Source organism: Balaenoptera musculus, chromosome 14 (genome assembly GCF_009873245.2).
Source record: "Balaenoptera musculus isolate JJ_BM4_2016_0621 chromosome 14, mBalMus1.pri.v3, whole genome shotgun sequence".
Taxonomy (NCBI): Eukaryota; Metazoa; Chordata; class Mammalia; order Artiodactyla; family Balaenopteridae; genus Balaenoptera; species Balaenoptera musculus.
Window position 1 is genome coordinate 51,463,376 of NC_045798.1, and position 1,127,226 is coordinate 52,590,601.

General features: G+C 41.0%; 6 protein-coding genes, 1 non-coding gene and 1 pseudogene across 26 annotated transcripts; 5 read left to right on the top strand and 3 right to left on the bottom strand.

Annotated features, from left to right (window-relative positions):
• Positions 1–24,722: 24,722 nt before the first annotated feature.
• On the bottom strand, positions 24,723–50,119 carry SLC39A6 (solute carrier family 39 member 6). Of its 5 annotated transcripts, XM_036874315.1 has the most exons (10): positions 49,836–50,119; positions 47,469–48,182; positions 45,804–45,987; positions 44,782–44,951; positions 43,839–44,057; positions 32,859–32,964; positions 30,066–30,443; positions 28,897–28,977; positions 26,758–26,948; positions 24,723–25,979 (listed from the first exon to the last, which is right to left on the bottom strand). In XM_036874315.1, the coding sequence occupies exons 2-10, from the start codon at positions 48,171–48,173 to the stop codon at positions 25,827–25,829; spliced, it is 2,187 nt and encodes a 728-aa protein (XP_036730210.1). In that variant the 5' UTR covers positions 48,174–48,182; positions 49,836–50,119; the 3' UTR covers positions 24,723–25,826. The 5 variants fall into 5 exon arrangements, with proteins under 5 accessions (XP_036730210.1, XP_036730213.1, XP_036730214.1 ...); XM_036874318.1 differs by lacking the exon at positions 47,469–48,182 and having other exon boundaries at positions 49,836–49,971; XM_036874319.1 differs by lacking the exons at positions 47,469–48,182; positions 49,836–50,119 and adding an exon at positions 46,147–46,285.
• Positions 50,120–50,196: 77 nt separating this feature from the next.
• ELP2 (elongator acetyltransferase complex subunit 2) lies at positions 50,197–95,524 on the top strand. Of its 3 annotated transcripts, XM_036874314.1 has the most exons (23): positions 50,679–50,840; positions 53,872–53,950; positions 57,313–57,383; positions 61,103–61,259; positions 61,654–61,731; positions 62,331–62,528; positions 63,135–63,199; positions 63,944–64,010; positions 64,715–64,855; positions 66,106–66,201; positions 67,267–67,367; positions 67,554–67,685; positions 71,131–71,280; positions 74,389–74,577; positions 76,704–76,773; positions 77,308–77,403; positions 77,559–77,616; positions 78,253–78,325; positions 86,992–87,184; positions 88,581–88,702; positions 90,237–90,370; positions 91,118–91,231; positions 94,962–95,524. In XM_036874314.1, exons 1-23 carry the CDS (start codon positions 50,703–50,705, stop codon positions 95,116–95,118), a joined length of 2,679 nt encoding a protein of 892 aa, XP_036730209.1. In that variant the 5' UTR covers positions 50,679–50,702; the 3' UTR covers positions 95,119–95,524. The 3 variants fall into 3 exon arrangements, 2 of the variants coding, with proteins under 2 accessions (XP_036730208.1, XP_036730209.1); XM_036874313.1 differs by lacking the exon at positions 62,331–62,528 and having other exon boundaries at positions 50,197–50,840; XR_005022582.1 differs by lacking the exons at positions 62,331–62,528; positions 90,237–90,370 and having other exon boundaries at positions 94,962–95,012.
• A 10,241-nt stretch (positions 95,525–105,765) lies between these two features.
• On the top strand, positions 105,766–161,449 carry MOCOS (molybdenum cofactor sulfurase). 4 transcript variants are annotated; one of them, XR_005016162.1, is made up of 15 exons: positions 105,766–105,957; positions 111,980–112,069; positions 113,232–113,298; positions 114,188–114,832; positions 117,813–117,889; positions 120,848–121,047; positions 127,295–127,411; positions 129,391–129,852; positions 134,074–134,236; positions 143,124–143,202; positions 145,787–145,911; positions 150,472–150,577; positions 154,185–154,323; positions 155,653–155,901; positions 157,854–157,957. XR_005016162.1 is itself a non-coding variant. In XM_036822945.1 (15 exons), exons 1-15 carry the CDS (start codon positions 105,816–105,818, stop codon positions 161,406–161,408), a joined length of 2,670 nt encoding a protein of 889 aa, XP_036678840.1. In that variant the 5' UTR covers positions 105,767–105,815; the 3' UTR covers positions 161,409–161,449. The 4 variants fall into 4 exon arrangements, 2 of the variants coding, with proteins under 2 accessions (XP_036678840.1, XP_036678841.1); XM_036822945.1 differs by lacking the exon at positions 155,653–155,901 and adding an exon at positions 161,256–161,449 and having other exon boundaries at positions 105,767–105,957; positions 157,854–157,958; XM_036822946.1 differs by lacking the exons at positions 105,766–105,957; positions 155,653–155,901 and adding exons at positions 107,256–107,391; positions 161,256–161,449 and having other exon boundaries at positions 157,854–157,958.
• Positions 119,703–119,832, top strand: LOC118880462. The gene has a single exon (XR_005016325.1). It is a non-coding gene; the product is annotated as a small nucleolar RNA SNORA20 (small nucleolar RNA).
• A 28,934-nt stretch (positions 161,450–190,383) lies between the features above and the next one.
• FHOD3 (formin homology 2 domain containing 3) lies at positions 190,384–682,150 on the top strand. Of its 5 annotated transcripts, none has more exons than XM_036822949.1 (29): positions 190,390–190,671; positions 249,994–250,100; positions 263,333–263,397; positions 395,643–395,710; positions 402,567–402,672; positions 470,812–470,906; positions 487,583–487,694; positions 495,298–495,392; positions 502,615–502,758; positions 513,308–513,546; positions 536,200–536,304; positions 539,074–539,427; positions 539,838–539,912; positions 543,571–543,684; positions 568,066–568,164; positions 572,499–572,549; positions 578,652–578,866; positions 600,712–601,008; positions 608,945–609,825; positions 627,365–627,523; positions 637,145–637,327; positions 639,005–639,124; positions 639,871–640,032; positions 645,447–645,637; positions 651,380–651,572; positions 661,643–661,666; positions 663,025–663,199; positions 669,934–670,095; positions 681,534–682,150. In XM_036822949.1, exons 1-29 carry the CDS (start codon positions 190,507–190,509, stop codon positions 681,614–681,616), a joined length of 4,839 nt encoding a protein of 1,612 aa, XP_036678844.1. In that variant the 5' UTR covers positions 190,390–190,506; the 3' UTR covers positions 681,617–682,150. The 5 variants fall into 5 exon arrangements, with proteins under 5 accessions (XP_036678846.1, XP_036678844.1, XP_036678845.1 ...); XM_036822950.1 differs by lacking the exon at positions 536,200–536,304 and adding an exon at positions 528,754–528,756 and having other exon boundaries at positions 568,030–568,164; positions 681,534–682,149; XM_036822947.1 differs by having other exon boundaries at positions 568,030–568,164; positions 681,534–682,149.
• Positions 682,151–697,546: 15,396 nt separating this feature from the next.
• TPGS2 (tubulin polyglutamylase complex subunit 2) lies at positions 697,547–753,714 on the bottom strand. 2 transcript variants are annotated; one of them, XM_036822922.1, is made up of 8 exons: positions 753,366–753,714; positions 736,896–736,975; positions 719,479–719,535; positions 712,011–712,098; positions 709,798–709,926; positions 701,504–701,617; positions 699,571–699,731; positions 697,547–698,249 (listed from the first exon to the last, which is right to left on the bottom strand). In XM_036822922.1, exons 1-8 carry the CDS (start codon positions 753,445–753,447, stop codon positions 698,019–698,021), a joined length of 942 nt encoding a protein of 313 aa, XP_036678817.1. In that variant the 5' UTR covers positions 753,448–753,714; the 3' UTR covers positions 697,547–698,018. The 2 variants fall into 2 exon arrangements, with proteins under 2 accessions (XP_036678817.1, XP_036678818.1); XM_036822923.1 differs by lacking the exon at positions 719,479–719,535.
• Positions 753,715–753,734: 20 nt separating this feature from the next.
• KIAA1328 (KIAA1328 ortholog) lies at positions 753,735–1,121,221 on the top strand. 6 transcript variants are annotated; one of them, XM_036822916.1, is made up of 11 exons: positions 753,735–753,910; positions 759,987–760,022; positions 760,748–760,890; positions 768,117–768,211; positions 818,269–818,384; positions 887,090–887,217; positions 982,203–982,876; positions 1,045,922–1,046,103; positions 1,067,187–1,067,295; positions 1,111,515–1,111,763; positions 1,120,815–1,121,221. In XM_036822916.1, exons 1-10 carry the CDS (start codon positions 753,853–753,855, stop codon positions 1,111,723–1,111,725), a joined length of 1,752 nt encoding a protein of 583 aa, XP_036678811.1. In that variant the 5' UTR covers positions 753,735–753,852; the 3' UTR covers positions 1,111,726–1,111,763; positions 1,120,815–1,121,221. The 6 variants fall into 6 exon arrangements, with proteins under 6 accessions (XP_036678811.1, XP_036678810.1, XP_036678815.1 ...); XM_036822915.1 differs by lacking the exon at positions 1,120,815–1,121,221 and having other exon boundaries at positions 1,111,515–1,116,852; XM_036822920.1 differs by lacking the exons at positions 1,111,515–1,111,763; positions 1,120,815–1,121,221 and adding an exon at positions 1,100,111–1,100,198.
• On the bottom strand, positions 946,279–947,646 carry LOC118879840 (annotated as a pseudogene).
• Positions 1,121,222–1,127,226: the final 6,005 nt, after the last annotated feature.

A 1,127,226-nucleotide genomic window follows, 5' to 3' on the forward strand; every position in this document is an offset into this window, starting at 1 on the left:
CGCACCTAGAGCCCATGCTCTGCAACAAGAGAAGCCACTGCAATGAGAAGCCCGTGCACCGCAATGAAGAGTAGCCACTGCTCACTGCAACTAAAGGAAGCCCGCGCGCAACAGCGAAGACCCAACGCAGCCAAAAATAAATAAATAAAATAAATAAATTTATTAAAAAATCTGGGAAATTAACTGAGCTCAGCTAGGCAGTTAGCATTTAGAGTCTCATATGAGGTCACAGCCAGATTGTGGCTAGTGTCATCTCAAATGCTTCTTCACTCATGTTTGGTGCCTGGGCTGGGAAGACTCAAACAACTGGGAGTTGAAAGAGCTAGGACCCTCAGACCCATCTCTTCTCCCCTCCCCTTCTGTGTCGTCCCCTCCCCTCCCCTTTCTTTCCTTCCCCTCTCATCTCTCCCCCTCCTCCCCCTCCCATTCTTCTTCTCCTTCTTCTTTTTCTCCTCCTCCTCCTCCTCCTTCTTCTTCTTTTCCTCATCTCTCTCTCTCCTCCCCTCCTTCCCTCCCTCTCATCTTCACATGATCTCTCCACATGGCAGCCCCAGGATAAGCAGATTCCTTAGAGAACTGCAGAAGTCTCCTAGAGTGAGTGCCCCAGGGACAACTGGAAGTCATACAACATTGCTTCTATCTTATTCTATTAGACAAGATAGTCAAAGCCCACCCCAGTTCATGGGTGTAGGGACATAGTCCCCACCTCTTGATGGAAGGAGTGCCAACAACTCACAGACATGTTTTGGAACCACCACACTGGAAGACTGTTACAGGCAAAGACCTTCATCTGAGGAGTCTTAGGAATCCGCAGAAGTAGAAAACTCCAGATAGGAGAAACATCCACCCAAGCCCTTCAGATCAAGTTAAAAACTGCATGAAGTAAACAGCTCCTACTCAAGACCCACAGAACTAGACCCAAATACCAAGAACCACAGATTATGATGCTTTAATATGTATGCTCTTGTTCTTTATTTTTCTAGTTATTTTTCTTCTTCTCTTTTGGTTTAAGACTCTGAGTACTTCTTGACCACAATACTTGTAAGGCCCCATTCTTAATATTGCTCTTTTTATCTTCAGTTAGTCCTTGGTATGAGTCTAATACCTAATGAGATTTTTCTTGTGATTTAGCTAAAACATATAATAAAACTAACTGTTGGGTTTGTAGCCACTTTCCTTTGAGTGCTACCCAGTTCCCTGTAGTAGCTTTCCCTTGTAAAAAATCAGTTAATTCCCTGGTTAATTAGATTCAATTCTAACAACTTTTTTTGTTTGTTTTTGGCTGCACCTTGTGGCTTGCAGAATGTAAGTTCCCCAACCAGGGACTGAACCCATGCCCCCTGCAGTGGAAGTGCAGAGTCCTAACCACTGGACCGCCAGGGAATGCCACACTAACAACTTTTTATATGGCTTACACCACAGCAGTCAAGACATTCAAAAGTCTAAAATCCCTATCATTTCACACCTAGGAAGGGATGTTTCTGTCTCCACCAAAAAGTAGGACGGGGGATGCTATGTGTTAGTGTAGGGAAGCAACAGGAAAGGTAAATGAATACCACCAGTCATAGAACCCCTCTCTCAAAATTTCATAAGCTTGGATAGGCAGTGATCAAAATAGAGTTGCTCTAGATATGACATTGACCCCTCAAGGTGGCATATATGTTATCTTAAAAGAAAAATGTACTTACATTCCTACAGACTTCTCTGGAATCTTTAATAGTACCAAAATGTTTCAGGAAACAAGAAATTAGGTCAGGTACTTTGGCTGATTTTCCCATATATGTAGATACTGCCATGCAGCCATTGTCACCTCAGATGATTCAACAGCTCATCTTCTAACAAAATATGAAGTACTGACTTTAATTCAACAACAGATAGTGTCTCCTAAACAACCTTTTGATGAATGGAATCTTGACAGTGGATCTGAATTTCACAGAATAAAATATCCTGCAGGCTGACTTCATCCGCCCTTGATTAAAACAGGGAACTGAGAGAGGAACCAAGATGGCGGAGTAGAAGGACGTGCTCTCACTCCCTCTTGCAAGAACACCAGAATCACAACTAGCTGCTGGACAATCATCGACAGGAAGACACTGGAACTCACCAAAAAAGATACCCCACATCCAAAGACAAAGGAGAAGCCACAATGAGACGGTAGGAGGGGTGCAATCACAGTAAACACAAATCCCATAACTGCTAGGTGGGTGACTCACAGACTGGAGAACACTTATACCACAGAAGTTCACCCACTGGAGTGAAGGTTCTGAGCACCATGTCAGGCTTCCCAACTTGGGGGTCCGGCAACAGGAGGAGGAATTCCTAGAGAATCAGACTTTGAAGCTTAGTGGGATTTGATTGCAGGACTTTGACAGGACTGGGGGAAACAGAGACTCCACTCTTGGAGGGCACACACAAAGTAGTGTGTGCATCGGGACCCAGGGGAAGGAGCAGTGACCCCAGATGAGACTGAACCAGACCTACCTGTTAGTGTTGGAGGGTCTCCTGCAGACACTGGGGGTGGCTGTGCTTCACCGTGGGGACAAGGACACTGGCAGCAGAAGTTCTGGGAAGTACTCCTTAGCGTGAGCCATCCCAGAGTCTGCCATTAGCCCCACCAAAGAGCCCAGGTAGGCTCCAGTGTTGGGTCACCTGAGGCCAAACAACCAAGAGGGAGGGAACCCAGCCACACCCATCAGCAGTCAAGCGGATTAAAGTTTTACTGAGCTCTGCCTACCAGAGCAACAGTCAGCTCTACCCACCACCAGTCCCTCCTATCAGGAAACTTACACAAGCCTCTTAGATAGCCTTATCCACCAGAGGGCAGACAGCAGAAGCAAGAAGAACTACAATCCTGCAGCCTGTGGAAAAAAACCACATTCACAGAAAGATAGACAAGATGAAAAGGCAGAGGGCTATGTACCAGATGAAGGAACAAGATAAAACCAAAGAAAAACAACTAAATGAAGTGGAGATAGGCAACCTTCCAGAAAAAGAATTCAGAATAATGAGAGTGAAGATGATCCAGGACCTCGGAAAAAGAATGGAGGCAAAGATCGAGAAGATGCAAGAAATGTTTAACAAAGACCTAGAAGAATTAAAGAACAAAGAAACAGAGATGAACAATACAATAACTGAAATGAAAACTACACTAGAAGGAATCAATAACAGAATAAATGAGGCAGAAGAACGGATAAGTGACCTGGAAGACAGAATGGTGGAATTCACTGCTGCAGAACAGAATAAACAAAAAAGAATGAAAAGAAATGAAGACAGCCTAAGAGACCTCTGGGACAACATTAAATGCAACAACATTCGCATTATAGGGGTCCCAGAAGGAGAAGAGAGAGAGAAAGGACCCGAGAAAATATTGAAGAGATTGTATTTGAAAACTTCCCTAACATGGGAAAGGAAATAGCCACCCAAGTCCAGGAAGCGCAGCGACTCCCATACAGGATAAACCCAAGGAGAAACACGCTGAGACACATAGTAATCAAATTGGCAAAAACTAAACACAAAGAAAAATTATTGAAAGCAGCAACAGAAAAATGACAAATAACATACAAGGGAACTCCCATAAGGTTAACAGCTGATTTCTCAGCAGAAACTCTACAAGCCAGAAGGGAGTGGCATGATATACTTAAAGTGATGACAGGGAAGAACCTACAACCAAGATTACTCTACCCGGCAAGGATCTCATTCAGATTCGATGGAGAAATCAAAAGCTTTACAGACAAGCAAAAGCTAAGAGAATTCAGCACCACCAAACCAGCTCTACAACAAATGCTAAAGGAACTTCTCTAAGTGGGAAACACAAGAGAAGAAAACGACCTACAAAACCAAACCCAAAACAATTAAGAAAATGGTCATAGGAACATACATATCGATAATTACCTTAAACGTGAATGGATTAAATGCTCCAACCAAAAGACACAGGCTTGCTGAATGGATACAAAAACAAGACCCATATATATGCTGTTGACAAGAGACCCACTTCAGACCTAGGGACACATACAGACTGAGAGTGAGGGGATGGAAAAAGATATTCCATGCAAATGGAAATCAAAAGAAAGCTGGAGTAGCTATACTCATATCAGATAAAATAGACTTTAAAATAAAGAATGTTACAAGAGACAAGGAAGGACACTACATAATGATCAAGGGATCAATCCAAGGAGAAGATATAACAATTATAAATATATATGCACCCAACATAGAAGCACCTCAATACATAAGGCAACTGCTAACAGCTATAAAAGAGGAAATTGATAGTAACACAATAATAATGGGGGACTGTAACACCTCACTTACACAAATGGACAGATCATCCAAAATGAAAATAAATAAGGAAACAGAAGCTTTAAATGACACAATAGACCAGATAGATTTAACTGATATTTATAGGACATTCCATCCAAAAACAGCACTTTACACTTTCTTCTCAAGTGCGCACGGAACATTCTCCAGGATAGATCACTTCTTTGGTCACAAATCAAGCCTCAGTAAATTTAAGAAAATTGAAATTATATCAAGCATCTTTTCTGACTACAACGCTATGAGATTAGAAATGAATTACAGGGAAAAAAACGTGAAAAACACAAACACATGGAGGCTAAACAATACATTACTAAATAACCAAGAGATCACTGAAGAAATCAAAGGGGTAATCAAAAAATACCTAGAGACAAATGACAATGAAAACACGACGATCCAAAATGTATGGGATGCAGCAAAAGAAGTTCTAAGAGGGAAGTTTATAGCTATACAAGCCTACCTAAAGAAACAAGAAAAATCTCAAATAAACAATCTAACCTTACCACTAAAGGAACTAGAGAAAGAAGAACAAACAAAACCCAAAGTTAGCAGAAGGAAAGAAATCATAAAGATCACAGCAGAAATAAATGAAATAGACACAAAGAAAACAATAGCAAACATCAATAAAACTAAAAGCTGGTTCTTTGAGAAGATAAACAAAATGGATAAACCATTAGCCAGACTCATCAAGAAAAAGAGGGAGAGGACTCAAATCAATAAAATTAGAAATGAAAAAGGAGAAGTTACAACAGACACCGCAGAAATACAAAGCATCCTAAGAGACTACTACAAGCAACACTGTGCCAATAAAATGGACAACCTGGAAGAAATGGACAAATTCTTACAAAGGTATAACCTTCCAAGACTGAACCAGGAAGAAACAGAAAATATGAACAGACCAATCACAAGTAATGAAATTGAAACTGTGATTAAAAATCTTCCAACAAACAGAAGTCCAGGACCAGATGGCTTCACAGGTGAATTCTATCAAACATTTAGAGAAGAGCTAACACCCATCCTTCTCAAACTCTTCCAAAACATTGCAGAGGAAGGAACACTCCCAAACTCATTCTATGAGGCCACCATCATCCTGATAGCAAAACCAGACAAAGATACTACAAAAAAAGAAAATTACAGACCAATATCACTGATGAATATAGATGCAAAAATTCTCAACAAAACACTAGCAAACAGAATCCAACAACACATTAAAAGGATCATACACCACGATCAAGTGGGATTTACCCCAGGGATGCAAGGATTCTTCAATATACGCAAATCAATCAATGTGATACACCATAATAACAAATTGAAGAATAAAAACCATATGATCATCTCAATAGATGCAGAAAAACCATTTGACAAAATTCAACACCAATTTATGATAAAAACTCTCCAGAAAGTGGGCATAGGGGGAACCTACTTCAACATAATAAAGGCCATATATGACAAACCCACAGCAAACATCATTCTCAATGGTGAATAACTGAAAGCATTTCCTCTAAGATCAGGAACGAGACAAGGATGTCCACTCTCACCACTATTATTCAACATAGTTTTGGAAGTCCTAGCCATGGCAATCAGAGAAGAAAAAGAAATAAAAGGAATACAAATTGGAAAAGAAGTAAAACTATTGCTGTTTGCAGATGACATGATCCTATACATAGAGAATCCTAAAAATGCCACCAGAAAACTATTAGAGCTAATCAATGAATTTGGTAAAGTTGCACGATACAAAATTAATGCACAGAAATCTCTTGCATTCCTATACACTAATGATGAAAAATCTGAAAGAGAAATTAAGGAAACACTCCCATTTACCATTGCAACAACAAGAATAAAATACCTAGGAATAAACCTACCTAGGGAGACAAAAGACCTGTATGCAGAAAACTATAAGACACTGATGAAAGAAATTAAAGATGATACCAACAGATGGAGAGATATACCATGTTCTTGGATTGGAAGAATCAATATTGTGAAAATGTCTATACTACCCAAAGCAATCTACAGATTCAATGCAATCCCGATCAAATTACCAATGGCATTTTTTACGGAACTAGAACAAAAAATCTTAAAATTTGTATGGAGACACAAACGACCCCGAATAACCAAAGCAGTCTTGAGGGAAAAAAACGAAGCTGGAGGAATCAGACTCCCTGACTTCAGACTATACTATAAAGCTACAGTAATCAAGACAATATGGTACTGGCACAAAAACAGAAACAGATCGATGGAACAAGATAGAAAGCCCAGAGATAAATCCACGCACCTATGGTCAACTAATCTAAGACAAAGGAGACAAGGATATACAATGGAGAAAAAGCAGTCTCTTCAATAAGTGGTGCTGGGGAAACCAGACAGCTACATGTAAAAGAATGAAATTAGAACACTCCCTAACACCATACACAAAAATAAACTCAAAATGGATTAGAGACCTAAATATAAGACTGGACACTATAAAACTCTTAGAGGAAAACTTAGGAAGAAAACTCTTTGACATAAATCACAGCAAGATCTTTTTTGATCCACCTCCTAGAGTAATGGAAATAAAAACAAAAATAAACAAATGAGACCTAATGAAACTTCAAAGCTTTTGCACAGCAAAGGAAACCATAAACAAGATCAAAAGACAACCCTCAGAATGGGAGAAAATATTTGCAAACGAATCAACGGACAAAGGATTAATCTCTAAAATATATAAACAGCTCATGCAGCTCAATATTAAAGAAACAAACACCCCAATCCAAAACTGGGCAGAAGACCTAAATAGACATTTCTCCAAAGAAGACATACAGATGGCCAAGAAGCACATGAAAAGCTGCTCAACATCACTAATTATTAGAGAAATGCAAATCACAACTACAATGAGGTATCACCTCACACCAGTTAGAATGGGCATCATCAGAATATATAGAAACAAATGCTGGAGAAGGTGTGGAGAAAAGGGAACCTTCTTGCACTGTTGGTGGGAATATAAATTGATACAGTCACTATGGAGAACAGTATGGAGGTTCCTTAAAAAACTAAAAATTGAATTACCATATGACCCAGCAATCCCACTACTGGGCATATACCCAGAGAAAACCATAATTCAAAAAGACACATGCACCCCAATGTTCATTGCAGCACTATTTACAATAGCCAGGTCATGGAAGCAACCTAAATGCCCATCGACAGACCAATGGATAAAGAAGAAGTGGTACATATATACAATGGAATATTACTCAGCCATAAAAAGGAATGAAATTGAGTCATTTGTTGAGACGTGGATGGATCTAGAGACTGTCATACAGAGTGAATTAAGTCAGAAAGAGAAAAACAAATATCGTATATTAACGTATGTATGTGGAACCTAGAGAAATTGTACAGATGAACCAGTTTGCAGGGCAGAAGTTGAGACACAGATGTAGAGAACAAACATATGGATACCAAGGGGGGAATACCGTGGCGGGGTGGGGATGGTGGTGCGCTGAATTGGGCGATTGGGATTGACATGTATACACTGATGTATATAAAATTGATGACTAATAAGAACCTGCAGTATAAAAAAACAAACAAAAAAACAAAACAAACAAACAAAAAAAACGGAACTGAGAAAGTAAAAAGATAATCCTGGAAGCTGATAGCTAGTGTTGACTTAAAACTATAAAACGTCCAGTTATTCTTAGTGGCAAAATGAGTTTATTTGGGAACAGCAGAGAAGTGCAATTCAGGACATGCGACTATAGCAAACCACAGGCAAGCCCAATAAAACAAAAGAGAGAAAACTCTTTTATAGAGGAGAAGGAGAAGTTGGGAGGGGCTGTTAGAAACAAGAAGTCCATTGGAGGAAACTGAGAGTTTGAAGTATAGTGGCTTTTTCATTGGCTGGGCTGTTGCCAGGCAAGGAGAAGTTATTTTTTTTTGCTGGTGGTAGTAGTGTCACTTCTGCTGGAGTGATAGGGTTTGTCTCTTCCTTTTGGGATCTGTATTGAGCTCTAGTGGTAAGTATGTGAGAGCTCCCCCTTTTGACTTCCCAACTCCATTTTAGTGACTTTTCCCTTTATTAATTTTCATACTAAGCTGTAATGTTCCTAACAAAACACCAGCTAGGCCTCACAAGATATAAACAATAATCAGAAAAGGCTATTCTTAGACTGTCATGGAACAACACAGAGTTAAGGCCACCCTGTAACCATGAAAATGGCTAATATCTTTTTCTTATATTGTAAATACATAAATAATTACAGCTCCTTTACCAGTGATATCTCTAGCCCAATCTTAATCCTTTGGCATTTCAGATAAAAATTACCAAAGATCTACTCAGTCACCAAACTGCCCCTGCTTCCTGCAGCACCCAATCCAGAACAGGATCCTGCTTTCCCTAAAACCTCCTTAAGATCAGCACAAGATCAAATCTTGTAATAAACCCTTCCTAATTCCTTTTTTTTTTTTTTTTTTTTGGCCATGCCACGAGGCTTGCAGGATCTTAGTTCCCAAACCAGGGATTGAATCCGGGCCCCACGGCAGTGAAACTGCCAGGGAATTCCCCCCAATTCCTTCTTAATGATCCATCCCCACAGTTTCTCTGGTGTGTGTGCTCTTCCTTGCTGCAGCAAGCTAAATAAACCTAACTTTAACTTTAGGTGGTTCTTGTGGTCTTCAGCTGGTGAGTTTTGGTATGGAATATACATCAAGCTTTTAATAGTGGTTAGCTGTATGGGTAAGAAAATAGTGATTTCTTCTTTCCAATGTTTATATCTCAGTATGGTTTGAATTTTTGACCACAAGCGTGTATTAGTTGTATAATGAGAAAAAATAATAAATATATTTTGATTGGGGCAGGGGAGGGCCCTCCATTGATTCTCCCTTGCCTATAAGAAAAAAGTCATAGCCTTAGTATGGCATACAAGACTCATATTAACTCAGTTCTAGCATTCTCAGCAGCCCCATCAGCCACAGTTCCCCTCTCTGTGTTCTTGAGTCCCCAGCACTGACAAACTTCTCTATTTCCCCAATCCTATACAATTCCATTTTCCACTGCTTTTAAAAAATATATTTATTTATTTTCTTTACTTATTTACTTTATTTTTTTTTTGGCTGTGTCGGGTCTTAGGTGCAGCACGAGGGATCATTATTGAGGCATGTGGGATCTTTCATTGCAGCATTCAGTCTTCGCTCTAGCTGTGGCATGTGGATTTTCTTTCTCTAGTTGTAGTGAGTGGGCTCCAGGGCACGTGGGCTCTGTAGTTTGCGGCACATGAGCTCAGTAGTTGTGGGGCGCGGGCTTAGTTGCCCTGCGGCATGTGGGATCTTATTTCCCTGACCAGGGATCGAACCTGCGTCCCCTGCATTGGGAGGCAGATTCTTTAGCACTGGACCACCAGGGAAGTCCCTCCATTGCTTTCTATCCGTTTAAACATGCAAACAATATCCTTCCTGCAACCACCTGCCCCCACCTCCCCCAGATAAATAATTTCCTTTTAAAATTGGTTTGAATCAACAGATGAATGGACAAACAAAATGTAGTATATGCATACAATGTGATATTGTTCAGCCATAAAAGGGAATAAAATTCTGATACGTGTTACAACATGGGTAAACTTTGAAAACACGCTTAGTGAAATAAGCCTGACACAAAAGGACAAATATATGATTTCAACTATATGAAGTACCTAGAATAGGCAAATCCATAGAGACATAAAGTAGAACAGAGGTTACCGAAGTTGGGGGGAGGAGAGAATGGGGAGTTATTGTTTAATGGGTACAGAATTTCTGTTTGGGATGGTGAGAAAGTTTTGGAAATAGATAGTGGTGATGGTTGTTCAACATTGTGAATGTATTTAATGCCACTGAATTGTACACTAAAAAAAATGGTTCAAATGGTAAATCTTATGCTATGTATATTTTATCACAATAAAAAAAGAAAAAACTTGATTGGAATTTTTGTTACGGAAAATTTCAAGAACATAAAAAAATGAAGAATATTATGAACCTCCACGTATCCGTCAACAGTTACAACAATTATCAACTCCTGGCCAAACTTCTACTCTTTCTCACACCACCCCTACACCCACACTAGATTATTTGCAATGAATTCCACATTTTTTTTTTTTTTTTTGCCAAGCTGCTTGCAGGATCTTAGTTCCCCAACCAGGGATTGAACCCAGGCCCTTGGCAGTGAAAGTGTGGAGTCCTAACCACTGGACTGCCAAGGAATTCCCAGACATCATATCATTTATCAATAAATATTTCAGATTGTTTCTCTAAAATAATTAGGCACTTTTTTTTTTAACCAAGGAATTCCTATCCCATCTTCAAAACCCAGCTCGGATATGACCTCCTCTGTAAAACCTTTCCTTATGTTCCCTAGAGCTAGCATGACCCATTCCTCCCTCTATGTATCTTTCACTTTTTTCCCCTCCCTCTAGAACAGGGTTTCTCAACACTGGCACTGTTGACATTCTGAGACGAATGACAGATCCTTTGATGTGGGGCTGACCTGTGCATTGTAGGATGCTTAGCAACGTCCATGGCTTCTACCAACTAGATGTAAGTAGCACTGCCCCACCCCCCCCACCTTGGTGACAATCAGAAATGTCTCCAGACATTGCCAGATGTCCCATGGGGGGTGAAATTGCCTCCAGTGAGAACTATTCTTCAGAACTGCCCTTAAGAACTACACTGCAGATGTTTGCTTCCATGTCTGTCTCCACTTCTAGACTGTGAAATCCTAAAAGGCCCTAGAAAGATTTTTCTTCATCTTAGTGGAGCCAGTGTCTGATTCTTACTGGGAACTCCATAAGAAGAATGCTGGAAGGCCAAGCAGGTTTTGGGAGATCGTCACAGAACTGCACAAAAATCTGAGGCTATTAGTCCAGCCTTCCATTCAGTGTCTTAGTCACGTCTATAATATCCCAATCCATTAACTCTCCAGTCACCACTGAGAAGTCAAATCACTGGAATTCATCTTGCTGTTGAGGGACTCATTTTGTTAAAGCTTTTACGGTGAGTGGAAGCTTGCTCACTCTGTGACTTTCCCCATTGCCCCAACTCTACCCTCTGAATTCTTATAAAATGAGCCTATTTCATGGGACAGCCCTTCAGGTATATGAAGACCACCATTATATTCATTCATTAAATCATTAAAAAATATATACTTGAACAAGAGAAAAGCAACCACTGACCTTGGGAACTAGCCTGGTCCTATCAGGCAGGTCTAGGTGGCTTTAGCCTCTGGCCTGGCATTCACAGATAGGCATGTATTTTCCCTAGTGGACATAAACAATTTCACAGAACACCTACATCAATCAAGACCACTCTATGACCTTGATAAAGTAGGATAAAACAAAGCAAAAAGAAGACCACTTCATAAATCTTATCTAAGCAGAGATAAAAAACGAGGTCACTGTGTAAACCACAAAAATACTGAACATCCCCTTCTCCCCGCTAATATAACTGCTGCTGCTTTACCGACAGTCTTTAGCCTTGCACTCTTCCCTCTATCCAGAAAATTCATTAAGATACCCAACCAGCGAATTATTACTGTTTCCTGGCAGCATCCAATCCAGAGCAAAGTCCCACTTCCTTGAAACCTCCCCCCAAATCACCTAATATTCACAAGCCTTGCTGCTCTAAGTCAGTGCGAACATCTGCTGAGTCACTCCATGGTTCCCCTTGGTGTGCGTTCTCCCTCATTGCAACAAGCCAACAACCCAACAACCCAACTGTTCACCAGTGGGTGTGTGACTGGTGTTCTGGCTGGTGGATGTTGACATACTGAACACCTAATATGAGCCAGGCCCTAGGGATACAGCGATGAATAAAGCGGACAAAAATCCCTGCCCCTCATAGAACTTACAGAGAGGTGAAGAATGAATCATGTATGTAAATGTTATATGGTGTTAGGTTAAGTGCCATCAGGAAAAGTAAAGGGCGGGAGGGGGGGAGGTGATGTGACTTGGAAGTTTTAAATTGGTTAGCCAGGGAAAGCCTCACCGAGATGACACTTTAGAATCTGAAGGAGGGGAAGCATGAGTCAAGCAGTTACTTCAGGGTGAACCGAGCAGAGGAAAGAGCAAATGCAAAGGTCCTAAGACAGGATTGTGTCTGTTGTGGCTCAAGAAACAGCAAGGAGAACTCATGTGGCTGGAGTGGGGTGATCAGAGAGGAGAGAAATAGGAGACAGTCAGAGAGTAAGACAGGGCCGGGGAGGGAAGAAGGATCATATAGAGCCTTACGGACCACTGCGAGGACTTGGGCTTGGCTTTTACTCTGAGATAGAAAGTTGTTGAGAGGTGTTGAACAGAAAAAGGACATGATCTTATTTACATTTTAATTTAAAAAGCAAACACTCTAACTGCCATGTTAAGAAAAGATTGAGGGAGCGGGGACGAAGGTGTTAGGAGGGAGACCAGGTACAGGTTTGCCCCGCTATCCGAAAGCAGAGCGATCCTATGAAACTTTTTCTAAGCCGAAATGGCAGAAGGCGAAAAAGCAATTGCCTTAGGACACATCTTGCTAACAGATGAACAAAATAAATCGAGATAAAGCGCAGATGCTCACAGACACAGTGCAAAGCTCTGGCGGCTTGATGCTGAGATGCTGAGTGTATTTCCGGGGGAAGGAGCTTGGCGGCGTCATGCTCCGAGCTTCGGGTGCAGCCTCTATAACCAGCTAGCTGCAAAACAAACTTGAACACTATTTTCACTTTTTGTGTGTGTGTGTGTGTGTGAAAGCGAAAATCCTCTTTGGATTTTTTTCAGTTAGCGAAAATAGGGACTAATGTAGGTTTTTCCGAGAAGTGAAGTGGCAAAACTCGAACTTTTTGAAAAGCAGAGGAAACCTGTACTTGTGATAACCCAGTAAGGGATGATGGTAATTTGAACTAGGCTGGAAATATCGAAGGTGAGAAGCTGGCAGATTCTGGATATATTTGGCAAGTACAACAGGCCAGATTTACTGGTAAGAAGGCAAGGGTGAAAGAGGAAAGTCAAGGAAGACATTAGGGTTTGCAGCCCGAGCTGAAACTGGAAGGCTGACAGTTGCCATTAACTGTGGGAGGACAGTGGGGAGGGCAGGTTTCTTAGGAGGAGAGAACAGAAATTCATATTAAATCTGCAATTACAAGTGGAGATATTGGGTAAGCAAATGAATAGCTTACAATTCAGAGGAGGGGTCTGGGCTGTAGTTATAATTTTGGAGTTTGGCAATATACAGTATTTAAATCATGGGACTGGATGAGATCACCAAGCAAGGGAGTGCAGACTGACAGAGAAGGTCTCAGGGCACTACTATGTTTAGAGGTTGGGGAAATGAGAAGAAATTACCTAAAAACAGCCAAAGGATATTAGCCACTGAGATAGGAGGAAAGCAGCAGTGCGGAATCCTGGAACCCAGAATGCATTTGAAGAAGAGAATGATCAACTATGTCAAATGCTGCTAATTGACCAAGATGAGGATGAGAATTGACTAGCAATTTTATGTTATGTTGACTAGCAAGATTTAGCAACATTTTCCTTTGGCCTTTTCTTTTCAGGAGAAACATGTGATTCTGTAATCCTTTTTTAAAAATATCACTTTCCAATGCATGCCATAATTTACCTATTTATCTTATTGTCTGCCTATTCTTACTAGAATGAAAGCTCTATTAGGGCAGGGATTTTTGTCTGTTCTGATACTTAACAAAATATTACATAGAACAGTCATAGTAGGAGCTCAGTAAGTATTTGTTGACTGTATGGTTTTCCGATCCATAGCTATGTTGGCCTGACATCTATGAACATGCCCATTTGGCAATGTTTCTCTAAAACTATTAGAGTATGTTCTAGCCAAGTCCTGGAATACTAGGATGGTGCCCCTTTGTTCAAAGCCTGGCATTTTATGGTGCAGCCCAGCAAGCTCAGCCTGTTTGGCAGGCAGCCACCCTGCTACATCACGCCTCCCCGTTCAACACCACATACTTTCCTGTGAACCGGGGAAAATAATCCACAACGAGCCAGCCCCGCAGAGCTCGGGATGTGAGCCACATCTCTAATGTGGAACCATGTGTTTCAAAGGAAATGGAGAAAAAGGACATCAGACAACAGATTGGGAAATCCCTTTTAAGGTGGGGTGCCCAATGGGAACTCCCCAGTGTTTCAGCTTTGGAAACTGACAGGACTTTAAGCCCTTTCTGTGGCATGAAGTGGTGCTGAGACTTTTGTCATACCAATGAATTTTACTGAGCTTCATTTTCCTCATCTGCAATATGTAACTAATCAGGTCTATATTGCAAGGTTGTTATGAGGATTGAGAGAACTATGTTCAGGCCTACAAAAGACTTTAATAAATGCTATTATTCTTACTTCATAACTCCTTCCCATTTGCTAAATGTTTTCAGCTAAGATAAAGTGGAAGTAAAGAGCTTATTTATTTATTTTTAAAATTTTTATTTATTTATTTATTTTTGGCTGCATTCCGTCTTCGTTGCTGCACGCGGGCTTTCTCTAGTTGCGGCGAGCGGGGGCTACTCTTCGTTGAGGTGCGCAGGCTTTTCATTGCGGTGGCTTCTCTTGTTGCGGAGCACGGGCTCTAGGCGTGTGGGCTTCAGTAGTTGTGGTTCGCGGGCTATAGAATGCAGGCTCAGTAGTTGTGGCGCACGGGATTAGTTGCTCCGCGGCATGTGGGATTCTCCCAGACCAGGGCTCGAACCCGTGTCCCCTGCATTGGCAGACGGAGTCTTAACCATTGCGCCCCCAGGGAAGCCCAAGAGCTTATTTTGTAATGGTAACTCCATACAATAACAAAGGACAAATACAATATTTGTCCTTTTGTGTCTGGCTTATTTCACTTTAGCATAATGTTTTCAAGATTCATACAAGTTGTAAACAATTTTATTTTATTTTATTTATTTTTATTTTTATTTTTTTTTAAATAATTATTTATTTATTTATTATTATTTTGGCTGTGTTGGGTCTTCGTTTCTGTGCGAGGGCTTCCTCCAGTTGCGGCGAGCAGGGGCCACTCTTCATCGCGGTGCGCGGGCCTCTCACTATTGCGGCCTCTCTTGTTGCGGAGCACAGGCTCCAGATGCGCAGGCTCAGTAGTTGTGGCTCACAGGCCCAGCTGCTCCGTGGCATGCGGGATCTTCCCAGACCAGGGATCGAACCCGTGTCCCCTGCATTAGCAGGCAGATTCTCAACCACTGCGCCACCAGGGAAGCCCAACAATTTTATTTTTAAATTGCATTTTTTCTTAAGAGTGAGAAGTTTTGCAATATGCAATCTTTTATATGAGAAAAAGCGATTTGAATCTTTTTCCATGACCACTCAATGCATGTGTTTTGTGTATTCCTCCTAGACAAGAACATAAAATACCCTTACATTTATTCAAATATTTGTGTCCATTAGCAACACTTTAAGTTATCCTCATATAGATCTTGCATAGATATGTTAAATAAAACTGGTTCTTTAAAATGACGCTGGAAAAAAACCTAATGGTTGAACACAAGTGGCATCATTTCTAAATTACAGCCATCCTCTCAATTTGTAAAATTGGAAGTTGCATTAAAATTCCACAAGGCGGCAGACTGGTTCCATTAAATCAGGTTTACTGCACTGATTTAAATACAGTCTAGATATTTATACTTGGCATCCCCAAGTATAAAAAAACTTTCTAAGCCAACACAAGGAATCTATGAAGGCATTTTCTCCCAGAAACAACTTTACAAATGATGGTTAATTTTGTAAATCAGTTCACAAATCGTACTTACCATTAAATTAGTTGTAAAAGAATCACAGAATTTTACACTTAAACTTAAAAATAATTTAATTATATAATTCTTGCCCCAATGCAAATATACTTATTCTTGGCTTAAAAAAAAAAAACATGGCAGTTCTATTGTATAGCACAGGGAACTCCACTCAATATTCTGTAATAACCTAAATGGGAAAAGAATCTGAAAAAAGAATGGATACATGTTTATGTATAACTGAATCCCTTTGCTGTACACCTGAAACTAATGCAACATTGTAAATCAACTATACTCCAATATAAAAGTTTTAAAAAAAGGACCCTTAGATTTACCTTTCCTCTAAAAAAATAAAAAATAAAAAAAAAACCACACAAAGAAACATGGCATTGGAAGTTTAAAATTGTACGGTTTGCTGTGGAAAACGGTATAGCAGGTCCTCAAAATATTAAACATATAATTATGATTCAGCAATTCCACTTCTGGGTATATACCCAAAAGAATGGAAGCAGAGACTCAAACAGATATCAATGTTTGTGCACCTATGTTCATAGCAGCATTGTTCACAATAGCCCAAATGTGGAAGCAATCCTACATCACTGGATGAATGGATAAATACAGTATGGTACATAGATATAGTGGATATTATTCAGCCTTAAAAAGGAAGGACATTCTGACACATGCTACAACATGGGTGAACCTTAAAACATTATACTAAGTAAAATAAGCCAGACTCAAAATGACAGATATTGTACGATTCCATTTATATGGTGTACCTAGAATAGTTAAATACATGGAAAGAGAAAGTAGGACCATGGTTTCCAAGGGCTGGGGGTAGGGAGAATAGGGAATTATTCTTTAATGGATACAGAGTTCCCCAGAATAGGATGGTGAAAATGTTCTGGAGATGGGTGGTGATGATGCTTTCACAACAATATAAATGTATTTAATGCCAGTGAACTGTCCACTTAAAAATGGTTGAACAGTACCATTTATGAGATGTATATTTCACCACAAAAAAAAAGGCATGGTAAAGAAAATAAAATTCAAGTAGAGAAAATTTATAAAGAATACTAAATGGGAGTTCCCTGCACAGCCAAAAAAAAAAAAAAAAGAATACTAAACTCCCCCACTTTACTGTATATACTTCCAAAATCTATAAGCACACATCCACACTCTTGCATAAATAAATAACTTGATATTATTCACTGTATAACTAAATCAACAAAAGTTTTACAGGAAAATTACTTTTTAAATTTTCAGTAGAGTTCTATAAGTTTTATTACATGTATAGATTTGTGTAATCGTCATCAGAATCAGGATACAGACTGGTTCCATCACCTCAAAAAAAAAAAAACTCCGTGTGTTAACACTTTATGGTCACACCTTCCTCACAACACTAACCCTGGGAAACTACTGGTTCTCCCTCTGTTTTTTTTTAAATTTTTATTTATTTATTTATTTTTGGCTGCATTTGGTCTTCGTTGCTGTGTGCAGGGTTTCTCTAGTTGCGGCGAGCGGGGGCTACTCCTCGTTGCAGTCCATGGGCTTCTCATTGAGGTGGCTTCTCTTGTTGCAGAGCTTGGGCTCTAGGTGCATGGGCTTCAGTAGTTGTGGCATGCGGGCTCAGTAGTTGTGGCACACGGGCTTAGTTGCTCCGCGGCATGTGGGATCTTCCCAGACCAGGGCTCGAACCCATGTTCCCTATATTGGCAGGCCGATTCTTAACCATTGCGCCACCAGGGAAGTCCCTCCCTCTCATATTATCTCCTCCAGAATGTCGTATAAATGGAAATATCTAATATGTAACCTTTTGTATCTCTTTTTCCACTTAGCACAATGCCTTTGATATTGATGGAAGTTGCTATATATATCAATTGTCCATTCCTTTTAATACTGAATAGTATTGCATTGAGCAAATACACCAGAGTATGATGTATCCATTCAACTGTTGAGGATATTTGGGTAGTTTCCAGTTTCTGGCAATTACGTATAGAACTGTTATACAGGTTTTTGTGTAAATGTAAGTTTTAATTAGGGTACATACACAGAGAGGGATTACTGGGTCATAATGTAGGTGTATGTTTACTTTTATAAGAAATTGCCAAATAGTTTTTCATAGTGGCTGTACCATTTTGCATACCTGCCAGCAGTGTATGAAAGTCCCAGTTGTTCTACATCCTTGCCATTAATTGGTATTGTCAGTGTTTTTTATTTTAGCCATTCTAGTAGGTGAGTAGTGATATCTTATCATGGTTTGAATTTGTATTTTCCTAATGGTTAATGACGTTGAACATCTTTTCATGTGCTTATTTACCACCATGTGCCCTATTTGGTGACATATCTGTTCAAGTTTTTTGCCCATTTAAAAAAATTGGGTTGTTTTATTAGTGTTTGAGTTCTTTATATGTTCTAGATATAAGACCGTCGTTGAACATGTGATTTGCAAATATTTTTCTTCCAGTCTGTAGCATCTCTTGCATCCTCAAAGAACAAAAATTTTCAATTTTGATGAAGTTCAAATTATCAATTTGTTCTTTTATAGACTGTGTTTTTGGTGTCATGTCTAAAAACTCTTTGCCTAACTCCAGGTCCTGAAGATTTTCTCCTGTGTTTTTTTCCTAAAAGTTTTATGGTTTTACACTTACATTTATTATCTATTTTGGGTAAAATTTTGTACAAGTTGTAAGGTTTAGGTAGATAATGTTCAATTGTCCCTACACCATTTGCTGGAAACTACTGAGTTCTCCATTGAATTACCTTTTCACATTTGGAAAAAAATAAGTTAGCCAGGACTTCCCTGGTGGTCCAGTGGTTAAGAGTCCACACTCCCAATGCAGGGGGCGTGGGTTTGATCCCTGGTTGGGGAACTAAGATCCCACATGCAGTGCAGCCAAAAAAAAAGAAAAAAGAAAACAAAAGTTGGCCATATTTGTGTATATCTATTTCTGGACTCTCTGTTCTGCTCCATTTAATTTATATATTAATTCCTTGGCCAATACCACAGATTCTGGATTATAGTAGGTTTATAGTTAGCCTTAAAGTCAGATAGTATGATTCAATCAACTTTACTCATCTTCAAATTTGTTTCGGTTATTTTAGTTCCTTTGCCTTTCTATACAACTTTTATAATCAGTTTTTCTATCTAAAATGATCCTGCTGGGATTTTGATTGAAATGGACATATTTACTATATTGAGCTTTCCAATCCATGAACATGGTATGGCTCTCATTTAGCTTTCCTTCCTCCCTCCCTCCCTCCCTTCCTCCCTTCCTTCCTTCATTTCTATCAGCATTTTGTAACTTTCAGCATAAAAATTCTGTACATGTTTTGTTAGATTTATACCTAAAGGTTGCATTTTGGTGGGAGTTACTGTAAACAGAATTTTATTTTAAAATTTCAGTTTCCAATTGTCCACTGCCAAAAAATAGAATCACTATTGACTTGTGTTGTTGACATACACTGTAACCTTGCTAAAATCACTTATTAGTGCTAGGAGGGTTTTTTTTTGTAGATTCCTTGGGATTTTATATGTAGACAATCATGTCATACGTGATTAGGAACAATTTTATATTTTCTTTTCCAATCTTTATGCATTTTAATTAAGTTTTCTCCCCTTATTGTACTGGCTAGGATTTCCAGTAAGCTGTTGAAAATGAGTAGTAAGAGTGGAAATCCTTGCTTTATATCTGATTTTAGGGGAATGCATTTGATCTTTCACCAGTAAGTATGATGTAAGGCATAGTCTGCTGAATTGTTTTTTCTTAATCATAAATGGCTAATATTTGTCAAATATTTTTTCTGCATCAATTGATATGATCATGTGATTTTTCTTGTACTGACCTTTTTTTTTTTTTTTTAACTTTGGCTGCGCCACATGGTTTGTGGGATGGTAGTTCCCCAACCAGGGATTGAACCTGGGTCCACAGCACTGAAAGCACTGCGCCCTAACCACTGGACCACTAGGGAATTCCCTGACATGTCTGTTTGATATCAGTAATATTGGTCTCATAAAATGAGTTGGGAAGTGTTCCCTCCTATTTTCTAAGAGACATCATTTACTACTGGTATTATTCTTCTTTATATATTTGGTAGAATTCACCAGTGAAACCATCTCAGCCTGTAAATCTCTTTTTCAGAAGGTTTTAACTACAAATTCAATTTCTTTAATCATTACGATACTATTTAGGTTGCTTATTTATCTTGGGTGAGTTTTGGTAATTTGTGGTTTTTGAGGAATTGATCCATTTGATCTAAGTTGCCAAATTTATGTCAGTATGGTATTCTTTTATCCTTTTATTTTTAATTGAAAAAAAATGAAAATGCAACATATCAAAATTTGTAGGATGCAGTTAAAGCAATATCTAGAGGGAAATTTATAGCATTAAATGTTTATATTAGAAAAGAAGAAAGATTTCAAATCAATGATCTAAGCTTGCACTTTAATAAGTTAGGAAACAAAAAAACAAAATAAACTGGATACACGGAGAATGAAGGAAATAATAAAGTATAGAAATTAATGCAATTGAAAACAGATAAACAATAGAGAAAATCAATGAAACCAAAAGTTTATTTTTTGAGAAAATCACTAAGATTGACAAACGTGTAGTCTGACTGATCAAGAAAAAAGAAGACACACATTACCAATAGTAGGAATGATATCATTACAGACCTACTGTTGTTGTTAAGAGGATAAATGAATACTATAAACAACTTTATGTCTATAAATATGGCAACTTAGATAAAATGGACCAATTTCTTGAAAGACATAAATAAATTACCAAAACTCATTCAAGATGAAATAGATGACCTGAATATTCCTATATCTATTAAAGGAATTGAATAGATAGATTAAAAACCTTGAAAGAAAACTCGAGGCCCAGATTGTTTCAGTGGTGAGTTCTAACAAAAATTTAAGGAAGAAATAATACCAATTCTACACACAATCATTTCCAGAAAATAAAAAAGGAGGAAACACTTCCCTATTCATTTTATGCAGTCAGCATTATTCTGACACTAACATCAGACAAGGGCAGTGCAAAAAGCTGCAGACCAATATCCATCATGAACATAACAGAAACAAAAATACTCAACAAAATATTTGTACACTGAATCCAGCAATATACAAAAAGGATAACATATCATGTACAATGAGATTTATCCTCGGAAGGCAAGGTTAGTTCATCATTTGAAAATTAATTAATGTAGTCTACCATATTAGAACCACACAGATCATATTAATTGATACCAAGAAAGCATTTGACAAAATTCAACATTCATTCATGACAAAAATTCTCAGCAAACTATGAGTGGAAGAGAATTTCCTCAAGCTGATAAAAGGGATCTACAAAAAACTTACAGCTAACACTACCCAGTGGTGAAAAACTGACTGCCTCTCCTACTAAGATCAGAACAAAGCAAAGATGTCCACTTTCACCATTCCTATTCAACATCATACAGAAAGTCTTAGCCAGTGTAATAATAAAAGGAAAAGAAATAAAAGGCATAGAAGACAATACTACATAGAAAATCCCAAACTATCTACAAAAATCTCGTAGAATAAATGAGTTTAGGAAGGTTGTAGGATATAAGGTTAACACACAGAAATCAATTGCATTTCTACATACTAAAAAAGAAATTAGAAATTGAAACAAGAATGACTTATAATGGCACCAAAACCACGAAATACTTAAGTATAATTCCAACAAAATGTGTGCAGAATTTGCATGCTGAACACTATACACCAATGAAAGAAAATTGTAAAGAACTAAATAAATGGGCAGATATACTGTTGTTCATTGATCTGAAGAATAAATATTGCTAAGCTGTCAATTCTTCCCCAATTTATCTATATTTTTAACCTAATTCCAGTAAAAATCCAAGCACAATACTTTTGGAGATTGAAATACTGACTCTAAAATTTACATAGGAAAGGAAGGAAATAGTATAGCTTAAACATTTTTGAAGAAAAGTAAGCAAACTTGAAGAAGTCATAATTTCAAGATTTACTGATTTCAAGGATTATTATAAAGCTACAGTAATCAAGACAGAATAGAAACTTTAGTAGAATAGTCAAATAAATATGGTCAGAAAGCTATAGTAATCAATAGTGTGACACTGGCCTTAGAACAGATACACAGACCAATGGAATAGAATAGAGAGCCCAGAAATAAACCCTTGCAAATATGGTTAAATGACTTTCAACAAGGGTGCCAAGACTATTCAGTGGAGGAAAGGATAACAACAAATGGTGCTGGGAAAACTGGATCCACATGCAAAAGAATGAAGTTGGACCCTTATGTAATACCATATGGAAAAATTAACTCAAAATGGATCAAAGAGCTAAAACCACAAGGCTCTTAGAAGAAAACATAGGGAAAAGTCTTTATGATATTGGATGTGGCAATGATTTCTTAGACGTGACACCAAAGGTACAGGCAACTAAAGAAAAAATAGACAAATTGGACTTAAATTTTTTTGTGCACTGAAGGACAGTATGAACAGAGTAACAAAGCAACTCACAAAATGGGAGAAAATATTTGCAAATTACATATCTCATAAGGGATTAATATTCCAAATATGTAAAGAACTCCTACAACTCAACAACAAAAAACAACTCAGTTTAAGAATGGGCAAAGAATTTGAATAAATTCTCCAAAGAACATATACAAATGGCCAACAAGCACATGAAAATATTCTCAACATCATTAGTCATTATGGAAATGCAAATCAAAACCACAATAAGACATGACTTAACCCCCCCATAAGGATGGCTATTATCTAAAAGCAACAAACAAACAAAACAGAAAACAAATGTTGGTGAGGATGTGGAAAAATTGGAACCCTTGTGCTAGTGGGAATGTGAAATTGTGCAGTCACTGTGGGAAATGTTATGGCGGCTCTTCAAAAAATTAAACATAGAATTACCATATGATCCACCAATTCCACTTCTGTGTATATACCTCCCAATGAACTGAAAGCAGGGAAACAGATATTTGTACTTACGTTCATAGTAGCAAATCTGCAACTAAAGCCAAATGCTTAGCCAGATGCTGTTCCATCTTCCCAGCATGGTTTTGTATCAAGATTACACTAACCGGGCTTCCCTGGTGGTGCAGTGGTTGAGAATCTGCCTGCCGATGCAGGGGACACGGGTTCGAGCCCTGGTCTGGGAAGATCCCACATGCCGCGGAGCAACTAGGCCCGTGAGCCACAACTACTGAGCCTGCGCGTCTGGAGCCTGTGCTCCGCAACAAGAGAGGCCACGATAGTGAGAGGCCCACGCACCGCGATGAAGAGTGGCCCCCGCTTGCCGCAACTGGAGAAAGCCCTCACACAGAAACGAAGACCCAACACAGCCAAAAATAAATAAATAAATAAATAATTAAAAAAAAAAAAACGATTACACTAACCTCAATTAACATGATGAACATTCTTTTTTTCTTACCCCAGAATCTACTTGGATAAACGTGTTACTTGAAGTTTTGGTAAAACTCACAGCAAAAGGGTGTTATTTTGAGGGAGGTTGGAGACAACTGTGATGTGGTGAGCATTTTCTTTTAACAGTTACTGATTCTCAATTTTTCCTTGAGTGGACATTTATTTTTCCAGAAAAAATCCATAAAAATTTCAAATAGTTTGTTTTAATGATTTCTTGAATCTACCATATATCTATTTGTCTCCTTTTTCATTCAAGATATTATTTGTGCCTTTTCATTTTCTATCAGTCTGATAAGTTTCTCCCCCCACAAAGGATCAGCCTTTGGTTCATATTCTACAGTTCCTGCATTTTCCTCTAATCTCCGTTCTCTCCCACAGGGAGCCATGGGAACCAACTACTTAAATCTTCTACATACTCACTAGTGAGCTCAAACTGGAGTTGGGAAGTAAGGCTGCTATCATCCTGTTTTGTGGGCTGGTCCAGCACACCTTCCACCTTCAGAATCCGTGTGAAAGAAGTAGGTACAAGTCTGTGTTTCCAAAACTCCTGGAGGAACATTCCAATGATTCCAGAACTTCATCTTGCAGTGATCCAGCAGTGGCATAAGGGTAGGTCTGTGGGTTTCTGAAGCACAGTAATCATTCAGCCCGAGAAGGAGATGCCTCATCTCATCCTTTCAGGCACCCCTGAATCCAAGTAATTCTCATTGCTCATTCCTCTTTCACTTGGTTTGGGGAATAGAAATGCTGGTCCAATTGTCTTTCAGTAGGTGGGCTGTATAGTCTTGTCCAGTTGTTCTTGATTCTCCTTAGAATGTAGGGCGTTAGTGTGACTTTTCAAGCTTAGGCTCTGGCGTTTGTTTTTTGGTTTTTTTTTTTTTCAAGTTAGGGACAGCTTGGAACAAACTATGGACCAATATTTTCTGAAGTGCCCTTTGTGATAAACAATTTAAAAATTGAATAAGGCCACCCAATACAATAATATAAATGTGTTGATAAGTATATATAATCTGGATTATACTTAAGAAAATCAGACATCTCAAATTCATAGAAATAGAAAGTAGAATGGTGGTCACCAGGGGTTGTGGGGAGAAGGAAACAAAGAGTTGTTTAGTGGGTATAGTTTCAGTTTTGCAAGGTGAAGAAGTTTTGGAGATCAATTGCATAACAATGTGAATATATGTAAAACTATTGAGCTGTATGCTTAAAAATGGTTAAGATGGTAAAAAAAAAAGAAAAGAAAATCAGATATCTGATATCAAGCTGACACAGGGAATTTATTTTGTAGAAAAGCAACATCTAGAGAATGCCATATAACCCTAGTACATCTAAAGTACTACACATAAAAATGACAATTGCTCATAACAACAACATTGAAGCACTGAAAGATACCAAAGTACTTTCTGAATCCAAGAAGTCAAATTATAACCAGTATGGTTTTAATGTCCTAATATATATCAAAATTCTAATATGCTGACATGTGGTAAACCAGATAACCAGAACATCCAGTAATGTAACTTGGGTGACACATAAGTTAACCTGGGATATCCAAGTCTTTTGACGATACATAAACTTGCTCATACTCATCTGGTGTACATCCACACAAATATTTTAAAATTCCAATTTCTTGGTCAAGTGATATATTTTGCTTGAGTTTATTAAATACATTTAGATGTCTTTATTATACAAAGTTAAATGTACAACTAAATTAGTAAAAAGTGCTGAGATTTTATGGGAACATTAATACTCTGACAAAAATGTTTATCAATGTACTCTATACTCAATATTGCTTTTTTTCATTTAAATCTAAATTTTTCCCTTCTATCTTTAAACCAGTTTTGTGATTTTTTTAATATGAAACCTATGCCTTCTCAATTTATACAGTTTCTTCTCTTTTTTCCCTTATTTCTTAGCTTAAATTCAGTTTAAGCTTTATTGGTATCTTAGGCTTCATGTGTATTCTTACTCCTAAACACCAGCAGTTCTTCAGAGGCCTAAAATCCAGCATGGGAACTACTATATTAAATTAGTTCTAGAAAAAGCATTAAAGACATTTTTTTCTGAAATATACAGAACATGTCATGCCAAATCTCTTGTTTATACCATAAACCGGTAATATTGGTAAATTGCACATATAGCTTACATTCCCCAAATAGAATAACTTAAATATTAAACGTACCTTTATGTTACCACCATAACTGACCTTATAAGCATAACAAATGGCAATATTCAATACAAAAATCACAAAATCCACTAACCGTAAATGCTACATATCACAGCATAATAACTCATCTCCCTATGACCTACTCAAACTATAGACAGCAAACTATAGCTTTAAGCTACTCTAGCATTTATACCCTAATTAGAAATTTATACGAAACACAATTTTATGTTCAAATATGGAAATAAGCAACATAATTCCAAATCCCAAAAGTATCCCAGCATTCTGTAAAAAGAAATATCCCCAGCGGCTACATCCATGGTCACTAGCATCATTGTGCAGCATCTCAGGTACCTTAAAAAAAAAAAGAGCAACCTTTAATAAGTTTCCAGAACCACAGATTAGTTTTTAGAAGAATTTGCAGGACAGCTTTATATGTAGCTGGATATATTATGAGTCAATTCTCTAAAACATGACCACATATACATACTGACTCTAGCTAATAATAATGTCACACAGCATTTTCTAACAGTTTAATTAACAATGATTATTCATGGTCTGCTCAGCAAGTCAAAATTTTTATTGGTCCAGTTTGCTCCACTGTAAAATGGAGCGCTACATTGATTATCCTGCTTACTGTCTGTATCTGTACATAACATGTGGCTCGCTTGAAATTCAGAGATATGGAAGCCTTACATCATATAAAATATAATTTTAGCAATAAGATTGGCTGAGATTGTTAGGTGGACTTTGGTGACAAAAAGATGACTCCTTTGTCCATTAATAAGAAACCTTTAAGCATTCTGAAGTATACACAGTTCGCCAACAGTATGTGGCTTGTGCTAGGTTTCCTACATGTCTATAGACAATTCAATGCCTAATTACTGAAACTCTCCTCTCAAAAAGACACATCAGAAGGGGGTAGATACTTTTGTGTATCCTGATACACATTAGGCAGGACAAAGATGTGCTTGTGAGCAACAATCCAAAAAGATAAAACCATCAAGGACTTATAGTTTATATGCTACTTTGTCGAGCATAGAATCACTTCTCACTGCAACCATATTTAACCTAAACCCTTTTAAAAATGGTTTCATTGAACATTTTCTCTACTGACTTCTTAAAAACTTACCATATCAACCAGAGCAACATACATGAATAAGCCTGCAGTAAGTGCAAATATCCACATAGAAACATTTTCAGCATAATGACCAATGAAAATTCCTGTTGCCATTCCGAGATACGCCAGCATGGCTGACAGAGCATTATAAAGAACAGCCTGCTTAACAGTCATGCCAGCCTTTAGTAACACAGCAAAGTCACCTTTAACAGAAAACAAAAAAAGGAGATAAGGTAATTAAAAAATCATTTTTAAGACACATACGCAAAATACTTTCCAGATTTAAGAAATTCTCCAGGGCTCCCCTGGTGGCGCAGTGGTTGAGAATCCGCCTCCCAACACAGGGGACATGGGTTCGATCCCTGGTCCAGGAAGATCTCACATGCTGCAGAGCAGCTAAGCCCATGTGCCACAACTACTGAGCCTGTGCTCCAGAGCCTGCAAGCTGCAACTACTGAGCCCATGTGCCACAACTACTGAGCCTGCGTGCTGCAACTACTGAAGTCTGTGTGCTTAGAGCCTGTGCTCCACAACAAGAGAAGCCACCGCAATGAGAAGCCCACGCACCACAACGAAGAGTAGCCCCTGCTCGCTGCAACTAGAGAAAGCCCGAGCACAGCAACGAATACCCAACACAGCCAAAAAAATCAATTAATTAATTAACTTAAAAAAAAAAAAGTATTACTCAGGGCTAACAGTGTTAATCGGTGTAAATCACCCTAACAGCTTTATAAACTAAGATATCTTTTATCCAAAGTATTTCTTAAGGCTTCCACTTTGTCAATGAATGTCAATACTACAAATGTCAATAAGTACCAACTATTGTGCTCTTCCACTGTCTTCAAGGAGCTTTTAGCTGGCCACAAGGAGGAAGAGGGAGTAGAGAACACAAATGAAATGATCAGCAAATGATTAAGGAAATATATAATTAAGAGCTAAAGAGTCTAATGTTCTGGTTATAAAAGGAGAAAAAAAGGGCTTCCCTGGTGGCGCAGTGGTTGAGAATCTGCCTGCCAATGCAGGGGACATGGGTTCAAGCCCTGGTCTGGGAAGATCCCACATGCCGCGGAGCGACTAGGCCCGTGAGCCACAATTGCTGAGCCTGCGCGTATGGAGCCTGTGCTCCGCAACAAGAGAGGCCACGATAGTGAGATGCCCGCACACTGAGATGAAGAGTGGCCCCCACTTGCCGCAACTAGAGGAAGCCCTCGCACAGAAACAAAGACCGAACACAGCCATAAATAAATAAATAAATAAAATTAAAAAAAAAAAAAAAAAGGAGAAAAAAAGAAATTAAGATAAGAATAGCTGAGAGAGGCTTCATGGAGCATGAAGGATCTAGAATGTGGAACATAGGGAATTCCCTGGCAGTCCAGTGGTTAGGACTCTGCATTTCCACTGCAGGGGGCCCGGGTTCGATCCCTGGTCGGGGAACTAAGATCCCACAAGCCGCGTGGTGTGGCCAAAAATAAATAAATAAATAAGTAAACAAAAATAAAAATAGAATGCATAACACAGACCAGATGTTGAGGATTACAAGTATTGAGCATGAAGACAGGAGGCCGTCTAAATGGCAGAACACAGGCCAAGGAACAAAAGTGAAAATGGCATTACAGGTGTGTGCGAATATGCATCTATACGAAGAAAAACAAGGACACGAACTGGGAACCAGGACAACTCTGGGAAGGTTTTAAGTCCCAGTGACAGAGAAAAAGAATTCAAAACACTATTCATCAACTTCTCATTTCTTTAGCTCTAGTGAGTGAAATACTCTCTGTCAACTTCTGTCTGTTAATGGAAGATGATTCTTTAGATTCCTGTGGTCTTATTCATATTGTGCATATGAAGAAAACGATCACTGATGTCAGCAGTATGCTGGTATAGGAAGATATCTGGTAGGGGAAGAGGAAAAGAGAGGGGACCCAGGTATCTCTTTGGCAACCCCACACAGGCAATTGTGTAATTGTAATCACAGGGTTAGAATTCTGGCTGGAAACAAACTTGTCCTCAGTAAGAAAGAAAGCTGGCTAGGTTAGTAGACTTAGGAGAAGGCATAAATGAGGAAGCTTGCTGGAATCTATCATTAGCAAAAGCCAGAGACACTAAGACACTTTACCCACCTGGAAAATACCATTTGTAGGGTTCTCTTACCTAATTCATGAGGCAACTCATGACAAAACACAGCAACAGAAGTACTTAAGCCACTCGATAAACCTTCAGTAAAAGCAGCACCTGTGTAAAAATCATTGCATTATTTTGTGGGTGTGTATTTTTAAAATCTTAACAGCATACACAATGAGGTAAAAGAAATAAAATATATTCTGGTTGTGAATAAACAGAACTTTCTCAACTGCACTCTGTACCTTCTTCATAAGTAATCTTAGATTACATTCAATTAGGTTTAAATTTCCCAAAGGAGCACAACGATTGAGAAGGGAAGGTTCCACTATGCCTTAGAGTGATTAAATGATCTTACACAAACCTGAGAAGTAAATTGCTACCACATAAAACACTTACTTAAAAATATGAAACAAACTGATTTAAAAGGTTTAGGAAAACACCCTCAGCAGTCAAGAGTACAAATATGTTTCCTGGCCTCAGAGGAATTCACTATATGATTAGACCACCATGTCCGAGCGTTTGCACATCCTCCTTTGTCGCTTATGCTGTGCACAGTGCAGAGAAGGTAGAGCACCAAGCTCCCAGGGAGCCAGGCTGGGCTACAAAACAACACTGCCTCCTTGGCAAGTGGTTCACCTTGCCAGGCCTTGGCTACCTAATCTGTACTTATTTCCACGGTTCCTCCCACCACTAAGTTACTACAATTTTTAAGTATTTCTATTACCTCTCAGTTGTAGCACAACAATTTAATAGCAAAAAAATCTATAATTCTTCTTTGGGTAGAGATTAGTAATTAAACTTATCAGATATATGAAGATTCCTTTAGCATAAAAGAAAAGATGGTGGAAGTAGTTTACTTTAATAAATACTGTTTATATTGCAGATAAGGGAACTCAAATGTATTTGGGAAAAAAAAAAATCCTCACATGTGCTCCAAACACCTTAGAGCCTGAGCCTGCAAATTAAAACAATTTTTGGTAGTTACAATTTAGATAAAGGGCCAAGCACAGTTTCTAGCACTTAAACTAACATTTATCGAGTACTTCATTGTCAAAGCAGCCAAAAAATAAGTAACAGTTTGATAATCTTAGAAGTCAATAGCCTTATCAAACCAACCTATTCCTTGTTAAAATAAGACTGGTACTTTCATGTGACATTTTCAGAGTCAACCAACAAGGGACAGATATGTAGATATATACCAATTGCTAGGCCATCGCTGAAATTGTGCAGGCCGTCCCCCATGATCACCATCCACGCCAGTGTGGCAATGCCGGCATCCTTCAGCTCCTCCCGAGAGTAGCGCTGACTGTGACTGTGTGGGTGGTGGTTTTGGTGGTGGTGGTGATGGAGAATATGATGGTAGTCATGATGGTGGTGAACGAGGTCATCTGACTGGCCAAGCGTATCATGGAAATGCGAATGGCATTTATTCTTGCACCCTCTGGGTACGTATTCATTGTAAACTTCCTGTGGATGAGCATGAGCTATCATGACTTCCTCTTCTTCCAAGATTGCTGGCTGTTGAGAATCAAAGTGGGAGGGCTCTTGTGAGTCAGCTCGCAAATAGCCTTCAGGTCCTAGGTGTAAACAGAAAGGACATTGGGACAAAGTCAAATGGCTTTGTTAATGTGCATGGACACATTTCAAATATCTCCACTGACAAAGTCAACAAAAGATCTTAAAGCATGGCAACTCTCTCACACAGACCTGGCAGAACTAGACATTAGAGTATTGTTGATGAAAAACATCAGTAGGTAAATGATCTCACGTACTAAGAATGGATTTTAAATGTTAACCTTCAGTAACTACCCCCAGATCCTCCCTTAATTTCTTCTGCCTCCTTATGTTTTTAAAGATGATTTTTTTCCAATTATAAAAGAAGTACATGCTTACTTTATAAAAATATTTCATTTTTGATATTTAAAATATTTAAGAAAAATATTCCAGAAAAATACTGAAAATTGGAAATAAAAAACATGCATAATTCTGTCATCTGAGTTCCTCTCTTTCAAAATTCAAGGAAAAACAGAAGAGGGGAATTCCCTGGCAGTCCAGTAGTTAGAACTCGGTGCTTTCACTGCCGAGGGCCTGGGTTCAATACCTGGTCGGAGAACTAAGATCCCTGCAAGCCGCGTGGCATGGTCAAAAAAAAAAAAAAAAAGAAAACACAGAAGAATCTGAAATACCATCATCACCAAGAAACAGTTGTTATCTATCTGTGTAAGATAAATTGCAACAATAAGGTTTTGTTTTTTCTTTTTTATACATTGGTATCAACTTTCTTGGGAGCATTCCCGATACTGTGGCCCAATTCTAGAATAGCTGTTTCCTCTCATCATTATAAATTTCACTGGAGCCCATTACAAAGGTTGAAGACAGAATAGATGCAGGAAGACGAATGAGAGTATTCACCTGCTCTTTAGAGAAAAGCAACATGCTGGAAAATAAAGGGTGGACAGGAAATCTTACAAATAACTTGGTAGCAACAATAAAGTTCTTCTTCCTCCTTAGTCAGCAACTATATATTGAGTATCTGCTCTGGGCCAGGCACCTGCCCAGATACTGGGACAAAGTGGGTCAGCACAAAGTCTCTGCCTTCGAGAAGCTTATGTTCTTGTGGGGAGATAGCCACTTAACAAAGAAATACATGTATAAATAAGGTAATCTAAGGCATGGGAAGAAAATAGAAAAGGGTAACCTGAAGGAGAGTGACTGGGAGACCTTTGTATTCAGGTGATCAGGGAAGACCTCTGAGGACGAGATGTCTGAGTTGAGATTGGAATGATAGGGGGAATTTATATGAAGACCTGGGAGAACAGTACTCCGAACTGAAGAAACACTGAGTGCCAGGCCCTGAGACAGACCTGGTGTGCTCACAGGATGAAAAGGAGGCCAGTGAGGCTGGACAGGACAAACCATCGGAGAGAGTGGAGGGCAGGGCAGGAGCTCGAAGGTCGTTGTAAAGCGTTTCGTTTAAAATTTTAATTTTAACTGAGTCTGTCCAACAAGAAATGCCAAGCTAACAAGTTACAGGAAACAGTAACTTTACAGTGGAGAAACATGGTAGACACAACGTTAGCCAAGTGATCAAAATTAACACCACCTGTGTGTGACAGAGAGCATCCTGTCGGGTGGCACACCATGTCACTGAAAAGGATGCAATACCACTTCGTGGTATTCCTGCCCAAACTGATCAGCCTAATGTGAAAACATTAGACAAACCCAAAATGAGGGGCAATGAGATGCAACATTTGATCCTGAATTGTACTCTGGGCCATTTCTTTTCCTTTTAGGGGTTGGGGGAGTATAAAGAAATTATTAAGACAATTGGAAAAACACGAAAAAGGTCTATAGACTAGAAAATGGCATTGTATCAGCTTTAATTTCCTGATTTTGATCACTGAACTGTGATTACAAGGGAATGAATGTCCTTTTTCTTAGGAAACATAAACTTAAGTATTTTGAGGTAAAGAAGCATCATGTTTGTAACTTATTCTCAAACGGTTTAGAAAAAAAATGTGTATGTATATATACAGAGAGAAAGAGAGAAAGAATGATAAATGTAGGTAAAATAACTGGGGAATATAAGAAAGGGGTACAGGAATTCTTTGTACTATTCTTGGAACATTTCTCTAAGTCTGAATTTACCTCAAAATAAAAAATTAGAGAAAAAGGAGATGTAAATATATATAGAAATAACCAACTCACTGGCAATTAAAAGAAAGTATGAGTTTAAAAATAAAGAGCGGGTGGGGGGTGGTGGTGGTGGAGGAATTCCCTGGCGGTCCAGTGGTTAGGGCTCAGCACTTTCACTGCTGGGGCCTAGGTTCGATCCCTAGCCGGGGAACTAAGATCCCATAAGCCACGTGGTGCAGCCAAAAAAAAAAGGGGGTGGGGGTGGAATATGGTTCCCCCTCTTCCAGACAGTCCAGGTTGCCTGCAAATCACAGAGCACTGAATTCCCTCCAGCTCTCAGATTTATAAGGACTTACGATCATCTGCGTCTACTTTCTCCTCATTTGTTGACAGTTGAGATTCATACTGGGACAACTGCTTCTTAATCTCCACATCATCATCATTTTCAGGTTTTTTCTGATTCTACAATAGCAAGGAAAAGCAATACTTTAAAATAGGTGGTTTGCTTATACATACATCTTTAGGTAAACAGTTAAGCAAAAGATTTCATCGAAAAAGACAGCAGAGTAACAGACTTCTAATGGAATAAACCCCATCTAAAGGCAGGGCCTGTACTTAACTTGCATAGCACCTAGTAGTTTGTTTTAGGCATAAACTGTTCGGAAAGGTAAAGAATTAATGCTTCAGTAATATGAAAGAAAAATTACACACTCATCTTTCTGAATGTCCCCCTAGGTCACACAGTCTAAATTTGGTCTTATGCAAACAGCACTGCATCCCCTGGGAGCTTGTTAGAAATGCACAGTCTCAGGCAACACCCCAGACCTAATGGATTAGAATGGGGATTTTAACTAGATCTCCAGGTGACTCATACACCCATTAAAGCTGAGCTCTGCCTCAGGCCATTGATTTAGAACCAGCTAGAGGCATGTCCTCCAGGAATTTAGTGATCTGCTAACCAATTGCTTAGTTTCCTCCAATGCCTCTTTTGGACACTGAAACCCCATACTTTCCATACTTTTTATAAATTAAAACTATACTGTGATATCGATATGCATTTGTTATAAAACTAAAATACTTTTCGGGTAGTAAAACACCATTAACAAGCTTTTCTCTTTTTAAACAAATCTCTATTAGTTAGCCTTGAATTTATCACTAGGTTTTTTAACCAACTGAATACTATACTTGAGATATTGTCCATATCTCAGAGCCCAAGAATAAAGGTCACTGTTTGAACAACGGTGCCTGTTTATTACTACTTACATAGAATATTCAAGATAATAAAAACTGTCACAAAAATAATAGATTTCTTATTTGCAGTATCTTTTGAATATGACTTAATAATCACCATACCTGAGATTTCATTCTAGCTCTAACAGTATATAAAATATCTGTACCTTCTTAGGTTATAAGTTTTTAAAGGGAAGCACAGACAAATCTTTATACCTACCTCTAGCAAAATGCCTCAAACACAGAGAAAGTACTTAAATATTTGTGAAAATAAGTGAATTCATGATATTTTAAATTACTTCAGTTGATGCTTTATTTGTTTGCCAATGATTATCTGTAGGACATAGACTTTTTAAGCAATTCTTTCATTCCCTAAGTATTAAGAGCCTGTAATGTTCCCTGCGCTGAATGGTGGCAATACATCAATATATCGTAAAACAAGATACACATAGTCCTTGTTCCCAAGGAAGCTTATCACCCACAGGGAGGGAGGCTTTACACAGGTAATGATTATACAATTCACTGACTGAAATTTTTGATATATTTTACAAAGGAAAAATATACAGTGTTATGAGAGCATATATATATAAGAGCATTTAACAAACATTTAAACAAATCCCTCTGCCTGCTCTCCTCTGCATTAGGACAACAAAATAATGTAAACAGGCCAGTTAGGAGGCAACTACTATCACCCAGGGAAGTCTGGCATGGACCAGAATGACAGCAAGGAAGATGGAGAGAAATGAATAATTTCATTTCTGGATACATTTAATAAAACTAGGTTGGATATAAGGATGAGGGAGACAGAGATGATTCTCTGGTTTCCAGCATGAGCAAGAAACCTGAGAATCCAGTAGAAAGAAAGTTTGACATGGAACTATTATAACCATCTAACTACACCAAGTATGCGATTTAACCCTAATCTGAATGTAGAGATTTCAGAGCGACATATATGGAAGGTAACCTAAAACTATGACATATAGAATTTTCCAGGAGTGCAGGATGGATGTCTTAAGGGAAATCTTAGGTAAAATGTTCTGTTATGGGTCTGAAGAGCTCCCAATACTTGCCATATAATGAATAGTTTTTTTCTTTTTGAGAGAAACAAACGAGATTAAAAGCTGTTATGTAAGTTCCACTAAGATCTGGATGCCCTTGAAAAAAGAGAAACTAAATATTTTCTAAAAAGGAAGAGGGGAGGAACCAAGATAGCAGAGAAGAAGGACGTGCTCTCACTCCCTCTTGTGAGAACACCAGAATAAAAACTAGCTGCTGGACAATCATCAACAGGAAGACACTGGAACTCACCAAAAAAGATACCCCACATCCAAAGACAAAGGAGAAGCCACAATGAGACAGTAAGAGGGGCGCAATCACAGTAAACTCAACTCCCATAACTGCTGGGTGGGTGACTCACAGACTGGAGAACACTTATACCATAGAAGTCCACACACTGGAGTGAAGGTTCTGAGCCCCACATCAGGCTTCCCAACCTGGGGATCCGGCAATGGGAGGAGGAATTCCTAGAGAATCAGACTTTGAAGCTTAGTGGGATTTGATTGCAGGACTTTGACAGGACTGGGAGAAACAGAGACTCCACTCTTGGAAGGCACACACAAAGTAGTGTGCACATCGGGACCAAGGGGAACGAGCAGTGACCTCACAGGAGACTGAACCAGACCTACCTGCTAGTGTTGGAGGGTCTCCTGCAGAGGCGGCAGGTGGCTGTGGCTCACCTTGGGGACAAGGACACTGGCAGCAGAAGTTGTGGGAAATACTCCTTGGCGTGAGCCCTCCCAGAGTCTGTCATTAGCCCCACCAAAGAGCCCAGGCAGGCTACAGTGTTGGGTTGCCTCAGGCCAAACAACCAACAGGGAGGGAACCCAGCCCCACCCATCAGCAGTCAAGCGGATTAAAGTTTTACTGAGCTCTGCCCACCAGAGCAACAGTCAGCTCTACCCACCACCAGTCCCTCCCATCAGGAAACTTACACAAGCCTATTAGATAGCCTCATCCACCAGAGGGCAGATAGCAGAAGCAAGAAGAACTACAATCCTGCAGCCTGTGGAATGAAAACCACATTCACAGAAAGATAGACAAGATGAAAAGGCAGAGGGCTATGTATCAGATGAAGGAACAAGATAAAACCAAAGAAAAACAACTAAATGAAGTGGAGATAGGCAACCTTCCAGAAAAAGAATTCAGAATAATGAGAGTGAAGATGATCCAGGACCTCGGAAAAAGAATGGAGGCAAAGATCGAGAAGATGCAAGAAATGTTTAACAAAGACCTAGAAGAATTAAAGAACAAAGAAACAGAGATGAACAATACAATAACTGAAATGAAAACTACACAAGAAGGAATCAATAACAGAATAAATGAGGCAGAAGAACGGATAAGTGACCTGGAAGACAGAATGGTGGAATTCACTGCTGCAGAACAGATTAAACAAAAAAGAATGAAAAGAAATGAAGACAGCCTAAGAGACCTCTGGGACAACATTAAACGCAACAACATTCACATTATAGGGGTCCCAGAAGGAGAAGAGAGAGAGAAAGGACCTGAGAAAATACTGAAGAGATTGTATTTGAAAACTTCTCTAACATGGGAAAGGAAATAGCCACCCAAGTCCAGGAAGCGCAGCGACTCCCATACAGGATAAACCCAAGGAGAAACACGCTGAGACACATAGTAATCAAATTGGCAAAAACTAAACACAAAGAAAAATTATTGAAAGCAGCAAGGGAAAAACGACAAATAACATACAAGGGAACTCCCATAAGGTTAACAGCTGATTTCTCAGCAGAAACTCTACAAGCCAGAAGGGAGTAGCATGATATACTTAAAGTGATGAAAGGGAAGAACCTACAACCAAGATTACTCTACCCGGCAAGGATCTCATTCAGATTCGATGGAGAAATCAAAAGCTTTACAGACAAGCAAAAGCTAAGAGAATTCAGCACCACCAAACCAGCTCTACAACAAATGCTAAAGGAACTTCTCTAAGTGGGAAACACAAGAGAAGAAAAGGACCTACAAAAACAAACCCAAAACAATTAAGAAAATGGTCATAGGAACATACATATCGATAATTACCTTAAACGTGAATGGATTAAATGCTCCAACCAAAGACACAGGCTTGCTGAATGGATACAAAAACAAGACCCATATATATGCTGTTGACAAGAGACCCACTTCAGACCTAGGGACACATATAGACTGAAAGTGAGGGGATGGAAAAAGATATTCCATGCAAATGGAAATCAAAAGAAAGCTGGAGTAGCAATACTCATATCAGATAAAATAGACTTTAAAATAAAGAATGTTACAAGAGACAAGGAAGGACACTACATAATGATCAAGGGATCAATCCAAGGAGAAGATATAACAATTATAAATATATATGCACCCAACATAGGAGCACCTCAATATATAAGGCAACTTCTAACAGCTATAAAAGAGGAAATTGACAGTAACACAATAATAGTGAGGGACTTTAACACCTCACTTACACAAATGGACAGATCATCCAAAATGAAAATAAATAAGGAAACAGAAGCTTTAAATGACACAATAGACCAGATAGATTTAATTGATATTTATAGGACATTCCATCCAAAAACAGCACTTTACACTTTCTTCTCAAGTGCGCACAGAACATTCTCCAGGATAGATCACATCTTGGGTCACAAATCAAGCCTCACTAAACTTAAGAAAATTGAAATCATATCAAGCATCTTTTCTGACCACAATGCTATGAGATTAGAAATGAATTGCACGGAAAAAAACATAAAAAACACAAACACATGGAGGCTAAACAATACGTTACTAAATAACCAAGAGATCACTGAAGAAATCAAAGGGGAAATCAAAAAATACCTAGAGACAAATGACAATGAAAACACGACAATCCAAAACGTATGGGATGCAGCAAAAGTAGTTCTAAGAGGGAAGTTTATAGCTATACAAGTCTACCTCAAGAAACAAGAAAAATCTCAAATAAACAATCTAACCTTACACCTAAAGGAACTACAGAAAGAAGAACAAACAAAACCCAAAGTTATCAGAAGGAAAGAATTCATAAGGATCAGAGCAGAAATAAATGAAATAGAAACAAAGAAAACAATAGCAAACATCAATAAAACTAAACGCTGGTTCTTTGAGAAGATAAACAAAATTGATAAACCATCAGCCAGACTCATCAAGGAAAAGAGGGAGAGGACTCAAATCAATAAAATTAGAAATGAAAAAGGAGAAGTTACAACAGACACCACAGAAATACAAAGCATCCTAAGAGACTACTACAAGCAACTCTATGCCAATAAAATGGACAACCTGGAAGAAATGGACAAATCCTTAGAAACGTATAAACTTCCAAGACTGAACCAGGAAGAAATAGAAAATATGAACAGACCAATCACAAGTAATGAAATTGAAACTGTGATTAAAAATCTTCCAACAAACAGAAGTCCAGGACCAGATGGCTTCACAGGTGAATTCTATCACACATTTAGAGAAGAGCTAACACCTATCCTTCTCAAACTCTTCCAAAACATTGCAGAGGAAGGAACACTCCCAAACTCATTCTATGAGGCCACCATCACCCTGATACCAAAACCAGACAAAGATACTACAAAAAAAGAAAATTACAGACCAATATCACGGATGAATATAGATGCAAAAATCCTCAACAAAACACTAGCAAACAGAATCCAACAACACATTAAAAGGATCATACACCGTGATCAAGTGGGATTTATCACAGGGATGCAAGGATTCTTCAATATATGCAAATTAATCAATGTGATACACCATATTAACAAACTGAAGTATAAAAGCCATATGATGATCTCAATAGATGCAGAAAAAGCTTTTGACAAAATTCAACATCCATTTATGATAAAAACTCTCCAGAAAGTGGGCATAGGGGGAACCTACCTCAACATAATAAAGGCCATATATGACAAACCCACAGCAAACATCATTCTCAATGGTGAAAAACTGGAAGCATTTCCTCTAAGATCAGGAACGAGACAAGGATGTCGACTCTCACCACTATTATTCAACATAGTTTTGGAAGTTCTAGCCACAGCAATCAGAGAGGAAAAAGAAATAAAAGGAATACAAATTGGAAAAGAAGAAGTAAAACTGTCACTGTTTGCAGATGACATGACACTATACATAGAGAATCCTAAAAATGCCACCAGAAAACTATTAGAGCTAATCAATGAATTTGGTAAAGTTGTAGGATACAAAATTAATGCACAGAAATCTCTTGCATTCCTATACACTAATGATGAAAAATCTGAAAGAGAAATTAAGGAAACACTCCCATTTACCATTGTAACAAAAAGCATAAAATACCTAGGAATAAACCTACCTAGGGAGACAAAAGACCTGTATGCAGAAAACTATAAGACACTGATGAAAGAAATCAAAGATGATACCAACAGATGGAGAGATATACCATGTTCTTGGATAGGAAGAATGAATATTGTGAAAATGACTATACTACCCAAAGCAACCTACAGATTCAATGCAATCCCGATCAAATTACCAATGGCATTTTGTACGGAACTAGAACAAAAAATCTTAAAATTTGTATGGAGACACAAAAGACCCCGAATAACCAAAGCAGTCTTGAGGGAAAAAATCGGAGCGGGAGGAATCAGACTCCCTGACTTCAGACTATACTACAAAGCTACAGTAATCAAGACAATATGGTACTGCACAAAAACAGAAACATAGATCAATGGAACAAGATAGAAAGCCCAGAGATAAACCCACGCACCTATGGTCAACTAATCTATGAAAAAGGAGGCAAGGATATACAATGGAGAAAAAGCAGTCTCTTCAATAAGTGGTGCTGGGAAAACTGGACAGCTATATGTAAAAGAATGAAATTAGAACACTCTCTAACACCATACACAAAAATAAACTCAAAATGGATTCGAGACCTAAATGTAAGACCGGACACTATAAAACTCTTAGAGGAGGGCTTCCCTGGTGGCGCAGTGGTTGAGAATCTGCCTGCCAATGCAGGGGACACGGGTTCGAGCCCTGGTCTGGGAAGATCCCACATGCCGCGGAGCAACTGGGCCCGTGAGCCACAACTACTGAGCTCTGCGCGTCTGGAGCCTGTGCTCCGCACAAGAGAGGCCGCGATAGTGAGAGGCCCGCGCACCGCGATGAAGAGTGGCCCCCGCTCACCGCAACTAGAGAAAGCCCTCGCACAGAAACGAAGACCCAACACAGCTAAAAATAACTAAATAATAAAAATAAAGGAATTCCTTTAAAAAAAAAAGCAAAGGGGTCTAGGTAAGGTCCTCTTGATAAGTAAAAAAAAAAAAAAAAAAAACTCTTAGAGGAAAACATAGGAAGAACACTCTTTGACATTAATCACAGCAAGATCTTTTTTGATCCACCTCCTAGAGTAATGGAAATAAAACCAAAAATAAACAAATGGGACCTAATGAAACTTCAAAGCTTTTGCACAGCAAAGGAAACCATAAACAAGACGAAAAGACAACCCTCAGAATGGGAGGAAATATTTGCAAACGAATCAATGGACAAAGGAATAAGCTCCAAAATATATAGACAGCTCATGCAGCTCAATATTAAAGAAACAAACAACCCAATTGAAAAATGGGCAGAAGACCTAACTAGACCTTTCTCCAAAGAAGACATACACATAGCCAAGAAGCACATGAAAAGCTGCTCAACATCACTAATTATTAGAGAAATGCAAATCAAAACTAAAATGAGGTATCACCCACCTTACACCAGTTAGAATGGGCATCATCAGAAAATCTAGAAATAACAAATGCTGGAGAGGGTGTGGAGAAAAGGGAACCTTCTTGCACTGTTGGTGGGAATGTAAATTGATACAGCCACTATGGAGAACAGTATGGAGGTTCCTTAAAAAACTAAAAATTGAATTACCATATGACCCAGCAATCCAACCACTGGGCATATACCCAGAGAAAACCATAATTCAAAGACACATGCACCCCAATGTTCATTGCAGCACTATTTACAATAGTCAGGTGATGGAAGCAACCTAAATGTCCATCGACAGACGAATGGAGAAAGAAGTTGTGGTACATATATACAATGGAATATTACTCAGCCATAAAAAGGAACGAAATTGAGTCATTTGTTGAGACATGGATGGACCTAGAGACTGTCATACAGAGTGAAGTAAGTCAGAAAGAGAAAAACAAATATCGTATATTAACGCATGTATGTGGAACCTAGAAAAATGGTACAGATGAACCGGTTTGCAGGGCAGAAGTTGAGACACAGATGTAGATAACAAACGTATGGACACCAAGGGGGGAAAGCCGCGGGGGTGTGGGGGTGGTGGTGTGCTGAACTGGGCGATTGGGATTGACATGTATACACTGATGTGTATAAAATTGATGACTAATAAGAGCCTGCTGTATAAAAAAATAAATAAAATTTAAAAACTAAAAAAAAATAAATAAAAATTAAAAAAAATAAAAAGGAAGAGAACATGTAATGTTTGCAAAACTCCTGTGGGAAGTCTTTGTCTAGAAATTATGCTTATTTGCCATTTAATGTTTCTTATACATGTAACAAACATTTACCAATCATCTATTATGTGCCAGACACTATTCTAGGCACTGGAGATACAGCAGTAAAGAAGACAGAGAGGTCCTGGCTCTTAAGAACTTACATTTTAGTAGAAACTATTTTAGAACAGAGATTATCAAACTTCTTTGACTACAGTTCACAGTAATATATGTAATAAACACAGAGTAATATATGGAATATACTGTAATATCACGGTTGCATTTAAAAACATTGGTCGTGACACAAGATTTATTTCACAATTCACAAATGATTAATTTGAGTCTAAAAAATACTGTTCTGTATTAAACAACAGAGAGCCTACCTCTTAGAGTCCCATGTTAGAGTGCCAGATGAATATAAGGCAATCTTTAGGTAAAACTTGAAAATTAAATTGAAATTAGAATGCTAAATAAATTATGGCATTTGAAATAGAAACACAATAACACAAATAAACACAAACAACCCCTCCCAAAAAAAACCCCTAAAAATGATCTTTTTTTTTTTTTAAGGTGAGAATAATCCCAGAGAATGCAAAGAAGTTTGGATATAGTCTCAAACCCATCCAAGTGAAGCAACAGGGACAACAGGAACACAGAAGATGACTTCCTGGATTAAGAACGAGTAAGCTATTGTTATTTCACTTCTTCCCTGTAAACTGAGGTTCAGTAAAGGTTCAAAATTTGCAATTTGAGATTTTAGTGAACGTAAAATCCATAAGGGCAAATATTCACAGGATGGAGGAGGCCACTCTTCTCTTCACACATGCACTTGATTCCCAAAGTGAGCTCTGTGCTCAGCAAGAATCAACTATGTTGGTTTTCAAGCCTCTTCATGCCAGCTATACCTGTTATTGCAATTGCACAATTTAATTACATATTACTCAAACTATGAAATGATGGTGAGAATAGTTACTTCCATGAAAACTTAAGTTGAAAGCTTCTGAAAGATTCAAAGGCAAGTTGTTAAAAAAGAAAAAAAGGCTATTAAATTACATAAGGCACTAAAAATAGAATTACCATATGACCCAGCAATCCTATTCCTGGGCATATACCCAGAGAAAATCATAATTCAAAAAGACATATGCACCCCAACGTTCACTGCAGCACTTCACAATAGCCAGGTCATGGAAGCAACCTAAATGCCCATTGATAGACGAATGGATAAAGAAGATGTGGCACATATATACAATGGAATATTACTCAGCCGTAAAAAGGAACGAAACTGGGTCATTTGTAGAGGTGTGGATGGACCTAGAGACTGTCATACAGAGTGAAGAAAGTCAGAAACAGAAAAACAAATATCATATATTAATGCCTATATGTGGAATCTAGCAAAATGGTACAGATGAACCAGTTAACAAGGCAGAAACAGAGACAGATGTAGAGAACAAACATATGGACAGTAAGAGGGGAAAGAGGGGGTGCGGGGGGGTGGGATGAACTGGGAGATTGGGCTTGACATATATACACTAATATGTATAAAATAGATAACTAATGAGAATGTGCTGTGTAAGAAAAATAAATAGATAACTAATGAGAATGTGCTGTGTAAGAAAAATAAATAAAATTCAAAAATAAATAAAATTCAAAAAAAATGTTATGCCTTACATAAGGCAATCACTGTATAAAATTGTTTATATTTCCAAAAATCTAGATTCTACACTTAAAATAGCTTTACAAGTATGTAACCTCTTGCTCAATTTTAGAGAAACCAAAATTGGAAATTTAGATGAAGCAGCATGGCGGTAGAGAAAAAATGATCATACAGAACTCCAACTCAAAGAAAAGTTTGGTCAACATCAAATGACAAGAATATGAGTACACAAACATCCAAGATGTGTACATGTCATTTTTCAGAGTCCCCATGAGGACAGTCTTTTGACTCATTTGCCCAGTCACATCAGATAGGAAGAGGCAGATAACCACAGGCAACTCCAAAGATATTTTTACCAGAACTAGAGAGCCTACTGTTCAGCTTCACACTGTCTTCTGGTGGCAATTTGCAAAGGGCAAGTCTGTGAAAGTCACATAGTCTTTCAAACAAAACGTAATATTCAGCTACTGCATGAGTAATTTAAAAGTTAATCCATGATACTTTTTGCTTAAGCCACTTTATTGAGGTATAATTGACATATAACAAGCTGTACATATTTAATGTACACGACTCAGTGAGTTTCGGGATAAGTATATACCCATGAAACCATCGCCACCATCAATGCCATAATCACGATGCTTCTCATCTTCAAGGCCCTGTGTGTGCCTTGTTTGGTGATTTGTATAGATATTTACCCTTGCCTTTCTTATGGTCTTGTGACTTTGAAGGGAGTACTGAAGATAGAGAACTCCAGGGTTATAAAGATACAGAACTGCTCTCCATGAGTGCTTCTGGGAACAAAAAGGTACTGAACCCCCTCACAAATGAAGATCATACACCCTGGACAAGCCCAGTTTAGTTCAAGTACTGCTCTAAATAAATGTCCAATGCATAGTAAGTATTCAGAATACTTTTACCTTTTTCTTCTTATCTTTAAATTGCTTGATCAACGTGAGGACATGTTCAACAAGAAACATGAAATACAAGCCTCCCAGAGCTGTCAGACCTTTCCACGTGGAATCAAAATAAGTACTTTCTTCTATGTTTTGAGAAGAGAGATGGCTGAAAAGCGGTCCTCTCTTCATTTCCATTGCTGGTTCTTCATGGCTGTGACTATGGTGATGACTTGCATGAGACTAAAGGCAAAATAATATGGATTTTATAAATTCAGTAGTTTCACACGTCAGAAAAATTGGCTAAGATAATTAACATCAAATTTGAAATTATTCAGAATTAGGCAATTAATGCGATACTTCGGAATGAGGGGAAGTTTAGGATATTAAAAATAAAATGACCAACAAGCAGCAGCGATCTAGAGCTTAAGGTATGTAATGTACGATTGGCACTTAGTAGAGTGGATCTGTTCAATGTAAAGACAGACACATTCCCCAATGACCCTCACAACATACAGGTAGTGGGTATTTCCAGTGTTTTCCCATGGCCACAAATAAGAGGGAACTGCAAAACTTAATAGGCATATAGTGTCTATTGCTTATACTCCCAGCTGAAAAGCCCCTACCACAGTCGTCAGTGTGCTTATAAGAAGCCCAGTCTGGGTAATGGGCCCTGGCAGGTACCCGAGATCCAGGTGCACTGCCCCAGTGGCTTGCAGCTGAGTGCAATAGGAACTTCTGCCACTGGGTGTGAGGGAACCAGGTGTGGCGCACACTAACAGAGGTGAGACGGGGGGTCACAGGGTATGCCCCACGCACGTGCTCCTAGAAACCAAATTTCCAGCCTTTTATAAATATCAATACAAAGCACAAACCAAAAGTACACACACACACACACACACATATATATATACACACACATATATTTAATGTTGAATACACTAATGGGATAAATTACTGTACTTACATGTGGAAGAAGGTGTAAAAAAGCATCACCACTCAGTGTCCCAACAGCCAATGCCACAAGGAAACTCAGAAGAAACTTGAAAAACACCCGATTCATGAGAGGCACTAAGATAACACCCAGCAAAGACAGGAAACTGATGACAGAAATGGCTATAAAGCCACCAACCCAGGCTGTCAAACAAAACAGAGCAAAGGAAAAAGTAAACAATTGATAACCTTTAAAAGAGAGACTGTGGAGCGGCTTAAGGCAACTTGTAAAAGCAGGGGAGCTAAAAAAGTACAAACTCAGTGGAATAGGACTGTGGTAACAGAGCAATAACCAAGAAATTCGATCAAATGAACAATGTGACTGAACCCTCCAGGTAAAGGGCATATACCTAGTGGAAAATTCTTCAGCTAGGGGTGAAGGGAGGGGAAGACATGGTTACCAAGGATGAACTCTAGCTCACTTGGGAACTGAGCTTTCAGACTCCCATAACAGTTAAATTATGAGAGAGAAGAGGAAAAAGTTAGGAATGGAAGGAAGGAAGGAAAGAAGGAGGAAAGAAAGGAGTAAGAAAAGGAAACTGGGAATTCAATAATTTCCTCAGTGAACAAAGCAATTAACTCTTCATTATAGTTTCTGAGCAATGCAACTTACACTATAGCAGAGCATATCCTGATTTCATCTATTAATAAGAATGTATGAGAATTAGTCTCCTAAACAGCAGAGATGAACTCTGACCATCCTCCAAACGGTATGACAACATATAAAGATCCCAAACTTTGAATGACCCTGACCTATCCTGTGGGAGGACCTCAGACAAGTTATGATCTAAATTTTATTTTCTCGTTTTTGTTTGTTTTGTTTGTTTTAAGGGTAAGGCTTACACACTTGCTTTCTTCACATTCAAGGCAGAGAACAGTTAAGATGATATATTTGTAATTACGCTGAAAAATGAATAGGTTGATGTAAATATAAGGAAAAGTACAACATAAATGTATCTATTGGAAATGATTTTTACACAAAAAAGGCAATTTTACCTATTTGTAAAGAATACGTCTTTGGAGGGATTTCAGCTTTCTTTTCATTCGTTGTATGAATCAGACATGATCTAGTATCAATCTGATTGATGATGGCTGGGCAGAGATAGTTGAACTCGGTGGCATTCAGTGGAACCTGGATGCCCATGCCATGAGATGTAAGCAGCTTTGATGCATTGAAACACTGAAGAAAAGGAAACAGTGAAATCACCAAAAGGTATTCCCATTAGAGAATCCAAAAAAGCTGTTTGATGACACAACCTTCTTACTGAAGGTACCTACTTCTTTATTTAAGTTAAGGTAAATCAAAATCAACTTTAGTTTTAAGTACTTTGGAACTTGCCTCAAGCTACCTGGAGATACTACATCACAGGGGTGATTTCCCATCTCTTCCACCTATTTCTTCTTGGGAGAAGCAGTCACATCACCAATCACCTTGGGAGAAAGCCTCAAGGGGAAAAAACTTGAGGATAAATGGACATTCACAAGCCTGTTAACTCATTGTATAACCTATTAAGGAAATGAGCTTTAATTTCGAGACAGGTTCACTAGAGATTGAGAAATATGTTGTTCTAGTACTAACGCTACCCTACCTGGTCTAAACAAGCCCAAGACATGTCACTCTTCCAGCAACAACTGTAATTGCAAAACTTAGCTCAGTTCTGTCTACATACTTGGCAAAGTAATGCTCCACAATGAGAGAATATTAAATTATGTCGATTACTCTTGCGAAGGACAAGGCTGGTTAATAAAATAAACCTGTACGGAGGCTGTTGTTTCAAAAATTTAATTAGATGACAAGCTTAGTTTGAAGAGACTCTCCTCTGGGGAATGTAAGCTCCCCCTTCTCACCAAGAAAACTGGTGGTAGCACCTGTTTCTCATCTTCTCTAAAGGTATTTTAAACTCCCACAAATCTTGGCCAATACTACTCAGAACAAACTTTATCACTAGTGTCGCTATGGGAATGACCATTAGTAGGATTATCCCAGAATTAGTAAATCATGTGACGGTTTGAATGAAGTACTTAAGTTTTGCCTATTAATGTATACCAACTAACTCCTTGTTGTTGACATCTCTCAGCCAAAGCAAATTGTGTACAGTCTGGAAGTCTAGTCTAGGAAAAAACCACATGAACTCAGAAGGTCACTGCCCAGACTTCTCACGTGTCCAGCATATCGCTGCTATTCCAGTCACTCCACAGGTCACTGTGATCCCTCTGCCAAGGAGGCGAAGCTGCCCTTCCCGCACTCTTCAGCCCTTCCAACCACACCTTTTCCTAAAACAGGGATTCTAACTCCTGCTCTTTCGACCTTCCGGTTTCTGTGTTTCAATTAATAGGATTCTCCTTTAAAGATTTTCTCCAGATATAATTTTGATATCTGCTTTCTACACTTACTTTAAATTCTATATTAGAAAATGGTTTCAGCAGGCAGCACTATTCTTACCAAAGAACTACCCCCCCCCCCAAGTTTTGTATCAGGGATGTTTACAACATAGTAGGGACACTTTGAGCTAAGTGCCTTGCTGAGAGAGTAGAAATTCCCCTTTCAATGAACTCACCATTTTATTTTTATTTTAAACTCCTTACAACTGAGATAGAATGGCAATGACAGGACAGACAAGCAGGCATATCGATTAAAATAATGAACAGCACTCATCTTACCTCCTGAGTATTTTCATTTGTGCTTCTGGAATACATAAAGCCTTTTCTGGGTTCACTCACAGATTCATTTGTTTTCCTACTAGCCAGCCAGGTCGCCCAGCTCTTTTCTGTGACACTGGGTAGAGTGGAACTGCTCACACCTTTGGGGAGAAGTTTTCCATGTTTTGGAGTTTCTATGGTCTCTAGAAAGTGAGTTCCTTCAGAGACAGCATTATACACAGTTGAGGTCACTTCACTAGCACCAGCGCCATCCTTGATTAAAACATTCCTTCTACCATTGGCATGTTCTGATCGATGAGGTCCTTTCCCCTGGCTGTTTCTAGGCTCTTTACTTGAACTATCAGAGTCATGGTCTGGGCAAAGAGCTTTTCGATTTTTACTGGAAGCAGCGTGACTATGGTGAGAGTGATGCTCGTGGTCATGGTGTATATGGATTCTCTTAATCTTATCTATGCCTATATTCTGAAGCAATTTTCTGAACCCTTCAATTGACAAGGAATTATTTTCTCCATAGCGATGGAAAAGCTGCTGTAGATGATGCTGCCGTGTGGTAACTGCCAAGTCAACATTAATGCCAGATTCCCAATTCGGAATAATTTTCTCAGTGGTCTGAGGGAAAGCAGTGGCTGGTCCTACTTCATGAAGGGGATTTGTGACTGACAGAACGAAGGTCAGGATCAAGATCACTGATAAATTCCTCGCCATTGCACCTTCCTAAAGAAGACAGAAAAAAAAAAATCCTTGCCTTCGCTTCCAAAAAATTTGAATTAAGAAATCCTATGCTGAAAACTGATGTCTAATCAAATAATCAAGTTTTACAGAGCATCATCTAGTGTGATCAGTGTAGTAAAACAAAAGAAAAAAAAAACTGGAGTCCTAGGCTCTACCCCTGCATTGCTAAAGCATGGGAAACAACTGGAGAGCAGCTGAGTGCTAAGACTGTAATTAGCACTGTAAATGCAACAGTAATTCAGAGACTGGAGGGGTCCAGGTGGCCACAGCCACACTGGCAACTTCTTATTGCTTCGAACAACGATTTAAAACAAAAGAAAACCCAACTAACTACCTCCACCACCACCACCGTCATTTCATAGAACAATCTTTCAACATCAAAAAAAGCAGAAATGGCAATCTCAGAGTAAGTCGCATTTAAAAATTTTTTCTTAAACTATATGCAAATCACTTTAAGGCTTCTCTCCTGAAATCCCACTCTTCAAGGGCACCCAATTCTGCCAGTTTCTTGTGAATCCTTCATGCATACTCAGGCAGATGTGTGCCTTAACCACACAAACAGGATCTTTTTTTTTTCCGCCTCAACAAATGACATCTTTCCATGTCAGTACATATAAAGGGATCACATTCTATTGAATGACTGCAGTTTTTAAGTAAATTAAACTTCATAAAAAACTATGTTGCTCTTATATTGCTATAAACCAGTGAAAATTTTGTCAGACTATTACTCATCCATACAGTAGTGTTTGGAACCAAAGCCCTATGCTCCAAAGAGGAGTTAGGAATCCAGTTGAGCATTGAATTCAGTTAAGGAGAGGAAGGTATAGTCCAGATAAGCGGATAGACTAATATCTCAGGACCCAGCCAGCAGATGTCCAGCACCAATGATGGGTAGTGATCATGACCAAATTCATCTGCCTCCAGTGAAAGACGCAGATGTCGGGCTCTGGAGTGAGACAGCAAGGGCGAGAGAGGCAACCTAGCTCTACCACTTTCAGCTGTTCTTCCTTGGACCCACTGGTAATACCCATTTTATAGGGTGACTGAGAAAACCACATGAATGGATGTATGTGGAAGTGCTCCAAACACTGTCAGCAGTGTTGCACAACTGCTGCTTACCATACTGTGGAAAATGGAAGTACGCACTACCACGGGGCTAGACTCCTGAAAGAACAATCCCTGGGGCCTGAAGTTTTAATAGGCAGAAGAGAACCATTAAGAAATCATTCGCCGAAGAGAGGAGAGGAGCGAGATGCGTGGGGACAACACAGACGAATGGCTCAAGGGCAGCCCCGTGCCTTTCTCCACGGAGGATGCTTAGGGCGGTCCCGGACCTGCCGGCGGATCTCCGTCCCCGCAAGTCCGCGGGTGTTGGAGAAAAGAAAGCAGAAGGAAAGGGCCTGGAGAAACGGGTGAGTGGAGAAAACGGGAAAGAGGGCACAAAACTGTTTCTAAGGGCTATTTTTAAACACGACAGTACCTTTTTCGAAAATGAGATGAACAGGACAAACCGTTTCCTTACCGCGTTGGACCCCGAAGCCCATCTGTGGGATGGGAAGCCCAACTGGAAGTCCGGCCTCGTCGGCCCGCGGGGTACCCCTCTCCGCCCGCCTCTCCCGGACCTGCGGGACTCACCTCTCCGCGGCCTCGCCGTCCCACGGCCCGGTCCCGCGCCCCGCTTCAGTTCCCGCCGGCGGTCCGGAGGGCTCGGAACCGGCCCGTGCTTCTCTCCCTAAAAACCTCTACACGGCACGGAGAAGCGGCGGTCTCATCGGCCCAGCCACCCCTCGGTCGGGGTACCGCCGCGCAGACACCGGGAAGCAGCGCCCCACGCGCCGTAGCCTCCCGGGAGCAGGAGGACAATTACTAATTACCGCCGCGCGCAGCGCGCGGCCGGGAACCACCGCCCCCGCCGGCCATGACTGCGGGGCATGCGCAGTGCGGCTCCACCCCGTCCCTGGCAGGCGAATCCGCGCGTCCGCCGGTTTGCCGGCTCCGTGGGGCTCGCAAGGGCGGGAGGGGGCGGAGACGCGGTCCGGGTGGGCTCTGAGCGCCGAGATCAGTCGGGGGCTCTTTCCTCAAGGCCCTCTGCGCCTTCGCCTCTCTGAGGCCGGAGACTCTCTCGCCAAGGCTCCCACCGAGCCAGCCTCGTCTGCTGCTGGGAGCCCGACCGTGAGGGGCAGTGGGACGTTCCTACCGCCACCCCGGCACACGAGCCCCGGGTCTTTCTGGAGGGTCCTGAGCTGTTCCGGTTGGGTCTTCCCTCCTGGGACGAAGGCCGTGCTTGTTCCCTGGGCTAAGACCCAGGAGACAGGCGCTGGTAGAGGCAACCGGGCACTGAGGACCACTGGCAGGGGAGGGGGGTGGGGTCGCCCCCGTCCCGCCCCCGGCCGCCTTGGAAACGCGGTGCGGATAACGCCAGCGGGAGACGCGGCGGCCGAGCAGTTCCGCTCCGAGGGCGGAAGTGCGTGCCCAGCTTTCGGCCGTTGACCAGGCAGCAACATGGTGGCACCCGTGCTGGAGACCTCTCACGTGTTTTGCTGCCCGAACCGGGTGCGGGGAGCCCTGAGCTGGAGCTCCGGGCCCGGAGGACTTCTGGCCTTCGGCACGTCCTGTTCCGTGGTGCTCTATGACCCTCAGGTAAGAGAAGTGGCCATACGCCCGACCCCGTGTGCTTCTGGGGCCAAATATGCTGGGTGCGCTTGGGGCGGACTGTAGACGCTGCTCCAGAGCGTGGAGACCGGGTGTGCTGTCCTGTCCGCTTCGGGGAGGGTGTCTGGGCGAGGAGTTTGGCTCTGGCGAGCGGGACTCGCCCCTCGCCCTCTCGTGCGCTGCGTCAGCCTGGGGTCACCATGTCCTACCAGTGGCCTGTTAGCCCCAGGTAGAGTCTCAAATGATGACAACCTTTTCCGAAGCCGCCTGTGGGAACTGTAGTACTGTTAAAGAATCGGTTTGAGCTTTAAAAGATGTGCAATTTAGGTATGGGTTGAAGGCATCACACAGATGCTATCTCATTTCTGTGTTTCCCTTAGTGTTATCTAATAAACTTTTGTTTTCTTGAATTTCAAAGACATATCACTTGTGTTTTAGTTTTGAGAATGGACATTTTAAAGAAAAGTGCTGTTGGGGTAAAGGTCATAGGGGATGGGGACCCTAAGCACTAGGCATAAGGCAGGACTTACCCGTTCCCTGAACTGCACCCTTGGCCCTTTCCCTGTCACACTTCTCAAGTGACTAGTTTCTGCATTCTTCCCAGAGTTCATCATGACCTCATTCCCCCTGGCTAATTTTGGACAATGCAGTTAGTGTTGCTTCTCAAAAGGAGCATCAGTATAAAAAGTAAAGTGCTGGAAATTAAAATGCAGTGCAGGAGATATATATTTTTCTTACCTCACTGCTTTATTAATTTGATTAAAAATTCCATCATCCTAGACATACAGATGGCCAGCAGGCACATGAAAAGATGCTCAACATCGCTAATTATTGGAGAAATGCAAATCAAAACTACAATGAGGTTTCTCCTCACACAGGTCAGAGTGACCATTATCAAAAAGTCTACAAACAATAAATGCTGGAGAGGGTGTGGAGAAAAGGGAACCCTCCTCCTACAATGTTGGGAGAAATGTAAATTAGTGTAGCCACTATGGAGAACAGTGTAGAGGTTCCTTAAAAACCTAAAAATAGAGTTACCGTATGATCCAGCAATCCCACTCCTGGGCATATATCTGGAAAAGACAAAAACTCTAATTCGAAAAGATATGTGCACCCCATTGTTCATAGCAGTGCTGTTTACAGTAGCCAAGACATAGAAGCAACGTAAGTTTCCATCAACAGATGAATGGATAAAGAAGACATGGTATATATATACAATGGAATATTACTCAGCCGTAAAAAAGAACGAGGTAATGCCATTTGCAGCAACATGGATGGACCTAGAGATTATCATACTAAGTGAAGTAAATCAAAGACAAATATCGTATGGTATTGCTTATGGGTGGCATCTAAATTATGATACAAATGAACTTATTTACCAAACAGAAATAGACTCACAGACATAGAAAACAAACTTACGGTTACCAAAGGGGAAGAGGGGGAGGGATAAATTAGGAGTTTGGGATTAACAGATACACACTACTGTATATAAAATAGATCAACAACAAAGACCTACTGTATAGCACAGGGAACTATATTCAATATGTTGTAATAACCTACAATGGAAAAGAATCTGAAAAAGAATATATATATATACATATAAATATATGTATATATATATATATATATATATATGACTGAACCACTTTGTTGTGCACCTGAAATGTTGTAAATCAAGTATACTTCAATTAAAAAAAATTCTGTCATCCTCACATCCGTTGCAGATTTGAACTTATAAATGAAATAGTTGTATTCATTTTTCTTATCTTGCGCTTGCTCATCTCCTCCCAGTTTTTGTTTTGTTATTACCATGCACTGTTAACTGGCAAGATAAAGCACTTAGAACCAAGGGTAAACTTTACAGTGGCTATTAACCAAGGCTTTGGAAGCCTGTCTCTCTGCACCTGTTTAATGGGTTTGTGCCCCATGCCCTCTATCACATTTTTATTTTTAATGATAATCTGCTGGCCATGTTAGGGGATTTTAACATCAAAAAAAAGTGTATGGAGCCTAAAAAATACTTATTTTGTTTTGTTAAATATTTGTTGGCTGGGTATTTAATGAAATATAAGAATAAGAACACGTCAGATGCTAAAGTAAAGTTTTGGGGATGATGTTCATTCAACAAACTTTTGAAGACCCTTTATGGACTAATCTTGAACTGAGTGGTGATGACACAAAGATAATGGGTAATAACTCCTGCCCATCAAGGAATACTGATTCTAGTGAGAAAGACAATGAAATGCTTTAAATTGTTTCCTAACCTCAACCCATATGTGAAATATGTTATTTTATGCACATTTACCCCTGTAAACCTTTTTCTCAGCCATGAGAATTCCAGTTGACGTACAAGTAGGTATCAAGCCAGTGCTCTAGGCAATCAGTAGAGAAAGGGGCTATAAAGTGGAGGGTTCAGTAGGCATAGAGTCTTCAGCAGTGGGGGAAGAAAAGAAAGCCCAAGTGTGGAGTGACATTGGTGAAAGCAGCAATCTGAGGGTCTTCAGGGAACCTGGCTGTAGGCCCTGAAGGGATCTGATGTTTGAGGACCTTAGTAGTTGTGGCCTGGTGACCTTGGGTCATTAAGGCCGAAGAACCCAACACCAGATCAGCCAAGGCATACAAAGTGAGCCACGAATTTGTATCCATTAATCACGAATTCCTCTCTTGAAGGGTTTTTTGGTCAACCAAATTCTCAAATTGGTGCGAGCTTGGTAGAAGTAGGCCCTAAGACATGTGGGAACGCAGGTCCTTATCTGGTCTGGGATTTCAAGACAGGCTTCCCAGACAAGAAGAGTACAGAGGTGAGTGAATGTGGAGTGGGGAGAAAGGCAGGAATGAATTAAAAAGTGAATGGATGATTTAAGCCATGGTTAATAGTTCATAAAGGAAGGTGATTCTGTTTGAAGTAATACTGAACCTTTTATTAGCATCAAAAACACTGAAATCTGATTTTTATTAATTTATTAATTCCTCTGTAGGATAAATTCTAATTTACTAACAAGTGTTTTCTTCTCTAAAGAAAAGTGTTGTTATTACCAACCTGAATGGTCACACTGCTCGAGTCAACTGCATACAGTGGATTTGTAAACAGGATGGTTGTAAGTATTAATCTGACTTTTCTTAATTTAGCATTAGCTTATCTGATATTATGCAATTGGAAAATAGAAGAAAAATGGTATGCCCAGTGAACTGTCTGACCTGTACTTTTACTTTATAGCAATTGAAGCATGGATAACACAGCGGTGCTTAGGATCAAGGTAGAGGCAGCCCATTACTGAGGCAAGACCCCACCATTGCTTTTGATCCAAAGCCTGTAATCAGGGCCTGTGTTGAGGCCCAGGTTGGGATTCAAAAGATTTGGCTTGTAGGTCTCTTTCTACCACAGACAAGCTATTGTTTTTTTAGGCAGGGCATTGCATCTCTGTTGACCTCAGTTTCATCTTAGTAACATATGAAAAGTAAATGTTTGGACTGAATCAGGGGACCCTGAGTGATTCTTGACACCTGTGAGGTCAAAATTATTTTCAGAGTAATAATAAGTTATTCGTAGTTTTCATTCTCATTCCGTCACAAGTACGCAGTGCCATTTTCCAGTGGCTGCATGGTGTGGGATAGTACAACAGGTTAAATACAGAAGCAGATATGAAAATCCAGCTGTATTCTAATAAAGTCAGACATTAAAGAGATTTGCTGAAATATAAAACAGTGCCTTTCTTCTTATTAATTTTTTGTTTTGGAAAATACAAGGTTCCCCCCATAAAAATGTTATTTATGTAATGGGGTTCATCGTTATTTTTTTTTTTTAACTTTGGATTTATTTATTCATTTATTTATTTATTTATTTATTTATTTATGGCTGTGTTGGGTCTTCGTTTCTGTGTGAGGGCTTTCTCTAGTTGTGGCAAGTGGGGGCCACTCTTCATGGCGGTGCGCGGGCCTCTCACCATCGCGGCCTCTCTTGTTGCGGAGCACATGCTCCAGACGCGCAGGCTCAGTAGTTGTGGCTCACGGGCCCAGTTGCTCCGTGGCATGTGGGACCTTCCCAGACCAGGGCTCAAACCCGTGTCCCCTGCATTGGCAGGCAGATTCTCAACCACTGCGCCACCAGGGAAGCCCCGTTCATCGTTATTTTTAAGTAAACTAATAAACAAGTATTTTTCATATTTCTCAGTTTTAATTTCTAATGTGGTTAATATTGGTACATATAGCCTATATAAACAAACGGTCTTTGGGGTCCTGAAAAAATTTTAAGAGTGTAAAGGAATCCTGATATCAAAAAGTCTGAGAATTGCTGGACTAGATTATCTCCAGGTCTCTTCCATCTCTAAGATTCCATAGCTCCAGAATTTTTAATTAAGAATGCTTTTAGGTGGGCTTCTAAAATCCTATGGAATTTCCTCAGATGTCTTAAATATACCTCCAGTAGTATTCTTATGGATTCTCAATTAATTTTATTATTCCGTTTATTAAATATGTATTGAGAGCATTCTGAGCCAGGCACAAATGCAGCATTTCCTGAATTAGTGAGACTTGGCTATGATTTTTATCTGTGACATTAAAAAAAATGTTTAATAAATTACTTACCTCAGTTGATGATGCAGTATTAGTCGCAGTAGGTCAGTAAAAACCATTAAATCTTAGAAAGAGTGGCTGTTAGCGCAGATACTAAAACACAGTTGTAATTATATTAATTGCCACCAGATGACATTAAAGACTACTTGAATCTCAGTATAGGGATTTGTTATAAAATATTAATTTGGGCTTGTATATTTTATTTTCCCTTTAAAAGTTAGGTTACATAAAATGAACTGCTTGTTGTATCACTGTAATCTCTATTATGATTGGTTTTCTCAGATTTGGCTCCACTGTCAGATAACTCATGTATTCTTTCTAACCCATGTATCAGTGACGTATAAAATTTTAATAATACCATTTCATATTTTTAAAGTGTCTGATTTTTAACACATACCTTCATGTACCTTATAGTAATTATCAAAATCATATAGTTAGATAAATGGCTTAATTTCTGTGACACATGAAGAAATTAAAGTCCAAGATCACAGCTGGCTGGCAGCAGGGTTAGGACATGAACCTGGGACTTCTGAGTATAAATGTAATGTTCTTTAGACAATCCCCCAGCTTCTTAACCTAACTATCTAGACATAAGCCAGAAGAAACAAATGGATGCAAAATCCAAACCAAAATTATGTTAGATTATTTCCCCCTTTTTTGGTTCTTACTCCCTTTTTTTTCTGTCTTCAACAAAAAGTTGTAAATGTTTAAAAGAGCTATTTTGAAATGTGTCTGATCTCAAAAATATGTCATGTACTACTTGATAGCAGCAGTTGACTGTAATGTCTCATATATGTTATTTCTGCCAAAAGTGTTTAGCCTGAATCTTATGAGGAAACAACCAGACATATCCAGATTGAGGGACATTCTGCAAAACAACTGGCCTGGACTCTCACTGTCACAAAAAAGGAGGGAACTGGGAAACTATTCAAGAGTAAAGGAGACTAAAAAGATGTGACAACCAAACGCGCAATGTGTGGTCCTTAGATTCTAACTTTAAAAAAAAAAAGCTATAAAAGACATTACTGGGACAATTTGGGGAAATTTTAATATGGATTATGTATTACGTAACAATATTGTATCAGTGTTAAAATTCTTGAATGTGATAATTGTATTGTGGTAATGCAGGAGAATGTTCCAGTTCTTGGGAAAAATGGTAAAATATTTAAGGATCAGAGGTCATCATGTCTCCAACTTATTTTTTTTTTAATAATGTTGAACATCTTTTTTGTTTGTTTGTTTGTAAATTTATTTATTTTATCTATTTATTTTTGGCTGCATTGGGTTTTGGTTGCTGCACGCGGGCTTTCTCTAGTTGCGGCGAGCGGGGGCTACTCTACGTTGCGGTGCGTGGGCTTCTCACTGTGGTGGCTTCTCTTGTCACGGAGCATGGGCTCCAGGCGCGTGGGCTTCAGTAGTTGTGGCATGCAGGCTTCAGTAGTTGTGGCACGTGGGCTCAGTAGTTGTGGCACGTGGGCTCAGTAGTTGTGGCTCGCAGGCTCTAGAGCACAGGCTCAGTAGTTGTGGCTCGCAGGCTCTAGAGCACAAGCTCAGTAGTTGTGACGCACTGGCTTAGTTGCTCCGTGGCATGTGGGATCTTCCTGGACCAGGACTCGAACCCACGTCCCACGCGTTGGCAGGCAGATTCTTAACCACTGCGCCACCAGGGAAGTCTCTCCAACTTATTTTTAAATCGTTTGTCAAAAACAAAAAAGGGTGTGTGTGTGTACATAGAGCAAGATAATTGAGCAAATATGGCAAAATCTAAACAGTTGGTGAAGCTAGGTAAAGGTATATGAGTTTTCTTTTGTCTTTTCTGTAGCTTTGAAATTTTTCAAAATAGCTGGAAAAGAATTAAAATGTTTACTGAGGTATGATTTTTTTTCAGCTCCTTCTACTGAATTAGTTTCTGGAGGATCTGATAATCAAGTGATTCACTGGGAAATAGAGAATAATCAGGTGGGTAGACATGTTTATGGTTATAAGAAATGACTGTTATATCTATATTTATTTTCAGTCTTCTCCCTCATTTCTGCTGTGTTCTTCCTTTATGAAGTTTCCTCATTCTTGCTTATCAGTAATCCAGATCCTGTATCTTCCATACTTCACAGGCCTTGTACCCTTTCCTGTAATCTGCTTCTGTATTCATATGCTGTCAGTCATTTCTGTGAATTTCTCATCATTTGGAATAATTTTCAAACTGCTCTTACAGGGGATGTTTGTCTTGTTTTCATTGGTAGCAAAAATTAATACTGCTCTGTGCATAGGACAGCAGTTATCACGTGGATATAGATTTACATAATTCTGAGTGATGTTATAATATGCAATACTGGGTGTGTATGGACCTCTACTGATAGACATTTAGGTTGTTTCTAGTCACAAGCAAAGATTAAAAATGTAAAATTAGTGCATCAGATGTTTGAACATCTGCCATGCGGAAGGTGTAGTAGATGAGGCAGAATCCTATTCATGAATCGTGTACATAGTTTTGAAGGCAAAATGTGCTTGAATAACTGAAGTACAAAGGTGGCTCTGTGGGTGCGTGATTTCACTTGCTGTACCACAACCATGCTGCTGTGGAAGTTCACTAGAGATTTAAGAGGCGGCCTTTGGGTTGCGTCTGATAGTGTGAGGTGATTTCCTTAGGAAACATTAAAGTGGTGAGGGTTCCAGGTAGGGAAAATGCGTGAATCAAAGTGCAGGTAAGAAAGGAGACCATTTGCTCAGAAGTATCCAGTGTTAACCAAAGCCTAAGATGTTTTAAGGGCAGGGCTTTCCAGAGCTTGTTCAGGGAATTATTCATCTCTCAGTTATTGATGTGGCCAGTCAAGTTTGGGAAACAATGCATATCATATACTTCTCTTAGAGAATCACAGTGCCCGTGAGCATAGTGAAGACTCTGAAAAGTTCTGATATGGAAAAACCTGCTTATCTCTGTTTAACTAATATTTCCTAAACTTACTTCAAGTCTGATTTTTTTTTTTTTTTTCCCTTCAGATCTTTTAGTATCCCTTGTAACTTTGAGGAACACAGTTTTGGAAATGTTTCTAGACAACACTTATGGGCTGTAATACTAGAGAAGTAGAGAAGGAGAAGATCTCGTGAGAATTTGAATACTTGCTTCAAGAGTTTGTTTTTTATTGGCAGGCATTTGGAAGTCATTGAGGATTTCTAACCAGTGGAGTATGAATACCAAAGAAGATGAATCTGACAGGAGCGTGCCAAATTAGGACAGGAAAAAAATACGAAGGAAGAGCTATGGGATATATTTTTGAAGGAAAATGATTTTGGTATTGACTAGATAGTTGTCAAAGGAGTAGGGAGCTATTGGGTAGAGGAGTGAGAAATCAAAAAGAGTGGGATTCTGGCTCGGGGCTCTGGAAGAAAGATACTTGTACAAAGCAAAATCGGCAAGTTAGAGGGAAGATGTGGAATTCAGTTGTTAATATGTTACTTGTATTGCCGGCCAGAGACGGGACAGGTGTGGAGGAGGGGATTGTGGAATCACTTAGACTTGAATGAGAGTTCTAATGGTTGTGTAGCAAAGCAGCTCCTGTTTGGATTTACCTTGGCAGAGGAATCCAGAGAGAGCCATTTGAGCACTCATTTTTGAGACCTTGAGTTGAGACTTGCAAGACTCTTTCCTCAGTGCTGCCCTACGCTTCTGTCAGTAGAGAGGATTGCAGGCTGAGTATCTGATGGCAGACAACGAACTTAGAGACGGACCGGAAAGTAGAATGTGAGGCCAAACAAGGAGGAAGATGAAGGGCATAAAAGAGGGATGAAGGGAATAAGAGGACTTGGGGGAAGAAGTCACATATTATAACCATAGAGGCTTAAAGGTTCCTTCTGGTATGCATTTCCATGCACACAGGTGTTCACTACATCTTGACTTCTGATAAAAGGAAATAATTCTAAGCTGGTATAATGAGAGATTTGAGTCTCTGAACAGTGGGCATCATTTTTTTAAAAGCCGGTGAACTTGAGAGATTTGTTTTGTTTGAGGTTTTAAGGTTCTCTAATGGTTGAAATACAACCCTGCTTAAAAGATGTGAAGTGACATAGAAAACAAACTTATGGTTACTAAAGGGGAAAGGAGGTGGGAGTGGGGATAAATTAGGAGTTTGGGATTAGCAGATACAAACTACTATATATAAAACAGATAAACAACAACGTCCTACTGCGTAGCGCAGGGAACTATATTCAATATCCTGTAATAAACTATAATGAAAAAGAATACGTATGTGTGTATATACATATATATATGTATATATATTATAAAACTGTACACCAGAAACTAACACAATGCAACATTGTAAATCAACTATACTTCAATTTTTAAAAAAATAAATAAAATAGAAAAAAAAAGCATGTGAAGTGAGTTTTTCCATAGATTTAATGTTTCAGGGGGTAATGATACAGACTCATGTAAAGTTTAAATACAGAAAGATAGGAAGGAGGAAAAAGATACAAAATTTCAACAGTTAACATTTTAATGAACATTGTGCCAGATCTCTGGTTATGTGTGTATAATTATACATGAAAGTGACTTTATTCTACTTGAGTTTTAAAAAGTGTTTTTTTCAGAGAAGCCAAAGGTTAATGATTACAGGAAGTTAGTGTACAGACCCTTATACATAACTATCAATTACCTTCTTGAGTGGCAGAATTCTGCTTAACTAAATGAGAAAATAATTGAGGAGACATTTAAGAGACACCTCTGTTTCAGCAGACAACAGTTTACAAAAGGTACCTCTCAAAGGAAGTGGTAGAATCTCACATATTTGGAACTCTAAAAAATAGATCCAAAATAGAAATGATGCCGCAGGGAATAATCTTGCGTGGCAAGCTAGAAGACTTGATAAACAGATGGGATTTCCCAGTTCTTTTTGTCATTTATCCATTTTGTAACTCTGCTTGATACAGGTAAGTATTATGAGTGGATGCTAAAAATACCTGGTAAAAGTTTGATGGAAAATAGAGTATTTACTCCATCCCAAAGTAAAATCTCACATATTACCACCCAAAAAAAAATTAATTTCACAGTGAAAAAACATGGCAGACACTACCTCTACTAAAATATCACGGTTAATTTTACTAGAAGTGGGACAAACTGACATTGTGTGCCTCCTGATGTGATGCACTTACGTAGTGGTGACTTCAAAATGTACACCCTGAGTCTGTTCGTGAGGAAATATCAGACTAATCCAAGAGGAGGGACAGTCCACAAAGCTGGCCTATATTCTTCAAAAATGTCAACGTCATGCATGTCTTTCCATGGTAATAAGCATGCATTATCCTTTTTGTTGGCTTAGAATATGTGTCTACAATTATTTAATCAGTTTCCTATTAATACTTATAGGTTGATTGAAGTTTTCCTAAAGAGTGTGTGATGAATGTCCTTCTGCATTTGTCTTTTATTACTTGTTAAACTAGTACTGCTCTCTCAGAGTAGATTCTCAGATGTGAGATTGCTGTGTCAAAGGGTATGCACATTTTGTGTATAGTTAATATGATCAGGCAGGATTCTCACACGTTTACATTCTTCTCAGTTGAGAGGACTTATTTCTTTATCAGGCATTTTAACAGTACCTTTAGTCCTCTGATTCTAGTTAAATGCAGGTTAAACTGATAATTCCTTTTTTATCATAATGTTTTTGTTATTCTTTGTGATTCAGCTTTTAAAAGCAGTCCACCTCCATGGCCATGAAGGACCTGTTTATGCAGTGCATGCTGTTCACCAGAGGAGGGCATCGGACGTTGCATTACCTGCACTGATGGTGTCCGCAGCTTCTGATTCTACTGTTCGAGTCTGGTCTAAACAGGGTTCTGAAGGTAAGTTTACAGACATTGTGATCCAAACAAATGAAATTAAGTAATTTAATTATCAGATGAAGGACAACTTAGAAGAGCATTCATGTAATTTTTCAGTCTTTCAAGCTGTTTTAAAAATGTTAGAATTCTAATCTACATGTTTGTTTCTTTTGCACTTTTCCATAATTCCTCTTTACCAAACTGTTTGATAATGTAAATTCCTTCAAAGTCTTTTCATATAAGTCTTTTTGTTCTCTGTAACCTTGTTAGAAATTGGCCATTTAAATTCCCGTCATCACTGGTGGCTCAGGACTGACTTCTCTCATCTCCCTGCTGACATCTGATGATGCTACCCAACCTCTAAGGTGGATACACTCAGAGTTAGTTGTTCATGATGTGTTTTATTATTTCTTAGTGACATGCCTTCAGACCTTGGACTTTGGAAATGGATTCACTCTGGCTCTCTGCTTGTCTTTTTTGCCTAATACTGATGGTGAGTATCCTGCTAAGTGTATATTAAAAGAGGAATGTATTTTTATATCCCCATACAACCAGAACCTAAAAGAAACATACTGGATCTCAATTTTGTGTCTAAATGTTTTCAGGAAACAAGTTGAGACATGGATAACATACTTCTGTTCTCAGTATTCAAATGATCTGTGTATAAAACATAAGGTCAAGGGGGATTAAGGGGGGGTGGCTATTAGAAACTTTAGTAGCAGTTAAAAATTTAAGTGACTCAATATGTACTCAAGATTGGTACTGCTATTTATCAAATATGCTGTCGATGTATATAGATGTAATTTGGGAAAATTACCTAGCTCTATAGAAGGTGAAGGTCTGGGATAAGTTGAGAAAGTACTGAACATGGATCATGTGAGTATTTCTCTCAAGGTGACAGCCCCTGCACCTGCATAATGACAGCATCCTTCATGATGACAGCACCCTGCGTAATGACAGTTTGCCTAAGACCACTTAAAATCGCCAAAGAAAAAACTCCCCTTTTGCTGTGAAACCCATCTGTACCTATCTTTGATGATCCTCCACAAAGATGATGGCCAGTGCAAGTCAGACAGTCTCGTGCCCCCTCAGTTACCTGGAGGACAGACCTGGTGGGGAGAGGCCGGGCCTGGAAGCCTCCAGGCTCTTTTGCCCTTTGCAGCAGGAGCTGCGACTCTGTGGTCTCACGTGACGTTCCACTTTGTGCGAGGGCTCCCCAGGAGGAGGAACTACGCACATTCTGGTTTCATTACATAGATTTTGATTTCTTCGCATCTACGTTGAGGCCAAGTGACTGGAGTTTTTGGCTTTTTTTTTTTTTTTTTTTAAGTTGATTTAAAGAAAACTAATTTTACAGTCACACCTTTCATAACTTTTTATCCACATAGTTAATTATATGCTCTTTTATTTTCTTTAATTACTTCATGGATTTTGTTTTACTATCAAATTCTCAAAATGTAGTGTCCTCAAAGTAACAAACATACCCTTAAATCTTTGTGCAGTAGCCCTGATGCTGGGCTCATAGTAGCTCTCCCGGAAATTTTATTATTCACTTGGGCTGACAACATTTCCTGTTAGTCTTCTGGCTGACATAGTTAAATGCTCCCAGCTTGCTCTCGAGCTTCTCTATTTACTGCTCCTTCTATTGTAAATGAAACAGAATAAAGGAAAGGATTCTCAGTTAATAATCATTCTTTGCCGAGTAACCATTTAATGGAACATTTTAGAATATTCATTTTATTCCTAAAGACGTTTATTGAGTACTTTCAATTTATTTGTTCAGTGGTGTGGGAAGCAGAAGTCAGGATTCTTTACCTAGAGCTTAGGATCCAGCATAGGTGATAGTCATAACATACAATGGAATACTTACAGCGATGCCTCTTTTCCCCCCACCAGTACCAATATTAGCATGTGGCGATGATGACTGCAAAATTCACTTATTTGTTCAACAGAACGATCAGGTAATTAATGATGTTTCTTAAGAGGCTAGAATTAGGTTCTGCTTAATTACATATCTTAATACAGATTATTTCTAGATTATAGAATTTTGGGAATGTTCCAATCTAAATAATCCAATAGGAGAATCTTTTCTGGCAGTCTTCCATTAAACAGTTTTTCACTCTTTGAACACCAGGTATACTGCTGCTTTGGCTACCAGGTCCAGAGTCGTTGGGGGAAACAGGTCGTTAGGTGGAGAAGAAGAGAAGGAAGATGCTGTAGTAGTGTTAGTAGTGTTTTGTCCTCCCTAGCAGTGGTTATTTGTCCTTCTGGGCTTTACCTATTCTTTGAGTGGTTAAACTAGAGGGAAGTTTCAGAAAGAGGGTTGGTTAACTCTAGGCTCGTTTAGTTAATAACAGAGGTATTTGTTTCTTTGCATTTTATAAGAAAGTTAAAAATTACTGAATGTTCAACCACCCAGCTTTTTTCTATATTGTGTCCACAGCATATGTCATTTTACCTTGTGAATGTTGAGTGTATTTGAGAACTACAGATATTATCTGCTCAGGATTGCTCAGTTAAATTTGGATGATTATGAGATTTTTCATTCCCAAATGAGAGCTCTATCTGATGTCTGATCAGATAGTGTTCCCAGTAAAAAAAAAAAAGCAATGCAGTCAGACTGGCTGAGACCAAATGAAGTCACTGATATACATGAAAATATTAAATTCTTACATCAAGTCCTATGATTTTTGTTATCTTACTAGTTTCAGAAAGTGCTTTTTCTATCTGGACATGAGGATTGGATAAGAGGCGTGGAATGGGCAGCCTTTGGTCAGTATGAAATTTTGCTAAAGTACATATAATGGGGACAAGTATGTGTAATTTCAAAGCAGCCTCTTATTTTTTTTTTTAATATTTATTTATTTATTTATTTGGTGGTGCTGGGTCTTAGTTGCAGCAGGCGAGCTCCTTAGTTGTGGCTTGCTGGCTCCTTAGTTGTGGCATGTGAACTCTTAGTTGTGGCATGCATGTGGGATCTAGTTCCCTGACAAGGGATTGAACCTGGGCCCCCTGCATTGGGAGCATGGAGTCTTAACCACTGTACCACCAGGGAAGTCCCCCGTGTATGTTTTAATTTAAAATTTTCTTTGTATGTAACATTCTCCTATTGGCCCAATTAGAAAAGAGGATACTTATCCCTTGTATTAACTATTAGTTGGGTTGGTAGAGGATGAAGCAAGTTGATATTTATAAGAGGACACTAGTTGTTACACATGCAGACATTCTTGAGAAGTTCTTTGTAGAAATTAGTAGATTGTATAGGAATACCACATATTATAACCATTTATTATCATTGTCTGTATATTTGTCAGTGTTATTGAAAATGAATATAGGTCAAATGAATGAAGGATAAGGAAGCAAAGTCTAATTTTTTCAGGAAATCGATAAATGTGTATATTGTAGAAGAAGAACTCTTATATTTAAATTTAAGAATAGGATGTTTTAAAAGTAATAAAATTTGTTTTTTTACTTAGGTAGAGATCTTTTCCTAGCAAGCTGTTCACAAGATTGCCTGATACGCATATGGAGGCTGTATATAAAATCGACATTTTTAGAAGCTCAGGAAGATGATAATATAAGACTGAAAGAAAATACTTTTAATATAGAAAGTGAAAGTGAGTAATAATGAAAATATTTGATTTAACAATACTCAGGTTTCCTAGCTGATTTACGTATGTTTCACTACACACATATGTGAAGGTTAGGTTTTCAGAAGTATCAGATCCCTAGCTAAAACTGATATATGTATTTTTCCTTTTTTATTTTTATGTGAGGGTAAGTCATTTTTCATATATGAAACTTACTTTCTAAACCATGTTAGTGAGATTTTTTTAAATTGCTGGAAATAATGTTATTTTCTCAATAAATTAGTTTGTAAAATATTACTTAATTTGCAGTTTTAGCATAGGAAGATGTAAAGGGTTAATGTGAATTATTCATACCATTTTTGGAGGATATTCATCAGAGACAACTAAATCCCTACATTTGAGTAGTATATATAATTCTGATTTTCTTACTGTCTGGCATCGGAACAATAACCCTCCATGGTAGATCCTGTTGGAATGTTGTATTTGAAGGAGATATTTTTGGATGTGTATCTAAATTATAAAGTTAGTCCTCAGTAAACACTTCATCCAGGAATACTCTTCTTTGTTATTACTCTTCTTGGTTGTAAAGCCCATTGGAGTTGAGATTTGGTAACAGATTTATGAACCAAGAAATACTATAACCAGCATATTGTGAGTAGCTATTTCCAAATATGAACATTTTTGTGATATTTTCATTAATTATTTTGTTTGAAAGGTCACAGTACTGATTTGACTTCCTTTATTTCTGCATTTATCTTAGGTTTTTTTTTTTTAATGGTACTTTATTACACAAAATGAGTGAGGATAGCAAGGAGGCTGGCATGTCTGTTTTTGTTTTTTTGAGTTTTTTTTTTTTTGGCCATACTGTGTGGCTTGCAGGATCTTAGCTCCCTAACCAGGAACTGAACCCAGGCCCTTGGCAGTGAAAGTGCGGAGTCCCACTGACTGGACCGCCAGGGAATTCCCTGTTTTTGTTTTTTAATTGCAGTGTAAGAGTAGCTATCCTTGAAAATTTTAAATAAAACATATTCCTTAATTTTTATTATGACTAGGTAGCGAAAATGTAAAAAAAATTTATATATCTTTAGAACTTTTTTCTCCTGTAGTTTTGAACAATGGGTAAAGTTAATGAAATTTAGAATGAACGCTTTTTGTTGAAAATAAATCATGTTCTGTTCAGTTTTTTTTTTTTGGACATAATTGTACAACCGAGCTGGTTTTGAAAATGTTCTTTTTAGAAGAGCTTTGTGGAGAGAATCCTTTTTTTGTTGTTGCAGGTATTAAAATAGCATTTGCGGTTACTCTGGAGACTGTGCTGGCTGGTCACGAAAACTGGGTAAATGCAGTTCATTGGCAGCCTTCATTTTACAAAGGTAGGAAGAAAAACATACACAAAGCTGTCATTTCAGTACAATCTCACTTACAGAATTTTAAGCTGAACAAATGAAGTAGAGGATATTTTTTGAGTGTAATTAGAAATCTCAACTATAAGACAGTTTCAAGTTGGGAAAGTGTAATACTGCAGCCCTGTTCTGCTAGATACTCAATTCCATTGAAAATTGTATCTCTAAGAGAGGAAAAGTATGATTCCTGCCATGATGCCAAAACTGCCATATGCCTTTTAACTTTTTTTCTTTAAAGTTTTTACCTAGTCCTTATGGGATTTAAGAGAAGTTGACTTTCAAGCCAACTTCACTGGAACCTTTACCCTTGGAAATACAAAGTTGGTAATACCAAGATACATCATTTATGAAAAAGTAAAGACTTCCCACTCTTTCATTTGCCCTTAACTTCTGTTTATGGAGTGACGGCTGATGCTGGGGTGTAGAGGTGCGCACGGCGGCAGCCTCGTGTTCTTCCCCCAGCCCCTTCCCCAAGACAAGAGTAGAGCATAGCAATAATTAATGCTCAGGTAACACCATCCAGCTTTTATTATATTATGCCATATTTGCTGCAGTTAAAAAAAGATAAATTAGATACTATAGATACTGGGGATCCCTGTATAGTTTTTCCTGAAGCTTTTCCCCTTCATCCTTCCCTTGAGGCTGAATTCAGTGTATATTATTCCCATGCATATTTTTATACTTTTACTGCACATTTATGTAACCATAAACAGTATTGTTTTACAGCTATTAAAACTTGATCTCAATATGCATTTGTCCTCTTATGACCTGCCTTTTTAGCTTAACATGGTTTGGATTAATGTAACTCTAATTTACTTATTTTTATTGCAGTATAATATTTCATTGTCTAAATATTACCACAAGTTGTTTATCTGGTCTTCTACTGATAGACTTTTGTGTTGTTTCCAATGTTTTGCTATTGCAGTGCAACAGTGAATGTTCTTATAGTACCCATGTTGTGTTTTTCTGGTAATCTACAAACAGGATGCCTGTTGATCACCCAAAGGCATTAGTTGTTTTGTTTTTCTTCTTTAGATGGTGTTCTGCAACAGCCAATGAGATTGTTGTCTGCCTCAATGGATAAAACCATGATTCTTTGGGCTCCAGATGAAGAGTCAGGAGTTTGGCTAGAACAGGTAAAATGTGAATACTTAAGGAACAGAAAACTGGGTTTATTAGACAATAAATCCCAAGTCTGTATTCCTAGAGCTGCAAATATTTGCCTTTGTGTACGTTAAATAAGTGAGAACATAATCTCTGGAATGAGTGATTTCTGTTTTGAGAAATTGGTTATGAATTGTTTTCCATCTATTGTTGAATAGGTTCGAGTAGGAGAAGTAGGTGGCAATACCCTGGGATTTTATGATTGCCAGTTCAGTGAAGATGGCTCCATGATCATTGCTCATGCTTTCCACGGGGCACTGCACCTTTGGAAACAGAATGCCACTAACCCGGTAAGAAAAGTGCTTTTAAATTACTTCTGATTAGATAGAGTGAATTCTACATGAAACCTAGGAAAACTGTTGTTTTATGTATAACACTCTACAGAAACATAGTAGAGGCATTTAAGTTAAGATGACATCACTTCTTTATGTAGATTTATTCTGTAGTTATAATAGGTAAGACACTCATGCTTTTCTAAGAATAAAATTCAGTTGTCCAGCATTGTTGAGATATTGAAATTTGCATGTAGGTAAACTTACATAAGAGAAGTTTAAGCTGTATAAATTTTAAGCTCTCCCTTAAAGCTATATACATTTTGTGGTAGGAGTTTTTCCTAAAATGTATAATTTCTTTGTCTTTTTTTAAAATTAATTTTCTTCTTTCTTTTTTAATTTATTTCTTTTCGGCTGCGTTGGGTCTTCATTGCTGCACGTGGGCTTTCTCTAGTTGTGGCGAGCGGGGGCTACTCTTCATTGCGGTGCACGGGCTTCTCATTGCGGCGGCTTCTCTTGTTGTGGAGCATGGGCTCTAGGCGCACTGGCTTCAGTAGTTGTGGCACGCGGGCTCAGTAGTTGTGGCTCACGGGCTCTAGAGTGCAGGCTCAGTAGTTGTGGCACACGTGCTTAGTTGCTCCGCGGCATGTGGGATCTTCCTGGACCAGGGCTCGAACCCTTGTCCCCTGCATTGGCAGGTAGATTCTTAACCACTGCACCACCCGGGAAGTCCCTCTTTGTCTTCTTAAAAATAACATAATTTGATATTTTCCTGTTGGATAGCTAGGTACTCCACTGATAATTATTGAATGAATGACTGATACAAGGGCATTAGAAGCACCTGTTATTTTATGGCAGAATATATTAATTCTCTCAGGGACTCTTGATATGTGTAATTCTAAATGGTCCTCCAAATATTGGGCTCTTCTAGATCTTTCTTATAGTTTTTAGTCTCTTCTCAGAGAGGGGTGATCTTCCTCTAATCATGTAGCTGCCTCTCAGCATTATTCCAATCTTTTCTTTCTAATTTGCTTCTGATCTGCTTTTTTGGGTTTGGGGAAATGAGATAGCAGGAAAAGTGGCCAGGAGCACACGGATCTTGGCCCCAGCACTTACTAGCTGTGTTTCTGAGGTCATTACTGAACTTTTGTCTCAGGTTCCTCATCAGTAAAATGTGGACAGTAATAGCACCTACTCAGAGGATTTTTATGATACTAAAATGAATTAATATTGGTGTAGTATGAGAAGTAGGGCCTGGTACATACTGGATACTATATATTTTAAATAAATAAATCAAAGAAGTCAGAACATAGAGCAAAATGTGAGTTAGCAGATTTTGAATGTGCATCTAATGGCTTCGCTTACAAAGTAAAAATTCATGGAGCCCCAGTGGTGCAGTCGGTTAGTGTGTGGTACTTAAGTACAAATTCATGGATTTGCATGACCTTTAGTTTGTGGGCTTTGTAATAGTTGTGTCAGGTAGGAGGATTTGAATTCAGTATATGGAGTGATTTACTTTTCCCTTGTATCTTCGATTTGGAGTTGATCTTTAAGATTGTTTTTACTGTTAAATGAACCAGGGAACCATTAGCTATGACACTTGTAAATAAGATATTTTTTAGGATAAATGTAATTTTGTTCTTTTCTTTTTTTTTACTTTATTTTTGGCTGTGTTGGGTCTTCGTTGCTGCGTGCGGGCTTTCTCTAGTTGTGGCGAGTGGGGGCTACTCTTCATTGCAGTGTGCAGGCCTTCTCACTGCGGTGGCTTCTCTTGTTGCAGAACATGGGCCCTAGAGTGCAGGCTTCAGTAGTTGTGGCACGCGGGCTTAGTAGCTGTGGCTCGCGGGCTCTAGAGCGCAGGCTCAGTAGTTGTGGTGCACGGGCTTAGTTGCTCCGTGGCATGTGGGATCTTCCTGGACCAGGGTTTGAACCCATGTCCCCTGCATTGGCAGGCGAATTCTCAACCACTGCACCACCAGGGAAGTCCCTTAATTTTGTTCAGAGCTCCTTTGAGCCGTATTTCAGCTGGTCTTCAGAGGGCCTTCATAGAAAAAAGCATCAGTTGAGTAGGGAGAAACTCAAACCAGAGGACAGAATTTCACTGTACTTTTGCTTATAACTTGACTTCATATTTATAATAGCTATTTACCAAGTATTTAGGGTGATTTTTTTTATAGACTTTTATTTGTTTATTTTAAAGATTTTTTTTTTTTTGATGTGGACCGATTTTAAAGTCTTTTATTGAATTTGTTACAATACTGCTTCTGTTTTATGGTTTGGTTTTTTGGCTGAGAGGCATGTGGGATCTTAGCTCCCCGACCGGGGATCAAACCTGCACTCCCTGCATTGGAAGGTGAAGTCTTAACCACTGGACCGCCAGGGAAGTCCCTAGACTTTATTTTTTAGAGAACTTTTAGGTTTACAGAAAAATCGAGCAGAAAATACAGAGTTCCCATTTTCCCCTGCCCCCCACACATGCACAGCCTCCTCCATTGTCAGCATCCCACACCAGAGTGGAAATTTATGACAATCAGGGGTGATTTCTAAAAACAAACACTGCCCTTGAGGACTGTACCCATAGTCAAAAGTGCTGCACTTTGTTCAGAACTTTTTGGAACCTCCCATTAGTGCTAACTTTAGAATCAATTTTTATGTCACAGAAGAAATTAACAGCATTTCTTTGTTCCAGCCTATTTATGTTTTTGACCAGAAAATAATATAGCTTAGCTGACCATATTCATCACACTTGGCTTTGAATGACCTTTTAGCTATTTATACAAATTTAACTTTCCTCTAAAGTTCAAGTTTTACCACCACTTGAGTTGTTGAAAAAGGTGCTCTGTGGACCAGGCATATGACGTTTTCTGCATTTCATTTCACTCTTTGTTTATGTGGTTGCTGATGCAGGTTCCCTCAGGAGGTGGACTAACTGTGTTTGATTTAACCTCTGTCCTCTACACCTGCAGCTCTTTTCACTTAATAAAGACAGTTGGTCAGGCACACAGAATCTACAGACTCACATTACACAGTGCTCTACTATTTAGTTTGACAGGTAAATACTCACATAGTATCTAGAATGGGCCAGCCTTGTACAAATATAGATTCATCTAATTCTTGTAACAAACGTATGATGTAGGTAGCTCTTTTACAGAAGGGTTAATTGAGGCACAAAAAGGTTAGGCAGTGTTCTAGGAGGCAGTCATAAATGATGAATGGAGGGGACTTTCCCAAGGTTACTGCTTTAGAGGACACAACGCATGTTTGAATGTTTAAGTTCTAATATATTGATACTTGACTGGAAAACAGATCCTATTAAGTTCCCATCTTGTTTACTTAGCTCTTCACCTTGCTTGGGAGCTAAGGTCTTTCTCATATCAGACCTGAGGGATGAAGGCATTATCAGGTTTAATTTTGAGTGATGGTCTTTGATTATTTTGATGTGTCATGAGCACTTTCATTGCAGAGAGAGTGGACTCCAGAGATTGTTATTTCAGGACACTTTGATGGTGTCCAAGACCTAACATGGGATCCAGAAGGAGAATTTATCGTCACTGTTGGTACTGACCAGACAACTCGACTTTTTGCTCCATGGAAGAGAGAAGACCAATCACAGGTAAAATGTCTTCCTACTTGACTGATCACTTTACAAAGCATCCATGAGCACATGAAAAGTGGGGCAGCATCATTAGCCATTAGGGAAATGCAGATTAAAACCATGATGAGATGCCACTACACACCCTCTAGAATGGCTAAGGTATAAAATACAATAGCAAGTAGTTGTAAGGATGCCGAGTGACCAGATCTTTCTTACATTGCTAATGGGAATGCAAAATGGTATAGCCACTCTGGAAAACAGTTTCGTATTTTCTTAAAAACTGAAGCATTCTAAAGAAGACATACAGATGGCCAACAGACCCATGAAAAGATGCTCAGCATCACTAATCATCAGGGAAATGCAAATCAAAACCACAATGAGTTACCACCTCACACCTTTCAGAATGGCCATCATCAAATAGATAACAAATAATGAATGTTGGCCAGGAGGTGGAGGAGAGGAGCCCTCCTGCACTGTTGGTGGGAATGTAAGTTTGGTGCAGCCACTGTGGAAAGTGGTATTGAGGTTCCTCAGAATATTAAAAGTAGAACCACCCCATGATCTAGCAGTCTCACTTCTGGGTATTTACTTGAAGAAAATAAAAACACTAATTCGAAAAGATGTATTCACCTCTATGTTTATTGAAGCATTATTTATAATAGCCAAGATACGGAAGCAGCTAAGTGTCCATTGATGAATAGATAAAGAAGATGTGGTATATAGGCAATGGAATATTACTCAGCTGTTAAAAAAATGAAGTCTGAAATATATGCACAACTGAGTCACTTTGCTGTACAGCAGAAATTAACACAACATTGTAGATCAACTATACTTCAATAAAGTTAAAAAATAAAAAATTTTTAAAAAAGGAAAAAAAATGAAGTCTTGCCATTTATCACAACATGGATCTAGAGGATATTGTGCTGAGTGAAGTAAGTCAGACAGAGAAAGACAAATACCTTATGATCTCATATGTGGAATTTAAAAAACAAAACAAATGAACAAAGTGAAAACAGACTTATAGATACAAAGAAAAAAACGGGTGTTTGCCAGAGGTTTGAAGCCGGGTGAAATAGGTGAAGGGATTAAGAGGCACAAACTTCCAGTTATAAATAAGTCACAGGAGTGTGATATACAGCATAAGGAATATGGTCAATAATACTGTAATAACTTTGTATGGGGACAGGTGGTTACTAGACTTACCATGGTGACAATTTTGTAATGTATTTAAATGTCGAATCACTATGTTATACACCTGAAACTAACATAACATTACTTTTTTTTTTTTTAATTTATTTTATTTATTTATTTATGGCTGTGTTGGGTCCTCGTTTCTGTGTGAGGGCTTTCTCTAGTTGTGGCAAGCGGGGGCCACTCTTCATCGCGGTGCGCGGGCCTCTCACCACCGCGGCTTCACTTGTTGCGGACCACAGGCTCCAGACGCGCAGGCTCAGTAACTGTGGCTCACGAGCCCAGCTGCTCTGCGGCATGTGGGATCTTCCCAGACCAGGGCTCGAACCTGTGTCCCCTGCATTGGCAGGCAGACTCTCAACCACTGCGCCACCAGGGAAGCCCATAGCATTACATTTTATTTCAACTATATTTCAGTTAAAGGAAACTTAAGCATACACATATTCTTTATAATTCAAACAATTAAAATGTTAGTTGTCAAAATGTGTTTACTTCAGTTCCACATAAAAGTTCTCATAATACCTTGTAATTTTAGGTTTAATTCATTAGGAAACACTAACAAGGGAATTCCCTGACAGTCCAGTGGCTGAGACTCTGTGTTTTCGCTGCCGAGGGCTCGGGTTCGGTCCCTGGTCAAGGAGCTAGGATTCCACAGACAGCGTGGCGCAGCCAAAAAAAGAAAGAAACACTGTCAAGTCTGTAGTAAAAGCTAATTTCTAACATCATATAGTGTTACATAATAGTAGTCGAGGCCAGTTTTTGTTCAGGAAACTTTTCAGGCTTGGCCCTGAGCTTTAAAAAACTGCAATAAAACTTTACCACTGATAAACCATTGAACTGTATACTCAGAGAAAGTATAGTCAGCTTCAGTTTCTGATAAAAATTCATGGGACTGACTCTGGGTCAGTCCACGAAGCTAATGAAATTGGCCACTGACATTTCTGCGTCAGCAGCATGTGGTAGATTAAAATTGATAGAGTTGAGGACATTGGGAGCAACGCTATAGTCAAGTAAAAAAACAAGGCAGATAATTTTGGAGTGGTTTTCTGTGGCTCTTGGCAATTTGTTATCAGTATAACTCAGTTGTTTATTCATGATCCTTTTTAAAAAAATCAATAAATCAGAGTTAACTAAAATGTGAAATTCTACTCTTTGAAAGACATTGTCAGGAAAATGAAAAGTCACAAACTGGGAGAAAGTATTTACAAAACACATACCTGATAAAGATTTTTATCTAGAGTATATAAAGAACTTTTTGGAACTCAGTAATAAGAAAACAATACATTTTTTTAAAAAAGGGGACAAAAGATGTTTATCCAAAGAAGATGTATGGGTGGAAAATAAGAACAGGAAAAGATTCTCAACACCATTAGTCATTAGGGAAATGCAAATTAAAGCTACAATGAGATACCGTGACACCCCTATTAGAATGATTACAGTTGAAAGGCTGACTGCACAAGTGTTGATGAGGGAGGGTATGGGCAGGTGGATCTCTCATACACTGCTGGTGGAATTGTAAAATGTACAGCCACTTTGGGAAATCATTTGGCAGTTTCTTAAAAATGTAAATATACATCCACATCATCCAGTTATTATACCCATAGGTAGTATTTACCCAAGAGAAATGCATTCATGCAAAGACTTATACACAAAAATTTGTGACTGTTTTTCCAGTAAGACAAAAACTGGAAAACAACCCAAATGTCTATAAGTAGGTGAATAGATCAACAAGTTGTGGTATAGCCATACAAGGGAATACTACTCAGCAGTAAAAAGTATTGATCTGTTGATAAACAGAACAACATGGATGAATCTGCCCCATGGTCACATTTCCATGGCATAATGAATAATTTCGTGTCTGATAGTTTGCTTGTTGGAAAGAATTCAGTTTTTGAAACACGTGATCATTTTTGTTTACCTTATTTTGATACCCAGGTGACCTGGCATGAAATTGCAAGGCCTCAGATACATGGATATGACCTGAAGTGTTTGGCAATGATCAGTAGGTTTCAGTTTGTATCTGGAGCGGATGAAAAAGTTCTTCGAGTATTTTCTGCACCTCGAAATTTTGTGGAAAATTTTTGTGCCATTACGGGCCAATCACTGAATCACGCGCTTTGTAATGTGAGTATTCCTCTAAATGTTTTAACTAGATCTAGCCACTTCATATAAAATTATAGGAAGTTTCACTTAAGGCTGTAAATGGAGTATATGGGTAGAAAGAAAGTCAAATCATTTTATTATTGGCTTGACAAACTTTTGTGTGCACTGTGGCAGGCAGTAATTTAAATATTAATTTAAGAAATTTTGTAACAGTTAAGCCCAAGAGACTGTAAAGAATTAAAATGTTAAATTAAGGCACGAATACTATGCGTTTTCACTGTGCTTGGTAACTACGATAAAGCATAATAGATGGGTCATATTTTCAAGGAGATTACCATCTCGATGTAGATTAGGGGTAGTGAACAATGGAACTAATGTACCTGTAATTATTAGATGAAACCAGTTAATTGCTAAATCTTGTGGCTAAAGTAATTTTCATAGGAGGAAGTGGTAGCTATAGTAGAGTAATGAGAAAATGGGGCTTCATTTGAGTTTTGAAAGGGTAAGTTTTTATTAATGTTTGTTTATACCCCCTTTCTACGAAAGATTTGAGCACTTACAAAAATACATAGGTTGTAAACATTATAAAGTAACCAGTTTTGAAGGAAGGGAAAGTAAGTAGGAAGGTAGTTGTGTTACACAGAAGTGCATGTCATACAGTCCGTTGCAGTACTTAGAGTTGGGTCATGAATTTGCTTCTGAGCTTGAAAAGGATGAGTACACTTTTGATAGGCAGATGGAAGGACAGAGAGCAGTGGGGTGGCCAGAGCTGCTTGAATGAAGAGTATATAGAGGGAAATGGAGGTGCTGGGGGAAAGTCAAATGGTGGAGGACCTTGGGAGGCAGGCATAGTTCAGACTCTGGTACCAGTGGAGGTCCCTAAACAAAGAAAGTGATGAAAAGCACTTTGGGGTGAAGAGTTATGTGGGAGCAGGATACCTTTGAGCCCAGAGACTTTGAAGGCAGGGACACTAGCACCAGTCTGGGTAAGACTGGAGAAGAAAGTAAGAGTCATTTTAAAAGAAATGTCCAACTGTGTTTCCTGGAGTGTATCATGGGCGCCTCAGGCCACAGGCTCTCTTGATTAGGTAAAGGAGATGAAAGATTCTGTTATGCTGTTTCTACTGCTAATGGACAGTGGAACAAGATCAAAAGGGAGGCCTCGACTGGTTATTATACCGAGCTAAGCATATGGTGGTGGAGGGCAAGTTGGTTTGAGGATCTGACAATTCTAGGGATTGAAATGTGGTTTTAGGATTCCATAAGAGGCTAATCCCAGGTGTATATTCAATTCTGTGTCCTAAGATACAGGAATCCTGTAGACTGCAAAGTCTCTTGCTGCTCTTTGGGTTTGTTCCCATACTAAATGTTGGGATATATAGGAGTGCCTCTTATTGCTCTTTTCCATGGTGTTTTATTTTTCCTGTTTTCTAAAATAAAGCATCCTGTGTCTCAGGTAGCTATTCTTGGTGATGGTTTAAATTCCCATTGCTCATGTTTGTGTTCAGTTCCAGCCCCTGTATTAAAATTTAAATTCTAAGAAATGCTCTTAGCTTATGGACATGTGCCAATTTTGATGGTTAACATTTGTTTCATATGTAATAATTTAATTGATATTGCAGGGTATAAGCAGATTATTGCCACTTCAAAGGGCACTCTGTTAGAAGGTTTTAAAATATTCAAAATTTTAAATATGTTTAATGAAAATACTATGACTGTGCCTTCCTGGGAAACATGTGTGTTTGTATGAGCATCACCAGGGATGTGCCTGTGAGACTCTCTTGGAAATAAAGCTCCAGGCCTTCCATTCTCAGCCCGTTCTTTGCTAGAAGCCAGCGCAGTGCTTTCCTTGTCACACCCTGAAACCCATTGAGCTGTCAGGGTTCGATGAGCTCATGGATGAGAGGATGCCCGACTTTATGGATTGGGTGGGGGCTGGGGATTAGCTGGAGCCTGTCTGCTGGAGAGTGATTGCTTAGTATTGCATCTCTCGGTTCAGGAAATGGAAGTGTGGGCAGATATCTCACAAAATGGTGAAATGGTCTTTACACTGCTTCTCAGCATTTATGAGCATAACATTTTTTTACAGTGCCTGAGGTAACAGTAACTTTTAGCATTTAAAAGTTGTATCATACTTTTTATTCCAGCAAGACGGTGATCTTCCAGAAGGAGCTACCGTCCCTGCTTTGGGATTATCAAATAAAGCTGTCTTTCAGGGTAAGGCTTTCGTCTCCAAAATTACTGAACCTATAGTGGTGCTTAAAACCTAGTTACACATTTGTATATTATGTACCTAATGTTCATTACAGGTGATTTATTATTTTTAAAAATCACAATACATGCATCTCTCTTCTATCAGCTATTTCATGGTAGCTACTCTGTGTACACATGCAGACCCTGAAATAGGTGCTGCTTTTACAAAGTGTATTTCATGGAGCACTCACAACCACAGATGCTAATGTGGATAGCTTGAAAAATGTGTTCCACAGTTTAAAAAGTTTGGGAAACATTAGGTCAAAGGAAAAGGAAGGAATCTTTATGGAATTGACCAGTGCTCTAAGGAGCGCATTTGGAAAATACTGGAGTAGTGGAAATACCCTTGGCTTTGCCATCACGCGGATGCAGCGTTGAATTACATACACTGCCTTCAGGTACCACTATTTTCTAACTAGTGGCCTTAATATTGGGACATGTGCAGGAGACATAAAGATAGTGACTACATTCATGCTGTTGATGTTTGTTTTAAACTAGGAGATATAGCTTCTCAGCCTTCTGATGAAGAGGAGCTGTTGACTAGTACTGGTTTCGAATATCACCAGGTGGCCTTTCAACCGTCCATACTTACTGGTAAGAAAAGGCAAAAAGGTGGTTCGCTAGAATCATTAGTACAGTACACATAGTATGGGGTCTGTCACCACTGACCTAAATAAGTGCTGCAGAATTCACTTGTTTATCTGCATGAAAGTGGAAAAATTAATTGCAATGCTATAAATTTATTGTAGAACCTCCCACTGAGGATCATCTTCTGCAAAATACTTTGTGGCCTGAAGTTCAAAAACTGTAAGTTAAATTGGACTTAGCTCTTTAGTCTGATTTGATCGTAACTTGTGATCCCCCCTTCCCAACCAATTTGATTTTCTCCTTTGCTTTCCTCTTACCTACATTTTCCCCCCTGCTGTAAACATCTCTTGATGGCCTTCATAAGGGGTCAGAATCAAACTTCACAAAGATATTTATATTGCTATGTATTATATTTACTAGATTTATTGGTCTTGATTTTTAAAGTAGAGAGGCATAACACTATTTTTTTTTCCTTTTTAGAAAAGTTTTAAGTTCTGTTATTCTCTTGGTCTTTTTTTTTCCTACAGTGTTTCCCTATCAGGACCTTTCTATGGTTTGTTATTTATGGTACTGGCTGGCTGGGGGTGAAAACATGTATTTTAATCTAGTTGTTTGAGTAAGTTTTATTACTACTAGGAAGTTGGCATTTTTCTCCAGTCTCTGCTTTTACCCCAAATATTTGCCTAGACAAAAGTACAATGTTTCTTAAAAGAACTGTGTGTTAGCTGGAGAGATTGATTTCTTCTCTCATTTAAAAACTTTGCAGCACATTTAAAAGTTTTGCAGCACAAGAATAGGTACATTTACTAATTACCTATTTACAGGGGTCATCCATTTTCTCTTTTTAAATTTTAGATACGGACATGGTTATGAAATATTTTGTGTTGCTTGTAGCAATTCAAAGACACTGCTTGCCTCAGCTTGTAAGGTAGGGCATTTTACTTTTTTATTCTACTTGGTCACAGGTTATTTGAGTCATCAGGCTCCTGCAAGCTTAGTAGTGATGGAGGCAGAATTTGACACGAAAGGCCACAGGTGCCTGATTTTTCTGAATCTTGCTTTCTCAGTCTCTTTTCCATTCTGTCCCATCAGAAGCTTGCAGTTGCCTTTTAAATCTGTTTCAGCTGCACATTTTTGTTCTTATATACTTGGTTTGAGCTGATTTATGCCCCTACTCAGAAACTATTTAATCAGATACCTTAAAATGAGAGCTAAAAATGTGGTAACATAAATTTTTAGTAATGGGAGTCCTGGAGACACAGGGAAATGAGAAGGTGAAACCCCGCACCATGCACTCCATCTGACCATCTCTTGAGGACACTGTGGGTGCTGACCTAAGTGAGTAGAGTCCCTTGGCCCTTGCCACAGTGAGGCAGGGTGGTGGCCAGCTCAGTGAGCCACCAGCACGTGACACTGCAGAATAGTGCATCTCAGACATCTGCCTGGGAGAATGATCTTGAACTTCCTATTCAGTATTTATCTATATACTGTGGAGGATTGTGTGAAAGGTCTGAGACCTACACATTCCCCTAAATTTCCTATAATTTATTTACTTGTTTTAACCAAGAAGATTATTTATTTGTTTTAAGCATGATGAGAGCTGCCCACCTGGATGGGCACCTATGGGGTTTTTTGTTTTTTGTCCCTGCTCTTGCTGTGGTTTCTTGCTACTGGCCTGTATTGAGGGACACCCTAAGAAATAATTGTTGTGCTCCTTCTGCCCCACCCCCCTTGTTTGTTGTCCTCTTTGTGAGGGTGGTACTGAGAGGGTGGTACTTCCTTCTGTTAATACAAGGGCCTTTGGAAAGAATAGGGTATAAGTAGCAAGAATAACTGTGCTTCTACTGAGCAGCTAATTTGTGTCTTAGGGCACTGTCAATCACATAATTGATTACTTTCTCCTTTTCAAGTTGGCTCACTTGTAGCAAGTATGTGCGTTTCTTTTTTAAACTAACATTATTAGCTGCTTTATGTAGGTGTCATTAGCGTGCCGTCAACTGCATGTTGAAAGTGAACAATCTGATAAATTTTGACATATGTTTATACCTGTGAAATCATCACTACAATCAAGATAGTGAACATACCATCAGCCCCCCAGATTTCCTCTTCCCCATTCCTAGTAAACCACTAATCTGCTTTTTATCATGATAGAGTAGTTTACATTTTCTAAATTTTTGTATAAATGGAATCATATAGTATGCACTCTTTTTCATCTGGCTTTTTGCATTTAGCATAATAATTTGAGATTCATCTATGTTGTTGCATGTATCAGTTGCTTATTTTTTTTTCTGAATAGTCTTCCCTTTTACAGATATACTACAATTTGTTGATCCATTCACTTATTAATGGACATTTGGGTGATTTCCAGTTTTTGGCTTTTATTAATAAAGCAGTTATGAACATTTGTGTACAAGTCTTTGCATGGATATATGCTTTCATTTCTCTTGAGTAAATACATATGAGTGGAATTGCTGGGTATATGGTAGATGTATATTTAAATTTTTAAGAAATTGACAAACTATTTTCCAAAGTGGTTGTACCATTTTACAATCCCACTAGCAACATATGAGAGTTCCAGTTGCTCCACGCCCTCACCAGTGTGTGGTATTGTCAATCTTTTTAACATTAGCCATTCTGATAGGTTTGTAATATCTCACTGTGCTTGTAATTTGCATTTCCCTAATGATTAATGATGTTGAACAACTTTTCATGTGCTAATTTTCCAACTGCATGTCTTCTTTGATGAAGTATCTGTTCAAATCTTTTGCCCAGTTCTTTATTGTATTGTTTTCTTATTACTGAATTTTGAAAAGTTCTTTATATACACTGGATACTACTTTATCAGATATATGCTATGTAGATAGTTTTCCCCAGTGACTTTTCCTTTCATTTTCCTAACAATGTTTTTCAAAGAGTATAAGTTGTATGTTTTGGTGAAGTCTAATTTATCAATTTTTTTCTGTATTGGGTTTGTGCTTCTAATGTAGTATCTAAGAAATCTTTGCCTGGGACTTCCCTGGTGGTCCAGTGGTTAAGACTCCACACTCCCACTACAGGGAGCACGGGTTCGATCCCTGGTCAGGGAACTAAGATCCCGCATGCTGTGCAGAGTGGCCGAAAAAGAAAAAGGAAAGAAAGAAATCTTTGCCTGATTCAAGATCTTCTGCTGCATTTTGTTCTAGGAGTTTTATAGATTTTAAGTTTTATATTTAGACCTATGATACATCTTTTATTAATTCTTCCTGTTGTATGGAGTATATATTACAGTTGATTTTTTTTGCATGTGGATATCCAGTTGTTCCATCATCATTTGTTGAAAAGACTATCCCTTCACCTCTTACCTTTTGCATCTTTGTCAAAATTAGCTGTCCATATATGTTTGGGTCTATTTCTAGACTTTATTTTGTCCTACTCATCTTTCTGTTTTCTTTCCTGTTTTGATGCCAATGCCACAGTCTCTTTAACAACTATAGCTTCTTATACTGTGTCTTGAAACCAGGAAGTAATTGTCTTTTCTCTTCTCACTTTTCAAATGTATTTTGGCTATTCTAGGTTCTTTACTTTTCCACATGAATTTTATAATCAGCTTGACAGTTTCTATAAAAGTATGTGCTGGAATTTTGATGGGGATTGCATTGAATCTATAGATTAATTGTGGAAGAATTTTAACAATATTGAGTCTTGACACATGAATGCAGTATGCCTCTCATTTATTTAGATCTTTAATTTCTCAGGGATTTTTTTTTTTTTTTTAGTAAGCCTTTTATTTTGGAATAATTTTATATTTAACGAAAGTTGCAGAGATAGTACCTAGAATACCATTATACCTCCTACCCAATTTTCCCCAATGTTAACATCTTAATATTATCCGGAATATTTTGTACTTTTCAGTGTCAGGTCTTACACATATTTTGTCAGATTTATCCTTATTTCATATATTTTATGTCTGATTGTTCATTGCTCACATAAGGAAATGCAGTTGCTTTTTGTATATCAGTCTTTTATCCTGCAACTTGCTAAACTTATTACTTCTTATAGCTTTATGGTAGATATTGGATTTTCCACATAGATGCTTATGTTGCCTGTGAATAAAGAAAATTTTACTTCTTCCTTTCCCATATGGACGTCTTAATGTTGACTAGATGTTGTAACATCAGAAGTCCTCACCTTATTCCTCATCTCAGGAACAAAATATTTAGTTTTTGTCCATTAAGCATTATGTTTGCTGTGGATTTCTTTTTATGACTCTTCTTTATCAGGTTGCAAAATCTCCCTACGGTTCCGAGTTTGCAGAGAGTTTTTATCAGGAATGGATGTTAGATTTTGTCAGATGTTTTTTCTTTATCTCTTAACATGATCATATGTTTTTCCCATTTTAGTTTATTAATATGGTGAATTACATTGATTGATTTTTCAAATGATGAACTAACTTTGTATTCCTGGAACTAAACCCCAAATGCTTATATTATATGTATATATGTGTGTGTGTGTGTATATATATATATATTTTTTCAGTTCTTTTTATTGAGGTATAACTAACATATATAACATTATATTAGTTTCAGGTGTACAACCTAATGATTCGATATTTGTATACATTGTGAAGTGATCACCACAATAAGTCTAGCTAATATCCATCATCATACATAGTTACAAGAAATATTTTTTTCTTGTGCTGAGGACTTTTAAGATTTCAGCAACTTTCAGATATGCAGTGCAATATTAACTATAATCACCATGCTGTATGTTACATCCCCCTGACTTAGTTATTTATAGCTGGACGTTTGTACTTTTTGACTCCCTTCACCCATTTCACCTTACCCCCCAATGTTGGCTTCTGGCATCTCCCAATCCATTCTCTATATGTCTATGAGCTTGGTGGGTTTTTTTATTGTTGCTGTTTTTAGATTCTGCTTATAAGTGAGATCGTACAGTATTTGTCTTTGTCTGACTTATTTCACTTAGCATAATGCCCACAAGGTCTATCCATGTTGTCACAAATGGAAATATTTCATTCTTTTTTATGGCTGAATACTCTTCCACCATTGTGTGTGTGTCTGTCTGTTTTCTTTATCCATTGATCCATTTTCTTCATCCATTTGATGGACACTTAGGTTGTTTCCATATGTTGGCTATCATAAATAATGCTGCAGTGAACATGGGGGTACACGTATCTTTTCAAGTCAGTGTTTTTATTTTCTTTGGGTAAATACCCAGAAGTGGAATTGCTGGATCATATGTTAATTCCAGTTTTAATTTTTTGAGGAACCTCCATACTGTTTTTCATAGTGGCTGCACCAGTTTACATTTCCACCAGCAAGGCACAAGGTTCCCTTTTCCCCATATCCTCTCCAGCACTTATTCCTTGTCTTTTTGATGATAGCCATTCTAATGGGTGTAAGGTGATATCTCATTGTGGTTTTGATTTGCATTACCCTTATGATTAGTGATGTTGAGCATCTTTTCATGTTTCTGTTGGCCATGTATATATCTTCTTTGGAAAAATGTCTATTCAGATCCTTTGCCTATTTTTTATTTATTTATTTAATTTTATTTTATATTTTGCTATTCAGACATATGTGTTCTTTATATAGTTTTTATATTAACCCCTTATCAGATGATTTGCAAACATTTTCTCCCATTCAGTAGGTTGCCTTTTCATTTTGTTGATGATTTCTTGTATTTTTATATATTGGATTCAATTTGCTAAAATTTTGTTTAAAACTTTCATATATAGTGCGTGAGAGACATTGCTATGTAGTTTTCTTTCCTTATAATGGCTTCATCTGGTTTTGGTATCACAGTAATACTAGCCTCATAGAAATATTTCCTCCTTTGCAATTTTCTGGAAGAGTTTGTGAAGAATTGGTATTTCCTTTTTTAAATATTTGGTAGTGTTTCCCAGTGAAGCAAACTGACCTTGATGAGTTATCTTTGTGGGAAGGTTTTTAACTGCCTATAATTTTTAAAGTAGATACAGGGCTGTTTCATTCAAGGTATCTAATTTTTCGTGGGTGTACTTTGATGGTTTGTGTCTTTCAGGAAATTTGTCCCTTTTATCTGATTTGTCATATTTATTGGCATAAAGTTGTTCATAGTATTCCCTTTTGATCCTTTTATTACCTGAAGAATCCCTAGTGATGTTACCTTTCTTATTCCTGCTATTGGCAATTTGTCTCTTCTCTCTCATACCCTCTATTTTTTTTTTTTTTTTTTTTTTGGTGGGAGAGAATTCTGGGAATTGACCAGGAAATTAATGAGTTTATGATTTTATTAATATTTTCAGAGAACAAACTTTTGGTTAATTTATTTTATTTATTTTGATTTACTTTTGGCTGCTTTGGGTCTTCGTTGCTGTGTGCAGGCTTTCTCTATTTGCGACAAGCAGGAGCTACACTTCATTGTGGTGCACTGCCTTCTCACTGTGGTGGCTTCTTTTGTTGCAGGGCACAGGCTCTAGGTGCACAGGCTTCAGTAGTTGTGGCACGTGGGCTCAGTAGTTGTGGCTCACAGGCTGTAGAGCACAGGCTCAGTAGTTGTGGCACACGGTTTTAGTTGCTCCGCGGCATGTGGGATCTTCCCGGACCAGGGCTTGAACCCTGTCCCCTGCATTGGCAGGCAGACTCTTAACCACTGCACTACCAGGGAAGTCCTCATTTCTTTTTCTGTCTCTAATAAGGTTAAAACTGAGGTCATTGATTCTAGATCTTTCTTTCTAATATAGGTGTTAAGTGCTATAAGTTTTCCTCTAAGTATTGCTTCTGAGGCATTCTGCAAATTTTGGTATGTTGTGTTTTTATTTTCATTCAATTAAAAATACTTTCTAATTTCCCTTTGATTTTATTTTTTAACTTAGGTTATTTTGAAATGTATTAGTTTCCATATACTGAGTGTTTTTCAGATATCTTTCTGTTATTGATTTCTAATTTAATTTATTTTGTTCAGAAAACATAGTATGACTTCAATCCTTTGAAATTTAATCTTGGTAAATTTCCATGTTCTTTTGAGAAGAATTTGGATTCTGTTTCTTTTGGGTCGAGTGTTCTGAGAATATGAATTACATTGGTTGACAGTATTGTCTTCCTTATTCTTTTGGTTCTATCGTGAATGGCATTTTGAAATCTCTGACCATAATTGTGGACTTGTCTTTTAATCCTTATAGTTCCTTCAGTTTGTACTTTATGTATTTTGAAGTTCTGTTGTTAGATCCTAAACATTTATGATTGTTATTTTCTCTTGATTAACTGACTAGTTTATTATTATGCAATGAACCTCTTTACTTCTGATAGTATTTTCTGCTCTTAAGTCTACTTTCTCTGATGTTAGTATAGCCACTCCAGCTTTCTTTTGAGTTGTGTTTGAATTATGTCTCTTTTTCCATCATTTTACTTTAAGCTGTTTGTTTCCTTTTATTTCAAGTGGGTTTCTTGGAGACAGCATATAATTGGGTCTTGCTGATTTTCTCATCTTGATAATCTTTCATTTTAATAGGGTTGCTTATTAGATCATTTGCATTTGATGTAATAATTGATATGATAGATTAACTCCTATCGTCTTGCTATTTGTTTTCTATTTGATCTATCTGTTCTTTGATCCACTATACTTATTTTGGATTACGTGATTCCTTTTTATGATTCCATTTTATTTCTTTTGTTTTGTTTTGTTTAGTAGATATAACTCTTTGTTATTTTATTGGTTGTTTCACATTTTATACTATATATCTTTAATTTACCACAGTTTACCATCAAGTAATATTGCACTATTTGCATACGAGAACGTAAGTATACTTTCATTTCCTTCTACTTTGTGGTATTGTTTTTGTACATTTTACTTCTTCACAGAAATCCCACAATATTATTTATGCTTTAACAGTCAATTATCCCTAAAGAGATTTAAATAATAAAAAAATTTTTCCATCAGATATTATTTTCCTGCTGCCTACAGGATGTTCTTAACATTCCTCATAATGCAGTTCTGCTGGTCAGGAATTTTTTCACCTTTTGCCTGTCTGAAAAGGATCTATTTCCCTTCATTTTTTAACAGTATTAGTGGTGGCTAAAGAATTGTTGGTTTTCCCTTAGGTACTTTAAAAATGTTGCTCCATTTTCCTCTGATTTGCATTGTTTTGGATGAGAAGCCCACTGTCATTTTTCTTTGTTACTTAGTAATGTTGTTTTTTCCTCCAACTGCAATTTTATATTTTTCACTGGTTTTAAACAATTTGATTACTGTTGGTATAGTTTTCTTCGTGTTTCTTGTGCTTGGGTTTTATTGAACGTCTTAGATCTGTAGGTTTATTGTTTTCATTGAATTTGGAAATTTTTTTGGCCATTATCTTTTTAAGTATTTTTTTCTTATCCTTTTGCAGACCATAGTTATACCTATATTTGGCTGCTTGACGTTATAGAGTTCAGTGATTGTTTTTTTCTTTTTTCTTTTTCTTTTTTTCCTACTCTGTGATTCGTTTTGTCTTTTAGGTATCAGTGTTCTTTGTTGCCAGATATCTAATATTTTGGAGTGCCATTATTTCGTGTATTCTGTCTGATCTTTTAGTTTTTTTCACACAAGAGAGTAAATCTGGTCCCTGTTACTCCATATTGACCAGAAGTGAAAGTTTCTAAACTACTAATTACACAGTTAATACACAGATGTATTCTTCTTGTAAAATATTAAAGTAGTATGGAGGTTCCTCAAAAAATTAAAAATAGAACTATACCATATGAGCCAGCAATTCTTCTTTTGGCTATTTATCCAAAGGAAATGAAAACATTAATTTATAAAGATATATGTACCTCTATGTTCATTATAGCATTATTTACAATAGCCAAGATATGGAAGCAACCTAAGTGCCCATTGATAGAGGAATGGATAAGGAAGGGGTGGTGTGTGTGTGTGTGATGGAATATTACTCAGCCATAAAAAAAAAGAATGAAATCTTGCCATTTGTGGCAACATGGATGGACCTGGAGGGTATTATGCTAAGTGAAATGAGTAAATAAGTTAGAGAAAGACAAACACCAAATGATTTCATTTATATGTGTAATCTAAAAAACAAAACAAATGAACAAACAAAACAGAAACAGATTCATAGGTACAGGAAATAGATAGGGTGTTTTCGGTGGGGTGGAGGGATGACCGAAGTAGGGGTTTAAGAGGTATAAACTTTCAGTTATAAAATAAATAAGTCACAGGGACGTAAGGTACCCATAGGGGATATAGTCAATAATATGGTAACAACTTTGTATGATGATGGATAGTAACTAGACTTAATGTGGTGATCATTTCATAATGTCTAAAAATATTGAACCTGAAATTTTGTCGTACACCTGAAACTAATATAATATTGTATGTTAAATATAACTCAATTTTTAAAATTCTGATTTCAGTGCCAGTCTCTAATTAGTCATCATTTCTAATTCCAGTCTGTCTCTTCTCAGAGGTTACACCTGGTTATAGTATTTTCTCAGAAGTTGTGTTTTGTTTTTTTTTTTACATGGATACATAAAAAATACCATAGAAACAATATATTATTTTGAAAAATGTTTTCAGTTTATTTCACTTTAATTGCTTTATTGTTTCATCTCTGTCCTATAGGCAGCTAAGAAAGAGCATGCAGCTATCATTCTTTGGAACACTGCATCTTGGAAACAGGTGCAGAATTTAATTTTCCACAGTTTGACTGTCACGCAGATGGCCTTCTCTCCTGATGACAAGTTCTTACTAGCTGTTTCCAGAGATCGGACCTGGTCACTGTGGAAAAGGCAGGACACAATCTCACCTGAGTTAGGTAAAACAGCTCCTGGTTGGGAAGATTATTAGTGAAACAGTTATGTCCATTTACCTACTTTGAGCAGCTATTGTGTAAAGAGAAATAGAAATGATAACAGGGTGAAGGGCAGAGTCTGGTTGTTGTGAGTCTTTCAAAGTTTTGTGATAACTGAGGAAGACCTGACCTTCCTTGTAAGGATGATATGTATTCAGACATCTCAGATAAAGAAACATAAAAATCTACATGTAGAAAATTTGGATTTCGCAGATGGTTACAGAATGCCACCATAAAACCAAATAGATGATATATACTGAGGGTTTTATGGGACAGGAATAATGAATATACAGTTAAATTATGAAACTCAGAAGGACCATTGTCTTTACCGTTCACCTACCCACCTCTGTCACAGTGATAATTGGGAGGGGTGTTTTAGGCATCCATTTGTGAATAACATGACCCCTGGGCAAGATGTTAACACACCTACCTGCATTCTACTTTGGATCTGGCATAAATTGAAAAAAAAAAAAAAATGAAAAGGAAAAAAGGCTTCGTGTGATTGCAGCAGTAGCCTATTCTTATTCTTCCAGTTTCACTGAGTAGGTAAAATCTAGAGAGCGTTTAAAGTACTTTGTGTTGTTTAATCCTGTTTTTAATTTTTCCATTGATAAAACCTACTGCAGTTTGATCTTATGATATTTTTAGTCCTTTGGGTTTTTTGTGTTTTAGAGAATACCAGGGACTATGACACATACTGAGCAGTATATGTTGTAACAGACTGATTTCATTTGCAACTACTGATTTCCTAACATGCAGCTTTTCCTTTTTTTAAAAAGTTAAAGTGATATTATACTAATAAATCCTTTAATTTGTTATATCTTTATGGATTGTGGATTAATAGATACATTAGTCTACCCTCCATACACAGTTATGTCTTTTAGGTTTAGTCCCTATGAGGGCTAGAAGTTAGTTACCCTACACTTAAAATATTGCAAGGGAAGAGATTTTTTTTAAGTTCATTTTTTTTTTTTTTTTTTACATTATTTAAGGGTTCATTAGTCTTTTTTTCCATAGCTTAATACACAGATCTGGCTACTTCCTGAGTAAGTTTAAATTTCATCAGGCTTCTTCCATAAGCATGAATTGAACTTTTAGTTAAGTGTCCAGAAGATGTTTGTCATCAGTCACTAGAGAGTGACTAGTCAGTATAAAAGCATTGCCTACTAGAAAAATAACTGTATGCACATAGCCTTCTGGTGAGGGATCAGCTGTCTGGCCTTGGTCGGTTGCAAAAGTCTGTGTATATAAATTGATTGTTAAATTACATGCTGTATATGGCATTTAAACATAGCTTTCTAACAGGTAAAAAAAAACAGCTTTCTCCACTTTGTGACTAGTGCATATGTGTTTCTTTCAGACCCAGTTTTCAGTCTCTTTGCCTTCACTAACAAAATCACTGCTGTGCACAGTAGAATTATTTGGTCTTGTGATTGGAGTCCTGATGGCAAGTATTTCTTCACTGGAAGTCGGGACAAAAAGGTAATTTTTTTTAACTTAATATTTTTTCAAATGTAAAATAGTCATATTACAGGTGTGTTTGGATAAAAAACACATAATCCTAATTTTCTGATACATCTTTTAAAAATCAGTTTATGTATTTCCTTCTGTGTTTTTCATATGCATACATAAAAAGGCTTTTCTTACTTGTTAAATTCTATAAATACATGTCTCTGAAATATCAAATAAGAGAGGAAGGCCCTTCAGACACATGACTATCAGATGGCCCCAGTAGGAGAAAAGTAGTAAATGAAATGGGTCAAGACTAAGAAAGTAGGAGAGCAGGAGTGGATGGAGGGACATTGGGAAAGACAGTTTCTGCTTTTCTTTTTCGTACTTTTGTGAATTTAAAATTCTTTCTATAATGAATGATTATTGCTTTTTCATTCAGCGGAGGAGGCGGGGTGTGTGCCTGTGTGTGTCACGAGCTGTGAATAAAATCAGAACAAGTTAGCTAGTAGTAGGTTCTTGACCATGACCCTCGCCCTTGTTCTCTGGGAAATGTTCCCCTGGCCTCTGGTCTTTCCTGTGTTTTCATGCTCTTTAAAGCATCCTTTCCTTTTTCTGCACTTCCTGCAGACCAGAGGTGCTGAGGCACTTGAGCGTTTCCTTTCCTCTCCCGCCCTCTCCAGTCACAGTCATGGTACAAGTTACAGAAGCAGAGGACTAACACAGCATGTTGTCACTCAGTGAAACACTGAAATTTTAGCCTCTGAAGTACTTTCTCTCAGACCTTTACTTCTGTCATTTGCCTATTCATTTCTTCCCCGGCATTTGTCTTCCTGCTCTCTCCCAGCTGCTCAGGCAGCAGGACTGCTGCTGCCTTCCACAGTCAGGCCCGGTAGCAGATGGTCCAGCTGTGGCTGTCACAGTTCGGTCAAGGCTGAAACGGACAAAGCATCATCCACCATGCAGTCTCAGGAATGCACTCCTGCTTGCTTGGGCGGAGCCCTCTGCTCAGAATCTTGCTCTGGTCCTGCGTTTTCACTTCCCTCTCCATTTCTTTGTGACCATTCACACCCTTTTGAGGCGTGAGCTTCCAGGAAAGCCTCATTTCTTATGCGGTGTATCATCAAGGTTAGGGCCTCCCGAGTGAGCTGAGCTGATTCCATGAGCAGTGGGTGGTGTGGAAGAAGAGCCAGGGACTTGGCTGGTTTCATGCATTTTGTGGTAATTTCTTGGGGTGGTGCACGAGCACCTTGAGGACGTGGTGGACAGAATCTCACCGGATCAGAGCTGGTTTCCTGAGTGTAAAGAGCAGGCTGAACACCCCTGGCCTCTGGGCGGGACAGTCATCTTTGGACCAGCGCAGTTGGATAGTTGAGGTCTCAGAGACATGTATCTGCCACGTGGTGGCTTCTCTGTGATGCTTGAAATGCTCAGAAGTCCTGGAACACACATGAAAATGATGCATTTTTTTAAATGTCAGTGTCCTCTATGCCATTGAAACGCTCTAATGCCTTGCTAGAAACCTTGCAAAGAGAAAGTTTTACAGAGTTTGATGTGTCTGTGTTAGGTGGTTGCCTGGGGTGAGTGCGACTCCAGCGAGGACCCCGCTGAGCACAGCATCGGCCCCTGCTCCTCCGTTCTGGACGTGGGCGGGGCTGCCACTGCCGTCAGTGTCTGCCCAGCGCTTAACCTTTCCCAACGGTCAGTCTCTGCGTGGGGCTTCGTCTGATGTTTTCTTTAAGAAGACCACTTAGTTTCTCAATGTGTAGCCCTCTTATACTTTTATCTTTGGGTTCTCTTAGGTTCCAAGTTAACTATTTTTTTTATAATGCTTATGTTTCTCATAGGATTTCTTTTTTGTTTTTAACACCATTTTATTTTATCTTATCTTTCTGATCAACCCCTATTTATTTATTTATTTGTTTGTTTGTTTGGCTGCGCCACGTGGCTTGTGGGATCCTAGTTCCCAGACCAGGGATCGAACCCAGGCCCCCCACAGTGGAAGCTCAGAGCCCCAAACACTGGACCACCAGGGAACTCCCCTCATAAGAATTGCTAAATTGATAGAGCTTGATGATATTCAGCGTGGTGAAATAGAGATCGGGAGTGTGGCTCAGAGGTTCTTGTTTCACCAAATTTAGGACTGTGCTGCTTTCTCTGTAACAAGTATCTTCGGTAGAACAAGGGTCTCTGCTGCCAGCCAGGGAAATACTGGCTCATAGGCCTTGCCAGCAGAGGGCAGAGGTAAAACTGTGAGCATCCTCGATGGAGAGGAGCCTCTGCGAGCACACAGTAGAGCAGCGCACTGGATCCTGGGCCCAGATTTTAAACAGAGTCCTTTGTAAGCCAGAGACAGTGGGAGCACTGAAGAACGACTTTAGATTGGTGATGGAGATAACAGTAGTTCATGCTAAATTAATCACTGTCTTTCCCTTCCCTTAAAAACAGATATGTTGTTGCAGTAGGATTAGAGTGTGGAAAGATTTGTCTATATTCTTGGAAAAAGACTGATCAAGTTCCGGAAATAAATGACTGGATGCACTGTGTAGAAACAAGTCAAAGGTATTTCCTTCCTATTTTTGCTTCCATCAGATTAGATAGAAATCATGGAGTCTTTAGCAGCAAATCTTATGTCACATTTGCATGGAGAGAAACACAAATCTGTTCATGGTGCTTACTGCTAATTTGTACCTCTGTGTTTTGTGACAGTCTTTTGAAATTGATGTTTGTTACTATATTGCACTTGTTTTTTAAAAGTTTATTTGACCAAATTGCTTGTTTGCATGATACTGTGTTTACAGACAACGCATTGGAGATGAAAGTGATTTTCATAATGATGAGTTTCAGAATTTGACTAAGTAGAATCTTAGTAAAATTTAATTCAGAATGTTGGTGGTTTTTTGGAAATATTATAGATTGTGTTTGGTAGCCGAATCTCGTGTTTGAACACTTCAGCTCACATCCTGAAATGGAGTAAACCGTCAAGTGCCCCTCAAGGCCCTGTGACCAGCCTTCAGGCAGAGTAAGTGCTCCTGAGCCTTGTGCCCTGGGCGTGGGCCTTTGCCACCTGAGCTGGCTCAGAGCACCTGCTGTTTACAGCCTCCTCCTCATCCACCTGCTTAGACAGCAGGGAACACTTTTTAATCTGCTTCTTTACCCATTTCATTCATTAAAAATGACTAAACTTTCAAAAAGTCATTAATGTCATTCTGTGTTAGATTTTTTTAGGATTCTTCAACCTTCATATATTTAAACTATCCAAAATATAACTTCAAATACAATTCCAAACGACAGCATCATGAGGAAGGCCATTGGCTTGATGCCGAGAGACGTATTTTACAAGATATACCTTCCAGGGGAGTTTGTCTCCTTACCGGCAAAGCATGTTAATGCTCATGATAATTGTATTTATATAAATGTATTTAAAATGAGATCTGCTTTATTACTGCTGTCCTCATGGGTTCTCTCCCACCTCTCTGATGCTGGGTTTAGCTGTTGAAACAGTTCATGCTGTTTTGGCTTACTAAAGAGAGAGGTATCCAATGAAATTCCATGTTTCAGGCATTTGAAATTTCCTCTCTTCCTGGCCTCCCCTCCCCTGCTTTTCCTTCCTTTCACTTTGCCCTACCCATGATGCTTGCTCTGCCTCTGCCCAATACCCAGACCACTTCTGTGGCCCGAATGTGGAACAGTGGCAAGAAGCCCCTCAGAAAGTATGGGCAGGGGACATGCACAGAATTTGAGTTTTTCATTTAAAATTTTTTTAGTCATCATGGTGACTTTGGATTTGCAAGAACTAATTCCTGGCTTACCTTATATTATTTGGATTGCTAATATTACACTTATCAGATTACAAATACTTTTCAAATGAAAGGTTTTGCTGATAATGAAATATAAATGAAGGTAATATAAGCAAACACTGCCTTCTAGGTTGGCTCCCCAAACTCCCTGTCTTCTAAATGTCATCTGTTAACATGCTGGATTTAAAGAACATTACCAAAAAAGAAAAGAAATGAAACATACCTTCTCAAAGCATATATAGCCAAATAAGTACTGTCCCTCAAAGTAACTTCTCTGGGATGCAAAGTACTATATATATACTAGTCTATATATATACTTGTTTCAGTGATGTCACTACTTCAAATCATTCTTTTAATGAAATGAGAGAACTTTAATATTAATCCAGAACAAATGAGATCCCAGTGATATTGCTGTTACTTAAAATATTTTTGAACTTCTCTTTAGGAACTGTGTTCAAAACTAGCTTACTAGTGATGCAAGAAAACCAATTATGATACCTTTTACATAAAGTTTTCCTCATTTTGACCATTCACTTTTTTTTTTTTTTTTAGCTTAACCTTCATCTTATTTATAAGCTCCTATCCAGATGACTTTTGACTTCTTTCAGTAATCAAATTCATCCTCAAAGGAAGATGAGCTCTCATTGAGAATACTCAGGTCGTAGTCTGTGTGGAAGTATTTCCTTTAGGAGAACTTCAGGAAACACTGAGGCACAGCAGCATTGTTGGAATGTGTGGACCCTTCTAGAGTGGCCACTTGCAAGGGCTCACAGTCATTTGGTGACTTAGGTTCTGGTGTGCTGATTTTTTTTTTTTTTTTTAAATTTTTATTTATTATTTATTTATTATGTTTATTTTTGGCTGTGTTGGGTCTTCGTTTCTGTGCGAGGGCCCTCTCCAGTTGCGGCGAGTGGGGGCCACTCTTCATCGCGGTGCGCGGGCCTGTCACTATCGCGGCCTCTCCCGTTGCGGAGCAGAGGCTCCAGACGCTCAGGCTCAGTAGTTGTGGCTCACGGGCCCAGCCGCTCCGCGGCATGTGGAATCCTCCCAGACCAGGGCTCGAACCCGTGTCCCCTGCACCGGCAGGCAGACTCCCAACCACTGCGCCACCAGGGAAGCCCTGTGCTGATTTTTTTAAACGTGTTTCATCACTTCGAGGCTGTGCTTCATTCTTTTGATCCTGAGAGTGCGTTGGCGACAGGGACTCTCAGAGTCTGCAAGTATGATTTGTGAGCTCAGGCATTATTTTCAGTGTTTACTGCTTTACAACTTGCTTAAGCTTTTCACCTTATTCCGTTTTGGTTTGGAGGACTAGTTTGCAGGTTAAATTTATAGAGGATAGTGTATTTCATAGAGATTTATTAATAATCTATGTTTGGTAGCATCCTAGGTCAGCCATGGGGGCTGGGGGAGTGCGTTAATATGAACCTCTTGCCCAGGGTCGTGCAGTTACAGGTCACATTGGAGACCAAGGTTCTTTCACTGGGTAGTTTATTAAATCTTTCACTCTTTCCTTACCCAGCAGTAAATAATGAGAGTAAGCGTCCATTCAAGTTACAGGGATGTCAGAAGATCAAATAATGTAGAATATGTTGCAAAGTTGGAATTCTTTAGAAAAGGAACACATTTAGTAATGTTGCCTGAAAGACTGATTTTAATAGTTAAAATTGATGGTTAAAGCAAAATTTGACAGAAACGCATTGTCTATTTTTTGCTCTTTTTGGTGGTGTCCTTGGTCAGTAAGTAAAATGTTTTCGAGGCTAACATAAAATTGCTAAAATATTAGTGATGGTATTTTAAAACCTGTACTTTTTTTTTTTCAAAAGAGACAAAAACGTGTTTATTTCATAAGTGCTTTAGATACATATTTTATACATATTTTGGATCATAAAGTATATCTAAACAAAATCAATGGATGAGATTGTAAAGTATATATAGACAAAATTCAGGATATTTTCTGACTGTAGCAAAATAAATAACAAAAAGATGATTAGAAACTCTCCAACTGTTAGAAATTAAGCAACATACTTTCAAACAACACATGGGTCAAAGAAAAAATTACAATAGAAATTAGAAGATATTTTAAACAGAAAGAAAATGAAGACACAGCATATGAACCTTTGTGGAAAATAGATATTTAACTAGATATATTAGAAAAGAACTAGATATATTAGAAAAGAACAAAGACTGAAAATCTATAATCTAAGCATCCATCCCAAGATGCTGGGAAATGTATAGTAAAGCATACAAAGTAAATAGAAGAAAATAATTAAGATAAGAGAACTCAATGAAAGATAAATACACACAGAGGAATACATTAACACAAGAGGTGAAAACCTGTACATTTAGATGTTCAGGTTTTGACTTCTATTTATGTTAACAACACTAATAGGAAGAGCATACTAATTGAATTAATATGCAGGTGAGCACCAGAAAAATATTTCATAGTCATAGCATACATTCATTTCATGATTTCTCTGTCTTTGTTTTAGCCAAAGTCATACACTTGCTATCAAAAAATTATGCTGGAAGAACTGTAATGGGAAAACTGAACAGAATGAAGCAGAAGGCACTGAATGGTTACACTTTGCAAGTTGTGGTGAAGATCACACTGTGAAGATACACAGAGTTAACAGATGTGCACTGTAATGGACTTAATGGCTGCAAGCATATACTCGTTGGTGTCTTAAAAATATTTATCATGTAAATAGATAACCTTTCTTTACCTCATAATTTCATTGCATTTCATGCTTAAGCCCTATGGCAGTAGTCCTTATGTGAGTCTCAGACCCTTTGAAATATGATGAAAGCTACAGACTCTTCTCTCAAAATGTTTATATACACACAGTCTCAGAACCTTGCCCATACTTTCAGGGATTCAGACCTGCATCTGTGTGTCCCAGATTGAGAGCCTCTATTCTTTCTTTCTTCATGACCAAATTTGCCTAGTTTTGTGTCATTTCGGGCCTTCTCTTTTCAAATGTTTGGGACGTTTCATTATTTACTACCCTCCTCTGAGGGAGAGCCTAGAAAATAAAAAGAGATAAAACCCAGATTACTCAATTTTTATTTTAACAGTTTTTGTAAATAAGCAGACCACACGAAGTGTGGTCTTGACCCCTCCCTCCCGGTACACACCAGCCATTCTAGGAATTTGGCAGGTTGTGAGTTTGAACTGTAGTCGGTCTCTTCTCTTATTCTTTAAAAGTACATAGATGCTTCCTTCAGAGTTTGACTTAAAGTGCTTAAAGTAACTGAGAGACATAGGGGCTGGAAAGTAGCGTCTGAATCACCTGAATTTCTGTGAAGTTGCAAGGATGAGTCACAAGAGGAAGGATGAAGTTATGAGCATGAAGGATGCCCCCCAGGGAGAGGGAGCGGTGGGAGCAGAGGGCAGAAGAACACACCAGAAAGAGTGTTGGGTGTGCCTGCTGAGGTTTGGGAGGCTGCCCACCAGAGCTGAGCACTTGGGAGTTGGGTGGAGAGAGGTTAAGAGAGGGTGTGGGAGAGCCTGCGAAGACTGGTGGGAGAGCCAGGCCTCTCCTGACCCTGTGGGAACATGAGCCACCTGGCAGATTGCCACTTTGCACACTGTACGTAGTAAATAGCTGGAAGGAGGGAGGCGAGGATTTTCTTGCTGGGCGTTTATGCTATTATCTAACATGACATTTTACTTCCAAAGAAGTTAAGTGATACTTAGTCCAAAGAAGTTAAGTGATACTTAGTCTAAATGAAGGTTTTTAGACCAGAACTATCCAGTATTTCTAGTCCAACAGAAATATACTGTGAGCTACCTATGTACTTTAAACTTTTCTGGTAGCCACATAAAGTAAAAAGAAAGAGGTGTAATTTATTTTAATGACACATTTGTTCAAACCCAGTATATCCCAAATAGTATCATTTTAATATAGTCAATATAAAAAATTATGTAGCTATTTTACCCTTTCTTCTGTATGAAATCTTTGTACACTACAAATTGCATTTTACACTTAGAGCTCATCTCAATTCATAACTAGCCACATTTCAAATGCTCACTAGCCACCTGTGGCTAGTGGCTGTATCCATATTTGGACAGTGCAGTTCTAGACCACTGAATCTGTATAAACTTGTCTTACACCCTTAGGGGTGTGTGTGTGCATGTGAGCATGCATGCACCAAGGCAGTGAGCACCTGAGCTTCTTAACCTCAGAATCCAGGATGCTCTGAAGGATGATTTCTTTGCTTATCTGCTGAAGGATCTGAATCTTCCCGTTGGCACACAGCAATTTGTTCAGATCCTGCGCACATGGGGTTCCAGAGCAGACTCAGTGGACTAACAGTCCTTTAGAGCCTTTTCCAGCACGGAACTCAACCCCCTGAGGTCTCCTGAAAGCAGGCCTAGTCTTGGAGAGACCAAGTTCATGGTTAGTTGTTGTTTTGCCAGTTGTAAATAGACAGTTTTCCCAAGTTGTCCTGAAGCATCTTCCTCAGTAATCACCTGTGTAATTAATTCAGTTCAGTAAGTGTTTCCAGGACTTGGTGTACATTTGGGCAGTATAGTGAACTCCATACACATACATTGTACTTTTACCATGATAGTCTTCATCTGCTAAAGGAGAACACTTTGAACCATACTGTAGTAGTTCATAACATCTAAAGCAAAAAGGCAGTCTTGCAGCTTTGCTCTGGAGTTGCTGAGGAGTATTTCAGAATCCCTGACCTGCCCTTCCTTGTCTTCCCTGATAATTTCATTTTTCTGCCTGAGTCACAGCATCAAAGCTCAGACTGACGCCAAGTGCCAACCTAAGCAGTTGCTATCTTCTGACCTACATGACTTTCCTAGATGGAGGAGAGGTGATTGGGTTGTGTTCCCAGCACATGTTTACCTTGGGCAACAAGGAGCCAAATCACTATCTTCCCAGTAGCCTCAGGGGGAGCAGCCATGGTTATTGGTCCCAAAGACAGACTGGGGGAATTTGAGGGAGACTGTGCCAATTCAGGAATAAAAGGAAAGCCAGAATCATTCCCTGTCTTAAGTTATCCTCGCCACCGTAGAAAATCTTGGGTTGTCTGTAAGAAAAATGCAAGGCCTTCTACCCACTTCTGTACAAATCCTATGTACTTCTCAAGGCAATCTGGGTGAGGGTTGGAACCCCGATGTAAGGAATCAGAAGTGCGTTTGAATCCTGGCTTACACTGGCTATAACTGGGTAAGCTTTCCCCCTCATCTCTGTAAATGGAGATAATATTAATGGATCAGTCTGACCTTGATTCAGCTCTGTGTGAAAGAAAATGCAAAATGTTCTTTCTGGCTTATTGCGAGAGAGAAGTTTTCTCTCTCAAAAGCAGTCAAGGTAGGCAGACCAGGTTGGGCAGGGAGCCTTCTCAACATGGTCAGGGGACCCAGGCTCTTTGCTACCATGCTCAACGTGTGGCTTCCTCACTATCCAGGATGGCTGCTTGGCCTCCTGCCATGACCTTTGCATCCCAGCCAGGAGAAAGCGGGAAGGCATAAGAGGCTTGCCCCTAACTTTAAGAAAACTTGGAAGTCCATACCGTTGTGCTTAACCTCTGTGGCCTGAATTTTGTCTTGTAGCCGTACCTCAAGAGAGGCTGGGAAATGAAATCTTTATTGCAGGTGGTCATGTGCTTAGCTGGGAATTGAAGTGCTTTATTCTGGAAGAAAGAACAAATGTTAGTCTCATTTCATAAAAAATAACCACTTCATAGGGTTGTTCTGAGGATTAAATGAGCCAATGCATGAAAAATGCTAGCCCAAGGCCTGGATATAGTAAGACACCAATAATTGGTAACTGTTACAATTAAATAAAGCTCAGCTCATGTCACCTCCATAGAGCCTTTATTAATCCCCTTGTTTCAAGTATTCTTTCACTGAATTCATAGTATTTTCTTGTCATTTTCTCTTATGGCATTTGTTACTTCCTGTGTTTTATTAATGTATGTCTTAAGCAGTATCAATTAGCTGCTTTCTATGGTGAGAAAAGTTTGTCTCAAAAAGATACAGGGAATTAATTAGCTCACATAACTGGAAACAGTCCAGTGGTAGGACAAAGCCCATGTATGGTTTGACCAGGACACTGTTTCCCTTTCTCTGATTCTCTCAGCTCTGCCCTCTCCATGTGTCAGTCGTCTTCTAAGGCTGTCCTTCCTCATGGCTATGAGATGGATGAAAGCAGCCCCTGAGGTTACAGATTCCCTTGCTCATTCATATCAAAAAGAATAAACTTTTGGGAGCTCCCTGGCGGTCCAGTGGTTAGGACTCGGCACTTTCACTGCCGTGGGCCCAGATTCGATCCCTTGTCGGGAAACTAATATCCTGCAAGCCATGTGGTGAAGCCAAAAAAAAAAAAGAATTAACCTTTAAACATGAAGTCCCTAGCTTTACTCTGAGTGGACCATCCTGAATTAATCACTGGGGTCAGAGGTAACCACACATTGAGTGGCTGGAGCCTGCCCATGTAGCAAGAGCATGAGATTACCTATTCTGGAGCTGGAGGCAGGGTCGGTCCCATTAAGACCGTGTGGTTGCTCTACATGGGGTGGTTTTCCAAAGCAAAATCGGAGGGGCAGTGGGTGCTGGATAGGTAACCAATGAAAGCCAAGCGTACAAGCCTACTAAAGCCTAAACATCAGGGCATCAGATTTGTTTTCTTGTTTTCCATAGCACCTAGCACAATGTAGCTGGCCCTGTGTACTGTCAGATATTTGCTGAATTCAAGAATAAGTTTGATCGCACAGATGGCTGGCTGGTGGAGGAAGCATTCTCCAGTGTAATCCACTGGTCAGTAAATAGGAAAATTGGCATCAGATCCTTTCCCTGTCTTGGTGGCATAAAGAGGTAGGGAACAAAGAGCAGGAAGGAGATGTCAACCCAGAAGGGAACAAGAAGGGCGTGGTTTGGCCCAGTCCACCCACCCTTGAATGAACAGGGAGAAGCTGGGCCCCGAGGAAAAGGGCCTCAGCTGTGGGTCCACCCACCCTCTCACTCCTGTGGTCCGCCTAGTACTCGGGGCGGAGGGCCGGGTGTTGTTTTGAACATGAGTCTGGATATAACGGAGCCTTGTTCCCAAACATGGTGATTTTGAGCTGCCCTTTTAGCTTCTGTTCACAAAAAAGTTCTCCTATCACTCCAGGGGAGGGAGCTTCCTGGGGTTTTCTGATCTTTTTTTCCACTGCTCTCAGGTTGTTTCTGCCAGAGCTTCCAACCTCCAGGCTCTGGAGAGAAACCTGCCTCCACTGCTGTCTCTCTTCCTGCTCTTCAGGCCTTCTTCTGATTTCTCTGGTATCAGGATATCTAGGTCAGCAGGTTCTCATTGTTAGGGAGGTATGCATTTCACTTCTGGCAGGAAGCACCAATTTCATTATCCAAACTAAATTCAGCCTCCTCTGAAACACCGACCCCATCTCAACTACTTGGCAGAAAATATGATCCATCACAATTGGCAACCCCCAACTACCTCTATGATCAAGAGGCCTCGGGGGTTTTAGCCAGTGGAAAACCTCTACCCTTCCTTACCATTTAAGACTGGACCGTTATAATGGAGCTTCCATCCCCACCAGGATAACAGAAATGCTCACTTAGGTCACTGCATATCACCGAACCAAGCAAGTTGAATAATCTGATCAGTCCTTGTCCTAACTGGCTTTTCAGCCTTAGTTACCACCAAGGCGCTCTCCTCTAGCTCTCCTCCCATCTCTCTTGACTACCTTCTCATTAGTCAGTGGCATGGAGGCAGGTGATCCTTAAATGTCACTGGCCTCAGACACACCTCTTCCCGTCCCTCCTGGACCCCAGCCATGCTCCTCTGCACCGTAGGGTCTGCCCCGCTCTCTTGCCTCAATCCCCATCCCTACCCCTCATCCCCTACCACAGGCTGTGCTCCAGCCTCACTGAAGTTCCTGCTTTGGGAATTTTCTGAGCCTTTTGCACCTCCAGACCATTGTACATGGAATGCTACCGCCCCACCCAGGACCCTCTGGAGTCCTAGGTGGAGGAGGCTCAACCTTTTGAAGGAAGGCCCCTTCTTGGGCTCTGCAGCACGGAGAGGCGACCTGGCTGTAGAGCCATCTTCTTCACTGTCCTGGGGGCCTCTCAGCCCAGAGGCTGCCTCATGGACTGTTGTCTTCCCAGCGCCTACCATGTTCCTAGCAGGGAGCAGCTTCCCGATGAACATTGAATGAGTGTCCCTGCCAAAGCACGTTTTCATCTGCAGTAATTCAGCCTGGACAGTTCCAAGAGGTTGTAGCTGGTTTCCCTGCCCCCAGTTCCACCACCCCATCCGGCCTGGGCACAGTCATTAGACAGTTTGGTCGAAATCACCTCTTGGGGACACTTTCTTGCTCAAAAATCTTCAGAATGAAATTCTATTCCCTTAGACTGACTTAAACCTGCCTTTCAAAACCTGCCTCCAAACCTGCCCCACCTCCTTCCTCAATCCCCACAGACTCTAACTCTGAGAGGCACTCACTGAACTGTTGCCAAGTGAGTGAATGAATGAATAGTACATGAATGAATGTCTCCTGTATTGTGGAGATTCTCAAGAATGGAGTCCATTGCCAGGGAACACATCATCCTGAGTACAGAACCAGGCTGAGTGGGATGGCCCAGGGGCAGAGCCTCACCAAGGGGGAAAGATTTTAAGACAAAATTGGGGCTGTCTACCCAATCTGGCTATAGACATACTTTTCACAGTTCTTGGTGAGAGAGGGGTGTCCGGAGGAGCTGAAGGGCTGTTTCACTACAAAGCTATGAACTTTGGGTGCAGAGGCTGGTGGCTGCCTGGGGCCTCAGCATGGACCAGCCCAGGCTATTCCAAGGTCCCAGGGCCAGCAGATGGACCAGGGGAGATGAAGCAGTGGTAGGCCTATAGCACAGGAGTTCACTGAACGATGAACACGTGTAAGACGTTCACTGATGGGGACTGGAGGTTCTGCTTCAGGCAGGGTAAGAGCGAGCGCTCCGATTTCTGACAGTCTCTTTCTGGCAGGAGAGGCCCAGGGAGTCTTGGTGAAATGCACTTGAAGGTGCCAACTAGAGACTGAGGCTCCCGACGTCCCCACCCACCCCACCCTCTCTTCTTTACTGTGGCCCAGATCACAGGCTTCCTCCTTTGGGGTGCCTTCCCTGGACTCCCTGGCAGGAAGGAGCTCCTTTCTCTCTTCTCTCCTGCCATTCCACACTTGCATCCTGAAGCGAAGCCACAGGGCACTCAGCCCCCATTGTCTGTGTCATTTCCCTACGTGGATGTAGGCACAATATCTTCACATCCTCCTGAGCACACGGTCCCCTGGGCAGAGCCAGGGGCTTAAAGATACTTCTTGACTAAGTGGTAATTCAGTGGTTTTTAATGACCTTAAGGGTTCTGCACTGTACATCAAAGGACACAGTCAACAGAGTGAAAAGGCAACTACAGAATGGGAGAAAATATTGCAAATGATAGATCTGATGAAGGGTTAATATCCAGTCTATATAAAGAACTCCTACAACTCAACAATAAAAAAACAACCAAGTTGGGGGCAGAGCAGGGGGGAGCAAAGGACTTGAACAGACAATTCTCCAAAGATGATATATAAATGGCCAATAAGCACGTGAAAAGATACTCAACACCACTAATCATTAGGGAAATGCAAATCAACAACACAATGAGAGGCCACCTCACACCCAGTAGGATGGCTACTGTAACAATAACAAAAACCTAACCAAACAAAACAAAACCAGAAAATAACTATTGGTGAGAATATGGAGGAATTGGAGCCCTTGTGCACCATTGGTGAGAATGTAAAATGGTGTAGCCGCTATGGGCAACACTATGGCAATTCCTCAAAACTTAAAAATAGAACTACCATATGATCCAGCAATCCCACTTCTGACTATATATATCCAAAAGAATTGGAAGTAAATTCTCAAAGAGATACTCATACACCCATGTTCCTAGCATATTTGCAATAGCCAAGAGGTGGAAGTATTCCAAGTGTTCATCAATAGATGAATGGGTCAAAAAATATGGTATATACATACAGTGAAACACTATTCAGCCTTAAAAAGGAAGGAAATTCTGAACACATGCTGCCACATGGACATTATGCTGAGTGAAATAAGCTAGTCACAGAAAGACAAATACTATATGATTCCACTTATATGAGGTATCTAGAGTAACCAAATTTGTAGATACAGAAAATAGAATGGTGATTGCCAGAGGCTGGGGGAGGGGGAAAGGGGAGTTCTTATTTAATGGGTATAGAGTTTAAGTTCTGCAAGATGAAAAGAGTTCTGGAGATTGTTTGCACAACAAGGTGGATATACCTGATATTACTGAACTGTGCACTTAAAAATGGCTAAGGGGTAAATTTTATGTTATGTATATTTTAACACAATTAAAAAAAATGTTTTTTAAAGGAGTTCTGACTTGGCCCATTCAGATTGTTCCCTAGCAAGTTTGTCCTAATGTAACACCCTTGTGGATTTGTGATTTGTTACTTGGCCACATAACACCTTGAGGAGAGGTACTCCTTACATTCCCAGGGAAGTAACCTAGGCCCTCACTGCTCAGGGTGCCGTCCAAGGACTCTAGTGTCCGCATCGCCCAGGCGAGTCAGAAACACAGAACCTTAACCACCACGCCCCCCAACTTAATCAGAATCTGCATTTTCATAGGCTTCCAGATGATTCTTGCAGGTTAATTCCTGAGAGGGCTGGCCTCAAGGAGATCCTCAGGGAGAAGTAGTGCATTAAAAGGAGGGGTGAGAGGAGCATCAACCCCCAGCACTCTCCCCAACTTAGAGGTGGGGAGGCGGAGGCCCTGAGGACCACCGTGGCTTACACCGGAGAGATTGTTGAACACATTTAACTGGTTGGGCTCTGGAGACTGACTTCCCAGGCGCTAGCTTGTCCACCTTCTTCTAGCTGTGTGCCCTTGAGCAAGTTACTCTACCTCTCTCTGCCACAGCCACCCAACCTGTAAGAGCCACCTCATGGATCTGTTTATTTAACTGTTGAATAATTAGTACAGATAAGAGTATACATGTGCCCAGTGCAGTGCCTGCTCCTGTTGGTACTGTTGCCAGAAGTCACATTTAGAGGTTAGAGTGCAATGGAGTGAGGCCAAGATGCCCAAGGTTCCTGCTCCAAGTATGGCCAACAGGTACGCTGCAGGGAGGTGGCTGGATGGTGATGCTAAGGAGCAAACTCGGGCATCCATCCATCGATACCATCCATTCCTTCCAGAGTAAGATCCTGGGGATAATTTTTAAAAAATATTTATTTATATATTTGGCTGCGCCGGGTCTTAGTTGCGGCATGCGGGATCGTTTTTCGTTGCAGCATGCAGAATCGGGGATCTTTAGTTGCAGCATGTGAACTCTTAGTTGCGGCATGCAGGATCTAGTTCCCTGACCAGGGATCAAACCCAGTCCCCTGCGTTGGGAGCGCGGAGTCTTAGCCACTGGACCACCAGGGAAGTCCTGATCCTGGGGATTCTGCAGTGAGTGAGACTAGCCAGGGCGGTCTTCAGGCAGGGGCCACCTAGGCAAGGGGAAGCCTGGGCACCGGCTCTAGCACTGCAGCCCGGTACCCAATGGCTCTGGCCTGGGCCACAACCCGCCTCCCCCACCCCCAGGGTCTTTCTCAGATCTGGTGTTGGGGGCTGAGCCAGGAGGGGCTGGTGGGCCACCAGGCAGCAGAACCCTTGCTTTTTATACAAGCAGAGGCTGGACCAGGGAGTCTGCTCCACGCATTGTCACGCATCCCAAGGTGCCTGCAGCGCACACACAGGGTGACTGAGGGCCTGGCTGCAGCACAGGCAGTGAACCTGTGGCCTGGGTGCCCTTCCCACCTTGTCCCACTGCAGCATACTTTGAGAGCTGAGACAGAAAGGAAGGGGGCAGAGCGCAACCATTAAAGGAATGACACAACCATTAAGAAGAACAGGAAGTGACAAAAGCTGGTTAGAACCTACTAGGCCCAAGATGGCGGAAGATTCAACTTCCAGTAGGCCTTGAGCCTCATTATACTCTCATTGTAATACATTAGCATCTGCTAAACGACACACCCGTGCCATGACAGTTCCATAAAAGACCAAAAGCGGGTGCTGCCCCAATTCCTGAAAATCCCTGCCCCTTCTCTAAGATAGCTAGAATATTCCTCCCACTCATTAGCCTATGAAATTACCCAGCCCATAAAAACTAAACACCCCATATTTCCCTGGCACCTCTCTCGCCTTCTGAGACCAACCACACTGTATACGGAGTGTGTATCTGTCTAAATAAACCTTTCACTTTACTATGGCTAGCGCTTGAATTCTTATCTGCACCGTCTGCCCCAGGAATATGACTTGGGATATGACCAAGATCATCCTCTCACGCCCCATTTTTCCTACAACAGAGCCAGTGGTCCATTCCTGGGGCCCCACCTTGGGTTCCCAAGGACCCGAATCTGAGTCCTCACTTAAGCCTCCAGACTTTGCCGCCCTCCGATGCGGGTTCTGCACAGCTCTCCTCTCACCTCGGGCACCTTTCCTGGGCCTCCAGTACCTTTCACTCCATCCCCGGAAGCCGGCCCCCACCTGCCCACCCGCTTCCACACTCACACTGGGCCCGGCAATTCCCGCCCGTGGGTTTGGCCCGCCTCTCCACACTTGAGGCAATGGTGTCCTGGGATGCAGGACCCTGGCGGAGCGGAGGAGGTGCTTTTGCTTGGGTCGCACTGGAGCTACCGGGTCCCGACGGTGCCCACCTGCCGCGACCTTATTAACCAAACTCATCGGTCCCTAATCTTTTTCCTCTTCCACCTTTTGCTCAGCCACATTCTCAGAAACGCCGAGCACACGCCCCACTGGGGAACAGCACCTGGGGAAGTCTCCTTGCAAACGCCCCGCCCCGCACACTGGGGTTCCTCCACGGAGAGTGAGGCTCCCGGGCGCTGCGCTGGGCTCGGGCCAGGGAGAGTCGGCGGGGAGGATCGCCAGGTTCCAGGATGCCCAGCAGCAAAAAGCAATTCATTGCATCTTGCATCAGCCTCTCCGTGGTACCGTAAACGAGAACTTTGTGTTCCAAGGGTCTGGGGGCGTCTCCGTGGACTCCGTTGGAAAGCGGTTAAAAGAGGCAACCACGGGCACTCCCTCCCCCTGCCCCCAGGTGGGAAAAGGGCAGAAAGCAGTGAAACTCCGTGAGTCAGGGCGCCCGGGGCAAGCCCGGCCTGAAGGGAGAGGCGCCGCCCCTCGGCGGGGGCGCGGTGCCACTGGCTGGCCGGGAGGCGCGGCCGGGGCGCGGCGGGGCGGAGTCGCGGCGGGTGGGCCTCGGCGCTTCCCCGGCGCAGCCCGTTTGGACTGCGCGGCGCGCAGGCCTGGGTCATGGCTGGCGGCGCCGGGCAGTCGGGGGCCGAGCTGCTGGCCTTTGCACAGTTCCTGGACTCGAGCCCGCAGCCTCTCGTCTACGGGTACGGCCGGCGCAACCTGCACGAGCTCCGGGCGCGCGAGTTCGGCCGCCTGGCAGGTGAGACCGATGGGGGTAGCTGCGTCGGGCCTGCCGGGAGGCCGTGGGGGACACGCGGTTTCTAGAACCGACGTGGAAGGAACTTTTGCTCCCGGCGGGAGCGGCGTTACCTCATTAGGGACCCATTTTGAATCGAAAGACCTGGAGGGATGTGTCCACGAGCTCTCTTCGTGGACGCGGCTCCCTGAGGTCCCATCTGCAACCCCAAGACTTCTTGCTCCTTAGACGTTCCAGGGAGGTAGGACCAAAGTGGTCCTTTGCCACCTGTCTCCGCCCTCTGCGAATAGGGCTGAGGATTCTTTTTGCCTTCGCTTGCCACGAGACTCCCGGCTCTAAAGTTCCAACTGGAGCCGGGGTTGCAAAATGCAGGAATGCCCGGCGGCCGTGACTGTTCGGGTGATTGCCCGGGGACGGGAGCGGTGCACGGGCGGCCAGCGCGCGGGGTTGGGACCGCGACTCTGCGGGCGCGCGGGTTGGGGACCGAGGGACTGCGGCCGCCGTGCAGGAGCTTCCCGAGGCTGCGCTCCAGACTCCGCTGGGATGGCTCCCAGCAGTTTGTATTTTCGAAGTCTCATTTTTCTCACTAGTGTAGGCAGAACAATGCCTCGGAAGTCCAGCTCGCTGGGGGACCTGAAGAATTAGCAAACCGTGCAATTTGAACTTTAAGTACAGGACGAGCCAGTACATTGGACGTGAGGACCGGGATCTCATCGTGCCTTCGAGTTCCGCAAGGCGGAACAGGCAGGTTAAATTGGAAGACAAGCTTGATCTGTCCAGTGGTCCTCCCAGCCCACTGCTGCAGGGCGGGAGGACGTTCCGCACCGGGTCGGGACTCATCCTTTTCCAGCAACCTTCTGTGAGGGGCTTCACCAAGCCTTAGAAGGGCGTGCTGTTTGAACTGGGAGGGGTGCCGGTAAGTGGGCAGGTCGTGGCGCCGGGCACTGGGATTTGAGGTGTATTTATTCTGTTGTGGTGAACAGTTGGTACCACTTGCCTGCTTATGGCAGAACAACAACCATGATTTATGTTTCAGTTATCAGGTAGCTGACTTCAGCTCTCTGGGTCATTTTCTCATGTTCCGGAACGTGATTGTTTCCCCCCCCCCCCCACCACCCACTTTGGGAGCTTTAAGGGCTGTGCCCTCCTCCTTGAGTCTGTACTTAAGTAGGGAAGCTCAAGGGAGGAGACAGTGGCCCTCTGGCGGCCTCTCTTCACTCCCTCTTCCCAGTTGCCCATTCACCTGCTGGAGACAGTGCCTCTTCTCTCTCTCTCTCTCTCTCTCTCTCTCTCTCTCTCTCAACTTTTTTGGTTATAGAAACTTCCTACCCACAGAAGTAGAGGCACCTATAGAATGAATATCCACAGGTGCAGAGGACTTGAGAAAGTCTCCCCATTCTTTTGAAGCAAATCCCAGAAGCTGTTATCGTACAGTAGGTAATTATTTCAGCATCACTCCTCCTTAATCCCCTAACCCCCTCCAGCTCTGATCCCTCACACCCATCACTGGCTGACCTCTCCCCTCAACACTACCCTGGGAAAGTAGAAAGTAGATCCCTCCTTGTTTCATTCTTGTGCCTCAGAGAACAGCACCCTTTTCCTCAAATGTAAAGTTTAGATGTGATAGCCAGGATCCCAGGCTGGCCTTCAGTGCCCTTTTAACATCTACTGTAATTGTGATAGTGTTTTGTGATTATCTATCTACCTACCTAACTATCTATCTATCTATCTATCTATCTATCTATCTATCTATCTAGTACAATTTCCCAGCATTTCCTCTATATTATGGTTGAAGCAGACTTTGTGGACTATAAACTCACCCTTCCCGCTGCTGGGAGTCTAGGAACATATCCCCCTCTTTTTTCACACAGAAACAAACGAACCAGAAAGAGGGCAGGGAAAAACAAGCAAACCAAACCACAATAGCGTAAGATTCACCTCCTCTTTCTATCCCTGACCCCTACCCACCCCCCCCAAAGTTTTCTTGCAGGTTTGAGAATTTGTCTGGTTAAGTGGTTGCTCTGGATAATTAAATGCTTAACCTTTAAGTGCTGAAATATTTTGCATAACCCATTGGATGGGAATGTCCTTGTTTTGGTGAAGGGAGCATATTGATTACACAGTTGTGGTTCAAGTGGTTCTTAAAGCCTCTGGGTGCTGACTGATGGTCACTCACCCTGCATGGAACCAAGAACTGAAGGTGCATGAGCCAGAAGAGACCCTGGAATTCCTTTTCTTGAAGACCTAATGCCGATTGGTTTGGGGGTCGTTTGCCTACTTCTTCTAATAATAGCGACAGGGCACTAATGCTCCCCATGAGCGTCTCCCTAATGCTGGGTGGACAAAAGCCTTTCTTTTGGTGTGGTACCTTTCTATTTCTGAATCTTTAGTAAATGAGAACATTATTTTAAAACTAATTTTTTTGGCTAGGTAATACATTTAACATGGTACCAAACTCAAAAGGTGTCAAAAGAGGATGAAGAATGGCCAGGGAGCACCCCCAACTCCAGTTGCTGCCACTGTGGCCACCCCGGAGTCAACTGCTGCCATTTGTGTCTTGTTTGCCTTTCCAGTGCTTGTCTATATTTATATGTGTGTGTACATGGGTTTTTTTTTTTTTTTACATAGTTGAGCCATAACATTTCTTACCACCTGACATAGTTTATATTTATTTGTTTATGGTCTTTCTCTGTCACTATCATACCAGCTTCTATTTTGTCTGCTGTTATGTCCCCAGCACTTAGAACAGTGCCTGGAACACAGTAAGTGCTCAGTAAATATTTCTTGAATATAAAAACACTCAATAAACTAGGAATAAAAGGAAATTTAATCAACCTGATAAAGGCCATCTACAAAAAAACCACAGCTAACATCATACTTAAAGGTGAAAGAATGAAAATTTTACCATTAAGATCAGGAACAAGGCAAGGACGTCTCTTCTCACCACTTCTATTCAGTATTGTGCTAGAAGTTCTAGCCAGGACAATTAGGCAAGAAAATGAAATAAAAGACATCCAGATTGGAAAGGAAGAAGTAAAACATCTCTACTTGCTGAGACTATAATCTTGTATACAGAAGATCCTAAAAAATCCACACGCAAAGCTATTAGTACTAAAAAAACAAGTTCAGCAAAGTTGTAGGATAGACGGTCAGTATACAAACATCAATTCAATTTCTATACAGTATCAATGAACACTATGAAAGTGAAATAAAGGAAACAGTTCCCAAAGCATCAAAAAGAATAACATACACAGCAATAAATTTATCAAAAGAAGTACAAGACATACACTGAAAACTACAAAATATCATTGAAATAAAAGAAGACCTAAATAAATGGAAAGACATCCTGTATTCATGGATTGGAAGACTTAATATTGTTAAGATGGCAATACTCCCAAAACTACCTACAGATTCAATGCAATTCCTATCAAAATCCCAGGCAGTTTTTTGACAAGTTGATCCTAAAATTCATATAGAAATGCAAAGGATCCAGAATACCCAAAGCAATCTTGAAAAAGAACAAAGTTGAGGGACTTCCCTGGTGGCACAGTGGTTGGGAATCCGCCTGTCAATGCAGGGGACATGGGTTCGAGCCCTGGTCCAGGAAGATCCCACATGCCACGGAGCAACTAAGCCTGTGCGCCACAACTACTGAGCCTGTGCTCTAGAGCCTGCGAGTCACAACTATTGAGCCCGCATGCTGCAACTACTGAAGCCTGTGTGCCTAGAGCCGGTGCTCCGCAACAAGAGAAGCCACCACAATGAGAAGCCCGTGCACCGCAACAAATAGTAGCCCCTGCTCACCGTAACTAGAGAAAGCCCGTGTGCAGCAACGAAGACCCAATGCAGCCAAAAAATAAAATTAAAAAAAAATTACTGAAAATAAAAGAGAACAAAGTGGAAGGACTTACACTGCCATAAAAGTAAAGGTAAGTAAGATTTACATAAAGTTATAGTAATCAAAACAATGAACAATGTGATATTGGCATAAGGATAGATACATAGACCAATGGAGTAGAGTTGTAAGACCAGAAATAAACCCATACATCTATGGTCAATTTATTTTCAACAGGATGCCAAGACTATTAAACAGGAGAAAGAATAGTCTCTTAAATGGTGTATCCACATGCCAAAGACTGAAGTTGGACCCCTCTTCAACACTGTATTAAAAAATTAACTCAAAATGGGCCAAAGACCTAAATATAAGAGCTAAAAGAATAAAACTCTTAGAAGAAAGCATAAGTATAAATCATCAGGACCTTGGATTAGGCAGTGGTTTCTTATGACACCAAAATTGCAAGCAACAAAAATAGACAAATTGGACTTAATCAAAATTTAAAAAAAATTTTTTTTCAATGGCTATCATCAAGAAAGTGAAAGGGGCTTCCCTGGTGGCGCAGTGGTTGAGAATCTGCCTGCCAATGCAGGGGACACGGGTTCGAGCCCTGGTCTGGGAAGATCCCACATGCCACGGAGCAACTAGGCCCATGAGCCACAGCTACTGAGCCTGCGCATCTGGAGCCTGTGCTCCGCAACAAGAGAGGCCACAACAGTGAAAGGCCTGCGCACCGCGATGAAGAGTGGCCCCCGCTCGCCACAACTAGAGAAAGCCCTCACACAGAAACGAAGACCCAACACAGCCAAAAATAAATAAATAAATAAATAAATTTATTAAAAAAAAAAAAAAAAAAGAAAGTGAAAGAACAACCAACCAAATGGGAGAAAACATATGTCCACACAAAAACTTGTACACAAAGATCCATAACAGCATTATTTATAATAGGCAAAATTGGAAACAACCCAAATATTCATCAGCAGATGAATAGATAAACAAAATATGTGGCATATCCGTACAATGGAATACTATTCAGTCACAAAAAAGGAATGAAGTTCTGATACATGCTACAGTATGGATGCACTTGAAATTATTATGCTAAGTGAAAGAAGCTAGACACAAAAGACCACATGTTGTATGATTCCATTTATATGCAATGTCCAGAGTAGACAGATCTATAGAGGCAGAAAATAGGTTGGTGATTGCCAGGGGCTAGGGCTGGGGGATCTGGGGAGTGAGTGATGATGGGTATGGGGTCTCTTTTTGGGATGAATGAAGTGTTCTAAAATTAGATAGCAGCCATGGTTGCACAACTTTACGAATATACTAAAACCACTAAATCATACACTTTAAAAGGGCAAATTTTACGGTATGTGAATTAATCTCAGTAAAGCTGTTATAAAATAAATGAAAAATCCATCCTGCACAAAACAAAAAATATTTGTTAAGTGCATGAAAGAATGAATGAATCTATTCACATTGTATGTTCTTGAAAACATATCTTGGAGTTTGTTCCATGTCAGTACTAGATGGGTGTATTCAAATTCTTTATTTTAAATACATGTTGATAGATATTTAAGTCATTTCCAACCCTTTGCTCTTACAGACAGTGCTGCACTGAATGTCCTCACTGACAGGCCATTTCACAATTTATAAGATAGATTCCTGGAAGACAAATTGCTAGGTCAAGGGAGTTTGCATTTTTAAAGCATGAGTGATATTGCTAAATTTCTGTCCATAAAGAAGTTGCACCCATTTACCCTCCTACCAGCCATGTAACAGCGGGCCTGTTTCCCCACACCCTCACCCATACAGTGAGTTATCCTTTTGATCTGGGGCAATCTGATTGGTAACGCCTGGTATCTCACTGTCATCTAAATTTGCCTTTCTCTGTTTATGAGAGAGACTGGAAAGACCACAGCCATTCCCAGTCATCTCCGAAGCTGTCACAGCTGTTCTAGGGTTGAGGATTTTGGAAGTCACTATGGGAACGTAGAATCAGGGCTTGACAGCCTGGGAAGCTGCGCGGAAACTCCAGAATAGGGTGTGTGTCATAACAAGAAATAGCTTTGCCATCCTGAATCATGAATGTCCGCTGGGCTTCTCCTCTGTGTGAAATAATCCTCCTCTGTGAAATGAGTGGAATACCTCTGAAAAATAATCACAGCTTTATTTTGTGTTTTCTTTCAGGAACCGTCTATCTTGACCATGCAGGAGCCACGTTGTTCCCCCAGAGCCAGCTTACAAGCTTCACTAAAGATCTCATGGAAAATGTTTATGGTAAAGAAAAACACAGCACAACTGATTTTTTATTGAACATTAGCCAACTACATTCAGCTAATATATCTATGCTTAATAAAATGTCACATTAACAGGCGGGACAGTGCTGAACACGCAAAGCTGAGTAAGCCCCGTGAGAGAGGGGGTCAGGCAAGCAAGCACCCAGGGTCAGTCCCTGTAGCACATGTGCTGCTGGGTGGGAGGGACTGCCTCAGGGACACAAAGATTACTTCCAGAAGAAGGGGTCAGTGTCAGGAAGGGCACGGGGTGCTGTGTTTGGTGGTGGGATGACCCTGTGGGACCAGCACAGTGCAGAGGGTGGGACAGCAGGAGGAACATTCATTCATTCATTCATTCATTCACTCTGTAAATGTTGATTAAGCCACTCTGGTGTTGGGAGCATGGTGCTGTAATGGGAACAAAGTAAATACAGTCCCTGCCTTCATGGACTATGGTCTAGTAAAGACAAGACCTCAATCAAGTGATTGCCAAATAAATGTTAAAAAAAAATAAAGTAAAGTGGTGTGAAATGTAAATAAAGTAAATTATCAATTGAGCAAAGGGCTGTGACCAAAAGGCCCCGGGCGCTATGGGGGTCTGTATCTGCAGAGTGACGGTGAGCTGGCAGCGTGAGTGTCACAGAAAGCTTCTACAGGAGTGGGGCGGATGCTAGAGGAGAAGGAGGAATTCACTCGGAAAAGAGGAGAGGGCATGTTAGGCAGAAGGAACAGCATGAGCCAAGACCCTGCGGTGGTTTCAGGAACCAGCCCAGAAACAGGGAGGGGAGGAGAGCGGTGGAGAACTGGGTAGGGGCAGCATACAGTTAACTTCTTCCACCTGGTATGCGTTTTAGTATCTATAAAATAGCTCAAAGGATATGGCCCAGAATATTATCTATAGCCCTTGAGGAGGAACTAAATAAAGGTCCTTGACTTTGTTTAATGGCTAAACCATTATTATTTTGTCTTGCTTGACTTTTCCTTTCTTTCTGCATTTTCTCACTTCCCTGATTAAATTTACTGTTTGGAACTTGGGGAAGCCTGGGTCATATGATAATTTTTTTTGCTTAAATTTTGAGAAACTGAGGGAGGGGATTTTGGAGGAATACAAAAGGAGAGACTATAAGTAGTGACCCAATGGCTTTGTCTCTGTAACCTGCCAGGTAATCCTCACAGCCAGAACATCAGCAGCAAGCTCACCCATGACACGGTGGAGCAGGTGCGCTACAGGTGAGCAGCAGGGGCGCCAACTTGTGTGGGCACCTGTGGGTGGATGGACTTCCTACCACCTACCCACATCCCACAGAGCTTCTGAGTTGGTTTCAGGAAGATCACGTTCAGCTAAATGGCCACACATGCATGCTGATAGCCGTCAGGGTCAGAGGACAGGAAGGTGAGCTTGAGCAGGTGCAGAGTGGGGCCGACCAGAAGCACAGGTGGGCACCTCTGAGGTGCCCAAGCTGTCGTGTGCGGCTCTGGGCTGGTGCCAGAGTTCCTGGGGGCCAGAGTGACAAGGAGTGACCCAGGTTCCTAAGTCTTGTTTTCAGGGAGAAAAAAAATGCTTTCTCTGTTTTTTTTTTCTTTTCGTATTTCAGATTTAGACATCTTGTTTTTTCAGTTTTCCCCCCTTCACTAATATTTGCACATAACAAATCAATTAGTTTTTGGCAAAATAATTTAGGTGGTACCTAAAGATATTTGAATCTATACAATTTCAAATTATTTCCAATTTGAAAATGATACTCTTTTGCTATAGGGTTGCCCGTATTAAAAGCAATGTGAAACAAGTTGATGATTGAAAACTTGTTATGATAGAGCCAGACAGTAGACCAAGAAGGGGTGTTTTCAACTGAGTTTAAGGTAGCTGTGGATTTTTGTCTTCTCCATTTGGGGGTGGGGATTTGGGAGGCTGGGTGATTTTGCCAGTTTGCACCCATTTGCCATCTCTTCCCACAACTTCCTCTGCCCCTGCCCTAACTTCACAATGTGGCAAAGCCTATCTGGCTTTTTCCTAGCTCTTAAGGCAGAGAGATGTCGTATTTAGTTGAAATACAACTAGCTCCAAACATGTAACACTGGAGGGAAACCAAGGAGTTCCCCGATGCTGTGCTTCTTCCAGGATCCTGGCACACTTCCACACCTCCCCAGAGGACTACACTGTGATTTTCACGGCCGGGAGCACAGCTGCTCTTAAGCTGGTGGCAGAGGCTTTCCCGTGGGTGTCCCCAGGCCCACAGAGCAGCGGGAGTCGCTTCTGTTACCTCACTGACAGCCACACGTCTGTGGTGGGCATGAGGGAGGTCACCGCGGCCATGAACATCACTTCCATCCCAGTCAGGCCAGAGGACATGTGGCTGGCGGAAGAAGAGGATGCTGCCGCTGCCAGCGACCCCAACGGCCAGCCTCTGCATCTCTTCTGCTACCCAGCTCAGAGTAACTTTTCCGGGACCAGGTACCCCCTGTCCTGGATAGAAGAGGTCAAGTCCGGGCGGATGCGCCCCGTGAGCGGGCCTGGGAAGTGGTTCGTGCTGCTGGATGCGGCTGCCTACGTGGGCACCTCGCCTCTGGACCTGTCGGTTCACCGGGCCGACTTTGTCCCCCTCTCCTTCTATAAGATCTTTGGCTTCCCCACCGGCCTGGGCGCCCTGCTGGTGAATAGCCGCTCAGCTCCTCTGCTGAGGAAAACCTACTTTGGAGGAGGCACGGCCGCTGCATACCTTGCAGAAGAAGACTTCTATATCCCCAGAGAGTCGGTGGCTGAAAGGTAACCCGGCGATGGGAGTGGCCGCTGGAGCTCAGCAAGGCTGGGGTCTGGCCTATGCCACCTGTAGGGTTGTGCAAGGGAGGTGCTGGGTGGCAGGGCCCGGATCCGCGAGTCAGAGGTCAGCTGGAGCTGCCACAGGGGGCTGTGAACTCTGCCCTGTGTGTGGGCTTCTCCACAGCTGTGGGAGGATGAGGGCCTGCAGGGAAGAGCTGCGAGCAGAAGAGATGAAGGCCTTCCAGGGAGTAAGGAGGATGGGCCCCAGGCCTTTGCCACAGCACAGACATGAGGGGGCAGCAATTGAAGCAGTGATTTAAAAGGATGGTGCCATTTGGAACAAGTGTGCATACATGTTGACAGCATAGCTGTATTTCAGCAGCTAGTATCATCTCAGCTTGGTGTCTAGTCAGCAAGAGGAACCAGTTAAATCAGAGGCCACCAGACTCGGGGGCACAGCTAACAGCAGCCTCTGTGAGCCTCCCGGGGGTTACCAAGGAAGTTGAGGGCAGGCAGCTCCTTGCCTGGGTTTGCTGGTCTATGTGTCATTCTCAGGGTGCAGGGGCAGGCGGTGTGGCTCGTGCCCAGGAATCCCCCAGATGCCAATGGCTGGGGCCCATAAGGTTGAAGGTATGAGAGGGTGAAAATGGCAGCTGACCCAGGGTTCTGCTGGGTCCAACAGTGGGAGATACCATGAGGTGGGGGCCAGGAGCTGGTCACTCTGCTGGTGCCTGAGAAGGCCCTGGGGCCTGGATGGGAAGGTGGCTCAGATCCCCCGCAGACCCGGGTGCAGACTCAAGGGTCCTGCAGGTCGGGGCATGGCCTCGGCAGTAGAGCCATAGTCCAGAGTGTAGGTTCTGGAGCTGGACCACTGGGGAGTGAATCCGGGCTCCACTGCACACTGTGGGAATAGGAGCCTGTGACTTGATCTCTGCGCCTCATGTTTTTCCTATAAAGTGCATCCCTAAAAGGACACAATTCTTTAGAGCTACTATAGGTGAAGCACCAAGGTTGAGTTGGCGTCAGTAGCTATGAGGCTATCTGATGTCTCTTTCGTTTAGGACTTCTCCATAGTTGCGCGATTCTAAGACAGGAAAGCTAATGTAAAACCTTTTGAATCCAAGTGTGATAACGTAGCATATAATATAACCAAGTGAGAAAAGAATGACAGGCACAACATCATGTAAATTAAAGGCAGAACAAAATGACAACCCAAACTTTATTTAGTCAGTAGGGGCACCTGAAGACCTAGAGGAGTGGGGCAGCTCATTACAGGCACGGCATGAGTGCGCTGGGCTGGACCAGACCTCTTGCCTTCAATTTGGGTGAATCGCCTTATAGCAGGTGCTGCACCAAGATTCCCAGAAAGCTGAATGTATTTATTTACCATTAGAAGCCTCATATTTTTCTTGTGAACCTAGGACTAGAGCTTGAGATTTAATACCCAACTCAAATGTTTCTTGAACATGCATCTGAACCATGTTCTTAATCTTTTCTATTTTATAACCCAGTGAGAAACAACCTCTGATGGAAACAAAAAAACCTCCCTTTTCTCCTTAGAGTCTGTTAATTATTGATCAATCAATAATCATTTATTATTGATCAATTAGTAACAGAAGCCATTATTGCCTAATCATGTTTAATGAGTCATTAGTTACTAACTTATTAATGGTCAATTAATTATCAACTGATTCATTATTACTTCTATATATCTATTAATTACCATTAGTTTTATAAGGATATTAACATTCTGGTAATGATATTGTGAGCAACTCTTATCCCTAGAGTGTTAAAATACAAAACACGGTATTTCCATTGAAAGCTTCAGCTTGCATAAGACTGCTGTTTGTCACCACCCTTTATGGGATGCTTGCTGGAAACTCCTCACTGTGCCCCAGGCTTCCCCGTCGCTAATGAAGCAGCCAGAGGCGTTTTATCAAAACCTAGGCCCCATCCCGTCGTCACCCCTCTCTGCTCGGTGCCCTCCGGCCACTCGTCTCATCCAGGGTGAAGTCCTCTGACTTGCTCTCCTACCACCCTCCGCCTTGCTCTCTTGCGCCTGGCCTCACTGACCTCCTTGCTGTTCTGGCTCCACCTGCCCAGGGCCTTTGCTGCACCCTCTCCCTGGAACTCTGTTTCCCTCCAAAACTGTTTCAAAAATGAGCAGTTTCCCTCGCTCCCTTAATTCCACTCGGTCTCTGCTCGAATGAGCTCCCTCGGAGAGGACTTCCCCTGACCATCTTGTCTAAAGCAGCCGCCAGCCCTCCTGCTTAGGCAACTTCATTGCACTTGTCACCCCCTGGCTTGGTGCTTATTTTGGCTTCCCTGCGTGTTTGCTGTTTGTTATTCCTTGTTTCTGTGCCCTGTGAAGGCAGGGATCCTATGTGTCACGTTAACTGCTGTATCCTTAGCACCTACAACGGTGCCCGGCATGCAGTACATGGATAATAAAGATTTGATGAGGATTTTGTCTAAATGAATAACTATAAAATGCAAATATAATTATAATGATGATCAGGAAGTTTATTGAGAGCCTTAGAATAGCTGTGGTCCTATAGACTTCGGAATCATAGACTCTTGTTAAGAACCTCATGGCTGCACAATTGATCTGACTGGATTGATGGCCTGTCAGTGGTGCTCTCTTGGGGTCAAGGGCAGCATTTCAAGAGCCCACAGCACTTGAGGTTTTGTCAAGTCCGAAGTCTTCCAAGGTGGTGACTGTCTTTCAGGGCCCTTTATCACCACTGCCAGCCCATCCCAAGTAAGCTGCAGACCAGGTCAGGGCCAGAGGCAGCCCGCATGTCTTGGTGTGCATGGCCCTCTGTCTTGAGGAGGAGAGGGGAGAGCAGCATTGTATAAGGCAGCAGAGGCAAGGTCTCCATAGATCACGGCTAAGGCTAGAGTCAAAGCCCCGTTGTCACATACACGAAATGCACACGGAGGAGCTAGCCACAGCTTGACCTCATCCCCCTCACCACCATTACAGGTTTGAAGATGGCACCATCTCCTTCCTTGACGTGATAGCGCTAAAACATGGATTCGATGTCTTAGAGCGCCTCACAGGTCAGTGGACCTCTTTATCTGTGTGGAATTTGCTTCCTGTTGCCCGTGTCCTTGAGGGAGCCCTGGCCTGGGTGGGATTCAGATAAGGAGAGAGTCTGTGCAGGTGACCGGCACATGGCAGCTCTGCACTGATGCAGATGAAGCTGATTCTAAAGAACTTCCAGACATGACTTCTGAGGCAAGAGCAAGAAACTGGACCTTTTTTTGGTCAGTTAAAAGAACATTTTAACAAGTGAGAGACATTCCAAATCCAGAGATTAATAACCTCACAGACGCAGAGGAGCCCTCCTTGGTCCCTGCACTGGGAATGCTTACAGATCCTGAGACCTTATTTAGCTCTTACCTCGCTGGGTCTTCCCACAGGGGAGCTTTATGACGAGCCCACTTTGCCCACGAAGGAGCTTATGCTCAGAGAGGTTGGATGCCTTCCCCAGGACCAGGGAGCTGGAACCCGGGAGGGCTAGGGTTTAAACCCAGGCAGTGCTAACGCCTAACCCTGAGCCCCCAAACACTGTCTCTTCTGCTGGCCTTTGCAATGATACATGTTTTCTTTCCTGACAAGTGCTTGGGGTGTGTGAGCAGGTGGGGGACATTCCCCACAGGCTAACACACAGATGGATGCCACTTCCCATCTTATGGGGCTTGGCACAAGGCACAAGGCTGGAAGAACCTCTGTCTGGTGATCCATGACTCCCCACTCCTGCTGCGCTCTGGGCGCTCCTTTCAGAGGCTAAGCTTCTAGAACGGGGTGACACTGCTTGTACCGTCCACATGGGTATGGGGTTATGGTGAACCAGGGACGTGGCTTAGCAGTTAGGCAGCCCTTCCTCTCTCTCTCTCTCTCTCTCTCTCTCTCTCTCGTCATAATAAGGAGACCCTTAGGTCCTCAGCCTAAGCCTAAAACTGCGGGCAGACAGAATTCATAGGAGGGCTGTCATGACAGTAATGCAGGGAGGTGAGTGGGCATCATCTAGCCAAAGAGGAGATAATCAAGATAGACATTGAGAAATGAGCACTTTCTCAAGGACAGATACTAGCAAGGTATCCAAACCACAAGTGAGAGGGTCTGACAGAGCCAGGGGCACCTCTGAAGGCAGATTGACAATATCAGCCCCACAGTAAGGCAAACCCTGATTTTTCCTACTTAATTAGGCTCTTTTTTAGAAAAAATTGTGGTGAAATCCATATAACATAAAATGTACCAGTTTAGCCATTTTTAAATATTCAATTCAGTGGCATTAAGTATATTCACATCGTTGAGCAACCATCGCCACTATCCTTCTCCAGGACTTTCATCATCCCAAACTGAAAAAACAGTAACTCCCCATTTCCCCTCCCCCAGCCCCTAGTAAACTCTATTCTCCTTTCTGTTTCTATGAATTTGCCTATTCTAGGCACCTTATGTAAGAGGAATAATACAATATTTGTCCTTTTGTGTCTGGCTTGTTTCACTTCGCATAATGTTTTCAGGGTTCATCCATGTTATAGCAAGTATCCTTAACTGCTTTGTATAATATTAAAATGATTTAGGGGACTTCCCTGGCACTCCAGTGGTTGGGGCACCGAGCTTCCACTGCAGGGGGCGCAGGATCGATCCCTGGTCGGGGAACTAGGATCCCGCATGCTGTGCGGTGTGGCCAAGAAACTAAAAAAAAAAAAAAAAAATAGATTTAAACATTAACGAAAACAAACAGCAACAGCAAAAAAGAGATACATGTAAAGACAAAATTGTACATTTTTGCAATCTGTTACCAAAGGGTCTAAATTATCTGAATGCTTAAGTAACTTTTTTTTTTTTTAAAAAGGAAGATGACTTCCCATTTATTGGCTGCTATAGCCTTTCAATGATATAAGCAGTTATACGCATGGGATAAAATAATGTTGGGCCATTGTAAATTGAGGTGAAGTAACCATTTCATCTCTTCTCCATGGTCTAGACATTGCTTCTATGTCTAAATGTCCTGTGTAAGCAGGATTTCATCAAGGCACTTAGAGTGAATTTCTGCATGGACTTATTAAAGCATTGATTTAAGAATTTCACTGTTTTTAAAATAGCACTAAGGCTCGTACCTCTGCGTCAGTCATCCTACGTGGGGCAAATGATTTCATGTGTGACGAGGTCGAGAGCTCTTTACATGATGCTCTTTGTGTAGTGAAGAGTTTTGGAGTCAAAATCTGTGGTTCCAGGTTGGGGTGCTGTATAAGCAGCCCTTTCTATACACCTCAAAAACTATGCACCAGCATGGGCTCCCGGGAACAGCTTGCTATTGCCGAGTTTGCAAGATCTCTTCTTGTTATTCCTAATACTCTTGCAGTTAATGCTGCCCAAGACTCCACAGATCTGGTTGCAAAATTAAGAGCTTTTCATAATGAGGTTCAAGTTAACCCAGAACGCAAAAATCTAAAATGGATTGGCCTTGACTTGGTCAATGGTAAACCCCGAGACAACAAACAAGCAGGGGTGTTTGAACCAACCATAGTTAAAGTTTGAAAGTTGCAACTGAAGCTGCAATCACCATTCTTTGAACTGATGATCTTATTAAATTATACCCAGAAAGCAAAGACGATAAGCATGGAGGTTATGAAGATGCTGTTCACTCTGGAGCCCTTGATGACTGATCTGATTTCTTTGATTTATGACATTGTTAGATGCAGTTTTCTTGTACCTCGAGTATTACACATTAAAGTGCAAAAAGCTGGAAAAAAAAAAAAAAAGAAACATGACAACAACAATTCCTATGGAAAAATTCCACAGAAGCAGCAGTGGTAAACTGTCGTTCAGTACCAATGACCTAAACATTTATCATGTGGGCAGTACCATGCACCATTTACAAGTATTTAAAATCATTAATATGAGGTCCAAGTTTGCCAGTTATAATGATCTCATTTTCTTAAAAATGAGATAGTGAATTTTACATTAAGTTCATGATCCCCTTTTGTTTTCGTAACTGTTTTGAGGTGGAATGGAGAACATCAGGCAGCACACCTTTACCCTGGCTCAGTACACCTACGCTGCCCTGTCCACCCTTCGGTACCCCAACGGAGCCCCTGTCGTGCAGATTTACAGCGACTCTGAGTTCAGCAGCCCAGAGGTTCAGGGTCCGGTCATCAGCTTCAACGTGCTCGATGACAATGGGAACATCATTGGTTACTCCCAGGTGGGTTTTCTTTTCATCTTGCTGACCTGTTCACAACAGAATCACTCTTGTCTGGAATTCTGAAGCCTTTCTGAGCCCTGAAATTTGCAGTCAAGGCCTCTGGGCCCTTGCAATAGCCATGATGAATCCTGTGCACTGTTGGAGAGGCCACTGGTCCTTCCTTAGAGGCTCTTTACTCTTGTTCTAACAGGCACGGCTATTTAGTTCTTCAGGCCTCCTTATTTAGCCACAGGTGATCAATTTCAAATGGGAAGAGAGAGGTCGAGTCTGTGATGGCAGTGGGAGGGGACAGCTGAAGCTTGCCAGCAAGGGAAGACACCCTAATATAGTGTAGACAGAGCAGCCTGTCTGATGTCGTTTCATGTACAAACAGCTTGGTAGCCCCACTGATACATCAGACCATATCTAGTGTTACAGAAAATTCTGGGCCTCTTACCACCATTTGTTTGCATGTTGCTTGGAACTCATAACTCTTTTTTTTTTTTAATGAAGTAGGAATGATGTCCTTAGTAGCACAAAAGCCCTTATGTCTACCATAGTTCATCCCTGTTATGAGTTCAAAGGATTTGGTAGATTGGTTATAAAATAGTTTCTGTAGATATACCCTTTGTATGTATTTTCCCATGAAAACACTGCAGGTTTGGGAACTGCTTGGATCCTTACCACAGTTGAGTAAGCTGGTCACTGCCCAGTACATTAAAAAATCTAGAGTCACACTGAGCACTCAGACATGGCAGTAGGTGGTCAGCAGATGGGCTGTCACACACTGGGCATGGGGAGCCCAAGGCCCTTCTCAGAGCCCGGGTTTCTAGAACTGCTGTGAGGAGCAGATGTGATCATCACATAAGTTTGGAAGATAGTGGCTCGTCTTCCCTTGAAAGCTACTATCTCCGTACACTTTGTCAAACCCAGAATTTCTCAAACAAAATCCATTTCTCAAGGAATCCTGTCCCCCCTTCTGAATAGCCATAAACTTTCTGAGGAACCAACTTGAGAAATACTCTCTGGGGGAAATGTTGGTTCTCACTGGTGTCCAGGGGCCAACACTCTACAACCATAAGTTGTCTCTTTGGTGAGTTGACTGTGAAGACCCCAGCCCACACTGCCCCTCACTTACACAGCCCAGCGCCACTCAGAAGCAGGCAATTTTATATGCTTCTGAGGGGTGGTGGAAAATGCATCGGGGCCAAAGGTTTGCCTTCTCAAATATGCTATTCTAGGTTATTGGTACAATAAGTTTCATTCTCGAACCTAAAATAAGTGTATTTTTTGAGGGGTGTGGAGGAGAGCAGACAAGCGACCATGAAGTGTGCTGTGGCAGGCATGTTACCGAACTCAGGATGGGCTGCTCACCGCTCAAAAGCCAATAATCGAGGGGCAAGTGTCAGTAGAAAGGAAAGGTGCTTTATTCAGAAAAACTGGCAATCTGGGGAGAAAGTGGACTCATGTCCGGAGACCAACTCCGAAGATTCTGCTCAGCCATGACAATTTTTAAAGGGAAAAAGGGGAAACAGTCTCAGTTAATCATTAAGGTAGGAGATCAGATTCTTCATCATTTTTCCATTGCGTGCAGACCCACTGACTTCTTTTTTTTTTTTTTTTAAAGAAGGCTGTTTACTTTTTTTTTTTTTTTTTTTTAATTTTTATTTTTTATTTTTTATTTATTTATTTATTTTTGGCTGTGCTGGGTCCTCGGTTCGTGCGAGGGCTTTCTCCAGTTGCGGCAAGCGGGGGCCACTCTTCGTCGCGGTGCGGGGACCGCTCTTCATCGCGGTGCGCGGGCCTTTCACCATCGCGGCCCCTCCCGCTGCGGGGCACAGGCTCCAGACGCGCAGGCTCAGCAGCCGTGGCCCACGGGCCCAGCCGCTCCGCGGCACGCGGGATCCCCCCAGACCAGGGCTCGAACCCGTGTCCCCCGCACCAGCAGGCAGACTCCCAACCACTGCGCCACCAGGGAAGCCCCCCACTGACTTCTGATCTTCGTTTGGTACTGTCTTGCCCTCATGGTCCACCTGCAATTGGATGTTCTCTTGCCCCTGTTGTCCACCTGCAAATTTGCTAACAGGGAAGCTGTTATTCTTTAACTACTTAATTCTTCATTCTTACTCCTTTTAATCCAGGAAAGGAATCAACCGGTTAAGCAAGGCATTGTGTACATTCAGTAGAGCAGAAGTCCGGAGTTAGGTTAAATGTTACCTAGTGATCTCATTTTTACAATTAAGGTCTGTCTGAGGAAAACAGAAATGAACAAACAGAAAAGGGGCAAAAGAGCTGCTTACAAATCCCCACTATCAGACATCATTACATTTCTATGGGAATAGGAGTGAAGGTCCATCTTCTGTAACTGCTTCATGCTGAGAGAGGGTGTCGAGATCTTAGAGTGAAAGATATCGACATGGGTCTGTAGCTCTCTTTGCTGACAATTTTAGTTGCCCGCTCACATATATGGGCAGAGCAAGCTACAGTTATTCCTTTGCCCACAAAGATATAGATTATTACGAGCAATAGCATTAATCCCATTCTTTCATCAGACACGGAGTCTGTGACTCTCTTGTCCTAATCATGAACTGCTCAAGCCTTTTCTTTTGTGACTCTGGGAGGCCTGGGAGACTTCAGCTTTTCTACAAATAAGAGGCAGCCTTTGTACTTGGCGGGGGGGTGGTGGGCCCACAGCGTTCTGCTTGGTCCAAGCAGCGGTGAAAGAACCACCCCCCCACCATTTGCCCAGAGAAGCCTCAAGAGGAAGAATCCCCCTCCCCCTCAGGGAGCGTATCTGGGTGCCTGGTTGACTTCACCAGGACCTTCATTCTCCGAGGCATCACACAGGATGAGTTTCTCCCTCTGTGCCTTTGTAGAGGAAGCTCATCCTATGAGTGGAGGCCGAGGCTGAGCCATGGCCCGCTGTGCCGGCCCAGGAGAATCTTGGGTTTTCCTGGGCTCCTTCACATGTGGGAATTCCACAGGGATTTGGGGGGCCTTTGGAAAGATCAGATGGCGTCATGGCTGGGTCTGGCTGTCTCTTTTTCAAGGGATGCATGAAAGAATTGAGCCTTCTGTGAGAAGATTTGGGTTCTTGTTTTTGACATCCGGATCTCCGAATTTCATTCTCCCCTCTGTTGGAAGACAGTCTACCCAGTGGTTAAGAGGGTGGGTTCAGATTTGGACTGCCTCTTGCTGGCTCTGGGAGCTTGGGTGAGTTAATGTAAGCTCCCCAAGTCTCCGTGAAATGGAGGTAACAATGTTCCCTGCTGATAGGTTGTCACGAGGATTAAATGAGTTACAATGCACAGCCCCTTAGCACTGAGCTGGTATGAAGCAAGTGCTCCATTGCACTGTGGTCAGGCCGCTTTCTCACCCTCCCGGGATGCAGCGCTCATCCTGCCCCAGCAGCCAACTCCTTCACCTGGCTGGGCACTGGCCGAGCCTGTGTGGGATTCCAAAGGTCTCAGGGTGAGAGGAGATGAAGTTGTGATGAGAAATTAGTACGAAGGGTAAGCGTGGCCGAAACAGCCTCTTGCACCCACATGCTCTTCTAGGTGGGGTCCCTGTCTCTTCCCCTTAGAATCTTGGCAGGTCTGTGACGCACTCATAACCAACAGAATGCTACAGAATGTGACACTGCTTGGCTTTGGAGGCTGGGTCAGAAAAGGCCACGCGACATCAGCATTGCTCCCCGGGGCATTCACTTTTGGAGCCTCGAGTTACTGCGTAAGGAGTTTTACACTGAGTGGCCATGCTGTGAGGAAGCCAAAAGCAGGCATGATGGTGACTGTCTGCTTTGAGCCCTTCTGGCTTGGAGGCCAGACACATACATGAGAAACTGAGTCTCCAGGTGATTCCAACCCCAGACGTCGTGTCGCTCCCAGCCTTCTAGTCTTCCCAGCTCAGACACGCCATCTCCTCTGGGGCCTTTCTGAACTCCTGACCCCCCCTGTAGCCGTGAGCGCAATAAAATGGTTATTGTTTTAGGCCGCCAAGTTTGGGTGGCTTGTTTTGTGGCTGTGGTAGCTGGAATAGTGGATACGGGGTGGGTGGGGGAGACTTCTCATTCAGCTTGGCGGGAGTTGGGGTCGGGGAGTGAGGGGCTTTCCTAGGGGCTGCCCCTTGAATGGAGACCACCTGATCCTGGAGGTGGAGTAGGCTAGACCCCGTGGTGCCGCCAGGTCTCAGCTCAGAGAGCAGGGAACTCCTGGATTTCACCAGCAGAGGTGGCTTCTTTTCACTCTGACCGTCCAGGGGAGACGGCTAAAGGGAAGACAGTGTGGTCCCCATAAGGGTGTGTGGGAGGTAACAGCGCTGTGCCTGCCTAGCGGGGAGGCCAGGCTGACCACGTAGTGACCTGTGTCTGTGTCCCCCACCTGTACTTCCCAGGGAGAAAAGTTTCAAAGGCTTCTCTGACTGGGCAAGATGTGTTTGTTTCCTTGAATGCATTTAGGGCACTCCCCCAAGTTTAACCTGAGTCACCAGGGCTGAGGACCCTCACTGGGCCCCCAGGCCCTTGGGGGAATGGAGCTCTGGACCCACAAACAGAAGAGCTGGGATAAACATCCCTCGTGCCAGCTCACCTTTGAGCCTTGTGACTACGAATCACCTGTCTAGCTTCCAGGGGACAGGAAAGAGCCTGGGAACTTCTGGATTGAATAGCAGTTAGTTCTGTGATTCAACCCAAAGTCTGAGACATTATGAAAAGCAAATCGATAACACACAGTGTCAACACAGTAATGTTTGCAGCCTGGGCTGGGAGCTGAGGCAGAGCTGCTCTGACTGGTAGCTCTGCTAAGTCCTGCTCTGGGAATCTACCTGGTGGCAGAGGATGCCAAGGAGCTGCCCCACGTCCCAGCCGCCCTCAGATTTTATTTTTGTGAATCTCCCTTGAAACATTTGGGCTCTTTTTTCAAAGATTAATTTATTAAAAAAAATTTTTAACAATTGAGATATAACTGATGTATAAAATTGTATTAGTTTTAGGTGTACAGTGCAGTGATTCGATATATATGTATATTGCAAAATGATTACTACAGGTTTAGTTAACACCCATCACCACACATAGTTACAAATTTTTTTTCTTGTGATGACAACTTTCAGGACTTACTCTCTCAGCAACTGTTACATGTGCGATACAGTGTTATTAACTATAGTCACCATGCTGTACATTACATCCCCAGGACTTATTTATCTTATACCTAGAAGTTTGTATCTTTTGACCACCTTCACGACCCCCATCCCTTGCATCTGGCAGTCACCAATCTGCTCTCAGTATCTATGAATTTTGATTTGATTCCACATGTAGGTGAGATCATACAGTATTTGTCTTTGTCTGACTTATTTCTTAGCAGTTTTCATTATGACTTAGCATATTTCATTATGACTTAGCATAATGCCCTCAGGGTCCATCCATGTTGTCACAGATGGCAGGATTTCCTTTTTTATAGCTGAATAATAATATTTATAAATCACATATTTTTTATCCATTCATCCTTTGATGGATACTTAGGTTGTTTCCATGTCTTGGCTAGTGCAAATACTGTAATGAACATGGGGGTGCAGATATCTTTTCAAGACAGTGATTTCATTTCCTTCGGATAAATACCCAGAGGTAGAGTTGCTGGATCAAAGTTCCAGCAATTAGTTCTATTTTAAATTTTTTAAGGAACCTCCATACTGTTTTCCATAGTTCCTCACCAGTTTACATTCCCACCAGCAGTGCACGAGGGTTCCCTTTTCTCCACATTCTCTCCACCTCCTGTTATTTGTTGTCTTTCTGATAATAGCTGTTCTAACAGGTGTGATATTAGATGCTAGCTATTAGATATTTGAGAGCTGATGTCATTGCGGTTTTCACTTACATTTTCCTAACAATTAGTGATGTTGAGTACCTTTTCATGTACCTGCTGGGCATTTGTATGTTTTCTTTGGAAAAATGTCTGCTCATTTAAGAAATCAGATTGTTTGTTTTACATGTGAGCTCTTAACTTGGAGTTTGGTGTGAATTTGATATCTTTCACTTTTCTCAGGCATATGTTTATAACCCAACTGGATAAGATTTAATTATCAGTAACATTTTATAAAATGTGTTTAGTAAACCCACGATAGATCATGGCACTTTAGAGCAAAATTCCAAGCTCATATTTTCATTTTACTGTTAAAAAAGAGAGGTCCAAGTATGGATCTGAAACTCTTTCCCAGGCAATCAGAGTAAAACTGGACACTCCTAACACTGGTTCCATGTCATATATTAAACCCGCAGGTGGATAAAATGGCCAGTCTTCACAACATCCACGTGCGAACCGGCTGCTTCTGTAACACTGGGGCCTGCCAGAGGCACCTGGGGATAAGTGATGAGATGATCAAGAAGCATCTTCAGGTTGGTACTGGACCGTGTGGTCCAAACGCTGGCCAGCAAGCCCCAATGGCGGTGCCTCTAACTTCATTAGAGGCTGGTCGTGTGTCTGGGGTCGGGGCTGGATCTGCGAGCTCACTTCTCTGAGCCCACCCTGTGAATGTGTAAAGAAAAAGGGGTCAACAAAATAGAAAACACTTCAAGATAGTACCTCTCTGGCAGTCATTTTTTAGTTTGAGGGCAACCATTTAGAGGCAGAAGAGGGTTTTGTGTTTTTTTTTTCCAGAAGAGGGCTTTTAACAGGGGGCAAGCAAATGTGAAAATGTGCTCGTACATGCAGAGGGCCCTTAGCTAGTTCAGTCCTGCCAGAGTGAAATCTCCAAGCAGGAGGTAGCTCATGTCTGGGTTGGGTGAGGAGAGGAACTCTTCTACGGGGCATTCTGCATTTCTCGGGTCCCCTCTCTTCCTGCCGCTCCTCTGGGCTGAGGTTTGTCACTTCAAGGTATAGCCTGTTTTGAACCATTTCATAAGAATGGTTTGAGTGGCAAAGAGCCCTTATTTATATCAGAATAGTTTCTAACTTAAGTTTCTTTTGGTTGCCACTAAATATTGAATATATTAAATCCCAACCAACTGTGAACAATGTTTTATTTAAAAAGGAGGGGGGGACTTCCCTGGTGGTCCAGTGGTAAAGAATCCACCTTACAATGCAGGGGACGCAGGTTCGATCCCTTGTCAGGAAACTAAGATCCCACGCGCTGCAGGGCAACTAAACCCACACGCCACAACTACTGAGCTTGCGCGCCTCAACTAGAGCCCACGTGCTGCAAACTACAGAGCCCATGCGCTCTGGAGCCCACGCGCAACAACTAGAGAGAGAAAACCCGCACGCCACAACTAGAGAGAAGCCCACGTGCCACAATGAAAGATCCCGCATGCCTCAATGAAGATCCTGCGTGCCACAACTAAGACCTGACGCAGCCAAAAAAAAAAAAAAAAAAAGATAAATCTTTAAAAAAAAAGAGAGAGAAGGGGTAATTCCCTGGCGGTCCAGTGGTTAAGACTCGGTGCTTCCACTACACGGGGCGTGGGTTTGATGCCTGGTCGGGGAACTAAGATCCCTCACACCACATGGTGCGGTTAAAAAATAATAATAATAAAATAAAATAAATAGAAAGAGAGAGAAGGAGTCTCAGAACACAAACGAATGCAGTTCCAGATGTAATATTGATCGTGTGGAATGCCGTGGCCTCATCTCCTTGGGTGACTGACTTGGGTTCAGCTCTGGGGGAGGTAGGCAGCTGGAGCAGCGCCCAACACCAGGCTGCCAGGCTTGGAGAGGCTTGGGGACGTCTTGCCTTTCTTTCACCACCTCCCGACCAGGCGCTCATGCTGCCTTTGGCTTTCGTCCTGGCCTTGGGCCGGTTATTCATAGGGGCAGCGCCTCTGTCTTGCCCTCTTGTCAAAGGGCAGCTGTCAGGGATGCAGACCTCCCTTTGGTTCTGAGAGAGGCTAAAAGGCATGGCCAGCAGGTGCTCCTCTCACTTAAGCCCTAGGTAGACCAAGGAGCTGACCCATCTGTGCTTCTGAAACTTTGGTCTGTCTTTTGATACCTCTGTGGGTGGGCACTGTGTGCATGTTTCTGGTAAGTGCTTTCCATGAATGATTTCTTTTAAACTTTAAAAAAAAATTTATTTATTTATTTATTTATTTATTTTTATTGAAGTATAGTTGATTTACAATGTTGTGTCTTTTAAACTTTTTAGTGGCCCCCTGAGATTGCTATAGATCCCAATTCACAGTTGAGCAAAGAGTGACGTCCAGAGAGTGAGTCCCTGTGCTTCTGGAACTATGCCTCAGGCACACGACTCCTATTAGTGTTGCAGTTCTTTTTTCCTGGGTTAATTTTATCTTATAAAATTAACAAAACTTGTTTTACAAAATGGTTTCCACTTTATCCATGAGGAATGAGTCACTCTGGCTGACTTATTTCTTTATTCTAGGCTGGTCATGTCTGCGGTGACGATGTGGACCTCATAGATGGGCAGCCGACGGGATCTGTGAGGATTTCGTTTGGATACATGTCTACGCTTGAGGATGCCCAGGCCTTTCTCAGGTTCATCATAGCAACCCGACTGCGCCCGTCTCATGGCCAGCCTCTCCCTCTGGCCACTCCTGGGGAGGCTGGAGCCCTGCCAGCAGAGAGCAAGGCTCAGCACGCCGTGCCTGCCACCAGGGCCAGACGTAGTCCCTCACCTCAGGAAGATGCTTCCCCAGACTCCAGGGTTTGGGACAACTCACCCACCACTGTGGATGCTGTGAGTTTGCGCCCACCTCTGCTGGAGACCACCAGAACCCAGCAGACCCCTTCAGAGAAAGCTGCAGGCATCCCGGATGGGGGCCTTGGGTCACACATCGTCACCAACCTTTTCCTCTACCCAATCAAATCCTGTGCCGCATTTGAGGTAAGGGTTTTAGTGGCAGCTAAAGAGATTGCTTCTTTTTTGTTTACTTTATAATGTTGTTTGATAAAGCAAAGAAAAAAGTTCAGGAAGTGAAGGAAAGCATGCAGAAAATCAAAATCATAGTAGCCACTCTCATTCTGCCTTTCTTGGTTTGGGCTGACTTTTGACCACGGCTCTGCTTATGGGGACCCCTGAGAGGATCCTGTTTCTGGGTGTGACCACCTAGTTACTGCTGATAGTTAAGGATGTAACTTTCACTGAATGCGTGTGTGCTGGCTCCCTGCTGAAGCATCGTACGTGCTTTGTTTCATTTGATCCTCAAAACAATAATATGAGGTGCTGGGTAATATCATCCCCACTTATAGATATGGAGCCTGGGGGCTATTGAGGTTAAGCACTTTGCCCAGGTCATGACCCCCTAAAAAGTGATAGAGCAAGGATTTGAATCCAGGTCTGCTGACTCCTTGGATCCCTGCTCTCATGCATCTGTTCCGCTCAGCTCTCCCCATGGAGGTGAACTACATAATGTCTGTAAACATCCTGGCCTGGTAGTCACCGGAGCTGGGAGCTGGAGACCAAGTCCCAGGGACACACATAGATCATAGAAAGACAGCCTCATAGACAGTTCCCAGCCTCCTGAGCCTCTGAGGAGGTCCCAGCCTCCTGAGCCCCTGGGATGACAGGCTCCCTGGCTCCTGGTTGGACATACCATGGTCAAGGCTGTTTGTCACCTGCATTTCGGGCTGGTCACACAGGAGCTTGTCCTCCAATCTGAGACCATAAATAAGCAAGTTCACCTCCACTTCTGAATGGAGGCAGGTGAGGAGTGTCAGGACTCTATTTTCACAGATGAGTCATGTCCCATAGAAGAGCCGCGTTGCACAGATAGCGTAGCAGGAATTAGTGTTCCATTTTACAGTCGAGGACACTGAAACTCAGTAAGGTTTCCTTTTTTGCTAAAGGTCTTCTATCCATCTGCTCTTTCAGAAACTATACACTGAACACCTGCTACCTGCTGGGCCCTGGGCCTGCACTTGCTGTGCAGTGATGAGCAAAATGGAAATGGTTCCTTCTCTCAGGGTGTGCAGTATCTCAGAAGGGAAACAGACACTTTATGACACACACACACATATCTATGTATCTATCTATCTGTCATCTATCCATCCATCTCCATCATCTATCCATAGGCCATGATTTCGTACTAATACCTCCAATTCCAATCCAACACCACATAGTTTATTTAGCTGTCCCCCTTTCTGCACTTGTAAATCCTGTGAGAAACCTGGCTCCCACTGTCCTCAATGAATACTTATTTGCCCAACTCCTTCCATAACCCAAAGCCCAGCTGCACCAGCTGAAAGCTCACCCCTCACATGCCAACACAGACACACTGGCTGAAAACTTGGCCCAGACAAAGAAGAAGAAGGAAGGAGGAAGGCAGTAAGTGATAGACATGTTCCAACAGATGGGTGTGAAGAACCGTGAAGGGTCTGAGAAACAGCCTGCCACAGTTCCATGGATGCTGACAGAAGACATGAGATTCCTGGGTCAGAGATAAAGGACTTAACTCACCACCCAGCACGCAGCATGAGCTTCATGGTGTGTTGTTCTCTTTGTCCCCCAGGTCCCAAGACAGGGTCCAGAGGGGCCCAGGTGGATGCTGTGCTCATGTTCAGGAACCTCTAACTCAGGAAACCTGACTCTTTCATAATAGGATGCCAGCCAACCTGTGTAGTCTTCGATCAGGGAGAAGCCATTACCTTTATAATATTGGACTGTGAACAAACCTGCCCTCTGCTCCAGAGGGTTGTAGAGCTGTTCACTATACAAGCATCCTTGAAAAGGTAGTCTGGAACAAAAGGGCAGTTAGTGCTTCTGCCTGTTAAAACAAGCATGCAGAAATGAGAAATCCATGGAGAAATGCCTCCCAATAATAGACTGTCTTCTCAAAAGTTATTTGTAATTCAAAACATGTTCTCCTATAGAAATAATGATTTAATGGTGGTTTCTGGACCTAGCTACAATTATGTAGACTATAGTATTGCTGAACTTGAGTGCTGTACTAGCAGAAGCAGCCATAGTCTATGGGGAGAGGTCTGATACACAAGACAAGTGAAGGGCAGAGGTAAAGGGATTAACAGCTGTGGATCATCTGATATATTTCAGTTGCTTTACATTTTATGCTTTGTTTTAGTTTTCACTTAGTCCTATGAGAAATGAGAATAATGTCCATTTTACACATGACAAAGCCAAGGTTCAGGAAGGTTAGCTGTCCAAAGCTAATAACTAGCTGAGGTGAGATTTAAGCCCAGGTTTGTCAGTCCTCAAAGTACCCTCCCCACTCCCACCCCACTGCACCACATTTCTGCATCTTGGATACAGGGCTTACCTTGCTTGAGGTTCAGTTTGCCTTGACACTGTTTCTTCTTGAGTTCTGCACCCTCCCCCTGGGGCCCGCAGCTCCTCTCCTTCACTTTCCCTGATGCCTCAGTATTCCCTCAGGTCCCTCCCAGCAGGACCCACCCCAAAGTGCCCCTAGACTAAAAATTGCTTTCCTTTCTTCATTACCCCCAATTGAAGTTTTCAGATTCCTTTGAGAAGTTGATTTGAGTGCTCAGAGGAAAATGACGGGATGAAATTGATTCACAATTAGTGCGCGAATGTTGGTCTCTTAATCGTAATACTATTTCAAAAGCATTGCTTGACCTACACCCTTCTTTAACAGACAGCTGGCTCCAGAAGGGCCCTCATGCATGGAACTACTGCACCTGCCGCGCTGTAAGCAACTTGTGTAACTTGTGGACAAAACTCCTGCAAAGACCTGGTCCCATGTTATTGAGATTTCATTAGTTTTCCCCTAATGTTCTTTCTCTGTTCCAGATCCCATCCAGGACACCATATGACATTTAGTTCTTGTGTCTCCTTAGGCTCCTCTGGGCTGCACCAGTCTCTCAGACTTTCCTTGTTTTTATAACCTTGATAGTTTTGAGGAGTATCCGTCAGGTATTTTTTAGAATATCCATCAGTTTGGGTTTGTCTGATGTCTTTCTGAGGATTAGACTGGGGTTATGGTTTGTTTTGGAAGTAGGACCACAGAAGTAAAGGGCTATTCTCATCATATCATATTAGGGTACTGTCAGCATGACTTACCACTATTGATGTTAACCTGGATCACCTGGTATTTGCCAGGTTTCTTTGTTGTAAAATTTCCCCTCCACTCTGTTCCCATACTGTTCTCTTCGGAAGCAAGTCACTAAGTGTAGCCCACACTTAAGGGGTAAGGAGTTTTATGCTCCACCTTCTTGAGGAGGGAACACCTACATCAATTATTTGGGATTCTTCTGTATGAGGGATTTGACTTTTTCTATTTATTTATTTATTTATTTATTTGGACTCATGGGTATTTATTTTATACTTTGGGTTATAATTCAGTACTACATTATTATTATTATTACTATTCAATATTTTCCAGTTTTGGCCATTGGGCATGCTTTCATGTCTCCTGCGTCCCTTTGACATACCCCCATCAGTTTGTTTTTTGAGCACTTCCTTACTTTTCTAGCACTACAGGGTGCTCCTGGCTCATCTTGTATATTCCCTGACCCAGCCCTAGAATAGACCATTTCTCCAAGGAGTCCTGGTTCTTTTTATTGGAGAATGGTATTAAATGCAAGATCTGGGCACTGGGCATAATTTGTATTTTAATTTTGTAGAAATATGAAGAATTGAGGAAAACTTACACACTTAAAGTGGATCAACTCAGGGACCATTCCAGTGTAGCCACAATTTGTACAATAAGTCTGTAGTACCAGGATGTGCCTGTTCAGGCATCTACCACTGTGGAAGGATGCACAGAAAGCAGGTGCAGTGGAGGCCTGTGGGGAGGGGAGTGGGACACAGGCTGGGGCAGAGACCTACTTTTCAAGTACACTCTTGTGCTCCCAGAATGTTGTACTGTGCACGCGCATTACCTACTTAAAAAGCAGGTTGAAGTGGAGAAGGGTGCAAACTGGATCTGGAGGGTGAATGGAAGGTATCTCAATCCCAAAGTCTCCTTTGCATTGTCTTCTTTGTTTTACTTCCTTCTCTTCATCCCTTTTTTCCTTCAAGAGTCTGTGCTGAATTTCTGAAGTCCTCTGCTTTTGTACAGCCACTGTGCAATAAACGCGAAGATGATTTTTGAGGAGCACTGGCTTAAAATACACTGACCTTTTTGTTTAGGTGACCAGGTGGCCTCTAGGAAATCAAGGGCTGCTGTATGACCGGAGCTGGATGGTTGTGAATCACAACGGTATTTGCCTGAGTCAGAAGCAGGAACCCCGGCTCTGCCTGATCCAGCCCTTCATTGACCTGCAGCAAAGGATCATGGTCATCAAAGCCCAAGGTCTGAAAACTGGGTTCATTTTTACAAAGCAGCTGTCAAGAGTAGCTTTTCTTCTCATAGGAAAGTAAAGTCATGGCTTTTCCTTTACCAAATATTAAAATAATCCAGAAGGAAGTGAAATGATGTCTAGAAGAGACAACGGAAAGTTTGTTCCTTTTGTGTTTTTGGGATTTCTTTGGGGGCAGATTTTTGGGAAGAGGTAAAGATCTGACAGTCCAATCAGAAAGTAAAGAGATACAGATATTGAAATTATATGTTGTCCTTTTACTTGCATTCCTTTTAATTCCTTCACTCATCATAGGTTCTGCAAGCTTTGATTCTTCCTTGTGGATTTTTTTTTTTTTTTGGCGGCGCGGCTTGCGGGGTCTTAGTTCTCAGACCAGGATAGAACCTGGGTCCTCAGCAGTGAAAGCGTGGAGTCCTAACCACTGGACTGCCAGGGAATTCCCCCTTGTGGATTTTTATTAGGAACTAACACATATAAATTCATAGGCCAGCTCTGTCCAGTGGACGCTTATGTGATGATGGAAATGTTCAACATCTACCTTGTCCAGTTTGGTAGCCACCAATCAGATGTGGCTACTGAGTGCATGAAATGTGACTAGCAGGACACTGGAACTACATTTTAATTTTATGTGAGTCTAATTAATTTAAATTACCAAATGTGGCTAGTGGCTACAGTGTTGGACAGCACAAGTATAGAGAATACTATAATACATACTTACAGCATCCAGTTTTAACAAACCTTCACATTTGGCCACATTTGCTTCAATTTCTCCTCCTCCTCTCCCTACTCCTCCCCACTTCTCTTACCTCCTACTACCCCCCTCCTTTCTCCCTTCTCCGCTACCTCTTCCTCCTCCTCCTTCTTTTAAGACATAAAAACATTACAGATATAGCTGAAGTTCCCTAGGTACTTCTCCTTGGTCTCATTCCTTCTCCTTCCACACCCCACCTACCATTTATAGAATATTCCAATTTCCCTCCTAACTTAGAGCTGTACTTTTGTGATATATCCCATTTCCATATATTCAGTGATTATGTTTCTTGGCTGTAGGTGTTCTATTCTGTTCCAGTGGTTTATTTTTTCTTGAACCAATAAGCCAATGTTAATAACTATAGAATGAATTTTGATATCTGGTAGGGCATGTCCTTCTACCTCATGCTTCCAGATTGTCTTGGCTATTCTTGGCCTTTTGTTCCCTCTATGAATTTTAACACATGCACAGATTTGTGTAGTCACTCCCATCATCAAGGTACAAAACAGTTCCATCACCCCAGAAAACTCCCTCATGCTATCCCTTTATAGTCTCTCTTCTCCCCACCCTTAACACCTGGCAATCAGAGATCTGTTCTCTATCACTATAGTTTTATTTTTTTGAGAATGTTATATAAATAGAATATACAATATGTGACCTTCTGACATTGGCTTCTTTCACTCGGCATGATGCCTTTAAGTCCCATCTAAGTTACTGCATGAATCGGTAGTTTATTCTTTTTTTTATTGTTGAGTAGTATTCCATTGTATGGCTATACTAGGGTGTGTTCATCCATTCATCTGTTAAAGGACATTTGGATTGTTTCCAGTTTTGAGCAATTATGAATAGAGCTGCTCTAAACATTCATGTGCAGGTTTTTGGTTGATCACATGTTTTCATTTCTCTAGAATAAATACTAGGCGTTGATTGCTGAGTCATATGGTAAGGATATGTTTACCTTTAAAAGAAACTGCCAAACCATTTTCTAGAATGACTGTATCTTTTTTCTTTCCCACCAGCAATGTATGAGAGTTCCAGTTGTTCCACATTCTGTCAGCTTTTGGTATTGTCAGTATTTTTGTTTTATTTATTTTAATAGGTGTGTAATGTCATCTCATCATGATTTTTTTTTTTTTTTTTTGGCCATACCATGTGGCTCACGGGATCTCAGTTCCTTGACCAGGGATTGAACCCAGGCCACAACAGTCAAAGCCTGGAATCCTAACTACTAGGCCACCAGGGAACTCCCATCTCGTCATGATTTTAATTTTCATTTCCCTACTGGCTAATGATATTAAGCATCTTTTTATGTCCTTACTTGTTCTCTTTATATTCATTTTGACCCATGGATTACAGAAGTGTGTTAATTTCTATATATTTGGAGATGTTTCTGTTTTCATTCTGCTATTGATTTTCAGTTTAATTCCATTAAACTCTCCAAAAGAGAGAACATACTTTATAGATTTTAAATTCATTAAAGTTTGTTAAGGTTTGGTTTATGACCAAGGATATGATTTATTGCCGTGAGTGTTCCATATACACTTGAAAAGAATGTGTATCCTGTTTTTGGGTGGAGTGTTCTATAGATGTCAGTTCTATACCAGTTGGTTGATGGTATTGCTGTTTTTCTCTATACTTGCTGAATTTTTATGTACTCGCTACCAGTTCTGTTGATTACTGAAAGAAGAGTGTTGAAGTCCCCAACTGTAATTGTGGATTTGTCTATTTTTCCCTTAGTTCTCTTAGTTTTTGCTTCACTTAGTATTATTATGTCTCCTTGGTGAATTGTTCCCTAAGTAATGCTCCTCTTTATACATGGTCATTTTCTTTGTTCCAAAGTATGAAGTGTGAAATTCTTTGTCTGATATGAGTATAGCCATTCAGCTCTCTTTTGGTTAGTGTTTGCATGGTGTATCATTTTCCACCTTTTTATTTATTTCTTCTAGCTTTATCGATATTTATGTAACATCCCATAAAATGTATTCATTTAAAGTGTACCATTCAATGATATTTTTGGTATATTCACAAGGTTGTACAACCATCACCACAATCAATTTTAGAACATTTTCATCACCCTCAAAGAGAAACCCCATACATATTAGCAGTCACTCCCCATTCCCAACCTTATCCCCGGCTTCTGGCAACCACTAATCTACTATCTGTTTCTATGGAGTTGCCTATTCTGGATGTTTCATATAAATGGAAACAATATATGACTGGCTTCTTTCACTTAGTGTAATGTTTTTAAGGGTCATCCATATTGTTGAATAATATTCCATTGTATAGATATACCATATTTTTTTTAACCATTCATCAGTTGATGTATATTTGGATTGTTTCCATTTGTGGTTATTATGAATAACGTTGCTGTGAACATTTATGTATAAATTTTTGTGTGGACATATGTTTTCAATTCTGTTGGATATATACCTAGGAGTGGAATTGCTGGGTCATATGGTAACTCTGTGTTTAGCAATTCCAAAGTGACTCCATCACCATTTTACATTCCCACCAGCAACATATGAGGCTTCCAATTTCTCCACATCTTCCCCAACACTTGTTATTTTCTGTTGTTGTTGTTTGTTTAATAGCCATCCTAATGGGTGTGTAGCAGTACCTCACATGGTTTTGATTTGCATTTCCCTAATGACTAATGATATTGACCATCTTTTCATGTGTTTATTGTCCATGTGTATATCTTCTTCAGAAAAATATCTATTTAAATTCTTTGCTTACTTATTTTTTAATTATTGAGTTGTAAGAATTCTTTATATATTTGAATATGTCACTTTTTAGATCAGATTTGCAAATATTTTCTCCCATTGTGTAGACTTCCTTTTCATTTTCTTTATGGCTCCATTTTACATTTAATCTGCCTATATCATATTTGAAGTGAGTTTCTTGTATCCAGCATACAGTTGGCTCATGGTTTTTATCCATTCTGACATTCTCTATTATTTTCATTGGTGTGTCCTACTGGATTTTGATTGCAAAATTACATATTTTGTAATCATATTTTGATTGCAATATCATAAATTAATTTCAGGAGAATTTATATCATATAATATTGAGTCCTCTATATATAAATAGTATCTCTCTCCATGAAGATTTCTTTACTCCAAAATTTTAATAGTATTTTCCAGAAAATTTTTGCACATTTTTTGTTATATAATTGTTTATTTGAGTATTTTGAGCACTATCTTTTTTTTCTATTAAATGTTTTAATTGGTTATTTTTGTAGTTTAGAAACACTATTGACTTTCATATATCAGTGTTTTACCCAGTACTTTTTCTGAATTCCTGTTAGTTTTATTAGTTGGTCTGAAGATTTTCTCGCATGTTCTATATAAATAGGCATATCATCTTCTAATAATGACAGTTTCATATCTTCCTTTTCAATTTTTATCCACTCCTTCTTTTTTTCTCTTTTCTTATTGCATAGAGCAGTGATGGAAAATATCCTTTTTTTATTACTGACTTGAATAAAATGCTTCTAAAGTTTCAAAAATAAGAGTTGTATTTACTGTACATTTTTAATAGATTTGTTTTACCAGGCTAAAGTAGTTTTTTTTAATTTAGCCAAAAGTTTTATCATGACTAATAGTTCTTACTAAATGCTCTTTCTGCATCGGTTGGTTATATTTTTTCCCTATAGTCTATTAGTGTGATGTCTTAACATTAGTAGATTGTCTAGTATGGAACTATCCTTGCATTCTTGGAGAAAAGAAAAACACTATTTGGCAATGATTTTTTGATACATTAATGGATTTAGTTTGCTAACATTTTATTGGTATTTTTGTACCTATTCTTATTAGTGAGATTGAGAAGTTATCTTCTTTAAAAAAATTTTTTTTTATTGAAGTATAGTTGATTTACAATGTTGTTAGTTTCTGGTATAAGCAAAATGATTCAGTTATAAATATGTATATATATATAGTATAGTATATATGTATAGTATATATATATATACTTTTTCAGCTTCTTTTCCATTATAGTTTGTTACAAGATACTGAATATAGTTCCCTATGCTATGCAGTAGGACCTTGTTGTTTATGTATTTTATATATAATTGTTTGTATCTACTAATCTCAAACTCCTAATTTATCCCCCCCTTTAACCATAAGTGTGTTTTCTATGTCTGTGAGTCTGCTTCTGTTTTGTAAATAAGTTCATTTGTATCATTATTTAGATTCCACACATAAGTGATATTGTATGATATTTGTCTTTTGCTGTCTGACTTACTTCACTTAGTATGATAATCTCTAGGCCCATCCATGTTGCTGCAAATAGCATTATATCATTCTTTTTTTATGGCTGAGTAATATTGCATTGCATATATATACACCACATCTTCTTTATCCACTCATCTGTTGATGAACATTTAGGTTGCTTCCATGTTTTGGCTATTGTAAATAGTGCTGCAGTGAACGTTGGGGTGCATGTATCTTTTTGAATTATTGTTTTTTCTGGATATATTCCCAGGAGTGGGATTGCTGGATCATATGGTAATTCTATTTTTAGTTTTTTAAGGAACCTCCATAGTGGCTGCACCAGTTTACATTCCCATCAACAGTGTAGGAGGTTTCCCTTTCCTCCACACCCTCTCCAGCATTTGTTATTTATAGATTTTTAAGTGATGGCCATTCTGACTGGTGTGAGGTGGTACCTCATTGTAGTTTTGATTTGCAATTCTCTAATAATTAATTGCTGTTGAGCATCTTTTCATGCACCTATTGCTGATCTGTGTGTCTTCTCTAGAGAAATGTCTATTTAGGTCTTCTGCCCATTTTTTGACTGAGTTGTTTGCTTTTTTGTTATTGAGCTATATGAGCTGTTTGTATATTTTGGAAATGAAACCCTGTTGGTCACATCATTTGCAAATATTTTCTCCCAGTCTGTAGGTAGTTGTTTCATTTTGTTTATGGTTTCCTTTGCTGTGCAAAAGCTTGTAAGTTTGATTAGGTCCCATTTGTTTATTTTTGCTTTTATTTCTATTGCCTTGGGAGACTGACTTATGAAAACATTGGTATGATTTATGTTAGAGAATGTTTTGCCTATGTTCTCTTCTAGGAGTTTTATGGTGTCATGTCTTATGCTTAAGTCTTTAAGCCATTTTGAGTTTATTTTTGTGTATGGTGTGAGGGTGTGTTCTAACATCATTAATTTACATGTGGCTGTCCAGCTTTCCCAACACCACTTGCTGAAGAGACTGTTTTTCTCCATTGTATATTCTTGCCTCCTTTGTTGAAGTTTAATTGACCGTAGGTGTGTGGGTTTACTTCTGGGCTCTTTATTCTGTTCCATTGATCCATATGTCTGTTTTGGTGTCAATGCCATGCTGTTTTGATTACTGTAGCTTTGTAGTATTGTCTGAAGTCTGGGAGGGTTATGTCTCCAGCTTTGTTCTTTTTTTAAAAAATCAATTAATTAATTTATTTATTTATTTATTTATTTATTTTTGGCTGTGTTGGGTCTTTGTTGCTGTGCACGGGCTTTTCTCTAGTCGTAGCGAGCAGGGGCTACTCTTTGTTGCAGTGTGTGGGCCTCTCATTGCGGTGGCTTCTCTTGTTGTGGAGCACGGGCTCTAGGTGTGTGGGATTCAGTAGTTGTGGCACGCGGGCTCAGTAATTGTGGCTCACAGGCTCCAGAGTGCAGGCTCAGCAGCTGTGGCACATGGGCTCAGTTGCTCTGTGGCATGTGGCATCTTCCTGGACCAAGGATCAAACCCATGTCCCCTGCATTGGCAATGGGATTCCTAACCACTGCATCACAAGGGAAGTCCCTCCAGCTTTGTTCTTTTTCCTCAGAATTTCTTTGGCAATTCTGGGTCTTTTGTGGTTCCATATAAATTTTAGGATTATTTGTTCTAGTTTTGTGAAAAATGTCATGGGTAATTTGATGGGGATCATATTACATTTTTAGATTACTTTGGGTAGTATGGCCATTTTAACAATATTAATTCTTCCAATTCAAGAGCATGGGATATCTTTCCATTTCTTTGAATTGAGATGTTACCCTCTTTTATTATACTTTTCTTGTTTAAGTTTGGATACCCAGGATATTAACATACAAAAAGAGTTGAATGGGTTACTCTTCTTTCTATTCTCTGAAGAATAAAAATGTATATCATGACTAAATAGGATTTATCCCAGAATATAAGGAATAAGAGAGAGAGAAAACAAATACCCACATATCTTCCACTCCAAATCAGCAGCACTTTGTGAGCTGGTGTGGTATATCAGATGTTCTGCTCACTTGTAGGGACTTCCAGCACTGTGGGTGGGGGAAGGGCATCCTTTGCAGGACACGTATGGTAGGACAAACTTTTGGCCCTAAATAATAAACATTAAAACAAAGCATTATAATTGTTTTATGTAAATGACTTGTCACTCCAAAAGATTTCAGGTATCTTGAGTCCAGAGGTTGGAATCTTTTATTTCTCTGTATCTCTGAGCTGTACGAGCACAGGGCTTAGTATATCCGGAATGAACTCAATCCCCATGAACTTTGTTGGGGGCGGCCCTTGAGCTCAATCCATATGGGGACCCCAGATTAGGTTGCCTGTTTAACAAGAGGCCTGCGATGACCTTTATAAGCCAGCTGAGCGCCATATTTATGATTATATATGATTTGTGCAGAGTCTTGGGTAAGGGTAGAAAGAGGCTGAGTGCAGGCCTCCTGCTGGCAGCCCGGGGGTGCATTTCCGCCGTGCACTTGTACACGTGCTGTCCCCCTGCTGTGGTTACTTCCTCATAACCAGTGTTCCAGGACTCACTTTACCGTTCTCCCCTGTGGGTGCACACCTGGTGCAATCCCATCCTCCCATGAACAGCCTTTTGACACAGCAGCATCTCTAATCACTCAGCACAGCAGTCTCCAAACTTCTGGAGCTTTCTGGATGAGGCCTCTTCTGGCCTTCCCCACACAGGGACAGGAGTGTGGAACTGGTCGTGCTTGCATAAGACATGGACAAGCAGGGGACAGAGCTGATGAAATACCTCTTACGCATATTGTTACTTCTCTGTCTTTGTTGTGGTGAAAGGCTTGTCGTGATTGGCGTGGGTCTGGGTAGCAGTCATGATCTGAAGCTCGTGAGTAGGAATGGATGTACCCGTTTGCTGTGCTGTGTGTGATGAAGCAGGACCAGCATGAGCAGGGATACAGGTGTGCTTGATGTGTGCTTGCTGGGGGCAGGTTGGGTCATGCCGGTGAGCAGTGTGACTGGCGGCCATGCTGAGAGGGTGCAGGGCGCGGGTGGGCCACACAGGAAGAGTCCACAGAGCAGGAGCCGCCACAAGTTCCACTCAGGTGTCTTGGCTTCATGCAGTTCCCTATATTTTTAATGACTCACGAAGGATGAGAAGGAGTGCAGAGTGGCAGAGGCCCTCAGCCGTTCCAGCCTTTAGCAAAGGTCTTTCACTCATCAGTGGCCATGGATCAGTTTCCTCTAGTTTCTTCCACATATTTTATTCTAAATCTATTGAAAGAATGAATACCACTTTAGCTGAGTGCTGGGTATATGAGTGTTTATTATTCTTTAGACCACTATGTATATATGTTAAACACTCCTTTGTATGTATGATGTATGTAACAATTTTTTGGAAAAGAATGGCTTCCCAACCCCACTGACATACTAACAGTTTTTTGGGTTTTTTTTTCTTGGTGATAATGGTGATTGATGCAGGAATCCAATCTGATGCTGATTCCTAGGGGCTACCGAGAATTGACACTATGCTGACATCCTTACGGAGTGAGCCTTCATGTCTGCCTGCCTATTTCTAAAGGATCTAAGGTAGCTTAGTGAGCAATGATGTCAGGATGTGGAGTCATGAAGAGGTAGAGAAAGCTTTCAGAGGAATTTGTAGTATTCCAGGGACTGTGGATGTGACTGCCCCAGTGCAGAGGCTTCCATGACAAAGCTGCTCAATGCACACGCTGTTGGTGGTACCGATAATGATGAAGAGAATCTCTGTGTTATAAAGAGCTTTCCAAGACTCAGCCACTTACTTGATTCAACCAATTTCCAGGGTCATTAAAATTCTTGTATATTTCAGGATAATGGACTTTTTTTGGACATACTTGGTTTTTTTTCCATGATGATAAATTTGTCTCTAACCTTTATTCGATAGGGATGGAGCCTATAGCGGTGCCACTTGAGGAGAACAGCAAACCAGCTCAGATTTGCCAAAGCAAGGTCTGTGCGGACAGGTGAGGCTGCAGCAGGTGAAACTCGCAGGTCTAGCTGCAGGGCGGCTCAGAGGGGGGGAGAGAGCAATGCCCTGTGCCATCAGTCCTCGGCTGCATCCTCTGTCCAGTCTGCTGCCGCTTCCCCCTCGCACACTCCACTCCCACCACGCTGGCTCCTAGCTCTTCTTCACACCTACTAAGCATGCTCCCTCCTTAGGACTTTGCACTTGCTGTTCCCTCTGCCTGGAATGCTCTTTCCCTGTTTACACCCCCGCAGGGTTCACTTCCTCACCTCCATGGGGTCTCTGCTGAAAAGCCTCCTTCTCAGAGGGGCCACCTGACCTCCCCTAGGAGCCAGCCCCTCCCTCTCCACTTGCTCTGCTGAATTCTTCTCCTTCTCATTAATCTTTTCCCCAACATATACGTGCAGTCCCTCCTGCTAGAATGCCGACCCCGAGAGAGCAGGACTGTCTGTGTTGCTTCCTGCAGACCCTGGAACAGTGTGGTGTGGAGGGAGGTGAGGTGAGGCAGGGGACAGTTTGGAGGAGGCATGGTGGAGCTCAGAGGGGTGGCCGCAGGGGAGTGGTGAGTCAAGGGACCCGATTCACAGCTTGAAAAGATTGGCTGGTGGGTGTAGAAAAGTTGGAAGATGCTAAAGGTGCAAGTGGGAAGGCCAGCTGAGCATCTGTGTTAGTAACACAGGTGAGATGAGATGGAGGCTTGGATCAGGGTCAGAGAGGAAATCAGGTGGGCGTCAGATATAATATATTCTGGAGGTAGAATAACCTGAACTCGCCGATGAATTGGATGTGGAAGCTGAGGGGGGTGTCAAGGTGTCCCTCAGGTTGTAGAACTTCCAGGTGATAATTCAACAATTATATTCCATATAGTTGTGGATTATTACCTACTCTGAGTTATTGATGATAAATCATCTGCTAAATTCTAGGAAACGTAGAAAATGAGGTTGAGTGTTATAGGATTTCATTTTATTTCTTGATCGTAAATATTTACAAATCAATTTATTGAATACATCAAATTTCTGCATCCCTTTTAACCTAAATCTAATTTCAACCTGAAAACATGTGGAATACAAATTTTCTGATTGTGGGCCCCTATCTGATGGGTTCCCAGCGCATCTAATACCCCAACTAGTTTACCCCCCCAAATACTAAAATGGTTAACTCTAACAGTTCAGTAGGGATTTATATACAGTAGAAGTCTTTTAAAATGCGAATTGCCTATTAGTTAACACAATAAAGTAGTTGGTGGGTATGTTTGTGCTCAGTAGTTGGTGATATGCATAGTACTGGGTCAGAGTACATTTCCTTCTGCACTGCAAACAAGTAAGTCATGAAATGATATGTCAAATACTCAAGCTACATCCAAATTGGACTCAAGTTTTTAGTGCCCCAGGTCACGCTGGGATGATGAAGGGCTATGTGCTCAGGAAAGGTGGGAAGGTGATAGCATGAAGATCGTGCTCTATACAATTGAGCATCATGGGCCCTGGCCCATCCTGGAGCCCAAGGGGTGAGCACACTCTGCATCCTCTTGCTAGTTCTTGTGCAGATTTAAACACTCATCATACCACATTTTCAATTAGGGCAATGAATTTTGGGTAAACATTTCTGCATGTCACTATAACAAATCTTCTCATAGAGAGAAATATAGCCATCTAGGGGTACCTGCAATTATTTATCAGGCTCTTCCCTGGTTGTAGATTTCATTTAGCTGCATCTGAGAGGAATGGCATTTTCTGGTTAATAAAGCTTTTCGATAGCTAGAGGTCAGGCTTCTTATACTCAGAACCACAAGTACTCAATATAATGAAAAATGGACTTAGGTGCATCTCTCAAATCACCAGAGAGAATGTCTACAAAGCAATGTTTCATTCTTCCCTTTCCTTTCTAGATCCTAAAGGCAACTATTTTTCCCAGTAAAAATTAAGGATAAGTTTTCAATAATATCTATCTTGTAATCCCAATGTAAGTTATTAGCAATTTTGCATTATTAGTTCTGGTGATGTGTAGATTATAATTTTTTAAAAATTTAAAATTCTATTTAAAAATTCTAGAAGTTTGAAGAGTTTTAGAAAACCAGATCAAAAAATGTACTTATATTGGTGACTTATGGCCGTAGTGTTCTTTTCAGAAACCAAACACGTCAGTCCCTACAGCGTGGCCGTGAGAGAAGATTTTCCAGTCAGGCCTATAGTAAAAAAACCAGGACACGGGTCTGGGTTCCAGAGCTTCTTAAAGCAAAATAATGCTCTGGAAGCTCTTAAATTCCAAGCTTTGTGGTTCTCAGTGGTTGTACGTAATATAAACAAAGTCTTTCAAGAGAAATTTCTAAAGCTTTTAATTTGATCTGAAAGCTTTGCATAAGCTCCAGATCCCAGGCCTTCCCGTGCCTTGGAAATCTCATTGTGACTACCTAAGCACACTTGTCACTTTAGATTTCTGTCTTGTTGGGGGCTTCATGTTTTTATATTATATATTATATTATATTATATTAATTATATAATATTATATTACATAACTTTTTGCTATTTCAATTATTTAAAGGAATACTATATAACATCTTTCCTTTTTTTTTTTTCTGCCAGGGTAAATACTTACGATTGTGGAGAAAAAATTTCAAGCTGGTTGTCAAAGTTTTTTGGCCGTCCATGTCATTTGATCAAACAAAGTTCAGACTTTCAAAGAAATGCAAGGAGGAAACGAGGCAAAGGTATCACATTTCGGATTGCTTCTTAGGGGACAGGCACTTGGATTTACCCTTGCAGACGCGAAAATAGGCCCACAAAATGGATTGACAGGGCAACGTGCTCACGAACAGAAAGTAGGGGTGGTCAGCCTCTGGCAGAAAGGTGCTGTGGTGGACCCCAGGTCAGCAGGACCCATGTGCGGTCTCCAGGATGAGCCCGAGGAGGCCGAGGGGGGCTTGCAGCCTCTGCTCAGGCTCTCTGCCTCAGTTTAGAAGCACAATTAAGTTTTGTTAAAGAAAAACATTGGTAGCTTGCTGTATCCTAAGAAAATCTGGATTTCTAGTCTTGGCCCTGACACCAAGTAGTTGTTGAGACCTTGGCAAATCCTTGAACCTCATGGTGTTGAACTTCTGTAGAACTCAACTACTTAGATTTAAGGGTTTTGACAGTTTTTCCTGCCATAAGCTGTTGTGAGCATAAAATGAGACAGCAGAGAAGAAAGTACTTTGAGCTAACAGTACCATATAGGAAGATGGAGTTTTCAGGTGTCTGCTCAAATGTCGCCTTCTCGGGAGAGCCTTGCCTGGCTGCCCTCCTTAGAACCAGGGCCCCTACCTGAACCTTCAGCTCATTCCCTGTTTTATTTTTCTCTGTGGCACTTTTCACATCCTATAGGCCATGCATTTGACTCAGTTATCCTGTTTATGTTCTGTCTTCCCTCTGTTAGATCATAAGCTCTGTGAGGGAGGGATTTTTCTCTGCTTTATTCAGGGTTTAGAACAGACCTGGCACATAGTAGTTGCTCAGTAAATACCAGATGAATAAATGAATGGACTGGAGAGTTGCCACATTACTGGTTTGTGCAGGAATGACCTGGCTTAGTCACTAGCTCCCTGGGAGACTGGCTTGTAAATCTACACCTGGAGTGAGTCATGGAGGGCTTCAGGGAAGAGGTGAGTTTGGAGCTGCATCTTAACAGGAGAGTAGAAGGTTCCAGGCAGAGAGAGGCAAGAAGATTACTGAGGAGCAGCATGGCAGAGCTTGGCATTTCATGGGTTCAGAGAAGGCTTTAGGAGGGTCGGACATGGGTAGGGGAGTGATGGGGCAGAGCTGGGGAGAAGAGATGAATGTGCTGCTGAGGAGTAAGTAAGCACTGTCTTCAGGTTGAAGAACTGAAGAATTCTACCCTGGGGAGTTTCATGATGCAGCTTGCATTAGAAAGGCACCCCTGGTGAGGTGTGGAGGCTGCAAGGGAGAGGGAAGTGAAGGAAGCAAAGAGGCCAGGCAGGAGGCGGCAGTGACTGTCCTAGTGGGAGATGGGGCCTGGGTAGGCAAAGGTGGGAGCAGAGTGAATCTGTTGGCTGCTCGATACAGAATCAGGAGTGTCAGCTTGTGAATATTATACTTCAAGGATGCCATTTATGGTGGAGAGGTCTCTGATGGTCTAGGTCTAGGCCTTTGAACATTTTTGTGTTGGTACACCTTAGAAGAAATTTTTTAAAGCTACACTACCTCTTTACGTTGTCATCTAAATTAAAAAAAAAAAAAAGTTGCAAAGGATGTGATTTCCAGCATATTGCAAATATACAGGCTTACTTTGGAGATATTGAGGGTTCGGTTCCAGACCATTACAATAAAGCAAGTCACACAAATTTTTTGGTTTCCCAGTGCGTATAAAAGTTATGTTTACACTCTATTGTAATCTATTAAGTATGTAATAGCATTATGTCTAAAAATCAGTGTGCATAACTTAATTAAAAATACTTTCTTGCTAAAAAACTCTAACCATCATCTGAGCCTTTAGCAAGTCATAGTAACATCAAAGATCGCTGATCACAGATCACCATAACAAATATAATAATGAAAAAGTTTGAAATATTGTGAGAACTACCAAAATGCAACACAGAGATATGAAGTGAGCAAATGCAGTTGGAACAATGGTGCAATAGACTTGCTCAATGCAGGGTTGCCACAAACATTCAATTTGTAAAAATCTTAATACCTGTGAGGTAATACGTGCGAGGCACGATAAAGTGAAATGCAATAAAGCAACGTATGCCTGTAGTCATTTAAAATTAAAACTTGTACATTGCCCTTTTAAATATAAGCCAGTGGAGTCTCAATACCATAGTGATTTGAGTCTTATGAGTATTAATTTAAAAATATGTGTATAAACAAACTGTTTTTTAATGTACAGAAATTTTCTTTCTTTCATTTTCTTTCTTCAACTTGTATTTCCATTCCACTTCCTTGAAGGAATTTTATCTTAGTGTTATATATTTTATGCTTGAAAATCTTTCCTTGATCACCCTATCATATTTATCTGAAACTAAAATTACATATAAATTGAAATGTATAAAAGTTTTTAAAGTTTCCTGTGATTGTAGAGTCTCAGTGTTAGGAAATTTTTCCTAGGTTGAGTTCTTATCATAGTTTTTAATAGTACACAGTTGATCAAAGCAACAAAAGTATATTATAAATTTCGAAAAATAGTTATTAAACATAAAGAGAAAAAAATAGTGGAAAAGGAATCTCTTAATGAGATGGCTGGCCACCTGTGATTAATTCCCATGTCCATGAATGACTGTCACCTATGATCAGAATAGCTGGTGTTCAGCACTGGTTCTCTTCTGAAGAATCTTATTTAAGTCAATAAAGAGCTGGGGATGAAGGTGTTGGTTAACGTGCTGTCACTCAAACCTTTCTTCTGAGGCACAGGGATCTAACATCAAGATGACTTTAATCATCTGTCACTTGACAACTTAATTAGTTCCGGCAGTTTTGTGGTTAGCAAAGAATTGGAACCCATCTGACCTACAGGAGGATCAGTCACCCAAGCCTGAGAGACTTTTATTTTCTCAGCACAGACCCCAGGGTTTTGAACTGGTCTTTTGTTTTCCACCCTGGAGATTTTTAGGCCCCAGGGGCAATGTGCCATAGGAGAGGTGCGGCCTTTGCCCTGTGAAGGGTGAGAAGGGCCTTTTGTGGAAGGGCCTGGGATTGCACCTCACTGCTCTGACAGAGCCATTTTAGCAAAGAAGACATGGAAGTAGAGAATCTGTAAGCGATTCTCTTGGAAGTGTTCATTCTCGGGTACTCTGGGGTCCACAGGCCTAGTTCAGAGACAGCTCACTAGGTTTAGGCCCGCCAAGCCTTTATTATCAACATCTTGTATAAAGACAGCTTTGGCATGCCCAAAAAGTGGGAGCTGGAAGCTGGGTGATGGGCTGCAGTAGTTCTGGAGGCCCTTGATATTTTCTTCCACTCTTTTTTTTTTTTCTTTCTTTTCAGTAGTTTTAAAACTTGTATTATTTATTTCTAAAGTCAATATTACACACTTGCCCAAGGGCAGAACCCAGCTTCTCCCTGACTAGATTCACTGACCAGATTCAGAAGATCTCACCGGGCCTGTGACCCTCATCAAGGCCCTTCTTCTTGCTTGGGGAAGGGCCCCCCGCCCACTTCCCCACCTCCACCCTGCAGCCTCATCTCTCCTCCTCTAAGTGTTGCCTCCAAGTTTCCTTTGCTGGAACAATTTAACTTCAGCATTTTATTATTTTTTTCCAGATTATCAACACAATATTCTAGGAGCTTATGTTCTTTCTGTTTTTGAGAAGCTTGAGCCATGCTTAGAACATTTTTTATTTCCAGGGCACCATTTTCTTCCTTTTAGAAACAGTCCCTAATATTTAAAAATGCAAGTCTTCCATCCAAGTACTAACCAGGCCAGGAATTCTACTCAATATTCTGTAATAACCTATATGGGAAAAGAATCTGAAAGAGAATGAATATATGTATATGTATAGCTGAATCACTTTGCTTACACCTGAAACTAACACAACATTGTAAATCAACTACACTCTACTATAAGATAAAAATTAAATTAAAAAAATGCAAGTCAATGGAAGCGTGATTCATTTGCATTCCAAGAAAGCAACTCTTCTTTTCTAAGTTATTTTATCTTAATTTTTAAATTTAGGTATAATTGACATACAACATTATATTAGTTTCAGGCATAAAACATAATAATTTGACATTTGTATATATTGCAAAATGATCATCACAATAAATCTAGTTAATATCCATCATCACACAGTTATAAATTTTTTTCTTATGATGAGAACTTTCAAATATGCAATACAGTATTATTAACTGTAGTCACCACACTAGACATTACATCCCCAGGATTTATTTATTTTATAACTGGAAGTTCGTACCTTTTGACCTTCACCCATTTCGCCAATGCCTGCCCCCCGCCCCCCCCACCCCCCCCACCCCACCACCGCGCCTCTGGCAACCACCAATCTGTTCTCTGGATCTATGAGCTTGTTTTTTTTTGTTTTAGATTCCGTATCTAAGTGAGATTATACAGTATATGTCTTTCTCCGTCTGGCTTTTCACTTAGCATTATACCCTCAAGGTCCATCCATCTTGTCGTTAAATGGCGAGATTTCATTTTTTATGGCTGAATAATATTCCACTGTGTATGTATACCACACTTCCTTACCCATTTATCTATCAGTGGACACTTAGGTTGTTTCCCTCTCCAGCAACTCTCCTTTTAAATACTCCATCACTTTTAGATCAATCTGCTTGTACAACAGCCACCCTCTCTCTGGTGAATGAGGCACAGTATCTGCTGATAAACAGATCCAGTGTTTTGGAACTTCAGCAGCAATTAAGCACCAGGTAAGATCCCTGTACTATTTGCTATTTACCTTGGGAATAGCAGACAGGTGTAACTACTTGCCCCTGGGAGTGAGCTGGTCACCTCTTTGGGGAGAAAAGATCTGAGAATCATGAGTCCAGACCCTTCATTGAGAAACTGAGGCCCAGAGAAGTCACAAAACTTTTTAGGCCAGTTTTCCTTAATCTTTTAGAGGGTTCTCTTTTATCTTCCAATGTCCTTCTTGATGCCCTCAAGATGCTTAGTGGAGAATCCCAACTCTCATTTTTAATCATTTCAATTCTTAAACATTTAGTTGAATGTAATTGCCAGCAATTGGACCCACTTTTTTGCCCACTCTCCCACTGTCCCCTGGCCCCTAGGAGCCTTGCATTACTTCCACAGTCATTTTGAGTGAAAAGAAGAGTGGTTATGAAAGCTTTTAAAGTTGTAATTGTAGATACTATTTGTTTGTATCATCAGACAGAACTAGCACCCTTGCCTGCTCACTCCCACCCAGGGATCTCCCAAGGGTCCTGGAAAGGTCAGCTCTAGAAAGGGTCTTGGTTGGTTCAAGCCCCCTCATTGTCCTTCAGAGGAAATTGAAGTCCCAAGGTAATCAGACAATTTTGGCAAAAAAGAAAAATCACCCAGCTCTTACGTAAGAGTTGGGACCGGCAGATCATTCGTGGTCCACACCTGTCAACACCATGAGCCGGGGCTCCTGTGACGCTCACATGCCCTGTGGTCCTGGGCACATGTGTGCACATGCACAAATATGTACACGTATAGCTTAATAAAAACTACAAAAATGGACTGTTTGTAGTAATTCCTGTTTATAGTCATTGGCAAAAACACACAACAGTGTTCCCTTGCCGAGGTCCAGGCTGCCCTCTTTAGGAGCTGAAGTGTGATGCCTGGTCCCTGAGGGTTCACTGAGTTTTCCCCGTACTGAGTGACCCGCTTGCTCAGGTACCCTGGGCCCTGGATGGAGCAGGTCTGCAGTTTTCTGGGATTCTTGGTGTGGAAAGAGAGGAGGTGGGGACAGGCTTGCTGCAGCCCTGGTTCCTGCAGTCCTGGTTTAGTGCAGGGCTGACAAGCAGGAGGTAGGAAGGCCAGGTGGTCAGAGGTAAGAGAAACAGCCTGTGGTTAGTACATAGTGAGCGTCCCTGGTTCTGTTTTCAAATTTGATGGATGATACTGTCTCCATGCTGGCCATGGTAGCTTTTGGACATAAAACTTTCCCTATTACAAAGCACAAAGGGAGTTTTTTTGTTTGTTTGTTTGTTTATAACCTGGAGGGTAAATCCAGAATCAAAGGATTTTAGGACTGGAAAGTGCTAACCCTCTCATTTCCCACAAGGACCCTGCAGTCCTCATCGATTGTGGGTGTTGCACATAGTTAGTGGCAAAGCTGGACTTGGGTATCCTGGTCCCTGGCTTTTCACATGCCAGGGGCTTTGAGATACAGACATGGGACCCCTTACTCTCCCCCAGCGTCTTTCAGTTCTGTCTCCAGGGCAAATTCCAGTCATGCTCAAGGATTTCCCTCCCTCCAAACTTCAAAAATTTTTATTAAAGTACAACAAAGTGCAAAAATCATAAGTACATAGTTTAGTGAATGTCTACAGATGTATATACCCACGTAACCACCATCCAGATCAAGTAGAGAACATTTCTAGAACCCTAGACCCCTTCCTCATATCCCTTCTTAGTCAACCACACTGAAGGTTGCCACTATTATGCCTTCTTTCACCCTAGAGAGTTCACCTTTTCTTAAACTCAATTTAATGGGATCATACAGTGTGTTCCTCTGTTGAAGTTTTCAGATGCTTTTTCAGTGCTTTTTTACCTTAGGGGAGGGGGTGCATGGAGGTGCAAGGAGCTGTTTTATGGTAACTTGTGCTAATAAACAAAAATTTTAAACAAGAATTACAAAAATAACATATGCTTAGTTAAAACTGCAAACGGGATGGAAGCTAGGAAATAAAATTTTTAATCGAGGGGACTTCCCTGGTGGCGCAGTGGTTAAGAGTCCGCCTGGTGATGCAGTGGACACAGGTTCGAGCCCTGGTCCAGGAAGATCCCACATGCTGCAGAGCAGCTAAGCCCGTGCGCCACAACTACTGAGCCTGCACTCTAGAGCCTGCGAGCCACAACTACTGAGCCCACGTGCTACAACTACTGAAGCCCTCGTGCCTAGAGCTCATGCTCTGCAACAAGAGAAGCCACCACAATGAGAAGCCTGCGCACTGCAACGAAGAGTAGCCCCCGCTCACCGCAACTAGAGAAAGCCCGCACGCAGCAATGAAGACCCAATGCAGCCAAACGTAAATAAATAAATAAATTTTAAAAAAAAAGAATATAAGGCTTTAAAAAAATTTTTTTAATCGAGATACAATTGACATGCAACATTATATTAGTTTCAGGTGTACAACATGATTCTATATTTGTATATACTGAGAAATGATCACAGTAAGTCTAGTAAACATCTGTCATCACACATAGCTGGAAATTTTTTTTTTAAGATTGTTTATTTCTTTTTCTTTTTTTAATAAATTTATTTATTTATTTATTTATTTATTTTTGTCTGTGTTGGGTGTTCATTGCTATGTGCAGGCTTTCTCTAGTTGCGGAGAGCGGGGGCTACTCTGTTATGGTGCTCAGGCTTCTCATTGCAGTGGCGTGTCTTTGTTGTGGAGCACGGGCTCTAGTCACGTGGGCTTCAGTAGTTGTGGCATGTGGGCTCAGTAGTTGTGACTCGCGGGCTCTAGAGTGCAGGCTCAGTAGTTGTGGCGCACGGGCTTAGTTGCTCCGTGGCATGTGGGATCTTCCCGGACCAGGGATTGAACCCGCGTCCCCCGCGCTGGCAGGTGGATTCTTAACCACTGCACCACCAGGGAAGTCCCGCAAAATTTTTTTCTTGTGATGAGTACTTAAGATTTATTCTCTTAGCACCTTTTAAATATGCAATACAGTAGTTTTTTAGACAATACAGTATTATTAACTATAGTTGCCATGCTATACATTACATCCCCATGACTTGTTTATTTTATAACTGGAAGATTGTACCTTTTGACCCCTTTCACCCATTTTGCCCACCCTTCCCCCAACCCCTGGCAACCACCAATCGGTTCTCTATAGGAAATAAATATTAAAACCTCCCATGTATACTCTATGTTGCTTTATGATGTTCTAATATCCAAAAAGAGTGTGAGCTCTTGATACTTTTTAGGTCCTTGACAATTAAGCCTGTTGACGGTCTTTAAATGCCTTGTCCTGACTCTGTAGAATTGATATTTTCTCATAAGTTTATTCACTCGATCCCAGTTCACTTGGTTTCCAAAGTTCTTCATCTCTTCAGCAAAGATCTGCTCACCCATTGCACTGCCTCTTGTGGGCTTCTCCATGGAGATGGGACAATATTCCAGGGAGATCATGGAGGCCTGTCCGACAGATGTGTGTCTCTTGGCCTTGCACTCATGATAAAAGCTTGTTCTGATCATCTAGGCCTCAGGCCAGAGTACAATTGCTGAACTCAGGCATCGAGTGGTAGGAATGTTGAATTATTACAGTAGTGCAGTTATCCACCCTTCCCCACCTTTTCTCTCTTTGGTACGTCTTAAACAGTGATGAGAATGGAAAGGAAGAATTATTCCCAGTGAACAATCTCATCTCACGTTTCCGTGCCAATATTATTACCAATGGAACAAGGGCTTTTGAAGAAGAGAAATGGGATGAAATTTCAGTTGGTTCCTTGCATTTCCAGGTAAGTTCCCAGAAGTTCTATTATCCTTCCTCAAGGGTTGCCAGTGGGGATTGACCTCAGTCCTAGGCCGGGATGGTAGCAGGTAGCAGGGAATCCCATGCCCCATCACGTGCCCCCCCTCCCCCGCCAAGCGTTGACTCTTACCCACAAAATCTCAGCAGGAGGGTATGTAACATCTGCATCCTGGGGTGCCCCTTGGAATGATCCATCCCTCCTTCCTCCGAGGAGGGCAGCAGTTTCACGTGGGGAAGAGAGAACGTACAGGTGATGAAGGTACAGACCTTGTCGCCGTGTCTAGGCTTCAACTCTGTTTCTTGGAATACTTGTGTCTATGAGAACGTCCTACTCCTTAAACGTGCTGGATTTTCTCGCTGTCTGGAGCTTGTGGAGGAGGACCCAGATGCCTCATGGTCCCTCAGCGCCCGTCGTGGCTGTACCTTCTCCCCATGCTCTCTCGCTTCTGGCCTCGTTGGCAGCTGGGGAGGAGCTTGCAGTTAGAGGCAAAGCCTCCAGGATGCCCTCCCTCCCCAGGCTTTGGGCTCCCCAAACCTGAAGTCTTCAGCTAACATCTACATTCCTCCTTAGGGCGGATAAGGCCCCCGAGATCTGACCCCCCGGCCTCTCCCATCTCCCCGAGCTCATCACCCCTCCCGCTCTGCCTGTCCTGCAGACCTTCTCTCCATTCCCTAAACAAGCCAACCTTCCTGCCTTAGCACCTTAGCCCTGCTGTCCATTCCACCTGGAGCACTTTTCCTGCAGCTCCTACAGGGTCTCAGCTCGGATGTTACCTCCTTGGAAAGGCTGTTCCTGACCCACCACAAGGTCACACTCTGCACAGTGTCTCCTTATTTCTTCAGAGCATACGAGGGTAGGGACCAAGTCTGTTTAGTCCCTGCTGTTCCTCTGGGGTCTAGGACAGTCCTTACCCAGAGTAAGTGCTCCAAACTGCTGATGGAATGAATGGGCAGGAAAGCTATGGAATAGCTGGGGACAGAAGGATGGGTCATCTGCACAGAATGTGCCCAGTTCTTCAGTGGGGAATGAAATTATCTTAATAACAGTAATTAGCCAGTTGTATAAACTGATTGTAATAGGGCTACTGCACTCAAATGGAACATCACTCTAACTTCGAGGAAAGCAGTAAACAATAATTTAACCCTTTAATGAAGGATTTCAGAGGTCTGGGGTTTGGGGTAGGGATAAACTGCGTGGCACCAAAAGAAAAAAAAAATGTCCGAAAGATCTTTGTTATCCATTTAACTCTCCAAACTTCCTCTTATCCTGGAAGCTGCTCCCCCTTGAAAGAATCATCTCTTTTCTCTTCCACAGACCTCTCTGGCACCAGCCTTCTGTCGTTCCACTCATTCCTCCATCCCGGCTGACTCTTCTTCATTTTCTGTTGCTGTGTCCCTGCCATGCTGTAAAAGCACCTGCTCTTACACATCCTGCCTGGTACAGAGTAGGCACTAAATATATGATAGATGAAGAGAGAGAGGGAGAAATAAAGGAAGAAAAGAAGGAAAAGAGAAAGCACTACAACTAGACTAGGATCACTGTCAGAAACTTACCTTGTAACAAGTAAGTTGTAAGGTACCTGGGTACATGAATACAAGAAGGACTCTACAAAAACCTTTCTGAGATGCTTTGCTTTCTTCAGGTCATGACACTTAATAAACATCAATTAATGAAAGTTAAAATATGCATGCCCTTTGACCCAATAATTTCACTCATAGAAATCTATCCCATAAAAAATACTCTTACAAGTATGCAAAGATATATTACAAAATTACTCATTGCAATACTTTATAAATATGAAACATTGGAGAACATCCTAAATATCCATAAAAGGGAAGTTTTTTAAAATTAATTTTTATTGAAGTATAGTTGCTTTACAGTATTATGTTAGTTTCTACTGTACAGCAAAATGAATCAGCTATACATACACATATATCCCCTCTTTTTTGGATTTCCTTCCCATTTAGGTCACCACAGTGCATTAAGTCGAGTTCCCTGTGCTGTATAGTTCCCTGTGCTGTATGTTCTCATTAGTTATCTATTTTATACATAGTACCAATAGTGAATATAGGTCAATCCCAAACTCCCAATTCCTCCCGCCCACCCCCTTCCCCCTTGGTATCCATATGTTTGTTTTCTACATCTGTGTCTCCATAAAAGGGAAGTTGATTAAATAAAGTACACTACATCCATACAATGTCGTCCTGTGCAGGCATTAAAAAGTATAAGCTATAGTTAATACTGTGCCTTTCAAAAAGTAAATGCTAAATTAGGAATCTGGGATTAATAGATACATGCTAATATATATAAAATAGATAAACAACAAGGACTTACTGTATAGCACAGGGAACTATACTTGATATCTTGCAATAACCTATAATGGAAAAGAATCTGAAAAAAGAATATATTTATATTATATATTTATATTCTTATTATATTATATATAAATATATAACATAAATATAAATATTATATTTATATAAATTATAAATATGTATTATATTATATAAATATAAATATTATATATATATTTATATAATTCATATTCTTTTTTCAGATCACTTTGCTGTGTACCTGAGACATTGTAAATCAACTATACTTCAATTAAAAATTTTTTTTTAAGTAAATGCTTAAGAGATGTTTGTTGGTGATAATACTCAGTGCTGAAGCAGTTGCAATGCAGAAAGATCTAACACATCTCTTTTGGAAAGCAATTTTTCACTGGATATCATCAAGTCATAAAAGGTTTATACCTGTTGACTTTATAATCTCCTTTTGGGAGATTTAGCCTGAAGAAAAATTCAAACAGGAAAGAGAGTTATGTGAATTAAGACCTTTATTGCAAAATTATTGATTACAGCAAAGCATTAGAAATTATGCACATGGCTTCAAAGGAGAAGAGCTAAGCGCGTCAACCCATGGGAATGCCAGGCCTTGGTGAAAACTGCAGAATCCGGGGATGAGGTAGCTGTCTGTGAACGGACACCGAACAATGTCCGTTATGTATTGTGGAGTAATTAAAAAAGAGAAAGAAAGCCAGCGGCTCTCAGCTCTCAGCCAGTGGCTCTCAGCTCTCAGCCAGTGTGTTTCACAGGGGCGCATGTGGTTGCGTGAGCTACTTGCTGCCGTCTCGCAGTCTCGAGCGATCTGTGGCCACGAAAGCAGCTCAGGGTGTGTGGCTGTTGATCTTCTCCCAGTGTGCCCTCCAATCAGTTCTTTTCTTCCCTGGAGGAAGCCCAGCATTCCCTGATAACCACCTGTGAGTCACAACCACTCTTCGTTTTCTTCAAAGCCCTGATGCAGTAGCCTTTAAGCTGATAAACGAATGTGGGTGATTCCCTAGTGGGCATTGGGAAGAGGTGGCACTTCCTGGCTCCTTGCAGTTTGAGTATTTCTCTGTGAGTCTGATATTGGCTGTTTACAACGATTCCTCCTGGACCCAGATTCCTCCCTGCAGAGTGTGACAGTCTGGTCACTTTCATGGCAGCACTGTCTTTTCCCTTCTCACCTCCCAGGTTGTGGGACCTTGTCACAGATGCCAGATGATTTGCATCGATCAGCAAACTGGGCAGCGAAACCGAAATGTTTTCCAAAAGCTTTCTGAGAGGCGAGAGAGAAAGGTAAGCATGACTGCTAAAAATGACACCCCATTTTAAGTTCTTGATGCATTGTCTACACCAGAACTAATCCTTAATAGTGCTGAGTAATTTTTAGAAGTGGGAGAACATTGTAAGGCTGACGGGCTACCATCAAGGTTCAGACCTTATCGGCAACACAGTCTTATTTTTCCTTTCCATTCATTTCCTCACTATTTTTATTACATGTATTTTTGATGCTTTCAAATCTTGTTGAAGAGATATGGGGTATAGATAAGAAATAGTTAAAAAAAAAAAGGGGGGGACTTCCCTGGTAGTCCAGTGGTTAAGACTCCATGCTTGCACTGCAGGGGGCACGGGTTCCACCCCTGGTCTACGAACTAAGATACTGCATGCTGGGCGGTGCGGCCAAGGGGAAAAAAAAGAGAGAAATAGTAAATAAGTAAAGTAATTCTATTGTCTCAATCATTATTTTCTTTGCCACAGAAATCTCATGAAGAATAAAAATGCCTTATGGTGAATAGGGTAGCTGCATAGAAAATAAATTTCACTATACTAAGTTTGTAAGTCATCTTCTTGAGGGCTAAAATGACTAAGTGTTGTTGTGGATCCCAGATTATAAAAGCTGAACTTCTAAGAGATTGATTCATTAGGAACATCCATTTATTTCTGGGCTTGCACTTTCTGTCAGGACTTTTGGTTTGAGAAGAATTCCAGGAAACCAAATAAGCAATCAGGCTGCATGGAACAATTCTTGAAAATTAACAGAAATAATGCAAGCATTTCATCTCTTCCCAGTAATAAACTGGCAAGTTAACTCATGGTAAAATGTTCTGCATTGTTTCCTGTGTTTCTCCAAAACCAGAGTTTTGTTTCACAGTATTTGATTGACAAAACTCTCCTTACGGATATGGATAGGTATGGTCTGCAGAGCTGTTGCGCTTGAGTATTATACCAACAAGTCTGTTTGCTCAGCTGTGGCAGGCCGTGCCAACTGGGGGAGTGGGGACCTGGAGCCTGCCCCATGCAGGTTGCCAAGAGAGAGGATGTGTGGGCACAATACTATGGTACCTGGAAGTGGTATTTCTCAGCATCACAATAATTCTTGTGCACAAATCTTTTTATTTTTTAAATTTGGAATAATTTTAGATTTACAGAAAAATTGCAAAGATAGTACAGAGAGTTCCTGTGTACTCTTCACCTATATGTACACAAATATTAAGGAATTAATTTATCCCCAGTCCCTAGCTTGGGGCCTGGAACGTGGTGGTGGCCAACTGATGTTATCACAGATCTGGGAGCACATCACATACTCCGAAGTGTTGTTAGTGGCTCACTTGCATTGATGGCAAACTTTTTTTTTTTTAATTTAACTTTTATTTTATATTGGTGCAGAGTTGACTTACAATGTTGTGTTTGTTTGAGGTGGACAGCAACTTGATTCACTTATACATATCCATATATCTATTCTTTTTCTGATTCTTTCCCCATTTGGGTTATTACAGAGTGCCAAGTAGAGTTCCCTGTGCTGTAGAGCAGGTCCTTGTTGATGATCTGTTTTATATATATGTTAGTGTGTATATGTTAATCCCAACCTCCTAATTTATCCCTCCCCCCCGCTTCCCCCCACCCCAACCATAAGTTTTTTTTGTAAGTCTGCGAGTCTGTTTCTGTTTTGTCAAGTAGTTCATTTGTATCAATTTTTAGATTCCATCTATAAGTGATATCCTATGATATTTGTCTTTCCCTGTCTGACTTGGTTCAGTTAGTATGATCATCTCTAGGTCCGTCAGTGTTGCTGCAGATGGCGTTATCTCATTCCTTTTTATGGCTGAGTAATACTCCATTGTCTATATGGACCACATCTCCTTTATCCATTCATGTGTTGATGGACATTTTGGTTGCTTCCATGTCTTGGCTATTGCAAATAGGGCTGCAATGAACCTTGGGGTGCATGTGTCCTTTTGAATCATGGCTTTCTCTGGATATACGCCCAGGAGTGGGACCGCTTGATCATACTGGTAGCTCTATTTTTAGTTTTTTAAGGAACCTCTATACTGTTCTCCACAGTGGCTATTATCAATTTCCATTCTCACCAACAGCATAGGAGGGTTCCCTTTCTCCACGCCCTCTCCAGCTCTCACTGTTTGTAGGTTTTTGTTTTTTTTTTGTAGGTTTTTTTTTTAATTAATTTTTTTTGGAGTATAGTTTCTTTACAATATTGTGTTAGTTTCTACTGTACAGCAAAATGAATCAGCTATACATATACATATATCCCCTATTTTTTGGATTTCCTTCGCATTTAGGTCACCACAGTGCATTAAGTAGAGTTCCCTGTGCTATATACCGTATGTCCTCATTAGTTCTCTATTTTATACATAGTATCAATAGTATATATGTATCAATCGCAATCTCCCAATTCCTCCCACCCCACCCCCTTTCCCCCTTGGTATCCATACATTTATTTTCTACGTCTATGTCTCTCTCTCTACTTTGCAAATAAGATCATTTATACCAGCAGTCCCCAACCTTTTTGGCACCAGGGACCGGTTTCGTGGAAGACAGTTTTTCCATGGACGGGGATGGGAGGCGCCGGGATGGTTCAGGCAGTAATGCGAGCGGGAGCGATGGGGAGCGATGGGGAGTGGCAGATGCAGCTTTGCTCGCTCGCCCGCTGCTCACCTCCGGCTGTGCGGCCCTGTTCCTAACAGACCGCGGACCGCTAGTGGTCCGCAGCCCAGGGGTTGTGGACCTCTGATCTATACCATTTTTCTAGATTCCACATATATGTGTTCATATATGATATTTGTTTTTCTCTCTCTGATGATGGCAAACCTTGCGTAGACTTACACAACTCTTCATTTTCGACCTCCCATCCTTATTCTGGAGAATTTGGAGAACTTAGTTTACGTCACGCATTCTTATAGAAAATGCTGAGTTTTGCCCTTATTTTCACAAAATGGTTTTTACATCAGGGAACAGAGCAGAAATCGGCCTGACAGTGGTCAGAGGCCCAGAGGAGGAAGAAGCCCTCCTGTGGGAAACTCAGGGTATACAGGAAGGAGAAAATAATAGGTCCAGCAATAAAGAGGTATAGGCTGACTATTGGGAAAGAACACTTTAAAATGAGAATCTGTGTGGTCTAGGATATTAGGATTCTCCTTGTTTCTCACTACCTTCTACTAAATGGCAGATAGGACATATCAAGTCCCAGTACATGTTTTTAAAGATCTGACTTAATTTTAGTGGAACATTATTATTTACAAAATTATTTTAGCTGCTAAAATAACCTAACTTCTGTTGGTACTGTTTTGTTCACAGGTGAACTTTGGGCTGTACCTGATGCATACCTCTTTGGATTTATCTTCTCCATGTTACCTGTCTGTAGGATCTCAGGTGCTCCCTGTGTTGAAAGAAAACATAGAACACTATGATTTACCTGCTTCTGAGAAACATCAGGAAGTTATCTCCTAAAGTTTTTTTCAGCATATATTAAAATTTCTCTTTTACAACTATCTCCATTCTTTTTTTTCTTCCAGTTTTGTTGAGATATAATTGAAATGCAGCTCTGTGTAAGTTTAAGGTGTACAGCATAATGATTTGACTTATATACATCATGAAATGATTACCCTAGTAAGTTTAGTGAATCGTCTCAGATAGATATAAAATTAAAGAAATAGAAAACAATATATAATTTTTCCTTGTGAAGGGAACTCTTAGGATTTACTCTCCTAAATTTCATATATAACATACAGCAGTGTTCATTGTATTGATCATGTTGTACATTACATCCCTGCTACTTATTTATCTAATAACTGGAAGTTTGTACCTTTTGACTTCCTTCATCCAATCCCCCACCCACCTCCCCCCTCTGGTAACCACAAATCTGATCTCTTTTTCTATGAGTTTGTTTGTTTGTTCTGAAGTATAATTGACCTACAACATTATGTTAGCCCCTGGTACACAACATAGTGATTCAATATTTCTATACCTTTCAAAATGATCATCAGGATAAGTCTAGATATGATATGTCATCATACAAAGATATTACATAATTATTAACTATATTCCCCATGCTGTACATTTCATAACCTTGACTCATTTATTTTGCAACTGAAAGTTTGTACCTCTTAATTTCCCTCACCTGTTTCTCTCCTCCTCCCACCCCCGCCCCCACCCCCTTCTGGCAACTACCTGTTTGTTCTCTGTATCTATGACTCTGTTTCTGTTTAGTTATGTTTGCTCATTTGTTTTGTTTTTCAGATTCCACATATAAGTAAAATCATACAGTATTTGTCTTTCTCTGTCCGATTTACTTCACAATTACCATAATATCCTAAGTCCATCCATGTTGTCAAAAATGGCAAGATTTCATTCTTTTTTATGTCTGAGTAATATTCCATTGTATATATGTACCATATCTCTTTATCCATTCAACTTAGGTTGCTTCCATATCTTGGCTATTGTAAATACGCTGCAATGAACATTGGGATACAAATATCTTTTTGAATTAGTGTTTTCATTTTCTTTAGATAACAACTCAGGAGTAGAATTGCTGGATCATATGGTAGTTCTATTTATAATTTTTTGAGGAACCTCTATATTGTTTTCCATTGTGGTTGCACCAATTTACATTCCCATCAACAGTGCACAAGGGTTGCCTTTTCTCCACATCTTCATCAGCACTTGTAATTTGTTTGCCCTTTTGATGATAGCCATTCTGACAGATATGAGGTGATATCTCATTGTGGTTTTGATTTGCATTTCCCTGATGATTAGTGATGTTGAGCATCTTTTCTTTTTTTCTCTTCTTTTTCTTTCTCTGTTTTCTTTTTTTGGCTTATAAACAACAGATATTTATTTCTCACAGTTCTGGAGACTGGGAGTCCAAGGTCAAGGTGCTTGCAGATTCAGTGTCTGGTCAGGCCCCTCTTCCTTGTTCACAGCCAGCTCCTTCTTCCTGTGTCCTCACCTCATAGAAGGGGTGAGGGAGCTCTCTGAGGTCTCCTTTATAAGGGCACCAATTCCACTGATAGGGACGGAGCATCTTTTCATGTGCCTGTTGGCCATCTATGTCTTCTTTGGAAAAGTGTCTATTCAGGTGCTCTGCCCATTTTTTAATCAAGGGCTTTTGTTTGTTTGTTTGTTTATGTTACATTGTATGAATTCTTTGTATACTTTGGATGTTAACCCCTTATTGGATACATCATTTGCAAATATCCTCTCCCATTCAGTAGGTGTCCTATTTGTTGTTGATAGTTTCCTTTGTTGTGCAAAAGCTTTTTAGTTTGACATAGTCCCATTTGTTTATTTTTGCTTTTGCTTCCCTTGCCCTGAGGAGACATATCCAAAAAATATTGCTAAGAGTGATGTCAAAGAGACTACTGCCTATGTTTTCTTCTAGAAGTTTTATGGTTTCAGTCTTACATTTAAGTCTTTAATCCATTTTGAATTTATCTTTGTACATGATGTGAAAGAGTAGTCCATTTTGATTCTTTTGCATGTAACTATCCAGTTTTCCCAACATCATTTATTGAAGAAGTTGTCTTCTCCCCATTGTATATCTTGCTTCCTCTGTCATAGATTAATTGCCCAGGGACTTCCCTGTGGTCCAGTGGTTAAGACTCCGTGCTTCCACTGCAGGGGGCATGCGTTTGATCCCTGGTCAAGGAGCTAATATACTATATCCTGCATGCCACGTAGTGTGGCCAAAATATATATATATGTATATACACACACACACATATATATACATATACATACATACATACATATATAAATTGCCCATATAGGGACTTCCCTGGTGGCACAGTGGTTAAGAATCCGCCTGCCAATGCAGGGGACATGGGTTCAAGCCCTGGTCCAGGAAGATCCCACATGCCACGGAGCAACTAAGCCCGTGCACCACAACTACTGAGCCTGTGCTCTAGAGCCCATGAACCACAACTACTGAAGCCTGCATGCCTAGAGCCCGTGCTCCGCAACAAGAGAAGAGACCGCAATGAGAAGCCTGCACACCGCAACGAAGAGTAGCCCCCCACTCGCTGCAACTAGAGAAAGCCCATGCGCAGCAACAAAGACCCATAGGAATTCATCCATTTCTTCTAGGTTGTTCGTTTTATTGGTGTAGAGTTGCAGTAATCTCTGATGATTTGTGTTTCATTGGTGTTGGTTGTAACTTCTCCTTTTTCTTTTCCAATTTTATTTCTTTGGGCCCTCTCAGTTTTTTTCCTTGAGGAGTCTGGCTAAAGGTTTATCAATTTTGTTCATTTTTTCAAAGATCCAGTTTAGTTTCATTGATATTTTCTATTGTTTTTTAGTCTCTATTTCATTTATTTCTGCTCTGATCTTTATTATTTCTTCCCTTCTACTAACTTTGGGTTTTGTTTGTTCAACTGTCTCTGCCCTCATTAAGATCAACAACGTGTTCAGTAGAACTTGGTCTTTCGAACACAGAGAGTTCTTTTCCTCTTGAAGGTAGAGAGTGCCTTCACTAGCTTCCTTCTTCCTCTAACTCCACACTCTCCTTGTGTGCACAGCTCCACTCAGGAGGGCAGTTCTGAGGCTTCTGTGCTTTCCATGAGGCAAATTTAGCACAAGTGCTGCATCCACACCCAGCAAGGCTCCCACATGTGTTAGAAGTATGATTATTTTTAATTAGATGAGATTTTTAGTGAATCTCACTGGGAATATTTAACCTCCTCTATTTTGCCATTTTACCATGCTCCTACTTTGCCTTTAGAAAGACACTTTAGGCTGTCTTCTTGCACTGAGGAAGGTAGTCTGTGCCCAGTGATCTTGAGGGAATGAGAATGTGCCTCCCTTCCCTCATGTACACAGAGGAGCTGGGTTTATGCTCAGGGCCTAGTGTGACTTGTGTCCACATTCCTTAGGAGAGGCTTGACCAGGATGTGTTGATCAAGGCATGGGCCAGCACCCCCCTTCCTCCTACTTCCTACTCCTGCCCATCATTCCTCTCCCCCTCTGAGTTGCTGCCCTGTGGATTGCTAGCAAGCTTGAAGTCACACTCAGTGATTTGGTGTTATATGAGCAATTGTGCTCCCATCCACAAGCCCATCAGACAGTGTTGGTCCATCCACTCAGAGCCTCCAAATCCTAGTCAAGAGGGGAACTTTGGACTCGGAAATTTTTTCAAGATGGGGGAGTAGAAGGACATGCACTCACTCCCTCTTGCGAGAGCACCAGAATCACAACTAACTGCTGAACAGTCATCGACAGGAAGACACTGGAACTCACCAAAAAAGATACCCCACATCCAAAGACAAAGGAGAAACCACAATGAGATGGTAGGAGGGGCACAATCACAATAAAATCAAATCCCATAATTGCTGGGTGGGTGACTCACAAATTGGAGAACCATTATACCACAGAAGTCCACCCACTGGAGTGAAGGTTCTGAGCCCCACGTCAGGCTTCCCAACCTGGTGGTCTGGCAACAGGAAGAGGAATTCCCAGAGAATCAGACTTTGAAGGCTAGTGGGATTTGATTGCAGGACTTTGACAGGACTGTGGGAAACAGAGACCACTCTTGGAGGGCACATGCAAAGTAGTGTGCGCATCAGGACCCAGGGGGAAGGAGAAGTGACCCCATAGGATACTGAGCCAGACCTACCTGCTAGTGTTGGATGGTCTCCTGTAGAGGCGAGGGGTGGCTGTGGCTCACTGTGAGGATAAGGACACTGGCAGTAGAAGTTCTGGGAAGTACTCCTTGGCATGAGCCCTCCCGGAGTCTGCCACTAGCCCCACCAAAGAGGCTGGGTAGGCTCCAGTGCTGGGTTGCCTCAGACCAAACAACAAACAGGGAGGGAACTCAGCCCCACCCATCAGCAGACAAGCAGATTAAAGTTTTACTGAGCTCTGCCCACCCGAGCAACACTCAGCTCTACCCACCACCAGTCCCTCTCATCAGGAAACTTGCACAAACCTCTTAGATAGCCTCATCCACAAGAGGGCAGACAGCAGAAGCAAGAAGAACTACAATCCTGCAGCCTGTGGAATGAAAACCACATTCACAGATAGACAAAATGAAAAGGCAGAGGACTATGTACCAGTTGAAGGAACAAGATAAAACCCCAGAAAAACAACTAAATGAAGTGGAGATAGGCAACCTTCCAGAAAAAGAATTCAGAATAATGATAGTAAAGATGGTACAGGACCTCAGAAAAAGAATGGAAGCAAAGATCGAGAAGATGCAAGGAATGTTTAACAAAGATCTAGAAGAATTAAAGAACAAACAAATAGAGATGAACAATACAATAACTGAAATGAAAAATACACTAGAAGGAATCAATAGCAGAATAACTGAGGCAGAAGAAGGGATAAGAGACCTGGAAGACAGAATGGTGGAATTCACTGCTGCAGAACAGAATAAAGAAAAAAAAAATGAAAAGAAATGAGGACAGCCTAAGAGACCTCTGGGACAACATTAAATGCAATAACATTCGTGTTATAGGGGTCCCAGAAGGAGAAGAGAGAGAGAAAGGGCCTGAGAAAATATTTGAAGAGATTATAGTCAAAAACCTCCCTAACATGGGAAAGGAAATAGCCACCCAAGTCCAGGAAGCACAAAGAGTCCCATACAGGATAAACCCAAGGAGAAACAGGCCGAGACACACAGTAATCAAATTGTCAAAAATGAAAGACAATGAAAAATTATTGAAAGCAGCAAGGGAAAAATGACAAATAACATACAAGAGAACTCCCATAAGGTTAACTGCTGATTTCTCAGCAGAAACTCTACAAGCCAGAAGGGAGTGGCATGACATATTTAAAGTGATGAAAGGGAAGAACCTACAACCAAGATTACCCGGCAAGTATCTCATTCAGATTCGATGGAGAAATCAAAAGCTTTACAGACAAGCAAAAGCTAAGAGAACTCAGCACCACCAAACCAGCTCTACAACAAATGCTAAAGGAACTTCTCTAAGTGGGAAACACAAGAGAAGAAAAGGACCTACAAAAACAAACCCAAAATAATTAAAATGGAAATAGGAACATACATATCGATAATTACCTTAAACGTGAATGGATTAAATGCTCCAAACAAAAGACACAGGCTCACTGAATGGATACAAAAAACAAGACCTATATATATGCTGTCTACAGGAGACCCATTTTAGACCTAGGGACATATACAGACTGAAAGTGAGGGGATGGAAAAAGATATTCCATGCAAATGGAAATCAAAAGAAAGCTGGAGTAGCTATACTCATATCAGATAAAATAGACTTTAAAATAAAGAATGTTACAAGAAACAAGGAAGGGCACTACATAATGATCAAGGGATCAACCCAAGAAGAAGATATAACAATTATAAATATATATGTACCCAACATAGGAGCACCTCAATACATGAGGCAACTGCTAACAGCTATAAAAGAGTAAATCGACAGTAACACAATAATAGTGGGGGACTTTAACACCTCACTTACACCAATGGACAGATCATCCAGACAGAAAATTAATAAGGAAACACAAGCTTTAAATGACACAGTAGACCAGATAGATTTAATTGATATTTATAGGACATTCCATCTGAAAACAGCAGATTACACTTTCTTCTCAAGTGTTCACAGAACATTCTCCAGGATAGATCACATCTTGGGTCACAAATCAAGCCTCGGTAAATTGAAGAAAACTGAAATCATATCAAGCATCTTTTCCAACCACGACGCTATGAGACTACATATCAATTACAGGGAAAAAAACGTAAAAAACACAAACACATGAGCCCATGTGCGAAAAGTACTGAAGCCCATGCACCTAGAGCCCAAGCTCTGAAACAAGAGAAGCCACTGCAATGAGAAACCCATGCACTGCAACAAAGAGTAGCCCCCACTCGCAGCAACTAGAGAAAGACCGAGCGCAGCAATGAAGACCCAACAATGAAGGCCAGACACAGCCAAAAAAAAAAAAACCCACTACAATCAAGTATCACCTCACACTGGTTAGAATGGGCATCATCAGAAAATCTACAAACAACAAATGCTGGAGAGGGTGTGGAGAAAAGGGAACCCTCCTGCACTGTTGGTGGGAATGTAAATTGATACAGCCAGTATGGAGAACAGTATGGAGTTTCCTTAAGAAACTAAAAATAGAATTACCATATGACCCAGCAACCCCACTACTGGGCATATACCCAGAGAAAACCATAATTCAAAAAGACACATGCACCACAATGTTTATTGTAGCCCTATTTACAATAGCCGGGTCATGGAAGCAACCTTTAACAGACAAATGGATCAAGAAGGTATGGTACATATATACAATGGAATATTACTCAGCCATAAAAAGGAACAAAACTGGGTCATTTGTAGAGCTGTGGATGGACCTAGAGACTGTCATACAGAGTGAAGTAAGTCAGAAAGAGAAAAACAAATATAGTGTATTAATGCATATATGTGGAATCTCGAAAAATGGTACAGATGAACCGGTTTGCAGGGCAGAAATAGAGACACAGATGTAGAGAACAAACGTATGGACACCAAGGGGGGAAAGCGGGGGTGGTGGTGGTGGGATGAATTGGGAGATTAGTATTGACATGTATACACTAATATGTATAAAATAGATAACTAATAAGAACCTGCTGTATAAAAAAAATTTTTTTTAAAAATAAAGGTTATACTCTATAGTTATTATAAAAAAAAAAAAAAAGAGAGGAACTTTGGAGGTTGAGGTATCCCATCTATACCCTCTCTGATGAGTCCTCCGGTGGCTTCCAGTTGAATATGTCCAGTGATGGAAAGCTCACTCTCTAAAGAAGTTATCCATTCCATTGAGTTGCTCAAAGGTTCCTTCCTGTACTGAGCTTATATCTGCCTCCTGTGATTTCCAGCCATGGGTCTTGCCCTGTCGTCTGCAGCACCCCAGATTATGTACCCTCTGCATCCATCCTGCCAAGTCCTTCTGAAGCATGGAGTCCACGTGGGAACCCCAGGTCATTGGCCAGACCTTCAGTACCTTCCACCTGGATTGCTCATTTGTCCAATCACTTCTTTTCCCTAAACCCCTGCCCACCACTGCCCACAGCAGCTTCCTAAAGCCGGTCTTACCTACTGCTCAGTTGTTTAACACAGCAGGCTCAGGCTTCCCTGCCTGATCTAGTCAGAGGCCTTGGAAATAGGAGCCAATCTATTTCCTTACCTTATCTGTAGGACTTTGTGTTTTTCCCAGCATAATGTGGGATTTTAAAGATAAGAAATGCCTCTGTTGAGGTTGTTGAGATGGAATTTTGTGCTTGCACTTTTATTTGGTGTCAGGATTAAGTGTAAAAAGTGGCCTCTGATTCAGTAGTTTCTGAGGTGAGTGAAAGGGGAGGAAAATGAGGTTAGATGGTTTATTATTTCAAACTATTTATTATAAATTCAGCCTCTTTGAAGACCCATCAATACTGTATTATGTATCTGGGCCTGTCCTCATCAGCTAACCAATGGCAGAAAAACGTACTCAGCTGATGGCCCTCATTCAGGCCAGTTCCATACATGAGGAAACTCTTCCCAGACAGCATGCTGAAGCATTTTCCAAGAATTTGCATTCCATCAAATATGACTGGAGCCAAGTAAGAAGGCATGTTCTTCAAGAATTTGGTCACCTATGTCATCAACATATTTTCAGATACAAAGGATGATTCATTTTGTTCTTATCCATACCCATGTCACTTTTTTTCAGTCAATAATTTTGGGAATGATTTCAGACATTTTAATGAACAAGTGTTTTATTAATTACTTATAATTGTTGATTTCACATCTATCTGTCTCCATCAGACTGTGAGCTCCATGAGGACAGGGCCTGTGCCTGTCTGGCTCACCAGTGTATTTCCAGTGCTGGCAGATAAGAGGTGCTCAATAAAATCTGTTGACTGACTGGCTTTATTAAAGCTGGTCCTGTTTTTAAAATTGATTGATTTCAAATGTAAATTGTCTTTTTGGCCTAATTTCAAGATTTCCCATATGCGATTTTAGCTAAAAGTATATTTTGTAGACTCTGTGGAGTGGTTTCATATTCAGATTTCTTGGGCATTTATGATTCTGTGTCCCTTCCTTGGTTCCCACCTCCTGAACTTCAGCCCTATGTGCTTCTAGAAGAATATGAAAATCAAGGGCAATGTCACGTCCCTTGAATTTAATTCTAACACCAAATCTCAGAAAGTCACAGAAAGTCAAACTGTATTTTTTATATGTCCTGAGTATAGGCAACATCATGTGTTCCCTTCATGGTTCTTGTAGCCAGGGGAAAGGTTCTCTTCTACATGCTTTAGAGTGACTCCTTTGAGAAGGGAGGTGGTGCTGAATTCTTCCCACTGAGATGCATCCTCATCCCCTCCTCAACCTTATGGGACAGAAAAGAGAGCCAGTGATTCCGTCCTCTTACTGAAAGATGTCCATTCATTTTCTTTTCATTCAAAATGTGCTGAACAGGTTCTAGGGCTACAGAAATGAAAGAAACAGAATGTGTATTCAAAGATCTTACCATAGGGCTTCCCTGGTGGCGCAGTGGTTGAGAATCTGCCTGCCAATGCAGGGGACACGGGTTCGAGCCCTGGTCTGGGAAGATCCCACATGCCACGGAGCAATTAGGCCCGTGAGCCACAACTACTGAGCCTGCGCGTCTGGAGCCTGTGCTCCGCAACAAGAGAGGCCACGATAGTGAGAGGCCCGCACACCGCAATGAAGAGTGGCCCCCGCTTGCCGCAACTAGAGAAAGCCGTAGCACAGAAACGAAGACCCAACACAGCCCCCAAAAATTAATTAATTAATTAATTAAAAAAAAAAAAAGATCTCACCATAGAGACAACACCAAGAGAGGAAAGACAGACCAATAAATCATCAAGTATGATATGGAGTGCTTCAAAAATATGCTAAACTCCAATGCACTCATTTGTCATTTGGGATTTACTTAAAATGTCCAGATGTTCTTTGGTGAGAAAATTCTAGAGGGGTCAAAAATACAGTCAGATATTCCCGGATATTCGTCTCTGATGTTATGGTTTGACTTCTAGGCTGAGATAGATGAGCCTGCATTCCAGGTCACACAGGCAAAAAACTCATTTAAAACTTGGCCCTCCATACACATTCCATATTCTTATCTATGTGAAAACAGAATAGAGTGTTTATAACAGTATTTCTAATAGCCAGAGTTGGAAAGGACCTAAGTGTCTGTTAACAGGAGAATGGAAAAAAAGTGATAGTGAAAATGAAGGGACAAGAACACAATGTTGAGAGAAAGAAGCAAGTTTCAGAACATGTGCAGTAAGATTGCAAAAAAAAAAAATCAAGCAAAACACTACCATGCATTGCTTTAGGGATACATACGTAAGTAGTATGTAGTAAAAGAATAAAGAAATGGATGGAATGATAAGTTATACATTTTGGGGGTGGAGAACTAGAAACAGGGAGGGCACATGGGGCTTTGGCTCTATTGGGAATGTTTTATTCCTCTTAAGTTCTCTTTCTCTTGCTCAAAGAGCACAACATTGATCAAGAGAAGGTGCCCAGCCTGCTAAGGTGTCATATGTGTCCCTGAAACTAATCCAAAGGCAGGTTCATGAAAGCAGGGACTTGCACTTAGGCTAATAGATTTGCTATGTTGGTAGCAGGTGGTAGCAGGTATATGAAACTTACGAATAGAATTTTTAAGAAAGATTTTATTTTACTGTGGTAAGAACTGTTAACATGGGATCTACCCTCTTAAATTTTTAAGTGTACATACATCATTGTTGACTATAGGTACAATGTTGTACAGCAGGTTTCTAGAGCGTATTCATCCTGTTTAACTGAAACTTTATGCCCTTTAATTAGTAACTCCTATTTCCTCCTTCCCCCAACCCCTGGCAATCACCATTATACACTCTGATTCTATGAATTTGACTATTTTAGATACCTCATGTAAGTGGGGTATCCTCATATAAGTGGAATCATACAGTATTTGTCTTCCTGTGACTGGCTTATATTTCATTTAGCATGAAGGTCCTCAAGGTTCATCCATGTTGTCACATGTTTTTCTTTCTCAGGGTTCCTTCTTTTTTTAATTAAGGCTGAATAGTATTTCATTGCATGTATGTATCACATTTTTTAATCCATTCATTTGTCCATGGACATTTAGGTTGTTTCCACCTTTTGACTATTGCGTATAGTGCTGCAATGAACATGAGAGTGCTACTATCTCTTCGAGGTCTTGATTTCAATTCTTTTGGATAAATACCTAGAAGTGGGATTGCTGGATCATATGGTAATTCTATCCTTAAGTTTTTGAGGAGTTTTCATACTGTTTTCCATAGTAGCTATACCATTTTGCATTCCTACCAGCAAGCATGCAAGCGTTCAATTTTCTCCACATCCTCACCAACACTTGCTGACTTTTGTCTTTTTTCATAATAGTGGATGTGAGATGATATCTCACTGTGGTTTTGATTCACATTTTCCTGATAATTAGTGACATTGAGCATTTCTTCATATACCTGTTGGCCATTTGTATGTCTTCTTTGGAGAAATGTCTATTCAATCACTAAGCCCATTTTAAAAAATTGGGTTATTTGTGCGTGTGTGTGTGTGTGTGTGTGTGTGCATGCATGCATGTGTGTGTTTTGCTATTGAGTTGTAGGAACTCCTTATATATTTTGGAGATTAACCCATGATCAAATATATGGTTTGCAACTATTTTCTCCTATTCAGTAGATTGCCTTTCACTCTGTTGATTGCTTCCTTTGCTGTTCAGAAGTTTTTTAGTTTGATGTAGTTTCACTTATTTACTTTTATTTTTGTTGCCTGCAGCTTTGATTTCATATCCATGAAATCATTGCCGGACGAGTGTCATGAGGCTTTTCCCCTATGCTTTCTTTTAGGAGTTTTACAGTTTCACGTGTTATGTTTAAGTCTTTAATCCATTTTGAGTTGATTTTTGTGTATGGTGTAAAATCAGGGTCCAATTTTATTCTTTTGCATTTGGATATCCAATTTTCTCAACATCATTTGTTGAAGAGACTATCCTTTCCCCATTGTGTATTATTGGCACCCATGCTGAAGACCAGTTGACTGCATATGTGTGGGTTTATTTCTGTGCTCTCTGTTCTGTTGTATCAGCCTATATGTCTGTCTTTATTCCAGTGCCATATTGTTTTGATTACTATAGCTTTGTAATACACTTTGAAACAGAAAGTGTCATGCCTCCAGATTTGTTTTTCTTTCTCAGGATTGCTTTAGCTATTTGTAGTGTTTCATGATTCCATATGAATTGTAGAATTTTTTTTTTCTATTTCTATAAAAAATGCCATTGAGATTTGATAGAGTTTGCATTGACTCTGTAGATTGCTTTGGGTATTTGGACATCTTAACAATAATAAGTCTTCCAATCCATGAACATGGAATGTCTTTCCATTTTTTGATGTTTTCTTTAATTTCTTTCATCACACTGTACTTCCAGTACTATGTTGAATAGAAGTGGCAAGAATAGGCATCCTTGCCTTATTCCTGAACTTAGAGGAAAAGCTTTCAGTTTTTCCCCTTTGAGCATGATTTTATGTGTGGGCTTTTCATATGTAGCCTTTATTATGTTGAGTTACTTTCCTTCTATTCCTAGTTTGCTGAGAGAGTTTTTATCATGAAAGGGTGTTGAGTTTTGTCAAATATTTTATCTGCATCTATTTAGATGATAATGTGATTTTTATCCTTTATTCTGTTAATGTATCACATTAATTGAGTTTCATATGTTGAACCATTCTTGCGTCCAAGGGATTCATCCCACTTGGTCATGGTGTATGATTCTTTTAGTGTGCTCTTGGATTTGTTTTGCTGGTATTTTGTTGAGGATTTTTACACCTATATTCATCAGGGATATTGGCCTGTAGTTTTCTTTTCTTGTGGTGTCTTTGTCTAGCTTGGTAAGAGTAATACTGGCATCATAAAATGAGTTTGGAAGCATTCCCTCATCTTCATTTTTGGAGAATAGTTTGAGAAGGATTGGCTTTAATTCTTCTTTAAATGTTTCACCAGTGAAGCCATCTGATCCAGGGCTTTTCTTTGTTGGAAAATTTTTTGATTATTGATTTAATCTCCATACCTGTTGTAGGTCTGTTCAGACTTTCTATTCCTTCATGATTTATTCTTGATAGGTTGTAGGTTACTAGGAATTTATTTATTTATTTTTTTAAAGATTATTCAGTTCGTTGGAATATAATTGTTTTTGTTTGTTTGTTTTGTTTTTTTGGGCTGTGCTGTGTGGCTTTCAGGATCTTAGTTCCCCAACCAGGGATTGAACCCATGCCCCCTGCAGTGGAAACGCAGAGTCTTAACCACTGGACTGCCTGGCAAGTCCTTGTTCATAGTAGTCTCTTATGATCCTTTTTACTTCTGTGTCATCAGAGTTGTAATGTCTCTTCTTTCATTTCTGATTTTATTTATGAGTTCTCTCTTTTTTGTTCATTTAGCTAAGGTTTGTAAATTTTATCTTTTCAAAAAACCCAACACAATTTTTGTTGATTTCTCCTATTGTTTTTCTGTTTTCTATTTTTCTTACTTCTGCTCTGATCTGTTATTTCCTTCCTTCTGCTAACATTGGGTTTAGTTCATTCCTGTTTTTCCAGCTCCCTGTGGTGTAAAGTTAGGAAAGCCATATTGTTTATTAAACAAATTGCTTTGCTTTTGATTTAAGTAAAAACACTATGAAAATAAACATTGTTCAAAATCTGTGGTGGGTACTGTGTGCCTCCCATTGTACTGGATGGTGGTCTTGAGAAAACGAAAAGCCCCAGTTTCTGTATTCAGTGAGCTTGGTGGCTCCTATCAGGCAATCACCAGACCATGGTGCTTTGATGGAGGTCCAGGGGGCAAGGGCACATCTAGGAGTGAGGAGGTTGGCCCTGGGGAGAGGAGGGGAAAGCCCTGCAAAGATGGTCAGTGCAGTGCCATCTCTTCTGAGTGACAGAAAGCTGTCCAAGCTAATGCTGCCTGGTCCACTTCCACCCACAAATATCTCTGACTTCCAGGGTCTTCAGTAAGGGAAGAGGTGAAAATACCATTTAGGACTATGTCCCAAACTTCCAGCTGTGGTAAGAGAAGTTAAGCACTGCAAGGCCAGCTGCAGTGAGTAGCATTTGCTCTTTAGATTGACCCTGTCCTGATTAGAAGCCGCCACTGGGACCAAATGTTCCCCATCTTTCTCAGGTTCCTTTATCTAGCCAGTAAGCAGCCGAGGAGAGCACAGACTGCAGGGATCCAGTGGATCCAGAGATACACTGCTAGAACTGAATGCCGGCGGGCACTTGAGGAGTGTTCTGATTGATGCAAGTGGCCTGCCGGGGACCCTGACAGTGGATGAAAGCTTCACTGGATGGGCAGTGTTTGGAGCCCCTGATTTCTCCGAGAAAGGCTGAGGCTCATCTCACTGCAAGGAGAGTTCAGGGTGTAACTGGAAGCAGAAAGAAACCTAGGCTCCAGCTGACAGACACTTTCAGCCTGTTTTTTTCCAATTCTTTTTTTTGGGGGGCGGGGTGCTGACAGAATTAACTTCTATGTATCTCACTTTGCAGATCCCCAAATTAAAATCACGGCAAGCATCATCCCACGTGGGCAAGTTATTGAACATCTCTAAACCTCATTTGAAAAGTGAGAAAAACCACAGTACTTTCCTCATAAAATTGTTTGACAATTAAATGGGACATTTTGTGTTTAGCACAGTACCGCAAAATAATTATGCCTGAGTAAGCCACGTCTGCCACCTGGTGGCAATATTAGGTAAGTGCAGATTTTGTTCCTTCAAGAAGCTGAAAAATTGTTCAGATTGCGTCAGCAAATCCTAAACAGAAGGAAGGCAAACATTACGGCACTTCTTTTTTTTTTTTTTTTTTCACACATACACACTGTATTTTATTTTTACAAGAGAAAAACAGACTGACACCAAGCATTGTAAATGGATGATCACAACAAAAGCAACAATGATTGCAATTACCAAACATGAAACACACTCATACTATGTCATAATATTGACATTCAGTCCAGTAATCCTCCACTGTAACAGCTCCTTTACTTTGCAGTGAAAATTGATTTGTATATTCTTTGCCTCTGAGTCCTTGTGGGATTTTTTTTTTTTTAATTCAAACAGAGAGTCACAAAAATTATAATCATCCTCATCAGTTCACTCAGTCCCATGTAATTAATTTTTTTTTATCTGATCTTTTGTTAGCACTTTTAAGAGTTCATCAGTTTTTCATTAGAGTTCTGAAAATGCTTATTCATTCAGATCAGCAGTACAGTCAGTTACCAGAAAGCTGTACTTGTCAGAGTCTTCACCATGATTCCTTGAAGATGAAACCCTTTTATAGGAACATATTTGCAAAAGCATCAGAGTACACCCAGAACTGTCTGTAAATGACAAAAGACTTAAAAATTACCACGGTTAAAGATTTGATGAAAGTTCATAATAATGCAATTGACAAGGAAATTTAGTTATTTCTGAGATATAAATTTTAAAGTAATAACTAGAATTATGACTTATACCATTATACCAGAACATATGATTTTTAGAAATTTCATGTAATGTCTGAAACATTTATATTAACATATTTCCATACAAATAACCCAATGAAAGTTTAGTATTAGTTGTTTTGTTTGTTTGTATTTTTATACTGCAGGTTCTTATTAGTCATCAATTTTATACACATCAGTGTACACATGTCAATCCCAATCGCCCAATTCAACACACCACCATCCCCACCCCACCGCAGTTTTCCCCCCTTGGTGTCCATATGTCTGTTCTCTACATCTGTGTCTCAACTTCTGCCCTGCAAACCGGCTCATCTGTACCATTTTTTCTAGGTTCCACATACATGCGTTAATATACGATATTTGTTTTTCTCTTTCTGACTTACTTCACTCTGTATGACAGTCTCTAGATCCATCCACGTCTCAACAAATGACTCAATTTCATTCCTTTTTATGGCTGAGTAATATTCCATTGTATATATGTACCACAACTTCTTTATCCATTTGTCTGTCGATGGGCATTTAGGTTGCTTCCATGACCTGGCTATTGTAAATAGTGCTGCAGTGAACATTCGGGTGCATGTGTCTTTTTGAATTACGGTTTTCTCTGGGTATACGCCCAGTAGTGGGATTCCTGGATCATAGGGTAAATCTATTTTTAGTTTTTTAGGGAACTTCCATACTGTTCTCCATAGTGGCTGTATCAATTTACATTCCCACCAACAGTGCAAGAGGGTTCCCTTTTCTCCACAACCTCTCCAGCATTTGTTGTTTGTAGATTTTCTGATGATGGCCATTCTAACTGGTGTGAGGTGATACCTCATTGTAGTTTTGATTTGCATTTCTCTAATAATTAGTGATGTTGAGCATCTTTTCATATGCTTCTTGGCCATGTGTATGTCTTCTTTGGAGAAATGTCTGTTTAGGTCTTCTGCCTATTTTTGTATTGGGTTGTTTGTTTCTTTAATATTGAGCTGAATGAGCTGTTTATATATTTTGGAGATTAATCCCTTGTCTGTTGATTCGTTTGCAAATATTTTCTCCCATTCTGAGGGTTGTCTTTTCGTCTTGTTTATGGTTTCCTTTGCTGTGCAAAAGCTTTGAAGTTTCATTAGGTCCCATTTGTTTATTTTTGTTTTCATTTCCATTACTCTAGGAGGTGGATCAAAAAAGATCTTGCTGTGATTTATGTCAAAGAGTGTTCTTCCTAAGTTTTCCTCTAAGAGTTTTATAGTGTCCGGTCTTACATTTAGGTCTCAAATCCATTTTGAGTTTATTTTTGTGTATGGTGTTAGGGAGTGTTCTAATTTCATTCTTTTACATGTAGCTGTCCAGTTTTCCCAGCACCACTTATTGAAGTGACTGTCTTTTTCCCATTGTATATCTTTGCCTCCTTTGTCATAGATTAGTTGACCATAGGTGCGTGGGTTTATCTCTGGGCTTTCTATCTTGTTCCATTGATCTATGTTTCTGTTTTTGTGCCAGTACCATATTGTCTTGATTACTGTAGCTTTGTATTATAGTCTGAAGTCAGGGTGTCTGATTCCTCCTGCTCCGTTTTTTTCCCTCAATACTGCTTTGGCTATTTGGGGTCTTTTGTATCTCCATACAAATTTTAAGATGATTTGTTCTAGCTCCGTAAAAAATGCCATTGGTAATTTGATAGGGATTGCATTGAATCTGTAGATTGCTTTGGGTAGTATAGTCATTTTCACCATATTGATTCTTCCAATCCAAGAACATGGTATATCTCTCCATCTGTTGGTATCATCTTTAATTTCTTTCGTCAGTGTCTTATAGTTTTCTGCATACAGGTCTTTTGCCTCCTTAGGTAGGTTTATTCTTGGTATTTTATTCTTTTTGTTGCAATGGTAAATGGGAGTGTTTCCATAATTTCTCTTTCAGATTTTTCATCATTAGTGTATAGGAATGCGAGAGATTTCTGTGCATTAATTTTGTATCCTGCAACTTTACCAAATTCATTGATTAGCTCTAGTAGTTTTCTGGTGGCATCTTTAGGATTCTCTACGTATAGTATCATGTCATCCGCAAACAGTGACAGTTTTACTTCTTCTTTTCCAATTTGTATTCCTTTTATTTCTTTTTCTTCTCTGAATGCTGTGGCTAGGACTTCCAAAACTATGTTGAATAATAGTGGTGAGAGTGGACATCCTTGTCTCATTCCTGATCTTAGAGGAAATGCTTCCAGTTTATCACCATTGAGAATGATGTTTGCTGTGGGTTTGTCGTATATGGCCTTTATTATGTTGAGGTAGGTTCCCTCTATGTCCACTTTCTGGAGAGCTTTTATCATAAATGGGTGTTGAATTTTGTCAAAAGCTTTTTCTGCATCTATTGAGATGATCATATGGTTTTTATTCTTCAATTTGTTAATATGGTGTATCACATTGATTGATTTGCGTATATTGAAGAATCCTTGCATCCCTGGGATAAATCCCACTTGATCGTGGTGTATGATCCTTTTAATGTGCTGTTGGATTCTGTTGGCTAGTATTTTGTTGAGGATTTTTGCATCTATATTCATCAGTGATATTGGTCTGTAATTTTCTTTTTTTGTAGTATCTTTGTCTGGTTTTGGTATCAGGGTGATGGTGGCCTCATAGAATGCGGTTGGGAGTGTTCCTTCCTCTGCAATGTTTTGGAAGAGTTTGAGAAGGATGGGTGTTAGCTCTTCTCTAAATGTTTGATAGAATTCACCTGTGAAGCCATCTGGTCCTGGACTTTTCTCTGTTGGAAGATTTTGATCACAGTTTCAATTTCATTACTTGTGATTGGTCTGTTCATATTTTCTGTTTCTTCCTGGTTCAGTCTTGGAAGGTTATACCTTTGTAAGAATTTGTCCATTTCTTCCAGGTTGTCCCTTTTATTGGCATAGAGTTGCTTGTAGTAGTCTCTTAGGATGCTTTGTATTTCTGCGGTGTCTGTTGTAACTTCTCCTTTTTCATTTCTAATTTTATTGATTAGAGTCCTCTCCCTCCTTTTCTTGATGAGTCTGGCTAATGGCTTATCAATTTTGTTTATCTTCTCAAATAACCAGCTTTTAGTTTTATTATCTTTGCTATTGTTTTCTTTGTTTCTATTTCATTTATTTCTGCTGTGATCTTTATGATTTCTTTCCTTCTGCTAACTTTGGGTTTTGTTTGTTCTTCTTTCTGTAGTTCCTTTAGGTGTAAGGTTAGATTGTTTATTTGAGATTTTTCTTGTTTCTTTAGGTAGGCTTGTATAGCTATAAACTTTCCTCTTAGAACTGCTTTTGCTGCATCCCATAGGTTTTGGATCATCGTGTTTTCATTGTCCTTTGTCTCTAGGTATTTTTTGATTTCCTCTTTGATTTCTTCAGTGATTTCTTGATTATTTAGTAATGTATTATTTAGCCTCCATGTGTTTGTGTTTTTTACGTTTTTTTCCCTGTAATTCATTTCTAATCTCATAGCGTTGTGGTCAGAAAAGATGCTTGATATGATTTCAATTTTCTTAAATTTACTGAGGCTTGATTTGTGACCCAAGATGTGATCCATCCTGGAGAATGTTCTGTGCGCACTTGAGAAGAAAGTGTAATCTGCCGTTTTTGGATAGAATGTCCTATAAATATCAATTAAATCTATCTGGTCTATTGTGTCATTTAAAGCTTCTGTTTCCTTATTTATTTTCATTTTGGATGATCTGTCCATTGGTGTAAGTGAGGTGTTAAAGCCCCCAACTATTATTGTGTTACTGTCGATTTCTCTTTTATAGCTGTTAGCAGTTGCCTTATGTATTGAGGTGCTCCTATGTTGGGTGCATATATATTTATAACTGTTATATCTTCTTCTTGGATTGATCCCTTGATCATTATGTAGTTTCCTTCCTTGTCTCTTGTAACATTCTTTATTTTAAAGTCTATTTTTTCTGATATGAGTATAGCTACTCCAGCTTTCTTTTGATTTCCATTTGCATGGAATACCTTTTTCCATCCCCTCACTTTCAGTCTGTATGTGTCCCTAAGTCTGAAGTGGGTCTCTTGTAGACAGCATATATATGGGTCTTGTTTTTGTATCCATTCAGCAAGCCTGTGTCTTTTGGTTGGAGCATTTAATCCATTCACGTTTAAGGTAATTATCGATATGTATGTTCCTATGACCATTTTCTTAATTGTTTTGGGTTTGGTTTTGTAGGTCGTTTTCTTCTCTTGTGTTTCCCATTTAGAGAAGTTCCTATAGCATTTGTTGTAGAGCTGGTTTGGTGGTGCTGAATTCTCTTAGCTTTTGCTTGTCTGTAAAGCTTTTGATTTCTCCATCAAATCTGAATGAGATCCTTGCCGGGTAGAGTAATCTTGGTTGTAGGTTCTTCCCTGTCATCACTTTAAGTATATCATGCCACTCCCTTCTGGCTTGTAGAGTTTCTGCTGAGAAATCAGCTGTTAACCTTCTGGGAGTTCCCTTGTATGTTATTTGTCATTTTTCCCTTGCTGCTTTCAATAATTTTTCTTTGTCTTTAATTTTTGCCAATTTGATTACTATGTGTCTTGGTATGTTTCTCCTTGGGTTTATCCTGTATGGGACTCGCTGCGCTTCCTGGACTTGGGTGGCTATTTCCTTTCCCATGTTAGGGAAGTTTTCGACTATAATCTCTTCAAATATTTTTTTGGGTCCTTTCTCTCTCTCTTCTCCTTCTGGGACCCCTATAATGTGAATGTTGTTGCGTTTAATGTTGTCCCAGAGGTCTCTTAGGCTGTCTTCATTTCTTTTCATTCTTTTTTCTTTATTCTGTTCTGCAGCAGTGAATTCCACCATTCTGTCTTCCAGGTCACTTATCCGTTCTTCTGCCTCAGTTATTCTGCTATTGATTCCTTCTAGTGTAGTTTTCATTTCAGTTATTGTATTGTTCATCTCTGTTTGTTTGTTCTTTAATTCTTCTAGGTCTTTGTTAAACATTTCTTGCATCTTCTCAATCTTTGCCTCCATTCTTATTCCGAGGTCCTGAATCACCTCCACTATCATTATTCTGAATTCTTTTTCTGGAATGTTGCCTATCTCCACTTTATTTAGTTGTTTTTCTCGGGTTTTATCTTGTTCCTTCATCTGGTATATAGCCCTCTGCCTTTTCATCTTGTCTATCTTTCCGTGAATGTGGTTTTTGTTCCACAGGCTACAGGATTATAGTTTTTCTTGCTTCTGCTGTCTGCCCTCTGGTGGTTGAGGCTATCCAAGAGGCTTGATGGGAGGTTCTGGTGGTGGGTAGAGCTGACTGTTGCTGTGGTGGTCAGAGCTCAGTAAAACTTTAATCCACTTGACTGTTGATGGGTGGGGCTGGGTTCCCTCCCTGTTGGTTGTTTTGCCTGAGGCAACCCAACACTGGAGCCTACCTGGGCTCTTTGGTGGGGCTAATGACACACCCTGGGAGGGCTCACGCCAAGGAATACTTCCCAGAACTTCTGCTGTCAGTGTCCTTGTCCCCACGGTGAAACAAAGCCACCCCCCGCCTCTGCAGGAGACCTTCCAACACTAGCAGGTAGGTCTGGTTCAGTCTCCCTTTGGGTCACTGCTCCTTCCTTGGGTCCCGATGCACACACTATTTTGTGTGTGCCCTCCAAGAGTGGGGTCTCTCTTTCCCCCAGTCCTGTCGAAGTCCTGCAATCAATTCCCACTAGGCTTCAAAGTCTGATTTTCTATGAATTCCTCCTCCCGTTGCCGGACCCCCAGGTTGGGAAGCCTGATGTGGGGCTCAGAACCTTCACTCCAGTGGTTAGACTTCTGTGGTATAAGTGTTCGCCAGTCTGTGAGTCACGCACCCACCAGTTATGGGATTTGATTTTACTCTGATTGCGCCCCTCCTACCATCTCATTGTGGCTTCTGCTTTGTCTTTGGATGTGGGGTATCTTTTTTGGTGAGTTCCAGTGTCTTCCTGTCGATGATTGTCCAGCAGCTAGCTGTGATTCTGGTGTTCTCACAAGAGGGAGTGAGAGCACGTTTTCTACTCCGCCATCTTGGTTCCTCCTCTGCCTTACGGCACTTCTGACTCCCTGCCTGCCTTCCTTAATGGACCAGCTCTGAGAAAAATTTCTATGCTGATGCTAGAGTCCTTTAAAAAGTTGGTTCTTAAAAAAAGTTGGTTCATGAATTATTTCTTGGTCAGATGAACTTTGAACTTATATTACATCAACCATTTTTTTGAGGTTCCCTATTTTTCTTAGGATTTTAAAGGATGCTGATTTGAATTGGCAGTTCTATCCCTGTCTCTCTCTCTCTCTCCCCCTCTTTTTAATATATGGTACCTTCTGTCAGCAACAGATCCAGGTTTTGTGGTCCCGAAGTTTGTACAGTTTTAAAGTCATCTTGAAGGAAAAGGATACAAATAAAAATTGGGCACAGAAGCTAACCTTTACTTGCATGAGAAAAGACGAGGCTTTGGAAGAGGTCTGTTCAAGTGAGCTGCCCTGAGCTTGAGCTTCGTTACTTTTGCAATGACCTCACCTTTGCTTGGTTTTCTGGCTGCTCTTCTTTCCTGGTGCAACTAAGCACCACTCAACCCCTCAAGGATTACTTTGTTCTTTTGCAGTTTACAGAATAAACCACATTGTATTCACTTTCTAAGGTAAACAGCCACATGAAGACCTGTCCTGGTCTTTTCTCTCCCACCTGTGGGTGGAAAGTAATTTTTTTGTCATCACTCTGAAATAGTGACTTATGCTGGACACTGCTTGCTCCAGTTGGGACTGAGACCTGAGATCTTGATGGGTATGTTAAATGAATGCATGGTTGTATTTATGTATTGTAAGTAATTAAAACATACCCGTATGGACAGACATATAAGTTTCTAGTTTTAAATTTTATAAGTGAGGGTGCAGTTAACCTTGTTTTTGAACATGGCTATTTATATATTTACTTATTCATTTATTTTTGCTTCTTTCAAATGATTTCCTAGGAACATGCGTGGGATTCCAGGATAATAGCTATGAGGGTATTGCTAGGTATTGTTATAATGTTTTCCAGTAGAAATGTACTGACTTATAACTGTAGTGTTTCAATAGCATGCTTGACCAGGCATTTCAGGTTCCCTGGACTGGGGGTCCTGGATGTATTGTAAGAAAAATACACTCCATTTCTTCCTTGGTTTAGCCCATTTTTTTGTGGCAGGCAACTTGTTAGCTCCAAGGAGGCAGCAGGCATAGTCTGAAGAAATGAGCCAGAGTGGCCTCAGGATTTGGAGAAGGTAGGAGTGTGCCTGGCAATGGGAGATGGGGGAGGGTAAGTGAAACTGCAGAGTGGATGGAGTGATCCCACCCCTCCCCCCGACCCAGTTCCAGTGAGGCTAATGAGGCCCCCTCCCAACATATGTGTGGCCCAAGGCAAAAGTTCAAATGGAGGCCCATATGCATACATCTAAATATATTTAAAATTCATAAATCAAACAAAATGTTAAGTAAAATATGCTCTTCCTACGTTGACAAATATACCTTCATAACGACTTGGAAGGACAGACCTGAATTTAGAATTCTGACTCCTTGGCACTCCACACAGGGAAAGGATGGCATGAGGAGAGCTGGCCCAGCCCCTGGTTGCCACCATAGCCTGTACCCTTTCTACTCTCACCCCTGAGACATGAACTCCAGAAGTGTGGCCACCAGACCCTGCACGTCCAAACTCTGCCCATACCCCATTGCAAACAACCACTCCATAGCCTCTTCTTAGGCCAGGAAGCAGCAGGGGCCACCCTTAAGGGGATCACCCAGGGAAGAGACACACGTAGGCATTGGAAATATGTTCAAGGTCATTTGGGCAGAGGGTTCTGTGGTTCCAGGTACCTGGAGACCAATCTCAAGAGAGAGCAGCTTGGGTGCCAGGTGGGCATGAACACTTGGACCTATGCACTCCTTGCCCTTTAGGGAGGGGTGGGCAGAGTGAGGCTCTCTAATGCATGGAGCCTAAGGCAGGGGCCCCTCTTGCTCTGGGCTAAGAGAAGCACTGGTAAGAACTTTCCTGGATAAAGTAAATTACCCCAGAGAGAGGACCTAAAGATACTCAAGGAAAAAGCCATCTGTCCACCAGTTTGTCTGCAGTGAAGCCCACCAGGCAAAGTGCCTCTGTTATACCCCAAATCTTCCAATCAGTTTTTAATATGAACTAACAGCCAAGGATCACAGGAATTTGAGGATAAATTCTACTATAAAAGAGAAAGGCTGAAGGAAAGAGAAGGGAAAAAACCCCTCAGAGAACATAGAAACAGTACAATGAAATGAAAACTTTAAAGAAAATGTAATCAATAATATCAGGGAAATCCTGAAAACAAGAATAACATACGAAAAATCAGAGAACAAGAAAAAAGTTCTTGAAAATTATAAACGTGAATGTTGAAATTAAAAATTCAGGGGACTTCCCTGGTGGTCCAGTGGTTAAGACTCTGCGTTTTCAGTGCAGTGGGTGCGGGTTCCATCCCTGGTCAGGGAACTAAGATCCCACATGCCGTGTTATGCAGCCAAAAAAAAAAAAAAGTAAAAAAATAAAAATTCAGTAAAAGAGAAGGAACATATAGTTGAGAAAAATCTCACAAAAATTAGAACAAAATAATCAAAGAGATGAACAGGGTGGAAAAGTTAAGAAAATTAGAAGGTCTGTTTAGTGTCCGATATCCAAATAATAGGAGTTCCAGAAAGAGCAAGCAGAGAAAACTGTGGAGAGGAAATTATCAAAGACATGATACAAGTACATTCCCACAAATCAAAGAACAGGATCCCTAGGCTAGAAATAGCAATGGAGTCTCAATATGATGAATGAAACTGAACTCACTCCAGGGTAATTTATCATGCAATTTCAATATATTGGGAATAATGAAAAGGTTCAAAATATTCCAGAGAGAGGGAAAAGAAAATGTTACATATACAAAGTAGGTAATCACCAGACCACACATCTTCTCAATGGTAATAATGAAGCAATGCCTCAAAATTGAGTGAAAATCATTTTCAACCTAGAATTATGTGTTGCAAAGATGACTGCAAGAGTCACTCATATGTGGGTAGTGATGCCTTTTTGCAATGTGACTTTGTTTCTCCTCCCATCAGGGAGTGGACTCTATTTCCCTGCTCTTTGAATCTAGGCTGGCCTTGACTTACTTTGATTAAAAAAAACAGTGGCAAATGTGACATAGCATAAACTCTGAGCTCAAGGTTCAAGAGACCCTGCAGGTTTTGCTGTTGAACACTTAGCATGCTAGCCTAAGACTGCCAATGGGAAAAAGCCAGGTCTAACTTACTGGATGGAGGAGGAGAGATCTCCTTAGTCAAGTCTACAAGTTCATTAGATACATTTTCTATCTTCCAAATTACTGAGTGCAATTGTTTTCTCAATTGTTTTATTGCTACATAACACAGGTAACCATATTCCCAGTCTTCAGTAGTAATTTTCTTACCACTTTTCCTAGGACCTGGCTTCTTCACATGGTAGTTTCAAGTCCATATGCCAAGACGGTGAGAGCAGATGCTGTAAGGATTCTTGAGGCCTAGTTTCAGAAGCCACACGATTCCACCTCCAACATATTCTGTCAAGGTAAGTCACACAGCCATCCCCATTCAAGCGGTGGGGAAATAGACTCCGCCTTTTGATGGGAAAAGTGGCAAAGTCATATTGCAAAATGGTGGGGGGAAAAGGGGTGGGAAGGGATGTGGCCATCTTTGGTAACAAAACAACCACACCAAGGCAAGAGTGAGGATAGAGAATAAAAATACTTTCAGACATAAAATTTCTCAAAAACTTATGTTTTCTCAGGAAGTTACTGGGCTATGTATTTACAAAAATTGAGAGTGTAAACCAAAAAACAATATGACATGTGACCTGGGAACCAGGGGTTCCCACAAAAGAGAGAGATGACAAGGAAATTTCGAGTAGGATAGGGCTGAGAGCCACATTCCAAATCAGAGCAGGAGGATGGAGGACTGCCAGAGGAATGCTTCTGGGAGGGATGTCTTAGGGGGAAAATATAGCATGGAGAAATTATTTGACATTATTAAAAGAGGTGTTTTCAGAGCTGTTGCAGGATATGAGATCTAACCATCTGCTCAAGAAAAAAATAAGCAACTGAAAAAAATTGAGGCAAATATTAACTTCAGATAAAAACAAAAAGTTGTACTAGAAAGGCCATGTAATCATGTGCACTACTTGACATAAAAGTGAACAATAGTAACATAATCATGCGGAAGTGGTCTGTAATTTTAGCATGTAAGAAAGTCAGTGTATTCTCTAAAATTCCTTGATCAAAGTAGAGCAATGTCCTTATTATTTAGAAGTGAGTGCCTCTGGGAAGTGGGGTGGGATGTGGCTGGCGATTATAAAACAGGGGCTGATAGTTTTTGTTATAACTTTTTATTACTCTTGACCTTTTAAACTAAGAGAAAGTATTACATTACTAAAACAGAATGATTTCAAAAAATACGCTGAGAAAAAAATTGGCTGTTAATCAGAGGAAAAATTTATTGCTAGGAGAAGTTTCAAGGGAGTTGTCAGGGCAGAAATCCTCAAAAGAATTGAGGATGACCTGTAAGATTAAATTTTTAAAAGGTTTCATTTTAGGTGCCAGTCACTATTTGAAGTTTTAAAACTAAAATTGAGTAAGACAAATTCCAATCCTAAAAGTCTTATGGTTTGGTAGAGTAGGCATATGGGTAAGCAAGTATTTCAGTGCAACATTGAAAGAGCTACAATAGCGACATGTAGAAAGTAATCTGAGACCACAGAGGAAAGAGAGACCGTCCTTGTCTGGGGTGAAGTTGGAGATGGCTCTCTAGAAGAGCTGATCTTAGAAATGTGCATTGGAGGATAAGTGGATTCAGCTGGCCAACTAGATAGGTATCAATAAAAGCATTTCAGGTTGAGAAGCTCACCATGAAAAATCTCAGCATGTTTGGGAAAGGGTAATAAGTTCAACGTGGCCAGGATGTGAAGTGGGGACTGACCAGAGGTGAGCCTGGAGCCTAAGACTGGGGCAGATCTTAGATGGTCTTGTGGGTCACGCTAAGGGGTTTGGCATGTAAGGATTTTACCCTAAGATATGACACATCTAATGCACATTTAAGAATGATCACTGGTTCTGGGGAAACCAGTAGAAGATCAAATGCAGGTTGCAAGACTGGGGAAGAGAGACTCATTAGAAGCCTAGCATAGGAAGTGAGGGCTAGACAGGGGGAGAGTTGAGAAATATTTCAAAAGCTGATTCAGTGACAGGTCATAGTGACCAACAGTAAGATCCAGCACGCAAGTTGACTCTGACGTTCACTCATTCATCAGACATTTACTGTGTTCCTTTTCTGTGCTAGGCACTCTGCCAGGCACTGGGCGGGGGCGTTTAGGGTTGAATACCACATGGTCCCTGCCCTAGAGGAGCTTTCAGTTTAGTGGGAGCAGAGAGATATATTAACAGTAACTGTAGCTGTGATGCTCTATTCTTAAGAGCAGAGCCCAGAGGGACTGAGAAGAAGCTGCCAAAGAGTGAGAAGGTAACCCAGAGTGGGTAGAACTAATGAAGCTGAGAGGAAGAGAGTTTGGGAAAGGAGTGGTCCATAGTGACAGATGCTGCCGAGAAGGTGGGTAGCAGGGCTGAGGTGTTCCCCAGACAAGGCAATTAGGATGGTATTGATGATCTCAGAACAGCAGGGAGGGTTGCCCGCCAGATGGTGAGATGGTGATCCTCACCAGCAAAGAGGTGGTGAGGATGCTGAGAAATGAATATAGCTCTTTCTTTCAGAAGCTGGTCAGGAAGTGAAGAAGAGATAAGCTACTGAGAGGCAAGCTTCATAAAGATGTAGCTTTTAAGATGGAAAACACTTGAGTATTTATTCTCATCAGGACCAGTTACATGACTTGTGGATCCCAGTGCACAATGAAAATTCGGGTCCTCTTGTTAAATCATTAAGAATTTTAAGACAGCAACAGCAGAGTGTGAAACCAGTGTGGGGCTCTTCTAAGTGTGGGGATCTATGTGACTGCCCAGGTTTCATGCCAGGAAGCCAGTCCTGATTCTCAGGGGAAGGAGCCCAGGAAGGAAGGAAGAAGGAGCCTAGATCAATGACAGAGCAACTGGGAAGAGAGGGACTCAGTGTCCAGATGGAGGTAGAGCCTTGAGCAAGAGGAAAATCAGGGCTTTGGTCAGAAGATGTTCTGAGATGGAGGAGGTGTAGGCTGGAGATGGAAGATGGAGAGGAGGGAGTGCTGGAAGGGCAGGACTTCATACTGGAGACATGATTTTCTTTACTGAATGATCTGTAGGTAGAGGAAAGAGGCAGAAGTTTGTGGCAGCCTGAGAGGAGTGGGAGGGCACACTGAGCAGTGCTGAGGAACCTGGGGTGTATAGGTCGTTGAGAGTGGCCGCTGCCAGCAGGCACTTGGCGGATGGGGAGGGAGCAACCTAGGGACTGATAGGTGAGGCCAGGAAAGTGGTACAGTAAGGAGGCCTCTGAGCTGATGGGGTGGCATTCATGTTGGGACAGAGATGAGAAATGGGGCGGCCAGAAAGATTGGAGGGCTCCCTCACTGAGGAGGGGTGAACGTGGTGATGAAAATGGGAGGGTAGGAAGTGGGGGTCAAAGGAATGGGATTTTCAGGTTTAGTGTTCTGGCCAAGAGCCGATGGTGAAGTTGGTGTACTGGCCTGCCTAAAGGACTCATGCAGAGAGTTGATTAGCAAATGCAAGGAGAACTAGAAGGTCTGCTGGAATGAGCAGGTGTCATGGATCATTGTTATTTTAAGAACAGGCCTAAGCCTCAGGAGTGACTAGTGACGAGCGAAGGGGAGGTTCCATAGACAGAGAAGGTTAAAGGTGCGGGTGAAGAGGCTAAGTATGGGACGAGTGTTTCTTGCCTTGAAGCCAGAAGAAAAGGAGAGATACATGTTTTAGAGCCGCCTTGTGTGAAGACGCGGATGTGAGAGCGATTGGGTATATTCCATAAGGCCTACTTAAGATACAGGGAGAACCGCGACCTTGGCCACAGCCTGGTAATGGAGAAAACCGGGAGTTCTTATTGGAAACGAAGGGGGTCACCCTCGAGCAGCGAGGAGTCTCGAGGCTCAGGCAGGCCAAGGCGGGCAGGCTGCAAACCTTCCCTGCAAGTCCCTCGGTTGCCAGCGGGTCCCTAGCTCTCTGCCGGCTCCGTGCAATTCGGTGACCTCGCCGGAAGCGCCCCCCGCGGCCCCACTAGCTCCGTTTAGGGCTTTCGGAGACGTAACTGGCTAAGAGGCCGCGGTCATGCAGAGGGTCAACCAGGGCGTCAGGCCTGGCGCTGGGGTGTCGGAGCGGAGCCTCGCAGTTCTCAGTTCTCCAGGCCTCCCGCCTGGCGCCCCCGGGCTTGTCTCTTAAGAACAGCTACCAGGGTTCGCCGGTTCACCCTCCTCCTTTGTAGCTTCCTTCTCCCCAAGGGAAACCTCCCCCGGAACCTCGCCAGGGCTCCAGGTGCCTGCCACCACCCCGCTTGCTTGCCGGGGGCCGGCTTCCTCGCCTCCTGGTGCCCAGCTGCGGTTTTCCGAGTCCAGGCAGCGGGAGCCCGGCCGCCGCCGCCTTCATCTGGAAAGAGTTAAGCCCTCTCCCAGATGGATAAGAAGCCAGGGGACGGCTATGCCCCCGCCCCGCCCCCATACCCCGGTTCCCCGAGCCCCGAGCGGTGCAGCTCGGCCGGGGCTCCCTCGGTCTCGGGGCGCACGTGCAGCCGGCGGCCCAGGCGGTGTCCGCGCTGCTGGGGTCTGCCCGCCGGTGGTCGGGGGGTTCTCCGCCCCGCCGCCGCCGCCAGCGGACTTGGCGCAGGGCAGCGGATACTGCACGAGCCGTTCTCCCTTTCCTGTTCCACGCGGCGGGTCGCGTGGGTAGCGGCGGCAGCCGGGCGGGCACAAGGGGGACGCCGGAGGGGAGGAGCCAGAGAGCTAGAGGAAGGAGGGGGCCCGCCGGCCCCGCCCCCGCCCCGCCCCCCGCGGCCGGAGCCTGTGAGCCCGCGAGCCAGCGAGCTGCGGCCGCGGCCTCCACTGCTCGCGGTGACCCCGGCGTCCCGGTCCGCGGCCCCGCAGATCCCGGGGCCCGCGCCCCCCCGGGGCAGGGATGCATCATGGCCACGCTGGCTTGCCGGGTGCAGTTCTTGGACGATACGGACCCTTTCAACAGCACCAACTTCCCCGAGCCCAGCCGGCCGCCGCTGTTCACGTTCCGCGAGGACCTCGCGCTCGGTACCCAGCTGGCCGGGGTCCACCGGCTGCTGAGGGCGCCACACAAGGTACGGCCCGGCGCGGGCGGGCTGGGCCCCCGGGACGCAGCCCCTGCTCCGGGGCGCGCCGGGGTAGGGGCGCCGCGGGCAAGCTGGGCTGGGCGCAGCCGGGAGACAAGCGCCCAAGGGCAGACCTCCCCCTTCCCCGTTAGGCAGAGGGGTCTGGGCGCCCGCCGGCTGGCTCGGGATCTCCTAGGCCAGCGAGGAGGACAGTCCCGCGTTCCGGCCCGGAGCGGGGGAGGGGGTGGGGGCGGACGGGGCCGAACAGGTGCGGCGCCGGCCGGAGGCGGGATGGAGAAGGTTCCCCGCGCCGCGCCGTTCGCTCGGCCGGGTGGGCGGGGTGGGGCTCGGAAGCCGGCAGTCGGTCCCCGCACCCGGGCGGGCGCCGAGCGGCGCGCGGAAAGAACCCGGGCCCCGGGGGGCTCTGGTCCTTCGCAGGGGAGACCCGAGCGACGCGCGGGACAAAACCTCTCAGGCCTCTGGGGCCGCTGCGGGCGGCCGCGCGACCCTCGCGACAAAGCACGCTTCTCGGGGACACTTCTCCTTCCTCCCCTGCGGGGCACCACGGAGGGCGCCGCCCGAGCGCTACGATAGTGCTCGGAGCAGCCCCTTTTCCTTATAAGAAGCAGGTGGCCTGGGGGACCTTGGAGGAGCAGTGGCTGTGGGAGGAGGGGCGGGGGCGCGGAGGGGCGGCGCGCGCACAGAGCCCCAAATGAGTGTCCCCTGGGAAGAATGGCTTCTCAGTCCACCCCATAGTTCTTTTTTTTTAACCCTTTTCAGGGCAGGCATCTTGCAAAGTGTGTGCTGCAAAGAGCTGGGCGTTGAAAGCCAAGCATTTAGTTACCCAGGAGAGCCCTTCCTCCCACTTAGTGACTGCACCTTGAAGAATTACTTCCCCGGTACATTTTTTTTTTTTTGGCTTAGGGTTCATATCAGAGCTTGTAGATGATTTATTCTTTGAGGATCAACACTGATAAATATTTGGAAGAGATAACCCTTGATGCCAAAAAGAACAAAATCGATTTAAAATTTTTTTTTTAGACTTCTGTATGATGTTCACCTGCCTTGGAAGTAGAGGGAGGTTGGTATGGATACTGGTGAACATTGGCAGTGGTGTCTGTTATATCATTGCTCCCCGCCCCCCCCCCCCCCCCCCAGACGCCACCTCTTAATGAGTAACCTGTCTTCAGGAATGAGGAATGGGGCAGTTCTATCTCCTTTTCTCTGTGCTGGTGCAGGATGGATACAGTCACTGCTCCTGGGAACCTCTCTGGCCATAAAAGGTTGGATTGGGAGAATGATGTTTTTATTGCGGATTCAGCTTATCAGAATCACTTTTGTCAGTTATTTGGTTCTTCTCAACCAGTGGATTCAGTTAAGAGTTTTCGAAGGGCTTCTACAGCATCATGGTTATTTCATTCATTATGGTCTCTGATTACAGTGATCTTTTGTTGAAACTACAGAAGACTCATAATTGTGGCCCTGTGACCTTGAAGTGCTTTCCTTGGATTTCAAGCCCTATGTACACCGGCTGACCTTTCAAGCTGGAAGCTGAAGTACATTTTTATGTTTCCATGGAATAGCCCCCTAGCCTTGATCCAGTGTTCCTGGTCTCATAGGAGATCCTGATGCTCCAGCACTATAGCACCCCCTCCACTCCCCCGACCTGCTAGAAGCCACAGTACAGCAGTTGCACTGGCTCACAGGACTTTCTGAGATGGCCCCTGTAGAATAAATGGAACCCGAATACGTCCCACAGAGACCCTTGACTCCTTGTCCTGGGGGGGGGTCCAGCCAGCCTCAATCTGAGTCTTGCCTGCAGACCCCTGCAGTATAGTCAGATGTTTGGCATTGTTTTTCACATCTAGAGCCGACTGAGTGGCTGGTTCTATTAGCCAGGGTTCTTTAAAGCAGAATTCAGGGCATTTATGTGCCTAGGTGCACATTAATATTGTAAAATGCTAGTTAATTTCCAGCAGGGAATCTGCTGGATTGGATGATGCATCTGTGATAGAAAGAGCTGATGAGTTCTGAGCACTTGGTATGTAGGTTTGTACTCTATTAGGGATATCAATGCAGGATCTCATTTAATATTACACTCGTCTGTGAAGTGCAGACTTTTACTATACCTATTTTACAGATGAGGAAACTGAGGCAGAGAGCAATTAAATAACCTAGTTTCTCTGTTAGGAGCAGGGAGCTGAGATTCAAACCCTGTCTGTGCGGCTTGAGACTCCACTGCTGTTCTGCTCCCTGGACCAGCTGTTTGGCTGTGGGCAGAAGCCGCATCTCCTCGGGCTTCCATTCCATTAACTTGGGGAGTTTCCCGAATCAGCTTCCTAGGCCAGGTACTTTTTGGCCTGGAGCAGGTGAATGTTACAAGCATGAGTAAGAGCCTTGAGACAGAATTCCAGCCTGGTAGAGTTCACAGTCAGAGGTGGGAACAAATAGTTACGAACCCTGCTGTGAATTAGCTAACAGTGAGGGAATGGGCAAGCCCCTGCCATGGATAAGGTTTCCACGTCCCATGGAGCCCAGCCTGGCAAGAGGAGGAGTTCCTGGGGCAGGGGGCGTTCTGGGTGGTGAGAGGGGAGAAGCGTGACTGTGAAACATGCAGACACCCTCAGCATCCTGAGCCATCCTGCCTGGGGGTGTAGACTTTTGCTTGAAGTGGATGGCACACGCAGCAAAGCGTGCAGGGCCTAAGTGAGCAGCTGGATGAATTTTCACTAAGTGAACACACCTGTGTAACAAGCCCCCTCAAAGGCCCCTGCAGAGGGTCTTAATTTGTAAAGCTCCCCTAGGGATTCTCCTGTGCTGGGAACCTTTGAACTGGTTAACCTCTTAGGTCCTTTCCAGCCCAAACTTGAGTCTATGCATCTTCTCCTAACCTGATGAAATATGTATACATTTATCTCATGTTTGCTGACGCAATTTGAAGTTAGTTGTTAATTTAAACCATTGTTTTGGACGAAAACAACATGTTGTGCTTATAATGCTTTATCTTTTTTTTCCCAGGCTGCTAGACTGAAAAATAAAAAACCACCCCAGCTTTTTATAGTAGTTTTAAGAGGATAATTAAATAAATGATTAGTCTGATAACAAAAAGGTCAGAACAGGTACCGTATTCTCACTGAGGGAGATGTTTATTTTGGTGGTTATATGTTTTATCTGGACTATGTGAGGCCTTTTGTTTTCAAATGCTGCATAAACAGGTGTTTATTTCTGGTTCAGTGTCTTAAGAAGAAAAATAATGGTAGTTACAGGACTTATAATTTAGAAAAAACTGTGCAGTAGAATTAATAGAATCCTAGACCTTTCAAAGCTTAGATGTCTTTGGATTGTTTGACACTAAAAGTGAAGGCTCCAAGGATTCTTGTTTCTTTTTGATAGGCAAAACTGGAATTGTAGAATGTTACAAAAAAGTGGTAACTAGCTTGCGTGTCAAAACAGCAATTATGACCTAGTAATTTAATTCAGGGAATGTTTCCGTGGCTGCTGCGGACCAGAGAGTAGAGTAATAACAGCTCCCAGGTCCTGGCCACGTGCCCGAGCCAAGCACGCATCATCTTGCCAAGCCCGCGGCCACCCCGTGGGTCAGCACTGGTACTGTTGCATCTCACAGCAGAAGAGCCCAAAGCATAAAAAAAAGTCAGTGGGCCATGTGAGTGGGACGTTCCAGAGTTGGCATTTGGCACCAGGTCTGAGCCCTTAATGACTCTACTACTTTCGTGTCTTGAGTTTCTTCCTTCCAGGCAGCCTGCCCACATTTCAGAGTTCCATGCTGTCATTGGATTAGCCTTGACCGTGCCCTGTTCATTCCTTTCTCACTACCTTTGTCTTTGTGGTTCCCTTGCTGCCTCAGCTATCCCACCTGTAAAATAGCCAGTTGCTGTGAGAATTAGAACCTTGGTCCTCTGAGTGTGGGCTGGGCATCACCTGGGCTCTTAGAAATGCACTCTCAGGCCTCCCCAGACCTGCTGAAGCAGAATGTGCATTTCCCCGAGATGCCTTGGTGATTCCTGTACACACTGCAGTCTGAGCAGCATGGATTAGAGGTCATTTAGGTCAGACTCAGTCCGGGGCTAGGAGGGTCCTCTCTCTCTCCCCTGTTCACAGATAACTTCCTTGAGGGTAAAGACCTGGGCTGTCCAGTTCTCCAGGGTTCTCCTGGAAGCTGAGCAGTGCTAAGATGGAGTGTGCACTAAGTTGATTGATGGGCGTTAGTTTTAGAACACAAATCCACTGGTATTATTGCTCTAATGAATTTCCACCTTAATCCTCTTAAGGGACACATCTGTTTGCTACATTACATTAAGATTTTTTAAAGATGAGATCATTAGTAAAGTTGGTAAGTGTGTTGTGTCGCATAGCATCTTAGGACAAAACTGTTTAAGAATGTTGTATGAACAGCTAAGAGTGTCTCCGTGCAAGCTGCGTTGAATCCGACTCTACCGTAATTAGCTCAGTTGGTTGGAGCCGTGCTATTGAGATCAGGATCATGGGATTGAACCCTTTATGGGTCAGTTGGCTTTGCTTCATGCATGGCCACAGACCGCATCGGTAACGCAGCTAGACATCCAGCAGGTGCTGTCCTGGCTCCCTGCAAGGGTTTGGGTTGGGGTGGCCTGGTAGAAATCTTTGGGGGCAAAGGGCTAACATATAATGAGCTTGTGCTGGGCACTGTACTGTGGGCCTCGGCGTATAACTTCATTGACCCTCACAAGAGTTCTAGCAGACAGACAGTGGTATCCCCAGTTAACAGATGAGGAAACTGAGGCACACGGAGGTTAGGCAGGTTATCTAAGGTCACACTGCTTTTAAGTGGAGGAGCTGGGATTTAAGGTCAAGTCTTTTTTTACTCCAGGGCTTGTAGCCAACTGTGTCCCATTATTAGAAAACCAGCAGAGCACATGCCTTCTGTGCAGGGGGAGGGGTGGGGGGAGGGGGCTGACTGCATTGCCTTTGCACGCGGCTGCCTGTCACAGTTTGTGACTTACATGGTTGTGCTCTGGTTGTCCTTCCAGTGTAGAAGCTCTGGGAGTCTGTGCCTCTTGTCCTCAGAGTCCAACCTGCTTCCCTCTGGAAAACAACAGGACTGCCTTTGCCCTCCTCTGGACTCTGAAATGTTAGTTTTTAGTGGTGGCAGATTTAAAACTGATTAACATGCTGAGGCCAACTCAGGAGCACCCCTCCCCCAGCCTCCTTTCCCCTCCATGGTTTATTTCTCTCTGAAGATGAAACTTCTGAACCTTGGAAACCTTTCTGTCCTCAGACAGAAAACAGTCACCATTCCTGCAGCCTCCACACTGTGTCACCTGCAGGTGATGCCCCTGTTGCCTGTGGCCAGCTCAGGAATGTCCCCGATTTAAACCTGGCTTTCTACTCCATGTAGCTGGTTCCACGTCTGTGGGGCATTTTCAGTCTTGGGTTTGTCAGCATCTGGTCCTTTCCAGAGACAATCGGACTGCTTTTTGTTTTGTTTTGTTGTTTTAGCTATTTTATTGGGATGTGTTTCTGTGCCTTGTTCTGAACTAAGTAAGAAAGAATGGGGGAAATTAAGTTATAGTGAATGTTAAGCCTCACCACAGGGATGTAATCAGCAAAATTCAGATTGTGGGAAATTATAGTTTTACCAACAAATACATTGTAAAGGAAAAAAAGATGGAGATGGAAGGAAACCTTAGATTAAAAGAGATTTAAGAGATATATCAACCAATTGCAATGTGTGGCTCTAACTGGACACTGATTCAAACAAATACATTGTAGGGAATTCCCTGGTGGTCCAGTGGTTAGGACTCCGTGCTTTCGCTGCTGAGGGGGTGGGTTCAATCCCTGGTCGGGGATCCCTGTAAGCTGTGCGGCCAAAAAAAAAATTGTAAATAAATATGTGAGACCATTGGGGAAACCTGAATAGTGACTTTTTGTTGTTGTTGTTTGTTTGTTTGTTTTTTTATACTGCAGGTTCTTATTAGTCATCAATTTTATACACATCAGTGTATACATGTCAATCCCAATCGCCCAATTCAGCACACCACCATCCCCCCCCCACTGAGGTTTTCCCCCCTTGGTGTCCATATGTTTGTTCTCTACATCTGTGTCTCAACTTCTGCCCTGCAAAACCGGTTCATCTGTACCATTTTTCTAGGTTCCACATACATGCGTTAATATATGATATTTGTTTTTCTCTTTCTGACTTACTTCACTCTGTATGACAGTCTCTAGGTCCATCCACGTCTCAACAAATGACTCAATTTCGTTCCTTTTTATGGCTGAGTAATATTCCATTGTATATATGTACCACAACTTCTTTATCCATTTGTCTGTCGATGGGCATTTAGGTTGCTTCCATGACCTGGCTATTGTAAATAGTGCTGCAGTGAACATTGGGGTGCATGTGTCTTTTTGAATTATGGTTTTCTCTGGGTATATGCCCAGTAGTGGGATTGCTGGATCATATGGTAATTCAATTTTTAGTTTTTTAAGGAACCTCCATACTGTTCTCCATAGTGGCTGTATCAATTTACATTCCCACCAACAGTGCAAGAGGGTTCCCTTTTCTCCACACCCTCTCCAGCATTTGTTGTTTGTAGATTTTCTGATGATGGCCATTCTAACTGGTGTGAGGTGATACCTCATTGTAGTTGTGATTTGCATTTCTCTAATAATTAGTGATGTTGAGCATCTTTTCATGTGCTTCTTGGCCATCTGTATGTCTTCTTTGGAGAAATGTCTATTTAGGTCTTCTGCCCATTTTTGGATTAGGTTGTTTGTTTCTTTAATATTGAGCTGCATGAGCTGTTTATATATTTTGGAGATTAATTTTTGATATTAAAATTGTTGAAGTTAAATTAATAAAAAAATAAAAAATTAAAACAAGATTAATAAAGATATTTAACATTAAAATTATTAAAGTGTGATAATACTACTGTGTTATGTTTAAGGAAAAGTCTGTATCTTTCAGAGATACATACTGAAATATTTACGGATGAAGTTATATAATGTCTAGAATTTGCTTCAAAATAATCTTGGTTGAGGGGCAAGTAAGTAGGTGGGTGAGTGTGTAGAGGGAACAAGATAGAATTTGAGTTAAAGCTGGATTATAGGTCTGTGGGGGAGTCATTATACTATTTTCTGTACTTTTGCATATGTTGAACTTTTTTTTTTTTAATAGAAGTGCTAAAAAAATTAGGTTATGAGTTCTGATGTTCCCTTTGGGATCAACGTCCTTTCATTAAGTGTCACCGTGTGTCCTTAGTGTGTTTGCTGTGGCTGAGATGGCCAATCAGTAAATTTTTTGTAGTGCCTCCACTGTTACCTTCCTTCCCACCCTGATAGTCGTGTTCTCCTTAGGATCTTTGAAAAACAAACGTAGGGCATCAGTCTTTCAGTGTTCAGAGTATCTTTCTCGGCTCAGTCAATTCCAATGATGAACTCAGTCATCAGTTACATAAACTGTTAGTTTAGTAAAGAAGTGTTAGGGTAGAGATATTATACATAGAGCACATGCATCTAAATTTTTATCACTAAACTGAGAAGTTGCTAAGGCTGTAATTAACGATATCAGTAGAAAAGTGCTCAGTTTCCCAGTGGCTCTTGGAGGCTGTGACATGCTTGCTTGGCCACACCGGGGTCTTGCCCCATTCCTAGTGAGCCAGCTCGGCCTCCATCTTCAGTATGCCTCAAGAGAGTATCTCAGAATGCAGTGAATGCAGTGATGCTGTAATGCATATGAAAATGTAAGTTGATTGTATACCTTGGCACTCAGCATCACGGACAACTTTTGATTTCTATGGACAGATTAACCCATTTGTGCATTAGCTTTTGGGGAGGGGGAAGATTTTAGCTCATTCAAAAAATTAAGTTACCACACATCAGCAAAGTATCTGTACACCCAGAAGTTTGTCTATTTTTAGACCCACCTAGTGACAAACAGAATCTGCACTGTATCTATATACAACTTGGAAACATACCTTCTCTTCTCCACTTAGATTTGGAACCTAGAAATTAAAAAGTTGGACTCCAAGGGAAAATGTTTAGAACTTAATGTTAGAAAAAAAGAAATCTCAAAATTGTTGAAGACGTTGAGAAGAGGGAAAATGTTAAAGAACTTGCAATTCAATACAGACTAATACTCCTAGGTTTGGCAAGAATGACACAGAAAAATTAGTTTGTGGGTCACCTCATCAAATATTTTTAGCATTCTTGGAAAGAGGAAAACCCAGAAGAAGACGTTTTTGTTATTGATTAGGCTACTTGGACTCTTCATACACTGGTATTACAGCAGGGAATGAAATGCCAGGGTCTTAACCAGAGTGCACAGGACAAGCCAAAGATTACTGTGAAGTTCTCAGAATAGAAGGTAACTAACTGATGCATCTTCTGACTGGTTCGTCAGATCCCAAGAGTGGCTTGGGGTTCATAGCAAATGCAGATGGGCAAACACTCTTGAGTGGCCAGATGCTGACGTGTTTAGAGCAGGCTGGAGACAGAGCAGTGGGTCCTCAGAGAGGACATGAGAAGGAGGTCCCTCTGGCTCAACCAGGGTCACACACAGCGCTGCAGCCATTCACCAGGTTGCCTAAAACTGGCCACAGTTTTGACTAAAGAAGTTTATACCAATGACACTTTATACCACTTTAGGGGGAGTTTTGTTTTATCTGTGATTTGAAGTCACCTTCTCCGACCCTCCCCTGGTTATAATTGATTAATCCAGAGTTGATGGTAACATCCCTCACAACTCATGAAAGCATGAATGAGCGGTGATACTGGGGTTGAGACAGCTGGTTTAAGCAGTGCTTCCCCCCGCCCCCATATCTGTAGTTTTGTTAAATGAAAACAAAATTTACTATTAATTGTGCTACAGCCTGGGAACCTAGCTTTTAACCCTTATGACCGTTGTGAGGGCACTTCCGTCTGGTCCTCTGATTTCATCACGGAGGCTGCAGGAAGCTGGGGGGTGCAGGTGCCGGACCCCCGGGGAAGCAGCCGACTGAAGACTGGGTATTGAGTCACTCGGAGCACAGTCTCCACTGCCTCCCCGACTTCCGTTGCATCCACAGCCTCGAGGGGGTGTTTCTGGCCTCCCTGCTCCCCTATCTAGCAGTGTGTTCTTGGGCTAACCCCCCTCTCACTGTCTCACTCTAGTTTACAGCAAGTCTTGATGGGGCGGGGTGGAGGTTCCCTCCTTGCCTTGGAACATGGCCATTAATAGGAAAAAAGTAAAAGGTTAGAGATAGGGTGCATTCAGTGGGTTTTAATGTGAGGGAACAGCCTAGGGATCAGGCCTGTGTGATTGGCTAAAGAGGAAAGAGAGAGCATGTCACTCCTCTGCTCTAAAACCTCCCTCAGGCCCCCTGCCATTCAGGGTTACTCTGAAGCCCTTGAGTGGCTGGCCTGGTGCTCCATGAGAGTTGGTTGCTTTGTTTGTTTTATGGTCTGTTTGGTTTACTGGTGTAGCCCTAGAGCCTGGAACGGTGCTTGGTACATCATGAGTATACAGTAAATAGGTGTTGAATGAGTGAATTATCATACACTTTAGAGTTGGAGGGAAAAAAGAGCGATCTCCTTACCCCAGCTGTCTCCATGCAGAAGTCCCTTCTGTAAAGCCTCTGGTCAAACACATTCTAGCTGCTTCTTCATGTATGATAGAGAGCAGTTGGTCCCCTCCTTTCAAGTGTGGCGTTTCTCCATTTTTGAACTTTATTTGCTAGACTTTATTCTTTATTTGTCCCTGATTTTCACCTGGAAAGGTGAATCCTCATATCCCCACAGATGGGGATGGAAGTGGGTCTGGACCATCAACTGGCTGACTGAGCCCAAGAGGATGGAAATAGGATGGATAAGCCAGAAGAGCCATGACCTCAGGGTTTGCTAAGTAGAGTGACCTGTGACCTGGGACCTGCAGATAGTGCCTGGAGGGAGTTGCAGGAAGTTTGTGTACTTTTCCCTGGGGTGGCAGAAGTAAAAAGCTGCTTTCTTTTCATGTTGAAGCTGAGTCATATGGATTGTTTTTATTACTCAAATCAGTGTATGTATCTTGATATGTTTATGTCTGGTACCCTAAGGCATCTTCACACTTGCAGTTCCATTTTACTGTGAACTTAAACTGTTCGTGTGGAATCAGGGAGACATTGCTGGGGAGAGATCACGGCTAACAAAACTAGGTTCAATGAGAGAAAGGCCAGGAAGCAAGGAGTCTACCCTTATAAAACAAACAAAGCATCTGTTCCCATCATAGAATGAGCATGTGTATAAATTTTGAGACTACAGAAAAGCACACTGAAGAAATAGAAATCATTTTCTTATTACCCAGAGGGAACCACTCTTAACACTTTTGCGTCTTACCAGAATTAAAATATATAATGTTTTTAAACATTTATGGTGTTTTAAATGTTTGATAAAAATATAAATATCTGAATACTTTCCCGAGTCATTAAATATTCTTGGAGTGTATCATCTTTAACGACAGCATGGTAATCCAGCCTGTGCCTGTACCGTGGCCCAGATGTAAGCATTGCTCCCATGCTCTGTGAGGGAAAGGGCTCTGTCTTCTTCAATGTTTATTTCTCCTGTGCTTGGTCCTTTTTTTTTTTTTTTAACATCTTTATTGGAGTATAATTGCTTTACAATGGTGTGTTCGTTTCTGCTTTATAACTAAGTGAATCAGCTATACATATACATATATCTCCATATCTCTTCCCTCTTGCGTCTCCCTCCCTCCCACCCTTCCTATCTGTGGTTGGTCCTTAATAAATCTTCATTAAATGAATGTATGAATGAATGAACCATTGGATGTTTAGGCAGTTGCCAATAAAAAAAATGCAGATAATGCTGTTTTATATATATACTTGCAGAAAAAATAATCTTTATGCTTTGATTGCTTCCTTAAGATGAATTCCTAGATGTTTAGTTGCTGAGTAGAAGGGTAAAGAACTCATCTTAGATGGGAGCAGTTTCCCCCATTTTAAGCATTGGTGGTGGTTGGGAAGATGGTCCCTAAGTCCGTATAGGGCTGTTGAAGACCTGGGCCAGGATGGGAAGCCCAGCTCCAGTCCGACCTCCTTCTTGCAGGTGCAGCTGGTGTCACAGCAGAGAGTGACATTTGAATTCTGGGAAGATAACCCGGTGGTGCTCAGAGAAGATTGTTAAAACCTTGAATAAATTATGTGTATGTATCCCATTGCCTCTCCCTATTTTGAGGGACAAAATCATGACCATACTTTAATAGTCCATGCTAAAGTTAGATCGATTACATTTCATGAATGCAAGTATTCAATATTCAATGTTCAGTATAACAATATTATATTAGTAAGACAAAAATACATCTCATTAGTTGTTAATTCTTTGAGAAAACAGAGGCACTTATATCCTGTGGGTAGTGTAGTCAATGACTCTGTCTCTTTCTAGAGACTTGGCAATATACACAAGTCATAAAAATGATTGTTTTTGACCCAGTGACCCTACTTACAGGAATTATTTGAAGAGATATATAAAAATGATGAAAGTACTATATGTATAAAGATATTTGAGGATCGTTTTAATAATGAAAAGCTAAAAAATGTCCAACAACAAGGGAGATGTTAAGTCATTATGTTTTATTATGGATAGAATATTGGGTAGCTATTAAAATAACTCATACCTTAGTCAGCTCAGGCTGCCGTAACAAAATACCATAGACTGAGGGGGCTTCAACGACAGACGTTTATTTCTCACAGTTCTGGAGGCTGGGATGTCCAAGGGTAAGCTGCTGGCAGATTTGGTTCTTGGTGAAGCCCTTCTTTCTGGCTTGCACGTGGCCACCTCCTTGCTGTGACCTCACATGGCAGAGAGGAAGCTCTGGTGTCTCTTATTTTTCTTATAAGGGCACTAATCCCGTCATGGAGGTCCTACCCTCATGACCTCATGTAAACCTAGTTACCGCTCAAAGGCCCCACCTCCTCATACCATCATATTGAGGGGTAGGGCCTCAACGTATGAATTTCGGGGAGACACATTCAATTCATAACACCCTACATGAGTCATAAAATTGTGCATGTGGACATGTAGGTAAGAAATGTTAAAGATGGGACCAGTAACTTCCTTCTCCCAGACCTGCTCACCACGCCCCTTCTGCATCTCATTCATTGGAAACACCATGAGAACGGCTTGTCAGCCTTGGTTCCTGTGCACCCATCCAGTCCCCACCCTTCCACTGCCGAGTCATCCGGGCTCACATTTGGACTCCCGGCTCCGGATAAAAGTGATCCATCCCCCAACCTACTTTCCCTACTTCCTCCTCCTTTACTCTGGTGCTTCCCCATTATTGACAAGGTAAAATCACAACTCGTCATAAGGACACCCAGGGCTCTCTGGGACCTGGCCTCTTGTCTGCCACTCCCACGTTGCCCCGACTGTCCTTCCCCCCAGCACGCCCCTCCCGAGCCCTGGCCGTGCTAAAATGCTTGCAGTTTCGCTAAGAGGCTGCCCTGGATGGTAGTTTAAGGTCTTACCTCTCCCTGGACTGCCCCTCCATCCTCCAGCCTGGGGTGAGACCATGTCTGAGGCCCAGTTCTGCTGGGCTTTGCCAGCCCTCCCCCTTGGTCTGTGCAGGCTGTGCTCCTAGCCCCCTCCCACTTGTGACACTCTGGTTCTTATTTCATCCCATGTCACCATCTTCCCACCAGCTGTAAACCCTCAGTAGCAGGAAGTACATTTCAACTCCCCGTTCAGTTGAGAGTTCCTAGAATAGTGCCTGATACACAATAAACCCTAATAAATAGTTTTTGACTATCTGAAAGAAGGTTAAGTGAAAAAAGTGAAGTATATGTTTGTATACATGGTGATCGCAACACTATCAAAGGTAAAATCGATAGCTAGTGGGAAGCAGCCGCATAGCACAGGGAGATCAGCTCTGTGCTTTGTGACCACCTAGAGGGGTGGGATAGGGAGGGTGGGAGGGAGATGCAAGAGGGAGGAGATATGGGGATATATGTATATGTATAGCTGATTCACTTTGTTATAAAGCAGAAACTAACACAGCATTGTAAAGCAATTATACTCCAATAAAGATGTTAAAAAAAAAAAGATATCCTCAAACCTTTGTCAGATCCCTAATCCATAAACATGATTTGCGTGTTATAATTTCCCTCACAAACTGCGGGTGAGTGAGGCATAACCAGCTCTTCAGAGTCTCAAATCCTTGTATTCTGGCCTCTTCCACACTAGGCCCAGGCTAGGTCCTCGGACAGGAATCCTCAGGTTGGCAGAAGGAGGCCCGCCATCCGTCAGGGTCATTTCCTGTTGCGTTTGGAGGGGCGGGCACGAGCCTGGGGCTCTTCTGGGTGGGGGCCATGAGGTCTGCTCCGTGGGGCCAGGCTTGAGGGCTGCAGTGCAAGATGGGGAAGCGCTGCCTTCTCCCACTTTCCTGGTCGTTCCTGAGCCTTCCGCAGGCCTCCTTCACTGTTCCTGCCCAGGCTGAGTGTGGCAGTTACGTGGTGAAGAGAGCTGTGAGCTTGTGCGGGGGGCAGAGGTGGCCACAGCAGCTGGGAGCGGTGGGAAGTTCTGAGCAGGGGGTGGATCTGGGAGACTGGCGTGGTGCCCGCAGAGTCCAACCGCCCTTCTCTCCACTGGGGAGATTCAGCCCTTTGCCAACCTTGGAGGCTCTGGGGAGATTTTATTTCAGGTGATGGCACTCACCTAAGAGGGATCTGTTACCCCTCTGCTGTATCAGGTCCCAGCTGCAGGCCACAGGAGTGCTCGGGCTGGCTCCTGATCACAGCTTCCATAAATCACCAGCCCTCTGGCTTCTGCAGGACTTGGTAGGTCCCGAGTGGCTAGCGTCTGAAAGACCAGTGCCCGGAGGTAGAAGAGGCTGTCCAGTCTTCCTGGGGTCCTCCATTCAAGTTCAACAGTACCATGTGTCTGTCTGGGGGCAGGGAAAAGAGAGCTGTTGGGCATCCTGTCCAGAACAATAGTCAAGGATATGAGCGGTTTTTTGTTCCCAGAACTGGGTGCATTTTTGTGGACGGTGATTCATCACCGAATACGCCAGGAACAGAACCCCGGCGTGTCTGTGCAGTTCACGAGGCACTGGGACATAGGTTCGCCTGGCGGATCCTCACACAACCCTGCAGGAGAGGGAGATGGGGCATTTAGGCCCTGTCTCCAAGTTCAGAAAACGAAAATTATGTTGCTTTCAGGACTGAGGCACAAAGGTGGCAGGGCTAAAACTCAGGTACACATCTTCTGACCTCAGGCCCAACAGTCTCCCACAAGGACTCCCTGCCTCAGTCTGTCAGAGGTAAGTGTGAGGAACATATGTTGGCGCCCAGGGAAGTTTGTATTGCTAGATGAGCACAGTCGGGGAAATTTCACCTGAGTTCATACACATCACATGTAACCACCTGGTGATTATTTTTTACAAGGGAGCAGGCTTGGCTAAATGGGAAGCTTTATTTCTGTCAATGTCAGTGATCCCAGGACATGATAATTAACTCTTTTATTGTCATGACTGGTTGGGGAAATAAGTCAGAAACATAACAGAAAGTGGAGTAACCTCTGAAGGCAGCATATGACTCATGTCTAAGTGTGATGTAAGCAGCCTGGGCTATAGAAATGTCAGAAGTGGAAGAAATCCACATGGACTGCACAGTCCAGAAAGCCTCCTGGAGAGAGCGGGTGGGGTGTGAGTGGGTGAAAGGAAGGGAGAAGGGTGTTCCATGCAGGTGAGAAGCAGATGGGATGGGCGTTGGGATCAGGTACGGATGACTCTGGGCGAGTGAGAGCGGCTGGCCGGAAGGTGGTGACCTACAGCTGTGGGCCACGGGGCTGGGCTGGTACAAACAGTGAGCACAAAACTGTTTCAGAAGTTACTTCCATTCCATGTAGTGGAAACAAAGGAGAAGGAAGGGAAGAGGAGATAAATAACAAATTTGGGAAGAAAATGATTACAGAGAAAAATCGAGGGAAGGAGAACCAGGGGAAAGAAGAGAGGAGAGGGATGGACAGTCAGTAACTTCAAAGCCACCTGTGACCAATGCGTGGGAGGAAGAAGAGCATCAGAAACAAGCCGCACGGGGGGGCCTGGCCTGGGCCCGGGGGGCAGACTGTCCCGAAGCCCAGGGCCCCCGTTGCTGCTGATTCCTGGTGGGCTGAGGTGTTAGCCAATGAGGGTTTAAGATGTGACCCTTTCTCCCTCCTTCCTCTCTTTCATGGGGTGTCTGCTCAGTGTCAGACTCTGTTAGGGCCAACACAGGAACCCAAATGAGTGAAACCGAGGGTGGGTGAAATGGGGTGGAGCCCCAGCCCCGGCCCAGCCCGCGCGCGCCGCACGCCCTCTCCTCAAAGCTTTGAACACAGCATCTCCCTTACGGGGCTGTCGGGGACGAAACCAAAACAGGATCCTACTCTTGCATGTTGGCACCACTTGGCTTTCGCGGTCTCCAGTCCCGCTGCCCGGTGGGCACCGGCAGGCCGTGCTCCTGTTTCCCTGGACTCCCTCTCCCTGCCTTCCCCGCCACTGCAGAGACAAAGCAGAACCTTCAGACGCAGCTCCTGCCCCCACCTGCCTGTCTCTCTGCCCCCATGTGCCCGCCCTCCTTCCTAACAGGGGAGCTGTGTCCCCTCTCCTGGCCCGGCCAGGCCCCTTTCCGCTGGACCTTCAACCACGGCTTCCCTCTGGGATCCCTCGTTTAGCCTTCAGATAGGCTAATGCCTCCTTTATCCAGAAATCCCCTCCTCCCTGCATCTATCTTTCTTCTACGTTCACCCCTCTGCGCACCCCGAGTCTTAGACCTTGTCTGAGCCCTACTCTCTGCCTCACTTTCCCTCCTGCTGCATCCGGCACCCTCCCTGCCAGCACAGCGACACTGCTCTTGCTGAGGCACTTGTCATTCACGGCGTGGACACTTCCCAGTCTTTATCTTATTGAATCTCTTAGCAACACTTGCCGTTTCTGGTCATCTCCTCCCAGGAATGCTCGCTGTTCTAAGTCTGATGGTGAGAGATCCACCTTCCCCTCTGTTCCAGGACCAGGCCTTCTCCGCGCAGTCGAGCTCCTTTCCTGGGCGGCTTCCAGGGCTTTCTGACAACCCCCTGGTTGGCACCAGGGGCCCAGCGCTCTCTCTGGTCCTGAGGCCAACTATCCAGCTGCCCCCTGGACCGCTCCTCTTGGGGGTCCCGCAGATGTTGAAGGGGCACTGTGTCTAGATGGAAGGCATCGTGTTGTCTTCCCGCAGACCCGTCCTGCCTCAGGGTGCAACGTCACCATCCAGCCAGCTGCCCAAACCAAGAATCACCCCCTGGCTTTGACCCCATCTCTCAGCCCTCACAGTCTGGTGATTCTGGCACTTCTCTCCCCATTCCATAGATAGTCCTTAGCATATAGAAAGTGCTTGGTAAATGAAATGAATGAAAAATAGACACGATAATATATGAGAAAGTGTCTGTCGCATGGCAGTTGCTCAAAAAATGTGCCTATATTAGTTATCCATGGCTGTGAACAAGTCACTCTAAAGCATAGTTGCTTAAAACATTTTTATTATCACTCACAGTTTCCTTGGGCCAGGAATTTGGGAGCAGCTCTGAGCAGTTCTGGCTCAGAGTCTCTCTTGAGTTTGCAGCCAGATGATGGACTCAGAGGCTCTTCAGTCACAAGTCTGGTGTCTGGGCTGGGAAGTTGCAAATAACTGGGAGCTCCTTGGGCGTCTCTCTTTATGTCTCTGTGGTCTCTACATCAGGACTCTCTAGCATGGTGGCTTCCGGGTAGCTAGGCTTCTTATGTGGCTGCTCAGGGCTCCAAAGAGTGAGGCCCAGGGCCGGGGGATGTCATATCACTTTTTTAAACCATCTCTCTCCTTGTATTGTACTCCTTAGAAGGGAGTCGCCAAGCCTGGCCCACATTCAAGGGCAGGGGAATTAGACACCATTGTTTCCTGGGAAAAGTGTCAAAGAATTTGTGAACTTTTAAAAAAGAAATCTAGGGGCTTCCCTGGTGGTCCAGTGGTTAAGACTCTGTGCTTCCGCTGCAGCAGGTGCGGATTTGATCCCTGATCAGGGAACTAAGGTCCCACATGCCACACGATACAGCCAAAAAAAAAAAGTTAACAAAAAATAAATCTATATATGTAAAATTCACTTTTTTTTTTTGGTGTTCAATCCTTTGAGTTTTAACATATGTTTAGGCTTTTAAAAAATTGAAGTACAATTGACTTATAATATTATAATAGTTTCAGGAGTACAATATTGTGATTCGATATTTTTGTAGATTATGTACCATTGCATGCCTAGATTCTTGTAACTACCACAGGATACAGAACAATTCCAGCAACCTGAAGAATTCTCTAGGGCTTCCCCTTTGTAGTTAGTCATCCCCTCACCCCAATCCCTGGCAACCACGAATCTGTTCTCTCTCCCTATAGCTTTTCTTTTTCCCAGAATGCCATCCATATAAATAGAATCATTTAGTATGTAACCTTTAGAGACTTGCTTCTTTCACTCTGCGTAATGCCCCTGAGATCCATCTAAGGGTGCATCCATGGTTCATTCCTTTTTAATGCGGAGTGGTATTCCATTGTATGGATGTACCATTTTGTTTATTCATTCGCTTGTTGAAGGGCATTTGTGTTGTTTCCAGTTTTCAGTGCTTACAAATAAAGCGGCTATAGACATTTGATCCGGAGGCTGATCTCTTTGCTACTACGCCATACCACCTTTCCTGCTCTACACATTTGTGTAGAGATTTTATGGAACGTAAGTTTTCATTTTGCTAGAATAAATTCCTAGAAGTGGGAAGGCTTTTTGGCAGAGGATTACCTGCCCCTCTCCTTAGCAGGACTGTCAGGAGGTTTTTACTTATTAGGCAAATTACCCTTTGTCACAAGAATTTGTTATTTGAGTCTTTGGACTTCAGAGTGTAATTACTTTTGAAAACACTGCCCACAGAAAGGACCATTCATTTAAAAGTCATTGTTTGTAGTTATTTGACTGTTCTTTATTCTCGAGCCTTCGAGGCTCTGTTGGGGAGGAATCCCGGTGTCCCCCCCCCCTCAGCCTCATTGCCCTGATGTCACCCAGCACTTGCTCCGTACTCTCATCTGGCAGCTTTACAAAGGGACGATGACCCCATGGAGCACAAATCACCAGAAATTCTACCAGTTGGCAAAATACCATAAATAAACGAAGAGCAGCCTTGGAGAATGTTAGCATATGAAAACTGCCCTTGGATGGTGGAGCATAGAGATGAAGTAAGCAGAAATCGGGGGGCGTAGAGGGCTAAGGATGTGGTTCTCTTCCTCTGCCAAGTCAGAGACCAGATCTGAAGTGAGGGAGGCGGCAGGAACAATGGGAGGGGTGACATATTTAAGTTCTGGGGCTATAATATAAAAGGTCCAGTTCCTGAATAACTTCGACCTTTTTACCAAGGGAAAGCTCCATGTCCAGAAGGTTGCCAAGGCCTCAAGGTGGCCCTCAGTGGAGGACCCCATCCTTCATCTGGGCTTCCTACTCATCCCATTTGTGCTTGGCTGGATGAAACTCCCTGCCTAGGGGCCTGCCTGAAATACACACACAGAGCCCCCCTTTCAGCTCCGTTTCCATTCTGCAGGGTTACCTGGGAATACCTACCTTCCTGAGGGTATTAGAGTACGTAAATTAGGTCAAGGACCTAACGAGGGGAGTTCTGTGCAATTCTCCAAGTACCTTTAGAAAGTGAAGATGTCACCACGTGCATCCTTTGGGAAAAGGAAGTTCAATACGAAATTGTGCCTGACCTGCGCGGGAGTCCTTCACTCACCCTGCGCAGATGGGAGTTCTTGTCCTTTGTCAGGTTCTCTGTGGTGCACTTGGAAATCAAAGAAGAATAAAGAACTCATAGGCCATGATGGTGACAAGCTGGCCTGATATCCTAACCATAGGTATCACTTTATTCCTATGGAAAATGCGTTCAGAGCTCCAGACAGCCAAGCCATAGTGGACTTGTGAATGCCACCTTGGTGTAAGTTGGGGACTGTGCTTATGCAGGCAATTGTGATTGGCCTTTATTTAGGTGAGTTTCATTTGCCCTTTGGTTGTGCCAGGATGTTTGGGACAGTGCCTCTTAGCTGCGTCCCTGAGAAGTCAGCCCCCCTCAATCTCCCCCTCCCTCCCGGGCTTTTCCTGGTCTCTGCCCACTTCCTTGGATACTCAGGAGCTCTGTATTCCAGATTCCGCCTCTCATGACCCAAGTCTTTCCCCTCTAACGCATCTTCCTAACCCCGAGCCTCTTGGTTCCCTCATTCACCCAGCGTGCAGAAACTTTCACCAGGTTCCCTTACAGATGAAAGTGGGGGGCTTCTTCGGAGGGGATGTAGGGCTTAAGGTGGACCCGGGGGCCTCTGGCACATCCCGAGATTCTGAACTTTGCTTGTAACAGTAGAGTTTGTGAACAGCCCTTCGGTTAGAGGCCCGGCCTCGTGGCAGCAGTGCGGAGGTGGGGCACTGAGATGAAAACCCAAAACCTGCGGGTGCCCACACGTGCGCCTCATTAGTTCCTGCCCTGCGCCTGCCGGTGGGGAGGCCCCCCTGCTCTGCGCTCTCCCTGTGAACACCAGCAGTGCTCAGCCAGGCAAAGTCCCTGTCGCTTCTGTCATCACCGTGATTTTTGGAAGCATGATTTTGGTGTCCTGATTTGGCGTGTATGTCCCCTGTCTTCCCCTTGGTGAGCTGCCCCCAGCGGCTGTGACCTGCCAGGCCAGGAAGTGGTAGCTCCCTGCCTGCCGTGGCTGTACATGCCGGATGCCGGTGAGACAGGAGTGAGATGAGAGCTAATCCCCTGGGCCGAGGAGCGGGAAGGCAGGGGAGGCTCTTTGTGTCTCGGGCTCTGGGGTCTGTAAGCTTCTTTTCTCCCCTAACCCTTTCTTGGAGAGCCGTTGCTTTCATTTCACCAAAGCTCCTCGGCCTGCCCGGTCCCTGAAGCGGAACATGCCAGCTCCATTAAATCAATGTACCCAATTCTGCAAAGTCTAAACAGTTTAAATTTCATTATTCTGGGCACTGTTTTTCTGGTGACGAGAGTTCGCCGAAGCAGGGGGAATCGGCGAGGGTCGAGGAGAGGTTTTGCCCACCGCACACCCAGGACCCTGCTCTGCTTCTGTCTTCTCGAGCGGGTGGGAGGGGATTGGGCTCTGCCACATTTAAGTTGTTCTCGGGCAAAAATGGGATTGCTCTAATTCTACTGCCAGGGTCACTGGGGCTAAACATCCATCGGATGCGGGAGAGGCTCAGCTCTTTGACCTTATGGCGCTGTCTGTGCATATTCCACAGTGTATCTTGGTCACATGGATCAGTCATTGTTGATGGAAGGGCCTTAGGTGTCATTAGTATCTTAATAATTTCCAATCACTTTCCAATCAGTGGATTGAGGGCTGAACCCTGACGGCAAACTGCACTGCCCGCCTGCGCCCCGCCTGCTGCAAGGCGTGGGCCTCACGCACGGTTTTAGGCGAGGCTACTGCTTATCCTGCTGGGATCAGTGCTAACTGGCAGCGTGTTGAGGAGCCTTGTGATGCCCCCACAGCACGGTGCTCGTGAACCCCGGTCATCACCGTGTTACTCACTTATCCCTTCACTCACCACATTTTTCTTGAACAAAAAATGTGCCAGGCTCCGTTTTAAACACTGGAGAAACAACAGTGGACAAAACAGGCATGAGTCCTAATCTTCTTGGAGTTTATATTCTAGTGGGAGAGATGCAGGGAGAGATAATAAAAAAAGCAAAATAGCAAGTTAACCAGGTGTTAGAAGGTGATCGGTGCAGGTCTGTAAAATAAGAAACGTGGGCCTCACCCTAGCGTTCCTCCCTGCCAGCCCTTCTCTAGGTTTCCTTACGTGTTTTCTGCATTGCTTCACAAGGAGATCCAGCAGGCTTTCTTACCCGCAGGTATTCTTCCTAAAAACACAGAAGCGTTTCCAAAGGTGTCATTGTTCCTTTGGGTGACACTGGGTGTGTGGCTCTCCAGGTGTCCAGCGGGGAGTGGTGAGACTCTGTCATCCCTGCAAGATGAGGCTAGAACCCACCCCTGCTACCGTGGGTTTCGCTGAGCCCCGTGCTCCCACGTGTGGACTGTGGGAAGGCCTTCTGGTGAACAGGAATGGGCGCTCCCCTCCCTGGGGGTGTGTGGGGTGGCTGCAGAGGCCCGAGAGGATGGAGGGACCAGGTCTTCTCAGCTCAGCCTCCACAGCTGCTGGATGATGGGGCTGAGGAGTCATTTGTCTTTTCTCTCCTGGCTCAGGGCTTTCTGAGAATGGAACTGCTGCTGATCTTCATCAATAAGTATTGCACTTCTGCGATATATAGAACCGTTGCTTTCCCCTCAGTTTAAATCAAACAGTTATGGCCAGTCCCTGGGCCAGGCGCAAGGAGTGAGAAGGTGAGGAGTAGCCAGCACATCTTCGGGGGACAGCTGGGAGCCCAGGAAGGGAGTGAGTTTGCGTGGTTGGTAACCAGGACCCAGTGTGTGTGTGTGTCTCCTCCACTTCTTTCTTGCTGAGGAACCGGGTGCTAGGCCGTTGAGGTCGGGGGGAGGGGCAGGGCCGTCCAAGAGGGTGGCAGAAATTGGGGCGGAGGGTGCCAGGGCCCTGAGGTCAGGTATGAAAAGGGATGGTGGCGCTGGGTGGCTCCACCCTTGAAAGTGAAAGAGCAGTGGGTGACCGGAAACCGCCCACCTTCTAGTACAGTCCCAGGGTGTACTGGGCCAGGAGAATGGTCAAGGGGACACACTGCTTCCTCTTGAGAGGGTGACGGGAGGGGGGACATCCTTGGGGAATCTCCAGGAGGGCAGATATTGTGTCTGTTCTCTTCACTGCTGAATCCCAGGTTGGCCCCCTTGCAGCTGGGTGGGGGATGGATGCAGGGGCAAGACGGGAGCAAAGGCACCCGAGGGAGCTGGGGCGGCCCTGGAGCCTGCGGAGCTGCAAGGAAGGGCAAGCTTCACGGGGCAGTTGGAAGGTTTGGTGTTGGGCACGTAGAGTTGGAACTGCGGGGTCCAGCCGGCCACCCCCTTTTGTTACGGCTCATCACCAACACCTGGAGGCCTGGGTGCTGCCTCCAGTGACCTGGCAGGGTCCCCGCTGTCCAGTCTTGTCCCTTTCCATTTTCCATCTCATGCTTTATGCTTCGGTAGCCCAACTGCCTTAGTTCCTCACCTTCCTCGCTGCTTCGTGCTTGCCTGCCCTTGCTTTGCGTTCCCTCGGCCTCCCGCCCCCTCCCCCTTCTCCTGGCTGGGTCATCCTCATCTTCTTAAATAGACGGCTCTGGTACAGACTCCCTCATTCATTCCACGAACACTTATTGCTGCCTGTTAAGTGTCAGATGTGGCTGCTGGGTGCTGCCACCTGCCACCACCCCCCGCCCTCGAGGCCACGTGGGTGCCCCTTGTGAGTGCGCCTTTGGCCTTCTGTTTAGTCCAGCGTAATGGTTTAAAGCACAGGCCTTGTATCCCACAGACATGCTTCCCATCTCTCTGACCTTCAATTTGTGCATCTGCAAAATGGGAACAATAGTAACTTCCTTAGAGGGTGGTTGCAAGCCTTAAATGGAATTGCACCTGGAAAGCATTTAGCACAGCGCTTGGCCCACTCAGAGAAAGGGAGGTGTCCTGAGGCTGCTTGTCTTTCTTGTATCATCACAGGGTTGGGATTCCCTGACTGGGTCCCTTCCCCTGTGGGAGTCAGACTGATGTAGTCCGGGGTGGCCTCAAGAAGGAGGTAGGATTTAGCCAAGTCTGGAGAGCAGAGGTGGCTTTAGGTGCATGGGAAAGGGGGGAGTGGGTTAGAGGCTTGGAGAGCGGGGAGTGTGAGATGAGTAGAGGCCAGTTTATGAAGGGCCTGGGATGCCAGGCCCAAGTTTTGGCCTTTGTAACCAGGATTTGGTCCATCCATAGTGAGTCCTCATGATCAGCAAATCTGGGGTCAAGTTCCAAGGCTTTCAAGCAAATTGAAAAATGAAGCCAATGTATTGTGAGTGTCAGATATGGACTAAATATCCAGGGAGGTATTAGATAGTTCATATCTGCCAATTACTTATAATCTAGAAAAACAGTTAAACTGGCAATTAGGATCTTGTGTGATATTGTGATGATTGAGGGGTGAACGTATTTGGGGAGAAGTAGTTATAGCACCCTCAGAATACTCCACCGAGAGGACCTGGGGCTGGAGTGGAGGGCAGAAGGGGTCCATCCAGGTGCCTCAGTGCTGGGAACCTGGATGCAGGTCCTCTGTTACAGGGATCAAAAGCTTCACTTTGTCTGGTAACAATGAAACTCTGGGGGGTGCTAGAAGGGGCGGGTAGAGGCATTGTGATATGCCTGGGCTGTGACCCCCAAGCCAGCAAGGGCTGCATTTTATGACTAATAAAACATGCTAGTTGATGTCTCTCTTTATCTGCAATCTTGCCTCACAGACAATCCCATCCAGTGCAGTTTTTTAAAGTGTCTTCTTTGTCATAGTGTTATGTGGAAGAATTTGCTGGTGCGCCCCATTGCAGGACTTTGTGTTCTAAATTTTCCTTACCATCTGCTTTGCCTGCTCCTGCCAACTCCCCATCTTTTGTGGCCTGGGTGAATGGTGCCCAGAGAGAACTGTGTTGAGCTGAGTTGAGAGAAGAAAGATGGTTTGGTTAGAACAGTTTTGCTTTGGATCCTGTGGCCAGAAGCCAAAGTAATTTGATGTTCTTAATTTGATATTCATGGCTCACCACAACCTGAATTCAGCCTGTCTTTGTCCTACTATTCCCTGACACATTGATCACAAGCTGTTTCTTGCCCCTTTGCAGGCTGCCTCTTTCAATAACTATATTACTGCATAAGCGGAGGTCCCTGGCAGGAGAGAGGGAAGATCATTTTGGGACTTTGTGTCCTAGTGTGTTTTCCAGACTGTATACATTAGTGAAGGTAGGTTTGGGGATGCAGGAAATAACTTGGTTTCAGGCAGCTGCACCTCCCTCCTGAGTTGTTCTCTGACTGAGCCACACTCTACCCCCCCATACCAGTGATCAGCTACCCCAAAACCTTCCTATCTTTCAGGGTCTGGCTCTAACAGATGCTGTGGCCTCCATGGAGTCTGCTCTGCTGAGTCTGGCCAGAAGTAACCATCCTCCTGCTTGCCCTCCCAGTCTCCACCTTTTTCAGGTTTTCCTTACCCTTTAGATTATGATAATGTTTTTGAATTTCTTCTGCCTCGGGAGAGGAGGGATGCTCATTGGATAGGATCCTGCTCTTAATCATCTTTGTATCCCCCAACGTGATTGCCACTGCCTCCTCCAACACTTTCTCAGCCATTTATTTTCTTTCCTTCAGATTTATGGTATTAATTTTTAAATTTTTTTGGATGAGCTCTCCGTCCTGGTTCTAGGTTTCTGGTGTGTATTTTAGAAAGTGACTGAAGATGAAATCTGTAAAGATCAGTTCCATTTCAAATTTAATTCCTCATATGTTACTGGCTGGTCTCTAAGGTCCCCTATCCAAAAAAAAAAAAAAGTTGATTCTTAAGCAGCACAGGCTGAGAAGTTGAAAGGCTGAGTAGAACTACAAATAGTCTTATGATGCTTAGGAGATAAAAATGACAGGTAAGGGCTTACAAAGGTGGAGAGATCCTGGAAATACCTCATGCTTATAAATACCCTCTTGCTTCATTTAGGAGCCCTGAAAGACTGTATCCTAGAAGAACTGGCTTACTAAAACAGTCAACTTTAATAAGAGCTGAAACCCAATCTCAAATTAGCTGACCAGAATAGACCAAGTTTATAAGAATGAAATGAAGCCTTGAATCAGCTCAACCCCTGATTGGAATAAGATAATCTGTTCCTGATCTAGTTGCCTGCCACCAACTAAAGAAATCAGAAAATCATGTAAACAACATCTAGATCCTTTGTAGTTTTAAATATATATATAAAACATCCATCATTCAGGTAAAGAAATGCAGGCATATGAAGCGGCAGGATCAAGAGATGAAAAGACACTCAAAATAGGCCCCACAGTGAGACAGATACTGTAATTATCTGATAGACTTTAATATCAGTGATTAATAGGTTCAAGAACGGAATGACAAGATGGAGAGTTTTACCAGAGACTGGAATCTATTTATATACATAAAAAATAGAAATTCTAGAACTGAAATAGAATCAGTGATATTAATCGTAAGTAGGTGGATTTAACAGTGACTTAGACACAGCTGAAGAGAGATTTAGTGATCTAGAAGATAGGTGAGTAGAAATATCCTGCCTAAAACAGGAGAGAAAAAAGATGAAAATAAGGAAATAGTCACCAAAGATATACGATACATATGAAAAGGTCTAATACACCTGCCATTGGAATCCAGAAAAATAATGGAAGAAGCAATATTCCAAGAGATTCAGAGAATTTTCCAAAACCAATGAAATACACCAAGCCACAGGACTGAAGAAGTACTATAAACACAAGCAGGATAAAAAAAAAACAGAGATTGTCAGTAATAACTTCTGCAGACCAAAGACAAAAAGGAAATTTAAAAGCAGCCTGAGAAAAAAGACATATTACCTTCAAGGAAGAACAGGAGGACTAATGACTGACTCCTCAACTGAAATGATGAAATCCAGAAGACAATGAAATATATCTTTAAACTGTTGAAGAAAAATAATGCCAAAGTAGAATTTTATATCTAGATTTTCCTCAGAGGTAAAGATGAAATAAAATCGTTTCCAGACAAGTAAAGACTGAATTTATTGTCAGCAGACACACCCCAAAAATACTAACAGGAGTTCTTCAGAAAGAGGCATATGCTCCCAGATATAAGCATGGAAACGTAGAAGGGAATGAAGATCAATGGATAAGGTAAATATATGAGTAAATCTAAATGAACTACTGATTCTACAAATGTCTCACGGGATTAAAGTACGTGTAAAATTGAAATATACAACAAGGAACAGTACCAAAGAATAAGAGGGGTAAATAGGATTGAAGCCCTTTTATTTTCTGGAGAATGGAAAAGTGCTAGTCAATTGTAAGTCAAGGATGTTGTTTACGTGATAACCCTTAAAATAGTAGTAAAAGAATATATAATTAACAACCTAATAGAGAAGGGAATATTTTAAAATACATGATTAATCCAGAAGAAGGTGAAAATTGAGGTAATTGAGAGAAAAAGGAACATTGAACATGTAGGACAAATAGAAGACAAATAGAATGTAGATTTAAATCCAGATCTATCAGTAACTACATTAAATGAAAATGGGCTAAATATTCCAATTAAAACTCTGAAATTGTGAAATTTAATTAAAAACCCCCCTGCAAAATCCAATTAAATGCTGCTTACAAATATTTCCTAAATATAGGAACACAGGAAGACTGATAGTAAATGAATGCAAAAAAGATATACCAGGGACTTCCCTGGTGACACAGTGGTTAAGAATCCACCTGCCAATGTAGGGGACATGGGTTCGAGCCCTGGTCTGGGAAGGTCCCACATGTCACAGAGCAACTGAGTCCATGCACCACAACTACTGAGCCTGCGCTCTAGAGCCCGTGAGCCACAACTACTGAGCCCGTGCCCCTAGAACCTGTACTCCACAACAAGAGAAGCCACCGCAATGAGAAGCCCGTGCACCACAATGAAGAGTAGCCCCCGCTCGCCGCAACTAGAGAAAGCCTGCGCACAGCGACGAAGACCCAATGCACCCAAAAAAATAAAAAATAAAAATAAATAAATAAAAATAACTTAAAAAAAGAAAGATATACCAAGAAAATAAGGTGATATTGCAAATGAGACAAAGTAGACCTTAAGACAGAAAACACTGCTAGATACAAAGAGGGACAATTCGTCAGGGAGATACCAGAAACCCTAAATTTGTTTGCATCTAACAGAATGTATAAAACAAATTTTGACAGAATTGTAAGGAGAGATAAACAAATTTATAATGAAAGTGGGTTTTTAGGATACTTTTTTAGTAACTGATAGCAGAAGCGGACAGAAAATCTGTATGGCTACAGAAGATTTGAATACTAATAACCATATCCTAACTGACATATATAGACCACTACACCCAACAGTTGTGGAATACACATTCTTTACAAGTTCACATGGCACATTTACCAAAATTTAGCATATTCGGGTCTTAAAGAAATTGAATCTGTAAATAAAAACCTTCCTATAAAGAAATCTCAGGCTCACATGTCTTTACTAGTGAATTTGCCAAATATTTAGGGAAGAAATAGCACCAATCTTATATCAAATCCTCTAGAGAATGGAAGAAGAGTTGAACATTCTGCAGCTCATTTTATGAGGCTAGCATAACCTTGAACCCCAAACCTGACAAGGACATTACAAGAAAGGAAAACTGCCTAGGTCAATCTCTTTCATAAGTGAAGATATAAATCTAAACAAAATATTGGCAAAATAAGTTCAACAATGTATTCAAAGGATAGGACAGAGCACCAAGTTGGATTCATTCCAGAAATGAAAATTTGGTTTAATATTAAAAATTCAGTGTTACCCAATATACTAACAGGCTGAAAGAGAAAAATCGTATGTTCACAATACAGAAAAAGCATTTGCCAAGTGTGTAACCCATTTGTGATAAAAAAACAATCTTAGAAAACTTGGATCTCAGTGAACTGCAGATATTCTTTTAAAAAATAGAGCAAATATCATATTTCATTGTAAAATTTTGAAAGCCCTGAAAACTGAGACAAGGAGGTCAAGCTATAATCACTTCTTTTCAACATGTCGCAGGAAGTCCTGGCAGGTACAACCAAGGCAAGGAAAGAAATAAAAAGTCTAAGGATTTGAAAGAAAGAATGAAATTGTCATTTGTAGGCATCATGATTAAATACAGAGATTATTCAAAATGATCTATAGTTAAACAATTAGAATTAACAAACAAATTTAGCAAAGTCACTGGATACAAAGTCAGTATGCAAGAATAAAACTTTATTCTGTATCACAGTGACAAAAATTAGAAAATAAAAATGACAGGAGTCAAATCATCAGATATCTAGGAATACATTTGACCAAAGATATTCAAGACCTCTACTTAGATATGGTGGATATTTTAAAAAACTGAATTAAATGGAGAGATATAAAATGTTCATAAATTGGAACCCTCAATATTGTAAAGATGTCACTTGATGTATATAATCCCAGTTAAAAATCCCAGGAGATTTTTTTTGGTAGAAATTGACAAATGTGTTCTAAAATGTGTATGAAAATACAAAAAGGCCCAAAATGGCCAAGATAGTCTTGAAAAGAGCCAAGTTGGAGCACTTACACTACCAGAGATCAAGACTTCTTTTAAAGTTACAGTAAGTAAAACATTGTGGTATTGGTTCAGGGACGGATAACTAGAGTGTTGGAACAGCATAGAGTCCAGAAACATAGCCACACACTCATTGGTGATGACAGAGGTAATGCTGCAGTGTAGTGGGAAGAGTTTGTTCTTTGAGTAAACAGTGCTAGGTCAATTGGATATCCACATGGAAGCAAATGAATGTTGACCCTTACCTTGCACCGTATTCAAAATTCAATTCCAGTTGGATCACAGATCTAATGGTGAAAGGTATAACAATAAAGGCCTTAGAAAATAACAAAGAAAGATATATTCGCAACTTTGGGTAGGCAAAGATTTTTAGATAAGATAAAAAAGCACCAGCCATAAGGAATAAATGTGATAATTTGGAGTACATTAAAGTTAAGATCTTGTTCATTAAAAGACATCAATACACGTGAAAGGGCAAGTCACAAAATGGGAGGAGATAATTTTGTGCTCTCTATCTGTATATATGTATGTATTCAACAAAGGACTCACATTCAAAACTTATAAAGAGCTTCTACTTCCACTAAATAAATAAGAAAAGACACAATCTAATAGAAGAATAGGCAGAAGTCTTAAACAGGCACTTCAAGGTGATATCCAAATGGCCCATAGACTTTGTTCATCAGGGAAATGCAAATTAAAACCAAGTCGCGGACTTCCCTGGTGGCACAGTGGTTAAGAATCCGCCTGCCAATGCAGGGGACACGGGTTCGAGCCCGGGTCCTGGAAGATCCCACATGCCGTGGAGCAACTAAGCCCGTGCGCCACAACTACTGAGTCTGTGCTCTAGAGCCCGCAAGCCACAACTACTGAGCCCTCGCACCACAACTACTGAAGTCCGCACGCCTAGAACCCGTGCTCCGCAGCAAGAGAAGCCACCGCAATGAGAAGCCTGCACACCGCAACAAAGTAGCTCCCGCTCGCCGCAACTAGAGAAAACCCGCACGCAGCAACCAAGACCCAATGCAGCCAAAATTAAATAAGTAAATAAATAAATTTATTAAAAAAAAAAAAGCAAGTTGCTACTGCACACCTACCAAAATGGTTAAAATTTAAAAGCATGATAATACTAATAGTTAGCAAAGATGTGGAATCAAAGGAACACTCACATACTGACTCTTCAATACTCTTTTATAGTTACAAAGCTGAATATCTGCATGCTCCATGACCCAGCAATTTTACTCCTAGAGGCCCAACAGATATATATACATATATGTCCCAAAAGATATACAGATATATACACATGCATATGTATATATATGTATGTGTGTATATATCTATATCTAGCTATCTAGCTATCTAGCTATCTATATATCTGAATGTCCACAGTAGCAATCTCTGTGGTAGCAAAACAGAACTGAAATAATGCAAAGTTTATCAACAGTGGAATGGATAATTATACTCATACAATAGAATACTAAACAGCACAGAAGATGTACTGTTATATCCATGTAACAACATGGTTGAATCTCACAAACATATAGTTGAGTGAGAGAAGTAAAAGAAGACACAGGAGATTACCTACTGTAATTTATATCCAGTTCAAGTACAGGGAAACTAGTTCATGATTTTATAAGTTAAGAAAGCAGTTACCATTGGTGATAAGGAGGTTTCAGTGGCTGGTTGGGCTCCTGGGGTACCAGTAACGTTCTGTTTTTTTTATCCGAGTGTTGGTTACATGGGTGTGTTCACTGTGAAAATTCATTGATTTGTATCCTTTTCTAAATGTGACACTTACATAATAATTTTTAAAAACTTGCTTAAAAAAACACAGAGGATGGAAGAGGCTGGTGTAGAATCTCTTGGCTTTTGCCATTTGAGGACTGGCTATCTGGAAAAGAGGGAGGTGATGATAAAGTTCCAGACTTCTGCTCATCCCTGAGCACAGTGAGTGCTTCAGCACTGTGGTCCCTGCAGAGCCCGAGGACCAGGAAGTAGTGAAGTATCCCATTTCTGTGGCCCTCTGTCTTCCTTGGAGACACTAGAGCTCCGTCATCTCCGCTTTATCCATAATAGATGATGCTGGCAGTGTGTGGAGTGCAGTGTGCACGAGGCAGGAAACCAGAGATGCCGGTTCCTCTCTCCTTCCCCTCCTCTCTCCCCACTCCTGCCCCCTCCTCTTCTCTTACTCTGCTGCAGAGAGTCAGGATTCTTGCTAGGGAGCCCACACCCACAGATGAAAGAGACAGAAGGACATTTATTTTGAAAAAGGACAGATGTAAATTAGTATTTTGTAGATGAGACACAAATGCTAAGACTTCAGAATGTGGTGGAACTTCGACCCAGTGGGCAGTAGAGAGAACCGCTTTGAGAAGGCAAGAATTCCATTTTCAGAAGCTGAATGAAAAGACGTTAAACATTTTATTCAGAGAATGTTATGGGCTGAATGTTTTTGTCCCCTTCCCCCAATTCAGGACGAGGACCCTCACCAAGAACTGAATCTCCTAGATCATTTTTTTTTTTTACAAGCCAACCACAAAAAGACAAATACTGTATGATCCCATTTAATTAATTAATTAATTAATATTTATTTTTGGCTGTGTTGGGTCTTCGTTTCTGTGCGAGGGCTTTCTCCAGTTGCGGAGAGCGGGGGCCACTCTTCATCGCGGTGCGCGGGCCTCTCCCGTTGCGGAGCACAGGCTCCAGACGCGCAGGCACAGTAGTTGTGGCTCGTGGGCTTTGTTGCTCCGCGGCATGTGGGATCTTCCCAGACCAGGGCTCGAACCGGTGCCCCCTGCATTGGCAGGCAGACTCTTAACCACTGCGCCACCAGGGAAGCCCTCTCCTAGATCATTAATCTTGGACTTCCTAGCCTCTGTGAGAAGTGAATTTCTGTTAATTAAGTCATGTAGTCTACGGTGTTTTGTTATAGCAGACCGAGTTGACTAAGACAGGGAAATAAAACTTAATTTGGTTTATCGGCTCTGATTCCTGCAAGCTGGGGCAGTTGCCTCTTCCCTGCGGATATTTATCTGCAGAGTAGTGTTGGCTGGGACCACTTGGCAGCCCAACCATGTCCATCTTTTGTGAGCATGGTGGTCACATTGAAATAAAAAAATGCCCTTTGTAAGCACTAAGGTTTCCAGCCTGTCCCCATCTTGGTATTGAGAAAAGTCAAGGAAAGAAATGAGAAACAATTGAGTTTCTGGGAACAGAAAGATTCAAATATGCATGCCAGTACCATAATTAGGTTGACCTCCAAATCAGGGTTTCCCTTTAAATTTTGCTTGTTTTCAGTCTAACCAAATAAATTAAAACGTCTTATTTACTCCTAAACAAAGTGATCATAAAAGAATTTGCTCTCAGTCTTAATTAGTGCTGCTTCTCATATATCCAGTGGGAGCTGAAACTTCTTTTCTCTGATTTAACAGACAATGTGTTTCAATGGTGTAGAATTTTCTCCACAGATTTCACACTAATAATTGTAGTTTAAATTGCTCTACTTCTTCAGAAAATAATACTGAGCTTATTTGGTTTGTGAAAAAGTCAAAAGAACGTCAGTGGTTCAGGACACAGACTTAGCAGGAGCAGGTGCCTAGCTGAGTTGCCTTCACCACACCCCACCGTTTCTCTGTGCTGAGTCTGGCATTTTAATCCAGTGATTCAAGAGTCTGCAACCACCAGTTATCTGGACCAGCCAAAAATAGGCACAAAATCTGTTGCTTTGCGTGGTATCTCTGCAAAGTGTGTCACGAGGTTTCTTTGAATTGGGAGATTTTCCTGCTAATTTGGGAAGCAGCTGAGGAGACGGACAGAGGTTCCGAGTGTCCCTGGGATCCACACTGCTCCCCAAGGCAGCTCAGGTCTTTCCCTGGTTCCCCAGAGTCAGCCTTTCCCCACAACAATGCTGAAACCATGGACTTCATCACCTTTATTTACAAAAAGTTTTTAAAAAATTGTATTTGTCAAAGATAAGTAAAATCCACTGGGTGTTGGCATAGCCCAGTTAGATTTTCGTGAGGATTAGATGTTGGTACATGTGTAGCATCTAGACTGTGCTTGGAATATAGTAAATTCTCAAAAAATGATTAGTCGTGTAGGTGTACCGTGTGCTAGCCACGGCTAGATGCTTTATCTTCAGAATCTCCACTCCTCACAATAGTTCTGCAAGATGGTTGGTAGTAGTTCTTATTTTATTGATAAGAAAGAAGAGCTTCAGAGCAGTTAAGTAATTTATATAAGGTCACACAGCTGCTGAGTGGCAGTGCTGGGGACTGAATCCAAGTCTGTCTTCTCTTCTTCCTTCACCACCACCACCACCACCATAGTCTCTCTAAAACTAATTCTCAATTGGGGTCTGGGCCTCCTGGAAGGTTTGTGGAAGTTTTCTTAGAAGGGTTGCCTATGAGTTTATAGTTTGAAAAACACTGCATTGTGCAAGAGGTTGACAAGTGTTTTCTATAAAGAACCAGCTAGTATTTTATGCTTTTGAGGCCATACGGTCTGTGTTGCAACTACTTAATTCTTCTGCTGCAGCTCACACCATGGGCAATATTTAAACAAATGGGTATGTCTATGTTTGGATAAAACTTTATTTATGGACACAGGTGATGGGCTGGATTTGGCCTGCAGGCTGTTGTTTGCTGACCCCTGCTTTATTTCATGCTCCCTTCTGTTTTCTTCAAACCCTCACATCCTTGGGTGCTCCAGCTTCTCTGTCTGTCTTCTTGGAAGCTTCTACTCTATCTGCTCAGTTGTCAAAGTCCTCATGGAACTGACAGTCTGGTGGGGAGACAGACAAATGTATGTCAGGTGGTGAAGGGTAAGAAGAAGAGGGCAAAGGGTTAGAGAGTGACAGGGCTACTGTTTTATATGGAACAGTGAAGGAAGGACTCTGAAAAGGTGACACTGGAACAGAGGCCTACCGGAAGGGAGGCGTAAACTACGTGGCTGTCTTGGGAGGAGTGTTCCCGACAGAGAGAACAGCAAGTGCAAAGGCCCTGAAGCAGCAGTGTGCTTGGCATGTCTGAGAAACAAACGGGAATCCAGAGTAGCTGGTGTGCAGTGAATGAGGGGAAGAGTGGTGGGAGAGAGGCAGACAGATAAGGGGCAGTTCACGTAGGGCCTTGTAGGTCACAGCAGGGCTTTATAATGAGTGGCCCTTGCAGGGGGGCATTCGAGCAGCAGAGTGTCATGATCTGACTCATGGAACAGAGGATCCCTTGGAACTGCTGGGTGGAGAGAGTCTGTAGGGTGAGAAGAGGTGAGTGCTGGGAGCCATTTAGGAGGAGGATGGTGGGAGAAGCCCATAATTCTAAATATATTCTGAGGTCAGAGCCAATGCTTTCCCAACAGATTGAGTAGGATGTGGGAGGTACAGAGGGGTCGAGGCTGACTTGAGGTTTTGGCCAGAGCAGGTGGAAAGTCAGAGCTGCCCTTTGCTGAGATGGGAGGACTATGGGAGCAGGTTTATGGGGAAGGTGAGGAGATCAGTTTGGATGTGTTAAGTTGGGGCTGTCAGTTCATACCCAAGTGCAGATGTCAAGTAGGCAGTGGATTTGCAAGTTTGGAGTTTAAGCCGGGGCTCTACAGAAGGGAGTCAGCAAGGGATGGGTGGTCTTCAAAGCCAGGGGTGGGCTGGAATTGCCTAGGGTGTGAGTGCAGAGAAACGGTGGGCTAAGCTGGAGGCCATCGCCCCCTCCTGCCCCATCCCTGGCCCTTGCCAATTTCACACCTCAAGGCTCTTACCTAAAAGCACTTTGATAGCTTCCTTCCTAGTCTGTTATCTACGGCAGGGGTCCCCAACCCCTGGGCCACGGACCCCTACCAGTCCCTGGCCTGTTAGGAACCGGGCCGCACAGCAGGAGGTGAGCAGCGGGTGAGCGAGCAAAGCTTCATCTGTATTTACAGCCGCTCCCCGTCGCTCACATTACCACCTGAGCTCCGCCTCCTGTCAGCATTATGGTGAGTTGTATAATTCTTTCATTATATATTACAATGTAATAATAATAGAAATAAAGTGCACAATAAATGTAGTGTGCTTGAATCATCCTGAAACCACCACCGCACCTTCCCCGCTCCGCCCACCCTGGTCCATGGACAAATTGTCTTCCGTGAAACTGGTCCCTGGTGCCAAAATGGTTGGGGACCGCTGATCTACGGAACTACCAAGGATTCCTGGAGCTTAACACCAGCCATGTCCCTCCGCTCTGAAACCTTTGGTGTGTGTGTGTGCAGCTTGCAAGAGAGCGTGTGGGTGCCAGCCTCTCTCCTGTCCTCCCACACTGTTGGCCCACAGTCTGCCTGTGGGCCAAGCAAAGTGAAGTCTGCTGCTGTCCTCACCTGTCCTCAGTCTCCATGTTTCTTCCCAGCAGGAAGTACAACACTCCCTTCCCCATCGTTATTTCATAAATACATAGCCGTTGTGCTGAAGACATAAAAAGGTTCTAGAGAGATGTAAATCATTGTGTGTGAAGACTGACATCTTTAAAAAATACTCCCTCGCGATGATGAAGAAGGTGTTGGAGATGTTTCCATATTAGGGAGACGTAGAAAAGAGAGTGGATGAGTTGAGTTTTAGCCGTGAAGGAGGGGAAGGGGCCTGAAGAAGGGGTGAGGCCAGCTGGCACTGTGGTCTTGTCCAAAGGTTAGCAGGTTCCCAGCAACGCTACAGATGTCTTGGGATGCCTGCAGGGACCCATGAGCCACATCCCAATCGGAGAGGGAATCCCAGGGAATAATTTAAGCAGGGAGCCCAGGGCGCTGCTGGGCCTGCCCCCAGCCGCCTGAGGCTGAGGAAGGGCAAATAGCTTTCTCTTGCTTCTGCCAAGTGACATCAACTGATAATGCCTGCCTGGGGTGCAATCTTGAGGTCAGGTCTCAGGACGATGAATGTGGTGATTGATTAGTCATGTCTACCAGGAGTTCGTGGGGCTGCCTTTGCCTCTCTGGTCCTGAGGGTGTTTCTGAACTTGACAGAGCTGCCCTGAGTGCAGGAGTGCTGGCGCTCCCCCTCCACCTGTGGGGAATCATGCAGTGTGAACTGGGCACCCACCAAGTTAGATCTGGCTTGAAATTAACCAACTGAAGTGCAAAGTAACCAAATGTATTAGCTTTTAAAAAGTCATAAGGTTTTCTCCTCATGCTTTGGAGGTGACCCTTAGTGTTGTTGCGGTCTGTGTTTTACATCATGGAGTGAATTACACAGAAGCTTCTGAACAGGTGAAAACAAAGCATTTGAGAGAAAAAAAAATATCTCAAGTAGCAGGAGATTTCCTTCACCAAAAGGAAATGACGTTTGTGAAGGTATTTCGAGTGCTGTAAAGTGCTCTATAAATGTAAGGATTTATCATTATGCGTTGCTGGAGGAAAACCAGCTAAGCCATGATGCTGACAATTATAGAACAGACTTCCTTATTACTCTTGCTTCCTACAATTAAGTTCCTCCTCTTGGAACTTGAAGAGAACCTCTGAGGATGGGCTTTGCCTGACTTGGATAAGGTCCTTGCTGGTGAGGGCAGGCTGAAGGTGGTGACCAGTGGCCCATTGGGGCTGGTGGTCCACCCTGTTGGTGGGCAGTTTGTCCAGTAGGGATCCAGCCTGCGAAAAGTTGGCTGTTGCCTCCAGTGCTTGTGTGAGCTGGCTTCATATGGGGAGGCAAGCTAGTCACTGAAAAATGATTGTCTGCTGGGAACACTCTGGAGCTGGCCTGATGTTACCCCTGCCCTCAAGAGGAGCTATTCCCTGCTTCCTCCTGAGCTGTTTCCCTGCCCTTTTAATACCTGTTACATCCAGATCACAAATTCTGAGTACTAATTTCTTTGTAAGACTCTGCTTCTTCTGATTTCCTCCAAAGAGGTGTATATCCAATTATTTCCTATTTTCTTTTGTAAAAGGGTGAAAAATTATAAACAATAAGGTACAAATGACTTTCCCTGCTGGTGTTTGATAGAAATAAGGCTGCGAAATACCCTTTGTCAGTAAGCATCCAAGAAACTTTTGAATTGGTGGATAATTTAAGAATCTTCAAGAAGAGGGTCTGAGCCACTCTTATTGGCTTCCGTAGGTACTCAATTGACAAAGACACAGGACTGATTGTCACAAACTACACTAGCAGTTAGGCTCTCTCTAGGGGGTCCCTTGTCCCTCTGAGTACATCGATGTCAGCAGATGAATGACGCAAGGTTTGCTGGCCTGGGTGATGCCCTCTATTACTGTATAGCTTCTGTGGGGTGTGTGTCAGGGACAGTTCTCCTGTTGTAGTGGTCTGGATCCAGTTAGGAGGTAGAAACCACACAGTGATTTAAACAGGGGAAGTTTAATACAAGGATTTGCTAAACTATGATGAAAGAGTAACTATAAGATAAATGAAAACTCTGTGGTACCCCAGGGCTGAGGGAGAGCATCCAAGGAAGGACAGATCTGGAAAGGGTTCAGACCTTGTTGGAGAAGGTGTAGTTGAGCACGCTGGATGGCAGACAAGTTCGCTGGTTTCACTGGTCTTCAGTCACTGGGCAAACAGGAAGCGAGCCTCCAGGGTTCAGGCAGGGTGGGTGAGCTGCTGTGGTGCTGGTGCGGGTGTGCAGTGGGAGGGGGCACTCAGTGAGGGAGGCCTGGAACACAGGTGTCTGTCTGGAAGGCCATGTTGTCAGGAGGGCCACAGGAGATGAGACTGGGGGGACGCAACGAGTGAGCAGAGGGAATGAGGATGCTCATGTGGGCAGGAGGCCTGGAGGGCCCGAGGCCTGTACTGGGAGGGCTGTGCAGGGGCTGTGAGGATGCTGGGAGACAGCACGTTTTGGCTAGGGGGCTGGGCAGAGCCTCACTGGCTGTCCTCATCCCCTTACCATCAACTCTCTCTCCCTGCAGCCCCTTCCTCCTGCAGCGTCCCTCCAGCACCCTCTGCTGAGAAAGCTTACCATTGTGCTGCTGTAAAGGAGAAATGCTTGAAGGGAGTCCTTCCATTATTGCAGAGCAGGTATTGAAGGGTGAATCTGGAGCTGAGAGGGAAACACATGGATAACTGGCTTCCTTGGGTCCCCTTTCCTGCAGCACCTGTGGCCCCAAGACATCTGTGAGGATGTAGGGTACCCCTTCTTCTGGGCTCCCCCACTTCCTCCTCAAGACTGGCTCACCCAGGGGCTGGCTCTGCTTATAAGACTGCAGCTTCTCCTCTGGCAGCTGGGGCAGCGGTAGGGGAGGATCATGACTGTCTCACAGGCCTGCGGCAGAGCTCGGGGTGAAAGGATGTGTGTGTGTCAGGAACCGAGCTGCTTCAGCCCAGCGCTCCTACCTGCTGGAGTGTGTGGTTTAGGACTTTAACTTGACCTTGTGGTGGGGGCAGTGGCGTCTCTGACAGCTCACAGAGGGCGTCTTCCTCTCCCCCCTCTGTCTTCAAGCCAACTGGAGGGGCAAAACACTTGAAGGACGTGTGTCTCTGCAGTCCTGGACCACCATTCCCATCATAGCTCGGGCAGTTCCTGGAAGGAATGTTTCTTTATTGGTGCAGGTCAGGCACGAGAGCATGTTCTGTGCCTGTCACCACGAGAGCTGGATCCAGCTCTTGGCCTGTGGGGTAAGGGGCCAGATTTAGGTTTGGAAGGGCTTAGGCCTTCAGTATCCCTCTGCCTGGGCCCCAGCTCCTGGAGATTCTGACTTCATTGATCTGAGGTGGGCCTCTGGCATTGTGACGCTTTAACAGCACCGCCAGCTCTGCCGTGTGGCTTGAAGGTGCAGCCAAGGAGAGGACCCTTGGTTTGAATCAGTCTCTGCCCCCTGGGCTCACGCTCTCCTCCATTTACTTGTTTGTGCGTCTCACTCAGCTGTTGCCTGGGAGCGTCTTGAAGGCAGAGGTTTGTCATCCCCTCTGTGCATCTGTCCCCCACTCTGTCCCTGGCCGGTGGCAGCCTCTGCCTGACTCACCCTGCACTGACCAGCCCTTGGTTCCCGGATGTCAGTGGAGTTGCCGGTGCCCCCAGGTTTATCTCAGACTCAGCTCCAGAAGCGCACCGTCTCCACCTGTGAGATCTGACTTTTCTAGACTTTTTCAGGGTCCTATTTTTACTTGCTGAAGGAGGGACTGAGGAAATCACTCTTGGAGAGGATGGCTGTAGGGCCAAGACCGCTGCCACTGGCTGACGTGGTCTTGGAACACTTGACCTACTGATGTGTAGGGGTGGTCATTTGTCAACCTGAATTCTTCTCCAGGAGTTCATTTACAGACAAAGGATTCCATGTAGTCCCCACTTAATTGGATGGGATGGATTAAAGCCAGTCCAGAGGAATGTACGATGTTGCCCTTTTGAGTTTATAGCCATTTTTGCCTTGGCAGCCTCTGACGTGAGCTGTCATGGTCATTCCCAGATATGAACAGTCCACCTCTTTTGGGCAATCCACTTGTCCTCCCTGGAATGTCTGGGGTTTGGGGTGGAGCATCTTTTTTTTTTTTTTTAATTTTTTAATTTAATTTAATTTATTTTTTTATATAGCAGGTTCTTATTAGTCATCAATTTTATACACATCAGTGTATACATGTCAGTCCCAAAGGGCTGGAGCATCTTCTGTCTTTGTTTGACAAACCTCATCCTAGCAGTTCTCAAAGTGTGGTCCCTGGGTGGCAGCTTCAGTATCGCCTGGGTATTTGTTAGAAGTGCAAATCCCTCCCCGCCATTGATCCTGGAACTTTGGGAGTGCGGCCTGCATTCTGTATTTTAAGAAGCCCCCAGATGACTGATACATGCTCATGTTTGGGAACTGCTGCCCTACCCAGTAGTCAGACTGGATGCCTTAGTGCACCACGAGTCCAGCAAGTACTTTCTCTTCTTTTCTTTCTTTTTGACTTCTGAGACTTTGTCCCTACCCATCCCTCCATTCTTCACAAGGGCCTTTTGAAATCACATCCATATTCCTGGCCAGAGTCAGGTGTCACTTTGTTCGTGAGGCCTTGCCTGACTCCCCCTCTCGCAACAGGTGTGTGCTTGCCCTTCCTCCTCCCACCCCCACAGTCCCCTCCTGGCAACACCAGCGTCACTGGGCTCTCCTTAGAAATGCAGAATCCCGGCTCTGCCCCACTGACTGAGTCAGAAGCTGCATTGCACAAGATCTGCAGGCGATTCCTATCCGCTTTAAAGGCCAGGAAGCACGGATCAGACCACCCTGAGTGTACTAAAAGAAATAATTTTTTCTTTTTTTTTTTTTACTGATTACATTTTAATAATACTTATTCATCAAGGAAAAAAATGGGAAATATGGAAAGTCCAGAAATTGACACTTACATGAGTAGACTTTCAGGGGTCAGTATGAACGTCCCACCTTTGTTCTAGGAGGAACTATATTCAGATGACCTGTTTTAGAGACAGGAATCACGCTTTAAACAACAGCTAACACCATGTCTTGCATAAACCAGGTGTTCAATAACTCTTAAAAAACATAAAAGAGGGAATTTAAGAATTCTCTACCACTATAAAGGTATTGTCTCCTTTCTAGAAGTTGGAGTCCTCAGCCTATTAAAGAGGTAGATCAAGGCTGTTTTTGGCTGAGTGTTTTATGGCTGTTAAATCCTGGTGCAGTGACCAGAATGTCTCAGTCTGAAACCTCCATGGCTGGCTTTCCTGAGGGACAGAGAAGCTTGGTGAAAGCTCTGCAGGCCGCTCTCAGTCATGGTCAGGATGCTCTGTACCAGGAAACCCACTTTCTGACTTGCCCTGAGAACTAAAACTGATAAGGCGATTGTACGTTTAACTAGAATTCTCCAGTGTGAATGGGGAGAGAGAAGGAATCGTCCTGCCTGCCACTCCGGCTCAGTCAGAGCTTCCGGGCTAATTTAATCAATCCTGTAAGGGGCCCGACAGCTGGGGAGAGGCTTTCTGAAGCATTCCAGAGTCACCTTCAGCACATTCAGCCCAGCATGCCTGGCCGTGTGCCCCTGTCTTTCAGTAGCTGTGCCTGAGGCCTGTCCCTACCCTCCTTGGCCTTGGGAGCAGCTGTGAGTCTCCAGGACCCCTTCTGGGCTCATGGGAGTCACCCAGCAGAAAAAGCTCTGCACTCGGAGTCCTCATGTCAAGGTTTCCAGCATTTCTCAGCTCTGAGCCCTTTGTCACTTTTGCTCCAGCCCTTTCCTGCCCGGGAAGAGCCAGAGTTGGCTGCCTCGGGGTGTGTGTGGGGTGCCCAGCTTGCCCCACGGGGATGTCGCCGCACACATCACTGTTCCCAGCCTCCAGGTGGGCAGAAACGTGGGTGCTCCTGGCAGTCCTCCGTTGCTAGGGAGCGGCGGCTCTGCAGGGTCAGCACAGGGCGCCTGAAGCACGAATGGCTCCCACCTGCTGGCCATTACCCTCCGTGAGGGTGCCTGAAGGTGTGTGAGAAGCAGGTGCGCCTGTGCACGTGACGGTGGTCTGGGCCTCTTGCTGCAAGAATAGCACGCGGGTTGGTGGCAAGCGTACAGGACGGAGGACGTGTTCATATACCAGACGCATCTGGTGCTGCAGTGTCAGCCTGGCCAGAGTGTTCCTCTTAAACACCTGGGAACGATTACTCTCTGCCTAACCAAACCGTGTGGCGGCCACGAGCAACTCCATGTTTAGGTGAATTACAAAAACAAGCAGGCAGTCGTGTTCACGTGTGCGCCTCTGTGCAAGTGGCAGGTATGAATTGTTTTCCAGAAACACCTGCATCCTTTTACCTTGAGTGCCCAACCAGAAAGGGACCCGAGCCAAGGCCTGTCACAGACGTGCCACTGCTTCTGGCCGAAGCCGCTGCAACCGCTTCTGGGACCTGAAGAAGATTTTGATTTTGATTTTTTAAAAAGCCAACATTGGGGCTTCCCTGGTGGCGCAGTGGTTGAGAGTCTGCCTGCCAATGCAGGGGACACGGGTTCGAGCCCTGCTCTGGGAGGATCCCACATGCTGCGGAGCGGCTGGGCCTGTGAGCCACAATTGCTGAGCCTGCGCGTCTGGAGCCTGTGCTCCGCAACAAGAGAGGCCGCGATAGTGAGAGGCCCGTGCACCGCGATGAAGAGTGGCCCCCACTTGCCGCAACTGGAGAAAGCCCTCGCACAGAAACGAAGACCCAACAGAGCCATAAATTAAAAATCTCCCTCCCAGGTTTAAAAAAAAAAAAAAAGCCAACATTGGAGTATGCTTTTTAGCTGTAAAGTTTCTCTAGATCCCCAAAGATGACTGAAGCCTGATTTGAATCTCACAGGCAATAGTCTATAAATTCAAAATTTCACACTGGATTTTCACTCACCAGAAAATGTGCTATGTTTAAAATTTTCATTGATTCCAAAACTTGATCATCAACAATCTTAGATTCAAAGTTATTTTTATATTGAAGGTCTGAGACTTTCAAATGAGCTCAGAACATACTGAGAGTCATGTGCTGATAATTTTGATTTTTGGTTCCAGAAATGTGTATCCTGCATAATGAACGGGATGCCCGAATATTCCAGACCTGGTTATAGAGCTAGCTCTGCTCCTGCTGCTGTATAATGTGAATAACTTCAGAGGAGCTGATGACTTTTTCTCTTCAAACATTTATCGAACACTAATTAAAGATGACAATATGGAGGTTTTTCAGGGACTGTTTACTTGGAGCATATGGCGTCACAAATGGAAGTTTTCCATTTTTGCCGTCCCCTGCATGTGGCTGTTTGGAAGGTTGTCCATCAGTGCCTGGGAGCCCCAGGAGAGATCTGTCCAAAGGATGTGTGGTCTTCTGCTCAGGGCAGTGGGTTTTTTTCTTTTTTTCAATTAAAAATGGACAAGTTGTAATGTAGAAAAACATGGATGCTTGCGGATTTTAAAGTTGGATTTAAAAAATTGTGGCAAAGCGTACAGGCACCAGTCTTTAATTACAGTTCTCACCAGCCCTACACTTCGTCATACCAGGTGTGGCGAGGCATCGCCGCTGAGCAAGGCCCCCCTAACCAGGGCTTCAGGCATCTTGATGGGGCTTTCTGTTTGCTATGGTGACAGGAAGGAGGAAACAGTGGGGCAGTGGATGCTGACTTGGGTACCTGGGTTGCTGAAGATCTTAAAGACGGCACAGACCTCAGTGAGCTACTAAGGAGTGGAGTGTTTGGATGAGGGGTTCCAGCTGATCGCTAAACTAGAGTTGTCTGGTCACCTTGTTAATGAATTACTAAGGGAATGAAGGAGAGTAAAATACCCTGCTGATTTCACGCTGCTGATTTTTGAAATTCTCTGGTTATTGAGAAGAACATTGGTGTTATGTATGGTTGAAACTAAATGAAGAAACTGGACATTTAATCCTAGAGTGTTTGAGGGTAAAGGACTTTTGAGTCACCTGAGCCAGGGTTGTCCAGATGAGTAATGGAAATGAGCCAGGTGGGCAGGTGGCCCGGGGAACTGGGATGGCACTGCCCCAAATAAAGGGAGGGTGCCGCTTCAGCCCGGCTTCCCTGGGCCTGGAAGTGATGGCCCCCTGGTTTCCAGATCCTCCCATTGTTTAAGAGATGCTGGAAACCTGAATTTTATGTAAATCTCTTTTAACTATTGGCAACTAAACATATATACTTTAAAATGCCACGTGGGCCAAAATGAGCACAGCAGCGAGCTGCAGTTTGCACTCTTATGTCCCCGGTCTCCCTTGACAGATGCCATAACTGGCTGGCCCCATGTTCCACCGCTGGTTTGGTGGCAGCCCCAGGCCTGGAGACCCAGCCTTTTGTCTCTGAGGCTGATATTCTTTTCCCCCCAAGGCCGATTTCTGGGGACGCCCTGGAGTGACTAGGGCGTTCTGGCTTTCCTGGCTAGTGGGCAGCTCACCTCTAGTGTTCTTGAAATCTCTTCCTAGAAGTCCACAGTCATGGCCAGCTGGACTTCCCTGAGGTGTGGCTTCTGTTCCTGGGTGTTCATGTCACACATGCCAGATGGAGCTGGATTCTTGGCCCGTTTGTGTGTTTTCCTAGGATATTAGTCAGTGGACCTTCCCTGGGGCATTGGGTTAATACCCACACGCTTGGACCCCGAGACATACTTTTTCAGTATGAAAAACACTACACACAAATATGGCAGAGCAGGACTGGGGACTGGGTGAAGAGAGAGAAGTTCCAAAGAGATCGGGACCACCCCCCGCCTCCACCCCCTTGCAGTTTCTGCTCTTGGTGCTGAACCTAATCTGAGACTTCTGCCCTCCCCCAGGGGAGCTAAAGTTAGGTGTCCTTGGCACCTGTTCTCGGAGTGGAGCCCCAGGCCCCTGCATCAGATCACCTGGGGATGGTGGGAAATGAGGAGTGTCCTGAGCCCTGCCCACCCGGACCCTCAGAATTAGAATATTGGGGCGTGACCTCGGAAGCTCCCTTACACACTGCCCCCCAGGAGGTTAGTGTGCACACAGAAGGTTAAGAACCGTTGTTCTAGGGACGGCAGAGGCACTGGGCAGTAGGGCTTGTGATTCCAAGTTATGTTCTAAGGCCCCACCACGCAGGGATGGGAGTAGATCAGAGGAGCAGGTGTTCAACTAGCCGGTTCTAGCTCACAACCTAGAACCCAGGGGGCGGTGGTAAGTGGTGACCCCAGGACTGGTTTCACGGGTGTGTGACACTGTTGTCCGCACGGAGCCCTGCACTTGGGGTTTCATGCTCTACGGTCACAGTTTTGAAATTCTTAATTTTACTACTGATTTTGTGTCTTTTAAGAAAAGTCTGATGGGACAAGGGAGCATGCGCTGGGGGCTTGAGGCCTCTGCTCATGCGCGGTTTTGCTTGCCTCTGCCTCCCCAGCACCTGGTCTCTGATGCGGGCTTCGCCATCTGCCCCCCACCCCCCGCCCGGTGACTTCCGCTGGACTGTGCCCCAGCAGGGGCCTGGTGCAGGTGGGCACGTGCCCGCGTGCTGAGTTGTGCAGGTGGGTTGTGGGCACCGGTGAGGGTCTACACAAGCCCGGTGAATATCCCTGAGCTCAAGGAAGCACAGTAATAAATCGCAGGTTAAAATACCACCTCTACAGGTGGAAAGAGAGACTGCTGAGAAAGGAAAAAGAGTTTTTGCTGCTTTTTGAACATGGGGCCCTGCAGTTTGCATTGGGTCTTGCAAATTATATAGAGGGCATAGGTGACCCTGTGCGTAAGTCCTATTCTTAGTGGGTCTATTTTATTAGTGGCTCATGTGAGTGAAGTAAGGTGCTCCTTCCCCTAGAGCTTCTCTTTCTCCCCGTTTCACCGACTCTTCGTTCTGGTCGTAATATACAAAGTCTTCATATGTTGACAACTTTCTTTACATTTTCCATTGCAGTCTTTCTCTTTCAATGACTGTGAATAATGGGGATTTTTGAAGCAAGAAGCAATAATATAAAGTCCCTTGTAAATTTTAGGTAAACGTTTTGAAGACTTCACAGAGCATCAGTGAGAGCTGTCACATTTGCATGGTTTCTCTAATTGTGAAGTGTTCCATTTTCAGTGAATGAATTTGCTTCTGTGGTTTAGCTCTCTAGGAGTGCTTTTGCCCAACCTCACCTTGGCAGGCCAGATGAGCAGGATACACTGGGGACACAGCGTGTGATCTGTGACCATTTGCAGAAGGGTGGGATGTGAGGACTGGATATGCCAGTGTCTCTGCAAAGGGTTTAATTTTTGTTGTGTGAAGGCATGAGCAGCTGATACCACTAGGCCCGGTTATTTTCAAATGATAATTGTAACAGTCTCAGTTTACCATGTTCTCCTTAGAATACTCTCCTCCCTCGGCTTATAGGACAGCCTTCTCCTGGTTTTCCTCTGGTCCCTCTGGCTGATCCTCTTCAGTTTCCTTTTCTTTGATGCAATCTCTAAATGTTTGAATTGCAGAGGGCTTACTTCTCTGCCTTTTCCCTCTTACTTGATATACTTTTGTAGCTAACAGCACAGTTTCAGGAGCCAGGTTGTCTGGGTTGAGTTGCTACTAATTGTGGTGACCTTTGGCAAGTTGTTTGGCCAATTACAGTTTTCTGTGAGTTTGTGCTCCACAGTTTTACATTGATTAGAAGAGGAGAATAATAGTAGTACCTTCCTTATACCTTGTGTGAGGATTAAATAATTAATGTTAATTCATGTCAAATGAAGAGTAAATGTTTTTAGCTATTAAGTAGATGTTTGGGCTTCTTCTGTTACCGATGGGAAGCTTGTGTGCCTGATGCACAGTGAGGCCAAACAAACTGAAATGTCGGAGTTTGGAGCAGAGAAAGGTTTATTGCTGGGCCAAGCAAGGAGAACGGCTGGCTCGTGCCCCCCAAACCTTGAAGTTCCTGAAGGGTTTCAGCAAAGCTTTTTTAAAGGCAAGGTGAGGGAGGTCGTCCCAGGATATGTGATCAGCTCGTGCACAGTTCTCTGTGATGCTGAGATAACAGGGCAGTGAACATTATCAATCCTTAGGTGCCAGGAGATCAGGGGGTATGTGCTCATGATCATCAAGTAGTTAATTTCTTCCATTTGGTGGTGGTTTTTAGCATCTGAAAAACTCTCAGGAAATATGCATGAGATACTATTATCTGGGTACTTCAGAGAGGAGACACAGCAGAGGATATGTGGAAGGGGTCGGTCCCAGGAAGGCCCCATAGGGTCCTGCTTGGTTACACTTCTGGCTATAATGAACTAGCTTGTAGCAGACCAATACTTCTACCCAGAACACCCAGAAAAGGTAGACAAAGGACCAAAAAACATCTCTTTGAAGGCACTAGAGAGCTCCCAGGCAGCCAGGACTTGGGAAGCCAAGATCCCAGAGTGGAGGGAGACTTACGGAGGTCATACTCAATGAGTCTGACATTCTTAGTTCTTTTCACCTTGATGCATATACCAGTTCATCAATGGCAGGTGCAGAGACTACGAAGGTAAGTAGAAAGTGACTGTGAGGAGGCTGAGAAGTTAAGCAAAGCTACTCTCAGTTTCATAGTGCTGGGGAGAAAAAAACAGAGATCAGAGTTCACCAAGATAGATGGATCCCAATAAACACTCCATGCATTCAGTTGGGACCCCCTAAAGATTACACCCTAGAAGTCAGTGTTAACTGAAAACAGGCCAGGCATACAAAGACTGAAACCTAGTTTTGAATGAGCTCAGTCCTTAATTGGATAAAGGTGATCTACAGTTTGCTAGAAGCTAAAGGAAAATCCTCTCTGGAAGGAAGCTATTACCCAGAGCCTTGAAAATTTTTCTTATAAACAATGATTGTATTCAATAAAATGTGCCTGGTATATCCAGAGATATGACCAAGGATTGGGGGAAACCATAGAAATATCTATAGGTGATCCAGATACTAGAGTTACCAGATATAATCTCTAAAACTGTTATGAGAAATACATTCAACAAAAGAGGCAAGATGGAGAATTTAAACAAAACAAAATAGGGATGGAGATATATATATAAATAAAATAAAGAAGCAAATGGAAATGTAGAAATGAAAAATACAAAAATTAAGAATGGAATAGGTAGGTTCACTCTGAAGATTAGACGCAGGAAGAGAAAATTAATGATGTGGAATGTAGGTCAGTAGAAGATATTAAGATATATGGAGAGTAAAAAAATGGAAAATGCAGAAAAGAGCATGATAGGCATATGGGTCATGGTCTAAAACATATGTATTGGAACCCTAGAATGGGAGAAAAAGGAGAATGGGGCAGAAGCAATATTTGAAGTGATAATGGCCAAGATTTTCTAAAATTAACAAATGACATCAGCCACAAGTTCAAGAAGTGCTATAAACCCCAGGCAGGATAAATACAGGTAAACCACACATAAGCATTTCATAGTAATTGGATGGAAATTAAAGACAAAATATTAAATGAAGCCTGAGAAAAATAGATTATCTTCAAAAGAACAACAATAATACTGGCAGCTGATGTTTCAGCTGAAATGATGTAGGCTAGAAGACAGTGGAGTTACAGTTCGTGAGTATAGGCATACATCATTTTTTTGCACTTCATCTTATTGTGCCTCACAGATACTGTGTTGGTTTTTTTTTTTTAATATTTATTTACTTTCCTCATTTTTCTTGTCTGTGTCGGGTCTTAGTTGTGGCACACGGGATCTTTGTTGAGGCATGAGGGATCTTTTCGTTACGGCGCGGTCTGCTTGGGTTTCTCTCTAATTGTGGCATGCAGGCTTCTCTCCAGTTGTGGCGTGCGGGTTTTCTCTCTCTAGTTGTGGCGCGCAGGCTCCAGGGCACGTGAGCTCTGTAGTTTGCGGCATGTGGGCTTTCTCGTTGAGGCGTGCGAGCTCAGTAGTTGTGGCGTTTGGGCTTAGTTCCCCCGTGGCATGTGGGATCTTAGTTCCCCGACCAGGGATCGAACCCGCATCCCCTACATTGGAAGGAGGATTCTTTACCACTGGACCACCGGTGAAGTCCCGATACTGTGGTTTTTTTACAAATTGAAGGTTTGTGACAACCTTGCATTGTCCCATGATCGTTAGTAGTTTTTTAGCAATAAAGTATTTTTTAAATAAGGTGTGCACATTTTTTTTTCAGACGTAATGCTATTGCACACTTAATAGACTATGGTATAGTATAAACATAAGTTTTACATGCACTGAGAAACCAAAAAATTCATGTGACTTACTTTATTGCAATATTCACTTTATTGTAGTGGTCTGGAACCTAACCTGCAATGTCTCCAAGGTATGCCTGTACTCCAAGCAAATAACTGCTAATTTAGAATTCTGTATCCTTCAAAAATATCCTTTAAAGTAAAGGGGATATGATACCGAAAGCACAAACAACAAAAGGAAAAATAGATAAATTGTACTTCATCAAAATTAAAAACTTTTGTGCTTCAAAGGACACCACTGAGAAAGTGAAAGGACAACTCATAGATTGGGAGAATATTTTTGCAAGTCATATAACCAATAAAGGGCTTGTATCTGCAATATGTAAGGGATTCTTATAACTCAACAACAAAATGACAAATCACCCAATTTAAAAACGGACACAGAATTTATGTAGCAATTTCTCCACAGAAGGTACAGAAATGACCAATAAATACATGAAAAGATGCTCACAATCATTAGCCATCAGGTAAATGCAAATTGAAACCATGAAATACCAACTCAAATTTGTTAAGATGGCTATAATAAAAAAAAAAGAAACAAGCACTGGTGAAGTTTTGGAAAAATTGGAACCCTCATGCATTGCTGGTGGGAATGTAAAATGGTGTAGCCTCTTTGGAAAACAGTCTGGCAGTTTCTTAAAATATTAAATATAGAGGTCATGTGACCCAGCAGTTCTTCTCCTAGGTACACACCCAAGAGAAATGAAAATATATGTCTATGTAAAAACTTGTACACAAATGTTCATAGTAGTATTATTCATAATAGCCCCGAAGTGGAAGCAACCCAATGTCCCTCAGCTGATAAATGGATAAATCAAATGTGGTATATCCATGTAATGGAATATTATTTAGCAATAAAGGGAATGAAGTACTGATAAATGCTATAGTATGGAAGAACCTTGACAACTTTAGACTAAGTGAAAGAAGCTAGTCACAAAAGACTATTATGTGATTCCATTTATATAAAATGTTTTGAATAGGCAAATCTGTAGAGACAGAAAGTAGATTAGTGCTTTCTGGGTATAGAGGGGATGTGTTTGTGGGAATGAAGAGTTACTATCAATGGGTACATGGTTTCTTTTTGAGGTGGTGGAACCATTCTAAAATTTATTGTGGTGATGGATGGGCAACTCTGAATATATAAGCTAGGGAATTGTACACTCTAAATGGGTGAATTATATGGTATGTGAATTATATCTCAATAAAGCTGTTACAAAAAAAAAAAAGGACGTGAAACAAACAAGTTTCTAGAAAATAGGAACTGAGGAAATTTGTTGCCAGTGGACTCTCACTAAAGAAACACTAAAGAGAGTTCTTCGGGCAGAAGGAAATTATCACAGAAGCACAGAAACACAGGAAGGAATGAAGTACAGAGACCAAAGTAAATATGTGCGTAAATTTAAATGAATATTGACTGCCAGAACAATACTATGTCATAGGGTCCAGAATACATTTCTCAATATGTCAAAAGGTATATAGGCCATATTAAAGTGGTCTAGTGCCCTTACCTTTTCTGGGAAGTGATAACATTCATTTGTAGTAGGTTCTGCTGAGTCAGGAAGCCATGTGATTATCTCAAGGGTGAATTACTGAAAGAATTAATAAAAGAATATGTACTAGGAATAAATAGAATAACATAAAGAAATAGATAGGAAATATGGAATAATAAAGAATAGCAGATTAAACCAAAAGATGCCAAGAAAGGAGAAAAAAGGAAATTAGAATGTAGGTCAAATGTAGGTCAAATATTGAACATGTAGATTTGCACCCAAACAATAGCAATCACTTTAGAGTTAACAGACTTCGTTAAATACTTTTATTAAAAAACTAAGATTGTCAAGATTGGATAAAAAAACGAAATTCTAATTACAAGAGATACATCTTAAATATATGGGTACCAAATATTATAAGTAAAAGACTGGAAGAAGATAAGCCATGCAGCTCTAACCCAGTGGTGTGGCCATACTAGTAACAGATGACATAATCTTTAAGGCAAGAAACATTACTAGAGATAGGAAGAAATCCTGTGGTGCTAAAAGACTAGGAAATTATATTTTCAGTAAGAAGTATAAATCAATCAGTCAATCAAATATTGACAGAATTAAAAGGAAAAATAGAAAAATGTACAGTTGTAGTGGGAGATTAATATACTTCTCTATAGAATAAGCAGATTAAGAGCAATACGGAGAGAGGAGATTTGAGAATCTCACTTAACAAACACTGAAGCTGTTGAGTACACATCCTTGGCATTTACTGGGCCATAAAATAAGTTTCAAGAAATTTCAAGTTCCTACTGTATAGCACAGGGAACTGTATTCAGTATCCTGTGATAAACCAAAATGGAAAAGACTATGAAAAGAATATATATATGTATAGCTGAGTCACTTTGCTGTACAGCAGAAAGTAAACACAACACTGTAAATCAATTATACTTCAAGAAAATTAAAAAAAAGAAATTTTAAAGGATTGAAATCATACAGAGTATATTTTCTGACCATAGTGAAATTAAGCTAGAATTCAACATTAAAAAAGATGCTAGAAAATTCCTAAATATTTGGAAATTATGTAATACACTTGTAAATAACCCATGGGTCAAAGAAGAAATCCCAGTGGAATTTAGAAAATATTTTGGACTGAAGATAATGAAAATATGGCATATCAGATCTTGTGGTCTGTAGCTAAACCTTACTTAGAGGAAAATTATAGTCTTAAATGCACATGACTGAAAAGAAGAAAGACTAAAAATCTTAAGATTTTATACAGTAGAAGAAACCAGCATATTAAACACAAAGAATGTGGAAGGAAGGAAATAGCAAAGATAACAGAAACTAATGAGATAGAAAGCAAACTTAAAATAGTGGAAAAGCAATGCAATCAAAAGTTGGTTCTTTGAAAAGACTGATCAGTGAATAAAGGACCTCTATTAGAGAAAAAAAAAGGGAAAGCACAAATTACCACTATTAGGAATGAAAAAGGGGGCACCGCTACAGATCCTCAAGCCACAAAAAGTTAGCTGTTGTCTTTAGGTTCACCAGTGCACTTGTGGGACTTCAACCGCCATGTTTTTATTCATGCCCAAACCCCCAACTCTGTTTCTCTATTCAACACCTCCACTTGTTTTAGACATAACATCTTAAAAACAAAAATCCCAATTTTATCTTATCTCCCTGCCGCCAACAGCTTTTTGTATAATGTTTCCCATGTTGGTAAATGGTAGCACCATTTATTAATTTGCTCAAGCAAGACACTCTCAAGCAAGGATGCTTCCACATCTTATCAATCACCAAGTCATTCTGACTTTTCCTTCTTCCCTTCCCCTCTTTCCCTGTATTACCCTTCTCTCTTCTTTTCTCTCCATTTCCACCGCTTCCACTATTGTCCAAGCCACCTTCAAATCGCCCCCCCCCCCATTCTTGCAGTGGCCTCTTCATTTGTCTTCCCCCTTCTATCCTCATACTGCAAAGCTGATCCTGCATGCGTCTGTTTACAACCAATTTCACGACTTCTCGTTGCCTTAGAATCAAGTCTAAAATCTGCTGTGGCCAGGAAGACTCCCTCTCCAGAGCCCTTGCCCTGCCTTCTTCTAGTATCTCAACTACTCATACTCCTTCTGTGTCAGGGCTTTTATATCCATAATACTTCAGCTCCCTGATCCCTGCACTCCTTCCACAGTGAAAATAAGAACAGAAATAACAAAGGTGACTAACTCCTTGTCCTCCTTATTTCCCTGTTTGGTGGTTGGTCCTGTCCACAGCCCTGAAGCCTGGTCTGTCATGCTAGGACATAGCACAGTGCCTGGCACAGAGAAGGTGCACAGGAAAGCATTATTCATCTGAATGAGTGAATGATAATAGATTAATAATAACACTGAAACTTGGTGCTGACACTGTTTTTCAACTTGACTGAAAAGAAACAGAAAATGGAAAAAGGTACCTGTAAACACAAGGAAATATAGTCCAGGCTTTTCAAGAGAGAAGTTTAATGCATTTTTGGTTATTTATTTAATGATAGAAAGGCCCTTTAAAATAATCCAAATATTTCCCAGATTATCACACCCACTCAGCTTAAGCTCTTAATGGGAGGAACCTTGCCTTTTGTCTTTCTTGTAGAACTTGGCAGAGGTCCTTGCCTTTGGTTGGTGAGCTGTGCAATTTTGTTGACTTAAATAGAAGTCTGGGGCTTGATTTGGAAACTGCCTAAATCAATTTCAGGACATTGCTTCTCTCACTGAGGTTGCCGGCCATAAACAACATAACTTGTTAAAGGTTCCTGAGGAAGTAAAATCCAACCGCTTTCAAAGTAAATACATTCATATTTTTTCATAACCCGTATATGCTAGATCTTCAAAAATATCCTTGTACGTGACCCTAAAACATTTATTAAGTACCCACGATATATTTGTTGTTCCGAAGAGGCTAAATGGGCCCCTAGAGATTTAGAAGTTTAAATATGATTTGTTGAGGTTAGCCAACAGGACCGATTTCTTCTGATATCATGTGAGTCAGTTTCATTCGGCCTTTTTCTTAAGAAAACTGACCAAGAGTTATTTTTATTTTTAAAATATGTAAAATCACACCTTTGTAAGAAACTGTTCATTTTTTATTGTGAAGTGCGTTTACGTATGAAGGGGATGAATGTGGATGGTGTGTATAGTTTGAAGGATGATGAAACGAGCGCCATGTCCTCACTGCCCATCTTAGGAAACGGCAGAGGGCATCCCCGGCGTGTGCGCCCTCCACCTCGTCCCTTTGCAGTGGCACTTATGGGATAGGGGGGCAACCGAAGCCCACAAAATCTTGAATGGCTGAGCCAGGGTTTTGTGAAGGTTTTATTAAGAATTGTGAAAGGGACGTGCGGCCCTGCTTGTTGGAAAGCTCTCTTTCCTGACTCACTTTGCTTGTCAGCTAAGTCCAGTCTGTAGTCCTGCTGCCTTTAGAAGGAACCACCAAGTTGAGGGAAGCCATAAGCTTCATGACTGCCTGGCGACCAGAGCACGATTGGAGGAGGATATGGTGTAGCTCTCTTAGAACTGACCGTCTGACGCGCCGATGACCTGTGTGCTGCTCTGCGAGTGGGATGAGCCTGGATTGGGGGTGCTCAGGGTGCCCACAGTGAACCCGGCGCTGGAGGAAGATGGGGCCCACAGCAGGGCTTCACTTCTGAGCCAGGAGCGGGGCCAGTGCGGTCAGAAGGGCCCTGCACTTGCAGGTGCTATTTTGAAAGTCTTCATACTTTTTTAACCTGTGAATGTGCATTTTGTATGATGGGACAATGGAACATGCTCCGAGGGCTTGGAGCCACAACTCATGCGGGGTTTCACCTCCTGCTGCCTCCTCGCCTCCCTGGGAGGGCTTTGCAGCTGACTGCTCCCCAACTCCCTGGGGCTCCAGGCCTTTCTACCCAGCAACTGCTGCTGGCCTCTGTCCCTGGTGGGGCTTGGGCTCTGGCAGGGGCAGGGCCAGGCATGTATGCTCTGTGGCGTCTGAGGGCTGGGCATGGTGCTGGCATTCCTGCCCTGAGCTGGCAGTGTCATAGTGTGTTCAGCGGCACCTTGGTGGGTGAGCCTCTCACCCACCGCTGATCCAGGCACGGAGCACTTTGAGTGTGAAATTGCAACCCCTGGGGGGCCGCCTGTCTGCTGTGGGTGGGGGAGGCAGGCTCAGGGGAAGTGGAGATTGACTTCAAGCACCAACCATGAAAAGTGGCCCACAAATCTGTGGGTCTGCTGGGCAGTTCTGCTTGGGGCCCATTTGGCCCATAACTGCTGGCTCCCTCCTGTGTCTGTCGTCAGCTGGTGGCTCATCTGGAGGCTTGGTGATCCACATTGGCCTCGCTCAGCGTGTGGCGGTTGGCAGGCTGTCGGCAGGGGCAGTGGGCGCGACCAGGTACCCCGGAGTCTGGCTAACCCAGGCTTCTTCGTGTGGTGACAGAGTTCCAAGAGCAACAGGAGAGCCCAGCCCTAGTGAGGAAGTGCCTCTCAAGTCTCTGCTGTGTCACATTTGCTACCATGTTGGCCAGAGCTAGACACAGGCCAGCCCAGATTCCAGGAGCAGAGAAAGAATCCACCTCTTGATGGAGGGAGCTGCAAAAATTACATGCAAGGGATGTGGATGGAGGGATGGAAGGAACCCATGAAATGACATAAGCAAATGGCATTTATTTTAGTTTTTTTCTTTTAAAAATCAGCATATATTTCCCCACTTCTGAACTCTTACCAGAATGAGCTTAACGGATAGACCTCATGTATATTTATAGAACAGTTCCATGCAAATCTATTTCAGAGTTCCACAGAACTTTATTGCCTAGACTAAGGATTACTTTAGACCTGCTGCCAAACCCAGATAATCATTAAACCACCCCAGTAACACGCCACTTCACTGGATTAAGGAAAGAAAAGAATGTATAAGTTGAGACGTGACATCAGCCTTGTTTTAGATATTTTTCCTCTCCAGGATGATGAGTCTGCCATTTCCTTTTGAATGCACTGTCTTTGTAGGAACTGTCAGGAAAACGAGTGACCTTGTGCAGGCTGTCTGCAAGGAGTGGAGGGCTCTTTCCATGTCCCCAGAGATCGAGGGCCCGTTTAATGGTTTGTTTTGACCCGGAGGAGTGGCACAAAATAGCAGAGTATTTGGAAGGGTCCCTCATGTGGCTCTGTGACTGACCTCCTCCCCAGCACCCCGCCCCCACCCCCCCCCCCACCAGATTCCTGGGTACAGGTTCAGAGCCTGCAACCTGGTCCTCCAGCCACACCACTCTCACTGCCCCTCACCTACCCTAACCGCTCTCCTGTGATCGCCCTGCCATGTTATCTTCCGCAGGGCTTCTGGCTTTGTCTTATGTCCTGAAGTGCCTGGCAATGTCCTGGCCACCGAACCCAGGGCCAAGAAAGGAGTGCAGGGGACATGCTCCCAGGGTATGAGGGTTGACACGAAAATCACTGGAGTCAGGAAATTCCAGGGCCCTTAAGTCATTCGGCAAGACATTTGACATGAAAGGCCCAGGGAGGGGATCAGGTTGCCTCCGTGTCCGTAGGAATTGAGGTTCCTGTCAGGAACTGGTCTGGCAGGGAGGTGTCTGAGTCCTTCACGCTGTAGGCGGCGTCTGGATAGTTCCATCCAAACCTTTCTAATGAACAGATTGGAATGAACCGCCACTCGCTGCCTGTTCACATTGTTGTTGCGTTCTTTCATAACTGTTACTTAGTTGTCCCTGACAAGATTGAAGACTGCACTTGGCGTGTACCTATCAATTTGTTTCTAACAATGATACCTAAAGCCGAACCCCAAAGTGCTGAGGGAATTTTACGCTTTGTGTGTCAGTCCAGCCAAATAGCCCTGTATTCCTACCCTTTGGCTCATGTGATGGTTTAAATATTAATCGTGTGTGTCTGGGGTGTAACGATGGCAGGACTCATGTTGTGGAACGGAGCGGGCAGTGTGTGTTTGTTCGTTTGGTGTCTTTACGGGCTGCCCGGGTTGCTGGGACCCCTTCGTGCCCACGTGCCCCGGCTCGCTAAGGGGGTCAGTGTCTGACCTTGCCCCCTTCCTATAGGCATACTGTGAGGATCCCCCCACACCTCCTGAGGGGTTAAAAGGCACAGAGTCATCGTTTCTCTTTTAGTTGAAGGACTTGTACAAATTGCCCGACTGTTAATTAGGGAGGTAGGGTTGTGACACCTGGCTTAGGAAGTCAGGGCAGCCTTTCTCCTGGCAGGGGAATGGGGCCGTTTTATGGAGGATGCTTGGGTCTCAGGAGGCTGTGGCTGCTAATTGTAGCAGAAGGAATATACCTGAGGATGAACTTTCACACATTTTGACGGTTGGCTTAAATGACTTTTTATTCTCTTGTGTTCTATTGGCGTGTCATACTTCCTTGACAAAACGATCTTTGAGGGAAGGAAGCGTCTATGTGTTCCTTGGTGCCCAGCCCGGGCCTGACATATAATTTTGTTAAAATTGAACTATGGAAGTGGCATAGTTAATGATGCCCTGACTATGAGGAGAGGGACGATGAGAACAGGCAGTTCTGCTAAGGTTTTGGGATTCTGTGGTCAGGAGGCTGGGGACACGGTAGGGCTTCCTGCTGTGATTTGGGGCCGCCGGTGGCATGTGGAGGCAGATGCTTGGTGCGCCAGGGTGAGCGGTGAGGCAAACCAGATATTCGCCCCAGCGGCTGGGGATCAAATCAGAAGGTATGGGTGGAGATGGTGTGGAAAATAAACACGGCTGCCAGTAAGGATGGGGCTGCATCTACTGGCCCCAGTGATCCACCTCTGCCCCAACTGAGGAGAAGAGCGTAGGGCAGGGGGGTGGTGAGGGCTGAAAGCCCGGGACAGGGTAGCTCAGGCTTCCGTCTATTCCCTGCTAGTCTCCCCTTGAGGCGCCTCAAGTTCATGACCCAGGAGGGCCAGAAGCAGCGTTTGCTGGGGCTGGCCTGGGTGGCTCGAGAGTGCTGATCAATAAATCTCAGGAATTTTATTCAATATAGCCATCATTAAAAATTAAATTATCCTGTATAAATGTATAACGAATAAAAGTTACATTAGAAACAAAGGTAAAGGAGGTATATGTATATGTATAGCTGATTCACTTTGTTATACAGCAGAAACTAACACACCATTGTAAAGCAATTATACTCCAATAAAGATGTTAAAAAAAAACAGATATTTATAAAAATAAATAATTAAAAATTAAAAAAACCCCAAAAACAGATATTTATAAAAATAAACAGTTAAAAAAAAAGAAACAAAGGTAAAAAATATTCAAATATATATACATATATATGTATAACTGAATCACTTTGCTCTACACCTGAAGCTAACACAACATTGTAAGTCAGCGGTACTTCAATAAAAAAAAAATACTCAAAACATGTCACTGCCTAATTGTTTCATTACATTTTACTGCTACGTATGCTTGGGAGGTTACTTACATCTCCTGGATCTGTATGATAAAAATACTATATGCTGGTGAGCTGCTGTGTAACGTTTTTTAGCTCCACGCTCAGTGACTTCATGGCGGTAGCTTGAAACTGGCCATGGTGGAATATTTATACCACATACACATGCACATCCTGCCTCTCTATACCACAGCAGTACTTCCTCTCGGACTCGGTTCTCTCTGTCTGGCCTGAGTGTGGACCACAGCCTCAGAATGCCTTCGACCCCCTAGAGGGGAAGCAGAAACTTTTTATCCAAAAGCTTCTTTCTTTGGACTTTCTTTGGACTCACACATTTCCAGGGATGGAGACAAAAGAAATTGTTATGGCTTAAAGGGCTTTCATCCCCATCTGCTAGTCTGTTGATTATATGTGGGATTAAAAATGAGCAGAAGTGTTGATACTATCAACAGAACGGACCACGTAAGCTTTATTATTCGAAAATGTCAATAGGAGTTAAAAGCAAGAATGAACTGCAGTGATTACAGCTGTACTGACACGTGGTCCAGTGTACATGGTAACGGGTTCCGTTTCCAATGGAATTTTCCACCTAGGAATGATAAAAGTCAGATTTCAGTCCGCAGGAGACCCTTAGCCCAGGAGACGCCTTCTGCAGGAAATCCTTCCTGTCTGCTGCTTCCGCAGGCAGGGAAGCCAGCTCCCCCGTGTGTTCCCCCCAAACCCTGGGCACACCTCTGGTATCACAGCGCAGTGAGTTTGGCCAGTTTGGTCTCTGCTTTCTCAGATCGGATGATCCATCTGTAAAATGCCAGTCAAGAATGCTGACCCTCACCAGCATGCCTTTAATAGTTTGTTATTAGAGAAATAAAACAGGTGAATCAAATAGGATTAACCCCTTCAAGTGATTTAACTATTTCTTACAAATAATAAAGAACACATTCCTTTCATTCTGTTGAGGATAACCAGAAACACGGAACTGCGGGGTTCCTGCAAGAATTAGCAGCTTGTTATAGATGCTGATTCTGGACAAGTTGACAGTCTGCGTTTCTCTTGTTGAGGATAATAAGCAAAGCTTTTCTATCAAAGGAGACTAATTCCTTGTTTGAAATCTCACTTACACCAGGAGGATTATCAGGCCTTCACCTAGATGTTTTGAAGTAGCCACGTATTTGCCTCCACTTTTCCTCAATCTCCTGGCATTTTGGAATAAGAGCCTTAACTCACCCAAGTGGATGAATAATCAGAGCCATCCTTGCAGCCTGAGAAATGAAGCATGAAGTTATACACTTGGATTTCCTCCTAATGTTAATCTTTGGTACAATTACTTTCCTGTAGTTCTAAGTGTATTGGTTATTCTAAATGTCATGTAATGCCACAAAGGCTCGTGTCTTGCCCTTGTGCCTGTCCAGGATGGGTCAGTGGAGGCGAGGCAGCAGGATGCTCTCTTCCATGCGGTGATTCAGGAACCTGAGCTGTTTCTCTCCAGGGTCTGTCGGTTTCCAGACTTGGGAGTCTTCTCTGGCTCCTCTGCATCTAGCCACAGGCACGAGAAGAAAGGTGGATGGTTGTGCAGGGGTGTTATGGCCAGGCTGGTTGGGACCTTTCTTCCCTTTCACCAATATTCCAGTTACATGGTGGTAGTAGCCCAACTATAGGCCTGGGATATGTGGTCTCTGTTCCCAGGGGGAAAAGGGAACGGGGTTGGTAAATACGTGGCGTTACCTTGGCCACACCAGAACACTCAGATGACATAAGTTGTGTTTTGCAAGCATATTTTCAAGTCCTTAGAAGGTCTCTGGCCATAGAGAAGATGCAGAGCATAGTGGTCAAGAGCATGACCTGGACTCAAATCACCTCTATCCAGATCCCAGCTCCACCATTTATCAGATGTGACATTGGGCAAGTAACTTAGTCTCTCTCTGTGCCTCAGTTTCCTCATTGTAAAATGGGGATAACAAAAGAAATGAATAGAGTTTGTGTGCGAATCAAATGACGTAACATATGTAAAGTGCTTAGAATTATGAATGGGATGTAATTAACAATATAAAAGTATTTGTTAAATAAGTTTTCAAAAAATGAGGCTAGTAACAAAGAGACCTAAGGTCCTCTTTGGTGTGTTGTAATTTGGATATATTGTCATTCAGATGGAGAATGTTTCTTTTTGTTCAATTGTAAAAATGTTTATTGAGCGACTATTAATTATAATGGCCCAGGTATGACCATAGGCGCTGAATAAGTAGGCTTCTCACTGAGTCAAAGGAAACAGCATGTTTTCTCCACCAGATTTGCCTTTTAAACTCTGTGTCTGTCAATCAGTGGTCCCATCGGCATCTTGGTTTCCACTCCCCAAATCCATGGCTTCCCCTGGGCCCCTCAGAGTGGAAAGTGGCATTAGCCCAGTGCCTGGTACTTCTCTTCCCTGCCCACGTATTGGGCGCCCTGTCAATATCACTCCCTTAGTAGGTGCCATTTCTGTCTACCTGTTATGCAGTTTGCTTCCAATCTATTTGTACGAACATGCTACTTCTTCCAGTTAGGATCCAAATTTCAGAATAATGCTGGATGTTAAAAAATACATGAGGGCAACCTGAAGTGATTTCCCTGTACAGATCCCCATCCCAGGAGCAGGCTGGGCATAACAGACTCTTTCTCTTGCAGCTGGATGACTGCACGCTGCAGCTCTCCCACAACGGCACCTACCTGGACTTGGAGGCCACCCTGGCCGAGCAACGGGACGAGCTAGAAGGCTTCCAGGATGACGCTGGGTAAGAGCGACAACTGTCCCTCCCAGCTGGTCCCAACTTTCCATGAAATGGGGGCTCATAGAGGCCTTAAAATATCTTGGAGAAACCACCATAGCTTTGACCTTGTCTTCACTCACAGTTACACAGAAAGAAGGGAGATGCAAGTGATTCACAAGTAGTAACTGCAGACCCTTTTGAATTTGAGTAGCTCTTCTTGATAAGGCTACTCAGGAGTAGGAAAATTTCTGGTGTAGTTTAATTAAGCACATGGTATTTAATAGTCTGGTTTTTTTTTAAACCAAATATACTTAAATTAGTACTTTCCAGATTTTAGTGAATTGACAGCTGTTTTATATATTGTTTTTAACAATAAATTACTGGATATTAAGTTTTCTTGGCAGATGCCTCTGCAGATCATTTTATACTGTATCATCTTTTGAACTCACTACTGTGGAGAAAATAATTCTTAATTATGTTAATTAACATCAAGTTACTTTTAGCTTACATATAGGATTGCTTAATATTTCTGATTGCTGTGAGTCTGAATAAAGCAGTCCACATAAAAAATCAGAGATGTGTACAGAAAGCAAAACCACTGTAGGAATATTGTCATACAATTAGCCATTCCCCTATTTATTAGATTATTTTTTCTAGTAATTGTTTTATCCTTTTCCAGATTTTTTAAACTTTTCATGTTGAAATGATTTTTAACTTCCAGAAAAGTTGAAAATAAAGCACTGATATTTCCCAAATACACTTTACCCAGCTTCCCATAATGTTAACATATTATATAACCATGGCAAACCAAGACATTAATATTTGTAAGATACTGTTATGTATTTACTAGATTATTGAAATACTGTTTGGATGGGGTCCCCCACCTCCCTTTCTATTCCTCATTCATCTAGAGCCAAGTTTATCTCTGATTTCATCGCCTTCCTCCTTAGAAACCTTCAGAGGCTCCCTGTTCTTTTCCAAATAATGCCCAGCCATCTTCATCGGTGTCCAAGGACCTCCCCAAAATTTGTTTTGAAGCTACCTTGCCTGACTTAAAAATATATTACAGTCAGATGAATATTATCTGAGAGTGCTGATTTTTCATGAATGGCTCAAAAAAATGAGGAAAAATGGGAAGCTTCTTAGTGTTTGTTTCCTACCTGACACCAGTGTGTACCGATGACTTCCTGAGTTTCCCCTGCTTTAACACCCATCACAACTTACGGTCCTTTCTCCCTTAATTGTCCCTCTTTTCTGCTGCTAAAACTCTGCTAGGTCAGAACTGTGCCTGTCTGAATATCCAGCCTAGTGTTTTCTCAGCATGTTATAGGCACTTAGTGAGCACTGGTGGCCAGGTGAATGGCAGGATCCCAGAATGTATTCCTGAATGGCATGAACTTGAGCACCAAGACCAGGGTCCTTGGTAGGAACTAGGCAGGTTCTCTGAGGATGCCCTTCCTGTCTCCTGAGTGGTTCCAAGGGCCCCGAAAGACCCTGGAAACTGCCATAGGCTGTACACATGTGAAGCGTATCATTATTAAGTCACATCAGATTCTACTCATCATCATTTAAAAAATTGACATTATAAGACTGATAGATTTGAGGAAATCCATTGCTGTAGTTTTTACAAAGTATTTGACAATGACATCCTTTTATTTAACATGTCAGCATTCAGGCTGGATGACAGTCTAATGGGATGACTTCATGTCTCATTGATCAAACAGATCCCAGGAGTGTTATGAGTAGATCACTGCCAATTTGAAAAATGTCTCTAGTGCTGTTGTGCTTGAAGACCATGACCTGTTTGATATTTTTTCTTTCTTATCAAAACTTGACTGGTTTGGAGATGGCAGCTTAGGAAAAAAGTGTTAATATATTAGATAACAATATCAAGAGTTAAGAGTGGAAGAAAATAAAGCTTTATGGAGCACCTGCTATGCCACCCACTGTGTTAGGCACCTTATTTCACAGTATGTTTGTTTAATAGTTCATTCTGTTAATATCACAAACATGGAATTGGATTTTATTGTCTCCATTTTTCATTTGAAACTACCGAGGGCCCGGAGTTAAATCACATGTCCAGGGAGGCAGAGCCGGTAGATGGTAGAGCCGCGTTTGAACACAGATGTGACTGGTTCCCAAGTCTGTGATCCTCCTCCATCCCAGGAGCTTCTGGGAAATGGCATTTCAGGTTCTCCTGAAGATGTACAGTTGTACCGGTGGGGACATATGGTTGGTTCCTGCAAGGACATCCTCAGTTCCGGGCTAACACACTGGCTGTAGCTGGAGCCACACCCACTGCAGGGTTGCTCCGTCACCTGGCCCTGACGCTACAGCTCGCACTGTCATCAACTCCAGTGTCCAGATGCTGGAAGTCCCTTTGCAGCCGTTCCTGAAGAGCCAGGGAGCCCGCTGCAAGCTCCCCGGAGTAGATCCTGGGGCATTCCTTCTCACTTTGTGCCCTTATGAACTGTCACCTGGCCATGGGTTCATCTGAAAGTTGCAGCCTTGACCACATCTCTGCACCACATTTCCAACAGCACGGGATGCTGGGGAAACGAATTACGGCAAAATGAGAAGGCAGGACTCACGATGTGGGAAACTGCAAACAGGGGAAGGTGACCCAAACGATGTCGGGTAGCCGCACATTTGACTGCTGTGTCCCAAACTCACCCCAGACTTTGAAATAGTCTTCATTTGTGGGACCCACCCTTTGTCGTCTGGAACGTACTCAGGGTGATATTCTTCTGTGTCCGGAAGAATGTGAAGAATCTACCTCCACTGATCTCTGGTGGGGAGATCCCCTGTCCCTGGCCTGGGTTGCAGAAGACATGCCAGGATGGTGCTGTCCCGGCATTGCCGGGTCACCCTCGCGATCCCCAGGTCATTTACCAGCACTGAGCACTGGTGGCACAGGGCACGTTACTGGGAGCTGGCTGGAAGCAGCCTGCAGATGGAGGTTTCCTGCACAGGTGGCAGGTGTCTGGGCACATCTGCAGTGTCACTTGCACTGAGTGTCCCTCCTAGGTCCTCTCCTAGAAGCGTGGCACTTGGCACAGTCTGTGTGCTTGAGAACTCATGTCTCCCTCGAATGGAAGTTAAAATATAATTTCTTCCTAGTTAAGAACTGCCCTGTCGAGGAATGAAAAGGGCAAATGAAACCGTTCTTTCTCTTGATGTTTTTGTGTAAATTATAGGAAAATGCCTGCTCATGTTGTGGCCATCTCATGAAGATGGGTGGCAGGCTGTATGGAGATGGTGGTGGTGTTGGTACAGTGTGTTCTGAGTCAGTTTTCCTTGTGGAGGAGTTGGTTTCTTTGTTCTTGTCCAGTACGCTGCTCTTTTACGCCGGACTAAAATGTAACTTACCCCTTGTTTAGAATGATCACTCAGACTATAGCTAGTTGGAGAAGAGGAGAAAGACCTGCAAAAGTAGAAGGACAAAGCAATTATTATGCTAGCAGAGTAGAGCCAGGTCTGTTTATTGCCTTCCAACGCCAGCGAAGTTAGCAAGCACAGCAGGGTACAGCGGAAGCCGAAGCCCCTGGGTTATTATTCCCGACCCTGCCACTGTGGGACATTGGGCAAGCCACTTCACCTCTGATGGGAGTTTATAAAATTTATTTATAAAATGAGGACAATATTAACCAATCCCATTTTCCTCCTTGTATGAACAGGGATCCCAACAGGGTATCTGTTGCCCAAGCAGAGCATAGCAGAGAGCAACTGCACAGTGGTTAGGGACATGGGCTTTGCAGTTAGTCTTATGGCTGTGCGGCCACGGGGATGTTACTTCACCTCTCCAAACCTCAATTTCCTTGTAAGTGGGGTAATATAATCACAATACTGCCTCCTTGGGTGGTTGCAAGGTAAAATGTGATGATTTTATCTAAATGTAAGTAGGTAAAATGTATTTAAAACATTAAGCTGGTTCCCGGCATGTAATACAAACCCCAAACTCGTAGCTCTTACTATAATTACGGTCAGAATTTGAGATGATACACTGAAATGGGAATCACCGGATTTTAGACCTGGGATGGGGTCTATGCAGGTCCATCACTGGGAGATCTCATTGTTTTAGTTGAGAAAACCAAGGCTCGAGACTTACCCACAGGGCAGAGCTGGGCCAGATTCCACCTCCCCAACCCCCCACCCCTGACCTTTTTGCTTAGTCCCACCCTCACTGCCTTTGAAAGGAAACCGACGCACAGGGAACTGTCACAGAGAAGTGGGGTTAGAGGTTAGCCCTGAAGGCGACAGAGTGGGGCTTCGCAAAGGTAGCGAGGACAGTAGGTTGGGGCGTGGTAGAGCTCAGAGTGGGCCTGAGAAGCACGGGGCGTCAGGGATGCTGTGGACCAGTGTGGTCGTTGGACGGACTGTACGCATCCCCAGGTGCCCCTGACCTGGAGTACCTCAGGGCGCTCACCCGTTCCTCGGCTTGACTCCCCTCGGGCCTGCGCGAGAGGGTCAGCGCTGAGACAGTGCTTATCTCTGATTTCCCTCATCCCGCCACCCCCATTCCTGTCCCCACTGCGTTATGTAGAGGTGGGGAAAGTCAGGTGAAAACCTGTGGAGTGGGGTGGGTGTAGCCACAGTGGGAGGCTTGTGGCTCAGGGATGAAGGATGTGAAGCCTGGACGTGGGAAGGGCTGTGAGGAAGCCCATTCGCAGGGGCAAGTGGGCCCCGACCCCGCCAGCCTTGCAGTGGATGTGCTTGGAGGGACGAAAGGGTTTCGGGAGAGCTCTGGTTTGATTCTTAGACACCTAACTTCTCAGCCTGCAGCTCATGAGCGCCAAGGATCCATGTGTGTGTGTCGGGGGGCAAGAACCCCTGAGATTTCTGCAGTCTGTGGGTATGCAGGGTTTTGGGGTGGAGAGGGGTTTCATAGCCTTTCATCAGATTCTCAAAGAGTTCTCTACATTCCAGATGTCAAGTTTGAAGGAATAAGAAGTCGTTTTCCCTTCTGACTGTCTGATACAAAAGTTAACCTCATCCAGTCACATCTCTGTCTGGGTTTCCTCTGCATCTGGACCTGGTAGAATGGGAAATCACCTAAAATACATTTTAAACCTAAACCTAAAAACCAAGTGAACTCGAAAAACCAAACCGAACAACAAACAAAAAACCTCGACAAAAGAGAGATTCTGGTTAGGGTGTGGATGGGACGCAGGGAAGGGTTTCCCCCCACTTTTCCTCGTAAGTGATTATCTGCAGCTGAGAGCGCAGGTGTGTTGTTGTCTGAGGCTCTTTTGACAAATCATCGAAGGATTAAGGGTCTCCCATCTTCTCAGTGCAAGGCTCACACTGCCCGACCACCAAGCCCTGCTCTGGTCACGGTGGATGAGAGAACTGGTCCTTTGCAGACAAAAGGTGCCCTGGGGGGTAGGGGGGTGGTTCAGTGCTGAGCTGAGCAGAGCAGCCCAGAGGCCCCTGCACACCTGCTCTGGGTCAGTGCTAGGCCACTGCCTTCAAATACCCTGGGGGAAAGCCGCTTAGGAATGCTCAGACAAGACAGATGAGCTTCCGTGCTGAGTGGACAGTGGAATTGGTGTGGCTCTAAGTTCCTTCAAATGCCAGATTGTATGACAGGACAAAGATGGAGTCAAGTAGGAGTGGTGGAGCCCACGTGGGTGCTGGGCTTTATGGTATGGGTAGGAGTCAGAAGAGGACTGGCCTGCAGAGAAGGAGCCCTCACAGAACCCCTTCAGTAACAGGGAGGGCGGGGTGAGGGGACAGAACCTTGAACAGGGAGGCTGCAGTCAGTGTGGCCCACTGTGATGGGGGAAGGGAGTGACCTAATGGGTCTGAACCTGGTGGCTGAGGAAGGTGGATGGACTGGGGCCTGGACCATTGGGGAAATCTGGAGATGTGGTACTAGTTGAGCAGAGAGAAACAGGAGGATAAAATGGACACATGCCATTAGGTGGATAGTGTGTGGACGGTGGACTACTTAGAGAAGTAGTGAGGTTATGGGGGGCAGTTTGGGGAGGGGGAGAAGAGGTTTATACATGTTATTCTGAGGTTATGTCAAGCCACGCTCAAGGTGCAAGGTGGCCAGGTGAGAAATATGGGCCTGGCACTCAGGTGAGAAACATCAAGGACCAGAGAGACTGGGGGTGACCCCTTGGAGGAAGGGAGTTGAAAACCTAAAACTTCTCTGAAAAAATGAAGTCTACTTAAAAGAAGAGGTGGATAATTAGGCCGTTTTGAAGACAATATGTTGATTACAAGATGCTCTTAGGAACCCAGCCTTCTTTGACCTTTCTACTCTGCCATCCTGATGATGTAGCTTTCATCTTTCGTGCTTCATCATAGTTACAGTGTGGCTGCTCTCCCTCCAGCATCTCATCAGGGCAGGAAGTCATGTATTGGTTAGGGTATAGTTTTCTCTGATGTAAGTGATAGATTCCAAACTGTGGAGTTTAAATACAAAGGTAAAAATTTCTTTGTTGTGTAAGAGTCGAAATATAGACAGCTTTCCTTAGACTGGTAGAGCAGCCATACTGTTCTGCAAATGAAAATTCCATCTCTGTGTCCAGAGGGATTGCTTTACCTTTTCCCTTCTCATCTGCATCCCAGCTGCCAGGAAGAAGGAAATGGACAGAGGGGGTGAATGTCCATTCTGTGTGCACATAGCTTTCAGTCACATGCCATTGCCCAGAACTTAGGTCCATGATTATACCGTGAATTTTGGGCTTGTGTCCAGCCAACCCTCTACCTTTATTACTAAGGGTATGAAGTCCCTGTCTTAGACGGGAAGAGTGAAGAACAAATGTTGGTGCCAGCTGGGTCTGCCTCCTTTAGAGAGTTTTTCCAGAACCTCCACCAGCAATTTCCATCTGCTGTTCACTGAAGAGAACTGTGTCATGTGGCCACCCTTGGTAGCCGGGGAGACTGGAAAATATAGTTTTAGGTGGGTACACTGTCACCTCAAACAAAATCAGGTTCTCTTTATAAGACAAAAGGGGGAAATGCATATCGGGTGGGTAACTGGCAATGTCTGCCTCAGCAAGGAGAAAATTTCAAAGAAGGGGCAGTTAAGAACACTGTGCCATGGAGAAATCAAGTTGTGACAGTACCCAGGCAAGGCCAGGGGTGTAGTAAGGAGGAGATTGTGGTGTCCTTGGGGAGAGAGGAAGCAGAAGAGTAGTGGGGTGGAGGCAGGTGGAGACAGGTCAAGGGGAGAATGTGGGGCTGAGGAGGAGAGACAGCAGGATTGCGTAGGAGCTGGGAGTTGTGAATGGGTTGAACAGAGGCTTCATTCCCACCAGGAGAGACCTGAGGGGGAAAAGCTAAAACTGTAAAACTCTTAGAAGAAAATAGGAGTAAGTCTTCGTTTCTTAGATATGACACCACAAGCATAATATTATCCTATGTTGCAGACAAGGAAGCTGAGGCTCATAGAGGCTAAGTAACTTGTCCAGGATCACATAGCTGGCTTCAGAGTTTAGCTTTTCACCACTACCATCTCCTAAGGGAGACCGGAATGCATCTGGAGACGAATGTAGTGGCAACTAGCTCTCTTGGACTTTGAGCTTCTGAGCAAATTAATCTTCACTAGTACTCTCCTTTTACTAGCTGATGACTGGTCCAAATCCTCTTCATTCCTCAGGCAGAGCGTGGGCTGAGTCTCACAGTTTCAGAAGCTTACTAAGAGGAAGCTTATCCTGGGGCAGCTGCTGGGGGGGCCCTAATCTCTGCTTCTGCTGCATTGTCCAGTGTATGTTTTCTACTCTTGACTGAAATCATAGTTTAGTTCTAATTTGAATGGAGGAATATTTGGGGGCATCGATTCTGCTGTTGATTGCAAGAAAAAGTCTTCAAGCCTTTGGCTCCATGCCACTCAATAAAATAATGTAAGCACTTGGTCTTACATTACAAAGACTTTATATGTTATTTTTATAAAAAATTTTCTTGAGAGACAGGGATAGGGCTGAAACACACGGGTTCAGAACCAACAGACTTGGTTCTGTGGTATTTGGTTACACCAGATCTTTTTCCCAAGGCCATAGACATTATTTCAGGAGAAGCTCAGGTATTCTGAGAAACCGGGAAGTTTCAGGAAATTCCTTCAGCGATAGTGCCATCAAATCCCTGGCATGTGTGCCTCGGCTGGAGTCTCCTTGAATTGTGAGCATCTATTTTAGTTCTCTCATCACTTGGGTAGCATTGACCTTGGGTATGGGCAGCATTGACCTTGGGTATGGGCAGCCGGTTGGCTGTGGCTAGTCTCTGAGGCCTGTGATATTTTTCTGGCAGTGGCTGTGCTGATAAGAATGGAATGTGAATCTCCCTGGGGAGCTTTAGGTCAAACTAAACTGCCTTTGCCTCTGGGTCACCAGATTCTAGTAACTGATGCACCCCCATTTCACTCTGCTGCAAACAGGCAGACTTGGAAGGAGTGGCTGCTATGATACTGATACAGCAAGCCAATATCGGGGAGAAAAGGACCATTAAAGTGCTTATGGTGAACACACATTGACAGCCTCCCACTGGTTTCAGTTTTAGAACATGGACGCTCCATGAAGGCAAATATCAATGTTTGTATTAGGGTTCTTCAGAGAAATACAACCAATAAGATATGTCTTATCCATCTAGTCTAATCTAGTTTAATCTATCTAATCCATCTAGTCTGTCTAGAGAGACTTATTTCAAGCAACTGGCTCACACCATTTTGGGGGCTGGCAAGTCTGAAATCTGTAGAGTGGACCAGCAGGCTGGAAATTCAGGTGAGAATTGATGTTGCAGTCTTCAGTCCAAAATCTGCCCGGCAGGCTAGCAGGCAGGATTTCTGGGTTGCTGTCTTGAGGCAGACGATCCTTTGTGGATCTAACATAGAGTCCAACACACACTAGTCACCAGTGAACATGTGTGGAATGAGGGAATGGATGAAGGGACACCCATCTGGGAGGCAGCTTCAGGGAGGTGCTAGGCGTACAGGCTCTGGGGTCAGACTGCCTGGGTTGGGTCCGAGCTCTGTCACTTTCTGTGTGACTTCAGCTACGTTGCGTAACTCTTCTGGGCCTCAATTTCCTTACTTTAAAAATGGCAATAATATTACCTACTTCATAGGAGTTTTCTGAAGACTAAATCTGTATAAAGTACTTAGAACCTCATCTGGCACATGATAAGCATTCCATAAATGTTAACAACTATTATGATTATTATTTTCTGAACCCAGACTGACATAGTATCCCACTGGGGGCAGGGGAAAGTATATCCATGATTATTTAATTTTCCTCTGAAAGTTTTAGCCAGGAAACAGAAGACAAGGGCATATTTACTAGAAAAGTGGGGATAAAGTGATTATTTTAAAACGTATGAAATGATTATTTCCCTGAAAGAAGCCAAGAGAATCAGCCAAAAGATTTTTAGAATCCATAATAGCAGCAAGATGGCATATATAAAAGAAATACATAACAATCAGCATTACCCAATTACAAAATATTGTGGTGGAGGGAGGGAAGCTATCAAATTTAAAGGACCTTATGATGGGTGTCGTCTATACATTGATATTTGATATAGTTAAATAAAACATGGACATCTTGTAATTCTTGAATTCTTAGAATAAACCTTATTTGGTCCTATTTTATTATATTCACATATTTCTTATTTTGGTTTGCTAATATTTTCTTAGATATTTTCATCTTAATTTTTTGTGTCCTTTTTTTGTTAGATTTTAGTATTGAGATCAAATCAGTTCCTTAAAAAACCTGGGACACTTTTTATCCTTAGAAAGTGCTGGAGAAGGTGATATAGTGAGACACTTACACAGCAAAAGGCAGGATGGTGCGGGTGACGGTGGAGTCAGACACTCTGCTTTCAGCCCTGGTCTGTTTCCATCAGCTATGTGACTTTATGCAGGTTATGTCATTACTACAAGCTTTGCTTCCCTCATCTGCAAAGTGGGCACAACAGTGGTACCTGTGTCAAAGATGAGAGAAAGTAGGGGTTGCAGGGGGAGGTGAAGGACAACTTCTGTGGACCCGGCTGCACTCACCACTCCCTGGTCTCTGCTTTGGAAGGCCCCCTCCTTTGCCAGGGACTCCAGGGCTCTGGACCCTCATCCCCTGTTGAGGGACTCCCACAGCCTTTGGTCCCCAATTCCACTCAGGTTTCTTTCATTGTAGGATTTTGTGTACAGGGGCAGGCAGGGAAGGAGGTGAATATATTGAAGCAGAGGAATTATAAGTGATAAAACTACTTAAAAATAGGCCTTTTTTGTTCTATGCTCTCTTAAATTCTATTAGGGTTTAACTTAACCAGTCTGATTGCCTGGTTTCTCAATGTACAAGCATTGAAAAATGCAGAAAAGATGATACCTCCAGAGTGGTGTGCTGATGGCTTCCTCAGAAACACTGTCCTAGTTCTCATGCAGGTGCCTGGATCCCTTGTGACCATGGGACTGGAGAATTCTGTGGGAAAACTGAAGCACTTCCTCAAAATGCAACTTGGCAGTTGTTTGAAGATAAAAGCGGGGGCTATCAATGGGCCCTTCTGAACTTCTCTAGAACTTCTGAGGTATTCTGAAATATTTTCTCCTGCCATCCCGTGCTTCTTCCCCTCTGGGCATCTAAAGCATGTATTTTGTCTACTGTCCGTTTGGTATTCATTTTTGATTCATAACTGCTGATAACATGAGCTACAAAAAAATCTTCCAGATTAAAGAACTTTGGGTTTGCTCTTTCTAATAGTTAGGGTCTGACCATCATCAGGGGTTCACTGGTTTCTGCTCCCGGCTGAGCCCCTGGCTCAGCTCTGGGTGAGGCTGCAAGCCCCTGGTGCCTGCTGCCCCCACCCCAGAATACCTCTCCTGGGAATTCACACAAAAGGCTGTTCAGCAGCTCAGTTCAGTGCACTCATGGGAACTTTCTTCCTAGTAGGATCACAAGAATTGAAGGAATGTCAACATCAGGACCGTCTAGAGAAATTTAATCAAAATGAGATGGCAAAGGAATACGTCCCAGATGAAGGAACAAGGTAAAACCCCAGAAGAACAACCAAGTGAAGTGGAGGTAGGCAATCTACCTGAGAAAGAGTTCAGAGTAATGATCGTAAAGATGATCCAAGAACTCGGGAAGAGAATGGACGCACAGAGCGAGAAGTTACAAGAAGATTTTAACAGAGTTAGAAAATATAAAGAACAACCAAATAGAGTTGAAGAATACAATAACTGAAATGAAAAGTACACTAGAAGGAATCAATAGCAGAATAAAAGAGGCCAAAAAAAAAAAAAGGAATAAATGAGGCAGAAGAACGAATCATTGAGCTGGAAGACAGAGTGGTGGAAGTCACTGCCAAGGAACAGAATAAAGAATGAAAAGAAATGAGGACAGTTTAAGAGACCTCTGGGACAACATCAAGTGCACCAACATTCACATTATAGGGGTCCCAGAAGGAGAAGAGAGAGAGACAAAGGGCCTGAGAAAATATTTGAAGAGATAATAGCTGAAAACTTCCCTAACATGGGAAAGGAAACAGTAACCCAACTTCTGGAGGCACAGAGATTCCCATACAGGGTTAACCCAAGGAGGAACATGCTGAGACACATAATAATCAAACTGACAAAAATTAAAGGTAAGGAGAAAATATTAAAGGCAACAAGGGAAAAGCAACAAATAACACACAAGGGAATCCCCATAAAGTTATCAGCTGACTTTTCAGCAGAAACTCTGCAGGCCAGAAGGGAGTGGCACAATATATTTAAAGTGATGAGAGGGAAAAACCTACAACCAAGAATACTCTACCCAGCAGGGTTCTCATTCAGATTTGATGGAGAAGTCAAAAGCTTTACAGACAAGCAAAAGCTAAAAGGATTCAGCGCCACCAAACCAGCTTTACAACAAATGCTAAAGGAACTTCTCTAGACAGAAAAGAGAAGGCCACAACCAGAAACAAGAAAATTACAAAATGGGAAAGCTCACCTGTAAAGGACTGTCAAGAGAGAAAAAGATTTTTTCTGTGTGAGGAAGAAAGTTTTGAAGAAGTCTGTGTTTATAGGAATCTCAAACTTGTCTTCTGAAGATGGGTTGAGTGTTGTGTATTTGTGTAAACGCGAGGCTAGTACCTTGCACATAGCTTAACTAAAAAGGAGGGTCTTGTCGGCATTTGAAGGGACTGTGAATGCAGATTCTCTGCCCGTGAGGAGCAGTCGGGTTGGAGGCTGCTGCATGTTTTTGTAGGACCATGCAAGTGGTTTTCTTTTCTCCTTTAAAAGAATCAAAAAAAAAAATTTTTTTTAAACCATACTTTCCCCTCTTATTTGGTCTCAAGAATAAAAAATATGATTGTTTCAGTGCTATAATATAATTCCTGTGACTTCATATCACAATATTAAGTGTGCCCTGGTGAGATTTCTGTCCTCTTCTCCTCCAGCACAACCACAAAACCAGGAAGCGGGAAAGTACTGCGAGCCTGGTATACATGAAGCCCTGATGGGGAGGGAACTCAGCCACTGAGCTGGTTACCCGCTCCTGTGCTGGTTCCTGGCTCCATTTTACCTTTGTCCACTGGCTTCCCCCTTTCTCCAAACCTCAAAGCCTTTGCTACCCTAGGTAGCCAGGACTCACGTTCTCCCCATTTATCTTCTCTCATCTGCTCTGGGCTTCGGTCCTTCTCTGTAAAAGCGGGCTGAGCCCTCATGGGAGGAGAACTGGGGAGGGGCCCATCCTTTTCCTTCCTTTATAAGAAATGAAGTGAAAGGAAGCAAAGATGAGACAAAGTGTGGTGTACCTTGACATTCTGATGACAGATAGCCTACACGCCCCCTTTGCTGGACTCCCATCTTCAGGGAAAAACTATGTCTTGAATTGATAGACAGCAAAACAGCTCTTTCTGATTACCCCACTATGTGTGTCCTTTCCTGATATGCAAAAACATGTAAAAATAGCCATGGGAATGATCAAGCAGATTTGTGCTGTTACATTCCAGGGATTTCACTTCATGGGCACAGATTTTAAAAATTTCCCAACATGGTCAGGCATGAGTACACGGAACTCTGTGGAGTGGACCGGGTTTGGCAGTGAAATGTGTGTGCCAGTCCAACAGAGTCAGACTTCATTATTTTATTTCCCGTAAAGCCCTGTGACGTCACAGCGTTTCAGGACAGATTGTTGTTCTGTGTAGGTTCCTGCTTATCTAGAGCCTCTTCCAGGTGTGGGTGTCCGAAACGAACCGTCAAGTTGATTGCCAGCAGGTAGGGTCACCTTGTTGCCTTCTCTGATGCCCGTGAATGTTTTGTCTCCTGTCTCCGTTAGGCGGGGCAAGAAGCACAGCATCATCCTAAGGACACAGCTGTCCGTGAGGGTCCATGCCTGCATCGGTGAGTGACATCTGCCGAAGGGGATGCTTGCCATCTGCCCTCAGTGATTAAGCATGATGATTAATGCCACTTACGGGAATAAAATGCAATATTCACTATTATGCTACCTATGCTGGGGTTAGCTCCTGTCATATATTGTTAGAGCTTTTAGGGAAGCAATTTCTGGCAGTAGTTTTTGAAGCCCTGTTTCATTCTGGCTGCCTTTGCTGTTTGGTTCGTGAACAGAGCTCGAGGTAAGACAAACACACTGGTGCTGAGGTTCTTTCTGGCGATGCTGGGAGAGATGGGGTTCTTCCTGGGGCTGTGCCAGTGTGAACCTCCAGCCAGTTGAAGTGACCTTTTTTTTTTTAAATTTATTTTTTTATACAGCAGGTTCTTGTTAGTCATCCATTTTATACACATCAGTGTATACATGTCAATCCCAATCTGAAGTGACCTTTACGTGCCTTCTGGTGGCTCTCTGCAGCTCCCTGTGGGGAAGTGGGGCCTGAAGCTCCAGGCTGTGGTCTCAGGAGATTGAAGGGAAGTCTCAGGTCAGTGCAGGACAGGGCACACGTGGATACAGAGCAATACGGTGTTGAGCGGACGTATCTGTGGTTCAGATGGCTTGCCTGCGGTCACACAGGAAACCCCACTGACGCCCATTCCTGCAGCCATTGATTTTCCCGGACCCATTGCTTTCCCCAGTATACACGTGGGCTGGATGGCAACAAAAGCAGTAATTTATGCTAAGTAGACAGTCTCCATGGGAAGGTTTCCTCCTGGCATTCGGCCGAGTTGAGGCAAGTATGTAATATAAAAAGGAAAAAGAAAGGAACTAAATTTCATTTTATGCATAGAAGTTTTCCATATCTGAGTCATTTTGTGTTTATTTAATATATGTTGTGGTCTTAATTCAGGTCTGTAATTAGCAGAGCATCAATCATCCTGTCGAGGCCCAGTCTGCACCTGGAGTGTGGTATGCATGGGTGGAGTGGAGAGAATCGTTTCTGGTTCCTCTTCTTTCTCCCTGCTTTCCTGTTGGAGACCCAGGGATGGGGTGAGGGAACAGCTGGATGTGGAGGGGAAGCTGTGTAATTTTACTTCATTTGGTGTGAAGTGGGTGAGGCTGCAGGTGTCCCGAGGGACAGTGTTTGTCTTACTCTGTGGTTGGCGAGTAATTGTGTAGCCGACATGTAAACCTCAGGGGCTGGAGGGTCAGGGCCTCAGGAGGTTCGTGATCTTGTTGGAGACAAAGCGAGATCTGTAGGACCTTCATTACTGACCCTGTTCCTCAACTGCCTGTAGCACTGAGTGACCTTAAAATATGCACCAAAATAGGCTTTCTTTATTACTTGCTTTATATTTTTCAAATTATTTTATGTGTATAAATCATGTCTGCCTGAAGAAAAAGCCTGTGACCTATGACTTTAGTTAAATTCCCTTCTGACCCTCATCCTGGATCTAGGACAAATCCAGGCACATACTATGTGCTGAATACAACCAATACTGAATATTGGTTGAAATATAGCTGATAACCAGTTGAGATTTGGGACATGAGTATGAATTGGTATTTCCCAGGAACAGTAAGGCTGTGGAAAGCAGATTTACACTAAAACTGGCTAGATCAAAATCCTAATGAGCTAACTACCTTTTAACAAAATTCATTCTTTTGCAGTATACACTTAAAATGTTTCAAGTACAGGATTTTTCTAACCAGCTTCCACGTTATTGACTCACTGCATTAACTGGTGTATTGTTGTGTAGTCCCATGTCATACACGTAAACACACATCTCGTCTCCATGGCACCTGAGCCCCAGCAGCCAGTCCAGCCCACTCTCTCTCAGGACGCCCAGGTCTTCCTATTTGAAGGGTTAAACTGGGTGCTGACAGGATCAGTGTGTTTATTCTCAAACCTGCTTATGCCAGTTGCACTTGCTATTGGAATTATGTAATTTAATGAAATGGGATGTGAACGTTTTATAAACTGATTAAATACAAGGATACAAAGTCATTGCTGTGAGTATATTGGAAAAGATTCAAAATTAGTTACTACAAAAGTATTTCTGTCAACATGAGTGGGTTGTGATAACTACAAAAGGTGGGGGAATGTTGTAAAAATCCAGAAGGATTCTAGTCTTTGTAAGTTCTTGCTTGACTTCAAAGACACTGAGATTGGGAATCATAGACTATATTATGTGAGTGGTTCATGAAAGGAGGTCCACGGGGAGTCCCATTAGACCTTTATTCAAAGAAAGGTCATGCCCCAAATGATGTGAGGGTGTATCTCCTGTGCTGTGTGCCTGGCAACCAACTGTGTCTCATCCCAGAGAAACAGGACGGTCAGTCACCATGGCTGCAAGTTAAAGTCTTAAGGTGTGTATGTGTCATTTTTAAAAGATTTCTGCTTTAATCAGTTTTCACCATTAATTACCTCAGGCCTGAGTGTGTTAGATGAGAGGATTTGACTGTGTGAATTAACATCAATGCCCAAGAAGGCGAAGTTCTTCCTTTGTATTAAAAAACCCTCTTTCCCCTTCCATTTCCTGTTATTGGCAAGCTCTGGAATAGATTTATTATAATAGCATTAAATATTATCCTTTGGTTTATGTGTAGACAAAGGAATGTATGCATCATGTATGTGATGTACCAGCCCCCGTTGTGACATATTCTTTCCCTTTCCAAATGGCAATATTAGATGAGATTTCTTTTTTTAAAAAAAATTAATTAATTAATTAATTAATTGGCTGTGTTGGGTTTCATTTCTGTGCGAGGGCTTTCTCCAGTTGCGGCGAGCAGGGGCCACTCTTCATCGTGGTGTGCGGGCCTCTCACTGTCGCGGCCTCTCCCGTTGCGGAGCACAGGCTCCAGACGCGCAGGCTCAGTAGTTGTGGCTCACGGGCCTAGCCACTCTGCGGCATGTGGGATCTTCCCGGACCGGGGCATGAACCCGTGTCCCCTGCATTGGCAGGCGGATTCTTAACTACTGCGCCACCAGGGAAGCCCTAGATGAGATTTCTGTGGGATTAAAAAAAAAAAAAACCAAACCGGGAACAATCTTCCGTTGAAATGGCAAAAGAAAGCATGACGGGGGGAGAAAACCTTTTTCACATCAGTTGGTTGGGTCCTTGTTTCCTTTCAAGATATTTCCCCTCTTCACCATCTAAGAAATGATTGAGTGATTATAGGCGTGGGACAGTGACTGCTGGCTTAGGCCTAGCACCGTACACAGCTCCCCCAAAGACCTACCTTCCCACTGCACGATTGGACCGGAAGGATCCAGGATCACCTTAGGCTCATGGGCTTAAAATGCTATCAAGTAAATTTCTCCAAAATAATGTTTTCTTCACCCTATATTCTCTTCTCCTTTGTCCCTGTTTTAATTAAGTATAGAATGTTTAGAATCCAGGACTGCGTGTTGATGAATTGGAGGAGACATGCCTTTGGAATTCTCCAGTGTTAACTTTAGAACTCTGTACCCATTGGGATGAGAGTGGAGTGGAGCCTTCATGGTTAGCAACCAAGCAAACCTCATGAGAAATGAAGGCCACGGGGCACTGCTTTGATGGTCCCAGCAAGCAGCCGAGACAGGTCTTTGCTGATAGTAGGAAGCTGGAATGAGATTTTGGTACCGAGAGAGGCCCCAAACTTTTTGTACCTCTGTGCTCCTCTCCACTGTATTACTTTGCACATTTTTAGTATGACTACTTTTTTTTTTAAACCTGATTTTTTTTTTTTTTTAATTTTTTGGCTGTGTTGGGTCTTCATTGCTGTGTGCGGGCTTTCTCTAGTTGCGGCGAGTGGGGGCTACTCTTTGCTGCGGTGCGTGGGCTTCTCATTGCGGTGGCTTCTCCTGTTGTGGAGCGTGGGCTCTAGGTATGCGGACTTCAGTAGTTGCAGCACTCGGGCTCAGTGGTTGCGGCACCTGGGCTCTAGGGTGCACGGGCTTCAGTAGTTGTGGCATACGGGCTCAGTAGTTGTGGCTCGTGGGCTCTAGAGCGCAGGCTCAGTAGTTGTGGTGCATGGGCTTAGTTGCTCTGCGGCATGTGGAATCTTCCCGGACCAGGGATCGAACCCGTGTCCCCTGCATTGGCAGGCGGATTCTTAACCACTGAGTCAGCAGGGAAGTCCCTAGTATGACCACTTGATGTAACATAAGGTAGCAAACAATGCATACCTTGCCTTCTTAATCTAGCTTCAGCCCCTGAAAAAAACAATGGTCATATTGTGGGCATGAACTTAACAGATATAAATAACAAAATCTATGCCCGGCATGTGAAGTCTGCATTTAATGAAGTTAGCTAGAGAAAATAAATTTTTTGGTCCTAGCAAGTGATCCTGTTGCCAGACACCAGAAATATGTTCAGAGGGCCAACTGGCTCTGATGACTAAGTCTCATAATGAAGAGAAAAGGAGTGGAAGAATTGTGGAGTAAGGAATGGAATTGAGAATTTAAAAAAAAATAAGGTTTGAAGTCATTAGAATCCTAAAGTTAATATCTGAGTGTTTTCTACCAGCTGACTTCAAAGGCATTTCGTTCGGCTTAAAACCTCTGTGCTTCAGTTTTCTGAAGCAAACCCTGTCTTCTCATCAAGAAAATAAACCCTGTTGATTGATTCTCTGGGACTCATAACGCTGGCACTTTCAAGTATCCAGCATTGAGTTAAACAAAAGGATAAAAAATTGGCTGAAGATTCCCAAGTGTCACTGGTGCTTGTAGTCAGGAAGAACAGCCCAGGGCAAAGGGTCTTTAGACTTTTTAGAGGCATTTCCCCCAAACCTCTGAGATGACGAGGTCTGCCCGTAAGGTAGAGGTGAGCTCGGCAGAAGCTGGCAAGGTGGCCGAAGGGATTAAGCTCTCCACGAGATGAGTCTCATCTCTCGTTAAAGGTCAGATCACAGGGATAAAGACATTTTTAAAGGCAAGAAAACCACGTAGGAGAAGACTGCTTCATCCACTGATCAGAAACGTAGTCATTTTCCAGCAACAGAAACATCAACAGAGTGAGGCATCAATATATCATTTTTTTTTTTTAAACTTTTGGGTTTATTTATTTATTTATTTATTTATTTATTTGGCTGTGTTGGGTCTTCGTTTCTGTGCAAGGGCTTTCTCTAGTTGCGGCAAGTGGGGGCCACTCTTCATCACGGTGCGCGGGCCTCTCATTATCGCGGCCTCTCTTGTTGCGGAGCACAGGCTCCAGACGCGCAGGCTCAGTAATTGTGGCTCACGGGCCTAGTTGCTCCGCGGCATGTGGGATCCTCACCGACCAGGGCTCGAACCCATGTCCCCCGCACCGGCAGGCAGATTCTCAACCACTGTGCCACCAGGGAAGCCCTCAATATATCATTTGCAAAGCATTTTCCTCTCACAAGGAAAGTCATGCAGCTATGTGCTTTCCACTACTCTGTCACAGCAAAGAGCCGAATGACAAACAGTGGAGCATTTCTTCAGGATCCTTCTAGTACAAGAGTGACTGCGGGGATTCAGCTCGTGTGCCAGCCAGTGTAGAGAAGGTGGCTCCCTGGGCACAGTGTTGAGAAGGATCCTGAGGCTAGTGTGGTCTAGTGGGGAAGGAGCCTGTCTCAGTGCCGGCTTTCACTGGCGGTGATGGAGGTGGTGTGTGAGTGTGTGGGGTGCAGACAGCAGCTCAGGGGCTCCTGGTGAGGTACAGATTCTGTCCAGTGTCTGAACCCCCTCTAGCTATGGTGTAGAGGGCCCTGGGCTTCTGCATGCAGAGGGTGGGGAATGGAGCCGTGATCCCTGAACCCTGCCACCGACGCCCCTTGTTCCCCAGTCCCTCTCTCAGGTTCTGCCTTTCTTCTTATGCCTGTGAATACGAGCAGGGCTTCTCCGTCCTCTCCACCTTGCTGAGCTTTCTGACCGACTGTCTTTCCCTCTCTGCTCAGTGCGAGCTGGGCCCTCCAGGCTCCCCTCCAGCTACCTTTTCCCGTGTTACCCTCACCCCTCAGGCGGGTTGCTGAGTGTTACCTGGATTCCCATGTGGTCCTTACTGCTTCTTGATTTGGACTGTTTTGGGGCTCCCATGAAAACTAGGCCTTCTGGTAACATCAGAATGCCTTTTTGACGCTCTTGGGCCTAGTAGCACCCGGGTGGTGCTTCTGTATTAGCTAATGAAGACGAGGAGCCCCTGGTACCGTGGGTGCTGAGGCACCATGGCCTGTGCAGTGACACGCATTAGCTTGGATGACCAGCCCGTCTGGGTGCTGGGGTGGAGACCCCCACAGGTGCTGCTGGCTCCCTGTTGTCCGAGGTGGCAGGGCCCCCACTGTCCACTGTGTATCTGCAGGAACAGAGTAGAACAGTCTGTTCTCTGACCAGGAGACACCTCTAGAGTCATTCCTTCCCCTCTTGGGCCCCCGGCCCGTCTCCCTCTGACTCTAGGTCTTGGACCTGGGCTTCTTGCCGACTCTGTCCCCCATCCCACAGGAGGCCGGTTCTGTTCTTGTCCTGCCTCTGCAGCCTTGGGTTAGGGGTGGGGTTCCCTCCTGCCCTGTTTGTGGATGTCACAGTGGCCAGACTCACAGTGTCCTGACCAAACTATTCCCTAGTGGGTTTAGGTGCAGTGGGTCACATTTCCTGTTTTCTGTCCTTTGATGTAGGGATCCAGTGATCCTCCGTAAACCCTGGAGCCCATTCCCATTCCTGCTGTCTTTCTGCGGAGCCCTGAGTGGCTGGCTGTGGTCTTGGCACAAGACGGGCTTGGGTTTGAAATCCTGAGTCTGCCTTTGCAGAAGGAGACTGGTGCCTGTATTTTTAAAAAAAATCTCCTCCCTTTTATACCCCAGCAAGTCTGTGACCCTATTTTGCCCAGAGTTCTGCACTCTAGGTAAAAACAAGCTGTCTGGATTAATCAGATTAAACACTTCTTATCATCTGTTTCCTATTAATCTGTCTCAGCTCCCAGATGACAGACCCCACAGGATGTCCATGTGTCTAGAAGGCCGTTGGGTCTGGGCTGGGGGAGGTCGGCTTCTCAGCCTCTCCCCACTCTGTGTGTGGGGTGGCTCCTCTAAGGTGCCTTACGGTCTAACAGTGATTGACAGATGTGCCCCCTCCCCGACAAAAAAGGAAGAAAGGATATGGGAAGGATGTAAAACATACCACTAGATTGTCAAACATATCTGTCACAAATGCTATAGAGTAGATAGATAGCTCAGGAAGGATTTGTTGCCAAAAATTAAAGAACAGCTGGAGAATGAATTTAAAGAATTGCTCTACCATCTGCAGACATGCAGGTAAACATAAATATGGGGGTGAATAAAGAAAAGGAGACAAAAACGTATGAGAGAGCACGAGAATCTTCCAGGTACAGCTGGAAACTCAGGTCAGCTACGGAAATTAAGAGGCATCAATAAAAGGGAATATGGACACGAGCAAATGTGAGTTGCACAGGCAAGAAAAGCAGGTGTATCAGGGTCCCTTTCGGCAGGTTTATTTCGTGTTTGTGCTCTCCACCCCTGACCCAAGATTTTTACCTTATTTAAATGATTTATTCATTGTCCCTATAGGACTTTGTTACCTCTCCTCTCTAAGGATCTCTAGATGTTGAATGATAGAATTTGAATGTTGCCTTGGAACCATTATCATTGTGTTTGCTTTGCATTGTCCTAGTGAAATTCTAGCCAACAAAAAAATTGACACTGGAGAATGTAGTCGTATTGGTGGAGACACCTGTAGCAGATGTTATAAGACAAGTTTAAACCACGTGCTGGCAATTAGACTCCAAAGTTGCTGTCCAGCAGAACCTTAGTTCTATCTAGAAAACAACCCCTGGTAAAGAAACCACCATGCTTTTGATTTCTTCAAGAGTGTCCTGGGACTTCCCTGGTGGTACAGTGGTTAAGAATACGCCTACCAATGCAGGGGACACGGTTCGATCCCTGGTCTGGGAAGATCCCACATGTTGCGGAGCAACTAAGCCGGTGAGCCACAACTACTGAACCTGTGCTCTAGAACCCGCAAGCTACAACTACTGAGCCCGCGTGCCACAGCTACTGAAACCCACGTGCCTAGAGCCCATGCTCTGCAACAAGAGAAGCCACCACGATGAGAAGCTCACGCACCACAATGAAGAATAGCCCCTGCTCGCCGCAACTAGAGAAAGCCCGCGTGCAGTAACGAAGACCCAACGTAGCCCAAAATTAATTAATTATTAAAAAAAAGAGTGTCTTTCCTATAATGCTTTCCACTCACAGGTCTGCCCTGCATGTGGGGTGCAGTGCAAGCTCTTGTGCCTGGCTCTCTGCGCTTGTGCCGATCCCCATGAAGAGACAGCCTCATTCTTACCACGGATCAATAAAAGTGTATGTCAGGAAACAAATGCTTTGTCTCATTACTAGAGACATTGATATCCAGAGGGCTTGGGAGCTGAAAATTAGGATGGATGGCTTGCAAACGTCCTGCTACATGGAGATTCTCCAAGGATTGGGTGTACACTCATGTACTTTTCAGGTCTTTCTGAGACACTTGGAGAAAACAGATTTTTGGGAAGATGGATTCTTTGGGCATTTTACCAATTTCTGTTGTGTTAGAAATACCTAATGGGAAGTATTTTAACTTGGAAAAAAACACATGGAAAGCATTAGTAGTTCAGCAAAACATGCAGCCAGTTGAAGATTTAATTTAAAGGAGAAAAAATGGTGTTGGAGGATTTGTTAAAGTGCTGTTGGTCTCCAGTTCACATAATAGAGTAATAGCGATGAAATGGCAAAGGAGAAAATTAAGGTTAGTATAATTGAAATCTTGTTAGCATCACTGAAAAGAACAAATTCTGTTGTTTATTATACCCAGAGGTGATATGATTTATCTGTATCCGAGTAACTTCGCTGTGATAGTGTGGGCAGGAAGGGGGTCCACTTTACAAGGATGTAGGGGAATCTTTGTGGGACGAAGTATAGTGCTAGGTGTGCATTTAACACTTCAGTCATTTCCTAGTCTTTTAGAAAGGCTCCACTTTAGATTCAATGGTCAACTTAATAACAATCTTAAAAATTAGATAATGTAGCTACCAGTATTTCAAAGTTGTAAAATGCTACAGAGATTAGTCTGAGAACTAACCCTAACCCTAAACTGTAGATTGTTTATGTCAGCCATTTAAAAAGGTCATGTGAACCATGTCACTGAATAACACCTTTGCAGTTTTTCCTTTCTCACCCACGTTTCACGGACCCTCACTACCCCTCCTGAGCCTCGGGAGGGGCTGAGAAAGGTGGGCATTTTCTCAAGGCCACGTGCTTGGGAGGTGCAGGGACTAAGGCTTGATGCTCTCGATTCCCTGACTGGTGGTCTTTGCCCTAGCCTGCTGCTTCTCTTTTTAGGCCATTTTATATAGTCTTTAGCCCTTTTCTAGATATGTGATTGCAGATACCAGTGCAACTTTCTGGTTTGAAAAGTCTGAGAAAGGTTGCCGAAACATCTAATATAACATTTTCCCTAAGTGAAGTTTCACCAGGCTTCAAAGGACGGTCTTCCAGTCGAGTTCCTGTGTGCTTCACAGATTGTCTTAGGGAAAAGGAAACAGCCCAGAGAAATGGATTTCACCCTTCAAGAGCTGACTACGTTTAGTAATGCAGTTAAAATCCCTTCTTCTGAGCTGGGCTGCTGACTCCTGGAGATGGAGTTGGAGCTTCCGGGTCGCTTCCAGGCTACATCCTGACCCACTGGACACACGGCCTCTCATTTTGGGCTTCGTGTTGGGAAGTCCCTGGAAATCGTTGCCTCTGGCTTTAGGAGCTGCCCAAAAGGAACAGAAGGGTTGTGGGCTGGAAGCCATGAGTCCTCCTGTTCCTGGTTTGGAGATCTGGTTCTTATCTGGGAAGATCTATGAGGTAGGGATTCTGTGCCAGGTAGAGGCTACCTCTTGAGTATTGAAGGTGGACTGCTTTGTGTCCAGCCTACAGAAGCTGATCTCAAATTATTTGTTGAGTAAATAAAGCCTCTTGTGATATTGTGGTTTGTATTAAGAAATGTGTATTTGGTCTTCATCCTGTTTCTGGCACAGAGCTCCGAAAGCCCTTGGAATTTCCTAAGTGATGAGAGCAACAAAGGTGTTTTTTGTTATATTAACAAGGTGACTTTTGGACCCCCATCTAGGGATGGGGGCTGGTTGCCAGTGGAGCCAACCATGTGATTAGAGGGTTGGAACTTTCCGATTTACCCCCTGACCTTTGGGGAGATAAGAGAGGCTAGAGGTTGAATGAATCACCAGTGGGCAATGATCTAATCAGTCATGACCATATAATGAAGGCTCCATTAAAAACCCCAAAAGGATGGGGTTCGGAGAACTTCTGGGTTGGCGAACCCATGGAGATTCAGGGAGAGTGGCAGGTGTGAAGAGGGCATGGAAAATCCTTGCCCTTTCTCTTTACTTTGCCCTGTGCATCTTTTCCATGTGGCTGTTCCTGAGTTACATCCTTCTATAATGAACTGGTGACCTAGTGAGTAAAATGTTCCTCTAAGTTCTGTGAGCCGCTCTAGCAAATTAAACAAACCCAAGGAGGGGTTCATTGGAACCTCTGATCTATTGCTGGTTGATCAGAAGCATGGGTGACAACCTGGACCTGGGATTGGCCTCTGAAGCGGGGTGGGGGCAGTCTTGTGGGACCACTTGTGGGACAACTACTGAGCCAGGTAGATAGTGTCAGCATTGAGGTGAATTGTAGGACACCCAGCTGGTGGGCTGAGGATTGCTTGCTTGTGTGGGGAACACACACACACACACACACACACACACACACACACATTGGAATTGGGTCCAGGAACCCAAAAGAGCCACTGAGAAGGCTGTGGAACTGACGTGTATTTAAGTTTAATTCGTTTGCTTCAGAAATGAATTTCTTTGGTATTTTCTCAGAAAGAAGAATAAAAGGCAGTAAATAGAATGTGAAAGTAAATAGAAAGTAACAAAGCTGTGAAAATGGGTAGAATGTCATTTAAAGAGTGTTTCCAGGAAGACTGTCAGTTCTGTGAGGTCTTGTGTGAAGCTGGAGAGACACAGTCCGTGGTTGCTCGTGGCCTGGGTGCCAGGCAGAGCGATGTGAGTGGGGCCTGGGGGGCCACTTGCTCCCTCTACCCTGGGTGGTCTGGGCCCCCCATGGAGCTGTGACCTTTAAATCTGGGTCCTGAGGTTGGAGATAAGATGGTGGTGATTTGGGCTAACGACCTGATATGAGACTGCTCTGCGGAACAGAACCTGCATCACTTCTGTTAAGGAATGGGGTGGCATGCTCCTGGCCCCAAATGTAACAAGCTGATGACAGACCATTGAAGAACAAATGAAGGAGACGGTGAAGCGTCATGAAGGGTGATTGTGGACGTTCCTATGACTGGTGGTCGTGCTGGTTCTGATTGTTCAGAGTGGGTGTAGCCAAGGCCTGGCGGGTGACCCGTGCAGGCGGCATATGACGACTTTTGAGAGCCCTTCTAGCCCGACTGTCCCCTGTTCTTTGGCAGTCTCCTTCCTGGGTGGGTGAGGTGTGTGCCCTAGATGTCACCTAGGGATGGATGGATGGATGGATGGATGGATGGAAAGAGCACAGGGATTTAGGTCTGAATTTTGTCTGAAAGCAGATTCAATGTCATTATGAGTCACGATGCTCTCCCTGCCACGGCGCCGTTGTCCAGGGAAGGAGGACAAACGCTGGCTTCGCCTGGGGTGTTCTGGGGGGCATTGTGCTGCATCTGAGTCATCCCCAGGCCCTGTCAGCTGCCACTATTGAGCACCTGCTTTGTGCAGGGTGCTTGACATAGGTTATGCCATTTATCTTCCTGACACATTCGTTATCCTTACTTCACAGAAGAAGAAAGTGAGTTTCAGAGAGGTTTGGTAGCTTGCCCAGCGACAGAGAGCTGGACAGCAGAGCTGGATTCAAATCCACATCTGTCCACTGTTGAATGGAAAAGTACAGTTTTGTTACTTTTTACCAAGTTTTTCTTTTATAAAAGCAGAAAGGGCAATTTCCACTGCATTCCCTTCCCACCAGACACTGAGTGAAGTGCTCTGTAGAGATTATCTCCTTTAATCCTCACAACAACCTCTGAGGGGGATTACTGTTCCCATTTAACAGAGAAGGAGACTGAGGCACTCGTGGTCTGATTGCTTGGCCAAGGTCCTGAGGGGAGTGCATGGAAGAGCTGAGATACTCACCGGGTCTTCCTGACTCCAGGGGCTGCCCTCGCACTAGCTGGCCTTGACTGGGTGCTCACCATGCTCCAGGCCTCTGCTGAGCCCTTCGAGAGAACACAGGCTCTAGAGTCAGACCTGCCTCTCAGGAGCTGTGTGACCTTCAGCAAGTAACCTCACCTCTCTGAGCCTCCATGCCCTCATTTATCAAGAGGGAATGATACTATCTCCTTAAAGCATCATTATGAGGATTAAATATTTCATTGGTGCTGGATCCAGTTTTTAAAAACAAAGCTTATATCGCATGTTGATTTGTGGGCTCAGAGAACGGGTATGTTTTTTAGAATCAGACAAATTGGGGTTTGAATGCCAGCCCTGCCTCTGTGTGTCCATGAGCAAGTTACTCAACCCTTTGAGGTCTATCTGCTTATTTGTGACAGAGGGGACAAGGGGGTCCTGGTGCCTGCCCCCTGGCAGTGATGTAACTATTTATGGAGATAGTGTGTGTACAGGCCCAAGCATGGTTTCAAGCATGGTGCCCGACACATGCTACCTGGGGTAAATGGTGGTGAATATCATCATCATTTTCACAAAGTTTGTGTTTTGTTGCTTTACAGCTTGTTAGAGCAAAATTGAAATGTAATTATCCAGTGGTTCTTAAAGGAAATTACCTTTAGAGTGTCTGATTTATTCTCAGACAGAACTGACTTGTATGAAATGCATGTCTTCTCTCCAATTCTTGAATGACCCTATGTTCCTTATCCAGAACTGGATCTCAGGGTTGTATTAAATGTTAAACTGCAACAATGAATTGTAGAACTCTTAAATATGAAACGCAACTAATACCGAACTAATGTATTCAAAGTATGTTTTACCTGCTGCCCTTTGCTGATTGGCAGATTTGAGACTATAGGTCAGTAAATTTCCATTAACATTCTCTTTGCTATTACACAATGGAGTTGGCCAACCCAAGAAATGAAGGGCCATTCTGAGTCTTATTTAGCTAGTGACATTGGGGTCATTTTTGTGGTTCTCTTCTCTTTAATTATCCTGGTTTTGATACATTTTAGAATGCTTCAGTCCTGGCAAACATCAAATAGCATGTTTACTGAAAAACTCTCACCTTCATTGAAATGAAGTGGGTTTTGTGTTAGTGAAGGCAGCTTTTCTCCCCCATTCTTTGTGTTCCCAGATCGTGTTCTCCAGAAGGGACTGCTGAAATGGAGGATAAAGCTTCTCAGAAACCAAACAAGACAGTCAAATGTATGAAAAGAAATAAAAACACCATAACATAACGCCTAGTGCTAGTTACACTGTATCATAATTTTAGGGTTGAAAAATGATGCTCTAAGCACCATAAAAGTAGTAAAGAAAATTCTATATGAGTTGACATTTACAAAATGCTCAGAGACGAGCTGTTCCAATTGTATCTAAAAATACAATCAATATGTTTGTTAACAACTGTACTAGAGATGGTAAACTTTCAGTACACATATAACAGTAATATTGTCAACTGACTCAGTGTCCTGGGGATTTTTTTTTTTTTAATTAAAAAAAAAATTAATTAATTAATTAATTAATTTTTGGCTGTGTTGGGTCTTCGTTTCTGTGCGAGGGCTTTCTCTAGTTGCGGCGAGCGGGGGCCACTCTTCATCGCGGTGCGCGGGCCTCTCACTACTGCGGCCTCTCTTGTTGCGGGGCACAGGCTCCAGACGCGCAGGCTCAGTAGTTGTGGCTCACGGGCCCAGCTGCTCTGCGGCATGTGGGATCTTCCCAGACCAGGGCTCGAACCCGTGTCCCCTGCATTGGCAGGCAGATTCTCAACCGCTGCGCCACCAGGGAAGCCCGATCCTGGGGATTTTTAAAAAATGACTTGTTTGGCCAGGGTTCCTTAAACAGCTGTCCCATGATGTCATGTGCTGGCCTCTCCTGCCCCTAATTTCCCTGCAGTGAGCTGGTGGCTCAGGGCGCCTGGGTGTGGGGAGTGGGTGCTGGGGTTGGTGAGGGTGATATGGGTGGCCTTTGTCCCCTTGTCCCCCTGTCCCCTTCACCAGGCGTTGGCTCCGAGGCCACTAGGAAGCAGTGCAGAGTGCCACGGAGTGCTTTGCACTTCATCAGAAAGCCAGAAAAACAATTACCAGCCCATTAGGGACTCTACAGAGGAGCTCACAAAGCTGCCTGGCTAGGGGTTGCCAAGGCTGGGTGAATCACTGATGTAATTTGTGCTGTAGATTTTTTTTTTTTGTATGGAAGATAGTGAAATCTGGAAGAGAAGTGTGTCTGTTGAGATGGCCTCCCAGAATGCCTGAAGCAGCTCCGGCCAGGCTTCTTGAGGGCAGAGTGCTGGTATGTGCCCACTGCAGGTATCTGGATGGTGGGACTCAGGGGCAGCTTGGCCTTGGGGTTCTAGTTGCAGCCCTGCCTCCCCTCGACTCTCCTCCAAGGTTTGGGGTTCAGTCCTTTCCAGGGTGTGACTTGAGTCCTGGCCTTTGTCAGGACTCTTAGGGGGCTCCAGGCTGTGGCATCTTGCTTGGGGAGCTTAGGGAATGTGGGGTTCTCACTCATGGGCAGGGCAGTCGGGCCTTGTGGGAAGGACTTGTGATGTCACCTGCCTAGACTCCAAGATTAAATATTTAAAACATACCAGTTTTTATTTTATATAATCCTCCTTTGGCATGTCTTCATTTTTCTTAAACAAATGGCTTAGAAGACAAAATAAGAAATTAAAAAAAAAACAAAAAAACAGGTGTCCTGGAGAGGTCGTGCTCAGGTCTGGGGGCCCAGACTGTGGCTGAGGGTGTTGGTCCCTCTTCAGGGGTGTCCTAGTTGAGGGGAGCTGGCAGGTAAGGGTGGAGCCCTGGGAGACAGGATTCTGATTCCAGCACCAGCATCGTCAGGCGGCCAGGCCCGGGACATGACACTGACTTCTTCAAAAATGGAGACCCTTGCGTTTCCCTTCGGAGCTGCTGAAAGGACTGCTGAGCCTGGAGGCTGTCTTAGCTCAAGAACCCGGCATCCAGCTGCCCCGCAGGATTTCCATGAACAGGAGCTTTGTTGCTGCTGCTGTCAAGATTAAGCAGTAACTTATGGGTGGGATTTAAAATATCACTATCATTTATATTACTGTAATGTGAGAAATATTCAGCTTTCCATCTGACTTAGAAAATAACTCATCAACATTTATGAAATGCTTCCTGGGGGCCAGCACTGTGTGAAGTGCTATAAAGGAAATAAATAGGTACATAGTAAATGCAGTACAAATATGAACCAATTCCCTCTACTTTAAAAAAAATTTTTTTTAATTGAAGTATAGTTGATTTACATGTTGTGTGAGTTTCTGGTGTACAGCAAAGTGATTCAGCTATATCTATCTATCTATCTATCTATCTATCTATCTATCTATCTGTCTATCTATACACACACACATATATATATACACGTGTGTGTATATATATATATATATATATATTCTTTTTCAGATTCTTTTCCATTATAGTTTATTACGAGATATTGAATATAGTTCCCTGTGCTATACAGTAGGACCTTGTTGTTTATCTATTATTTATTTATTTATTTTTAATTATTTATTTATTTATTTATTTTTGGCTGTGTTGGGTCTTTGTTTCTGTGCGAGGGCTTTCTCTAGTTGTGGCAAGCGGGGGCCACTCTTCATCGCGGTGTGCGGGCCTCTCACTATTGCGACCTCTCTTGTTGCAGAGCACAGGCTCCAGACGCGCAGGCTCAGTAGTTGTGGCTCACGGGCCTAGTTGCTCCGCGGCATGTGGGATCTTCCCAGACCAGGGCTCGAACCCGGGTCCCCTGCATTGGCAGGCAGATTCTCAACCACTGCGCCACCAGGGAAGCCCGTTTATCTATTTTATATTATAAAATAGTTTATATCTGCTCATCTCAAACTCCTAATTTATCCCTCCCACCTTTCCCCTTTGGTAACCGTAAGTTTGTTTTCTATGTCTGTGAGTCTGTTTCTGTTTTGTAAATAAATTCATTTGTATCATTTTTAGATTCCACATATAAGTGATATATGATATTTATCTTTCTCTGTTTGACTTACTTTACTTAGTATGATAATCTCTAGTTCATATATATATACATACACCACATCTTTATCCATTCATCTATTGGTGGACATTTAGGTTGCTTCCATGTCTTGGCTGCTGTAAATAGTGCTGCTATGAACACTGGGATACATGTATCTTTTTGAATTAGTTTTCATCTTTTCTGGATATATGCCCAGGAGTGGGATTGCTGGATCATATGGTGGTTCTATTTTTAGTTTTTTAAGGAACCTCCATACTGTTCTCCATAGTGGCTGCACCAATTTACGTTCCCACCAACAGCGTTAGCAGGGTTCCCTTTTCTCTACACCCTCTCCAGCATTTATCATTTGCAGACTTTTTGATGATGGCCATTCTGACCGGCGTGAGGTGATACCTCATGGTAGTTTTGATTTGCATTTCTCTAACACTTAGCGATTTTGAGCATCTTTTCATGTGCCTATTGGCCATCTGTATGTCTTCTTTGAAGCGTTGTCTATTGAGGTCTTCTGCCCAGTTTTTGACTGGGTTGTTTGTCTTTTTGTTATTGAGCTGTATGAGCTGTTTGTATATTGTAGAAATTAAGGCCTTATTTGTTGCATTGTTTGCAAATATTTTCTCCCAGTCTGTAGGTTGTCTTTTCATTTTGTTTATGGTTTCCTTTATAAGCTGTGCAAAAGCTTATAAGTTTGGTTAAGTCCCATTTGTTTATTTCTGCTTTTATTTCTATTGCCTTGGGAGACTGACCTAAGGAAACATTGGTACGATTGAGGTTAGAGAATGTTTTGGCTATGTTCTCTTCTAGGAGTTTTATGGTGTCATGTCTTATATTGAAGTCTGTAAGCCATTTTGAGTTTATTTTTGTATATGGTGTGATGAGGGAGTGTTCTAACTTCATTGATTTACATGCAGCTGTCCAGCTTTCCCAACATCACTTGCTTGAAGAGACTGTCTTTTATCCATTGTATATTCTTGCCTCCCTTGTCATAGATTAATTGGCCGTAGGTATGTGGGTTTATTTCTGGGCTCTCTAATCTGTTCCATTGATCCATATGTCTGTTTTTGTGCTGATACCATGTGCTGTTTTGATTACTGTACCTTAATAGTATTGTCTGAAGTCTGAGAGCAGTTCCCTCTACTCTTGATTCTAACTGGAAGCTGTGTGCTTGAAGTTTCCAACTCTTTCCTGAGTTCTGGATCTACTGTTGAGATGTGTGCTGTGTCCACTGGATACCTGAACTTCATCCCATGTCCGTCTCCCATCCCCCATTCGAAGGGCTCCAGCCCACCCACCTTCTTTCCCCGGTGCTTTCAGCACAGTACATTCACCATTCACCTCTTGCTTCTCCAGGTGTGTGATCTGTCCATGTCCTGTTTCCCCGCGATGCTGTGTGACCCTTAAGGGCAGGGATGGAGGATCTTCTTCTCTCTGGGGGCAGAGGAGTAAAGGGGCCTCGGAGGAGGAAGGAGTTTGGGGTTTCTAGAAGCCAATCATAGAACTGCCCTGAGCCTCAATTTTCCCACCTGAACTTGGGGACATGGTTCATTTAAATATTGGAAAATTCTCTGTATACATTAAAAAGTATTTGGGGGTTCTTTTTAATAGTTTGGTTACGCTGGGCTTTCTCTTAAATCTTTGTCTTTTGTTGTGTTTTTCTCCAAGGATATTTGCTCATAAAATTTTAATTATACTCTTCATTTCTCTGCTCCTGATTCTGTAGCATACCATGTCTTTCCGACTTTTCCGTGATTCTTCAACTAGACATGAGGCCCAACCTAAGCAGAGAAAACCAAATAAAACTTCTGGAGTCCCCACATGCCTCCCTTGGTCCGTTGTCTCCCAGATAGAAACAGAAAACGGACACAGTATGTTTTTGAGTCTGTAGCTCAGCTCCATGAAGGCCCAGGACGTCAGATGGGGTAGGCAGCCCTCTATTCCTACCTGATCCTGCAAGGTGCATTTCTTTTTTTCCTTCCTTATTCCTTAGGAGGGCAACACTCCCAGACCCAAGAATTGAAGAAATCACCTCCTTATTCCCAAGTGAACTTACCTAGTTACCGTTATTGCCCTTTCCTGGAGGATTGAATGCTAAAAATGTGCTCCCTATAAACATAGCCCCTAGGATGATGTGGCATGTGTTTTCATTTTCTTCTGATGTGAGTACGTCTCAGGGAAGCCTTATGTCCCACTCTTCCTGCTTCTAGAGAGAGCAGGGAATTCTACTCCGCTTCCCAAGAGGACACTGTGGCCTCCCCTGGACCCCTTCACTCCTGCCCCAGGAGAGATGGGTGGGTATGGGAGAAAGCAGTGAGCGGGTGAGGCCCAGGCTCTCCCTCTTCTTCGTGTGTCCTGTTTGAGGACCCTCAAGGTCTTTTGCTCTGCCACGAGCGAGCAGCCTGCCCCTGTGGGGAGCCAGGTGGTCATTCCCTGAGCTGCTAGGAAGCCCTGTGGCCCCAGGTGCAAGGCCAGTTCTCTTCTGAGCTGTGTCAGTGGTCTTCTGGCTCCGTTAGTCTGCCTGGTGTGCCTCTTTTCCCACGTGCTCTGAATTCAGGAGGGAAGTCCACAGTGTTAACCCTAGAACCCCGTTAGCCCCACAGAGAAGGTCTCTGCAGACGGGACTCAGGAGTTGGGGACGTGAGTACTTTTAGCTCTAGCCCTTCTCCTGAAGGCATGGAGCTGCATCGTCAAGCAGCTTAGAGAGATGAGCTGCGTACATGGAAGAAAGGGTGATGTGTCCAGAGCTGGGATGACAGGCAGCTGCTCCTGCCTTTCTTTCCTCTGCAGGGATCGCGGCTTGGAGCAGGGTGTCTGTGCCAGGCTAAATTAAAACTGGAGATGCCCTGAGTTTTGTTCTTCTTAAGGCTAAAGTATTTGAGGTTTAAAGGGAGGGAGTGAGTCTAAATAAAATGTGACTCTGTCGGGGGCATGCAGCCAGATGTCCTCCTGGCGCTCGCTGCTGTACAGGAGGACGATGGAGCTTGTTCCAGGGCTGGGGTCCTGCTCTGTGTGCAACATGGCCACTGTGCCGAGTTCTGCCTGTTTTTATTTTCTGGGAGCACATCCTATACCCTTGATACTTTCTGTTAACACTTGTCTGAATAATGTAAAAAAGCAGTTTAGCCCATCACACTCTGGCCTCTACAGCTTGGCGTATCAAGGCATGAACAAGACATGGTTTTGAGATTTGCAGCATACTTGCTTGAGAATAGTCCCTTTGTGAGTGACTGATGTAGCAGAGGACACACGTTCACTGGTGACAGTGGTTCTGTTACGCCTGGCATGACTCTCCACTCAGAGCATTCTGAGGGGGAAGAAGGAAGTTATTAAACTAATAAACCCTGAGACCTGGCGTAATTGTGTAATAGAATTTATGGAGAGATTGCAAAATTTGGGGGGAAATAACCACTGGACCACATGGACCAATCATGTGTCATTCATGAATGAAACCAACGTGGAAAGATCAAGAGTCCACATCTGTGGAGAGGGAATGGCACTGCCTTAGCTTTCTTTCCTCTTGGGCATGAACGAAGGTCCATGAATGTTCACCTGTAACTAATTGTTGCCTGTGCATTGGGAACTTAGGAATTTGAGGGCAGAGAGCACGGAACTTGTAGTCATCAGTCAGGGCTCTGTTTCTGATGTCGGAGCATCTTTCCATGAGCCTAAGGCCTGGTTTCACACGGTGATGCCAGCGCTTCCGGGAGGGGATGCTTCACTGTCTCCAGGTGTAGGCCTGCAGTGTGCCGAGGTTCAGGGCCTTTCTGTGGTGTAGGTTTTGAGGACCATAGAGGCACTGGGTACATGAGGGCAGCGTGTACCCACTTTTAAGGGGGAAGACTCATGGACAGGTGAAGAGAAGCCATTTGGCCAAAGATTGGGCCTCATCCTACACAAGGGCTGCACCTGACGGAGTGCTCGTGGGTACCTGGGCATTATCCTGGAGTCCACATGGGGTTCCCTCAACCAGGTCAGGGCGGCCTTGCCCAGGAAGCTTCTTTACAACAGAAGGTTCTAAAGGAGGTGCTGTGGACACTGGCAAACTCAGGGAATTGGAGTTCAGGCAAGTTCAGGGCCTCAGCCACAGGGGAGTGCCCCGGGGTGGCCTGTCCTGGGTCTTTGGAAGTTCTGAGAGCAAGAGCTGTGGAGCAGACGTGCCCAGGTTGAGGTCTGCTTCCACCACTCAGCAGTGTGACCTTGGGCAGGTCATTTCAACTCCCCAGGCCTCAGGTGAGTGTCTTGTAGGGGAGTGGTCGTCCCTGCGTGCACCTACCTGACAGGTGGGTTGGGGGGTCTGGGCTCCACAGGAGAACTGGCCGCGGGGCTTCCCAGGCAGGCCCTGTGGCCCACCACTCCAGGTCTGTGTCTGCCTTTGTTGACTCCTACTCAGACTTTCCGGCTCTGCTCACGTGTCCCGCCACAGGGAAGATGACGCTTGGCCCTCCGTGTCCCCGACAGGTGAGATGGGGCACGTCAGTACTGTCATGGCCCCTGGCCTGTGGTGAGTGCTGGTCGTCCTGCTGCGGGGATGCTGGATGCTGTGTGGGAGGGTGGACTTGCCCTAGTTCACCTGGTTCACTCCCTGGCTCCACCACTAAAAGGCTGTGTGACCTTGAACAAGTGACTTCTCTCTGCCCCTTTTCTCACCTGTTAAAATGAGACCGTCATAGGGTTGTTGGCGGTTAGGCGAGTTGATCCACATCAGGGGTTTAGAACCCCATCTGGCACACAGTTGGCGCTTTGTCAGCACGACGGGGCAGCTGTGATCAGCTTCCCCAGCACAACGCACGGCCGCAGGGCACACGGTGGTCTTCAGCTAGCCGTATGAATAATAAGGGAGTGGAGTCTGGGATCATGGTGAGAGTTCAGCTGAAATATCAGGCCATGGAGTCATCTGCCTTTTCTTCCCGAGTCCCCCTGGAGTTTCCCTGAAGTGCTGATAAGATGCAGTGACCAGGCAGGATGCATCTCTTGCTTCTCTTTGTCTGGCTTTGTCTGCGTTTCGTGCTCTGGCAGCTAATTTGTACCTCACTTTGAAGCCGATTCTTTCTCTTTTGGCTACTGTAATGGCAGATGGGAAGGGAGGTTTTAGTGAATTACTGTTTCTTTTGGAGATTAAGCTTTCATTATAAATATGATTATGGACACATAGCTTTCTGGCACTTACGTATCATTTGCCAATTAGGATAGTGGACTAAAAAAAGTCCCTTGGAGAGTGACGGGGACAGAGTTAAGCCTGTAACTCAGCTCGGGGTGCTGGCAAATGAAGTGCTTTGCCAACTGGAAGCAGCATAGATCAAGTCTGCCCACAATATGCGTGTGCTGAGAGGTCCGAAAATATTCGTGACCTTTGAGAAAGAGAGATTAAAATTAGTAGGCAGAGACGCGGCAGGCAGCTCCTGTACTTTGCGATGTGGTCATTCTGGAGTGTCTGCCATGCCCACCACATGCTTCTGGGATGGCTGCAGGGCAGAAGACTGCGCTGCCTAATTTTAACTAATGCAATGTCATGTTGAAAGCATTTATGATGGATCTGGATCTGGCAACTAATGTGATGTTTCCATCAGTTCTTCTAGAGGGCCCAGGTCTTTTGGGCACTCCCTCTTTCAGTGTTTTGTTCCCTCTGTAGCAGGATTTCTCCACCTCGGTAGTGTTGACATTTTGAGCCAGATACTTATTTGTTATGGGTCATCCTGTGCGTTATAGGATGTTTACTGGTATCTCTGGCCTTTACCCAGTAGATGCCAGTAGCAACCCCCCTAGTTGTGACAGCAAAAAAATGACTGCAGACATTGCCAAATGTCCCTTGGGGGGGGGCAGAATTGGCTCCAATTGAGAACCACTGCTCAGGAGGCGCCCCCAGGAGAGCCACCGAGGGACTCAGGAGCCTCGGTCATGCCCACCGCAACTGGTGTTGAGAGGAGTCTGATTAGACTGATCCACGCCAGGACAATTGGTGACTCGTTCCTTCAGGAAGCTAGTAAGTCAGGAGCCCAAGTTGTGTGCCTGGTACTGTGTTAGACCCAGAGAATGCAAAGGTGAGTGAAGATGACCCTTGCTTTCTAAGAAGTTTCAGAAAAATGGGTGTTTTGATGGGGCCAGAAGGCTTCCTCATAAATTGTACTAACTGGGCCTACTCCTCGCTCCCAACTGGGTTGATGTTATGGCCCTCACCATTGGGAAAATCTGGGTTCTGATGGTATCCCACGTGAGGGCAGAGAGCTAATCCATCTGGATTCACAGGCCTGGGGTCTACAGAGAAATTGGTCATAGGAGATTGGTCCTATGGTCCAGTTAGTCAAGTAATTGGTCTTGGGAGGTGAGTGGCTTGATCAACGCCTGGAAGGGTTTAAGTAGGTAACATGGAGGGGCTGAGGGAGCACCTGGAGAAAAGACACGCAGCTGGGCATGAGCAGGAGCAGAGTGAATTTGGCAGCAGAGAGAACCCTTACCTACCTGGACAGAAGACCAAGGCAGGAAACAACGTGGGTGTGGCTGTGGTGGGTATGAAATACCTGGGTTTTCTGAGCTGTCAACTAGGGAGGGTGCCACCTGCTTCATGGGTTCATTGTTAGTTTCAAACACGATAATAACAATTTAAATATTGTGCTGCCCAGATAAAGATTATTAATAAAGTCTTTGTGTGGACAGTCTTTACAAAGAGACAATGAGATTTTTACTTTACTAAGTAGAAAATAAGAGAATCACTGAAATCACATTTTGAACTGGGGAGTAATATGATGGGAATAGGATTTGAAGAAGAATATTCTGGAAATGGTACATAGGATGAATTGGATGGGGAGGAGCCAAGAGGTCAGGGTGGAGGAGAGGAGGCTGGTATCGCTGACCAGCTTCCCCCACTACCACAGCACTGGAGGGGGGCTTGGTGGTGGAGAGGGGCTCTGGGTTATAATTGTGTGTGAAGTGTGATTGGCGGAAGCAGTGGTTGGCCCTGACCCCATGATTAAGTGACTATCGTTGGACATTTTCCTGTTTCCCAAAATGATTGGAAGTGGCGTATAGTATTAAAACGACACAAAACAGTATATCAAATAAATATGGATCATGAAAGATTGTAAGGAACAAAGAAATAGATGGTCCCAGGCATCTGGGATGAGTTAGGTACTGCAGCTGGTCATTAAACCTCCTGGTGATTTAGTTGTAAAGGGAGACCACTGCCTTAGAACCTAGATGTTTCTCTTTGTTTGGGGTATCCCTTTGAGATAGTCTGGAGGAAGAAACCAATATTTTGGCTCTGATTTCTTTAGATCGTCATACAAAGGCACAGACTATGTTTGTAGCTATAGGTTTTAAAAACCCACCCAAATTTTATTAAAATGGGTATTTCTTATGTTGAGCCTCCTTGGAAAAATGGAGGCCCCTTTTAAAATCCTGCCTCACTGATGCCTGAATGATATCATTTCTGTTTTTACCAAACCCTTTCTGAGGCTCAGCTGGTGCCCATGGAGCATGGCAGGTCTGGGTTCTGGTTTCTTCCAGGGTCCCTAAGAGCTGTAGGGGATATTATACTGGCACACGGATGTATTTCGGTGACGTTTATGTAGGCTGAATTCTGCAGAGAACCATGCTCACACTTTGGTTTGAAGAGACCCAAGCAGGGCTCAGAGAAGCAAGAGGAGGAGTGAATACATGTGACCAACTGTCCATCCGTCTCCGGCATGGGATATGGCAGGGGATTTTTATCAGGCGAGAATTACTGCCTTTCTGGGCAGGTGGCTGGCTTGGGGTTTTGATGAAGAGGAATCCATGTACTTTGTTTTTTCCAGCTACTAAAAGCTGGTTCTGTCTTTTAATTGGTTTGTATTTATAAACTGAGTTTCCCTAGAATTATCAACTAAGTCTTTATCTGTACAGGGTCATTCGCATTTAATAAATTGGCTTGATTTAGCAATTAAAGTGTAATTTTATCCTTTTGAATAGGTAATAAAACAATTTGAAAATTAAAAGACACAAAGAGTGAACGGTCCCCTCCCAACCCTGCCTGGTCACCCTGGCTTGGCTTGTCAGTGTCATCAGTTTCTTGTATATCTTTCCAGGGATGGTCTAAGTGTGAGTGAGCAAGTATGAGCACACCTACAGAGGCACATGTAGTGCTCGACTGGTGATACAGTGATTTATTTAACTGGCCCCTCCCCAGTCCATGCACTGATAGTGAATTGTTGAGTGAGAGGACCCATAAACTTTGAATGGCTGTCTGAAGGCGGTTCAGACAATGTCTTTATGAGTATTTTTGCTGACCTGGAGAGAAAGCCAGTCAGGGGAAATCCAGCAGTTTCCAGCCCCATACGGTGGGAGGACAACTAACCCTAAAAGAAATGTAGGAACTGGGAAGAGTGGCTGATTTGGAGAAATGGTCTGTGTATTCAGTTTTGGGCATGTTCAGACTAGAATAAGGACAAGATACCTTGCTTAGATAGAAGGTACTAGAGGCGTGTGAGATGGAAGAGTTGGGTTATGAGTGCAGGGTTGCTGCTGATGCTGCACTCAAACATAGGAGTGGATAGAATAGCCCGTTTTTACCCATTTACTTTATGTCACACTTGCATAAGTATCAGAATAACAAGACTCAGCAGTATAATTACTGAGAAGACTTAAGATTTTCTTTTTGCATTTGTTCTCTTCATTTTTTATATCAGTATCTAAAGTGTCAGAATGTTTAGCTCCCCTCTTCATTTCAGCCCTCGTTTACTCTACAGGTACCTTCATGTTTAAAGTTCACCATCAATCCTTATATTCATTTTGTGTCATTTTGTATGTTTGCAACTCATTCTCCAGTTAGGGAGTCCTTGAGGTCAAAACTGTTTTCATGATAATTCTAAGATGTTATTTCCCCCTTTTTCCACCACTCTCTGTCTCTCACGAGTGCAGAGTGGAGTTATCTAGAAGCTATGTGATTTGTGATATCATAACAGATTGAATGCATCAACAGACAGGTGAGTCAGGCTGTTTTGTATTAGGAGAGATAGTAAAGAGATTTACAAAAATGAAAACAATGCTACTCTTCTCTAAATTATTTTTATTTAGGAAGACAGTTATTTTTCCTAAAATATGTTATTTATGTTAGCATTTAGTGGGTTTGTTATTTTTGACTAATTAATAAAACCCTTAAAAATTTCTGTTTTAATTTCTAAAAGGTAAATTATGTGGCTATCACCCACATAAACAAAGCTCCTTGGGCGCCTCAATAATTTGAAGAGTGTAAGGAGTTGGAGATAAAAAATTTGAGGACCCTCATTCTAGTAGATTCTTTAGAAAAAGCTTTGGGGTTTTGCATGCTGTTAACAGTTTATTGGTTATTTATACTTAAATTTTTTGGTGTATATAATGTCCTCGGCTCACATTTTCTTTCCTTGTTACTCCATTTCCTTCTGTATAAGGTGTTGCTTTTGAAAAGTCTGGTGATGATCCACTTTTCTTTCCCTTACACGTCACTTTTTTTGCTTAGACTCCCAAAGGACTTTTTTTTCTTTCTTCGGTAAAGTTCAATAATTAGACTGTGTCTTGGGGTAGGTCATTCTGGGCCAGTATTCTCAGGTACATTGTGTGTTCTTTCAATATGTATTTCCAAATACATATACTTTTTTAATTTTAGGAAAGTTTTCTTGTATTATAGTTTTTAATATTAGTTCTGTTCCCTTGTTTTGCTTGTCTTCTTCAGGGACTCCTATTCTCTGTGTGTTAGAGCTTCTTTGCCTACCTTTAGTCATTTACTTTCTTTTGAATCATTTTCTTCTTTTCTTCTTGAATTAAAAAAATCTCCATTTAACTTTCCACATATCTTAAAGGATTAGCTGTTGTATTTATTTGCTCTTGTGTTTCTTCTAGTTTAATAGCCACTTCTGAATATTAGTGATTTTCTTTTCTTTCAAGTACCTGAGTTCTACAATTTCATTTCTAAGTTTTCCTAATTCTGATTTATATTGTTCTTTCTTATCTTATATCATTTCTCTACATCTTTTATCCCATTTTTTAAGAAGTAGGTCACAACTTTGATTTGTTCTTTAGATATGTCTTTCTGGCACGCTTTCATTGTCTATAAAGATGTTATTCAGCTCCTTATTCACTTTTTCCCTATAATAACTCTGCATGTAATTTGACCTTTATACATTTATGTTGCTCATTTTTATGTGAAATTAGTTTTCCTGAACTCTTAGAAGGAGGTTTGGTTCAGACGTGTTTTTCTAACTTCACAGAGCTTCCTCATCTATTTTAATATAGTGTTCAGAAACATGGCTGGTTACATTCTGAGATTTCTGGGCTCTGTTTCTATATCTCATTTTTAATTGGACCACCACCTTCCTTTGTATTATTGTTCCTATCTTGCTCAGTTTTGATTCCATTCCCAGCAGTTACTCCTATCCTGGAAGGATGCCCTGGGGGACCAATTTTAAGTGTTCGTAGGGACTAGACTGCTGCAGTCTCTGAGTCCAACAGTGGGCTCATGACTTGCCTTGGGTTGGATTGGTCAATAGCCCTCTCAGTTTCAGCCGCTGTTCTCAAATCAGCCTGCCATACTTTCCAGTGAATACCTGTTAGCTATTTTGGGTTCTTCTGATCTCATGTCTGTTAGATGCCTCATCGCTTCCCTCCATTTTCTGCCGAACAGATGACAATACCACGCAGTTGGTGGTTTGTCCTCATCCACCTATGTTTTAGTGTTTGTGCAATTTTTTCTCACCTAGTTGTACTTGACATTTGTCATTTTATTGTAAATGCTGTTTATGAGGTTTTTGTTTTGTTATCTGGTTGATTTTTTTTTAAGAGAGTACTTAGAAATTAAAAATATTTTGAGATAACTATAGATTCGCATGCAGTTATAAGGAGTCATACAGAGAGAGCCTGTATATCCATAGCTCATTAGTTTCTCTATTTTTATGTGGAATTTTTGAAGATTCAAAAAGTATGCCTCTGCTACTACCTCCATCTTCATGGAATCCTCTCTCCATTGGTGATTTTTTTTAAAAAATTCCTTAAAATTGTTACTTAAAATTCAGTTTTACGTTGTATAACCAACCCCCCAAAACAATAGTGAATGGTTTAAAGATAGCAGATCCTTTCCTATTGTGTAAAAGAAATCTGGGGGTTGCATTCCAGGGCTAGTATGGTAGTTCCAAGGTCATCAGGGATGTGGTTCCCTGTCTCTTGTTGCTGTGTCATTCTTAGCACATCCCTTCCTGTTCAGGATGACTGCTTGAGCTCTAGGCATCACTTCTGTATTCTAGGCAGCAGAGAGGAGGGAGTCTGAGGAGATTTTCTGGAAGTTTCTGCTTACATTGGATTACCCTGAATTTAGTTCTGTAGCTACAATAGCTGCTAAAGAGTCATGGAAATGAATTCTTTTAGCTGGTTGCAGGGCCACCCTAAGTAAAACTGGGGTTCTTTTCCTGAGAAAGAATGGGAAAGTGAATGGTGGGGTAGGCAACTCAGAAACAAATAGAGTTTTCCTTCTATTTGCTTGAACACAGACTTACAGAAAGTGAATAAATATGTCAGAAGTTAAAAGGACATTTTGAGTGCGATTTTAATCCTCACATATTTTTTGGATTAAATTTATGCTGTTTTGCAAATTAAAACAATTCAGTGCTATGAATTGAACTTTTTGCAGAAATCTCAGGGTGCTAATGGACTGTCAGTCAGTGCAGATCTTTCATCTCTTGGCAGCCGTGGTGGGAGGGGAGAGATGGCTCTCCTTTCTGCCTTTCTGGCCGTACTTACTGAGTCACTGTCTTTTTTTCTTTTTTTTTTTTTTAATTCCATTTTTAAAACAAATTTTCGTAATTCCATCTTCCCAAAACTTTTTTATCTTTTTGAGTAAAGAACTGTTCCAGGTGCCTTTTAGAGTTCACTGTCTTTTAAATGTGGTAATAATGCTGACCCCTGAGAATATCCAAGCTGTGATGACTGTGGATTTAAAGGGTTCCTTGGCTTCCTAACTTTGTCTATTTAGACTGGTAAACATCCATATAACCTTTAAAACATAAGTACCATGGGGAGAAGTGAGGGACGACTTTTCCATTTTCATACCGAAGCTGGGATGTCCTCATGGGAGTTTTTGAAGTTCACTGACATACTAGAGTCAAAGAATTTGACAGAATCCAAGTCTGATGTTGAGTTGGGAAAAGTTGTATCGGGCTCACCGTTGTACGAAGTGTGACGAGCCAACATGGTCTCTGGTGACTTGGGTAATAAACAGGCTCACCTTCTCATTGCTATCATGTGTGTGTTGGCTGTTGTGAATAACGCTACTGTGAACATTGGTGAACACATATGTCTTTGAGATCCTGCTTTCGGTTGTTCTGGTTATATATTCAGAAGTGTTGTCGCTGGATCATATGGTACTTCTATTTTTAATTTCTTGAGGAAACACCATACTATTTTCCATTGTGGCTGCACCACTTTACATTCTCACCAACAGTGCAAGAGGTTCCAATTTCTCTAGATCCTCACCAACAATTGTTATTTTTTATTTTCGTTTGATAGCAGTAACTCCAGTGGGTGCGAGGTGATATCTCTTGGAGGTTTTGATTTGAATTTCCACAACTGTATTTTTGAATCCTTACTTTCATTATCTTTAAATGGAGAAATCCTAGGATATTCTTTATGTGTTAAACGGGTATTTGTTTTGGAGTCAGATTTCCATGTGGTCCAGGTGCTGCCACGTGGACTGAAAGAAGCCTCCTCTGCACTTCATGGAGTTGTGTGTCCACCTCCTGTAATGAAACTGTTACCTCTTTGTAGTTGTGCTGCGGGGCCATATGCCTTTTGCACAAAGAAAGTAAAGTGAAGTCACTGAGGCTAAAGTTAATTGCCTTTTAGTAAAATCTTCAGACTCATAGGAGACATTTTTTGGTTTCTTACTTTATTTTTGAAGCAGGTCTTGTCATTGCTTGTTTCAAAATTATTTGCTGCTTTCCAAAAGGTTATAAAAATAAACGTTCTGCTTAATTGCGAGAGATGCTAATCTCTGCATACTGTCATTACTCATATCTGATTTTCTCCCAGCTAAAGCTGCGCTGTAACTAAGGTCCTGTTAACATTTGAGCAGGGGGCCTTTATTCAGGCCCTTCAGTGGCAACATGTAGCCCTTTGGTCAGAAACACCCAGAATCTTCAAGAGAAAATTTGGCGTTTTTTTTTCTTAAGAAGACAACTTACCTCTAATAAAATAATACATCATCTTGGCTCTCAGTTTCTCCATTGTTTCTGCTGTTTTGTCATTTTCCCTTGTGCCCTGTCTTTCCTCCTCTTTCCCTTCGCTTGTTCAGAATTTCAGTATTTTGAAATACCACCCTCCACTTCAAGCCATGCTTGTTTGCAAGCTGGTTTCAAGTCACACATGTTTGTAAGCAAGTTATTGACTCTTTCTCCCTTTAATCACTGCTTTTTAAAAAAACTGTGGCAAAATACACCCACATAAGATTTACCATCTTGACCATTTTTAAGTGTACAGTTCAGTGGTATTAGATACATTCACATTGTTGTGCACCTATCACCACCATCCATCCTTAGAACGATTCTCACCTTGCAAATCTGAAACCGCATACAAATGAAACAATAACTCCCCATTTCTCCCTCCCCTCCCCCCAGTCCCTGGAAACCATCATTATCCTTTCTTTTTTTTTTAATAGAAGACTAATTTTTATTTTATTTTATTTTTTTAACATCTTTATTGGAGTATAATTGCTTTACCATGGTGTGTTAGTTTCTGTTTTATAACAAAGTGAATCAGTTATATATCCTTTCTGTCTCTATGAATTTGATGACTCTTAGGTTTCTCATAGAAGTGGAATTATACAAAGAAGAGATAGAAACTCAGTTCCTGCCCACTTCCCTTCTAAATGGGAGGGACAATTTTCTTTTAAATCCGGTTGGTTGCTTTCTCTCTCCTCCAGCCCCAATTCTTTAGTGGGGACCCCAGGACCTTGCTACTCAAAGTGTGGTCTCCGGGCCGGCAGCATCAGTGCCACGTGGTTAGAATGCAGCATCTCAGGCCCCACCCAGATCGCTGGGTGAATGGTGAGCACATTCGAGTCGGAGAAGTGTCGCTCTGGCTGATTTGAGAGGGAGGCCTCTGTGAGACTGAGGCAGTGGGCCTGCAGCCTGGGGAAGCAGCAGGCATGGGGAGGTGCTCTTCTCACTCAGTTCGTCCACAGAGATGAGAACAGCACCGGCCCTGGGACAGCGAGGGTGGCTGGGCGGCAGGGGATTCACCAGATGTGCCCAGGAAGTGGGTGCCTACGGCCATCTCTTTTGAGATGGAGTCCTTCTCTTTTCTTCATGGACAGAGGAGGAGAGGACAGAGCCCAGAAGCAGACGGCCAGAAAAGAACAGGGACTGTGAAGACGTTTTAGGGAGGAAAGCCAGAGGGAACTGTCAGGGCCACAAGCTTCCGTCTCTGTGTCTCAGATGTGAAGGTGGCAGTTTGGCTGGCCTCTTGCTCTGGGGGGACAGCTGGGTGACTCTTCACTCCAGAGGTGAGCCACTGAGTACTAGTTATGGAAACAGGACGTTTCGGACGATGTGATGCACGGTTTTTCTCAACGTGGGAAGGAGGGGCAGGCAGGTGTCTTCAAGAGAGCGTGGGACCAGGAGCTGGATGCCATGTTCTTGCCCTGGGCACTGTTTCCTACTAGTGTGTGACTTTGGTTGGGTCACTGCATCTCTCTGATTCCTGGTTTCATAGTCTATAAAATGGACACAACAACATCCCGTGCTCTCTGGGCTTTTGTGAGGATCAGATGCAATTAAGGAAGTAAAAGTACTGGAAACCTGTGAGCGCGGAGCTTTACCTGGCCTCAACTTTTATGCATGAGGCATCTGTGCAGGAAACCTCACCTGGGGTGCACCACGGGTTGGCCATAGTTGGCTAAACAAACCTGAACGCCCATTTTGCCAGTTCATTGATTTACATGTAGAAATGTGTTAGTCACCCAGGAGAGGATGGTCACAGAGATGTGGCCGGCTTCTCTCCCCTCACAGGTCTGCTGGCTGGGAGCTGGGGTGCAGATGGGTGTGAGGGGGGAGGTTCATTAGCTACACGACCCAGGTGTTTGATGGCGTTGGCTCGGGGAGCCCAGTGTGATCAGCCTGTCTCATAGGGACTGGGGGCTGTGGGACAGGGCAGGTTTCCCTCAGTGATGCTACCAGCAGACTCGTGAAGATTTTTACACGAGCATCCCACATAACTAGGTACATATGTTCGATGTTTTACAAGTTTATTGAAATATAATACACATACCATAAAACTCCCCCCTCCTGTAAAAAGCATTTAGTATTCTCCCTGTTTTTTCAGTATATTCACAGAATTGTGCAACCATCACCACTATCTAATTCCAGAACATTTTTATCAACTCCCTAAATACCCAGTAGCAGTTACTCTCCATTCCCCTCTCTGGGTCCTTGGCAACCACTAACCTACTTGTTGTCTCTAGGATTTGCCGCTTCTGGAAATTTCATATAAATGGAATCATATGATATGTGGCCTTTTGTGTCTGGTTTCTTCCATTTAGCATACTGTTTTCAAGCTTCATCCACGCTACAGCATGGATCAGTACTTGATTTCTTTTTGTGGTTGAACACTATTCCGTTGTCTGGATCTAGCACATTTTGCTTATCTATCCCTCAGTTGATGGACATTTGAGTTGTTTCTACCTTTGTGGTTATTAGGACTAATGCTGCTATGAACATTCATGTACAGGTGTTTAGGTGAACATACATATGTTTTCAATTCTCTTGGATATATTCTTTTAACATTCATTAAAAAAAATCTATTGGTTTCTTTACATGGGAATCTTTTACATGGTGCTTTTGAAGTTGTGATTGTTCATTTTAGCTCTGAGCAGAGGAGAAGATGGACCAGGGGCCTCTGGGGCAGGCACAGGGTAGGAGAAAAGAACCGAGTTGGCAGGGCTTTGCCTTTTAGTTTTTCAAAGCAGAAAACCTGACAGAGCTCCAGGGGTGAAGAAGGCCAGTCATCTCTTGCTCTTCCTTTCATCATGGCGGCCAAGAGGCCTTTCTGAGTAAAGATCCATAAACTTTGATGACCGCAAAGAACCTGAGTGCTCCTCTTGATCATATATGAAAGTACCCCAGAGAGGAGGGGTGACTTGTCCAGGGTCACACAGCTAGCAACCAGCAAGACCTAGACTAGAGTCCACTTTTCTGTAACTTTGATCCATCCTCTTTCCCTGACATTCACTGCTTCTCCTTTGAGGTGACATTATGAAACTCCTTCCTTTATGTCTGAAGGGGAAATGGCTATGTGCAGAGTGGAATTTCATATCTCTCTGAATTTTAAGGCCTTACCAAATATGTTCCACTTTTCGGAGTATCTAAACTGGAACCACAGTGAGTTTTCATCAGCTGCAGAAAACCCACCGTTTACACATGGCAGCGTCTTTTGTTTCACATCTGCTGAGAGGCATGTTGGCCTGGCCTGAAGCTGTGGCCAACAGTGACGCAAGTCAGAAACTCACGCTGGCAAGGCGGTAGGAAAGTTCTCCTTGGTTAGACTTTGCTAAGTCATGACAGTGAAGTGAAAATCTGTGAGGACAGTTTTGTTGGGAAGAGGCTGTGGTGGTGCAGGGTGGAGGCTCCTGAGTTCCTCACAAACTGCTGGGTGATGCCCTCCAAGGCCAGAGCTGGAGCAGGCCTCAGCCCAGTGGAAAGCCCTGGGCAGGTGGAGGGTGCTGGGAGCCATCTCTGCGACTGCCCTCCTCCTGTTTCCTCTGGGGGCTGGCCAGGGTTGTGTTCTGTCCTCCGCAGCCTCTCTGCAACCCACCCTTTGGAACAAGACTGGCAGAATAGAGTAGGACATCACTGAAGGTAACACTTACCCAAGAGTGTGTCAGTGTAGAAAGAAGAATCCTGATTCATTCACGAGACCCCCTGAGTCTCTTCCCACCTTAAAAGAAGACATCTCAGGTCATCTACAAGATGAGTGACACATCTTCCTTTTGTGCTGCCTACTGAGATTGGAACATTAGCAGCCCTCATGTGTGCCAGGGCATTTTTACAAATTCATGCTCTCAGAGTGGGAATTATCGTTCATGGGCCTTACTATTCATCTTTATAATAAAAGATACACCCCAGAGTTTTCACACTTAGTTATATAAAACACTGGAGCGTTTAGTTAAAAAACACAAAAATAATAAATCATAATAAGATATTAGCAAAATAATCAGAGATTTCATTAAAATAATTCACTTTGTAAATTGTTCCAGAGTTTTCCCAGTGTCTGTCTGTCAGACACTTCAATTTAAGGTAGGAATAGTCACTGGATTGGGATACCCGAGCAATTTCTAGAAAGAACTGGTGCCTGGACCCCACTGCAGGCCAGTGGGGTCTGACTTCCTGGGGCTCAGTCTGGGCTTCGGTGTCCCTTAAAAGCTTCCCCAGGTGATTCTCAGTGCCCTCAGGGTAACTGCAGGCGAACCCTTGCCCTGTGTTCCACCTGCACTAAGTGCTTGACTTATGGGATCACATTTCTGCCTCATTAGAGGGAGGTTTTATTATCCCCTCCATACAGAGGCAGAAACTGAGCTTCCCTGGTTAAGTAACTTAAGGCTCCCAACCTCCAGGCTGTCTCTTGAAAGTTTGGGCAGTGCTGGACCCCAGCCCAGGCCTCCCTCACCTCCTGAGCTGTCCTGTATCCTGCTGAGCCCCCTGGAGAGCCAGCTCCAAGTCAGGCAGGTGCTAAGGGGTTGTCTGCTGGGAGTGTTGGTGACATACCTCCTGGATGGAAGCAGCAGGCTCTGGGGCTGACGTTGGTTCATGGCCCTGGCCTCTTGCTGCTCTGTGACCTCACTTAACCTCTCCAGGTCTCCACTTCCTCATCTGTAAATCAGGGATCATAGTGCCCACCTTATAGCGTGGATGGGGGGATTAAATGCGATAGAAGCGTGAAGGACTTGGCAAGGCAGCTGACACGTCAAAAGGACGAGGGTTGTGTATAATGTGGCCCTACCCCTCCAGGTCCCAAATGCCTGAGGGGCAGTTTCTCAGCCTTCAGTGTGCTTGTGCATCACCCTGGGACATGGATTTGGTAGGCCTGGGGTGGGGCCTGAGATCCAGCATCTCTGCCAAGTTTCTAGGTGATGCCAAGGCCTAAGTCGTCAGCTCCTGGGATTCTCATGCACCCGTCACAGTAGCCAGCAGGGTGCCAATGGCGTGACCACAGGGCGAGCTGAGTCCTTGATGTCTTCACAGTGCCGTCCCTTCCATTCCCAGACCTGAGGGTGCCATCCTTGCTGTTCTAGTGTGGTTATGAGTGCTTCTAGCTTTTGTGTAGAATTTCTTTGGTCCTTCCAGTTACCAATCACTAGAAGAATTATAAAAGCAATTATATATTAATACTGTGATGTGAAATCAATGCACTATTGAATGATAATGCATTGATACTCTTTTTCATTTTCTTGCTTTTGTGAAGTCATTGCTGTTTATTATTTATAACATATCAGCTCCCATCGAGTAGATCAAGAAGTGGACATGGGGTTGGAAGTTTAGGGTTTAATTCCTGACGCTCCCATTTAGTAGCTGTTTCTCCAGCCCTTCATTTGTGCATCTGTGAAATGGGCCGAACAGTACCCGCAGCACTGGGTTGTTAAATGGAAATGATCCGGAGGCTCAGATTCCACCATTTTGTCTAATTATATTTTAAGGAAAAAAGTTTTAATTTGCAGAGGAATTTAGTTCAAAGATCAAAACATATCTTTAAAGCTCTGGAGACGTTCCTCTCTCTTGCCCTCTCTGCTTGCTTTGGTGGTGGTGGTGGTGGGGTGTGATGCTAGGAGCAAAATTGTTAAGCATGACATGCAGGGCTCCCAGGATGCCATTTAAATTTTAAAGTTTTAATTGTTTTGCCTACATTATTTGGATGTGTGACATCTTAATTAAGTATTTTTGAATATATAAAGTGCAGGTGAAAATAGGGTAGTCAAAAACCAAAGAGGAATAAAGCCCAGGACCAATATTTATAGAACTCAGGATGAGCACAGATTACATCTTTGTAAGGTTCCCAAGGAGCCAGCTGTGAGGACATTTTTATACGACTGTGAACGTGTCAAAATACGGAACAGATGTGCTTCTCCACATGGAGGAATAACTCCTGTTTGTGGCTGTAAGGTTCATGGATGCTGGGAATTGCATAATAATTATTTTCCCTTTTCTCTCCCCTTTGTTGGTTAAATGAAGCGAGGCTATTTCAAACATGGTGTGTCAGATTTGCCTGTGGGTTCCAGAAGTTGAATCAGCTGTGCAGGGGTCTGTGCCCAGCATCGCTAACTAAGCGCATAGTAGGTTCTTGATAATGGCCAAATGGCAAATTCATTTCAGAAGTGGGGACTTTGATGGACTTTGATCTGCTCTAAGTTCATATTGTGGCCTCTTGTCTGGATTTTAAAGCAAGATGGCACCTGCAAACACATTTAGAGGCAATGGGAAAGGAATGCCGCCTTGCATGGAACGCTTATGGGCTGGTGCAGGGTCGCACGTCCTCTGTACGTGGCATTTAGTGGGCGTCAGCACTGTAGATGGGCTTGCTGACAGGTGGCCTTCTGCGGAGATGTGGTTCTAGGCTCTCTTAGTGGGGCAGCTCACAAACCCACCAGTCCTGCTGCCTCGTTTATTATTCCCATTTTTTGGGGAGCTAAACGTTACACCTTTGTAAGGGTTTTCCTTTCAGAGAGTTCCTACATGTGCCTGAAAACACAGCCTTGGACACGTGTGAGGACGAGAGTGGCGTGTCTGTGTCGGGACCCTCGGGCATAGGATTCGGAGTGGATGGGAGGTAAGAGAAGGATACAGATACCTCTTACATGTGACGTTGAGAGGAGGTACATTCAGATTAGCAAACTCTTCTTTTTGAAAGTCTGCCCTGTCTAGTCTATCAGTCATTCTCACCGTGGAATGAATGAGTTTGATCTGATTATCTTTGACCTGAGATCGGCTGCCCACTGGGACTGGGTGCTCTTATTTTTGGAGTGATATTAAGGAATTTTGGAGTTCATGATGCGTATTCTGTCTGGGAGCTCAAAAGTCCGAATAGTCTATAAATCACTTTCATGGGTTCATAAAAAGGAAGGGCTGTTGGCAGTAGGCTGTATGTTAATGGTGGTCCCCCCGGAGCCCTCACTGGGTGTGCTCAGACCACCCGCGGGTTCTCATCCGGGTTTGTCACATCATCCACGCATCTACCCACCACCCACTCACCTGTAAACATTTACTAAGCACACGTGCTTCTGTCCTGCTGAGGGATGAGGTCACGTATGAGTCCAGGGCTTTGCACATAGTGGGGCCTCAAGGGGCATTGATATGAATGTAAATGCCTGGTCTGACTGCATCACACAGCAATAAGGATAGTCTGCTGTCCTCTGGTTTCCCTCTCCCTCTCTACCCATCCCTCGTCTTCCTCCTCCCAGGGCTGTTCTTGTTCCCCTTTCCCGATTGTGCAGGAGCGTGGTCCAGAGTCACCTGTGGAGGCTTTTGAAAAAGCAGATGTAGGGCAGGCCTGAGCCGCTTTTGTAAGGCTTTCTGGGTGATTCCAGTGTGTAGCCAAATTAAGAATTACTGCTTTACAGATTCTCCTTTTGCTCCAAATCTCTACCAGTCCATTGATCCTCCCTAATTTTGCATTTCCCCACTACTGTTCTCTCTGTTGTCTGAGCTCATGAGCGATAATGATGCTTTAGTCACTCATCTGCACTGTGATAGGAACTTCACGCTCATTATTTCAGTCTAATTCAAGTCTATCAGGCTCGCAAAATAGGTGTTATCAGCCTCATTTTACACATAAGAAAACTGAGGCTTAAAAAGATTCATGGACTGCCAAAGACACGGGTTTAAGTGGGAGAGCAGGAATTTGAATCGAGGTCTGTTGGACTCCAAAGGCATGTTATTTCCATCAGTTAGGCTGCTTCACTAAATTCTGCTTTGAGCTTTGCAGACACCCTACATTAATTCACATCCAAAGAAGAATAGGATTCAGAGCATGGACTCTGCACTCAAATGGGCTTGATTTGAAACCTCGCTCTGCCACTTTTTGGCTGGGAGCTTGAACATCCTACTTACCTTCTGTCCCTCAGGATCCTCATCTGCGAACTGGTGATAATAGTACTTATCTTGTAGGGTTGTTGCATGCTGAGTGGAAGCTGGTATATGATCAGTGATTGTCAAATATACATTTTTTTATTGAAGTATAGTTGATTTACAATGTTGTGTTAGTGTCAGGTGTACAGCAAAGTGATTTAGTTATTTTTATGTATAGGGCTGGCCAAAAAGTTCGTTTGGGTTTCCCCGTAAGTGGTGGAAAAACCCGAACGAACTTTTTGGCCAACCCAATATATTCTTTTTCCAATTCTTTACCATTATAGGTTATTACAAGATACTGAGTATAGTTCCCTGGGATATATAAGTCAGCCCTTGTTGTTTATCTATTTTATATATAGTACAGAGTGTGTATCTGTTAATCCCAAACTCCTAATTTATCCCCTTGGTGTAAATTTACTCCCTTCCCCTTTGGTTTCTATGTCTATGAGTCTATTTTTGTTTTGTAAATAAGTTCCTTTGTGTCATTTTTTTAGATCCCACATTTAAGTGACATCGTATGATATTTGTCTTTCTCTGTCTGACTTCACGTAGGTCAGTATTTTTTTAAGCAGCACAGTCCTGTCTCTAGATATCTTATTAGGGAACAAAGACGTAAGGCAGATGATGTTGGGACTGGAGAAGGGTGGGCAGCTTGAGGCCTTGGCTGCTGGTATTCCTGTGGAGAGGGGCCCCTGTGGCCCTGAGGACTGCCTTTTGTGGAGCCCTTGGGGCTGCACTCGATGACCTCTTCTCCAGCGTGATTCTCTGCCCTGTCCATTTACTAACCTTTAAAATCAATAACAGGGGGACTTCCCTGGCGGTCCAGCGGTTAAGACTCCGCACTCCCCATGCAGGGGACCTGGGTTCCATCCCTGGTTGGGGAACTAAGAACCCACATACCGCAACTAAGCCCGCGCGCCGCAACTACTGAGCCTGCGCTCTAGAGCCCGCATGCCGCAACTAGAGAAGCCCGCATGCCACAGTGAAGACCCAGCCCAGCCAAAATAAATAAATAAGTAAAAATTAAAAAAAAAAATCAATAACAGGGAATTTACTTGTTTATTATTATGGTCCTCTGTAGAGGAGAAGAAAAAGCTGAATGGTGTACAAAAATTGGGGCATGTAAATGTGGCATCTTAAAGATGGTCTTGATCACTAAGAAGAATGTCCACATCAGCCTGGTGAAACTCAGTCTCCGTTGGCAGGATGTGCAGGGCAGAACGTGCACCAGTGGGTGGTCCTGCATGCCCAAAGAAGGTTGTTTGAGAAGGTAAGAGCCTAATGCTTCTAGGTGGGTGTGCTGTGGGCAGGGCTGACAGGTGTTACAAGGCAGCTGAGAGTTGCTGAGAAAGAGGAGTGAGGGGCATAAAGGGCACCGGGCAAGGGAGCTCTGTTGACACCGAGTGGGAAGATACCTTCCAGAGACTTCTTGGCAGACAGAGGTGGCGGCATCACCAGAGAATGGAGCTCAAGACCAACACGAGTTGGCTCACCCAGGATACAGTGCCAGTGTTTACCTGGAGTGAGGGCTGGATAGCCAGGGATGGGCACCAACACAGCCAAGGAGTTGTCAGGAAGGAGCCAAGGGTAGAGATATAGTGATCTGGCCGGGGCTGGGGTTGTCCATCATGAGGAAGACCGAGGCCGTCCAGAGCCCAGGAGCCAAGCCCACAGTGTGTGGTGGATCATGTCTTTGGAAAGGACAGGCTGCCGTTAAAGGGACTCACTAATCGGCTGTCTAAGTAAAAAGGGTACAAGACATGACTGAGGCAAGTGGTCACAATGCAGGTAAGTTGACCGGTCATTGTTGTTGCTGGGAGGGGCTCCTGGGACTCTGCTTACTGCCTCTTGCTGGGCAGCCAGGTCAGAGCTTCAGGGACGGAGTAACCCCTCCTCGAGTGTGGCTGAGGGGTAAGCTCATCTCCTTTAGCCCCTGCTTTCTAAGGCGTGGAGGAATGAAGTCTGAAGGATGCAGGCTTGATATGCTAGACAGGCAGGAGGAGTGCTGACAACAGAGATTACAAACCCTCTTCATCTGTGCCATTGGCATCACGTCTGCTCCCCTCCTTCCTCAGTGGTTCGCTGCACTTGTCTTCCACTGTTCAGCTCAGTGCTTGCTCATCCAGCAGACCTTCTTCATTTCGTCTGTCTGGTCTGGGTGCCCCACATGTGTGTCCCAGCTACCCTCATGTGTTATTCTGGACTTGCTTTCTCTTCTACTGTGCTCAGTGCTCCTTGAACTTGTCTTTCACCTTTGCGCTCTTAATGCCAAGCACTGTGTCCATTTCAGGGCCCAGTATGCAGTAGGTGCTCAATAAATGTTGATTGAGTGACTGATTAAAGATGACATAGTTTGTATTCAGTCTCCAGCATTGAGTGTTAAACATAGACTTTTGGCCGCTGGAAAAAGCCAAAACTTTGGTATTTGTCCCAGAGCTCTGCTGGTGTGGCCAGCTGGGGCTGCTCCAGCAGTTGTGGTGGCAGCTTGAGGAAGAGGCACCACTCACCGCTTGGAAGGTGGATCATCCCATTCTTACCCAAACTTCAAAATGGAATGCCCTCTCTGCCCAGAAGGCCTCTGTCAGTTCAACTCGTTGCTGTTGGAGAAAGCAGTCAGAGCAACAATGCTCAAGAGAAAAGGCACCGTCAGAGGGAAGGGACATTACCCAGGGGGCTGCACCCCCTACCACCCCGGCCATGGTGCTGTGAACCTACCAGAAGTATGACCTCTTACATTCTTTTTTTAAAAAGGGGCTTATGAGCTATAACCCACATACTATACAATTCACTCAAAGTGTCTCAGTAGTTTTTAGTTACAGTGACAGATTGTGCAACCATTACCACAATTTAACGACATTTCATCACCAAAAGAGACTTCACACCCATTAATAGTCCCCCTCCATTTCCCCCCAACCTCCCCAGCCCTGGCAACCAATCATCTACTTTCTGTCTTGATGGATTTGCCTATTCTAGTGACTTCATTATAAATAGAATCGTACAATATGTGGCCTTTGTATCTGGTTTCTTTCACTTAGCATAATGCTTTCAAGGTTTATTCAGCACTTCGTTCCTTTTTGTGGTTGACTAATTTTCCATTGTATAGTTATACTACATTTTGTTTATCCATTCTTCAGCTGATGTACATTTGAGCTGTTTCCACTTTTTGGCTCTTATGAATAATGCTGCTATGAACATTCATGTACAGGTTTTTGTGTGGACATGTGTTTTCATTTCTCATGGGTATATATCCAGACTGGAATTGTTAGATCATATGGTAAGTCCATGTTTAACATTTTAAGAAACTGCCAGACTGTTTTCCGAAGCAGCTGTACCATTTTACATTCCCACCAGCAATGTATGAGGGTTGCAGTTTTTCCACATTCTTGTTAACATTTGTTATTGTCTGTCTCTGATTATAGCCATTTTAGCGGTGTGAATGATCCCTCGTTGTGATTTTGATTTGTATTTCCCTTGTGGTTAATAATGTTGAGCATCTGTTCATGTGCCTATTGGACATTATTGTTTTTGAAGAAAAGTTTTTCAAATCCATAGCCATTTAAAAAATTGGGTTATTAGGCTTTTTTATCCTTGTATTGTAAGAGTTCTTTATATATCCTGGATACAAGTCCCTTATCAGTTATGATTTGCAAATATTTCCCTCTCTGTGGGTTGCCTTTTCACTTTCTTGATGACCATTTAAGTACCACATTTCAAGTTTTAATGAAGTCCAATTTACCTGTTTTTTTTTTTTTCCTTGTGATTTTGGTGTCATATGTAAGGTATCATTGCCTAAACCCAAACTCATGAAGGTTTACACCTAGGTTTTCCTCTGCGAGTTTTATCATTCTACCTCTCGTATTTAGGTCTTTGATCCATTTTTGAGTTAGTCTTTGTATATGGTGTGAGGTAGGGGTTCAGCTTAATTTTTTGTTTGTTGATATGCAGTTACAGCACCATGTCCTCATACATTTTGATGAATTAATATGTTTTAAATTTCACTTCTGTATCTTAAGTGCTTTTGATAATTTAGGATCTGTTTTAAAGGAAGTTATTAAAATAATGTAATTCATCAAAGTGCAACATTTACTTATTGTTATGTGATCCTGAGTGAGGAATCAATTGATTTCATATCTCTGTATATTTGAAACTAACCTAAACGATATTTAATCACTGAATTCTAGTTCTTAAAACACACCAAGATCTTGCCTTCTTGTTCTTATTTTTCAGTGGTTTTTCATCTTATTCCCTGTTTGTTTCCTATATTTATTTGCTTTTTTTGCTTTTGCTTTTTATGGTATGATATAGAGTGCCTACAGTTAAAATGTTTGGAGCATAAAATAGAGTAGTTATCCCTGTGGATTTATCTTCATAACCTGGCCTGAGTGGCCCAGTAGAATGCTGCAGTTGTTAGTTTTTAAAAGGAGAAAGGAACCAAGATTTTGGTTCCTCTTCTCAAAATGAGAGCGCGCTTATTCCAGTGCTATTTGGCACTCTCCTCCCTCTGATCCTAAAAACATGGCCACCATTTTGGGCCTGGAAGTTTGGCCTGCCTGCTGACCTTCTCCTTTTGAGTAGCCCCTGCTCCAGGCAGTGGCTGCTCCTTTGTCCTCTCCTCTCTCACCCCCATCCACACACTCCTAAAATAGAGACTTCCCTGGTGAGCCATCTGCAGGGCGACCGGTGGATCACTGGAGCTTGTGGAGTAGGAGTTGAGTCCTTTGTATAAAGTGTCCTCTGTGCCTGCCTAATTATAACCAGGATAGTCCTGCCACCCCTACCTTACGTGTGTGGCAAGGGGGTATTATTAGTAGTGCTTAGAGCCACTGCCTAAGGGGGATGGTGGGGGAGGGGCAGAAAAGCTATTCCAACCCAGTGGCCTTTCTTTAGTACTTTTAGAACAACTGTGATAAGGGAATCTGTACAAGGGCAAGGGCTTTATCTTCATAACCTGGCCTGAGTGGTCCAGTAGAATGCTGCAGTTGTTAGTTTTTAAAAGGAGAAAGGAACCAAGGGCTGTACAAGGGCAAGGGCTTTCGTGTGTATGTTCACATATACATTGAAGAGCAATGTGAGATAAAGCTACTTACCAAGAAATGAAAAACTACTTTAGTTCTAGTATTTAAAATTAAACTCGAATTTATAGAAATGTGGCTAAGGGGAAAGGGTGATACCATTCTTAAAACAAAAACAAAAATGTTGCTTAAATGCACATAATTTAAACTCAGGGTGATTGACAGGTGACAAGGAGTAAAATCAGACTTATTCTTAAGCAGCCGGGAAAGCTATCAATATGTCTTAGGTTATCATGACATTTTTCCCGTGTGAAAGTCAGTGTGATTCTGGAGAAGAGTTACCCAGGTGAATTTATTCCCCCTAAAGCAAGACTTAAGGTAGAGAGAAGAATTTGCACTTAAAATAGTTTTATGAAGGTCAGAATACCTTTTGCCACAATCATTTCGGGTTTTTTGTTTTGATTAGAAAAAAATCACTGTTGTATAACATTAGGGTTAAAAAATATTGGTGAAGTTTGGAAGTCTGTGAAAAGATCGTAGAAAGCTAATATGTAAAAAAGAAAGTGTGATATGAGCATTTTCTCATCTTCCTGGTGGCACATCGTCATGGGATGCGTGTCCCAGACGTGTCGCTGGTGAGGTGTTACTGGAGCCTGGCCGGGTCACTGCCTATCCTGGGCACGTGGTGAACCTTGTTCAGTGAGATGCACGATGGACGAGCCAGCAACGGGCAGGGCCGGAGCCAGAGGCCTGCACGTCTCCTAGAAACACAGTCACATAACTTAGACACCCTAGTTTTCAGCAGTATTCATCAGAAACTCGTCAAAAAGGCTGACTCTTCTCATGTTTTCTAACATAAGTCAAAAGTTGTCATCAAGTTGTGTTTGGAGAAGGAGACCTTAGGAAAAGGTGTCGGTGTCTTGGGGATGAGTGGCCTGCGATGTCCTACCCGCCCAGAGGGAAGGGTGCTGATTTCCCAGGACCACACATGTTCAGATCCACCGCTGGAGCACATGCTTGGAGACCCTGTGAGACGGTGGTCCCTCTAGAAGCTTCTTTAATGTCTCCCCTGACAAAACCAGTAGAAAGTGTGACACATTCTAACTGGGAACCTCAGAACGTGGCCCCAGGTGTTCTGTGGGCTGTGCTCTGAGGCCAGGCCTGCTGACCAGAGCCTCGAGCCCTTACGCTTGGCTCTGGGATGACCAGGGCTGCTTTCCTTGGGGATGGTGTGTTGCTTTTGGAGTCAAGTCCTACACCAGGCCTTCATCTGTCAAGCAGAGCCACACCCATAACGTTAGGCAGCTGGATTTATATATTTGATCCATGGCCAAGATATATGCTCCCTTCTCCAGAGCTCACCACATCCTACATATAATTAAAATTTTTTACTGTGGTAAAATACATATAACATAAAATTTACCATTTTAACCATTTGAAGTGTACAATTCAGAAGCAGTAGTTACCTTCAAAATTTGGGGCAACCACCACTGCTACTTCCAAAACTTTTTCATCTTTCCAAACAGAGACTCTGTAACCATGGAGCAATGCCTTCCCATTCTCCCCTTCACCTCGAATCTTCTTTTCTGTCTCTGTGAATTTGCTTATATCGTTTTAAGATTTAATTTTAAAAAATTATCTTAAACTGGTCTGAGAAGCAAAGTTTAGAGAAGAGTTCGAAGTTTCAAAAGAGTGCTTCAGGTTTTATAGTTTTTTTAGTGGAGCAAAACCAGCAGGTCTGCTTCACTTTGCACGTAGTTGCTGGGAGAGACAAACAGGAGATGGGAGCAGGGTGACTGAGTCCTTGAGGAGTTTTCGTAGGTCACGCACAGGAGTAGCTGCACGGAGGTCCACGATCTCAGCAGCTGCACACGGTGCCCTAAGTGAGACAGCCATTCCTGTTTCAAGACAAAGAAAGTGCTTTTCATTGAGAAACTGACATACAAGTTGTGTTACTAGTGGAGATTGAAAACCAAATCCTTCTGATCTCAAGACGCCCATCTCTTTCTATTACTCTCCTCTGTCTTCTGGAGTGTGCAAAGGGCATTCTGTAAGGGCGGGACCATGCATTTCTAAATATTATTATATTTAGCTGAGTGAGTTTCAGAGCCAAAGGTGGAAGCAGTACTGACAAGGGGTAAAGCCACACCAGGAAAGTGCGAGGGGAGCCCCTCCTTACCTGAAGCCACCAAACACTTGTCTACCCATGTCAACTCATCCCCAGTCAGTCACTGGTGCCAGCCACATGCTGGGCTGTGGGGGGATGAGCCAGGGGCCCCAGCTGGCTGCCTGTGATGATGACAACGAGGGTGACAGTAGCCGCCCCGCCTACCCCTGATGTTTATTGAGCACATACTATGGGCTGGGCTTGGGTGGGGTGTTCTTGAGCATTCTCTTTAACTCGCACACTCCACCAGAGAGGTGGGTTTAGCATGGGAAGAAGGAAGCTCCCAGAGGTCAAGTTGAAGCTTTCAGGAGAGCACTTGGCTGGCGGTGGCAGCACCGGGCTTGGAGGACCGTGTTGGGGGGCTGCCTGACTTCTGGGCAGTGCAGTCCTGCCTCATGCTCTGGTCGGGGTGGGGCAGGGAGCCTACTCCCAGGCCGCTCCCCTGGGCAAGACAGAAGCCTGCGTAGCCAAGGGACCTGGGCATCAGGAGAGGGGGGTTGGGGGCCCGGGGAGCAGGGCCTGCAGGGGAGGGATGTTGAGGGTCTCCATTTCTGGGCCTCCTGGCTGGGAGATCTTCACAGTGTTTCAGGGAGGTGCGGGGCCTCTCCTGAGTGTGGCCTCTCTCATGTGAGCACAGGCGGAGGTGGGGACAGGCCCTGATGACCAGGGCAATCGGAGAATAAAAGTCAGCTGTTGAAATTCTGTGTGTTAGTGCTAATTCACTTTCACAGAGGAAAGGCCCTCACGTGGCACTTGTTTATTCTTATTTTGCCTATACAGTTGACCCTTGAACAACGTGGGGATTAGGGGCACCAGTCCTCTGCTTAGTCGGAAATCCGAGTGTCATTTATAGTCAGCCCTCTGTGTCCTTGGTTCCTCCGTTTGCAAGGTGGCTCTGCATCAGTGGATTCAACCAACGGTGAATCCTGTAGTACCGTAGGGTTTACTGTTGACAAAAATCTACGTATAAGTGGACCTTCACAGTTCAAACCTGTGAGGTTCCAGGGTCAGTTGTATTTCTGTCAGCTTTATGACCTCATTTCTTAGTTCTCAACAAATCAGCAAAGTCAAATCAGAAGGGAGCAGTGAGGCTCCTTTGATACACAGGCACGGCAGCAAGAAGTGCAGCGTAGGATGAGAACTGGTTCAGCAAGTGAAAGGGGAAGAAAAGATTAAGAAGAAAAGTTGACCTTTAACAATCTTCTTGGTGTGCTAGGATTTATTCATATACCATTAAAACTTATGATTCAGTCTGTCACTGAGGACAAGTGGTTCCTTTTAGGCTTCATTTCATTTGAACTGTTTTATCCAGGCAATAAATATTTAATTGGTTGATGTTTTAAAAGTTTACCAGGCTGCAGTATATCTATATTTAGCATAAGCCCCAGTAACATTGTAAGTCATTTCCAACAGGATTAAAATGATCAGCATGCTTCTTCAGTCCTAAAAGAAATACGAAGCACTGGGGCACATTCAGTTGTACATTCTTAATTTCAGACGGATGTTCTTGTCTCACTAACAAGTTTTTCCAAGACTGCATAATAAGGCTGGTCTTTCTCCTTTCTGTGTCATAGCATCCCCACAAGAGAAGGAGAAAGGGATCTGGTCTCTTTGAAGTTTGATCCAACCGAACGATCATCAAGTGATCTCTTTGCTTCTATACTGTTTTACTTGGAAATAAATTTGCTTTTCAAACAGATCTCAAACACATAAATATCTGAGTGTCATATATATAGGTTGATACCATCTGTCATTACTCTGAAACATGAAAAGGTGGGTTGGATGTCACTTAGGAAGCGTGACGAGTCCTTGACCCCTGTCCTGGGCATTTTCGTCTACATCTTTGTTCACCTGACACAGGTGACTGAGTGAGCCGTAATTTACTCATTAATATACCCTCCTTGCACAACTATTTGGTTAATGGCACTTATTTTGTTTGATCTTTAATTTCTACTTACTAAGAATATATAATTTGGGGGACTTCCCTGGTGGTCCAGTGGTTAAGACTCTGTGCTTCCATTGCAGGGGGCACGGGTTCAATTCCTGGTCAGGGAACTAAGATCCCACATGCTGTGTAGCGTGGCCAAAAAAAAAAAAAGAAGATATAATTTTGATTCATAAAGTTGTTCCCATGAGCCCTCTCTCTCCACTGGATAGCACCATAATTTGGGGTTCTCGACACCTCTGTTTTGGATGGTTGTGGCACTCTCCCTGGGGTCCCTCTCCTCCAGTGGGATTCTCTGCCAGCCCTTCACACACTTTGCAGGGTGATCTCCCTGAAATGCAGCCCTGACCAGGACATTCTGCTGCTTAAAGCCTTTCTAAGTGAACCCCTCAGCCTTACCTTCAGGCCACCTCTGTGCCCTCAGACTGGTGTACAGTACAGGCTCATTCTCTTGCCGGCCAGGGTCCTCGCTCCACTCCCCCTGCCCGCAGTGGCCACTCCACCTCCTGTCTCCTGTGCTGCCCAGGTTTCTCATCTCGGTCAAGAAGCAATTCAAAACGGAGAGGTCTACTTCTTTAACTCTATTTCAGTTTCTCCGAACCCCTTGGGTGAGAGGTACTGGAGGAACCAGAATATATATACACACGCCTTTGTTTCCTGAGATTATATACCTTAGAAACCTCTTTCCATAACCACATGCTTTGTCTTTTATTGCTGTGGTGTATATTTCTGAGCCAGCAAGGGATTGTCGAGAGAGGAAGAAGACAAATGTGAAACTTCCAGTGACATTCCCTCCCCAGATATTTGGAAAAATATAAAGTCACTCAGCAGATGAACTGCCTTAGAGAAGATTATAATGTTGGCCTTAACTTCTTTTACCAACTTTCCATTTCCTTGACATGCATCCAAGCAACTGCTATTAACTGTCTTGGAAAATTTTTTTGTTTGCAGAGCTTTTTAAAAAAAATAAAAATTACCACCAAATTGAAGAAATTTAGGCTGAAAAATGTTACTTTTAATGAAAAAGGAAAAGCATTGGGCATATTGACACATATAATTATATGAATTGTAAGATGCGATCATTTTCTTTGGCTTTCTCACCAAAAATGAGACTCCTTAGTTTTCACCTCAGTGACACTTTGGAGGTGGGTGGTCATTTGGTATTTGGAAATGCCGCACCTTCAATCCATTTAGACAAATGTACCCATTTCTGATGAGGCTCAGAGTGGTGGTGGCTTTCTCAAGAGTTTAGATGTTCACAACGGCTCCACATTTTCATGTATTCTGAAGAGGAATTGCACAGAGATTAACATTCAGAATGTCTGTCAAAGTCCAAGTAAAGACTTTTGGGGTAGAAAGATTGAATAAAGTGCTTTATCCTCTGCTGCAGTTTTTTAGAAAGCATCCATGTTGCTTTTGTAAAAGCAATTTAAAGATATTCCATGTGAGTTCGGATGCTTTGTCCTCAAGAACTAGACACTTTGGGGCTTGGGAATATTACCGCGGACCTGAATTGACAGAAGAGTTTACGTTTATGTCGAAAAAAGTGTGCAGGAAAGGCATGTGACGTGTTTACTTCTGCTGCCTGGCTCTTACGGTGTGACACAGTCAGACCCTTTTGTCAGAATCCACATACTCTTGCTAAATGGGAATTTCATTTTGATAAAGAGACCTGAAACAGTGGTCTGGGAAGTAATTCTCAGTGTCAGAGGGAGGAGAATGGTAGAAAAAGTATAGAGCTGGAGGAAGAACTTATAATGTTAAAATTACGGTTTATTCGTTTTACAATAGGTCTGGCCATACACATATTAAATTCTTACCAGTATCAAATTCAAGGAAAATGTTGTGAAACAGCACTGGATGCAGTAAAAGGAATTTTAAAATAATTCTCCTTTGCTGTCTTCTCCGTAGTCAACAGGACTTTGGACTCTGGCTCTCTGGCTGTGCAGTCATCAGAAACTCTTACTCTTTTCTCTGTGTATTTGGCTGTGCTCTGTTGTTGACTGTCTCCCGTTCGGTTCAAGTGGAGGCCTCCTGGGCAGTTGGTGGCCAGGGCAGCTGTGGTGGCCCGAGTCAAGTGTGCCCCTCCCATGGATGCGGCTCCCAATTTAGCTGTTGGGTTTGTGCATAAAATGCCACAGTCCGGCAATCTGAGCTCTTGCTTTCTGTTTAAATAAAAAGGCAGATGCTTCACACATGTTTTCCTGAATTGACATAAACCATGGAAGGACAGAATGCTGATATTCCATAGTCACCCTGTAGCAGCTCGTTACTTTTAATGTTTAGGTTTCCTGTAAGAGCACAGGCTAAAGGCAAAGCAGCATCTGTGCTGCCCCCGGATTAGGAGTCATATGCTCTTTTAAGTGCCTGAGTAACGGGTGAACGGGGCGGCTGTAAATAGCCAGTTGGTGCGTTTGATGGACGTCAGTGTCGGGAGGGCTTCCTTGGGCCAGCGCTGTCCTGGGTGGCCAGGGAGGAACACAGCCGAGGGGAGGAAGGCGCATTCTGTCTTGCCTTCCTTTCCATATCAAGAAGAGCAGATGCTCGACTCACAGAATTAGCCTGCTCGGGGAGTGTTCGCTCTGGAGCACAGGCTACTGGGAAGGTCTAAAAATAGGACTGAGAAAGGGTTTGCCCCTTTTCTTGAAGAAGACATTGGCCTACATGACTTTCGGAGGCGTCAGACGGCTCCCAGCAGACTCTCGTGTCAAGTTCCACTTGGTTCACTCTTCTGTCTCTTCCGGGGCTCAGCTCTTACCGAGGCTGGTCCTGCAGAGGCTGGGAAGGGAGGATGTGGCCCTGGACATTCCTTACAGTTGTTGTGGGTTTATACTGATCTGTCCGCACCCCCTTGGTCCGCCACGGCGGTGCCAGGCTCACGTCAGAGCTGAATTAATTGACGGTGCGTACTCGAAAGCAGACGGGCCGCAATTTGGGGGTGTCTGTGGCCGTCAAGGACAGTCAGGTGTCACGCAGACTGAGCCTTACGGCCTGTGAATCATGGACCAGCTGCAAACACTCAGGGAATGTCGTGCGCCCACCTGGGATCGCATCTCCCGCTGGCCACCTGGGCAGTGTTGCCCCCTCCAGCGTGACCTCACTCTTGTAAATGCCTCTCTGCCCACACGTGGCGGAGGCCAGTGCCTTTGTGTGCCGTCCCAGGACGGTGGCCCTGAGGGATCTGAGGTGGGCCTGGGAACGGGTCTGTTAAATAAAGAAGCTCAGAGACAGTTTTACCTGTGGCGGACCCTCGTGAGCGCGGGACAGCTGGTTTTATCAACGAGACTTTAGATAACCACAGAATTTGGTGTTAAATATTTCTCCCCACCCCCCGCACACTTAGGGTTTTTTAAACGCAGTGTTGGCGTAAAGTAAGAACCAGCTTCTGGGAACGGGTCAGGCAGGAGCCCTAGTATTTGGCTAGTGTCCTTTAGCTTATCTGTGATTAGCTGAGATGCTTGATAAATTCTTTTCCCATTCCAGCAGCTTTATGACTGTCGGGGTCTGAGGTCTGGTGGCAGTTCAGGACAGTATGTAGTTGGCGTGGTATAAATAGTAAGTGGGGACATGTCTTACTAGCCTTTCATTTCAGCTGATGACGCCAGTAGTGCTGGAGTTTTGATGTTTATCACTGTCTCTTTCACCCCCATCCTTTTCTTACCCAGAAGACAAATGGTGAGGTTAAATATGGCCATGACTCAGCCACGGCTCAGCCCCAGCCCAGTAGTGGCCTTCAGGAGTGTCACCATCACAGGTTCTGCTGGAACTGGCATGCAGGCCTTTCAACTGTCTTAGTTTTCACTAAGGTTTAATAGCTTATTATCAAAATGTATTCTGATAATAAGCTAATAAAGTATTCCTGAGCATGTTTCAAAAACTAAAACAGTTTTTTAAAATGAAAATATAGATTAGGTTGATTTGCCAAGTGACATTCGTGTGTGAGGAAATGCACACAATTCAACTAAATCTAACTTTTATGCTTAGATAACAAAAGAGAGATGCCTTCAAATTTTCAAATATCAATACTTATTCAACAGTACATGATGAGGAAGTTGGATAGCTTCTTTTGTGAGACTTTTCTCATTTTGATAAAGTTAGTTGGCCCTGAAAACTTAACTTCAGTTGAACCAAGAGTTTGTGGAGCTAACCTTGTAAGGATCTTAAAGCCTAAAACAAGACCGAGATTGTATATCATGAATTTTTTGTATGGGTTAAATGTTAGAACGGAGAACAGAAGTGGAGTGGTGACTGGCTTCAGTGTTTTCCCTTGAGAAGATGTTTCAGGGCAATAAAGGTGATATGTACTGTTGAGCACACGAGTGTGGGTCTGAGTCCAGTGGGAGTTGCTGGCGGATTTTCTGGAATAATTTTCCAGAATCAGTAGTCAACAAGAAGACAGTAGTGACATGCAACATTGATATCTGGCCAGGGCTGCTGTGAATGTTGATGGTGGTTTGGGGCCACGTGCCAGTTCTAGGGGACAGCCGGGCCATGCTGGTTTCTGGGTGGCAGTACCTGTGCGGATAAGCACAGAGGGGGCGGGTAATAGGAGGAGGGAGCGTGCTACCTGAAGAAGGAGAACTCTGAAGGGGTCAGCATAGGAATCGGTGGGGAGACCGTAGGCCAGGGTAGAGCCAGGAAGAGAAGAGCAGGGCTCTCATGGATCCCAGGACACCCCAAGCCTCACTCCTAGATCAGTGTATAGCTGTCAGTTTTGGAGCGGGGTGGCATTTCAACAAGGTGTGGGATTTTTATTTTAATTTTTAAAAGTTCTTTAATTAAACTCTAAATTTAACTTTTTGGGAAAAAGTGGCACACATCCACATGGCTGCACCTTTGAAAAGTATAGAATGATGTGTAATAAAATATCCTGCCCTCTTACCCCAGCCATGTCCTCTACTCCCACTCCCAAAGCTCACCAATTTGCCACCTCATGTAGTCAGTGTTATTAATTCCCTGTGTTTTTAATGCATGAATGAAAAATACATAATTTATCCCCCTTTTTAAAATAAAAAAGGTAACATGTCATATGCATTTTTTTTTTCACTTAGTATTTTTTGAGGGTCTTATCCTGCTAGTAAATAAAGAGCTGCCCATTTCTTTTTTGACAGCTGCATAATATTCCATTACATGTATGTAGGAACCTTTATTTAATCCATCTCCTTGGTTTGTTGCCTATTCTTGGCCATAAGAAGCAATGCTGCAGTAAATAACTGTATGTGTGCCATTTTGCACATGTACAAGTTTATCTGTCGGATAAATTCCAGGAGGTGGGATTGCTGGGTCAGATGGTTTGTGCACTTATAATTTTGATAGATTTTGCCCAGTTGCCTTCCACAGGACTTGTTCTCATTTCCCACCAACCATTTGAGGTTTTGAGGTTGGTCAATTCAAATGTGTTGGAATATGTCTTCATGCATCAAATAGTGATGCAAAAAACATATTCTATGTGTGGGTCTGAAAGCACCGTCAGAAATGTGACAGCAGTGCTTCCCAAGAGTGCAGGGGACCCGCTGAGTCCTGGTTTCCTGTAAGACAGCCCCGCCCCGTGACAGCAGTGCTTGTAGATCCTGCCCAATGGCATGTGATTGGCCTGGGATCCAGGTCGCCCTCCAGGCTGCCCAGAGGGGTGCATTGCTTTAATCCCCCAGCAGCAGCCCTGGCTGAAAAAGCCTTTTGAGAAACAAAGAGGATCCAATTCAAATTAGAAAACATAGAATCCCTGAGTAAGCCCTTGGTGAATTAGATCTGATTACATTAAACACTGACGGAAGCTGTCTTTATCAGACGTGTAGGAAGGATGTATCAGGGAGATGAGCAATCAGCTTACATCTTTTAGTATTTTTAACACTGAACATAGAAGAATGAACATTGCCATCATTTTAACATGAGACACGAAACCACCAAGCTGGGGTTGGTAGGTTGGTAAATCAGCCCAGGGAGCCTTCCTGGGTCTCCCACTGCCCCAGCTTCCCTGCCATTCCCAGCCTCCTGGGGGTTTACAGTGCATCTCTGCCCCACAGGCCCACCCCTCTGCCTGCTTCGCCACCTCCTGAAGCGTGGTGTCCAAATCCCCATTCTGCTATGAACTTTAAAATTTAAGTAATGAAATTTTTTTTTCTAGTAGTAAGAGCAATTCACATTGATGATAGAAAATTTGCAATATTTATGACTTAAAGCTGTGATTCCAGTTTTGGAATTTGTTAGAGATTAGATTGGGTTAGAAAGAAGGAATGAGCAGGCATGGGAAAGGAGGTTGGAAATGGGCTGAGTTCAATTTGGGTGAAGTTCTCAAAGTATGTGGAGCAGCTGAAATCATCTCACCACATTTTTGACCACTGGGAAAGTGTAAAGAAAAGGCAGCATAACAGCATTTTGCCAGGGTGAATCTGATGAGAATCCCTGAATACACAGTGAGAATTAGAATGATGATGGATGCAAAGAATGTATTCGGGGTCACTAATCACACAGAGGGGCTGATTTGGAAATACTCTGCTGTCTTTTCAATGCATTGAATCATATTGCTTTATAATAGTGAATAATAGTAGAAAGTTCTTCGAGACCCCATAGAAGGGCTTTAGGCGGTGGGCACAGTGTCTGAGGCCATGTGACAAAAGCATGTGCTTCTGAAGGTAGAAGTAGTCCCAGAATGATCACAGGCTCACGTATAAATGCAGTGCACATGCGTTTTTTATGAACAGTTGGTATAGAATGAATACAGTGGTATTGAATAATACAGCAAAAATTTAAACAAAATCCCCACTCTGAGTTTCCCTTATCCTGCTGTAGTTTTTCACAGCAATTATCTCTTTCTGTTATACACTCAGTTCTGTATAACACTTGTTTTTAAAACATACATTTGTTCTAACATGATTGACATATTAGGGAATAATTTGAGTGTAATGTGAGTTTCAGATTTGCTTATGGGAAATTGTCTTTGCAAAAGCACCAGATAAGCTCAGAAAACTGCACTGAGCTGAGCCAAGCCACGTGGGAATACACAAAATGCACACATGCACACGCCTCAGACATCTCCCAGCTGTCTCAGTTCATGTCCTGTTGTCTGAGGCACACTCTGCCTACATGTGGTTACAGCTTTCGTCTGATTTCTGATCTTCTTCCTTGACACCCCACAATGACTCCCGAGCTGCAGCCCCTCTGGTGCCCACTTCCACCAGCACCCTTCAGATTTTTTCCCTCAGTAAAATGCCACAGTGATTGTAGTGCTTATGTATTTCTTAGCCATTCAGCATGTATAAAATTGTGCTACAGCGTTTATTAGGTTCCTGTCTTTTTCCCCCCTTATGTCCTTTGGTTTTTGGTAAGTGATCTTTGCATAGCATGGTGATTTGCAGGAACGCCTGTGTGGTGTTATAGCAGAACTGACAGCATGAGTACCGTGACCTTATTGTGTTTGTTGTCTATTGTCTTGTGTCTCCATGCACCTCCCCCCCATATCAGTTCATGGGGGGCAGGGCCTTCTGATCATTTGCTCACTCTTGCATCCCCAGCATCTTCTCAGTGTCTGGCACAGAGCAGGAGCTCAACAAATATTTGTTGAATGAATGAATCACCAGATTTTTTTTTTTTTTTTTTTTTTTTTTTACTGCAAATGGCATACTCTGTTGCAAATGAATGGTTCTGTTAAAAAAGAGATTATTAAAGTTAAGGGATAAAGTATTGCATTTGAGTTTGGCAAACACATCTGGCTCTTTGGCTGACATAGCTGATCAAGGGAGGCAGGGATGGAAATTTGGGGTAAAGGTCACAGAGCTTTTTAAAATTTGGATTCGAGAAGAAACATTCTAATAATGTATTCAAAGTCAATTAAAGTAAGAACAATCAGGATAATAGCCAAAGTGGTCAGACCTACAAAAGGGTTATGTTCATTTAGTAAAAATAGTGAAAAAGAAGAGATCCTAATGATGGTGTTTGACTCCAAAATAATTTAATAAATGAAAAAGAAACTTTTTTTTTTAAATCCAGAAAGATATTTTCGATCAGTTGTTAGGAAGGACCCAAGTTTTTTTTTTTTTAAACTGAAATTTCGAAGTCAGTGCATCATTGCTTCAGCACCTGTCATGTATGTTTAAAATATGTATATGGTTAGTACTCAGTAAATGAAGGCATGGATTGAGTATGCATGTAAAACTCTTAGCTAGAACTATAGAAATAGACGTATGTGTGTGTACACACATATCCATATACATGGAACTTTGTGATGCAATCATGGGAAGCAGTCTATGCATATTATTTCATTTCATCCCGACAACAACCCTATAGGGTAGGAGCTATTACTCTCAACTTTTGGATGAAGAAACTAAGGCCCCGAGAGGGTAACTTCGTGACAGTTGTGCAGCTGGTGAGTGGCAGACCTCAGATTTTGGAGCCAAAGCCCATGCTTCCGTGCATTGAGAGCATTACGCTAGGTTCTGGTGATTCCAATGAAGAAAACTTGTCTCCTGCCCTTCAGGAGGGGGTGATGGAGATGTAAGGAAGAAAGAACAGGGCGGTTGGCACCCAGGTGAGGAGAGCATGAGGAACTGTGGTGGAGCAGGTGCTTGACTGCTTCATGTAGTGGGCTCCTCAGCCATCGGCTAGGCCCTTTGGAAGGTGCCTTCTACATCGAAAGGAGAGACCACACACCCAAAGGAGCAGAAAGCATAGACACTGCGTGAAGGAACGAACTACCATTTATTTAATTCTTAACTTCATTCTAAGTGCTGGACCAAAAGCTTTTTATACATTGTACTGGTAACTAATGATTTTGGATCTGGGCTTTGTGGTAAGTGCTTTTACTTGTTCTGTCTCATTTAATCTTTACAGTACCCCTGAGGTTGGTTCTCATATTACCTTCCTTTTCCATAAAACTCAAAGAATGTGCACACAAAGTCACACAGTCAGTAAGTGGCTTTGTTTAGTCCTCACCCACCAACCAATGGTGGGAATTATTTTTAGAATGAGGAGACACAGCGAGGAAGTAGCGAAGTTAGGATCTGAACTCAGATCTGTCTTCACAGTCTTTGCTTTTCCCATTATAAATAAGGCACACGTTGAGGTGTGCTTCTAGAAAAAATATGGGAGGAGATTTGAGACCGAAATATTTAAGTTCCTACAAAGCTTAATAAAAATACATGTGTACTTAGAATCATGGAGATCTTCTACTTAGAAAAAAAACAATTATCAAGTTGCCACAATTTACAGAGACATGATTTAAAATATAACTGTGAGACAAGGGCAATCACATCGCCAGCAGAGGGATTTTTCTCAAAACCAGATCTGATCCTGTCTCTGTTCCACCAAAAAATAATCCTTCCTGATTCCTGTTGTCTTCAGAGTATGATTCTTGGCATGTCTGCTGTTGTGGTCAGTCTCCTGCCACCTCCACAGGCAACTCAACAAGAGCTTCTCTCTCCAATGCTGAATACCCCTTGTGTTTTCATATAATAATGCAGTTAATGCTCTTCTCTCTTCCCAAAGGCACCACCCCTTTCTTTCTTGCAAAATCTAGTTCAGTCTTATTACCTTGGGGAAGACTTTTCCAAATCCCTCAGGAAAAATTTAGTTGTCTCATTTTCTGTTACCCAGATCTTTGCTGATCTTACTCTCATGAATTCAGTACGCTGGTTCGCAGCCATTGGCAGACTCTCCACATAGTTCAAGGATTGTCATGGGTTGAGGCTATCCTTTCTCCACATTCATGCTCCTGGTGCCTGGCCCAGAGTCTGGTACACTCAGTCAAGTGTTTGTGCAATGGGTAGGTGGATGGATGGATGAATGAATGGATAAAATGTTTGAATTATCCCATAAAAATATGATACCTGGTTAATAAGTTATTCTGAATTATTGCAGCCACAGTCACTGGATGAATTGTTTATCCACAGTGAATGTAATTACTAATTTTTTCATTGTTTCTGAAAAGTAATCGTTTTCAGATATTAGGATGCAAAATAGGTGTTGAACAAGAGATGTTACAGGTATGTATCTTCCAGTGGATCACAATTAGGGAGTGTGCAATTTTGCGCATTTGCTTTCCTGCCTCTCCAAAACCTAGTCATCCGTCTTGGTCCCAGATGAACTGTCAACCTGTGAGCAACTCCCCGCTCACCTGCTCTGGACCCTCTTGACAAGCCTCTTCAGGGAGCATCCATAGCTGTGGTTGTCAGTTATTGTGAAATTCATTTCTAAGGTATATATCATGACTTTATTTTTCATTAATTCTGTCTTGGGTTACTACTGGTTGCCCAACCAGATGATAAATAGTTAGGGGGCAGGGGTCACATTTATCCTTTCCCCCCGCCCCTCAGCATGTGTAAAGGGGTAAGCATGTCTGTGTAGTGAGCATGGAGGAAATTTTTGTTGAGTCCATCACTCTCTTTCTTTGTCTTGGCAAGTTGAAAATGCCCTTCTTCCATTCTTGGCTCACACTTGTGAGGAACAGAGCCCCACTCAGGGCTGCTTCCGTAGAGGGGGTTTGCTGTGAGGGTGCAGGGGTGTCTCATGGAACAGAAGAGCCGGGCACTCGTGGGAGAGGGTGTGGCACTGGGACATCCTCGGCTAACAGGTCTGTCTGCCTGTTTTGTCAGATGGTCTCTCGTCCCTCCTTCTCCTGGGGCCAGTGCCCCACCCTAGTTGTCTCTGTCGACTGGACCTGTTTGCTCTTTGAACATGGCATCAGAATGGCCACTCAGGGAACCATACTACACTTTCTGACTCTCAATAAGAAATTTTCACACTTTCTGGCTTTCAGAATCAATTTTTAGGAGGAGGAACATGACTGGTTCCCTTAGGTCAGGTGTTCTTCCCTGGTCCTGTCAGCTGTGGCCAGATAGATGGGGTCACCAGGTGTCAACATTTTCAAGCAAGGTAGTGAGATTACATCATCAAAAGATGGTGTGGTCTGAGTAGGCATCCCAAGCTTGTCTAGTGAAATTTAAAATATGTTTCAGCAGGAGTCAGTTGAGATGAGAATGTTAAATTAATTAAGGGGCCAAGTGCCAACGTTGCTTGGAATAAAGAGAGAGACATGCCATGCTGCTGCGTGAAGGTTTGGCCTAGGAAGTGGCGCCTCATGAAGGGTTTTGAGGTCCAATTAGAAATTAGAGATTGTTTTTCCCAGAAGCCCCTGCCACCAGGAACTCTGACGAAGTAGCATGGCAAGCAGTGGCTGGAGTGTCATGTAGGTAGCTTATTCTGCTGTGAGAAGCAGTGCTGTGAGGCGTAGGCTTTTCAGGGTGTTATGTGCACCTGATGTGTCTGTTTAGAGGAGGTGGGTGGGAGTGACACCTTGCACAGTACTAATTGCTACCAATCTGAAAAAATTAGCAAACTTCAGGGGGAAATAGGAGCTGAAGAACCAGATAGATGTACACCTAATGAGATTCAGAGCCCCAGCCAAAATGGGTGAAGAAAATACCCAGTTTTGTATGGCAGGTCCCAGCAGGAGCCACACAGGATGCACTTCTTACAAGCAACCAAAATACTGCGGAGGGGCCTCCATATTTATTGCCTTTGTGCTTTGAAAGCAGCATCAGTTACATCTGTTACAGATGAAGCTCATTCCTTTGCTATGGGGAAGGAGAATGGCTTTCAAGAATGTCTCTCTGCTTTTTGCCTTTTTTTCCTTAACACAGATTAAGGAATTCTTAGGATTGGAGAAATAATCAGGAGTCAACGTGAAAAGGAGTCTGAGGCTCTGACAGGAGACAAACGCCATGCAGGGCAAGAAGGGGGCCATGCACAATAGAACTGAGGGCGGAGCTGCAGGAAGAAATGAGGGGCTTCTTAGGGGAGAGGCCTCCCCTGTTCCCTGGAGCATCCAGAAGGTAGCATGCCATTGCCAGCACTGGAGAGGAACCTTGTGGCTTAGCAGCAAGAAGAGTAGAGAAGCAGCCATGTGAAGAGCTGACCTGCTGGCAGACCTGTGTATCTTCCTCTGGGGCTTGTTCTCGTGATGGAGCAGAGCCTGACCAGACCTCAGAGCTACCAAAGAGCTTGCTGATGCCAGTGGGTGCTGTTGCCTTGTGTAGGCCCTAAACCTCAGGGTCCAGAGACCTTGAGATTCTGGGTGTGAAGGTGAAAGACCTTAGGACACAGGAGAAGCTTTCGTCTCTTTTTACTACTGAAGGATCTTGATTTGAAAGAGAACAAAGATACAGCACTTTGACTGCTCATTGGTGTTGATCTAAGTTACAGGTTATTTCATTGTGCATGGTCTCCATTTGCCGGAAGAGTAGGGTTGGGCAAAGAAGCCAGTTTCTGAAAATAGAAAATAAGCAAGTTTATTTTAATCATAGAAGCTTGACAGTAATCTCTAGTGAAGTCTATTCCACCCAGTACATGGTTGATAATCAGTAGCTTTATTTTTTTATTAAATCAGAAGTGAAAATGGGGGGCAAGTTGATAAGCATATTGTTAGAATCTCTAAATGACTGCAGAATTACAAGGAACCAATGTCATGGGTTAGCTAAGAGTGAATGGAGGTGACATTGGGCTGGTAGATCTTATTTTAGGAATACGCCCGATAGGGATTCTTATAATGTCCTTGTGGGCTAGATGTTAGTAAGATGAACTCACCATTTATTTAAAAACAATCTGGTTGATGTTTTTGCTTTGAGTCATCAGAAAGGGACAGGCAGACTCGCTGGATGTCATAATGCTGTCATGTCTTCACCTAAAAAAAAAAAAGATCGGTGTCCTATATCTGGGAGGGCTTCCTCAAAACAACTGAAAGTGACAGAAAGCTGATAGGAATACCTAACGTTACATGACAAAGTTGAGATGTTAATAGGTTGGAACCAACTAAAAAGAGGAAACATAATTGAAATAAATGTCCTACCTCTTGGGTAAAATTTTATTACATGAGTATAGAAAGATACTGGAAAAACAGCATTTTTATAAAAGATGACCTGTATGTTTTACTCGACTACATTTACAGAAAATAAAGCTATATGGATGAGATGGCCTGTAAAGCTTTATATTCTTTCAAAGGGATATAAAGGCTTTGGCTGCAGTGCTCTGTGAGCAGTATCTTAGGAGGGCCCATGACTCTTTGAAGGGTGTCCTGAACAGCGTGCAGGAGAATTTGGGGCGGCCAGAGGGCTTAGGGAGGCCTGGTGTAGAAACCTGGCAGGGTTGTGAAGAGCCTCTTCCTAATTTTCATGACTGTCTTAGGGAAGGAGCGGGCCTGTTCTGGGTGGCTCCCTGGGGTAGCACTACCTCTGTGGGTAGAGGTTACTGGTGGACAGACTGGGATCAGGTTTGAACAAGCCTAAAGGCTGAGTTAGGGTGCGTCTTCAGTGGGTGGAGAGTAGAATTTGGTGCCCTCTGAGGTCCCTTCCAAATCTTAGATTCTGCAGTACTGGACAATCTACATTTTGTTTTAATTTCAGAGTCACTAACATATGGTTTAGAGATGAGTTTATCATTATAATTTGGATTGTGTAATACTATAAAAGGAAACTGTGATAGGACTGTCCTTTAAGTGGGAAGGCCCAAGGAAGTTTCCAGAGAAGCAAGAGAAACCAGGACCGTTTTGCAGAGGGTGAGTTTTGTTGAATGTAATTGTGATAATAAAATAAACTTGTTATTTGAAAAACATGCAGTAACTTCAGGGAGTGCCTAGGAAATGTGTGGCATGGGGAACGTGTCCCCAAAATGCGTTTTGCCTTTAGTCACTAGAGGTTGACTCCATTTGGTAAATCTGAAGATTGAAAAAAATCTTTTTTTCCTTTGGTGATTCTTTTTGAGCATTTCTGCTTTCCAGTAATCATAGCTTTGTTTTACCAAGAAAGCTGTGCCTCTCAGGGAGCTGTGATTTTCAGAGCAATTACAGCTGGCATGGGCGGCCGAAGCCCGTCAGGACCATGGTTGTCCTGGAGATTTTCTTCAGAAAGAGACCCTGATTACTCTTTATTTTTGCTCCTGTTGTTTTACTCTAATTTGTAATTTAAAATCCACTATACAAAGAGCCTACAGAGCGCCAGCTGGTTGCTAGTTTAAAGACTTTCTTTTCTTTCTCTATTTTTTAAATTTTAAATTGGACTGTCAATTTTGGTGGTTGGTGTTTTGAAATCGGTGCAATGTATCTTTCTGTTTCCTTAACTTCAGTGGATGGGGAGGTTGCAAACAAAATCACCAGTTTAAGATTTACGTTAAACGTCTTTTCCTAGAAGAGGGGGTAGGGCTACCTCCTTCAGCTTCATCTTCTGTAGATGAGGGAAGGAACGGTGGGTCCCTGGAATTAGTTCTCTGATTACAACCTGGGAAGTTGTCATCTCGGGAGACCTTTGAGTGTGTGCTGTGTGCCCTGCTCTACTGGTCCTTTTCTGGGCAAGTCGGGATCACACGTGGAAGGGAGGAAGGCAGGCAGGTGGGACCGACCAAGACGGTACTTTCACTCGTGGGTCGTGGTCAACCGCAGAGGGCAGTAAATGGCACCTTCTTGTTGCTTTTGAAAAGCAGATGCTTAACTCCTATTTAATAATGGCTGTGTCTTGACTTTTGCTCAGTGTTCTTTATCATATGTTTAGACTGTATTTTTTGGAGGGAATGGCTTTTCTTTTTGGTACTATGATTCTCTGCCTTTGCAGTTTAGATTAAAGCCTTATCTTTGTTTTCTTTTCCCGTTAATTGTTCAAACGTCTTAATGTCTTAGGCTTACACATTGACTCTTTTTTTTTTAATAAATTTATTAATTTATTTATTTATATTTGGCTGTGTTGGGTCTTCGTTTCTGTGCGAGGGCTTTCTCTAGTTGTGGCGAGCGAGGGCCACTCTTCATCGTGGTGTGCAGGCCTTTCACTGTCGCGGCCTCTCTTGTTGCAGGGCACAGGCTCCAGACGTGCAGGCTCAGTAATTGTGGCTCACGGGCCCAGTTGCTCCGCCGCATGTGGGATCTTCCCAGACCAGGGCTCGAACCCGTGTCCCCTGCATTGGCAGGCAGATTCTCAACCACTGCACCACCAGGGAAGCCCCACATTGACTCTTGAATGAAATCACTCATATAACCCAAACTTAATAGGACACTGTGAAGTGGACGTTCTTAAACTGCTCTTGCTTTGGAAGTACAGTCCTTTGGGAAAGCAATTAAGCAACATGTATTTAGCTATTACTTTTATTATTATTAGGAAAGACCTTTACAAATTTATTCTCTTTGTCCCAGTAATTTAATTTCTAGGACTCAATCCTAAGGAAGTCTTATGAAATACAAAACATAGACATAAAGCGTTATTTATAAGAATGAATTCTAATAATAAATATTGTAAACAAACTATATGTCTAATAGTAGCAAGATTGGTGTTGTTTCTTCTTTAATTATCTGCATTTTCAGCACCTTTTAAAAGTGTGTTCATTTGACTTGTTCCAGCAGCTAGTAGGTCACACCTTTTATGGGTGAGAGGCTAGACTAAATGGAATTTATTTTTCTTGCATAGCTAGCGTAAGGGAAAAAAAATGCTTGGTTTAGGATATCTCATACTTATTGACTGTACACCCTGGGACTTCTGTTCCTGGAAGTATGGTAGATGAAATATCTTGAAAACCCTGCTCTTACAGAACGCTTGGTACTGCTGGCTGTAAAACATTGATGTTTTAAATGCATGGCAGAGATGACAAGAAATCATAGGATATCCAGTGTCCAAAAACCTTTTCATGAGTGAGAACTGTGTGAGCTGATGCTAGAGCAGCCTCGGGAAAGTGGGCCAGTCTTGGTGACCGCAGGGCACTTAGGGGGCTGTGGAGGTAGATGATGAGACCTTAGGTCCGAGGAGGGTGGGGATTCCTGTTTAAAGCCAGGCTGCTCAGGACCATATTCTTGGTGAAAGAATAGACCACAGAAAATATGCCCACCAGACTGGGGAGATTAGCAGGAAGTTTACCCCCTCTGGCTTGGGGCTGGGTGTGGTGGGATTTGTAATCTCAGGTGTACCCTTACTTGGGTTTGGGGTTTGAATGATATTATTTGTGTAAGAATCCTCACTCTGATTAATTAGCATAAGAGGGGTCCCAAGGTGGTGATGCTTTTCTTGAGGGACACACTATACTCAGGCTGCACAGAATTCCCACATATCAAGTATTTCTGAAGATGGGCTCACAATCCGAAATTAAAGACCCCCTGAGGGAACCATCTACCACACCCGAAGCTTAGTACACATGGCCAGCAGTGGGGTTAGACTGCTATAAAGTTATATAAGAGACTGCTGGATGGAGAATATTAAATAAGTATGTTTCAAACTATTGGAGACATGAAAGAAGGTATTTAAAGCATAAGAATAAAAAGATGTTATGAAAAAAGAAAAGGTAGACTTAAATCAAAACCAAAGTAATTAATTTAAATACTCAGTGTACAAGTTAAAATTGAAGAAAAACTTGTGTATTGGAAGATGGATGAAAGAAATCTACTGAAATTGTACAGCGCTGCATATTTCATTTAGAATATATATTGGGAATTTTGGAAGAACACAGAAACCAGGGCCCAAAAGATAACCCGCAAATTATAGAAGCTAATAAGTATTGTCTAGCAGCGTATAGCTTTAATGTGTAGTTGGATTGTGTTTCCAAATATATTTTATGAGACATTGACAAATTGGGTGAGACTAGTCATTGCTGCTATTTTGAGCACTTGCCATGTGTAAAGTCTTGTTTTCATGAATTCCATTCCATGAGGAGGTGTGGGGGTGTCTGCTGTTTCCACCTGTCCAGTTCTTTTCCCAACTTCTCTGGTAGCAGCGCGTGCTTCTCCTTTGGGGGACCACCCTTCCCCCAGGGCGTGCTGTTGTGGGGTGGTCCTGGTGGAGGCTTGCCTGTGAATCAAGTTACACCAGACCTCCCTGGCTCTGGGTCCCCGCTGGGCATCTCCCTCCTTGGAATCCTGATCTTGAGGGGAGCGCCGCAAGGATGGAGCCGATACAGTGCAACAGCAGCGGCCCCTGAAAAGACTGTTTATAATTTGTTACCCACATCCCCAGGGCTGTTCTGCTTCCAGCCCTTCCCAAGGCCCAGCCATTAGCTTTTCTTTGGATTCTGAGAGCTGCTCTTATACTATTAATGCATTTTTCTTTCTTTCTTTCTTTTTTAAGCCAGTTACTTTCTGGCTTGCAGTCACAGAAACTTAACTGATTTAGTAGGTGTTTAACTTTTCTGTCTTTCAGATGCTAAAAATGAGGTGTAGAAAAATTACGTTATTTCCCACAGGTCATAGGGTCAATAAGGAGTAGAGGCTGAATTTGAAACCAGATCTGGTCTGTTCCAGAGACTCCTCTCACCCTGTTTCCAAAGGGGCTCTAAAGGGGCTCTTCTATCTATTGAGAAAAATTTTTCCAGGTCACATCTGCTTTCCTTTCAGGACAATATCTCCATACACTTGCATGTCATTGGGGTGGAACCTTGTCAAAAGTTGACTGTATGTACAAATAAACTCTATTTTTGGATTCTGCCTTTATTAGTTTTCTATCATTGCACAGTAAATTACCACAGACTTAGGCCTTAAAACAATGCTTATTTTTAACAACTTATTTTTAACACTTAAATCAACAACTTATTTTCTCACAGTTTACATAGATCCCAGCTTTGCTTACATGGGTCCTCTGCTCAGGGTCTCACTAGGCTGAAATAAAAGTGTCAGCAGGGCTGTGTTCTCATCTGAGGCTTAGGTTCTTCTTCTAAGCTCGCTGGTTGTTGGCAGAATTTAAGTCCTTGAGGTTGTAGGACTGAGGTCCTCAGCTTCTACAGGCTGCCTGCCCTTCCCTGTCATGTGGTCTTCTCTTCAACATGGCAGTTGCTAATTCAAGGTCAACAGAAAAGCTCCTCTGCAGCTACTTACCTCTTACCTCTAGACCCTTTATTAAAGGGCTCGCCTGATTAGGTCAGGCCTCCCTAGGAAATCTCCCCTTTGATGAACTCAAACCGATATGGGACTTGAATAACATCTGCAAAATTCTGCCATCTTTGTCATATAGTGTATCTAATCATGGCAGGGATAGCCTATCATATTCACTGGTCTCACCCACATTCAAGGGAAGGGGATTATACAGACTTTGTGTACCAGGAAAGGGAATCTTGGCACCATCTCAGAATTCTGTCCATTACACTCCTTTAAACATTTGTTCACTTAAGCCTCAAAGAATTGCACAGGATTAGTAACAATTTTTCCTTACATTCCTTTCCTCCTCAAGTTCACTCATTAGTAATTTATTATGAATTTCACCAAACTCCCTGTATGGGAATGAGCTCCAGTACTACTTTTAGCATAAGTGAAGAGGTTAGGAAATTTACTCAGCCTTAAAGTAGGTTGGAATTTTACTGAATCTAGAATATTCTGGGCATGTGATTTAGTACAAGGCCACTCAGCGTGTCATCTATAGATTACGGCTAGTTTGTGAACTGTTTGTTTTATCAGTTCACGGTGAGTTAAGTACAGGACCTAAGAGTAAGCATTTAGAAACATTTATAATAATTTAACATTGTTAGAGTATCCAAGCAAGTGATCAGTAGACAAACCGTGTTGACCAGAGTATAGAACAGGTTGGGTGTTGTTGGACTCACGTGGTAAGTTACGTATGGCATAGGTGGTGTGTCAGTCATGTGTTTTAGAACTATGTTGTAAGGTGTGATTTTGTTTTTAATCAACTTTATTGAGTTATACCTTACATTTCAGAAAAATGTACCCATTTAAGTGACAATCTGATAAGTTTTGACAAATGTATACATCCATGTAATGGCCACTAGCACAGTCAAGCTATAGAACATGGCTATGTTCCTAAAAAGCTTTCTTGTGCCCCTTCTCAGTCATTCTATGCTTTGTCCCCTTTCCACCCTTTACCTTCAAGCCACTGGTAATCACTGATGCGCTTTTTGTCACTATGGATTAAGCTCGTCTTTTCTAGAGCTTCACAAAAATGGACTTACTTATTCACTATGTACTTTTTTTGTCTGGCTTCTTTTATTCACCATAATGATTTTAAGATCCATTCATGTTGTTGTGTGTTATTGATAGTATATTACATTTTATTGCTGATGACTAATCCATTGTATGGATGTACCACAGTTTGTTTATCTATTTATCAAATGTCAAATATTGATTGACACTTGGGTTGTTTCCAGTTTTGGTCATTATGAATAGAGCTGCTGTAAACATACATGTACAAGCTTTATATATTTTTCATTTCTCTTGTGTAAATATCTAGAAGTGGAATTGATGAGTAATATGGTAAGTGTATGTTTAACTTAATGGAAAACTGACAAAGTTTTTTCCAAAATGATTATGCTATTTTACATTAATACCAGCAGTGCATGGGAGTTCCAGTTGCTCCATATCCTTGCGAACACTTGGTATTCCAGTCTTTTAAGTATTAGCCATTCTAATAGGTTTGTCATTGTATCTCATTTGGGATTTGATTTGTTTTTCTCTGATGACAAATTGTGTTGAACGTCATTTCATGTGCTTATTGGCCATCCAAATATCTTCTTTGCGAAGTATCTGTCCAAAGCCTTGCGTGTTCTTTTTTATTGGATTGTTTGTCTTTTTTGAGTTATGAGTTCTTCACGTGTTCAGTTTCTTCATAGCTTAATATTATTAGCTAAATGTTATTTGTCAGTAAATGTGTATTAATTATTCTTAACCTTAATTTAATACTGGCAAAGCAAATGTCACTGGACGTTTTTTCTTTTTGTCAAGAAAAGACTTCTTTTCTCAATGCACAGTAGTAGTAAACTAAAAGGTGACAATGGAAGTCACTTCAAAGCAAAAGATTTGATATTAGTTTTAGTTAACTGTATGAACCTTCATACATTCAGTTCAGTTTTGCAACCATAAGTAGCCAAATAAACTGCTAAACACAGTGTGCTATTTTCTGAGGAAGTACTGGCTGATGAAGAGATAAGACCATCAATTCTTAAAAAGCATTTACAGATAAACTAAAGAAATACAGTGAAAAACAAAAAGAATTCTTTGAAAGAAAGTATTCAATTAAAAGAGCTGACAGATGCAAGTGTTCACTGTTTCATATATCAACATGAGTATTCTGTTGCCTTCTTATTAAATAACAATTTGATTTACTAGGAATAAAAAGACAATATATATTTGTCCAGACAGTGGTGAAGGACTGCATCAAAAATGCTGATGTGGAAATGTTCAGTGACTCTATGGCCAAGAAGATGGCTCAAGTACCACTTTCTAATGATGTATTCAGAAACTGGCTATTGATATAGAAAGCCAAGGCACAGAACGAGTAGTAGAGAATTTTTCATTATAGTTTAAAGAATGCACAGATTTACTAATTGGCAATTCTAGTAAATGTGTAATTTGAATATGATGTTGATATAGGAAGAATTCTTTTTAGCTTCATTGCTGATAAACACAACTAACTCTGAACTACTATATAAAACTATGAAAAATTACACTGTCAACAAGTTTAGTTTGAAATTTGAGTTTTGCATAAGGGAGTGTGTTCTGACAGCACAGGAGAATATTCTAGAACAGCCACATGGATTAAGGAGCTTGCATCAGTGTAAATCACTCCACTCCTTCCTCCATTAAAGAAGTTGTGGTTCAGAAAAATGTCATCTGAACTAAACAGTGTGCTTAGTGATGATGTAAAATTGTAAATTATATAAAGGCAAAGGCATTAAAGATTATCCTCCCTTATATGTGATAATATGGAAGCTAATTGTTACAAACTGTTATTGCATCCTGAGGTATCGTGGTTGTCTATGGAAAATGAACTGTAAAATAAGCTGTCGTATTTCTTGAAGACAGGAAACCAGCTTGTTCTCAATTCTTTAAAGATATGAGTTAGCCAGACTTGCTTAGTTGTTTGACATCTTAGGTATTAAAACTTCCATGCAACAAAGGAATGCAACATATTTTTAAATGACAGATAAAATCAAAGGACAAAAACAAAAGTTAGAAGTTTGGAAGAACAGAGTTTGCAGATTACTCTGTTACGTTCCATGATTTAGCTACAGCTATCAGTGAAGCGGGTAATGATCTTCACATTGAACCCCTAGGAAACATTATCACTGAATACTTTATGATTTTATAGAGCATTTTGAATTTTATTTTCTATCAAAAAAGCGCCAAGCTTGGGAAATTTATGGATCTCATTTCTACTTATTTCATTGAAAGATAATTTAATTTTAACAGAAACTGCACAGGATAGATTGGGGAATTGGCAACTACTGAAGGATTGAAGATGCGTTTTGAAAATACAGCATCATTTGCTTTCATTTTGGATAAAAGTTAAAAATTAATGTTCTGAGCTTGTCAAAATTATGCTAAAATCTCTTCCCCCATTTCCATCAACATACCTCTGCAAGACTGGTTTCTATGATGAGTGTTATTAAAACAAAATAGAGAAACAACTTAGCTATATATTATTCCCTGAGAGTAGCTTGGTAGATCTGTCCTAGAATAGATAAGTTAACAAGCAAAAACTAGAGTAGTTTTTCTCATTTAAAGACTTTGAATACAGATAACACGTAGCTTTTATTCATTGTGTGTGTATTAGGTTTTAGTATGGCAAATCAATTTCACTTGCAACTTTTTTTTTTTTTAATTTTATTTATTTATTTATTTACTTATGGCTGTGTTGGGTCTTCGTTTCTGTGCGAGGGCTTTCTCTAGTTGTGGCAAGCGGGGGCCACTCTTCATCGCGGTGCGCGGGCCTCTCACTGTCGCAGCCTCTCTTGTTGCGGAGCACAGGCTCCAGACGCGCAGGCTCAGTATTTGTGGCTCAAGGGCCTAGTTGCTCCGCGGCATGTGGGATCTTCCCAGACCAGGGCTTGAACCCGTGTCCCCTGCATTGGCAGGCAGATTCTCAACCACTGTGCCACCAGGGAAGCCCTCACTTGCAACTTTTTGTTTGCACTGCAACAAAGTTGTGAGAGTGATTGTAACTTTCTATATTAATTGCCTGTATGTTTTCTTTTATATGCTATATTGTGTAACTCTTCTCTTTTTCTGAGTTACGTTTTTTTAGATTATATTAAGACAGAATTTTGTGTATTGAGTGTAATGATAAAGTATTTGGCATGTATTTGTATGTCCTGTTTTATGTCCTTTACTAGTTGTTCATTTTTGTTGTAATTTACCAAGGCATTGGTCAACAATGGATTGGAAATTGCAACCTGACAAACTATTACGTCAACCTGGGTAGTTTGAGAAGCACTGAAGTTAATGTTTGGTTTCTCCTCGGGAGCATTTATTTTCGGTGGCATCTCCCCTGGGCTGCCCTCCGCCTCCCACCTCTGCAGAGGTGGCTTGGATGGCCTGTTACAAGCAGTTTCCACCACAGGGCTGTGGGGAGCCTTGGTGAAGACCTTAAGTAGCTCCACAAGGAAAATTTGACAGTAGAAGGCATTATCCGGAAATATTATTTATCTTAGGTTTATCAAGCAGACCAGCATGGCAGGTGTTGTCAGCAACTGCTGTTGCCTCAGCTCTGAGGACACGCCAGACCCCAGCCCTCTGTCTGCGTTTCCTCACTGATGCCATCAGCCAGGGAATGTGTTTCCAGGTCACCAGTGATTTAGGACCTTTTATCTTTGGTCCTCCCCTTCTCCCAAGCACTGGAAGCTATCTGCCATCTGTGATTTTTAAATTGTCCTCTCTCACTGGCTCCGCTGACAACAGGCTGCCCTGCTTTCTCCCTCTTTCTTTCTGGCAGCATCTCCGAGTCCTTTTCTGGCTCCTGGTATGACATCCCCCTTTGACCCTTTCCTCTGGTCTCACTCTGTCCGCTCTCCTCCAGCTGTGGCTTCAGTAGCCTTTCTGCACAAACCCCAGCTCCTCCCCTCTGACCTGCACCTCTGTCAGTTCATGGGATGTCACGCAGCCCCTCAGACTCAGCAAATTCACCATTCAGTGTTCACCATTCAGTAGATATCTTATCTGCTGACGGCCCCCAACCCTGAGGCCCAGCCAGCTCCCTCCCGCTGCCCACTCACCTGGGCTTAGAGACCTTGCCTGGCATCCACTGCCTGAAACCTTCCAGCCTCATCCTCTGCACTCCATCCTCTCTCTGCCTTGGCTCAGGCCCTCACTCTCATCTGCTCCGCATTCTTGCCTCCAGGCTCTCTCCTCCAGCTTCTCCCCCACACGGGGATCTGAGTTTTCTCTTAAAAACCTTGTTCTGATCCTGATCTGACCTCTCTGTGGGCTCGGGGTGAGGCCCGGATCCTTTGCAGCCTGGCCTGAGTGTGTCTGGGCTCACCTTAGACCACTCTGTTCACCTTGAACTCCAAGTCATGCTGAACACAGTCAATGCTGATGCAGGCTGTTTAGGATCAGTGTTATCTGCAACACAACAAAGTTAATCTACTAGCATCTCACAGAAACTGTGGGCAAGAGAGAATGTGAAAGCTTCTAGCCAGCAGAGGATGTAAAGTGGAAAGCAACAGTACAGCACCTTACTGATGGAAGTTGTGTAAAAGGCCCTTGATGGTTTTTTATCAAGGGTGCTCTTTCATTGTATTTAATGTATAAGTTTTCTAAAGACTTTTATTGATCCATCCCAAACCTTGGACTCTCTGGCTTCTTTCTCAAAAGATCTTAAGTGGTTCAGCCATGGATTTCCTCTCCCTGGGGCTGCAGAAGGGCAGCTGCATCACCCACTCACCTGGCTCTCTCTCCTGCTGGACTTTGTGGGTGCCTTGTCAGATCTTTGGATCTGCCCAGGATTTAGCAGAGAAGTCAGTGAACGTTTGAGGAATGAGTAAATGAATCCTCCTGCGCTCTAGGACTGAATCAGTGCTTCTCAGACCTTAATGTGCATGTGACTATTTTGGGGATCTTTAGTAAAGTCGCAGGATATAAAATTAATACACAGAAATCTCTTGCATTCCTATACACTAACAACGAAAGATCAGAAAGAGAAATTAAGGAAACAGTTCCATTTACCATTGCAACAGAAAGAATAAAATATCTAGGAATAAATCTACCTAAGGAGACAAAAGACCCATAGGCAGAAAACTATCAGATACTGTTGAAAGAAATCAAAGATGAGACAAACAGAAGGAGAGATATACCCTGTTCTTGGATTGGAAGAATCAGTATTGTGAAAATGACTACACTACCCAAAGCAATCTACAGATTCAGTGCAATCCCTATCAAATTACCAATGGCAGTTTTCACAGAACTAGAACAAAAAATTTTACAATTTGTATGGAAACACAAAAGACCTCGAATAGCAAAAACAATCTTGAGAAACAAAAATGGAGCTGGAGGAATCAGTCTCCCTGACTTCAGACTCTACTACAAAGCTACAGTAATCAAGACAGTATGGTACTGGCACAAAAACAGAAATACAGATCAATAGAACAGGATAGAGAGCCCAGAGATAAACCCATGCACCCATGGTCACCTAATCTATGACAAAGGAGGCCAGAATATACAATGGAACAAAGATACCCTCTTCAATAAGTGGTGCTGGGAAAACTGCACCACTTATTGAAAACTGTTCTAATTTCATTCTTTTACAACTACATGTAAAAGAATGAAATTAGAACACTCCCTAACACCATACTCAAAAATAAACTCAAAATAGATTAAAGACCTAAATGTAAGGCCAGACACTATAAAACTTTTAGAGGAAAACATGGGCAGAACACTCTTTGACATAAATCGCAGCAAGATCTTTTTTGACCCACTTCTTAAAGTAATGAGAATAAAAACAGAAATAAACAAATGGGACCTAATGAAACTTAAAAGCTTTTGCACAGCAAAGGAAACCATAAACAAGACGAGAAGACAACCCTCAGAATGAGAGAAAATATTTGCAAATGAAGCAACAGACAAAGGATTCATCTCCAAAATATACAAACAGCTCATGCAACTCAATATCAAAAAAACAAACAACCCAATCCAAAAACAGGCAGAAGACCTAAATAGACATTTCTCCAAAGAAGACATACAGATGGCCAAGAAACACATGAAAAGCTGCTCAACATCACTAATTATTAGAGAAATGCAAATCAAAACTACAATGAGGTATCACCTCACACCAGTAAAAATAGCCATCATCAAAAAATCTACAAACGATAAATGCTGGAGAGAGTGTGGAGAAAAGGGAACCCTCATGCATTGTTGGTGGGAATGTAAATTGATACAACCACTGTGGAGGATGGTAAGGAGATCCCTTAAAAAACTAAAAATAGAACTACCATATGGCCCAGCAATCCCACTACCAGGCATGTACCCAGAGAAAACCATAATTCAAAAAGATACATGCACCCCAGTGTTTATTGCAGCACTCTTTGCTATAGCCAGGACATGGAAGCAACCTAAATGTCCATCAACAGAGGAATGGATAAGGAAGATGTGGTACATATATACAATGGAATATTACTGACCCATAAAAAGGAACAAAATTGGGTCATTTGTAGAGACATGGATGGATCTAGAGACTGTCATACAGAGTGAAGTAAGTCAGAAAGAGAAAAACAAATATCGTATATTAACGCATATATGTGGAATCTGAAAAAATTGGTATAGATGATCTTATTTATAAAGCACAAATAGAGACACAGATGTAGAGAACAAATGTATGGATACCAAGGGGCGGGGGTGGGATGAATTGGGTGATTGGGATTGACATATATACACTACTGATACTATGTATAAAATAGATAACTACTGAGAACCTACTGTATAGCACAGGGAACTCTACTCAGTGCTCTGTGGTGATCTAAATGAGAAGGAAATCCAAAAAAGAGGGGCTGTATGTATGTGTATAGCTGATTCACTTTGCCGTACAGTATAAACTAACACAATATTGTAAAGCAACTGTATGCCAATAAAATAATAAATAAATAAAAAATAGAGAAAAAATGCAGATGATGTTTCAGTAGGTCTGGGTGGGACCAAGGTTCTGTGTTTCTAACAAGCTCCCAGGTGGGACTTCCCTGGTGGTGCAGTGGTTAAGAATCCGCCTGCCAATGAAGGGGACACGGGTTTGATCCCTGGTCCGGGAAGATCCCACATGCCGCGGAGCAACTAACCCCGTGCGCCACAACTACTGAGCCCGCATGCCACAATTACTGAAGCCTGTGTGCCTAGAGCCCGTGCTCCACAACAAGAGAAGCCACTGCAGTGAGAAGCCCGTACACTGCAATGAGGAGTAGCCCCCGCTGTCTGCAACTAGAGAAAGCCCGTGAGCATCAACGAAGACCCAACACAGCCATGAATAAATAAATAAATAAATAAATAAATGTATTAAAAAAGAAAAACAAAAACACAAGCCCCCGGGTGATGCTGGTGCCGCTGGTCCAGACTCTATGCTTTCAATAGCTAAGGATTGAACCCCTTACCTTTAAAAAATGTAGGGTTCATTCAGGTTCAGCTAGCCACCTGCTGTGAGGACTGGCCAGCTGTCATTTTCCGTAGTAAGAGCAAGCTCCAGGGTATTTCAGGAAGCCTTTCCACATCCGCCTGGGAGAAAGCCTTTTCTTCCTGACGCAGGATGTGGTTACTCGCCTGATCTCCAGCCTCCCTTCCTTATTTGAGGAGCCCCTTGAAAACACCGCACGTGGGATGGGAGGGGAGTGAAGCACTTTCCCAGGTGGGCGCTCTGACCAGCTGACTCTGAGTCTGCATCTGGAAAATGACAGCTCCACTGGAGGACCTCCCCAGCCCTCCTGGTGCTCCTGTTCTGCCCCAAGACCTTGAGGGCCCCCAGAGTGTAGAGATTATCTTGACAGGATTGGCTGAGGCTGAGTTCCAAAATTTTTGTTAATGAACCTAAGCACCTTTATGGTTGAAAAAAATCCAATCCATAATAAACTCTATTAATATCTTCCCGCACATCAACATAGTTCACATACTTGTCATTTTTAAATGGCTCAGTAGTTGCATTCCCTCAGGTTGCCTGGGTAAGGCCGTGTGTAGCCGTTCCCTTGAGGCTGGCAGCTGGCTCATCTCCAGGATTTTTCCTCGAATTTTAAATAGTGAAGTTGTGACTGTCTGCTGAGTTTATTCCCCTCTCCCCTGCCCCCATCCTCCCCAACCTCCATTATTGCCTTGGGTAAGCTTTTAAAATTCATACCTCATGTGGTCAGGTTATCTAGTTACATGATCTTATAGCCCTGCTATACTTTTGCTTTTTGACTGTGTTTTTCCCAATTGTAATTACATAATTATTTGCATGGCTGTGTGTTTAAAGTCAGTCTCCTCCACTCGATTCTCAATTCCAGAGGCTGGCCCCTCCTCCACCTTTGTCATCCCAGTGTTCTCACCAGCTAGAACACGGCTGGCTTGCAGGGGTCCGTGAAGTAAGTTACGTGAATAACCACGTGCTGCGTGGCTGGACTGCATGCACATCAGGCGTGCCTTACACACGTGCCACCTGCCTGCCAGCACGTGTCAGGTGCCTGTACGGGCCAAGCATTGTGTCAGACGCTGGGGATGTACCGAAGGTGTGCGTGGACCCTGCCTTCAGGTAGCTGAAATCCAGCTGGGAGAGAGGGAAGGAAAATGGCCAATTATACTTCATTGTTTGAAGTTCCAGCAAGTGTGGAAGCACAGGGTTCTTTGGAGACATAGAGGAAGAGGACCAGACTGAGGCTGGGGTCTAAAGAAAGTCCACCTGGAGACAGGGAGGCCTGAATTGGGGTCCAGAAGGCTTCAACATGTGTCTGACAGCTATGCTGCAGGCTGGATGTCTGATGGCTGATGTAGTGGGTGGAGCCCTGGCTGGCAGGATCCTTCTAGGCTTTGTGTTTGGTGGTGGCTCTTTTATTTTGATTTCTAAGGTCATTGTAGAGATGTTACATTGGAGAACCACACATTACAGGGGAAGCATGACTCAAACAGCTGGGCTGTGCAGTTGGCTTTATGTGCCTTAGTTATAGACAGCACAGTCAAGTGGCCTCTCTCCAACACATTTTAGATGAAGTGCCTGCCTGTGGAACAAAATGTACCTACTCATAGAGTCGTGGACTCACTGAATTTGTTTGGTAGCTCTAGAAGGGACCTTGATTAACTAACAGTGACACATTGCATGTTGGGAAATAAAGTGTCCCCTCCCCCCCATCAGAAAGGCCAAGTTAGGTTCCGCTAAGTGAGGATTTTTCACTTCGGTTTGTGAAAGTCAGTGAGTAAAGCTGAGGAATAGAATAATAAATTACTGATTACAGAGTGTTTCCTCTGTGAGTCATGGTGTGTTAATGTCATTATTTTTCACAATTTAGAAATGTCATTGCCAGCAACTGGAATACTCAGAAACTTCCAGACACTGGACGTCTCATGTGTTCTTGAAACACCCCCTTCCTGATCCCATTCCCCGCCCAGCTCCCTTCCTCTTTGTGCTGTTTCATGTAATATGTTTGCATGATTGTGGTTCAAACAGTCCTCTGAGTATGTGGCATTTTTCGAGCAGAAAGTAGTCTGCGGAGGCCAACAGTTTTTTTTCTTTTCTTTTCTTTGAAGGTGTATTCATGATATTATGTTTATCATACACACAAATGTATTTCCACATATAGCTCAAAAGTAGTGAATTCTATTCCCCAGGTCTTTATAAATGGATTTCCTCTACTGGGGTTTTTTTATCATGTGACTTTCTTACCTTGGCATGTGGACTTCGTACACGGATCTGCTTATTTTTCATTCCGTCTGTTTCCTTGTCTCACCTTATGTGGTTGCATAGGGAAAAGGCAACTTCCCAAGAAATGAGAATTTGATGGAAAATTTTGTTTTTTACATTTACTTTTATATTTTAACTTTGCATCTGAAATAATTGCAGACCTCCTCCCCACTCCCCAAATTACAAAAATAATACATAGCTACACAGACTTTTTGTCTGTGCTTCCCCCAGCTTCCCCAGATACTATCATCTGACAAACCATAGTACAGACATAAAAACCAGGAAATTAATATTGCTACGATACTATTAACTCTTCTAAGATGCCCTGTTCAAATTTTGTCAGTTGTCCCACTGTTGCCTTTTTTACAGTTCCAGCGTCTAATTTGGCATCCAATTTAGGATCACACATTTCATTTTAGTTGTCATGTCTCCTTAGTATCTTCTGGTTTGTGGCCATTCCTCAGTCTCTTTCTTTCACAACCTTGACACTTCTGAAGAGCACTGGCCAGTTACTTTGTAGACTGTCCCTCAAAATGGGTTTGTTTGATGCTTCCTCATGACTGAATTTAAGTTACGCATTTTTGAAAAAATACCACAGAAAGGTTGTGTCCGTCTCAGTTAATCATGTGAGGAGGTGCGTGATACTGATAGGTTTCATCGCTGCTGATGGTAACTTTGGTCACTTGGGTAGGGTGCTGTCTGTAAGCTTTCTCCACTAAAAAGTTACTGTTTCCCCCTTTGCAATTAGTAAACATCTTGTCAGGAAGTGCTTTGAGATTACATAAATATCTTTCTTCTCATCATACTTTGAAATCCCTTGATAATTCTTGCCTGTGATGATCATTACTATGATGCTTGCCAAATGGTAATTTTCTGTTTCTATCATCCCATATGCATTTGTGCATTGGAATTCTACTGTAAGAAACAGCTTCCCTTCTGTATTTATTTATTCATTTACTTGTTAATATCAGTATGGACTCAGGGATATTTGTTTTATTCCATTACTATCATCATTTATTTTGTTGCTCAAATTGTTCCAGATTTGACCATCAGGAGATCTTTCAAGTTGATTCCTGTGTTCTTTAGATAGTCCCACATCATATTTTTTTGGACTTTTTCATTTATGGTATCTCAAGATGTTTTTGCTCGTTTTGTACTTGCCCTGCCCAGTCCTGGAAGCAGTCATTTCTCTAAGGAGCTCTGTTTCCTTTAGTGGAGAATGGTGCTTAGAAACCAAGATTTTAGAGGCTAGACGTACTCATTCACACTGGGGTGTCATGAGTTTTATACCTTCTCAGAGCACATAGGTAGAAAAAGTATATATACACACACACTTCCCTCTATCTGACTATGTATCTATGTATCTGTCTATCAAAAATCTTTGAATTTCTACTGATATGACTGATTCTAAACTACCTGCACGGGGCTTATTTTAGTCGTCCTTTATACTCTAGTATCTAGTCAAGAAAGTAACTATTTTCCAAAGTTACTCCCTTTCTTTCCCCACCCCCTTCAGTGTTGTTATATTATTCATTTGTAGTACAGTTAGATTCATTTGTTTCTTTTTATACTCCATTTTGGGTTCCCGTCATATCCTGGTTGATTTTAGTTGTTTATTTTTGAATGTGTCAGAAACATAAGCAAGATTTTAAAAATCAAAACAATTCAAAAAGGCTTGCTCAGAGAAGTGTTACTTCCTCCTTATCCTCCTCTCAATTTCCCATTTCCCTCTTCTTTCCACCTTGTTCCCACCCACCCCCTGTAGATAACCCATCTCCTTAGTTTCTTGTTTCTCGTACTGTATTTCTCGTTGCACAAATGAGAAGATACATGAATATTTTATCTCCTCTTTCTTACGTGACAGGTAGTATGCTATAGATACTCTTTTGCATGTTGCGGTTTTTGCTTAACAGAATGTCCTGCAAGTCACTTCATATCAGTTCATAGAGATCTTCCTCAATTCTTTTTTGCAGCTGTGTTGTATTCCATTGTGTGGATGTACCATAGTTTATTCAACAATGCTCTGATGTGTAGGCATTTGGCTTGTTTTCAGTGTGTTGCAATTATGAACAATGCTGCAATAAATAGCCTCATGCATGTGTATTTTCACGTTGTGGGAGGTGTATTGTCAGGGTAAATCCCTAGAAATAAAAGATAAGTCAAAAGATAAAGTGCCTTGGGACTTCCCTGGTGATGCAGTGGTTAAGAATCCACCTGCCAGTGTAGGGGACACGGGTTCGAGCCCTGGTCCGGGAAGATCCCACATGCCATGGAGCAACTAAGCGCGTGCACCACAACTACTGAAGCCCGCGCACCTAGAGCCCCTGCTCCACAACAAGAGAAGCCACTGCAATGAGAAACCCATGTACCACAACAAAAGAGTAGCCCCTGCTTGCTGCAACAAGAGAAAGCCCGTGCGCAGCAATGAAGACCCAACGCAGCCATAAATAAATACATAAATAAATAAATAAGTAAATTAATTAATTAAAAAAAAAAGATAAAGTACCTCTACAGTTAGGATGTTTCCAAATTCCCCTTGAAAGATTGTGGTAGGATAATTTGAATAGGACAGGCTTATTAACAAACTGTATTTGCCAAAGGTGGCAGCTGTGATGGCATTTACTTGTTGTAGAGATGGGCACAAGTGGTTCCCTTGGAGGGTAGGAGCTTGACCCATTGCCCTGTTCCCTCATCCTGTCTTCTAGGGCAACAAGACAGTACAGTGGAAAGAGGGTAGAGGCCAGCTTGGGATTTAGATAATCCATGCTTTTCCAGGCTACCTGGGGGACATACGGGCTGCTGTTTATGGTGGTGAATGAAATGACCTTTATTTTAGGGAAGGAGCATGAGGTGGGGGTGGGAGGTGGGTTAAAGACTGCTGGATCTGAGTCCTGCCTTGAGTTTTAGTGGTATGACTCCTAAGCAGGCATTTTATTTAACTTCCCTGGAAAATTAGAATAATAAATACTAATGTATGGAAAGTGCATTTCATGGCGTCTGGTAGGGTTGATATGGTTGGTCTGAAGAATAAATAAATCATCAATGGAGTGTCACACAGTGAACGTTACTTCCCCTCTCCACTTCCCAATCCTGTCCAATTTATTTGCAGTAAGAAGAGGGATTCTAAATTATTTCACTGACTGACAGTGAGACTGTTTAAAATCTCTATAAAAATAATCTTTGTTTTACTTCAGTATTTGACAGCCTGGCTAAGGGTGTGATTATGAAGGTTTGGGCCTCTGCCTCATCTCGGGTTTCCTCTTTCTGGTTGAGGATGCCCTGCTGGCGGGTTCCAGGAATAATGGGCGTTTCCAGACAGTACCACTGAGGCTTGATCTGGTTAGCCACAGCAATCATGATTGTAGTCTCCTGGATCTTAATACAAGTCAGGTTGAAAATGAAGTCACACATTTCTTCTAAGTCAATTAATGAAGAGTTCTTGACCCTCTTCCAGGGTTCTCCAGTGCTTTTTGTTGCATTCAAAGCAGTGAAGCCTTCCTCCAGGCTTCTGCTGATGAACTGATGCCCTGGCTCCTGTACTGGGTGAGGCTTCAAGGACTGGAACACATTGCTAGGACAACAGGTATTTTAAAGGGTTTAGAATTGCTGAAGAATCGTCAACAGTTAATTCTGCTGCAAATCCAGGACTGATCCATGTGGGGTAAGCAAAGTGTTTGAAAACCAGACTTCAAAATGTGGTGTTGGACTTCCCTGGTGGCGCAGTGGTTGAGAATCTGCCTGCCAATGCAGGGGACATGGGTTCGATCCCTGGTCCAGGGAGATCCCACATGCTGCAAAGCAACTAAGCCCATGTGCCACAACTACTGAGCCTGCGCTCTAGAGCCTGCGAGCCACAACTGCTGAGCCTGCGAGCCACAACTGCTGAGACCTGTGCGCCTAGAGCCTGTGCTCCGCAGAGGGAGAGGCCACCGCGGTGAGAGGCCCTCACACTGCAACGAAGAGTAGCCCCTGCTCACCGCAACTAGAGAAAGCCCACGCGCAGCAACGAAGACCCAATGCAGCCAAAAATAAATAAGAAATAAATTAATTTAAAAAAAATGTGATGTTGTCACCCAAGACTGGCACTTGGGGATCCAGAATTCTGGGGACCTAGTCTTCCTGCAGTGCAGAAGGGCCCTGGGGGTTTTCAGAATGATGGATCATTATTAGCAAAAGCCTGAAATCACCAGCAACACTAGAAGCCAGCAACAGAGTCAGGCTGTCTTTTAACAGCTTTAGACCTACGTATTGATTTCTCCTATTCAGCAGCATCAACGTCTGTGGGCATTTTCCTTTTCCAGCACGCTGTCTCATCAGCATTGGAGACTGCTCCCCCGGGGAGGTCAGGGGATAATTCTTCATTGGCAAGTTTCGTCTCACTTTAATCCACACGTCCCAGATTGAACCCTTTTGAATGGAAAGGCTTTGTAAGTCAGTAGGGATTTGCAAGTAAGTAGAGAGAATTGAGGTAGGCGCCCGGTTGGGGAGGTTATGAATTCACATCCTGTCCAAGGTCGGTCCTAAAGGAAAGCTGCCTGTGTGCCGTGGCCAGTTCATACACAAACTCAATTCACATTCCTGTTGCTCACCACCCCCCCCGCCTTGGTGTGAACTGGTGCTTAATAGTTGTTAATATATCTGTCTCCCTCCACAAGAGTAATTATTGAAAGGTGAACTGTTTTACTCCTCTGTTAATCTACTGTGTACCTGGCCTTAAGGCTTCCTCAATGAAAGCTTATCCAAATGAGTAAGAGAATGGCTGACGGGGTGGAGGCGTGGAGAAGAAAGCCTGCCGGGTCCTTCCCTTGCTGGGGAGATGGAGAGCGTGGCAGAAAGTCCCTGGGTCCTTGCCCTGTTCCCGCCTGATCACCTAAAAGGCCTTCCACACACCACCCATGGCAGCTCCTTCGCTTTTGGATTTGAGGTGAATTTCTATCAAAGCCCTCAGTGTCTTAAGGACCTGGAGGTCAGAGTAGGTGGTTTACACTTAGGGCAGCACTCCTCACACCAGAAGTTCAGGGTGGCCTGGGAGCAGCGCCTAAACTGCCTGCCTCTGCGAAAATGCTGTTGAGATCTTTTCTTGTTATCTTAGCTTTATTTTAGAAACTCATTTAGACTGTGCCTTCCCCTTTCTAAGGATCATGATTAATATAAATGTAATAATACTTCATCTCCCAAACCTTTGGGTAAGAATGATGATCAGGATGGGGCACGTTAACCCTGTGGATTAACCCGTGTCACTGCGGATCCCGGGGTATGAGCACATGTTGGAGCAGTCCAGAGGATCTCTCAAGATGCTGTCATACACAGGCCTTTGTGCTTGGCGGTCTGGGGACACTGTGTTTGATTTGGCCGTCGTGTGTGATGCAGTGTCTGGGCGTTATCAGCTTGACCCCGCCCAATTTGATAGGTTTAGTTTTTTCCACATGAGCTGGTCTTTTCCAGTAGGGCGGCAGGGCTGGTGTGGACTGTGGACTCCAGAGCTTCATGTGGTGTGGACCACGTGCTTCGCTTTACCTTCAGTGCGACTATCAAAATGATTGGTGGAGATGGAGAGGGGGATGGACAGCTCCAGCCTCAGGAAAAAGTCCACAGTATGGCAAAAGCCAGCCAGTGTCCCCTGACGGCTACTGCAGCATTATTTATAATGAAAACCTGAGAGCAACCTTAATGTTTAATTACAACAGGTTAAGTGTAAGAACGTTATCGACGATGGAAAATCACGCAGTTATTAACATCATTTTTTTGCGTAGCAACCTGGAACAGGGTTGTTAAGGTTGATAAAAGCAAGTTTCAGACTTGATTTAGAAACACATTAAATGCATATCTGAACAAGAAACTTGTTCCTTCGGCTGCCTTTGAGGAGGGGAATCAGGCAGCTGGGGGGACAGGAGAGGGGAGAGGTTTTGTGCCTTTTGACTTTTATACGATGTGAATGTATTTCTTTTTCAAAAATAACAAAGAAGAGAGAAATGTGTAAAAACTGAAAGGAAATACAGCAAAAAGGAGGATAGTAGCTGTGTTAGGTGGTGCCATAAAGAATATTTTCATTTCACTCCAGGCTTCTTAAAATAATAAGAAATTATGATAATATAATAATAATTATTATTATTATTATTTTGAATTAAAAGAGCAAGTGTGAAATATATGTGACAAAAAGAATCTCCCTGAAATTGCTCAGATGTTGAAGAAAGGACACAGGGTCCCCTCTAGATTTCCTGTGTTGGGGCACAAAGGATGGGGTACGAGCCATCTCATATAGTACAAAACAACAGGTATGTGACAATAATTTGATTAGAACTTTGGATTGAATTTTTAATTTGTTTCAGAGCCACACATACATTGTAATAATGAAGACCCATTTTCATCGTAATCAAGCCATCTTCTGCAGAGCCCTGGTGAGCCCTGCCAGCATCTCTTTCCTTGTGAACATGCGTCTGCCTGGGCTGGCTCGTGTTGAGGCCTGAAGGTGGACAGTGGTGAACCTTACCTTTTCCCACGTGGCTCACTGGGGCCAGGCTGACCTGCTTCCCTGCCTCTCCCTACACAAGGGAGTGTTTTCGTTAGACAGCCTCCTGCCCACCCAGGCCCAGGCCAGGGATAGGACCTAAATCACTGTCCCTCCCCCTGCTCTTGCTGGGCGCAGTCACGCTCCAGGCAGAGTGTGTGGGGTGACTCAGGATGGGGTACATGATAGAGTGACCTCTGGCTGTCCCTGGGGGCCGCCCATAGCTGGTCTTGCAGTTGGGAAATTTGGGTGCCTTTCCTTGCTGTGCTCCTGACCCCTCTGGGGTCTTATCCCCACTTACCTGCTTGCACTCTCTGTGACCAAACATGCAGTCTTTGTCTGTTCTCCTGTACTCAACCCAGGGCTCCCTCTTCTCTCCTGACTTTCCCACACCAGTTTGCCCTTTCAGGACAACCATTTCTCAGTGATCTCTTTTCTGGGAGTGATGGGAAGAACTCCCTTCCTCTGAGGCCTCATGGGGGTATTCGCATTTAAAATATTCTTGAAGAGTACAGTGTTTTAATCAAAGCAATTAATCCCTAATGGTAGAATTTCAGGTTGCATTTCAAGGACATGCTGACCCTCAAATCACTTGGAAACTGCCCACATTTCCTGTGTTTAAAGGCAGTTCTATCACTGGGCTTGACTGCTAGATAATTGAAAGGAAATGGTACGTATATATATTTTAAATATTTATTGTGTTTATTAAGATAAAGCATACAGGGAAGGCACAAAATATTAAGTATATAGCTTGAATACTTTTTAGTACTATTTAATTCTTTATTTTGTTTACATGTTCATTTTACATTTATACTGTATATGCCCTTGTTATCCTGATGTTACAGGTTATGGCTGATGTTATCGGGAGGAGACTCTGAGAGCTTAAGGCACCTGCCTACTGTCTCAGAGCCAGAAAGTAGGATTGGAACCCAAGTCTGTTCAACCCCAGAACTTCCGTCACTGTGTTAACTGTTTTTCTCACTCTTTTACTCCCTTCATCCCCAACTTGTTCCACAGAATTTTACTATAGGAGATAATTAAATGCATTCTAAAATAGCAACAAAATGTGAAACCTAAAAAAACTTTTAACATTTTATGCTTGGCTAGAATTCTTGGAATTTTAAAATGACATTTCTTTCCTTGTGTTCTAATATACATAATAGTTTGTTCAGTAAGTTTTTCTTGATACATGTAGCTTAAAGAACAAATTAGGGAAAAATTGCTTTCTAAGTCCAATTTCATCATTGATTCATTATTGAATAGGTGCCCAGGGTAGGTAAATAAACACTAAAGATTTTGTATGGTGATAATCATGATGAAATGACCATATTCCGGTTTGGGGGAATTTTTGGAGTCATGTTTTTATTATAGTTTGATAAAGGAAAAAAAAATCCACATTTGGTGAGCAGCCAGTGATAAATCTAGAAGAGAATTAATGAGAGAAGGAAGGCAACCAGTGGGGCTTCCTGGAGGGATGGAGAAGACTGAGAACTTCATGGGTCTCAGCTAAGATCATGTATGGTGTTTTGAGGTGAAGTGGTTAAAATAGGGGAGGGTTTGGACTAATATCATTCATAATTCTTTTTTTTTTTTTAAAGAAAATTCACTGTTTTAGAGAATATTTAGAAAAATACACATTTATTTTCTAAAAAAATTTAATTAACTTCGGGTACGTGAAATAACTACTTAGTGGGCAGTGACCCCAGAAAAGCTGCACCTGGCTCCAGTCTCTGGGGTCTTAACAGAAGAATAACTTACCACTTTCATTCATTTACTTGTTCCTACTACAATAGTCTTTCCATTTAGCTCCTTTTTACAAGCTAAACATACCCACATTTACATTATGAATTTTCTTAGCAAACCACTTTCATTTCTTTCGTGATTCCCAGAGGGGGAAAAATACCCAAATCACTTGAAAAACAAAGTATGTATAACCTTGTTATGACTTCCCAAATTAATCTAATGCATATCTCTTGGTCCTGTAGTGGTCATCATGAACTGAAATGTGATGGGTACAGGAAAGAGGAAACTAGTTTATATATAATGTTAAAATATGCAGCCAAGGTCACAGATCGCAGAGTTGGTGAACCAGTGTTGTGTGTCACCTCAGGAAGCCAGCACTCAGCAGATATTGTCTTGGAGTGGAACCATGGTAAAGAGAGGATCTGGCAGCTGAAAGTCATTTCAACAGGGCTAAAATTGGTTCATGACTTTCTTCAAAGTGATTATAAGTCCCCTTTTCTCTCCTCTCCTTATGCATCAGAACTCAAAACTGCTTGGATGGAAAAGCCAAAAATCTTGTCCTTCCTCCCCACTGGCAACCATGGTGTCTCCATCTTTCCCCTCCACCCGTTGGTACTGCAGAAAATAGATCAATTTAGCCAGTCTGGTCATTCCTTAGACTTCTGCCTCCTTCCTTTCCTCCCCATGTCCTGGAGGCTGCACACCAATATTCAGAAAGCCACCCGGCAGGATCTGAGTCCTCCCCAAGGCAAAGTGCAGATTCTCTGTGGGAGTGGGGGTCAAGGGGAGGGGGGAGGAGAGCCAGAGGGCTCACAGTTACCGCTAACCGTTCTGTTGCATCCGCATGTAGGACCTGTTTGTCAGAGATGTCACGTGTACAGAATGAATGAGCCTGGGTGGGGCAGATTGAAATTTGCATTCTCAGGCCACCACGGTTGCTGGGCCCACCTCTGGCCTTGGTGTCAGCTCCCTTTCAGTCTCAAACCACCCTGCTCTCCCAGATCCGTACTTTCCTGCCCTTGATTCATTCTCCCAGATTTGCCCCTGTAAGTGTGTCTTCAGCCCCTCCCCAGTCAGCAGCCTCACTTGCCTGCGAGTTCCTTTGAGCCAGGCTGGGAGTGTGGATCCCACTTGCCCCGCTGAGTGACCGGCCACCTTGTGAACTGTCATTGCAGCTCGGTGTCATCAGGACTTATGGGAATTAGGAGAGGCCTGCTGGCATTTTTTGTGCCACAAATGCGGAGAACATTAAGACTTTAACCGTAAAGGCATCTCATGAGCCTTCTCAGTGCTTGTGTCCCCTTTCAGAGCTGCAGCGTCTAACAGTAGTTTTCCTTGAAGAATTAAGGAAGAGTCCACCTGCACAGCAGGCCATCAGGCTTGGAATCATTCACCGTTTGTTGTTCGTTGTCAGTGTGAGTCAAGAAGAGAAGCCCAAAGAATTCGAAAAGTCAAAAGAAAACCAGAGGTAGCTATTCCTGCATCTTAATGTTTACAGATTAATTTTTAAAATTTTTGTAGTAAGAACATTTATGAACTGCCCCACTTCTTACTGCCCCACTTAGGCTTCGGCTTCCTCTAGTCTGCAGAGTCAGAACACATGCCCGTTTATCTCTGTTTGATCTTCAAACCCTCTAATGTGAGATCCACTTTTTGTGGAACAAAGGCCTAGACCCACAAGGACAAAGAAAACTGGAGAGGGAATGACAGCATCACAGGTGTGTCAGGAATATTTCTGAAACCAGACTGCATGTGTTCAAGCTGCTGGGTTTAGCTGGAGGTCACTTCAGTTTCTTATTGATTCCCCAGTATAAGCCTTGAAGTGACTGTTCCAGAACCTTCCACGCTGTAGAGTTTCTGCCACAGTCTTCTCTCCCTGCTTCAGGCATGGAACCCACCTAAGGTGCTAGTTTACATCCAGCCTTATCAGCCTTGACCCTAGGAAGAGCCTGCTGTCAAGGATCATTTGGATTTGAGAACAAAAATTGTTAGGGAGGTATCTTGGGGTGGAGTGGGGAGAATGAGAAGGGGGAAGAATCCTCAGGGTTTCACTGTGGATCTTTTGTTTTGCTTTATCATATCTATATAGTGATAATGTATCTATCATAATTCTTTTAGGGGGAAACTTATAAGTAAAATTTTATTAAGGGAGATTTGTTTTTCATTTGGACAGGTGCTGGCAATATTTGTTAAACTTCAGTCTTCTATAACAATTGTCTAGGGATCACAGGAAAATGTATTTAATACAGAAAGAGCCAAGGAATTTAACAAAATAAAAATATAAACCATGCTATGAGTACTGCCTTCCTCAGGCTCTGAGATGCGTCAGCAGGTATTGGAGTGAACGTTTCAGTGAATACTGCGCACACTTTGATCCTGGCTTCCGCTACCATTTGGGGCAAATGTAGAAACAGATGGGGCTGCGGCCTTCAGGAGGGGATCAGACTCATCCCTTTCCGTCCGCGGTTTGGTTCTGCCCTCCCCTCCCTCCCAGTCTCTCTCCTTGGGGTGTGTTAACAGCTGGAGCCACCTGCCAGACAAGAGTGGCTCCTGGGTGCTGCGCCCCAGTGCAGAAGCTCTGCATGTAAATGCTGCCAAGTGCTCGTGCGTCCGGGATATGCACTGGCATTTGGATCTGTCACCCCCCAGGGCCTGTACTTTTCCGATGTTTTCCAGGCCCCCCGTGGAGTTGATGGGGCTCTGTCCTGTTGAACGCCTTTTGTCCGGAGCAGTGAACAGTGAAAAGTGAGTCTGGCTCCTGGGCTCCTGGTGCAGTTAGCATTAACTATGGGCCTCAGACAGATCCTTTAGCTGTGCATGATTTTCCATCTCTGTGTGACCTTTGATGGTCTGTGACGCATCAACTTCTGACGGTGACTGGAAGTATTTAGTTTTCCGATACATGTGGAAGGCTGCCCTGAGGACTGGGGCTCAGGTGCAGACTTTATCAGCTGCACCAACTCAGGAGGTCGTAGGTTGGATATCCTGATGGTTTTCTTTCTTGAGAGAGGGGAGAAAGGGTAGTTGATTGTAATGCATTAGAAGGTATTTTGAAAAGAGATGGTCATTTCTTGTAAAAACAAATGTGCGTTCTTAGGTCACAGGTAAGGATGGAATAGGAGGAGAAAGCCGTAGCCATTATCCAGCCTATAGTTTTCAAACTGCTTATCGAGGCTCTCAGGGTTCCTTAGGGGTGGCTGGAAGGGATAGGGAGGGGTTTCCAGCATGTGGGCCCCCCAGGGGTGACAGTGTCAGTGTCAGTGATGGGGTCAGAGAGCGACCCACTTCTACCGCCTTCCTGCGTCGAGCTCTCTGGGCTGCACGACACTTCCTGAGAGAGGCCTGCTTGAAGCCCGGGCTTTGTACACACCTCGGCTCTTGCCTGTCCATGGGAAGCAGGGCCACGAAACTGTGACCACCACCCTCCCTGTGTCACGTGGTGACCTGTCACAGCCATTTAGTGCCGAGGAATATGAATGTGAGAAGGAAGACACTGGTGTGTAAATATTCTCCGGTAAGGGGATCTTCTTTTAAAGGCTCTCGTGTTTCCCTTTTTAGCACCTGCGTCTTTGCTTTTATGGCACAGAAAAGAGAAGAATTAGAAAACCTCTATGAGAGAGGTTAGATGGGGCATGGAGCTACAGGTTATATCCAGCCTGTGGGGAAGTGGGAAGTGAGACAAGGGGTCAGAATGTTTTGGGAGGAGAGAGGTTTTAAGGGAACAGCTGCCAAGATGCACGTGACTTGTGTGAGAGAGACAGGTGAAGAAAACCTTGAGGATGTTTGGCTGTGTGTTGATGCCTGTTCAAGAGATTTCACTATGGACTTACAAATCCGCTGAGGATTCATTTGATGTTGGACTTCATTTTTTTTTTTAATGAATGCAGTGTCATGCTGGGCACAGCTGTGGCAGTTACTCATCTTGGTCTGGGTCCTCCTGTGATGGGTCATCATGTGGACCTCCTGGTGAAAGTTGTAGCCCTCAGCATTGTGGATTGTCTGCTGGGAAGAGCATCTTCAGATGCGGTAGAAAGCTCTGTATTAAGCATAAGCTTCTGTATAGAACATCTGGTTTTTGCAAGAATTTTGGCTTAAATTCAAATACTAATGGTGTCTGAATCCAGCAGTAAAAAGGCAGAGTATTCAAAAAGAAAAAGAAAGAGACAGCTTTTGTAATTTGCCTTTATTGGTAAAGTTGGTAGAGCTGAAACTGATTCCATAGAGGTTGACAGTCTTGTATGATAGGATGAGAATAAAGAAAACCACAGCGGCTGCTGCAGCAGGTGGAAAGTGATGTGTTTACTCTTGAACTGTTTTTTCTCTGAATCAGTTCCTGCCTTTTTTTTTTGGCAGGGCAGGGGAGATTTCTTTCTCTTTTTTTTTGTAATTTTATTCATTTTTGGCAGCGTTGGGTCTTCGTTGCTGTGCGTGGGCTTTCTCTAGTTGTGGCGATCGGGGTCTACTCTTCGTTGCGTTGTGCGGGCTTCTCATTGCAGTGGCTTCTCTTGTTGTGGAGCATGGGCTCTAGGTGCATGGGCTTCAGTAGTTGTGGCACACGGGCTCAGTAGTTATGGCTCGCAGGCCCTAGAGTGCACAGGCTTCACTAGTTGCAGTGCATGGACTTAGTTGCTCCGCGGCATGTGGGATCTTCCCTGACCAGGGATTGAACCCGTGTCCCCTGCATTGGCAGGTGGATTCTTAACCACTGTGCCGCCAGGGAAGTCCCTGGGGGAGATTTCTGAGTAAATTTTTTTTTAATTGAAGTATAGTTGATTTACAATGTTGTGTTAATTTCTGCTGTACAGCAAAGTGACTCAGTTATACATATATATGCATCCTTTTTTATATTCTTTTCCATTATGGTTTATCCCAGGATATTGAATATAGTTCCCTGTGCTATACAGTAGGACTTTTTTGTCCATCCACTCTATATGTAATAGTTTGCATTTATTAACCCCAAATTCCCAGTCTATCCCTCCCCCATGCCACTCCCTTGGCAACCACAAGTCTGTTCTCTATGTTATATTTTAGATTCCACATATAAGTGATATCATATGGTATTTGTCTTTCTCTTTCTGACTTATTTCACTTAGTATGATTATCTCTAGTTGCATCCATGTTGCTGCAGAGGGCATTATTTCATTCTTTTTCTTGGCTCAGTACTGTTCCATTGTATGTATATACCACATCTTCTTTATCCATTCATCTGTTGATGGACATTTAGGTTGTTTCCATGTCTTGGCTACTGTGAACAGTGCTAGTTCCGGCTTTTTCTTGATTTCTTTTAGAAAGATCTCCAGAGCCTAGTACAGTTAACTTAGCTCAGGACATCACAGCCTGGAAATAATAAAATAATTTTGTTTCCGCTTAATCATAGGCGATGTAGTAAGCAAAGGTCTGAGGAGACAAATTACGGCCTCATAGTCGATCACGAGTTATTTCATTAACATCTTGACTTAATATTCAGCTAACATAGAAAGTCCTGAGCTTACTAAAGGCTAAGTTCTGGAGTCCCCAAGAAGGAGGAGAACACTTGAAAATCCTAAAAAAGAGGAAGGGAGAAACAAGAGGAGTGGATGACCGCCTCCACCTCCTCTGATACACCTCTTCCCACACACTGTGTCAAAGGGCGCTCCATCTGCAGGAGGGGATTAAAGCAATTGTGCATGTGGCGTGCGTGATCAAATGACAGAATTCTCTCTGGGGGTATTTGGAGGTTCCAAGGAAATTTACAGACTCACAGGAATGACTCTTTGGTTGGTGGACTGAGAAAGAAAGATGGGCATGCAGACTTAGTAATTAGGTTTAGCAATGGAGGTGAGGAGGGTGGTCTTGGGAGCCCTTCTGGTTGCCTCTCAGGTGGCTGTTTCACCCCGTTGCTCCTTTATAATTCCGTGAGGACCGAAATAAAAGAGGACTGAACAGTTTTAAAAATGTTTTTTTTGGTGGCATGCAGCTTCCAGTCACCCACCTACCCCTCGTCACCTTTATGATGATATCCGCACACCAAGTGTTGCTGCAGAGAAGATGGAACAGCAGAATCAAGGCTGGGGTGTCTCTGAATTAAACTAGTGCTCGCCTCTGCTGAGGGCCTCCTTCCTGCCTCCATTGGCCTGTTGATCTTTTGCTGCCATGAGGGGAGGTGGGACAGTCCTCAAGCCTTTTAACAAAACACATTCCTTTGTCCTGGTTTGGTGGAAAATCAAACTTCCTCCGCATGAAATCCCCAGATGGCTCCATTGAACCCTATGGATGACTTGGCCAAACTGGTTTTCATGGGTCCTTCTCGCCTCCTTTTTTTCCCCATAATCTTCAAAAATATTTTAGTACTTTCTAACGTTAAAAAAAAAAATCAGTCTCTACGGAACTTGACCTGTTTTGGAACTGCGTTATTATATCTACATGTATCTCTGATCACCTGGCCGAGGTCGTGTTTGTCAGGTTTCTCCACTGTGAGGTTACTCTTTCTCCCCTTTTCAAACTGGCCTCTTTGGAAGAAAGTCACTACATGTAGCCCCAACTCAGGGGGTGGGGAGGTACGCTCCATCTATTTGTCTACTCTTCCCCTTGATTTATTTGGTCTTTTATTTATATCAGTATAGACTTGCGGAGATTTATTTTATATGTTGGATTATAATCCAGTACTACTTTTGAGCAGGGGTTTTGTAAACCACACATCATTATGCACATGTGAGACATTAATGTAATCATTGTGTTATATGCTAGCCTGGAGGTCGCTTTCCCAGGAGGCCTTGCCACGAGCCATTTCCTGAATAGGCCCAGCGGCCTGTGCAACACACAAGGTGGATGGTCAGAGCAGTAGCCCCTAAGTTGTGTGCAGCGGTGCATGGGAACGAGCGTTCAGAGGGCCAGCTGGGGGCAGTGGCACATGTCCCATATGGCCACACAGTTGTAGATTTGAGCCTCATTCCCCTTTGCTTGCTGTGTGATCTTGGGCAAGTCACTAAACCTCTCCGAACATCAATGTCTAACTTGTCGGATCAGGACATGAAGACCTGTGTCAGGATTGTTGTGGGAAGTGAATAAAGAGGTGCCTGTCCAGTGCCTGACGTGGGGAGGACGATTGTTAAATTCCCTACTCGCCCTTGCTCCACCCCCTCGCCTGCTAACCAGGGAGAGTCAAGTCTCCCCGGAGGCTGAGGTGCAGCTGGGGCCCCCTCGGTCACAGCAGAGGAGAGTCACTGGAAGTGAAGATGGGGCTGAGACCTTTGGGAGGTGCACAGGCTGGGGACGGAAGGGCTGGTGGCAGGGGCCTCCCTGTAGAGTAAAGGAGGGCAGGCTTGGGAGGTGTCTTTCTCCAAGTCCTCAGATGGCCCTCTGCTTCTGTCCCCGGCTCTGGGGCCGGCTGCCCATGTCCTTTTCCACTGGCACCATTCGTTGCTTCCAAGCAAGGCTTCTCTCCTTCCTCTGGGGCCCGTAATCTTTTCACCATCCTCTCTCTTTGCTTGCTCCTGGAGGGAGAAGGGCTATTTGGATTTCTAACCCGCCAGTGTGGCAGGCACATACATGAAGAGTAAAAGGATTTCCTCATCCCATTCTCCTCTTTTTCCATTAGATTCTTACTGAGAAAATAAAGCCTATATCTCTCTGCTAAGGTTGGGTGAACCTGAACTTGAACTCAGGCTGGTCTCATTTCAAAGCCTTTGTACTTACCTACTTTGCCCTCACAGTTTGACAGTGACTGGCTTGTGAGTCATTGCTTGCCTGGCACTGTAACCTCAATTAGAGGTATTTGAGGACTTAAGGCATCTCAGAAGGCTCGAGGATTACTTGCTTCTGCTTCTCATAGCTTCTAAATTCGCTTTTGTGGACTAGCCTGGGAACTCATCCAGCACAGGCAACGCTGCTTTCATAGGGAAATTTCTTTTTAATTTCAAGTAACTAACTTACCAATAAGTTCTTGGAACCTAGGTAGTTTGCCTTGCAGACTTGGGGTTCTGCCTGTCTGTTGTGTAAGAAACAGCAGGATTCCAGCAAGGAAAGGGGGATGTAGTGGAAAGAGTGCTGCCCTGGGAGTTGGAAGACCTCTGCCTCAGTCATGGATCTGTCACAAATTACGGGGAACCTGAGCCAGTTCCTTCCAAGCTTGAGCTTTTCAATGTTTTTTCAATCAAATCAAGATGCCCTAAAAGATCTTGAAGATCCCTTTTAGATCTAAGAACTTACGTGCCACTGTAGAGTGATATGCAAAAGTGAAAGCAGTTGTAGTAATTTTTAGATGAGTTTAGACAAACCTGTTTTTATTAAAATTACTTTATCATTATTTTTTCTTCCAGTGGAAAATGCTAGGCTGCCTTAACTATTCCTATACCCTGGCCCACATGCCCAGCGCTCACTAGTCAGATGCTATAGAAAAAGGAGATGAACTTTCTTGTGGCTTTGGTGGAGTAGTTTGGGTGCAAGCAGGAAGATTTCCTTCCTTTTAGTTCTCTGGTCTTTGCTGTATTACATGGCCAAAAGTAATTTATATCAGATTACTTCAGATTATCTGTTACTGACCCTAGAAGGTTCCCAGTAGTTTAAAGACAGCAACAAATATGTGTCCATTATACAGCAACCCATTGCAACTCTGATTTGTATGTTTTTTTTTTTTTAAAGATTGACAGGTTTGTTAATGGGAATATTTATCTCCAGAGATGAACTAATTTTTATCTCCAGAGTTAAACCATTTCAGCAAAATCCAAATTAGGCAACTGTCTTCCGTTTCCATGATCCCTGTACAGTCAGGGATCCTTTCTGATAGCCTTACAGTCTGTGACAAGTATTTAATCTAAGTGTCAACTTATCTGCAGAAAATATAAATGTTCTCAGTGCTTTCTTGGTGTGTTTAGGCTTAGGAGACACTGCAAGTTGGGGAAATTAAAATCCAGTAATTTCTTAAACGTGCTTCATAGATGGATAGATTAACAATACAATTACGGTCTTTAAAAGAAGTTTTTTCTTTATTTGGGTCTCCGTTTACTGTAAAAATACTCAGAGACATAAAATTGACTCAGAAAAATAGGTTCTCAAGCTAAAAGGAAATCCATAACATTGATGGAAATGTTCTCACAATGATAGAGCAGGTAGTGTTTGCAATGAGATTAAACAGGAGAAGGCAACTGTCTCTAATTGTGTTTAATCAGAAGAGCCTTCTGTTTTCAGTAGCTGGCATTCGACTGGGACCATATCCGTGGCCAGGTTGATAATTCTCTTGGGAAGCATGCCACTGTACTTAAGGTTTCAGATGAGTGTGTCGATATTGACGTGTCGCAGAAATGAACTGTGTGCCTCTCTGATAAAAGATATCTGGGGAGAGGATTAGTAAAGGACAAGTCAGTTACAGAGCCATAAGCATTCCTTTCATTAATAACATTCAAATGGTTCCTGAGGACATTCTGCTGCCCTTAAAATTCTTCCAGGAAAGGCTCTGAATGGCAGCAGCCTGTTTGCTGCTGTTTGAGATGTGCAGCCAGGCCGACATCTGGGTCCTTGTGCGGGCTCTGCACACGCTGTGTGTGTGATACTGCAGTGCAGCCTGGGCCCCCGCACCCAGGAGGCTCAGGCTGGGGGTGGGCTGGCTCCTGCAGAGTGAGTCAGGCCCAGTCGGGGAAACTTGGGTCAGGAAGATAAAAATTCCTCAACTCACAGCTAAGAGACATTGCGTTTCTTTTCCTTTGGAGACTGCCAGTGTGATAACTTGCAGAAGTGGAAAGGATCTGTGTGCAAGTGGAGGAAGAGAATTCCAGAGATGTAGAGTCAGGGAGGGAGATGTGGATGGGTCCCCGGTTGTTGGGGGAGGAGGCCCGGGATGAGGCAGAGCAGGGGAGGGAGGCCCCAAGGAGTAGGTGGTAGTGGTTTGGCTTCAATGGAAGCAAGAACAAAGACCCTCAGCCCTCTTCTTTGTCTCTCTCTTCCCCTCCCTCTTTCTTTCTTTGGTACCATAGGTCCTGAACATACACAGGATAGCTGCCCTTCAGCATCTGCATGTGCATCTGTCTTTCTCTCTCTCATACATACACACACACACACACACACACAGAGGTAAACTATCATGGAATGTTTAAAACTTTTAAAATAAAAGTAAAGCAGAAATATATAATAAAAAATGGTGTGACACTTATAGGCAAAAATAGATAGACATGGATATCAGAACTTGAGAGGATCTCATGGAGTGATATTGGTGGTCACCTTCCTGAAACTGTGGGTCCAGAAGTGACCTAGGATAACCAGAGGCGTAGGCTGACTGGGGGTGAGACTGTGGCCTGGGCTTGCTTCTGCAGAGCATTGGGATGGGAACCAAGAGTTAGCACAGGAAGTGTGGCACCACCCTCCAGCTTTTGTGGAGGTCCTTCTCACTCATTATCCCAGTGCTGACACTGTCATCCAGGGATACAGTGGGAGAAGGTTCGGCTGATGTCCTCCTAATATATCTAGGTTCATCAAATATCTGTTAGAGATTGACCATCCACACATTGATTTAAACCAAGGATCCCTAAGTAGGTTTTATTTTAAGGGCAACACCTATTGATTGATACTGGACTCCCAAAATGCTGTGTTAAGAATGATTCTGAGGTTGTGTCTGGGCTTGGTGGGTTCATTTAAGTAGTACCTGCCATGAGGATAGTGGGAGAAAGAGGTTTTTTTTTCCTTCTCTAATCTAACTCCTTCTATATCACATTAAACTTAGATTTTCCTCCTTCTCTTTTCCACGCACTGGTACATTTTACCTGCTCAGACTGAGATTGGCTCTGACCTCAATTCTAAAGCATAAAATTAGAGCAGGCCCTCAAAGTAGATAATACTTGTCAATTGCTTGTAGACGGTCTGGCTCTCTCACGCTCTTGTATGTCCATTGTGCCTGCCTTCTCCCCGTCTCACATTAGGTACAAATCTTGTGTAATGATGACATTGCTGAGAGAACGAAGACTCTTCACCTCTCCCACAGAGAGCTGCCCTGCCCCTGGCTGAATTACTTCGGCACCTGTTCTCCCAGGGAGAGGGAGACCCTCAGGCCACCCTGCAGGGACATGGATCACTGAAAATGGGTGAATTTGCCCCTAAGCTTGGATGAGCCCTTATCTGGGGTTGGCCACCTGGTGTTCCCAGACCCCATCCCCTCCTGCTGACCAGCAAGTCCAGCTCTTTCAAGAAGGTGGAGAAGACATTGCATTCCAGGGGAGGGACTAGGAAGAGAAGAGTCCCATTTCCCATCCTCTCCTGGGCACCTCCCAACTTCACCTTTGTCGTAGGAGACAGAAGCGTCCTCCATGCTTTTTGTCTTGTTCCTCTGGTGATTGAGCAGTCCTGACAGACTGCCAACACTCCGCAGAATGGTTCTTCTTCTGGAGTGGTTGGAAGGTCATTGTGTGAAGAATGTGGTCAACATGTAAAGCTAGATAACACATATATATGAAATCAAAAAAAAAAAAAAAAAAGGTTCTGAAGAACCTAGGAGCAGGACAGGAATAAAGACGCAGACGTAGAGAATGGACTTGAGGACACGGGGAGGGGGAAGGGTAAGCTGGGACGAAGTGAGAGAGTGGCATGGACATATATACACTACCAAATGTAATATAGATAGCTAGTGGGAAGCAGCCGCATAGCACAGGGAGATCAGCTCGGTGCTTTGTGTCCACCTAGAGGAGTTGGGATGGGGAGGGGGGGGGGGAAGACGCAAGAGGGAGGGGATATGGGGATATATGTATATGTATAACTGATTCACTTTGTTATACAGCAGAAACTAACACAGCATTGTAAAGCAATTGTACTCCAATAAAGATGTTAAAAAACCCCCACAGAAAACAAAAAACATTTACAGCTAGAAATGCCCTTTCCCGTGTACCCTGAGTCCCTGAGAGCGGACCCCCCGTGCAGGCGAGGGGGCAGTAGTCCACCCTGTGGCTGCCCCCTGGGGCTCTCCAGCCTGGGGTCCCTCTTCCTTCCCATTCAGCGGCGTGAGGTGGTCTAGCCCGGCCCCTACAGTGCAGCTGGGAGGGAGCAAGGGGCCAAGGGCAGAGGCTTTTTCCGTTCGCTGACTTCGCATGTTGCCTGGCCAGCGCAGTGAAAGAAGCACCTTGCTCCCCGGGGATGAAACGTCACCAAGTTAGCCAGATTCCTTCTCAGCTCTGGAATGTCAGCTTATAGCTGGGGGAGGTCCCCTGACTTTCCTGTTCTCAGTTTGTTCGTTTATAAAACTGAGAAAACCCTCCTCACAGGACTCAGAGCACGTGTAAAGCACTTGTTACACTGGCTTGCATCCTGGAAGTGCGCTGTGCTGGCCTTCGTGTTGCCGAATGAACAGCCTCCCTGCCCTCTTAACTTTCAACCCTCACCAGACATGGGTGCTTTCCTGCTTCGGGCAGGTGGGGAGATGACACCAGGCATCGTCTGTAGCACAGGTGGCCGCACTGCAGACCTGGTGGAAATGGAGACACTCGTTAAAACAAATCCAAATGGCAAGAAACCTCGACAGATTTGCACAGTTTGAAGGCAGAGAGGAGGCCTGGCCCCTGACCCCGTACTCAGCTGGACAGTCAGGGTGGCCCCTGGGCTCCCGCATACCCCCCCTGCCCACTCCCCCTCTACACTGGCGTGAAGACAGATGCTCCTGTGTGAAGCTTCTGGGTGTGGGAGAACAACAGGAGGAGAAGCAGCAAACATCAGCCTGCGAATGCTGACTCAGGAGTCGCTGTGCTCATCCCCTGCAGGGCCCCGGTCTGGCTGGACTGTCTCTGACGTGCCCTCCACCTTAAAGACCCTGCAGTACTGGAGCTGCGTGTGCGGTGGCGTCTCCACCCTCATCTGGGTAAAGCAGCAGGGAGGCCCAGGAGCAAGGAGGACGGGGCTCTAGGGGTGAATGTGGTACTAAGAATAGCCAGCAAGGCATGGTGATAAGGGCCCAGATGGCCAGGGACATCAGCTGGGGACAGGGAAGGCGGAGGTGGTGGGGAAAGAACAGGGTGATAAGATAGGGGCTGCGACACAGGAATGCACAGCTGGGGCTCTGGAGACGGCTGTGGGAGCGTGGTGTCAACAGGGCGCCCTGACAGCCGTGGGCGACAGAGCTGCCCAGAGGCCTGCCGGGTGTGCCTTGAGGGTGCGAGTCAGTGCAGAGGAAGGGCGAGCTGGCCATGAGTAGTCGTGCATTTGGGAGCCAGCTGGATTGTAGTGGTTTTATAGTCTCCCCACCAACCTCCATCCACGGTACTTTCTGTGCAAGAAATCTGTGGCTCAGAGACAGGAAGAGACCATTTCAAAGTTGGTGGCGGAGCTTAGTCCAACCCTAGCCCTTCTGGCTCCTCCCACCCCCAGGCCAGCCCCTCCTGTGGTTGTGACCTCTGCTCCACACGGGGAGCGCAGGGCACCCCCCCAGGTGGGGCTGGCCAGGGTGCGGGCATTACTAATCCCACCGAAGAGCCCCGGGCCCCTTCTAGGCCGCAGGTCTGGGCATTATCACTGGGGGTGTAATGGGAACTACAACAGAGAAGTCCTGTGCCTTCCTGGCACTTGGGGAAGGAGAGAAGACAGACAGTAAACAAACAAATGTTGCTGCTGCTTTCGGACGATGCCAGGCAGGGAGCTGAGCCTCGTGGGGCTGCAGCTGTTCCCGCCTCTGGACTTTGACGTTGTTGTACTTGGGGGTCTTTCCTCTTAGAATGGTGACCACTAGGACACTTCCTGAGAATTGAGGTGAAATTTTCTGCTTTACATATGCCCCTGTCCCCCACCCCAGTTCAGGGCTGCACACAGTGAGTACTGACCCTCGAAGGGCTGGATAACTGCTTACTTGTCTTTGTGAAACTTGAGACATTTCCCCCAGGGATAGGTCCTGTGGATTTGGGTGCAAATTAAGGGGCGTCACACTCAGAGATCCCTGGGTCTTGATGGCCAGACTGGCTGACCGAATTGTGGACAGCTCCCCCCCATCCCTCCCCCGTGCTACGACTGGGGGTGGGCAGTGGCTCTGGAGCATTTGATCCTCCCTGGCACCACGCCCTGCAGGCTGGCCAAGCTCCCCTCAAGGTGTCCACCACCTTGTCCTTCAGCAGCGGGAGTGCCAAGTGGCATGTTTAAGAAGACATAAAGCTCAAACTGCTTCAAAAGCTCCAAGAAATCAAACCCTGCCTACTCAGTGATCCTCCACCAGACAGGCAGCTGATGCGGCACGAAAATAACTTGGCAGGAATGTCAGGCTTCACAAGGGATCGCGAGGCCTTGTCGCATTGGGTTGGATCATAACATGAAACCACTTGGTGCTCCCACCAGCTTTTAAGGGCATTCGAATGTTCCAGACTGTGGGCTCTAGCAGGCCCTGAGGGAGGGTGCTGGAGGTTCAGGGGGTGGCGGTGGCTCTGTGGGGATGCTCCAGGGCTCTGTGGCTAAGCTAGAAGAAGCATTATTATTTCCACAGATCAAGCCATTTTCGTGCACCGTTCCCCTGGTGTCCTGATCTGTGTAATTATGGAACGCGTGTGTGTTGGGAGGAGTCTTTGGAAAACGAGTCCCTCTTCTTTGTCAAGAGACTGACCCAAGACTTTAGGAAATTGTTTCATGAGGAAATTCTGGAGTGGAGAGCTGGCAGGAGTTCCAGACGGTAGGAGAAGGTGGGGCCTCCTCTGTGTTGCTTTGTCCCTCTAGACCCCGAAAAGGTCAAATGCAGAACACGATGAACAAAGAACAGATATGAACACGGGCAGCAGTTGGCATATGCTTTTATAGTCGGAAGACCCCTGGATGGGGTTTCTGTTCTGCCACTGAGCAGGAACTGCACCCTTTTGGGCCCACCACTGTTTCCTCAGTGCTTAACAGGCGCCCAACACACAGTAGATGCTCAATAAATATTAGTGATATGAACGAAGATCCGTAGTCTCTGCGGCCTCAGTTTCCTCAGGCATAACACGGAGGAACTGGATTAGCTCAGAGATGGCAAAGAATTTTGTCCTTCAAGTTGTGACAGTTGTCTAGTAGGACAGGAGAGCTTTATTGAGAGGTTTCTGAGGCACAGATTTGGCACGTAAGTAGGGGAGGGGGTGGCAGGGTATGTCCTTCTCCCGTCCTGTGCTTTCTAAAACCTGTGTGGTTCTATAATTACATATCATTGATATATTTAAAACTGATGAGACTTGTAACTGGGGTAGTGCTCGATGATCTGTATAGACCCTGGATACGTTCCCTGACTTCCATGTCTCTGGGTGAGCGCAGTGAGAGAAGCACCTCTCCCCCGACCTGCACCGCCCAGCACCCCAAACCTGGATGAATGCAACAAAAGTTAGCCAGATTCCTGCTCTGCTCTGGGATGTCAGGCAGAGTGTTGAAGCCCCTGGACACTGATGTCCTCACTGGCAATAGGGATAAAAAGGCCAAGGTCATGGGGCTGGAAGTGAAGTCCCAGGTGAAGAGCTGTCAGGTGGTAAGCGTTTTGTGAGTGCTGAGTAGCTGGCAGCTTCTCCCCTGGGCTTCCTTCCCATAGAGAGGCCATGGCGTCTGGCATGGAAACCTACTTCCGCTCTCTGAGCGAGGACCGAGGGCTTTCAGTCCTGGCTCTGGATGCTCACGAGCGTTCCCCTGTGGCTCAGATACTGCAACATCCCAGAGTCAACAGTGTTCATGCTTTATTCGCAGACAAGGGAGGGGCAGAGGATGTGTGCTTTTTGAGTGGATGGACTTGAAAAGGTGAGGACGCCACCCTCTGTTTCCTCTGTACCTGCCCCAGGAGGTAGAAGGAACACCAGTCCGTGCCGTGTGGGTGCTGCCAGGAGTGTCACGAGCTGTGAAAGCCTGGCTGCCTCCTGGGAACCGCAGGTCTCACACCCAAGCCCCAGTGCTTGCTCCCACCTGACCCCAGCTGGCTTGTGTCCTGCTTCACGATGCACCCTCTCGGGGTTTCCTGTGGTTGCACCTTCTCCCCGAAGGCTACAAGGTTGTTATGGACAGAAGCCACCCCTGCTACTTCCCTTGGTCACCCTGTGTGCGTGGCGGGCGGTTGTCCTCAGCTGCCCTGCGCTAGTAGCTCCCGGTCTCCTCCTGAGCACTGGCCTCGTTCAAACAAAGAGTAGTCCGTGCAATTAGGATCTAAACGGTGGTCTGTTCAGCACTTCTCCAAGTAAAGCCTCCTTTTGTCCAGACTGCTGACTTTGAAAAGTTCTTCTTGAGGTTCTGCTGTAGGAAATTAGAATCACCAGGGCAAAGACAGCAAAAGAAAACCTCCTCTTGGGAAAACGTCCCTGTTTAAATGTAGCTGGTTTTCTGCTACTCTCACAATTGCTTGTCTGTGCATCCACAGTGTAAGGGATATTTTCTTTGCAGCACCTGGAAAGGTTATTTGTTTTAAGGGCTTAGCTTCCAAAGTGCAATTTTTTTTCCATCCCAGGGAGTTTTACATAAACTAGATGATATGAATAATGGTTTTCATAGCTTTTGTGGGCAGTAACACAATAGCTGTGAAAGAATCCGAACCAGGTGGAGAAACAATTGCTGTTTCCAATCATTTTAGTACCAGGGTTCTCAGGACCTCAGCAAATGTTAGTTGAGAGGATAAAATCGTCAAACTCAGGTAGTGATGTTGCTTGGGGCGGGAAAAAAGGAAGTCTCGAATGAAAATGAAGAGTGTTAAGTGCAAATCCCATTTCTCTATAGCGCATATTTTGTTACAATCTTAAACATATAAATTATGTGGCCTGTGTGATTCCCATTAGAGCTGCAACCGTTATGAACCCTGAAGCCCAAATTAGTGTCTGGTAGTGTTTCTGACTAACCCGCTGAGGGCTTTGTGTGAGTGAGTTTGGGGTTTCTGGTGTTCGTATAACGACAGCCAGCTTCACAGCCATTCAGTGTGGGTTACTCTTACATCATCCCTGTTTTAGAGGGGATGAGAAGAAAAACATATTTACTTGTCCAAGGTCCACATATTTAGTAAGTGAATCGAAACACAGGATGTAGTAAAAATAGCTTTATTGAGATATAATTGACACACCCACAGAATACACCCCTTTTAAAGTGTACCATTCACGAGTTTGGGTATATCCACAAAGTTGTGCAACGATTACCAGTATCTAATTCCAGAACATTTCCATCACCCCAAAAGGAAACCTCATTCTGGTTAGCAGTCAATCCTCATTCTATCTTCCCCTGGTTGGCCCTAGGTAACCAGTAATCTGCTTTCTGTCTCTATGCATTTGCCTATTCTGGGCAATTCATACAAGAGAATCTCATAATATTCGGTCTTTCGTGACTGGCTGCTTTCACTTAGTATGATGTTTTTGAGTTTCATCTGTGTATCAGTACGCCATTATTTTTTATTGCTGAATAATATTCCCTTGCATGTATATACCACATTTCATTTATCCATTGATCAGTTGGTGGACATTTTGCATTATATCCACTTTTTGGCTATTCTAAACAACACTGCTGTGACCATTGTGTACGCAAAAGGAGCTGGAATTTGAACCTGTCTCTTAACAACCCTGCTATCTGCATGTGATTGTCACTAATACATTGAATCCGCTCCAAAGAAAAGTAGGATTTTACAGCAAGCGGAGTCCTTAGAGATTTGTTTTCAAATCCAACTGAGCTTCCTTCATTTGAAGGCAGGACACCAGCCCGGTGAAATGCAATGAGGTACTCTAACCTTGGCTACTCCAAGTGTGGTCCTTAGACCAGCAGCACCAGCTTCTTCTGGGAGCTTGTTAGAAATGCAGAATCTCAGATCCCACCCAGAGCTGCTAAATCAGAACCTGCGTTTCCACACGATCCCTGAATAATGCGTAGGCTCATTAAAGTTTGAGAAGCACTTCTGAGTCATACAGCAGGGGCTAGAGCCGTGATTTCCTAATTTCTAGTCTAGGGGGATTTTTTTCTCTTCCATATTACGTCCAGACATTTTCTGAATGCATTGATGTTCTATAAAAGATTTAATAACTTCCTCACTGACTCAAAGTGAGACATGGCGAAACCAATACCCTCTCTGCATTGAGTCGGTGGAATAGATAAAACTAAAAGGAAGGGCTTCCCTGGTGGCGCAGTGGTTGAGAATCTGCCTGCCAATGCAGGGGACACGGGTTCGAGCCCTGGTCTGGGAAGATCCCACATGCGGCGGAGCAACTGGGCCCGTGAGCCACAATTACTGAGCCTGCGCGTCTGGAGCCTGTGCTCCTCAACAAGAGAGGCTGCGATAGCGAGAGGCCCGCGCACCGCGATGAGGAGTGGCCCGCGCACCGCGATGAGGAGTGGCCCCCGCTTGCCGCAACTAGAGAAAGCCCTCGCACAGAAACGAAGACCCAACACAGCCATAAATAAATAAATAAATAAAATTAAAAAATAAAAAAAAGCAGGATACAAAACTGTATATGCAATATAAACTTAAAAAAAAGAAACTAAAAGGAAGATATTTTAGCATCACTCTTCATCATTTTCAGAGTGTGTTGCTAATCCCTCCTAGGCCAGCTGTGTCTAACCTCCCTCTGCAAAATTTCCATTCCCCTGGAATGTATCCATGGCTCTGAGAATACCTTGGGAAAGAGAGCTCTTTATTCCAGAATACATATTTTGAGAAGCATCCTCAGATATTAATAACACTTGTGTATTAGTCAGGGTTCTCTAGAGAAACAAAACCAATAGGATACCTATATAGAAGCTGAGACTTATTATAGGAATTGGCTCATACAATAATGGAGGCCAAGAAGTCCCACTGTCTGCCATCCACAAACTGAAGAGCCAGGAAAGCTGGTGATGTGGTTCATTCTGAGTCTGAAGGTCCAAGAACCAGGAGTGCTGATATCTGAGGGCGGGAGATGATGGATGTTCCAGCTTAAGCATAAAAAGAGCAAATTTGCTCCATTTCCATTTTGTTCTATCCTGAGGCCTGTGGATTGACTGATACCACCTGAGTTGGTGAGGGTGATCTTTACTCCTTCTGCCGATTCAAATGCTAATCTCTTCCAGAAACACCCTCACAGACACACCCAGAAATAATGTTTTACCAGTTATCTGGGCATCCCTCAGCCCAAACTGACACATAAAATTGACCATCATAACTTGGAGCCCATTTTGGGAAACAAATCTGATCCCAATGTTGTAGATCCCACATCCTACCCATATGTTATGGTCATGTGGCAGGGACATCCAAGTTCTCTATTTAATATTTGGTTCCTTTACTTCTGACTTTCTTCTTCCATTGTCCCTAGCAGTTAAAGATGGAGTTTAGGAAACCACATTTTTTTCCTAATACTTATGCAACATAACACAGTTAAAAGACCTTGGAAGGGACTTAGAGATCCCTAAAGAGGCATCTTGATTTTTGGTTGATCTTGTAAAACAAGAATGACTGTACTCCAGAAGATATACCTGTTTGTCTGTTTCACTGACTCCACCATATCTGCAGGAACACGGTTTTCCTTTGTTTTGTCTCATAAGTTAGTTCAGTTCCTACAGGAGGGGTGCACCCACGAGGCACTGAGAGTGATGGGGATGTAGACTGAGAGGAAGGGAATTAGGATTGAGACATCGATATTACTTCCACAGGTTTTGGCAAATTCTCTTAAAGAGAATTCTTATCCTGTCCCATCCATCATTTGGGCCGTGCCCTTATAATTAGGATGCTGAGCTTTTAGAGTAGGAGGCAGCCTGCAAACTGAGTGCTGGAGCTGTTTCCCTGCAGCTGGCAGCTGACAGCCTGACACTCCCTGGAAGGCGAGGAGGACACAGAAGGGCTAAAACCCAAGAAGGCAGGTGCCTGAGGAGAGTGGGGCAGAGAATGGGGTTAGGGATGGAGGGGAGCCCTGGGAACGCCAGGGAAGAACCCTGAGCCGGCTGAGGTCTACCTAGGTTGGCTCAGTGGCCTCTGCCTCTGACTCGGCCTGAGCCCTCTCCTAGCCCAGAGTAGATACCTGAAGCCTCTGGCAGGTTGGGCCCCTGGACTTCTGAAAGTGTGGCCAGTTTCCCTTCAAGCTGAGGCCTAAGCTGCTTGGAGCTACAGGCCATTCTTGGCTGGTTTGGGGCTCAGCTCTGTCTTCAGGGTCTTTTGAGGAGGTTGAATGTCCTGAGGCTCTAAGGAGGATAGGGTTAGTTCTGGAATGTTCCAGGGGTCAAGGTCTTCTGGGCATTTCACATCCTCTGCATTTTGTGAAATGTCAGGGTCTTATGTGCTGTGGCCACTGATCATGAAAACTCTGTGTGTTGGTAGGGAGGGGACTACTGAGATTTGCTGGAGAAAAATCATTCATCAAAAACCAGGGTTATGTAAGCATGGAGTTACCATGTGACCCAGCAGTTCTACCCCTAGGTTACAACCAGGAGAATTAAAACCGTATGCCCACACAAAAAGTTATACACCGATGTTCATAAGAGCACTATTCACAAGAGCCAAAGGTGGAAACAACTCACACCTCCATCAACTGATGAATGGATAAACAAATGTGGTATATCCATCCATACACAGGAATATCATTCAGCCATAAGAAGTACTGATATACTGGTACATGCTATAACATTGAAAACATTAGGTTAAGTGAAAGAAGCCAAACATAAAAGGCCACATATTGTATGATTCTGTTGATATGAATTTTCCAGGATAGGCAAATCCATAAGATAAAAAGTAGATGAGTGGTTGCTTACAGCTGGGGGGGGGGGAAGGGCGAGTGGGGAGGGACTACTAATGGGTATGGGGGTTCTTTCTGGTGTGATGAAACTGTAATTAGAGAGTGGGATGAGTGCCCAACTTTGAAAAATATACTAAAAATCATTTAATTGTACAGTTTAAAAACATGAATTTTATGATATATAAAGTAAAGTATATCTCAATAAAACAAGCCAAAAAACCAAGGTTGATGCCTTGTACTTGGAGAACAGAAAGCCTTGGGACTATTTCATTATTCACTTATTTAATCTATAAAGGGTTTTTGCTTGCAGTGTAGGTGGGAGATTGTGCCTTTCATGGCAGTGTTTCCCTCACGCCACCCTTGGCCCCCAGGTGGATCATCTTCTCTCTTGGCCCATGTGTGGGTGTGACCCCATTTTTGATGGACTCGGGTGCTCACGTGTCCTTGGAGCCTTTAGCAGCTTGGTGCTGCCCCTGGGCTAAGTCATGTGCAAGGATGGTGCCCGCAGGGCCCTGGCAGCTCGGCTGGCTGTCATTCTCAGCCACTCTGTGGTCCATGCAGAGGCCCAGCCATGGGGTGAGGCTGTGGCTGATACTCTTCATTGACTGCCATAAGGATGTTTTAAACAGTCAACTCAAGCAGTTGAAATCTCATAGAGGGGTGAAGAAACACAAAGGGAATTGAGAATTCTAATGGGAAGAACCTGCCATTGAAATAAAGACTGACAAAATGATTTCTGAGAAACTTTCCCTACCATAATTAGGTGCAGTAACGAGTAAAAACACTGCTTAGTTTAAATGTATATATGATGTTAATCTATTAATTTAACAAGTCTGGAAGACTATATACCAAAATCTATAGGGGTGGGATTGTAGGAGGCTTTTACTTCATATACAGATATGTAATTATAGTGTTTTTAAATTTTTTCTGTATAATAATAGCATTTTCCCCCAGTGGGAATGTATTACTTTTATAATCAGAGAAAATAAACACATTAAAAAATAATTGTGGCCTAGATAACATTATCTAAAACCTGTGACTTAAAAAATGTGATTGTCAGAACTTCCAATTCACTAGGTATGTTAGGAAAAGCATGATCCAAAGATTGGTCTAGAAAAATTTATTTTTAAAAGCATTTCACTAATAAAGTGATTTATAGTTTACAAAGTTTGTTCTTTCATTCACTCATTTGGTCCATCCATCAACCCATCAGTCTTTCATTGAACCGTGTTACTTGTCACAGCACTGAGTGTGCCTGAGGATGCTGAGGTACCCCGGCCATGGTGCCTGACCTCCCAGACCTACATGGGTTTGCTGACTTCGACAGCGCCGTTTCCCCTGGGTCCTGCTGTAAGGAGTGTCTGCACAGGCTGATGAGGGCCTGAAAGCCATGCTCACCTCTGCCAGGGGTGGGAAAGGTGATGCCATCAGATGGGCAGGAAGGAAGCTCCGTCTCTTGTCCACGGATGTCGCTGTTGGTCACAGGGTTCGGGACTGTGGGCGGAGCCTGTTACTCCACACAGGGCAAACAGCAGGCAGCACAGCAAGACTGAGAGAGAGGAGAGCACGGCCGTGTGAATGAGGGAGCGGGTCATTCTGTAGCTACCCTCATGGTAAACTGGGCCTGGTTCCGGGGCGAGCAGAGCCCATGAAGCTGGAGTCATCCAAGGAGGGATCCAGGGAAGGGGTCGCCTTTGTAAGGGCTGGACTGGGGGACCTTGACCCCGTGGGAGGTGAGATTGGTGGGGGCTTTTGCTTTCTCTCCCAGTGCCCCTCACACTTTCTCTGTCCCCAATTCTCTTCTGTTTACATTGAATCCCCCCTTTGCTTGGCCCTGGTTGTCATAATATTGAAATAATCATGTTTTATTATTTGCCATATTTATTTGAATAATTGGAAGGCTCTTATTCTTGATTAAAAATACAGATGTGCTGTATGCTTTTTCTTTTTCCGTCTGAAAAATTCCTCATTATAGGAAAGACATCAGTTTTTCCTTTACCATTGTGTTTGTTTTTATGGGTTAATGACCTTCAGGTGAAAAAAAGACTCATAAGGACTTTTGGACCAGAATAAGTGGTCTAGTTATCAAGCGGTGATATCTAAATTCCCTGGGTGTTCAGATCAAGGTTGTGTGGCTTTTCTCCTGACTGAGCCTCTGAACCGAGGAGGTAGTGAAGCCTGGGTGTTTTATGAACCGTGGTGAAGACGGGACACCGTGAAGACCAAGCCATTGATGGGGTGTGAAGGAGTGAGCTGGGAGGCCAGGGTAGGCTCCCCATCGTGGACCCCTTTCCCACAGCTCTGAGATCTAGGGGTGTGTGGGAAGCGGATGTGGCCTCGGATTCTGCTCTACCTGCCTAGAGTGACGGCAGAGATGCCCAGAAGCAGCAGTTTCTTAAGGATGGTCCAATAGTGTTTTATTCCTTCCGTGCCCTCTTCTGTAAGCCATCTTCAGATGAAAGCATCACTCTTCGAGATGTTGCTGCGGGCAGGGTCTCTGTCTTTTGCCCCCTGTAGCTAGGAAAGGGCTGCAGAATACTTGGCACTTTTATGTTTAAGTCAGATCTTAAGCCAGTTTGAGTCACTGAATCCCCACGATCAAAGGCAGTAATTTCACATCTTTTAGCCACTTCAAAGCAAGTTGTGGAAAAAATTAGGAATCTGGAAGCAAATTGAATTATACATCAAAGAAAAACAATCTCTTGACCTTTTTTCCTTCCAAAACCAACTGTTCCTAAGTGTAAAGATCCAGACTGGATGCAGACTATTCAGCGTTGGGGGGATGGAGGTCCAGTTAAACCAAAGGGCTTGTTGAACACTTTCTTTACCAAGGAATGTTCTTGGAGTTGCCAGAATGTGGAAGAAGCACAGGATGAGGGTTTTGTCAGAAAAATACTCATCGTCAGTTGGGGAAGCAAGAATGGCACACAACACAACTGCCATGCAGGGTCAAAATTCAGTGGTGAATTGGGTGATACAAAGTGATGTGCGGTGAGACTTCAAAGGGGAGAAAGCAGTAGTGGAGCTGTGGGTGAGGATGGATTTCACAGCAGGTCTGTAGAGTCTGGTGACAGGAGAAAGATGGGCTCGAGAAGAAGGAGAGGAAGGAGGGTGGGGGGTGGAGCATGGGGTGTGCATGAGGGAGGTCAGATCCGTCCTCTCAGTTGGGGTGGAGAAGGAGGGTGGGTGGCGAGGGGGGAGTGGCCCCAAGAAAGATGGGTTCCTAAGGCTGGACGGAATGTCAGAGATACACAAAGCCAGACACTGCTTAAAGTGGCGAGGGCAGATTTAATCAGTAATACACTGTCGTAATAGGGAGAAGAGGCCAGCGTGAACTGAACCCAACTTTGATTTGTAGGCTGGTGACTGGGCTGTTTAAGGAGAGTAAGGGGCTAGGGAAGGGCTGAGCCAGGCTCTGTCGAGTGAGGGAGGTGAAACATTACAAAAAGCGAGAAGGGAGGTTGGTCCATGTGAAATCCATCTGGGTTTTCAAACTGGCACTTATTGGGGAATTCCCTGGCGGTCCAGTGGTTAGGACTCGACACTTTCACTGCCGAGGGCCCGGGTTCAATCCCTGGTCGGGGAACTTAGATCCTGCAAGCTGTGCAGCGTGTCCAAGAAAACAAAACAAAACTAAAAAACAAAACCAAACTGGCATTTATTCAACTTAGGTTCCTGCCCTCCCACGGAGGCTGGAGACGGGGGCCCTATCTTCAGGTGTTGGCTGGAACAAACAGTAAATTCTTTTGGCAGCCTTGAGTTTTCTCAGTTCGGCACTTTAAGGGGGGTATGAGTCATCCTAGGGATGTGGCCTTGAGCTGTTAGAAACTATGTTAGTGTTTGTTCAAGTCTTTATAGGCCAAGGTTAAGGCCTGGCCAGGAAGCGGGCTCAGAGGAGCCTGGCTTAGAGTTCGGTAAGGCGAGAATCTTCGTCAGGAGACATTTGCTTTGAGGCAGGAAGTGGAGTTAATGATACTTTTCAAAGTGGGAATAACTTGGTGCAACGGATAGTAAAGGAGATTAGATTGGCTTTGAATATTAATCACTTTTCACTGAATCTTAGGGCCACAAATGGCCAAAGAGAGCATTTAACTTTATTTACTGAGGAGGTAGCTGGGATCTAAGAGATCAAGTGATTTTTATCTTGTGACATGAAAATAGTCAGAATGTGTGCTTGTTCCCAGTCCTGTGTGTGTGTCGCCTACCAGGAAGGTCCTAGGTACTGTGCTAGGTATTGGGGGAGGTGCAAACGTCTGTGCTAATCCCTGGGGGCCCCGAGATGCTCACAGTCCGGTGGAAAGGCACACACGTGTGGAGAGTCGGCAGCCCACTTAGACACGATGGGCTCACATGGCAGGAAGTGAGGGCAGAGACAGGAGAGTCCCTGGACTGTAATGGTCCAGGAAGACAAAGACCCATGGGACGCCAGAGCTGAACGGACTGCAGGGGTGCTCTGGTCCAGCAAACTCACTACATGGATCTTGACACATGGGCAGGATTTTGACAAACGAAAGAAGGGCAGAGGCTCTGGAAAGGGAGGAGGGAGACCCCGGGATGATGTAGGAGGATGCAGAATCTGTTCCGGTGGCAGTGAGTGGGCAGGGGTTGTTGAGCAGAAGGTTCTGGAAGGTGAGTAGTAATTGGTCACCTGTAAGGCTGGTGTGTTAATGAAAGATATAAAGGTTTTTAAAAATTTTTATTTATTTATTTATGGCTGTGTTGAGTCTTCGTTTCTGTGCGAGGGCTTTCTCTAGTTGCGGCAAGCGGGGGCCACTCTTCATCGTGGTGCACGGGCCTCTCACTATCGCGGCCTCTCTTGTTGCGGAGCACAGGCTCCAGACACACAGGCTCAGCAATTGTGGCTCACGGGCCTAGTCGCTCCGCGGCACGTGGGATCTTCCCAGACCAGGGCTCGAACCCGTGTCCCCTGCATTAGCAGGCAGATTCTCAACCACTGCGCCACCAGGGAAGCCCGATATAAAGGTTTTTAATGTGACTTTTCTTGGTCCACCTGCCCCCTGTAATGTTGGCAAACTACCTTAATCCAGGCCATTGTTACCTCATTTTTCAATGGATGGAGTGTCTTCTTAACAGATTTCCCTCCTTCCTTTGTCCACTCAACAAATATTTATCAAGTCCCTTGGATCTCTCCAAATGGTTTTTTGCAGTGAATGTAGTCAGAACGATCTCTCTGAGACGCATTGGATTGTGTCTCTCTTCTCCACCTAAAGCTGCTCGGTGGCTTTCTGTAACATTTATCTTCTCTTCTCCTTAATATCATCCATTAGTCCCGGCTGTGGTAATTCTGACAACCTCCCACCCTTAACTCTCGCTCCTCCCCCAACCCCTCCACTCCTTCAAACTATTGATACTTTGCTCCTTTGATCTTCTGGACTAGGACTTGAGCTTTTATTCTGTATATTTTTTCTTCTCCAGTAGACATATCAAAGGGAGAATTCTAATTATAACTTATATTGCATGACTTTTATCAACTTCAGATAGTCAATGAAGCTCAAATAATGATGCCAGCATCTTTTGTATCTTTTCATGTCCTGTGCATCACCCACCCCCTCCTTGGTGGCCATTCCTATGTATCTTCATTGTGTTCCGTTGTTCGCACATGTTACAGATATAGTGGGTGATCTCTGTTTTACAGAGATGGGAGTGAGCTGTATACATAATATAATCTTCAAGAGAACTAAAGATTATCCCTTAAATAGCAAAATTTTAAAGAAGTTTATCTGATTTTGGTGTAAGTCTAACAGGTACTATACGTTTCCTTGTTTATGCCTTTGTTTGTTAAATAAAGAACACTAAACCTACTCACAGTTTGACCCTTTCTTTGTCATTATAATGAACTTCAGGTTCTTTTTGGTCCTCTTGGTCTAGAGAATAGTTTTCCAGATATATTTGTTTCCTCAATATTTGTTAAGTTTGTACCCACTTGTGTTGGTACTGTCATAAAGTTTGTAGCTTCTGAAAATTTCTCACATTTTAGTCTGCTTTCATTTGTCCCCATAACAGCATTTTAAGGAATATTCAGCTGGTCACATCATAAAAGGTCATTTTCGAAATATATACTTTTTGGAATGTATTTGATGAAAATGAATATTCATTTTTCTTAGACATATATTCCTAAGACCTTTTTTTACTGTGTTGAATGAATATATTAGATATTTCTTTATTTGTAGAAAGTTTAAATCAGGAGGCAATGCCTGTAATCAAAGGACTGGATGCATAAATGTAAAATGCACTACCCCCCCCCCACTTTCCACTCCTGCCTCCCCCTCCGTCGACTGCTGCCCAGTTAGGCAGTGTCCACGCTTCCGCTTCGTTCCCCCAACTCTCCCCACAGCTCTTCCCAGCTGTACCTGCAGGGGGTTGGGTCATAAACAAATTAACCATTCCTAAAACCAGTCATCCAGAAGTAGGCAGAATTAGCTGTTAGAACCATCACATCTAACCAAATTGCTAAAATTTCATAAATAATGAAGAGAAACAAGTATATTCTGCAAGTTGGGTTTAGGCAAGTGGACATTCTGCAGATTGGCCTGCTTCCATGTGGTGGCACCTTGATGGCCCCATGGAAGATGGTTTTCCTCTGAGCCTTGGGCAGTGCCAAGGTCCAGTGGCCAGGTGCCTTTTCTTCCCCTGTGCTGCTCCAGATACCCCTAGCTTCCCAAACCATACCTCACTTTATGTACTGCTTCTCACTTGCTGTGTTCAAACATCAGGTCACCCAGCACATGAGAGCCACGGACAAAATTTGATTTAATTCTGTAGAGAAATATTTGCACACATGCGTGGAGATGTTCATTGTCCAATGTCCATCAAAGGTTTTCCATAGTGGAAAACTGGGGAGGAGCTGAAATGTCCACTCAGGACAGTGGATGCTCAAGGAACATACAGCATGAGGCTGTTGCCTATGGCTCCAAAGACATTATCACTGTTGACAAATATTTCAGTTATTCAGAGGCCTTTCCTGCTTATTTATTCTGGAGTTTTTCAGTTTCACTCTCTAGAGTTTTCAGACTCTAGAAAAGTGGGAGAGTGACATTCATCATTTTGTGACCAGATGTTGTGTACAAATAAATCGTAGCAGGCAAGCAGCATTTGGTCCTTAATTTATATCTTGGTAGCAACCAGGTTCAGTAGAACAGACCAACTTCAATATGAGTGAATGACTTGCATTTCATATGCGTAAGTAGACATTACTAATGATCTCATTTAAGGATCATCGCAGTGAGTGCCGTGAATTGCCCCCATTTACCTAGTCTGCTTTTTTCTCCAAGTTGAGGTCCCAGCAGTTTTTCTCTCCTGTATTGAACCCTTCCTCCCTTGTGGCACTAGGAGAGCATTCAGACTTCTCTGGAAACTCAAGTCATTTCTAACTATAGTTTTCTTGTGGTGTACTGGGCTGAAGGCATTGGTAGTCTTTTTGCTTTTGAAGAGCATAATTCCTTTTTTTTTTTTTTTTAAAGCTTTTAAAGTGTTATTCAGCTGGTGTTGGAAATAAACCTTAATTTCCTTCAGCTTTTTTCTTTCACTGAAGGAGAAAAGCAACAGGACTTGAAGGAAGAGGGCAGTGGGGGAAAATCATTGTTGCTTTCCGTGTTTGTGCTCTGCATCTCTTTTCTTAGTAAATTGCCTCAGGAATTTCTGCAGTCAGCTCTAATCTGCTCTTGAAAGGCCTTCTTTTGGACCAAGCTCTTCAAGTGAGCCAAAACTCTCTCTAGGACTACAGGGTTTGGGAGGAGACAATGAAAAGAAAGGGAGTATTAACATGTGGCCTTCTATTGAGATTGTGAAATTTCCTTAAGTTGTTGTAAAGGAGGCTGGGAAAAAAGCGGAAAACTCCGCTTTTTTGGGAGGCAGAGTTTACCACCCTCCTCTTTTCCCTCTCTTTTTTCTTTCGCCCCTTCCCACCCAAGTTGGTTGCAACAGAGAGCTTTTTACATGTTTCTGAAAACAGGGGCATTTGCATCCTACTGGTACCATGGACAGATACCAAACATATTTTTATCTTGGTATTTTGAATTAGCATCTCACCTCAAAATAAACAGAAAATGTAAATGATAAAAATTTGAGTTTTATCAGGTTATTATTGCTTCCAAAGTCAATTAAACGTGGGAATTTTGAAAATAGGTTGAACACAATTATTATATAAATCACCAAAGACAAAGGTATTTTTATCTGATGGCTGGCGTTTTTAAACGGCATTCCTTCCCCTCCTATCCACTAAGGAAAAAGTCCTCATGCTACCAAATCAGAGGCAGTGTTTCTGGACCTGAGACTTCTGCCACTGATTTAGTTGAAAGTGAGAACAAATTAATTCATGTTTCCTTAATTCGAAACAAGGATGTGAAGCAAGCTTGTGAGTATTTTATGCCCAGACCTGGGTTGGAGTCTTAAGGAATTAGGCAGAAGGTGGGTGGGTGTGTGTGACACTTAATCTGTCTTAAAGATCCTGAAAGTTATTCCTAGCTCTTGGAAATTATGAAAAAGAATGGGGCGGAAAAGGAGTTCAAACACTCTATTCATAGGATAAGAGGAAAAGGAGGAAGGGAGGGAAGCGACTTTCATTCACTTCACAGAAATGTACTCTGTACCTGTTATGTGCCAGTTACTGTTTAAGGTCCTGGGCTACAGTAATGCATAAAGCAGACAAAAATCCCTGCTCCTGTGGACCTTCCATTGCAGTGGGGGTGGGGAGAGACAGACAATAAGCAAGGTACATACATAAGTATAGAGTGTGACAGTGATCAAGGCTGTGAGAAGAAAAACAGGCATGTGGTTCTGAAATGTGTGTATTTGAGTGCATGTTGGAGATTTAAAAATAGGGAGCCAGGGGAGATCTCACCCAGAAGGGGTTGATTTCATGAGATGGGAGGCATGTAAGGGGGAAGCAGGGTGAGCAGGTAGGAGGCCACTGCACGACCCAGGTGAGGGATGACTGCTTTAGGCCAGAGGGGTAGCAGGTCAGTGGTGAGAAAGGTTGGATGTGGAATTCCTTGCCAAATGAGCTCAGGGGTATAGGAGAGAGAAACAGGAAGCCTGGCTTCAGGGTTCTAGCCCGAGCATCTGATGCAGACCCCATGGTCCCTCTGCTGTGACCTCTGAAGCTGTCACCTAAGATTTTCAGTTTGTGCTGTATTCTACTTTGTGTAATTGTTTCCACGCTAGGTTATCAACTCCCTAAGAGCCAGCCTAGTTCCTTTCTGTCTTTCTTTCACACCTCAAAGAGTCCAGTGAATGTTTGTTGACTTGAACTGAATTGACTAGTCCAAGGTCAGCACTTTAGAAACACAGAACATTGCCGAATACCTTCCAGGCATAGAATGCATGGCTCATCTGAGGTCAAAATGATAGCCACGGGCCACGATGAGCTCTCCTCTGAGACAACCAGATGCGCTCATGAACTCAGAACACCAGGAGGAGAGGTGGGGCCTCCTTCATATGCGGCCCCTCAGGCTCCCCATCCTGGCTCCAGAGCCACCGGAATGGTCCTGCTTTGGGAGGGGGCCACTGGAAGAATTTGGGATTTTGCCGGGTGGTGTGTCCTCTGGTTGGAAGGCCAGTCACTGAAAATGACCCAGGGTTTTTTAGTGTGTCCCGAACCCAGGACAAGCCAGCAGGGCAGTGCGGTTGCTGGAGGGGCAGGAGCGGCTTTGGGTGGGCACTGCCGGCCACGACCCAGCTCAGCTCGCTGCTCCACTTGACACAGCCAATCAGTGTCTCCGAGCCGAGGGGGTGAGGAGAGACGGCAGTCACGTCGCACCTGCCCTCTCCTCTTCCTCCCCTGTCATTTTTTGTGTGTTTTGCTGTGGTTCATTTGTTGAATGTGAGAATCACGTATGTGTCGGAGGAGTCCACTCCCCACTGGCCCTTTTTGTTTCATTCCCAGGTGGAAAAGGTCATAATTCATGCCAGTAAAATACCTCCCCAAGTATTTTCACAGGAGCAGGTGCGTTCTATGTTGCTCCCATTTTCCGATGAAGGGCTGGCTCAGAGGTTATCCATGGGTAAAGGGTGGGGTGACTTTCTTAGTCAGTGACATATCTTGAATACCGTTCCTTTCACCACTGAAGTATTGTATCATCTGTGATGCTGGTTACTGCGCTCTGGGGAGCAGGTCTGGCAGGATTAGAGCCCCTTGTGGTAGCCACCCTCGGTGTGGACCCCTTCAGATTCTAACTGGTCACCCCTGGTGGTAGGGGTGTGGACTCTCCTAGCAATTCAGGTGTTAACCTGCCCCCCAGGGTCGGTGCTTCTCCCAGTGTGGTCCTGGGCCCTGTGAGTTTGGTCGAAACGCAGAATCTCAGGCCTACCCCAGATGGACTGAATCCACATCTGCACTGTGCAAGCTCCCCAGGTGATTTCTATGCACATTCAAGCGTGAGAAGATTAAGGGTACCACGCATCAGCTGGTCTATTTTAAAATAAATCACATCAGTCACGTGACAACCCCAACTGTGGCTAGTTCTCCATCAGGAAGGCTGCTCTCCTACAGGCAACCACGCCTCTCATTGCTTCCCTTTTGTTGCTGAGTCCTTGAAACTTTTTTCTCTTCACTTGTCTCATTCCTTCAACATATGCCTCAGAAAATGTGCAGCCCGAGTTTCTGATGATTTGCTCTGCAACTGAAGGTAGGCATGGCTGTGCCCTCTCTGTGTCCCTCACATGCCATGTGTGGGCCTGGACAGGGAAGGGTTGCTTTTTAAATTCTGACTTGACTCATGGAGATGCTAAAAGTGCTTCCCCGACTTAAGGCTGACTTGGCTTCTCTATCCTCTAAATACAGGTATGAACGGGTGGAATGAGGCTAAAATTGTCTTAGGTCCCAATGAGAATATAAAAAAACAGGCCTCATAATTTTCAGACTAGGAGAAAAATGAAACAAATCCCTGCTTCCTTGCAAGGCAAAGCAACAGTTTGGGCGCTTGGTTTTGTTCTAATGGCACCTTTATCTGCAGTCAGTGTTTGAGGGAGCCTCTAAGTGTGGTATAATGACGGGTATTCATGTCTCTTTCCTGAGTAAAGAGCTCCAGCCCCTCAGGGGGTGTGGTGAAGTCTGGGGCCCTGCTGTCCGACCACAAAGATTACTGAGGACATTTTCCATGCCTGTGGCTCTGGTCTGTGTGGAGTCGGGGCAGAGCCCAAGGGAGACCACACGGAGGGCACCGAAGAAAGCCACCCCCGCCTGCTTCCCATTCCTGGTTCTGTCGCCACCCACCCTCCCAGCCTTGCACCTGGCATTGCCACCTGGATAATGGTTCAGACAGAGGGTGTGGCTGAGCCCCGTACCCCGTTATCCCATTCTTACTCCTGGAAATACTGTCCGCCCTTGGGAAGGGAAGGGGGCCGCCATCTGCGTCTAGGGGTGAGTGTGTATGGAGCTTGGACATTAGGGCCGGGTGGGTGGTAGGTTGCCGGGAGCCAAAGAGACTGTCACCTATTGCACAGGTACTTTAAGCCCCCCTCCCTTCCCCACTCCCACGCCCTGACTATTGTCATGTACAGTCAGAAGTTGACTCACTTTCCCTGCCTGAAATAATCCAACCCGTGTGAGGCCTGCCCTGAGTGACGGTGACTTGACGACTGCATTGTGGTGTCGGAAGGGCATGCCCTTCTGCTTGCCTTTCCCTTCGGTGGCCTGTGGTTGTGACTCTTTCTTTTAAAGGCTCCCTTGGCTCAGAGCCCAGTGTGAATGGGTGGTGGAGTCACTGAGGGTGAGCGCCCGACCATGGAGCGCATCCTGGCCCGAAGTCTCCTCTTTAGCTGCTCCCCACCCTCACTCTCCGCCGCTCCTTGAAGATCCAGGGCTCCCCAGTGCTTTCCCTTTGAATGGCACCAGGTGAATCAGGTGGGCCCCAGCTTGGAGCTGTTCCTCCGGAGGCCGAGGCCCTGGAGGGGCAAGGAGGTCAGGGTCAGAGGCAGTCAGATCCAGGAAGTGGGCCTTCTAGGCTGAGGAGCTGGGGGTCGGGGGAGAGTGCCGCTGGAGCACTTTAACTGGCTGACCCACGGCACCACCGTGGCAGGTCACCATGCACACGGCGTGAGCCTGAAACGGCATGAGCCTGGTACACACATAGTGACATAGCGTTGGTTGAGTGAATGCCAGAAAAGCCTTGCTCAGCCAGCCGGCCACGAGCATGATGGTGATCGGTTCAGGACTCAGCCCGTGTCTAACCCAGAGAAATGGAATTGGTGCTGCGCATTCATGGCTCTGCCCCTTGGCATCACAGGACTGCAAAGCTGCCCCAGTAACACCAGGCTCTGTCATTTCTTGGGGTCTCTCACACCTGGCCCCTCAGCCTGGAAAGCTGTGCCTGCCTTTACTCACCTGAATAACTGACTCATTTTCCCAGAGTTTACCTGGCCTGAACGTATCTAACCGTGGGTCTCTCTCTCCCGTTAGACTCGAAGTTCCTCCCGGGATCACTGTGTAGTGTTCATCTTTGAGGCTAGGATGCAGTGCCCTCCCCCACCCCCCGAAGTGACTCCCTGTGAGTGGCTCAGAGTCACAAGCCCCCTCTCTATATGGGTCACTGTACGGCTCCTTTACTCCGTGGGAGAAGCTGCACCTAGGCCGCTAGCTGATTTCATTAGAAAATGCCTACTGATTAAATATCAGGTCTGGAAATACTGATTCCACTGAGGCGCCCAACCCTAGCTGTCTGGTCCTCTTCTCTGTGATGGAGTCTGCCGGCGGCTGCGTCCACGTTGTTTCCTAAGTAAGTTCTCCGGTACGTTGGGCTCACCTAGGCGTTACCACCAAGGCCACGAGCAGTCACACTTGGCTCATTTCGAGTTTTCACTATGTCTACTTGCCGCAGCTGTCGGGCACCCTCGACTCAGCCGTCCTGGGCCCAGGACCTTGGCACGGCCTAGAAATAAACCCAGACGGAGTGTCAGGAGGTCAGGGAGGATTGGGAGGCAGCTTGTCCTTTTGATGTGTAGAAACATTCAGTTCAGACGTGTGTTTGCTCCATGACATAACCAATACTTAAGGTCTGCTGCACTTAATTGTAAAAATGCAACACGACGTTCTTTTACTGTGGTTCCTCCTCCCCCTTGGTCAGTGAATAAACTCTATTCAAAACAGTTGTTTTAAAAACCCTTTTCTCTGCTGCAGTTTGGTTTGCGTTCTGTGATGCTCGCTGTAGATTAATGGCTATTTCCATCTTGAAGAATCTTTAAAGGAAGAGCCTGGCCCCATGGGGTGGGTCAGGTGAACTACTGAGTTTTGCCATCTCTGTTTGGTGACATGATTGATGCCAGACTGTTCCCTTTTGACCCCAGCTAATGATCCTTATCTTCTCTCCGAGGATTAGACATTCACTTCTTTTTCTCAGAGTGTTTAGGGCAGGGATGGTGAACATTTTTCCTGTCAAAAGCCATCGACCCCAGGAAGGAAGAGACCATCTCTTCGCAGGAGTGATGGTGCCTTGGAGAGGCACCCCTGGGGCCCAGCCTGGGTTGTCTGAGCTCAGGCGACCTTCTCAGCACAGTAAGAAGGACCTGACAGATGACAGGAGGTGCCTTGCCAGCCCAGAGTGAAAGGGCCGACTAAGTCACTCTGTGGAGGGTCTTGGGTATGTTTTAGAAATATCATTGAAGCCTTTGGGGCTGGCGAGAGAAGGAAAAGTAATCTTTACTGAGCGCTAAAGTGTGCCAGGTGCTTTGCCAACGTTATTGTGTTCTTTATCACATTGCTTTAGAATGTTGGAATGTGTGTTTTTTAATCCTGTTTTACTGATATGAGAACCAAGGCACAGAGAGGAATGTCTTCCGAAATGCAAACATCGATTTAGTAGTCTGGATGGCAGTAGAGTGGTGCGGAAGCCGTGTGCCAACCAGAGCAGTGCATGGTGCAGCCTGGCGAGGGCCTTGCCAGCTGGGAGTGCAGGAGAGGGCAGGGGAAGTGGGCACTGTGCCCCCAACGGTGGGCACGAGAGGAGGTTGGGGGACACTGGTGGTAGGTTCTGTGAGCTGAGCCTGGGAATAACAGGGTGCTTCACTGAGGCCAAGACTGGGACAGTCCTGGCTGCAGTCGGTGCCTGGGTAAGAGGTTGAGTAGTTTTGATGTGTGTCCTCTGGGGCTGCTTGGGGTTGTGGTATGTGGTTTTGGGCCACTGTGCTGGGATGGTTCTCTTCTCCTAAATTTTTTCCCCCTGAGAGTAAAAGCCAAGTTGGGCCTCATACCCAATTGAGAGGGATGGTCTCCTGTCGACACCGCCAAGGACTCTGGATGCTTCCAGAAGCACAGAGAGAAAATGGGCTTGTTTGATCAGGAAACGTCTCTTCCCTTTGTGCCCTGCCAGTGGGGGTGAGAAGCGCCGAGCTGCAGTCAGTGACTGCCGCTGTGCTGTGGCCATCTCAGGGGCAAAACACCCCACATTCAAGCAAAACCACTTGGCAGTGCAGTTTCTCTGTGGTTGTTAGAACTAGGAAGAGAAATATATGTCATTTTGGGGAAAAAATAACAAACAAAACACATACATCTAAACGTTTCAACTTAATTCTAAAATAAAGGGAATGATAAAAGCCCATAAATAAAGTAACTGTTTTGAGGTTCTCCAGGCTCCTAATTTGAGAAGAGAGCAAAGGAAGAAGGAAATGTAGAAGGAGAGAAGGAGAGGGGAAAGGCAGGAGGGCAGGGGCCAAGCCGTGGCAGGAGAGAGAGACAGGCGTGTAGATGGAGGGAGGGGAGGAATTCTGAAGTGAAAGGTCTCCATCACCTGTTTTTCACACCACTCGTTGCCTCAGGGTGTTTCTGCCGCTTTCAGATGCTAACGATCGGATTACTCTGGGTCAACAGCCTTTTTAGCGGGTGGTGTCAATGTGCAGACCCTCTGGGCCCCCCTGCACAGGGTCCTGCGGCTGGGCAAGTGATCGCAGAGCTGGATGGTCTCTGAGGACCCTTCTCTATCTACCATTCTTTGATTCTGGGGAAAAATGAAGGCGTGTTTTAAACAGAATTCCAATTCATTAAGTGACCTGCACTAGCTGACCCCGGCCTTTTTGCCTCTGAGAAGAGACACTTTTGTTCAAGCAGAGATGGGAGCAGACGGAAGTACCCTTGTGCCCTTTGCTGGGGCCCAAAGCTAGCTGGTGCCCTAAGTTCAGAGGGAAAAATCCTTTCCTACTCTTGCCAAAATGTCAGCCTCTGTGCACCGGTGCCGAATCAAATCTTGGAGACGGAGTTTTGGATGAAGTAGAAAAGAATAGCTTTATTGTTTTGCCAGGCAAAGGGGGACACCGCGGGCTCGTGCCCCTGAAAAACTGTGTCCCCAGCCCAGGAGGATTTGGTGAGGAGTTTTATAGCAGTGGTTCAAGGGCGGGGTTGCTGATAAGGTTAGGGTGTGTGCCTGCACTTCTTTAATCTGGCCTGAGCCGGTCTCCTCCTCATGAGCTTCTCTGGTTCCTTTAATCTGGCCTCAGGTAGTCTTCTCTGGAATGAAGACTGCTAACACTTCCATTTGTTGGGGCGTTTTAGTTCTGTGAAGAGCTCAAAGATACTGTTACGTGTATCCCTTGAGGCGGAACCAGGACCTGCCTCAAAGCTGCTCTATTGTTTCTTAGCTGCTCCTCCCTTGTCTCTGCAACCCCTCCCTTCCCTGATTAGCAACTCTTCGAATCTGCCCTTTGGAACTCAGGGAAGATCATGGAGGCTGGAGTCTATTCCCTACAAACAAGAAACAGGGGACAGAAGGGCTTCCATGCCCAGGAGTCCCATAGGGTCCCACTCGGTTTCACTACGAAGGGATTCAGAACCGGAGGTCCATGGCTCTGCCTGGGCTGAGTGAAGATGAGAAGGGTGGTGGTGTGGTTCCCAAGGTCACAGGCAGAAAGAACGTGGAGCTGGGTGGGGCTCGGCAGGGTGGTGATGACAGGCAAGCAACCAGGCACGTAATTGCATAATTTCAAGTCTGGTGCAGCTTTTTGGTCGACAGCTCCTTGGACACTGCTCGCCACTTGCAGGGGGGCCTCTTGTGTTCCTCTCTAGCACGGCGCCTGCGTCCCCGCTGTCTGCTGTTGACACGTTGTCTCCGCTGACTGCAAGCTTCATGAAGCCGGGTCGTGCTTTGTGCGTCTCTCTTATTCCCCCGCCTGGCACGGCCCTTGGAGCACGGTAAGTGGCCAGTGATTGTTTGAAGGAAGGAAAGCCTGCTGAGGGCTACAAAGAAGCATCCTGGGATGTCTAGGGTCCTAAAAGTTCTCTGTGCTCTGCCCTTCAGAAGTCAGGGAAGGCTACAAACCTGGGCTAAAAATGTATGCACAGATGTGCCTGAATCTCCTCTGTGGACCCTTTTTTAGGGATCCAAGGTCAACAGATTCCTGGCCTTAAGCAGTACAACATGTACATCTGTCCGTTAGCCATGTATTCTGAGCCCCGGCCCCTTGCCAGATGCTGCCAGGGCCCGGAGGGAAACTGGCATGGATGCGAGTTGGTTCTGGAGCGGGGAGATCCACGTAAGTGTGAGTGGAAAGACCAGTAATGCTTTGTGGCAGAATATGTCGAGTCTCAGGCCTGTGGCCACACGTGCAGAGAGTGGTTGGGAAAAGCAGTGCCCTTCATAACCTCCAAGCTTGTGGCCTTTCACTTCCTGTAGTCTCGCCTTTGGTTATGATTTCTTTTAATAGACACTATTTTTGGATGGAGCAGTTATAATTTTACAGACAAAATTGAGCAAGAAGTACAGAGAGTTCCCATATGCCCCTCCAGCCTCCCCCAGTTTCTCCTATTATCAATATCTTGCATGAATGTGGTACATTGTTATAATTGATGAATAAATATTGCTGCATTTAAAAATTTTTTAAATTTTGTGTTGGATTATAGTTGATTAACAATGTTGTGTGTTAGTTTCAGCAACACAACAGCAATTGATGCATTTTTATTAACTGAAGTTTGTAGTTTACATTAAGGTTCATTCTTTGTGTTGTACATTCTATGGGTATGGACAAAAATATGTAATGACATGTAGCCACCATTATTGTGTCATGTAGAATAGTTTCACTGCCCTAAACATCCCCCATGTTCTACCTATTCATTATTTTCTCTTTTCCTCTGAGTCCCTGGCAACCACTGATCTTTTTATTGTTGCCATGGTTTTGCCTTTCCAGACTGTCATATTGTAGGAATCATACAGTACGCAGCCTTTTCAGATTGGCTTCATTCACTTAGTAACATGCATTTAAGGTTCTGCCACGTCTTTTTGTGACTTGGTAGCTCATTTCTTTTTTCTTTTTTCTTTTTAAAATTAATTAATTAATTAATTTTTGGCTGTGTTGGGTCTTCGTTTCTGTGCAAGGGCTTTCTCTAGTTGCGGCAAGCGGGGGCCACTCTTCATCGCGGTGCGCGGGCCTCTCACTATCGCGGCCTCTCTTGTTGGGAGCACAGGCTCCAGACGCGCAGGCTCAGTAGTTGTGGCTCACGGGCCTAGTTGCTCCGTGGCATGTGGGATCTTCCCGGACCAGGGCTCGAACCCGGGTCCCCTGCATCGGCAGGCAGATTCTCAGCCACTGCGCCACCAGGGAAGCCCCAGCTCATTTCTTTTTATCAGTGAATAATATTCCATTGCCTGATGTACCACATTTTGTCAGCCAGTCACCAACTGAAGGACCCTAAGGTTGCTTCCAAGTTTTGGCAATTATGATTGTGGATATGCTTTTCATGTCTTCTTAGGCCCTGTGGCCACAGGGACATGGCAGAGTGGGGCTGTGTCTTTGGGGGCTGGGCTCATTCACAGAAAGCAAGACTCTAGCATGTTCTTAGGTTGGGTGAACCTATAAAGCCATAACCAGGCCACATGTTGGGGGTATTAGGAATGTGGATGGTGAGTGTTCCTCCTAGGTTCTTTTTCCAGCCCCCAGAGTCAACTTGGTCAATTCATTAATCAATCATTTATTGAGATCTTAGATCCTGGGGATATAGAGGTAAGTTATTCATGGGCCCTGACATCAAGGTGCTCACAGTTTCGTGAGGGGGTAGAATTGCAAAAGAATCATTACATGTTGGGAATATTTAAACAAACACTGATTGTGAAAAATTAAGAAAAATGGCCGATTTCTAGGGTTAAAAGCCACCACCATTATCAGAACTCATTCCAACCCGCGTGACAAGTGTGACAATATGGGTGAATGCCAGGATTCACAGAGAGGGGCTGGGAAGGCGAAGGAGGGGTCTCCAGGAGGAGGTGACCTGGCACACAGGGAGGGGAGAGGTGGAGGAAGCAGGGAAGCCCTATTCCCTGTTGGAGCATGAAGGCTGGAGAGTGAGGCTTCTCCTGACCCTAGATCGTCTCCGAAAGAGTCAAGGATGGCATTTGGCTGTCTCGGGGTCCATTTCAAGGCAGGGGCACTGCTTGCTGGCAGTGAATGCCCAAGCTCCTCCAGTGTCCCATCTGTCAGGGAGTGTCACCCCAAACCCCGCCGCCGCCAGCTCAGTGGGCCAAGCCTGAAATCTGGGAGTCTTTCACCTGCTTGGTCCCACAGTCAGCTGTATCCCTAAAGCTCTCTCAAGTCGACCCCTCCTCTCCATCCCCGCTGTTCTCCTCCTGACCTATCGCATCTTGCTTGCATGATTCCAGAGGTCTCTTAACTGGTTTCCTGCTCCTACTCCCTTCAGTTTATCTGCCTTCGCTCACCGGACTGGCAGTGAACTTTGTACAACCCTGTCTCATTGGGTTCCTTCCTGCCTGAGAGACATGAAGCTGAAACTCCAGGGCACAGCAGCTTGGGCCCCGCCCGCGTGAACCCTCCGGGTATCGTCAGCCTGGTGCTCTCCCTGCACGACCTGCCCGTGTCCTGGCCCCATTGAAGTGTGGTCCACTTTGAACACACTTGGCAGCCGTGCAGGCTGCACAACTACTCTTCTCTTCCTCACATTCGCCTTCTGCACAGCACTTCTCACACGGGTGGATTTTCACTCAAGCCTCCGAAGTCTGTTCCATGTCACCGCCTCTGAAGCTCCATCTCCAGCCCCAGCTTCACAGGGTTTTCCGCTCCTTCCTCTGCGGCCCCTTAGTGTCATCGTGTCCTTCTCACGTGACAGTGGCATTATCTGGGGACATGTCTGTCCTCCCCAGTTGGCCATCAACTCTTGATGCCTGAGAGTGTCTTCATTTCCGTCCGTCGCCCGAGTGCTTGGCATGCTCCCTGCTTAGGAGATAATCAAGAAAGGATTGTTAGAAGGATGATGTTACAACTATGTAAAGGGTGATTGCACTCTAAGGGAATTTGGGATTAAAGAAGGTCACCTGAAGCAGCCTTGCCTCTTCGGGTCTTGGGACCTTCTCATCATTCACATTTAGCCTCTCCACCCTCAGGCTGAGGAGGCTGCCCCTTGGCTAACTGGGGGGGCCCTCATGCATCCCGATTCACCATCATCACCACTGGCACTTGTCACGGTCGGTCCCCCAGAACAGGAGCCGTTGCTTTTATATGTGAGTGTTTTCTTCTGAATTTACGTGGTGACAGGAGTGTCATGGTTAGGATGTGAGCAAATGTCAGTGGCCCAGTTGTTTATTTTTATTGTACAAACAGAACATAAGGCCGTTTCCATTTCTGCTAGGCATTTTCCGTTACTCTCCTCCACTTCTGAGAACCCGTAATCCCAGCGCTGGGGCCAGCGATGATGTCGCTTCTCTGGCCTTGGTTCCTCCACCTGTGAAATGACGATGTTGGATTACATCAAGGATTCTTACCTCTTGGTCCATAGAATCTCCTGAAGGCCCATAGGGAGCTTCTGGGTACCCATGCTCTCTGAAACTATTAACATTTTGTGTGTCTGAACATCTTTTTGTGACTTGTGTATGATTTTCAAAGAGTGTGACTCCAATCACTGGAAAAAATGGCTTCCAAAATCTGACCCAGCAGTTTTTTTCACTGAGAAATAGTTTCTACTGTGCCACTTTTTTTTTTTTTCTTTAAAATATCAACTTGTTATACTGAGTAACAGTTTCAGGTTGAAATGGGTTATACTTCCCAGTCATCAGTGTATCATGTGGCACATTTGAATTCATGGGAAGAATTTCCAGAGTTGAATTCTTTTGACTCACTCAGTGTTGACAGTAACTTGGGCTGTGGGCTCCTGGCTGGGGAGAGAAGCATAACCCAAGCTTGGCCACCGACCTTCAGGTTGTCTTTTGTCACATTTTCCCAGTTCTAAGTGGGGAGTCTGAAGAGCAAATGTCACAGCTACATCCAGGCAAAGCAGGAGCTCATTTCTCATTGCTGCATCTGAAAAACCATGCTGGTTGCATTCTCTGTAGCTGGTGCAAACAGATTTTTAAATGCAGGCATGGTATTTAGCTGATGAATAAATCTCCTCTCTACGTGTGATGTCTTTCGTAGCAGCCCAAGGGTAGGAGGAAAGTTATTGTCTCCTCGTGCAGAAGAGGGACCCCTGTGTCTTGGTCCCAGTTCCCTATAGAGTGCTTGGTTACTGAGTTTGCCTCTTGGTGAGAAAAGGGTGTGCTGTAGTTATTAAAGTCAGTGATTTTTATGAGCCTGAAAGCATGATATTCTAGATGCATCTTTCAGTAGCCCACTTCCCCAGACACACCCACAGATGCATTTGGTTCTTCCCCTCCACATTCTTTCACCGATGTAAGCTGGTTCTGTTTTTTTCACTGGTGCCTTCTCATGTTCTGGTCTTTCTTTCCCCTCACACTGAGGTTTTCTCCATTGTGCTCTTGGCTGAGCAGGAAGCACGGGACCTCTGCGGTTGTGCTTTTCAGCACTGAGATTTTCGAGCCATGCAGGTTTCCTTCCCAAAGACAGAGCCGGAATGGTCTCTGATGGCCTTTATTTAATTTGCCCTCAACTCCTTGTTATTATAAGCTAGTTTATCATGTAATACACTAATTACATCTCTTAAAGGAACATATTTCATTTTAAATGGCAAGAACTGTGGAGAGAAAAGATGGGAGGGCTTATAAAGACTTTAACAAATGATGTTCTGATTACACCTCCTTTCCCCACCACCTGTAGGCTCCCAACGGCCCTTTACTCAAAGGCGAATGCCTGCACCCCAGGCAGATTCAGCCTGGAAGGGTGGGGAGAATGAATGTGCACATTCATTTACTGGCCAAGCACACTCTGTGTGCTTGACCTAAAAATAATGAACGTATAATTGCACGCACCTACAGCTTCTCCCCAGCTGCTGGGACCAGCACTGCCTCTTCCATGGGACCTTCTGCAGCCTGAGCTCTCCTGAGCTACAGGCCACCCCGGGCTGTGCTGGTGGGAGGGGACTTCTTTGCACACTTCCGACCTGGCAGTGTCAAAGCTTCGGGAGAATGGCAAACCTTTGAGAATCCAACCAGATCCCAGCCTTACATTTTACATATGAAGGTTCTGCTTTGAGTTTGACTGTTTGTGCTCTTTTGATGTTTGCCAAGAAGCGTCCCACATTTCACTACTTAGTCCCCCAGGCGCCTTTTTCCCTGATGCTCCGACTTGGGACTCTCAAGCCAAGTCTTGGTGGCAAGAACCATCTTATTCCTTACACACACACACCCCTACCCCCTGGGAGGGGCTGCACCCTCATCAACATGCATTCACGACCGAGGTGTTCAAGGAGAAGGGAGCACCTCTGAGCTCCTGGGAGAAGTGTGAAGTTCACATACAGGTGGAGCCCCTGGAGCTGCCCTCTTGCTGACTTAGGCTGGGCTCCACGTCCCGCCCTGTGCTCAGCATTTGAGGTCTTTTTTTCTTTTGCATTGCCTGATTTTCAGGCAATGTGCACACATAGAATTCCCTCCCCTGGGACTTGGGACCCATGAGGACAGTCCACACAGTGTATGGGGTATAGTAGGAGGATCAGAGGAACTCCAAGCTCTGCTCCACCATCCACGGGCTGAAGCCAAGGGTGCATCCGCACCTATATACACAGACTCAGAGACACGCACGCGAGCCCCACCTAGAGAGAGGAGAGCCTGCAGACACTGGTGGCAGACCAAGGGCGCACCAAGGTTATCAGTCCTACTCGCTGAGGAAGCCTTGGATTCACTAGGTAACCCAGGACTGAGAATCACACCCGAATAGACAGACTACTTCTAAAGGAGTGATTGATGTTCTGTTGGACATGCATCCAGGAGAGACATCAAGCATACCCTTGGGAAGCTGGCAGGCCATCCTCTGTTCCTAGGTGAGCCCTTCACACTCTAGTCTAAGACGAAGAGGAAGCCAGCACAGCCATGGTGAGTCTGACTTTCTGTATGGTGAGGCCTGGATGAGATGTAAATGGAACACCCAATTCCTTGAACTCAGAAGGTCCCCCAGCAGTTAAAGCTCCAGACCACACCACCCGCAGCATGGCGAGCCCAGCAGCAAGGAAGCCAGGACCTGGGCTGTGGGAAGGAACACTTCTCCTTTGGCCTGTGTAACTCCTCTTATTGAAGGGCTGTCAGCAGTCTTTGGTTTGGGTGTGGTATCTGACGTGGTAGAACATCTGCTGGCTGCTCTTCTACCAGCAGGAATGGTACCTCTCATAAAATGACAAATTACATGTCATTTACAAACATCCTTGATCCCTAATCCTTCCTAACCTCTAGGTAAACAGTGGTGTCTCCTAAGACGTATATAAAGTATCAACAGAACAAGTCAGGTAGGGCATGGAGGCTTTTGGGTACCCTATGTTTTTAAGATGGATGGTAATTTTGAGTTTTAATTAAGCATTGTGATTTCATTTTACACCATGATGTTGGTTCTTTTTAGAGAGGTAATATCAATTGCCTTTTCCCAAAATATCAGTACTCTAGAGTAATATTTCTTTGAGTGAGTATTTGGTCATTTAAATTTCAACCAAAATGGTGAGGATTCCAGTATTGTTCTCATATAATATGGGGACCAACTCGTGACATTTATTAAAATGTTTATCGCACAGAAAATGGAAAGGTTTGCAGTACTTTGGGAGAGGGTATCTATGGCCATAAAAATGAAATTTCGCTGCCAATCACTTTTATGAAAGGTTAAAAAAAAAAGCTACAATTTAACAGATGCCAGATGGAAGGATTTCTGATTTAGACCTCACCTAATGCTTTATAGCTTATGGAATTAAAAAACAAAGTATTTTAAAGGACATTTCAGCCAAAATATGTAATATTCTTATATAGGTTAGGTGATCTTTTGAGCTTTGATATTAAAAAAACAAAACTACATTAAAACTCATAACTTGCTCTCTGAAGTGGTAGTGATAATTTTCTCACTTTAAAGAAAGAATTATTTGGAAACCATACTATTTTTTTTATTCAGCTTTGTTTGAAATATACGATTATTTAAATAGAATGTAAAACTAATTAAAAAAATTAAAGACAATTGGGATGAAAAGTACTTACTCCTTGAATAGAAATTGTTGTTTGTTTTAATTAAGACACTTGGCAAAAAACGGAGGGGGAGAGACTTTTGGCACCACTCAAAGATATCTTTGGCATTTGTACAAGGATGTTTCTCATCAAAGGGTGAGGCCTCCCTGAGGTCTTCTATTCTAGTGCCACAGAGGAGGCATTTGTGATGTCCTAGAGGTTAAAAATACAGAGAATGCATACCAATTAAAAGATAAATTGGATGAAAACAAGTTGCAACTGTACCTACAAGAAACTCTATATAGACAGGTTAGAAATAGAAGGATGTAAAAAGATACACCATGCAAACACTAACCAAACACTGACTAACTGTATAAGTATTAGAAAAGTAGACTTTAAAAAGAAATATTGCCAGGGATGAAGAGAGACATTACAAATGATAAAAGGTCACTTAACCTAAAAGCCATAGCCATCCTAATTGTGAGTGTACCTAACAACTGACCTTCAAAGGACCTAAAACAAAAACTCATAAAGCTGAAGGAAGGAATAGACAAATTCAGTATAATAGAGATTTCAATACTGCTCTCATAGTAAAATATAGAACAGATAAACAGAAACTTGGTAAGAGAAGAAGACCTGAACAGCACTATCATTCAACTTGACCTAGTGAATTTTTACGGAATGGTTCAGCCAATAACAGCAGAATACACATTCTTTTCATGTGTACATGAGGCAGTCATCAAGATAAACCATATTCTGGGCCATAAAATAAACCTTAATAAGTTTAAGATAATTGATATCATACAAAGTCTATGTTCTCACCATAAAGAAATTAAACTAGAAATTGGTAACAGAAAGATATCTGGAAAATCCTCAAATATTTGGAAGCTAAGCAGTGTACTTCTAAATAAACCAGAGGTTAACAACAACAACAAAAAACCCCACAGGATTAAGTTATTCCCTTTTGAAATGAAAGAAATGTTCAAGATTCATTCAATTTTGAATCGGACAAAATAAAAACAATATATGTAAATTTGTAGAATGCAGCTGAAGTAGTGCTTAGAGAGAAATTTTTAGCATCAAATACTTATATTTGATAAGAAGAAAGGTCTCACGTTAGTTGTTAAGTTTTTACCGTCAGAAACTAGAAAAAAAGAGCAAATTAAGCCAAATGCAGTCAATGAAATAGAAATCAGAAAAGCAATGAAAAAAGGAATTAAATCAAAGGCTGATTCTTTGAAAAGATCAATAAAATTTATACATCTTTAGACTGACTGACCAAGCATAATGGAGAAAAGACAGATACCAATATCAAGGATAAAAGAGAGGAGGTTGCTCTAGTCAATAAAAGGATAAGGGAATATTATGAAGAACTTTATGTCCATATATTTAACAATTTAGATGCAATGGATAAATTTCTTTTTTAAAAAATAAATTTATTTATTTGTTTGTTTTTGGCTTCGTTGTGTCTTCGTTGCTGCGCGTGGGCTTTCTCTAGTTGCGGCAAGCAGAGGCTACTCTTCATTGTGGTGCACGGGCTTCTCATTGCGGTGGCTTCTCTTATTGCGGAGCACGAGCTCTAGGAGTGTGGTCTTCAGTAGTTGTGGCATGCGGGCTCAGTAGTTGTGGCTCGTGGACTCTAGAGCGCAGGCTCAGTAGTTGTGGTGCACGGGCTTAGTTGCTCCGTGGCATGTGGGATCTTCCTGGACCAGGGATCAAACCCGTGTCCCCTGCATTGGCAGGCAGATTCTTAACCACTGTGCCACCAGGGAAGTCCGAGAAATTTCTTGAAAGATACAAATTACCAAAGCTCATTCAAGAAGAAGTACATAATTAGAATAGCCCTATGTTAATTGAAGAAATTGAATCCATAGTTTAAAAACTTTTATTAAAGAGAACTCCAGGTGCAGGTAGCTTCACTGGAGAATTCTGCCAAACATTTAAGGAATAAGTAATACCAAGTTTACACAAACTTTTTCTTAAAGTAGAGGAGGAGGAAGTACTCTCAACTCATGAGGTCAGCATTGCCTCAATGTCAACAACATTACAAGAAACAAAAACTATAGATTAATGTTCTAATGAATATGGATGTAAAAATCCTCAACAAAAAGTTGTCATTCTCAGCTGAATTTTTTTCTATTAATACTTAATCCCTATTTGAACCCTCCTACACTGTTGGTGGGAATGTAAATTGGTGCAGTCACTATGGAGAACCGTATGGAGGTTCCTCAAAAAACTGAAAATAGAGTTGCCATATGATCCAGCAATCCCACTCCTGGGCATGTATCTGGACAAAACTATAATTCAAAAAGATACATGCACCCCTATATTCATAGCAACACTGTTTGCAATAACCAATACATGGAAGTGACCTAAGTGTCCATCCACAGATGAATGGATAAAGAAGCTGTGGTACATATATACACTGAAATATTACTCAGCCCTAAAAAAGAGTGAAAAAATGCCATTTGAAGAATGCTTAATCCTTGTTTAAAAAAATGATTATTTTGATTATAGCACCAAGTAGTAAAAACTTAGCAGTCAGAACACAACAAACCATAATTCTCATTCGCATGAATTGGAAGCTGTGACAAATCGCTGATAACTAAAGGAGACTCTAACTGGGATATTGTGAACCTATGTAAGACATATTTCTGCCTGTCGTCTGGTGGTGTATAAGCAAGAAAGTAATGCAAGCCTTATTACCTTATAAAGAAGTACCTGGAATTGACTCTGTCCTCTACTGACGCTCTTCCCGGATAAGCTAAATCTGCCCTTGTTCTTCAGGGTATATGTAGCCCCATGCTTGCATCTGAGAGCTTTATTCTTATTAGAAGTGGTACTGGCTACAAACAAAGTCTGTTCCTCTGGGATTTGAGAATTCTGAGACGTTAGCTGTAGAAACTGGAGGAAGAAGTGATCTCCCCAGGGACCTGGGTTCTACTGCAGGGTGATGCAGTTCACTCCATGTATTACTCATGTCCTTTGAGGCCACGCATATACTTTAGAGGTCAGCTTGTGAGTCATCGGGCCTCAATTTTTAGGGTCTATGATGAATTAGACGTTTAGTTTGGGGATGGTGGATTCCTTTGGAGTCTTCCTGGCTCCTTTTGTTCAGGAAGGTGACGGGTTCTCTCTTAATCGAAACTCTTCATAATTAACAAGTGACTGTGGACTGCATATTGGATTTACAGGTGGGAGATTCCATGGTGGGCAAACAACTAGGAGGCCTTGGGGTCAGACACCACCCCCCAGACCCCAACCCCACAGAATCCTGCCTCTGCCCCTTAAGCTGTGTGTATAGGTTGTGAGTCTGGAGGAGGCTCGCTGCCTCAGGAGCGAGAGACCGGCGTGTCTGCAGCACAGAGAGGGAGGGGTGCCAGGGCTGTGTGACCAAGGGCTTGACAGGCCACTTAAAGGATTTTGGATTTCCTGCTCAGTGCAGCGGGCAGCCACTGAAGGGTTTAAATGGGGGCAGTGATGTCGTCAGGTGGTCATCTTCACCCAGTCTTTCTGGCCTTGGTCTGGAGGGTGGATGGGAAGAGGGGAAGCGGGCAGGATGTCCGTAGGTAGGCCTTCGAGGAAACTACTGCCATTCACATGCTGAGCCTCGCCGCTCTGTCATTTTAAGTGTCTCTCAGATGGGAGCCTGTTCACTTCTCGAGCCATAGTGCAAAGCGGGCATGTCCTTATCACACCCAGACTTCTGCTAAGTCATTTAGATCTGAGTGTTCCATCCCCTTCCACTCAAGTCCATGCCACTCACACAAGAGGGGAATGTGGCTCTGTCCATTACCCCACCCCCTAGTCCCCCCCCCATAGGCTGTCATTGAAGCCCAGGGTTGCTGGCCATGCATGTGACATTGCTTTGAACTCTATTATTCTCAATATTTTAAATAATTTTGCATTCTACTCCATCATATCAGTGCTTGATTGAATGCAAAACCATTTTCCTCTAAATCTATTATTGTCTGTTCCCATTTTACGGATAAGGAATCCAAGGCCAAGAGAGATGAAATACTGTGCCCAAGATCACATAGCCATGGGTGGTGACACCAGGTTTGAAATGCAGGCTGTCTGATTGCTTAGTCTATGCTGTAAGTTCACTCTTCACTACTGTACCCTCAGTGCCTGGCAGGTGCTCAGTAAATATGTGCTGGATGATTTACCTTGGGGCGGTCTGGCATGAAGTGTTAGGAACCCAACCCCAGGCACCTGAGCCACCTGGGTCAGGGCCAAGCTTGGGTTCTGGGAAGCTGAGTGGAATCCATGCTCCTGGGAGTATGCATACACCAGAAGAATGTGACGCTCCTTCAGGGCATTGCAGTGCCACCCCCCTGGCCAGTGAGGAATTGTGCCATACTCATCTGCCTCTCCTGCTGCACTATGACCTCTGGAGGGTGGGTCCTGGATCGAGCTCCCCTCCTTATGCATGAGGCCTGGCCTAACTAGTACATGTTAAATGTGACCAATTGTAGAAGTTGGTCTGAGTGTCGAGCCCCAGGGTACTGACAGGGGCTCCTCCATCTGCCTTGCTCTGGGCCAGGACCCATCCTTGAACCCGTCTCAGATGAGTGAGAGCCTGGGTGCAGGCAGAGCTAAGGCTGGGTTCCTGCTGGAAGGGCCGTCACCAAGGGAGCTGGTCAGTCCTTAGAGCCACTCTGCTGCTCTTGGATCATTGGATCACAGGGAATAGGAGGCAACTTGAAGCTTTCTGAGCCCAACTGCAGAAAGCATGGTGGTGCAGGGACTGTGAGGCAAGGAAGGAGGTTCTGTTTTGGCTGTGTTAACTTTCCAGATATAGTTGGCTACCAAGTATAGTAGTCTGTAAACAGCTGGAAATAGAGCTCTGGAGAGAGGGAGGTGAGGACTGAGGGTGCAGATCAGGGCATCTTTCCCACAACTTAAAGTCTCTTCTTCCTGCGTCCTGCAACAGCTGGAGTGTCCTTTGCACCGCTGGGGGTAAGGTCGATATCCTGCATGAAACGAATTTGTTTTACTCACCTTTCCAGTGGAAATTCATTAATTGTTCATATCCTCTCTGTGTTTTTGCCATCTGTCGAGTCAGTTTAATTAATTGTATATGTTGTATTCTTTATTTCAGAAAAACTGTACAACTCCAGTGGACGAGATTTACGAAGGGCCCTTTTCTCCCTGAAGCAGATATTTCAGGTAAAAAAAAGAAAAAAGTACTCTCAGGTTCTGTTTTTGCATTGCTTGTGGAATTAGATGCAGACAAGTTTATACCTTTTACAGATTACAAAAAGAAAAGTCTCTTTAGAGTACAATGTAAATTCTGTCAAAATATCAGTTGAGTATTTTTACCATACCAAATATTTCAAGCATAATAAGTAAAAAAAAAGTTATCAAATCACAATATTTTTCCATATTTACTTCAGATTAAAAAAAAAATTCCTACTACAGATGTAACTGAGGTCTTGTGTTCTGCTCAATACCAACCACTGTCTTCCTACCCCACCCCGGGTCCCCTCTCTACTGAATGTCACATATAGTGTTTATCATGCAAATGCACGATTCCATACTAATGGTGAATATTCACCAATAATATGTGATATTCTTTCCTATGAACTGTATATGCATGTTATCATGCTGTGTGTATCATGCTGCGGGCTTACTTAGTGAGAGCGGGATAAGTGTGGGCGTGACCGAGGTAACTCTGAGTGAGTAACCATTGTATGGAGGAAGCACAGGTTGCCCTGTTCATCTTCTGTTGGCAGACAGTTGGGTTCGTTTCCAGGGTTCTGCTGTTACAAACCGTGCTGTTAGGGACAAGCCCCCTTGTGCACGTGTGCAAGCATCTTTGTCGGGTTCTGTGTTATCCTTCTCTCCTAAACCTTCCCTCTGCTTCTCCCCTGGGCAAGTCACAAGCTTAGCGAAGAAGGCTAGGACAGGAGTGCAGGCAAACTCCAAGCTGTCACCCACAGGGAAGAGGGACAGAGAGTCAGGGGAGGAGGGTGAGGCCGCTGTGCCAGGCGGGGCAGGGTCAGGAGAAGCAGGATGAGGCTTCGTGGAGACGATGGAGCCTGCATTGAGCTTGTGTCTCTGTAGGTTCATCGTTCTTTCTGGCATGATTTTAGACTCTAGGGTGCGGTCCATATCTCTTCAGTTCCCGTCTCCTTCACATACTTAAAGGATTTTCTGTCTGTGATAGTTCTAGCCGAGTGGCCGTCCCCTTCATGGGTGCCTTCCTGTCTGAGGGGGATTGGCAGAAAGGCAGGCCAACAGTCCATCCCACCTGCACGTTCTTGTCTCATTTTCAAACTTGTTCAACCATGCACGCCCTCATCTTTTTCCCAGAGCAGAGCCCTTCTCAGTGACAGCGTTTCTGGAGATGAGTCCTCATTTCTCATCTTCCCACAGCTACAGGCATGACCCTCAGTCACCACTGCTGCCTCATGTCGCATGTCTCAGAAGTGCCTTGGGGTTTGGGGTTGGCCTTGATTCAGGCCGTTTCTTCTGGAAAACTGTAACAGCTGTCATGGGCACCACCTGCTGCTTGGTCCATCCTCTAGCTTCCCACCAGAGGGGCTGACCAAGTCCTTCTCATTGCTGGTTCTGTGTAGCCGCCTGAGTTACGTCTGAATCTCTCAGTATAACGTTGAGGCCCTTCTGGACCTGGCCTCTGCGGCCCACCTCCCTGTCCTTGGCTGCAGCTGTCTCCCCCGTGATTGTGTTCTGGGGACAAGTCTCTTCTGCACCTTTGCCCCTGGACCTATTGCTTCTATCTCAGGATGCGTTGTCGCCCCACATCCACTCCCCATGTCTCTGTTTCCCATCTGGTGTCTCCTCCTGCCAGGGAGATCCTCCAGATGAGCCCTCACTGCGGTCAAGGGCTCTCCTCTATGAAGTTCTCTGTGCTCACCTCTGGAATGGAATCTAAGATACCGCAGGGCGCGTGTCTGAGTCCAGTCATCTGTGAGCTCCCTGGATTCCGTCACTGGGTCTTTGGGGCCTCACGCAGTGGCCAGTGCCACTGAAGCAATAGATGAACGAATTGGGCGAACGGACTACTCCTCTCACAGGTGTCTGTCTTCAGTCTTTCCTGGCTCTAATTGAGTAAATGCTTCTCTAATTACTTGCCCCAAAGCTTCACTTCCCACGTGTCCATCTGTGTCTCCCTGCTTCTTAGCTGAACAAAACAGAACTTCTTCACCCTCCGTTAACCTCCTCCTCTCGAACTCATATCCCTGACTGCACTTGGGCTGGACTCTCGCTGTGCCACCGGAGGACCACACTCCTGCCACCCCTCACACTAGCTCGTGCAGCCCCTCAGCCTGCCTGCTGCTTCCGTTGTTCAGCTTTGACTTCTTTTGAAACCTGTGTTCACCTCACTGAGTTGGTGGCAGAACCACACAGAGAAGAGCCATTCCAAGTGACTTTAAAACACTGCAGTTTGTGTACCCTGGGTAGGATATACTCTAAGAAGAAACAGAACCACACACATACGAAAATCAACTGTTTATAATAATCATATTGCTGGTGGTAGTATTGGTATTGCTCTTCTGTGTGTGTGTGTGTGTGTGTGTGTGTTCTAATTTTGTCATTCTTAGAGTCCTTAAGGATTTGGATTTTTGGTGTGTGGAAGAAAGTTGATAGAAAGATAGAAGGGTCAGGTTAAAAAACTCTGGATTCCTGAATTTAATTGGAAGTATCAAAATGAACCCAGGGTGTTTATTATCTTAACAAACTTGCAACAAAGCATATTTCTAGCACTAAGTTTATTGAAGAGGACTAGAAGCAATGACCAACCCATTAGCAAAATGCACCACTAGCACCGAGATTGTGGTCTTAAAATACAGAAAGGAACCAGAGCTCCCTGGAGAAATAGCTGACTCCAAGTCTAGCGTAGGAAACGGGTAAAATAAACCTGGAACATATTATTATGCAGATAGCAAGGAAGCTATCAAATACTACTAGGATTATTGCCAGAGGAACTCGGGAGCACATTGAAGGGTCTCCCACTGGCTGGCTGAAGATGGACAATTAAGCATCAATAAGGATGATAATTACAGTGGATTAAAACACATCAGATTAATCTGCATTGATGAGTTCATAATAATACTAAAGAATAACAATGAATTGGTCACCAGTGGAAGGAAGATGGCGGTGAACCAGCACGTTATTTTGAAAAATGGGTAAAATTTTAGAATCAGACATTTATCTTACTTTTTCCTGAATGAACTTTAGGATAATCAAAAGTTTAGTTGAGGGGAAGTTTTGCTTTTAAAAATATTCTAGCTAGCAAGTAAGAAGGAGTGATATAATTAGAGTATCAATTAGAATGTCAGAATTTTGCAACCCTGAATGAATGAATGGATCTAGGTATCAAGCATCAGGATCTGCTGACATGATGGAAGTGAGATACAATCAGATATTACATGCCTTCTCATGGAAACTTGCACTGCCGTTGAGGATGTGGTCAAGCCAAAGAAATCAGCTCTGGATCTGATCCTGCCTTTCTATGCAGTAACCAATTTACAAATGATCTAGGACAGAGGCACATGTTAAACCACACAGCAGGCATGTAATCAACAAAATCCAGAATGTAGACTACTCTGTAGAACAAATGATCTAGTTTCTTCGACACACAAATTTCAAGGGAAAAAAAGAGATGAATTAAAAGACATTTAAAAGTTATATCAGGGCTTCCCTGGTGGCGCAGTGGTTGAGAATCTGCCTGCCAATGCAGGGGACACGGGTTCAAGCCCTGGTCTGGGAAGATCCCACATGCCGCAGAGCAACTAGGCCCGTGAGCCACGACTACTGAGCCTGCACGTCTGGAGCCTGTGCTCCGCAACAAGAGAGGCCACGATAGTGAGAGGCCCGCGCACCGCGATGAAGAGTGGCCCCCGCTTGCCGCAACTAGAGAAAGCCCTCGCACAGAAACGAAGACCCAACGCAGCCATAAAAATAAATAAATAAATAAATAAAAGTTATATCAGCTAATTGCCACATGTGGCTCCTATTTGGATCCTAGTACAAAATTTAAAACACTATTTTTGAGACAGTTGGAATTGGTCACCGACTGGACTTTTGATAATATTAAGAAAGTATTAATTTTTTATTATGAGTACATAATTTTAAAAAGACTTTCTGTCCTTTGAGGTACATATTGGAATATTTATGGATTAAATGATGTGATGTCTGGGATTTTCTTCAAATTAATATGGCAGCAGACAGGGTGGGGTGATAGATGGAACAGGATTGATATGAGTTGATTGGCACCTGGGGTTCACTAAATAGTTCTGTCTTCTTTTCTATATGTTTCAAGTTTTCCATGGTGACAAAGTTAAAAGATAAAATAAACACATGTCGGTCTTGTTTCACATCCCCTCACCATGCTTGTTCTGTAGTGTTGTCTCTCTGAATTCTCAGGGATGCTGTTTCTACCACTTATTCAGCAAACAAATATTCTTGAGCAGCCTTTGTTGGCATTATGTAGGCAAGGAAGAAGCCATTTGCTACCAAAAGTTTAATCTGTTTGGAAGACCACAGACCTGTGCACAAAACAGCTCTAACACACAGGGCAGGGTTGCTTTGGGTATTGGGTGGATTCCACAGGCTGCAGTCTGTCTGGGGCTTAGATTACCTTCTCCCACACCCACCAGTCTGCACCTCCATCATATCTTATGTTTTCTGGATGTGGAGGTTCTTCTTGGAACCAGAGTGTAAGGGTGTAAAAACAGAACCATTGGTCATTTGGATTGAGTTGAATATTCCTTGACTAATCGGCATTTAAAAAAAATGATCACAGGTTAAAATATGGCTATTATAGAGAATTCTGAAATTCAAGGATAATCTCATATCAGTTAGTGTTAACATGTTGACTTCATTCTAGTTAGAAACCAGTGTTTTAAAAATCACTTATTAATGCCTGTGTACTTCAAGATGTGTGTTCAAAATCTTGTACATTGCCAATTTGGAAGATATTTTCTACATTAATCATCCATACACTTTTATTTTCTAAGTGCCTTATCTACATATGTGCATAAATATTAGTTAGGGTTCTGAATTATTTTTATAAACAATGTCCAGTGTTTTTTTCCAAGTGCCATTTCCAGACAGTGAGCTCTCTGCTATATTAATATTAGTGATTAGCTTGAGTGGTTTCTTGAGAGCTTGTTCTCACTTTTTCACCATGAAGTCATGTGTGAATCTAGGTTTAAAGTAATAAACATTTGTTACATGCTTGGAAAAACTTTCTGACTAGACATGAGCTCATCTAAATTTTCACTTTTCACATACATATGCTGGTGGAAAAGAATATGGATGGAGGGAGAATTATTTTTATTTCCTTTATACATATGAGTGTAAAGTAATTTTCCAAAAACTCATGATATTGTCCCATTTTCTCTTGCTTCCAACGCCATGATTAGCTTAAAGTCTGAGTTAACACAGCTGTCTTTCATTACCTTCGGGGCACAGCAGTGCTCCCCCCTCCCCCCAGTGCCCTCTGAATTTTGAGTGTGTTCTTGGTTCAAAGGGAGCATTTGCCTGGCCTGCCCCCTGCTTCCCTCTCCCCATCTCCCCGTTAGCTCACGTCCTCCTTCCATATAATTGGGAAATGCCATAAAATTAAAATGAGGGGCTGATTTCAATGTGGAGACGGGAGAATTATGCCAGTTTGTCTAAATTATTTTTTCTTTTTTGGAGATAAACCATGGTTGCTGACCATTCCTATAATAATAACCTTTCATTATTCCATTAAGCTTTCTACTATTTACATCACTGAGGTTTTTTATTTTTGCTCTGTTGTTATAATTGAAGATGAACGTATCCTAGCTGTGTTTGAGACAAGGCAGTGTCCAATTGAGGAAATCTCCTGAAACAGTAGTGGAAAAATCCCTCTCATAGAGCTCCATGGAACTTGGTACTCCAGGCAAAGGACTGGATTTGGGGGCTGGCTGGACCATAGTGAGGTCATCTTGGCCAAAGTTTTGCCCCTCTTAAGTCTTCATCTGTAAAGGGAAGGTAGGATTAGATCAGTGGTTCTTGAACTGGCTGCCCTTTAGGATTTCCTTGGGAATTTAATAGCAGAGCCTGGGCCCCACCCCAGAAATTCAGATTAAACCCATCTGGGCAGGGACCTGCTTCCTGTTCCTTTTTAAAGCTCTGCAGATGATCCTGATGTGAGGGAGTCAGAGGTGAGAAGGATCTGAGCACCTCTGAATCCCCTGCAGGGCTTTTTAAGCACAGGTTGCTGGGCTCCACAGTGGAGTTTCCTATCCAGTAAGTCAGGGTGGGGCTGGGTATTTTGCATTTCTAACAAGTTTCCAGGTGATGCTCAGGTGCTTGTGGGTCTGGAGACCTCTCTTTGAGAACCACCAGATTAGATGACTTCTGCGATTCCTTCCAGGTCTTGCCTTCTGTGATCCGGTCTTCAGGCTGACCGCCGTGGCTCTTTTGAGCGACAGTGTAGCTGCTCCAGACACACAGCCGGTTCTGTGCTCTGCCTCCTTGCTTGTCCTGCAAGCTGCACAACTTGGGAGGTGGAGAAACTGCTCCCCTACTTTCTCAGATACCATTTGCAAGATGCTCGGAACCATCTTTAGGGACTGTCTTTTGAAACACACGAGTTGCTTTGAATCCTTTACGTGACGGTCTGTGCTGCAGCCCAGTGTTTCCTGTGTTGAAACCCAGAAGGCTTCATGTGGCTGGTCCCTCGGGACCTGTGGGGATACGGAGCCTGGTGATTTCTAAAGAATGAAAAACAGATCACTATAAGTATTCCTGACAGTCGGGGGATTCATTTGCTTTATCTTTATTAGATTGCCCAGAAGGCAATAATTGGTCTTTGGCAAACAACAATGTGAAGACTGGCTGTAAAATTCCTCTGGCAACGGTTAAGATGCCTCATTTGAATAGAGCAGAACAATCTTCAGAGGTCGCGGTCTGGCGTCAAAGGCTTGTACATAGTTTTCACAGCCCAGCCTGGATGGAGGATGGACCGGGACAGTATTTGAAGTCTTTTTTTTTTTTTTTTCTCTCTTTCCCTGTTTCCTGCCAGGATGACAAGGATTTGGTGCATGAATTTGTAGTGGCTGAAGGTCTGACGTGTTTGATCAAGGTGGGAGCTGAGGCAGATCAAAACTATCAGAACTACATTCTGAGGGGTAAGTGACGCCGGGCATGGGGCAGCCAGCCCCTGCTGCAAGGAGGGTCTGGGGTCACCTCCAGGAACTTCGATACTGAGAGCTTTTTGAAAGATTTGGTTACGGAGTAAGGAGATGAAGACATCCTGTAGCAAAAGAAGACCCCTTCAGGTTTTATCGATTCCTCGTAACTCATCAGTGACTGAGTTCATTTTACTGACTTTCCCTGTAGTCTCTTCCCAGTTATTAAGAAAAGAACATTCTGCACACTAGGTTCTTTATAATCTCTTTTATTTGGTGAGGAAAGGTACACACCAAGTGGGCTTGGGTAAGGCCTGCATTTGAACAGAAAGCCCCTCAAAACCGAAGAGGCCAGTTATTTACTGGGAAAAATATTGTCACCGACTTGGGTTATCACCGGGAGTTCCTGTAGGAAGCGCACATTCCTCACCAGGTCCTCCTGTTTCTGACTTGGTAGGTCTGGGGTGGGCCCAGAATTTGCATTTTAAAGAAGGATGCTGAAAGCTACCTCCGTAATTTCATTTTTTACAAAGTGGTGCGTGTGTGGTGTTTGAAGCACTGATGACCATTCCAGTTCATAAAGTTAATGCTCTTTTCAGAGTTCGAGTATTTTTGTGCACCTTCATATAAATAATTTTATTTGATTCCGTAAAATCTGTAAATAGGCAGGACAGGAATTATTAGGTTGGACCATATGACATAGCTGTTATCAACCGTTTTGACTTACCAAAGGAAAAATTTAATATAGTTCAATATTATCTTCATTTTGCAGTTGAAAAATCTGAGTCTCAAAGAGGTTGAGTGTTTGCCTAAAAAATCACTTCCTCTAGTGTGAAGTCGAGCAAGGACCGTGGCCAGGCACTGGGGCACATCACGACTGATCAAGGTTCTGCTCCCCCTTCCGCATCTATGCCTGTAACTCCACAACTCCATGTTCATATAAGGAAAAAAAATACCTCCTTTTCTTTCCCTTGGATGAAGGAAAAATACACGAAACGTGTGATTTAATATCAAATGTCCTTGGTTAGAGTTGAATGAGGCAGGCAAAACGAAACAGTCTCCTGCAGTTTCCTGTTGTGTTTTACCCTGAGAAGGTTCCTTACGTTCTGAGTTGTGACCCATCGCCTCGAACTCTCTGAATCCTTCCCCATTTTCTCTGCTCCTGGAGAGCCACTGCAACAAGGGCAAAGGCAAAAGGGAAAACTGAGGGCTCATTAAAAAAAATTTTTAGGGACGTATTTTTAAGTCAGTATTAATTGTTTCTGTTCATTTTGATAAATGCCAAGTGTGTGTGTGAGAGAGAGGGTTCCTCAGCCTCAGTTTCTCAGCTCCATGGTATTCGTGAGGCTGGGGAGGCACCTCCTTTTGTCTACCTTCCATCTTTCCCTGGGTATGTGGTAGGTCCTCATTATAAGCTGTCGGCAGAGATGCTTTATGGATGAATTTTATGATTTCTAGTCTCAGTATGATTAAAACATTTATATGGAAGCTTTTATGGTATGTGTACCAAGCTAACCATAAACTTTGTCCTGCTGTGTTGCCTCCGAATGCAGCTGTCCTTCTGTGTCTGAAGAAATGCATACAAGCCTTGATTCTCATCCTTAACATTTCCATCCACACTGGCCCAACACCTGGAAGAGGGGACGGCACAGGAATAAGGGTGGGAGCAATTCCTCTATTTTATTTTCCAGGTTACTTATACCATGGATGCTCATAAGTTGAACCACATGGAAAGAAATACACCTAAAATGGCCTAATTCTGAATAATGGGTCCAAACTGTCAGCGTATTTTTTGCGAGGTTTAAAGTATGCATCATTTTAAGTTACCAAAAAAAAAATAAGTCTTCCCCAGTGGGTGCTGGTATGAGTGCACAGACCTACACACACCTGTATGGAACTAATAACCATCTACACGTTTATCTTTATTCTTCTGACCCTTACCTAGGAGTGTATGTGTGCATTTTTATAGAGCCATCATCAGTGTAAGCATCTTTGTTCATCTGCGTTCAGGGCTGTGGCGAGGAGGGTGGCTCTGCCAGCGGTGGTCAGCCCCCTCTTATCAGGAAAGCAAAATTCTCATCAGGAGCCCCCCCGCAGACCTCCCATGGATTAGAACTGGGTGGCATGGCCGCCTGTAGCTGCTAGGGAGGCTGGCACAGTGGGTGTTTGGCTTCCTGGGCTCTAAGGGGACGTAGCAAGAGAGAAAGGCCTGCCTTTGTGCCTGCAGGTCACTCTCGTGCCTGCCACATAGAGGGACTTGGGAAGGAAAAACTCAGCCCAGCGGAGAAAACCTTCCAGTAAGCAGCCCGGTGGTGGCCTGGCTGGAGGGAGAGAGGGCCTCCCTGCCACTGAGTGCGTCATCGTATAGGGGCAGGGTAAGCTCGATGGTTGTGCAAGGTCCCAAATGGTGAATTGTGTCAATGGTACTTGCCGGTAATGAAAGATGGTGTGGACACAGATACTTCAGCTAGGCTCTCCGCCCCAGTGTGTGCAGTGCTTTATTAATCTGCAGTGTTCTGATCTGCCCTGGAAAGGTACCAAAAGCAGGTTACGATGCTTGAGAATCAGAACTCCCAAGCACAGCCAAGGGAGAACCCTGCCAGCCACCTGCTGCTTCTCTGTCCCTGAAGAAAATGCCACCGAGGTAAGACCCTTACTTGCCTCTGAGTTTCCGTTGCCACCACCAAGGCCTCGCCTTCTGATTTTGATTTTCCAGTGATGTCTATTTATTGGAGGCCAGACGGCTACCATCTGTTACCTGGGAAACGACCGAGCACTCCCTCCCTTTCAGGTTATTACAAGACGTCCTGCTTTCCATGCAACCGAGGGGCCTTTGCATGCCCACCCCACTTCCGCTGAGTCTCAGGAGACTCGGGGTAACCAGGGCACTGTGTGCACACACATCAGCACATTTGGACGTATCTGACTGAAGCCTGTGCCAGGAAAGTGTACTTCTGAGGGATGTAAAGGACAGATTTCTTAGGCTGTGGCTTTTGTGTTTTGATACAAGGAAACTATCATTTTTCCCAGCCCACATGTTGAGTTACCCCTTCCTGACCTTGAAGGCGTGTAGGCTTTTTTAGGTTGTGATCAGCTACCGGCAGCCACCAGACATTTGCAATCAAGGACAACCTTTGAATTGCCTCTTTGTCCCACCTCATTTTAACCAAATTACCTTGGGTGAAGGATGGTGAGGCCTGTTGCAGATCAAGAGAGAGAAACTGGGAAGCGGTTTTTAGTTTTGTAACTCACCGTTCCCCGGGGAGAACACATCATGCCCGCTCTGGGCCACCCAGGGGAAGCAGAGTGGAGGACGAGGGCAGGCACCTCTGTTGTGGTTTGCACACAAGGCGGGGTGAGCAGGTTTAGGATTGGCCAGTTTGCATTATGTCAGTGGGCCCCGGGGCTCTGGCGTGTGAGAAGCCCACGTGGCTGCGGGTTGGGAGTGTGGACTTGGGCTGCTGGAGAAGGGGACTGGCTGACTTCTAACCAGAGCCTCAATACTGGGTCCAGACAGCGTTGAAAAACTCTCTTACAAGCCGTAAGGTGGGCCGGTTGTCACAGTGCTGTGGGGGAGCATATGCCCTTCATGAAGTTTCCTCAGTTTCTATGGGACCATGTGTGAGGCCCCCGGATGCAAAGGAAACAAGAGCATTTGGAGGACCCAGTCCTTTCCACATATGTTTTTAGGACTCATTTAAATGATCTTTATTTTTGCACTCAGCCCTCTGTCAGCTCTTTTTTTTTAAGGCGCAGGAATCTGTTGCTCTGCGTTGAGGATGTATCTGCTGAGAGGTAAAGATAGGTTTTGAGTTATGGTGTAGCCTAGCGCTCTTCAGAAATGTGAGCCGGCTGCTGGGAAGAGGTCTTAAATGCACCACATGTAGAAATAATATTTATCCGACATTATTTTTGGATGGCTATAGCTAATGATCTAAAGGGTTTGTGTGTGTGTGATCACCAGTATTTAATATATATCTATAGTGGAATTTTATATCTCACAATTATTCTTATTGAAGTAGGACCTTGAGAGCTATATTCCTGGGAACTTAAACTTTCCGCAGACATGCTGAGCCTTCACGATGGGCCCTTTCAGTCCCTGGGAATGAGCCGATAAAACCAGGATACAGCTCTGCCCTGGAGAAGCTCCCTGGGAGGTGCTGTCTCTGAACCACTGTATGCTGTATCGAAAACGTCTTACGTGTTTAGAAATTGCATATAGGTGATCCGCTTTGGGGAAGGAAAGAGAAAGAGATAAGTAGGATCAGTGAGACCGGTTGCCTTTTCTGGCTATACCTCCAGGGAAGCTGCCTCTTAAGGGCTAGTTTTACGTGGAAAAATTAGATTTGATCATTTCACCTAAAGCAAAGTACCCATTAATCCTAAAGCACCTTAGTCATTATCAGAGCTGGATAAGATCTTAGAGCTCCTTTAGCTCAACGCTTGCATTTTAGGAGAAATCTGCAGATATTTTGTTTGCTCCTGTGTTTTTTAAAAACGTTTTAATGGTTGTCAACATTTAAAAATTGGGAGATTTGACATAAAAAATCCAGATTTCAGGTGTCTTTGGATAAACCGGAACCAGAGAATTTCAGTGCCTTGCCAAATATCACTTAAACTAATAAGGGGGAAATGCCTTGTGTATTAGGGGGTCTGTTAATGAGGATCAGGACTTGTGGTCAGATAGCTTTTGTTGGCATCTACATCACCAGGAACCAGGCAGTGATACAAAATGATCAGGTGGTAATCAAATGATGATTAAACTAACACCCTCCAGCCCAGGAAAACTTAAAAGTTTATCTTTTGACATTTCAGAGCGAAAGAGGAGAGCAGAGGTTGGGTTCAGACTATAGATGGGGAGGGTAGGGAGGGGCCCAAACTGGTACCAAGGTGAGGAGGTGAGCACAGAAGGGGGAGAGCTGCTTACTTCCTGAATCAAGCATCCCTTGGCTGCTGTGTTTTCTACCCTCCAGCCTGGCCTGACTCTCCTCCACCCCCTTACCCTAGTCCTGAGGTGCACCGGACTGTCTCGGAGGGAACTTCCTCTTTCTTACCTCTTGCTGGGTCAAGACTTCAGGAATCAATCATGGCAGCCACATGGCCAGTTGTGTGGATGACACAACAGCACAAATGTCCTAGCAGTGTTTGTCACCAGCCTCCCGGTGAGGGGGAAGTTGAGACCAGTGTCAAGGGCAGAATCTTCCTTCACTTGATGTTTCTCCTCTTGGTCAGTCAATGTGACAGGGGCCGTTTTCAGTAAGGAGTCATGTTGGCTGGCACAAATTAGCAACCCATTGGGCCAAATAGAACCTGCAGAGATGAGAGTGTCAGAGCATCAAGGCCAGTGACATAAAGGTGGCCAAAGATGGGCATGGCCGACAAGAAAACTTTGTAAAAACTGAGTGATGTAGATATTTTTCTTAAAACAGAAATAGCTTTTATAACTTTTTATTGTATAATTTGTGAGCACACAATTGTCTGAAAAGCAAACAGCATAAAAAGGAAAAACATGAAAATCACCCATAATCCCACAAAACAAAGACCATATTCTACCCACCCATGTACATACTTGCTTTGCACATGCCTTTTACAAAAATGAAGCATCCTGTACATATGTTGTCAAACACGTCTCCTGGAAGGGAGCGGTGGACCTTGGCAGCTGGCTTTGTGATGGCTCCTAGACCTTGGCACAATTCTGTAACTTCTTTAAACCGCTGCTCCCTCACCTGTAAAAGGGAGATAATTAATACCTTCTTTATAGGAGTGTTGTGAAGCTTAAAGAGCTCATAGAAAGGTCTAAGTAAAAGACTGAATTGTAGGTATGACAGTTGTTATCAATAATAATCAATGATATTAATGCAGTAACTACCTGTAATGGGCTGAATTATGCACCCCTCAAATTCATATGTTGACATCGGACCCCCCAATACCTCAGAACATGACTGTATTTGAAGATAGAGCCTTTAAAGAGGTAATTAAGTTAAAATGAGATCATTGGGCCCTGATCCAGTATGACTGGTATCCTTAGAAGAAGAAGAGATTGAGACACAGATCTGTCCAGGGGGAGATGATGTGAAGACACGGGGAGAAGACGGCCATCTACAAGTCAAGGAGAGAGGCCTCAGGAGAAACCAACTCTGTGGACAGTTTGAGCTTGGACATTCAGCCTCCAGAACTGTGAGAAGTAAATATCTGTTGCTTAGAATTGTTGGGTTCAAAGGTATGTACATTTTTGTGTTGCTTTTGCTTGAGTATTTGCCGTCCAGGGATGTGTGAATTTATGTTTCCACCAGTGATCTCCATTTCTGCTTATTTACCCCAGGCCGGGGGTGATCATTTTTTTGTAATCTTTGTCATTCCTGGTGATTAGGGTGCACTTATTCCTACGGACAATTTTATAGTCATTTTTATAAAGTGGCTTGTAAATTTTAGTTGTCATTGTGTTAATTTTGTCCATTAATTTGGGAAGAGTTGACCTCCTTATTTAAAAATTCAAAACTATTGCCTGCATGCTCTTTCATGGCCCGGTACAAATCCTTTGCAAGTTCTCCATCTAACTCTTGTGTGCAATGTGCATTTCCTTCTTGTTTGTTACAGAATTTTATGCATATCCCCCCAGGTGTGTTTGTATTTTTTTTTTCTTATTTATTCATTTTTGAATTGGGTCTGGTATTTACCACATGAAAGGATGAAAGGATTCTCTTGGGTCTTTTTCCTGTTTATTTTGTAAACTTGGTTTGGGAATGTCATCTAAGAAAGGTCTTTCTTGCCCTCCTCGTTTTGTTTCAATCAGGGAACACTCTGTGTCTTGGGGCCTGGGTTCCTCAGTTGTGGCAACCACTTGGTTAAGGCAGTCAGGCTCATGGGTGAGGTCCTTCTCCCTGAGGGAGAGTTTGCTTCCTCTTCCTCTGTGTTTGCATGTCGAAACTCTTCCTTTGAGGACTTAGATGAGTAGCATGCCTGCTGGACACTTGGTCTGTCAGTTCTGGGCGTTCACCAACTGTGGCGTGTGGGCTGGGGATGGCTGGAGAAGCTGGGCCACTCATAGCTGTGGGACGTGGTCTCCACATTTTGTTTGTTTATTTGTTTTTCTTCTCCGCTGTAGTTTTTGAGACCTCTGCGTTTGGTGTCTCATGTTCTTTGTGCCCTGGTGTATCTCACCTCGGCCTGACCTTTCTGCTCACACACCTGGCACGCTGTTGGGGACATGGCCTCCGGGTTGAACCAGCCACAAACCTGCTGTGAGGGGTTTGGTCAGGGCAGGAAAGCCACAGCCCGCCCTGCCTGGGGGGGTAGGCTGAGTCACTCCTGCCGCTGCTGTTGGTGTGTGGTGACAGAAGGGTCACCCTGAGTGCTCTGAGTGTCCCATCTGTGGCCCCTCTTGCCACCCTTGCCGTCCTCACCCTGTGTCAGGCCTGCACCCCTCTTAAAGAAATGGGTCAGAGAATAGTCTAGAGCTGCACTTATGTCTTTCCTCTCCCAGCCTGTTCAGGCACAGGGGCCAAAAATGGACTCATGCTGGGGTACTGTATGTCTTTCCTGTGGCCCGCATGACCATGGGATACTGTGGACTTGCCCAGCTTTTCTCCAGGACTTTCTCCCAGGAGAGGGAGCTGGTTGCTGGACACACCATTCCCCACGGCCAGCTGCATGCAGTCTCTGGTGTATCTAGATGGACCCCTCAAAGGCCATGGTGTGTGGTTGTTACCCCAGTCTCAGGGCTCGTGGAATCTCTTCTTCACTTGTGCTTCTCATCGGTCATTTGGGTAGGTTGGTAAGAAGGGGGTTTGGAGGCTTCTGGTTGTGCTGCTATTTTTCTGGAAGTGCGAACTCATCAGAATCATCATCATTTATGCTCTGGGCCCTGCCAGGCTCTCAGTCTGCAGCACTGCTTGCAGGAACGTGGGGTCAGGTGGGTGAGGGAGCGAGGGAAGACCAGAGCTGGGTCCTGAACTTCGATGGGACAAAGTGCCCTTTGTTTTTCCTCTGGGTTCTCAGGTGAGAGAGGCAGGTGCTGGGTTAGACCGCAGGTGAGGCAGGCAACATGCATGACCCTGAGCCCTTCGCCACACTGGGCAGCAAGCAGGGTATCTGCTTTTAGCATCTAACTCTAGATGAGTACCTCCAGCTTTAAACATGATTTTGGCTTTCCTCTTCACTCCCTTGCAAGGTATTTTTTCCCTATAATTAGATGACACTTATATTGGTAAGTTTACCTTAGAACGAATAAGGCTTTTCTTTCAAGTTTTAATTTTTCTGAAGTAAAAATCAATGATTAATTCTGTTCAATTCTGTTAAGTAGTACAGAAGCACTTCACAGGATGGTCTTTATGAAGCAATACACGGCTAGGTCTACCTGGTCAACATTATCCCCGACCTGGAGCATCATTAGGCCAAATCATGTGAAATTGCTGATATGTGACCATTTAAAAAAAATTTTTTTTTTTAATTTATTTTTGGCTGCGTTGGGTCTTCGTTGCTTTGTGCGGGCTTTCTCTAGTTGTGGTGAGTCGGGGCTACTCTTTGTTGCGGTGCGCGGGCTCTCATTGCGGTGGCTTCTCATTGTGGAGCACGGGCTCTAGGCACGCAGGCTCAGTAGTTGTGGCTTGCAGGCTCTAGAGCGCAGGCTTCTGTAGTTGTGGCGCACGGACTTAGTTGCTCCGCGGCATGTGGGATCTTTCCGGACCAGGGCTCAAACCCGTGTCATTGGCAGGCGGATTCTCAACCACTGGACCACCAGGGAAGTCCATGACCATTTTTTTGTTACCATAGAAATGGCAAAGCTGAATGGTTTAACTTAATATTATTATCATAATTTAAGCTTGACTTGTTCCTGGATTGATAAGATGCTTCTTTAAAATTCACCTCGCGTTCTGTGTAGAGTCACAGCCCTCCAGAAATTCAGGCCAGTTTGCAGATCAAGGTAAAAAAAAACCAAAACCCAACCCCCTCGCCAAAAACCCCCTAAAAGCCCTTGCTATTTTGTGCACTCGTGCGTTCGAGCACTTCACCCTGTCATAGTCTCAGCCAAAGAGATTTCTCCAGAATTTTCCTCTCCGTTAGCAGCCCCCATCTTCTTCTTTTATCTGAGATGAGAAGGAAAAAAGAAAAACAGAGCTATTTGGCCATTCCTATGTGTGGAATTTTCCGCGACTGAATCTCGTTGCTCTGTGTTCATCAGGAATTTTTCCACTTTATTTACACCGAAGATGTGCCTCTGCACTCCATTCTTCTCTCCTTGTTCAGTGGACTTTTCCAGAGGAACTGCTGACGAGGTGTACCTTGAATCACAATTGTTATTTCCTTGGCTATAACCTTATCTCACATATGGTCCTTTATACGGTTTCTACTTAACAAATCCAGGCTTACGATAGAATAGAATGTCTTAAGCAAATTTTAAACCTAGCCTCAAACATAGATTAAAGTTATTTTCCTGGCTGGGATTTCCTGGGGAAATGTCAGTTTCTGTGTTCATAGATTCTTGCCTTTTGGAGTTTTGAGGGCTCTTGGTAGATTGGGCCAGCCTCCTGCAGGGTACCGCTCTTTCTCTGGGCACTGTGACTCCCCCAGCCGCTGATGTGTACAAGGTCCCCAAGCCCAGGTCACTCTGCAGCACCTCAGATCTGCGGAGCTGGCGTGTCCTGGGTGTCCCCAGTGCACCATGTCCAAACCCCAACCCGACAGCTTCACCCCCCGGCCAGCACCCCATGGCTCTATCCAGCATATGGATGAAGAGTACAGTCATCCATCATATTCGAGTACTACGGGGGGCCTCCCAGACCCCTCTCTCTCACTCACTCTCTGTAATCATCAACCATCAAATTTGGGCTCTTCTACCCTTCACCCCCTTTCAAGTCCTTGCATCTCTTTTCATTCCCAGTTTTAGAGTCTGAGGTTAGACCATCATTTTTTTTCCTTCCTGATCTGCTCTCCTAGCCCGCTAACTAGTCTCTCTGCTAGAGAGAGACTAGTCCTAGTCTCTCTGCTTTCAACCCTGCCTTCCATGGTCCATTTTGCCCCCTGTTGCCTGGTTGACCTTCTACAGTGCCCAGCTTGTCTCCTCGGTCCTTGGCGTACATGGCTAGTGGCTTCTCTCATCCTCAGATGAAGTCCTGGCCCTCCCATGTGGGTAGCGCCCATCTTGGTCCTACCCTTGTGTACCTGTTCAGCCCTCTCCCTGGCCTCAGCCTCACCCCTCCTCACCTGGTTCGCGCTTTATCCCTTGCTTCCTGCTTGTCCTCAGGATGAGGCTCAGATACAGTATTCTGCAGGAGACCTTCCATTGCCCCTCTGGTATTTTGGCGCTCTCTGCATACCCTGATCTTTTTTTTTTTTTTTTAACATCTTTATTGGAGTATAATTGCTTTACAATGGTGTATACCCTGATCTTGACACTCACCTCACTGACAATAAATATTTGTTGAGTATAGACTATAGCCCAGAGACCCTAGGCTAATTCCCTGCACCATACTTGGCTGCCTTCATGCCAGTTCCCATCCTAGATGCCAGGCACATTTTAGGAGCTCAGTGAAAAGTGGCTGAAGGAGAGAGTAGATGAATGATAGAATGTCTGCAGGGAAGAGAACTCACAACTCTTGAGGAAGCTGCTGGTTTGTACTAAGAATTCGACAGCCTGGACTTGCTAATCTGAAGCTTTAGCTCACCAGATCTTCTTGTTTTGGAAACAATACAGCACACGTTGATTTGTTTTTGGTACTTAGAAAAAAATGCCAAATTATTGAATTTTTCTTTTTAATAAGCTTACTAGTTCAGTTCATCAATATAGTGAATATCTTGATATTTTTACCATTTTCTTTATTGAAGTATAGTTAATTTACAATGTTGTATTGGTTTCAGGTGTACAGCAAAGTGATTCAGTTATATATATGTGTGTATATATATTCTTTTTCAGATTCAGTATATATCTTGATTTTAAATTTGTCATGATTTCCTAAGGTAAAATACGCACAAAAATGGGTTATACTTCATAACTGGTTTTGGTTCTCAAGGAATTATATACCTGCCACCAAAATAGATATGTTATGAGTTCCTTGGTGTCAGGAACTCACAGACTTTGTGGCCCCAGCTCCAGCCTGCTCTTTGGTGTCATGTAGATCTTCAACAGATATTTGATGAAAAAAGAAAGAAAGAAAGAGAGAGAGAGAGAGAGAGAGAGAGAGAGAAAGGGGAGTCCCCAGAGACATGACACAGAGCTCTATTTGAAAAAAGAAAGAAAGAAAGAAGAAAGAGAGAGAGAGAGAGAAAGAAAGGGGAGTCCTCAGATATATGACACAGAGCTCTGTCTATTTGATGAAGAAAGAAAGAAAGGAAGAAAGAAAGAAAGGAAAGAAGGAAGAAAGAAAGAAAAAGAGAGAGAGAGAGAAAGAAAGAGAGAGAGAGAGAGAGAGAAAGGGGAGTCCCCAGAGACATGACACAGAGCTCTGTCTTGTTTTCTGAGTGATTGTGGATAAGTGTGCAGAAGATGTAAAATGGGGGGACAGCAGTCATATGCTAAATGATGAAGTGTGATTTGGAGGGTTTTCCTCTGAGTCGGTTTTTGGTACCCTTGTTACGTCAACCATTTTATCCCTTGCTTCCTTCCCCCTGCCTCTTCTTTCCCCAGCTCCTGAAAGCCAGGCTCTGCCAAAGCCACTCCAGTGCTAAGCTGGCCTGACTCATTTCTAGAGTCAGTTCCCGCAGGCAGAACGGTGCTCCGTGGCCCACACCGCACACACTCATCTCTGCCCCCAGTGCCTTCTTGGCTCCAGGGTTTCCTGAAACACTATGAGGGCACCTGACTGTCCCAGAATTACAGCTCGACTCCTTTCTCTCCCAGGTAACCCTGTCCTTGGAGCTGGCCTTGATCCTGCAAGGGTTTAAGTAGGGAATAAGTTTAGATGTAGTTAGATAAGTAAGGGTTGTTTTTGGAGGAAGGGACAAAATTGTTGCTTTTAAAGGCAGATTAGGAGCAATGAGTAGGAGTTACAGGAAAGTGGTTTTTGACTGAAGACGAGCTCCAAGAAGAGAGTTGGAAAATGAGTTGATTTCTCTTGCCAATGTAAACTGATCAGTGGTGACTTTCTGGAGCATTCTGTTGAGAATTCTGAAGCCACATCCAGCATCAGCAGGAAAGAGTGCCATGACTGATTAGTGATGTCTGTCAACAGCTTGAGAGGTGGGGAGTGAGAGCAGGATACCAAATATGGCATTTGCTTATTCTGGGGAACACTGGACATTTTCGGAATGTTTGTTGAGTTGATTTCAGACAGGTGTGTGGGACAATTAGTTTTCCCACCACAGAACACACTGCTTTGCATTGGAAATGTCCCACCAGAGCCCAGGTTGATGGTCTGTTAGGGCTGCTAGGGTTGGTAGGGTGCTTCTGGGTGATCTCATCGATCCCTTCCAGCTCTGAGATTTCTGTGATTCTAAGTAAAACATAAAAAGCAGAAGGGATGGAAGCAGAGCCATTTGACTCTCCCTCTTCTGCATGTTCTGTAGCAGTCGTTATAGGATTCCCTAGGCCACCACCAAGCCTATGTTGTCCTTTTTCAGAAAATTTCAAAGAAGACCATCTGGTTACATGGCATAGATTCCAGCCAAGTCATTGAATAGAAAGATAAACTGCCCTTAGTCATTTCGGGGCCAGCATTCAAATTTATCTGCAAGAGTTTGAAGGATTAGCAGGGTGAGTGTTGGTTTCTATCCAGGAATTCATCTGTACATGGTGAGGTCAGGAGCACAGGGGACAGTGGTGGGCTTGCTCTGTCTCCAGAGCCTGAGGACTGGGAGCTCAGAGAACTCACAGAAACATCGTGGGTTGGACTCACTACTTAAACATGGCTGGGCTGGAGAAGTGGGTTGGGAGCTATGAGGAGAGGCCCACAACAGGGTCACCTTCTTGGCTGCTTTCTTGACTTCCCTGGTGTCTCTCCATACCACCACCCTCGTCCAAATAGTTTCTCTCCCTGTGTGCACCTAGCTGCCTTGCACCCTTCGTTCCAGATGCTCTTCCTGTCTTTTCCACCAGGTCTTAACTGGAGGGTTGCAAGAAGATTGACCTCCTCCCAATTTTATATTTCGTTGCTTTTTGTTAGTTTGTGGCTCTAATTTGTCTCTGGTTGGAGGCCTCAGTAAATGAAGTTGGGCTGGTTCATTCATTCGTCAGTGAGTGTGACCTGATTACCTTACCTGAGTTAGTCACTTTGGGGCCTGAGTATAGACAAGCAGAGAACGATACAAACTAAATAATTACAAGTTGTGCTGTTAAGTCCAAGAATAAGGTGCTAAGGAGAGTAAGCTTAAATTTAGTTGGGAAAGTGACAGGCATACTGTGGTCAAGTCAGTGTTCTAAGATGGCCCAAAAGATTCCTTCCCCCTGGTCTATGCCCTGTATAATCCTCTCCCCTTGAGTGTGGACAAGACCTGTGATTATGATGGATGTGTGACTATCACAAAACCATGATTAGATTGCATTATATGGTAAAGGCGAAAGGGTTTTACAGGTGTAATTAAGGTCCCAAATCAGTTGAATTTGAACCCGTTAAAAGGAAGCTCATTCCGCGTGGGACACGCTCTTCTGTTGACCTTGAACAAGCAAGTTGCCGTGAGTTATACAGCTGCAAGGAGACTAATGCCGCCAACAACCACATAAGCTTGGAAGGCGAGCCCAAGCCTCAGATGGGACCACAGCCCCAGATGACACCTTGATTGCAGCCTTGAGACACCCTGAGCAGAGGACCCAGTTAAGCTGTGCCTGGACTCCTGCCCCATGGAAATTGTGAGATAATCAATATGTGTTGTTTTAGGCTGCTAAGCTTGTTATATAGCTAATCTGTTATATAGCAAAAGGAAGCGAATACAGTTACATACAAACAATTGCCATACAAAGCCATCTGGATGGACTGAAATTGGTACAAAATACCATGTGACCTCACAAGAGGCCGACATCTTGGGGAGCCATTAGGGGAAGGCTTCATGAGGACAATGACTTTGTATTTTCTTCTTGGGCCTTACAGGCAACCACATGCCTGCCGCCCATTCCAGCGGAGCCCCCCGCGGTGCCCTGCTGCTGGAGTCATCGTCTCTCATGCTTTCCTGAGACCCCTCACTAGGGTAGTGGCTGCTCCCTGGGACCTCTCAACTACTGGTGGAGTCCAGGCCCGTGCAGTTAAAGGGCTCTGTGCTGCACACCAATGGACAACTAAAGGAGAAGGTGATCCAGAAGGAAGTTCAGTGTTTCCAGTATGCCAGCATCAGGAGAGGACATGGAGGTCTGAAAAAGATTGGGCTGAGTTTTATTTTTCTTTTTTTAAATAGTTATTTATTTGGCTGCATCATGTCTTTTATTATTATTATTTTTTTTTTTAACATCTTTACATGTTAAAAAAAAACATGAGTTTTTTTTCTTTAACATCTTTATTGGAGTATAATTGCTTAATGGTGTGTTAGTTTCTGCTGTATAACAAAGTGAATCAGCTATATGTATACATATATCCCCATATCCCCTCCCTCTTGCGTCTCCCTCCCACCCTCCCTATCCCACCCCTCTAGGTGGACACAAAGCACAGAGCTGATCTCCCTGTGCTATGCGGCTGCTTCCCACTAGCTGTCTATTTTACATTTGGTAGCGTACATATGTCCATGCCACTGTCTCACTTCGTCCCAGCCCACCATTCCCCCTCCCCGTGTCCTCAAGTCCATTCTCTACGTCTGCATCTTTATTCCTGTCCTGCTCCTAGGTTCTTCAGAACCATTTCTTTTTTTTTTTTTTTTTTAGATTCCATATATATGTGTTAGCATACGGTATTTGTTTTTCTCTTTCTGACTTATTTCACTCTGTATGCCAGACTCTAGGTTCATCCACCTCACTACAAATAACTCAATTTCGTTTCTTTTTATGGCTAATATTCCATTGTATATATGTGCCACATCTTCTTTATCCATTCATCTGTCGATGGACACTTAGGTTGCTTCCATGTCCTGGCTATTGCAATAGTGCTGCAATGAACATTGTGGTACATGATGCACCTGGTCTTCGTTGTGGCACGCAGGATCTTCATTGCGGCACGCAGGATCTTCGTTGCGGCATGCGGGATCTTAGTTCCCTGACCAGGGATCGAACCCGGGCCCCCTGCATTGGGAGCATGAAGTCTTAGCCACTGAAGCACCGGGGAAGTCCCTGGGCTGAGTTTTAGGAAGAAAAGGGAAGTTGGTAAGCAATCACATGGATCATCTTGCCCATGAATTAGAGATGGTTGACCGGGCACAGGGGCTCTGGGGCAAGTCTTCAGAAGTGGTTTTTGCTCATCTTCCTCCACATCCACACCGTTCACTCCTTCACATGTTCACGCATCCGGCCCTTGCCCTGTGCAGAGAGCAGCGGTGGGAGGGGGAGGGCTCCAGCTGAGGCCCCTCGCCGCAAGGAACTTGGCAGTGCTCTGAGGATAGGAGCCATCAAGTGAGGATGGATATACACAAAAACACTGTATTAAGTTGGGCTTTGGATGAAAATCCCGAAATCCTGTTTTTTCTCTCAACTTTGCTTGCATCAGCATTATGTTTCCAAAGGTGGTTGATAAATTTTAAGTACTTCAATCCTACAGAATCCATTTCAAAGACACAGAAAACTGTTTTTCGGTTATTCTTTGCTCAGTCGTTCAAGATGTTTGCTTTTCAAAATTCAGCTTTTCCTTTTTTTAAAAAGAATCAGCTCAATGTATCATGTTTCATGGGAATTTCATAAAACATGAAATGTGGTACTTGAATCAATTATTCATCCTCGTGTAGGCAAAACACAGCACAAAGGTTTCTAGGCATTATCAGGCTTGAAAATAAAGGAAATATGTAATTTTAGGGTTTGTTTCTAAATTCCATATGGATTACAGAATCCCTCTGATATCAGTTGAAGTTCTAATGTGAATGGTGCTTGGAACCAAGAATGGCTGACCTTTTTGTAAATTACAGTTGAGATAGTAGGAACCTTCCAGACCTACTAAGAAGCACGATTCGTTCCCCACCTGCTTGGACAAGCAGATATTCCGTGGAGGCTTCATCTGGGCGCCTTGGCACCGAGGATGGGAACAATGGCTGATGCTCTTCGGTACCTGCAGAGGGCTCCAGGGAGCGGGATCCCATCTAAGACCTTTCCGGCTGTTCCCCCGGCGAGCTGTGCCCAGTGAGTGTTGAGCAGGGTAGTTGCTGTTGGACTCTAAGTCAAAAGGCAGAGGCATATTGTCATCTGAATCATCTGGTCTAAATTAGATTTTCTGACTAGTCATGCACTGAGAAATAAGTATAATTTCTCATAAAAAGGGATTTCTTTAGAATATACGGCAAGTACCCTGTGTGAGCGTTCCTCTCATCTGCCAAACCTTGGGAGATGGTAGCAGTGCCACCTGTCTTGTAACCTGATGGACTTCTTGAACAGTGGCTAGTGCTTCTTCGCCCTTTGCCTTTGCAGGCTTGTTGGTCACAGGACACAGCAGAGGGCAGTGGTTTGGGGCCTTCTCTCCCTGTGCTGCTGACGGCAAGGATTGTGGGCATACAAGAGCTTCCCAAGCCTGCTGGCTCTGCCAGCTTCTGGGTCTTCCGTCATCTGAGTGCAGTGTTGTCTCTTGAAAGCCACCATTAAGAGCACCTTTGGGCCACAGTCTATGTTCCAGCCATGGGACCCGTTCACTTGCTTGGCTTATGGCCGTGGAAGTGAGAAGATATATATTTATCTTGCCAAGGGGGTAAAACGGCCTCCACTCTGGCTCTGTGTTGGGAGGTACAGGAGGTTGAGCTGCGTGCAAGTATCTGCATCTACTGTGTACTTGACCTCTTCGTGCACGCTGACCCTTCTCCTCCTCCTCCTTGTCTTACTGCAGGGTTTCTCTTTACCCTTTGTGACACCTTTCCCCTGACACCCTTCCCGTGATGCCTTCTTGGGGGACCCTCCCTAAAGCCCTCTTGGGATGTGGTCTTCCCACCTCACAGAATATTCGTAACCATTTGTCCCCTTGTCCTTCTCCCCGACTAGGTGGGGTCCTCCTTATGGACAAAACACCCTTATTTACACCTGGATCCTCCATGTTGCACTCTGAGCAGGCAGCTCAGAAAGAGCGTAGTGCTTGCAACGCTTTTCAGTAAAGGAGTCAGCGAGTGACTGTTGTGCAGAGGATCTCAGGGAGAGAACAAATCCGTGCAACATGGATAAGGCAGAGAAGTCTTAGAATCAAAAGCTAGAAAAGCAGAGGGAAAGACCCAAAAGAGATGAACGTGATTATTGCCAAAGCCATGTCCACGCAACATGTGGGCAGTTAGGTGGAACCTCGGTGTTCTTGGCTTATTGCATTCAGACTGCCATGTTAGACGATGGGAACTTGAGAAAATGAGCCCCGTCTTGGGCATTTGGAAGGCTTTGCTGGGAAGAAAGTGCTCTGCGTTCCCGATCTAGAGCCCTGTGTTTCTCAAGAATGAAGTCTGCCTTTTTGTTGCGTACTTCCCTTTTTCCTGTGCAAAGGGCACAGCTGAGAGAAGCAAAGGGCAATTGTGGAATGGTGCAGTGAGTGATTTCATTTGCTCAGTGTATGTGGAGCCTGGACTACATGCAAAGCTCAGCTGAATGCCACTGGCTTTCTTTGTTAGCTGGACTTCTCGTGGTATTGAAAGCGAACATGGCTGATTTGTCGGACAATGGCTGGAAGGTTTTGGGTGCCGAAAAAATTGACTTCATTGCATAGCTTCTGCCCTTTTAGAAACCTGGACTTGTGCACATTACCTCACCTATTTCCACCCCTGCTTGCATTGCCAGTGTGCTGTGCTGAATCACCATTCACCTCGCTTCGTGCACCCTCACGACCCTACTTAATGGGCTGGCGTCAGCTGGACAGAACGCTGTACGTCACAATTAGCTCCTCATACTTTCCAGAGGGGATTCTGACCCCAAGCAAACGTCACCATCATTTGCTCTAAAGAGGGTGTCTGGAGGCAGATTTCTTACTTGGAGTTTTATAAATAGACGTGGCTGTCGGTGATATTCAGGCCAGCCCTGGGTGTTGCTTCTGAATATCCTGGTGATTGGAAGTTCCTGTGGTTATTCTGGAAATGCAGCAGCATTCAAGGACAGATGGGTTTAAATTCAAATTCCTTATCACACTGATGGAATTTGACATGTGATTTTGTCTGTTCTTTTTCTGTTCAGCTGACCGCTATGAGACAGTGAGGCAGTGGCCATGTCTTCTTCCAGTATGTTCATGGTTAAGATTTGGGAGTGGTCTACTTCAGCCACTTTATATTTCCAGGGGGAGAGGGCCTTCACTGAATAAATGTATCTTGCTTTCTGATCTTTCTTTTCAGTATTAGGGACTAAGGAGACATAGGGTTTGCGGGGAGTACTTTCATATCACATGTATTTAAAAGATGTAAGAAGGCTGAGGCAGTCTAAAGCCTGAAAAGCCGTGTAATTTGGAGTGGAAGCCTGTTGTCCGACATTGGAAGTCGGGTCTCTGACGAGGTTCCTTGCTGGGCTGGGTAGTAGCAGGCGCTATGAGGTTTGGCTGGATTCTGGGAGCATCGCTTTCGACCTTGAGAGCCTCTCCTTCTTGAGAGACACCAGCCTCCCTGGGTGGGAGGTTTGGTTCTCTGGGGGTGGAAGGCAGGAACGGTGGCCTGCCATGTCTGTGCTCACACCCACCAAAGGCAGGAAGGGAGCGGGTGGGGGAGGTGGGGGGAGAGGACAGACGGCTGGTATGAGGAGGATGGGATATATTTAAGTTTAAGGTAGAAGAATATACACTCATCTGTTAATTACTTCCCTTATCAGTCTTAATTGTAATTAAGATTATTTTGAAATATATCCAACAGATAAAGGCATAAGGAGTAATAGAAATGAACCCGTGTGCATGCATCACCCAGCTTAAGATAAGAAACATCACCAGTACGCAATGTGGCCTTTCCTGGCCACTGCGTAAAATAGCACCTGCTCTTCCTTCCCTCATGCTTCTCTGCGGGACACCACGTAGTCTGTCGCACAGCCTGTATTACTGGGTGGTGCTTTCTTTTCTCTGTCCACCCACTAGGGCAGGGACTTCATCCATTTTGTTCAATCAGGTGTCCCCCATGCCTAGACCAGCCTTGGCACAGAGTCTCGTGCTGTGAGTGCTTGGAAGGTGAGTGAGCATAACTATGTGAGACACTTCCAAGCTGCGAATGTGCCCCTAGTCTGTCTGTTTCACTGCTGGGTGGTTTTCCACTGTGTGAATGGATTGCCACTATTTATCAGCTGTCCGATTGGTCCACGTTTAAGTGGTGTCTCGTTTTCTGGAATTGTAATCAAGGCTAGCACGCACGTTCTCGTTCTGTTTCCTTGTGCATGGGTGTGAGTTCCTGTAGGGTGTAAGTAGAGGAGTGGGATTGCTAGGTCGAGGGGTGTTCACGTTATTCTGTAACACGCTGTGTGAACTGCTGTGACTGAACCCAGGCGTCCTGCATCCACGTCCTTGCTTCTTGGCTTTTGTATTGAGTCTTGTTCTCCCCGAGGCCCCGGTGGTGAGTGACCATGTGACTGTAATGGCTGGTGAGCCTCATACTGGAGTCTTTGGTCTAGAAGAGACTTTTCCTTGGCCACTTTCCACTGGCCCCCAGGACCTTGCCCCTGTCACCATGCTGCCTAGCTCAGTGTTCCATCCAGTGGCCAGCCTGCCTGGACGAGGGATATTAGAACCAGAAGGTTCCTTAGAAGCTGCCTAGTTGGCCCTTCTCATTGCACCATAGAGAAAATGAGGTCTGGAGGGTGGAGGTGACTTGGCCATGGCCTCGGAGCTGTGGATGTCACAGACCAGGGTGCTTTCCAAAACACTAATGACAGCCCCGATGAGGACGGGCACCAAGAGCCTCTGTGTCCCTCTGTGCCTCCCTTGCACCTTCCACGTCTGTGGCCTGACCTCAGATAAATGTGTGGCCCGGTGCACGCAGTCACCCCTCACTCCTTCCCCTTGGTGATGCTTTTCTCTTTGGTGACCTTGCTGTCACTGTCTGTCCCTTTGTTTTTCCTTTCAGCTGTGACTTGTTTCAGTGCTCACAGCCACTCTGGCTGTTCGGACCCTTCCCCCTTCCTGTATTCTCACCAGCTAGCCCCTAACCCCTTTTCGGTCTCTGAAAAGCACTTCTTGTGTCATCGGGAGGGACAGGATGTCTCCAGGATGTATTTGTAGCACCTCCGGTTACATGATCTCCTTGGTTTAAAAGGAGCCTCTTTGATATTTAAAAATTGTGCCTTCAAAAACAGACATATAGATCAATGGAATAGAATAGAGGGCCCAGAAATAAACCCATACACCTACAGTCAATTAATCTATGACAAAGGAGGCAAGAATATACGATGGAGAAAAGACAGTCTCTTCAAAAAGTGTTGCTGGGAAAACTGGACAGACTACATGTAAAAGAATAAAATTAGAACGTTCTCTAACTTCATATACAAAAACTCAAAATGGATTACATTACCTAAATGTAAGACAATATACTCTAAAACTCCTAGAGGAAAACATAGGCAGAACACTTTTTGACATAATTGCAGCAATATTTTTTTGGATTCATCTTCTAGACCAATGGAAATAAAAGCAAAAATAAACAAATGCAACCTAATTAATCTTGAAAGCTTTTGTACAGCAAAGGAAATCATCAACAAAATGAAAAGACAGCCTACTTAATGGGAGAAAATATTTGCAAATGAGGTGACTGACAAGGGGTTAATATCTAAAATATACAAACAGCTCATACAATTCAATAACAAAAAAACAAACCAATCAAAAAAAGGGCAGAAGATGTAAACAGACATTTCTCCAAAGAAGACATCCCGATGGCCAGTAGGCACATGAAAAGATGCTCAACATTGCTAAATATCAGAGAAATGCAAATCAAAACCACAATGAGGTATCATCGCACACTGATCAGAATGGCTATCATTCAAAAAGTCTACAAGTAATAAATGCTAATGAGGGTGTGGGGAAAAGGGAACCCTTGTACACTATTGGTGGGAATGTAAATTGGTTCAGCCATTATGGAAAACAGTATGGAGTTTCCCTAAAAAAACTAAAAATAGAACTACCATATGATCCAAGAATTTCACTCCTGGGTATGTATCCAGAAAGAACAAAAACTCTGTTTCAAAAAGATACATGCATTCCAATGCTCATAGCAGCACTATTTACAATAGCCAAGACATGGAAACAGCCCAAGTGCCCATCAACAGATGATTGGCTTAAGAAGATGTGATATGTACATACACAATGGAATATTACTCAGCCATAAAAAAGAATGAAATAATTCCATATGCCGTAACATGGAACGACCTAGAGAATATTACACTGAATGAAGTAAGTCAGAGGAAGACAAATATTATATGATATCACTTACATGTGGAATCTAAAAAATAATACAAATGAATCTATATACAAAACAGAAACAGACTCACAGACATAGAAAACAAGCTTATAGTTACCAAAGGGGAGAGGGAGGCGGGTAGGGATAAATTTGGAGTATGGGATTAACAGATACAAACTACTACATGTAAAATAGATAAGCAACAAGGATTTACTGTATAGCACAGGGAATTATATTCAGTGTCTTATAATACTCTACAGTGGAAAATAATCTGAAAAAATATATAACTGAAAAAAAAAACCCAAAAAACAAAACAAAACAAAACAAAATTGTGCCTTGAATGTCCTGCTGATGCAACAAAACTTAGAGGAACAGGTTATAAGCTGATGTAAGTCAGGAAAATGTCTCCAAAATGAGAATCTCGGGGATGGCTCTTCATCCAGCTCCTCTCCCACCCTCAGCTGTCTACAGCCTACCATCCGCTCAGTCAGATGCCCCAAATCAGAGTTGCTGCCCACGGCTCCTGGCTCCTCCCAGGTTTTCCCGTGTGTGCCCCGGGGTCCCCTGCCCTGCCTGGCTCCTCTGCATTCCCTTTCTCCTTTCCCCACGTCTCACACGTTCTTGCTGATGTAGGTCTGTCTCTGCCCCTTCCCCTCTGCTCTCACACCAACCCTTGACCTCGTTGCCTGCCTGCTTCTGTTCTCCGCCTCTGGGGAAATCTCCCTACCATGCTTCTTTAATGCATCATTGAAGGAAAACGCTGAGTTCTTCCCATGCCCCAGATCGTGCCCCTAAATGTGTATTCTCCATAACTATAATTTGGGACATCAGCGAGCTCTGTAAATTTAATGCTTGAAGTATGCTAATGTTCGGAATGGCTCCTATTCAGCAGGCATCCCGTGCACACAGAGCAGTGATTGCCACGCTGCGGAAAGTCTTTAGTCTTGGTCTGCACATTTGGGAAACTCCAGGACCCTCATTCCCCTCTTCCCCCACCCACCCTCTCCGGTCCCAGCCTCCCTGGAAGAGAGAAGGCAGGAAGGGGAGACACTGCAGTGGCTTCTACAAGCTCCAGTGCGGGATTGACCAGCCGAGGCAACTCTGGGGATTCGTGGCTGGTGGAAGGAGCTGTTGCGCTGGGCTTGATCTCAGCTCAGTAGCGGGTGGGAGACTCGTGGTTCTCCTTCCCCGTCAGAAACACTTCTGAGAGTCTCACCTGCTCCGCTCTTAGTGGGAGACTGGATCCCAAAACTTTCCCAAGAATCTCTTCAGAGCCTGCCCCATTTCCATTTGTACGAGGAGCCAGGAGTTTCCTCATGTTATTCCACAAACCCTGGGCTCCCTTTGAGACCCCAGGGGGCCCCACCCCACCCAAGCCTTCACTCGGTCCATTTTATGTTTCAGGGTTACGCATAGAGTTCTTTTGGGAAAGATATGGTTGTTAAAACATGTAAAGGTCAGAAGCTGTTGTTAGATGAGATGAAATGCAGTGTTTCATCCCGTCATTCAAGGCCGTCCGTAATGGGCCTCCATTACGATGCCTGCTTGGTGCCCTGTCCACCTGGGCTCCCCTTGGTGCTGGGGTCTCCCCCTGCCCACTCTGCGTGAAGCTGACCCACGTGTCCTCTGCACAGTGTTGTGCCTGCTGCCCAGGTATGTCCTTCAGGATCTAGGTCCGTGCCTGGGGGTCCAGGACGGGGTTCTGGAGCAGTCGTGGTCCTCGCCCCGTTATGGATGTCTCCCACCCACTCCTTCATTTTAAGAGCCTGGACCCTGGCTCGAGGGTGGAGATGCTGTGCACATTCCCAAAGCTGCCCTCCTGGGAGTGGTCCCCCCTGCCACCATGTCACTGTAGCTGTCTGGAGCTGCCCAGGAGCCATGGGTGTTTAGTCTTATGCCCTCGTGCTCCCAGTGCCAGAGGAATAGGGAAAGATTGGGGAAAAGATGGCAAGAGAGAGAGGGAGAGAGGAAAGTAGTATTTTGAGTCCAAGCACGGGGTTCAGTTGTGTTGCTAGTTGTAGAGAAAGAAAGATACTCTTCTGTTGCCTCCTCTCAGTCAGGCTGCCATTGGTGCAAGTGTGTTGCGGCACTGTGAGCCGGGGGGGCGGGTCTCTGGACCAGGAGGCGGGCCAGGGTTCCAGGGGGGATGGGGTGGGTGGTGCAGTCGAAAAATCTCCGACCTAAGGCGACTGTGCAATGTGGAGGTTCTAGGTGAGGTGCTCCAGTGGTGAAGCCCATTCACACACCTTTATCTAGAGCCTGCGGAGTGCGGGGCCTGGAGGTAAGTCAGATGAAGCCCCTGCCCGTGCTCTCCGGCTGGGGAAGCAGAGATGTCAGAAGTCCACCACCTCATCCCCAGGTGATCGGGGCCAGAACGGCAGAACCCCCTGGTGTCATAGGCCCCATGTGGCAGCCCTCCCAGCCGGGGATGAGGAGGGGGAGCAGGGAAGAGGGGGTAACTGAGTGAGTCTGGAGGAGCATGATTGGCAAGGGAATGAGGGGATAAAGGCACAAGGGGCAGCATGGTGCCTGCCAAAAGCTTCCGGCAGCTTCCAGCTGCTGGGTGGCCAGAGCAGGAGTGAGGAGCTCTGAGGTGGGGACGGAGCAGGCCCCGTGGGGCGGGTGTTGGGCATCCCATAGAAGAGCTTGGACTCGGACGCACAGCAGAGGGCAGGGCGGTCAGAGGGTCTGACTGGGAGGGGGCGTGGTCCGGGGTTGGTCTGGGAGGTCACCTTGGGCCTGCGGCAGCCGGAGCACAGGGAAGAGCAGGTGTGGAGGTGGTGAGGGTGGGATGGTCCTGACTGAAGGGGTGGGGTGAGGTCCGTGCAACTGCTTCCCACACGGAGGAGCTGGGAGCGTGGTGTGTGCAGGGCTTGAGGGAGAGGGAGGCATCAGGTGACTAATCGGTTTCCGGCCGTAGTAATAAGGCAGCGGTGACATCACTGAGCGAGTGGAGAAGGCAGCAGGGGGAGCAGTGTGAGGGCTGTGTTTGAGCTGGAGCTGCTTGTGGACATGTAGGTGGAAATGTCAGCAGGCAGTTGGGCATCTGAGTGTAAGACTCAAGCGGGAGGTTGAAACAAGCCCTGTAGGTTTGGGTGTATCCTGAGGATTGACAGGGATAGCGGTGTGACCGATTTCGCACGGGGCTGGCTGAAATCATCATTGGGCCCAAGGGTGAGCAGGCTTCAGGAGTGGAATACTCTGGAGTGAGAAGCAGGGGCAGGGGCACAGCTGGCGACTCCAGCAGGCAGGGGGCACAAGAGGAAACCAGAGGCCATGAGGGAGCAGAAAGTAATGGTCAGAGAGGCGGGAGGAAACCCTGAGGATTGAGCTGTCCCAGCAAGCCGGGGGCCCCACGTTCTGAGCACTCAAGGTCACGGGCAAGGTGGGAATGCTGGTCCTTCATCAGTGGAAACCATGAAAACTTCGGAGGACCTTAGAATGAGGGCTGGGTCACTCATAGAAGCTATATAGCCAGGGTTTAGCACCAGGAACTCGAAATTCTCAAGGCTTAGCTTCCTCATCTGTAAGTGGGGTAAGACATGTGTCCCCTTAGAGGCTGCTGTAGGATTGAGTGAATGCGCGTGTGATGCACTTAGACTCCTCCCAGCACAGAGTAAGGGCTGTAGAGACGCTCGCTCTACTCCTGGCACTTCTGGAAGAAGGGCCGGGGTGGAGGATGGGCCTCGGGCTGGGTCCTACAGGCCAGCCTGCCTCCTCGAGACTGACTGAGCATCTGCTCTCTTCAGGGCAGGCTGCTGGGTCAGCCCCGTGCAGAGTGCTGTCTTCTGAGTGGGCTGTTAGCTGTGCTCTGTGTGGGTGGCACAGGATGAGTTCAGGGTCCTGCAAGCTGCTGGTCCACGCCCAGTGGCTCCTGTAAAGGTCTGAGGGCCTTATTGGTGGTCTCCAGGTGAGCTTCACAAGGTGAAGAAGAGGGGCTGGGTGATGGGTGGGTAGTTCTGACCACCTGATGGTGGCCGACCTCCTTGCGAAGGCCTCCTGGGAGATGGCTTAATGTCTTAGCTATTGAGGAAACCATGGCACAGCCTGGCCTGCCCTCCAGGGTTGCAGACAAATTGTGAGGTATGAAAACCTGACAGCCGAGTCTCCCTGAGGGTGTGTGTGTGTGTGTGTGTGTGTGTGTGTGTGTGTGTGTGTGTGTGTGTGTAGGACAGGAGTGGGGAAAGGGAAAACTGAACAGTGTGATCTGAGATCTAAAGTACCTGTATATTGAGAAATACTTTCCCCATTAGTGTGAAGAATCTGAGAATGCCAGGATTACAGGGGCATCTGGACTGATTTCTCATTCATGGCTAGTGGGCCTCCTACCTCCAGTGAAAGGAGACTTCCCACCCCTGGAGTGGGGACTGTCCCCATTTTGGACCCTTCTGACTAATCAAAGTCCTTCCTTTCTGAAGTCTGCTCCGTTGTAACATCCTCCTCGTGGCCCTGGACACACAGCAGCTCTAATCCCCACCCCAGTGACAGCGCTTCAGATGTCCAGAGACAAGGGTCACAGTCTTGCAGCCTCCTCTCCTCCGGGGGTAGGAGAAGATAGATCCACAGCTGAGTCAGGGTGTGGTCTTCCTGCCGGGCCCTCCTCAGCGCTGCACTGTTTCTCCAGTGGTGAGGAAGGAGGGCGGCCGCTCTCGGCCAGCTGTGTCTGGGGAGGGTGGGTGCATAGCACGGGCGATGTGGAGGAAGGATGCTCCTGCAGCTGGTCCTGGGAGGGGCCGTTCCCCACCAGGGTGACCGTCCGAGCTGGAATTTGATTAGTGTGGCTCATAGGTCCAGCGCCTGCCTATCTAGTTGCCCTGGGTTATTACTGTTGATTAGTACCTTCAGAAGATGTGGGGAAGCTGCGTCTAGCCTCCTCGTTTCACCTTTCCCTGTTTTGCAAAGCTATCCTGAAACAGTGGCTCCCAAGACAGCCCCTAGCACAAGAGAGGGCTTGTTTCCCTGGTGCTCACTTGCAAACCCCAGGTCTAGCTTTTACATGACTACATAAATTTACTGTCCTTGGAGGGCCACTCAAAATACTCAGGACCATCTGTGAAAGTTGACCCTCACCGTGGGGAGCAGAACAAGGTACAGAGACCCTGCTGGGCCACTTTGATGTCTTTATCATGTTTTTCTTCTTCTTGTGTTTCTTGCCCCATTTGTTCCTTCAAACTCCACCCCACTGCTACTGTAGGAAACCCACTTTTTCAGATTATAAAGTATCAGTGTTACAAACAAGCAAACAAATTTAGCATACCAAAACGGTGTTGCCTGTGACATTGGGCTGTGAGCTAGTATGCAAGACTCAATAGGTTGGTCAGTTGCTTAAATTAAAAGTGTAATTTTCACAATCCAGGAGCGAAAATTACATGCCCTAGACCGACGGCGTCATCCTAGATTGGAAGGTCCAGAATGGGTCCCTGCTTAGGGGTGCTCACCCTGCTTGCCTGGGGCGGGCAGCCCACTCTCCCGCCCCCTGCTGCCTGTTCCTCCGCGCATTCGCCCCTCTGCCCCCCACAGTCCCTTCCTAGTTGCTTACAGGAGAAGTAAAGGGTCTGAACACTTGAAGTTCATGAAAAGTAAAAGCTGGGTCACTGAGGGACACATTTATCAGGAATCCCTTTAATCAGGTCCCATGTTCCTTTCCTTTCCCTGCAAACAGAAGGCCCTTACAGGGAAAAAGTCTGAGTTAGAGGACAGTTTAAAATAAACGTGCCCGTCACTTTTAAGTTTTCGAGTTACAGAGGTTAATTGGGTGCTGCTTAATTGTGCTTTAATGAATAGGTAATTATGGAAACATATTTTCTTCGGCAGCTTTAACAACATTTCAGAGAGAAAGTTTTTGGCCATTTTATTTATATTATTAATTTATGTCAGAGGTTAACAAACTTTTTCTGTAAAGGGCCAGAAAGTAAATATTTTAGGCATTTTGGACCAAGAGGCAAGCCGAGGATAGTGAGTAGTTACTTCTGTGATAAGAGAGAAAGCAAATTTGCACAGACTTTTTATTAAGTTCAAAATGTAATAATAATCAAGTACCGTATTTTTATAACTCAGGTTTACTCATGATACAAATGGAATTTTGGTGGGGAGAAATAACATTTCGCTTAACTGAGCCTCAAAATTAGTGTTTTCTATTGTCAAATTGACCACCAATGTTTATGTGTAAGAAACAGTTCTTAGCTGTACAAAAACAAGTGGTGAACCAGTTTTGGCCTGTGGGCTGTGGTTTGCCGACGCCTGGTTTACACAAATGGTTTGCTTAGAAAATTTGTCCTCCCTCCCCACGAATGGGGCCAAGATAACTGTCTGTCTGGTCTTACAAAATACAATTTTATCTAAACGTAATGGCCTCTGAATGTTTGTGAACTTTGTGACACTTCGATTTTAAACCATTGCTTTGTGTGTTTGTGTAGTTTTACAAATAAGTCTTGGTGACTTCCTGTCATTAACAAACATGGATTGGAGACAGGGAGTGTCCCGCTACGCCCACTTAGGCCTTTGATAGTCTGCTGTGAACAGGGATCACTCACTGAGCTCGTCCTACTATGCGCACAGGTGGCTCCATGTGTGTTTTCCCCATCCAGGCCACCTGCCTGAGAGGCTGCCCTGGGCACAGACTCCCTGCCGGAGAGGTGATCCTCCCGGTGAGGATCAAAGCAGGGAGGAGGAGGAGGGAGGCGTGTTCCCACACTCCTGTCCGCTTTTGCCGCCAGGAGGCTCCATCACAGCCAGTCGGGACCCACTAACTCGGCTGGCAATTCTGGCCCCGATACAAATGCTCAGGAGATATTCCCTTTCCCCCCTTAGTTCAGCTAAAATACTGTTATTTTTCAAATGGAAGCTTTTCTAGAAATAACAAGAAAAACAGGAAAGAAAAACAAAAGTAGGGAAAGGTAAAGTTACTGGATCAGAGTAGAGCTTGATTAGAACATTCTAACTTGAGTAAAATTTGACTTGGCCTTGGTTTCCCCTAAGTGGAGGCCCCCCACCCCTCCTCTCCCTGTCTTGCTTTGAAGCCAAGGCCTCCGCTTGCACTGCCTGCTGCATCAGGTCAAGCCTCCAGGCTGCAGCTCGCGTGTAAGGCAGTCACACTGGCCGGTCTACACTGCAGACACATCACCCACTCCCACAACATCACATTTGCACATCAAGGTGGGGGCTGTGGCCTGGGAGGTCCTTGGAGATGCCGCATCATTCACACTCGCTGTGGGCGGAAGAACCCAAGCCCTCCAGCTTTCTTGGCCTCCCCATTTGTCACCATCACGTCAGGCTGCTTCTCTTGGTTCCTCCACTACCCCATCTGGTTTCCTCCTGACCTTTGTCTGTGCTGTTCTCAGATGGGGAGCTGGGACGATCATCCCTTTCTAACAGAAGGAGTCTCCCTACCCCCTCTCCTCGCCCAGGGAGTCAGTGGAGACCGCATGGGGAGTCTGGACAACCACCTCTCCCTGGGGGCAATGAGGTGCCCTTCCTCCTCCTTGCTGAGGTGGTGCCAGAGCAGGCCAAGTGGGCAGACAGGACTTTTACTACTGCTCAGTTGAAACAAGGCAAAGAAAATTACCAGAGACTGAGAAGGACATTACATAATGATGAAAAGATCAGTCTACCAAGAAGGCATAGCAATTTAAATGTGTATGCACACAACAACGGAGCTGTAAAATATGTGAGGCAGGTCTTCCCTGGTGGCGCGGTGGTTAAGAATCCGCCTGCCAATGCAAGGGACACGGGTTCAAGCCCTGGTCCGGGAGGATCCCACATGCTGCGGAACAACTAAGCCTGTGCACCACAACTACTGAGACTGCACTCTAGAGCCCGTGAGCCACAACTGCTGAGGTCTGCGTGCCTGGAGCCCGTGCTCTGCAGCGAGGGAGGCCATCTCAATGAGAAGCCCATGCACCACAGCGAAGAGTAGCCCCCGCTCGCTGCAACTAGAGAAAGCCTGCGTGCAGCAACGAAGACCCAACGCAGCCAAAAAAAAAAAAAAAAAAAAAAATGTGAGGCAAAAACTGATAAAACTGAAGGGAGAAATAGACAAACCCATGGTTATAGCTTGAGACTTCAATTCTCCTCTCTCAACAATTGATAGAACAGAGTTAGACAGAAAATCAGCAAGGATATAGAACACTTTAATAACACCATCAAACATTTACAGAACAGTCCAACCAGCAAGAGCAAAATACATAATCTTTTCAAAGGCCCATGGAATATATACCAAGATGAACCAAAGGCCCATGGAATATATACCGAGACGGACCATGTACTAATACATTTAAAAGGACTGATATCATATAGCATGTGTTCTCAAATCACGATGGAATTAAACTAGAAATCAATGACAGATAACAGGAAAATCTCCAAACCCCTGGAAACTAATGGTACCCTTCTAGATAATCCATGAATTGAAGTGAAAGTCTCAAGGGAAATTTAAAAAAAATACTGAATCGAATGAAGATGAAAAACAACATATCAAAACTTGTATAATACAGTTAAAGCACTGTTGAGAGGGAAATTTTTAGAACTAAATGTTTGCATTAGAAAATAAGAATAGCCTCAAATGAATAATCTCAGTTTCTACTTCCAGAAAGTTGAGAAAGAACAAAACAAACCCAAAATAAGCAGAAGGAAGAAAATAATCAAGAACAGAAATCAGTGAAATTGAAACTAGAATGACAGTAGAGAAAATCAATAAAACAAAAAGTTGGTTATTTGAAAAGATCTAAAATTCATAAATCTCTAGCAGGAATGATGAAAGAAAGAGAGAAGAGACAAGTTACTAATATCACGAATGAAAGAGGGAATAGATATCCTGACAGACTCTGCAGACATCAAGTGGATAATAAGGGAACACCACAAACAGCTTTACGCACACAAATTTGACACCTTCAGTTAAATGGAGCAATTGTCCCTCTCAGTGGGTGAAAGGTTAAACAAACTGATATGTCCTACCACGGAATACTACTCAGCAATAAAAACATAATGACTACTGGCACACACAACCTGGATGGAGCTGCAGGGCATTATGCTGATTGTAAAAAGCCAGTCCCCAAAGGTCACATACTGTCTGATTCCGTTTATGTAATATTCTTGAAAGAGCGCTACTATAGAAATGAGAAACATGGGTTGCCGGGCTTAGAGATGGTGGTAGTGGGTTGGCGGGGTTGGGGGGGGGTGGTGTGAGTGTGGCTATAAAGGGGTAGCACGTGGGAGATCTTTGTAGTGACAGAGTAGCTCTTGATGTTGACTATGGTGGTGGTTACACAAATCTGCACATGTGATAAAACGATATGGAGCTATCCACACACCCAATACCAGGGTGAAGTTCTTGGTTTCGATATTGTACTATAGCTGTGTAGGATGTTACCATTGGGGGAAACTGGTGAAGAGTGCCTGGGACCTCTCTGCACTACCTGTATATTTGCCTGTGTGTTTTTATTTCAAAATAAAAAGTTGAGAAAAGATCAGGTCATCATCTGTCACTCAGCTACTATAAAACCACATCCGTTGTCCCCAGCAAAAAATATCCACAGTTAGCATGGGCTGTGTTAATGGATTTGTTGTATCTGATGAAGGGACCTCATGTCTTCATGTTGTCTATGCCTATTCTACACAGCTTGAGTCCGTTCTGCACTTTAGACTGGGCTGGCCTGGCTGGAATTCAGGACATGAGGTAGTTGAGGGAACCTGGGTAAGATTTGCCAGGGAGGGCAGTCTGTGACTTTAATTATTTGAATAGTTCAAATTATGCTGTGTCTAGGCCCTGAGGCCAAAACCAGGGCCAGTGGATGGAAGGTATCCGGAGTGCGATTGGGCCTCAGTGTAAGGAAATCCAGTCACTGTCCAGGAGGTAAACGGGCTGCTGCTCTCCTGCTGCTGAAACCAGCTTGGAGTGGTGAGCTGAGACTCAGTGGACATCCACCAGGGATGCCGTCAGGGTGGTGACTGCAGTGGCAGAAATGGGGACTGCATGGCACCTTTCGACAGCACACCAAAGCCGCTGGTCAAGTTGTGATTACAGAAACCCCATCGCTGGGTGAATGGAATGAGGGGTGACAAAACCGTCAAATGGACCATTTATCAATCTTCACTATTTTGAGAAAATTAAAACCAAAGCATAATTTTCTGGGATTATTTTTGGTCCCATTAGAATACTAGTTCCAGAGCAGGAATGGCTCTGGGTTTGAGTAGGATTTGAGGGTGATGTGCTCGTTAAAGCCCCCCCAGAACGGAGAGCATTCAGAGGAATCCGAACATGAGCATCTCGGGGAGAGGCCTAGTTCTGTTTGTGGTGATGGGGGTACAGGTCCACACATCCCTGTGAAGCCTTGGACTCAAACAAAGAGAGGCCCTGCAGAACGTTCTCTGCTGCCTCTGGCTTCATGTAACCTGCGTTTAAGTAATAATCCCTTTCATTACGTTGCTCCAACAAGCATGCTCTCCACAGATCAGAGCAGATTCCTCGATGACACACGCACAACTGCAGGCGTGGAGTGGAGTTGCCGTGAAACGTTAGGCAGGTCTGTAGGGCCTTTAAGAAAGGAGGACATTCTGCATCTCAAGGATGTCCGACTGGGCCAGTTTCCAGTTATGGTGGTGAGGTTGAGTGCCAAGGCAGCGCTATCTAATTACTCACTTCATTTATACTCATCTGCATGCAGTATAGTTTCCATCAAACTTTCCTCTTCTTGGAATGACTCTCAGAACTGTCGTGGCTAAAAGTGTAGGTAATTGATAGAACAAAGAGCCCTACAGACAGAAATCATTCATAGCCATGTCAGGTACCCTCACGACCGGAATTTGGGGTCACCTGAGCTAAAACTTTAATAGACAGTTGGAAGGTGGGCTTGGGCAGAAGGGTGCTCATGGTGCCAAATGCAACTTAGAGACGTTGGGGATTTGCTGATTACATGAAGTTAATGCGTTTGAAGTAACATAATTGACAGTTGCTGCTGTATCCAGGCCATTCTTGTCTGACCAAGTTCTGTTTACTGAGTGATAGCCAATGATTTACACAGGCGTGGGGGAGAGGGTGGGATGGAAGAGTGTAGAAAGAGGAGGGAGAGTTCTCACAAAAGTGAGAACAGGAAGGGCTGGTTGCCTAGGAAGCAGTTTCCAGGGGAAGAACTGGAAGTAGCCCATCCTAATACCAGCGCTGTGGTCACTCAGTGTGGCATCCCTGCTTCCAGGCCCTGGTCAGTGGGGCAGAGGACACTTAACCCCATTCCCATTCACTTGGCCTCTCTTTTCCCTAACCCTCTTCTCTAGGCTGGCTTGCCCTCACCAAAAGGAAGTATTTGGTTCTGTTTTGTTTCTTTTCCTATTAATGTCGCTTTTCAAAGGGAGATTCTGAAAAGTAATGTTGCTATAAGTTTATTTTTTTGCTTTCAATTTTAGCAACCAGAAATCTGAAGCAAGACATAGAGGTATATGTGTGTTTACTCATTCCAAATAGAGTGGGGGGCTTCCCTGGTGGCGCAGTGGTTAAGAATCTGCCTGCCAATGCAGGGGACACGGGTTTGAGCCCTGGTCCAGGAAGATCCCACATGCCGCGGAGCAACTAAGCCCATGCGCCACAACTACTGAGCCTGTGCTCTAGAGCCCGTGAGCCACAACTACTGAGCCTGTGCTCTAGAGCCCGTGAGCCACAACTACTGAGCCTACAAGCCACAACTACTGAGCCCACACACCGCAACTGCTGAAGCTCACACGCCTAGAGCCGGTGCTCTGCAACAAGAGAAGCCACCGCAATGAGAAGCCCGTGCACCACAACGAAGAGTGGCCCTCTCTCGCCGCAACTAGAGAAAGCCCGCACGCAGCAATGAAGACCCAACGCAGCCAAAATGAATTAATTAAATTAAAATTAAAAAAAAATAAAACTAAAAAAAACAAATAGAGTGGGAAGTTAAGCAGGTAAAATGTAAAATGTAGAACTAGCTCTGGGACATTAGGATTACAGGAAAGTTGTTACATGGTTGAGAGTCTGGATCCATAGTTTCCTAAAATCTTTTTAAAGTTTAACCTTTTTCAAGTTGGCCTTTAATCTAATGTGTCTCTTTGTGGGACAGAATTGGAACTGAACCTCAAATTGAGCTGAGCTAAATCTCCAGGTCATCCCCCTTGAGAATTCTGAGAAATTCATGCCCTCTTTTTTATGTACTTAGAGATCTTCAGATAAGAATACTCAGTGCTTATAAAGTACCCTTTGCTCATATACTAGCTTGAAGGGGAGGTAGAAGATACATGCCAGCATCTACGGCTCCCAGGAACTGCCCCTTGCCAGTCCAGTCCTCACCAGCTCCACAACAAAGCTGTTTAACAAATGGGAACTTGGATCCCAGTTTTTAACACTGGAATTAAAAGGCTGACATATCAAGGATAGAGCTATTTATAATGAGGATGATTTTAATGGGTTTCCCCACAGCTCTTTGTAGAGTTAGTACCATCCTTGTGTTTTTCTGATGACAGATGCCTTGTGAAAATTAGATCAGAACTGGAGCCCAAACAGGAAGTACAACGCATTATGATTTCCACACTTAATGCACTTTTCATCTCATGGATCTCAAGGGGGGATAGGGTTGGAGGTGCCTTTATCTTTTTTATAGACTCAAGTCTCTTCAATTTACTTTTATATTTAAGGATTAAAAAATTAGCATCTGTTTTTGGTAAATTCTAAGAAAAATAATGGGCAACCATTTCAACTTATATTTTGTAAAACTAAAAACAAAGATGTTAAAGGAAAGGCCACTCTAGTAACATTGTGTATTCTGTATTCTTGGCTTTGGCCTTTATCCTTCCGCCTGACAGATATACATGGTGCACCTTGAATTTTCATCTTTTTCCCAGAATCAACTTGATGAAAAGGAATTATATTGGAAAAAATCCACTCTGTCTTAAAACACTTTTTCCATTTTCAAAAGTTTGATATTTTTTCTCCAAAAAATTTGACCTATTTAGAAAACAAATTTTTAAACTTGATATTTGTGTGACTTCCTTTGTAAAAGGGGTGAATTTGTAAGTTGTCAAAAAATGGTTTCTAAAGCCTCGAAGTTACTAGGGGCACCTGTATTGCTAAGGGACATGTTATTATATTTTAACAACATTTACTACATCTGGAAGCACAAAAAAAGTGAGGAGAGTGATTTGCTTCTACGGTTGGTGATTTTAATGTATTAACTTGACAGGGCTACAGTGCCCAGATATGTGGTCCAATATCATTCTGGGTGTTTCTCTGAGGGATTTTGGATGAGATTCACATTTACGTGAGTGGATGTTGAGTAAAGCAGACTGCTTTCCATGATGATTTTGTGGCTGGGCCTCATCCGAGCAGTTGAAGGCCTGGATAGAACAAAAGACTAGCCTCCCTCAAGCAGGAGGAACTGCAGTAGACGGGCTTTGGATCTGAACTGTAACATCGGCTCTTCTTGGATCTCCAGGCTGCCAGCCCACCCTGTAGATTCTGGATTTGCCAGCTTCATTGAGCCAATTGCTTAAAATGAATCTCTGTATGTACGTATACATATATACACACATATTTGTGTGCGTGTGTATATATATATCTCATATATATGTGTGTGCATATGTATCTTTATATATATTTTTTATATATATTTATCTTCCACTGGTTCTGTTTCTTGGCAGAACACTGACTAAACACTCCGCCTTTGGAGACATCCACCAGCAGAGAATCTGTAATCACAAATTTAACTGCATGGTATTTTCCTTGAGAGCCTGGTTGGACCAGGCACCATTACATAGGCACCCTTCCTGCTTGTATCCAGAGAGGAAAGTTCAGGGCACTCAGGGGAATAGCAGCCCATTGAGCCAAGAAGAAATTCTAATCATTCTGCCCAGGGTGAGCCAAAGAGAACATTTTTGAAGTTTCCAGATGCTGAAAAGCTTTTGAAGCCAAGCTGGGCTAAGGTTCTGAAGACTTAGGAGCCCTGCTGCCCACCAGGGACTCTGGTGGAAGTAAAGGAACAGGTCTGGCGTGTTGGCATTAAGGTGAGGTCCACGTGAGTGCTATGGGGAGGGGCACTAAAATGTCACAGCATGCTTATTCTCCCCAAAGCTTGCTCTCTGTCTACTTTAAATTAGTATTTGGTAATATCGCCAGCACTTAAACAGTTCTACTTCTTAAAATAAACGTGTTTATGGAAAAAGATCATGCTTCTAATCTCTTTCATTTATCTCTGTGATGGGGGGCCGGTCACTTTATGGCTACAATCCCAGAGGAATTGAATTGTCCAGGACATGAGGAGGGGTTTGAATATAGCTTAGCTGAATCTTCATGCCAAACATAAAATAGTTTTAATGTCTTTTTATAGTCTTCTGGCACATAGTAGATGTTCATTAAATACGTCCTGTGAATGAGAAGTTCTCTGGCTGTTCCCTCGAGAGGTAGATCCATATCAATTTCGGTAGTGTGGTCTTTGACTATCAGAGCAGGCCGGGTGTTACACTTGAAGAGAGGCTCCAGACCGGACTCTTGCATAAGGTGAGAGAGGTGGGCTGTGGAATCGGTGCTGGAAGCTGGCACAGTCTCCCTGACCAGCGCCCCGACATGCCCCCCATCGCAGTGCTGCACTCAGCCCACTCAGGGCTTGTTCATGAGGAAGATCATACGCCACATGCTCATCATGTGCTGACTTTCCTTTTTACTTCTCCTTGTTTGTTCCCCATCTAATTGCATCCAGTCTGTGGGTAAATGCTCTATGAGGTGGGGCCAAAGCCCAGGCATCCTCTAAGCCTGATGAATCAGGTTCTGTCTTGAGTCAGCTCTCGCTGTCAGGTGCCTGGGCACCTGAGTCACTCAAAGGCTGGGTGGCAGCCGACGCTGCAGTGCCGGTTGTGGGGTTGTGGTCACGGCAATTGGCTACCCCAGCGCCTCTGGACTTGCAAAGGTTTTGGCAAGCTGAGAAGTTGACCAGAGACTGAAAAGAGCCAAGGAGAACCAGCCAGGGTTGTGGTGCAGCAAATACGCGTCGGAGGAAACCTAAATCCAGGTGAGTGTCGGTGGACAAGTCAGGGCTTGACAGCCAAGTGCCGCTCCCCCCTTTTCCTGCTGCACCTCCTCCCGCAGTGTCTTCCCCAGGCATTTTCTTTGAACAGAGTGATGGGTACTTTTCCAGCTATCTATAAACCTCTAAACAGAGAAAATATGCAGCTGATTTTAACTTTAAAAATTAAACCTAAAACAGCCTATATTCGGAAGTTGGGATTTCTTAAAGGGTTGGGCAAATAACTTAAACTTTCTCAATCTAGTTTTCTCATCTCGAAAATTAGGATGTTAGGGAATTCCCTGGAGGTCCAGTGGTTAGAACTCCGTGATCCCTGGTCAGGGAACTAAGATCCTGCAAGCCATGCGGCATGGCCGAAAAATAAAATAAAATTGGGATGATAATATTATCTGCCTGTGTTGTCATGAGGATTCAAGGAAGCAATGCTTGTAGGTTATCTCAGTGTTGTAGATGCTAGCACGGTACTGGCGTTAGAAATGTCAACTCTTACTTGAGGTTTCAGAATTTAATGTTTATCCATGCTCCGCCTCTCTTCACCCCTCTCTGCCCTGCTTTGGTCAACAAAAACTCATTTTGTGACCAGTGAGCCAGGACCAGGGCATACAGTGGTGAACAAGACAGATACGGCCCTGCCTCATGGAACTTTCCATTCTGGCCAAGGCAGTAGACAGGAGCACGTAAAGGGTATATGTAATAATGGTAGGTGTGAAGAGAGAGAAAGCGAGACTTGGCGATGGAGGGTGGCGATGTGAGGTGGGCAGATTCTGTTTTATGTGGGGCGATGTTTCCTGAAACCTCAGCAACCAGTCATGCTACTGATAGCATATTAGCTCAGAGATGTTTCTCATGAAATGTTTCTAAGTTTGGGAAACAACGTCTGCGTCTCTGTGTATGTGTATGTGTGTGTACGTGTGTATGTTTGTTTTCGATGTGTGTGGCAAAGGTGCCTTTTCCTTGGCGTGGACTGTGTTTTATCTTTATGAAGACACTGTTGAAAGAAGAGAGAGAAATTCTGCATGATTTAGCAGAAGTTATGTAGAAGGTAGAGGATTTGGGTGATGCTAGTGTTTGTTACTCTTTCAAGTAGTGGTTGAAAGGAACTACTGAATTGTTGCTTCTTTAACGTGTGGAAATAGGTAAAAAATTTTCATGTCTCTGTCTTTTTAAAAAAAAAAATCTGCTACTTTGGTATAAAAAAAATGCTGTTTAAAACCAGCTTTATGCCCCTACAACTGTTAGCAAAGCAGGGTACAGAGGTGACTGCTTGTGAGGAGTTACTGAGGTCTGCCTTGGGCTCCTGTTTCCTGGAAGGACCCTTTGTGTGTACTGTAGGCTTGCCTTTTGGAACGCAACCAGTGTGATATCTGTGTGTCTCTGTGTGTGTGTGTGTGTGTGTGTGTGTGTGTGTGTGTCACATCAGGTTTTTCTTCCTGGAGAAATAAGAAGTGCTGGGGCTAAATGTGCTAGAAGCCCTTTTTTGTAGTTGTACAGGAAGAAGAAATCCCTCTCAGGCTGCATTTCCTTAGGCTGTCATTCCACTACGCTTCATCTCTAGATGTTTCTGGTAATCCGCTGCTTTCATTGTTGCTACAAATCAGGTTTGCTTACCCCCCACCTCCCTCCGCAGGATATACTTACTGCTAAGGGTCTTAGTGGAATTTGGGCTGTTTTTATTCCACATCGTGTATTACTCAGCAGTGTTCCGTTTCTTTGTACCAGTTCCTGTTGCTTATGCTTCTGAGTTTTGATATTTCATTGAAAAATTGACCCTGGGCAGCCTTAAAGCACCTTGGTGTGTGGTGGTTGGCGAGTTTCAGCCTTGGGGCATCAGCAGGGAATGGCGGTCCTAGGAGCCTAGTGATTTTTCAGATGTTGGTCTATCATTTTCTTCAGGGACAGTGGCATTCATGAGCAACGCTGGGAAGTTCCCTGTGTTCTGTCTCCAGCAACAGGAAGGGAGGGGGCAGACTGGAATGGTCACTACGAGACCAGTTTCTTCTCTTGCAAGATGAAGTGTGTTGTTTTTTAACGTGGACTTCAGGATCTCAAGTACATCAACAGGGATGGGTGTATTTGCTGGTGCACCGGCGTCCCCACTTCACACAGTGCATTTTGGTGTAATAATTATCAGGTGCCGTCAGGGACACCAGTTGGCGTGGCATGAAGAGGTGAGCAATGACACTGGGTACTTACTTAATGCTTCCCTTTGAGTCTTAAATTGTGGCTTCCTCAAGCCTTTCCTTCTTATTTCATTTATGGGGAACTCAGTACAGAAGCTCAAAGCGAGCAATGTGCCAGGACCGTAAGGTCAGTGCCGCTCAAGACAGGCAGACTCTTGACTGAAGTGTGGACTCCAGATATGATCCTCCCTGCCCTGATGTCTCCTGGGGAGAGCTTTACCCCGACCCCTGGATCCTGGAGGCACGCAGTGACACTGAGGGGAGTGGTGTCCTTGAGGGGCTGGAGGACACAGGAGAGTATGGGCGGGGAAGGGCGAAGGCCCTGGCAGCACAGGGCCGTCCATCCTGCAGGTGAAGTCCAAGGTCTGGTCCGCTGACTGGGGTGGGAGAGCCAGCTCCTTCCCTTCTCTCTCTCCAACATCATTGTTTCAAAGCACAACAGTCAAGCCTTACAGAACAACCAAAGGTAGAAAAGAATATCGTTTTGGTTGGGTTTTTTTTTTCCTTACTGTGAGGTAGATTTGTAACATGCTAAACCATCTAATTTTAAAAACCAGGACAAAGACCTTGAACACTTATCTCCACAGATACAATGAGACAAAAAAGGTGGGAGAAAGAACAAGGGATGGTGAAACCATAGAGAAATGCAGAAAAGGAAGTAACGTTTGTGGGAACTGGTCACCTGCCGATGGCTTTATACATTGTGACCTTTCTTCCTGTGGTGACTTGTCAGCCCCCAGCGTGAACCCGGTGTGAGGGCACCTGGTAGCCAGTTCCTTCATGAAGTAGGTAGTTTTGAACTTAGGCTTTAAAGCACAAAAAAAGAGGATTAAAGCAGAAGAATGAAATTTGGGTTTGATGAGTTAAAACTAAAGTTTGTTCATTCACTGAGATGAGTGTATTTGTTATGCTGTTGTGTTCTTTCAGTTTTATAGAATATTCCTTTTTCTATTTCATTAGGTTCAACCACTGATATTTCAAAACCACTCTTGAGGTCAAATTGATATACAATAATCTGTACATGCTTAACGTGTACAATTTGATACATTTTGACATATGTATACACAGATGAAACCATCACCACAATCAAGATAATGAAGGTATCCACCACCCCAAAAAGTTTCCTTGTGCCCCTTTATAGTTCTTCTCATCCACAACTCCACCCATCCCTTCCCCAGTCAACCACTGTTCTACTTTCTGTCACCATAGATTAGTTTGTATTTTCTCAGATTTTTATATAAGTTGAATCATATAGTATGCATTCTTTTATTGTCTGGCTTCTTTGATACAGCATAATTATTTTGAAATTCACCCGTGTTGCATGTTATTAATACTCATTCTCTTTTATTGCTGAGTAGCATTCTAGTGTATGGACATACCACAATTTGTTTATCTATTCACATGTTGATGGACATTTGGGTGTTTCTAGTTTTAGACTATTCAAAATAAAGCTGTTGTGAACATTTGTGTACAAGTGTTTTTGTAGACATAAGCTTTCATTTTTCTGTGGTAAATACCTAAGGGGAAATTTTTGAATCCTGAGATCATGGTATGTTTGACTTTGAAACACTGCCAAACTTATTCAAAGGGGTTATACAATTTTATATCCCACCAGTACTGTATGAGAGTCCGGTTGATCCACATCCTTTCCAACACTTGGTATGGTTAGTCTGTTTAATTTTAGCCATTCTAATAGGTGAGTAGTGGTACCTTATCAGGGTTTTAATTTGCATTCACCCAGTGACTAATGACGAACATCTTTTTTAATGTGCTTATTTGCCATCCATCTATCTTCTTTGTGTGAAATGTTTGTTCAAATCTTCTGCCAATTTTTAAATGGGATTGTCTGTTTCTTATTATGTAATGTTTATTGTATGTGTAGTATTTATTTCTTACTATTTCTAATATTTTTTTGAGTTTTGAGAGTTCTTTATGTGTTCCAGATACAAGTCCTTAATTGGATATGTTATTTGCAGATATTTCCCCTAGTATGTGACTTGTCTTTTCATTTTCTTAATGGTGTCTTTGAAAGAGGAGACATTTTTAATTTCAAAGAAGTCTGATTTATCAGGTTTTTTTCTTTCATGGAATGTACATTTAGTGTCATATCTAAGAAATCTTTACCTAACTCAAGGTCACAAAGATTTACTCCCGTGTTTCCTTCTAGGTTTATAGTTTCAGATTCTAAATTTATACCTAAGGTCTATTTTGAGTTAATCTTTGCACATGGTGTGGAACAGGGTTCTTTTTTTTCCTCCTATGTATAAACACCTGTTCTACCACAATTTGTTGGGAAAAAAAATAGCAACTATGTTTTCTATATGGAATTATCTGTGAACCTTTGTTAAAAACCAGTTGTCCATATATATGTGGGTCTATTTCTGGACTTTCTATTCTCTTCCCTTGATTATTTGTCTGTTTTTTAGGGTTTTAAATTGAGGTATAATTGGCGTATAACATTATATTAGTTTCAGGTGTACAGCATAATTATTTGATATTTGTATATGTTGCAAAATGATCACCACAATAAGTCTAGTTAATACCTATCACCATACATAGTTACAAGATTTTTTTCTTATGACGTGAACTTTTAAGATATACTCTTTCAGAACTTTCCAATATACAATACAGTATTTATTTATCTAGATGCCAATACCACACTCTCTTGATTATTGTAGTTTTATAATAAGTCTTGAAGTCAGGTAGTGTAAGTCTTCCAATTTTGTTCTTTTCTTTCAAAGAAACTGTATTAGACCCTTTACATTTCCATATGAATTCTAGATTTGGTCTGTTAATTTCTGGAAAAAAAAAATCCTGCTTAGATTTTGATTAGGAATGCATGAATCTTTAGATCAATTTTGGGGGAATTGACATCTTCAAAATATTGAGTCTTCTAATCCATGAGCATGGTATATCCCTTTATTTAGGATATTAATATCTTTCAGCAATCTTTTATAGTTTTCAGTATATAGGCATTACATATTTTTATGATGTTTATGCCTAGGCATTGCATATTTTTGATGTATTTTTAAAATTTCAATTTCTAATTTTTCCTTGGTACTACATAGACATACAACTGAATTTTGTGTATTGATCTAGTATTCTGCAACCTTGTTAAAGTCATTTATTTGTTCTACTAGCTTTTCTGTGAATCCCGTAGCATTTTCTACCTAGATGATCATGTTGTTTGTGAATAATGACAATTTAACTTTTTCCTTTCCAATCTAAATTACTTATTGATTTTTTTCTTATTGCACTGGACTTAAGGTTGAATAATGTTTTTTGTTTGTTTGTTTGTTTTCGGCCACACCGTGTGCCTTGTGGGGTCTTAGTTCCCCGACCAGGGATTGAACCCATGCCCTTGGCAGTGAAAGCACAGAGTCCTAACCACTGGACCGCCAGGGAATTCCCTCGAATAATATTGAATGGAAGAGATAAGAGTGGACATTCTTATCTTGCTCCCCGTCTTAAGAGAAAAGTCTTTCACTATTAAGTATGATGTTATCTATAGGTTTTTTATAGATATCCTTTCTCAGGTTGAGGAAGTTCCCTTCTGTTCCTTGTTTGCTGAGAGTTTATAGCCGAAAAACACATTAGATTTTGTTAGATGATTTTTCTCCATCTGTGGTGATCATGTTTTTTGTTGTTGATATGGTGGGTTACATTGATTCATTTTTTGAATTGTTAAACAAACTGGGATAAACTCTACTTGGTTATGATGTATTTTTACAAATAAATTGTTGGATTTGATTTGCTAAAATTTTTAAACTATTATTCATGAGAGCTATGTTCATGAGAGGTATTGGTCTATAGTTTTCTTTTCCTCTGACGTCTTTATTTGGTTTTGTTACCATGATAATGCTGGTTTCATTGGGTAAGTTGAGAAAATTTGCTCCTCTTCAGTTTTCTGAAAGAGTTTGTGTAGAATTGGCATTTTTCATCCTTAAATGTTTGATAGAATTCACCAATATATCCATCTGGGCCTGGAGATCCCTTTCTGGAAAAAATTTAACAAGTTCTATTTCTTTAATAGATGTTGGACCATTCAAGTTATCTATTTGTTCTTGAGTGAGGTTTTGTTAGTTTATGTTTTTAAGGGAATTTGTCCAGTTTCATTTAAGTTGTCAAATTTTTTTGGCATAAAGTTGTCCCTAATAGATTATTATCATTATCATTTTAATATCTGCAGAGTCAGTAGTGTTGTCATCTGTTTCCTTTCTGGTATTGTAATTTGTATCCTCTCTTTCTCTCACTTTCTGATTAGCCTGGTATATCAATTTTATTGACCTTTTCAAAAAATCAGATTGGTTTCTTTATTGTTTTCCTTTTTCATTTCATTGATTTCTCCTCTGATCTTTATTATACCTGTCTCATGCTTACTGTGGGCTTAACTAGCTCTTCTTTTTCTAGTTGCTAAAGGTGGAAGCTGAGGTCCTTGATTCAAGACCTTTCTTCTTTATAATACAGACTTTTAGTGCTGTAAATTTCCCTCTAAGTACTGCTGTTTAGCAGCATTCCATACATTTTGATATGCTGAGTTTTCATTTCATTCATTTTAGAATACTTTCTAATTTCCCTTTTGACTTCTTTAGCCCTTGAGTTACTTTAAAGTATGTTATTTATTATATAAATATTTGGGAATTTTCCAGAGATCTTTCTGTTATTGGTTAATTCTGTTGTGGTCAAAGAACATGCTTTGTATGACATGAGTCCCTTTAAATTTATTGAGACTATCTGTATAGGCTAGAATCCAGTCTGTCCTTGGGACTGAGTAGAACATGTATTCTATTGTTGTTTGAGTAGAATATTCTATAAATGTCAATTAAGTCAAGTTGATGGATAGTTTTGTTTCAGTCATCTATATTCTTACTGATTTTCTGTGTACTTATTCTATAGAGTACTGTGAGAGTAGTATTGGAGTTTCCAACTGTAATGGTGGATTTTTCTGTTTTTTCTTTCAGTTCTGTCAATTTTTGCTTCAGACACTTTGAAGCTCTGTGTTAATGTGCATAAACATTTAGGATTGTTATTTCCACTTGATAAATTGACCCCTTTGTTGTTTTGAAATGACATTCTTCATCCCTGGCAATATTCATTTATCTATCATAGATCTATCTTGTCTGATATATAGTCACTCCAGCTTTCTTTGGATTAGCATTAGCATGGTTTATCTTCTTTTTCCCATCCTTTCACTTTTAGCTTATTTTTGTCTTTATAGGAAAAGCTTGATTTTTGTAGGAAGCATTTTGGTCTTTTTTCTCTGTGTTTAATTTTGGATTGTTTCTATTGCCATGTCAGTTTCACAAATCTTTCCTTCTTCCTTGTTTAATCTGCCATTAATCACATCTGATGTAATTTTCATCTTGGAAATTGTGATTCTCATCTAGAAGTTCAATTTATTCTTTAATATTTTCATATCCATACTTAACTTTTTGATTACATGGAATACAGTTATAATACTCATTTTAATGTCCTTGTCTGATAATTCTACTATCTGTGTTAGTTCTGTTTCAGTTTTGAATTATTTTCTCCAAACTCAGAACATATTTTTCTGCTTCTTTGCATACGTAGTAATTTTTTAAATTGAATTCCAGACTGAATTTTACCTCATTGCATGCTGATATTTTTGTATTCCTATAAAATTTGTAATGTTTGTTCTGGGACACAGTTAAGTTATTTGGAAACAGTTTGATACTTTGGGTTTTGCTTTTAAGATTAGTTAGGTGGTATCAGAGAAGCATTTAGTATAGAGCTAATTATTCACCATGACTAAGACAAGATCCTTCTGAGCATTACGTCCCATGAATTATGAAATTCTAGTCTGGCCGGTGGGAGTAGCCCAGTATGAGCACTGGGTATTTTTCCCCCTAACCGTTTGGGTGGTTCTTTCCCTGGCCTCAGGTGCTTGCATGCACTGAGTACTCTGCTGAATACTCAAAGGGACCCTCTGTAGATTTCCAGGTACTTTCTCTGGGCCACACACTCGTGTTCGGCCCTGTGAACTCTACCTACCTTGCTCTCCCAGGTCTCCCAACTCAGGGCATCTGATGACTCCCTAGCTCTGCCTAGGATCCCTTTCCCTGTGTCATGGCCTGGGAATTTAGCAGTTAAGGCAGGGTTTTGTATGTCTTAAGCAGAAGGGGAAATGTGATGCATTTTCCTTAAACTTGGCTGAAAGCAGAAGTTTTGCAGCTATTAATATTAAAATGTGTTGATAATGTATAATGATTCACAAAAAAATGATCAGAGGTTTTGACCTAAAATCCTACCTCTGGGCACATAACTTAAGTAGCTCTAAAAAGGAAGAAGATATTATGCACACAAAAATAGTCTGTACAGCATTATTTGTAATGGGAAGTTGGAAGAAATCTAAGAATAAGAGAGTGGTTAAAATTACAGCATATCTATACACTGAAATATTAGGGGTTATTTTAAATGATAGTTTCAAAGATTTTCAATGTTAAAAATGCTTAATATTTAATATTAACTTCATTAATGATATGGTAATTAATATAGCACATTAATATCATCATTACAACCTTATAAAACATTCATATGGATAAAGACTCAAAGAGGATACAGCAAATGACAGCATCTTAGGGAGATTGAATTGAGTATTTTTCTTCTACTTTAAAGAATATATTCATCATTGTATTAGAATCCATCAACTTGGGATTAATTTGAGAATTATTCTTTTAAATTTATTACAAAATATTTAAAGTATAAAAAGAGGTGTAAAGAAAAATAAGATACCTGTGGGCACACTATTAACCTTAAGAAATCAAAATTCACAGTGTTGTTGAAGCTGCCTTGCATAGCACCTGGCAGTTACATCTTTCTTCTCCCTCCAGAGGTGACCACTGTCCCAACTACTGCCCCTATTAATCTCTAATCCTTTTACAGTCCTGTGTGTATGTTTGCAAACTTTTTATAAATGTATTACATGTGTTCTGTGATTTAACAAGATGAAGACTCATCCTCGTGTATTTATTTGCATCATAGAGTGGCATATTTGTGTATGGATACTCACAGTTTCATGAGCCATCTCCTGATGATGGACATTTAAGTTGCTCCAATTATTCAATGTAACAAACACTGATGTTATAAAAATTCTTGCATGCATCTCCTTGTGCTCGTATATGAGAATTTCTCTAGGCTAGAGCATGTTGGTGTGACAGAAGTCATAGGCTTGTGAGGTTGATAATTACGTTTGATGGAGCTAGGTTTCATAACCTTTCTCGTTTTACCTGTTCTCTGGAAGAAGGGTTGCTTTATATCTCCCGGCATATATTAAAAAACATTTTAATTTGATTCTAAAAGAAAAGCACCATAAATTGCGTTGTTAATCAGATTTACTGAAATTTAAATGACAATCTGGAACCTTCCTGGTTAATCCATATTGCTATGCCTTAGTTATCTAGAATCAGGGGAGTCCCTTAAGAATTTCAGTATTGATTTTGGCACCATTGATAAATGATTCCTTATGCATAAACCACTCTGTAAGAGACTCCTGGGATTGTCCTGTTAGCCCACCTTTGGTGGAAGTCACCTCAGTGGCATCCCTGTGAGCTTCAGCGCCTCCAGTCTGTGCCCACGTTCTCATCCAGACCCCTGTGCTCAGCTCAGCCTTCAACCCTGGCTCCTCTGGCAACCTGTCCTGTGCCACCAATGTTTTCACGGGACAGGAAGCATCACCTGTCTCCAGCCCCCTTCCTCATCTTCACCTGTTGTAAAGTACTGTCTTCTCTCTGCTGACCTTCTCTCTGGACCACAGCCAACCATCACTTCCTAATGTTCCTTGATGGTTTCAGGGAGGTGGATTCTTCTGGGGCTGGTTCAGCTTTTCAGGGCAGGATGATGTAGAAGAGCCAGATTTCAAAGCCCTCTGCCTCTGATCGCCTCAGTAATACAAGACCACCTACCAGCTGATGACCCAATGGCATTGTTTCTCCTCCCAGAGCCTGTCCCTCTCCACTGAGTCTCTTGACTCAGCAGAGAGAGCAAGGAGAGAAACATGAGCAACAACATCTGCTGTGGCATCAATCCCCACCCCCCCGTACCCCTCAAGGAAGCTTTTAAAGTAAGACTAGCTGACTATTCTTTCCTCGTTGCTAATAGATTGCAATTTGCGTGCAATTATTATTTACTAATTACATACCATCCAGCTGCAGTCCCTACCAATACCCCCACCTCCTCTGTACCTCTTTAGCACTTTGCTTGGACAGAACACACTCATGTTTTAAACCGAGCCGCACAGTGATTTTTCCTCCCTGTGTAAGGTTGGTGCTCTCTGAAGACGTGTCTGTTTTGGTCTTCATCACTGTCTTATTCTGAGCTCCTGTGTCCAACTTGCTTCCTCTATAGGCCTCTTTCTTCCTAGCAGTCCCTGAGCTCCACCCCACACCCCAAAACGTCAAGGAGAGCTCTGTATGGGGGTGACTGAGGGCCACAGAAATGGTCAGGTGTCACTTCTTTATACAGTAGTAGGAGCATATGCAACGTTTGTCTGGCCTGAAGCTTATACGACTTGGGGTATAAAAGTGAATATTTTAGAATGAGAAGATGAATCACAACAAATTACAGATTATTAAAGGCCGACAGATACCATAGACATCTCAAAACCCCCCACAAAAATCTTAGTATTCTTATTACTCATTACACTAACATGCCTCTATGATACAGTTTTTCCTGCATTTTTTGACTGAGTGCTTTCTGTTCTCTTAATACTGCAGTGATTTTGCCACATTTTCTATAGCAAAAGCAGGAAGATAACTCAGTCTTTGTTCTGGTATTACTGATTGAAATTTGTTTTATATTATTGATAGTTTAGAGTGAGGATCAGGAAACTTTTTCTGTAAAGGATCAGCTAATAAATGTTTTAGGGCTTGGGAGCCACATGGTCTCTGTAGCAATTAATCAACTCTGTCTTTATGTGCAAAAGCAGTCCTGCGCGGCATGTAAATGAATGGGCATGGCTGTATCTCAACAAAACTTTATTTATAAAAACAGGCAGTGGACCAGATTTGGCCATTGGGCTGTAATTTGTTGGACCATAGTTTGCCAACCCTTGCTTTAGACGGTTTCTTTCATCTTCACAGGTCATTTATGGTAATCTCTTGGAAATGTCTAGGATTTTTGCAAAGGGGGGGAACTTCTATTAGTTTTCTTTCATATAGGAGCTGTAGGAATTGGAAGTATATACCACAGACAAGCTTCCAGCTCTTTCCATCTGAAGTGCTGGTTTTCCTCCAATCACATACTTGAGGTACCTCACGCTTAGGTCACATTCATATTGCAGTCTGAGCCCTTGGCCTGCCCCTCAGGTCACACAATCCGCTGAGTTGCCACATTGGGTGGCAGGAGTATTGGGGGGAATTATTCCTTCATCAGGACAACTAACAAAAAGCTAAATGTACACCGAAGAAATGGTAAACCATGTAAATACATCCCACCAACCCCTTGCTTCACTTCCCTGAGCTAGAACCTCCAAATGCTCATGATAATTCTACCACCTGCCATGTGAGAAAGTGTGATGGAGGGAACCAGCATGGCTAGGGACCATGGTCTTAAGTGATTGTGTACCTTCCTTTTGCAAGTTACATGAAAATATAGCGCCATCAGAACACATTGTTAGGGCCCCTCCCAAGGTCTGGGAAGGGGCTTGAGGGAGTGAGGGCTCTGGTGCTAATAACTTATGTCCCATAGCATGAATTCTATTAACTTCCTAGAGGATGGATGCTTGAACCTTACTTTTCTTTGTGGAAAGGAAACATGTGTCCACTGAAAAAGAAAGTTTTAGCAAGCTGGGGAGAGGCATACTTTGCAAAGGCCTGTTCCTTCTGGGGCTTCTGAACTCATACCCCATATGCAACAGACTTTTTCACCTGCTTATGAGTCTGAGCTTGTGGGAAGTGACACGTTTCAGTGTGTCCTTGGGCACCTGGAGTGAGTGTGTCTCATCTTGGCTAGATGAACTGGCGTGAAGAGGGATACACATTGCTGAAATTCTTCACTGACTTAGAAACCCAGCCTGCTGCTGCTCCTGTCTGCCCCTGTGACTTCGGGCTGGACTCTGCATGTCCCCTGCTAGAGCCCGTTCTCTTGTGAGCTGACCTTGAAGCCAGAGCTCGCCCCAAGAGGTAGTTGCAGGGCCCTAGCGGGAGTGGTGAGGGTGTTGTACACAGAATCTGCTCGTGGAAATCATGGCAGGTAGCTGTATACTTTCTTTTTTTTAAAGATGTTTTCTGGCTTTATTTATTTATTTTTGGCTGTGTTGGGTCTTCGTTTCTGTGCGAGGGCTTTCTCTAGTTGCGGCAAGCGGGGGCCACTCTTCATCGCGGTGCACAGGCCTCTCACTATCGCGGCCTCTCTTGTTGCGGAGCACAGGCTCCAGACGCGCAGGCTCAGTAGTTGTGGCTCACGGGCCTAGTTGCTCTGCGGCATGTGGGATCTTCCCAGACCAGGGCTCGAACCCGTGTCCCCTGCATTGGCAGGCAGATTCTCAACCACTGTGCCACGAGGGAAGCGCAGCTGTATACTTTCTAATCGTCCTGTTATTTCACTTGGGAAGGCATTACCAGTAGTCACTTGAGCTTGCAAGAGCCAAATGTGTACTGTCATCTCTCACTTGGTTCTCACTGCATCCCTCTAAGAAACATCACGATCTCTTTTTCTCGGAGGAGGAATTTGAAGACCAGAGGTGAAACCACTTGCACAAAGTTGCTTGTTTGGTAAGAGGCAGTGCCACCTGGCCTCAGACCCAGGTTTCTTGGCTTCAGGGCCCAGGCTAGCGACCACTTCCCTGGACTACCCCCGATTCTCTTTTTCCAAGGCTTATGTGGGGCAAGGGGTCCAAGCATTCTCCATTCCTGACAGCCGCGGGGCTCTGTCCATTTGGATGAGGTGGGTCCACCCAAATGGGCCTAGCAGGGTGCCTGGTGCTTAGCAGATGCTCGTGGCTGGCTGCTGGCATGAATGAATGCATATGGCAGTCTTGGGAAAAGCCAAGAGAGTTTGGGCCAAATGGAGGGCAGCACCCCTCACAGATCGCTGCACAATATGCTGCTAAGACTAGAGGGAGGCCTGCAATTAAAACTTTTCACAGTTCTTTTTTTTTTCAATTGTAAAGAGCAGTTGGTTTGCTTCTTTTTGGTTTAAGGAAGATCTTTAATCATAGGATATAAAGCAGTGTTTGTCAATTTTTAAAAATGATTGCCGCCCTCCCCGAGCCTTTTAATACATCTTTTCCTTAACTACCATCATTCCACCCCAATGAAATTTTAATGCCACAGACATACTATATATCTGTTATGTACCATGTCCCTGTAGAGGACCATAAACCATTGGAATATATATCTAAGGTATTTTTGCCCCCAAGAACCAATTTTCTTGGTTCTTGCTCCTGTTGAGAATGCATGGTCTAAAGTGTTTATTCAGTTTCAGTAGCTGGTGACATGTGAAATGCTCATATACTTATAGAAATGAAAACAAAGTACTTGCCAGTGACAGCCCCTAATGACTATTAGCATGGCAAAACAGTCAGCTCTAATGAACATGTGATCACAGCTGCCAGGAAATAGCTATTAAATAAATGTGAGTCTAATGTGTTGGCTACAGAGATGGGATGGGTGATGGCGAAGTTCACGGACGCATGGCCTTGTGGCCTCGTCAGCTCTGCAGAGGCTGCACTGGTCTTAGACCTGTTTGTGCTCAGGGAACTGCCCAGCATGGTTAGAGAACACATTTGGCCCCGGAGACATCGTCTTAGTTGCTTTGGGGATTTCTTGCTGTGGACATTAGGCCATTGGTTTTTAGTCAAGTAGTGTGTTGATATGATTTTATTTTTACTTATTTTATTGTAGTAAAATATATACAATGTATAATTTGCCATTTTAACTGTCTTTAATTGTACAATTCAGTGACATTAATTACCTTCACAAGGTTGTACTGATATTACCACTGTTTCCAAAACTTTTTCGTCATCTCAAACAAAATCTCTGTACCCATTAAGCAGTAACTCCCCACTCTGTCCTCCCCCAGCCCCTTTTCTTGTCTCTATGAATTTGCCTATTCTAGATATTTCATGTAAATGCAGTCATCCAATATGTGTCCTTTTGTGACTGGCTAATCACACTCAGTATGATTTTTTTTTTCAAGTTTCACTCATGTTGTAGCATATATCTGATATGATTTTTAAATGTGTCTATATGTTAAATGTATTCACACATATTTCAGTTTTTTGGATGCAGATAATAAGATAGACGTGCACAACCAATGGAGGGATTTATTATTTATTTTTCTCTTATTAAAGGAAGCTTATTATTTTTTTCTCTCCTTTTTTTGAACGTCACCAACTTATAGCCAACAGGTGTGAATGAGTCACAATAGGAAGGTTTCTCATTCTTTGACTACTATGCATATTTTGGTTTTGTTCTAGATCATAAAATACACATAAAATAATATCATAAAATACATTTGGCAAGCTTGTAATACTTCTAAAGAATTCAGGTTTAAGTAAGTTGTAGGCAAGTGACTACTACACAGGATCCACAGTTTAAAAAAGTCCTTGAAATCCGACTGTGGAGGTTCACAATCAAGTAACAGTCCTCTGAGAAGGAACGAAGGGATTGTCATATTTAAAAACATTATTTTCTTGTATTCCATGATGCTCTGATTTTAAAATAATGCTTAAAAGTGAAAATTTGAACCTGTGTCTATCAAACAGGCACCCTTGTAAAGCTTGGCAAACATGAGGAGGCCTGGGAGCTGTTTCCAGCAATTTGGAGTTTTGAGGGAAGCAGGCTGGGCTGGTGGGGACCAGCGCCACCTACCTGGTCCCTGTCCACATCACTGCCCCAGTGGAGAGCACGGAGATTGGCCATCAGGATGTGGGAAATTGGTTTTCCCTCTGTTTGCCTTTGAGTTTGATTGGAAGCAGGTGCTGATAGTAAGCTAGGAGAGAGCCCTACCTAACCAGGCACAACCATTAGGTCGTGGTTTGGTTTAGCAATGACCAGTGGTTCCCATCTCTGGCTGTGCAGGAGAATCACCTGTGGAACTCTGACAAACACGGAGGCCAGGATCACGCCCACAACCAATTAAATCAGGTGCTGGAGGTGGGACTGAAGAGGGGTGGGAGTTGTGGTTTAAGGCTTCCCAGGCAATGATTTTTTCCCTGAGAACCCTGAGTAGGGTCAGTACCTTGGATGCTGGCAGCCAAGGTAATCGCAGGACTCAGGTCCTTTTCAGGGGGCAGCAGGACACCCTGGAAAGAGCCAGCACCCTGCAGGGGGGCCAGCAGCAAATCCTCTCTAGATGCGGATTCACTAGCAGTTGGTAGAATTTTAGTGAGCTAGGAAGTTGAGTAAGGTAGGTTATTTTAGGAAGTTAAAATTCTAAATATGTTGAAATCCTAAATAGAGAGAAATACAGAATTAATATACTGAAAAATACTCTGGTTGCTTTAAGTAGTGCCCCAAAGTGAATTTTTTTATGAAGTCCCATCTGGGATTCCAGGACTGCAGGTATAAACACCTATTAGAAGAGCGCCGCCTAGTGCCAGACACTTCATATTACATCCCCATGAAGCGCTTTAGAATAATGTTATAGAAGTATAGAACTTTGGAGCTGGGGGGCTTTGGAGGTTTTCGGGATAAACCCTATATCTCTCAGATGATGGAGTTGAGGTCTAGCGAGATTAATTAGCATAACATCATCAACAAGAACTGGCTGACCATCAGCCGTGTGTGCTAATATGTAATCTCATTTCATGCTGACAACATGGAATCCAGGTTGGATGCATCTTCCGTTTTACAAATGTGTAAACTGAGGCCCAGAAAGCTACGTATCTTGCACTTTTTTAGAATTAGGAAATGGTGAAGGCAACACGAAAGCCAGCTTCTCCCTGGGTCCAAGTCCTGTGAGTTTTCCTTGATGCTGCTCTGTCCTGAAAGCAGAAATCAGCAGAACCATTGATGTACCTTTTCTCGTGCCCTGGGAGCTCATCTGTCTTCTCGAAGCTAAGTATGCGCCATCTTTTAAGGTATGGCTCTGTTGTCCTTGTCCGTGAAACCTTCTCTACTTACTCAGGCTCATACCAACCCCACCCTTCTCTGAATTTGGGTGTTTTATGAGCTCTATCTCACCCCGCTTGGGCTTAATTGCTCTCTCCAAGCTTCATACCTCTTGCCTCTGTCACAAAGGCTTATACAGGAAAGCCATTCAGGAGGTGATGCCCCATGTGTATGCCTCCTGTGTGTCCCCTCCCTAGGTTAGGGGAGGAGCTGCTTCCCCTAGGGTCCCTGTGAAGGGAGCTCTGGTTACTGACTCATGATGCCACCCCAGGTCCCTGTGGGAAGAGCAGGATTAGATTGAGTCCATGAGGTGAGCAGGACGGTCCAGTCACTGCTGAGACTGTGGAGTCCGTTTCTGGTTCATTTCATCTCTGGCTCTGAGGTGCCTTGGGAAGGCTTTGTGCTTCCACTGGTATTTCATTGGATGTAAGTCCTGGAGATCATTATAGAACAGATGATTAAAATGACTGTTTTTCTTTTCATGGAGAAATTAGGAGTCTGCCAAATTTTTTAGAAGCTCAAAACCTGCTAATCTATTAAACCTTTCTTCATTCCTTTGGTTCCTCCTTACCTAAAAAAATGGGAGAATGTGGAATGAGAGAGATTGAGCATAGGTGTAATTGAGGCCACAAAGGCCCAGCAGTAATAAGGCTACTCCTGTATTGGTGGCTCATGAAGGCTTAGTTTCAAACCTTTAGTGTGGAAATCTGGAATGTAAACTTTGATGCTGGTGGAAAGGTGAAGGAATGGGGTAGAAACTTATCCGTCCTATGTGTGGCATTAGATGGGAGATGAGGATGCAGAGAGCTTGGCTACATAATGTCCTGGTGGGACGGTCCATCAGGAAGAACCACACAAAAGATCCTGTTGTAAGGGCCCTGGGTGGAGGGTCCTCCGTCCTCTGAGAGCTACTGTTTAGGCTTGCAAATGTTAAGAGAGACCCTTAAGCCTGATTTATTTTAAAATTTATCTTAGGGACCTTTTTCAGGGGTAGAGAGAGGTTAGTAATTATTCCAAGAATGGTTTTGAAAATTTGCATTGCAAATACTGCTGAATGTCAGCAGGGGACTCAAAACTTTGACACCTTGTTGGAGCTCCTGGTGCTGATTAAATTCTTGTCTCCAGGGCTTCCCTGGTGGCGCAGTGGTTGAGAGTCTGCCTGCCAATGCAGGGGACACGGGTTCGCGCCCTGGTCTGGGAGGATCCCACATGCCGCGGAGCAACTGGGCCCGTGAGCCACAATTACTGAGCCTGCGCGTCCGGAGCCTGTGCTCAGCAACAAGAGAGGCTGCGATAGTGAGAGGCCCGCGCACTGCGATGAAGAGTGGCCCCCACTTGCCGCAACTGGAGAAAGCCCTCGCACAGAAACGAAGACCCAACACAGACATAAATAAATAAATAAATTAAATATTAAAAAAAAAAAAAAAAAAAAAAAAAAAAAATTCTTGTCTCCAGTCTAGAATTGGCAGCTTATTCTCCTTAATTTTCATGCAGTAGTCACTGTTAAAAGACTATTTCTTTGACAATTGCCCTTGGGTAAAACTAGGCCTGGGCTTGTTATTTAGGGCGGACAGTTGAGTGGAAGAGAATATTAATAAGGCAGACTCCAAAGTCTCCACTTCCTTCCAAGAATGTCAACCTCATCAATCACTTTTCAATATTTACTGCGGGCTTTGGTGCATAATGGAAATTGGGGATTGGCAAATCCATTTCAGAGTTAAGAAGAGTAACTTTTAATGGTCTGATTAAAATAAGTTGAAATCCGTTTTTAAGATGAATTAGCTCTTCCCAGGAGATAAGGTTTTAGTGATAGTCATGGTTTTTTCCCTCTCGGGAGATAACTTTGATTCGAGAACTCGCACCCCAGATTGTCAGAGCCCCTGCTGTGTTCTGCTTTAAGAAAGTAGTGTCGATGATCTTGTGCTTCCATGGCCTCCAGGGGGTAGTGAATGTATCCAGCAACACAGCAAAATCCGTCTTCACTCCCAATGGGCAAGTCACAGGTCACCGTCCTCCAAAACAAAAAACAAAAAAGCAAAACCAACCAAAAAAACCCCCACCCCCCCCCCCAAAAAAAACCCCCAAACCCAAACCGACCCTAGTGACCACTGATAATGGTTTGTAGCAAAAAATTGCCCTTGTGGGTAAGGTAATTTTTCTTTAATTTTTCATACATCCAGTCTAGTTTTTCTGTACTTTTGGTTGAAATAAGTAGGCATTATTTGCAGTCACATTTTCAAATGGTAAAAATCTCTGATCTAATGGAATGGCTGTAGAATAGGCTTTCCTTCCTATTGCTTTTGTCAAAAGAAAACCAAGTCAAGAGTGGGAAAGTGCAGTTGAATAAGTCTAGAGATCTAATGTCCAGGCATGATGACTATAGTTAACAAAACTGTATTGAATTAGTGAAATTTGCTAAGAGAGTAGACATCACGCACACAAACTGTGACTCTGTGAGGAGCTGATATGTTAATTAGCTTGACTAAGTAGTCATTTCACTGTATATGTGTGTATCACATCATCATGACGTATACCTTAAATATACACAATTTTTATTTAAAAAATATTTTTAAAAGTTCAGGAAGAGAGAATGGTAAAATAAATGGTACACGATATAAACAATTAATGGATCTGGGTAAAATGTATATGGGTAAACAAGAGTTCCTTGCACTATTTCTGCAACTTTTTTGTAATTTTGAAATTGTATCAAAATTAAAAGTTACCGTAAGATGCAAATATATCTATATCTATATCTATATCTATATCTATCTATATCTATGGTGGGGAGGTGATGTACAAAGGTAAATTGAAATACTCAGACTTCAGTGGGAGAAATCTTTTGTTTCATGGTGGAACTCTAAGGTCAGATATGCAAGTGGATGCTTAGTTTGCAAGTGAAAGCCTTGTCCAGGACATAAAAAAAGGGCTAGTTTATAGTCAAATGTATGATATGCCTATAGTTATTTCAGTGCTTTTTAAAAAACCCAACAATATTGCATTAAAAACACTTCTGCCTAAACTGTGTAATTCCCTTAAGAAGGTAATGCAGCTCTGGAATCTCCGAGCCCATTTACAGAGTACATGTGACCTGTAATTTCACTGTAATATCTAGTGAAAGGAAAGACTGGATGAGGGGTTTATTAAAAGACTACTCAGGGCAGCAGTGTTTAAGAGCTCTTTGTTTAAAAAGTCAGATGACTCTGCCAGGAAGGAATTACCTTTCAACTTCTTCCATGGCATTTTTGGCATCTTTGGCCAAAGGAAAGGACATGAACAAGCAGGCAAATAACCTACATGGGATTGTTTTCTTGGGGTGGTTGTCTCCGATGAGTAAGAAATTCTTTTTTAAAAAAATTACATCTAGCTCTGGTTTGTAGAATGAATATATATTTTATATGTAAGAACTTCTCTTTAAAAGCAAGGCACATGTAACTAAATCAAGATTGACAGTCTTAGGAAGCCCTTAATGGAAGCAGAAGGTTCAGAGACACAGGAGCCCAGATGGTGTGGACAGGGAGCTGAAAGGTGGATGGGAGGCTGGGGATGGGAGGGAGCTGGGAGGTCTTGCAGCTTCAGCTGATATGGTTAATGTTTTAGAAAATTCAGTGGTGACATCTTTCATGGATTAGAAAAAGAGTGGGAATCAGGCTGGGTCAGCAGTTGCTGTAATCCGAGAGAGACAGTGGAAGCTGGACCTGAGGCAGTGATGGAGGGAAGAAAAGATGAATTCGAGGCCTGTTTCAGAGGAAAATGGATGGAATTAGATGACTCACTGGAGGCGAAGGATAAGGGAAGGAAAGGAGTTTGGAATAATAGATTCCAAACTTCTGTGGCTGAAATCTATAGGAAAAGTTTTCATATTTATATAAAATAGAACACAAATAGAAACAGCCCTTACCTAAAATGGAATGCACTCTGTTTTCTATTCTGTTTTGTTGCCTGAAAAAATAAATTGCCGGTCTGGACTCACTAAATTGATTTCCTAACCCACTTGTGGTGTTTGCAAATGCAGTGTGCAGTGAGCTCCAGTGTGTAGCCTGGGTGATTGGATGCTTTTAACAGGCTCCATTGGGACTCACTGCAGTAGGCAGGGTGAGGAGTGTCAAGTGTTAATGGGGAAGCAGTTAAAACCCACTAGTCCTGCTTCTAGCAAAGCATCTGGGAATTATCTGTGGCGTATGTTATTGTTCCTTTTAGAAGATCCTTGGACTAAAAGACTTCCAGCTTCAAAAAAGAAAGGAAAATAAAAAGGAGGGAGGAAGGGAGAAGAGGAGAAAGAAGAGAAAAAGGATTGAAAAACCATGTGGTTAGACTGTTGAGGCAAAGTTCTGAGCAGACCCAGACACAGGACTTCACTCCAGGCCACCTTCCATGTTGCTGCTAGAGTTCTTATTCTAAAAGCAGAGAGGGAGGAGTTCTGCCTGAGAGGGCATAAGCACACTGGAACTATCTCTCCTATTAAATGCGACTGTAAACCTGGGGAAAAAATACGTAAAGCAACTATTTGAGGACTTTGAAGAGTAAACGGTAGTGGACAGATTGGGGAAGAAGACTAGAATTTGAAGATAGCATTGTGATGGTGCTTTTAACATTTTTCTTCTAGTATTTCCTGGTCTGGACTCAAATCAGCCCCAAACCCAAAAGTGGCTATCAGTGTATTCAGAGAGAGTTCCAGAAGAGGCCTTCTACTTCTGGCTTGAGTAGGAGGAAAAGGGACTCCAAACACTCAAGAGTGCAAAAGTCCCCCGGTGTTTCTTAGTCTTTTCTCTGTTATCTTGAACCCCTGCCCCCAGGTAATACCATGGTAAGAACAGCTGTGATAATAATGTGAGAACAGCAGGGGCCTGCAGGCACCTAAAACTCTGAGGGAAGGAGGCATAAACTTTTGCTTTGATTGAGAGGAGTTGTAGTCACAAGAGGGTTGGGGTGAATTCCATTTGTATTTTTCCCTCTCCGTTTTCCCACTGCTTGGCCCCAGATGTGAACACAGTCACAAAAAGTCAGTGGCAGAGCAGGATAAATAATGGCACAACTCTCTGGTTGAAAGACTAAGAAAGGGAGCCCCAGGGAATCTAAAAGTAAGTATCAGGGAGATAATGGAAAAAGAGGAGCTCAGGAAAGTGACCTGCAAAGTTTTTGATGAGCCCCTGGGCTCACCACAAACTACACACATGAATCTGATGCTAATCCGTATACCAAAGACTTTGATAACTGAACAACAAGGTAGACGACTGTCCAGGTTCCAGACTAGCCACTGGGTGGTAGACATGCAGGGCCAATCCAAATGGCACAGCAAAGGACTTTGAAAATTGAACTGGTATTGGAACCACAGCCCATAAAAGGCAGGTCAGAACTTGTGGCTTGAAGGGAACAGGTTAAATTGCCTGCTTAAACAAAATGTCAACATTTTCTCTAATATTTAAACAAAATCCAGAGTCTTATAATTTTCAAAATGTCCAGGATATAAGCCAAAATTAGTTGACATACAATAAACTAGGAAAATTTCAACTTGCATAGGAAAAGACAAATCAGCAGACCCCAGTGCCAGGGTGACATTGACTGAATTTGTCAACTGCTTTAAAGCAGCTATGATAAAAAAAGGAAGTAAGGATGAACACTATTGAAGTGAATGGAAAGATAGAAAGTCTCAGAAAAGAAACAGAAGATATAAAGGAGAGCCAAATGAAAAATTTAGAAATGAAAAATACATTAATCAAAATAAAAATCTTACTAGATGGGCTCAGTAGCAGAATGGAAATGATGGACCTAAATTCAAATGTACCAATAATTATATTAAATGTAACTGGCCTGATCACAATGATTAAAAGACAGAGATTATCAGAATGGATACAAAAAACAAGACCCAACTAAATGCTGCCTATAAGAAACCCACCTTAATTATAATGCTATAGTTAGTTTAAAAGCAAAAGGATACAGAAATAAATATCATACAAACACTAATCAAAAGAAGGCCATATTAACATTAGAGAAAGTAGAGGCCAAAGTAAAGAAAATAGCAAGGGATAAAGAAGGACATTATAATGATAAAAGAGTTGATTCATCCAGAAATGGAAAACCTATAGAGCTTCAAAATACATGAAGCAAAAACTGAGAGAATTGAAATAAGAAATGGAAAATCCTCTGTTGTAGTTGAAGACTTCAGCATTCCTTTTTTAGTAATCAATAGAACTGGTAGACTGAAAATCAGCAAAGCTATAGTGGAACTAAACAGCACCATCAACCAACTAGTTCTAATTGACATTTTTAGAGTACTCTACCCAACTATAGCAGAATACATATTCTTTTCAAGTACATATAAAGCATTCACCAAGATAGGTAATATCCTGGGTCATAAAAATAACAAATTTAAAAGAATTGAAATCATATGACATATTTCCTGGCCATAATGGAGTTAAACTATAAATCAATTACAGAAGGGTAACAGGAATGTCTCCAAATTCTTGGAAATTAAACAACATGCTTTTAAATAATCCATATGTTGAAGAGGAATTCTCAAATGGAAATTAGAAAATATTTTGAACTAAATTAAAATGAAAAACAAATAAAAATCTGTGGGATGCAGTTGAAGCAATGCATGGAGAGAAATTTATAGTATTACACGTTTCTATTAGAAAAAAAGAAAATAATCCATAATATAAACACCTGCCTTAAGAAACTAGAATAAAAAAGGGAAAACAAACTCAATCAAGTAGAAGGAAAGAAATGATAAAGATAAGGGTAAAATCTAATGAAATTTAAAACAGAGAAATAACAGAGTCGATATCAGTGAAACAAAAGCTCATTCTTTGAAAAGGAAGATAATAAGCAACCATGACAAAGAAAAAGAAGAGACACTAATTGCCAACACCTGTAATGATAGAGGGGCTATCATGACAGACTCCACAGACATTAAATGAGTAATACAAGAATACTATGAACAACTCTAGGTATATAAAATTGATACTTAGATGAAATGGGCAAGTTCCTTAAAAACCACAGACTACCAAAATTCACCCAAGATGAAATAGATAACCTGACTAGCCTTATTACTATAAATGTTATTAACTATGACTATTAAAGAAATTTGATTTGTAGTTAACAACCTTCTGAAAAAGGAATCTCCAGGCTCAGATGGTTTCCTGGTAATTCTGCCAAACATTTAAACACAAAATAAAACCAATTTTACGTAATCTTTTCCAGAAAACATCAGAGGAGGGAATGCTTCCCAACTCATTTTATAGGACCAGCATTACCATGATATGAAACAAGACAGAGACAGGATACTACAGACCAATATGTCTTATGGACAAAGATGCTAAAATCCTCAGCAAAATATCAACAAATCAAATTCAGCAATCTATAAAAAGGATAATGCACCATGGCCAAGAGGGAATGCAAGGCTGATTCAGTATTTGAAATTTACTTTGTGTAACTCACCACATTATCAGTCTGAAGAAAAACCACTTGATAATATCAATTGATATAGAAAAAGCATTTGACAAAATTCAGCATCCATGTATGATTAAAAAAAATTTCTTAACAAACTAGACATTGGGGGGGATCGTCTTCACCTTGATAAAGGGCAATGTGCAAAAACCTATAACTAACATCATAGTTAATGGTGAAAGACTTACATGCTTTCCCCCTAATACTGAGAAAAGACAAAGTTGTCCACTCCTACCACCCCTATTGAAATACTTACCCAGTGCAATAAGGCAAAGAGGAATAAAGGGTGGGTGGAGGGGGGGAATATAGGTTGGGAAGGAAGAAATAAAATTGTGCTAGGTCACAGACAACATTATTGGCTATGTAGAAAACCTCAGAGAATCTACAAAAACATAATCCCCCAAACCCCTAGAATTAATAAGTTTAACAAAGTTATAGAATACAAAGTCAAAACAAAAAAATTATTTTTATTTCTATATACTAATAATAAATAGTTGGGAATGGAGAAGTTTTAAAAATATTTCCAGTAGCTCCAAAAATATGAAATACTTATAAATTTAGCAAAAAGCCATATACAGAATCTTTAGTTAAAAACTACAAAACACTCATGAAAATAGAGAAGATCTAAATGATGACATAATAGGATCATGGGTTACAAGACTGAATGTAGTAAAGATGTCATTCTCCCAAAATTTATCTGTAGATTTAATGCATTTCTCATAATACTTCCTGAAAGATTTTTTGCAGATTTAGACAAACTACTTCTAAAATTTACATGAAAAGGCCAAAAGACAAGAATAGCCAAAACAATTTTTAAAAGGAAGAATGAAATTGTAGGAGTCATACTACCTGATTTTAAGACTTCTTATGAAGCTACAATAATCAAGATACTGTGGTGTTGGCAAAAGGATAGATGCATAGATCAGCGGAACAGAATAGAGAATCCAGAAATAGACCCATGCAAACATAGCCAATGGATTTTTGGCAAATTTGCAAAAGCAAATAAAGATAGGATAGTCTCTTCAAACAACGGTATTAGATCCATTGGACATCTATGTGAAAAAAAAAAAAGAATATCAATCTAAACCTCACAATTTATACAAAAAATATCTCAAAATGGAGCATATATCTAAATATAAAAAGTAAAACAAAAAATTTTTAGAAAAAAATAATTGTGACTGAGTTGGGCAGAGGGCTCTCCCCCACTGTGTGTCTTGGAGAGTCTTTCATTGCGTGCTTCTGTCCAGTAGATAATTGATGTGACTTCAGTGACGTACTTGATATGACTAACGTTTATTGAGCACCTACTCTGAGTCAGGCATTGCTCTAACTCAATCCCTACAACACCCGTGAAAAGTAGGTACTACAGTCTTACTATCTTATTTTTGAGGTGAGGGAACTGAAGCACAGAAAATTAATAAAAATGCCTCGAGTAAATTCCATGAACAGCATAACAACAAAGGCCCTGGTCTCTTTTTAGACCTGTGCTATTTTTACCCACCACTGTGTTCTGACATTCTGATCCTCCTCATCCTTCTTAGAAATGGAAATTACTAATTTTCGTGGTTCCTGTGACCTAGGCCATCTACTTTTCTTTTTTTTTTTCCCTGGGTGAGTTTTATTCACAGGCCCTCATTTACATTGGTGGTATTTTGCTGTGGAAGCTTAGTGAGACATTAACCAACTTAAATCTATTTAGTGCCATCTTGTGTCTGCAGTGGGTTTTGCAGGATGGAGTGCTTTAGCTTTAGGGCTAGGGTGCAAAAGATCTAGCCTGAAAGCTTTTGATTGTCACAATATTCTGACAAATCAGTATGATCAGAAAGTTGAATTCCGTTAGACATGGACTTTTTGGTGACTTTCTTCCTCCAAAGTGGGCAGTTAATAGAACCTTGAAGGGAAACATCATAGAGCAAAAACTTATAGAATTTCTTACTTTGACTCCCTTTTTGTAGTGGTGCCCTGGCTTGCTGGGCTTTCTGCAGTACCAGAGGCCCTGAGCAGTTAGGGAGGAGACATTCATTCCTGGCTTTTCAGCCTTGGGGGGAGGGTCTTCCCAAGGAATGTACCTTCCAGAGGCTGAACAGTCTACATTGACTCCCCTGTGCCATTAAGCTGATTTAGAAGATGCTAAATCTGCCTTGGATTTGCTTCCTCAACAGTGGAACTTGAATGGGAAAAGGACTGTGGTACAAAGTCCTCTTCCCTAGAGATTTGCCAGTTTGTTTTGGAAGGGAGCGGAGGAAAGAAGAAGGGAAAGGAAAAAATGGGCAGAATGTGCTGAATTCTCAGAACTCTTTCATGAAGTGGGGGCTGTATCTTTCTGAAGGAGGGAGGGGTATGCCAAGAGGGATGGGCTAGTAAAAAAATTCTAAAAACCAAGAAAAGCACCTAACACTTTATATTATACAGTCTTATTTGGTTCCTTTTTGTATATTTGTTTACTTTCCAATTATAAAATTAATAGATGCTCATAATGAAAATCAGGGAAAAGCAGAAAAAAAAAATACATCCAAAGAACATATATCCGATCATAGTGCTTAATATATCATGAGTTTTCCTTTCCTTCTATGCTTGAGATTTTAGTGTTTTATTGAATTACATAATCATTATAAGTTTCTACTTTTTAATTATTTTATCAGAAACAGTTCATAGGTTAGGACATAGCTTTGATAAATTGCTGTGTATGCTGAGTTCTAGATCTGATCTATATTTAGATTTTAGTTGATATTTTGATGTTATAGATGACACTCCAGTGAGTGTCTTTGCTTCATCCTTTTTTTCCCCCTTTAACTTAGGGTTATTTCCTTAGGATAGATTCCTGAAATCACACTGGCTTGGGAAGAGCTTAGAGAGGACTTCCAGGCTCTGAGTACAGACATGGAGGAGCCCGCCTACCCCAGCTGGAGGTGGACTCCGCCACTTGGTAGTGATGGGATTTGGGGGCACATTCCTTTACTTTTCAGAGCTTCAGTTTTTTCCTCTGTCAGATGGGAGTTATAATACCTGCCTCACAGCAGGGCTGTTGTATTAATAACACGTATAAAGTCCCACCCTCAGACCTTGGGACATGGTAGACACTAAATGGTAACTATTTTTAAAACAATTATAGCACTAAATAGCCTTATTATAGGACTTGTACCAACTTGCCCCACCACCAGGAATGTATGAAGTTACTTGTTTAACCACTCCAGCAATTGATAACCTAATGATTTCTTTAAAAAATATCTTTCATGATTTAAGTGAAAATTCTACCACATTATTGTTTTAATTTGCATTTTTATTATAGTAAGAATGAACAACTTTGTTACTGTAAACCAGCTTGTCATCTCTCTTATGAAATGCTTTTACTTTTTTTCTATTGGCATTTAGTATTTTCTTATCAACTTGTATGAATTGTTTATACAATAAATCATTTAAGCCTTTATCATATTTGCTGTCATATCATTTGTCTAGTATTATATTTTTATATCAAACTTTGATTTTCTTTGTATGTTACATACTTATTTCTCATTAAGATGAGAAAGTGGTTACAATTGTGATCTCTTCATTATAAATTCTGTAGATGAGTTTTTTATTGGGTCTATAATATTTCTTGCAAATAATGACAGTATTATGTATTCATTTCTAAACATCATACCTTTAATTATTTTTCACGTCTTGTTAAATTTCCTTGAAACTCTGTAGCATGGTATTAAATAATCATGGGATTAATGAGCATCATTTTAAAATTATTTCTGATTTTAATAGGAGTATCTCCAGTGTTTCACCACTAAATAGAATATGAAACTGTTATTTTCAAAAAGGTACAGTTTATTGTGTCAAGGATATGCTCAATTAATTGTTTAAAATTTTGAGTTTTTACTTCCAAAATATAGCAGACGGAGGAACACTCCCAAACTCATTCTACAAGGCCACCATCACCCTGATCCCAAAACCAGACAAAGATGTCACAAAAAAATGAAACTACAGACCAATATGACTGATTAACATAGATGCAAAAATCGTCAACAAAATGCTAGCAAATAGAATCCAACAGCACATTAAAAGGATCATACACCATGATCAAGTGGGCTTTATCCCAGGAATGCAAGGATTCTTCAGTATACACAAATCAATCAATGTGATAAACCATATTAACAAATTGAAGGAGAAGAACCATATGATCATCTCAATAGATGCAGAAAAAGCTTTCGACAAAATTCAACACCCATTTATGATAAAAACTCTCCAGAAAGTAGGCATAGAGGGAACTTACCCCAACATAGTAAAGGCCATATATGACAAACCCACAGCCAACATCATTTTCAATGGTGAAAAACTGAAACCATTTCCACTAAGATCAGGAACAAGACAAGGTTGCCCAATCTCACCACTATTATTCAACATAGTTTTGGAAGTTGTAGCCACAGTAATCAGAGAAGAAAAAGAAATAAAAGGAATCCAAATCAGAAAAGAAGAAGTAAAACTGTCACTGTTTGCAGATGACACGATACTATAAGTAGAGAATCCCAAAGATGCTACCAGAAAACTACTAGAGCTAATCAATGAATCTGGTAAAGTAGCAGGAAATAAAATTAATGCACAGAAATCTCTTGCATTCCTATACACTAATGATGAAAAATCTGAAAGAGAAATTAAGGAAACACTCCCATTTACCATTGCAACAAAAAGAATAAAATACTTAGGAATAAACCTACGTAAGGAGACAAAAGACCTGTATGCAGAAAACTATAAGACACTGATGAAAGAAATTAAAGATGATACAAACAGATGGAGAGATATACCATGTTCCTGGATTGGAAGAATCAACATTGTGAAAATGACTATACTACCCAAAGCAATCTACAGATTCAATGCAATCCCTATCAAACTACCAATGGCATTTTTCACAGAACTAGAACAAAAAATTTCACAAATAGTATGGAAACGCAAAAGAACCCAAACAGCCAAAGCAATCTTGAGAAAGAAAAACGGAGCTGGAGGTATCAGGCTCCCTGACTTCAGACTATACTACAAAGCTACAGTAATCAAGACAGTATGGTACTGGCACAAAAACAGAAATATAGATCAATGGAACAGGATAGAAAGCCCAGAGATAAACCCACGCACATATGGTCACCTTATCTTTGATAAAGGATGCAAGAATATACAGTGGAGAAAAGACAGCCTCTTCAATAAGTGGTGCTGGGAAAACTGGACAGCTACATGTAAAGAATGAAATTAGAAAACTCCCTAACACCATACACAAAAATAAACTCAAAATAGATTAAAGACCTAAATGTAAGGCCAGACACTATAAAAGTCTTAGAGGAAAACATAGGCAGAATACTCTATGACATAAGTCACAGCAAGATCCTTTTTGACCCACCTCCTAGAGAAATGGAAGTAAAAACAAAAATAAACAAATGGGACCTATTGAAACAAAAGCTTTGCACAGCAAAGGAAACCATAAACAAGACGAAAAGACAGCCCTCTGAATGGGAGAAAATATTTGCAAATGAAGCAACTGACAAAGGATTAATCTCCAAAATATACAGGCAGCTCATACAGCTCAATATCAAAAAAGCAACCCAATCCAAAAATGGGCAGAAGATCTAAACAGACAATTCTCCAAAGAAGATATGCAGATTGCCAACAAACAAATGAAAGGATGCTCAACATCACTAATCATTAGAGAAATGCAAATCAAAACTGTAATGAGGTATCACCTCACACCAGTCAGAATGGCCATCATCAAAAAATCTACAAACAATACGTGCTGGAGAGGGTGTGGAGTAAAGGGAACCCTCTTGCACTGTTGGTGGGAATGTAAATTGATACAGCCGCTATGGAGAACAGTATGGAGGTTCCTTAAAAATAGAACTACCATACGACCCAGCAATCCCACTGCTGGGCATATACCCTGAGAAAACCATAATTCAAAAAGATACATGTACCCTAATGTTCATTGCAGCACTATTTACAATAGCCAGGCCATGGAAGCAACCTAAGTGTCCATCGAAAGATGAATGGATAAAGAAGATGTGGCACATATATACAATGGAATATTACTCAGCCATAAAAAGAAACAAAATTGAGTTATTTGTAGTGAGGTGGATGGACCTAGAGACTGTCATACAGAGTGAAGTAAGTCAGAAAGAGAAAAACAAATACCGTATGCTAACACATATATATGGAATCTAAAAAAAAAAAAAGGTTCTGAAGAACCTAAGGGCAGGACAGGAATAAAGATGCAGTCATATTGAGAATGGACTTGAGGCCACGGGGAGGGGGAAGGGTAAGCTGGGACGAAGTGAGAGAGTGGCATGGACTTATATACACTACCAAATGTAAAACAGATAGCTAGTGGGAAGCAGCCACATAGCACAGGGAGATCAGCTCTGTGCTTTGTGTCCACCTAGAGGGGTGGGATAGGGAGGGTGGGAGGGAGACGCAAGAGAGAGGAGATATGGGGATATATGTTTATGTATAGCTGATTCACTTTGTTATACAGTAGAAACTAACACACCATTGTAAAGCAATTATACTCCAATAAAGATGTTAAAAAATAAATAAAATAAATACAAAAAAAATTTTGAGTTTTTACATATTTAGGAGCATACTTTTTCTCAGAATGATTATGTGGTTTTGTCATTTGATCTTTTGTTGGATAGTATAATAATGAGTTTTCTAACATAACACATATATTTGTATGCTTGGAATTAGTGTACACTCACTATTTTGTGCTTTGCTCTTTTCAATCATCACCATTTTATCTGGACTGTTCCTACAACCTATGTATAAAGTTGTGTGTATGTGTGTGTGTAAAGCATAAAAGAAAGAATGTAAGAAAACATATCAACATGTTAAGAATAATTCTTTAAATTATGAGATTATGAATTATTTTCACTTTACACCTCTTGTTGTCAGTTTTCTAAATTAAGATATCCTAATATTACCAGAAAAAAAAACTGTTACCTAAAAATGCCAATGCCATGCCAATTAATTATGGCTGCAGTAAGATTTAAGAGGTCAGACCTGATTCAAGGAAGCCTACTTACTTAGAGTATGTAACTTCTGTTTATTCATATTCTAGAATCCAAATTATTTTGATACCAAGGGAACTGAAAAAATAGAGTTAATATTTGTTTTTTAAAAAAGTAATAACGTGGCTTGTTTTTTTTTGTTTTGTTTTGTTTTGGGTTCTTTTGGTGAATAATGACAATCTGTGGTGACTATATTTTTCTTAACTAAGAATTTAGGACTTGATATCAACAATTTTTTTTATGATTTCTTTTTTAAAAAATTTTTGTATTGCAGTAAAAGTCACATAATATAAAACATACTATTTTAACCATATTTAAATGTACTCAGTGGCACTAAGTACATTCACATTGTTGTTCAACTCTCACCATCATCCATCTCCAGAATTTTTCACCTTCCTAAGCTGAAACTCTGTCCCCATTAAACACTAATCTCCCCATTCCCCCTCCCCACCCCCACCCTCTTTTTTTCATGATTTCTGACATTTTAAAACCTGAAAGTCTTTAAAAGGATTACAAATAATATTTAAATACATATTTATCCCTTATCTTAAGGGTTCAAATTGTATTGGCTCAAAATGGTTCCATAGCGTCTGGGACCTGCCTGACCATAGGCTGGGGCACCAGACAAGTTGCCTTTAGGAACTTCACGCACCCTCTTGGCCCCAGCGGGAGGCCACGACCCAGACACCATCTCATGGATATCTCTGCCTCGTCTGGGACTGCATACAGATATAGAAACGTAAAAACATGCGTTTATACATCAAGGCACAGAGAAACAACAATCACTGGATTTGGTGCCTTAATTGCATCTTCCAGACTCCAGGATAACCCTTATTTCTTCTGGAGTGATCAACACTTTCTGCAATGAGATTGCGCTAATTTCAGAGCTCAGGGGTTCTCTGCAGATTTGGTTCTTAACATACAGTGTACTTAAAGTGTGAAAATCTCACTTGACATTATGATCATTGGAGATTATATTTACATATAAACCATAACGTCTCCTTGCTTCTTTTTCTCTTCTCTTCTGTAGCTTTGGGCCAGATTATGTTGTATGTGGATGGGATGAATGGAGTAATAAACCACAATGAAACCATTCAGTGGCTGTACACGCTCATTGGGTCAAAGGTAAGAGAAGGTTATGATTGAACATTTTATTCAGTTTGCATATTATACGCCTATCTTTTTACCCTGTTACCCTCTCTGAGATGGTTTTGCAGAAAGAAGTCCTATTCGGCTTTGTTCCTGCCCTGTCACAGTACAAATAAGGACTACTGTTTTATAGATTAAAAAAAAAAAAAAAAACTCAAATTGCAAAGAGCTTATGAATTTTTAATGTATTTTTATTTTTTCCTTTTAAGCATTAATCAAATGCTTTTGGCACCTCTGGTTTTTAATGTTTAATTAAAACATTATGCCATGGATAGAGTATTAATATTACCTGCTGTATTTCATGTTTAATACTTTCAGTTACTTAAGTACATACTTATAAGTTATACATATGTATATGCATATTCCTATATATAGATGAATGAATTTGAGATTGCCTTTCAACTCTGCCATCAATTATAAAAGTGACCAACATTTATTAACAATTTATCTAGGCACCAGGCACCATAGTAGGTGCTTTTCAAGCATTATTGCCTTTAATCCACATAAGACCACTCTAAGGTAAATAATGCTATCCCCATTTTGTAGTTGAGGAAATAGTGCTTGGTTATGAGAACCTATCTAATTTCCCCCCCGGATCTTGGCCCACGTCTGGCTGGCCGTGCCTTGGCTGTGAGTGCCCACACTCTGGGGGTGCTGCCTTAAGGAGGAAGATCCACCCTGGTACCCAAGGGGCGCTGGAAGCTGAGTGAAGCTGTGGTGTGGTCTTCTCTGGATTCAGGTGGGACCGGGAGGTACCTGGCTGGGGGCGGGGCGGGGTGGATTTGGAGGAAGTAAGAAGGGATCCTGTCCTGAGCAGATGCTACTGAACCCAGGCTGAAGTATGGTCAGCTTGTGGGGTGAGGCACCATGGCAGAGACCACGGTGACTAGAGGAGGCAACGGGGTCAGGCAGGGAGGGTATCGAGGGCCTGGGTGGGGAATGTCAGCCTGGCTTAGGTCACAGAATCAACGTAGCTTCCCAGGGGTCCCTGCAGAACCTGTGGTCATCCCAGGCTTCTCCATCCTTATGTTCACTACCACCCCAAGTTGGGCGAGCCTGCCAAGGCTGGCAGGCACCAGCGCCATGCTCTAAGCAATGAGTCACATCCCTTGGCTTTGCTTCTCAAAGTACCTGCTTCCTAAGGACCCTGCTGTATTTCAGGAGTACTCAGCCTTGATTTGACTTTATGACAAGAATAGGTCTAGTTGAGGTGGTATCTTCCTTCCAGACTTGGTGATGGTGCCCTTGTGTGTGTGGGAGGGCCTTTCCCCTCTGGATGGCTTTGGTGTGCAATACCCACTGGGTCCCCAGGTCCTTGGTTGCCCTTACATCTTCCTCTCAATTTTCCTTTTCCCAGTATTATTGATGATAGAATCCCCCCAGTCCCGTTTTATAATAGAAACAACCATGGTTTCTCTTAGGAGACTGAAAATCTGTTCCTCTTTTTAAAAATTTGGCTCTGTTTTCTATGGAAAATGGATATGGCTCTATTTACAAACTGCTGTAGGTGACCTTACAAGCTGAGTGGAACGCTGGGCCTAATAGGCTGATTTAGCCAGGCTGAGGGAAGATGTATATCTCATATCCTGTTTCAGTGTTTTCTGATTTTTCTGTCCTTCTGCTGGGAGCCTTCCCTAACTTTCATGTTCATTTGGAAGCTGCTCCCTCCTCTGTGCTTTCTACATGGTCTCGAGGACCCCAAAAGCTAGGGAGATGGGAGAGTTTGCAATGAAAACTGACTTTATTATGGTCATGATAAAACACCAACAAACAGCCCTATTTCCAAAAGGGAATAAAACCTAGCAGCTATGCTTGTGATAGGAAAAGTGACAATCTTTTAGCTCATCACCAGGAAGGGAATAGAGGGAGAGCAAGGTCCCGGTGGTGGGAGTGGGAGGGGAGAGAGGATGGCAAAAGCAGGAAGAAGAGAAGAGAGAGAGGGGAAAGGATAAGAGGAGAGACCATGGGCTAGGAAGAAAAAGAGGAGATGAGAAAAAGGAAGTGGGCCTAACAGAAGTGCCTCTGTCCGCTCAGTAGATGGGAGGAAGGCTCAGAGCCTTCAGTGTTGCAACAACATCCTGTCAGTTTTTCTTTGGAATCATCCTGCAAGGAGAAGGGATACACAGGGACATCCTTATTGACTTCTAAATACCACGGAGAAATCACAAAATTAAAAGTCCTCAAGAATGAGTTTGTAGGAATTATGCTTCCCCCGCTTCTTTCCCTGTGTAGCACACACAGCGTTTGGGACCTTGGGCATCTCTGCTTGGGGCCTCTGTCTCCCCAGCCTCCTCCCCAGCCACTTGGGGCATCAGCATCAAATCAGTGCTGGTTTCTTTCTCCATCTTTCATTTTCCAGAAGGAAGGTCCACAATAGTCTCCAGCGCTCTTGTGTTCAATACCAGGCTAGTCACCCTGAGGAAAGGAAAATAGAGCCAAGGGTCAACCTAAGCCTTGGAGCTTATGGCATTGTTAGAAAGGAGACCGTGGGTGATGCTCGCAGCCCGTGTCCACTCTGTGATGTCGGAGGAAGGTCTCGCCTGACCCTGCAGGGGGTGCTCGCGTCCAGGCTAGTGGCTGAAAGTCAGCAGGGGTAGCAGCTACCGAGTTTGTCTTCAGTGCAGTTCTAATGAGATCACTTGTCTTTACAAAACCGGTATGGTGGTCTCAACACTCCCCCTCACCCCCATGACTGGACAGTGAGGAATCTGCAAGGACGAATGGATGCACCAACATGAGACCCTTAGCTTTTGAGAAGGAAGCCTCGGGCCCCTCCTTCAACATTCAGATTGGTCAGTACAGCCACAGTGGTTTTCCTGGTTCAAATTAAATTAAGAAATCAGGAACGCCAGGAGTCCTAGGGTTTTCTTTTTTTTTTTAAATGACATTGGAGGAGGTCAGAAATGGAGTGACATCCTGCCGAAGTGTTTATTTATTTATTTTTGATTTATTTATGGCTGTGTTGGGTCTTCGTTTCTGTGCGAGGGCTTTCTCTAGTGTGGCAAGCGGGGGCCACTCTTCATCGCGGTGCGCGGGCCTCTCACTGTCGCGGCCTCTCTTGTTGCGGAGCACAGGCTCCAGACGCGCAGGCTCAGTAGTTGTGGCTCACGGGCCCAGCTGCTCCGCGGCACGTGGGATCTTCCCAGACCAGGGCTCGAACCCGTGTTCCCTGCGTTGCCAGGCAGATTCTCAACCACTGCGCCACCAGGGAAGCCCCAGGGTTTTCTTTTGATGAAGATTTCTCAGAACCTGAAGAACAGGAACCATGAGGTCCTGTTGTTTTCACCTTAAACAGGCACAGAGTTGATGATGGAATCCTGGGTTAGAGAAACCTTGTCATTCTATTTTCCTAGTTCTTCATTTTCCTTCCATGAAAGGCAACAAGATGTGAGTCTGCCAGAGGGCCATTATGCAATATTTGCAGATATTTGAGTCTTATAGACAGAGAAAATGTTACATTTGCAGCCAAAAAATTACTTTTTAAAAGAAAGAAAAAGTGTTTTCAATAACATGTTTCATTCTATTTACAAAAATCCGTCTTTAAACTTCCCAGTCAGAGGTAAGAAGCAGATGCTCATCCCGTGGCTTTCCACACAGTATGGATTTTTTTTCTTTTAGTGTATCTGGAAGTCTCATTAATTGGGGTAAGGTGATTCAGCTTGTACAGTACAGCCTTTCGTCACCCTCACACAGAGAGTCTGCCTCTCTGTATCCGTATGGATCCCCTTCTGGCCATGGGGAGGCCCCAGGGGTTGTCCACCTCCTTGTGGGTTTCATGACCTCCTGGTGTCATCACGAAATCCGCCCATTCTGTGTTGCTGTTTCTGCATTTTTCTGTCTGCCCCTCTGAAGCTCATTCTTCCAGCTGCGCCCGAGGTTGCTGATCACAGATCTCCAGACTTTCTTTGTACTGTGTGGGGATGGCCCTGCGTCCCGACTCCCATGTAGCCTAGTTGCTAAACCTGAGTCTAGGGGAGCTCTGGCCACAGCCCCCTTTTACACGCACACACACACACACACATACTCTCTTACACACCCTAGAGAGCCATGCTCCCTCTTCTCCCTACCCCCCCCCAAACACACACACACACACACACACACACACACACTGGGAACACTGCTCAAAGTTTCGTTAGGATGGTAGAATGATGAGAAGTAACGTGCAGTGTGTAGGATGGAGGTGTGTGGATTGGGGAGAAGTTGACAGGAATGGGAAGCTGGGGGGCTAGCACAGTATCAAATCTCTGAGGTGGTGAGGCCTGGCTAAGAATTACAGCAGAAACGGAACGATGAAAATTTGGAGACATTTTGAGGAATAGCTTCCTAGGATTGGGTTTCTGCATGTAGAAAAACAAAATCAAGAATCAAAGCTAGGGTCATAGTTTTGAATCTGGGCAGCTAGAAATACATCATTGCCTCTGGCAGGAGTAGAAAAGTTGGATATTGGGGTTCATTAGCAGGAAAGCTTTGACATACTGGTTGTGAGATGAAGGCAGTGTCTCCCAGGAGAGCTAAGCAGGTGTGTCCAGGGTGCTAGGTGCTCCAGGAAGTGCTGGCTGGTTGTGGAGGAGAGGACCTTCCGTGAGCCCTTTGGTCATGGTCGTTGGCATGTCACTGCCAGTGTGGTCCACTGAGATGACCTACATGTGGGTGAGATCTGAAGCTCTTTTTAATTTTTTTTTTGGTTAAACTTTTTATTTTGAGATAATTGATAATTGTAGATTCAGATATAATTGTTAGAAATAATACATAGAGATCCTGTGTAATCTCCACCCAGTTTTCTCCAAAGGCCACATCACGCAATACTGTACTACAATATCGCAAACCAGAAGATTGAGATTTTGGTACAGTCAAGAGACAGAATATATCCATCACCAGCAGGAGCCCTAATATCACTTCCCTCCTATTCCCAACCCCACCTAAATCCCTGGCAACCATTAATCTGTTCTTCATTTCTACACTTTTGTGATTTCAAGAGTGTTATATAAATGGTAGTGTACACAGCATGTAACCTTTTGGAGCTGGCTTTTTTTCACTCAGCAGAATTATCTGAAGATTCACTGAAGTGCTTTTTGAGTTACATAATGTAAAATAGAATCCTAGCCTTGAAGAGATGGCGAAGTCTTGTTCAAGGTGTTCCTGACATTCACCAGCCACATTCCTGATACTCCGGCAGAGAGAGTGCCATTTCCCCGCAACAGCCATTGCTAGACACTGGAATTGAGGGAAAGCCTTCCTTATTGGGACCCACCTCGGCCTCTCTGTAATTAACCAAACGCTGTGCACTGCTTTCTGGAACAACACACACTCACTTCCCCATGGATGCTCTTTGAGTATTTAAAGGCAGTTATCATGCCACTCTGTCCAAACTAAACTCGATGGTTTCCACAGATAGTCCTTAGGCATGTAGTTTGCAATTCCTCATCATATGGGTTACTAATTTTTCTGTCTGTCCAGTACAAAGAATAGTAATATGGTAGGCTCCTGGAATACAGTGTCACCCTTCCACAAATCCTACCTCTGATTTCAGCAGCAGCCCTGGGTGCTGGCCCAAATCAAACTTGTAATTCAGTATACCTCCCAGATTTTTTTTGTTTTTGTTTTTTTTCCCCACTCATCCACATTTGCCAGTTTCTTCCATTCTGCATCTCTGTGATTGTTTTACACCTAAGTGCAGAACTTTGCATTTTTTTTTTCCCATTGATTTCAGGCCAGAGTTCCAGCCTCAATATACTTTTGAACTTTGCTTTGCCCATTCATCACGTTAACTCTTAATCTTAGTTTTATTTAACGTAAATTGAATAAGCAGAGTTTCTGTGTCATTGACCAAAATGTCGACAGAGGCAAGGAATGTGTAAGCCAGTGCTGCCTGCAGGTCAGCACTGATCAGTTAGGGCATTGGGGCCATCTTAGTGCAATTAGTGGGAAGGCACCTAACTCTATGATCATCCAGCCTCGTTTCTTCATTGAGTTCACAAGGTAGGCTGCATCTGGTGGTAAGGGTGGAGCTTTAGGGTCAGACAACCTGTGTGATCCTTTGGGTAGATTATTTTTTTTCTATAAAATGGAGATAATAATTTATAAAATGAGGATAATAATAATGAAGAATATGTAAAACACTGAACATTGTACCTGCACCTAAGTGCTCAGTGTTGTAAGCTAAAAACTCTTTTTCCACTTGTCCACCACCTCCTGTTTAAAAAAAAAAAGAGATGCACTCAGCTTGCCAGGACCTGTTCACCTGGAAACTGCTGGTCCCGGGTGTTTCCCTCTCTTTTCTAAGTGCTCATGATACATTCGTCCAAAATATGTCTTGCATGGGTAAAACTTCTATTCACTCTTTTTGCTTCTGTGTTTCATTTGGGCAATTTCTACTGACTTATCATCAAGGAAACTGATTCTGTGTTCCGCTGTGTTGAGTCTTCCTGATGAACTTCTGGACACAATCTTCATCTCCTTTAATGCTTTTTATTTCCAGCATTTCCATTTGAATCTTTCTTATAGTTTCTCTCTGCTGAAATGTATCTGCTTATGCAAGTTGTGTACCTTTTCCACTAGTCTTTAACGTATTAATCATTGTGAATTTTATAGTTCCAGTATTGAATCAAGTCTAAGTCTGGTTCGGTTGATGGCTTCATTTCTTGACAGCAGGGGTGGGGAGTTGGGGCTTTCCTGCTTTTTTGTACATCTTGTAATTTTTGGTTGAAAGCTTGGTATCATGTATAGGACAGTATAGACTGAGGTAGGTAGTACTTATGCCTATAAATGGACAAGCCTCTAACGCTAGGCTATTAGAGAGGTTGTCAGTCTGCTCTCGAGGGGAGCAGGGTTTGGGTTTTGCTGTTGCTCTGGTATGTTCCTGCACCACCAGTTTTCAAGTTCCTTAAGGTATTATCTTGTGCTTGAGGTGAGGACTGGTTTGCCAAAGGGTTTTTCTCAAAGTTCCTTTTTCACTGTCAGCTTTAGACCTTTTTTATGCGTCTGAGCCTCAGAGGGGGTCTCTCTCCGTGCTCCTGTCCCCCCCGCTAGCGATAAGCACCAGTGACACTTCCTGGACTGGACTTTCTCCATCATCTTTGTTTTCGACGTTGGTCTTCAGAAGCATCAATGTGCCTGGGTCTTGGGGGTGGGGCTATCTCAGTGATCCTGTACCTCCCTCGGTAGTAGGGGACCTCTAAAGTTCTGTGCTGAGGATGGTTTCCTGCCCCTGCCCCAGCAGCACAGAGTCTTATTCTTTTCCCTTCTCCTACGCCACCTGTGCATCAGGGGCAACAAGATTTGCTGTCCTTCCCTGTGGCTTACGGCTTTTGTCTCACAGAGGAGAAGGCTCAGGGCGTAGTTTCCTGCCTGTCCAGGTGGTATGGTGGTTGCTCCCTCCTCCTGTGGGGTGAGTGCTGCTGTTCCCATTATCTGGTTGTGCGTCCCCCAGCCTGCACCATGCGGAGACTTTCTTAGGTCTCCACCCCTGCCCCGATCTTCCTCGTGGTGCCGTGGAGGTCATTGGATAGCGGCTGTGAGTGGATGCTGAATCCCTTTGTGTCTGTAGTTCCCAGGGGTACCCCATACTCTCATGATAGTCTATCCTTGGCCATTTGCTAAAACTATGATCTGAGTTTGACTTGTTGCTCGGTATGGTGGCTCCATCTTCCTTCTCTGCTCTACTTAGATGGGCCATTGCTGTGTCCCACCTTTTCTTGGTGGAAGAAAAACTGTCCCTTTTTAGATTTCATGCTATGTGGTTGCCCTGAAATCCCATCTCTCTAGTGGATTCAAGAGAATTTGATTTTAATGATTATTTGGCCTTTTTTCTTGTTAGGTTTGGGGCAACACTCTTTGTAGCTTTCTGAGTAGAAGCCAGAGGTTCAATTTTGTATATTTAAAAACACTATAAATAAAATACCATGAGATCTACTCAGGCAATGAATTCTATCAGATTTTTATGTTTAATCTTTCCAAATTACTTGAATTAATGTGTATTTTATTAATAGAAATTTGGATTAAAACTAATTTCATGATGCAGTTAATGATAACAGATTGAAGAAAAAACAGCTAAAGTTTATTGGTGTAATATGAAATCTTGATATTAAAAAATAACCTTTTAAAACTTTTACTGATTTTTTTATGATTGTAAGAGTAATATATTCTCTTTGTATAAAACTTTAGAAATACAAAAAATAAAGTAAAAATCACCTGAAATGCTACTGTATAGATATAAAGATTGTTAACTTTGTACGTTTCTTTGTACTTTTTTTCTTTGAAATGTTCTTACGTAGTTAACTCTAAATATATTATAAGCATTTTCCTGTATTATTATGGCATTTCAAAAACATAACATTTAATGCCTATGTAATATTTAATCATACAAGTGTACTATAATTTATTTGATTTTTCTCATATTGTAAAACCAAATTGTTTCTAATTATGTACTATAGAGCTTCTTTGTTTCTTCATGAAGACATATTTAGTGAATGAGGTTATGTTTCAATTTTTTCCATGTTTATCAATACTTCATTAGGTAAGATTTTTTAAATTCCACAAGTTGTAATGGCAGGTTCAAGTAATATTTGTGTCAGAGATATTATGGGTGCAAAGAGCCAGCCTCTTCTTTATAGCTATTGCTCTTTTGCTGGTTATTTGGCTCCGTACACCCAGAAAACTAATTCTCACTGATTTGATCTCTTGGATGCCCCCATATGCGGATAATCTCAGTGGAAGGAAAAAAAAAGGAAGTTTTACTAGTCATTGTTTGGGAAGAGGGAGAGGCCAGAGGTTCAAGCCAGACCTTAAACGAGCCAGCAGGTTGAGGGGACCCCATGGTCCAGGTTGGGTCTCCAGCCACAAAGCTGGAACAGCAGTTTCTTCAATCCACTCTGAGATGATCTAGTTCAGGGAGCTGATATGTGGAAGGAACCACAACTCTCCAGAGGCTTATCGATAAACCAGAACAGCAGCTTACTATTTCACTGGGAATAGCCCTACCAGCTCAGGTCTGCCTCTGCCAGCACCGCCAACCCGCATCCCTGCAGCCTCTCTCCACCTGCCAGTACTCACCTGCCCACCCTTCTCCAGCCATCCAAGGAGATGTGAGCTGACTGCCGAACTCTTGCCAATAGCACATTCACCATTCCTGAGGTTTGCTTGTTGTCCACTGTCATGTTTCCAGAGCTGGCTATTTATATGAGAAAGTTCTTTAACTTTGGTTATTCCTTGGAGAAGGATATGTGCCACATTCCCCCAAGGCTTATGTTTTTGCACCAGAGGGAAAGATGGGGTTCCCTGTAGTATAGTAGAAAGAATCAGATAGGCCTGGTTTTTCTTTGATTTCCTCCAGAAATTAGCTACGTGACAAGTCACATAGCCTCCTAGACCAGGAGATTTTGCATCTGAAGATGGAGATATCACTCATGGGAAAAGTCCCCACCCTGGTTGATTCCCCCCTTCATTTTGCAGATACTCTCAAGGTGTTCCTTCAGGCAGTATTTCAGTGCAGGGTTTTCGGTAGTGCTTAGTTAACAACAGTGGATTTATGTTACCTGTTATCAACTAACTCTTCATAGTTACATTGAGTATCCTAAGGGAAAGTTAGCACAGTGGATGTTTTCTGGTCTTGTCCACTTTTAGTCATTATTCTTTAAAGAAACCTCCAGCTAAATCCCAGAATTTTATCTCAATAGAACATGTTCATTTGTAGCATTATTTACCATCTTGACATTTATTTGAATTATTTTTGAATAGTCTTCTGTATTTTACATTCTGTAAGATTTCCTACCACTGACTAGTAAAAACTTAAGGGGTTACCAGCCTCACACTTGGCTACTCCGTTAATCACCAAGTTGGTTCCCTTTCTGCAAATTGCACTGGGTCATAAACAGGTCGGCCATCAGGGTTTGAGGCAGGTGACTTCCTGTCCTGGCAGATGTGCCAACCTTAGTGTGTTCACCCCTCCCCCACAGAAACCTGAAAGCTACAGCTCAGAATTCTGGACTCAGGGAATATATTTGGGCCCATACTTTATTTCTGATAAGATCCACCTCATTTTGCAGACAACATCACAGAAGGGGAAAGATTTGGAGTCCAAGGTATCTGTTTGATAACCAGTTACAAAAGCTTTCGGGCCCATTCTGAGCTTTTCGCTTAGGAATTCTGAGCTTAAGTATATGTTTAAGAGAAGTTCTTAAAGATAAGTATCTTAAGTCACTTGAATTTTTTGTTGTTGTTAAAATATTTAGTATATTCTTAGTTCTGGTAAGCTTGTAAACAATGTGGCAAAGCTTTGTGGATCCAGTTAACCTTACAATTTCTAATTCAGTTTTAATAACCAGCATCCCCTCTTATAACATATTTATTCTTTTTTAGTGGAAAATGAAACAAATAGAATGAAGCATGTCTTTCTAACCCCCTTTGTAATTTAAATCCTGAGGTTTGGAAATTATTTTCTTTTTATGGTTGCTGAATTTTAGAAGAGGAGTAGGAATTTGGAGATTTCGGGGAATACTTTTATTTCTACCTAACAAGCAGCATATTTGACCTGCTAAGTGTAGTTGTTGGTTTTCTCTAAGTACAATAAAACATGAAGGGAGTTCCGGTTTGCTTTTAAGTGCAGAATTATTGAGAAGCTGCCTTTTATTCCTTTTCCACACATTTGGTGGTTACATTTTTTTTTTTAAAGATGTATTTATTGATTGATTGATTGATTCCTATGTTGGGTCTTTGTTTCTGTGCTAGGGCTTTCTCTAGTTGCGGCAAGCGGGGGCCACTCTTCATCGCGGTGCGCGGGCCTCTCACTATCGTGGCCTCTCTTGTTGCGGAGCACAGGCTCCAGACGCGCAGGCTCAGTAATTGTGGCTCACGGGCCCAGTCGCTCCGCGGCATGTGGGATCCTCCCAGACCAGGGCTCGAACCCATGTCCCTCGCATTAGCAGGCTGACTCTCAACCACTGCACCACCAGGGAATCCCTGGTGGTTACATTTTATCCAAAACCTAGACTCCTGGGTTCTGTACAGGCTGACTCCACGCCCTCCCTGTGGGTTGACCCGGAAAATTAAAAAAAACCCAAAGCCAAAAATCAGCCAAGTACTGTGCGGACACCATCCTCCTTCTCTCAGTCCCTGCCTCCCTGACACGGAGGTGACGCTGGAGTCCCGAGTTGTTCATGCAGTTGTTCATGGAAGCTCGGTCCCTGACTGAGGCTTGACCTGACAAGTGCTGCATCCCTGGGTCATCAGGCATCCTTGTTCCTCTGAAGCCTCATGGCTCCTATTTTACGCTGTGTACGAGCAGAGAGTGAGAATGACAGCTGCAGCCAAGAGGAAGGCTCATACGTGTGAGAAGCACAGCTCAGTGCTGGCTGCATGTGCTTGTCCTTGTGCAAAGGGGTTGTCTCAGATTCCTGTTATATACTGTGATTTAGCTGCATGTTTTAAAGCAATATAAAGCATAATTTATTATAATGGACAGCGCTAAAATAGACTACAGTACTAGTTTTTCCTAGAATGTAATTATAGTTGAACTTTAAATTACACAGAGGTTAGGGACACAGACCCTCCCAGGAGTCAAAAATCCATATATGAATTACAGTCAGCTCTCCGTATTTGTGGTTCCTCTGTATCCTCGGTTCTGTATCCATTGTTCTGCACCTGTGGATTCAACCAGCCACGGATCATGTAATATTGTAGTACTTACTTTTGAAAAAAATCTGCATATAAGTGGACCTGTGCAGTTCAAAGGGTTATTCAAGGGTCGACTGTATATAAAAAGTAGGTAATGTGTAGCCCAAAGGCTGAATCTCGACCCCCAGTGTGTTTCCTCCAACCCTAAAAAAGAGGGCTTATTTGTGTTAGCAGGAACCCACAGGTTGTCACACGGCTCTTCCGCCCCATGGAAGCCCCGAAGGGCGGCTGGATCAGCCCTGAGCCTGTCCAACTGTCTCTTCTCCCCACTGCAAGGGCCCTGCTCTGGGAAGCGCTCCCTGTTCTCAGCAGCCTGGCTCCGAGGGCCCCTAACACGGTAACGCTCTCAGTTGTGTGGTATGGAGGTGTCCTGAGTCCTCTCTCCGCAGCAGGAGGACCATCTCCTTAAAGGCAGGGCTACAGCTTCCTGACTCCCTCAGGGAACCTCGCTGGGTGCTGGGCATCTGGAAGGCACTCAAGACATTGAAAGAAGAAGCAGAGCCTCTTGGGATTCGGAGGGACTTTAAATGGGCTCAGCCAGCTCACCCCCATCCGGGTTCTGACTTCCTTCTGCAATAGCCTTAGCAAGGGCCACTCAGAACCTCTGGATGTGGGGAACCTACTACCCCAGCATCTGGTTGGTCTTAGAGCCACTGCTTCTGAGGCTGACTCCGTGTTGCCGTGTTTTAACTGTTTTGTGACCAGTTGCTTTGTCTTCCCAAGCGATTGCTTTGCCTTCCCAAGCGATTGATGCTCCATAAGAATGAGAATCTATTCTTACTGATTTTCCCTCAGTGCTAGATGGATAGGCCGGTGTGTGAGCCTGTGAGTCATTGCAGTGAAACCCCTCATTAGAACATGAAGGAGCGCCAGGCAGAGATGAAAATGTCATGGGAGTGTCACTGCCCTTTGAGAAACCTTCAGTGTCTGAGCCACGCAGTAGAGTGTGTGCTGGCATCCGAGCCGCTTGCTCCCGCCCCCTCATTTGCGGTCCTTGCTCCTGCTGCCACAGTGGGCCTGCCTCTCCTTACCCATCACTGGCCTCTGGTTTGCCTCTTCTCAGCAGGTCGGGAAGCTCAGTGGCCACTCCTGTTAGCATGTGTCTTAGGGGAAGTGCTGTGGCACCAGGTGTGGATTTTTAAGAGCTTTGAGATGAACAGCGTGTTTGGACTTGGAGGAGTGGCTGTGTGGCCTCCATTGTGGCTATTCCAAGGTTTTGGAGGGTTTTGATAGCTGTCCAGGTTCTGGAGGGCATCAAATTAAGTGAATTCTGGAAAAATAAGGGTTTGATGTAGAAATCTTTTGAAGTCAGGTACTTTTATTACTTTCAAGTCTGTGCAGTAATGTTAGTGAGGTATTTATCAGGAGGAGTCCTGCCGGATGTATTTTGATGGTTAGTTGGGACATGCTTGCAATTAGTACCATTCATTTCCATAAAATTAACGTGCTAATGCTCTTTCTCTAAAGTAGTTTAACTATCTAATGTGTTTGTGATTAATTTCACATAGTAAGTCTTCCAAACATAAATAAACGTCCACTTAGACTCAGTAGAAGCCAAATTCGTAGAAACCTAAAATCATGAATCAGAAGAGTTTAGGGATTTTTAAAAAGTAAAATAACAGTGCCAAAAGATCTCTAAACAGAGCCTTTATTGCAAAGGAGAAGATGACATGAATAGGCATGTTGAGACTAATAGAGAAAGAAGGCTCCCTGAGAAAACAGTCAGTGGTTTCTTACTTAGAGAGCCTCATATGGGAGAGTGGGTCCCTGGGACCATGCCGGCCAAGGCCCCGTGACCACAGAGATGCCCAGAAGGGGGTCCTGCTGAGACCAGCTGATGGGGGAGTGGGCTGGGCAGCAACCAGCTTCTTTCCCACGAAGGCACTGAGGAGGCTGAAACCACATAATAATAGTGCACCCACTGAGGAGGGCGCCAAGCCTGGGCTTGCTGGGTTGTTTTATTTACTTGAAGAAATTTTTTTCAGCTCTCAACGTACAAAGATAGCACAGTTCATCATGCCATGCCTTCCCCTCCTGCCCCCAACCTTGTAGTTGCTGAGGAAAATACTCTGGAATTTAGTCTGTTCTCAGTCAGGGAGAGCAGAGAATGTGGGATTCAGGTTAGGAAGGTGAAAACGTTCTGAAGAGTTCAGAGCCCTCCCAAGAACTCAGGTCCCACTGCGATAAGGATGTCGCTGTGAGGACAGAAGCCCAGTAGGCTGGTTGTCCTCCGTGAAGTTGTCGGGGCGTGGAGTGGGGGGTACGAGGCTGGCTACACAAACATTAGCGGCTGGGTGTGCAGAGCAAACCGCGGTGAGAAGGGCGCGCCGGCCTGCCCTTCGTGTGCAATACCGACCCAGTAGTTCCTCGGGGCAGACGCTGTCTCCTGTGTGTCAAATAAAATAGCATCTCTGCCACCAGGTAACTTCTGCTCTAGTCGGGGGCAACAGAGGAATATCAGGTGAACAAACTTGTATGTAGCGATTTCAGGTCATGATAAAGGATGTGAAGAAAATAGAACAGGGTGATGTGAGTGACCAGGGGGCTCCTTTAGATGAAGTAGTCAGGAAGGCACTTCCCATGACGGGAAATTTCTCAGACCTGGAGGATAAGGAAAGGCCAGTCCTGTGGTGACTGGTTAGGGAATAGCCAATGAGAAGACTGAGTCATGCACAAGCTTCAGTATGTGAAAAGCGCATGGTCACATGACTAAAGAAAGGTGGCTAGTGGAAGCTCCCTGGGCAGAGGGAGAGTGACAGGAGATGAGGTCAGAGAGCTTGGCAGAGACATAAAGCCCACAGGGGTGGATTCCACCCTGAATGTGACGCGGAGCGAGTAGAGGGTTGAGAGTGCCCGGGTCACTCTGGCTGCAGTCTGGAGAATGGACTTCATGGTGACAAGCCCAGAAGTACTTCGGAGGCTCTCATGGTGGACAGGGAGATGGTGATGTGGATGGAGTCAGGCAAGGACAGCCGCTGACAGCCCTGGACGACGGAGTCATCGTAGGATTGGGTGGGAGAAGAGCAGGGTGACTCCCGCTTGCACTCAGTGGATGGCGGGGCCTCGTCCTGAGGTGGCGACTGTGGAAGGAACGTGCTGGCAGTGGTCGGTGGGATGGAATGGGCATGAGTGCAAATCAGGAGTTCTCTTTGGGCCGTATTGAATTTGAGGGCCGGTCAGCATTCGAGTGGCGATGTCAGGGGCCAGGCCTGGAGAGCACGGAGTCAGAGATGGGACTTAAAACTAAGAGCCTGGATCAACTCGCCTAGAGAGAGTGCACGGCAAGGGAGCAGGGGGAGCCGTGAGCTCTGAGGCCTTCCCACACCTGGAGGTTGAGCTCTTCAGAAGGAGCCAGCAAAACAGTAGCCATCCAGGTGGGAGACTGCGGTCGGCCATGGCGAGAGGAAATTGCTTCTGGAGGGAGCAGCTGATTGTGTCACGTGCTGCTGAGGGCTGAGCCAAAGTGAGCACAGAAGAGTAACCAGTGACCAACACGGAGGTCATCGGCAACCTTGACAAGAGTAATTTAACCTGCGCGGTGGAGATAGAAACGCTGTCAGCTTGGATTGACCAGTCCGTGGGAAGTGAGGAAGGGGAGCCCGGGAGGGTGGCAACTCTTTTGAAATGTTTTCCTATAAAGGGGAGCTGGGAACCACGGCACTGGCTGGAGAGAGATGTGGAATTAAGGAAAAGCCAGCTGGCTCACTAGGGAAGTATGACAGAGGAGAAGGGGCAAAGGGTAGAGGGAGGTGCATGTATTTGGAGAAATGACTGGGGTGGGTGGCGGTTTCCCGCTGTTTCCCGCGGCGGGTGCAGGGCTCCAGTTCTCCCCTAACGCGTACACATGCCCCTAATAATTCGACGTGAGCTGATGCCTGCCGGGGCACTCGGCCTTTCTCCTCTGCAGAGTGAGTGGAGAGCCTGGAGCCGATTCTCCACGGCCACGGGGGTGGGGCGAGGGGGCGTGGGCTGATTGGCTGGTCCTTACCTGATCCGTTCATCCAGCGAGCAAACATGGCTGAGCCCATTCTGTGCCAGGTGTAGTTCCAGGCCCTTCAGACACGATGCAGATCGGCCCCTGTCCCCTAGAAAGCGCTTTCTGCTGGTGGGGGGCGGGGCACTGCCCAGCCACCTGCTGGGGGTGGGAGGAGCAGCCCCGAGGCAGGTTTGCTGTTTCTTAGAAGCAAGATTTGAACCCATTTCCAGGAGGAAGTTGGTGTGTGAGTTCCTTGAGAAGGAGGTTGTGGAAGGAAGTGGGGTGCAGGAAAGGAGACTGTGGGTGAAGGTAGCAGCTGCAGCACCTGCGGGAACGGGCAGGGAGCTGAGCTGGAACCCCCCGGGCTGCCACAGTCCCCCAGCTGCTGAGCTGAGTTAGGGATCTGCGGCAGCATCGGTTGGGAGGTTGGGGAATTTCTCTGGGTGAGTGACCCTCGGCCCGCGCGCGTGAAGGGGGGCCCCTGGGCTACGTGTGGCTCCTCGTGAGTGCAGTGCTCTGGGCCCAGGACTGTGGGGCGAGGCCCCAGGCAGCCCTCTCTGCAGGTTTAAGGACCAGGACTTGGTTCAGGTGACCTATTGTGACCATGGACAAGTCAGTTAACCTGCTGTGCCTGCTTCCTCACCAGAAAAATGAGAATCGATTGTTCTACTTCAGAATGATCTAGTCTGGGTAAAATGAAATAACTAACCCAGCAGCTGTTACCTCGTTTGTTGAGACACCATTGGTGTGAGCTCTGGGGCCAAAGACCTTGCGTTCAATTCTGGTTCTATTTCTGGCTGTGCAATCTTGGGCAGGGGACTCTGTGCCTCAGTCTGCTGACCTGTGCAATGGAGACAATACTAACGCCTGCCTTCTGAGGCGTCCAGTGAAGGAATCTGTGTAATTGCTGAGAAGAGGGGCTGGGTGCCAGCTGCTGTTAGGACGAAGCTTTCAGGCATCCCCGCCGTGTCTGCAGCTACACGATGGTTGTATCTTTTCTCTGCAGTTCCGCCTGGTGGTGAAGACAGCCCTGAAGCTGCTGCTGGTCTTTGTGGAGTACTCGGAGTCCAATGCACCTCTTCTGATTCAGGCCGTCTCTGCTGTGGACACAAAAAGGGGTGAGTGGCCCCTCCCTACTATGTCATCGAAGTACAAGTGCCTAATGTTAAGAAGGCTTCCACTTTTTACATGTTCAAAACAGAATCAAGAATGAACAGAATTCCCTTTGTGTGGACTTCCCACCGCAGGAAGCATATATTTTAAGATAGTTAAGGGTACAAAGATTAGGTTAGGGAGGGAACAGTGAAAGGAAAGCACTCCTGGGCTAACCCAGGACAGGTCAGACCCCAGCTTATCTTTATGCTCTGTCTTCAGCCTCCACGACTGAACACACAGAACCAGTTCCTTATCCTCTTTTCCCATCCTGCTGGGATCACTCTCACTCCTTCCTCTCTTCCCCTCACACCTGCTTTGTTGGCTCTGACCCCTAGATGTTCCCTGAATGTTCTCGCTTCCCTGCATCCCACACCCTCACCGTCCCTCACCTGGCATCCCTTGCCTCCCTGAATGTTCTCCCTTCCCTGGCATGCCCACCCCCGCCTCTGCTGTTGGAGGATTCTTCTGAAGCACAAATTTGGCCACATCGTTTTCCATCTAAAGCCCGCCAGTGGCTTCCCGGTGCCCACAGGATTAGGACCTGACCCTTCGCCATCTAGCCCCTACCCACCCGTCACCCCCGCCTCCTACCCGGCCTGCACCACACCCTCCCTATCTTGGATCAGACGGGCATATGCTCTCAAAGCCCTCACGCGTCCCTATTCTCTGCTGTGCTGTTGTCATTGCCCGTCTCCCATGAGTGTGTGCCTGCTCAAGGGCAGGGTGTCTGTCTCTTCTTGGTGTCCCAGCACCTGGCTGGCCCACAGCAGGCAGGCCTGCTGTACACACTTGATGACGAATGAGCTTTGGATTTGGTTTACTGTAAAGCAGGCTGTGGCTCCTATAATACTGTGAAGCCTGAGGCTAAAATGGGGTTTTTTGTTTTGTTTTGTTCTTTTTTTTTTTTTTTAAAGATAATGTTCTTTTCTTTTTTTATAGCTACTTTATTTATTTATTTATTTATTTATTTATTTTTGGCTGTGTTGGGTCTTCGGTTCGTGCGAGGGCTTTCTCTAGTTGCGGCAAGCGGGGGCCACTCTTCATCGCGGTGCGGGAACCGCTCTTCATCGCGGTGCGCGGGCCTTTCACTATCGCGGCCCCTCCCGTTGCGGGGCACAGGCTCCAGACGCGCAGGCTCAGTAGTTGTGGCTCACGGGCCCAGCTGCTCCGCGGCATGTGGGATCCTCCCAGACCAGGGCTCGAACCCGTGTCCCCTGCATTAGCAGGCAGATTCTCAACCACTGCGCCACCAGGGAAGCCCTGTTTTGTTCTTTTAAAAATATTTCAGTTTTGCTCCTCAGTAGGACATTTTTATTAACATTATCATCCCCACAAAGACTCTAATAAGAAGAAAAACGTGATAACATTAACTTTTTTCTTTTTATAACAGTAACACTCTGTAGAAAATTTGGAAAAAACAATGTAAAAGAGACCGTAAAAAATCACCTCTAATCTCGCCAGAGAGAATTGTTGTTAACATATTGATGTATGGTTTTGTGTATGTGTGTGTGTGTGTCTCTGCATGTGCACACACATGTTTATGAACAAGTCAGCTGAGGGACAACTGTCAAAAAGGAATGAGAGGCCTAAATAGCCCTCTTTGATTCAAACCACTTGTGTCTCTGACTTAGCATTGCTCAGAGACCCACATCCAGGGCTGAATCCAAAGATGAAAGAAAGCAGCTTACTAGTTACTTTGAAAGTTTGAATATAAGTTAATGAAAGCCATCCAGGACCATGAGCTGGGCTCCTGCACTTTCCCCACAAACACGCAGGCAGACCTCAGTCCCCAGCACGGTGGATTGCAGGCTGGAGGGGACTCCAGGCCCGTGTGTAGGTGTATCACAGAGGCAGTCCCTAGTGTGTGGTTGGGGGCTGTGAGTCTGGAAAGTGGATCCCAGACAGGGGCGGGTTTCTTTCTGCCACAGCCTGTTGCCATCTGAAGCACGAGCGTGAAGACCCTCATGGCCTCAAGAGCAGATCAATGGGACTCCCTGAGAATCCTAATGAAGGCTCTCAATGGCTCAGAAGCCAGGCTGGGCTTTCCCAGGGCCAGTCAATGAGGCCTAAGGCCAAAGGTGGGTACTTGGGGAGAGAGTGAGGCCAATCCTTTCATCTGTCCTTGGAAGATTCATACTCCATCCTCCAACCCTGGGGGTTGCTTTAGGACAATTAGCGGACTCTTCATTTTCCTGTCCTAAATTTCAGGTAACCCATGGGCCCTTGTCATGGGAGCCATGTTAGAGGGGACAACCTTCTTGTGACCTTGAGGTTCTCCTTTGGCTTCATTGGGTTGGGAGCTCATAGTTTCCTTCCTCGGACGGCACGTTTCATGGAGGGCATGTTGTGGAGGTAGAGGAGTGATCCCGAGGGCACTCCACCCCCAAGACTCTACCTGCAGACCCAGTAAGAGGCTCTCAGCTATACTCTATCCCCCAAGACAAAACAATGGCCATCTTCTCCCAATTTGTAAAAATATAAAATCAAAACGGCCAAGGGGTTGTTTTTTCAACGTCACGATTTTTGCCTATAAAATTTCTTAAGCTTCTGGCAAGTGCTGTCATCTGTCTGCTGAGCACTAGTGGCTGAGAACAGAAAGGAACCACACTGATGGAAAAACTCAGCCATAGCTTATCACGTGTGGTTCATTCCCATGTTTCTCTATGACATGTGTGGTCTTGGCCATGATTTTACAACATATACATATAACATCATCCTCTTTTACTGCTAGTAAAATTGTTCCTGAACCCTGTGCTGGAATTGGACCACTGAATAGGTCATGCTCTTCTGCTGGGAGCAGCCTGACTCGCAGGTGTGTTTCCACCTGGCAAGGTTAGAAGCTGCTCTCGCTCTCCAGTCCCCTCTCAGCTGGACCAGCAAGTAGACACATGTGCCAGAGGTGACTGAGGGCCAGCCGAGTACGTCCATTTCCACACAAGTTTATAAATAAGCCATAAATTTGACTCCTCAAGGTGGCTTTAGACTCATTTTGGGGGGGATAGGGTGGAGAATGGGCATGTTATAGACTTTTTTAGTAGAAAGGAATTCATTTGGATGATGAAAACTGTTAAATTTAAAGAATCAGCAAAGAAAATCAACAAATGAGCTACAAGGCCTCAAAAATTACTGCCACCTACAGCAAATGAAGTTGTCTGAGAACAAGTTCCTCTGGTTGCTTTATAAACATCCCACATCCCACACGTGGGTTAACCAGAAGTGTTCATTTGTGAGCATGGATGGACAATTTGCTGTCAGGCCAAGAGTGGGCCCGTTAGGGAGCAGCAATAAAAGCTGAGAGATCTAGGTGTTTCATAGAGACTAATAAATATGTATGAATTAATGAAAAGTAAACGGGCCCTACTTGATCCCGGCAATTGCCACTTTGGTTCAGGGGCTAGAATGAAATGGTGGATTGGAGTTAGTCTCTAGGGCATGGCTCAGTGTCACACCTGTCTGCGCATACTGCAGGGGCAGACTCTTTTTTTTTTTTTTAAAGATTATTTATTTATTTATTTATTTATTTTTGGCTGCACGGGGTCTTGGTTGTGGCATGCGGGATCTTCATTGAGGCATGCGGGATCTTTCATTGCGGCACGCGGGCTTCTCTCTAATGGTGGCGTGCAGGTTTTTTTTCTCTCTCTAGTTATGGCGCACAGGCTCCAGAGCGTGTGGGCTCTGTAATTTGCGGCACACGGTCTCTCTAGTTGAGGCGCGCAAGCTCAGTAGTTGTGGCGTGCGGGCTTAGTTGCCCTGCGACGTGTGGGATCTTAGTTCCCTGCCCAGAGATCTAACCCGCGTCCCCTGCATTGGAAGGCGGATTCTTTACCACTGGACCAGCAGGGAAGTCCCAGGGGCAACTGTTTTGCGTGCATCTTCAAGTCAGTTTCTCTTCCTAGTGGATGGGGCCAGGCAGGAAGAGAGAAAGGCAGTAAGCACTCGTGGAAGCCCACGGGAGGGCCTTGCTTTGTCATTTTGCTATCATCAGAGACTTCCTTTCCTGGGGACCTTCGCTGTGGTGATCAACAGGAAACTGGTCGAGAACCCTCTGCTCCCCTGGGCGGGGTGTCCCTCCCTCTGACTGTATGAGTTTGCCTCTCAGACACAGGGGGCGGCACTTATTTTGTTCCCTACAGACTGGGTAACTTATTTTGAAATTTCAGTCATAAATCTTGAGTCCTGCTAATTTGGTTCAGCACTGCTTTTGAAGAAGTTCCATTTTTCATTTGAATGTGAGGTGATGAGATATGACATAATTTCTAAACATGTGTCTAACACATGATTAACAGGGGAAAAAGAATCCAGCCATCTTTTCAAGCGATCCCGTCTCTGACTTCTGCTCAAGGATACATTGCTCTGTGAAGAATGCACAGAGCATGGTGGAGGTTAGAGTGGACAGAACTCAAGCTCTGTTTCCATTGCTGCTTAGAGCAGAAGTATACCTGTTAAGGGTTCATTGATCACGCTCAAAGGCTTGGAACATGCTGCTGGGACCTTGTATTTGAGTGTTAGACCAACTTGTGTACAAGGCATCGTGCAAAATAGCTTACTATTTTCTTTTGGGTTTAATACAGAGACTCGGGGGGAGAGTAAGAGGGAGAAGTACTGAGCGGTTTATTCTGTGCTTATTTATTCTGGGTTGAGGGAGGGGTGCTACGGTTTGGTGGGAGGAGGAGCCTGGCCTGGGAGCCTGTGTGGAAGGCCTGTGGGTCCGTGTGGGTGTCCTCCACCCACCACTGCAGTGGCAGCTACTGCTATTCGAGTGCCTGCCATGCAACAGACACTGTTCTAAGCGTTCTTCATATACAACTCATTTGTTTGACAGATATTTAAGTGCCAACCATGTGCTTGCAAACATCAGAGAAAAACCAGGCTTTCATGGAACCTATACTCACTCCAGTGTTTGGGGTGGAGGAAGGGGAGGTGGAGTTGGAGGGAGACGGATGATAATGTTGAAGGAAATGACTGTCTCCTGATGTTCTCCATCAGTGCTCATGAGAATCGACAAAGTGCTCTACCTCCATGACACCTCACAGTGAGCCTCTAGGGTGGATCCGATCCCTCCAGGTTAGACGCGTCTCTCTGGCCTCTGTTCATTCCACTACTTTGGGGCTCGGTTTCGTTCTCTGTTATGTGAAGGGGGAAGATCGTGTGGCTTATGATTCTAACACAGGACCATCCCCTACCTACACGTACACACACGTAAACCCCAAATGGAGCAACAAAGGTGATGGTGGTGGGGGTGAACTGGACCATTTAGTTCTGACAGGTGGCAGCTCCTGGGACAGTTACGACTGCTGGTGCTTGACACAGGCCAGCTGGAGCCCTGCCAGGGCTATTTGTGTTGAACTAGAAGGTTTCTTCCCCTTCCCCTTCGTTCTTCTAAAAATTTTCTATTTTCTGGTCCCCAAACAGTCAAAGGACAATAAACATTTATCCCAACAGTGTATGAATACATGCAAATTTCCAGTCTTGAAATCCTTAAATGGTAAAAAGGGAATCAGATATTACAGCTGAAAAACACGGTTTTTAATTAAGCCAGTGTTTGAGTGTTTTCATTATAATGGATAAACTGGTGCACAGATATGTGTGTCTGCATGGGAAAGAGAGAGAGAGAGAGAGAGAGGAAGAGAGGAGATAGTCCATGCACATCCCTCTCTCCGGGATGCCTGCGGTTGCTCCTTGGCCTTTCCTTCCCCAGGCCCTGTTTGACATGTGTGGCTCCAAAGTAAGGAACCAGGAAGCAGTTCTGGGCCCCCGAGCCCCACTAAGAATCCTTCGCATTGATGCTGTCTCTCTTGCATAGGCTTTTCTTTACGCATACGTGGGGAACCCAGTAGAACTCGTGTGTTCGTGTTTTGTACTGAGGTTGGGTGTGAGTGTGAATGACGAAGTTGTCCTTGTTATGAACATGAGCAAAGGCACCTGGAATGCTTGACCTATACTTGGACAGTGAGACCCATGACCTACTGACCACACTGATTGTCTTGAGGGTGGAAACAGTTACTTTGCTGGGCTTTGAAGAACAGGTGTAGACTTCAAAATAGTTTGATGATAAAGATCAGCAAGAAGATAATTTTCAACAGTTAGTAGGCAAAGGATCATGCTTTTGTGTTCACAGTAACAAAGGGTCATAGAAGCTTAGTCCATAGGTTCATAGTTTGGACCAACTGGGCAGCTAGTCCGAAGGAAAAGGCTTTTTGTTCCCTTGCTGGGAGCACCAACACACCTTTACATCAAACTACATCTGTGTCTTTCACATTGTATAGTAGGTGCCTATTCCTTTTAAAATTCTCCTGTCTTCTTTTCTTACTGTGTGCATTTAACCCTCTGGCTCTTTTAAAACTGCCCCAGTTTAACCCACCCATGCCCTCTCAGGGGTCTCCAGTCACTAGTCAGACATTTTATTGAGCACCTACTGTGTGCCGGGCACTCTGCCAAGGGCACAGAGATAAGACAGGACACATCACTGCCCTTGGGGAGCTTTTGTTCTCAAGGCCAGGAAATCAGCTCTGACATAACCCATCCATGAATCAGCATTTGTAACCCACTGGTTTTAGGTTATTTCAGACTTTACTTTTTCAGCAAAAATAAGCCATATGCCTTTGAGATCTTTATAGAGAAAGCAGGAAAGAGCTGCACGTTCCACACCGCCACGCCAAGGGCAAGGCAGTACTTCACTACAGATGTTTATCTCCAGTGTAGGAAATCACATCAGGGTGTCATGTACCCTTTGTGGCCTTGGCCTTGGCTTGGCGATCCTGAACGTGGAGGGTTTCCCTGCCCTCCCTGGAGCCACGGGACAGCCTCCAGGAGCCTCCCCCCGGAGCCCCACTGAGGAGTCACCTCTTGCACCAAACCTTCCTCAGCCATCGCACTGCAAGAGACAGACCTCCCTCGCTGAGTGACAGGCTTGGCTAAGCGCTTTGCCTTCTAAGTGCTTTTACCCCGTGCTGAGGTGTGTTCCTGTACTTATGCCTAACTGTTCCATTTGATTATAAGCCTCTTGATGACAGACTCCCAGAGACGCAGTTCCTTGGTACCTGGTTGATGCTTAAATAGTTATTTGTGCCTTGATTGAATAGAGATAATATACTTCTGTTCTTGAAATGTTTGCTAGATGGACGTTTCACGGTTATTGTTTGAAGTCCATTGCTAGATTGACTGTAAAGCCCTCCTGCATCCCCTTTCCTTGCAGGAGATGGACATACAGAGAGTACTTACAAAGAATTTCCACACTTAGAGAGTAAAATGCATGGTCTAAAAAAGCTGCATATGAATGGATTTTTAAAAAATCACCTATTTAATATAAAGGCAACTTTTCAAACAAACTGATAGGCATCCTGACACTGAAGAGTATACATTTTCAAGTAGACAAGGATGACATGGTATATCGTCACCTAATTGGAAACATATTCAAGTCCATCCTAAGAATTGTGTCATGCTTTGAAATTTGGTGACTGAAAGGCACTGCCATCATTGGGTGATAAGTCTCTGGGTAAACTGTGATGTGAATTGGACAAGGAGTGTTGAATTGCTGTTTCTAATGATTTTTTGCTTTATTCCTAGGAGTCAAACCTTGGTCAAATATCATGGAAATCCTGGAGGAAAAGGATGGGGTCGACACGGAGTTGCTGGTTTATGCAATGACTTTAGTGAACAAGGTCGGTTGATGTTTGTTATGGGTTGAACTGTATCCCCCCACCCCAAAAGATGTGTTCCTGTAGATGTGTTCCTGAAGCCCTAACCCCTGGTACCTGTGAATGTGATCTTATTTGGAAATAGGATCTTTGCAGATGTAATCAGGTTAAGATGAGGTCATTAGGGTGGGCTCTAATCCAATAGGACTGGTGTCCTTATAAGAAGAGGAAAAGAGACACACATAGAGGGAAGACAAGGGTAGACACACATACATGAGGAAGACAGCCAGCAAAAGCAGGGGCAGAGATTGGAGTGATACATCTGTAAGCTGAGGACCGCCAACGGATGCTAAGGATTGTCAGTAGCCAATCCCGGATGAAGCAAGGAAGGATCCTACCCTAGAGCCATCGGAGAGAGCACGGCCCTGCTGACACCTTGATATCAGACTTCTAGTCTCTCCACCTGGAAGAGAATAAATTTCTGGGTTGTTTTCTTCTTCAGAAAACCAGTTTTTTGTTTTTAAAGCTCTGCCATGTTTCTAGTGGGTGCCGAGGGTCACCTGCCACACTCACACCAGGTGGTCCATGTAGCCAGCAAACAGTCTGGCCATCAGCAGGCCAGGCCAGAGAGGTCCACTGGGGTGGTCTGCCTTGCTGCTGGTCCTGATAACTTCTTGCTTCAATTCATCTACAATAATTTTGCCCTCCAAGTCCCAGATCTTGATGCTGAGCCAGTGGCAGCACAGAGCCAGAAGCATTTGGGACTGAAGCACAGGGCGTTGATGAGGCTCCCACCATCTAGCGTGTGAAGGTGCTTGCCTTCGTTGAGGTCCCACAACTTGGCCTGGCCATCCTTGCCTCCAGAAGCACAGAGGGATCCATCTGGAGAGATGGTCACAGTGTTCAGGCAGCCTGTGTAGCAAATGTGATTGGTCTTCAGCTTACAGTTTACCAAGTTCCATACCTAATTTCTGTTGTTTTAAGCCTCTCAGTTTGTGGTACTTTGTTATGGCAGCCCTAGGGAACTAGTACATGTGAAAATCTAAAATTTGCCTTCTGAAGAAGAACCACATCGTGTGCACCCCCGTGGCGGGAACACCCTTCAGCATGCCTCTTTGCAAGAGAAAACCCTTTACACCCACACGTGGCAAGTGTGCAATGCGTGCTGGTGCTCATACCTGTGAAGGCCTGAGAGTCTGCATGCTTTCTGTGCTTTGGTTCTTTCCAATAAAACCGGAAAGAGGGTAGCGAGAATTTTATGGCTACTCGTCCTATCAAGATGTCCCCTTGAAAACATTTTTCCTTAAGAATATAGATTAGCAAGTTTTACTCTAAGGAAATCATTCACAATCAGACAGAAAAGCAAGCACTCTGTTCCACGGCTTATTGACTTCTGACTGCTGTGGGCGAGGTATGGATTCCTGAGGGCGGGTCCTGTCCTCCTCCTGTGATGGTGACCTCACCCTTGTGCTCCCTTTCCTCCCATTACGTCCTCCCTGGTCACCAGCTTGTGTCCGTCCTGAGAGGTGCTCTGACAGTGGGTCCCATGCTGACCTGGGACAGCCCACTCTCAGGACTGGAGCTCCTTCATCCCGGTGCTCGGGCCCCTTCCTCATTAATAATTGAGGGAAGGTGGGGTTGTTTCTCTTCCCTGGACCCCAGACGCCACATCTGCTACCCCAAGATCCTCCCTTTTTGTGCCCCAGCCTGCCAGGTGCAAGCCTAAGGACCAACTGCAGTGATCATTAGTTCTTCAGAAAGGACCCAGAATCTCTTCCTGAAATGTAACTGGAGAAACATTTCCCCTGATGACTGGGGACAAATTAGTAGAAAGCAACATAATTATGAAAAGTAATTCTACTAGATATTAAAATGTTGTGCAAACTCTAAGAATTAAAACAATGTGGTCTTGACTCTTTCCTCAGCAGATGGCTGAAGCAGAGGGGCTCTGAAACAGACCTCAATGCACAGGATGACTCACCCTGTGATTGACATCCATAGGGATGGTCAGCTTTATTCATGACTGGGAGAGGTTTTGATAAATGGAAATAAACAAAAACATACTTTGACTGTACACCAAAATAAATTTCAGGTAGATTAAAGAGTTCAATGTAACATATCAAACTGTAGAAAACTGAGGAAAAACTAGAGGTGAAGATTAACTGGTCTCTAGTTGCCAAATAATAAAATAGTAAAACCAGTCAAAAAGGTTCCAAAGCAAAGGATTTAAATATTTCACTGTATAAAACTATAAACTATAAAACATCTTATTTGTAAAATGAAATCCAAAACAAAAACTAAAGGCAAGTGACAAACTGGGAAATTGTTTGCAAAAAACTGGGCAGAAAATGATACTATCCTAAATATATTAAGAACTCCGTTGAAAAATGAATGACGTTAACCCTACTAAGATTAAAAGAAATATATAGTAAAACAACAAGCCATTTTCTCTGGGTCACGTGGGTAGTGATTACTTTTTAATGAAATGCCGTTTGTTGATGAGGTCACAGGAAATTTCCTACAGTCCAGGTGGGGAATGGGCATCACTTTTCTGGAAGATAATCCTAAGAATTCGGTTTTTATTTTCAAAGCTCTTTGTGAGTTGATTTTACCACGCAATTTGAAAGCAATTTTCTGTTGGTTTTTGAAGATGAAAGTCACCTACTTCCTGTCATTTTCAGTCACTGCCATTGTTTTGGAAAACATTAAATTCAGCAAAAATGGCATTTTCACTCTTGCACAGGGTTTTCGTTGTAATGCTCTCCACCTTAGTGGTAGAGGCCATGCTCGGCTGTGTAACGATCCCAGCAGCAGCCGCATGGCGTGGGCATCCTGCTGCCAACCACTGGCAAGGACCCAGCACGTGTCACACTCTCCTTGGCACCATAAGGCATCTAGCGTCCAGGAATTCCTCACTTACTCTTTCTCTTCTGGCAGTTCCGTCTCATCTTTTGTTAGTTCTGGCCCAGGGGAAGTCCAGGAAGGCCCTGAGGACATGATTCTAAGTGTCATCCTTTCCTCAAAAAGGTCAGCAGGACGCTGGCACCCACACTGGGTTTGTTTTCTTTTGTTGAATTTTAGTCACGTTTATTGTTCCAGTGAGTAACATCTTCTGAGATCCCAAACATCATAACACATTGAAATGCTAATATGGGTCTGGAAAAAATTCAGACTCTGAAATGTGGGAAATTATATTGCTTTTCTAACTTTTCTTTCAACAAAATGGAAGCCGGCCTAATAACATGGAATTCAAAACATTAACATTTTTATGACGAAACAAGGGTATGAAATTCTAGCCTGCTCATGGTTCTGAAACTGAAGTCTGCTCCCTTTGTTAAACAGGGAGATTAATGAGGGGTTTCCAGGATCCAGACTAACCCCCCCTGAACTCTCCCCACCCCCCCAAACCATGTCTTCAGAAGATCTGAGGGGGCATCAGAAACGAGCCGTTTCTCACCCTGCAAGCTGAAGTTGCATGGTGCCCTGTCCTGATCCAGCTGCAATCTCCTAGGTGGGATTCCCCGCTTTGGGGGCTCAGATATTGACCACCTTGTAGAATCAGATGAAGCAGGTGGCGGGGGTGGGGGATGAGTTACAAGAGGCATTACCATGGGGCTGGCTTGGAGCCTTCAGGGAATGCGACCCCAGGGAGCCCTGGGGAGGGAAGCAGCTCTAGCGGAGCCAGGGGGTGAGTTACCTGATGGGATTCACACTGAGCATTTGTTTTCAGATTTGATTATATTGTTTTTTTAATTACCATATAGTAAAATTGACTTTTTTCTCTTGGTATTTAGCTGTGTAAGTTTTGACACATACATAGTTATGGATAACCTTCACAATTAGCATATAGAACGGCTCCATCTCCCCTCAAATCTCGCTCATGTTATCCTTTTATAATGACATCCTGATCACCTGTTCATGCCCCTGGCAACCACTGATTTATTCTCTATCACTATAGTTCTATTATTTCAGAAATGGGAATCATACAGGATGTGACCCTTTGAGGCTGGCTTCTCTCACCCAGCACAGTGCCTTAGAGATTCATCTATGTTACTACGCGTATTAATAGTTTGCTCCTTTCTGCTGCTGTATAGTGTGCCATTGTATAATATAAATATGCCACCATTTGCTATCTCTTCATCCACTGAAGGAGATTTGGGTGCTCACAGCTTTTGGCTTTCACAGATGCTTCTGCTTCTGCTGCTATGAACACTGTGTGTACAGGCTTTCACCACACTGGTTTTACCCCACAAGGAAGATTGGATGGGACCAGTGAAAACCCAGGGACTGGAAAATAAAATGTCCTTTAGGACAGAGATTTCTCCCTCTGAGAGAGGCTGTAAAGATTTACTTGTCACAAACCCTGGCAAGACAAGGTCTGAGAGAAACCAGGAAGGGGGTCCTGAGTGTCGTCTGAGAGTGAAGGCATCAAGAGACATTTGCTCATAGACTTTTCTGGAGTAGCTGCCACCTTTGCCAGAAATAGGCACCTTAGCAGTGAGTGTCAGCGTAGAAATGGGAGGACAGGGCCCAGGAGGGGTGGGAGTGTGGCAGAGTTTGCTGAACACGTCAGAGAATCAGCTGAAAAGATGTGAGTGTGTTTCTGGGCTGCACGGTCCCCTCCCCGTGCAGGCGGAGAGCGAAGCTGTCTTTGACAAGATCAAGCGCATTCAGGGTGGTATGGCCATGGACTAGAGAAGCTGTCTTTGATGGTGGTGGAAGGCCAGCTCCCCTGCAGCCATCCGTGAGAGGTGGTGGGACGCGGGTGTGGCTCAAGCCCACATTTTCACCGTGGAAATGACAGATGTCCTCTCAGTCAATACCCTCAGATCTGGGCCTCTTATTGAGCAAGGGCTCTCTGATCTGTTTGGTTCTATAGACATAATTATTTAATAGAAATCTCCCCACCAACCCATCATGGTTGGGCTTGCTAAGGCAATGAGGATTAGGTCCAGGAATTTAACCTCCTGGAAACTTCTGAGAGAAGGAACCTCAGTTGACTCTCAGCAGGGAAAAAAGGGAAGAAGAAAGGAGGGGAACGGGGAGGTGAGGAGACTGCCAGAGGCCCCTCTCTGTGCCCATCCTACCCACCCCTGCACTGCCGTGTAGCAAGTTTTGAATCTAACCCTGAATGTCTACTCACCTGTGATTGGCAGGTCAGCAGTCAGTCAGGGCACCTCCGATCATTAGCCCTGCCCTGGCGTTTGTATCACCATTTCCCTCTCCTCATCTTTTAACAAGTTCTGGAGTTTTCACTAAAACCAAAAGATGGACTTGTTCTGATGAGAGGGTGCTTTGGACAGGTGTGTACTTTTTCAGTTAACGCAGTGGACTGCTATTTGCTAATGCAGCAGTGACTGCCTTGCCCAGCATCTGCAGACACCTACGTGTGCTTCCACACTTGGCCACTTAGGTGTGAGCACCTGTTTATTTATTACAGCTGCTGACTGCTCACAGCCTCCTGTTCTGTGTCCTTGCTGGGGCCCCTGATGGATTAAGCTGTCGTATCCCAGTTATTTTTCTTCAGTGTCTGGTCTCAACAGCAGTGAGTTGTATCCTCTTTGTTCAGCATAGAAGGGAAACAGCTATTATTTGGGTTATGAGTAGAGACATTCTTTCCAATATTAATAGCCCCAAAACAGAAGTGTTAAAAGAAGTTGGTGCTGTGAGATGATCCTTAAGAAAGTATTGGTCTTTTTTCTTTCAAGGCAAGTCACCATGTTTAGAGTATTTTTGAAATGCAATAATAGTGAAATAAATAAGGAGTCGAGACCTTGGAATTTCAGGCCAGAGTAGTTTGTGTAGAAGGCACAGGTGTGTGAGGAAAGGAGACGAGAATAGCAGGTCTGAGCACAGGCTTTTATTAGTTATTATTTAGTAACTTCCTGTTACCTCAGGCGAATCCTTCCCTCCCCTGCCTTCATCTCCCTTGTTTATAAGATAAGGGACTTGGAGTAAATCACCTCAAGGGTCCTTCCAGTTCTCAGCAGAGGCCTGATCTGAGCTATCATCCTTCTTTTTTTTAATTTTATTTATTTGTTTATTTATTTATGGCTGTGTTGGGTCTTCGTTTCTGTGCGAGGGCTTTCTCTAGTTGTGGCAAGCGGGGGCCACTCTTCATCGCGGTGCGCGGGCCTCTCACTATCGCGGCCTCTCTTGTTGCGGAGCACAGGCTCCAGACGCGCAGGCTCAGTAATTGTGGCTCACGGGCCTAGTTGCTCCGCGGCATGTGGGATCTTCCCAGACCGGGGCTCGAACTCGTGTCCTCTGCATCGGCAGGCAGATTCTCAACCACTGCGCCACCAGGGAAGCCCAATCATCCTTCTTTTAAGAGAAGCAGAACTCAAAGAAAAGTCGGCCTTTTCTTTCTTGGGTTATCTTTTAGTCTCTTGGTTGCAGCTTTGAAATTTCTCATGTTTTCCTAAATGTCTTAGACCAAGGGGAAGGCCTGCCGAACAGAAAGAAAAGGGAATCATTCAATTGTTATGACTCCAGCTGTTGGTAGATCAATCTTAATGGGAGTTGTTCTGATCACTGAGTATGTTAGTTTTCAATTGCCATGTAACAAATTACCACAAATTTAGCAGCTTGAAATATCACAGGCTTATCATCTCACACCTCCCGTGGGGCAGGGTCCAGGCACCCCCTCACTGGGTCCTCTGCTCAGAGTCTTACAAGGCGGCAGTCAAGGTGTCAACCAGGGCTGGTGTCTCGTCTGAAGCTTGGGGTCCCCTTCCAAGCTTCTGTGGTTGTTAGCGGAGCTCATTTCCTTGCAGCTGTGGAACTCATGGCGGCTTGCTGCTTCTTCCGGGACAGCAGGATAATCTCTCTTCTACTCTCTGTGCTCAGAAAAGACCTAAACCCACTTTTAAATGGCTCACGTGATTAGGTCAGGACCACCCGGCTACTCTCCCCTTTGATTAACTCAGGATCAACTGATTTGGGACCTTAATGACATCTGTAGAATGCTTTCACCTTTGCCATATAACGTCACCTAATCATGGGAGTGTCCTCCCTACCCTCAAGGGGAGGGAATTGTATAGCACCTGTGTCCCGGGGGGGTGGGATCTTGGGGTTCATTCTGCTTACCACACTGAAGAAGCTTTTTCTCAAATGAACTTAGCATCTGTTTGCTTTGCCCCCACATTGTTATACTCATGGCCACTGGCTACCATGCAAAAAATGCCCTGAGAGCCTTGTGACAGTCCTCTAAGACATGTCTGTGTCCTGTTCTTTCTCCATCCAGACCTTGTCAGGATTGCCAGAGCAAGACACCTTCTACGATGTGGTGGACTGCCTGGAGGAGCTGGGCATTGCAGCTGTGTCCCAGCGGCACTTGACCAAGAAAGGGACTGACCTGGACTTAGTGGAGCAATTGAACATCTATGAGGTAACAGGATATGTGTATGCCTTTTGTAGGGCCTCATACAGCCTGGACAAATGTCAGAGGCTGAGGGAAACATACTCTAGACCAGTGGCTCTGAGTGTGATGTGGCAGCATCTGCAACATCTCGGTGCTGCCAAAATGCAGGTTCTCAGGCCCCGCCCCAGACCTGCTGAGTCGGAAACTCCAAGGGTGGGCCCAGATTGATTAACTGCTATTTTATTTTAAAGAACATTCATTCTGAATGAGGGGTGGTGGGGAAGGAGGCACATAGTTTGTGTTTCTTATCCTCGGACGGGGTGGAACTTCCGGCAGGGCTCTACATAATTTGTAGGGTCCACTGCAAAATGAAAATGCGGGGAAAAAGTGCTATTAAAGATACTAAACTTTTCACTTTCTTCTGCTTTCTCTCTCACCTTGTCATGGTGTTTTTTTTTTATTTGCTAAAAGTATGTACTCATTGAAGAATATTTGGAAAATACCAAAAAGTATAAAAGTGAAAGAAATCACCCATGATTTTATTACTAACCATGGTTAACATTTTGGTCTGTTTTTCTAGTCTTTTTTGTAAATGTATAGACTATTAACTCCGGAGATAATAGTCTATATACAGTGTTGTGTACTGAATCTTTATTAATAAATATTTTGGAACCATTTTCTTTTGTCATTGAATCGTCTTCAAGAATTTTGTTTTATTAGGAACCTAATAGCCTGTCTGTATGCAAGTACCATAATACATATAACCAGTCCCTGTTTTCTCAGATTTAGATTGCTTCCAAGTTTTTGAAAATGATGAATGCTGTTATAATGAACAGCTTTATTCATAAATTTGTGTGCACAGCTAGAGTCCTAGGAGGGATATTTCCCAGCTAAATGGCTCCATTGTGATCTTCACTGGGTAGAAGTGGAGAAACTGACATGTAACTCATTACTTCCTTAAAGTTACTGTCATAATAAGTGACAAGCTGAGGAACAGAACAGAATTATCTTTGTATGATCTTAGGAAAAATCAGTGGAAACTGAGCCAGAGAGATCTGCTGTCAGAGCATAAAGCTTCCCACAGCTGGCCAGCTCTTTTGCCCCTGCTCTGGGCATCTTCTCCTCTAATGAAGCCTCACTTACCCAGTAATCTGCTCACATTTTTGTGTTTTATTATCAGTGGGTGGTGGAGGGTTATGTTCTCATGGCCCCTAAGAGACAGGATAAAGTAGGAATTAAGTAAGAATACTAAAGATGGAGAAGGAAGGGACTAACGACTGTTGGCTCACATCAAGGTAGAAGGACTTTTTCCAGTACATATACCTCCCTTTCTTTACCCCCTTCCCCCTGATCAGAACTCCAATCTCTGAGACTCTGCTCAACCAGGGGCTTATATTATCATAGCTTTGGATCCTATGTGGTCAGTGTGTATCAGAAGATAGCATAATGCAGGTGAATTTCCTACTAGTGAACAACTGGGAGAGCATTTTGAAAAGTAGCCTGGATACCTCCCCCAGAAGACTACTTCTGGTTTCAGGGCATAGTTTCTCTCCAGTCTACCTGACTCTCAAGCTACCTCCCCATCTTCCTCTTTCCATTCATGACAAACATTTTAAAAGATGTCCTGTGTTCACCGTCTTCCTTTTGTCAAATGGCATTTGCTTAATATTTTAACATTAAGTACATATCATTCACAAATGTAGATTATATGTTTCACTCAAAGAACAACAAAACAAACACCCATTGTGATAGTTAACTTTATGTGTCAGCTTGACTGGGCCACGGGGTGCCCAGATATTTGATCAAACATTATTCTGTGTCTGTGTAGGTATTTCTGGATGAGATTAACATTCACATTGGTAGACTGAGTAATGAAGATTGCCCTCCTCCATGTGGGTGGGCCTCATTCAGTCTACTGAAGCCCTGAATAGAACAAAAGGCTGAGCAAGAGAGAATTCACTCTCTGCTGATGGTAATGAGCTGGGACATAGTTTGCCTCTTACCTTTGACCTCTGGCTAGAACTAACACCATTGGCTCCCTTGGTTCCCAGGCATTTGGACCACAGATCTTGGGACTTCTCAGCTGCCATAATCATGTCAGCCAACTCCTTACACTAAATCTCCATATATATCCTATTTGTTCTGTTTCTTTGGAGAGCCCTAATACACTCATGTATTTAAGAAGTAGAATATTACCAGTAACTCGGAAGTGTCCTTGATGGCCCTTCCTGGTGTCATCCAACTAACTTCCAGCACTGTTCTCTTTTTTTTTTTTTTTTTTAACAATTTTATCTGAAAATAACTTATTCTGTGAGCTAACACAAAGGATCAGATTATCAAATAAGAGTTGACAGATCTGAGATCTTGCTACCTATAGCAGAGCTATACTAATCTATCTAGGGTAATAATTTCCGGAATACAGAGGTGCAGAGACCTGTGACTCCCAGGTCTTTTATTCATATATCAGACATGTGCTTTCTGACCCAGAACGATAGATGAGGTCTCCAAGTGTGGTTCATGCATCACCTCGCCCAGCGAGTAATTTGCTTCATAACTATGAAGGCTCTCTACTACATAGTCCAGAGAGTCATGGCGTGTAAATCCATAAGTTCTGTGTTTATTTAGTGTAGGTGATCCTTAGCCAATCCTAGCCTGCTAATTAAGGGCACTCCAGAAACGAGAACTCTCATTTTAGCAAATATCATCAGGCTGTTTGTTAGATAGTCTAGTTATTAGCATATTTACAAAAGATTAGATGGGGCCATTGTCTTCTTTCTTTCCCCAGAAGCATCACTACTACAAAAGGAGTGGAGGGGTCACAGGCCAGCTGTTTTAACTCCTTCCTCCCAGTCTGTATCCCTAAACAACATATTAATTTTGTCTTTTTATAAATGGAACCATACCTTTTGTGTCCTCCTACAGTTTCTCTTTTTGCTTATTGTTTTTGAGACCTACCCATGTTGTTATGTGAAGTTCTAGTTTGTTCACTTTCACTGCTGATGAATATATCCCAATTTATTTATCTCCTCTTCTCTTGATGGATGTCAGCTGGTTACAGTTTTGTTGCCATGACAACGCTACCATGACCATTCTTTTCTGCGTGTGTGTGTGTGTGTGTGTGTGTGTGTGCGTGTGCGTGCCCAATACTCTTTATGTTTAGGTATCAATTCTATTCTTGCTTTGTAAAAATATTTAGAAGTTTTTCTTCTTTCTCTCTGCCTTTGTCTCTGGTCTTTGATTATTTAATAGAATTCCCTTGGGAAATTGTGTGGACCTGTGATGATGATGGGGCAGAGGAAGAGTGTGTATTTGTGTGTGTGTGTGTGTGTGTGTGTGTTGGAGGCAAGAGATCTTTGGTAACTATGTTTTTTCTATGGGTATTGGTCTATTTAAGCTTCCTATCTTTATGGAGATCAGTTTTTCTGAATCATATTTTCCTAGGAAATTATCTACTTTATCTGGATTTTTAAACTGATTACTAAAGAGATATATAAATAGTCTCTTAGGAATGTTTTTAATTTCCTCTTGCTCTGAAGTTATTTTCCTTTGTTAATTTTTGTGTTTGTAATTTCTTCCTTTTTTTCCTCTGGGTTAACTAGTGGTTTGTCTATTTTGTCGTTGTTGTTAATTTTGACTTATGTATGATTTGCAGTGCTCTTCTGTTTTGTAACTCAAAACGTTTTTATGTCTATAATTTCCTTCTTTAATTTTCTTTCAGTTTACTTTGTTGTTCTTTTTCTAGATTTTGAAGTTGTTTATTTACTTCATTTCCTTTTATCCTTTAACCATCCTCGCATTCCTGGACTGTAGCCCACGTGGTCATGATGTGTTCTTTTTTAAAGTGTGCTGTTGGAATTCTGTTCGATACTAATTTATTTAGGATTTTTACGCAAATAGTCATAAGTAAGATTGGCCTCCCTCTCAGCCTCCCCCCTCTTCCTCTCTTCCTTTTCTGTATGCCGTCCCTAGTAGCTTGGGCACCACTGTTATGCTAGCATCATAAAAAGATGATGCTGGTGGTCATGAGACCACTTTTGTATGTTGCTCCTGTAGAATGCACTCCTGGTGACTATGTCTATGGATGTCTCCAGGGTACCTCTCTGATTGTTCCTCCTCGACGTCCTCCCGTGGATCTTTCTTCTCTGTCCCTTCCCTTTCAGTGTTGGGGTTTCCTTATCAGACCTCCTCTCTCAGTACATGCAGCCTGCACTATGATTCACCCAGTGAGTTCAGCAGCTTTGGAGGCTGGTGCCTGATACCTTGACCCTGAGCTTCCTGCCAAGACTCCTGGCTGCCTGCCCCTCTGCCTGCTTGTCTTTTTGTATTACATTCATTCATTCATTGAGGGTATGTCACATACTCTGCTGGGGCTGAAAATACAGAGCTAGAAGATCTGTCCTTTCCCCAAGCAACTTTCATTCTGTGGTCTAAGACAAGCAGGTGGCTGGTTCCCCCAGCAGCTAAATGTGATGGCACAAGAAAGGACATGGAACGTGCCAGAGGAGCTCAGATTATGTTAGTCACAGACACCTGGAGGCTGCACGTGACATGTATCCAGCCCTAACGAAACCTTTTATTTTTCTCCCATGACAAAAACAAAAATCCTGCACAATCTGTTCATTTCTTCATCTCTACAAAGAGCAGAGTCTCCCAAGTTACAAACCTGGAGCTGTCCTGGACTCCCTTCTCTCTCCTCTGTCCCCACGCTCAGAAGTCTGATTGCTGAAGACTGTGATTTCTTCTCCATTCCCCTAGCTCAGGCCCTCATCATTTCTTGCCTGGATTTTTGCAATATCTTCTCATTCATTTGTTCCTCTGTGAATCCATTCATTCAACAGAACTTTACTGAGTATGTACTATGTGCCAGGCACTATTCTAGGCCCCAGGACACAGCAGCAAACTAGACAGACAAGGCCAGTGTCCTGAGGGGTTGCACATTCTCATGGGGTGCAGACAGTGATCAAAGTACGTGAGTAAGCTGAGGATCCAAGATTGCTGGCGTGTCTATGAAGAAAAGAGGCAGGATAAGGTAGAGGTGAGACACTGAGGCAGGGGGAGGAAGGCCCATCTGAGGTGGTGGCCTAAAGAAGGACAGTGACAGAGGGAAGAGTAGTGGAGGAGCTCAGGTTTGGCAGGTGTGAAGGGTTGAAAGGAGGTGTGATGACGGGCAGGGCCTGGAGAGGTTGGTATCTGCAGAGTGGCATCCCCCGGGGGCTTCTCTGCTTATTCCCTCTTCCTAACTCCCTGCAACTGAAAACAAAGGATCCTCCTGGAAGTCAGATCTGACTACGCCATTCCTCTATTTAAGAAAATAAACAGGAGTGAATGAATGAATGAATGAATGAAAAACCTTAAAACCTTTTTCACAGCCCGTGGGATGAAGCTCAAACTCTTTGAGTTGGTACAAGAGCTAACACCGTCTGTGGCCTTCGTGCTTCTGTGGCCTGTCTCGGGTCATTCCTAAGATGTCTCTGAAGTTTCAGCCACACTCAACTTCTTCTGTTTCTTGAACGTGAAAGGCAGGTCATCAGGGAGCTTCCCTTTATCCATTCTCCTTGCTTTGCCTGGAGTGCTCTTCCTTCCCATTCTCAGGGAGTCATCTCAGACGTCCCCTCGTCCGCAAGGCCTCGTTGGCAAGGTAAAAGGAGTTCCTGCTACTTGTCGCCTGCACTTTGTTTATAACCCAGGAAGGAGCACTTCTCTGTGTCCACACCTCAGACTGAACAGTCCTCAGGTCACACTTGTCTATCAGTTTGCCTTTGTCATCTGTCTCATTCCCCTCTAACCCCTGTGCCCAGCAGCACACCTGCCCAGAGTAGAGGTTCAGTAAGCACTTGAATGAAGGTCTCTTTTAAATATCACACATTTTATTAACAGATGCTGGGTTGAAGGAAGGGCATGATTTAATCAGAAATCAGCTACCTTAAACGGGGGGAGATGCTTTGAGTAATCACTCAAGGTGATTACTGAATGCTTGGGGTACTAAGTAGAGTCAGGATTTTTATTCCTTTCTGAAAATTAATGCAGTTTTAAAAATATTTAGTGCCACAGAACAACTAAGTTCGTTATATGCAAGAGCAGCAAGGAGGCCTATAAGCAGTGTCAATATTTTCCTCACAATAGACTATGAATGTTTTCAAGCCATTGTAGAGACCTTGGTTGGGTTTCTAGAATTCTTCTTAATAGTGGAGGATGTCTGGTGACCATATGTCCTGGACTTTCTGGGGAATGCCCAATTCCATGTAATTTAATTCCATTTTAGAAAGGTGATTTAATCCATGTTTAATTAAATTCATTTGAATTTTTATAGCTTTGATTTTTCAAATACATAAATTCACAAATCAAAATAAAAAGTCTTTTGTCAGATTGTGTTCTAACTTTTGATTCTGAAAATGTGGTCCTAGTAATGGCAAAGGCATCTTAGGGCTGAAGACTTTGGGGGTGAGGTGGTGACTGTTACTGTCAGGAATAAATAACTTATAGATCCAATCTCTTAAAATTCTTCCTTTGTCATAGGTGATTTTGAAAATGTGTATCAGTTAGCTCTTGCTGCATAACAAATATGCCAAAAAGAGCGGTCTTAAAACAGCAATTATTGCTCATGATTCTGTGGGTCAGAGATTTGGGCCTGGTTCACCTGAAATATTCTCAGGGAGCTACAGTTATCTGATGGCTTGACTGAGGCTGAATGGTCTAAGATGGTCTCACTCACCTGGTTTGGCATTTGGTGCTGCTGTTGGCTGGGCCATATGTCTTCAGCGGACTAGCCCGAACTTCTTCACATGTAGCAGCATTTCAGAAGGACAAGTCCCAAAGTGCAAACACTTTTGAGGCATCTATGTCTTCTGATGTCCCATTGGCCAAAGCAAGTCACATGGAAAATTGTTGACTCAATGTAGGAGAGGGCTACACAAGGATAAGGAAACAGAGAGGCATGATTCCCTGGGAGCCTAGTGCTATAATCATCTGCACAACCTGTCATCAGCATAGTTTCTTCTTGAAATGGTACTAGAGCTGGCATCCACTTCAGCTAAAAGCTGAATCAAGATGTATAGGTATGAATTAAAAAGAAAATGTGGGATAGCAATTTGGAAAATGATAACATCTGATGTGTAAAGATGGCTGCCTGTCATGGAGGTTAGTAGTAGTATAACAACGTAAACTCAAAGAAATGTTAATAGATTTTGACCTCCATTAAGCATGTTCAGATTGTTCAATGTTTGATGATATTAAGAAATTATTTTAAGCGGGACAGTGGTATGTGGTTATGGATTTTAGAAATCCTTATCTTCTAGGGATATATACTGAAATATTAATGGGTGAAATTATATGATCTGGGATTTATCTCAAAAAAATCTGGCTGTGGGGTCTGTGGCAGGGAGTAAATGAGGCAAGATTGGCCAGGGTCGATAGTTGTTGAACTGTCATAGGTGATAAGCACAAAAGTCTTTGTATATGTTTGAAAATTTCCACAAAAATTTAAAAAGAATGTTTAGATCATTCAGTGGCCTCAAAGACTGGTGGAAGTTGCCGCAGATGCCACCTTAGTCCGCTCCTCACTGCTTTCTTGATAAGATGGGGTAGGATGTGCAATCAGTGCTGGATGAGGAACCTGCTTGCTCCTCATCTTGGTTTTATAGACAGTGTTCTACATTTGATTAAAAGAGTCAGAAGGTATCTGGCGAGGGGTCCAGCAAACAGAACACTCCATCATTTGGGTGAGATTAGAGATTGTTCAGGACATGGTTGATCTCACCCTTGGGTCCCATGGAGGACACTGCACTTGTAGTTAATTAGATCTGACACCACAGATTCTGAATAAGTCTCTTGATAAGTGCTGTTCTCTCCAGGTGTTTTCCAGCCGTTAGTGGTCTTGACTCTAATCCATCGTGCTCCCTAGAATCTGAAGAATTTGGAACTGCCATCGAGGCCCTGTACGTGAAAGTGCGTCTCTCTTCCTATCATCAGTGGACACTGGTGATTCTAAGATTCTTCTTGTGAAAACAAAACCAGGAGTGAAGACCAGCCCCAAATTTCATGTTACAGCATTCCTGACTGCCAAGCCCGAGACTGCCATTGGATCTCCTGGGATTCTGAGCCCCATTTACCCTCCACCCCCATGCACCCTTTTCTTTGTTTAAGGGGATGGATGTTTTGTTGAGGATCTGAACTTTAGACAGCCCTCATTGAATTCCCTTTTATGGTGTCATTTTGATAATCTTTCAGGACTTTTCATGTAAACTTTCTGATTGTCTCCATCTTCCTTGACAAAAGGCAGTTAAAGTAGGTTTCACTTTGTGCACACTCCGTGTACTTCTCTGAAAGGCACTGTGAGTGGAATGCTATTTGATCCTTGCATCTCTGAGGTTAGACAAGGAATTAGAAATATCTGAACTCTACTTTATCCCCTAATCTTATCATTCCAAATGTGTGCTTAATTAGAAGCAGAATCAATACTTCAGGTCAGAGTAAGTTCAAATGGTCTAGAATTTGTACATCTAAAAATGAAGAAAAAATAATTGGCTAGTAATATTTTAAAATACTCTCCTTGGTTAGGTGTATAATCATTCTCAAACTTTCCCCAGAGAATGCCATTTAAAGTGCTAAAGTTGAGATGATAAAAGTGGTTAACCAAATACATAACTTCTTTCTTAGTTCTTGCAGTTATACCACAGATCCCCCTGTGCCCGCCCCCCCTCCCCCAGGAAACAGACTTTCCAGTGAGATTTTGTAACAATAGAGCTTTTTCTGAACTCTTATCAATTCTTACCTCAAACCTCCCCAAATTATGTCTGACTTGTAAATTCTAAGGGAACAGAATAGTCAAAATATTATTAAATTGTCTTCATCTATCTGGGAGTTTGTTATAGAATGTATCTGGCATGTAGATACAGGAGTTTTCACTAAATCAATCTCACCCAAAAGCTAGAACTGGAGGAAACTGGAGATGGAGCAGATCAAGGGAGGCTGCACCCCTGAGAAACAGGCCGTGCATCTCAGGTGTCCATCCTCGTGAACAGGATGAGAGTGGCCAATCTGGCCTTGACTAAGCCAAGCTCACCTTGCTATGTGAACACAGTTGGCATCAACGCTTTGGACAGAGGAGACCACTGGTTTTGCAGTAGCCAGGTTTTAGGTAGACAGGTGATGTCAAAGCCAAATAGCATGGTTAGCCATCTAGGTCTTTATATTGCTTCTCCATCCTCTCACTTGTCAGGACCACGTTGTGAAATGTGACCAAGAGCACACACAAGGCTGGAAAATATGCACCTTTGGGGACGGGGGACCATATGGGTCCTTGGGTGCCAAATCAGAGAGACTGCTGGACTTGCTTTGGCCTGGCCCATCTGGTCTGCGAGGTGGCCTGACCTGCCAGTTCTGTGTGATGGAGGAATCTGTGGGCATCCTAGGCCCCTTCATCCGAGGGCCTATGTTGGGGAAGAATGGTCATGTTAATTGAGTACTAGCCACAGGGAAAGCCCTACCCTAGCTGCTTTACATATGTTAGATAAGTTTTCTTACCACAAACCTGAAAATGCAATCCTCTTAGCCTCATTTGCCGAGAGAGAGGCTCTCGGGCGAGCAATTTGCTGCAGGTCACCCTTGGTCCACTAGTGGAACAGGCAGCCACACAGAGGTCTAGTCAACGATAACTTGTGCTCGTCTGACCATGTAGTTTTTGAGAAGGGAGGCGTAAAATTAATTAAAGAAGCTGGAGATACAGATAGGTGTAACCCATGGTTGAGAAGAGTGAGCTCCAATAAAGAGGAGCGCATGCATAGAGATGGTGGGTGTTACTGCGAGCTGAGAGGGCCAGGGAGCAGGATGCAGGATAGAGGAGATCAGGAGAGGGCCGAGCTGGGCCTTTGGACAGGGCACCACGCAACTAGGAGCAGGGCTCCTAGTGTAAGTGCTTTTAAGAGGAAATTTTTTTGAAAAACGGAATTCTAGAGGCCCAGTGTATTTCTGGTCCATATTTTTGCGACCGCAGGTGCGAGCAGGCTCCTGAGACCGGGCTGCAGAAGGTTGCCTGAGAGCCGCGGTGCGCGGGGATGGTCTAAAGTCAGGCCTCTCAAAAGACCTTTAGGTGAGGCCGTTCAGCTCACCTAGTTTGTGGCTCCCGCCTTTCTCCTTGCTGTGCTCTTCTGAACAGCCTCGCTGGGACAGCGAGCTCCAAAACTGTCAGGAACTCCGGGGCTTCCTGCTGCCACTGGGCTTCAGGAGAGACTCCGCCTTCTGGTCCAGGGAAGAGCAAAGGCGGTGGGGGGCGGGGCACGAGAGATGACCTCGGAAAGGGCAGTGCTGGGCCGCAGGGTGAAGAGCCCATCTAATTACAAAATATTTCTCAGGTCTTCTCGTGACATCAGTTGACCTTTTTGTATCTGTTTGGGAAACTCGCACAGTGGCGCGCATCTTCTGGTTTGTAGGCTGCGCTTTAGCATGCGTGTGGTTGTGATGACCTTGCGGAGAAGCCGCAGCCACAGGGTGGGAAGAGACGGCGTAAAGTGCTCATTGGGGCGGGACTGTGAACGGCTGTGAGATCTGAGCTCGCGCTGGGCGCTCTCTGCTTTTCCAGGTGGCACTCAGGCTCGAGGATGGCGACGAGACGGCTGAACCACCCCCCAGCGGGTGCCGGGACCGGAGGAGGGCCAGCGTGTGTTCCGGCGCGAGCGGCGAGCACCAGGGCCTGGACCGCAGGCGGAGCCGCAGGCACTCGGTGCAGAGCATCAAGAGTCCGCTGTCGCCTCCGTCCAGCCCCTGCTCCCCGTTGGCTCCTGACTTCAAGGCCAGTCAAGTGCGAGATCTCCGTGAGAAGTAAGTATTAACCCAGCCGCGGAGAGGGGCGCAAGGATGCCGGAAAGAGGGGGAGAGGCCACAACCCCACGGGTGCCCTTGACCATCCCCACCTCTCCTCTACCATTAAACCATCACCCCCAATTCCCCCGGAACTTCCCAGGGCGAGGTGGCCCTGGTGACATGCGTAGACTTGGTCTTACTAACGCATGAACTCATCTTCACCCACTTGTATTTTCATATTATTTAGCATCTCAGTTAATATCGGAGTAGAAATGCTGTGCTTTATCAACCAGAAAAGAATCCAAAACACAAAACTGGCCTAGAAATAAATGGTATGCCACCACACGAATGTGAGATCGATAGAGTCTGAGGTACTCGTGACAATACATGGTTGAGGTTGAGTTAAATAGAACAAATATATGCTTTCATATAACTTCAGTAAATACTAATGCCATCATTTATTCAGTCAGTCATGCAGCATAATTTTTAAGTGTCTGTTATAGGCCAGGACTGTTTGAAACCGTGAAGACGTATAAATAGAAAAGGTATGATCTCCATTCCTGTGAACCTCGCATCTGGGCAGGGAGAAAGTAGGAATGAAGACAGGGACATAAAAAGAAATGGATTGACAATCCCATGAGAAATTATATATGTCCAAAATATAAAATTTGACAAAATCTATAGGAGCTCAGAAGTGGTTCCATAAAACAGAGGTGCAGCAAAAGGATGGCCATGCCGCTCTGGGGTCTGGGTCCAGTTATATCTTCCCAAATGGATGCTGTCAGTTCACTAGGATGGTGGGATTCTGTGGGCCAGTCCATGCCAGCCAACTCCACTGAGGCTGACAGATACACTGGTTGCCAGTGCACCTCTTCCTGCTGCTGGCGGAAACCCTGCTCACATCACTTGACTGAAGCATTTTCCCCCCATCATGGAGATCCACCTGGGAGCCAAATGTAGGTCAGGAGGCTGCTTGGTGTAGAAGAATATAACTCAGAATAAGTGGTATGACCTTAAGATAGTGAGGTCTATCACTATCCACATATGTCCCTTCCTCTCTATCCCTAAGGGGACACCCACCCCATCCCCAGTCTGGTACTCATGGGATCACTGGAACATGAACCGGTCCACGCCTTTGGGTGCCCCCTATTACAGAATGAGAAGGAGGGCATCGGTCTGCGAGTGATGTGCAAGGCATGGTCCATGTTGACACCCTTCTCCATCACCTAGCCCTCCATCTACAGGTTTTTCTGTCTCTAAGAGTCTGTGTATAGCAATCTCTCTTTTAGTGAAAAGAAGACCAAAACTTCTGAACAGACTGAGGAATGAGAACCTCTACTATGAACATTGTACTTTGTCATCTAAGACCTTCAAGAAACTCAGGCAGTGCTCAGAGGGCCCTGGAAGCTCTCTGTAGCGCTGCTTCTGGCTAATAGCTTGAGAAATTAACATGGAGAGAGTTGAGTTGAGGAAAGTGTACACAGTGGGCTGAAAAATCGGTTTAAAACCACCAAAGAGGCTGAAGGTAGGAGTTAGGAGGCCTTGTTAGCAGCATTTGGTGTTCTTTTGCTCTGTCTGACTTGTGTCATGTTTGTTTCTGTTCTGTTTCTTGTTTTTACACTTTTCAAAGGTCCCTGTGTTGTGAGTTCAGGTGACCACACCTTGTGATATGTTGGCAAAGGTAACAGCAGTGGAGTGGACCATCCTGGGCACAGTTTTGAGGCTCTGGGCTTGGTGGGATCTGGAACGGCAGGCCACAGACGCTCCTCTGAATGTTCCTGCCTCAATGTTTTCAAATAGGACTGATTTTTCATTTTAATGAAATTATTGCTTTAATGTAAATTTCATAGCATTTGTTTAAGAAAAAGACACTTTCCAGCTTACCAAGAAAGATAAAGGTTTTCAGATTGATGATTATGAAGTGGCTTCATCCATGAAACCTGTTGGAGGGATTTTGCCCTGTGGCCCCAAAATGACACCGTAATTTTGGCAGAAGTGGGAGTAGGATAGAGGGAAAGTGTGGCGAGAAGCAAATTGGGAAGCAATCCCTGCGTGCATAGCTTAGTCACCTGCTCAGCATCTGTGCCTCAAAACATTACCTTAGAATCAAGAAGTTCATTGTGCTCTATTCCCCGTAGACCTTGAAAGACACAGACGCATGCCTGACCTAGATTACTCTTCATCTATGTGAACGTTCTGGCCCCGCTTACTGCTAACTTGTAGCAACATGCCTGCATATGTCACATACGAAGAATTTTAGGCTGAATTGTATTACTCTGTGTCCCAACTAATGGCAATACTTTTGAAAAGGAGGTAGAGCTATGGTTACAGGTTAGAGAGAGATTCATGTTGTCCTAAACTGTATATGGCACTCTCCACTCAGATGGTTCTTCTCTGTCACTTGAATTGGATTCTCATGATGATCCTCTGTAGGATCCAGGCAGGACAAGTATCATTATCCTCACATTACAGAGGAGAAAACAGTCAGGGGCTTGGGGCTTGTGATGAATCTCAGGACTAGGGAGCTAAGCCCTGGGTTAAATCTAAGTTTTTGGCCTTTGCCGCTCAATGTCCGAATCGTATAGAACCACTTGCCACCCTACCATTCCTAAACATAGTTATTGAGTGAGACTTGTACTTCTGACTTTTCAGACAGGGAATTTGATTTACATACCATGTATATGTATTTTTATTCAGGTTAATAAAAAAATCAAAGAGAGTCGAACAGGAGAAAATCCCCAAGTCTTCTTACAGACTTAGGCCTGCTAGGCTATGTGCTTTAATAAGGACGAATAAGCCTCAAAACTCACATTGCTCTGCTTTGGTTTCTGAAGAAATAGAAGTCCACAGTGAGCATGTACCAAATAAGGTATGAGTTTATTGGTCATCTGCCACTTAAAAGTACCTCTTGTGACTATGTGTGCCATAGTGAGTTTCACCTTTGCAATTAAATTTACAGATCTGATTGGAAGAAAAATGTCGGTGCTTTCATTTTTTTACCAAGAAAGTTATTTTTAGCATCTAATCATCAAAAGAGCCAGTGTCTCTGGTTTAAATTGTAATAGTATATAGTGTTAGGACTAAAAAGTCTTCAGGGTTGTCAAGCCCAGACCAGAAGCCCTTTCCGTGTACTCAGCCTCGGACATTCTCCTCCCTGAGGCACCCCATTCTATCCTTGAACTTTTTGGCTTGTTAGTAAAGTCACCTGGTCTAAATTTGCCCCATAATGTGGTAGCTCTGTTGCTGCTTAGCATTTCACTATATGGATAGAATTTCCCTATAATGTTTCCCTATTCATCCTGGTTCTTACCTCTGGCAACACACACTGGGTCTTCTTCCTGCTCTGTATATCCATCTTTCTGACAATGAACTTGGCATGGGACTTAATATATAAAGTTTAATTTCATCCTGTTGATTTCCACACAACATTCTAACCCGTAGAGGTAATTTTGAACTTCATTTAGTCATTCACGTTAGCAGTTGTGCCATCCAGCTTTCAGTCATGTGTATATTTTAATACACATGGAAGAGTGACCTGGCGGGTAGTGGATGGTGACAGCAGCTTGGAAGTAGATGGTACAGACGACTCCCACATTCCTCAAAGTCAAGGGTTGGAAATGTTCTCTGTCAAGGGCCAGGTAATAAATACGTTAAGCTTTGCAGCCCAGACAGTCTTTGTTGCAACGATGGCTGCTTTTATGCTTTTTTTGTAGCATAAAAGCAGCCATAGAAAACAGGTAAGAGAATGAGTGTGGCTGCCTTCCACTGAGACTTTATTTATGGACACTGAGATTTGAGTTTTACATGTCACGAAATATTCTTTAGATTTTTTCCCCCCAACCATTAAAAAAACGTGAAAATCATTCTTAGCTGACAGACTGTACCAAAACAGGTGGTGGGCCACATTTGGCCCACAGGCTTGCCAACCCATATTCTAAGGGGCTGCGTCTCTTGAGGGAAGTTGCAGGGGAAGTGGTGTGGAGTTGGCAAAGAGGAGTATGTGGGTAAGAGAGAAGAACCCGCCATGCCGTAGGAGAAGTCTGTTAGGGGACAGCATCCTTAAGTCCAGGGTTAGAGCAAGGAATGTTCCATGAAGGTGTGGAGGCTGTTTGCTGATGGCTGCTCATGCGTTCCCAGTGGGAGGTTGAGGGGGTTGGAGAGGGTGGAGAAGAGTCAGACTAGGGGACATACAGAGCCAGTGGGGAGGAGGGCGTGCGGCAATGAGCCCAGAAAAGGATGTGCTGCTCAGGGATGTAGAGGCAGGCTGGGACCAGTCCCAGTGGCCCCGAAAGGCAGTGGTCTTCAACCGGAAGTGATTTTGTCCCTAGGGGACACGGGCAATGCCTTGGCACTTTCTGGGTTATCATAGCTGGGGTGGGGAGTGCTGTTGGCATCCGGTGGGTGAGTCTAGAGACGCTGCTAAACATTCTACAGTGCAAGGACTGCCTCCCGCAACGAAGAATTATCTGTTCTACAATGTCAACCCTGCCTTAGGGGAAGGCACGTAATTAGTTGTGACTTCCACCTCCTTGGGACGATGATGAGGCAGGGAGTCTTTTGACTGTTGGAAGCAGGGTAGCTTTCTTGAACTTTGTGGACCTAGCTTAAATGCTCATGTGCATGGGTCAAAATTGGCTTTTTTTTCAGAGAATATAATTCTTAAATTTGGGGGCTACTGTATACATAGTACAGTAGAGTCCCTTTTTTGTTTTGTTTTGTTTTGGTTTTAACTCCGTTTAGCAAAGTTTTCTACTTCACATTCTCAGGGAATATGCTGAGCCCTCTTTGAGAACCAAAAGTTTGACTAAATGTCATGATTTTCTCAGTAGCTGAAATGCCCAGCATATCCAATTCTAATCAGCTGCACACCTATCACATTCCAAAAATATTGACGTGGTGGAATGTAACACCAGCATACAACAGAATGGCAAGACAGAAAAATGATGATATGACAGAAGGTGTGGTCTTCTGCAGCCAGACTCGGGAACCTGGTTGGAGGAAGAGGAACACAGGGGACAAGCTCACTAGAGCCACCTCTGTCCACGCAGTGTTCACAGGTGTTTAGGTGGAGTTGAGAACTCAGCTTGAGGAGGGGAGGTGGATGCCCTCCTCTCGATTGATGGTGTCATCAACTGAGGGTCAAGAAGTGAAAGAGTTAAATTCAAGAATTGAGATTTCGTCCATGGAGGTTAGATTAGGGGTAAAAATAAGGAAAAAAAGGCTTAATATCTGTTGTACAAAACTACTCATTCTAATAAATTGAAGGTGATCAGGAAGTAGACAGACTGACCAGGAGTCAAGGGTTGTGGCCGGGCCTGGAGCTTGCAGTTGGGAAGGACTGGGTACAGCAGTTTGACCTACAGACATGCCTGACCCTCCAGCAGCACAGAGAGCTTGTGGCCTGGCCCCCTTGGTCCTGGAGAAGGGGAGACCAGAAGGGACCATGCCCACATGGGCTACAGGCCACGGGTACTGACCCGGGGTAGCTAGCCCACCCATGCTGCAAGGAGGAGCCTGGCAGGGTGTGGTGTGGGGACAGACTATGGACACCAACACCTGCTGGTCCACACCTGCGGGTTGAGAACCGGTCCTGGATCCTAAGGAGCACAGGAGCACTCAGTCTGCACACATTCTCACCAGCATGGAATTTGGAATCACTGCTGTACAGGACATAGAATGGAGGTGCTTGGCTCTGCCACTACGAGCCCTGTATCCATTTAGACATGGCCCCTGGCACAGAGTGAGAACAGAATAAAGAACAACTCTTATATGTTTTCAAGTAATGTACTGAGTGCTTAATTATCTGCCAGGCATTATGCTAAGAACTTTAGTGTACTACAGTTTTTCACTGTTACCCTATGAGGTATACGTACTGTTATTCTCTCTATGTGACAGGAGGAAAAACTGAGGCACAGAACGTTGAAGTAACTTGTCCAGAGTCCCACAGCTAATCTATGTGGAGTTGCTTTTAGAGGTCAGGTGGTCTGGATCCAGAGTCTCTGCCCTTCACCATTTTATTAAACTACCCTTTTTTTCCCTCCTGTGATTCTGTAGAAATAAAACAAATATACTGGGTACTTGGCAATTAGTAAGCAATTATCAAATGCATGCTGCCATTCTTCTATATTATTAGTTCTAGTTTTTTGTCAGTACATTTAAAAAATTACTACAATACATTAAAAATTATTGCTTAGTGTTCCATTGTAAGGATATACCATAATACCGTAATGCCTTCATTCATTTTGCTATGGCTTGATTCCAGTTTTTTTCCTAATACCAAATTTTCTGTAATGAACGCACACACATGCACACACACACACACGTTTGTGCACATACCTTAACATTCTTTCAGGAGAGATTCTTAGAATTGAAATCCCCTAGATCATGGGACACTTACATTTTATAATATTGTATTACATATTGGTGTCAACCATATTGCTCTCTAAAAGGCCATATCAATTTGCTGTTCTACCATAAGCATATGATTGACCATTTTCCCATACCATCACCAGCACTGGATGTTAAGAATTTTTCGGAAGTTTTATAATGCTGAAAAGTAAAATGTGCTTCAGCATTTTAATTTGCATTTTTTTGTTACTACTGAGGTTGTTCGTCTGTAACTGCTTCATTGGCTGTGGACATTTCCTTTTCTGAGTATTGTCTGTTTATATCCTTGGCTCATTTGTCTCCTGAATGGTTTAAGCATTTTAATTGGTGTACAGCCATTCTGTTTGTAATGTGGAAATTTTCAGATACAAAAGTAGAGAGAATGTAGTACTTTTAATACATTATAGATATTAACTTTTGGACAACTATGTCACACACATTTTCTCCCTATATTTTAACTATCTTTAAATTACTTTATGGCATCTCTTGATATATGCATAAAACATATTGTTATAGTGTCCAATCTGTTAGTCTTTTCCTGTGTGGCTTTTAGGCGTCATGCTCACTCAGGGAACTGTGTCCTCTTTCTAACTGCAGCCTCTCTGTGTTGTCCTGGGAGAATGCTCTCTATTTTTCCTTCACCCTCTAGGAGGTGAGTAGTAGCAGAGTGGTGATAGCAGGAACCACATTTATGGAGCACTTACTTTGTGCTGACTATGGTGCTAAGCAATTTGACATACGTTGTAAATTCCATGAAGCAGGTGGTAGTATTCTCCCCATTTTACAGATGAGGAAACTGAGGCACAGGGAGGTTAAAGAACTTGCCCCAGATCTCACAGGTGGTAAGTGGCACAGCTGGGTTTGAACCCAGACCAGACAGTCCTAGTCCAGAGTCTGCACTCAGAGCTAAACATCCCTGGAACTAGTCTCTGAATCTATAGAACGTGTTCTGTAGTAACAAGCTTTTCTCTTTTGAGGATGAGTTAGATTTGTTGAGAAAGCAAAAAATCATTCAGAGCAAATGTTTATTGGAACTTGGTCATCCCAAGAGCTGTGCTGTTTATAATCACTGTTAGATTTTGATCCTGAAATAATCATACTGGTTTGCTTGTTTTTCTCATAAATTGGCACTGAAGACAGTTCCTAACGAGGAGTTCTGAAAATGTTCAGAGCAATAACTGCAACACCGGAACAGCCTTCCCAGTTAATCATAACTAACCAGCCGTAATCTTGGTGATGGGAGCAGGAAAGAGGGTATAGAGAACAAAAGTTCATGGTTGAGAGGAAGCCACATTTAACTATCAATTATCGGAGGCTAAAGCTGTCCTCACGTTTGGGGGGATCATACCTGATGTGCACCGGTTAGTGGTCCAGTGGGTGGTGGACAGAAGAGAGACAAGCCTTGGGGCTGAGCGTCCAGGGTGGGAGCTGGAGGGAGGCAGTTGGAGAGGGTGTGGTTTTCTATTTTCCTGCAGGAGTAGGAAAGGGTATTGGCACCTTTCTACCAGCCCCAGGAACCAGTGGGCAGATGGGAGAGCCTAACTCTGAAACTGTGCAGGGTTGGGGAGGCCATTTTCCTGCATTTTGTCAGGAAGGAGGCATATTTGGAAGCTTAGTTCCAGGGCCGTGCCTTGCCCTCTGGTCTGTGTCATGCCTTGTCCACAGGGCTTCATTGCCAGGGCTTACGGATTCCACTCCTCCTTTAGCTGCAGGATCTGCAGCAGAAATAGCAGAGTAGCCCTAGTTCTGTGTTTCTTGGAAGTAGTTGGCAGTGAACAGGTTGTTGAGGGCACAGGCATGGCCTTTCCAGCTACAGTTCCCACTTCCTCCCCAGGCTTGGCCTCGGTCTCCTCCACTGTAAACTCAGGGCGCTGATGCCGCTTTAATAGAGTGGCAGGGGAGTCAAGAGAGGCAGCGCAAATGTGGGCTTAGCTCAGTGTTGTTACTGTAGTCACTCCATGCCCTGGAGCTTTCCCGGATGTTGTGCTATTAAAGAAGGTCATCGTTAAATAAATATGAACGTGAACTGGCGAGAAGATTCTGTGCACTGGCAAAACCGTGCTAGAGGATTTCACCACAACTAGATTAACAACCACTGGTACCATGAGCGGCAAGTAGCTACTCGGGAAGATTGATCTGACGGTAATGGTTCGTTACCAGTGGGATTCACCAGCAAGGGATGTGACCTCCTCAGGTAGGTATGATTAGAATACAGCCAGTGATTCAGATTTACCAGTTAATGTCCCGGAAGCCCTTCATGGTTTCCTGAGTATTGAACAGCAAAGGGAGGATAGGAGGGGAGATGGCTGGGGGGTGGGGGGCTGGGCAGAGGACTGTGAACTTGGAACTGAGAGCACCTCCTCCAAGAGAGGACAGAAGCAAAAGCTATGAGGAAGAGGTCACTTTGCAAAGCTCCTTCTGATTTCTGGCGCAGGACTTCTGGTTTCTCAAGAGATTCACTGTGATCAGATTGCAGATTTCTTTGGGGGTTTGGACTTTGCTGAATTGAATTTGGGGGATTTTTCTAGATTCTGAAGAAAATGGCAAAACTTTAAAACTGAACAGAGCTACTGATGAATTTTAAGTGAAGAAGTGAGATCGGGGTGGTATTTCAGCAAGACCCCTGTGGGAACAGCACAGAGAGTGCATGGGAGGAGAGCAGACAGCAAACAGGGAGCCTGGTGAGGCCTGGGCCACAGTCTGGAGAGAGGTGGAAAGGCCCGACAGGCAGTGGCAGGGAGAATGGCAAGCAGGAGAAAGTGATGAGATACAGGATGGATGTCATTTGTGGGATGGTGACCGGACTGTATGGTGATAAAGAGGAAGGAGTCCGGGGTGATCCCTAGGCAGCCACTAACTTAGGGTCGTGGGATGGCTGTCAGGCCACTGAGTAAGCTGTGGGCATTTTCAGTTTGAGATATCTGGGTCACAGGTAGAACGTCCCATATGCAGTTGGATAGGCACCTCTGGAACTCAGGTACATGCAGGTGAGGGTTGAAGCTTGGGCTTAGATGCCATAACCCAGGGAAAACAAACCAAGTGAGCAGAGAAGTGAATGGATAAAGTGTAGAATTGTCATGAAATTCTGAAACCGAGAAGTTCACTCACTTCCCAAGTCAATGAACCTTGATATTGGTTGTCTTCAGGTGCGAATGCTTCTCAAGCTAGAGTGGCCTTACTTGGTGTGATGTTGCAGGAAGAGACAGCCCTTTACTGTGGGAGTGGTGAACACGCTTCAAAGAGAAGGAAAGGTTTTTGTTTCTAGTTACATCTTTGACTTGCTTTGGGTATTTTCGTTCAGTGTCAAGCCTGCTTGCCCTTGACCTTGCAAACTCTCCATTTTCTGTTATACACGTCTTCCCATCCATGTCCTGACTGTTCACAGCCCTTTCTGGCAGAGCTGATTTTGTTGGCAGTTCATGCAGGTATGGCTGTGGGTGGTCCTTCTGGAGAGCAAGCATCTCTCTCTTTATATCCCTGGCAATTCCAGGATCCCTTTGGAAATGGAGCAGGGGCTTTCTAATGATTACTAAACTGAGTCAATTAAATCCAATCATGGAAGGAAGAATGAGATTGTCTCTTCTACAAGAGTCTGTGGAGGGAGCCTGGTAGTAACTCTTCAGTGATGAAGGTTGAACTAGCAGGGAAATAAAACCCTGAAAATGTAGGCTGAGGAGGGCAAATCTGACGTGGCAAAAAAGGTGTTTATAGTGGACCAAGGTGATGCTGGTGAAGCATTTTGCAAGGGACCCCTTTGGAATAGGCTTTGGAAATTGACGAGGAGAGACCCAAAGAAAGAGAGACCTGGCCTAATGTCATTCTTGTCTCACACATGTGTTCAGCGAGCTGACAGTGATCACAGAAGCATCATATTCTTGTAGAAAAAACGTTGATTTCTAAGGGAGGTAATGTTGATGTTTCAGAGACTGATGAGGATTAACATGGGCTATAGTTGTGGTCCAAGTTTGTCTGTATCAAGGCATCATTGATGCTCCTCACGGTGGAATGGGGCCTCGGTGAGATGGGCAAGGGGTGAGAACTGGTAGACTCCCTATACACTTGAATACATGAAAAGAATCTGAAAGAAGGAAAGATTCACAGCTTCTTCCAGTCCTTAAAGAGAAGAGGCATTTATTTCCAGCCACAAAGAAATGATCATAGTGGAGGTAGCAGAGCATCGTGGTCAGGAGCTTAGATGCTAGGGTTGGACTACCTGGGTTCAGATCCCAGCTTCTAGCTCTGTGACTCTGGGCAAGCTCCTTAACCTCTCTGGGCCTCAGCTCCTCAGCTGTGAATTGGGTAGTAATAGTACCACCTCAGCAGTTCCTGCGAGGAGTTCAGGGGCGGACCATGTAAAGTGCTTTGCGTGAGAGCGCCCGTCAGAGAGTTTGTTAAATAACTGGAATAAATGAGTGACTGCAGCCTCACCCCCACCCCGCCCCCCAGCCCAGTGAGAGTCTGATTTCCCTGGAGAGAAACAGGAGGCAGAGCCAAGCCAAGTAGAGGGAAGCCTACCCCTTGCCCTGGGAGAGTGGCCTGCAGAACAGGGAAGCCTGGGTACATTTGGGACGGGTATCTGCAGCCTAAGTGCCATTTGAACATTCTGATAAAGCATGCTTCCCAAAGACACAATAACTCAGTGAGGCATCAGAGACAATTGTATCACACTTCAGGAATACTCCATTACAGTAATCACGTTTGCCTCCAGAGAAATTATTTTAATTCCTGAGGTTTTTTTTTTTTTTTCCCAGTCATGCAGTTCTGGTTTTATAAACATGAGTTTAAACATTGACTGGAGATGAGCCCCCATGAAGAAGTGGCCAGTCGGGGCATGCTGCGTGCGGGCCTTGGTCTCCTAGAGGTCTTGGGACAGAACAGGGCGAGCGGGTGGAGGGTATCAGGGCTTCATACCAGTGGCAGGCCTTCCGAAGTGAAACAAATACTTACTGGACTTGGGAAGATATTTTTCTTTGTTTATCTGTATTTTTTTCACTTATAACAAACTTTGCAAAATTGACTTTGAGTTAGAAGAGTAAATAATTTTGATCGTGGAAAGGGGAAAAAATCATGAAGCAGAGAAGAAGTGCTTTGGGACTTCCTTGGTGGTGCGGTGGTTAAGGATCCACCTGCCAATGCAGGGGACACGGGTTCGAGCCCTGGTCCGGGAAGATCCCACATGCCGCAGAGCAGCTAAGCCCGTGCGCCACAACTACGGAGCCTGCGCTCTAGAGCCCGCGAGCCACAACTACTGAGCCCGTGCACCACAACTACTGAAGCCCATGCGCCTAGAACCCATGCTCTGCAACAAGAGAAGCCACCCAGTGAGAAGCCCGCGCACCGCAATGAAGAGTAGCCCCCAGCTCGCCACAACTAGAGAAAGCTGGCGTGCAACGATGAAGAGCCAACGCAGCCAAAAATAACTAAAATAAAATAAATTTATAAAAAAAAAAAAGAAGAAGAAGTGACTTTGTTGTTGTTAAAACATGGCTGGGACTTGGGTCCACATCCATAATAGCTCACGCCCATAAGTAAACAAGCAAGCCACCAATTCTCTATCAGCGAAACCCCAACACTGAGTATATTATTTCACAGTAACCATACAGGGATAGACTTCTTAGTCAGTCCTGACATTTTATGAACTTTGATGTTATGATTACTGCCCTGAGTTTGTTGAGGCAGGAATAGTAGCTTATGAGCGAAAGGAGAACAAAATGATATTCTTTCATTCCTTCATTATTCACCAGCTTGTATTTTCCTGTACCTGCCAGATTTTCGGTTCTGAGGATACAGTGGTAAGCATGACCCTTATGACTCTTCCAGCCTCATAAGACAGGGTGCACATAAATATTGTAGTCAGTAAATGTGTGTAGCTTTGGAAGAGGGCTTTTGAAGGCTGCAAACAGGGCTGTGTGCAGGTAGCAGGGATGTAAGGATATGCACTTGGCAATAACGTGCAGTTCACAAGGACATGTGCAGGGATTGTCATTACAGCGTCACTTGTAACAGCAACTTGGGGAGTGGCTAGATAAGGAAAACATGGCATAGCCACATGATGGGATGCAACTAGCAATTATAAGAAATGCGTCACACCAGAAGTACCAACATAATTGCCACATCAATTGCTGTATTAAAAGGACTGTAGAATAATATATGTTAAAACGTTCTTTTTTAATCTGGAAATTTACCCACCAAATTTATAACCGTGGTTACCTCTGGTCAAAGGGGACTTAATTTTTATCAGTAATATTATACTTTTTCAAAGGGAGTATGAATTCTTATAATTAAATATTAATTTAAAAGATTTTTTTAGAAAAGAGGATAGTGGGATGGGGCAGGGTGTGGGGGGTGGGGGTGGCCAAAAAGCCTCCTCAGGCATTTGGGCTGAGTCCTGAAGGATGATTGATGGTGGTGTGTTGAAGTCCAAAGCATGTGAAAAGGCAATTCGAGTTCTAGAATCAAACTGAGTCATGAGTTTGAAAGATGGTCCTACACACAGAACTCTGAAACGGGGTTGGCTTCCTCGTGGTGGTTACATTTGATATCTGCCTCTTAAAGACACACATATCATGTCTCTTTCTAACTTGGAGTCTTTCATTCTTTAGTATCATTGCCTTCCTGTTTGTGAAAACATGAGACAGAATGTGTGTAAGAAGTTCTGTTATTCGAAACATTTAAAAGTGAGCTTGGCTAGACAGCACACTATTTGACTAATAGTTGTACAACTTCTGGAGATGAGAGAGCTTGTCTGATGTCCACACAATTTCATTTCGTCGGCTATCACAGACTACCAGAGATGAAGGCTCCTGTTCTGCTGTTGCACTTTATTTTACGGGTGACATAAGAGAGTCTCTGGGTCTCAGGATGGAACCAAGCCAGACGCAGGCAGGGCTGCTTTCGCCTCTGGAGGCTGCCATCTTGAAACCTCAGCCTGGGTCTGTGCTTGGCGTCCCTGCAGTTTCCAGAAGGTCACAGAGAATTCCAGTCTACCTTCATGCTAGTTTCTCGTCCGCTCTCTCAGGCCTCTAAGAGACACTTAAGGCAATTAGGTGGTCTCTCTGGCTTGGAATAAAGTCCTTTTTAAACATAAAATCAAAGTACCCACAAAAGAAAGCAGTGAGACACCTCATAGTCCGCAGTTATCACTGGATTGACTTGTTTGACTCCTAAATAAACCTGCAACCAGGCTACTAATTGTGTTTTTTTTTTTCCTATTGGTTTTAGGCTATGCAGACTGGAATTCCATTACATTAAACTGCTCCATGTTTTCCACAGAAATAATGTGCTGGATCCAATAGTATTTTATTCTAAAACAAAATAGCAAAATAATGGCTCGTGCATTAAGGTTCTGGCCAGTTGTCCAGTTCCTGGGTATATTCAGTATCCGTGGCCGGTAAATATGCTCCTTCTAAACTCTGAGTGTTACAGGGACAATAAATACTTTCCTGTCTAACTTTGGGTTCTCACCATGGAAACATCAGAGCAACAGCTGGGCTCTCTTAAACGTCTTTTCATTCTCTTAGTAGCTGGCAAAAATCTTTTGAGGGAAGCTGCTTCTTCTTTTTTTTTTTTTTTTTTGCTGGATAACAAAACTATTTTTGAATGAAATCACTGCTTCAGTTGGTCAGATATACGTCTTAACTGATTAAGATAACTAATTGGAAATTTTCAAATCCCTTCTTGGGGCCTTGGTAACCTAGAAACGGCCTTGAAGAGAGCAGAAAGTATGAGTCACCGGGAGGCTAAGTTCAAACTCCAGTTGAAGTGTACTGTCTCACAGAGGGATGCAGTGTTTGCTCCATCTGAGGGATACAGATGGAGCCCAAGGGGGCACTTTGTCTGACAGAAATTTAACACACTATTTCTTCTGTTTGTTTTTGTGTTTGTGTTTGTTTGTTTAAATTGTAAATTTTAAAAAATTTTTATTGTGGTAAAATATACATAACATAAAGTTTACCATTTTAACCATTTTTAATTGTACAATTTAGTGGCATTAATTATATTCACAGTAACACTATTTCTATGACATATTTTTTTCATCTAATTATAGTATGTCATATGCATTTTACAGAACTAAATGGGGCATTTAAAATGCCTGCATCTTATCTAAACCTTAATACAGAACTTACTAACTAGTTGCCACAAATGGGTCACACCTGTGTCAAGACACTGATTTTTTTTTTTTTTTTTTTTTTTTTTCCCCCCCTCAGGGCAACCAGGCAGGTCCGGGGTGACTGGGGCACTGGGCGGGTCTCCTGTCCGTTACTCTGGAGGGCTGTGCAGATGTTCTTGTCTATGCCCTGTGCAGGGAGGATTGAGAAGCACCATCCAGGGTGCTATTGCTTAGAAGGAAATGTGCACTGACAGTGGAGCAATGAAACCAGTTTAGATTCTGCTTCGGGTTCATGACGTCGCCAGTTCTTACTGGCAGGTTGTGTGATCTTGCCTTCTCTGGACCTCGTCTTTCTTATCTGCAACGTGGGGAGATCTCCAAGGTCATTTTTCCAGTTCTTGCCACTCTGTCTGTTGACCATCCATAGCGAGTATCTCCATGCTGAGCACCATGCGAGGTCCACTGGGCCAAAGATCTGCAACAGGCAGTGAGTACTTACTGGATGTCCCTGGCGGCTGGGTTCACTAGAGAAACAGAGCAGGAGTAACTCCAGGCAGGGAGAATGGCTCCTTTGAGGACCCCAAGCTGAAATGCCCTTGGTGTTGGGTGGACAGCTCAATAGACTGATTAAGACTAGGGTGGGGGAGTTGCTGAAGGGAGAGAGGGAGATGAAGTTGGCAAGATGATGGGGTATTAGCTGAGCAAGTTGGACTTAATCCTAAGGTTAGCGTGTACGTGTTGGAGCAGGAGAGTGTCATGTGTAAAGTCCCATCTTGTCCTCTGGTCAATTCCTGCTTGGCCTCCTGAGTTTTGCCCCAACAGCACTGTGGAAATTTTTCTCACTTGAGTACTTCCTGGTACAATTAGATTAATGTCTTTCTCCCCCACAGACCTGTAAACATTAAGGGTGAGAACCTCTACTAACCACTGTACCCCTGCATCTTGCACATAATAAATGCTCAATAAATAATTGTTGGGTAAATGGAGAGAGAGCCCTTGCCCCATGGTTACACTTCTTCACTTCTAAAAAATGTTTGTATTGTTACTTATTATGGGAAATCTCTGCACCCTCTGCTCAATTTTGCTATGAAACTAAAACGCTCTAAAAAGTAAAATCTATTAAAAAAATTCTAATTGTCCAGAATTGAATTAATCATAATCCTTAGTTCATGATACACTGGCATCATTGGTCCATGTGTGGCCCTCTCCTAGTTTATTTACTTTATATAAATATAAATATTATAAATATTAATATTATAAACATGATTAACATTATTAATATTAATTATTAATGGTATATAAATATTAATATAAAGAACATCCATGAGACTACCGTCTAGCTAGAAACCCAGAGCATTACCCTTAACTTACTATGAGCTTCCAACTTTCACATCTCTGAACCTGGGTAACCAGCACTCTTAAATATTGTTTAGTGTTGTCTTATGGGTTTGTTGTTATTTGTTTTTAGTATTATCAGATATATATATATATATTATATAACAATAGTATATTATATAATTTTGCCTTTTTGAACTTTATAAAAATATTAGAATATTGTAGTTTCTCTTTGCACTTGTCTTCACTCCACATCATGCTTCCAGGGTTCATCCATATTGTCATGTGATGCTGAAGGTCTTCCGTTTTCTCTGCTTGGAATATACCGCAATCTATTTATCCTTTTTCCCATTGGTGAGCATTTGGGTTGTTTCCATTTTTTGGTAATTACAGACAGTGCTGCTGAGGATATTCTCAGACTCATATCCTGGTGCACATGCTTTGGCATCCCTAGAGAGGGTTTCTCAACCGCGGCACTGTTGACATTTTGGACCAAAAGTATTCGGTGCAAATGTTGTTGTGGAGGGCTGCCAGGTGCATTGTAGGATGCAACATCTAAGACTAGATGTCTCCCGATATTGATAAATGTCCCTTAGGGGGCAGAATCACCTGGTTCAGAACCACTGCCCCAGGCTACAGCAATGCCACTTCTAGGTGATGTCAGTCATATTCATGATATGAATGCTTAACTTTATGACATAGTGCCAATTATTTTGCCAGAGTCATTATGCTAATGCACACTCCTATCAGCAATATATGAGAGCCCGTTGATCTAAATGCTCTTCAGTGCTTAGTATTATCTTCAGACTTCTTAATTTTGCCAAGCAGATAAAAAATGGTATCTCATTGTAGTTCCAGTTGAGTTCTATTAAACTCTGATTGATTTATATTTAAACTTCGGTTTTAAAATATCATTTCATATAAATGTATTGGCCATGATTGTGTATTTTGCTCACTTTTATAGTTGTGTTTTTACTGATTTTTAAAATATATTTTTTCATATTCCTGATTTGAGTTTATGTCTATTAGATGTGTTGAAATGTCTGCTCCAAATGTGTTGCTTAACTCTTCCTCATCCTGATTTCTTTGGTCCTAGAATATACTTTAACACTGTTTTAAATGTTTCTATTGTACTTTTAAAACATCTCAGCAACATCCATTTTCCTTCTTGTTTTTTGAAGCCTAAGAAACATGACATCAGCCTGAGACCCGAATTTGAGAAAGTTAATTTGACTTTGAAGGAAACTGTGCCCTGCAGAATTGGTCAGGCAGTGGGCCTGTTGCTTTTCCAACGTGAAGAGGGTGGCCTCCAGTCTGGGACTGTTTGTGGTTAAAAGGAGACTACCTGATGGGTTCAGAACAGGCCTGTGCCCTAGAGTAACTCCTTGTCAATTACAAACAAGCAGAATACCCCTAGAGGTATTTGAAAGCCAGAGGCCAAAGACCCAGAATGCCTTAGAACAAGTGTAAACAAAATTAAGTTATACTTAATTCAGCTAGGGAAAAAGCAAAATTGTCTGAACTAATTCTTCAATCTTAAATATTAACAGCATAAAATATCATTCCATTTGACTAATTCTACTAGGATGAAACTAAATAAAATCAAGCATAGAAAGTCCTGTGTCCTACGAGAGGGTATTTCCTTCTTCATGCATTTGAGTTGTAGGGCAAGGCCAGTGCTTTGACCATGGGACTTCCTGGAAGTGGATTCCCTGAGTGAGTCATTGTGCTGCCTGCCCTTGGTCCTGCTCTGCCACTCATGATAGCAAAGCTATGACATACACAAGTCATCAGAAGATTTATTGCAGAGTCAGAGATGTTGAGCCCAAAGAGGAAACAGGTTGGGATGTTGATCAGAATCACTGTCTTCATACATCTGTAGGACAGCTACATGCAAGAGAGGAGGATCAAAAATACACAGCTTACACAGGTGGAAGTTATAAAGGGGAAAGTGTTACTATCTGCCAGTGATTGGGAATGCTTTGCAGAGTACTATGTCCTCTTCCTTAGTGAATCAAGCAGAGTTCTGAGTATCCATTAGTGGGGGATGGTAGAGATTTCCTAAGAAGGCTCCAAAGCCAGTGACGATGATGGTGATGATGATGATGAGAGCTAATAGCTAAAACAAATTGATTTGCTCACCGTATACTGCTCCTTTTCAAAGTGCTTTACATATTAACCCAGTTCTCCTAGAAGGTAGGTACTGTTGATATCCTAAATTGGGATGAGGAAGGTGGGGCCCAAGGTCACACAGCTGGTAAATTATGGAGCTGGAGTACAACCCAGGCAGTTGGCTCCGAGCCTCTCCAACTCCAGCAGACTTTGCTTCTAAATGACTTTACCACCTGGGAGAACAAATGAAGTCAAGTCATTTTGGAGGCTGGGGCTCCCTGTTTTGTGTTAAAGAGGAGAGACCCATTGGTTGGCAGGGTAGAGATCCGTGGGCTCTGGGCAGACCAGAAGTAATAACATTTGCAAATTCCTGATCAAGCTGAGGGAAGGTAGCCTCAGGCTGAAGGTTGAGGGTACAGTTTTTAAGTTGACTGCTGTTAGAGCAGAAAAGGACTGCCAAGAAAAAGGACTGTGGTGTGTGAGGGTGAGCTGTACCAGGCTCAGAAGGACAGATGGGGTGTGCTTGTTTGTGGCTTGTGGCATTACAGGAGGAATGCTGTCCTCACTGCTCCACTGGCTTCCTTGTTTCTGACAGAAGCACTCCTCAATCCAGGTATGGGGTATATAACCATGGGATTGTACCAATACTTCTTTCTTCCTTTCCTGCCACATCTAACCAGTCACCAAATTCAGCCAAATCTGTTTTAATTTTTTTTGGATCCATCTCTTTTTCTTTAGCTCCACAGCTGTCACCCTCTCTGCCCTACCTCTTTATGAGGCTTGCATAACCTTTATTCCATAAAAGCTGATCAGCACATTTTAAGAAATAGGAATTATAGATCAATCTCTTTCCAGAAGATATACATAAAAAATTCTTAATAATATTATAATCAACTATACTTCAATTTAAAAAATTCTTAATATTAACAGATAGAACCCAGGTGTTTATAAAAAGGATAACATGGTATAACAAGGTGGGGTTTATTGCTGGTATGCGAGGTTCGTTTAACCTTTTAAAAAGCAGTTTTGTAATTCATTACATTTACAGAAATAAAGGGGAAAATCATATGATTATCTTGATAAATGGAAAGAAAGCATTTGATAGAATTCAGCACTCATATATGGCAAAAACTCTTAGCAAACAAGGAAACTTCTTTGATCTGATAAAGAATAAAAAATCTGTGGCAAAGCTCATATTTCCTCTTGATATTTGGGACAATGAAAGGGTGCTTACTGTCATCACTTTAGTTCAATGTAATATTGCAGTTCCTAGCCAGTGTAATAAGGCAAGAAAAAGAAAGGCATAAGAATTGGAGCAAAATAAATACAACCATCATTACTTACAGACGGTGTGAGTGTCTATATAGGAAATCTAAAGAAATCTATATAAAAAGTATTACAATTGATAAATTTGGAAAAGTTGCTGGATACAAGGTAAATTTACCCCCAAATCAATTGTATTTCTATATATCATCAAATAAATAGAAAATTAAATTGGAAATTGATAACATGTACAGTAGCATTAAAATTTATATTTAGAAGTAAATTTAACAGAAAATATATAAGACCTCTACTGAAAATTTAAAGCTTTAAAAGAAATGAAAGAATATTGGAGTAAGATTAGATCTAAATAAAGGATATATATACCACAGCCATGGATTGGAAGAGTCAATATGTAAAATTGTCAGTTCTTTTTCTCATTTGTGTATAAATTCAATACAATCCCAACTAGTAGTCCAGCTAGATTTTGGTGAAGCTGATTGACAAGCTGATTCAAAAATTCTATAAAAGTATATAGGGCAAAGGACTTACTTTGCAATGTCAAGGTCTATCATAAAACTGTAATAATTAAGATAGTATTCATGCAAAGATTCATGCAGAGTATTCATGCAAGGATAGAAAAATTGACTAATGGTGAGAAAAAGTCCAGAAACCCACAGATATATACTTGATTTATGATAAAGATGATACTAACATGGGGAAAATATGGCCTTTTTACTAAATGGTTCTGGGCCAGTTGTATGTCCACGTGGGGATAAAATGTATCTTACCCCTATCTCATATGATACACTAAATAAATTATGGATGGACTGCAAATTTAAATGGGAAAGGTTATATAATAAAGCTTTTAGAGGGTCACATAAGAGAATGCCTTTAAGACCTTGGTATAAGCAAAAAAAAAAAGAACAGGACAAAAAAGACACTAACCATCAAAGAAAAAAAGATAAATAGGGCCCCATTAAGCTTAAGAACGTATGTTTATTAAAAGATACGATGAAGTGAATGCAAAGGCAACCCACAGGGAAAACATATTTGCAACACTAGAATATGACAAATTACTTGCGTCCAAATTACGTAAAGAATTTCTACAAATCAAAAATAAAAAGCCTTTTTTTTTTTTAGTTTATTTATTTATTTATTTATTTATTTATGGCTGCATTGAGTCTTCATTGCTGCGCGTGGGCTTTCTCTAGTTGTGGCAAGTGGGCGCTACTCTTTGTTGTGATGCTCAGGCTTCTCATTGCGGTGGCTTCTCTTGTTGCGGAGCACAGGCTCTAGGTGCTCGGGCTTCAGTAGTTGTGGCTCGCAGGCTCTACAGCACAGGCTCAGTAGTTGTGGTGCATGGGTTTAGTTGGTCCACGGCACATGGCATCTTCCTGGACCAGGGATTGAATCTGTGTCCCCTACATTGGCAGGGGGATGCCTAACCACTGTGCCACCAGGGAAGTCCGAGCCTCTTCTTTCTTTTTTTTAAAGGCAAAGTACTTAGATACTTCAAAAAGAGGATATCTAAATAGACATTAAAAGTATGATAATGTGCCCATCTTCATTAGTCATCAGGGAAAGCAAAGTAAAACCACAATGAGACATCATCACACACAGATTAGATGGCAAATGAAATAGACAAAAACATAAAATCTTGGCAAGGATGTGGAAGAACCAGAATGCTCATATACTATCTATGGGAATGTAAATTCATTCATTCATTTTAAAAAATTGTTTGACAGTTTCTAATAAAGATGAATTTAAGCATATCTTATGACCCAAAACACTAAAAAACATGTACTACAATATCTATAACAGCCCTATTCAAAATGACCCCAAACTGAAAAGTACCTGATTATCATCAACAGTAGAATGGATAACTAAATTATAGTATATTCATGTAAGAGAATACTATACAGCAATGAGAAAGAATGATCTTCAAGTACACATAACAGTATAGATGAATCTCACAAGTGTAATACTGAACAAAAGGAGCTGGATACAGTATGATTCCTTTTAGATGGAGAAGAAAATCAGGCAAAGCTGACCTGTGCTGTTTCAAGTAGGGGAGGGAAGCAGTTGGAAGGGAGCATTAAAGGAATGCTGATTATGTAGATGCATCTATTCCGTGAAACCTCAGTGATTCGTGTACTTTTCTGTATGTATTTTATATTTCAGTAAAAAGAAAAACTGTAACTGAAGGAGAGTGGGGCAAAAGAGTTACAGATTTTGGCAGAATGATGCCTACAGTGGGAAACGGTCGATTCATAAGGATTGAAGGCAAGAAGGAGCTGGTGGACATTTAGGAAGTAGAGGAGGACACTGAGATTGCAGAAGAGTTATGGTGGGAGGAGAGGAATGAGAGATTTGGGGAAATGGGGGCTTGTGGTCGGGGCGCAGAAGTTTGGATGTAAGGTTTCCAAGGTGGGCTACTTAGGTGCGATGGTGAGGTCCAGCCTGTGAGGGCCTGAAGTGAACAAAGATGAAGGTCATTGGAGTTAAGGAGTTTTAATCCCTTTGGCAAGGGATTGAGAAGCTTGGGTAAGTGTTCCACATGGAACACTTACATCACATAAGTCACATGTTGATAGGATTTAGAGGCCAAAGGAGGGTAATGATTCAGTTATCAAAGTCTGTACTTGTTTAGCTGCAAGGGCAAAACCCAAGTTAAACTACCTTAAGCAAAAATGAAAAGTTATTATCTTCTGTTAGTGAAAGGCCAGGGTGAAGCTTCAAAAGTATTAGATGCAAGTGTTAAAATTGCCATGGAGACTGCTTTCCTCTCTCTCCACCTCCGTCCCTCTTTCTCCAACTCTGCTGTTCTTGGGCCGGGGTCACTCACAGGCAGCCTTCCTCCACTAGACTTAGGGTGTCCTTGTACCTTCTCATCCCTGAAGGCACCAGGAGAAATCCCAGGGGTGGCCCAGATTGACTCCACCTGGACCATGTGTTAACCCTTGAAGTGGCGGGGGGGAGAATCAGCCCCCCACCCCCAAACACATTGACTGAGAATGAGGGAGTGACATGCAAAAACCAACCGTAGAGGGTGGTGCAGGAAGGAATGCACTGAAGACATGAGGACTTCTCGCTGCAGGCGCTGGGCAGCCCTGAGAACAGCCACTGCATGACTCTGTATGCAGAAGGAGAACCACCTGGGAGGCCTGCCCAAGGCCAGAAGCTGTTGTGAATCATGTGTGGTAGGGGGATGGGAGGAGCGGGGTCGGGGGATGCAGGCAGTAGCATCCAGCCAACTTGACAAAGAAATTTGGCTTGTGCTAGGTTATTGCATCTCCAGCCCACACTTAAATTTCCCCATCTCACAACTGTCTCCTCTAAGTGTGCTCTTTTCATCTCAGCCAGCTGGATTTTTTTTTGCTTCATCTTCCTGTTTGTCTGTAATGCTTATCTTGCTTTTCCATCTTGTCTCTGTGTGCATTTCTCTTTTCCTGGCCTTGCCTCAGGGTTGAGGAGGAGGAGGAGGAGGAGGAGGAAGAGGAGCAGCCAGTCACGGAGCCCAATTCAGAGGAAGAGAAAGATGACGATGCCCCCTGTCCGGGCGAGGACAGGTACCGAGGGCTGGACACTCCCTGGCTCCCACCAAAAGCCTGGAGTCTCCTTCCTAAGGGATAGTTTGCAGCCAACCTTCAGTAGCCGCCTCCCTTCCTCACTAGCTCCCACTGGCAAACGTTTACACGGAGCCACAGAGTGACTAGTTTTATAGAAATAACTGAGCACGTTTTCCCTAGAGAACCGTGTTTTACTCAAACGCTGCCTTCCTAACCTTGCTTTATGGGAGACACACCCAGGAGCTTTTCTCCCCACTGTCCCCTCCCTCGTTGAGTGCTTTGGCTCAGTCAGATTGACAGTACCTAACGGGATGTTCCTCTCTGCTCGGAAAACTTTAACCTTCTCTACACTGTAGGAAGAATAATTCCATGTGTCCCCTTCTTCCTACTAATTTTACCAGTACAATGTTATCTATAATGTGTGGATGTCTGCTGTAGGAATAATGCATTTTGATTTTTATCCAAATGGACAGAAACACTTTTCACCCCATATAGTGTAGAAAAAATTCCCAGCATTTATTTGCATGCCTAGAACAACTACCATAGCTCTACAGCCCTTTGGGGGAGTTTTCTGTCCTCCACTCACCTCTCCAAGGTGCATCCTTTCTGTCTTCGGGCAATGTTAACAGACACAGGCACCTTGCAGAGATGTGTAAATTTTGTGGTATTTTCCCCAAATGATGTCTGTATGAAAAATAAAAATTGATCATGGGTAAGTTCATTTTCTGATATTCAAAAATAATTCTATAACTGAATGGTTCCTTCACTTGATTGATTACGCTGCAAACTGATATTGTTGCTGTTAGTTTTTCCACAAATAAGCAAAGTCAAAAGGATCTTGGATGAATTAGGGTAAAATCTTTCTCTTACCAAGTTCAAAGTTAATGTGATTCTTTGCTGCTGTGGCCTCATTCTCGGGGCCACCGGCACACATAAAAGTTCTCAGGCAGGCTCATTTGACGTGCTGAGATGCCCACCACTCCCAGGGGTCGTGGAATCCTCTCTGAACTGATTGCTTCCCCCCTTTGGAAATGTCCGGGAAGAAGCCAGCAGGATGTAGAGAGAGGAAAGGAATGACCTAGTGACAGAGAGTGAGGTACACATTCCAGAATGAGATGGGGAGAAAGGTCGGCATTAACCAAGGGCCCCCGCCCATGCCGAGTGCCATGCTTGGGGGTAGTGACTTTAGTTAGGGATGCTCTGGGAAGGGAGGAGGTTCAGTTGACAGTCCCACCTTAGGTCAAAAATGAGTCACAGAAAATTTTGTGGACCCTCAATAAATACATCGGTGTGGCTCCACACGTGCTTAAATGTGCATGGTATGTCCCACCCACAAACTTTTCACTCTCAGGGGCTCAAACAGTTCAGCAGCACCTACAGACCAGATGGAAGAATCTGGCTGGAAAGAGCAGCCTCCAAAGGCGTCCCTACTGACTGGTGCTGTCTTTACATGGGATTGTTATTTACACAGGTAGATGGTGGTTTATCCTATCCTCTGCAGTGTCTTTGACTATATGACTGATTCTGGAGGGTGTCTTCATCAGAGACTATACAGTTAGACTTTTCAGTTTTAGGAAGCAAAGGTGTGCATATTAAACACCAGCGTTTGATCTTAACCACGGTGTTCATTAACATTGATCTGGATGTTATTTCTTCCCTGATGTCAACCTACTAGACTTAAAAGTGGTGGGAAAGATTCTGCTTACTTCTGTGGGCTTGGTGTCTTCCACTGCTTCCCCTTCCTGCTGGCTGCTTCCTTGTGTTTGCCCGCCATGTGTGCCCACCACGTGTGCCCCCTGTGTGTGTGTACCACCTGTGCCAGGCCTGCCCTGGGCACTGCAGTGTGGTCTCATCCCATCTTCCCCTTGAGCCAGGGAAACCGGTATGTCCCTGCCCTTATATACAGATGGAGCTCTGGATTTGAGGTAGGAAAAAAAACAGCTCACATCCTGTTCCCAAGTGGGCATGGCTGGGGGTCAAGTTCTCTGGGAAAAGGACTATGGTTTTGAAAAATGCAGAGTTTAATGTAGATTCTCCTGTTACAAAGGTAGGCTTCAAATTGTCTAAGTGGTCTAAATCCAGTCCCCTGAAGATGGAAAGTCTTCATAACTGTATCTGTGGCAGAATGAGGCCTGCCTGCAGGAGTCTAGACATCTAGGGCTTAGTGGTAGAGGAGGCCCTGGGGGAAGTGTGAACCGGGCAAAATGTCTTCACTCTGCCGGCCCCTCATTTCCAGCTCTTTGCATTTCTTGCTGGCATCTTTTCTCCTTCTCCACACTTGCTTTCCAGAAAGGATCTGAAAGCACTGACTGTTAAGTATGGGGCTTGTGGGATACCTCGCCCTCAAGTTTGGGTGTTTCAGGAGGAGGGCAGATCCCCTGTTTGATCAAGACAAAGAAATGAAGTTCAAATTGTGGAAATTCCGGTGCCGACACAACCAGTGGGGAGAAACTTGGGGATTGAGGGACAGGTGCAGAAGAGCCTTTGAGCTTCCACTAAATCCCCTCATAAAGGCCCTTGTATGCTCAGAGGCTAGGTGGGTCTTACCCCCCAGATTGGCAAGCTCAGGGCGCCAGGATTATTGGGAAAACCAGGGCTTCTGGCTTTTATGCTGCAGGTCAAGAAACACAGCTGGACTCTTAAATGAGCGGCCCTAACAGTAGTGAGCTTCTACGTGTCTTTTTCTCTTTCCTAACTTTTGCTCCCTCTCTCCCAAATCTCTTTCCCTCCCCTTCCTTCCCCCTCCTCCTCTCCTCCCTGCTGACCCAGCGTCGAGGCCAGCCCTGCCTCAGAGCAGGTCCCCACCGGAAAGGATGCTGCGCCCGAGAGTCCGGCCCTCCCCGCGGCCTCCAGTGCCTCCTCACCGGGAAAGCAGCTCCCGGCCGGCAGTGCAGCGGCGACCGCCTTGCGCGGAGGGTCCTCAGGGCCTTCCCTGCGCGCGCCCTCCACGCCCTCCCCGGCTTCTCAGCCCTTCCGCGCCGCACCCGGCCCCGCGAAGGCGTCACCGACCGTAGAAAAGCTGCCCTATGTGCTTCACAGCCCCTTCCACCTCTTCTCCTATGACTTTGAGGATTCGCCCTTGTCCACCAAGGAAAAGGAAGCCGAATCCCAGCAGGAAAGCAGGTAGATCCGGCCCACGTGATGGCCTGCGCGAGGCTAACCCGGGGACGGTGACGCAGCGTGTTAGCTGCATCCTCTGGCTTGTCTTTCGTTCGCTGCGTTTGCGGAGATTCCAGTCAGAGCAGAGAGCAGTTGTGGTGTGAACTCCCTGAGCGCTCACCAATTACCAGTATGTAGGCAAAAGGCAGAAGAAAATTCCAGCTGCTTGAATTGAGGAGCTCTTGTGTCATAACGTAATTACTAAAAATGGATTTTTGAATTTAAGTTTGTAAAAATATGCACAGTCTGTCAAAATCTACACATCTCAAGCCCATCTCTCTGGCACGGGCTCTCTTTTGATCTGCAGAAGGCAGCCAGGTGCTTTGCCAGCTTTCCAGGCAGCGTTTTGAGTGGGGTTTTCCTTCCTTTAACAGTTCCTCTGATTCTCTCCATCCGAGCACGTATTCTGCCTCCGAGCCTTACAACTTCCGGTCTTTCTCTTCCAATAGGTGGGTGTCTTTTCTTTATCTCCTTTCCCTTTTCTGTAGCTTTCTGTTTTTATTCTAATGTATGTGATTTTCTTTCAGACATTGCTCATAGCTTCCCATGAGATGGCAAACAATTGCAGTTTGAATCACTTCACAGGCATTAGTATAATTACGTTATTTAAGTATGGACACCTCAATGATTCTTATGCAAACCGGAGATGAGGCAGAGGGAGGGAGGTGTGCAAATCAAAACGGCAGGGGGAATTTTCAGCAGGTGCTTGTCAGCTTGCCTGTGTGCCTGCCCTACACTGATGCCTGGATCAGGACCTCTCTGCAGAGCGGGGAATGGGGAGCAGAGGGTTTGCATATTTTAAACAATCAGTTGTCCAAAGTCAATAATAAAAGTCAGTATTGACTGATGGCCACTCCCATATTAAGAGTAATAATAATAATTGCTAACATTTATTGAGCATTTATTGAGAGCCAAGCCCTGTACTTTAAAGTATCACTTAACCCTGAAGAGGTAGGTTCTATTTCTAGCCCTTATATACAGTGAGGAAACTGAGGCACAGAGAGGTTGGGTACGTGGGGAATGGTGTCTACCAGAATGGCTTTGTATACCATCAGGAGTACGTGGCCTCCAGTTTGAGCACCTCCAAACCACAAGTCCTCTACCAGTGTCTTTTAGGTCTAAAATTCTCAGTTATTGTGATCTTTCACACAGTTTTCATGAAATGCATCCAACATAGCTCTCACGTTCCCCAAGAACAGTATCCGTGTACAGGGTAGGAGCTGCACATTTGACCGGAAGAAAAAATATCTTGGCAACCTCATCTTCCCCAGCAGGGTGGTGTTAGCCCGGGATGGTGATGGTCTCACAGCTTCTGACGGGGCTTTCCTGGGACCCAGGTCCCTCCCACTTGGTCCCCAGGCTTCAGTACCACTGACAGTCCTGGGGGATGAGAGCAATAGAAACATGGAAATGGACAAAACAAATATACACATAAATTGAGAAAAGCAGCTGCATGCTTGTGAATGAAGATTGGCTTGGATTTCACTGAGAAAAGTTTACAATTTTTTAATCATTTGACAGGAATTTGAATATTGTATAAATATCGTGCGTACCAATTAATTTTCTGATGTTCACTCACTGTGGTTTTCGGAGGTCTGTATGGCCACAGATTTGACTGCTCAGTGGTTGACTGCAATTGCATGGGTTATAATAGAGACCAACCAGTTAGTCATTAAAAAGAATTTTTTAAAAATACAAACACTAACACACCATTGTAAAGCAATTATACTCCAATAAAGATGTTAAACAAACAAACAAACAAACAAACAAAACCAAAAAACGCCGTGTAGTGAATTGAGTGAATTGTATGATCCAGTTAGTTTGGCTGAAATTCAGAAGCAAAATTAGACAGACCATGAGGTCGTTGAATTAATTGCTCAACCAGTAGAAAAACCAAAAGAGGGAAAACGACACTATGCTTCTTTTATTTCCATAACGTCATCGAAACATAATTTTAGTAAAGTAATCCTGTTAAAACATTCTCCGGGATGCCCACTTTTGGTTGGGAAGGGGATGGTTTTAGATGCTTGCGTAGAATAACAAGTTTAGTGTCCAGGCAGCTGGGTGACGCAGGGCTGAAGCTGGAGCCCGGGGCCTGTCTCTGAGGACTTGGAGGACCTGGGCAGCGTCCTTCCCTCCCAAGTGGGGCCCACTGCCTCCTGCTTCTCTCCCTCTCTTCCCTGATGAGCTTGTGCTCCCCTCTCTGCTGCTTCCTTTCTTTTGTATATTCTCGTCCTTTGCTTTTCTGTCTTCCCTGTGGCCTGTGGTTTTGGGGGCCCTCTTTTTAAATTTTTTTATTTAGGTGTAATTGACATAACGTTATATTGGTTTCAGGTGTACAGCATAGTGATTCAATATTTGTATAATTGGGGGCCCTCTTGAAAAATCAAGCCAATACTCACTTGGAGAAGCAGTAAACAACCTGTTGGACAGGTAGAGTGTTGGGGCTTTAAGAGAGGAGAAGATGAGTGTCCAGAAACCAAGTCCCAGGAAGGTGGTATGTTAACAGGGGAGGGTGGTGGGGTAGTATTATGAGTCCCCATCTGCCTGCCAGAGTGCCTGGTACTTAGCACAGGCTGACACATGATACCAAATAAGCAGATTAGAAGAGCAACAGCCAACACACCAGACTTAGCAACACAGGGTAGATTTGGGATAATATAAGTATTTTATTTCCCATTATAATAATGTAATTTATTAAGGAAAACTGAAATTTCACCTCCGTATTCCACTTTTAAAAATAGATGGCCTGTTTTTTTACACTTTTTTCTACACGTGGTTTTTAACCTTTAAGAATATTTTTTACAATTGTGATCAAACTCAATGTGTAATATTATATCTTGATGTGACATGCAGTATGTGTGTGTGTGTATATTTATACACACACACACACTCTCACGTACACGTACATTATAACCATTTGCCATGTTATCACTTATAAATTGGCAATCATTTTAATTGTTGTGTAATCTTCCATTGACGAATGTTACATCATACTTTCTTAACCATTCTCACATTGTTACCTGGTTGGGTAGTTTCCAGTTTTTTGCCATGATCTCAATGAGGTTCCAGTGAGTATCTTCCTGTGTGATACTTTTAGTATATAAATAACCATAAAGTTATGTTAACGCCCCAAAAGTAGACCTACTTGGTCAAGGGGTATCCACATTTTGAGGTCAAATTGCTTCCTAGAATGGTTAGTTGGTGGGAGTTTATATTGGATTCACTGCATGGGGGAAGGTCTTTGTGCACTTATATCATAGTGACCCTTGGGGTCCCACACACTCCAGTACTGTGTCCTCACCAGTTTAGAAGAAGGAGTCGGCCCTACCTTGTAGCTGAGGTGGTTGTGAGGCAAAGCTCTGATCACGATAGCTAAATACAAATAGATAGCTAAAGAACAGCTATTCTGAAAAACAAAGAAAACTCTAGAATTTTACAAATCCTGAAACTTGTTAGAGATGACTGGGAAATGATAAAAGCTCATTTAAACCTAGTGGCTATAATTTTGGTTCTAGGGAAATATTGGATGAAAACATCGAATACGTGCACCTCTAAGCATCAGGCCAGCCTAGAAGGTCTGGGGACAGTTTCTCCTTGATCGTTGGGCATGTGATGAGATTATAGCATTTAATGGATGAAATTGATTCAGAAACACCTAAAGGAGAATTTTTAATCCGATGTTGCTTTAGCTAATCATCTGGTATTTTCTGCAGACCTTTGATGCAATTAATGCTAATTGTGCCACCACGAGAGGCAAGAAAATCTTCAGATTCAATTGAAAGTAATTTGGATTCTTGATTTATGTTAGCAACTAGTTTTAATGTACACTTAAAAAGAAAGGAAATATGAGGGTTTTATTTAAACCCTTTGTCATAAATCCTGCTGCCTAATAGTTTTTGACTTTGGGAAATTTTTCTGATGAGAAATAAAACAAAGAAGTTACCAAGTTTCTTCAAGTTAGGGTAATCACTAACAGTGCTAGCATTTCCAGACCTGTTTTTCTTGCAAAAATTAACATAGTTTGCCAAGTGTTATTCATTTATTGACTTGTACTCATTTTTCTGTCCCTTCCTGCCCCACAACTTAAATCTCTGCACTCTCCAGATACAGCAACTTTGGCAACAACCCTCATCACTCCTCGAGACCTTCGTCTGGATCCAATGTGCCCATCACCCTCACGTCACCTCTTTCACCTCCACAGGAGGCCGGGCTGGAAAGGTGGGTTTTAGAAGAAGCATGGTGATGACTTCCCTGTTCTCAAGTGAAGGGAATCAGTTTGATTAAGAGGGCCCAAAGGAAAAGTATAAATGAAAAGAATAATCTGAAATATTTCCCTTTACAGAATATAGCCCAAATGTAAGAATCTTTTCTGTCTCTTTCACACTGTGTACTAAGTAAATATTTTATTAGAGGTGATATTTTGTTGGTAATACTGTCTTATCTCCCTACATACTACAGATAGGTATACCAGTTTGTTCTAAAATATTTAAATGTGAATGTTTCTATAAACCTCTTAAAAACTGTTCTAGATTTTGTGTAAACCGTGCAATTTGTCTTATACACATCAGTTTTCACCTTTGAATGATTCATTGTATGTAAATCAGGAGGTAGTGGGCCTGTTAAGGTGTTGTGTAATTAATCCAGGACCTGCCAGAAGAGAAACAAATTGTATGGGTCCATGGAAGGAATGTAACTTGGCAAGAGTATTAATTAGACCACCAGAAATGAACTGATTATTACTCCTAGAAGCGAATGATTGCACAGAATGTGTTTACAAGGGAAAGGTAAGACCTGTAATCTTAGAACAATTAAAAACAGGTACCCTTATATGGCAAGAGTGCTGAGTTAGAGAAGACAGGCTAGGGTTCCAGCTCACTCAGTGGGAAGTTATTTAATCCCTGAGGGTAGATGCCCCTTATGCCAACCCTTACCTTAGAGGGTGGTTTTGATGAGCAGATGAAAAAGTACACATGAAAGCCCTGTGTGAACCCTACCATGTGGGTCCAGTGGGAAGTGACAATGTATGATGATGAGATATAACTTCCAGCAGCTCATGATTGATCAGATATTGAGACATGAGTGATTCACAGAAGTCAGTTGCCTCAAATTCCGAATTTAAAACAAATTCTATCTGTATTCCAAATTCAAATCTTCTCCTGTGCATTCTGAAGTGTGTTTTGCTGAGCGCTGCTGGTGGTTGGGGGTTTGGTTGGGATACAGAGCCCCAGGAGGAAGGGCTGTCCAATGGGGTTTACCTGGCCACACATCACCTGTAAGTTCTAAGATGGTGCATAAACCCCATGGTGTCAAAATCCCAGGTTCCACAGTCCAGTGTGGTCCTGCGCTGGGCATATTTGGGCTCAGTTTGGTCTTGGTAATAAGGTAACAAGTTGATTACCCTGAAGATACTCTCTGCCCTTTACCCCAGGGCACCTCTTCTGGGGATCAGCTGAGGTTGCCTGTGCTCCCAGAGAGGTCACCAGTAAAGAGAACCCTTGTCCTATTAGATGTGAGATTTGGGGCTGAAGTAAGGAATATGAGAGTCTGACGGATATTACATCACATACCTCGCACATGCTTGGCTGCCAGCTCCTCGGGAGCAGGGAACCAGGCTCCATTCATTGCCGTGTCCCCCATAGTACCTGGGGCTGCGCTGTGGCAGAGTTGAAGTATCCAGGTGAATTATCCACTCATTGGTTGGAAGACAGTTTGGAGGTCCCTGAAGTTGAGAAGTTATAAGGATAGAAGGTCTGCAGGTTTCCCAAGCCCCGGCCTTTGGGGGACATTGTTCCCGGGTCCTAACAGGGAAGCCCCAGCCTCAGCCTACTGGAAACCCAGGTCCAGTTTGGGCTGTTCCAGGAGTGCAGGCCCCTGAAGGACTCCTGTCTGTGTCTCCTTCCCTGCTGGGGCTGGCTGAGTGTCCCCTGGGGTTGCTGGGGGATTAAACGAGGGAGGAAGGGGCTGGTTTGCAGAGAGGATGGAGTGTCCTGGGGGGAGACTGGTCTTCATCCTAAGGCCCTGGGGCTTTAGGGTTTTGAAGCAGCTGGTGATGATCTCTAATTTGTCAACAGTGCAGAAGGAGCCAGCAGGGCGAGGCTGCAGAGACAGGGACCGCCAGAAGCTGCCTCTGAGTCTGAGAGAGGTGACCATGGCCAAGAAGGGCAGAGGCCTTGGGGCTTGAGAGGAACAGCGGGTTGGGGCAGACTTGGCTGCTGCCAGGAGGGTGGGAGCAGGGGAAGCAAAGTGAGGGTTCAGGCTTGCGGGAGCCTGTGGGTGTTAGAAACAAGGAACTGAGGTAGAAGATACTGGAAGAGAAGCAAATCGAGGATGGAGATGTTCATCTTGGGGCACGCAAGGCCTGAGGGGTCTGTCTGACACCCAGGGAGATGCTCCAGGCGCTGGGGAGGTGAGAACTCAGTGGTCCTCGGCTTGAAGAAGACACTGGGTTAAAGCCCCTTAGAAGGGGCCTGCACGCTGAGACCCAGTCACTGGGGACAGCAGGGGCCCGTCCTGTTCTCTCTTACTGTGCACTTCCGCCATAGGAAATTCATTACATCCACTGTATCCACTAGCAAGGAAAGCTTCAAAGAGTTTCCTACTTCCTTTCCATTTGCATGATTTTTTTCAACTATCACCATCTGCGACTTTGAAAGACCATGTGATGGATCATTTGAAACATCAGATGTGCCATTTCATTAAGGCCAGGAAGCCACCAGGCCGGGCTGCATCATCACTTCTTACTCTCACCTTGCTAGCTTATGTTTTGTGACTATTAAAAAAAAGAAAAAGAAAAATCAGAGGGGCCCCAACTCCAAATCATACTTGTATGCTACCACCCAAGCATATTATGTCAGTTGTATTTATGATAATGTATATTTTCATACAGTGTATTTATTTTCTTTTTCCTATTTAATAACTGGATTCTTTGGATGTCACCCATAATCTATTTTTACATTTACAAATATTTTCTGCCTTATTAAGATACGATTGTTTTTTTTTTTTTTAATTTATTTATTTATTTATTTTTGGATGTGTTGGGTCTTAGTTTCTGTGCAAGGGCTTTCTCCAGTTGCGGCGAGCGGGGGCCACTCTTCATCGCGGTGCACGGGCCTCTCACTGTCGCGGCCTCTCCCGTTGCGGAGCACAGGCTCCAGACGCGCAGGCTCAGTAGTTGTGGCTCACGGGCCTAGCCGCTCCGCGGCGTGTGGGATCCTCCCGGACCGGGGCACGAACCCGTGTCCCCTGCATTGGCAGGCGGATTTCTAACCACTGCGCCACCAGGGAAGCCCCTACATGATTGTTTTTACCGAGGTATATACTTTAGTAGAGTTTGTAAGATTTATCATTGAGGTGTTTTATAATACCCATAATTATTGAAACCAAACAGAAAACTCTTAGGAAAAACATTGAGCTATTATGAACAGTTGCAAATTTGCAATGAGAACCCACGTGTTCTGTTAGAACACTCCTGACTAATAAACAGCATGACAGGGCCCCATGCAGTACCCGGCAGTTCTAGAAATCCTTTCCCTTGATTTGGAAGCAAGACTTACTTCTCTGAAGTCCTAGGAAAATCAGGCCAACTAAAACACCCCTTCAGGCAGGTCAGCCTGATTTGGGACTACAGCTGGGCATCATTGTGAGTTTGGAGTTTTCCATCTTTTTCCCAAGCATATTAGTGTGTTGGATGTTAATAAAACTCGGAATGATAAATCGACCTAGAAAGGAAGAACTGAAGAAACAATATATAAATTAAATCAAGGCAGGGGTATTAAAACGAATCCATCTCCACATCTCCTATTACAGCTTCATTTATAGGGCTCTGTTCGAAACAGAGAGTGTAGCATTGATTTTCATGAAATTGCAACTTGAGTTGTGCCCAAACAAAACAAAATAAGAAAACCAGAACTATTTGCAAAAGCCCTCAGGGATACAAGATGCAACTGTCTAATGAAAGCAGACTTTTAAAATGCTTCAATTTTGAAAATGTGCTTTTTGAGTGGAAATGTTCTAAATATTTTCTTTTTAAAAGAAAACAAAATTACAAGCCTATTTGAACCATTCACGTTCAAATATTCAAATGAAACAAACAAGCAAACAATAATCACAGCACAGTCACTGCGACTCTGGTCAGAGCTCATCCTCTCTCCATCCCTGCGGCACCATCCCCATCTGGTGGCCTTTTCAGAAGTGGCAGCTGGAGGCTTGTCTGGTGTTGTGACAGCAGTTACGGAGGGAGTTCAGGGGAATGGTGTTGGGGGTTGAAGGTGCTTTGAGGCGGGTCAGTCTTTGTGCTAGGGCTAGGAAGTAAGTGCTCTGGGAACGAGGCGCCCCCCTGCGCTGTGAGCTGGGGTTGGGGGGATGAGCAGGTGAAGATGCTGAGAGCTCAGTGGGTACACCTTGGAGATTTTAGGAGGCCAGGGAGGACTTCCCTGTAGACCTGTCAGTGTGCCATAAGCATTGACTCTGCTCTCTTTCCCCCTTACGATAGTGCTGTTGTCTACTGTAAATGGCAATCACCTGCCTGTCTTACAGACTAATGTCAGCAGTCCTTAGAAGTTTGGGAATTGTCTACCTTGTATAGTCGTCCCAGCAGAGTTTTTCTGACTTCCTGGAAGACTATAAGCCCAGATATTAGTAGTGACACTTCCTTTGGGGATAAATGGATAATAGGGATGAAAAAGGATGCAACTTTAAATTCTGTTGTATTACTGTTTATATGGGCTTAGCATATATTGTATACACAGTATAACATTTGAAAGGTGTGAAGGGGTGCACAATGCAAGTGAAGCTTCCTCCTACCCAGAAGCAACCACTCCTAGCAATTTCTTATGTGTACTTCCAGAGATATTTTACGTTAATATCAGCATATATGTGTTTAATATAGCTTTACACAAATAGTAACACACTACACAAACTACTCTGCATCTGGCTTTTTCACTTAAAAATATATCTAGGTTCTTTTTCCATAGCAATACTTGTAGCTGTTGCATTCTTTTTAATACTTTGTTCTCTGGGTGCTTCTTCATATACCTAGTCCTGTAATGATGGGCCCTAATCTTTTGCTATTACAAATGATACTGCAGTGTAATTTTTGTCCATGTGTCTTTTTATCCATGTGTCTTTTTGTCCATGTGTCATTTTGCACATGTGTGATCATCTCTAGGATAAAAGCCCAGAAATAGATTTATTAAGTCAAGTTTTTGTATTTCTAAAATTTTGATTGCTTTTTGCCAAGTTTGCTCTTCGTGAAGATTGTACCAGTTTTGGTTCTCAACCACAGGTGTGTGAGAGAGCTTGTTTTCCCACACCTCTGGCAAAGAGGTGTCATTCAACTATTCAACCATTTTCCCCCAGTAGTGAAGAGTTGTGTGTCATTAACATTTAAATTTGCATTTCTTATTATGAATGTGATTGAGCATGATTTCATATGTCCAGGCACCTTTCCTTTTCTGTGAATTTTTGGTTCATGATCACTGTGTTCTTTTTCTTATTGAGGTATACAGGTTCTTTATAAACTGCAATAGGTGAAGCAATTATTTTCCTTAGTCGTTGGTCTTTTTACAACATTTATGGTGTTTTTACCACGCAGAACGGTTTAAATTTTGGAGTCAAGTTTATTCATCTTTTCCATCTTCTGGGTTTAGTGTTCCTCATGAGGACAGCCTTTTCTCTCATGGTTTCTTCTATTATTTCTATAGCTACAGTTTTCACATGGAAATATTTTATCTATCTGGAAGTTATTTTGGCATATGGGATGAGGCAGAGATCCAAGTTACATTTTTTCACTTGTTTGAGTACCATTTAGTGAACAATCCATCATTTCCCTATCGATTTGTCATATACCAACAGGAATATGGGCTCGTTTATGTGTCTGTGCAAGCTGTTCCCATAGGAGCATTTCCCATCTCCTCTGGTGCCCACCTTCTCGGATGGATCAACTGTTTGAGGCCATCAGGAGTCCCCCTTCCTCCCAGTTTTTGGAATATGACTATATCATATGCTACCTTGAAATAGTCCGTTATTTTTGTCATATGCTGTTGTGGGGTTTTGTATGGTGGTTGACTGTGCTGGAATAAAGAGAACGGGAACATCTGGGGAAGCTGGAACCAAGCAGCTAGGATGAGGAGAGTGGGAGCCTGCTGTACTGAGCTCAAGCCCCCCTCACTTCCTGCGACCCCCTAGGACACCTGTCCCTACCACTGATATGGTGACTCCTCCCTCTGAATGAAGGTCTCCGTTTCCATGCATTTCCTGCCTACTTTCAGTTACTTTCACTCTTGTAGTTCTTAGCTACTTGCAGGCCCAGTGACCATTGCCCCGAGTACAATTTGCTGCTACCTGTGTCTACCTCATCCCGATTTCCTCCTCCACGTGGACTGCTCTATATGGGTGTCTGGGTGCTTGTGTCTTTCTGCTCTAGTCTGCTTTGGCTTTTATTATTTCTGGCCTTTGCTAGTATCTACGTATGCCTTGAGGTTCTACTTGTCTGGTTTTCAAATCACTGCTTTTTCCAAATATATGATCCATGTGTTTTTCTGGATCCCAAGCACTTGCTGGCTGTGTTGCATCTCTTGACCTACACAGTACTTTTTCAAACATTGTGTCAGTAGAGTTGAGAGCTCCATTGTCCAATGGGCTCTAGTTGAATTTTTATTTTTAATTTATTTTTTTGAATTTTTGAATTTTATTTTATTTATTTTTTTATACAGCAGGTTCTTATTAGATTGGGATTGACATATATACACTAATATGTCTAAAATGGATAACTAATTTAATTTTAATTTAAATTGCTCAAAGTAGATTTTAAAAAATATCAGGGTGGCGCGGTGGTTGAGAGTCTGCCTGACGATGCAGGGGACACGGGTTCGAGCCCTGGTCTGGGAGGATCCCAGGAGCAACTGAGCCCGTGAGCCACAATTACTGAGCCTGCGCATCTGGAGCGTGTGCTCCGCAACAAGAGAGGCCACGATAATGAGAGGCCCGCGCACCGCGATGAAGAGTGGCCCCCACTTGCCGCAACTAGAGAAAGCCCTCGCACAGAAACGAAGACCCAACACAGCCATAAATTAATTAATTAATTAATTAATTTAAAAAAAATATCAGAGAAAATCCTGATTAGCATGTAAAATGGGATAAAAGGCATTGCCTTTCTTTGTGATCACAGTTAACGGCATAGAGCCCACAACGGCCAACAGAAGGAAAGAGATACCAACAGGGACAGATTCCCTACGGTTCAAACCAAGAAGCTGTGTAGCTGTGTGCTCCTGGTGCAGTGCACCAAGTAAATTTCCTACTCGCCTGCTGCTAGTTCCTGATAGCAATCTTGTTACAAACAATGAGTTCCTGGAAGGCACAATGTGGTCCTGATTAATCCATTGTGTTACATCCAAAGTGCACAAGAGGAGACGCACTGGTCCACTGACGGAGTGAGTTTACAGTAGGGTCTGGCTCCCTGATGGCAGTTTCATACAGTGACTGGGGGCATTAGGGGACCTGGGCTCTGCGGTAGCCCACGTGGGTTTTAGATCCGACTTCTTCTCACCGTTCCCGCTACCGTAGATTTAGTCCGAGATCTGTGTCATGCCTGGACTATGTAGTGCAGTGATGTATGTCTTCCGTCCTTTCTGAAATACGGATCTGACGTTTCCTGCTTAGAAACCTGAGTGCCTCCCACTACCTGTCTGTGAACCTAACCTGATTAACATCATCTCTAGGATCTCTTGCGTTTGGGTCCTGCATGCACCTTGCAGCTTCATCAGCCATCAGCGTCCCCATCCTCACTGTACTGCAACCGCACAGAAGTGCTACCAGGCTCCCCTGAGGCCCCTTCCTTCATATTTGCTCTGTCCTCTGACCAGCCTCCTCCTCTCTTCATTCAGTCAATTCCTTCTTATCCTCCAAGATCCAAGTAGGTGACATCTGTCTGTAAAACTCCTCTGACTTCCTCAGGCAGAATGAATTGTGACATTCTTATGGGTTCATATACCTCAATTTCAGCTCTCAGCCCTTTGAATCGTTATGTGTTTATCCTTCTGTTTCTAAAATAGGGGTCACAAACGTACAGTGGTCTGAGGTAGTGAACCTGGGTTCCACAAAGCCATGGGATAAAGATGGTTCACTTTTCTGGACTGGCCATTTTTTAAAAGATTCAGGAATCCTTAAGACAAGCAGGACTGGAGAATCCACATGCATGTAAATTGTAAAGATAAAAGTGTTTGCTTTTGCAGGGAAGCACTTTCTGCTCGTCCCATGTTTCTTTTTTTTTGTTTTGTTTTGGAAAGTATATTTATTTTATATGTTAGCATATAACAGGCTTATTTTTTTTAATAAATTAAGAAACAAGTTTTTTGGTTTTTTTTTTATGGCTGTGTTGGGTCTTCGCCTCTGTGCGAGGGCTTTCTCTAGTTGCGGCAAGCGGGGGCCACTCCCCATCGCGGTGCGCGGGCCTCTCACCATCGCGGCCTCTCCCGTTGCGGAGCACAGGCTCCAGACGCGCAGGCTCAGTAATTGTGGCTCACGGGCCCAGTCGCCCCGCGGCACGTGGGATCCTCCCAGACCAGGGCCCGAACCCGCGTCCCCCGCATCGGCAGGCAGACTCCCAACCACTGCGCCACCGGGGAAGCCCCAAGAAACAAGTTTTTTTTATTGAAGTATAGTTGACTTACAATATTATATTAGTTTCAGGCATAAAACATAGTGATTCAATATTTTTATAGGTTATACTCCATTTAAAATTATTACAAAATAATGGCTATATTTCCCCGTGCTATACAATATATCCTTGTTGCTTATTTATTTTATACATAGTTTGTATCTCCTAATCCTATACCCCTATTTTGCCCCTCCCTCCTTCCTTCTCCCCACCAGTAACCAGTGGTTTGTTCTCTGTATCTGTGAGTCTGTTTCTGTTTTGTTATAAACATTCATTTGTTTTATTTTCTGGACTCCACACCTCAGTGATGTAATACAGTATTTGTCTTTCTCTGTCTGACTTGTTTCACTAAGCATAATACCTTCTAGGTCCATCCATGTTGTTGCAAATGGCAGAATTTCATTCTTTTTATGGCGAAGCAGCCAAAAGGCTGACAAAAAGGAACATGGCATAAAAAGAATGAAATTCTGCCATGTTCCTTTTTGTCAGCCTTTTGGCTGCTTTGCTATTGGGCGTCTCGTCTCTACATCTCTCCAGCATGAGATTTCCTATTCCTCACTGCCCTGCCCCCTACCTCTTTTTCAAATAACCAGGCGAACAAATATATGAGCAGTTTTAATCTCTTCTAATCCTGTTTCCTTCCTTTGGAACGTGGGGTTAGAATAGATTTTTTAACTTTTAATTTTATTCTTTTGGCCGCACTGTGCAGCTCGCAAGATCTTAGTTTCCCGATCAGGGATCAAACCTGGGCCCCTGGCAGTGAAAGCTCCAGGCCCTAACCACTGGACTGCCAGGGAATTCCCAGGAATAGATTTTTTTAAATTAGACAATTCTCTCACCCTTGTTTACTTAAAGGGTATCTATAGCAACCTTAAGAGGTACATATTGTAATTCTGTTTGGAAGTGAGAACATTGTGTGTGTGTAAGAGAGGTAGGTGAGCTCTGTAACAAGGAAGTGCAAATATCACTCATCAAAATAGTGCAGATAGAACAGCTACACCACAGAGCTGGAGACACTTACAGTTGTTTCGCGTTATAACCTGAGCCCTGCGCCATCATCCCTGCTTGTGCACCTCTCCCAGTGGGACAGCCCCCGACGGCCAGGTTTCCAGTTGTCGTTGGCTACAGTGGTTTTGCACTGGCATTGTAAGATCACAGAGAGAAAATGGGTAGGAAGGATGGAGAAGATTTCTCCTCCAGAAAATGTTACTGGGTCCCTGGTCCCATTTCCCTGCTCCTTCCCACAAAGCCAGGCCACGAGTGAGTAAGCTTTACTATTATAGTGGAAGAGACTGGTTTCTGGGTTGATTTTGGAAAGTGTGTGTGTACACACGCATATATAGATAGATATCTAGATAGATAGAGATAGAAACACACACCCCTTCCTACCCTTTTTCACTCTCCAGTCTTTGTACATGCTAGTGCAAAACCATGGTAGCCAGTGACAACTGGAAACCTGACTGTTAGGTGCTGTGAACGTGCGTGCACGCACACACGCACGCACACATGCACGCACACGCACACATTACCTACTCATCCATTTCATTCACTGAGTATTTATCAGGTGCTCACAGTGTGCCATGAGTGCTGGCCTGGGAATCCAACATTGATTGAATCAGACCCTGTCCCTGACTTCATCGAGCTTACACTCTAGTGGCAGAAACAGAAGGTAAGCAGAGCATCAGCAGATAGTATTGTGAAGAAAATGAGCCGCCATAGAAGAACTGGAGAAAGAGAGGCCATCAATGTGGGGAGCCTAGCACCGGTCCTCCATCCTCATGACTGACACCTCCAGTAAGAGGTCTGGGAAACTGAGTCACCAATATAAGGCAAATTGCACTTTGTCCTTAGGTTTGCCTGGTGGGAGGGCGGGAGTGGGGAAGGGAGGTAAAGAGGGAGATAAGAAAATAGAGTGATTCCACATCTTTCTTCAAGTCATGATCCTGAAGGTCTGGAAGAGTTGGGAGATTGTGTTTGGAAGACATTTGGTGTTCAGAGGAGAGGCGGGCATGCAGGGGAGGGGTAAGTTGGCCTGGAGTGGAGAGGAAGGGGGATGACTGGAAAGATGGGCTTCAGTTCAAGCCAACAAGGCCCGGAAACTGCAGGACATAGGAGGGGCTGGTGGCAATCAGTGCTTTTGGAAGCTGCCAGGAGAATGGGTTAATTATAAAGCCTAATCGAGGTGGACCTGTGACAGGAGAGGACTGACCTCCTGGCTGGACGACTCACTTGGTCTTGGACAGTAGGGTGGGAAGTAAGAGGGAACCGGCAAGAACTGCTGTATGCTTGGGCTCAGGGCCTGCAGAAGGGGCAGCTGGACAGGCTGAAGCATGATGCCAGCCAGGCCTGGAGGATGGCTTCATGCTTTATGCACGAGCCAGCACAGTCCATGAGATAGCCCCTGGGACCAGTCTCTACTGCAGCTGCGGGAGCCCTGCTGTTGCCTCCTGTGGCCGGGAAGCTCAGACCTGCACCAAAGTGGTGTGTGACAGGCTGGAGAAGGAGAGCAGAGGAACCTTTAAATCCACATCCCCATCTTTGATGACAGCTGTCTCCAGGATTGTAGCAGTGACGATGAAGAAAAGTTGCCTGTTTCTTGAGGCTGCCTCTGGGGCTTGCTCATTTCATCCTGAAAGCTGGGATGTGACCCTGAAGGTGTGAAAAAGCTTCTGCCATTTTCTTGTTTCAAGGCAAGCAAAATGCCTTTTATAACCGGGCACACCCCAGAGTTACCTCTTGTCCTGTGATCATTGGATTGGGTCACCCCAGTTTCATAGCCAGGTTGTAAAGACAGCCTCAGTTGCAGACAACCATTCTGCATCATTGAATTACCATTTTATTATTATTATTGACCTCTAAGTCTTCCTATTAAATTACTTACTTGTGAATTAAGTGATACTTTCAAATATCAATTTGTGAACTTAGTTTGGGTTTTGTTAATATTTAACCAGAGATTATAATTTTTTTAAATAAGAAATGTTGAAGATGTGCTCCTTTCACAAATAAGATTTTACTTAACTCAAACTTACCAAAGGAGCATTTATTTTTAAACAGCTTTTGCAGTATAATTGACATACAAAAAACTGCACATAAGTTTTGACATATGTTTTGCCAGTGAAACTATTACCACAATTGAGATAATGCACAAGTTCATTACCCTTAAGCATTTTCTTCATGTCCTTTTGTGATTATGGTTGCCCCTCCCTATCCCCAAGCAACCATGGGTCTGCCTTCTGTCATTATCGGTTGGTTTGCATTTATAAGAATTTCATGTAAATGTAATCGTGCAATAAGTACTCTTAGAGAGGGGTTGACTTCTTTCAATTAGTGTAATTGTTTTGAGACTCCTCTGTTTTGTTGCATGTTTCAATAGTAAATGCCTTTTTATTACTGAGTAGTACTCAGTTGTATGAATATACTACAATTTATCTGTCTACCTGTTGATGGAGATTTGGGTTGCTTCCAGTTTTGGCTATGAATAGTTGTGTACAAGTCTTTGTATGGAAATCTGCTTTCATTTCTTTTGGATAACTACCTAGAAATGAAATGGCTCAGTCATATGGTAGGTGCATGTTTAGCTTTGTAAGTAATTGTTAAGCTATCTTCCAAAATGGTTGCATACCAGAATAATGTGGGCCTCATAAAATGAGATGAAATATCTTTCCTTCCTCTTCAACTTTCTAGAAGAGTTTGCATAGCATTAGTGTTATTTATTCCTTAAATATTTCTTAGAATTCACCAGGGAAGCTCTCTGGGAGTAGAGTTTTCTTCATAGGAAAGTTTTAAACTACAAATTCAGTATCTTTAATAGATGTTTATCTGATATCAATCCACATCAGGTCATCTATTTCTTCCTGAGTGACTGTTAGGAGTTTTTGTCTTTCAAGGAATTTTTCCATTTCATCTAAGTTGTCAAATTTATTGGCGTAAAATTGTTCAAAATATTCCCTTATTATTCTTTTAATATCTCTTTCAATCCTAAAGTTCATAATTTTTGTCTTCTCTCTTTTTTTCCTGATCAGTCTGGCTAGAGGTTTATCAATTTTATTGATTTTAAAGAATCAGTTTTTGGTTTCACTTAATTGTCTAATATTTTTGTTTTATGTTTCATTGATTTCTACTCTCTATATATCCTTTTTTTCTGCTTACTTTGGGTTAAATTTGCTCTTATTTTTCTAAGTTGGAAGATGATGCCATTGATTTGAGACTTATTGCCTTTTCTAATATAGGCATTTAGTGTTATAAATTTTCCTCTACGTATTGCTTTAGCTGCATCCCACAAATTTTTAACATGTTGTGTTCTTATTTTCACTTAGTTCAAAATGCTTTTTAATTTCCCTTTTGATTTCTCCTTTATCCATGGGTTATTTCAAATATTTATTTAGCTTATAAATATTTGTGGATTTTCCAGATCTTTCTGTTGTGGATTTCTAATTTAATAAAACTGGGGACAGAGAACATATTTTGTATGGCTTGAATCCTTTTAAATTTATGGAGCTTTATTTTATAGCCCAGAATATGGTCTATTGTGGCAAATGTTCTGTGTGCATTTGAAAAGAATACGTATCCTGATATTATTGGGTAGAACATTTTATATGTTTTATATTTAAATTGGGTGGAATTAGTTGTATATTTAAAGTGGATTTTGTTTTGTTTTTGTAGACAGCATATTGTTGAGTCTTGCTTTTTTATTGAATCTGACCATCTCTGCCTTTTAATTGGGGGTGTTTGAGCATTTATATGTAATGTGATTATCAATTTGTGATTGATATATTGTTATTATGTTTGCTTTAATCAATCTATTATCTTTTAAAGGTATTTAAATAATAATAAATATGCTTTGTATTTACCTGTCTTATCTTTTCTATTGCTTTTTATTTCTTTGTGTAGATCCAGATGGCTATGTGGTGTCATTTATCTTCTGCTTGAAGGATTTTCTTTAACATTTCTTGTAGTGCAGGTATACTGATGGTGAATTCTTTCCATTTTTATATGTCTGAAAAGGTCTTTATTTCACCTTCATTTTTAAAAAATATTTATTTATTTATTTATTTATTTGGTTGCACTGGGTCTTAGTTGCGGCAGGCGGGCTCCTTAGTTGTGGCATGCGGACTCTTAGTTGCGGCATGCATGCGGGATCTAGTTCCCTGACCAAGGATCGAACCTGGGTCCCCAGAATTGGGAGCACACAATCTTATCCACTGCGCCACCAGGGAAGTCCCTCACCTTCATTTTTGAAAGCTATTTTTGCTGGGTAGAGAATTATAGATTGACAGGGTTTTTTTCTTTTAGTGATTGAAAGATGTTGCTCTACTTTCTTCTATCTTACATTGTTTCTGACAATAAACATTCTGTAATTTTTTTTGTACCTCTGCATGCAATGTGTCTTTTTTCCTCTGACAGATAAAGAGATTCTCTCTTTATCGTTGGTTTTAAAATTTTGATTTTGATATGCCTTCATATAGTTTTCTTCATGTTTCTTGTGCTTGAGGCTTGTTCAGATTCTTAGGTCTATGGGTTATAGTTTTTATCAAAATGGGAAAATTTTCAGTGCTTATTTCTTCAAATTTGGGGGGTACTTTTCACCTCTCCTTTCTTTTGATGACTTCAATTGCATATATATTGAGCAACTTGAAGTTTTACCAAAGTTTATGGGTGCTCTATTGATTTTTTCCAGTCTTTTTTCACAATGTGTTTCATTTTGAATAGTTTCCATTTCTATGCCTTCAAGTTCACAATTTTTTTCTCAAGTGTCAATCACCTTTACCACTGAATTCTTTTTTTAAATTGAAGTGTAATTGACATACAACATTATATTAGTTTCAGGTGTACAACATAATGATTCAACATTTGTGTACATTGCAAAAGGATCACACCATAAGTCTAGTTATGATCTGTCAACATACAAAGTTAACAATTGTTTTCTCTTATGATGAGAACTTTTAAGATTTACTCTCTTAACAACTTTCAAATGTGAACTACAGCATTATTGACTATAGTTACATTCCTATGACTTATTTATTTTATATCTGGAAGTTTGTGCCTCTTAATACCTTTCACCTATTTTGTCTAACCCCTAACACCCCCTTCTCTGGCAACCACCAATATGTTTTCTGTATTTATGAGTTTGTTTTGTTTGTTCATTTGTTTTGTTTTTTTAAAGATTCCACATATGAATGAAATTATGTGATATTTGTCTTTCTCTGTCTGACTTATTTCACAGGGTCCTTCTGTGTTATCACAAATGTCAAGATTTTATTCTTTTTTAATGCCTGAATAATATTCCATTGTGTATATATATCACATCTTCTTTATCCATTCATCCATCAGTGGACATTTAGGTTTCCACATCTTGACTATTGTAAATAATGATGCAATGAATATAGGGATTCATATATCTTTTCAAATTATTGTTTTTGTTTTCTTTGGACAAATACCCAGAAGTGGAATTTTTGGGTCATATGGTAGTTCTGTTTTTAATTTTTTGAGGAACCTCCATACTGTTTTCCATAATAGCTGCACCAATTTATATTCCTACCAACAGTAAACAAGTGTTCCCTTTTCTCCACATCCTTGCCAACACTTGTGATTTCTTGTCCTTTTGATAATAGCCATTCTGACAGGTGTGAGGTGATATCTCACTGATGATTAGTGACATTGAGCATCTTTTCATGTGCCTCTTGGCCATCTTTATGCCTTCTTTGGAAAAATGTCTATTCAGATCATCTGAACTGGGCTCTTTTTTATACCTTTCATGTCTTAACATGTTCATAGTTTCTTTAACTTCTTGAATCTATGGACTATAGTCATAATAACTTTTAATGTTCTAGTCACCTAGTTCTATCATCTATGTCATTTCTGGATTGTTTTCAATTGATAGATTTTATTTCTTCTTTATGGGTTGTATTTTCTTCCTTGTTTGCCTGCCTGGTCATTTCTTAATGGATGCCACACCTTGTAAATTATCTTTTTTTTTGGATTCCTATAAATATTCTTGAGCTTTGTTCTACCATGTGATTCATTCAGAAAGTTTGATCCTTGGACCTCCCTGGTGGTCCAGTGGTTAAGAATCCATGCTTCCAATGCAGGGGGTGCGGGTTCGATCTCTTGGGGAACTAGGATCCCACATGCCATACAGTGTGGCCAAAAAAAAAATAAAAAATAAAATAAAATAAAATAAAAGTTTGATCCTTGCAGGCCTCATGTTTTTAGCTTTAGGCAGGACCGGAGCTATGTTTAGTCCAATAGTTTACTTCTTACAACTTTAACTGATGCCCCCTGACCCTTTGGCTTCTGCTTCTCCCAACTACATGTTCTCTCCCCGCTTTCCAGTTCAAAGTCCTGGACGCACAACTATGATTAGCTCGGCCTTCTACACCAGAAGCCTCACACACCGCTAGACAGCTTGCCTTTGGATGAGCTACCTTTGGGGCAGGAACCCACTCTGTATTCACTTAGCTGTTGCCAGGGGCACAGGGTCCTATGCAAAAAACATTATCTCAGCAGGTCTTCATCATGTGTCTTCCCTTAGAGAATGGGCTGGGGATGTAGACACATATAGACTAACATATACAGATTACTCTGACTTGATACATCCTCATTATTCAGTATCTAATTGATTCATCAGGTGACTAGTCATGCAGCTCTTCTAAGTGCCAGGATGCAGAGATGAATGAGAAAATAGGATCTGGCCCAGAAACTTAGACTGCAAGAGGAAATATAATAACATATATGGAAATGATGAAGGCCAAATTTAGGGTAGTGGTCATTTTTAGGAAAGAAATGAAAAAAAATAAATATTTAAGCTGAGACATGTACTGTGGCAAGTACTGCAGGAATGGTACTTTACTAAGTACCCGTGGTGTGGGGACAGAAGGAATATAGGTCAATATGGGGGCTCTGGCCTGATAGGCCTGTTTAAAAGCTCAGCTCTGCTACATCCTAAATTTAACTTCGCTGTGCCTCAATTTCCTCATCTATAAAGGAGATAATAATAGAAATTAGTACAAGAAGTTGTAGGGATTAAAAGAGCCATTTTGTGTAAAATAATTGGCACACTGTATTGTCTCCATAAATGTTAACTATTATTATCAACCATATTTCAGTGCAATCGAGTTCCTGTTCCAGACTTCCCAGCAAGGGAGGCTTGAACCAGATGGGATTTCTGGGGCAGTTCCTGGAGACTTTTACGGCCAAGATTAAGTACTGTAATTCCTCTCACTCAGAGTATATCATCCACTCCCTTGCAAAATCTCTCTGGCCTCTGGCCACCTGCATTCTTATGTGGCTTCATTTGGTTGCAGCTGCCTTGGGTGTAACTTAGATGACTTCAGCTTTCCAGGTGCATTCCGGGTGGCACGCAGTCCTGATGATGGACCAGCTTGTAGCCACGATGGGAAGGTTCAGATCAAACCCACAGCCCACTCTGGCCCCTGAGGCTGGGAACCTCAGGCTGGAACTCCCCTGCATCTGTAGAGTTTAGACTCCCAACATAAAGTGATGTCGGTTCAGCGTCTACTGTGGCCCAGACGCTGTTCTAAGCAAACTCATGGGCACACTCTCATGTAAACCTAATAGTACTTCATGAGTTGGAAGTATTATTATCTCCGTTTTACAAACATGTAAAGTGAGGCTCAGAGAGGTAAAATGACTGGTCATACTCAGGTTTTCTCAATCAAAAGCCTTGTGCTTATTCCTTTACCCCCTAGCTTGTCCCCAGACTGGCCAAGATTAAACAATGCAGCAACTTCCAATCACTACAGGCATTTTCCTGAAAGATTGAATATGAAAGATAAAAATCTGTTAAAGATGCCTTTATAAAGAGAAAAATTCACCATACTAGCTTGAATTTTGGTGTTTGGGTATTTTTTTTTTTTTTTTTAAGCAATGATTTGGGATATTCCCTTTGTATGGTTTGAATGCATTCCAGCATTGGTATTATAGGTAAGCTTATTTCCAGAAACAGGATTTATAGGGCCAGGGTTTATACTCTTACATGTTTGGCTTATCTAGGTAGAGGGAGATCTAGGGAAATTTAATTTATTAATATTATATGTATAACTCTTTGTTCCCAGTATGACCAAAGTAGCTTACATGTTCATGAGGCCCTTTAATTGCCCTTTCCTGCTACAGGAATCTGTGTTAGGGCACCCAAGAGAATGGATCTTGAATTGTAGAAGGCATTGGCTGCATTTTAGGAAAAGAGGAACCAGTCTTCATTGCTTTGCATTAGCAGCTCACATCTCGGTTCTGAAAGGAAAGAGCCTCCACGTGTTGTTAACGCTGCCTGCCTGTGTGTTCGCTGGTATACACTGGCCTCAGAGCCAACACGAGGTCTGCCTTTGCAGCGTCTCAGTGGACAGGGGATCATCTGCATTCCCCTTCCTTAGAGGCACCCGGGAAGGAATGACAGCATCCACTAGACAAGATTGAACATTTTTTACTTTCTCAAGTTCTAATACTATTCTAATTTTAAACAAGCTCCAATATTCTCATTTGAAACAAGGAAATGATGTTAATGAATGATATAGAGAAGCTTCACTGTAACCTCATTAGTATAGCCACTAATGACCCATTATTAAGTTACCATGCATGAAGTTTTCTTGAAACAAGCTGATATATTTAGAAGAACAAATTAAAGTCAGAAGCGTAAGGGGAAATGGCAAGGTCCTTATTTCGCTCCTCACCCAAGAGCTTCTCTCTCCTCCCTCTGAAAAGAGAACTCAAGAGATGAAGCTGCTGATTCTTACGAAGACCACCACACAGGGCAGGCTGGGAGCTGAGCTAGAATCAGATTCGCCTAAAATAATTGTCCTCTGTAGGGTACCTTATTTTTTGTTTTGTTTTTTGTTTTTAAATTTTGTAATTGGACATAACTTTTAATGTTCAGCTAGCTTGGGGCTTCAAAGATATTTTATATTAACTATGAGCTATTTGTCTACCCAAGGACTTTTGATTATTAAAGAGAAGTGGAATGAATTTTAAAAATGTATTCCAGGCTTACAGAAAATTGTAGATAATTACAGAAATTATAGAGCAATAAAGAACATTATATATAAAATTGAAGACTTCATCTCTTTTCTTCTTCCCTGGAGATGACCACTACCCTGAATTTGGTGTTTACCATTTCCGTATATGTTTTTATATTTTTCTAAATATCATGTATCCCTAAATAGTGTGTGGTTTTGCTCTGCATGTATTTAAACTTCATAAAAATGATAGCATGCCGTCATGTTCTTCAAACTACTTGTCACTATCAATATATTGTGCTTTTGAGAATCATCCAAGTTAGTCCGTATCACTCTATTTCATTCATTTTCTCAAGTATAGAGTATTCCATTTGTAGATATTTATGCTCTTTCTAATTATTAACCATTAGCAGTACAAAACGGTGTAATATATTTTATTCTTGTACATGTCTGTCATCTTTACACATGCAAAGATTACTCTCTAGTATAAACCTGGAAGTGGAATTGCTGGGTTGCAGGATATGCACATCTTCAAATGTATTAAGTTTCTCCAAAATGATTTTATCCCCTTAGACTCCCAGAAGCAATATATAGGAGTTCTTGTTGTCTTGTTCTGTGGCAATGCTTAGTGTCATCAGGCACTAATTTCTGTCGGTCTTCAACCTGAGAGGTGTGAAACAATATCTCACTATGGGTTTAGCTTACATTTCCTTTCCCTGATTTCTAGTGAAGATGAGTAGCATTCATATATTTATTGGCGATTTAATTTTCTTCTTCAGTGAAATGCCCATTATCTTTTGCTCATTTTTCCATTTCCCATTTTTCCACTGGGTAGTTTGTCTTTTTCATACTGATTTAGAGGGGTTCTCTTTGTATTGAGTTTACTAATACTTTGTGGTTTATATGTGTTACAATTAGCTTCTCCCAGGCTGTGGCTTTTCTTTATCCTTAGTCTTTCAATGTATATAAATTTTAAATTTTAACGTATGCATATGTATTAAATTTTCCCTTTTTGATTGCCCTTTTGGGTTTCTTGTCTAAAAAAATTCTTTCCTATCCTAATATCTAGAAGTTGTAAAGTTTTGCTTTTTACATTTTCACTTAGACTTCCTAGAATTTATTTTTGTGTCTGGTATGAGGAGGGGCTAACTGTATATTGTCTTATATAGCTAATAGTTGTCTCAGCACCATTTATTAAATAGTTCATTTCCTTCCTGCTGATAAGTAATGACACATCTATCATGAATCAAGATTCCGTATGTGTATGAGCCTGTGTCATTCCATGCTTCTGTTCTTGCACCAAGACCACATTCACATTTGATCATTGTGGTTTTAGAATGGGCTTGATATACAGTGGGACCAGTGATCCACTTTGTTCTTATTCAAAATTGTCTTGGTTATTCCTGGATCTCAGTTCCTCCATAAAAATTTTGGAGCCACCTTGTAACGTTCCATGGAAAATCCTTTTGGAATGTTGAATAAAATTGATTTGGAATTGTATTAGAATTGTATAAATTGAAAAAGAATTGGCATTGGCATCTCGACTGTATTGAATCTTTCTATATGTGAATGTGATATAGTTATCATTTATTTGGGTCTTTTAATAAAGTTTTATAAACGTCTTTCATATAATTAAGTAATTCATAGTTACCTTGTGGTTAACTTGGTAAATTGTTGCTGATATATGAAAATACAATTGCTATTTGTACATTTTATATTGAGAAACCTTGCTAGACTCTTATTAATTCTAATAACTTGTAGGGGTTTTTTTGGATTCTCTAAAAAGATGATATTATCTGCAAATAATGGCATTGTATTTCTTTCCCTTCCTTATGCTTTTATTTGTTTTACTTATCTTAGTGCACTGGCTAAGAATAACGTCAAATACAGGCAATTCTGGGGGTATCCTTGTATCACTTCTAATGTTAAACTGCTCTTAATGTTTCAGCATTAAGAATGGTGCTTACCATAGTTAAAAAATTTTTTTTTACTGAATACCCATTGTCAGGTTTAGAAAGCTCTCTTCTAGTCCTAAGAATAATGAATTTATTACATTCTTGCTTTTCAAATTGTTGACTTGACCACTCATTATGCTTTAGAAGCATCCTAAAAATTTTGATATATAGTCTTTTCATTATAATACTCTTTGAATGTTTTCTAATTTTCTTCTTTGACCTGAGTTAATTAGAAAGGTTTAAAATTTTTCCAATTATATGGATTTTTCAGATGTATCTTCTTGTTATTTATTTTGAAGTCAATTGCATTGTGGTTAGGAAGGTAGCCCACATGAAAACCAATTCTTGGTATTCATTCACGAGCTTGAACTTTGTCACAGGATTGACCGTCAGTTTTTGAATAGTTCCTGTGTATTTGAGAAGACTGCATTTTCTTTAATTTGGGGCACCAGGTTATATATGGTCATCTGCTAGGTTAAACTTATTAATCAAGTTAAACAAGTCTGTTACATTCATAACAATTTCTCTCAATCACTTTGTGAGTGGCACAGGAAACCCCTCCACTCTGATTATGGATTAGATTTGGCTGTATATAACAGAAAAATAAATAGGTAACAGTATCTTAAATAAGATAGAAGTTACACAAGCTAGTCTGGACTTTGTTTATATGAAAGATAAATAAACTTCTATCTATGCCTACGGGTCCAAGGTGCTATAGTAGCTGCCTAGTGAGCCGAGAATATAGGTGTTACTGAACTTAGGTCTGGCTGCTCTCTGCTCAAAAGTCAAAACTCAAGATTCAAGTGCTTTAGCAAAGGAAACCATAAACAAGATGAAAAGACAACCCTCAGAATGGGAGAAAATATTTGCAAATGAAGCAACTGACAAGGGATTAATTTCCAAAATACACAAACAGCTCATGCAGCTCAATATCAAAAAAACAAACAACCCAATCAAAAAAATGGGTGGAAGACCTAAATAGACATTTTTCCAAAGAAGAGATACAGATGGCCAACAAACACATGAAAAGATGCTCAACGTCGCTAATCATTAGAGAAATGCAAATCACAACTACAATGAGGTATCACCTCACACCAGTCAGAATGGCCATCATCAAAAAAATCTATAAACAATAAATGCTGGAGAGGATGTGGAGAAAAGGGAACCCTCTTCCACTGTTGGTGGGAATGTAAATTGATACAGCCACTATGGAGAACAGTATGGAGGTTCCTTAAAAACCTAAAAATAGAACTACCATGTGACCCAACAATCCCACTCCTGGGCATATACCTGGAGAAAACCATAATTCAAAAAGATACATGTACCCCAATGTTCATTGCAGCACTCTTTTTTTTTTTTTTATATTAGGGAGGAGTTTTACTATTTTTATTTATTTATTTTATTTTTGGCTGTGTTGGGTCTTCGTTTCTGTGCGAGGGCTTTCTCTAGTTGTGGCAAGTGGGGGCCACTCTTCATCGCGGTGCACAGGCCTCTCACTATCGTGGCCTCTCTTGTTGCGGAACACAGGCTCCAGACGTGCAGGCTCAGTAATTGTGGCTCACGGGCCCAGTTGCTCCGCGGCATGTGGGATCTTCCCAGACCAGGGCTCGAACCCGTGTCCCCTGCAATAGCAGGCAGACTCCCAACTACTGCACCACCAGGGAAGCCCCATTGCAGCACTCTTTACAATAGCCAGGACATGGAAACAACCTAAATGTCCATCAATAGAAGAGTGGATAAAGAAGATGTGGTACATATATACAATGCAATAGTACTCAGCCATAGAAAGGAACGAAATTGTGCAATTTGCAGAAATGTGGATGGACCTAGAGCCTGTCATATAGAGTGAAGTAAGTCAGAAAGAGAAAAACAAATATCGTATAATATCACTTATGTGTAGAATCTAGAAAAATGATACAGATGAACTTATTTGCAAAGCAGAAACAGAGACACAAATGTAGAGAACAGATGTATGGATACTGGGTGGGGGGAGGGGGAAGGGGGAGGTGGGATGAATTGGGAGATTGGGATTGACATATGTACATTACTATGTATAAAATAGATAATTAATGAGAGCCTGCTGTGTAGCACAGGGAACTCTACTCATTGCTCTGTGGTGACCTAAATGGGAAGGAAATCCAAAAAAGAGGGGATATATGTATACGTATAGCTGATTCACTTTGCTGTACAGCAGAAACTAACACAGCATTGTAAAGCAACTATACGCCAATAAAAATTAATTTTAAAAAGTAAAATTAAATTAAAATTAAAAAGAAAAGATTCAAGTGCTGGTAGAAACAGAAAGGTTACTTTAATCAGAAAACCGGCATCCTGGGGAGAAGGTGGACTCGTGTCCCAAAACCAACTCCGAAGATTTTGCTCAGCCATGAACATTTTTAAAGGGAAAAAGGGGGAGTAATCTCAATTAATCATTGAGATGGGGGTCAGCTTCATTGCCATATCCCATTGCATGCAGGCTTGTCAACTCCTTGTAATCTTTCTTTAGATTCTATCTTGTTCTCACCGTTTGTTCATAGGATTACTGACAGGGAAGCTGGGGAAAAGATTTAGTCATCTGTTAATTACTTATTCTTCATTTTTACTTCTTTGATCTAAGGAAAGAACCAAACAGGTTAAGCAAGGTATTGTGTGATCAAAAGGTTTAAAACATATGCTTGGGCCGGAGATTAGTAGGGCATGGGGGCGCCTGGTTTAAGGTTAGTTACAATATAGCTTTGCTAAAGTGACAAGACAAAAGGAGCTCTCTCCTGCAGAGAGCTCTTTCCTGCCAAAAGCTGCTTACATAGGATTTGGTTACTCCCTTCCTGTAGCTACTGGGGGTGGTGGTTTCTTCCCTCTACTTCTCCTCCCACCTCTGATTGATATCCAGAGGTGACTCACCTTTTCTAGGGAGAGCAGCTGTGTGACTTACCACAGAATGTGTGTGATGCAAAAGTCACATCTTTCTCCTGGGGGGACCTTGTGTTCCCCACCAGCCAAGTATATTTTCATCAAATTCAAGTAGGCTATTACCCAAGCTATATATTAGAAATATTTGTGTCTTAGTTTTTTTTTTTTCCCTCAATAAATGAAGGGCCAATTGTCTGTAACAGATTATGTTTATTATTCCCCAGGGGTCCAACAGACTCTTCTTCCCAGCTAACCCTCTTCTTTATTTTCCATGTAGTTATCTAATTTTGCCTTCTCCTACCAATTCTCCTGACTTAACATTTCCTGTGATTCTTCACTGAGGCCGTCACACAGCTGACCTTCCCCATCACAACATCTTCAGTGAACAGTCCAGATTGTTTGTGTGGTATTACCAGAGTCAAGTGCCGTCCTCTGAATAAGCTGCATGTTCATGGATGCTTCTTGACATGCAATGAAATTTCCTTAATTGCATTCAGATTTCAGACCATTGCTGTCTCTTTCTCCTTATCTGTCATCCCAACATCTTGTTTTAAGATGACATAACTATTTTGGGAGGTATATTGAGAAACTGGTGTATGGCAAAATATTTTTAGTACATGTAAAATAGAAAACAGTTTTAGATTGAATGTTGATTCCAGCTCATCAAAGTCTTATCATAGACCAGTTTTAAAATGTGTGTGTGTGTGTGTGTGTGTGTGTGTGTGTGTGTGTGTATGGAGAGAGAGAATATGTATATATATTTTAAGTATATTCCTGGAATACTTGTCGATAATAATAGCACTCATTATTGATGACTGCTTGTATGCCAAGCATGTTGCTTGGTATTTTATATGCATTATCCCTTTTCTGTCGTCTGAGCACATGAAGCAGGTTATTTACCTCCATTTACAGATGAAGATCTTGAAACAGAAGACCTGAGACACTCAGTAATTTTCCCCATGTATTACCTAGGTACTAGCAGACCCTCAGTTCTAACCAAGGACGGACTGATTCCTGCATTAGTACTTTTAATCACTGGACAAGCCAATCAAACATTAACTCATTGTATCTTTAGGTCATCACTGAGTGGTCTTCTCACGTCATCCTTTAGGCAGCACCAAGAGTCCTTAGCGGCAGAGAGAGAGAGGCGGCGACAGGAGAGAGAAGAAAGGTTGCAGAGAATAGAACGGGAGGAAAGAAACAAATTCAGGTAAGATGGATTTTAAGATTTTTTAAAGAATGAACTGAAAGTTAAATCACATGCCTTCACCATTGCATATGGTTAATACTGGTGTTAAAGGGTTAGAAATTAATATGCTTGCTTCCTATGCTGTCTCTGTTTTCAGGGAAGAGCAAGACGATGCCTGAAACAGGCTCCATCTGGTTTGTTATGGCCTGTCTTCCTTGAACCTATGGCAGGAAGCACAGCCAGCCAGCCAAATACAATTAAGGACCTGTGTGTTCCTGGGTCCTTCGTTATCTAAAATGGTTTTATCCAGGCCTTCCTGAAGGCAGAGAACCTAATCGTCTTAATTAGCCATTTCCCCCTGAAGCTACTCATGTTTTATTCATATTCTATTGGACGCCTAAAAGAAAATGCTTTTCCCACTTTCTGGTTTGTTTCTTACTCCCAGTAGCAATATTTCATATTTTTTAAGCAATAATTTTTCCTTCTAAGTGGGAGAAAGAGGCATTGTGCTGATTACTCCCAGCCCATTGTCCCCCTGATCTCTTTGGTCTCTATCCAGCTCCAAGGATGTGTTCTTTGGTGTGGCCTACTCCAGCTTCCATGTCTTGGCCTGTCTGCCCCGCTGAGTCCAGCGTCACTCCTTTTCTCCTTCAGCCAGATCAGCTGTCCCCATTGCCCCCATCCTCCTGGTCAACCTCCTAACACTCCCTTTGCCTGGGTTCAAGCTGGGCAGTGCTTTATAAAACGCCAGACACTTTTCTTACACATTTCATTCCTTCTACTATTCTTTTGTCCCCTTTATCTTTCCCCTACTTCCCTCTTGCCTTCCCCATCTCCTTCCTTCCCCCTCCTTCATCTTCCCATTCACCTCTCCCATAGCTTCCACACTCTTTCTTTTTTTTATTTCTCTCCCATCTCCACTTCCTTTTTCCTCAGTTCACTTTTTTGGGAAAAGTATTCCAATCGATTACTCCCAGTGAAATCTACAAACAATGTAAAGCATTGTCAATGAGGATTTACAAGTTCAATAGTGTTTTTTTTCCAGCAGCCAGGAAGAGTATGTATAATTGTAGAAATGACCAAAACATGAGCAGAGTTGTGAACTTGCCTTGACCGTAACTCATGAAAAGAAGTATCCCAAGTCTGTGGGTGAAACACTAATCCTGACTTTTGTAAGATGGGGCTAATGGGCTGCATGAAGTAAACCAACATCATTCTCATACCATAATTGTGTGGTATACCTTGAGCTGTCAGATCTCTACCAAATGATATATGGAAAGACCAGACCTGTATGCACCATTTCTCATGAGGTAGCTCTGGAAGTTGTCACTTTTGGAAAGGCCAGTTTGTAAAACCACTGGAACAGGTTAAATGCTTCCTGATTCAGTGCCTTCTGAGAGATTCACATATTTCACCACCAAATAGCAGCAGAGAATCTGACTGAAACACATGGAAAATTCAGAGATTAGCTTACGCATCTAAAGATTTTGATTGAAAACCTCTTAAAACAGGGTACCAGTTCTGGGAAAGATGGAATCAGCACACTCCCTCCTGTCTCTTCTACCACATCACTCAGTGCAACCATAAATCATGGACAGATTTAAAGCATGGAGCTCTGAGAACTCTGAACTGTAAAAGGGAGCAGGTGAATTGGGGATGGAGACTAGCATTGAACTGGGGATGGAGACTAGCATTCAAAGCTCCACCAAACCAGGGAGAGTTTACCATTTTTTCCCTCCAGTATCACATGGCATGTACTCACCAGCACTCCAAAACTCAGAATCACATACCAAGTGTGAACTGAAAGAGCTCTAAAAGAAGACCTCTTTTTCTGGACTGGGGAGCTGCAAAAGGAATTCCTGAGGGTCAGAGAGTTGAGAAGTCTCCTGTTTTTTCTTATTTTTTTCTTCTCTCCTACCCCAGCCTCCAAGCAATATTGTTACAGAAGCACAGTGATGGCAGCAGTGTCCAGGCAGGCGCCTAAGACTCTGAGGGAGGGAACCCTTCCTGTGATCAGAAGAGCATGACTGCAAGAGCACTTTTCTTCCTCTCTGTGTCCTCCTGCTGCATTGCCCTGTATGCAGATAGAATTACTGAAAGTCTGCAGCAGAGCAGGGAAAATAAAGCCCAAGCTTTCTGGCTAGAGGACCAGGAAGGGAGACCCAGGGAATCCAGAAAATGATGGGAAAGTCACAAAGAGTAGAGAGATCAAGAGAGCAATCCTGAGGTCATCTCTAGTTTTGTACACATGTGGCTCAGGACCTAAACAGCATACCACAGGCTTTGAGAACTAAGTACAGAGTGGAACACACTCAGGTCCCAGACTGGCCACTGGGTGGCGCATATAAGGGCCTGATATGGATAGCACTAAAAATATTTGAAAACTGAGCTAATATTGGAACCAATATCAGAAGGCAGTCAGAACTTGCCGGCTGAGCTTGACTTAGTTGATTGCCTGCTAAAAGAAAGCAAGATTCTTCATAGAATTTAAATAAGACCCAGAGTCTCATTACAAAATACTTAAAATGTACAGAATGCAATCCAAAACAACTTGTCATAGAAAAACAGGAAAAATCTTAAAAGAAAAGAGAATCAAAATATGCTAACCACAAATGGACATAGATGTTGTCATTATCAAAGACTTTAAAGCAGTTATTATAAACATGTTCTAAGATATAAAGACAAATACTCTGGAAACAAATGAAAAGTCTCTGCAGAGAAATAGAAGATATAAAGAAGAACCAAATGGAAAAACTTGTAGAACTGAAAAATACAATAAGCAAAATAAAAAATTCATTGAATGCTTTCAGCAGCAGAATAGAAATGAGAGAAGAAAGAGTCAGTGAATTTGATGTTAAAACAACAGAAAGTCTCCAATCTGAAAGACAAAACAAAATATTGAAAAAAATGAACAGTGCCTCATGGACCTGTGAAACAATACATCTAGTATTTATATCTTTGAAGTCCCAGAAGAATAAGACAAGAGTGCATTGTAATATATATTCAGCACACATGTTGGCAGAGTGAGAATTAGACCCGGGCAACCTATCTTCAGAGATCACGTTCATAGCTATTCACTATTTCCTCTTGGTCATAAAAGGATCTCACTCGTCATTTAAGAGCATAGAGAGACCCTGGCAAAATAATCCTTGTCCAGAAAGGAATGCTGATCATCAGTAAAGACCTCAGAGAACTATTAATTATGATGACTTCAGTTCCATTCTGAAACTCTGAGGATGTGAATGAAAAGAAATTCAAGGAAGGAAATAGGAAAAGCTTTATAGAGTAGTCCCTGGGATTACCCAAATGGCTGATCCTTTATCAGCCACTTCATTGATTTAAGTTAGTCATGATCCTTGTGCTTTTTTCTTTGCGAAGCATTCTTATCTGTTGTTATTTTTGTCGATTATGATCTTAAGTTTCCTGGGTTACGGGAAATATTATTTCTAGTGTGGTAAGTGATGAGAATGGATGTTTATAAATGATAACAAATTTGTGTCTTTGTTGCTTTTTCTCCCCCTCCTAACCTGCTTTAGTTGCTCTGACTTACTACCCCTTTATATCCAGTTATCAGTGCACAGAGGGGTGGAGTACTTAAGCTACCTTGTGAGGTAGAAAACTGTGATGTCAGAATTCTCCAGGAAAACAAGTGGTTAACTGAGAAGTGACTGACCACACAGTCTTAAACTTAGATTCAAGTTGGAACCTCACCAGTAGGAACAGAAAAACAAACATTAAAATTAGACCAATTTGGACATCTTGTGGATAAAGACAAGAGAGAATGCACAAAGCAAGAGCTTCCAGTGATCCCTGCTTAGAAACCGAGAATGTGAGGGATGCGGAGAAAGAATCCTGGGCCCTGGAAGAAATGTGCAAACTGTAGAGTGCAACACAAAATGGCCAGGACACTTGGGCCCACTCAGATTTAATTCTTGAGATGAATGTTGGGGAGTTACCAGAGCTTGATTGTGTGTTAATCACTTCTGAAAGCTATTGCTTGCTTGTCATTGCGATATTTTATTTATGAATTGTTTTAACTTTTAAAAATGTTTTTATCTCCCCTCCCCTCATATACTTAGTCTTCTTTCTGAAGAATAATTAGCAAAGTCTCTGAGTGAATCCAGTAATCCCATGTTTTCATCCCTGTGATTTTATAGAAAACTCATTATATTTAGTACTTTTAAAGTATAGCCTTTATATTTATTTTTTAAAAATTCAATGACAACCACTTTCCATTTCTGATATGATAGTGGGCTTTCATTATATACTCTGTTAATAATTTCTTGGCAATTTTATGAGCATCTAATTCTGTTATTTTCCTTCCCCATTTTGTTTCTTCTGCATATTTCCATTAGCCGAGACTATTTAGACAAAAGAGAAGAGCAAAGACAAGCAAGAGAAGAAAGGTTTGTATATCTCTTCTTCCCCATTGTAACCAAATGGCACGTGACTTTGCACTCAACCAAGCATGCAGAGGAGACTGTGTTAATTCAAATATAATAGCTTCACCTAAGACACCTAAGACCTTAGGTACCTGGCATTTTGCAGAATAGAGTGTCCTGGTTATCTCAATTTTCCAAGAAAGTACAGATTATTACTTAGTGCCATCATGGTGTGAGATATGTGTCTGTTCCTCCAAAACTGTTCACCAAATAAGGATATTAGTTTGGCATATTGGCATATGGTATATATTTTAAATGCTTTGCACCACCACTGCTGAGCCTGGGTTAGGTGTCCCTCCTGTGTGTTTCCAAGTCACTTGTTCAGCATTTCTTCAACAAATATTTGAGCACACACACTATGCCATGCGCTGGCTGGGGTACCACACCCTCCTGAGACTCTCCATGGAGGTGCATGATCATTTGCCTGTCTTCCTACCGAACTGTACTCAGTTCCTGGATGGCAGGAACCATACCTGATTTTCCTTGGTGTCCCAGTGCCCGCCACAGGGCTTGCACATCGCAGGCACTTAAGAAGAATGTATCGAATAAATGAGCAAGGGAGCCAACAGCTTTAAAATATTTAAGCTGTAAACCATTTCAATGTTCATTTCAATAGCAACATACTTTGAATCCCATTAAACCATGCCAAGTTAATGTATTCAGTGTCTGGTAAACTTAGATAAGCACAGGAAATTGTTTTTGGAAGTAGACCAGCAAAAGGCAAGTTTACCCCCTAGCACTGTACAGCCTGCAGTTATTCCCTCCACCACCAGATGGGGTTACTGCATGGAGAGCTGAAAGGCTGAGTTCATGCCAGAGCCAGTCAGGAACCTAACAGTCTCTGAATTATGCCAATAAAAAGTGGAATTGTGCTAATTTTTTTTTAGACACCATCAGCTAAATAGATCAGGACAGTCTGAGGCAGGGAAGAGTGGATGCTGCCTGTGTTCAATTTAAAAATTAGATGCTTACGTCAGCCTCATAAACAAAACCATGGCGTTGCTTTAATTCCGGCATTCTGTTAGATTATTGCCATCCTGGTAATCAGTTGTGGCCAGCAAGTTTAGAGTGAAAGATGCTGGCAAAGAAACAAAGAGACTTCTTTTTGTCTAATTAGTACCTGTTTTTGACATTGGGGGACATGACGTATACCCAAGTTTAAGAAATCGAATTTTATGTTTTAGATTCCCCACCAGATTCTGCACTTTTTTGAACTTTTGGACAACTTGACTGTCATGTTATGTCTGCACAGGCAAGTCCTCAAAGCTCCTGGAGAGATGACCAGGTGCTGTGTCCAGGTCTGAGCTGATTCAGACTGACCTTGAATTTTTCCCAGATCACTTAGGGCTACTACCTCTTTCCGAGTATTATTTACTGCTCTTTTCCCCAAAGTAGAGCATCACTTATACCTGGAAAATTCATGCAGAGGAGTTTTCCACTCCTCTTCTCTCCCTTCTTGTTCTGCTCTCCGTCCTCAGCCCCACACCACCCATCTACCTGGGCGTTCTTAGCTGGTGCAGGAGTGGGCTCTCCACGGCTCCACGGGGGATTCCTTCCTTACAGCCCACCTCTGTTTCCCCAGAGGTTTGGGGAAGCAGCCAAGCATTTTCCTTTGATTTGGACCAGCCACTTTTCCTGGTTAGCTGGCTGCTTGAATTACCTGGTAAAGGTGGAAGTGAGGGAGATATACTTTCATCCCTTGTTGGAAAGCAGTTGGGAGTTCCTGTTAAGCCAGGAAAAGATAAGATTTCCAAGTATAATGGAATTTGGAAATGGAAAACTAACGGAGATCAGAGGTGGAAAGAGACATGGAAGAGGACTCTTGTTTGGTCCCATGACTCTTACCCCTAATGCAAAGACTCAGAAAGACAGCAAGAGGCACAGCAGAGGGTTTTTGAGGTTCGTATCATCGAGTTTAACAAGATAAATGTCATTTTGCTATTTTGAGGGGTAATGGATTTAATTTTTAATTTTAAAATTTCATTCCATGTCATCTCATTCCATAATTTCAGGCAAAGTGTTTTACTGATAATGGTGCAGACCCAGAGTAAGTTTCTGTTAGGTCTATTTCTAATTTTTTTTTTTTTTTTTTAAAGACTTTCAGGTCTCCTTTTTTTTTTTTTTTTTAATTTTATAGCTACTTTATTTATTTATTTATTATTTATTTTTGGCTGTGTTGGGTCTTCGGTTCATGCGAGGGCCTTCTCTAGTTGCGGCAAGCGGGGGCCACTCTTCATCGCGGTGCGGGGACCGCTCTTCATCGCGGTGCGCGGGCCTTTCACTATCGCGGCCCCTCCCGTTGCGGGGCACAGGCTCCAGACGCGCAGGCTCAGCAGTTGTGGCTCACGGGCCCAGCCGCTCCGTGGCATGTGGGATCTTCCCAGACCAGGGCTCGAACCCGTGTCCCCTGCATTAACAGGCAGATTCTCAACCACTGCGCCAGCAGGGAAGCCCCTATTTCTAATTTTTTAAAGTATTATAAGAGAGGATCTCTCTGATATTGATTGACTTGACATTCAGGAATAATCCTTTTTTAGGAGTGGTAAGGAATGAGATGCAGGCTGGGAACTATTGGAGTGGGGTGGGGGTCAGGGTGGAGAGTAGTCTGAGGGAGACAGCGGGACATGGAGAGGAGGTACCTTATGGGAAACAGGTTCTCAGGACAGAGTGCAAGGGGGAAGTTGGGACTGGGCAAGGATTTGGGAAATTATGCACGAAAGTGATCATGAAGCAGTAAGAGAGGGTTCTGAGCACGGTCTGTGGACAGAGTAGAACTTAGAAGGAGCCAGGTTTTGATTTAATGTAAGGTAGAATTTCCAAGTAGTTGGGTGGCAGGACGAGTCATTAGTAAGTCGGTGTAGTTGAAAGTCAAGCAGGGTTTCTATTGGACCCTGCGAAAAGAGATGATCATATGTTCCCTTGACGGCAGTACCAGCCCTGCCACCTGCAACCCTGGTGGGTATTGAGCTCATGCCAAAGTTTGTTTCTGTACCTCCCCCTGAACTATGAGTGCCAAGAAGGTGGGGGTTTTTTTGTGTATTATTAAATCTCTAGTGCCTACTGCAGTTTTTAGCACATGACAGGCACGCAACAGGATATTTAATAAATAACGAAAAGACAAAGACATGGACAGAGGCAGGATAACGTGACTGTTTCGACAAGGGTAGCAAAGGTGAAAAAGTCTTTTTGGGGGGCTGTGGTCTGTGGATAGAAAATCCAGTGCTTTGTACCTGGGAGGCTACATCAGAGTCTGTGGGTTGGGGGTGGTGTTGCTAGGCAGCCAGAGATGTGACAGTCATCAAATGGGCTGGCGGGCTCCTAGATCAAGTACCACTTAGAGTCACTGTCTAAGGGAAGGTCGGGATATAGGTCCAGCTTCCTCGCCAGGTTCTGTGGGAGATAGCTCTCCACGCCGGGTAGCCTGGCTTTCCCCGTGCCCGCCCGTTTACCCTCACCACTCTGGCCCATCTCGGGGGAACACTGAAAGATTTAGTGGTTCTTGACACCTGGGCCTCCCCACCCCTGCCATTTTTTAAAGTTTTTAATTGTGGGAAAATACACATAACATAAAATTTGTTGTTTTAACCATTTTTAAGTGTATAATTCAGTAGTGTTAAATACATTCACGTATTTGTGCAACCAGCCTCCAGAACTCTTTATCTGTAGAACTGAAAATTCCTACCCATTTAATAAGGCCCCGTGCCCCTTCCCCTGCCATTTTTGTTTACCATGTAAACATCCTCGGAATGATTCAGATTAAACCCCTGACTCTCCCCCTGTCTCAGGGATCCTCAAGGATGACGTCTGTGAGCCGAGGGGAGCACGGGAGTAGTCTTCGAGTCATATCTACCCAGAATCGGGATGAGCCACCCCTGGGGTCCCCCGGAAAATGGGGTGAACCCTTTGGCTGCCAGTACATACCTGCTAGCTTGGCTGCCCACAGGGAGGGGAATGGAGAGGCCAGGTCCAGGGCCGGGCCAGCTGAATGGAGGTTAGTGATGGGCTGTCCTCTTGGCCTGAAGCCTTTTGTGCGAGGCTTTCTTACCTCTCTCCCTGGACCCTTCTGATTTTGTTAGGACCCTTCTGTTTTGTTTCCCTCCTCCAGGATTCCGATCTCCTGGACACGTGCAGGCCCCTTGGTGTGCACTTTTTTCCTTCCTGTCCCCCGTCCTGTCGCAGACGGCTTGGACTCCGTGTGGGGACACCTGTGCTCAGGAACTCCTCCTGGGCTCGCAGCATTCCTGGCCTTCCGTTTGCTCCCAGACCTTTTAAAATATGGGCTCTGACTCTTGCCCTCAAGACCACTTTCTTCCACGTTTCCTGTCACTTCCACAGCCAGGTGGTTTTTCCTTACTGGTCTGAATCAAGTTCAGAAATATCTTCCTTTTGGTCCCTCTTGCGCTTTTCGAGAGGTGACATTGTTGGCAAGGAAAGTCCAGAGTTTCTAAAGCTTTCTTTCTGGGTCTAGCTTCACCCGGTAAGGGTGACACAGATGTTTGTAAATGTAGATCCGTCCCACGTCTTCTATCAGAGATTGACCATGAAAGTACACTCACTCCCCAAGAAAGTGCAATCAGCTGGCTCTGCCCCCTGGTGCCCTGGGCTGCAGGGAGACGTGCAGGTAGGCTACTGCTTGGCAGGTCCCTCACTGCACACTTCGCCTGCTTCCCGTCAGCCAACGAATGCACAGTGCCGAAGGAAAGAGCAAAGGATGGTAATCTTCGTGGTCTCAAAAATCCTATTATCTGCTTGTTGAAAACAGACCTACACACGTGGAAAGATGACTACATATGCCAGGCAGTAAATGTAAAATGCCATCTGAGTTGAATGGACTACATATCCGACATGAGTTCAGAGGCAAGGCCAGGATCACTTCCAGCTGTGGTGGTCAAGGCAGGCCTGCCGGAGGGAGACGCGCGTGCGAGCCTGTCCTGAAGGGCAGACTGGCTGCCTTGGGACAGGCAGAGAGAAGGGGTGATGACTACAGACGTGGGGGGCCACGCCCCCCGAAGGATGGACGAAGAAACGCGTGCTTTTTAAATGCATTCTTTTGAAAGGTTTTACATGTGCACTCTGCCTTTCTTATCAGGCTGAAGTAAAAGTGCGGTATGCAGTATCTGGGGGTGGGGGCTTGCCCATTGGAAGAAACTGAAGCACTGAACCTGGATGGATGTGAGGGAGGGTCTGGAATAAGCTGTTTCAAAGTTTCATGGTGGGTACGATAGTCAGAAACCTGCTACAGCTGAGTTCATAAATTTATTCCTGAACAAATAATGGTGGGTAAAATTAGCAGACATCTGGAAGAGGCACATATTTCAAAGTTATTTTGGTCTGATCTATAAAGCACACTATGAGGAAGATGATTGGTAGCTGGTCTTAATAAACAGTTACTGGGTTCTGCCTGCCTGAAATGCAAAACAGATGTATCTTTGTTCTTTTAAACTGACTTTGATGAATAAACTATATGTGACGTCAGGTCCAAGCTATTGGATGTCTGAGTCCTACTCAGAAATATTTTAGAATATAAAAAACTTTCCATGGTCGACACCGAGAGAACAAAGTGAATTCCAGCCACATTGCTGTTAGCATTGAAGCAGGTTCAGAAATCCAGAGAGGGCTTCGTCCAACAACCTTTTGGTATTTTGGGGCATTGTTCCTCTCTGCCGCACCAAGGCACCCTCGCATTTCACAGCTTCGAGCTCTGAGGGAGTGTGGTTTTCAGCTGTCACTGCTGAGGCTTTTTGATGGTCATTATTGCTGTTTTGCTTGTTGGTACAAATGTTTCCTAAAAGAGCAAAATAGGATTCTGCAGCAGTGATCTAGTATCTGGAGACTGTGATGTTGCCACTTCCCCCTGTTTGTTTGGTTATGAATGATGCAGGATTTTTAATCATTAGCATCTTGGCTTTGCTGGGTGTTTTTGGCAGACGGGCCCTCCAGCCAGCCCTGCGCTGTGCTCTGTGCATCAGGAAACCAGCTCACTCTGCAGGTGTTTCATCCATAAACAAGCATCAGCCACGGGCTCCTCTTTCTTTTTACGGAAACCCTTTGGAATTTAACTTGCAGATACAAATACTTGGAGCAGTTGGCAGCTGAGGCGCATGAGAAGGAACTGAGAAGCCGGAGTGTGAGCCGGGGCAGAGCTGACCTCTCCTTGGACCTGACCTCACCGGCAGCCCCTGCCTCACCCACCCCCCTGAGCCGTTGCCCTTCATCTCTAGACTCGCAAGAGGCTCTCACGGTATCATCTTCCTCCCCAGGAACAGTTCAGCATCCCCAAGGTGAGTGCAGGGACAGTAGAGGGGAACTGATTAGTTAATTAACATCAGACAGGCTTCTTCTGGGCAGCGGTAACCATTCCTACGTGCAAACTCATACTGAGAAGCAACTAATGGGAGGCTTCGGGCGTGACTGTGACCCGAGCTGTCCCTAATAACTAGGGGTCTGCAGAGCCACTTACTAAAGCAAAAGTATTTATTGTAAAGATTGCAAAGGTATGATCATTGAAAAGGGAGAATGCCAAAAATCAGACTTACTTTGACATTTAATCCTAATTCACAGGGTAATAAGTTAGGATTAATTTATTACTCTGTAATTTGCATGTTATTTATCTATTGGATCTGCCCGATAAAGTGACCCCTTTTAAATGTTTCTCCCATAAGAATTATTGGTCTGGTTTAAGTTAAACTGATGGAGGATAAAATGAATCAAAGTGAGCAAGGAAATGTGGACCTCGTGAAAATAGAAGTTAAATATTGAAGAAGAAAAAAATAGAATATAGTAAAGATGATTGGCACATGGTGTGGGGTGGGTGTAGATGCCTGTGGGCAGTCGGACAGGCTCTCCCTGGAGAAAGTCCCTCTCGTCTTAGCTTATCTGGAGAAAAACAATGATACTGTACGCTGCAGCCTTGGAGCATCAGCAGTTTTCCTGATGGCTCTGCGAATTGTGGGTCCGTTTCCTTTCACATTATCAGGGAGGATGGTTCTCGGCTACAGGCACCTAACACTGCGTGTTGACTAACCCTGCAGCCAGAACTGCTTGGTTTAATTGAGTGTTATGGCTTGCAGCCTGATGTAGACCTAGCCAACTGAAGACAACAGAGACACTAAACTTTTAACTCTATGAGGGTTGACTAAATATGGCGTGAAGTCTAATTTAAACAAGGCAGGACTCCATGACCTCAGCAGAACTGGATGTAATGGAATAGTCTTGTCTGTCCAATTCTTTGCTGGCTCGCTGAGCCTCAGGGCTCAATCTGCTTGAGCAGGCTGGTTCCACCCCAGCTTGCTATCACATCGAGTCACTCCTGGTCCCTGAGCCATGGAAGATTGTCCCGGGCAGATGGCTCAGTCGTAATGAGTAATGTCGGTCTTAAAATATTAAGACTCTGAGAATCAGGAAAACAGACTGCTCTGTAACAGCAATGTGCTTTCCCAACTCTGTCTGATATCACTGCTCTATCTAAATTGTGGTATTTCCAGAGGCAATATAAAAAATATTCCCCTGCAAAGCCGTGGTTCAGGATTTAATCTTGGGACTTTTAACTCTAAGAGTTGTATCTGCAGCACTTTACAGAATGGTTTTGTCCAAACTGTGAAGTACAGAATGGCCCCAAGCTGAGAAGGAATTGTCAGTATCTGTAAATATTGTTTGTCCTCAAGATTTTTAATCTGCTTGATGTTTGTGGCAAAAAGACAGTTCCTCAGGCATTTTGTACAGTTATAGTCAAACTTGAGGCCATCTTATCCCACTAAAAAGACAATATTTTAAACTTCAGTAAGAACACAGGAAATACTTATTTTGTGTATACATAATATGCATTTGGGGAAAATAAAGTTATTTCAGTACGCTTTCAGAGAGATAAATAGCAAATGTCATTTTCTTTTACAGAGAGGGGATTAATAGAGACTAAGAAAATGTTTGACTGAAATCACACCATAAGTGGTATCTGCATCAGAAAAAGGAATACTGGGCTTCAATTTAGACATAATTACAGATTAATAAAATAGCATGGACGTTTGCTTTTTCCTTGGGGGGAGGGGGGAAGCAGTGGCTCTTGTAGAATCTAGAAGTGCTGTCCATCATATGTTAACTCATTATCATCCAAATCAGTTGGAACCAGCAAAGTATTCTAACACCTTGTCCTAACACATAACTGAATTATACAACTGGAAGTTCTAAGGGTAGAAGAAGATATGCTATACGAGGATGCTGTCAAAGAGAACTGCTGAAGCTTCCTTCTGATTTGGAGCCTTTGCCCTTATGACAGAAGCCTTTCTGTATATATGACAGAAAGGTTTTTCTCAGCCTGGTTTGTTATCATTCTTGGAAGCATTCTGCCAGCTCCCAATTAATAGTCTAAACTTTTCACCAGGTCCCATTTTCAAAGCTCAAAGTAATTTTTTGCTGATCCCTAATATTTAGAATATATTAACAGCTGAAGGAAGAATACAGAATATAATCACACATCCAGATGTTTTTCCTGCACCAAACACCGGGCACGTGGTCCAAACGTGCCGGGCGTTGACTCGCTTTTTCACTCTTTATCCTTGTGGAGTCATATGCTAATAATTCATCTCACATTTCTGTAGTGCTCAGTGCCTTCCTTCCAAATGCTACTATTTAATACGTTGTGGTGCATCTCAGTAAGTAAGGGAAATGCTATTATCCGTGTTTTACTGAGGCTCAAATAGATGGAAGATGTGCTTCAGATCTTGTTGACGCCATGCTGAGAGTAAAACCACTGCTTTGACTTCCAACTGAGCCATTTATCAGGGCATCACGGTGCCATGACATTTGTGGTGGTGCTCCCCTGAACGCCACGCCATCCCCTTGCTGACCCTCTCCCCAGTATCTGTAAAAATTGTGATCTGCATTTCAGAATTATATCTATTAAAAAAAAAAAAAAGGGAAAGCAGGTATTTGTTCCTGAATTATATATACCTCAGGGTTAAAGGTCACTTTGTGAGTGCTTACTTGGATTCTGGAGAACTTTTGATAGCAGAAGATATGGAAACATTAAAGCTTTCTTTACCTTTTCTCTTACAAAATATATTTATAAAGAGGGGAGGGCTAATGGTAAAATACCTGTAGCATTATGTGCCATCTAGTGAGAGCTTTCAGCCAAAACCCTTCCCAGCTGTAACTTTTGTGTAAATTATGCCACTGCTCCCACCATCAAGTCAGCGTGTGCTTGAATTATTTTTCACCTGGCCCTCTTGTGGTTCACAGCAGGCGTTTGTCCCAGCGGTGCCTAAGCTTGGTGGTGATGGTCTGAATATTTTTCCTTTGTGTGAAACTATCAGGCCCAAGTGATGAACAAACATATACATGTGTTCTCATTTTCACTGTGCTCTAGTTAACCGAGACAGTTAGCCCCCATTTTAGGTAAACATGGAAGGGCCTCGCTCTTCAACCATTGCTTTAATTACCCTTTCCTTATTTTCACTGAGCCCTGGTGGTATCCGTCAGAATTTCTAGAATAAGTTTACTTCCTATTATTTTAAGAAACTTATAGATGACTCTGGAAACAAGTTATTCTCACTAGTTAGAGAAAAAGGCACAGTGTTCTTATTGGGCTAGAGTTCTTCGATGTGACTCTTCAGGAGGTTATTCTGAGGATTAAAGATAATGATAATCTCTGGACCCACATGATGTCAATACAGCAAGGTAACCTATCATGCCAGTGGGTGTCAGATCTAGGTAACCTATATTGTGGAAACAAAGTGGAGAAAACCAGTCATCTCAAAACCAGGTTGAAGGTGGTCCCTGCAGGGTGTCCCAAGGTTGAACTGCCTTCTGTGGAGGCTAGAAGTGTGTTCTTTCCAGGCTCCCTGGTTTGCATACCTGAGTCCCTCCTGAGGCTAAATGGAGAGAAATGACCATTTCCCAGTAAAAGGAAGCTGCTGCCAAGAGTTTACAAGGTGCTTTCACTCACTGATATAGCCATGAAAGCATAAATAATGGCTAGATTATTTTTAGCTCAATACTCTCTATTTTGCACACAGAAATAATATGTTAGAGATGCATTTAAACTTTTTACCATACTCTATTAATTTTATGTCAAGGATAAATATGTTCAACAGTGATTTTTTTCTACCTGTAATCAATTCCTAGATATTTCCAAATATCTCATTGTTTGGCCCTGGAGATATAAAATATGGCTTATATGGCCATGGCCTATTCACCAGCACTCAGCTGGAGGCACTTACAGAAATTATGGACATGGTACACTAATATATTCTCTCACAGATCCAAACATTTAAAGTACTAGTAAATATGATAATTCCTCTAGCTTCCTGATCTTCACACCTGGAAATAAAATACAGACATATAGTTATCAGTTTATTTAAATGAATAATCATTTTTCATCATTTTCATTTATCATCACGGCTGTTGTCGTTGTTACCAGTCATTGACTGAGCATCTCTGTCACCTTCATTGTGTAACATGTTTTCAGTTTCCTTCAGGTATAGACACACTCTCCTAGGTTACCCAGTCCACATGGCAGAAATCAGAAACGTCTGGCATCCTATTTCCAAAGGGCACGGTAGCGATGGAATATCATCAGTCATCAGCCTAATGCATGCTGGTTCCCTTGCATAAAGCTTTTGGACACCTCCAGTCTAGTATTTCATGAATTGGCAGGAAACTAGATTCCTTGTGGTTCTATGACTCAGGGCTGCCCCAGCTCCCCATAACTCACCTGACTACTGCTACTTAATGCCATTTGGTCAGTGAGACAGAATCTCTTAGGAACTCAACCCAAGGCCAAGGCCGTGCCTGCGAAACCTGCTGTGGAACTTTTTTGAGAGCCTTCACGAATCATTGGGTTTTTCTGCTTGCCATTTCTCTGTCTCTAAGAAATGGAAAAAGGCAAAAACTTTCCCTTTTTTCCTCCTACAGAGAACGACTGTTGCCTGCAATGTGTTTTCTTGTACCAAATTTTAAAACATTAAATAGTCTTGAGTTTTTTTAAAGCAAAGTATAAATCTTACTGAAGTATACTTAAGTAAAGATAAGGCACAGAATGGCATTGGGAAAGTTTGTTTGTTTCTTTGTTTTAATTTTTGAATTTTATTTTATTTTATTTTTATACAGCAGGTTCTTATTAGTCATCCATTTTATACACATCAGTGTATACATGTCAGTCCCAATCGCCCAATTCATCACACCACCACCCCCACCCCCCTGCCACTTAGCCCCCTTGGTGTCCATACGTTTGTTCTCTACATCTGTGTCTCAATTTCTGCCCTGCAAACCGGTTCATCTGTACCATTTTTCTAGGTTCCACATATATGCGTTAATATACAATATTTGTTTTTCTCTTTCTGACTTACTTCACTCTGTATGACAGTCTCTAGATCCATCCACGTCTCAACAAATGACCGAATTTCGTTCCTTTTTATGGCTGAGTAATATTCCATTATATATATGTACCACATCTTCTTGATCCATTCATCTGTCGATGGGCATTTAGGTTGCTTCCATGACCTGGCTATTGTAAATAGTGCTGCAATGAACATTGGAGTGCATGTGTCTTTTTGAATTGTGGTTTTCTCTGGATATATGCCCAGTAGTGGGATTGCTGGATCATATGGTAATTCTATTTTTAGTTTTTTAAGGAACCTCCATACTGCTCTCCATAGTGGCTGTATCAATTTACATTCCCACCAACAGTGCAAGAGGGTTCCCTTTTCTCCACACCCTCTCCAGCATTTGTTGTTTGTAGATTTTCTGATGAAGCCCATTCTAATTGGTGTGAGGTGATACCTCATTGTAGTTTTGATTTGATTTCTCTAATAATTAGTGATACTGAGCAGCTTTTCATATGCTTCTTGGCCATCTGTATGTCTTCTTTGGAGAAATGTCTATTTAGGTCTTCTGCCCAGTTTTGGATTGGGTTGTTTTTTTTTTTTAATATTTAGCTGCATGAGCTGTTTATATATTTTAGAGATTAATCCTTTGTCCATTGATTCGTTTGCAAATATTTTCTCCCATTCTGAGGGTTGTCTTTTCGTCTTGTTTATGGTTTCCTTTGCTGTGCAAAAGCTTTGAAGTTTCATTAGGTCCCATTTCTTTATTTTTGGTTTTATTTCCATTACTCTAGGAGGTGGATCAAAAAAGATCTTGCTGTGATTTATGTCAAAGAGTGTTCTGCCTATGTTTTCCTCTAAGAGTTTTATAGTGTCCGGTCTTACATTTAGGTCTCTAATCCATTTTGAGTTTATTTTTGTGTATGGTGTTAGGAAGTGTTCTAATTTCATTCTTTTACATGTAGCTGTCCAGTTTTCCCAGCACCACTTATTGAAGAGACTGTCTTTTCTCCATTGTATATCCTTGCCTCCTTTGTCATAGATTAGTTGACCATAGGTGTGTGGGTTTACCTCTGGACTTTCTATCTTGTTCTGTTCATCTATGTTTCTGTTTTTGTGCCAGTACCATATTGTCTTGATTACTGTAGCTCTGTAGTATAGTCTGAAGTCAGGGAGTCTGATTCCTCCAGCTCTGTTTTTTTCCCTCAAGACTGCTTTGGCTATTCGGGGTCTTTTGTGTCTCCATACAAATTTTAAGATTTTTTGTTCTAGTTCTGTGGAAAATGCCGTTGGTAATTTGATAGGGATTGCATTGAATCTGTAGATTGCTTTGGGTAGTATAGTCATTTTCACAATATTGATTCTTCCAATCCAACAACATGGTATGTCTTTCCATCTGTTGGTATCATCTTTAATTTCTTTCATCAGTGTCTTATAGTTTTCTGCATGCAGGCCTTTTGTCTCCCTAGGAAGGTTTATTCCTAGGTATTTTATTCTTTTTGTTGCAGTGGTAAATGGGAGTGTTTCCTTAATTTCTCTTTCAGATTTTTCATCATTAGTGTATAGGAATGCAAGAGATTTCTGTGCATTAATTTTGTATCCTGCAACTTTACCAAATTCATTGATTAACTCTAGTAGTTTTCTGGTGGCATCTTTAGGATTCTCTATGTATAGTATCATGTCATCTGCAAACAGTGACAGTTTTACTTCTTGTTTTCCAATTTTATTCCTTTTATTTCTTTTTCTTCTCTGATCACCGTGGCTAGGACTTCCAAAACTATGTTGAATAATAGCAGTGAGAGTGGACATCCTTGTCTCGTTCCTGATCTTAGAGGAAATGCTTTGTTTTTCACCATTGAGAATGATGTTTGCTGTGGGTTTGTCATATATGGCCTTTATTATGTTGAGGTAGGTTCCCTCTATACCCACTTTCTGGAGAGTTTTTTTGATAAATGGGTGTTGAATTTTGTCAAAAGTTTTTCTACATCTGTTGAGGTGATCATATGGTTTTTATTCTTCAATTTGTTAATATGGTGTATCACATTGATTGATTTGCGTATATTGAAGAATCCTTGCATCCCTGGGATAAATCCCACTTGATCATGGTGTATGATTCTTCTAATGTGTTCTTGGATCCTGTTTGCTAGTATTTTGTTGAGGATTTTTACATCTATATTCATCAGTGATATTGGTCTGTAATTTTCTTTTTTTGTAGTATCTTTGTTTGGTTTTGCTATCAGGGTGATGGAGACCTCATAGAATGAGTTTGGGAATGTTCCTTCCTCTGCAATTTTTTGGAAGAGTTTGAGAAGGATGGGTGTTAGCTCTTCTCTAAATGTGTGATAGAATTCATCTGTGAAGCCATCTAGTCCTCGACTTTTGTTTGTTGGAAGATTTTTAATCACAGTTTCAATTTCATTACTTGTGATGGGTCTGTTCATATTTTCTATTTCTTCCTGGTTCAGTCCTGGAAGGTTATACCTTTCTAAGAATTTGTCCATTTCTTCCAGGTTGTCCATTTTATTGGCATAGCGTTGCTTGTAGTAGTCTCTTAGGATGCTTTGTATTTCTGCGGTGTCTGTTGTAACTTCTCCTTTTTCATTTCTAATTTTATTGATTTGAGTACTCTCCCTCTTTTTCTTGATGAGTCTTGCTAATGGCTTATCAATTTTGTTTATCTTCTCAAAGCACCAGCTTTTAGTTTTATTGATGTTTGCTATTGTTTTCTTTGTTTCTAGTTCATTTATTTCTGCTGTGATCTTTATGATTTCTTTCCTTCTGCTAACTTTGGGTTTTGTTTGTTCTTCTTTCTCTAGTTCCTTTAGGTATAAGTTTAGATTGTTTATTTGGGATTTTTCTTGTTTCTTGAGGTAGGCTTGTATAGCTATAAACTTCCCTGTTAGAACTGCTTTTGCTGCATCCCATAGGTTTTGGATTGTCGTGTTTTCATTGTCATTTGTCTCTAGGTATTTTTTGATTTCCTCTTTGATTTCTTCAGTGATCTCTTGGTTATTTAGTAATGTAGTGTTTAACCTCCATGTGTTTGTGTTTTTTACGTTTTTTCCCCTGTAATTCATTTCTGATCTCATAGAGTTGTGGGCAGAAAAGATGCTTGATATGATTTCAATTTTCTTAAATTTACTGAGGCTTGACTTGTGACCCAAGATGTGATCTATCCTGGAGAATGTTCCATGTGCACTTGAGAAGAAAGTGTAATCTGCTGTTTTTGGATGGAATGTCCTATAAATATCAATTAACTCTATCTGGTTTATTGTGTCATTTAAAGCTTCTGTTTCCTTATTTAGTTTCATTTTGGATGATCTGTCCATTGGTGTAAGTGAGGTGTTAAAGTCCCCCACTATTATTGTGTTACTGTTGATTTCCTCTTTTATAGCTATCAGCAGTTGCCTTATGTATTGAGGTGCTCCTATGTTGGGTGCATATATATTTATAATTGTTATATCTTCTTCTTGGATTAATCCCTTGATCATTATGTAGTGTCCTTCCTTGTCTCTTGTAACATTCTTTATTTTAAAGTCTATTTTATCTGCTATGAGTATTGCTACTCCAGCTTCTTTTGATTTCCATTTGCATGGAATACCTTTTTCCATCCCCTCACTTTCAGTCTGTATGTGTCCCTAGGTCTGAAGTGGGTCTCTTGTAGACAGCATATATATGGGTCTTGTTTTTGTATCTATTCAGCAAGCCTGTGTCTTTTGGTTGGAGCATTTAATCCATTCACGTTTAAGGTAATTATCGATATGTACGTTCCTATGACCATTTTCTTAATTGTTTTGTGTTTGTTTTTATAGGTCCTTTTCTTCTCTTGTGTTTCCCACTTAGAGAAGTTCCTTCAGCATTTGTTGTAGAGCTGGTTTGGTGGTGCTGAATTCTCTTAGCTTTTGCTTGTCTGTAAAGCTTTTGATTTCTCCATCGAATCTGAATGAGATCCTTGCCAGGTAGAGTAATCTTGGTTGTAGATTCTTCCCTTTCATCACTTTAAATATGTCATGCCACTCCCTTCTGGCTTGTAGAGTTTCCGCTGAGAAATCAGCTGTTAACCTTATGGGAGTTCTCTTGTATGTTATTTGTCGTTTTTCCCTTGCTGCTTTCAATAATTTTTCTTTGTCTTTCATTTTTGACAATTTGATTACGATGTGTCTCGGTGTGTTTCTCCTTGGGTTTATCCTGTATGGGACTCTCTGTGCTTCCTGGACTTGGGTGGCTATTTCCTTTCTTCTGTTAGGGAAGTTTTTGACTGTAATCTCTGCAAATATTTTCTCAGGTCCTTTCTCTCTCTCTTCTCCTTCTGGGACCCCTATAATGCGAATGTTGTTGCATTTAATGTTGTCCCAGAGGTCTCTTAGGCTGTCTTCATTTCTTTTCATTCTTTTTTCTTTATTCTTTTCTGCAGCAGTGAATTCCACCATTCTGCCTTCCAGGTCACTTATCCGTTCTTCTGCCTCAGTTATTCTGCTATTGATTCCTTCTAGTGTAGTTTTCATTTCAGTTATTGTATTGTTCATCTCTGTTTCTTTGTTCTTTAATTCTTCTAGGTCTTTGTAAAACATTTCTTGCATCTTCTCAATCTTTGCCTCCATTCTTTTTCCTAGGTCCTGGATCATCTTCAGTATCATTATTCTGAATTCTTTTTCTGGAAGGTTGCCTATCTCCACTTCATTTAGTTGTTTTTCTTTGGTTTTATCTTGTTCCTTCATCTAGTACATAGCCCTCTGCCTTTTCATCTTGTCTGTCTTTCTGTGAATGTGGTTTTTGTTCCACAGGCTGCAGGACTGTAGTTCTTCTTATTGGGAAAGTTTTTAAAGAAGGAAATTATATGATCAGCATGATAATTTCATCGATGGCAAATAGGCATCAAAATCTGTGAAAGGTCTGAGACTTTACCGTATTTATAAGCTAGTAAATTAGCCTGCTGTGACCTCATGGATGTTGGCAAGCGACACGAAACTCCTGGGTCAGAAACAAAGGACTTTATTACTCATAGCAGTAGTAGTAGCCAAAATATCAGCATTTGTGCCATTTCTCCAAGCCCTAGTTTCCAGAAGGTGATGTGAATAAGCCCAAGTGATACCTGCACACACACTGAGTGGAACCCTGAGTTTAAGGACCTCAAATCTTATATTGTGCAGTAAGTGTGTCTTCCCTTTGTCCCAGAGGGAAACATGATCTTGATCACAGTGCGCAATAAACCAGGCAGTACCTAGCTCCAGAGGGAGACTCTGTCTCTGTCTTGCAAGGCTATTTGCTATGCACACATCCTTAGAAAGATAGTCCAGAGCAAAGGTTTTCAGTGCGTCAGCTTGTAAGACCCCAGAAACATGAGAGACCCATGGAGAATTATTTCCAAGCTTTGGGATATAATGGTTTTCAACCAACCTTTACAATCAGATTTTCATCCTAAGATCTGTTTAATGTAAACAAAAAGTTTAAGTTTTAAACAGCCATTACCTTGTTTGTTCTTATTTGACAAAAAGAAAGAGCATCAGGAGCTGTAAAACCCAGTCCAGAGCAGGCACTGTCTGCATCTGGAGGTGCTACCAGGGAATGTGGAAAGACATCAGTGCCTTTCATCCCAGGTAAAAGCCTTGGGTAAATGCTTCCAGGTATAGTCAGAAGGCCCTCCACAGGTAGGGACAGTGAACATTCTTAAGTCAGTGTGGTACTTCAAATTTCCAGAGTCAGTGACTGAGAGCTCGGAAATAGCAAAGAAGAATAACTCTCAGGTTTCTTCTAGCACCCTTATCTGTGCTCGACCTGTACTCCAGCATCTCCACCACTCCTCTTTTCCCCCCTGCACCTCTGCCTCCCCCACACCCCTGCCTTTCTCCCACCCACTCCCATAAAGCATTTGTACAGAATGATACAACGGCGGCAGCGTGGCAAGATAATCAAACATTGGTTTTCCAGTCCCTAAAAGTGTGCTTTTTCAAGAGAATTCCTAGGTTCAGTGAATCTTTAGAGCTTTCCAAAGCTGTAATGTCTTCTGAAGAAGCTGCCTCCACCAGATACTTTGGGAAGTTCCAGTAGCTTTTTGTTGACTTTCTAGATCCAGCAGCTCTGTATCCTTGTGTATCTTCTAGATAATCTCTAGACTCAACCTGTTATCGGGCTTTCATGTCTTCTACTTCTGTCATCATTCTTTTCTCATCATTTTGTCTCAACCTTTCTCAGCATTTTGTTTCAGTCTTCTCACTGACTCTTCTTCTAGCTGACCCCTAAGTGTCAGATTTTTCCAATATTCCTTCCCCAGCAACCCCCTATCTTCATGCCACACCCTCTGGCTGCACCTCCACATCCCCATCTGTGAATTTTTAACTACCTACCAAGTGCTGAAAACCGCCAGGTCTGCATCTCCAGCCGTGGCCTTCTTGAGCTCAGGACACATGTATCCAACCTCCTTAGGCATCACCATCTGAATGCTCCTTAGACACTTCAGACTTACCAAGTGCCAGTCAGGGGCTTTTTGATGGGAGATGTCACTCATCTCTCACCCATAAAGCCCCTACTGCCAAACCTGCTCATACCTCCTAGTCCTCATCTGGTTAAGACCATTTCTCCTGGCCTAGTTATTTAAGTTGGAAGCAGACATGTAACTTTGCCTCCCCCCTCAATGCTCACCCCTACATCAAGTCAATCACCAAATGTTTATGTGCTCCTTTCTCTCAAATCAGCCCTCTCCCATGCCTCCCCATTGTCAATGCCTTAGTCCCGATCTTAACCATCTCTGATCCGGACCATTTCAGTAGCTTCTACTATATCTCACCTCTTCCAGGTTCTTCTTACAGCCCAGCCAAAAAAAAAAAAAAAAAAAGAATCATGTCTATATCTTGTTTTTAAAATCCTCTAGTGGCTCTCCATCATCTACAATGTGAAGTTAAGATCTTGCATGGTACTCAAGACTCTTGGTTATCCAGTCCTACAGCCAGTCTCTTACCACCATAACCACCTCTACATGTTATTGTCCATCAGGACCAAACCACCATCAGTCATGGAAAAGTGCTCTATTCTCTCAGGCGTGCCTCTGTACTTGAGTGCCTTCACACATGGGGTGCCCACTGGACTTTTATCCATCTACTTGAAGCATCTTCTCTAAAGCCTCTTTGAGCCCTCTCTTGTGTTTTCCTTACATCTTGTGCATGCCTGGGATATAGGACTTATTTCACTGTATACACAACAAGTGGTCCTCTCTCCTTTGTGTGCTTCTCAGAGGAGGGCTAGTGCCTGTACTCACCTTTGTTATCTTCCAGTGCTTGAAGCAGAATAAGCCTTCAGGAAATGTTTTATGAGCTAATAAATGAAAAAAAGTAAGCAAGTACATTCATCTACAGAGATAGCTGTTTCCCCTGTACGCAGAAGTTTATCGCACAGACCATGATGGAGGGCACATCTTCGACTATATAGGCCCCTCTGTAAAGACTGAAGAAATGTTGGTGGCATAATGTAGACAGGAAACTCGGGCAGAAAGTCAACATAATGTACGTAGACCATTTCTTTCTCAGGATCTAACTCTAAAAGAGGGAGAAAATTCAGAGGATGACCCTTGACAAATTGACAGTTAAGATATTCCTTCAACCACCTTTAAAAATACTCCTTATTTTAAGTGAATTTTTCTCCATTTCTTTGTGAATAAATTTTCTAACAAGTGCAAATAAACTGAATTACTGGCTAAGTGGAAAGCCACATCCATTAGTGACTAGATGTAAGTGAGGAAGGGTCAACTTTTAGGGATGAGAATTTAAAAGTGGGATTTCTAGTCTTACCCCATTTGCAGGCCAGCTGGCTCTGCTTAGGCTTGGTCAGACTCTACTGGCAGGAAGAGCTAACATTTTCTTTAGATATTAATTGTTTTGATCTTATAATGTCTCTTGAATATTATCTAAGAGGCCACTTTAGCCTGAAAAATACTTTAGGGAAGATATTTTTTCACATCTGACTTCCTTGTGCCTAGCACAAGGCCTGATGCCTGGGAGGTCTCAGTAAGTATTTATAGGATGAATGAGTGTTGCTACTAATCACATTAGAACATCTCATTAAGAGTAGCTACATCCTGGTAAGCCTGAATTAGCCAAAAACCTCAAGTTTGATCACTCTTTTGCTAGCTGTTATTACTCAGGACCATCCATTTTAATGCTAGTGTATCTCTTCCAAAATAGCAGTTTGGGTTTTGATGTCACTGCTGTTTCTGTCTGGGACTTGACAGGAGCTAGGGGTGCTGTTGAAATGCATTGCCGGTTTGGAATTAGACAGTGTCTTCATCCTTGAGGAAGGGCTTGTCTTTCTGTTTGCTCTTGTAAGGAAATGGGCATGTCATTAACCCAGGAGTTGCTCCAGCCCTACTGGGAATGGAAGGATGAACGCATATTGGAGTCTATCCTTGTTTGACACTGAACCAAGACAAGACCTGTCTATCTGACTTTAGAAGAAGAATTTAAATAAGCTCAAAGGAAGTCTTTATAACCGTGGGTTGATGTTTGGGGTCATATGGTTTGAGTTCAAGGTAACGACAGAGCAATAAATGATACGGTCATCTTAAATTGCTTTTCATTTTCTGTTTCTAGTGTGAAATAGAATCTATATATTAATCAATATTACAATAATTGGACCTGAAACTGGCTTCTTCTTTTTTTGTCCTGTATGATATTACAGTAGAGTTATATCATATACATGTTTAACCAAGTGAATTTAATCAGGAGCATAATCTGAGGGGCAAAAGGGGGGAGTGAAAATTACAGTTTAAATAGTGCGTGTAATCCTGCTTAACATACAACTCAGGTGTGTGTCCCCAGGTGAGCACAACATGAGGGCCATGGGTCTGTTTTTTTCTTGAGCCATTCCTGACTCTCATGTGCCTCTTGTCATTTGAACAACTTGCTGCACCCAGTGTGATTTAAGAGTTTAAGGACCTGTATTTGGAGATAACATGGCCCATGACTCTAAGCCCAGGACTTCTTACACCGTCGCACTGAAGCTCAGTGAAAACCTGGATTGTCAGAACTCTGAGGGTGGGTGTGGGATCCTACAACGTGGCATCTTCCAAAAGGACTTTTGAAGGTAATTTTGACCATATATGGTTTTCATCTTAAGAGGTGGCTTAGGCCCGAACCTGTTTGGAAGATCTAGCTCTAATTTTGAGGGCAAAGCTGGGCTTAATTTTAAAGGCATACAAATTCATTAGACCCATGAATCAGTATTTTGCAGGTAGTATCTTTTTGAAAAGCTGAAGTAGGCTGAATTTGTGCCCATCCTAATGAAACTATTCCTGTAGAGCAATGATTCTCAACCAGGAGTGATTTTTTGCTCCCAGGGGACATTTGGTAGCATCTGAAGACATTTTCGGTTGTCACAACTGGGGAGGAAGTGGTATTGGCCTCCAGTGGGTGGAAGCCAGGAATGCTGCTAAATAGCCCATAATGCACAGGATAATAGGATACAGTGCCACCTACAACAAAGACGTATCTGACCCCAAATATCCAAAGTACTGAGTCTGAGAAATCCTGCTCTAGAGTGAATCTGAGTGAACAGCTTAGCAAGAATTAGCCCAACACCAAAAGCAAAATCTAAAGAATTTTCAAAGTTGTGAGCTTCATCTCATGGGACCTTTTTCACATTTATATGATTAAACCACAAGTTTAAAGTCGATGGTGTTAGTTATTAGCTCTGAACGGGGGAGGTCCCTGGAATCTGCACAGTTTGGAGCAACTGTTATAGAACTGGCTGGCCCAGCCCTCAGTTTCATAAGACCTGCCAGAAAGCCAAGTCCTGGCAAAGTCATCGAGACACCATCACAGACTGAAATCAATTGAAGCCACCCAAAGACTTATTAAGTTCAGATCTTTCTACCAGCAATTTATCTCTTCAAAGAAAAATTGCATGACAGGAGATTCCAGTTGGACACTCTGGACTCAGCTGTCAGGGACATTGATGAAAGCAGAGCTGGAACGTTTGTGCCCACTTTTTGTTTTGTGTTGTTTTGTTCTTTCAGGAATGATTATATACTTGTCCTTTGTGGCTTAAGTCACCCACCGCACAGTGTAACATCATGATTAACAGCCCAGGCTTTTCTATCAGGCCAATCCAAGTTCAAATCCCAGCTCTGCTCATCAGCAAGGTTCTGTTGGAAGTAGATGGCGCATGCTCAGGGGGTGCCTGCAGGCAGGCAGTGAAGGGACGGTTTGCAGAGGTGCGGAGAGGGTCGCGGGACCACCAGAGGGCAGGGAAGCACCCAGTGACTAGCAGCAGTGGGAAACTGCCAACACTGTTTCTGCCTCCAGGCCTGGAAAAACTTAGTGAACAGCTAGGACTTGGTAAGCGCTGTAGCCTTGGGAGGGAGCCCTGGGGACAGAAAAGCTGGCCTGACACCTTCTGCCAAAGTGGCCCCCCAGAAAGAGAGCAGGAACATAAATACGCCAGCCTCTCCTTCCTCCTAGCTTTGCAGGTACCTCCCAGGGCCGACCCGTCTGAAAGTGAGAGGGAATGCAAACTCTGCAGAGACCAGCCTCCCAGGGCACAAAGCAGCACAAAGAATGGGTCTAGAAGAACAGGCCGAGAGTATCCAGTATGCTGTGTAGCCCTGGACAAGTTACTTAACCTCTCTGAACATCATTCCTCATTTCTCACATGGGAACATTAATCTTCATATTGTTGGCATAAGAATTAAATAGGGTGACGGGTCTATAGTTCCTAGGACGGCACCAGTGTGTTGAAGGCACTCTGTAGACAGTAGCATTTATTTTTACTTCACTTAAGGCCAAACGGGGCTAGATGTCGAGTAAGATTTTGCGGATCAGGTGAGAAGTTGGTGCTGGGCTTTTAAAGGGACAAAGAACTAGCTAGTCAGAGTCAACGTCTGCCCCGGCTGCCTTGGAACAGGGGATGAGCTGAAATCCTCAAGGCCTGGTCTTTCCTCTTCTCACCCCAGTGTTGTGATCTGCATGAGGGACGTCCCAGTCATCAGACGGGGCACCCTTTCTTATTCTCTCAACAAACACACTTAGGTTTTCCCTCTTTCACTGTGGTTCTCACGTTGATGGGCTCCTACCCTGGCTCCCCAGCCTCTCTCTCCTGTAATGTCTATTTCCTTTGCATAAAGGATTCCCTTTAGTGGCCGTGTTCAGGTTATGGGACCTTCCGCACAGGCTGGCAGCAACCAGGTTCCTTGTCACTTCCTTCTGAATATACCGTGGACCTCTTCCTTCCTGTTATATCTTCCACATTCCATGAGTTATCCTTTACCGTATCCTTTTATATAGTTTAATTTTGTTTTGTTGGGGTTTGTTTTTTTTTTCTCCTCCCTTATACTCCCCCACCTCCAACCTTAAAATTTAGTTTAAAGTTCTCTGAATCAGGTCAGCGCAGGTTCCGGCCAAATACATTTTTCTGGCCTTTGCTAAGTATGTTCTCTCAATGCCAAGATCCCATCAGTCTGCTCTCTCAGGCTGTGGTCCAGCAAGACAGATCCCAGTTTTGGACGCCTTCTATGTTGCCAGGCATTTCTTGCCATGTCCTCATTTCACTTCCAAGCTCGCACCCACCGTGGGGAGAAGGGTTGCTGGGCACCTGGACCTGGGCCTTCGCTGTTCCCTCCCAGCCTCAGCTTTCTGAGGGCGGTAAGAGACCCCTCCCCACAGAGGGGTCTGAGGGTTTAGTAGAGAGTTGGTGCGCAGGGCTCGGGTGCGCAGCGCCCCAAAGGGGGCCACAGGCCTGCAGTACCCCTGCTCTCCTCAGATGCAAACACACTGCTTCCTCCAGGGGATCCTGGGATGGAAAACTTCTTCCCACTGTCCAGAATCTCTATCGCTTGCCCATGTGTTCCTCCACTGATGCCATTTATTCATTTTCTTCTTCTCTTGAGCCCCCCGACTGGCATTCATCTCTTCGTCCTCAGTCTCTTTGTCTGCGGGGTCTGCTTCCCGAATGTTCACCCAACACTGACTAAGAGCCTCCTCTGAAGCTACAGGCCCACCTCAGCTGTCCCAGCCGGAAGTGTGGTTTGCCTGTGCTGTGGCTATAGTCAGGGGTCCTCTCAGACAAAGGGAAATGTGGCCTGTCTCTCCGTGAAGCCACCATCACTGCCCTTCGTGTAAAGCCCCAGGTCCTTAACTCACCGTGTGAGGCCCGTTGCCCCAGCCACTGCCGCCAGACGGCTTTCATGCCTCCTGCTCACCCTATGCTGCCGGCTGCATGTACCCTTCCTTCCGCCCAGAACATTTGTGTCCAGTGTTCCCTCTTGAACTCCTTTTCATCCTTGGAGACTCTGCTTAAACGTCCTTCTGGCACAGAGACTCATGACCCGTCCTAGGCTTTGCAAAGACCCTTGCCAGACCTTCCCAGGGCAACGTGAATTTGCTCTTAGAATATCCATCATATTTATAAATATTTTTTTATTGTGTCTGGTGGGAGCTGAGGGGCTGGGATTTCCCTGTGTCTGTTGGTGTTAGGGTGTGCCCACCTTTGCCGTGCTGAGGCCACGGGTGACATGTAGGATCTCTTAGCATCCCTGTAACCTCCATGACAACAAGAGCTGGGTCTGTCTTGTGTGACCATGTGCCTCTCACCACTGGTACTGTTGCTGGGTATCAGTGAGAAGTTGTGAGCAATTTTCATTCCTCGGTATTGACAAATATCTTAGCTCCCTTGAGGACTTTTCCTGCAGACTTTCAAGGTCCCCCCTATTTCCAGGGGACTCGGCAAGGGTAGATGATACTTTTTTCCAGGTCTGCTGAGAGGGCAGCTGGTGTGGCTTAGGGCAATGACTCAGAAGGAATGGTTGTGAGTATGTGGAGGGGACTGCTGGTGACCGAGGTCCTGATGAAAGAGAATAGGAAGGCGGGCAGAAATGTTCGGGAATTCAGTGTGTAGTCTCACAGTGTTTCCTAAGTGTCCATGAGAACTTTGTGAGAAGATGCCGGCCCCAAGACCACACTGGGGGCCCTTGGACATGCGAGGAAGGCAGAGTCTTGGTCCCCAGAGAACTTGTGCCTTGTCATTCCTGTGTTTGATTAATACAGCTTGAGGAGGGCTCGGCCGTGGGTCCTTTCCAGGGACTCCCTGCTACTTGGTACCCAGGGCCCTCACTTGGTTGCCTGGCCGCATACCACCGTGACCCCCATTGATAGGATTTTATGTCCCGTGTCACTAGGCAAGTGGTGAGCCCTCTGAAAGCAGGGGTGTGTGTTGTGCCCTTGACACGTGTGTCGCCTGGTGTATTCAGTGCAGAGGGTGTCAGGAATGAGCAGCCACGCGTGTTTGCTCTCTGTCAGCTCCATTCTCCATCTTTGGTGGCTTGGCTTGACTTGAATGTGTGTGAATTTTATTTAATTTGTTCATCATTAGAACAGCTTCACACACCGCAGATTTGCAGTGAGGCCTTGTGGACACTGAGCCTGCATTCTGGTCAGGAGGTAGTTTTGGAGATGATTTCCTCCCCAGCAGTGATGAAAGAGAGAAACTACCCCAGCGGTCGGATCACACATTTAAATGTCTGACTCCAGGCAGTAAGGCTCGAACGTAGGGGGATGAAATTACACTATTTATTCCCAAGAATGTGTGGCTTTCTAGAGCTTGCATGTCCATTGCCTCACTTGTCCCTGCAACCGCTGGCTGATGAGGGGCCAGAGTCACTGCTGAAGTGGAAGGAAACACGTATGTAGGCTGGAGTCAAATAACCATCCAATTGTGGACCCTTCCTGCTTTGTCTGCCAGTCTCCTGGGGATGATGAGTGGACTCAGGCTGATGGCAACCAACTGCACCCATCTCCCCGTCAGTGATAAAGCCCCACAGAGGCACCCTTGCCAGTTTTGCCATATGCTCACCAATTAAAACTTAAATGCACGCCACATGCTAGGCTGTTGGAAACACATTCTCGTTTTGATGTGGCTATTCTGAAGTAAATGTGTGCAAGAACATATGCTTTCTGTCAACCAAACGATGACACTGCTGTTGCTAAAACTATGCTTCTGCCGTGCTAGTAAAACGATGGGGTTCTGTTCCTCTTTGCTAAATGCTCTATTATCAAATGAAAAAGAAATACCATAAAAAGTCCTTCAGCACCAAAGGGAATTTTTCTCAAAGGTTTGTTCACTTTTTCCCTGTACCCAGACTGGTTTTTGCACTTAAGGAAGAATGCCTGGGACTTCCCTGGTGGCGCAGTGGTTAAGAATCCGCCTGCCAATGCAGGGGACACGGGTTTGAGACCTGGTCCGGGAAGATCCCACATGCCACGGAGCAACTAAGCCCGTGTGCCACAACTACTGAGCCCGTGTGCCACAACTACTAAAGGCCGCACGCCTAGAGCCCGAGCTCCGCAACAAGAGAAGCCACCGCATTGAGAAGCCCGCGCACCACAACGAAGAGTAGCTCCTGCTCGCTGCAACTAGAGGAAGCCCATGCGCAGCAACGAAGACCCAACGCAGCCTAAATAAATAAATGAAGGAAGGAAAGAAGGAAGGAAGGAAGAATGCCTGACACACCCATCTTGAGCACACGGGTTCACAGTCGTGTGCCCTTCGATTTCCTCCTGCTACTGCCAGCCAGTGCATCTCGGCCTGGAAACTTTGCTCTCTTATCATCAGTTCCAAAACCATCCCTCTTGGGGACACCCAGCAAGGGCACCCAGCAGACAGCAGAGGGCCTTTGCCACCCCATCCTCATTTCCCCCATTCTCCCCAGGAAGCAGGTGCCTGTACTAGGCTGGAGTCCCCAGCAGCCTGGGCGGGCAGAAGTCCCTCTGTCCTCTACACCCAGTTCCTACCTGAAGGGCACTGGGGCAGTTCCCACAGAGGAGGATTTCTTCCATGTGGAGGTTGGAAGTTACCCAGGATGTAAGGAGAGGCTGGCATTTCATTCTCTACACTGCCTCCCTCTCTCCCCCCACAATTCCCATACTCATTCTCTGAGGAAGGCAGCCTGAGAGCAGGTGAGGGACGGGGATTCTGGACCCAGTGCGTCCTGGCAGAATGACTTCTTGCTGGGATGCTGAGGGCAGCTGGGCCCCCTGCCCAGTGAAGCCTGAGCTTTGCTCTCCCATAGTAATGCCACTGCCTGGCCTGCTGGGAGACCTGCTGTGGGCGCCCCATTGCCAGCCATCCCTGCTCATCTAAGCTGGCAGGGTATCTCCACAAAGAGAGAGCCCTCTGATCTGCCTGTTCTTATAGGGTCAGGGCAGGCCCCTTACATGCGCGGATCCTGCCTGAATCTCTATTGCTTCGAGCAGTATGTACGTAGGGCTGGAGCACATGCTCTTGGTGGCACTGCCAGGATTCCAGCAATGTGGCTCTGCCAAGCCATGAGGGTCAGACCCTCAGGAGTGACTCATCCTCCTCTGGCCTTCACAGATGACATTTTTTTTTTTTTAATTCCCAATCATTTTGCTACCCATTCACAGCTCACACATGAGAGGGTTGCTCAGCAAAAACACGCATACGGCAGACTGTGCCATTTCCCTGCTTCCTAGGGGACACCCGTGGAACCTGAGCAGCAAATCTCCAGCCTTGACAGGTTTACAAAGAATTCTGTGCCCGTGAGTGATTCTTCTAAGTAACTTTCAAGTGTATGGAATAACTTCACATTATGAGCAAACATAATTCAAGCAAAGGGTGATGGACCTCACTGGTTTAGCCACTGATAGAACATCAGGCTGCTCTTTGCTTATCAGCTTGATTCACCATGGACTTTTTTCCTCTTTCCCTAAAGAGGCAAAAGGATCATGTATTAGTTTGCTACTGCTGTGTAACAAGTTACCACAAACATAGCTGTTCAAAACAGCATCCGTTTATATTATCTCACAGTTTCCATAGGTCAGAAGCCCAGAATGGCTAACTGGGTTCTCATCCGAGGGTATCACAAGGCCACAATCAAGGTTGTGGCTGGCTGGGCTCTTACCGGGAGGCCCTGGCAAGAGTCCACCTCCAGGTTCATTCGGGTCGTTGGCAGAATTCAGTTGCTTGTGCTTGCAGGACCGAGGTCCCTGTTCCTCGCTGGCTGTCGGCCAGGAGTCACTCTCAGCTTCTAGAGGCCACCACATTCCTCATCACATGGCCCCCTCCATCTTTAAAACCAGCACTGATAAATCAAATACTTTTTTAAAAAATAAATTTATTTATTTTAGTCATTTTTGGCTGCATTGGGTCTTCATTGCTGTGCACGGGCTTTCTCTAGTTGCAGCAGGTTGGGGCTACTCTTTGTTGCAATGAGTGTGCTTCTCATTGCGGTGGCTTCTCTTGTTGCGGAGCACACAGGCTCTAGGCACATGGGCTTTAGTAGTTGTGGCACACGGGCTCAGTAGTTGTGGCTCGTGGGCTCTAGAGCGCAGGCTCGGTAGCTGTGGTGCACGGGCTTAGTTGCTCCGCGGCATGTGGGATCTTCCCAGACCAGGGATTGAACCCGTGTCCCCTGCATTGGCAGGCAGATTCTTAACCACTACGCCACCAGGGAAGTACCTCGTCCAATACTTCTTGTGCTTCTAATCTCTGATATCCTTTTCTGATGCTAACCAGAAAACACTGTTTTTAAAAGGCTCACCAGGTTAGATCAGGCCTACCTGGATAATCTCCGTTATCTTAAGGTCAAGAGACTTGAGACATGAACACCAGCTGCACGGCCCCTTCCCTGCAGTGCCTCAGTCTGTGTTTGACTGAATAACCAGGGGACGGGAATCTCAGGGGCCAGTTTAGAATTCTGCCTGCCTCACACAGCACGGAGAAATCAGCCTCATGTTCAGTCTCACCCTCACTCGACGCTTCCAAGAAATTCCTGTCCTGCTCATAATCTCCACTGTTATCTCCCCCAGCGAGCACCGGGGATCCTGAGCCCGAACCAGAGGCAGAAGCGGAGGCGGAGGCAGAGGTGGGACGGGTGGCCGATGAGGCCAGCCGGGAACTAGCCCCTGCGCACGCGGCAGCAGAGAGCGAGGTGGGGCGGGCCCTGGAGCCAGAGGCTGAAGAGCGAGCCTCCCTGAGCGAGAAGGAACAGCAGAACGAGGCAGTGAACGAGCGGGACAACTGCTCGGCCTCCAGCGTCTCGTCCTCCAGCAGCACGTTGGAGAGGGAGGACAAGGAGGACAAGCTCTCTCGGGACAGGGGGACCGGTAAGGAGGCCCCCTTTCCCCGTGAACACATCCCGGGGAGCCCCGGGGCAGGGGACCTGGTTTGCTGGCCTCTGAGCTGACCGGCTGGCCCGGCTCGCTCCCCAGACTGTCCCCCAGTGTCTGGAGGGGGGTGTGGCCCCACTCAGCCAGCCAGCAGCTCCCTGCCCTGCAGAAGGGCCCCGACCCTCTGCCACAAGGCTGCACCGTCACTTCTACAGCCAGGAAAAGGGCCTGATAATGAGGGCGACAGGGGACTTTTCCGGAGGAATAAACCCCAGAAGAGAAATTCCTCATGTCCTTCTAACTGTTTAATTGTGAGTAGTCAGTGTGGCTTTTTTCTGATTTAAATTTAGAGACATGTCATGTTGTTATCTACTCCCTTGAAAGAGTTTTTGCAAGGAAGTGTGTTAAGCCACCATGACTGAACATTTCAGACCAGAGCAGGTTTGGTAAAATGAATCGTGTGAGTACTTTCAAAAACTGCCAGTTCACAGCATGCAGAGATCAATTTGATGTGCTCAGCTGGAATGTATGTAATTTAGGTAATTTTCTACAATATGCTCAGGACCACTCTTTTCTTCGATACTAAGTACGTGCTTTTTCTTATGGAATCATACCTTTTTGGTGTTATCCCCGATATTCATTCAGTTTCACCTGTTTAATGGTGACTTTATGTTAAGGGATCAAATGGAATGTTAGTCCTCACTAGGGACTTGGGGAGGGTGCCACAGAGGGTTCTAGAAATTGTAAACAATTCAAATAATCATTTGAATTATGATTCATATGCGACACCATGGAGTTGGTTTTCCTGCCCATGACCTGTGCACTGTCAGGGTGGCAGGAAGCCACCTCTTTCAACTGACGCTCCTCACCAGTGAAGGCATGTCTTATGGGCCAGGCTTCATTAAGCTACACAGTGACACAGACTCAAGGAACTTACATCTTAGGCTCAAACGGTAGCCGCAAAGGCCTGCCAATCAGTGGCATGACCCAGGCATGATATGTTAGTTCACAGATTAAGAATACATTGTCCCTGAAGCCTGGATGGGTGAACAAAGATTGAATGAATGAATGAAGCCATAATGTCTCCTAGGAGACCTGCCAATCAATGGCTTAGTCTAAATAGTTAATATTTGAGTTTTCACAGTTATATTATTAGATTTTATTCTATATATCACTGGTCACCATGATACAGTGAAAAAGGAGGACTGACTTAAAATACTTTATGTCTTAGGAATTATCACGTTGAAAATCTTGTGTCTGGTTGAAGATGTGTGTGCTAAAAGGATTACGTATTCTGATACTAAATTTCTTTCAAAGACAGATTACAGTTATACTCTCAAATTCTACTTGTTGTTATTCACATTTAATGTAATTATGGTCACAGTACAGGGTGTCGGGTAAGTCTTCTTGATCATTTGGCCTTAAATCATGTTTTATTCTGTTATGAGTAGCTTTAAGTATTATTCATCATAACTAGGTTTAGCAGGCCTAAAACATATAAACAAGTTGGATTAGTAAAAATAAGCCGGGAACAGAACTTTCTTGGATCAGAATGCCCAATATCCTTCCAAATAAGGACAATTTTCCAAAAATGGAGACTCTGCTCCCAGTGAAGAACCATTGACTTTCTACCAAAAGCTGGTGGTGTCCAGGAATTGGAGCTTTGCAGTGACTTTTCTGCTTCAGTCTGGTGCTGTTAAGAGATGTGACCATGTTTATTTGTTGTAGCTTATTGGTTCCTAAAAATTCCCACTGCTCATGGGCACATCAGCAGCTGTGGAGACAGAGAAGCTCTGTCACCATAGCTTTTGCTTTTCAGAATCTTCTCAATTAAATCACAAAGGCAATCAAAGTGATTCCCAGTCTTATTTCTAACGGTTGTACCTATTACTTGAGAATGAATTTGTAGGACTTGAAAGAGACCCAACTTATTGCAGATGTGTGGTTTTATTTTTCTTTGTTTTCATGTGTTCCACTCCCTGGCATTAGAGTGAGAGGCTTTACTGTAGCATTCATCACACTTTGTTGTAGTTACTGGTATAACTGTCCTTTGTCTCTATTTGAATGTAAGCTTTGTGAGGATGGGGATGTCTGTCTTATTCATCGTGAGTTCTTACTTCCTAGCTGGATGCCCAGAACATAGTAGGGGCTCATAAAACCACTGATGAATAAATGAATGAATCTGGCTAAGATGGAGACGCCCCCATTGCTCCCAGGTCCTCCCTTTTACAACTAAAATACCAACACCCTGGATGTAACAGGACAACCAATCATAGGAGGACTCTGAAAGGTGGAAAGAAGGAAGCAGACTGCCTAGAAGCCTTTGGACTTGAATGACATGGCAATGAAGCTTCAAGGAAAGCCGATTCCCTTAGCCAAAGGATCGGGAAAGGCGTTGCCTAACAGAACAGAAAATCTTTTCTGCTGTTAATAAGTGGTCTATCCTAAATAAGGTCTAATGGAAAATTTGCCACTGTCCCACCTCTCCCCCTAACCCAGTGGTTTCAGTGAGACTGAAGAGGAGGTGGTCTTCTATACAGCACCCCCATGGAAACAGGAGTGACAATTCTGCAGTTCCCTCCCCTCCTCAACCCTGTGGTGTCAGCGGGACTCAGAGGGAGCCAGTCTTCTATCCCCTGCCCAGTAGAAGCAGGTAGTGCTCCAGTTCCCCTGCTGGGGTAGTGTTGGCCTAATGGGGAACTCAGTCTATCCCCTGAAGGGGAGAAGCAAGTGGATCCCAATTCCTCCAACAGGGTAGTGTCTGTGGGGTCCTGTGGGGACCTGAGCCTTCACCCCGACCCAGAAGGAACCAGACTTAATGAGGAGTGGAGAGGGGACTAATAGCATTCTCTGTCCCCACCACCACCCTCCTTGTCCCTGATGCTGATGGGGACACAGCGGAGAGCTGAGCTTCCATCACCATCTGGTATAAACAAGGTAGAATGATGTGGTTGGAGGTGGGGCTAGTCTGCACTCTGTTCTCCCCAAGCCAGAATCAGTGGGGACTGGTGGGAAGCTGAGCCTTCACCTCACTTGGAGGCAATGAGCCAATGTGAGTTAGTGGTCCACCTCCACTGGGAAGATGCTAGTGGGGTCAAGGGGGTGCTGAACCTCCACCCTACCCATCTGCAGTGAGGGAGTGTGAGTCAGTCCTCTTCCTGGGTGGTGACAGTGGGACCCAGCAGGGAGCTGAACATCTACCTGCACCAAGCCCTGTATGCTACACCCCAAAAGGGTGACTACCTGCTAAAAGAGAAGATTAAATATTATCCAGAGTCTATCAGATGATACCAAAAATATCCAGGATACAATCGAAAATCACTCATCATATCAAGAAGTAGGGCAATCACATCTTGAATGGGAAAAGACCATCCACAGATGCCAACACTGAGATGAATCAGATGCTGGAATTATCTGTCAAAAATTTTAAAGCAGTCATCATAATAATGCTTCAGTGGACAGTTACAAACACTCAGGGCTCAGGAAATACATGAAAAAAAATCTTAGCAAAGAAATAGGAGATATTAAAAAAGAACCCAAGGGAAATTATAGAACTGGAAAATGCAGTAACTGAAATAAAATATTTGACATGCTTTATAGTTGATTGGAGACAACAAAGAAAATAATTAGTATACTTGAAAACAGATCAGTAGATATTACCAAATCTGAATAACAGAGACAAAAATAGACTTAAAAAAAATGAACAGAGCCTCAGGGACCCATGGGATTATATCAATAAAACTAACATTCCTTTCATCCGAGTCTGAGAATAAGAGGAGAGAGAGTGCAGTATGGAAAGATATTTGAGGAAATAATGGCTGAAAATTTCCCAAGTTTGGCAAAAGGTATAAATCTACAGATTTAAGAAGCTGAGCAAATCCTAACAAGGATAAATCCAAAGAAATCTGCACCGAGACAAATGACAAACTTCTGAAAACTAAAAACCAAAAAAAGATTTTTTGGAAAGAAAGAAATGACGTGGTACCTATAGAGGAACAGCAATGCAAAGGATAGCAGGTTTCTCATCTGAAACATGGAGGCCAGCAGGAAGGGGCACAGCATCTATCAAGTGCTAAAAGACTAGAACTATCAACCATGAATTACATATACAGTAAAAGTAGCCTTTAACAATGCAGGGAAAGTAAAGACATTCTCAGTTAAAGAAAAACTAGGGGAATTTGTCACTAGCAGACCTACCCTTGAAGAATGGCTAAAGGAAGTTCTCCGAACAGAAAGGAAATGATGACAGAAGAAGGCTTGGGACTCCAGAAAGAAAAGAACAACAGAATGGGTAAAAATAAGCGTAAATTTAAAAATGCTGTCTTTTTACTCATGAGCTTCTTAAATCGTATTTGATGGTGGAAGCAAAAATTACATTTGATATATGGTGTTCAATATATGTAGAGGAAGTACTTAAGACAATTGTATTTTTATAAGTGGGAGGGTAATGGGATCGAAATGGAAGTAAGGTTTCTACACTTCAAAGTAGTAAAACATCAATACCAATTGACTAAATAATTTAGTGTATATATTGTAATACCTAGAGCAACCACTAAGAAAATTACATGAAACCATGTACTCAAAAACACTCTAAATGAATCATGTTGAAATTCTAAAAAATGTTCAAGTAATCCACCCAAGACCAAGAAAGGAGAAACAGACACTGAAACAAAGAGATCAAACAAAACAAATGAAACAGCAGACTTAAGCCCTAACATATCAATTAAAAGGCAGAGATTTGCTGAGTGTATAAAAACACAACCCAACTACATGCTATCATATACAGCACTCATTTCAAACGTAATGACATGGGCAGATGGAAAGTTAAAAGTTGGGAAAAGATATCATGCCAACATTAATCAGAGAAAAGCTGGAGTGTCTATATTAATATCAGATAAAGTAGACTTCAGAGCAAAGGAAATTAGTAGGGACAAAGAAGCACCCTACATAATGATTTTAAAAAGACCTAAATGAATGAAGAATGTAAACGAGAAAACCAGCATTTAAAATGTTACCTGATTATGCTCTTTTCCCTGTTGCCAAAATAAGAAACTGCCAACATTTCCCAATAAATGGAGAGAGTGAGGCAGTCTGTTCAGAGAGACTCAGCCACTTTATCTGCCGCAGCCTCCTGGCATCAAAGCAGTCTCCCTATTTACTGGACTGTCTGACCAGCTGTAGAAGTTTTTCCATCGTGTCCTCAAATGCCACCTCCTCTCTCTTTGATGGTGGTTATCGCCTAAGTGTATTTTGTTTGTGAATCCAACCTACAAGAGGTCTTAAGAGCTCCTTGTTCTGGTGTTGGTCGCTTGGTGAGCTTAGGCCACTGTTGAGAAGAACATAGAGGACAAACCTACACAGGAAAAAATGGAGCACCAGGGGGCCTCTGTGCTTCCCCAGTAAATACCTCCTCAAGATGAAGGCACAGCTGTGTGGGAGAGACCAGTGTCCTCCCCCAGCCTGTTTGATCTGGCTCTTCTTTGGTAGAAAGAAAGCTCCTGATGTTCACGTCCATGGCCTAGGTCTTCTGCCCCCTCCCCAAACAAGTATCCACACAGGCCCTAGATATCTGATGGAACTCACATCCTGAAATGCCCACTGCACAGCCCTGCTGGCCCTTAGGAAGCAAATTCAGAGGGATAACATTGGTGACCATTCATTCATTCATTCATCCTAGGTGCTAGGGATACAACAGGGAACAAAACAAACCCAAATCCCTGCTCTTGTAGAGTTTACATTTCAAGGAGGAACACAGCTTAGCAAGTAATGATAATCATTCCAGTGATGGGGCAAAGGCAACAGTAAAATCAAAAAGGGAAATGTGTGGAAGATTAGACAGTAGGAAGTGCTTGGGTAGAAAATAAAGCAGGAAAGGATGAAACTGTGAGGGAGAGGGAGGTTTGCACAATTTTAAATAAGGTGATCGGGGAAGATTTCACTGGGAAGATACTATTTGAGCAAAGACCTAAAGGAAGTTGAGAAGCAAATTGTGTGATTACCTGGGTTTGTCCCAGGAGGGGCAAAGATCCTGAGGCTGGATCACCTCACGCCTGGTGAGTTCTAGGAATGTCAAGGAGCTGCTGTAGCTGAAGAGGTTCATGTGTGTATATCTGGGGTGGTGACAGTGGTAGAGGTGGTGGTAGGAGAGGAAAGAAAATTAAGGTGGGATCACACATGGCTTGGGAACATTGCCAGGTCATTGGCTTTTTGTCTCAGTGAAATGTGGCACTATTAGAAGACTTTAAGCAGAGAGATACGATCGGACATTGTAACACATCACGTGGCTGTGGTGTTGAGAACTGACTGCAGAGGGACAAGAGTGGAAGCTGAGACCAGCTAGGGGCTCCCCTGCAACACCGCCGGCAAGAAACCATGCTGGTTTGGACCGGGGTGGTGGCAGGAGTGGTGACGAGAAAAGTGGTTGGATTCTGGATGTAACATGAAGATTTAGCTAACAGGATGCCCTGCTGTGTGGGGTGAAAGAACAGGATAAAAGTCAAGGATGACTCTGAGGCTTTTGGAATTGGCAGCAAGATGGGTGAAGTAGCCGTGTCTGAGGTAGGAAATGACTGCAGGAGAAGCAGTTTCAGTGAGTGGATGGGAGTGAGGGCAGAAGGTGGTATTTAAAGCCCTGAGACTGATTGAGATGATGACTAAGAAGGTGAGTGTAGATGGAGAGAAGAGGTCCAGGGACACTTAAATGTTAAAGACGAGGAGGAACCAACCCAGGAGACTGAGAAGGAGCAGCCAAAAAGAAGGAGGCAAAGCAAGTGAGTGCAATGTCTGGGAGGCCAAGTGAAGGACATAAGTCAAGGATGAGAGGGCGACAGCTGCGTCTAGTGCAACAGGAAGGTCATCGGTCACCCGGAAAGGAGCATCTTTGTAAGGGAGCAAAAACTTCACTAGGCTGGGTTCAAGAGAGAATAAAGAAAGAAATTGGAGATAGCAAAACAACTCTTATAAGCAGCTTTCCTTTAAAAGAAAGGAGAAAATTTGGATTATAGGTGGAGGGGTAAATGGAATCAAGTGAGGTTTTCTGTTTTTGTTTAATGGGTAAAATTATACCATGTTTATATGCCAGTAGGAAGGCCTAGTAGAGGGAGCATGGGAGATGCAGGATGGAGAATTGCTGGAGTGGCTTCCAAATGCACGAGTGGAGCGGTTGACCCCCACTAAGAGGACGATTTGTCAGTGTCACAGGACAGAGGCCATGGTCAGGGTTCAGGTGCAGGTGGGTGGGTGGAGGCAGAATGGAGGCCCTGGAAGATCTCTGACTTTGTCTATTAAGTTTTTGAAACAGGAAACAGGGCCATGCTTGCAGAGGATGAGATGGGTGGGGGACGCTAGAGGAGAGTGGAGGTGTGTGAAAAGTCATCTAGGAGAGGTCATGGATGGGACCGCCAGGCAGCATCACCTGAAGACTGGTGGCCATGAACTTAAAGTGTGACCAATGGCACGGTCTGTGCATTTCTCCAGACACTTTGGCTGCCCTGGTGCAGAGGTGGAGTAGGAGGAGAAAGGGGGATAACTCTACAGCCTTTCCAACATCTGCCATGGGTGAGGGAGCATTTCCTTGCCTCCCTGTGTGTAGGGCAGAAGCCCCTTAGTGACCCTGGGTGGGTCCTGACCAGCTGTCACGGGTGGGCAGGAAAGGTGCAGAAAATTGTTCCCATGAGCCTATGCCAGAGCCACAGGCAGTGTCATACCTACAAGAATCTTGGGTCCTAGAGTGGGTCATTGGCTCTTTGATGTAGCGTCTCTTTCTGATCAAGAGCATCTTGTCAGGCATGACCACCTTCCTCTCCAATTGCTTTATTTCTGTGCCTTCCTGAATCCCTCTGTGTGCAATGTCCACATGTTGCCTAGTTGCTTTTCTCATAGTATTGAGGCCCATGCCACGTTCTCATTTTTTGTTTTCCTGTGAACTTTTCAGGTTTGTGGTCTGCGGGTGTTCAGGATGCCGGTGTAAATGAGCAGTGTGGCGACATCCTTACCAGCAAACGGTTCATGCTGGACATGCTGTATGCCCATAACAGAAAGCCCACGGATGATGAGGAGCAGGGGGAGGGCGAGACCACGAGGACTGTGCAGGGGGCGGAGGCCGTAGCCAGCCTGGCCAGCCGGATATCCACCCTGCAGGCCAACTCTCTGGCCCAGGATGAGAGCGTCAGGAGGGTGGACGTTGGCTGTCTGGACAATCGGGGCAGCGTGAAAGCCTTTGCTGAGAAATTCAACAGCGGGGACCTAGGGAGAGGGTCCATCTCCCCTGACGCCGAGCCCGATGACAAGGTCACGGAGAAGGTGTCGGCACAGCCCAAGACAGAATCTGACTACATCTGGGACCAGCTCATGGCCAATCCGCGGGAGCTCAGAATCCAAGACATGGATTTCACTGACCTGGGGGAGGAGGACGACATCGACGTCCTGGACGTGGACCTGGGTCACAGGGAGGCCCCGGGGCCGCCTCCCCCTCCCCCGCCCACCTTTCTAGGTTTGCCGCCCCCTCCCCCTCCGCCCCTGCTGGACGGCGTGCCTCCCCCTCCAGTCCCCGGTAATTTATTGGCTCCTCCTCCAGTATTCAGTGCTCCTCAGGGCTTAGGGTGGCCCCAGGTACCCAGGGGTCAGCCAGCATTCACCAAGAAAAAGAAGACCATCCGTCTGTTCTGGAATGAAGTGCGGCCTTTTGAGTGGCCGTGTAAGAACAACGGCCGCTGCAGAGAATTCCTGTGGTCGAAACTGGAACCTATTAAGGTGGACACTTCCAAGCTGGAGCACCTGTTTGAGTCTAAATCGAAGGAACTGGCCGTCTCCAAGGTACCGCTAGCATCCAGCATGCCTCTTGATTGGCAGAGTTACTTTCAGCTGTTGGGTAGAACGGAGAGGTTTGTTGTATATAAAATGCCCTTCATGTTGCTCTTGCTATTTGCTAAAAAAGGCAGTTGGTATAAAAATCTGACCTTTAATACAGTACTCTCAGTGCCACACGCTAGGTGTGAGCTAAACGCGTAAGGGACCCTTCATTGCTAACATGGACAGCAGCTTACTAACACCAACAGGCGAAATAGCTTTCAAAGAACCCAGTAACCTCGAGGAAGAAATGAAAGGGTTACCCAGGGAATGTTAGTATGGCCCGACAGCAGATGTTGACATTCTCTACAGGAAAGTAGGCTTGCTAATTAATCAAACATACCGACTTCGCCAGGGGATGTGTTTATTCACACTTAACCTTTGTTGTTTATGGTTGATAGTAGTAGTTTGAACCTCAGCTGTAACCACACAATGCTTTCACAAAGGCAGTAATCCGCGTGGCATTTCTTCAGATAATCCCCTGGCTGAGTCAGCGTGCTGCAACTATCTAGATATTTCCAAATAACCGGATAGTTAGCATCTGTAAACATTACACATGTATCTAGATTTCTTATTTTTCATAGTTGTTTGAGAACCCTGTAGGCATTGCTGCTGTGATATTTTTAACAGAGATATTCTGTCCACTTTTATAAATGGAAAGCTCTGTACATGAAGTTACTGGACATCAAAGGTAAAGTCATGGCTAATGAACACTGATGAAGAGGCTGCATGATACTGTCACAGATTTTCTTTCTCATAATTCACTGCATTAATAGGGTCTCCTTTACATATCTTAAAGAACTGGTTTTTTAAAAACCTCTTGTGATTCTGGGTATATTACAGTTTTAAAACAGGTTTAAGACTATCATCTCAGGAACTAGGGGTAAGAGAAAACACTTTGTATAGTTTAAACATGTAAGAACTTATTGTCGTGAATTAATTCCAGCTCCATGGGTTGCTTCATTTAGCATCATATTGAGTGAGTATAAAGATGCCTGAGTTGGGCTCCCTGACCTGCCAATCGGGCAGTGAGTTTGAAGCAAGAAGTATGTGCAGCATCCTCAGGACAGGAGTGTCCTTCAGACAAGGACCCGAGTGATGGAGTTAGCGCCTGTCACCACTGTGTGATGCTGAAAGGCTAGGGCGGGAGCTGTAAGCGGTCAACTTCCTGTTAAAACCTGTGCCTGGGGGTCTGGACTTACCTGCTGCTCTTCCTGAGTTGGCCTTTACCCTTGCAATGATTTCTGCCCTGTCCCAGCAAGCATGTGAATCTAAACCATTTCCAGCTGTACCCCACCCCACCCCCAAGTCAGAATTAAAGTTTTCTCCTGTTTACAAATCAAACTGCTAGAATCCAGTACAGAAAATCATGCCATCAGTCCTCTCCTCCAGCTGGAAGTAGACCCCCTCTTGTCCTCTCTAGAAAATGACACCAAGGGAAGTGACGTTGGGCACCTGCTCTCGGTGTCTCTGTGTCCTGACTTCCCAGGACTGGTCACGTGTGGTGATGAGCCACCCTCATGCCCCCTTCAATTCTTACCGTCAGACCTGGCATCTGGGAGAAGACTGGCCTGGCGGGGCTGAAACAGGAGACGTGGTGGCCAGGAGTTACCCAGGTTGTGCCCTCACTCCCTTCACGCTCCAACACGCTGATCTGGTTGGCCCGTCTCCATCATCCCGCGTGGCTCCTGCACCCTCTGGGCTTTCCCTGGTTACTCCTCAGCCTCGGAGGTTGCTGACGGGGAGGCTGGCTCTTGACTCAGGGTGGGAAGAATAAAAGAGTAACAGTTTGGCAGTGAAGGCACTTCTGACTTCATTTTTACAAAGGAAATGGCAAAGTTAAAAGCTTCCTTGAGAACACAGAAAATGGGTTCACCTCCCCCGCCTCCTTCTCTTGGTCCCACTGTGGTTGGTGATAAGAGCCTGGTTGGTGCCCTCTCAGTAGCCCAAAGTTCCAGTCTTGCTTGAAGTAGGTGGCAACCTCTTAAAATCCTTTATTTCCCAGCTTAAGGACAAATGTTCGCCTAGTTTTTATAAAGTGAGAGCATAAGAGGAAAGTAATATATTGAAAAATTTACCACACTGATTCCAGAATGTTCTACAATGAGACACAGGAGACCATCTTGGGAGGCTAGGAAATGTGAGTAGGGGTTAATTGATAAATGTTACAAAAGGTGAGAATGCAAACTGGAGCGTTGAACCTGTTATGTGTATGTTACCCATACAGGTACAACCAATTTTACTTCTGTTTCTAATCCTTGACTGTGATTTTCATAAAACTCAGCTGTAAACAGTCACTTCCAAATTCTGGCTCATGAGAAGTTCTTCATTAAACGCAATAGAGTGCATCAAAAATAAAACAGACTTCACAAGGCAGCACAGAGCAAAGGGAATCAGTTATAGTTTCCATCAGAAAACTTACACCAGACTAGAGTTACAGGGCATGGTTATGACCAACCGAGTTACCTCTAAAGATTCATGTGCCAGATCCAAGGCTGGGTGACCACTTAATGGAAATGATAAGGACAGAGAGATGTGCTTTTTGATTTCCTTTCCAAGTAGTTTCTGGAACTGGATCTACTTTTATCTCTCAGCAGTAGATATATATATATTATATATGTATAATATATATATATAGCTCTTTTTTGAATCTTATTTTATATATTTTTTTATATAGCAGGTTCTTATTAGTTATCCATTTTATACATATTAGTGTATATATGTCAATCCCAATCTCCCAATTCATCCCACCACCACCACCACCACCCCCTTTACCCCCTTGGTGTCCGTATGTTTGTTCTCTACATCTGTGTCTCAATTTCTGCCCTGCAAACTGGTGCATCTGTACTATTTTTCTAGGTTCCACATATATGAGTTAATATAAGGTATTTGTTTTTCTCTTTCTGACTTACTTCACTCTGTATGACAGTCTCTAGATCCATCCACGTCTCTACAAATGACCCAATTTTGCTCCTTTTTATGGCTGAGTAATATTCCATTGTATATATGTACCACAACTTCTTTATCCATTCGTCTGTTGATGGGCATTTAGGTTGCTTCCATGACCTGGCTATTGTAACTAGTGCTACAATGAACATTGGGATGCATGTGTCTTTTTGAATTATGGTTTTCTCTGGGTATATGCCCAGTAGTGGGATTGCTGGGTCATATGGTAATTCTATTTTTAGTTTTTTAAGGAACTGCCATACTGTTCTCCATAGTGGCTGTATCAATTTACATTCCCACCAACAGTGCAAGAGGGTTCCCTTTTCTCCACACCCTCTCCAGCATTTGTTGTTTGTAGATTTTCTAATGATGCCCATTCTAACTGGTGTGAGGTGATACCTCATTGTAGTTTTGATTTGCATTTCTCTAATAATTAGTGATATTGAGCAGCTTTTCATGTGCTTCTTGGTCATCTGTATCTCTTCTTTGGAGAGCTGTCTATTTAGGTCTTCTGCCCAGTTTTGGATTGGGTTGCTTTTTTAATATTGAGCTGCATGAGCTGTTTATATAATTTGGAGATTAATCTTTTGTCTGTTGATTTGTTTGCAAATATTTTCTCCCATTCTGAGGGTTGCCTTTTTGTCTTGTTTGTAGCTTCCTTTGCTTTGCAAAAGCTTTTACGTTTCATTAGGTCCCATTTCTTTATTTTTGTTTTTATTTCCATTACTCTTGGAGGTGGATCAAAAAAGATCTTGCTGTGATTTATGTCAAAGAGTGTTCTGCCTATGTTTTCCTCTAAGAGTTTTATAGTGTCCAGTTTTACATTTAGGTCTCTAATCCATTTTGAGTTTATTTTTGTGTATGGTGTTAGGGAGTGTTCTAATTTCATTCTTTTACACGTAGCTGTCCAGTTTTCCCAGCACCACTTATTGAAGAGGCTGTCTTTTCTCCATTGTATATCCTTGCCTCCTTTGTCATAGATTAGTTGAGCATAGGTGAGTGGGTTTATCTCTGGGTTTTCTATCCTATTCCATTGATCTATATTTCTGTTTTTGTGCCAGTACCATATTGTCTTGATTACTGTAGCTTTGTAGTATAGTCTGAAGTCAGGGAGTCTGATTTCTCCAGCTCCATTTTTTTCCCTCAGGACTGCTTTGGCTACTTGGGGTCTTTTGTGTCTCCATACAGATTTTAAGATTTTTTGTTCTAGTTCTGTAAAAAAAATGCCATTGGTAATTTGATAGGGATTGCATTGACTCTGTAGATTGCTTTGGGTAGTATAATCATTTTCACAATATTGATTCTTCCAATCCAACAACATGGTATGTCTTTCCATCTGTTGGTATCATCTTTAATTTCTTTCATCAGTGTCTTATAGTTTTCTGCATGCAGGTCTTTTGTCTCCCTAGGTAGGTTTATTCCTAGGTATTTTATTCTTTTTGTTGCAATGGTAAATGGGAGTATTTCCTTAATTTCTCTTTCAGATATTTCATCATTAGTGTATAGGAATGCAAGAGATTTCTGTGCATTAATTTTGTATCCTGAAGCTTTACCAAATTCATTGATTAGCTCTAGTAGTTTTCTGGTGGCATCTTTAGGATTCTCTATGTAGAGTATCATGTCATCTGCAAACAGTGACAGTTTTACTTCTTGTTTTCCAATTTGTATTCCTTTTATTTCTTTTTCTTCTCTGATCACCGTGGCTAGGACTTCCAAAACTATGTTGAATAATAGCGGTGAGAGTGGACATCCTTGTCTCATTCCTGATCTTAGAGGAAATGCTTTGTTTTTCACCATTGAGAATGATGTTTGCTGTGGGTTTGTCATATATGGCCTTTATTATGTTGAGGTAGGTTCCCTCTATGCCCACTTTATGGAGAGTTTTTATCATAAATGGGTGTTGAAGTTTGTCAAAAGCTTTTTCTGCATCTATTGAGATGATCATACGGTTTTTATTCTTCTACTTGTTAGTATGGTGTATCACATTGATTGATTTGCATATATTGAAGAATCCTTGCATCCCTGGGATAAATCCCACTTGATCATGGTGTATGATCCTTTTAATGTGTTGTTGGATTCTGTTTGCTAGTATTTTGTTGAGGATTTTTGCATCTATATTCATCAGTGATATTGATCTGTAATTTTCTTTTTTTGTAGTATCTTTGTCTGGTTTTGGTATCAGGGAGATGGTGGCCTCATAGAATGAGTTTTGGAGTGTTCCTTCCTCTGCAATTTTTTGGAAGAGTTTGAGGAGGATGGGTGTTAACTCTTCTCTAAATGTTTCTTACAATTCATCTGTGAAGCCATCTGGTCCTGGACTTTTATTTGTTGGAAGATTTTTAATCACAGTTTCAATTTCATTACTTGTGATGGGTCTGTTCATATTTTCTATTTCTTCCTGGTTCAGTCTTGGAAGGTTATACCTTTCTAAGAATTTGTCCATTTTTTCCAGGTTGTCCATTTTATTGGCATAGCGTTGCTTGTAGTAGTCTCTTAGGATGCTTTGTATTTCTGCGGTGTCTGTTGTAACTTCTGCTTTTTCATTTCTAATTTTATTGATTTGAATCCTCTCCCTCTTTTTCTTGATGAGTGTGGCTAATGGCTTATCAATTTTGTTTATCTTCTTAAAGAACCAGCTTTTAGTTTTATTGATCTTTGCTATTGTTTTCTTTGTTTCTATTTCATTTGTTTCTGCTCTGATCTTTATGATTTCTTTCCTTCTGTTAACTTTGGGTTTTGTTTGTTCTTCTTTCTCTTTGTAGTTCTTCTTGCTTTCTCCATTAGGCATAAGGTTAGATTGTTTATTTGAGATTTTTCGTCTTTCTCAAGGTAGGCTTGTATTGCTATAAACTTCCCTCTTAGAACTGCTTTTGTTGCATCCCGTAGGTTTTGGATTGTCGTGTTTTCATTGTCATTTGTCTCTAGGTATTTTTTAATTTTCTCTTTGATTTCTTCAGTGATCTCTTCGTTATTTAGTAATGTATTGTTTAGCCTCCATGTGTTTGTGTTTTTTACGTTTCTTTCCCTGTAATTCATTTCTAATCTCATAGCGTTGTGGTCAGAAAAGATGCTTGATATGATTTTAATTTTCTTAAATTTACTGAGGCTTGACTTGTGACCCAAGATGTGATCTATCCTGGAGAACGTTCCCTGCGCACTTGAAAAGAAAGTGTAATCTGCTGTTTTCGGATGGAATGTCCTGTAAATATCAATTAAATATCTCTGCTCTATTGTGTCATTTAAAGCTTATGTTTCCTTATTACTTTTCTATTGTATGATCTGTCCATTGGTGTAACTGAGGCCTTAAAGTTCCCCACTATTATTGTGTTACTGTCGATTTCCTCTTTTTTAGCTGTTAGCAGTTGCCTTATGTATTGAGGTGCTCCTATGTTGGGGGCATATATATTTATAATTGTTATATCTTATTTTTGGATTGATCCCTTGATCATTATGTAGTGTACTTCCTTGTCTCTTGTAACATTCTTTATTTTAAAGTCTATTTTATCTGATATGAGTAGTGCTACTCCAGCTTTCTTTTGATTTCCATTTGCATGGAATATCTTTTTCCATCCCCTCACTTTCAGTCTGTATGTGTCCCTAGGTCTGAAGTGGGTCTCTTGTCAACAGCATATATATGGGTCTTGTTTTTGTATCCATTCAGCGAGCCTGTGTCTTTTGGTTGGAGCATTTAATCCATTCACATTTAAGGTAATTATTAATATGTATGTTCCTATGACCATTTTCTTAATTGTTATTGGTTTGTTTTTGTAGGTCCTCTTCTTCTCTTGTGTGTTTCCCACTTAGAGAAGTTCCTTTAGCATTTGTTGTAGAGCTGGTTTGGTGGTGCTGAATTCTCTTCGCTTTTGCTTGTCTTTAAAGCTTTTGATTTCTCCGTCAAATCTGAATGAGATCCTTGCCGGGTAGAGTAATCTTGGCTGTAGGTTCTTCCCTTTCATCACTTTAAATATGTCATGCCACTCCCTTCTGGCTTGTAGAGATTCTGCTGAGAAATCAGCTGTTAACCATATGGGAGTTCTCTTATATGTTATTTGTCGTTTTTCCCTTGCTGCTTTCAATAATTTTTCTTTGTCTTTATAATTTTTGTCAATTTGATTACTATGTGTCTTGGTGTATTTCTCCTTGGGTTTATCCTGTATGGGACTCTCTGTGCTTCCTGAACTTGGCTGGCTATTTCCTTTCCCATGTTAGGGAAGTTTTCGACTCTGATCTCTTCAAATATTTTCTCAGGTTGTTTCTCTCTCTCTTCTCATTCTGGAACCCCTATAATGCGAATGTTGTTGCATTTAATGTTGTCCCAGAGGTCTCTTAGACTCTCTTCGTTTCTTTGCATTATTTTTACTTTATTCTGTTCCACGGCAGTGAATTCCACCATTCTGTCTTCCAGGTCACTTATCCGGTCTTCTGCCTCAGTTATTCTGCTATTGATTCCTTCTAGTGTATTTTTCATTTCAGTTATTGTATTGTTCATCTCTGTTTGTTTATTCTTTAATTCTTCTAGGTCTTTTTTAAACATTTCTTACATATTCTTAATCTTTGCCTCCATTCTTTTTCCGGGATCCTGCATCATCTTCACTATCATTATTCTGAATTTTTTTTTGGAAGGTTGCCTATCTCCACTTCATTTAGTTGTTTTCCTGGGGTTTTATCTTGTTCCTTGATCTGGTACATAGCCTTCTGTCTTTTCATCTTGTTTATCTTTCTGTGAATGTGGTTTTTGTTCCACAGGCTGCAGGATTGTAGTTCTTCTTGCTTCTGCTGTCTGCCCTCTGGTGGATGAGGCTATCTACAAGGCTTGTGCAAGTTTCCTGATGGGAGGAACTGGTGGTGGGTAGAGCTGGGTGTTGCTCTGGTGGACAGAGCTCAGTAAAACTTTAATCCGCTTGTCTGCTCATGGGTGGGGCTGCCTTCCCTCCCTGTTGGTTGTTTGGCCTGAGGTGACCCAACACTGGAGCCTACCTGGGCTCTTTGGTGGGGTGGCAGACTCTGGGAGGGCTCACGCCAAGGAGTACTTCCCACAACTTCTGCTGCCAGTGTCCTTTTCCTCACAGTGAGCCACAGCGCCCCCCCCACCCCCCGCCTCTGCAGGAGACCCTCCAACACTAGCAGGTAGGTCTGGTTCAGTCTCCTATGGGGTCACTGCTCCTTCCCCTGAGTCCCGTTGCACACACTGCTTTGTGTGTGCCCTCCAAGAGTGGAGTCTCTGTTTCCCCCAGTCCTGTCGAAGTCCTGTAATCAAATCCCTCTAGCCTTCAAAGTCTGATTCTCTAGGATTTCCTCCTCCTGTTGCCAGACCCCCTGGTTGGGAAGCCTGACGTGGGGCTGAGAACCTTCACTCCAGTGGGTCGACTTCTGTGGTATAAGTGTTCTCCGGTTTGTGAGTCACCCACCCAGCAGTTATGGGATTTGATTTTATTGTGATTGTGCCCCTCCTACCATCTCATTGTGGCTTCTCCTTTGTCTTTGGATGTCTTTTTTTGTGCGTTCCAGTATCTTCCTGTCGATGATTGTTCAGCAATTAGTTGTGATTCTTTTGTTCTCGCAAGAGAGGGTGAGAGCACTTCCTTCTACGCCACCATCCTGAACCAATCTCTCTATATAGCTTTTTAGTAAGATGATTTTAATTATATTTTGAGGAAAAAGACATAAATCCTGCACTAAATTTCATCATGTTGTGTTTCTTCTGCTGGTCTACGATGTGGAGAATGGCATAAGAGGTGGTTAAAATGACCCTAGAGTAGGATGTCAGGGCAGAAAGCCCCTGGGGGGTGGGGAGGTACCCTCCATGGACTTGACATCACCCTGAGGAGCCCCAGGAAGTGGCCTTCCACCCCTGTGCCTAATCCAGGGCAGCCAATTCCCTCTTGCCCCCAAAGAGCAGCTTTTATACTCCCAGATCCAGAGAGACCACAAAAGGTATGGAGTGGAAGAGGGGCACAGAAGGAAGAAGGGACCTGATTTCCCCTTTGGGGACTCATTGCTGTCTTACTCACCTGGGTTCATTGCTTTATTAAGGGGATGGGGCTCCGGAATGGATTTGGAGAAATTTGTTCAACTTTATTTACCTTGAAGTTTCAAAATAGAAACTATTAGCAGTGACTCTTTAAGAAAATTCAGAGATGATGATTTATTGGTCTGAGGTAAGCCCTGGCCTGGGTTATTTTGAAAATCTCCCCCGGGTCCTCAGCCAAAGTTGGGAACCATTGATTTAAAGTGAAAAATTGAGGCACCATTGAGGGGGGCACTGTTCCCACCATCACTTTCCACATTGACTCCTTCACTGGTCCCCCACGTCCACCTCCATTTTATTCTCCTGAGAAGAGAGGAAAATCTTCCTACCTTATATTCAAGTTCAGGTCATAAGAAAGTATGTTATTTTATTGAACAGCACCCTCAGAAAACCTGAATTCTCCCTGGAAATTCCAAACCCAACTTTGGGGCTTATCTGGGGTGATCACACACCCTAGTGTATCCAGGATGATCCTGATGTGTGTGGAGGTCCCAGCATAATTATTAAGAGTACTCCCTTCCCCTCTCAAAAGTGTCCTGGTTAGGGTACTAGATAAACTACATTAACATTGGAAATGCAACTGTTTTACAGTTGGCCTCTGCTGTAAAAGACTCTGAGAACAAATATGGGAAATTAAAATTAAACTTACCAATAAACAAGTCTATTCTGGCCAGGTCCTCAGAAACTCTATTCCTAACTAAAGGTTTTTCAGCTTTTATTTAGGCTTCTTTGGCTTTTGGATATGGGGTATGTTTGGCTTTTGGATGTTGTTGTTGTCTTTTGCCTTAATGCTTTCCCATGTATATGGCCTTCTCCCGCGTTACAGGACTTAGGAAAATTCCATAGCAGTCACATCTTTATGACATCTGTATCGTGGCATCACTGTCATTGTCACTTTCTCAGTGGACAGTTTTGAAAATATCCTGTGGCGTCACTCTTTTGGCAGTTAGCGGGGAACGAGGAGGAATGATTTACCATTTCTAGAACTCATGCCTTGCTGAGCCAGCCCCAGGGTCTGTGACAGTGATGCTGACAAGCGTTTTGAGAGGTCAGTCGCCTTTCATGGAAATGCTCTCAAACTTAGCAGTTTTCTCCAAGACTCTGAGTTCTCTTAATAAATCATGTCCTTAGCCCAGTTTCTATTTTCAGTCACAGCACCCTCTGGGATGACAAGTTCTGTGTGCTGAATAACCACTTTTTAAAAACTGCATCCTTTGTGTCTAGTAAAATTACTCTTTAAAAATTCAAAGCAGTGATTCTCCATGTCAACATTTCAGAAAACTTTGGAAGGCAAAGCCCTATCCACCTGCCCAGACTGTGAGCCTCCACAGTCTTTGCTCGTGCTCCCCTCCCTACTCTGCTCATTTTGTCCTCTCCTCCCATGTGGAATTTTATGCCTTCACGGTGGCCCTTCTCTGGACCTTGGCCGTCTTTATCATGGTGTGCCACGGCTCATTTACTAGACCTACTTCCCACACCAGGCACTGTCCATGTGCCTGGGGATCTGCACAGACTCTAATGAGCATCCATAAGCTCTTTTCATTCATTCAGGAAGCCCCAGGCAAGTTGCCCATGTCCCCGGGAAGCAGCTCTGCAGGCTAAATTGAGTATCAAGTCCCTGCACTGTCTCCTGCAACTATCACTATTCAGGGTGGGGACACTGGTCTGATCTGACACTCCTGTTTATGTAGGTGCCTTTGATCAGTGAGCGTGGTAGATGCATTAGTTATGAAAAATACACATTGGTAAACCATATATTTTTAAATACAATGTAATTAGGTTAAAATGATAAAAAAAAGGAGTCATTGGTAGTGAAAAAAGCTAAGAGCTAATTCTTAGAAAGCACTATTTTCCAGGTATTGTCCTGAATACATATATCAATACCAGTAATACTCTTCTAATAGTCCCAGCAGACACTTCTGTTGTGCTTACCAGGGGCCAAGCCTTGTTCTCACTGATTTACATCCATTGTCTCCTTTCATCCTCACAAGAAACCCTGTGAGATCGGGTCCCAGTGAGGACACGAGACACAGAGAGATTCAGTGACTTGGCAAGGTCTCCAGGCTGTGAATGGGTCAGACCCCAGCTGACCCACCTGGGTGGCTTGATGCTCTGGATATTTGCAGTTACCCTTCAGGCCTCCTGAATCTGTTTGTGTCATCCTTGGATTCCGTTTTGTTTCGGCTACTTTCAAGCTCATGCTCTGAACACTTCCTCATGCTCTTCCCTTGGGGAATTTTAAATCTTGTCATTTAAAAAAAAAAAAAAAAACCTCTCTCTTTCTCCTCAATGATCTGTATGGTTTGCTACTGAAATTTTAAATTTCATTTGGTCTGGACTCTACCTCTAACTGTGTGACCTTGAGCAAGTCGGTCAACCTCTCTGAGCCTGTTTTTGATTATGGGGGGGAAAAAAGAAAGAAACCAGGCCTGATCCTGTGTGCCTGACCTCCCAGGGTTGTTCTGTAGACCCAGTGCAACAGGGGAGAATGTGCTTTTGTGCTGTGTTAACAGGTCAGTAATTTTTTATGCTATTGATTGTCTTAGCCTTTGTCTCATGTGACTTTCCCGAGATTCCAATGTGAGATCTTAAATTAGCCTCTAAGCTTAATGACTACTATTTAGCATTAAAGTTTTCCTTTCCACTTTTTCCTAACTGCTGCCTGAATATTCACCCTTCTCTTTTCCAAAACTGAATGATTATGAGGGGGAGTAATGGTCTCGTCCTCAGGATACTGAATGCTATCAGGTTGTGGTCACTCTTACCTGGCGGTCACCCACCCCATAACCATTCAGAATCAAGTTTGTCTCTTTACTTGCAGATTCTAAAAGACTTGTTCTTGGAGGCAATACTTTGTTCCATCCAAAAACCTGACTTGCATGTCTCCTCCCTGCGAGTCCTGTGGTCATCCATCTCTGTATCAGGATTCGCGTTGCCCCACAGTCCCCCTGAGAAGACCTGAATAGGGGGTTTAACTGTTCTAAAAAATATTCCTGTCGTATGTGACTTTCTGCCCCTTGGAGTGGCTGAGTTTGCAGGGCTCAACCTCTTGGAGCTGGTTGGTTCTAGAGAGACGGCCCCCACCCAGGGAGCTGACCACCAGGTGAATCTAGGGCTACAGGGGAAAGTCACAGCCCTTACCCCTAAGCCTTGGTAGTTAGCACTCACTGCTTAAATTGAGTACCTCCTCTATGCTTCTTAGAAATTCTGTAAGTCTTGTGGTCTTGGGCACCGCCTGTTTGAAGCTTCCTCCTGGAGGGGCTCACTTCTGCCTCCTGGAACTGGACCCTCAGCCCTCTTGGACAGCTTGGGAGAGAAGAGCTGAACTGCTTTGGTGACTTCCTTCCTGCCCCTTCTCTCTAAGAGGTCTCTGCTGGCCTTGACAGCATCTCTTGCCATAGAGGGTAACCTCGGTCTCTCACCCTTTTGGCTGTTACACCATCTCCCGACTCCCTGCAATCTTCTTGGCCAAGTCAAAAACAGACAGAAGCCCTCCATTCCATGCAAGCCTGAAGCATTTCTCCAGAGACAATATTTCTGGAAAGGCAACTGTTGGCAGGTTGGAGGCTCCCTGATAGTTGTTGTTTTGAAGGAGGTTCTGGGTGTCGCTGCCTCGTTCGGTCAGAAGTTCAGCTTCACTAGGCTTTCTGGAAGCAAATCAGAGCCTGGCCTCTTCCTAGAGTGCCCCCTGCCCCTTCAAGAAGTAAGTTCCTCTTTTACCTTGAGAACTTCTGGATGTACTTGGGGAAATTACATGTTCAAAGACATCCCCACCCTGGTTCCCCCCACTCTGCTCACTTCCACTCTGTTGCTGGGGCAACTCTCTTGCCCCAGAGACAGTTGTTCCCATTTTCACTTCCAGCAGCCCCCTAGTCCAGCATCCTGTGCCTGAAGCCCCACCCACAGGAGCCTCCCTCAGCATCCTTTCCGCACTGTGAGTTCTTGAGACCTGAGGGCAGAGGTTTGACTGATTGACCTTTTATCAAAGAATTGAGGAAGAAACGCTTATTTCCTGTGGTCCCAGGACTGACCATTGCTGCCGGTGGCATCGTGGCCCCCCACGTTTTTGTTGGTCTCCGTGAAAAATGTCCCCATTCAAGACGTAGGCACCTAACAGGCACTCAGGAAATGTTCGTTTAAGGAAATGAGATCTATATCAAAGAAAGGCAAAAAATAAATAAATGTGGGAAGATACCCTGCCAACCAGAAAGAGACAGTTGAAGGACTGAGCTTGCTTCTCAGCCTCTTTTCCTGCTCAGGGTTTGCTGTCGTGGACCATCACTGGTAACATCTTGAGAAACCAATCAGCAGAGGGGTCTCATGGGGTGTGGCATACTCCAACCATGATGACCCTTGGCCATTCCCACACAGCCTGTGTTCTTGCTTTCTGCTGGCTTTTTTTTTAAAGAAGGAAGATGTCAGTCAATCCAGTCTGTCATGATGTTTACCTACCATGTTGAGTTTTTTGACTTAAAGTTACTTTCTTTGGTTCCATATTAGAATTGGGCTTTCATAATGGATTGTGACTCACTGATCTTGAGCTCTAGTTGGAATGCCCTGGATCACTGTATGAGAGCTTCTTCTGTACTTTCATTCTATTCTGTTCTATCATTGTAGCTGTTTAGTGCCAGTGCTACACATTAATTATATCAGTTTTATAATAAGTTTTTAGAGCTAATTGGGTAGATATTATATATATTTCTACTTGCAGATTTTTTACACATATATTCTTTCATAGTAACTCTAGAATATTTTTTAATTCCAAAAAAATCTTGTTGGAATTTGATTAGAATCATTTTAAATATATATCTTATTTATATATAAATTCTATGATGAGAGATAATGAACATCCTTACAACATTGAGGCCTCCTATCCAGGAACATGATGTTTCTCATTTATGCACATCTTCTTTTGCTCTCAAGAAAATTTTGTCAGTTCCTTCAAGTAGGGCCTGTATTGATATTTCAGGAGGTTTGGGCGTTTTGTTTCCTTGTTTGTGTGTTGTTTTTTGGGATGTGTCTGGGCTCAAGTAAAATGCAAAACAACTTTCTCATCTCCTGGCTAGAAGTATCACCTCCTGTCATCCTTCCAACCCTGTTCCACCTTTGCCCCATCACATCTTAGCCCTTCCTTTCCAGATGCCTTTAGAGGGTCATTTAACATTTCCTAACCTCCTTTACAAGGAACACTCTGTCTTATCTGCTTTACCTCCTCTTTCTATCATTGACCAATTTCCTATTTTTCTCATTTCAAACAATGGACAGTCACAGACTGTCTGATCAAAGAAGTGCAATAAGGAGATGGGTGCCTGAGAAAGACTCTTAGCAAGAGTAGGATGAATGGGCTGGGGGTGAGAAGAGGCTGGAAGCAGGAGGCCCGTGGTGGGCTGCCCTGGGAGGCTGGCACCAGGGGTCAGGCTCAGGGTGCAGGTGGTGGGAATGAAGGACGGGGCATGAGAGGCTTTGTGGAAGAGGATGGGTGACAGTGACTCAGACACAGGACCAGGTGAAGGACATAGTGAAGGTCACTCTTGCTGGTCTGGGCTTTGACCCTGAAAGAGGATTGAAATGGATCAGAATTGATGACGGCTAATCCCTAGGCAGGACGCATGCTTCTGGGCACGGAGAACTTTGGCTTGTTCTTGCAGGCGCTGCTCCAGTTTGTTGTGGGAGGGGAGGAGAGAGTTGGACAAGCCCGCGTGACCCACCCCTCGTGTCGGGCAGGACAGCCGCCAAGGCACTTGAGGGGTCAGTAGCATCCAGTGGAGTCTGTTTTAATTATGAAGAAGAGCATTTAAAATACCTCTTGGATAAAATCCAGAGATTGAACAGTTCAATTTCAGATATGACTTTAATTCTTATTCCTTCCTTTGCGAAGCGGTTGGAAGTGCTCTGAAAACATGTAGCGTCGTTTGTGGAGATAGCTTCCCCATTATCTCAGGATGCCCAGCGGCTTGCTTCTTCCCGACTTATGGGGTGTGTGGGTGTGGGTGTGTCCATTGGTGTGAACTGACTTCTACTGAGAATGGGGGCAAGGACATCTCAGGCTCAGAGCCACCCCTGAGTCTGTGTGGGTTGCTTGCTGCACGTGGACGCTGGCTGAGGGGGGAGGGCTGAAATCTGAGCAGTGCTTCCCTCTCAAGCTGTTTGCCGTGGGGCTGTGTCTCCCTGGAGGTGGGCATCTTTTTCTCATTTGCACAAAGGCTGCAGTTGGGCTGGACGTGCTCAGGCATCTCTGGAGGCTCCTAGAATGACGGGGACTCTATAGATGGGGGGCTAAGGGCTAATGATTCCCAGGGAATCCCTGCCTGCCCATGAATGCTTCCTGCGCTGGAGCCTGGCTGTGGGTAGTTGCCTCTCCAATGCCAGGTCCCAGGCTTCTTCCGTCTTCCATGCTGCCGTCCATGTGGCTTCATTCGTTATGCTCATGAGATGTCTCACAGCTGTCTCTCCGGGCCTCACGTCCACATTCTAGGCAGGAAGAAGGAGGAAAGGCAAAAGGCATGGCTCACTGGGTCTATCTCTTTTTAATCAGGAAAACAAAAACCCAAACTGCCAGCCTTACCTGCCAAGGGTCCAGGGAGGTGACTGATTTCACCGACATATTACCAGCCTGAAAAAAATCAAGTCCCTGTTGGTGAGCAGGGAAGAGGGAACGGATGTTGGGCAGGTTCCCTGCAGCACCTGGAGGGGTGGACACCCCGCACCCCAACGTGGGCATCGCAAGTCATCACATCTGTCTTCATCGCCTGTAATCAGCATTTTGTCAAACCTTTTCTCATTCCTTCTTAGCCTTCTATACACAAAATAATATTTTAAAGTAGATTTCAGCTAAATTCCAGGGGCTCCTGATAAGCTTATTTGCTTAAATATATAGAAGACAAGCTTGCCCTACAGAGTGAGGGCGCATTTATGCCGCGTGGCCCTGGGAGCTCACAGTTCCATGCCGACGAGCACACCCACAGGAATTGTTCCTCTTGGCTACCAGGCGGCCAAACAGCTGGGATGCTTTCGCTTATTTTCTTCGTGAAGAAATTGTAATTTATTCCCAAATGCATATTTAAGGACCTAAAATAGAATGTTAGCAATTGAGTTTGGAAGGGCTCAGTAGGACTTAAGGGGCCGCAGCCGTTTTTCCTTGCCAGCTCCCAACCTCCTGTGCTACAGCGATCAGCTTCCCTGGGCGGCTCAGCTGCTCCCAGGCCCAGCCTTGTTCCCTTCCTCAGAGGAGAGACTGAGGCCTCAGCACAGGAGGCCGATATTGAGCAGCTATGAGCTGCTCAGCTGGGGCCTGCCTGCAGGGGGGTTCTGAGCAGCTGATTCATGGAGCTCCCCCATATGGCCCCCAAACCTCCAGCTTCATCCCTGGCAGTTCCCTGGAACTAGACAAAGGCACTTCTCCTCTGCTTGTATTCTCTCCCAGCCCCAGGCTAGTCCTAGACAGTCTTGAGGGTCCAGCTCAGGTGGCAGCTTCTCCAGACCCTAACCCTCTCCACCACCAGGTGAGTTAGTTACCCCACAGCTGGGCCCCTCACACGGTGAGCACACCCCATCACTGTGCTGGACGGGTCTTACCCATCCTCGTTACCCCAGGCTTGTTTCATGAATCAAAATCATCATCCTCCCAGCCCTGTGGCCTCAGGGGAAGCGGCGCAGCACAGGGAGCTTGCTGACCGGCCCCCCTCCACCTGTCCGGGTGCCACCCGCCCTTGGCTTCCCGAGAGCTGAAGGGGAAAGCTGGGGGCCTTGTCACAGCTCTGGGCAGAGGTGAGCATTGGCTCAGCACCTCACACCCTTCCTGGCTTCTGGCCGTGTGCCAGCCCGGGGCTGGCCGCAGGGACTGCCCCGAGGATGTCAGGCCAGCAGGGAGGCCACATACATCAGGGCTCTGTGGGGACATGGTCCCCCTCCTCGGCCTCTTGGCTAGTTTATCCCTCACTCCTCTTCACCCACCCACTGGGCAGCTGCCCAGATGGCTGAGTGTAGCAGGAGAGGCGGAAGTGCTCAGGTGTCGGGGCGGAGGATGTTGGAATGATGAGAGGAGCCCCTGAGATGCAGAAGGGCTGACCGGCCAGCGTTGCAGGATTCCCCTCTGGCTCCCGTCTCCTCAGTGCGCGGACCAGCTTTCTCCATCTCTGGGCACACACCACACGCTCCAGGGCCAACCAAGGCACATTCCGACACCTCGCAGCCTGCAGGAAGGGAACTCTGAGAGGTTTGAGTTTTGTTTCCACTGCTTCTATGGAAAAAAACAGGTTGTTTTTTTTCCTTGCAAAATATCACATTTTTCCCAATTGAAGGCAAATCAATTTTATTTTGTAACGTGTCTGGCTCGCGAAGTTCCATTGCTGCCCTGCTCTTGGCGACCTCTTGGAACTAATCCCTGATCTCTGCTGTGCTGAGAGGTAGCTAGTCCTTCCCTGAGCTAAACTGAGGGCATTTGTTTTCATGTCTAAGTAAGCTGTGAGTTTGCTTTTAATAGAGGACCAAAGATGATGCATTAATCTTGGATTCTCCTTATTTTATCACAAGAAAACTGCTGCAGATGGAAAAAAGCAGGAGATCATCGTCCTGGATTCCAAGAGGAGCAATGCTATTAATATTGGTCTGACGGTACTGCCCCCTCCAAGAACGATTAAGATAGCCATTTTGAATTTTGATGAATATGCCTTAAACAAAGAAGGGATTGAGGTAAGAGGAGCTCTGTGGAGCGTTATTTGTGTCCTGTAATACGTTGCATATGTAAACATTACTGTGTCCAATGTGACTTTCTCCACAGGGTGGCTTGCCATTTTGCTGTCTCAGCCAGATTCTGAATAATGTTAATAATTCTCACATCTTGTTTTTTAACTTCTGGGGGGGAAGAAGCCCCACTTTGCCTAGGAAATTCAGAGATCCTCGCTCTCTGGTTCATTTACTAACTTCCTTCTGACCACGTTCCGCCTACCTCGACGTGGAAGAAGAATTTGACAGCCTCCACGGAGGTGGGGCTGGGATGCCTTCTTTCACATCATTTCAACCCAAATACATTTAATGAACAGTCTCAAAGGTAGGGTTTTCCATACGTGCTCACTCCGTGTTAGCGGCTTTGTTTCCCTCTTGGCACCCTTTGGGGTGTGTAGAGATGGGTTTCATTTGATCAGCTGGAAAACACAAGCCAGCTGAGTCTGCAGCATTTGTTACTCTGAGTGGCACAAGTGGAGAGAGGTTGGGTGCCTACATGGCTGGCAGGCGACCCAGCTGGCACCACAGCTCCCCTGCTCTGCCAGGGTCCAGTGCCCTTCCACCAGGCCCTGCTCACCCTTCGCTGTGGGCTGGTGCCTGTCTGTAGCAAGTTAAATCTCCTATTCTCATAACAGAGAAAGAGTGAGTGAAACCAGTGGCTCAGCCCACAGATTCCTACAGACGGGTGGATGGCCTGGAGGCCCACTGGGTCAGAGTGGGGATCTTAGGACACTGCTTCATGACGTTGAAACATCAACGTCATGAAGCAGTGTCCTTCTGTTGGCAAAGAGCCCTGGATTCCTTTAAGGGCTCTCCATACTTGAGATTCCTTCATACCCAGTCTTATTTGAAAGCCTCGAGAGTGAAGGAAGCCAGTGAAGGCTGGCTGCAGTGAGGGAGAGCGGGCTTTGGCAGGAGAGTTGAAAGTGAGGCAGGCCTGGGGGGCTGTGCCGGACGCGTCTCCAGCCCTGAGTGTGGTAGGGGGCAATGGGGCCCATGGGGCAAAGTGATGCCTGAACCCAGGAGGACAGCCGTGCCTTTGTGCTTTGGAAAGCAGAGACCTCCACAGGAAAAGCCCTGTTCCAGGGGTTTGTACTGGATGGAGTACAAACTTCAAAATCCATGCCTACCCAGAACCCCAGAACGTGACCTTATTTGGAAATAGGGTCTTTGCAGACATGATCAAGTTAAGATAAAGTCATCCTGGATTAGGGTGGGTCCTACTCCACTGGCTGATATCCTTCTAAGAAGAGAGAAGTTTGGACATAGACCCAGAGAGGGGAATGCCATGGGAACACAGAAGACACACAGGAAGACACACAGAACAGAACACCGTGTGATGATGGAGGCAGAAACTGGAGGGAAGCGTTTACAAGCCAAGGAACATGAAGGACTGCCTGCAACTACCAGATGCGAGGACGAGGCAAGGAAAGATCCTCCCCTCGAGTCTTCAGAAAGAGCATGGCCCTGCCGACACCTTGATATTAGACTTCTAGTCTCTCAAACGGTGAGAGAATAAATTTCCTTTGTTTGGAACCCCTGAGTTTGTGATGCTTTGTTATGGCAAACCTAGGAAACCAGTACGAGGCCTAAGCAACTCTGCCCTGAGAAACACACACACACAGCCTGTGCCAGGAGCAGGTACGATGAGGGAAATGCACTTCCCTCTGGCTGGAGAGGAGGTGGAGCCCGAGCCCTGGAGTCAGGCCATGCGGGACAGCAGGTCAACAGAGCCAGGGAGTGAGGGCACGTGGCAGACCGGGGAGGGTGTAAAAAGGAGAGAGCAGGTGACAGTAGGCAAATACAGAGAGGGACACTGAGGCAGCTGCCAGACAGCGAGAAAGAACGGGGCAGGCCCAGCCTCAGTGTGAGGCACCTCCACCCTGGGACGCACGGAGCAGCAAGAGAGAAGAACATTGGGCAGGTGGGAGCCGCCAAGCGGGATGAACCAAGTGCAAAGTGTCTCTCACATAGGACAGACAGAGTAGTAGGCCCTAGCGCACGTTCTGGCCATCCTGTTTACTTCACAGGATCTTTTAAAGACTGCAAAAGCTTCAGATTCGTACATAGGCTCCAAATGCAGCCAGGGCCAGCTTGACTGAAGGAAAAAATGACAACTTCCCCTTTTAAAAATATTTCCCCTTCTTGCCATGAGAACTTGGAAGTCCATCAGGAGAGGTGGATGCCTTTGGTTTTGCCTTTGTTCTTTCCTGAAATGTCAGTCTCCCTGGGTGGGGAGAGTTTCAGATACAATAAGTTACTTAGATTTTAGAATGAATCAAATTATTTTTTCCTTTGCTGACTGGTTTCCAGCTGAGCACCTTTTCGATCCAGGAAGGAATGATGGCAGGTACAGTAATGATGACGGATATAGGAGCAGCAGCACAGCTAAACTTGACTTTCCTAGGTTTCCTCCTGTGGCCCAGACACCAGGTAGGTGCTTCACACAGATGCTCATCAGAACCTTAGTATTATGTTCTTCATCTTAAAGATGAAGAGGGTGAGTTCCAACGTTTGTCTGTGTCCAAGCTCACAAGCCAGTAAGAGGTCGAGCTGAAATATGATTTCTAGAGCCTGAGTCTGAAGTGCAATCCACAGGCCAGCCCTGGCGGCGGCCAGCCCAGATGGGCTCTCTGGGCCTGAGCTCACCCACCGAAAAGAATAAGAGGGAATCTGAAAGGGGAGTGAGAAGGTGCATGAGGCAACGCAGTCCGCATCACAGCGCTGCCTGTGGTTTTCCTCCGGGAGTAGCTGGCATATGAAATGAGGTACAGTGAGAGGACACAGCCATAGAAAACACTGCCTAACCCTTCCTGAGAGCTTATTGTGTCATGAGTGCTCGGCAAATTCATATACAGTCACAAGGCATGGAGTTACACATTTTTACCACAGTTTTTGTTGAAAGCAAGGTTTCTCAACTGGCACTATTGCCATTCTGGGCTGGACAGTTCTTTATTGTGGGAGCTGCCCTGTGCATTGTAGGGTGTTCAGGATCCCTGGCCTCTGCCCACAAGATGCCCGTGGCACCCATCCAGGGGTGACAACCAAAAATGTCTCTTAGACTTCGTCAATATACCCTGGGGACAGAATCACCCTGGTTGAGAACCCCTCATCTGAAGCTGCCTGGGCAAATCCAGAGACTGTGTATATTTTCAACTCTTGTCAGCTGTAGCTGAGAATCCAGAAGAAACCAGTCCTTGTGGGGAAGACAGAACCCAGGCCCTCCCAGCTGTTACCTGCTGTCTCTGGCCACTGACCCCAGGGCCCAAGGGGTAGAGATGGTCTTCATCCATGTGCAGAGCTACTCCCCCAAAACTTATTGTCTAGGCTTGTTGTTCAAGAGTTAAGTCAGGGCTGAGAAGAGATGTAAGTTGTGTCCTTACAGATCTTTACTAATATCATTTCCAGCTTATGCCCAAATGGCCTTTTGCCAAACCGTCTGCTTCTTGGATGCAGGCCCTGTAGCGTGGCACCACGGCTTAATGGGGTCATTCAAAATGAAACCTCTGTGTACCTGGACGTGATTAGGATGTATTCACTGACATCCTGTTTGTCAACCCCATGTTTTGTATCTGGTTCATCATGAAAACCCATGGGAGTAAGTAACTTCATTAAGGAAGTAGTTTTTCATAAGAGTATTACATTTTAGAATATGATTTGGGGGCATCTCTAAGTATTATTAATGATATTTTCCCAAGTAAAACATCGCTGAGGTATCACAGATGGAAGTAGGAAGGGTTTTCGTTTTTCTCCTTGCTTTTCTCAGTTTTAGAGTCTGTGTTTACTCAGAGGGTAACACAATTGAATGGCCCCAAATGACGTTTAACTTGGCCCTGCTTGGCTGCCAGGCCAGTCAGCATCCTAGAAACAGAAGTTCCCTTTGGCCACCTGTACAAAACTACAGTATCTTCTCAAGCAGTTTGTGTTGGGGAACCCCGTCCACGGGTCCCTGAGTGAGCGCTGGACACGCGCAGATGAGCCTGAGCGCAGGAGCCCATCGGTGGGTCCACAGTGCCAGGAACCAGAACGTCCCAGTGACTGGGCACCTTAGCCACACTGGTAGTTTGTGGAATCGCCATGAGCATGGAGGTGGTGCTGGAAAGTAGGAGGAGCCCCTGGGTGGTTCTTCAGCGCTGCCTTGGTTGATCCAGCCTAGCTTCAGGCACTGCATCTTCATCTGTAAATTTGGTGCATAATTTCTGCCGTACATGCCTCACTTGAGTAATCATAAGAACGAAAGAAGATACTATCAAGAAATAAACTTGAGAAGTTAACCTTTAACCTTGAGAAGTTAATTTAAAAAAAAAAAAACCCCTCCCTGAGATTAAGTGCATGAAGAGAATGCCATTGTCTCATGAGACTGCAAGTTGCATCCAAACTAGCCTCAGCCATAAAGGCTCCAACTTCCTGCTGTTAGATTCTCATCCAGAGTCATAGCCAGGGTTCTGTTCAGAACTCAGGAGATATGGGGATACATGTATATGTATAGCTGATTCAATTTGTTATAAAGCAGAAACTAACACACCATTGTAAAGCAATTATACTCCAATAAAGATGTTTAAAAAAAAAACTCACAAGACATGATAATTACTTAGTATGGTCTCATCTGCAGGTGAATGAGATGGCCAAACCCCAAAGCATTTGGGTCCATAAAAAATAAGTAAGACTTACGAATTTTCATCTGAAATATGATTTTCAGATACAAAAGCAAGCATACTTAAAGCAGTGCTGGAGAAACACTATCTGGAAGAAAGCAAAAAAACACTGAGATTATTATGTCATGGGCCTGTTTGATGTTTTTCTCCCTGTGAAACCAAATGGTCATCACAGAAACATCAGTAAATCTACTGACATGGTAAAGAGCAAATTAAAGGTATGCTCATTTCCTGTCATCTGCTCATGGAAAAAAGGGGCCATCACCTCATAGGAGGTAGCGTTGACCTCCTGTCCCCCTGTCTTACGGCTATTTTTATTGTCAGTGATGTGTAAAAAAAAAAGTAAAATAAACTGGCAGATGGCAACCTCATAAATCTTCAGTAGTGAACAAATGGTTTAAATTAGAGAAAGGAAAAACAAAAGTGTTTGATTACTTTCCCAAAGGAAAAAAGCAAACAAAAATCATCCCAGGAAAATGCCTTCTGAAGAAGGGGGAAAAGTGTTGACAACTTTGTATTTCGGAATTCTTGTACATGCTTAAAACAATTTGAGCATTAAGGAAATTAAAATACAAATTCTTAGTTAAGTTTTTCTTTTGAAAACCAGTTGAGTTCAAATGCTGGGTATTTTGGAAGAAGTGACATCTGCTTGGATTGTTTTGGTCCTTTTTAAATGCCATCTGTGTGGATAGGTGGGGTCAATAGCATCAGCCTGTGGGAGAACAAGGAGGATTGTCACTGAACGTCTCCCCGGTGCTCCATTCCACCCACATAATCTGTGTTTGGGGCCGTGATGAAGAGGATGTTGGAAGAAGAGGTATCTAGGGCTCACCACCTGTGACCTCACTCTGACCACAGCCCAAAACAGGTCTTCAATACAGTTTGGCATCACTGACTTCTGATGAACTCCTGAGACAGCCCTCCCTGATAACACTTTCAGAAGCCTAGGTCAACTACTACCCCATGCAGATACATCCTAAGGCACAATCGTGTAGATATCTGCATGTTTGCTGATTCTGGTGTCAAGTGTCCAGTCTTTTATTTTGGCTTTTTTTTTTTTTTAATTAATATAGAGTAAAGTTGACTTTGGGGGGGGGGGTCCAGGTCTATTGAGTTTTAAAACATATATAAATTCATGCAATGACTACTGCAGTCAAAATTCACAACAGTCCCATCTCCCAAAAAAGCTCTTGTGCTGTCCCTTTCTAGTCACACCCTTAACCCACCCCTAGCCCCTGTTAATGACTGATTGATTCTCATCACTATGGTTTTGTCTTTCCGAGAATGTCATACACATGGAATCATACAGCGAGTAACCTTTTGAGATTGGCTTCTTTCACTCAGCATGATCGATGCCTCTGAGATTCATCCAAGTCGCAGTTTGTATCTACAGTTGGTCCGTTTTTATTGCTGAGTATCATCGCATTGTAGGGATGTACCACTGGCTGTTTGTAAATATAAATATTCACCCATTGAAGAATATTTAGCTTGGTCCAGTTCATAGCAGTTATGAATAAAGCTACTACAAATACTCATGTACAAGTTTTTGTGTGAACACTGTTTTAATTTTTCTAGGGTAAATACAAATGGAATTGCTGGGTCATGTGATAACTCTATGTTTAACCTTTTGAGGAACTGTAACTTGTCTCTTCATTCTCTTAACAGTGTCTTTCACAGAGAAAAAGTGTTTAATTTGGATGAAGGTTAATTTATCAACCTATTCTTTTTTTGTATCATGTCTCGGAGTTCATTGCATAACCTGTGCCACAGAAATTTTCTCCTGTGTTTCCTTCTAAAAGTTTTGTAGTGTTACCTCTTACTTTTAGGTCTCTGATCCCCTTTGAGTTAACTTATCTAGAAGGTGGAAGGTTTAAGTTGAGGTTCACTTTTTGCATATGGATTCCAGTTGGTCCAACACCATTTGTTGAAAACACTACCATTTGTCCACTGAACTGCCTTCACCCCTTTGTCAGAATCACTGGGCCATATTTGTGTAGTCTATTTCTGGATGCCCCATTTTGTCCCACTGGTCTCTGTATCTATTGTGCAGCCCATGCCACACTGTCTTAATACTGCAGCTTTATTGTAGGTCTTAAAGTCAAGTGGTGTGACTCCTCCAAGGGTATTCTTTTTCAAAATTATTTTGGTTTGACTGTTTTGGTCCTCTGCCTTGCCATATAATTTTTAGAATCAGCTTGTCTATATCCACAAAAGATCATGCTATTTTGTTTGGAATTGAGTTAAATTTATACATCAATTTGGGAAGACTAGCATCTTGACTATGTTGAGTCCTTCAGTCTGTGAACACTGTTCCTTCTCTCTTCATTTAGATCATCTTTAGACGATTAGATTGCTTTCATCAGCATTTTCTACTTTCCAAATGCAGATCCTACACGTGCTTTGTTAGATTCATACCTAAGTATTTCATTGTAAATAGCATTTTTTAAAAATCTCAGTTTGTAATTGCTCATTAGTAATATATAGAAATAAAATGGACTTTTTTGTATATTGACCTTATATTATGCAACATTGTTTAACTCATTGTTTCATAAGTTTTTTGTAGATTCCTCAAAATTTCCTATGTAGACAATTATACCATCTGTGATAGGAAGAGTTTTATCTTTTCCTTTCCAATCTGTATGCATTTTAAAAATTTTATATACCTGGCTAGGATTTCCACACAATGTTAAATAGGAATGGTGAGAATGGACACCCCGTCTTGTTCCCATTCTTAGAGGGAAGGCATTCTCTCTGTCACCATTAAGTATGAAATGAGCTGTAGGTTTTTTTATAAATGTCTCTTATCAGGTGGGGGAAATGCCTTCTATTACTGGGTTGCTGAGAGTTTTTTGTCATGAATGGAAGTTGAATTTTATCAAAACTTTTTTGAGTCAATTGAAATGACTGTGAATTTTCTTGTTCACACTGTTAATCTGGTAGATTAATTGCATTGATTAATTTTTTTCATATTGAACCAACCTTGTGGCTATTTTTAAATATATTGCTATATAAAATACAGCAATAGATTTATATATCTTAATATATTGGCATTTATTTATATACTTTAAAATATTTTGTTAAGGATTTTTGCATCTGATTCATCAGGATATTGGTATGTAGTTTTCTTTTCTTGACTAGACTAACTTTGTCTGGTTTTTGTATCAGTGTCATTCTGGTTTCATAAAAAGAATTGAGAATTGTTCCATCACCTGTTGGAGTTCAAGCCACAGATTCTGACCCACCTTCTGTGGACTGTTGTTCCAGCATCAGCTCAGTTTTCAAAGTTTTCAAAGACCAGTTCAGGTCTCAAAGTCTTTAATGTGCTTTTGAAGGTCAGATTCACACATGAACAGCTCAAGGAGAACTCAGAAGTTCTTAAACAGCTTTGTGCCCTTGCTTTGCAGGCTCTTCATGTTTCATGACCTCCCCACTGCTTTCTGGTTTTCTGGGGCCTTCCTTTTTAGTCCTCCAGTGAAAGCTGGGGCTTTAGTTACCTCACTTTACCATGCACTTGCTATGGCTGTGCCCATGTCTGGGGCCAAGCAGAGAGAAGATAGAGAAGAAAAGCATAAGGGGTTTGCCCCACCTCTTGGGACCACAGCTCCACTGACTGGAGAGGAATGTTCCCTCCACCTGAGTTTTAGGACCTGCTAACCTTGCCGCCACCGCTAGGAGACCCTTTCCCACACCTTGAGTCAGAACCAGAGGGTTCCCCTGGCGTTCTCTCTGTCTGCACCTGATACCCTCTTCCAGATTTTTGGGCTACCTGAGCCCAGGCTAGGGGATACCAGAGGAAAAATGGTCAACTCATTACCAGTTCAGTTGAACTTTCAGTTCTGGTCTTCTTCCTCAATCCACCTACCACTATTTCTTTTTTTTAAGTCTTCAAGTAGTTGCTCCATGCCTGCTGTCCAGGGTGTACAGTTGCATTTAGTGGGACAGAGAGAGTATTGCTTACTCCATCTCCCCCAGAACTGGAACTCCTTCCCACACTTTATCCAGATGGTTGCTATTGTAGAGCAGTAACCAAAGCCACTTAGAATTAATGAATTAACATAAGCTACTGAAAAGTATGGCACAATGTGTATTTCTTTGCTTTGATACTCTCGTTTGATAAATGAGAGAAAAATAATGACACCTTTCCTTTCGTAATGTTGTGTGTTAAATGTCACGTGATGGGAATTTTTACCTTCTTTTAAAATGTAATCACTAAGGAATTTGAACTTATAAGAGTCATAATCCTTCTGATGCCTGTTTGCTCCCTCTGCCTTCCACAATTGACTTTTACCAGAAACAAATAAAAGCAGAAAGTGATACTCTTTCCATTAGTAGGTAAGTATTGCTCTTTATAAGTACCATCATCATTTTTTCCTCGATCAGACTTGAGCTTGATGTTAAGATGTTTTCACTTCTATATAAAATTTGAAATATACTTGAAATATTTAAAACAATTAAAGTTATAATATGGCCCACGTACAAAAGTTAGTGTGAGCTCTTGGTAAATGATTTATTTTTGTAAGCTCTTAAATTAATCTGTGAGAAGATTATATTCTTAACAGGTTTTACTCTATTTCTTAGGGAACAGGGAGCTGTTCTCTAATCTTCTATCTTATTCTTTCACCTTTCTCTCACCCCCCCCCATCCCTTTCTTGCCTAGAATGTCCTTCATGTACAAGACCAGGAAATTTAAGGCAAGTTGCTTATGAAACAGGAGATTTAAAGAAAGAGAAAGAATGTTAAAACAAATGAATGTAAATTTAGATGCTACGTAGGGCTTTTCTTCTCTAAAGTTTGTTTGGTATATAGCAGCTGTATATGATAAGAGCACTGACAACAGAATATCTCTACTACCTGGTTGGGAAGTTACCATATGAATTTGGAAACATCGAAGTGTCCACCACTAAGAATATACTGTATCATTCCATCTTTCCAGAAAATTCTAACCATGATTCCCACCGAAGAAGAGAAGCAGAAAATCCAGGAAGCGCAGCTGGCCAACCCTGAGGTGCCCCTGGGCAGTGCAGAGCAGTTCCTCCTTACACTCTGCTCCATCAGCGAACTCTCGGCTCGGCTCCACCTCTGGGCATTCAAAATGGATTATGAAACTACAGAAAAGGTAAGCACTTAGGAAGAAAGGCAGCCAGTCCTATGCCCCCAGAGTTGAGAACGTTCATTTTTTTAACGGTAAACATAGTGAAGTATCATTCCTGAGACAGGGTTTGAAGGGTGAGGGTTTGATCGTGATGGGGTCGTGTCTACACCGAGTGATGAGCAGCCTACCAGTGAGGGCTTATTCTACAGTGTCTGTCTGGCACCAGCCTCAGATACTTGACTGTTTAAAATAAAAAAACAAAAAAACTATCAAATGTTTTTCTGACTCTATATGCTCATTGTAGAAAATTTAGCCAATACAGAAAGACACAATATGGGAGGTGACTTGCAATCCTTCTATCTGATGATGGTCACCTCACTGCCATTGACTTTGGCAACCAGCAGGTCACTGGGTCCCTTTGAGAGAGTATTGCAGTAGAAAATCTGAGATGAACAGATTGCAAGAGGTTGAGAGGAGAGTAGAAGGAAAGGGACCTTGACAGTGAAGGCATGGGAACACTCATCCCGAGTAGAAAGTGGAAGAAGCAGGTGTCCTCTCTGGATGGGTGAGAGGTGAGTATTTTTTGCAGGCTGAGAAGAAGGAACCATGGAGAGGACAAGGGAGGGATGGATGGTGAGCTGGAGGTGAGCTTGACTGAGAGCAAGTGCCCGGAGGAGGTGGAGAGGCTGTGTGGTCTTCCTCTTTCCGCAAAGGAGGGAGCACGGTCCTTTCTGAGGGCCAGGCAGGTAGCAGTGGGCTAAGGCTGCTTCAGGAGGGAACTGCTATATTTGACTCCATTCGAGAATCAGGCAGGGCTGAAGAAGCCTAGAACTGCTAGGGTGACATGGTTGCAGAACTAGTCGGCATGTTCAGGTGATTTTCTGGAGAAAAGTGAGGTAACTTCAGGGAGAAAACAGGTCATCGAGTCAGCCTTGGCTGGGGACTGGGAGGGCCTGCCTAGCAGAAGCGAGGCTGGAGAGAATGAAGCTGAAGCTTCTGGCTTTGGGATCCATGCTTGGGGAGAGCCTCAGTGAGGACACTGAGGTGGGGGGTGGTTACAGAACAACAAGACAGAGGGAAGGGGAGACCGAGGCCATGAGGCTACAGGGCAGGCTAGACACCCGAGAGAGTGGGAGTTATGAAGAAAGCTGGAGTAATGAGGGCGATGGCCTTCTAGAAAGTAACCCAGGCCAAGAGGTGGCCAGCCACAGAGTGCCTAGAGGGGAGGTTAGGAGACCTGGGTCCAGGGACAGTGAGACCACAGTTTCCAGTGTCATCTGCCTGGGAGGAGAAAGGCAAAGAGGAAGACTGGTTCAGATGCTGAAGGAACATGCAGGTGAAGAGTTTCATAGACATCAACCATGGTCAGAAGAGAGAATGAGAGGAGAGTATGACCTGAGTGTCCTGCTTGAGCTTGGGAGATGGGCAGGAACAGGGGAAGACAGAACAGATGTGACCCAACCAAGCTCCTGTGAGCCACAGGTACCCAGTTGGTCTCCACTGAGGAGACTTTGGGGCTAGACTTTCTCCTGCTGCCCTTCCGCTCTTTTCCACGCCTGGGAGAATGTGCCCATCACATGGGATTGCCTTATACTGGGAGAACTCCACTGGTAATGACCTTGTACAAAAATTAAAAAGAACAAAGTAAAACCAAAATTTACGCTCTCTATCACCTTCTTCTAACTTTTTTTTAATTGAAAGGAAGTGGCAGAACCACTTTTGGACCTGAAGGAAGGAATAGACCAGTTGGAGAACAATAAAACCTTGGGCTTCATCCTGTCTACTCTCTTAGCCATTGGGAACTTTCTAAATGGAACTAATGTAAGTCTTTCCCATCCCTTTCCTCACAAAATCCCTGCCCTTCACAAAATCCCTGCCCTTCTCTTTCCAGTGGAAGTCGTACCTCTGGTCCTCCAAAGCACAATTGAACAAACAATTTTTGTGTTTTTTGGTGAAAATCTAGAAATTTTGTCCTTAAAATATCAGGGCCTATTTATTCAAGCCTGTATCTTGCTATAAATAAGAAAACTTAGAAAAATAAGCACTTTATTCCTTATGAAGCTTGGCTCCTCCCAAAATTGACTTTGGAGCTATTTTCTTCTACCCTGTTTTTTTCTTTTTCTCTTTTTTCCCCTGAGCTTATCACTTAAATATTTATACTCATACACATTATAAACAAACTTTTGTTTGTTTTTTTAATGGCCTGTCTTCGGCCAGGAAGTAGAAAAGCAGCAGGGAAGGGATTAGGGAAGTTGTAGATACCTACATGGCAGAGACCCCGCCCCCTTCGCCCCATCCCAGCACCCTGATTTAGGAGCAGAGCCCTAGGATAGTCCGTGGCTGATGGGCGTGGTGGGAAAGGGCCGGAGGCTCATTTTGCTCTCAGGGTGGCTGGTCCGTGTGTGATCAGCTAAGGATGATGGAGCGCGTGGCCCGAGATGCTTCAGTCACAGAGGAACTAAATATTGGGCTCCTTCAAGAGAGCATTGATTCTAACCATTTGCGCCTTTCTGAGAACCTGCGTGAAACTTGTTCTTCCTGTCTTTTATTTAATGTTCCCCAAACAGGCCAAAGCGTTTGAGTTAAGCTACCTCGAGAAGGTTCCAGAAGTCAAAGACACCGTGCACAAGCAGTCACTTCTCCACCACGTGTGCACCATGGTGGTGGAAAACTTCCCGGACAGCTCTGATCTGTACTCAGAGATTGGGGCCGTCACCAGGTCGGCCAAGGTATGTCCGGGGCTCGGAAGAGCGGGCGTGCCTGTCCCCAGAGGCTGGCTCTGCATCAGTCATCTCTGCGGAGCACAGGCTCTGTTAACTAAAACGCCCAAGTAATGCTTGCACCCCCTGCTCTAAAGTTTGTGAATAAAACTCATCTCATGCCATTTCTAATGGACTTTTGAGATCATTTTCCCATCTCTGGTTCTCTGTCAGATTCTTTCCTGCTGAGGTATGTGAAGCAAGCCTGCCATCCCAGTCAGTCCTAACCCTGGCGTCCCCTGTTCAGCTGCGTTACTCACCAGGCTGGCTTCTCCAGAGCAGTGAAATCACCCAGCTGGTTTTAGGTGGGCAAAAATGTGCAAAAGTTGCAATTTGACTCCTCCTCAAACTTCCATAGGACCCTGCAGTGAGTTGTGGAGCCAGGAAACTAAGGGCACGCCTGGCCCCCTGACCCCTACAGATTGGCCATGCCCATGATCTTACACCGAGGGAACAGTTTTATAGGGCTGTAAACAGCATAGAGCGTTGGCCCCTCAGCTGCAAGCTCTTAAACTTAGTGCAGAGTTAAAATCTTCATGAGCTTATGGTTTAGTCGTAAGAGCTGGACAGCCAGCTGCCCCCGCTGCAGGAGCATCCCTGGGGCCAAACAACCCCAGAGGGATCCCAAACACAACAGAACTGGGAGATGTAAGGGTCTTGGAAGCAACAGGGAACTCACAGGGAGGGGCTTCAGTAGTGCCAGGTCAGTGTGGAAGAAACTCCCAGAAATACAACCCGGCTGGGGAGCTGAAAGCAGAACAACGTTTAGCTCTGAGACACGTTGGAATCTAGTGTGAACATAGGAGAGACTGTGGTGGGCAGAGGGGGGAAAGGGCTTTGCTAGGTTCCCCTTCAAGGAGCTTTCCCTCTCTCTGCCTTTCCCCACAGAGCTGGCTTGTGGGGACCTGGGGCCTGGGACCCTCCTTCCCCTGTCTCAGGCCAGCAGCTGCCAGGTCCACTGAGCTGGGCGCCCTGAGCCAGCCTGACGGTGGCCCTGCCTTGAGGCAGAAACAGGCAAGGCCAACGATCCCGCAGCTCTGAGAGTGGACAGGCTTTTCTATTTCACAGGCACTCTCTCTGTATTTACTCTGTGCCAGGCACTGTTCTGAAGTCTTTAGAAATATTACGTCAGTATTCCAAAAGCCCTTCTGAGTGTCCCAACGGGGGTCTTCTAGGTGCCCCATGAGCGCCTTCTCAGAAGACAGTTGATTAGTAATAATTCTTGAGATAGAGTCTGCCTATAATTCTTGAGACAGGGCTTCTGGATCCCCTTCATTTGGTCCTGTTTCCAGAACAAATCAGTTCCCTTTTTACAAATCAGTAGTCCTTTGTTCTTTCCAGGGCCTTCTGCTGGGTGGAGCCTGCTTGTGATGAAAGTCGCCCTGGCCTAGGGGCCCTGACACCAGGCTGGCCCCCAGTGACTGCCCTGGGCCCCCTCAGTATCAGGCCTTTCCTTGCCTAAAGACTGGCTACACAAGCCAGAACTGCAGGTAGCTTCTCCCCATTAACCTCGGCAATTACGAAGGATGACTATTGACCAAGGTCCGTGTGACTTACAACAGGACGCCAAGAGGGCATCTACCACCACTTCTTAGCCTTTACTCCCAAAGTTCTGGGGGGGCTTTGAGGGGCTCTTATGTGTAGACAGGTACAAAATCAGCTTCAAGGACCCCCAGCCCCAGCTGCATTCATTCCATCCCCTGGTGTGTCACTTTGGGTGTCATCACTGCAACCCCCGAAGAGCAGGTTACTCTGGCATCTGGAAGAAAACTGTCCCACCAGGGGCTGGTGGAAATGAGTGGAGGTGGGCATAGCTCTGGCTGCTCCTAGAGGGGCGGGGGGGACTCACAGGCTTGTGCAGAGTGCTGACAAGTCACGTTAGCTTTCAGAGAGCAACAGTGAAGTGTGATCACTGACTTGACCCCATGGCTTCAGGAGTGGAGGCAGGTGACCGTGTAGGTGCTTCTTCCTTACATTTTTACCTGCATGTATTAGTTATCTACAGCTGTGTGACAAATCACTCCAAAAGCTAGTGGCTAAGGATAATGTATTAGTTTCCTAGGGTTGTTGTAACAAAGTATCACAAACTTGGTAGCTTAGAAAAACAGAAATAATTTGTTCCACAGTTCTGGAGGCCAGAAGTTTGAGATCAAGGTGTTGGCCAGGTCAGTTTCTCTTGAGAGAGAAATCTGTGCCATGTCTCTCTCCTGGCTTCTGGTGGTTTGCTGGAAATAACCCCAATCTCTGCCTTCATCTTCACATGGTGTTCTCCTTGTGTGTCTATGTCCAGCTTTCCCCTTCTTATAAGGATACCAGTCATACTGGATTGAGATCCACCCTACTCCATTGCAACCTCATCCTAACTTATTTAATTACATCTATAATGACCCTATTTCCCGATTAGGTCACATTCTGAGGTACTGGGACTTGGGACTTCAACATATGAATTTTGGCAATAGGAAACATTATTTCATGAGTGGTTCTGTCTCAGGTTCTCTCCTGGGGTTTCAGTCAACACGTCAGCTGAGGCTGCAGTCATCGAAGGCTCGACTGGGGCCGGGAAGTTTTTCCCATGGTGGCTCACTCATCTGTTAGTTCTTAGAGAGAGGACTCAGTTCCTTCCCATGTCGGGCTCTCCCAGGGCTCCTTGAGTGTCCTCATGACTTCGCAGATGGCCTTTCCCCAAATATGTGGTCTGAGACAGAGCACACAAGAGCTCCAGGCAGAAGCTCTTCCCCATTTGTGACCTAACTTTTACATTCTATTCGTTAGAACCAGGTCACTAAAGCTGGCTCACATTCAAAGGGAAGGATTTTAGTCTTTACATTCTGAAGGGATGAGTGTCAAAGAATTTGCTGTTAAAGCACCAGACCACTCATACTGTGTGTTTTCCCTACCCCATCCCTTCTGCAGCCCCGGCTCTCGTCCCTGAGTTGGCCCGCTCCACCCCAGACTAACTTGATAAGACTTGACTACCTCATAGCACAGTTCCATGTCCTCCTACACATGGAAGGTGGCCCATGTGGAGCAGTCCTCAGGAGAGGGCTTCCTGGTGAGGACTTCCTTCTCACAACAGAAGGCCAGGCCAGCTCTCTCCCTGGGGTGGAACTTTTTAGGGACAAACCTAGGCTTAAGGCATGACGGTTGAGAACTTAGACTCTGGAGCCAGAGAGATGTGGGTTCAAATCCCAGCTCTACCACTAACCAGCCGTGTGCCTCTCACAAGTTCCTTAACCTTTCTGTGCAACAGTTTCTCCCCCATGAAGTGGGGCCAGTTACAGAATCTGAGGCCATGAAGTAACTGTGAAGACTCAGGTCATGGTGGTTTCGTCAGCCCCAGCAGGCAGCCAGCTGAGGCAGCCTTCTAGCTCTCCTCAAAAGATGCTACATTAAGCTCCACCCTCAAACACCTTTTGGTCAAAGGCTCTCCACCTGGTTTCCATTGGCAGTGAGGTCACTTTTTTCTGCCACTACCTTTAAAGGCTCACAGTGGATTCTCTTCCCTGAAAACCATCTCTAACGTGGTTTCTGCCCGACCGCTCTGTACCCACTGCAGTGCTGGACAGGCATCGCCTGGTTAGACTGTACCAAGCTGCTCAGTACATTCTGAGCTAAACTGAAGTTACTACACTTATTAAAGTTATTACAGATATTGTGGATCAAGGTTGCTGCCAGATGCAAATGAGGACAGATGGCGAAGCTAGGATTAGACCTGTTACAATTGGCATCAAACCTCCTAGACCTCTTAGATATTATGTGTCAATCCCAGACCATCTGGAACCCTTTCTAGGCTTATTCTTTGAACTATTCAGTCCTTCTTTTCGAAACCTGCGTTCCTTTTTCTTTCAGGTAGATGCCAGATTTTTTTTCTAAGCTCCATTGTATCATAGGAAAATGGAGCTTTTCTAATCTGGATCCAGAATTCCTTTGTTTTCAGGCAAATTATTTTTCTCAAAGTCCCACGGTGCTCGCTGCTTACCTGAATCCCCAGCCTCTGCCTAAACTTGCGTTCTGTTTTTGGCACCATAGCACCCAAGAAATCCAGGACGTGTGAAGTCTTGCCTGGCCCCTTGGGCATCTCCTATGCTCAGCATACCTTCATCCTGTCTGGTGACAGATCTTCTCACGGATTCAACTTTTGTTGACTTGGCCTTCTCCATTGTCTTTCTCAGGGTGGGGCTGGAGGTCTGAGGTCACTCCAACCAGTCCCCTTGGGCACTCGCCTCCAAGCCTTGCTCTTGTGACCACAGTCACGGCATCTAAGTGATGGCGGCTTACCTCTCCCCACCTTCTCTTTCTCCTCCTGGCCTTTGTTTGCCAGGCTCTCGCCCTTTCCCACCATCCCTCACTCTCCATCCACCTCAGCCCCCTCCCTTCAGCTCACCAGTTTATCTATTTCTTCCTCCCCTCCTCGTCTTCTCAGTTTCTTTCCCCTATCTCACATCTCCCTCCATTAAATACCCTCAAGTGTATTATTTCACGTCTAACTCTCTGATTCCCATAATTTTTAGTCTAGAAATTCTATCAAAGCATTCTTTTAGAAAGCTTCATCTCAGTCCACTTTAGTCAATCCAAATTGGTCCCACTTCCCCGAAGAGCAAAGTGAATGTTCCGTCACATCTGTTCTTTGCACACGTGGTTTGCATCTGCTGGCAGATGGGATGGACCACACACCCCGATACTCACCCAGACACAGAGGCCTGGTGGGTTCTGTACATCCTCAGTGCTCGGTGATCAGCTGTCTGTACTCTGAGCCTCCTTGGGAATAGGAAGTTGGTCTCTTTCCACATTGATCTTTGTCTTCTTCATACCTGGGAGGGGGACTGGCATGCACTAGTTTTTCCCTGAGTGTTGTTTGAATGAGGGAATGAATGGATAAATAAAGTAATTTGTCACACAATGTAAAAATGATCATGATGAAGAGAAGCTCTGGCTGCCCCTTAACTGGCCCCAGCATAACAAGGCCATCCATGTAGGACTATGGTGCATTCCTCCAACCTCAAGTGAAATATCTAAAGAAAAAGAGAGCTCTGAAAAATTTTATGAGACATCTGCTCAGTTCATCTTGTAGTAGATTCCTTGATATCACGTTTTAATTTACAGTGCCCGAAGACTTTTCTTAAGATTTCTTTCCAAATACGGCAAAAAAAAAAAAAAAAAAAAAAAAAGGTGACACTTGCGTTGAGTTCATTTGGAGAAGTTTTATCACTAAATAATTTGATGTCAAGACACGTGGATAATTTTTAGGCCATAAATATATTTGTATTTCAAGATGTAAATTGGGTTTTGATGTTTGTTTCTTCCCAGAGGCAGTTCGGTTTCCTGGGTCAGGTTGATGTCCGGTTATTTCATTGCATTTGTAATGTTCTCTCTCTGATTTTCAGGTTGACTTTGATCAACTTCAGGATAATTTATGTCAGATGGAGAGACGATGCAAAGCTTCATGGGATCACCTCAAGGCAATTGCAAAACATGAAATGAAACCAGTTTTAAAACAACGAATGTCAGAGTTCCTAAAAGACTGTGCGGAGAGAATTATAATTTTAAAGATTGTCCATAGAAGAATAATTAACAGGTGAGTGGATTGAGGAGCTTATGCAAACATCAGTAAAATGGCATGTTGAAGATATTCTGCAAACCAAGATCTGAAGGTTAAATTTACTAACATCGTCCTGTAAATTCTTGGTACATAGCAAGTGCACCTTTGACGGACTTTTTTGTTTCATGAGTACTTAATTTTTCTCAAACACACACACACACCAATAATATGATGCCGTTGAATCTTGAGATGGGAAGGAATCTCAGAGACGCTGTCATCCAAAAATCCTACTCGATCAGGAATTGCATCTGTAAGATCTCTGGCAAGTTGGCCCCTGCATCTTTGCATCTGCCTGAACAGTTCTGCCTACAGAAAGTACACATCCTTGGAAGGCAGCTTGACTTGTTAGGAAGCTTCCTTCCTCATATCAAGCACAGCCTGCCTTCTGAGACCTTTCTCTCATCGATTCTCGGACGGCTGCTCTGTGCTGCAGCCCTCCTAGAGACAGCCTGGGTCCCACCATGGGTCCCATCCTCTGGATCAGCCTTCCTTCAAGTCCCAGGATCCATGAGGACCCTGGGAGACACAGCAGTGATGTGTCAGGCCTTGCCTGACTACAGGGAGGCTGGCTGAGGTCTGGGACAGCTCCATGGCTGTCCAGAGCCGTCTCCCTTGTAAGTGGTGGCAGCACCAAGACTAGGTCTTCCAACTCCCCAGGTCAAGCCATTTCCTACCAGGCATCCCCCACTTTCTTCTCCTTTGTCTTGTCACAGAACGTGGTTGCAGGTCCCTCACCCCGGCCTCTGGGTCTGCGTGCTCTGTGCTGGGCCTTGCACCTTGATGATCAAATGTTCAGGCCTACAGGCTGGGGTTTCCCTGGAGCAGGTGCTCTGATAACAGACGCTCTGAAACAGGCCTCCTTGCAATTCTGTTAAGGGAGCCCTCCCTTGGGGTCATCTAAACCACAGGCTTTCCCCAGAGAACTGCTCTTCAAGCCCACTCCCACTCTTGTGCTTGAGTACTTTATTATTATTTTTAAACAAATGTGTGGTATTTTCATTTATCCCTGTGCATTTCACATTTTTTATTATTTTTTTTCTCTTTTCCCCCCCTCCATACTCTGTCTTTCCTTCCTTCACCTTTCTTGAACCCATACAGAACTTTAAAAAAACCTCATTCTCTTGTCTGCCTGTGAGCCCTCTCTCAGCTTGTGTCACGTGCTATTTGGGTGATCATACCTCCTGGGTCTTGATCCAGACTTTTCTGGGTGGGGGGTGGTGAGGTGAGTCTTTAAATGTTAGACTGGATAGGAATAAGGAACAGAATCTTCCCTCCAGGTTGACAACTAACCATTACTCAGTACTTTTGGAATTTAGTTGTTCAACTGTAAATCTCCCTCCCTGTACTTCATCTGGACCTCACAGCTGCCTTCTGGGTAGGAGGATCTTATCAGAGATTTTGTCAAATTTCTTACTACAAGCAAAGTACATGCTGCTTTTAACATGGTTAAAAAGGGGAAGCAGAGAGTGTAAGCTGCTTTGGCCCTCCATGCTTTGTATGATACAAGTAATTTCCAACTTAAAACTACTCAAATAAACAAATAGTTTCCATTTGGAATGGCAGGAAACTGGAGCAGTTTTATGAAAGTCTTGTAAAGCTATTATGCCTGGTCACAGTAACCATCTTATCCCAGACAGTATAAGACTCAGTTTGGTGATATATCTGTTCCTTAAGCTAGTGTGTGTGTGTGTGTGTGTGTGTGTGTGTGTGTGTGTGTGTGTGTGTGTGTGTGTGTGTGTATGTATGTATGTGTATATATATGGCATGTGCAGATATGTATGCTATGCATATAGTGTTTGCTCTGATTGTCCTTCTCTCCCTGGTAAGCTGGTTGCCCAGATGCTGGTTGCTCTTGTGTGACCTGGATCCCTGATGCTCATTATTGGACACCCACCTGGGCGCCCACCTTCTCTGCTCCCCTCTATCATGGAGCTAACGGGGCAGGCGCTTCCAGCTCCCTTTCCTGTCTGATGCCAGTGGCCCCTCTTAATAAAGGAGCAGAAAAAAGAACTTAGACAATTCTCTTTAGGCAAAACCTGACTTTCAGACTGTTGCCCAGCTAAGAACATCTTGTTCTGGATGTCCAAACCTGAGATTAACCTGCCCTTCTGCATTGCTGCGGTGACAGCCAGTTCCACTCTGTGGATGTACAAACCGACTTGCCAATTCCCGTGGAGTCACAGGGCTGCAGTTACACCGTGGCAGGCACTGCAGGGGGGACCAGGTGAGAGTGGGGAGAAAGGCCTTCCTGGGAGGCATGGAGAACTACAGCAAGGACCTGGCATTCCTCGGGCAGAGACAGGTGGAAAACAAGCGAACACCCACACACTGGCTTCCCGGTGCCCCCAAATGCACCCCTCCGGGCCAGACACCCTACTCAGTGGCACACATGAGGAAAAGGGCGGAAGGTGGAACATATCAGAGGTGTTTGGCTTGTGCCTCACGACACTGATGAGGGGAACCAGCCCCTCCATAACCATAAGACCTTCTTGTCATGTGTTATGAAAGTTACAAACTCAACTAACGAAAATCGCTTAAATGTTTTACTCCCTTAAAGGCATACCCACTTTGTTCTTCTGAAGGAATGCCACAGTTTCTTTCCTCTCAAAGGCACATCTGAATCTTTTTTCAGGTGTGCATTTTACTTGCTGCTTATTACTCCCCTGTTTCCAAAATATATACAGTAAGTCCCCTACATACAAATGAGTTCCGTTCCGAGTGTGCGTTCCTAAGTCCAGTCTGTTCGTTAAGTCCAACAGAGTTAGCCTAGGTACCCAACTAACACAATCGGCTGTATAGTACTGTACCGTAATAGGCTTATAATACTTTTCACACAAACAATACATACATAAAAAAACAAACACAAAAAACAAAACACTTTTAATCCTACAGTACAGTACCTTGAAAAGTACAATAGTACAGTACAACAGCTGGCATACAGGGGCTGGCACGCTTGTTCGCATCTTTGAAAGCAACTTGAAGGTTTGTATGTAGGGGACTTACTGTACTTGAATCATATCTCCAACTTATATGTTAAGATTGGATCCCCTCTAGATATAAACAATGTTCTGGAAAGCAGAGGATAAGGAATCTTGAGTAGTACTTATGTATAGAAGAGGACCCAGCTGTGGGCTGATTGATCCTCCCTCGATTCCTCTTACACACAGATCTTGAGTAGTGATAAGTGGCAATACATGCGTATATTACACTATCCTATCCTAATATATATAATATCATGCCATATCTCCAGTATGTAATGTCAGGTAGTAATAAGAGCCAGGAAGAAAAATTAAGAGTGTAAATGGGATAGGGAGTGATAAGGACACGCTGTTTTATGTAGGGCGGTTAGGGGAGGCTTCTCTGAGGAGGTGATATTTGGTCAGAGACTTGGGTAAGAGAGCCATCCAGGCAGCTGTCTGTGGCAAGAATGTTCTGGGCGTAGGGAAGAGCTAGCACTGGATGCCCTGTTAGGACCTGTGGTCCTCCCAGTGGAGTGGCCACCCCGCCCCTCCTTAGAGTCCCTGCAGGCTCTCAGCTCAACTGTGTCCCCCGAGGGTCCCCTACACACCACACTGGGGGCCTGAGGCCCTGAGGTGGGCTTGTTCAAGGAATCACCAGGAGTCAAGACTGGCGTCCTAGGCAATGAGGTCAGAGAGGTAGCGGGGCCAGTTTTGTGTGGATACACCACATATTGTCTATTCATCTGTTGATGGACATTTGGGTCGTTTCCACTTTTTGGCTATTGTGAATAATGCTGCCATGGAATTTGTGTAGGTTTTGTGTGGACACATAGTTTCATTTCTTTTGAGTATATGTATAGGAATGAAATTGCTAGGTCATAGGTTAACTCTGTGTTTAACTCTTTAGGAACTGTGTCTTTTCAACCACAGCTGAACCATTTTGTGTTCCCACCAGTACTGTGTGAGGGTTTCAATTTCTCTACATCCTCACCAACACTTGTCTGTCTTTTTTATTACAGCCATTGTAGTGATTGTGAAGTGGTGTCTGAATGTGGTTTTGATTTGCATTCCCCTAATGACTAATGGTGTTGAGCATCTTTTCATGTACTTATTAGCTATTTGCCAATAATCTTTTTGGAAAGGTCTGTTCAAATCTTCTGTCCATTTTTATTTGTCTTCTTAGTGTTGAGTTGTAAGATTTATGTATATATTCTGGATACAAACCCCTTATCAGACATGATTTGCAAATATTTTCTCCTATTCTTTGGGTTGTCTTTTCAATCTTGAGAGTATCATTTGAAGCACAAAAGTTTTTAATTTTGATGAAGTCCAGTTTATTGTTTTTCTTTGGGTGCTTATGCTTTTGGTATCATATCTAACAAATCATTTCCTAATCCAAAGTCATGAAAAGTTATACTTTATGTTTTCTTCTGAGTTTTATAGTTTTAGCTAGCATTTTTGGTTTTAAACAGCATTTTTTTATCCCCCTTTAAATGCATGTCATATGCTTTCCTTCAGTATTCTTCACAAAAAGAATAAGCCACTGTCCTTCATTTGAAAAATAAACCAAACCCCTATTCAAGCTGTACAAATTAGAGTGATCAGAAAAGTTTTTTTATACAATTAGTGGTATCAGTTATATAATACTGTTTATTCTACATAAAAATTATCCTCTGTCTCCTACTATTTTCTTTCTCATTTCCTTAATAACTAAAAATTGGGAACTTCTTTGCTCATTTCCTTAATAACTAAAAATTGGGAACTTCTTTGCTCATTTAATTTCTTTTCCAAAAGTTTTAAGTAGATAGAATCCAGTAATTTTTAATTTATATACTAAATAGCTGAAATAAATTGATTTAGGGCTGCTTGTTTGGTGTGTCCTAATTAAATTAAGATTGCATATGATATTGCAAGAAAATATTTCAAAATATTTACTTATAAGCATCTTTTTACAAATCATGAATTAACATGTTATTCAAAATATGTTCATGTCAATTCCACGTATTCATTAAAGTGGGTTCCCAAAAAATTGCTAAGCAACATTTCTTTATCCCTTATTCAGTTTTCATATGATCTAGAAACTGTGCAATATTTTTCTTAAAATAGTACTTCATCATTTTTCTTATAAAAGTGTTACACACCAGTTTTGGGACTTCCCTGGTGGTGCAGTGGTTAAGAAAACACCTGCCAATGCAGGGGACACGGGTTCAAGCCCTGGTCCGGGAAGATCCCTCATGTCGCAGAGCAACTAAGCCTGTGCGCCACAACCACTGAGCCTGCACTCTAGAGCCCATGAGCCACAAATACTGAAGCCCACACGCCTAGAGCCCGTGCTCCGCAACAAGAGAAGCCACCGCAGGGAGAAGCCTGCACACTGCAATGAAGAGTAGCCCACGCTCACTACAACTAGAGAAAGACTGTGTGCAGTAACGAAGACCCAATGTAGCCAAAAATAAATAAATAAATAAATAAATAAATAAATTTATCAAAAAAAAAGTTTTACACCCCAGTTTTAAAAGACATTAAAACACAGATAAGCATGGAGAAAAGGTAATTAATCTCCTGAAATCCCACCACCTCTGTCAGTGACAAAGTGAGTTGAACTTGATTTCTGGTTGCATTTTCATTCTTCAATCTCAGAGCCCCAAGAACGAAGAGCAGTGTCTTTGGCTGATTGGTTTTTTACTGAAAGTTTGCAGGCAACTGATTTTTGTTCCTTAAACCTGAAGCCCTTGCCACCATTGTTTCTTCACTGCAGGTTCCACTCCTTTCTGCTCTTTATGGGTCACCCACCTTATGCGATTCGGGAAGTGAACATAAACAAGTTCTGCAGGATCATCAGTGAGTTTGCACTGGAGTATCGCACCACCAGGGAAAGAGTTTTGCAGCAGAAACAGAAACGGGCCAACCACAGAGAGAGAAATAAGACCCGAGGGAAGATGATCACTGATGTAAGTTTCATGAAACGAGTTTCTTTATTTCATTTATTCTGAAAGTCCGATCAACCATAAACCTCTCTACAGGGACTGCCCTGGCAGTCCAGTGGTTAAGACTCCACGCTTCCACCGCAGGGGGCGCGGGTTCAACCCCTGGTCAGGGAACTAAGATCCTGCATGCCACACAGCACGGCCAAAAAAAGAAAACAAAAACATAGAACTAAGACATAAATTAAGGATGCGTGGCTGGTGGAGGAACTTTAACCCACCACACAATTAATTAACTTGGTGTGTTGTATGATGCTGATGACTTTAAATGCTTGATTCCATTTTCAACCTTTGCGATGTGGATAGAATGGAAAAGGAGAAGAAAAAATACAAAAGATAACGGCACTTATAATAGGAAGACAAATGTACTGATTTGGGAATTGATTCAGTTAATAATCACAGTGATACTATATAACCAATCAGCTGACACATGGACCACCCATTCTAGGCATCTGAATGGAGAAATCATTGATGTGGTTGCTCAAAGACATAATCTGATGGGCTCTTGGCAGTCCCTTGAGTTCGAGGGTATCAGGGTGGAAGGAGAGCCCAGAGGACAGTGAATTCATTCAGCAGGAGTTCCCAATAGCCCCATGGGGGGGCCCTGCACACTTGCATGCCTCCGCTGCTCCTGGGCTCCTCCCCCATCTCTTCTACTTCAGCCCTGAGCCCACCCACACCACGGGTGCAGTGGGAAAACATCAGATGGGAGATGCTTTGTAAGTGGAAGGCAAAGCAATGCGTGAGGATGCCAGAGACAGACAAAAACACAGTGCAGATGCCTCTCTAATGTGCCTTTATGAAACTTAGCCCATCTTTATATATATCTGAGCGTCACATTGCCTCTCAGTGATCCAGGGACTGAATAGGCAAAGGAGTAAGCCATAGGGAGTGGCATCATCCTGGGGTTGCAAACCTCTGCCGAACCCAAGTCAGGCAGATTTCTTCGGGGAGGAATAAAATCAGTTAAGAACTCACTGAGGCTGCCTTCTGTGCCAGACGGGTGTTCACACTGTAGGAGAAACAGAAGACATATGGTTGCTATCCACGTTCCTGAGGGTGTAACTTTCTTGGATGCATTACAATTTTTTTACCATTTTAAGGCATTTCTAAGGAGAACCAGGGACTAATCCCCTCACCATTCACCCCACCTTTGATCCCTTGTTTCCTTGGAATTTTCTGGACCCTTAGGGAGTGCTCAGGTCACTTTTCTGCAGAAGGGACCCTTTCTACGGACTGTTCTGAAGGCCAGTGCCATCAGCTGAGTCTTCTGTCTCCTCTCCTGAAATCTGGGTTCAATCGGATCTTTAGCTTCCTGGAGGACAGCAACTAAGGAAGCAAACTGAATCCGTTTGGGCAAACTATAGCCCACATTTCATTCCAAAGTATTATTTTTAAAAGTTTTAAAAGGGAAGTGCTTATGTTTGTGGAAATGAAACATACTGGAGGGTGAAAAATACAAGACCAATATGCATATGCTTATAGTTATGAAAACACACCAGAATTTCTTGCCAAATTCTTCAGATTTTTTACAGATCCCACTAATTTTTAAGTTCTGTCCTTCTCTGAAAATATTCAGTCTTACTATTTATAAACAGAGGTAAATGTTTCTAGAATTGGATTCAAAAATATTTAAATTCTCATTAAAATCTGGACAGTGCAGGCTTTTTTAGGGTTCATCCTCAAGGTAGTCCCTGTTTTTAGTGGTCCAAGTGGCACCATTCATGTAGAAAGATTGCCATCTGCTGGAAGATTAGGATACTGTCATTCGAAGCAAAGTACTTAGCTTCAAGTTTTTCCACCTCTCAATTAAGCGCCTATAGTGTGCCCAGCAAGCGACACAGGGCACCGAGGAAAATGTGAGTGCAATAACAGACAAGCTTGTACCCCAAAGATGTCATGATCTGGGTAGACAACAACATATATGCACAACTTAGACCACTGAAAACAAAACCAGGCAATAGAGAATCACAGAGCCCCTGAGCATTAGAGCTGGAAGTGATTTTTAGAGAAAACTGTAGTAAGTCATTTTTAATATAGATGCTGAATAATGATGGTGGAAGTGGTTGCAGTTAAACAGAGATGACTTTAGAAAAACCATTATTTTATAAGACATAGAGAAGTCTGGGTAAAATCTGAAGACCCTACATTCGTAGCCCCACATCTGCTTTGTGTGCCTGTCTTTCCTCTTCTTTCTCTGTTTCTGAATATGCAGAAGGCTTCCTTTCTTACAATCCAGGAGGCCTGCCATGTAAGGTTCAGTGAGAAACTAAGTCATTCCTTGTTCCTTGTGGCCCAAACTAGTTCCAGGCAAAATGGTGACACAGACAAGGCAGCACAAGGTAAGTGTGGCCTTTTCTGCCGTCATCACACCCCAGACGGGTGGTGAGAATGCAGGCTGTCCATCCAGGGATTCCCACAGCCTAGCCAAGGACCATGGTCATCCTGGGTGAGACTTAATCTCTCCCAACCGCAGCTTCCTTTTCTATGAAAAGGAAGCACCAGTGACTGGGAGATATCAAGAGGGCTAGAGATTTGTATGTTCAGCACCTTGCACGTGTGCTAATTGCCAAAAAAATGCCAACCATCTGGTGAAATAAAGAAGCTCTAAGGTTGAAGATGGTGGAGTAGAAGGACGTGCGCTCACTCCCTCTTGCAAGAGCACCAGAATCACAACTAACTGCTGAACAGTCATTGACAGGAAGACACTGGAACTCACCAAAAAAGATACCCCACATCCAAAGACAAAGGAGAAGCCACAATGAGACAGTAGGAGGGGCACAATCACAATAAAATCAAAGCCCATAACTGCTCGGTGGGTGACCCAAAAACTGGAGAGCACTTATACCACAGAAGTCCACTGGAGTGAAGGTTCTGAGCCCCACGTCAGGCTTCCCAACCTGGGGGTCCGGCAATGGGAGGAGGAATTCCTAGAGAATCAGACTTTGAAAGCTAGAGGGATTTGATTGCAGGACTTCGACAGGAGAGGGGGAAACAGAGACTCCACCCTTGGAAGGCACACACAAAGTAGTGTGCACATTGGGACAAAGGGGAAAGAGCAGTGACCACATAGGAGACTGAACCAGACCTACCTGCTAGTGTTGGAGGGTCTCCTGCAGAGGCGGGGAGTGGCTGTGGCTCACCGTGAGGACAAGGACACTGGCAGCAAAAGTTCTGGGAAGTACTCCTTGGCATGAGCCCTCCTAGAGTCCACCATTAGCCCCACCACAGAGCCCTGGTAGGCTCCAGTGTTGGGTTGCCTCAGGCCAAACAACCAACAGGGAGGGTACCCAACCCCACCCATGAGCAGTCAAGCGGATTAAAGTTTTACTGAGCTCTGCCCACCAGAGCAAAAGCCAGCTCTACCCACCACCATTCCCTCCCATCAGGAAACTTGCACAAGCCGCTTAGACAGCCTCATCCACCAGAGAGCAGACAGCAGGAGCAAGAAGAACTACAATCCTGCAGCCTGTGGAACAAAAACCACACTCACAGAAAGATAGACAAGATGAAAAGACAAAAGGCTATATACCAGATCAAGGAACAATATAAAACCCAGAAAAACAACTAAATGAAGTGAAGATAGGCAACCTTCCAAATAAAAATTCAGAATAATGATAGTGAAGAATATCCAGGATCTTGGAAAAAGAATGGAGGCAAAGATTGAGCATATGTAAGAAATGTTTAACAAAGACCTAGAAGAATTAAAGAACAAACACCTAGAAGAATTAAAGAACAAACATACAGAGATGAACAATACAATAACTGAAATGAAAAATACACTAGAAGGAATCAATAGCAGAATAACTGAGGCAGAAGAATGGATAAGTGACCTGGAAGACAGAATGGTGGAATTCACTGCTGCAGAACAGAATAAAGAAAAAAGAATGAAAAGAAATGAAGAAAGCCTAAGAGACCACTGGGAAAACATTAAATGCAACAACATTCACATTATAGGGGTCCCAGAAGGAGAAGAGACAGAGAAAGGACCCAAGAAAATATTTGAAGAGATTATAGTCGAAAACTTCCCTAACATGGTAAAGGAAATAGCCACCCAAGTCCAGGAAGCACAGAGAGTCCCAGGCAGGATAAACCCAAGGTAAACACGCCGAGACACATAGTAATCAAATTGACAAAAATTAAAGATGAAGAAAAATTACTGAAAGCAACAAGGGAAAAACGACAAATAACATACAAGAGAACTCCCATAAGGTTAACTGCTGATTTCTCAGCAGAAACTCTACAAGCCAGAAGGGAGTGGCATGATATATTTAAAGTGGTGAAAGGGAAGAACCTACAACCAAGATTACTCTACCCGGCAAGGACCTCATTCAGATTTGATGGAGAAATCAAAAGCTTTACAGACAAGCAAAAGCTAAGAGAATTCAGCACCACCAAACCAGCTCTACAACAAATGCTAAAGGAACTTCTCTAAGTGGGAAACACACAAGAGAAGAAGAGGACCTACAAAAACAAACCCATAACAATTCAGAAAATGGTCATAGGAACATACATATCGATAATTACCTTAAACATGAATGGATTAAATGTTCCAACCAAAAGACACAGGCTTGCTGAATGGATACAAAAACAAGACCCATATATATGCTGTCTACAAGAGACCCACTTCAGACCTAGGGACACATACAGACTGAAAGTGAGGGGATGGAAAAAGGTATTCCATGCAAATGGAAATCAAAAGAAAGCTGGAGTAGCAATACTCATATTAGATAAAATAGACTTTAAAATAAAGAATGTTACAAGAGACAAGAAAGGACACTACATAATGATCAAGGGATTAATCCAAGAAGAAGATATAACAATTATAAATATATATGCACCCAACATAGGAGCACCTCAATACATAAGGCAACTGCTAACAGCTAGAAAAGAGGACATCAACAGTAACACAATAATAGTTGGGGACTTTAACACCTCACTTACACCAATGGACAGATCATCCAAAATGAAAATTAATAAGGAAACACAAGCTTTAAATGACACAATAGACCAGATAGATTTAATTGATATTTATAGGACATTCCATCCAAAAACAGTAGATGACACTTTCTTCTCAAGTGAACATGGAACATTCTCCAGGATAGATCACATCTTGGGTCACAGATCAAGCCTTGGTAAATTTAAGAAAATTGAAATCATATCAAGCATCTTTTCTGACCACAACACTATGAGATCAGAAATCAATTACTGGGAAGAAAACGTGAAAAACACAAGCACATGGAAGCTAAACAATACATTACTAAATAACGAAGAGATCACTGAAGAAATCAAAGAGGAAATCAAAAAATACCTAGAGACAAATGACAATGAAAACACAATGATCCAAAACCTATGGGATGCAGCAAAAGCAGTTCTAAGAGGGAAGTTTAGAGCAATACAAGTCTACCTCAAGAAATAAGAAAAATCTCAAATACACAATCTAACCTTACACCTAATGGAACTAGAGAAAGAAGAACAAACAAAACCCAAAGTTAGTAGAAGGAAAGAAATCATAAAGATCAGAGCAGAAATAAATGAAATAGACACAAAGGAAACAATAGCAAAGATCAATAAAACTAAAAGCTGGTTCTTTGAGAAGATTAAGAAAATTGATAAACCACTAGACAGACTCATCAAGAAAAGAGGGAGAGGACTCAAATCAATTAAATTAGAAATGCAAAAGGAGACATTACAAGAGACACCATAGAAATACAAAGCATCCTAAGAGACTACTACAAACAACTCTATGCCAATAAAATGGACAACCTGGAAGAAATGGACAAATTCTTAGAAAGATATAACCTTCCAAGACTGAACCAAGAAGAAGTAGAAAATATGAACAGACCCATCACAAGTAATGAAATTGAAACTGTGATTAAAAATTTTCCAACAAACAAAAGTCCAGAACCAGATGGCTTCACAGGTGAATTCTATCACACGTTTAGAGAAGAGCTAACACCCATCCTTCTCAAACTCTTCCAAAATATTGCAGAAGAAGGAACACTCCCAAACTCATTCTATGAGGCCACCATCACCCTGGTACCAAAACTAGACAAAGGTAATACAAAAAACCAAAATTACAGACCAATATCACTGATGAATATAGGTGCCGAAATCCTCAACAAAATACTAGCAAACAGAATCCAACAACACATTAATAGGATCATACACCATGATCAAGTAGGATTTATCCTGGGTATGCAAGAATTCTTCAATATACGCAAATCAATCAAGGTGATACGCCATATTAACAAACTGAAGAATAAAAACCATCTAATCATCTCAATAGATGCAGAAAAAGCTTTTGACAAACTTCAACACCCATTTATGATAAAAACTCTCCAGAAAGTGGGCATAGAGGGAAACTACTTCAACATAATAAAGGCCACATATGACAAACCCACAGCAAAGATCATTCTCAATGGTGAAAAACTGAAAGCATTTCCTCTAAGATCAGGAACAAGACAAGGATATCCACTCTCACCACTATTATTTAACATAGTTTTGGAAGTCCTAGCCATGGCAATCACAGAAGAAAAAGAAATAAATGGAATACAAATTGGAAAAGAAGAAGTAAAACTGTCACTGTTTGCAGATGACATTATACTATACATAGAGAATCCTAAAGATGTTACCAGAAAACTACTAGAGCTAATCAATGAATTTGGTAAAGTTGCAGGATACGAAATTAATGCACAGAAATCTCTTCCATTCCTATACACTAATGATGAAAAATCAGAAAGATAAATTAAGGAAACAGTCCTACTTACCATTGCAACAAAGAGAATAAAATACCTTGGAATAAACCTACCCAGGGAGACAAAAGACCTGTATGCAGAAAACTATAAGACACTGATGAAAGAAATTAAAGATGATACCAACAGATGGAGAGATATGCCATGTTCTTGGATTAGAAGAATCAATATTGTGAAAATGATTATACTACCCAAAGCAATCTACAGATTCAATGCAATCCCTATCAAACTACCACTGGCATTTTTCACAGAACTAGAACAAAAAAATTCACAATTTGTATGGAGACACAAAAGATCCTGAAGAGCCAAAGCAGTCTTGAGGGAAAAAAACAGAGCTGGAGGAATCAGACTCCCTGACTTCAGACTATACTACAAAGCTACAGTAATCAAGACAATATGGTACTGGCACAAAAACAGAAATATAGATCAATGGAACAGGATAGAAAGCCCAGAGATAAACCCACACACCTATGGTCAACTAATCTATGACAAAGAAGGCAAGGATATACAATGGAGAAAAGACAGTCTCTTCAATAAGTGGTGCTGGGAAAACTGGACAGCTACATGTAAAAGAATGAAATTAGAACACTTCCTAACACCATACACAAAAGTAAACTCAAAATGGATTAGAGACCTAAATGTAAGACCAGACACTATAAAACTCTTAGAGGAAAACATAGGCAGAACACTCTTTGACATAAATCACAGCAAGATGTTTTTTGATCCACCTCCTCGAGTAATGAAAATAAAAACAAAAATAAACAAATGGGACCTAATGAAACGTAAAAGCTTTTGCAAAGCAAAGGAAACTACAACGAAGACAAAAAGACAACCCTCAGAATGGGAGAAAATATTTGCAAATGAATCAATGGACAAAGAATTAATCTCCAAAACATATAAACAGCTCATGCAGCTCAATATTAAAAAACCAACCCAATCAAAAAATGGGCAGAGGACCTAACTAGACATTTCTCCAAAGAGATACAGATGGCCAAGAAGCACATGAAAACCTGTTCAACATCACTATTAGAGAAATGCAAATGAAAACTACAATGAGGTATCACCTCACACCAGTTAGAATGGGCATCTCAGAAAATGTACAAACAACAAATGCTGGAGAGGGTGTGGAGAAAAGGGAAACCTCTTGCACTGTTGGTGGGAATGTAAATAGATACAGCCACTATGGAGAACAGTATGGAGGTTCCTTAAAAAACTAAAAATGGAACTACCATACGACCCAGCAATCACACTACTGGGCATATACCCTGAGAATACCATAATTCAAAAATAGTCATGTACCACAATGTTCGTTGCAGCTCTATTTACAATAGCTAGGACATGGAATCAACCTAAGTGTCCATCAACAGATGAATGGATAAAGAAGATGTGGCACATATATACAATGGAATATTACTCAGCCATAAAAAGAAATGATATTGAGGTGTTTGTAGTGAGGTGGATGGACCTAGAGTCTGTCATACAGTGTGAAGTAAGTCAGAAAGAGAAAAACAAATACCATATGCTAACACATATATATGGAATCTAAAAAAAAAAAAAAATTTGTCATGAAGAACCTAGAGGCAGGATGGGAATCAAGATGTAGCCCTACTGGAGAATGGACTTGAGGACACGGGGAGGGGGAAGGGTAAGCTGGGACAAAGTGAGAGAGTGGCATGGACATATATACACTACCAAATGTAAAATAGATAGCTAGTGGGAAGCAGCCACATAGCACAGGGAGATCAGCTCGGTGCTTTGTGACCACCTAGAGGGGTGGGATAGTGAGGGTGGGAGGGAGGGAGATGCAAGATGGAGGAGATATGGGGATATATGTATATGTATAGCTGATTCACTTTGTTATAAAGCAGAAACTAACACACCATTGTAAAGCAATTATACTCCAATAAAAATAATAATATAAAAAATAAGAAATAAAAAAAAGATGTGGTACATATATACAATAGAATATTACTCAGCCATAAAAAGGAACGAAATTGGGTCATTTGTAGAGATGTGGATGGATATAGAGACTGTCATACAGAGTGAAGTAAGTCAGAAAGAGAAAAACAAATATCGTATATTATCACATATATGTGGAACCTTGAAAAATGGTACAGATGAACTGGTTTGCAGGGCCGAAATAGAGACACAGATGTAGAGAATAAACGTATGGACTCCAAGGGGGGACAGTGGCGGGGGTGGTGGTGGTGGTGGGATGAATTGGGAGATTGGGATCGACATGTATACACTAATATGTATAAAACGGATAACTAATAAGAACCTGCTGTAAAAATAAATAAATAAAATTCAAAAATACAAAAAAAAAAAAAGAAGAAGCTCTAAGGTTAAGAAAAAAAATCATCTCTTGTCAGAAGGCCATTTGCCTAGAGGCAGTGCAGAACTGGAAGCATTTTGTCATTTCGGCTCCCAAAAGTTTAGTCAGTTCTCAAAAACCTGTGCCTGATTTGCTGGCCTGGCTTGTAACCTCGGTGGAAACACAAGTTAAATTGAGGGTGTGTTTGATTTAAAATTAAGAAATTGACATGACTTTCACCCTCAATTTATTTTTGGAAAAGGGATATTGTATTTAGTTACTTAAAGCAGTTTGTCTGGTGATAATTAAAAGAATGGCGTGTCAGTTCAGACAGCCTCCATGAAGGACAGGTAAGATTTTAAAAAGAACTGAATTTCATGTTTCTGAGGAAAGAGTAATAGGACCTGTTCTGCCCGGCAGTTGTCCTACTTGTCCTGTCTGGCCTGTCTGTAGAAGGATTCACGGGGACCCAGACCCAGCAGCCTGGGCAGGGAGAGGTCCAGCACTCGGGCTGAGACGTGGGGACGACAGCTGATGGATGGAAACAGGCAGAGGGAAGCTGGTAAACTTGCTGAGGGCCTGATTGCTGGCAGGTGGTGGTTCCACGGAGCAGGGCCAGCCGAGTGGCAGGGCACAGAGTGAGGTCTGTAATGGTCAGGGGACCAGGTAAGCCGGTTATCATCCTCCTAGGCAGCCTCAGGAGACGGGCCTGGAGCTCCAAGTCCCTCCCGACTTTGGTCAGGACCGGTCTTGGGGCTCTCGGAGAGAATGTCCAGACAGGAGGGCTTCGCAGGCAGGGCTCAGCAGCTCCCAAATCAACAGGGTGTACCCTGGTTGTGGTGGCTGAATTCTTTATTTGGAATTTGATGTGGCAGTCAGATGATCTCATCTTTGCTGACTTCTGTGCCTTCTAAGAATCCCCTCTGTCTTTCCCATCCTGTCCTGTCCTGTCCTTTCCTCTCGAGTAGACTGATGAAGAGGATGAAGTTGAGGTAGGATGTGTATAAACACAAAGAATGCCACGTGTGACCTTCTCAAGCGTGCCGTAGAATCTAACCTGACATAAGCAGCATGAAGTGTCAGCCCTGTTCAGTGCTTTAAACCTTGCATGACTGTTTTCTGCTGGGTTTCCATGTGATCACTAACCCCCTGACACGGGTTCTCATCATGATGTGTGTGCCAGGGACTGACTGGAGGGTAACTGCATTTTCCAAGCTGTCCCTGAGTTCCAGGCCCTGTCAAAAGTGGCAGGGTCAGCAGATCTCTTCCTACTGCTGGACAAATGGACAGAGGGATGAGATGGGCAGCAGCTCCTCCCCCTGACCCTGGTGCAGATGCCAGAACCAGAGACCAAGGCCGGGCTGCTCAGCCCTGAAGGATGAGGAAGGAGCTGTGCAGATGGTACAAGTCACGGATGTGTCCCGGGCTCTAGCACCAGGGCTGAGACACTGGATAAAAAGAGGAAGCCAGAAGTCTATGGAGCTACTCTTTGTTATTCTAACTGACTTTTTATTTTTCATCCAGGTGTTTGGCATTGTGTGCGTATGGCCCGATATTCTAGCATACCTCTTGTAAAACATATATGCTGTCTTTGTTCAGCTAGAATTAGAGAACATCATCATGTGAGTGTAATGCTTGTGAAAACAACTAAATTTTTGACACAAGGAGAAGTCGTGAGTGTTGCCAAACTCAGTTTCAGCATGAATTTCTGTGCCATGTTCTGATCTGGGCCCTGAATCAAAGCCTTTTGGGGCCTTTGGCAAGTCACTTAATCTTGGACGGCCTCAGTTTCCTTCTCTTTAAAGTGAGGTGGGACTAGTTCTGGAAAAATGCTTCCCAACTCCTAACATTGTATGATTCTGTAACTGAATCCCACTTTTAAACTTCTACCGTCTTAAGTGATATATGAGAAACTTCTAACTGCTTTCTGGCACTACGTTTTAAAAAATAAATCTCACTATATTTGATTAATAAGCATATTTCAATGCTCCTATCAAGGCTGTGGTGTTAGAAACAGATTTGGTTTCTGAACTTTTCCCAGAGTTGAGGTCTGTTGCCCCTTGCCGGCTCCCACTGAGGGAATCTGCAGAGAGCTGGGAGACCCACTACCTGGAGGGATGGGTGTGGTCCTTCTGGGGCCAAGGCTTCTCTTTCTGATAAGAGAACTTCCTGGATATGCAGATGCTTTGTCATTAGTTCATTGACCCCTCATTGACTGCCCAGTTGCTAACTTGTCTGCAGAATGCGTGTAAACAAAAGACAGAGAAGAGAAGGCTTTCCTCACTTAAAGGTTTTCTAAGCTTGAGTTGGCTTTAGTCACCTCACGCCCTAACCCCCCTTGCTCTTGCAGTCTGGCAAGTTCTCCAGCGGTTCCCCGGCGCCCCCGAGCCAGCCACAAGGCCTGAGCTATGCGGAGGACGCTGCCGAGCACGAGAACATGAAGGCCGTGCTGAAAACCTCGTCCCCTGCCTTGGAGGACGCCACCCCCGTGCTGGGCGTCCGCACACGCAGCCGAGCAAGCCGAGGTAACGCCCTCTTCCAGGGTGGCCACCCCGTGGTGTCGGGTCCCCGCCACAGGGTACAGATTACTGTGCCCGGGAAGTGGCCGCTCCGAGCCGTCCACTCCCCAGGGCTCTCCGTGCAAGTCTGACATCATCACACTTTCCTTCACTCACACCTTTGTGACCCACCTTCAGTAGCTTCATCTCAAAAGCAAGCAACCCTTCCCAAAAGCACAACTTAATTCGCACAAGAGGAATTAGTATTGTGAACGAATCCTCATGGGTTAAAGCCCCCAGGCCAAATTGAGCCAGCCATTTATTCCTGTAAATAAGGTCTTATTGGAACACAGCCACCCTTCCTTCTGTGGGTGTGTTGTCTAGGTGCTTTTGCACTGCGGTAGCAGAGTTGAGGGGTTGCAACGGAGACTACAGGGACCATAGAGCCTAATGTTTTTACTCTCAGGCGGGGTACAGAAAAAGCTTGATGACCCTTGGATTAAAACGCTATCCCTTTTTGCCTTTGAAATCCTTGGAGGCAGAGAGGAAACTAAAACTTCAAGATGGTAAAGACAGATAAGAGTTTCCAGGTCTGTTTCAGAACCTGGAAGGGATTTTTTGTTTTAATTAAGAATTGAGGTACACTTTGCATCTGAGAATGTTTACCCGTATTTCCCTGGTCTAGTCTGATGCCACACGAACCTTCCTAAGTTTCCTCGCTGCCTGCAGGATCCAGGCCACGCGATTCATGCTGTTGTTTGAGGTTCCCTGGGGTCTGGTCCCCTCCTGGCTCCCACCCTTGGCTTTCACTCAGCCCCACAATGTGGGCAGTGCCCTACTCTGCACACCCTGTGTCCGCCTGAGCCCCTGCCGTTGCTCATCCCGTCCCCTCTCCTCGGCCTGTCCCCTCTTCACCTCCAGAATCCGCCTCCTCCGCGTTCTCTGCCTTGCCACGTGCTCCTGAGACCCCAGTTTAGGTCTCAGGAACTTACAAACTTTATAACTGAAGAGGATGAACTCCTGGAGGACCAGCTTTCTCCTCTTGGTGTTTGCTTAGCACACAAGCTGGAAGAAACCATGTATTTATTGCCCAAATTGGAATGCTTTAGTGTGTAAAAGGGGTTCAAGTAGTAATTACAGTGGGAAAATAAGTAAAACTGTGCAGTCTGGGTGAACTGGATCATGGGTTACCTTACACGTCACAGAATCTCAGTAACGAATGAGTGTGTGCAGCGCCCATCAGGCCCTTGCTAGGCTCCAGCAAACATCCAGGCTCACAAGATGTTAGAAACGCAGCCAGGATCTAGAGGGCTGTGATCTGGAGAAACTCCTGAGAAGACCCATCAGTGACTTCTATCTAGCTTTGCTGACTGCCCTTTTTTTTTTTTTTTTTAATTTTAATTTTGCTGTTGTCAACTATGTTAAGTATTTAAAAATGATGATAGGAATAACAACTTTAACATAAAAGAAAAAACAAAGGCAGTTCCAGGTTTTCTTTGGCAGGAAGGGGGTCACGTGGTGCATATGGTTTCTTGTAGCTTCTTGTGAACCAAGGGCCACAGGCTGCTCTAGAGGAAGAGGGTTGAAGGGGCTTCCAGGCTGAGTTCTAGATCCGTAAGGTTTACGTGGGATTCCCAAGTGAAGCTGCACTTCAGGCTATTTTATAAATGACCAAATGTTTTTCGTATTTCACGTGAGTACAGTGTCACTGAATCTAGTTCCTTCTCCTCTTCTTAACGTTGGACCTTTAACAGGGCTTTTACTTTGTGATATACAGCTTAGACTATGCCGGAAGAAGGGCCGCCTCCACCCACCCTTCCCCAGTGTTATCCTGACTGAGACACAGATGATAAGTAGAAAAGTCATCCCTCCTACGACAGTCTTGATTCCCAAACTATACCCCAAATACATGCAGGTATTATTATTACATCAAAGAATCACAGATTAGGTTCTCTGGGATTTGGTCTTTCCAAACCCTCTGACTTTTAGGTAGTTTTGGATGTGGAATTAGGGAAAGAAAAGAAATTACGATTTGGCAATGCAAAGGCAGCCTTTTGGTGACCAACAGAAGACAGACGCAGCTGTGACAAACCACAGTCCTGAGCACATTGTGTGGGACATTCTGATTGTCTGGTTTTCTATGTGGAAAGAAAGGTGCCCTCTTCTTGGCCAGTGCTGTCTATAAAAAGCCTCCATTTCTCAGAAAAACCAAGAAGTGACAGGAGAGAAAGAGTGTGTAAATAAGACAGAATATAAGAGGAGAGAAGAAAGTGGGGAAGGTCAGAAGGTGAAGAAAATTATAGCATTAAATGCTGAGCAGTAGTGACTGTCAGTCTAGACAAAGTGTAAAACAAAGATAAAAATAAAATAAAGCAGCTTTGCAGTGTTGGGGGGTGCAGGGATGGGAATCACTGGTCTTCCAAAAGGCCTAGGACATCCCATGCATGAGTCTGTCTGTGCCCCAGCAGCTCTTGCAGGCTTTGTCTGCTAGGCTAACCGTGGACACCAGGAGATCAAGGGCAGCATTAGCACCTGCGCCACAGTGACCCCAGCCATCAGGAGTCTTGAGCCACTGTACCTTGGTGGATGCAAGGGTAGTGCAGTGAAAGCCACCTTGGGAGATGGAGTCCAGTATCTCTAATGGAACGTAACACACTGTGCTAATTTTAAAAGAGAAAATAGAAAATCCTTCCTGACTGGAAAGTACAAAGAGAAAAAGATATTGCTGGGTTTGTACAATATGCGTTCCTTTTCACTAATTGATGAAAAGGATTAGAAAGGAAAGCTGTTCAGTTTCTCTGCACATGCAGAGACTTCTGCTTCCAGGTGGCATGTCGTAGGAAGGAACAAGCCACCACTCCTGCTGCCATAACCAGAAACTTTAATAAAATAACAAAAGCTTTCTCTCAAAATCCATCAGGGAACTGTGAAAGGGAAGAAGACTAGACAAACTAGAATTCTAGGTGAGCTGAGAGCACTTTTCTAAGAGCATTTGCCAAGTCTGGGCACAGGCTGAGAACTGGACTTGCCATGTGCAGAGTGACTTTAATAGTAAAGAGAAGCCAGCAGGACTTCTAGTGGTCACGTGAGCTGGCATAAGAGTTTGGAGCTAGAGGAGCTTCAAATGCAGACAGTTTTCTCCGTGAGACATTTGCTAAGTGCTGGGGCAGCATGGGGAGGGGGAAGCTGGGCCAGAAAGGCTGCAGGAAATCTCCTACAGTCTTGAAGTTCTGAGGAAACAAAGACAAGCTAGAGTAAGCGCCTTCAACAAATGCATACAGATAGTTAAAGACAGAATATTTAAAGACAGAGGTGGACTGATACTCAATAAAAACTGCTATCTGGCCCCAACCCTGCTCAGTCCTTCACTGTGTCTGCTTAACAGGAAAGGGTAAAGACTGGGGAAAAATGACACCGACTTCAGTCTCTGCATTCTTTTCTACACAAAGTCCAGTGCGTAGTCAAAATTATGAGCCAAGAGAACATGAAAATGTGGCTGACAAGAAGAAAAGTAGAGCAGCAGATCCACAGGTGATCCAGATGTTGAAATTTGCAGTCAAATTTAACCATTTATAAGTGTTAACAAAAATAAAGGAAAATAGAGACAAATTGATAAAAAGTTTGAAATTTATAAAAAAGAATCAAATGGAAATTCTAGAACTGAAAAAAAGAAAGATCTGAAATGATTAACTGTTATCATGGGTTTAACAGCAGACTGGTCCCAGCAAAAGAGATTAGTGAATTCAAACAACACGGGTTAATAGAAAATGTACAAACTGAAGCATGGTGAGAAAAAATAGAAAGAATGGAACAAAATGTAAAAGATATGTGGGACACAGTCAAATGGTCTAATGTGTCTGTGACTGGAGTACCAGAAAGAAAAGATGGGTAAGAAGAAAAATTAAAGAAACAATGGCTGAGAATTTCCCAAAGGCTCATGATAGATATCAACCCACATGTTTAAAACCCATAACAAATCCAAGGAGAGTAAATGCAAAGAAAACCACATCTAGGCATACCATGGGCAAACTGCCAAAAACCAAAGATATAAATAAAATCTTTAAAACAGCCAGAGAGAAAAGAATGTACTTTCTAAGGAGCAACAGTAAGAATGATGACTTACTGTTGACAGAAGCTATGGAAGTCAGAAGAAAGTGGAATGGCATCTTTAAATTGCCAAAAAGAGAACTTTCTAACCTAGAAGTCTATACTCAGGGAAATTCTTTCAGAAACAAAGGTAAGCGTTTATTACATTAATATAATATCTATTTGGATATAATTATTTTCCTTTTAGACTATTTCTTTAAGTTAGATTTTTAAGGGAAAAAATTAGTTACAGTGTTTTCTTTCAAACTACAGTTTACATATTTTCAAAAATGAAGTTCAAATAAAGTGGTGTACTCCTATCATGGTCTATAATGCTTTATCCCCTCCACCATATCTCTATCTATATATATTTATATATATTATATATAATAATTATATAGACATCTCAGTATATATAAATGCCTGGCTAACACTTGGGAGACCATGGGGAGCCAAATGGCCCCTTGGAGTCTGTAAGGTATGGGCAGTGTTCTCCTGTGGCTATATGTGAGTGCAGAGGTTCCAGAAAGAGAAACATATACACGGCCAAGAAGAATGGGCATAAATGGTAATCAGGCAGTAACGACAGTAACCAAGGGGAGAGGGGATAAGAAAGCAGAACCAAAATGAGGTCATGAGAAAATGATGGTGTCACAAAACTGAATCTGACAATCCTGGACAGATGGCGAGATGTTCCTTGTAAGCATCTCCTGACACATCACAGTGAAAGCAGATTCCCAGGAATGTATAAGATGAAAGTATAGGTAATTCTCATGGAAAGATCAGATGATGCCTTCATTTCTGGCTCATCAGGAGCAAATTATATTATATTATGAGCAAAGACGATTGAGCTTTGTGTGTTTTGGGAAGGGTAGCTTGGCATTTCAAAATGAGGCACAGAATTATAAATCAGTAGGTAAAAGGGAAAACAGGAAATTGCTGGGCAAAAAGCAATTGCTGTATTGATGGCTCTGCTATGAATAGGGCCATGGTTCAGAGGCTCTTCAGAGCCCCAGTCTGAGGTCTGAGAGCTGTGCCGCTATGAGGCCTCTTGCCTCCAACTTGAACACCTGGACCAGCCTGAGGATGCAGAAAAATTCAGCAATTTCAAATATTTGTTTCTGAGAAGAACATATTTTTAAAGGGTTTTATGATGCTGAAAAAGTTAGTCTTCTGATGGAAGCAAGTAAATCAAATTCTCTTGGGCATAAGCAGAAAAAGTAAAATGTCCTGACTTTGTATATCCCAGTGTTGTAGGTATGCTCCCACTCCTAAAGCAAAACGATTTTTATAAATGACCACAACAAAAACGTTGTCGTCAGAAAACATTGTTGTCCTATGGCCACAGGTCTCAAATAGTGCAAGTGGTCCAACACTGGAATCCTGGTACTCCTTTTGCAAAGTGTTTATTTAATTCAGTCATGTGAACTTTACTAGCAGAAATTATGACTAAATTATAGCATATTACATATTTGCAGTGAACTTTCAACCACAAACACATGTCTATAAAATGTGCAGTCTACTGAACCGTAATCAACTATTCCCAACTATTTCTATCAATAGCCGAACACTGAAAGTTTTGAAAAATTAGTATAGAAATATAGAATTCAAAATTTAAGATATATATTTACTAACATTTTTTTCACCTGTGGTTTGAGAAAAGCTGACTGTTCTTCAGCTTTAGCTGGACCTTGGTCAAGTTCAGGGTACCTGTGTTCCATAAACATAAAAGTCTGAGAACACTCGCCTGCAGGCTTTTAAAGTGTATGTCTATTACAAAGAGAAGGTAGAGGAAATTCACAATTTTGAGCACACTGTACATCTTTTTTCTTACAGAAGCATATTTCCCATCTTAGAGAAGAGATTGCACAGGGAAGTTGATCAGTCACAAAGGCACAGTTTTTGATGAATTAAAATAGCATTCATTTCTGAGTGTTTAATATGACTTGGGAACCCATGTTTTTGTGGTATTTTCTTCTTGCTGGTCTAGGGGCAGATGCTTTTATACCAGACTTGGACTGTCTTTACGTAAAGCTATTTATAAACATATTTTTTTCTGGTCAGGGAGCAGATGAATGTACCAAAGAAAATGTTGTGTTAACTCCCTTTTCCTGGTAGAAGAGGGCAATCCTGTTACGATTTTTAAAGGCTAGTTAATCCAAAGATAAGCTATATGTTACAAAATCCATTGATTTTTATTTAACTGAATGAGAAGTTAGGGCTAATTGACATTCGCTAGGCACATACAACCACAGATGGGGAGCTGACTTAACAAATGGCTCTGGACATTTCTGGAAGCACTCTACTGGGTATCTGTGATGTACATAGTGGCACACGGCGTGGGAAGTCTGCCCTTCCACGACCACAGAACCTGGCAGGTGGAGGCACATCCAGGACAGTGAGAGATGACAACACAGCTGCGTGACAGGGTAGTATGACATAAGGGCCCCAGGTATGGATTCATGGGAGGTCAGAGTCTGGAGAGTGATGGTCACAGGTCACTGTGGTGCCCCTGCAGTGGGGATGGGGGAACACCCTTAGATCCATCAGGAGGCTCAACCCTGGCTCTGGCCTCTGCTGTGCTCTGTTGCTGACGAGCTTTGCTGCTGCAGGAGCAGTGCTGTGTTTTCCTTCTCTCTGAGTACCTCGTGCTGTCTGGTTGTTTAATTCTTCAGGACCCGCTAGTTCGTGGACTATGGGAATGGATGACTCGCCTAATGTCACTGATGATGCTGCTGATGAGATCATGGACCGCATTGTCAAGTCGGCCACCCAAGTGCCCAGTCAGCGAGTGGTGCCGCGGGAGAGGAAGCGCTCCCGGGCCAACCGGAAGTCTCGTAAGTGCCTTGGAGTTAGGATGTGGGACTCTGCCTGCGGGACCAGCCCTCTGGTTCTGTATGACCCAGGAAGGGCAGGGACTCAGAGGTGGGCTCCGGTGAATTGTCAGTGGTTCCCGGAGGGCCCACCTGTGCCCATCGATGAAAGATTTCGTGCTGGACAGTCAGCATTGGCCGCTGGGGAGGAGGGGTGCTGCAGTCACCTGTCCAGTGTATTTGCTATTTCTGATCAGGCCTCCCCCAATTCACGCTTTGTCCCCAGGAAGGTGTGAAAGGCCCTTAGATGACTCTGGTGTGCAGGGGTGGGCACAGTGGGGCCCGTTGCCAAGTACTGCCCTGGATGCTTTGCTGAGGCCATATTATTACCCCTCACCCAGCATCAGGGGCTACTTTCAGGGCTGGAGACTATTCCCCCAGGGGTTCACTGCTGCCCATGAACATGCTGAAGGTGAAACCAGGGGTGGCAAACGATTTTTGGTCCTTAGGATGCTTAAAATAGTTCATGTTAGCCTAGGTTGACCAGTTGTTTTTTTTTCCCTACCAAACAGAGGATTCAACTAAATCAAAGCGACTTATTTGCCCCCGTAGTCTCAGCCTGTTACTTGCCCCTACCCGCTGAATGACAGGTGTGGAGTTGCCTCTGTGGGCACCATGCTGACTCTCACAGGGATGGCTCACTGTAGAGAAGCAGGGCTCTCTGAACCTTTGACATCTGCCTTCATGGCCGTGGCCCTAGTATGTTTCAGAAGAGAGCTCAGCCCCCAAGCTTTGGCCTGGTGCTGGTCACTCAAGGTCAATCCCTAGGACAGGGATTTATGATGTTCTGTAAAAAGGAAGTCTGGCTGCCTCCTCATTTCCTGGCTCCCGAAAGTGAAAGGAGGGAGAGTGACTGTGGGGAGGCAGGAGTTCAGTAAGAACTCAAACTCAGAGCCCCCCACGCGGTGCCACCTTTGAGATTCATACAAGAGGTGACTGAGTTTTGGGCTGCATACTTCAGACCCCTCGGTTCTGTTTGACCCGTTGACATGCTTGTTTCCAGGGTAAAGAACACTAAACCAAATTGCTGCAGACTCTCGGACCCTGCTCCTTTTATATCATTGGCTTTAGATTCTGACAGGAATTTTTCCCCAGAAAAGAAAGTATCACTTGACACCTCCACCAGGGAGAAGCAGAGCTTCTCAAACCACGGAACTTGGGGGCTGGGGGATGTGATTCTCATTCAGTGAGATGGGTGGCTGAGAGTCTGTTTTCACCACACTCCTAGGTGAGGTCCATCCTGCTGGTACACACTTTGAGTAACTTCTTGAACTGTGGCTCTCAACCATGGCTGCACATTAGAACTTTCTGCAGAGCTTTAAAAATTCCAGGTGTCTGGGCTGTACCCAAGCTGACCACCTGAGAGCCTCTGCGGTTGGGCCCTGCCCAGGCCCCTCGGGTGTTTAGTGGCCTTAGGAGAAGGACTCTTGCTCCACTCTGTGTGCCCCTTGCCACATTCCCTCTGTTTTTTAAATGGAAAACTATCATTCAGGGGCACTGGCTTTTTACATCTTCAGGAATATGTTTGTGGGCTCCAACATCAATATCTAAGACCTTTACCTTTATTTTTTTCCAACATTTCACTATTTCCTGGTGCTGCTGTGAATTCTTTGCCATTCTCTTGGTACGCCCATGTAAGAACTTGGCTAGGGACTTGCTATTTAAAGTTGTTCCTCAGACAGTATGGGCACCTCTTGGAGGCTGGTTAGAAATGCATATTCATGGGGACCTCTCCAGGGCAACTGATTCAGAATCTGCATTTAACAAGATCCCCAGGGGACCCCATGCACGATAACGTGGAGGGGGTCAATAGGGTATGAGGCCAGGACTGGAATTGCAGGGTCTCCGGGTGTGCACATCCTGGGGGGCAAACTCATCTCCAAAGGGGTGAGGCTGACGCACACTCTCTCCACACTGCATGCTCCAGGCCAGGCCAGCACTTGCCTTTTTGCCTGTCTGAAGCGTGTGAAATAGTATTCCTTATGGTTTTAACTTACTTTTCCCTGCTAGTGTGCTAGGAAGGTCTAGCCTCTTGTGATTTGCATCTCTTCTTTTGTGTATGGCTTGTCCATACCATTTGCCTGTTTTTCTCTTGCTCTTTTTCATGAACAGAAGTCTCTTTCTTAAATAGTTTTTTAAATGAAACTTATGAGAGGCTTTTTGAGGTGTCTTAAGTAGATTATCTTCAGTACTTGCCCTTTATTGCCCTCCTCTTATTTACTTCAATGAACCAGTAACCAAATGGCAGAAATTTTGCACCAGTTAACTCCTGGGCTTCCTGCAGCGGGCAACCTTAGTGCAAGAGTCTCCACTGGGAGGAGCTGGGAAAAGCATGTGGGGAATCAGACCATGGGAGAGGAGTTGAGAAAGGATGCCAGGTCAGGGAGTGCCCTCTAGAAGGTGGGCAGGGTTGGGTCAGGGACCTCAGAAAAGGAGATTGCCTGAGAGGGGCCTGGCCCAGGGTATGTACTTCTCCTATAGGTTACATGTCTGTGTTGGCAAAGAGTGTTGGCCCTGCCCTCCGGTCTAGAGAGAACCAGATTCTTAGAGAGACACATAATGTCACTGGGAACAATAACACAGTCATAATTAGTTTTCCTCTTCAATCTGGCCAGAGAGATATTTTGCCTGCTTTTGTGGTTGACATAAAATAATTTCCTGTGGTGTCGTTTCCATTCCAATCTTATGCAAAACAGCCCTATATTCTTTTTATTTAGCCCAACACATTTTGTCCTGTGATGCAGTTACTACAACAAATACAGCACTGCATGTATGTAAATGTTTATCTGTAGCAGGTTTAATTAATTAGTAATGGCACCATCCACAGAAATTTAAGATGGGGGAAGTTACTTTGATTTCTGTTATAAAGGGATGTAAACTCTAGCTTTTCATAAGAAGTTAAAGGAATGAGAAAAAACCAATTTGCAAAATCGATGTGAAGTGTCAGGCTGGGGCCTCACCCTGAAACAATGCTGCGTTTGATTTGATTGTTTAATGGTGGCCATGTGGCAAGTGGATAAATGAATAACCAGCATATTTGGGCTATACCTCATTTGGCTAAAGACAAGAATAGTCCAGCTATTGTAGGAAACCAAACAGAATCCAGCTCATAACCTAGAAATTTATGACCTGCAAGCCCCTCAAGAATCCTCTGAGATACTTAAACATCTGCTTTCATGTTTGATGCTGGTGGCTAGGCCTACATCCGCCAAATGTCCTGCTTAAAGCCTGAAATATGCAGCCAGTTGGGACTCAACCGAGGGCACCATAATGGATTCACAGGTTCCCAGGCTCTGCCCCTTCTGTTGTTTTCCCAGCTGGTGCCATCGGGGTCTCATTAAGTAAAATGTTTCGAATTGTCCAGTTGATTTCTAGCCTGTGAAATGTCAACACAACGCACCTCATATGCTTCCCCAGATTCTAGCCACGGCTCTCGAATCGGCTGGTGGAGATGGCCGAGGAGAGCATTCTCCAAGCTCTTGGTTTTCTTCTTATTTTGGTTTCTCTTTTCTTCATACTGGGGCAAGTCCTTTGTCCCGGGGCTACTTGTTCTCTTAGGCCTCCCGGATGTTGGTCTTCCCTAGAAAACCCTGAAGCTGACGGGCATCTGAGATCTCCTTCCCACTGTGATTCTGCAGGACGGGCCTGGGGAAGAAAAGGGCCCCTTGTGTTCTTTTCTGTGGGACCCAACTTCGGAAGAGGGTCTCTGCCCAGCTGGCTGTCTGCGTGTAGCCATTACCCTGGACTATCACAGAGCAGGGCAGGGATTAGGGACTCATAGTTGGCCTTTTCCTCTTTCCTGCTGAGAGAGGCTGAATGCCCCCTCTCCTGTTGAGTTTCTCTTCAAGGGGAGTCTGGGCCCCACCTGTGATGTGACCGTGGAGTTTTGGGCTCAGGGCTGTATTTCTTTAAAAATGCAATCACTTCGATGTGACCTACAAATAATCTAACAGTGTCTTAGGAACATAAGGTTGGTCACCCTTACAAGAACAGTTTCTCAATGGGAAGGGCCAGAAGTCTGATTCTAGGGGCTGCTAGGAAAGGAACACTGAACTCTGACTTGACTTCATGCTCTCACTCTCACCCCATCTCTTATGAGGCTTCAACGTTCCTCTTGAAGGCCATGTGACATATTCACGTTGATTCGATATAACTAAAATCTTATTTTACAGAATATTGAGGGGTGTTGCCATGCTATCTGTTAAGTAGGATTCCGTGGAGAAGGAGAATGAATGAATCTGAAAAAAAATATTGGATCTGTTTTAGGGAAAATGGGAGATATGCCTCACAAAATATTAGATTGAGCCCTGGAACTGATCAGCACTCAGCTTAGTTTAGTTGTCTCTAATTTTCCAAAGTGGTATTTGAAAATGTCCAGGAATTTTCCCACTAATCTCATTAAGAAAAATTTCGCTGCATGTTATTTACATAGTTCTTCCCTACTTAACAATTTTATATTCTTTTATAGGGACAACAGAATGGGCCAGAGACTTTAAAACGGATGCTCTTAGAATACAGTAAAATAAGATGTTAGTGGAAAGGACCAAAGTTTCTCAATCAAATTTTTTTCTTCTCAACATCCTTACTATTTGTTCAGCCCCTAATTATTCTTCGAGCTCATTAAAACTGGACTGATTCCTCCTCTAAAGACAGCTAAGGGCAGCCACCCATGTGTACAGGACACATGACAGGAAGATAAATAGAATAAGTCCAAGAGAGAATCAAAATCTCTTCCCTAAACCCAGGTGGAGAGTCACTGCATTTTAGAGGGCCAGCGTGAGGGTTTGTGCCTCTGGGGAGAAGTGCCACCCCCATCAGCGCCCACTCCAGGCTTCGGGAGTAGAGTGACCAGAAGGGGATGGAGCTGACAGCGGCTCTAGGATTCACTGGGGCTGACTTTAAACCTATGGTGGGTGTCAAGCCCTTTTCACTAGAAAAGGAAGATGGGGAAGTGAGGAAGGCATTTACGGCCTGGCTGTGCATTGGGAAGGTCTTGGAGGCAGAGCTGAATGGACAGAGGAAAGGGCCTGTGAAAGGGTTTGACGGTGGTGGGCTGGGAGGCATAATTAGAGTCGGTGGACTGGGGAGAGAAATGAGGCCCGAATCAGAGCAGGTGCTATCAGAACAGACTCCAAATCACCTGGAGGCAGGTCCTAAACAAGGGTGTACGGGCCTCGTAGCCAAGCCCAAGGGGGTGGAAGCAGCCCCCTGCTCTAGAGCAGGGTCAGGCTGGTAGCCAGGACTCTGATGTGGAAAGAAGCTTAGGTAGAAGCCTTGGGGTTAGAGAGGTGGTGCAGGAAGAGCTTGGAAGGGTCTCACTGCCCTGAATGGCTCTCTGGTTGTTGTATTTTCGGACAAATCTCCTTCCAAATTGGAAGCTAGCACTTTGAAAAAGGAGTCTGGCTGTGTGTCCTCCACTGTGTCTGTCTGTATGCCAGGCACCCTTTTGCCCCAGTGTGGAAGTTCAAGAGGAGGGAGGATCAGTAAACAAGAGGAATCTGAGAATTTGTCTTTCCTGCGTTAAGAGCAAAGTAGAGGGTTCTAGGAAGGGTGCTTTGGAAAGTGCCAAGCACCTTACTGGCAGGAGGTTACAGTAGTTCATTGCCTTTGCTGCCAAGTTCAGATGGAATCCAGTTCCGTGCTTGGGAATTTGCACAGTCATACAACCGATGAGGGCGGTCGTGCCAGCCTCCCGGGATGGTTGTGAGGGTTAAGCGGGGCACCTATGACGGGTTCTCAGCACCCTCCTTCCCTTCACACTGCTGTCCAAGGGTCCCAAACATGGTAGGAATATGAAGCTGCCTGCAAGCGTTTAGGAGCTGCCAGGGAAGTCACCCACGAGCTTGTGCACAGAAACCACACCTGCCCCCTTATCACTTTGCTACCATCACCCAACTGGCTCCTTGTCCTCCACTGGCCACCTCACCAGGCCTGCTGTAATGTGTAGACCAGACCCATCTTCCCCTCTCTTTTTACCCCCGGGACACTGGTGCCATGGCTTGTCCCTGTGCACGGAAGCCTGGGTTGTTAGCATTGTGTGTGTCTAGTATTGTTGTGACATCCCAGTAAGCACTAAAGAGCTAGACTTCATCTGGAAAGGCGGAAGGCAGTTCTGTCCCGCCCAGGACTTGCAATAATGCTGAGAACTCTGAGCTCAGAAGGCAATGGAGAGAACTGTTTCATTTCTTTCTGCCCAGGCCAGATTCCATCCTCTCCCCGTCCTCCCCAACAACGTGACTCATAAGAAGCAGTCTGCTTTTGCATTCCAACTGATTGCTTTCTGTTCAGTGCTTACCTAGGAACCAAAGAGATTATTGAGGAGCACTGGATGTGAACGTAGCCACAGACGTGGGAGGGAAGTGGGGTAGGGGCACTGCGCAGCCAAGACTGTGGCCAGACCAGCGGCTGTAGAAAGCGCCTGATACCATAAGTATTGCTGAAAGCCATCTCAGCGTGAGTGAACTTAGTTCCGGGTGAGGCAGAACTCGGAGACTTCAGCCCTATCACCACAAAGGCCGTTGCCTTCATGAGGGGCCCCCTTTCCCCGCATCTCACTCAGATGGCAGTGTTCTAAGTCAGGGATCTGAATCTCCTGGGGAAGTTAGAATGCACTGTCGGGGCCTCTCCCAGAGACCTTGGTTCTTTGTGCCCAGGCTGAGTCTAAGAAGTCGAGTTTAAATCAACCAGGTCTGGGAACCTTGGCTTCTTGTCATTGTTATTCCATGTTTTATTTTTTTAGCTTTTGATTTTGAAAGAATTTTAGACTTAACAAAAAAGTTACAAAAATAGCACAGAGAGTTGCCTTACATCCTTCACCCAGCTTCCTGTCATGTTAACACCCTGCACACTGTAGGACAATGCATCAAAAAATTAACTCAGCTGCAGGCTTGACTCAGATTTCAGCATTTTCCCCCTAATGCCCTCTTTCTGTTCCATGATCCCACCCAGGGTCCCACGTTGCATTATCGTCATGTCTGCTTAGTCTCCTCTGATCTGTGGAGGACATTTCATGACCTTGACACTTTTGAAAAGTACCAGTCAGTTGGTTATTTTGTAGAATGCTGTCAATTTGGGAAACCTCTTCTTTTAATGGATGGGATTTTATGACGGAGGGTGGAAGTAAGAAAAATAACCCAAATGGTTAAATAATTGACGTTGACTGAAAAAACAAAAAAACCCAAACCCATGAAAATCCCACAGAATATCTAACATCGAATCACTAAGACTGATACACCTTAAAATAATTCCCAGTATTTAAGTCCAAAGAGGCAGGACTGGACCTGCCATTTTTCTCCAGTCGCAAACAGGTCCCTCCAGGAACAAGGACTGCATCAATGGGCAAGCAGCATTTGAATACCAGGGGGGCCAGTTACCTCCCAACCCCAAGAAACAAACACGTAAGATATCTTCAAGTTCTATATGAGCCCCTGTCATCCTAGACACAGCGCTCTTAGTATACTCAATAGAACAATTTTTAGGATCTTAGGGATTACAAACAAAACAAAACAAAACACACACACACCACTTATTTCCAAATTGCTTGACATTATGTGCAAAAAATGAAAAAAAAAAAAATCTGTCAGTGATCCAAAGGTGAAAGAGCACACATGTGGATTTCCGTCACATGGAAGTAAAACTCGGTCCATTTGCCATCAACATGAAAGACTGTCAGAACTTGTGCTGCCAGGCGCGTCAGGGCACAGTTGTTTCCAGGGTGGGCTCTGATTCAAACGTCCTGGCCCAAATCCTTCTCTTCCCCTTACTGTGTACGTAGGGGCCGGAGACTTGATCTCTCTGTGCCGTTGCTGCTCGTTCCCTGGGGAGACGATTACAGTCCCCACCTCATAGGGTTGCCACAAATATGGGGTGAAATGATCCATGGCAGTGCTCGGGAAATGGCAGCCACCACTGCCATTATTCTCAGATTCACATCAGCAAAGAATTGCCTGGGAGCACTTTGTAGGATCAAAACAGTTTTTTCAATTCAAGGGAGGGGGGGAAAGAAAGAGAAAACGGACTTATGGTTTTTCCGTGAGCCCCAGACCCCCCCCCCCCCTGTGCTGCATGTTGACAGCAGAGGCACCTCTGTGTCAGACCCCGCTGCTGACATCGTGAGAGCTGTCCCAAGCGCCTGGGGCATCGAGTGGCCGCTGGTGCCAGCAAAGTGACCCATGCCGTCTATGGAAGGAGTGTGAGGCAGACAGGGATAAACATTTCCAGGGCCTGTTCTCTGTTAAGCAGCTGCGGGGAGGGGAGGCTGTCACATGTGACAGGCTGGCAAGCAGCTCTGCTGCAGCCAGGGCATTCAAGTGGGAGGCAGGAAGGGGGAGCAGTGGAGAGGGGCCCGGACGTTATCTTATCAGATGTCAGCCAGCCCTCCCCCCTGCACCCCTCCCCCCTGCACCCCCCCCCCCACACCCCTCTCCCCCTGCCCGCCAGCATTTGAGAACTGCTAGTTGAGAATGCCCTATTTGATGGAAGGCTTGTTTCTGTTGTGCAAGTTCCATATCCTGCCAGCTCCTGTGTGTTGGTCCTCTCATTCTCATATGTCCTCAGCCCTTTTTTGCTTTCTGGAAACTTTCTGCGTGAGAGCCAACTCCTGTGCGGACAGGGTCTGCTGCCCTGCGCCCTTCCCCGCACTCCGTGTTCCTGTCAGCTCCCGGCCTCCTTGGTGGGACACTTGGCTCAAGGTGGAGGCTCACGTAGCGTCTGTTGAATGAATGAATTAACTGACGAGCAGGTAGATGGAGAGACAGACACTGTAAGAGGCCCTTTCCATGCAGGACTCGAATCAGGGTACAAAGCTGATTTCAACTGATTACCTTCATTTCACACCTTCTTTCAAGAGTCTTTAACAAAGGAAGGGTTCAAATTCTTAAGGTCCTTTTCAGGGCTAGTGTATTTCTGGGAGAATTTATCTGAATTGTCATGAAGGCCCACAGAAAGTAGGACTCCATAAATGGGGCCGATTTTTCTATGAATACCTGCCTTTCAGGGACACATCTGGCAAGCAAAGGGACCTTCGCTTATACTGGCTTTTCCCCACAACAGAGAAAAGTGCAGGCTGGAGGGGGCAGGAGGGTCCTCAGGGGTCTCGTGCATCAAAGCTGTGAGTAGACCATGAGGCTGAGGGCAGCAAGGCTTGTGCAGCACCATTAAGCTTTGTTCTGTTCTCTGAGCTGGTCCCAGATAGGCTGGCCCGATGCCCATATCTATTAGCAGATTATTGCCTGTTCCGTAAGGTGCCAGGGTCCTTACTCAAGTATTTACATGGACTGAACCCTATAGTTCTAGGACTGAAGCAAACATGTGAACAGAACCGTTAGAGGCATCTTCCAATGCCACCAGTTCATGGAGTCTTCTGTGGTCATTCGGCCAAGTGTGTATACCTGAAGGCACAAAGCTGTGGTTCCTAGCCCATGCCACCTCCTGCTGCTAAGGAAACGTAAGATGCCCTCCTAGTGCAGCATGGACTTATTCAGGCAGAATTTTGTATCTTGGATAAGAGGTCTCAGCAGTCCTTGTCAAGAATGAGAAATAGTTCATCTTGTTTTCTGCCTTTAAAATTATTATCTTTCTTTAACAAACACTTGAAGGAGTGTTTAAAGAACATAAAGGGTATTACAAACTAGTATTTTTATTGCTGCCCCATAGAACGAATTCCATTACTCAGTTAAATGCAATCTGCCTCCAGCCAAGGCTCTGGAGCCAAACATTTTGTCTGGATGAGTTAAATACTCAGTCTGGAGCCCAAGGGGTCCGGGGTTGCGGGAGGGTTAGCCAGTGTAGGGGCAGCCGCGGACGGGTGGCTCTAGGGCCCTGAGCTGGGCTTGAAAATACAGAAGCGTGCGGTGGCATGATCTGAGGGTCCCCCTCACCACAGAGCTTTGTGCGTCTTTAAACCCATGCTTAATGTCTGTGAATCTTCCCTAAGTGTGTCCATTCTTTGAGTTAAAGTGCTGAGCGCACAATAGGTTCTCCATGAAGTATTTGTTGACTGATGGACTGATGGACTGGGTGTTGGCCCCTGTTCAGAGTGCTGATTCCTGGGAGAGAAGAAAGTATTTATTAGTAGATATTAGCCGCCGTTTGTTCTACCAGAGGCCTAGCTCTTTCAGATTCTTTGTCCATGGGCTAAGTGGGCTTTTGCCCAGGGGAGGCATCGATTTGGGTGTTGCTGCAGACACACAAGGTGGGACCCTCACCTCTGGGGAGGCCTCAGAGGACACAGGCCCCCTTGTCATAGAGGGGGGCGTAGGGAATTAGGTCTGGCAAGGAAGGTGGGAAAACACTAAGGATGAACTTTACTTTCTCCACATTCTGATCAAGGGCCTTCCCTGAGGATCTCAGGGACTCCAGCTGACTGAGGATTTATGGTAGATGGTAGATCTGTAGCACATCTCTTCTGAAAATAGAATACCCAAAACAATGTATGACTTCCATACAGAGTAGGCCAAATACAGTTTATCAACTAAGGAAAATGTAATTAGGAACCTTTCAAATGAAAGGACCAGTCTTGGAAGGGGCAGCTGCCTCATCATGCAGCCTTATTCAGCCTTTATTTTGACATCGAAATTGATCAACACTAAACAATGGAAAACCCATAATGTCAGGCTAAACATAAGCCAATTCTAAGTCAGTTAAATATGAGTGTGCCTCCAGCTGCCAGTTGTAAACCTCAGGGCGGGGAGGTCACTGGTCCTTCTTGAGCCTTGTGTGTTTCACAGAGAACATCCACCAAATCCACTCAGAAGTTTGGCAGTTTGCTCCTTGGCATCCAGTCTACAAGGAGTCACTGGTTATTCTCTGTAGAGGCCCTTTGATGAGTTGAGACTAAGACCCTGATACTCGTGGAGAACTCATCCTGACAGCTACCCCTTGCGCCGGGTTCCGTTAATGCCTTGCTGTGGGGCCTCTACAGAGGTATGTCCCTGCAGATTTGCGGGATTATTTTACCTAATTTGCATCACTGGAGTCTGCATTTTCCTATGCTCAGTAATTCCTTTTCCAGCTCTGATCCGCTCCTTATGCTGGGAAAGGCTGAGCTCTCAACATGCCACCTGCATTTTGTAGTTTGTACCATTTCTCAGGCACCTCATGACGGTGGGCCTCTCCTCCCCCACTCCCCTCTTACGAGGTCCCCTATCTGCCTGACTTTCCAGGTCAGTGCTTGTGTCATCTTCAGGTCAGTCCCTGGCAGCCGCTAGATTTTCCCTGCCCCGGCGGCCAGCCAGCCAGGGCACTTCAGCAGGAGTAGGACGGGGCCAAGTGTCCGTGAGCGCTGTGACTCCTCTGGGAGTCCTTGGGGGAAGGAGGCCTGTGGCCTGACTGCCACGTGCCTGGCTGCTAACACCGCCTTCTCTTCTCGTCCCTTCGCCTCTGGTCTGCTGGCGCCACTGCAGTGCGGAGGACCCTGAAGAGTGGCCTGACTCCGGAAGAAGCCAGGGCCCTGGGCCTGCTGGGCACCTCAGAGCTGCAGCTGTGACCCCCTGGTGCCCTAAGGTGGATGCCCATGCAGAGTGCAAGCTCCTGCTGGAAGGAACCCCTCCGGTGGGAGGTGAGGAGGCTCTGACACCCAAAGGTTCTGAAAGGGGTGCCCGTGCCTAGGTGTCACCGAGTGACTTGCGTAGCCCGCTGTGCACTGACATGGATCTTGGAGTCCCCTTCACAGACTTTCTTCATCATGTCAGCTGTGTTTCTCTTGTTTGCTTGACACCTGGCTTAGTAGTTCCAAAGCGTGACACCTTTTCTGTGCAAGGAACAGCCCTTTTAAGGAGCAAATCACTTCTGTCACAGTTACTATGGTCATGAGGCAGTTTGATTAGGTTCACAGACTGGGTCTCTCCGTAACACCAAAATATCCAGATGTAAACTCCAAAATTGTACACAAAAGAAAGCACAGATTGTTTACCAGTTGTGGATTTTAGATGTACTAAATGTTTATACAAATTCAGAAATGTACACCATGTTTCAAATACTAAATAAATAGAGTTTAATGCCATAACCGGAAATTTTCATTCTCCTGGTACAGGACTTTAAACAGCTCCATAGGCTTGCCTCCTTCTGAATCAGCAAAGCCTTTTCTCGGGTTCATCAGAAGGACCCTGGCTTGGAATGGCCTCCAGGCCCTTTGGGTTTCCTTTTTTTTTTGGTTAATTGAGTGAGAAGCACTGACATGTGCTCTTTGTAACTCCAGATTAATTAGGCATCAATCTTTGTGGCAGTACAAGTTAGCAATAACCTCATGTGTATCGCCTTACCCATGTGCTTTGTTTTTGCTCCTTTGTGATGTAGAAACAAAAATTAGAGTAGCATTTTAAAAATCTGAAGTATTCTGCAACTCATTCACTTGCTTGTTATGTAAAAATTCATTTTCTCAAAAAAATTTACTAAGTCACCAAAACAAAATGAAAATTTAAAGCTTCGTCTGCAGAGAACTTCAGAAGTGTTGTCCTTGGCACTCAAGTGCAGGTCATCAGCAGCTCAGGTGTCCAGAGGGGAAGGCGCTGTGAGGAGCTCTCAGCAGCCGCAGAGCCACGCTGAGGGGCCTGATGCCCAGGTGGTGGCCAAGCCCTCCACAGAGACCCTCAGCCCAGGGTCACATGGCTCCCTGTGAAGAAACTCTGCCTCTGAAAATAGGGAAGGGGTCAACAATTGCAGCAGGTATTCAATGGGGGCGGTGCCAAAAGATCATCAGGTCACCAATTCTATCTGTGCCTTCTTTTTTAAAATTAATTAATTAATTAATTTATTTTTTGGCTGCATTGGGTCTTCGTTGCTGCACGTGGGCTTTCTCTAGTTGCAGCGAGTGGGGGCTACTATTCGTTGCGGTGCGTGGCCTCTAGGCATGCGGACTTCAGTAGTTGTGGCACTCAGGCTCAGTAGTTGTGGCTCATGGGCTCTAGAGCGCGGGCTCAGTAGTTGTGGTGCACGGGCTTAGTTGCTCCGTGGCATGTGGGATCTTCCCGGACCAGGGCTCGAACCCGTGTGCCCTGCATTGGCAGGCAGATTCTTAACCACTGTGCCACCAGGGAAGTCCCCTGTGCCTCACTTTCAAAACATCTGTGACTGTGCATTACTGAATCTGGGCAGATGTGATTTAGAGACAGGATGCAGTCCTGTAGACTGAAGAGCTGAAGATAATATATTCACACCACAGGCTTCTGTGACTGTTTCCCCCCCCCCATCTTCTGCATCTCCACTATCAGGGAGACAGGGAGCTCTTTCAAGTGGGCATTTGTCAAATAATACATGATGCATGTGAGCCCCCCAGAGAGTCTGGAACCTACGAGAGTTAGGTCTGTATATTCCAGACAATTGAGTTTATTTAATCACTTTATTGAAACGGGTGCATAGGGTATCAATGTTTATTTCCTTATGGTTCTAAATAACGTATAATATTCCACATGTGGTTTAGTGGTTTGTGAGAGCCTCGGCACTGAATATGAACATGGAATATCTGTATCACTGGGGATTGTGATGGGCAAACAGAAGGAAGACACCTTTTTTTTTTTTCACCATTTAGTGAACAAATACTTTGATGCCCTTCTGGGGGCCCCTGGTGTTCTACTGAGAGTTACTGCTTTAGAATAAAAGGTCACATTTGGAAGGAAGTGACTGAATAAATCTAATGTTCATTTTATTTTAGGAATTAAAAAATTCTCAGAGGGAGCAAGCTAGGTCAACTAATTTCTTGGTTACCGCTAGGTAAAGCAGGTCTCTTTTTATTGGGAATTGGTTTAGTAGTTTTTAGTGAATCTGAAGGATTTTTTTCTATTGCTCACTTCCTCTCTCCTTGTCGCCACTCATTCTGGCTGCCTCTATTGGCGTTTTTAATTCAAGAAGTTAAATTTCTCTAAAAGACTTTTGAGAAGCATTAAAGTGAATGATACTTCACACTTGTGAGATGCTGTTGCTAATTGTGCTGGTCATCACCATACATATTCTTGTGTCTATTTCTTAATCTGGGTTGAAATTACAAAACTGCTGGTAAAGAAAGGCAAATACTTTAAAGATGCCTGGATTTTGGTTTCTTTGGAGTCTTAAGGTTTTTTCTTTCTATTTAAAAAATAACTTACTGAGGGATTTGGGGATGGAGGGGAGGGTGCACAAAGATATACCATGCTTATGGATTGGAAGAATACTGTTAAAACAACTATACTACTCACGGCAATCTACAGATTCATTGCAATCCCTATCAAAATACCAATGGCATTTTTCACAGCAGTAAAACAAATAATTCTAAAATTTGTATGGAAACACAAAAGACACTGAATAGCCATATAGCCAAAACAATCATGAGAAAGAAGAACAAAGTTGGAAGTATCACACTCCCTGATTTCAAACTATACTGCAAAGCTACAATCATCAAAACAGTGTGGTACTGGCACAAAAACAGACACATAGGTCAATGGAACAGAAAAGACAGCCCAGAAATGCTACACTTATATTGTCATAATTAATCTACAACAAAGGAGGCATGAATATACAATGGGGAAAATATAGCATTTTAAATTAATAGTTTTGGGAAAATTGGACAGCTACATGAAAAGAATCAACCTGGACTACTCTCTCATACCATGCACAAAAATAAATTCAAAATGGATTAAAGACTTAAATGTAAGACCTGAAACCATAAAACTTCTAGAAGGAAACATAGGCAGTATGCTCTTTGACATTTTTTCTTTTTTTTTTTTGCTCAGGCAAGGGAAACAGAATAAACAAATGGGACTACATCAAACTGAAAAGCTTTTGCACAGGGAGAGAAACTATGAACAAAATGAAAAGGCCACCTACTGAGTGTGGGAAGACATTTGCAAACAATATACTTGATAAGGGGTTAATAGCCAAAATATCCAAAGAACTCCTGCAACTCAACATAAAAAAAAAAAACCAAAACCTGATTAAAAAATGGGCAGAGGGGACCTCCAGGGTGGTCCAGTGGTTAGGACTCCATGCTTCCAATGCAGGGGGCGCAGGTTCGATCCCTGGTTGGGAAGCTAAGATCCCACAAGCTGCGTGGCACAGCCAAAAATAAATAAATAACAATTTTTAAAAATGGGCAGAGGACCTGAATAGACATTTTTCCAAAGAAGGCATACAGATGGTCAATAGGCACCTGAAAAGATGCTCAACATCACTAATCATCAGACAAGTGCAAATCAAAACTACAATGACATATCATCTCATACCTGTCAGGATGACTATTATAAAAAAGACAACAAATAAGTGTTGGGGAGAATGTGGAAAAAAGGGAAACCTTGTTGCTGGGAATGTAAATTGATGTAGCCACTACGGAAAACAGTATATAGGGTCCTCAAAAAATTAGAAATAGAACTACCATATGATCTAGCAACTCCACTTCTGGGTATTTATCTGAAGAAAACAAAAACACTAATTAGAAAAGATATATGCACCCCTATGTTTATTGCAGCATTACTTACGATAGCCAAAAATATAGAAGAAACCTAAGTTCCCATTGATAGATGAATGAATAAAGAAGATGTGGTGTATATATATATATTCACACGCACACAATGGAATGTTAGCCATAAAAAAAGAATGAAATCTTGCCAATTGTGACAACATGGATGGACCTAGAGGGTATTACGCTAAGTGAAATAAGTTAGACAGAGAATGACGAATACCATATGATTTTACTTTAATGTGAAATCTATACATGAAAACAAATGAACAAACATAACAAAACAGAAACAGACTCATAGATACAGAGAACAAACAGGTGTTTGCCAGAGGGGAAGGAGTTGGGGGAAGGAGAGAAATAGGTGAGGGAAATTAAGAGGTATAAACTTCCAGTTATAAAATAAATGAGTCACAGGTATGAAATATACAGTGTGGGGAATATAGTCAATAATTACATAATATTTTTGCATGGTGACAGATGGTAACTAGACTTATGGTGATCATTTTGAAATGTATAGAAATATTGAATCACTATGTTGTACACTAGGAAATAACTAACATGGTGTTATAGGCAAATTATACTTCAAACCAAACTCTTAGAAAAAGAGATCAGATTTGTGGTTACCAGAGGCAGCAGGTGTGGGGAGGAGGAATTGGACGAAGGTAGTCAAAAGGTACAAACTTCCAGATAAGGTAAATAAGTACTAGGGATGTAACGTACATGATAAATATAATTAACACTGCTGTATATTGTATATGAAGTTGTTAAGAGAGTAAATCCTATGAATTCTTATCACAAGAAAAAAATACTTTTTTTCTGTTTCTTTAATTTTGCATCTATATGAGAGGATGGATGTTCACTAAATCTACTGTGTAATCATTTCATGATGTATGTAAGTCAGATCATTAGGCTGTATACCTTAAACATATATAGGGCTATATGTCAATTATATCTGAATAAAACTGGAAGAAAATAAAGATATTCCACAGAGGATCGGCGCAGCACATTAAAGATATGGCATTAAATCCACCACAAGGTAAGTAGGACATCTTCTGTTCCCCTGTGTCAGCGGCAGGCTTTCTTGGACTGCGATAGGTCACTGCAGTACTTGGACTATCCAGTTGGCCTAGCTAAGCAGAGGCCTTGGCTATTGCTCTTTCAGAAAATAAACCAGAAGGCTCATTTTCCTTCAGAGAGACCCCTTACCCCTTAGTAGCATCTGCCTAGAAATGCTTTTAACCCTGCACTGCTTTCTGGGAGGGGGTTCCACAGGGTGACAGCCAGATACTTCAGGGCATGGCAGTGGGCTAGGAAACAGAAGCAATCACCCCTTCCAAAAAACATTTGAATTGAGTACCCAAGGGAAAAATTATATTTTTGTAAACCCCAAGTTTCAAATAAGAATCTAAAATGTAGCTATACAGAAAGAGATGGATGCCTGGGGAAGCTTTTGTAGCTGTTCTATCCAGCCTCAGAAAAAAAGGTGTCCTTGATGGTATGCTGATTTAGGTCATTTTGACTGGAGCTCAGCACACAGCAGCTGGTGGTAGACCTGGCTACAGAATTAGAGGAATTCAATCAACATCAGAGCGCTTCTTGGCTCAGAAGATTAGGCATAAGATTGGAAGTGACAAGGGAATAAAGGAGTCCATTCCCAGTGTAAACCATCCTCAGATATGCAGTCTCAATGGAAGAAAATGGGCTCTAATCGAGGAGCCCGTCAGTAGGTGGTATAAAAAAATAACTTGTCTATCTATGGAAGAAGAACTTGTCCTGAAATTTGTAAAGGTTGTAGAAGTTTAAACAACTTCCTAAATCAACATCTGTAAATGGAAGTTCACCTTTGGGTTAAATTAAACTTTATAAGCTTGTGTTTATAGAAGAATGTTGTAAGACTAATTTTTATATTTGTCTTGTGCTTGATTGAATTTTTCCTATTATTGATATTATAATATGGAAGGTGATTTCCCATTTTTTTAAATGGCCAAAAACATGATGTGTGAGGATGGTAATTAAGGCCACAGCAGTCTGTGCTAGAATCACATGTTTAAAGGAAAATAGTTTTTCTTATTAAGTTGTTCAATAAGCCTATATTCTAGAATCCCAACACTCTGTCTGGAACCTGTGTGGCCATGGTCTAGAGCCACCTATGGGAGCAGGTGTGCCTCGGGAACCACCAGAGATTTAAACAGAGATCCTCAAGTGCAATCTGTATCTCCATCTCTCCCAAGGGATGACCTCATTTAAAAAAAAAAAGTTTAAAAGTATAAAGTTGGGCACTGGAGCCTTGGTAAAGGTAAGCTGTTCTTCCAGAGGTTTAATCTTGTCCTTAATAGTTTGTCCCTCACTGTGCAGCTTTTGCTTGACGGACGAGGTGTCTTCATTGGTCTTGAACTATGCTGAGGCCTGTTTGTGTTCCTGCTCTGGTTGCTCTCCAAGGTATTCTTTGCCAGTCTTTATGCTGTGAAAAAAGATAAAGGTAACTGATCTGTAGAGGAAGAGAAGGTGATTTGAGAAATGTCACTTCTTGAGCAATTACTTCTGAATTTGGGAGCGTGTTCTCAGTCAGGCCCACCTGCTCCCTGGGAGGGCAGAGGAGATGAACTGATTTAAGGTGTAGAAAATTTGCACCTTCATTTCCCTCAGCTTTCCATGCTGGAGACCGTACAGAGCCCTAGAGGCTGAGTTGCTTCGGGGCCTTTGGCTACAATGCGGGGCAAAGCCCAGAACCCACGCTGGCCACTCTGCAGCCAGAGAAATGGGCCCTTTTCCACGGTATGCAGTGGCATGCTGACTCATCCCTGGCCTTCCCTGCGAGCCAGGGGTTGTAAAAAGAATATTTAAAGTATGAAAGGATGCTGTATCTTGCAAAAGTATATTAAATTGAGTAAATGTCCCTGTTCTTTGTTGAATATAGCATGTTATAAAAGGGCTTTGCAGCAGTTATTCTGAGATTTGTAATGTAAAAACAAGCCATGCGTGGTCTAAGACAGGGCTGCCCAATAGAAATGTGAGGATGGAAATGTTCTATATGTGCCCTATTCCAATATGGTAGCCACTAGACATGCGTGATTACGGAACACTTGAAATGTGACTAGAGAGACGAGCAGAATTTTATTTACGTTTAATGGCTACCTGTGGTTAGTCACTACTGTACAGTACTGGATATCACAGGTCTGAGAGAACGCATCTTTTTATGTACTTTGTTGCTGTTTATTCATTTTACAAAAAGGAAGTTTTTATGTGAAATTGTGTATAGAATTGCTTTGGACTGCCGTTCTATCAAGAACTTAAGTACAGTGTCTAAGAAGCTATGTCCACTGCCTGCCTACATTGTGTCCTGAGCCTTGGGAGTTCTTGTCCTCAGTGGAGAATTCTGTGATTGATGTTCACTGCCATCAAATACGCACTCTTCTCTCCCTACGTATCCCACCTAGAGGATGCGCTCTCTCCTCAGCGGAGTCCACATCAAGCCTGTATGCGTGACCCGGTGATACACGCCGTGGCCAAGAACACATCTCCAACAGCTAAATCCACCCTGTAATAAAGCTTTACAAAGCACCACTTAGTTCTTGTATTGCTTTCACCATGGTCCTCACTACTGCATTTCACCCTTATCATCTGGGAGGCCTACTCTCAATAGAGTTTATCCACGTGAGATGAATTGGTTGGATATTGGCAAACATCCAGTTGGATGGTTGCGTTTATTTGAAGTGCTGCCTCTACCAAGGTGGGTATTGGGCAAGGCCTGGGTGTTGGGTGCTATAGGAAACATAAGGATGTGTGCCCACAAAGATCCCACTTCTGAAACCACAAATAGAGGGACATTGTCTGATAAAAGATTTCTGAGTCACAGCCAGTGAGTGGCAAGAGGCAGTCTGGGAGAGACAGTTTGGATGCCAAAACATTGGCATACCAGCAACATATTGCATTACAACAGGGTCTTCTGAGAGAGGTGGTCTCTGAGCTGAACTAAGATGTCCTGCCTCTAAAATAAAGCAGTGGTTGCATTTTGAGGATTTAAATGAACATTTAAACAGCATTTTCACAACTTTTTTTCTCATTATTTGGTAGTCTGTTCTATTGGTCTATCCTGGATTTAAGTATGTGGCAGCTCCTGATTTAGCACAAAATTATGAATTAAGTTTAATCTAATATTTCATGTGGTTTCACAATAAGCAGCATAGCTTGCACTGGTAAATTAAGGCCCCCATCTCAACTACCATTGAGGACACAGAGGAAACAAGGCAAGATGATCAAAAGTTAACTGAGTGGTACAGGCGTGAAGCGCTCCCCCCCCTAGAGTGGGCTCTCCTTGTGAACTCAGCTTCTCAGAAGCTTTGAGGTGGAGGTAGACTGGAGCTGGACCTTGGAAGGAAGATGTGGCACAACTGGCCAGCACTGGCAGGTAGGAAACTACAGGTATGAAGTCGCAGAAGGAGAACCACACTGGCGTTTAGGAAGCAAAGTGAGAGGATCAGTAGGCAGAGCCAGATGGCTCATGTAGAAAGTTAACGGCTAGAAAGAAAGGTTACAGTCACATTACAAAGGAAGAAGGGACTAAACTTTGAGTTCTTACCTGTGTATTTAATCTTCACAGTAACTCCATAATGAAGGCTGATGTGTTAACCAGAGAATGCTTGGTGGGAAAAACAGAATCCAGTCTGGGTTGGCTTAAGCCAAAGAAGGAAATTAATCACAAGATCCCAATTTGGATTGGTACTCGCCCAGTGTCAGTCAACTGTAGTCAAGGAGGCAGAGTTATACTACACAAATGTGGCTTCCAGGGACCCTATGTATATATGTGGCTACTGTGTTGAACAGAAAAAAAGTTAAGAATACATATTGTAATCTCTAGAGCAACTGCTAAAATATAATGCAAAGAAGTATAACTTAAAATCAACAGGTAAGTTAAAATGGAATTATTTAAAAATTAAAATTAGAGGGATAAAGAACAGGGGTATAGATAAAATATGATTGGTCATAAGCTGATAATTGTTGAAACTGGGTGATGGATACACGGGGATTCATTATACTATTCTATCTTTGTAAATGTTTAAAATTCTCCATAATAAAAAGTTTTAAAAATGGATGTATTTTATACAGAAACTAAAAGGTCCCTTGGTTCTTCTGTTCCAGTCATTGTATATGCTTCACTAGATTAAAAACATTTTGAGTTCTTCTCCTGCAATGAAAGCAAAACCACCCAGACCCATTAAGTAGAAAGTTTCAGAGTCAGTGAACATTACTGTCATCATTGTGGTTGATTAAAAGCCCTGATGCTTGGAATCTTTCCTTGCAATTTTGATTTAGTAGGTCTGGAGTGGGATCTACGCATCTTATTTTCTACACACGATTCCACTGACACTGATGCATGTCCACGTTTGGGGAGCACAGGAATAACCCATATTCTGTGGATTATCCTGTGCAAGCTGCCCCTTGTCATGCCTATCCTTGGCTTGGGTACTTCCCTGCTGTAGGACGCAAGCAGCATGATGATGTGGCACTTCATGCACAGTCTTAGCTACATCAATGCATCGTGAAGCACTCTGCCATTTATTCTCTTTCTGTAATTCCAGCATAGAGTCTTCTTCCGGGGTGGTTGATTTATAGTAGTGCCTATTGCCATTTTAATTGCTTTAGTTTCAAAACATTAGTATCCTTGTGAGTTTTTCCCCATGTAACCCACTCAACCTATGCATTGTCTGAAGCCTTTCGCCAGGAATGCACCCTTCCCCCTTCACCAGGGCCAGCTTCATGGGCATGTGACCTGTGCAGTCACACAGAGCTCCACACTCAGAAGGCCTCACACTTGGTTTAATGCTCTCCTGTTACTGCCTTGAAATTCTTAGTTTTATCTTTGAACTTGTGTTTTGTAAGTCAAGCGTGATGAGACAAGCATACACATGGGCAGAGGAGATATGTGCAATATGTGTGTCCACTGTTCCTTACCACCTCTTTCATTTACAGCCATCGTGATTCTCGTGAGCACAGAATTCTAGTGGGCCCACCATACATGAGAGTCCAGGGAGGTTCAGAGTTAAGTACAAGGCAAGCATGTTATGTCTACAACTGAGAAAGTGGGGACACAAGGGCCCCCAAAGGTCATACTTTCTATTTGAACCAGACTTGATTTGAATGCAAAAAGAAGGTAATGGCATTCTAAGAAGAATGAATGATCATGGCACCCAAACATTCCCTTTCTTACTCATGTTACTTTCCTGTATTAGCCAACCACTTACGCTGAAATGACGACACAGAAGAAAAGGAAAACATAGGGCAGCTCAAAATTTCTCTTTCTTTCAGTCCTTCCTTAGTCATCGGTAAGTTGAGAGTGTTGATAGAATGTGTACGTATCAAGAAGTGAAATATCAGTTGAGCTAGTTTTGCGTGTTGTTTCCACTGTTCTGATAAGAATGAAACATATATGCATACAAAAGGTATAAAGTAATAATTGTGTAATTTTTGGTGATGCTGTACATGAGTTAAATGCTCTATAGCTGCACTAAAAACTGGAATAGCACAATAGAAAGAGGAGTGATAAAATTAACGCTAATAATTTAAGGTTTTAATTTTTCCTAGAACAGCATCAAGTACCAAACAGATAAAACACTGTAACAAGTTGTGAGAGAAACCACAGAAGAAAGGTAAAACAAATTAGTACTTTTTTTTTAAACAGCTTTATTGGACTATAATTGCTTTACAATGGTGTGTTAGTTTCTGCTGTATAACAAAGTGAATCAGCTATACATATACATATATCCCCATATCTCCTCCCTCTTGCGTCTCCCTCCCACCCTCCCTATCCCACCCCTCTAGGTGGACACAAAGCACCAAGCTGATCTCCCTGTGCTATGTGGCTGCTTCCCACTAGCTATCTATTTTACATTTGGTAGTGTATATATGTCCATGCCACTCTCTCACTTCGTCCCAGCTTACCCTTCCCCCTCCCCGTGTCCTCAAGTCCATGCTCTACGTCTGCGTCTTTATTCCTGTCCTACCCCTAGGTTCTTCAGAACCTTTTTTTTTTTTTAGAGCCCATATATATGTGTTAGATATGGTATTTGTTTTTCTCTTTCTGACTTACTTCACTGTGTACGACAGTCTCTAGGTCCATCCACCTCACTACAAATAACTCAATTTCGTTTCTTTTTATGGCTGAGTAATATTCCATTGTATATATGTGCCCATCCTCTTTATCCATTCATCTGTCAATGGACACTTAGGTTGCTTCCATGTCCTGGCTATTGTAAACAGAGCTGCAATGAACACTGTGGTACATGACTCTTTTTTATTATGGTTTTCTCAGGGTATATGCCCAGTAGTGGGACTGGTGGGTCATATGGTAGTTCTATTTTTAGTTTTTTAAGGAACCTCCATACTGATCTCCATAGTGGCTGTATCCATTTACATTCCCACCAACAGTGCACGAGGGTTCCCATTTCTCCACACTCTCTCCAGCATTTACTGTTTGTAGATTTTTTGATGATGGCCATTCTGACTGGTGAGAGGTGATACCTCATTCTAGTTTTGATTTGCACTTCTCTAATGATTAGTGATGTTGAGCATCCTTTCATGTGTTTGTTGGCAACACAGTATATCTTCTTTGGAGAAATGTCAATTTAGGTCTTCTGCCCATGTTTTGATTGGGTTGTTTGCTTTTTGGATATTGAGCTGCATGAGCTGCTTGTATACTTTGGAGATTAATCCTTTGTCAGTTGCTTCATTAGCAAATATTTTCTCCCATTCTGAGGGCTGTCTTTTCGTCTTGTTTATGGTTTCCTTTGCTGTGCAAAAGCTTTTAAGTTTCATTAGGTCCCATTTGTTTATTTTTATTTTTATTTCCATTCCTCTAGGAGGTGGGTCAAAAAGGATCTTGCTGTGATTTATGCCATAGAGTGTTCTGCTTATGTTTTCCTCTGAGACTTTTATAGTGTCTGGCCTTACATTTAGGTCTTTAATCCATTTTGAGTTTATTTTTGTGTATGGTGCTAGGGAGTGTTCTAACTTCATTCTTTTACATGTAGCTGTCCAGTTTTCCCTGCATCACTTATTGAAGAGGCTGTCTTTCCTCCATTGTATATTCTTGCCTCCTTTATCAAAGATAAGGTGACCATATGTGCATGGGTTTATCTCTGGGCTTCTATCCTGTTCCATTGATCTATATTTCTGTTTTTGTGCCAGTGCCATACTGTCTTGATTACTGTAGATTTGTAATATAGTCTGACATCTGGGAGCCTGATTCCTCCAGCTCCATTTTTCTTTCTCAGGATTGCTTTGGCTATTCGGGGTCTTTTGTGGTTCCATACAAATTGCGCAATTTTTTGTTCTAGTTCTGAAAATGTGAAAAATGCCATTGGTAGTTTGATAGGGATTGCATTGAATCTGTAGATTGCTTTGGGTAGTAGAGTCATTTTCACAATGTTGATTCTTCCAATCCAAGAACATGGTATATCTCTCCGTTTGTATCATCTTTCTTCCATCAGTGTCTTAATAATTTTCTGCATACAGGTCTTTTGTCTCCTTAGGTAGGTTTATTCCTAGGTATTTTATTCTTTTTGTTGCAGTGGTAAATGGGAGTGTTTCCTTAATTTCTCTTTCAGATTTTTCATCATTAGTGTATAGGAATGCAAGAGATTTCTGTGCATTAATTTTGTATCCTGCAACTTTACCAAATTCATTGATTAGCTCTAGTAGTTTTCTGGTGGCATCTTTAGGATTCTCTATGTATAGTATCATGTCATCTGCAAACAGTGACAGCTTTACTTCTTCTTTTCCGAGTTGGATTCCTTTTATTTCTTTTTCTTCTCTGATTGCTGTGGCTAAAACTTCCAAGACTATGTTGGGCACCTTTGTCTTGTTCCTGATCTTAGAGGAAATGGTTTCAGTTTTTCACCATTGAGAACGATGTTGGCTTTGGGTTTGTCATATATGGCCTTTATTATGTTGAGGAAAGTTCCCTCTATGCCTACTTTCTGCAGGGCTTTTATCATAAATGGGTGTTGAATTTTGTCAAAAGCTTTTTCTGCATCTATTGAGATGATGGTTTTTCTCCTTCAATTTGTTAATATGGTGTATCACATTGATTAATTTGTGTATACTGAAGAAGCCTTGCATTCCTGGGATAAACCCCACTTGATCATGGTGTATGATCCTTTTAATGTGCTGTTGGATTCTGTTTGCTAGTATTTTGTTGAGGATTTTTGCATCTATGTTCATCAGTGATATTGGCCTGTAGTTTTCTTTGTGACATCTTTGTCTGGTTTTGGTACCAGGGTGATGGTGGCCTCATAGAATGAGTTTGGGAGTGTTCCTCCCTCTGCTATATTTTGGAAGAGTTTGAGAAGGACAGGTGTTAGCTCTTCTCTAAATGTTTGATAGAATTCGCCTGTGAAGCCATCTGGTCTTGGGCTTTTGTTTGCTGGAAGATTTTTAATCACAGTTTCAGTTTCAGTGCTTGTGACTGGTCTCTTTATATTTTCTATTTCTTCCTGGTTCAGTCTCGGAAGGTTGTGCTTTTCTAAGAATGTGTCCATTTCTTCCAGGTTGTCCATTTTATTGGCATATAGTTGCTTGTAGTAATCTCTCATGGTCCTTTGTATTTCTGCAGGGTCAGTTGTTACTTCTCCTTTTTCATTTCTAATTCTATTGATTTGAGTCTTCTCCCTTTCTTGATGAGTCTGTCTAATGGTTTATCAATTTTGTTTATCTTCTCAAAGTACCAGCTTTTAGTTTTATTGATCTTTGCTATCATTTCCTTCATTTCTTTTTCATTTGTTTCTGATTTGATCTTTATGATTTCTTTCCTTCTGCTAACTTTGGGGTTTTTTTTTGTTCTTCTTTCTCTAACTGCTTTAAGTGTAAGGTTAGGTTGAGATTTTTCTTGTTTCTTGAGGTAGGATTGTATTGCTGTAAACTTCCCTCTTAGAACTGCTTTTGCTGCATCCCATAGGTCTTGGGTCGTTGTGTTTTCATTGTCATTTGTTTCTAGGTATTTTTTGATTTTCTCTTTGATTTCTTCAGTGATCTCTTGGTTATTTAGTAGTGTGTTTTTTAGCCTCCATGTATTTGTATTTTTTACAGATTTTTTTCCTATAATTGATATCTAGTCTCATAGCATTGTGGTCAGGAAAGATACTTGATATGATTTCAATTTTCTTAAATTTACCAAGGCGTGATTTGTGATCCAAGATATGATCTATCCTGGAGAACGTTCCATGAGCACTTGAGAAGAAAGTGTATTCTGTTGTTTTTGGATGGAATGTACTGTAAATATCAATTAAGTCCATCTTGTTTAATGTGTCATTTAAAGCTTGTGTTTCCTTATTTATATTTTCATTTTGGATTATCTGTCCATTGGTGAAAGTGGGGTGTTAAATTCCTCTACTGTTATTGTGTTACTGTTGATTTCCCCTTTTATGGCTGTTAGCATTTTCCTTATGTATTGAGGTGTTCCTATATTGGGTGCATAAATATTTACAATTGTTATATCTTCTTCTTGGATTGATCCCTTGATCATTATGTAGTGGCCTTCTTTGTCTCTTGTAATAGTCTTTATTTTAAAGTCTATTTTGTCTAATATGAGAATTGCTACTCCGTATTAGTACTTTTAATGGTACTGTTTATCTGATTTTTGGACAAAGGCCCCCACATTTTCATTCTGCACTGGGTCCTACATATTGGGTAGCCATTCGTGCTCTTGAGTGCTCTGCTCCTCCTGAGGCAGGTTTCAAACCTTTCCTTGTTGGAACCCCCTTCTGTCTACAGCCCTTTGGGGATTCCACCTGATTGTCACTGATTTGAAGGGTGCCATTGTTTCGTGGCTCCTCTGCTGCTTCATTTATGAAATCCAGAGCTGGACCAGGACTTAAGAAATAATTCAGGGGCTCCATGATCTCTAGAGGAAGGACACCTGCCACAGTGGAAGACGACAGAACTTCTCAATCCCCTTCTAACCCTGACTTGGGGAGGCAGCCAAATGCTGGAATCTCTTATCATCTGGCACTGCTGGTTCTCCCTTTGATGAGTTTTGGCAGAAAAATGCTTCTGGAAGACTAAACCTCAGCTATTATCCTTGACAACTTGGTTCCTCTCTATCCTTTTCTGCTACCCCATGAATTGTTGAGCAGTTGTGAGTAGGCAGAGCAGGTGGAGGCTCTTGTCAACAGTGACTGATTTCATCAAAACTCTGCATGAAGAGTCCTGGCAAAGCAATGCTTGGGAGGTTTTGTTTTGTTTTGGTTTTTTTTAATTTTTAAAAAATTAATTAATTAATTAATTATTTATATTTGGCTGTGTTGGGTCTTCGTTGCTGCACGCGGGCTCTCTCTAGTTGCGGCAAGCGGGGGCCACTCTTCATCGCGGTGCGCGGGCCTCTCACTGTCGCGGTCTCTCTTGTTGCGGAGCACAGGCTCCAGACGCGGCAGGCTCAGTAGTTGTGGCTCACGGGCCCAGTTGCTCCACGGCATGTGGGATCTTCCCAGACGAGGGCTCGAACCCGTGTCCCCTGCATTGGCAGGCAGATTCTCAACCACTGCGCCACCAGGGAAGCCCCTGTTTTGGTTTTAATGGTACAGCAGAATCACCTCTTCTTTTAAAAAAAAAGTGATAAAGATAATTTTGGCAAATGTGCAACTATCACATCACAAAACTGGAAACAAGAAACTTTATAGGAAACCAATGAAGATGAGAAACTATAGGAAACTGAAAATGAGCAAAGAAAGATCTGTTTGTGGTAAAGGATATAAAGAACACAAAAATGTATATTCAAGGTTTTTCATGGAACATTATAACCCATCAAATTAAAGTATCAATATTCTCTAACAAAAATTAACTGATCTGAGGAAGGGTAATGCAGAAGTATTCTAATGCAGTGCTGCCCAATAGAACTTTCTGTGTCTAATATATATATATTATATATATATATATATATATATATATATATATATATATATAATATATATATATATAATATATATATATAATTGTGGCTAACATAACTGAGGAACTGAATTTTTAACGTAGCTTAAATTTAGCTGCTTTAAAAAGTGGCTATCAGTTGAGCAGCATAGTTCTAATGCCTCATAGGTCAAAACCAGTGGTTTCTATGGGGGACTTCTCTAATTACTGCTGAGGGGTAGGGGGTTGGAGTAGAAAGAGAAGAAAGCTCTTAACAGATCTACTTAGTCACTTACGCAACACCTTACATTCGCCACAGCTTCCAGAATCAGTAGGTGGCACAACCTGCTGTAAGGGGTATGAGGGAAGGATTCTTGGGGAGACCTGAGTATGCCCTTCCAACTCCTGGCTCAAGCCAATGGCAGTAAAAGGCCTAGGATTTTGTCACTCAGATGGGGAGAGGACTATGGTTCCACACACAGAATCTGAGGCTTGGGCCACGCCTGGGGCATCTGTGCATGGAAATCGTCACTGTGGGGCTGGCAGGGAGCTGGAGGTGGGGCGCTCATTTTCGGACAGGGTTTCCAGAGCCAGAGGAGGATCTAGAGGTGGAAGGAGGACCTGCGGGCCCTTTCTGGCCACCTGCAGGCTGAACAGACCCTTTCTTTTTGGGGATTAAGGTCTTGTTCTTGCTCTTGAACACTTTGCTGGGATCCAGCTTGTTCACAAAGGAGTCGGTCTCTTCCGTGAGTAGGTTTGTGTTGTAGGTGATGGGTTTATACATGTTGAACCATTGCTGTAAGGCAGAATTAGGAGAGAGGGTCACAATTCAAAGGAGAAGAGCATGTGTTTATGTTCTTTAGGGGAGATACAGGGGTAGAGAGCTGGGGAGATGAGGCAGAGTAAAAGACTTTAGGAAAAACTGCCTCTAAAATCTATTAGCACTTCCTTTAGGTAAAAGGGAAGACAGACACACATTGCTTTATGGGGTCTCATAACCTTTAAACATGAGGACTAAGAATCTGAGTAAATGCGCTTCCTTCTAACCTAGTGTGCACTGAGCCTGGTATGCTAGGTCCCAAATCATCAGGGTACAGTGTCCTTCTAATTATTCTGCCTCCAAACCAGCTGCTGTCCATCAGGTGGACTTGGTAGCATCCTTCCCACAGGGAAGGAGCAGACAGAGGCCAGAGCAGGCCTCTACTGAGGGAAGTTGCCTGCTCTCTTCCCTACAGGCTTTCTGGGCAGCTGAGGGCAAAGGGCATCTACATTTATTTTCATTGATCACAACCACCCACTATGTTGCCTGGATGTATGTCACTGTCATGTGACATTTGAGGAAAGTGAGGTCCACTCAATGAATACACACATTCATCGAGTCTCTCATTTTTTGCCACCCAGTCAAAAGTTCTTCTAGACACACCTGGTGCTCTCAAACCAGGCAGTATATCAGCATTACCTGACATCTGTATGTTTAAAATGGTGTCTGGATCTATAATATAAATGAGGCATATCCATACTTTGAAATACTCTATATCACTGAAAAAGACAGCTCTCTATATATTGATAGGGAATGAGCTCCAACATGGAGTTAAGTGAAAAGAAGGTGCAGAACAATGTAAATAGTATATCGCACTTGTGATTTAGAAAAAAGGAACCAAAAACTGTATGCATGCATGCTTTCTATCCAATAAAGTATCTCAGTGAGGGCACAAGAGAAACTAACAGTGGCTACCTGTGAGGAAGTGGATGGGGAAGCTGGAGAACCAGTGAATAAGAGACTGATTTTTCACTGTTGCTGTATGCATGTACTGCCTATCCAAAATGAATGATCAAACCTAACCTCCCCCCACCACCAACCCCTTTTTATTAGAAGTAAAAACTCCCCAGGTGATTCTGAGGATCAGCCAAGTTTGGGAACCACTTAACTAGATTAGTATAAAGTGAGGTTGTCCACCTAAATTGGAAGCACCTGCCTTGCCTATTGAACATACAGGCTCCTGGGCTCAACCCCAGATCTGAATCAGATGAGGAAGCTGGGAATCTGCAATTTAAGCATTTCCTCCGAAGATTCTGATACATTCTACACTTCGAGATGACAGGTGGTCCCCCCTTACCTTGGCCTGTGGGCTAATGCCATAGCTGGTGAAAGCATACTGCCACTGGGGCAGGCCCAGGTGGGTGATAAGCAGGCGATAATAGGCAGTAAAGGTATCTGTGAGAAAATGCCAGTATAATGCTCTGTCCAGGAACCAGATCTCAGTGTCTTGTGCTAATGCTGAAATAGCAGACAAAGGACATAAAGGAAGGGATGGCTTAACACTTTTTTCCTTTTATCTATAAAGTCAACATCTACTCATGGTTAAAACAAATTTCAATAGTAGAAGGAATGTAAACTATAAGTAAAGGTTCCCTTTTTTCCCTTCCAACCTCCCAGTTCTGTTCTCCAGTGGCCACTGTTACTGGCTTCTTTATATTCTTTTACAAATTCTTGATCAGTCAGTCGACTGATCTATCTGCTGGGCTTTGGCCATCTGTGCATTCAGGCTATCTAAGCAGCACTCCTTTCTTGTGCGGGCTCAACACTCCCCCTCCCCCAATAGGTACATACTGTGGTCTCAGCCTTCCTGATGGAGAGACACTCTGTCTGAATAGTTCTGGCTTTCTCAGGAGGTCTGTCAGGAATTAGAAGTGCTGTGAGAAACCACCATGGAGGAGCCCAGACCAGCTTCCTCTCCTGGGACTCCTGCCTGTGCGGCTGTGTGATGTGCTGGTTGAGCTGAAGCAGGCACTATATTGTACCAGCTCCTGCCTCACGCTTGCTCCTGACCGTCCATTCTTAGTACTCCTAGTTCATCTCCTAGGCCTCTCCTATTTCATCTCCTGTCTAATGGCTGTAACATCTCCCTAAGTGGCCTCCATCCTCCAGTACCTTCCACTTCCATTTCTGCTTGTGGTCACATTTTCATTTGAATCCTGCCATACTTCTGCTAAACAACTTTGACTCCCCACCTACTTCCACATAACGTCCAAACTCCTTCACCTGGCTTTCAAAACTCCTCAGGAAAGGGAATAACTGGGCTTCTGGTGTCATCTCCTCCTCATCCACAAGATGAATCATGTGGCCAATGAACTGGAATTGTCATTCCCCCCAAATCAGGTGCATTCTCCCATGGCATGGCTTTTACCCATATCCCTTTGCTTGGATGCCCCCTTTTGCCCCCCACCCCACACCCCCCATATCTCATTCAGACCTATACTTCAAGATGCAGTTCATTAGTTGTGGCTCACTGGCTCCTTAGTTGCGGCACACGGGCTCTTTAGTTGTGGCCCCACGTGCTGCAACTAAGACCCAGTGCAACCAAATAGATAAATAAATAAATATTAAAAAAAAAAAAAGATGCAGCTCAAAGGCTACTTCACAAAGACTCCTCCAGCTGGAGATGATCTCTCCTTTCCCCCAGAGGTAAACCCTGGTGTGTCTTCTCACCCTTTGCAGGCAGAAAACTACTTGAAGAGGCCTGGACCTTGTCCAACTCTGTAGTTCCTAGGGACTGAACTGCTGTTAGGGGGCCAGGTGATGCCCACTGCTCAAGAAGCCAGAGCCTTTTTCTCTTGATTTCCCATCTGGGATCTTAGATTGAGGTCTAGTAATTCAGGTTTTTATTGCTGTTAATTGGCCTACATAAATACGTGTAAAAGACAGACAATGTTTTTCCTAGATGCTTTTCTAATGCATGAGTCTGCTGGAGGAGTTATAAACAGAATGACTATTTCTTTTAGCTTTTATTCACTTATTATTCTAATCTTATTATTTTGCAGTAACTCACAAGTGACACAAATGACAATAGCTTAAAAAGACTCTAGTAATTGGCCTGGAGGGGGATGCTCAGAGAGGACCAAAGGGGTTTTCTGGGTCTTGGCATCTACAAGAGACCCAGCAGCACCTCAGGAGGTCGGGGAAGAGCATGCCTTTTGTGTGATGGCTGGAGAGCAAGGTCAGCCAAGGCCATTCCCAAACTACAGGACCATGCCTGCCATGATTCTTACCTGGTTTCCCTCTTTTGTAGACAAGGCAAACCTTCCCATTCCCGTTGCAAGGATCCAGCTCAAATATTACACTGCGAGAATCAAAGTGAGGCTTCTCTGGCTGGTTCTCACTAGCTGCAAACCCAGAAGTTAATGGTAATGTTCAAACACACTCAGCTCAAACATACTTATTCATCCAGCTTTGCTTGGATGAAAAAAACAGAGGGAAAAAAAGCCTTATCTCAAACATATTCTTAACTATTATTTTCAAATGTGGACCAAATGTATTCTATACTCTAAATGCCCTGGGTCTTATTCATGGTCTAAGCCTCTGTCTGGGCTCCCCTACCACCAATAGACAGTGTCATGGAATCTGGGGAAGGGGGCATGAGGACAACAAACTGAACTTCTTGGGAGTGGGACTACATAAGTCAGAGTAATCTGAACAACTTTTTTCTTTTTCCCCAGATACATGCTTTCCCCTCGTTTATAGCACTTCATGATCTTTTGATTAGAATCTTTTTCCTCTGTCTAAAATGTATGTTTGTGGCATTTTATGTTTATTTCTATTATAATTATAACATTATAATTAATGCTAAGTCTGGCTCTGTTAGAAATACCTACGTAGAAATGAAATACCATGAGGTAACAGAAAAAAAGATAAATTCTTAGAAATGCAAGCATCAGAAACCTTCTCTACTGCTTCTTTCATTACAGCAATTATGCAATAATGATTAGCATTAGTGACTGGGGTGGAAAGGGTTTAACAAACCTAGGAGAGATTGGATAAAACAGAGTATATAAAAATAATATTTTTGATTTACACATATACCCATACATATAATTTTACATAAAGGCATAAATATTTACATTTCTAAATAAGAGGGCTTTTTGTGTTTTTGTTTCTTTCTTTAACATGGTTTTACCCTCCCCTGGTGGTTATACCTTCATATTCTTCATCTCATATGGTCCTAGGCAGACATATAGGTATACATTTAAATTCTGTGAGATCATTTACTATATAAAAATGGGATACCACACATGTTACCTGAATCTTACTTTCTATACAATAATACCATGTGGAAAGCCCTCTAAGGGTTGTAACTCTAATGCATTTTTTTTAATGGCTGCCTGATGTCTGTGGGAGTGGATGCACCCTAATTTATCCTGTCAGCCACCTATTGATAGGGGGCCAAAATTATTCTGCTGCAAATGCTACAGTAATCATCTCTGTACCTGTCCCTTTGTTCTGGTGCTTTTGCTATATGGCTAGACACCCTGAAGTATTATAGAATGGACATTGCCAGACTGCTTTTTGAAAAGGCCTTTGTTTTTGAAAGATATTTTCATGGGGTATAGAATTCTAGGTTGACAATTTTTTTCTTTGAGTATTTTACATTTTTTTTAATCAAATGAATTTGCTTAAAGAATATTTTATTTTTTAACTTTTAATGTATTTATTTTTTCTTCCGGTCTAACAGCATGATTTTCCTCTGATTTTTTCTTTCTTTCTTTCTTTCTTTTTATTGGAGTATAGTTGATTTACAATGTTGTGTTAGTTTCAGGTGTACAGCAAAGTGAATCAGTTATACATATATCCACTCTTTTTTAGATTCTTTCTTTTCCTATATAGGTCATTACAGAGTATTGAGTAGAGTTTCCTGTGCTATACAGTAGGTCCTTATTAGTTATCTATTTTATATATAGTAGTATGTATATGTCAATCCCAATCTCCCAATTTATCCCTCCCCTTTCCCTGAGTATTTTATCTTGATTGAATTGTTTCCAATGAGAAATATGCCATTGTCCTTATCTTTGCTCCTTTGTATGGAATTGTCTTTTCCCATTGACTGCTTTTAAGATTTTCTCTTTATCCCTGATTTTGAGCAATTCATGTTTCCTAGTATTGTTTCTTCATGTTTCTTGTTCCTGGCTTGTTAAGCTTCTTAGATAATGGTTTAAGGTTCCAAGTAACTGGTACAGTTTTGAGCCACTATTTCTTCAAATAGTATTTCCTGGTCCATCCTCCTCTTTTCAGGGACTCCAATTATACATACATTATACCATTTGTTGTCCCTCAGTTCACCGATGCTCTTTTAAAATAATTTTTTATTTTCTTTCTGTGTTATTTTGGATTGTCTATTGTTATATCTTTAAGTTCTCCAGTCTTTTCTTTGGCAATATCTAAACTATTGTTAGTCCCATCCAGTGTATTTTTCATCTCAGAAACTAGTTTCATCTCTAAAATTTAAGTTTGGATTTGTTTTTTCCTATTTTCCATGTCTGTACTAAGTTTTTGGACATATAGAATATAGTAATGACTGTTGTAAAGTCTGTATCTGCTAATTCTAAACTGTACCTCAATTCTGGATTGGTTTCAATTAATTTTTCTCCTCATTATGGTCATTTTTTTCCTGCTTTTTTGCATACCTGGTAATCTTTGATTGGATGCCAGAAATTGTTAATTTTGCATTGTTGAGTGCTTGCTATTTTTATATTTCTATAAATATTGTTGAGCTTTGTTCTGAGACACAGTTAAATTACTCGAAAACAGATACTTTCGGGTCTTGTGCTTAGTATTTGACAGGCAGAACCCAAGGCAGTATTTAACCTAGGGCTAATTTTTTCCCCATTACTGAGGCAGGATCCTTCTGAGTACTCTACCTAATTCTATGTAAGCCATGAGGTGTTTCAGCCTGGCCGGTAGAAACGGACACTATTCCTGGTACAGTGTGAGTACCAGGCATTGTTCCCTCTAATCTTCTTGGGTGGTTTTGTCCCTGGCCTTGGGCAGTATCTTCACATGTGTGTGCTCATCAGTTCTTTCCTGAATACTTGAGGAGGACACTCTGCAGATCTCTGCAGTTCTCTCTCTATGCAGCTCATTCCTCTCTGTTACTCAGTCCTGTGAACTCTACCTGTCTTCATCCAGCTGGGCTCTTAGTTCTGTCTTCTCAATTAACAGGTACAACATGTTCTCCTTGGGTTCCCTTCTCTACGCTGTCGACTGGAAACTTTCAGATAATAAGCTAGGGTTCACCTCATTTGTTTCCCATCATTCAGAGCTCATCGTTCTTCTCTGTGTGATGGTTAGCATCTTGACAACATCCATTGTTTTATATATTTTGTCTGTTTTTGTTTTTTTTGTTGTTCCAGGTGGGAAGATAAATCTGGCCCCTACTATTCCATCTTGGATGAAATCAAAAGTCCAGACTGTAGGATCCCACCAAGTTTTAGCAGCCTTGACTGATGCTGACTGGGGTCTGCCCTCAGGTGAAAAGTTATAAAAATAGGAAAATCATTCAGTGTGGTTCCCTTCTGCCATTTGTAGATGCCACTCCAGTTTCTGCTTATTTTTGGTTACTCTCCAGTCCTTTTAGGTAATTATTTTAAAAGTTTCCCCAGAGTTTACAGTATTATCTCCACAAGTCCTGATCTGGTAAAAGGCAGTATGCCACATGGCCAGAATCATAAGGTCAAATCTACAATGTCACTGTCATTAGTTCTTCACTGAATTTTTAGTTTGGTTTTATCTCCATGTGCACATTAGCACACTGTCCTACAGTCTGTGCCTAATAATTTCACCCTCAGGAGTAACAGTGGATATCTTTCTGTTACCTGTTATTTGTGCTGGTTCTTGTTCATGGTGTTGTGTTTCTTCACGTGCCTGGTTCTTTTTTAGTAGGATTATTTTTGAAAAATTATTTATAAAAACAATGAGGTCTAGGATAATATTTTCTTCCTCTAGGGAAGAATTTTATTTTTATATGAGTTTTATACTGAGATATAATTCACCTACCATACTATTCACTTAAAGTGTACAATTTAATGGTTTTTAGTATATTTAGAGCTGTGCAACCATTAACACAGTCAATTTTAGTATATTTCTCTGGAGTGAATTTCTGTTTTTTTCTGCCAGGCCCCTGAGGAGATTAGTAATCTGGAATCAAATTAGTCCCATTTTGGGATTTAACATTTTCTGGGATGCACAGGTGACTTATACTTGGGCTTCGGTCCATGTGAAGAGTGGTTATTTCTGGTTCATTCTATCTTCTAGAGTATATAGCTCCTCACGGTGCTAACCAAAAGGGTAGGGTAGTTTTTATGGGTGCCATCTTTTGTAGGTTCTAGACTCCATTTTATTCTTCTAGTCTCACATATGGGTCAAATTCTCAATTTTTCAGTAGCCTCATTGCCTCTTTTGAAAAGGACAATGTATCCTAGGCAAAAGCAACCCTAAACATTGAGCCTCTGTCCTGGATTTCTGTCTTCTTCTGGATGTTGATCTGGTGCTATCTCATCATCTTATTAGCTCTTTGATGATTTTTATATGTTCCCTGACTTTTCAATTGTCTTCAGCAGGAAGACTGCTCTGAATTACCTATCTATCTGCCATTATCAGGAGGCCTCTTCATCAGTTTAAGTATGCTCCTGAAAATAACATATAGATGAGCTTTGCTTTTTATATCAATCTGATAGTTTCTGCTTTTCAAAAGGGAAATTCAATTCCAGCACACTTAACATAATGATTTATCTGTTTTATTTTATTCCTCTTAATGTTTTGTTGCTTATTTTATAATGTTGTTTCTTTTCCCTTTTTCTTATTTTTACTCATGTGATTCAACATTCCCTTTATTAGGTTAGAGATTCTAGAGTAATTTTTTATTCCTTTAATGGTTATCTTCCTTTTTGTTATGTATTTGCATGACTGGATCCATATGATTCTACCCTTACTTGAAAACAATATGACATTGTTTCTCTAACCAAGTGTGGTATGCAGAATTCTAAGATGGCCCCCAAGATTCATGCTTGTGTGTATACACACCTGTACAACCTCCTCCCCTGAGTGTGGTCAGGACCTATAATATGATGGAGTAGTCATTCCCTTGATTAGGTAACATTATGAAAGTCTGTTGTAGCAGACTGGAGAGAAATATTCCTGCTGGCTGAGAAGCAAGTGGCTATATTGTGAGAGGGTCTTGTGGCTAGAATCTGAGGGCAGCCTAAATGAGCCAAGAGCGAGCCCTGGCCAACAGGCAACAAGAAAACAAGGACTTAGTCCCACAGCTGCAAGAAACTGAATAAGGTCAACCACCAGTGAGCTTGGAAGAGGCCCTTATGCCTCAGATGAGATCACAGCACCAGCTGACACCTTGTTTTTAGCCTGAAAAGATCCTAAGCAGAAGACTCTACTAATCTGTAGTTGAATTTTTGACTCATGAAAACTGTTAGATAATAAATTTTTAGTGTTTCAAGCCATTAAATTTGTGGTAATCTGTTATACATGAATAGAAAACCAATACACCAAGACACTCTGTTTCCCCCAACAAGGCATACTATTTCTTTCCTACAGTAGGATGAGGCTTCCACTTTCTACTTCCTTTCCTCTTTGTCCTACATTTTCTATTAAAAGGACTCTCTGGAACATTCTTTGTATTAGTTGCTAGGGCTGCTGTAGCAAAGTACCACAAACTGAATGGCTTGAATAGCAGAAATTTGTTATCTCACGCTTCTGGAGGCCACAGATCCAAGGTCAAGGTTGGTTCCTTTTGAGGGCTGTGGAGAAGAATCTGTTCTATGCCTCTCCCCTAGCTCCTGGTGGTTTGCTTGCAACTTTTAGCTTTCCTTGGTATGTAAAAGTACCACCCCATCTCTGTCTTCATCTTCACATGGCTTTCTTTTATATCTGTATCTCCAAATTTCCCCTTTTAAAAGGTTGTCAGTCATATTGGATTAGGGCTCCACCCAACTCCAGTATGACCTCATCTTACCTACTTACATCTATAATGACCCTATTTCCAAATAAGGTCACAGTCTGAGGTAGTGAGGTTAGGACTTCAACATATGAATATTTTTTGGGGGGAGGGGACACAATTTAACCCATAAAGCTCTTATATCTTGCCTCTCTCTTTTCCGTTAGGTTTAGCTGAGAGTATACATTTAAACATATTCTGTGCACTATGTCCCCTCTTTTCCAAGAGTTCTTATGTAAAAGTTGTATACATTCCTGGATATTAAGATTTAATTTAGTCTTTCTCTTTCATAGGAGGTTCACTAATCTCTTGTTTCCCTTCCTCTTCATATATCTGCATCTTGAGATCTCCATTCCATTTCATCTGTCTTTTGGTTAGAGTATTTATGTTCTTGAAGTTTTACACATCCTTTAATATTCTTCTAATAACCTGAGACGTATGTTTGGTCTGTATATATAGGACTCTTGATTTTCACTCCTTTTATCTCAGTAACCTGTTTATGTTTTTTTACTGCCTTCTAGTTTCCACTGTTGCAGGTGAGAAGTCTGATGTCAGTCTGATTATTCTCTCTTCACAAGTAATTTGTTATTTTTGCCTAGAAGCTTGTGATTTTTTTCTGCATCATGTAATGCCTAGGTGTCTGTTTTCTCCTGAATTCAATTTGAGTCTAGGAGAGCCCTTTCAATCTGCAGACTGAATAAAAGTTTTCGTTTATTACTGTTTATTTATTATTCCCTTTCCAGCTATTCTTTTTCTCTTTTTTGAGCACCTATAATTCCAATGGAAGGTCACCTGGATGTATTTTCTATTTCTCTTACCCTCCACCTTTTCACTCATTTCTCCTTTTAAAATTTATTTATCTGTCCTTTTAGATATTTCTTGCACTTGCTTTTTCAGGCTACTAACTCAGGTCTCAATATTTATACCCGTCTTCAATTCATCTAGTCAGTTGTTTAATCAAGAATTTTTACTTTTTTTCTATAGGAAGTCTTTGTGCTATCTTAAATGCCCTTAAGTGTTCTTGATTTTATTTAGGTTTTCATCTGTGTCCTCTAGCAGTGTTATTTCTCTGGTTGTGTATTCTGATATTGCTTCCTGATTGTCCTCTTTCTAACTGCTGAGTCCCCTGAGAAAAGTCAGCATTCTTCTACTTAAGTTTAATGAAGCTTAGGTCTAATTGTTGGACTATCCTAAAAAGCATGAACTCAGAAGGTGCCAGAAGCCCACGTGGTTTTTATTCCCATCAGTATGTAGGAGAGTGGGGTCTCTACCCCTAGCTCAGTCCTTTGCTGAGGTCCCTTGAAATCCTGTCATCTAGTCTACCTTAATCTACCAGCTTCAAAAGCAGGGTACACCCATTCTACTTATTTAACAACTCTTTTGCCTTTTAGGGGTTAGAGAGCCCCAGTACACACATATGAAGCAAATGTGACCTTTTTCCTATCCTTGAGGATTCCACACATTTCTGAGTGACAAACTCTTCCCAGGGCCCAACACTTTCCAGGCTCAGCTCTTGGACTCCTCCTCCTATTGTCCAGCTGCTTGTCCAGTTGAAGGAGAAAGCCTTGCATCAGTTCTCTCTGTCAGAACTTCAATGCACTCCAAGGCATTAGTATTGGACACACTAGTTGCCTACTGAATATTCATTCTCCCTTTTTAAAACTCCAGTTCTGTTTGATGAGGCAATACTACACAGCTAATCTCCTCAAATTCCCTTGCACTATAGGTAACCTTTTGACTCTATTCTGGCCAATGGTTATTGGGAGGGGCTTCTGGGAAAACTATTATTTTTCTGACAAAAAGGAAAATATTCTGCCAAGAGACAGTTATTTTGCCCTTTACTCTTCTTTTTCCTGCCTGGAACATAGACTTGAAGCTTGGAGGTAGAGCCCACATTCTTCAACCATGAGGATGAAAACCAAACACAAAGGCTGGTGTGCCAGGAATCCAGAGGGAGACTTTATCATTGAGTTTCTCAAGCAGCTACACCAGCCTAGTTCCAGATTTCTTATTATGAGAAAAATAAACTCCTATTTAAACATTGTAATGGGGGTCTGTTATATGCAGCCAAACACAGTTCTGACTGAAGAAGTCCTCACTTATACATAGTTGATCATAGCTTTAGCAGCCATTTGAATTATAAGCCATTTTAATCAGAAGTGGCAAAGAGCCTGAAGGGAGGAAGGGAGCTGCATTTAGACTGTCACGGTCCCTGAAACCTCTCAATACTGAAATGTGGAGTGAAGTTTAATCTGTAACATTCATTCACTTACCAGGTATTCATTAACTGCCTACTATGTGCCAGGGACTGAAGTGGGTGCTGGAAACAAAGATCCCAACCCTGGCATTTTCTTCATGAAAATTTCCTTTTTTGATACGGGCTGGGTTTTTTTTGTTTTTGTTTTTAACCTTACTCCCATGGTTCAGAGAAGCCATAAATGGGAAGGGTTGGGTTTAGGGGAACATGTTACAATGCCACAATGTCTTCCTATTATTTTCAACATTATAAAATGGAAACAAGCAGGCTGATTTCTAACTCAAAGCAGAAGCCCGTCCAGTTACCTTCTTGTGTATCGTCCTCCAGGTCTGCAAGAGTTGGTGCATTAGGAAGTGAGTACAGGGAAGACTGGTTGAGTTGAGTCAGTTTTGAGATGCTGTTAATTGCCATGCTGCCCAATGGAATGGTATGTTCTATGGGAACGTTAACAAAAAAGAGTTACATGGAGTAATAAGCTAGTTACCATGGTCATCAGAAGGGTTTCTGCTTGACTAACTTAAGCCCAGCTATTATTTGATCCCAGGGCTGAGGAACTGAATGGAAAGTGGAAAGGAGAGAATCAATGCACTACATGCTCCAAAGCACCAGCCTTTTATGCAAAAAAAAAAGCAAACAGCTGGGGCCATGAGTGAAGAGTCCCCACTGCACGTGTTAGGGCGGAGCACCAAAGGAAATTTTAAAAGGGGATTCTCAAAAAGAACTGGGAATTCTAGGGTAGGGGCCCTAGTTTGAAGATCAAAGGACTTAAAAATGTTTTTGCTCCCGCCATCCCTTGAATGAAGGGTTATACTTTCCAAAGGAGTAACAGCTTTGATTATATAACTGACTGCTTCTACCCTTCTTGTCATAAGCTTTCACTATGGAAACTATCTCCCCCTCTACCTGTCATTTTTTCTTACTCAATGGAGCAAACTGTCTTGAAAGCCTTCTTGCTTGGTTCAGTCGTCTGTGATTCAGGTGTAAACAAGAAACAGGCAGACTATGTATTTTCCTTATCTGTCATATAGAATCCTTATAATATAGGGTGTTGGACATGGGATGGCACACAAAGACTTGGACATATGACTGCTAAAAAACTGGCATAACTGAAGGCAATAAAACAGCTGGTGTACAGATCATGGAATGTCCAAGAAAAGACCGCTAAGGAGGTAAACATTGGAAGCTGCCTTTGCTGGCTTTTCTGATAACGATTTGAGCCATCCAGTAAATGGGTACAGCAATGCAGATAAGGATAAGAAGATGGGTTGGGAGGATTACATTAGAAAAAGTATTAATAATGAATAGGGACTCATTCATAAAACCTTCATGAAATGTTTCTTTTCTGATGCAGGCTTCTGAAGGGGCTAGCCTGTCTCCATGATGTGGGCAAGGGAAAATCTGACAGTCACTCTAGCCTCTGTCCACTCTCTCTGTTGCTTCAGACTCCAAAGGCCATGGCCATGAGGGTTTCTGATGTTGGTGACAACAATGGTTTCTAGACCATCAGAGGAAATGATTCTAAGCCAAAAGTTCATGTTAAATGCTTCGTAGTAAGCTATAAAATATGCCTCTGGTCAGCTGCCAGAAAAACAGGAAGGTTTGGGGAGTCACCAGAACAAGGGAACCTAGGAGGTAGCGGCAATGAAGGGGAGGAGTCAGTTCTGCAGGTTTGCTGTGTCACAGAAGTGACTGCATTCTTAGTGGCAGCAAGGAGACGTATAGGCTGATTCCCAAGGACCAAAGTAGATCTGGGGATGTGGCTGGAGTTTGGAGATAATAAAGTCCTCTTGAGGAAAGGGAAGTCTGTGTCAGGAATGAGCTGGACTCCAGTGGCTAGATCCAGATTTCCTAGTCTATGGAATGTTACTAGAGTCTTCACCTAAATGCACAGCACTGACTTTCATGCCTGCATAGTACCTGAATCTCTGACATGTACCAAGGTGTGATTTCCCACATTCATGATAGAAATGTTTATCCTGGACGTATTTAATACCAAGGATGATAGCCTGTGAACTAAGGTGGTTGATGACTCAGGCTGAGGAGATGTGAGGCAGAGAAGGAAAGGCTCTGGTCTGAGGGTCGGAGCCCTGAGGTCTCCACCGTGCTGGGAATGAAGGAAGGAGCCCCTCTTATGACCACCAGAGGCTGTCACTGCAGCTCATCCTGAGGAGACCGCTCCAAGGTGGAATCCTCAGAGGCTTTAAGTTTGAGGTGGCTCAGGATTTTTGTGTAGTGACTAATTTTCTCCTCCACCTCAGGCCAACAGGAAGCCTCTAAATTGAGCTTCCAGTTAAGTACTGGGTAGACCCTGGCACGGGGGCTGGGGAGGCAGTGGGTGAAGCAATGATGGCATGTGTTAGCTTTGGGAGATAATCACAGCTTCTGGACACTGCACTTCAGGAGAACCCACAAAAACTGTCCAGATTCAAAGACTCACAAGTTGTAAAGGCCCTCAGAGTTGTCTCCTCTAACCTCTCAGCCAGGGAAATGTTCCTCTACAGCAAGGGGCCTGACTCACCATCCAGCTTCACATTCCATGTCATGTGGAAGCCATTGGTCATCAGGTAAAAGTTCTTCAGATCCTCAGGCAGCACACAGTTATTTTTCTAGAACCACAAAGCAGCAGACTGTTAGGTCAGGGCTGGGAAGGAGGGCATAGGGCTCTGCCTCAAAGCATCTGGGGATGCTATTTACTGTGTTTCAGATCCCCAAAACAGGAAAACTCTGAATAATTACCTATAAAACTCTATTGGAGAGTTCTGGATTGAGACGGCAACAAAGCAGCCTCCTCCACTCGCCTCGTTTCACTGACACACTGAATCTACAGCTACAAATTGAACAACAATCCCTCTGAAAGAAATCCAGAAACTAGCTGAGCGACTCCTACGCATCGGGTGAACAAGAAGACACACTGAAATGGGTAATAGAGGCTGATCACAACCTTGCCATAAAACCCACTGCCGGCAGGGCGACATGCAACCAGGAGGGAACTCACAACTCCTGGATTCTCCCTGAGGAGCAAAGGGCTTGGACCCTACATCTAGCACCCCAACTTTTAAGACTTCCACCCGAGAGACGGGCCCCCATAACATCTGGCTCTGAAAGCCAGTGGGGTTTGGGTCCAAGAGACCCACAAGGCTGTAGTGAACTAAGAGATAGTTCTTAATGGGCTCTCATGGACTTACCATGGATATACCCCCAGGGCCCAGTACAGAGGCAGCAGACTAAAATGCCCAGTCTTTTCATTAAAGAAGCCTATTTGCTTATTTTAAAAGCTTTGGCCTGAGGGGGCAGGCTTCTAATTTAGTACACACCTAGATGCCAACTGTAATCCTCTCCAGAGACCAGGGAGGCTAGTGGGCACCATACCATCTTCATGCTCTCCTTCTGCCTCACTAGCAGGTATCTTCTGGAAAGGAGCTTATACACACGTCTGGCACTCCAGCTTTTGCAGCTACTGCCCAGGGGACACACCTCTTGATTGCCTGGCTCTGCTGGCCAACAAGGTTTATGTTCCTGGGTCCCATAGGACTCTAATAAACAGAGTAGCAGATCTTAAGCTATGCCACCAGGGCACAGGACAGAGGCAGCAGACTGAAATGCCCAGTCTGTAAGTGAAAGAGGCCTATTTATAGATCTTAATTGCAGCATGAGGGTCAGGCTTATAATTTAACAACATCTAGGGGCCAACTGCAATCCTCTCCAGAGACTGGGGAGACCAGTGGGTGCCATCTCTGCACTCTCCCTTTGCCCCGCCATGGGTCACCCGTGTTTCTATGAATGGAGGTTGTGCAAACATCTGGTGCTCCAGCTTTTGTGGCTGCTGCTCAGAGGACACATCCCTTGATATCTGGCTCTGGTGAGCAGCACAGCTTGTGTTCATGGGTTCACTGGCATGGTAGCAAACAAAGAAATAGTTCTTAACCTGCTATCCCCCTAGGGCTCAGTGCAGAGGGAGCAGACAGAATGCCCATCTCTCAGTCTTCTCCTGAAAGAGGTATACGGGCATACTTTAAAAGTTACTGCCTGAGTGTCCAGCTTCCAATCAGCCTGCATCTAGGTGCTGAGATCCTTCTCTTTGGGACACTGACAGGTCTTGGTATACCCTCAACTACTGGGAGCCACTAAGAACAAAGTAGGCTGGACATTCACAAAGGTTTGAGAGACAACCAAGAGCCACAGCAGGGTTGAATAATAAGGTTCATCTCTTACATGAGGCCACTCCTTCAAGACTGGCTATTGTATCTAATGCATAGAAACCAACATAGAGAGTCAAGAAAAATGAAGAAAGAGGAATGTATTCCAAGTGAAAGAATTAGATAAAACCCCAGGAAAAGACCTTAATGAAATTAAGATAAGTAATTTTTACCTGATAAAGAGCTCAAATAATGTCATAAAGATGCTCACAGAGGTCAGGGAAACAATACATGAACAAAGTGAGAATTTCAACAAAAAGAAAATATAAGAAAGTACTAAACAGAAATCACAGACGTGAAGGATACAATAACTGAGCTGAAAAATTCAATAAAGGGGTCCAACAGCAGACTAGATGAAGTGAAAGGATCAGTGAACTAGAAGACAGTGTATTGGAATTCATTCAATCAGACCAGCTAAAAGAAAAAAGAATAAGAGTGAATAGAGTTTAAAGGACTTATGGGACAACATCAAGCAGATCAATATTCACATTTATAGGGGTGTCAGAAGAAGAGAGAGAGAAAGGGGCAGAAAGCTTATTTGAAGAAATAATGGCTGAAAACTTCCCTAACCTGGGGAAAGAAACAGACTACCTGGAAATAAATCCAGGAATCCCAGAGAGTTCCAAAAACGAAGAATCCAAAGAGACATTATAACTAAATTGTCAAAAGTTAAAGGAGAAAATCTTAAAAGGAGCAAGAGAAAAACAACTTGTTATGTACAAGGGAACCCCCATAAGACTATCAGCAAATTTTTAGGTAGAAACTTGGCAGGCCAGAAGAGGGTGGCACAATATATTCAATGTGCTGAAAGAAAAAAAAAAACAACCTGCCAACCAGGAATACTCTACCTGGAAAAGCTGTCCTTCAGAATTTAAGGAGAAATAAAGTTTTCCAGATAAGCAAAAGTTGAAGGAGCTCATCACCACTAGACCAGCCTTACAACAAATGTTAAAGGGACTTCCTTAAGGTGAAACAAAAGGGTGCTAATTGGTAACAGGAAAAAATATGAAAATATAAATCTCACAGGCAAAAGTAAATGTATAGTTAAATTCAGAATAATCTAATGTCATGGTGGTGGGTCAATCACTTATAGATATAGCATGAAGATTAAAAGACAGAGTAAAGTAATTATAGTAAAAGTAGTAAAATACACTATATTTTAGTAGTAAAAATAACTATAACTACCATAATTTGTTAACGGATACACAAGATAAAAAAATGTAAATTGTGACACCTTTTAAAATGTGTGGCGGGGAGAGCAAAAATGTAAAGCTTTAAAATGCATTCAAACAAGCTGTTATCAGCTTAAAATAGACTGTTACATTTAAATATAAGCCTCATGGTGATCACAGAGCAAAAACCCATAACAGACACAGAAAAGATAAAGAAAAAGGAGTCTAAGCACAGCATTACCAAAAATCATCAAATCACAAAGGAAGCAAGAGAAGAAGAAAGAAACAGAAGAATTACAAAATAGCTAGAAATCAATGAACAAAATGGCAGTAAGTCCATACCTATCAACAATAACTTTAAATGTAAATGAACTAAATTTTCCAATCAAAAAACAAAGAGTGACTGAATGGATAAGAAATGAGGCCAAACTATGTTGTCTACAAGAGATTCACTTCAGATGTAATAACACATAGACTAAAAGTGAAGGGATGGAAAGATATTCCATGTAAATGGAACCAAAGAAAGCTGGGAGAGTTATACAAGACAAAATAGACTTTAAGACAAGACTCTAACAAGAGACAAAGAAGGGCATTATATAATGATAAAGGGGTTAATCCAACAAGATGATATAATATTTATAAATATTTATGCATCCAACACAGATGCACCTAAATATATAAAACAAATATTAGTAGACGTAAAGGGAGAAAAAGACAGTAATACAATGAAGCAATGGACTTAAGTGACATGTTAGACCAGATGGACTTAACAGACATTTACAGAACACTCCACCGAAAATCAGCAGAATACACACTCTGCTCAGGTGTACATGGAATATTCTCCAGAATAGATCATAGGTTAGGCCACAAAATAAGTATTAACAAAATTAAGAAAACTGAAATCATATCAAACATCTTTTCTGTGCACAACGGTATGAAACTAGAATCAATTACAGGAAAATTCACAAATACGTGGAGAGTAAACAACATGCTACTGAACAACCAATGGGTCAAAGAAGAACTCAAAAGAGAAATGAAAAAATATCTTGAGACAAATAAAAAATAGAAATACAATATACCAAAACTTATGGAATGCTGCAAAAGCAGTTCTGGAGGGGAATTCATAGCAATAAGTGCCTGTATCAGGAAATAGGAAAGTTCTCAAGTAAACAACCTAACTTTACACTTCAAGGAACCAGAGAAAAAGAACAAACTAGGACCAAAATTAGTACAAGGAGGGCTATAACAAAGATCAGAGCAGAGATAAATGAAATAGAGGCTAAAAAGATAACAGAAAAGATCAATGAAACTAAGAGCTGATATTTTTTAAAAACTATAAACAGACAAACCTTTAGCAAGACTCACCAAGAAAAAAAGAACTGAAAAAATTTAGACATCAAAGAGGAGACATTACAACTGATACCACAGAAAGACAAAGGACTGTGAGATTATGATGAACATCATACACCAACAAATTGGACAACCTAGAAGAAATAGATGAATTCCAAGGAATATACAACTTGTCATGGCTGAATCATGAAGAAATAGAAAATCTGAACAGACCAATTACTAGTAAGGAGATTGAATCAGTTATCAAAACCTCCCAAAAAACAAAATTATAGAAACAGATAGCTTCCCTGGTGAATTCTGCCAAATATTAAAGAAGAAATAACACTAAACACCTTTTCAAACTAGTCTAAAACACAGAAAAAAGGAACACTCCCAAACTCCTTTTATGAGGCCAGCATTACCCTGGTATAACCAGACAAGGACACTCCAAGAAAAGAAAATTACAGGCTAATATCCTTGATCAACATAGATACAAAAATTCTCAACAAAATATTACCAAACTGAATTCAACAATACATTAAAAGGATCATATACCATGTGGAAGTCTTTCCAGGGATGAATGGATGGTTCAACATCTGCAAATAAATCAATATGATATATCCGTAACAAGATGAAGGATAAAAATCATATGATCATCCCAATACATGCAGAAAAAGCATTTCACAAAATTCAACATCCATTCATGATAAAAAAAAACCTCTCAACAATTAGGTATAGAGGGAACATAACTCAACATAATAAAGGCCATATAATTAGCCCATGGGTAACATCATATTGAAGGGTTAAAAGCTGAAAAGCGGTTCCTCAAAGATAAGGAAGATAAGGATGCCCACTCTTGCTAATTTTATTCAACACAGTATTGGAAGTCCTAAGCAGAGCAATTAGGCAATAAAGAGAAATAAAAGGCATCCAAATCAGAAAAGAAGAAGTAAAATGATCACTATTTGCAGATGACATGGTATTACATAGAGAAAATTGTGAAGACTCCGCCAAAAATCTTTTAGAACTAATAAACGAATTCAGTAAAGTTGCAGGATACAAAATCAATATAAAAAAATCTATTGCTTTTCTAGGCAAGAATAACCAACTATCAGAAAGAGAAATTAAGAAAATGATCCCATTTATAATTGCATCAAAAAGAATAAAATACCTAGGAATAAGTTTCACCAAGGAGGTGAAAAATCTGTACACTGAAAACTATAAGATATTGATGGAAAAAAATTGAAGAAAATACAACTAAATGGAAAGATATTCCATGTTCATGGGTTGGAAGAATTAATATTGTTATGTCCATACTACCCAAAGCAAACTACAGATTCAATACAATCCCTATCAAACTTCCAATGGCATTTTTCTCAGAAATAGAACAATCATAAAATTTGTAGGGAACCACAAAAGACCTCAAATAGCCAAAACAGTCTTGAGAAAGAAGAACAAAGCTGGGGGAATCACTCTCCCTGATTTCAAACTGGAGTAGAAAGGGAGAGTAATCAAAACAGTGTATTGGCATAAAAACAGACACATAGATCAACAGAACAGAACAGAGACCCAGAAATAAACCCACACATACATGGTCAATTAATTTATGACAAAGGAGTCAAAAATACACAATGGGGAAAGAACAGTCTCTTCAATAAATGGTGGGGGGAAAACTGGACAACCACATGCCAAATGAAACTGGACCACTATCTTACACCATATACAAAAATCAACTCAAAATCGAGTAAAGACTTGAATGTTAGACTTGAAATCATAAAATTTCTAGAAGAAAACATAGGGACAAGCTCCTTGACATTGGTCTTGACAATAATGTTTTGGATTTGACACCAAAAACAAAGGCAACAAAAGCAAAAGTAAACAAGTGGGACTATATCAAACTAAAAAGCTTCTGCACAGCAAAGTAAACCATCAACAAAATGAAAAGACAACCTAGATAACAGGAGAAAATATTCACAATGTTCACTGATTGTGAAAATTCACTGATAAGAGGTTAATATCCAAAATATATAAAGAGCTTATACAACTCAATAGGAAAAAATGAAACAACCTGATTAAAAAATGGACAGATGAAGTGAACAGACATTTCTCCAAAGAAGTCATGAACAAATGGCCAATTGTATGAAATTGGTAAATGAAATTGGTAAATGAAAAGATGCTCAACATCATTAATCATCAGGGGAATACAAATGAAAACCACAGTGAGATATCACTGCACACCTGTTAGAACGGCTATTATCAAAAGAGACAACAAATTAACAAGTGTCGGTGAGGATGTGGAGAAAAGGGTGCATTCGCTAGAGGAATGTAAATTCGTGCAGCCACTATGGAAAACAGTATGGAGGTTCCTGAAAAATTAAAAATATAACTACTATATGATCCAGCAATTCCACTCCTAGGTATTTATATGAAGGAAATAAAATCACTATCTTGAAAAGATATCTGCACCACTATGTTCACTGCAGCATTATTTACAATAGCCTAGATGTGGAAACAAGCTAAGTGTCCATCGATGGATGAATGGATAAAATATGGTGTGTGTGTGTGTGTGTGTGTGTGTATATATATATATATATATATATATATATATATATACATACATATATGTATATATATGTATGTATATATATATATATATATATATATATATATATATACACACACACACACACACAACAGAATATTATTCATCCATAAAAAAGGAAATCCTGCCATTTGTGGCAACATGTATGAACCTTGAGGGCATTATGCTAAGTGAAGTAAGTCAGAGAAAGACAAATACTATATAACCTCACTAATATGTGGAATCTAAAAGAAAACTGAACTCATAAATACAGAGACTAGATTGGTGGTTGCCAGAGGTGGGGGGTGCGGGTGAGTGAAATGGGTGAAGGGGGTCAAAAGGTACACACTTGCAGTTATAAGATAAACTAGTCTTGGGGATGTGATGTACAACAAGGTGATGACAGTTTACAATACTGTACTGTATATTTCAATGTTGCTAAGAGAGTAAATCTTTAAAGTTACTCATCACAAGAAAAAAAATCTGTAACTCTTGCGATGGGTGTTAATTACACCTGTCATTTCACAACATATGTGTGTGTGTGTGTATATATATATGTACACACACATATATATCACATCATTATTTTGTAGACATAAAACTAATAAAATGTTATATGTCAAGTATATTGCAATAAAAATTAAACAACAAAAAACTCTATTAGAGAGACAGAGCAGAGCCCCCAGTTTGATCGCTTTTTTGCCTCACCTGATAAGGCAGAGTAGGCGGGTGTTCTGCTGTGGTAATTTCCTTCTGGAGAGCTAGCTGGAGGAAGGGGATCAAGGGAACAAGAGGAAGAGACCTAGAGGAACGTGGTGTGAGAGGAGATCCTACACAAAGTTTTTATGATGCTGGAGCAAAGCAATCACGTCTATAAATTTCAGACCCATGCTCATAAATTATTTCCTGAAACAAATTATTGGCTCAATGAGAACATCTTAAAGGTAAAAAGTATATACTTCTAGAGCATTTAATGCAATGAACCTAACAGTTCTGAAAGTTCTTAGAAAGTAAAGAAGCACAATAGGATATAAACAAATATTTCATATGAACAACAAATCATCCAAACTGGTGTGGAAAGAACAAAGGAACAGCTTTGATTCCTTTTAGGAGGTACTAGGAGCACGCATTAAATTCTAAGTAACTCACATCTGTGCACATGTCTGGCCAGTCTTCTCTAGCCAATCAAATCACTGAGTACAGAAGGATGAGTTCTCCAATTACTTTTCTGACTTCTTATCATGTCTTATGTTTATATAGGCGGAGGGGCAATTTCCAGACTTTTTGATTATTGGACCCTTTTGAGATGTGCTACTGAACACTGCTTATATCAAGTTTGCTTTAGATCATAGTGTCAGTCAATTTCAGGTACCCAATTTGTGAGGAAGTTGAGTGTAGCAGTACGATCTGAATTTATTTCCCATTTCTGCCACTAGCTGAGTGACCTTGAGTGTCAAACTCTGTGAATCCAAGTTCAAGAATAATCTCTAAGATTTAGTCTACAAAACACTGGAGGTGGGAGGAGGTGGAAGCCTGGGAGGAAGAGAGATTAGGTAATCAGGGTAATTATTATGGTTTTAGGGCATAGCATCTTCAAGAACTATATGTGAGAAGCAAGCTTCAAGCTTGCAGGTAATTGTAAGCAGTGTTTTTATATTGTTAAATATACAATAGTTGTCATTTTAATGAAACAGGTTTTTCATTTTCTTGATCTAAGAACTAAAATATGCATTCTGATCTTCTTTTGTTTTTTCTCTCTTCACCATCTAGTTCTCAATTTCAGAGATGAGTAACATAAAGAACTCTCTGACTCCTTGGGCTAAACATTTATTTTCCTGCTCAGTAAGTTATTTGCAGTTTAGGGCTTTCTCCTAATGCCTCCAAGTATGGCACATTCTCTGTGCTTTCCGAGAGAAAAAGTGTGTACACAGAATGCCCTTCTCCCATCCCTGGGACCCTAGCCCAGGAAGCCTATAGTTATCAGTGTTCTGACAAAGTTCTTGCTCCCTCTGTCATCCCCAAAGGCCAGCATCCAATGTGAGATTTTGGTCACTAGTGCCATCTAGTGGTAGAGACAAGGAAACTACTGTCTGTAAGTCTTTCTTAAGCCAGATTCCGTGAGATCCGAGCCGAGATGGGCTGGTAGCATCGTTCACCTTTAAGTTAGGCTGGAGAGTTTCAATAGTAGTGATTATAACATTTATTACAGTATTGATTTCACTCAAGAAAGAAATTTTAGTAATATTTTATACTGGTATTTTAAAAATTATTTGAAATTCATAAAAATAGAAAAAAAACAGTGAAATAAAATATTTAATACAATTCAAACAATAACATAAACATGCAAAATGTCAAGTAAACCAAGTTCGTAAAAAAACATTAAACCTGCATTGTCATTTTCATATAAATCACTGTGGCCCCATCTGTGCTGCCTCCTTGCTGTAGACCTTACCACCTGACAGCCTGCATGGTGGGGCTTCCTTCTGAGCGAGGCTTTCAGGGCACCACTTTCAGGTGTACCCTGGCCAGTAACTCAGAGTTGCTGCCATTTTAATTTCTCTCCTGCCCAGTGTGGGAAGAGACTGCTCTTCTGTGGGGAGTAACCTGCCCACTTCAGAGGGCTTCTCTTGCCAGATTCAGGCTCAGTCTCTATTTTGAGGGGATGAAAAAGAAGGGGGAGGAAGAAGACTGGCAGAAAGCAAATGGAAGTCGGGGTGTAAGGATTAGAGAGAGGATCTGGGAGAAAGTCAAGAAGGGAGAGTAACACTGCTGACCAGTGTTTGAAATAACAGTGGCATCAACATGGTACTGCAATCTCCCTGTACCCCAGTGATGATTCTGTCACATAACTCCCAACTTTTGATTTTTTCCCTCCTCCTGAGGAGGCTATTTACAATAGTCTCTTTAAGCTATGCTAGGAAGAGTCCACCACAAGCTGTGTTACTGCTTCATCAGCTGGACCGTAGAGCCACTCTGACGTTTTAGGAGTCGTCAGCTTGATTCCCAGAGAGCCTTCCTGAGCACTGCCTGAGCCTTGAGGGAAGGGTTAAGGGCCGTCCACAGCCTCCTGCTCACCTGCTGTACTTCTGAGAATCCTGTGGCCCACTGTCCCCTCGCTTTCAGAGGCCACTTCACCAGGGAAGGGGGCTGGTGGGGAGATGCAGGATCAGGTTGGCAAAGAGGCCAGGGGCCAGAGCATGGAAATTAATGTTTCTGTAGGTGCTTATCCACAGTGGACAGGCTCTCCATGAGTCCATTTGCAACAACAGCAGAGGAAGGGTTGCCCAGAATGCCCATCGATGAGGAGCACTAAAATCTAACCGGAAACGTGAGGCAGTGAGGACACCTGCATCTACTGAAACTCTTCTCAGGGAGGATGTCCCATGCAATGGAGGAAAACCGGGATGGGCTGTGGAGGGACGGGGTGAGATCCTCAGGAGAAGTCTCAAGTATATTCTCAAACTCTTTCCTAAGGAGAGGGGGAAGCCCTGGTTAACTGGAACCTCTGGTCTTGGTGGGTCAGGTATAAAAGTTTGGGGACAGAGCTGAGTTGCCTAAGACACAGAGGAGAGGTCCTTTCTAAGTCCTTTCTCCACGTAACCATCAGTCTCCCTCTAAAAATGCATGATAAAAAAGAATATAAATACTGGCCTGTCTGGGGCACCGCATGTCTCGGTGAAACTCTGTATAAGGCAGACATCAGCCAAGACAACCTTCCGAACAGCAATGCCCCCAGGCGTAACTAGTCCTTAGGATCTTACAGACTGGGACATTAGTGGGGAAGCCTTTGCACCTGCGGTCGCCTTGCTCCAGAGATGGTGGCTGTGGCGGCCTCACTCTCGGGACTCAACTAAGAACTGCTTATGGAAAAGAAGCTGGGTGTCCTTGGGTAAGTTCTACACTCTTTCCCACCTTTGTGTTTTACCTAATTCACTCATTCATTCAACATTTATTCATGTCTGTTGTGGAATAAATACTGTGCTGGGCACTAGAAACAGAAAGGAATGAGGCAAGGTGCAGAGATGACTGTGGCAGACACATGGGTTGCATATTCAAATCCACCTTCTTCTACTTCCTCCTTGACAGAACCCTCATTTTGTTTGAGATGGTCATGTGCCCGGCTGAATACTTGTCTTCAGAACCTCCTCTGTAACTAGTGCTGGACATTAAAATGTAAACCCAAGTCCAATGACAGGGTTTCTAGGAAACTATCACTTCCCGATTAAAACGTGACAGGTGTAGCTGGCAACATCCCATACCTTTTCCCTGCCTTGAGCTTGGAGGTGACAGGTGGGGCCTTAGTGGTCGTTTGGCCACCATAAAGGAAAAGACCAAAAGAATTACAGAGATAATGGCTGAACACTGTCAGGGCCAATGAACAATTTACAACTGCTTACCTCAGATCTTGCTATGTAAGAAAAGTTAACTATCGTTTGTTTACGCTATTTTTAGTTTAATATTATACCTCTTTGAGCCAAACATATTCCTACTTGATCCAGAGACAAATGTGTAACAGAGGAGTGTTGTGGATCTGTAGAGGCAGAGATAACTAGGAAGGAACAGTCAGAAGGCAGGGCAAGAATCAGGGAGGGTGGAGCTACAGAATCCAAGGAAGGAGATAGCTAGGTATAGGAGGGTGGTTAACAGCAAGAAATGCAGGAAAGATGTCAAGCCAGAAGATGGCTTTAACAATGAAGAGGCCCCTGGTGATTTTTGACACAGCGGTGTCTACGGAATGGTGGTGGAGAAACAGAGGATGCAAAAGGGTGAAGTGACTGGGAAGTGAAGGAAGGGGACAGTAATTTACACCAGGGGTCTCTGCCCTGCCACCTGGTTTTGTAAATAATGTTTAATCTGAACCCAGTCACACCCATGCATTTTAGTACTATCCATGGTTGCTTTTGGTGCTACAATGGCCGATGAGTAGTTGAGATACAGACTGTACAGCCCACAGAGCCAAAAATATTTACTATGTGGTCCTTTAAAGAAATCATCTGCTGACCCCTGATTTAGACCATTTTTCTACGTGCTTGGCTGTGCAAAGCAACAAATGGCCAAGCAGCCAGAGGGAGAGACATAAGGTTGAAAGTTTTGTTTTTGTCTTTAATTTTAAAGAGATGGGGAAGACCCTCTAGGGCAGTTGCCGGTGCAGAGGGAGGAAGTGAGGCACTGGAGAGAGGGGGCTTACCTGTCACAGAAGAGCTACTGGGGCAGAGTGAGAGCACAGTGTGAGGGGCTCCACAGTGAAAGGATGCTGTAGGCTGCTCTCTCCCACCAGGGGTGCTTAGAATAAATTCATAGCAGGGGCATGTGAGGGACACATTTGCAAGAAGGTTCAGAACCCACTCTCTTCTCTGCAGACTGTAGAAAAAGTGAGGCTAAAAAGAGAGGGGATATTCTGCCAAATTGTTTGGTCTCTTGGGCCATAGTTTCACCACCAGTAAATTGAATTTTTATCTGGGGATTGAAAAGTCTAACCAATCAAGAATTGTACAGCACTCCGCAACTATGAAATGTCACTGAAATGTTTAATAACAGAACGCTCCTGACCCCAGGATGCTGTGAGGATTAAGAGGCAGATGCTTTCACAGTGATGAAAAGCTTTGCGTAGACATTACGTCTTACTAACTACCATCATTACAAAAGGCAGGTAGCAGGCACAGTGAACATGAATCATGTAAGGGCACAAAACCAGGCAGTTTGAAACTGCCTTTTATTAAAATAAAAAGAGGTTGTTCATTTTTTTTCTCTAACCTTAGGAGACTGCAGCAGGTATATAGTCATTTAGATTTTAGTTTCAACCTTTTCTTCTGCATTTGCAACAAAGAATCACGAAATATTGGAAGTGGATGAGTCCTTCAATAACACTAATGTCAAGGGCTCCAATCAAGATGGCAGAGTAGAAGGATGTGGAACTCACCTCCTCCCACAAATACATCAAAAATGCATCTACAAATGGAGCAATTCTCACAGAACACCTACTGAACACTAACAGAAGACCTCAAACCCCTTAAAGGACATGAAAGATCCCCATGTAACCGGGTAGAACGAAAGAAAGAAAAAAAGAAAAGACAAAAGGAAGCAGGATGGGACCTGTGCCGGGGGGCAGTGGGGAGAGAGGATAATGAGGAAAGGTTCCTGCACCCTGGGAAGCCACTTCACCAGTGGGGAGATCAGCTGGGACAGAGGGGAGCTTCAGAGGCTCAGAGGAGAACGCAACAACCAGCTTGTAGCAGGCAGAACTGAGAGAGACTTGCACAGACAGTCCGCGCCACTGCCCTGTATGCCCCAGCCTGGGACACATCTGCTGGTATGGGTGGGGCTGGGTGCTGGAACTCAGGGTTTAGAGAACAGACCTGGGGAAAGGACTGTTGTTGGCTGCGTGGAGACAGCCTGAAGGGGGTGGAGTGTGGCATAGCTGGAACGGGGGTGTTCGTGGAAAAAGCCTGGGCCTTCCACAGAAGCGGAGCGCCATTGTTAAGTGGTGCATGAAGGGAGGGGCGGGGCTGCCATTACAGCCTCCTTCTCCATGTGCCGGCCCCGCCTCCGCGGGCTCTGTGAGAGCATGCCCCAGCTGCTGCCTGGGGGCTCCTGCCTCCGAGGGCTCTGGCGTCCCAGCTGCCGCCTCGGGGGCACTGGGAGCAGATGCCAGCGGGTTGCCCACTCACAGCGGTGGGGCTGAAACAATAGCTGAGCCCCAGGGGCCATGCAACTTAGGGTGTAGCGTTGAAATCTCACCCCGAGGTTGTGCGAGCCACAGATTTACACCTCCGCCACTGGCTCTGTAAATTTAGTGCCTGCAGGACATCCGAGTAGATAGCAGGTGTGCCTACAGCTGGGATGGCTCTGGCTTAGCAGCTGTGGGCTTTGTGGGCACGTGCATGGGGGGGCTGGGCTGGGCCAGGGTCTGAGCTGCCTCCATAGCTCCCACAGCGGGTCCAAATGTGTGACTAATGAGGTCCTGGGACCTGACTTTGGTGGATCTGCACTGGTGGCCTTGTGAAAACAATGTCTGAGGGACACCAAGGTTGAGATGGGATTCCCAGGGTTGAGACAGCATTCCCAAGGTTGAGACGGGCCGAAGGCAGTGCCAACAGCAGTGTACTTTGTGAGCCCGCACAACAGGTGACAGGTGATACAACAAAGCACACTCACTGGTGAACAGCTCTGGCAGAGGAATAATTAGTGGCTCCTCTCCCAATGGGAGCGCTCCAATCCCACCTATCTCACGCTGCAGCTCATAAATGCAGCTCAGAAACGGATCTGGGGGCTTCTACTCCAACAACTAGGGAACAGACCCAGCCCCTGACAGGGCAGTGACAACCACAGAGCAAAGAGGAGGCCCCACTCAATATCCAGTGCAGGCTCTGGTCACCATAACACCAGTCACTCCTCCTATCAAGGGGATAATGGCCAGCACATACTGAGGAAAGAGGCGGCAGACAACCACACTAAGAACAGCCCTCGCACCAAAAAATATTATGCCCACACAGGCTATAGAGGGATACTCCCACATAAAAATAGCCCTCCAAGACCACAGTAGATAATTGTTTCTTCTAATAAACTCATAGAGCAAGAGAAATATAAGTAAAATGAAGCAGAAGAACCACTCCCAATTAAAAGATCAAGAGAATTCCCCTGAAAGAACAATGAAACAGACCTCTTCAGTCTAATAGACACTGAGTTCAAAAAGGAGATAATAAAAATACTGAAGGAATTAAGAAGGACTATTGATAGAAATGCATATTACTATAAAAAGGAACTACTGTAGAAACTATAAGGAGGAGCCAAGAAAAATTAGAAAATTCATTTGCCAAGATGAAAGCTGAGCTAAAGGTAATGAATAGCAGAATGAATAATGTGGAAGAATGAATAAGTGATTTGGAAGATAGAATAATGGAAATCACCCAATTAGAACAGCAGACAGAAAACTAAATGAAAAAAAATGAAAGCAATATAAGACACCTATGGGATAATATAAAGCATGCCAATCTACAAATAATAGGGATCCCAGAGGATAAGAAAGAGAAAAGGGGATTGAAAATGTACTTGAAGAATTATGGCTGAAAACTTCCCAAGCCTAAAGAAGGAAACAGATATCCAGGTAAAGGAAGCACAGACAGTCCCACAAAAGGTAAACGCAAACAGACCTACACCAAGACATATTATAATAAAAATGACAAAAGTTAAAGATAGAGAGGATTCTAAAGGCAGCAAGAGGAAAACAAAAAGTTAATTTCAAGGGAACCCCCATAAGGCTATCAGCTGATTTCTCTACAGAAAGGTTGCAGGCCAGAAGGGAGTAGCAAGATATATTCAAAGTCCTGAACAGGAAAAAACTGCAACCTAGGATGCTCTACCCAGCAAGATTATCATTAGAATAGAAGGAGAGATAAAGACAAGCAAAAGTAAAAGAATACAGCAATGCTAAACCTACCCTAAAGGAAATATTGAAAGGTCTTCTCTAAATAGAAAATAAGTAAGAATCTACAGGAAAGAGTAAATCACTTAAATAACCCAGTACACTGATTAAAACAAAAAATCAAAAAACTTCTGTGAAAGTGATAACCACAATGAACAGCAAAAGAATTAAAATGAAGATGTAAAAGAGGATCAAAATCATAAAATGTGGGGGAGAAGAGTAATAAAATGTAGATTTTTTTTTTTTTCCTAGAATGTGTTTGAGCCTATATGACTACCAGTCTAAGGCAGGTAGAGGGACTTCCCTGGTGGTGCAGTGGTTAAGAATCCACCTGCCAATGCAGGGGACATGGTTTTGATCCCTGGTCCAGGAAGATCCCACATACCATAGAGCAACTAAGCCCACTTGCCACAACTACTGAGCCTGTGCTCTAGAGCCCATGAGCCACAACTACTGAGCCTGCGAGCCACAACTACTGAGCCCACACGCCTTGAGCTCGTGCTCCACAACAAGAGAAACCACCGCAATGAGAAGCCTGCGCACCTCGATGAAGAGTACCCCCCCTCGCCACAACTAGAGAAAGCTCGTGTGCAGCAACGAAGACCCAACGCAGCCAAAATAAATGAATAAATAATTAATTTAAATAGATTAAAAAAAATAAGGCAAGTAGATATAGGAAGTGGTTAACATACTTGAAAACAGGGTAATCACAAAGCAAAAACATGCAATGGATTAAAAAAAACCAAAAAAAAAGAGAACATGAGTATAATACAAAAGAAATTCATGAAACCACACACAAAAGGAAAAACAAAAAGAAAGGGACAAAGAAGAAATATAAAAGCAAAGGGAAAATAAAGTTTAAAATGGCAATAAATACGTATCTATCAATAATTACCTTAAATGTCAATAGACTAAATGCTCCAGTCAAAAGACACAGAGTGGTATATTGGATAAAAAAAAACAAAAGCCTACATTATTCTGCCTACAAGAGACCCACTTTAGGACAAAGGACACACAAAAATTGAAGTGAGGGGGTAGAAAAAGATATTTCACGCAAACAAATGACAAGAAAGCAGGGTTGCACTACTCACATCAGACAAAATAGACTTTAGAACAAAGCCTATAAGGAAAGATAAAGTAGGACAGTATATAATTATAAAAGGATCAATACAAGGAGAGGATATTATACTTGTCAACATATATACACCTAATATAGGAACACCCAAATACATAAAAAATTACTAACAGACATAAAGCGAGAAATTGATGGGAATACACTCACATCAATGGACAGACCTTTGAGACAGAAAATCAACAAGGTAACAGAGATCTTAAATGATACAATAGCACAGTTAGACTTAATTGATATTTTCAGGACATTATATCCAAAAAAAAGCAGAATACACATTCTTTTCAAGTGCACAAGGAACATTCTCTAGGATTGACCACACACTAGGGCACAAAACAAACCTCAACAAATTTAAGAGTATAGAAACTATTTCAAGCATCTTTTCTGACCACAACAGCATGAAACTAGAAATCAACACAGAAAAAGAAATGAGAAAAAAAAAAAAACAATTACATGGAGACTAAACAACATGCTATTTAAAAACCAATGGGTCAATGACTAATTTAAAGAAGAAATTAAAAAATACCTTGAGGCAAATGACAATGAAAACACAACTATACAAAATCTATGGGATGCAGCAAAAGCAGTTCTTAGAGTGAATTTCATAGCAACACAGGCCTTTAAGAAACAAGAAAAGTCTCAAATAAACAACCTAACCCACACCTAAAAGAATTAGAAAAAGAAGAACAAAACAAAACCTAAAGTCAGCAGAAGGAAGGAGCTAATAAAGTTCAGAGAGGAAATAAATAGAGTCTAAAAAACAATAGAAAAAAAACTCAATAAAAACCAAGAGCTGGTTCTCCGAAAGGGCAAACAAAATTGACATATCTCTGGCCAGGCTCACCAAGAAGAAAAGAGAGAAGACTCAAATAAACAAAATAAGAAATGAAGGAGGAGAAATCACTACTGATACCTCAGAAATACAAAAAACTATAAGCAAACAATTATATATCAATTATATGAACAATTATACGTCAACAAATTCGACAACCTAGAAGAAATGGACAACTGTCTAGAAACATACAGCCCACCAAAACTGAATCAAGAAGAAATAGATAACTTGAACAGACTGATGATTAGAAGTGAAACAGAATCTGTAATAAAAAAAAAAAAAAACCTCCCTACAAAAGTCCAGGGCCAGATGGCTTCACAGGCAAATTCTACCAAACATACAAGGAAGAACTTATACTGATCCTTCTCAAATTCTTCCAAAAGATTGAAGAGGCAGGAACACTCCCGAAGACATTCTAGGAAGTCACCATGACCCTGATATCAAAACCAGACAAAGACACTACAAAAAAAGAAAATTACAGGCCAATATCTTTGATGAATATAGATGCAAAAATTATCAACGAAATATCAGCAAACCCAATCCAACAACACATAAAAAAGATCATACACCACAACCAAATTGGATCCATCCCAGGGTCGCAAGGATGGTTCCAGCAAACACAAATCAATCAATGTGATTTGCGTGTGTTGAACCACATGATACACCACATAACAAAAGACAAAAACCACATGATCATCTCAATAGATGAAGAAAAAGCATTTGATAAAATTCAACATCCATTTATGATAAAAACTCTTACCAAAGTGGGTAGAGAACATATTTCAACATAATACAGTAAGTCCCCGACATACAAACCTTCAAGTTGCAAACTTTCAAAGATGCAAACATGCATTTGCATGTCCAATCACATAAATTAGTTCTATCTGAGGAGGCACTGTTAGTTTTTGAGGCAAGGGACCCAAACACAGCATGGTACACGAAGGCTGCAGCAGCCATTCAGAATGCAATCCAGTGCTACTGGGCCATCCATGACGAGAAAAAAAGAGGTACTATCCAGACATCACTGGATCATTTTTTCAAGAAGGTGGATAGAATTGAATCCAGCAAAAAGCCAGAACCTATGCCATCAACATCAGGTGTGAGTGAATTTGCAGCTTGCCCTCATCTCCTATTGCTGATGATCCTTCAGCTCTACCATCTCCCACCTCCTTTTCCTCCTCCAGTCAGTAACTCTTCTTGCCTGTTCACTCGATGCCAGCCCCGTATGCCAGCTGTTGTACCGTACTACTTTACTTTTCAAGGTACTGTAAGATTAAAAATGTTTTCTTTATTTTTTGTGTTTGTTTTTTATGTATGTATTATTTGTGTGAAAAGTATTATAAACCTGTTATAGTACAGTACTATATAGCTGATTGTGTTAGTTGGGTACCTAGGCTAACTTTGTTGAACTTATGAACAAATTGGACTTATGAATTCGCTCTTGGAATGGAACTCGTTCATATGTAGGGGACTTACTGTAAAAGCTATTTACGACAAACCCACAGCCAATATAATACTCAATGGTGAAAAGCCGAAAGCTTTCCTGCTAAATTCTGGAATAAGACAAGGATGCTGACTCTCACCACTTCTCTTCAACATAGTATTGGAAGTCCTAGCCACAGCAATCAGACAAGAAAAAGAAATAAAAGGTATTCAGATTGGTAGGGAAGAGGTAAAAGTGTCATTATATGCAGATGACATGATACTATACATAGAAAACCCTAAAGACTCCACATAAAAACTACTGGAACTGATAAACGAATTCAGCAAGGTAGCAGGATACAAGATTAACATACAGGAATCAGTTGCATTTCTTTACACTAACAATGAAGTATCAGAAAGGGAATGTAAACAGTCCCTTTTAAAATTGCATCCAAAAAAAAAAAAAAAAGGAATAAACCTCACCAAGGAGGTGAAAAACTTATATGCTGAGAACTACAAAACACTAGTAAAGGAAATTGAAGATGATTCAAAGAAATGAAAAGATATCCCATGCTCTTGGATTAGAAGAATTAATATTGTTAAAATGGCCATACCACCCAAAGCAATCTACAGATTCAATGTGATCCCCATCAAATTACCCATGACAGGGCCTCCCTGGTGGCGCAGTGGTTGAGAGTCTGCCTGCCGGTGCAGGGGACACGGGTTCGAGCCCTGGTCTGGGTGGATCCCACATGCCGCGGAGCGACTCAGCCCGTGAGCCACGATTGCTGAGCCTGCGCGTCTGGAGCCTGTGCTCGGCAGTGAGAGGCCGGGAGAGTGAGAGGCCCGCGCACCGCAATGAGGAGTGGCCCCCGCTCGCCGCAACTAGAGAAGGCCCTCGCACAGAAACGAAGACCCAACACAGCTATACATACATACATAAATAAAAAGAATGTAAGAAGACAAGAATATCATTTAAAAAAAAAAAATTAAAAAAAAAAATTACCCATGACATTTTTCACAGAACTGGAACAAATAATCCTAAAATTTATATAGAACCGTAAAAGACCCATAATTGCCAAAGCAATCCTAAGGAAAAAGAACAAAGCAGGAGGCATAACCCTCCCAGACTTCAGACAATACTACAAAGCTATAGCAATCAAAACAGCATGGGACTGGCACAAAAACAGACATATGGATCAATGGAACAGAATAGAGAGCCCAGAGATAAACCCACACACCTATAGACAATTAATCTTCAACAAAAGAGGCAAGAATATATAATGGAGTAAAGACAGTTTCTTCAGCAAGTGGTGTTGGAAAAGTGGGACAGCCAGCCACATGTAAATCAATGATTTTAGAACATACCCTCACACCATACATAAAAATAAACTCAAAATGGCTTAAAGACTTAAAAACATAAGACATGACACCACAAAACTCCTAGAAGAGAATATAGGCAAAACATTCTCTGACATAAATCGTACCAATGTTTTCTTAGGTCAGTCTCCCAAAACAATAGAAATAAAAGCAAAAATAAATAAATGGAACCTAATCAAACTTAAAAGCTTTTGCACAGCAAAGGAAACCATAAACAGAATGAAAAGGCAACCTATGGACTGGGAGAAAATATTTGCAAATAATGTGACTGACAGGCCTTAATTTCCAAAATATACAAACAGCTCATACAACTCAAAAACAAAAAAACAAACAACCCAATCGAAAAACGGCCAGAAGACATAAATAGACATTTCTCCAAAGAAGACATACAGATGGCCAATAGGCACATGAAAAGCTGCTCAACATCACTAATTATTAGAGAAATGCAAATCAAAACTACAATGAGGTACCACCTCACACTGGTCAGAATGGCCATCATCAAAAAGTCTCCAGGGCTTCCCTGGTGGTGCAGTGGTTAAGAATCCGCCTGCCAATGCAGGGGACAGGGGTTCAAACCCTGTTCTGGGAAGATCTCACATGCCGCGGAGCAACTAAGCCCGTGCGCCACAACTACTGAGCCTGTGCTCTAGAGCCCATGAGCCATAACTACTGAGCCTGCGTACCACAACTACTGAAGCCCACGCGCCTAGAGCCCGTGCTCCACAACAAGACAAACCATCTCAATGAGAAGCCCACGCACCGCAACGAAGAGAAGCCCCCACTCGCCACAACTAGAGAAAGCCAGCGTGCAGCGACAAAGACCCAATGCAACCAAAAATTAAAAAAAAAAAAAAAGTCTACAAATAATAAATGTTGGAGAGGGGGGTGGAGAAAAGAGAACCCTCTTACACTGCTGGTGGGAATGTAAATTGGTGCAGCCATTATGGAAAACAGTATGGAGGTTCCTCAAAAAATTAAAAATTGAGTTGCCATATGATCCAGCAATCCCACTTCTGGGCATATACCCAGAAAAAAATATAATTCAAAAAATACATGCACCCGTATGTTTATAGCAGCACTATTTACAATAGCCAAGACATGGAAACAACCTAAATGTCCATTGACAGATGAATGGATAAAGAAGATGTGGTGTGTATGTGTGTCTATATATATATATATATATAGAGAGAGAGAGAGAGAGAGAGAGAGAGACACACACACATACATACACACAGTGGAATATTACTTGGCTATAAATAATGAAATAATGCCATTTGCAGCAATGTGGATGGACCTAGAGATTATCATATCAGTCAGAAAAAGAAAGACAAATACCATATGGTATCACTTATATGTGGAATCTAAAATATGATACAAATGAACATATCTATGAAACAGAAACAGCCTCACAGACATAGAGAACAGATTGCCAAGGGGGGAGGCAAGGGGGGAGAGAAGGACTGGGAGTTTGGGATTAGCAGATGCAAACTAGTGTATCTAGGATGGATAAATAACAAGGTCCTACTGTACAGCACAGGGAGCTATATTCAATATCCTGTTATAAACCATAATGGAAAAGAATACATATGTATAACTGAGTCACTTTGCTGTAGAGCAGAAATTAACACAACATTGTAAATCAACTATACTTCAATAAAATTTAAAAAGAATAACACTAATGTCAAACCACTTATTTTATGGATGATGAACAGGGGACACAGAGAAGTTATGATATTTAGCCAAGGGCCTGAGCTGGCACAAGACTCCTACTCTAGGCTGTTTTCCTCACATCAGTGCCTCCATAGCCTTACTATTATCTTATCTCAATGGGCTTCCCAGAGGGCAGGGCAGAGGCAGTGGGCCTCTTCTTGGAAGGAAAAAATATTATCTGGCTATACAGATGCAGCTGTAGACAGCAGGTTTACCACATGATGGCTGTGCTCTGGCTGGGCCGTCTCCAAGAACACAGTTCTCAAGGGTCAGTCCCCTAGAGAAGAGACTTACCAGCTCCTTGGGACCCTCCTGCTCCTCTGGTACAGGTACTTCTGGGAGCAGGCACGAGTCAGAGGAGCCCTGCCTAGCTTGCTCCTGTGGAAATGTGCTCTTCAGTTAACCCTCGGGTGAAGAAGTGGGGTGGGTAAGTTTCAGACCAAAACTTCTGCTCTCCATTGCTTAAGCGACAAAACGGCACATAGTATATTGCCCCTAGTTTGAATGTAAAAAAAAAAACATACAAAAACATGTTCTTAAGGTTTATGGGGTTATGAGCCCCTTTCAGAATCTGAAGATCTTTCCACAGAAAAATGTACATACTTCATAAATTAACACATATTTCAAGGAGTCCATGGACCACTTTCCATCCACGGGCTCTTAGGGGGCTTCCTGGACCACTACCCATTACCCACCCTCCACCCACAGCTAAAATTACACTAACAGTGGTTACCTCCTAAGTGGTAAGATCCTAGAGGACTTTTCATTTTTAAAAATCATTTTTTGTATTTTCCAAATTTTCTATGGTCACCATTTTTTTTGTTTAGTATAATCAGAAAAAGTGTTATATAAAAACATAAAAGTACCCATCCAAAACTCCTATCGTCTGTGTTCATATGTTAGCTTTCAAGCACCTCATAGCCCTTCATAAAGCTCAGACATGCCAACTGCTCAAGTGAATTTTTACGTTACTGATCCTAATACTGTTTGTACTGATACTTCAGATATGGCATATTTTACTGTACTTAGGTCTGAGATATCCAAATCTATGTATCTTATTATTGTAGGTGCTTTCACAAAACTTCCCCCAACTGAATATGTCTGAAGAAAATGTTCCATTGGCTATCTCGGTTAGTTAAAAATCTCTTTCTCTCGTGCGTGCCCTTTAATTCTTTCAGACTGCTGATGACTATTTACTCAGCTCTACAACTGTATTCTCCTCAATGTCAGTCTAAGCTAAATGGGAACCCAAAAAAGTTGTCTTGTCCAGGAGGCAGATTAGATCCCAATGACACCGGATGTAGACTCTAGCCCTGAAAAGCAGACATGGAAGGCATACTTCCAATGAATAAGCTACAATATCATAAGTAAAACTGGAACAAATGGGTGAAGTCATCTTAGAGAATTCTGGGGAATATCTGGTATAAGACACAGGAAGAATATGCCTCAGAAATTATCTCAATAAATAAGTGACATAATATGACACAGCCTTAATGGCGTTCCACCCCAGACAATGCATTCCTGTCCTCTCATTCTCCCATCCAGGTCTATGACTGGGTTTCTAAGCCAGGAGTCTCCTCTTCAACAGACAGAAACACCTCAGAATCTTATTCTTAAAAAGAGTCCCGAGGCAGTTCTCCCTAAAGGGCTGACTTCAGCCTGTTAAGGATCAGGAGGGATGTAATCAACAATGTCAACAGGCCAGGCTGGCATAGCCACAGCTGCACCAGGACTGATCAGCCAGTAAGAGTTTAACAGATAGACGTTGCTCTGGAATTCCATTTCCTCTTATGCGCTGTGAGTGAAAATGCGAGTGGGAGTTGAGTGAGCCCATGATAAACGTTGAGCTGCTGCTGAGCCCAGGTCATGGAGAGAAACCTTGATTACCAGTTACTGAGATTCCAGTGAAGCTGCTACTGGCTCAGCCCTGGGAGAGTGAGCGCTCTTGGCAGGGACTGAACATGTCCACATACCTGTGGGCTGCTTGGCTGGCTAGGGCAAGGCTGCCACAGTGTTGCCCTCCATAGGAGGGGCCGTCTGCCAGAGCAGAAAGCGCATGCGCTTAGAGGCAGACAACTGAGTTCACGTTCAGGCTCTGCCACTTGGTAGCTATGTGGCCCAGGACAAATTCTTTGACCTCTCTGACCCTCAGCTCCTTCATCTGTAACACAGAGATATCAATGCCTATCTTGCGGGATTATCTTGAGGGTTCCATGAAATAACTTATCTGATACATGTTAGCAGCACTCACTAAATGGCAAGGTAACTTCTTGCTCCCTCGTCAAATCCACTTGCTGCTACTCAGCCACAGGGATTTTCCAAAGCAGAAATCTGACTTCTCTGCTTAAAACATTTCAGTGGCTCCCTTTTTCTCCCAAGATAAAGAACAAAATCCTGATGATCTACGAAGCCCTGCATGTCCTGGTCCTTGTCAACCTCTCTCCCTTGTTCTCCTGTGCTCTAGCTACATGGACCTTCTTTATGCTCTTGAAAAATGTAATCTTTCCTATCTTGAAGCCTTCACACAGGCTAAAAGCCCCTTCTTCCCAGATCTCACCTATCTGGTTAACAACTTCTCATAACTTCTTTGGGAAAAACGTTTCTCAACCTCTAGGTCAGGCCTCCTGACAATGCTCCCTTTACCTCTCTTTCACAGAACTTGATCTGCTTTGTAATTATACTTGGAATGACTTATACTATGCCTAAGACAGTAGGATCAAGAGGTAAGACACTGTGCTCTTTTTTGATTATCACTGAATCTCCAGGACTCAACATCAAGCACAATGCCTGGCCCATTTTAGGGGCTTAAAACGTTTACTGAATAAATGAATGAATGGAAGTTCAGAGGAGGGTTGGAAAGCATTCGCTATTAATCTGGTTAGTATTGATACTTCTCTGCAACATTTAACCACGTTCTGCTCCGCATGCTTATTAACATTTAATTCTTCCTTTCCTCGCTGGATTTTCAGCTTTGTTGTATATACAACTTCAAACGTTCCACTGCCTGCATACGACAGGCTCAGAGGAGCTGCTCTGTGTTGGGGAGATGGCATGGAATGGAAGGGAGTGTTAAATGGCCTGAGCAGCAACAGAGAGAAAGGTGAACTCTACCTTGAAGGTGGCTGTGGCCTGAGATAAGAATAGGTTTCCTGTCCAATCTTTCCTTCTCAGGGGCATTTGAGTTGACCTCCCTTTGTTGGGAGGTGAGGATTCAACAGGGCAACACTTACTTGTTCCCATGAAGAAATCATATGACGTTCAGCAGGTGCCTTTTCTGTGATGGTCACCTCTGTCACACCTGGGGATGATTCTGAAAGAGGAAATACAGAGTCTGTAGAGTTGCAGTTGGTCCATTCTCACATATCTCTACACTAGAGGTTAACTAACTCTTGAAGACTGCTCTAGGAATACCAGATCCCTCTGAGGAGCATTTATTACCCCTGTGATGAAAGCAATTAGTCCCTCGAAGGCACTTGGTCCTATAACCTAAGACCATGTAGTCTTCCTGGTAATAATTATGCCACAATCCTTTCTATGTATCATAAAGTTTCCCTCAAGTTTTCCGAAGGCTCAAATCTTGGGATGCAGCAATAGTCCAATATGCCAGCTAAGAATTCTGGGCTCCACCTATCCTAGTCTTGCTTTATGCATTCACTAGTTGTGTAACCTTACATGAGTGCTCACTTCCCTTTGCATTTAGTAAGACAAGAATTACAATAATACTTTCCTTGATAAGCGAAGCAGAGGAAACAGAAATGAAGGTGCTTTGGAAAAGCAAAAAGTACCATATATACAATTTTTCTTCTGCCTTCTGTTCAGTGTTCTTCCTAATATGTTGGGAAGCATGGTTCTGTGGTAGAAAACCACTGTGAGCTTCAAGCCATTTGACCCGGGGTGAGTCCTTGCTATCCCCATGATTGGTTAGGATGGAAGACACTGTCTTGTCCCTTCAAGGGTGGTCCTATTTGGCACTGCTCCACCAAAGCCAAGATAGTGACTAATAAATGTCATTATTCAATTTTACAGCAAGGACACTGAGCCTGAGAGGTAAAGCCACAAAGCCAAGCCTCTGACTCCAAGTATGGGTCTAGTTGAGAAATGAAGATCATGTGCAAAAGTCACTACAGGCCCCTTGGCACAGCCCTTTAAAGCAGTCATCCTACGCAAATGCAGAGTCTAGCTTTAATCAGTCTTAGTAACCTACCGCTCCACCTGCAGTGGGACAGAAGAATATAGAATTCCTTGCCAACAAACCAGCTGGTTACACAGGGATGTCATCTGACTATACTCACAGGGCAATCTAGTGTCTAGGGTTGCAAGAGGACACACAGCTAATGTAAGTGCCTGACATTAAGTTTTGCTGAGGCATCCATTTCAAATACATCCATCTTGAATAAACGAATTGCCAGCTGTATGACACAGCTACTAACTAAGTAACTAGGTAAGGAACCAGGCCACCCCCACCCATGAAGTTCCCCTTTTAGAAAGCCCTGGGTAACTGACCACTTGAGTGGTCACCCACCTTTTCCCTTCTCATGCCTTAATTCTTGCTCTTATGTTTTAAATTCACCAATAAAGAGTGAACCCACAAAACCCTAGACACAAAGTCCTGGGACCCTAATAAAGACAAAGACCCAGCTCTGCTTGCTCACTCCCAGCTACCTGGCTGCGTGGCCCTGGGCATACCATGTATCCTCCAGGACCTGTGCGTAATAAAAAAATTTTTTTCAAAGTTCCCTGACAGTTGTTGCTGAGGTATATCTTCAATCATAATAAAAACCACAATGGCTGGTCCAGTCAGGGAAATGTCTGCAGAGCTCATCCAAGTAGTACAGACCGAGGTGAGTGCCTCAGGTATTCCTAGCCAACAGCATCACTATCAATAAGCTGAGACAGACACAAACACACCATTCTTCAGTTTATAACAGACCTATGTGGAGGGGCTACAGGCTCAGACAGAACTGCTGTGATACACTTCAGATGAGAACATTTCATTTTCAACCTTTGAACACCTCCGGGATAGGACAACTGGTCAACGTACTGACTTTAAAATCTTTCATATAACAAGTTGCTTAGGAAGTACCCACTGCAAAGACTCCGCTACCCAATACTTCAGCACTGATGAGGAGGAGGTGCTGGGGATGAGGAAGAGAGAGACGCACAATAAATTCCATTTGTATAATGCTCTATTTCTGGGAACTGGTATAAGTTATCTCATTTACTCTTTCAACAATCGTGTGAAGCAGGCATCATGACTTTATTAAATAATCTCACAGAACTAAATCTCTGACCACAGCCTCAGATACCAAGCCTAATGCTTTTGCTACCATGTTGCCTTAGTAGCTAATTCCAACATGAGGGGAAGTTTTCCCCTCACCACCAAGCAATTCTCAGACACCAGCTGGGTGTCCTACAATTCAACTCAATCCTGACACTATCTACCAGGAGAAGGTATCAGATCCCACAGGTTAAGAGCTCAGTCCCACAAAACTGCCCTTACTTCAGATGCTAATTGCAGGTCCAGGGTGTTACCTGTGCTTCTGACAGACTGGCTATAAATCAGGGGTTCCTGTGATCCCCTCCCTGGGTTTGATTAGTTTGCTAGAGAAGTCAGGAAACCCCTTTACTCACCAGGTTGCTGGTTTATTATAAAGGATATTACAGATCAACAGGGAGATAAGGTACATAGGGCAAGGTCCTGAACAAAGGGGCTTCTGTCCTCGTTGAGTCTGGGGCCTGGCACAGAGACATGAGTAAGTGTCTGGCTAACCAGTCTGGAAGCGCTCTGCACCCTCTCCTTTTGGTTTTTTATGGAGGCTTCCTTACATAGGCATGCTTGATTAAATAACTGGCCCGTTGGCAAATGACTCAACCTCCAGCCTCTCTCCCCTCCCTGGAAATCAGGTGGGGGAGTGAAAGTTCCAGACCTCTAATCCTGGTTGGTTCCCTTGGGAACCAGCCCCATCTTTAGGTTACCCAAGGACTTTCCAAAAGTCACCTCATTAACATAACAAAAGACACTTTCTTTTCTCCTATCACTTAGGAAATTCGAGGGGTTTTAGGAACTCTGCCTGAAACAGGGATGGAGTCTAAATATGTTTATTATAAATCATAATACCACAGATAACCGAAAACATCATGAGGATGTTTAGAAAGCAACAGCAATAACAAGTTGTGTTTGGTTTATTAATATGCCACATGAGAAGTAGTATCTGACTAGATATAGCCATCCCTACTCTCCTGCCTTTGTGGCCAATGACAAGCATATGTGAGCTGCCTGGCTGGAATAATCTGTATGGCAGAGTATGAAATGAAATACTGAATGAAGATATGAAGGTCAGGTCTTCAGACACGGCACAGTCTGCTCTAGGTAACTATGACATGCCACAGATGAAAACTCTCTGTGGTAGCCTACTCCAAAGTTGGGTGCTATCACTTCCTTCCTTCACTCCCTGCCCACACCAGCTCCCCAGTGAAAGGTGAAGTCTATTTCTCTGCCTCTGTGACGAGACGTTAACAGGGGTTAGCCTGTGACTGCCTTGACCAATAAGATATGGCGAAGAGACACCATGCAAGTTTTGGACTTCAAGAGGACTGGCAGGTGCCCGTTTCCTCTTTTTGCTCTGGGCCATCACATACTAAATCCAAGCTACTCTTCTGGACAGAGAGGCCATGCTGAGGAGCTCGGAGGGGCGAGGAGCTCGGAGGGGCCAGACATGTGAGTGCAGAAGCCATCTTGGACTTCCAGCCTAGCTGAGCCATCAGATAATTCCAGCCCCATCTGCTATCTCACTGCATACACTTGAGAGACTCGAAATGAGAATAGTCCCACCTGGGCCTAGTCAACCCACAGGACTGGGAGAGACAGTAAACTGCTGTTTCAAACCACTGTTTTGTGGTGGTTTATTACCCAGGAATAAATAAGTGGAACAGACTGCCTAGTAGAAAACAGTCGCTGAGTCAATAATCTCTGAGGTACTCAATGAGGACCTGCTGTCACAAACTATGCACAGTTGATATGGGCCTTGAAGGACGACATGGACATTCCTGCGGATTGGCTTAATTAACACCTACTCCTGCTCCTTCCAGTGTGCTTTCCTGTATTTTAGAGACTGGCTGGCTAAAGACTACATTTCCCAGATTCCACTGCAGCTAGGCACCCTCTGGAGGCCAAGCTTTCTGCAGGGAAACCGGCTCCCATAAAACCTTGAAGGAGGGAATGAGCAGGTGAGGTAGAGGGGCACATGGGGAGACGCTCTTTTCACAGTCATAGTTGCAAAGGTATTTTGATCTCATGGGGTTGAGAGTTGTCGTGTGGCAGAAGCAGCAGCAACTTCTCAATTCTGCAGCTTCCTAACCACACTAGCTGCAGGTACGCCCCACTTAGCATCCCCTTTTCAGTTTGGTTCTCAGCTTAGAATCTGTTCCGCTTAATCTTCCAATGATTTTATGGGCTAATGCCCCTTAATCAAGCCCTTTCTGCCTTAACTAGCTAGAGTGTACTTCTAGCCTTAAACTAGCTATGTATTCTATGGTCTGCCACTAAGAACTCTGATAGACAGTTTGCATCTGTAGGTTCACTTTCAGGACAAGTGAATGTGTGCAGGTCAGAGGAAGTGGTCATTTATATGATTTAAAAATTGTGGCCACAGAGCCAGACAAAAAAGTGTGAGAGGTTTTGGAATCCAAAATATGACACTGAAGGTCTTTAGAGTCAGAAAAGAAAACTTAAGACTACATACGATTATTCAAAGAGAACAAGTTAACAGTTTATTACACAAATCAAAGAACTGGGTAAGGAGAATACATGAAGCCAGGGCTTGAAGGTGAGGCATCTGGAGGGCTGGGGGTGGAGTAGGGTAGACTGCACATAGCCAACCTGAGGTTAATATCTTTAGAAGGACCAGCTTGTAGGGTTCACTTGTAGCTGGTGCCTGGCAATCTGGCCTTTGCATGTGTTCTACATTGATAAGGCTGTTTTGCCCATCTTTGGCTAAACCAATAAACATCTGCTATCCTTTTGGGAGTCTAAAATTTCCATAGTGTCATGGGCAAAGCTCATTAACAATTCCCAGGAAATAAAAATAGAATCTGAATAATAAGGTAAAGTCTAATCTTTTTTTTTTTCCTTTGGCCTTGGTCTAGTTTCACTTCCTTAATAGGGTACTGCGTGCAGAGGCCTTGTACCTGGTACTTCAGACCAGAGTTCCTAGTGCAAAATGGCTGCACCTGACGTTTCAGCTTGACTCCACACCAGGTTCAGGTTTTAGGAAGTTCTAAGGGAACAGAATAGTTATCCCCTGGAAGGTTGATTCAAGTTCAGGCTATGCCTTTAGACCACCCAGTGGATACCACAAAAACCTGTCACACACTAAATCCTGCCACCCTGCTACCCACAGAAACAGGGCCCCTGGAGCATGATCGTATAGAAACCACAGACACAATCTATTCCAGTTGCCCCGACCTAGGAAGTAAGCCTCTCCCAAATGCCAAAGAGGAATGGCTCACAGACGGGAGCAGTTTTATGAGAGAGGAGAAAAGGCTGGTGGGACATGCAGTAACCTCCCACACCCAAGTAATAGAAGTGAGAAGCTACCCACCCCTGTCCCCCCACCGGGACTTCCGCCCGAAAGGTGGAGTTGATAGCCCTCACCTGAGCCCTAGAGCACGGGACAGGGAAAATCTTAAATGTTTACACAGATTCCCGGGCATGTGTATGTCATCCTACCCACATACAGGGCTAGCTGGAAGGAACAAGGTATGCTTACTGCAGGGAATAAACAGGTGAAACGTGGCTTAAGCATGCTGAAGCTCGTAGAAGGAGTACAGCTTCCAAAACGGGTGGCAGTGATTCATTGTAGGCCTCACGAAAAGGGAATACAGAGATAATAAATGGAAACAAAGCGGACGCAAGGGTGGCCCTAGAACCTGTAACTTGGCAACTACCCCTCATACCTCAAAGGCCAGATCCATCCAATTATTCCCCAATCTACACAAAGACTGTACAAAATCTACAAAATTAGACAAAGACTGAAAATTGGGCTTCAACAGAGATCTAGGAGGCCATGGGTGGCTAGCTAATGAACATGGTCAATACTTCTTTTCCCAAACTGTAGCTTGTCAAGCCATCAGAGAGGCTCATCAAAAGACTCACTACAGGAGGGAAGCCCTATATAATTGGTTAGTTGAGCTCATGGTAACTCCTGGCATGAAAAGTATAATCAGTCAGATAGATGAGACATGCCCCATCTGCACAATGAACAACCCCCAAAACAAGACCCTCCAGAGGCCCCCAGACAAGGCCCATTCAGACCAGAGGGACATATCCTGGAGAAGACTAGCAGATTGATTTCACCGTCATGCCGAGAGTACTGGGCAATTTCAGGTATCTCTTGGTGCTAGTAGACACAATTTCTGAGTGGATAGAAGCATTCCCTGCTAGAACTGAAATGGCAGCTGAAGTGGCTAAGGCATTACTAAAAGATATAATTGCCAGGTTTGGGCTCCCAAGATCCCTGCAAAGCAATAATGGTACAGCATTGGTGTCTCAAGTGACGAAGGAGGTAATGAGTGCCCTGGGCATAAAATGGACCTTGCACTCAGTCTGGAGACCCCAATCATCAAGGACAGAGATCCAATCAGACCTTGAAACTCAAGGTCCAATCAGCCTTAGCCAAGCTATGTTAGGACCCTCAAGAAAACTGGATTAAGTTGCTTTCGATAGGCCTGCTCTGCATGTGGTTACCCCAAGGGATAATTAAAGTTAAGTGCATTTGAACTCATGTACGGTAGACCCATTCCCCAAGTCCAAGAGAAGGGACACCTTAGCCCCCTTGAAATGAAACAACTCAAGCATGCCCTCCAGGTAGGAGAAATAATGAAAGCTCTCACAGAAGATGGTGACCAGGTGCTGCCCACACCCACTGACCTGGCCCTCCACCCCTTCTGGCCAGGAGCCTGGGTGAACCTAAAGATCTCAAAAAACAGCAGCTGCAAGATCAGCTCATGGTTAAGTGGAAAAGAATCCACTTGGTGACCCTAACCACCCACTCTGCCCTGAAGTTGCAGGGATCACTCCATGGGGATGTTACACTCAAGGGAAGAGACCCCCGAGCCCCAACCTGTAGAGAGACAACCTGGGTCAATGGCCCCCCGACCACTCGTGTGATCCTCTCTAAGACCCTAAGCTTTTCTCCTGTAAAACAACCAAAGGATGACCAGGGAGACGCAGCCCTGGCACTGAGCCTTGACATCAGGGCAGACTTGCCCACAGGCCGAAGACCGAGATACTTTCATTTTTAGGAAAAATTTGACATGTCACCATTATTCTCTTGTCATTTGACATGTAACCACTGTTCTCTCAGGCCATGTATCTTAAATTGTCTGAAGTCCTTTGTCTCCAAAATGTTAGACAAATGGTGGTTGCTCAGGGCTACAAACAGGGCCAAGGCCTGGGGACAACCACACAGATCTAAAGGCAGCTGGGGACTTCCACTCCTCCACCTGGGGTGATGACAATGCCTCAAATCAGCAGGAAGTAGTTACAGAAGACAGACCTGCACCCCTCAGCGCCCCTCGAGAATGAGAAGCAGGACAAAAAGCAGGGGGGGTTTGTCACCCACAAAGCCGGAATTAACAATTCCCAGGAAATAAAAAATAAAATCTGGGTAATAAAGTCTAAGCTTTTTCTTTTTCCTTTGTGCTTCATCTTGTTTCACTTGTTCATAGGGTACTGTGTGCAGAGGCCTCGCACCCAGCACCTCAGACCAGAGCTCCTGGTGCAAAATGGCTGTGCAGACACCTCAATGGACTGTGTGCACCTCTGTGCACAACACCTCAACTCAAGATGGCCTCAGCAGGCCGTGTGCACAGAGGCTGCGCCTGGCACTGCGATCTGCAGCGCAAACAGCACAGCTGTGCTGCCATGTGAGAACTCCACCCCCTTCCCTCCCCACTGACTAGAACCCTATAAAGCAGCCCCACCCACAGCCCATGAGGGAGAGCTGGACTCTAGAGTGTGAGCTGGCACCTTTCCATTTTTTGACCAAAGAATAAAACTTTCCTTTGCTTCTGAACCAAACTTGGTCTCGTTCTATTGGCTCTAAGGATACTGGGCAGAAGGACCCTTGTTGGGGCCTAACTCAAAGGGTTGGTAACAATAGCTGTGGCTGGTTGTTTTGCCTACCTGACCAGGCCCCAATAAAATCTCTGGAATTTGAGTCTTAGGCAGGCTTCCCTGGGCAGAAACACTGCACACATATTGCAGCATAGGAGTGTATTCTATGTGACCACTCACAGCAGGGAAAACTGCAGAAGCCTATACACAGCTTCCTCTAGATGCCACCTGATATGTCAAAGGTCAGATTCCCAGGCACCAGCTGACTGATATAATAAACTATAGCTGGGAGTCCTGTCTGCATCCTGTAAGTCCTTCTAGTGAATCACTGAACTTGTGGACAGTTGTGGGACCCCAAAACATGTATCCATCTCTTCATGTTTAATATTTCTGAATTAGTTTGCTTTAGTTGTTTTGGGAAACAGCAAAAAGTTGGGTTTTGTAAGCTAGGTTTAAAATCTTTTTCTATTACTAGGTGACTTAAGCCCATTCATATTTGTTGCTATGAGGGATATGTCTGGTCTCAGCTTTATCTTAATATTTTATAATTACATGTATTATATTTACACTTATATTTCTTTTTGAGATGGGTACCATTCGTTCTTTTCTTTAAAATATTTGGGGGAATGTATCATTTTCTACTGATGTATGATAAATTACCACAAATTAGCAGCTTTACACAACACCCAGGTCACAGTTGTGTAGCTCAGAAGTCTGGCACAGCATGACTGGATTCTCTGCTGAGGCTGAAATCCATAAGCCAGGTGCACTGACTGCTCAGGTGTCAGCTGTTCTGTTTTCATCTGGTGCTCCAGGTCATCTTCCATTCCTGTTACAGGCAGCATTCAACTCCTTGTGGTTGTAGCAATGAAGTTTCCATTCCTTGCTTGCTGTCACCTGGGGCCACTCTCAGCTGTATTCTTTACCATGTGTTCCCATCTACCGTCAAGGCAGCAACAGCATAACAAATCTTTCATGTTTCAAATCTCTTTGACTCCCCCTTCTGTTAACAGCATGTTGTAAAGGGCTCATGTGATTAGATTAGGCTCACCTGGATAATCTCTCTTTTGCCATTTAACACAACAAATCACAGGTGTTATATCTCATCAGTTTCATAGTCCTGGTGCAGGAAATCTTGGAGGGCTGTTTTTAGGATTCCTTTTTATTTAAAAAAAAAAGCCTTATTGAGATATAACTCACATACCATAAAGTTCACCCTTTTAAAGTATATAATTCAGTGGTTTTTAGTATATTCACAGAGTTACGCATCCTTTCCTGAAAAAGTAACCTTGTACCATTTCCCACTCCCAGCATCCTCTGGCAATCACTAATTTACTTTAAGTCTCTATAGATTTGCCTACTATAGATCATATAAATGAAATCACGCAACACATGAGCTTCGTAACTCTTCTTTCATTTAGTTTTCAAGGTTCATCCATATTGTAGCATGTATCAGTACTTTACTCCTTACTATTGCCAACATTTTCTATTGTATAGATATACCACGGTTTTTAGACCCATTCATCAGCTGATGGACATTTGGACTGTTTCTACTTTATTACAAATAATGCTTCTAAGAACATTTGTGTACATATTTTTGCATGTAAATGTTTTCATTTCTCTTGGGTATATAACCAGAAGTGGAATTGCTGGGTCATATGGTAACTATGTTTAACTTTTTGAGGAAGTGCCAAACTGTTTTCCAAAGTGACAGTACCATTTTACATTCCCACCAGTGGTGTATGTGTGTCCCAGTTTCTCTACTTCCTTTCCAACACTTAGGTCAGTCTTTCTGATTATGGGCATCCTAGTGGGTGTGAAGTGGTATTTCACTATGGTTTTTTTTAAAATTTTATTTATTTATTTATTTATGGCTGTGTTGGGTCTTCGTTTCTGTGCAAGGGCTTTCTCTAGTTGCGGAAAGTGGGGGCCACTCTTCATCGCGGTGCGCGGGCCTCACTATCGCGGCCTCTCTTGTTGCGGAGCACAGGCTCCAGATGCACAGGCTCAGTAGTTGTGGCTCACGGGCCTAGTTGCTCCGCGGCATGTGGGATCTTCCCAGACCAGGGCTCGAACCCGTGTCCCATGCATTGGCAGGCAGATTCTCAACCACTGCGCCACCAGGGAAGCCCTTCACTATGGTTTTGATTTGAATTTCCCTAATGATCAATGATGACCATCTCTACATGTTCTTATTGGCTTTTGTATATCTTCTTTGGACAAATGTTTATCTATTCAGATCCTTTTAAATTGGGTTATTTGACTTTTTTTTGTTGAGTTGTATGAGTTCTTTATAGAGTCCACCCAAAAGTCCCTCATTGTATATGTGATTTGCAAAAAGTCTCTCCTTTTCTGTGGATGTCTTTTCACTTTCTTGATGGTATCCTTAAAAGCACAAACATCTTTTATTTTGATGAAGTCCAATTTATCTATTTTTTTTGGTTTGTTTCTTGTACTTTTGGTGTCAGATCTAAGAATCTATTGCTTAATCCAAAGTCATTAAAAACGAATCCAAGGCCTATGTTTTAGCACTTACATTTATATCTAAGATCCATTTTGAGTTAATTTTTGTATTTGAATTGAGGTAGGAGTCCAACTTCATTCTTTTGCATGTGGCTATCCAGTTGTCACAAAACAATTTGTTGAAAAGATTGTTTTTCCCCCACAGAGTTGTACAGACATCCTTGTTGAAAATCAGTGGACCATAAATGTGTTAGTTTAATTTTGGAGTCTCAATCCTATTCCATTGATCTACATTTCTATCTTTATGCCAGTGCCACAGTGAAGACTATTGTAGCTTTGGAGTAAATTTTTTTATCATAGTAAAATATACATAAAATTTGCCATATTAACTATTTTGAAGTGTACAGTTATGTACACTCACATTGTTGTGCAACTATTATCACTATTCATCTGCAGAACATTTTCATTATCCCAAGTGTAGTAAATTTTCAAATAGTGAAGTTTAAGTCCTCTAACTTTTGTTCCTCTTTTCCAAGGTTGTTTTGGCTATTCTGGGTGTCCTTCATTTCCATATTAATTTTAGTACTGGGTTATTTGTCAATTTCTGCAAAAGAGGCAGCTGACATTTTCATAGGGATTGTAGATTTACATCAATTTGGGGAGTATGGGATTCTAACAGTGTAAAGACTTCCAAACCATAAACATGAGATGTCTTCCAATTTATTTAGGTGTTCTTTAATTTCTTTACATAATGTGTTGTAGTTTTCAGTGTACAAGTCATGCACTTCTGTTAATGTGCTCGTTTACTCCTTAATTCTGTTAATTTAACTTCTTACTAAGTATTTTACTGTTTTGACCCAATTGTAAATTGAATTGTTTCTGTAGTTTTATTTTTGGATTGTTCATTACTAATGTGTAGGGTTTCTTCCCTTTTTTTGGTGGATTTCTTAGGACTTTTTTAATATACAAGAGCATGTTATCTGCAAATAGCTCTTTATTTCTTTCTTTCCAAATTGTATGTCTTTCGTTTTCTTGTCTAATCGTTCTAACTAGAATCTCCGGTAAAATGCTGAATAGAAGTTGGAAGAGGGGAGTTCTTATTGTGCAAAAAAGAGTGAACACAGCATGCCTGAGACTGCAATATTTAGAAAGGCCTGCTTGGAAGGTTGGTTCTTGGCTGCCATCTGGGAACTTGGATTTCAGGAGGGTTCCCACCATTGCCTGGTAAGAATGGCTCACTTTATTTAAAAAAAAAAAAGAATGGCTCATTGTACCTACCTGTTGTTACAATATGGTTTATGCTGAACACAAGCTTTCCGCCGGGAGTCTCAAATTTGGTACATACTAGGTAGAGGATGTCTGAATGATGGATTTCCAATAAAAGGTCTGGACTTCTGGGCTCAAATAAGCTTCCCTAGTAGACAACATTCCAGATGTGTTGTCACACGTTGCTGGAACAACTGTGTCCCATGTGATTTCACTGAGAGAGGATTCTTGAAAACTTACATCTGGTTTCCTTGATTTCCCCACATGCACCTTTCCCTTTGCTTCTGTTGTAATAAATCACAACATGACTGTCTCCCAAGTCCTGTGATCCTCCTAGTGAACTGTCAAACCTGGTGTGGTGCTGGGGATCCCATGAATATTTGTCTTATTCCTGATTTTAATGGGAAATCATACAGTTTTTCACCATTGAGTATAATGTTAGCCGAGGATTTTTCATAGATGCCCTTTATCAGGTTGAGGAAGTTTGATTTCTGTTTTTATGTGTTCACTCTATCCCACAGTTTGGGTGTGTTCTATCATCAGAGAACACACTTTGTATGATATCAATCCTTTAAAATTTATTTCAGCTTGTCAAACATATGGTTTATTCTTGAGGTTACTCCATGTGTACTTGAGAAGAATTTTTATTCTACTCTTTTCGGGTAAAGTGTTCTATGGAAGTCTGTTAGGTATAGTTGTTTTACAGTATTGCTTAAGTTTACTATTTCCTTGTTGACTTTCTGCTTAGGTGTTTTATCCATTGTTATAAGTAGGGCGTTTAAGTCTCAAACTATTATTGTTGAATTGTCTACTTCTCCTTTCAAGCCTGTCAGTTTTTGCTTCATGTATTTTGGGCCTTTGTAGGTGCACATAGATTATAATTGTTTTGTCTTTCTGAGCACTGACACCTATTATCATTATGAACTGTCCTCCTTTGTTTCTAATAATGAACTTTGTTTTAAAGATTATTTTGCCTGATATTAGTATAGCCACTCAAGCTCTACTTTGGGTTCTATTTGCATGGTATATTTTTCCCCCATCTTTTCACTTTTAACCTATTTGTGTCTTTAAATACAAAATGTGTCTCTTGTAGACTGGGTATATTTGAATCATGTTTTTGTTTTTCTAAAATCTTATGTCAATTTCTGCCTTCTCATGGGAGTGTCTAGTTTATTTACATTAAATGTAACTACTAATAAGGTAGGATTTATTTCTGCCATTATGCTATTTCCTTCTGAGTCCTCACCAGCAGTATTCTCCATATTGTTATAGTCCAGATTTCTATTACAGTCTTTTCATGGTGATTTAGACTTTATCAAGTTCCTGGAAGTTCCTCCAGCCTCCACCCACTTCCCAGTTCCAAAGACACTTCCATATAGGTATATGTTACAGCAGCACCCACTTCCAGGTAATAAAATATGTACTAGTTTTCTATGCTGCATAACAAATTACCACACTTAGCAGTGGTAGGACTGAGGATCCTGTTCTCTTGATGACCATGAGCTAGGAGGTTGCTCTCAGCTCCTAGAAGCCACTCGCAGTTCCTTGCTATTGGCCCTCTCCTAGGATCTCTCACAACATGGCAGCTTAGTTTTTCAAAGCCAGGAGGAAATCTGTCTGACTTCTATACCCTCTTTTAGAATGCTCACCTGATTAGGTCAGGCCTACCTAGGATAATATCGCTTTTAAGTCAAAGTCAACTGATTAGGTACTTCAATTACATACACCAAAAAATCTTTGCCTTTGTCATATAATGTAACCTAAGCCATAGAATGACATTCATCATCTTCACAGGTCCTGCCCATTTTCAAGAGTAAAGTATTATACACAGGTAGGTGGCATTGGAGGTCATCTAAGAAATCTGCCCACCAGTTACATTGTACTTATACCCTTTCAAATGCCCTTTTAATTTGTCATAATAGATAACAACTGGTACATCATTCTTCCACTCTCCTCCCACCTTTTAGTCTTATATGTATGTATTTATGTATGTTCATGTGTATGTGTCTGTATGAAAATGATGCTCAGCATCAGTCTTTTTGCTGAAGGTTTCCCAAGCTATATTTGATTTGATGCAATCTATCCTCCAGCAGATTCCTCAGGAAGGGTTCATGGGTGTAGAAATCCCTAAGTTCTTTTATTTTAAAGACAGTTTGGCTAGATATTATATCCTTGGTTCACACTTTCTTTCATTGAATTTTCTATACTTGTTCATGTATTTTAATTTTGTTTGGAGTTTAGACTTACCATTTTCTTCTGCTTCACAGTTGTTTTTTGGTAAGAGTTTTCCTCAGTTGTCTGTTTGACATTTTATTTCCTGATTTCAGCATTAGTTCTCTATGGGTTTTATTTTTCTCTCCTTCATTTTGCATTAGTGTGTTGTTTAAAAAGATGTCTAGGTTAGTGACGCTAGTTTCTAGTTTCTGTTGATTGTTCCAACTAGCCTCTTCATGGGTCTGTCTGCTTGTCACAGAGCCTTCTAGCAGTGAGGAAGTGCGGCAGGAACAATTAGGGTCTGGCCCTGTGATTTGTTGCTTTTTCTCTTTTTATTCAGCCATTCTGCACAGTTGGTATTCTCTGTCTTTAAGCAATGCTGAGAGTTTGGTTTTGGATAAAAATGCAATTGTGGAGTTATTTCATATCTTTTAGGGAGGTTGTTTACCATACACCCACCACTGACTTCAGCTGCCTTGTTTTAAAAAAATCCCCTTAATATATTATCTTTTCAAACAAAAAACAAACGTGAAAAAATAATATACAGGCATACTCATTTTACTGCGCTTTGCTTTATTGTTTTTCTCAGGTACTGCATTTTTTACAAATTGAAGGTTTGTGGCAACCCTGCATTGTCAGATGATATTTAGCATTTTTTAGCAATAAAGTTTTTTTTAATTAAGGTATGTACATTTTTTTTAGACACAATGCTATTGCACACTTAACAGACTACAGTATAGTGTAATCATAACTTTTATATGCACTGGGAAACCAAAAATTTGTGTGGCTCGCTTTATTAGGATATTCACTTTATTGCAGTGGTCTGGAACCAAACCCCCAATATTTCTGAGGTATGTCTGCAAATGATTTTCGACTTGTGATTATTAACTTGAAATTATTAGGTTTTGATTAAGTTTATAAATAGACTGTTTACAGGAGGCTAGATTTCCTATAAGTTTAATTAACAGAGTCGGTTAATTCCTTACATAGTTTTTGACTTGTAGCTATTACCAGTTTGCCAAACATCTGAAATGCATAATAGATAGAATATATTAAGTGCATAAATGAAATTTAAAATGTTTACAGTCACTTAACTATTTAGGTCTTTAAATTGAACTGACAGCTTAAGGGAAATTTAGTTGGCTTGACTTGAGTAGATTAAACATTTATCAAAAGAAAATAACTTCTTATTTAGAGAAAACTTCCTAGACTTATAAAGATACGAATGAAGCATGCCTGTGGAATAGCAAGACCTGCCTAAGTCCAGGAGTACAAGAAGGAACAGGGCAGAAATTTCGATAAGAATGAGGAGATAGAATATGGGTGGTCTTGATGATTAGATCTCTCCTTGCCCTACTCTATAATTTCATTTCTAAAATCTATCACTTCTCCCAAACACATCATGATGTTTCATGCCTCATTTACTGTCTTAGGCACTGGGGAATAGAGGGAAGAGCAATACGAAGTTCCTATTCTCATGAACTTCTACTACAGAAAAAAGACAGACAAAAAAACCAACCAAATAAATATATAATTTCAAGTAAAATATATAATTTCAAGTAGTGACAAAGCCGTGAGGATAAAAAAAAAAGTGGGATAAGGGAACAGAGTAATAGGGAAGGGTGTTATTAAGACTATATTCAGGAAAGGCTTCTCTGAGCTCGTGATATTTAATCAGAGATCTGAATGAAGTCAGAGAGAGACAATGACAGGAAGAGAATTCCAGATGCAAGGTCTAGTAAATCGCAAAAGCCTTTAAGTGGGAATAAGCTTAGTGTGCTCATGGTACAAGGAGGCTACTGCAGCAAAGCCAGAGTGAAAATAAAGTCAGAAAGACAGATGAGGGCAAATTATAGCAGACTTGTGGGCCATGGTACAGAATTTGGATTTTATTACGAATGCGATAGGAAGGCACTGAAGTATACTCTTCGGCCTGCTTAGATTGCCTTTCTCCTTAGTTATCTGGTTAACTCCCATTTGTCTTTCAAAATTTAGCGTCATCTCCTGTGGGACGTATTTCTTAACTCTCCAGATAAGGTCAATCACCTCCTCCTGTGTGCTACTTCTGAGCGATAATAGATTACTGAACTGTGTTTGTGTTTTATTTCATTTTATTTTATTGTTGCCCAGCATGTAACATAGCGGTGGGTACTAAGTAAAGGTTAGTGCTTAGTAAAGGAAAACCACCCATTCATTCAATGGTGCCAGCCTTGATTCCTCTGGACCACTTCAGGTGCCATACACGGGGAGGCGCATGGGAGTTGGTACCCTGGGAGGTTGGCTGCAACATTCCCCCAGCTCTCTCTGCTACCAGAGGCCAAAAAGGCCTCTCGGGACAGCCAGCCTCCCAACTGTCAGGTGCCTGCTGTCTCCCCCTTGCACATCTATGCCCGACCTTCTTGGGCCCTGTAGTGGGACTTCGAGTGGGGGGACCTTCGAGCTTCACATCTCTGTATCCACACTCCCCGCAAACCCTTCCCCGGCCTAGTCAAGTACCCCGCTCCCCACTTTCCTCTTTAACAACGTAAGTTACAGCCGCGATGCCCACTGGCCTACAGGGTCCGGCTCTTGCCTTCCCTCCGTGCTTCCACTGCACACCCCTCGTCCCGCAGTGGCCCCCACGGCCCCTCGTCCCACTCACCGAGGATGCGGGTGACACCCAAGGTCAGCTTCTCCAGGTGCGGCTTGTTGCTGCCCAGCAGCGGGGGCGGTGTCTCCTCCATGGCTCGCGTCCCAGCTCCGCGCGCGGTCGGAGGAGCGGCTGGGACAGGGCGGGGGAGCGGGGCGGCTGGGAGGGCCAGACTCCGCCCGGGAGGCGCGGCCGTCAAGTTCACGGCATGCCGGGAGTTGTAGTGCTCGGAGCCTGAGAGCACGGCGGGGCGGAGATGGGGGGCCCGGGCTGCTCTGGGAGTAGCAGTTCCGCGTAGCGCTCGTTCCCGCGGCCCCGGCGGGGGCTCCACGCCACGCCGCCGGGATACAGCCACTCCACCGCCCGGACCCTCCCGCCCCGCCGGGGCCGGCTGCGCAAGCGGGGGCGGGCCTCTGCGCAGTGCGGCCAATCGGGATCGGGCCTGGAGGCCGGGGTTGGACGGCCCCGGCGGGACGCCCCGAGTGGCGGTTGTTTCAAGATGGCGGACGTGGCGGGTCACTGCCGCCCCGGCGCGGCGGCGTTCTGGAGCCGCGACTGTATCCTTTGCCCGCCTGGCAGGGGGCGCCGGCGCTTTCCCTGGTGCGGCGAGCGGTCGCGAGGGACGCGGAGTGCAGAGGAGAAGCTCGCCGCGGACCCCGGTGGCGGGGCCGTCCCGTCCGGCCGCCGTCCGGGTGCTGGGCTATGCTCTTCCTTGGGTATTAGGTGTCAGAGAGCCTGCACTGTCTCCAGGCTGGAGTTCAGGCGTGGGGACTCGGCACAGATGTTTCCCAGCCCTCCTTGGCGGTGAGCTCTGGAAAGATGGCCTAGAGTCTTGGCCTCTCCTGGGGCTGGAAGGGTCCCTCTGCCCGAGATGACCTCCGGCCGGCCTAGTCTGTGCGGAGTGAGCTTGTGGAGGAGGGCATGGTGTTGGGTGGTCCAAGCTTTTTTTCTTGGTTTAGGAGTGTCTTCGGTCTGCGTTGTTAAGAGTAAGTCAGGACCTTGTCGGACTTAGAAGGCCTGTCAGTGGTGATTTATTTTCATACTGAGATCTAAGGAGAAATGTGGACTTGGTTTCACGCGGACATGATCTGGTGATGATGATTATGGAATAAGACGCGATGCAGATTTTAGGGCCTGGAAGTAGTGTTGATTTGCATGTAGATTGCGGGTCCCACTAGCAGGACTGAAGTTCTTGGGTTGTTTTATGGTAGAGAAGCTGTGGCGCTTTTATCCTTGGGGTAGTATTCCCAGATTAGTATCTATGATGAGATGTGTGACAAAACTGGTTCTTTCCCTGTGTTAGGTAGACTGTTCTAGGCTGATCTTTTGTTCTGATAATTGGCTTCATGTTAGAGGAGTGTTACCTGAAAGGAAGGCATTCAGTGTATTGGGTGCCCGCAGAGGCAAGTCTTTTTGTCTGTTTACTAGGATTGGTGATGGCATTGTTGGAGGCATTGCTCTTAACTTTGGCAGAATCATTCTTTGCACATTCTACTTAGCTCTCAGTAAAACTTAGAAAGTTGCATTATCAGTTACCCTTGTTGAATTACTAGGATTAAAGTGTCATGCCGTGGAGAGTGAGATATTTTTGCATTTCTTGCTGCTCCGTGTTTAGTGTTATGCACTTTCTAAACATAATTACCACTTGTGTGTGATAGGTTGGTGAGAATCAAGTGAAATCGTGTCCATACACGGTGGGTAAAAGCACACTGATGCACTGTGCAAATCAAATATTTTTTTCTTTACCTATAAGGAGAATATGTACACTGGGAACAAGTGGGCTGAATTAGGAAGTCAGGAAATTGGGATGAGTCATACTTTCTCGTGAAACATTACCTCTGCATTGTTAGAATTTTGTGATAGAGATATTTGAAGATTATTAGCTTATAATGTGCTTCTTTAGTGTAATCATTTTCATAACCATCCATGTGGCTTTGGTTATTATTCCTTAACTTTCTGTATAACCAATGCTATTGTGCTGTTACAGAATATATAAGAATATTGTTCTGATATAGAATGTGTGTGGGGCGTGGGGAGGGGAGACAGTCTGTTGCAGTGGGTCTGATTAAGTTAATAGGTATGTAAACTGAATCTATGCTCTTGGTCTTAGCAACCCTGTACTCTCAGTTATTCGTGTAGTCATATTACTCCCTATTTCATACAGAAGTCACATAGCCTTCCTTTTCTCTTACACTCTCCCTTACTCTAAAAATTTATGTAAAATACTAATCTTCCCATTCAAAGTGGGGAGTTGAAATTATATGGGGAAAATGGTGGTGATTACATTCTGTAGAAATTCACATGCTTGAAAGGAATTGCAAGGTTACCAGTATCACTCTTCCTATTCCACATAATGACCAATTAATATCCAGCCTCAGATATTTTCATTTTAATCTCTATAGGACATAAAAGCAATGTCAACTATAAATTTGTTACTGAATCTTTGCTAAAAAGCATAACAATAATTATGAATCATTTGATTTAGTCACGTGTCTTTTGATCTTGATCTCTTTTCTTGTCACAATGATGACTTCCCAGACCACCCCAAAGCATTTATAGTTAGAACTTTCAATAGAAAAAGACCAAAAAGTATGCACCTATAATCTGGTATTCTTTTCACACTATTGAAAGATTTTCAGTGTTTCACCTAAACAATTAGAGAAATATGGTTGAGCGATTTCCTAGTCCTGGATGTTTCCGTCATGTGAGGACAGACCATCTGTGACTGAATATCACCTTTTTCATACTGTTGTTCTTAAGAGTTCTGTATCTCCTGCACAGTAAGATTCAGCAGTGCTGTTTTGCACAAGGTATGTCTTTTTACCCAATGTGTAAACAATGAGTATGCCATGTTGTCATTTATGGCTTAAATCTGCAAGTAGAATATGCCCCTTCGGCCATAAACTGCTTTCCTCCTTCATTATAGCTCCTGGTAATATCAAAAGAAGTTAGTGTTTCTGCAGTATCTAAATTTGCTGAAGTGCACTCAAGTGTATTATCATTAACAGTATTATGAACTTGATATTAACAAATATGAACTGTAAAGGACCTGGTCGAAACATTGCAGTAGCTGTAATCTCTGCCATTGAGTTTTTAATTAAAAATAGAGACTTTACGTTGATGTTAAAATAATATACTAGTCAGGAAAATCATTGTGGTTAGTAATAATAATACACACGTTGTTGGTAAGTGATTGAAACTCATAAGGTTAGGGTAGAGTGGGAAGTACTACGTTTATTTTCTTCAGATCCTGGTGATGTAGGGTAGGTATACTTATTTCTCTCTACCACTTCTGCCTTGGCTTTCTCATTACTACTTTAATTCCGGAAACTTGGGCATTAAAGACTCTTTATAATTTGCTGTACTTGTCTTATTGAGGCACTTCCAAATGAACCAAGTAGAACTAAGGTAGCACATAGAACCCAATAAGAGGTCCAATATACATTTGATATATATTGTGTCTCTTTGACTTTCCCATAAAATATATATTTGTTGGGAATCTTTGTATTTGAAGAAGGTAAATATTTGGGTTCTTAAGATAATGAGCTGAAGATAGATTACATATGATTAGAAAAGATAGGATGGAGGCAATTTCGAATATTTCTATCTTATTTATAAAAACTTTTGTTAAGGTCTGTTTATTTAGCGTTTTTATACTTGAAAAGAAATTTGGCATGGATGTAGCTAGTGGGTTTTGTGTGCATATTTTGAATAGGACAAAAAGAGGAGGATAACACTGAGTTGTTGGACAGTGCCTCATAGGATTAAATAAATATCAATTTCATTCATTCATAGATGGTTTACCATGAACCAGGCATTCTTTGACCTTAGGAGATACAACATTGAACAAAACAATGTAAATCTTCACCCTCTTGGTGCTTACATTTTAGTGAAATGAGATGAGTTCATGAATAAGTAAAATAATATATGTCCAGTGATTACAGGTGCTATGGAGAAAAATAAAGCAGGAAAAGTGTAGCTATCATGGGGGTCTTTTGTGTCTTTTTTTATGCCAGTACTGTACTGTTTTGATAACTATAGCTTTGTAATATTTTGAAACCAGGAAATGTGATTCCTCCAGCTTTATTCTTCTTTCTCAAAATTGCTTTGTCTAATTGGGGTCTTTTGTGGTTCCATACAAATTTTAGGATTGTTTGTTCTATTTCTGTGAAAAATGGCATTGGAATTTTGATAGAGATTGCATTGAATCTGTAGATTGCTTTATGGACATTTTAACAATATTCTTTCAATTCATGAGCATGGAATATCTATTTATTTGTGTTTTCTTCAGTTTCTTTTATCAATGTCTTATAGTTTTCAGTGGATAGGTCTTTCACCTCCTTGGTTAAATTTATTCCTAGATATTTTACTCTTTTTTTGATGCATTTGTAAATTGGATTATTTTCCTAATTTGTCTTTCTGATAGTTTTATTCTTGTATAGAAATGCAACAGATTTTTATATATTGATTTTGTATCCTACAACTTTTGTTTATAAACAAACTGAATTTATTTATTCGTTCTAACAGTTTTTTGGTGGAGTTTTTAGGGTTTTCTATATGTAGTATCATGTCATCTGCAAATAGAAGCTTGTGGAAGGCTTCTACAGTTTGTTTTTCTTAAAGAAATAGGAAGCAAAGTTATTAGCTTAGAGTAAGGATTGGGGAGGTGGCATCAGGTTTGAGAAGAGAGGAGAAAGTGTAAAATACTTGATGAGCTTCCAAATCAAGGTGCAGCTGAGTGGGGTCCTCAGTGGCTGGTCTCTTCCAGCTGTTGAGCAGGCTCCTTTGTGAATGATCCAGAGAAGTGTAGTATGTTTTCCAGGACTCTGTTATGTCAGTCTTTCCATAGGTCATCCTTGGAGATGGAGAATATTCTGCAAATTCATCACTACTTTATACTCTAATTGAAGACACTGCCGTATGGAACATGTCCTGGGTCATCTTGAATTTTTTCCCCTGGGTAGTTTTTCCCATGTGTATATTTCCACCAGCAAATGATTAAACATTTATTGAGCACCTGCAGTGTGTGCAGTCCTAAGGGATGTAAAAAATGAATCTGCTGTTAAAGAGCGTGCACAATTTCATTTTGTAAGGATTTTTTTTGGATTGTATGTCAGTGGATTTAGAAATTCTCTCTCTGCTCCAGTGTTAGTGGCAGTCAATTTCCTTGGACTTGTGGGGTCTGATTTTTTGCTTGTTTACTTGTCTTATGTGCCTCCTAAAATTTTCTAAGCTCCATCCCTGATGTCTAAGGGAATTTAAAGTCTTTAGAGGCCCTATCAGCCAAAAGCTTGAAGCTGTGATAGTGCTGCAGAGAGCTGATAGAAACCACCTGGCAGCTCAGACAGTAAGCACCATCTTTGTGTTCCATAGGGATTCTAGGCATTTCCAATCAGCATTCCTTGAAAAGATTCCATTACTAGAATTGATTCTGAACTGAAATATATTGACTTTTTAACATGTTATTAATCCACTGTTTTATTCCAGCCTTTTCCCGGGAGGAAATAGTTAATAATTGGTTTGTCCACAAATTTTGGAAAAGAAAGTGTTTTATAAAGTAACAGAAAACTTTAGTATTTTCTAGATCATTTGGAAAAAATTGTTTAGATACTTACTTCCTGGAAGTGTAATAGAAGGTTATCAAATGGTGGACATACCTGGATTTAGATATAGTTCTGAATAAAATTTTATTTCTGGAAAGTAAACTTTCTTATTATATTGGTTCCCTTTCTATAGCAGTGTTCTAGCCTTTCTGAATTTCTCCTTTTGAAATTCAAAATAGTTCTTTTTGTCTTAAATTTCTTCAACTTGTTAAATAGTAGGGCTTCTTGAGACATTTCATGAATATACTGCAGAAGAATAAAAAATGTTTTTTATGTTTGCATGATTGACTTGCCCTCAAACAGTGTTTGTTCTTCAAAGCTGAAGCTCACTTTGAAATTACAAATTCTTTTTTTTTAATATATCTTTATTGGAGTATAATTGCTTTACAATGTTGTGTTAGTTTCTGTTGTACAACAAAGTGAATCAGCTATAAGTATACATATATCCCCATATCCCCTCCCTCTTGAGCCTCCTTCCCATCCTCCCTATCCCACCCCTCTAGGTCGTCACAAAGCATCAGAGCTGATCTCCCTGTGCTATGCAGCAGCTTCCCACTAGCTATCCATTTTACATTTGGTACTGTATATATGTCAATGCTAAAGCTTACTTTAAAATTAAAAGCTAAAGCTCAGTTTGAAATTACGAATTCATGCCTAAAATAACTTGTCATTCATTGATGATGAGCAAAATGGAGTATTTAACTCCTTGTTTACGAAAGGAAAGAAAATGAAAGGAAACTAATTTGTAGTGTATCTCACGTGGGAATAAGCATGGATAAAACTTTTATGGAACAAGGCCTTCCAGAATTTTTACAAAGCAGATAGTTGTGAATATATAAAGATGAACTTTAAAAGATTATTAATTTTGTTACATTTATTTTAATTATGGTGCTTTCTAGTTTTGTTTTTAAAAACTAGTTATAAACTCCTAGGTCAAAAGAAATTACAAATTATAACAGAAGTACAGAACAGCAATGTTTGGATGTTGGATAATCTTTTCTAGTATTTTCCTTTATATCTTCCTACATAGTTTCTGATGAAGAACAATCAGTAGTGTATGTTCCAGGTATGATTTTCTGCATTAATTTGGTAAACTTCCATTGCTTCTTAAGAGTTAGGAGAAAATAAAAACATTAGGATAACTTTGTAGGTATAAGTAGATGCAAAACAGTTCATCAGAACCTAATTTTTTTTTTTTTTTTTTAATGTTTGGTATGACCCCACTAAGGTTTGAAATACTGCCTTATTTTAGGGGCTGGCTGGGCAAGTCAGCTTTTGATGAATTTATAGAATACTTCATTCATGTGTTAAAGAGCAAGAGATTCTTTTCTTGTCATATTACAAATAATAGTTTAAATTTTATATTTCAAAAAAAAGTGAAAACTTCTTTATATAGTGTTTATGTAATAGACTTTAAAGCTTACTTACTGGTTATTAAGAGATGAGTAGTAAAACTGAACCACTGGAGGCACCCTAATTATGTGAAAAATCAGATTTTTAATTTCCAATAAGTTAAGGTATGTATGGTATGTTGTAGTTTATTGGTTTTAATGAGACTTATGGATGTTCACATCCCCATTTAAAAATACTTCAGTTGAATCTTTGCATGCAAAACATCGTCTTTTCATGATTCATTATTTATTAACAGAGCCTTAAAACGAAGTTTATAAAGTAAGAGATTTCCCCATCAGGTGCCATAAGTAGAGGATATCAAGGAAGAGGTTGGTGGGGGGAGGGTTTAAGAGAATGAAAAGATATAATTTTGAAATCTTGTTTGATGGAAATCCTTAGGAATTTCTACAGAAGGAAATATCAGATCAAGACACAAGATGGTGAATCCAAAAGCTGATGTTAAACTTAAGACTTCCAAGGTGACTGCTACTTCAGTCTCCATGGAGTCTTTAAAAGGTGCAGGAGATTCAATAGATGAACAGGTCAGTAATTTCTTTTTTTCTTTTTCTGTTTTTTTTTTTTTCCTTATTCTCCAGTCTTTATAAATGCTGACCAGTAAGTCATTTTTTTGTGCTGACCGGTAACTGATAGATAAGGGTAGAAGAGCCCTTGAAAGAACATTAGATGATCTACAAGCATTTTTAAAGATACAGAGGATTCTAGGATGCTTTGCTTAGTATGAATATAAAGTATGCATATTACTCATTTTGTTCCAAAATGTCCAGGCTTGCTTTAAGCCGTAGTTAAGAAACATTTATCGTCTTAGTATGTCTCCAAAGACTTACATCCTGATCTGTGTGGAGTTAGTAAATCAAATTGACAATTTTTTTCTTTTATTAGGTGTCCTTTGTGATTTTTGTTCATGTGAATTTGTTAGTTGATGATGGATAAACCTTTGTATATAAGAAAATACTTTATTAAAACAAAATCAGCCTGTATTATTATTGTTATTATTATTATTTCCTTCGTTTGGCAAATAATATCATAAAGACTTTATTTTTATAGCTCAGTCATTGATTTCTCCCTTGTCTTTCTTTGCCTCTGTAATAGTGTCTGTACATTCCTTTGGTATATGCTCTATCTGATTGGTTTATTTCACTTTACTTTCTGTTATATTTTGTCTCCCCAACCAGAGTTTAACTCAGGGTTTGGCAATCTATGACCTGTAGGCCAAATCTGCTTCTTCCTGTTTTGTGAGTAAAGTGTTACTGGAACACAGCCACTCTCAGTCTTTTAGTGTTATGTTATTGCCACTTTCGTATTACAATGGCAGAGGCGCTGTAAAGACGAATGCTCACAAAGCCAAAATCATTTGCTATCGAACTCTATATAAAAAATGTTTTTCAGTACCTGGTTTATGTTCAAATATTGAAATTTTCAATGTCTAGTTTGTTACTAATTACAGTTGACCCTTGAACAACATGGGTGTTAGGGGTGTTGAACCCTGGGCAGTCGAATATTTGCATATACCTTTTGGCTCCCCAAAACTTTACTAATAGCCTACTGTTGAATGAAAGCCTTACTGATAACATAAATAGTCAATTAACACATATTTTGAATGTTATATATATATTTACATACACTTCACGCATTCATGACACACCTTTTTTCTTAATTTTTTTTTATATTTCTTAGGCTGTGTGGTTCATCTGCAAGCTTATTCAAACTGTTGTAAATCTCCAAAAAGTTTTCCAATATATTTATTGAAAAAAACTGCTTGTACGTAGACTTGTGCAGTTCAAACCCATGTTGTTCAAGGGTCAACTGTTTTACGTTTAGTTATCTACAGGATTTAACTGTGATTAGCTCAAAAGGCCTGCCTATGTTACTTTTATCCCCAGTGTATACACTTCACACTAGGATGTGAATAGTTGAATTTGCAAGTTCTTATCAAAAATTGAAAGTACTTTTTCATTTAATGGTTTGTGTGTTTTATAGTGAACAGAAGCTATTCCCCATTCATATCAGCTCCTGGCAACCACTAATCTGCTTTTAGTCTCTCTGTATTTGTTTGTTCTGGACATTTCATATAACTGGAATAATGTAATATGTGGCCTTTTGTGACTGGCTTTTTTCACTTAGTATAGTGATTTCAAGTTTCATCTATGTTGTATCATGTATCTTTACTTCATTCCTTTTTATGGCTCAATACATATTTTGTTTAACCACCAGTTGAAGGACATTTGGGTTGTTACACTTTTTGGCTATTATCAATAATATTGCTGTCAACATTCATGTACAAGTTTTTGTGTGGATGTGTGTTTTCAATTTTCTTGTGTATACACCTAGAAGTAGAATTGCTGGGTCATATAGTAATTCTGTGTTTAACCTTTTGATGAACTACCAAAGTAGCTATACCATTTTACATTCCACCAGCAATGTATGAGGATTCCAGATTCTCCACTTTCTCACCAACACATTATATCCATCTTTTTTATTTATAATTGTCATAGTGAGTGTGAAGTGGTATCTCATTGTGGTTTTGATTTGTATTTTCCTAATGGCCAATAATGATCATCTCTTTATGTGCTTCTTGGCCATTCGTATGTGTTCTTTAGAGAAATGTCTATTCAGATCTTTTTCAGTTGTGTTGTCTTCTTATTGATGAGTTGTAAGAGTTCTTTATAGATTCCACCTCCAAGTTCCTTGTCAGATATATGATTTGTAGATATTTTCTCCCATTTTGTGAATTGTCTTTTCACTTTTTTTTTTTTAAAAATAAAATTTATTTATTTATTTATTTTTATTTTTGGCTGCATTGGGTCTTCACTGCTGCGCGCGGGCTTTCTCTAGTTGAGGTGAATGGGGGCTACTCTTTGTTGTGTTGTGCAGACTATTGTTGTGGACGGAGCACAGGCTCTAGGCAAGCGGGCTTCAGTAGTTGTGGCTTGCTGGCTCTAGAGCGCAGGCTCTGTAGTTGTGGCACATGGGCTTAGTTGCTCTGCGGCATATGGGATCTTCCCAGACCAGGGCTCGAATCCGTGTCCCCTGCATTGGCAGGCAGATTCTTAACCACTGTGCCACGAGGGAAGTCCTCTTTTCACTTTCTTATTGGTGTCCTTTGAAGCTTGAAAGTTTTAAATTTTGATGAAGTCTGACTTATCAGTGTTTTCCTTTTATTTATTTAATTATTTATTTGCTGTCATATCTAAGAAATCATTGACTAAACCAAGGTCTCAAAGATTTATACCAATATCAAGGAGTTTTGTAATTTTAGATATTACATTTAGGCTTTGATCCATTTTGATGTAATTTCTGTACATGCTGTGGGTAGTGACCCAACTTCATTCTTTTGCATGTAGATTTCCAGTTGTCCAAGCATCATTTGTTGCAAAGACCATTCTTTCTCCTTTGATGGTCTTGCCACCCTTGTTGAAAATCTGTTAAACATAAATGTGTTTGTTTCTGTAATCTCAATTCTATTCCATTGATCTATATTTCTATTTTAATCCCAATACCACACTGCTTTAGTATACTGTAGCTTTGCAGTAAGTCCTGGAATCAGGAAGTGTAAATACTCCAAGTTTGTTCTTCCTTTACAAGATTGTTTTGGCTATTCTGGGTCCTTTGCATTTCCATAAGAATTATAGAATCAACTTGTCAATTTCCGCACAAAAGTCAACTTGGATTTCAGTAGCAATTGTGTTGAATCTTTTTTAAAAAATTAAAAAATAATTTTAATTCAAATATAGTTGATTTACAATGTTATGTTAGTTTCAGGTGTATAGTACAGTGATTCAGTTTTTTATGTGTATGTTGTATATATACCTATATATTATATATGTATATATATTTTTCCTTTTTTAGATTCTTTTCCCTTATAGGTTATTACAAAATATTGAGTCTAGTTCCCTGTGCTATACAGTAGGTCCTTGATGGTTATCTATTATATATATATAGTACTGTGTATATGTTAATCTCATAAATTAGGAGATTGGGAATCTTTTTTATCTTAATTTAAAAATTTTTTTAATACAATTTTTAAAGGTTACTTTCCATTTACAGTTATTACAAAATATTGGCTATATTCCCCGTGTTGTACTATACATCCTTGAGCCTATCTTACCCCACCCCTATGTTGTGTTGAGTCTTTAGATCAATTTGGAGAGTACTCTCAACTTAATACTATTAAGTCTTCCAGTCCTTGAATATGGTGTGTAAAATGTCTATTTATTTAGGTCTTCTTTAATTTCTTTCAGTGATGTTTTATAGTTTTCAGTGTACATGCCTTATACTCCTTTTGTTAAATTTATTTTCAAGTATTAAGTGTTTTATACTTTTTGATAGTACTATTAACAGAATTGTCTCCTTAATTTCATTTTTGGATTTTTCACTGCTAGTGTCCAGAAACACAGTTGATTTTTTATCCTGCAACCTTTCTAAATTCATTTATTAGTTCTAATCTAATAGTTTTTTGGTAAATTCCTTACAATTTTCTATATATGAGATCATGCCATCTGTGAATAGAGATAGTTTTACATACCCCTTTTCAGTTTGGATTCCTTTTATTTCAGCTGTCTTCTAAAGAGATTTAAAAATGCAACAAACTTTATAGCAAGTTCATTTTTCCATACTGATAGTCTGTTGGTCCAGTATCATTTATTAAGAGGACCATTCTTTTCCCCATTGAATTGCCATGATGCTATTGTAATTCAAGGAGAGACTTAAAGTTTCACAAGTCTGGCAACTGTGAGAGGAGAAAGAAAGAAAGATTGACTAGGAAGAGCCTCAGACTTCCTTGCAGTCTGAGGTAGTGTCTGTCTGTAGAGATGTATCCTTCCCTTATTATAGCATAGCGTCTTTTTTGGTAATCTCTATCCTGAATTTTGTGTTTGTCATTCTTTTGTTTTTCTATATCAGGGGTTGGCAAACTTTTTCTGTAAAGGGCCAGATGGAAAATATTTAGCCTCTGTGAGACACATGGTTTCTGTCTTAATTATCTAAGTCTGCCACTATAGTGTGGAAAAAGCCATATGTATGTCAATGTATAAGAGAATGTGCATGACTGTGTTTTGTTTTGTTTTTAATTAATTAATGTATTTATTTTTGGCTGTGCTGGGTCTTTGTTGCCTCACGCGGGCTTTCTCTAGTTGCGGCAAGTGGGGGCTACTCTTTGCTGTGGTGCGTGGGCTTCTTAACTGCGGTGGCTTCTCGTCGTGAAGCATGGGCTCTAGGCGCTCAGGCTTCGGTAGTTGTGGCACGTGGGCTCAGTAGTTGTGGTGCACGGGCTTAGTTGCTCCACAGCATGTGGGATCTTCTCGCACCAGGGCTTGAACCCACGTCCCCTGCATTGGCAGGCAGATTCTTAACCACTGCGCCACCAGGGAAGTCCCCCATGGCTGTGTTTTAATAAACCTTTTTTACAAAAACAAGCTTTGGGCCAGATTTGGCTTGCAGTCGTAGTTTACCAACCCCTGTCCTATATGGTCTAAACATGTATTTATTTTTTAAACAATGTTTAGTTTTATATATATTTCAAACTTTATATAAATGATCTCGTATTGTGTGATTTGCTTTTTTGTTCAACATTATGTTCCTGAGATTTATTTATGTTGCATATAGTTATATTTCATTTCTTTTCACTGATATTTCAGTCAGGGTTTAGTCAGTTATTTTAACTGAGAGTATTTAATTTAAAGACTTGTTAAATTGGTGCTGGAGAACTGAAAAGCAAAAAGGGCACACTAAGTTATCGTGTAGGTAGTAACTGCAAGAAACAACCACCATCTTTAGGGCTGGGAAATCAGATAGAACAAGTTGGAATTATTAAAACCTAGAAGCTTGGAGGGGGAGCCACTTAGAGCTGGAACTTTGACCTCCGATGATGGGAAACCAGCCTGACTGGTATTGCTGTCCCCAAGCAGACATGATAAAGGCTGGTTCTACGAGGGCTGGAAGAATTACCAACTGGAATCAGCTGTTCTTGCCAGGGTAGAGATCTCTGACAGGGGTGGCACTGACAGAAACAGGAAGCAAAGAGAAAGGAATGTGTCCTTTCTTCCTCTAAGAGCCTCTAGTTCTTCCTGTTGGCAGAGTTTAACAGAACGTTGTGGCAAAGAAGAAATGAAGTTTCCAGAGTCTCAGCCTCAGCATCACAAAACAGAGCATTGGGGATGGGTTTGAAGATGAATGTCAACAGCATAACAACCAGTAGCTACAGAATTCCATTGTATAAATATACCACAGTTTAACTCTGGTTGACAAACATTTGTGTTTTCAGGTTTTTGCCTAAACACAATGCTGCCGAAGTTCTTGCCTGTGTGCAAGGGTTTCTCTTGTTTGTTTACTGAAATTTCTTTTAAAGGGTTTTCAGCAATTTTTCACATTGCCAAATCCAGTGATTTCTTTTTATATTCTGTTTAACTTTTTTGATCATCAGCACCATTAACCCCATATTCTTCTTGAAACTTTTTCTCCCACAATGTCGTATGCTTCTGATTCTCCTCTTGTCTTTTCAAAAACCAATTTTAATTTATTTTCTTGGGTTAGGAGATGATTTTTAAAAACTAATATTTTTTTCTTAACTTTAAGGAAAATTTTAAAACATAGAAAAGTATAAAGAAAATAATAAAAATCTAAACATTATCAATAATAACATATGGCTGAACTTTAAATCTTTAAAACTCTGACTTGAGAGCCAGACCCACATTTCTAACTTCCTGACTAAACATTTCCACATGAATATCCTCCTGGCATCTTAAATTGACCATATCTAAAATCTAAAACCAAATCCATTTAATTTTTTTTTTTTTTACCATATCTTCTTTCCCATTTCCTTTTTCTCCCCTGTCTTTTCCATATTTGGGTAGCAGTAATTCCAGGATTCATTTTAGGGGTATTGGATTATTCCTGGCCACCTGAAGTAATTGGACTAACTGACTTGGTGGTTACTCAAATGCCAAGGATTCTTTTTTTTTTTTAACATGTTCCTTTTACATGTTACCTCCAGTTCCCTTGTGAATCCCTAGGTTTCATGGCTTTAAAGCCCCCTTTTGATGTTCAAGTACTAGGAGAACTTTTTATAGCACAAGAGATAGGATAGTACAGTGGGTAAGAACATAGACTCTGGAATCAATGCTTGAGTCTTGATTTTGCTACCTAACTGCTATATTCCTAGGCAAGATATGTAACCTCCTTGTAGAATAGGAATAATACCTACCTAATAACGTTGTGAAAATTAAATGGATAAGTATAAAATACTTAGAATATTCCTAATAATACTAGGTATAATGTTATCTATTACTACTATTACTCTTTGGTCTAATACTCTTTGGAATGAACCTTTGGATATATTGAGAGCTTAGAACTGGTGCTTCTGCTGCCGGTCTTAGTATACCTTTAAGCAGCCATGGGGCTATGTTGTAGGAAAGGTTCTCAGTATCTTCCATTAGGTGTTTGTTTCTGTGACATTCACCAAGGGAAAGTTGTTTCCTTAATACTCCCTAACACTTAAGCAGGCACATTTCTGCCTAAGGGTTCTTTCTGTGTGCTTTTCTGTGTAAATTTCAGATGTCCCCTGGTGGACAGATAGTTCCTTAGCCTGTGTTGACTTCACAGTAGGTTTAAATGAAATGGGTAAATAGTGTTCTACCATATAAAAGAGATCCAAGAAATTTCATCTCCTGTGCTTATTTTAAGAAATTTATCAAAAAGTCTTAAAAATTGTTTTTTGTGAAAGTTGATCGGAAGGATTTTTTTTTTTTTAAAGAATTCCTGCAGGGGAGGAATAAAGAGTGCATCATTGAAGGATTTATGTCTTGAAGACAAAAGACGCATTGCAAACTTAATTAAAGAACTGGCCAGGTGAGACAAAACCTTATATGAAATGCATTACTATATGAGAGAGAGTGGTTTTTTGAAAATAGAAAATTACAAATATGTTCTGATGTCATTGTGTCATTGTGTCATTGATCTTATGGGAGCAGTGGCTTTTAGAAAAAAAGGTATTCTGTGGTGCCAAAAAGAAAAGTAGAAAAAAACGTAAAATGGAAAAGAAACACTCTCCAATTTATGTTTTCTGGTTTATTTAATTTCCCAAATTGTTTCATGGAAATATCTGCAGCAGTCATTTATCAAGAGGGAACATTTTGAAACTTAGCTCTGCTATTGATGTAGGTTAATATTGTAATCAGAGGCATAACACTTTGGTTTTGCTTTAGTATCTGAAACAGAAAAGAACATTCATTTTATTGTCGTCTTTCACAAGAATACTAGTTGTCATTTTGCTAACTTCTGATACTTTCAAATAAGGGATTTTAAATTTTGAGAATGAGAGTTCTTAGCTGTTTGGATGTACTATTCCAGTTTATTAATGATGTGTATGAAGCATATTTACTTTGTATAATTTTTTTGTTAATACACATGTCAAGTTTTGGGGTCTTAAATAATAAATGAAGATGCCTATAGAGGAATGTATTAATATAAATTATAAAAGTTAAGTTTAGGGGAAGGCCATACCTAAAAATTGATAAAATTGTATTTATTTTTATCATTGAATTGCATGTTTGGAAATAGTAGGTCTTTTTCTTCTTTCTCTATTTTTAATTAAAGATAACTACATGAAGTGTTTCATTTTGAGACCTTAAAAGAATGTTTGTAGAGGCTTTTCTAGAAAGACCGAAGTTAAAAATTACCTTATTAAATCATAGAATCACAGGTATAAAAGATGACAAAAATCAGTGATGTTTTGGGGGCTTAGGTTACAAGGTATGAGATTTCAAACTACATGCCTTAGTCTGAATGTGATATGCCACCTGAGATAAGCAGTAACCTCTTTCACTAGAATTCTTTGACTGTTCTGTTCCCTGAAGTAGAATTTTCATGATCTCAAGTAGTGTTTTTTGTATTGGGAAAACATTTAATGGTTAAACATTTAATTTATGATCATCTCACAAGGCTTTTTACCACGAAGATGGATGTGGATGTCCTTAAAGCAATTACAATTAGTTTGACTTCATATATACTGGTCCCGAATTGCCATTATTGTCCTGACTGATACGTTTTCAGCTACCAGGCTTAGAGAGTACTTGACATCTTAGAGTATATTGTTTTGGTTTCAGTAAACTTCTGCTTTCTAGCAAAGTGCTCAATTCTTGGTAGAAGGTCATTGTGTTAGTACAAGGTTAATATTAGTACAAATTTCACTGCTAAAAACCCCTGTTATTACTATATTAACTATTAACATACAGGTATATGGGAATAATGTATTCTTGGTTCCTTGAATTTGCTACGTTTCCTCTGCTGGATATTTCAGTCTATGTTTTTCTACTCATAGTTGCCAAACCGTTTTTTTTTTTTTTTCTTCAAGACAGTTTTGTGCAAGTGGGAAAGTAGAGATAGAATTCCATGTACCTCAAACACTGGCAACAAAACATTTCTAGCCTTCATGTTCTTTTACCTCTGAATTTTCAACCTGATTTCAAATAACTGGTTTCCTGTTGGCATTAAATACAGTCATTTCTCTTTCACCTTGAGAAATAAAGTGCATACTCCTTTGACCAGATATTTCCCTCTAGCTACTACCTTCTTTGTACTACAACATAACCTCATTCCTAGAAAAGACTCTGTAATATCTATAATACTGTTTTCTACTCTGTTGCATTTCATTCCCTCCTCAAACTTATTCATTTATTTTAAAATATAATGTATGGAAGTGCAATTTATATATGATAATATGTACCCGTTTTAATTGTATATTTCACTGAGTTTTGACAAATGTATGATTACTCCAAAAAGTTACATTGAGAACTTTTACAGTCAGTCCCCTCCTCAATCCTCCATCCCAGACAGCCATTAATGTGATTTCTATTATTACTGCTTAGTTTTATATGTTCTGACACACCAGTATAAATGGCCCAACAGTATGTACTTTTTTCTGTCTGGCTTTTTTCCCTCAGCAAAATGATTTTTGGTGTGTGATAAAATATACATAACATAAAATTTACCATCTTAACCATTTTTAAGTGTACAGTTCAGTGATATTAAGTACATTCGTGTTGCTATGTGACCGTTTCTGCTACCCATTCCCAGAACTTTTTCATCGCTGAAACTCTGTCCCCGTTAAACAATAACTCCTCACTCTCCCCACTGCCTATTCCCTGGTAACCACTATTCTATGTGCTTCATGAATTTGGCTATTCTAGATACCTCATATAAGTGGAATCATATAATATTTGTCCTTTTGTATCTGATTTATTTCAGAGCGTAGTGTTTTTGAGACTTTTTTAAATTTGTTGTGTATAGGAGTAATGCATTTTTTATCATTGAGTAGTATTCCATTGTATGCCTGTACCTTAATTTGTTTATCTGTTCATCTATTAATGGACATTTGGGTTGTTCCAGTATTTACCTTTTATGAATGGTGCTACTCTAACATTCATGTACAAGTCTTTGTGTGGCTATGATGTTTTATTTTTCTTCTGTAAATACTTAGGAGTGGAATTACTCAGTTATATGTTAAGTGTATATTTAACTTTATAAAAAAACTGCCAAACTGTTTCCCAATGTAGTTGTGCTATTTCATACTCCCACTAGGAACTTATGAGAGTTCCATCATTCTGCATATTCAATAACTCTTGGTATTGTCATTTCTTTACATTTTGACCATTCTCATGAGTATAGTGATATCTCCTTGTGGAATGAATTTGTGTTTCCCCAGTGATTAATGTGATCATTGGCCAGTCTTCTGTTAAGTGTCTGTTCAAATCTTTTGCCTGTTGTTTTTTTTTTTTTTCAATCACCCCCTTCCTTCTTGACATTGAAGTATTAGAGTTCTTTATATATTCTGGATGTAAGTTTTCAAATATTTGTTTTTTCCTCCCAACCTGCAGCTTGCTTTTAATGGTCTTAATATTTTCTTTTGAAAAGCAAATTTTTTTTTATTTTGATGAACTTCACTTCATCAGGTTTTTCTTTTATGGTTCATGTTTTTAGTGTTCCATCTAAGAAATCTTGCCCATCCCACAGTAGCAAAGATTTTTTCCTATGTTAGAAAAGACTATATCTTTTCTGCAGAATTAACCTCTGCCTCCTTGTCAAAAATCAGTTGACCATATATGCATGGCCTATTTCTGGGCTCTTTATTTCATTCCATTGACCTATATGTTGCCCTGATGCCAATACCATACTAACTTGATTACTGTCATTTTATAGTAAGTCTTGAAATCAGGTAAATCCTATTGATTTTTTGTTCTTTTTGAAAATTGTTTTGGCTCTTTGAGGTAATTTGCATTCCACTAAATTTTAGAGTCAGCTTATTAATTCCTAAAAGAACATTGCCCCCCGGAATTTTGTTTGGGGTATATTGAATTTACAGATCAAAGTGAGGAAAATTGACATGCACTGAGTCTTCCAATCTATGAATATGTCATATCTCTCCATTATTTTTTTAGATTTTCTTTCATTTTTCTCTGCATGATTTGTAGTTTTCAGGGGTACAGGGTGTAAAGTATGCTCATATTTTGTTGTATTTATCCTTAAGTATTTTATGGTTTTTGATACTATTATAAATGGTGTAATTTTAATTTTATATTATACTGTACACTTAATTTTAAATTTTATTTCATTTCTAATTTTAAAAAAACAGAATTGATTTTAATATTGACTTGGTATCCATCAACTTCTTAAAATTCACTTGTTATAGTAGTTTTTTTTTGCCAGAGTACTTTCGATTTTCCACATACAGGATTATGTCATCTACAGATAAAAACAGTTTTATTTCTTCTTTATAATCTATAGATTCTTTGTTTCTTTTTCTTGCCCTTTGGCATTGGCTAGAACCTGCAGGACAATGTTGAATGAAAGTGACGAGAGTGGACATCTTTGCCTTCTTTTCCTTATCTTAAATCTTTAACTATTAAGCACAATGTAAACTATAGGTTTTTTGTAGATGTTCTTTATCAGGTTGAAGATATTTATTTTTGTCCCTAGTTTGGGGAGGTTTTTTTAGTCATAAATAGGAGTAGAATTTTGTCAAATGATTTTTCTTCATTTACTGTGCTGATAATATGTTTTTTCTCTGTTATACTCTGGTAAACTACGTTGATTGGTTTTTGAATGCTTAGTTTACCTTGCCTTCCTGGCCTAAGCCTCATTTAGTCGTGGTGGTTTTTGGTTTGTTTTTAATCTATTACTGAGTTTGATTTGCTAATATTTTATTAGAGATTTTTGTAACATGAGAAATGCTTGTAGTTTTCATGAAATGTCATTATGTATTTTTTTTAAAATTAATTAATTAATTAATTAATTTTTGGCTGTGTTGGGTCTTCGTTTCTGCGCGAGGGCTTTCTTTAGTTGTGGCGAGCGGGGGCCACTCTTCATCACGGTGCGCAGGCCTCTCACTGTCGCGGCCTCTCTTGTTGCGGAGCACAGGCTCCAGACGCGCAGGCTCAGTAGTTGTGGCTCACGGGCCCAGTTGCTCCGCGGCATGTGGAATCTTCCCAGACCAGGGCTCGAACCCGTGTCCCCTGCATTAGCAGGCAGATTCTCAACCACTGCGCCACCAGGGAAGCCCCCTATGTATTTTTTTAACTTTATGTTTTAATTATGGTAAAATACACATAACTTAAATTTTACCATTTTAACCAATTTTTAAGTCTACAGTTCAGTTGTATTAAATGTATTCACGTTGTTGTTCAGTCAGTCTCCAGAACCCTTTTCATTTTGCAAAACTAAAACTCTGTGCCCATTAAAGCTCCCCTTTCCTCCCTTTGCCAGCCCCTGGCAATCACCATTCTACTTTCTCTGTCTGCGAATTTTACTATTCTAGTACCTTATATATATAAGTCAAATCATTGTGTTTTTTACCATAATGTGGTAAAATACATATAACATACAACTGACCCCTCGTGACATTTAGTACACTCACAGTTTTGCATAACCACCACTTTTTTTTTTAAATGTATTTTTTTTAAACGCATTGTTTACTTTGTTTATTTATTTATTTATTTATTTTTGGCTGTGTTGGGTCTTCGTCTCTGTGCGAGGGCTTTCCCCAGTTGTGGCAAGCGGGGACCACTCTTCATCGCGGTGCGCGGGCCTCTCACCATCGCGGCCTCTCTTGTTGCGGAGCACAGGCTCCAGACGCGCAGGCTCAGTAATTGTGGCTCACGGGCCTAGCTGCTCCGTGGCATGTGGGATCTTCCCAGACCCGGGCTCGAACCCGTGTGCCCTGCATTGGCAGGCAGACTCTCAACCACTGTGCCACCAGGGAAGCCCTAACCACCACTTTTAAGTTCCAGAACATTTTCACCCCAAAGGAAACTGTACCCATTAAGCAGTTGCTGCCCATTCTCCCTTTCCACCTAACCCCTGACAATAGCTAATCAGTTTTCTGTCTGTATTGATTTGCTGACTCTCGATATTTCGTTTAACTGGAATCATACAATATGTGGCCTCTTGTGTTTGATTTCTTTCACTTAGCATAATGTTTTCAAGGTCGGCTTAAAAATACCCCATTGTGTGAATACATCACATTTTGTTTCTCCATTCATTCGTTTATAGACATTTGGGTTTCTACCTTTTGACTATTGCGAGTAGTGCTGCTATGAATATTCATTTGCAAGTTTTTGTTTGAACACCTGTTTCAGTTATTTTGGCTATATACCCAGGAGTGGAATTACTAGGTCTTAGGTTATTCTATGTTGAACTTTTTGGGGAGCTACCAATCGTTTCCACAGCAGCTGAACCACTTTATATTCCCCCTAACAATGTACATGGATTCCAGTGTTTCTATATCCTCACCAACACCTGTTGTATTTCATTTTTTGATAATAGCCATCCTAGTAAGTATGAAGTGTTATCTTATTTGTGGTTTTGATTGTCATTTTCCTAGTGGCTAATGATGCCAACATTTGTAAGTCTTCTTTGGAGAAATGTCTATTCAAGTCCTTTGCCCATTTTTTAATTGGGTTGTTTGTCTTGTTGTTGTTGTAATAGTTTTACATATTCTAGATTTTAGACCATTAAAAGATACATGATTTACAAATAATCTTTCATTATGTAAGTTGTTTTTTCACTTTCTTGTGTCCTTTGAAGCATAAAAGATTTTACTATTGATGAAGTCTAAATTTTCTAATTTTTCTCCTGTTGATTGTGCTTTTGGTAACATATCTAAGAAACTACTGCCATATTAAAGATCATGAAGATTTAACCCTATGTTTTCTAGCTCTTTATTCAGGTCTTTGGTTCATTTTGGTTTAATTTTTGTGTATGATAAGAGGTAGTGGTTCAACTTAATTCTTTTGCATGTGGAAATCCATTTGTCCCATTTGTTGAAGAGACGACTGTTTTCCCATTTAGTGTTCTTAGCACCATTGTCAAAAAATGATTGACCAGAGGTGTATGGCTTTATTTCTGGACTCTCAGTTCTTTTCCATTGATCCTCATGTCTATTCTAATGCCCATGCAACACTGTTTTTTGGTTTTTTTAAAAAAAATATTTATTTATTTATTTGGTTACAGCTGGTGGGCTCTTTAGTTGCAGCTCACTGGCTCCTTAGTTGCGGCCTGCATGTGGGATCTAGTTCCCTGACCAGGGATCAAACCCGGGCCCCCTGCATTGGGAGCCCAGAGTCTTCACCACTGTGCCACCAGGGAAGTCCCCAACACTGTTTTGATTAGTGTTAACTTTGTAGAGAACATAAAATACAAATCCTACAACTTCCTTCTTCCTTTTCAAGATTGTTTCAGCTATTCTTGGTCCCTTGCAATTTTGTATGAATTTTAGGATCAGCTTGTACATTTCTGCAAAAAGGCAGTTGAGATTTTGATAGGATCACATTGAATCTATAGATTGCTTTGAGGAGTATTGCCATGTTAACAGTATTAAGTCTTCCAATCCACAGACATGAAATATCTTTCAGTATTTAGGTCTTCTTTAATTTCTTTGAGTTTTATAGTTTTCAGTGTACAAGTCTTTCACTTCCTTGGTTATTTCCAAGTGTTTTCTTCTTTTTGATACTCTTAGAACTGTTTGATTAATATTCTTGTCAGATTGTTCATTGCTGCTGTATAGAAATACGAAAGATTTTTTTAAAAATAAATTTATTTATTTATTTATTTTTGGCTGCGTTGGGTCTTTGTTGCTACGCGCGGGTTTTCTCTGGTTGCGTCCAGCGGGGGCTACTCTTTGTTGCGGTGCACGGGCTTCTCATTGTGGTAGCTTCTCTTGTTGCAGAACACGGGCTCTAGGCACGTGGGCTTCAGTAGTTGCAGCACGTGGGCTCAGTAGTTGTGGCTCGCAGACTCTAGAGCACAGGCTCAGTCTTTGTGGCGCACGGGCTTAGTTGCTCCGTGGCATGTGGGATCTTCCCGGACCAGGGCTCGAACCCGTGTCCCCTGCATTGGCAGGCAGATTCTTAACCACTTCGCCACCAGGGAAGTCCCTGAAAGATTTTTGTATGTTGTATGAAACTTTGTTAAATTTGCTTATTAATTAGTTCAAATAATTTTTTTGTGCATTCTCTATGGATTGTCTATATATAGGACTGTGTCATCTGAAAATAGAGATAGTTTTACTTCCTCCTTTCCAGTTTGGATGCCTCTTGTTTCTTTTTCCTGTTTAAGTACTCTGGCTTGAAGTTTCGAACCTGAATGAAACTTATTGAATGGAGTGGTGGAAGCAGGCATCCTTATCTTGTGGGAAACGTTTCAGTTTTTCATCAGTGGGATAAAATGTTAGCTGTGTTTTTTTCATAAATGCCCTTTATCATGTTAAGGAAGGTTCCTTCTGTTCCTAGTTTGAGTGTTTTAGATTTTGTCAAAAGCTTTCTCTGTATCAACTGATATGATCATAACTTTTTTGTTTGTTTGTTTCCTTTTTTGTATTAAATATGGTGTTTCAATTGATTTTCTTATGTTGAACAATTCTTGTATTACTGGGATAAATACCAATTGATTATGTTGTATAATCCTTTTAATATGTTTTTGGATTTGGTTTGCTGGCATTTTTGAGGATTTTTGAATCTATATTCATAAGGGATATTGGTCTGTAGTTTTCTTTTCTCATAGTGTCTTTGTCTGGCTTAGATATCAGGTAATGCTGGCCTTATAGTATGAGTTAGGAAGTATTCTCTCTCCTTATGTTCTTTGGAAGAGTTTGAGAACTATTGGTGTTAATTCTTCTTTAAATATTTTGTGGAATTCATCCGTGAAGTCATCTGGTCCTTGGCTTGTCTTTATTGAGTGGTTTTTGATAACTGTTTCAATCTCTTTTACTTGTTATAGATCTGTTCAGATTTTCCATTTGTTCTTGAGTCAGTTTTGGTAATTTTTGTATTTCTAGGAATACGTTCATTACATCTTGGTTATCCAATTTGTTGACATACAATTGTATGAACTATTTTCTTACAATCCTTTTTATTTCTGTATAGTTAGTAGTAATGTGCCCACTTTCATTTCTGATTTTATTTATTACATCATCTCTCATTTATCAGTCTAGCTAAAGAATTTTAAACTTTGTTAATCTTTTCAAAGAACCAGCTTTTGGTTTTGTATATTCTCTATATTGTTTTTCTATTTTCTATTTCATTCATCTTTCCTCTAATCTTTATTATTTTCTTCCTTTTGCTACTTTTGGGTTCGAGTTTCTAGTCCTTAAGGTGTAAAGTTAAGTTACCGACTTTAAATCTCTCTTCTTTATTTTAATTTTTTTTTTTTTAATTTTATTTTATTTGACCATGGCTCACGGCATGCAGGATCTTAGTTCCCCCACCAGGGATCGAACCCGTGTTCCCTGCATTGGGAGCGCCGAGCCTTAACCCCTGGACCACCAGAGAAGTCCTTAAATCTCTCTTCTTCTTTTTTTTTTTTTTTTTTAATAAATTTATTTATTTATTTTTGGCTGTGTTGGGTCTTCGTTTCTGTGCAAGGGCTTTCTCCAGTTGTGGCGAGTGGGGGCCACTCTTCATCGCGGTGCGCGGGCCTCTCACTGTCGCGGCCTCTCCCGTTGCGGAGCACAGGCTCCAGACGCGCAGGCTCAGTAGTTGTGGCTCACCGGCCTAGCCGCTCCGCGGCATGTGGGATCTTCCCAGACCGGGGCACGAACCCATGTCGCCTGCATTGGCAGGCGGATTCCTAACCACTGTGCCACCAGGGAAGCCCTCTCTTCTTTTTTAATGTAGGCATTTACAGCTATAAATACCCTCTGGGCACTGCTTTTGCTGTACCCTATAGGTTTTGGTATGTTTTATTTTCATTTTCATTTCATCTCAAAGTACTTTTTAATTTTCCTTATGATTTTTTTCTTTTACCCATTTGTTGAGTGTGTTTTTAATTTCCATATATTTATGAATTTCCACTCTTCTTTCCCTTGATTTTTAGCTTTATTTTATTGTACTGGAGAAGATACATTTTTTTTTTAACATCTTTATTAGAGTATAATTGCTTTACAATGGTGTGTTAGTTTCTGCTTTATAACAAAGTGAATCAGTTATACATATACATTTGTCTCCATATCTCTTCCCTCTTGCATCTCCCTCCCTCCCACTCTCCCTATCCCACCCCTCTAGGTGGTCACAAAGCACCGAGCTGACCTCCCTGTGCTGTGAGGCTGCTTCCCACTAGCTATCTATTTTACGTTTGGTAGTGTATATATGTCCATTCCACTCTCTCACTTTGTCCCAGCTTACCCTTCCCCCTCCCTGTATCCTCAAGTTCATTCTCTAGTAGGTCTGCATCTTTATTCCCATCTTGCCACTAGGTTCTTCTGACCATTTTTTTTTTCTTTTTTTAGATCCCATATATATGTGTTAGCATACGGTATTTGTTTTTCTCTTTCTGACTTACTTCACTCTGTATGACAGTCTCTAGGTCCATCCACCTCACTACAAATAACTCAGTTTCGTTTCTTTTTATGGCTGAGTAATATTCCATTGTATATATGTGCCACATCTTCTTTATCCATTCATCTGTTGGTGGACACTTAGGTTGCTTCCATGTCCTGGCTATTGTAAATAGGGCTGCAATGAACATTTTGGTACATGACTCTTTTTGAATTATGGTTTTCTTAGGGTATATGCCCAGTAGTGGGATTGCTGGGTCGTATGGTAGTTCTATTTTCAGTTTTTTAAGGAGCCTCCATACAGTTCTCCATAGTGGCTGTATCAGTTTACATTCCCACCAACAGTGCAAGAGGGTTCCCTTTTCTCCACACCGTCTCCAGCATTTATTGTTTGTAGATTTTTTGATGATGGCCTTTCTGACCAGTGTGAGATGATATCTCATTGTAGTTTTGATTTGCATTTGGAGAAGATACTTTGTATTCGTTCACTCCTGTTTAACTGTATTGAGATTTGTTTGTGAGATTTGTTTGAGATTTGTTTGTGATTTGTTTGTGAGATTGAGATTTGTTTGTGACCTAACATATAGTTTATTCTGGAGAATTCTCCATGTGCACTTGAAACAAATGTTGCTTCAACTGTTGCTTGGTAGAGTGTTCTATATATGTCTTTTAGATCTAGTTGGTTTATAGTGTTGTTCAAGTCCTCTCTGTTCATACTGATGGTATTTCATCTAGATGTTCTATTCATTGAAAGTAGATTATTGAGGTCTCCAACTATTATTGTAGAACTGTCTACGTTTCTCTTCAGTTATGTTCATGTTTTCTTTATATATTTTGTGTCTCTGATGTGTAATGTGTTTACTTTTATAATTTTTACATATCCTTAGGGAATTGACCCATTTATAAATCTATGACATCTGTCTCTTTGTCTTGTAACATTTTTTGTTTCAAGGTTTATTTTGGGTGATATTAGTAAAAAGCCAACCCAGTTCTGTTTTGGTTACTATTTGCATGGTATTTGCATGAAATATCTTTTTACCATATTTTAGCTTTCAACCTTTCTGTCTTTTAATTTAAAGTGAGTCTTTGCAGGCAACATATAGTTGGACTGTGGGGTTTTTTTTAAATCCATTTTGCCAACCTCTGTTTTTCATTTGGTGGATGTAATCCATTTACATTTAAAGTAATTTCTATAAGGAAGTACCATTTTGCTTTACACATATGGGTGTGTGTGTGTATACATTTATACACATATATATATATATATACACATGTATATGTGCATATATGTGTGTGTGTGTATATATATATATATTTTTTTTATGCAGGTATACCTCAGACATATTGCAGGTTCTAAACCATCACAGTAAAGCGAGTATCACAGTAAAGTGAGTCACACAAACCTTTTCGTTTCCCAGTACGTGTAAAGGTTATATTTACACTATACTGTAGTCTGTTAAGTGTGCAATAACATTATGTCTAAAAAAAAACCCAATGTACATACCTTAATTTAAAGATACTTTATTGTTAAAAAGTACTTACCATCATCTGAGCTTTCAGCAAGTCATGATCTTTTTGCTGGTGGAGGACCATACCACAGTGTTGATGCCTGCTGACTGCAGGGTGGTGGTTCTTGAAAGTTGGGGTGTATGTGACAATTCTTAAAGTAAGACAATGATGAAGTTTGCTACATCAATTGACTTTTCCTTTTACTAACGATTTCTCTGTAGCATGCAATGCTGTTTGACAGCATTTTACCCACAGTAGAACTTCTTTCAAAATTGGAGTCAATCTTCTCAAACCCTCTTCTGCTTTATCAACTAAGTTTATGTAATATTCTAAGTTCTTTGTTATTATTTCAACAATCTTCCTAGTATCTTTACCAGGAATATATTCCATCTCAAGAAACCACTTTCTTTGCTTATTCGTAAGAAGCAACTCTTTTTCATGAAAGTTATCATTGAATTGTAGCAATTAAGTCATATCTTTGGCTACTTTTCTAATTCTAGTTCTCTTGCTGTTTCTACCACATCTGCAGTTACTTCCTTTACTGAAGTCTTGAACCCCTCAAAGTCATCCATGAGGGTTGGCATCAACTTCTTCCAAACTCCTGTTAATGTTGATATTTTAACCTCTTCCCATATATCACAAATGTTCTTAATGGCATCTAGAATAGTGAATCCTTTCCAGAAGGTTTTCAGTTTACTTTGCCCAGATCCATTAGAGGAATCACTGTCTATGGCAGCTTACAAAATGTATTTTTTAAATAATAAGACTTGGAAATTGAAATGACTCCTTGCTGCAGAATGGATGTTGTGTTAGCAGGCATGAAAACAACATTAATCTTTGTACATCTCCATCAGAGCTCCTACATGACCAGTCTCATTGTCAGTGAGCAGTAATATTTTGAAAGGAATCTTTTTCTGAGCAGTAGTAGGTCTCAACAGTGGGCTTAAAGTATTCAGTAAACCGTGTTGTAAACAAATGTGGCTTTGTTGTTGCACTTATAGAGTGCAGGCAGAGTAGATTTAGCATAATTCTTAACGGCCCTAGGATTTTCAGAATGGTAAATGAGCGTTGGCTTCAACTTCAAGTCACCAGCTGCATTAGCCTATAACAAGAGAGTCAAACTGTCCTTTGAAGCTTTGAAGCCAGGCATTGACTTCTCCTCTGTAGCTATGAAAATCCTAAGTAGCATCTTTTCCCAATAGAAGGCTGTTTCATCTCCATTGAAAATCTGTTGTTTAGTGTAGCAACCTTCATTAATTATCTTAGCTAGGTCTGGGTAACTTGCTACAGCTTCTGCATCAGTACTTGCTGCTTAACCTTGCACTTTTATGTTATGGAAATGGCTTCACTGGAGTGTTCACTGGAGTAACACTTTTAATTTCTTTCAAGAACCTTTTCTTTCCATTCACAACTTGGCTAACTGTTTGGTGCAAGAGCCCTACCTTTTGGCCTATCTTGGCTTTTGACATGCATTCTTCACTAAGCTTAATTACTTCTAGTTTTTGATTTGAAGCGAGAGATGTGTGACTCTTCCTTTCGCGTGAACCCTTAGAGGTCATTGTACAGTTATAAATTGGCCTAATTTCAATATTGTAGTCTCTCAGGGAATAAGGAGCACCAAAGAGAGGGAGAGACGGGAATGGCCAGTTGATGGGACAGTCAGAACACACACAACATTTATTGATTAAGTTCACTGTTTTATATGAGTGTGGTTCATGGCACTCCAAAACAATTACAATGGTAATAGCAAAGATCACTGATCACGCATCACCATAAAAAATTTAATAATAGTGGAAAAGTTTGAAATATTGCAGGAAATACCAAAATGTGACGTAGAGACACAAAGTGAGCAGATGTTGTTGGAAAAGTAGTGCCTGTGGAGTTGCTCAACACAGGGTTGCACAAACCTTCAAATTTGTAAAAATGCAATATCTGCAAAGTGCAAAAAAGTGAAGTGCAATAAAACAAGGTATGCCTGTATATAAAACAGCAAGAGTTTATGTAAAATATACAGATGAAAAAAGATATTTCTTGTTCCTCAGTTACTTTAACAGTACTATCTTTTCTGTTTGATTTGTGTGTGTGTGTGTGTGTGTGTGTGTGTGAGAGAGAGAGAGAGAGAGAGAGAGAGAGAGAGAGAGAGAGAGAGAGGGATTTTCACTAGCTCCCTGATTCTTTTTTGGTAAAATTTTTCATTATTTTCTTAGTGGCTAACCTGGGGATTACAGTTAACTTCCTAAATTTTATAATAATCTAATTTGAATTCATACCAACTTATCTTCAGTGGTACAAAAAAACTGTACAGCTGCATTCCCCAGTCTTTATTTTGTTTTTGTCACCAATTACATCTTTATACATTGTGTGCTTGTTATGTACTGCATTGTGACCCCCCCCCAAATTCGTATGTTGAAATGCTAACCCTCAGTACTTTAGAGTATAACTAGAATTGAAAAGACGGCCTTTAATATGGTTATTAAGGTAAAATGAGGTCACACTGTGATTAAAGACTTGTGCATTTTACTTCTTAGTTTTGTCAATTTTTGCCTTATATATCTGATCCTATGGTTATTAGTTGTACTCAGTTATAGTTTGCATTTTCCTGTTAAGTGAACCTCTGGTCACCCTGGATATTTGTAACATGCATCCTTGACTAATAGCAGTCTAATATTAACTGGTAGTTTTAGCTCTCCTAAGCAATTTAAGAACTCTTGATCACATGAGCTTCATTTTCCCTCCTGTGTGCCATTATATAGTATATCATAATTTCTTCTCTATATACATTTTAATTCAATGTAATATAATCATTACTTTTTTGTATTATTTTTTAGGGTTACAGAAAAGTTGCAAAAAATAGTACATTATTGGGGGAATGAGGAATTGGGAGTAATTGTTAATGAATATAAGGTTTCCTTTGGAGAGGATAAAAATGTTGTAAAATTAGATGATGGTGATGGTTGCAGAACTCTGTAGATATACGAAAAGTCAGTGAATTGTACACTCTGAGTGAAACTTACTGTATGTAAATTATATCTCAATAAAGCTCTTATCTCAATAAAGCTCCTAAAAATTAATAGTATGGGTGACTTCCCTGGTGGCGCAGTGGTTAAGAATCCGCCTGCCAATGCAGGGAACATGGGTTTGAGCCCTGGTCTGGGAAGATCCCACATGCCGTGGAGCAACTAAGCCCATGCACCACAACTACTGAGCCTGCACTCTAGAGCCCATGAGCCACAACTACTGAGCCTGTGTGCCAAAACTACTGAAGCCCGCGCATGCCTAGAGCCCATGCTCCACAACAGGAGAAGCCACCACAGTGAGAAGCCCATGCACTGCAAATAAGAGTAGTCCCCGCTCGCCGCAACAGGAGAAAGCCCACACGAAGCAACAAAGACCCAATGCAGCCAAAAATAAATAATAAATAAATAAATTAATTAATTAAAAAATTAGTAGTATGGAGGGTTTGGATACCTTTCATATAGCTTTCTCCAAACATAACATCCTGAGTAACCATAGTTATCAAAAATTAACATTGGTACATTAGTACTAATTAACTACAGAGTATATTCATATTTTGCCAGTTTTTCCACTAATAATTTTTTTCTATTCCAGTATCACCTTTGTATTCAGTTTTCATGTTTCCTTAACCTCCTCCCATTTGTGGCATTTCCTTAGTCTTTCCTTGCCTTCCATAACTTTGACACTTTGAAGAATACTGATCAGGTATTTTGTAGTATTTCTTTTTTTTTTAATTAATTACTTTATTGATGTGATTATTTTTGGCTGAGTTGGGTCTTCGTTGCGGTGTGTGGGCTACTCATTGTGGTGGCTTCTCTTGTTGCGGAGCACGGGCTCTAGGCATGCAGGCTTCAGTAGATGTGGCACGTGGGTTTAATAGTTGTGGCACACGGGCTCAGTGGTTGTGGCTCATGGGCTCTGGAGCACAGGCTCAGTAGTTGTGGCTCACAGGCTTACCTGCTCCGTGGCATGTGGGATCTTCCCGGACCAGGGCTTGAACCTGTGTCCCCGTATTGGCAGACGGAATCTCAACCACTGCGCCACCAGGGAAATCCCAGTATTTTTTTCAATATGCGTTTTTCTCATGATTGTGTTGCATTATGATATGTTGTACTGGGGGTATGTGATGTTGATATGTCATTACTGGTGGTTTTAACTGTGGTTAACTTGGTTGATGTAGAGTATACTAAGGATTCACTCCTCAAAAGTTAATTAATGAGCACCAGAGGGCAGACAGAAGAAGCAAGAAGAACTACAATCCTGCAGCCTGTGGAACAAAAACCACATTCATAGAAAGATAGACAAGATGAAAAGGCAGAGGGCTATGTACCAGATGAAGGAACAAGATAAAACCCCAGAAAAACAACCCAATGAAGTGGAGCTAGGCAACCTTCCAGAAAAAGAATTCAGAATAATGATAGTGAAGATGATCCAGGACCTCGGAAAAAGACTGGAGACAAAGATCGAGAAGATACAAGAAATGTTTAACAAAGACCTACAAGAATTAAAGAACAAACAAACAGACATGAACGATACAATAACTGAAATGAAAACTACACTAGAAGGAGTTAATAGCAGAATAACTGAGGCAGAAGAACGCGTAAGTGACCTGGAAGACAGAATGGTGGAATTCACTGCCACAGAACAGAATAAAGAAAAAAGAATAAAAAGAAATGAAGACAGCTTAAGAGACCTCTGGGACAACATTAAAAGCAACAACATTCGCATTATAGGGGTCCCAGAAGGAGAAGAGAGAGAGAAAGGACAAGAGAAAATATTTGAAGAGATTATAGACGAAAACTTCCCTAACATGGGAAAGGAAATAGCCACCCAAGTCCAGGAAGCGCAGAGAGTCCCATACAGTATAAACCCAAGGAGAAACACGCCGAGACACATAGTAATCAAATTGGCAAAAATTAAAGACAAAGAAAAATTATTGAAAGCAGCAAGGAAAAAAAGACAACATACAAGAGAACTCCCATAAGGTTAACAGCTGATTTCTCAGCAGAAACTCTACAAGCCAGAAGGGAGTGGCATGATATACTTAAAGTGATGAAAGGGAAGAATCTACAACCAAGATTACTCTACCTGGCAAGGATCTCATTCACATTCAATGGAGAAATCAGAAGCATTACAGACAAGCAAAAGTAAGAGAATTCAGCACCACCAAACCAGCTCTACAACAAGTGCTAAAGGAACTTGTCTAAGTGGGAAACACAAGAGAAGAAAAGGACCTACAAAAGCAAACCCAAAACAATTAAGAAAATGGTCAAAGGAACATACATATCGATAATTACCTTAAACGTGAATGGATTAACCAAAAGACACAGGCTTGCTGAATGGATACAAAAACAAGACCCATATATATGCTGTCTACAGGAGACCCACTTCAGACCTAGGGACACATACAGGCTGAAAGTGAGGGGATGGAAAAAGATATTCCATACAAATGGAAATCAAAAGAAAGCTGGAGTAGCAATACTCATATCAGATAAAAGAGACGTTAAAATAAAGAATGTTACAAGAGACTAGGAAGGATACTACGTAATGATCAAGGGATCAATCCAAGAAGAAGATATAACAATTATAAATATATATGCACCCAGCACAGGAGCACCTCAATACATAAGGCAACTGCTAACAGCTATAAAAGAGGAAATTGACAGTAACACAATAATAATGGGGGACTTTAACACCTCACTTACACCAATGGACAGATCATCCAAACAGAAAATTAATAAGGAAACACAAGCTTTAAATGACACAGTAGACCAGATAGATTTAATTGATATTCATAGGACATTCCATCCAAAAACAGCAGATTACACTTTCTTCTCAAGTGCATGGGGAACATTCTCCAGGATAGACCACATCTTGGGTCACAAATCAAGCCTCAGTAAATTTTAGAAAATTGAAATCGTATCAGGCATCTTTTCTGACCACAACGCTATGAGATTAGAAATGAATTATAGGAAAAAAAACGTAAAAACACAAACACATGGAGGCTACACAATACGTTACTAAATAACTTAGAGATCACTGAAGAAATCAAAGAGGAAATCAAAAAATACCTAGACACAAACACGACAATCCAAAACCTATGGGATGCAGCAAAAGCAGTTATAAGAGGGAAGTTTATAGTGATACAAGCCTACCTCAAGAAACAAGAAAAATCTCAAATATACAATCTAACCTTACACCTAAAGGAACTAGAGAAAGAAGAACAAACAAAACCCAAAGTTAGCAGAAGGAAAGAAATCATAAAAATCACAGCAGAAATAAATGAAATAGTAAAAAGAAAACAATAGCAAAGGTCAATAAAACTAAAAGCTGGTTCTTTGAGAAGATAAACAAAATTGATAAGCCATTAGCCAGACTCATCAAGAAAAAGAGGGAGAGGACTCAAATCAATAAAATTAGAAACGGAAAAGGAGAAGTTACAACAGACATTGCAGAAATACAAAGCATCCTAAGAGACTACTACAAGCAACTCTATGCCAATAAAATGGACAACCTGGAAGAAATGGACAAATTCTTACAAAGGTATAACCTTCCAAGACTGAACCAGGAAGAAATAGAAAATATGAACAGACCAATCACAAGTAATGAAATTGAAACTGTGATTAAAAATCTTCCAACAAACAAAAGTCCAGGACCAGATGGCTTCACAGATGAATTATAAGAAACATTTAGAGAAGAGTCAACACCTATCCTTCTCAAACTCCTCCAAAAAATTACACAGGAAGGAACACTGCAAAACTCATTCTATGAGGCCACCATCTCCCTGATACCAAAACCAGACAAAGATACTACAAAAAAAGAAAATTACAGACCAATATCACTGATGAATATAGATGCAAAAATCCTCAACAAAATACTAGCAAACAGAATGCAACAACACATTAAAAGGATCATACACCATGATCAAGTGGGATTTATCCCAGGGATGCAAGGATTCTTCAATATACGCAAATCAATCAATGTGATACAGCATATTAACAAACTGAAGAATAAAAACCATATGATCATCTCAATAGATGCAGAAAAAGCTTTTGACAAAATTCAACACCCATTTATGTTAAAAACTCTCCAGAAAGTGGGCATAGAGGGAAACTACCTCCACATAATAAAGGCCATATACGACAAACCCACAGCCAACGTCGTTCTCAATGCTGAAAAACTGAAAGCAGTTCCTGTAAGATCAGGAACAAGACAAAGATGTCCACTCTTGCCACTATTACTCAACATAGTTTTGAAAGTCCTAGCCATGGCAATCAGAGAAGAAAAAGAAATAAAAGGAATACAAATTGGAAATGAAAAAGTAAAGCTGTCACTGTTTGCAAATGACATGATATTCTACATAGAGAATCCTAAAGATGCTACCAGAAAACTACTAGAGCTAATCAATGAATTTGGTAAAGTTGCAGGATACAAAATTAATGCACAGAAATCTCTTCCATTCCTATACACTAAAGATGAAATATCTGAAAGCGAAATTAAGGAAACACTCCCATTTACCACTGCAACAAAAAGAATAAAATACCTAGGAATTAACCCACCTAGGGAAACAAAAGACCTGTATGCAGAAAACTATAAGACACTGATGAAAGAAATTAAAGATGATACCAACAGATAGAGAGATATACCATGTTCTTGGATTGGAAGAATCAATATTGTGAAAATGACTATACTACGCAAAGCAATCTATAGATTCAATGCAATCCCTATCAAATTACCAATGGCATTTTTAATGGAACTAGAACAAAAAAATCTTAAAATTTGTATGGAGACACAAAAGACCCCTAATAGCCAAAGCGGTCTTGAGGGAAAATAACGGAGCTGGGGGAATCAGACTCCCTGACCTCAGACTGTACTACAAAGCTACAGTAATCAAGACAATATGGTACTGGCACAAAAACAGAAACAGAGATCAATGGAGCAAGTTAGAAAGCCCAGAGATAATCCCACGCATCTATGGTCAACTAATCTATGACAAAGGAGGCAAGGATATACAATGGAGAAAAGACAGTCTCTTCAATAAGTGGTGCTGGGAAAACTGGACAGCTACATGTATAAGAATGAAATTAGAACACTCCCTAACACCATACACAAAAATAAACTCAGTATGGATTCGAGACTAAATGGAAGACCGGACACTGTAAAACTCTTAGAGGAAAACATAGGCAGAACACTCTTTGACATAGTTCACAGCAAGATGTTTTTTGACCCTCCTTCTCGAGTAATGGAAATAAAAACAAAAATAAACAAATGTGACCTAATGAAATGTAAAAGCTTTTGCAAAGCAAAGGAAACTACAAACAAGACAAAAAAGACAACCCTCAGAATGGGAGAAAATATTTGCAAACGAATCAACGGACAAAGGATTAATCTCCAATGTATTTAAAGAGCTCATGCAGCTCAATATTAGAAAAAGAAACAACCCAATCCAAAAATAGGCAGAAGACCTAAATAGACATTTCTCCAAAGAAGACATACAGATGACCAAGAAGCACATGAAAAGCTGCTCAACATCACTAATTATTAGAGAAATGCAAATCAAAACTACAATGAGGTATCACCTCACACCAGTTAGAATGGGCTTCATCAGAAAATCTACAAACAACAAATGCTGGAGAGGGTGTGGAGAAAAGGGAATATACTGCACTGTTGGTGGGAATGTAAATTGATACAGCCACTATGGAGAACAGTATGGAGGTTCCCTAAAAAACTAAAAATAGAATTACCATGTGATCCAGGAATCCCACTACTGGGCATATACTCAGAGAAAACCATAATTCAGAAAGACACATGCACTGCAATGTTCATTGCAGCACTATTTACAATAGCCAGGTCATGAAAGCAACCTAAATGCCCATCGACAGGCAAATGGATAAAGAAGTGGTATATATATATACAATGGAATATTCCTCAGCCAAAAAAAGGAATGAAATTGGGTCATTTGTTGAGACGTGGATGGATCTAGAGATTGTCATACAGAGTGAAGTAAGTCAGAAAGAGAAAATGAAATATCGTATATTGACGCGTATATTTGGAACCTAGAAAAATGGTACAGATGAACCGGTTTGCAGGGCAGAAATTGAGACACAGATGTAGAGAACAAACGTATGGACACCAAGGGGGGTAAGCAGTGTGGGGGTGGGGGTTGTGGTGTGATGAATTGGGCGATTGGGATTGACATGTATATACTGATATGTCTAAAATTGATGACTAATGAGAACCTGCTGTATAAAAAAATAAAAATAAATTTTAAAAAAAGTTAATTAAGGAATATTTTGGAAGAGGTTCCTGGGGACTATTCAAATACACTGTTTTTTCTGAAACTTTACCCTCTACTATAAGCATCCATCAAAGGAGCTTGCCTGTAACAACTATAACTGTGATATTGTAATGGTACTTTATATTTCCCTTATTTTTTTTACATTTATTAATTGGAATTCTTGTTTAAGGATGAGCTATCCCTTTTGTCCTATTTACTTGCTTATTTATTTCAGTATTTATTTTGTTATTTATTTTTATCACTACCAGACTCATGGACATTTTATTTTATTCTAATCCAGGACTCACAGAAATAAAAATGGAGTAGCACGGTGGTACATTTTAAAAAAAGAACACTGTTTGTTTTGAGGTAATTATAGATTCATCAGCAGTGGTAAGAAATAGTACAGAGAGATAGTCCATGTCCCCTTTACCCAGTTTTCACCAATGGTAGCATTTTTATTAACTGTGGTGCAATATCACAACCAGAAAATTGATATTGATAGAATTCATCAACCTTGTATAGATTTCACATGTACTTATTTGTGTGTATATTTAGTTCTGTGCAGTTTTATCGCATGTGTAGATTTGTGTACCATCACCACAGTCAAGATACAAAGCAGTTTTGTTACAAGAGTCACTCCTGCTGTCCTTTTATAAACATAGCTATTTTCCTTTGTACCGCTTTCTCCTTCCCTAATCGCTAGCAACTACTGATCCACTCTCCACCTCTATAATTTTGTCATTTCAAGAATGGTATATAAATGGAATCATACAGTATGTAACCTTTTGATATTGGCTTTTTTTCCCACTCAACATAGTTCTTTTTAGATCCGTCCAAGTTGTTGAATGTATCAATAGTTTGTTCTTCTTATTGCTGAATAGTATTCCATGGTATGGGTGTACTACATTTTATTTAACCATTCACCTGTTAAAGGATTGTTTTCAGCTTTTGACTGTTAGAAATGAAACGGCTATGATTATTCAATGTATAGATTTTTGTGTGAACATAACATTTTCATTTCCTTGGAATATTGTGTCATAAATGCATGTATAGTTTTGTCAGAAACTGCTGAACTATTTTCAAGGAGGGTTTACCATTTTACATTCCCACCAACGATGCAAGAGAGATCTACATCCTCTGCATTCTTGCCAACGTTTGTTATAATTATTTTGTATTGTAGCCATTCTGATAGCTATTTAGTGTTATCTAATTGTGGTTTTAATTTGCATTTTTCTAATGGATATTGATGTTGGACATTGCTTCATGTGCTTATTTGCCATCTTCTTCAGAGAAATGTCTGTTCATCCTTTTTGCTCATTTCCTGTGTAATATTTGGGTTTTTTTATTGATGAATTTTGGGAGTTCTTCATATGTCCTATATATAGAGCCTTTGTTGGATATGTAATTTGCAAATACTTCTTCCTAGTCTGTAGGTTGTCTTTTCATCCCTTTCGTAAGGTCTTTCATAGAGCAAATGTTTTTAATTTTAACTAGGTCCAGTTTATCAGTTTTTTCCTTTTACGGACCATGCTTTTATTGTCAAGTCTAAGAACTCTTTGCCTAGCCTTAGTACCTGAAGATTTTCTCCTATTTTTTTCTAAAAGTTTTACAGTTTTATGTTTTGTATTAAGTGCATGATCCATTTTGCAATAATTTTTGTATAAGGTGTGAGGTTTAGGTTGAGGTTCCTTTTATTTTGCCTGCTGTGTTCAATTGCTCCAGCGCCATTTGTTGAAATCTTTTTTATACTTTTGTCAGAAATCAGTTGGACATATTTGCATATGTCTCTTTCTCATCAGTTGGACATACTTGCATATGTCTCTTTCTCAGTTCTCTTTTCTAATCCATTGATCTATGTCTCTATCCTTCTGCCAACTGTCTTAATTGCTGTAGCTATGTAGTAAGCCTTAATATTGGATAGAATGATTCCTCCCATTTTATTCTTTTTCAAAATTATTGTAGCTCTTCTAGTCCTGTGCCTTTCCATGATAACTTTAGAAGATTTTCAATGTCTATTAAAAAAACTTTGCTGGTATTTAAATAGCTATTACATTAAAGCTATAGATCAGTTTTGGGAAGAATTGACATCTTTACTCTGTTGAGTCTTCCAGTCTATGAATATAGCAAGACTCTCCATTTATTTAGCTATTTGATTTCTTTCATCAGCATTTTATAATTTTCAGGATATAAATCCTGTACGTGTTTTCTCACATTTATATCTAAGTATTTAATTTTCTTTGGAGCAATTATAAATGTATTGTGTTTTAAATTTTGGTTTTCACATTTGTCGTTTCATGTTTGTTTGCTGTTTGAAATGTGATTGAAATTTGTGTGTTTATCTTGATTCCTTGGAGCCTTGCTGAACTCACTTACTAGTTCTAGAGGTTTTACTGTTGATTCTTTGGGGCAATGACAATTATGTCATTTGCAGATAGGGACGGTTTTATTACTTTCTTTTGAATGTGTATGCTTTTTATTTCTTATCTTATGGTCCTGGCTAGGACTCCCAGTGCTATGTGAATAGGAGTGTTGAGAGAGGATATGTTTACTATGTTCTTGATTTTATGTGGAAAGCATTCAGTCTATCATCAAGTATGATGTTAGCTGTAGAGTTTTTGTAGATACTCTTTTTAAATTTGAGGAACTTTCTCCCTATGCTGAGTTTTTGTTATGATTCCATGCAAGGTTTTGTAAAATACATTTTTCTACCTCGATATCATATGAGTTTTCTTTAGCTATTGATTTGGTGGGTTATGTTAATTGATTTTTAAATGTTGGACATGTCTTACATACCTGTAATAAATCTCACTTGTTATAATTGTTTTTCTACATTGCTGGACTTGCTTTTCTAGTATTTTGTTTAGAATTTTAATTTTTTTATTTTACTTTTTTATTTATTTATTTTTTGGCCACGCCACGCATCTTGCGGGATCTTAATTCCCCAACCAGGGATCAAATCTGGGCCCCAGCAGTGAAAGCAGTGAGTCCTAACCACTGGACTGCCAGGGATTCCCTGTTTGGAATTTTTACATCAAAGTTTGTGAGAGGTATTAGACAGTAGTTTTCTCTTTTTTTATTGCCTTAGTCTGGTTTTAGTACCATCCTTATAAAATGAGTTAGGAAGTATTCTCTCCTTTTCTGTTTTCCAGAAGAAATTGTATAAAATTGGTGTTAGTTCTTCTTTAAATATTTAATAGAATTTTCCAGTGAAACCATCTGGGCCTAGATATTTCTTTTTAAAGAGCTTTTTAATTACAATTTCAATTTGTTTAATGGTTACAAGATTATTTAAGTTGTCTATTTTGTCTTGGTTGAGTTTTGGGAGTTTGTGACTTTTGAGAATTGTTCCATTTCTTCTAATTTATGTCAACATAAAGTTGTTCATAGTAGTCTCTTATTATCTTTTTAATGACTTCAGGGTCTATAGTGCTTCATTTGTGATATTATTTGTACCTTCACTCTTTTATTTTTGTCAGTCTTACTAGGCTTGTCAATTTTAGAGATTTTTTTTCAAAGAACCAGCTTTTTCTGTCATTGATTTTTTCTCTATTTTTCCTGTTTTCAATTTCATTGATTTTTGCTTTTATCTTTGTTATTTTCTTCCTTTTTGTTATTTTATATTTATTTTGTTCTTTTTCTAGTTTATTAAAATAGGAACTTGAGACTATTCTTGTTTTGATATAACTATTTAGTCCCTCTCATTACAACTTTCAATGCATCTCACATGTCTTGAGTTTTTGTATTTTCATTTCATTCATTTCTATGTATTTTTAAAAAAATATTTCCTTTGAGACTTCCTCTTTGACCCATGGATTATTTAGAACTGCACTGTATAATTTCCAAGCATTTGGAGGTTTTCCTCTTGTCTTTCTGTTACCGATTTCTAGTTTGGTTCTCTTACGCTAAGAGAACAATTTAAATTTTTTTTTTTAAGATTTATTTATTGATTGATTGATCGATTGCTTGCTATGTTGGGTCTTCGTTTCTGTGCTAGGGCTTTCTCTAGTTGTGGCAAGCGGGGGCCACTCTTCATCGCGGTGCGCGGGCCTCTCACTATCGTGGCCTCTCTTGCTGCGGAGCACAGGCTCCAGATGCGCAGGCTCAGCAGTTGTGGCTCACGGGCCCAGCTGCTCCGCGGCATGTGGGATCCTCCCAGACCAGGGCTCGAACCTGTGTCCCCTGCATTAACAGGCAGACTCCCAACCACTGCGCCACCAGGGAAGCCCCTAAAATTTTTTTTGAGGTTTGTCTCATGGCCCAAGATATGGTTGATCTTGGTGAGTGTTCATGAGTGCCTGAAGAAAATGTTTATAATTGTAATTCTCCCAGTTTACATTGAAAAACCTGTTTTATATTATCTTTAATATATTTCCTTTTTTCGTTTGATCATCCTGTATGTAACTAATCCTCCATCTCTGCCTCTACCCCCTCTCCTGCACAGAAGCCACCTCATCCTGCTGGAGCCTGGACTCCCAATTACCGTCCACCAGTTTCCCTCTCAAGGATGCCCTTTCTCTCTGCTTACATTCCAGCACACCAACCCAGGCCACACTCTGCCTGAATGTCCTCTTCACTGCACTCTGGTTCTGACTCTTCATGTTGAGATGTCTCCTCTCCTTGGATGTCCTCTCCTCTTTCCTCTGATTAGGCTTTGACACCCTACACCAAGCCACCCCTTTGCAGTTATGTCCTCCTTACCTTTCTCTGGCTCTGACCTCCACATGCTGGTCCTCTCCTTTGTGTGGATGCCCTCCTTCTTCACCTTGGCTCTGACATTTCACCAGCTTGCCCCTTCTTGAGATTGACCCTTCTCACTCTGCCTGGGCTCTGATACTACTCACGGGGCTGCCCTCTGAGTGTGTGTCCTTTTCATCCTCCTTGGGCTGTGATAACCTGCTTCAGGTTAACACTGTGTGGATGCTCTCTTTACTTTTTGTAGACTACTCTACACCAGCACCCACTCCCAACCCCTGCATAGACCCCTCTTCACCATAAAGGGGCTCTGAATCTCAATGCTGGATCACTCCCATCCTCTTGCAAGGATACCCACCTCAGATACTTAGGCTCTGACACCCATGCTGGGCTACCCCTCCACATGGATGCTCTTCTCATCTCGTTGAGGCTCTGCTGCCTGTGCTGGATTACCCTCACTTGTTGATGCCCTCAGCTAGCTCGACCAGTGACATCCCACTGGGCAAACCTTCTGTGCACCTCTTGATCTCATTCTGATTCTGACTCTGCCCTGTGTCATGGTTTTAGGACTTAATTGTTCAGGAAGAAAAAGGAAAGTCGAAAATGAAGAAGAGAAATAGAAAATGAAAGCTCAGCGTTCAGTTTAGAAGAGAAAAAGTTTTCTCTTTGCGTAAAGGACATTTAGATGTATTTCCTTATTCTTGAAGAAACACATTGTTTTATATTTATATACTTTGCTTTCCAACTCGTGTCATATAAAATAAGACAAAAACTCTGATTCTTTTGTGTTCTGCCTACCTTGCCTGGTACGTTGTTTTTTTAAAACTAATATGCTTTTGAATAAATAGAGAATAATGGAAATGTATTAATAGAGCGTTATTAGGAGGCTAAAGTTTTGAAAGTTGTTTTCATTCATGTGATTTCAGTAAAAATTAGGCATAAAGAATGGAGGTTGTTTCGGTTGTGATAAAGGTCAAACCAAATGGGGAAAGTGTTGGAAGATTTAGGAAATCTTACGTATTCCTATGTCATGTTCAAGTATAGTATGCTTAAGAATTTCAGCTACTATGCAGATCTACTAACATTGTTTTAGGAGAGAAGTCACTGAGTGCTTAGCGCCCAGTGTTGACCATTAACAAGTTTATTTTCAGAATTCTGTAGTATTCAGTAACTCTCAGTACAACATACAAAACAAATGGCGTGTTTGCAATTGCAGAGTGACATGCAATATAAAGGCAAAATGATAACTGTATCTTTTTTTTAATGTTGCCTTTGAGGTGAAAAGCATTCTTACCAAAGCATAGCCTTTTTAATAAAAACATGGCCTTGACTTTATCAGTATAAGAGGGAAAACCAAATAAATCCAAATTCTAAGACTGGCTTACGTATATCTTGGGGGGATCCATTGAGAATCTAGCTGTGAGGTCCTTTCTAGTCAGTATCTTTATTGGTGTTATGTATGAAAGAATAAAAAAGATGCCTATAAGATTTATTGCTGTTTCTAAATGAAAATAAATGTTAATAGAAGATATAAATAAAATTCAGAATTGGTATAAGAGCTTGGAAAATGGTTTCATTCAAGTAGGATAGAAGACAGTAGTGACAAGTACAGGTTATTAAGTGCCTAGGATAAAAATAAATTAGAAATGCATTTTAGAGAGAGGCTTACTGGTTAGGCCCAGTGAGTGAAAGAAAAAAATGCATGGTTCCTAGTTAAATTTAACCTGAACATGAACAAGCAATATTATGCTATTTGGCAAGAAAACAAATAGATAAAATCACTTGGTGTGAGTTTTTAATCTGTAGATGCCTCCTTAATAATCTGTATATGCTCAGAGAACTTTTTCACTTGTGTTAACTACACTAATAAAATAATAGAATACAAATACAAATCAAAATTTGCAGGCTAATGGATAACGCATACCACAGAGATAAATTAGGAATATTATGCATTATTTAGTTTGTAGAAGAGAGTATAAGAGATGACTTGATATACGAGTTTCAAGTAAATAAAGGGGTTTCCCTGAGGTGTCCAGCATTGATTTACATTTGCAGAAGCATAAGTGGAATATTGATTAATCTTTGTAAGAGGTATTAGGTTAGAGAAAATTCTTTTTGTTCAAGATTGCTGAATTAAGTGACCTCAGAAAGTCTTTTACAGTAAAATTAATGAATTGTTTGCATGGATGGGAAAAGTAGTGTTATTTATGAGGACTTGAAAAATGAATGGCTCTGCAAAATATTGTAGCTTGTGCTGAAAGATGGTGACAGTTCTTTATTTACGCATTTGCATTTTTTTACTGAGACTTTTTAAGATGGGGAGGGGTACCATAGACTAATGCACAAACCGTACTATAGCTCATTCTTTAAAGGGAAAAAAAAGTTTTAAAATAATCCTGGCTACAATTTCAGTTTTTGATGTATATGAGCCATATTCTAAGAAGCCTTAGAAAACCTCCACTATTTCATGTTCTGAGCCCACACTGTCAAATAATGCATGGTTCCCTAGTGAATACCTGTGTGCTAACTCATTTGAGGACAGGGTTCTTTTTTAGGCTCAGATACTCTGATTTTTCCCAGAGGACAGTTTGCTATTTCTACTTAACATTTCTCAGAAGAAAAATAGAAAGTGTAGCACCATTAGGTTCCCATTGTAAAATGAGTAGGTCATCATTATTTTATATTTATTCCGGTCTTTTATTTTTTGAAACCAATCATAATTTTGGGTCATAATTAAATGTACGTTGCAGTACAATAAGAAGGTTAGACTTTAATTTTTCAGTGACTCAGTTTTTTGTCTTCCCATTTGAAGCCTTTATGGATTTGGCGCAGGGTATAAATAGAATTTATAATGGATTATATAGTAAATTTCAAGGAAAGATAAGGAATTTTTAAATTGCTTTAGGTAGAAAGGCATTCTCTGAACTTTAGTGTATCTCGATGCTGTAGAACAGTTAATATGCCAAAATGCATTCTCAGATTGTCGATTCTGAGCTCTACAATTGAAAGAATAGTGTTTGAGTGACTAGCATACAGTCTTTCTCTTGGTTCTGGCCGGATACTTCTTCCTAAAAGAGGTTAATTTTTCTATAGCATTTTTTTTCTCCCTTCTGCATGGCCTCTGGAAACATGCACAGTGCCATTTGAATGTGGACAGGCTCCTCTGACCCTGCTGGATCTACACAGAATTATGCCTGCTTGACCTACTTAGAATTATGCTTGGGCCACAGTTTGGTTATGAAAAGTTGAAAGGCCACAATTGTAGGTACATGTGATATGTAAGTATATGCAGTAGCTTTTCATTCTTTTCTCAGGCAATTGTTATTTTTTTACCAAGAGGCTTTATATATGCTGATTATTCTCTTTTTTTTTAATATGCCTGTTTTAATGGATTCAGATTTCTTACATCTGAAATCAACAGGAGAAAGGAAAACATTGAACTAAGGGAAGAGTGAAGAGCATAGATTACCAGAAATTCTTATACAACTATTTTCTTAGATTGGTGTCTCAAAATTGGAACTGTAGCTCAAATTATGACATTTGAGATTTGACTGTTGTCAGGTTAGTACTTTATAATTGAAAGTGTTTATTCTTACCATATTAATTACCCAGTTTTTATTGAAAAACAATTATTGAGTATTTGCTACGTGATGATCTACTCTTTCAAAGCATTTGTGGAAGAGGTAATCAATTTTTGTCATATATTATGCTGAATATTTTCTAGTAGTTTTTATTTTTTTAACATCTTTATTGGAGTATAATTGCTTTAAAATGGTGTGTTAGTTTCTGCTGTATAACAAAGTGAATCAGCTATACATATACATGTATCCCCATAACTCCTCCCTCTTGCGTCAACCTCCCACCCTCCCTATTGCACCCCTTTAGGTGGTCACAAAGCACTGAGCTGATCTTCCTGTGCTATGTGGCTGCTTCCCACTAGCTATCTATTTTACATTTGCTAGTGTATATATGTCCATGACACTCTCTCACTTCGTGTCAACTTACCCTTTCCCCTCCCCGTGTCCTCAAGTCTATTCTCTACATCTGCGTCTTTTTTTTTTCCTAATTTAATTATTTTTATTTTTTTATACAGCAGGTTCTTATTAGTCATCAATTTTATACACATCAGTGTATACATGTCAATCCCAATCACCCAGTTCATCACACCTCCACCCCCATCCCCCCGCCGCTTTCCCCCCTTGATGTCCATACGTTTGTTCTCTACATCTGTGTCTCAATTTCTGCCCTGAAAACTGGTTCATCTGTACCATTTTTCTAGGTTCCACATATATGCAATAATATATGATATTTGTTTTTCTCTTTCTGACTTACTTCACTCTGTATGACAGTCTCTAGATCCATCCACGTCTCTACAAATGACCCAATTTCATTCCTTTTTATGGCTGAGTAATATTCCATTGTATATATGTACCACATCTTCTTTATCCATTCGTCTGTCAATGGGCATTTAGGTTACTTCCATGGTCAGGCTATTGTAAATAGTGCTGCAATGAACATTGCGGTGCATGTGTCTTTTTGAATTATGCTTTTCTTTGGGAACATGCCCAGTACTGGGATTGCTGGATCATATGGTAATTCTATTTTTAGTTTTTTAAGGAACCTCCATACTGTTCTCCATAGTGGCTGTATCAATTTACATTCCCACCAACATTGCGAGATGGTTCCCTTTTCTCCACACCCGCTCCAACATTTGTTGTTTGTAGATTTTCTGATGACGCCCATTCTAACTGGTGTGAGGTGATACCTCATTGTAGTTTTGATTTGCATTTCTCTAATAATTAGTGATGTTGAACAGCTTTTCATGTGCTTCTTGGCCATCTGTATATCTTCTTTGGAGAAATGCCTATTCAGGTCTTCTGCCCATTTTTGGACTGGGTTGATTGTTTTTTTAATATTGAGCTGCATGAGCTGCTAATATATTTTGGAGATTAATCCTTTGTCCGTTGATTCGTTTGCAAATATTTTCTCCCATTCTGAGGGTTGTCTTTTCATCTTGTTTATGGTTTCCTTTGCTGTCTAAAAGCTTTGAAGTTTCATTAGGTCCCATTTGTTTATTTTTGTTTTTATTTCCATTACTCTAGGAGGTGGATCAAAAAAGATCTTGCTGTGATTTATGTCAAAGAGTGTTCTGCCTATGTTTTCCTCTAAGAGTTTAATAGTGTCCGGTCTTACATTTAGGTCTCGAATCCATATTGAGTTTATTTTTGTGTATGGTGTTAGGGAGTGTTCTAATTTCATTCTTTGACATGTAGCTGTCCAGTTGTCCCAGCACCACTTGTTGAAGAGACTGTCTTTTCTCCATTGTATATCCTTGCCTCCTTTTTCATAGATTAGTTGACCATAGGTGCGTGGGTTTATCTCTGGGCTTTCTATCTTGTTCCATTGATCTGTGTTCCTGTTTTTGTGCCAGTACCCTATTGTCTTGATTACTGTAGCTTTGTAGTATAGTCTGAAGTCAGGGCATGTGATTCCTCCAGCTCTGTATTTTTCCCTCAAGACTGCTTTGGCTATTCAGAGTCTCTTGTGTCTCCATACAAATTTTAAGATTTTTTGTTCTAGTTCTGTAAAATATGCCATTGGTAATTTGATAGGGATTGCATTGAATCTGTAGATTGCTTTGGGTAGTATAGTCATTTTCACAATATTGATTCTTCCAATCCAAGAACATGGTATATCTCTCTATCTGTTGGTATCATCTTTAATTTCTTTCATCAGTGTCTTATAGTTTTCTGCATACAGGTCTTTTGTCTCCCAGGTAGGTTTATTCCTAGGTATTTTATTCTTTTTGTTGCAATGGTAAATGGGAGTGTTTCCTTATTTTCTCTTTAAGATATTTCATCATTATTGTATAAGAATGCAGGAGATTTCTGTGCATTAATTTTGTGGCCTGCAACTACCAAATTCATTGATTAGCTCTAGTAGTTTTCTGGTGGCATCTTTAGGATTCTCTATGTATAGTATCATGTCATCTGCAAACAGTGACAGTTTTACTTCTTCATTTCCAATTTGTATTCCTTTTATTTCTTTTTCTTCTCTGATTGCCATGGCTAGGACTTCCAACACTATGTTGAAGAACAGTGGTGAGAGTGGACATCCTTGTCTTGTTCCTGATCTTAGAGAAAATGCTTTCAGTTTTTCACCATTGAGAATGTTTGCTGTGGGTTTGTCGTATATGGCCTTTATCATGTTGAGGTAGGTTCCCTCTATGCCCACTTTCTAGAGAATTTTTATCATAATTGGGTGTTGAATTTTGTCAAAAGCTTTTTCTGCATCTGTTGATATGATCATATGGTTTTTATTCTTCAATTTTTTAATATGGTTTATCACATTGATTGATTTACATATATTGAAGAATCCTTGCATCCCTGGGATAAATCCCACTTGATCATGGTGTATGATCCTTTTAATGTGTTGTTGGATTCTGTTTGCTAGTATTTTGTTGAGGATTTTTTTTGCTTCTATATTCATGAGTGATATTGGTCTGTAATTTTCTTTTTTTGTAGTATCTTTGTCTGGTTTTGGTATCAGGGTTATGGTGGCCTCATAGAATGAGTTTGGGAGTGTTCCTTCCTCTGCAATTTTTTGGAAGAGTTTGAGAAGGATGGGTGTTAGCTCTTCTCTAAATGTTTGATAGAATTCACCAGTGAAACCATCTGGTCCTGGACTTCTGTTTGTTGGAAGATTTTTAATCAGTTTCAATTTCATTACTTGTGATGGGTCTGTTCATATTTTCTACTTCTTCTTGGTTCAGTCTTGGAAGGTTATACCTTTCTAAGAATTTGTCCATTTCTTCTAGGTTGTCCATTTTATTGGCATAGAGTTGCTTGTAGTAGTCTCTTAGGATGCTTTGTATTTCTGCAGTGTCTGTTCTAACTTCTTTTTCATTTCTAATTTTATTGATTTGAGTCCTCTCCCTCTTTTCTTGATGAGTCTGGCTAATGGTTTATCAATTTTGTTTATCTTCTCAAAGCACCAACTTTTAGTTTTATTGATCTTTGCTACTGTTTTCTTTGTTTCTATTTCATTTATTTCTGCTGTGATCTTTATGATTTCTTTCCTTCTGGTAACTTTGGGTTTTGTTTTTTCTTCTTTCTCTAGTTCCTTTAGGTGTAAGGTTAGATTGTATATTTGAGATTTTTCTTGTTTCTTGCAGCAGGCTTGTATCGCTATAAACTTCCCTCTTAGAACTGCTTTTGCTGCATCCCATAGATTTTGGATCATTGTGTTTTCATTGTCATTTGTGTCTAGGTATTTTTTGATTTCCTCTTTGATTTCTTCAGTGATCTCTTGGTTATTTAGTAACGTATTGTGTAGCCTCCATGTGTTTGTGATTTTTACGTTTTTTTCCATGTAATTCATTTCTAATCTCATAGCGTTGGTGGTCAGAAAAGATGCTTGATACGATTTCAATTTTCTTAAATTTACTGAGGCTTGATTTGTGACCCAAGATATGATCTCTCCTGGAGAATGTTCCGTGTGCAGTTGAGAAGAAAGTGTAATCTGCTGTTTTTGCATGGAATGTCCTATAAATATCAATTAAATCTATTTGGTCTACTGTGTCATTTAAAGCTTCTGTTTCCTTATTTATTTTCATTTTGGATGATCTGTCCATTGGTGTAAGTGAGGTGTTAAAGCCCCCCACTATTATTGTGTTACTGTTGATTTCCTCTTTTCTAGCTGTTAGCAGTTGCCTTATGTATTGATGTGCTCCTATGTTGGGTGCATATATATTTATAATTGTTATATCTTCCTCGATTGATCCCTTGATCATTTTGTAGTGTCCCTCCTTGTATCTTGTAACATTCTTTATTTTAAAGTCTATTTTATCTGCTATGAGTATTGCTACTCCAGCTTTCTTTTGATTTCCATTTGCATGGAATATCTTTTCCCATCCCCTCACTTTCAGTCTGTATGTGTCCCTAGGTCTCAAGTAGGTCTCTTGTAGACAGCATATATATGGGTCTTGTTTTTGTATCCATTCAGCAAGCCTGTGTCTTTTGGTTGGAGTATTTAATCCATTCACGTTTAAGGTAATTATTGATATGTATGTTCCTATGACCATTTTCTTAATTGTTTTGGGTTTGCTTTTGTAGGTCCTTTTCTCTTGTGTTTCCCACTTAGAGAAGTTCCTTTAACATTTGTTGTAGAGCTGGTTTGGTGGTGCTGCGTTCTCTTAGCTTTTGCTTGCCTGTAAAGCTTCTGATTTCTGCATCGAATGTGAATGAAATCCTTGCCAGGTGGAGTAATCTTGGTTGTAGATTCTTCCCTTTCATCACTTTAAGTATATCATGCCACTCCCTTCTGGCTTGTAGAGTTTCTGCTGAGGAAGACAATGTATTGAAAGCAGCAAGGGAAAAATAACAAATAACATACAAGGGAACTCCTTATGGGAGTTCCCTTGTATGTTATTTGTTATTTTTCCCTTGCTGCTTTCAATACTTTCTCTTTGTCTATAATTTTTGCCAATTTGATTACTATGTGTCTCGGTGTGTTTCTCCTTGGGTTTATCCTGTATGGGACTAGCTGCGCTTCCTGGACTTGGGTGGCTATTTCCTTTCCCATGTTAAGGAAGTTTTCAACTATAATCTCTTCAAATATTTTCTTAGTCCCTTTCTTTTTCTGTTCTTCTTTGGGACCCCTATAATTCTAATGTTGGTGTGTTTTATGTTGTCCCAGAGGTCTCTAATACTGTCCTCAATTCTTTTCATTCTTTTTTCTTTATTCTGTTCTGCAGTAGTTATTTCCACTATTTTATCTTCCAGGTCACTTATCCGTTTTTCTCTTAGTTATTCTGCTACTGATTTCTTCTAAAGAGCTTTTAATTTCATCTATTATCTTCTAGGTCCTTGTTAAATGTTTCTTGTATTTTCTCCATTCTTTTTACAAGATTTTGGATCATCTTTACTATCATTACTCTGAATTCTTTTTCAGGTAGACTGCCTATTTCCTCTTCATTTGTTTGGTCTGGTTGGTTTTTACCTTGCTCCTTCATCTGCTGTGTTTTTCTCTGTTTTCTCATTTAGCTTAACTTACTGTATTTGGAGTCTCCTTTTCACAGGCTGCAGGTTCATAGTTCCTGTTGTTTTTGTTGTCTGCCCCCAGTGGCTAAGTTTCAGTGGGTTGTGTAGGCTTCCTGGTGGAGGGGACTAGTGCCTGTGTTTTGGTGGATGAGGGTGGATCTTGTCTTTCTGGTAGGCAGGACCACGTCCAATGGTGTGTTTTGAGGTGTGTGTGATCTTATTATGAATTTAGGCAGCCTCTCTGCTAATGGGTGGGGTTGTGTTCCTGTCTTGCTAGTTGTTTGGCATAGGGTGTCCAGCACTGTAGCTTACTGGTTTTTGAGTGGAGCTGGGTCTTAGCGTCAAGATGGAGATTTCTGGGAGAGCTTTCACCATTTGATATTATGTGGAGCTGGGAGGTCTCTGGTGGACCAGTGTCCTGAACTTGGCTTTCCCACTTCAGAGGCAGAGTCCTGACACCTAGCCAGAGCCCCAAGACCTTGTCAGCCACACGGCTCAGAAGAAAAGGGAGAAGAAAAGAAAGAAAGAAGGAAAAAAAGAAAATGAAATAAAGTTATTAAAACAAAAAATTTAAAAGTTATTAAAAATAAAATAAAATATTTAAAAATTAATAAGAAAAAAAAGAAAAAAGAAAGAAGGAAAAGAAGAGAGTAACCAATCCAAAAAACAAATCCACCAATGATAACAAGCACTAAAAACTATATTTAAAAAAAAAAAAATGGACAGGCAGAACCCAGGACAAATGGTAAAAGCAAAGCTATACACACAAAATCACACAAAGAAGCATACACATACACACTAAAAGAGAAAAAGGAAAAATACATATATATCTATATATAAAATAAAAAACAAAAAAAGGAAGAGTGCAACCAAATCAATAAACAAGTGTACCAATGATAATAAACTCTAAATACTAAACTAAGATAAACATAAAATCAGAAACTAGTCATTCTCATACAGCAAACCCCAAGTCTACTGTTGCTCGAAAAGTCCACCACCTCAATTTTGGGATGATTTGTTCTCTGTTCAGTTATTCCACAGATGCAGGGTACATCAAGTTGATTGTGGAGATTTAATCTGCTGCTCCTGAGGCTGCTGGGAGAAATTTCCCTTTCTCTTCTTTGTTCGCACAGCTCCTGGGGTTCAGCTTTGTATTTGCCCCCGCCTCTGCGTGTAGGTCACCTGAGGGCATCTGTTCCTGCCCACACAGGGTGGGGTTAAATGAGCAACTTATTAGGGGGCTCTGGCTCACTCAGGCTGGGGGGAGGGATGGGCACAGAATGCGGGGCGAGCCTGAGGCAGCAGAGGCCGGAGTGACGTTGCAGCAGCCTGAGGTGCACCGTGTGTTCTCCCGGGCAAGTTGTCCCTGGATCATGGGACCCTGGCAGTGACGGGCTGCACAGGCTCCTGGGAGGGGAGGTGTGGATAGTGACCTGTGCTTGCACACAGGCTTCTTGGTGGCAGCCTTAGCGTTTCATGCCTGTCTCTGCTGTCTGCGCTGATAGCTGCGGCTAGCGCCCGTCTCTGGAGCTCATTTAGGCAGTGCTCTGAATCCCCTCTTCTCGCACACCCCGAAACAATGGTCTTTTGCCTCTTAGGCAGTTCCAGACTTTTTCACGGACTCCTTTCCGGCTAGCTGTGGTGCAGTAGCCCCCTTTAGGCTGTGTTCACGCAGCCAACCCCAGTCCTCTCCCTGGGGTCTGACCTCTGAAGCCTGAGCCTCAGCTCCCAGCCCCCACCTACCCAGGCATGTGAGGAAACAAGCCTCTCAAGCTGGTGAGTGCTGGTTGGCACCGATCCTCTGTGTGGAAATCTCTCTGCTTTGCCCTCTGCACCCCTGTTGCTGCACTCTCCTCCGTGGCTCCGAAGCTTCCCCCCCGCCACCCCCTGTCTCTGCCAGTGAAGGGTCTTCCTAGTGTGTGGAAGCTTTTCCTCCTTCACAGCTCCCTCTCAGAGGTGCAGGTCCTGTCCCTATTCTTTTGTCTCTCTTTTTTCTGTTTTCTTTTGCCCTACCCAGGTACTTGGGGAGTTTCTTGCCTTTTGGGAAGTCTGAGGTCTTCTGCCAGCGTTCAGTAGGTGTTTTGTAGGAGTTGAACATTTACATCCACATGTAGATGTATTTCTGATGTGTTTGTGGGGAGGAAGGTGATCTCCACGTCTTACCCCTCCTCCATCTTGAAGGTCTCCCTAGTAGTTTTTAAATTAATTGATTAGGACACAACAAAGGGAGTTGGATAATATTGAGTGATATTTTATATTCGCTCTTACAGAGCCAGAAATTGCATCTTTATTCACTCTATGGTATACCTTTCCCCCTAATTTTAATGTAGTTACATGAATATTAAAACTATCATTAAAAAAAATTGCAATAAAGTAAAATCCTTCTTTGACACTCTCCCTCCTTCCCATACCCACTCTGTTTATGTTTGGGTTGAGTTTGTTTCTTTTTAACCTTTTTATTTTGAAATAATTTTAGACTTACAGAAAAGTTATGAGGATAGAATTTCCATATATTCTCTATTCAGCTTTCCATACTGTTAACATTTTGCATTATCATAGTACAGTTATCAAAACTAAGAAATTAACAGTAATGTAGTACTGTCAGCTAAACTATAGACTTTATTCACATTTCACCAATGTTATGTCACTGATAAGATTTTTCTAATCCAATATCCAGTTCAGTGTCTCGCATCATATTTAGTTGTCACATGTCCTTAGCTTTCTCTAATCTGTGATAATTCTTTGGTCTTTCATAACCTTGGCACTAATCAGATATTTTGTGCAATGTCTCTCAATATGGATTTGTCTAGTGTTTTCTCTTGATTAGATTCAGATTATGCATTTTTGGCAAGAATACCACAGAAGTGATGTGCCTTTCCAGTATGTCATAGCAGGGGCTACCTGAAATTAATATGTCTTTTTACTGATGATATTAACCTTGATCACTTGATTAAGGTGGCTTCTGCCAGGTTTTTCCACTGTGAAGTTATTTTTCTCCTTTTAAAGTAATATTAAATTAATTAAATAAGGAGGTCATTAGCCTGAGGAGGCTTTAATGCCTTAGGAGCCTAAATAAGCAAACTGAAACCTATACCTTTAATGCCTCAAGGTTAAGAAATCAAAACCTAAGGACAACCCATAACAAACAGCCACCTAGGCTTTCCTAAATAAGGCAGTTGCTTACACTGTAGCCAGGAAAATACTCTCCTTGCTTGGCTTCCACCTCTTCTCTATAAAAATCTCTTTCTTAGCTCCTGTGGGTAATGTAATAATGCCTCAGGTTATCTTTTAACATTAATAAATATCATAGTTCTATGGGTTATAATCTAATGTTATAGTTATTTTGTTGCTAAAATTGTTCCAGCTTTGAAAATTGGGAGGAAAATAAGAGTTTTGAAAAATAAATTGAGGCATATCACATTTTTAAGACTTTATTTGAGCAAAAATCAAATAGGGCAGCCTTGAACCGGAAGTCCTTGGGAGCCCTGTACGCACAAGAGTGAGAGGAGAGACTATTATAAAGCAGGCTCAGAAGCAAAGCAAGGAAGGTATTTGATTGGCTGTAGCTTAAGCAATTGCCTTATTTGGGAAAACCTAGGTGGCTGTTTGTGATAGGTTGTTCTTGGGTTTTTATTTCTTTTTTTTTTAATATTTATTTATTTATTTGGCTACGTCGGGTCTTAGTTGCAGCATGCAGGATCTTTTACTTGCGGCATGCAGGATCTTTTAGTTGTGGCACGTGGGATCTAGTTCCCTGACAAGGGATCGAACCCATGCCCCCTGCATTGGGAGCACGGAGTCTTAGCCACTGCACCACCAGGTAAGTCCTGGGTTTTGACTTCTTAATCTTGACACATTATAGGCATAGGTTTTGGTTTGCTTAAGTAAGTTTCTATGGTACTAGAAGCACCTCAGTCTAATGGCCTCCTTGTTTAATTTAACAGGAGCAAAAACAAATATATAAATATGTATAAATTATTATGTAGCTAAGTCTACATGACTGTAAAGAATGTTGCTCCCAACCTTACACTTAAAAATAAGGTGGAACAAACTGCAAGCTCTGGACATTTCTTGAAACAGAGCGCTCAGTTCAACCAGCTAACTCAAAATCTCAGGAAAGACCTGTGCCTACAGGGAAAGATGAGGTGTGAACACTAGCTTACATGGGGCAGACACCTCTGGAAATGGGTAAGAACATTTCAGCTACAATAGGCAACAAATTGGTAGAGGCCAGATGTGGGCAGGTAAGAATGGGGAGCCCCTTAGGGCAGCAAGTATAGGGGCAGCTTGAACTCTCTTGCAAACTTTTTCTCCATAGGCCCCACTTGATGAGAGCCCTGATAAAGCATCCCTCCTGGTACAGGCCTGGGAGGAGGAACAGCAGTTGTTATGGAAAGTGCACAAAATATTTCCTGGATCCTTCTCCTGTATCTTTGCTCTGTAACAAAAACCGTAAGTTTAGGAAGAGGGATTCCGTAAAATGTAGCCTATATGACACTGGTAAAAACCACTGAAGCGGGTGGTGGTGGTGGGATAAACTGGGAGATTGGGATTACATATATACACTAATATGTATAAAATAGATAACTAATAAGAACCTGCTATATAAAAATAATAAAATTTTTTTAAAAAAGGATAAAAAAAAAACAACACTGAAGCTGGGGGTAGGCAGAAAATAACTTGGTGGGAGGTCAGGGTTACATGCTGATCACAGAACTATGGAGGAGAGACAGGAGCACTTGTAAGACTCAGGCATACAGAGTCTGATTAGCCAAAGCCTAATTAGAATAATAGAGAACACCACTCCAATCCAGATCCCCACCCCTAGACTAATAAGGGTCTAATAAAAGTAGCAGTTGAATACTAATGAGAACCTCACAAGAGACGGACCCTCTAGAGGGGAAGACTGAAAGCTAAGGGTGGAGCAGACATTGAGGAAAACATCTGGTCCACCTGAGGGGGTGGTTATGCCTAGAGGAATTTGAAGCCTGTGGTGTACTTAGGGTAACCGTAGCAACAGTAAACCTTAAACCTGCCTAACATGTGATTAGATAAACACAACCCCTACTCTAGACACCTGGCCAAAGGAAAAGTCTGCTCATTACCAAGCATAGAAATTATTTGCCTCAGTTACTACTGTCCTACCCAAGATATCCAGATATTAATAAAACTATGAGTATGTGAAAATGCAAGAGAAAACAACATGTTGGAAAGAGATAAAGCAGCAGCAGTTGCAAGTGGAATGATCTGATGAGGAATTTAAAGTGACTGATTAATGTGTTAAAATCTGTATTAGTTATCTATGGCTGCCTAACATTATCACAAAATTTTAGCCTTTTAAAATACTAGTAAGCTTCCCAGAGGCCCCATTGTTTGAGAGAATTTGTGAAACCCAACCTTAATGTCTTCAAAGTGCTTTTCATTTGACTCTATTGAGGCATCAACTTTGATGTTTCTGAGGTCTTCAACAGAAGTTGTTACCTAGGCTTTATCTCCAGAGCTTGTTTTTCCTGGCAGTGTCCTGGTTTTGAAATCTACTCAGAAGACATTTCTTAATTTTAGCAGTTTTGCTATCTGGAGAGGCTGAGAATTTTTGAAACTATGAAAATCCTGCCTCATTTTGGTTTAATAGTCTTTCCTTCAACTTATCTCTCTCTTCTCCCAATTTACTGTAAACACCAGGAAGAAACCAGGCAGCACTTTCAACACTTTACTTGGAAATCTCCTTAGATTAGTTACCCAGTTCATTAGGCACGTTTCCTCCTTTCCACATTTCTAAGGATGTTGGTAAACTTCTGCCATCACCTGTAATACTTCTCCTTCCTACAATTTCCAGTTATGTCTTCCTGAGACTGAGTTTCTCAGTTCCTTGCTGACTATTGGCTAGAGGCCTCCCTTAGTTTCTTGTTTCAAGGGCCTATCCATATGGTAGATTACAACTTGGCAACTGGCTCCCATCAGAGTGAGCAAGAGCAAGCAAGACAGAAGTCACTATATTTTGGTAACCTAATTTCAGAAGTTACATTCAGTTAATTTTGGTACTCACTAGGTCAGCCCATACTCAAGGGGGGGGAATTAAAGAAGGACATGAATAGCAAGAGACAGGGATCACCAGGACCCATTTTAGAGGCTGGCTACCCCAATAACATTGTGATTTTCCTAAATTTACGTGTTCTGATATATTTTCTGTGATTCCTTAATATTGTCTACATAACAATCATATCATTGGCACATAAATTTTACTTCTTTCTTTCCAATCTGTATGCATTTTATTTTATTTTCTTGCATCATTGCACTGGCTAGGACCTCCAATCATTATTGAATAGAGGTAGTAAGAGTTGACACTCTTGCCTTATTCCTGAAGTACAAGGAAAGGGACAAAGTGCTCTTTTTTCATCCTCATAGATATGATACTGGAGGTTTTTCATGGATGTTCTTTATTCGACGGAAGAAGTTCCTTCAGTTCCTAGATTGTAGAAGAGTTTTTATTATGAATAGGGTGAAGTTTGACAAATGCCTTTTCTGCATTTAGAGATGATCATGTAAGATTTCTCCTTTATTCTATTAATATGGTGAATTATATCAGTTAATTTTCAACTCTTAAATAAATCTTGCCTTCCTGGGCTAAACTGAACTTGGATATATTTTCTTTTTGTAACACTGGATTTGCTTTGCTAATTGTTTTTTAGGATTTTTTCAGCTATATTTATTAGATAGATTGGACTATAATTTTTGTTTTCCATAAGTCCTTGTTAGATTTTGGTATTAAGATTATTATGGCTGCTTCATAAAATGAGTATATACTTGAACTGAAAGAAATAACCAGTGAGTATTAGAATGTTAACTTTTGGGGGGTTCAAATTTAAACATGAATTTAAATTATCAGACATCTCACAGCTTTAAGTATTATATATCATGCTGCCTCTTATGCTTTGTTCCTTGGAAAATGTGTTTTATTCTTAGGGCTTTTAAAGCAACATGTTTTTTTATAGTTTTCTCTATACCTGATCTTTCTTCCTGTATTCAGATTCATTTTTGTCATTTCCATTTTTGATGTCTTAACTATTATATTAATTTTAGGGGAAATCATGCATTCCACCTTTCATCTCAGACTTCTTATTTCAGGTATAGTTGATGTACAATATTGTATAAGTTTCAGATGTACAACATGTTATTTGTGTTCTTTTTGATGGTAGCCATTCCGACAGGTGTGAGGTGATATCTTATTGTTGTTTTAACTTGCATTTCCCTGATGATTAACAATGTTGAGCATCTTTTCATGTGCCTGTAAGTCATCTGTATGTCTTCTTTGGAAAAATGTCTATTCAGATCTCCTGCCCATTTTTTAATCAGGTTGTTTGCTTTTTTGATGTTGAGTTGTATAAGCTGTTTATACATTTTGAATATTAACCCCTTATCAGTCATATCATTTGCAAATATTTTCTCCCATTCGGTAGGTTGTCTTTTCGTTTTGTAGATGGTTTCCTTTGCTGTGCAAAAGCTTTTAAGTTTAATTAGGTCCCGTTTGTTTATTTTTGCTTCTGTTTCTTTTGCTTTAGGGGATAGATCCGTAAATATTGTTACGATTTATGTCAAAGAGTGTTGCGCCTGTATTTTCTTCTAGGAGTTTTATGGTTTCTGGTGTTACATTTAGGTCTTTAATCCACTTTGAGTTTATTTTTCTGTATGGTGTTAGAGAATGTTCTAATTTCATTCTTTTACATGTAGTTGTCCAGTTTTCCTAGCACCATTTACTGAAGAGACTGTTTTTTCTCCATTGTATATTCTTGCCTCCTTTGTTGTAGATGAATTGACCATAAGTGCATGGGTTTATTTCTGGACTCTTTATTCTGTTCCTTTGATCTATGTGTCTTTTTTTATTCCAGCACCACACTGTTTTGATTAGTGCAGCTATGTAGTGTAGTCTGAAGTAAGGGAGTGTGATTCCTCCAGCTCTGTTCTTCCTTTTCAAGATTGTTTTGGCTATTCGGGGTCTTTTGTGTTTCCATACATTTTTTAAAATTATTTGTTCTAATTCTGTGAAAATGTCCTTTGTATTTTGATAGGGATTGCATTGAATCTGTAAATTGCCTTGGGTAGTATGGTCATTTTAACAATATTAATTCTTCCAATCCACGAACACAGCATACCTTTCCATCTGTTTGTGTTCTCAATTTCTTTCATCAGTGTCTTATTGTTTTCCGAGGACAGGTCTTTTACCTCTTTAGGTTGGTTTATTCCTGGGTTTTTTATTCTTTTTGATGCAATTGTAAATGGAATTTTTTCCTTATTTTCTCTTTCTGATAGTTCATTGTTTGTGTATAGAAATGTGACATATTTCTGAATATTAATTTTGTATCTTGCAACTTTACCAAACTCATTGATGAGGTTTAGTAGTTTTTTGGTGGTGTCTTTAGGATTTTCTATATATAGTATCATATCATCTGCAAACAGTGACAGTTTTACTTCTTTCTTCCCAATTTTCATTCCTTTGATTTATTTTTCAGTTTTTTTAAAGTGTATTCACAGAGTTGTGCAGTCATCACCACAGTCAATTTTAGAACATTCTCATTACATCAGAATGAAATCCTGTACCCATTAGCAGTCACTCCTCACTTCTCACCAACCTTCCTGTCCCTAGACAACCACTCTTTAGTTTTGTCTCAATGAATTTGCCTATTTTGGATATTTCATGTACATGGAAATATATAATATGTAGTCTTTTTAAACTAGTTTCTTTAACTTAGCATGATAATTTCAAGGTTTATTTCTGTGGTAGCATGTATTAGTATCTCATTTCTATTTATTGCCAAATAATATTAAATTTTATAGGCAGTACCACATTTAACTTATCTATTCATTTATTGATGGCATTTGGGTTATTTATACTTTTTGATTATTATGGAAAATGCTGCTGTGAACATATATGTGTAAGTTTTTGTGTGGACATACATTTTCATTTCTCTTGGTACATGTCTAGGAATGCTGGGTCAAATAGTAACTCTGTTTAACTTTTTGAGGAACTGCCAGACTGTTTTCCAGAGAGGCTGCACCGTTTTATGTTTCCACCAGAAATCTATGAAGGTTCTTATCTGTCCTTTTACATAATGGCTAACGATGTTGAACATCTTTCCATGTACTTTTTGGCTATTTGTGTAACTTCTTTGAAGAAATATCTATTCACATCCTTTTAAATTGGGTTGTCTTTTTTTATTTAATATTTATTTATTTATTGGCTGTGTTGGGTCTTCGTTGCTGTGTGCAGGCTTTCTTTAGTTGCGGCGAGCGGGGGCTACTCTTCGTTGCGGTGCACAGGCTTCTTGTTGCAATGGTTTCTCTTGTTGCAGAGCACAGGCTCTAGGCATGCAGGCTTCAGTAGTTGTGACACCCAGGCTCAGTAGTTGTGGCACATGGGCTCTAGAGTGCAGGCTCAGTAGTTGTGGCAACATGGGCTTAGTTGCTCCGCAGCATGTGGGGTCTTCCTGGACCAGAGTTCGAATCCATGTCCCCTGCATTGGCAGGCGGATTCTTAACCACTGTGCCACCAGGGAAGTCCGGGTTGTCTTTTTATTGTCGAGTTCTCAGTGTTCTTTATATATTCCATTTACAAGTCCTTTATCAGATATATTATTTGCAAAAATTTGATCCCATTCTGTGCATTGTTTTTTCACTTTCTTGATGGTGTCATTTGAAGCACAAATGTTTTTAAATTTTGATGAAGTCCAATTTATTTTTGTTGTTGTTGCTTGTGTTTTTGGTGTCATATCTAAGAAACCATTGCCTAATTCAAGGTTGTGAAGATTTATACCCATGTTTTCTTCCAAGAGTTTATAGTTTTAGCTGTCACATTTTGGTCTTCAATTCATTTAGAGTTAATTTTTGTAAATGCTGTGAGTTATAGGGGCCCAACTTCATTCTTTTGCATGTGGATAGCAAGTTGTCCCTGCACTGCATGTTGAAAAGACTGTTCTTTCCCTTTGATTTTCTTGTTACCCTGGTTGAAAAATCAATTTATTATAAAAATGAGTGTTTATTTATGTTTAATTCATCTATATGTCTGTCTTTATGCCAGTACCACACTCTCTTGATTTTTGTAGTAGGTTTTAAAATTGGCAAGGGTGAGATCCCCATTTTTTTCTCCTTTTTCAGGAATATTTTAGGTATTCTGAGTCCCTTTCATTTCCATATGAGTTTTAGGATTGGATCAATTTGTCAATTTCTGCAAATAAACCTGCTGAGATTTTAATGGAGATTGAGTTGAATCTGAAGATCAATGTGGGGAGTACTGCCATCTTAACAATATTAAGTCTTCCGGTCATGAACATGGAATGTCTTTCCATTAATACAGGTGTTTAATTTCTTTCAACAATGTTTTTATAGTTTTCAGTGTCTTGCTTCTTCTGTTGCAAAACTTCCAAGCAAGTCTTGCAAGTTTTCAAGTCTTGCTTCTTCTGTTGAATTTATTCCTTTGTATTTTATTTTTCTTGATGCAGACGTACATGGAATTGTTTCCTTAATTTCTTTTGGGGGTTGTTCACTGTCATTGTATAAACATACAGTTGACTTTTATATATTAATCTTTTATCCTGTAACCTTGCTGAACTCCTTTATTAGTTGTAATAGTTTTTAAGTGGATGTTTTAGAATTTCTGTATACAAAATTGTGTCATGTAAAATAGAGATGGTTTGACTTCTTTCTTTAGAATCTAGATACCTTTTATTTCTTTTCCCTACCTAATTGCCCTGACTATAATCTCTAATACAAAGTTGACTTGCAGTGGCGAGAGCAGACATCCTTGTCTTGTTTGTGATCACAGGGGGAAAGCACTTAGTCTTTCACCATTAAATATGGTATTAGATGTGGGTTTTTCATAGATGGCCTTTTTCAGGTTGAGGAAGTTTCCTTTTCTTCCTATTTACTGAGGGTTTTTTTTTTTTTTAATCATGAATCATTGTTGGATTTTTTTCAAACACTTTTCTGCATCTATTTGGATGATCATGTGGTTTTTGTCCTTTATTTTATTGATATGGTATATTACATTAATTGATGTTTGATTATTAAACCAACTTTTCATTCCTGGGTTAAATCCCAATTAGGCATGATGTATAATCCTTTTTTTTTTTTTTTTTTTTTTAATGTTCCTGGATTGTGCTTGCTGGTATTTTGTTGAGGATTTTTGCATCTACATTCATTTGCTGTTGTTTTGTAGTTCTTAGAGCTCTTTTGACATAGATTGCTGTGTTTCTCATTTCTTAAAGCACCTGTGTTCCTTTAGACAGTACATTTTAAATTACAATCAAATGTTAAAATTTGTAAAGAGGGCATTAAGATGATTTCACTGCCATATATATATATTTATATAAATATATTTTTTTAACCATGAAAGCTCTTCTTTTTCACCATGCATTTACATTTGCTTAAAAACAATATCTCCCTTTCTGTCGGCTAGATGTCCTGTGAAATCCAGGACATCTAATCTCTCTAAATCTTATCCACTAAGTTAATATTGAGAATTTATAGAATGCTACCAGCATTCTCTGCTTCCAAATGTGAGATATCAATCAGGGAAAGAAATTTATCTGGTTGACCATTGGTGAGCTGCAATTAATTCTCTTTGGGATAGAAGCTTCGTTGCCTTGACCTTGTCTTTCACATTAGAAAGACATTTCTGGAGTACCTAGAAGAACATTGGGGGTATGCAAAGCCATAAAATAAATCTCTTCCTAGAACATTAGTTTTACTAAAAAGTTTAGAATAGATGGGTATGGGGAAACTTTTTATATTAAAAGAGAAAGGATTGCTTTATGGAGAAAAATACAGAATGTGCAGGGATGTTTAAGCTAAAACATAAGCCTTCAAGGAAACTCAGGTTTTTTGCCATGGTTTTCAGCCCAACCACCCAACTCCAAGTGTATGAATTCTCTTTCCTGGTTAGATAAGAGTACAGTTTGTGGACATTATTGAGAAATACTCTGAGATGTTAAATAAATGCTGAAATGATTATTTCTTTATGAACAGACTATTGTCCTCCTTGTAAATAATTAACAAACCAACACTGGGAATATCCTCTTGACCAGAGTTTTCAACTTTTCTGTCCTATTAGTCAAATATTTCCCTTTTTTGTGTTTACATTCTCATTTTGTTAACTAGCTTATTGCTGTACCCTAAATGAGATAGAGGATTAGGTATTTTTATGTTACTTTGTGGTCTGAGAATGCTTTGATAAAAAATGTAGATCATGATACCAGATAATTTCTCATACATACACCTCATGGGAAATATTATTGAACATAAATTAAACAGGAAGACATATTTCAGAGTGGATATAAAATCTTGAGTTTGTTTTATTGGCAAGTCCTTTGCATTTAAAGGATGTATTAATATACTTGCTCCTATTAACTATGCTAATAGGCCACAGAGAAGCCATGCATATCTTTAGATAGGCCTATAGAAGTGTTGCCTTTTGTGCTTAACACAGCTTGTTAAGTTTATAGCCTTCCAGAGCATAATAATTGCTAACGGGTAGTCTAATCATAGCAGCATAACAGAAAAGATTTTCTTTTTTTTTAAAAAAAACCCTGTTTAAATAGTGTAGCAACAAAATTTTCAAATATCTCTAGAAACTAAATTTAGGAAAGAGTGGTTCTTCTGGATAGAGCACTTTAAGTTCTGGGAGAAGCTCATCATAGCCACTGGCATTATTGAATATATGTACAAGCATTTTTTGCCGTCAGTGATCCCTAGAGTTTTCATGGATTTTCTTCAGGTTTGACAAAGGGAGTAAGTAAATGCTGGGGTATATGTTTTGACCTGGCAGTCTCTAGACATACTTTCTGCATTTACTTTAATGTTAGGTAAATGTGGCAGTGTACTTTGTTGTTACTGTTTTTATGACCTTGGAAGCCTTGCTTTCTTGAACAAACAAATCTTTGGGTCATTCCTCATATTTATATGGCTTTTATGAATGGAATTGAAATGACAGGGGCCATTGTGAGGTTCCTTTTGGATATCCCATAACTGGATAAACTTACTGTGATTATTTTTTCCTATAGTAGGCATTCAGTTAATATTTTTTAATAAGTAAATGAAAATAAATCTTCTCTTATCTGCTTATGGATTTTCCTCTTCAGTCTCATCTTTAAGATTTGACCAATCTAAACAGGGAGAGAATTTGCCATATATTTTCTCACCTTAACAGTGTTTATTCTCTCCTTACAATATATAGCATTACCTATTACATCTTTCTTTTATGCATAATCCTACAGATTCATCACTTCTTTTGTTTTACATTAACCTCATGCGAAATTTTGCATTGTTACACTTTTTAATATTTCTCTTGTCATCCTCTCCCACTGCCTCTTTTAGCCTATGGCTGTAGCTTTTGCATAGATTACGGTATTGTATGCCTTGTACCCTGACCAGATGTTTGTTAACTTCTTTCTTATTTCTTTACAAATGCTCTCCATATTTGTAAAGGACATATATATAGTTCCAGTATGTTTATAGTATAGTAAAGGAAATTATAGAACTTAAGCTGGAAAGAATTTTAAAATTGTCTAGTCTAGCCTTGTTTGTTTACAAGTGGGAGTAATGATGCCCAGAGAAATAAGCATGCTTTGCCACAGTCATCATATGTATGTGGTGTTCTGATTTACAGTTTGGGGGTGTACTTGATCTGGAACAGTTTCCTAGCAAAGGTGTTTCAGAAGCCGGTTGATAGATTGAAGAGGAGCGATTTGGATGATAGAATTAATTAATGGTTCAAATGTTTGACACTTTTAGAAAAAACTTAAGAGGCAGTGGGGAATTATTGTGAAAGATGTTAGTACAAATGTGGTTGAGGATAATGACAAGAAAAGTGAAGGCATTGTAAAAAGATGGCAACAAGGGAGCAGGCTAACCTGAGACCAGATTACAAATCCTCTACGTATGTGTATATTTGTTCTTTGTTTAGTTGTGTTGATTCCTTGTAATTGTATCAGTATTAGAGATTATGCTCGTAGAAAGAAGGTCCTGAGTCCCAAACATGAGCCTAGTATTATGCCAAATGTAAATAATAGGAGCCGGGAAAATGATTTGAATGTCATGATAAGCAAGAAAAAATAAAGCTATTTTTTGAACATTACTATATGTCATGCACTTTCACACAAATTAATTCAAAGACAAGATGCAATCAACTCTTGAACATTCAAAATTCTAATTTTCATTCTGTTATTTCATTGATCTTAATATCCCCACCAGAAAGCTAGCAACAAAGGAAAGGCTGTGGAGTTCGTGTTATTCAGAAATTGCTCTGGTGGAGTACAGGTGTGGGAGGAAATAAATTTAGATGCTCAAAGAAAAGATTCGGCTTCCCTGTGGATTTCACTAACACATATCCCTGTGTGATCTTATAGAATAAAATGTGTTGTACTCTCTTTGGAGAATTAATCACCAGTGACAGAAATTCAGAGCCAACATCTCTGTTCACAGAGTAACATGAAAATTAGGGTTGTCATTTTAAGGTAAGTTTTAATGTTGTTTAGGTTTTTTTTTTCCCCCCCTCTGTGCTCTTATCAGAAACCACCCATTTTTGATAGGATTGAGTTGGAATACCTTTCAGAGTTAAGCATTAAAGATACATATTTTTGGTCAGTGTTTTTTACTTTATAATCCCTTTTTGAACTAAGAATAAATGTGCAAACCTTTTTTTATCTTAATGCCATTTAAAAATTCCTGTCCAGTTATTTATATGCTACTGAGGATTGCAGGGTATTAGTACCAGGAAAAAGTAAAATCACCTATGTATGTTTAATGCAATATATATATATATTTTTTAATTAATTAATTAATTAATTAATTTAATTTTGGCTGTGTTGGGTCTTCGTTTCTGTGCGAGGGCTTTCTCTAGTTGCGGCAAGCGGGGGCCACTCTTCATCGCGGTGCGTGGGCCTCTCACTGTCGTGGCCTCTCTTGCCGCGGAGCACAAGGTCCAGATGCGCAGGCTCAGTAGTTGTGGCTCACGGGCCCAGTTGCTCCGCGGCATGTGGGATCTTCCCAGACCAGGGCTCGAACCCGTGTCCCCTGCATTAACAGGCAGATTCTCAACCACTGCGCCACCAGGGAAGCCCTTAATGCAATATTTAAGCGATATATATGTTGTTTATTTTATTGACAGGATTTAAATAGAAGTATGAAAAAGATCTAAATCAAAATAAATTGTGCCTTATTTGATAATGAAGAGATGAAACCTTTGTTTTAAAAATTGGATATTTTTCTGTCCTGGATCATAATTGGGAACCCATAAAGTATAGGACTTTCCATATTTAAGACAATTCTGATTATTGCAAAAATTCTTGATGTAAAAACCACATGCATATTTTATTACAAAGGTATGGAATATTGCCTTGTGAAAGATTAATTTTAAAAAATTCAAAAAACATGAAGTATCCCTGAAGAAACCAGCATACCTCTGGAATAAATCTAGTTTTGGTAAACCACAGCTGTAGGCACATATTTTACTTTATTCTCATGGGCATTTTCTTTTCACTTGTATTTTTTTCAGAGTAAGTGAGGAAAAGGAAGTAACAGAAGAAAGACTCAAAGCTGAGCAGGAATCATTTGAGAAGAAGATCAGGCAGTTGGAAGAACAGAATGAACTGATCAAAAAAGAAAGGGAAGATATCCTTTTTGAAAGTCCTCTTTTTTAACGTGCAGAAAGTTTGACTCTTTCATGAAGAAAATGTAAACTCCAGAGAAATAATTGTTCTAATTTATAACAGAGAGTAAATCTGCATGGGCTGCCATTTTTAGGCAGTCAGAACGACACTTAACAGCATGTGTTGTTGCTTCCTTTGTGCTTGATACAGTCGTCCAGCTGTTCCACTGCTGCTATTATACTATGGAGCACACATTTGTCAATTCAAAGAGACAATAAGAAATTTGGGCATTAAAATGTAGTGTTGGAACTTTATTAAATTCCGTTCCACTACTGTAATTGAGCCTGAACCCTCTTTGTCTTTGGTATTCTTTCTCGCTAAAGCTTTGACAGTTCTAAGGAATTCTATTCTGAAATCATAAAAATAAAAAAAATCAGTTGTAACTTATAGATGTTGTAATTGATAAATGTTTCTACTGCAACATAATACCACCAAACTATTCTCATGAAAGAGAAAACTGTTGGGTTTAGAATTAGAGAGAGGGTTATGTGTGTGTGAGTGTAAATATGTATAATTTCATTATTTGTAAGAAAGTAAAATTAAAAATGGTGTTTTAACTTAAGAATTGTACTTTAGGGGATATGTGAGTTGAAATAAGCATATTTCTGAAGTTTGTTTTGACTGGGTAGATACTTATCTTTGGGTGTTTTTTGCAGTGACATTGGTATAAAAGAGAAGTGACTGTGCCTAAAGTTAGGATGCTGGATCTGCCAGCTAAAGGAGTACGTGAATGCTTAAAGGAACGATTGTCCTTATTGTCAGTAGCATCATTTACTTGATTTTTTTTTTTTTAGATTTTTTTTTGATGTGGACCATTTTTTAAGTCTTTATTGAATTTGTTACAATATTGCTTCTGTTTTATGTTTTGGTTTCTTGGCCCCAAGGCATGTGGGATCTTAGCTCCCCGACCAGGGATTGAACCCACACCCCCTGCAGTGGAAGGTAAAATCTTAACCACTGGACCACCAGGGAAGTCCCCCATTTACTTGATTTTAATAATTTTTTTGAAGATTCTTTGAGTGTCAAAAATGATCATATATTGACAGTAACTATACCTTTGTGAAAACCAGGGAAATAGAAGCATAAAGATAAATGAATTCACTGGAAAAAAAAGCACAAAAAATAACCATAAAAATTGAGTTCTGAACTTGTGTTTTTCAAACAGTGGGAGTGCGTGATTGCAAATTAATAGAATCAGAATTCTCCGATTTGATTTGTGGAGTAGAACATTTGTTAGTTTTATGGGCCCCACAGTTCGAAAGGAGTACTTTTTCAATTTTTTTTTCTATATTTCTTTAGCATTTGAATAATCATCTTGGGCCTTCTCTTTTCTTTGCTTTCATTGACTTTATTGCGCTGGGTTGTCAACTCTCAGGCTACGCCCCCCACCTCTGTGATTTTCTTCTTGCTACTTTTCTCTCTTGGTTAAAATAGCACTGTTTAGTCAGAATTCACAACTGTGCTCAGCCAGTGTTAGTCTTTCACTTTGCAAAAGGAATAGTGACTCAGGACCCTAGCACTTTCAAGAAAAGGTGGACTAGGAATGCTTTTATTTGTAACAGAAGTTCACTTTACAGGGTCTATTTCTTTGCACATAACAATTCTGGAGATAAGTGGCCTCTGGCATTGGTTCAGTGGCTTAAAGTTTCCAGTGCTGGGTCCGTACAGTTCTCTTAGCTTCTTCTAATGGTTGCAGGATTCCAGGTTTCAAGATGGTTGCTCCAATTCCAGGTATTAACATTTGCATTAAGGCAGAAAGGGGAAGGAAGACGTGCTGGTAGTTGTGACTCCCTGTCCTTTTTCATAAATACATAAAATCTTTCCCAGGGCATTTCCCTCGACTCTGCCCCCCAGCAGTCTTTCATGAGATATTTATTGTCCTGAACTTTATCACATGGGCATGCTAATCTGCAAGGGAGGCTGAGGAAGTGAGCGTTTAGCTTATCCAATTTAGACAGTGGCAGGCAGCAGGGAAGGGGATTGGAAATGAAGTCAGCCTCCAACTCTGGTAACAGAAGTAGGGGAGATTGAAATCACTTTTTAAAAAATTTTTTTATAATTTTTATTTTTTTGCCTGCTCCATGTGGCATGTGGGATCTTAGTTCCACGACCAGGGATCGAACCCATGCCCCCTGCATTGGGAGCATGGAGTCTTAACCACTGGACCGCCAGGGAAGTCCCTGAAATCACTTTTTAAATACAGAGGAGGTGGTGATACCTTGATCTTCCCGAAACAAGATAAATAAATAAATATTATGTCAAGTGGAATTGGGGTGAGTTGGAGAAATAAGGTGAGAGAGGGAGGAGGTAGCAGACAATTTAGAAATCCTGGCCACGGTTAGAGTGCGGCCTTATTTATCTGTATGCTTAACAAAAACGTGTGGCTGTCTGATAAAGCAGAATTTAACTTTGGTGGACTGTTACATTTAGCACTCTTCTGGATCAAGATTAATTGTATTTAGTGTCGAAGCAGTCTGAACTCAGCATGGTTATGGACAGAATAGTTTCTTCTATCAGGGTGAATGTTAAGATACCCCCAGGTGATTGTAGTGACACAGTTTTTCCTGTTTTCGTAGAACATAGGTCAGCAAACTACTGCCATGGGCCAGATCTATCAGGGTGCCAGCTAAGTGCCGCCACACACATTCATTTATGTATATTCTGTGGCTGTTCTTGCGCTACAGCTGCAAGTGGTGCAGTTGCAACAAAGACCCTGTGGCCTACATAGCCCGAAATATTTACTATCTGGCCCTCAGCAGAAAAGTTTTCTCGCCCCCATCTACCTTATAAGATTAAAGTAAAGGAAAAGGCATGTAAATAAGTCAAAGACTTAGACATGTGTTGTAGTTAGACCTATTTTGCATTTGGTATAAAAGGATTTGGTTTGAGCATTTATTATTATTATTGTGAGTGAAGATTGGAGTAAATGTTAGACCATGTTCAAAAATTAAAATGGTTTAGTTAGTATAATTGGTTTAAGATTTTTTGAATCACCTAAAGATAAGTGGTATTCGTAGAACTTGTCAAAGAAAAGAGAATGGAAGATATGATTAAAAAACAGTGACATCCATGGTTTGTATTCCAAGTAGATTGCTCAAGTACAAATCTCCTTTACCAGTATAAACTTGTCAAAGGTTAATATAGATGATTTTATAGTACATAAAACTCTGTAAAACTTAGAAACATAAAACAAGGATATGATTTAAAACAATACAGTTTTAACTACAGATACATTAACCTCTCGTACATGAATGATTCAGACTCATATACATGAAATCAGATAATTTCAAATTATTTTAAAGCCTGTTTCTGTGTGAGGAACTATATGGATTCTGATTTTTGGCATTTTAAAGGTGTGTTATCCTAATTTATGGGTGTTTTGTTTTTAAAATTCTAATAACGGGATTTATTGATCAACTGTATGAACCCAGACCAGTCCAGTCCCTTAGTAGAAAAGAGTAAAGATATTTTACATATTTGCATTTGGATCAGGCTTCTGAAGGATTTGTTCTTACACTAAGTAGAGAATTTATTACTAAAACATAAAAATCCTTGGTAGTTTTCAGTCTTCGAACAAAGAAAGCTTATTTCTTGAGAAATTAACTACATAAATGAATATGCCATTTACAAAGCCAAGCAATCTGATGAACCTAGTAGATTTTTGCCTAGCTAAATGAGTATGAATGGAGAGATAAATCTGAAATGTAGAGAGAAATATGCCCAATAGGAATAATTCTAAAACATGTTAGCATGTAATAGTATAAGACACAGGATGTAGCCATTACAAAAGTTGATTAATGTTTGAGCTGATTGTATTTCCAGAACATAGGTCTCAGGTCAGGATGGCATCAAAAGCTTACAGAAGGAAAGTAAAGTTTGATATTTTCTGATTTCACTGTTTTAACTGACAGAGCAAGGGAAGTGACAGAGAAGAAAGCACAATGGGCTTTAGAGTCAAAATTGTTTCAGCACTGCCTAGCTGTCTGACCTTGGGAATGCTACTGAACTTTTCTAAGTCTCTTCTTTTCATCTATAATATATGGATAGCTAATAATGCCTTTTTTGCAGGCTTGTTGAAATTTGGCAGACTCTTTACATTGTGTGTGTAAAGAATCTAGCAGTGTTTCTTACTTTGGGACACTGAAAAAACGATAGCAATTCTCGTTATTACTACTATATGGATGAAAGATGAGTTGACTAGTTTCTCTGTTTCTCACTTCTGTGCCTTTCTTCAGTGGGCTTTTGATGGTTTTCATTAGGTTAAGCAGGTGCTTAGGCTGCTTAGAGGCCCAGTAGGAGAGTGAAATTGATCTGTTCTCTGCTTTATCTTCTATTTCTATGAAAGAGGAAACCTTTCTGCATCATACATACCAGTTAGGTGCTCATTGAGAACAAACCAGGTCTTACTTTCCTCTCCCAGAAACCAGACTGACAGAAATGTTTGTTTTTTTCTCCTTCTGGTCTGTTTCCATCGTCTCTCTGATTGAGACTTAGTAAATTGAAGAGGTTTAGAGGTACTTAGAGCTTAGATCCTCAAGCGCATTGCATCAGAGGTTGTTTTAGAAACCTTGCTCTAGGAAGAAAGAATTTTAAAGGAACCAACCTTAACCTTTTTGAGGAATGTTTTAGAATGAGCCAAAGGTCTCAGTATGTCTGTGCTGAAATTAGACTAGAAAAAATTCACAAGAATTTAATCTAATTATGTAAAAAGAAATCATCTGTTCAAATAGCAATAATACTTCAGAGGTATTCAAAGCTTTCTATTTAACTATATACATCTCTGCTACATGAGCCGAAGTACCACCATCTGATAGACTTTTACCAAGAATAGGAACCATACTGTAGGAAGCTCTATCATAGATCTGGATGCAGTGGTCTTGGGTGGGTAGGCAGGGTGGGAAAAGATAGTAAATAGAAATAAGTTTCATGAGAAAGGAAATGAATTTCAGAAGAAAGGGTACGTCTTCCCTTTTATTTATTTATTTATTTATTTATTTATTTATTTATTTATTTATTATTTTTGGCTGTGTTGGGTTTCCGTTTCTCTGTGAGGGCTTTCCCCAGTTGCGGCGAGCGGGGGCCACTCTTCATCACGGTGCGCGGGCCTCTCACTGTCACGGCCTCTCCCGTTGCGGAGCACAGGCTCCAGGCGCTCAGGCTCAGTAGTTGTGGCTCACGGGCTTAGTTGCTCCGCGGCATGTGGGATCTTCCCAGACCAGGGCTCGAACCCATGTCCCCTGCATTGGCAGGCAGATTCTTAACCACTGCGCCACCAGGGAAGCCCCACGTCTTCCCTTTCTAATTAATCTTTCTGATCCTTCATAAGAAAAGGCAGGAGATTCTCCAGTCTTGGAAATAGTTTGGGGAGAATTAAAAATCTAAACTTAGTGAAGAAGCCTATAGGCAGAGGAGATGGTATTGTGGTGTCTGGCAATGTGGTATACGAATATAGCAAAGTATGTTGCCCAACACCTTATCAGCCTTTTTGTTTTGAATAAATATTGGGTTTTTGTTTTTTTATGTTTACAAATTGAATTTTATGGTGGTAGGATATATTCTGTGCACATGGATAGTCAGTTTATTCCATTTAACAAGTGCTAGACAATATTGTTTTACTAATCTAATAACTATCTCTAGTACTGTAGAAGTTGTGCTTTTGGGGGCCATTTTATTTGCTCTGTGATGCTGTATAGCTTTAGCAGGTTTTGGACCATTATTATTTGTATATTATCCTGGAATGTCATTATAAATCATAATAACAGATTAAATAACCCTTCACATTTGTATTACAAAGAAATAAGCATGCTTAAGGAAAGAACTAGTTATTACTAGTATTATTGTTGCCTAAGCTGTTCTTTTTTTTTTTTTAATTAATTAATTAATTAATTTTTGGCTGTGTTGGGTCTTCGTTGCTGCGTGCAGGCTTTCTCTAGTTGCGGTGAGCGGGGGCTACTCTTTGTTGTGGTGCGTGGGCTTCTCGTTGTGGTGGCTTCTTTAGTTGCGGCGCACAGGCTCTAGAGCGCGGGCTTCAGGAGTTGTGGCACACGGGCTTAGTTGCTCCGTGGCATGTGGGACCTTCCCGGACCAGGGCTTGAACCCATGTCCCCTGCCTTGGCAGGCGGACTCCCAACCACTGCGCCACCAGGGAAGTCCCCTTAAGCTGTTCTTAAAGATTATGTTGTTCTCTTAAAAATACTTAGATATTAATGCTAACTGAAGGGAGAAATTGATGATAAATGCTTGCAGAAAGTAAAAAAATATATTAAAATTTCATCCATATACAACTTCATTTCAATAAGCCTTTAAGGTTTAAGTTACTCTGTGGTAGTGAGTTATAGTTACACTTTACATTTCTGGAACTCATCCAAGAATAAGAATAAAAAGAAGTACTCCTCACCTGCTCTGGTCCCCTATATATGCACTTTTCTTATATGAAATTTCCTGGGGCTGTCAAATGTATAATAATAAACTCATTATCTGGTATCTAGTTTGTAAGTCCATTGCAGATTAGAAGTAGAAAATTAGAAGTAGGGAAAGGAGCTACAGTGAGAATATTGAAGCTGATAGGAGAGTCAGCTATTAAAACTATTAAAAATGACATAAAAACTGAAAATGCACAGCAGTCTAGAGCTTCTCCCCACCTAGATATATCTCAAGGCCATCATATATTAAATGAAGTACGGTACTTAACATTCGTAATGATGATTCTGAGGCATCAAAATAATGCTAAATTGTTTTTATCCCATTCTCTTTTCTTGGTACTTCTAGTACTTCTGTTAGTAAGACATCTTACATTTGTGTGTTGGTTTTCTATTTACAGAGCACCTTCACTTATACTTTTTAATCTTCACAATAACCGGATTAAGTTAGGTGAGACAGATACTCATATCCTTATTTTACAGATAAAGATACAGGTCTGGAGAGGTAACTGAAACAGCCCATTGCAGAGTTAAGAGTGAAATCTTTTGATACCAACTGTCTCTACACCAGATTATTTCTGCAGTAGTGAATGATACAAATATCAATAAGCCTTACTTTTCTAACCTGCTTTATAGTTAAAGCACAATTTTATCAAAAAATTATATTTTACAGTGCTTTTTATCCAAAGTTGGTTAAAAAAAATGGGAGGGGGGGCGTTACTTAATAGAGTGTAACCTAATTATCCAGAAATCCAGGTATGTAGAATGTTCCTGAGATTCACTTGTATTTTGGCTTTTCTATTCAGTCACCAAGTCTTTATCATTTTTCCCTCTGAAATGTTATTCTGAACCCATTGTCTTTTTTTTTTTTAATTTTTATTGGGGTATAATTGATTTACAATGTTGTGTTAGTTTCAGGTGTACAGCAAAGTGAATCTGTTGGACATATACATATATCCACTCTTTTTTAGCTTCTTTTCCCATATAGGCCATTACAGAGTATTGAGTAGAGTTCCCTGTGCTATACAGTAGGTCCTTATTAGTTATCTATTTTATATATAGTAGTGTATTTTATATGTGTCAATCCCAATCTTCCAATTTTTCCCTCCCCCTGCTTACTCCCCAGTAACCATAAGTTTATTTTTCACATCTATCACTCTGTTTCTGTTCTGTAGATAAGTTCATTTGTAGCCTTTTTGTAGATTTCACATGTAAGTGATATCATATGATATTTGTCTCTCTCTGTCTGACTTACTTCACTCAGCATGAGAATCTGTAGGTTCATCCATATTGCTGCAAATGGCATTATTTTGTTCTTTTTTTATGGCTGAGTAATATACCATTGTATATATGGATAAAGAAGTTGTGAACCCATTGTCTTTTGCTGTTTTCACTGACACTTCACTGCATTCCTGTGTAGTATCCTTTTGCCCGTCTCCTTTACCTACAGCCGCCCTTTGATTGACTTCATTTCATCACTGTTGCCAGATTAATCTTTCTTGAGGACTATTTTTATCACATCACTTGTCTTTTTAATAACTTGCCTTGGCTTCTTATGGCCTAAAAAATCGAATGCGTGTTCTTAATTTTGACGTTTAAGCCCTCCATTACTGATATCACATAACACATGTGACCTTCAGTTTTATGACTCCCTTGTGTGGTACCTACATACTAGGTAGGAAAAATTCATTAGTTTTTCCTACTTATTACAGTTTATTTCTATTTCTTTGTCATTGTTCCTTTTGCTAGTTTTCTTTGAGACTTCAGGAAAGTTTTCTGAATTTTTTTTTAATAGTATTTGACTCTTAGAACTCTTCAAGCATTCATACCTATACCAACTGCCCTAACTTGTGCATCTTGTGCTTCCTTGGGCAACTGTAGTGCTCTTTCAGTAGTACTGGATTTTTAGTAAGAAAATTTACGTCAGTCTTGGATCAGCTAATTTATACCTTTGTGACTTTACACAGTCATTGAACGTAAGACCATTTCAATTTCATTTTAGAAGAATAAGCCAATTTAGTTGCTTTAGACTTGAGTAGTAGAGAAAGTGAAGGCTGTGAAGAAAAGGAGATATTATCTAGCCAAAGGGTATCTATATTTGAAGAAATGTTTTCTGTTTTGTTTTAAGGCTGGAAAAGAATGTTGAGTATATTTATATGTTGAAACAAATGTGCTAGGAAATGATTAAGGTCTGCTTTCCATCTCATAGTACCTTTTCTGATTTTTAGTTTTTCTTCTGTGAAAATGAAACAAGTCTTAAAGAAATCTTGATAAATATATCTAACTGTTAAACTTAGATGCTTTGGAATATTAAGATATAAGATTGTGCTTTTCACCCACTTTGCCCTCTATTCTGGGCTTAGCAAGGTTCATTTGTTTACGTATGTATGTGTTTGTTATTTTAGTGTTTGCTATGGACTGAATTTTGTCCCTCCAAAATTCGTGTGTTGAAATCCTAACACCTCCCTCCCTCCCTCCCCCAGTGTAACCATCTGGAGAAGGGTTTTTAGGAGGTAATTAAGGTTAAATGAGGTCATATGGATGAGGCCCTAATCCAATAGGACTGTGGCCTTATAAGAAGAGAAAGAGGGAGCTCTCTCTCTCTCCCTCCCTTCTCTGCATCCCCCACATGTGAGGACACAGTGGCCATCTGTAAGCCAGGAAGAGAGCTCTCACCAGAAACCAAATCCTTTGAGACCTTGATTGGACTTTCCAGTCTCTAGAACCATGAGAAAATAAATTTCTGTTTTAAGCCACCCAGTCTATGGTATTTTGTCAGCCTGAGCAGATTTAGACAGTATTTAATATGTACTTAGTTCTTTGGTATTTTTATTCTGTGTATATGTTGAAAAAGCCTTTCAGTGTATCTGTAGAATGTTAATGTTTCTAAATTTCTAAATAATTAATGTGGTTTCAGATATCATTCTCTGATAGTTTTCCTTTATTTTTAGTCTCCTGGTTGGGTATTATTGAACTTTGAACACTAATTTTTAAGATATTATTTTGTATTTTTTAATGAGATTTGCTTTTAAGGATTTTTCCGCCTTATTGTTTGAGATCCTTTTAATATCTGTGGTGTACCATTTTATAATGAAACAAATAGCTTTACTTTCCAGGTTTGGTTTTGAAAGTGTTTTGATTTCTTTGACATGCTAAAGGCTCTAGATGTGGAGCCTGAGCACCCCCAGAGAGCAATTTCTGTGTTGCTTTATAGTAAGTGACACTGGAATTCAAATAGATGTGGATTGGGGCTTCTAAACTAGCCCTAGTAGCTAAAGTATTCACTTGTTTTTGATGCCCACATGTAAATAAGCTTAAGCAGACTGAAATTCAAAAAATTTATTTTCTACATTTCTGTTTAATTAAATTTGTTTTTAGTAATAGTTCTCCACTGGATAAACGGTAATCTGTTTAGCATAATTTAAAATTACTTTGGGAAGTTTCAACAGTTCTTGCATGAAGAAATAGACTTTTGATAAATCAATTCCATAATAATTATTGTTGAGGAGAGTTCATTATTTCATTTAGCCTTTTACATTACTGATCTTCTTTAAAGGGCTGTTCTGATGTAATCTCTTCAGCTAAATCCATTTGCCATACCACAGCTTGTAATTGCTTTAGAGTTGAAGAATATGATGAATGACTTTATTATTGACCAGTAGCAAATTTGTCTTAAGTGTTCTTAACCTCAGTATGGCCTTCACTTTTGAACAGTTAAATGATTCAGATGGTAATATTCTCACCTCAGTTATAGACTTATACAATAGCACTTCCTTTTTTAATTTTTATACTTAATGCCCAAGATTTTACATTTCCAACTCTAATTTTTCAGATGTAGTAAGTCTAATTATGGTATAGTCATGTAATGAACAAAAATTAACTGAATATCTGAAATGGATCTCCCTATAGATAAGATGGTAAGGATTGTCACCTTCTCCCAATTTCATTACCTTTTGTTAATACAGAAATCCCAGGCTGTTCAACTCTTTTCCTGAATGCTCAGCCTGGTGAAAAATGGAGAAAGAACCCTTCCTAACAAAAGTCTTAACACATTCCTTGAATTTCTAAATAAATATGACCTAGAAAACTCAAATATCTAAAGATGATACTTGTTTATCTTCCAATTGGTGTTCCAGTTGGTCAGTTTTTCTAATAGTAGTTATAATGTGTGTGTCTTATTTTTTGGCCATACCTTTAGAAGACCTTTATCTACACAAAGGCTGATAAACACAGGAAAAATGGCAACAGGCAAAAGAGAAAATAAGAAAGAGATGAAGCCAATAGAAAAGAAGGTTAGAAATAATAGAAATTACCCTAATGAGAAATTTGTACTAGAGAAAGTTTGACAATTGAGAAGAGAGCCTAGGATATGGTGATAGAAGAGAATAGTTATTAGCTGAGTGCGGGGAAAAGTTGCCAGATAGCTACCTCTGTCTCACATAATAACCCCAAGGCATCCGTGTGCCAGGCTAAAGTATAAGGACTAGCTTAACAGTCTAGAGGCAAAGGGAGTGAGAGGAGGTTTTAGTGTGATGGTAAGTGTAATCATTTAGAGATATCACAGCCTTTATAAGTATATTCTTCATATAGTATTATACAGTAATTTGAGATGGCAGAGAAGTGCTTTATGCTGCTAAGACAGCTTTTTTATCTTTATTAAGTAAAAAATCTATATGAACAGTTCTTTTGTAAACCTTTAGTTAATTAGCAATTGGGTGTCTTAAATATGACATATCAATATGTGACATAATAAAAACACTGAATATTTTGGAAAGAACACGAAAATCATAAACTTGAAATCTTGACTTCGTTTTACCTTTAAACTAGCTATATGACCTTGGATAAACTAACCTCTGCAAGTCTGAATTTTATCGTATTTAACATGTTAATAATATCTGAACTGTTTACCACAAAAGGTGATCAAAACTGTAAAAGTTCTAAAAAAATTTGAAGTCTACAAAAATATTTTCTCTCCCTGAAAAAGTTTACAACATACAAATGGATATGAAGATATATTTGATAAATCATTTTATTTTTATTCTTTATTATATTCCCTCACACATTTAAAATGTTATCATTTCAAGCATGCTGTGAATTTAAATAAGCCTCTTTTTGTACCAAAGCAAATGCTATTATAATTCTTTTTCAAGTTATCATATATTTTATTTTGTTTTTTATTAAAGTAATGTTGATTTATAACATTATATGTTTCATCTGTACAACATTATATTTCTACTTCTGTATACCCTACAATGTGCTCATCACCAAAATTTATTTACCATTCATCACCGTACAGTTGATCCCCTTTACCCATTTTGCCCTTCCCCCTACCCCCATTCCTCTCTGGTAACCACTACTCTGTTCTCTGTATCTACATGTCTGTTTTTGTTTGGTTTGGTTTGTTCATTTATTTTATTCTTTGTTTATTATTTTGTTATGTTCCACATATAAGCAACATCCCATGGTATTTTCCTTTCTCTGTCTGACTTATTTCACTTAGCATAATACCCTCAGGGTCCATTGATGTTATTGCAGATGGCAAGATTTCATCTTTTTTTTATGGCTGAGTAGTATTCCAATATATATATATATATCTCATATCTTCTTTATTCATCTGTTCATGGGTACTTAGGTTGTTTCCATATCTTGGCTATTGTAAATAATGCTGAAATGAACATGGGGGTGCAGATATCTTTTTGGATTAGTATTTTCATATTCTTTGGATAAATACCCAGAAGTGGACTAGTGAATCATATGGTAGTTCTAGTCTTAATTTTTTTTTGAGGAATCTCCATACTGTCTTCCATAGTGCCTACACCAATTTACATTCCCACTAACAGTTTATGAAGGTCCCCTTTTCTCCACATCCTCTCCAACACTTGTTATTTGATAGGGATTACATTGAACCTGTAGACTGCTTTAGGTAATGAGGACATTTGACAATGTTAATTCTTCCAAGCTAAGAGCATGGAATATCTTTCCATTTATATGTGTCTTCTTCAGTTTCTTTCAATAATGTCATGTAGTTTTCAGTGTACAAGTCTTTCACCTCTTGGTTAAATTTATTACTAGGTATTTTATTGTATTTGTTGCACTTATAAATGGGATTGTTTTCTTAATTTCTCTTTCTGCTAGCTCATTGTTGGCATGTAGAAATGCAATGGATTTATGTTCCATTCTTTTCCTCTTCACCTTTTACGTTTTTGTTGTCTTAAATTATCCCTTTTTATGTTGTGGGTTTGTTACCAAATGGAGATAGCTGTAGTTATTCTTTTACTTTCTTTTTTTCCCCTTTAACCTTTATACTATAATAAAGTGTTTAAAATCTATTCTGATAGATGCAATTTTCCAGTTCTGTCTATTTATTACCTCGCTCAAAGTTTTGTATACTTTTTCTATTTTGTTTCTGGTAGAAGTGTTTTTGTTTTGTTCCTGTCAACATCTCTTGTAAGACAGGTCGAGTGTTGATGACCTCCCTCAGCTTTTGTTTGTCTGGGAAAGTCTTTATTCCTCCTTCATATCTGAATGATAATTTTGCTGAGTAGAGTATTCTTGGGTGACAGGTTTTATCTTTCAGTATTTTGAAAGTGTCATTTTACTCCCTCCTGGCCTGTAGGGTTTCTGCTAAGAAATCTGCTGATAGCCTAATAGGGGTTTCTTTGTAGGTTATCATCTTTTTTTCCCTGGCTGCCTTGAAAATTATTTGTCATTGACTTTTGACAATTTTTTTATATTTCTGGTAGAAGGTCTTTTTGCATTGAGGTAATTAGATGTTCTCTTAGCTTGATGGACTTGTATACCCAGTTTCTTTCCCAAGTCTGAGAGGTTCTCAGCTATAATTTCTTTAAATAAACTGTGCTCCCTTCTCCCTCTCTTCTCCTTCTGGGATACCCATTATCCTAATGTTGCCCTTTCTTAAAGAGATGAACAGCTCTCATAGGATTTCCTTTTTTTTTTTTTTTTTTTTTACATCTTATTTCTCTTTCCTTTTCTACTTGTATCATTTCTATATTTCATCTTCCAGCTCACTAACTCTCTCTTTCATATAGTCTGCTCTATTTCCAGTGCTTTCTAATGCATTATTAATGTTATTTACTGTGTTCTTCAGCTTAAGAATTTGATTGATTCTTGTTTAATTCTTTTTTAGAGTTTCAATCTCTTTGGTAAAGTATTCCACTTGTTAATTAATTGTATTCCTGAGCTCATTAAACTGCCTTTCTGAGTTTTCTAGTATCTTGTTGAGTTTATTCATGACAACTATTTTGAATTCTCTATCAGTTAGATTGCAATATTCCGTGACTTGAAGTTTAGTTTCTGGAGAATTGTCATTTTCTTTTTGTGTTATGGTGTTACTGTGGTTCTTCATGTTGCTTGAATTGTTCCTCTGCCTGCTCATTTGAAGTTAAATGACAGGTTAAGAGTTAGTTTCCTTTCTTTTGTTTTCTGGTAGGTGGCACTATCACACAAGTTTTTGGCTTCTCTTACCTGCACTGCCTCTATACTTGAGAGTGGCACTTTCCAGCCTCTACCATCTCTGTAAGAGGTGTGGCTTCTTGCCTCCATTATTGCTTCTTGTGCCACCAGGGTTGTTGCTGCCTTGCTTCTTCCAGAGCCACTGTCATCCATCAGGATGGTGGGATATTTCCTTGTGTCTGGGATCCCCTGAGACACAGACTACACTGTGGGGTGAGTGGTACATTGGTGGGGGAACTGGGGTTGCACAGGCACCTCCACCGTGTTTGTTTTTGTAAGGTTTGTGGGTTCCACCACTGTGGATGGTGAGGTAGAGGCTGGGGTCATGGGCACCTCAGCATTGGAGGGGTGGGGTCCCAGGCCCCACTGCCGATGCTGCCCAGTTACCTGCAGTCATGGTCACTGGTGCCATTTGGTGGCCGGAGGTGTGTGCACCGTCTTCCCTGCTGCCACTAGGTTCTCTGGAGCTGTGGGCTCTGCTGCCATGGTCAGAGGGCCAGGATTGCAAGCACCATCTCTGCTGTTCCCTTGGTTCTGCCTCCTCTATGTGTTTCAGCCCACCCACCTTTAGACGTACAGATGTGTGGAATTCTCCGGCGTCCTGTTGTGTCGGGCAGAGGCACCTTTGTTGAATTGTGGATGTATTACTGGTTGTAGATTAAAGTGGGGAGACAAAAGTAGTTTTTCATCCTGCCATGTTTCTGAAATCACTCTGTATAATAAATCTTTCAAAAATTATCTTTTATTTCAGATGCTGTCTTCTATTTGAAGTTTTTTTGCTGTTGTTGTTGTTGTTTGCCTTTAGAGTTCTCGTTCAGATTTCTGTTGCCCAAAGGGTGTCTAGGTTTCTAGTTTTTGAAGAGACAATATAGTTTTTGAAGTAAAATGTTTTTTGATTATATGAGTGCGCATGCTTTTAAATTTTTAAAGCAGTTTTAAGGAAGTTTGTTGCTAAGAGAAATCAGGTAGGAACTGCTAAGGAATCTCATGCTGTTCTGACAAGGTGTAGAAGAGATCACAAGGAAAGTAATATAGAAACAAAGCTGAAAAGACTAGGATTAAATGGAACCTACTTAAGGACATTTTGTGAATCTGTGTCAAAATTAAGCTTCCTTATAGATAACAAGAAATGCCAAAGTTAACAGTAATCAAAACAGGATATATGTTTATTTAGTTTTCATGTAAAAGACATCTGAGTTTTGGCAATTAGAGGCAGATATGATGACTGTAGATTTTGGGAGAGCCACAACTTTTTTATCTTGGCATTCTAAGCTTCAGCCATCATGTGCACATTCTAATCAGCAGGAAGGAGTCTGTTAATTTTGAAAAGTTTGTTCTCAATTTAGTTTTCATTTCAATTTTCAGTGTTGGATTTGGAAATACAGTCAATTTCTGTATATTGATTTTATATCTTTTGACCTTGCTAAGTTCTCACTTGTTAATCGTAGTAGTTGTTTTACAGATTCCTTTGGGTTTTATATGCAAACAATTATGTCATTTGCAAATGAAAGCAATTAGTTCTTTTTGTCTACTCTGTCTGCCTTTTATTTCTTTTTCTTGCCTTATTGTAGTACCTCCAGTTAGGTACTGAACAGAAGTGATGAGTGAGAACATCCTTATCTTGTTCCACATGTTAGTGGGAAATACATATTTCATCCTTAAGATTGATTTAGCTCTATAGTATTTTGATGGTTGCCATTTATCATACTGAGGAATTTCTATTTTATATCTAGTTTTCTAAAAGGTTTTTTTTTCATTCTTAAGTTGTCAATGAACACTGATTATTCATAGTACTTGGCATTTGATTACATATTTATTTATTGTCTATTTCCCTCATGGGACATCATTTCTGTCTTGTGCACTACTGTACATTGAGAATCTAGCATAGTACCTGGTACTCTGTATGTATTCAAAAAATACTTGTTACATGAACGAATTTTAAACATCCATGAGTTGCTTGATCAGACTCTGAAGAGAGAAAGAACTTGTACTTTACTGCTGGAACTGCATGATCATAGCACTTTATCGCCACATGGTGATATATATATAAATTGCAGTAAAAGCTTCTTGGGAGGTGAATAAATTTATGAGAACTAAAACTGCAAATGATTGGGCTGATGTGACAGGTATAATTTCAAATAAACATATACTCATTATATATAACAAGACTGTGTCTGAGATTTAGCAAATATTTTTCACATTTGGTAGGTGCTGAAGTGTTTTCTCTTTTCCTGGATGCTAGAAAAGGATGAAGGATCAGCTTAACTACACATGTTAAAGAAACAGAATAAATTGTGAAAGTTGACACAAGTAGAGTGAGAGCAAAGGCATTTCTATATTTGCATTCCTGGTCTGTCAGCATTTCCTTGCTATTAGGTGTTAGCCAAATTTGAATTTTAAACAACAGGGATTTTCCAGCTTCTTAATTTCTTGTGCTAAATATTTAATATATTTCAAGAAAGTCCATCTTACGGCCGAGAAGGAAACTTTAGGTTTGTTCTTAAATATCCAATCCAACTAATTCTGTAGAATTAGTTCTATGGAATTCACTGAGACATAAATGTAGAACTGAGTGGGATTTATCTGTTTTATCAGGCAGCATCTTCAAATGAAACTGTCTATCCTATATACTGGTATGATTACCAATGTGTATTTTCACTTCTTAGCCTCCCTTAAAAAAAAAGAACCATATGCCACATATATGTTAATAAATTTTTTTAAATGCAGTTCAAATATTAAAACTTTCGTATTTATGTTAAATGGTCAATCTTGTAAAATATATTTTTACATGAAGGTTAGTCCTTCTTATGATCAAAATACCCTAGGGCGATAGTATTGGGAGTACTGTTTTAGTAATAAAGATTATAGTATGAATAAGTTCCTTACAAGGCCCCATGATGGTAATACCCCTAGATTTTGTCATTAAAGAAAACTGCTGAGAGGTAATAATTTTTTTTTTTGTATGTGTCCCATTTTCATTAATGCATGGTAATTGATGGAGTTGCAGTGACTTGTAGCAGTAATGAGTTCTAAACATAATAATGCACTCTTTTCTAATAAGTGAGCACTGCTGGGTTTTAAAAGCATACTAAATCAGTTGCTTTAGTATGAATTTATTAGTTTTTTTCAGCATTAGCTTTAATAGTAGTTATTTACATAAGCGTACATCCCATTAACTGCCATCAGGGCTGGAAAACATGCTGAACTGTTCATATTTTCATATAATTATTGAACATAATGGTTTCATTTGCATTTCTAAACAGTGATGTTTCTGTCAGCCTTGGAAATAGTGTCTTTACGCAGTCCCTATTTCACATCCACTTATTTGACATCGTTAAATTTTATGCTAATGTGCTTCCCTAGAATATCATCAGTAGGACAGATGCTTGTGCTTTAATATACAAATCAGGGATGCTTTTCCATCCCCCCAATGGCAAAGGAAATTTTTAAAATCTGCACTTTTAGATATAGAGTCTGTCTCCGTATAAATAGGTTTATGAAATAAAACTTTTAGGGTTAAATGTTATAATCTGGTTTTCTCTTCAAAATACTTCATTATGAATAGCTATTTACCTGACTAGGGTTAGTTTTGTTGCCTTGAATGAGGCGATGAGTCTTAGTAAAGATCTTGTTGCTTATGAATATTTAGAATTCTGCTTCTGAAATGTTGATATTGAGATGCACGCTTTTCAGTGCCTTTGCATATATCAGGCCACAGCGTTAGTTTTGAAAGTATTCCCTGTATTTTTGTTCCTTTAGTTTCAGAACCTAGATTGTAATACCTCATGGTGGAAGCTGTTATGTTAATGCTCTTGGGCATCTAAGCTTTTTGTATGCACTTAAAAAATGCTCAATGTAAAAAATAAGTCACTTGGTGGGGGAGGGGTACAGGATGGGATGCCAAGAGCATGTCAGTGAGGTAGCAGAACTAATATGAAAGGACAGGTTTTCTGGAAAAACTCAGTGCCTTTTGGACATCTATGTGTACTATCAGCTTTTATTTCTCCAACATTGTGGATGCTTTTGTGAATGCTGTCAATTGGACAGCTGGCTGGAAAAGTTTAAACAGGAGCAACCAATTAAAGAATTGTTTTGGGAGTTAATTCAGGTTTTTGGGGGATTACCGCTTTTTTTTTTTCCAGCCCTTTCTTTTCTTGTGTTCTTACAGCTCAAGGTGGCATTTTATTGTTGACTCTTAGTGGACCTGCAGTGCCAGAGCTGACTCTGCAAAGTTCAAAATGCAAGGTTGGCATTCTGGCAAGATAGGCTAAAGAAAAATCTTCAAGAGCTCTTGCCCCAAATTACTTGCTAAAAATATTTTAGAACTGATAGAGCATAAAACTGATGCAGCATAAAAGGATTATTTGCATAGAAATGTTATTTGGCTTAAACAGGTCAGGAGGCAACTGAAATTTGGGGGAATTTCCAGGGAAGGAGTATGATAAGGGCTGTGAAGAAACTACTGTGGAGGTGGAGTTTCATAGCTATTCAGTTTTACCCCAACTTTTTAATGAATTTTGTCTGAGATTAGTACTTCTCACAGCAATGGGATCCTCTGAACTATGGTATTGAAAACACTGCTCGTGCCCTTCTGCCTAGGGAAAATGTAGCCTTCATAGTTGCCAGGTAGACATTGTATGTGAAAAATTTTAGAAAGTTCTTAATATCTAGCCTTATTATAAGCGAGGCCATATTTTCAGCTATTTATAAAACTATTTGTGATTGCATTCTTTAGCAATGAAACTCTTTTTGGTGGGGTGCAGTTTTTCACAAAACTAAAGAAATACATTCCCTGTCACCAAAAAATACCATTTATCTTTTTCCTCCCTGTGCACATTTCTCTCTTTTCTGGAAAGAGATTTAATGATGAAATGAAAATTTCATCCGCCTATTCAGTTTTAAAGTGTCATGATGTTTAATTTGACAACTTGCCCCCTGAATGTCTCTGTTGCTGTAGAACTTTACTACCTTCAAGGTTGCAAAGAGGGTGTGTTTTAAGTGCTATGTGACTGGTTTCCAAGCCCTGACTTGAGAGGATAAAAGAATTCTAAGTTTTGTTTTACGACAGTCTCTTTGTAGGTTTCTTATAAAGTTAAAAATTTGAGACCAGTCAGGTATTTTCCATAATGTGCCAGCCAGTAGGAGGACATAACCTGTTTGGTTATACTTATTTTCTCTTTTATGGCTGGGGGAACACAATTACCACCACCCTTATAGAGATGGTGCAAGTGCTTTGAAATAAACATCAAGCACTGTGAGATGCCTGAGTGCCACATGTTGTGCAAAACTTCAGGGACTCTTCGGCATCCACTGTGTTGCACCTGTTTAAGGAAACTTTAATTTAGGGTATTTGATTTTTCAGTTCATATATTTTATTTATTTTTTCATTGCTGGGTACGACAGTAATTACTCTTAAAATTGTCTAGCCTGAGATATTTACAAATCTATATCTGTTAATCTTTCCTCAGCTATATGATTAGTGCTAGTATTTGAGGACATGGGGGAGCTTTGGAATACTTGAAAATTAATGCCTTACTTAATTAAAAACTTTTAACCTACTTTTCCTGATTTCAAAAACAATACATGTACATTATGGGATATTTTGGAATAATGCAAAATATTGCTTTATTCTTGAAATCATCAGTGTGGTATATTCATGTTTTCCTAGTTCATCATTTAATCATCACTTGAGTAGCTAAATGGATGCAAGTAGGTTTATATAATTTGACATTACAATGAAAGAATTTTTTAGCTCTCTTACCTTTAATTTTGTATGAATTAATTATATTTTATTTAAGTAAAATATTAAACATCTGTTTTAAACACAACAGAAAAGTCAGCCAAAAGATGTTTAATGGTATATATTTACAGTAATACTTGCCAGTTCAATTGTATAATGGTATTTGTGAAAGTTCTCTGCTTAGTTTTGTGGTTATGCTTAGGTCTTTCAAGTGAGGAGGGTGGGGGAGGACCCAAAAGAAAGAGAAATCTGAAATTGATGTGATTTTAAGGGAAATGTTGGGAAAAGAAAATTTCCATGGAGCTCATATAGTGCTCAGAACACCTGTGCTTTACGAAGCCAGGTAACGGTTAGATGGCTCCGTGATGTGTGTAAATAACTCTTTAAACTTCAGGTTCCTTCTCTGAAAAGTGAGGATCATAATAGTATTTATTTCGAGGAGTTGTTTTGAAGGTTAAATGAAATAATTCATATGACTAACCACATTAGAATCACTCAGAAAACTTCCTAAGAAGGCAATGCTAAAGTGATCCTGGCTTGCTTTATTCACTTTCCTCTCATCTTCTAGTCCCTTGCTACTCCAAGCACACTCCACGGACTTGTAACGTCAGCATCCCCAGCGATACCTGGAATCTTGTTAGAAATGCAGAATCTGGGACTTCCCTGGTGCTCCAGTGGTTAAGATTCCCCCTTCCAATGCAGGGGGTGCAGGTTTGATCCCTGGTCGGGGAGCCAAAAAACCAAAACATAAAACAGAAGCAATATTGTAACAAATTCTGTGAAGACTTTAAAAATGGCCCACATCAAAAAAAATCTTTAAAAAAAAATGCAGAGTCTTAGACCTCATGCCAGATTTTACTTTTTCAGAATCTGCATTTTAACAAGACCCCTGTATAGTAAAGTAGTGTTTGTACTGATTTCTTTCAATAAGGAATGTTTAGTGTAAGAGATATGAACAGTGGATAAATAAAAGCTTTTGCTTTCTTTTCTCAGTTCTCACTTTCCAATTAATAGCTTTGGAAAATGAAGGGATGTGTATATGAGAGGAGTGTACTGTATTAACTTGTATTCTGCTGCTGTTAGGTGGGTGTACAAGTGTCAGATGTGTGCTGTAAAGCTTCTCTATGCCTATTGATTTTTCATCTACTTGTTTTATCAATTATTGAGAAAGAGGAATTGAAATCTCTGAGTATAATTGTGGATTTATCTATTTCTCCTTGAAGTTCTGTCAGTTTTTGCTTCACGTATTTGGAAGATCTGCTTTTAGTTGCACAAAAGTTAGAGATTATCTCTTCCTCATGAATTGACCCCTTTATCATTATGAAATGACCTTCTTTATTCCTGGTAATATTCTTTGCTCTGAAATCTACATTGACTAATATTTCTTGAGCTACTCCAGCTTCTTTTGATTAGTGTGATCGTGGTATACTTTTTGTATCCTTTACGTTTTAACCTAATTGTGTCTTTATATTTAAAGCACATTTCTTGTAGCCAGCACATAGGTGAGTCTTGCTTTTTAATCCAATCTGACATCTATACCTTTTAATTAAGGTATTTAGACCAGTTACATTTTATGATTCTTGATATGTTGGTTTTGAGTTTATCATTTTGCAATTCGTCTTATTTGATCTTTGTTCCTCTTTTCCTTTTTTTCTGCCTTTGGATTAATTGAATAATAAAAATTTTATCTCCTTTGTTGGCTTATTAGTTATCACTTTGTTCTTTTTGGCATTTAATGGTTGCTCTAAGGTGTATATATTCACCTAACTATTAACAGTCAACCTTCCAATGATGGATTATACCATTTTAACTACCTTACAATAGTGTAATACCATTTCTCACTCCCTGATCTTTGTACAGTTGTCAAGATACATTTTAATTTTATACCCATACCTTATTTTTTGTGTTAGAAATCAGTTATCTTTAAGGAGGTTTAAATAATAAGACAACATATATTTACCCTTGTAACTACTGCCAGTGCTCTTCATGTAGTCCATATTTCTGTTACCACTTCCTTCTGCCTGACAGACTTCCATTAACAATTATTGTTGGTATGAATTCTTTGTTTTTGAATATATGAAGAAGTCTTTATTTTTCCTTCATTTTTGAAGTTTTTTCCCTTAAGTTCATTAAAAATGTTGCTCCGCTATCATTACACAGTCATTTCTACCAATGAGCAGTGGTTGCCCTTTGTCTTACTGACCACCTTCCTTTTTGCCTCTAAGCACAGCTCATTCACTGTCTCCCATATCTGCAAATTATTGCATAACATCTCATCATTGCTGATAAGTACTTATTGATGTTTTTGCAGGGCCTAAAACTTCATTACTTTTTATCACTTAATAGTACTACATTGTATGGATGTACCACAGTTAGTTAATCTACTCATTTATTAAAGGATATCTTGGTTGCTTCTGTTTTTTGGTGATTATGAATAAAGCTATTATAAACATTTACAGACAAGTTTTGTGTGGACATAAGTTTTCAAAACAATTAGGTAAATATCTAGGAGAATGATTCCTGGATTGAATGGTAAAACTATGTTTAGATTTGTAAGATACTGCCAAATTCTCTCGCAAAATGGCTGCAACATTTTACATTATGACCAGCAGTGAATTAGAGTTACTCTTGCTCTGCATTCTCACCAACTGTTGTTATTTTCAGTGTTTTTGGACTTTAGCCATTCTAATAGGTATGCAGTGATAGCTCATTGCCTTTCCTTAATGACATTAGATTTTAATCATGTCTTGATATGCTAATTTGCCACCTGTCTATATTCTTTGGTGAGGTGTCTGTTAATATCTGTTGCCTATTTTTTTTTAACATCTTTATTGGAGTATAATTGCTTTACAATGTTGTGTTAGTTTCTGCTGTATAACAAAGTGAATCAGCTATATGTATACATATATCCCCATATCCCCTCCCTCTTGGATCTCCCTGCCGCCCTCCCTATCCCACCCCTCTAGGTGGTCACAAAGCACTGAGCTGATCTCCCTGTGCAATTCAGCTACTTCCCACTAGCTGTCTATTTGACATTTGATAGTGTGTGTATGTCAGTGCTACTCTCTGACTGTCCCAGCTTCCCTTCCCCGTCCCTGTGTCCTCAAGTCCAATCTCTACTTCTGCGTCTTTATTCCCGTCCCACCCCTAGGTTCATCAGAAACTTTTAGATTCCATAATATGTGTTAGCATATGGTATTTGTTTTTCTCTTTCTGACTTATTTCACTCTGTATGACAGACTCTAGGTCCATCCACCTCATTACAAATAACTCAATTTCATTTCCTTTTATGGCTGAGTAATATTCCATTGTATATATGTGCTACATCTTCTTTATCCATTCATCTGTCGATGGGCACTTAGGTTGCTTCCATGACCTGGCTATTGTAAATAGTGCTGCAATGAATATTGGGGTGCATGTGTCTTTTTGAATTATGGTTTTCTCTGGGAACTTGCCCAGTAATGGGATTGCTGGGTCATATGGTAAATCTATTTTTAGTTTTTTAAGGAACCTCCATACTATTCTCCATAGTGGCTGTATCAGTTTACATTCCCACCAACAGTGCAAGAGGGTTCCCTTTTCTCCACACCCTCTCCAGCAGTTGTTTATAGATTTTCTGATGATGCCCATTCTAAAGGTTGTCTTTTCATATTGTTTATAGTTTCCTTTGCTGTGCAAAAGCTTTTAAGTTTCATTAGATCCCATTTGTTTATTTTTGTTTTTATTTCCATTAGTCTAGGAGGTGGGTCAAAAAAGATCTTGCTGTGATTTATGTCAAAGAGTGTTCTTCCTATGTTTTCCTCTAAGGGTTTTATAGTGTCCAGTCTTACATTTAGGTCTTTAACCCATTTTGAGTTTATTTTTGTGTATGGTGTTAGGGAGTGTTCTAATTTTAGAGCTTTAAATTGTTATCTGTAGGAGGGTTGGTTCAAATCAAACTACTTCACTGTTACAGGAAGTGTGATTCTCCTTATTTTCCTTTTGATTTATGTAACATCTATAGTGATAACTCTTCTCTTATTCCTTATATTGGTAATTAGTGTTTTTCCTTTTTTTTCTGTTAGTCTTACAAAGGTCTTACCAATTTTATTAATATTCAGAAAACCAGTGTTTGGCATTCTTAATTTTCTTTCATGTCTGTTTTCTATTTTCTTGATTTCTGTTCTTATATTTATTCTTTCCTTCCACTGACTTTGGGCTTAATTTGCTAATCATTTTCTAGCATCTGAAGCTAGAAACTGAGATCATTGTTTTTAAGCCTTCATTCATTTTTAACATAAGCATTTAAATACATAGATACCCATCTAAGCTCTGATTTAGTTGCATTCCACAAATTATGAAATACTGTATTTGCATTATCATTCAGTTTGAAATACTCTTGAATTTAAAAAAATATTTTTTTGACATGTGAGTTATTTAGAAATATATTGTATTGATTTCTAATTTAATTCCTTTATGCTTACAGAACATACTCTGTATAATTTTACCCTTTAAAATGTAATGAGACTTGTACAGGCATACCTCATTTTATTGTACTTTGCTTTATTGTGCTTCAAAAATATTGCATTTTTTATAAATTGAAGTTTTGTGGCAAACCTGCATTGAGCAAGTCTATCAGTGCCATTTTTCCAACATCATTTGCTCACTTAATGTCTCTGTGTCACATTTGATAGTTCTCACAATATTTCAAACTTTTTTTATTATTGTTATATTTGTTATGGTGACCTGTGATCTTTGATGTTACTATTATGAGTTGTTGAAGGCTCAGATGATGGTTAGCATTTTTTAGCAATAAAGTATTTTTTAATTAAGGTATGTACTTTTTTTTTTAGACATAATGCTATTGCACACTTAATAAGTTACAGTATAGTGTTAATATAACTTTCAAATGCACTGGGAAACTAAAAAGTTTGTTGGACTTGCTTTATTACAATGTTTGTTTTATTGCAGTGGTCTGGAACCAAATCCCAAGTATCTCTGAGGTATGCCTGTATTACAGCCCAGTATGTAGTATATGTTGAAGAACATTCTATGTGCATTTGTTAAGAATATATATTTTACAGCTGTTGGGGTAGTGTTTTTTCAATTTAATTGTCAGTTGTATCAAGGTGCTTGATGGTATCATTTGAAGCAGTGTTACTAGGGATATATATACCTTTATTATTGTTATATGTGCATGATGGATTTATCCTTTTATTATTATGAAATTTTCTTCTATATCTGTGGTAATACTTCTTCTCTTGAAATCTATTTTATTTGACATTGATATGGTCACAACTCTCTTAAGCTTACTGTTTGCATAATATATCTTATTCATTCTTCATACTTACAATCTATAATATCTGTTACTTTTATTTCCAGTGCCTCTCTTATATATAGCATATAGTTGGGTATTTTTTTATCCAGTCTGACAATCTCTGTATTTAATCATGAGTGCTTAGTCTATTATATTTATTTAGTTACTGGTATGGTTGAATTTAGGTCTTCCATTGTGCTGTTGGCTTACCCTTTGTTATATTTGTGTTTTGTCTCTGAGGCAGCTTTCTTGCCTTATTTTGAGTTAGTTGAATATTCAGTATATTGTATTGATTCCTCTATTGGAATTTTAGCTTTACCACTTTACATTATTGTTTAAGTTGCTCTAGGGATTACAGTATGAACATTAAATTATCAAAATCTACATAGAGTTAATATTGTACTATTTCTTGTTAAAGGAACCTTGCAAAAGTAGAATAACATTTACGCTCTACCTTGTGAACCTTAATTTGTTTCAGTTTTTGTAGATCATAAAAAGTTTTGGTCTTTGTTCAGACACTAAAATAAGTTATTTGGAAATAGTTTACATCTTTCAAATCTTGCTTTTAACTTTTATTAGAGTATATCTATGTCAACCTTTATTCTAGGGTTAAGTCACCATTATTAAGGTGTGACCTCTCTGAGGAGCCTATCAAATACCTTTTGTATTACATAGTTTCTCTACTCTGGCTGATGGGAATGCTGCCTGTTTTCATCCCTGTGTGATCTCTGGGATTGTCTAGCCTTCTGCTTTCCCAGTGGTTCTTTCACTGACTTCATGGTGTTTCACTTCATCAGTATGCAGATTAGTACTCAGCCAAAGATTACATCCCTCTGCAGCTCTCCAGAACACTTTCTCTGTGCAGCTTCTTCTTCCCTGGTACTAACCATGTGAATACTAGCATCCACGGCCTCCCTGTATGTCAGTCTCTTACTTAACTCAGCAAGCCTACCATGTTCAATAGGGATTTCCTCTCACTGTGCTGTGGCCTGGCAACTTCCTTTAAGCAGAAAGCTTAGGTAAGTATAGGGCTTACCTAACTTAAAATCTTTTCCCTGGCACTGTAATCCTGCTCTGTTCATTGTCCATCATCTGAACACAGTTATTTCATATATATTGTCCTCTTTTCTAATTACTCATGACAGGAGGGCAATTTTTGTCCCAACTCTTCCTTCATGGGTAGAAGCAGAAACTCCTGAAAACACAGGTTTTGTTTGTTTGTTTGTTTTTTATTTATTTATTTTTGGCTGCGTTGGGTCTTCGTTGCTGTGTGCAGGCTTTCTCTAGTTGCAGCAATTGGGGGCTACTCTTCGTGCAGTGTGCGGACTTCTCATTGAGGTGGCTTCTCTTGTTGCAGAGCGTGGGCTCTAGGTGCGCGGGCTTCAGTAGTTGTGGCACGCAGGCTCAGTAGTTGTGGCTTGCAGGCTCTAGAGCGCAGGCTCAGTAGTTGTGGTGCACAGGTTTAGTTGCTCTGCGGCACGTGGGATCTTCCCAGACAAGGGCTCGAACCTGTGTCCCCTACACTGGCAGGTGGATTCTTAACCACTGCGCCACCAGGGCAGTCCTTGAAAAGACAGTCTTTATGGTCATGATTACCAGAGAGTTTTTTCGTAGTTCAGGTTGAATGAAATTTTAGATATATTTTTCCCTTAGGTCATCTAAGGTCTTAAATTTAACAGATATCCAGCTTACAAGTTTAGTATGACTTGTCTGGTCCATTCTTTTCACTATCAGAATCTTCCAAGATCCATATAAATTATTGGATTTTTACAAGCTACCTACTTATGGTTGCATTTTTATTCTAGGAACCCACTCCTAGTACTCATTTTCCCTTATTCACGTTTTTATCAAAGTACTTACACTTAGTTTATTTCAGATGTGTGGTTTGGAAATTTTTGAAAATACTTTTTAATAGAGACAACCTGTATTATTTAGTCAAGTCATAGAATTTCATTTTATTTTATATTTTAGAAGATTACATAGATCTCAGCAGGATAGGGATAGTATTTAACACCATTCTTAGGTTTTTTTCAGGCATTGATGCCATTGTCTTTTTTTGCTGTGTTTTGAATGTTAATTGTCTACACTTACCTCCTGATCATAGAATTCTTGAGTAGGCAGGGTCTGCTTTCTCTTCCTTTCATCCTCTGTATGGTACCATACTTTGATTTAGTCCAAACATGTTTGCCTACCTCTCCTAACCCCATCTTTCAGTTGGCAATTTCGTTGCCTCTTTAAGTGAAGGGTGGAGTTGATGAGCTATTTTTCAGTAATTGAAGATTTTATATTTGGGGTCTGCATCATCCTGGAAAAACAGTCATGAAGAATCCATCATGTTACAGATTCCTTCTGATTCAGATATTGAGAAGTTTCTTGGTATTTTGCCACAGGGGTTAAATGTGGTTCTCTGTTAAGACTTAATAGGCTGCTTTTTCATTAGTTCAAATTTAGTAGGCTGGCCTGTGAATGCCCTTCTGAATTGGTTACATCTAAAAATGTTTACATTTGGACTTGTTGAGGTAATATTTCTTCCTTTTATGCATGCCTTTGTAAAAGGGAAAAACTTTTTAGTTCAATAGAAGTCTAAAAAAGGTAGACTGTTTCATATTTAATAGAGAACACGAGTGTTGAGTTAATGAGCATATGACTATACTCAGGTTTCATCCTTTAAGTCAGTTAGGTTGGAAATGTATTTCTCATAATAGAGATTATTTGGGGGACATTTTACACACTTCCCTGAGAGGAGTCTTGTTGCCTTTTGGTTTGTTATTGTAATTCTACTCTTATTGTTTGCATAGTATTGCAATATATGATATATGTTAATATATTTACAAATCGATTGCTGGACATTTATCGTACTCCCATTTTTATTCTCATATATGTAAATTATTTTGAAAGAATATCCTTTTGTCATCCCCCTCCCCTGCACCCCATCGGATAAACTCATCTGATATTTTTGCACTCTTCTTTGATCTCTTTCTTTCAGTCTGCAGTATTACCTGCTTCATTCATTTGTCCCCTATTAAAATCTTTTACTATTTAAGTGGTATTTAGCACAAATGCCTTTGACATCTCTTGGTTTAAAGTGTATGTATAACATTTAGATATAGAACTTTGTTACAGTGAAAGAAACTGTATCAACCCTTGGAATATAATTCTTAACGTTGTTTTTTAGAAGAGATGGTGCTTCTTCTATGTCAAAAAGTAATGAAGACATTTATGACTGAGTTATTTTTCCCCTTTATCTTGCTCTTCATTTCTAAATACCCATGAGCCAGAGAAGAAATTCAAATGGAAAACGGAAAGTATTTTTAACTTAACAAAAATCAAAACATAACATATTAAAATTACTTGGATGCAGTTAAAGCAGTACTTAGAGGGAAATTTTTAGCACTGAACACCTACCTTAGAAAAGAAGAAAAGTCTCAAGTCAGTACCTTCAGCTTTCACCTTAAGAAAGTAGAAAAAGAAAAACAAATAAAACCAGGACTTTGCAGGGGAAATAATATAATAAAGACCAGGAAGGAAATCAATGAAACAGAAAACAGAAAAACAATAGAGAAAAATTAGTGAAGCCAACATGTTTCTTTGAGAAGATAATAAAATTGATAAAACATTAGTCATACTGGTGATCAGGCAGAAAAAGAGGAGATAAATTGCCAGATCAGGAATGAGATAGGTCTCATTTCTACATTCTACAGTTATTAAAAGAATAATAAGGGATTACTGTGAACAACTTTATGCATATAAATTTGACAGCTTACAAGAAACATCTCAAATAAACAACCTAACCTTATACTTAAAGCAGCTAGAGAAAGAAGAACAAACAAAACCCAAAGCTAGTAGAAGGAAAGAAATCATAAAGATCAGAGCAGAGATAAATGAAATAGAGAAAACAATAGAAAAGATCAATGAAACTAAAAGCTGGTTCTTTGAAAAGATAAAAAAAATTGATAAACCTTTAGCCAGACTCATCAAGAAAAAAAGGGAGAGGGTCCAAATCAATAAAATTAGAAATGAAAAAGGAGAAGTTACAACCGACACCACAGCAATACAAAGGAACACAAGAGACTACTACAAGCAACTATACGCCATAAATAAAAAGCAACTAAATGCCATAAAATGGACAACCTAGAAGAAATGGACAAATTCTTAGAAAGGTACAATCTCCCAAGACTGAACCAGGAAGAAATAGAAAATATGAACAGACCAATTATAAGTACTGAAATTGAATCCACGATTAAAAAATTCCCAACAAAAAAAAGTCCAGGAACAGATGGCTTCACAGGTGACTTCTACCAAGCTCTATATCTATTTTTAAAAATGAACTTGTAGTTTAAAACTCTTACAGACTGTCCTACTAAAAGTCTTACTAATTCAATAAGACAAGAAAAGAAAGGGTATACATATTGGGAAAGAAGAAATAAAAAGCTGCCTTTCTTCACAGGTGACATGATTGTCTCTGTAGAAAATTCTTAAGAATCTACTCCCAAACTCCTGGAACCTAATAAGCAATTATAGCAAGGTTGCAGGATACAAGGTTAATATGCAAAAGTCAATTGCTTTCGTATATACCAGCAATGAGCAATTGAATTTGAAATTAAAGACATAACATCACTTACATTCACAGCCAGCGAGAAAGAGAAAGAAATACATTCCTAGGTTTAAGTCTAACGAAATATATACAAGATCTAAATGAGGAAAACTTCAAAACTCTGATGAGCAAAAGCAAAGGGGAACTAAATAACTCGAGAGAGATTCTGTGTTCAGATATGAAGACAACATTTTGAAGATGTCAGTTCTTCCCAGCTTGATCTATAGATTCAATGCAATCTCAGTCAAAACCCCAGCAGGTTATTTTGTGGATATTTACAAACTGATTATAAGGTTTATACAAAAAGGTAAAAGACCCAGAATAGCAAACACATTATTGAAGAAGAATGAAGTCGGAAGACTGATGCTACCCAACTTCAAGACTTACTATAAAATTATGGTAATGAAGAGAGTGTGGTATTGGCAATAGACAAATAGATCAATGAAACTAAATAGAAAGCCTAGAAATAGACCCACACAAATATAGTGAGCTGATCTTTGACAAAGGAGCAAAAACAGTTCAATGGAGAAAAGACAGTCTTTTCAACAAATGGTGCTGAAACTACTGGACAACCATATGCAAAGAAATGAATCTAGACACAGACTTTACATCTTTCATAAAAATTAACTGCAAATGGGTCATAGACCTAAATATAAAATGCAAAACAACAAAACTTCTAGAAGATGGGAAAAAAATCTGTGTAACCTTGGGTTGGGTGATAAGTTTTAAGATAAAACACCAAAAGCACAGTTCATGAAAGGAAAATTAACAAGTGGGACTTTATTGAAGTTTAAGACTTCTCTGTAAAAGACACTGTTAAGAGAATGAAAAGATAGGCCATAGACTGTGAGAAAATCTTTGCAAACACATTATCTGATAAAAGACTTATACCCAGAATATATCAAGAACTCTTAAAACTCAACAGTAAGAAAACTAACAGCTCAATTTTAAATATCGGCAAAAGATATGAACAGACACCTCACCAAAGAAGATATACTCTTGGCAAATAAGCATATGGAAAGATGCTCAATATTATATGTCATTAGGTAATTGCAAGTTTACGCAACAATGAGATACTACTACACACCTATTAGAATGGATAAAATCTAAAACACTGCCAACACCAAATGCTGATGAGGATATGGAGCAACAGGAACTGTTACTGGTGGCAATGCAAAATGGTACAGCCACTTTGGAAGACAGTTTGGCAGTTTCTTACAAAGCTAAACATAGTCTTAAAATGTGGTTCAACGATCATGCTCCTTGCTCTTCAAATGAATTGAAATCTTACATCCACACAAAAACCTGCGCAGAGATGTTTATAGCAGCTTTATTCATAATTGCTAACACTTAAAAGCAACCAAGATGTTCTTCAATAGGTGAATGGATAAACAAATTGTGGTGTATTTATACAATGGAATATTATTCATTGATAAAAGAAATGGGCTTTCAGGCCTCAAAAAGACATGGAGGAACTTTAAATACATATTATTCAGTGATAGAAGTCAGTCTGAAAAGGCTACATACTGAATGATTGTAAATATATGAGTTCTGGAAAGGACAAAAGTATAGAGACAGTAAAAAGATCAGAGTTGCCAGAGACTCAGGGTCGGGAAGGAGGGAAGGATGAATAGGGTGGATTTTTTAGGGCCGTGAAGCTATTGTGTATCATATGGTAATGGTGGATACATGGCATTATTCATTTGTTAAATCCCATAGAGCTGTACAACATGAAGAGTGAACCCTGATGTAAACTATTAAGCTTAGTTAGAAATAATCAAGATTTGTTCATCAAATGTAACAAATGTACCACACTAATGCAACCTGTTAATACTAGGGGAAACTGGGGGTGGGGGGCACTGTATAAGAGCTCTCTGTACTTTCTGCTCAATTTTTCTATAAACTTAAAATTGCTCTGAAAGATAAAGTCTATTAATTAAGGGAGGAAAAAAATTTCCTATAAAGAAAATATCAAGCTCTGATGGCTTCACTGGTAAATGATGCCAAGTATTTAAGGAGAAAATACTACTAGTGTCTTTCAGTGGTCCCCAGTATCACACTGTGTTGGGTGTCCCCAAGATCACCTCTAAGGTTAGTGATTTGCTACAAGGATCCCTAGGACCCAGAAGTCATCATATTCATAGGTACATTTTTTTAAAAAAGCAAAAGGATACAAAGCAAAAGTTATATGTATTAGTGTTGTCTACCAGGGAATCTTGCTTGATCCTAATAATCTAGGGTTTTTACTGGAGATCAGTCACACAGTGCCTGTGTGACCACTGTAGTTACTGAAAGCCAGGTATTCACTATAAACCACATTGTTTGCATAAACTATCTAGACAAATTGACATACTGGTGCAGTGCCATTCAAGACTCCAAACGTGCAAAACAATTTTTTTAGAACATTCTAAGAGTTCAGTTCCCAAGAGTCAGCTAAGAGCCAGTCACAAAATCAGGCACTTCTGGAAATGTGCAATATTTGAGCAAATCAAGCCTGCAGATAGTCCTACACAAACTTGTTCTGAAAATTTTTCTGAAAATTTCCAACTCATTACCTACAATTTCCTGTTAGGAGAACCTGACAAAGATACTACAAGAAATAGTAATATTGCAAATGAATATCCCTTGTTTGTTTGTTTGTTTGTTTATGGCTACGTTGGGTCTTCATTGTGGTGCGCGGGCTTCTCATTGTGGTGGCTTCTCTTGTTGCAGAGCACGGGCTCTAGGCACACTGGCTTCAGTAGTTGTGGCACACGGGCTCAGTAGTTGTGGCTCGCGGGCTCTAGAGCGCAGGCTCAGTAGTTGTGGCGCACAGGCTTGGTTTCTCCGCAGCATGTGGAATCCTCCCGGACCAGGGCTCAAACCTGCGTCCCCTGCATTGGCAGGCGGATTCTTAACCACTGCACCACCAGGGGAGTCCCCAGTATTCCTTGTTATTAATATAGATGCAATAATTCTCAATAGAATATATGCAAATCAAATCCAACAATATAGAAAATGCATAATATATCATAACCAAATTTTTTCTAGAATGAAAGACTGGTTTAACATTCAAAAATCAATCAGTGTAATTCACCATATTAACCAAAACCAAAAAAAAACTATATGATTATCTCAATAGATGGAGAAAAAAATATGACAGAATTCAACATCCCTTTCTTATAAATGTCTGTGCCAACTAGAAATAGAATTTCTTCAACCTGTTCTAGGGTATTTATGAAAAATTTACACTCATACTTAAATGTGAAGATTTTATACTTTTCCACTTACGATTAGAAGCAAGGCTGGTAGTTGGAAGTAGAACTCCAAATCATCATTTTAAATTGATTTATGATTCTTTACTTTCACGTATGTATGGAACTTTAATAGTTAAGTGCAACAAATACATTTTTCTTTTTCTTGGTGGGACACTTTTTTTCCTATGGTTTTTTTTCCCTGCTGTTTTATTATCATTTATTTTATTTTATTTCATATTTAAATAGGAATTGTGGATAACGGGATAAGAAAGAATAAAAGTAATATATATTCTTTTGAGTAATTTTGGTTTTGCTCTGTGAAACTCTCTGGAAGATATTAATGTCATTTTGATTTAAGACTCTTCTGAGCATATATAACCAAAATTATAAAATGGCCATTTTGTGATCCTTAAGTTGTTTAGTTTGATTTAAGAGGAGAGGTGGTGCAAGATTAAAATAGTGATAGGTGATTGTAGTGTTTTGAGTAAAGGTGAACCATGTTTAACATATATTGTACTTGGTTTCAAAATGCTTAAAACCCTTTTTTTCCCCTGTAGGTATTGGTCCCCTGAAGAGACGGGGACCCAGGAGAAGGCTCAGGTAGTTTGGGATAAGTTAAATAAATTTTGGATGTGTTCACTTTGTCTAGTGTGTAGGTCTTTCGGAATATGTCCATTTACCAAAGTAGTAAATGGAAATTTGCCTGTAAGGCTCAGGTGAAAAGTCAGGGTTGTATATATATATTATTGGCAGAAGTGAAAGTAAGAATATTATTAGTTGATAATATCTTATTTAGTATGTAGACATATATTTTGCAAACAGTTTTTGAGTGCCAGCTATGTACTAGGCACTGTCTGACATGTTGTATGGGGGAAACAAACAAGATATTTGTAATGCAGTGTGCTAAGTCTATGATAGAGATATTTGCAGGGTGAGATTTCAGAGAGCAGAGGAGAGGCTAACTAGGGATTAAGGAAGACTTCCCAGAGAATTGACTCTTGATCTGAATCTTAAAGCACAAAGGAATTTATCAAATAGAGAAGGCAAAGGAGGGAATGTCACACAAAAGGAAAAGCATGTGAAAAAGCATCAAGATGTAAATAAGCATGGCATTGTTCAGAGAACAGTATTGGCAGATAATTCCAGTAGAGCACCTCTTAATCAGCTTGCAGTTGTTTGTCCTAGTGAACAATGAATTTCTTATTACAAAATGTTTACTTATTCTTTGTGACGTCAGTGTCTTGCACAGCATTTAACACATAACAGATCCTGAGTAAATAATTCTTGAAAGAATGACCACAATATACACAATATGATAAATGGTACTTTTTTTTGGCATAAGGGATTGTGGGAGTTGATGGGGCAAAGAAGACTTTGAATAAAATAGTCATTGAGTTGAGACTTGAAAGGTGAATAGAAAATTACCATGCCTGCAAGTAAGGGGTAAAGAAAGGAACATTCTGGACATCCCAAGATATAGAGTTATAGAGAGCATTCAGCTGCCCTCTTTAGTATGGAAGCCACTAGCTACGTGTGACAATTTAAATTTAAATTAATTATAATTGAATAAAATAAAAAACTCGGTACCTTAGTCACCACACCGTATTTTAAGTTCCCAAATGCCCACGTGTGACTGGTACTGTATAGAATGGATATAGAACATTTACATCATCACAGAAAGTTCTGTTGGACAGCACTGTCATCATGTGACATTTCAGGAGTTCGATTTACTGAAAGTACAGGTTGCAATGGTGAGGTTGAAGTTGCAAAGGCAAGGTGGAAGGAAATGATGCTGGAAGGGTAAGCTTAGTCCAAATCACTGAGGGTCTTGAATGGCCAGGGTATTTGGGCTTACCCTGTGGGATATCAGCTTGGGGTGGGGGGAGAGGTTTGGTATTTACTTTTGATAATTGAAGGTAGGGCCTGGTGAATTGATCTGATTGGTGTTGTAAAAGAATCTTTTCGGCAGCAAGACCAAAGATCGATTGAAAGGTTAAAATTAGTGTTCAGAAGTTTACTGTGTAGTAGAGCAGTAGTCCAGGTGGGAGAGATGCTAAAATCTGAGCTAAATCAGAGATGATGAGGATAGAAAGGGGGAGACAGACTTGACAGCTATTTAGAGGTAGAGTAGGTGTGATGATTGTGGAGCTAACAGAATCTGGGTGGCTCTGATTTCTGGGTTGGGCATGTAGGGAGCTGGGATAGGACATATATGGGGAAAAGCAGGTTTTAAAAAGAGATAAAGGTTATGACTTTAATTTTGGCCACATTAACTTTGAAGATAGGCCCAATCTAATTCAGATAAGAGTCTGGAGTTGAGAATAAAATTTGGGACTAGATATGTACTTCTGGGAGTCAGAATATAATTGGCTTTTGAAGCTTAGACGTTGGGTGAGATTGCCCAGGAAGAACATACAACATGAAGAGAGATAAAAGCCGAAGACAGACCCTAACATTTATTAGGTGTAAAGAGATAGGGCCTTAGAATGAGAATGAGAATGAATAGAGACAAGGGAATAGTGTTAATAAAAAGTTGGGTCAGAAGGAGCTGAAGGAAGATAGCATTTCAAGAGAGTTGTACAGATAAGTCATATAAGGAGAACCATAAAGTATATATCGGATTCGTTGAACAAGAAGTCAGTAGGGACCTTTAGGAATTACAGTACGCTGAACTACCAAGTGAATTCAGATCTTCATTTGAGGTGAATTTGTAAAGGGTCATTGGGAGTAACAGAACTGATATGGGTAACTTCAACCATGTAAGTTACCCTTGCTTCATTTGTAAGATGATAATATACCATGGTGTTTTTATTATTATAAAGATCAAGTGAGGGAATAAGAGAAAAAGTATTTTGTAAACTCTAAAGTTTATTTTTTTAAGTTTACAGAATTGTGATTACTTTTAGGTGAAATCTATGTTTAATTGAAGGTTAAGAAGATGGGAGGGAGGATTTTAGGTAAAGCCAGAAGACACCAAGACATATCTTGGTAGAATATTAGAGACTCTGGAGGACCAATTAGAATCGTATGAACAGTGAAGTTATAAGACAAAAGAGTAAGGCTGGACTGAGTGAGGAAGAGAGAATATTGTGATTAGCAGACCATTTGGCTGAATACCTTCTTCCTGGGCAGATCTAGAATACACTAAACAAGTTTGAAGCCTTTTTTGTACTGTGCAAACAGGTCACTCTTCCTTAGATATATTCATGCTAGTTACATTAGTTACAATTTAGCCTGCTTGAAAAAAAATTTGACTCTTATGTATTTCTTACAAATGATTTAGTTTCGAGGGTTATATTCATTTCATCTAGTTTTTCTTCTTCTCTCTCTTCTCCCCTTTGATTTCTTCTTCTTTTGAAAGTTCTCTGAACCCTTATTTTTCTCTTATTGCTGTTTTAGTTGTTGTTGTCTGAAACCCTCAGCTTTTGTAGCTTTTGAGTGTAGGTCTTCTGGGTATGGGGTTTTCTAAGCATTTTCACATTCATTTTACCGTGAGGTGAGCTCCTTGCTCAAGGAGTTCTGTTTCCTGGGGTCTAACTGATCGAATGAAGGATAGATTATCTGAGAAATTATCGTCTAACCAAGAATAATTGAAAATTTTATTTTAATATATCTGGTTATCATGCCTTGTTTGGCCTCTAGAGATATAAATTCTAGCAGCATCTAGCAGATGCCAGCACGAGGCATCTTTGTGTTATTATTAGGAAAGAGGAACACCTCTACTCTGAAGGGGGAGAAGGGAGAGGGAGGGAAGGAGGGAGGAAGGGAGACAGACTTTGGTTGCATGGTGATGAGAATACCAAGTCCTGTTCCATATTCCTCCATTCAAAGCATACCTTGAATGAACTCTGCTTCTTTCCTAAGGTTATACAGATGCTGGGCAAAATTGTTAACTCAACTGTGACACTTTAAATTTGTTTCTTTTCAGTTGGGCTGAAAAGTGGACTAGGGGCTTGTTCCTTGGCTTTAAGAGAGTGAAATCTCAGCTAAAAACATGTACTTTATATGATCATTTTACCCCATGTTAAACAATAGCTTAAATATAAATTAGTCAAATGAGGGAGGAGAGACAACTCTTTCTTATAGAAGAATTTCAAATAATAAATGTAGATACTCCCCCTTTCAAAAGGTGGAGCTTAATTTCTATCCTCTGCTCCTGAGATACTCTCACTTACTTGCATTCAAAGAATAGAGAATGAAAGGAAAAATAATAACTTCACAATGGAGAAGCCCAGCAAACACTACCTTAACCAGGTAATGAAGGTTAACATCACCAGAATCTTGTGGCTCTCAGATACCCCTGCTATGATGGGATGAGAATGGCACTTCACCTCTGTAGTATTCTTTCCCAAAGTCCATAACCCCATTCCAGCCATGAGAAAAACATTCGACTGGGCTTCCCAGGTGGCGCAGTGGTTGAGAGTCTGCCTGCCAATGCAGGGGACACGGGTTCGAGCCCTGGTCTGGGAAGATCCCACATGCCGCGGAGCAACTAGGCCCGTGAGCCACAACTACTGAGCCTGCGCGTCTGGAGCCTGTGCTCCGCAACGGGAGAGGCCGCGACAGTGAGAGGCCCGCGCACCGCGATGAAGAGTGGCCCCCGCTCGCCGCAACTGGAGAAAGCCCTCGCACAGAAACGAAGACCCAACACAGCCAAAAATAAAAACAAATAAATAAATTAAAAAAAAAAAAATCAATTACCTTTAAAAAAAAAAAAAAAAAAAAAAAAAACATTCGACAAACTCAGATTGGAGATTGGCGCGTATTCCTCAAAATTATCAAGGTCATGGAAATCAAGGAAAGACTGAGAAACTGTCACAGACTACAGGAAACTGAGGAGACATGATAAACTCAATGTACCCTGAATAGGACTGTGGAATAGAAAAAGGACATTAATGGAAAAATTAGTGAAATCTGAATAAAGTCTGGAGTTTAGTTAATAGTAATGTAACAGTGTTGGATTCTTAGGTGTGACAAATACACTACAGTGATATAAGATATTAACAATAGGGAAAACTGGAGGAGAGGTATATAGGAACTCTCTGTAGTATCTTTTCAACTTTTCTATAAATCTAAAATTATTCTAAAAGCCTATTGAAAATAAATTAATCATAATGCTATGACAAAATTTCTGCCTGAAGACTGCCTGCTGTGAGCAGAGACAATTTAGAAATAGTAATAACTTTTTCCTTGATGTTATGTTCACTGTCCTTTAAAGGAGAGAAGTGGTTTCAAATGGGAGTGCCATTGTAAGGACAAGTAGGTGCAACTCAGCACCAAAATATATTCATGTGGTGCATTTAAAGTCCAGATTTCTTGTTGCCCAGAAGTATTTACCTAACTTAGCAGGAACTGTGTAAACTATACTAACATTCACTGCCAACCGCAGTAGTGATAGAAGTTTCTGTTCTTCCATACATCAGTGTTGCTTTCTCTTTTAGGAACACAGACAGGGCAAGATGTGTATGGTGGTGGTAGTCGTGGTGTATTAATTATTGTTGTTTATGGTACCCTAATGGGGTGGAGATAAAGATCTTGACCAAAACAGAATGGTATAGTGATTAAGAGCATGGACCTGGTGCTAGACTGCTGGGACTTGAACCCTGATTCCACAGATTCTAACTGTGTGATCCTCAGCAATTTATTTAACCTCTTGGGATCTCAGTTTCTTCAACTGTAAAATAAGATATTAAATGTGCCTCATAGGGGTTTTGTGCCACTTAGAACAGTTTCTGACATGTAACAAGTGCTCAGTAAGTGTTAGATATTCCTGTTTTATTATTTGTAACTATCAAGTCACAAATGTGGAATATGGTTGCTATTGTGATATGCTTTTTAAAATACTTTAAAATGCTTTTTTCCTGCTGTCTTCAAAATTTAGTCTTTGGCTCTGGTTTTCGGCAATTTGACTATGATATGTCTAGGGAGGGATGTGCGTGTATGTATGTATGTGTGTGTGTTTATCCTGCTTGGAGTTCCTTGAGCTTCTTTTGTCTGTGGTTTGTTGTGTTTCATTAATTTTGCAAAGTTCTTGACCATTCATTATCTCTTCAGACATTCCTTCCATCCCCTTCTCTCTCTTTTCTCTTTCTGGGATTCTGGTTATACATATTTGCTATGGTACCACAGATCTGGGATGCTGTGTTCTTTTTATCTTCTTTGTGTTTCATTTTGGCTAATTTCTGCTGCCTTACTTTGAAGTTGACTGTTTCCTGTGCTGTATCAAGTCTGCTGATAAAGCCATCGGAGGAATTCTTTATTTATTATTTAATACCTGACATTGTGTCCTAAAGAACAGCAGAGATTGAGGTAAATAGAATTTATGCTCAGAAAAGGCACCTCTCTCCTCTATCAGGCAGGCAGTTAGTATGCACTTTGAGTCATTCTAGTCAATTGTTGAATTGGATTCGTGTCTTATTATTACTGTAGTTATCCTCAGTGCACCAGACTTGAAATTTCTGTAGTGGAGGGCTCCTGCTACCTTGTGCTTATTGTGGGTTCTGGAGTACTGGCAGGGTTTTCCTAATGTTCCTGGTCTCTTTGGGTATAGGTAGGGCAGCAGTGTTTCCTGACCTCATAGAAGCTTCTAACTTTTGCTTTCTGTAAGAGAATGGTCCAAGAAGTGGGCAGAGTTTTGTACATAGGCATCACTGATGGGAATTCTCTTAGGTCTCTTGCTTCATTATTATGTCCTATAAGCCCCTGGTAGGAGCCTGTGAGAAAAATCTAGTGAGGGAATGCATACTCTTCTATGTCTTCTATGTCTGGTGCTCCCAGGAATGTGTAAGCTGTCATATTAGCCCACACTCAGCCTTTATTAAAATTTTGTTATAATTTTTCAGCTGTTTTTTCTTATCTGCCTTTTATGATGACCACCTCTTCTCTGAGTTCTGTGTCCTGTCTCTCCTTAGAGAGGCTTGTCACCTTTGGAGTTCAGTTCTTGTGACATGAACTCTGATGGGCGCAAAAAAGTTCTACAGATTCTCTGGCTGTTTCTCATCATTAGTGTGGGAGTAACCTTCTCTTGAGATTTTCTACATTCTAAGCAGAGTGGACCTCCCTTATAATCATAATATATCTTTTATATACGAGTTAAAGAGCTCTAAGAAGAAATACTTCACGTATAGAACTGCCTTTTGTAACTTTGAAGCTAATAGTAGTACGTTTTAAAATAGTAGTAGCAGTGCTGAAATGAATGGATAGGAGCATATTTTTAATAGGCATCTTGAGTCCCACAAAGAGATGTTATAAAGTGTGCTGTGTAATGAGGTGAGTTGTGCATCAAGATGCTTTGAGTCTGAGGTGTTAGAAGAATGGTCCTCCTATTGTACTCTGCATGTAGTTATGGAATCCACTTTATAATTAGTGTTATACACATTAAATCAGATCATAGCAATGGCCAATCAATTTTTCCTTAACTCTTCTATTTTAAATCTAGGATGCATAAAAAGGATCCCATTCAAAATGAATCTGAATATTATGGTATAGCTTCAATGCTGTAACAGTTCCATAGCAACTCACAATAATTGCAAGGATTAAAGTAAAAAAATTTTTCTTTGCAAAGTCAGGACCCTACACTTTGCCATAATTACCAGTTTTGGTTACCTCATAATGTCTTTATGGCATTCAGTATATTTCCCCATTGGTTGCACATATTCCAAAATTAGGGCAGTTGCTAAGATTGTCACATGGATTTTTCTTCCCAGCATGAACCCAACATGAATCCAGTGAAAAAGAAAAAACAAATAGGCAAAAACCTCAAATGACAAAGAAGTCTTTTGGCTAGGACTTGGATTCATAAAGACGGTTCAAGACATCCTGACCTTTTTCTCTGCACGTAGTAAGAGGGCTTCTGGTTCTAGTTGGCCTCACTCTTGAGGTAGCTTAGCCCAATCAGATATTTGAAGATTTGTTTTTATCTGACTTTCAGAATTGTGAAATGTTCATTTATTCTCTAGGCTTTATTTTAAACCAGAGATAAATAAAGTAGTAAATAATTTGCTATTTTGCAATGTTTTTGCTCTTCTTCACTTTAGGGAATCTATGCTGTAATATAAATTTTTGAAGATTACCAAGCCTAGCTACTTTATTTTTTTAAATTTTAGTTTTATTTGTTTTAACATGTAACAGTGTATTCATACTTTTATATATTCTATAAGAATGGTTTTGCTCCTTAGAATTCCACCTTGCATATTATATTACACAGAAAGTATGATGTATAATTTAGGAAAATCACTTATAAAAGATTTAAACCATATGCACTTAAATGTAATGTGCTTTTCCCTACTTTGTATCCATGATATAACCTATTCTATCAGTTTATTTTACCAAGGGAGCATAGGGGAAAATATATATAATATGAACAAAAGAAGTAAGTTTTATCGAAAGTAAGCTTATGATTATGCTCTTATTATCTTTATGACATGGACCATACTAGACATGTTAGTGACCATAAACATTTGCAATAATCAGTCTTTTGATTTGCATTAAAAAAAAGTTTGCGATTTTATTTAGGTTTTTCTGTAACTGACATTTACTGTAATTACCTAAAGCCCTGAAAGAGAAATTAAATTCAACAGTAAATGTGGGAAAGTAGCTCCATAGCATATCCTGAGGAATTTTCTCTGAGGTCAGAAACAAAGCAACAAAGCTGAGGTGCTCTGTCTTGTGTGTGTGTTGCTTGTAGAATTAGTAGAAGATGAAAACTGTTAATGATATTGGAACTGGTTTCAAATTCTACTTTTTAATCAGTATATAAAAATGATGAAAGTATGTTCACCCTTGGATTTTCAGCACTCTAGTATATATGTTTTATGTATGCATTAGGTGTTTTTAATGTCCTTTTCATATGTCTTTTAACTCAGGACAGACATCTAGACTTCAATATAGAGCATCAGGAACTCAGTCGGAAATTGAGGGTACAAGAATAAGAAAGAAAAACAAAGCAGGGTTTCTTTAATTTGGCCAATTTTTTTTATTTTCTAGAGTGGACATGAAGTAAAGGATAAACTGGGTCTCTTCTTTGTATTTTCAGTCTTTGCAAGATTTTCCTGTGTTTCAATCTTTTCATTTGATATAGCTTTTGGTTAGAGTCCCATAATTACCATTCTCTGTCACTGATAGTCCTGTTTCTGCCCACAAATGAGGGATCATTCCTTTGCCATGATGATTAGTGATGTTGAGCACCTCTTTATGTACCTGTTGGCCATTTGTATGTCTTCTTTGGGAAAAGGTCTATATAGGTTCTTTGCCCATTTTTTAAATTGAGTTATTTGTTTTTTGCTATTGAGTTATATGTGTTCTTGTGTATTTTGGTTATTAACCCGTTATTGAATATGTGGTTTGCAGATATTTTCTCCCATCCCATAGGCTGCCTTTTCATTTTGTTGATGGTTTCCTTTGCTGTGCAGAAGCTTTTTAGTTTGTTTTAGTCTCACTTATTTGTCTGCTTTTGGTGTCAAATCCAAAACATCATTGCCAAGACCAGTGTCAAGGAGCTTATCCCTATATTTTCTTCCAGGAGTTTTATAGTTTCAGGTCTTACATTCAAGCCTTTAATCCACTTTGAGTTGATTTTTGTGTATGGTGTAAGATAGTGGTTCAGTTTGATTCTTTTGCATGTGGCGTTCCAGTTTTCCCAACACAATTTATTGAAGAGACTATCCTCTTCCCATTGTATATTCTTGGCTCCTTTGTCATAAATTAATTGACCATATATCCATGGGTTTATTTCTGGACTCCCTATTCTGTTCCATTGATCTGTGTATCTGTTTTTATGCCAGTACCATACTGTTTTGATTACTATACCTTTGTAATATAGTTTGGAATCAGGGTTCACACTGGAATCAGTTCAGCTGTGTTCATCTTTCTCAAGATTGTTTTGGCTATTTGGGGACTTTTGTGGTTCCCTACAGATTTTATGATTGTTTTATTTCTGTGAAAAATGCCATTGGAAGTTTGATAGGGATTGCACTGAATCTGTAGATCACTTTGGGTAGTATGGACATTTTAACAATATTAATTCTTCCAATCCATGAAATGGAATAATTTCCATTTATTTGTGTCTTCTTCACTTTCTTTCATCAATGTCTTACAGTTTTCAGTGTACAGATCTTTCACCTTTTTGGTTAAAATTATTCCTAAGTATTTTATTCTTAACTGATGCTATGGTAAATGCAATTATTTTTCTTAATTTCTCCTTCTGATAGTTTGTTGGTGGTGTGCAGAAATGTAACAGATTTTTTTATATTGATTTTTTATCCTGTAACTTTGTTGAATTTATTAGTTCTTACATTTTTTTTGGTGGAGCCTTTAGGCTTTTCTGTATGTAATATCACGTCATCCTCAAATAGAGATAATTTTAATTCTTCTTTTCTGATTTGGATGCCTTTTACAGTTGGCTCTCATTATCCATTGGGGATTGGTTCCAGAACCCCCGTAGATACCATGGATTCTCAAGTCCCTTATATAAAATGGGTGTTGTACAGTTGTACAGTTGACCCTCTATTCTCAGATACAGAACCCGTGGATATGGACAGCCAACTGTATTTCTTTTTCTTTCCTAATTGCTCTGGCTAGCACTTCCAGTGGAAAATTGTTTTTTTATTATTATGAAAATAACAAGAAGGAAGCTTAGGGAAAGGAAAAGTATATGTCACTGCAATATGATAAAACAAGGTCTGTAATAACTATATAAATACTAGCCCAAGTTAGTTTTCAAAGGGCTAATCACTCTCAAAATCAGTGACAGAGATCTTAGAGACCACTTCCTGCTGGAGGCCAAGTGATTCTCATTCATCATTTCTGTTTCTCATAAAACCCCAGGAAAGTTACAGCCATAGTTTTTCTAGTTCTAAGCTAGGCTATAGCAGTACTTGAAAACTACAGCCTACAGGTCAAATCCAGGCTACTGCCTACTTTTGTAAATTAAGCTTTTTTGGAACACAGCCATGCTTACTTGGCTCTGTATTGTCTATGTTTACACGGCAATCACAGAGTCGTTCAGTTGTGGGATACAGTATGGCCCGCAAAACGTGAAATACTATCTGGACCTTTAGAAAAAGTTTGCCAAAGTATGGGTGGAAAGCATCCACCCTAAATGAAATCTCTAGATCCAAACAGGTCTCCCTTTTCTGTCTTAATCTCTATTGTTGTGCTTTTATTAGCTAGCATAGTTTATTTTGTCTTTCTTCTCTTGCTGAATCTGATTTTTAATACTACTTATATCTGGAATGCCAACATTTCAGTTCAAGAATTTGTACCCTTATCTTTCTGAGGAAAGCAAGACATTATAGTTCTCCCAGTGAATTAGGAAGAAATTTTTTTGTTTTATTTTTGCACTTTTGTTTGTTTTTAACCTTTATTGGTTAGTCTGTTTGCCTGAGCATACATATTTTCTTCCTTGCTGCATTTTCCTTTATTCTATTCTCCTATTCCCTTTTCCCTTTCCCCACTTACCCAGACCTGAAGTCACTTACTAAAAACAGCAAATTTGGAGCTCCTTTGGTATAAACCTTTCAGTTTATATTTTAAGGAAAAGGGCATCTCCCCTGCTCGTGAATAGCTGCCCAGATAATGCCATCTTTGCCATCCCAGATAGCATATGACTATCTGATTCATTATGTTATCTGGAACCATATATTTGCTTAGTTGGGATTTTGGTTTTAGTTTGGTTTGGTTTTGTCATGCACCTGTAAGAAACAGGTCAAGGAGAGAGGAAAACTTGCGATTAGGAGATAAGTCCTGGAGCTCTAATGCACAGTATGGTGAATATAGATAACAATATTGTATTATAATTATTAACTTGCCAAGAGAATAGGTCTTAAATATTCTCACCACAAAAAAGAAATGATAATTATGTGACATGATAGAGGTGCTAACTCTCGCTGTAATGCAATCATATTGGTGCAGTATATATAAATGTATCAAATTAACATGTTTTTTGCACACCTTAAATTTACACAGTGTAATATGTCAAATACATTTCAATCAAAAAATAAAAGCGTACACACACACACAAAAAAAATAGGGAAAGTGGAGGCTGTATCCCTCAGCACTTTGCAGCCCTTTGTCCTAATGAAGCAGCCAGGCTAGTCTGTGTCAAGTGTATACTGTATGTGTGCCTATTTAGAGGTCAAAGGAGATAGCTTGAGATAACAGGGGACATTTTACCAGAGAATTTCTGGGTGCTTGGCACTTAAAATTATGTGGCAATATGCATGTATTAATGAGCTGTATACTGGTTTTCAGTAAAAATCTGTGATAAATTGTCCTATCACACCAAATTGTATAAAGGTACCATTATTAAACCATTTCTTCTGTAGGTTTTAATTCATTGTAACCAGCTCACTCAATTTAGTGCTTTTATATACAATTGGGGAAGAAACATTAACTCTCTGTAGTTTTTTAAATGTTTATCTAATTAATGAAATATGTCCTAGGCATATGACATAAGCATGAGTTGCTAGGGTTTTTATTGCACACATATCTGCTGTTTGGCATGTATAAATGAAAAAAAAAACCCCATGTTTTATATTTTATATATACTTATATATAAAATTCTGCCTTTTTAAGAATTAATATTTAGTCATATTTAATCAGTTTTATCTCACATATCTTTTGTGGCCATACTCTCCATTTTTATCCATTGTGATCCAAACAGACTGTGTTCTAACAAGGTTAGAAAGACTAACAAAATGGCAGCATATTTTTTGTAAATTAGCATTCCAGTTAATTCACTGTAAAAGACTTATACTTTGGTGGCAGGAAAGCTGTTAACTTCATAGAAGTGCAAAACAGGCAGAAATGGGAGCCTGGGAGTTTGTCATATAGTACTTTAGACCTGTGCTTCTCAGACTTTAATGTGTACATCAGTCACCTATGCAGCTTGATAAAATGCAGACTAACCCATATCTGGAGAGAGGCCCAGGGTTTTGCATTTCTTAAAAGCTCCCAGGTGATACCCCTGCTGCTGTCCATGGCCCACACTTTGACTTTCCTGCCTGACAGTAAGTTTTTCTTTATTTACAATAGGTTGATAATGTGAAAAGGTTAAACCCGATGTAGACAAACTGCTAATGTTGAAGTGTATACTCTGATAAGGAAGGTATGCAGTTGACAAATCTTGCTGTGATTGAGAAGCATTGGATGTAAGCAAGAGTATTTAACTAAGAGAAGGCTTATGAATTCCTAAAGGTTATAGTGACTTCCCTTTTATCTGAATACAATGCGGGTATTTTTCAGAAAAATGGAAAACCTATTATAGGAAACTGCATTTATCATTGGTGAGAACAGCTGTTTGGGCTGTTTGTGTTGCCTTGAACCCCAGTCTCTCTCCTTAATGGATTGCTTATTTTTCTTATGCAACTTTTTGGTTAATTCTGGTTTTAAGTGACATATGAACACAAAACAAGGAATCATCCTGTCTGTTTTTTGAGTCATTTGGACCTTTTCTCACCTCAGACTTCTGGAAAGAATTTGGTTGTCAAGTCATAGCAGGGGCACAAATTATTTGGCATGATTAATAGCTTGAATGGGAAAAATGGCAGTGTGTGTGTATATATATATATATATTTATATATATATACACACACACACAGATAATAAATTTTGTATTATGTATATATGTAAAACTTTTTCCTTCCTGAATTCTTATAAAGGTCTATAACTGAGAAAAGAGCCTTTCCAAAAGGAGATAGAAAAAGTCAGTAATACTCTCAAGAAAATAAACACATAAAACACATTTTTAAGTTATAAAATTTAAATAATTATTTATAATTACTCTTGTCCTATACACAAATATAGTAGAGGCGTACATTTTACTATTTATTATACAATTAGTTCTGCTAAAAGGAGACATACATGTTCCTAAAAATCACACTGCAAAATCATGCCCCCAAAACCTCACTTATGGGAAAAATGTGTTTAGGGGCACAGCACTCAAAAACTTCATCAGTGCAACACTTTTTTAAAGGAAACTAATAAAAATGATAGCACAGTTTTACAAATATTAAATAATTAAATGCATAAATACTGCAATAAACATGGTGCTTTACCTTGAAAATACCTGAAGTATGCTGGTAGAAATGGACACTGAAAGGGGTTGCAGTTTGTGAGTTATTGTAAAGTGGTAGAAGAAGAGTTACTGAGATTGTATAGAAAGTTTTAACACTAGGTGTGTGTGGGTGTGGCCATAACACAGGGTGAACTACCTTAGCTGGTAGATGTTTGAGGTGTGAGGTGTGTGGGTGTGTTTTTGTGTATTCCTACTGGGCTTGATTGAGTCAGCTGGCTGCCATTTTCTGCCTGCACCTAGCGTTTCTTATGGGTGAGAGTCACATTGTGCTCAGATTATTTTCAGATACATCAAATGCACTGAAACAAATGTGTGTTTTCAAAACAAGCGTTATGGCAGAACTGACAGTATATAAAATTTCCCACTTGGAGAAATGAAACTTTTTATTTTATTGCAATTCAGTTGCACAGGCACCAGAGGGAGTAGTAGGTTCACATTTCTCAGCAGCACTGACCAGTGCTTTTCTTAGTTTTGCAGCTGCACATATGGTAGATTATTATCATTTTATGGTTACAGTTATAAGCAATTTGGTAGAAAATGACAGCTAAATTATGCAGTGTTACTTTTATTTGTTTTAATTTGATAATCTAAATATATATATATTTTAATGAGGAAACAAAAGGCAGAATAATTTTCAGTAGTAGGAGTAACCCTTCCTATGTCTTAGTCATGTGCCACCCAGTGGAGCTAGCATTTCATTTTTAACGGATCTCTTGTGTATGATAAAAAGTGAAGCACATATCTGAGAGGTTATGTCTGTATTCTGGGGAGTGTTGTTTTCAGCTACATTATCATAATTCTTACTGCTTACTAAAAGGGAGATTTTGCTGGCAATTGGATTGAAAAATATGTAAATTTAAAAATCCTCTACCATTTCCTAGAGACAGAACATTCCCAAATTTTATTCCAGGAGGCATCTCTAGAAATGATGGCAAAGCAAATTTACTTCCCTGAGCGCTCTCAGGATTTGGTACAGTGCTGCTTAGAGTGCTTGCTGGTTATAGGCATCATGGCCCATTGGCACCTATACATACAACCCTTTTTTTAATTGCAGGAATATGCCAGGGAGAAGATGTTCAGAGTGCCTACCTTGGTTGTTTGGGACTTGTATATTCAAAGGGAGTGTCAGAAAATCAGTACCTAACACTCGTGTGAAATTCCACAGGTATCCAACTTGGAATACATCTCTATTATAAAACAATGGATTTGCCTTGAGTAAAGGCAAATTTTGTTTGCAGTATTTATTTAAGTACACAACTTCATTTGTTATTAAGTCTTCCTTACATATTTTCTTGGCTTGCTTAGCGTTAATACCTGTTGATACCCATATGGTGATCTCTATATCTTAAAACACAGCCTATCATTTTTACGTGGTCTGTATATTCAGAGCCATTCCCAGAACTGGGGAGAAGATACACACAAACTGCTTGATCATTGAAAATGTTAAATTCAGTGAAATAATGTAGTGCTTGTGATCTTTATTCCATTAGTATAAATAAGTCGTATCAGTGATTTTACCAGAGTGGGGAGTTAGTTAGCATTTTTCATTGCTTTTAAGTCATTTTAAAACATTGTTGCACAAGTGGTATAGATGGAATTAGAAAACAATTCCTTTTGGGGGTTAGAAACCTGAATATTACAGTAATCTTATTGACACCAGTTGGAGAAAAAGAAAAAATTTTATATTGATGGATAACATAGTCCTTAATTTTATTCAGTGTGATTTCTTTTTTGTTGTATATGGTACCCTAACTTAATTCACTTGTATTATAGCATATGTCATTTTGGATTCATTTCAAAGGGTAATCAAGTCAGGAACTGATTGTGCCATATTATTCTCTAGTAAAGTAAACTTCATGTTTCCTTCAAATGAAACTGGTATGTATTAGCACTTTATAATAAAGTGACATCCCTCAACAACATAATGATGATGCTCTAAATGATAGTAGGATGTTAAAACTTTTTTGGAGCACTAACTTTGGTTATTTAAATGTAAAAACTCAGCATTATGATTTGAAAATACTGAAAGTGATTTGAGAAATTAGAAGTTTAGCAATTATCTTACCTATATTTTATAAAACATATAGTGCCAAATATGTGCATGTACTCTACTGGATAATAATCATGTTTGTAACATGGGACTGCTATAGAACCGTAGTCACTTCTCTTGAATAGCTAAAAAATAGAAATTTGGGGATCACCAGCATATATATTGAATTTGAAGCTATGGTATTATATAAGGTCATGGGAAAAGGTAGTGAATAAGTTCTAGGACATTATCTTAGGAAATATCTGCATTTAAGGGTAAGCAAGGGAAAGTCAGTGAAAGAGATTTAAAAAGGAGCAATCAGTAAGGAAAAAGCAGAATGGGCCAGTAGCTCAGAAACCAGAAGAGGAGATCCTTTGAAGAGAGAAAAAGTGGCCAGCAAGGAAGATAAAATCAGGGTGTTATATTTAGCAATTAATAAATTAGAGGATATTTGTCAAGAATACTGTATAAATAAACTGACAAGACAGGGAAACATTGTTTTGGGCCACAATTAAATTGGACATGAGAAATAGAGATAATGAATATGGATTAATTTTTTAGAGTTTTGGTAATGGGGAGGAGAGAGAGATGTTGGCTGCTCAAGAAGAAGGTATTATTTGAGGAGGGAGTTTCTTAAGATGCACTTAGTTGAAGACTTATGGGAAGGAGCCAAAATCTGTTGAGACCATGAGAAAGATAGTATAATTTATAGGACAGTGTCTGAATGATATAGAAGAAGGTGAAGTCGGAAATACAGATGGAGAAGTTTGTCTTAGAAAGCATTCATCCATTCACTCATTCTTTCAACATTTATTGAATGCCAAGACCTGAGGGAATGATGTGTTGAGATGGAAGTTGGGGATATTTAACAAGGTCATGTTGGCCATCTGCCTTTTCAGTGAAATAGGATGTACTTAAAAATGAGTAAGTTTTTTGCTTCCAGATACAGTTGCTTAAAGCATTACCATTCCATTATAAGTCTTTTTAAATTCACATCAGACAGTGTTATGTTTCAACTGTCAAACATAATTCAGAAAATTTAAGAGGGAAAGGAAAGTCTGTTTATCCATATTTGTATTCTTTCCATTCTTCCTTCTTGATGTTCCAAAATTCCTTCCTTTGTCATTTCCTTCCTATTTAGAGAATCTTTATCTACTCTTTTAGAATAGATATAAATTCTCTTAGCTGTCTTTCATCTAAGAATTTCTTGATTTCTCCTGCATTTCTGAAGGATATTTTTGTTGGATATAGAATTCTGGGGGTCGATAGTTCTTTTCTTTCAGCACTTGAAGAATGTGTCACTTCCTCTGCCCTTCATGTTTTATGATGAAAATCCAGTGTCATTCATTTAAAAAAATTTTTTATAAGTTAATTAATTAATTCATTTATTTTTGGCTGGGTTGGGTGTTTGTTGCTTCACGCAGGCTTTCTCTAGTTGCAGCGAGCGGGGGCTACTCTTCGTTGCGGTGCACAGGCTTCTCACTGCGGTGGCTTCTCTTGTTGCGGAGCACGGGCTCTAGGCACGCAGGCTTCAGTAGTTGTGTCTTGCAGGCTCTAGAGCACAGGCTCAGTAGTTGTGGAGCACGAGCTTAGTTGCTTCACGGCATGTGGGATCCTCCTGGACCAGGGCTCAAACCCGTGTCCCCTGCATTGGCAGGCGGATTCTTAACCACTGTACCACCGGGGAAGTCCTATAATTCAGTTTTTTCCTTCTTTAAATGAGGTGTTGCTTCTCTCTTGCTTTCAAGAGTTTTCTTTGTCTTTAGTTTCCAGAAGTTTGATTATAATGTGTCTTGGCGTGGATTTTTTGGGGTTTATTCTGTTTGGGGTTCGCTTGACTTCTTTTTTTTTGTTTTTGTCCACATTGGGTCTTCATTGCTGCACACGGGCTTTCTCTAGTTGTGGTGAGCAGGGGCTACTCTTCATTGCGGTGCACGGGCTTCTCATTGTGGTGGCTTCTCTTGTTGCAGAGCATGGGCTCTAGGCACGCGGGCTTTCGTAGTTGGAGCATGCAGGTGCAGTAGTTGTGGCACAGGGGCCCTAGAGCACGCAGGCTTCAGTATTTGTGGCATGTGGGCTTAGAAGTTGTGGCTCGCGGGCTTTAGAGCACAGGCTCAGTAGTTGTGGTACACAAGCTTAGTTGCTCCACGGTGTGTGGGATCTTCCCAGACCAGGGATCAAACCCGTGTCCCCCTGCATTGGGAGGTGGATTCTTAACTGCTGCGCCACCGGGGAAGTCCCTCACTTGACTTCTGGACTGTAGGTTTATGGTTCTTGCCAAATTTGGGGAATTTTCAGGTGTTGGTTCTTTGTATATTTTTCCAGCCCCACCCTCTTTCTGCTCTCTTTCTGGGACTCCAGTGACTGGAATGCTGGATCTTTTATTATAGTCCCTCAGGTTGCTGAGGCTCTGCTCATTTTCTTTGTCTGTTTGTTTTCTCTCTGATATTCAGATTGGATAAGGTGTATTGTTCTATCTTCAACTTCACTAGTTCTTTCCTATGTACCGTCCATTCTGTTGTTGAGCCCGTCCAGTAAGCTTTTTATTTTGGTTATTATTTTTTTCAGTTCTAAAGTTTCCATTTGATTGTTCTTTATATTTTCTATTTCTTTGCTGAGACTTTTTTCATTTGTCTTAAGCGTGTTTGTAATTGCTTATTGAAGCATTTCATGTTGGCGCCTTTAAAATTCTTGTCAGATAATTCCAACAACTGTGTCATTTCAGTATTGGCATCTGTTGATTGTCTTTTCTAATTCAAGTTTATCCTGGTTCTTGGTATGACAAGTGATTTTTAATTGTATTCTAGACATTTTGAGTATTATGTTATGGTCTTATTTAAATCATCTCTTTTAGCAGACTTTTTCTGACATCACACTAGTGGGGAAAGAGGAGTCTCCACCTCATTACTTTTAGGTGAAGGTGGAAGTTCAGGGTCCCTACTCAGCCTCTTTTGACACCCAGGGTGAGGTGGGCACTTAATTACTGCTGGGTGGGGGATAGAAGTTCAGCGCTGTACTAGACCTCTGCTGATACCACCTGGCTTGGACGGGGGCTTCCCAAATGGCCTCCACTGTTACTGCTGATATGTCATGAAATTCTTGGCTTTCCACTCAGCTTCCTCTGACACCACCCCAGCAGGGAGGGATACCTCATTAAAGGTAGTTGGGAGTGGAATTCCAAGCTAAGAGACGTCTGCTGATAATCATGAGGGTGAAAGAGGTAGGGGAGGGAGTCATTACCATCAGTCTTTCCCATTCAGTCTTCTCTGATACCACCCCAGCAGAGAGGGGTGGGGGAATAGAGGGACACCTAGAAGTCTAAGCTCCTCACTGAGCCTTTGCTGATGGAGGTGGGGTAGTGTTGCAATCTTTTCTGTGGTGTTTGGCTCGATTAAGGCAAAAGGTTCTTGTCTAAAAGGTTTTCATTTTGCTAGGTTCCCCCCCTCCCCCCATTTTTTCTTTTGGCTGGTGAAAGCAGGCCTCTCTTGGATTTTTCTTTTTGTCTGTGTCCATTACCATTTCTGGGTTGTTGTTTTCTCCAGCACTCAGTCCTGGATATATGAGGTAAAAACAAAACTAGGCAGCTCTCCTCTGTGTTGTTCCCCAGGTTCTGAGACTCCTAGCCATTCTACCACCTCTCCATCTTTTAGAGTCTTCTTATGTTTGTATTGTATATCATGACCAGGACTTTTAACTATCATTAGTGAGAGAGATAGGGAAAATTATGTTTATGCCATCTTGTCTGGAACCAGAAATCCCATTATATTTATTTTACTTTTTTCTTTAAAAATTTTTTCTGGCTAGTTAAATTGACTCAATTTTCTGAACATATCCTATTGTATTTAGACACTTTACCTTAGTCCATAAGATGATATTTTCCCTCCCAGTGCAGACATGGGTGAATTGATTTAGCTAAGACTGATTTTTCAAAAAAAAATATCACTACTAGACAGAAACTAAATATATAAAGTGTCTGCCTCCTAGTAGAATTTCTTAAACTAGTCAAAAAATAGAATATAAATCATTGGCTATTCAGTTCATTACTTTTGAATTTTATGGTAGATTTCAATTCTCTGTTAAGCATATGTAGATAAAAACGTAGGTCTCAGGGATTGTTCTTTTAAATGTGGCCTCTTGGATTAATTTATTTAGTAGTCAATATTGTTAAAATATAGTAAGTCAAAAACCTAACTTCTTGATTTTAATGACACTGTAAAACTTTTCTCCTTGAATATTTTGGGCTGTTTCTCTATAACTTTTCTTGAGTGGAGGGTCAAGTAAATAATCTGGTTCTTTACCAGTCTTTAAAATATCATTCTGCTAAACAGTTCATGTAAGCTCAATTATATTAGGAACCAGTGAAGTGAAGTTGTTCATAAAATGCTTTATTACCTTTGGTTTTTGCAGCATTTGCTGGGTTTAGATAATAAACCTGCACATAGATGTTACTTAACTTTTCTCTGTGCAGTAATTTACATTTGTGAGCAGTAGCCCTAGTCATTTTCAAAGAGGGAAGAAATGAGATATTCCTACTGCTTTTTCCAATTTAACCTTAAAATGTTAGATGTGATTCCATTCTATAAGAACTCTCCTTTTTTACTCTAGTTATGAATACTATTTTATGGAAATTGTTTGATTTTTACTTAGAATTATTATATTGGTCATACTTTCATACTGCATTAAAAAGTACATGCAACTTTGGTGAGAGTGCTATTCCCCAAGGCTAATGGTCTGCAATGTTAAACTGAATTCAGAAGTCATACTATAAAGTTAGGCTTAAAAGTGTGCTTGGAAAAAAAAAAAAAAGTGTGCTTGGGCAAGGTAGCGGATGAATATCTATTTGAAAGTAGAAGAGACAAAATGTGGTTGTTTATTTTTTCCTGTGGACTCTTCCCCAATATAGATTGTCAAGCCTTACAGTTAATACTTGCTAATTGTTATGACTTCAGTAGTCAGCCACAATAGAAATATATTTCTGTATGCTTCTTTCCAAAACAAAACAGTTGACCAAAAAAGAGAAAAACCATCATCATTTGTAAGGATAGATTAAAGGGAGGAAGCAAAGGAGTCCAATAATGTATTACACTTCAACGTAAGGAAGGAGGATGGGCCTCCTCCCACTGATATGGAGTAGGGAGGGTTCTAGGAGATGGTATGCACACTGAAAGTGTGGTCCCTGGACCAGCAATCAGCATCGCTCAGAAGCTTGTTAGAAATGTAGAACCTTAGGCCCTACCTCAGATCTACTGAATCAGTGTCTGCTTTCTGACGAGATTCACAGGTGATACCTGTGTATAATACTATACTCCAAATCCCAGCTCACTGGCAGAGTAACTAACCTTGCATAAGTGTTTAGCCATTCTGTGCTGCAAATTTATTTGTAAAATTAGAGTAATAATAGTACTTTATGTTATTTTCTGTTGATGAGGGTTAAATATGATAATTTCTTTAAAGTACTTAGAAGTACCCCACCCTTAAGTAGAGGTTATACTGAGCTGTCTTCAGATATTCTAATTCAAGTACCTGTTCCTGGTGATAAGCATTTAATTGTGCAGTAGGCAATGGTGGTGTGACTCTTATAAAAGAACTCTAATGAGGAACTGAAGAAGGGAGAGATGACAAGCACAAAACAGATAAGAGCTGGAAGATGAACTATATGAGGGAAGCATAATGCCCCTGGATTACTTAGTTTGGAAAAGAGAAGATTAAGGGACCTCTTACACTCATTTTACATTTCCACTCAGAAATGGATGATCTTACACAGCAGCATAAATAGTTCAAGGAGACAGATAGAGGTGTATGAAGAGAGAGAGGTGTTGTATATATTGATATTGATAGTTCATGAAGGGTTTGAATTTAATGACAAGAACAAAACTCTTTTTCTTGAAGGTAGGGAGCAGAATGAGATGACTTCTTTCTAAGGTGCTTTTAGCCTGTTTCTCATGGCTGGAGATAGTAGGCCCTGGCTTGGTATGTTTAGCCCTGCTTCACAAAGCATTATACACATAACTTCACTTATTGGCCTTTCAGAGTCTAGAGAGCTTAGTGTGCAGACCATTTTCAGTGGTCTGTGTTGTCAGGAATTTACCCCTATTGAAATTTGAAATTTTCAAGTGTTAATCGTTGTTACTGCAGTTTGCCTTATAAAGTAGCTTCTGATGAGGGGAGGGGTGTGATAATAGCCTTTTCTTCTACATTTCTAGGCTAGCTCCTGTAACTCAAAAAAGGTTGTATTAAACATTAGCCAGACTCATCAAGAAAAAAAGGGAGAAGACTCAAATCAATAGAATTAGAAATGAAAAAGAAGTAGCAACTGACACTGCAGAAATACAAAAGATCATGAAAGATTATTACAAGCAACCATATGCCAATAAAATGGACAACCTGGAAGAAACAGACAAATTCTTAGAAAAGCACAACCTTCCGAGACTGACCAGGAAGAAATAGAAATATAAACAGACCAATCACAAGCACTGAACTTGAAACTCTGATTAAAGATCTTCCAACAAACAAAAGCCCAGGACCAGATGGCTTCTCAGACGAATTCTATCAAACATTTACAGAAGAGCTAACACCTATCCTTCTCAAACTCTTCCAAAATATAGCAGAGGGATGAACACTCCCAAACTCATTCTACGAGGCCACTATCACCCTGATACCAAAACTAGACAAAGATACTACAAAAAAAGAAAACTACAGACCAATATCACTGATGAATATAGATGCAAAAATCCTCAACAAAATACTAGCAAATGGAATCCAACAGCACATTAAAAGGATCATACACCATGATCAAGTGGTGTTTATCCCAGGAATGCAAGGATTCTTCAATATATGCAAATCAATCAATGTGATACACTATATTACCAAATTGAAGAATAAAAACCATATGATCATCTCAATAGATGCAGAAAAAGCTTTTGACAAAATTCAACACCCATTTATGATAAAAAACCCTCCAGAAAGTAGACATAGAGGGAACTTACCTCAACATAATAAAGGCCATATATGACAAACCCAGAGCCAACATCATTCTCAGTGGTGAAAAACTGAAACCATTTCCACTAAGATCAGGAACAAGACACAGTTGCCCCCTCTCACCACTATTATTCAACATAGTCTTGGAAGTTTTAGTCACAGAAATCAGAGAAGAAAAAGAAATAAAAGGAATCCAAATTGAAAAAGAAGAAGTAAAGCTGACAGTGTTTGTAGATGACATGGTACTATACATAGAGAATCCTAAAGACTGTACGAGAAAACTACTAGAGCTAATCAATGAATTTGGTAAATTTGCAGGATACAAAATTAACGCACAGAAATCTCTTGCATTCCTATACAGTAATGATGAAAAATCTGAAAGAGAACTTAAGGAAACACTCCCATTTACCACTGCAACAAAAAGAATAAAATACCTAGGAATAAACCTACCAAAGGAGACAAAAGGCCTGTATGCAGAAAACTATAAGACACTGATGAAAGAAATTAAAGGTGATACAAACAGATGGAGAGATATACCATGTTCTTGGATTGGAAGAATCAACATTGTGTAAATGACTATACTACCCAAAGCAATCTACAGATTCAATGCAATCCCTGTCAAACTGCCAATGGCATTTGTCACAGAACTAGAACAAAAAATTTCACAATTTGTATGGAAACACCAAAGACTCTGAATAGCCAAAGCAATCTTGAGAAAGAAAAACGGAGCTGGAGGAATCAGGCTCCCTGACTTCAGACTATACTACAAAGCTACAGTAATCAAGACAGTATTGTACTGGCACAAAAACAGAAATACAGATCAATGGAACAGGACAAAAGCCCAGAGATAAACCCACGCACATATGGTCACCTTATCTTTGATAAAGGAGGGAAGAATATACAATGGAGAAAAGACACCCTCTTCAATAAGTGGTGCTGGGAAAACTGCACAGCTACATGTAAAAGAATGAAATTAGAAAACCTCCTAACACCATACACAAAAAATAAACTCAAAATGGATTAAAGAGCTAAATGGAAGGCCAGACACTATAAAACACTTAGAGGGAAACATAGAACACTATGACATAAATCACAGTAAGATCCTTTTTGACCCACTTCCTAGAGAAATGGAAATAAAAACAAAAATAAACAAATGGGACCTAATGAAACTTAAAAGCTTTTGCACAGCAAACAGAACCATAAAGAAGACGAAAAGACAACCCTCAGAATGGGAGACAATATTTGCAAATGAAGCAATTGACAAAGGATTAATCTCCAAAATATACAAGCAGCTCGTGCAGCTCAATATCCAAAAAACAAACAACCCAATCCAAAAATGGGCAGAAGACGTAAGTAGACATTTCTCCAAAGAAGATATACAGATGGCCAACAAACACATGAAAGGATTCTCAACATCACTAATTATCAGAGAAATGCAAATCAAAACTACAATGAGGTATCACCTCACACCGGTCAGAATGGCCGTCATCAAAAAACTCTACAAACAATAAATGCTGGAGAGGGTGCAGAGAAGAGGGAACCCTCTTGCACTGTTGGTGGGAATGCAAATTGATACAGCCACTATGGAGAACAGTATGGAGGTTCCTTAAAAAACTAAAAACACTGAGAAAACCATAATTCAAAAAGAGTCATGTACCAAAATGTTCATTGCAGCTCTATTTACAATAGCCAGGACATGGAAGCAACCTAAGTGTCCGTCATCGGATTAATGGATAAAGAAGATGTGGCACATATATACAATGGAATATTACTCAGCCATAAAAAGAAATGAAATGGAGGTATTTGTAGTGAGGTGGATGGAGTTAGAGTCTGTCATACAGAGTGAAGTAAGTCAGAAAGAGAAAAACAAATGCAGTATGCTAACACATATATATGGAATCTAAGGAAAAAAAAAAAAGGTCATGAAGAACCTAGTGGCAAGATGGGAATAAAGACACAGACCTATTAGAGAATGGGCTTGAGGATATGGGGAGGGGGAGGGGTAAGATGTGACAGGGTGAGAGAGTGGCATGGACATATATACACTACCAAATGTAAAATAGATAGCTAGTGGGAAGCAGCCGCATAGCACAGGGAGAACAGCTTGGTGCTCTGTGACCACCTAGAGGGGTGGGATAGGGAGGGTGGGAGGGAGGGAGATGCAAGAGGGAAGAGATATGGGAACATATGTATATGTATAACTGATTCACTTTGTTATAAAGTAGAAACTAACACACCATTGTAAAGCAATTATACTCCAATAAAGATGTTTAAAAAAAAAAAAAAAAGAATCATGTATCATGATGTTCATTGCAGCTCTATTTACAATAGCCAAGACATGGAAGCAACCTAAGTGCCCATTGACAGATGAATGGATAAAGAAGATGTGGCACATGTATACAATGGAATATTACTCAGCCATAAAAAGAAACGAAATTGAGTTATTTGTAATGAGGTGGATGGACCTAGAGTCTGTCATACAGAGTGAAGTAAGTCAGAAAGAGAAAAACAAGTACCGTATGCTAACACATATATATGGAATCTAAAAAAAAGAAAAAATGGTTCTGAAGAACCTAGGGGCAGGACAGGAAAAAAGACGTAGATGTAGAGCATGGACTTGAGGACACGGGGGGGGTGGGTAGGGTAAGCGGGGACTAAGTGAGAGAGTGGCATAGACATACATACACTACCAAGTGTAAAATAGATAGCTAGTGGGAAGCAGCCGCATAGCACAGGGAGATCAGCTCTGTGCTTTGTCTCCACCTAGAGGAGTGCGATAGGGAGGGTGGGAGGGAGACGCAAGAGGAAGGAGATATGGGGATATATGTATATGCATATCTGATTCACTTTGTTATGCATCAGAAACTAACACACCATTGTAAAGCAATTATATTCCAATAAAGATGTTAAAAAAAAACAGGTTGTATTGATTTAAAGCAGCCTTCCAAATGGAGAAAATACTTCTTCAGGTCTAGCTGAAACAGGGAACCTTACACAAAAGATACATTTTTAGGCAGGTTAGAAGCAAGATAAAATGCATGACTTTCATTAGAAATGTTTTTGTAACCTTGTCTTCATCTACCATTCATCTACCATGAATGCTTGAAAACATGTATATCCTTAGTGTTATGTGGAAAGGAAACTAGTATAAATAATTCAAAATTCTAATCAACCTGGTACATTGATAGCCTGCTTTTTAAGATATCTGCATACGAACTTTTAAATAAGGGTCCTTGCCTTTAAAGTTGGAGAAATAAATATTGTGTCTCCATTGTATAGCTGGTTTCCTGGAAAACCTCAGGGTTCAATGATCTGAGCAAAATACACGATGTAAAGCATCTTAGGTCCAAGTCTGTTTCTGCCCCATATTGTTCTGTGACTCTGCAAGAAACAAGGTAAAGACCGTAAGGCTTAGAAAACTCTTATAAAGCTAGTTATATATTCTAATTAGATATCTTTCCATGGCTTCTTGTTTTGTTGCTATTATTCAAACAGAATGAGTAGAGTCCAGAAGAAAATGGGTGAGGCATTTGCCTCTTCTTCCCTTTGTAAGTGTCCAGAACATTGAGTTTTCCTCTGTTTGATTTGGAGATTTGTTTCCCTTCCTAACAGGTTACTGTTGTCAGGAAATTGAACAACACTGCGGCCTTGCACTGAATTTGCCATAAATTTCTCTTTTAATTAAATGGAAAATTTCAGACTTGTATCAGTGGTTTGTACCCCAGCACAGATCACAACTTAATAAGAGTATAAACATTCATATGAAATTCTTGTCTAGCTCTGCTAGTCAATGCATCTTGGTATCAGTTTTTCTTTTACCAATAATCTGTTTTCAATTGCACATATTGTCATTGAGTGCCAAACTAGATATATAATTTGGACCTGAGTGTTTATCTCAGAAAATGTGTTCTTTTTTTGAAAAGGGAAAAAAGGAAATGATTGTGCAGTAAGAAATATAACATGATCAGAAACTTTATTTGCTTCAAGAGAGGAAAATCTGTGAGGTTAGAACAATTTAAAATTTTTAATGCATTGGTATTTTTAGGTGTCTTTTTGGCTAAAGACCACATAGCCTATCTTTGGGTTGCTTTGATTCCAAATCCAAACCTCACATGAAATTCAGTGGGCGCTCCTTTACTTTTATTCCTTTATTCATTTCTCTAACATTTTTAAAGTGCCTGCTGTGATAGAGAGAGATCAAGATTAATAAACTATGATTTCAGGAACTCACAGGCCACTTCAGGTGATAGTAATATAATCAAATAATTTTAGCTATATGCTATTTACTATAATGAAATGCTTAACTCTGCATGGAGGTCAAAGTTAGGAGGAAGAGGTGACATAAAGCTCAATTTGAAAGGATAAGTAAGAATTGCGTAGGACTGGGGGCAGGCAAAACATTTGAAGCAGAATATAGAGTATGTGCTGTCTGTATATATTAAGTAGTATGTAGGTGTTCAGAGTAAAGGGAGGACCTGCCCTAGTGAAGCTCTTTGAGTTCTAGATCCCCTGAGAGCCTCGTGACTAATGGACCGCGTGAGAGTGGGAGGCACATGGTCAGCTGTCTTTACCTCGAGGGACCCTGAGTAAAACAGCTCTTTCTGTCCATGAGCTTCTCTCTGATGGGAAAACAGGATCTAGCCAAACAGTGGGGGAAATGGTGAACAAACTTGTGTTCTGGCAAGGGTCACTGTAGCCTCCTCAATGTCATCTTTAACTGGCGTGGCCTCTGCAGCACTGGGCACAGTTGACTACATCTTTCTATTGATTCCTCCTCTCTGCCTGCCCTTTACATGTTGTTACATTGGCCCTCTTTTCTCTCATTTTGAACATTTTTTTCTCCAAGAGGCTTTCCCTGGCTCCATCATCTGGGTCCCCTTAGGAAGTGCTTGCATAGAACTACATTAATGTTCTTGCTATTGCTTTCATCATTTCTTATCTTAAGTATGTAAGATAAGTATCTTAAGTATCTTGGGGCAGAGTGGAATAATGATGCTCCTTGAGGCTTTAAAACAGAAGAATGACCCCTTAAAGACACTCAGGTTGAAGATAGACAAATCTACCATGGAAATCCAGAAGCTGTTGAAGGATGTGAAAGAAAGCAATCCAAACTTGACGATTGAATGCAAGTGCTTGCATAGAACTACATTAATGTTCTTGCTATTGCTTTCATCATTTGTTATCTTAAGTATGCACTTGATTACCCACCCTCCTTGCTGGATGGTACGCTCCCTGCAGGAGACAGTGTTGGTCTTGTTCATCATTGTATGTCTAGCACCTGGCACAGTCTCTGGTGTTAATGTACTCAGTAAATGTTATTTAGTGTTTATTGAGCTCCTATTACGTAAGCTAAGGAATTCAGCGGTAAACAAAACAGACAAATATTCCTGGCCTAACGGTGCTTCTTTGTTGAATGAATGAAAGAATGAACAAACAAACAAAACTGAATACTTTCCTAGACAATGTTCAACACTCTTATGTCTTCAGCCACCACTTACAAAGTGATTAACTCCCAAATCTCTCTTTCTAATGAGACCTCTTCTTTGAATTCCAGGCCCAGGGATTCAAATGTCCCAATTGGCCATCTCAACTAAATGCTCCCCAAGCATCTCCAACTCAGTGTGTCTAAAGCTGCACCCCTTCCCCCATACCTTTTTTTTGTTCTGCATTCCCTGTCTTGGTAAATGGACCTGTGCATCATACAACTGGTCATACATCTTGCTACCCAATTTATAACTTGACATTGTCTTAAATTTCCCTCTTCAACTCAGTCACCTCCTAATTCCTACCATTATTACTTCAATTCAGACCCCTCTCATCTCTAGCTTTAGACTGTTATAGCCATTTTCTCATTGGTTGCTTTCATTCTGTCTTCAAGCTCTCCACTCCACGCTTCACATTCCAACCAAAGGTATCTTTACAGCATACAAATTGGTTGTAAGACATCAATGGGTTATATAGAAATAAAATCCAAACAACTTAGTGTAACATTCAAGATCTGGCCCCTGTTTGTCTCTGCAGCCTCTTCACTCATTCTCCCTACTCGCCACCAGCTGACCATCCATACTGTCCTATTTGCAGTTCCCTTAATGTGCAAATCTGTTTCATTTCTCCATGCCTTTGCTCCTGATGACCTTTCAGCCAAGGGTACTCCCTTTCCTTCCTACCCAGTGCATCTGTAAACTCCTCTTCCAGAATTCATTTCTAGGGTCACATCTTCTCTGAAGCATTTTCTGACTTCCCCTCAATGTTGTCAAAGTGACCACTTACCCCCATTTTAAAAAATCCATTGTACCCTTTTTTTAAATGTCTCTCCCAGAACATGTTATCCTTATTTATTTAAATCTTTAAACCCTTTGATGTCTTTTTTATCTCAGCTTTATTTAGATGTATTCGGCATATAACATTATGTAAGTTTAAGGTGTAATATGTAATATGTATATATTGTGAAATGATTACCACAGTAAGATTAGTTAACACATCTATTACCTCATATAGTTACCTGTGTGTGTGTGTTGAGAACATTTAAGATGTACTTTCTTAGCAACTTTCAAGTATACAATACAGTGTTGTTAACTGTAGTCACCATGTTGTACATTACATTCCGTAGAGCTTATTCATTCTAAAACTGTACATTTGTATACTTTGACCACACTCACCCATTTCCCCCACCCTCCTGAGCCATTGGCAACCACCAGTCTCCTCTCCGTTTCTATGAGTTCAGTTTCTTTAGATTCTACATATAAGTGAGATTATGCAGTATTTTTCTTTCCCTGTCTGATTTATTTCACTTAGCATAATGCCCTCAAGTTTTTATCCATGTTGTTACAAATGGGAAGACTTCCTTCTTTTTTAAGACTGAATAATATTGCATTGTATATATGTGTGTGTGTGTGTTTGTGCATATATGTGTGTGTGTGTGTGTGTATAACATTTTAATCCATTCATCTGTTGACAGACACTTAGGTTGTTTACATGTCTTGGCTGTTGTAAATAATGCTGCAATGAACATGAGGGTGTAGATATTTCTTCAAGATAGTGATTTCATTTCCTTCGGGTATATACCCAGAAGTGGAATTGCTGGATCATATTTTTAATTTTTGGGGGAACCTCTGTACTGTTTTTCATAGTGGCTGCCCCAATTTACATTCCCATCAATGGTTTTCAAGGGTTCCCTTTTCTCCACATCCTCACCAGCACTTGTTATCTCTTGTTCCCTTGATGTAAAAAGTCTATTGAATGTATGCTTGTGCTCTGCCCTATGCTAAATTCTTTTCTTTTATTAGCTCATTCATATTCATAGCTGCCCTGTGAGGTGAGGTAGGTATTATTATTCCCAGGTGAGGGTGTCAGAGAAGTTTCTTGTCAAAGTTATATCATTACTAAGTACCAGAATTAAGATTTGAGCCAGGAGTGTTGGATGACACCTAAGTCTGCGCTTTTACTCATTCTACATTACTGCCTTTGTTAAATAACTGGAAGAAACCTTAATGGGCCTTTTTTATATGGCCTTTTGCCGCCATGGATGTGCCTATTCTTCGCTCAAATGACAGGTTCCAGTTAGTGTATCATCAGACCATACTAAGTGTTAGTCACCTGACTTAATGACCACGGATAAATGGAGTTGTAGAGCTCTTAGGAGTCTGACCTGATGTTTAGGTTTCTGCTTCTTTCATGATAACTTATGATGGGAGTAGGAAGACAAGAAGTGACTGAATAATAGTAGAAAGAAGAAAACACGAAAAACACAAACAAAAACAAGAAAAGGTTTTTTACAACTTTTTATTATGACAGTTTCCAAATATATAGAAAAGTTGACAGAATAGTGCAATGAACCACCATATACCTGCCACCTAGATTCCACAGTTGTTGACATTTTGCTCTATTTGCTTTGCCTCCTCATATATATATGTATATATATACAAATCTATATACATATTTATGTTTACTTATATAAATTTATAATATAAATTAAATAAATTTACATATATAAAATTTATTTTGCTTATTTTTTTTACTACTTGAAAGTGGCAGGTGTCATATGTCACCCCTAAGTACTTCACACTCATCTCATAAGAATAAGAACATTTCTCTTTATAAGCCACATTATGATACCTAAGACAATAAGCAGTAATTCTATAATATCAACTGGTATTGAGTCCCTATTCCAACTCCCCTAGTTGTCCCAAGAATGTCTTTTATAGCTATTTCTCTTCCTGAGCCAGGATTCAGTCTGATTCATGGTTTATGGTTTACATTTGGTTGTGTCATGGTTTACATTTGGTTGTGTCTTTGCTCTCTTAATCTAAAATAGGCCTACCCACTTTTTCCCCCCATGACTTGACTTTTTTGAAGAGTTCAGGTCAAGTGCTTTGCAAAATCTCCCACATTATGGATTTGTCTGATTGTTTCCTTGTGGTATAATTGTTTCCTTGTGGTATAATATAATTTGTTCCTTTATTTCTTTTAATTCCTGTGCAGTGGGAGTGGGAGTTAGATTTACATATTTGGTTTGATTCAGGTAAAACAGTCTTGGCAAGAATATTTCTTAGGTAATGTTGCCTGGCTCAGACATTAAGAGGTACATAATGTCTGGTTTTTTCACTATTAGTAATCCTACATTAATTTACTTTGTTTAGGTGATGACTACCAGATTTTACCATTTAAAGGTACATTTTCTTCTTTGCTATAAATAACTAATCTTGACACCTTATGAATATCTTATTTATTAACCTTTTACGTACTGGTTTTAATATCAATTAGTGATCCTCACCTGAATTAGTTATTACATTGGGGATTGCAAAATGGTGATTTTTAAAATTTGACCATTCCTTCTAAGTAATTAGCATTTTTCTATAAAGAAGAACTTCAATTTTTTCCACTTTCACTCTTCCCTTCTTTTGAAGTATCACTATGAACTGGTAGATTTTTATTTATTTAATTTGCTATTAATTAGAGTTATTCCTTTTGATGCTCAAATTGTCCAAAACTTGGCTGAGTCCCCTTCAGGGTTGCTGCTATTCCTTTTGATAAGCCCTCATCTATTCGTCTTTAAACACTTTCTTACATTAAAATAACAAGAGTTTCAAGCTCACTTTGTACTTTCCCTACCCCAGAATGGGAATCAGCCATTTTTCTGAGGAATCGGTTCCCAAAAAGGAGTTGTTTGAAAAAAATTGATTATTCTCCCTTTTCTCCTCTCATGGAAACCTTTCTTCATTTCATTCTGTATTAGATCAGGATTTACGTAGTAAACTACCAGATTCAAGTATCCTAGATACCCGAGGCAGGGGTGGGATGGGGTGATGGGAGTGGTCTCTGCTCCACCAGAGGAATTCTTCCAGTTTAAGACAATCACTTGGGCAGCATGCTACTAGTATATTCTGTCTTCTGGTCCTTCTACTTCCACCCCTGATTTTTCTGTCACACAGTTTTTATTCTTTCATCTCCCTATTCATTCGGCTTCAATCTTTAGTTTTATTTTTCTATATAATGCATTTTGGAGTTAAGGCTTTAAGCTTTGCAAAATGACCATTTCCAACATCCATTTCAGCTAATTAATTTGATATGTTTAGGTTTTGATGTGATGTTGCTCAATATTAGTTTATATTTATTTCTGTTATCTTACGAAGCTTGCTTTCTCTGATGAGGCTGTGATGACTGCTGTTTCTCTCAGTTCTTGAATGGTGGTTGGGCAGACCAGCAGTATGCTAGGTTCACATCATGGTTGGTGCACACCTTCCCTTAGGTTCAATTTCCTACATCTGTTGCATTCTTTTCTGTCAGTTGACCAGGCTTGAGTTAAGTATGTCTTCTTTCTCACTGTATTCCCTCCCCCAAATCAGTTAAGAAGGCATTTTACTTACATTTTCCTAACATAAATCTCTCTCTCCAGATGGAGGGTTGAAGTCTCATTGTGCTAAGGAGGAAGGAAAATTACTGTTTTGCGCGTACATATATTTTGGATTTTACAGGAAAGGGGAGGGCATTTCAAAATCTGGTGAATCAATACAGATATAAAAAATTGATAAACATAGGACTGCTTGTTTTTATATTCTGTCACATAGCATGTGTTTAAATGAATTTGCCTATAATTTGTCTTCAAATGTTGACATTTAACTCTTAGACTGTATAATTGTGCTGGCTTTTTCGAGAATAAAATTGATATTCTGTGTCCAGGATAATATGTTCACCTATTACAAACATTATTGCCTATGGTAACAGCTAGAATAAAAAATTCTTTTTATATACATCATAGCTGGCAGAGGCTCTTGGGACCGCCACAAATCATTCCTGTCTTTTTGAGCTTGCTGAGGAAAAGCATGGAAATGTAAAACCAACCTGGTCTGATATAGATTGGCCTTGAAAACATACTAGCTTATCTAGACCACTGTTCATTGTATTGTTGGGGTTGTTTTTAAGATGCTGAGTATTAAACATGCTCTTCTACGTAATGTATTGTTTAGTTTAGTAACCTATCCTTTCCTTATGAACCAGCTCCTCTTCTACAAGCCGTCTCTGGTTTTTGTTAAAGGTTAACAATGAGAATAATGAAGCAGTTGGGTATTTATTCAGTCAAGATTGGCACAAGTTATTAGAATAGGAATCTGCCCAGAAGCAGTGATTAGGTTATGAAAATGTTAAGAAGAACACTGAAGCCAGTCACCATTTTTGACATTTAAGAAATACTGTTCCCACCCTTAATCATGATGGCCTGTTATAAGAGTATTTATACAGAATAATCTTATTGGACAGTAATTTTTATACCAACAGCATATATAATTAGGTGTTGGGGAGATTCAGAAATGATCTGAGAGAAGAATGGGCCTGGGGAAGAAATTACCACAGTGAGAAATAAGGAACAGAGAACTCTCCCTTGGATAGAGCTCCCTGTCTTCCAGACACCTGATCTGTGCAGTTCAGTATCTTCTTCCTGAGCACTTTGCAAGTTTGAGGAGATGTGGGAGAGGGTACCCCAAGTTAGGTTGCTGTGTTCTTCATACTAGACTGTAAAACATGTAGGGAGGTATATGGGCAGAAAATTTCCTGATGATGCTTTTATTAATGAAATATTGACATTATACAAAACCAAACAAATAGGACAAAAATCTAATCAGAATCCTGTTGCGTTTAATATAGTTATAGCCTCCTATGTAAATTAGGCAGTAATTACTTTGACCAAAACAGTATCATCACTTCCACCCTGAATTTTTTAGTAACAGCTTTATTGAGATATAATTCACATACAATAAAAATCACCCTTTGAAAGTATAGAATTCAGTGGTTTTGAGTATATTCCCAAAGGTGTGCAAAGACAACCTTCCAATTCCAGATCATGTTCATTGCCTCCCCCATAAAACTCATACCCATCAGCAATTGCACCCTATTTCCCTCCTCCGTCTTTTGGCAACCACTAATATACTTTCTATCTATATGGACTTGCCTATTCTGGACATTTCTCTTTTTTTCCCCATTTATCTTTTCTCACATAATGGGTACTTTGGAAAATTGGAGAAGAGGACAGAAAGTGAACATGGATGAATATAACTCTTACTTGTGATCTGGTATACTTAGAACTAAGTATTCTTCTCCCTGGCTCATTGGAAGAGGTATTTTAAACAACAACATACACAGAATTTGTAGCCTTTTGTGTCTGGCTTCTTTAGCATATAATATATTCAAGTTTCACTCATATAGTAGAATATAGTGATACTTTGTTTCTTTTTATGGCTGAATAATATTCCATTTTATATGTATACCACAGTTTGTTTATCCATTTGTCACTTGATAGACATTTGGATTGTTTTCACTTTTTCACTGTTATGGATAATGCTGCTCTGAATATGCATGTATAAGTTTTTAATGTGAACCTATATTTTCAATTCTCTTGGGGAATTGGAGTAGAGTTGTGGGTCATATGGTAACTCTGTGTCTAACTTTTTGAGGTACTGCTAAATTATTTTCCAAAGCAGCAGCATTTTACATTCCCATCAGCTATGTGGGAGGGTTCTAATTTCACCGTATTCTTGCCAGTGCTTGTTATTGTCAGTCTTTTTGATTATAGCCATCCTAGTAAAGGCAAAGTGGTATCTCATTGTGATTTTGATTTGCATTTCCTAGTAGCTAATGGCTAACGATGTAAAGCATCTTTTCTTGTGCTGCTTAGCCATTTGTATATTTTCTTTTGGGAAATGTCTATTCAAGTCCTTTGCCCATTTTTAATTAGATAATAGTTTTTTATTGTTGAGTCATATAACATCTTTACATATATATGGATACCAGACCTTTATCATTTGTATGATTTGCAAATATTTTCTCTCATTCTGGAGGTTATCTTTTCAATTTCTTAATAGTGTCCTTTGAAGCACAAAGTTTTAAAATTTGAAATCCAATTTATTTATTTATTCTTCATTGCTGTGCTTTTAGGTGACCATTGCCTAATCCAAGGTCACAAAGATTTGCTTTTATAAAGTTTATAGTTTTAGCTATTACATTTAGGTCAGTGATCCATTTTCAGTTAGTTTTATATATGGTGTGAGATGGGGGTCCACCTTCATTCTTTTGCATGTGTTTGTTTTTATCAAATTTAAAGACTTGAGAAAGAAAAATTTTAATGGGATAAACATTGTTACTCCCTGTGAATTATTGTTTCATGATTTTGAAGGGGATACATATGCTGTGTTCATCTGAAGACTACAGCTTACCTGCACTCTCACCAAGTATGGTTACATTTCTGTCTCTATTTTGTTTGTTGAAATCTGAAAAGCAATACAGATGTATGCAGTTTAAATCCATTTATTAGCTTTTTCCCTTAATTTGCAATCTCACCTCTTCAGCTACAGTATAAAGAATGCCAAGAACTTCTAAGCCTCTATCAGAAATATCTATCAGAACAGCAGGAGAAGCTCACTGTGTCTCTCTCAGAACTTGGTGCTGCTAAAATTCAGGAACAACAGGTAAGCATCTTTTTTCTTACCTTTTCTTGTCTTTAATGGATCAGCAAGATGTCAGAAGAGTCATTTGCCTTTTACTTTGTCTCACTGTATTCAACATTGTCTTTAGACCTACAGTTACAGCATGTGATTGAGTTGGTTTCATTTACTTCCCTGTTTCCCTTTCCTCTTCTGTTCCTGGGGCCCAGAGGTCAGGAATGATTACTTGAAGCAGGCTCTGGGTCAGGAGGGAAGCTTCTGGTTGTATGAAAGCACAGCAGGAGTGATAAAGAAAACCCACTGCTCTGTTACTTAATGAAGATCAGGTGGGCTCTTTTTTTTTTACTCATAAGCCTCTTGTAACTCATGTTTAGAGTTTTAGAATAATGAAAGTGTCTTGGCAACTTGTAAAAGCTTTAATTGGAGAAAACTGGAACATTTAGCGTGATTCTGTGTTTGTATATATGTATTAATCACATAAGTATATATGAGAGTGTTTGCATATTAACATTTATATACATATCATCAAATAGTATATATTATATAGTTAAATGAAAGTTCAGAACCCTGCCAGTTGTGATGTGAAACAAGTTCTGAAGACTTACTTCTTGCCCTCTAGCAAGTGACATTGGTTGTCTTTTTCATATCCAAATGAATTTAAATGGATGAGGATAGCTTTTGTATTAAAACGTTGTAGAAAAAACTATATAGTGTCAAAGTCATTCATATTATTATTAAAACATGGATAATGTACTAACTAAAGGGTTATCCTCTCCCTTTGAATAGTAACAGGTCTTGAATGGTTTTCTGTAACCCTTCTAAAGAACACTGTTCTGTTCAACCTAGAGACACCTGTCTCAGATGGGTTAAGAGTTTTGGCTAAGAAAACTCCAGTTTTAAACCTCAAGTTTGGACATATGGAAAAGTAAAAAGAAAAGAAAGAAAGAATAATAATTTTGCTGGAATGTGGCATAGCTTAGACTTTTAACATACCCTCCTTTTTTTTTTTTTTGAAGTCACAGTATTTATAAGAAAGAACCAAAGTATGAATGGTTTATTTGTATTCTAACTTGAAATATTTTCTTTTGTTCTGTTTTCTGAAAACCTAGGCTATAAAATGAGGCAGAGGAAGGTGGAAGCTAATCTTTTTATCTGGATTTGTTTTGCCACTTTGAAAAAGGGCAGGCAGTTTTTAAGGTGGCACTTGCCTAATGCTCTCATGGGTGGGCTAGAGAAAATTATAGCATGAAGATCAGATTTCTGACTTTTGTCTTTGCGTTTCCACTCCCTCTTTCTCTATGACAGGTGTTAAAGGGCACAAAAACGTTGGCCAAGGGTAGTGGAGGAGAGGCTGAGGGACTTTTCAATTGCCAGTAGTTAAGGATATAGACTGAGAGTCAAGAAATAGTCATTAGGGAGTTCTAAAGACATCTAGATAAGGAGGCCTAGCCCTTTTTCTATCTACTGCTGAAATGAGGGGAAAATAAAACTTTCTTAAAGGGTAGTGTTTTATGTTTAAAAGAGTGATTCTTGGAGGTTTCCCTAGAGACCAATCATAGTTAACACTGCCTCTCTTAACCTCAACCTTGAGGAGCAAAACCAAAAAATTACAAATACTAGGAAGAAACTGCTGGTCAAGGGTATGGAGAAAGTATACTCTCAAAAGGAGATACTTTTGAATTTTCATTTTGACTTAATCATGAGAAAATTTTAAAACCATGTTTTCAGGAAGTGCCTGGTGATCAGACTTTAGATTATGTCCTATATATAATGAAAATGAAATTGAGACCACTTGTAGACTCTGCTATTTGAACCGAGAGAGGGAAAATAAGTTTCTTTTTGAATACCAAGTGGAGACTGTCACCTGTTTCCTTTGTTATCTGATTTGTTCTTTGTGACAGGCTTCTCTTAGGTAAGCAAAGGTAAGCACCTTCTCACTCACCCTTATGGGAATTGGGTGAATTTGGTGGACAAGTCTACTTCCTGTCAGGAAGGGCATCATTGTGAACACTCTGAATGAGGATGTGGTAAAGTTAGAGGTCCTCTTTATGTGCTCACAAATAGACTACTCATCTGTATCATAGCACTGTTCTTGTTCTTTTGTAATCATTGTTTATTCATCCATCTCTCTCACCAAGCTTTTTTAAAAACAGCATCCTGTTGGTTTTTTTATACTCAGAGCCTAACACAGGTTGGCCTAATAAAGTTTTAATTTTTATTTAACAAAATTTAATATGGTAAATACTGTGTGCGCCAGGTACTGTTCTAAGCTCTTAACACACATTAAATCGTTTAGTCCCTCAGTAGCCCAATGAAGTTATTGTCCCCATTTTACAGAGGAGGAATCCCAGGCAGAACAAGAGACTTGCCTTGTCATCCAGGTAGCAAGTTAGGAAATCAAGATATGAACCTAAACAGTCTGACTCCATATTTTCTTGAAGAGAGAAAGACAAGAAAATCTTGAGATAGCTAAAAGATATTGAAAATTTGCTTTGCAAGCCCTTGTTTCTATGACCAACCCTCTTTTGGATCTTAACCTGAAATCCAGTTTTTTGAATGCCAGAGCACAAATGCACTAGAGATGGTGGGAAACTATTTGATTTTCCTGTGAGTAGCCATAATGTCAGGTAAACATAAAATTTTATTTGTTCTCAAAATAAGGTTTTTTCATAGGCAGAACACTATGACATAAATCACAGCAAGATCCTTTTTGACCCACCTCCTAGAGAAATGGAAATAAAAACAAAAATAAACAAATGGGACCTAATGAAACTTAAAAGCTTTTGCACAGCAAAGGAAACCATAAACAAGACCAAAAGACAACCCTCACAATGGGAGAAAATATTTGCAAATGAAGCAACTGACAAAGGATTAATCTCCAAAATTTACAAGCAGCTCATGCAGCTCAATATCAAAAAAACAAACAACCCAATCCAAAAATGGGCAGAAGACCTAAATAGACATTTCTCCAAAGAAGATACACAGATGGCCAACAAACACATGAAAGAATGTTCAACATCATTAATCATTCGAGAAATGCAAATCAAAACTACAATGAGATATCATCTCACACCGGTCAGAATGGCCATCATCAAAAAGTCTGGAAACAATAAATGCTGGAGAGGGTGTGGAGAAAAGGGAACCCTCTTGCACTGTTGGTGGGAATGCAAATTGATACAGCCACTATGGAGAACAGTATGGAGGTTCCTTAAAAAACTAAAAATAGAACTACCATACGCCCAGCAATCCCACTATTGGGCATATACCCTGAGAAAACCAAAATTCAAAAAGAGTCATGTACCAAAATGTTCATTGCAGCTCTATTTACAATAGCCAGGACATGGAAGCAACCTAAGTGTCCATCAACAGATGAATGGATAAAGAAGATGTGGCACATATATACAATGGAATATTACTCAGCCATAAAAAGAAACGAAATTGAGTTATTTGTAGTGAGGTGGATGGACCTAGAGTCTGTCATACAGAGTGAAGTAAGTCAGAAAGAGAAAAACAAATGCAGCATGCTAACACATATATATGGAATCTAAGAAGAAAAAAAAAAAAAGTCCATGAAGAACCTAGGGGCAAGAAGGTAATAAAGACACAGACCTACTAGAGAATGGACTTGAGGATATGGAGAGGGGGAAGGGTAAGCTGTGACAAAGAGAGAGAGTGGCATGGACATATATACACTACCAAACGTAAAATAGATAGCTAGTGGGAAGCAGCCGCACAGCACAGGGAGATCAGCTCGGTGCTTTGTGACCACCTAGAGGGGTGGGATAGGGAGGGTGGGAGGGAGGGAGATGCAAGAGGGAAGAGATATGGGGACAAATGTATATGTATAACTGATTCACTTTGTTATAAAGCAGAAACTAACACACCATTGTAAAGCAATTATACTCCAATAAAGATGTTAAAAAATAAATAAATAAATAAACAGCCAAAAAAAACCCAACAAAATAAGGTTTTTTTAAACTCACCTTCAGATTTTGTGATAGAGATACAGCAGTTCATTTTTCATGAGGCATTCATTTGACTTTAAGAGACTTCTTTTGTTTCTTCTTTGTGTTGGTTGCCATGTGGCTCAAATTGCTCATTATAGGTTTTGTGTATAGTTTTATTAAATTTGCAGTTCTTCAGAAGAATGCCCTAGCTTATGGTTTTCTTTTTACTTCTGCCATTTGGTTGAAAAGAAGTTGCTCCATTTACAGGGCGAATTTTTTCCTTGCTTCTCCCCCATCCTCTTTCTTGCTTTACCTCAAAGATGAATGCATTCTCCATTCATCTTGTAATTTGTTCAGCATTACAAGTTCTTCATTGTGGAATCTAGAAAGATTTTTCACTTGTTCTATTTAGACTGAGATACCTCACTGATGTGTGTCTGTTACTCCATTTCCTTATCTTAAGAAACAGTACTTACCCACAGTATAACCTTGTTCTTAGACATGGGAGGATCTAGTAACCATAGTTTTAACCAGAGTACATTTTAGAAGATAGCTCTTCTTGTCACAGTTGAGTGTTATTATTTTGTGTGTGTGTGAATCTGAACTTAAATAATGTCACCTTAAACTCTGATGCTTATAACTTCTATTTTAATCTCATTTGATAGGCTGTATCATTTCAGGAGAGGTATGGTATTTCCACAGTATTCTTTATATTAAGAGAAAGCCTAGACAGCACTTTGAGTAGCTTTTCCCGCTGCAGTTTGAAAATGTCTCTATGCAAGATTGCCTTAATGTTTTTCTTAACTCTTCCATTTTTTTGCCAAGTAGATGTTAAAAGGTAGATTTGGGTTCATCTTGAGATTTCCCCCTTTTCTATAAAATGGATAAAATCATCATTACTTTTCAGCCATGGGCAATGGATATTAATGAGTCCATGCTTTTCTGATCTGGTAAAAGGCCTTTTATAGAAACTTTTCCATTTTTCCTATGATTACTTGTTCTGTGTTTCTTTATTTAGGTCTAGGTCATGAACTGGACAGAATCTGAACTATAATAGGTAAATCATTGCTGAGTGCATGTTTAATTGTTTCTGGGTGGTTTCCATTACTGTTTTCTCTATAGTTTGTTAAAAGAGTTTTTGTAGTGCTTAGGGCCAGAGTGTCTTGGGACTATTTCCTATTCTGTGATTATTTTCATGTATTCTTTTGGTTAAACATTTTTTAACTGCCTCCTATAGGCATGTGGTAATAGAGCTCCTTACCATTTTATTTCTATCTAACTTATTATGCATTTTAATGTGTATTTAATGTGTAATATTTATTTTAATTCTATCTATACTAAGCTATCTTTGAGTCTGTTATAAGAAGCCCAGATTTGCTTGGTAGTCCAGAAGTGTCACCACACTTCTAACTGACAAAGAAGCCAAATCAAAAATGTTATGCTCTTTGGATATCTGTTATATGTCTGACTCAAATGTACTGCTAAACTCCTTGTGGAATAAAAGATTTGTACATAGAACAAAGATATGATTAACAGCTGACTTCTCATCAGAAACAGGGGAGGAAAGAGGCAGTGGGATGGCATATTCAAAGAGCTGAAGGAAAAAAAAAACTGGCAATCAAATAAAACTATCCTTCAAAAATGAATGTGACATAAAGACATTCCTAAATAAATAAAGACTGAGAGAATTCATTGCTAGCTTACCTGCCTTACAATAAATACTAATAGAAGTCTGCTCAGATGAAAGAAAATGACATAAGCCAGTAACTCAAATTCACATAAAGAAATAGAGCACTGGTAAAAGTAATTACATATCTCTCTTTTCTTAAATAGAAAACTTAAAAGACACCTGAATAAAACAATAATTATAAAACTGTATTGTTGAGCTTATAAGATATAAAGACGTTGTATGTGTGTGTGTATGTGTACTTGCACAAAGGGAGGAGGACGGAAGGCAGAACTGTTGGAGAAAATTTTCTCTATATTACTGGAATAAGACTGTCTTCATTCATTGACAGCATGGTCCTATATGCAGAAAATCTTAAGAAATCCACAAACACACGCACACACAAAAACATGATAGAACTAATAAATAAGTTCAGCAAGTTTGCAGGATACAAGATCAGTATGCAAGTCAATGTTATTTCTGTTTACTTCCAATGAACAATTCAAAAATGGATATATTTAATAAAAGCAGTGCAATAAAAACACTGAAAATAACAAAACATTGCTGAGAGAAATAAAGATCTAAGATATTATTCCATGTTCATGGACTGCAAGACTCAATGTTATTAAAATGGCAGTTTTCCCCAAATTAGTCTATAGGTTTGTTGCAATCTCCATCAGATTTCCAGCAAATTTTGATAATTTCATTTTTACAGAAATTGATAAGATGATCCTAAAGTTTATATGGAAATGCAAAGTAATACTAATAGCCAATAAAATTTGAGAAAGAACAGTAAAGTATAAGATCACTCTTTCTAATTTTAATGTTTACTCTAAAGGTACAGTATAGTAGATAGAGTTTTAACCTGACTTGCATGACTTTTGACCCCTGCCGAAATGGTTTTACTCCCATGATATGTTATGTTATATAATAAAAAGGGGATTATTTAGGTGGGCCTAACCTAATTACATGATAAAAGCAGAGAGTTTTCCCCAGCTGGGAGCAAAAGAGAAAGTCAGAGAGATTTAAAGCATAAGAATGGTATTCAACATACGATTGCAGGCTTTGAAGATGGAAGGGGTTAGGAGCTGAGAGCTGTCTCTGACCAGTAGCAAGAAAAGAGTGATTTAAGTCTTGCCACCACAAGGAACTATATTCTGTCACCAACCTGAGCTTGGAAGCAGGTTCTTCCTCAGGTATTTCCAGTTAGAGCCTGGCCTAGCTGATAGCTTGATTTCAGTCTTGTGAGAAACTAAGCAGAGAACCTAGCCAAGCCTGCCTGAACTTCTGACCTACAGAACTGTGAGGTGATAAATTTGTGTTATTGTAAATTGCTGTGTTTGTGGTAATTTGTTATACAGAAATAGAAAACTAATACATACAGTTTCCAAGAATATAGTACTGCCATAATGATGGACATTTAGATCAGTGGAACAGAATTGTGAATTCAGAAATAAACTCTAGCAATTATGGTCAACTGATCATCAACAAAGGTGCTAATGCAATTCAATGCGAAAAAAATAATCTTTTCAACAAGCATTGATAGGACAGTTGGACACATGCAGAAAAGATAAATTTAGACCCTTTGCACCATGCACAAAAATTAACTTCAACATTATTCCAACCTTGAAGACACCTTTTTTGAAGCCTAACTTCATATATTGACTTTTCTCAGTACCAATTTTTGTTCTTCTTTAGGTACAGTGTTTTTATGCATATTACAGTGACCACCTGAACTTGAACATTGATCACAGTATTTCATTTAGTCTTATGTAATTAATAGTAACCGGAAGTACTGCCTTTAATTAAGAAGAATAGAGTATTACTTTATTATGTACCTGTTCCAAACATAGGTCTCAGGTCTCTTTACCCTCTCAGAGAGTGGTTCTCAAAGGCTGGTGGTCTCTGGACCAGTAGTATCAGCATAACCTTGAACTTGGGAGAAAGGAAAAAAAGAGGAGGGGGCGGTACCTGACACTTGAAAGCTGGCCTAGCACTCACTGTGGGCCATGTTACTCCCCTACTGAACAGAAACAATCTCACAGAACACTAACCTCATGCAAGGTTACTCTGAGACCATGATAAAATAAGACAAAACAAGGCCACTTCATAATTATATCTAAATACAGACAAAACCAAGGTCACTGTGCAGCCCACAAGTTACCAAACATCCCCTCTCTTGGCCAAAATGAGTGGCTGCTATTTCTCTACCAATTATAGCTTATCCTCTTGTGAGTCTCCCCTCCCTAAAGATAAAACTTATTGAGATATCCACTCATAGAATCATCCCTGTTTTCTGACAGCATCCAATCTAGAGCAAACTCCCACCTGCTTCCCTCAAATTACTCAACCAAAGCCCAAATCCTATATAGTAGGATCTTCCTAACACATCCATGTTTCCCCAAGGTGTGTGTTTCCCCTCGCTGCAGCAAATAATAAATCCAACTTATTTAACTACAAAAAAAACAAGAATAGAGTATTACTTTTATGGTACATGAAATCCTTAATAAGAAAAAAAGACCAGTGAATGTTCTGGTATTCAAGTAACTACAAATTTCAAGAGATCCTAGAATAGTGCCTGAAGCTTTGCTTTTTTTGAGTCGTAATATTAAGACCATTTCCAAATGTCCGGGTATCTTGCTGATAAATTCAGTGTGCTTGTAGGCTCGATTGCCAGATCACTTTAACAGCTGTACCCTTAAGTCAATAAACAATCCTAGTCAATAAAATATATACTTTTAATAGCCAAGGAAATGCTACCCTTGACAGATGGGTGAACCTAATAAATCTGGTATTATATCAGTTATGTTGCAAAGATTCTCAGTTTAATAGGAATTAATATTAAAAGTGTTTGTAGGATTCATTTTGACATAGATTTATTTAAAATGTGGTCCAGTGGTATGAATCATAATGATAATGAAGGTCTTGGGTGCAGGCAAGGTTCTGTTGTCTGTATATAGCATACTGTGCCATATGAATTTTGAATCCTAAGATGATTATGTGTATTGAGTTTCTGTGTCACTGTGAACTGTGAGAATTGGGCTAAGCAAACAGTTAGAAAGGCAGTTCTGTGTCTCCCTCCACCACCGATCAAATACATTCTTAAGCTCAGTGCATAGAATGGTGGCTTGTCTGCTACTGTAATGTCCTTTACCCAGAAAGTAAACTTAAAATGTGACAATTTAAACTATTTATTGTAAGAAAATAGTTAAGGCTCTCTCTCCGAGAGAGAGAGAGAGAGAGAGACTGACCAAAGAAGGTAATGCTTTATCAAAATGCAGAAGAATTAGCTGAAATGTAAATGAGGATAACTCTAATAAAGAACATGAGAATAACTCTAATAGGGAACATGAGAAGCATGAATACTTAGTCACATTTACTGGCTCTGACTCATTGCATATTATCTGGTCTGGAAAGAGTAAGCTATATTACTGTAGGAGATCACAACCCAAAGTGTAGGGTAAAGGCAAAACTATACAGACAGTAAAATGATCCGTAGTTGCCTGCAGTCAAGGAGAGGGAATGAGGGATGAATAGCTAGAACATTTGTCAAAATCCATACAACTGTATAACACAAAGACATAAAGAGTGAACCCTAATTAAACTATGGTTTTTATGGACTAATAATAACGCATCAATACTGGTTAATCAGTTGTAACAAATGCACTACGCTAATGGAAGATGTTAAAAATCAGGGAAACCAGGAGGGAGAAAGAGGGAATATATGGGAACTATCGGCTCAATTTTTAAATCTAAAACTGCTCTTAAAAAGTCTGTTAGGGCTTCCCTGGTGGCGCAGTGGTTGAGAATCTGCCTGCTAATGCAGGGGACACGGGTTCGAGCCCTGGTCTGGGAAGATCCCACATGCCGCGGACCAACTAGGCCCATGAGCCACAGCTACTGAGCCTGCGCGTCTGGAGCCTGTGCTCCGCAACAAGAGAGGCCACGATAGTGAGAGGCCCGCGCACCGCGATGAAGAGTGGCCCCCGCTTGCCACAACTAGAGGAAGCCCCCGCACAGAAACGAAGACCCAACACAGCCAAAAAAATAAATAAATAAATAAATAATAATTAAAGGTGCTAATAATTAAAAAAAAAAGTCTGTTAATTTTAAAAATACAATGAAAATAAACTACAGGGTTTAAGTTACTATAAAGTTGTTTGCTACCAAAATTTGTTTTATATTCTAAACAAACTGTATTCTTCCAGCTGTTGGTTGGAGTGCCACAAGTTAATTAACTAGACAGTGAGTAGAACTAACCATCTAATATCTGTATTTTAGGCAATTTAGTTTTACTTATTTAATGCCATTTTTTAATGTTTATTTATTTTCTTATTAATCATCCATTTTATACACATCAGTGTATACATGTCAATCCCAATCTCCCAATTCATCCCACCACCACCACCCCCACTGCTTTCCCCCCTTGGTGTCCATATGTTTGTTCTCTGCATCTGTGTCTCAATTTCTGCCCTGCAAACCAGTTCATCTGTACCATTTTTCTAGGTTCCACATATATGTGTTAATATACGATATTTGTTTTTCTCTTTCTGACTTACTTCACTCTGTATGGCAGCCTCTAGATTCATCCACATCTCTACAAAAGACCCAGTTTCGTTCCTTTTTCTGGCTGAGTAGTATTCCATTTTATATATGTACCACATCTTCTTAAACCATTCGTCTGTCGATGGGCATTTAGGTTGCTTCCATGACCTAGCTATTGAAAAGTGCTGCAATGAACATTGGGGTGCATGTGTCTTTTTCAATTATGGTTTTCTCTGGGTATATGTCCAGTAGTGGGATTGCTGGATCATATGGTAATTCTATTTTTAGTTTTTTAAGGAACCTCCATATTGTTCTCCATAGTGGCTGTATCAATTTACATTCCCACCAACAGTGCAAGAGGGTTCCCTTTTCTCCACATCCTCTCCAGCATTTGTTGTTTGTAGATTTTCTGATGATGCCCATTCTAACTGGTGTGAGGTGATACCTCATTGTAGTTTTGATTTGCATTTCTCTAATAATTAGTGATGTTGAGCAGCTTTTCATGTGCTTCTTGGCCATCTGTATGTCTTCTTTGGAGAAATGTCTATTTAGGTCTTCTGCCCATTTTTGGATTGGGTTGTTTGTTTTTTTAATATTGAGCTGCATGAGCTGTTAATATATTTGGGAGATTAATCCTTTGTCTGATGATTCATTTGCAAATATTTTCGCCCATTCTGAGGGTTCTCTTTTCATCTTTAGGGTTTCCTGTGCTGTACAAAAGCTTTTAAGTTTCATTAGGTCCCATTTGTTTATTTTTGTTTTTATTTCCATTGCTCTAGGAGGTGGATCAAAAAATATCTTGCTGCGATTTATGTCAAAGAGTGTTCTTCCTATGTTTTCCTCTAAGAGTTTTATACTGCCCGGTCTTACATTTAGGTCTCTAATCCATTTTGAGTTTATTTTTCTGTATGGTGTTAGGGAGCGTTCTAATTTCATTCTTTGACATGTAGCTGTCCAGTTGTCCCAGCACCACTTGTTGAAGAGACTGTCTTTTCTCCATTGTATATCCTTGCCTCCTTTGTCATAGATTAGTTGACCATAGGTGTGTGGGTTTATCTCTGGGCTTTCTATCCTGTTCCATTGATTTGTATTTCTGTTTTTGTGCCACTACCATACTGTCTTGATTACTGTAGCTCTGTAGTATACTCTGAGGTCAGGGAGTCTGATTCCTCCAGCTACGTTTTTATCCCTCAAGACTGCTTTGGCTATTCGGGGTCTTTTGTGTCTCCATGCAAATTTTAAGACTTTTTGTTCTAGTTCCGTAAAAAATGCCATTGGTAATTTGATAGGGATTGCATTGAATCTGTAGATTGCTTTGGGTAGTATAGTCATTGTCACAATATTGATTCTTCCAATCCAGGAACATGGTATATCTCTCCATCTGTTGGTATCATCTTTAATTTCTTTCATCAGTGTCTTATAGTTATCTGCATACAGGTCTTTTGTCTCCCTAGGTAGGTTTATTCCTAGGTATTTTATTCTTTTTGTTGCAGTGGTAAATGGGAGTGCTTCCTTAATTTCTCTTTCAGATTTTTCATCAGTGTACAGGAATGCAAGAGATTTCTGTGCATTAATTTTGTATCCTACATCTTTACCAGATTCATTGATTAGCTCTAGTAGTTTTCTGGTGGCATCTTTAGGATTCTCTATATATAGTATCATGTCATCTGCAAACAGTGACAGTTTTACTTCTTCTTTTCCAATTTGTATTCCTTTTATTTCTTTTTCTTCTCTGATTGCTGTGGCTAGGACTTCCAAAACTATGTTGAATAATAGCAGTGAGAGTGGACATCCTTGTCTTGTTCCTGATCTTAGAGGAAATGGTTTCAGTTTTTCACCATTGAGAATGATGTTTGCTGTGGATTTGTCATATATGGCCTTTATTATGTTGAAGTAGGTTCCCTCTATGCCCACTTACTAGAGGGTTTTTATCATAAATCGGTGTTGAATTTTGTCAAAAGTTTTTTCTGCATCTGTTGAGATGATCATACGGTTTTTATTCTTCAGTTTAATATGGTGTATCACATTGATTGATTTGCATATATTGAAGAATCCTTGCATCCCTGGGATAAATCCCACTTGATCATGGTGTATGATGCTTTTAATGTGTTGTTGGATTCTGTTTGCTAGTATTTTGTTGAGGATTTTTGCATCTATATTCATCAGTGATATTGGTCTGTAGTTTTCTTTTTTTGTAGTATCTTTGTCTAGTTTTGGTATCAGGGTGATGGTGGCCTCATAGAATGAGATTGGGAGTGTTCCTTCCTCCGCAATTTTTTGAAAGAGTTTGAGAAGGATGGGTGTTAGCTCTTCTCTAAATGTTTGATAGAATTCACCTGTGAAGCTATCTGGTCCTGGACTTTTGTTTGTTGGAAGATTTTTTTTTTTTAATTTTATTTATTTATTTATTTATTTATGGCTGTGTTGGGTCTTCGTTTCTGTACGAGGGCTTTCTCTAGTTGCGGCAAGCGGGGGCCACTCTTCATCGCGGTGCGCAGGCCTCTCACTATCGCGGCCTCTCTTGTTGCGGAGCGCAGGCTCAGTAATTGTGGCTCACGGGCCTAGTTGCTCCGTGGCATGTGGGATCTTCCCGGACCAGGGCTCGAACCCATGTCCCCTGCATTGGCAGGCAGATTCTCAACCACTGCGCCACCAGGGAAGCCCCCTGTTCGAAGATTTTTAATCACAGTTTCAATCATTACTTGTGACTGGTCTGTTCATATTTTCTATTTCTTCCTTGGTCAATCTTGGAAGGTTATACCTTTCTAAGAATTTGTCCATTACTTCCAGGTTGTCCATTTTATTGGCATAGAGTTGCTTGTAGTAGTCTCTTAGGATGCTTTGTATTTCTGCAGTGTCTGTTGTAGCTTCTCCTTTTTCATTTCTCATTTTACTGGAGTCCTCTCCCACTTTTTCTTGATGACTCTGGCTAAAGGTTTATCAATTTTGTTAATCTTCTCAAGGAACCAGCTTTTACTTTTATTGATCTTTGCTATTGTTTCCTTTGTTTCTATTTCATTTATTTCTGATCTGATCTTTATGATTTCTTTCCTTCTGCTCACTTTGGGTTTTGTTTGCTTTTCCTTCTCTATCTGGTGTATTGTGTCATTTAAAGCTTCTGTTTCCTTATTTATTTTCATTTTGGATGATCTGTCCATTGGTGTAGGTGAGGTGTTAAAGTCCCCCACTATTACTGTGTTACTGTTGATTTCCTCTTTTATAGCTGTTAGCAGTTGCCTTATGTATTGAGGTGCTACTATGTTAGGTGCATATATATTTATAATTGTTATATCTTCTTCTTGGATTGATCCCTTGGTCATTATGTAGTATCCTTCCTTGTCTCTTGTAACATTCTTTATTTTGATGTCTATTTTATCTGCTATGAGTATTGCTACTCCAGCTTTCTTTTGATTTCCATTTGCGTGGAATATCTTTTTCCATCGCCTCACTTTCAGTCTGTATGTGTCCCTAGGTCTGAAGTGGGTCTCTTGTAGACAGCACATATATGGGTCTTGTTTTTGTATCCATTCAGCAAGCCTGTGTCTTTTGGTTGGAGCATTTAATCCATTCACGTTTAAGGTAATTATTGATATGTATGTTCCTATGACCATTTTGTTAATTGTTTTGGGTTTGTTTTTGTAGGTCCTTTTCTTCTCTTGCGTTTCCCACTTAGAGAAATTCCTTTAGCATTTGTTGTAGAGCTGGTTTGGTGGTGCTGAATTCTCCTAGCTTTTGCTTGTCTGTAAAGCTTTTGATTTCTCCATCTAATCTGAATGAGATCCTTGCTGGGTAGAGTAATCTTGGTTGTAGGTTCTTCCCTTTCATCACTTTAAATATGTCATACCACTCCCTTCTGGCTTGTAGACTTTCTGCTGAGAAATAAGCTGTTAACCTTATTGGAGTTCCCTTGTATGTTATTTGTCGTTTTTCCCTTGCTGCTTTCAGTCATTTTTCTTTGTCTTTAATTTTTGCCAGTTTGATTACTGTGTGTCTCAGCGTTTTCTCCTTGGGTTTATCCTGTATGGGACTCTCTGCACTTCCTGGACTTGGGTGGCTATTTCCATTCCCATGTTAGGGAAGTTTTCGACTATAATCTCTTCAAATATTTTCTCGGGTCCTTTCTCTCTCTCTTCTCCTTCTGGGACCCCAATAATGCGAATGTTGTTGCATTTAATGTTGTCCCAGAGGTCTCTTATGCTGTCTTCATTTCTTTTCATTCTTTTTTCTTTATTCTGTTCCATGGCAGTGAATTCCACCATTCTGTCTTCCAGGTCACTTATCTGTTCTTCTGTCTCAGTTATTCTGCTATTGATTCCTTCTAGTGTATTTTTCATTTCAGTTATTGTATTGTTCATCTCTGTTTGTTTGTTCTTTAATTCTTCTAGGTCTTTGTTAAACATTTCTTGCATCTTCTCAGTCTTTGCCTCCATTCTTTTTCCGAGATCCTGGATCATCTTCACTATCATTATTCTGAATTCTTTTTCTGGAAGATTGCCTATCTCCACTTCATTGGGTTGTTTTTGTGGGGTTTTATCTTGTTCCTTTATCTGGTACATAACCCTCTGCCTTTTCATCTTGTCTATCTTTCTGTGAATGTGGTTTTTGTCCCACAGGCTGCAGGATTGTAGTTCTTCTTGCTTCTGTGGTCTGCCCTCTGGCAGACTGTGGGAGGGCTCACGCCAAGGAGTACTTCCCAGAACTTCTGCTGCCAGTGTCCTTGTCTCTTGGTGAGCCACAGCTGCCCTCTGCTTCTGCAGGAGACCCTCCAACACTAGCAGGTAGGTCTGGTTCAGTCTCCTATGGGGTCACTGCTCCTTCCCCTGGGTCCCGATGCACACACTACTTTGTGTGTACCCTCCAGGAGTAGAATCTCTGTTTCCCCCAGTCCTGCCAAAGTCCTGCAGTCAAATCCCACTAGCCTTCAAAGTCTGATTCTCTAGGAATTCCTCCTCCCGTTGCCAGGTCCCCAGGTTGGGAAGCCTGACGTTTGGCTCAGAACCTTCACTCCAGTGGGTGGACTTCTGTGGTATAAGTTTTCTCCAGTTTGTGAGTCACCCATCCAGCAGTTATGGGATTTGATTTTATTGTGATAGCACCCCTCCTACCGTCTCATTGTGGCTTTTCCTTTGTCTTTGCATGTGGGGTATCTTTTTTGGTGAGTTCCTGTCGATGATTGTTCAGCAGTTAGTTGTGATTCTGGTGTTCTCGAAAGAGGGAGTGAGAGCATGTCCTTCTACTTCGCCATCTTCAATAAGTCGTTTAATTAATGTCATAAGACTATGAGATATCTCTACTTTAAATATGGTGTATTAGTTATCTATTCTCCGTTACAAATTACTACAAAAGTAGCAGCTTAAAACACACTTAACACACAGTTTCTGTGGGTCAGAAATCCAGTCAAGTCTTGGCTGGTTCCTGTGCTTTGGGATCTTCCACAGGCTACAACAAAGGTGTTGACAGTCTCGGGGAGGATCCATTTCCACTCTTACGTGTAATTGGAAAGAATCAGTTCCTTGTGGGCTTTTGCACTGCAGGCCTCAGTTCCTACCTGCTTCTTGGCTGGAGGCCAACCTCAGTTCCTTGTCATATAGACCTCTCCAGTGTGGCTGTTTGTTTCATCAAAACAGGTGAGTCAAGAAGGCACTAGAGTCTACTAGCAAGATAGAAGTTGCTGTTTTATATAACCTAATTGTGGGAGTGACATTTCATCACCTTTGCTGTATTTGAAGCAAGTCACAGGTCCTGCCTACATGCTGGGGCAGATGTTCACACACAAGGGCATGAGTACCAGGAGACAGGCTGTGATCATTGGGGCCATCTGAGAAGCTGCCTGCCTGCCACAGGAGGGGAAGTTAAGTAAATTGTATGCCATAGTGGTATTTGAAAATTAGTTCTTAGGACATATTTCTCTAGTTAGATTCTACTTTGTTTTATGGAAATTTACATCTTTATTTTCTGTTTTCTAAATACTTGATTTCTCTGACATCTGAATACGGTTGACCCTTGAACAATGTGGGAATTGGATTTTTTTTTTTTATTCTTTAATTAGCATCCTTGGGGGAAGAAAGTTACATCAGGACTTAAAGGCAAAAGCAGAGACCCCAAACCAGCCAATTTTTCCTTGTTAGGCTGGAACAGAGTTTAAACCAGGGCAGACCCACTCTAACTCTGGCCACAGTCTACTCTCTATATCCTGTTCCCAAGTTTGTTTGGTTAGAAACTGTGCTTAAACCTACACACAGTTGAAAATCTGCATATAACTTTTGACTCCCCTGGAACTTAACTGCTAATAATAGCCCACTGTTGGCCCTTACTGATAACATAAACAGTTGAATAGCACATATTTTGTATGTTATATTTATTATATACCATATTCTTATAACGAAGCAAGCTATAAAAAAGAAAATATTATTAACAAAATCATAAGAAGAGAAAATACATTTACAGTACTGTACTGTATTTATCAATACCATAAGTTTATGTCATCTGTTTACAAGATGAATTGGCTGTCTCTCAGTACCTATATAAGCATTGTCTTATATGATACAAAACCCTGTAGATGTTATACTTATAACACTAGCACTGGAATCAAAATGAAAAGATAATGTGTAAAAGAAATTCATCTTTATTTACAGGTATAACGACTTATCCATTGTTAATGAAGAAGCAACAATACGATTGTTTATTGTAGCCTAGTATAATCGATAACGATTGCTTCAGGGTAGCCTAGCCTATACACTAATGAATGAATCATTGTCAAATAAAATTTTTATGGCATACAGTATTATAGTCATATTCATAATATAGTATTGGAAACATCATTACTTTTTTTAAAAAAACCACTTACCTGTGATGATAGACTGATACACAGTTACTCGAAGTATGAGAGAGAGAGTCATACTGTATGGTTATGTAATTCTTTGAAAGCAAAGTTATAAGATAGTAAGAAAACTAACACATTATTAATTTTATATTAAATATCACTCACCTTATGCCTGTGTAAGGAAAGGCTATCCACTTCAATACAAGTCTTGCACATGATGTTCTATATCATGAAAACTTAGGTGATTATGATGGTGACACAAAAAGGTCTCACACAGTTCTTACTGTACATTTGATTTTCACATGAACACATATGAACATACATATACAACAGATTAGTTTGTTTATTAACTCAGATGATTATTTACTATTCATTAAGTGGAAGTGGATCATCATAAAGGTCTTCATCCTTGTCTTCATGTTGAGTAGGCTGCAGAGGAGGAGGGAAAGGAGGGGTTGGTCTTGCTGTCTCAGGTGGCAGAAGTGGAAGAGATGGAGGATGTGGAAGGGGAGGCAGGCACACCCAGTGTAACTTTATGGAAATACATCCTAATTTCTGTCTGACTTTTTTGCTTTTTCATTTCTCTAAAAATGTTTCTATACGGTACTAATCCTTCTTCAGCTGTTTGCATTAGTTTCAGTGCCTGTATCACAGAGTGATCCATGTCATAAAATAACTTAAAAGCAGTCTTGAATAATTTGAACCCTTCTGCCAGATTGTCTAATGCAATTTATTTTCTGGCACTGTTTCTTCTATGTCTTCTTCCTCATCATCTGGCACTGGTTCAGAAGCACTCATCTTCATCCAATTGTCTTCTGTTAATTCCTCTGGTGTGGTGTCTGTTATCTCTTGAATTTTTCCAAGATCTTTGCCTTAAAACCCTTCACCCCCGCACCTTCCCCCCCCATATCCATAATCTCTTTCATGATTTCCTTGATATCCTGTCATAAAACCATCCTTTGCTGTCATTAAATTCTCCAGCTTTAGACCTTTTATCTTCCTTTTGCTTTAAGTTGTCATATAATGACTTCACTTTTTAAAAAATCATGTTAGAGTCTATTGGTATGCCTTTCTTATAACAATCCTGCACCCACATAAAAGCTGCATTTTCAGTATGAGATAAAAAGATATTTCACAAAAAGTGTGAGGTTTTTGTGTCTGCTGGAGTAGCTGTAGCAACAGCTTCACGAATTTCCTTTTCTTTTTTTTACAATGGTCCTTATGCTGGATTCCTTTATCTTGAAATGGTGGGCAGCCACAGCTGCAGACCTCAATCTACAGTACATATTAAGCAATTCAACTTTTTCTGGTAGTGTCATGACTTTTCTCTGCCTCTGGGGACCACTTCCAGCATCGTTAGTGGCACTTTGTATAGGTCCCATGGTGTTATTCAAGGTTTATGGTATTGCACTAAACACGATGAAAAATACACGAGAACCACAGGAGATCACTTTTTTACTGAGTCACACAGTTTACTGGAGAGGCAAACTGCTCATGCAGAGATGATGAGTGTCACATGATGTTTTAAGCGGATACTCATACTTGCAACACGAGCTCATCGCAATAGCATCAGGAGGTGGCTGAGAAGTTATTACAGTACTACAGCATGTACAGTTCATTTATGCAGTTATGATTTAAAACTGAACCTTTATGGTTGTTTACATTTCCCTCAACTGTGAATGGCGCCATGTACAGTATGTTTGTCTGTGTAAATTTTGATAAATTTTCATGTTTTGTGATAGATTTATGTATATTTCATGGTAGTAAATGATAAAATAGACTAGTATCTACATATATTTTATGCATTCATGACATGCCTTTTCCTTAATTTTTTTTTTTTATATTTCTAGGCTATGTGGTTCCTCTGTGAGTTTTTTCAAATTGTCACAAATTTCAAAAATTTTTTCCAATATATTTATTGAAAAAAATCCACAAAGAAGTGGATCCGTGCAGTTCAAATCCATGTTCAAAGGTCAACTGTATGTGAATTTTATGTTGAAGATGCTGCCATGGTAGCTGACCAGTCTGCAGAATGAATTATTCTTACTAGGTTTTAAATATTTTACTTTGCTGTATGTTTTACCAGTTATTTATCACCACCTTTTTATTATTTATTTGGACACTTACACAAATTATTATAGACCAGTTGCTACCAGTGTGAGAGAAGGGATAAGCCTCTGTACACTCCAATGAAAGTCACACGTACCTACTCCAGATCTTCGAATCAGGCTAAATTTAATAATAATAAATAATTATTTGGTGACATACTACAAATATAATAGCTGAAAACCAAATCAACATTTTAGACATGTATTTACTATTGTCTTAATGTTAATTGTTTCAAATCAAATTGATAATTGGTACTGGGTGCACAGTTTTATATATACTTGCATATTCCACAAATATTTTTTCAAACCAGAAAATCTACTGAAAAATGCAGTCTAGACATTAATACCTGGTTACTGACTTGAAGAAATATGTTTTATACTAGTAGTTTATAGATTCAAAATGAAATCTGAAAGGTGTTTAAACTGATAATATGATACTAATAACATTAAACTTTGTATGTTCTCTACACTAGGTATGATTGGGATACAATGGTTAAAATGTGTAGGACAAATTCAGATTCATGATCACTCTTTTTGGAGTCAAGAATGTTTGTCCTTATATTTGACTGTTTATTTGATATTGATTCTCAACCCTAGATCACAGAAAGCTAATTATGTTGTTCATTTATTTCAAATGAACTTTGGCTCTAAGACTGCGCCATCTGTCATAGAGCATCATGGGATAGGAAAGGGAACCTAGTACTCAACAGATTGTCTCAATACTCCATGATTCTACTTATATGAGGTTTCTAAAATAGTGAAATTCTTAGAAACAGAAAGTAGAATGGTGGATGACAGAGGCTGGGGAAGGGGGAAAAGGGGAGTTACTTTTCAATGAATATACAGTTTTACTTTTGCAGGATGAAAAAGTTTAGAGTTCTGTTATACAGCAATGTATATGGTTAACACTACTGTACTGCAGACCAGAAATTGTTAAGATGGTAAATTTTATGTTTGTGGTTTTGACCACAATTAAAAATAAATAGATTGTCTCAGCCAAAGTATGAATGAATATTTACTCATGCAACAGAAAGGCTTGATGTGGAACCAGTTCTGTTGTGGTATATAAGCAGCCACATTAGTAGTACTTGATTTTGCAGGGTTAACATCAGCATGCTGAGATAAGAAATCAGAGAGTGAGATCTAGCCCACTCTTCAGTATTACATTGACATCGCCTGGTATCCATCTGGACTCTTTCAAAGCTAAGCTGTTGATCCAAGAGCCTCTCTAAACTGGAAGAAGTCCTAAATACTCTTCCCCCCATTTTGTATGGGAATACTGACATTCATATATCAGGCCTTACTGACAAAGCAATTTGACAGGCACCGTGCAGGTGAACACAGAAATGTAATATTTGACTGTGCTTCTGTTTATGGAGTCAAACCTTCTTATAACTTACCTTCCTTCAAGTGCCTGTTAGCTAAATTAAATTTCAAATACTTTTGCCACCTGATTTTTATTGTCTTTATTATTCAATGAACATTAAATTATTTCTTCCCTTAATTATTAACTTTGTTTGAACCTTTGCTAGCCTGTTTGTTGCTTTTTTCAAATGAATGTGATTTTGAGCCTTGGTACATTATTTGATTAATTCTGTCATTACGGTAATAATGCTCATTATCTGATTCGAGATTTTAATGTTCATGTCAATATGTAAAGATTAATTTTCTAATATGGGAGAAAGATAAGTGGAACAAATAGGTAAAGATGGAATTATTTGGCAAATGTTTATAGTGCACCTACTATGTGCTCATTATTCTGAGTTCTGTGGGTACAGATCCTGCCCTCATGAACCTTATAATCTCAAAAAAGAAAAGAAATTAAATTTTTGAAATTTCAGATAATGACAAGTGCTTTATGATAAATAATTGGGCAGGGCATACATGAATGTGCCTTTTGAGAACAATATAAAAAGCAGAGCAGAGATACAAGATGGCTGTGTGAAGAAAGAAAAGCCAGTAAGAATAAAGGCACATAAACATAAATATAAAATACTATTCTTCATATTATTTATGTCTGTTTAAGAGTAAAAGACAATTTACACATTTAAGAAAAGTAATATAATGTGGAGTTTTTAAGGTATGTAGAAGCAAAATGTATAACAGTAGTACAAAGACTGGGTGAGGATAAATAAGTTATACTGTTGTAAGGTTTCTTACATGATGTCTGAAGTGGCATAATATCTCCTGAAGGTAGACTATGATAAGTTAAAGATATATGCTAGCAACTCTAAATCTGTCCCCCAAATAATAAGACAAACATTATAGCTAATAAGTCAACAAAGTAGATCAATTGGAATCATGAGAAATAATCCTAAAGAAGGCAGAAGAAGAGAGAAAAGGGAACAAAGAACAGAAAGGAAACAAAAAACAATATTAAAAGTAAAAGGATGGGGAAAAAAAGATATACCATGCTAACATTAATAAAAAGAAAACTGGAGTAGCTGTGTTAATATTAGACAATGTATATTTCAGAGCAAAGAATATTTGCAGAAAAAGAAGACCATTTCATAATGATAAAGTGTTCAGTTCATCAAGAGAACATAATAATGCTAAATGTTTATGTACTTAATACAAAGCTTCAAAATATGTAAAGCAAAAGATGATAGAACTACAAGGAGAAATATACACATTGACAATTTTAGTCAGATATTGTAATATCCTTCTTTCAACAATTGACAGAACAATTAATCAGAAAATTAGTAAGGATGTAAAAAAGTAGAATTACATCAGCCAATTTGAGGTGACATTTAAAACTCTGCCCAACAATAATCTAATACAATTCTTTCAAGTGTACACAGAGCATTTAATAAGATAATTTATACTGTGCACCATAAAACAAGTCACAATATGTTTAAAATAATTCAAGTTATACAAAGTACTTCTCTGACCACAGTGGGATTAATTTAGAAATCTATAACAGAAAGTTATCTGTGAAATCACCAAATATTTGGAAGCAAATAACAAAAGTCTAGATAACCCATGGGTCATAGAAAAGATCAAAGGAAATTAGATAGTATATTGAACTGAATGAAAATGAAAACATATCAAAATTTGTGGAATACAGATAAAGCCGTACTTAGAAGCATATAGGCCTAACCATCTGTATCAGAAAAGAAAGGTCTCAAGTAGGTGACCTCAGCTTCTGCCTTAAGAAACTACAATAAGAAAATTAAGTTCAAAGTAAGCAGAAGATAAGAAATAATAAAGATTAGAGCAGAAATCAATGAAATAGAAAACTAAAAAAAAAGTCAGTGAAATCAAAACCTGGTTCTTTGAGAAGATCAATAAAGTTGATAAACCTCTAGGCAAACTGCTCAAGAAAAAAAGAGAGAAGTGGGACTTCCCTAGTGGTCCAGTGGTTGAGAATCTGCCTTCCAATGCAGGGGACGCAGGTTCAATCCCAGGTCGGGGAACTAAGATCCCACATGCTGCGGGGCAACTAAGCCCATGCACCACAACTACTGAGCTCATGCGCCACAACTAGGAGCCCGTGTACCACAACTACAGAGCCCATGTGCTCTAGAGCCCACGTGCCGCAACTACAGAGCCCACATGCTCCGGAGCCCGCGTGCTGCAACTACTGAGCCTGCGCACCCTGGAGCCCACGCGCCACAACTAAAGAGAAGCCTGCGTGCCACAGTGAAGAGCCCATGTGCCGCAACGAAAGATCCCATGTGCTGCAAGTAAGACCCAACGCAGCCAAAAATAAATAAATAAATAAATATTTAAAAGAGAAAAGAGAGGATGCTAATTACCAACAGGAAGAATGAGATATGTAACATTACTACAGTTTCTACAGATATTAAAAGGAAAATAAGGATGTATAATGAACAACTTTGTGCTGATAAATTTAACAACTTATAAATTCCTTGAAAGACACAAACTACCAAAGCTTACTTAAGAAGAAATAGATAACTGGATAGCCCTATAATAGTCATTGAACTTGTAGCTAAAAGCCTTCTCACAAAGAAAACATTAGGCTCAGATGGCTTCACTGGTGAATTCTACCAAACATTATTATTTATTTAAGAAATAAATAGTATTAATTCTACACACATTTTCCAGAAAATTCAAGAGGTAATTCTTCTCAACTCCTTATATGAGGCCAACACTATGATAAAAAACCAGACAAGGGGATTACAAGGAAAGAACACTGCAAACCAATATTCCTCAGATATAATAGATGCAAAAAACCCCACAGTTTTAGCAATTTCATTCAAAAAATATAACTAATAATACGTTATGACTAAGTGTTTACCTCAGGAATGTGAGGTTGATTTAACATTTGAAAATCAGTGTAATTTACCATATTAGCAGTCTAAAAATGAAAAAACATATGTTCATCTCAGTAGATGCAAAAAAGATATTCGAGAAAACCCACTTCCATTCATGATAAAAGCTTCAAAAAGTAAGAATAGAAGAGAATGTCCTTATCCTGATTAAGTACATCTCAGAAAAACATGTAGTTAGCATTATACTTTTAATGGTGACAGATCAGGAATAAGGCAGGGTTTTTCTTTCACTTCTATTCACCATTGTATTGGAGGGTCTAGCCAGTGCAATAAGTCATGAAAAAGACATACAGATTGTAAAAGAACTAAAACTATCTTTATTTGAAGATGACATGATCAAAATGTAAGTCTACATAAACCATAAGTGTACAAACAAACTTTCCATGTAATTTCAAAAAAGGCTACTAGAAGTTCTGAGTTTAGGAAGGTTGCAAGGTACAAGATCAATTTATAGAAACTAATTGTATAACACGTATATTAGGTACGGAGAGTAGTCAAAATCATGGAGACAAAAAGTAGAATTGTTGTTGCAAGGGGCTGTAGGGTGGGAATGGGCGGCTGTTGTTTAGTTCATACAGAGTTTCTGTTTTACAAGGTGAAAACAGCTATGAAGATGGATGGTGGTGATGGTTATGCAACATTATGAATGTATTTAATACCACTGAACTGTACCCTTAAAAATGGTTAAGATGGAAAATCATATGTGTATTTACCCCGAAAAGTTTAAAAAATCAATTGTATATCTACATGTTAACAACAAAGTAGGATGTTAAAGCTTAAAAACATTTTAAATGGTTAAATTTTTAAAATATCATTTTATAATAGCATCAGAATATATGAAATACTTAGGGATAAATGTGACCCGTACTCTGATAACTGCTCTGCAAAAGATTAACAGCCCATTTTGGAAAGATATACTGTGTTTGTGGATCAGAAAACCAATATTGTTAATATGTCAATTCTCCCAAAATTGACCTAATGATTCAGCTGATACCAGCTGAAATTCCAGCATGCTTTTTTTGTAGAAATAGACAGCTGAATTGGAAATTCATTTTAAAATCCAAAGAGTCAAATAAGACTTATTTTTAAATTACAGTAATTAAGACAATATGGTAAAGAGAAACAGATCAATGCATCAGAATACAGCATCCAGAGTTAGACCTACTTATATATAATATATTGTACCTAAACTTAAATGTGAACCTAAAGCTATGAAACTTCTAGAAGAAAACATTAAAAAAAAAAAACAAAAAAACCCAAAAAAAACAATAAACCTTTTGCTTTGGGTAAGGGAAATGTCTTAGAATCAATACCAGAAGCATGATTTATAAAAGAAAAATTGATAAATTGCACTTCATCAAAATTAAGAACTAGTCTTCTAAAGGTACTGTGGTGAGGATGAAAATTCAAATCACAGACTCTAGGAAAATATTTATAAATCACACATCTGATAAAATTGTATCCCATTACGCACTAATGTGTATAAAATAGATAACTAATAAGAACCTGCTGTAAAAAAATAAATAAATAAAATAAAATTCAAAAATTCAAAAAAAATGTATCCAAAATATATGAAGAACTCTCAAAACTCAATATTAGGGAGAGAAACTAAGAGTCTAGCCCTTTACTACTAGAACTTTGTTGTTGGGTTTCAAAGGCGGAGAGAACAGAGAAGAAAATGCAAATGTATTTTTTCCAAATTCACCCTGTTTAAAATATTCTCAGTACTATTTGGAATTTTATCTCTTGTGTACACTGAGGTAATAGGTTCTCTCTGGTTTCTATAGGTCTCACCACTTACATTTCAGAGTTCAGTGTTGGGGACCTCTTAACATTGACTTAACAGCTAGCTGCTAATGCTACCCTAGTCTCTACTCACAGAAATCTCTGTTAACTCACTTTTCTTAGACTGCCAATGAGTTTCTTCAAAGTGTTCATGAAATGCCATGACTTTGCCTAGGCACATAGAATGAGCCAGTGGTAGTAAAGATTCAAACCCAGACTTTGTAATCTGAAGGTCAGTGCTCTTTCTGTTGTGCCTCAGCTGCTTGGTTGAAAATGAGTTTGGGGTTCTAATTTTTGCTCTTCTTACTCTTCAGTTGTGTGGACTTGGTTCAGTCATTTAATTTCTCTCATCTTCCATTTTCTCAGATAGAAAATGAGAAAATAGAAGGAAAGAGAAGAAAGACCCTAGCCCTTTTCATTCTAACTTTCTATTATTTTTTATCCTTCAGTTCTCCTTCACTCTTCCTGCCCCTTGCTCAACCTTTTTCTCCCTCTTTTTCTGTTTTTAACATCAATGAACTCTCCTTATGAGTCAAGTTGTGTATGAAAGTTGTTCTCTTGAGTGACATACGTACCTCACAAACTCTCAGAAGATTGCCTAGTAAGCTTTCCTTGCCGGCTGCAGCCCTGTTTTCCTGTCTTCCCACCAGTGGGATTGTCACTCCAGTTCTACTTTTTCTGTCTCTAAAGTACACCATACTCTAAAACTGAAAATCAATTGTTATGATTGTCATCTTGAACATACCTAGCTGGAAAACTTATTTCTAAATTTTCACATGCAGAAACAGTTGTCTTCTCATTTTTTTACTTCCTGAGATTTCTGTTATTCAAGGGTAGTTATTTAATGACAAGTCTGCCCTTTTCTACAGCTCCAAGTTAACCACTGGAAAAAATCACATTTCTTTAGGATCTCTGAGCACTGATTGAATTGGATAGTGGAGAGGAGGATGCAAGACAGCACTGCATACTTTTTAGTCCTAGTGAGGAAAAAACTAATTGTGGAGATGCTGAATTACAAGAGTAGCTATAACCATATTTTTATACTTAATTGTAGCCCTGATTCTATTCATGTTCAACTAGTACTGCCACTTTTGTCCTTCTTTTACATTTATTTTAGCCCCATTTTGTTGTGCATCACAATTTCTCAGGAACTTTCTTGCACAGAAGCTTAACTCATTAACCATATGTTTTCCCTTAAATGGAAGCCAATTTTCAAAATGTAAAATAGGACATTTCCATTTGCGGCTAACAGGTATAGTTGGAAAGCCTGTGGCTGCTTTAATTCTAGGTACCCTTCTTTCATGAGTCTGATGTCCATGTGGGAACAGTTCCACACCATCCAGCCTTCTCCATTTCCCTTACCCTCCTCTCCTCCTCCCCCACTTTCTTATGGTCAGACATCAGGCCTGACATTTCCAGCCAGTTTGGCATTGTGTTAATAACCCAGTCATTGCTTCATTTTAAAATAATATCACCAAATATAGGAACTATCATACTTAATAAGAACTTACTGAAATAAACTAAATAATTAAGAACAGTAATGAATTAATTAATTATATACTTTTGGGGGAAAATAGACATTCATGAGTCTATATCAGTGATAGAGACATAGATAGATGGATAGATAGATATCAGTGATAGAGACAGATAGATAGACAGGCAGATACATATATACATATATATGTGGGTGGATGGGGAGGAAGGAGGGTTGTTATTTACGGTAAAATGTTGCAAGGTCAGCTAGTAAATGTGGAAGGAGTGCTAAAGTAGGAAAATCATTATTTTGAAACCATCATAGAAAAGGTTGAATCAAGCAAGAGTCGTCAGTGGCTGCTAAATCTAGGGAGAAATGAGGAGGAGAAGCAGGATATTTTCACGGTCTTTAAATGTTTCCCCTAAGACTGTTTATTAATTGTAAGGAAGAAAAAGAAAACAGTAATTATATAGCATGGAGAGATCGTGTCTCCAGGCATTAAACTCTGAGAACACATCACCTATTCAGTGTTCCCAGTGAGAGTACACAACCTGAATCTAAATCTCAAGGAAACATCAAACACAAAATGACAGACTTTCTTCTAAATAAAGGAGGAAGGGAACTGTATACTTCAAAAATGGAAATGTCATAAAAGACAAAGGCTATGGCAATATTTCAGATTAAAAGGGAATTAAGAGATATGAAAACTAAATGCAGTGTCTAACCATGTTGAGCGGAATATAGTATAAAAATATTAGGTCAACTGATAAAATCACAATGTGGATGATAGGTAAGATAAAGTTTATGAAATTGATAACTGTACTGTAGTTATATATGTAAGAAAATTCCTGTTCATAAGCAATGCTCAGTGAAGTATTTAGGGATAAATGGTCATGATATATGTAAGTTACTCTCAAATACTTCAGAAAAATATTACATATGTATGTGTGCAAATATCTGAATGTGCAAATGATAAAATGGGGTATGATATAAACAGTATGTAAATCTGGGTAAAGGGCATATGAGTGTTAATGTACCTTATTTTTACACTTTTTTGTTGTTTGCTATTGTTTCCCTTTTTTCTCTTACTCTCTTTTTTCCAGTTTTATTGAGATATAAATGACATAAAAATACTATAAATTTAAGATGTACATCGTAATGATTTGATATATGTATATATTACAAAGTGATTACCACAGTAAGCTTAGTTAGCGTTCATCACCTCACGTAGTTACATTTTTTTTTCTTGCGATGAGAAATTTTAGCACCTACTCTCATCAACTTTTGAATATACAGTATGGTCTCGTTAACCATATTATGTTGTACATTACATCTTCAGAACTTATCTCGTAAGTGAAAGTTTGTCCTTTTTGACCACCTTCACCCAAATGATAGTTTCTAAATAACTTTTCCAATTAAAAAAAATGTTTAAGACCAATTAAAGCATTTGTCCATCTCAGTTTGAATCACTGGCCAATCCTGTATCTTTTAGAGAAATAATAGTTTTAAAGTTCTATGATATGGCTACTTTAAATACTCTATTTTTATAACTATGATTTTTTATATGTAAAGATACATATATGCTTACTGTTTTTCATGATAGAAAGCCTCTGGATTAGGCACATCATGGAATATAAGTAAAACAGACAGAGAGACTGAGAAATCTGTTGTAAATCCAAGTACCCTATTAATAGAACAAGTAGAACGACTCCTAGAGCAGTTCTGTCCCATAAAACTGTCCCATCAGTTCTGTGCTGATGGAACTGTTCTTAGTGTGCATTCTCCAACATGGTAACACATCATCAGTGTGGCTATTGAGCACTTGAAATGCGGGTAATGAGACTGGACTTTTCATTTTAATTAGTGTAATTTCAGTAGGCACACACGGCTAGTAAATAGTGCAGTTTGGGAGTGGTGATTAATGCCTGGATATGAGAAGTTTATAAGTTCCCATAATCAATAAGCTGATTATTTAAAGAGATGAATATGGCTGGACTTGTTAGCTTAAGTAAGATCCGTCCTTTTCAGAAAGATTCTCTGATATGTTATTGCATATGTTATAACTTTATACTAGTAGAAAAATTTATTATTGGATAATAATGAATCAAACACAATGAAAATTTCAATGTCAAAATTAAGTATAATTACTGCAAGTCTTCATTTTACAGTTTACAGCATTTGCCACCAAAAACCCAAAGTAGATGCAAGACTTCCCTTTTAATGACTTACTCTGATTAAAGAGACTTAACGGATGATACATAGGGAGGAAAAGGAGGAAAGAAGAGAAGGAAAGATGGATAGTTTGATGGACAAGAAAACAATGCAAAATATTCTATTCTAAATGCCACAGGAGGGTTACATTAAGTCTGTTTTATCAAATGTGAACAGACCTGATGTTATGTAAGGATGTTCTTTCCCTGCTCTAACTTTTGTGATGCTAAATCTTAAGAATATTGAGCAGGAGAAAATCTCTGAGACTGGAGCAGTCAGATTAGTTTAGGATTTGGAGTTCAGTGTTTTACTGGTGGTGTTATATGATCGTAATCTCCCATACTATATGAATGATTTCTGTATTGCTAAGTAAATTTATTTCATTTCAACCAGTGTACTGATTAACAGAAAGCTCTGATAGATACTCTCTAGACTATGGTATCTTCCTGGTTATTTTAATAGCTTTTTAAACAGTGATAGGCATGCTTTTTAATCAGTCAGATATAAATATGCTACTTATGGAGGCAACATGTTAAGAGAATAGGCTAGAAGGAGGTATGAACATAAGTGGTAACCTGTGTGTCTTCCCCAGTACAGCACTATTTAAGCACTGAACCTCTCAGTCCATTGTTCCTGTCTTTCACTGTGTATCAGTAAGGCCTTACATTGGCATTGGGAAGTAATACTGTTCTAGGTGGTTAGCTAACCATGTTGGTAACTTCATTTCTCCTTCCAGACTGAGTCAAAGTATTAATTTTTTAAGTTTAATGCTTTGTTGATTTGTAAATCTATGGCTCTGTGTGGCTTAAATCTTTGCACAGTGCTCAAAGTTCTCAAAAGATGTGTAGGCTTAAACGTTTTGCTCTGCCTTGGGCATGAAGTAAATGTTTGATGAAAGCCACCTGCTTGGCAGGCTGAGTGACTGCTGTTTTTCCATCTATCCTCACTCTGCTACATGAATGATTCTTGCTCTTCACCTCTTCTCTCAGCATTTGCCTGAGTTCTCACAGCACTCACACCCAGCTGGAACTATGTGCCACCTTCATATCACTCTTTTTTATTTTTAAAGCAAGGGACCATATTAATCTATTAAACTCAGAAACTGAGTGTATCAGGGTTCCCATGACCACCCCCACTAGGTGATTTGGTGATTTAGTAGGAGGGCCTACTAGACTCTGCATATAGTCATATTCACAGCTAAGATTTATTACAGTGAAAGGATACAAAGCAGAATCAACAACGGGAAAAGTTACATGGGGTGAAGTCTGGAGAAAATCATGTACAACCTTATAAGAATTTTGTCGAAGTGGAGTCACACCAGATTCACTTGTTACCCGAAAACTGGGTTCACCTCTTGGTGGGTGTTGAGCCAGTAGACACAATCAAGCCAAAGATCAAGAGAAGGAAGGGTTTATTATTACTTGCAGCAAGGAAGGAGAACACCAGAGGTCTTGACCAAAGCAGTGTCTCACTGAACAGCAAAATTGGGCAAGTTTTAAGCTAAGGGTACATGCATATTCATGAAGGGGCTTGAGCACAGGAGAATTGGAGCAAAGGTCGACAGAGTCCAAGCTTTAGTCGACTGAAGTCAGGAAGGTCCACATCATCATTCCATCCTCCACCTGGGTGGGGACCTTAGTTCCTGCAGAACTCAAAGATATATAATTATGTATATCCCTTGAGGAGGAACTGGGACACTGCTTCATCACTGCACTATTGTTTGACTGCCTTTTCTCTGTTCCTGCATTCCTTTGTTCCCTTAAGATCATTAATTACTGAGACCTGTTCAAGGGCAGGCATTATGGCTGGGCTTAGATAACAAAATGACTTAGGCCGAAATGGCTTCTCTTATGTCAAGAAAGCCATTCCTGGTTCTCTTTCTCAGGGGACCTGCTAACTTATCTTACACCCTTAATTCCTCCAGCATCTAATTATGAAACATGTAAAGTGCTCTATACCAAGGAAGCTCATTAGAGACTCAGTGCCCAAGGTCTTCATTGGAAGCTGGTCATGTTGACACCCTCTGTCTAGCATGTACCAGTTTTGTTCAGCATAAACCATATTGCTTGTATAAACAATTTAGGCACAATAAAATACCCTTATCACTTAGGAGATGGTGGGCATACTCCCCAAATCCAATTTCCCAAAATGCCATCCAAGGGCCAGCCTTGTAAGTAGGCTGTTCTAAGGAGAGCAGTCTCAAGCCTGCTACGTTAACTCTCTTCTGCATCTGGGTATGCGTCAGTCACCATTCAGACTTGGAATTTTTAATCTGTTTTTAATTTTTCTTATGTCTAGTCTCTTTACTGGCTTTTTTTGATCATTAGATCACTTAGAGATTAATGGAAATGTGGTGTACTACACACCTATTCTTTTGCCAAATGGAACCATTTCAATTTCTTGTAGGCTAGAGCACCTAATCTTCTTTCCTCTTGATCCTTGCCACTGTTTTTTTTCTTTTTGGATTTGCTTTGCACATTTCTTCAAGAGTATGGTCTCAAAGTTGCAACTGAGCCTTTAACCACAGATTTCTTTCTCCCCCAAAGCTCCAGGCTAGTATTGCCCTGAAAGAAGATTGCATGAATGCCTATCAATATGCTTCTTGAGACTTAGAAACCTTAGAATTGAACTGAAGCATCTTAGAGAAGCCCTTGTGTCTATCATAGTTATAAACTGTAGCCATTATATGAGCAGACTGAGAAATATAAATTGGGCCTTTAAATCAGGTCTAAATCAATGCCAGCTCATACTTCCAAATGATTTAAGAATTTAAGAATAAAGAAACCTTTCTATTCTTCAGGTGGAATCACAGTTAAAAGCATTTGGGTAAAGACAATAGGAAAGAAATATGGAAGTGATATAATTGTGGGAGTCCACAGAATAGGAAGTAGATGATGCTGCCCTAAAAAAAAAGTAAAGGTTGGCATAGAAATAAGATAGCAATAGGGGCTCCAAATATATAATATTGGGTATATGCTAGAACACTCACTGTTGTCAATTTGGAATATGTAATGATGTTTGACTGGTCTAAATGAAGGGAAGGAGGTAGTGAGAAGTACTATTATTTTGAGTTAATTCCAACTAACAAGGAAAACCTAATTGGTGAGGAACAGGTGATAGGAACTTTTCAGAGAAAGTGACCATTCCATTTTAGAATTCATATTAGTAAAATAACAACTGGGAATAGTAACTGTTCCTGTCAACCAGAGGGATAAAATTCATAATTCTTGGGGCATTAGGTAGAGTATTCCCATTAAATCATGTCTTATGGATCATAGACCTAAATGTTGTTAAAAAACAAAATTCAACCAAGTAAATTTTAGGAATCTTATTGGCTTTATTCAACAATTCATGAATTGGGCAGCATCTCTTCTAGTAAATAGAAAGGAGCTCTGAGGAGCTATACAAAATGGAAGACTCTTATAGGCAGAAGGGAGAAGGACAAGAAAGTTACTAGTAAAGAGTGCATTGTTTCAGGCAAGGTCACCATCCTTTGGGTAAGGGCAGGGATCTATCAGGTGCATTACCTCACAGATAATTTTTTTAAATAAATAAATTATTTATTTATTTATTTATTTATTTATTTATTTATTTAGGCTGTGTTCAGTCTTCACTGCTGCACGCAGGCTTTCTCTAGTTGCGGTGAGCGGGAGCTACTCTTCGTTGCAGCGCTCAGGCTTCTCGTTGTGGTGGCTTCTCTTGTTGAGGAGCACGGTCTCTAGGCACATGGGCTTCAGTAGTTGTGGCTCTCAGGCTCAGTAGTTGTGGTGCACGGGCTTAGTTGCTCTGCAGCATGTGGGATCTTCCCAGACCAGGACTCAAACCCGTGTCCCCTGCATTGGCAGGCGGATTCTTAACCACCGTGCCACCAGGGAAGTCCCCTCACAGGTAATTTTGGATTGACTGGATTAAGAGTCCTCTCCTGGGAAAGGTTGAAACTGTAAAAGTTAGGTATTAAGTCTCAGTTTGGTGACCTGGGTTTTGGACAAGTGACTTCATTTTGAGCCAGTTGTCTCCTTTTTAACAATGAAAACCTAAAACTATAAAACTCCCCCCCCCAATAAAAGCAGGAGAAAATCTTTGCAATCAGTTATAAATTTATTAGCTGCAACACCAGAAGCTTAATCCATAAAAGAACCAATTGAGATTGGACTTCATCAAAATGTAAAACTTCTGTTTTTCAAAAGACCCTGTTAAAAGAATGAAAAGACAAGCCACAGGTTGAGAGAAAACATCTGGAATACAAATATTTGATAGGGACTTCCCTGGTGGTCCAGTGGGTAAGATTCTGTGCTCCCAATGCAGGGTGCCGGGGTTCGATCCCTGGTCAGGGAACTGGATCCCGCATGCGTGCCACAACTAAGAAGTCCACATGCACAACTAAGGAGTCTGCATGCTGGCTGCCCCGCAGCCCCAGGGCAGGGCGGCCTCACGACGCTGCCGGCTCTGGAGGGGCCCCACCGGTCGAAGCCACAACCCTCCTGGGACCGCGGGTCAGTTCCCTGAAATCTGGACCTCCAAGGCCACCTTTATTCACAAAAAGAAAGGATTTTTCCATGTGGAGGTCAAAGTGTCACGAGTTCCCAGGCTGCTTTCTGCTAAGGAAGAGGATGTGTCACCCATACCTGCTATTGGAATTTCTCCCTGGGCAGAGGTAATCCACAGGACCCAAGACATGGCAGTTACTAATATGCTCTTCCCACAGTGCCTCTTAATACCATGTGGACTCCTACAAGGGAAATAAGTATCACAACTTTGGTTGAACTTGGTCTGGTCTCAGATTTACCTGATGGTTACCACTCACAGTTTCCACAGAACCCAGAGATTCTCCTTGAAGGAAAGGTTCCAGAAAAATCAGAGGGATAATAAAGAATGCAGCTGATTCCCACCTTGTGCTAATGCCCAAGAGGGTGATGAGAACAATTATTGTTTTACTCTGATGCTCTTGTAAAATAAAGATCTTCAAGAAGATTCATAAAAAGAACTTTTTGACAAATACAAGTTTTGGATAACTGGGGCGATGCTGGCTTCGTGGGATGAGTTCGGAAGTGCTCCTTCCTCTGAAACTTTTGGAGTAGTTTGACAGGGGTGGGTGTTGGCTCTTCTCAGAGTGTTTGGTGGATTTCGCCTGTGGGGCCATCTGTTCCTGGACTTCTGGTTGTTGGGAGTTTTTAAATTACTGATTTAATTTCATTACTGGTGATTGGTCTGTTCATATATTCTGTTTCTTCTTGGTTCACTCTGGGAGATTGTGCCTTTCTGGGAGTTTGTCCGTTTCTTCTACATTGTTCATTTTGTTGGCATGTAGTTGTTTGTAGTAGTCTCTATATCATCTCACACCTGTCAGAATACCTATAATCAAAAAGAACGCAAATAACGAATGTTGGTGAGGTTGTGGAGAAAAGGGAACCCTCCTACACTGTTGGTGGGAATGTAAATTGGTGCAGCCACTGTGGAATATATGAAAGTCTCTCAAAAATCTAAAAATAGAACTGGTATATGGCCCAGCGACTCTGTTCCTTGGTATATACAAATAAACAATAAAACAATAAACAAATAAATAAAACAATAAACAATAAACAGAAACACTAATCCAAAAAGATACATGCACCCAAATGTTCATAGCAGCATTATTTACAATTGCCAAGACATGGAAGCAACCCAAGTGTCCATCAACAGATGCATGGATAAAGAAGTTCTGGTATATATGCACAATAGAATATTACTCAGCCATAAAAATAATGAAACTTTACCATTTGCAGCAACATGGATGGACTTGGAGGGCATTATGCTAAGTGAAAATAAGTCAACAGAGTAAGACAAATACTGTATGATAGCACTTATATGTTGAAACTAAAATATACAGTGAAGTAGTGAATAAACAAATAGAAGTAGACTCACAGATATTGACAAGAACTTTGAGAAATAAATGTTGTTAAGCCAAAAGAGAATAAAAAGAATTACAGTGAAGTAAGGTAGGCATAAACAAAAAGATGATCCTACTTATATGTGCAATTTTTAAAAGTCGAATACATAGAAGCAGAGAGTAAAGCAGTGGTTACCATGGGCAGGGAGGTAGGGAAACAGGGAGATGCTGGACAAAGGGCACAGAGTTGCAGTTATGTAAGATGAATGTCTAGAGAGCTAATGTACAGCACGATGACTGTGGTTAATAATGCTGTGTTGAATACCAGAAATTTGCTATGAGAGTAGATTTCAGGTTGTCTCATCACACACACACACACACACAGATACACACACACACACACACACAAATGGTAGCTTGTGAGAAGATATGAAAATTAGCTTGACTGTGTCAATCATTAAGCTATACATATAAAATAATCATGCTTTACACCTTAAATATATGTATGTTTAATTAAAAAAAACGCTTTTACATGAAAAAAAAGGTGTATAGAGTTTAGGCCCACTGCAAAGTTAGAGAGAACAGTCCCCAAGATTGCCCTCATTCTGACACCAATTGCAAGTTCAGTGGATTCCCCAAATCATTCTCAGGTTTGACAATTCACTGGAAAGACTCCAAAAATAACTGAAAGCTGTTAAAAATCATGGTTATAATTTTATTACATGGTTTATGACAAGGAAAGGATACAGATACAAATCAGCCAAGAGAGTAAGCACCTAGGACAGAATCCAGAAGATTTACCAAATATGGGGCTCCCATTGCCTTCACTCCATAGAATCATAGATGTGTTACTCTCCCAGCAGTGATGAATGACAACTTCCAACTCATTCTATGAGGCTGGCACTACTCTAATACTAAAACCAAGTAACAACTTTATAAGAAAAGAAAAATACAGACCAGTATCTCATAAACATATGCAAAAATATTCAACAAAATATTAGTGAATCAAATCCAACAATGAATAAAAAATTATACATCATGGCCAAGTGGGATTTATTTCAAGTAGGCAGGGTTGGTTCAACGTTCAAACATCAATTAATGTAATACATCTTGTCAACAGGATGCAGAATAAAAATCATGATTCTATCAATTGATGTAGTAAAAGCATTTGACAAAATGCAACATCACTGTATTATAAAAATGTTAGCAAACTAGTAATAGAGGGTAACTTTCTCAATTTGCTAAAGAACATCTACAAACATTGACAACACCAAATACTGGTGAGGAAGTGAAGCTCTAAGAACTCTCATTCGTTGGTGGTGGGAATGCAAAACGGCACAGCCACCTTGAAAGACAGGTTGGTAGTTTTTTAAAAAATGAAATATACTCTCAACCATATGATCCAGCAATCATGCTCCAAAATATTTACTCAAATGAGCTGAAAACATGTCCACACAAAAACCCTCACATAAATGTTCATAAATGTTTTACTCAGAATTCGAAAAAATTAAAATTAACTAAGATGTTCTTCAAAGGGTGAAAGGATAAGTAAATTGTGGTGCTTCCAGAGCATGTTAATAGGCAATAAAAAGAAATAAGCTATCAAGACACAAAAGGCATGGAGGAACATAAAAAGCATATTGCTTAGTGAAAGAAGTCAGTCAGTAAATGCTACATGGTATATAATCCCACCTATATGACATTCTGGAAAAGACAAAACTTAGAGATAGTAAAAAGATTACTAGTAAAGAGATCACTCTTTGTTAGGAGTTCAGGGAAGGAATTAATAGGTAGCAGAGGTGATTTTTACCACGGTGAACTATTCTTTATGATGCTGTGATGGTGGATAACTGTCATTATATATTTGTCAAAACCATAGAACTTTCAATATAACAGTGAACCGTAACGTAAACTATGCAGTTTAATTAGTAACAGTGTATTAACATTAGTTCAGCTACGGTAACAAATGCACCATAGTAATGTAAGATGTTAATAACAGTAGAAACTGAGGTTGGGAGAAAGGAGGTATATGGTAACTCTGTACTATCTGCTCAATTTTCTGTGAACTTAAACTTCTCTAAAAAATAAAGTATATCAATTTTTGTAAAAAAAAAAAAAAAGTCCGCATGCCGCAGCTAAGATCCTGCATGCTGCAACGAAGGTCCCACATGCCACAACTAAGACCTGGAGCAGCCTAAATAAATAAATATTTTTAAAAGTATGTTTGATAAAGAATTCATCCAGAATACATAAAGAACTCATAAAACACAGTAACGAGGAAACAAACTACTGAATTAAAACAATGGGAAAAATATTTGGACAGATACCTCATGAAAGAAGATGTACAGATGGCAAATAAGCACCTTGAAAAGATGCTCAATATCATTAGTAATTAGGGAAATGAACATGAAAATCATAATAACATACCACTACACACCTATTCAACATTTGGCTGTTGGTCAAAATGTTAAAAGCTTGCCCTGTCAAACAAAGATGTGGAGGAACTGTAACTCTCATGCTGATAGGAATGTAAAATTGTACAACTTTACAAAAGTTTATTTAAGAAAGTGCCAAACATACACTTACTATATGCTCCATCCATTTTACTAGGTATTAATCCAGAAGAAGTAAAAGCATATATCCACTCACTAATTTTCACAGCTTTATTTTTTATAGCCCCAAACTTGAAACATCCTAGATGTCATTAGCAGGTGCACTGATAAATTATGGTATACTTATGTAATGGAATACTACTTGGCAATGAGAGGGAACCACTGATACATGCAACAAGGATAGATGTTAAAATAATTAAGCTAAGTTAGAGAATCCAGACTTAAAAGATTACGTACTATAATTCCATTAATATAAAACACTAGGAAAATCAAAATAATCTCTAATGGCAGGAAGTAGATTAGTGCTTGTCTGGTTGGGCAGATGCAGGAGTAGGGGAGTAAGTGGAAAGGATTACAAAGGGGCATAGGAAACAGGAACCTACTGTACAGCACAGGGAACTCTACTCAATATTCTGTAATAACCTATATGGGAAAAGAATCTGAAAAAGAATGGATATATGTATATGGTATAGATGAATCACTTTGCTATACACCTGAAGCTAACACAATTGTAAATAAATTGTACTCCAATATAAAATAAAAATTAAATTTAAAAAAAGGGACACAAGGAGACTTTTGGAGGTGATGGATATGTTCGTTATCTTGATTATGATGATGGTTCCTGGGTATATACATATACCAAAACTTATTAGTTTGTACAATTTAGATATGTACAAGTTATTACATGTCAATTATACCTCAATAAAGCAGCTTTTTGGAAAACTGCATGGTTTTCCTTTAACATTCTAGTTGCCTGGCCTCATTGGGATCAGAACAAATTCTCCGGCCCTGGTTCAGCTTTATCTTTTCCCTTGTAATATACTTAACAGTTCATGATATATTTAGTACTCAAAATAAACTTGTAAGCAGTTAGTATAGCCACTATCCTAACAAACTATATATTCCTGACAAAGTAGAAATGTTCCCATTTGAATTTTTTTTTTAATTAATTTATTTATTTATTTATTTTTGGCTGTGTTGGGTCTTCATTTCTGTACGAGGGCTTTCTCTAGTTGCGGCAAGCGGAGGCCACTCTTCATCGCGGTGCGCGGGCCTCTCACTATCGCGGCCTCTCTTGTTGCGGAGCACAGGCTCCAGACACGCAGGCTCAGTAGTTGTGGCTCACGGGCCTAGTTGCTCCGCGGCATGTGGGATCTTCCCAGACCAGGGCTCGAACCCGTTTCCCCTGCATTGGCAGGCAGATTCTCAACCACTGCACCACCAGGGAAGCCCCCCATTTGAATTTCTTTTTAATGACACATTACACAGGCTTTAAATGTCAGTCTTTGTATTTTCAAACGTGCAAAAACTAAAATGAAGTTTACATATAAGAGCAATCAACTCTGATAGCAAAAGGCTGAATATCAGTTTCTGAAAATAAATTTTATATGAATCTTTTCTCCAGATAATTTGAGTTTTAAATGTCTTTAACTGTGACATCTTTATAAAAATTTTTTTAAATTTTTTATTTTTTTATTGGAGTACAATTGCTTTACAATGTTGTGTGTTAGTTTCTGCTGTACAATGAAGTGAATCAGCTATATGTATATCTATATCCCCTCCCTCTTGGACCTCCCTCCCACCCCGCCGCCATCACACCCATCTAGATCATCACAGAGCACCGAGCCGAGCTCCCTGTGCTATATACAGCAGGTTCCCATTAGCTATCTGTTTTACACACGGTAGTGTATTTATGTCAAACCTAATCTCCCAGTTTGTTCCACCCTCCCCACCCCCCCGTGTCCACATGTCCAGTCTCTATGTCTGAGTCTCTATTCCTGCCCTGCAAATAGGTTCATCTGTACCATTTTTCTAGATTCCACAAATAGCGTTAATATACGATATTTGTTTTTCTCTTTCTGTCTTATGTCACTGTATGCCAGTCTGTATGACAGACTCTAGGTCCATCCACATCTCTACAAATGACCCAATTTTGTTCCTTTTTATGACTGAGTAATATTCCATTGTATATATTTTACAACATCTTCTTTATATCCATTCATCTGTCATTGGACATTTAAGTTGTTTCCATGTCCTGGCTATTGTAAACAGCGCTGCAATGAACATTGGGGTACATGTGTCCTTTTGAATTATGGTTTCCTCTGGGTATATGCCCAGTAGTGGGATTGCTGGGTCATATGGTAGTTCTATTTTTAGTTTTTTAAGGAACCCTCCATACTGTCTCCATAGTGGCTGTATCAATTACATTCCCACCAACAGTGCAAGAGGGTTCCCTTTTCCCCACAGCCTCTCCAGCATGTATTGTTTGTAGATTTTTTGATGATGGTCATTCTGACCATCTGACCAGTGTGAGGTGACACCTCATTGTAGTTTTGATTTGCATTTCTCTAATAATTAGTGATGTTAAGCAGCTTTTCATGTGCCTCTTAGCCATCTGTATGTCTTCTTTGGTGGAATGTCTATTTAGGTCTTCCGCCGATTTTTTAATTGGGTTGTTTGTTTTTTTGATATTGAGCTCTATGAGCTGTTTGTATATTTTGGAGATTAATCCTTTGTCCATTGCTTCATGTGCAAATATTTTCTCCCATTCTGAGGGTTGTCTTTTCATTTTGTTTATGGTTTCCTTTGCTGTGCAAAAGCTTTTAAGTTTAATTAGGTCCCATTTGTTTATTTTTGTTTTTATTTTCATTACTCTAGGAGGTGGGTCAAAAAAGATCTTGCTCTGGTTTATGTCAAAGAGTGTATTTCCTGTCTTTTCCTCTTAAGAGTTTTAGAGTGTCCAGTCTTACATTTAGGTCTTTAATCCATTTTGAGTTTATTTTTGTGATTGGTGTTAGGTGGTGTTCTAATTTTCATTCTTTTACATGTAGCTGTCCAGTTTTCCCAGCACCACTTATTGAAGAGTCTGTCTTTTCTCTATTGTATGTTCTTGCCTCCTTTTTCATAAATTAGGTCACCATATGTGTGTGGGTTTATCTCTGGGCTTTCTATCCTGTACCTATGTTTGTTTTTGTGCCATACCATACTGTCTTGATTACGGTAGCTTTGTAGTATAGTTTGAAGCTGGGGAGCCTGAGTCCTCCAGCTCCGTTTTTTCTTTTTCAGTATTGCTTTTGATATTCGGGGTCTTTTGTGTTTCCATACAAATTGTAAAATTTTTTGTTCTAATTCTCTGAGGAATGCCATTGGTAATTTGATGGAGATTGCATTGAATCTGTAGATTGCTCTGGGTAGTATAGTCATTTTCACAATATTGATTCTTCCAATCCAAGAACATGGTATATTTCTCCATTTGTTTATGTCATCTTTGATTTCTTTCATCAGTGTTTTATAGTTTTCTGAGTACAAGCCTTTTGCCTCCTTCAGTAGGTTTATTCCTAGGTATTTTATTCTTTTTGTTGCAGTGGTAAGTGGGATTGTTTCCTTAATTTCTCATTCTGATTTTTCATTGTTAGTGTATAGGAATGCAAGAGATTTCTGTGCATTAATTTTGTATCCTGCAACCTTACCAAATTCATTGATTAGTTCTAGTAGTTTTCTGTGGCATCTTTAGGATTTTCTATGTATAGTATCATGTCATCTGCAAACAGTGACAGTTTTACTTCTTCTTTTCCAATTTCTATTCCTTTTATTTCTTTTTTTTCTCTGATTGCCATGGCTAGGACTTCCAAAACTATGTTGAATAAGAGTGGTGAGAGTGGGCATCCTTGTCTTGTTCCTGGTCTTAGAGGAAATGCTTTCAGCTTTTCACTGTTGAATATGATGTTAGTTGTAGGTTTGTCTTATATGGGCTTTATTATGTTGAGGTATGTTCCCTCTATGCCCACTTTCTGGAGGCCCTCCGCACCTCCCCTGATCCTCCGATCCCGGAGAGCCCCTCCTTGTCCGCCCTTACTCTTCCCCCCCCCCGCCTCCCTCCTACACCCCTAGGAACCACGTGGCCCGGCAGGGGCCCCCAGAGAACAGAGGACCAGGCCCGGACTGTGACATCTTTATATAAGTGAATATAGATTGAAGAAGTAGCTATAAAACCTGAAATTTCCATGTTTCAATTCTTTTTTACCATGACTGTTAACATGATATAGCTAGGTATTGTGCACACTTCATTGTTTACTCTGCAATAAATTACTTCCCTCCTGACCAATAAATAGACAACCATCACCATGAGTTAGAAATGTTAGGCATTTGGCTATACCCTAGAATATAGTTCGTGGCTTTTAAATATTGTGTGGGTGTGAAAGATTTTGAGTGACCATTGGATAAGCTACAGCATTCTATCCTTAAGCCATATCTGGGGATGTTTACTTTATAATTATAGTCTTGCTCTAGGGCTTGCTATTTGGTGGACAAGATATTTTTCTGCTCATTCCTCAAGGATTCATTCTGAATGCCAGTTAAGAGTATGAACTTTGGATCCAGAATGCTTGGGTTTCTATATATTAAACTCTACCACCTTGGCAAGTTACTTAACATCAGTAAGCCTCAATTCCCTCATCTGCAAGATGGGGAAAATGTAATGAATATAGCTCATAGATTATCTTTCAGGACTGAAAAGTTAACAAATGCAAGTAGAACTGTACCTTGCATGCAGTAAGTAATATATAACAGTTAGCTTCCCAGTTGTTATCATCGTTTATTGTTATAATTGATTTTATTGTGATTGTGGATTAGGTTCTGGTGGAAACCAAAAATATCATGTGTTTGGAAATGACCTTATGTTTAGTTATTCATCTTTTGTACTTATGACATTCAGTCAGAATTATTATGTCAACTTAGTGATTATCACACCTGGTTTTCATTTTGTTGGTCCTGAGGTACTGTATTCATCAGAATTGAGTGCTTTGAGAATAAAATTGAGATTGATGAATAAAGGGTTTTTTTTTTTAATCTTCTAGGAATAAAATTTATGTAACCACCAGTATTCATTTGGTTTAAAGCACAAGGAAAAACTGTGCTTTATAAAATGGATTACTATGTTCAACTGTTATTTGAGTTCCTCAGAATTACTGCCTAAGCTTAGATCTGTGGTCCATCTAGACTAGCATTTGCTCTTGGATAGGTTCTCAAGGAGAGAACATGGGTAAATCTAGAAGAACTAACAGAAGCCCCACCCAAATTTTTTCAAAATTTTTTCTGCTTTTCTTTTCATTCCAGCATGGCTCTTTAGTTTCTTTAAATCATTTAGGAGAGAGGTTCTGTCCCAGGAACTCCAGAAATAGCTGGGGAGATTAGTATTTAGTCATTGTGAACATGAGCCAGGAAAAACAGAAAATGTTTAAAGATAGTTTATTGTTAGTATATTACTTTTTAAGGTTTTTTATTGTTTCTTTGTTATTGTTAAGCTAATATATTCTGGCCTTAGAATATTCAAGCAATTCAAAAATGTACGGTATATTAATTCCAAGTCCTCTGTATTCTCCTTCCTCAGCAATAACTAGTTAACTTTGTATATTACTCTAGTTTTTTTTTCTATGCAGATCTAATACTTTAATTTTTAGGAAAGTAGGTTAATACTATACATATAATTTTTACAACTTTATTTTCTTACTTAATAATATGTATCCTATATTTTCCAGGGGATTACATGTATGTATTAATGGCATCCTTTTTAATGCTCATTCATCATTTTAGTGTGCAGATATATGAATTTATTTATTCAATTCCTTATTGATACATGTTTGGGTTATTTGTAATTTTGTATTACAAAGTGTACTGCAGTGAATATCCTTGTACACATAATTTTGAATGCGTTTGCAAGTTCTATTCCCTAAAGTGGAAATGTGTGCTCAAAGAATATAAAAATTTTTAAATGGTAGATATTGACAAATTAGAGGTGCTTGTTGAGAGAAAAAATAACTCATAACATTAATAGTAGATACTGACAGTGGGAATGGCAGGCTTTGCTTTGCCCTCACTTGAGGTAACTCCTTGTCTAAACAGTTAATAGTGATTTCTAGAACTTAAAAAAATTAAGTTTCCCTGACTCCTCATTCATATTTGTTCTTTCCATTCATTCATTGGTCCTTAGAATTAGATAGGGAAGGGGATGCATGGAGGTGGAAGGAAGTATGGATACTGACTTTCTCATTTTACAGAGATACAATCTAAAGTAATGGATCAAGTAGAGATTATAATTATTATTCAGCTTTAGAAAGGTAATGTACAGAAGAACTAAAGATAAAAACACAGCTAAGAAAAACTTTAAAGTATGTAGTGTAAATGAGCTAAATTGTATATCTTTCATAGGGAGGAAAATACTGGATTTTCCTTAACAAATCTGTAACTGTAATTACAGAAGAAATAGAGGTCTAAACAGATAATTTAAAGTTTTGGAGGTAACACTGAATAACTGAAGTCAGAAATAGAGAAGAAAGTTTACCTCTGAGGAGTGAGAATGGTAGTAGTGAACGGAGATGTTTTTTTCATTTTATTTCCTCCTTTAACTGCTGGTATTTCTAGTTCTGTGTTTATTGATTACTTTCCAAGTAATAAAAAAAATAGATTAAAAAAGGAAAGCTGAAGCTATAACTCTATGATGGGATAATTAAGACAATTGTGGGAAACAGCAATATCAACGTCAAATCAGTTAGTGGGACAAAAATAGACTTAAGGGTGTTAGTTATATAGTTTATGAGTCCATTTATAAACTTTCCATATCAAGAAAGTTTATACCATATAGCAGTGTATTAGAAATAAACCTACTTAATTTGAGTTATAGAATTCAACTCATGACAATACATGGATACATTCATTCATTTGACAGACATTCATGAGTGGAGTAAATTCATACTGTTATTTTTCTATGCCTGTCCCTGATGTGCTTTAAGATGTTGTATAGGAAAGCTCACAGTGGGTTTCTGTTGAGTGAACTCTTAAAAACTCCTCTCCTCCTAAAACTTAATGTCTCCTTAAAGAGATTTTCTATCAGTCCTTCTCTTTTCAGCCTCACTTCTACTCTCATTTTTGGTAATACCCAGTGTTTCCCATTCCTGAGCTACTACCAGTCAGCCTGCTTCTGAGTGAGGTTTCTGCTTTGTTCATGCTAAATCAGTTACCGATTCATCCACCTGCTTTCTAACATCCAAAGTTTTGTTGGTATCTTTTCCAATTTTTTTCTCAGTATGTCTATACCTTTTTATATTCCTTTCGTGCCATTCCTCTAATATTCAATCCACCAACTTTAATCTAAGGTCTAGTTTTATTTTTACAAGTGTCAAATAAAAAACCATTCCAGTACAGAAGAATCACTGATCCATTAGTAAAGCAACAACATGAGGTGACTGCTCTTAAAATGAAAAGTGCATAATGATGAAACTGCTTTGTTGATATGTTCTGACCTAGACCTCTAACAAGAGAATCATTCTTTTGTCAGAGGATTGGATTTGGCAAAAACTTTAGTTAAATACACCTTTCTCCTACTTCTCCTTTTTTGGAATGAAGGAAAGTTCTCCCTTGTCTAGTGGTTTTCAATGCAAGAAAATTTGCATCTTTCTGGTTTCTCTTGAAGAACTCAAAGTAAAATGTGTGATTTCTACAGAGGGCAGAAGAATTCCTTATTGTTTGAGGAGAAGCTGGGTGATGGTGATAATAATAATTACTATTATTGATTGATTGCTTCTGTGTGCAATTTGTTTTACAAACACTGTCTTTTATTAATCCTCAAACTGCCATAAGTAGTTATTATTTACTCCTTTTCACAAAGGATGAAATAACTTTTCTAAGGTTAAGTAACTTGCCCAAGGTTACACAGTGAGTGTTGGGCACATTATCAAATGACTCTAAAATCCATTCTTTTCCCACTTTTCCACCTTGTTAGACTCATACTATTTTAATAACAGCAACAATGATAGCCGATAGTTATATAGCACATACTCTCTACTAGATACTACTTTATACTCTTTATATATATTGACATATTTAGTTCTCATCCCTTAACCTTATGAGGTAAGCACCATCATTATCCTCTTCTATGGAGGTCAGGGAGAGTAAGTAACTTGCTGAAGGTCAATTAGTTATGGCTATAGTGATGTGGACCAGGATTCTAAGACAGTTGTTTGGTTGTTATTGGAGTAGATGAGAATGTTTATATTTGTTCTCATTGATTGCTGAGTCTGTTAAAAGGGCTCTAAACTTTAAAAACGAAAGTAAATAAATATTTCGGTTCTTTTTTCTTTAAAGCTATGAGAAGGTAACATGAAACAATAAACGTCTTGCCACAGCTTAAGGTGTCTAGTTAGTATACCAACCCTTACCAAGAAAAAGTAATTAAATAGTGGGGGAGCGGGAGAAAGGGGAGGTGTTTCTGTATTAGAGTTCTGGCATTAACATTTGCATATTGAGAAAAGCTCAAGAATTTTCTTTGAAGTACCCTCTTTATTTTGCTGTAGTCTTTAAAGTTGTTTCTAATTCCAAGAGAGACTGTAATATGTATTTCATCCATCCTTAACTATACCAAGAGGCTGAAGATAGCATGCATTATCTTGGCAAGGTTTTAGGAGAAAATTCCTATGTCTAGAGTTAGACATTTCGATCTGTTCGAGCACTGCCTGTGTCTAACCTGGACATACACACTGGCTTTGCTTTCCTGTTACGTCTGTGACACTGTAAGACATTCAAATAGGAGGAAGCCACTCTAGGGTTCCTGGATGATGCTTTCACTTTCCAATATTAAATGCCTTGCTTCTTATTAAGCTTGTCCCCTTCTCCCCTCACTCCCTCTCCCAAAAAGTTGCTTTAAAAGGAAGAATAATAGAAGTATTTTGGTCTCTTTTTCCATAACCAGATTGACCCATTGACAGTCTGACTTTATTAGTTCAGACACTTGACTATGAAAAATTCCTTTTTCATCCTGATTATTGTTTTACTTTAACACTTTTGATTTAAGAATGAATGTATTTAATTTCTCTTTATTTTTTGTTATTTACTTATTAAGGTTTTGTGATTTGTGCAGCTAGTTCCTATGACTTTCATAGAAGCTTATACTTCTGTGACTCATAAAAGACATTTTAGAAAGTTTATACTCCTGCCTCGTTGAGGTAAGCCCCCTATAGCCTACCTTTCCTGCTGATTAGAACTAAAAACTCTGGACAAAATACAAAAGCAACTACATAAATAATCAAAAACAGACAGTTGGTGCTGAGAAATTAAAACCTGGAGGGGCAACTAGTTTGGGGTGAGTTTCCTAGTGTTTTATTTTGTTTTGTTTCTTTTTTCCCATGGCTTTGCCCCCAGTTATGGAGCTGGGGAACAGTGGCTCTGGCAATTAAAACTCTGATAGAAACCTCATTTTTCTATCCAGAGAAATCAAGAAAATGGGCCCTGCATTTAATAGTATGGGGGGGGGGGGAATCTTTATGTTTTTTCTACCTTTCCCAGCTTTGCTCCTAAGACAGACCCAGTTGCAAGGCTGCAGCTATAGTAGAAGTGCTACAAGAGAAACCCTGTCTTTCCTGCCAGATAACCCAGAAAGGGGCGTCTGTGATGAAGACTAAGGAGGACATCTTAGGAAAAAAGAGAGCTGGGGAGGGTGTCCCGTCATTTTGTGTATAACCAGCACAAGTACTAGTTTGTGCATATGTCAGACAAACCCACAGCAGCATACCACAGTCTTTGAGAACTGGCCTTCAGTTAGAACCACTCCTCAGAGGAGGTGAGGAAGAACTTGTGGTCTGAACCTAACTGACCTGATTGCCTGTTAAAACAGACAAACAAATTCTCTAGCAGATTATAAAAGATCAAAGGACTGACAGTCAATACAGCATAACATTAAAATGTCCAGGGTATGATTCAAAATTATGCTACCTACAAAAAAACAGGAAATTATAAACAATTCTCAAAGGAAAAGACAGATGGCAACCCCAGGGTCACCCAGATTTTGAAATTATCAGGGAAAGACTTTGAAGAAGCTTTTATAGCAATTCTCTGTGGCATAAATGTAAACACTTTAAATTAATTTCTCAGTAGAGAAATAGAAACTATTAAAAACAACCAAATGGAAATTTTGGAACCAAAAAAATACAGTATCCGAAATAAAAAATTCACTGGGTGGGCTCATCAACATAGTGGAGTAACAGAAAAAAAAAGTCAGTAAACTTAAAGATAGATCAATAGATATTTTTCAACTTTTAAAACAGAGAGAAAAAAGAAAGATTGGGGAAAAAAATGAACAGAGCCTTAAAACCTAACTTTTGTCCAGAAGGAAGAAAAAAGATTATGTACAAAAAGCCGGAAAGAATAACCAATTCTTAAGGGAGAAGGCAGCCTCTGCCAAAAAGGAGTAAGTCTTTTATATAAGACACAAATCAAGGTAAACTTTCTTTTTAAAATCTTGGGAGCCTTTGCAAGGATATGCTCAAGAATGTCAGTTTGCACAAAATTGTCTTGCAAATAAAGTACTGAAACATTTTCTGTCACAGAGAATGCTAGTTGCCTACCTATTATCTATTCTTCCCTTATTCCTTCTTAAATGAATGCCAGTCTTATTGAGAGTAACAGTGTCGCAGGATAAAACCCGCATTACCCAGCCTCTTTTGCAGATGGGGTGGCACTGGGATCCAGTTCTGGCCAGTGAGATGTAAGTAGAATTTGTGCTATGGGGTTTCTAAGAAACTCCCTTAAGAGGGCCCGGGGGTGGGGGTGGGGTGGGAGTGTAGCAGGCTCCACTGTCTGCTACACTCGATTTTATGCCTCTTTTCATCCTTTGTCCAGTCTCTTTTTCCCCTATGGCAGCGGTTCTCAACCAGGGATGATTTTGACCCCCAGGGGAAATTTGGCAATGTCTGGAGACATCTTTGGTTTTTACAACTGACAGTTGCTAGCAGCATCTAGCAGGTAGAGGCCATGGGTATTGCTAAACATCCTACAGCGTACAGGACAGTCTCCCACAACAAAGAATCATCTTGTCCAAATGTCAAGAGGCCAGATTGAGAAGCTTTGCTCTATGGAATGCTGACCTGATGTTGGAGATTGAATAACCATTTTGTGAGTAGAAGGTGGCAAGTCCATGTCTGAACAAAAATATAGAAGGAACTGAAGTCCTGATGACATTGCGACATTGCTATAACAGCTGCAGACTGTGTTCTTCCAGAGGCCTCATTACGAGAAAAAGAAAACACCTAATTTATTTAAGCTAATGGATTTCTCTTTCCTTACTCATTTACTAACTGATAGAGTATTTATTTAGAAATTGTTAGTCATAAAGATTAGGGCAGCTAAAATATAAATAGTAATGAAGAGGTCTTAGGTATTGAGAAGAATAAGGAAAAGCTTATCATGTTTATCTGGGCAAAGAGGCATTTGAAGAAAGTACACTTGGTGAATAGAGTACAAAATCTGGGAAAACATCAGAAATACTGGGCTACTGTCATAATTTTGCCTGTTGTTGAAAGACTAACGCTATCTTGAAAGGAGTTGTACCATTTTGTGGGTTTTTTTAATGAGGAACTTTTCTGTTGTTACTATAACATATTTCGTTCTAGTGCCAGAATTTGGTCACCTCAACTTCCACTAGATCTGTAGTTAGCTTGGATCACATAGGGACTTAACTACTTGAGTCTCCATTGCCTGGGGTTGCAGATTCACTAAAGGGAAAGTGATGGAGGTTAAGCGTTGTATATACTATGGAAGGATAAGAGGTAATGTTGGTTGAGCTTTTGGGGATCGCTTTCTGATTATGGGGGCAACATCAAAGCTAAAACACCATGTCTAGCCTTGGAACTCAGTTAAAATGATGCTGTCATTTGAAATCATGCCACACTAAGATCTAAGGAACTAAAGCTGTTTGTTCTGACCAAAAAGAGGATAGAGGTACAGCAATAATTGATGGAAACAAAAAATGGAAAATACAACATAAAAAATTCCCTAACCATGAAATTGCCTCATGTTCTCCAGAAAATGGTATTTCTTTGCTTTAAAAATGCTGGTTTGAAGCTGTCGCAGAGCGATGCCATATTTACCTAAATTATAGGGACCCTTTAAGTAGCCATTTGTGGAATACAAGAAACTTAGTGTACTTGTAAATTTATACCTGTGACAGCCTGATTCTCACTGCAGAATTCTAGGGGTGAAAAACGCCCCCAAACCTTCTAATCCATTCCCTTACTATTGTGGGAAATTGTATATCAGTAAAAGATACAGATTTTACCCTAAAGGGTTTCAATCTAATGAAGCTAACAGTAAACATATGCTGGGTCTGTCCACTAACATCTCAAAATTAGTGTGACTAAAAATGAACTCTTGATTTCCCTTCCAAAACTGTAACTCTCTCATCTGCCTAGCTCGGTAGATGGCATTCCTATTCTTTCTGTTTCTCAGGAAAAAAAATCTTTGAAGTCATGATTGACATTTTTCTTTCTCTCTCACCCCCAGAGCCAGTCCATCACCAAATCCAGCCCATTCTAAACATATCCCAACTACTACCATTGCTTACCACCTTCACTGCTCCCACCCTAGTTCAGGTCTACTTTTTACCAGGATTACCTCCTAGATTTTTACCCAAGTGAAATGAAGACCTATATTCACATGAAAACCTATATGTGAGTATTTACAGTGGCTTTATTCATATTCCTTAAAAACTGGAAACAATCCACATGGCCCTACTCAGCAAAAAAAGGAACAGACTGTTAGCATACACACTACATACCTGAATCTCCAATGCATTATGCTAAGTGAAAGAAGCGAGACTCAAAGTGTGAGTCCATTTATATGACATTCCTGAAGAGGAAAACTACAGAGACAGAAGCAAATCAAGAATTTTTAGGGCTGATTACAAAGCATGAGGAGTTTTTTTGGTATGATGGAACTTTCTTGATTATTATGGTGATTACCCGACTGTACTCATTTCTTAAAACTTGAAAAACTGTAGACTTAAGGATGAATCTTATTGTACATAAATTGTATCTTAATTCAGAAAAAAAAAAGAATTCATTGTTAGTAATAGCAAAAGACTTGTCAGTCAGAGTTCAGTGTGGGAAACAGAAACCATTCAAGATATTTTAAACAAGAAGGAATTTTATATTAGGAAAAAAGCTTTGGAAGGGCCTAAGAAGCGATTTTATGTTGGACTTCGGTTGGTGACTTCAGAACAATATAGAACTAATATACTCAGGGCATAATGCTCTGAGACCATCACTGGAGCTATGCTGGAATCCGGAACAAAGCATCTACTGCTGCTGCACTGGTCTCTGGACATCCAGGAAACCACAGAATAGATTCCCACCAGTGAGACCAAAGGGTTAGGAAGCCAGGTCAACAAGCCATTGGTGCTTCTGCTGCTGCCACACTGCTGCTTCTTACCCAAAAAACTGAAAAATGTCCCCTATTTTGTTACTGCTGGAGAGAATTCTCATGTTTTCACCATTGTCCTTGCCAGCAGAGACAAACAAAGAAGACCCCCAAAATCATGTGAAATAAGCAGAACCTAATTGACATCCAGAGCTCTGGCTAATAGAACGGAGTCTGTAGTTTCCCACATTTTATAATTAAATGGAGGGTGGAGTAAGCCATGCGTCAGTGGTCAGCACAATATCTAAGCTTCCATCAATAAGGGACTGTTTAATGAATTATGATATGTTATACAGTAGATGAAGGATTTACCCAGGTGGTGGGTATTCTGTAAGCTGGAGTATATAATTGCACTGTTGAGTCTTGGTTAATAAATTCTGGTGCTTTAAATATAGAACTCTTACATCTAACTGTACTGAAGTCAATATATTGCAGTTTCTATAATCCTACTTTTAAATTTGTGTAGCAAACATTGCTATTTCTTTAAGATAGTTAAATAACTTCTCTTTTTCAAAATTAATTTGAAAGATTACAGGACAAGTTAGGCTTCCTAATATCGAGAATGCCATACATAAATTTAGAAAACAAGAATTTTTCAGAATGGTAAACAATATAGAAGAGATCTTTAACAACTTTCTACGTGAGGCAGATCAGCTACAGATAAAGGACTAAGTTTATATAGAATATGTAGTAGAACACAGCCTTATCTCTTGGCTGTGAAATGCAAATGTTGCCTTCCAAGTGGCATGTTCTCAGAGAAATGCCCTGATGGCATCCTCTCACATATCACCTGCGACATAGCTGGTGTACATGCACACTCCTGTGTGTACGTACACCACCAGAATGGGTCTGAGTAGACTCACTGCAAACTTAAAGCTCCAGGGAGAAGTATTTTAGTTCGTGAACACAAGCCTGTTAAGTTCGGCCCTCTCTCACCCCCACAAAATAAAGTTCAAGTTAAAAAGTATCTTTAAATAAAAAATAAGCTATTTTATCTTAAAGTGTAGGAGCAATGCGATTAGAGTGAATTGCCTCAGAAACTAAATGGCCAGACTTCCTCTAACAGATTTTAATTATTTTTATAGTTTTTCCCAAATGAAGACTCACAATAGCCATTTTAAGTAAACTAGAGCAACTCTTTCATCTTCATTGCAAGCTTCAGACCCTAAACAAAGCATGAAGCTGGGCAGTGCACTGTTTAATTTTCAGATTGGATTTTTCATTATGTTTTATGATAACTTTTTATTTTTATCAAGTTGCATCTCAGCCTTCTGCTTAGACTCAAGAAGATTCATGGCAAATGATCTGGGTGTTTATTTGGACAAACATGCAATAAATCAGTCTACTGTTTCAATAAAATGTTATTAATAGAACACATTATTCTGTTCAGTATTATGTTATCTTTAAAATTAAGCAGAACATTAGTGGTAGTGAAACTAGTTTCAATCAATACACTCCTGTAATGAAACCTATTGTATAAGAAACTTCTTTTTAAGGAGGAAAAATGTCCTTAACACAACTACCAACTACCAACTTCTGACTCTAGAGACGGCATTTCACAGTTTCTAAAAATTATTTGGTAGGATTTCTTTGTGTTTGTTTTGGTGTTAAGATAGTTTCCTGAAAGTTACCTTGCAGCAGTTAGTGCATAAATGTTCCTTAAATGATTTTTTTCTTTAATTGAAGAATTTAGTTGGCACTTGACCTGGCAGAGACCCACCCAGGTGTGTGCTTCAGTGAAATTGAGGTCAGAGCTGCTGTTGACACTCAGGAGTATAAGAATTGCCAATTTCTCTTCTGATCGTATAGAGATAGAGGATATAGATTTCAATTTTTCAAAACTCATATAATAATGAGAATTTACTAGGAGTGAGCCCCGATTTAGATCCTCTATCACCCACTCTACTCCCTATTAAAATTTTAGAATGATGGCTTTAAAATTAAAGGTGGCTAAAGTCTCAGGGTGGCACTGCAGTCTTAGGAGAACTTCACTGCACAGGGACTGGCGGGTTGATTCTGCTGCTGTCTTCTGTTTAGATAGCAAAGTGCCTTGAGAAAAGGCTGCTATTTAATAATGCAGTGGGAAATTAAAGACCTTTGAATGTTAAATTGCATATATTTTCCAGTGGAATATCTCTTAAAACATACTTTATGCTTTTGCTTGGTACACAGTATTGTCATCACATGGCAGTTTAAGGAATCTGGAGACTTGTTGGAATTCCAAGTTTACTCCTTTACTTCTGTCGTTTTATATTTTTAATCTGAATGTAAGAAATAGAGATTATCTTACTGTGGTTTTATTCTCATTAAATTGTTAAGAAGTTGTTGTTTTGGGAGATGAGAGTTATGTTAAGATGAAAAAATAATTATGAAAATCTAAGCCATCATACATATTCTACTGGCTTAGGATAAAGTTTCCATAGTCCATCAGGCAAATAATTTGATCATGTTGCTGTACGACTTTAATAGTAAACAAGTGAGTTCTAATGCATTCTTTGAATACCACTGCTAACATTTAAATGCAGATGGTTATCATATTTTTTCATACCAGTAGGAGACTACTTAAAATCTGCGTTGGAGTGAAGCATAAGGTAGCAAGCAGTACACTTGATTCTGGTTTTTATCTTTCTTAGTTCCACCTCAGAACTTTTAAATGCTACATTTCTGAAGGAAGGTTCATTTTTGTGTTATGACTGTGAACACCTGTGAACCACTGGGCTTAATTTGTTTACAGCTGACAGTGATTATGTGTGGAGACTGTGGCAGCAGTTGGCAAGGAGCAACTGACCATTTGGTTATCTCTGCATTGTCTTATTTTTCTTGTTTTCCCCAACATTTTAACATCATCTATGTTTTGTGAGGTTATTTGTAGGTTTTTTTTTTCCTAGTAGTTTTATCTGGTTCGGTATTAAGGTAATTCTGGCTTCACTAAATGAATTGGAAATTGTTTCTTCCTTTTTCTGTTTTCTATCTTTGTGATATTATAATTTCTTTAATTGACATGGAGGTATTAAGATGTTCTCTTTTGTCTTCAGTCAGTTTTGGTAATTTCTGTCTTTTAAGGGATTTGTACATTTCATAAGTTGTCATATAAGTAGCATGAAGTTGTTCATAATATTCCTTTTTCAACTTGATAATGTCTGTGGCATTGCATCTGTGTGCCCCTTTTTCATTATTTCGATGATTTGTATCTTTTTTTCTTTTTTTTTTTTTTTAAACATCTTTATTGAAGTATAATTGTCTTACAATGGTGTGTTAGCTTCTGCTTTATAACAAAGTGAATCAGTTATACATATACATATGTTCCCATATCTCTTCCCTCTTGCATCTCCCTCCCTCCCACCCTCCCCATCCCACCCCTCTAGGTGGTCACAAAGCACCCAGCTGATCTCCCTGTGCTATGCGGCTGCTTCCCACTAGTTATCTATTTTACATTTGGTAGTGTATATATGTCCATGACACTCTCTTACCCTGTCACATCTCACCCCACCCCCTCCCCATATCCTCAAGTCCATTCTCTAGTAGGTCTGTGTCTTTATTCCCGTCTTGCCACTAGGTTCTTCATGGCCTTTTTTTTTTTTTTTTTTTCCCTTAGATTCCGTATATATGTGTTAGCATACTGTATTTGTTTTTCTCTTTCTGACTTACTTCACTCTGTATGACAGACTCTAACTCCATCCACCTCATTACAAATACCTCCATTTCATTTCTTTTTATGGCTGAGTAATATCCATTGTATATATGTGCCACATCTTCTTTATCCATTCATCTGTCGATGGACATTTAGGTTGTTTCCATGTCCTGGCTATTGTAAATAGAGCTGCAATGAACATTTTGGTACATGACTCTTTTTAACCTATGGTTTTCTCAGGGTATATGCCCAGTAGTGGGATTGCTGGGTCGTATGGTAGTTCTATTTGTAGTTTTTTAAGGAACCTCCATACTGTTCTCCATAGTGGCTGTATCAATTTACATTCCCACCAACAGTGCAAGAGTGTTCCCTTTCCTCCACACCCTCTCCAGCATTTATTGTTTCTAGATTTTTTGATGATGGCCATTCTGACCGGTGTGAGATGATATCTCATTGTAGTTTTGATTTGCATTTCTCTAATGATTAATGATGTTGAGCATTCTTTCATGTGTCTGTAGGCCATCTGTATATCTTCTTTGGAGAAATGTCTATTTAGGTCTTCTGCCCATTTTTGGATTGGGTTGTTCGTTTTTTTGTTATTGAGCTGCATGAGCTGCTTGTAAATCTTGGAGATTAATCCTTTGTCAGTTGCTTCATTTGCAAATATTTTCTCCCATTCTGATGGTTGTCTTTTGGTCTTGTTTATGGTTTCCTTTGCTGTGCAAAAGCTTTTAAGTTTCATTAGGTCCCATTTGTTTATTTGTGTTCTTATTTCCATTTCTCTGGGAGCTGGGTCAAAAAGAATCTTGCTGTGATGTATGTCATAGAGTGTTCTGCCTGTGTTTTCCTCTAAGAGTTTGATAGTGTCTGGCCTTACACTTAGGTCTTTAATCCATTTTGAGTTTATTTTTGTGCATGGTGTCAGGGAGTGTTCTAATTTCATACTTTTACATGTACCTGTCCAATTTTCCCAGCACCACTTATTGAAGAGGCTGTCTTTTCTCCACTGTATATGCTTGCCTCCTTTATCAAAGATAAGGTGACCATATGTGTGTGGGTTTATCTCTGGGCTTTCTATCCTGTTCCATTGATCTATATTTCTGTTTTTGTGCCAGTACCAAACTGTCTTGATTACTGAAGCTTTGTAATATAGTCTGAAGTCAGGGAGCCTGATTCCCCCAGCTCCATTTTTCGTTTTCAAGTTTGCTTTGGCTCTTCGGGGTCTTTTGTGTCTCCATACAAATTGTGAAATTTTTTGTTCTAGTTCTGTGAAAAATGCCAGTGGTAGTTTGATAGGGATTGCATTGAATCTGTAGATTGCTTTGGGTAGTAGAGTCATTTTCACAATGTTGATTCTTCCAATCCAGGAACATGGTATATCTCTCTATCTATTTGTATCATCTTTAATTTCTTTCATCAGTGTCTTATAATTTTCTGCATACAGGTCTTTTGTCTCCTTAGGTAGGTTTATTCCTAGATATTTTATTCTTTTTGTTGCAATGGTAAACGGGAGTGTTTTCTTAATTTCACTTTCAGATTTTTCGTCATTAGTGTATAGATATGCAAGAGATTTCTGGGCATTAATTTTGTATCCTGCTACTTTACCAAATTCATTGATTAGCTCTAGGAGTTTTCTGGTAGCATCTTTAGGATTCTCTATGTATAGTATCATGTCATCTGCAAATAGTGACAGCTTTACTTCTTCTTTTCCGATTTGGATTCCTTTTATTTCTTTGTCTTCTCTGATTGCTGTGGCTAACACTTCCAAAACTATGTTGAATAATAGTGGTGAGAGTGGGCAACCTTGTCTTGTTCCTGATCTTAGTGGAAATGGTTTCAGTTTTTCACCATTGAGGACAATGTTGGCTGTGGGTTTGTCATATATGGCCTTTATTATGTTGAGGAAAGTTCCCTCTATGCCTACTTTCTGCAGGGCTTTTATCATAAATGGGTGTTGAATTTTGTCGAAAGCTTTCTCTGCATCTATTGAGATGATCATATGGTTTTTCTCCTTCAATTTGTTAATATGGTGTATCACTTTGATTGATTTGCGTATATTGAAGAATCCTTGCATTCCTGGGATAAACCCCACTTGATCATGGTGTATGATCCTTTTAATGTGCTGTTGGATTCTGTTTGCGAGTATTTTGTTGAGGATTTTTGCATCTATGTTCATCAGTGATATTGGCCTGTAGTTTTCTTTCTCTGTGACATCTTTGTCTGGTTTTGGTATCAGGGTGATGGTGGCCTCGTAGAATGAGTTTGGGAGTGTTCCTCCCTCTGCAATATTTTGGAAGAGTTTGAGAAGGACAGGTGTTAGCTCTTCTCTAAATGTTTGATAGAATTCACCTGTGAAGCCATCTGGTCCTGGGCTTTTGTTTGTTGGAAGGTTTTTAATCACAGTTTCAATTTCAGTGCTTGTGATTGGTCTGTTCATATTTTCTATTTCTTCCTGGTTCAGTCTCGGCAGTTTGTGCATTTCTAAGAATCTGTCCATTTCTTCCAGGTTGTCCATTTTATTGGCATAGAGTTGCTTGTAGTAATCTCTCATGATCTTTTGTATTTCTGCAGTGTCAGTGGTTACTTCTCCTTTTTCATTTCTAATTCTACTGATCTGAGTCTTCTCCCTTTTTCTCTTGATGAGTCTGGCTAATGGTTTATCAATTTTGTTTATCTTCTCAAAGAACCAGCTTTTAGTTTCATTGATTTTTGCTATTGTTTCCTTCATTTCTTTTTCATTTATTTCTGACCTGATCTTTATAATTTCTTTCCTTCTGCTGGCTTTGGGGTTTTTTTGTTCTTCTTTCTCTAATTGCTTTAGGTGCAAGGTTAGGTTGTTTATTCGAGATGTTTCCTGTTTCTTGAGGTAGGCTTGTATTGCTATAAACTTCCCTCTTAGCACTGCTTTTGCTGCGTCCCATAGGTTTTGGGTCGTCGTATCTCCATTGTCATTTGTTTCTAGGTATTTTTTGATTTCCCCTTTGATTTCTTCAGTAATCACTTCGTTATTAAGTAATGTATTGTGTAGCCTCCATGTGTTTGTATTTTTTACAGATCTTTTCCTGTAATTGATATCTAGTCTCATAGCGTTGTGGTCGGAAAAGATACTTGATACGATTTCAATTTTCTTAAATTTACCAAGGTTTGATTTGTGACCCAAGATATGATCTATCCTGGAGAACGTTCCATGAGCACTTGAGAAAAATGTGTATTCTGTTGTTTTTGGGTGGAATGTCCTATAAATATCAATTAAGTCCATCTTGTTTAATGTATCATTCAAAGCTTGTGTTTCCTTATTTATTTTCATTTTGGATGATCTGTCCATTGATGAAAGTGGGGTGTTAAAGTCCCCTACTATGATTGTGTTGCTGTCGATTTCCCCTTTTATGGCGTATCTTTTTTTTCTTGATCAATCTTATTGATTTTTTAACAAAACAGCTTTTATTAGATTTTCTCTATTGTTTGTTTTCTATATCATTTATTTCTGGCCTTATGTTAATTTTTCCTTCTATTTATTTCAGTTTTTTTTTTTTATTTCAGTTTTAATTTGCATTTCTTTTTCTAACTTCCAAGATTGACATTTAGATCATTTGTTTGGGACTTTATTCTTTTCATTTAAAGTTACAAATTTACACATTTAAACATTTAAAGTTCTAAACATTTAATGTTATAAATTTCCCTCTGAGAACTCCTTTACCTGCCTCCCACACTTTCTTATGTTGTGCTTTTTTTTTTCCAAAATATTTTCTAATTCCCTTTGTGGTTTCCTCTTTGAATAGTTTATAATCATTTATAAATTTTTCTTAATTTCAAATTTTTGCAGATTTCTCAGATAGCTTTCTGACATTTATTTCTAATTTAATTCCTCTGTGTCAGAAAATGGAGTCTCCACAATTTCAATATGTTGCAATTATTGAGACTTGTTTTATATCCTGTGATACGACCTATCTTGCTGAATATTTCATCCACATGTAAAACTAACCTAATCTACAATTATTGGATGGAGTAGTCAGTATACAGCAATAGGGTCAATGTTTTTATAGTATTTGTTCAGGTCTTCTATATACTTACTGATTTGGGATCTGTTTTTTCCGCCATTAACTGAGAGCTTTGAAAGCTCCAAATATGATTATGGATTTATTTTTCTTTTTATTTCTATCTTTCCTTCACATATTTTGAATTTCAGTTATCAGATGCCTTTGCATTTAGGATTATAATGTCTTCTTGGTGCATTAAGTTCTTTCATTTTGTAACATGCTTCTTTATCCCTGATAATATTACTTGTTCTGAAATACCTTGTATGATATTAATATAGCCACTCCAGCTTTCTTATAATTAGAATTTGTAGAGTATATTCTTTTCCATCCTTCTAGTTTTCCCTATCTTTGTCTTTATAATTAAAGTAAGGTTCTCATAGTTGGATTTGGCATGTAGTTGGCTTTGGTTTATAATCCTATCTGACATCCCTGGCTTTTTATTGGAGTGTTAGTATCTTTTACACTTGACTAATTATCCAATATAGTTGGGTTTAAATCTACCATCTTGTAATTTATTTTCTATTTTTCACCAATTTTTCAGTTTTTCTTTAGTTTTTCCTGCCTTTTTTTTTATTAATTTTTATTGGAGTATGGTTGCTTTATAATGTTGTATTAGTTTCTTCTGTACACCAAAGTGAATCAGCTGTATATATACATATGTCCCCCCTTCTTTCCCATTTAGGTCACCACAGAGCGCTGAGTAGAGTTCCCTGTGCTATACAGTAGGTTCTCATTAGTTATCTATTTCATAATAGTAATGTATATATGTCAACAGTTTTAGCATTATCTCTACTTGCGGCTCATTTTTTTGTTTTTGTTTTCTTTTCTTTTCTTTTTTGCCTCTTTGATCAGGTCTTTATTCAGAATTAGCTGTCTGAAATGATCTGACCTTTATGGAATGCACAAATTTAAGTTTATGCAGCAGGCTTCTTTTCTTCTGTGGTGGGTTTCTTTTCTGTGGGCTTCTTTTCAGCTGGTGTTTTTTTGGTCACTGCAGCCTTTTTCCCCACAAAAACCTTCTTCTTAACACCAGCAGCCTTCTTTCCTTTCTTTTCCACCACAGGCTTCTTGCCTGGAACCCCTTCCTCATCTGATTTGGCTGCTAATGCTGCTGCTGCCTTATCCATCCAGAGTTTGTGACTCTTCTCCTAGAGAAGAATTATGTCCACCCAGTGCATGGTCTTTGCATATGGGTTTAGCTTCAGCGTGATTCTCAGATTTTTCAGTGGATTCTTCTTCTGGACTCACAGATGAATCTGTGTGGTGTTCTGAGGGCTCTTTGGATCTCTGGGCTTTTCAAGTTTCTGCAAAGGTCTGTTTTGAGCATCTTGCACATGGGAAGGTTGTAGTTGCTCTTGAAGGAAGCAGCTTCATGCCAAATGCCATACAGATCATCTTACTTGTGGAAAGTACTTTCAGTACAAATGCAGAAATGTCCCATGTGCTCATCAGGAGTAAGTTGCAAGATGTTCAGTTTGCTTACACTAAGCAGAGTAATTCCAGGGATGTTTCTGAAGGCCTCAATGATACCGTTGTCCTCATTATAGATGATGCAGGGTTCCCTACCCTGGATATGACACAGTTTCTCATTTTGCCTTTGCCAGCTCTCATTTGCTGTGAGCCATAGACCTTTTTGAAATCATTCCAGGCCTTAAATTTCTTAAGAAGCAAAACAGCCTCCTTGTTCTTCTTGTAGCATTCAGCTTTATCTTCAGCCACCAAAGGAAGTTCAGGAACTTCCTCAATACAATGACTTTTAGACATAACCAGTGCTGATAAGGCCGAGGCATCCAGGGCGGAGCAGATGGCATATCACTTCTGTGTTGTGTTCACTCTGCGGTGCCAATGTTGTCAGGTTCTGGTTGGCACAAACATGTGGCCCCCATGATACATATTTCCAAAGGCACCCTGGCCAGAACAGTCAGTCCAACTGCCTCGAACCCTGGAAACTTGAGCCAGAGCCTAGCCAGCACCCAAAGATTCAGCACTGGTTTGATGACCTGCTAATTCATTGACAGCATAGGACTGTCTGCTGTGTTTGTGCAAGTTGGTGTGAACAGAGTTCACAATATCTGGTTGAGCAGGAGCCTTGAACACAGCAGGTAAAGTGACATTTATGCCAGATGACTCCTCCTTTTAAGAGAACACTGATATCAGTGATTGAGCACACGCCATGGCAGCGAGAGGAGAAGACTACGCTCCTCTCAACCTGGCGGCTCCCATGGGAAAAGCTTGGGCTCATTATCTTTGTTTTAGGTAAATTTTAAATAAGAAAAAATATCGCTTATATTTCCATTTTCTGGAAGTCTTTATTCGTTTGTTTCCAAGTTTCCATTTAGTATTATTTTATTTATACCTGAAGATATATGTTTGTTTGTTTATGGCCATACAGATTATCTGGTAATAAATTCTTTTATCTTTTGTTTGTGTGAAAATATCTATTTCACTTTCAATTTTAAAGGAAATTTTTATACAGTTCTGGCTTAGCAATGTGTTTTTGTTTTCTATTCACCACTTTCAAAATATTCTATAATTTCTTCTGGTTGGTATGTTTTTTTCTAATGAGATTTTTAAATAAGATTTATTCTTATTCTGTTCCTTTGTATGTCATGTGTTTTTTAATCTTCCTGCTCAAGAAATTTCTATCACTAGTTTTTAGCAAGTTGATAACGGTGTCCCTTGGTGTTCTTTGTGTTTCTCTGCTTGAGTTTCATTGAGCTTCTTGAGTCTGTGGGTTTATAGATTTTATTAAATTTAATATTTTAAATCATTATTTCTTCAAATATTTTTTCTATCTTCACCTCTGCTCTCACTGCAATTACATGTATCACTTGTATCATTCCACAAGTTACTAAGGCTTTGTTCCCCAATCTTAATTTTTTTCTCTATGTGTTTCATTTTGGATAGTGTCTATTTCTGAGTCTTCAAGTTCCTTAAACAACATCTAATCTCCTGAAACTTTTACTTCATGGGGTGAACATTTTAGATTTGTCATTTTTCATCTATTGACTATCATTTTGTTATTTTTTATATCTTATTATTATGTTCATGTTTTTCTTTAAATCTTTAATTATGTTGGGCTTATTTATAATAGATTTTTTTAAATCCTCATATGCTAATTTCATCATTTGTCACTTCTGGTTTTTTTCCTCTTGATTGACAAGTCAAATTTCATCATATGTCTTGTAATTTTTCTTGGCTGTTCGTTAGTGTGTATGTTACATTAATGAGTATCTAGATTTTGTTGTCTTCCTTTATAGAGTGTCCTAGTGGGCATTTAAGTTATTGGTAGATCTTGACTTCTTAGAGGCTTATGTTTAGGCTTTATTAGGACTAGTCTGTAGGCTAGATTTTTCTCTAACAACCATTTAGTTAGCTCTTTCTGGGTTCTCAATAGGACTGAGTATCCTGGGATCAGCTATGACGCTCTCATTCTGACTGGTCAAAACTTGTACACCTCCCTGTTCTGTGTGACTTCTGGGAATTGTTTTACTTCCAACTCCCTGGTTGTTTTCTTCCCAGGCTATCGCAGTTTAACTCTACACATGTGCAGTCTTGGCATTTAGCAAAAACTCAAACGGGCCTATGTGCCGATTACTCAACTATTTTTCTGAATAGCTCTCTCTTCTCTGGGACTCTGTTCTGTAACTTCTGGCCACCTCAGCCTCCCTGAACTCCGATCTCTGTCTCCATAATTCACCAAGACTTTTGTGTTCTGCTTAGGACTACCCTCCCTCTAGCATAGTCTGGAATGTTTGTCCAAACAGAAATGCAGGGCCATTGTATGGCTTAGCTCATTTGTTTGCCTTCTTCCAGGGATCATATACCTTTACTACCTGTTGTCCAATGTCTGAAAACAGTTGTTTTATATATTTTTTCTAGTTTGTAGTGGGCAGGTAAGTGTATCCCCCTCTGTAATACCCCAAAATGGAAATTTTCATTGAAACTATCTTTTAAATGTAGTTTTTAAATTTTAGCATACAAATTTAATGGTATTCTTAAGAAAACAAAGAGGCTTTATGGGAGGGAGAGAGTGTATTGTGAGCATAACAAATGCACAGTAACAAAAACTTATAGGAGATATAGTATTGAATTTTTTTGCTCTTTTAAAGAAGGTAAAAATATAACCTTATGGACCAAAAAAATACTTAAATGAGAAAATTTAAGGGAAGAGAAGATACATTGTTTTCAGATTTATTGTAACTTGTAATTAAAGCCCAAATTGATGTGTAATAGGAATCTTGTAAAGAATACTTATTTTGAGGGTCCAAAGTAATAAAGAGAAATAGAGATTTAAATAAGAACTACAGAAATATAAATATCTGGCTTTCACGCTGGAAACCAAACTTCATAGTTTTGGCTCTAGATTCAGTTACTTTGGGCATGTCTTTGAGCTTTATTAACATCTCCTTATATGAATCAGATTTAACTCTTAATAAAAATAAACTTTGGGGACTTCCCTGGTGGCATAGTGGTTAAGAATCCGCCTGCCAATGCAGGACACTCGAACCCATGTCCTGGTCTGGGAGGATCCCACATACCACAGAGCAACTAAGCCTGTGCACCACAACTACTGAGCCTGCACTCTAGAACCCGCAAGCCACAGCTACTGAGCCCGTGCGCCACAGCTACTAAAGCCCGTGCGCCTAGAGCCCATGCTCTGCAATAAGAGAAGCCAACGCAATGAGAAGCCCACACACCGCAACCAAGAGTAGCCCCCGCTTGCCACAACTAGAGAAAGCCCGCGCGCAGCAGCAAAGATTCAACACAGCCAAAAATAAAATAAAATAAATAAATAATTCTCTTTAAAAAAATAAAATAAAATAAACTGTGACTTCACCCACTAAAAGGTGCTCTATCAGATATATCCCATGTGCCTTCTGTATGATGCAGTACTTTGTGAAAATCTGTTAATACCCTGAAAGGACAGAGAAATGAAATGTAGTTACGGATAGGTTAATCATCCTCTGCATCCCAAAGGTTTATGTGTGTTCTTGTCATAAGTAGATTTGGTCTTAAAATAAAAGCAAATTCAGATAAGGTAGGAAGTAGAAAATTTAATCAACATTGTTGAACAAAAGAGCTGAATGAGGTTCATCTGGTACTGTGCAGGACTAAAAGATGTTGAAAAGTAATGGATATAAAATAAGAATAAAGGGGAGAGCAAAAGGAGTGAAAAGAACTCCAAATATATTTTTCTTCTATTAGTTACATATAGGCCACACAGAGACTTTTGAGAAAAAGATACTTCATGGACAGAAGGTACCTACTTTATTGGGAAAGAATTATTTGTTCCAATATTCACAAAAAGAGGATAAATAATAAATGTTTAGGTATAAACCAGTCATAGAGGAGGAGACCAGAGCAGGAAAGGAAATTGTGTTTGGCCCATTGTATGAGGTAAGGGAATGAAAAATATCTGAACACTGACTTCCCACAGCCAGATGGAACACAGTCATCAAGTCAGGAGGCATTTGGTAGCACAGTGGTTCTCAAAATGTGTCTCCTAGACCAGCAGCATCAGCATCACTGGGGAAATTTTCTAAAAATGCAGATCCTCAGGACCCAACTCACACCTACTGAATTAGAAACTCTGGCAGTGGGACCCAGAAATCTGCATTTTTAACAAGCCCTCCAGGTGATTCTTATGAACACGAAAGTTGGAGAATTTTTGTGCTAGTGTAATGGAAATAAATGTCTTCTGTTAATCAAACTGCTGGTGAGTCCTATCACATGCAGCGTTTCATAAATACATCTTCCTGAATTATCTTCTTGGTACAGATAGGTTAGAAATATTTTCTGTCTGAAGAAATGATCAGTGTGCTTAATCACGCAAGTATTAGAAAACAGGAAAAGTCTATAAGATGGAAACTGACAAGTCTTTTTCTTTGTCATCACTTTTATCCATTCTTTATGTCCTTTTTCTATGATTTTTCTGTGTAGATAGAAGGATTTAAACTAATTTTGGTTTGGAGTGAGGTAATCAAATATGCAACTTTTAGCACAAAAATGAGTCCTTTGAGCTTAAAATAGTTTTTAAAAACCTGTATGAACTGTACTAAAGTGTTATTTTTTCAATGTTGCTCTTCCTTTCCTCTCTACTCTTCTCTGCTCCCCTCTGTTCCTCTCTACTTCTCCATGTTGCCTCAGCTTTCTCCCCTCTGCCTTTCCCTCAAAGTATGCCTTCCGAGGAGAAGAGAGATTCTGTGTCAGGTTTGGGTTTACGAATATTAGGATGGTCTTATGTTAATGGCTGTTTCTGTTTTCTTAATGGTGCCAAAAAAAATTCTCACTCTGTTTTGTAAGCACTTGATTGCAGGTGTGTTTGGTGCTGCCTAGCAACTTTGGCTGCCCTGTGGAAGAAATCACACTTGGTCAGAGTGATTTCCAGAAAGCATTGAAAGGCAACATTGTAACAACTAAGGAAAATGCCTTTCTTGCAGACTAAAGTAGGCTGATTTAGCAGTCTTTCATAGCCAAGTTAACAAACATGTACAGTTGTTTATTTGTATTTCCAAGAAATATATTAAATATCTTATGGATTAGCAGCCACTTTATGCTGGACACCCATTGCACCAACCTGAAAAATATTAACTGGGAGAGGAACTATAACTATGACTAATATTATACTAATGAGCAAGACTTCCAGGTTTGAATACTTCTTGGGAAGAAGCCGATTGTCCTGTCCTTCTTGCTAAGAGATTAATCAAAATCACGTTGACTGTGGTGCCATTTAAATCACTAGGTGTTTAGGACTTGGCTAATAAGCCTGATAGACTGGGGATGCTGTCTGTGCCTACCCAAGTTGTGCCAGTCTTCCTAGGTGAGACTTATTGGTGGAAGCCCTTTACATACAGGTCATTTAGACACATCAGCTGTGTTGAACAGATGATGGCATGCACAGATATTCCATACAATTTGACTTGTTTAGTTCTTGTTGAGATGTGTAGAAACATGAAGACTGTTGCGAGTAGGCCAGTCTGTGCTCACAGGTACCTGCTTTTTGTATTGGGTTGGCCAAAAAGTTCTTTCAGGTTTTCCTGTAAGATGTTATGGGAAACCCGAACGAACTTTTTGGCCAACCCAATATTTGGACTCATTGCCAAGAGTAACGGCCTGGTTTAAATGCCTGGGTCCACTCCCTTCCATCCCACGTGAAAAGTGCTGTGAGAATTCAGGTTTGTGTTGTTGCTACCCATACCCCTTCCCTCTTCTCCACAGCAGCATCTTAGGACAGTTTTCTGTGAGCAGGGCTTCTCCTACTTGCTAGACTTAGTCTAAAGAACTAATTTAAGTTTTTGTGCTCTTTAGACTGTTTCAAGCTTAAATAATCATCCTAATCATGACCTCAGCCAAAATATGTCCAAAGTTATCGGTATACAGTCTATCATAATGATTTCAGGCCCTAAAGAAACTGTGTATTATAAATTGTGCAGTGATTAATTTTTGATTTGAGTATTCATCATCACTCCCTCTCAGCAGTGAAGTAAGCAACATCTGCCCCACTTGTATTTTTTGTTGTCATTATAGTTAACTTTACCTCTTTCCACCTATTTTCTACAAATTGTATTGTTCTCTAATTGTATATTGCCATAAGTATTTAGGGCATTGTGTAATAAATCTCTCCCAAAGCAAATTACTTTTCAGCCAATAGGCTCTAAAGGCCCATCTGAAACAAGATGAAGTGTGGATCTCCTGTATTAATGACATGTTGTCTATCATAGCCAGAAGGGACCTTGTAAGAAATCTTGAGGCAAGTAAAAGAAGTGGAAAGGGTTCATTGAGCCTCTATCATTCACCCCAATTATTCTTCATCAAAAAGCCTGATTTTTATTGTCTTTCTACTACTTAAAAAATGACAAATGACCTTGTAATTAGTTTGTTTACTAATTTGTCTCTTTCCACTAAAATGTGGATTTTCATTACAGCAGGCTCATTATGTTTGATGGTTCCACAGTACCTAGATCAGTATTTAGTACAAGGTATGCATTAAGTAAATGTTAGTGAATAAATGAATGTTGTCTTTTTATTATAAAATTCACCCATTTTAAAGGTGAATGATGCTGATAAATTTATAGAATATACAACCATCACACAATCCAGTTTTATAACATTCAACCAGCATTGGTCCATTAAGGACCATGCCTGCTGAAGGATCCCTCATGCCCTGTTGCAGTCATTCCTATTACTACCCTCAGCCCTAGGCAACCACTAATCTGCTTTCTGTCTCTATGCATTTGCCTTTTCTGGACATTTCATATAAATAGGGTTGTACAATAGAGAGCCATTTGCATTTGGTTTCTTTCCCTTAGCATCATTTTTTGAGGTTCATCCATGTTGGAGCATGTATCAGTAGTTTGCTTCTTTTTATTGCTGAATACTGTTCCATTTTATAGATATACCACATTTGGTTTCACAGTTCACCAGTTAATAGAGATTTGGAATGTTCCCAGTTTTTGGCTATTATGAACAGTGTCGTCGTGCACATTTGTGTTACAAGTGTTTATGTGGACATATGTTTTCATTTCTCTTGGATAGGTACCTAGGAGAGAAATTGCTGGGTAGTATGGTAATTTTATGCTTAATTTTTGAAGAAATTACTAAACTGTTTCCCAAATGGCCATAGCATTTTACATTCTCACCAACAGTATATATGAATTCCATTTTCTCCAACTCCTCATTTTCTATATTTTTGATTATCACCATTAGAGTAGATGTGAAGTACTTTCTCTCTTTGGTTTTAACAGGCTATTCACTTTATTTATTTTTATTTTTATTTTTTTAATTAATTATTTATTTATTTATTTATTTATTTATTTTTGGCTGTGTTGGGTCTTCATTGCTGCGTGCGGGCTTTCTCTAGTTGCAGCGAGCAGGGGCTACTCTTCGTTGTGGTGCGCGGGCTTCTCAATGCGGTGGCTTCTCTTGTTGCAGAGCACGGGCTCTAGGCGCGCAGACTTCAGTAGTTGTGGCATGCGGGCTCAGTAGTTGTAGCTCACGGGCTCAAGAGCACAGGCTCAGTAGTTGTGGCACATGGGCTTAGTGGCTCTGTGGCATGTGGGATCTTCCCAGACCAGGGCTCGAACCCATGTCCGCCTGTATTGGCAGGTGGATTCTTAATCACTGCGCCACCAGGGAAGTCCCAGGCTATACACTTTAGCTTTCCTAATGTTTAATAATGATGAGCATCTTTTCATATGGTTATTATCCATTTGTATGTCTTCTTTGGTTAAAGGCCTATATCTTTTGCCCATTTATTTACCCATTTTTAAATTGAGTTATTTTTCTCATGGAAAAAAATCCTTGTGTAAGTGGAGCCACACAGTTCAAACCTGTGTGTTCAAGGGTAAAAATTGATGTTTGTATATGGATCTTGTATTTTGTGACCTTGCTGACTAACTATTCTAGTAGTTTTTCTGTTTTGTTTGTAGATTCCTCGTATTTCCACATAAAGGATCATGACGTCTACAAATAAGTTTTCCTTTCTTTCCATAATGTCTTTTTTTTTTTTTTGCCTTATTGCACTGACTAGAACTTTTAGTATACTGTTGACTTGAAGAGATGACAGTGGACATGCTTATTTGTTTTGATCTTTTACCATTAAGTACTCTTAATAAAACCTATAGCTATAGATTTTTTTATAGATACTGTTTATTCAAGTTAAGAAGTTCTCTTCCTAGTTGCTGAGAGTCTTTATTGTGAATGGTTGTTGAATTTTGTCAAACGTTTTTTCTGCTTCTGTTGAGATATTGTATGGTTTTTGTTTTGTTTTTCATTCTATGAATACACTGTATTACTTGAATTGATTTTTTTGATGTTAAGCCAACCTTACATTCCTGAAATAAATCTCACTTGATCATTGTCTATAAGTTCTTTTATCTTATGTGAGATTTGGTTTACTAATATTTTGTTGATGATATTTAGGTCTACATTCTTAGAGAGATTGATCCTTGTTTTTCTTAAGATATCTTTGGCTTGATATTATCGTAATACTAGTCTCATAGAATGTGTTGAGAAGTGTTTCCTCCTCTATTTCCTAAAAGTTTGTGAATGGGTGTTATTATTTCTTTATATATTTGAGAGAATTAATCAGTGAAGCCATCTGGGCCTGAACTTTCCTTTGTGGAAAGATTTTTTTATTACTAGTTCAGTTTCCTTATTAGTTATGAGTTCTATTAGTTTTCTGTTTATGTGTCACAAATTATAATAAATTTAGCACTTTAAAACAACATTCATTGATTATTTCACAGTTCTATAGGTCACAGGCCTGGTTGATCTTGATGGGGTTCTCTGCTGAGTGTCCCACAAGGCTGAAATGAAGGGGTCCCCTGGCCTGGGCTCTCCTGTGGACACTCTGAAGAAGAATCCACTTCCTAACTCATTCAGGTTTTGGTATAATTCAGGTCTTTGCAATGTAGGACTAAGGTCCCCTTTTCCTTGCTTACTGTCATCTGGGGGCCACTCTCAGCTTTGACAGGCTGCCCACATTTCTAATCACCTGGGCCTGTTCATCTTCAAGCCAACAACAGCATGTTGATTTCTTCTTGTTTTTTTCAAATCTCTTTGACTTCCCCTTCTTCTACCAGCTGAAGAAAACTTTCCTTTTAAAGCACTTCTATGATTAGATTAGACCCATCCAGATGATCTTTCTTTTGCCATATAACATGACATAATCATAGTAGTAACACCTTTTGACTTCTTCTTGGATCCATGACTTATTTAGACATGCATTAATTTTTAAACATTTGAATTCCCAAATTATTTTCTGTTGTTGGTTTCTGATTTATATTCATTATGTACAGGAAATATATTTCACATAATTTCAACCCTTTGAAATTTGTTAAGATTTGTTTTAAGCTCTAGCAAAAAAAATTTTTTTCCCGAAGAATGTTTCATATGATTTCTACTGTTGTTAGATAGAATGTTCTATAGATATCAGGTCAGGTTGGTTGACTTATCGTTCTTTTATGTTTTTGCTGATTTTCTGTTTAGTTATTCCTCCTTGTGTTGAAAATGGAGTATTGAAGTCTCCCATTTCTTATTATTAAATTGTTTATTTCTCCCTCAGTTTTTTTCAAGTTTTGATTCATGTGCCTTGAGAATTCAGCTGTTAGGTTCATATACATTTATAATCATTGTTTTTCTTATAAATTGATAATTTTATCAATAGGAAATGTCCTTCATCGCTAGTAATGTATTTTACTTAAAGATATTAGCATAGCTACTTTAGTTCTCTTATGTTACTATGTGCATGGTATATCTTTTTCCATCCTTTTACTTTCAAGCTATTTATGTGTGAATCTAAAGTGTGGCTATTATAGATAGCATACGTTTGGATCTTGTTGTTTTATCTAGTTTGACAATTCCTGCCTTTTGCTTGGAAAGTTTAATCCATTTGCATTTAATGTAATTGTGATATGGTTGGATTTATGTCCTCCATTTTGCTCCTTTTTTTCTTTATGTCTCATGTGGTTTTGTTCCTCTGCTGCTTCTTTACTGCCTTCTTTTGTGTTAAATAAATGTTATGTAGTGTAACATTTTAATTCCTTGGCTATTTTTTAAATCATTGCTCTTGTGATTACAGTATGCATTTTAGTTTACCATAATCTCCTTAAGATGAATTCTAACAGTATTCCAGTAAAATATAAGTTTGGCTCCAATATAACATTTCCTCCCTACTCTGCTATGCTATTGTTGTCATACATATAATCTTTTCATGTTAAAAGCCCAATAATATTGTTTTATAACTGTGATTTTTATGTAATTGTCTTATAAAGCAATTAAGAATTCACACATATACAAATTCTTTTACGTTTACCTACAAGATTATCTTTTCTGGTGTCCTTTATGTCTGTACATTCAAGTAACTGGTGTAAATTTCTGTTTAGCCTAAAGGATTTCATTTAACATTTCTTATAGGGCAGGTCTACCAGCAACTATTCTCTAAGTCTTTTTGTTTTGCTTTGCTTTGTTTTTAAACATGGAAATATCTTTATTCTGCCTTCATTTTGAAGGATAGTTTAGATGGATATAAAATTCTTGCTTGACAGTTTACTTCTTTTAGGACTTTGTACCATCCCACTGCCTTTTTGTTCAACTGTTTTTGATGAGCTGTTAGTTGTTAAATATATATTTTTTTGCAGTATCTTTCCATTTATTTGTGTCTTCCTTCATTTCTTTGTGTGTGTGTGTGTGTGTAATGTGTTCTTGTTCCCTATATGTAATAACTCATTTCCCTTACTCCTTTGAAGATTTTCTTTTTGCTTGGCTTTAAACAGCTTGACCATAACTTGTCTAAATGTGGATCTTTTATGTTTATCCTTCTTGGAATTTGTTGAGCTTCCTGGATCTGTGGATTAATATTTTTCATCAAAATTAAAATATTTTGACTGTCATTTTTTTTTCAGATATTTTTCTCCCCCATTTCTCTTTCCTCTCTTTCTGGGACTCCCATTTCATGTATGTAGGTATTCCTGGTTACCCACAGGTTTCTGAGACTAATTATTCTTCATCCCTTTTTTTTCTTTTTCTGCTCTTCAGATTAGATAATCTCTGTTGACCTACTTTTAAGTTTACTGTTCTTTCTTCTACTATTTCACATCTGCTGAGGAGCCCCTCTACTAAATTTTTCATTTTACTCATTATACTTTTCAATTCCAGTATTTCCATTTGGTTCTTTCATATGTATTTTTTCCCTCTATCTCTTTGCTGAGATTCTCCATTTGTTGTCAACATCATGCTTTCCTTTCATTCTTTAAACGTGTTTTTCTTTAGGTCTTTCAACATATTTATAATAGCTCTTTTGAAACCTTGGTAAGTCCAGTATTTGGGCCCCTTCAGAGACAGTTGACTTTTTTTTTTTCTTAACATGGGTAACCTTTTCCTATTCCTTTGAAATTCTTGTAATTTTTTCATTGAAAACTGGACATTTATGTCATATATTGTAGCAACTCTGGCTTCTTATTGAAGGTTATTTTTGTTGCTGTCCTTTTCTTTGTTTGTTTGTTTTGTGACTTGCCTGTGTTAATTCTGTAGAATGTATCTCCCCTCAATGTGTGTCCACTGATGTCTCTGCTCAACCTTTTCTTGTTTTCTTTTTAAATCTAGCTTCATAGGGGACAGTGCTGAGTCAACATAACTTAATTAGCAAATAGTTAATGATTGTTGATAGGTTGTGCTCAAATACCTTGAGTCAATATGGCTTCCACCCTTTGCCAATGGATGTTTGTGAGTTGGGGAATGCTTTCACTGTCTGCCATGCCTTTTCATGTTGCTATTTTCTAAGCTAGTAGTAATGTAAAAAACTTTAAAATTAAGCTACCAATGGCAGGCAAAATGGCACCTTTGTTGGTTCCATATGCTTGATTGCATAAGGTGAAACCCTCAAAATAGGAAGCAAGTACCATATTTCAAGACATCTCAAACAAAGTGGGTAGTAGTTTTGACCTTTAACTTCATAATTCATGCACTATAACATTTCACACATTTTGCTTTCTAACTTTATTTAAAACTCTGTTTAGCATTTACTTTTTTGAGGAAAGGAGGAATTCTCAGACATATCATTATTCAGTTGCAAAGTATCCCTTTTCAATTTCTTTAAAATATATAGCAATAGTCCCTGGATTTATGAGCTTTGTGAGACAGATAAAGTGATAGTTGAAAGCATTAAGCCAGCCATAACTAGCATGAAAAGGAGCCACTTCTACAGGATTTGGTGATTCACATTGAAGGTCACTGTATATTGATACTGCTTTCTCTTGTTGTTCTTGGTTATTTTGCTGTTTGGCCTTCAATCTAAATGTTCACCAGTCTTTCCATTGTTTTTTTTCTTTAGGCCATGTTCTTAATGACTTTGCAGCACTTGAAGTTATATCAGCCATAGACTTTTTTGCAGATTGTCTCTGATGGTCCTCAATGTGGATTCCTTTATGCTCGTTGCTCAGGGAATAGCACATTCCCATGTTGCTTTCCAAATACTTTATTATATCAAGCTTCTCCTCAATACTTGAAACTTGGCTTTTGTGTGTACTGCTTGATGTTTCTGAACCAGGATGCTTAGACATTTAGGAGCTTGTTTTCTTATATTGAAAAGTTCACAATGTAAAAGGATAGCAAAGCACAACCTTGTAGTGTTACATTCCTGGGGAACTGAGATAACTGATGGTTGTTTAAGGTGTGTGAGTGTGTGCATTGTGTAAATTCCTACATGGCCCAGTTCGGCTGGGTGCAGTTTTCTGTGTTCGCATAGTGTGTTTCACAAAAAGAACTGTTAAGGAGCAAACATGAAGTTTGCATTGTTTTCAGATTATTCCCTAATATATAAATTATGTTGGAACAAATCCATCTTTTCAGTTCTAATAGACTGACTGTATTCTAGATGATTTGGGTCAGGGCTTCCTAAATAAACTATCTATGGTGAAGAACCAGGTTTGATTATTTTTGTCCATCTCCATGGACTAAAACTTTTAAAAAATTTATTAAAAATTAAATACTATAAAATGAAACGTGACAAAATTTTTATTAAAAGTTTCAATAGACAGATTATATTTTAGTAAACATAATCTGAACAGACACAACATAGGAAAAAATGATAAAAATCTTCATTGAAAGTATGCATACAGGTGATTAAGACAGAGAATGACTATTACATCACTTTTTCTTGTTTGCAATCATAACTAAAAAAAAAAAAAATGTATGTGTGAAATCACAATTCCCCCAGAATAAGTGCCTGTACACACTTTGAATGAGCGCCAGCTATATCAGTAGTACTATGTATGTTAACATTGAAAGTTTTTAATGTGATACACAAGCTTGCTCCTTCATTTATAACCTGTGCAGTCTTGTTTGGAGAGGTGATATGATACTCACAGGTGATAACATATATATTTAAACTCTTTCTGTTTTGTTTTATTAACACTCACATTAGAGAAATATCACAATAGTATATTGCTAAGAATGGAAGAAAAGATTTTAAAGCAGTTTCAATAGGCTTTGATTATTCATTCTAAACTTTTAACTTTTTGTCCAAAATGAAGGAAGTGGTGGTATGTTTTCAAAATTTGTTTCTAGTCCTTTATCACTAACCAGTTTCAACAATTCTTTAACATTATAGTTAAATTTAAAATTCTTTCAATGAAAGAAATGGATTTTCTATGCATGGATCTTCTTTTGATGGAAAATAAAATTTGAAACATCTAATTTGAGAGGAGTTCAATGATAATTTTTCACAGATGTTCAGTATCAAGATCATCATAAATAGGGAATTCCCTGGTGGTCCAGGGGTTAGGACTCTGTGCTTTCACTGCTGGGGCCTAGGATTGATCCCTGGTCAGGGAACTAAGATCCCACATGACACACAGTGGGGCCAAAAAGAAAAAAAACATCACAAATAAATTTTATTGAAATTATGGAATATGACATAACAATACATAGTGACGCTGCTCTTTCAAAGTACTGCCATTCATTTTTGCTCTTCAATCTGATCTGCCTTTGAAGACCATGTTGGATTTCAACCTTACAAGGAAGTATTAAAAATCAGTAAAAAATACCAACAATATCAGTCAAATAAGGTAGGTTGGCTCTCCGGTTCCTATCTTATAAAAATTGTGACCAAATTAGTTTCTTACGTTGCAGAAACACTTAAGATTTGTTCCAAATTCCCAAAAAAAACTTTTCCCTTCTATAACCATCATGCCTCAGCATGTAAGTTGTTAGCGGTTGGCTTCTGTATTATAAATAGAATAAACTCAAATTTTATGCATTTGCCTTTATAAAATCCACATTTTTAACATGTTGCTAAGCACACTATTTAATTCACCTGATTTTTTAAATAGTAAAACATTCTAGATGAAGGAATTAATATGTTTATTTATAATTTGATTCATGGTCCAGAATATTTTCCTATTGCTACTGTGCTGTCAAACGACATTTATGGATAATGTAAGCCTTCATAGTTTTATACTGTTCAAAATTGGTTATGTTTGTTGGCAATGAAGCCAAAAAATGCTATTCTTTCTTCATATTATGATGTTTAAAATGCATGTGTACTAGAAAAACTGCCATGTTAGTGGAATATTTGCATTCTTCAGCTTCCAAAGACAAACACTTTGCTAGTTTTATTCTATGGAGTTGTTTTCGATATTACTAGCTAGTTCCTGCATAGCCACATCAAGCTATGGTGTCATGAAAAAAGAGTACTTGAGCTACTCTCTTTTCTACAGATTTACCCAACATCATGCATACACCTTTGATACAGTCTTTCACTAATGTTTCAACAGTTGTACATGGTCTTTGTGTTCTTAGCAAACCAAATTGCTACCTTATAAGCCTACAAAATACTAATGATTATATGTGAATATTGTACACTGCTTCTGTTGGATCAGTACTCTTTATTTCAAAATCCCTTATTTCTTCATGTATGTATGTAAATGTTTCTTAAGTTTTGATAATTTCATTGCTTCTTTAGCCAGAATATATCTGTGGGTAACACACTGTGGTTTTAGCACTTTACTGTCATTTATGGCCACAAAACTGAACTCAGTATATGAGGGATCACACTTCTAAGTAAAACTAGTAGGAAGTAAAGCTAGTATGACCCCTTGGCCTTTATATCTTTAGAATCATTTCCATCATCATCATTTGGTTTATAATAATAAACTACTTCTGTATTCAGAAAAAGGATGTCTTGGCGGGGGGAGGGATAAATTAGGAGTATAGGTTTAACAGATACATTCCACTGTATATAAAATAAACAACAAGGATTTTTTGTATCGCACAGGGAACTACATTCGTCATCTTGTAATAACCTATAATGGAAAAGAATCTGAAAAAGAATACATACGTGACCATACTTTGCTATATACCTGAAACTAACACAATATTGTAAATCAATCAACTATAGTTCAATTTAAAAAAAAAAAAAAGGGATGTCTTTTCTTGACCAAAAAGTCCAGTGAAGCTTGTTTCACTACATATAAAATAAAATTGTAAATAAATAAGTAAAATATCACTTCCCTAATTTAGCTAATAATATAAAAATCACAATTTAAAAACAGGATTGATTAAGAATTAAAACAGTATTGTGACTTCCCTGGTGGCGCAGTGGTTAAGAATCCGCCTGCCAGTGCAGGGGACACAGGTTCGAGCCCTCGTCCAGGAAGATCCCACATGCCGCAGAACAACTAAGCCTGTGCGCCACAACTATTGAGCCTGCACTCTAGAGCCCGCGAGCCACAACTACTGAGCCCGCGTGCCACAAATCCTGAAGCCCGTGCGCTCTAGGGCCTGTGCTCCGCAACAAGAGAAGCCACCGCAATGAGGAGCACACACACTGCAACGAAGAGTAGCCCCCGCTGTCCACAACTAGAGAAAGCCTCACACAGCAATGAAGACCTAACGCACCCAAAAATAAATAAATGAAATAAATTTATTTAAAAAAAGGATTAAAACAGTATTACTACAGTAACTCAGTTATTATAGGTAAAAATCATGTAATTAAAAAATTTTCTCAGATTTTAATACAATTTTGGGGTAAAAATGACAAACTATTCTTGAAATATCACACATTATACCACGGTTTTAGTACAGAACTAGTCTGCAGCTCATGACTCAGTCATGATTTCAAAATCACCTGGAATAGTCTGTGTCCGATTTAACTACCCGAGCCCACCGATAACCCATGTGTGGATTTTTTAAAATATTGGTATGTCCTATGTAATGTAACATATGTATGCTAAAAAGTTATTTGTTGTTTATCTAAATTTCAAATTTAACTGGGAGTCCTGTATTTTTATTTGCTAAATCTGGAAACCATATTTTGCCTACTATATAGTTGCATAGATTATCTCATATTTTCTTCAGAATTTTAGTTTTTGTTTTTATATTTAGGTCTATAATTCCTTTTGAGTTATTTTTTAAGTTTATTTTTTATTGAAGTATAGTTGATTTACAATATTGTACCAATCTCTGCTGTACAGCAGAGTGACTCAATTATACACATATGGACATTCTTTTTTTTATATTCTCCTTTTGAGTTAATTTTTGTGTATGGAGTGATGTAAGGATTGAAGTTTTATTTTTTCCTTATGGCTGTGCAGTTGTCCAGGATCATTTGTTGAATACGCTATCTTTTCCCCCATTGAGTTACCTTCCTACCTGTGACAGACACACACTAAGGTGACCACTAATGTGTCATGTCCTTGTACAATTCCTTCCTTTTGAATGGGAGTGGAACTTGTAACTTGCATCTAGCCAACAGAAGGTGACAAAGGTAGAGGAATTTTGCAGATAGAATTAAGGTCCCACATTTGTTGGTTTTGAGTTAATCAAAAAGGAGAGCCTGGGTAACCTGATTTAATCAAGCAGAAGCCCTTAAAAGAGAGAGTAGGGCCCTCTCTGTAAAGAGCTCTCCTGCTGGACTTAAAGAAGCAAGGCTCCATGGATTCCACAACTGCAGGGATATTCTTCCAACAACTACATGAGTCTGAAAGAGGACTTCAAGCCTCATATTTGACCATGGCCAACACTTTAATTGCAGCCTTTTAGGATTCTGAGCAGAGAACCCAGTTAACAAAAGCTGTGGGATAATAAATGTATGTTGTTTTAAGCTTCTAACTTTGTGGTAATTTGTTGCACAACATTAGAAAGCTAATACAGTACCTTTGTCAAGAGACAATTGATCACCTATATGTGAGGCCATTTCTGGACTCATTACCCTTTTCCAGTTATCTCTCTAATCCTAATACCAGTGATGCAATGTCTTTATTACATAGCTTTATAAGAAATTCTGAAATTAGGCAGTGTAAGTTCTTCAACTTTGTTCTTTGTCTTCAAAATTGTTTTTGCTATTCTAGTTGCATTGAATTTCCATATAGATTTCAGATTTAGCTTGTCAACTTCTACAAAAGAATATACTGGGATTTCATTGAAACTATAAATCAATTTGGGGAAGACTGACATCTTAACCATATTGAGTCTTTTGATCCATGGACACAATCTCTCTCTCCATATATTCAGGTCTTTTTCAAATTTTCTCAGTAGTACTTTTTAATTTTCATTGTATAATAGTGTACATATTTTGTTAAATTTATCTCTAAGTTATTTCATGTCGGGGATGTTACTATAAATATTATTTTTGTTTCAATTTCTAATTGCTATTTACTAATATAGAAATATACCTTATTTGTTTATGTTGTCCTTATACCCTGTGAGCTTGCTAAAATTAATAAGCAATTTTGATATTCTGAATTCCTTATGATTTTCTACATATATGATCATGCTGTCTATACATAATGGCAGTTTTATTTTCTAATTTCCGAACTCTATGCCATTCATTCATTCATTCATTCATTTATTCATTCATTTTCCTTATTGCACTGGCTAAGATCTCCAATACGATACTGAGGAGATGCAAAGAGATGTGCTGAGAGTGGGCATTTTGGGGATTTTTTTCCCAATCTCATATGGCATGCATTATTTCCTTCATCATTAAGTCTAATTGTAGCTATGGTTTTTGCGTAAGTACCCTTTATCTAATTGAGGAAATTTCTTTTTATAACTTGCTGGATGGTTGTTGAGTTTTCTCAAATGCTTTTTTTGCTTCTATCAATGTGATCATATAATTATCTTTTTTTCTGTCAAGATAGTGGATTGATTTTCAATTGTTAGGCCAATCTACCTTTTCAGTGATAAATCCCATTTGGTCATTTTATATTATTCTTTTTACATATTGCTATATTTAATTTGGTAACATTTTATTAAGAATGTTTGCATTCATGTTCATAAAGGATTTTGGTTTATACTTTTCTTGTAATGTCTTTGGTTTTTTTTTTTTAATCAGCCACATAAAATGTTCCTCTTTCCTCTACCTCATGAAAGAATTTGTGTAGACTGGTATTACTTTTTACTTAAATTTTAAGAGAATTCATCAGTGAAGCCATCTGAGCCTGAAGCTATCTTTATGAGAAGTTTTTAATCACAAATTCAATTTGTTTAAATGATTTAGAGCTAATAAGTGTTGTATTATGTCTTGATCTGTCTTGGTAATTTGTGTCCTTAAAGCAATTTGTTTATCTAGGTTGTCAAATTTATTGGCATAAAGTTATTCATATTTCTTTGTTATCTTTTTAATGACTAGGATGTGTAGTGGTGTCTGTCTTTGATTCCTGATACTGTAGTTTGTCTTCTCTCTTGATCTGTCTGAAGTTTTACCTTTTCAAAGAATTTGTTTTCATTGTTTCTCTGTTTGTCCATGTTATACTTCATTCATTTCTGCCCTAATCTTTATTAGTTCTGCCCTGATGGCTGTGGGGGTTTAGTGTATTCTTCTTTTTCTGGTTTCTTAATATGGAAACACTGTATTGATTTGAGATCTTTCTTATTTTCTAAAATAGGTGTTTAGAGCTATAAATTTCCCTCTATACACTGTTTTAACTGCATCCGCTAAGTTTTGATGTGTTATGTGTTCATTTTCATTCAGTTCAAAATATTTTCTAATTTCCCTCATGAATTCCTTGACCCATAGTATATTTAGAAGTGTACTGCTGAATATTAAAATAATTGGTGATTTTCCAGATAGCTTTCTGTTATTGATTTCTTGTTTAATTTCTTTGTCTCAATGTCAGTTCTTTTTGATTTGTTGAAACTTGTTTTATGGCTCAGCATATAGTTTATATTGGTAGCTTTTTCATGCGCACTTAAAATGAATGTGAATTAGATTGAATTGGTTGATAGTCTCGTTTGTGTTCTATAACCCTATTGATTTTTCTTCTTCCTCTATTGCTTACTGACAGAAGAGTGTTGAAATCTCTAACTTTTATTGTTTGTTATTCTATTTTTCATTTCCATTCTGTCATTTTTCCTTCATATATTTTTAAACTCTGTTTTTAGGTGCATACTCAGTTGGATTACTTTGATGCTTTGATGAACTGAACTCTTTATCATTATAAAATGTCTGCATTTTCCCTGGCAGTTTTATTGTTTTGATGTCTACTTTGTCTGAAATTAACACAACCATTCCAACTTTCTTTTGACTAATGTTTGAATGGTACATTCTTTTCTATTCAGTTTACTTTTAATCTGTCCTAAACTTTATATTTTGTGTGAGTTTCTTGTAGATAGCATATAATTCAGTCTTGCTTTTTTATGCAGTCTGAGAATCTTGTCCTTTGATTTGGAGCATTAAGTTCATTTACATTTGTTGTAATCATTGATATGTTTGTATTTCAATCTACCATGTTGCTTTTTAATTTCTCTCTGTCCCATCTGTACTTTTTCTTTTTGTTCTCTTCTTTTAGGTTAACTGATTATGTTTTAGGATTTCCTATTGACGTATTAGCTATGCTTCTATGTTTTGTTTTTTAGTGGTTCTAAGTTTTATAAAGTTAACCCTTAACTTACTACATTCTACTTTCAAATACTATCATTCCATGTTATATAGAATATATGAACCTTATATCAATATGCTTTTGTCCTTGGTGCTATTGTTGTGAAACATTTTGCTTCTACATATATTTAAAACATTGCTACATTGTTATTATTACTGCATTAAACAATCAATTATCTTTTAAAGAGATTAATTAATGAGAAAGAAAAGCCTTTTATATTATCTGCTTAGTGATCATTTGTAACTAACTTACTATTTGTAACATTTTAATTTTCTTTTACCAGGTCCAGGTTTCTATCTGGTGTCATTTCCCTGTGCCTGAAAAACTTCTTTGACATTTCACACAGTGCAGATTTGCTGTCAATGAATTATCATAGCTTCTGTTTTTCTGAGGGAAAAAAATCATTTCTTCTTTATTTCTGAAGGATATTTTCATTGCATATAGAATTCTAGGTTGACAGTTCTGTTAGCTCTTTAAAGATATCATGTCTTTGTCTTTTGGCATGCATAATTTCTAGTAAGAAGTCTGCCATAGTTCTTTATGTTCTATATGTAATGCTTCGTTTTTCTGTGGTTACTATTGAGATTTTTTTTCTTATCACTAGTTTTCAGTTATTTTATTTGGATGTGCATTTCTTTATATTTTTCCCACACAGGCTTTATTGAGCTTCTTCAACAAATTTGAAAAATTTTAGACTTTTTCCTTTCAAGTATTTTTTCTGTTACTGCCCCCCTGTTGTTTTCTTCTGGCACTCTAGTATGTGTGAGTGTGTACACATGTATGTATACATATATGCATGTATATATATAGAAACACAAATATTCATACATAAAAACATTAGATTGTTTCATATTTTACAAATGTTACCAATATTGTTTCTTTCTCCCCTCCCCTCTGTCTTTCACTGACTCACTCATCTTTTTTTTCGTCTCTGCTTCATTTTGGATAATTTGTCATTCTGTATCTTCATGATCACTGATCGTTTCTTCTGCAGGTATCTAATGTACTGTTCATCTCATAAAGTGAAATTTTCATTTAACACGTTATATTTCTCTTTCCCAGAAATTCCATGCTTAAAAAAATATTTCTTACATTTCTCTCCTTATCATGTTTTCCATGATATCTTTGAATATATTTGTAGTAGCTCATTTTAGGTCTTTTTAAAATAATTCAATCATTTCTGTTATTTTTCAACCTCTATTGATTGATTTTCTTCTGGTTATGGGTCACATTTTTGTTTCTTCATTTGTCTAGTAATTGAATGTCATACATTATTAATTTTCTGTTGTTCAGTGCTGAATTTGGTTGTGTTCCTCTACAAAGTGTTGAGGCTTGTTCTAGACAGCAGTAAGTTTGCTTTAAGATTAGTTTGATCAATTCAAGGCCTTTATTTAAGCTGTTTCAGAGTAATTCTAGTTTAGCCTTTACTCCAGGGTTAATTTTGCCACACACCTAAGGTGTGGCCCTTTTGTGATCTGTCTTGAATGCTGTTGTATTCATTGAGACCTCTCCACTCTGACTGGTATGAATTCCCCCTCTCTTGAGTTTTGTGAATTGTTCTTTTTTCAGCTTCCCCATAATTGTTCTTTCCCTGGAGTTCCTCGTGAGTTTTCATCCTGCACATGCACAGATTGGTATTCAGCCAAAGACTCAAGGAGACCCTTATGCTCCCTTCCCTTGGATACTTAGTCCCTCAAATACTAGCCATTTCTGCTTCCCCCAACTCTAATCTCTGATTCCTCAACTCAATGAGATTGCTGGGCTCCATTTGTGTTCCTCCTTCTCTGTGCTGCAATTTAGAAGTTCCCTTCAGGCAGAAAACATAGGCTGTTGTTGAATTCACTGAATTTTATTCTTTTCTCTCAGACAACACAATCTCTGCTACCTGTTTCCTACTCTTGAGATAGGTTTTTCATAGGTTTTTCTTCTTTTCTTGAGATCAGTTTTTCTTGTTTAAGTTTGGAGGTTCATTTCTGACCTACTCAGGACTGGAAGCAAAAATCTGTCACTTTCATTTTTAGTGAATATTTTTGCTAGGTAATATAATTATTTTAACCTTAAAAGTCATTTGTAAGTTTTATTATTGTCTCCTTGAAGTTTGTAAAGTGCCTGCTTTTCTGTTGCTTTTTTATGTGTCCTTGATTTTTAGCAATTTTACTATGATGTGCTCTGTGGTGGATTTTGGCTTTCTCTGTATTTATCCTCCTTTGGATTCACACTGCTTCTTAAATTTGTGGCTTGATAACAGTTTTGAAAACTTCTCTGCATTATCTCTTCAAATATTTACTTCTTCCTCATTCTGTCTTTTTCCCTTCTTCTAGTATTATAATTACATTTATTTTAGGCTCTTATCATCGTGTTTCACACATTCTTTTATATCTCTCCATCCTTTTATGTCCATCTCTTCATGTTAGTCTAGATATTATCTTTGGACTTTTATTACAGTTTACTAATTGTCTCCTCAGATATATCTAATCTGCTGATCAGTTTTTAATTGTATTTTAAGTCCTAAAATTTTCATTTGATTTTTTCTAGTTTCCAGTTCTCTGCAATATCTTCATCATATCATTTAATTTCTTCATCACATAAATCACAATTATTTTACAGTCCATGTTTGATAATGTCAATATGTAAACCTCTTGTGGTTCTATTCCTATTGACTTTTTTTTTCTCTTGTAAGTCTGTTATTTTTATCTTTTTGTATGCTTGATTATTTTTTATTGAATGTTAGACATTGTCTGTGGAAAAATTAGATATAATATGAGTTTCTGTTTGATGTTATCTTTCTCCAGAGAGAATTTGCTGCTGCTTCTTGCAGGCAGTTATCATGGTTCAAATAACCTTAACCCAGTCTTAGACTGAGTGTATTTGAAGTCCAATTGTAGTATGGGCTTTTCTATTACATTCTTATTACTAACTTTTTAGGGGTCTCAATTGAGAGTCTGGGGATTTTGACAGGACCTCTTTCTTGGAAGTCTCTGAAATCTAAATTTTGTTTCCACCCCTGTGACACTGCTTAAAGCTCTTCTCAGCTTCTCAACCAGCACTTCCTTCTGTCTTGAACAGAAGAGTGGCAACTAATGTAAAGCTAACTTTTCTTGTTTACCTTTTTTTTGGGTGGGAGGGGTTATCTTGCTGAGCGCTTGTCTTTTTTTTTTTTTTTTTCTTTCCTTCTTGTTTACCTTTGATCTGGGATCTTGGCCCTTCATGTCCTTACTACCTTGGTAACACTTCAATGCCTTCAAACAGATTTTTAAATATATAATATATTTTGTTCTCATAGTTATTCATGAAGGGAGGTTTAAAACAAACTAATCTACAATGTATTCTGTCCAACCCTTTTGAGAATTTGGAGGTACTGGATCCTGATGGAATTCTATAGGGTACTTAATCAACAAATTGTAGAAAGGTTGTTGGTACCTTCCTCCTGCTATAGTTCCTTTTTGTGCCTTGGCTAGGCACCTACTCTCTACTGAGTCCCCTTACTCTCTAAAGATCACTCAGTATAATGTGTAGATCTAAACACTTTAATTTTAATTATACTAATTCGTTTAGTTAGTGTTTTGGTCTATGATAGGTCTTCCTTTCCTTTTTTGTCTTTTACTATCTCCCATTTATATTTCATGTCTCGATTCCTTTAAGTACTGAGTAGATTATCTTGCCTTTTGTTATTTCATTTGCTTCCAACTGCCCACCACAGATGGCTTATTGGCCATCTTCTGTATTAGGTGGGCATAAACAATTTAAAGAGAAACTTCTTTAACATGGCAGTTACACCATTTGTACTCTGCCACCTCTCTGACACTTTGGCTCCATTCATTCTGCCTCACCCTGTCCACCATGCCCTGGACTACTTAGAGTTCACCATACATATTTATTTTCATAATCTCTGGTTTTCTACTCATATTCTCCCCACTGCCTGAAATGTCCTACCCTACATACACTATACACCTTCACATATACCTTTATCATTAATAAACTCCAATCTGTCTTCCATAATTTAGTCTAAATGTCCCCTCTATTATGAAAATGCCCCAACTTCCCTTCCCCCCACTAAAGGCAAAGGTAGCATCACTAATGGTCCTCAACTCTTTGCAATAACATTCTTATCACATAAAATGTTTTCCTCCTTAGCCAAAATTTGAGAGCCATGAATGTTGGGATTCTCATCAAACTTTGTATTCCTGGCAGCTAGGACAGTATCTCACGGACACTTCCAGATGCCCGTCCTCCTCACTCACCCCAAGGTGGCAGCCTATACCTTTGGGTAAAATTATAGAGCAGGAGGAGGATAGTAATACCAAATGTGTTTATCCATAGTATTTTGTTTATATATACTCTTCCCTTCTATTGTTAAACAAATATGCAAGATTTGACTTTTAGCTGCAAAAGTTTTGCTTATTTATGTATTATTGCTTATTATGTATATTGCTTAATAATGTATTATTTTAAGTATTTTTTTAAACAGTTCTAGGACTGTATTTGTTTGGGAGTATCTTTTACAAATTGGAGGACACCCTTAACTGAAAAAGGATTGGGGGAAAACGCAATTAACTTTACAGTTTTGAAAGCCCTGCTTGTCCAAAATTTTCATAAATCTTCCTTCTGAACTTAATGTTGTCTCTCTCAAAATATGTCCGCCTTGTTTGTGATATGAAAGTCAATTATGTCATGACTGATATTTTTTTAATAACTCAAAGTAGGAATCCTGAGGCAGTTAGTTGCCTTTTATTCAGGTGTGTCTTACAACCAGTCTGTTTGCCTATCCCTAATCTAGGTTGATATAGCACACATTTTGTGGTCTTTCAATATAGTTTCTTGTTTTAAAACCATTTCATCGAACATTTTAGAAAGTAATATAATGATCTGCTTTAAGTTTAGATTCTCATCTCAAAAGCAAAAAGTGCTCTTGTAATTTACTGTTTCATAGATCCAAACCAAATAAGGCATTGAGATCCCTATGTTTATTGACCCTGTGTAATGAGAGATATAGTTGGAATTTTTCCTGCATTTATAGAATTTTTATTAACTTTTAAAGACTTATTGGAAATAAGTACTTATAGAAGAAGTAAGTGGCTCCTGCAAAAAGTACAATATATTTTATAATAAGTAAAACTAAGTTATCAAACTCCTTAGGATACAAATTAGGTCATTTAGCTGTTGCTGCTCCCGCTTCCTGCTTACTGGTTGATTCCACAGATATTTATTACTTTAAGTATCTTTTATTTATAAAGACCAGTGTCATTGAAATATGAAGTTGAGAGTAACATTGCCCCTCTCCTCAAGTTCTGTACAATGTGTACTGGAGAGAGGCCAAACTGTATGCAAAAAAAAAAAATTATTGAGCACCTATTATCTCGAGATACAGCAATGAATGAAAGTGATGGTATCTTTTGAGGTCACTGCCCTCAAAGATTTCACTATTTCCACAAGGAGAAATGTACATTCTTACACATCACAAAGAAAGTTAAAGATGTGAAAACAGCTAACTGTGATAGAGCAGGATGAAATAAATACGGCAATAAAGGGCTGAACAGAGTTGTCCTGGGGTGCCTCCTGGGGAAGGCACAGCTTATCTGAGCTTGGGAAGTGAGGGAACTACAGTGGGAGGCAGTGGTACTAAGCCAGCCTTAAAACAAGAGTAGAATTTTAAAGCATAGAAAAAGGAGTTAGGGCATTTGAGTACTAGGAAATTTCATCACTCATTTTATCTTTTACTGGTTTATAAATGAAATCTTTTCTCTTGGTTTTTTTACAGTAAACTAAAATAGCTAGTAAAAAATGTTCTAAATTTTCAAAAGTCGGGATTTGGTACTATATAATTAAAGGACTAAGAATCCTAAAAAATCTTGAGCTCCAAGAGCTTGCCCTTTAAGGGTGACCACCTCTTTGGTTTGGTAGTTTTTTGTTCATTCAGAAATGCTTCTCATTAGGTTTCTTCAACATTTCCGGTCTGCAGCCATTTATATGGGGAAAAAATGAATATGGAAGACACTAATCTTTAGTAAAAGGACTGTGATTCACTTTGGGAAATCTTGATATAATAAAGAGCCTGGTTTTACCTTCCTCCTATTTCCTGCAAGTAGGCTATAGGTTATATTTCTTGGTATTTCATAAATGCTCTTTTTCAAGAGAGAGTTTATTTTTATTTTCTAGTCTCAAAAATATAACGCCAATACTTTTTCCCCTCAACCAACAACATAAATGCATTCTGATTTCCCCTTCAGGGACAGTTGGTCACATTCAAATAGTGTTGACTTTATGTTTTCTAGAAGGTGTATTAAGAATTCTTTGTTAAAGCTTTCCTTCATTTGACACAAACTAATCTTGTTTGCTTCCTTTAAGAAGAAAAACTACATTGAAACATCTTGCCTACATGCAGCTTTTGTTTCCATCCTTGAGCCTGACTGTTACTAGAGGGATATATGAGAGGGCAGTGAGCCCCAGGATACTCTGTCCAAACGTAACGCCAAGGGAGTGGCAGGGGAAAACTGATGTAAGCTCTTTTGGATCATTTTCTTGTGCTGCATCCCTAACTGAATCCAAGTACCCTTGGCTTTATTATTCAATATGTCTTGTTTTCATTTTGTACCTGTGAAGATTGTCCTCACCACTTCTAATTTGTCTTTGTCTCGTTTTCTCTATAAAAATTATTTTAGCTTCTTTCTGATCTTCATTAAATAATTAAAACTAGCCTTGGGTATCTGTTTCCTTTTGTAGATTTAGAAAACCATGTATAAAGCTCCTTTTTTTTTTCTTTTAGCAATTATGATCATATACGTGGAAGTGATTTGAATCAGTATCACTGTTATGTATTTCTATGGTGAATGATTGTCCCATCCCATCAAAATATTTAAATCCCATCAAATATTTAGGACTCTCCTCACAACTGTATTTTTGTCTTACTCAATCTTCATTTGTGTCTCTCTAAGATTTAGTGACCAGATAGATAAATTAAGATGCTGATTTAAGTTCTTGAGCATGTGAGTCATATAAGGCAGTAATGTTAAAACACAAAATTTGCTAGGGGAAGTAGAACCAAGGGGCATTCAGTAATTTTGTAGTATGTCTGTTAGTTGATAGGTGAACATTTACTGATTGGTAAATTTCTCATCTATCCTTTTCTTTTCTCTCATTTCCTTGGGGTACAACAACCCAATCCCTGGGTTTTTCAGCACTTAAGGATAGCATAAACTATAGAGCTCATCAAACCCAACCATTTTACTAACATCTAAATTGCCTAAGAGATGTAAAATGACTTGCCAAAAATAATAGACTTCCTAAGTAGCTGTACTGGAATTCTAATCAAGGTATTTTGACCTTAAGTATACTGTCAATTATTCTGTGCTCTATATTCATTTTTATAGCAAATCAACACATTCCAGCTTTCAGGAAATGCAGTAATGATTAAAGAATATGAGGTTTAGCCTTTTCTGAGTCTGGTAATTGCTGTTAAAAATTTTGGCAGGCCTATGATGTATGTATCTTAAGAGTTGGTACCACATTTGGTATCTGTTGCTAGTATTCTGTCTTTTGTACAGTCTTGTGTGCCTGTACTTTTTAAATCTCATAATTATTGACTTCAGTGCCTTTTAGATTCAATAATCCTAGGTTGTGCCACAGTCCCTATGGGAAATAGAAAAAGTTATTAGAGCCTTGCAAATGTGTTTGACTGCTGCATTCTGTTACTTCCATTGATGACCTACAGCTTTAGCGATTGTGCAGTGGAGAAGCTTAAACCTCGAGGGCCCATTAGATTTAACTTGTTTGCTGCGTTGATATCTATATGTTAAATGACAAGAGAGTTCAGGTTATTGAATAATTTAAAATTCAGCTCTAATTGGTGTCATATGACCTGGAAAAGGCCATGGATGATGCCAGGAGCATGCTGTGAATTTCTTATAAATAATTCATAAATTAGATGATTCATTTGCCTGGATGTCTTGCTAAATGCCAAAGTTTGTAAGTTATAACTGATGGTATAACACCTGTAAGTATTTAGTTCATAACACTAGAAGGTAATCTATCTTGATCTTCTAGCAAAATCCGCCAGTATAGGAGAGTTAATTGCACTGGGGAGGATGAACATTTATTTGGGATGAGACTTTGGCAAACCATACAGCGCAGCTGTTGCATTACGTAGCTTCTGTCAGCTTGACAACTGGTTCATGTACGCTTGACTAAAAATGCAGCTTGTCATTCTGTGCCTTATTTTATATTAACTCCAAATGTTCTGGGTAATACAATGACCTGCCCCACACACAGTAGTTTAGGTTTAGAAATATTTATCTAGCTCTTGAATTTCTGACTTCATCATAAAATAAAGAGGATAGGGGGAAATTCTGAAGTTACAAAATTGAGATTTTTATTCTTATAAGGCTATCAGTGGGAATATGAGGATTGTTAATAGGGTGCTTGCCAGGATCGTAAATTATTATTTACCATTAGAGAAATGAATACCAATAAGTTCTGTTGGTACTATTGACTAATCCTGTAGTTAACAACTCATAAATGCATTGTAAGTAATCTCTTCCTAATTATGTAAATAACAACCTGTTGCAGGAAATAATTACTGCAGTTTAGTTTGGCTCTCTCCTTACGGCTCATAGCAGAGATTGGCCAGGCCTGCAAAAATGATTTGCCTAAATTTATAAAACATCTTTGTTTACTTGTTGATGGTATTTCACGAAGCAATACTGCAGTTATTTTTTATTATGTGAGATCACCGGAAAGCCCTAGATTACCATAGGAATGTGTATGTTCCTATATGTACCTACACACCTGTGTGTGCTTCCATGCATGCATACAAGATCATATCATAAATGTTTATAAAATAGACATCCTTTATTTTCTATGAAGTCTTTTAAAAATATCTGTCATATTTTAAAAGGGTATCTTAAAGATTCCGAAAACCTTCCAACTCAGAAATTTACTAACCTTCACTATCAGAAAATTCTTCTTTATGTCCAACATAAGTCTCTCACACTTTTTTTTAAACCTTATACTTTTCTCATTGGTGTTTTTTTATCTAGTTATTGGCCTGTGTCTACCCAAATTAAGAGATATTATGCTTCTACTCTGTCATAAGCCAAGTATTGCCTGCATTTTCTCCTCATCTTTCTTTTGTACAGTAAATCCCACAGCATACCCTGTCAAAGATTTTATGGCTTCATTTCTACCACATCTAGAGTCTAAAGATGTAGCCAAGATTATGGTACCTTTTATATAAGACAAATCCTAATATGCCACCATTTTGAACTTAACTTTTTTATCTGTTGTTTTCCATAGATCATTTTCTGTCTAAACATTTTTTTTTTTTAATTTATACAATGTGTTTGTCCTGCCCAGGTATATTCTTCTACATGCTTTATGTTTATTTCTAATTAAGCACTCCAACTCATTTTCATCACACAGAAAACATGTAAATAGATAGCACATCCCAACTCATATTGTTCAATTTGCTTATTGAGTTCTGACCATATCTTAGGATATTCATAGACTCCTTTAAATGGAAGAGCATGCAACGTAATTATCAAGTTCACTTGGCAAACTGTGGGATGCTAAATCTAGCTAACTGTATCGTTTTGTACAACTCACAAGCTAAGAATGGTTTTAGCTTTTTAGATGGTTGGGAAAAAAAAGAATATTTCATGAAATGGGAAAATTACATGAAATTTAAATTTCAGTGTGTCTACCAATAAGGTTTTCCTAGAACAGTTATTCATTTATGTATTATCTCTTGCTTTCACACTACAAAAGCTTAACTGAGTAGTTATGACAAAGTCTGTATGGACTGCAAAGTTTAAAATGTTTATTGTCAGACCCTTTACAGAATAAATTTGCTGACCCCTGCTATATAGCTATGAAAATACAGCCACATGCAGCACCATGTATGAACTTCACAAATATAACTTTGGGTGAAAGAAGTTAAACACAAAAGAATGTATATCATATGATTTCATTTATTCTTTAAAAATAAGCAGGTAAAACTGAACTCTACTATGGATATTTAAGCAGAGAAGTATTAAAGCAAAGAAGTGATTCCCATTAAAGTCAAGGTAGTCATTCCCTTTGGCAAGAGAGGTAGAGAGTGGTGATTGCTCAGGGCCATCAGGGTCTTCTGAGTACAGAAGACAAGGGTCGTCTTCTGTATCTTGGATGGTAGTTACACTGGGCATTGCCTTGCTCATAATTATTTCGTGTACTTTTCTATGTTTAATGTATTTCATATTAAAGAATTTTTTTAAAAAGATCTACAGCAGGAAGCAATGGAAGACTATGGATTTGGCGTGAGGCATAGTCCCATGTCTCACATATTGTATTGATGTGACCTTGGGAAAGTTGTGTTGATTCCTTGAACTTCATTTTCTCATCTGTAAAATGCTAATTATAATAACTACCTTACAGAATTGTTGTTAAGAATAATAGGTTGAATATGTAAAACATTTAGCACAGTATATGGTAAACTCTGAGTTGAGAACAGCCAAAGTGACAGGGTGTTCTGGGAGCATGTTCTGCATTCAGTGGTCAATGAAGGTGACCATTTAGAGCCAAGTTATCTCATCAGAAACAATTTGCATGAAATTGTCTTCCCTGACCTTCATTTTTCATTTCTCATCTTCACTCCTTTAAAAATTATTTTGAATTATTTAAATATATTAGTTTCAACAAGAACTTCATAAAAGAAGATATCCAAATGACCAACAAGCACATGTTCATTAATATCATTACATATCAGGGAAATGGAAAATAAAACCACAGTGTTATTTAACTATACAGGCACCAGATTGTCTAAAAATGAAACACACTAGCAAGTGTTGCTGTGAATGTGAAGCAACTGGGACTCTCTTAATTTGCTGATGGGGATATGAAACAGAATAACCACTTTGGAAAGCTTATTGGCTGGTTCTAATAAAGTCAAATATGCCTACCCTGTGCCCAAGAGAAACAAATGCATATGTCTAAAAAAAAGGCTTGTATGAGAATATTCATAGCAGCTTTATATATAATAACCCTAAACTGGAAACAACCTAATCCAATAAAAGAATAAACAAATTTTTCTTATTCATACAATGAAGTATGCAGTAGTAAAAAAGAATAAACTATTGATGTACACAACAACATAGAAGATACTCAAAAATTATGTTGAGCTTAAGAAACCAGGTACAAAAGGGTAGCATACTGTATGATTCCATTTATATGAAGTTCAACATAGGTAAAACTGATCTATGATCATAAGAATCAGAGTAATGGTTACTCCTGGGAGTGTGAGGATGTGATATTGACTAGAAAGGACGCAAAGGAGCTTTCTGGGGTAATGGAATTGTTCTATAACTTGATATGGGTGATGATTACATGGGTAAATGCAAGTATAAAAATTCATCAAGCTGTACACTTAAGATATGTGCATTTTATTATGTATATGCCTCCATTTAAAAAAATTTAATTTTGCCTCCATTTAAAATTTATTATGCCTCCATTTAAAAAAATATCTAATGGTTTCTAAGTTAGTGTTATATATCTGAAAAATTCATGTCAAACCCATATACCAGAGACAACAGTTTGGGATTTGTTGTTAGTTTAAGCCTTAGTTAAGAGAAGTTATATTTGTAAATATCATATAGAAAGCATGGAGCAGCCCCAGAAAGAAAAATACATCTGTTTCATTTAGGCCCACTGTGACTTCCGTGTGTCCCAAAGGCAAATTAAGCCCCATCCAAAGCACTTTATATGAATTATCCCATCTAATCATCACAACAACCTTAAGAGGCAGTGCAAGATGTTAGTGTTAAGACTGACATCCTTTATATGAAGGAGAAAGATGAAGAACCTCTCTATTATCTCAAGCAATTCAACCCTGACCCAACTACAAACCTCACTGTAGCAAAATAAAGATAGATAACTGAATTCATTCTCCTTGAAGACAGTTCAGAGATAATCTGTCGTAACTGAACATGCCCCGTGGTGATCTCACCCGACTCCACTCCCCCCGCACACATACACAATGTTCTCATTGAAAGAAGTTGGGTAAATATAAGGTTTGTGTTTCCTTTTTGTAAATTAGTACCCTTATAAATTAGCACCCTTGATAACTGCTCATCTGTCTCACCACCACGTTCAGTTTTGATGTAGCTGCTATTTTTAATCCCTGTTTTTCTGTTGAGGAACCTGAGGCTCAGGCAAGTTGAATAATATGCTATATTAGTTTTTTACTGCTGTGTAACAAATTACTACAAATTTAGCAGCTTAAAACAACACACATTTACTATCTCACAGTGTCTGTGGGTCAAGAGTCTGGCACAGCTTAGTTGGGTCCTATGCTCAGGGTGTTAGAAGGCTGCAATCAAGATGCCAGCTGGGCTACATTCAGTGGGTTGTTGGCAGGATTTATTTCCTTGCGTATGTATGGTAGGTGCCTCATTTTCTTGCTCACTGTTGTCTGGAAACTGCCTTCTGCTCCAGAGGTCATTGCCACATGAGCCCCTCCATAACCTATCCCACCCTATGTATAATAGTTTGCCTCTGCTAATCCCAAACTCCCATTCCTTCCCTCCCCTCCTCCCCCCCCCCGCCCCCCACCCCTTGGCAACCACAAGACTGTTCTCTATATCTGGGTCTGGGGTTAGCAGATGCAAACTATTATGTATAGGATGGATAAACAACAAGGTCCTACTGTATAGCACAGGCAACTATATTCAATATCCTGTGACAAACTGTAATGAGTATGAAAAAGAATATATTGGGTTGGCCAAAAAGTTCATTCGGTTTTAAGTAAAAATAGAAGACACATTTTTTCATTTTCACCAAGAATTTTATTGAACAGTGTATTCACTAACTGAACGAACTTTTTGGTCAACCCAATATATATGTGTAACTGAGTCGCTTTGCTGTACAGCAGAAATTAACACAACATGTAAATCAACTCTACTTCAATAAAATCTTTAAAAAAAAAGCCCTCCCACAGCACAGTAGCTTATTTCTTCAAGGCCAGCAGGAGAATCTCTGATCTTGTAGAGGGCACCAGACCCTCTGTTAAAGTGCTTACCTGACTAGGTCTGGCCCGCATGAGATAATCTCCCTTTTTATTAATTCAAAGTCAGCTTGAGCCTCAGTTACATCTGCAAAGTCCTTTTTGCCATATAAGGTAACATAACCACAGGATTGATCTGATCATATTCACAAGTTCTACCCTCACTTAAGGAGAGGAGATAATACAGGGAGGGGACACTAAAAGGATGGGAATCTTGAGGACCATCCTAGAATTCGGTCTGCCAAGTTGCACAGTCACCCAGCAGGTAATTGGCAAAGCAGTATTCTCTTTGAGCAAAGCATGCATGGAAATCATTAAGTTGTAGTGCCTCTCAAAAACATAAAAGCTAACTACAAAAAAATTTTAGAAATATTCCAAATACCTGACATATGTGAATAATGTAACACTCAGCACCATTAAAGTAAGTGTAAGCTATGTAAATACCTAAAAATGCACATATGTAAATAATGTTAAGGAACAAAAATGAGAATATAAAATAATATATACATGCTATCTACTGTTATATTAATGATACATGGATTAGAAACTATATGATGATATAAAATAGTTGATTTAAGTTTCTGGACTTTTAAAAAATTTATTTCTCATTTTAAAAGTATAGTCTATAAAAAGATGGTTTATCATACAAAATAGCAGGTGATAAATGTTAAATATTTCTGTTGACAATAAGTGCTACAGAAGTTCAGAGTAGGGGAGATTAATGTGGACTAGAGTTTTCCTTTGGGTGTAAAATAAGGTTAATTTTTTTAATGAGGTAGTTTATCATAACTTTTGCCCTAGGACTAGTTCCTTTTATGTAGCTTGTCATCTGCTCAGTGTCATCTGCTTAGCATATAAGATTGCGTGGCTTCTTTGAAGAGGCCCAAGTCATCGCCCCAGATGTGGCTCATTCTCATTGAAATAGAACTCCTTTAACATTGCTTTAGAAACTCAAAATCTTAAAAGGGTCATTGTAATAGCCCTCTTTTACCATAGGGGAGGAAAAATTGTATTGCTATATATATGTTAGGTGACACTTTTTACCAGTCAGTTCATCATTTTCAACTATTGCAAAGTAAATTGGTGGGATTTGTTTTCCCCCTCTGCTAGGGAATCTCAATTATTCATTCATTCTAGAGTACATGTCTCTGGAATACATAACCATCTCAACTGTTTATGAATTAGTTCTTACTTTAAAAGAAGTTGGGGCGAACTGAATAATAGCCTCCCAAACATGTCCATGTCCTAATTCCTGGAACCTGTAAATGTCATTTTATATGGCACAAGCGACTTTGTATGACAAGAGGCTTTACAGACGTGATTAAGGATCTTGAGATGAGGAAATTAGGTATTACATGGGTAAGCCCGATGTAATCAAAATGGTCCTTAAAAGAGGGACAAAGGAGCAGTCCAATGGCCCATGGTACAGACCAGTGGTTCTCAAAGTGTGGTTCCAGATTGGAACTTGTTAAAAATGCAGATTCTCTGACTCTGCTCTGGAGTTACTGAATTGGAAACTCTGGGGAGTAAGCCAAGCAATTCACATTTAACAAGCCCTCCAGGTGATTCTGATACATCCTTAAGTTTGAGAGTCATTGATATAAACTAAGTTTTGCTCTCCTTGATAAAACAGGCTTGAGGCTAAAATGCTGGGAAAGCTCACTCTATTGGCCTGTCAAAGGTTGTTTGCAACTGCTTCCTTTCTGCCTGAGTTCTATCAGACTATAATCACTTGAACAGCTTAATTGAAAAATCACTTATGTTTACAGCTGAAATTAAATATGTTTTGTATTTAAATAACTGCTTTTGATTAGAATCATATTTTGTGGAAAGTGGTTGGTTTTATGTGTGTGCTGTAAAGATATTTATAAGAACTCATCAAATTTCTAGCAGTAACTAACATCCTGTTCAGTATAAGGTGAAATGTTCTACATCAAATCTCATGCTGTGTAATGGCCAATCAAAGGATATTTAAGGTGGCTGAATGGATTTCTTTCTTGGCTTAGTATTCAAAATTAAACACTTTAAGGCATTAACATTCAATGTTTTTCTTCTTCTCAAAGTTGATGCTATATACCCCTCATTATTTGCAATTCCTGAAATCTTGCTTAAGCAGCGAGTGGCAACACTTTCTTTTTCTCATCCTTGTGGATTTACTGAAATGTAGATTGTTTGAAAATGAGATTAGCTTTATGGCACATGTCTGTTTAGCTATGTGAATACTATCATTTATTAATTAAGAAGACAAAAACACAGCTTTGTCTTGGTAAACATATATCACTGATTTCTGAAAAGTCAAAAGAACTCCTTCTGTTGTGCTCTTATTTGACAACTGATCTTGCGGTTCCTTTTAGGTATCCAGTAGGAAGAGCACTCTCTGGTCTTCATCTGTGGAACTGGATGGTTCCTACTTGAGTGCAGCCATACCACAAACCCACACTCAAACCAAGCAAAGGCCTAAGTCTGCAAATCAGGACTCAGCTTCAGAATTCCTTGCGGAGTTTAGGAATAATTCTTTGAAACCAGCAGCCCTTCATTATCCCAAAGAGGATGTGGACAAGGTGCCATCAGAGACCAGAACATGTAATTATGGATCCCCAGGGAAAAAACTAGTAGATGCAGTCATTACAGAGAAAGTTCCACCAGAGGAACTGAAGATGAAGGAATGCCAACACCTTAAGGCTACTCCATCTAGTCAGTGCTGTGGTCATAGACTTTCTGAAAATGCGGATCATGTTCGTGAGAGCCATCCGACAAACATGGTCCCTCAGTATTCCAAGACACATCTGGAATCATGCAGGTATTGTGGGCTTTCCTGGGCATCTCTGATGCATGGCCAAGGGGCACTGCAGCCTAGTGAAACTGATGTCAAAAAGCAGCTCTCAGAAGATAGAAGGCAGCAACTCATGCTTCAGAAAATGGAGCTGGAAATTGAAAAGGAACGCCTCCAGCATCTACTGGCCCAGCAGGAGACAAAACTACTCCTAAAACAGCAGCAGCTGCAGCAGTCTCGACTGGACTATAACTGGTGAGTCCTCCCTGTTCTTTCAGCAGCGTCTGTAGCTTGGAGAACCCAGTATCTGTAGCTTGGAGAGCACAGTATCTGTAGCTTGGAGAACACAGCATCTGTAGCTTGGAGAACATAGCATCTGTAGCTTGGAGAACACAGTATCTGTAGCTTGGAGAGCACAGTATCTGTAGCTTGGAGAACACAGTATCTGTAGCTTGGAGAACACAGTATCTGTAGCTTGGAGAACACAGTATCTGTAGCTTGGAGAACAAAGTATCTATAGCTTGGAGAACACAGTATAAAATGGCAGCTGTGTTTCTGTAACAGATGTGTAGGAACAGAAGTTCCTCGGGACCTTGGTTTGCTCAAGATGCACACCAGCTATGACTTCCAAGTAAATTGCACTGTCTTTCGGGGAAGACTTGAAAGATTACCTTGTCTTCCAAAATCTTAGCTTAGAATATCTACTTCTCAGCAGTCCAGTCTAATTTTTGCTGGATTCGAAAGACAGTATTTTTAAATATTACCATTACACAAAATCCTCTGCTGTTTGATGTCATTATAGAGAATATTACCATTAAGTAAAAGCTTGAGAGTTCAGGATGTGAAGTCAGACCGAAGTGTGGCTGGCTGTCACCATTCCATGCAACAAATGATGGGAACCTTCTAAATTCAGTCTTTTCTGGTCATGAAGCATAGCCTGTTCAATAACCAGTTCTTATACACTTACCCACATTTAAACTGTTCTTCCTCTGACAATTTTTCCCTAAGAACAATGTTTCAAAAGCTAAAGTCCTGTTTTATATCATGTAGTGTTCAGCATAGTTTTACATGCAGAGTCATAAAGTTTGTTACCTTAGTTTAAAAATAGTAATAAATCAGACACAATTGTATTTTAAACACAAGAAAATACGGCCTTTATGTCTTTTTTAAAAAGTAAGTTTCAAGTTTTCATAGGGAATTGTGTGTGTGTGTGTGTGTGTGTGTTTGTGTGCGTGTCTTTCCCTGCCGTTTCCTCCTTGATCAAATATACCATTTCCCCTTTGTATGCATTCTTAGACACATAGATCCTATACAGACAGACTTAATACTAGTGTTATTTTGTTTTACTTCTTGGAGTTAATTTTCTTTCATTTTCAGATCTTGCCTAACATTTTTTAAATTCTAATTTCTTTGAAAGTTCCATCTTGACATTTTTCCTTCAGTGTAATACTGACTCTTCTAGGAAGCAAAGGTGGTCTTCCTCTTTCTCTTCCTTCATAATCAGACAGTTTTATTCTTCATTGTTGAAACCTGGAGGCTTTTAAAGGAAGTAAAAATGAAGCCTCTTGTAACATGATTGTAACTAAAGGCTGAAATGTTGCTTCAGTTTTATGACCCCAATCTCTAATCCTCCAGTTAATGTGTAGTCTCTCCTGAGAACTTCATTCAACAAACATTTATCGAATGCCTATGTTATGTGAGGAATGGTTCTAGGTATTTGGGATAGGTAAAAGAATTTTCAAGTGCGGTCTTTGAAGAGGTCACAGTCTAGCAGGGGAGAATGGATAATTTTAGATTAGGCATCATGTTCATTTGAACAGCATTTTGTGTTCAAGTAGTGCTGCATAATGATAATAAAGTCTTTCTTGTTCTCTTGATCACCCTAGCTTAGATGAAAGAGCTATGAAACACAGATTTTGAACAAGTTTTGTGTGTATATAAATTGTAAACGTTTATGCATATGTATAGAGATTTTTTAAAACTTTTTATTTTGAAATAATTATATTTAGATTGATAGAGGTTGCAAAAATAGTATGGAGAGGTTCCATGTACCCTTCACCCAGCTTCTCCTAATGACTACATTTTATACAACTGTAATATATTATCAAAACTAGTACATTAACATTGGTACAGTGTGTGTGTGTATTTCTATGCCATTTTATCACATGTGTGGATTTGTGTAACCACCACCACAATCAAAATACAGGACTATTTCAGCACCACCAAGATTTCCTTTGTACTCTTCTGTTAGAGTCACTCTCTGCCCCCCCCATCCCTAACCCCTGGAGACTCCTAATCTGTTGTCTATTTCTATAATTTTGTTATTTTGAAAATGTTATATAAATGGAATTATACAGTATGTGGAATTTTGATATTGGCTTTTCTCATTCAGCATAATGTTCTTGACATCCATCTAGGTTGTTGCATATATTGTACCTTTTGATTTCTGAGTACTAGTCCACGATATGGATATACCATAATTTGTTTAACCATTTATCTGTTAAAGGACAATTGGTTGTTTTCAGTTTTTTTCTGCTACAAATAGAGCTGCTATGTATTCTAATACAAGTTTTTGTGTGGCCTAAGGTTTTTGTTTCTACAAATGAAAACTAGGAGTAGGATTGCTAAATCTTATGATAAGATCATACTTAGCTTATACCACGTTTAGTTTAAAATACTTTTCTGCCAGTAACGTATGAAAGATCATTTCTCCACATCCTTGCCAGCATTTGATAGTGTCACAGGTTTTAATTTGACATGTTCTAATCTGTGTGTAGTGATATTTCATTGTCGTCTTAGTTTGCATTTTCCTGATGGCTAGTGATATTGAATATCTTTTCATTTGCTAGTTTGCCCTCCTTCCATCCTTTTGGGTAAATTGTCCCTTTAATATCTCTTGCCATATTCCAACTGGATTGTTTGAATTGTTTTCCTGTTGAGTTTTGAGAGGTCCTTATATATTCAAAGGATGTAAGTCCTTTGTCAGATAGGTAGATTGCAAATATTTTCTCCTGGTCTGTAGCCTGTCTTTTCAGTCTCAAAAAGGATCTTTCACAAAGCAAAAGTCTTCAATTTTGATAAAGTTTGATTTTTTATTTTTATTGTAGATTATATAAAGTTTTCATGATGACTGTTGAATTCTGTCAAATACCTTTTATGTGTTAATTGACATGATTGTGTGATTTTTCTTTCTTAGCCTGCCAATATGGTAGGTTGCATTGACTCTTTTTTTTAATATTGACCTAGCATTGTATCCCTGGAATAAATCTCCTTGGTCATAGTGTGTAATACTTTTTATATACTACAAACTTCTATTTACTAATATTTTGTTAAGGATATTTACATCAATATGTATGAGGGATATTGGTCTGTAGTTTTCTTTTTTTATACTGTCTTTGGTTTTGGTATCATGATAATACGGATCTCATTTATTTATTTCATTCATTTCTTTATTATTTCCTTATTTCTGCTTGCTTTGGATTTATCTTGTTCTTTTTTTCTGTCTTAAGGTGGGAGCTTAGATTATTGATTTGATACTTTTCTTTTTTACTGGAAGCATTTAGTGCCATAAATTTCCCTTTCAGCACTGTTTGTTAGTCTCACATATTTTGGTATGTTGGTATGTTCACTGAACACAGTGTCCTCTAGGTTCATGCATTCTGTTGCAAATGGCAGGATTTCCTTCTTTTTTCTGGCTGAATAATATTTATAAATAAATATATAAAGAACTTATATAATTCAATAGCAAATAAACAAACAATCCAATTAAAAAATGAGCAGGGGATGTGAATAGACATCTTCCCAAAGAAGGCATACAGATGGCTAACAGGTACATGAAAAGATGCTCAGTATCACTAATCATCAGGGAAATGCAAATCAAAACTACAATGAGATATCACCTCATACCTGTTAGAATGGCTATTATCAAAAAGACAAGAAACAACAGTTGTTGGTGAGGATATGGAGAAATGGGAATCCCTATATATTCTTGGTGAGAATGTAAAGTGGTACAGTCATTATGGAAAACAGTATGGAAGATCCTCAAAAATTTAAAAATGGAACTACCATATGATCTAGCAACTGGGTATTTATCTTAAGGAAATGAAATTTGTATCTTAAAGAGATGTCTGCACTTCCATGTTCATTGCTGCATTAATCACAATAGCCAAGATATGGAAACAACCTAAGTGTCTATTGACAGATGAATGGATAAAGAAGATGTGAGATACACACACACACACACACAAACATACACACACATATTTATTGTGTGACAACTATTACTCAATATTTACCAATAAGCCTGTTATTGGATAATATAAGGTTTTACTATTATACAATAAATTATGCTTTGAGGAACATTTCTGTACATACATTTTTAACTTTACCTATTTCCTAGGAATAGATTCCTGTAAGCAGAATTACTAGCTTAAAGTACATATAAATCCTTTCAGAATTCTTGATTCACATTGCCAAATTGCTTTTCATAAAAAGTTAAATCAGTTTACACCCCAAAAATCAATGTTTGAGAATGCTGTTTTCATGAAATATAAAGAATTTTTGGCCAGTATTTTTTCAAATATATTTTTTCCCTATTCTCTTTATCCTCTCCTTTTGGAACTCTGTTTACATGTATATTAGAGCTTTAGTTTTTGTCCCACAGGTCCCTGGCTCTTTGCTAATTTTTTAAAATCTATTTTTCTTTATTCTTCATATAGAATAATTTCTATTTATCTATCCTCAGATTCATCAACTCTCTTCTGTTATTTCTAATCTGCTGTTAAGCCCATACAATGATTTTTTTTAATTTCAGATATTGGCTTTTTTTGTTTTTAGAATTTCCATTTGGATCTTTGTTATAATTTCTATTTCTCTGATAAAGTTTTCTATTTTATTCGTTACAGGTGTGTTTTTTCCTTTAAAATCCTTGTCTGCTAATTCTAACACCTGGTTCATCTTGGGGTTTGTCTCCAGTAATTGACTTTTCTTTTGAGTGTTGGTCACGTTCTTCTTTTTCTTTGTGTGTTTAGTAATTTTGGATTGTTTCCTGATCATTGTGAGTAACTCTAGAATTCAGTTATATAGGTATATCTCATTTTATTATGCTTCACTTTATCATGCTTCACAAATAATTGTGGTTTTTACAAATTGAAGGCTTGTGGCAACCTTGTGTCGAGCAAGTCTATCGGCACCATTTTTCCAACAGCATTTGCTCACTTTGTATCTCCGTGCTACATTTTCCTAATCCTTACAATATTTCTAACATTATTATTATTGTTGTTACTATCATTATTATTATTTTTGTTATAGTGATCAGTGATCTTTGATTTTACTGTTGCAAAAAGATCATGACTTGCTGAAAGCTCAGATGATGGTTAGCATCTTTTAGCAATAAAGTATTTTTTAATTAAGGTTTTTTTTTTAGACATAATGCTATTGCACATTTAATAGACTACAATATAGTGTAAACATAACTTTTATATGCACTGGGAAACCAAACAATTTGTGTGACTCCTTTTATCGCAATATTCACTTCATTGTGGTGGCCTGGAACCAAAACTACAACGTCTTCAAGGTATGCCTGTATTTCTCTGAACAATGTTAATTTTCTGTGTGCTAGTGGGCAGTTAAGGTAACTGAACTCAGATTCCAAGCTCTATCTTCCTGGAGTAAGTGGCAGTGATAATCACTATTGAGTTATTTTAACTTTAATTAGGTTGCTTGAGTCTGCCCTGTTCATGTGTAGTTCAGGGGTCAGCCCAAACTGGCAGGGTTGTTGTACAGAATTTGAGGCTTTCCTCTTTCTCTCTCTCCACTCCAAGATTTTTCCCTTTTTAGCTACTTTGGTCAGCCTAGCCTCTATCCTCTGGTTCTTTAAGCCTACTTTCAGCTAAAAGCCATTTAAAAAAAATTGGGAACTCTTCCAGTGCCACTGTTTTCTTTTAAGTGCTAATCCTCTTACAGTTTCTGCTTGCTTTTGGCCACTTTTCAGTGTGTTCAAGTTATTTTTTTCCTCCCAGAGTTTATAGTTGTTACATGTAGGAGATTTGATTCTATAGGAGCTACTCAGCCATTATCAGGAGCAGAACCCAAGAATTCTTATTTTAGCACAATTCTGCCATAATTAATTTTTTAAATTGTGGTAAAATACACATAACATAAAATTTACCATCTCAACCGTTTTTTAGTATACTATTCAATAATAGTAAACATATTTACAGTGTTGTGAAACCAATCTCCAGAACTCTTTTATCCTACAAAACTGAAACTCTGTGCCCATTAATAACTACTCTTCATTTCCTCTTACCTCCAGCCCCTGGCAAACACCATTTTATTTTGTCTCTATGCTTTGATATTCTAGATACCTCATATAACTGGAATCATACAGTATTTGTCTTTTTAATAAATAAAACTAATTTATTTTTATTGAAGTATAGTTGATTTACAGTGTTATGTTAGTTTCAGGTGTACAGCAAAGTGATTCAGATATAGATATATATATATATATATATATATATTCTTTTAAAGATTCTTTTCCCATGTAGATTATTACAAGATATTGAGTATAGTCCCTGTGCTATACAGTAGGTCCTTGTTGTTTATCTATTTTATATATAGTACTATGTATATGTTACTCCCAAATTCCTAATTTATATCCATCCCTATCACCTTTCCCCTTTGATAATCATAAGTTTCTCTTCTATGTCTGTTAGTCTATTTCTGTTTTGTAAATAAGTTCATTTGTATCATTTTTTAGATTCCACATACAAGTGATATCATAGGACATTTGTATTTCTCTGTCTGACTTACTTCACTCAGAATGATAATCTCCAGGTCCATTCACATTGCTGTAAATAAAAAGAATATTATTCTTTTTTATGGCTAAGTAATATTCCATTATATACATATATGTATATATGTATATGTATGTGTGTGTGTGTGTGTGTATATATATATATATATATATATATACACACACACACACATACATACATACACACACCACATTTTCTTTATCCATTCATCTGTCGATGGGCATTTAGGTTGCTTCCATGTCTTGGCTATTGTAAATAGTGCTGCAATGAATATTGGAGTACACGTATCTTTTCTTTCTTTCTTTCTTTCCTTTTTTTCTGTTAATATTATTTTTATTTTATTTCTTAAATTTTTATTGGAGTCTAGTTGATTTACAATGTTGTGTTAGTTTCAGGTGTACAGCAAAGTGAATCACTTATACATATATATATATATATATCCAGTCTTTTTTAAGCTCTTTCCCCATATAGGCCATTACAGACTATTGAGTAGAGTTCCCTGCGCTATACAGCAGGTCCTTATTAGTTATCTATTTTATATATAGTAATCTAGTATAAATCTGACTTATAGTATATGTCAGTCCCAGTCTCCCAATTTATCCCTTCCCCTAACCACTGCTAACCATAAGTTTGTTTTCTACATCTGTCACTCTATTTCTCTTTTGTAGATAAGTTGATTTGTACCCTTTTTTTTTAGATTCCACATAAAAGCGATATCCTATGATATTTGTCTTTCTCTGTCTGACTTACTTCACTCAGTATGACAGTCTCTAGGTTCATCCACGTCTCTACAAATGACCCAGTTTCGTTTCTTTTTGTGGCTGAGTAATATTCCACTGTATATATGTACCACATCTTCTTTATCCATTCGTCTGTCGATGGGCATTTAGGTTGCTGCCATGACCTGGCTATTGTAAATAGTGCTGCAAAGAACATTGAGGTGCATGTGTCTTTTTGAATTCTGGTTTTCTCTGGGTATATATGCCCAGTAGTGGGTCATATGGTAATCCTATTTTAGGTTTTTAAGAAACCTCCATACTGTTCTCCATAGTGGCTGTATCAATTTACATTCCTACCAACAGTGCAAGAGGATTCCCTTTTCTCCACACCCTCTCCAGCATTTGTTGTTTGTAGATTTTCTGATGATGCCTATTCTAACCGGTGTGAGGTGACACCTCATTGTAGTTTTGATTTGCATTTCTCTAATAATTAGTGATGTTGAGCATCTTTTCATGTGCCTCTTAGCCATCTGTATGTCTTCTTTGGAGAAATGTCTATTTAGGTCTGCTGCCCATTTTTTGACTGGGTTGTTTGTTTTTTTAATGTTGAACTGCATGAGCTGTTTATATATTTTGGAGATTAATCCCTTGTCCATTGATTGATTTTCAGATATTTCCTCCCATTCTGAGCATTGTCTTTTCATCTTGTTTATAGTTTCCTTTGCTGTGAAAAAACTTTGAAGTTTCATTAGGTGCCATTCATTTATTTTTGTTTTTATTTCCATTACCCTAGGAGGTGGGTCACAAAAGATCTTGCTGTGACTTATGTCAAAGAGTGTTCTTCCTATGTTTCCCTCTAAGAGTTTTATAGTGTCCAGTCTTACACTTATGCCTTTAATACATTTTCAGTTTATTTTTGTGTATGGTGTTAGGAAGTGTTCTAATTTCATTCTTTTACATGTAACTGCCCAGTTTTCCCAGCACCACTTATTGAAGAGACTGTCTTTTCTCCATTGTATATCCTTGCCTCCTTTGTCATAGATTAGTTGACCATAGGTGTGTGGGTTTATCTCTGGGCTTTCTATCCTGTTCCATTGATCTATATTCCTGTTTTTGTGCCAGTACCATATTGTCTTGATTACTGAAGTTAGGGAGTCTGATTCCTCCAGCTCTGTTTTTTTTACCTCAAGATTGCTTTGGCTATTCAGGGTCTTTTGTGTCTCCATACAAATTTTAAGATTTTTTTGTTCTAGTTCTGTAAAAAATGCCATTGGTAATTTGATAGGGATTGCATTGAATCTGTAGATTGCTTTGGGTAGTGTAGTCATTTTCACAATATTGATTCTTCCAATCCAAGAACGTGGTATATCTCTCCATCTGTTTGTGTCATCTTTGATTTCTTCCATCAGTGTCTTACCGTTTTCTGAGTACAGGTATTTTACCTTCTTAGTTAGGTTAATTCCTAGGTATTTTATTCTTTTTGTTGCAGTGGTGAATGGGATTGTTTCCTTAATTTCTCTTTCTGATCTTTCGTTGTTAGTGTACAGGAATGCAAGAGATTTTGTTTCCTGCAACTTTACCAAATTCATTGATTAGCTCTAGTAGTTTTCTGGTGGCCTCTTTAGGATTATCTATGTATGGTATCATATCATCTGCAAACAGTGACAGTTTTACTTCTTGTTTTTCAATTTCTATTCCTTTTATTTCTTTTCTTCTCTGATAGCCATGGCTAGGACTTCCAAAACTATGTTGAGTAATAGTGGCAAGAGTGGACATCTTTGTCTTGTTCCTGATCTTAGAGGAAAGTCTTTCAGTTTTCACCATTGAGAATGATGTTTGCTGTGGGTGTGTCATATGTTGAGGTAGTTTCCCTCTGTGCCCACTTTCTGGAGAGTTTTTATCATAAATCAGTGTTCAATTGTGTCAAAAGTTTTTTCTGCATCTATTGAGATGATTATATGGTTTTTATTCTTCAGTTTGTTAATATGGTATATCATATTGATTGATTTGCATGTATTGAAGAATTCTTGCATCCCTGGGATAAATCCCACTTGATCATGGTGTATGATCCTTTTAATGTGTTGTTGGATTCTGTTTGCTAGTATTTTGCTGAGGATTTTTGCATCTATATTCATCAGTGATATTGGTCTATAGTTTTCTTTTTCTGTAGTAACTTTGTCTGGTTTTGGTATCAGGGTGATGGTGGCCTCATAGAATGAGTTTGGGAGTGTTCATCCCTCTGCAGTTTTTTGGAAGAGTTTGAGAAGGATGGATGTTAGCTCTTCTCTAAATGTTTGATAGAATTCGCCTGTGAAGCCATCTGGTCCTGGACTTTTGTTTGTTGGGAGATTTTTAATCACAGTCTCAATTTCATTACTTGTGATTGGTCTGTTCATATTTTCTATTTCTCCCTGGTTCAGCCTTGCAAGGTTATACCTTTCTAAGAATTTGTCCATTTCTTCCAGGTTGTCCATTTTATTGTCATAGAGTTGCTTGTAGTAGTCTCTTAGGATGCTTTGTATTTCTGCAGTGTCCATTGTAACTTCTCCTTTCTCATTTCTAATTTTATTGATTTGAGTCCTCTCCCTCTTTTTCTTGATGAGTCTGGCTAAAGGTGTATCAATTTTGTTTATCTTCTCAAAGAACCAGCTTTTAGTTTTATTAACCTTTGCTATTATTTTCTTTGTTTCTATTTCATTTATTTCTGCTCTGATCTTTATGATTTCTTTCCTTCTACTAACTTTGGGTTTTGTTTGTTCTTCTTTCTCTAGTTCCTTTAGGTGTAAGATTAGATTGTTTATTTGAGATTTTTCTTGTTTCTTGAGGTAGGATTGTATTGCTATAAAATTCCCTCTTAGAACTACTTTTACTGCATCCCATAGGTTTTGGATCGTCATGTTTTCGTTGTCATTTGTCTCTAGGTATTTTTTGATTTCCTCTTTGATTTCTTCAGTGATCTCTTGGTTATTGTTTAGCCTCCATGTGTTTGTGTTTTTCATGTTTTTTTCCACGTAATTTATTTCTAATCTCATAGCATTGTGGTCAGAAAAGACGCTTGATATGATTTTATTTTTCTTAAATTTACCAAGGCTTGATTTATGACCCAAGATGTGATCTATCCTGGAGAATGTTCCGTGTGCACTTGAGAAGAAAGTGTAATCTGCTGTTTTCAGATGGAATGTCCTATAAATATCAATTAAATCTCTCTGGTCTATTGTGTCATTTAAAGCTTGTGTTTCCTTATTATTAATTTTATGTCTGGATGATCTGTCCATTGGTGTATGTGAGGTGTTAAAGTCCCCCACTATTATTGTGTTACTGTCGATTTCCTCTTTTATAGCTGTTAGCATTTGCCTTATTGGGGTGCTCCTATGTTGGGTCCATATATATTTAGAATTGTTATATCTTCTTCTTGGATTGATCCCTTGATCATTATGTAGTGTCCTTCCTTGTCTCTTGTAACTTTCTTTATTTTAAAGTCTATTTTATCTGATATGAATATTGCTGCTCCAGCTTTCTTTTGATTTCCATTTGCATGGAATATCTTTTTCCATCCCCTCACTGTCAGTCTGTATGTGTCCCTAGGTCTGAAGTGGGTCTCTTGTAGATAGCATATATGTGGGTCTTGTTTTTGTATCCATTCAGGCAGCCTGTGTCTTTTGGTTGGAGCATTTAGTCCATTCACGTTTAAGGTAATTATTGATATGTATGTTCCTGTGAACATTATCTTAACTGTTTTTGGTTTATTTTTGTAGGCCCTTTTCTTCTCTTGTGTTTCCCGCTTAGAGAAGTTCCTTTAGCATTTGTCGTAAAGCTGGTTTGGTGGTGCTGAATTCTCTTAACTTTTGCTTGTCTGTATAGCTCTTGATTTCTCCGTTGAATCTGAATGAGATCCTTCCTGGGTAGAGTAATCTTGATTGTAGGTTATTCCCTTTCATCACTTTAAATGTATTGTGGCACTCCCTTCTAGCTTGTAGAGTTTCTGCTGAAAAAATCAGCTATTAACCTTATGGGAGTTCCCTTGTATGTTATTTGTCGTTTTTCCCTTGTTGCTTTTAATAATTTTTCTTTGTCTTTAATTTTTTTCAGTTTGATTACTGTGTGTCTTGCCGTGTTTCTCCTTGGGTTTATCCTGTATGAGACTCTCTGCGTTTCCTGGACTTGGGTGGCTATTTCCTTTCCCATGTTAGGGAAGTTTTTGACTAATCTCTTCAAATATTTTCTCAGGTCCTTTCTCTCTCTCTTCTCCTTCTGGGACCTCTATAATGCGAATGTTGGTGCATTTAATGTTGTCCCAGAGGCTTCTTAAGGTGTCTTCATTTCTTTCCATTCTTTTTTCTTTATTCTCTTCTGCAGCAGTGAATTCCACCATTCTGTCTTCCGGGTCACTTATCCGTTCTTCTGCCTCAGTTATTCTGCTATTGATTCCTTCTAGTGTATTTTTCATTTCAGTTATTGTATTGTTCATCCGTGTTTGTTTGCTCTTTTATTCTTCTAGCTGTTTGTTCTTTAATTCTTCTAGATCTTTGTTAAACATTTCTTACATCTTCTCGATCTTTTCCTCCATTCCTTTTCCGAGGTCCTGGATCATCTTCCCTATCATTATTCTGAATTCTTTTTCTAGACAGTTGCCTATCTCCACTTCATTTAGTTGTTTTTCTGGGGTTTTATCTTGTTCCTTCATCTGGTACACAGCCCTCTGTCTTTTCATCTTGTCTATCTTTCTGTGAATGTGGTTTTCGTTCCACAGGCTGCAGGATTGTAGTTCTTGCTACTGCTGTCTGCCCTCTGGTGGATGAGGCTATCTAAGAGGCTTGTGCAATCTTCCGGATGGGAGGGACTAGTGGTGGGTAGAGCTGACTGTTTCTCTGGTGGGCAGAGCTCAGTAAAACTTTAATCCGCTTGTCTGGTGATGGGTGGGTCTGAGTTCCCTCCCTGTTGGTTGTTTGAGCTAAGGGGACCCAGCACTGCAGGCTACAGGCTCTTTGGTGGGGCTAATGTTGGACTCCGGGAGGGCTCATGCCAACGAGTAGTTCCCAGAACTTCTGCTGCCAGTGTCCTTGTCCCCGCAGTGAGCCACAGCCACCCCCCGCCGCTGTAGGAGACCCTCCAACACTAGCAGCTAGGTCTGGTTCAGTCTCCTATGGCATGACTGCTCCTTCCCCTGGGTCCTGATTGGCGCACTACTTTGTGTGTGCCCTCCAAGAGTGGAGTCTCTGTTTCCCCAGTCCTGTTGAAGTCCTGCAATCAAATCCCTCTAGCCTTCAAAGTCTGATTCTCTGGGAATTCCCCCTTCCGTTGCCAGAGCCCCAGGTTGGGAAGCCTGACGTGGGACACAGAACCTTCACTCCAGTGGGTGGGCTTCTGTGGTATAATTGTTCTCCAGTTTGTGAGTCACCCACCCAGCGGTTATGGGATTTGATTTTATTGTGATTGTGCCCCTCCTACCTTTGTCTTTGGATGTGGAGTATCTTTTTTGGTGAGTTCCAGTGTCTTCCTGTCGATGATTGTTCAGCAGTTAGTTGTGATTCCGGTGCTCTCACAAGAGGGAGTTCTTTATCTTTTTTATGTGACCCATTTTCCATGGACACTATAAGAATCTTATCTTTCTCTGCATTGTTGTAAAAATTATTGCCGACGTGCATCAGTTGGGCCTTTTTTCATTCATTACGCTATTAGCCAGATGTTGAATCTCTTGGAATCTCTCATTTTCTTATTTTTTCTCTTATCTTTCTTATCTGTCTTTTTTTCCTACTTTCTAGAAGACTTCCTGAACTTTATTTTTTTAACCCTTCTGTTAACTTTTTTACTGCTATAATTTCCAAGAAAATTTTATTCTGTAAATTAAAAAATATGAGAACCCATGCTTATTGCAATATTTTTTCTTATCTCTGCGGGTATTAATAACAGTTTTTAAAGTTTCTATTTTTTTACAGTCATTGTCTATTTTCACCAAGTTCAAGTTTCCTTTTTCCACAAATGTCTGATGATCTACTTATATTTGCAAACAAAATGGTGAAAAGCTATTGAAAGTTCTCAGTATATATAAGCAGGGCTTGTCAACTGATAGACTTCACTGTGGGGTGATTATGTAGGGACCCTGGGACTCCCCTCCTGTTAGCATTGGTGGGTCTTTTCTGTTAGGTGATCAATTTTCCTAGGCATAAACCTTCTGTCTGGTTGGGAAGAGAGAATGGGAGCATTATATAAGCTTGGCTGCTAATGTGGGGAGCTCAGTGGAGGAAGAGGAATGAGACCCATCGCTCATTATGTAGGCTTTTACTTAACACCCCTTTTAACTCTATGGTATTTTTGCCCTCAACTGTATTTTAGACCCCTAAGACCAGAGTCAGTCTGATTCAACCACTCTAGGGAAATAAGCCTCCAATCTTACAAGATGGAAAGAGATAGTTGACTGGCTCTGGAGATAGAGGAGGGTATCTTGGATTTTTACTGCTATACATACTTCCAGCCAGCCATACTTTCATTCCCATGTGCAGCCCTACTTGGTTCCTTCAATCTCTGAGCCTGTCAGGAGTTCTCTGGCATGTTTCAGCTTAACACCCTCCTCCATTTCAGCCAGCCAATATTTCAGTTTTGATTTTTCGGGTTGGTTAATTGAGTTTGAACTTATATGTCTTATTTCCAGGCTTTTTAAATTTTGCAACATCTCTTGTTTGTTGTTCTTTCCTCTTTATTTTTCTGCAACCACATTGTTTTATGTCTTTTTTTATCCTTTTACAATTATTTGAGAGGTGTCATAAAAGAATAGTGGTTTGTTTTCAATCAACCATGTAAACTGGCTCTCCAATGTTGATTTGTATAATTAAGCAATATTTGGGAGTTTAATAGGTACAAAAATGGAATCTTATTGTAATTTGCAATTATGCAATATTCAGTTAAGCTGAATATTTTTCTATATATTTATTAACCCTTTATGTTTCTTTGTAGAATTTTTATTTCCTGACTATATCCACATTTTCTATGTATGGGTATTAGATTCCTTCTTTAGTTGATGTGTAAGAACTTTTTATTATATATGTTTTTAACTTAAAATAATTTCTTACTTAGTGCTACTCATAGTTACCTATATCTTCATATATTTACTTGCTTGCTTATGGTAGGAAAAATATATAAAATGCTGGTAAGCCAAAAGAAAATAAAACATACCCATAATATCATCTAGAGGTAATCTTAGGTTGTAACTTCTAGGTCTTATTTTTTTATGAACATGTGATATATGTTTATATTATATATCTTGTCTTATAATTCACCTTATTTTTAATTAAACTTTTTCTAAATTTCAAAAGAAAAACACTTGTAAAAAGTAAGACGTTCAAAGACACATTAAGAAAAGATCAGTCATCTTTCATTCACTATCCTGTTCCCTATCCTGTTTTGGTGGAATTAGTGTTAGCACCCTGATGTTTATCTTTCTATACTTTTTTTATGCTTACATGTATATAAACATGTACATACATTTGAGATCAAACTGAACACATTACTTGTTAATCTTTTTTTATTCCACTTAATGGTGCTTTAATGGTCATTTGTTAGGTTCTTAGATGTAGAACTGTGGTAAGCAGAATAATTGTCCCTCAGAGACATAGATGTTCTAATCCCTGGAACTTCTGAATATGTTACCTTATGTGGCTAAGGGACTTTGCAGTTATGATCAAGGGAACAGACCTTGAGAGAGGGAGATTATCCTGGGTTATCTGTATGGGCTCAGTCTAATCACATGAGTTCTGAAAAATGAAGAACCTTCCCTTGCTGTGTCAGAGAGATAAGACAAAGGAGGAGGAGAGATTTGAAGCATGAGAATGCCTCAACCTGCCTTTTCTGGCTCTGAAGATGGAGGAAGGATGTATGACCCGCCAAGGGATATAAGTAGCTTCTAGAAGTTTGGAACAGTCCTCATCTGCTGGCCTGCAAGGAAATGGGAATCTCAGTCCTCAAACTGCAAGGAACGGAATTCTGCCAACAGCCTGAATGAGCAAGGAAACAGATCCTCCCCTACAGCCTCCAGAAAGGAACATAGCCCCGCCGACACCTCAGTGTTCACCCAGTGAGACCTGTGTCAGACTTCTGACCTACAGAACTATAGGATAATAAATTTGTGTTGTTTAAGTCGCTAAATTTGTGGTAGTTTGTTATACTGGCAATACAAAGTTAATACAAATACTAACTTATTTCCTATAAATGGATAATCATTCCTGGTTTCTATAGAAACATGAAATAATATACACTGTAAGTATTTCAGCACTTCTATTGTCAGACATTGATATTGTTTCAAGTTCTTTACCACTGCACAGAATGCTATAATAAGCATGACTGTACTTACATTCTTGTGTTCTGGTACTTTTATTTTTTTAGGATAAATTTCCAAAAATGAAATTGCTAGGTCAAAGGCTATTTTTACATAAGGCTATTTTATGTAATTTACAATTATAATAATCCATGCTAACTTTCTTTTCCAAAAGGTTATAGCAATTCATACTCACACTTGCAGTTTATGAAAGTTTTCATCACTGTTAGTCAGGTAGATGTATTAAATGCTTTAGAAACTAGTGCTCCAATCTAAGAGATGGACATGCTTTAAACTTTAGTGCATCTGGGCATGCATGTCCTACATTCAAATAATTATGACAAAAATAAGGTAAGGGGCTTCCCTGGTGGCGCAGCGGTTGAGAATCTGCCTGCTAATGCAGGGGACACGGGTTCGAGCCCTGGTCTGGGAGGGTCCCACATGCCGCGGAGCGGCTGGGCCCGTGGGCCACAACTACTGAGCCTGCGCGTCTGGAGCCTGTGCTCCGCAACAAAGAGAGGCCGCGATGGTGAGGGGCCCGCGCACCGCGATGAAGAGTGGCCTCCGCTTGCCGCAACTAGAGAAAGCCCTCGCACGGAAACGAAGACCCAACACAGCCATAAATAAATAAATAAATTAATTAAAAAAAAAAAAATAAGGTAAGACTATGCACTGCTTCCAAAAAGAATCTTCCCTAATATGCCTTCGATAAGATCATAGATCTTTTAAAATCTTAATATATAGTATAAGGGTTTGAAGAAACTCTGGCAACTGTTTCCGAAGTCTGACGGTCATTGGGAAGCCAAGAATTGTCACTCAGCAGTCCTTAAGTTATTTAATCTAATGTGAGATTAAAAGAAGTATAGACAATGAGTTCATTTGTCTTCTTGATTCATTTGGCTATGGAAATGATAGCCAAACCCAAGAAAGAGGTAGAGATGAGTCCAGGGAGAATAGTGTACAGCCTTGAGCAGGCTTTGTAGGATTATTTAAATGAAAATGTCTGCTGACTTTAAAAAATGTAATCAAGAATTGTTACGGGAAATGACCTTTTTTCTACCTTGCAGGCTCTTTGATTTTGCCAGTAGAACTCCCTAGATAAAATTTAATTTTAAGCTGAATTTTCTTTATGTGGAAATTTAAATTATCTCAGTATTAAAAATACTCTGTGTATTTAAAATATTAAATTACTCAAGTGAGGCATTAAGAATTTGGAACTAAAATAAATGAGATAATGAGGAAGTGAAAAACATATTTTTTATAATTAACAGCTCATTTTGAGTTAATTATATACAATTACCAAAATCTAATTGCAATTTATTTTCTATTATCTGTGGGAAGAATCACAGTCAAGGGAGCTTACATTGCTGCTTTTCTGCATTAATGCTATAGAATGAGAATAAATAATATGTGAGGCCTTAATGACAAATGAGCAAATAGTAGAGCACAGCTGAGCCAAACCATTGGAAGGTAACTATCACATGAAATATGGTAATGACTTTAAAAGTCACGAGCAATTCTGATTGCTTATAGGTTCTCTGGTTTGTTTTTTAGTTTGCTTGATGTTTGTCAGCTATGCAAAGATAACCCTTATAAACTAACATTAGTTTTGTAAATCTGCAGATTTCTAAAAATATGACCATTTTTGTATTTTCATATAATAATGAGCAATTCAACAAAAAGTTTATTAAACACCTATTATTTTTTAAAATCTGACTTGCTAAATACTGTAGGAAATGCAAGAAGCCCCTAACAGTAGAGTAAGGCAAATATACAAATATTTATCATCTATAAAGAACAGAAGAGCTATGAAAGAAATACAAAGCAATTAAGAAAAAGGTTTTTCAAAGAGGTAATATTTAAGATAAGTCCTAAAATATAGGGTAGAATTTTGATAGGCTATGGGATATATATAGGTGTGTGTGTGTGTGTGTGTGTGTGTGTTTCTGATGGGAGAAGACATGGAAACAGTCTGAGTAAAGGAAGGAAATCACACAATGCGGCACAGCAGTAAGTATGCTTTAGTATGACCAGAAGAGTTAGGGAAAATGAAACCAAAGATTACATTAGTAAATTAGATTAGATTATGAAAGGGTTTAACTCTCAGGCCAAAGATTATGGACCTGTGTGACTGGAATAATAAAAAACTAAGGAGGCTTTCCTGGTGGCGCAGTGGTTGAGAGTCTGCCTGCCAATGCAGGGAACATGGGTTCGAGCCCTGGTCTGGGAAGATCCCACATGCCGTGGAGCAACTAGGCCCGTGAGCCACAAGTACTGAGCCTGTGCGTCTGGAGCCTGTGCTCCGCAACAAGAGAGGCCGCGATAGTGAGAGGCCCGCGCACCGCGATGAAGAGTGGCCCCCGCTTGCCACAACTAGAGAAAGCCCTCGCACAGAAACGAAGACCCAGCACAGCCAAAAATAAATAAATAAATAAGTAAATTTAAAAAAAAAAAAAACTAAGAAAAAAGAACTGATTTTGTGATGAAGATGATTAAGTTGATTTTAAAGACTATTGGAATAAGAATCAAGAATTCCAGGTTTTAGTCTTTCTAATAATTAGCCATGTGGCTTTAAAAATAATGCTATGTGCCTCAATCTTCTTGCCTTGTAAATGAGAGTTAAACTGGATTTTACTAAGAGTTTCTTCCATCTATAACAGTTCATGATTATTAAACAGGTTGGATTTCCAGCAAAGCTATCTTTGCCTGGGGGAGGAGGAAGGGCAGGAGGAGGGGAGGATATAAGTAGAAGTTTGGATCTAAATTTCCTAAGAGAAATTGAATTTAAAGATTTAAATTTGGGAGTCATCTGCATTGATGTTGCACCTGTGAGAAAAGATGCTAATTTCTGAGAAAAAGTTTAGAGAAATGTAAACAGAACCTTATAAAATGCCTACATGTGGGAATCTGAAAGACGAAGAGTGACAATGTGAAAAGTTGACAAAGAAGCAGCCTGGGGCAGTGTCATGGAAACAAAGGAGAAAAGGCAGAAATGGTACTTTGGAAAGAAATTTGGTTGAGGGAGTATAATTTTAAGGATAGGAATGACCTAAACATTTTTATAATCTTGGGGAAGTGGCTAGTTAAGGAAGAGATTACAGAAATTCTGTAATTAATGGAGTGTAGTCCTAGAAAAGTTAGGGGGATCAATTCAAATCACTTGTCAATTTCTCAATTATTTGTGCTGGCTTCTCTTTCTCTGCTTGTACCTGGACCCATACCTTCTTTCTTCTTTCTACACATTCTCCCTATGTGACCTTATGTAGGCCCTTGACTTTAAATATCATCCATATGCTGATAATTCCCAAATTTGTCTCTACAGGCCTGACCTTTCCTCAAGGCATTAAACCCACAGATCTTGTCCACACAACTTCCTATAGACTGTCTCACAGATAGACATCTCACAGATCACAAAGCTAAAACAAATCTTGTGGCCTTTTTCCACCACCCACTCCACATTCACCCCATCCCAGACTTTGCCGTCTCAAGAATTAATATTAGTTGCTCAAGTCAAAAAATGTTCTTGATTTCTCTCCTTCCTTCCTTCTCCCCTCCAAACAATCTATAAGCACATTCTTTTGTTTCTATTCTACCTCCAAAATATATGCACTCCTCCCACCACAGTCCAAGCCTGGACTTCTGCAGAGGTTTCCTAAGTAGTCCATTTTATTTATTTCTGTTCTTACCGCCCCTACAATCCATTTTCCACAGCAGCTGGAAAAATCATTCAAAAACAGCAATCTACTTTCTTGCCTTAAACTCTTCAAAGCACTCAGTGCACATAGAATAAAATCTGAACTCCTTGGCTGGCTTAGAGTGTCATACATGATCTGGCTTCTACTTATCTCATTTCATACCACTCTCTGTCTTCAACACTTAGTCATTCCTACACCCATTTTACTTAAAATTCAAACTTCCTACCATGGCCTTTAGGGCCCATTATGCTCTACTATCTTGACTTTGCACTTTCTTCCTTACATCCTATGTTCCAACCATTGGCCTTGGTCTTCTTTCAGTTTCTAGTGCATGCTGCATCATATGTATAGCTGCCTTTAACACTCTTAACCCTGTTCTTCCTTTTATTAACCTATTTAGATGAGAGCTTAAATATCATCTCCTGAGAGGCTGTTTTCCTGATCACCCTATGTAAAAAGCGTGTCTCCCATTGCTCCCTGTTTAAGTACTCAGAAGTCCCACACACCAACACCCAACTTTAAGCTTCATGAGTGCATAGATCACAATATGTGTTACAGATGATATATCTTCTACATGTTATGCAGATTGTGTCTTCAGCATATAGTAGGTGCTTGTAAAATATTTGTGGAATGGGGTTTTTTAAAGATCCCAATCTTCTCAGTAAAGTATGAAGGGAGATCATCTACTAAAAATGGTGACAGTAAGGATAGCATCTGGTAGGAGGATGCTTGGAATAGCCTCAAAAGAAGGTATAGGAAGAAGTCATCAAAAGATGATGAATAAGAAGTATTACATCTGTAATGTAGAAATTCCCTCGAATTTCTGATTTATCTGATAAGATAAACTACCCCAAATAGGCAACTCTCAGAAGAGTAAACCTCAAATAGCCAATACATATATAAAATCTTCTCACAACTAATCTTGGAAAAATGAAAATTAAAAACAACAAAAATAAAATTTTAAGATCAATTTAAACTGATTTTAAATCAATAAATTGGCAAAACTGAAAAGTTTAATAATATCAAGTGTTAACAAGGCTGTGGGGAAACAGGTCCTTTGATACACTGCTGGTAGGAATGCAAATTGCTAGAGCCACTTTGGTGGTCAATTTGGCAATATCATTTTACAATTATTTTTGGCATAGCAACTCCCGTTCTGATTATCTTCCCCTACCTTCTAACTTCTCTTCATTTCTTTGCTCTTTGTAACTCATAGATAACCTTTTGGCCTAAAGAATTGCTCATGCAAAAAGAGAACATTTCTCTCTCTCAAAATTCTTTAACAACATGTCTGACTAACATGGGTGGGAATCACTGCTGTCTGCCTTAGACACATTAGACATCATCAGTAAGACTGTAAAATAGGGCTCAGAGACATTGCAGCATAAAGCATAACTAAAGTAAAATGAGGAAAAAATTGTCCTATTAGTTGAATATTACATAGCTTCGATAATAGAGAAATTTTCAGGGATTAGACTGTGATCTTCCTGTCTTCTCTCAATTTTTTTTTGAGCTATAATATAAAAATCTGTTTCCTCTTCAGTACTTTCTTCTAGACCCACACTTTAATCTTTTAAAATCCTTCACCTTTTTGATAAATATAAAAATCATCACTTAAAATTACCATATGACCCAACAATTCCACTCCTAGGTAACATACATCCACACAAAGACTTCTGTGTGACTGCTCATGGCATCATTATTCAGAATAGCCGAAAAGAAAAAACAAGCCAAATGTCCAGTAGCTGGTGAATAGGTAAACAAATGCATATATCCATACAATGTAATATTTGGCAATAAAAAAGAACAAAATATTAATACATTCTACAGCAAGGATGAACCTTGAAAACATGCTAAGTGAAAGAAGGTCATCACAAAGACCACAAATTGTGTCTTTCCATTTATATGAAATGTCCAGAAAAGGCAAATCTATAAATAAAGAATGTAAATTAGTGATTGCCTAATGTGGGTGGTGGGAATGGGGAGGAACTGCAAAAAGCATGAGGTTTCTTTTTGAGGTGTTGGAACTGTTATAAAATTAGATTGTGGTGATGGTTGCACTTACTAAGTGCACCTACTAAACTTACTAAGAATTGCTTTAAATGGGTGAATTTTATAGTATATATTTAAATTTATCTCAGTAAAAATTTAAAAAATCGTCTTCTGTTTTTACTATTTTTCAATATTCAAAATAAAGATAGCTAAGAACAAAAGAGATAGTACAAAGCTTTGCTTGCTTTCAGACTGCATCAGCCTTTCTGTCTTGCTCCTCAAGATTTTTCTTACCCCTTCCTGTACTTGGGAATGGCTTTTTAAAACTTGGTTCTCCAAGATGGCATCCCATTCTGTGTTTATAACAGATACAATGATATGACAAGCAGGAGCAAATACTATTCAAATTCTATTTATGAGACCTATTTCCTGGTGAATGATAATTTTATTTTTTAAAACTGTATATAACCAAAAATTTTTAAAAGATAAACTGGTGATAAATATATAATTTATTAAACCAAGTTTTCCTTTTTCTTAATTTTAAGCATTATGGGGATGGAAGCACATCCCTCAATCTGGTGCCTGTTCTATCGGTGCCTTACCATGACCTTACATAGCCTTTAAGAGGAAAGCTTCCTTCTTACATTTCATACTAGTGTACCTCCCTTCTCTACCCTTAGCACAAACACAGGTTTTCAAATAATTGCTATAGATTGAAACATAAGGCTACTTAGAGTTCTCCCAAGCTATTGTCTGCACATGCTTTGTTACTTTGCAGATTGATAGCACTCAAATAGGAAAAGACAAACCTTTGCCCCTTGTATAGCATATCCTTAGAATTAGCTTCTTCATGTGTGATATCTACATGTTCTTGGCTCTGGATAATTTAAATCACATTTGTCATCTTAGTACATAATGAATTTGTGGGATAAGTACTTTCTGAACTGGCAAGTCATAGATTTTTCAGGGTGTTAGATTATTTGGCTGCATAGCATTTTCCCAGGGTCTGGTTTATATGTACATGGGGGTAGAGGATAGAGAGCATCATCTTTAGAAATTAGAAAAATCTCCTGAAGAATATTACCTCTACCACTGGTTAAATACAAGGAGCTGGATAATAAATTGTATAAATATTTACACTTTATCAGCTGCACACAAATGAATAACATGGTGGTTTTCCACCTTTTGCTCTAACGTACTTACACAAATCTTTGTGAAAGTAATTTTCTCGCAGCCAACAATATTAACGGGATTGGAGAATTGGAAGTTTCAGTGCAGCTTGCTTTGATAACCTCATTCCCAGATTTATTTAGAATAAGAGCTATTTGATTTCTTTTTAGACAGTAACTGCCTGTCCTGTTCCAATCTGAAACATGTGGGTTCTTGTCACAATATGGAACAGAGGTGGCATCTTGGATAGTGAACATTGTTTCCCAGGAGAGAGAGAAAAACAGTTGTGCTGGAGGTGTCAGTTGGTTTAAAAATACTATTTATTTTTTAGCATTTTTTGCAAGCCCCAATAAATAGAGATTAGTATGAAGCCTACAAATGCAGATTTAATTATCATATCAAATCTTTGGTAGAATACAAAGGACTGTTTCTGGATATTATGACCTAGTTGATAAAATATGTCCCTTCTTGAGTCCTTCTTTCTCTCTACAAGTACATAATATTTTTCTATGAAAGGAATCTGTGAACATATTGCTGTGTTTCATTTGTACAGTTGAAGTATTTTCACATAAGATATTTTGCAGAGGGAAGAGGGAGTAAGAGCTAAGACAAAATGAATGGAGGCCAAAAGCATTTTACCAAAAGCGTCACATTGGCATATAAGACTTTTTTTTTTTTGATTTAAAAGATACATTAAATGTCCTTTTTTTTTTATTTTATACATTGAATTTTACACAATCAATTGGAAAAAAGCTTCTAAGAAAACAAACACAGAGAATAAATAACTATAAAAGACTGATTCTGATTTATTTTCTTTGTGTCCTTAGTACACCATCATGCTACTTTTTTTTTTTTTAATTTATTTATTTTTGGCTGCACTGGGTCTTCATTGCTGCGAGAGGGCTTTCCCTAGTTGCTGCAAGCGGGGGCCACTCTTCGTTGTGGTGCGAGGGCTTCTCATTGCGGTGGCTTCTCCTTGCGGAGCACAGGCTCTAGACGCATGGGGTTCAGTAGCTGTGGTGCGTGGGTTTAGTTGCTCCGCGGCATGTGGAATCTTCCCGGACCACGGATCAAACCCGTGTCCCCTGTATTGGCAGGTGGATTCTTAACCACTGCGCCACCAGGGAAGGCCCCACCATGGCATATAAGACTTTTATATGCCTATAAAAGAGTGGAGGCAGCAAGATTAAGACTAGTGATTATTAGGTCAGTTTATTTATTCTTGTTTTCACAAGTCCCAACAGTTCTCTCTGAAAGGATGTAAAGTTTTTAGGTGCCGTAAAAGTTTTTTTATTTTTAATTAACAGTAGCTTCAGGTGGCTTTTCTAACTGCCTGGGTATAGTTTAAAAATGGATTTTTGGATTCAGGACAATTGAATATGCAGAGGACAAACACATATAAATGCAAAAGTTTAAAAACCACGGCATTCTTTTATTTGTAGAAGTGTGTATGCAGGAACTCCTGGGTAGATCGGGTAACTGGGGGGTTATTTGAAGGTAAGATGAAAAGAAATAATGACTGTGTTTCTGAGTATACCTTTTGATCAGAAAGTGTCTGCGGATGTGGTTATGATCTTGATTATCCTGTGGTGGTTTGCTGTAGGTGGATGCCTGTCTCAGAAGAACTGGCTATTACATATGAAACGGTGCTAATTTTTGATAATCCTACAGAAAAAAATTTTTATATTGAACTCAACTCATTTGTTTTTCTCTTTCTCCAGTGGTGAAAAGGATTGATTTCTGTGTTGCTTTTGCTATTTGGCATTTTCTCTTTTGGTAAATAGGGTGTGCAAGCTTTAATCCTTTAACCTTGAATCTGAACTCTCAGCTATTTGATGGAAAGAGAATCTCTTTCTTTATTATATCATGTGGCATGGTGAAGGATTGTATAGGTCAGGGACAACCAGAGAAACAGAACCAGTAGGAGGTATGTATTATGAGATGTACTGCAAGGAACTGGCTAAGGCAAGTCTGAAGTCCATAAGGCAGGCTGTCAGGAATGGCAGGCTGGAAATCTCAGGTAAGAGCTGAAGCTACTGTCCACAGTGGGGATTTTTTTCTTTTTCAGGGAAGCCTCATCTCTGCTTTGAAGGCTTCTCAAGAAATTGAATCAGGCCCATCTAGATTACCTAAGATTTTATGGATTTTAATCACATCTGTAAAATACCTTCACACACCTAGTTTAGTGTTTGATTTATGAACTGTAGCCTAGCCAAGTTGACATATAAATAAGACCATCATAGTCCACCCCTTGTCAACTTGGCACCCATACGCATCTCCTTAAACTGTATTAAATCTCTAAATAGAGATAATAAAAAAGGAGTACTCCCACCTAACATTATACAACTATCCCAAATACAACTCAAAACATCCTTTCCCCAGAAGAGGATGTGAAGTCCTTGGATGATGGTCACTCTTCTCCTTGATATCCTTTCATTTCAGTGTTGTGATGTAAAGTTAATTATTATTAGCGCATCTTAGGTGATAAAGAGATAAGATAGGAGAGAAAACAAAAATATTTGGTTAATATACGTATACAAACATATTTATAACAAAATAAGGAAGAAATATTCTTAACTATTACAGTCCTTATTTCTGCAACTGACCACATGGCTGTAGCTGGTATTTATAACTACTTTGTTCCACTACCCATTCCATATTCCCTTTGCTGTCAGCGAACACTTCAGCTAGTCGTGGTTCTTTGTCTGGTGGGGTGACCCAAAACTTCACTCCTGGTTGGGTGGGCCATTAACAGTCATGCCTGAATTGGATTTCTGTAACCTCCCATTGACTTGTAATCATAGGACACCCTAAGGGAGCTCCTGTATTCCAAACATATTTCTCCTTATCTACATTGTGTAATAGCAACTCATTTCCCTCTCAGTAGTTATGATCAGTTACCCTAGCCTGTACAGTAACCCTTTTATTTGTCTGATAATTCAGAGGCATGAGGAACCCAAAGTGGTTGGGTGGCAGTGTCATCTTCCAGTTCAGTGGAATCACTGTGGTGTCTCCTAGTAGAAACATTCCTCCCTTTGGAACTAAGACCTCTAGACCAATAGACCCTAAGTTCATGGGGAAGGAAAGCAAAAAATTTGCTAACGGATCACTCTGGTCAATGGTGAGTGGAGTACTTCCATTTCCATCTTCTTTCTTGGACTTGTGAATCATAGCTATGGGAGAAACAGCACCACATATTGGATACTGATTTAGAGCATCCTGGAAGACCTTTCTCCAGCCCCACAAGGTATTGCCTCCTAGCTGGCATTGTTGCAAGTCATTAAAGGCCACTTCATTGTTCTTCAAGATAGCTGCTTCAGGATAACGGGGGATATGCTAAGACAAGTGAATTCCATAAGCATGAGCATGTTGTACTATTTAACTTGCTGTGAAGTAAGTTCTTTTATCAGAGGCAATGCTGTGTAAAATACCATGAGGATAAATAAACCATTCTGTAGATCCATGGATAGTAATTTTGGTATAAGCAATGTGGGCACAGAAGACAAATCCATATCCAGAGTAAATGTCTATTCCAGTAAGATATATCTCCAGCCCCCTGACAGCTACTAATAATACTAGATACCTACAATCTATAAATTAAAAAACTACAGAGGGAAAAATTAAACATAAACAAAAGCATAAGGCTAGAATGAATACTGTGGTACTAGATTAGAGTGGAAGTGTGAAATCAGAGTACCAGCATGTTCATGTTGTGGTGAGGGCTCTCTTCTTGGCTTGCAGATGGCTGCCTTTTCACTATGTCCTCACATGGTGTAGAGAGAGTGAGCTAGATCTCTGGTATCTCCTCTTACGATGGCACTACTCCCATCATAGAGCATCACTCTCATAACCTAAACCTAATTACTTCCCCAGAGGACCCCATCTCCAAATACCAATACCATCACATTGGGGGTTAGGACTTCAACATATGAATTTTATGGGGACATAATTCAATCCATTTTGTGTGTGTGCACACAGAGATGGATATATATATATATATATATATATATATATATATATATATATATATATATATATATATATATATATATATATATAAATAAATATACATATAGGTTACTATACATAATATATATTTCCTATGTTTACTGAGAGGTCCTGGCTGGAAGCAGTGATACGCAGTAGCAATGAGCACACCCAGCATATAGGTCTTGGTTTCTAAATACCATTCTCCAGTAAAATAAACCAGGACTCCTAAGAAAAATGGCTAATTAGAAGGATGGGGCAAAGAAAATAAAAGATGAGCCTGAAGCCAGAAAGAAAGAAAGTACTCAAAAATCAAAAGGATGATGGAATGTCAAGGGGACAGAGGAGCTAACCTAAAAGAGCTTCCAATGGCCCAAACTGGAACAATTTGATCAACAAAACAAATAGTGTGGTACTGGATTACAACCCAAAGTATAAAATAACCGTAGATGAGTCCATACTGATATAAATAGATGATCAATGAATAAATAAATGAAGGAAAAGGGACAAATCTTTCTTCAGAAGAATTCCAAATAATTTAAGTAAAGACTTCCCTCTCTGGGAGGTAGAGCTTGAACTTCACTCTGCTTGAGTGTGACTTAGTGACTCACACTCAAGGAATAGGAAGGATTTGGAAAGGAGGAAAGCCATACTTTACAGTGGAGAAATATGGTGAATACTACCTTAATCAAATTATCAAGGCTAACATCACCAATGAATAGTCATGTAGATATCTTGTAACCCCTCATATGTTGTGATAAGGAACGAACTTCACCTCTGTAGTTTTCTTCCCAAACACTAATAGCATTGTACTTATGATGGTGCAAACAAAGACAAGTCCAAATTGAGGAACATTGTACAAAATACCTGACCATTTCTCCCCAAAACTGGTCAAGTAAAGTCATGAAAGACTGAGCAACTGTCACAGGCCAAAGGAAACTAAGAAGACATGTTGACCAAATACAGTGTGGAATATCCTGGAACAACAACAGTAAGTGTAAAACCTGGTGAAATCCAAATAGTCTAGGGTGCAGTTAATAGTTATGCACCAATGTTGTTTTCTTAGTTTTGACAAATGTACCATACTATTGTAAGATGTTAACTTTTTTTTTTAACATCTTTATTGGAGTATAATTGCTTTACAATGGTGTGTTAGTTTCTGCTGTATAACGAAGTGAGTCAGCTATACATATACATATATCCCCATATCTCCTCCCTCTTGCATCTCCCTCCCACCCTCCCTATCCCACCCATCTAGGTGGTCACAAAGCACCGAGCTGATCTTCCTGTGCTGAAGTGAGAGAGTAGCATGGACATATATATACTACCAAAAGATATTAACTTTTATAAACCTTTTATTTGTTTGTTTGTTTATGTTCCCCCGAACTGTATTCTGTTAAATTAGATCAATTTCTTAATACCATTAACATACTATCTTGATTAATATAGCTTTGTTGTTGTTGCTGCTGTTTTCTTCCAGTTTTATTGAGATATAATTGACATACAGCACTGTATAAGTTGAAGTTGTACATCATAATGATTTGACGTACATACATCATGAAATTATCACAAAAATTTGGTGAACATCCATCCTCTCATATTAAAGAAATAGAAAAAAATTTTTCTTATGATGAGAACTCTGAGGATTTGCTCTCTTTAACAACTTTCATGTATAACATATGGTGTTATGTATGAAGCAGCATTAATTATATTTATCATATTGTACATTACATCCCTAGTACTTGTACTATGTTCTTGCCTCCTTTGTCATAGATTAATTGCCTATGTAAGTGTGGGTTCATTTCTGGGCTCTCTATTGTATCCCATTGATCTGTGTGTCTTTGAAACTCTCCTGGAAATCTAAAATTATTCCAAGCTAAAAACTTTATTTTTAAAAACAGGAAAGTATAAAGCCGTAATAATATGCAAATGAATCAGAGAAAGCATAGGGGTTTTTTTTTGTTTTTTTGGTTTTTTGTTTTTTTTATTTTAATGTGGTCAAATTTATCCATTTCCCCCCCCCAATGAGTAACAATATTTATTTATTTATTATTTTTTCCACTTTTACCAATGGACAGATCATCCAAAATGAAAATAAATAAGGAAAAACAAGCTTTAAATGATACATTAAACAAGATGGACTTAATTGATAGTTATAAGACATTCCATCCAAAAACAACAGAATACACTTTCTTCTCAAGTGCTCATGGAACATTCTCCAGGGTAGATCATATCTTGGGTCGCAAATCAAGCCTTGGTAAATTTAAGAAAATTGAAATCGTATCGAGTATCTTTTCCGACCAAAATGCTATGAGACTAGGTATCAATTACAGGAAAAAAATCTGTAAAAAATACAAACACATGGAGGCTAAACAATACACTACTTAATAACCAAGAGATCACTGAAGAAATCAAAGAGGAAATCAAAAAATACCTAGAAACAAATGACAATGAAAACACAATGACCCAAAACATATGGGATGCAACAAAAGCAGTTCTAAGAGGGAAGTTTATAGCAATACAATCCTACCTCAAGAAACAAGAAACACCTCAAATAAACAACCTAACCTTACACCTAAAGCAATTAGAGAAAGAAGAACAAAAAAACCCTAAAGTTAGCAGAAGGAAAAAATCATAAAGATCAGATCAGAAATAAATGAAAAAGAAATGGAGGAAATGATAACAAAGATCAATAAAACTAAAAGCTGGTTCTTTGAGAAGATAAACAAAATTGATAAACCATTAGACAGACTCATCAAGAAAGAAAGGGAGAAGACTGAAATCAATAGAATTAAAAATGAAAAAGGAGAAGTAACAATTGACCCTGCAGAAATACAAAGGATCATGAGAGATTACTACAAGTAACTATATGCCAATAAAATGGACAACCTGGAAGAAATGGACAAATTCTTAGAAAAGCACAACCTTCCGAGACTGAACCAGGAAGAAATAGAAAATATAAACAGACCAATCACAAGCACTGAAATTGAAATTGTGATTAAAAATCTTCCAACAAACAAAAACCCAGGACCAGATGGCTTCACAGATGAATTGTAAGAAACATTTAGAGAAGAGCTAGCACCTATCCTTCTCAAACTCTTCCAAAATGTAGCAGAGGGAGGAACACTCCCAAACTCATTCTATGAGGCCACCATCACCCTGATACCAAAACCAGACAAAGATGTCACAAAGAAAGAAAACTACAGGCCAGTATCACTGATGAACATAGATGCAAAAATCCTCAACAAAATACTCGCAAACAGAATCCAACAGCACATTAAAAGGATCATACACCATGATCAAGTGGGGTTTATCCCAGGAATGCAAGGATTCTGCAATATACGCAAATCAATCAATGTGATAAACCATATTAACAAAGTGAAGGAGGAAAACCATATGATCATCTCAATAGATGCAGAAAAAGCTTTTGACAAAATTCAACACCCATTTATGATGAAAACCCTCCAGAAAGCATAGGTTTTAAAAAAAAAAAATTCATCTTGGTTTTACAATGTATTAATTAGTCCTTGACTTCTTAGTGTGATCTAATGGTAGCTGCACTACTTTAGCAATAAGAAAAGGTGGGATTGTAAACAGAACTTCAATGCACTGAATCTCAGTGACACTTACTAAAATGCCCTCCATAGAATATTAATGTCAAGTGTTTTGTTTTTTATTTGCTTATTTGTTTCCTTGTAAAACGATACACAGAAATTACTTTGGCTGAGCTGGAAGGGTAAAAAAAAAGCACAACTTGAGCGTACTGCTCATGGAGAATGAGAAAGATGAGTAATTATTTCTAATTCCTTGTGGTTTGGTAAAGGGATTATATAATCGTTGTTCTTTGTTAGTAAAGTGAAGGGCAAAAATTCTGGATGGTGTAAGAAAGGAATGGTTTTATTAGAGAAATCAAAAGGTCTTGCAGTTCATCCAGAGAGACAGCCCAGGAACTCATAAAGAGAACCAGAAAAGGCTCTAGTTCTGCTTGAAAGTGAAATTTTTAGCCTTGAGGTAGTTTACTATCCTGATAAACTGTAGAAATTTTGCTCTATTTGTCTTTCAGTCATAAGTGTTTTATGTGAAAGCAAGTGTCTTTGAGGCAAAAGTAGAAAAGGATACCATTTTAAGCTCTACCTCATTAGAAAGTTTGATGAGCTTCTAGAAAAAAAAAAACGAAGAAACTAATATAAAAGGAATCTGGAAGTATAAGATTCCAAGCAAGGATGTAGATTTTAGAAATTTCCTCCTTTCTTAACAGGAAAAGCACCATCAGGTAGGTGGCAAGTAGAAAAATAGGTCAATATAAAGAGGAAAAACAATCTCTGTTCTACCATACTTATACAGTAGAAATTGTACATTTGTTTAAGGTTAAAATGTATATTTTAGAATTGGAAGCAATCAATATGTTTATACACTTATTTTTTTTTTTTTTTACGTGAGTCAGATAGTCAGCATTTCTTACCTTGGCTTTCCTATGGGGATTTTTAAAAAATTTATTATTTTTATTGAAGTATACTTGATGTACAGTATTATATAAGCTACTGGTAACCACTAATTTGTTCTATATGTCTGTGAGTCTGTTTCTTTTTTGTTATATTCACTATTTTGTTGTATTTTTTAGATTCTACATATAAGTAATATCATACAGTATTTCTCTTTGTCTGACTTATTTCTCTTAGCATAATACACTCCAAGTCCATCCATGTTGTTGCAGATGGTAAAATTTCATTCTTTTTTATTGGCTGAGTAGTGTTCCATTGTATATATATGTCTATATGTGTATATGTGTGAGTATATATATATATATATATATATATATATATATATATATACACACATACACACCACATCTTCTTTATCCATTCATCTGTTGATGGACACTTAGGTTGCTTCCATATATTGGCAATTGTAAATAATGCTACTATGAACATTGGATGCATCTATCTTTTTGAGTTAGTGTTTTTGTTTCTTTCAGATATATACTCAGGAGTGGAATTGCTGGGTCATATAGTAGTTCTATTTTTAGTTTTTTGAGAGAGAAATTGTGCTTCTTTAAAAGTTATAAGTAAATATAAAAACCAGAGTATAAAGATGGAATTTTACAGTTTTAGAGCTTAAAGAACCTGTAGAAGCATAATCCAAATCTCATTTTATCAGTGTGTAAACTAAATACTTTGAAAAAGAATAAATTCAGTTACCATTAGGTATATGTCCAACAATTTTAACTCACAAAAACAGTAAAGAAAATGTTTAAGTTCTAGCAGAATCAAGAAAATCTACTGTTGTCTTCAATGAGAATGGAGTTCATCAGGTTAGTTGATGATTCTCTATACTCATTTGGAGGTATATAGACTTGACATAGTTCATAAGAAAGTAAGCTATCATTAGAACCTCTGTCTATAGTGTTATTAAAAAAAAACCTGTTGAGACTCTTTGAATCTAATTATTCATCTAAGTGTGAAAATATGACTATAGGTCAGATTTAAGAGAAAAGGCAGTCTTACTTGTTGACGTTATACTGGAGAGCATTTGGGCAAAATCAAAGAGAAGGAACCCTGGAAATTTTATTTCACTCTAAGACGTCTTGACTGCCTCATGTTCGCATTTCATATCCTAAAAGGAGATGAAGACAACCAGTAGAGTTGACATATTCATCCTACTTCTGACAAATGAAAAATTCATAATAGTTAGACATGTAACCAAAACTTAAGAAAGGCAGGGAAAAGAGAAGTATGCTCTTCTGATCTGAAATTCAGAAGTATAAGAGTTGAAAGAGCTGGGAAACTATCAAAAGTATAATTCTAACCATTCAAACATAATTAATTGAGGAATTAAGAGAGGATTCTTTAGATCATGGCTGCAAAAATAGGAAGATATGTCTAAGGGTAAGGTTTAAGAGGATTTCAAAGAACAGTAAGAATACTGTAAAATATACTAAAGTCCAAAATAGGTTTAGGATTTTAAAACATGTCATGAATGACTGGAGTAGCTTATTTGATTTTGTTTAAAGGATTAAGGGCAAATCAAGAACAGCCTTATTATTTAGGACCTATGATGTGTTAACACATGGCAAAGAGTGTTCCAGTTGCTATTATTTTTTATAATAATAATAATAATTATTATTATTATGTATTATTATTACACTACCCAGTTATTATTTTTCTTCTCAAGATGAATGATCTTTGGTCTAGAAAGAGCAGAACAATGGTTCATACATGAAAACTGAAGCAAAAGATAGGTGAGGAGTTTACATACATACTTGGATATAGATGTATAAATTCAACTCTTCCGGCTTAGTTTATATACATCTCAGGGTAGTAAAAGTTCCTGTAAATAAGGCTGCTAAACGTTAGTTGGTAACCTTGAAGATTTACGGAAAACTATGGAGGTACCAGGAGGCTAGACGGTTAAAATTCAGTAAAAAATTTTTTAAAACAATGGATTCTGCATATCATATGCCAGTGAACTAGACATTGATTCTGAACATGATTCTTAATTATAAAATTATTTATGATCTAAGAAATTAGATTGAATACATGGTTACCACTGTCTCCTACAGAATACCACTAAGGTGACCAAAAAAGATGTTTGGAAAACCCACATTTATACCTTTCTTCTTACCCATTTCAAGTAGATTTGTGTCCTGTTGCTCAAGTCAAAAACTACATAAACCACCTTGACTTTATTTCCCTTCTTCCTTCACCCTCCATATCTGGTTCATTAGTAAGTCCTATTGACCCTACTTCTAAAATTATCCACTTTCTGTTAAATTCCCTCCATTTCCATTTTCTACTCTAATCCACACTACCACCATTTTCATTTCTACCCAGATTATTGCAGTTGCCTGCTGACTGATGTTCCTATTTCTACTTGAAACTCCTACAACCCATCCTTCTTAGAGCATATGTCAGAATCATGTCAGTCCTCTGCTGAAAACCCTCTAATGGCTTCCAATTATACTTGAAATACAAATCCAAACGCTGCAAGGCCCTACATGAAGTGGTCCTTGCATACCTCTCTGAGCTCATTGTGTACAGCTGTCACTCTGCTTAGGATATTCCAGCCACAGTGGCCTTTCAGTTTCTCAAATATGCTAAGCTTATTTTCACCCCAGTCCCTTTGTACTGGCAGTTTCCTCTGCCTGGAATGGTCTGTCCCTAGATTCTTACATGATTGGCTTCTTATTCATCAAGGAAAAAGCAGTCAACTGTCACTTCTCATTTTGTATACTGATAAAAATTAAAGAATGATAACACCCATGCTTGTAGGGCTGCAGGGAAAATATAAAGTTCATACCTGGTGAAGATATAAATTATTTTGTAAAGCAAGCTGACTCCACAGTTAAAATTGAAAATATAAAACTGAATGAAGGTAAAAGCACAACAAATTAAAACTTGTGGGATGCAGATAAAACAGTGTTTAGAGGTAATCTTATAGATAGATGTTATTTAGTCCTTTCATGGAGGTATGGGAACTAAAATCCATGTTACAGGAGAAATAATGGAGGAAACTAAGGATATTCAACCCCAACCTATTAAATCACAATATCCGTCGATGGGGCCCAGGAATCTGTATTTTCAGAAAGCTCCCAGGAGATTCTGCTGTCTAGTGTGGGAACCAACTAGAGAAAAATCCTTTCTATGCTCAGGTTGTGCTTGTTGTATGAATTACTGTATAATTCTTACATGTCCTACTATAATGTAACTGATGAACAGTAAACATTTTATTATAATGCTATTGTCATTATCTTTAGCAAATAGTATTTACATATTTTTATGGCCACTAGAGATTCAAAGTTGTATCAAAATTGCCTTTTCTTTCCAGAACAGGTATGTGCCAAAGGTGGCTGAGTAGTGCTATCTGAAGTCAACCTTTTGAACCATGGCTTCTCATCCGTTGATTTTGTGCTTGCACAGCCTTTGAGCAATGTAAAAGGAAGTTGCATCTCTAAATGAATGAACTAATAGACATAATAAGCTGTCATGATTTGTTTTTCATGGCCAAGTGGTTATTATATATTCATACTTAGCAACTCCCTGCTCCTACCTCTCACTTATCTCCGACAAGAAATTCAGCATGACACCTAGCAATAAGGTTTTTGATGAAACACACTGCACAGAAACCTTTGCAAAACAGCACAACTCAACAGAGACCAATTTTAAATTTCAGCAGAATTTTAAAACTATGGTTCATCTGGTAACTATATAGTAACACCAATAGCAACAAACGTTATATGAGAAAAACATGCAAAAAGGACTGTCTTTGTGTAAATTATGTATAACTATTAACATTAAGGTAGCATGATTGATTTCCTTTAAGTGAGTCATTCTGAGGTAATTAAAGGCTTTCATTTTATCCTTATACTCTGGGGCTTTTCATACTGTTGGAGGGTTCTGGGTCAAATGGGTGCCAGGCCATGGCCCATACAAACTATAATAAAACCACAATTTTATAGCTCAAAGCTGGCTGCTCTAATTATGGGTCCTTTTAAGTGTTTTCTTTAAACCGCTCTAAAATGCTATCTTTTTTATTTGCCAGCTTTCTATTTATTACATCCTTATTTACTTCAGTGGGTGATGGTTCTATGAATAGGACCCACTGGCAAAAAAAAAAAAAAAAAAATGGGAGGGATTTCAAAATTGCTATTCATTTACCCAAAGCTTCCTGCTATCAGTGGCTGTGAGCCAGTTCTAAGACCCCTGTGGTAGAGAATGGTGTGTGTATATATTTATGGTCATATTGAGTGTATGAAAACATAAAAGATCTTGTAGCATGCTGATGTGCCCAGGATTTTTATAGAAAGTTTATTGATTCTGTCTCACATTGCCGGTTTGGTTGTCCCCTTATATAATAATCAAAGCTCTAGAGGGAGATTCTTCATTCTGTTTGGTCCAAGGAGATGAGAAAGCCTGTTGACCTCTTGCTAATTGGTATTACTCAGCAGTCAGACCCCAAAACACATGATTCTGTAAATGTCAGAAAATGGGTTATTTTCGTGATGATTGTTGATCAGGCAAGGTTAATGTGAGTTTCTTAAATGGGCAAGAGGGAAGGGCAAATTGGAATAGGAACTCGTGATAAATTCTCAAGGTGTTGATTGGAAGGCAAGTTTACTTTCCTTCAGTAAGTGAGAATAGGAATTCCCTTTAATGTAAACGATGTAGTCTGATCTCGGAAACTTTGGATGGTATTTTTGAAGTTTGTCACAAAACTTTTGTTGAGAATGCAGGAACAGGGCTCCTTTTTATACATACTATTATCAGTGGTAAGAGCCAGAAGACTTCCTACTTTATCCTCTGACTGAAATTTAGGAGCTACCTTTAGTTAGTTGAATGTTCATAGTAACTTTATTTACTATAGTCCAAACCTGGAGACCACACAAAGGACCTTCAGTGGGTGAATGGGTAAATAAACTGCGGTAAGTTCATACAATGGAATACTACTTAGAAATAAAAAGGAATGAAATATTGATATACACAAAGACTTAGATGAATCTCAAAGATGTGCTGAATGAAAGAAGCCAATCTTAAAAACAAAACAGAACCAAATCCTGTTTGATTTTATTTACATGGTATTCTGGAAAAGACAAAGCCGTAGTGATAGAGAACATATCAGTGGTTGCCAGAGTTAGGTTAAGGATGGGAAGAGTATGTCACTACATAGGACTAGTAGAGGAAGTTTTTTAGGGTGATGGAACAATTTTGTATCTTCGTTGTGGTGATGCTTTAAAGAATCTACGTATGTGTTAAGGTTCACAGAACAATATACCTTATCCCCAAAGTCAATTTTACTATATACTAACTTTTTAAATTAAAACTTTTTGCAGGAAAATTTATTCCTGCCATTGATTCTCTAGAATCTTCCATATTGATGCCAAATTCAACTTCTGAAAGAACATGTTGGTAATTATTTCCATGGACTCATCATTTATCATGCTACATAGAGTAGCAGTTCTCAAATATTCTGATCTCAGGACCCCTTTACACTCTTAAACTTTATGGAGTTCCCCCAGGAGCTTTTATGTACATTATTTAATGTGGATTATATCTATTACGGTATTAGAAATAAAAACAGAAAAATTAAATATTTATTCATTTAAAAATAATAATAGTAAACCCATTGCATATTGTTATAAATAATATGCTTTTATGAAAACTATATTTTCCAAAACAAAAAAATTTAGTGAAAAGAGTATCATTGCTTTACATTTTTGCAAATCTCATCTTATACCAGATTTTTGAAGTTTTGTAAGTGCATGTTTTGATGAAATTAAAATATGGATTATAGATCTAGCAATGACTATGAATGGTCCACAATGTAAGGAAGAGGTAATAGTTAATTAACTCAGAGTTCTGTTGTTTTCATTCCACAGATGCCTTCCAAATTGTAACCATTTCTTCAGTAGATGTATGTTGGGCCTCTTCTCTGTGTGCACCCCCATAGAAGGCATTGCTGGGGTTACAAAGAAGAGGAAGGCACGGAATCCGCCCTTAGGAAATTGATTGTGTAGTAGGCAATCTTTGTTTATACCTGTGTTTCTTAGTTTATATTGAACTGACATTTTCATCTTCCCAACTGTCAATCTTCAGAAGAAGACTGTAGAAGTATGTAAAAACATACTTTTAAAAAGTTAAAAAGTGCACATTCTACATTAAAATCTGCATTAATTAGCTTAAAGAGCTATTTTCCTTATTGAAGGCCATAGAGAAATTCTGAAGGCATTTCTAGGATCAGAGCAACAGAACTCTAAATTAGTGGTTTGGTGATGGATACAGCAGTGTTTTATTTATCACAGCTTCATCACCATTCTCTTTTTCCTGATTCTCCCTCAGTTGCTGCTGCTTCTGAGAAGAATTAAAATAAAGATATTATAATTAATGAAAATCGAGCTACATTCCCTTTGGTGAGGGAGCAAATTACAATCTAGTGGCATCTTCAAATACAAAGTGTGCCTTCACTAAAAATGAGGTCTGCCCTAGTTTCTAATTATATGGTGAGGGTCCCATCTTTGTGTGAAACACTGACGTCTCTCCAGAGTTCATAGTTTAAAGTGCCCATCAGCATTACTGCTTAGTGGTCCCATAGTGCATCTCAAATCCGCATATCTCCTGCATCAGTGCCTCGTTCACATCCCCTTCCTATTTTCTCAACGATTTCACTGCAGCAATACTTCTCATACGTCTTCGGGTTCTTCTTCTATATGCTCAAAGATCCTTCTTAAAAAAACAACAAAAACCCCTCACCTTTGCCTTGCCATTGAACCACTGCTCTATCTTTCTTTTCTTTGTTCCAGACTTCTTGATAGCATAATCTACATTGTGTCTGCTTCCACTTCCTCATCTTCCATTTATTCCTCTTCTACTGTATCATGCAACTAAAACCCTGCTCCCATGGTCACAAGTATCCTCCTAATTCCCAAATCTTTTTACTACTTTTCAATCCTCATCTTACTTGACTTCTCAATAGCTAGCAACACAGCTAACCTTTCTGATATACCTTTCATTCACTTGTTTTCTTGATACTATTCTTTCTTTCTCTGCTTATTTCCCTGTTGGAGAGTCTCTCTCCCTGTTGGCATTTGCTTCCCCTCCACCCAGAGTATTTTACGGTTTCCTTTGCCTCTACCTACTGTTTAAGTAGTGACAATTCCATTCTCTTCCCTCTTCTCAATAGATGTCTCTCTGTGGGAAATTTAATTCATTCCCATGATTTTAGATCATATCTCTATGCTGATAACTCTAAAATCTTTATCTCAGGTCTCAGCTTTTCCCTCCTGAGGTCCAAACCTGTCCTTATAACTGCATGATAATATTAATATTATCTAGCCCAAATGACTTAGGGTCCTTCAAATTCAAGGTTTTCAAATCTAATCTAGTTATCTCTCCCACTGCCCCAGTGACCTACTCTTTCTCCGTAATTCTGAACAATTATACCATCCATTTATTTAGCTAGTCTCTAATAACTTATTAAGCACCTACAAAGTACTAGATATTGCTCTAAGACTTTTAAATGTTGCCTCATTTAATAGTAATAGAAATAATGATAAGAATAGAAGCTAACATTTAGATAGTGTTTATGTGCTGGGCACTCTTTTGTGTATCTTACATATGTTAATTCATTTAATCCTCACAACAATCCTACACACTATTATTTATCTCATTTTATAAATGAGGAAATGAGGCTCAGTAACTTTAAGTAACTTGCTTAAGAAATCACATCTATAAGAACTTATAAATAGCTCTAGAGTACCCAGTTCTGTCTGACCAAAACTAATATGCTAAACTATTACACGGGGCTAACTAGGGTCAGACTCTCTCTTTCCTGTGCCATGCACATCTAAGTTAGGTGTTTTCTGCTCACCTATTGTCTTCTGGACGCCATTATTCTACCCAACATACCTGAGAGATCTGGCATCCTTTCGTAAGTAAACTCTTTACTAGGATGGCTACATCTTTTGGAACCAGGGACCAGGCCAGTGCCTTTTCTATATTATATGCTGATAAGTTATCTTTTCTTTTAACTGACTTTTCTTACCTCATCCCCTTCATGACGCCTCATTCCCTTCTTGCAAGCTTCCTGTTACATTTTTCAGCTCCATGTAGCACTTTGCTTATACTGCCATCATCACACCTGCCATTGTATGTTCATTGTCGAGCTAGCTATCTCTTCTTGTTTACCTGTAAATATTCAAAGGTGTAGTCACTTATTCCCTTGTGTACTCCCATACCCAGACACAGAACTGACACACAGTGGGCTCTCAGATAATATTTATTGGATATATGGAAATAAAATTTGTATTAATAATTTTGGAGTGGGAAAATATAAAGATCTGCCAATATATGGAATATCTCATTTTTGAAGATTTATTCTTTAAACTCTTTAATCTCAGAATATTTTGTTCATTGACAGGTCCATCTCTGGGGAGTGTAAAGATTTAGTTGGGACATTTAGAAAAATTATTTTTAAGAGTTCTAAGCATTAGGGTTATGTGCCATCTGGCTTCACATTCGTTGGTAGCCAAGTATGCAGAGAAATGATAACTAGAAACTCACAACACAATAAATCATGAATTCTTTCTTTGGAAGTAGCAGGTGGAATTAAATACTAGCTTATTGGACCTCCTTTTGCTACTTAGCACATCAGTGGATCCATAATAGTCCATTTACAGACCAAGCAGACCATTTTTGCTGGATTGATTCATTGAGATGAACAGCTAAAACAAGTTAAAGTCCGTCATCACATACCTGCATAATTTTAAAATGAATTTAGTTGGTATTAAATGGACATTTGTTTTTATTGTCTCAAAGATTGGACTTTTCCTCCAGTAAAGCAGAATAATGTATCTATCTGGTGTTCTATCTTGAACAGTACATAAAGATTAGTAAATAAGGCCCCATTAAAAATACTTATAATGTAAGTAACATGAGTCCCAATAGCATTTCTAATGTCCATTAATGCTTATTCTGAGGATCAGAGCTCATTTTACTGAGCCACTTAGTCAAACCGTGTGATTATTTAGAAAGTTAATTCATGCATACTAAAATCTAGCTTAAGTAATTCAGAGGGTAGGAGGTAAAACTCTATGGAGACGATAGTCCTTTTTGTTATTTAATGATCAGCCATAATTAACTTGCAAATTTGAAATAATTAGAACAAATTAAAGGTATTTAACTTTGCCTCCCTAAAGAAAAATTCAAATTGCACCAAATGCAGCTTTAAATTATTCAAATCTCAGAGGTCTGGGCTAGATTTTTTTTTATAATGCCTTTTCTATGATGAGAATACCAATCTGCTTTTTGTCAGAAGGCATCCTATCAAGTAATTGTTCTTTGTGTTTAATAAATGACAGCTATTCTTCTTTGTAAAAGTATTCCAGTCTCTCAAGACTACATCAGCATTTCTGTGGCATTTTAATTCAATAAAACAAAAGGTTAATGTTTTTCTACTTTTTAAGGAATGCAAATACAAGTGTTATTCAATTGGTCCTGAATGACATCTAAAATTTACTATTCAAGTTCAGACAGACTATCGCGATATTAGATTTGGGCAAAATAGAAAAGTTCAAGGAGTTTTAGATTATTAGAATTTTAATGAACTTGAAGAACTGAAAATGTTTTTTATTTCCCCATCCTAAATCAGGGCTACCAAAGTTTCCCATCTAGTATTTTATAATGTTAAAATATGGAGATATAATTCAATAAAATCTTAGTAACTTAAGAGTGACTTATACAGTGTGGCAGTCCTAAATGCCATGAGTTTAACCTCTTCTGCTATCTTGATTTTGATCATTTTACTATCACTTTAACAGCTCCGACAGATACTAGATAAGAATAGCAGAAAATTATTTCTAATAATTTCATCGTATCAGTAAATGACGTTTTATATTAGAGCCCCTCAATGAATTTTATACACATTTTATCTGGACTGTATGAAGTGATGAGAAACACTGATCATCTGACAATTAGGTTTTGACTTTATGGTGCCTCGCATAGAGAATGAATGGTACAAAGTATGTGGACAGTGAATGCTTCTTCAGCTTAGTACCTGATTCTGTGTAAGTTTGGAAATAAAATATAGCTATTAATTTTGATTTTATCTCAGCATATCAAAAAGTTTCTTCGGTAAATTATTTTCGCTGTTTTAACTTTATTTTTTGATCCACTTTATTGAAATATACATTTAATAAAATATACAAGAAGTTTGATGTGTTTTTACCTGTGTAACTAACATTCCAATTAATATAAAAAGTATCCATCATCCCAGAGAGTACTTTGCTCCATTTTCCAGTAAATCCCCTCACAAACCCCTGGCCCAGGCAACTAGTGATCTGATTTCTATCACTTAAGATAGCGTTGCCTATTATAAATCTTCATATAAATGAAATCATACAGTATGCATGTAACTGGCATCTTTTGCTCACCATATGTTTTGGAAATTTATGCATGTTGCTGCATGTTTCATTAGTCCATTACTTTTTTATTCCTGAGTAGCAGTGCATTGTATAAGTACACCACAACAAGTTTATCAATTCATTTGTTGATGGACATTTAAATTGTTTCCAGATTTGGGCAGAAAACAAAAAAGCTGAGCTGCTATAAACATTTGTATACGAATCTTCTATAGACATGTTTTCTTTCTCTTAAGTAACCAGACAGGGGTAGAATCACTGTATCATATTCTAACTTTATTCTTAACTACACATGAAATCACCAAACTATTTTACAGAGTTGTATAACTTTACAATCTTAACCACCAAAGTATCAGAATTCTATTTGCATCGTGTCATTGCCAAGGCTTGGTATAGTCAGACTTTTTCATTTTAACCATTTTGGTGGATGTGAAATGGTACCTTATTGTGGCTTTAATATGCAGTTCTCTGATGACTAATGATGAAGAGCATATTTTAATGTTGTTATTGGCCATTCATAGATCTTCTTTTGCAAAGTATCCATTAAGATCTTTTAATCAGTATTTTTAAATTTAATTTTATTTTTTTTTTATTCAGCAGGTTCTTATTAGTTATCCATTTTATACATATTAGTGTATATATGTCAATCCCAATCTCCCAATTCATCCCACCACCACCCCCACCCCCACCGCCCCCACCGCTTTCTCGCCTTGGTGTCCATACATTTGTTCTCTACATCTGTGTCTCAATTTCTGCCCAGCAAACCAGTTCATCTGTACCATTTTTCTAGGTTCCACATATATGCGTTAATATTCGATATTTGTTTTTCTCTTTCTGACTTACTGCACTCTGTATGACAGTCTCTAGATTCATCCACATCTCTACAAATGACCCAGTTTTGTTCCTTTTTATGGCTGAGTAGTATTCCATTGTATATATGTACCACATCTTCTTTATCCGTTCTTCTGTCGATGGGTATTTAGGTTGCTTCCATGACCTGGCTATTGTAAATAGAGCTGCAATGAACATTGGGGTGCATGTGTCTTTTTGAATTATGGTTTTCTCTGGGTATATGCCCAGTAGTGGGATTGCTGGGTCATATGATAATTCTATTTTTAGTTTTTTAAGGAACCTCCATACTGTTCTCCGTAGTGGCTGTATCAATTTACATTCCCACCAACAGTGCAAGAGGGTTCCCTTTTCTCCACATCCTCTCCAGCATATGTTGTTTGTAGATTTTCTGATGATGCCCATTCTAACTGGTGTGAGGTGATACCTCATTGTAGTTTTGATTTGCATTTCTCTAATAATTAGTGATGTTGAGCAGCTTTTCATGTGCTTCTTGGCCTTCTGTGTGTCTTCTTTAGAGAAATGTTTATTTAGTTCTTCTGCCCATTTTTGGATTGGGTTGTTTGTTTTCTTAATATTGAACTGCATGGGCTGTTTATATGTTTTGGAGATTAATCCTTTGTCTGTTCATTCGTTTGCAAATATTTTCTGCTATTCTGAAGGCTGTCTTTTCGTCTTGTTTGTAGTTTCCTTTGCTTTGAAAAAGCTTTTAAGTTTCATTAGGTCCCATTTGTTTATTTTTGTTTTTAGTTCCATTACTCTAGGAGGTGGATCAAAAAAAGATCTTGCTGTGATTTATGTCGAAGAGTGTTCTTCCTGTGTTTTCCTCTGAGAGTTTTATAGTGTCCGGTCTTACATTTAGGTCTGTAATCCATTTTGAGTTTATTTTTGTGTATGGTGTTAGGGAGTGTTCTAATTTCATTCTTTTACATGTAGCTGTCCAGTTTTCCCAGCACCACTTATTGAAGAGACTGTCTTTTCTCCATTGTATATCCTTGCCTCCTTTGTTGTAGATTAGTTGACCATAGGTGCATGGGTTTATCTGTGGGCATTCTATCCTGTTCCATTGATCCATGTTTCTGTTTTTGTGCCAGTACCATATTGTCTTGATTACTGTAGCTTTGTAGTACAGTCTGAAGTCAGGGAGTCTGATTCCTCCAGCTCCGTTTTTTTCCCTCAAGACTGCTTTGGCTATTCGGGGTCTTTTGTGCCTCCATACAAATTTTAAGGTATTTGTTCTAGTTCTGTATAAAATGCCATTGGTAATTTGATAGGGATTGCATTGACTCTGTAGATTGCTTTGGGTACTATAGTCATTTTCACAATATTGATTCTTCTAACCCAAGAACATGGTATACCTCTCCATCTGTTTGTATCATCTTCAATTTCTTTCATCAGTGTCTTAGTCTCCTTAGGTAGGTTTATTCCTAGGTATTTTATCCTTTTTGTTGTGATGGTAAATGGGATTGTTTCCTTAATTTCTCATTCTGATTTTTCATTGTTAGTGTATAGGAATGCAAGAGATTTCTGTGCATTAATTTTGTATCCTGCAACTCTACTAAATTTATTGATTAGCTGTAGTTTTCCAGTGGCATCTTTAGGATTCACTATGTATAGTATCATGTCATCCGCAAACAGTGACAGTTTTACTTCTTGTTTTCCAATTTGTATTCCTTTTATTTCTTTTTCTTCTCTGATTGCTGTGGCTAGGACTTCCAAAACTATGTTGAATACTAGTGGTGAGAGTGGGCATCCTTGTCTTGTTCCTGATCTTAAGGAAATGCTTTCAGTTTTTCACCATTGAGAATGATGTTTGCTGTGGGTTTGTCATATATGGCCTTTATTATGTTGAGGTAGGTTCCCTCTATGCTCACTTTCTGGAGAGTTTGTATCATACATGGGTGTTGAATTGTGTCAAAAGCTTTTTCTGCATCTATTGAGATGATCATATGGTTTTTCTTCTTCAATTTGTTAGTATGGTGTATCACATTGATTGATTTGCATATATTGAATAATCCTTGCATCCCTGGCATAAATACCGCTTGATCATGGTGTATGATCCTTTTAATGTGTTGTTGGATTCTGTTTGCTAGTATTTTGTTGAGGATTTTTGCATCCATATTCATCAGTGATATTGGTCTGTAATTTTCTTTTTTTGTAGTATCTTTGTCTGGTTTTGGTATCAGGGAAATGGTGAGCTCATAGAATGAGTTTGGGAGTGTTCCTTCCTCTGAACTTTTTTGGAAGAGTTTGAGAAGGATGGGTGTTATTTCTTCTCTAAATGTGTGATAGAATTCACCTGTGAAGCCATCTGGTCCTGGACTTTTGTTTGTTGGAAGATTTTTAATCACAGTTTCAATTTCATTACTTGCGATTGGTCTGTTCCTATTTTCTATTTCCTCCTGGTTCAGCCTTGGAAGGTTATACCTTTGTAAGAATTTGTCCATTTCTTCCAGGTTGTCCATTTTACTGGCATAGAGTTGCTTGTAGTAGTCTCTTAGGATGCTTTGTATTTCTGCAGTCTCTGTTGTAGCTTCTCTTTTTTCATTTCTAATTTTATTGATTTGAGTCCTCTCCCTCTTTTTCTTGATGGGTCTGGCTAATGGTTTATCAATTTTGTTTATCTTCTCAAAGAACCAGCTTTTAGTTTAATTGGTCTTTGCTATGTTTTTCTTTGTTTCTATTTCATTTATTTCTGCTGTGATCTTTATGATTTCTTTCCTTCTGCTAACTTTGGGTTTTGTTTGTTCTTCTTTCTCTAGTTCCTTTAGGTGTAAGGTCAGGTTGTTTATTTGAGATTTTCTTGTTTCTTGAGGTAGGCTTGCATTGTTATAAACTTCCCTCTTAGAACTGCTTTTGCTGCATCCCATAGGTTTTGGATTGTCGTGTTTTCATTGTCATTTGTCTCTAGGTATTTTTTGATTTCCTCTTTGATTTCTTCAGTGATCTCTTGGTTATTTAATAATGTATTGTTTAGCTTCCATGTGTTTGTGTTTTTTACGTTTTTGTCCCTGTAATTGATTTCTAATATCATAGCATTATGGTCAGAAAAGACGCTTGATATGATTTTAATTTTCTGAAATTTACTGAGGCTTGATTTGTGACCCAAGATGTGATCTATCCTGGAGAATGTTTTGTGCGCACTTGAGAAGAAAGTGTAATCTGCTGTTTGGGGATGGACTGACCTATAAATATCAATTAAATCTATCTGGTCTACTGTGTCATTTAAAGCTTGTGTTTCCTTATTAATTTTCTGTGTGGATGATCTGTCCATTCGGTGAGGTGTTAAAGTCCTCCATTATTATTGTGTTACTGTCAATTTCCTCTTTTCTAGCTGTTAGCAGTTGCCTTATGTATTGAGGTGCTCCTGGGTTGGGTGCATATATATTTATAATTGTTATATCTTCTTCTTGGATTGATCCCTTGATCGTTATGTAGTGTCCTTCCTTGTCTCTTGTAACATTCTTTATTTTAACGTCTATTTTATCTGATATGAGTATTGCTACTCCAGACTTCTTTTGATTTCCATTTGCATGGAATATCTTTTTCCATCCCCTCAATTTCAGTATGTATGTGTCCCTAGTTCTGAAGTGGGTCTCTTATAGACAGCATATATATGGGTCTTGTTTTTGTATCCATTCAGCAAGCCTGTGTCTTTTGGTTGGAGCATTTAATCCATTCACGTTTAAGGTAATTATCGATATGTATGTTCCTATGACCATTTTCTTAATTGTTTTGGTTTTGCTTTTGTAGGTCCTTTTCTTCTCTTGTGTTTCCCACTTAGAGAAGTTCCTTTAGCATTTGTTGTAGAGCTGGTTTGGTGTTGCTGAATTCTCTTAGCTTTTGCTTGTCTGTAAAGCTTCTGATTTCTCCATCGAATCTGAATGAGACCCTTGCCGGGTAGAGTAATCTTGGTTGTAGATTCTTCCCTTTCATCACTTTAAGTATATCGTGCCACTCCCTTTTGGCTTGTAGAGTTTCTGCTGAGAAATTAGTTGTTAATCTTACGGGAGTTCCCTTGTATGTTATTTATCATTTTTCCCTTTCTGGTTTCAATACTTTTTCTTTGTCTTTAATTTTTGCCAATTTGCTTACTATGTGTCTCGGCATGTTTCTCCTTGGGTTTATCCTGTATGGGACTCTCTGTGCTTCCTGGATTTGGGTGGCTATTTCCTTTCCCATATTAGGGAAGTTTTCAACTATCATCTCTTCAAATATTTCCTCGCGTACTTTCTCACTCTCTTCTCCTTCTGGGACCCCTATAATGCAGATGTTGGTGTGTTTAATGTTGTCCCAGCGGTCTCTTAGGCTGTCTTCATTTCTTTTCATTCTTTTTCTTTATTCTGTTCCACAGCAGTGAATTTCACCATTCTGTCTTCCAGGTCACTGATCTGTTCTTCTGCCTCAGTTGTTCTGCCATTGGTTCCTTCTAGTGTATTTTTCATTTCAGTTGTTGTATTGTTCATCTCTGTTTGTTTATTCTTTAATTTTTCTAGGTCTTTGTTAAACATTTCTTGTATCTTCGCAATCTTTGCCTCCATTCTTTTTCTGAGGTCCTGGATCATCTTCAGTATCATTATTCTGAATTCTTTTTCTGGAAGGTTGCCTATCTCCACTTCATTTAGTTGTTTTTCTGGGGTTTTATCTTGTTCCTTCATCTGGTACATAGCCCTCTGCCTTTTCATCTTGTCTATCTTTCTGTGAATGTGGTTTGTGTTCCACAGGCTGCAGGATTGTAATTCTTCTTGCTTCTGCTGTCTGCCCTCTGGTGGATGAGACTATCTAAGAGGCTTGTGCAAGTTTCCTGATGGGAGGGACTGGTGGTGGGTAGAGCTGGGTGTTGCTCTGGTGGACAGAGCTCAGTAAAACTTTAATCTGCTTGTCTGCTGATGGGTGGGGCTGGGTTCCCTCCCTGTTGGTTATTTGGCCTGAGTCAACCCAACACTGTAGCCTACCCGGGCTCTTTGTTTGTGCTAATGGTGGACTCTGGGAGGGCTCACACCAAGGAGTACTTCCCAGAACTTCTGCTGCCAGTGTCCTTGTCCTCACAGTGAGACACAGCCACCCCCCGCCTCTGCAGGAGACCCTCCAACACTAGCAGGTAGGTCTGGTTCAGTCTCCTATGGGGTCACTGCTCCTTCCCCTGGGTCCCCATGCGCACACTACTTTGTGTGTGCCCTCCAAGAGTGGAATCTCTGTTTCCCCCAGTCCTGTTGAAGTCCTGCAATCAAATCTTACTAGCCTTCAACGTCTGATTCTCTAGGAATTCCTCCTCCCATTGCTGGACCCCCAGGTTGGGAAGCCTGATGTGGGGCTCAGAACCTTCACTCCAGTGGGTGGACTTCTGTGGTATAAGTGTTCTCCCGTTTGTGAGTCACCCACCCAGCAGTTATGGGATTTGATTTTATTGTGATTGCGCCCCTCCTCCCATCTCACTGTGGCTTCTTCTTTGTCTTTGGATGTGGGGTATCTCTTTTGGTGAGTTCCAGTATCTTCCTGTCAATGATTGTTCAGCAGTTAGTTGTGATTCTGGTGCTCTCGCAAGAAGGAGTGAGAGCACGTCCTTCTACTCTGCCATCTTGCACCAGTCTTTTTTAATCAGTTTTAATTGGGTAAACAACTCAATTATTGAACATAGAATTCTTTGCATATTTGGATATAAAACCTTCATCAGGGATATGTTTTGTGAATATTTTCTCCCATGGTGTGACTTGCTCTTTTATTTCCTTAATGGTGATTTTGAAGAGCAAGACTTTTTATTGATGAAGGTTAAAATAATATTTTCCTATATTTTCTTATAGAAGTTATATAGCTTTATATTTTAAATTTAAGTCTATGATCCATTTCAAATTCATATCTCTGTGTGGTGTGAGGTAGGGCTCAGGGTGCATTCATTATCTGAACAGATATCCCATTATTCTAGCACTGTTTGTTGAAAAACACTTTTTTCTTCATTCATTGCCTGATGCCTTTTCAAATGTCAGTTGGATATGTACACACATGGACACACATTTATGGATTTCTATTCCCTTCGTTTACATACCCATTCTTCTGTCAGTGTCACACAGTCTGGATTACTTTAACATTATAGAAAAATCTTGAAATTAGATTGTCTTCCAAATATTTTTCTTATTAAAAATTCTTTTAGCTATTCCAACTTCTTTTCTTTACATTTTAGATTCAGTTTATTGATTTCTATTAAGGCAGTGGAATTGTGATTAGATCGATTTGGGGAGAATTGACATCCTAAAAATATTATTTTCCAATCCATGAACATAGTATGTCTCTAAATTTATTTAGATCTTTAAAAATTTAACTCAGTTATATTATGTAGTTTTTAGTGTAATAATCTCGCACTTTTTTCATTGAATTTATTAGTAGTATATGGAAAGAATATTGATTTTTTTAATATTTACATTGTATACTACAGTCTTGCTAAATGCCTGTATTCTAGCAGGGGGTTTGTTTGTTTTGGTTTTTTTTTTTTTCTTTTGGTAGATTCCTTAGGATTTCCAAGTTCATAATCACATGAACAGCCATAATAATAGCTTTAATGCTTTCCAAGCTTCGTGCCTTGTGTTTCTTATTTTTAACTTGTTGCATTGGCTAGAACATTCAATACAATATTGAAGGGAAATGATTAAAGAAGACACCCTTGCTTTGTTCTCAAGGAAAAGGCATCCAGTAATTCACCAATTAATATAATGTTAAATACAGATTTTTGATAGATGCCCTTTATCAGCTTAAAGTAAGTTCCCCCCATTTTTTTTATGTGAACGTTTTTATAGTTCTTGACACATACATATTGCCAAATACATTCCAGAAGGGTAGTACCCATTAACTTTAGGACTAGTAATGTATGACAGAATTTTCATGGTGAAATAAGTTCCCTAGTTTGCTGAGTTTTTATTTTGTCAAATGCTTTTCCTACATTTATTGATATAATCATATGGTTTTGCACCTTTATTCTTTTAATGTGACAATTTATGTGGATTTACTTTTTTTAATGTTAACCCAACATTACATTTTGGAAAAATACTCATTTGGCCATGATGTAGTACCTTTTATATATTGCTGGCTTTGATATGCTAGTATTTTGTTGAGGATTTTTGTGTCTGTGTTCATGAGCAATACTAGTTTGTAATATTACTTTATCGTAATAGCTTAATCAGGTTTTGGTATCACATGGTAACATAAAATGAGTTGAGAAGAGGTCACTCCACTTCTATTTACTGAAACTTTGTATAAAATTAGTAATATTGCTTCCTTAAATATGATAAAATATACCAGTGAAGCTATCTGATCAGTTTTCTTTGTGGGAATGTTTTGATTAGATATGAGGTTATTCATATACTTCCTGTTTCTTCTTGAGTCAGTTTTAACCAGTTATATTTTCCAAGCAATGTGTGCATTTCATTTCATCTTAGTTATTGAATATGGTGGCATAAAGTTGTTTATGAGATAGCCTTAATATTCTTTTACTATCTGTAGCATCTACAGTGATATCCCCTCTCTGATTCCTGATATTCATAAATTTTTTCTTTTTCTTAGTTTGTCTTAGATTAGGAGTTTATCAATTTTATTAATATTTTCAAAGGGCTGACTTTTATGTTTCTTTTGTGTTTTTATTGTTATCTATTTCGTGAATTTCTACTCTTTATTGTTTCCTTCTTTCTACTTGCTTTATATCTAGCTTGTTCTTATTTTTCTAGCTTCATAAAATGGAATATTATGTCATTGACTTTTTTTTTTTGGCCATGCTGTGCGGCATGTGGGATCTTAGTTCCTCGACTAGGGATTGAACCCGTGCCACCTGCATTGGGAGCATGGAATCTTAACCATTGGACCACCAGGGAAGTCCCATTATTATTTAAACTTTTCTTCTTTTCTAGTAAAAGCATTTAAGCACTTGCCTTCTGTATCCCTCAAATCTTAATATGTTGTATTTTCATTATCATTCATTTCAAAATGCTTATTAATTTCTCTTGTGATTTTTTTGGCCCATGAGTTACTTAGAAGTATGTTATAAAACTTCAAATACTTTAGATTTTTCTAGATATCTTGTTTTTTATTTTTAATTTAACTCCATTGTGGTTACATACTCTATAAGTGTTTATTCTTTTGAAATGTATTAAAATTTATTTTATGACTCAACATATGATTTATCTTGGTCAATATTCCATGTATACTTTTTTTTTTTTTTTTTTTTTTTTTTATGGCTGTGTTGGGTCTTCGTTTCTGTGCTAGGGCTTCCTCTAGTTGTGGCAAACAGGGGCCACTCTTCATCGCGGTGCGCGGACCTCTCACTGTTGCGGTCTCTCTTGTTGAGAAGCACAGGCTCCAGACGCGCAGGCTCAGTAATTGTGGCTCACGGGCCCAGTTGCTCTGCGGCATGTGGGATCTTCCCAGACCAGGGCTCGAACCCGTGTCCCCTGCATTGGCAGGCAGATTCTCAACCACTGCGCCACCAGGGAAGCCCTCCATGTATACTTTTAAATATTTATATTCTGCTATTGAGTATAATGTTCTGTACATGTCAATTAAATCAAATTGACGAGTAGTGTTGTTCAGATCTTATGTAGCCTACTAAATTTTTTGTCATTTTTTTCCTATCAGTTGATAACGAGATGTTAAAATCTCCAAATACGATTGTGCATTACTCTACTTCTTCCTTTACCCTTATGAGTTTTGCTATGTGTATTTTGAAACTGTTTTAGATGCAAATATATTTGGGGCTGTTATGTATGTTTGATGATTTGCCCCTTTAATCATGATAAAATATTTTAATCATGATGAAATATATCTTTTTATCTCTGGTTCTACTCCTTTTCTTAACATCTACTTTATTTGACATTATATAATCACTCTTGCCTTCCATGTGTACTGTTTGCTTGGCTTATCGCCTTCCATCCTCTATGTCAACCGATTTATTCTTTTACATTTAAAGTATGACTCCTTAGCATTGACATATATACACTCAAATGTAAAATAGATAGCTAGTGGGAAGCAGCTGCATAACACAGGGAGATCAGTTCAGTGCTTTGTGACCATCTAGAGGGGTGGGATAGGGAAGGTGGGAGGGAGATGCAAGAGGGAGGGGATATGGGGATATGTGTATACATATAGCTGATTCACTTTGTTATACAACAGAAACTAACACAACACTGTAAAGCAATTATACTCCAATAAACATGTTAAAAAAATAAAAATAAAGTATGACTCTTGTAAACAACATATGGCTTGGGTTTTGCATTTTTCTCTAGCCTGACAATCTCCCTTCCATTTGATTTGAGTATTTAATTCACTTTAATTTATTATTGATACTGTTGGATTTAGGTCTAACATTTTGCTTTTCTTTTTTCCTTCCTGCTAATCATATCTATTCTTTGTTCCTGTTTCTCCTTTTCTATTTGTATTGGGAGGGGAAAGGGAGAATAATAATTTTTTTTCAATTTTTAAAAAATTCCTCTAATATTTTATTAGCTATACCTCTTTGCATTTCCCTTAGTGATTTCTGTAGGGATTATAATATGCTTTCCTAACTTCTTAAAGTCTATATAATACTAACATTGTGTCATTTTATGTAGACTGTAAGAACTTTTATACTGTATAGGTATATTCTCCATTCTTTGTGATATTATTGTCATATACATTACAGCTAAGTGCATTATAAATCCCATGCTTTAAACATTCATATATCTTTTAGTGACATTAAGAGAAGAATAAGAACATACAGAGTTTTATATTTATTCACATATGTACTATTTCTGATGCTCTTCATTTCTGAGATCCAGGTTTCCATCTAATATCATTTTCTTTCAACCCAAAAAACATACTATTTCTTGTAGTGCAGGTCTGCTAACAACAAATTTTCCCTGTTTTTGTTTATCTGAAAATGTCGTTTCTCCTTCCTTTTTTTGAAGGATATTTTCATGCGATGCAGAATGCTAGGATGACACTTTGGGTTTGTTTTGTTTTGTTTTTTTCCTTTTAGCACTTTAAGGATATTGTTCTATCTTCTAGCTTTCATTGTTCTTATGAGAAGTTAACTGTTAAAATCATTATTTTTTATGTAATTGACATTTCATCTGGTTGTTTGCGAGGTTGTCTTTATCTTTGGTTTTCAACAGTTTGTGATCTGTGGGTCAAAGTTTTTCATCAAATTTGGAAATATTCTGCCATTATTTCTTTAACATATATTTTTTCAAATATTTTTTCTACCCCATTCTCAGTCTCTTCTCCTTCTGCAACTTCAGTTATGTTTGTTAGGCAGCTTAATATTGTCTCTAAAATCTCTGGGACTCATCATTTTTCTTCAATCTTTTTTTCCCTATGTTCTTCAAATTGGGTAATTTCTGTTGATTCTTCCATAAAATTCACTTACTCTTTAACCTCTCATCTCCATTTTCTAATTTTTATTTCAGTCACTGTAATTTCCAGCCAGAGAGCTTCTATCTCTTTCTGCTGAGGCTGCCTGTCTTTTCACTCATTAAAACGATGTTCTCCTTTATGTCCATCAATATATTTATAATAGCTGGTTTAAATAAAGTCTTTATCTGCTAGGTCCAACATTTGGGGCATCTTTTGGTTGATTTTAATTGACTGATATTTTTCTTAACTATGGATCACATATTTTTTCTTTTTGTATCTGACAATTTATATTGTACTCTGGGTATTATGGATGATACATTTAGAGATGCGGATTTTATTATCATTCTCTAAAGAATGTTGATTTTTCCTCTTCTCAGCAATTCACTCACCTCCTAGTCACCTTGAACTTGGATAGGTTTGGTTATATACTTTGTAAGGACAGATGTCTGGAAAGCCTGAGGTGTTTCCCAAGCCCCTCTAAATTGGTAAGAATCAATCTCCAAACTTTTTTGTCCCTGTGCATTTTGTTATAGCTTGATTTTAGGCTTTGTTAGAGCTTTACAGTAAGCCTTTATCCAGGATATGGACATTCTAGTGTCTCAGTGGACATTAACAATATCTTCCATTCTGGGCCAGAACTCCAGTTTCTCCCAGCATTGCCCAATTTGTATTATTTCTGTATTTATATTCTGCTTTCATCATTGTAGCAACCAATGTTTGTTAAGTCTTGCAGTGAAAAAGAAAGCAAGCAATAGAGAAAATCTGTAAAGCTAAAAGTTGACTTTTTGAAAATGTAAATAAAATTAATAAGCCTTTTCAAGATGATCAACCTATTATTGAGAGGAAAACAAATGATCAGTATCAGGAATGAAAAAGAAGATATCACCATAGATTCTAGCAATATTTTTAAAGTACTTAAAGAATATTATGAGTAATTTTTGTAAGCACATTTGATAACTTAAATGGTATAAATTCCTTGAAATTGATGATATACCAAAATTGATACCAAAAAAGTAGAAAATCTGAATAGCCCTCTGTTAAACAAATTTAATTTCTAATTAAGAAATGTCCCATAAATAAAACTACAATCACAATCCCGTAAGACTTCACTTATGAATTCTACCAAACATCTAAAGAAGAAATATCAATCTTACACAAATTCTTTCAAAGACTAGAGCAGGGTTTTTCAGCCTTGGTACTCTTGACATTTTGGACCAGATAATAGTTTGGGGTGAGTTTGTGGGGTGGTGGTGGTCTGTCCTGTACATTGCAGGATGTTTATCAACATCCCTGTCTTTTACCCATTAGCACCCCCCACAACTGTGACAATCAAAAACCCTCCAGACATTGCTAAATGTCCCCTGTGTGGCAAAATCCTCTTCTTCTACCCCACTTGAGAACCACTGGACTAGAGGAAGAAAGAACTTTTCCCAACTCCTTTTATGACACCTAAACCAGGTAAAAGCGTGAGAAGAAAAGAAATGACAGACTAATCTTCCTCATGAACATAAATGCAAAACAAAAAAGTTCCTTAACAAAATATTAGCAAATTAAGTCCTGGAATATATAAAAATATATATAATCCAGCTTGACTAAATAGAGTTTATCCCAGGAATTCAGAGTCGGCTTAACATTTGAAGATCAATCAGTGTGATTTGCCATATTAACATAGTAAGGAAGAAAAACACCATTTCAAACAGATGCAAAAAACTTCCAATGCTCATTTTTTAAAAATGACTTCTTATCAAACTAGAAATCAGATAGAGCGTATAGATAAAGATACATCTCTTTAATGATGAACACTCGTAGGAACAAGGTAAGGATGTTCACTCTTACCACTTCTATTCAGCATTGTACTAGAAGTCCTAGCTGATGTGACTGGGCATGAAGAATATTAGAAATAAATAAGTGAAACTGTCTTTATTGTTAAATAACATGACTGTCTACATAGAAAAATCCTAAGGAAACTACCCCAAAACTGCTAGAATTATTGAGTGAATTTAACGCAATCACAGAATTCAAGTTCAATGTATAAAAATCAAATTTATTTTCATATGATAGCTATATATTAGCTATTGATCAATGGAACAGAATAGAGTCCAGAAATAGACCCACACAGTCATATGTTTGACTGCTTTTTGACAAAGGTATGAAGCATTCTGTGGAAAAAGGAAAGTCTTTTAAATAAATAATGCCGGATATACTGGATATAGATATGAAAAAAATTAACCTTGAACCCAGCCTCACATCATATCCCAAATTTATTTGATCATGGGGTTAGAGCTTGATCCACAGAGGAGGGCAGCTTGGCACTGAATGTCAGAGCTTGTGCAGGGTGGGGAGTGCTTTCATCCTGGTGATTGTATTGGTGTAGGGTGTTGGAGCTTGAACAGAATGAGGATGTTATCCATGTAGAGGTCAGCCATACATGGGGTCTTGAGAGCCTGAGATATCAGGAGGGCTTTCTCACAGCAGAGGTAGCCCACTCAGAGCTTAGTGGGGAGAGTGCCTATACAGAGGTGTGTTGGCAGAAACACCCGGAGCAATGTGGTGGTGACTGACAGGGGAGAGAGGGGAAGGGATCATGGCAGTGGTGATGGAATACTGTTTTCATACAAAATGACTAAGTAAGTAATTGTATTAAGGAAAATGGTAGCCAAGTTTTTTCACTGTTACAGAATGGAGTTACATATATGGAAAGGTAGAAAACTAAAATGAACCCTGTTGGTTTGGAATTGAAGATATTAGTGTAAACTCATGATTTTCAATATATTTACCTAGATATATAAATAAACATATGTGTATATACATACATACATGCATATAGTCTCTTGCTCTGTGAGAACTTAGGAACAGTGATAATCCAATTCCGTTAGCTCTTTTTTTTTTTTTTTTTAATTAAAAGATACTAGATCTCCTCGAAGAAATGGCTGATTCCATGACTGAGCCAGAAACTGGATGATATAGCAATTGTTTAGACATGGCATGACTAGCACCCAAATTTGGCCACTGGAAAAAGGAAGGAAAGATTTAATACATGTTTCCCCATCCTAGATTTTATAGTCTTCTAAATCGAGGATGTGTTCCCCTTCATTTTTTGTTAAGTGACTCATGCCAAAATTTGAGTAATTCGTATTGATTTTTCTCTCTTGTACTTTCATTCTCTTAAAAGTCTACCTTTCCTTCCCTAACACCCCTTTCCCTCCTACTGCCCCCAGGATTTCCTAAAGGTGCCTTACCAAACACCTGTTTCATAGAAAATAAACTATTTTCATCCTCAACCTTTTCACACACACAAAATATTTTCATTCTTGGCCATAAGTTAGTGATTTTCAGCACTGACTGGACATTGGGATTACCTGTGGAGCTTTAAAAAAAAGGACAAGAGAGGGTGAGAGAGGGAGGCACATAATGCGGCTCACTCCAGGTGGATTCATTCCATTTCTAAGAATGGGTAGGACAGCCCATCGCTCTTTTAAAATTTTTCCCACATAATTTTAATGTATAGCAGGCTGTGAATCACTGCCTAAATTTGGCACCTTTTCTGAGAATGCTACTATCCAGGCCATTCTTTCTGTCACATTTGGCAAACAACAGAGACAGTAGTGCCAGCATTTCCTGTTCTTCTCATTCCAACATCTCAAACTTTTAAGTAGTTTACTCTCTAGTGAACCTCCTTGTTTATGTGAATCTCAGGATATCTGGTCTTACAGTCCATCCTTTCTTTTCTTTGTTTTCCATTGTGATCTCACTAGGAATTTGACATCCACTCAGTCACTTCCTCCCCCACGTCTCCTAACCGCATTCTGTGAGATTCCAGTATTCACGTTGTTGATCTCTCTGTTGCCGTAGTAAAGAGATTTGTCTTCCGTGGTTCACTCATTTTCTTTAACTGTATTGTCCCTGGCCACATCCGGAGCTTGCTTTCCCCTGCTGTGGTTCCATCACAGAAATCGCTGACTGGTACCCCCTTTATAGTTCACCTCTTTCACTTGAGTCTGTTCATGTTCTCATTTCTCATATAGACTATACCAAGTGTTTTGTTTGTTTTTCTTGTTTTATCTTTGTTTTACCTTAAAGAGACATCTAAATCCTTCATTTCTCCCCTTTTTTTGCCAGTCTTTCAGGCCCCTCTTTGTCTCACTTTCTTCCCCATGTACATTCTGGACCAAATGGTCGACCTAAACTATTCCCTTATTAGTATACAAATTTCCCTTGACCTCTAGTCTGCTGCACCCTACACAAAAAATCCTAACCCTGGATCAAGCTCTCAGGCTGCTTTCTCTGCTTTTACATCTGTGCACCTGAGCCCAGATACAAATTTATGATTTCTAATTCTGTTATAGCCCTAAACGTTGCAGGACAGTCTTGTTTTTGTTCTTGGTCATTTTTACCTTGAATTCCCTAAATACCTTCTCTAAATCATCACTTTTCTCAATACCCATTTCTTTCACCTACAGGAATGAATTTACCTCCTCCTTCACCAACGAAATTGAAAGTAAAGCACATGCTTTCTCAAGTCAGTCAGCCAACGAGCAAAAAGCTGCAGGGTTATTGATCCAATTGCTCTCTTGAAATATCTTTCCAGATGTTTCATAGGCACCTCAAGCTACATTTAATCCCCCCCCCCGCCACCTTCTCTATATTGCTTATCCACCCAAATTCTGCCACTCATTCTCAACTCACTCCTCTCCCTCACTTTTCTTTTTTTTTATTTATTTATTTATTTATTTATTTATTTTATTTATGGCTGTGTTGGGTCTTCGTTTCTGTGCGAGGGCCTTCTCCAGCTGCGGCAAGTGGGGGCCACTCTTCATCGCGGTGCGCGGGCCTCTCACTATTGGCCTCTCTTGTTGCGGAGCACAGGCTCCAGACGCGCAGGCTCAGCAATTGTGGCTCACGGGCCTAGTCGCTCCGCGGCATGTGGGATCTTCCCAGACCAGGGCTCGAACCCGTGTCCCCTGCATTGGCAGGCAGATTCTCAACCACTGCGCCACCAGGGAAGCCCTCTCCCTCACTTTTCACATTCAAACGCGTATCAAATTCTGCCAATTTTAAATCCTAAGTATATTTAAAAAGTTGTCTCCTTCCCATTCCTACCACTGCTTCTCTATTTAGACCCTCATCATCTCTCATCACAGCTATTTCAGCAGCCTTCCCACTCATCCAATCCATTCTCTAAATTGTGCCCGGGCAATTTTTCATAAATTCAAGTTGTATCATGTCATTTTTCTCCTTAGAGCCCTTCAATGACTTTGCTTTGCGGACAAAATAAAGTTCAAGCCCCTTGACATGGAAAACCAGACCTTTCATGTTCTGACCCAGCCCATCTGTCTTGCTTCACCTTCCACTTCTCCGCATCCAATACCCCAAACTTAATACTATAACAGTTAACAGTGTACCAAACTATTTAACTTGCCCAAAATATATGCTGAAGTTTTACTAGTTAGTATATTTGCTAATACTCTTCTCTTCAGCCTTCCATCCTACTATCCTTCCTTATCCCCTGCTTATCCACTAAGACTTAGCTTGAAAGCTTCAGGAATTTCCCTTCAGTTATTAAAATAGAGTTAGATGCCCTGCCTTTGTGCTCCCTTAAACACCACGCATATTCCTGAATCATAACTTGTATCATATCATATTAAAAAAAATCTGTTTCCATGTCTGTCTCTGCCATTAAAATCACTTGGAGAGCAGGAACCAGGTCTTGCTGGTTTGTATACCTAGCACCTAGCACGTAACAAGTCCTCAGTAAATATTTGTTTTCCCTATTTGCCCGCCCCAGCCCCTTCATACATATGAGTATGTCCTCAATAAATATCTAATGAATATATAAATGAATGATTGATTTGGCAATTTATTGAACAGGAATAAGGAAAGCAGAACTTGAGACAGCTGAAGTTTTGCATCTGAGTAACAGGGAGGATGGTGATACATTAAATGAGAATGGAAACAGGTAAAGGAACAGGTTTCAAGATAAAGATTATTCATTGCCTTAGCGTGAGTTGGTTTTGGGAGGTAGGACAAGGCATCTCTTCACAGCTTTTCAACAGATACTTGAAGAGGTCAGCAGTTTTGGAGAACATTGTGGGCTAGATGAATCTATTTAGAAATCATAATTGAAGATACAGTGGTGTGACAGGGATCACTAAGAAAGTGCTAAGGGAGGAAGAGAAGAAGGACAAGGGCAGAATCATCAGGAATGTCTGCATTTAGGGGGAGGGAAGTACAAGAGGTCCCAATAAAAGAATATGAGCAGCAGCCTCCTAAAACTAGAAAACCAATCAAGATATATGTCATGAACTCCAAGGGAAATAAGTTTTAAGGAAGGAGTCAGTTGCTGTGAATTAGTCTTATAACAAGCAGGATGGTTGAAAGAGAGAACGCCACTAGATTTGTTCTTTAAAAAATAGTTTTAGTAGGCATGTCTGTTAAAATTATTGTTTTCTAGAAGTTTGGCAAAGAAGGGAAGGAGAGAAGATGGTAACATAAAGGAGATGGTGAAATTTTTTGTTTTATAATTACAAAAGTACATGCCTATTGGAAGAAATTTAAACATTCAGAAGTATATAAATTAAATTATAAAAATGTTTCCCTCAGTAACTGTTCTACTTTTTTGATTTGTTATTTATCCATCCAGAACTTAAAAAATATTTTTTGTATATTTTTGTTTTTACAAAAATGAGGTATTATATATTCTATTATTACAAATTGCCCTTTTTTTACTTAATAGTATGTCATGAAGTTTATTCACAGTAGTATAAAGAACTGCCTCATTCTTTTTTTCTCTGTTTTCATTTATTTTATTTATTTATTTTATAAATGATGATAGTATGATTTTATTTATTTATTTATTTTTAATATATTTATTTATTTATTTTTGGCTGCATTGGGTCTTCATTGCTCCGCACCAGCTTTCTCTAGTTGCGGCAAGTGGGGGCTCCTCTTCGTTGCGGTGCGCGGGCTTTTCATTGCGGTGGCTTCTCTTGTTGCGGAGCACAGGCTCTAGGCACCCGGGCTTCAGTAGTTGTGGCACACGGGCTCAGTAGTTGTGGCTCATGGGCTCTAGAGTGCACGCTCAGTAGTTGTGGTGCATGGGCTTAGTTGCTCCACGGCATGTGGGATCTTCCCGGACCAGGGTTCAAACCCATGTCCCCTACATTGGCAGGTGGATTCTTAACCACTACACCACCAGGGAAGTCCCTATTTATTTTTTTAAATTAAGGTATAGTTTATTTACAATATTGTATTAGTTTCAGGTGTATGAGACAGTGATTCAGAATTTTTATAGATTATGTTCCATTTATAGTTATTATAAAACAGACTATATTCCCTGTACTGTACAATATATACTTGTAGCTTACTTATTTTATACATAGTAATTTGTACCTCTTAATCCCATACCCCTATCCTGCCCCTGTCCTCTTTCCTCTCCCCACTGGTAACCACTAGTTGTTCTCTCTATCTGTGAATCTGTTTCTATTTTGTTATAGTCATTCATTTGTTTTATTTTTTAGGTTCCACATATAAGTGATAGCATATAGTATTTGTCTTTCCCTGTCTGACTTATTTCACTAAGCATAATACCCTCCAGGTCCATCCATGTTGTTGTAAATGGCAAAATTTCATTCTTTTTTTAATGACTGAGTAGTGTTCCATTGTATATATATACCACATCTTCTTTATCCATCATCTGTTAATGGACACTTAGGTTGCTTCTATAGCTTGGCTACTGTAAATTATGCTGCTATGACCAATGGGGTGCATGCATCTTTTCAAATTAGTGTTTTTGTTTTCTTCAGATGTATACCCAAGAGTGAAATTGCTAGATCATATGTTGGTTCTATTTTTAGCTTTTTGAGGAGTCTCTATATTGTTTTTCGTAGAGGCTGCACCAATTTACATTCCCACCAACAGTATACAAGGGTTTCCTTTTCTTCACATCCTTACCAACATTTGTTGTTTGTTGTCTTTTTCGTGGTAGCCATTCTGACAGGTACGAGGTGATATCTCATCATAGTTATGACTTGCATTCCTCTGATGATTAGCGATGTCTTTTCATGTGCCTGTTGACCATCTGTATATCTTCTTTGGAAAAATGTCTATTCAGATCTTCTGCCCATTTTTTTTAATTGGGTTTTTTGATGTTAAGTAGTATGAGCTGTTTATATATTTTGACTGTTAACCCCTTATTAGTCATGTCATTTGCAAATATTTTCTCCCATTCAGTGGGTTGTCTTTTCATTTTTTCAGTGGTTTCCTTTGCTGTGCAAAAGCTTTTAAGTTTAATTAGGTCCCATTCATTTATTCTTGCTTTTATTTCCTTTGCCTTAAGAAACGGATCCAAAACAAATATTGCTATGATTTATGTCAAAGAGTGTTCTGCCTATGTTTTCTTCTAGGAGTTTTATCGCTTCCAGTCTTATATTTAGGTCTTTAATCCATTTTGGATTTATTTTTGTATGTAGTATGAGAAAATTTTCTAATTCCACTGTTGTTTATGTAATTCTACAGGGTAACTTCTTAAAAGTGAAATTGTAGGAGGTTAGGTGCACTTTTATTTTGTAGTGACAAATCACTCACAGAAGGGTTATCCCAATTTGCAGTTTCCCTAGTACTATATTAAAATCCTCCTGTCCCCACACTCTCACTGACACTGAGTATTATTATACTTTTCCACTTAAGGGATAGTTTTGGGATTTAGATTTAGGTTTTGATTTTTGATGGAAAGTCTGGTCTTATTTGTAATCCTAGGAGAGAATTCATTTGAGAGGAGGAGCTTGTAAGCTATAAGAAAAGGAGATGATTGGCAGGCCATTGTCACAGAGGGAAGGGGCCAAAATGGTATCAAGAGTATGAGTAAAAGTTGTGATTTTCTTCTGAGATGTTAATAGAAGAATAGTAGATGGGTAAAGTTGGAAATAAATGCAAATGAAAGAAGAAAAATTTTTATATAGTCATCTTTATTTCAGGGAAATTAGAACCCAGGTTCCCAGGATGGGATTTGGAATAAAGGTACAGACAATCTTCTGTGTAAAATGGAAGGAACATTCAGTATTGGGAGTGATCAACATTGGCTAGTATTGGGAGCTTGGCTGACCTAAGAATGTATGATTTTGGGGAACCCAGTAGTCTTGGTCACATTAACTTTTCTGTAAGAACAAGTAGAGATGTAGTTGTTGGATTTGCCAGGGTTTGGGACTTCTGGGTTGAGGTAAACTTATCTTTCATTAACAGTAATATAGTTTTATTCTCCGTATTTTCCTGTCCCATGAGTAGAAGTTACATTGGCTAAGATATGCGTCCACTGGTAGGTCCACAAGGGAAAGTGATCCTTGGGTTCTGGTAAAAAAAATTTTAAGTGTATAAATTTAATACACTGCTTTATGCCCCTGTAAAGCCATACTGCTAATAGTTTGTTTCTTTTTACCACTCTGAACCTAAAACCATTTAATGTATTGGTTTTTATTAATAAATTATGATGTGAGCAAACATTACTAAAAATTCTGATCCACACAAAAGAAGCCCAGTGACTTTGATGGGTTTATGTGATTTGAATCCTGGTCAAGGGCCACCTAGGATTCATAATGGATCCAGTAATACTCCATCAACTTATTCTTGTCTAGAGATTGCCTCTGCTGCTGGGGAGTTTAAATATCCTAGTTTTTAGAATATTACTTTTTGAATAAATTATTTTTCTTCATTTTAATTTTCACCTTGTTTATGGTCATGGGGAAGACAAAACTAAAGTATCACGAGTCTATGGTGAACTTAAATTAGAAGGAAGAGGCTGGTAGAATAGTAAGGGATACACATCATCATAACATTTCTCTCTAAAAAATAAAATGTTATAAGTGGGATTGTGCTAATGGTGGGAACATAGTTCATTGGAGAGAAAAACATATGCACGTGTGTTTATTTTCATTAAAATTTCTTTTACTCCATATTTGCCTTGTTGACTTTATAATGAAATTATGTGAGGACAGAGACCAATTCTCCCACAAGCACTATAGTACCATTCCTCACATACCCTGACTACATAATAAATACTATAACAATTGAAAATGAGAAACACAAATGCATTTTGAAGCAAATTGGTGATATTTTAATCTTATGTTCATTTTTAGTACTCGGAAACATTTTAGTTATGCAAGTCTTGTTTTAACATACTTTTTATTTTTACAGATACTCTGGTTCTTAGTCATACTCTATGGCTTTATTAGCAGTTTTAGGGCTGAGTCTCATTTCCCCAACCCCAAATATAAACTTTTTGAGGATAAAAACCATTTCTTCTCCAAAATTGTTTTGGCAGAACACAAAATAGACCTTCAGTAAATTATTTAAACTATACATCAATAAAAGATAAGAAAAAGAAAGTTTCTATTGCCATGAATTGCATTTCAACTCATACTGAATGTATATGCCTTTGTGTGATCTATACCCCCTGCTGTGCTCTTTACAGCTCATAAATGTTTATTCTTTTCAGTTTATTGAAGTCAAAATATGATGGCTGGACGCTTGGAACATCATCATCCAGCAAAAATTACCAAGACTCTACTAACAATGGAGAGAATAGAAGGGAGAAGAAGACAGTTGGGTTTCAGTCACATATGGAAGATGATGCCCTGTGGACAGATCAAAAGAAAGATGCATATCAACCCCAAAGAGGTAAGCTCAGCATCTGTAGTAGCAAAACGGGAAGCTCTTGGGGGCAGGTGGTTGCTGATGCCTGCTAGTCATGAGCGCCAGATGATTTCCTATAACCCTGAACAAGAGTCAAATGTGTTACAAACTGACATGGGCCCGCAAGGCCAAAGGTAGCACGTCACCTAGATCAGTGAATTGCATCAACATTTCTCTTACAACACTCATATGAGAAACTGTCTAATGTGTCCCTCCTTTTGCAAACAGCAAACTGCAAGAATTATTAAGCAGTAAATGTGGTCATAGACATAAAATAATGCTTAAAGCAAATAAAGAGGACAAGAAATTGAACATAAATCTTTGCTGAGAAAGTGAACTGTAACAACTACAGTTAATCCTCGATTAACTGGAAATACAAGGAGGGTGGAGGAGAGGTCATTGCGGCTAAAACAGAACCTCATACGTCTTAAGCCTATATTGCCTAGCAGTCTTTGAAGTGCCTTCCTATTTTATATGTCATAGATATTTTAAAAGAAATCAATTATAAATAACTATGTGAAAGGTTGAGTGAGGCAGTCAAATTTAATTGCATTTTCCAGTTGTTTCTGGAGTGACTTTTGGCTTAAATCTCTCCCGGAATCATTAAAGGAGGGACTCTGGGACAGAATGGAACAAGTCTGAGCTTCATCGGTCAGAAATGATGTACAGAAAACAAAGGGTCCCAAAAGGTCTCAGAGCCCCCTTCTGCTCATGCCTCTTTCCCAGACATCTTTTGTTCCTGCTCACAACCATTAACCCTGATTTCCTCCTTGTTTACCTCTTGTTTTACTGGGCTAGCTAGCTAGCACTGCCCACTGCTAGTGTTAATCAACCAACTTTTCATAATCTCTCTAACCACTCTCACATTTATTTATTTGAGAATTGAGCAGTGCTTTATGAGATCTTACAGGTATACTACTCTCTGCCTTTCCTCATCAGCTGCCAACTTTGTCATGTTTTTTGGTTTTAATTATGATTAATCTAGAAATCACTTAGTCCTCTCCCAGATAACTGAGAGATGATAATTAGTCCAAGCTTCAGAAGGGAGACTATCCACAATTTGAAACAAAAGCAAAGGTACATTTTGTTTGACATAGGGCAAAAGTTCTGCAGACCTCTATTGTTTTAGGACAACTTAGAACAACTTTTGTCTTTTTAGACTTTGCTACCAGAAACAAAAATGAAATTGAGGAGACTTAGTATGTGAGATGGAATCTTCTCTACTTTCTCTATTAGTAGTCCTTCAGAGATGGGAAACTCTTACTTTTGGCTCCCTCTATTCTTAGTCATTGCACTTTGGAGAGTGGAGAACCAGTCAGAATTGGTGTGGTAGTTACACTGCAAGGCTCAACATAGTCTTCTGTTAACTTGACAATAAATTTGTGTTGTGTGTCAGCACTAAAATAAAATAGCAAAATGAGAAAAATACAGTGTGATAGCAAAGGGACAAATAACTTGTGTTATTGGTTGAGACCACAGCAACATTAGAAAGCTGCAATTGAAAAGGCACTTTGAGAAAGGTATCATCAGGCCAGCCCTGGCCATGGTGGAGGTTAATCTCTCCCAAGCCCAGCTACAGAAGCCAGAAGTCTAGAAAGGGCTTTTTTCCCAAAAAAAAAAAAAATCAATTTCTAATTTGAAGCAAAATCATTTTTGACTAACAGGGGTTCAGAACCCATTACTTTTTGCTGTGTAGTCTGCTGACATTTCAGCACTTTCTGTTGTGCACAATGAATCCTGATAGTCATTTTATAATGTTACTATACCAATCAATTTAACCAAGAGAAAGCTGTTATAATTCTGCAGTTTTCAAGAACAGTTTTCACTCATGGTTTTATTTTTTTCATTAGTTTTTTTTTTTTTCTTCTCTTTTTTTTGGGGGGGGAGGGTTGTAGCACTATAGTGAGAAAAATGGAAAAATTTTCATCTTTTAAAAAGAGTTTTGTTTCAAGGTATTCACAGCAACTATTAACTTTTTCTTCTACTCATAAGAAATGCTGTCTTGTATTTTTCTCTTCTTTTATTCTACTATGGAGCCATTAGCAAAATTATGGTATACCTGATCACTGAGGAGCTAAAACTGCCCCTTTGAGCCATTCTGCCCATTGCAGAGCTGGTGGTATACACAGATCACAGTACAGGGCAAAGTTATTGCATTGGCATTTGCTGTGGGAGACCAACTTTCCAAGGTGTGCTGTAGCGGGATTGGACCCCCTGTTTAGCATAAGGCAATGACCTGACACCAATTACCTAAGTTACACTGCTTGGTTTAGCATCTCCTTAATTGTTTTCCTCTCTTTAGCGTATCTGAGTTTTTAAATATATTATTCTTCTGTTTTATATCCTTTGTTACTTTTGTTGTCCTTTAATCATTAAGTACTACATAGGACATTTACTGCAGGACCATTAATCTTTATTATCAGTCTCTTTCTCCTTTACCTCTCCTATCTTCCTCACCATTCTGTCAACTTTATTAATACTAAACATGTAAAAAAAACAAAACAGACCTGATTCTTGTCTCAAGAAATAACCTTGTGATTGCAAAAATATCAGTACAGTACAGTATTGTCAGAATTATGCTTAAAATATAAATTGTTTTTCAGTCATAGATGCTTGGAATGTTCTGTCTTAGTTGCTTTTATTGAGCTCTGTGGAACAAGGAGACATTACTTAGGAAAATCCAAACTTGAGTCAAGAACTTTTAAGCCAAAGGCATAAATCTAAAAATACCCAATCTTCATTCTTCTTTTTTCCTCCCTACACAGCAGTATTTTTATTCTCTCCTAGCTTGCCTAGAACCTCCCCTTCCTGAACAATCACTGACTCTCTTTTATAAGAGCCCTCGAATCTGGGAGAATATTTTTTCCTGTTATGCTGATGGGCTGGCAGAGGTTGTGAGGCCACTGAGCACGCATGTTCCAGAATTAATTAGGAAAATACTAACCCAATACTACAAAGCCCAATACTACATTTAGAGCTACCTCCTGTTTATTTCTCTGACATCGATCTCTGACTCCCCTTAACACTTTGAGAGGGTATGAGAGAGGCTGAACCTAGAATAAATTGGATTTACCTGATGGTATTGACCATGCCCTTCATTTTGTCTTTCGGGTTTTTTTTAGGTTATATAATATACAGCAGCTGTCGCTGGTTGAGACTCCCTGAGAGACTCCCAAACACATTTTTCTTTTACTGGAAATGAAGGAATAATGTGAAGTGAGAAATAATCTCTGAAGCTCCTAGTTGTTCCTCTAAGTGAGTCTGTGCTTGCAATGATGTGAGAATCTTTGTAGCCCATGTTGGATTAAAATTACAGTCCTGATTAAAGAAATAAGCAAGTAGGAGTATCTAAAGTACAGAAACCATTTCCATCTTGCCTCTAAGGAACATTTATTCATGTTTCTTTTATTATTAGCATTATCATTATTATTATTATATGTTTAATCATTAGAAAGGATACCACAATATATTACTTCTGGTTCCCAGTAGTCTGAGCTAAAAGATTTGTTAAAAATTGATACCTTTATCATTAGAATACAGAAGACAAGCATAGTATAGAGCTATGAATAAACCTAAACATGTAGATTAAATCGTCCTGCCCAGTCCCCTCAAAAAAAAATTCAAACGCAAGAGACTAACATTCAGAGTTGAAGTTGCTATATATCGAATAGTAACTTGAACCAGAGGCTCTACATTTCCTATCCTCTGCAATAGAAGTATCTCAAAATACTATATAATTTACTTACTTATTATGTATGTTTTGTGTCTTCTCCCATGAGAATATAAGCACTCCTTATGTTCACTGTTGTTTCCCCATTTCCTTGAATGTTGCTTAACATGTGGTAGGTTCTCATAATGTATTTGTTTAATGAATTAATATATTACAGTTGACCCTTGAACAACTCAGGGTTGAACTGCCGAGTCCACTGACATGCAGAGTTTTTTCAGTAGTAAATACTGCAGTTCTAAACAGTCGTGATTGATTGAATCCACAGATGTGGAGGAACCGCCTATACGGAGTAACTCTAAGTTACGCTCGCATTAACCCCCACGTTGTTCAAAGGTTAACTGTATATATATTAATTTTTCTTTTTGTGTCCTTGCCCCATTTTCCCACAACAAGGATCTAATCAATTAGACCTTTTGACCTCAGTCCCTGCAATGATTTAGTGGCTTAAGAAGTGTATGTGCTGGTCCCTTCAAAGTCCTAATGGTGATTGATTGGTAATGTCAAAGAAGGTCAGTAGAGTGGGGTCTTAAAAACAGCACTGCTTAAGAGCCAAGAAAACTGTGGGGTTTTTTTCATTTTCTTTTATTCTAATTGAGGTTTAATTTATATACAATAAAACTGCACAGGACTTAATAGTACAGTTTGATAAGCCTCGACAATTGGATATACCTACATAATTAAGAAATAGTACATTTCCATTATTCATGAAAACTTCCTCACGTTCCTTTCCAGTCCTTCCCCGTGAGGCCTCTCTCCTTGGTTTGCAGATGGCTGCCTTCTCAGTGTGTCCTCACATGCCCTTTTTGCTGTGAATGTGCATCCTTGGTGTGTCTCCCTTTTCTTATAAGGACAAAGAGTCATGTTGGGTTAGGGGCCACCCATATGACTTAATTTGACCTTAATTACCTCTTTAAAGGCCCTGTCTCCAAATACAGTCCCATTCTGAGCTGTACTGGGGGGGGGTTAGGACTTCTGCATATGAATTGCAGGGGGTGGAGGGGGACACCACAATTCAGTCCATAACAGTTACTCTCTTTCCAATCTTTTTATGCCTTTTATTTCTTCTTATTTCACTGTACTCTCTAGGACTTCTATTACAATGTAGAATAAAATGGTAAAAGTGGACTTCATGCCTTGTTCCCATTGTCATAGGGAAGGCAGACAGTCTTTCACCATTAAGTATGATTTTAGCTGTAGGCTTTTTGTAAATGCCATTTATCAGGTTAAGAAAGTTCCCTCCTCATTTGCTGAGAGCCTTTGTCATAATGAGTGTTAAATTTCATCACATCTTTTTTTTCTGCACCTATTGAGATGATCATGTGTTTTCTTCCTTATTCTGTTAATTTGATGAATTACACTGATTGGGAGATATTGGTGTGTAATATCCTTTTTTTTGTAATGACCTCGTCAGATTTTGGTATCAGAGTTATACTAGTGTCATAAATGAGTCAGGAGCATGTCAGCAAAAATGGCAGAGTAGGGACTTCCAGGGGCTTGTCCCTTGCCAGAAACACTGAAAAACGTGGCACATACTGTCAGAACCAACATTATCAGAGCTCTGAAAGATGGTGAATGATTTATGGAAACCAAGCAAATGCTTAACCGGGAAAAAAGGCCACTGAAACATGGTAGGAGAACTTAATGAAGTTTTAATTTATCCTTGCCCTGCCCCCTTCCACAGTGTGACAGCAGTCTTGTAGATGGCAGCCAAGTTCCAGGTGTGAGTACCTGGTCCCAGAGGAAGCAGACCTTATTCTCAAGGAGTTGTGTTTGTCTGTTTCAACCTGTCTGGATTTCCCAAAAGACTGATACAAGGAGACTGCCTTTGTTTTTCCTACCTCTGAAATTTTTCAGGACAGAGAAGCAGTTACATGTAGGACATTCCTTGAAAATACTGAAAGCCAAGTGAACACTGCCACCTGGGGTAAAAAATAACAGTTGAGACAAACAATAGACAACCAAAAGGCAACAAACCTAGATGAAATGGACACATTCCTAAAAATACACAGACTACCAAAACTGACTCAAGAAAAGTAGAACATCTGAATAGACCTATAACAAGTAAAGAGATTAAATCAGTAATCTAAAAACTCCCAACAAGGCAAGCCGAGGACCAGATGGCTTCACTGGTGAATTCTACCAAATATTAAAGAAGAATTAACACAAATTTTTTTCAAACTCTTCCCAAAAAATAGAAGAGGAAGGAACACTTACTCAATCATTAAAATGAGGCCAGCATTAGTCTGATACCAGAGCCAAAGACATCACAAGAAAAGAAAACTACAGACCAAAATCCCTTGTGAATATAGATGAAAATATCCTCAACAAAATAATAACAAACTGAATGCAGCAACATATTAAAAGGATTATATATCATGACCAAATAGGATTTAGCCCAGGAATTCAAAGGTACTTCAACATATGAAAATCAATCAATACAATATACCATATTATAAAAATAAAAAATATGATCATCTTAACACAGAAAAAGCATTTGACAAAATTCAACACTCCATGATAGAAACAATAATAAAATAGGAGTAGCAGGGACTTCTTCAACAAGATGAAGGGCATCTATGAAAAACCCACAGCTAATGTCATTTTCAATTGTGAAAGACTGCAAGTTTTTCCTCTAAGATCAGGAACAAGCCAAGTATTCCCACTTTTGCCAATTCTATTCAACATTTTACTGGAAGTTCTAGACAGAAAAATTAGGCAAGAAAAAGAAATAAAACATATTCAAGTTGGAAAGGAAGAAGTTAAACTGCATTAGCAGATGACATGATTTTATATATAGAAAATCCTAGAGAATGCAAAAAAAACCCAAAAACTACTACAGCTAATTGCACAAAAACTTTTAGAGCTAATAAATGAATTTAGCAAAGTTTCAGGAAAGAATTTAAAACAAAAATCCATTGTATTTCTATACACTAGTAAGGAACTACTGAAAAGGAACAGGAAAACAATTCCATTTATAACAGCATCAAAACAATAAAATACCTAGCAATAAATTTAACTGAGTGCAAGACTTGTACACTGAACAGTACAAAACATTGCTGCATCAAATTAAAGAAGATGTAAATGGAAAGACATCCCACATTCATGGATTTGAAGACTTAATATTCTTAAGATGGCAGTACTCTGCAAATTGGCCTACAGATTCAGTGCAATTCCTATCAAAATCCCAACAACACTTTTTTGCAAAAATGGAAAAGCTGATCCTAAAACTCATAAAGAATTGCAGGGGTTCCCAATAGCTAACACAGTCTTGAAAAAGAAGAACAAAGTTGGAGGGTTCAAACTTCCTAACTTCAAAACTTACTACAAAGGTACAGTAATCAAAACAGTGTGGTACTGATATAAGGAGATAGCTAGAGATGGATAGATAGGTAGGTAGGTAGATAGATAGATAGTTGATACAATTGATTTTTGACAGGAGTGCCATGACAATTCAATAGGGAAGGAATAGTCTTTTCAACAAATGATGCTGGGACAACTGGCTATCCACATGTGAAAAAAATGAAGCTGGATCCTTCATTTGTATACTTCATGCCATATATAAAAATTAACTCAAAATGAATCAAAGACCTAAATATAAGAGCTAAAACTATAAAGCTCTTCAGAGAACACATAGGTATAGATCTTCGTGACCTTGGATTAGGCAGTGGTTTCTTAGATTTGACACCAAAAATACAAGCAACCAAAAGAAAAAAATAGATTAATTTGATTTCATGAAAATTAAAAATTTTTGTGCCAAAGAACACCATCAAGAGAATGTAAAGATAGTCCACAGAGTGGGTTAAAAATTTGAAAATCTTGTATCTTATGTGGGTCTGGTATCCAGAATATATAAAGAACTATTACAACTCAAAAACAAAAAGACAACCCATTTAAAAACTGGGCAAAGTACATGAAAAGACATTTCTCTGAAGAAGATGTACAAATGGCCAACAAGCATGAAAAGATGTTCAACATCCCTAATCGTTAGGGAAATCCAAATCAAATAAGATACCCACTTTAACACCCACTATGATTGTTATAATTTTTAAAATGTAAAATAAGTTAGAGAGAATGCAGAGAAATCAGAACCCTCATACATTGCTGCTAGAACTTTAAAATTATGGAGCCATTGTGGAAAACACTTTGGTGATTCCTCAATACATTAAACATAGAATTAGCATATAACTCATCAATTCCACTCATAAGTTTATACCCAAAGTAATTGACAAAATGCTTTCAAGCAAATCTTGTACACAAATGATCATAACAACTCTATTCATAATATCCAAAAGGTGGGAACAACGCAAATGTCCATGGACAGATGAATGTATAAACAAAATGCAATATATACATACAGTGGAGTATAATTTAACCATAAGAAGGAATAAACTTCTGATATATGCTACAATGTGGATGAACCTTGAAAACATTTTGCTAAGTGAAAGTAGCCAGATACAAAAGGCCATGTTGATGGAATCATGTTGTATGATTTTACTTATATGAAATATCCAGAATAGACAAAGGAGATTAGTGGTTCACAGGGGCTCAGGGAGAGGGGGAAAAGGAGAATGGCTACTTAAATGGTACAGGGTTTCCATTTAGAGTGATGAAAAAGTTATGGAACTAGAGCGTGGCAATGGTTGTACAACATTCATTGTAATGCACCTAATGCCAGTGAATTGTACACATTAAAATGGTTAAAATGGTAAATGTGTATTTCACCACAGTTTTCTTTTTTAATGAGTCAGGAAGTCTTTTTTTTCTCCTTTGTTTTCTAAAAGAGTTTGTGTAAGAAACTGTTGGCCCTGCCACAGCAGGTCAACAAAGAGTAGGAAGGGAATGGAAGAGTACACGTGAAAGGCTTCAAGGTTTTTATAGGACAGGCCTGAAATGGCACACGTCGTGTCCACTAGTTTTCCACCTGACCATACATAATTACAGGGAAGACTGGGGAATATAATCTAGCTGTGTACCCCGGAAGAAGGGAAGAGTGTGTTTTGGTGGATAACTAGCGGCCTCTGTCACAGCAGCATTATTCACATTAGCCCCAAACCAGAAATATTCCAAATGTCCATCAATCACAGAGTGGATAAAAAGTCATAAATGCATACAGTGGAATACTGTATAGCAAAGAACACAAACTGCAGCTACATGAATCATCAACACAGATCAATTTCACAGACATAATACTGAGCAAAAAAAGTCTCAAAAAGAATATATACAGTATATTTCTATTTGTATAAAGTTCAAAAGTGGCAAAACTAAATCACATTTTGGGATGCACACATAAGTGGTAAAACTATAGAGAAGAGAAAGGGAGTACTTATGAGAATAGTGGCTGGCTCTTGGATGTGAGAAGAGATTGTAATCGGGAATGGGTATTGGTGATGCTTCCAGGTTGTATGCTGCCAGTATTTTATTTCTTGATCTAGAGAGGGCTCACCCTGGTATTTTCTTTATCATTTATTCTTTAAACTAAACTGAATACTATAATATAGCTCAGCTATTTTAAAAATGCAAAATGAAACAACGGGTCAAGAAACAGAGTTTTCTTAAATGTTAACTCTAAGAAGTTCTCTTATCGTGAGATGTTGATTGATGGATGAGCAGACATACCCCCAGCTCTGTATAAATAGGACATGATCCATTATGTTCAATACCATCTGTGTATGCAAAAATATATGTGTGTGTTTATTTACATAAATATATTCACATATATTTACATATATATAAACATATGCATTTATACATGAGATTTATCTGCTTAGTGGATGATAGTCTTACCAGCACTTTTGTTTTTAAAATGTGTACATTGTCTTTGTGTGGGTGTGGTTGTGTGTGTGTCTGTGTGTGTGTATAAATATAGAGAGATATGTCATTCTATGAATATGCATTAACTGTATGTAATTGTTGGTATACTTAATATTAAATCAAATTTTATAGAAGGAACAAATATAATTAAAAGCTGATATATAGCTTTCTGGAAACTTAATAAGGAATAGAGCTTATAGAATTAAGAAAAAGGAATAAACTTGCCCTATGCCTTAGAGCAATCATTCTGAACTTTTTGGGGTCCCTTTCAGAATATAATGAAAACTATGGTCTCTTTACCCAGAAAAATTAATGAGCATGTATACATACATTATTGTGCCTCATGAGGGATTCCTCATGATTCTACGTACTCTTGAAGTCCCTGCACTCTCTGTTAAAATTTCTTTTTAAAATTTTCCCCATCAAATATCAATTGTCTCAACCAAGTTTTTGACAGAAGTATCAAAACGGAAAAAAAAAAAAAAAAAAAGACTAATGTTCAGGTTTTCCGTGATAGTGACTAAAAAGATATTTCTCTTCTTATCACTACCAGGCATTTCTTCTCCCCTCTCACGTCAGCCACAAATCCCTTCCAGTTGTTTCTCCTCCTATTACCTATTTTAATTTCCCCTTCTATCACCCAAGATGCCACCCAGCAGTTGTAGTCATAGTGAACTGCTTTGCCTGCCTCCATTCTCTCTGTTCCACTCTATTCTAAGTTCTGCCACAAGAATAATCTCTCCAAAGATCAGTTTGGGTTTTTTAAAATTTATTCATTTATTTGTTTGTTTATTTACTTTTTATTTATTTATTTTTTAGGCCACACCATGTGGCATGCAGGATCTTAGTTCCCTGACCAGGGATCGAACCCGTGCCCCCTGCATTGGGAGCACAGAGTCTTAACCACTGGACCACCAGGGAAGTCCCAGATTGGGTTTTTTAATTGTTGTTGCTGCTTCATTTTATTTTAGAGCTCAACTAACACAATGTTTAAGAGTTTGCAATTCAGAGTCAAATAGACCTTGACTGCATTCAAAGCCCAGCCTTGTTCCGACCAGCCCCTATGTGATATTGGACACACTGCTTGACCTTTTCACAGTTTCCACTTCCTTATCTGTAAATTGAGGACAATAATATAATTTATGGACTGCTATAAGGATTAATGAGATAATGCAGGTAAAGTGATTTAAAGTGATTAGCAAGCTAAAAGGACATAGTGATGCTCAATAAATATTTCCTGAATACATTAAATATTTAGCCTTAAGGTTTTTTAGTTTAATGCTTTTGCTAATTCCATGCTCCTTATTCCTTTCTTTCAAAAGTTCACCTCCTGCATCAGATCTTCCCTAATCTTACAGCCAGATGTGATCTCTCCCACTTCTGAATTCCTCAGACTTTTCATATTGTTTTTTACAGCAGTATAGCATAATGGTGAAAACCCTGGGATCAGATTGGCTGGATATGAATGCTGGTCACTTATTAGCTTTGTGATCTTGGGCACGTCATTTAAGTCCCCTAAAGCTTATTTTCCTTATCTGTAAATTATATATTAAGAAATAGTATCTATTTCTGGAAATGGCAAAACTATAAAGATAGAGCTGGAGAGTAATGGGAGCAGACCAAACAGGGAGAAGAGATTGACTACAAATGGGCATGAGGGAACTTTTTGAAGTGATGAAATATTCTAAAACTGGATTACAAAAATGAATAAGTAAAATCATGACAAAAATATTAAAAACTGGGTTGTGGCCATGCTTTCATAGCTGTATAAATTTACTACTATTTATCAAACTGTACACTTAAGAGGGGTAAATTTTATGGTATTCAAATTATACTTCAATAAAGATATTTATTTTAAAAAGAATACATTGTACATGGAAAAGACTTAGAACAGTACCAGGCACATACTAAGCATACTATATCTGTTAGCTGTTATTATTACCTAATACTGCCTTGAGTTATTTATGATTCTTTACCAGATTGTTCAGAGTATCTCATTTCTTACTCTCACATATTCCTTCCCCTCTCTATAAACTAAGCCTGAGCTTAATCCTAGCACCAGCCCCTGTGAATCATTAGGTACTTGGTAAACATTTACTGACTGAATGCATTGTATGAACTAATGGAGTTTGTGTCCAGTATGAGAAAGTACTGGTTTAGGTTGAAGGTCCCACAGGTTTGTATATAAGAAGTCTGAATTGTACATTTGGATGACTGGTCTTTTATATCTCTACATGAAAGAGAACAGTCAATATTGAGTATGGCTTTTGAATACCAAGGATCTTGGTGATTGTTTTAATGCTAATCTCTACAGATATAAGACTCTTGCCTTCTCCAGGCCTGATTTTCCTGGTCACACTTAAACTGTGCCATTCCCGGAGTTAGCACATGGTATTCTTGGTCTGGTATTCCAGAGCCAAAGCTGATTTCAGGTCATTTGAATATTCACCCTTTTCTCAAAGAAATAGTGACTCTTCCCAAATAACTTCTTTCAGCAGCCTGGGCAACAGTTTCCTAGGAACCAGAAGAAAATTGTGAATGAGATTTTTATAGTCTTCCAAGAAAAAGACAGGAATGTTTTGTATTATGTAGAAAATAATATTAAGAAGAAGCGGGGAGAAGGAGAAGATGGCGGAGAAGGAGGACATGGAGTTAACCTCTTCCCACAGGGGCATCAAGAATACATCTACAAATGGAACAATTCTTACAGAGCACCGGCTGAACACTAGCAGAGGACCTCGGACACCTAAAAGGATAAGAAAAGATCCCCGCATAACCGGGTAGGACAAAAATGAGAAAAGGAAAAAAAGAAAAGAGGAAGCAGGACAGGACCTGCACCCTGTGGGGGCTTCGGGAGGACCTGAAGGAGAGGAGAGGTTCCTGCACCCAGGGAACCCCCATTGCCAGTGGGGAGATCAGCTGAGACAGAAGGGGAGCATCAGGGGCCTGAAGGAGAGCACAGCAGCCAGTCTGTGGCAGGCAGGACAGAGTGAGACCTACACTGGTGGTCCATGACACAGCCCTGCATGCCCCAGCCTGAGTTGTGTGTCTGCTGGTGTGGACGGGGGCTGGATGCTGGAACGTAGGGTTTGGAGAGCAGACCTGGGGAGAGGACTGCTGTGGGCTGTGTGGAGACAGCCTGAGGGGATGGGAGTGAGGAACTCCACAACTAGGAATGCTCCTGGAGGAAGCCCAGACCACCATGGAAGTGAAGCGCCATTGTTGAGTGACATGTGAAGGGCAGGGCCACCATGACAGCCTCTCTCCCCCCCCTCTGGCCCCCACCCCCAGAGGCGCTAGGAGGGGTTCCTGCTGGAGTGGGTTCGCACATCCCCGTCAGTCGCCACCTCTGCCCCCTCCCACCAAAGCATGCCAGTGCATCCCTGGTCACCGCCTCCACCCCCTCGACTGGGCAGGGAGCAGACGCCTATGGGTGGCCCACATGCAGAGGTGGGGCTGAAACCAAAGCTGAGCCCCAGGGGCTGTGTGACTAAGGAAGAAGAGCTGAAATCTCTCCTTTTACCTGCACAAACCACAGATTAAACCCCTGCAACTGGCTTGGTAAACTCAGCGCCTGCGGAACATCTGAACAGACAACAAGTGCTCCTGCAACTGAGATGGGTCTGACTTTAGCAGGTGTGGACTTTGTGGGCATGTACATGCAGGGGTTGGTCCAGGTCAGAGTCAGAGCTGCCCCCATAGTGCCCACAGTGGGTCCAGATCCAGGATTACCGCAATCTTGGGACATGACTTCAGTGTATCTATGTTGGTGGCCTGGTAAAAACAACGCCTGAGAGACACCAGGGCCAACTGCCAGCATACCCACAGTTAAGATGGGGCTGAGAGCAGTGCCAATAACAGAGTAACTTGTGAGCTCACACAACAGGTGAAAGGTGACACAACACAGCATGCTCACAGGTGAACAGCTCCAGAGGAGGAATACTCAGTGCCTTCTCTCCCAGTGGGGCTGCTCCAATCCCACCTACCTCGCATCACAGATCAGAAACACAGCTAAGAAACAAATCTGGGGTCTCTACTCCAACTAGGGAGCAGACCCCACCCCGACAACCACAGAGCAAAGGGGAGGCCCCACTCAATACCCAGGGCAGGCTCTAGTCACCACAACACCAGTCAAACCCCTATCAAGGGGATAACGTCCAGCATACACTGAGGAAAGAGGGAGCAGACATCCATACTAAAAACAGCCCTTGCACCAAAAAAAAAAAATATATATATATATATATATATATATCTTAAACCCACGCAGGCTACACAGGGACGTTCCCATATAAAAATAGCCCTCCAAGAGAGTCTAAGTGTCTGGGATTGGGAGGAAGAACCCCCAGAGCATTTAGCCTTGAAGGCCATTGAGGCTTGAGTGTAGGAGCTCCACAGGGCTGGGGGAAATGGAGACTGTACTCTTGGAGGGCACACACGAGGTGTCAAATGCACTGGGACCCAGCACAAAGCAGTACCTCCATAGGAGCCTGGCTAGACCTACCTAGGGGTCTTGGAGGGTCTTGTGGGGAGGCAGGGGTTGGCTGTAGCTCACATGGGGCCGAGGACACTAGTAGCAGGGGCCCCAGAGCATGAGCTCTCCCAGAGGTCCCCATTTCAGCACCAAGGCCTAGCCCCACCCAACAGCCTGCAGATTCCAGTGCTGGAATGCCTCAGGCCGAACAACCAGCAAGACAGGAACACAGCCCCACCCATCAGCAGACAGGCTGCCTAAAGTCGTACTAAGCCTGCAGCCATCCCAAAACACACCCCCCAACATGGCCTTGCCCACCAGAGGGACAAGACCCAACTCGGCCCACAAAAGGGCAGGCACCATTCCCTCCCACCAGGAAGCCTTCACAAGCCCCTGGACCAACCTCACCCACCAGGGGGCAGACACTAGAAGCAAGAGGAACTACAGTCCTGCAGCCTGCAGAAAGGAGACCACAAACACAGTAAGTTAGACAAAATGAGATGACAAAGAAATATGTTGCAGACGAAGAAGCAAGATAAAGAACCTACAACAACAACTAAATGAAGAGGAGGTAGGCAATCTACCTGAAAAAGAATGCAGAGTAATGATAGTAAAGATGATCCAAAATCTCGGAAAAAGAATGGAGACACAGGCTGAGAAGATACAAGAAATGTTTAACAAAGAGATAGAAGATCTAAAGAACAAACAAACAGAGATGAACAACACAACAACTGAAATGAAAAATATACTAGAAGGAATCAATAGCAGAATAACTGAGGCAGAAGAATGAATAAGTGAGCTGGAAGACAGAGTGCTGGAAATCACTTCTGCAAAACAGAATAAAGAAAAGCAAGTGAAAAGAAATGAAGACAGTCTAAGAGACCTCTGGGACAACATTAAACTCGCCAATATTCACATTATAGAGGTCCCAGAAGAAGAAGAGAAAGAGAAAGGGCCTGAGATTATATATTAATTATAATATTATATTGTATTATATTAATCAAACTGACAAAAATTAAATACAAAGGAAAAATATTAAAAGCAACAAGGAAAAAGCAACAAATAACATACAAGGGAATCCCCATAAGGTTATCAGCTGACTTTTCAGCAGAAACTCTGCAGGCCAGAAAGGAGTGGCACAATATATTTAAAGTGATGAAAGGGAAAAACCTGCAACCAAGAATACTCTACCCAGCAAGGCTCTCATTCAGATTCAACAGAGAAATCAAAAGCTTCACAGGCAAGCAACAGCTAAGAGAATTCAGCACCACCAAACCAGCTTTGCAACAAATGCTAAAGGAACTTCTCTAGGCAGGGAGGAAATAAAGAGGCCACATCTAGAAATAAGAAAATCACAAATGGGAAAGCTCACTGGTAGAGGCAAAAATACAGTAAAAGTAGGAAATCATCCACACACAAATATGATATCTAAACCAGCAACCATGAGAAGAGGAGAGTACAAATGCAGGAAATGGGAATTGCATTTGAAATGAAGAGACCAGCAACTTAAAACAACCTTGTATATATATAGACTGCTATTTCAAAAGCTCATGGGAAGTGCAAACCAGAAAACTACAATAGGTAAGACACACACAAAAGAAAAAGCAACCCAAACACAATACTAAAGATGGTCATCAAACCACAAGAGAAGAGAACAAAAGCGGAAGGGAAGAAAAAAGACCTACAAAAACAAACCCAAGACAGTTAAGAAAATGGCAATAGGAACATACATATCAATAATTACCTTAAATGTAAATGGATTAAATGCTCCAACCAAAGACAGACTGGCTGAGTGGATACAAAAACAAGACCCATATATATGCTGTCTACAAGAGATCCACTTCAGACCTAGAGGCACATACAGACTGAAAATGAAGGGATAGAAAAAGATATTCCACGCAAATGGAAATCAAAATAAAGCTGGAGTAGCAATACTCATGTGACAAAATAGAATTTTAAATTAGAGACGACAATGAAGGACACTACATAATGATCAAGGGATCAATCCATGAAGAAGATATAACAACTTTAAATATATATGAACCCACATAGGAGAACTTCAATATATAAGGCAAATGCTAACAGCCATAAAAAGGGAAACTGACAATAACACAGTAATATTGGGGGACTTTAACACCCCAATTACACCAATGGACAGATCATCCAAACAGAAAATAAGTAAGGAAACACAAGCCTTAAATGATACATTAGACCAGAGAGACTTAATTGATATTTATAGGACATTCCATCCAAAAACAACAGAATACACTTTCTTCTCAAGTGTACATGGAACATTCTCCAGAATAGACCACATCATGGGTCACAAATCAAGCCTTGGTAAATTTAAGAAAATTGAAATCATTTCAAGCATCTTTTCTGACCACAATGCTATGAGATTAGAAATCAATTACAGGAAAAAAAACTGTAAAAAACACAAACACATGGAGGCTAAACAATGTGTTACTAAACAACCAATGGATCACTGAAGAAATCAAAGAGGAAATCAAAAAATACCTAGAGACAAATGACAACAAAAACATGATGATCCAAAACCTGTGGGATGCAGCAAAAGCAGTTCTAAGAGGGAAGTTTATAGCAATACAATCTTACCTCAGGAAACAAGAAAAATCTCAAATAAACCACCTAACCTTACACCTAAAGCAACTAGAGGAAGAAGAACAAACAAAACCCAAAGTTAGTAGAAGGAAAGAAATCATAAAGATCAGAGCAGAAATAAATGAAATAGAGGTGAAGAAAGCAATAGCAAAGATCAATGAAACTAAAAGCTGGTTCTTTGAGAAGACAAAGAAAATTGATAAACCTTTAGCCAGACTCATCAAGAAAAAAGGCAGAGGAGGAGTCAAATCAATAAAATTAGAAATGAGAAAGGAGAAGTTACAACTGACATCACAGAAATACAAAGGATCATAAGAAACTACTACAAGCAACTATATGCCAGTAAAATGGACAACCTAGAAGAAATGGACAAATTTTTAGAAAGGTACAGCCTTCCAAGACTGAACCAGGAAGAAATAAAAAATAAGAACAGACCAATCACAACTACTGAAATTGACACTGTGATTTAAAAACTTTCAACAAACAAAAGTCCAGGACCAGATGGCTTCACAGGTAAATTCTGTCAAACATTTAGAGAAGAGTTAACACCTATCCTTCTGAAACTCTTCCCAAAAATTGCAGAGGAAGGAACACTCCCAAGCTCATTTTGTGAGGCCACCATCACCCTGATACTAAAACCAGACAAAGATATCACAAAAAAGGAAAATTACATACCAATATCACTGATGAAAATGACGCAAAAATCCTCAACAAAATACTAGCAAACCAAATCCAACAACACCTTAAAAGGATCATACACCATGATCAAGTGAGATTTATCCCAAGGATGCAAGGTTTCTTCAATATACATAAATCAATCAATGTGATACACCACATTAACAAACTGAAGAATAAAAACCGTATGATCATCTCAATAGATGCAGAAAAAGCTTTTGACAAAATTCAACACCCACTTATGATAAAAAATCTCCAGAAAGCAAGCATAGAGGGAACCTACCTCAACATAATAAAGGTCATATACAACAAACCCACAGCAAACATCATTCTCAATGGTGAAAAACTGAAAGCATTTCCTCTAAGATCAGGAAAAAGACAAGGATGTCCACTCTCAGCACATTTATTCAACATAGTTCTGAATGTCCTAGCCACAGCAATCAGAGAAGAAAAAGAAATAAAAGGGACACAAATTGGAAAAGAAGAAGTGAAACTGTCACTGTTTGCATATAGCATGATACTATACATAGAAAATCCTAAAGATGCTACCAGAAAACTACTAGAGCTCGTCAGTGAATTTGGTAAAATTGCAGGATACAAAATTAATACAAGAAATCTCTTGCATTCCTATACACTAACAATGAAAGATCAGAAAGAGAAATTAAGGAAACAATCTCATTTACCATTGCATCCAAAAGAATAAAATACCTAGGAATAAACCTCCCTAAAGAGGCAAAAGACCTGTACTCAGAAAATTATAAGGTACTGATGAAAAAAAGATTAAAGGTGACACTAACAGATGGAGAGATATACCATGTTCTTGGATTGGAAGAATCAATATTGTGAAAATGACTAGACTACCCAAAGCAATCTCCAGATTCAATGTAATCCCTATCAAATTACCAATGGCATTTTTCACAGAATTAGAATAAAAAATTTTACATTTGTGTGGAAACACAAAAGACCCTGAATAGTCAAAGCAATCTTGAGAAAGAAAAACGGAGTTGGAGGAATCAGGCTCCCTGACTTCAGACTATACTACAAAGCTACAGTAATCAAAACAGTATGGTACTGGCACAAAAGCAGAAATATAGATCAATGGAACAGGGTAGAAAGTCCAGAGATAAACCCATGCACCTACAGTCACCTAATCTATGACAAAGGAGGCAAGGACATACAATGGAGAAAAGATAGTCTCTTCAGTAAGTGGTGCTGGGAAAACTGGACAGCTACATGTAAAAGAATGAAATTAGAACACTCCCTAACAGCATACACAAAAATAAACTCAAAATGGATTAAAGACCTAAATGTAAGGCCAGATACTATAAAACTCTTAGAGGAAAACATAGGCAGAACACTCTCTGACATAAATTGCAGCAATGTCTTTTTTGATCCACCTCCTAGAGTAATGAAAATAAAAACAAAAATAAATGAATGGGACCTGATTAAACTTAAAAGCTTTTGCACACCAAAGGAAACCATCAACAGAACGAAAAGACAACCCACAACATGTGAGAAAATATTTGCAAATGAAGCAACTGACCAGGGATTAATCTCCAAAATACACAAACTGCTCATGCAGCTCGTTATCAAAATACAAACAAACCAATCATAAAATGAGCAGAAGACCTAAATAGACATTTCTCCAAAGAAGACATATAGATGGCCAAAAAGCACATGAAAATCTGCTCACCACTGCTAATTATTAGAGAAATGCAAATCAAAACTACAATGATACATCACCTCACACCAGTCAGAATGGCCATCATCAAAATGTCTGCAAATAACCAATGCTGGAGAGGGTGTGGAGAAAAGGGAACCCTCTTGCGCTATTGGTGGGAATGTAACTTGATACACCCACTGTGGAGAACAGTATGGAGGTTCCTTAAAAAGCTAAAAATAGAACTACCATACGACCCAGCAATCCCACTACTGGGCATATACCCTGAGAAAACCATAATTCAAAAGGATACATGCACCCCAGTGTTCATTGCAGCACTGTTTACAGTAGCCAGGACATGGAAGCAACCTAAATGTCCATTGACAGAGGAATGGATAAAGAAGAAGTGGTACATATATACAATGGAATATTACTCAGCCATAAAAAAGAATGAAACAATGCCATTTGCAGCAACACGGATGCACCCAGAGACTGTCATACTGAGTGAAGCAAGTCGGAAAGAGAAAGACAAATATCATATATCGCTTATATGTGGAATCTAAAAAAATGGTACAAATGAACTTACTTACAAAACAGAAACAGAGTCGCAGATGTAGAAAACAAACTTATGGTTACCAGGGGGAAAGTGGGGAGGCAGGGGAGAGGGATAAATTGGGAGATTGGGATTGACATACACACACTACTATATATAAAATAGATAACTAATAAGGACCTACTGTATAACACAGGGAACTCTTCTCAATACTCTGTAATGACCTATATGGGAAAAGAATCTAAAAAAGAGTTGATATATGTATAACTGATTCACTTTGCTATACAGCAGAAACTAACACAACATTGTAAATCAACTGTACTCCAATAAAAATTTTTTAAAAAATAAAAAAATAAAACATTACTGAGAGCTCATCCTACAAAAAGCATCTATCAAATAAGAAGTAGGATGAGATGATGTCCAAGGTCTCTTCCAGCTGTAACATGAGAATTTGATAAGTGAAAAAGCCTTATTGTATTTTTAATAAATAAAAAGTTGGCAATTTTGTTAATTTTTTTTTAAAAGGAGGAGAAATTTATTATTATTAGAAATAATAATAATTATAAAACAAACAAAAACAAAAGGTCTTTCTGTCCATGCCATCTTAGTCTTGAGCACTCCAGAAGAGGAAAGTAATTATCAACTAAACATTTCTTGCTAGAAAGGAACAAAGGCCAAATCAGCCGTAGAATGGTTAGTTGAGCATCTTACTTGTTTTTGCATCTTACTTGTTTAACATCTTACATGTTGAGTTCTTTAAAAGAAATAGTCAAGATTTATGTCTACCTTGAAAGTTCTGGGGTTAGGATCAATTTAATTTGGAGGGTGTAGAAGTACAAAGTGCTGGAATTATCAATTTTGTCAAAGAGAGGAAAGAACTTTTCTTATGATATTGATAGTTAAAAGGAACAAAATAAAGCAATCTACCTCCTTGGGCATTTTTACAATAAACCCAAATCAGCAGGACTTTGATAGGCCATCAGGTTTAAAAACAAAATCTCTAGTTAGTCTGTTATTGCACAAATGCACTTTTTTTTTTAGAAATTCACGTTCTTTTATTTATTTATTTATTTATTTATGACTGTGTTGAGTCTTCGTTTCTGTGCGAGAGCTTTCTCTAGTTGCGGCAAGTGGGGACCACTCTTCATCGCGGTGCGCGGGCCTCTCACCATCGCGGCCTCTCTTATTGCGGAGCACAGGCTCCAGACGCGCAGGCTCAGTAATTGTGGCTCACGGGCCCAGTTGCTCCGTGGCATGTGGGATCTTCCCAGACCAGGGCTCGAACCCGTGTCCCCTGCATTGGCAGGCAGATTCTCAACCACTGCGCCACCAGGGAAGCCCACAAATGCACTTTTTAAAAAATAAGATATTATGGATCACTGATGTTTACAAAACCAAAACAACTCACCGAGTTTTCCATCTGCCATTGTTTCATTTCATGGGGGAAAATGGCTTGCTTCTAAAGCTTGGGGATTCCTATACGAATATATTACTCAGAATAGACTTTTCCTTTTATTAAATGCCCAAATTATTTCCTTTACTGTTCATGCAGGGACAATGGCAGAAGTTAGAAAAGATGCGTCCACATCTCCTATGACAGCAGGAAGCCAAAAGGAGCTTATAATCGCAACCACAGCATCATTGCAACATGACACCCCCCGGTAAGTTTCAGGGAATCTTTGTTTTAATATTCTGCAGATAAGAACTTTTTTTCAGTTATTTAATAAGTATTGAAAAATCTTGACAATTGTTAATGCCTCCTACTCAAGAGAGAGGCCCTTATTCGGAAGCATCTAGATATGACCAGGTTGAACTCATGGAGCCCTTTCCTTTATGCATGCTTTTCCTTAATTGGTAATGGCAATTGACAAGGATTTCCACAGAAACACAAAGCTAATCCTGCCTTTCATCGAAAAATCTGTTTAGCAGCAGGTCCTTCCCAACTTATCATGGAATGGTTATACACTTGGACTATAAGCTTAACTAACTGAATTCATTGATATTGAAAACTGTAGTGGGTTTTGTACTACAGTTAAATGACTGTCAACATTTACTTATACCAGAGACATTTGAGGAGTTAATACTTTGATCAGCCTTTTCTGGAGTCAGGAAAAGAAATATGTTACTAAAATTTCTCATATCTAATAAGCCAACTCCCATATTATGCATTTAAGGCTGAATATATAAACATCAACACCAAAAGGGCTTGGTTTATGTTTCCTTGGGGATATGATTGTTTGAGCATTTAAATTCCTAGCATCTTATCAGATAAATGTATATTTTAAGACTTAATTTTAAAGAACTTTTGGGAAATGACTCAACACAGAGGATAATAATAATGGCTATCATCTATTAAGCATCTAATATGTGCCCAGCCCTTTGTACGCATTATCTGATTTAATCTTCGTCACAGCCTTGTGAGGTGGTACTACTATCATCCTCATTTTAAAAATCAGGAAACTAAGGTTCAGAGAGATTGAGTGATTTGCCTAAGGTCACATAGCTAGTAAGAGGTAGAGCCAGCATTTCAGACTCCAAAGCCCGTGATCTTAAATATTATAATAGTTGACAATGACAACGTCCCTATTTTGGAAGCCACCCACAGTCAAAAGAAAATTTAACTAGTTTACCACATTCTTTGTCCATTACTCCTTTCTTTTATTTTTAATGCTACCCTGCATGGCATTTTGCCAAAGACCTACAGTGAGTTGTGGTTCTGAAAGGTTGATGGGGCTTCCACCTTGGACCACTTAACATTGTGGATGAATGCTTGTGCTCAGAGAGGATCCATCCTAGCTCACCTTGAGGGATTTCTTTGGAGGAGTTATAGGTAAAGAGGAAAGACAATCTGGATTTTCAAACAATGAATTTTCCTATCTTTGACACTAAGATCTTCAATGACATCTTTAACACTACTCTAATGTGTTTTTTTTTTTAAATTTTTATTTACTTATTTATTTATTTTTGGCTGTGTTGGGTCTTCGTTTCTGTGCGAGGGCTTTCTCTAGTTGCGGCGAGCGGGGGCCACTCTTCATCGTGGTGCACGGGCCTCTGTCGCGGCCTCTCTTGTCGCGGAGCACAGGCTCCAGACGCGCAGGCTCAGTAGTTGTGGCTCACAGGCCCAGTTGCTCCGCGGCATGTGGGATCTTCCCAGACCAGGGCTCGAACCCGCGTCCCCTGCATTGGCAGGCAGACTCTCAACCACTGCGCCACCAGGGAAGCCCTCTAATGTGTTTTTGATGATTGCACTTCAGTTTAGAGAAAAGCATGAAAAAGAAGAATAAAATGTTTCCCCAGTAAGGGTTTTATAGTACATCCTCAGCACACATTTTCTGAAATGACCATATCAACTTTGTAGAGTTTTACAAGCCCAGGTTAAAATCGCTGTGAAGACTCATATATACAGACCTTAAAAAAAGGATTCTTTATCTATTAGTTCTTAATGCTGCAGTTCAGCTAAATACAGATTCTCAGAAGCTTCTTAAATAATGAGCATTTGGCTAAACAAAACAATGTGTAACACACCAGATTTTATCCTTAGAAGTGCTTGATGGCATATTATAGGTCTATTATACAAAGCGCAGAGTTGAAAAAAAAGATTCAGTACTATGAAAATCAGTTACCAGGAAGGCACAGTGGTTGCTTTCCACACTTCAGAATCAAGATTATTTGAATTATTTTTATTTCAAAGTGTAGAAAAGGTATTTTTTTATAGACTGCTTTTACATATAAACTCTTAATGCAAGAGGAAAGCCTGTTGTTCTTCATCCCAAGAAACCTTTGAAAGTACTGAGGAGAACAAGAATAAAAGTCCTTTCCCTGTCTACCCTAAATTCCAAGAATTTTCAAGACCTGCAGAAAACGATGGGGATGGGACAGATGCTGGTGGGCAACAGGTTTTCCTTTGTTCTCTGAAAAGTGCTAGCATCTAGAAGAGTCCCATATGGGTCCATGTGCAGGTGATAAAACCTAGCTTGGCAAAGTCATCTTTCTCATTCACAGTGTATGTTGTTAATTGTTCTCTCTGCTGCGTGTCAATGTAATGTGAAATTTTCATTCCCCATTCAAGATGCGAGAAGTTGTGGCTGAAAATGTTAACATTTGCATTTTTATTTGTTGATTTATTTAAAGGACAACCTCTCCTACAGCAATCCATCACTTGATGACACCCCAAATGTGAATAATGTATTGTAGACTTGCGGTTACAATGTGTAATAAGTGCTAGAGACAGTAAAGGAATGTTAATTATGTTGCAAATGTAATATTTACTGAGGCATAAAGTTTATTGCTTTCGAGGTTCAATAATACTGACCAGAGGACATTAATATCACTTATCCTGATTTTAGCAGGGCACCTTTGTATGTGGAAATATTCATCTATCTCATGCTAACAAAATAAATATGTAATTTACAGCACAAGCGAAGAGGGCTTTACAATAGTTTTCTGTGCTGAGAGCTGCAGTGCTTCTCTCTTTCCATCTTACTTCTGGCCTCCAATACTGATCACCCACCCCTGAGCTGTCCAAGAAAGTAAGCACAGTGGGCATCTCAGTACAGGAGGGTGGCACCACTGAACTAAACAATGCCTTGCATTCCTGCTTGCCTGGAACAGGCAACACCCACAGACCATTCCGCCAGGAGAGAGAACTGGAGGGGCTTTTCTCCGTCATTCTGAACACCTGGTGGGTAGGTGTGCCTTTGCCCAGAAAGTTGAACAAATACCTTTCCTGCCATGACACTGAGTCAGAGGTTACCAATTCTACTTGATCCTCAGGTCTCCAATGTGGAGGCAGAGCTGGGCAAGTTACCAATGAATTTGTTATGAGCACAAATGTTGCTGAGAATTAACCCTTTTGTACCTTGCAGAATTAGTTGTGTCCGTTGCCAGCATACAGACCATATAAGAAATATCTGAGGGCTTCCCTGGTGGCGCAGTGGTTGAGAATCTGCCTGCCAATGCAGGGGACATGGGTTCGAGCCCTGGTCTGGGAGGATTCCACATGCCGCGGAGCAACTAAGCCCGTGAGCCACAATTGCTGAGCCTGTGCTCCGCAACGGGAGAGGCCACGATAGTGAGAGGCCCGCGCACCGCGATGAAGAGTGGCCCCCACTTGCCGCAACTAGAGAAAGCCCTCACACAGAAACGAAGACCCAACACAGCCATAAATAAATAAATAAAATTTAAAAAAAAAAAGAAATATCTGAGACCCAGAGCAAAAGAAGTTAACGTTAATTAACAACCATCAGCTGTAATTGGCATCCCCATTAAGATGCAGAATTATGTATTTCTTTATTATAAATAACCTTTCTAATTGTGCTTGATGTATGCCAATTTAATCAAAAAGTATACTTGCAACAGGCAGTTATTTGCATTAATGTAGCTTTGGATCTTCAAATCTTTTATTTCAAATTTGACCAAGGAGAAAAGTCTATTGCATGCAGTATATTTTTTATATGTTGGTGTCTTTTTTCTATTCAGGTATGTAAATCTGAAACATTTTATATTAAAATGAAGACTATCTTCTGGGATTGTTCAGTGAAACAGATATCTTGTCACTTTTTAAAATACTGGTGGAGTTTCTATCTCTCAGTCTTATGACAACGCAGTAATGATTCCTTCCAAACTGATAGACAGAGGCAAATACCAGGCCTACAGCAGCAGGCTTTCACACTCGGTCCCTGAAGTAAAAGGTTACTAAGGCTCCTTCTCTCTGTTCTTTCCTGACTCGTAAGAGTTAAGACTGGTACTCTTGACCTCTTTTTTTATTTTTCCCTGTGGGATGTGAAGAGAGAAAGACTGATCTCACCAAATCATGCCCAATTAGTGAATTTTTGGAACTGGAACTGTAGTTAGCCTATTTCTAGGAAGTACTGTTCACCTCACTACTCTAGGTTTTTTCAGAAAGATTAGTTTTTATCACAACACCAAGTTGAAGGTTTTTGTTTTACTTTGTTTGGTTTGTTTTTTGAGCTATGTCAAGAGGGATGATTTTGTAGAGCTTGTTTTTTGTTGAGGGAGGTTGGAAAATATTTGTGTATGTGCTTTGAAGGACTTAATAGCTTATTTGGGGAACTTTTAAAAAATAATAGCTTAATTTGTTCTTTTTTTTTTTAAGACCTTGTTCCTTTGCTGTCAGACCATATGCTTAATGTGTTCTGAAAATTTTGCTGCAAGTTTCCACCTTGCCGAGCTTTCTATAGAGCAATTCCCAATGCACAGTCATGCTCACAGGCAACTGTTCACACACGGCTGACTTGAAGGTGGCTTGTGGAGACTCCTTGCCCACTGAGTTTGAGATTGAGGGACCCAGGCTCAGAATACTGGGAACCTGAGACCACACTCTGCCAACCCAGGCTGGAAGGATCCAAGTACCCTGCAATCTAAAACTTAAACTTCTCTCTGTCTTGAAGACAGTGTTTTTCTATGTCTTCTTTGGGAAAATGTCTATTCAGGTCCCTTGCCCATTTTTTCATCAGACTGTTTGCTTTTTGCTGTTGAGTTGTAAGAGTTCCTTATATATTTTGGATATTAACCCCTTATTAGATGTATAGCTTGCAGATATTTTAATCCCAATCTGTAGGTTGCCATTTCACTTTGTTGAATGTTTCCTTTGCGGTGCAGAAGCTTTTTTATTTGATGTAGTCCCACTGGTTTATTTTTGCTTTTGTTGCTTGAGCTTTTGGTGTCACATCCAAACAATCATTTTGAAGGCTAATGTCAGGAGCTTTTTCCCTGTGTTTTCTCCTAGGAGTTTTATAGTCTCTGGTCTTACATTTCAGTCTTTAATCCATCTTGAGTTGCTTTTTGTGTATAGTGTAATATGAGGGTCCAGTTTCGTTCTTTTGCATGTGGATATTCAGTTTTCCCACATGCTGTCCTATTTATTGAAGAGGTTATCCTTTCCCAATTGCATATCTTGACACCCTTGTTGAAAATCAATTGACCATTTATGCTTGGGTTTATTTCTGGGCACTTGACTCTCTCCAATGAGTCTATGTGTCTTTTTTTTATGCCAGTATCATGCTGTTTGTAACATAATTTGAAATCAAGAAGTGTGATTCCTCCAACTTTGTTCTTCTTTCTCAAGGTCGCTTTGGCTATTCGGAGTCTTTTGTGGTTCCATATGAATTTTAAGGTTGTTTTTTCTATTTCTACAAAAAAGTTCATTGGAATTTTGTCAGAGATTACATTGAATCTGTATATCACTTTGGGTAGTATGGCTATTTTAACAATTTTAATTATTTTAATCCATGAACACAGGATATCTTTCCATTAACTTGTGTCTCTTTCAATTCTTTTCTTCAATGTTTTATAGTTTTCAGTGTACAAATCTTTCACCTCCTTGATTAAATTTATTGCCAAGTATTTTATTCTTTCTTATGCTATCATAAATGAGATTTTTTTCTTGATTTCCTTTTCTGATAGATCATTGTTGGTGTAAAGAGACACAACTGATTTTTGTATCTTGATTTTGTATCCTGCAGCTTCACCAAATTCATATATTAGTTCTAACAGGTTTTTTGTGTATGTGGAGTCTTTAGGGTTTCCTACATATAAAACCATGTCATTCGAAGAGATAATTTTACTTCTTAACTATTTGGATGTCTTTTACTTCTTTCTTTCTTTCTTCTGATCCCAAATTTCAGTGTTTTTTCATTTTCTCACACTGTGTGAAACTTGAATTTTGTTCTGAGGTGTAGGCACTAAGCCTATAAAATTCTGATTTAGAGTAGGAATCTGACAAACTTACTTTAAGAGTTAGAATTTGTTTTTATAACTTGATAGGAAGAAACTTAGTCTTACACAGAAGAGGAAGTGCTGTGTTTCTATTACACACAACAGCCAAATTGCAACTCTTTCTTGCACTTGTGCCCAGAATCCTAACTGTAACAAAATCCTTTTTTAAGAAATCAGACTTTTTTCTCACCTGTACATTCACACAAATATTTTTAGAACTTAACCAGATCCCCTCATGTGCCTAGCACATAATGTGTTATCCTTCCAAGGTGGAGAAAGAGGAACTAAACTAAAATCCCAAACCTCAAACTAGAGCCTTACAGGCACTACTTGGGTTTATGTGGTAGGTTTGAACAGCAGAACTCACTGCTGCTATACAATAGAGCACATGAGTGGTGACCACATGTGGCAATACTGGCTACTATTCACTGAATGCCTATTATGTATCATATCTTGTGTTGGGCAAGTTCGGCTATGTCCTTTCACAATATATGTTCATACAAATCACGTATCATTGTAAAGCTCTTTTAAATGACTATTAAAATTCATTTTCAAAGTATTAGATAGATTTTCTTCTTAGATTTTTTGCAAAATGATTTCCAAAAGTGTGGGCTTCTAGGCCAAGAACTATCATTTTAACTTTATATGCCCTCCGAATAATAGTTTACACACTACACACAATCAAAGTGCCATTTACTATAACTTTTCCATTTTGTGTATATTGCAAATAACAAAATAAAAACAAAATTGAATGATATATTGCACATAAATGATGACAATAAAAAGGGATTATCCAAAAACTTCAGAAAAGAATTGGTTGAATATGTAAAAGAAAATATGAAATTATAAATACACCTGTCTTCCATATCAGGAGGATGAAAAGTCCAGCCATTCAAAAGGATTTTTATTGAAGCTAGGTTGATAAATTGAAATTCCCTGCTGGCAGGTGCGTTACTACCAAGAACAGTTGAATGCATGGAAATTTTTAGGTGTTTGATGAAAAGACGTTCCTTTTAATTAAGCCATGATTTTGGGGTGTTACTGTAATAATTCCCACTGTTAAAAACCATTAATATAATCATCCATTCCTCTTGCACACACTGTTTATAGAGTGTGTAAATTAAGAAAACAGAAACAAATAGGCTAAGTAGGAATAATAAAGACACAGCATAATTCCAAGAAATGAATTCAGTTTGAGGAATCTTGTCAAGACACTCTTGACATAGGACGAACATACAGTAGGGAAAGTGTACATTACAACAGCTTATACTTACTAGCCACTTAGAGTTCCTTGACTTCAGGAAATCTCTCTAAATCCTAGGGGAAGGGATTATAAGAGCTGTTTTATTGCTCACACTTTTCTATATCTTCCAAATATTCTACAACAACAATGTATTATGTAGTTTTAAAAACAATATTTAAAAAGAAAACAAAGGGCACACATTTATAGGAGGTAAACCCATTTCAAAATTTTACACTCTGTAGTTCCAAGTAGTTGCAAAAAACCTAAGGTTACCCTTGGAACATAAGACATAATTATGTTATTTCTTTGTTGAGCCAGCAGTAGGTGAGGATTATGCTTCCTGGTGGGTCTTCTCCAGGGCACTGAACTCTGGAAAATGCTGCGATTAGTGACATCTGTTCAGTATTGCCAGTTCCTGCTATCATTTCAGTTTTTGGCCTCGTCAGCTGCTGTTTTAGACTTGTGCCTTTGGTCCAAGATCATCAAATTCCCTTCACTTCAATGTTAAGAAACATTTGTTGAGTGCCACTTGCTGTCCTAGGCACTTAAATGCTTTTATAAAAATTCTTTTATGTATGTTACCTAATGTAATCCTCACAATCATGAGAAAACAAAGCTCAGAGAGGCAATAGAACATTTAAGAGCCCAGGGGTAATAATTATAACACCTAGGTTTATAGGCCTAGGTTTGAATGCTAGCCTATGTGGTTTTGAACAAATCACGTAGTTTAATCTATAAAATGGGGGTAATAATATCTCCCTCATAGTCTGGTCATGATGATTAAGCAAGATAGTTTATATAAAGTACTTAGCAGAGTCTTGATACATGGCTAATAGTAGTTGTCATTGTAGAACTTCCCAGGACCGCACAAGCAATAAGAAACAGAGCTCAGATTTGGATCTTGCTATTGTAATTCTAAATTCTATGTGAGTTCCCTGACAAAAGGCTAGGAATAGGATTAGACTCATCTCAGAGGTGGGCGATAGGGTTGTATTTTTTAATATTCACCATGCAAACATGCCTGAGCCTGATTCCTCATGTGAAAATAAGAGTATTAATAACTACCTTGCAAATTTGCTCAGAGGATTAAACGTGACTAGGTACGCAAAGCCTTAACTTGGTTCTGGGCCACAGTGTGCCCTCAGTGTTAGCTTCTTTCTCTGTGCTCTGGGCAACAAGATTTTGGGGGGCACCTGGAGCACAGTACATGTGAATGACACAGGCTTCCGCTTGCCAAATGCACTGAGTGACAGTGTTGTGCAGAAATGTGACTTAGAAGCAAACTGAATAACCCTGCATTCAAAGTTATTGATAATGGATTTTTTCTCATAATTAGCTCTTTTTAAAAATTCTGAAAGGGCTTCATTCCCTTCAGAGCAGTGGTTCTAAAATCTATCTGCACATTGAAATCACTTAGGAACCTTTGACAAAGTATCTATTTCTAGGCCTCACCTGGATTGATTGAACCAGATTAGTTGAACCAGGCGTATTCTCAACCACTGCGCCACCAGGGAAGTCCCTGCATTGGGATTTGATTGCTTAGATAACGTCTCACAATTGTTTTCACTTAGTATAGGATATATACCACTCCATTATCTTGTGTTCAGCCATATCATAGAGCTTCTTCTACTTAGGCCTATGGCCAGTTCTTTGTTTTGGTTTTCTCAAATTAAAAATCCTTGCATGTAGACAGGCAGCATGGTTTACAGGAGAGGCCTTGAGAATTAAAGTCCCAAGACCTGTATTCATCCTGCCTCACAGCTTAGCAGTAGCAAAGCCTTGACAAAGTCCCTTGACTATGTGGAACCTCAGTTTTCCAGCTGTCCATCCTATGTCTGAACCGTACCCTTTGTTTAGAGATGAAAGCAAAATGAAAACGTATACATCTATCTCTCAATTTCAGAGTAATTTACACATTTTGAGGAGAAAATAATAAAGAGATGAGTATTTTCAAAAATAATTAAATATGGACTTCCCTGGTGGCACAGTGGTTAAGAATCACCTGTCAGTGCAGGGGACACGGGTTAGACCCCGTGCTCCTCAACAAGAGAAGCCACCACAATAAGAAGCCCGCGCACCGCATCAAAGAGTAGCCCCCGCTCGCCGCAACTAGAGAAAAGCTCACGTGCAGCAACAAAGACCCAATGCAGCCCCCCCAAATAATTAATTAATTAATTAATTTTTAAAAATTAAGTAATTGATTTCAGAATAACATGGTTTAAACTTCTCTTCAAAATCTTCGGGTTTTCTGCTGGCCGGTAGTTTAGAAATGCTAAATAGAGAAGCAAACTTGGCACCACGTCATTCACAGCACAGGGAAAAGCCATTCCTCGGATATCTTTGGCCTTCCCAGTTGACAGGGGGCCAGGTATAATTTACGTTTCCTGAGATTATGCTCTGTGAACATGTGTTTACTGAAGGTTTTTTCATTTTTAGGTTTAAACGAAACTGTGTCTGGAAAACATCAGATTTTACTTTAGGAAGGACATTAGGAGAAAAACAGAAAGAAGTTAGTCCCCTTGAAGTCCAAATTGAGGTCATTAGTCGTATTGAAAAAGGTTATTGTATATTAGTGTAGGCTACATGCTTTGCCTTAGGAAAAGAATGGTCAGGATTGTGCATGATAGTACCAAGTATGCCACTGAGTAAATCAAAGACGTTATCAACGAGAATACTTACAATGAAGAGAACAGAATAATGTAGTAGTTAATGGTCATTGACTAATGCATTTTCAGCTCAGCTGGACACTTTTGTACACTGTTTATATATTCAAATATATGTATTGATATGTGGTATACCACTTTTAACATATTTAACACTTTTCATATTTTCCCCGTAAATTATTTGCTTTTGATATTAAGAAGCTCCCCCCCAAAAAAAGATATGACAGTCCTTTATTTCCTTTCAACCTACCTTCTCTTTATTTCTTGTGGAGAAATTCATTTTAACATTTTGTATTACCTGTAAACTTTTGTGAGTTTAACCACAAAACTTAAGAGACAGGTACATATGAAAGTTCTTTGTAAATAATAAAGGGAAACACATGAATATTGTTATTTTCATTAGCCTTAAGACTTCTGGAGTATGTCTTCTATACCTTTATAGGGACTATAAATGAGCCACTTGCTGTATAAATCCTAACATTACCCATGAAAGAAAGAGTCCAAGTTGGTCTTGAAGCTCAAGAGTAATTGGCCAATGCATTACCTGTTTACTTACCAAGCATTTCATTGATTTTCTTTCTGTCGTGGGTGCATACTAAAGTAAGACTATTACTGAGATTGAAAGTGCATCATCTTGTTGCTTTGTACTTGTCCTTAAATGCTTATAAAATGCTGAACTTGTCTGGAATGTGAGCCTCTTGGCCAGCAAGGGGAGAGTGATTACTATTATACATGAGAGGCTGTTTCTTCCTTTGAGAAAGCTGGAAAATTCTGAGGTGGATTGTGACTTGTATTAGAATAGGGACGCTGCTTCAGGCTTTCCCTGTCACAGGACATGGGCTACTTGAAAACCAGAGCCAATCGTTAGAGCCGAGAAGGCTCCAGCCTAATACCAGGATGGCAAGTTATTTAGAAAGCAGCCCAACATTGTATACAATTGCATGTCTTGTAAAAGCCTTGCATGCAGTTGTGTTTCTTAGCATACATGGAGAATTCATCCTTTCTACATTTTGACAGTTTAAAAATCACCTGGATTAATGTTCATATTAAATCATAATAATAACAATATATAAGGAAGATAAGATAAAAGGTATACTTACCCATGGGATTGTTTTTCAGTGGGATTGTTTGTTAAATGTTATTCAGTAAATAAATAAAAGGATGCTAGAAGTTGTACCCTAGGGATTTTCTTCTTTCAGGGGCTCTGAGTAACCCCACTGAGGCATTTTTAAGAGCCAGGATGAAAAGCCAGAGCTGGGGCACCATGCCAGTTCACAATGAAGAAAAGGATGTTCTTTACTTCTTGTTGAGGGCTGTCTCTTCTCCTCACCCTGGAAGAAGTCTGTACAACAGAAGTCAGCACGGCCATGCACTTGACACTTGGTATCTTGCCTTGGGACACCTGTCCTACCAGGTGCAGACTGGACCATTCACCACAAATGGCATTCCGTGTGGACTTTCATTAGGATGCTTCTAAATGTTCTTCATTAATGAAGTGGTGCCTTCCTGCATGGATAGTTGGCAGGATGGCTCCAGCTAGCTCGAAGGCGACTTTTCAGTCAGTGTCTCTTCATCCCATGCAGCCCCATGTCTGCTGTCCTCACAATCTCAGCTCATGACTGAGAAATGTGCTGCTCCTAAAATAAAACTTCTCTGTGAACCAGTTGATACACCTTACAGCCAACCCCTGTCTTCTGGGCTTTGGAAAGAAGCAGACTGGTGGTGGAAGAGCCAGCTTCTGGTAAAAGCTGAGGTGTTGCTTCATCTCAAGGGCAGATCATAATTGTAACTCAAGCCGTTGGTTTGCAAAGAAACAAGCTAATTAGTGGCAGAACTAAAACTGGAACTGGCCCTGGAACCACTGGGAGCCATGACACTCTGGACAAGAGGTGAGGTAGGAGTCGGTGGCATTGCTGTGATGCTGTAGATGAGCCACCCTCCACCAGGGTTGCAGTTTCCCTTCACTCATCCAGGTGCTGCTGGAGCTCAGTAACTTTTCCAGAACTGTCCCCTTCAGTAAGTTGATGCTTCACCGAAGCTTGCCCCAATTCTTTTATCTTCTCCCTTTGGATATAAATATTTTTGTGAACAGCAAAATGTTTCTACTGATGTACAACTGTAGGTCACATGGCACTAACTTTTATTCAAACCGGAAGGTTTCATGCTAGGACTGTAGCATTGTGTCATTACCTCAGTGGAGTCTTTTGTATCAATGTGAGAATTTTAATTTCACGCCCTGCAGACTTCATAGTCTTTTGTTCTCTCTCTGCCCCTGTTGTTGCATAAAGGGTAAACCCCTGTGTCACATTCATCTTAGGTTGAAAAAAGGTAGAGTTGATCCATTTGAGATCTCCAAACAAAGACAGATAAAAATCTGTTGGCAAAAAGCTTTTACTAAGACGAAAAAAAATGAATTATTTTCAGCTAATATGGCTTTCCATACGGATGAATACGGCCTGAAGGGACGAAAGAGGAAATAATCTCTTAGTTAACGTTGGCCACTGGTACTATTTCATTAGTACAGATTATCATGAATGTACTGACTGAAACACAAGGTACCCTCAAGTGTTTGGGTATCAAAAATAATCAGACTGGGGCCAAGATCTTTCTTTAGCTAGTCATTGCTGGCAAAGAAATCAAAATTTCTCCTTCACACAACTATTTATTTGAAAGAGAAAAGGAAACATTGTAGTAGAGGAAGCTGTCAGTATAAGGAAACGTCTGGAATAAGTTAATAGCAAACCAGGTGGAAACAAATCGGAACTTATTATTTAAATTGGATATTTGATTAAAACGAATTTTTTAGATGAAATAAAAAGCTTACCTCTGGAAGTTTTCCATATCAGAGGTTTAAGATCAAAGATATCACAGAATTAGAATTGTAGCTTAGTATCATAGATGATTTATCATTAACTTCTAAGAGATATATTCATTTAGCCTTTAAAAAAATTATGAAATACTGTGTGGCCTACAATGAACTGTTTCAAATTTACTTTCTTGCCACCACCTGCAGCCTATAGTCCAGTCAAGTTTAACTACTGAATGAGATCAGTTGGCTATGACACAGGCACCCAGCTCTCACTCCCTCATCATGCCAACTCTAATCCTTTTTATTTATTTATTTATTTATTTATTTATTTATTTATTTATTTATTTATTTTTGTAACCTTTTAGAGGGCTGTTGGATAGGGGCGAGGGGAGAGCCATTCAAGGATCTGTTTGCTGTTTTGTTTTGTTTTTTTGGTTTTTTTTAAATTTATTTATTTAATTTATTTATTTTTGGCTGCATTGGGTCATCTTTGTTGCTGTGTGCGGGCTTTCTCTAGTTGTGGCGAGCAGGGGCAGTGCAACGGGCTTCTCATTGCGGTGGCTTCTCTTGTTGCAGAGCACGGTCTCTAGGCATGCGGGCTCAGTAGTTGTGGCTCACGGGCTCAGTAGTTGTGGCGCACGGGCTTAGTTGCTCTGCGGCATGTGGTATCTTCCTGGACCAGGGCTCGAACCCATGTCCCCTGCATTGGCAGGTGGATTCTTAACCACTGCGCCACCAGGGAAGCCCTTGTTTCATTTTTTAAAAGCAGCTTTATTGAGATATAATTCACAGATGATAAAATTTACTCCAGAGTGTATTTTTTTTTGAATTTTTGAATTTTATTTTATTTTTTTATACAGAAGGTTCTTATTAGTCATCAATTTTTTTTCTTTTTTTTATTTATGGTTGTGTTGGGTCTTTGTTTCTGTGCGAGGGCTTTCTCTAGTTGTGGCAAGCGGGGGGGCCACTCTTTATCGCGGTGCGCGGGCCTCTCACTATCGCGGCCTCTCTTGTTGCGGAGCACAGGCTCCAGACGCGCAGGCTCAGTAATTGTGGCTCACGGGCCCAGCTGCTCGGCGGCATGTGGGACCTTCCCAGACCAGGGCTCGAACCCGTGTCCCCTGCATTGGCAGGCAGATTCTCAACCACTGCGCCACCAGGTAAGCCCAGTCATCAGTTTTATCCACATCAGTGTATACCTGTCAACCCCAATCGCCCAATTCATCCCACCACCACCACCACCCCCCTGCCACTTTCCCCCCTTGGTGTCCATACGTTTGTTCTCTATATCTGTGTCTCAATTTCTGCCCTGCAAACCGGTTCATCTGTACCATTTTTCTAAGTTCCACATATATGCGTTAATATATCATATTTGTTTTTCTCTTTCTGGCTTACATCACTCTGTATGACAGTCTCTAGATCCATCCACATCTCAACAAATGACCCAATTTCGTTCCTTTTTATGGCTCAACAAATGACCCAATTTCGTTCCATTGTATATATATGTACCACATCTTCTTTATCCATTCGTCTGTCGATGGGCATTTAGGTTGCTTCCAGGACCTGGCTATTATAAATAGTGCTGCAATGAACATTGGGGTACATGTGTCTTTTTGAATAATGGTTTTCTCAGGGTATATGCCCAGTAGTGGGATTGCTGGATCATATGGTAATTCTATTTTTAGTTTTTTAAGGAACCTCCATACTATTCTCCATAGTGGCTGTATCAATTTACATTCCCACCAACAGTGCAAGAGGGTTCCCTTTTCTCCACAGCCTCTCCAGCACTTGTTGTTTGTAGACTTTCTGATGATGCCCATTCTAACTGGTGTGAGGTGGTACCTCATTGTAGTTTTGATTTGCATTTCTCTAATAATTAGTGATGTTGAGCAGCTTTTCATGTGCTTCTTGGCCATCTGTATGTCTGCTTTGGAGAAATGTCTATTTAGGTCTTCTGCCCATTTTTGTATTGGGTTGTTTGTTTTTTAATATTGAGCTGCATAAGCTGTTTATATATTTTGGAGATTAATCCTTTAACCGTTGATTTGTTTGCAAATATTTTCTCCCATTCTGAGGGTTGTCTTTTGGTCTTGTTTATGGTTTCCTTTGCTGTGCAAAAGCTTTTAAGTTTCATTAGGTCCCATTTGTTTATTTTTTTTTAATTTCCATTACTCTATGAGGTGGATCAAAAAAGATCTTGCTGCAATTTGTGTCAAAGAGTGTTCTTCCTATGTTTTCCTCTAAGAGTTTTATACTGTCCAGACTTACATTTAGGTCTCTAAACCATTTTGAGTTTATTTTTGTGTATGCTGTTAGGGAGTGTTCTAATTTCATTCTTTTACATGTAGCTGTCCAGTTTTCCCAGCACCACTTATTGAAGAGACTGTCTTTTCTCCATTGTATACCCTTGCCTCCTTTGTCATAGATTAGTTGACCATAGGTGTCTGGGTTTATCTCTGGGCTTTCTATCTTGTTCCATTGATCTATTTTTCTGTTTTTGTGATGGTACCATATTGTCTTGATTACTGTAGCTTTGTAGTATAGTCTGAAGTCAGGTAGTCTGATTCCTCCCACTCCGTTTTTTTCCCTCAAGACTGCTTTGGCTATTCGGGGTCTTTTGTGTCTCCATACAAATTTTAAGATTTTTTGTTCTAGTTCTGTGAAAAATGCCATTGGTAATTTGATAGGGATTGTATTGAATCTGTAGATTGCTTTGGGTAGTATAGTCATTTTCACAATATTGATTCTTCCAATCCAAGAACATGGTATATCTCTCCATCTGTTGGTATCATCTTTAATTTCTTTCATCAGTGTCTTATAGTTATCTGCATACAGGTCTTTGGTCTCCCTAGGTAGGTTTATTCCTAGGTATTTTATTCTTTTTGTTGCAGTGGTAAATGGGAGTGTTTCCTTAAGTTCTTTTTCAGATTTTTCATCATTACTGTATAGGAATGCAAGAGATTTCTGTGCATTAATTTTGTATCCTGCAGCTTTACCAAACTCATTGATTAGCTTTAATAGTTTTCTGGTGGCATCTTTAGGATTCTCTATGTATAGTATCATGTCATCTGCAAACAGTGACAGTTTTACTTCTTCTTTTCCAGTTTGTATTCCTTTTATTTCTTTTTCTTCTCTGATTGTCATGGCTAGGACTTCCAAAACTGTGTTGAATAATAGTGGCGAGAGTGGACATCCTTATCTTGTTCCTGATCTTAGAGGAAATGCTTTCAGTTTTTCACCATTGAGAATGATGTTTGCTGTGGGTTTGTCATATATGGCCTTTATTATGCTGAGGTAGGTTCCCTCTATGCCCACTTTCTGGAGAGTTTTTTGTCATAAATGGGTGTTGAATTTTGTCAAAAGCTTTTTCTGCATCTGTTGAGATGATCATATGGTTTTTATTCTTCAGTGGTGTATCACATTCATTGATTTGCATATATTGAAGGATCCTTGCATCCCTGGGATAAATCCTACTTGATCATGGTGTATGATCCTTTTAATGTGTTGCTGTATTCTGTTTGCTAGTACTTTGTTGAGGATTTTTGCACCTATATTCATCAGTGATACTGGTCTGTAATTTTGGTTTTTTGTAGTACCTTTGTCTGGTTTTGTTATCAGGATAATGGTGGCCTCATAGAATGAGTTTGGGACTGTTCCTTCCTCTGCAATATTTTGGAAGAGTTTGAGAAGGATGGGTGTTAGCTCCTCTCTAAATGTGTGATAAAATTCACCTGTGAAGCCATCTGGTCCTGGACTTTTGTTTGTTGGAAGACTTTTAATCACGGTTTCAATTTCATTACTTGTGATTGGTCTGTTCCTATTTTCTATTTCCTCCTGGTTCAGTCTTGGAAAGTTATACCTTTGTAAGAATTTGTCCATTTCTTCCAGGTTGTCCATTTTATTGGCGTAGAGTTGCTTGTAGTAGTCTCTTAGGATGCTTTGTATTTCTGCAGTGTCTGTTGTAGCCTCTCCTTTTTCATTTCTAATATTATTGATTTGAGTCCTCTCCCTCTTTTTCTTGATGAGTCTGGCTAATGGTTTATCAATTTTGTTTATCTTCTCAAAGAACCAGCTTTTAGTTTTATTGATCTTTGCTAATTTTTTCTTTGTTTCTATTTCATTTATTTCTGCTGTGATCTTTATGATTTCTTTCCTTCTGCTAACTTTGGGTTTTGTTTGTTCTTCTTTCTCTAGTTCCTTTAGGTGTAAGGTTAGGTTGTTTATTTGAGATTTTCTTGTTTCTTGAGGTAGGCTTGCATTGCTATAAACTTCCCTCTTAGAACTGCTTTTGCTGCACCCCATAGGTTTTGGATTGTCATGTTTTCATTGTCATTTGTGTCTAGGTATTTTTTGATTTCCTCTTTGATTTCTTCAGTGATCTCTTGGTTATTTAGTAATGTATTGTTTAGCTTCCATGTGTTGGTGTTTTTTACGTTTTTTTCCCTGTAATTGATTTCTAATCTCATAGCGTTATGGTCAGAAAAGATGCTTGATATGATTTTAATTTTCTTAAATTTACTGAGGCTTGATCTGTGACCCAAGATGTGATCTATCCTGGAGAATGTTTTGTACGCACTTGAGAAGAAAGTATAATCTGCTGTTTTGGATTGAATGTCCTATGAATATCAATTAAGTCTATCTGGTCTATTGTGTCATTTAAAGCTTGTGTTTCCTTATTAATTTTCTGTGTGGATGATCTGTCCATTGAGTGAGGTGTTAAAGTCCCCCACTATTATTGTGTTACTGTCGATGTCCTCTTTTCTAGCTGTTAGCAGTTGCCTTATGTATTGAGGTGCTCCTATGTTTGGTGTATTTATATTTATAATTGTTATATCTCCTTGGATTGATCCCTTGATCATTATATAGTGTCCTTCCTTGTCTCTTGTTACATTCTTTATTTTAATGTCTATTTTATCTGATATGAGTATTGCTACTCCAGCTTTCTTTTGATTTCCATTTGCATGGAATATCTTTTTCCATCCCCTCACTTTCAGTCTGTATGTGTCCCTAGGTCTGAAGTGGGTCTCTTGTAGACAGCATATATATGGGTCTTGTTTTTGTATCCATTCAGCAAGCCTGTGTCTTTTGGTTGGAACATTTAATCCATTCACCTTTAAAGTAATTATTGATATGTATGTTCCTATGACCATTTTCTTAATTGTTTTGGGTTTGTTTTTGTAGGTCCTTTTCTTCTCTTGTGTTTCCCACTTAGAGAAGTGCCTTTAGCATTTGTTGTAGAGCTGCTTTGGTGGTGCTGTATTCTCTTAGCTTTTGCTTGTGTGTAAAGCTTTTGATTTCTCCATCGATTCTGAATGAGATCCTTCCAGGTAGGGTAATCTTGGTTGTAGGTTCTTCCCTTTCATCACTTTAAGTATATCATGCCACTCCCTTCTGGCTTATAGAGTTTCTGCTGAGAAATCAGCTGTTAACCTTATGGGAGTTCCCTTGTATGTTTTTTGTCGTTTTTCCCTTGCTGCTCTCAGTAATTTTTCTTTGTCTGTAACTTTTCCCTATTTGATTACTATGTGTCTCAGCATGTTTCTCCTTGGGTTTATCCTGTATGGGACTCTCTGTGCTTCCTGGACTTGGGTGGCTATTTCCTTTCCCATGTTGGGGAAGTTTTCGACTATAATCTCTTCAAATATTTTCTTGGGTCCTTTCTCTGTCTCTTCTCCTTCTGGGACCCCTATAATGCGAATGTTGTTGCGTTTAATGTTGTCCCAGAGGTCTCTTATGCTGTCTTCATTTCTTTTCATTCTTTTTTCTTTATTCTGTTCCACAGCAGTGAATTCCGCAATTCTGTCTTCCAGGTCACTTATCCATTCCTCTGCCTCAGTTATTCTGCTATTGATTCCTTCTAGTGTAGTTTTCATTTCAGTTATTGTATTGTTCATCTCTGCTTGTTTGTTTTTTAATTCTTCTAGGTCTTTGTTAAACATTTCTTGCATCTTCTCGATCTTTGCCTCCATTCTTTTTCCTAGGTCCTGGATCATCTTCACTATCATTATTCTGAATTGTTTTTCTGGAAGGTTGCCTATCTCCACTTCATTTGTTTGTTTTTCTGGGGTTTTATCTTGTTCCTTCATCTGGTATATAGCCCTCTGCCTTTTCATCTTGTCTATCTTTCTGTGAATGTGGTTTTTGTTCCACAGGCAGGATTGCAGTTCTTCTTGCTTCTGCTGTCTGCCCTCTGGTGGATGAGGCTATCTAAGAGGCTTCTGCAAGTTTCCTGATGGGAGGGACTGGTGGTGGGTAGAGCTGGCTGTTGCTCTCTGCTGATTCGTTTTTAAAGAAACTGACACCAGTGAATTGGCTATAATTGCTTAAGCACCTGTGCTTACTTGGGACAATTGTGGTGGAATATATATCTTTAAAAGTGATATTTTAAACCACCTATAATCCGTCTACCCACTGTTAATAGTTTAGTATTTGGTATTTTTCCTTCCAATCCTTTTTTTTTTCTTTCACTTCTTATATACTTCTCTTTTTTTTAGACTAACTCTTTCTAAATTGTGAAATATCTGGAAGTTTAAAAAACAAAACTCTTCTTGGTGTTAACCATTCCATGAATAAATAAGAAAGAGGTAGGCGAGAATTAGCAGTGCTAAATAAAAGTGCATAGATAGACCTGTTAGCAAGGTTGATTGTTGGAATGAGAATGTACATGTTTCTCTCATAAGTTATCTTAGGGATGCTACAATGTGATTGTGTTTCCAATAAAACTTCTCTCCTTTTTTCTTCTTTATTGGATCTATACACAAATTTAATCAGTATAAATCACTGCTATAAAACGTATGGTATATTCTAAACATGACTCCCATGTCTACCTTTTAGATGAGAAAAATGTGTATTAAAGTTAAATCACACAATTAGAATGAATTTCTTTGTAGAGGAACAAAAAGTGATTAAATGTAATCTTCCTGGTTAGGAGTAATGTGAGACAAAGGTGTTTGCTGGAGGATACCATTCCTATTTGCCAGTCGCCATTCTGTTTTGTCAGTTTTCAGAAGCAGAGGCAGCTTTGGCAAGCCATATTGCTTTACCTTCCAGGCATCTGGAGTTTGAGCTAAGAAAGAATATTATTGTCTTGCTCTGAGCCTCTCTTAAGACACCAAAGTAAGGTTGGATTTCACCTTAGCATACCCCATTTATTTATTCTTTTACTTCCTTCCTTCCATTTTATCATTAACTTTGACCCAAACAACGGACGTCAGGTTCAGTTAGTATGCTGGCTCCATGCCAGCTCTAATGAGCCAGGAGATCCTGGCCTTCCCATCAGTCTTCATCAGTTTCAGTCTTTCTTACTGACACCTTTTGTATTTCAATATCAAATTTATTGTGCTTTTCCTTGTCATCCAATTTTCTAAATTCTTCCAGACTGGGATAGATAGTTGATCTGTCTGGGTCTTGTTACTGCCGGAGCCAGTGGCTTCCCCAGTCTTGGTAATGCTCTGTCAAAACTCTGGTTTCTTCCTCATCAATTTCTGCTTTTTCCATTCTATGTTTTTACAACAACTGAAATATTTTCACCCTATTTTGTTTTCTCCTCTGTTGACTCCCCTTCCTTGCCTCTCTTTCTACTGAATCATTCTAATTTTCCTAGCATCAGTAAAGCCCATTGAAAGAAGTTAGAACAGTAAATCAGACATAGTTTCTTGCACTATTTCTTATCCATACCTGCCTCCCCACCACCCCCCAGTAACAAAGCAATATGGGAAGAACATTAGATGTACTCTAATCACATCTCTTATGGTGGTCTGGGTCACAGGCATCTTCATTAGGAGAACATCCTGCTTACAGTAACGCCAGTCCAACACGACTTGCATTCACAGCATATCAGCTGCTGCACCAGTGGTGTTCCATTTAGTAGGGGAGTTGGGCAATTGCCTTTTTCAGGATACACGCTGTGTACTGTTGTTGCCTTTAGTCACCCCAAAAAGCTGGATGTTCCCCCATCTCTAATTTTCATCCAAGCCGTAACAGACTGTGACTAATTGGGGGTCATATATTAACCAATATATGCCTCTTTATGCAGCTGTGTCCAGAATTAGGGAAACAGTCTGAGTCCACAATCCTGAAAAACCACTTAAGTAGTGACTCTTCTGGGAGCTACCTATACTTATCAACAAAGTAGGTGAGCTCTTTAACTGTATGTCCTCCAGTTTCTGTTGTTTCATGACTTTGCCCTCTGCCAACCTGTATCACCTTCTTTGTGACCAGAGGATGGAAGGGTATAATCTGCTATATTAAACTGGAAGAATCTGAGGTCCCTTCCTTCCAAAGAACTTCCATTCCAGCTTGCTTCCAGTCAGTTCAAGTCTCCCAGCTTCAGCTGTGGCACAGAGAGCAAGCAGAACACCTTAATCTCCAGCTCATGCTCTCCCCACTAACACAGCCCTGAACACCTGGTTTTACCTAAACTAAAGGTAACAGCCTGTGGCACACACATAGGGAAACTCTGTGTGTGTAGGGGATGGCGGTTGTTTCTTTTCTGTTGTGTTGTTCTCCCTAATAGGTGCATATAAAAGTTATAAAGTCCATCTATCCATATTGTCTTTCTTTTTGAAAGTACAGACAGTCATAAAACAAAAACACTACCATTTAGTTTTGTAATCTAAAATTTCAAACAATGCATGGATGAATTATTTATGTTATATTGTAGAATGTGTTTTCAATAATGTGTAGCATACAGTGGAATAAGTACATATCCATACATGCCCTGAACTTTCTAAAGTGCAGGCTAATATACAGGGTAACCTGGCATCACTTCGGCCTGGTAGAGTTCACAAGCAGGTATTTCTCCTGTTGGTTTTGGTTTCTGCATCGTGTTCTCTGGAAGTCAGCTTACTGCTTTTGCAACTGGAGCCTAGCTGGTAACATTCTCTGACTCCAAACTATCTAACAGTGCTTTTCTCTCAAGATAACCAAGGTTGAGGTCTCTAAATTTCACTTGTCATTCTGGCTTCCAGCCATATTAAATTAGGCTTTAATTCATAATTAGTAAGAAGCTACAATTCCATAGAAAAGAGAACATTTTATATTAAATGACCATTATCCAACTTCATAATTTCACAAAATGATTAAGACACTAGAAAATAATTAAGATATCTTAAGTTTCCCAATACTGAAAAATACAGGCATGGGGAGCGGGGTGGTAATTTTATTTTTAACCTGTGTGTAGCTCTTCCTACAATGACAGAAAGAAAATAAATTCTTCTTAAAGAATTTCATTTTTATAGTTGCATAAATTATCAGATTTGCCCAAATTTTCTTTCCATATCAAAATCTCTGAGATCAGGTACATTGCTTCCATAGTGATAGTCTTTAACCAAAACTCCCAAAGAATAAGAACAAAAAGCCAAGAGTAGGCATCTCATAAACCTTGAGTGGTGGGTATTGTTGAAGAGGATTGGATAACTAACTGTCAGAAGGCTCTTTCTGGTAATGATAATATTTTTGTGTAAAGACTTAACTCAGGACTGACGCCAGGAGAGAAAATTGTACAGGTCCACAGTCCTTCATCCAAAATTCTTAGAGCCAAACGTATTTCAGAATTAACAAAATTTTAAGATAACATGGTTTACATACCATATGGGATACACTATGATGTATGATTATTCACATTAAATGTAATAAACAATAAGTATAAATAGCCTCATATCAGTTCAGGTCAGATTTTACAACCAAATAGATTTGGGTTAGGTCAGATATTGCTACCAAAAAGGTTATGAAAAAACTTTCACTTTTCATTACTCTTAAGATTTCACGGGACTTCCCTATGGTTAAGACTCTGTGCTCCCAGTGCAGGGGGCCCGGGTTTGATGCCTGCTCAGGGAACTAGATCCTAGATCCCATGTGCCGTAACTAAGAGCCTGCATGCCACAACTAAAGATCCAGTATGCTGCAACTAAAGATCCTGAATGCTGCAACTAAAGATCTCGCATGCCACAACTAAAGATCCAATATGCTGCAACTAAAGATCCTGAATGCTGCAACTAAAGATCTCGCATGCCACAATGAAGATCCCACATGCCACAACTAAGACCTGGTGCAGCCAAATAAGTTAAAAAAAAAAAAGATTTCACAATTACAGATAAGGATTCTGGGCCCACATCACCATTTTATTTTATTTATTCCTACTACAGGAATCTCCATAAAAGGCATTGTCTCTGCTTTTCTCTAAATTATATCTTCATATTGTTCTCCTAGATAAAGGCTATACAGATTTCAGGAGGAACCCATTAAGGAATTTCAAATCCAGTTGGGTTAAATATTCACTTTCAGAGACAGAGAACTGAACTAAATTGTTTTTATAATTATTGTCGTATTCAAGAAATAAAAATTCATAGGCATATTTAGTGAAAATAGGCTTTCTCACACCCCAGTTTCCCAGCCAGCCAAGCGCCCTCCTTGGATGTAACCTCTCTCAGTTTCCTGTGTGTCTTTTCAGGGATAGTTATACATATACAATCTTGACTATGTATATGAATCTGTTCACTGTAAAACTACCCCATTTTTTAAAATCCATACGATGTCCCATTGTATGAATGTACCACAGTGCATTTAGCCAGCCCACTAGTGAATGAATATTTGAGTTATTTTCAGTCTTTCATGATTGCAGATTATAATGCTGCAATGAATATTCCTATACATGTCATTTATAAATGTGTGAGGATATCTATAAGATAAATTCCTAGAAATGTAATTGTGGGTCAGAGATAAATTCACTATAAATTTTGATAGATACTGCTAAATTGCTTTAATAGAGGTTGTACAACTTATGTTCCCACTTGCAATATTTGAAAGTGCCTGTTTTATTATACTTTAAAGAGTATAATCAAAAAGTTTAGTACTTTGCCAATCTGAGAGGTGAAAATGGTATCTTTTAGTTATAATTTACATTTTTCTTGTTATGAGTGAAGTTTTATATTTGAGTCATTTGTATTTTCTACAAACTGTTGTTCTATTTTTTGTCTATTTTTCCACTAATATGTTAGTCATTTTCTTTATATGTGAAAAAAAGTAGTCCTTTTTGTAATGTTACAGACATTTTTCCCAGCTTCTCTTTCATCTTCTAACTTGGGTTCTATGGCATTTTTTCCCATGCAGAAAACTCTCCCATACAAATTACTTTTCAGGGCCCCTTCAGTTGGTTCTACCTTTGATTTGTCTTCAGTCATTTCACTCTGCATACATTCATGTAATAGTTTGTTATGATAGTTTTAATGGCACATTTATCCAGAGTTCTTTTCTGATCTTTCTAGCTAGTCTCCCTTTCTCTGCCTATATCCTGCTTCCTAACAATACTTCAAAAAAAAATAATAATAGTAATAGCTTTCATTTATTGAGCACTTATTATATGCCAGGCATAGAGCTAAACACTTTACATACATTATCATAATTCCAAAGATAAACATTGTCTTCATCCCCAATTTAAAGGTAAGGCACCTGAAGCTTGGAAAAACTAAGCAACTTGCCCCACATCACTTAGTTAGAAATTGGTAGAACCAGGATTCAAATATAGCATCTTTACTTTGGAGACTGAGCTCTTACCACCACCGTGAATGAAATGTTTTAATAAAGAGTACAAATTTGGAGCTATTACCAGAAATACTATAGTAGAGTTATGATCAGCCCTATAAGGATGACTAAGATATTATTCTCCTTGAATAGCAAAGTCTTGGGCATGAAGATTTCCAAATTCTTCCATATTTATTCACTTTGTTATTGCCTGTTTCCCACTGGTGTCTGAAAAGCCATGCCATTTAAAATAGATAAAATAGAATGCTCATCTATTAGAAGTTTATATACTCATGAATTTAGCCCATTGGACTTTTCTACTTTGCTGAAAGTCTCTAGCTACAACTTTATTTAAGTGGTAATGACTTATCAGAATAACAATTTCATCAACTGGATTCACTTTTAAAAGCCCTAACACAATAGATAATATTGACTTTGTAGATCTAGAGGTTGAGATCATGAAATTGGTATAGAAATAGGAGTTAAACTTTTCAGCCAACATAATTTCAGTTTAACTGGTACTATAGAACTAATAGCATTAAGAAGGCAGAAGAGAACCTGTAGAAACTCTTAATTTCTCCAGTGCCTGTACCAGAATGATGCCTGGGCTCCCCACGCCTTGCTTATAGACTGTGGGGACTGGTTGGCATGAATGTGAGAAAAAAGTACTTATCTCATGCGGATTACTGATACCTATCTGAATTCACTATCTCAGAAAGGAAGATAGATGCTAGATCTTTATGAACCTGGCTAGATTATGGCATGGTAAAGCAAACCTAATTTGAGCTATTTTATCTGAGATTTTCTGAACCCTTCACTGTGTCTTGCCATCTTATTTCTGCTCATTAAAGCAAGTTATGTTGACATTATCTTGTATGAAGGTAGTAGAAAGGAAGTTTAAGGAAAGCATACTTTAAAGGAAATATTTTCAAGCAAACTGTCCTTAAATCAACACTAATGACCAAATACTGATTTTTTTTCCTTAAGATAACATAATTAATACAAAATATAGCTAGAGTAAGATAATAAAAGCTATGGGGATTCTTTAATAAAATTAGAGCAATGGCATCTCCATAAAATATAATACTGCTGTAGTTTACAAGAATTAGGTAGATCTATATGCATTATTGTGAAATGATCTCCAAAACATTCTGTTAAGTGAAAAAGCAGGTCATAGATCAGTACATAAGCATGGCTCAATTTAAGTTTTTAAATATCAATACATGTGTGTCAGTGTATGTTTATTTGTATATGCATGTATAAGCATGTAATTGTATAAAATGATTTGGAAGGATATATACTAAACTATTTACAGTGATTTCTGGGAAACAGAATGGGATTTGTATTTGGGTAGGAGATAACGTGTTGAAGGGAATTTTATTTTTCTCTGTATAATTCTATATATTTGAATTTTTATAATGAAAACATACTCATATTACTTGAGCAATTATAATTGTTTAAGAAAACAATTGTGACAAGGTAGTTTCATTTGTTATTTATTGCATACTTTACATTAAGAATACAATGTTTCTTGCCCTCGTTTCCAGTGTAATGAGGGAGACAGACATTAAACAAATAAACCCATATAAATAAATAATTACAAATTGTGATAAATGCTAGGAAGAAAAAAAAACAGATTATTATGAGAAAAAAATAACTAGGGCAATCTAATTTAGATAGTGGAGTTAAGGAACGCTTTTCTGAAGCAGTGATATTTCAATTGATATCTAGTAGGATGAATTACAGTTTTACAGGAGAAAAATAGGTAGATAGTTGATATTCAAGTGTTTATCTTGTTATTCTTAACGATACATAAATACTATATGCACTCTTCTGTATTAAAAAGTAAAAAAGGGAGAGAAAGGAAAGAGAATGAGAGAGAGAAAACATTCCTAACAGATGAAAGAGCAAATATGCAGGTCTTAAAGCAGGAAATAACTTGTCCATTCCAGAAACAGAAAGAAGGCCATTGTAGCTGGATTGTAATGAGTGAAGCAGAAAGTCATATGTGAAATGAGAAAGGAGAAGCAGGCAGGAGATAGGACATTCGGGGTCTTGTTCCCAAGAAATGGAACCAATTAGGAGAGAGAGATATAGAGAGTGTTATTGTAAGGAATTCATGAGTTGTGAGGAAATTCAGTAAGAGTTGATGTTTGCGGTCTTGACACTGAAATCCTTAAGGCAGGTCAGCAGGCTGGAAATTCAGGCAGAATATCTATGTTGCAGTCTTAAGACAATTCCTTCTCCTGCAGAATATCTATGCTGCAGTCTGAAAACAGAATTCCTTCTCCATTAGGAAACCTCAGTCCTTGCTCTTAAGGCCGCCCTTAAGAACACACACACATTATAGAAGATAATTTGCTTTAAAGTCAACTGGTAAATGTTAATTATACCTAAAAAATATTTTCTGGACTGCTGTTTGACCAAACAACTGAGTACCACATCCTAGCCAAGATGACACATAACTTACCCATCACACTGCCCTTGTTAGCTGTTTTATACTTAAGTGCAAGGGGCTGTCCCTGAACGGGATTGACAAGATCCATTTTGACTTTGTAAAAGTTCACTCTGGTTGCTCTGTGGAAGAGAACAGGAGTAAAATGGGAAACCATTGAGGCTGTTGCAGTAATACAGATGAGAGACGATAAGAACTGGGACCCAAAGGTTGAAATGGAATAAAAACAATCAACACATAATATATTTAGGAAGCAGAACCAACAGGACCTTACAGGGGAGAGGGCAGTAAATAGAGGGAGGTGTCGAGGATGATTCTTAGGTTTTGGCTTTAGTAATGGAGCAGATGAAAGAGCTTTTGTTGAAATGAGAAAACTGGGAGCGGAGGAAGCAAATTTAGCCATGAGGAGAAGGTAGGTATGAGGCAAAGATGAAGCCTTTGGTTTAGGGAAAGTTAAGTTGGAGATGCTTCGAGATGTCCAGTGGAGAAATCATGTAAATGATTGGATTTTGGACCTTGGACTAAAGACAATAAATTCGAGAACTGGCACGGAGATGTTATATAATACTGAGGTCGGCTCAAAAGGAAAAGTAAAAGGAGAAAAGCAGAAAAGAGACCTCTGACCTAAGACCTGAGGAATGTCAGTATTTTTAAGTTGGATGGAAGAAAAAGAGCTAGCAAATTATTTTGAGAAGTGGCCCAAAAAACCAGAAGAAATTCAGGAGTTTGTAATGTCATGGAACCAAGAACAGAGAGAAAAGTGTTTCAAGGAGGCGGATATGGTCAATTCTGTAGAATGAGTCTAAGAGGTCAAAATATTATAATTGAAATGTCCACTGGATTTGCCAGAATGGAGGTTTTTTGGTGACCTTGGGAAGAATGGTTTCAAGAAAGTGGTCAGGAGAAAGCCAAGTTGAAGTGATTGCTGACCAAATGAGAGGTGAGAAAGAAGTGACAGTGCATGCTACTGTTTCAAAAAGCTTGTTATAGAAAGAAGCAGAAGGGAATATGAGTTAAGGGAGGATTTCTTTTTAATTTTGTACTATGGAAGTTTTCAAATGCACACAAAAATAGAATATAATGGACCCATATGTTTTACTGAGTTTCAGCAACCTTCAGTGTTCACTATTCCCTCTTAATCCCAGACATCATATCATTTTACCAATAAATACTTCAATATGTATTTCTAACAGATAATGATTTTTTAAAACATAACCACAATACCACTAACACGCCCCCAACAAAATAAAAGTTCTTTAATATCATCTAGTACTCTGTCCATATTCAGTTTTTCCTCATTTGTTTCAAACATACATACTTATCATTGATTTTTTTAATCACTATTCAATTAAAGTCTACATACTGCTTTTGGCTGATGGATCTCTTAAATCTCTTTTAATCTATAACAGCTTTCCCTTCTTTTGTAATGACATTTATTTGTTGAAGTAGCTGAGTCATTTGTTTTGTAGAATTTCACATATTCTGGGACTTAGATAATTATATCCTTATATCATTTAGCCTCTTCCTCTGTATTTTGCATTTCATGCAAATTGACAAAGTAGATCGAGAGGTTTGATTAAAGTCTAATTGTTCTATAGTAAGAATACTTCATAGGTGATGCTGTGTACTTCCTGTTGTAATATATTAGGAAGAAAATAATTACTGGTTGTCCTATTTTCATGATTTTAAGATGTATCTGTGCTTAGATGATGTCATCCTGATCCATCTATTATAAAGGTCACTACTGACCTTTCACTAAGGAATTTAGCAGCCATTGATGACTGCTAACTAGATTAGGGGCTGCAAAATGACGATTTTTCTATTGTTAGTCCCTCTTCATTTATAAGCTACGATTTTTCTAAAAAAAGGACTTTAAGGATGTTTTTTAATTTTGGAAGGTACCAGGTAATGCTGATGGCAATGATTTAGTAGAGAGAGAAAAACTGATACTGAGGAAGAGAGACGAGATGATCAAATGATGATGATCCCCAAGAAGGTGACAGGGGATGGGATTCAGAGCGGATAAGGAAGGGTCAGCTTTTGTTAGGAGATGGTACACTTCTCCATTGTAAGGGAGGGAAGAAACAAGACAGATGCAGATGCAAGGAAGTTGGTAATTGGGTGATCAGAAGAGTAATTTAGTTTCCTTAGTTCCCTGTGGTTATATTTTTTCAATGAAGTACATAGCAAAGTCATTGACTAGGTGGTGGAGAAATTGGGGGAAGGAAGTAGGGGAGCAAAAGTTTTAATTTTGCTTTTATGTTTAGTGACAACTTTAAAAAAAACTGAAAATTTCTGTAATGCCAATGGCTTTATTGGAGCCCTCAAACGAAAATTACTTTTTCTTAGAAATCTTATCTTTCAAAGGGATTCCTGAAAGCTGTCTAATCTCTTTGATGGAAGAAGAAATCAAGAATTTGTTCCAATATACTATTCTGTCTGTGTTTTCTCTATTCCTCCCTGAGATCTTAACCTGATTCTTCTTGTTAGTTAATTCTTGATGTTGATTTGGATCACACTGATATACATTTTTGAAAACGTGATTGTTTGCCTCTGAGATCTGTTTCATCCTGTGAATGTCTTACTTGTCCTTTTGGTCCCTGAGAAACTGGAAGTGTGGATTGCCATTACATGAATTCATGCAGCTTTTTTCTTGTAACTTTAATCTGGGTATTTTGGGAAATAAATGCGTTATGTTCTGACACCTCTAGAATGCAAATGGTAGGTATATTTCCAAAAGTGTTACTTTTGGAAATAGTAAAATTATAGTAAATAGTAAATAGTAAAATAGTAATTATTTTAAGCAAAATAATTAACATTTACAGGCAAGCTTAAATACCTCCAGTGGCAAAACCTAAATACCATAAGGAAGCAGGATACCCTCTTAAAGCATACTATTTTTTTAATTGAAATATAGTTGTTATATAATATCATGTTAGTTTCAGGTGTAGGACATAGTGATTTGGCATTATGAAATGATCACCACAGTAAGTCTAATAACCATTTGTCCCCATACAAAGTTATTGTAATATTATTGACCATATCCCTTATGCTGTATGTTACATCCCCGTGGCTTATTTTATAACTGAAGGTTTGTACGTCTTAATCCCCTTTACCTATTTCATCCATCCTCCCACCTTCCTCCCCTCAGGCACGCACCCATTTGTGCTCTGTATCTATGAGTCTGTTTTCATTTTGTTTTCTTTGTTTTGTTTTTTGGTTTCCAAATATAAGTGAGATCATACAGTATTTGTCTTTCTCTGTCTGACTTATTTCACTTAGCATGATACCCTCTAGAATCATCCATGTTGTCGCTAGAGGCAAATTTCTTTTTTTTTTAATGGCTAAGTAACATTCCATTGTGTATGTATACCACATCTTCTTTATGCATTTATCTATCAGTGGACACTTAGGTCACTTCCACATCTTGGCTATTGTAAATAATGCTGCAGTGAACACTAGGGTGCATATGTCTTTTCAGATTAATATTTTTGTTTTCTTTGGGTAAATACCCAGGGGTGGAATTGTTGGATCATATGATTTGAGGGACCTTCATACTGTTTTCCATAGTGGCTACACCAATTTACAATCCCATCAACAGCATTCTACACATCCTTGCCAACAGTTATTATTTGTTGTCTTTTTGGTAATAGTCGTTCTGACAGGTGTGAGGTGGTATCTCATTGAGGTTTTGATTTGCATTTCTCTGACGATTAGTGATGTTGAGCATATTTTCACGTTGTCTGTTGCCCATCCACTTGTCTTCTTTGGAAAAATGTCTATTCATATCCTCTGCCCATTTTTAATTGGGTTGTTTGGTTTTTTTAATGTTGAGTTACATGAGTTCTTTGTATATTTTGGATATCAAATCCTTATTGCATATATTGTTTGCATATATCTTCTCCCATTAAGGAGGCTGCCTTTTCCTTTTTTTTTTTAATTGGAGTATAATTGCTTTACAATGTTGTGTTAGTTTTTGCTGTATAACAAAGTGAATCAGCTATATGTATACATATATCCCCATATCCCCTCCCTCTTGCACCTCCCTCCCACCCTCCCTATCCCACCCCTCTAGTGGGACATAAAGCACCAAGCTGATCTCCCTGTGCTATGCGGCTGCTTCCCACTAGCTATCTATTTTCCATTTGGTAGTGTATATATGTCCATGCCACTCTCTCACTTCGTCCCAGCTTACCCTCCCCCCTCCCAGTGTCCTCAAGTCCATTCTCTATGTCTGCGTCTTTATTCCTGTCCTGCACCTAGGTTCTTCAGAACCTTACTTTTTTAGATTCCATATATATGTGTTAGCATATGGTATTTGTTTTTCTCCTTCTGACTTCACTCTGTATGACAGACTCTAGGTCCATCCACCTCACTACAAATAACTCAATTTTGTTTTTTTTATGGCTGAGTAATATACCATTGTATATATGTGCCACATCTTCTTTATCCATTCATCTGCTGATGGACATTTAGGTTGCTTCCATGTCCTGGCTATTGTAAATAGAGCTGCAGTGAACATTGTGGTACATGACGCTTTTTGAATTATGGCTTCTCATGCTGTCAAAACCTAAAAGAAGTGAGACCTTCATTCTCATAAAAATTTGTCATGGATATGATTTCTGAACTCAACCTACACTTGTAGGAACGTTTTTCTGACTTGGATGCAAATACAGAGAAAGGATATTTCTACATTGCAAAATTCGTTTAACTGTGCCATTCTGCCTAACCATCAATTGGAGTGATTAGTCTTCAATGTAATGACATGCTAAAAGGCAAATATTAAGAGAAGAATCTAATAGAATTCTGTATATATTAAATTAAAATCATATGCTTGTGGATTAATATCACTATTTGACAATACCTGTCTTCATTTCCATATTTTAAATATATATTGTATATTAAATATAACATATATAAATATAATTTTATATATTACATTAAATATTAATATTTAAATTGTATAATATATTGCTAATAATTATTAATTATTATATAATTAATAATATAATAATTGTAATTATATAATTGTTCATATATTATGTATTATATTATAATTATTATTAATAATATATGATATATATTTTAAAGTTTATATATTATATAATATAATACATAATATATAATATTAATATACTAATATATATTATACATTTTAATATATGTTAATATAATATAAGAATATATATCATATATAAGATTAATATTATAAATATGTTATATATTATTTTATATATAATGTATATAAATATATTACTATAAATATTATAAATATATAATAATTATATGTTATTTCATATAAATGTATTATTTATATATAATACTATATAACATATATTAATAATAATATTAATACTATATATTATATACATTATATTAATATATACTGTAATATATTATATATAATGTATTACATAATGTATATATAACACTATATATTATATATTATAATATAGTAAATATAATGTATATAATATATTATATGCATCATATTAATAATATATGTATTGTAGTATATAATATATAATATATATAATATAATATATTATATGTAATTTTAAGTGTTATAATGTATTATAATATATATAATGCACAATATATAATATATAATAATATATGTTATATATTATTATACATCATATTATTATGTTATGTATTATATCTTATATATTATATTTTATATGTTTTATATATTATACTTTATATACAATTATAAATTATAACTATATATAATTTAATAATAAATTTTATTATAATTTTAAATTGTGTTATAATTATAATAATTATAATATATTATAATATTATATATTATATGTATTATATTTTATATATTATACATTTTATATGTGTTATATATTATAATTATATATAACTATAGTTTAATTATGTTATAATATTATACTTATATAATTAAATATATTAATGTTAATATTATATTTAATGTTTTATATATTTATTATATAACATATTTAATAAAATATATTACATATATTAAATATATCTCATATATATTTATATGTATATTAAAATGTTAAAAATCTCATTACAGATCAGCAGTAACAGATGAACATTTTCAATTTGGATGATACGGAACATTAACTTTGAACCCTAATTAACTGAAATTATTTCCCCTCCCCCTCCAAAAAAAAATTCTAGTCTTCTCATTAGTGGACCTGAATGAAAAATTTTAAAAGTATACTCAATTATTCTATTTTTAATTTTGCCAATATAAACTTTGTGGAATTTGTTTTCTCCCTTGTTATTTAAGAAAACCTTCTCATGGATTTTGCTTCTTGGCAACAAAGCCTAAAATATTTACTATTTGGTCCTTTACAGAAAAACATTTCTGACCCCTCCCATGGACAGCCAATCACAGGCATTGAACTAGAGGACTGACCACTGCCCAGATCCCACACTCTTTGCTGGGTAGGATGCATATAGGACTTATCCAAATAACACTGCAAATACTTTGAAAACTTAACTGACATTATAGCAACACTAAGAAAACCATTTAGAACTGTGTCCTGAACCAATCCTAGTTTAATGCCTGCTACAATAGAACAAAACAAAACAAAATCAGCAATCTCCTTAGGATTTAAACAATACCCAGGTGACATAAATATTCAAAATGTCCAGGATACCGTCTAAAATTACTTAGCATGTGAAGAACCTTGAAAATCTCATCTCCCAAGAGTTTGATTGTATTTTAATCAATAGATGCCAAACCTGGGATGACACAGATGTAGCATTTATCAGACAACTTTAAAGCAACTATTATAACCATGCTTCATGAAGTAAGGGTCAACACACTTCAAACGTATGGAAACACAGAAAATATCAGCATAGAAATAGAAAATATAAAGAGCCAAATGCATATTTTAGAACTAAAAGAGTAAAGTAACTGAAAATTTATAATCCACTGGATGAGCTTAATAGCAGAATAGAAATGACAGAGGAAAGAGTCAGTAAGCTTGTGGATAAATCACTGGAGATTATGCAGTCTGGACAACAGAGAGAAAAAAAAAGATTGAAAAAGATATAGAAACAGAGCCTCATCAAATTGTGTGAGAATACTAGAAAGAGAAAAAACATAAAGTACAAAAATATTAGAAGAAAATATATTCAGTAAAAGACACAAGATTCAAGAAGCTCAGCAAACCCAAGCAAGATCAATTCAAAGAAATCTCTCCTAGACCCACCATAATTAGACTTGTAAAAACTATATAGAAAGAATACTGGAAATTGCCAGAGAAAATGGACATATATCATATAGGGGAACAACAATTCGAATGACTATATATTTCTCATCAGAAATCAAGGACAATAGAAGTTATAAAATGCTGAGGGAAAAGACCTCTCAACTCAGAATTCTATCTGCAGTGAAAATATCTTTGACGAATAAAGGTAAAATGAAGAAGCTCTCAGATGAAGGGAACAGAATTCATCAACAGCAGACCTGCTCTAAAAGAAATGCTAAAAGTACTTCAGATGAAGTATTGGGAAAGATAAATAAAACTCTCCCTGTTCAAAGATGAAATGATGTCTACATAGAAAATCCCATGAACTCTACAGAGAAGTTCCTAGAACTAAATGAGTTTATTAAGGGTTGCAGGATAAAAGGCCAACACACAAAATTCAATAGTACTTCTATTTACTAACAAAGAGCAATTGGAAACTGAAATTAATACAACAATGCCATTCGCGATAGTTCCAAATAATTGCAGCAGTCTACCTTTAAGTAATATCATGCATTTCACGTATGGTATAAGACCCATACAACAGTATACTCTCACTTTCCCCCCTCCCAGCTTTTGTGCTATTTTTATTATACATTTAATTTATACAGATGTATACACCAGTTTGTGTCCATCCAAATTTCTATCCAGTATCATTTTGAGACTTCTTTATATATTCTGGATAGAAGTCTTTTGTTTGATATGTGATTTCCAAGTATTTTCTTCCAGTATAGAACTTGTCTTTTCATTCTCTTAATGTATCTTTCACAGATAAAATGTTTTTAATTTTGATAAAATCTAATTAATTTTTTATTTTATACATTGTGCTCTTGATGTCGTATTTAAAATTTCTTTGACTAACTCCAGGTCACAGATGTTTTTTCCTGTATTTTCTTTTAAAAGTTTTACAATTTATGTTTCACTCTTAAACCTATGATCCATTTAGATTAACTTTTTAAAAAGACTATTTTTTTAGAGCAGTTTTGGGTTCACAGAAAAATTAAGAGGAAGATAAAGAAATTTCTCATATATACCCTGTCCCCACACCTGCATAACTTCCCTTATTATCAACAAACCCCACCTGAGAGGTACATTTGTTACAACTGATGCATGAACCTACATTGACCTATCATAATCAGTTAAAGTCCATAGTTTACATTATGGTACACTCTGGGTGTTGTACATTCTATGAGTTATGGCAAATTTATAATGACATGTATCCATGGTTATAGTATCATACAGCGTGTTCTCACTGCCATAAAACCCCTCTGTGCTCTGCCTATTCATCCCACTTCCCCAACCCCTGGCAACCAATGATCTTTTTACTGTCTCTGTCGTTTTGCCTTTTCCAGAATGTCATATAGATGGAATCATTAGGTATGTAGCCTTTCCAGATTGGCTACTTAGTAATATGCATGTAAAGCCCCTCCATGTTTTTTTCATGACTTAACAGCTCATTTCTTTTTAGTGCTGAATAATATTCCATTGTCTTTATGTCCCACATTCATTCACATCATTATTTGTCCATTCACCTTCTAAAGGACATCTCAGTTGCTTCCAAGTTTTGGCTATTATGAGTAAAGCTGCTATAAACATCTATGCGTGGGTTTTTGTGTGGACATAAGTTTTCAGCTTTTTGGAGTAAATGTCAAGGAGCATGATTACTGGATCATAGGGTAAGAATATGTATAGTCTGGTAAGAAACTGCCAAATTGTGTTCTAAAGTGGCTGTGCCATTTTGCATTTCCACCAGCAATGAATGAGAGTTCCTGCTGCTCCACATCCTCACCAGTATTTAGTGTTGTCAGTGTTCCAGATTTAGGCCATTCTAATAGGTGTGTAGTAGTATCTCATTGTTGTTTTAATTTACATTTCCCTGATGACATAGATGTGGGCATCTTTTCATATGCTTATTTGCCATCTATGTATCTTCTTCGGAAAGGTGTCTGTTAAGATCTTTGGTCCATTTTTTAATCAGGTCATTTGTTTTCTTATTGTTGAGTTGTAAGTGTTCTTTGTATGTTTTGGATAATAGTATTTTATCAGATGTGGGTTTTGCAAATATTTTCTCCCTGTCTGTGGCTTCTCTTCTCATTCTCTTGAGATTGTCTTTTGCAAAGCAGAAGTTTTAAATTTTAATGAAGTCCATTTTATCAATTATTTCTTTCATGGGTAGTGCCTTTGGTGTGGTATTTATGTAGTAATCATTATACCCAAGGTCTTCTAGGTTTCCTCCTATTTATCTTCTAGGAGTTTTATAGTTTTGCATTTTATATTTTGAGTTAATTGTTGTGGAAGGTGTAGGGTCTGTGTCCAGATTCATCTTTTTGCATATGGATATCTAGTTGTTCCAGGCCATCTTTGAGCATTTGTTGAAAAGGTTATCTTTGCTCCATTGCCTTTGCTCCTTTTTCAGAGATCAATTGATTATATCAATACTTATGTGGGCTGTCTATTCTGTTTCATTGATCTATTTGTCTATTTTTTTTTTTTTTGTGCCGGTACATACTGTCTTGATTACTGTAGCTTTATAGTAAGTTTTGAAGTCAGGTAAAGTCACTCCTCAACTTTTTTCTCCTCCTTCATTTTTGTGTTGTCTATTCTGGATCTTTTGCCTCTCCACATTAACTTTAGAATCAGCTTGTCAATATCCACAAAATAACATTCTGGGATTTTGATTGGGATTGATTATGTTGAATCTGTAGGTCAACTTGTGAAGAACTGATTTCTTAACAATATTGTCTTCATATCCATGAATGTGGAATACCTCTTCATTTATTTAGTTCTTCTTTGGTTTTGTTCATCAGAGTTTTGTAGTTTTCCTCATAAAAACCTTATACATATTTTGTTAGATTTATACCTAAGCATTTCATTGGGGGTGGGGTGCTAATTTTATTTCAAATTCTATCTGTTCATTTCTACTATAGAGGAAAGCAGTTGACTTTTATATGTCAACCTTGTATACTACAACATTGGTTATAATTGCTTATTAGTTCCAGGAGGGTTTTGTTGATTCTTTTGAATCTCTACGTAGAAAACCATGTCATCTGTGAACAAAAACAGCTTTATTTCTTCCTTTCCAATCTGTATACCTTTTATTTCCTTTTCTGATCTTAATCATTAGCTAGCATTTCCAGTATGATGTTGGAAAGAAGTGGTGAAAGGATATTCTTGCCTTGTATCTGAACTTAGCGGGAAAGCTACAAGTTTCTCAACATTAAGTATGATGTTACCTGTAGGTTTTTTGTAGATGTTCATATCAAGTTGAGGAATTTCCCTGTATTCCTAGTTTACTGAGAGTTTTTACCATGAATGGGTGTTGGATTTGTCAAATACTTTTTCTACATTTATTGATAGATAATGTGTTTTTTTTTAACCTGTTGATGTGATGAATTACATTAATGGATTTTTAAAATGTTGAATCAGCCTTGCATTACTGAGATAAATCCCACTTGGTTGAGAATTTTTCCATCTGTGCTCATAAAAGATATTAGTCTGTAGTTTTCTTTTCTTGTAATCTCTTTGTCTGGTTTTGGTATTACAGTAATCTGGCCTCATAGAATGTGTTAGGAAGAATGCCCTCTGCTTCTGTCCTCTGAAAAAGGCTGTAGAGAATTCTTATAATTTCTTCCTTAAATGTTTACTAGAGTTCACCAGTAAACCAATGTGGGCCTTGTGCTTTCTATTTTGGAAGGTTACTAATTATTGATTCAATTTATTTAATTGATAAAGGCCTATTCAGTTGTCTATTTCTTCTTGTGTGAGATTTAGCAAATTGTGTCTTAAGGAATTGTTCCTTTTCATCTAGGTTATTACATTTATGAGCATAGAGTTATTCATAGTATTCTTTGATTATCCTTTTAATGTCCACAGGATCTGTAGTGATATATTTTCATTTCTAATGTTAGTTATTTGTGCCATCTGTTTTGCTTTGTTTTGCTTTTAATTAGCCTGGCTAAAGACTTATCAATTTTATTGATCTTTTCAAAAAACTAGCTTTTGGCTTCATTGATTTTTCCCTGTTGATTTCCTGTTTTCAGTTACACTGATTTCTGCTCTACTTCCTATTATTTCTTCTCTTCTGCTTACTTTAGATTTTTTTTTTGTTAATTTTTATTGGAGTATAGTGGCTTTACCATGTTGTGTTAGTTTCTGCTGTACAGCAAAGTGAATCAGATGTACGTATACATACATCCCCTCTTTTTGGATTTAATTTGCTCTTCTTTTTCTGGTTTCCTAAAGTGGACACGTAGATGATTGATTTTAGATTTCTTTTTTTCTAATGTATGCATTCAATGCTATAAATTTCCCTCTAAGCACTGCTTTCACTGCATCCCATAAACTGTGACAAGTTATGTTTTTATTTCTATTTAATTCAAAATATATTTAAGTTTATCTTAAGATTTCTTCTTTGACCATTTGTTATTTAGAAGTGTGCTGTTTATTCAATGAATTCAAAGTATACAAATGGAAAAGGTCGACCTCCTTCCCTGTCCCAGAAGTAGACCACATCTCCCTCCCAGAATATTGAAAGATTCTTCTCTGAAGAAGCTTAATAGTCCCAGAAAAAAAGACCTCCAAATACTGACATGAAGTGACACATCCACTTTAGAGAACAGTCTGGCAGTTCCTTAAAAGGTTAAACATAGAATTTGCAATCCCACCCTTAGGTATCGACCCAAGAGAAATGAAAACATGTTTACTAAAAACACATACATGACTGTTCATAGCAGCACTGTTCACAATAGCCAAAAGATAGAAACAATCCAGTGTCTATCATGTGATGAAAGATAAATAAAATGTGGTATATCCATATTGTGGCATATTATTTGGCAACAAAAAGGAATGTAATAGGGAGTGACTGCTAATGGGTAGTTTCGCGGGGGGGGGGGTGGGAATGAAATGTTCTCAAATTAAATTATGATAGTTGCACAACTCTGTTAAACTAAAAACCACTGAGCTGAATGCTTTAAATAGGTGTACTTTTCTGTTTGTATATTTTACCTCAATAAAACAGTTTAAAGTTTATAAAGAAGCAATCAGCCACATTGAATGCTGGCGAGACATTATGTAAAACAAGGACTACAAAATGTCCATTGGATTTAGCAGCATGGAAGTCACTGGTGAAATTTGATGAGTTCAATTTTAGTATAGAAGATGAAAGCCAGGTTGGAAAAAATTGAGAAATGGTGTGGTTATGGAAATGAAAGAATGTCTTAAGTGCTCTTACTTATCTAGTAAACAGGAAAAGATTGAAGGTTCTAGAGTGGATAGTCAATACTAAAAGGTTCCTAAGAAGCACAAATGGAGTGATTAGCCTTGTCTAAGAGAAGGATCACTTCCTTCAGTGTAAAAGGAGGAAACGATAGGTGCTGAAAGACTTGTGACAAAGTGACGACAACTTCTCATTAATCACCTCCTTTCTCTGATGTGGGAAGCAAGGCCATCTGTTTAGCATAAATTGAGAGAAGGGGAAATGAAGAGAGCAGAACAGCTGATTAGAGAAATACAGTAGCTCTGTCAGAAAATGTTTAGCACCCATTTAAGGTTAGTGACTAGGAATCTGTATTGGATCTGCTCTTTGTTTCTTTCTTGTTTCTTTGATTTTGTTTTATTTACGCTAAGTTTCCCAACTATAATTCACAGAAAAGTCAGACATTTGGATTCATGCAGTATTATGATTTTGCCAGATTTAGGGGAGGGGACAAATATACAGGGGACATGTTTTTAAGAGCTTTGTTAAATGAGTGTTTGGAATGCTGGACCATGAAATTCAAGTTCAATAACAAGTAAAGGGTTGAGAAGAAAGTAAGCTATTAATGGTCCCACCAGGACAGAGATTTGAGCTATCTTGTTCACCACTTTACTCCCAGTTCTTAGAGCAATGATTGTTTGAATTAATGGTTCGTTGAGACCAATGGGCAGAGATAGTGGGAATAGTTGAAAGAACAAGGTTGAGGGTAAGATGTGGGCATCAGGAAGCAGTAGGATGTTTGAGTTACTGAATTCAGAAGAGATGCTGTTTTAATTGGTCACAAGTTCCTGGATATAAAAAGAAAGCCTTAGTGAGAAAGTATTTGACCTGAGAGGTCAAAGAACTAAGTCAGAGTGTTGGTTGAGTGTCATTCATGTAATGTTGACATTAGCAGGGATGATGGTAACAGTTGAAGGAGAAGACTGAATCAAGTGTTATCCTCAGTGATTGAGAGTGAATGGGTAAATAGATGTTACAGATGAAGAGAGGTTGAAGGTGGTAGAGCAGATGACAGAATCCTCAGAGCACTGGGAGTTTAATGAGAGACAGGGAGAATAATGATCAAAAAGCAAAAATAGAAGCAATGATGATCCAAATACTACCTCTTGGCCCTGAAATATATAGGGTATATTGAGTATTAACAATTCTTACTGAGAAGGATGTAAGGGAAACATTGACCTTAGGAAAGAACCAAGTTTCAGTTAAAATGGGAGATAGAGGTAGTACTCTAAGAAGAGCACAAAATACAGCTGAACACTGGGGGCATGGGAAGGGTTGGGGAAAAAAGAGAGTAAAACTATAGAACGTAATAGGGATAGCAGTACTTTGCTAATTTATGATGAATTGGGGTAGAGAATACCCTTTGGGCATTGACTGATTGAAAAAAGGAATGAGAGACATAGCTGATTTAGTCTCAAAAGACCTTGGACCTAACCTAAGTGCTCTTCAATAGCGGATTGGTTAACTAAATTAAGAGTGCTTCCAGGAGACAAAGTAATCTGAAATCATTAAAAATAATGTTATAAAAAATTGATTTGGAAAAAATATCCCCAATATATTAAGTGAAAAAGTAGTTTACACAATCCATATGTATATTATCCTTTTTTATAAAAGGAGAACAAGAAGAATAATTGGATGAGTAATACTTTCATACTGTTTGAAATATATTGTAATTTTGTAAAAGACTAGCTGTCCAAAGATCTAAAAAGCTGCCTATGGAGGAAGGTGCTAAAACTTGAACCATTCATTTTTTCAACAAATATTTAGCTCCTACCTTGGGTCAGATACCATTCTTTGCACTGGAAATAATAACATAAACAAAATAATGACCCTGCTCTTGTAGCTGTTGAAAGAGAAAAGCAAATAAGCAAAATCTGAGAGAAGAGCATCCTAAGCAGAGGATTCAACACACGCACAGGCCCAGAGGTAGGAATCAAGCATACCAGCAGGTTTTTGGCAACCCTGAGCAGCTGCCTTGACGGAGAGGAGTGGGATTTAGAGAAAAAAAAATAATAGTTCTGTTTTAGATAGTTTGGGATGCCTATCACACATCCAAGTGGAGGTATCAGGCAACAGTTGGGTGTATGAGTCTGGAGCTCAAGAGCGAGGTTGATGTTAGAGCTGTACGTTTAGGAGTCATTAACATATTGCTGTTATTAAAAGTCATGAGAATGAATGGAATTACCTAAGACGCGAGAACTGAAGATTAAGCCCTGGGACATTCCATCATTTAAAAGGTAAGAGAAGAGGAGGGTAATCGGGAGAGGTCTACTGAAATCACCAAAGATGAAAAAAGAGAGTGGGAAGGGAAAGCTCCTACATCATGTTTAGCTTTTCATCCAGTGCAGCTTATGCACTGGACCTTGAAATTGTTTCATTTCAAGGTCTTGCCTGGGACTTAAGGGCAGGGTCAGCTACATAACTTACAAGACCAGTGCAAAATGAAAATCCCTTGTTCAAAAGGTAGGATGAAAAATGCAGTTAAAGGGACTAAACTACAAAGCATTTTCCTTTAAGAAGAAATTCATAAAATAACAGGTGATACATGAGTAATATAAACCCACAGATAGCAAAAAAATATTTTTGATGTTATAATTTTATATAATATAATAAATAATAGTACTTTATTAATGTGATAACTTGGTTGAGCATAAGATTTTTCTGGTTCATGTTTTTTCAAATTCATTTATTAGATCATCAAAGTTTATACTTTTAGCAACTTTATTTTAAGTGATATACTTAAAAGCAGATTAGCTGCTCTTGGCAAATGAAAGATCACACATAAATTTTGGTAATTTTTAATTTTGAGAAAGATCTTTCTGCTGATGCAACTGACACTGGAACTGTTAAGGATATTTTATAAGCTGTGACATTCGGATAGATTTCTGATAAATTATTTCAAAATATAAATAGTATATTTTGTATATTATACAAATATAAATAGTATATTTTAGTATATCTAGAACTGATGGTTCTTATGGAACAATTTTTTTAAAAGATTTAACTCTTCATACACATAGTTTCGTGTATATATATAAATTTAAATTTGTACAATGCCATTTTAATGTTTTCTCTGGCATTTTCTGTAACTTGTAGAGGTCATATGAGAAACCGAAAGTCACCTAATGGTTTGTAGGTAATTCAAAATGCCTATTATGCTTTCTATTACTGCATCTTAAATTACAAAGAAAAAACTAATTTTAAAACTGTATTCCTCATTAATTGGTTCATTTGAAGCTGCATATAAAAACAATGTTCTTTTCCATCAAATGCAATAATCTTTATATTTAATTTCTGTTTCTCAGCCTGTGGATATTTGCTTTGCAATGTTGCAGCAGTTTTTAAAACCAGAGATTCTAAACTCTTTGAAGATTTCTGATATCTCTTTGATATGCTATATTACAATGTCCATGCGTATGCTTTTATTTTGTAATAATTTTCCTGACTTTTATTGCCTAAACACTAGCAGTTCTTATCCCAGTGCTCAGGCCAGAGAGCTAATATTTTTGCCTCGGGGATGAGCTCTGGGAAGATAGGCAAGCCAGCCTCCCATGACTGCCACCACCCCAGACTGCTTCTGGCATGAATGTGCATACCAAGCAGGCAGCCAACTGTTTGGCATACACACTGTGCTGTGGGCCAGAACCCACATATACATGCCTGGCATATCTCCTCTGTTCACACACATGCTCCCTTGTCCCATCAGATTTTATTGGGTTGGCCAGAAAGTGCCTTTGGTTTTTAAGTAAAGATAAAAGACACATTTTTCATTTTCACCAAGACCTTTATTGAACAACGTAGTCACCCTTTTGTTCCATTACCTTCTGCCATTTTTCAGGCAGCTTCATAATTCCATCTTCCCAAAACTTTTTATCTTTTTGAGCATAGAACTCTTCCAGATGCCTCTTACAGTCTTCCAGGGAATTGAAATTTTTTCCATTACGACAGATGAATCAGAACTTCCCAGCCAAGCTGTAACAGTTTTTGCCTGGTCTTCAAAGAAACATGCAGTCTTGCGTTATCCTGATGGAAGATTATGCATCTTCTGTTGACTAATTCCGGACACTTTTTGTCGAGTGCTGCTTTCAGTTGGTCTAAGTGGGAGCAGTACTTGTTGGAATCAATTGTTTGGATTTCCTGAAGGAGCTCGTAATAGAGGACTCCCTTCCAATCCCACCATGTACACAACATCACCTTCTTTGGGTGAAAACCAGTCTTTGGTGTGCTTGGTGGTGGTTCATTTCGCTTGAGTACTTATCACATGTTAATTTATACCAACTCATTAATTTAATCCTAACAGGATTTCTGTTGGTCCCTTACGCATGACAAACTGAACTGAGAGACTGAATAACTTTCCCTAAGTCACAGAGCTTGCACATGGTAGAGCAGAGATTTCAGCCAAGTCTGTCTGGCTGCAAAGAATTTGAGAGGCAGCATAGTGTCCTGTGTACAAGGGCTGGAAGCAAATGACCTGGGTTCAAATCCTGACCCTGCCGTGTAGTGTCTTCTTGCTAGACGAGTTACTTCTCTGAGCCTTGCTTTCTTCGTGTATATAATAGGGATCAGAGTACTACAGGACCTACCTCATAGGGTTATGTAGAGGGTTAAATGAAAGTGAGATACGTGTAAAGCATTGAGAACAGTGCCTGATGCTTTAGTAAGCCTGCGATAAATGTTGCTACTAATATTGTTATTGTTATCATGATTACTTTGCCCACTCCACGGTCTGTCTTCACAGGTTAGAAAAGAAGGTTAGTAGTCAGCAGAAAAGAAGAGCTTAGAGACAGACAGACAGCAGAGCCTCTCTGGTGTTTACCTTCCCTAAAGTTCCCCTAGAAGACCCTCCTGCGTATGATGTGATCTGTGATCTGATTCTTGCTCTGGGCAGCCCATCTCTGTGGGCTTTTTGGATTTTAATGGTTTACTGATCTGATCATTTTCTGTCTGGGTTGTATGTGTTACAGGTATGAGACATCTCTATTGGATTTAGTTCAATCTCTGAGTCCCAGGACTGCTTCCAAACCGCGGCCCCATCGCTCCAGAGAAGCTGGGTCATGGCATCACAGTACTTGCCTACTCAGTCGTCTAAAATCAACCCGGAACAAGACCGGGGCAGGCAGGACCCCTGAAGACCTGGAGGAGCATCAGATTCTGGAAGATATCTTTTTCATTTGACACTGAAGCACATGCTGCAAGATTTCCGTCAGAAATGAGTGGGTGTTTTTATATACTGATCCAGGATTTTAAATTATTTGACTGCAATGTAATTGTGTCTCTCCTTTCACAGGGAGGGACCTATCTCACTAGCATCCTGTTACGTGTTGAATATAGAAATCATTCTAAGAACCCAGGGTGTTTCTGATCAGACCAATCAGTAGATAACACATTAAGGACGGATGGGGGTGGAGGGCAGTAGCTTTTCTATGCCAAGCAGAGATTAGAACATTAACATAGGACACTTTCTGCATGGCAGAGGCCTTTGCATACTCAGCCTCATTCAAGAGTGTTTCCTTCTCAATATTTTGCTGGAAAAGGTTGGCTCTCTTTTGTACACAAGGAAAACCTTTCCATTGAGAGATCCCTCTAGTTTAAACGTAGCCCCTTTGTAACATAAGCAATTTCAGAAAGATAGAACCTTTTACCTCTCCACCCTGTTTTCTTACCACCTACCTCTTTCTAAGTCAGTCAGTTAATTCTGAGGTTGGAGTTGGTGCCCCTCCTATCACGAGCAACACTGAGGGCCAATTGTGAGTCAGTCTCGGCAGTCATCAGCCTGGCCGCTGCCCATCCTATAACTAAAAGGGCTGAATAAGCTAGAGGGAGGCCCCCCCAACCCTTAGAAACCAGCATTAGATTACACAAGCGAGTACTGCCCTAGGGGAGGCACTGGCCTGAAATGCTTGTCCTACGGTCGGCCATTTCCCAGGATAAATAAGAGTACTCTCTCAGTATTGTTCCTTGCCCCAAGTGTCTGTTTTATTCACCCTGGTGAACTTCCCATCAGCTGCTACAGGCTGACAGACTTCCCCTGGCCTCCTCTCTCTCCCCATGTGGAGTCAAGGCCCCGATTGACCAGGCCTTGCACATGCTTTGCTCAAGGCCACTGTCTCATGGCCCCAAAGAACCACCTCCACTTGCCAGACAATGTTCCACCAGCCCACGCAGAGTCTCCCCCTTTCTCCCGCTGGGCCTCACAGAGAAAGCCTTTGGAGGAAGTACACTCGAAACGTACTCTCTCTGCTCTCCTGTTCGGCAGAGCTCTTGAGATGGGTCCCTCAGCTTACAGTGGGCTCTAGTGGCCTCTCAGGCTTATGGGCAGTATGATGAGCCTGGTAGAGCCAGTGAGTTTAAAGCTTTGTAGTCATTGGAAGCCAGGGGAAGATATGCATTACTGGATGACTTTATTTGGTGTGGAGCGTGTTGCTTTTTTCTCTCTCCCTTTCACCAGCCCCTGGCCTGAACTGAGACTAAGCCTGTCAGCCATTATTGGTAGCTAACGCCAGACCTGCAGGGCAGCCTGCACTTAGTGAGACTGCATGGCTTCCCTGAGGTCTTTATCTAAATGAGATTATTTCAGCCCACAAAAGCCTCCTGGAGCAACTTCCTTGTCTGGGTAAATCCAAATCTCATTGTCTCTTCAGACCGAGGCCCTGTCACCTCCGCCCAGCCTTCCTTCACTTGGGTCTTTTTGTTCTTTGGAGGAGAGAAGAATATAGCCTACCAATACCATATTCTTAATCTGAGGTTAAGAATATCAGGTCAGGACAAACCAGTTGTAGTCATTCAGTTGAAAGGTTGAAAATTATTGCAGGTTACAATTTCCTCTTAAAGTTCACCCCTAAGAAAGTAACTGAATCAGTTTCATCCCATTCCAGAAGCCTTTGGAAAATAGAGCTTTCTTTGGTGTGGCCAAAAACAGGGTGAAAACAAACGGAGAGCCCTTGACCATTTTCTCAGTTAAAGTTAGGTTTCTAGAGCTATCTTTTCCTTGCCCCGTGTGTCATGACCAGCTTAAGTACACCCAGCTCCCTCGGATCATCCATAACTACACTTTCCTATTCTGGACAGCAGGGTCCTTACTGCTCTCTGGAGTAAGAGGATGCCAGAAAGACCAAGAAAAGGATTGTGATTTCTTCAAGAAGCTTGTTTGCCTTTAGAACAATCATAAACAGGACCTAAACTAAAGGCTTTGGGGGGGTCACAAGCCACAAAATGGAGTTTAATTGCTTCTTTACCTCTCCTGAGTGAGCAATTTGGAAGAGCAAAGATGGATTTTCAACAGAGCATCAATCAACCTATTTTTCATATGCCACATTCCCCGCCCCCGCCAGTTGCCTTTCTCTATCCTGTAGGCATTTCCTGGTCGTCAGGGCAATAGGATGTGAATTTGTGTCTCGTCTAACATCTTCATTATGAATTGAACAATATATGTTAACATTTTAATCTGTGTCTCACTTTGAGATCTATATACATGTATGAAAAGGTTGTTGTAGAGCCTCGAGGCTTTTGTAGAGCCTAGAGGCTTGACCTAATTGCAGACTAACCTACCAAGGGAGAGGGCCTGGCACTCAGGAATCTGCCTTTCCTCCCTGTTAAGCTCTCCCAACAGTGACTGCCTGTCATGCGCTTGCCCAGCCTCCAGCCATTTCCCCAAAGCAAGACTGGACACGTGTTGGCAATGCTGCAGGTAGTGTTACCACATTGCACACCCTGCTTCCCACTGTTCTGGGAGAGAAAGACCAATCAGTGTTTACAAAACGGGACAGGACAGACGCCCATGGAAGCTCCTTAAGTAGGGCCCAAAGTGCTTGATTCAGAAGACCAAAGTCAGTCAAGGAGAAGCTTTCTCTGACAGCCACCCTTCCAGGAGGCACATTTGTGTTTACAAACCTGACCTCCATGGAGGGACTTGTCCAGAGCACCCCGAATGTCACGGGGAGGGAGGGGCTCTCTCCTCCCCCAGAGCCGTTCCTTACACTTGGCGCTGTTTTCAGCACCATTGTTCACATGAGAGATTCGCTGGTCAGAAACTCTGGGGAGGGGACAGGCCTAAAGGAGCAGAGCCGGACGAAGTCTGCCGTCATAGCCAATATCTCAGTGGCTATTTTCCCCATGTGGTTTTGATATTGAATTGTTCCTTGAACATCCCCCATCGGATAAGTGGAGTATAGCTTGAAAGCAAGAGAAGAGCCTCAGGTTATCAAAATGTTATTTCTCTTAGTATTTGTTAAAACAACAGGAACCTATGGTCAGTTGAAAGAAAGAAAGTAGTTTGCCACATCCTACAGGTTTTCCTGGCTGAGTCCAGTTCACTCCCATCACATGAACACCAAGCCTCCTCTAGGTTGTGTGGTCACTAGAAAGGGAGGTTCCATCTGTGCACACCTCTGAGTCCCTTCTTTGTGCTTTTCCCCAAAACTGCTTAGCAAAGAAATGTCTCGGCACTTTGACACAGGAAAAATAGTGCTGCTTAGTTGGCTTTCGGTGCTGGGAGAACATAGGCGAGGGCTTGGATACCTGAAATGCCCAGTTCTGAGATCACCAAGACAGCCAGTTCTGTGGATTCAACCAAGACAGCCAGAGACCCTATCCTGCCGCTGCTCCCCTAGTCAGCCTGACACTTTCCCCTGAACCAGGAGGCTTTGCAGCTCCCCTCAGAGACAGAGGTGGCAAGGACAAAATCATCACTCAACTGGCTCCCAAGCTGAAAATGAGCTAAGTAATCATTGCCCCGATTGTAATAAGATAACCCTTGAATCTAGGAGCAAAGCTAGAGATGAGTAGGGTGAGGGTGACACCCTGGTCCTCAGAGGAAGAATAACCTGGCAGCTAGAGAGCCAGTTTCATAAATGAGTAACCAGCTACACAGTTCCTCAGAGTTTCTCAGAGCTGCTATTCGAAGTGGATTGTTCCTGAGCCCCTTGGGCTCCATTGTTGCATTTAGAACTGGGATTTCTACCCTCTCAGGCTTCAGCTCCATAGCTATTCTCCCTCCCATCCACCTCCACCACATGCACACTCAGAATTGAGTGAGCACCTAGAAAATGCTCAGGGCCTTTTCTACCTCCACTCCTCCCCCCCCGCCCCCCATAATCCCATCACCTTCCAGAGTCACAGAATTCTGTGGCTGGATTAGACCTTAGAGCCCATAGAATCCATCACTTTCATTTTACAGATGAAGAAATTTCAGAGAAAGGTGAGCTCTGGCATCCTGTCAGTGGCCAGTCTGGCTGCCAAGCTGGTACCCTCCCCACTGCAGGGCATCACTACCTTGATCTGGTGTTCCAAGATGAACATTTTTAAGAATCTCAACTAGGACTGAACATTCTACCACCATCTGTTAGAAGTGAGCTCTCACAAACCACTCGGGCCAAGGGGGGCAAAAAATGCAGCATGTCCATTCCTCAGGGGGGTTTTAGGTCAGTAACCCTCAAGTGCTACTGTCTGGAACTTCTTTCTGTTTGTGGAGGTGGAGGCCATGGGAAGGCTATCTCAAGAAATATCCCTGGGAAAAAGATAAATCTCTCCAGGAGGCATAATGGACATCACTGTCTTCTCTAAATAATAAAGGCTGTAGCCCTAGTTAAGACTTCTTCTGAAAAGACAGTGGCCAAAATGAGGGTGAGGCCCACCTTCAATTGGTAGGGGAGGTGGCTAGTAAAACCAGTAGGAATGACCTGTATCATATGTTGCCAATGGGGCGACCACTTTGACCATGACTTGCCAGAACCCAAGGCTTGTCTTCATCAGTTCTGTTGGCCAGTTGAGTGGCTCCCCTGGGCCCAGCATTGTGTTAGATGTTGTTGATCCCACTAAGGAAGAGGTTAACGGCACAAGCTGTGGAACTCAGTAGACCTTATACAAATCTCAGTTACACTGCTTCCTAGCTGAATAATCTTAGGCAATATATTAACCACACTAAACCTAAATTTCTTAATCTGTAAAATTGGGATGCTAATGCATACAGCATAGGATGGTTGTAAGGGTGAAATTTAGTGAAATAATGTATGTGAAGGGCCTAGGAATAGTACCTGGCACATACAAAGTGTTCCACTAATGGTAGCTATCATTATTATCATTTATGTCTCAGTTAACTTACAGACTAGATAGAAGACAAAGCTTCGTACTTTAAATTTTTAACAATAATAAAACAAAAGCCATCACAGTATGTCTTCCAGCAACTGGTAGGAAGCTGTAAACACTATGGTTTCAGAGAGCAAATTGCTGGGCCGAGTTTACTTAGGATTTGTGGGAGAAGGAGGAGTAAAAGGAGGGAGATTTGACCTAGGCTTTGGAAGAGTATCTAAGATGGATGGAGAGTGGGGAGGGACTTGGGGGGTGGGAAAGTGCAGAAGTTGAGTGTTCATTGGCAAAAAGCTCAAGATGTGTTTTGAAAGAATGGTGAGGAGATCACAGCTAGTAGGTGAGGTTCCAGAAGGGAAGTCATCGACCTACACTGAGAGAAATATGCTGGGCCCAAATTGTGAAGAATGTTAAATGTCAGGCAGTGGAGTTCCATCCTTCAACAAAATCCATAAACTATTTTGGAATTACTTGTTTAGAAATATCTACGTTGCAGTAGTGTCAGGCTCTATCAGAGGGGATGGGATAAGGTTGGGAAGGAAACATCTACTGTATGCCTACTAAGTGTTGAGCAAGGTGCATAGATACCTTATTTCATTTAATCCACACAGCAACCCCAAAACAGGTGGCAGTATCCCGCTGTTAGAGATAAGGAAACTGATCTTGGAGAGGTTAGGTGTTGGGCCTCAGCTGCTAAATGGCAGAGCTAGTAAGTGGCCTGGAGACTGGAGCTGTCTAGTTCCACAGCTGTGCTCTTTCTACTGTACAAGACTTTCTCTAGCCTAAGCGGGTGGCACTTTAGGCGGAGACACCAATTGTTACGAAGCTATTGCCACAGGTCAGGTGAGGTGTTGAGAGATTGTCACCCCCATCCATAGGACTGGATAGAAGGGTGTAGAGTTGATACGCCGCTGCCATCAGGCTTGCTAATACCTCCTCCCAAGTGTGGACCTTGTGACGACCCACCCAAAGGAGAGTTAGGGGCTGCAGATCAGACAACCTAGGATCCACGTCACAGGCCCGGGACTGAGTTGGAAAGAAAGACCTCGAATGCAGCACTTAGATCAGCCTTGCTTCAGTTGAGAATGTGCACCAAAAGTCAGATTGCCACTGGCTGAAAAGATAAATAATAGAGCATCGAGGAGGGAGTGACGAGCAGGGGATGCAGAAAGAAGTCAGAAGTTGCTCCAGTGGAGCTCCCTTCACGGACGCACTAGACAGGAGGGTTGATAAGGTGCTAAACCCCAGTAGTGTTGGAGATGCAAAAATCAGGGACTACTTTTAACAAACCAAGGGGAGAACAAAGCCATGGATAGGAAGAAATAGAGATGGGGAACAAAAATAACGTCACTGTAGGGTGATGACGTGGGAGGGACAGAATGAGCCAGGAAAGAAGGATGGAAACCCAGACCCTGTACCAGAAAGGGAGGAATAAATACAGAATATCAGGCATGTGAGTAGAGGCCAATGGGGGCCAGGAGAACATCAGAAACTCACAAAGCACTTACTGTGCACAAGACCCTGGGCTGGCCCTGTGTGTCTTATTCAATCCTTATGAGATGGGGCCTCTTTGCATACTTTAAAAAAAAAAAATCATTTCATTATATGGGGTTTTTCTTGTGAGCCACCTCAAATCCTTTATGGAATGAGGCTAGGCATACATCGCTGCACACCTAAAATTTGAGGGTGATATCTTTGGCACCAATAATGAAAGACTTAACCAAGACTTAACCAAGGTCGTCTGCTAGACCATTCCAAATGAATGGAATTCAGACTCAGAAACGGGGGTTTGGGAGGGTCATTTCTCACTTCCACTCTCCTACCCTCAGCCTCCAAGTAGCACCAAGTCCTCCTACTTCTCAACCTGCCCACTGCTCTCTCGCTCTCTCTCTCTGCTGACGCTTCTCTAGTACAACAGTCTGTTCACTGGCCTTCCCGTCAGGTGGCCTGGATTCATCCTTCAGTATGTGGCTTCACCTCTCTCTGCCTCACTCTTATCTTTAAATGGAGACCATAAACAGAACCTACCTCACAGGGTTACCGTGAAGGTTAAATGAACTAATGTGTGAAGAGTGCTCAGCAGAGAATAAATCAGCACTCAATATGGGTTACCTGTTATTACCATTCTCCAGAAAACTACCAGGGTCATCATTATGTCACACCCCGGCTTAACGTGTTAGATCGTTTCCTATTGCCCTTAAGAGAGAGCTTGGACTTCTAAGCGCAGTGCACAAGGCTCCACTGCAGTCTGGAGACCTCCAGCCCCTTTTCCTGCTCTTTCTTTCTCTTGACTTCTGTCCTCCAACCACCATGAACTTCTCTTAGTTCCTGAAACCACTGTAATGTTCATTTCCTGACTGTCTTATGAGCTCTTTTAGCCCTTTGTGCATCCTTTATCCCTTTGCGCATCCTTTATCCCTTTGCATACAGTAACATTTACTGTGCTAGGTTACCTATATATCTGATTCCTCCTTTAGACTATACAGTCAGACTAAGTTGTCAGTCTCATTTATCACTAACTCCCCAGAGCTTAGCATGGTTCCTGGCACATTGCAGGCTCTCAGTCATTGTTTATCAGACAGATGGATAGGTAAGGTGCATGGGAGGAAGGGAGGGAGGGAGAGAAGAAATGAAACAGAGCTGTGTTTCCAAAGTCCAGCACTCTTGACGCTATTGCAGGCTGCTTGCAGCTCCCTCACGAGGGAGAGAGGACCGTGCCGAGAGGCCTGGGGGAGAGTGGGGCTTGGGACGCCTCCCCTGCATCCCCACACTGACTAGGCTTTTCTTTCCGAAACAAATCTGAGATTTGTAACTTCCCTGCCTAAAATCCAAGGACTCGGCCGTGCTTTCGGGCAAGGAGCACACCCCTGAGAGGGACGTCCCAGGCTCTTGGCGCCTGGCCCACATTCCCGTCCTCCTCACCTCCCTCCCTTCGTTCTGCTCCCCTTGCACCTCACAGCCTTGGGGCATCTCCCGAAGGCACGCCGCTCTTTCCCGCCTGCGTGGCTTTTGCAGGCCCTTCCTTTGGGGTGAATCTTCCCAGAGCCGGCTCCGATGTCACGGCTGCCATGTTTTCCTCACCACCCCCCTCCCCCCAGGCATCAGTATCAACTCTTCTCTCGGCCCCAACAATACCCTGTAGAGCCTTCTGTTACAGCCCACCTCAAACTGTGCTGTACTGTTTTGTGCACTCTTTGTCCTCCCTATTAGAATGTTAATTGTCTAAATACAGCATATATTGACCTTGGAATCAACCCAGCCTTACCACTTGTGAGCTGTGTACATTTAAGCAAGTTACTCATACCCACTAAGCCTCAGATATAATAACTTAGAAAATTATTTGCAAAAATGGAGATGATATCCCTACCTTAGAAGTTTGGGGCCTGGCATGCTGACCTAGCCCTGGAAACTAGCCCAGAGGAAAGCCAGAATGATGAGGCCAAAGTGTCCATGAAGGTAGGGCAGGCAGGGTGACCAGTGGAGCCAGAGGAGGCTCTGAGAGGGGGCTCCTTGGAACAGGAGGGGCCCAGGAGGGACGCGCAGGGCTGCGTTTGTGAGGAGTTGGAGAGGCGGCTGGCCAGAAGACCAGGCCCCTCTGAGGTCTGGACAGGGTGTGGCGCTCGCCTCTCCCGCCCCCTCCTGCGCAGCTGACGGCTGGCGGCCTTGGCGGGCGCCTCGCTAGCACCAGCATGCAGACCACAGCCTGACGGCTGCGGGGATGCCCAAGGCCCACTGTCCTTCACCTGTGCAGCAGTTATAAACTCTGGGTTTCCCTCTCTTTGTCCCTCTCTTCCCCATACTTAAGCCACTTTAAGTTCTGCCGTGGGCTTGTCTGGTGCTGAGAGGAGGGGCTGCAAGAAGGGGAGTTTGCTCTCCTGCCTCTAGCGGCTGCCGGTTGAGACAGGATGAGCTTCAGCCCCAGTGGGTGGTGTGAAGTGATTTAAGCTTGCTGGATTTATATAACACTGAGGAATGGTAAACTGTGTAAATTTGTTATGTTTTCCAGGGACAGTTATTTATGGAGGGGCATTTTTAACTCAAGTGCAGGAGTGTTAAATCATTATAATAAATTCATGCTATTCAGACTTTCTTACATTGTAATAAATTTTTTCTAAGCATGAATGAGGAGATCCATGATTCCTCTAATATACCATTGTGTATTTCTTCTCAAAATGACACAGCTTACTATATCAACTTGGAGAATAATAGAAGATTTACTGAGTTGGAGAAAAAAAGAAAGTTGAGTAGCAATGAGTCTGAGAAGGGACTTGAGAGCGTGACCCCCCAAGCAGAACTTCTCCCCGCCTCTCTGCTTGCTTCTCACCCGACAAGAAGGACAGCACATGCGGCCGCAGCCCGGGAGGGCCTGGCTAGGGGCACCTCCCCGAAATCTGCCGGCTGAGCCTTTGAACGGAGAAATGCGGCCAGGGACTCCAGCGGCCTTCGGTCCTGTCCTGTCCTGTCCTGTCCTTTCCTGTCCTCTCCAGGGGGAGGTGTTAGAGTGGGGCTCTATTAGAAATGAAAACTCTCTCTCCCCATGATGTGAAATCCCCTCCAAAAGCATCAGTCTGGCTAGAGAGCTGCCCTGCGTACAGCCCTCTCTCATCACCTGTCTCACCTCCCTCCTCACCTGGATGCTTAGCTGGACCAGAGGATTCATAGTTTTCATCAGATTCTCAAAGGAATATGCAATCCAAAGAATTCAAGAATCACTGGTCTTCAGGAAACTCTGAAGCATCTTTGGACTGTCCACTAGGTACAAGGCAAAGTCCAGTGATGTGGTTCCTGGCCTCCAGCAGCACCCAGGAACTGTGTCGAGCTGCAATTAAAGTGCCCAGAAGTCGGTGCAGCCCCAGAGGCCTGAACGGCAGCCCCTAGGAGGGGGACTTCAATCAGAATTTCCTGGAAGATAAGATATTGTTGCTGGGCCAGGGCAGGAAGGAAGGAAGGAAGGTGCCCCAGACAGAGGAACACTGTGTCAAAGGCATGGAGACAGGGACCCCAAGATGAGTGAGCTCATTGCTAGGCCTAGTGTTTAAACTTGGAGAGCAGCAGGGCCCAGTGGAAAGAGAACTGTGTAGATTCCGTTACTCAGCAACAGTTTCCAGTTTACCTAGTGCTTCGTCAGAGGCTGAGGTTCAAGTCCTTGCTGTGCCACCGTAGCTGTGTGACATGTGCAGGTCCCTTCAGCAGTGCAAACTCAATGCCTCTACCTGCAAAATGTAGGACAGCACACTCGTGCACAGCCGGCTCACAGACTACATGGGGATGCCGCGAAAGGATGCTCAGGCATCTGCTGAGGAAACAACTGCGAAGCACTTTATGCATATCGGGTGCTTTTGTCATTTATCTGAAGGCTGGCAAGGGGCAGCGGGCCCCTCCGGAGCATGGAGAACTGCGGATTCCATGACAGCCTGGCAAACCTAGGCCGGCCAGCCCCCCCCCCCACCCCACATCTCGCTTACCCGCCACAGGTCACCACCTCATTGATGCTCGCAGCCCCCTCCTTGGTCTCCAGCAGGGCAGCCCACTGCACACCTGCCTGTTTCAGAATACTGTTTACCTCCGTCTCTCCCCTCAGCCTGGGCTGCCTTCCTGGGAGTCGGGACTGTGCTCTCATCACCTCATACCCTGTGCAGCGTCCTGGCCACCTCTGCTTCAACAGCCCTGACTCTCCAGGCCCCAGCCTTGAGGACTGTCTGGAGCAGACAAAGTTAAGAGCTGTTCCAGAGCGGGGACCCTGGAGCTGTGGTCCGCCCGCCTCCATAAGGGTGCCTGTGAGCGGCTCACAGCCCTTCCTTCTCCACCCCAGTCTCCACTCTCCACCTCTAGTATTTTCACATCTGTCCCATCTCTCTTCAGAACCGAAGATGATGTTGTTTTCTTGTTTTGCTAGTCAGGCTGCTCCTGGGGATGAGGGTGGGAATAGGCACCCCCAGGAGCCAGGACTGGCTAGTGTTTTCTCAGTGGTCTACAGGCAGGAACCACGGTGGGCCCATCAGGCAGCCCATGACACCTGCTGCTCATGTCCATGTCGGAGGGTTTTTCCTTTCAGATCCCCAGGACGTTTCCAGGGGAAGAAGGGGCGGGAGGGGTGCTGGTCCCTGGAACACCCGGTCCAAACGGCTGACAGCTCTCCCCAGGCTGACCCAGCTAATGCTCAAACTGGCCACATTTTTTTTTTTCAAACATTTAATTTTGAAGTCAGACCTACCGAAAAGTTTTAGAAATAATACAAAGAATTCCTGTACACCCTTCACTCGTATTCCCCAGTGTTAACATTTTAACTCATTTGCTTTATCATTCACTCTTTTTCACACATATATAAATGAACACACATATTATTACTTTTCTTCTGAAATATTTGAGAGTAAATTGCAGACATAATACTCTTCTTTTTCCTAATAATTCAGCATGTATTTCCTAAAAACAAAGACATTCTCTTGCATCCCCACAGTACCATGATGGAAATCAGGAAATGAGCATTAATAGAGCACTAGTATCTAATTTACAGACCATATTTAAATTTTTCCAACTTTCCTTTTTAACTTTTTAATTTCCTTCCCTCAAATATCCTTTTCGACGAAAGAAAAATAAAATCTAGCCAGGATCTAATCTACGATCATAAATTGTATTAGTCGTCAAAATGGCTATCGTCAAAAAATCCACAAACAATAAATGCTGGAAAGGGTGTGGTGAGAAGGGAACCCTCCTACACTGTTGGTGGGAGTGTAAGTTGGTACAGCCACTAAGGAGAACTAAAAATAGAGCTACCATACGACCCTGTAATCCGACTCCTGGGCGTATATCCAGAGAAAACCATAATTCAAAAGGGTACATGCACCCCAATGTTCATTGCAGCACTGTTTACAATAGCCAAGACATAGAAGCAACCTAAACGTCCATTGACAGAGGAATGAATAAAGAAGATGTGGTACATATATACAATGGAATATTACTCAGCCATAAAAAAAGAATGAAATAATGCCATTTGTAGCAACATGGATGGACCTAGAGATTGTCATACTGAGCGAAGTAAGTCAGAAAGAGAAAGAGAAATATCGTTATGATATCACTCATATGCGGAATCTAAGAAGAAATGACACAAATGAACGTATTTACAAAACAGAAACGGACTCACAGACTTAGAGAATGAACTTATGGTTACCGGGGGGGAAGGGTGAAGGGAAGGGATAGTTGTAGGGAGTTTGGGATTGACATGTACACACTGCTATATTTAAAAAGGATAACCAACAAGGACCTACTGTATAGCACAAGGAACTCTGCTCAATGTTATGTGGCAGCTTGGATGGGAGGGGAGTCTGGGGGAGAATGGATATATGTATATGTATGGCTGAATGGCTTTGCTATACACCTGAAACTATCACATTGTTAATCAACTATACTCCAATATAAAATAAAAACTTAAAAAAAAAAGTTGTATTTAGTCATCATGTCTCTTTAGATGAGTACAAACCACTTATTTTGTAGGATGTTCCCCAATTTGGGTTTGTTTGTTTTCTTATGACCAAATTCAGCTATGCAGTTTCAGCAAGAATAGGTAATGTTGTGTCCTTCTCAGTAATTATACCAGGAGGCCCATGATAGCTATTTCCTTCATTCCAGGTGATATTAACTTTGATCACCAGGTTAAAGTGATGGCTGCCCAGTTACTCCACTGTAAAATCACTACCTTTCCCTGTGTCATTTGTAAGTATCTTGTGTGTGTGTGTCAGGAGGGGGTTACTTGAGACTATGTAAATACCATGTCTCATCTACCTTTGACCCGCGAGTTTCAGCAAGCATTGAGGACGTCTGGGCACATTCCATTTAAATCCTTAGTCCTCTGCTGTGTTCCCACTGCCCTCTGTGACCATCCCAGAGCTAGCAGACAGGTTGGAAAAGGAGACAATGCTTATCCTCAGGGCCTTCAGCTAGGAGGGAGCTACACACTCAGAGCAACGGAGAACAGTGTGAACAAGGGCCCAGCGAAGTGGTCCCTACTCTGAGGGCAACAGGAAGTCAGAAAATAGGTGCTCAGTTTGAGTTGGAGCCCCCCTGGAGCAGATGGGCCCTGAACTAAGGGCAGGAGAATTTGAATGGTCAGAAACTTGGAAAAACAGGAGAATCTGTGTCCTAAGCCATCTTTGAGGGCCCCAATAGGACCCTCATCCCAGGAGGACCCTTGTCATCCCAGGAGCTCCCCGGGTACTAGAAGACCAGACTTTCTTCTGATTTCTGGTCAGAGTTTGGGCAAGGTAGGGCAGAGGGGCCTTGCCGAGAGGGTGCAGGCGCTGGGTGCTTCAGAAGGGGCTCGCGAGAGGCAGTCTCCCCACCCTGCACCTCTTCTCGTTCATTCAGCAAACATCATCGGGCATCGACTCTGTGCCGGGCACTGAGTTCGGTGCTAAAAGTACAAAATGCTCTCAGGTAGTTCTTGGTTAAAGAGGATGCCTCAAGCCCAGAGGCCTCTTCATCTCACCCAGCACTAGGGACAAGGGAGCAAGTGTCATCTGCCCAGTCGAGAGTGGAATAGAGTGGTGGGTAAAACACTGCTCATCCAGGTGCTGAGTTCCCTCATCCAGGTGACTCTCATCTCGAGAGCTTGACTGAGGGCATTCGGGGCACCCCTCCTCTGCCCTCCCTCTTCTCCCTCCTGGCACTTAGCAGAGAGCTCTGGGCACATGGGAGCTGCGCCGAATCCTTGAGACCCAGGACACCTCACTTTGCAGAGGGGGAAACTGAGGCACAGAGGTCTGAGGCTTTCCAGGCCAGTCCCGACTCCACTCTCCTGTCCTGTAGTTAGGCTGTGCGTCTTTGTTTGCGGCTTGGAAATACAGTCAGTAAGAGGCTTCCAAGTGAAGAGTTCTTACACTTGTGCCTTGGAAAGGTAGCCCACTCCAAAGTAATACAGTGATTACAAGCATGGAAACTCCTATCGGGGACCAGGGCTCAAACCCCAGCTCTGCCAAACCATGTGACTTCCAGTACATCACTAAGCCCGCCTGTAAAACAGGGTCAAGGCTTCTCTTTTTTTTTTCTTTTTTAAACATCTTTATTGGAGTATAATTGCTTTACAATGGTGTGTTAGTTTCTGCTTTATAACAAAGTGAATCAGCTATACATATACATATATCCCCATATCTCCTCCCTGTTGTGTCTCCCTCCCTCCCACCCTCCCTATCTCACCCCTCTAGGTGGTCACAAAGCACCGAGTTGATCTCCCTGTGATATGCAGCTGCTTCCCACTAGCTATCGATTTTACATTGGGTAGTATATATATGTTCATGCCACTCTCTCACTTTGTCCCAGCTTACCCGTCCCCCTCATCGTGTCCTCAAGTCGGTTCTCTAGTAGGTCTGTGTCTTTATTCCCGTCCTGCCCCTAGGTTCTTCATGACCTTTTTTTTTTTTTTTAGATTCCATATATATGTGTTAGCATACGGTATTTGTTTTTCTCTTTCTGACTTACTTCACTATGTATGACAGGCTCTAGGTCCATCCACCTCACTACAAATAACTCAATTTCGTTTCTTTTTATGGCTAAGTAATATTCCATTGTATATATGTGCCACATCTTCTTTATCCATTCATCTGTCGATGGACACTTAGGTTGCTTCCATGTCCTGGCTATTGCAAATAGAGCTGCAATGAACATTATGGTACATGGCTCTTTTTGAATTATGATTTTCTCAGGGTATATGCCCAGTAGTGGGATTGCTGGGTCCTATGGTAGTTCTATTTTTAGTTTTGGGTCAAGGCTTCTTGGGAGGGTTAAGTGGGATGGTGTCGGTGAAGTAGCCAGGACACTGCCTGGGCAGTCAGTGATGGAGTCTTTTTAGACAAGGCCCTGTGTCTTCCCCAGCATATTCCCCACCTACCTGAGACATCTTGCAGTTCTTCAGGTCTGGAGTCCTTTGTTCCTCCATGTCCCCCTCCCTTGGGGTCTGTTTAACCCCTGCGCACCCTCCAACACTCGGCCCAAGGGTCTCCTCCTCCCCAGTCTGGGCTACTGGGTTTCCCTCCTCGGGGCTGGGGCCCCTGCACAATTTACCACGTCGTCCTGCAGCTATCTTCTACCTGTCAGGGAACCCCATGGGAGGGGTGAGCGCAGCTGATTTTGCAGTGTGACTTGGGGCAAGTTACTTAACCTTCCCCAAGCCTCTGATTGGCCATCTGACAGCACCCTGCAGGATGGCTCCCGGGAGTAGAGAGCTCACCCACAACACACCCGGCCTTGTGCCCAGAAGGCAGCTGCGTGTGTACATCTTCATCACCCCACCCCCCGATCCTCACCACCCAGCTGGCACTTGGTATGTGCACTTGGCTGAGCAGGGGCGGAAACAAATACACTCCCGTCCCAAGGTGATTTTCATTAAAAAAGCAGAACTAATTGAAGCCCAAGTCTCACCCAAAGAAAAAGGCCTAACCATGGGATCCCAGGCCCTGAGCAGGGCTGGAGTGCAGTGGGGCAGGGGTGTGGGTCTGTCTGGTGGCCCTCATGTTAGTTCCCAGGAGCTGCCTGTGCAGAGTGAAAATGCCCCATAGTAGCCTTGCTTCCGAAGCCCCTCTTCAGGGAGCGGAAGGGAGACAG

What these genes read in the sequence shown, in the direction of transcription:
- SLC39A6 (XM_036874315.1), bottom strand. Translation starts at nt 48,173, where the DNA reads ATGGCGAGGAATTTATCAGTGATCTTGATCCTGACCTTCGTTCTGTCA. An exon ending in GACGTATTCTTTACAAATAG is followed by an intron (nt 44,952 to 45,803) that starts GTAAAATTGCCT and finishes TTTGTTTGACAG; the next exon opens with CCTGGGTTGGTGGCTTTATA. An exon ending in TTAAAGATAAGAAGAAAAAG is followed by an intron (nt 32,965 to 43,838) that starts GTAAAAGTATTC and finishes TTGCTATTGTAG; the next exon opens with AATCAGAAAAAACCTGAAAA.
- ELP2 (XM_036874314.1), top strand. Translation starts at nt 50,703, where the DNA reads ATGGTGGCACCCGTGCTGGAGACCTCTCACGTGTTTTGCTGCCCGAAC. An exon ending in GCAGCCTTCATTTTACAAAG is followed by an intron (nt 66,202 to 67,266) that starts GTAGGAAGAAAA and finishes TTTCTTCTTTAG; the next exon opens with ATGGTGTTCTGCAACAGCCA. An exon ending in CACAATCTCACCTGAGTTAG is followed by an intron (nt 87,185 to 88,580) that starts GTAAAACAGCTC and finishes TGTTTCTTTCAG; the next exon opens with ACCCAGTTTTCAGTCTCTTT.
- MOCOS (XM_036822945.1), top strand. Translation starts at nt 105,816, where the DNA reads ATGGCTGGCGGCGCCGGGCAGTCGGGGGCCGAGCTGCTGGCCTTTGCA. An exon ending in AGAGAGTCGGTGGCTGAAAG is followed by an intron (nt 114,833 to 117,812) that starts GTAACCCGGCGA and finishes CCACCATTACAG; the next exon opens with GTTTGAAGATGGCACCATCT. An exon ending in TGTCTTAGAGCGCCTCACAG is followed by an intron (nt 117,890 to 120,847) that starts GTCAGTGGACCT and finishes AACTGTTTTGAG; the next exon opens with GTGGAATGGAGAACATCAGG.
- FHOD3 (XM_036822947.1), top strand. Translation starts at nt 190,507, where the DNA reads ATGGCCACGCTGGCTTGCCGGGTGCAGTTCTTGGACGATACGGACCCT. An exon ending in TGCTGAGGGCGCCACACAAG is followed by an intron (nt 190,672 to 249,993) that starts GTACGGCCCGGC and finishes TTTCTCTTGCAG; the next exon opens with CTGGATGACTGCACGCTGCA. An exon ending in CAATGACTTTAGTGAACAAG is followed by an intron (nt 495,393 to 502,614) that starts GTCGGTTGATGT and finishes TTCTCCATCCAG; the next exon opens with ACCTTGTCAGGATTGCCAGA.
- TPGS2 (XM_036822922.1), bottom strand. Translation starts at nt 753,447, where the DNA reads ATGGAGGAGACACCGCCCCCGCTGCTGGGCAGCAACAAGCCGCACCTG. An exon ending in ATGGAATGTGAAGCTGGATG is followed by an intron (nt 709,927 to 712,010) that starts GTGAGTCAGGCC and finishes ACGTTCCCATAG; the next exon opens with AACATACCATTCCATTGGGC. An exon ending in GGAGGACGATACACAAGAAG is followed by an intron (nt 701,618 to 709,797) that starts GTAACTGGACGG and finishes CTGGGTTTGCAG; the next exon opens with CTAGTGAGAACCAGCCAGAG.
- KIAA1328 (XM_036822916.1), top strand. Translation starts at nt 753,853, where the DNA reads ATGGCGGACGTGGCGGGTCACTGCCGCCCCGGCGCGGCGGCGTTCTGG. An exon ending in ATCAGTAGTGTATGTTCCAG is followed by an intron (nt 760,023 to 760,747) that starts GTATGATTTTCT and finishes GGAAATCCTTAG; the next exon opens with GAATTTCTACAGAAGGAAAT. An exon ending in CTAAAATTCAGGAACAACAG is followed by an intron (nt 887,218 to 982,202) that starts GTAAGCATCTTT and finishes GGTTCCTTTTAG; the next exon opens with GTATCCAGTAGGAAGAGCAC.